At 38.1% G+C, this 1,153,433-nt stretch overlaps 2 protein-coding genes and 2 non-coding genes across 18 annotated transcripts; 3 read left to right on the top strand and 1 right to left on the bottom strand.

Moving 5' to 3' along the window:
* Positions 1–146,678: 146,678 nt before the first annotated feature.
* On the bottom strand, positions 146,679–146,785 carry LOC133070831 (U6 spliceosomal RNA). The gene has a single exon (XR_009696235.1). It is a non-coding gene; the product is annotated as a U6 spliceosomal RNA (small nuclear RNA).
* Positions 146,786–532,282: 385,497 nt separating this feature from the next.
* Positions 532,283–533,940, top strand: LOC133069940 (armadillo repeat-containing protein 1). Of its 2 annotated transcripts, XM_061161400.1 has the most exons (2): positions 532,608–532,765; positions 532,956–533,940. In XM_061161400.1, exons 1-2 carry the CDS (start codon positions 532,608–532,610, stop codon positions 533,338–533,340), a joined length of 543 nt encoding a protein of 180 aa, XP_061017383.1. In that variant the 3' UTR covers positions 533,341–533,940. The 2 variants fall into 2 exon arrangements, with proteins under 2 accessions (XP_061017382.1, XP_061017383.1); XM_061161399.1 differs by having other exon boundaries at positions 532,283–533,940.
* A 44,290-nt stretch (positions 533,941–578,230) lies between these two features.
* On the top strand, positions 578,231–1,135,475 carry CHRM3 (cholinergic receptor muscarinic 3). Of its 14 annotated transcripts, none has more exons than XM_061161392.1 (6): positions 578,231–578,524; positions 732,548–732,656; positions 827,281–827,343; positions 872,481–872,583; positions 1,075,166–1,075,263; positions 1,132,208–1,135,475. In XM_061161392.1, exon 6 carries the CDS (start codon positions 1,132,227–1,132,229, stop codon positions 1,133,997–1,133,999), a length of 1,773 nt encoding a protein of 590 aa, XP_061017375.1. In that variant the 5' UTR covers positions 578,231–578,524; positions 732,548–732,656; positions 827,281–827,343; positions 872,481–872,583; positions 1,075,166–1,075,263; positions 1,132,208–1,132,226; the 3' UTR covers positions 1,134,000–1,135,475. The 14 variants fall into 14 exon arrangements, with proteins under 14 accessions (XP_061017375.1, XP_061017373.1, XP_061017371.1 ...); XM_061161390.1 differs by lacking the exon at positions 1,075,166–1,075,263 and adding an exon at positions 733,697–733,729; XM_061161388.1 differs by lacking the exon at positions 1,075,166–1,075,263.
* Positions 963,619–963,690, top strand: TRNAW-CCA (transfer RNA tryptophan (anticodon CCA)). The gene has a single exon. It is a non-coding gene; the product is annotated as a tRNA-Trp (tRNA).
* Positions 1,135,476–1,153,433: the final 17,958 nt, after the last annotated feature.

The following is a 1,153,433-nucleotide window of genomic DNA, read 5'->3' as shown; positions in this document are numbered from 1 at the left end:
TATTTAACTAATATGCAGAGTACATCATGAGAAATGCTGGGCTAAATGAAGCACAAACTGGAATCAAGATTTCCAGGAGAAATATCAATAATTTCAGATACGCAGATGATACCACCCTTATGGCAGAAAGCGAAGAAGAACTAAAGAGCCTCCTGATGAAAGTGAAAGAGGAGATTGAAAAAGTTGGCTTAAAGCTTTTCAGAAAACTAAGATCATGTCTTCTGGTCCCATCACTTCATGGCAAGTAGATGGGGAAACAGTGGAAACAGTGACAGACTTTATTGGCGAGAGGGGTGGAGGGGGCTCCAAAATCACTGCAGATGGTGACACCAGCCATGAAATTCAAAGACGCTTGCTCCTTGGAGGGAAAGTTATGACCAACCTAAACAGCATATTAAAAAGCAAAGACATTACTTTGCCAGCAAAGTCTGTCTAGTTAAAGCTACGGTTTTTCCAGTAGTCACGTATGGATGTGAGAGTTGTACTATAAAGAGAACTGAGCACCGAAATATTGATGCTTTTGAACTGTGGTGTTGGAGAAGACTTTCGAGAGTCCCTCGGATTGCACAGAGATCAAATCAGTCCATCCTAAAGAAATCAGTCCTGAATATTCATTGGAAGGACTATTGTTGAAACTCCAATACTTTGGCCACCTGATGTGAAGAACTGACTCATTTGAAAAAACCCTGATGCTGGGAAAAACTGAAGGTGGGAGAAGAAGGGGACAATAGAGGATGAGATGGTTGGATGGCATCACTGACTCAATGGACATGGGTTTAAGTAAACTCTGGGAGTTGGTGATAGATAGGAAGGCCTGGCATGCTGCAGTCCATGGGGTCACAAAGAGTTGGACACGACTGAGCTACTGAGCTAAACACTGAAAACTGGAAGATTGATGAGGGTAATTGAAGAAGATGAAAATAAATGGAAAAGTAATCCATGTTCATTGTTTGGAAGAATTAATATTAAAGTGTGCATACTACCAAGAACCATTTATAAATTCAATGCAACCAATCTCTATCAAGATTTCAATGGTGTATTTTTACAGAAGTAGAATAAACAATTCCTGAAACGTATATGGGCCCACAAAAGCAATCCTGAGAAAGAATAACAAAGCGTGAGGCCTCACAGTTCCTGATTTTATGCTGTATTAAAAGATACAGTAATCAAAACGTGAGTTTAAGTAGGCTCCAGGAGCTGGTGATAGACAGGAAAGCCTGGCGTGCTGCAGTCCATGGGGTTGCAAAAAGTCAGACAGGACTGAGCAACTGAACTGAACTGAAAGCATGGGCAACAAAGTAAAAAAATAAACAAACATGAGTACATCAGACTAAAAAGTTTCTGTATAGCAAAGGAAACAGTCAGCAAAATGAAAATATAGCATACCATATTAGTATGTTATACCAAAAAAATCTGCAAATCTTATTTCTGATAAGTGGTTAATATCTAAAATACATAAAGAACTCATATAACTCAATAGAAGACAATTTGATTATTTTATATTTAACAGGGTCTTTCCAAACTCTGAATCAAACTAGGGTCTCCTGCATTGCAGGCAGATTCTTTACCAACTGAGCTATCAGGGAAGCCCATTTTAATGAGCAGGGGCGCTGAATAGACATTTTCCTATGAAAACATCCAAATAGTTAGCAAATACATGAAAAGTGCTCAACATCACTAATGATCAGGTGAATATAAACCAAAACACAATGAGAATGTTACTTTTTTCATTAGCATGGTGATCATCAAAAAGACAAGAGATAACAAAGACTGATGACAATTTGGAGAAGAGGGAACCTTTGTGCACTATTAATACACTCACTATGGAAAATAGCATGGGGGTTCCTCAAAAAATTAAAAAGAGAACTACCATATTGTCCAGCAATTCCTCTTCTGGGAAACAAAACACAAATATGAGACATATCTGCAAGCTCATGCCCTTTGCAGCATTATTTATAATAGCCAAGAGAAGGAAACTACCTAAGGGTTCAGCTGAAGAATGAGAAGCTAAGGAAGTGTGGTTCACGCATACAGTGGAGTGCTACTTAGCCATGGAAGGAGGAAAGTTGGTCCTTCGCAACATCGATGGACTTTGAGGGTGCTATGTTAAGTGACAAAAGGAAATAAAACACATAGAGAAAGAGAAATACTGTGTGGTCACCACTTATTTGTGGAAGCTAAAAAACAAAAACAAAACAAACTCACAGAAAGTAAGATGAAACTTGTATAATCAGAGGTGGGAGCTGGGGAGGAGAGAGATTGAACAAAGGTGGTCAAAAGGTACAGACTTTCAGTTAAAATATAAATAACTACTAAGGATATAACATACAGCACAATGACTATAGCTGATACTGGTGTATGGCATATTTGAAAATTGTAAAGAGAATAGACCCTAAGAGTTCTCATCAGAAGGAAATTTTTTTTTTTTTTATATCTATTGGAGATGGTGTATGTTAATTTAACTTACTGTGATAACCATTTCAAAATATGTGTAAGTTAAGTCACTATGCTATACACTTCAATCTTATATGGTGGTCAGTTCAGCAGTAAATAATTTGCCAGCAATGCAGGAGACACAGTTTCAGTCCCTAGGTCAGGAAGATCCCCTGGGGAAGGAAATGGCAACCCACTCCAATATTCTTGCCTGGGAAATCCCATGGACAGAGGAGTCTGGCAGGACACAATCCGTGGGGTTGCAGAGTCAAACACAACTAAACAACAATAAAAATATCAACTATATTTCAATAAAACTACAGGAAAAAATGCCTTCACTGTATTTATACTCTCTTACTTCCCAGTCTTTCTTATTCTAATAAGGTTATCATTATATCATTTCACTGAGATTCCTATCACTTTCATCTTGGTCCCATGGAATTATCCAGGCCAGAATACTTGAGAGGGTAGCCTTTCCCTTCTCCAGGAGATCTTCCCAACCCAAGGATCGAACCCAGGTCTCCCGCGTTGCGGGCAGATTCTTTACCAGCTGAGCCACAATGGAAGCTCAAGAATACTGGAGTGGGTAGCCTGTCCCTTCTCCAGTGGATCTTCCTGAACCAGGATAATGATTTCTCAATTCACTGGCTGTCCGTTTTCACCCTCTTGTTGATTTTGCCTCATTTTCCTGACTCTATTACCATGTCCCATGGATCTAGCATTAGATTTCTCTTCTTGTCTCACTGACCCTGTGCCTCATCCAGTCCCATGACTTTGCTATCACCCATTTCCTAGTATGCCAAAGTGTTTTTCACTTTTAAGAAAACAGGCATACCTGTTGTTTAGTTTGATGTGTGTCTCTATCTCCCCTTAAGTGCTCAGTAAAATCTATGTACATTTTCTGGGAGGAAATTAAGGAACTGGATTCTGTCTAGTCTACAGAACTGGCCACAAGGACTATATGAATAAGAGACTGAAATTGATGAAATTCAGAAGAAGCAGGAACTTAAAATGAGAAGAAGCTTTGAGAACATAAGAACTAGCCACCTCAGCCCAGGTGTTGTTGTTCTTGTTTAGTCCCGAAGTCATGTCTGACTCTTTTGCCACCCCATGGACTGTAGCCCACCAGGCTCCTCTGTCCATGGGATTTTGCAGGCAAGAATACTGGAGTGGGTTGCCATTTCCTTCTTCAGGGACTCTTTTCCACCCAGGGATGCAACCCACGTCTCCTGCATTGGCAGGCAGATTCTTTACTGCTGAGCCACCAGGGAAGCTCTTCAGTTACTTCAGTGAAATTTGAAGGCAGGAATTGGATTTTTTTACTAATCATTATCTGATGATTTAGATTAATCTTGCCTAGGTCTTGGGGAAAGGAGTGTCTATTTATATACACAGTACACTTAGATAAAACATAATAAACTTTCAATTTTGCCAGATAACTTATCTATTAATAATAAATGTTTAAAGTTTTTAAATTTTTTTAAAATTGAAAGGTAGATTCAAATTTGTAAGTACTTGCATGCAAACCTCCCTTATAAAGCAGAATTCCAACCTAAAAGAAACAACTCAAAGATCATTTGAATTTTTCTATTCCTAGTTGTATAAAATTATACCAAGATGACTGTTCCCCAGAGTAGGAAGGTACTTCTTCAAAGTATGAGTTATTTTGTTTTTATCATAGTTATTCTGGGTTTGAAATAGAGAACAAAATTAGACTGAAATGCTGGTTTCTAAATTCACCGGCTTGTGGTTACCTATTGTTTTGCAATAAATGACCACTGAACTTAGGGGTTTCACTTATTATTTTGCCAGCTTTGTAGACTATAGTCAGTCAACACTCCATATCCATAGCTTCCTGAGACCTGGATTTAACCAACTGCAGGTCAAAAATATTTGTAAAAAGTCCAGAAGGTCCCAAAAAGTAACACTTGATTTTGCCAGATTGGGCAACTATTTATAAAGCAATTACATTGTGCTCACAACTCTTTCTATAGCATTGACTTTGTATTAGATGTTATAAGTTACAGAGATGATGTAAAGGGTATGGGAGGATATGTATAGGTTATATGAAAATAATTTGCCATTTTATAGTAGACACTTCATCATCCTCAGATTTTCACATCTAAGGAGGGTTCTGAAATCAATCCCCTGTGGATACCAAAGAACAACTGTACTGACCTTAGGTGGATGGTTGTCACAACGTGGCTCTCCCACGCTGTAGATGAAGCTGCAATCAGCTGAAGCCTTCACTAGTTGCTTGTGGTAGATGGGTCACTCACATGACTGAAATTTGACGCTGAATCTAGGCTCAGCTGGCTCTAGGCAGAGCTCAGCTATGGCTATTGATTGGAGTGTCTACCTAAGTGCTCATTTTGTGGCTTGGGATTCTACCTGATGGCTGGGTTCTCAGAAGAAGTCCTAGAGCGGGTATTCTAAAATAACCAAGCAGGAGTAGTTGTTACTCATAAAACTCAGCCTTGGAATTCATACAGTGTTACTTAGTTCTTTCTTTTTTATTTTATATTAGAATATAGTTGATTAACAATGTTGTATTAACTTCAGGTATAAGAAAAAGTGATTCAGTTATACATATATATGTATCTATTCTTTTTCAGATTTTTTTCTCGTTTAGGTTGCTACATAACATTTAGCAGAGTTCCTGGTGCTATATGGTAGGTCCTTGTTGGTTATCCTTTTTAAACGTAGCAATGTGTACATGCCATTCCCAAACTCCCTATCACTCCCAACACCCTGCCTTCCTAAGTTCATTCTCTAAGTCTGTGGGTGTATTTGTTTTGTAAATAAGTTCATTTGTAGCTTCCATTGAAGTTTTTTCACTTTTTATCTGTTAAATGTATCACAGGGTCAGTCCAGATTCAAGGTGTAGGGAACTAAATTTAACCTCTTGATGAGAAGACTAAGAATTTGCAGCCATCTCTAATTTCTATATATTATGAGTTTTAGTTGTATCTGTGGTTAGACTAGGGATGCCTGCATTGATCTAGAGTTAACAGAAAGATCATAAGTAGGCATTCACAGAGATTCATAAAGTGACTAAGCTATTGAGAAGTACACACACACACACACACACACACATACACACATCTTACTGCTAATGGAATGCCACTAGGGATAAATTGAATAAGGACCACTCTTGTGAGTCAATTTTCTTCCTTCCAAACTGAAGTCAATGAGCACTTTAAGAAATGAGGAATAATTTCAAAAGCATTTCTATGAAGTACTGCTTCATTAATAGTCTCTTGTGATAACTTTGTTAAACATACTCGCACTTATATGTTTAAAGTTAATGGAATAATTGAGATGAATGGGTTTGTAAATTTATGGGTTTGTGAGTTTAACCTTTATAATACTACAACCATGAGAACAGTTGGGGAAATAAATTTTAAAAGTATGATTGAAACAGCACATTATGATATTTAAAGTAAAGGATCTAAAGAAGATATTCACAAGTTGACTGGTTTTATTTTGGGAACTCTAGAGAAACAAATGACTAATAATCCAAAGGTAGGTGGTTTATTGCTGCGGACAAGCACTCAGTCATGTCCAACTCTTTTCAACCCCATGTGCTATAGCCCACAAGGCTTCTCTGTCCGTGAGATTTTTCCAGGCAAGAATCCTGAAGTAATTTGAGTAGGTAACCATCTCCTTCTCCAGGGGATCTCCCCAACCCAGGGACTGAAGCTGGCTCTCTTGCACCTGCTGCATTGGCAGGTATAGTCTTCTTCAAAAATATTCTTTTCAATTGTTCAGTCTCTAATTAGTCTTATCTAATACTCATTTGGAGAAGGAAATGGCAACCCACTCCAGTATTCTTGTCTGGGAAATCCCATGGATGGAGGGGCCTGGTGGGCTACAGTCCATAGGGTCACAAAGAGTCGGACATGGCTGAGCGACTTCACTTTCACTTTCAATACTCATTCACTGTTATAATCATCATTTTCTTCCTTGTTTCTGTGTGAGCACTTTGAAGTCAAGGACCAGTGTCTTGAAAATATATGTAATTCTCATAGAACCAAGTATGCTGGCTTTCACATTAGAGACAACAAGCAATAAAGGGACTGTGTAGGAAAAGTAATATTTGATCATCTTTGAAAACAGCCAACAAATCTTTCAAGGCAATTTTACTGCATAAAATTCTTGAATGTATCATGCACCTTGCTTTTCTTCAGGCACAGTAACTCTAACTTGTTTAACAAACATGCAGTAACACTTACTATGGGCATAAGGTCCCATGCTAGAGTCTAAGGAGAAAATACAAGCATAAAATGCAGTCATGTTTTACTCTGATTTGAGTTTAAGTTGATGGATTCAGTTAAGGTGGCATGAGGATATTTAAGTTATTTTCACTTAGTGATAATATAAAATAACTATTTTGAAGAAATTAATGTCCCCACTTTTCAATAAGGAAAACAAAAACCAAGAGGTACTTTTGTTATAAAAAGAGTTGGAAAAAATATCTGTGTTGTAAAACAAGTATTCATTGTAGTCATTTACTTAAAGTAGAATTCTATTGGAACCAATTCTGAGTTTTGAAAATGTCTAAGACCTAAGAAATAGGTAATGAACAAATGCACAATTTTAAAAGTAGTGGCAACAAACGGTAGGGGTGTCTTCATCATCTCTAAGGCATTCCTTGACCAAGAAACTGATAAGCTGTCACCATACTTTATTTTCTATTCTTTAAGCTAGTCTCCAAAGTCTCCACCTATGCACAGCCATATGACCAAACTCTAGTTGATGGAAAATGGGTCAGAGTAATGCATGTTGTAAAGAATACCAATGGACATGACTAACCCATTGTTCCTACTCAGCTCCGATAAAGTAGAACGTTGACTCCTCCCAGCCCCACTTTCTACTAACATGAGCCCACCCACCATAGACTGTTACATGTGTGAGAATTAAACACTTCTAATTTGTTGACTCATCCTATTTCTGGGCCTATTTGTTACTCCAGTATACTCTACCCCAATTCACACATCGTACGAGACATATTGAAATACATCTGTATTCCATATTAAAATAGTTTCTATGAATTTTAAAAAAATATCTATGATTATTATTTCAAAAATATGTCTAAATGAAAACCTTTAGTATACAACTGGCAAATAGACTGTCTTTAATCATACTATAAACCTGATAAGTTTTGTAGCATAAAAAATTAAACTATAAATTCTTGATTTTAAAAAAGTTCTTGTGAATACCAAATTGACAATTACAGGTAACAATGCTTCATTTTATAGATACTTAAATAAATTTTAACTTTGATTTTACAACTTTTTCCCATTAGGAAACGCTACATTTTTTGTATTCTATTAATATAATGTTTAATGAGTTATTTAAATAGATATTCACTCACTCCATTCAAAGGCACACTCCAAAAGTAGAAAACTCCAAATAAACAGCTGTTGTACATAAGCTGTGGAGAGAATTTCAGTCCTGATAAAACTTGAGCACCAGGTAGGTGCTACTTTAAAAATACTGGCTTCTCATAGTTTGTTAACCTACTGTTTTGTTTCTTTTTCTAACTTAGTTTTAAACAAGTAGACTGAAGATGCACATAATAAAGAATAAGATTTGATTAGTTCTGAACTTTAAGGAAGCTGTCTTGCCTTTGGTGACCTACATGGGTATCATTTTTTCCTTTATCCAATTAACTGATCTTAAGGATATGGTCTCATGAATTCTGGCAAATGTATACACACATGTAACTAAAAATCTTTGTCAAGAAACAGAACAGTACTATCAACCTCATGCCTCTTTTCAGTCAATGCTCAAACTTCTCCTGAAACAAAAACTACTTTAATTTTTGTTGGCATAGTTAAATTTTGCTCTTAATTGAATTTGATGTAAATGGAATCATGAAGTGTGTATGTTTTGTTTCTGCGCTGTTCTAGTCAACATAATGCATTTAAGACACATTCACGCTCTATGTGGGACTTCCCTGGTGGCTCAGACAGTAAAGCATCTGCCTACAATGCGGGAGACCCAGGTTCAATCCCTGGATTGGGAAGATCTCCTGGAGAAGGCAATGGCAATCCACTCCAGTACTCTTGCCTGGAAAATCCCATGGATGGAGGAATCTGGTAGGCTACAGTCCATGTGGTCACAGTCAGACATGACTGAGTGACTTCACTTTCTTTCATGCTCTATGTGGGCTTCCCTGATGGCTCAGACTGTAAAGAAACTGCCTGCAATGCGAGTGACCTGGGTTCAATCCCTAGGTCAGGAAGATCCCCTGGAGAAGTGAATATTTACCCACTCCAGTATTCTTATCTGGATAATTTCATGGACAGAGGAACCTGGTGGGCTACAGTCCATGGGGTCACAAAGAGTCAGATATGACTGAGCAACTATCATTATCTATGTGTTGATTAACCATTATTCTCTTGTCTAATATTTCCTGCTATGAACGTTTTTGTATTTGTCTTCTTTGTCATTACATGCTTTTATCTTGGTTGTGTTTATTACAGGAGAAGAGGAACTTCTAGGACATGATACATATTAAACTTCAAATAAAATTGCCTATCAGTTTTCCAAAGTGGCTGCTCTATTTTACACTCCTCCAGAAACACATTGAGAGCTCCTGTAGCTCCATCTCCATAATAACAGTGGGCATTGCCGGGCTTTTTATTATTACCATTTTTGTTGATATGAAGCAGCAAGTCATCGTATATTTGTGTTTCCCTAATGATTAATGATATTGAGCATCTATTTAAGTACTTATTAGCCATCCAGGTATCTTCTTTTAGGAAGTATCTATCTGTGTTCTGCCAGTTTTATTTGGATTCCTTGCTCTATATTATTGAGTTGCAGGATTTCTTCATCTAATTTAAATATAAGCCCTTGGTAGACCTATTATACTATATTTTCTCCCAGTCTCTGACTTTTCCTTTCATTTTCTAGAATGGTGTCTTTTGATGAACAGTAGTTCAATTCATTGTTTCTTTCTCTAATAGGTGGAATATTTTATGACAAGTCTAAGAAATATTTGTCTACTCCAGGGTTGAGAAAATATTTTCTATTGTAAGCTTTTAATAGCTTTATCGTTTAACTTTTATTGTGCAGGTCTATGATACATTTGCCTGGAGAATCCCAGGAATAGCAAAGCCTGGTGGGCTGCCATCTATGGGGTCGCACAGAGTTGGACACGACTGAAGCGACTTAGCAGCAGCAGCAGCATGATATATTTGGAATTAAATTTTTGAATATTGTGAAGTAGGGTCAAGGTGCATTGTTCCACTTGCTTCAGCATCATTTATTGTAAAGACTGTTTCTCCACTGAATTGCATTTTCTCCTGACTCTCTGTTTTATTCCATTGATCTATTTGCCTATCTTTCTCCTGATACTATGTTGCTAAAATTAATGTAGCTTTATTGTAAGTTTTACAATTAGGAAGTAAGTATATCTTATATAGTATATTACCTTGAAACCAAGTAGTGAAAGCCCTCAGAAATTGCTTTTTTTCCCCCCTTTTCTAGATTGCTTTGGCTATGCTAGATCCTTTTCAATTCCATATACTTTAGAAACTTCTTTTCATTTTTTCCCAAAAAGATGCTGATATTCTCATCCAGATAACATTGAATCACTAGTTTAACTTGGTAATTACAATCTTATCAATATTAATTCCACTTTATGAGTGTGGTATGTCTCTATTTAAGTCATCTTTGCATGTGTGCTATCACTCTGTCGTGTTTGACTCTTTGCAACCCCATGGACTGCAGCCTGCCAGGCTCCTCTGTCCTTGGGATTTTCTAGGCAAGAATACTGGAATTAGTTGCCTTCTCCAGGGGATCTTCCCTACCCAGGCAACAAACCTACATCTCCTGTGTATCCTGCACTGGCAAGTGGATTGTTTACCTTGAGCCACCTGGGAAGTCCAAGTCATTTTTAATATCTCTCAGTATGGTTTACATTTCATTGTAATGTTCTTATTTACTAAATATTTTATTAATATTTATTAAATATTTATAATAATTACTAAATATTTTATATATTTACTATATTTATTACATTTTATAAAATTAACTATAATTAATTTTTATTTTTATAAAAATAAAAGCATTTTATATACTTACTATATTTATTATAATAGTTAATATACCATATAGAATATAAATATTTTATATATTTACTAAATATTTATGTATCCTGCTTGAGGACAGTCTCTAAAAAAAATCCTGCTGGCTAATTCTGTTATCTCAAATTGTAAATTATGGAGTAGGTCTGGTGAGGTCTTTACAACCTCCGGACATTCTTTGGATTCACTGTAATAACTAATTTGAGAGTATATAATTCCATTGCTAAGACTAGCAAGGGGGTACTCTTTCTACCCCCTTCTGATGTCTATGTCAGAAGCTTTCTCTGTCTCCTTTATACTTTACTAAAACTTTATTACACAAAAGCTCTGAGTGATCCACCCTCGTCTCTGGTCCCAGATTGAGTTCTTCTCCTCAGAAGGCCAAGAACCCTGACGTCTTTGCGTGACTCAGCAGCAACCTTTCATAAGCACTGAGTAATAAGTCCTATTATCGTTCTACATTATTATAAATGTCTTCTATTTTCTTACACCTGTCACTCTATTATTATCTTTTGTTTTTTCACTGTCAAATTATCTAACGAGAATTTAGATGTGTTCTAGTGGATGGTCTGCTGCTAAAGCAAGGAACTTATTTGCCTATCAAAGTATCACCAACTCAACTTTGTCTAAATCAATTTGACAGACATACAGATAAAAGGCAACTGAGAGAGTGGTTATAATGTTTTAAAGAAAAATTAACATAGTTACTTTTTATTTAAGTCTCTGTCAAAACTTTGGCTTAATGGATCATAGGATGATTTACTAAATGAATTAATCAACTCTTCAGTGAATATAATGAATAACTGGTAACTTCAGGTGATTATTTTAGAAACAAAGGCATGTAAATTTACACGTTTTGCTAAGGCAAATGCATTGAAATGGTAATATCATTTATAAATGGGAAGAACACACAATATGACAATGACATATTTATAACTGCCATTTGTATGTTAAACAATGTAATAAGGAGTAATATTCATAGTACTTTGTTCTGAGCTGCTAAATGTGTTGCCTAAGTTAAGTTATAAAATTTATTTATGATATTTATTGACTATGGACATTGTGCCTTCATAAGAAGCTAACACATATTTTACAAGGAACTAATATAAAAGAAAAAACTTTCATTTCTTCATTACTTTTTGCATATTGACAAGATACTGTCAATATTTCATATTGTTAAACAACATAAATTAAAAAAAAAAAAAAAAAAAAAAAAACTTGGATGGCTATACTTTGCCTTCATCTTTAGGCCCCAAAGAGTTATTTGCTAGGGAAATGTACTCCATGCCAGTTCTCCTGAAAGGCATGAAGGCTATGGACATCTTTTCCTTTTGGTCCAGAGTTAAACTTGCCTAAATTAATTTCCAGTACATTGGGCTTCTGTATTGTGACCATTGGTTTATCTTCCAAATGTAAGAACACCTACAGGCAGAAGTAATCTTCAAGTTACCCTATCACAATTGCAACAGGAGAGGGAAGAAAGAAAAAAAAAAAAAGACTGTAAAAGTAAGAACACTTAGAACTCCATTGATATGGCTCCTAAAATCCCACCTATGTAGCTTGCTGATTAGAAATCTTTCAGAACTTCCATTTCCCCTTGATTCACCTATAGAACTTCTTGAGGATGGAATGAAATGAGCTCCCCCAAGAGGTTAGCTGGTTACCTACAACCCCAAATCCTTATTTCTTATTATTTTTATATTTTTTCAAAAAGCATATTGTTAGAGTTTATTGCTTTAAATTTTTTTCCAGCATTGTTTAATCATTTTCTGACACTAGATCTGCATTATGATGCCACACAAAATTTCCCCACATGAGAATTCAGTAATTATTTAAACTTCTATTCTTTAAGCTAAAGATACTTGATTTTCCCAGTCACTCCTCCAAATCTATCAGCAAACCTGACCGTCTTAAATGGACAAATGATAGTTTCTGAAATTTGGTTTTCCTCCAATCTGGAATCCAAATTGGGAAAGAACACCAAGGCTGTATTTGTCACCCTGCTTTTTTAACTTATAAGCAGAGTACATCATGTGAAATGCTGGCCTGGATGAAGAGCAAGCTTAAATCAAGACTGCCAGAAGAAATATTAATAACCTCAGATGTGCAGATGACACCACCCTTATAGCAGAAAGCAAAGAAGAACTAAAGAGACTGTTAATAAAAGTGAAAGAGGAGAGTGAAAATTTTGGCTTAAAACTCACCATTCAAAAGACTAAGGTCATGGCATCTGGTCCCATCACTTCATGGCAAATAGATGGGGAAACAATGGAAACAGTGACACTTTTTTTTTCTTGGGTTCCAAAATCACTGCAGATGGTAACTGCAACCATGAAATTCAAAGATGCTTGTTCCTTGGAAGAAAAGCTGTGATCAACCTAGAGAGCATATTAAAAAAACAGAGATATTACTTTGCCAACAAAGGTCCATCTAGTCAAAGCTATGTTTTTTCCAGTGGTCATGTATGGCTGTGAGAGTTGAACTATAAAGAAGGAAAGCTGAGCAGTGAAGAATTGATGCTTTTGAACTGTGGTGTTGGAGAAGACTCTTGAGAGTCCTTGGGACTGCAAAGAAATCAAGCCAGTCAATCCTAAAGGAAATCAGCCCTGAATATTCATTGGAAGGATTGATGCTGAAGTTGAAAATCCAAAACATTGGCCACCTGATATGAAGAACTGACTCCTTGGAAAAGACCCTGGTGCTGGGAAAGATTGAGGGCAGGAGGAGAAGGGGATCACAGAGGAAGAGATGGTTGGATACCATCACTGACTCAATGGACATGAGTTTGAGCAAGCTCTAGGAATTGGTGAAGGACAGGGAAGCCTGGCAAGCTAAAGTCCATGGGGTTGCAAAGAATCAGACATGACTGAGCAACTGAACTGAACTGAAGCTGCAATCAAGATTGCTGGGAGAAATATCAATAACTTCAGATACTCAGATGACACCATCATTGTGGCAGAAAGCAAAGAAGAACTAAAGAGCCTCTTGATAAACTGAAAGAGGAGAGTGAAAATTTTGGCTTAAAACTCACCATTCAAAAGACTAAGATCATGGCATCTGGTCCCATCACTTCATGGCAAATAGTTGGGGAAACAATGGAAACAGTGACACTTTTTTTTTTCTTGGGTTCCAAAATCACTGCAGATGGTGACTGCAGCCATGAAATTCAAAGATGCTTGTTCCTTGGAAGAAAAGCTGTGACCAACCTAGACAGCATATTAAAAAGCAGAGACATTGCTTTGCCAACAAAAGTCCATCTAGTCAAAGCTATGGTTTTTCCAGTAGTCTGTGAGAGTTGGACTATAAAGAAAGCTGAGTGCTGAAGAACTGATACTTTTGAACTGTCGTGTTGGAGAAGACTCTTGAGAGTCCATGGGACTGCAAGGAAATCAAACCAGTCAATCCTAAAGGAAATCAGTCCTGAATATTCATTGGAAGGACTGATGCTGAGGCTGAAACTCCAGTACTTTGGCCAGCTGATGCACATTACTGACTCCTTGGAAAAGACCCTGATGCTGGGAAAGATTGAAGACAGGAGGAGAAGGGCACAACAGAGGATGAGATGGTTGGACGGCATCACCGACTCAATGGATGTGAGTCTGAACATGCTCTGGGAGTTGGTGATGGACAAGAGAGCCTGGTGTACTACAGTCCATACGGTTGCAAAGAGTCGGACATGACTGAGTGACTGAACTGAACAAAATGTGAAAGTATATGTGCTCTCTTATGAAATCATTTTTTGATACAAAATCATCCATTTGTATTTAAATATTAAATAGATATTTGAAATATATTTAAATACATAAGCCAACTAGGATTATAGGAAATGTGTTAAAAATTTTAAGATAGGGCAAACTTGTAAATAAGTAATAAACAGTTGATATCAAAAGACTATACATGGGACTATTCTATATACTTAATGAGAATTCCTTTGGCTAGCATTTTTTTCATTCATTTTTATTAATTTTAGTAATTTGGAGAATAGTTGCTTTAGGCCTATCTTCATTAAATTTTCTTTTCACTCTATAGGCTTCTATTTTTCTTTAAAAATCTCCACTAAGAAAATAATTGCTTGCACTGTCTGCTTAAAATGAAAAATTCACTTGTTAAATACCAGCTTTGTCTGCTGCTTTTGCAATATTGAGTATGATTTAAAGAATTCATATATTTAACTTGTATATGGGTAGCCTGTGGCAATAAATCTAGTGAACAAGCAGCTGCTTGTGCTGGTCAGTATAAAAACTGTTCAAACCATATTTTCTTAACTGTTCTCTTGATACGACAGCTTCAATGCACTATGGAATTCTATGCTCACCAGTAGAACTTTCAATTTTGCCTGCATTACTAAGAACTTTGCAGCTTTCTCTCATAGCTAATGAAAGATCATAGTGCTGTCTGATTCTGGGGAAGCAACAGTAAGAGTTACAGTTAAGATTGCATGCAGAAAAGTGTCTTTCAATTAAGTGAGGCAGAAAAAAACTGAAGTTCAGGTTTCAAAATGCATGAAGGATAAAACAGAATGTCATGTCAAGGGTACAACCTCTGCTAATGCAGATTAGAGCCTCTCCAACACTGCTGAGTCTGGGAAAAAATCTTTCTTAGTTGTATTCTCTTAGTTGAATCTCAGATAAAATTTATATATTAATAATTGCTGCCACAGTAGTAATTATGGTTAAAAGTTCTAAGCCTTGAAACAAAAATAACAGCACATACTTCTTAACTTTCTTTGGATTAAGGAAAAAAATCCTTTCTTTTCATTTTATTCTAATTTGGCTCTGTTATTTATTAGCTGTGTGATCCTGGGCATGATTTTTAGACTTGTTGAGGCTAAATTATATCATCACTCAAACCATTTAAAGATCACTTATGTGGAATAATTTAGAAAATACCTAATATTCCCAGCAAAGTGTCAGACACATAGTAAGCACTATTGGACTTTGTTATTGCCATTCATTTGCCAGTATATTTGTTATCTATCCAATCTATAGATTGGATATATAATATAATTTTAGTCATCTTTTCTCCACAAAAAGAGATTACACAACCAAGGTTATCTGGATGAATTGAGATAGTTCTTGAACAATCATCTATTGAGCTATTCTGTCTCAGCTTTCTGACTTGTATTCCATTTATCTTTTAATGATTAGAGCTCTGGAATGAGCTCCCTGGAATGATTAACAGTACTCTTTATAATTTAATGTGTACACAGATCACATGAAGATGTACTAGGGCCCAAGTTCCTGCATTTCTGAAAACTTCTGGGTGATGCCAATGCTGCTTATTCATGGAGATGGTGGGAATTTCCCATATCTGTGTTGTATAGTACATCAGCCACTGTGTACTTAAATGTGGCGAGCTACTCAGGAACTGCATCTTTATTTTTATTTATTTTTAAAACATTCAAATTCACCTATAGCTAGCAGCTGCTGTACTGGACAAGAGCAGCTGTAGTTAACTTGACTGATTCTCTCCCTTGTATTACCAGGCTATGGGTGGGTTCTGTTCTGAAACAAATAACCTTTGTTACAATCCTCCTAAGGATTGTCACTGCCCTGAGATTCCTGGTCCTTTGTTTCATCTAAAGGATCAGACATCCTAGAATATAACCAAGATTGATATTAGGCCACCTAACTGGCTACCAACTCTATAAGTCCTCTGACAGTCCTGACTGACCACACTGATTGTTTTTCCAAGAGTCGCATGATGGTCAGTGTTCCTGAAGGCTGAGTTGATGTGATATTCAGCAGTAGAGAGTATTTTTGGGTTTTTTTGTTTAACAATTTACCACTTTGTTCATTTTACATCCAACTTACAGTTATGCTTTTCTTTAATTCATTTACCTAATAATTCAGTTTTTTTCAGTGAGGTGCTTACTGTTGCTAATGGACAGATGTTTAAAGAGATGGAGAAGGAAGTCGGAAGGGGTTGCACTGAGATAATACAATCTGAAGGATTTGATATATTAAACTCATATCTTTTTCTCATGATTACCAAAACAAAGGAATGTAAAAATAACATGTTTATATGTATATAGAGTTTTGTACTTTTTACTTCTACTTATATTTTATTTATTTCATTGGGGTTTAGCCTTTATTCAAAGGCTTCAGTCACCCTTTCGAAAAGGATGAATCCTTTCAACCTATTAGTTTATGTTTCCTCTTTTTTCACTTCTTTGCTCTTGATTTCCAAAGTGCCTAACACTGGAGATGTGAGAACACTAAGCAGAACTCTACAAAAAGCTTAATAGATACATATACTGGCATTTAACACAGCTAAATTAAATATTAAATATGGGGCTTCCCGGTGGCTTAGCAATAAAGCATCTACCTGCAATATGGGAGACATGGGTTCAATCCCAGGGTCAGGAAGATCCCCTGGAGCAGGGCATAACAACCCATTCCAGTATTCTTTCCTGGAGAATCACATGGATAGAGGAGCCTGGCAGGCTACAGTCCATAGGGTCATGAAGAGTTGAACAAAAGACTGAAGCAATTCAGCAGGCAGGCATACATATATTTAAATATATGCTTAAATATGTATTTAAGCATACATATATACTTTTATATATTATACATATACACATCCATACACATATATAATTATAGATACACACACACACACATATGCCACTAAAAAAGCATTACTGGAACAATACAGCTGATTTGGTAAATATTTAATGTAAAGCAGTTATTAAAATGAAACTTTGGGGAAAATTCTGTTAAGATTTTCTATCACATTACCTAAGTTGGCTTTCCCAAGTAAAATGGTCTAGTCCTGAACAATACTTCAGTTGTAAAAGACATTTCTTCTAATGTTGTTGAAGTTATTTGGTGTTTAAATGACTTAAATCATTAAATGGTTAATGATTTTGCTTTTCTTTTGAATCAAATAAATTATTAGGACTTTTATTTTCCTGATTCTTATTTTACCTTTGAAATGGGAAACACCTTATATAAATATAACAAGTATTTATGGTTCTTTTTTACCTATGGATTAGAGAATCTGAGTAAATTTCAGCAGTGATAATTAGTAGCATCATATTTTGACTCTGTTTCTTACATTTTTTTTTTTTAGGACATTCCTGGAAATTCTTTTATTAATGACTGAAATTCACTGGAAAATAACATTCAGCTAAAGAATAGGAAAATGGATTGTGTTTAGTGTGAAAAAACTAAGAATTAAAGGAAATCTTTGAAAATTAAGAGAGACCAGAATATTAAAGAAAAAAAAAAGTCCAAAGATGTTGATACAAGATACATGAAAGATAAAATGCCATAGTAGTTTGGGTAGGGGAGGCTTTTTCTATTTTATTTTTAAGAATAAAATATTACAACTAGAAAATAAGAGTAATCCTATGCACTATAGAAGTAGAAGCCCGAAAGCCTCTCATGAAAATGTGACTGGACTAACGTATGTATTCCAGTCTTTTACAGATGAAGGAATTGTCGTGGGGCAGACACTGACTCAAGCTGACCTCCCTGCACACGTGCTTAGTCTGTCCCTCATGTCTGACTCTTTGTGACCCCATGGACTGTAGCCCACCAGGCTCCTCTGTCCATGGTATTTTTCAAACAAGGATACTGGAGTGGGTTGCCATTTCCTCCCCCAGGGGATCTTCCTAACCCAGGGATTGAACCCACTTCTCTTTTTCTCTTCTGTCTCCTGCATTGCAGGTGGATTCTTTACCTGATGAGCTATCGGGTAAGCCCACTAACCTCTCTACAGAAGGGCAGAGCTGTGAGAAGATCTCAGGTCCCTGATTCTTCTGTCACCAAAGGCATTGTTGGGGGAAACTAGTTTGCATCTTCCTAAGTCTCACTCCAACACTTGAGACCTTGGAGCCATTTCCTATTGATTCCCACACTGTGTTCTTCCTGTTGTCCTAAAATGTTCACCTGCCTTCTCACTGATCTTCGTAATAGTTCATGAGCTCGCTCTTCCCCTTCAGTCTACCTCAACCTCATCCCACTCTGTCTGTCCATCTCCTTACTTTTCATATTGGTTTGATACAAATATCAAGTTCTTTTTTTTAACATAAATGTATTTATTTTAATTTGAGGCTAATTATTTTACAATATTGTACTGGTTTTGCCATACATTGGCATGAATCTGCCAAATATCAATTTCTTCATCATCTACTTACCCATTTTTCAAAATTTAAAAAATAATTCTAGAATACCTAGAAGTATAGAGGATAATATGAACAATTATGTAGCTATTCAGTTTAAAAAAACAATGAAACAAAGCAACATATGGCTACTTTTGCTTCAGAGCAGCATTTATGGATTTATGACACAATTCCATTTCCTTCCCTCTCTTCCCTGTTAACCTTGATACTGAATTTATGTTTATCATGCCAAATATGTTTTGATACTTTCAACCAACTTATGTATATCCAGAAAAATGCATTATATTTTTATGACTGTAGTAAATGCTTTTGCTCATATGTCCACATTGCAACTATGTGAGAATTTCTTCAGTACTTAATTCCCGAGCACAGCTTCAACTTAATGCCTGTTGCCTCATCATGCTCCAAATATTTGGGCAAATTTATACTCCTACAACCAGCATATATCTACTTTCATTGGTCACCATACTCTATAACACTGGGTTAGACTCTTACATTTAATCCTATTGGTGGGTATGAAATGATGTCTTATACTTGCTGCAGTTTTAATTTCTCTAATTACAAATTCTTTAATTCATATTGATGTGTTTATGTGTGTTAGTCATTTGCTGTTTATATCTGTAATTTCTTATATTTTATCTACTGAATTGCATTGAATTGTATGTTGTTCTATTTTGATGCATGAGTTGACTCACTGGAAAAGAACCTGATGCTAGGAAGGATTGAAAGCAAAAGGAGAAGGGGGCAGCAGAGGATGAGACAGTTAGATAATAAAGCATCACTGACTCAAGGGACATGAATTTGAGCAAACTTGGAGATAGTGAAGGACAGGGAGCTTGGCATGCTGCATTCCATGAGGTTTTAAGACTTGGACATGACTTAGCAACTGAACGTCAACAATATTATATGTTTTATATTCTTATTCTCCTAGACTTCTCATTATTTTATGTGCTAAATTTTCTATAAACTTGTCACAAATTCCCCCAAATTCTTGTATGGAGCTCTCACACACTTCTGATAAAATAATGATTCATTTTAAAAACATGTTTGACTTACAGTCCCTCTCTGGGAGGTCTCTGTTCTCCTGTTCCTCCATGGACTGATTGTTTTCTAATTCCAGGACTTCTCTCTTCCCTGGCTCCACCGGTCATTCACATCCTGGCAAGTCCCTTGGCTTGAATGCTGTGTTGGATCCTCTTTTCTGGACTCTAGGTGGAATCTTCCTGATACACTATCCATTTTAGTGAAATAATATTATCATTACCATCATGAGAATGAATGTCATGCCCATATGCACAACAAATAGTCATGTCTGAAAATCTGTTTATTTTATCACCCATCTGATCTCCTATTTCCCAGCTTTCATAATGATGTATTTTTAGAAGATTTTCCTCAATAATACCTTCATAGAACTTATTGGATTTTTAAATTTTAATAATCATATTGTTAATTTAAGAAATTTTACTTGTTATCTACCTTTTTTTATTTTTCTTCTTCTATAATGGATAACCTACATTCTATCATTGCTATGAGAGTTAATTCTAATTTGGAAAAATTTTCTTCTTCTTGCATTGTCATTTTCTCTTCTGAAATTCCTTTGATCTATTTGATTTGATCTCAGATTTTCCTCAAATGTAAGTATTTAAGGCTTGAAGCACTATTAAGATTGAAATTCTATGTTGCTCATGTCTGAGAATGATGGACCTCATCATAATGGATAGGATGATGATCTGGGCTTTTCTTCAGAGGTGTATTGTTAGAGTACTCCAGAGAGAATCAGCATATGTGTGTGTGTATATATATATATATATATATATATATATATATATAGCATTGCCATGTCCTCCTCCAGGGGATCTTCCCGACCCAGGGATCAAACCTGTATCTCCTGTGGCTCCTGAACTGCAAGTGGATTCTTTACCATTGAGCCACTGGTAAAGAAAACACATATACATTTATGATCAGATTATCATCAGTATACTAGCATATCAGTATGTTAATATATCAGTATATTATATATATAGGGCTTTCCTAGTGGCTCAGATGGTAAAGAATCCGCCTGCAATGCAAGGGAACTGGGTTCGATCCCTGGTTTGGGAAGTTCCCCTGGAGGAGAGCAGCCCACCCTAGTATTCTTGCCTGGAGAATCCCCATGGACAGAGGAATGTGGCAGGCTATAGTCCATGGGGTCGCAAAGAGGCAGACACAGCTAAGCAACTAAGCATACGTGCGTGCATACACACACACACACACACACACATTATATATAATCAGAAACAGAGAGACAAAGAGAGATTTATTTTAAGGAATTGGCTCAAGAGATTATGAAGGCTGGCAAGTCCAAAATCTGCAGGATGGCCTGGGAGGCTGGAGACCCAGAGAAGAGCAATGCTATTGTTCACCAAAGGCCTTTGCTGGCAGTTTCCTCTTGCCCATGGGAAGGTCAGTCTTTTGTTCTATTCAAGCCTTTAACTTGTTGTATGAGGCCCATCCATGTTATGGTGGAACATTTGCTTTTAAATTAGTCCACCAAATAAAATGTTAGTTTCATCTAAAACATCCTCACAGACATATCCGAATAATGAAAAATGTTTGACTAGCTATGGCCCAGCAAAGTTGACCATAAAATTAACCCTCACCGTAGGATATCTAAATATAAGTAACAATAAGTATTCTTTCTTTTACCAGAAGGTATTCCAGGGGAAAGCTCTCTAATCTTTTGCCTGAAGACATTTAGCAAGTGTTCCTTCAGTCTGGGAGCTAATCAAGGGCTGGGGAGTATGCTGTCACCAACATTGTACAGAATTTCTGGGCATCTCCCTGTTTTCCGTGCAGTCCCTTATGCACACTCTCTGCGTGTGTTATCTCTGGAGACTTTCAATTTAATTTCTCCAAAGGATTAAAGATGGTCTCTGCTAGGGCGTAAAAAGTAACTTGAAACTTTGACTCGTCCTTTATACAGAAGTCTAATCAATTATCTTATTTTCAATGCCACAGTTCATTGTCCCTTCTAGGGTAACTAGATGTCCCTGTTCTTGATCATTTCCTAGATTTCATAGTATGGATTAGTTTGCTTCTCTTTACATTGCCTTCTGCAAGCTGTTAGATTTCAGCTTTTTTTTTTTACACTGTTAACTTAGTTGCCTTCTTTTGCCAGCTGTCTAATCTTCAAAAATTTGTTCATAAACCTTGTCCATCCACATCATTTCTGTTTTCTTTACTTTCACGTATTTATACTTTTAAAAAACAGCTTTATGAAGATATAATTCATATACCATGCAATTCATTCACTGGGTTTATAGCTACACCTTTTAAAAATTATTTTTTGGAAATAATGGGAAAAAATTTCCTATTTTTTTTTTTTTTTTTGCTTTGGCCTTTTAAAACATTGTGTGTAGATATTTTAATTGAAATTTCATTAGCTTATCACAAAATACACCCTTTAAACCATTCAGAGGTCTATAGTACAGCCCAAATGTTGTGCAGTCATCACCACTGCCCAGAGTATTTTCATTACCCTCAAAAAGAAACCTCATACCTATTATCTGTCACTCTCCATTTCTGCCTTCCTCTGGTCCTTGGACACCAGTAACCTACTTTCTGTCTTTATGGATTTTCCTGTTCTGGACATTCAATATAAATGACAACATACAATATGTGGCCTTTATGTCTGGTTTCTTTATTTTAGCAATGTATTTTCAAGGTTCACCCGTGTTGTAGCATATCAATACTTCACTCCTTTTTATGAATGAGTAATATTCCTTTATATACATACAGCATATATCATTTACCCATTCATCCTTTTGGCTGGTTTCCATATTTGGTTATTATAAATAATACTGCTTTGAACATTTTATACAAGTTTTTTGTGCAAATATATGTTCATTTATCTTGGATTCATATTTGAGTATGAAATTGCTAAGTCACATGGTTATTTTGTTGTTAACCTTTGAGGAATTGCCAAACTGCTTTTCAAAGTTGCTACAATAATTTACATTCCTACCATCAGTTTCTCAGGACCAACTTCTCCATATCCTCCTCAACACTTGCTATTTTCCATTTCTGATTATAGCTATTCTAGCAGGTATAAAATACCTCATTTTGGTTTTTATTTTAATTTACCTAGTGACTAATAATGTTGAACATCTGCTCATGGCCATTGTATAAAATCTTTGGGAAAATATCTAATCAAATCTTTGTCTATTTGTAATCTAGTTTTCTCTTTATCATTGAGTTGTGAGATTTTTTATATTCTGAAAATTAGACCCTTGTCAGATACATGATCTGCAAATATTTTCTCTTTCTCTGTGGTCATCTTTTCATTTTCTTGAGAGTGTCCTGTGAGGCACATTTTTTACTTAATTTGAAAAAGTTCAGTTTATATTTTATTCTTGATTGCCTGTGCTTTGATGTCATATTTAAGAAATCATTGCCTAATTTAAACTCAAAAGTATTTATACTTCTTTTCCCTTCTAAGAATTTTATTGTTTTACCTCTTAAATTTATGTCTTCAATCAATTTTGAGTTAATTCTTATATGAGGTATGCCAGAGATTCAATGTTCAATGTTATTATAAGTAAAAATAAGGTCTTTTCTGGTTAGTATTAAAACAAAATCAGCCTCCTAGAATAAATTATGACAAGTTCCCTGCTCTTGTTTTTTTTGTTTTTTTTTTTCTGTTTGGAAGATTTTAAGACCAGTTGGGGTTAATTCTTTTTTAAACATTTGTAGAATTCTGGAGAATGCATTTAGTCCTGGCCTCTTCATTGTTGGAAGTTTTTTGCTTGCTGCCCAGTATTCTACTTGTATATTCTACCAGTATAGCTACTTGGGTTTTTCATGTCTTCTTGAATCAGTTTTGGTAGTTCATGTCTCTCTAGGACTTTACTTACTATATCCAGGTTAACTACTATTCTTTTATAATTCATTTTTTACCCTTTAAGGTCAGTTATAATGTTTCATTTTTCATCATAATAATTGGTATTGCTTCACTTTTTTCCTTTTTTTAGTCAGTCTAGCATCTAGCTAAAGTTTGTTTACTATTCATTCTTTCAAAGGGACACTTTCCTTTAAAAAAAAAATTCTCTAAATTTGTGTCTGTTTCTATTTTGTAAATAAGTTCATTTGTATCATTTCTTTTAGAGAGCGCATCTAAGTGATACCATTGATATCTGTCTTTGTCTAGGGGACTAACATATACACACTGCTATATTTAAAAGAGATAACCAACATAGACCTATGTATAGCACAAGGAACTCTGATTCATACTTAGTAATAACCAAAATGGGAAAATAAAGGAATAGATACATACATATGTATAACTGAATCACTGTTGCACACCTGAAACTGACAAAACATTGCTAATCAAATATACTCCAATATAAAATAAAAATTAAAAGGAAATTTTTTTCTCTATTTTTTCTTATTTTCTATGTCATTTATTTCTATTCTATTTTTGTTGTTTCCTTCTTTCTGCTTGGTTTGGAATTTATTTGCTTTTCTGTTTCAATCTTTTTAAGGTGGAAATTCAGCTTTTTTTCTTGAGGAACTTAAAGTTTTGATATATGCATTTACAGATGTTAATTTTCCTTCTAAATCATGTTTCACTCCATCTCATAAGTTTTGTGTAGTTTTAGAATAAGCTTTGCCCCTGTTTTCATTGTCATTAATCTCAAGATATTTTCAAATTTCTTGTGATTTTTTCTTTAATACATTGGCTATTTAGGAGGATGTAAGTTCTCAACTTCTTTTCTATTATTGATTTCTAATTTTATCACACTATGATTAAAGTATACAATATGTATAATTTTTATACTCAAATTACTGAGGCATAATATCTTTTCAAAAGGCTCTGCCCCTTTCCCTCCTTTCCCTCCTTCTGGGACTCCCATTGCATAACTGATGCTCTTACACATATCTGAGATTCTGGCAAATTTCCTTCACATATTTTGTTTCAACTCCTCAGACAGGATAATCTCAAATGGACTACATTCGAGTTCATCAATCCTTTCTTTTACCCAACATGCTCTTGGGCCCCTCTAGTGAATATTTTTACTTCAGCTATCATACTTTCAAATTTAAAATTTCTACATTATATATATATATATAAAACTCAAATAAATATATTCATACATATATATGTATATATATGTGTGTATGTCTATATATAATTATTGTGTTTTAATAATATTAAATGATATTCTCTATTTGATATCCCAATGTCTGGGCATCCTTAAGAGACATATCTATTTATATGGATAACACTTTGCTGTTTATCTGCATGTCTTTATTTTTCTTGTTGTTGTTGTGGATAACTGGAAATTTAAAAATAATACAGTGTGGTAACTCTAGAAACCAGATTTCCCCCTTTCCAGAGTCTGCTGTTGTTGTTATCTTTTTTTAATCTGTAGGGACTTCTAAATTAACTCTGTAAATTCAGTATTTTTTCTTGTATGGGATCATACAAGATCTGTTAGTTTTACTCTGTTAGTTTTACTTTGGCTTCAGTTCAGTTCAGTCTCTCAGTCAAGTCCAACTCTTTGCAACCCCATGAATCACAGCACATCAGGCCTCCCCTCCTTGTCCACCACCAACTCCCGGAGTTTACTCAAACTCATGTCCATCGAGTCAGTGATGCCATCCAGCCGTCTCATCCTCTGTCGTCCCCTTCTCCTCCTGCCCCCAATCCCTCCCAGCATCAGGGTCTTTTCCAATAAGTCAAATCTTCGCATGAGGTGGCCAAAGTATTGGAGTTTCAGCTTCAGCATCAGTCCTTCCAATGAACACCCAGGACTGATCTCTTTTAGGATGGACTGGTTGGATCTCCTTGCAGTCCAAGGGACTCTCAAGAGTCTTCTCCAACACCACAGTTCAAAACATCAATTATTCAGCACTCAGCTTTCTTCACAGTCCAACTCTCACATCCATACATGACTATTGGAAAAGCCATAGCCTTGACTAGATGGACCTTTGTTGGTAAAGTAATGTCTCTGCTTTTTAATATGCTGTCTAGATTGGTCATAATTTTCCTTCCAACGAGTAAGTGTCCTTTAATTTCATGGCTGCAATCACCCTTTGGCTAAACTAATGATTGAACAGACATTTCCTTAAATGTCAAGAACCAACAAATCCCCCAGTCTTTGCTGAGTGGCTTTGTGTTTATGTCCAGGCCTGTTTTCAACACTCCATTAAGCAGTTAACTCTTCTGCATTCTCCTTCATTTCATGCTTATGTAGAGCTTCAAAGTTAGCTAGATATGAGAGCTTAGGTTCTTCCAAGTCTTACCTGGGCAAGTACACCTGTGTACGGTCTCCTAGGTTCTCAGAATATGGCACAACTTTTCAGAAATGTTATGGATATCTCATTCCTCAGCTTTCCTTTTAATCTTTTTGATTGGTCTGTTGTCTGCATCAGCCATTATCCTATTTTATGCCAAGAAGTATGAAGTTAAGACACTTGCCTGTAATTGCTTTTGACAAGCATCCCCTAGGTGAAGAATTTTTGCCCCAAGTGAGCTCCAAATTAGGTCAATGCAGGCAATCTTGTAAGTTGGATCTTCTAAGGACCTATCCGCAGGTTAATAGTGACAACTCTTTGGTGATGAGGCTTTGGAAGTAATGCAGTCCGGCGCTGCTCCCTCCAATGGCTACCAGGCTGCATTGGAATGCTATTTTTCAAGGCTTCCACAGAGCTGGAGAGCAAGGAATGGGAGTGGGGCAAGTTAAAATGCCACAAAAGTTGCTGTGCTTAACTGAGATTCAGCAGCTTTTCTTGAATAAGTTTTGCCTGGATTGTAGCAAATCTTTGGTTGATTTTCAGAGTTCTGAAAGAAACAGTTTTTACATTAAAAAAAAAAAATTTGTTTTGGAGGAGCTCATTTTCAGAGGTCTTTACTTTGCCATTTTATGGTAATGTCATTGTCATTGGGTTTTGATGATAGAACTTGAGACATTTAGAAAATTATGCTGAAACAGTGTAACCTGTAAAGTATACCTTACTTGATAGTGCCTATGACTAGCTAACCATGTCATATGATGTGCCCTGATATAATAGGATGCATACTTTAGTCCAAGTTTTTGTTTTTATCTCTGCTTTAATCAACACACATAACTGTACTTCCTCCTCTGATTGGGTGATGTGGAACAATTTCATATCAAGGTATGACGAACATCTACCATATTGCTGGAGACTTGAGAAATACAAACTTTATGCTCACAGGACTAGGAAACTCTACTTTCTCCCCAGTTGGTCCAGGGTTCAGAGAGATAGTAATGAAAAATTATTCAATTGAAAAATATCTGGAGATATTTTGTGTTCAAAGGTCAATTCTGTTAGAGGAACATAGCCAGCTTATTAGCTTTGATACTAAAAAAATAGCACATTGTCCTTTAAATGTATTAACCTATAGAAGAATACTGCCCAATGAGCTATTAAGAAGAAAATTATTAATGTGGTATAGTTATGATTGCTTTGCCCTAAATGGGCCATAAATAATTAATTCCTTCAGAGCCAACATTAACTGGAATGGTAGCCTTAACTTTTACTATATTCTAGACTCTCTGGCCTGTGGATCACTAACTATACTTTAGTTTATGAGGCTTGGGTGATAATAGTACCCTCACAAGGTGCAAGGCCATAGTTCTGCTCCTTTCAGGGACAGTGTGCAGGGGAAAAAAAAAATCTATGTCATTCCCCAATATTTCCATGGGGTTGCAAAGAGTTGGACACAACTGAGTGACTTTCACTTCACTTCACTTTATGCCAAATTTATTGAGTAACATCTTAATCCTGATCAGAAGCTCCTTCGTAGAACTGGGACTTTGGTTTGAATCAGTAGCATAAGTTTTCTAGTAAGCCTGTTTCACAGTCTACCACCATGGGGGTCAAGTATACACAGATCCCTATGAATCCTTTCCCAGAACAAAATGATATCCTCCTTTTAATTGTTTCCCTGTCACCAGTAGCGAGTCAAAGGTAATAAACCTATTAACAAGGGCTGAACCATAGCCATGCAGAGCTGTAACAGATAACGTCTGCTGACCGGCAGAAACCTGGCTGTAATCCCAGAATTCAGGTGGCACAACTCCCTGAGATCAGCAGACAGTTCAAAGTCATTATGTAAGGCTCAGCTCCTTATTTCTTTGTACTTTTGACATGGAAAACTCAAACACCAATACAGCACCTCGGAGAGAACTGACTTGACCCAGGAAAGCTTCTAAGTCATCTGAACAGAGGGCATATATGGCTTCATACATACCATCAACTGGGGTGCTAGCATGTGCCTTAGTCTGATAGGGCACAACTAAATATCACAGACTGGGTGGTTTAAATGACAGATATTAATTTCTCATAACTTCGGAGACTAAAAGTTTAACATCCAGGAATTGGCAGGATTGGTTTATTCTGAGGTGTCTCTTTCTGGCTTGTAGATGGCTATCTTCTCCCTGTATGTTCAAATTATCTTTCTTCTGTATGTATGTACATCCAGTTATTTTCTTCTTCCAAGGATACCAGTAGGATTGGATTAAGACTGATGGTTACAACCTTGTTGTTGTTGTTTTCCAGTTGCTAAGTTCTGTCTGACTCTTTGTGACCTCATGGACCACAGTGCACCAGGCTTCCATGTCCTTCACTATATCCCAGAATTTGCTCAAATTCATGTCCATTGAGTTGGTGATTCTATCTAACCATCTCAGCCTCTGCCAGCCCTTTCTCCTTTTGCCTTCAATCTTTCCCAGCATCAGGGTCTTTTCCAATGAGTTAACTCTTCACAAAAGGTGGCCAGAGTATTGGAGCTTCAGTTTCATCATCATTACTTCCAATGAATATTCAAGGTTGACTTCCTTTAGGATTGACTTGTTTGATATCCTTACAGGCCAAGGGACTCTCAAAAGTCTTCTCCAGCACCACAATTCAAAAACATCAATTCTTCAGTGCTCAGCCTTCTTTATGACTCAACTCTCATATCCATAAATAACTACTGGAAAAACTACAGCTTTGACTATACAGATCTTTGTCGACAAAGTGATGTCTTCACTTTTTAATACACTGTCTAGGTTTGTCATAGCTTTCCTTCTAAGGATCAAGTGTCTTAATTTCATGGTTGCAGTCACCATCCACAATGATTTTGGAGCCCAAGAAAATAAAGTCTGTCACTGCTTCCACTTTTTCCTCTTATATTTGCCATGAAGTGATGGAACCAGAAGCCATAATCTCTGTTTTCTGAATGTTGACTTTTAAGCCAGTTTTTTTCACTTTCTTCTTTAACCTTCATCAAGATGCTTTTTAGTTCTTCTTCCCTTTCTGACATTTGAGTGGTATCATCTGCATATCTGAGATTATTGATATTTCTCCTGGTAATCTTGATTCCAGCTTGTGATTTAGTCATCTCAACATTCCCCGTGATGTAGCCTGCATGTAAGTTAAATAAACAGGGTGACAATATACAGCCTTGTCTTACTCCTTTCCCAATTTTGAACCATTCCATTGTTCCATGTCCAGTTCTAACTCTTGCTACTTGACCTGTACACAGATTTCTCAGGAGACAAGTATCATGGTCTGGTATTCCCATCTCTTTAAGAATTTTCCACATTTTGTGGTAATTCACGCAGTCAAAATTTGTATAGTCAATGAAGCAGAAATAGATGATTTTCTGGCATCCCCTTGCTTTCTTTGTGATCTAATGAGTATTGACAACTTGATCTCTGGTAACTCTACCTTTTCTAAACCTAGCTTGTAAATCTGGAAGTTGTCAGTTCACATACTGCTGAAGTTTAGCTTGAAGGATTTTGAGCATAACCTTACTAGCATACAAAATGAGCACAATTGTCTGGTAGTTTGAAAAAAAAATTGGCACTATCCTTTGGGATTGAAATGAAAACTGACTTTTCCTGTCCTGTGGCCACTGCTAAGTTTTCCACATTTGCTGACATACCGAGTGCAGCACTTTCACAGCATCATCTTTTAGGATTTGAAATAGCTCAGCTGAAATTCCATCACCTCCACTAGCTTTGTTTGTAGTGATGCTTCCTGAGACCCACTTGACTTCACACTCCAGGATATCTGGCTCTAGGTGAGTGACATCACCATCATAGTTATCCCGGTCATTAAAACTATTTTGTATAGTTCTTCTGTGTATTCTTGCCACCTCTTCTTAATCTCATCTATGTTCAGCCCATACCATTTCTGTCCTTTATTGAGCCCATCTTTGAGTGAAATGTTCCCTTGATATCTCCAATTTTCTTGAAGAGATCGCTAGCCTTTCCCTACTAGATCGCTAGCTTTTCCTCTACTTCTTTGCATTTCATTTAAGAAGGTTTTCTTATCTCTCCTTGCTATTCTCTAGAACTCTGCATTCAAGTGGGTTTATCATTCCCTTTTCCCTTGGTTTTGCTTCTCTACTTTCCTCAGCTATTTATAAAGCCTCTTCAGACAACCACTTTGCCTTCTTACATTTCCTTTTCTTTGGGATGGTTTTGGTCACTGCCTTCTGTTCAGTTCAGTCACTCAATTGTGTCTGACTCCTTGTGACCCCATGAAGCGTAGCACGCCAGGCCTCCCTGTCCATCACCAACACCCAGAGTCCATCCAAACCATGTCCATTGAGTCTTTGATGCCATCCAACCATCTCATCCTCTGTCGTCCCCTTTTCCTCCTGCCCTCAATCTTTCCTAGCATCAGGGTCTTTTCCAGTGAGTCAGCTCTTCGCATCAGGTGGCCAAAGTACTGGAGTTTCAGCTTCAGCATCAGTCCTTCTATTGAACACCCAGGACTGATCTCCTTTAGGATGGACTGGTTGGATCTCCTTGCAGTCCAAGGGACTCTCAAGAGTCTTCACCAACATCACCGTTCAAAAGCATCAATTCTTCAGCGCTCAGCTTTCTTTATAGTCCAACTCTACTGCCTCGTGTGCAATATTACAAACCTCCATCCATAGTTCGTCAAGCACTCTGTCTATCATATCTAATCCCTTGAATCTATTTGTCACCTCCACTGTAATCCTAAGGGATTTGATTTAGGTCATATATGAATGGCCTAGTGGTTTTCCCTAATTTATGAAAATTTAAGCCTGATTATTACAGTAAGGAGCTCATGATCTGAGCCACAGCCACTTCTAGTCTTGTTTTTGCTAACTGTATAGAGCTTCTCCATCTTTGGTTGCAAAGAATACTACATATAGTCTATCTGATCTTAGTATTGACCATTTGGCTATGTCCACACATAGAGTTGTCTCTTGTGTTGTTGGAAAAGAGTGTTGCTATGACATGTGTTCTTTTGACAAAACTCTGTTAGCCTTTGCCCTCTTTCATTTTGTACTCTGAGACCAAATTTCCTGGTCTCTTACTCTCTAAGTAAAGTACTTACTTTACTCCAGGTATCCTTATAACGTGATTTCATTTATATTTTCAGAAATATATATTTTTTTGTGTGTGGACCATTTTTACAGTCTTTAGTTTGTTTCAGTATTGCTTCTTTTTTATGTTTTGGTTTTTTGGCCATGAGGCATGTGGGATCTTAGTTCCCCAACCAGGGATTAAACCTGCATCCCCTGCATTGGAAGGCAAAGGCTTAACTACTGGACTGCCAGGGAAGTCCCAGCTCATTTTAACTGAATTACTTTTTTAAAGGCTCTGTTTTCTTTCTTTCTTTTTTTTCAATAAAGTTAAGTTTTTATTTTATTTTATTTTTAAATTTTTTCCCAATTATTTTTATTAGTCAGAGGCTAATTACTTTACAATATTGTAGTGGTTTTTGCCATACATTGACATGAATCAGCCATGGATTTACATGTCATTTATCTGTATCCCCATTCTGAACCCCCTCGCACCTCCCTCCCCATCCCATCCCTCTGGGTCAGTGCACCAGCCCTGAGCACTTGTCTCATGCATCCAACCTGGACTGGTCAACATGCACGTGTTAGAAAGATCCAATCCAGTTATTAACAATATTACTTCTGAAAAATTATGTTAACCTAGATCTACTATTTTCCTTGAGGAAATTATCACCTGATCACTATCAGGAAATGCGAATATCTGTTCTTACTCCCCAACAATGCCACCTGTAGGAAGTTATTTGTGCATATATTTAAAGCTCTGATATTAACATATTTTCTAAGTTTGTGTCACATGTGCATAAATTAGCTTCTCCACAAGGGTGCAGCATATCTTAAATTGATTAAGTTGCCAATCAGCTAATCCATTGAAATTTGCTGTGTGAGTGTCTTCCTGGGTGTAGCTTGGACCTTCCAATAGTGCTGTGAACCAAAGGGACCCCTCCATCACTGACTTCATTTGGGAATCTGTCTTTAAGACGTCAAGTGACCTTATCTTCATTAAAAGTTCTCTTTTAAATGAGCATCTATTACTTGTGCAATAATAAATGTCATTTATAATCTATCTGGGCACCACAGAAATGTAAGGAGGCCAAACAAGCAAACTAATGATACAATGTACCATGTTAATACATGAAGCAGCTCCATGTGTAGCGCTAGTCTTTGTAGGATTGTTCTTCAGAATGGGAACTGATACGCAGGTGGTTGCCCTGACCTCCATAGGCAAAAGGTAGCTAGGATCTCCCAGTGGAGGGAACACATGGAGTTAAACAATAAGCAATTTTTGTCTGGAAAATCTTGATTAAGTGATCAAACATTGACGCATACAGTGTATCAAGAAGAGTTTCCATCTTCCACTCTGTTTTTTTCTCACCTCTCCTGCACCTTCTTAGCCTCCTCTGCTGAGTGAGGAGACAAGGTGCTCAGTGGTTCCTGCTAGGCTATGTTTTCCCCATTCTCCCTGACCCCTTCCCAGCAATAACCTGTGTTACCAGGAAAGAGCTCACTCGGGAATTCTTTTCTTTTTTTTTTTTAATAGTAACAACTGTGTTGTTTTATAGAGGTTGCTCCTCTCTTCAACAATACTTTTTAACCAAAGAAGAAAGTTATCAACCAGTCTGGTGTTTCTTGTCCTCTCCCAAGTTCCTTCTAGATATTCAAAGTAGCAACAAGCAGCTTTTTCCCTTGGATTATAACCCATGATCTGTCCAGTTATGTCCAGCTGTGTCCAATTATAGATATCATCTAGTTTCCTTATATAAATGAGCCCAAATTTCTGGTTATAGTATAATCATCTTGCTTTTACATACAATTTTTAGAAACCTAGTAGTATGGTAGCTTGCTTCTCAGCATTTTGATAGAGTTGTATGTCACTTATTTTAAAACTATTCACACTTGTTTTATTGGTTCATATAAAAGAGTGATAACTGGTAGGAGTTTATGATCAATTTCACTCTATGTGAATGCATGATATAATTTGGTATAAGAATTAATGCCAGTAATATCTTACAAATGTCAATGAAGTATTTTCATTTGGGGCGAAGAAATATAGTGCACTAAGGAGATAGAAAAGAGCAAGTATTTAAGAGTCTCTGGAAGCAGATCTTAATAGGTCTAATAATGTATAATGTGCTATTTGAATTTCAAATTCTAAATTTTTGGTGCTAAACATCTGGAGCACTTTCATAAAAGCCCAGCATTATTTTAGCTGTCTACCATCCTGGGAATAATATAAGTGAACTAATAACTCCCACAGATCAAATGGTTATGAATATGGCTGGACAAGATGGTTATACAAATAAACCTTGACATGAATGAGCCTGTTGTCAATTCAGTATAAGTGAACATCTGCTGATCATGTAGTATGTTAATAAAACACATTTAGAGTGACTGACTCAACATTGGCAAAAAAAAGTGATAGAGCTCTTAAGCCTGGGCAACCGTCACTAATTTGCCTAACAATGGAAATTAATCAGTTTAGTATTTTCTGCTTCCATATTTGCTTATTATTTCCCAGTGGTTTACCCTCTACTAGTACTACAAGTTTAGATCAATATTAAGGGCATGTAAAAGATAGATCATGTCTCATTCAGAAATTTTTGAGTCTTGTTTAGACAAGAACTAAACATATGGAAGAATTGGACATATTTACATAGAAATATGGGTAAAGATAGAGACATATGTTTTTGTTTGAAGAGAAGCCAAACTGATAATTGAGATCAGGGTCAGAAAGTCTAAAATTGGGTTTTGGATAACTGAAAGAAGATAATGCATTTTTCCAATCCAAGAACATGGCATAGTACAGCCACTATAGAGAACAGTATTGGGGTTCCTCAAAAAAACTAAAATAGAGTTCCATATGATCCAGCAATCCCACTCATGGGTATATATATCCAGAGAAAACCATGGTTCAAAAGGATGCATGCACCCCAATGTTCACTGCAGCACTGCTTACAATAGCTAAGACATGGAAGCAACCTAAATGCTCATCAGCAGATAAATGCATAAAGATGTGGGGCATACACACACACACACACACACACACACACACACACCACACACTGGAATATTACTCAGCCATTAAAAATAGTGAAATTATGCCATTTGCAGCAACATGGATGGACCTAGAGATTATCATATTAGGTGAAGTAAGTCAGAGAGAGAAAGATATTTATCTTTCATATAATGATATCACTTATATTCAGAATCTTTAAAAAATGATACAAACGAACTTATTTATAGAACAGACCTAGAGATGTAGAGAATGAATTTATGGTTACCAGAACAGGACAACCAGGAGAACAGATTTAGAAGTCTTAATGTGATAGAGCAAAGAGAAGCGATAGTTTAAAAAATATGGTTAAGATATGGTGAGTTACTGATCCAACGTTTGCTTACTAATCTAAAAAGTCACCTTTATATAATGAACAGGGTGTTAGGAAATCTTTGTGATGTTTTACAAAAGATAATAATTTTTGACAATCATTCACTCACTACTGATTACCTACTGTTATTAACGTATAAAAAAAAGCATGGGTTCTGATGTAAATTTAAAGTCTCCAATAGTATTAAGACAAGCTTGTAATGTCTACAATAAAGGTAGACTGCTTTAAGGCTCATAAAAGTAATAAAGGCCCTGGGAGTTAAACTACAAAGAAACTAATTCCAAAAGGGGACAAGATAGCTCTGCCTGTCACTAAGACACTGAACAGGAGAAATTCTGCCATCAGTTTGATGGTGTTCAAAATATGATATAAAAGATTTTCAGCATTCTGGATACAGTACTCACTTACTTCAAGTAAGTTATTTAATGTCATTAAGTATAATTTTCTCCATCTGTAAAATAAGAATATTAAAACTTTCTTCCTGAAAGAGTAAAGTGCACTAATTTATAAAAATTACTTAATTAACAGTACTTGTGCACACTCATTAAAGATTGACTTTTCAGATGTGTTTACCTTATACATTAACCAGACAAGGGAATGATATTGCTTTTTTCTGCTTCCCTTGAAATTATTTAGATAGGAACTCTCAAGTAAAAATTAGAGCCAGAATGAAGATGATTTTTACAAAGATATTCTAATCCTAAATCTAAATGATCACTGAACAAGTTTCCTTCAGAATTAACAATATCATAAGTTTATGATACCCCTCATACCAATACCTCAAGTATTTACTGCTTAGAGTGGGAACTGAGTTATTTGCTGAAAGATTTAATTTGCAAGAGTAAAATACAAGATACAATAGAAGAAACTCTACATAAAATACATGAGACTAAGGACCAAATATTTATGATGGTAGATTTCCCAGCACTCAGATTATTTTCACTAGAAAAGACAATCTGCATTTATATGTATGCTAAATAGGGCTCCTGAACTAAAACTTTGTTTTTGCAAGTTTGGAGTTTATTTGGCAAAAGGAAAGAAATTTTTAAAAATTGAATTATTTTGGTATTATTTTCTTTTGGCCTTTCCTTAAGAGTTTACATATATTTTGTCACGAGAAATACATTTTAGTGTCTTCACAAAGTAAAACAAAAAGGATATAATTTGCAGTTATAATGGGAGAGTTCTTATAATCATGCAATATCCTAATAAACATAGAAGGGGAAAATACAATGAAAGGACATAATTCTCAATCATTAATATGGAGAATTTTGGAAAAAATAAAAATATTGCTTTCTGCATTTTAATATATACACATTTGAGGTGAGATTTTCCTCTAAGAACTTGACTTTAAATATTCATTTTTAATTTTTGAGAAAGCAAATTATGAACTATTGACAAAAAATATAAAAGATGAGCCTTAACTATAAACAGAGTGGTAGAATATCAATGACTTCCTTCCTTCTCTTCCTCAAAAAGAAGGATATGTCATGATTTCTTCCCTCCTTACTCTCCCCAAAAGACAGATATGTCATCCTTCTTTCCAACACCACTGTGTGACTGAGTGGCTTTTCCTACAAACCAGACAAATAGGTCTGGCAGTTGGCCCGATTACCTATTTCTAAACATAAGGTTAAGATGAATGCCACCACCCTAACAACTTCTGCCAAATCTGACTCAATTTTCCCCTTCACGGTCTTGACACACAATGGCCAAAATCCTGCTATAGACAGCCCCCTCCCCAAGGGAAAGATGAGTGCTGAGGAAATGAATCATGGGACGAGATAAGAGATTCTGCTTCACTGAAAGTCATGTTCTTAGGAAGAAGGGTATTTCATGCTCTAGCCCTGTTTCACCATTAATTGATGGAGAATGTTTTTTCTCCAAGTCCTGGCAGTATTTCTCTACTTATCTAATCAGTGTTCAGCAGTTTCATTTAGGGGAAAAAAAAAAAAATGGAATTGGTTTTGGTGACCACAGTCAAATAAGTCTGCCAAATTTTCCTTGTGTTGCTGAAGCTTGCGGTAGTTATGCACATACATCTTCCACCATGAATGAGGCAGCCTTTGTTCCTTTGTAAGCTTGTTCATATTGGATGTGCTATGTGCCCATAGTCACATGAATTGACCTAAGCCTTTTATCTTCAGAGACTTTGATAAAGTTAATCTCTTATACAAACTGGACGTAAGCCAGTATTCATAAGTCTCTACAGCAGAACAGCCTGTTATGACAAAGCATAAAGTAATATTTTCAGCCAATGGATCACAAAACATATGGATATTTTCCCCTTCTTGGAAGAATTTTATCAGTATGGCAAAGTGTTCATTTGGAACATTTTATGTTTGGGCTGTAATGCTCTTTTCAGTACCTTAGAGTTTTAAGTTGTGGCAATCAATACTATTTATTATGAAACATTAAAATTGAGAAAATGTTTTTAAGCACTGTATTTCAGGTAGTGGAATAAGTAATAGAGATATAAAGAGAAGTGGAATGTAAGGCAAATGCATTTTTTCAAGATTTCCTAGTAAGTTTGGAAACATAAACAGTTATAAGTTTAGAGGTTTAAAAGATTCACTTCTTTTTTTTTTTTTTTTTTTGCAATTGTATTTTTTATATGTGGTTAAATTATACTCTATTTTTTATTTTTCCAAGATGGGGCATAATGCCAGTTTTTCTATATAGAAAATATACTGTCTTGTTTTTCTGTATTTCCCAAACACTATTTTATCTTTCATGTTAAGAAGGTCAAAAATGCAGAAATTCAGCAATTTAAGATATACCAAATATAACAATGATTGTCTTTTCTTCTTAACTTGGTGATTAACTCATGTTAATAAATCTAGTAAGTATTTAGAATTACTAGTAGTCCATAACTTTTAGAAGTGTCTCAAGAAACAATATTTTCAGTGAATCTCTATGGAGTGAAATACTGATGATATTCATCTTCCCACTTTTTGCTATAAACCATCAGAGAAAGCAATAAAATGATGGAGTAACAGTGGTGACAATTAAAAGTTTTAAAATTTTATTAAAATGGATTGAGCAGTATGACCAAGTTTGAAATATTGAAAAGTTGGCACTGCATATATTTTTATATAGCTCATAGTTTTTTCAAATCTCTTAGCTTGTTCAACTAAGAGATAATCTTTAATATTTGAATGGACTCATGAAATCTTTAATATTTGAATTTAATTGCATAGTAGAAAGAGCTCTGGATTTGCAGTTATGTGTGGATACATTTTATCTTCAATTTCAATCTGATCTACACATTTGCTGTGGGGAATCTTTCCTTATGATGCTCACAGATTTCACATTTGGGGAAGGAATTAGCTAATATAATTATATATTAACAGAATAATTAAAATATTGGCAAACATTCTTAGTATGTATATTAATGTGTTTTAATTTAAAATTTTCCAGTTAAAATGAAAATAACCTTTCTGGCCAATTCATGTTGATATATGGAAAAACCATCACAGTATTGTAAATATACTAATCTCCAATGAAAATAAATTAATTAATTTGCAAAATAAATAATTGAAAATATAGTCACAGCTTGCCACAATAGCATTAACCTCCTTTCTATCCCCCCACCCTGCGCATTGTTGGATATAGGGGAGCAGGGTAAGATATCTGGATAGAATAGTAAAAGATCAACCATACATCCACATTAACTAAAGCAATTCAGTCTGTGTTTCAGGAATATTACTCTTCCCTGGTGGCTCAGATGGTAAAGAATCTGCCTGCAATGCAGGGGACTTGGGTTCCATCCCTGGATCAGAAAGATCCCCTGGAGAAGGGAAAGGCAACCCACTCCACTATTCTTGCTTGGAGAATCTCTTGGACAGAGGAGCCTGGCAGACTATAGTCCATGGGGTCACAAAGACTTGGGCATGACTGAGCGACTAAGACTTTTCAAGAAGAGTGAGCCAATAATATAATCAAGGTTTACAAAATTATGTCTATTCTCCAGTGATGGAAGCTTTGTTATGGGGAACAACTGCTACTACAAGATCTGAATTTGAGACTATTTTTCTTGCCATTTACTTTGTGTATGAATCTCTTTTAACCTCATCTCTAAAAGGAATATAATAGTATCTTTCTCAAAGGTCTATTGAAAATAATCAATGATGTGATATATTTGAAAGCATTTTTAAATATTAGGAAGTAGTAACTTATCTATGTCTTTTAGCAGATGAATATTTGATTCTGGTTTTCAGAATATATTTTCTTATTCTGTGTTCACTCAAGAAAAACCTAGATGAATAATATAACTAGGTGTGGTTTCTTGATTGTGTATAACTTCTATTTTCATGATATGCAATAATCTTTTGACTAGTAGAAAACAGAGTTTCTAGACTGCAATTGTAAGTACTTAAAGCACAAAATGTACAAAAAGCACTATGGTTTTTTTTTCTATTTTAAAATATAATTTTTGATTTATGTGCTTTAAATTCAGCATTATATTTAATTTAGGAATTATGAAATTTCTTGGGTAACTCGATGTTCCAGAGGTTAGGACTCTGAGCTTCTACTGCAGGGTGCCCATGTTTGATTCCTGGTTGGGGAACTAAGATCCTGCAAGCTATACTGTAAGCTATCCTGCAAGGCCGGGAAAAAACAAACAAACAAACCACAAAAAACAAGAATTATGAAGCTTAAAAAAAAAATAACCTGGCTAAGGCAGCTTGACATGTGAATCTAAGAGATTCTTAGTGATATTTTGATTATGACTCTTCAGTACTAATAACACAACACCTATGTGGGAGTTTTATCTTGTGCCTGAATTCATCCCGGTTTCCTCTGGGATCAAGTCCTTGGCCCTGTTTCCCTATAATATTGCTAAAAGCTAAGAAATTATATTAAATTATTATTATGAAAGTGTGTTAGTCACTCAGTCATGTCTGACTCCTTGCAACTTCGTGGACTGTAGCCCACCAGGTTCCTCTGTCCATGAAATTCTCCAGACAAGAATACTGGAGTGAGTTGTCATTCCCTTCTCCAGGGGTGTCTTCCCAACCCAGAGATTGAACCTGGGTCTGCTGTATTGCAGGCAGATTCTTTACCATCTGAGCTACCAGGGAAGCCCACATTATACTCTATTATATATTTTTTAAATTTATGTTCTTATTGAAGGATAATTGCTTTAGAGAATTTTGTTGTTTTCTATCAAACCTCAACATGAATCAGCCATAGGTATATTTATATCCCCTCCCTTTTAAACCTCCCTCCCATCTCCCTCGCCATCCCACCCCTCTAGGTTGATATACAGACCCTGTTTGAGTTTCTTGAGCCATACAGCAAGTTCCCATTGGCTATCTATTTTTCATATGGTAATGTAAGTTTCCATATTACTCTTTCCATACATCTCACCCTCTCCTCCCCTCTCCCCATGTCCATAAGTCTATTCTCTATGTCTGCTTCTCCATTGCTACCCTGTGAATAAATTCTTCAGTATCATTTTTCTATATTTCGTATATGTGTGTTAGAATACGATATTTATCCTTCTCTTTCTGACTCATTTCATTCTGTTCTGGGTCCATCCACCTCATCAGAGCTGACTCAAATGCATTCCTTTTTATGGCTGAGTAATACTCCATTGTGTTATGTGTCACAACTTCTTTATCCATTCATTTGTCAATAGACATCTAGGTTGGTTCCACGTTCTAGCTATTGTAAATAGTGCTGCAATGAACAATGGGATACATGTGTCTTTTTCAACCCTGGTTTCCTCAGGGTATATGTCTAGGAGTGGGATTGCCTGGTTATATGGTGGTTTTACTCCTACACCTAAAACAACTGGAAAAAGAAGGAAAAAAAATTGTATAAGAAAAGAAATCATAACGATTTGAGCAGAAATAAATGAAAAAGAAATGAAAGAAACAATAGTAAAGATTAATAAAACTAAAAACTGGTTCTTTGTGAAGATAAACAAAACTGACAAACATTTGCCAGACTCATCAAGAAAAAGAGAGAAGAATCAAATTAACAAAATTAGAAAAGAAAAAGGAGAGGTTACAACAGACAATGCAGAAATACAAAGGATTGTAAGAGACTATTATGAACAACTATATGGCAATAAAATGGATAACCTGGAAGAAATGGACCAGTTGTTAAAAAAGTTCAATCTTCCAAGACTGAACCAGGAAGAAATAGAAATTATGAACAACCCAATTACAAGCGCTGAAATTGAAGCTGTGATTGAAAAAAAAAAAAAAAAAAAGCTCCCAAAAACCAAAAGCCCAGGGCCAAATGGCTTCACAGGAGAATTCTAACATTTAGAGAAGAGCTAATGCCTATCGTTCTAAAACCCTTTCAAAAAATTGCAGAGGAAGGAACACTCCCAAATTGAGGCCACCATCACCCTGATACCAAAACCACACAAAGACAACACACACACAAACTACAGGCCAATATCACTGATAAACATAGATACAAAAATCTTCAACAAAATTTTAGCAAACAGAATTCAGCAACATATTGAAAAGCTCATACATCATGATCAATTTGGGTTTATTCCAGAATATATTTTCAATATATGCAAATCAATGTTATACACCATATTAACAAATTGAAAGATAAAAGCAATATGATCATCTCAATAGATGTCAAAAAAGCCTTTGACAAAATTCAGCACCCATTTACGATTAAAACTCTTCAAAAAATGGGCATAGAAGGAACTTACCTCAACATAGTAAAGGCCATATATGATAAGCCTAAAGCAAACATTATTCTCAATGGTGAAAATCTGAAAGCATTTCCCCTAAGATCAGGAACAAGACAAGGGTGTCCACTTTCACCACTATTATTCAACATAGTTCTAGAAGTCCTAGCTACAGCAATCAGAGAAGAAAAAAATAAATAAATAAAAGGAATCCAGATTGGGAAAGAAGAAGTAAAGCTCTCACTGTTTGCAGATGACACTGTTTGCAGATGTACATAGAAACCCCTAAAGATAGTATCAGAAAATTGCTAGAGCTAATCAGTGTATTTAGCAAAGTTGCAGGATACAAAATCAATATGCAGAAATCACTTGCATTTTGATATACTAACAATGAAAAATTGAAAAGAGAAATTAAGGAATCAATCCCATTCGGCATTGCAACAAAATGAATTATATATTAATAGAGGCATAATTGATATACAATATTATATTAGTTTCAAGTGTATGACATAATGATTCAATATTTGTATATATTGCAAAATGATCACAACAGATCTGGTTAACATCACTAAACATTGTGATATCACAAACATCAAACATTTGTTGTGACGAGGGCTTTTATGATATACTCTCATAGCAACATTCAAATGTGCAATACAGTAGCTATAGTTACCATGCTGTACCTTACAGCTCATGACTTACTTTATAACTGACAGTTTGTAACTTTTACCCTCACTTCACTCATTTTGCCCACCTCCACCCTACTCCTCTGGCAACCACAAATCTGTTCTTTGTATTTATGAGCTTTGTTTCTGTTTGGTTTTGTTTTTAAACCTCACATATAAGAGAGAAAATACATATGTCACATCATATTTTTTTATCCATTCATCTCTCCATGGTCACTTAGGTTGTTTCGCTATCTTGGTTACTGTAAACATTGTGGGTGTGTGTGTGTGTGTCTGTGTGCACGCGTGCACATGCATGCATGCTTAGTTGCTCAGTCATGTCTGAGTCTTTGTGACCCCATGGCCTGTAGCTCACCAGGCTCCTCTGTCTATGGGGATTCTCCAGGCAAGAGTATTGGAGTGGGTTGCCATGCCTTCCTCCAGAGTATCTTTCCAACCCAGGAATCAAATCCAGGTCTCCCACATTGCAGGTGGATTCTTTACCAATGGAGCCACCAGGAAAGCCAATATATCTACTTATATTTGAAATAAAAGTTTCTCCAGTAAAATTATAGGATTTAAAAGTGATTGCAAGTTCAACATCAATGAACATTTACTGTGAATGAAAGATTTCACTGCTAATGAATAGGCTTGCCAAAAGAGGGGTGAAGTCGCTTTACAGAAGTACCAATGATGGATATTATAGTGAAGATATCCAAGCAGATGATTGGTTTGGATGTGTAGAAAATCGAAGGTTTCCAGTACAAAATTTGTTGTAGCCAGGCTCATCAGTCATTGGGTACACTTTGTTGTAAGTAAAGAAATTGAGGAACTGTTCTAATGTGGTACACCAGTCTGTAAAGAATCCAATATCTACCTCCTGTCATTTTACCTTCTGATATCCCTTGCTCTTCTTAAAAAATCAGAATGCTGGCAAAAGATCAGAAATATAGGAAAGAGTATACTGAATACCCAATATGTTTAAAGCGATGATTCCAGGAGGTATATGCCAGCCTTGTTCATTATTGGCAAATTTACAACCAGATGCTTGTAGCAGACTGGCTTGTAAAGTTAATGAGAATGGACAGCTTCCCTGTGTCATTTTGCAGTGAGGCCACAGAAAGATGCTCCCCATGCCAGCTGGAGACGACATTAGTTCGAAAACTCAATATGTTGCTACATTTTTATTAACTTGTTTAAAAGAAAAAGAAAAGCAGAGAATCTCTCTGAGGGATAAGAAAATGGGAATAGAAAGCTTTGTCTTTTATTTTTCTTCCCCTGTCTCTTTGTAACTAATTCCATAGATTACCCCAAGCCCACTGGGAAAGGAATTTTGAAGCAGACAAACATCAATAAATATTTAATATTAGAGCAGAATCTTATTAATTTACTATTTAATAAAACAGTTGAAATGTAATGTAAAACTGATATTAAATATTTGAATTAAATCACCTTGTAGCCCTTGGTATACTTGCAAGGCATGACCAGAAAGATCAGGTTGAAACAAGGTGATTCTCACAGAAATCGTTTTCGATTGTTATCTTAGTTCCTTCAAGCCGCTATAACAAAATACTACAGATTGAGTGGTTTACAAACAACAGAAATTTATTTCTCATGGTCTGGAGAATGGGAAGTCCAAGATCATGCACTGGCAGATTCAACATTTGGTGAGGCCTTCTTGGTTCATAGGTGGACATTTTCTCCCTGTGTCTCATGTCACAGAAGGGCAGTGGACCTCTCCCCTGGGCCCCTTTTACAAGGGAACTATTTGCCAAAAAAGGTCTGTATAGTTAAAACTATTGTTCTTCCAGTAGTCATGCTCAGATGTGAAATTTGGACTATAAAGAAGTCTGAGTGATGAAGAATTGATGCTTTCAAATTGTGGTGTTGGATAAGACTCTTGACAGTCCCTTGGACTGCAAGGATATCAAGCCAGTCAATCTGAAAAGAAATCAACCCTGAATATTCATTGAAAGTACTGTTGCTAAAGTTGAAGCTTCCAATACTTTGGCCACATGATGCAAAGAGCTGACTCAATGGAAAAGTTCCTGATGGAAAGATTGAAGGCAAAAAGAGAAAGGGGTAACAGAGGATGAGATTGTTAGAGTTATCACTGACTCAATGGACATGAGTTTCAGCAAACTCCAGGAGATAGTGGAGGACAGAGGAGTCTAGTGTGCTATAATTCATGGGGTTGCAAAGAGTCAGACATGACCTAGCATCTGAACAACAACAATCCCATTTATGAGGGCTCCACCCTCATGAACCAATCACCTCTCAAAGTCCCCACCTCTTAAAAACCATCACTTTGGAGGTTAGTCTTTCTACATATGAGTTTAGGAGGGTACAAACATTTAGACCACATTAGTTGTGTTAATATAATTGGTTTTAGGAAGAAGGTTGCCTGCTTTCCCCCAGGCCAAGGGACCCATTGATAAGTTGATTATCACCTGCTATAGTCAACATGTATTATTTGTGTTGGTTGTAGCATAAATGGGCTTCCAATAGGGCTTCCCAAGTGACTCAGTGGTAAAGAATCTGCCTGCCAACTCAGGAGATGTGAGTTAGATCTCTGGATCAAGAAAATCCCTTGGAGAAGAGAACGACAAACCACTCCAGTATTCTAGCCTGTAAAATCCTATGGACAGAGGAGCCTGGCAGGCAACAGTCCATGGGACTCACAAAGAGTTGGACATGACTGAACAACTGAGCACATACGTGTACACATAGCATTAATAAGGTGAAACTTCCAAAATATAAATGTTTAGCCATGACTTTGACATTAATTTAACACACATTTACAAAATTGTCTACATATCCTTTCCAAATGACTTTTAATATAATAATCTTTAATATTAATTTCAAATGCATTACTCCAAAGAGAATTCTTGCTTTGTACCCCTGAATCTTCCTAACTCATAGGAGCTATTCTTTTTTCCTGTGGTTTACTCAATACTCACATCCAAATCAAGAACAAGCCTTACATGCTATACATTTAAAGCATATTTCCAATTCAACTCCTTGCCACTTCTCTACTGCTTTCTCATTATTCCAATCCACTCTCATCAGATGATCACAATGCCACTGACACAAGCAGTCCTTCCACCTCTTTGATCCAATACAGTACAGTCCTCACAAGACAGAGAGACCATTTTAAATAGCAAACATTCATCCATCCACATGCTCAAAACTCTCCAGTAACTTCATCACACTTAGGGAAAAATAATACAGTCTCCTCTGCAGCACCTCTAAGATCTACACGACTGACTTAAATTTCCAAGCACACTTCACCCCTTTTTCTCCTGGAAATGTGTTCCAGATCAATGGCTTCTTGCTCTTTCTTGAGGTAGGCTGCATGGCTCCCTCTTTCTCACCATTTAGTTCACTGTTCAAATGTCAAAGCCTTCTTCAATAGGCTTCCCTGATACTGCTACCTAAAACAGGCCTTTTTCTCTAGTTTGCTGAGATTTTAATAAAATGTGTGAGGCAAGGACTGTTTATCTTTCCTTCTTTGTGCCTGCTGTGCTTCCGGTACCCGTGAATTTGTCTCTTTCATGAATTCTGAGGGTTCTCCGGGCATTGTTGTAGTCAGTTCTGGCTACTATAACAACATACCATAAACTAAGTGACTTAAACAACAATTTATAACTCAGTTCTAGAGACTGGGACTTCTGAGTTCAGGGTGCTAGCATGGTCTAGTTTTTGATGAGGGCACTTTTCCTGGCTTGAAGAAGACTGCCTTCTTGCTATGTCCTCACTTGGCAGGGATCAGAGAAAGCAAGTGAGTGAGCATGGGCACACTAGTGAGCTCTGTTTTGTTTTGTTTTTTTCCTCTCTCTTCCTATAAAGACACTAATCCCATCATAGGGCCTCACCTTCATGACCTCATCTAAATCTCAGTATTTCCCAAATACCACTGAACTGAGGATTAAGACTTCAATATATGAATCTGTGCATGGGGGCACATTCAACCCATAATCCACATTATTCTTGCAAATACTGTCCCTCCTACCTTATTTCTATTCTCTTCTTCACTCTGTGTTCTATCAAGTTAATAATTTTAATAATGGCCCCAAATTCCAATACAAAACAATATAACAATTTAAAGCAAAAAAGATTGTTTAACAAATTTTTACTTCAAAACCTAACTAATAATGTGGAGAAGGAAATAGCAACCCACTCCAGTATTTTTGCCTGGAGAATCCCATGGACGGAGGAGTCTGGTTGGCTACAGTCCACGGGGTCACAAAGAGTTGGACACGACTGAGTTCATTTTGGGCACTATAAAGATAAGTTCTTCATAACAAATGCAATTAGAAAATAAGTGTGATATAAATCTATATGTCAAAAATCCCCTGATATTTCAGAAGTATGAGTCACATGAGAGAAAGAAATTACTCAAAGTTTAAGAGTTCAGTAAGATATAAACTGTGTAAACTCTTAGGTCAAGAACTAGAACTGCCAGCATTACAGAAGTTTAAAACAAATAAATGTAATTATCACAAATATTGATAAATGCCCTGAGGAAAACAAATGAAGTATTTCAATTTCAAATAAGACGGGCATCTGTGTTAGTGGGTACAGACAGGCAGACACCTCCATGCTGAGAGGAATAAAGGACAAGTCAGGACAAGGAGCGGATAACACATGGTTTAAGAATAAACTGACAGTGAAAGTGCAGAATAGATTTTCCAGATCTGGACATTGATAGAATGAAGAATACTTTCTTCACTGAATTGGGAAAGAAAAGGGAGAACATGGGCATGGGAAAGGACAGGTTCCTAGGTTTGTGATGAATCTTCTTATCTGATGACTCTTCTATGAGGCTAATTTATTTTTTGAGTATGAATGTATGGGAGAAATCTAAACAAAGAGGGAAAAATAAAGATATGGTGTCTCTCTAGTGGTCTCAGAAATGAGAAAGTTAGTTTTATTATAAGAATGACTGGAGAGTTATAATTGCCAATTTAATTTAACTATCAAGGTTAAAAATACAGTTGCCTTATCTTGTTGAATATTTTTTCCACAGAGTTGTGAATCTTTTAATGTAAACCTAAAGAGAAAATAGGTGATAGGTTTCATTCAGGTTTAGCATTTTGACTCTTAAGTAAAAATGGAAGGAAATAATGATAAGGAAGTTAAAGATTTTGCAAAGGACCATCAATAAATTGCAAAGGTAACCTAAGGAAGAGGAGAAAATACTTGTAAGTCAACTATATCTGACAAGGGGAAGATACATAAAATATATAAGTAACTCTTACAACTCATAGCAAAAATCCCCAAAGAATCCATTTTAAAAATGAGGAGAAGAACTGAATTGACAGTTTTTCTAAAGATGTACAAATGGCCAATAGGTTCATTATAAGGTGCCCAACCTCACTGATAACCAGGGAAACCCAAATCAAAACTACAATGAAGGGAATGCTGCTCAATATTCTATAATAACTTGAAAGAGAAAAGAATTTGAAAAAGAATAGATACATATACATGCATAACTGAATCACTCTGCTGTACACCTGAAGCACAACATTGTTTATTAACTATACTCCAATATAAAATAAAAATTAGCAAAGATACAAATGCCCCCAAATGATGGGGATATATTAAAATGACACGGGAATAAATTGGGCACATCTGGGACTATTTCAGCAATATTTTTCCAGTTTACCCTGACTGGGTAGACAACCTAGCTTACTTATAAAGGAGCATTTCTCAGCTGATCATCTTTGCCTTGCAGTTTGGAGGACAGTGTTGTATTCAAAGTATTTCTATTGTTTGCAACTTATGTAATAGCCACCCTCTGAGGCCCTGCAGGTGTGACCCCCGGACCCTTTAGCACCTGAGCTACTCCTGGTGATCTTCTCCTTTATAAGATGATGAAAACCTTTTGGATCTCTCACTTATAAGACAAGACCACCACAGACACACAGACGGCAAAAGTTTAGGTATTTTCTTCAATGTTGAGAATATTCCTGCCACCGGTGTCAGCTACACGGAGAACAGTGGAAAAGCCTTTGAAAACATGTGACCTTCAAATATAGAGATTCATGTGAAATAGCCGTTTCATTACCCTTGTAGTTTTTAAAATTTTTTAAAAATCAAAAATTGTGTGTTAATTTTCAAAAAAGTTGTTAAACTCTCATTACATCTGTTAACTGTTTTATTATGCCTGAAAACTGAAGCATTCATGCCTAACACAATTGTTTTAAGAGCCCTGGATTCAGAAGTGTAAAAAAAGAGTTGCAGAAATTGTATTTTTAATCATGAACATTGGAAGTAGAAAACAAACCCATAAATACATTATCTGTTAAATACATTACTGTACATAATTGGTTATGTAGACTTTAAAATTCATGATTGTAAATTATTTTCAACAACATGGAAATACATAATGATACCAAGTTAAAAAAAAAATTAAAAAAAAAAAAAAACACAATGAGATATACCTGTTAGAAAGACTATTATGAAAATAATAGCAGACAATAAAAACTGACATTATTCAGAAAACTAAGATCATGGTATCTGGTCCCATCACTTCATGGCAAGTAGAAGGGGAAATAATGGAAACAGTGACAGACTTTCTTTTGGGGGGGCTCCAAAATCACTGCAGATGGTGACTGCAGCCATGAAATTAAAAGATGCTTACTCCTTGGAAGAAAACTTATGATCAACCTAGACAGCATATTAAAAAGCAGAGACATTACTTTGCTGACAAAGGTCCATCTAGTCAAAGCTTTTGTTTTTCCAGTAGTCATGTATGGATGTGAGAGTTGGACTATAAAGAAAGCTGAGAGCCAAACAATTGATGCTTTTGAACTGTGGTGTTGGAGAAGACTCTTGAGAGTCCGTGGGCTGCAAGGAGATCAAACCAGTCCATCATAAAGGAAATGAGTCCTGAACATTCATTGGAAGGACTGATGATGAAGCTGAAATTCCAATACGTTTGCTACCTGATGTGAAGAACTGACTCATTTGAAAAGACCCTGATGCTGAAGGCTGGAGGAGATGGGGATGACGGAGGATGAGATGGTTGAATGGCATCACTGACTCAATGGACATGAATTTGAGTAAGCACTGGGAGCTGGTGATGGACAGGGAAGCCTGGTTTACTGCAGTCCATGGAGTCACAAAGAGTGGGACATGACTGACTGACTGAATTGAACTGAAGGGTTGACAAAGCTGTGGAGAAAAGACAAATTTTTGCACCATTGGTGGAAACATAGATTGGTGCAGTCATTATAGAACACAATATGGGTGTTCCTCGGAAATTTAAAAATAGAACTGCCATAGTATCCAGCAATCCCACTTCTGGGTATACAGTAGTGGCCTTATCTTTGTGGGATATGTTTCAAGACCCCCAGTGGATGCCTGAAACCAAGGACAGTACCAAACTGTTAACATATATACATATATATATATATATATAATATTTTTCCTATACAAATGTACCTTAAGAAAATTTAATTTATAAATTAGGCACTGTTGGGATTCACAATATAACTAATAATAAACCAGAACAATTATAACAATATATTGTAATAAAAGCTATGCAAATATGTTGGTGGTTTAGTTGCTATGTCATGTCCAACTCTTGCAACCGCATGGACTTTAGCCCGCCCAGCTCCTCTGTTCATGGGATTTCCTAGGCAAGAATACTGGAATGGGTTACCATTTCCTTCTCCAAAGGATCTTTTGGACCCAGGAATTGAACCCTGGTGTCCTTCATTACAGATGGACCCCTGCATTGTTGATGCCACTCCTGCATTGCAGGTGGATTCTTTACCGACTGATCTATGAGGAAAGCCATGTGAATATAGTCTCTCACAAAATACCTTATTGTACTAATTGAATGCCTTTCTATATTAACTAAGCACTTATCACACACTGTGGCTGTAACTTCTACAGTGTGAGGTGCAACAGAAGAACTAGCATGAATTTCTTTTTCCTTTCTCACAATTTCACCTTTCCTTTCTCACAATTTCACAATTTCTTACTAGAAATCTTTGCTACTTCAGCATTTTTTTTTTTTTTCTTTTCTTTATTCAGTCAAGGACTTTTGTTATGGACCCTCCTGAGTCGGTCTCCAAAAAGGGTCCTTCTGCCTGTGTCCTTGAAGCCAATAGAACAAGACTGAGTTCGCTTCAGAAGCTATGGAAAGGTCTCATTGCTGACTGAAGAATGGAGATGGACACTTGCGACCTCTCGCTCCGGAGCACAGTCTCTTCAGGGTAGGGAAGGCAGCCACCAGAGCTGCTTTATATCTTTCTCCACAGCGGGGGTAGGGGGCGGGGTTCTCGTGGGGCTCTTGCAGGCGGGTAGCTAATGGCTGAAGATCCACATGCGAGGTCTTAATGTCTCTGCAGACAGCTTGCTGCCACCATCTCGGATTGAGGGGTCATGTGCAGAGCTTGAACAGCCCGCCAGCTGAGGAGTCAGGTGGCACGGTTTTCAGCCTGCCTGTTGAGGCATCGGGCACTGCCATTTTGCCAAAGGAATTCTGGTCTCAGGTGCTAGGTATGGGGCCTCTGCATGTGGCACAATGGGAAAAAAAAAAAAAAAAAAGTCAGACATTATTTTATTCCCCAGATTCTATTTTTATTCCTGAGGAATTAATGGCCTTTGCTGGTAACATATTCACCTGTTCACTTAAAGGAAGCACTTAATTCCTTCTCTTTGGTGTATGCGAATTATCTGTGTCACTAGTCTTGAGTTTTGGGACCATTTAATGAAATAAGCGCCGCTTGAACACAAGTACTGTGAGACCTGGACTATCTGATAACCAGGTGGCTGCTAAGTGACTAACGGGTGGCATGGGCCGGGGGAAATGATGAGTCACGTGCAGGAAGAGTGGAGCCGAACAGCCTGAGTTTTTGTGGTGCTGCTCAGAGGATCATGCGATGTGAAACTTATGGCGTGTTAATTTCTGGAATTTTCCATATTTTCTGACCATGGTTGTCTAAGGGTTACTGGAACTGAAGAAAGTGAAACCGTGGCTGAGGTAAGAGTAATGTGTATTCAAAGGATATAAAAACAGAAACTTGAGACATCTGCAGTCCTGTCATCATAGCAGCATTATTTGCAATAGCCAGGATATGGAAACAACCTAAGTGTTTGTGAATGGATGAATGGTGTTAAAGACATGGTTTATATATGTGTGTGCATGCTAAGTTGCTTCAGTCATGTTTGACTCTTTGCAACCGCAAAGACTGTAGCCCGCCAGGCTCCTCTGTCCATGGGATTCTCCAGGCAAGCATACTGGAGTGGGTTGCAGTGCCCTCCTCCAGGGCATCTTCCTGACCCAGGGATGGGACCCAGGAGTCTCCTGTCTCCTGTATTGGCAGGCAGGCCACTAGCACCACCTGGGAATCACAGTTTATATACACTACAGTGTCAGGAAGCATTTAACAAGAGGCTTCCTGTGTGCTGTTTTGGATCTGTCAGGAACCCTCTGGCCCTTATTAATTCTGAATATTCAGGAATTAAGAGGAGAGGCACGCCTTTCCTGGGGCTGAGGAATCCAGGCATTTCTCAATACGGTGATAAGTACCCTCTTCCTTTTTATGAGCCATATGGTAAAAGGTGATTGTTTGCAACTCTCTCTTTGATAGGGATCATCTTATGTTTTGTAAGTCTGGAATTTTAATCTTTATCTTTGTTGAGAGTAAGACCTTGTAAGACAGTATATATGCCCATGCCATGTTGATTAAAACACCTTTGCTCCATCAGAGCTTTGGTCCTGGTGTCTTTCGTTCTTTCTTTCTATTCTTTCTGTCTTTCTCTCTCTCTCTCTATTTCTGGCTAATTCCTTGGAGCGTGGAGGCCCGCTGAGCTCACTTTCTTGCCCGGGCTTCTAAGACCCTCTTGAGAAGGCGCACTGTGCCTTCACCCACTCGAGAGGGCACCCGGTGCCTACGTGCAGCAGCGCGAGCCCTAAGAATAGGACTTTATTGGCTTTCCGCGTAAACCAGGGGGTATCAGCCTCTTTCTCTCTCTTACTTTCTTATCGTCGACTCTGGACCACCAGGTTCCGGTCCATTAAAGGACCAACACTACAGAATATTTTTCAGACATGAGAAAGAAGGACATCCTTCTATTTGTGACATCCCAGATGGACTTTATGGGCATTATGTTATATGAGATAAGTCAGACAGAAAGATAGGTCTCACACAAATAAACATGATCTCACTTACATGTCGAATTAAAAAAAAAATCACATATTCATAGTAACAGAGACAAGAATTGTGGTTAACAGGGCCTGAACTATGGCGAAAGGGGGAGATGTCTGTCAAGGAGTACAGATTTCAGTTATAAGATGAATTAGTTCTGGTGATCTAATAATGTATAGTAATCATAGTGGTAATACTGTGTCATATACTTGAAAGTTGCTAAGAAAGTAAATTTTAAAAGTTCCAACAAGAAAGAAATGGTAATTATGTGATGTAATAGCATGTGTTAGCTAAAGCTATGGTGATAGTAATTTTGCAATGTTAGTATGCCAAATCAAAATGTAATACACCTTAAATTTACATAATGTTGTGTGTCAATTATATCTGAATAAAGATGGGTAGAAAGGATTTTGAAAAAGGAAGCACTACAATTATTGCTGTTGAATATTTTACATGAATATATTTACTTTTGTTTCCTTTTTATTTTCCACTGGCTATATTCATGCTAGTATCATTTTCATAAATATTTCTGAAATTCATTTTATATGCCAGTTTTCATCATAGAGACTAACAATTCAGCATTGAACAAAGTTTAAAAAAAAAAAATCTCTGCTCTCAAGGCACTTCCACTCTAGGTTAGTATTCACACACTGTGTTAGATATTGTCAGTTTGTACATTCTTGCTACCTTGTTGTGGTCACCTCTGGCCATTTTGTTCACTTAGTTTCACACATACAAAATGGCAGAAACCAAGTAGTCTTTGTCCACTAAGTTTTTAGTTTCCACATTTTATGTCAGTCTTAGAGCAGAGCCATATATACAGAATCCTGTGTAAAAGCTAGGATCTGAGCCCTACCTATTTATGTATTGTGAATGGTATACCTGGTCCCATCCTTTCTTTTAATATGTATTTTCCCCAATCTTTCAGGTATTTCTGGATGTTACCACCTGCCTGGTGAATGTCTTCTATTGTGCAAACTTAACTCTAAAATTAAAACTTTTCTGTGAAAATTTTCCTTTCAAAGATATCTTCCTTTTATTTTTCTTTCTTTTCCATTCCTTTGTCACCTTGCTCCTGCTATTCTTTCTTCCCTCCCTTTGTTGAAAACCATATATGATTCAGTCTAAGTTATTTACTTAATCCTTGGCATTCTTTTATTGCCTCAGACTAAATTTATATATGAGCCCATTTTGCTATACAGGTTGGGTTTTGCTTGTTCATTTGGTGTTTTGTCTTTTCCATTATCCAGTGAGCTCTTTTTTTTTTTTTTTTTTTTTTTTTTTGCTAGTTGCTCAGTCATGTCCAACTCTTTGAGATCCCATGTACTTGTAGCCCACCAGGCTCCTCTGGCCATAGGATTTCCAGGAGAGAATACTGGTGTAGGTTGCTCTTTCCTTCTCCAGGGGATTTTCCTAACCCAGGGATCGAATGGCATCTCCTACATTGGCAGGTGGATTCTTTCCTACTGAGCCACAAGTGTGACTCATGACTTAGGACTAAAACAACAACAAAATGGTACATCTAAGATGCTGGATTCACCTACACCAAACAAAGCTCTTTATAGACAGATAGTATTGGTGACATCTTTTTATCTTTAATATCTTATATTTTGCTTAAAACTTAGAAACACTCCATCAAATTGATGAATTAATATGCTGGACATCTTGTGAAAGATACTGAATGTTAGCACAAGCTGAATGAATTTTGTCTTTTCTTGTTTTCAGTTCAGTTCAGTCGCTCAGTCATGTCCGACTCTTTGCGACCCCATGAATCGCAGTACGCCAGGCCTCCCTGTCCATCACCAACTCCTGAAGTCCACTCAAACTCATACCCATCGAGTCGGTGATGCCATCCAGCCATCTCATCCTCTGTCGTCCCCTTCTCCTCCTGCCCCCAATCCCTCCCAGCATCAGGGTCTTTTCCAAAGAGTCAACTCTTCGCATGAGGTGGCCAAAGTACTGGAGTTTCAGCTTCAGCATCAGTCCTTCCAATGAACACCCAGGACTGATCTCCTTTAGGATGGACTGGTTGGATCTCCCTGCAGTCTAAGGGACTCTCAAGAGTCTTCTCCAACATGACAGTTCAAAAGCATCAATTCTTCGGTGTTCAGCTTTCTTCACAGTGCAACTCTCTCATCCATACATGACCACTGGAAAAACCATAGCCTTGACCAGACGGACCTTTATTGGCAAAGTAGTGTCTGCTTTTTAATATGCTATCTAGGTTGGTCATAACTTTCCTTCCAAGGAGTAAGCATCTTTTAATTTCATGGCTGAAGTCACCATCTGCAGTGATTTTGGAGCCCAAAAAAATAAAGTCTGTCACTGTTTCCACTATCTCCCCATCTATTTCCCATGAGGTGATGGGACCAGATACCATGATCTTAGTTTTCTGAATGTTGAGCTTTAAGCCAACATTTTCACTCTCCTCTTTCACTTTCATCAGGAGGCTTTTTAGTTCCTCTTCACTTTCTGCCACAAGGGTCGTGTCATCCGCATATCTGAGATTATTGATATTTCTCCCGGCAATCTTAATTCCAGCTTGTGCTTCTTCCAGCCCAGCATTTCTCATAATGTACTCTGCATATAAGTTAAATAAGCAGGGTGTCTTAGGTCATGAAAATTCTGGATTGCAAAATTAAGGGACGTTATGAGAGAAGGAGTGACGTCTGAGTAGGGCCTTGCCAGGTAGGTTTAGATACTTGACAAATAAACAAGAAACAGAGAATGGCATTCCTGGCATAGGAAGAAGCTTCTGCCAAGGTGCAGAGTTAAGAATCAATACAATGTGTCAGGAAATTTGAAGTAGTTTGTGTTGCTAGGACATAAACCATAAGTGAGGTGGATTGTGTGAGAGATGAGTTGGAGAGGTAAGTGGAAGTAGGATAAATGCAAGAGCATTTTAGGCAGAAAGCTTTGTAATTTGAAGCCTTAAACCCCTGCAGCATCCCTGCAGCCAGTTCATCTTTAGAGATGTCTACGTGAATAGGCAGTGACCTGCCAAGACAAGCATGGAATCCGACCAGAGGGCAAAATGAGACAAAGTCAGCCAGGCTCTGGTGCAGCCTGAAAGCGGATTTCTAGCTAGTCATCAAGAGAAGACTGAATTCCCAGTTAAGAGAGTTTGACAGTAAATAGGAGACAGTAAAAAGGTGTCACATGCAGGTATTTTGTCATTAGTTTTATATGTTTCTGGGCTTCTCAGATGGCCCTAGAGGTAAAAAAACCTGTCTGCCAGTGCAGAAAGCATAAAAGATATGGGTTTGATCCATGGTCAGGAAGATCCCCTAGAGGAGGTCATTGCAACCCACTCTAGTATCCTTGCCTGCAGAATTCCATGGACAGAGGAGTGTGGTGGGCTACAATCCTTAGGGTCACAAAGAGGTGACTTAGGACACATGCACATACATGCTTCTATCTAGTTTATTCAGGAAGTGGATAAATATCTAAAATATTGATGCATTTTAGTTCCTCACAGGTCCTTGTTTTTCACATGCCAGAAGTGCATAACAATGAATGCTGTGAAATTGTTTTAAAAAATAGTTGAAATGAGATAAATATAATCAACTCTCCATTACAGTATGAACATTTGGTCGAGACTACCCAGTTATCAGTGAGTTAATTTGGAAATATTTTTTAACTAAGCTGTTACTTTGTTAGATAGATACTAGCTACATAGCATAAAAAGGTCACAGTTCTTCACATTGAAGAGCTTACTGAGCTTACAGATGCTGACTATCCAAGTAGTTTCTAAAGGAGACTCTCTCTAATTTGGGTATCACTTGGGAAGAAGATGTGAAATGGTTTAAGCATTGACTAAGTTTAAAAACAAAGATCTATGTTAAAAATGGGATCTGTCATAAATGTTTAAACTATAAAGATGTATTTCTAAGTGACATAAGCAAATAAACCAAAAATAGCAGAAAATAATGACACAGACATGTATTTCACATTGAAATTTTTCACATGTTAATATTTTTAAAATGCATCTCAGAAACTTTACTGTTTTTTAAAGGACTACTACATTACAGTTGAATTGAGGCATCTTGACTAATTCATTAACCTTTATTTCCTCCTAGATATATAATCAGTGGACTAAATTTATTGTTTGTTCTTTCTATTTGTGTTTTTCATACCTTTCCTACATAGGTATGTATTCACAACTAATGCATCATATTTTTGCTGTTGTTAAAATTTGGATCAGGGAACATATATATTAATTTACTTTATCAATCTTGTTGTTTAGTGTTCCATCTGTAAGTATATCATAATTTAATCACTCAATTTATTATTGATAAATTTTTAAGTTTTATTTCCTTTCCTTCTTTCCTGTATCCCCAACAGCATTCTAATATACATTCTTGCACCTGCATTGCTGTGTACAAGTGTTTCTATAGTATATATACTAAAAACCAAGACTTCTTCACTCAAGAGGTTCATGTCTTTATTATGTTGACCTGATATTGGACATTGCTTTCCAAAGTGGTTGAATCAATGTATACTCCCACCAGAATTATCAGAGCATTTTACTCTTCCACATAAGACTTTCAGTATTTATACCAATTTGCTATATGTAGAATTGCATTTCTGTTTTAATTTGTCTAGAAACTGATAGCTCATGACGTTGAACGTCTTTCATATTTATTAGCCACTTGTACTTTCTCTTCTAAAAATTGCTTACTTATCCTCATTTCTAGGATGTTCTTGTTGAGAGTATAAAGAATAATGATTTGGAGATGTGCAAAGCAACCATTCTTGCCCCAGTGCATACCAAGCTCATATCCTTATAGACTCTTAACAATTATTTGGAAAGAAAAAAAATTTAAAGGAAAAAAATATTTTCAATTTCAGCTATAATCCAAATCACTCATATAGGGATATTAAATCTTTTCAAGTATGAAGTTGTCAGTAAAGGTTGTGGATCCCCAAGTGTTTATTGCACTTAAGGGAACAGTATTAGTCAATGCAATGCATAGAAAACGTGAGAACAAAAAAGTAAAAGGATATTTTCACTGTAATTAGGAACTCTAGTTTTATAGCATAGCATTTACATGGAAAAGAAACTGAATACCTTCTTATTTGACAAGAAAAATGCAGTGATGTGGAATGTAGAACCAAACTGATTTCTTGCTCTTTATTTAGCAGCAACTGCAAATGTTTTAACTTCTTTAGAATATTATATAGACTCACCAAATAATATATGTGTTAAGTTACCATTTAGTAAGAGCAAAAGCTGTGATTGACATTGCTGTTTTCCTCCATGTGGTGACTTAGGGACATAGGCTCCTCCCACTCTGTGACCTTGTCCCAAAGTGATCAAGGATACTCTGCATCTGCAATCGGTGATGGAAGGGTGAAACTCAACATGCACTTTCTAACTCTTTGGTCTAAAGTGACCAAAGGGATTAAGGATATTCTGCATCTGCAGTGGGTTATGGAAGGTGAATATGAACATGCACTTTCTAAGTCTTTGGTCTAAGGTGACCCATATCACCTCAACTACTGTTTTTGAGTAAGAAGTAATTATATAGCATCAACTAGATTTAAAGGAGAATGTGGAATTTAGTCTCTGGCTGGGAAGCTGTTTTTAACAGCTCTATAATATATAAAGAGAAACAGCAAATTTGGGGTGCTAAAAGGTGTCTCTATGATATAAGAGTGCTTACTTTATAATTTACCTATTACAGATAATATCTTTATAAATCGCTCAGCTGGCATCCTGGTGGTTTAGTTAATGCACATACTTTAGATTCATCTCCTGTTAGTACTTCCTCTTCAGCCTCATGGAATAATGTGTTGAACAGTAAGAGTATTTCAAGTTTCCAACTGTGTTCTCATTTCCTCATATTCATAACACCTAATTAATTGTTCTATAAGTCTTAAGTCAAATTTTATTCTATTGAATAATCGTTAACACTACCCAGAATTTACCCTTTTATGATCCAATATCATGCAATATTGCTTCTACTAAACCAGGCCACAATTTTTCCTCTTGATGTTTGACTGCCAACCTGAACTGTGAGCATCATCTGAGCACAGAAAATGTGTAACTTGAGCCTCAGCAGAGTATTTAATAAATCCAAGCACTTTGGTCCTAATAGTGATTTGAATGAATAAATTAATATACCTAACCTCACTTCTCAATTAGAGGGAAATATGTCATGGGTCCATAAACTTAGGAAATATACTGATATGGTTTCAACTTTGTCCTCAGTCCTAACCATAACTAAGCAGTAGTAATCATCCAGTATCTATTTGTTGGATAAACAAACATGAATTTGAATAGAACTGGAGTCTTTTCAAGGTGGTAGGGGAATAACCAAAATCCCCCAAAGGACAGGGGAACCAGAGTCTCATAAATCAGATATCTTAAGGATGGAAGGAGAGCAACATGTATATTCAAGTGGCAGGATCTGAAGGTGAAATGGTAATGTAGGATAAGAAGGATCGGACATAAGCTAGAATGTTTCTTTAAATGAGTTGAATGCAGAGGGAGGGAGTCACAGTCATTCAGTCACGTATTATCTAAACCTGTGTTCATACTGTAGTATCAGAGTTGAATAATTGGGACCAAGGCCAGGACTACAAATATACTTACTAGCTGAATCTTTAAAGAAAAAGTTTAACTTTAGAAAAGATTTCACAGTTGATTTAAATATTGTAAATATGAGTATGGAGAGCTTGTGGGATGCTAAGAAGAGCTAGAGAAACATGATCATTGTATTAGCTGGGGTATAGGCTTTGATTTGCTAAAGGAAAAAAGAACCCTAGTAAAATAAATTATGAAGAACATAGATAACCTGCAAAAGCATCTGATCTTTTTCACATGTAAAATGGGAAAATTTGAAAAAATTTTGGTAGATCAATAGCAAAATCTCTTCCAAGCTTTAGAAAGGTACCCTGACAGCAACTTGTAGTATATATTAGAGTTAATCTAAGCCAAGTGTGTTCTTAAGTCACCTAATGGATGCAGTTGAGCATGTAAATACCTGAACTCTTTTCATGGAAATTCTGATCTGGTTTGTCTAAATGGAAAACTGACATTGGCATTCTTAAAAACTCCCCAAATTTTTTTATGTCACATATTCATATCTCTTTCTCATATCAAAAACTATTTTAGTGGTTTCTAAATGGTAAGAACAACATCAAGAATTTCAGCACTGAAGTATTTGATAAAGATCTAATAAAAAATCTAGAACAGAGAAATGTGATAACTAAAACAACCAAATCCTTAGAGAGTTAACTGGAAAATTAGATATGGTTGAAAAGATAATTAGTGAATTGGAAGATAAGTTAGTAGAAAATATTTAAACTACAAAGAAAACAAAATTAAAGAAAGAAAATATAAAGAAGATATTAAGAGATATATCAACTCACTGAAAAGGTTAATAAATGTGTAACTGGAGTATCAGAAAGAAAGGAGAGACTGAAATTCAGTAGAAATGATAGTTGTTTTCAAGAATTAGGTAGGATAATAATTGTTATAATAATAATAATTGTTTTCAAGAATAATGACCAAGAATTTCCCTCAACTAAATATATACATTAAGAAAATAAAGAGTTCAAAATCAAATAGAATTACAAAAAGAAAGAAACCATGTATATAAATATCACAGTTAAACAAATAAAAATGAGAATGAGTGAATCCTAAAAGCAACTAAAGTTAAAAAAAAAATTATTTCAAAAGACCATTAATAAGATAGCCATTGGCTTCTTGTTTCAGCAGTCTGTTGACATATTCTCATACATATTCATTCAAAAAATAGAAAATATGGAAACACTTTCCAGTGACTTAAGATAAATATATCTTTGATATTTACAACTTGATAATATATGTTAAGAAGGGAAAGTATACTCCTATCTCTGTTATACACATAAATGCAAAAAATTCTATACAGATATTAGGAAAGCAAATCCAGGAATCTATAACATTTGTGGAGAAAGAAATTAACATAGCAAGCCTAAAACTGCTCACCTGTTTATAGTCTAGGACTTGCTTGGCTCATGTCCAGGATCTTAGATTTCAAGAGGGTTTCCACCATTCTCTGATAACAAGGACTTGTTATATCCAAACAGTACAAAAAATATGGTTTATACTGAACATCTGCTTTCTTTCTGGGAGTCTGGCAGTTTAGTATGTGCTGGGTAGAGGATGCCAACATGACCAGTCCCCAGTAAAATCCCTGGGCACTGATATCTAATTAGCTTCCTTGGTAGACAACATTTCATGTATGTTGTCACAACTTGTTGCTGGAGGCATCAAGCATGTCTGTGTGACTGCACTGGGCAAGGACTCCTGGAAATTTGCTCTTGGATTCATCTGGAATTTGCCCCATGTGTCCTTTCCTTTAACTGACTCTTCTTTGTATCCTTCACTGTAAAAAACAACAGTTGTGAATATGATTATCTGCTGAGTAATAGGAGTCCTCCCTGTGATAGATTCTGAAAAGGTATGTGAACACTTCAATATCAAGTCATGTTTTTTTTTTTTAATTCTTAGCAAAATAGAAGAATAGAAAAATTAATAGAAATAGAAAGAATTTCCTCCTGCTAGAAGGAATCTACAGGAAACTTCATGCTTAATGTTGAAATATTGAAACTTCCTTCTGTAAGATGAGTTAAGCAAGAACCCGCTGTCATCAATTCTTTGTTCATTTTCAGGAAAATGGTATACAAATTGGAAGCAAATAAATTTATTATTCATAAATGACATGACTTTACATGTGGAAGATTTTAAAAATAGCAGATAATGTATTAGAATATAGGTGAATTAAACAAGGTCACTAGATGTGAAATCATTATAAAATGTCAATGTATTTCTATATCCAGTAATAAACATTCAGATAATAAAGTTTTAAAAGCATGATACCATTTCAAATTAACTAAATGTTTTCAGAAACTAAAATAAACAGAAATAAATCTAACAAGGTATGTTCAAAAGTCTTGTATGCCTTTTTCTATTGCTGAGGGACAGATGTGTCAACGTGAAGCAACACAAATTTATTAGCATACAGTTGTATTGAAAGCTGTATAAACACGACTGGCTTCTTTTCTAATGGTACCAACAAGGCTAAAATTAAGGTGTCAGCCAGGTGGGATTTTTGTCTGGAATCTCTAAGAGAAAATTCATCCCCAAGCCCATTTTTGTTTTCAGAATTCTGCTCATTGTGATTGTAAAACAGATTTATATTTCATTGCTGACTGACAACCAGGACGTATCCTCAGCTTCTAGAGGCCACACACATCTATCTTGCCACATGCCCCCATTCGAACCTGAAGCCAACTTTGAATGTATGACTTTCTCCTTTTCTAACTTCTAGATCCAGGTTTAAACACTGATGTGATTAGGTCATTCCCCGCTGGATGATCTCATGATTTTAAGGTCTAATAGTCTGGAATTTTAATTGTTTAAAAATTCATTTCACTATACAGTGTAACATAACCACAGAAGTGATTTTTCATCATATATACAGATTTTGCCTACGTTCATGATGAGAAAATTATTATATAAGGGCAAAGGTCATTGATTTTTGCCCACCACAGGCCTGCATGAGAAAAATTATAAAACATTACTTTGAGAAATTAAGAAAAAAAGTTAGAGAACTAGACTATGTTCACAAATAGAAATAATGTATATTACAAATCTTCATTTCTTTGAAATTGATCTGTAGTTAGTTCGATCACAATGTCACACTGAAACATGGAAAATAAAAGATTCATTTCAAAATTTATAAGTATGAATACTTAAGAATAGTCAATATAATTTTAAAAAACAAAGTTGGAGAACTTATATTTAATGCTGACAGAAGCCATTTTTTATGACAAAGTTATATAAATACAATGTTGATAGGTATAAAAAAGCATGAAAGATGATTCAACACCAGTTTCACACATATTTTGAGCATCTGATTTTTGACATAGGTGAACTACAGAATGAAGGAAGAACAACTTTTATAAAATGATGTAGTGAAACTTGGATCCCATATGAAAAAAATGAACAAACCAAAAACCTGGACCCCTTCATCACACCACACACACACACAAAATCTATTTTAGATGGATGGTAGTGTTGGTGAGGATGTGGAATAACATTATTTTGTGAAACAGAATTGTTAAATCATTTTAACAAATTTCTTGGCAGCATTTCGTAAATCTAAACATATGCCTAACCTATGATTCAGCAGTGCTATTGCTGAGTAAAAACCAACAGAAATGTGTAAAAATGTATACAACGGATACATACAAATATGTTCACAGAAATATTAGCAAAATAGCTCCAAATTGAAAACCACAAAGTAGTCCATTGACATTAGAATAAATAAAGTGTAGTATACCCACAAAAAGAAATATTTTATTATACTAAAAATGATCAAAAATATACACAAAACACTGTAGATGAATCTCAAGTATATGAAGTTAAATGAAAAAAGCCCAGTCATTAAGGACTGCAAGCTGTATAAAACTACCTCATTTCACTGAAGATGGTGAGCCAGAGAAACATGATGCAGCTAGTGTTCCTATTTTCCCTGAATAGGCATGGTGTCATACCACGGGGTCTTCTTAGGTAGCTCACAGGTTAAGAGTCTGCCTTCCAATGCAGGGCATTCAAGAAATGTGGGTTCAATCCCTAGGTGGGGAAGATCCCCTGGAGAAGGAAATGGCAACCCACTGCAATATTCTTGCCTGGAAAATTCCATGGACAGAGGAGCCTGGTGGGCTACAGTCCGTGGGGTTGCAAAGAATCGGACACAACTGAGCACATGCACATTTACACACGCTTGCACACACACACACTGGGGATTTAGTAGTCAGCAATAAACAATTTGAATCAAATTCACATGTATTTTTGCTTTGCTTTTTAAGTCTAAGATATTAATCTTTATACTTTCTCCTCAAATGATAATGAAACAATTGTATGTTATACAAATAATTGTAAAACATAAAATATATATGTATGACATTTCCTTACTCTCCTGATCACCAGGTACAAATTATAACCAAAAAATGAGTTATCTTTCATAATAAAAATTAAATACTGAGTAAATAATATTTCTTAGTGGTACATTTAAGTGTATGAAATAGCAGATTTCTTAGAAATATAGGAGACAATTACATGGGGTACTATGTTTTACTTAATGAAAAGGAGAGATATTTTAAATGTTACAACGCTTCTAAATTCCTTTGCATTTTTATCACAATCCCATGAAAAATAACATAATATTTTTAGAGAATTATTATTAGTTTGACAAAACTCAAAGGTTAGATTATATGATCCTATCAATCAATGTATAAAAGATGACTATGATGGCAAAAGAAGCACAGATATATATGTCAGAATATATCAAAGGAACAACATAAAAAATGAGTGTTTCTGACATACAATGGACTTACCTGGTGGCTCAGTGGTAAAGAATCCATCTGCAATGCAGGAAACATAGGAGACATGGGTTCAACCCTTGGGTTGGGAAGGTCCCCTGGAGGAGGTCATGGCAAACCACTCCAGTATTCTTGCCTGGAGAATCCCATGGGCAGAAGAGCCAGTGGGCTACAGTCCACGGGGATGCAACTGAGTGACTTTCACACACACACACACTTCTTAAAAACTGATGTAATCTAGCCAAAGACAGGGGACCTGGATCTTCAGTATGATTTTAAGCACCTGGGGCATCTGGGCACACTTAGGCACCTCGTGGGTCTTTCTTAGCCTCCATGGAACTAGATTTGCTTACCTGTGAAATGAAGCAGTTGGCCTAAATGACAGGAAATCCATGATAAAATCACTTAAGTAGTTCTTTGGTATTCCAGGATCAAAGAGGTATGAAAGTGTAACTAATGTAACATCTTATAGCATTATTATATGGTCATGTCTCTGCTTCCTTTATTCTTTCATCATTTGTAGCCAAAGGCACTTTCTCACTTAGGCAATTTTATCCCCTTTATACCATGTATGCATAGTTGCTCAATTCAGTTCAGTTCAGTTGCTCAGTTGTGTCTGACTCATTGGGACCCCATGAACTGCAGCATACCAGGCTTCCCTGTCCATCACCAACTCCTGGAGTCTACTCAAAATCATGTCCATTGAGTCTTTGATGCCATCCAACCATCTCATCCTCTATCTTTCTCTTCTCCTCCTGCCTTCAATATTTCCCAGCATCAAGGTATTTTCCAAGGAGTCAGTTCTTGACATCAGGTGGCCAGAGTATTGGATTTTCAGCTTCATCATCAATCCTTCCAATGAATATTCAGGCTGATTTCCTTTAGGATGGACTGGTTGGATCTCCCTGCAGTCCAAGGGACTCTCAAGAGTCTTCTCCAACACCACAGTTCAAAAACATCAATTCTTCAGCACTCAGCTTTCTTTACAGTCCAACTCTTACATCCATGCATGACTACTGGAAAAGCCATAGCTTTGATTAGACAGACCTTTGCTGGCAAAGTAATGTCTCTGCTTTTTAATATGCTGTCTAGGTTGGTCATAACTTTCCTTCCAAAGAGTAAGTGCCTTTTAATTTCACAACAGCAGTCACCATATGCAGTGAGTTTGGAGTCCAAAAAAATAAACTCTGTCACTATTTCCACTGTTTCCACATCTATTTACCATGAAGATACGGGACCAGATGCCATGATCTTAGTTTTCTGAATGTTGAACTTCAAGCCAACTTTTTCACTCTCCTCTTTCACTTTCATCAAGAGGTTCTTTAGTTCTTCACTTTCTGCCATAAGGGTGGTGTCATCTGCATATCTGAGGTTATTGATATTTCTCCCAGCAATCTTGATTCCAGCTTGTGCTTCCTCCAGCCCAGTATTCTGGATATACTCTGTACTCTGCATATAAGTTAAATAAGCAGGGTGATATATATTCAGCCTTGATGTACTCCTTTTCCTATTTGGAACCAGTCTGTTGTTACATGTCCATTTCTAACTGTTGCTTCCTGATCTGCATACAAATTTCTCAAGAGGCAGGTCAGGTGGTCTGGAATTCCCATCTCTTTCAGAATTTTCCGCAGTTTATAGAGATCCTCACAGTCAAAGGCTTTGGCATAGTCAATAAAGCAGAAATAGATGTTTTTTCTGGAAATCTCTTGCTTTTTTGATGATCCAGCAGATGTTGGCAATTAGATCTCTGGTTCCTCTGCCTTTTCTAAAACCAGTTTGAACATCTGGAAGTTCTCAGTTTGTGTATTTTGTTGAAGCCTGACTTGGAGAATTTTGAGCATGACTTTGCTAGTGTGTGAGATGAGTGCAAGGTAGTTTGAACATTCTTTTGCAATGTCACCTTTCCTTCAGAATTGGAATGAAAACTGACCTTTTCCAGTCCTGTGGCCATGGCTGAGTTTTCCAAATTTGCTGGCATATTGAGTGCAGCACTTTCACAGCATCATCCTTTAGGATTTGAAATAGCTCAACTGGAATCCTATCACCTCCACTAGCTTTGTTTGTAGTGATGCTTCCTAAGGTCCACTTGACCTTGTATTCCAGGATGTCTGGCTCTAGGTGAGTGATCACACCATCTTGGTTATCTGGGTCATGAAGATCTTTTTTGTATAGTTCTGTGTATTCTTGCCACTGCTTCTTAATACCTTCTGCTTCTGTTATGTCCATAAAATTTCTGTCTTTTATTGAGCCCATCTTTGCATGAAATGTTCCCTTGGTATCTCTAATTTTCTTGAAGAGATCTCTCATCTTTCCCATTCTATTATTTTCCTCTATTTCTTTGCACTGATCCATGAGGAAGGCTTTCTTATTTCTCCTTGCTATTCTTTGGAAATCTGCACTCAATGGGTATATCTTTCCTTTTCTCCTTTGCTTTTCACTTCTCTTCTTTTCACACCTATTTGTAAGGCCTCCTCAGACAGCCATTTTGCTTTTTTGCATTTCTTTTTCTTGGAGATGATCTTGATCCCTGTCTCCTGTACAATGTCATGAACCTCTGTCCATAGTTCATCAGGCACTCTGTCTGATCTAGTCCCTTAAATCTATTTCTCACTTCCACTGTATAATCATAAGGGATTTGATTTAGGTCATACCTGATTAGCCTAGTGGTTTTCCCTACTTTCTTCAATTTAAGTCTGAATTTGACAATAAGTAGTTCATGATCTGAGCCATAGTCAGCTCCCAGTCTTGTTTTTGCTGACTGTATAGAGCCTCTCCATCTTTGGCTGCAAAGAATATAATCAATCTGATTCAGTGCTGTCCATCTGGTGATGTCCATATGTAAAGTCTTCTCTTGTGTTGGTGGAGGGGGGGTGTTTGCTATGACCAGTGCAATCTCTCGGCAAAACTCTATTAGCCTTTTCTCTGCTTCATCCTGTACTCCAAGGCCAAATTTGCCTGTTACTCCAGGTGTTTCTCGACTTCCTACTTTTGCATATCAGTCCCCTATAAAGAAAAGGACATCTTTTTTGGGTGTTAGTTCTAAAAGTCTTGTAGGTCTTCAGAGAAACATTCAGCTTCAGCTTTTTCAGCATTACTGGTCAGCGCATAGACTTGGATTACCATGATATTGAAAGGCTTGCCTTGGAAACAAACAGAGATCATTCTGTCATTTTTGAGATTGTATCCAAATACTGCTTTTTTGACTCTTTTGTTGACTATGATGGCTACTGCATTTCTTCTAAGGGATTTTTGCCCACAGTAGTAGATATAATGGTCATCTGAGTTAAATTCACCCATTCCTGTCCATTTTAGTTCACTGATTCCTAAAGTGTCAACGTTCACTCTTGCCATCTCCTGATTGACCACTTCCAATTTGCCTTGTTTCATGGACTTAACATTCCAGGTTCCTATGCAATATTGCTCTTTACATCATCGAACCTTGCTTCTATCACCAGTCACATCCACAATGGTGTGTTGTTTTTGCTTTGGCTCCATCTCATTCTATCTGGAGTTATTTCTCCACTGATCTCCAGTTGCATATTGGGCACCTACCGACCTGGGAAATTCATCTTTCAGTGTTCTATCTTTATGCCTTTTCATACTTTCATGGAGTGAACCATGTTTTTTGCTTAATCACTCAGTCATGTCCAACTCTTTGCAACCCCATGGCCTGTAGCCCACCAGGCTCCTGTGTCCATGGAGATTCTCCAGACAAGAATACTGGAATGCCTGGCCATGCCCTCCTCCAGGAGATCTTCCCAACTAAGGGATTGAACCCAGGTTTCCTGCATTGCAGGTGGATTCTTGACCATCTGAGCTACCAGGGAACTGAACCAGAAAAGAAATAACCCTTTCCAAAATAGATGTATTAATACATTGAGTAGATCTTTCTCTTGTCAGCCAATTTAATGAATTACACCGTTTTGATATCTCAGGCATTATATTATTGGTGTGTAGAATTGTGTAGAGAGCAGAGTTTTAATTTTTATTTTCTCTACAGAGGTCATTTGTATTCTTTGCCAGTTTCAGTATGTGTCGTTGTTGCTATTCTAACATTTTGTTTTTGTTGTTTAGTCGCTAAGTCATGTCCAACTCTTTGTGATTCCATGGACTATAGCCCGCAAGGCTCCTCTGTTCATGGGATTTCCCAGCAACATACTGGATTGTGTTGCCATTTCCTTCTTCAGGGTTTCTCCTGATTCAGGGATCGAACCTGCTTCTCCTGCACTGGCCGGTATTGGCAGGCAGATTCTTTATGGCTGAACCACCAGCAAAGCCCTATCCAATTTTAATTGTTTTAATGGAGGGATGTGGGAAGACTTGTGAGAGGGTCCTGAATAAGCCAATTGGCATAAAAATTATCTCGAGCTGAAGACATTTGAGTTCCTGAAATCCTTGACTGCTTAGATGCAGAGACTCCAAATCAATTCAGTTGTCAAAAACTCTTTCCTCAGAATAACTTCAATTTTCTCTTCCCAAAGATAAATCAGTATTATACCCAATCAGACATTGTCACAAAACTACCATATCACCTATCTTTTCTTATAAGAGCTTATTTATATATCCCAAAGCTGATTTTTTTTTTTTTCCTCCATAGGTGACCCTTTTCCCTCCTACAAATAAGTTGTTTGTTCTCCCGTGTCCCACCTTATCCTCTATTAAGAGAGTTTTGTGTTTTGTTCTTGTTCTTGGTCTCAGTTGCTCAGTCATGTCTGACTCTTTGTGACCCCATAGCCTATAGACCACCAGGCTCCTCTGTCCATGAAATTTTCCAGGCAAGAATACTGGAGTGAGCTGCCACGCCCTTCTCCAGGGAATCTTCCCAACCCAGGGGTTGAACCCATGTCTCTTTCATATCCTGCATTGGCAGGCAGATTCTTTGCCACTGCACCCCTGGAAAGTCCATTAAGATAGTATATAAACCTCCAGTTCTAATTTCTTTGAGCCACATTTCTTTGTCACTCCTGTGCAGACATACATAATTAAATCTATTTTTTTGTCTTTGCTAATCTATCTTCCGTGAGTTTTAATTTTCACACCCTCATTAAACCAGTCTAAGAGAGTAGAGGAAAAATTAGTTCTCGTCAACACTTGCTTTCTTTTGTCTGTTAAACAAAACTTGTCAGATCTGCAGTATGAGTACGTGAAGTTCATTTCTTTAAAATTTTTCGGTTTCTTAAGGGAAGAATCTTCAAACCCCAGGTCCTACAAGCATATTCCAGAGAGGAGAGAGAAGGTACAAAACGTCTCATGGTTCACTGGGGCACCTTTCCCTTAATCCTCCTGCCTTCATGCCTGTGCTTACTCCTCTCTATCAAGAGCTCTTGATATTACTGAGCCCAGAGTCTTTCTGGTTAAATTCCTATAAATATTAAATGTTGGATCAATTTCCTGTGGGAGGCAAGAGTTCATGGGGTTACATGCTGCTATTTGTAGGATGCTGGTAGCTTTCTGTGGTGCAACTTGTGACCTTTCCCTTATTTTTGAGGGATTATGCTTTTTTTTCACTTCTATATTGTAACTCCAGTGAGATTTCAGAGAGAAAGGAGATAAATGTATGTCTATTTCAGTGAACTAGCTGTTGTAAGCAAGTTTGTCAACCCCCATTTTTTTTCTTTTCTTGGTGTTACAATTTAGTTGAAATTAGAGAAGTTAGGGCAAAATTGTGAAAGACTTTAAGAAGGATGAAAAGATTATTGGGTGTCTTCAAAAGAAACCTAGGCGCCTTCTGAGTTTGTGATTCTGTGGACTCTCTGAGCCTTTCATTTTCTTTAAGTTATTCTTAAAATTGTAAAATACCACATATTGATCAGAGAAATGCAAATTTCCTTGCGGATAGGGTTGATTATTGCCTTGTTAATATTGTCCGGTTTTCCATCTATTAAGGAATTTTATGTCAGCATGTCTGACTTCCCAAACATGTGTATACTCTTTGAATTCTCCTTTGAACCCCTAGTATCATATTCCCACATTAATGAGTTATTATTTGATGTGTGTCCATTTCAGGTTTTTATGAGTCATTATTTTATCTTTTAAAAATTATTCTAAAGACTAGTCTAAGGAATATTGCTAAAACAATATGAATTTTATGATATTTGAAACCCTAGAAAATAGTTTTGGTTATTATGATTTTATGAGTGAGATTATAGATTTATGTTTCTGTTTTCAATGTGGAAACATTATTTAAGAAATAGTGACAGGCTTTCCTGGTGGTTCACTGGTAAAGAATCTGTCTGCCAATATAGGAGACACAGATTCAGTCCCTGTCTGGGATGGTTCCACATGCTGCATGACAACCGAGCCCATGAACCACAGTTACTGAGCCTGTGCTATAGAGCCCAGGGGTCACCACTGCTGAAGGCCTCTTGCCCTACGGCCCGTGGTCTGCGGCAAGAGAAACCACCAGAGTGTAAGCCCACACACCACAACCAGAGAAGGCCTGCACACAGCAATGACGATCCAGCACAGCCAAAATAAATCATTAATTAGAAAAGAAACAGTGACTGTGGAATGCGTAACATAAATGAAGGTTAAAGAAAGTAAGATAACAACGGAAAGAAGCTTTGTCCTGGAGACATTATGTCAATGACCTCAACTTGGCAACCAGACAGATACCATTTTAAAACATAACCTGCTTTAATTTCTCAGGGAGTGATATTGAAAAACCAAACAATCTTTTTTCTCAAGTGCAAATAAAAATTACTTCAAAGGGTTGTGAGGATTAAATTTAAAAACCCATGTAAATTATTTAGCAGAATGCCTGTTATGTAGTAAGTATTAGATAACTGATAAATATAACAGATACCAGATATCTGTACCCAGATATATGAGGAATTAATAATAGAATTATTACAAATAACCCTGTTAGATTTTAAAGGTGAAGAGTTCCTGATATTTGAAAATTTCTCCTATTATGTCACAGATACAATTAATGAGACGCGGGTTCCATCCCTAGGTTGGGAAGATCCCCTGGAGTAGGAAATGGCAACCTGCTCCAATATTCTTGCCATGAAAATCCCGTGGACAGAGGAGCCTGTCAGATTGCAGTCCAAGGTATCACAAAGAGTTGGACATGATTGAGCACACACATATTCTTCTGCATTATCAAAATATCATGAATCCTTTGCATCAAAAGGAAATTAACAGTTAGGTTAATTTTTTTTTTCTCCTTTGGAAACTTAATACTCAGAATGATCATTATTAATTTTAAAAAGTAATTTTTCTATTATATACTTGCTATTTTGATCATGTCCATGAAATAATACAATAATTTGCCACTTTTGTGCAAAGACTTTGAGTATTTTTTCTGTTCTCAAAAAACCCCTTACATTCTTTTTTCTAAATTTCCATTTCCTTTTATGTATATTGACCTTGAAGGATCATAATAGCTATTGCTAGTGAGAGGGAAAATACCATTAGACATACTTTCTTGTCTCTGAAAGGGTTTTAGATGCTTCTGCTGCTGGAGGTAATAGTTGTCAAGGTGTTTTAGCTAATGAAGCATGGCCACAAACACATCACTAGATGTTCTTGTACTGGTTCCTGAGAAAGAGGTTGTTCCTTATTATTAAAAACTCATCTCCTGTTGTTGATAATATAAACACTTTACCTTCCCTCCTTCTTTAGCTAAAAATGTCTGATTGCTTTTACAACAATTTTCAACTTTAAAAGAGGGTGAGACAAGATCTGGGGAGAAGAGAAGAGCATAAAGGAGAGATATTTGTTAATTTTTTACTCATTTCTTATATGATAAACGGTTTGTTTTCAACCAAGATTGTTACAAGGATGTTATGGCTTACTACTAATGATTTCAATTGTTTCTATTTCACTGGTTGTTCCCATTAGCCCAAATAAGACAAAATGGACCATTTTACCTCTGTCCTGATGTATGAATTCAGCAAAACAAAAGTTTAAAAAAGTGAAAGACAATACAAGGGGATAATAAAAATGTTATACAATGGTTTTACTTAGAGTAGTACTAAAATAACTTTTGCTCTGAAAGTTTCTTCAGGAATTAAAAAGAAGCTGGGCTGGCTTGGGTCACAAATAAAATATGAAGTTTGATATTCAAAAAATGAGACTAATTTTTTTAATGACTACTATGAGACATATTTTCACCATGCTTCATCATTCATTGTTCACAATAAGACTTATTCTCCACCCCACCCCTCTCCAATTTTTCCTTTGTGAGAAGACTGAGACAAAGAATGTTTAAAAGGATTGTTTCAGATAACTCAACTAATAAATGGCAGAGCTAATATTTGAACTCAACCTTACATGGTTTCAGAAACAAGGTACTTCCTATATTGCTGTTAACTTAAGATGGAGAAACAACATAGGCAAGCCTTTAGCCTGGCGTGAAAATGAAAGATTAAAAACATTGAGAAACCAAAAGAGTGAGTGAGATGGTTTTGTTTTGCTTTAATTTTGCATAAGAGGATTAAGGATTACCTTTCTATAATATTCTTCTCTGATACTGGTTAAACCAAATGTCCTGTTCTTCATAGATGAAAGCTGAAGGTGTCTTATATTGGGTGCATATCCAACAATTTTCGGTCTCTCTTCCTGGCAGTGGCCTCTTTCTGGTAACTCCTGGAGAATATGAAGCTCCTCACTGTCTCTGGGGGCTCAGATGGTAAAGAATCTGCCTGCAATGCAGGAGACCTGGGTTCAATCCCTGGGTTGGAAAGATGCCCTGGAGAAGGGAACCGTTACTTTTGCCAATATTCTTGCCTGAAGAATTCCAAGGGCATAAGAACCTGGTGGGCTACAATTCATTCAGTTTCAAAGACAAGTGAGCAACTTAACACTTTTTCCCCCCACTGTCTGTGGAGCTAATTCAACCATCAAAATTGACAGTATTTTCCTTTTAAAAAGTTGGCTTAAAGCTCAACATTCAGAAAACCAACATCATGGCATCCGGTCCCACCACTTCATGGCAAATAGATGGGGAAACAGTGGATGACTTTATTTTTGGGGGCTCCAAAATCACTGCAGATGTTGACTGTAGCCATGAAATTCAAAGACACTTACTCCTTGGAAGGAACGTTATGACTACCCTAGACAGTATATTAAAATGCAGAGACATTACTTTGCCAGGAAAGGTCCATCTAGTCAAAGCTATGGTTTTTCCAGTAATCATGTATGGATGTCAGAGTTGGACTATAAAGAAAGCTGAGCACTGAAGAACTGATGCTTTTGAACTGTGGTGTTGGAGAAGACTCTTGAGAGATCCAACCAGTCCATCCTAAAGGAGATCAGTCCTGGGTGTTCATTGGAAGGACTGATGCTGAAGCTGAAACTCCAGTATTTGGCCCCCTGATGAGAAGAGCTGGCTCATTTGAAAAGACCCTGATGCTGGGAAAGATTGAGGACAGGAGGAGAAGGGGATGACAGAGGATAAGATGGTTGGATGGCATCACCAACTCAATGGACATGAGTTTGGGTAAACTCTGGAAGTCTCAAGATGGACAAGGAGGCCTGGCGTGCTGCAGTTCACGGGGTTGCAAAGAGTAGGACATGACTGAGCAACTGAACTGAACTGAACTCAAAAAATCTTATAGTCTTAGCTCTCATGTATAAATCTATAATCCTTAATCTCATGTATAAATTTTATAATCTATAATGATCTAATTTTGGGGATATTGTTAAGTAAAGATTGAAGTTAAGTTAAATTTCTATTTGTTTCCTTCTCTGACAAATAGTTTGTTTTGAGGTAGGATATAAAAAGGAGGAGAAGGCAACGGCATCCCACTCCAGTACTCTTGCCTGGAAACTCCCATGGATGGAGGAGCCTGGTAGGCTACAGTCCACGGGGTAGTGAAGAGTCGGACACGACTGAGCGACTTCACATTCACTTTTCACTTTCATGCGCTGGAGAAGGAAATGGCAGCCTACTCCAGTATTCTTGCCTGGAGAAGCCCAGCCTGGTGGGCTGCCGTCTATGGGGTCACACAGAGTTGGAAATGACTGACGTGACTTAGGGGCAGCAGCAGCATAAAAAGGAAGATCATGGGTTAACGGCTTAGAATGATTAAATAACTTTAAAGTCATAGTCTTACTAAGAGATGAAGCCAGGATCTATTACAGGAAGTCTTTCCTTATAATATGTATTCTAGACCACTAAACTCTACCTTTATTCACTAAATTATTGAATTTATTATAAATAATTCATTTTCCTAATCACTGAATTCATGATAAATAATTCATTTGAGAATGACACCCTATTCAGGATTTTTGCTGAAGAGAATATCCTTTATTAATTGAATTATCTATGAAACTTCTTCAAAAATGAATTGACTGTATATGTATCAGTATTATTCCATACATTTTTTTTTCTAAATCATTAATATTTTTGTCTAGTTAAAGGCCACACAGTTTTGATGATGCTAAATTTGAAATAATTCCTAAATTGTTTTGGCTTTTCTAGGTCCATTTTATTTCCATACAAATTTCAGAACCATCTTGTCACCTGTGTTAAAAATTCTGGCATTCATTGCAGTTATGATTGTACCGTATCTAGGGATGAATTCAAGGATTGCTATTTTAACAATATTTATTTTTCTGATCTATGGACAAGGGTATATATCTTCATTTATTTATTCTTAATTTCTTTCAGGAATGATTTATAGTTTTGAGTATAGAAATCTTCTGTCAGGGCTATCCTCAAATATTTCACGTTCTTTGATGTTATGGTAAATGTTATTGTTTATTATTTTCAATTTCTTGTTGTATATTACTAGTATATAGAAGCAAAACTCATTTTCATTTTTATCTTATATCCTGAGACTTTGTTGAACAATTTCTGTTAGCTTCTTTGTAGACTATAAGGCTTTTCCAAGAAGTCATGTCTTCTATGAATAAAGACAGTTTATGTATTTCCTTTCTCTGAATTTTTTTTTTCCCATTCCTTCTCTTTTTTTTTTTTTTTTTTTTGCCTGATTGCACTGGCTAGAGCCTCCATTATACTACTGAATATAAGGGGTAAAAGCAGACATCTTTGCCTTATTCCTGGTACTAATGCGAAAGCATATTGATCATCTGGTGATGTCCATGTGTAGAGTCTCTTCTTGTATTGTTGGAAGATGGTGTTTGCTATGACCAGTGTACTCTCTTGGCAAAACTGTTACCATTAAATATCATGTTGATTGTTGATTTACTATTGACCAAAGATGTTGTTTACTGGGTTGTGGAATTTCTCTTTTCTTTCTTGTTTGTTGAGATTTTTTTATCATAAATATGTGTTGGATTGACTAAATAACTTTTCTAATTAATCTATTGTAATGATCATACAATTTATGCCCTTTCTCTATAAGTATGATGGATAACATTAATTGATTCTCAGATGTTTAAGCAACTTTACATCACTAGAATAATTTCCACTTTTATGATGGATTTGGTTTGCTAAATTTATATCTAAGATTTTCATTATCTATATTTATGATGAAAATATGTTCATAGTTTACTTGGTACATAGTTTACTTGCATTGTCCTCTGGTTTTGGTATCACTTGGCAACTTTGAATGAGTTGTGAAAAGTTTTCTCATTTCCAGCATTTGTGGATATATTTTTTCTTCTTTTAATAAACATTAAACATTGGATATCATGAGTGAAGCCATGTGATCCCGAGTTTTTCTTGGTGAGGAGATTTTAAGTCACTAATTTAACTCCTGTACTTGTTACAGTTCTATTAAGATTTCTTAGTTCTTCATGAGTTAGTTTCAGCAAACTATTTCTCCCTAAAAACTTGTCCATTTCATCAACACTGTCTAAATTTTATTGCCTTTAGCTTATCATAATGTTTCTTAATAATCTGTAATGTTGGCGGTAATGTTTCCTGTTTCACTCTTACTTTTCTGTTATTTTCCTCAGTATTCTTCTTTACTCAGTCTGGTAAAATATTTGTCACTCTTGATTTTTTTCTAGAAGCCAATCTTTGGCTTCCTTGATTTTTCCTGTTGCTTGTGTTTTCTATTTCAAAGATTTCTACTCATTTCTTTATTACTTCCTTCTCTATGCTTGTTTTGAATTTATTTTGCTCTTCATTTCATTGTTTATTAGGTGGAAGATTTTAAGATAGTTATTTAAACCACCTTATTTCTCTAATATAGGTTATTAAACTGCTGCTTGACTGGATGCCATACATTTTGACATTGTTTCTAAAATTGTTTTATTTCAATTCAACTATTTTATGATGCTTTTTGTGAAATCTGTTTTACCCTGTTGGTTCTTAGAAGTGTGCTAATTTATTAATCAATCTGTTTTTTTGGTGTTGTATATAAAAAACTGTTGCTTAATTCATGATCATGAAGATTTACACTTTCTTCTAAGAACTTTAAAGTTTTAGTTTTTGTATTTAAGTCTTTGATCCATTTTGTGTTAATTTTTGTATTTTTTTCTGGATATATGTCCAGTAGTAGGATTGCTGGATCATATATAAACTCTATTTTTAGTTTTTAAAAGAACCTTTGAAAGGTTGTTGCTGAATCACACAAAGATGCTTGGTTCTTGGCCTCCAGAGGAGAAGAATTCAATCCGGGACCAGAGACAAGGCTGGAATGCTCAGAGCTTTTGTGTAATAAAGTTTTATTAAAGTATAAAGGAGATAGGGAAAGCTTCTGACACAGACATTAGAAGGGGCTAGAAAGAGTACCCCCTTGCAAGTGTCAGCAATAGAGTTATATACTCTCCAATGAATCCAAAGAATGTCTGGAGGTTGTAAAGACCTTACCAGACCTACTCCCATAATTTATATTTTAAGATAACAGAATTAGCCAGAAGGTTTAATCCAGAGACTGTCCTCAGGAAGGATACATTATTGTTATATAATCCTAAGGTATGTAGAGGAAAAAATGTAAAAATTTGTCCTTTCTTCCTCCTTGAGTATTCCAGACCTCTCTCCTTGGGGACCCCTAGACTTCTTATCAACCTGCCTAGGAAATGATTCTCTCATTCCCCCTTTTCTTTTAGGAGAATTATGTTGCCAAGGGAAAGGGGTGTCGTTTTCGTTCCATAACTACTGTCTGCTGTTTAGGGGCATGGTCCCTACATTGTTAAGGCAACATATTCTCCTAACCCTCATACTGAGGGTCTCTGATCCAGGGGCCCCAAAGAATAGTTGGAGGAGGCTGTGGCACTTGTAGGAGTTTGGACAAGCATTTGCAAATTAAAAGCTTTTAATGGTTAGAAAACTCCATTATACAGTTACAAACATAAGGCAAAATAGTCATTAAACCAAGTTAAAATCAAAATGAAAAGTCACATTATGCCCATAGCTAAAGTACAAAGTGTTGCACCAGTTCATTTTAGGGTTGTTAGATGTCATCAGTTTAAGAAGAGGCATTACATGCGATTGTTGAAGGTATTTGAAGATTTGAAGAAAGTATTTTCCTTGAAATGGAGATGTCCACCATGGGAAGTCTTCCACTGATGAAGAAGGGAGGGCTCCACAGACCCAGCAGTTAGACCGATTGTGGAATGCAGCGTAGGAGTGAGCCCAGGACAGGAAGGCATTGTCTTGAGGATCAAATGGCAGACTCAGGATTTCTGGAGTCAGCAGAAGTAGGTTCACATAGATTATCAGGCCCATCTGAAAAGTACAAAGTCAGAGCATAGAAAGTAAAGACATAAAATGAAGTCATTTAGTTCTGGTCAGGGTGCCACTTCTTAACTCGAGTGTGATGCACCCACGAATCAATTCCTGGCACTTTGACAGCCGTGGGAGAAGAAAGAATAACCTGGTAAGGGCCTTCCCAGAGGGGCTCGAGGGAAGGGCCCCCAGACCCCAATGTTTTTATGAGGACCTCGGTTCCTGGCTCAAATAGAGGCTTGCTTGACTCAGAGGCTGGGTCAGGAGTCAACTCCTGGGGTTCTGTTAATGCCTGTTGAAAAGCTGAGAGCTGAGTTACATAACTAGTTAAATCCAAAGCTTCAGGGTCTATAACAAAGTCCGTGCATAAGAAAGGCCTTCCATAAATACATTCAAAGGGGGACAGTCCCTCTTTTTGGGGGGCAGTTCGAACCCTCATTAAAGCTATGGGTAGGACTTTAATCCAGTTGTCCTGCATCTCTTGACTTACATTGCACAGATGTCTTTTGATAATGTCATTAGCTTTTTCAACCTTTCCTGAGGATTGGGGTCTCCAGGAACAGTGTAAGTGATACTCTATTCCTAGAGCTTTAGACACCCCCTGAGTTACAGCAGCTTTAAAGGCGGAGCCATTGTCACTCTGAAGGCTCCGTGGCAGCCCAAACCTGGGGATGATTTCATGGATTAAAATCTTTATAACCTCCTTAGCCTGCTCACTACGACAGGGGAATGCCTCAATCCATCCAGTAAAAGTATCTACCCAAACTTGTAAGCAAGAATACCCATTAGCTTTTGGCATATGAGTAAAATCAATTTCCCAGTCCTCTCCAGGATACTTTCCACTTCGTTGTAACCCAGATTTTGCTAGCTTTTCAGTCTTTGGATTATTTTTCTGACAAACCTTACACCTTTTGATAATGTTCTTTAAAGTTTTCATTACATTTTTACCTGCAAACAAACAAGAAGCCATCTGGTAAGTGCTCTCTGCACCCAAATGAAAACTCTGCTGTAAATCCTTAAGAATTTTCCACTGAGCATTTTCAGGAATTGTTAATTGTCCATCCTCAGACTGTAACTATCCTTTATCAGTAATCCTTGCTCCTCTTTTCTCATATCTTTCTAATTCTTCCTCAGTATATTGTGTTTTCTCCTGTTCCACAGGTTCTGTCCAGATCAAAGGCGTCTGTAGGGAAGGGGTTTCCTAAAGTGCCGCTTTTCTGGCTTGATAGTCAGCCAGCTGACAACCTTTGGCTACTTTACTCCCATCCCTGTTGTGTCCTTTGCAATTCATAACAGATACTTCTTTAGGACAATATATAGAAGTTAAAAGTCTCTCGATCTCCCTGAAATGTTTAATAGGTTCTCCTGTTGCTGTTTTAACCTGTCTTTCTTTCCATATTGCAGCATGAGCATGTAAAGTTAAATAAGCATACTTAGAATCACTGTAGATATTTACTCGCTGCACTTTGCTCAAGGGGCGGCAGCCAAGAGGAGCAACTCCATATCCAAGGAGCAGCAGCTGCGCGGGTACAGGAGGGCTGAGAGGAGCTATTCCACGTTCAAAGTCAGGAGAGGCGGCCGTGAGGAAATACCCCTCATCCAAGGTAAGGAGCAGCGGCTGCACTTTGCTGGAGCAACCGTAAAGAGATACCCCACGTCCAGGGTAAGAGAAACCCAAATAAGACGGTAGGTATGGCGAGAGGGCACCAAAGGGCAAACACATTGAAACAATAATCACAGCAAGCTAGCCAATCTGATCACATGGATCACAGTCTTGTCTAACTCAATGAAACTAAGCCATGCCATGTGGGGCCACCCAAGATGGATGGGTCATGGTGGGGAGGTCTGACAGAATGTGGGCCACTGGAGAAGGGAATGGCAAACCACTTCAGTATTCTTGCCTTGAGGATCCCATGAACAGTATGAAAAGGCAAAATGATAGGATACTGAAAAAGGAACGCCCCAGGTTGCTAGATGCCCAATATGTTACTGGAGATCAGTGGAGAAATAACTCTAGAAAGAATGAAGGGATGGAGTCAAAGCAAAAACAATACCCAGTTGTGGATGCAACTGGTGATAGAAGCAGGGTCTGATGCTGTAAAGAGCAATATTGCATAGGAACCTGAAATGTTAGGTCTGTGAATCAAGGCAAATTGGATGTGGCCAAACAGGAGATGGCAAGAGTGAATGTCAACATTCTAGGAATCAGCGAACTAAAATGGACAGGAATGGGTGAATTTAATTCAGATGACCATTATGTCTACTACTGTGGGCAGGAATCCCTTAGAAGAAATGGAGTAGCCATCATGGTCAACAAAAGAGTCCAAAATGCAGTACTTGGATATAATCTCAAAAATGACAGAATGATCTCTGTTCATTTCCAAGGCAAACCATTCAATAAGGTAATCCAAGCCTATGTCCCAACCAGTAACGCTGAAGAAGCTGAATTTGAACAGTTCTATGAAGACCTACAGACCTTTTAGAACTAACACCAAAAAGGATGTCCTTTTCATTATAGCAGACTGGAATGCAAAAGTAGGAAGTCAAGAAACACCTGGAGTAACAGGCAAATTTGGCCTTGGAGTATGGAATGAAGTAGGGCAAAGGTTAAGAGAGTTTTGCGAAGAGAACACACTGGTCATAGCAAACACCATCTTCCAACAACACAAGAGAAGACTACACATATACATCACCAGATAGTCAACACTGAAATGAGATTGATTATATTCTTTGCAGCCAAAGATGGAGAAGCTCTATACAGTCAGCAAAAACAAGACCAGGAGCTGACTGTGGCTCAGATTATGAATTCCTTATTACCAAATTCAGACTTAAAGAAAGTAGGGAAAACCACTAGATCATTCAAGTATGACCTAAATCAAATCCCTTATGACTATACAGTGGAAGTAATTAATAGATTTAAGGGACTAAATCTGATAGACGGAGTGCCTAATCAACTATGGACAGAGGTTCGTGACATTGTACAGGAGACAGGGATCAAGACCATCCTCATGGAAAAGAAATGCAAAAAGGCAGGTTGTCCAGGAGGCCTTACAAATAGCTGTGAAATGAAGAGAAGTGAAAAACAAAGAAGAAAAGGAAAGATATTCCCATTTGAATGCAGAGTTCCAAAGAATAGCAAGGAGAGATATGAAAGCCTTCCTCAGCCATCAATGCAAAGAAATAGAGGAAAACAATACAATGGGGAAAGCTAGAGATCTCTTCAAGAAAATTAGAGATACCAAGGGAACATTTCATGCAAAGATGGTCTCAATAAAGGACAGAAATGGTATGGACCTAACAGAAGCAGAAGATATTAAGGAGCGCTGGCAAGAATACACAGAAGAACTATACAAAAAAGATCTTCACAACCCAGATAATCAATATGGTGTGATCACTCACCTAGAGCCAGACTTCCTTGAATACAAGGTCAAGTGGACCTTAGGAAGCATCACTACAAACAAAGCTAGTGGAGGTGATGGAATTCCAATTGAACTATTTTAAATCTTGAAAGATGATGCTGTGAAAGTGCTGCACTCAATATGCCAGCACGTTTGGAAAACTCAGCAATGGCCATAGGACTGAAAAAGGTCAGTTTTCATTCCAATCCCAAAGAAAGGCAATCCCAAACAATGCTCAAACTACCACACAATTGCACTCATCTCACACGCTAGTAAAGTAATGCTCAAATTTCTCCAAGCCAGGCTTCAGCAATATGTGAACTGTGAACTTCCAGATGTTCAAGCTCATTTTAGAAAAGGCAGAGGAACCAGAGATCAAATTGCCAACATCCGCTGGATCATCGAAAAAGCAAGAGTCCCAGAAAGACATATATTTCTGCTTTACTGACTATACCAAAGCCTTCGACTCTGTGGATCACAATAAACTGTGGGAAATTCTGAAGGAGATGGGAATACCAGTCTACCTGACCTGCCTCTTGAAAAACCTTTATACAGGTCAGGAAGAAACAGTTAGAACCGGACATGGAACAACAGACTGGTTCCAAATAGGAAAAGGAGTACGTCAAGGCTGACTATTGTCACCCTGCTTATTTTACTTATATGCAGAGTACAATATGAGAAACGCTGGAATTGAGGAAGCAGAAGCTGGAATCAAGATTGCCGGGAGAAACATCAATAACCTCAGATATGCAGATGACACCACCCTTATGGCAGAAAGTGAAGAGGAACTAAAAAGCCTCCTGATGAAAGTGAAAGAGGAGAGTGAAAACGTTGGCTTAAAGGTCAACATTCAGAAAACTAAGATCATGGCACCTGGTCCCATCAGCTCATGGGAAATAGATGGGGAAACCGTGGAAACAGTGTCAGACTTTATTTTGGGGGGCTCCAAAATCACTGCAGATGGTGACTGCAGCCGTGAAATTAAAAGACGCTTACTCTTTGGAAGGAAAGTTGTGACCAACCTAGATAGCATATTAAAAAGCAGAGACATTACTTTGCCAACAAAGGTCCATCTAGTCAAGGCTATGCTTTCTCCAGTGGTCATGTATGGATGTGAGAGCTGGACTGTGAAGAAAGCTGAGTGCCAAAAAATGGATGCTTTTGAACTGTGGTTTTGGAAAAAGCTCTTGAGAGTCCCTTGGACTTCAGGGAGGTCCAACCAGTCCATCCTAAAGGAGATCAGTCCTGGGTGTTCATTGGAAGAACTGATGCTGAAGCTGAAACTCCAGTATTTTGGCCACCTTATGCAAAGAGTTGACTAATTGTAAAAGACCCTGATGCTGGGAGGGATTGGGGGCAGGAGGAGCAGTGGAGAACAGAGGATGAGATGGCTGGATGGCATCACCGACTTTATGGACATGAGTTTGAGTAGACTCCGGGAGTTGTTGACGGACAGGGAGGCCTGGCATGCTGTGATTCATGGGGTCACTAAGAGTCAGACACGACTGAGTGACTGTACTGAACTGAACTGAACTGAGAGCTCGGGTCAGAGACACAAGCTCCTCTAACTGAGCATTGGTTCCCTGGGGGAGAGATTTTGCTTCTAAACCCTGTTGAGCAGTAACCACGGCATAATCTGCTTTATGCTTTCCATCACGAACAAAAGAACTGCCATCTGTAAATATTTCCATGTTAGGATTGTCTAATGGAGTATCCATTGTATCTTCCTGAGCTGCACAGTTCAAATTTAGGAATCGGGAGCAATCGGGCAGGATTTAAATTTCCACAAACTTTATGCTTAGTTACTGGTCCTTCTAACAACAATATTTAAGAAGCCTACATTCTGTCATCCAAATATTAACCTTGGAATTTGTGATTTCACTCACATCATGAGAAGTCAGTACAGTAACGTTTCGTCCATTAATTATTTTTAAAGCTTCAGGTGCTAATAAAGCCGCTGCCCCAATTACTATTAGGCAGTGGGACCACCCACCTGAAATTACACCTAATTCTCTGCTTTGATAAGCAACAGGTTGCTGGTGAGGCCTGCGGGGTTGTATAAGAACTCCCAAGGCCATACCTTTTCTTTCAGTGACAAACAAATTAAATTCTGATCCTCTGGATAAGCTCAGAGTGGGAGCAGTCTGAAGAACCTTAAAAGCCTTTTGACAATGTGCATCGCAGCACTGTTTATAATAGCCAGGACATGGAAGCAATCTAGATGCCCATCAGCAGATGAATGGATAAGAAAGCTTAGTACATATGCACAATGGAATATTACTCAGCCATTAAAAAGAATACATTTGAATCACTCTAATGAGATGGATAAAACTGGAGCCCATTATACAGAGTGAAGTAAGCCAGAAAGATAAACACCAATACATTATACTAACACATATATATGGAATTTAGAAAGATGGCAACAATAACCTTATATGCAAAACAGAAAAAGAGACACAGATATATAAAACAGACCTTTGGACTCTATGGGAGAAGGTGAGGGTGGGATGATCTGAGAGAACAGCTTTGAAACATGTATACTATCAAGTGTGAAACAGATCACCAGTCCAGGTTGGATACATGAGATAAGTGCTTGGTGCTGGTGCACTGCGATGACCCAGAGGGATGGGATGGGGAGGGAGGTAGGTGGGGGGCTTCAGGATGGGGAACACATGTAATTCCATGGCTGATTCATGTCAATGTATGGCAAAACCACTACAATATTGTAAAGTAATTAGCCTCCAACTAATAAATGGAAAAAAAAAAAAAAAAAAGCCTTTTGAGTATCTGGAGACTGACCCAGTTTGTCGGTTTGGGCCTGCTGAGTTTCAGCTATAAGTTTATATAAAAGCTGGGAAAGTTCCCCATAATCAGGAATCCAAATGTGACAGTAGCCTATGATTCCCAAAAATCCTCTCAATTGTCTTAAAGTGATAGGTAGGGGATGGTTTAGTATAGGTTTAACTCTCTCAGGGTCTATGGCCCTAGTCCCTTCTGATATGATTAGGCCCAGATATCTAACAGATGGTTGACTAAACTGAGCCTTTTCTCTTGATGCCTTGTAACCGCAGCCTGCCAGAAAGTTTAAGAAATCTTCTGAGGCTCCTGAACAAGCTTCCTCTGTCTCAGCACAGAGCAAAATATTATCTACATATTGTAACACCACTGTTTCGGAGCTATTAAATTTTTGTAGATCCCATGACAAACTTTGTCCAAATAAGTGAGGACTGTCACGAAATCCCTGGGGCAAAACTGTCCAGGTTAACTGAGAAGCTGGCCGGGAGGGTCTTCAAAGGCAAATAGAAATTGACTTTCCTCCGCCAAAGGCACTGAATAGAAGGCATCTTTCAAATCAATTACTGAGAAATATTTGGCTCCTTCAGGAATTTCAGACAATAGAGTATAAGGATTAGGCACCACTGGGTGTAAAGGAACTACAGCCTCATTTATTATTCATACATCTTGAGCTAGTCTCCATTTACCATTTGATTTCTTTATACCCAAAATAGGAGTGTTGCATGGACTGTTACAGGGAATTAATAGTCCCTGCTCCTTTAAATTTTCGATGATGGGTTTTATCCCTTCCTTAACCTCAGGCTTCAGTGGATACTGCTTCTTATGTGGAAATAAGTGCTGGTCTTTGAGCTTGACAACTACAGGAATAGCATTTTGTGCTTGACCCACAGATTTTCCATCAGCCCATACTCTAGGATTTACATTTTGTTCAATTAAAGGGAGAAAAGGGAGGGTTCCATATTCATGAAAACAGAGGCATGGATCTTGCTCAGTATATCCTTCCCCAGAAGGGGTAAGGGAGACTCTGGCATGATCAGAAACTCTTGGGAAAATAGCACAGGGTAAGTCACAACTAAAGGAGAACTGAAATAATACCTGTTCGCTCATCCAAACAGTCCCATTACGGAAGCAGATTGGGAAGAAAGTGGTCCGGGAGCTTCAGAATAAGTTGCCCCTGTGTCTAAAAGGAAATTGATGTATTGTCCCCCCCTCTCCCCAGTTATTAATACCTGGGGTTCCTCAGGTATAATTAGGATGGAAGCTTGTATGGGGACCCCGGGCACCTTCTGTCCTGATTGTTTTGAGAGTCCAACCCCTAAAACCTACGCCTCTGGGGGCAGTCTCTCTTCCAGTGTGGTCCCTTGCAGATCAGACATGGAGCTGGGGATGGCTTGGATGCCTGAGAACAAACCCGCTTGAGGTGCCCCTCCTTTCCACAGTAATAGCAAGCCCATCCCTTTTCATCTGAGTCCCTCTGAGCATTTTTCTCAGGCTGTTTAAGAATGGTTCTTACAGCCATTGCGAGGGCTTCCGCCTGTTCCTTTGTCTTTTTCTGCCTTTCTTTCCTTTTGTCATATTCCCTACCACAATAGACTGTCTGCGCCAGTTATAACGTATTATCTAAAGACTGATTTGGTCCATGTGCCCATTTTAATAAATTACAGTGGATATTAGGAGCTGACTGCGTGAGAAATCTTTCCTTTAAGATCACTTTTCCCTTCAGTTTCAGGATCAATCTCAGTGAATCTGTGAAGGGCTTCTCTCAGTCTATCTAAGAATTTACCAGGAGCTTCCTTCTCCTCCTGTTCCATGTTTGCCAATTTGCCATAGTTTAAAGGCTTAGCAGTCGGGAAGTCCTTCAAGAATACATCTGACAAAATGGCTCCAATCCCATCTTCCTTTCGCTGTGCTGTAGTCCCAGTCTGGTTCTGTAATTGGGACCACCTGATTCCCAGTGGGGAGGGTGGTTATCTTGTCCTCCCTCTTCCCTACTGATTCATTACCAAGCCATTCATCTCCATAAGCAACCGCTTTTCCCAAAACTCAAGTTTTTGAGTCAGGAGTCAGCGTTTGTCCCAAAATATAGATCACATCCTTCCAAGTAAGGTCATAAAGTAGAGTAACACCCTTAAAAGCTCTAATATATTTTTCAGGATCCTCTAAATAGTATCCCAGATCTTCCCTGATTCTTTGTATTTCTTGATAAGAAAAAGGCTTATTAACTCTCGTAGACTGGTTATTTCTCCCGGTGGGTGCTTCATGAAGAAGCAGCAGCTTCTGCGGCTGTTCCTCAGTCTCTCTGGCTGCCCTGTGCATATGATCCCAGGGATAAATTGGAGAAACCTGCTTTTCTTTATCTCTTTGTCTCCTGTCCTCCATCTCATCTAGCAAAGTAGGAGGACAGGAGGGAGCTGAAGGAGTCACACCCAAATCTATACCCTTTGGACATAAGTCTGGCATATTTCACAGAGAGAAAAAGGGCAACATACATGCTACTTCTACCAATTTCCCTTGTTTTCTACAGAACCGGTATAATTGTAAAACAGTATTATACTTAAGAGACCCTCCAACTGGCCACTGTCTGCCATCCTCCAGTGGGTACTGCAGCCATGCATTATCACTTAGGAAGACCAGGTGTGTCTCCTTTAAGCCATGGGGATCAAATCTATCCCAGTTTTTCAGGATACAGTTCAAAGGAGTGAGGCTGGAATTATTAGCTCCCATCTGTAAGAGAGAAAAGAAGCGACCAGCACCATCCTTCTACTGGAGGCGTCCCTCCCTGCTCTAGATGGGGGTGTGGACAGACTACACCAAAGCTTTCTTTCCCTGGTTGGACCTAGTCTGTCCCTCACCGACGCAGGGTCCATACCCATCCCTCCCAGTTCTACCGCCGGGATGGGGTGGAGATGCACCAGGGGTAGACCTGATGGCATCCGTGACTAACGTCCAGCTCCTCACCATTGAAACCTTGCTTGCCTCTGATGCCAGCCGGGGTGCAATCAGAGCCTGGGAATGCCTCCCAGGCTAAGACCACTGGGGGAAACATTCGTCACCTGAGTGCCTGTGCATGACCCTGAGTATATTCCTGACCACAATAAGACAGATATGAACATAAAACTAAGGTGTCCCTTCCAAGCGTCACCACACCAGTATAAGAGCCTCCTCTGATCCACTAAGAGCCAGTGTTACCAAAGGAAAAAAAACCCACTGCAGTTCCAATCTGAGTAACCTTTAACCTCAGAGATGCTCTTGTAGTTAGAACTCCATCTAGCTTCTGAACTTTGGATTCCTAGTGAGGCTAGGCACTTCCTGACTACGAATCCAAGTTTGGGAACCTAAGTCATAGTACGCAGTAACAGATCACAAGTCCCTTGAAAGTCTCTGATCCAATAGATTAGGTTAGTACTTCTAATTCCCAAGGAGTTATGAAATGGTCAAAGAGACCGGAAAGTTTGACTGAGAAAGGAGAGTTCGGTCCACATGCTTTGCTCATTTCTGGTCGGTCTCCAAAGGAGACATTGGGTGCCTCTTAGCATCGGCGGGTCGGCATAAACCCCCGGCAGGTTTCTGCCATAAGCCGTATGAGGTTGCCATGGAACCACAGGGCAGGGCTCCTCACTTGCTTGGCACAGGGCGTTTCATTCATTCATGCAAGCACACCATAGAGTTAGTAAAGTACAGCAGAAAGTGTGTTCGCTAGGAGAACAAAGAACTAGAGCTCCAAGCATCCTTACCTTGTTCTAAAGAATCCCGGATGAGCCCCCAAGATGAAAGGTTGTTGCCAAACCATGAAAAGACACCAGGATTCTTGGCCTCTGGAGGAGAAGAATTCAATCTGGGGCCAGAGACGAGGCTTGATCGCTCAGAGCTTTTGTGTAATAAAGTTTTATTAAAGTATAAAGGAGATAGAGAAATCTTCTGACACAGGCATTAGAAGGGGGCAGAAAGAGTATCCCCTTGCTAGTGTTAGCAATGGAGTTATATACTCTCTAATTAGTTGTTGCAGTGAATCCAAAGAATGTTTGGAGGTTGTAAAGACCTCACTAGACCTACTCCCATAATTTACATTTTAAAGTAACAGGATTAGCCAGAAGGTTTTTTCCAGAGACTGTCCTCAAGCAGGATACATTATTGTTATATAATCCTAAGGAATACAGAGGGGAAGAGAGAAGAAAAGTTTGTCCTTTCTTCCTCCTTGAGAATTCCAGACCCCTCTCTCCTTGGGGACCCCTGGACTTCTTGTCAATCTGCCTAGGAATTGACTCTCATATATTTACATGTAGTATCAGAGAATCTTCTAGATTCATTCTTTTACATGTAGCTGTCCAGTTTTCCCAACACCACTTATTAGAGGAACTGTCTTATCTCCACTGTGTATTCTTGCCTCCTTTTTTATATATTAATTGACCAAAATCACATGCATTTATTTCTGGGCTTTCTATCTTGTTCCATTGCACTACATGTCTGTTTTTGTTCAGCAAAACATCTGTTTTGATGTTTATAGCTTTGTAGTATAGTTGAAGCCAGAACACCTGATTATTCCAGCTCCATTCTTTCTCAAGATGACTTTGGCTGTTCAGGGTCTCTTATGTATCCATACAAATTAAAACATTTCATTCTAGTTCTGTGAAAAATGCCATCGATAATCATATAGGAATTGCACTCAGTCTGTAGATCACCTTGAGTAGTATGATCATTTTAACAATATTGATTCTTCCAATTCAAGAACATGGTATATTTGCCCACCTGTTTGTGTCATCTTCAGTTTCTTTCTTCAGCATCTTACAATTTTGAGTACAAGTCTTTTAACTTCTTATGTACATTTATTTCTGGTTATTTTATTCTTTCTGATGCAATGGTAAAACTTTTTAACTTATCACTTTCACTTTTTATTGATGATGAATTTTACTATTCTACTAAATTCTTGTTTTGCAGAATGCTATTTGAGAAATACTGTCCATCTATGTGGAAACCTTACAGGTAAAATAGAATTGCTTTAACTTCCTAGCTTCAGCACGTGTTTATTCTTGGTTAGTGTCATGATAAACAGTTTGAGCTCACCTAAAGTATGAAAATCTTGTTGTGAGAATGAAATTAAACAATATGTATTATAAAGTTTCTAATTCATACATACACACTAAATACATGTTAGTTCCTCTTAATTCTACCTTTATATGTCAAATATAAAAAATTTTAAAGTTGTAAAATACATTATCCACATCATGTACTTTTGTATCTACATGACCTAAAATAAATCTGTAGCTTTTTATTGTAGTATATAACCAAGGAGGGCATTTTATTGTAGTTGTTTATGACATGTTCAGTGACTGGCAGTGTGTATCTATGATGTAGTGCATACATATTTTGAAAGGTATTTGTCTCAAATCAGGTAGTATAATTCATTGTATTTGGTATTTATTGCTCATTTCCTACATGATAAATTTTTAAAGAAATACGATCATAGATGTACAGGTATATTTTTTCCCATTACATAAATGAGGTTTAATTGATGTCTGCAGAATTTGAAGAAGTTATGGAGCTAAATATAACCTATTCCAGAAAACTTCTTAAAGTCACTGAATAAAGTTATTCTCAAAACACCCGTGAGACAACAAAATATGCTTCAGCAGAGTATTTGAGGAGAAAGTTTGTTGGTTTAGAGTGAAGACAGTGCCATAGCTTCCTGGGCTACTGACCAAATCCACTACTAGGGAACTGAACATTATCTACTTATACCCACATTGATTCTAGAAAAGGTCTAAAATATTTTATCTTCTCCCCATTATGTTTTATAATTTGCATATTTCCTTTAATATCTTGTGAGACCCACTAAGCAGGAGTCATGCTTTATTTGTTTGTCTTCCTGAGAAGTAATAGAGTGCTTAACAAGAAAAAGGTATTTAAGAAATAATGTTAAATTCAACCTTTGTTTCCTCCCTATCACATGAAGACCAGTATGATTTGGCTTCTGTAATGCCAATATTTGTTTCAGTTTTCCATTTGCATTGCACCAACTAGAAAACTGACATCTAGATAATAATTAAAAAAGAATTTTACTTTACAATATCCACTGCAAGTTAATTGAGAACAGCAACTACCTCAATATATTTCCCCAACAATTGAAAACTGATTTTCATATAATTGATATTTAATAAATGTTTGTTGAGTTGTAATATTACAATTTTAGAGACACATATATATGTTTACATATTCTAGTATTGGATGATGTTAAAGAATCATAAAAAAGGAACTATACATTATAAAATTTTATATTTAAATTTTTTTCTACTAAGCATTATTCCAGTTTTCCAGTAGATTATCTTTATTTTTATCAGAAACATATTAATTTTAAAATTATTTTTCAGACCTTGAAAATTATTTTTGCAAATTTTTATTAAAATTTTCATAGCACCTTATTTCCAAACTGCTTATTTTTTTCAGTTTCATATCAGGGCACACAATCTTCCTAAGCCAAAAGTCAATACTATCACCAATATGAAGAGGTGAACAAAGGTGAAAATAATTTCTAAATTATTTATATGCTTTTCATAATGAATCTGATACACCTGGATTCTTTCCCAAACCAAGTCCTGATCTAACTTTCCTCAGTCTTGGAAATCAAGTCTATAGCTCTTAGCCAAATATCTTTAGATAATATTTTCATATATACAGGTTAATTTTTTTTCATTGTGTTCTTCTTCTCTCTAAGTACAATGTTTTTGTTACAATTATAAAATGGCTTTAAGCTGAATCATCAGAGAATGATTGAGTGTGTGTGAAGTGTTGTTGATGACTATAGTAATTAGGAGGTTCTATTCTGTGATACCTTGAAAATCACTATCATATACAAAGTCAGAGGTGATGCTCATTTGTCTCTTTAGAATTTTCTAACTGAGAGTTGATTTACACATAACTTTGATTGGTATATTTTAGGAAATATGACAGTTGAAATCATCTAGCGCCTGAGACCTTTTTGTTGAGGATTGTTTTATGTTTGTGAATTGTGCATTAAGCCTGACAGCAACTTTGTGTAAATATAGTGGAAACTGTAGACAATATACATGAGGTGGAGAAATTCCTCAACTCTGTTACCACCTTCATTGAAGGGATGTGCCAGATTAATTGGCACTCTCTACTCTCAGTAAAACAAAATTATGACTGCACATAGCACTTTATTTTCAAAATGATTTTTCTTCAATTTCAGTCTCAGGACTGTGTGGAATCCTCTAAATTGTTAACAGAAGAACATTTGTTAGTATCCCTAAACTGTCATGCTTTCAAACACTTTCATACATACTTTTTTGTATACTTTCAAGGGGTTTCCCTTGTACGCAATTGGTAAAAAATCTGCCTGCAATGTAGGAGACCAGGTTCAATTCCTAGGTCGGGAAGATCCCCTAGAGAAGGAAATGGCAACCCACTCCAGTGTTCTTGCCTGGAGAATCCCATGGACAGACAAGCCTGGCAGGCTACAGTCAATGGGATCACAAGAGTTGGACACCAGTTAACAACTAAACCTATACTTTCATGCTTCCAATTGATTTATCAATAGTTAACTGTGTTTTCATAATAGCTATTTATAAATCTAGCTTAGAATTCCTATTATAAATACATTATTTAAATAAATCTCACTTAGCCAGCATAATAAAAATAATTCTTATTTCCATGAAAGTTAAGTTGATTTCTATGAAAAGAATCAATAATGATAACTTGCTAAGAAATCAGTCAGATTAGGAAGAAGATAAGTGTAAGAGATTGGGGAAATATTCTACAAATCTACAAGGCTTCTATACCAACTTTGCAGTGGTTATGGGGTTGTTTTAATTTCACTGGAACTGAAAATCATGGACAATCCCCTTTGAATATATATATATATATATATATATATATATTTTTTGCAATAAAGACAAAATAAAACTCACGTTAGAGAATTCATGTTCAAAGAAAGACTTTGTCCTTTTTCAAAAAATACCCAAATAAATGCACATGTGCTTTCTTTAAGTTAAAAGAATGCATTTAAAGTACATTAAAAATAGTTGCATTTTTGGCAAACTTATTTTGACTGATGGGGTTCAGGTCACTATCTTTTGGCAGGAGACTTTTTTGTTTGTTTGTTTTTTGCATATACACTGTTGAAAATATATTTTAAAAAATAATCCAAAATAATGTTGTAAGTTCAATGCTTTTGACTGTATCATTATCCTAAGTTAAACTCCAAACATTTTCAGAGTCCAACTAGTGCCATGATCATTATTTTTAAATATTGATACAGCAGTACAATTGAATGTTCAGACTATTTTTTATCCTATATTACCTAAAGGAATTTAGGAGTAGGAAGGAATTGTAAAGATGATGCCCATTCTGTAGATGTCACCTTCTTCCACAAATATTTGGAAGGAATCATGTGGGAGTAGATAGAAGAAAGATAATTTTTTTTATTGTTGTCTGTTTTTTGCCCTCCCCACCAAGTAACAATGTAGCTTAACTTTTCATTAACTGTGTTACTGGCAACCGAATATCACTCCTTACTCCTTTTTTGGTTCCTCACCTTTTAATTGAGCTTCCCAGGTAGCGCTTGTGGGTAAAGGATCCAATGCCAGAGACATAGAGACCAGGGTTCAATCCCTGGGTCAGGAAGATCCCCTAGAGGAGGGCACTGAAACCCACTCCAGTATTCTTGCCTGGAGAATCCCATGGACAGAGGAGCCTGGCAGCCTAGAGTCCATAGGATCGCAAGGAGACAGACAAAAGTGAATCGACCTAGCGTGCTCACACACACCTTTTAATTTGTCACAAGAGATGAAGAGTTATAAAATCTTTCAAAGTCAAAGTTCTCCATCTCCAAATCAGAAACTATCTGAGTACTAAATCGTCAGAGAGTAAGGATAGATTTTAACTTTGTTCAGGTCAGTGTGAATGTGCATTTGGTATTTTAAATCAGCATCATATTTTTGCCTGCAAATGAAATAATGCACATTCACTAAAGTGTATTAGGAAATTTAAGACAATATATAATAATTGTCTGTTATTTATTCTCCCAGAGATGACTGTAACAAATAACAAATGCAAAAGCCCAATATGTTTTTGTATATGCCCACATGCATTTATTTAAAATGTCATTCTTACATTTTAAAAGCACCTAGAAAACATTGATGCTATAATAAAATTTCCCATATTAATAAAACCTTTTTATAATAGTTATCTAAGTATTGTACAATATTCAGGTATACAGATAAAAATCATTTAAAAATATTTCCTGTATTTTTACCAAAGGGGACAGCTCTAATTTATCAACATATTAGATTACTAGTACACTTGAACATTTTGCAGGCTTTTAATTTCTTCTTTTTGATTTATAAGTGCTTTTTATACACTTGGTATAAAAATTGTATCATTTGATTTTTTCCTAAAATGTATTTGATTTTAAAGATTATTTAAATATATTGGTATCATTTTATATGATCAAATATCCCCTTTTTCTATGGCTTTTTTCCATGCTTTTCATTTTAGAGAGTCTTCTACCATCATGATATTAATGTTGCAATTTTCTCATGCTTGTAGCTTGAGAGTTCTTCTCAATAATTTAATTTCTAAAGTTATTAGCTGTGTGACCTTTGGCAAATATTATGACTCTCAGTGCTTTAGTTTTCTCATATGTTAAAAATACACATCATTATTAACTCATGTAGTGCATCTGAATTTTACATGAAAGTATACATGTAAAGCATGGAAAAGAACATTGGCACAGAATAAGTGCTCAGTCACTGTAAGCTCTTATTATTTTACAGTTTTAAGGCCTTGAATTATTTTTCTCAGAAATAATTTCAGCAATATTCATTGAACATTTCCATCTTACATGATTTTTATTTCATAGTTTTAAACATTCAAATTTTATGTGTGCACACATATGCATGTCAGTAATGTTATTTTTTGTTATGTAGATTACTGTGCACATATAATATTGGTCAAAAACTTGTTGCACTAATATATTCCTATTATTAATGGAAAGGAAGTACTCCATTTGTATCAATTAAGATAGGCAGTTATGCTTGTTTAAAAAAATTTGCCTATGACAATATAAGGCTGTACACTGTCACCCTGCTTATTTAACTTCTATGCAGAGTACATCATGCAAAATGCCAAGCTGGATGAAGCAAAAGCTGAAACCAGGATTTCTGGGAGAAAAAACAATAATCTCAGATAAGCAGTTGATACCACTCTAATGGCAGAAAGCAAAGAGGAACTAAAGGGCCTCTTGATAAATTCCATATATATGTGTTAATATACTGTATTGGTCTTCTTATTTCTGACTTACTTCACTCTGTGGCTCCAGTTTCATCCACCTTATTAGAACTGATTCAAATGTATTCTTTTTAATAGCTGAGTAATATTCTATTGTGTATATGTACCACAGCTTTCTTATCCATTCATTTGCCAGTGGGCATCTAGGTTGCTTCCATGTCCTGGCTATTGTAAACAGTGCTGCGATGAACATTGGGGTACACATGTCTCTTTCAATTCTGGTTTACTCGGTATGTATGCCCAGGAGTGGGATTGCTGGGTCATACGACAGTTCTATTCCCAGTTTTTTAAGGAATCTCCACACTGTTCTCCATAGTGGCTGTACTAGTTTGCATTCCCACCAGCAGTGTAAGAGGATTCCCGTTTCTCCGCATCCTTTCCAGCATTTATTGTTTGTAGACTTTTGATAGCAGTCATTCTGACCAGTGTGAGATGGTACCTCATTGTGGTTTTGATTTGCATTTCTCTGATAATGAGTGATGTTGAGCATCTTTTCATATGTTTGTTAGCCATCTGCATGTCTTCTTTGGAGAAATGTCTGTTTAGATCTTTGGCCCATTATTTGATTGGGTCATTTATTTTTCTGGAATTGAAAGCTCCATCTTTAAATGAACTTTCACAATTAACTCAATACAATAAAGAGTAAATCAAAATTCGGTCCTTTTAGCTTCTACTGATAACACATGTCATTTTCCCTCACATTTCATTGGAAAAAAAACATGCTGCATGGTCATGCACATTTAAAATAAAGTTAGAAAGTAGTGTTCAACTATGTGTCTGGAATATTTATGAGCAGGTGTATTAAATACTATACCATTTTTACTATTTTTCAAAGCAGTTTTTATCTATGTTTCCCTTGTCGTTTTGCCAGAAAAAAAAGTTAAATTATTTTCAAAATTTCAACCACTCTTTGTCATACACTTGGGAATAATTTTTCACCAAAGAATTTGAAAGTTTTATAATTTGTATCAAAAAATGCTTGTCTGCTTCTCTCCATGCACTTAATCTCACAACCATGTGTTTACAGCTACTTTGAGAGATAATTCTTTATTCCCATCAGATTTTCTAATTAGTTATGGGTAACAAACCTGAAAGCCATTAATTCTTATATGTTTGGTTTATCCCTGTCAAACAATAAATTTGCTAATAAATTGTAAACTTGTCCTTTGCTTTTCCTGGAACTTGTCATAAGTATTCTTTTTCATACAATCATATTATTTGCAATGGTAATAATAAGCATACCTTTTCTAGTTCAAGCTATTAATATGTATGTTTTTCTTATTGCATCAATCACAAATTCTAAGCAATATTCAATGTGTAATGGGAAGAAAAAAATATATTCAAATGTAACAGTCACTAGATAGATTTGTCCTCTATATGAAATAGACAGCAAAACTATTGTCATGAATGAAATACATGCATCTTCTGTTTCCTTCTTCTTGGCAACACTAGTTCAGGTAATATGAAAAGGTCTCTGCTTCTATCTGATAAATATTTTTTTTCAAAGAAGACATCCAGATGGCCAACAAACACATGAAAAGATGCTCAGCATCACTAATCATTAAAGAAATGCAAATCAATACCACAATGAGATATCACATAACACATCTCAAAATGGTTGTCATCAAAATGACAACAAATAACAAATGCTGGCTAAGATGTAGGGAAAAGGAAAACTTCCTGCATTGTTGGTACAAATATAAATTCGTGCAGCCACTGTGGAAAATAGTATGAAGATTTCTTAAGTAATTAAAAACGGACCTGCCATATGATTCTACCACTGGGTATTTTTCCAAACAAAACAGAATCACTAATTCAACAAAGATATATACACTTCTCTTTTCCTTGGCTGTTCACCATAGCCAAGATATGGAAACATTATTAGTGTTCATCAATAGATGAATGGATAAAGATGTGACATATATATGAAATATTACTCAGCCATAGAAAAGAATGCAAGCTTGCCATTTGCTAAAAAAATGGATGGACCTAGGGGACATTATGCTGTGTAAGTTAAATCAGATAGAAAAAGACAAATACTGTATGATTTTACCTATATGTGAAACCAAAAAAACAAAATAAACAGAGAAATACATTTAAACAGAAACAGAGTTGTAGATACAGAGAACAAACAGGTTGTAGCCAGGGGGAGGAGGTGGGAGAAGGAAAGAAATTTTGAGGGAGATTAAGAGAAACATCTATTTAGGTATAAAATAAATGAGTCGTGGAGATGAAATGTACAGAGTGGGAAATATAGTGAATAATGATGTAATATCTTTGCATAGTAACAGGTGGTAACTAGAGTTTTTGTGGTGATAATTTTGTAGTGAATAGAAATATCAAATCAAGTTGATTTGATGTACAACCATATTGTACATCATGAAGTAACAGGGTGTTACTATGTTAATTATATTGGTCGCTGTTGTTCAGTTGCTCAGTTGCATCCAACTCTTTGCAACACCATGGGCTGCAACATGCCAGACTTCCCTGTTCCTCACTATCTCATGGAGTTTGCTCAAATCCATGTCCATTGAATCGGTGATGCCATCCAACCATCTCATCCTCTGTCTTCCCCTTCTCCTTTCTCTTAAATCTTTCCGAGGACCAGGGTCTTTTCCAATGAGTCAGTTCTTCACATCAAGTGGCCAAAGTACTGGAGCTTCAGCTTCAGCATCAGTCCTTCCAATGAATATTCAGGGTTGATTTCCTTTAGGATTGACTGGTTTGATCTCCTTGTAGTCCAAGGGACTCTCAGGAGTCGTATCCATCACCACAGTTCGAAAGCATGAATTCTTTGGTTCCCAGCCTTCTTTATGGTCCAACTTTCACATTCGTACATGACTATTGGGAAAACCATAGCTTTGACTATACAGAACTTTGTTGGCAAAGTGATGTCTCTACTTTTTAATACTGTCTGTATGGGTCATAACTTTTCCTCCAAGGAGCAGATGTCTTTTAATTTCATGGCTGCACTCATCATCCACAGTGATTTTGGAGGTCAAGAAAATAAAATCTGTCACTGTTTCCATTTCTTCCCCATCTAGTTGCCCTGAAGTGATGGGACCAGATGCCATGACCCTAGTTTTTTGAACGTTGAGTTTTAAGCCAGCTTTGTCACTCTCCTCTTTCACTTTCATCAAGAGGCTCCTTAGTTCCTCTTCACTTTCTGCCATTAGAGTGGTATCATCTCCATATCTGAGGTTATTGATATTTTTCCTGGCAATCTTGATTCCAGCTTTAGTTTCGTCCAGCCCGGCATTTCACATGATGTACTCTGTATAGAAGTTACATAAACAGGGTGTCAACAACCCTGACGTACTCCTTTCACAGTTTTGAACCAGTCCATTATTCCATGTCTGGTTCTCTAACTGTTGCTTCTTGACCTGCATACAGGTTTCTCAGGAGGCAGGTAAGGTGTTCTGGTATTCTTATCTCTTGAAGAATTTTCCAGTTTGTTATGATCCACATAGCCAAAGGCTTTTGTGTATTCAATGAAGCAGAAATAGATGTTTTTCTGGAATTTCCTTGCTTTTTCAACGATCCAATGGATGTCGGCAATTTGATCTCTGATTCCTCTGCCTTTTCTAAATCCAGCTCGTACATCTGGAAGTTCTCAGTTAATGTACTGCTGAAGCCTAACTTAAAGTATTTTAAGCATTACCTTGCTAACATGTGAGATGAGTGCAATTGTGTGGTAGTTATAAGGTAAATAAATACTAAGGTTATATGCATAGAATGAATAATATGATTAAAACTGCTGTATGTGACATATAAAAGTTGTTAAGAGTAAATCCTGAGTTCTCATCAGATAGAAAAATTATCTTTAAATTTTATTTTACATCTGGATGGCATGATGGATGTTCACTGAACTTACTGTGGTGGAAATCATTCCAAAATATGCATTGTAAATTTTGACTTCCTTACATTTGACTTATAGTCAAATCAGTATGTTTTATACCATAAACTTATCCAGTGCTACACATCAATTAAACTGGAAGAAAAAATTATTTGTGCTTCTATTAGTAACAAATCAATGGGGATTGCTGCTATGGTGTGTTGACTGAGTCACTATTAAAAGAAATGATAAATTTTGGTTATAGGCTAGTGAATATAACCCACCAGTATGCCTGACTCTACTGAATTCTGGGTTTTGGACCTTAGGTTGTGAACTCATGTTGTAGTAGATCAAATGAGAATGTTGAGGTTAGAAATGTAACGTGCCTACTGCTGCTGCTGCTAAGTCGCTTCAGTCGTGTCCGACCCTGTGCGACTGCATAGACGGCAGCCCACCAGGCTCCACCGTCCCTGGGATTCTTCAGGCAAGAACAGTGGAGTGGGTTGCCATTTCCTTCTCCAATGCATGGAAGTGAAAAGTGAAAGTGAGGTCACTCAGTTGTGTCCGACTGTGCCTAGTACCTACTGAATGACATCACATCTGTTTCCTTTGAGAATATTTCAGGTTGGTATTTAAGATTTTAGAGAATTATTAAATGAAGGAACAACTCAAAGGGTCTAAAGTACATTGCTTTCCCTGAAAAAAAATTCCTTTAAATTAACTATGTAACACTCGAGCACAAGCATAACAATTCATTAATAAAAAGACCCTGATGCTGGGAAAGATTGAGGGCAGCAGGAGAAGAGGGCAACAGAGGATGAGATGGTTAGATAGCATCACCAACTCAGTGAACATAAACTGAGCAAACTCCAGGAGATAGTGAAGGACAGAGAGCCTGGGGCACTGCAGTCCATGGGGTCACACAGAGTTGGAAACAACTTAGTGACTAAACAACAACAACAACAATAATCATAAACAAGTTATTGGCAAGAAAGAAATAGCATTTCTATGAGCCGTTGTCTAGAAAACTTAGTACAATGTGTGATGTGTCATATAGGAATTTGCCTTTCTTCCTCACCTATCAGAAAAGAAAGATGTCTTGAAGAGATGGGACCCCTAATCAAATTTATTCCACAAGTTTTCAGAGCATAAAATGTGATCAGTTTCATTCTCAGTTACAATCTAAAAACACAGCTTAATTCAATTTTATTAAAAGTTTGCTTCTTTAAAAATAATGCAAGAGGAGTTATTTCTTTTATAATGTATCAAAATCTTTGCCATATGGAGGTTAATATAACACTTTTGCGTGTATTTGTTGTTAATTATTGGAAACCAATTTGACTGAAATCTATGTAGTGAGAGTGGTCTTTTTATTATTTTAAATGCACAGGATTAAATACTAAGAGAAGATAAAGTTATATTTTATTTTAAATTTCAATTACATGCTTTCTAACAGAAAATAAACTATGCTATATTTGGTGCTATAGTTAGGAACTAAATTATTATCTTTTCTTGCTGATTTTGATGCAAGGCAAGACTTCTTGCCACAAAAAGAAGAAAGTGATTCCACTAAAATCTACTAAAAGATTTTTCTTCTCATACTGCTTTTGGGTGCTCATTTTGCAAATTGTCATTATTTATATACACAAAATAAATGCTTTTCTTTATCCATATAGAAACATTAGTAAGGTATACATTTGCTGTTAGAAGGAACAGTAGTGATAATTATTTCACTGCTCAGTGAGTTAAGTTCTGCAATTTGAAATTCTTATTGCAAATATTACATAGATTAGGCATTAACATTAAATATAAATATCAAAATATGTTAAAAATATTATCTGTCTGCCTCTACTCTGGCTATGCTTCCCAAAAAGTATAAGCCAAGGCCAACTAGCTAGTGGAACCACCTTGTAAATCAAACTAAATATTATGAGAAGAAGGAAGGATAGATGCCAAACAAAACACAAAAAGTCTCCCACATCTCAAAGGTAAAGTCGTTAAAGAAAGACCTTGATTAATATCTCAGATCTTCCACATATACCCAACTATTTGATGTGCTGTGGGGATACATGGAGTTAGAAAAAGACATGGGCCTCACCTTCAAGAAATACAAAACCCAGCTGGGAAACATGTCAGATAGTCAAAGCTTGGCTTCTGGACAGTCCTTACAATATATAAGACCAGAACTGAGGAATGGGGACATATTATAAAAGATCAGAAAAATATCGATGTTGGAAGAGATATCAAATAACAGCACAGTATATGCAAATTTAAGAAAATGTACATGACTTTAATTTCAAGGCATGCGGGAACCTGACACTAGGAAGCCCAGATTCTGGGGTTAGTAAAATGTTCTGTTTAAAGAGCTTAGTAAGGTCCAAGTCCTGGGAAATAACTGTAGCAGGAGAACGTACTAGATCTCAATAGATTCATCATATGAGGAGATAGTAATATCTCTCAAGGTAACCCCATAGAAGAGAAGGCCTAGCTGCAGATCTTGGAGTTATGCAGTGGGATGCATTTACTAAAGAGAACTGTGAGTGTCTCCATTAAAACTCAGTATCTGGCAAAAAGTCTTTTTTGTACCATATGTATGTAAATAAGTCCCCTACATATGAGTGAGTTCAATCCTGAAAACTCTAGAAGTCCAACAAATTTAGCCTAGGTACCCAACCAACACAATTGTCTATACAATGTGCGTGTATGTGCTCAGTCATGTCTGACTCTTTGTGACCCCATGGACTGTAGGCTGCCAAGCTCCTCTGTTCATGGAGCTTTCCAGGCAAGAATACTGGAGGGGATTGCCATTTCCTATTTCAGGGGATCTTCTCAACCCAAGGATCAAACCCATGTCTCTTGTGTCTCCTTCATTGGCAGCTAGATTCTTTACTGCCGCACCTCCTGGGAAGCTCCTGGCTATGCAGTACTGCACTGTAATAGGTTTATAACACTTTCCTCACAAATAATACATAAAAACAAACACAAAAAATAAAACATTTTAAGTCTTACAGTACAGTACTTTGAAAAGCATGGTTGCACAGTACGACATCTGGCATACAGGGGCTGGCATCCAGTGAACAAGAAAAAAGAGCTACTAACTGGAGGAGGGAGATGGTAGAACTTAGGGATCATCAGTAATTGGAGGTGGCGGGCAAGCTGCAGTTTCACTCGCCCCTGACTTCAATGGCACAGATTCGGATTTCTTGCTGGATTCTGTTGCATCTACCATCTTGAAAAAACAATCCAGTGACCTCTGAATAGTAACTCTTTTTTTTTTTTCTCATCATAGAGAGAACAGCTGCTGCAACCTTTGTGTACTGCTCTGCATTCAAGTCCAGTGCCTCAAAAAATAACACTGCCTCCTCAAATAAAGGAAATTGTCTTGCCGCTTCCTATGTTGTGAACCTCTTCAGTTCTTCAGTTACTTCTTCTCTCTCTTGTCTTTCTTGGCATTTCTTAGCAGTACCAGCTACCTCACTGCTACTTTTGCCCTTGCTTCCAGGCATCCTGGGCTTGAAATAAAGACACTGTACTACAGTACTCCATATACAGTACCATACCATAAAGTACACGAAAGCGCACCTACCGGTAGAGGCTGAAAACATGTGGCACTGGACTCCAGACAGGCGAACTAATGTATGTGACCGGACGTGAGAATGCACATTTGCATCTCTGAAAATCCACAGAAACTTGAAGGTTCATATATAGGGGACCTACTGTGTTGTTCAACTCACATCCTGCATGGGGTTTCCTTGCATTCATGCCAAGGCCTTGCTTCTCCCAGTTTCTCCCATCAATGATAAAGAATAACAGAAGTACTGTGTTGGCCTATTGCTATAGTACATGGAATTTTCTAATGAAGGCTGTTGAGTCAAGGGTACCTATAACTTTCTTAGAACTGAGGTGTAGTGTGAGACCATTGCTACTTAATCTGCCCTCCTTACACTCTCCTATCACAAGTATCAGATATGTATCATGGTCTGCTGAGTCTCCCTACATACTCCTATTCCTTCCTTTAATCCATCACAGTCAGTTAATAACCTCTGGAATGTCTAATCTAATTTTAGCATCTGCTTCTTAGAGGACCCAGACTAACACCAGAACCTATATTTAGATTGCCCACTTCTTTCTCTTTCTTAATTACCAGCACTACATTAAGGTTTCATCCATTCCTACCAAATTCTCTATCCAGTATTTGAACTTCCTCCACACTGCCAGCCTTAATTTCTCTGCTGTCATCCTTGTTCTTACCCATCCTTTCATTCACACTCAGGATTATTTGTTTTATGCCTAGTTATCTGCCTAGGAAAACATCACTGATTTCTTAATGGCATACCTTCAGTGGTGCACTTGCAAATGTTTATCAGCAGACTCTCTGGGGAAAAAAGCCCCAAGTTGTAGCAACTGTCTATTTCAATTGTGTGAAGAACCCCACCATGGTCCATTTCAAAATGCCAACATACAATAATGAAAATGCATTGGGAAGAGATGTACTCAGTTAGCTATTGTAAGTCTGTACGTGCTGACTTCAACACACCGTACACTTCCATTCTCAACCTATCCATATTGTAGTCTCCATATCCTAGGAAAAAAAAAAATCCTTTGCATAAATTTTTTCTTTTCTGTCTATCCTAGGCAGCAACAATGTGGCAGTGATTTAGGTGTGAATCAAAAGTTCCAGAATATAAAAACAAATTTGTTTCCTGCTACCGTCATGCTTCTGGATATCATAAGTGAATTTTCAGAGCAAGAAGGCTATCAGTATTATGTACTATATGTTGTTTCTGATTGAGGTAATAAAAAAAGTTTGGGGAGTACATTTTAAAGGTATCGTATATGAAAATATTGGTAAATATGAGATTGGTAAGGCTTGAAATCTGTGATAACTCTGAAACTGCTAAACTTTGCTAAAAAGTCACTACCTTAATTGTACCGCTATTTTTTTAAATCACCTTCTCTCATGCTAAAAGATTTTTTTTCCAAGTATCATGGTGAGAAAGAAAAAAGGAATGTGAAGAAATACAGGTAAATGAATTAATGTGATAATTAGAATGATGTTACAACTGATAGCTTCTCTCATGGAGAGAAAGGGATAGATTGTCATTTCAGCTGGCATTAATTTCCCCCAACAACTCCTAGAGATATGTACAAGAGCTTCCTTGATAAAAGTACATTAATCTTCCCATCATTCTCTGGAAACTGAATTTGAGCAGAGTTCCTGGCTTTGGGTTTTTAAAGTTGAGAAACTTAAGGTCATGGAAATTAGTTACCTTATTCCCACCTTGCCCAATCTGATTCCAGCAGACTTCTCATTTATCTTGCCAGAATGAGGACTACTAAATATATTTTCCTTGTAAATCTTTAGACTCTTCCCAAACCAACATTCCTAAAATATATTTCTCATAAAGAGAGGCTTTTTCTAGATTCCAGAAGTTTAAAGATTGTTCCATTCTTTCAGTCACCTAGGAATAAAAATATAGTGTTCTTTTTGTCACTTTCATCACCATATTTAATACATTCCCTACTCATATAATACATTCCCTACTCCCTACTGCAATATTTATAAAATGATATTTATCATTTTACTGCTTATGACTTTAATGTAAATAATCTTTATATTGGTGCTTTCTCTTTTATAAGAGAAAGTATAGAGACATACTCAAGAATATAAGCATTGGAGAAAGATTCTTGGGTAGAAAAAATGATGCTAACATTAGGACTTGCTGATTAAGAGATAGACAAAGATATTTGAAGTCCAGAAACAGAATGAGACTCAAATGTTGGCCCTTCGATTTACTTTTTTTGTGAACTTTAGAGATTTACCCTTTTAATCCTTAATATCCTCAACCCTGTATATAAGAATGATAAAAATAACGCCTATTTTAGAGAGCAATTGGAAGAGTAAAGGGGAGAATGTATGTTCATTGTATAGTAATCTTCCTAGTGAGAACTTAACAAATACTAGTTATTAGTGCTGTACATGAATAGGTAGTTGTTGTACATGAAGAGTTCACACACACTCTTCTGAACTCTTAATTCAGTGGCTTCATATTCAGTTCAGTTCACTTCAGTTCAGTCGCTCAGTCGTGTCTGACTCTCTGCAACCCCATGAATCGCAACACTCCAGGCTTCATATTAGTAGCTTGAAATTAGACATGGTGCAATAATTAGAAATTGGGACACAATACAAAAAAAGTTTGGTTTTTGTTTCTGTTTTTCCTAGAGAGCCTACTCCTAAAAATTGACTAGCATACCACTAATGTTTGGTTTATTAGTGTTGTTCTTTGATATAGTTGTTCTGAATAGGTTAAAGGTAAAATAATGGACAAGTAATTGAACAGGATGAGTTCTTAGTACAAATTGGCCAGGAAATGAAGTAATTTCTGAAGCAGTAAGCTAGAAATGGAAGTACAGACCTAAGTAGTTGAGGCCTTCCTTTGACTTGGATTATGTTCAGGTGTGTAATTCTGGTAATTACCAAGAATCTATTCAACTTTGGTAGCCTGTGAGCTGGAGAAGGCAATGGCAACCCACTCCAGTACTCTTGCCTGGAAAATCCCATGGATGGAGGAGCCTGGTAGGCTGCAGTCCATGGGGTCGCTAAGAGTCAGACACGACTGAGCGACTTCACTTTCACTTTTCACTTTCACGCGTTGGAGAAGGAAATGGCAACCCACCCCAGTGTTCTTGCCTGGAGAATCCCAGGGATGGGGGAGCCTGGTGGGCTGCCGTCTGTGGGGTCGCACAGAGTCGGACACGACTGAAGTGACTTAGCAGCAGCAGCAGCCTGTGGGTCACAAGCTAAAGATGATGTTTGTATTTTATATGCCAAATTATCCAGCTTTTATACTCTGCCTCATTGTGCAGATGAGTCTTAAGTATATCATTTCTTAGTTGTTCCAATCTCCTCTCTGCTGTGCTATGCAGTCTGTGGAGAAGAAAACTTAGCTGTCCACTCCTGGGTCAAAGAACAGAGGCAGAGCGGTGGCGTTGGTCATCCACTCTTGTGAGACTGATCAACATGGGAACCCAGAGGGAAGGTCAATTTTGTGAGGAAAATTGGGCTTAGTCATTGTTCTGGTTCTTGAAACAAGACTCCTCTCTTTCAAATACCAACTTTTAACTTTGTGCTTTGTTTTTTACTAAGTACATTTTTTCTTATATTATCAACACCTTATTTCGGACTGTTATTTAAATTTTCATCTTGCTTGTGTTGTTGTGCTTGCCTCCTAACTGTATTTACAGCTTCTAACATTTTTCTGTTCTAATTCTCTTTATGTTAATTTCTAAAAGAGAAAGAGATGGAAAAAGTGAAATAAAGAGTAACAAAAATTTCTCATTAATTTGTGCTGTGTAAAATATTTTGTACAAACTCATCTATCTGGAATTCAAGATCCTTCCCAATATGATTTTAGTCTGCCTTTTTAGATTTGCCTCATATTATTCTATCCCATATACCATAAAGAGAAACTAAATCGAACTATTTAATTGCGGTATATGATTCGGACTTGTTAAAATAAAAAAAATCAACTGAGTCCATTTTAAATATTGTATTGGTGTTATTCAATGATTCATGAATCAAGAAGTATCAAATCTAGCAGATAGAAAGGAGTTCTGAGAAGCTGTAAACAACGAAAGAATTTTTAGAAGGGGGCAGGAACAAGGAAGTTATACTGGGGAAAAAAAAAAAAAAGAAAAGAAAGTCAACTGGTTGTTACAAGATTACTTTCCTTTAGGGAATGGAAAGGAGATTACCCTACTATTAATAGCACTGATTGGGTGAGTCTTGACTGACTGGTTCAAGATTCCATTTCTGAAAGAACTGAAATTCTAATTAACTTTAGTCTTGGTTTGGTAATGTGAAGCTAAGCATAAGCAAATCTGTTTTAGGCCTGTTGTCTTGTTGTTGGAAAAACTAATCATAATAAACAGAAAATTCAATTAAACAGAGTTGGGAGACCAGAAGGGGGTGTTCTCATGCCCTGGGTTTACAGCAGAGGCTAAGAGGAAGAAAAAAGTTTCTTCTTTACTGGCAAGGACTCTCCAGTGAAAAGCCATGAACTCCTTGTTTACTGGAGCCCTCCCAGCATCCTTTTTCCCTCTATAAAAGGGTCCTCCTTCACTTGCTTTGCAAGAACTTGCACATGGCTCACCATGATTGCAGCCCCTAGACTGCAATTCTCTGCTGATCTGAAATGAGCCCATCTTTGCCAGAGAAATATCTGGCAATCTATTTGTTTCAGGTCAACATTGCTTTTTATAAAAAAGCATTTAGTTATTTGGTTGCCTTGGGTCTTTGTTGGGGTACATGAGATCTTTGTTGCTTCATGCAGGACCTTTCTTTGTAACATTCGGGCTTATTGAGTTTTCCCTCAGTAGGTAGGATCTTAGATTCCCAGCAGGAATCAAACTCACGTACCCTGCTTTGGAAGCAGCTTCTTAACCACAGAACCACCAGGGAAGTCCTCAGTTCAGCACTGTTAACAGACTTTGGTGTTCTATACAGTTGCCAGAGGCTATTCCTCTACTAGCATACCATTCACCACCACTGCTTGTCACAGAATTCTAAAACGCGTACCACACGTTTCATAGATTGCACTCTCATTGCTTTTTACAATGAAAAAAAATTATTTAATCTCTGAAGACACTTAACAATGTGTAGACATTTAGAAATTGTTACATTTGGTTTAGTATCATAGTTATTGGGGGGCTGATTACATTTAGACATAGGGATACGAGACAAGATGGAGGGACCCCAAAACCAGGAAATAACACAACTGCCCTTTAAGACTAGAAAGGTAGTAAGAAAAAAGTGCAATTAACTCCAGACTGTGTAGAGTTGAATGGATAGACTCAAAGTTCAGAGTATGTAGAATGCTCAGATGAGATTCAAGCAATGGCTGGTACTAGCATTTCTAAATGGGAGTAGGGTAGGTCAGTGGCCTGTGGCATTAAAGATACAAGACAAGACAACCTTCAGTTCAGTTCAGTTCAGTAGCTCAGTCATGTCCGACTCTTTGTGAACCCATGAATCGCAGCACGCCAGGCCTCCCTGTCCATCACCAACTCCCCGAGTTTACTCAAACTCATGTCCATCGAGTCAGTGATGCCATCCAGCCATCTCATCCTCTGTCATCCCCTTCTTCTCCTGCCCCCAATCCCTCCCAGCATCAGGGTCTTTTCCAATGAGTCAACTCTTCGCATAAGGTGGCCAAAGTATTGGAGTTTCAGCTTCATCATCAGTCCTTCCAATAAACACCCAGGACTTATCTCCTTTTGGATAGACTGGTTGGATCTCCTTGCAGTCCAAGGGACTCTCAAGAGTCTTCTCCAACACCACAGTTCCAAAGCATCAATTTTTCGGTGCTCAGCTTTCTTCACAGTTCAACTCACATCCATACATGACCACTGGAAAAACCATAGCCTTGACTAGACAGAACTTTGTTGACAAAGTAATGTCTCTGCTTTTTAATATCCTATCTAGGCTGGTCATAACTTTCCTTCCAAGGAATAAGCGTCTTTTAATTTCATGGCTGCAGTCACCATCTGCAGTGATTTTGGAGCCCCTAAAAATAGTCAGACACTGTTTCCACTGTCTCCCCATCTATTTCCCATGAGGTGATGGGACCAGGTGCCATGATCTTAGTTTTCTGAATGTTGACCTTTAAGCCAACTTTTTCACTCTTCTCCCTCACTTTCATCAAGAGGCTTTATAGTTCCTCTTCACTCTGCCATAAGAGTGGTGTCATCTGCATATCTGAGGTTATTGATATTTCTCCCGGCAATCTTGATTCCAGCTTGTGCTTCTTCCAGCCCAGCGTTTCTCACAATGTACTCTGCATATAAGTTAAATAAGCAGGGTGACAATATACAGCCTTGACGTACTCCTTTTCCTATTTGGAATCAGTCTGTTTTTCCATGTCCAGTTCTAACTGTTGCTTCTTCACCTGCATACAGGTTTCTCAAGAGGCAGATCAGGTGGTCTGGTATGAAAATTCTTTCAGAATTTTCCACAGTTTATTGTGATCCACACAGTCGAAGGCTTTGCCATAGTCAATAAAGCAGAAATAGATGTTTTTTTCTGGAACTCTCTTGCTTGTTCAATGATCCAGTGGATATTGGCAATTTGATCTCTGGTTCCTCTGCCTTTTCTAAAACCAGCTTGAACATCTGGAAGTTCACGGTTCACATATTGCTGAAGCCTGGCTTGGAGAATTTTGAGCATTACTTTACTAGCGTGTGAGATGAGTGCAATTGTGTGGCAGTTTGAGCATTCTTTGGGATTGCCTTTCTTAGGGGTTGGAATGAAAACTGACCTTTTCCAGTCCTGTGGCCACTGCTGAGTTTTCCAAATTTGCTGGCATATTGAGTGCAGCACTTTCACAGCATCATCTTTCAGGATTTGATATAGCTCAACTGGAATTCCATCATATCCACTAGCTTTGTTTGTAGTGATGCTTTCTAAGGCCCACTTGACTTCATATTCCAGGATGTCTGGCTCTAGGTGAGTGATCACACCATATTGATTATCTGGGTCATGGAGATCTTTTTTGTACAGTTCTTCTGTGTTTTCTTGCCACCTCTTCTTAATATCTTCTGCTTCTGTTAGGTCCATACCATTTCTGTCCTTTATCGAACCCATCTTTTCGTGAAATGTTCCCTTGGTATTTCTAATTTTCTTGAAGAGATCTCTAGTCTTTCCCATTCTGTTGTTTTCCTCTATTTCTTTGCATTGATCACTGAGGAAGGCTTTATCTCTCCTGGCTATTCTTTGGAACTCTGCATTCAAATGGACAACCCAAAAGACAACCTTAGAGAAGCCAATTATCATCAAAAAATAATCAGTGAACAACTCCATAAAAGGGGATAGAAGAACCAGGCCGAATAAATGGATAAAAACAAAAGGATTACAATTTTTGTGTTTGAGCAAGCATGACATCAGAGAAAGAGGACCAGGTAAATGTGAGCACTCAAGAGTAATTCCTACAGATGTACCTGGCTCTGGTTCTTAGTAAAAACCTAACAGGGTTGCCTGAGCTCAGATTTGGGAAGCCTGACTCAAGTCACACCAGAATAAAGGGGAAAGAAGAGGATGGAATTAAATCTGATGCTTTAATATAATCACTGCCTCTGTCAGAATTACCTCAAGAACACGAAGAGCCCTAACCCACTTTTGCTGATGCTAGAGGGCAGGAGATCTCTAAGCTGTGAGTGGCAGATTATATGAAGGTAGGACTGTGATACCTGATACTGATTTAGCTGATTTGAGCATATGGATAATAGCAACTTGCCTTGTTAACACATCTATTGATTAATATATCTTAGACTTTATATATAGAAGAAATATTCAGAAATATTCGATTGATCATAGTATCACATATTATAGCAGAACATCTTTGTAGCACAAGCTCAAGATCTGAGTCTTGTGCTTTTTTCTTCATCTATAAAATGTGGATATTAGTTTTATATTATAGGGCTATTGTGAGATTAAATGAGATAATTTATATAAGAAAATAAAAATACCTAGTAATTAGCAAGCAATCCATACAAGAGACAGATCATTTTGTTATTATTAGTATCATCATCATCCTTTACAAAAATTCGTATACTTTAAAAAGTCCAGGGAATTCCCTGGCAGTCCAGTGGTTAGGACTTCGCACTCTCACTGCCAAGGGCCCAGGTTAAATCCCTGGTTGGAACACTAAGATCCCACAAGCTGTGTGTTCAAAAAAAAAGGACAATTACAGTAAGAGGTGAAATATTCTTATTTTATTTTCTGTCCCACAGACTGAGAATAAGACTGCTATTAATCATAATAAACCTACACTTCAGTCAAAATTGTGTTTATCTGTTTGAATTGCTTATAATAAGCAACCTATTATACACTATTCAAGCTTTTATGCTTGCTTTTTATAGATTCTCATATATAGTGTTAAAACTGGAAATCTACATTGAATGTGGCATTTTTTCAACTAAAGAAGAAAAAGTATAACATTTAAAGGTCATATTGTTTATATCCTTTATAAATACAGTAAAATAAAATGTCAATCTGAATATTTCATTAGCTGGTTGAGTTTATTAGGCTGCCATTCTCAGAATTTAATCTACAAGAAAGCATCTGCATTTTTCTTGGATATTATATCTTATAACTTAAAATTACTGATTATAGTAAGTCAGTTTAGCACAGAAAAATAGTTAGAAAGCATATCACTTTTGTTCCTGAAGGGTGGCAGCTCTGTTACAAAAAAATATATTAAAAAATAAACCTTCTTCTTTGTGGACTAGTATAAGTGGTCTTCAGAGCCTGGGGTTTACCCAGATATTTGGATGATTTTTCACTTGTAAGAAATTACTAAGCTTCAAAATTTGTATCTAAAGAATATTCCCAGAGGCTCTAGTATATACAAATACCTTGAGTTGGACAAAATTATCAGCATATCGTCAAATGTATATAAGTTGTTAGATTAAAAATACTTAAATAAAATACCTTCTTATTACTAATATCACTCAATCTCAGAATTCAACAAAGATTTCATGATCAGTCTCAGCCACCGATATTGTTAGAACACTTGAGAAAATTCAGTCCTTTATAATCTGCTCAGAGGTTTTGTCTCAGGAGCAAACCTTTCCAGTCCACTGGAATTTATATGTTGCAAAGTCTTATCAAAGCTTGAGAGAATAATTATATCTCCTTGGATGTAAAGGTATTAATTACATTACTTATAATAATAGTAATAGAAAATAATGATGTTAACTACAATTTTTGATTTTGAATGCTTATGTATAGTAGGACTTGTGTTTAGTGTTTTTTGGGTATTATCTCTTTTATTTGAATCCTTACAATGCCTTATTTCTTAACACTATTATTAATTTGTTTAGCAAATATTCATTGAGTGCCTACATACATCACAATCTCAAGGGATGGGAATTTGTCCTTCATAAAGCAAATGTTTTGAGTGAGTTAACATTATCAGTTCGAGAGTTTAAATTTTATTGTTTATTTATCACTAGGCTCCTGAAGCTTTCAAAGGTTAGATAAATTATCCAAGTTACAAATGATGTGTGGTTTCTAGTGTCCTCCTGTTTTAGATGTGCTAAGGATCACCTTAGTTACAATTAGTATGGATAATTTTGTTTCCCCTTTGGAGTATGTGGAAATAGTAAATTCAAAAAAGTATGCTCTATATGTCATAGCCCCTCCCATGTTCTTATATTTATGAACTAGCTTTTGCCTTTTCTTTATTCTTGATTTTTATATAGTCAAGATACTTGAATATTAATTGCTGATGGGCTAAATATTAATTTTTGTTTTATTCTATAGTTTGTGCTGTGAAATTATTTTTGAAATCATGACTAATATAAGCCTTTCAAATTTGAATATTGAAGTGAACACATGCTTTTCTCTTTCCTTTAAAGTGTTAAGTTGAGTCACACTAATTATTTTTCTAAAGTCAAACTGTCTTTGCTTTGGATGTATCACTACCAAATGATTCAGCTCATATCTCCTAAGTATAAGAATATTATCCTGCAACCACAGTGCCTTGTTATCAGACCTTAGGGAACTACCAATAATTCTGTAACATCAAACAGTATCTAGTTTAGAATTTTTCACATTGTTGCAAAATGTTTCCCTCCCCTTAAGTCAAGGGCAACTCAAGATTCTTACATTATCCTTAATTACTGTCTTTTTCAATCTAGAAAAGGATTTTTCTTGCTTTCATTTTCTTTATCTTCAGTTTTCATATTAATATTCAATGCTGAAGACATTGAAAATTTAAAATGTATTTTTAATCATGATACAAACTCACACCCTAGGCCAGAGTCAACATCCATACCACAATTGTTAAGCAGAGTTTTTCCAGTTCTCTTCTTTAACGACACATTAGCTGTCTTTGACTCTAAGTGTGGGTGTGTGCATATAAGTCGCTTCAGTCGTGTCCGACTCTTTGCAACCCTGTGGACTGCAGCCCACCAGGCTCTTCTGTCCTTGGGATTCTCCAGCCAAGAATACTGGGGTGAGTTGCCATGTCTTTCTCCAGGGGATCTTCTCCACCCAGGGATCAAACCCCTGTCTCTTACATCTCCTGGATTGGTAGGCAGGTTCTTTACCACTAGCACCAACTGGGAAGCCCTTAACTCCAAGATTTATGTAGAAAGTACATTTGCAGGTCATTTTGATAATGAATCTAACTAAAGACTCATTGGCTGTGTCTCTGAGGACATTCAAGTTGCAACTCCTAAGGCTTAAATCCAATGCTGATGATCACATGATCATTTGGCTTGATCTTCTGATACCAAGGTTTCAGTACCCTTTTCTTTGATGAAGATTTCATGATTTTTCATCTTTGATTTGCATTCAACCAGAAAATTTTTTACATATAAATATTTTAATCCAATATTTCATTGTGCTTATAGTAGGGAAAGATACTGACTCATCACAATAGTCCGCCATTTTTTTGGTAAATTCTATTTCATGTTTTATTAAACATTACATGTATGAATACAAATGGGTGCTCTTTTGTAAAACAATATTTTTAAATGCAAAGAGACCCTCATGGATTAAAAGAGGTACAAAGATAATCTGTTATGCAACAAGTGCACCAAATAAACACTTAAATGCTTCTGTGTCAATGTCAATGTAGAAAATATTTAGTTCTTTGGTTTAGTCTTACTTACATTAAAAATATTAACCTGTACTGGGATTTGAAATTTCAATATTTGTATACTATGCATATTTACATATGCATTCACACATGTCTGTTAACTTCTTTTCATCCTAATTATCATGGATTTAAAGTAATGTTTTACCTTATTGAGAGTCCATCCAAAAATCATAGTATACTTCCACTTGATTGGGCTTCCCTGATGTTTCAGAGAGTTAAAGGACCTGCCTGAAATGTAGAAGACCCAGGTTTGATCCCTGGGTTGGAAAGATCCATGGTGAAGGGAGTGGCTACCCACTCCAGTACTCTTGCCTGGAGAATTCCATGTACGGAGGAGCCTGTTGGGTTACAGTCCACAGGGTCACAAAGAGTCGGACATGACTGAGCAATTAACACTCCCACTTGATTAAGAATTTACTGTAGAGAGCTTGCCCTAGATGCTACATTTTCATAGAAGTGTTCTATAAGCTCCATGTATAAGTTATTTTATATTTTGAGAAGAAAGTAACAATACTAGCAAAGATTTACTGATAATAGAAACTGATTTGGCACATCAGCTAAGAATTTCATTAGATCACTTTCTCATGTGAATAAAGATAAGGTCAGATGTGTCAAAAGAATTATCTTCATAATTTTATGTATTTCTAAGCACACTACTTTCTATTAAAAGAGGATTTAGCAAATATTCTAAATTTTTTTATCTCTTAAATTAACAACTGCCTTCTAAATAAGTATTGTGCAGAGGAATGGAAATGTTATTCTTAACTAAAGGAAATAAAACCTGCATTAAGGACAGACATGTGAAGAACAGATCATAGCAAAATACTGAATACATAAAAATACAACTTCATTGCAAAATCCCCAAAGAGTCACTTGAGAAAGAACACCACATGATGTGTATGAAAGATTATTTTCTCTAAGGCCTTAGACAAGGTAAAAATAAAAAGTAGAATAGCTAAGATAAATAGTACATAAACCAATCCATGAAAGTGATAAATAACTTAAGTACAGGACCCTCTAGGTCATAGGGAAAATAAAACAACCAAAAAGAACAGGGATGATATGAGCAAAACTTACCCAAGTGCTTTTACTAACTGAAATTGCTCTCTGCTGACTGGCCATCAATCTGCTTCCCAAATGGAATGCCCCACTCTTCTCACAGTGGACAAATATGCTTTATGAGGAACCATTAGTCTTGAAAATGATACAGTATTTATTTAAGCTCTGAATGTAAGAAAAGGGAGAGATGACATCCCACTTCATTCCATCTCCAACTCTAAAACTGGATTCTAGAAAACAAAACTGCTCATACCAGCTATCACATTTCTACCTGTAGTTTTGAAGAAAACAGTTTGAAGTAGACCATTTTTTTTCTTTGAAGTAATTTTAAGGCAAAACGTTCTATACAGACTCAAATATGTAAGAATATAGGAAAAGTTATAAACTGTAGATATTTCACACACATTTCAAGATGTCTTCAAATGGTATGAAATAATTCTAAGCTACTCAAAATTATATTTCTTCAAAAAAGTAAACCATAGTGGTTTTTTTTTTTTTCCATTTATTTTTATTAGTTGGAGGCTAATTACAATATTGTAGTGGTTTTTGTCATACATTGACATGAATCAGCCATGGATTTGCATGTATTCCCCATCCCGATCCCCCCTCCCACCTCCCTCTCCACCCGATTCCTCTGGGTCTTCCCAGTGTACCAGGCCCAAGCACTTGTCTCATGCATCCAACCTGGGCTGGTGATCTGTTTCACCCTTGATAATATACACATTTCGATGCTATTCTCTCGAAACATCCCTCCCTTGCCTTCTCCCACAGAGTCCAAAAGTCTGTTGTGTACATCTGTGTCTCTTTTTCTGTTTTGTATATAGTGTTATTGTTACCATCTTTCTAAATCCCATATATATGCATTAGTATACTGTATTGGTCTTTATCTTTCTGGCTTACTTCACTCTGTGTGATGGGCTCCAGTTTCATCCATCTCATTAGAACTGATTCAAATGAATTCTTTTTAATGGCTGAGTAATATTCCATGGTGTATATATGTACCACAGCTTCCTTATCCATTTGTCTGCTGATGGGCATCTTGGTTGCTTCCATGTCCTGGCTGCAATGAACATTGGGGTGCACGTGTCTCTTTCAGATCTGGTTTCCTTGGTGTGTATGCCCAGAAGTGGGATTGCTGGGTCATATGGCAGTTCTATTTCCAGTTTTTTAAGAAATCTCCACACTGTTCTCCATAGAGGCTGTACTAGTTTGCATTCTCACCAACAGTGTAAGAGGGTTCCCTTTTCTCCACACCCTCTCCAGCATTTATTGCTTATAGACTTTTGGATAGCAGCCATCCTGACTGGCGTGTAATGGTATCTCACTGTGGTTTTGATTTGCATTTCTCTAATAATGAGTGATGTTGAGCATCTTTTTATGCGTTTGTTAGCCATCTGTATGTCTTATTTGGAGAAATGTCTGTTTAGATCTTTGGCCCATTTTTTGATTGGGTCATTTATTTTTCTGGAATTGAGCTGCAGGAGCTGCTTGTATATTTTTGAGATTAATCCTTTGTCTGTTTCTTCATTTGCTATTATTTTCTCCCATTCTGAGGGCTGTCTTTTCACCTTGCTTATAGTTTCCTTTGTTGTGCAAAAGCTTTTAAGTTTCATTAGGTCCCATTTGTTTATTTTTGCTTTTATTTCCAATATTCTGGGAGGTGGGTCATAGAGGATCTTGCTTTGATTCATGTTGGAGAGTGTTTTGCCTATGTTCTCCTCTAGGAGTTTTATAGTTTCTGGTCTTACATTTAGATCTTTAATCCATTTTGAGTTTATTTTTGTGTATGGTGTTAGAAAGTGTTCTAGTTTCATTCTTTTATAAGTGGTTGACCAGTTTTCCCGGCACCACTTGTTAAAGAGGTTGTCTTTTTTCCATTGTATATCCTTGCCTCCTTTGTTGAAGATAAGGTGTCCATAGGTTTGTGGATTTATCTCTGGGCTTTCTATTCTGTTCCATTGATCTATATTTCTGTCTTTGTGCCAGTACCACACTGTCTTGATGACTGTGGCTTTGTAGTAGAGCCTGAAGTCAGGCAGGTTGATTCCTCCAGTTCCATTCTTCTTTCTCAAGATTGCTTTGGCTGTTCAAGGTTTTTTGTATTTCCATACAAATTGTGAAATTATTTGTTCTAGTTCTGTGAAAAATACCATTGGCAGCTTGCTAGGTTTCTTCTTTAAAAAAATTATTAATTACATTAGATTATTTAAATTTTTACAAATGACTTTTAGAGACTGTGTAAAGACATACAACTCATGTCTCAATCAAAAGTGTGATATTAAAAATTCTCCATTTCTTCCATGAGAAAATTTTAATCACCAAACTGCTGTTACTAAGTTCTCACGGGATCTGCTTTTTAAATTTTTTTTAGTTTACCTTTGTCTCTCAACCTTTAAAATAATAATTTTTAAGATTGCTTCAATTATAAAATGCAATTCATTAAAATAGTAAGGCCAATATTAAAATTTTTCTTTCCTAATATATGTCTTAAAATTATCTTAAACTTTAGGCATAAGCAGTATGCAAATCTTGTACATGGTGTTAACGAACAGTGTAATGACCAATATTCTTTTCTTTTGACAATTTCTAATAGTAAATATTTATGTGATCATGGGATGAATTGCCTTAACTCCACAGAGAAATTTATAGTCATGTCTTATATCACTTTTGTCCACCTATGATGTCATTTATTCATTTAAAAATATTTACTGAACAGATCTATGGGCCATGTTTGTTCTTAGCACTGGGGCTACAAAAGAGAGAAAGCACATGGTCAAAACTGGGGAGACAAGCCATCACGGGAGCTCTGACTGCCTTGTTCTCCTGAAACAGCCTATTTCAGTCTTAAGAAGGCAACCCAGGGTCTGCAGAGAATCTAGCACCTGTGTGTGTGCTAAGTTGTTTCAGTCATGCCCAGCTCTTTGTGACCCTATGCACTGTAGCCCACTAGGCTCCTATGCCCATGGGATTCTCCAGGCAAGAATATTGGAGTGAGTTACCATGCCCTCCTCCACAGGGAACTTCTGCTGAGCCTAAAATACCTTATTCTATAATATGTCTGTGAATATATGTCTGTGTGTGTTTTAGTGCTCTAAATTATAATTCTAAAATGAAATTCTAGAAGGAAAGCTTCTCTGGGAAATAAAGCAACTGTGCAATGTGTATGATGATTCTAATGGACTAAGACTGAACATTAGGCAGCATTATTTACATGTAGACTACTCTGACATTCTAAGTGCTTGTAATTAAGAATTGATAGTAAAAAATTATATATATTGGTGGGATTTCAATAGAACTCCTATCCATTCCTCTCCTTATCACAACTGCCAAAGCCTTTTATTTAACTATGTCAAAGCCTTCGACAGTGTGGATCACAACAAACTCTGAAAAATTCTTGAAGAGATGGGAATATCAGACCACCTGGCCTGTCTCTTGAGAAATCTGTATGCAGGTCAAGAAGCAATAGTTAAAACTGAACATGGAAAAACAGACTGGTTCCAAATAGGGAAAGGAGTATGTCAGGGCTGTATATTCTCACCCTGCTTATTTAACTTGTATGCAAAGTACATCATGTGAAATGCTGGACTGGATGAAGCACAAACTGGAAACAAGATTGCCAGGAGAAATATCAATAACCTCAGATACGCAGATGACAACACACTTATGGCAGAAAGTGAAGAACTAAAGAACCTCTTGATGAAAGTGAAAGAGGAGAGTGAAAAAGTTGGCTTAAAACTCAACATTCAGAAAACTAAGATCATGGCATCTGCTCCCATCAATTCATGGAAAATAGATAGGGAAACAGGGGAAACAGTGACAGACTATTTTGGACAGCTTCAAAATCACTGCGGATGGTGACTGCAGCCATGAAATTAAAAGACACTAGCTCCTTGGAAGGAAATCTATGAACAACCTAGACAGCATATTAAAGAGCAGAGACATTACTTTGCCAACAAAGGTCTGTCTAGTCAAGGCTATGGTTTTTCCAGTGGTCATATATGGATGTGAGGGTTGGACTATAAAGAAAGCTGAGCACCTAAGAAATGATGCTTTTGAACTATGGTGTTGGAGGAGACACTTGAGAGTCCCTTGGACAGCAAGGAGATTCAACCAGTCCATCCTACAGGAAATCTGTCCTGAATATTCATTGGAAGGACTGATGCTGAAGCTGAAACTCCAATAGTTTGGCGACCTGGTGCAAAGAGCTGTCTTGTTTGAAAAGACCCTGATCCTTGGAATGATTGAGGGTGGGAGGAGGAGAAGACAGAAGATGAGATGGTTGGATGGCATCACCGACTCAATGGACATGAGTTTGAGTAAACTCTGGGAGTTGGTGATGGACAGGGAAGCCTGGAGTGCTGCAGTCCATGGGGTCGCAAATAGTTGGACATGACTGAGCGACTGAACTGTATTGAACTGATCACAACTGCTAAGTTTAGTCAATGTCTCTTTTTTTGTTTTGCTTGTGTTTTATTTATTTTTATTTTTAAGCTTCTGTAATAAAATTTAATGTGAATTTGTTAGGAAACTAAGAACATATTCTGTTGGTTGTCATGTTATACTATGAAAAGAAACATAACAATTTTTACCTTGAGCTAAGACATTTCTGTACACTAAGGCAATATACTTCAGAATTTCATAGATGGATTATGGACTGTGAAGGGAGAAATCTAAACAAATCTAATGATGCTTCTTCTCTTAATCATCTATTATCATTTATTTATAATTTTGTTCATTAATGCATTAAAATAAACTTCACTGACTCCTATGGTCAGTGTGTTATGTCTAATGAATGGACAAACAGGCAAAGCCTTGATATATATGTATCAGGATTTTTCTAATTTGCATAAATTGCAGTTTGGATCTCATGTCAAATATGCCATGCAGTTTTCCTTTATCGTACCCCTTGTTTTTGTTTTGGCTTTGAGCACATGAAGAACAAGACTTGGAAGCAAAAAAAATCTTACTAGGGGGTTCCTCATGAGGTTTTCCTTGTAACCAGAATGTGTTGGAATTATTCCTATTGTGTGACATAATATAGAAATATTATAATATCGAGGCCTCCCAAGAATTGCTCTTAAAATGTTTCAACTTGGTGGGTTGGGGTCAAAAATCAGATTTTAAAAATTAATTCAAATTAGAAATGATAAATATATGCCTGGGAGGCATGTCAATTAAAATAAATAAATGCTAATTTGCAATTCCATCTTGTTGACAAGGAAGATCATGCGTCTTTTTCACATACTAATAGCCTGTATTACCTCCCACCCCCACCTCCACCCAGGAAAGACTGTATTCAGAACATATGGCTAGTGAATTAAAGTGTTATAAACATTACAGATCTATCAATGTATTAAAACCATTACCGTAAAAAATTTTCATTTGATATAGAACATAAATTTCTCTGAACTTATAATAATTCTATAGATTTTAAGCTGAATAAGAACTTATTGTTTATTTGCCTAATCCCCTAATTTTTCACTGCAGGCAATTGAAGAATTAAAGTTTGACTTGTGCTGGGTCACAAAGCTAATTAATGGCCCAGAGCAGGAGGTGTTGCCAGGATACTTGACTCCTAATCAAGTATTCCAACAAAGAGCACCCTGTATCATATAATAGAAAGTTCATCCCACATATATTTGGCCAATTATGACAAGGGAGCTGGGAATATATAATCAAGAAAGGACAATCTCTTCACTAAACAATGTTAGGAAAATTAGACAGTCACGTGCAAAAGAATCAAACTGGGCCACTATCTAACACCATATACAAAAGATAATTCATAATGAATTAAACATTTGAATGTAACCCTGAAGCTATAAAGCTCCTAGAAGAAAATATAGAAGGTAATCTCCTTGATATTAATCTTGGTGATGACTTTTTGGATTTGACACCAAGTGTAAAGGCAACAAAAGCAAAAATAAACAGTGTAACTACATGAAACTAAAAAACTTCTGCATAGTAAAGGAAACCATCAACAAGTGAAAAGGCAAAAGACTGAATGGGAGGAAAAATATTTGTAAATCATATATTTTATGAGTGTTTTATATCTAATATATATAAAGAGTGTATACAACTCAATATCAAAACAAAACAATTTTGTTTAAAAAATGAGCAGAGAATCTGAATAGACATTCTTCCAAAAAAGATATGCAGATGGACAATAGGTACATGAAAAGGCACTCAACATCATTAATTGTAAAATGAAATGCAAATCAAAACCACTGTGAGATATCAACTCACACCTGCTAGAATGGGTATCAAAAACAAAAAACAATAAGTTTTGGTGAGAATGTGGAGAAAAGGAAAACTTGTGCACTGTTGGTGGGAATGTAAATTAGTATAGGCATTATGGAAACAGAAAGGAAGTTCCTCAAAAAATCAAAAATAGAACTATCATATGATCCAACCATTTTGATTCTAATGTTTATCTGAAGAAAATAAAGATACTAACTTGAAGATATATGCAGCCTGGGTCCATTGCAGCATTATTTACAGTAGCCAAAACAACAACAACAACATAAGTGTCCAGAATGGATAACAAGCTATCTATCTGTTTGTCTAGGTATTTATCTATCAATAAAGATTTATTGCAGATCCCTGGGTTGAGATCTATATTAATTTTATAATGTATTTTATAAAATAGATTTATTGTAGATCCCTGGGTTGGGAAGATCCTCTGGAGAAGGGAAAGGCAACCCACTCCAGTATTCTGGCCTAGAGAATTTCATGGACTGTATAGCCCAAGGGGTCGCAAAGAGTTGGACACAACTGAGTGACTTTTTTTTTTTAATAGATTTATTGTGCAATATTATTCAGCCATAAAAACAAATGCACTCTTGCCATTTGTGAAAAGATGGGTGGACCTTGAGGGCATCTTTTTAAGTGAAATAAGGTAGACAGAGAGAGACAAACAACATATGGTTTCATATATGAAATCTAAAAAAAAAAAAAAAAATGAACAAACACAAAAATACAGAGAACAGGTTAGTAGCTACCAGAGGCACAGATGGGAGATGGGCAAAATAGGTGAAGGGAATCAAAGGTATAAACTTCCAGTCTTCCAGTGATAAAATAAAAAAAAAAAACCCTGGGATGTAATGTATAGCATGGAGACTATACACATACCAATGTATAGCTAATAATACTGTATTACAAATTTGAAAGTTGCTGAAAGAATAGATCTTAAAATTTCTCATTATAAGAAAAAAATTTCTGTAGCTATAGATGGTAACAGATGTCAACTAAACTTGCCGTATGATGATATTGCAATATATACAAATATTGAATCTTTTTGCCATACACCTAAAAGTAAAATAATATTCTAGTTTAATGATGTATGCTGTGAAGAAGCTTTTTAGTTTGATGTAGTTACACTGTTTATTTTGTTTTTGTTGCCTTTGTTTTTTATTTCAAATGGAGTTATTTTTCATTCTTTAAAAATTTACTGTTGACATCAGAAATCAAGTATAGATTAAAAGATTTCCTTTTTCAAACAATGCATCACATTACAAACAAACAATATATTCTACTGGAAGCCTATTAAATGAATCTCTTTCCATACGGTGCTATTTTGGTTTTTGTGAATTCAGCTCAAGTCTTAAGTAGTTATGTAACTCAGTCTGCAAAAGCAGCAGGCATGTCCTTATTCAGTAAGATTCAAAATATTTTGAGTGAGCTATTTATGATTTATTAGTGCAGTTAGGGTCTCCAGTCCTTAACATACAATACCACTTTCTTCATCAAGGGATAGTAAATACAGGACCCAAGTTTTGCTCCTAACTCCTCCTTCTCTACTTTCTCCCTGACCCAAGCCCTCGACAACATCACTAGTCAGCCTTTGCCTCTTTTTGACTTAGTCTGGATGTAGCCTCACACTCCTTGGCCACCTAGTGCTCCAGGAAATCCCTAAAAATGAAATGGAGTTGGCAAATGAAGTGAAACTTGTTTAGCCTCCTGGTCCTAGTCCCTTTTGCTTAGTCTCTGTTAGTTACCTTCTTTTCTGCCACCTCATCTCTGTTTATCTAGAAACCACAAAAGCAAATTAATAGCTTGAACTTAGAATGTACAGACATAAATTAATATTTTTTTACATGAAGATATCACATAAGTCCACTGAGATAAAGTATGGCAATACAATCTTGAATTTCTTGGTTCTTTTTGCTATTTTCATTATGTCTTCATTTATCTTGTGATCCATGATCTGGCAACCAATTAATCTCCTCTTCCCTTCTATAAAACAAAACAATGTCAGGTACAATGAGGCACAATCCATGGGATTATTGTTGCAGAAGTCCAAAGTCTCTTAAGACAGTGTGGACTGGATTATGGTACACAGTACAGGTTGTTGTTGTTTTCGTTTATTTGCTAAGTTGTGTCCAACTCTTTATGACCCCATGGACTGTAGCCTGCCAGGATCCTCTGTCCTTGGAATTCTCCAGGCAAGAATACTAGAGTGGGTAGCCATTCCCTTCTCCAGGGGATCTTCCCGACCCAGGGATCAAACCTGGGTCTCCTGTATTGTAGGCAGATTTTTTACCATCTGAGCCACCAGGGAAGCCCATTTTCAAAAGTAAGCCCAACTTTGTTGGAGCCCAGATCTGGAATCCATGGGTGAGGAGCAGATAGGGTTGGAGGAGTGTCTTCAGGTGGAAGCAGCATTACAAAGTTATATAAGGAGATTTCTAATCAGAAGACATCAAGCATGGGTGTTTGGTATGAAGAGGCTGCCTGCACCTGGATATTCTCTTCTAGAGGCCTATTTACCTATCAACAGAGTCAATTTCAGTTACCTCGGAATTCTGCAACAACTCTCCCAAGTGTTGGGCAGGCAGGAATCATGGTCTATTTGTCTGTACATGTCCATAATTGCTTCCTTATGAAATAAGAAGAAATAAGAGGCAGCTCTTGTTGTTTCTGCATGGTCCTCTGACATTTAGACTTCTGCTGAAAGGGAGCTAGCTGGTTATTGGAACTTGACTTTCCTCCTCTCAGTTGCAGTCTTATTTAGAATTAACCTCAATTTCGAATTCATTAATGAGCTTGGTGATGCAGTCAGTCAAAACATTTCCCTGGAAAGTTGTCACTGTTAACCGTCAGTAATAAAACCATTGTCACCTTGGCATTCCTTATGAAGTGTGAGGCTCACAATCACCTCCTCCTGCTTGTTAAAATGATATCCTTTGGTTATTTAGCATTTTATTGAGAAAATGCTAGCAGTCATTCATATTTTTCAATCCTCTCTTGATAACAGACATCATCAGAAGCTTTATGTTCTTCCTAAGAGTTGTGAATTTTGATTCAGCCAAAGTGCTTCTTCTGCCCTTTAAGAGCCAATGTAGATAGGCTTAGTGAAGTACACTATTTTATTACTCTGTCATGTAAGGGACTCCACCTTGAAATGCACTATCTTTTGGAAAAGTCCATATGTTTCTTGTTTGTTTCCCTGTATAAGATGTAAATGGAGATACCAACAATATCCGTGGTGGCTCCAGAATGAGTTTGAGAAGAGAATGGGTACCGCCATTCTGTGTGCAGAGGGCTGGTACCGAGTGTATTCCTGAGCATCTTACAGGGTGAGTGCATCTCTTACCTCAGAACCTGCAGCAGTTCGCTATCACATCTAGTGCCTTGTTTTCATAGCAAACTGACATCAGGGAATGAATAGGACAGGTTTGGCAAATGCTGCAGTCAATGGAAGAGCTGCAGACTGGCTTGTAGTGAACAGAACAGCAATTTAAAGCTAGGAAGGTGATGTACATCATTAGGGCGCAAGAATCAAATTTTAATAATCTGAGATGTTTTGTGTCTTCCAAGATAATCCCCCCTACTTGCAATTTAAAAGTCTTAGCAATGGAATACAGCCCCTCATTCCTCTTTCTATACTCCTCTGCTCTCTCTACATTTTTTCTCATGCTAGTCTTAACATAGATGCTAGATCACATAACAAAAAGTTTACACAACTAGATACTAGATTAGATCGGGGTGGGGGGAGGGGGGTGGAGAAGTTTTGCTAAACCCCAGAATTGACTCTTCAGTGCGGTTTACAATTTTGGCAAATACTACATCTTAACTTAAAATGGATATTTATATTCTTCAGGAAGATAAATGATAAAAGAATGGTATTTTTTCAGAGTACATCGTCCTCAGGCACCCCACCAAGCACCTCTGTGCTCATGAGCAAAAGTGGTTTTCTACAGCGTGTGTGTATGTATGCTCAGTTGCTCAATCCTGTCCAAACTGTTTGTGACCGCCTGAGCTGTAGCCTCTAGGCTTCTCTGTCTATGGAATTTCCCAGACAAGAATACTGGAGTGGATTGCCATTTCCTCCTGCATGGGTCTTTCCCAACCCTGGGAAAAGACCTCCTTCATTGGCAGGCAGATTCTTTATCACTGAGTACCTGGCAGTCCAGCTCTGTCTCAGCTGCCTCTTCTGTTTATGGTTGCAAGCCCTTCCTTTCCCGAAAATACACAACATGGTGCAAAATCTCAGACCAAGGAGATGTGTGGCAATTCTTCAGACAAGACAGTGTACAAAGTACATTTTATCAAAGGACTAGAATGATTCCTGGCCAAAACTGTGTAGTTAGGCCAGACGGTTGATATTTTTCTGGTCCTGATCTTCTCGGATGTGGCATTGGCAATTCCTCCTGAGTTTCACTAGGTTCCTAAGACTCAAGGCTCTACATCTTTCTTGAGCCACTCCTAAATTTGAATCTAGACTTTGCTACAGGTTATGCTAATTATTGCTTCATGGCTGAGGATTCCCCACCAAAACAAAACGACTGATCCTCAGATCAGTGTGACAAGCTAACCACTTTTTCGTTCCTAACATCAACCCTCCTTCTTCTACCCCACTGAATTAATTAGGATCTAAAACTTACGTGAGAAGGGATAGGTATTTATCAATTCAAGAACATTGTTAATGTGACTGCATTCTATGCCAGCATCTTGTCATTCATCACAGACAATAATTCTTCAGGAAAAGAGTAATCACTTATTTTTTCATATTTTTAATATGAAAGCTAATGGTATCTCCCAGGCAATTTTAGAGTTTATGTAAAACGTATTTAAAATTAGAAAACAAAATTGAAGGGGGAAATAACTGCATTCTTATTACTGTCTTCAAAATAATAACATTTCTAGTTATATAGTTTAATGACCCTAGATTTTTGGAAGCTACTTTGGTTGAGCTGCCTGTAAAAATATGGAAGGCATTTAACAATGTTTATTTCATATTCCTGGTAATATTTTGTGACCATCTGCCAGACTTCAAGCTTCTACAAGCAAAAGTATTTTGTGTTTCTCAAGATCAACAAAGTATCTTTGCTTTAGGGAGAGTCTAATCCTCCTTGTGGAAACTGGCTATACAAATTATCTTATTTTGGTGATGTATCCTTTCTAAATGATTTTGTTTGTTTCACTGTGCCAATTTCATGTAATCTAAGTTTAACCAATGGGTGAGTTCCTTGGTTTTATTTTTGAAGTATTATAAAAAATTAATAAACACTTTTATCAAATCACATACTGCCAAAGAATACCCAATGAATATTAATTTCTGTTCTCTAACTTGTTACTTTCACAGTTGACTAATAAAAGTATTATTTTTTATTAATATTAATAAAAACATTAATTTGGGGAAGCTGTCATGGGCTGAGTACTTTGTAAGGATTTTACAAAATTATTGAGATGTCTTTTAGGAGTGAGGAGCAGAGAGAAGCATATATTGGGCCAGAGAAAGAGACTTGGTAATGTTTGGGGGTGTTTGATTACTGTGATTTGAACCAATATGTGACAGAAGCCATACATTTGCTTCAAGAAAATTCTATGGTTAACTATACTTTTGGATAATGTAAACTTGAAGAAAAATGATTATAAATTCATCTTAAAAAGAGATATTCATTTTAAAACTCTACAACCAAATATATTCCAAAGTTTTTGAAGTTTGAAAGAAAATAAAATGTTTAAAGTACTGCAAGGAGGACTTCCCTGGTGGTTTAGTGGCTTAGACTCCACGTTCCAAGTGCAGGGGGCCTGGGTTCAATCCCTGAGAGGGGAAAAAGATCACACACGCTGTAACTAAAGATTCCCCATATCTCAACTAAACAGATCCCACACATGACAATGAAATCCCAAGTGCCACAACTAAGATCAGTCAGTCAGTTCAGTTGTTCAGTCGTGTCCAACTCCTTGCAAACCCATGGACTGCAGCAGACCAGACTTCCCTGTCCATCACCAACTCCTGGAACTTGTTCAAACTCATGTCCATCGAGTCGGTGATGCCATCCACCCATCTCATCCTCTGTCATCCGCTTCTCCTCCTGCCTTCAATCTTTCTCAGTATCAGGGTCTTTTCCAATGAGTCTGTTCTTTGCATCATGTGGCTGAAGTATTGTAGTTTCAGCTTCAGCATCAGTCCTTCCAATGAATATACAGGACTGATTTCCTTTAGGATGGACTGGTTGGATCTCCTTGCAGTCCAAGGGACTCTCAAGAGTCTTATCCAACACCACAGTTCAAAAGCATCAATTTTTTGACACACAGCTTTGCTTATAGTCTAATTCTCACATCCATACATGACTACTGGAAAAACCATAGCTTTGACCAGATGGACCTTTGTTGGCACAGTAATGTCTCTGCTTTTTAATATGCTGTCTAGGTTGGTCATAGCTTTCCTTCCAATGAGTGATAATTCAACCTTATAATAGTATTGTACTATCAAGGTATGACAAAAATTAAAATCATGAGGGAAAGCATTTGACATTAAGAATTTTTAAAGCTTTCTTTTGGCAAAAATGGCTTAAAATTACCTTAAAAATCTGTTTGATATATAGAGATAGAGATACATAGATATAGTGACAAAGGGTTAATATATTCCAACATGATGCACTTCCTCCTCTAGGTCTTTATGCCTTTTCCTACTCCATGAAGTATTCTTCATTCTTCTTCACCTGGCTGATTCCCATTTACTCTTCAATCTCAATGTAAGCCTTCCTTTATGGTGTGGTCTTTTCTGACAGCCTGATTCTCTGATGTCTCTCACCATACTTTCTGTGCCAGGGAATCATTTACCAACCCTGCTGTGTTTGGGAGAAGGCATTGGCAACCTACTCCAGTACTCTTGCCTGGGAAATCCCACGGACGGAGGAGCCTGGTAGGCTACAGCCCATGGGGTCGCGAAGAGTCAGACATGACTGAGTGACTTCACTTTCACTTTTCACTTTCATGCACAGCAGAAGGAAATAGCAACCCACTCCAGTTTTGTTGCCTGGAGAGTCCAGGGATGGGAACCTGGTGGACTGCCCTCTGTGGGGTCGCACAGAGTCGGACATGACTGACATGACTTAGCAGCAGCAGCTGTGTTTTCAGTGTCTCTCTTCTTTTTTAGGCTTGAAGCACCATAGGAGAGGGGCCATGTTTTATATTCATAGCGGCATTTGCAGCTCCTAACACATATTATCTAACATATGTGCTGTGCCTAGATGCTCACTCATGTCCAACTCTTTATGATGCCATAGACTGCAGCCCACCACACTCCTCTGTCTGTGGGGATTCTCCATGCAAGAATACTGAAGTAGGTTGCCATGCCCTCCTCCAGGGGATCTTCCCAACCCAGGGATCAAATCCAGGTCTCCCACATTGCAGGCAGATTCTGTACTGTCTGAGACACCAGGGAAGCCCAAGAATACTGGAGTCAGTAGCCTATCCCTTCTCCAGAAGATCTTCTTGACCCAGCAATTGAACTGGGCTCTCCTGCATTGCAGGTCGACTCTTTACCAGCAGAGCTATTAGGAAGCCTTATCTATTCCTACCTAGTAGGTCTCAATAAATATTATTTGCCATTGACATGAATAATTTGTTTAAAAGCTTATTATGAAACTACTAGATGAACAAGCATTTCAAAAAGAACAACATGCATAGAAGTGGCCAAATATGAAAATGAGTGATACTTCAATAATAATCAAACAAATATGTATCTCTATTTTCTATCATTGTTTATGTATTTTTGCCAAAGTCCCTGAGAAAATGAATAATGTTAGCAGTGAGGATATGATGAAACATGTGTTTCATAAACCATTTCTGACGAGATTTCGACTGGTACAGATTTTCCATGAAAAGTGCATAGTGTTCACACAGAAATTATGTTAAGGAAATACTTTGTTAAATTGAGCATAGATGCGTATAAAGTGAAACTTTGATAATAGAGTTTTATAAGAGTAAAAAATTAGAAGTAAACTGAATATTTAAATGTAAGAAATTATTTTAAAAATCTAGGCAATCAAATATTGCAGTATTACCAATGCAGCTATGAAAACATTCTATATCTAGAGTTATTGAAATAAATACCATGTTAAGATTAGTTGAAAAGCAGAGTCTCTCTATATATGTATATGTGTGGATATAAGATAGTAGGATCCCATTTTTTTTTGTAAAAATATTCTATAGATGCATAAATATTTAAATATTTTGAAGAAAAATCCTGGAAGAGCATACTTACAGTATTAAAAGTGTTTATATCTTGACATTTATTAGCATTACATACTACTAATGCGTGGAACTATTATTTATCTCAATGTCATAATTTTCATCTAAACACAATGTCGCTAAGACAGATGAGTAAATAAATAGAAAGATAACCAGACAAATCAAAAGAAGGGAAATAATGAGAAGTGAAGGTACAGGTTTAGTTTGAGTTCTCACAAAATTAGAGCTTGAGAGAAAAAATTATATGTGGATGATTAATTCTACAACCCATCACAGAGAGGAGGAATTAGGAACAGGAGAATGAAAGTGGGAAGGAGATAAAATCCATTAAAGCCCATGTTATCAATTTGATCACCACCTTTGGTAATAAGTGACTTCCCTGGTGGCTCAGAGGGTAAAGCATCTGCCTACAGTGCGGGAGACACGAGTTCGATCCCTCGGTCGGGAAGATCTCCTGGAGAAGGGAATGGCAACCCACTCCGGTATTCTTGTCCACCCCACCCCGCCAAAAAAGGGGACTCAAAGAAATATTTGACTTCCCTGGGGCTCAGACGGTAAAGTGTCTGCCTACAATGCGGGAGACCTGGGTTCACTCCCTGGGTCGGGAAAATCTCCTGGAGAAGGAAATGGTGACCCACTCCAGTATTCTTGCCTGGAAAATCCCATGGTTGGAGAAGCCTGGTAGGCCATAGTCCATGGGGTAGCAAAGAGTTGGACACGACTGAGTGACTTCACTTTCTTTCTGGTAGCGAGTTGCTTGATTCAGTAGACCTTGAAGGTAAGACTGATAGTATCTTCCATCTGTTAGATGAAAAGTCTGACCTTCATTGCACCCACTGTGCACACATCTCTCTGTAAAGGTCAGGAACTTAGAGTCAAGCTCAGTCAGGTGGGTGTGACTGAGCTGAGCTGTGCTTAGGTGCTCAGTTGTGGCCAACTCTTTGGGACCCTATGATCTATAGCTCGCCAGGCTCCTCTGTCCATGGGGATTCTCCAGGCAAGAATACTGAAGTGGGTTGCCGTGCCCTCCTCCAGGGGATCTTCCCAACCCAAGGATTGAACCCAGGTCTCCTGCATTGCAGGCAGTGACGGAGTTACTTGGAAGGAAATAATGAAAAAATATGCAAATAATTGTCATTGTTAATTTTGTCGTGAACACTGCTAGCAGTGAAAATACTAGTAGTAAAATTGGGCTTAAAAGCATTCCTTTGAGAATATCAATTGCTAGTTGGGAAAATTTCCTCCACAGTCCACAGCAGTTTTAGCTGTGATTCTGTTTCTGAGGACAGAGATAGAACACATGAGGAAAGCAGCATTCAGCCTTTAAAAAAAAAAAAAAAATTATTTATATATTTTAATTAGAGGCTAATTACTTTATGATATTGTGGTGGGTTTTGCTGTACATTGACATGAATCAGCCACGGGTGTACATGTGTCTTTCATGAGTTTCTAGCATGGATTACTGAACACTTCAGGAGAGACTTTGGCCCCATTTCAGAAATGGGATGAAAGAGCAGATACCTGGTTTGGGGTAGGGCCAGCAATGTAAACCAAGCAAGGGAGTGTCCTGCTGACCATAGCTCTACCAGTGAGAGGTTTCTTTGTATTCAGAAAATATTTTTAAGTCCTGATCACTGATAAGAATCTGATAACCGAGATCAATCACCATACCCAGTGGTTTTTTTTTTTTTTTTTTTTTTGCTGTCATGGGTTGAGAGATCTTCAGTTGCTGTGTGGGAAAACTTGGTTGGGGCATGTGGGATATAGTACCCTGACCAGAGATAATATCTGGACCTCTTGCATTGGGTGTGTGGAGTCTTAGTCACTGGACCACCCGGGAACTCTCCTGAGGATATTTTTAAATTTAGGATTAAAGGATAGGGATGTTTTAAGTGCTAGATACCTCTGTTTGGAATGCTGAAGTGACAAAGAGTGTGGGGTCTTGTTACAATTATGTTTCTCTCAACAATGCCTCACCAAATCCATCAATTTTGCCCTTCTTAGAATAGAAGAAACTTGAATTTGTAAGAATCATTTAGGCATGCATTCAAGAAAGTATATATATATATATATATGTATATATATATATATATATATAGTCATTAAATGTTTTTAATCAAGATTTCTTTTGAACATAGCATTGAGATCTCATTTGTTCAGCTGTAGACAGTAAGGTGTTTCTTATGTAGTTATTAAATACACTTACAGTGAAGAGTAGATCTATTTGCATATAGAAAATGTGAACAGGCACGAATGGGAATGATAGTGTTATATGTGAGATCATTTGCATATACTGATGAATGAATCTGAGGTTTAAAAAATGAATTAATCTTACCAGGCCCATGCTTTTAGAACTGAAGAAATTAATATCATTGTAGTTCTGACTAAACTAGAAGTATCCTAAAATGTAACTAATTGCTTTTTCCAAATGAAGAACAATGAGAAAGTAAGTGCTCTTTTTTCCTTCTTTCTAATTAAGGCATAGTCATTCAATTATTTTACATTTCATTCTGCTTAATTCAGTTAATAGTAACATAATCCAGAGGTAAAAGAGAAAAGCTAGGATAATTTGAATAGTGCTGCTCGAACTCTGTCACAACTGAGCCCCACAAGCCAAGGGTCTCATTTAGGCCCAGTGCCCCTCACTCTCAAAGAAATCTGGAATGCTTTAAGGGGACAGAAGAAAGTCTGTTAAGTATTTCTACTTAAAGAGAGAATTTGAATTAACGGGCATTTATTATGCCAGGTCCAAGTTTTCTTATGGTCTCCAACCCCTATACATCTTAGTTACAAAAATAGGGATCTGTCGTGTCAGTTTATTTCTTTGCCTTGGTTTTTATCTCCTCATAACAAAAACTTGGAGCAATTGACTAAAGAGCATTGAATATATGTTATACCTCAGTTCAGCTCAAACAGATCTTTTATTAGACAGAGATTCCTAAGGTATGGGAACTAGCTTAACTCCAAAGTAGTCCTCCTTGTTCTTCTTGTCAAGTCCTCTTGGTTTCCCCCATTTATACTTCCAGTTGTCTCCTTTTGGTTATGCCTGGTGCAAAGTAAGGCTTCAATCCACCACCAGTCAACTAAAGGGAATGCAAATAGGCATACACTCAAGGTCAATTGACAAGTTTTATGTCTTCCCATAATTCAGTTTGCTATAATTAGATGTAGAATATTCATGAGCCCTTAATGGACTCTTAACTACCTAACTACCTAAGGTCACTTGGAGAAGCCCCTATGGTTATTTTGTATGCACTGTATGCCTAAGGGTGCAGGAGTTGAAAAGTCTCAGTGGTTATTCTATAGCATATCTGTGAGCTCTCCTGGGTGTGTCTGGGATGGAGTTTAGAGATCAGTTTAGAGAGTTTAGGGATCACCTGGATCCCTTTCAGCCAGGGATCCTCATTGCTCATGACTGACTTCCTACCTAACAGTTTGTTCCAAGCTAAGGCCTTAATGATCCTCCTTGTTCTCCTACTCAGAATTATCATCCACCAATAACTTGCCTCAGGTAACTGTGGATCCAAAGAAAGGGAAGAGATGACCAAAACTGATCAGAACATAACCCAGAATCTGGAAGCAAATCCAAGTGATCTGTAGACTCAAGCAGAGCAGCCCCAGACAAACCTGTGCGTAAGGAAAGAAAGGTCTTTGCTTGTATGCCATTGATTTTAGGGTGGTTAATAATGCAGCATTGTTATAATGATAGACAAGAGAATTCACCCCTTTTGCCAACTCAGATTAACTAAAATCTAACAACTTCCTTCTATTCCTGTAGCCTCACTTAGGTAAAAATGGCTAATCTATTAATACCATTTGTAAGGTTATCAAATTCATTTGGATAATTGTAATCATTCTGTAGCACAAACTGACACCATCTATTCAAATTAAACATAAGCCTTCCCTACAACTATATACTCCTGGGTATATATGCCAAAGAAACACTCGTGCAGATGCACAGAGGACCATCTATGAAATCATTTAGGTATAACTGTGTTTCAGAAGTTGGATATAATTGAAATGCAGTCAGTAGCCGTTCAAAGGGTCTACTGAATTCAAACAGACAAGTAGGCAGTCAAACTAATCAATAACAACAAAAATTCTTGTTTGTCTCTCATTCAAGAGATGAATGATATCTAAAAACCATTGATCCATTTACAGTGCTCATCAAATAGTCAAACCATAAAACCAAATCTTCAATCATTGCTTCCACCAATGGGGAACAATAACTTATTCTCCTTTATTAAACCAAAAACAAAACACAAAATCAACCATGCCCACCCAACATGGAGTATCATGCAGCAGTTTGAAGCAAAGTCATAATAGTACACATGGCAACAGGCAGAATTTTAAAAACATGATACTGAGTAAAGAAAACAAAATAATGACATATATAACAAAGGCTTCCATGACGACTAAAAAACGTGTATACATATGAACATATAAATGGAAAATATCAATATTTGAAAACATAAAAACTATTTTCTAGTTGGGAAGTAAGGGATGGAATATGAGACATGAACATTAGCACAAACAAAATAAATGGAATAAAATGAGAGCTTAGAAGTTACCAAAGACAAGAATATGCCAGCGACCAAGAGTACCATAGAATCAAGCTTACTTATCTGAGTTTAAAAAAAAAAGCTATATTATAAAGTCTTCCCCCAGTGTAAAAACAACCAGATAGTTTTTTGTCTGATAGTTTTTTAAATGATTGATTTTTTTTTAATTTTGTCAGTTGATATATTTGAACTGGATTGTGCTAAGTGGTATGACTATGACTTAATTTTGTTTTCTTTCTAAATAACTAAATCTCTCAGTTTTTTATTGAATAATTCTTATTTTTTCCATTGATCTGTAATATCTCTGTTAAAATATTAAATTATACTATATACTCTGTTTCACTTTTTATTGAATTATTTTCCTATTTTTGTACTAAGCTTAAATATCATAATTTTATCTAATTTTAGAAGTCTTCCTCAGAGATTCTCAATGGATTTACCTGACAGAACTGGATAAACGTCCCTACCAGAGAAGTGGGCAAGTCTCTTTATGGTGATTCCAAATCATAGTAGAACTTGGCTGATTTTTCTAAAATTTAGTTTCTCCTCTCAAATAATTTTGTTTTGTGCTATGTTGTATTTTTGGTTTGTTAAAGGCAGATAAGTTATTATTCCCCACTGATGACCACAATGATTAATAATTTATTTTATGTTCTTCTTAGCTGATCACTGTAAATAAACTAAAGGTTTATTGAGATCTTTCATCTTTTGGATGAGAGCTGGTAAAGAATCTATTTTGTTTCTCTAATTTGTTTGATTGGCTATTTGTCTACTTGAGTTTAAATCAATTAAGAATTTTATGACCACTGGTGGAGGAAAAAATGTTCTTTAGTATCTAGACTGGTGAATTTTTGTGCTTCTATATTTATTCTTGGTTAAAATTGGAGAATTGCAACTGTAAGCATCCTCTATATCTGTATGTCTGGTATCTATAATTCAGAATGCCCTTCATCACTTACTGTGATTCTATAATATTTTCCTATTTCTTGAGATTACTAACGATTTAAATGAAAAAGTCTCAGTTTGTGGAGGTATGGATGCAGGCACAGGGGCTTTCCTCAAACCTAGGTATCTGATCCAAAGTTGTGGAGAACACTTAGACTCTAGTATAATCTCTCCAGGCAGAAATTACTGGGCATGGTGAGGTTAACTGTATCTTAAAACATTTGTATGCATATTGGTTGTGTTTATGTGTAATGGTTGCATTCTCTCTGCTTTATTGTAACAACACCACCACAACATCACAAATTGTAACAACAACATCACAAATTTGGATAGAAATTTCTCAGATGAATTACATGTATTCCATAGCCATAGTGATTTCTAACAATTGCATGAAAGTTATATACCTAAGAAAGTTGCACAGAGATATTCATGTAACATATCTGAGGATAGTGGTTAATGGTCACAATTTATTATTGCTATTATTAGCCCAAGAGAAAAAGGACAAAATCTTCAGAAACTTAGAAGGTGTTTGGATAAATCAAAATTTGACCAATAACCATCCAAAACACCCAAAGTAAACACATATACACACAGCCACACACTTGGAGCCCTGAATAATACCCAGAAGCATGTGCACAAGTGTCTGTGCTGTATTTCACAGATAGCCTGGAGCTGAGCGAGCTCATTTACATGGCTCAAATAGAAACAAGTAAAAATGTAAACATCCCTTTTAGAAGCTATGAATAACAAGCAATTTTTTTTTTTTTTTTTTTTAACTACCCTCATATAATTAAAACCTCCAACACCAGTTCTGAGACTCTCTGGTCCTAACTTATACAAAAGATAAACTGCTCTGCTCTCCTTTTAAGATTTTTGTAATTTTTCTTTCTCTAGTTGCAAAACGACTATATGAGAGGGTAACAGGCAGGAAGGCCAGGGGTCTCCAAACGGAGGAAATAGGCTGCAAGTGCCAAGCATTTTTCTCTCTCTTAAGTGGCAGGAGGAAACAAACCAGCGATATTTTTTCTTCTCTGTACAAATTTAAAAGGTGGTTTCTCTTAAAATGCTGTGTTGCCATGACACCTGGTTTCACCTGAAGCTAACTATTCTCAAACCTTGAGTTAACCAATACATTTTTTATGGAAATGTTTCTCGTAAAGCTATGTTAATTTACCCCAGACTCTGTAAGTTCCGCCAAGTGGCCCAACCTACTTACTCAGGTATTGTTCCCTAATCTATGTAAATGAAACTATTTGTTGGTAATCTGCCCTTCTACAAGATTCAAGTCAATCATATTATGGCCAGGGATGAATTATCTGGTGCCATTCTAAATTCTAAGACATTCCTTTCTTTCCATTAACAGACTGTGAGTGGCTATATAACTTACAGCTAAAGGCTAGGAGGCGGGTACTCTTTTGCCCCCTTCTGATGCCTATGTCAGAAGCTTTCTCTATCTCCTTTATACTTTAATAAAACTTTATTACACAAAAGCTCTGAGCAACCCAGCCTCGTCTCTGGCCCCAGATTGAATTCGTCTCTTCCAGAGGCCAAGAATCCCGGCGTCTTATCCTTCAGTAAGAACCTTTCATCCTGGGGGCTCGTCCGGGATCCTTCAGGACAAATTAAGGATGCTTGGAGCTCTAGTTCTTTGTTCTCCTAGCGAACACGTTTTCTGCTGTACTTTACTAACTCTACGGTGTGCTTGTGTGAATGAGTGAAATGCCCTGCGCAAAGCAAGTGAGGAGCCCTGCTCTGCGGTTCCGAGGTGACCTCATACGGCTTATGGCAGAAGCCTGTCGGGGATTTATACCGACCTGCCAATGCCAAGAGGCAACAAGTGTCTCCTTCGGGAACCAACCAGAAATGGGCAAAGCGTGTGAACCAAACTCTCCCTTCTCGGTCAAACTTTTTGGTCTCTTTGACCATTTCATAACTCCTTGGGAATTAGAAGTACTAACCTAATCCATCGGATCATAGGCTTTCAAGGGGCTTGAGATCTAGGTTGCTACTCTTCTGTGGTCTAGGTCTCAAACTGGGATTGGTAGTCAGAAAGCGCCTAGCCTCGCTAGGCATGGAAAGTTCGGAAGCTAGATGGAGCTCTAACTCCCAGAGTATCTCTGAGGTTAAAGGTTACTCGGATTGGAACTGCAGTGTTTTTTTGTTGTTTTTTTTTTTCCCCCTTTGGTAACACTGGCTCTTGGTGGACCAGAGGAGGCTCTTATACTGGTGTGGTGACACTTGGAAGGAACATCTCAGTTTAAAGTTCGTGCAGGTCTTATTGCAATACACTCAGGGTCGTGCATAGGCACTCAGGTGACGAATGTTTCCCCCAGAGGTCTTAGCTTGGGAGGCATTCTGGAAGGTTACCCTGATTGCACCCCGGATGGCATCAGAGGCAAGTGAGGTGAAGAGCTGGACGTCAGTCAGGGATGCCGTCAGGTCTACCCCTGGTGCATCCCCACCCCGTCTCGGTGGTAGAACCGGGAGGGATGAGTGTGATGCCTGCGTCGGTAAGGGACAGACTAAGTCCGACCGGGAAGGAAAAGCTTTTGGTGTAAAGTCTGCCTACACCCCCATCTAGAGCAGGGAGGGACGCTTCCAGTAGAAAAAATGGCGCTGGTCGCTTTTTTTCTCTCTTACAGATGGGAGCTAACAATTCCAGCCTCACTCCTTTGAACTGTATCCTGAAAAAATGGGATAGATTTGATCCCCAGGGCTTAAAGAAGACACACCTGGTCTTCCTATGTGATACTGCATGGCCGCGGTACCCACTGGGAGTCAGGCGGTCCCAGCTACAGAACCAGACTGGGACTATAACACTGCTAAAGGAAGATGGGATCAGAGTCATTTTGTCAGATGTATTCTTGAAGGACTCTGGCAGGCGCGTTCTAAGCCTTTAAACTATGGCAAACTGGCAGACATAGAACAGGAGGCGAAGGAAGCTCCTGGTAAATTCCTAGATAAACTGAGAGAAGCCCTTCGCAGATTCACTGAGATTGATCCTGAAAGTGAAGAGGGAAAAGTGATCTTAAAGGATAGATTTCACACTCAGTCGGCTCCAGATATTCGTCATAAGTTATCAAAACGGGCGTATGGACCAAATCAGTCTTTAGATAATCTGTTACAACTGGCTCAGACAGTCTATTATGGTAGGGAATATGAGGAAAAGAAAGAAAGGCAGAGAAAGACGAAGGAAAAGGCGGAAGCCCTCGCAATGGCTATGAAAACTGTTCTTAAACAGCCTAAGAAAAATGCCCAGAGGAACCCAGGTGAAAAGGGATGGGCTTGCTATTGCTGTGAAAAGGAGGGGCATCTCAAGCGGGATTGCCCTCAGGCATCTAAGCCGCCCCCGGCTCCATGTCCGGTCTGCAAGGGACCACACTGGAGGAGAGACTGTCCCCAGAGGTGTAGGTCTCAGGGGTCTGACTCTCAAGACAATCAGGACTGAAGGTGCCCGGGGGTCCCCACAGAAGCTCCTGTCCTAATTACTCCTGAGGAACCCCGGGTATTGATAACGGTGGGAGGCCAATCCGTTGATTTCCTTTTAGATACTGAGGCAACTTACTCCGTGCTTACTGAAGCCCCTGGCCCACTTTGTTCCTGATCTGCTTCCGTAATGGGACTGTCTGGACGAGCTTCAAAAGGTATTACTTCAGTTATTCTCTATTTTGCAACCGGGATTCTGTGCTATTTTCACACGAGTTTCTTATCGTGCCAGAATCACCGTCACCCCTTTTGGGGAAGGATATACTGAGCAAGGTCCATGCCTCTGTTTTCATGAATATCGAGCCTTCCCTTTCTCTCCCTTTAATTGAACAAAATGTAAGTCCTAGAGTATGGGCTGATGGAAAATCTGTGGGTCGAGCACAAAATGCTATTCCTGTAGTTGTCAAGCTCAAAGACCCGCTCCTGTTTCCACATAAGCAGCAGTATCCACTGAAACCTGAGGTTAAGGAAGGGTTAAAACCCATCATCGAAAATTTAAAGGAGCAGGGACTATTAATTCCCTGTAACAGTCCATGCAACATTCCTATTTTGGGTATAAAGAAATCAAATGGTAAATAGAGACTAGTTCAAGATTTACAAATAATAAATGAGGCTGTGGTTCCTTTACACCCAGTGGTGCCTAATCCTTATACTCTATTGTCTGAAATTCCTGAAGGAGCCAAATATTTGTCAGTAATTGATTTGAAAGATGCCTTCTATTCAGTGCCTTTGGCAGAGGAAAGTCAATTTCCATTTGCCTTTGAAGACCCCACGCAGCCAGCTTCTCAGTTAACCTGGACAGTTTTGCCCCAGGGATTTCTTGACAGTCCTCACCTATTTGGACAAAGTTTGTCACGGGATCTACAAAACTTTAATAGCTCTGAAGCGGTGGTGTTACAACATATAGATGATATTTTGCTCTGTGCTGAGACAGAGGAAGCTTGTTCAGGAGCCTCAGAAGATTTCTTAAACTTTCTGGCAGGCTGCGGTTACAAGGCATCAAGAGAAAAGGCTCAGCTTAGTCAATCATCTGTTAGATATCTGGGCCTAATCATATCAGAAGGGACTAGGGCCATAGGCCCCGAGAGAATTAAACCTATACTAAACCATCCCCTCGGAGAAGGCAATGGCACCCCACTCCAGTACTCTTGCCTAGAAAATCCCATGGACGGAGGAGCCTGGTAGGCTGCGGTCCATGGGGTCGCTAAGAGTCGGACACGACTGAGCGACTTCACTTTCACTTTTCACTTTCACACATTGGAGAAGGAAATGGCAACCCACTCCAGTGTTCTTGCCTGGAGAATCCCAGGGACGGGGGAGCCTGGTGGGCTGCCATCTATGGGGTCACACAGAGTCAGACACGACTGAAGTGACTTAGCAGCAGCAGTAAACCATCCCCTAACTATGACTTTAAGACAATTGAGAGGATTTTGGGGAATCAAAGGCTACTGTCGTATTTGGATTCCTGGCTATGGGGAACTTGCCCGGCCTTTATATAAACTTATAGTTGAAACTCAGCAGGCCCAAACCGAAAAACTGGTTTGGTCTCCAGATACTCAAAAGGCTTTTAAGGTTCTTCAGACTGCTCTCCTGCAAGCTCCCACTTTGAGTTTGCCCACAGGGTCAGAATTTAACTTGTTTGTCACTGAAAGAAAAGGTATGGCCTTGGGAGTTTTGACACAACCCCGAGGACCTCACCAGCAACCTATTGCTTATCTAAGCAAAGAATTAGGTGTAATTGCACGTGGGTGGCCCCACTGCCTAAGAGTAATTGGGACCATGGCTTTATTAGCACCTGAAGCTTTAAAAATAATTAATGGACGAAACCTTACTGTACTGACTTCTCATGTGAGTGGAATCTTAAATCCTAAGGTTAATATTTGGATGACAGACAGTAGACTCTTAAATATCAGTCATTGTTGTTAGAAGGACCAGTAACTAAGCTTAAAGTTTGTGGAAGTTTAAATCCTGCCACTTTCCATCCTGAGAAGGAAAATGAAACACCTGATCACGATTGTTCCCAATTCTATGCAGCTCGGGAGGATCTAATGGATACTCCATTAGACAATCCTAACATGGAAATATTTACAGATGGCAGTTCTTTTGTTCGGGATGGAAAGCGTAAAGCAGGTTATGCTGTGGTGACTGCTGAAGAGGTTTTAGAAGCAAAATCTCTCCCCCAGGGAACCAGTATCCAGTTGGCGGAGCTTGTGGCCCCGGCCCTAGAGTTAAGCAAAGGGCAGCAAGTAAATATCTACACTGATTCTAAGTATGCTTATTTGAGTTTACATGCTCAGGCTGCAATATGGAAAGAAAGACAGTTTAAAACAGCAACAGAAGAACCTATTAAGTATTTCAGAGCGTTCGAGAGACTTTTCAATGCTATATATTGTCCTAAACAAGTAGTGGTTATGCATTGCAAAGGGCACAGTAGGGATGGAAGTAAAATAGCCGCAGGTAATATGTTAGCTGACTCTCAAGCCAAAAAAGCAGCACTTTAGGAAACCCCTTCACTACAGACGGCTTTGATCTGGACAGGTCCTGTGGAATAGGAAAAACCACAATATACTGAGGAAGAATTAGAAAGATATGAATAAAGAGGAGCAAAGATTACTGATAAAGGATGGTTACAGTCCGAGGATGGACAATTAATAATTCCTGAAAATGCTCAGTGGAAAATTCTTAAGGGTTTACACCAGAGTTTTTCATTTGGGTGCAGAAAGTACTTACCAAATGGCTTCTCATTTGTTTGGAGGTAAAAATGTAATGAAAACTTTAAAGAACATTATCAAAAGGTGTGAGGTTTGTCAAAAAAATAACCCAAAGACCGTAAAGCTAGCAAAATCTGGATTGCAACGAAGGGGAAAGTATCCTGGAGAGGACTGGGAAATTGATTTCACTCATATGCCAAAAGCTAATGGGTATTCTTGCTTACAAGTTTGGATGGATACTTTTACTGGATGGATTGAGGCTTTTCCCTGTCGTAATGAGCAGGCTAAGGAGGTTATAAAGATTTTAATCCATGAAATTATCCCCAGGTTTGGGCTGCCACGGAGCCTTCAGAGTGACAATAGCTCCGCCTTTAAAGCTGCTGTAACTCAGGGGGTGTCTAAAGCTCTAGGAATAGAGTATCACTTACACTGTTCCTGGAGACCCCAATCCTCAGAAAAGGTTGAAAAAGCTAATGACATTATCAAAAGACATCTGCACAAATTAACTCAAGAAACACAGGACAACTGGATTAAAGTCCTACCCATAGCTTTAATGAGGGCTCAAACTGCCCCCCAAAAGGAGTTACTGTCCCCCTTTGAATGTATTTATGGAAGGCCTTTCTTACGCACAGACATTGTTATAGACCCTGAAGCCTTGGAATTAACTAGTTATGTAACTCAGCTCTCAGCTTTTCAACAGGCATTAACAGAACCCCGGGAGATGACTCCTGACCCAGCCTCTGAATCCAGCAAGCCTCTATTTGAGCCAGGAACCGAGGTCCTCATAAAAACATTGGGGTCTGGGGGCCCATCCTTCGAGCCCCTCTGGCAAGGCCCTTACCAGGTTATTCTCTCTTCCCCCACGGCTGTCAAAGTGCCAGGAATTGATTCATGGGTGCATCACACTCGAGTCAAGAGATGGCACCCTGACCAGAACTAAGTGACGTCATTTTATGTCTTTACTTTCTATGCTCTGGCTTTGTACTTTTCAGATGGGCGTGATAATCTATGTGAGCCTACTTCTGCTGACTCCAGAAATCCTGAGTCTGCCGTTTGATCCTCAAGACAATGTCTTCCTGTCCTGGGCTCACTCCTACGCTGCATTCCACAATCGGTCTAACTGCTGGGTCTGCGGAGCACTCCCCTCTTCATCAGTGGAAGGCTTCCCATGGTGGACATCTCCACTTCAAGGAAAAGACTTTCTCCAAGTCTGCGAATACCTTCGACAACAATCACATGTGATGCCTCTTCTTCATCTGATGACATCTAACAACCCTAGAATGGACTGGTGCAATACTTCGTGCTTTAACTATGGACATAACGTGACTTTTAATTTTGATTATACACTGTCTCAGTTTAATGACTATTTTGCTGCACATAAGACAAATAGGTCTAGATCTGATGGTTTTTTACCTGACGTTTATCAAATATGGGATGAGGTTATATGGCTAACTCCTGAAAAAGGACGTCTAATATCTACTGCCCCTATATGCTGGGAACAAACAGAGCCATCCCCCGAAGTTAGCCAACAACTTAATTACAATGATTGGAAACAATTGGGATTTTTGCCTCAGGAAATATGTAATATAATCATTTCCGTGTTTTCCAACCCCAGTTCAAGATCTACTTTGTCTGGCCAGGCACTAATTGGGACTGGATATCTCAGTCACGCTGGCTTGCTCCAAATGGGACTTACTGGATATGTGGTTCTTACCTATGGGCTTGGCTTCCCCCTGGCTGGATAGGGAGATGCACCCTGGGTCTAGCCTTTACTCGCGGCTTTATATTTTCAGAGCTTCCAGAGAAGCCTGCTAATTTACCCCACCTTAAAACTTGGTGGGCAAGGTCTGTATTTCCCTGGTATGATTATTTGGCTGCAGTGTTTGTCCCCTCTTTGGGAACTACAGATGTTATGCTACGAGTGGATGCTCTGACTAATTTTACTCAACAGGCATTACAAGATTCTCAAAAAGCTATTTCAGCTCTTAATGCTGAAGAAGCACAAATTAGAGAGGTGGTTTTACATAACAGGTTGGCTTTAGATATTCTGACAGCTGCACAAGGAGGAACTTGTGCCATCATTCACACTCAGTGCTGCGCATATATACCTGATCTGAGCACTGACGTTACTCATTTTACTAAACACATGAACAAGATGACTGGGGCCATGGATACTCCTGAAGCCTCAATCGCCTCACTTTGGGAGACGTTAACTAGTTCCCCATGGTGGAAAACTATCTTAATTACAATAATTCTGATTGTTTTGTTTTTGCTGTTTGCTCCCTGCATCTGTAACTGTGTAACTGGATTTGTTTCTAGTCGCATGAAAGCTTTTAAGTTACAAATGGTTGCTCAAACTCCTGCATCACTGCAGCTTCTTCCGACTGCTATTTGGGGCCCTGGATCAGACATCCTCACTATGGGGATTAGGAGAATATGTTGCCTCACCAATTTAGGGACAACACCCCTTGTCAGCTCGGAAGCAGTTATGGAATGAGAATGACGCCCCTTTTCCCTAGGCAACATAATTTTCCTAAAAGAAAAGTGGGGAATGAGAGGGTAACAGGCAGGAAGGCCAGGGGTCTCCAGAAGGAGGAAATAGGCTGCAAGTGCCAGACATTTTTATCTCTCTAAAGCAGCAAGAGGAGACAAACCAGCGATATTTTTTCTTCTATGTACAAATTTAAAAGGTGGTTTCTCTTAAAATGCTGTGTTGCCATGACACCTGGTTTCACCTGAAGCTAACTATTTTCAAACCTTGAGTTAACCAATACATTTTTTTAATGGAAATGTTTCTCGTAAAGCTATGTTAATTTACCCCAGACTCTGTAAGTTCCGCCAAGTGGCCCAACCTACTTACTCAGGTATTGTTCCCTAATCTATGTAAATGAAACTATTTGTTGGTAATCTGCCCTTCTACAAGAGTCAAGTCAATCGTTTTATGGCCAGGGATGAATTATCTGGTGCTATTCTAAATTCTAAAACATTTCTTTCTTTTCATTAACAGACTGTGAGTGACTAGATAACTTACAGCTAAAGGCTAGGAGGCGGGTACTCTTTTGCCCCCTTCTGATGCCTATGTCAGAAGTTTTCTCTATCTCCTTTATACTTTAATAAAACTTTATTACACAAAAGCTCTGAGCGATCCAGCCTCGTCTCTGGCCCCGGATTGAATTCGTCTCCTGCAGAGGCCAAGAATCCTGGCGTCTTATCATTCAGCAACAACCTTTCATATATAGCTTTATAAAGACAGTGTCCCTCTAGTCACAAACATGTTCCATCACTCAAGACAATAGTCAGTTATGGTTTAAGTACCAAATCTCTCTCTTGGCTGTATCAACGCAGTTTGATATTATCTCCTTTTCCTCCATATTCATTTGCTGATTGTTTTCTTTTTTCCTTTATTGCTTTTAAATGTTCACTATGTTTCAGAAAATTTCAGAGGAGAGCGAAAACTTTGGTTTAAAACTCAACATTCAGAAAACTAAGACCATGGCATCCAGTCCCATCACTTCATGGCAAATAGATGGGGAAACAATGGAAACAGTGACAGGCTTTATTTTCTTGGACTCCCAAATCACTGCAGATGGTGACTGCAGACGTGAAGTTCAAAGACCCTTGCTCCTTGGAAGGAAATCTATGACCAACCTAGACAGCATATTAAAAAGCAGAGACATCACTTTGCCAACAAAGGTCCATCTAGTCAAAACTATGGTTTTTCCAGTAGTCATGCATGGATGTGAGAGTTGAACTATAAACAAAGGTGAAGGCCAAAGAATTGATGTTTTTGAACTGTGGTGTTGAGAGTCCCTTGGACTGCAAGAAGATTCAACCAGACCATACTAACGGAAATCAGTCCTGAGTATTCATTGTAAGGACTAAGGCTGAAGCTGAAACTCCAATATTTTGGCCACCTGATGCAAAGAAAGGACTCATCGGAAAAGACCCTGATGCTGGGAAAGATTGAAGGCAGGAGGAGAAGGGGTCAACAGAGGATGAGATGGCTGGATGGCATCACCAACTCGATGGACACGAGTTTGAGCAAGCTCCAGGAGTTGGTGATAGACATGGAAGCCTGGTGTGCTACAGTCTATGGGGTCGCAAAGAGTAGGAAACAACTGAGCAACTGAACTGAACTGATGTTTCAGAAGTGTTTCATATAACTGATATGCAGTTGGATCTACTTATGTAAATTAATTTGAGCCATATCCCATTATATTTCCAATTTTTCTTTCTTTTGTCTCCTTAATTGTCCCTCTATTTTTACTTTTGCTTGTTTAGAATATTTCAGAAACATTTTGTATAATCAACATTTAGTTGGATATAGTTATGTAAACTAATTTGACTTCTATACCAATTTATCAAGGTTATCGTCATCTTGTACCCATTGTGCCTCATTCTTGGATTTTGAGGATAGCAATTTTCTTCATAATCCAAAACTTTCTAAGTTTTATCTTTGATCATAAGCAAAATTTATAAAGCAGTTTGATCTCCAGTGGCTTCAGCCTGCAGCAACTTGAAGCAGGGCTTCAGTCCCTTGCTGGAGACTGAAGTTGGGTCACAGCAGTGAGAGCACGGAATCTTAAGCACTAGACCAATGGTCAGTGACAAGACCTTGGCTCTTCATCTTTGCAGAAATTCCACATAGATGGAAAGTAGTAAACAAGTAAAGTATTTATTAGGAAGGGGAAAATAGTACAGTACATGTAGACAGACACATGGGCAGACAGAATTGCTGAGTTATGCCCACATGGTAGTTTCAGTTACTTGTATGGGGCATTTCTTCTGGACTTCCTTTGGCCAATCATTTTAATTTGCCTGGTTGTAAGTCCATATTTGGTATATCTCAGGATCCTCCTGTGTGTGTGTGTGTGTGTGCGTGCACACATTTCTTAGCCAGGCCCATGGGTGGAGGATCACTTAGCATCACTCCTCTTTTGAACTCCAAGGAGCCTTTCTGCACATATGTAGTAGGAGAAGTCTCCTGACTTTGAGAATGAAAAATATGTGGTCTCTTCTCTTCTATCAGAGTAGGGCCCAGTGTCCTCTCTCAATTGTCCTGCTACTGATATTTTGGAGTTTAAGTCCATAGGGAATGAATTTCCAGTTGTTTCACCCTGGGGGGTTCATTTACCTCCTGCTTTAGCTTCAAATTCCAAGATGTGTCACTGCCTTCCACTTTTCACTTGAAAACAATCTTCTTTACATTCGATGCAGTATACCCTCAACCCTTCTATTTTTGACCTTTTTAATGAAAAGGAAATGAACCTAGTGAGAGAGAAGATAAGGCATCCTGAAATTGTAACTTGATCTTTCAGCTTTTCATATTCCCTCTGCTGGAAGAAGGATATAATAATATCAGCAGCTTCATGAGCTTTCTGGTTAGAATAAATGAGATAATATATATAAAATGTTTGACATAGTGCCTGCCACATAAAGAATGGAAATATATGTAAATAATTACTATTATTATTTTTTTTACTGCAAATGAGGTTTGGCTGTGTTTGTTTTTTTATTTTTAATTGGAAGATAATTCTTTTGCAATGTTATGTTTGTTTATGCCATAAAACAATATTAATCAGCCTTAAGTGTAGATATATATATCGCCTCCCTTTTGAGCCTCCCTCCCACCACCCCCATCTCACCCCACCCCTCTACGTCATCACAGAGCACTGAACTTATACAGCAACTTCCAGCTAGATATCTATTTTATATATGGCTTGTGGCTCAGTTGGTAAAGAATCTACCTGCAATACGGGAGTCCTAGGTTCGATCCCTGGGTTGGGAAGATCCCCTGGAGAAGGGAATGGCTAGCCACTCCAGTGTTCTGGCCTGGAGACTACATGGACTGTATAACTGGATCACAAAGAGTGGGACACCACTGAGAGACTTTCACTTTCAGTTTCAATGTATATATATACCAATGTTATTCTCTCAATTTGCCTCATCCACTCCTTCCCCAACTGTGTCCACAAATCCATTCTTCATGTCTGCATCTCTATTCCTGCCCTGAAAATAGGTTCATCAGTACCATTTTTCTAGATGCTATGCATATTTATATTACTCAGCCATAAAAAGGAACAAATTTGAGTCAGTTGAACTCAGATGTATGAACTTAGATTCTATTATACAGAGTGAAGTGAATCAGAAAGAGAAAAAAACAAATATCATATATTAACACATATATATGTAGCTGATTTTTAAGAGCTTTCTTCTTAAGCTAAGATGTTTGAAGCATCCCAAATTAGCAGTGAATTCATTGCTCCTACTTTAGAAATCACCACTGTGTAGGAGAGGCTACAAGGGGAGATAGACGTCAAGGAGATTTTACCATAGTTTAGGCAAGTCAAGATGACTGGCTCCTTCTCCTTTTCAGTCTTGGAAATTCCCAAGTGAAAGACAGCATCGCACTGATAAAAGGGCAGAATACTTTCAGATTTACTTCCCAGTTCTATCACTTGCCATGTATAATCTTGGGGAAATAATTTAAATTCAGGCAGCCCAAGCATCCTTATTAAGATGGGTAGCAACATTATCTATCTCATAAGTTATTTTGGAGCCCTGAAAGAGATGATATGTGTGGAGCACTTTCATAATCATAAAGCACTGTTCAAATGGGAATTATTTAAGTAAAGTCTTTTAGGAATGCCGAACTTAATACTGTAAACAAAAGCTAAATCAAAGTTCTTGGAAAAGTCGGGTAACAGGGCACGAAATATTTTCACATTCCTTTACCCAACTGTTCCCCAACCATAGAATAACTTCCTGGATGTTTATTTTCCTTCTTAAATAGATACTTCCATTCTATCTAATTATGCAGCATTCTACAGTTTCATCAGCTATCAGCAAAATCAAGCTGTCCTCACTTGACTTAGAGTATCATAGAAATGATAAACTAAGCAGCTTAGAATAGCACAAACTGGAGAGCATAATGCAACTGTCTCAAGTTTAGAGTCTTAACAATTCTGCACAGATTGTACAAGTTAACTTTTAGGAGCTTATTAAAACTACACACATTCAATAGTATCATGGTTTGTATTTCATAGCATTTAAGTTCTCATTAGCATGTGGTCTTCATATCAACAGTGTAAAATTGTAAATTAAATTTAAAGAATAGGTTTAAAATTGCCTTCAGTACTGACTTAAAACATTAAAGTGAAAGTCGCTCAGTCATTTCTGACTCTTTGCCACCCCATGGATAGTCCATGGAATTCTCTAGGCCAGAAAACTGGAGTGGGTAGCCTTTCCCTTCTCCAGGGGAATCTTCCCAACCCAGGGATCAAACTCAGGTCTCCTGCATTGCAGGTGGATTTTTTATCAGCTGAGCCACAAGGGAAGCCCAAGAATACTGGAGTGGGTAGCCTATCCCTTCTCCAGCGAATCTTCCTGACCCAGGAATCTAACTGGGGTCTCGCGCATTGCAGTGAATTCTTTACCAACTAAACTAACAGGGAAGCCTAAAACTATTTTTAAAAGCTATTAGTTTCCAAGCTTTGAATGTAATTTGAATGTAATAATTCATTCCTTAGTTACATTAATATTTATTCTGTCATAGACATTTCTCCCTAAGAAAAGATGTTCATTAAGAATAACTTTTTTTTTTTTTAAATATGGAACGCTTCACGAATTTGCGTGTCATCCTTGCGCAGGGGCCATGCTAATCTTCTCTGTATCGTTCCAATTTTAGTATATGTGCTGCCGAAGCGAGCACAAGAATAACTTTTTAAATGTCAAAATTCATTTTGTTATTTTGTGTTTGTGTTCCTCAGGAAAAACATAATGCATTCTCTCAGACAGCTCTCAGGCTTCATTAATGAATATGATCTTCTCTAAGCTTTGAAGAATATGATTTCTAATGATATAATCAGAGACATACTTCTAAATATTTAAAGATCTGAGAGGGCTCATCCCCTCCCCAAGCACTCAGGCCATTTTCTATATATCATGCTCTTCTCTGAAGGAAGGGTTGCCTAAGTCCAGTCTAAGATGCCTCATCTAGTGTAAGAGTCATTTAAACTTAGCTAAGTTAATAGTTATTCATATAACATATGAAGGGGTAACTCTTTGATCTAGTTCTATATCTGTCATAGCAAATTAGTTCTACATCTCTGTTCTCAACTACAAGTCCCCTACTCCATAAGCCAGATTGGTTGAAGATCCTAGGAAGGGCCATCTATGCTGCAATGGACCAGAGTGCCCTGGTTCATAAACACACCCTAGGGACAGTAAAGAAGAATTAGTTGCATTCTATGATAATTTTTAAAAATTCAAATTATTTTTTCCATTCCTTACCAGGTGTTCTCTATAGTGTTTTACCTTAGTGAGGATGAATCCGAAGTCCCTAGTCCATAATAAAAGTGTGTTCCTTCTACGGTGTTTTCACAAAGATTGCACATTCATAACAAACTTTCATACTTGTGGGACAGATCTTGACAACTGATCAAATGATCATCTGGTTAATTCCATATTCATGTGTGACTCACGGCTCATCCAACAGTTCTGTCAAGTCTCCTTTATGAGAAGCAACAGCTGCTTTACATTAAGCAACATTACTAAACAGCTCTTCTCTAAAGATGTGCAGAAAAAATTCCTTTGTCTTAAAAGGTAGATGGCTTTTCAGGTTTAAAAGACTAAATTTAGAGAAGTCCATATTTTGCAATAGGTGTATGAACTCGACACTGTATTTCCTTTCTCCTCCCAAAAAGGCTTTGTGGAACAGTGGATAGACTGAGTCAAGAGGCTTCGTCCCTGTATTCATTTTGGTTTGCTAGCCACTAGCTTATATCTTCAGAGAAGGCAATGGCACCCCACTCCAGTACTCTTGACTGGAAAATCCCATGGACAGAGGAGTCTGGTAGGTTGCAGTCCATAGGGTCACAAAGACTCGGGCACGACTGAGCGACTTCACTTTCATGCATTGGAGAAGGAAATGGCAACCCACTCCAGTGTTCTTGCCTGGAGAATCCCAGGAACAGAGGAGCCTAGTGGGCTGCCATCTATGCCGTTACATAGAGTCAGACATGACTGAAGCGACTTAGCAGCAGCAGCAGCTGATATCTTCAGGACCTACCATTGATTTAATGAGGCACATGAATGTTTTCCAGGTAAAGTAACAGTGAGCCTCATGAAAATGTAAGTTTATATTTCTAGGCTAACCATTTTATTTTTATTCTCATTTAGTTTATGTCCATAGTTTTTATCTGACTTTCAATAGACTCTTTTTGATCCCCAATAAGTTAAAAACTGATGCTATATGTAGTAATTCTCATAATAGGGTTCTATTTCATGGGCTTTTCCTTTCTTCCAATCCTCACCCAAAGATGATCAGAACAACAGATAATAACCAAAAGGGAAAGGCTATATTTTCATAAAAAATATGTAAACCAGACTTCACTGCTGTAGATTTGATTCTAGATTACTCTCAGTTCAGTTCAGTTCAGTTCAGTCACTCAGTAGTGTCTGACTCTGTAACCCCATGAACCACAGCATGCCAGGCCTCCCTGTTTATCACCAACTCCCGCAGTCTACCCAAACCAATGTCCATCGAGTTGGTGATGCCATCCAGCCATCTCATTCTCTGTCATCCCCTTCTCCTCCTGCCATCAATCTTTCCCAGCATCAGGGTCTTTTCAAATGAGCCAGCTCTTTGCATCAGGTAGACAAAGTATTGCAGTTTCAGCTTCAACATCAGTCCTCCCAATGAACACCCAGGACTGATCTCCTTTAGGATGGACTGGTTGGATCTCCTTGCAGTCCAAGGGACTCTCAAGAGTCTTCAACACCACATATCAAAAGCATCAATTTTTCGGTGCTCAGCTTTCTTCACAGTCCAGCTCTCACATCCATACATGACCACTGGAAAAACCATAGCCTTGACTAGACAGACCTTTGTTGGCAAAGTAATGTTTCTGCTTTTTAATATGCTATCTAGGTTGGTCATAACTTTCCTTCCAAAGAGTAAGCGTCTTTTAATTTCACATCTGCAGTCACCATCTGCAGTGATATTGGAGCCCCCAAAAATAAAGTCTGACACTGCTTCCACTGTCTCCCCTTCTATTTCCCATGAAGTGATGGGACCAGATGCCATGATCTTAGTTTTCTGAATGTTGAGCTTTAAGCCAACTTTTTCACTCTCCTCTTTCACTTTCATCAAGAGGCTATTTAGTTCCTCTTCACTTTCTGCCATAAGGGTGGTGTCATCTGTGTATCTGAGGTTATTATTTCTCCCGGCAATCTTGATTCCAGCTTGTGCTTCCTCCAGCCCAGCATTTCTCATGATGTACTCTGCATATAGGTTAAATAAGCAGGGTGACGATATTCAGCCTTGAAGTACTCCTTTTCCTATTTGGAACCAGTCTGTTGTTCCATGTCCAGTTCTAACTGTTGCTTCCTGACCTGTATATAGGTTTCTCAAGAGGCAGGTCAGGTGGTCTGGTATTCCCATCTCTTTCAGAATTTCCCACAGTTTATTGTGATCCACACAGTCGAAGGCTTTGGCATAGTCAATAGAGCAGAAATAGATGTTTTTCTGGAACTCTCTTGTTTTTCGATGATCCATCGGATGTTGGCAATTTGATCTCTGGTTCCTCTGCCTTTTCTAAAACCAGCTTGAACATCTGGAAGTTCATGGTTCATTAAGCAAGGCTAAATTTTGAGTTATTCACTGAGAAAAGAAATTATTTTGAAGATGATACATTATGAAATTTACTACACTAGTGGACTTTAGAGTTTTGTTTTTTGTGACTCTTGAAAGATTTTCTGAATACTGCTCTTTAGAACAGACTTTCTCAGGTGGCTCAGTGCTAAAGAGTCTACCTTCCAATGCAAGAAGACACAGGAGATGCAGGTTTGACCCCTGGGTTGGGAAGATCCTCTGGAGGAGGAGGAAATGGCAACCTATTCCTGTATTCTTGCCAGGAGAATCCCATGGACAGAGGAGCCTGACATGTTACAGTCCAGGAGGTCACAAAGAGTCAGACATGACTGAGGGGCGGAGCATGCACATACATTCTTTAGAACAAAGGAAAGTGATCAAGTAGAGGAATAATCATTTTATTTATTATTATAAAAGTGTTCTTTTCTGTCTCTTAGTGTATATCTGCTATATGTGTGGGGCTGGCAGGAAATCCAGGTTTTTGCTGCCTTTTGATGAAGAGAATTGGTTATTTCTGCTTCCCTCATTTATGATTCAGTCTGATGAGGGTCTCTAAGTGATCACACGTCCTAATCTACACATCCTTGCTGAATCTCTCACAGGATGTCTTGAAAGTGCTTAACATCTTTTCCTTAGTACTTTCTGCCTCTTCAGTGTTCCCCGGATTATAATAGACACATATCAAAAGGTCACTCACATCTCACAGAAGAATTGAGTGTTTTGTTTTTGTTGCTATTGCTGGTTTTAACAGAGAAATACAATGAGAAGAACTGAAGCTGGAATTCAACAAATTTAATTCTTTCCCCACACTAGGATTAGATTTCTTTTTCCACCTTAGAATTAACATATTGCCTCCACCTGGATCTTTAAATTTCCCACCAACCCCATTCTTTTTGCAGAGGTGGCTCTAAGCTTTCCAATGTCATGGTCTCTCTGCTTCATTCGACCATTAGTCCTCTTTGCAGAATGAAATTTTTTTTTTTTTTTTTAAATCCCCTCTGTGATCCTTTATGGCTTGGGTTTTAGCACAATGCTAATCACAGCTCTGCCTTCAGAGTCAATGCTCCCTGAATTTTCTCCTGATCATTAGCATCCTACTTATTCCACTTGGATGGCTAATAGTAGGCACCTTGGTCCTAAAGATACTACACACTGACCTCTTGATCTTTTCCCCCAAACCTTCTCTTTCTCCAGTCTTACTCCACTGCTTCTTGTCTTGCTCACTAATTCTCTGTACTTATCTCTGACTCCTCTTCCCATGTCTCACATCCCTGTGGCCACACTGGTCTCCTTGCTACTCCTTCAGCATAGGACACACTACCAGACACACTGGAAGCACCGCTTCTGCTTGAAAGACAATCCTCCAGGCTTTTCATGGGGTTTTTTTTGTACACCCTCCAGGTCTGCTCAAAAGTGTCTTCTAAATTCACAGTTCCCAGGACACACTGTTTAAAATTATAGTTCCTCTGTCTATGTCCTTTGTCCCCTTCTCTGCTTTTTTCTCTCTGTAGCACTTATTTCCATGAGTCATAACATATATTTTATCTATGTGCGTGTGAACAGTGTCCCACAGTCCAACTAAAATGTAACCTTCATGAGGGCAGAGATTTTTTTGTCACTTCACCTGGACTTCTTTGTATTTTAGTGATGCAAAGTGCTTTATCATGCATTTACAGCTATCTCAGCCAAGCTAAAGAAACACCCCATCTTGGGACTGTGCCCAAAGATTTTAGCCTAGGGCATATGTATTTGCCTACTTGGCAACTTGTGTTTGAATGCATCCAGAGAAACTCCAGAAGTCACAGTATGATGGTACCTAGTATGAGGTTAAGAAATGGGGGCAAGGGGCTTTCCTGGTGGTTCAATGGCTAAGAATCTGCCTTGCAATGCAAGGGATGTGAGTTCGATCACTGGTCAGGGAACTACCATCCTACATGCTGCAGAGGAACTAAGACGACTTCACAACTAAGGTCCATGCGCTGCAACAAAAGATCTCACCTAGTGCAACAAAGATCCCACATGATGCAACTGTTGCAGGAAAGGAGACCCCCTTCCAGGGCCCGAAAGTGAGCTCTTTTCTAACACTCAGAAATGAATTGCCCAAGGAGACACATGTGCTGACAGAGCAAGAAATTTTATTGGGAAGGTGTGCCCAGGCAGAGAGCAGCAGGGTAAGGGAACCCAGGAGAACTGCTCTGCCATAGGTCTAGCAGTCTTGGGTTTTATGGTGATGGGATTACTTTCCAGTTGTCCTTGGCCAATCATTCTGACTCAGAGTCCTTCCTGGTGGTTTATGCATTTTTCGGCCAAAATGGATGCCACAAGAAGGATTCTGGGAGATGGTTGGACGCATGGTGTCACCTTCTGACCTTTCCAGAACTCTTCTGGTTGGTGGTGGCGTATTAGTCCCATGTTCCTTACCAGGACCTCCTGTTGTAAAGCAACTCACGCCTGGCCAGGGTGGGTGGTTTCACTCAGTGTGCTTCCCCTGACACAACTAATAGCTGACAGAGCGAAATAAATAAATATGAAAAATTGTTTTTTAAATGGGGATAGTTTGTTGTGTTGCTTTTTATATTAGATTCCAATTATTCTAATGATAATATTCAAATAAAAAAAAAGTTGAGAATAAGTTGTAGGGGTAATACCAAGGCTCAGTGCCACTTGATCTCAATGACATGTTCAATTTCTCAATAAACAGTCGTCATAGGAGTCCAGGACTGAGATGAAGTAAAAAAAAAAAAAAAAGTAAAGAAAATTTATCACTTGTGTCAGAAAAAAAATCAAAACCTAGATTTTCTGCTTTTTGGTGATATTCAAAGGTCAACACAAGTTATCCTTATATTATGTGACCAAAAATGATACTTTATGACAAAAAAAAGGAAAAAAAATGAATAAAAAAAATGAGTACTTGTAACTAGGGGTAACTGGCTGCCTGTGATTGCAAACATAAGAAGGGTGCTAAGACATTAATAGTGGTTCCACCTATTTTAGTGAAGTCACTGTTTAGTATCAAGCAGGTGCATCTAGAATAGAGGCAAAAGTTGATTTCATGTGCAGACTCGTGTCTTCTCTGCTCAAAATCCAGCCTCTGAAGTGTGAATTAGAATTAGATGTCCACAAGACATCTAGTTCAGTTCAGTCGCTCAGTCGTGTCCGACTCTTTGCAACACATGAATCGCAGCACGCCAGGCCTCCTTGTCCATCACCAACTCCCGGAGCTTACTCAAACCCACGTCCAACGGGTCGGTGATGCCATCCAACCATCTCATTCTCTGTCGTCCCCTTTTCCTCCTGCCCCCAATCCCTTCCAGCATCAGGGTTTTTTCCAATGAGTCAACTCTTCGCATGAGGTGGCCAAAGTACTGGAGTTTCAGCTTTAGCATCAGTCCTTCCAATGAACAGCCAGGACTGATCTCCTTTAGAATGGATTGGTTGGATCTCCTTGCAGTCCAAGGGACTCTCAAGAGTCTTCTCCAACACCACAGATCAAAAGCATCAATTTTTCGGTGCTCAGCTTTCTTCACAGTCCAACTCTCACAACCATACATGACCACTGGAAAAACCATAGCCTTGACTAGACGGACCTTTGTTGGCAAAGAAATGTGTCTGCTTTTTAATATGCTATCTAGGTTGGTCATAACTTTCCTTCCAAGGAGTGTCTTTTAATTTCACATCTGCAATCACCATCTGCAGTGATATTGGAGCCCCCCAAAATTAAAGTCTGACACTGTTTCCACTGTCTCCCCATCTATTTGCCATGAAATGATGGGACCAGATGCCATGATCTTAGTTTTCTGAATGTTGAGCTTTAAGACAACTTTTTCACTTTCCTCCCTCACTTTCATCAAGAGGCTTTTTAGTTCCTCTTCACTCTCTGCCATAACGGTGGTGTCATCTGCATATCTGAGGTCACTGATATTTCTCCTGGCAATCTTGATTCCAGCTTGTGTTTCTTCCAGCCCAGCATTTCTCATGATCTACTCTGCATATAAGTTAAATAAGCAGGGTGACAATATACAGCCTTGACATACTCCTTTTCCTATTTGGAACCAGTCTGTTGTTCCATGTCCGGTTCTAACTGTTACCTCCTGACCTGTATATAAGTTTCTCAAGAGGCAGGTCAGGTGGTCTGGTATTCCCATCTGTTTCAGAATTTTCCACAGTTTATTGTGATCCACCCATTCGCAGGCTTTGGCATAGTCAATAAAGCAGAAATAGATGTTTTTCTGGAACTCTCTTGCTTTTTCGATGATCCAGCAGATGTTGGCAATTAGATCTCTGGTTCCTCTGCCTTTTCTAAAACCAGACTGAACATCTGGAAGTTCTCGGTTCATGTATTGCTGAAGCCTGCCTTGGAGAATATTGAGCATTACTTTAGTAGCGTGTGAGATGAGTGCATTTGTGCTGTAGTTTGAGTATTCTTTGAGATTGCCTTTCTTAGGGATTGGAATGAAAACTGACCTTTTCCAGTCCTGTGGCCACTGCTGAGTTTTCCAAATTTGCTGGCATATTGAGTGCAGCACTTTCATAGCATCATCTTTCAGGATTTGAAATAGCTCAACTGGAATTCCATCACCTCCACTAGCTTTGTTCATAGTGATGCTCTCTAAGGCCCACTTGACTTCACATTCCAGGATGTCTGGCTCTAGGTGAGTGATCACACCATTGTGATTATCTGGGTGGTGAAGATCTTTTTTGTACAGTTCTTCTGTGTATTCTTGCCACCTCTTCTTAATATCTTCTGCTTCTGTTAGGTCTATACCATTTCTGTCCTTTGTCGAAGCCATCTTTGCATGAAATGTTCCCTTGATATCTCTAATTTTCTTGATCTGATAGACAGAGAGCCTGATGAACTATGGATGGAAGGTCATGACTAAAGGTCTCTACAAGACATCTAAAGAAGTTCTAAATTTGTCATGTTGATAATTTATTTCATTCTCAATCCTCTTAGGAAGACTAGGGAAACTTGTCCTGGCTTCTCATGCAAGAGATTTTATCTTCATGCCCAGGGAGATACAGCACTCAAGATGACAGGGAACTCGTATGGTGAAATAGCTGCATTTGGCTGCCCATCTTTGGCTTCTGATCAAACAAGTCATTGTATTAATATTTCTCATCCATTGTCTTCACGTTTACTTTTCTTTCTAATGAGGCCAACTGACTTGCCAGCAAGGATATAACTCTTTTTTCCAAATCTGAAAAGGATTATATTTTGGTACATGTAATTCATCTTTACCTTCTTTCCTTTCTCCAGTTTATTTTATTTTGGCAGGAGAATTTTCTGCTATTCACACAATCCCACTTCGAAAAATAAATTGAATCAAGAAAATAAAACAAGAGTAACACAGTTTTACTCATTTCACTTTCTCTCCCTTAAATAGCCCTGCTTCCACATGAAGATATTGCTTAATTCCTACACCCTTATCTTGTATTTGCATGCAGACTTTAACACACCATTTTGCTTTTATTGTATAGTCATAGTTAAACTGTTAATTTGTTAAGAAAAAAAATATCTTTCATTGTTGGGGTAGACACTGTTCTAATACTTTAACACAGACATTTACTATTTTCCTTTTTCTCACTATTAAACCTGTGAGGTAGAATTCATTATTCCCGTCTTACAGATGAGGAAATGGAGGATCACGTGGTTAACTAATTTGCTCAACAACAGAGAATTAATACGTCCAGAACTCGGGTTTAAACAGAAGTCCATGTTTCTTAACATCACCAAGCAGCCAGTTTTATTTGAAACATCAGTTAACCCAGTAGCTTTCAGGGAAGACTACAGATGAGACTAAAAGATAGGAGAATGACTTAAATCCTTGCAGTTTTATTTTCTAAACAAGGCTTCAATCTAGCTTCTCTCCATTCCTATCACCATAACTCTCATTCTAATTCCTTCTTAATGGGGCTTTGTTTTTTTTTTTTTTTTTTCTCTCTGTCAAGTTTACTCTTCCCACAGATGCTAGACATATCTTTCAAATGTAAACTGATAGTATTATTCCCTTCCTTAAAATCCTGGGGTAATTTCCCTTTAGCTACACTAGCAGTTTTCAAACTGTTGTTGCAAGCAGGTACTTTAGGGATTCCACAAATCAGTTCAGTTCAGTTCAGTTGCTCAGTCTTGTCCAACTTTTTGTGACTCCAGGGACTGCAGCACACCAGGACTCCCTGTCCATCGCCAACTCCTGGAGTTTACCCAAACTCATGTTCATTGAGTCGGTAATACCATCCAACCAACTCATCCTCTGTCATCCCCTTCTCCTCCCACCTTCAACCTTTCTCAGCATCAGGGTCTTTTCAAATGAATCAGTTCTTCACATCAGGTGGCCAAACCTGATGACAATTTTAGTTTAAAATAGTGTTAATGTTCTATACATTTTAAAAGATCAGATTAGTTGTAGTAAGATTTGTTTTTAACCCCTTGACGTTGGTGCAGGATGAAGGGTCAGGCCATCAAATAGCTGGGTCATGGCGCCTACAAATAAGAGACACTAAAATTGTCCTCATAAGAATGAGGGCATCACACACACTGGCTATGTGATGCCAGTAGTGGAGAAGGAGATGGCAGCCCACTCCAGTATTCTTGCCTGGAAAATCCCATGGACAGAGAAGCCTGACAGGCTACAGTCCATGGGGTCGCAGAGAGTCAGTAATGACTGAGCAACTGAGCACACGTGATGCTAGTATACTTAGATCTCTATGAGACCCTTTACATCAACAGCAAAATGTAAGCATGCTGTTCTTCCTCTAAATTATTTAGTGCTCTAAAACAAAATAAACTCAATCAATAAGTAAAAATCAATTTTCACTGATATGACCTATCTTAAATATTTTACAGCTGGCAAGGCTTACTGCATGACCAAATCTCAGTCCTGCAACAAATTGTCTTAACTGACTCAAATATTCTGAATTATCATTTCTTTTTGATGGGTATGGAGCATTCTTTAATTTTAGATATAGCTGATGTCTAAGGTTTCTAATCCTCCAACTGCAGCACCATAGATGGTCTTAAAATGAAGGTGAGTCTTGGGCTGAATTCTACCACATGTAAAACCATCTGTTAGCAAGAAATGATAAAAACTTGTGCTATCAGAAGTCTCTGCCCTCTTTCCTCACACATTACATAAAACATTCTCTCTCAGTAGATGTGAAAGCATTTTTGCAGCAAAATTCACCTGAAGTTTAGGTTAGGGAGAGGAAATATTTCTCTGATTAATTTGCTACAGTTGGGTCTACCTCTGAATCCTAAGTCCAGGGCTCTGCTCCACAAGGTGTAGGACACTGGGCTCAGTGGATTCTTGAAAAGGTAGAATTCTTAAATATTTCTAATGAAGGGACATATCTTGGAAAGTGTTAAGATACAGAATGCTAATTAACACATCCTGGTACTATATAGAGGTAGTGTTAGCATTTGTGGTAGCCGTATTTGGATTCTGCATTTCTGAATAACAGGCTTTTAATCATAACTAAAAGTGAAATTGTTAACTGGTCTCCTCTGAGATAGAGTGAAAATGAACCTGAACACCAGCCCCACCAGAATGAGTAAGTAGGATCCAAACAATCCATTTGTATAATATGGAAGTGATCTTGAGGTATAGGGCCTAGTGAATATGTAGCATGTTGCCTAATCCTCCAAATATAAATATTGACTAATATCAGAATAAGGGCTGGACAGAGGATGGGAGGCTATCACTAGTCAATTCATAATTAAATGGGAGTTTTCATGGGATATATTATTTTACCTATAAAACTATTTATGTTGAAGTATCTCAAGATAAATTACAAACCATAAAAGACCTTATTTTGTTGTTGTTCAGTTGCTAAGTCATGTCTGACTCTTTGCAACCCCAAGGACTGAAGCACACCAGGCTTTCCTGTCCTTTACCATCTCTCAGAGTTTGCTCAAACTCATGTCCATTTAGTTGAAGATGCCATCCAACCATCTCATCCTCTATCACCCCCTTCTCCTCCTATCCTCAGCCTTTCCCAGAATTAGTGTCTTTTTCAATGAGTCAGCTCTTCACATCAGGTGGCCATAGCCTCAGCATCAGTCCTTCCAATGAATACTCAATATAAGACCTCACTGCCAATAAAATAAAATTCCTGCCAAGATTCCCTGAAGTTGACCGTCCCCATAACCATGAGCTCTAAGCTAAGTGAACTGTTGCCCACTCATCCTTATTTTGATATTTATTTAGTTGGGGAAAATGATATTTATATTTATGGGAACAAGTGGTTAATTTTATTATCTCTAAAATTTAAAAAATCTTTAATATACACTAGGAAAATGTTTGGTTTGGAAAATTATAAAAAAAAATCAAAGAAAATAAGAATAATAGGATAGTAGGAATTTTTTTTTCACATAAGCAACAGAAAAAAATATTTTTTAAAGAAAATTTTAAGAATTATTAGTCACTGTTCTTCATGGATGTGAGCAACAAATGTTATCTGTTAGGGAGGGATGAACAACCTGAAAAATAATTCTAAAAGTTATTCTTGGTGTAAACAAGTTCTTTGTTTTTCATCAAACATAATTGATATGCTGTAGTTTGTAGACCCTTAGGAGAATTGTAGCCTATAAGCTAAAAAAAACATGGACTCAGGAGGCAGGCAGCCTGTATTTGAAATCTGGTTCTGCTCTTTACTTACTGTATGACTCCATTATTTAATATGACTCCATTATTTAATATGTTTCTCAATCCCACATGCATGGAATAGGAATGAGACTAGTCCAGCTGACTCTTGAATAACTCAGGTTTGAACTGCACAGATGCACTTATATACAGATATTTCTCAATAGTAAATGCTACAGTATTACACTGTATGTACTGCATACGCTTGGTTAATCTGTGTGTTTAGAAGAACTGCTATTACAGAGTACTGACTATAAATTATGCTTGCATTAATCCCCTTCCTGTTCAAGGTCAACTGGAATCATTCTATGGGTTGGTGTGAAGATAAAATGACTTGAGTATATAAAGTGATAGGACTATTATTGCCTGGCCCACAATAAGTGATTGAAAGTAAGATTTTTTTCAACATCGAAACTCTATGATATACTCTGATTACTTGCCCTCTCTAGAGATTCCAGAGACTTACAGAATATACAGAAATTTCAAGGAAGAAGTCCTTCTGAAGCTCAGTACCTCTTGGTAATAGCTGGTAGGTAGTTAGAATAACAAAGTCCTAGGGAATTAGCTGTTTTTCTGCCTTTGTGCCAATCTCATGCATTTTTTCTGTTATGGCCAGAGAAAAGGTCACCTAAAGGTAAAAGACTTTTCTGATGATCCAGTGGTGAAGATTTTACCTTCCAATGCAGGAGGTGAAGATTTGATCCCTGGTCCAGGGAGCTAAGCATTCCTTGTGGCCAAAACTCAAGACATAAAACGGAAGAAATATTGTAACAAATTCAGTGAAGACTTTAAAAAAATCATCAACTACGTCTCTCTAATGTCCACTGAATTCCCTAGGATGTTGTGGAAAGAAAGAAGCTGAGACCCTGCCATTCACAGAATACATAATATTCCCATTCCCTTCTGAGTTTCAAGGGAAATTCTCTGGGATCTTGTTCCTTCATCTTTGACGTCTATCTTCTAAACTCTGGGCACAGTCAGCCACCATTGCTCACCCTCCCACTCCAGAGGTTCAAGGGAAAGAGCCTCTTGTTCCCCACTGTCTGAGAGATAGGAATGGGCTCAGGATCTGAGCTCAACTGAAAACACATTCATGCCTGGGTGGGCTGGGAATGACCCATGATAGCTGCTGCTGTGTCCCTCTGTGGAGAGGGTGTCCTGCAGTGTATGAATGCATCCTGGGTGGACTGTCCCTACTGAAAGTGAAGTTTCCATTTTTCCCCATTTTGGAACTTTAAGGTTGTTTTTGTTTCTGTGCATTTTTTAGGCTGGCTTTTCCATCACTTTGTCAATCCTAGGAACCCCCATACTTTTCAATAATTTCTTGCTTTGCTTAAATGTCTAGGTTTGAATTTTCTTACTTGCTAATAAGAATTTTTGGATACAAATAAACACAGTATTTCCGGAACAAAATTTATCTTCCTTCGTCCTTCACCACTGCCATTAACAAATGTTAAGCAAGTTGTTAAAGGTTGTTGATGAAAGACTATGAAATCCTTGACCTGTCCTGGGGGTTCACCTGTAGGACCCATTCCTGTTCATCTTATTAGTCTGTGTTTCCTGTTTGCTAGTATTCAAGCTCTCTCTTTTTCCATCCAGATACCAGAATAATGCTTCTTTTCCCATTTCTGACTATAAAAGTTGTTGAATGACTATTTGCAAGTATTTATCTCTGTGATTTAAGACTTTTTTTGGCTAATATGCAACTAAAAGTAAACTTAGAAATAAATTATATGCCAAGGGTGAGATTTGGGGGGTTCATTGGATTGCCTCATTGTACATGTTGCCTGACTATAAGATTGATGTCACCAAGGACTGAGTGACTAATGCAAGCACACAACTGTAGCTTCTATAATTATGCTAATAAGGTACATGTTTTCATCTTTTTATATATTACATCTCCAGGTAGATGTTATTTGAAGAAAGGGTTGTTCTCCTTTAAAAGATTGAGAAGCAATGCCCTACAGAATATGCTTCAAATTATTTACCATAGGATTATAAGGCCTTCTATGATTGAAGCCCAACCTACTTCTTTGGCCTCACTTCAGTCTACATAATGATTCATTCTCTAAACATTCTGACCACCGCTAAGCTTGTAGTCCTACTTCTTCCTTCCTACACAATGTATTGTTTTTGCCTCATGTTTTCTAATCTGCCTGCAAAGCTGTCTCCTTTCCTGTGAGTTGGTGAAGTCCTGCTATCCCTTAAGACTATTCCTTAGCAGTGCCCTCCCCGACACATTCACTAGGCTGGTTTAGGATCCCTTCAAAGTGGCTTCCTTAAACCACATGGAAAGAAAGCTTCCTCAGTGTGTCCTTACTGGCTTTGCATTGGTTTTCCTGTCTACCCTAATGGAAGGGGGACTCCTTGAAGGCAGAGAAACACAATGCTTGGCCCCTAACAGATACTCTGTAATATTTTGATTTACAATAAGAAACACATATTGGGTTTTCATTCCATTTTTGGCACAAAGCAGCTATGATTTCCTAGGTGATAAGAGCACCAGGAATAGTTTTTGTTCTCTTGCTTGTTGTTTTTGTTTTTCTATTTCTTTTCTTTTAATTGGAGTATAATTGCTTTACAATAATGTGTTGCTGTTGCTGCTAAGTCACTTCATTCGGGTCCGACTTTGTGCAACCCATAGACAGCAGCCCACCAGGCTCCGCCATCCCTGGGATTCTCCAGGCAAGAACATTAGAGTGGGTTGCCATTTCCTTCTCCAATGCGTGCAAATGAAAAATGAAAGTGAAGTTGCTCAGTCGTGTCTGACTCTTTGCAACCCCAGGGACTGCAGCCCACCAGGCTCCTCCATCCATGGGATTTTCCAGGCAAGAGGACTGGAGTGGGTTGCCATTGCCTCTCCACAATAATGTGTTAGTTTATGCTATACAACAAAGTGAATCAGCTATATGTGTGTGTGTGTGTGTGTGTGTGTGTGTGTATCTTATATATATATATATATATATATATATATATATATATATATATATATATATATATATATCTTCTCCCTCTTGGACCTCGTTCCTATGCCCTCATTCCACCCATTTAGGTCATCACAGGGCACCAAGATAAGTTCCCTGTGCTATATAGCAAGTTCCTACTAGCTATCTATTTACACATGGTAGAATATATATGTCAATCCTACTCTCCAAATTTGTCCCACCTTCTCCTTCCCCTACCTGTGTCCACAAATCTTTGCTCTATGCCTGTATCTCTATTCCTGCTCAGCAAATAGGTTCATCTGTACTATTTTTTATAGATTCCACACATATGCATTAACATACCATACTTTTTTTTCTCTTTCTGACTTACTTCACTCTGTATGACAGACTCTCGGTCCATCCACATCGCTACAAATGACCCAATTTCATTCCTTTTTCTGGCTGAGTAATATTCCATTGTATTTATGTACCACATCTTTTTCATCCATTCATCTGTCAGTGGACTCATATTTGGTCTTTGATCCTGGTTGTGGACACAGGACTCCTAAACCTCTTCTAATTTTCTGGGTGATAGAAATATCTTTTTTCTAATGAAATGCCTCTGGGTAGGACCCTGGGTGGCTCCTGGATGAGGCTGTTGTTGTTTAGTCACTAAGTTGTATCTGATTCTTTTGCAACCCCATGGACTGTAGCCTGCCAGGCTCCTCTGTCCATGGGATTTCCCAGGTAAGGATATACTGGAGTGGGTTGCCATTTCCTTCTCTAGGGAATCTTCCCAACCCAGGGTTCAAACCTGCATCTCCTGCATTGGCAGATGAATTCTTTAACTTCTGAGCCACCTGGGAAGGGCTAGTCACCAAGAAGTTCAAACCTTGATTAGAAGCTCAGACCTTTCTTCCCTATCCCCCATTCTTTGAGAAGAAAGAGAGGCTGGAAACAGAGTTAATGATCACTCATATCTACATGATGAAGCCTCCATAAAAGTCCTAATGGTATGGGGTTCAGAGCACTTCCAGGTAGGTGAACATGGGGAGGAGGGGAGAGTGGCACTCTGCTTCACTTCTCACATACCCTATCCTATACATCTCTTGCCTCTGGATGTATATTTGCTCACATGCTCTTATAATGAAAGTAAGTGAAAGTGAAGTCGCTCAGACGTGTCTGACTTTTTGCGACCCCATGGACTGTCGCCTGCCAGGCTCCTCCATCCATGGGATTTTCCAGGCAAGAATACTGGAGTGGGTTGCCATTTCCTTCTCCAGGGATAATAAAGGTAAACATTATACAAACACCTTTTCTGAGTTCTGTGAGACTCTCTAACAAATTAATCGAACCTGAGGAAGGGATGGTGGGAACCTCAGAGTTACAGCTAAACAGTCAGAAGCACAGGTGACAAACAGGTCTTGGATTGGTGTCTAATGAAGGGGACAAGACAGTTTTGTGGGGCTGAGTTCTTAGCCTGTGGAATCTGAGATTATCTCCAAGTAGAGAGTGTCAGAATTGAGTTAAATTGTGGGACACTGGAGTTAGAGCATGGCTCCATGTTAGGGAATTCCCCCTTCCTCCAGATATTGGAATTGGTTCCAGAATACCCTGTTAGATTCCATAAATGTTTACACTTGTCATGACCTTCATGTGTTAAAATAGCTAAAAAGTCAAATTTCTCACTTTGCTGAGTGGCAATGTTTACATGTATAGTTAAAAAAAGAAAGAAAGAAAGAAAGAATTGAGAACATGATTGATAATCTACTTTTCTTGCTTTTTGTCTTCTCAACTGGACTCTGGTTTGAGGGATTTGCAATGACTTCTGCTGATTATTACGCTGAGCTGGGAGATTGCAGATAAGAACTACAGAGCCACTGTGATTCTTTCTCCTTTTTGAACCTGGGTTTCTGTTTGCTTGCTGGTTTTGTTTACTTTGGTACCATTTTTTGTGTGTGCTTGTATGGCAATGGCACCCCACTCCAGTGCTCTTGCCTGGAAAATCCCATGGACGGAGGAGCCTGGTGGGCTGCAGCCCACGGGGTTGCGAAGAGTCGGACACGACTGAGCGACTTCACTTTCACTTTTCACTTTTATGCATTGGAGAAGGAAATGGCAACCCATTCCAGTGTTCTTGCCTGGAGAATCCCAGGGATGGGATCGCACTGAGTCGGACACGACTGAGGTGACTTAGCAGTATATGTATCTGAAAGCTTGTCACATTTAAATTTTATCTTAGTAATTCAAAATTTCTGACAGGATTTGTATCTGTTTGTGTATGTTCCCAAAATGTTCTCCTCAGTTCAGTTCAGTCACTCAGTCATCTCTCACTCTTTGCGACCCCATGAATCTCAGCATGCCAGGCCTCCCTGTCCAGCACCAACTCCCGGAGCTTACTCAAACTCATGTCCATCGAGTCGGTGATGCCATCCAGCCATCTCATCTTCTGTCGTCCCCTTCTCCTCCTGCCCTCAATCTTTCCCAGCATCAGGGTCTTTTGCAATGAGTCAACTCTTCGCATGAGGTGGCCACAGTATTGGAGTTTTAGCTTCAGCATCAGCCCTTCCAATGAACATCCAGGACTGATCTCCTTTAGAATGGACTGGATGGATCTCCTTGCAGTCTAAGGGATGCTCAGGAGTCTTCTCCAAGACCACAGTTCAAAAGCATCAATTTTTTGGTGCTCAGCTTTCTTCACACAACTCTCACATCCTATACATGACCACTGGAAAAACCATAGCCTTGACTAGACGGACTTTCATTGGCAAAGTAATGTCTCTGCTTTTTAATATGCTATCTAGTCTGGTCATAACTTTCCTTCCAAAGAGTAAGCGTCTTTTAATTTCAAGGCTGCAATCACCATCTGCAGGGATTTTGGAGCCCAAAAAAATAAAGTCTGACACTGTTTTCACTGCTTCCCCATCTATTTGCCATGAAGTGATGAGACCAGATGCCATGATCTTAGTTTTCTGAATGTTGACTTTTAAGCCAACTTTTTCACTCTCCTCTTTCACTTTCATCAAGAGGCTTTTTAGTTCCTCTTCACTTTCTGCCATAAGGGTGGTGTCATCTGCATATCTGAGGTCACTGATATTTCTCCCGGCAATCTTGATTCCAGCTTGTGCTTCTTCCAGCCCAGTGTTTTTCATGATGTACTCTGCATATAAGTTAAATAAATAGGGTGACAATATACAGCCTTGATGGACTCCTTTTCCTATTTGGAACCAGTCTGTTGTTCCATGTCCAGTTCTAACTGTTGCTTCCTGACCTGTATATAGGTTTCTCAAGAGGCAGGTCAGGTGGTCTGGTATTCCCATCTCTTTCAGAATTTTCCACAGTTTATTGTGATCCACCCATCCGCAGGCTTTGGCATAGTCAATAAAGCAGAAATAGATGTTTTTCTGGAACTCTCTTGCTTTTTCAATGATCCAACAGATGTTGGCAATTTGATCCCTGGTTCCTCTGCCTTTTCTAAGACCAGCTTGAACATCTCCTCAGTTCTATATATTTGTCATATACAGTTTGCTTGATTATTCATTTCCATTCCTCTTTCTTTCTATATGTTGCTTAATGGGTGTTGGCCAGCTAGATTTACCAAGAAGCACATATTTCATCAATTTTTTATGTATTTTATTTTTTTGCTTTCCCATAATTTTAATACAGTTGATCTTCACAAATTTAGTTTTTAGAAATACATACTTTGTTCTTAAATTGTTACTGAGTTAGGACTCTCTTTAATCTTGCTTTCTACTTCCAAGGATTCTTCTTGCAGCCACATTGCCTCTCTCTCTCTCTCTCTCTCTTTTTTTTTTCTTTAACTTACTCTTGTATTTATCACAGCAATTCCCTTGAATCTGACTGAGAATGCTAATTAGATAAATTTTAAGTTCTCTCTTACATTTTTCAATAATTCTGTTTTCTTTGGTAGATATTCGCTCATTTTAGAGTTTGAAATTGTCATTTCTGGCTGTTATTTTCCTCATGCGCCCAGGATTGTATAATGCCTGCTCTTATTAAAAGGAAAAAGGAAAGTGTAGCTCCTAGTCTGGGTTGCTGATACTGGTTCTTCCAGTGATTCTGTGACCCAAGGATGATTTCTCCAGTAGGGTCTGTGGCCACAAATCTCCGCTTTGTTATGCACTATCTGTGTTTGAGTAAAGCCTGGTATGGTGGTGGTTGTGGCAAGCGCTCAGGATAGAGGATTCAGCACCCAACTATTCTGCATTCAAGTGTTTGATGGAGATCCTGGAGAACTAATTTTTTTTCCCCTTAAAGTGAAAGTCGTTCCGTCTGTGCCTGACTCTTTGCAATCCCATGGACTATTCAGTTCAGTTCAGTTCAGTCGCTCATTCGTGTCCGACTCTTTGTGACTCCATGAATCGCAGCATGCCAGGCCTCCCTATAGAGTCTATGGAATTCTCTAGGCCAGGATACTGGAGTGGGTAGCCTTTCCCTTCTCCAGGGGAATCTTCCTAACCCAAGGATCGAACCCATGTCTTCTGCATTGCAGGTAAATTCTTTACTGGCTGAGCCACAAGGGAAGCCCACGAATACTGGAGTGGGTAGCCTATCCCTTCTCCAGGGGATCTGCCTGACCCAGGAATCCTGCTGTCTCCTGCATTGGACATGGATTCTTTATCAACTGAGCTATCAGGGAAGCCTTTTTTCCTCCCTAAAATTTCAGTTAATTGACTATGCTCTATTTCTTGATTGACTTAATTCCCTAGCTCTTTGTTATGAAAAGGTAATTATGTAGTAAATTCATATGAATAAGAATTATAAAGAGAAATTCTTATAGATAGATCACTGGTACATTTCTTTAGAATCACAATCCATTGATGTTTTAGTAACATCTTTGCATAAGTAACCTGTTCTTTTACTCATTGAAATTTCAAGGTCTTTCTTATATCATATTAAATATCTTAGCTATTTATTCATTTAAAATTTCATTGAATTTGCAGTCTCACTATAGGATATCAAGTTAACCACAACTGACATTTATTTGAAATTCTTTAAAACTATTTAATGGAAGAACTAGAATTTGAAAAATTCCCTTCTACCTGTTCAGGTACACATTTCTGTTTCTTCAGTTAAGATTGTTATATGTGACGCATATTTCTTATTAAAATATCCCTAGGAATTTTATGCCTTGTACTTAGTTTTAATGTAATGTTTTAGTTCATCATGCATTATAACTGGTTAAACATTTTTATTTCATACAATCATTTGCAAGTTCATCTTACATGTTTTTCCTTATTTCTATTAGACTTTCAGGTAACTTAAGCATATTTTTTCACTAAATAAAATGTATTTCAAACACATAATATAACAAGCATCTGTACCCTGATATTTAATCTTATTTATTTTGGTATCTATGAAGTTATACATAAATAACTAAGTAAATAAAGTTAAAATCCTATCCACCAACAACCTCACAGAAGGACTTACCATTTTGAGTAAATGTCTGAGTATTCCATGGCCTAGTCAAGTTGACCCATAAAATCAACCATCACATGGAATCTATTTTTTGTTGCTTTATATTTATCATCATATAACATATGGACATTAATTTAACAACCTCCAGCAGTATGTCATGATTACTATTTGCTAACTGGAAAAAAATTATAAAAATCACTTCAGAATAAAATATTAAAGACAATGAATAAACTTCTACTTCTTAAATTCTTGTTATGTGCCATTTACACTTAATTTTGGTGGTAGGAAAGCTTATCAGGAACATCCTAGTCCATAATGTAGAGTCTGTCAAGATTTCTTTCCTGTGAGTAAGCCTTAATGCATGAGGAAATTTGGGTGCTTTTGGATAAAAACATAGAAAGTGGATGTAGGCAGGTTTGGATTTGACCCCTGACACATTGTCCACTTTAGCCAGTCATCCTTGGGTCTCAGAGAGACACAGTAAATGACTTTTAATGGATAAATGAATTGATATAACTTGGCTTCCTATTTTAAATTATGTTGAAAGTCTTGCAAAAATTAAATGAACTTAAATGTGAATATATAGAGGCCCTGGCAGACAGTAATGGCTCGATAAATGGTAATAATAATTGTAATACTAGTGGTAGCTTTTAATACTCTGAAGCTAACTTTGGCCTTTCAACTTCAAGTGAGAGACTAGAATACCTCTGTTGATTCATGTCTTGCCTAGTGCCACTGAAAGCCTTATTCAAGTGAAGTTAAAAACCACACCTTCAATGTATTCCTATCAAGAAATGTCAAATATTTTAGCACTTAAGAATCTCTTTTGTGATAATGGTAAAAAGACAAGATGATTTATAGCCTGAATCATTTCTGCAACTTACATACATACTTTAAAATTAAATAAGGTTAATTTGGCCCTATGTGTATGTATTTTTATCAGTTTAAAATTTTATGCTTAGAAGTAATTTAGTTAATATAGCAGTTAGCAGAAAGTGTAGTAATAAAACTTTTTATTGTAGAAAATATGTATGTAAAATGAGGTGATCAGATTGATTGCATTTTCTAAGAAGTAAGACTGGGTCGTTTCCTCTAACCCTGCTCCAAACCATTATGAATTCAAATTTTCTGGGGCAATATTTGTCAAATATTTGTCAGAGTAGAAACTGAGAGACTGAATATACAAATGGAGAGCAACCAGACCATATGTAAAAATAGAACACAACCCACAAACTGTAGCAGCTAGTCCAGAAGTAAGTGAAATCAACCCAGAATGGAAGTAATCAATAACTACCAGTTTCCTGAATCTCTGCTTCCACTTCTAATTTACAGCCAACCATTGAAAGCCAACTATGCTCCCCTAATCAATCACTTCAAATGCCTTTCTTCTAGGTCAGAACATGGACATCTTGGGGGCACATTATTCAAAATAACATAACTTCCTTCCCATCCATACTTATAATTCAAGTTTTAATGTCTTGTGTTATCTTTTTTAAAATAATTTATATAGTTTTAAAAATACTTTTCCATGCTCATTTAATTTAATACACAGATACATACATACACATAAACATATATTTTCATACACATATACTGGAAGTTTTTGTTTAGTGAAAATAAATTGTATTATATTCATTTGTCTGCATTTTTCTTTTCTTAATCAAAAAAACCTCATGGAAATCCCTACAAGTTATCTGATTTAGCTCTCATTTGTTTTTGTTTTTTATATTTGCTGTATTACTTTCCATGGGATGGAAGATATTTTATCATTATAGGTTTTTTTATTTAAGGTTATTTTATCATTTATGCAATCATTCCTTTACTGATAGTTATCACTTTTGTTTTCAGTTATACATTAATTATTTTTGTCATATGTACAATCTGCAATAAACATCGACTTACAAAGAAAAAAAACAAAAAGAATGCCCTTCTAATTTAGCCCACCTCCAGCTTCTGCATGCCAACAAACTCCAATTAAGGCAAACTTGAAACATTTCTTCCCACTATAAAATTTTCTCACTCCTCCACCTGCCTTTTGAGCCTCTGACAAGCACAAGTGGTAGTGATTGACTCTTTTGCAAGCTCTGAATAAAGCCTTCACTTGTTTTCATTTAATAAGCTTTATTTATTTCCACGGAAAAGAGGAAGAAACTTAATTTCATATAAAGGATTATATAAAATCATTTCATACAAAGAATTCATATAATCATTTGATATAAAGGACTTCAAACAGTGAATAATATTGAAGATTTGTATGTGTCATGTTAATTAGTTACTACTATGTGATTTTGTTTACTTTAGGTTTATGATGCCCTGGTTGTTTTATTGCTATCCTTTCAACTACATTATCTTGACTCTGTAATAGCTGGAGTGGCAAGTTTATGAGCTGTTTAGTTCTCAACCACTGTTAGCAGTAAAGTTAAGTATTACAATAATAATCTCAAAGATAGCTTTTTACTGTAAGGCATAGATCGTGATAATTTTTACCTAGAGCAGTTAATGTTTAATGGATACTTTCAACAGCTGGCCATGTTAGTTTTTAGAAAGCTTTTGAAGAAAAAAGGGACTTAAAGGTGTATGACTGCCTAGATATCAAAGACCTTCTTAAACTGTGAGAAGTATGTTTAAAATTACTCCTTAACTAATGAAATGACTAGCTTACTTGTAAACATTGATAGTATAATTGAAATTGTTGTTGTGCTTAAGTAAAACAGAGCTTCCCTGATAGCTCAGTTGGTAAAGAACCTGCCTACAATGCACGAGACCTCAGTTCAATTCCTGGGTCGGGAAGATCAGCTGGAGAAGGGGTAAGCTACCCACTCCAGTATTCTTGGGCTTCCCTCCTGGTTCAGCTGGTAAAGAATCCATCTGCAATGCAGGAGACCTGAGTTGGGAAGAGCCCCTGGAGAAGGGAAAGGCTACCCACTCCTGCGTTCTGACCTGGATAGTTCCATGAACTGTATAGTCCATGGGGTCACGAAGAGTCAGACACAACTGAGAGACTTTCACGTTAAGTAAAACACTGAGTTAATTTTAAATTGAATGGAAGCTCTTGATAAAGGCAATGAAAATATGAAATCCATGATGGCTATTGCTATGATTGAACTGTGGCCCGCACAGAAGCGTGCCGGTTGCGACGGCCCGCGCAGAAGCATGGCCTTCAGGAGCTAGCTACCCCTCGCCCAAGGTCAGGGGTGGCTACCGAGAGCGCCAGGCTGCGACAGCGCAGGAGCGGCGGCCGAGAGGCGCTTCCCCACGTCCGAGGTCAGGGGCCCCGCCCGAGAGGAGCTACCCCACCTCCAAGGAGCGGCTGCTGCGGGGGCGCAGGAGGTCCAAGAGGAGCTACTCCACGTTCAAGGTCAGGAGGGGCGGCCGTGAGAAGATACCCCTCGTCCAAGGTAAGGACCAGTGGCTGCGCTTTGCTGGAGCAGCCTGAAGAGATACACCACGTGCAAGGTAAGAGAAACCCAAGTAAGACGGTAGGTGTTGCGAGAGGGCATCAGAGGGCAGACACACTAAAACCATAATCACAGAAAACTAGCCAATCTGATCACAGGACCACAGTCCTGTCTGACTCAATGGAAGTAAGCCATGCCGTGTGGGGCCACCCAAGACGGCCAGGTCATGGTGGAGAGGTCTGACAGAATGTGGTCCACTGGAGAAGGGAATGGCAAACCACTTCAGTATTCTTGCCTTGAGGATCCCATGAACAGTATGAGAAGGCAAAATGATAGGATACTGAAAGAGGAACTCCCCAGGTCGGTAGGTGCCTAATATGCTACTGGAGATCAGTGGATAAATAACTCTAGAAAGAATGAAGGGATGGAAACAAAGCAAAAACAATACCCAGTTGTGGTTATGACTGGTGATAGAAGCAAGATCCGATGCTGTAAAGAGCAATATTGCACAGGAACCTGGAATGTTAGGTTCATGGATCAAGGCAAATTGGAAGTGGTCAAACAGGAGATGGCAAGAGTGAATGTCGACATTCTAGGAATAAGCGAACTAAAACGGACTGGAATGGGTGAATTTAACTCAGATGACCATTATATCTCCTACTGTGGGCAGGAATCCCTTAGAAGAAATGGAGTAGCCATCATAGTCAACAAAAGAGTGCGAAATGCAGTACTTGGATGCAGTCTCAAAAATGACAGAATGATCTCTGTTCATTTCCAAGGCAAACCATTCAATATCACGGTAATCCAAGCCTATGCCCCAACCAGTAATGCTGAAGAAGCTGAAGTTTAATGGGTCTATGAAGACCTAAAAGACCTTTTAGAATTAACACCAAAAAAAGATGTTCTTTTCATTATAGGGGACTGGAATGCAAAGTAGGAAGTCAAGAAACACCTGGAGTAACAGGCAAATTTGGCCTTGGAGTACAGAATGAAGCAGGGCAAAGGCTATTAGAGTTTTGCCATGAGATGCACTGGTCATAGCAAACATCCTCTTCCAACAACACAAGAGAAGACTCTACACATGGACATGACCAGATGGTCAACACCAAAATCAGATTGATTACATTCTTTGCAGCCAGAGATGGAGAAGTTCTATATAGTCAGAAAAAACAAGACTGGGAGCTGACTGTGGCTCAGATCATGAACTCCTTATTGCCAAATTCAGATTTAAACTGAAGAAAGTAGGGATAACCACTAGACCATTCAGGTATGACCTAAATCAAATCCCTTATGACTATACAGTGAAAGTGAGAAATAGATTTAAGGGACTAGATCTGATAGACAGAGTGCCTTATCAACTATGGACGGAGGTTCGTGACATTGTACAGGAGACAGGGATCAAGACCATCCCCATGGAAAAGAAATGCAAAAAGGCAAAATGGTTGTCTGATGAGGCCTTACAAATAGCTGTGAAACGAAGAGAAGCAAAAAGCAAAGGAGAAATGGAAAGATATTCCCATTTGAATGCAGAGTTCCAAAGAGAGAGATAAGAAAGCCTTGCTCAGTGATCAATGCAAAGAAATAGAGGAAAACAAGAGAATGGCAAAGACTAGAGATCTCTTCAAGAAAATTAGAGATACCAAGGGAACATTTCTTGCAAAAATGGGCTCAATAAACGACAGAAATAGTATGAACGTAAGAGAAGCAGAAGATATTAAGAAGAGGTGGCAAGAATACACAGAAGAACTGTACAAAAAAGATCTTTACAACCCAGATAATCACAATGGTGTGATCACTCACCTAGAGCCAGACATCCTGGAATGTGAAGTCAAGTGGCCTTAGAAAGCATCACTACGAACAAAGCTAGTGGATGTGATGGAATTCCAGTTGAGCTATTTCAAATCCTGAAAGATGATGTTGTGAAAGTGCTGCACTCAATATGCCAGCAATTTTGGAAAACTCAGCAGTGGCCATAGGACTGGAAAAGGTCAGTTTTCATTCCAATCCCTAAGAAAGGCAATCTCAAAGAACGCTCAAACTACCACACAATTGCACTCATCTCACACACTAGTAATGTTTAAAATTCTCCAAGCCAGGCTTCAGCAATACGTGAACCTAGAACTTCCAGATGTTCAATCTGGTTTTAGAAAAGGCAGAGGAACCAGAGATCAAATTGCCAACATCCACTGGATCATTGAAAAAGCAAGAGAGTTCCAAAAAAAAACATCTATTTCTGCTTTATTGACTATGCCAAAGCCTTTGACTGTGTGGATCACAATAAACTGTGGAAAATTCTGAAAGAGACGGGAATACCAGACCACCTGACCTGCCTCTTGAGAAACCTGTATGCAAGTCAGGAAGCACCAGTTAGAACTGGACATGGAACAACAGACTGGTTCCAAATAGGAAAAGGAGTACGTCAAGGTTGTATATTGTCACCCTGCTTATTTAAGTTATATCATGAGAAACGCTGGGCTGGAAGAAGCACAAGCTGGAATCAAGATTGCCGGAAGAAATATCAGTGACCTCAGATATGCAGATGACACCACCGTTATGGCAGAGAGTGAAGAGGAACTAAAACGCCTCTTGATAAAAGTGAAAGAGGAGAGTGAAAAAGTTGGCTTAAAGCTTAACTTTCAGAAAACTAAGATCATGGCTTCTGGTCCCATCACCTCATGGGAAATAGATAGGGAGACAGTGGAAACAATGTCTGACTTTATTTTGGGGGGGCTCCAAAATTACTGCAGATGGTGACTGCAGTCATGAAATTAAAAGACGCTTACTCCTTGGAAGGAAAGTTATGACCAACCTAGATAGCATATTAAAAAGCAGAGACATTACTTTGCCAACAAAGGTCCATCTAGTCAAGGCTATGGTTTTTCCAGTGGTCATGTATGGATGAGAGAGTTGGACTGTGAAGAAAGCTGAGTGCCGAAGAATTGATGCTTTTGAACTATGGTGTTGGAGAAGACTCTTGAGAGTCCCTTGGACTGCAAGGAGATCCATCCAGTCCATCCTAAAGGAGATCAGTCCTGTGTGTTCGTTGGAAGGACTGATGCTGAAGCGAATCTCCAATACTTTGGCCACCTCATGCGAAGAGTTGACTCATTGGAGAAGACCGTGATGCTGAGAGGGATTGGGGGCAGGAAGAGAAGGGTCGACAGAGGATGAGATGGCTGGATGGCATCACCGACTCAATGAGCATGAGTTTGAGTAACCTCCGGGAGTTTGTGATGGACAGGAAGGCCTGGCGTGCTGAGATTCATGGGGTCGCAAAGAGTTTGACACCTCTGAGCGACTGAACTCAACTGAACTATCACTCCCAAGTTCATGTGTTGAGGCTCTAACCCACAGTGTGAAGGCATTTAGAGATGTGACCTTGAGAAGTAATTATGTTTAGATGACGTCATAAGGATGGAGCAACCATGATGAGATTACTACTTTTTTTTTTTTTTTTTTTGGAATTTTTTTTTTTTTTTCATTTATTTCTATTAGTTAGAGGCTAATTACCCTACAATACTGTAGTGGGTTTTGTCATACATTGACATGAATCAGCCATGGATGTACATGTCCAAGGCCATACCACCCTGAACACGCCTGATCTCATCTGATCTCGGAAGCTAAGCAGGGTCGGGCCTGGTTAGTACTTGGATGGGAGATTACTACTTTTATAAGAAGGTAAAGAGACCAGAACTCTCTTCATACAGTGAGAAGGGCAAGGAAGAGAGCCCTCTCTGGGGAGCAAAATTGGCTGACATGTTGACCTTGAAATTCCCAGGCTCCAGAACTGTGAGAAATAAATTCCTGTTGCTTTGGCCACCCGATCTATGTTTTTTGTTTTTGTTTTTTATGTCAGCCTTGGTTGACCAACACATGTTTCAAAAATTTACCAAATTATCCAGTTATTTCAAATGTTCTGATTTTGACATTCTAATGAATGTTTCAGTTTTCATCCAATAAACTACTTTATTGAATTTTTATGACTGCCTTTTCTTTTGCCTTAAGAGCAAACTCCTGCTAAAATTATTCAGTTTAATCAGGCTGGTTAAATTTAGATATTGAAATGCCTGAAAATATGAATCTTACCAGATATTGTATGAATTAAGTTCAATATAAAGTATTAACAATCATGATTTCATAATGAGAAGTTTCAGCAGAGTAGATGTTTTCTTTAATAATTAAGGCATTTAAGGCAAAGTTGTTTTATCATTTACAGTTTTTTTTTTCTATTTTATAGGTTTTAGTATGATGTATTCTTCTTTCTGTACCATTATAAAAAATGTTCATTTTTTATTTTGTTCCAAGAGTCATCAGGTACTGTCATTGCTCACTTTCTAAGTAGGTAAGATTATGTTAGTATGGTTTCTGTAATTTATTTCCATTTTCATGTCTTTTGTGATGAAAACATAATACACATTTCTTTCTCTTGAATATACATTATATGTGCATGTGTGTGTGTATGTTTGACATTGTTGATTATCCAGCTGCTTTCCTCCATTTTATTTATTTACACTAATAAATCTGTTTCTTTACACTTTTCCCCTCTATCTTAAAATTGTTTTGAAAGCGCTGAACAGCTTGTATTCATTTTTCCTGAAGCTCTTATTTCATTGATAATCATCAGCTCATAATTACTGTGCCTGCTTATAATTACACTCACGTTTCCCTGTTGTACTTGGGGACAAGTCTCCAGCCACTACTCCTTTACCAGGACTGTGACCCTGCTCTCCAGCACCATTCTCCACATGCTGTGCTATCTAAACTTACTCACTGTCCTTTATTACCACAATCTGAAAGAGACATTCTTTTTTTTCCTTTTGTCTCTCTTCAATACACCTCAACTTAGAATTTTCATTAGGATAGTTTATGGAGAACAGTGTGGAGATTCCTTAAAAAACTGGAAATACAACTGCCATATGACCCAGCAATCCCACTCCTGGGCATACACACCAAGGAAACCAGATCTGAAAGAGACACGTGCACCCCAATGCTCATCGCAGCACTGTTTATAATAGCCAGGACATGGAAGCAACCTAGATGCCCATCAGCAGATGAATGGATAAGGAAGCTGTGGTACATATACACCATGGAATATTACTCAGCCATTAAAAAGAATTCATTTGAATCAGTTCTAATGAGATGGATGAAACTGGAGCCCATTATACAGAGTGAAGTAATCCAGAAAGATAAACACCAATATAGTATACTAATGCATATATATGGAATTTAATACTTTTAATCTCAGATTCTATATTTTCCCTTCAATGGCAAGAATTACTCTTCAATTTTTATAATTTATATTCATTTGATTTCCAGGATTTTTCCTTAATTCTGAGTAACTTTCTGATCATTTTATTGCATTCCTAGTGTTTTATCAATGCCCATCATATAATATATATATATATATGAAATATGAGATACATATAAACTATATACAGCAAATATTAGATTCATCCCACTCCACCTTCTTCTAAAGAAAAGAAGATTGTTCTTCATTTCTTACTTTCCCACCTCTGATTGTTTTTTCCCTTAATACAATGTTATTGGTTAGATAAGGAACAAGACAGTGTGTTTCCTAAAGTGTAACACATCCACATATGTCTTGCCTCCTTCCCCCAACCCCCAGTCCATAATGGAATGATCGGGCTACAGTTCTTACTCCTCAATATCCTGTAGGTGGTTTTCATCTACTTTCTCATCATCAGTGTGACAGATAACTTGCTTGTGGCTGGTCTGATCTTCTTTTCCTTTTTAGGTAATATGTTTCTTCTCTGGAAGCTTGCGAGAGTTTTCTCCTTTTCTTTGAAGTTCTGGAATTTCTCTAAGCTTTTTAAAAAATCATTAACTTTGCCTGGTTGTTAAATGAATAATTTTCATCTGTCGACTTGGCTCTTTTTTTCAGCTCAAGTTAGATACATGCTTGTCCTCTATCTGTTTTGGCCCTTCCCTCCAGAACTCCTACAACTTTTGTACCATGCATGAAACTCCCCAGATGCTATGATTCATGGCCTGGTCTATCACTTCTATATGAATTGATCGGTTTTAGTGCTTAATCCAAGTGAACATTTTCCCCTCTCTATTAGCTTGCTCAGTCATATTAGATGCATCACTGTGGTTTATTCATGCAGAACACCATTCTTCTGGGTTACCTTCAGAGGAAATAGCCACATTTGTGGCAGAATTAACAGTATTCTATACTTAGGGGCCAGTAGTTTATTATTGATAGTTGGTTCTAACTTTAATTAAAACTTCCAATGTTGTGGTGGTATATAAGTGTATACTTTTATTTGGGCGTCGAGGGTAACTCAGCAGTCAAGAATCCACCGGCCTCGTAGGAGACACAGGTTCAGTCCCTGGGTCAGGAAGATCCCCTGGAGAGAAGGAAATGGCAACCCACTCCAGTATTTCTACCTGGTACATTCCATAGACAGAGGAGCCTGACGGGCTACAGTCCATGGGGTAGCAAAAGTTAGACATAACTTAGTAACTAAAAAACCACCACTCTTTTATTTATGTATTTTTCATTATAGGAAGAAAGATATACTTCATATATCTTTATTTATTGGTTTCCAGAGTTAAGACTATTCATCATCAGAGAACTAGTTCATTTTTTTCCTTCCATGACGGCTTTGCCTATCCACATTGCTTTCTTCTCTAAATATCTCTAGCTTTCATTCCCTTTTCCTTTAGCTTTACAGCTTGAAGACTTAATTTAGTTTACTGCCATAAACAATGCCTGCCACAGAGTAGTAACTTAATACATATTCACTTACTGAACAAATAAATAAATGAATTCATGCTCATGTACATATATTCAATGTAAGAGAAAATATGGAATATTTATATATATCTATCACAACATCTAGTGCCATATGATACTCTTAATAAATAAGCAAAAAAGCAATATAGAATATTTTATAAGAAGCAGATAGTGACTGATCACTAGGAGTGTTTTAGTTCTACTTCTATCAGTTTATTTCTATGATTTTACTAAAATACCATTGGCCAAATGTATAGAAAAAATATGTTGAAACCATCTAAGATCAGATACTGTGTCTTACTCATCTGTATTATGGCTAGATCCTACTCAGGGTAGGTTTCTAAGGAGCTAAGTATTACAGTGCATGAGAATAACCCAGAGGCCCTGTTAGATGAAGATTCTTTCCCCTCTTCATAAAAGTCTAATTCAAAAGATATGAGGTGGATCTCAAATACTTGCATGTTTAAAAAGCACCCCAGGTGATTATGATATAGCTGCTGCTGCTGCTGCTAAGTCACTTCAGTCGTGTCCAACTCTGTGCAACCCCATGGACTGCAGCCCACCAGGCTCCCCTGTCCCTGGGCTTCTCAAGGCAAGAACACTGGAGTGGGTTGCCCTTAGGATATAACTAGGTCACCCAAAATCAACACTTAGAGACACACTGGTTAAATGCTTCAATAATATTTGTTGAAATGAATTCACTCATTTAAAGAGCTTCACCATTTTGTAATGTGTTATTCTTAAAGAAATGAGCTAACAATTTCTCCCCTTAAAAGAGATTTTTAATATATAATTTCTCTATATATGAAGATATAAATCTGACTGAAATGTCCAAGTGAAATATGTCAGGCAACCAATGTTGAGGATTGTTATTTAGAACTGTAAAGGAAAAAGAGCAATATGAAATGTTCAGAAGAGACAAATCCATTGAGTCAGAAAGTAGATGAGTGGTTTCCAGAGACTGGAAGAAGGGAGAAATGGAGAGTGACTATAAATGAAGATTTAATCTTGGGGAATGAAAATGTTTTGAAATTAGATAGTGATCACAATTCTGTGAATTTACTAAAAACCACTCACTTGTACACTTTAAAAGGATGAGTTTAATGGTATTTGAGTTACAATTCACATACTATACTGTATATACTCAATAATGCTGTTATTACAAAATAAAATTACTAAGTCTAGTAAATTTATAAAGATTAATAAATAAGATGGAAGAACAAATGAACAACTGTGCACTTACATCTAGTTCTTTTTAGTTTTAAGGATGAGACCTTTGCGGAAGATATTCTTTTTTTTTTTTGGAAGATATTCTTATAAAGAACTCTCTTGGCTCTGAAGGGAAATTTTTATTCCAGTCTGATTGTGGAGGCTTCTTAACAAGCTGTTAGTAGAGCTCAAATATTAAATGAGACTATGAACATTGTGATCAGAAGGAAGAACTGCATTTATCATGTAAATAAGCCAGTTGTGCTTTGCATACATGCACACACACACACACACACACACACACACACACACAATGTCATGTATTATTGTGTTCCCATGGTTCTATAGAGAAATACAGAAACAGAAAAATCCTATCCAGTTTAACTGTGCAAAGATAAAAACTAGTTTTTTAAAACTATACTATTTCCTTTTGATTCATCTGATTTCTATCTAGTCTTTTAAAGTCTAAAAATCTACTTTCCTTTCTTGCCATGCCCTTTGCATTAACCAAAAGATTCAGAAGCCCATAACTTTTATCTTGACAATGAGTGGCAGAAAGAGCGGAAAGGAAGGATGTTTTCAAGCAAGGATTGAGTAAAGTTGAGAGTTTTCCTTTGTTATCAGGCCTCTTCATTGACAAGGAGTTTTGTTTTGTTTTGTTTTTTTCTTCCTTTTTTGTGAATTTGAGAGAAAGCAACTGTAGAGAATGGGCTAGGCATTCCTTGAGATTTATTTCTTTCAAAACTGATAATAAATGTTCAAAAGATGACAGAAGTCAACCAAGATTATGAGTGACAGAGACATGCTAGTTTTTTTTTTTTTAAGTTTGTTCAGTTATTTTTTTCCTTTTGTAAAGATGAGACTAATGTCTTCTGAGCTCTTTACATGACTGAGGTGAAACCAGAAATATCAAGAGTTATTAAATAATCAACATATTTGGATAGGAAGAACAACATATATAATATTTATCTTATTCACCATTATAATTTTACTTTAAGATCATATATTTTTTCAAGTGATCACATCAATATAGTAAATTGAATTTGTAGATTCCACAAACCACTTCAGTTAAATTAATCTCCAAACCTCGAACACTGACATTCTGATACTGTTTGAAATTTCCAGCTTAATTAAATAAGCCTTCCAAATTAAGAGGTTAATTTCCTTGCTTCATTTGATACTTTTTACACAAACATATATAGCTTATCATTTAACTTTCAAAATATTTAAAAGAGGGTTTCCCAGATGGCTCAGGGGTAAAGAATCCACCTGCCAATGCATGAGATGCAGGACACACGGGTTGCATCACCAGGTCAGAAAGACACCCTGGGAGTGGAAATGGCCACCCACTCCAGTGTTCTTGCCTGAAAAACCATGTGGACTGAGGAGCCTAGTGGGCTACAGTCCATGGGGTTGTGAAGAGTTGAACATGATCTAGTGACTGAACAGCAACAACATATTTAAATTAAACCCTCTAGTCCATATTTATTCCAAGGTTTCTATAGCCTATCACAGTTTCTATTGCTATACAACAGAGCAAAAATTATTAACCTGTTTCACTGTTTGGTCATGAAGAACAGATAGTAACTTTGACTGCCAAACACCCCACAGATAGAAGCTGCTAAAGACAGCCTTGATGATACAGGTTATAGCTTCCAACTTAGATAATACACTCTCTGTGCTGAATAAATGCCCATGTTCTTATTTATAATTATACTCAATTCCAATTAGCAACATTTTTAATACCCATCTGGATTCACTGGAGATTTGATTCAATGTTCTATTCTTAAATTATCAGCAGTAACTTCAAACTAAACAAAAACACAGACTGAGTAGAAAACTCATTACCAAAACTAAATTTTGCACTGGTCTTGTATAGTGTTTCCCCAGTCATCAGATAATCCTTGTGCACATCTTCTCTCTCTTCCAAGGTAATTACCCAGCTGCTTCCACATTTTTTTTTATTCAAAATGACAGAAATGGCATTTTAAAAGCTATACATTGCTATAGTTTCTATATACGGTACACTTACAAAAAAGGAGTAAAATATACACTGTAGTCTGGTCTGGGAACCATTGTTTACTTTTAGATCCTGCACACAAAAAAGAAATGGGTGGAGTTTGCCCTTCTATCATTTATAGTCTGAGTGTGCTAAGAAAGACTCCCTTGACCCAGAGATAGGAGAGAGCTAGATTCATACACTATATGTTTCAGTTTTCACATTCATTGATAGCATATAATGGGTATACAGAAGTGACAAATGTTAGTCATTTGTTGAATGATGCTTATTTTTATGTTTACAGTCTAATAGCAAGGTCTCAGCAAATTTACACATAGAGTATTAGGAGCAGGCACACACTTTATTTTCTTAAAATTAGTAAAAGTTTTGAGGGCACTAGCTAGAACAACAGCCTTTGATTCACTGGCTACCCAAGGGAGGAGTTCAATGGGGTTGACTCTGGGATACTTACTATATTTAGTCATCTCTGAAACCTACATGTAATTGCTTTGGCATGTAAACCCTGATTTTTTGGTCAAAAGATGTACTACTTTTTTGGAATAAATGTACCTGATGGTTTAGCCATTTTATTAGTTTCACCAGGAAGAAGCTAACCCTAAGAAAATTTGCTTTAATGATGTACAATTTAAAAAAGGTTTTAAGAAGGAGGATAAGGCAATTTGAAGGAAAGTAATTCTGGTGTTTTGTTGTCTAAAACAAAAAAATGTTAAGGAAACTACTTGATAATATTTGTGAATTGTTCTGATAACTCTAAGTTATACCTACACAACACATCAGAAAGTTTTATTTATAATCTTTATTACCCTCACCCTTCTCAATCCTCCCCTCTGCTGAGGAAGCTAAGCCCAGGAAACTTTTTCTCAGACTTACCTGCCAGCAGTATTCCACATAGATTTTATTAACAAGAGGCATTTGGCATTTGAACAAGATGTAAAGAAGGAAGATAAAGGGAAGCTTTTAATCTCTGGTCTCTATGTGGTGTCTGATTAAAGTAATCAATCCTCTTCTGGAGTCCAAAGCATCACATAATGTGTGAAACAAGAGAGTGAGGAGGCTTCTCTTCTCGAATACTTACGTCACACCAGTAACGTATTTTCAGAAAGTCTGAGCTTAGGTTCTGAATAGATGGTTACACTTGTTTTCTGTGAGATCCTTGAAAATTCAAGTGAAGTAGGAAGGAACCTCTAGAATTGCCTAAAATATTCAGAATTTTACAAGTGGCCCTGAGGGAATCTGACCTACCTTGAACTGATACTATCTCAGGAAATGAAAATATAGCTGGAATCTTAATTAAAGATGACTTCTGACAACTGTGCATAAGCAAGAGATAATTTCAGTTTTTTATAACAGAAACTGTAAAAGTAGAGTGGCAACATTTTTGTTTGAGACTGTCCCTTAAAGCTTTGCTACTTGAGGGGATCAGGCATGCTACCCTGAAGTATGCCATACTGGAATATGGATTACTGTGAGCTGAAGTCAATTGAGAATTGACAGATTCAGGAAGAAGTCTCCTTGTGTCTTCCTTTATCTGACTAAATGCAGAAACTTCTGAGAAATAAAGACTGCCATAAATCCCCTCTCCAGTGGAAGACAGCGCTGAGATGACTCTGTACAAACAAAACAAACAACCTTTGAAAAACACCTTATCTTCCATTGATTTCCTCATATATTTACCTTCCCACAACTTATTGTTCCTAGAAGGCCAAGCCCCCTTTCTTTTGTTTAGTCACTTCTTCAAAATTTATCACTCTTTGTTGAAATGGTATATAAGCTCTCATGTCTAACCATTTCTTTGAACTTTCACTTCTTTTCTGTGAAAATATGTAGAAATATTAACAACAGTGAAGTTTGTATGCTTTTCTCCTACTAATCTTTTGTCAATTTTATTTGTAGACTTCAGTAACTAAATGGTATAGATGAAATTAAATTAAATTAATTAAATTGTATTCCAAAATGGTATAGAAGATTCTTTTCTTTTCATACATTACCTTCATAGAGAAAAGTGACTAATAATATTTTTCCCTTTTGCAAGAGAAAAATTATAAGATGAGACATAGTGATTTTCAGGCTTTTGTTGGACTTAGGAATAAAATTATTCATGAAATGCAGTGGGTGGGGGTGCTTATCTTCTTAAGTCTTTAGATAATTGACTCAAGAATCCAATCTTGATGCTATAATCTTTATTTCATAAATTGTCATTTCCATTAACAGACTTTTATGGATTAGGGTAAAGGCATGGCTGCCAATGGCTTACTTATTCTGCTATTGCAATTCAGTGCAAGGTTTAATATAGTGGTAGAAGGGGAATACTGTTGGAAATATTTTTGATGCCAACTCAGATGTGATTTGCAACTTTAATGTTCATTATTTAACATAGTTTATATGTCTTATTTTATTGTTTTTCTTGCAAAACATAATTTATAGTCAATTACAATTACCAATCAACTTTGAAAACACAAATCAACCAAAATTTGCATAATGACTGAGTGGATTTTTCCCTTAGGATATTTAAACTTAAAGCTTTCTATGCTTATTGTTGTCTAACAGGTAGAAGTAAGCATTACCTGCTTAAATACTCCCGTTTTCACTACTTTTTTCATTCCTACAAATTCTAATCTGAAGCTTCAGCATTGATACTTTCCCTCACAGCCAAAATAAAACAAAGAAAGTCGGGGGGGGGGGGGGTGGGAATGTAACAGTGCTTCACAGACAATAGAACTTCAATAACTACTTAACTGTTTATCATTAGTATAACATTTATCTTATTTTAAAGTTGGGGATGTATCATCACTTTTTAAATTTTGCAGCATCCTTTAGTGGTTGGATGTAGTAGATACTCCAACATTTTTTTTTTCAACATTTATTTTAAATTGAAATAAATTGGTGATGCTAGTGGTAAAGAACCTGTCTGCCAAAGCCAGAGACATAAGAGACTTGGGTTTGATACCAGGGTGGGGAAGATGCCCTGGAGGAGGGCATGGCAACCCACTCCAGTATTCTTGCTGGAGAATCCCATGGACAGAGGAGCCTGGTGGGCTACAATCTATGGGGTTGCACAGAGCCAGACATGACTAAAGGGACTTAGCATGGCACAGTACATAATTTCTTTAGCTGAGTTCATTCTATCTTATTACTTAAGAAGCATTCAATGTTTAGATGAATATGTCCTTTTTGTTAATTTGCAGTTTTATGTCTATTTTTCTTCCTTTTCTTCATTGGAATGTACTGCTACGTTAATGGGAAAAACTGCTGATTTTTAAGGATGAGAGATCTTTTTGTATGTACATTATTTGGTTGAAAATACTTTATATAGTAACAACTAAATAAAAATGGATAAGATAATGCTATTAACCACATCCACATTACCCTAGGGCCTTCAATAAATTGCATTTCAATTGTTTCACTCTATTTGTAAGAAGACTGTCTGAAAGAATTTTAAGAACTTGATCTGGAGTCTGTTCAAGAAAAAACTCTAATTTCAAATATTGTGCCACCTCTTGCATTTATGTTTAAATGCCCAGAATGTGTGGCCATCTGTGGATTTTTGGTGTTCAAGGATAGTTGGTTCGGGGAAATGGAGAGGTAAACTGTTCTGGTTAGGACTATAATGATTTGGAGCTGGTAGTTAGCATAAAGGGAGAGATGAAGAAGAGTGTAAGTACATGAGAACCAAGAAAAGAGAAAATTCCCATAGCAGCACATAGCCAGTGAGATTGAAAACAATGAACTGCTTGAGGTCAGGGGGTATGTCTTATTCATCTCCTTATCTTTATCGCCTAACCAAATTCTGTCACTGCCTAGGACCTAAGTAAATGTTTGTTGAATTAAGTTAATTTAAGTAGCTTAATTCATTCATCCCATGACTCTATTAGGTCAGGAATATTTCCTGTTTACATATGATGATATCAAGGCTCAAAAATTTAATAACAGGCAGAACTGGGAGGAACTGGGATTTGAATGCAGTCTTCAAGAATCCAGAATAGATAATATTTCCACTATACCATGATTTTTTCAGAATATGTTTTCAGTCCCATGATAGTGAAAATGAAAGTTACTAAGTCGTGTCTGACTCTTTGCGACCCCATGCACTGTATAGTCCATGGAATTCTCCAGACCAGAATACCGGAGTGAGTGGCCTATTCCTTTTCTACGGGATCTTCCTGACCCAGGAATCAAACCAGGGTCTCCTGCATTGCAGGTGGATTCTTTACCAACTGAGCTATCAGGGAAGCCTCAGTCTTATGATAAGGTTGACAGACAGAAGGGTCCTATGGTTACAGATTTTTGGGATATCCAATATGCAGTGCTGCCTCTCCTGCAACTTCATAAAGTGTATTAAAATCTCTGATAAAACTTTTAGTTAAGCAATTGTTCTAACTTTCTGTCAGCATTTCTCAAAGGTGGTTTGTTGCAGTCTTCCTCTCTTTTTTTGCATAATTAATTTTTTGATTTATTTTATATTAGAGTACAGTTGATTTACAATGTTGCATCAGTTTCATGTATACAGCAAAGTGATTCAATTAAACATATACATATATCCATTCTTTTTCAGATTCTTTTCCTATATAGGTTATTGAGTTCCCTATGCTATGTAGTAGGTTTTTTTTTTTTTTGATTGTCTGTTCTGTATATAATAATATGGATATGTTAATCCCAATTCCCTGATAGTTCAGTTGGTAGAGAATCTGCCTGTGTTGCAGGAGACACTGGTTCGATTCCTGGGTTAGAAAGATCTGTTGGAGAAGGGATAAGCTACCCACTTCAGTATTCTGACCTGGAGAATTCCATGGACTACACAGTCCATGGGGTTGCAAAGAGTTCAGACACGACTGTGGGACTTTAAATTTCCTTTGGGCTTCCCAGTTGATAAAGAGTCTGCCTGCAATGTGGGAGAGCTGGGTCCAATCCCTGGGTCACGAAGATCACGTGGAGAAGGAAATAGCCACCCATTCCAGTATTCTTGCCTAGAGAATCATATGGACAGAGGAGCCTGGTTGGCTACATACAATCCATGGGGTCACAAAGAGTGGGACACGACTGAGTGACTAACACTTAGAGGCTTCTCTGGTGGCTCAGATCGTTAAGAATCCACCTGAAATACAGGGGAACTGGGTTTGATCCCTGGGTTGGGAAGATCCCTTGGAGAAGGGAAAGGCTACCCACTCCAGCATTGTAGCCTGATTCCATGGACTGTATAGTCCATGGGGTCACAGAGTTGAACACAACTCAGTGACTTTCACTTTCAATTTTCATATCTTCTTCTTTTTTTTTTTTAAGTGGTAATATGTTTATTTTTTGGCTGTGCTGGGTCTTTGTTGCTGTGCATGCACTTTCTCTAGTTGTGATGAGCAGGAGCTACTCTCTAGTGTTGTTCAGCTTCTCTTGTGGCAGAGTGCTGGCTCTAGAGGGTGCAGACTTCAGTAGTTGTAGCTCATAGACTTAGTTGCTCTGCAGCACATGAAATATTCCTGGAGTATGGAGGGAACCCGATTTCCCTGCATTGGCAGCAGATTCTTAACCATGGGACCACCATGGAAGTCCCTTCATATCTCTTTTCAATGGGGCTTTTTTTTTTTTGGGGGGAAGGGTAGGGGAAAATAACAGGAGATGTTTGTTAACTATCCTTGATAGTAAAAGAAAGTATAACACTAGCTAAAAGCATGATGAAATGTCCTAGTCACTACATTTTGGTAAAAATGTATTTTAGCTTACAGGAAGATATTAAGAGTATAAACTAATGACTTGTAACATTTTGGTACTTGTGAAGGTATTTATACAGAATTTCATTAGCTATGTACATCTATATTTCCTAGAATAATAGGACCTAAAATGGGAAACATGCATTTTCCACATCTACCATTTCCCCCAAATGAAATGAATAGTGTTTTAAAATTGCCCAAATATTTGTCACTTAATTATATTATAAATTTGACACTTAGAATTGCAAAATTCTTTGCCATTTATGGAGTTTATTATGTATTACATCATGCATTACTGCTTCCTGTCTTTATTTAAAGTTCAAACAGACTCAACTCTAGATGAAGTTATAAATAATGCAGGCTTTAAAGGATATGGTTCCAAGTGAATTAACTGATTCTTAAGTAAACAGACAAGCTGTAAAAACTGTACCTTATAAATGACTGGTTTCCCAGGAAGTTGTTAAACTAAAATATTCTCTTTTCTAGATAAGATATTTGGTAATCACAGGCATATATCCCCATTATTGATAAAGCTTCGTAGAGAGAAATAAGCAAGATATACTGGTAGTAAAATGTTAATATAGCCCACTTAATGTTTACATCAAACAAAGTCACGATGTTTTGTTAAAACTCATTTGGAATAAGACAGCTTATATTAACAGAGATTAAGCAAACCAGAAAATGTGTATTAGCATTCTGGCATTTTCATTGCACCATATATAAATTTTTCTGAAAAAAAAAAATAATAATAACCTATCATCTTTTGTAAAACCTTTCCAGATTAGAAAGGAAAATGCAACTCACTTTAAAGGAGGGCATGTTATTTTCTTAATAAAATTTATTCATTGATTCCTTAAATATGTACATTAAATGTTTATATGTGTATAATTGCTCTATCATAGGAACTGAGAAGTAAAAATGAGAAATGAATAAATACATTGATTGAACACCTATTACTTGTCAGGTTAATGTCAAAGAAGGAAAACAGCTTCCTCTACTCATCCAAGGTTCTTTCAGCTAGTCTGAGAATCAAATTGTCATGAGATGGATTAACATAAAATCAAATTTAACTTTGTACATATGTAGGTTTCATAAGAAAACGAACCTTAAGGGCAAGTTAGGCAATCAAGGCTTTTATACTACCTGAGAGGAAAAGGGGTTACGAATTTGGGTCCCCAACAGGAGGAAAATGATTTATAGGAAGATGGGATAAAGAAATGTTGGGTAAATAAATGTTTTCCATGCTCTGCAGAGACAACTGGACACAGTTGTCCAGACACAACTGGACTTCGATGGAAGCAGCCTTGCTAAGAGCCCCCAGTCTACCACATCTAACTCACATTCCTTGTAGTTAGCTCCGCTGAAAACTCTCTTCCTGGGACTGGAGCCCTATCTAAATTATTTAAGGCAGTTCAGAGTGCTTAGTCACTCCAGTTATGTCTGACTCTCTGCCACTCCATGGACCATGACCCGCCAGGCTCCTCTGTCCATGGGATTCTCCAGGCAAGAATACTGGAGTGGGTTGCCATTTCATTCTTCAGAGAGAAAGTTTGAAGTGAGTGAAGTGAGTGAAGTGCGTGAAGTGAAGTTGCTCAGTCATGTGCGAATCTTTGCGACCCCACGGACTGTAGCCTACCAGGCTCCTCCCTCCATGGGATTTTCCAGGCAAGAGTACTGGAGTGGGTTGCCATTGCCTTCTCCAGTAGTTCAGAGGAGGAGGTAAAAGGTCTTCATGAGCCTTTTGTTTCTTTAAAAAAAAAGAAAAAGTAAAGCCTAATATAAATCTCATGCCAAAGAGACATTTTAACAAATTTTGCTCTCCTACTTTTGTGATGGATGCAAAGAGTCATATTGGAAACTATCCAAGAGGCTTGGTTACAGGATAGTGCCCTACATGTTACAAATTCAATAGATTATTTTGATAATAATACATGAAAAGGTGAAGGCAACACATTATGTTGTGCTCTAACAACCTAACAATGCAAATAATAATTATTAAGGAATTCAGGATACTGAGCTACCAAAGTGAATTGGAATGAAGGAGAAAACCTCAGATAGAAGTGGGGCTTTACTTGGATTTCAAAGGGGAGAAGATTTTTTTTTTAATAGGCAATAAGAAAAAACATTAGAAGTCTAGGACTAAGACTTAAAACAAAATCATTCAGAGATACAAGTAAAGGTGGAACACTGGAATCATGGGAGAGAGCCAAGATGTTTGCCAATTTGATAGGACAGAATGATATTGAAATGAAAAACTGAGATTGTCAATATAGATTAGAGAAGTGTTTTTAGAGGAAGTTAAATGAGGGGTAGGGGAAATCTAGTAGGATATATTATGAATTTTAGCTCCTGAGCATTTTAAACCTATTTCCTTTCATTAAGAAATTCTCTGTAAGCTAGACTAGAGTTTGATGAAGCCCTGGACAATGAAGAGATTTGAAAAGCTGTTCTGGAAATTCAGGACTGATGTAAATGGAGGCCTGGTGTAAGAAATGACAAGGTAGTGTATAATATAAAAATATATATATATATTTATATAATATAAAAATCTGAAAATGTTACAGACGTGGGATAGGAGAATACTTGGAACATGCTTATGAAATTGCTGTTGTTTAGTCACTAAGTTTTGTCTGACTCTTTTGCAACCCTGTGAGCTATAGACAGCCAGGCTCCTCTATCCATGGGTTTCCAGGTAAGAATACTAGAGTGGGCTGCCATTTACTTCTCTAAGGAATCTGCCCTACAGAGGAATCGAACCCATGTCTCCTGAGTTGGCAGGTGGATTCTTTACCACTGAGACACCAGAGAAGCCCCACTTGTGGAATTAAATCAGTAGTAATTTGGATATGAACCAACACTCTGACCTGGTAATTTTGCTACTGGTTAGGTACTACATGGAAACTATTATCATGTGCACAAAGAGAATGTTTATATTGACATTATCTATAGTTACAAAAATATCAAAAGCACCAATGGTCTATTAATTAGAAAATTAATACACCCAGTTTGGCAAATTCATATGATGAATCGTATACAGCAGTGATATTGAATGAATTCTAGCTGCACATTCTAACAGTCTTGAATATGCAACAATGGACTGAATGAAATTCAATGAAAAAAATGTTAGTGAAGAATACAAATGCTTATATTTATTAAGGCCTGAGAATAAGTGAAACTAAGCAATATCTTGTTTAGAAACACAAATCTAGGGAGGAAAGAAATTTTTTAAAAAAGTGAATGACAAATATAGAAGTCACAATATTGGTTACCTTTGGTGGATAGAGAAGATGAAAAAACTGGGGAGAAGCACTGTTAAGGCATTAACAATATCTCTAGTGTTCTGTTTTTTATATAGTGGCTTTATAATAAATACTCTTTTATATATGCATATATAAAATACATATGTAATTCTTTTATTTATGTCAAATATTTCATGAAACCTAAACCATGAAACATAAAATAGTTCCAACAAGGCTTGATAAAAAGCTACAACTTTGGAGTAACTCCTGAGTTTTAGGCCTGGTTCCATGTATGGATTTAAATCATTGATAGTCATAGAAAATTTGAATTTTGAGATGGAACATTCTTTTGAGTATGGGATGATGACATAATCGTTTGTTTTTTGCAAAATGAATTAAAGTAAGGGAAAATAATTAATTAAATAGCATAGTTCTGTGGTCTCCAAACTTTTGGGTACCAGGGACCAGTTTCCTTGAAGAGAGTTTTTCAACCAATGGGATGTTGGGGCTCTGATTTGGGGATGATTCAAGCACATTACATTTACTGTGCACTTTGTTTCTATTTTTATTGTATCAGCTCCACCTCTGATCATCAGGCATTGGATCTCAGAGGTTGGGGACCTCTGGCACAGTTCACATTGTTAGTCATAAGTTTCAGGTTGTATTTAGAAAATTTGTGAAGATTTAACAAAATCACACACACACACACAAAAAAAAAAAAAAAACAAAAAAACTGATAGAATGCCATGAGAACTTATGAGTTAGTGGTTCCTGAGAAGTGTGACAGGTACCTCTTCCTCCTCCCTGCACTTTGAACAGATGGCATCTTTATCTCTTTTCTATTTCAGTTTTTCTGAAGCCTGCTCTGTCTAAGCTAATTTGATCCCTTCCCTCTGATTACCTGTCTTCTAATTTGATCTATTATATTATCATTCCCAGGTTATTTCAAATTTGTGTTTGACTGGTTACTTGCATGCGACAACAGCTCTAACAAAGAAGAATATGTCTGTTTCATTTGCAATGGAGCACTTATATAAAAGCATCGGGTATAGATATTTCTGAATATTACTTTATGAATGATTGGCTGAGGACTGGAACCAACCAGTACTTGAGAGGAAAGAGACAACTTTTCAATTCTATACATCATTGAGGGCAAGTCTAGACTAATTACCTGAAGGCTGGTATTTTTCTCAGTGAATAGGTGAGCCTTTGTATTATGGATGATCTAAGACACATTGGTCTCAAGGAACTGGACACCAGCCACACCAGCCACATCCAATTTCTTTCTTGCATGTTGTACCCCTTGTGGTCCGAGGCTAGAGGTATGTTTTATGGGATTCTTAAGGAACAATTGAGACACTCACAGTATTCCTTTGCCACAATTTCAACAGTATTAGTATATAGCTGCTACTTTCTTTTTTTGTTTTCAGTTATGGGATTGGAATATTGAATTCTAAACTGCCTCACACTGAGCTTTTTTCATCCCTAAATACACACGCATTCTTACCTTCCCAAGCCCGAAGGCCAAGTCAGTCATTCAGCAAGGCCCCAGACTGTGACAAACCATTAATTTGTACCTACACTGGGGCCTCAGTGTCCACAGTTCCAAGTACCAAGCCCTTAATTCCCTTAAAAGTAGCAAATTCACTTTCCAAATAAAAACACAGACCACGTTACTGCCATTATATTTTCCCCTAGGTGTTTTTCAGAGAAAAACATCAGCGTTTGGGGAATTAGTTTGGACTTGTTCTCTGGGATCTGTGGAAGTTAACAGTTATCCCCTTGCCCCCAGCATTACAGGGTCTGCACCTTACAGTCTTCATTCAGCTGGCTGCTTGCTCTCCTACCAGTGAAATTTCTTTACCTGCTACCCAAACTTGCAAAATCTGAAGGCTCAGATTCACAAAGGAAAGAGTCAGACACGACTGAGTGACTGAACTCACTCACTCAAGGAACAGAGGTACTGACACCTTATGTTGTTGATGTTCAGTCACCAAATCTTTCTGATTCTTCGCAGCCCCGTGGACTATAGCATGCCAGGCTTCCCTGTCCCTCACCATCACCCAGAGCTTGCCCAAGTTCATGTCCATTGAATTTGTGATGCCATCCAACCATCTCTTCTTCTTGTGTCCCCTTCTCCTTCTGACCTCAGTCTTTCCCAGCATCAGGGGCTTTTCCAATGAGTTGGCTCTTCACATCAGGTAGCCAAAGAATTGGAGCTTCAGCTTCAGCATCAGTCCTTCAAATGAGTATTCAGAGTTGACAACTTATACTATTATAGTAAATAAACTTCATGACTAGAAATATGGGGTCAACTTTTTTAAACTCAGTATGGACCTTGAATATGACCATATACTTCACAATAAATTGTTTTATTTAACCTTCCCATGCTGTAGAGATGAGGATCTGTACTTATAAAGTGGAACTCCAAACATCTTAAAAAATAGAGCACTGTTATTCAGTGATGACGGTGTAGTGAAACATTTCATTCTAGTTCTTTCCTTCATTCACTTGTTTTTTCAAATATCCAAACCTATACACAAAGAATGGGTTGTATGATTCCCCTAGGCTTTCCAGTCTAGGGAGATAAGGAGCTTTAAAGCTATTTGCTCTACTTAATTTTGTTAACAATTAGAAAACGACTTTCACTCATGTGTACATTAGACAGTACAAAACTGCAGTGCAAGCAACTTGTTTTGGTGTTAAAGTGACACTAGTTATTATTTTTCCAACTTACTGAAATATACATATATACATGAATCCTTGGACAGAGTAGTCTGGCAGGCTACAGTCTATGGGGTCACAAAAGAGTCAGACATGACTTAGTGACCAAACAGCAACAACAATACATAAGATGAATAAGCACAAGAATTTAGTGTATAGCCCAGGGGGTTATAGTTAATATCTTATAATAACCATTAATGGAATATGATCTCCAAAAAAATGAATCATTGTGATGTACACCTAAAACTAACAAAAAGTTGTAAATCAACTGTATTTTTTTTTAAAAAGCTACAAGCAATAAAGCTTTGCTACCCTAATATATCTCTTTGGCATATTTATTATTTTGACCTAAAAACTATCAAGACCGAGAAGACTCGGAAAGAAACATTGACCTTCTCCCTAACTGCCTAAAAGGGGCCTCCCAGGTGGTGCAGTGGCATAGAATCCACCTACAAATGCAGGAGCTGCAAGAGCCAGGGGTTCCATCCCTGGAATTCCCCAAAAGGAAATGGCAATCCACTCCAGTATTCTTGCCTGGAAAAATCAATGGACAGAAGAGCCTGGCAGGCTACAGTCCGTGGGTTCAAAAAGGATCAGACATAACTGAGCAACTGAGCACATGGCACTACTGCCTACAAGAATGGAGAGAGAAGATCTATCCCAGGAAAGGGGCTCTCGTTGTACATAACTCTCATATATGCCAACCGAGGTAGACAGGGAGAAACCCAGCAATATCTGTTTGTTCAAATTCCACTCTGAGTCCCATTATCTTTGCATGAATCAGCAAATGTTTGTTTACCAAATATTTGCTTTTCCATCTCCATGTCCATTGCCTTTCTCCCTTTTGAAGTCCCAAAACACTACCCCTAACATCCTTTTCTGTCTTTAGCTGAAAACCTTATTTAAGGTGAGGGTTTCAGCCATTTTGTTAAGTTAACTCACGTATATGTGTTATTAAACTTTGTTTGATTTTCTTTTTAGTTTAACTCTTAGAACAGTCAGAAAAACCTAGAGAGGTAGAGGAAAATGTCTTTCCCCCGAGATTTTCATTTTTCCTTTATTTTTATGGCTTGTTTCTTGGTAACTAATGTTTTACCCCAGGATATTATGACTATTCTACAGGTGAGGAAATGGAATTGTGTAGAGGTTAACTAATATGTCCAAAGCTTGCATAATAAAATTACAATTTGAGTTATTATTCAAAGGCAGGTCTGTAAGCTTCAGAGTTTGAGTTCTTATCCAATATATTATGTAACAGTCAGTCAATAAAACTTTGTTTAATTTAAGTGAATTTTTCTACCTGAGAATCAAAGTGTCAAATTATAAGCTGAAAGGATTAATGAAGTTAATTCAGAATTTAAGAGAATGGAAGAATGATTATAAGGAAATTTGAATCCCTTAGAAAACGCTGGAATGTGTTATTTGTGCACATAGGGTATGGTATGTATATGTGTCTTTGTACTTTGCGGTCCACAATGTTCAAATAGCTTTTTTCAGTAAATATTATAAGAGGCAATGATGAAAGTGTAAGCAACCAGCCAAAAACAATTCTGTGCTCCATAATTACAAAAGGTGAAGAAGCCAAATTACTTTGAAATGAGAATAGTCACATCTTTTAAATCTGTTCTCACAGATCCCAAGTGGACTAATAATCTGCCTGATTTCTTTCTTTTACACTAAAACAACTGATGAAATGATGGAAAATTATGTATAATATAGCAGGTGTTTCTTGTTTTTTGTTTGGGCATGATACTCATGGAAAAAATTTATGAAATGAAAATAACATGGAAATAACATGGGGAGTGCTTTCTCCTGTAATTAACGGCACTATTTTCACTAAGGTGTTGTAGTTGTTTGAATCACATACTAAAAAACAAATGGCTGGGAATAAACTAATATTAAAGTATGTGTTTTAAAATGTGTGACTTGATGAAAACAATGCATTTATGTTTCTTCATTTACTTGACATTTTCTTTCTGCTTTGGAGTTTCTGTTTTCAGCATTCCAGTTCATCTTAATCTTTCCGTGATAATCATATTCTCCTATGCCAAAAACACATATTTCTACCTTTCCCCAAACCATACATATGCTCTCCTGCTAATACACATGAACATATGCATTGAGGCACACAAACACACACAGAGACATGTACATCTACAAAAATAAACAAGCAGATATACATACATTCACACTTAGAGTAGAAAAATTGCCTTGATATAAATGTGATTTATAATTGTTTTTCAACAGGTTCATATTTCACAAGTATCAACAAGCAAAGAGAAAAGAAGGGTTTACAATAAATAACTTCAAAATATTTCTGTTCATCCATATACATTTTTGATAAAAATTTGACACATATACAAAAAAACCTAAATGAAACCAAAATGTAGGTTTTATGAATTATTATAAAGGGGATATTTCTATAAACTCAACCAAAGAAATAGAACCCCCAAAATTTTGATTCTTGAGGGAAATGACACCCCACTCCAGTATTCTTGCCTGGAAAATCCCATGGATGGAGGAGCCTGGTAGGCTACAGTCCATGGTGTCACAAAGAGTCGGACACGACTGAGCGACTTCACTTTCTACTTTCTTTTTGTCCTTTCAGATAGCAATGATCTTGAAATATCTTTATACTTTTACTATCTATGGATGTGAGCAAAACAATGATAGTTTAGTCCATTTTTGAAGTTTTTGTTTGTGTACTCATATATAACCCTTCTGTCTATCTCGTTTACCACAGTTTAACATTTGAATGATTCATCCATATTGTTGCATTGTTTCATTTTCATTTGTATAGTAATTGACTCTATACAAAACTATAATTTATATACTCATCCTTCTTGTTTTGAGCAATTAAATTGCTTCTATTTTTAAACTCTTATACCTGTGAACATTTTTGAGCTTTTCCCTTAGAATTCCTGTCCATAAATTCCTCTGGGTAAATAACAAGAATGTTATTAATCAACCATGAACAGTGTTACCATATAAGTTATTGTAGGTGTTCTAAAACCAGCCACATTATACAATTTTATTTTATTGTATTTTTAATATTTATTTACTTATTAGGCTGTATCGAGTCTTCATTGCAGCATTCAAACTCTTAGTTTGGGCATGTGGGATCTAGTTCCCTGACCAGGAGTTGAACCCAGGCCCCCAACATTGGGAGCACAGAGTCTTAGCCACTGGACCATCAGGGAAGTCCCTATAAATTTTAAATTGGTATTTAATGACTAACAAATATGTTGATTGGACAGTTAAATAGTCCTAAACTGAAAATGCTTTTTAGAAATAAAATTGTATCCAAAAAATAGAGATAAGATCTGTATGCAATGAATAAAATTGGAAAATATTTTATATATTTTATTTATGCATTTAAAAAATAACAAAATAACTTTAGATTTAGATATAATCACTTTTATGAATCAGTTGATTAATCAATTTCCAGGTACATGTTGTATTTTTAAAATATCTTAATATTTTCAAACTTCTTTCATAAAATTGCCATATGTGTTCTTTAAAATTATCTTTTGTGGGCTAATTAATCTTAATTTTCCACTCTTTTCTGTAACTGAAAAAATATTCTCTCTATAGGAGTTAACATAAATCTATACTCAGAGCAAATTTTGCTCACTGGAGAATATTTTATGTTAATTTTTTTCAATATTTTAGCCTATATATTTTGACTCATATTATTTTTTGGTTTCCACTAAGAGTACTTTCCTCCTTCAAATAATTTCATGAGAAAATACATTCGTGAAATAAATTGTTTTGTTCATGATATAATTTTGCAGACCTTCTTAATTTCATTCCATTCTGATGACAAATGCACTTATTCTGTTAAAAATAGAACTCTCCCGGAAACAACAAATAACACACAAAGGGATTCCCATAAGGATAACAGCTGATCTATCAATAGAAACCCTCCAGGCCAGAAGGGAATGGCAGGACGTACTGAAAGTAATGAAAGAGAATAACCTACAACCTAGATTACTGTATCCAGAAAGGATCTCATTCAGAAATGAAGGAGAATTCAAAAGCTTTACAGATAAGCAAAAGCTGAGAGAATTCAGCACCACCAAACCAGCTCTTCAACAAATGCTAAAGGATCTTCTCTAGACAGGAAATGCAGAAAGGTTGTATAAACGTGAACCCAAAACAACAAAGTAAATGGCAACGGGACCACACCTATCAATAATTAACTTAAATGTAAATGGGTTGAATGCCCCAACCAAAAGACAAAGATTGGCTGAATGGATACAAAAACAAGACCCCTATATATGCTGTCTACAAGAGACCCGCCTCAAAGCAAGAGACACATACAGACTAAAAGTGAAGGGCTGGAAAAAAAATATTTCACACAAACGGAGACCAAAAGAAAGCAGGAGTCGCAATACTCATATCAGATAAAATAGACTTTAAAATAAAGGATGTGAAAAGAGACAAAGAAGGACACTACATAATGATCAAAGGATCAATCCAAGAAGAAGATATAACAATTATAAATATATATGCACCCACATAGGAGCACCGCAATATGTACGGCAAACACTAACGAGTATGAAAGAGGAAATTAATAGTAACACAATAATAGTGAGAGACTTTAATACCCCACTCACAACTATGGATAGATCAACTAAACAGAAAATTAACAAGGAAACACAAACCTTAAATGACACAATGGACCAGCTAGACCTAATTGATATCTATAGGACATTTCACCCCAAAACAATCAACTTCACCTTTTTCTCAAGTGCACACGGAACCTTCTCCAGAATAGATCACATCCTGGGCCATAAATCTGGTCTTGGAAAATTCAAAAAAATTGAAATCATTCCAGTCATGTTTTCTGACCACAGTGCAGTAAGATTACATCTCAATTACAGGAAAAAAATTGTTAAAAATTCAAACATATGGAGGCTAAATAACACGCTTCTGAATAACCAACAAATCATAGAAGAAATCAAAAAAGAAATCAAAATATGCATAGAAATGAATGAAAATGAAAACACAACAACCCAAAACCTATGGGACACTGTAAAAGCAGTGCTAAGGGGAAGGTTCATAGCATTACAGGCTTACATCAAGAAACAAGAAAAAAGCCAAATAAATAACCTAACTCTACACCTAAAGCAATTAGAGAAGGAAGAAATGAAGAACCCCAGGGTTAGCAGAAGGAAAGAAATCTTAAAAATCAGGGCAGAAATAAATGCAATAGAAACTAAAGAGACCATAGCAAAAATCAACAAAGCTAAAAGCTGGTTTTTTGAAAAAATAAACAAAATTGACAAACCATTAGCAAGACTCATTAAGAAACAAAGAGAGAAGAACCAAATTGACAAAATTAGAAATGAAAATGGAGAGATCACAACAGACAACACTGAAATACAAAGGATCATAAGAGACTACTACCAGCGGCTCTATGCCAATAAAATGAACAACTTGGATGAAATGGACAAATTCTTAGAAAAATATAACTTTCCAAAACTGAACCAGGAAGAAATAGAAGATCTTAACAGACCCATCACAAGCAAGGAAATCGAAACTATAATCAAAAATCTTCCAGCAAACAAAAGCCCAGGACCAGATGGCTTCACAGCTGAATTCTGCCAAAAATTTAGAGAAGAGCTAACACCTGTCTTACTCAAACTCTTCCAGAAAATTGCAGATGAAGGTAAGCTTCCAAACTCATTCTATGAGGCCACCATCACCCTAATTCCAAAACCAGACAAAGATGCCACAAAAAAAGAAAACTACAGGCCAATATCACTGATGAACATAGATGCAAAAATCCTTAACAAAATTTTAGCAAACAGAATCCAACAACATATTAAAAAAATCATACACCATGACCAAGTGGGCTTTATCCCAGGAATGCAAGGATTCTTTAATATCCGCAAATCAATCAATGTAATACACCACATTAACAAATTGAAAGATAAAAACCATATGATTATCTCAATAGATGCAGAGAAAGCCTTTGACAAAATTCAACACTCATTTATGATTAAAACTCTCCAAAAAGCAGGAATAGAAGGAATATACCTCAACATAATAAAAGCTATATATGACAAACCCACAGCAAGCATCACCCTCAATGGTGAAAACTTGAAAGCATTTCCCCTGAAATCAGGAACAAGACAAGGATGCCCACTCTCACCACTACTATTCAACATAGTGTTGGAAGTTTTGGCCACAGCAATCAGAGCAGAAAAAGAAGTAAAAGGAATCCAGATAGGAAAAGAAGAAGTAAAACTCTCACTGTTTGCAGATGACATGATTCTCTACATAGAAAACCCTAAAGACTCTACCAGAAAATTACTAGAGCTAATCAATGAATATAGTAAAGTTGCAGGATATAAAATTAACACACAGAAATCCCTTGCATTCCTATATACTAACAGTGAAAAACAGAAAGAGAAATTAAGGAAACAATACCATTCACCATTGCAACAAAAAGAATAAAATACTTAGGAGTATATCTACCTAAAGAAACAAAAGACCTATACATAGAAAACTATAAAACACTGATGAAAGAAATCAAAGAGGACACAAACAGATGGAGAAACATACCGTGTTCATGGATTGGAAGAATCAATATTGTCAAAATGGCTATTCTACCCAAAGCAATCTATAGATTCAATGCAATCCCTATCAAGCTACCAATGGTATTTTTCACAGAACTAGACCAAAGAATTTCACAATTTGTATGGAAATACAAAAAACCTCGAATAGCCAAAGTAATCTTGAGAAAGAAGAATGGAACTGGAGGAATCAACCTGCCTGACTTCAGACTATACTACAAAGCCACAGTCATCAAGACAGTATGGTACTGGCACAAAGACAGAAATATAGATCAATGGAACAGAATAGAAAGCCCAGAGATAAATCCACGAACCTATGGACACCTTATCTTTGACAAAGGAGGCAAGGATATACAGTGGAAAAAAGACAACCTCTTTAACAAGTGGTGCTGGGAAAACTGGTCAACCACTTGTAAAAGAATGAAACTAGAACACTTTCTAACACCATACACAAAAATAAACTCAAAATGGATTAAAGATCTAAATGTAAGACCAGAAACTATAAAACTCCTAGAGGAGAACATAGGCAAAACACTCTCCGACATAAATCACAGCAAGATCCTCTATGACCCACCCCCCAGAATATTGGAACTAAAAGCAAAACTAAACAAATGGGACCTAATGAAACTTAAAAGCTTTTGCACTACAAAGGAAACTATAAGCAAGGTGAAAAGACAGCCCTCAGATTGGGAGAAAATAATAGCAATGAAGCAACAGACAAAGGATTAATCTCAAAAATATACAAGCAACTCTTGAAGCTCAATTCCAGAAAAATAAATGACCCAATCAAAACATGGGCCAAAGAACTAAACAGACATTTCTCCAAAGAAGACATACAGATGGCTAACAAACACATGAAAAGATGCTCAACCTCACTCATTATTAGAGAAATGCAAATCAAAACCACAATGAGGTACCATTACACGCCAGTCAGGATGGCTGCTATCCAAAAGTCTACAAGCAATAAATGCTGGAGAGGGTGTGGTGAAAAGGGAACCCTCTTACACTGTTGGTGGGAATGCAAACTAGTACAGCCGCTATGGAGAACAGTGTGGAGATTTCTTAAAAAACTGGAAATAGAACTGCCATATGACCCAGCAATCCCACTTCTGGGCATACACACTGAGGAAACCAGATCTGAAAGAGACACATGCACCCCAATGTTCATTGCAGCACTGTTTATAATAGCCAGGACATGGAAGCAACCAAGATGCCCATCAGCAGATGAATGGATAAGGAAGCTCTGGTACATATACACCATGGAATATTACTCAGCCATTAAAAAGAATTCATTTGAATCAGTCCTAATGAGATGGATGAAACTGGAGCCAATTATGCAGAGTGAAGTAAGCCAGAAAGATAAAGACCATTACTGCCGGGCCTGCCGGCTAGATGAACAGGTCGAGGACGCAATCACCACAGCACCTGAGAAATAAAAGACTAAGAAAGATGGGGTTGAGAGGGACGGAGTCAGCTTGTGACTGATTCCGACAACTTTATTGAGGGGTAACATACATATATATACTAACAGGATTCACCAAATTTTAGATCAAAGACTTGCATACGTGCAGAACTGCAGACACTAGTTTTAGCTCAGGAGTTTTATCTTAACTCCAGCAGAGCATGGCACCAGGGTCTTACAATCAGGTAAAGACTACCTAGACATAAGCCATTCACAGGAGCCCGATAATCTTATCAGAGTCAGGAAGATGGGCAAATGGTGGCTGCAGCGATTTCCTTGAGGGAGGTGAGAAAGGCCAATTTGCACTTTAACAAATCAGGGGTGGCGGGACAGAGAGGGACCTCTTAGATCTCTCTCAGGGCCGAGAAGGGGCCTGAGCAGTCAGGCCGGCTCCCCGCAATTACAGCATACTAACACATATATATGGAATTTAGAAAGATGATAATGATAACCCTATATGCAAAACAGAAAAAGAGACACAGAAATACAGAACAGACTTTTGAACTCTGTGGGAAAAGGTGAGGGTGGGATGTTTCAAAAGAACAGCATGTGTACTATTTATGGTGAAACAGATCACCAGCCCAGGTGGGATGCATGAGACAAGTGCTCGGGCCTGGTGCACTGGGAAGACCCAGAGGAATCGGGTGGAGAGGGAGGTGGGAGGGGCGATCGGGATGGGGAATACGTGTAAATCTATGGCTGATTCATATCAATGTATGACAAAACCCACTGAAATATTGTGAAGTAATTAGCCTCCAACTAATAATAAAAAAATAAATTAATTAATTAAAAAAAAAAAAAAATAGAACTCTCCCGAAAACTGTCCTTCTGCAAGTCAAAATCTTATAGAAAAGAATTATCTACTTTAGAAATTAAATTATATTTAATTTGTTCAGTTTCTCTCTTGACCTTGTAATGCATTTTTTAAAAACCTTTAAAAAAAGGCTTCAATTGGTTTTAATACTATATTTATTAAAAAATTTGATTAACTATTTTTACTGGTATTAGTAAAACAAAGGTTATCCAACTTTGGATCTCTCAGGTGGCACTAGAGGTAAAGAACCCATTTGCCAGTGCAACAGCCATTAGAGACATGGGTTCAATCCCTGGGTCAGGAAGATTCCCCTGGAGGAGGGCGTGGTAACCCACTCCAGTATTCTTACCTGGAGAATCCCTTGGGCAAAGGGGATTCTCTTAGCTTCGCAAAGAGTTGGACACAACTGAAGAGATAAGTCTTCATGCACACATGCCTAACATTAGAAAACCCATTTAGAAAAAAATTCAGTACAATTGTAATATGCTTATATTGATTTACAAAATATTTTTTTCCAAAGCTCAGACTTTTCTAAAATCAAATGGGTGGTGCATTCCACTGTGTCAAAGGATTACTTTTTACTTGTCTTCAACATCAACTTTATTTTAAAAACTTTATGGTTCAGTTCTTCAAATTGTTTAATTTTGTAAAACTTGACAACCACAGCTTCTATCTAGGTCACTGGGATAGTACATCTTGTTTAGATGCAACTATACATTATGTATGAATCACAAATGCAAGCACACTTTTGCTCCCGAGGTTTGTTAATTTTGCAAGAGTTGTGTTTTTACTATGATCCTGTGTTCCATAAATATTTATATTTTTATTGTTACCATAAGGCAAGTGATTTTATCTTGACTATTAAACTTTTTAAGACACTCACAAAACCATTTATCATAAAGTTTCATGTTTTAACACATGTTAGAATGAATTTCTAAACACTTTGACTACAAAAGTTCAATTAAAAATTTATTGGAATTAGCTGATTTATATTTGAAACATCTGATGGAAATAATCAATCAACTTTTAACTGTGAAGTTCTTCTGCTAATAAATTCAACATATTAGCAGATATAACTTCATTTTGTGACTATTCACAATAACACATGGATATGAGAAAATTTTGTTTAGGAGACTAGCCCTTTGGTCCAACTGAAAAGTCATGCTTCACAAACTTGTATCTTTCACATGTAAATGCATCCTCTTTAGTTTCATGTGTCCAACCACCATATTTTGGGTAGTTGTTCAGTGAACTAATTTTTGAAGTGCTTGTTGATTCTCCTTCCACAGGATTCTCTTATATCTTTTTTTAAAATGTTGACAACAGTATCACTTTGCCATAAATGAAAATCATAAATATTTATAAGCATGTTTGTAAAATGTTTGTCCATTTCAGCTTTCTACAAAACAAAAATTTCATACTTAATTTTTTCAGTTTATATGTACCTAGAATTTATCTTGATTTTGAGCCATTTATTCCAAAAGAGGTGACTGCAAAATAAAAAGAATATTACCAAAATCAGTAGAATGAATAAAATAAAGATATACACCCTATGATAAATACAAAAAAATAGTATAGCAAGATTTTTATTTAGAGATTCTATGTCAGAGATGGCTTGGCTTCTATTTCACATATATTCCACATATGTTTTAACATACTGTTCTATATTTCCCACTGACCCTACCAATTGGTGGCCTAGAGGTATTCACATCCTGCAGTACATTGCTGGTTTGGGAATCAACTGCCTGGGAAGCCAAGTGGTGGACAAGGGCACCAATGTGGATTCAGACTCTGACTTCTCTCCTAGACAAAAAGGAGTTAGCTCCTGAATAGTTTCATCAGTAAGTGCATTTTGCACTGTTATTGAGAGAGGGGTCTGAGCTACACTGCATCTGAAAAGTGTTAGGAAACATAAAGAAGTTGTCACTAATTGTATTTTTCAGATTCTGCATGTGGGTGCATGAGAATTCTGTTGTCTGTTAATATGTCTCACATGTTAGTAGAAAAGAGCATAAGAGAAGCTACTGTGGGGTTCTCTCTAAGTCCTTCCTAAGTTGCTTCAATGCAACTATTAACAATTTTATCATTGCTAAAAATGAAAAAGATCTAGGGCAAGTACTAATGGGGATATAATGTTGGGACAACAGGCAATCTAGTACTATCTTGAGCAAACTGTGATTTATGCATAGTCAGATTAGCAAATGATACCAAAGTATTCCAAAGTGTATGATTAAGTGTTTCATTCAAGCCTCATGGTTTCTTTGATGTAATATAATGGGGCCAGTCTCATCTGATGTTTTGCTTTTCAAGTTCATTAAATGATACACATTGTATTTTTAGTCTCCATCATCCTCAAGAGTTTTATCTTCTTTAGCTGGGAAAGTACACATTTAATTTGAATTCATCAATATAGAATTCAGAGCATTAAGATAAACCAGTTAATGCAGTGCTCAAAATAAACAAAGTGACAAATAATATCAGCTTTTGAAAATGGGTAAATTATAACACTGTCTTTGTAGGACAGTTTCACAATCTATGCTCAAGTTGAAAATATGTATGTTTTTCATGCAAAGACTGGGGCTCCTGCTGCCTATGCTGAGAAATATGCATTAGGACAGACGTTGGTTCAAAATACAATGTGATAATTTGATACTAAATTAATTAAATGAAATCTGTAAAATGAACTATGTAAGTTATATATTATTTTTCAATAAAACATAGCCAGTGTAAATTTTTTTGGTGAAAAAAACGAAGTTGCTATAAATACGGACTGACCGGTTTACCAGAAAGCTAATGAAACATAAGATGCAGAGCTCTTTACTTGAAGGACTGTTGAATTCTTAGACCTGTACCTGAAAATATGTACATTATAATGCCACATATGTAATAAAGTTTTTCACAATACATATATGTCCATAATTGCTGTCTATATACAGCAAACAAGTCAAAAGATTATACAGTAAATGCACAGGAGTGACTATTTTTAGAGTTGGAAATTAACTTTCAGAGTTTGGGGTTGAGGCTAGAAAAGTTTGTAGAAGATTTAACTTTGTATACATTAAAATTTTCTGTAGAATGAGTACCTATTACTATGTAATTTATGTAATTGAAATTAAAATGCTGTTTCAATATTAAAAAGTGGGAGGAAAATACTTGACAGAATGTTATTTTCTTGCAAGAAGTAGAAAAAGGATATAAAGTCGGTAGAAAAACTTATCAAAAATGGAATTTAGACTTAAAGGATCGAAAGACTGCAACATACTTCTGAGTGAATGAAGATGGAGAGAATAGTGTGAAACAATATTCAAAGGGATGAAATCTGAGAATTTTTATGATAAGTATACTGAGTGTTCAACTTGGAAGTAACCATAAGAATTAAGGTAGAATGAATTTTCCTCCTGAATCCTGAAACCCTCCCTTTATCAGGCTAGGCAGTCCCTCCACTTAGAGGAAAAGTGTACTTCCTACCTCTTGACTTTATCTGGGCATGTGTCTAGCTTTGCCCAGTTGTACATGCAGAGAAGCAAGAGTGTTACATCTGGGTGGACCTGTAGCTCATTGCTATCAATATATTTTTCCAAATTTTAACTAGGTCAGCTGATGCAAAACAAACTGTAGATTCACAAATATGAATGGATGCTCTTTTAAACTCCTGAGTTTTGGGATTGATTGTTTATATACAACAATGGCTTGACTAATACGAGGGTCATATAGGACATATAGTAGGCTTGACATAAAAGACAATAGAACTATATGTTTAACCTAGAAATTTAAACACAGGTAAAATACTCTTTAATAATGTGTGCAGAAAAAAAAGAGAGAGATTAAAATGCCCAAAGACATTAAAACCACCACTACTACTAAAATAAAGTTATCATGGATGAAACAATAATTGTATGTTGTAAGTATCATAGATGTGACAATGGTAAAAGAATCCACCTGCCAATGCAGGAGACACAATAGACCTGGGTTCAGTCCCTGGGTGGGAAAGATCCTCTGGAGGTGGTTGTAGTACAGTCGCTAAGTCGTGTCCGACTCTTTGCGACCCCGAGAACTGCAGCACACCAGGCTTCTCTGTCCTTCACCATCTCCCTGAGGTTGCTCAAACTCATGTCCATTGAGTCAGTGATGCCATCCAACCATCTCACCCTCTGTCACCCCCTTCTCCTCCTGTCCTCAATCTTTCCCAGCATCAAGGCTTTTCAAATAAGTCAGCTCTTTGCATCACGTGGCCATTAAGTGGAGCTTCAGCATCAATCCTTCCAATAAATATTCAGGGTTGATTTCCTTTAGGATTGACTGGTTTGATCTCCTAACTATTCAAGGGACTCTCAAAAGTCTTCTCCAGCACCGCAATTCGAGAGCATCAATTATTTGTCAATTCTTTGGCACTCAACCTTCTTTGTGGTCCAACTATCACACCCATACATGACTACTAGAAAAACCATAGCCTTGACTATATGGACCTTTGCTGGCAAAGTAATGTCTCAGCTTTTTAATACACTGTCTGGTTTGTCATAGATATTCTTCCAAGAAGCAAGTGTCTTTTAATTCCGTGGCTGCAATCACCGTCTGCAGTGATTTTGGAGCCCAAGAAAACGAAAAAATCTGATACTGTTTCCGTATTTTCCCCACCTATTTGCCATGAAGTGATAGAACCAGATGCCATGATCTTAGGTTTTTGAATATTGAGTTTTAAGCCAGCTTTCTCACTCTCCTCTTTCACTTTCATCATGAGGCTCTTTAGTTTCTCTTCACTTTCTGCCATTAATGTGGTATCATCTGTGTATGTGAGGTTGTTGATATTTCTCCCAGAAATGTTGATTCCAGCTGATGGAATCTCCTTCTCCTTGGAAGAGGGCATAGCATCCCACTCCAGTATTCTTGCTTTAAAAATTCCATGGACAGGGGAGCTTGGCAGGCTACTGTCCATGGCGTCACAAAGAGTCAGACTTGACTGAGTGATTGAGCATGCACAAACTGAAAATCAAAAAATTTCAGCCTAAACTGAGAGGGAAAGTGCTTATCACATTTGGAAAAGTCCTCCAAGAAAATTCAATGATCATGACTTTGAGATAATATTTGCAAAGTGCTAAGAAGAGTGATTTGGAACATAGTAAATACTATATAAGCAAAATATTTTTAAAATCAAAAATCTTACAGAATTTTGAGAACATATTTACTATCATATTGTTGATTTTAATACTAGTCTACAAATACTGGTCAAAGAAATAAAAATATTATAAGTACATACTTGAGTATAATCAAAAAGCTTAATCTGGTAACTATATACAGAGCATTGTATGCAATAGATAGAAATTATGTATTTATTTCAAGAAAACAGAAGACATTTAAAAGCATATTATATTTAAAGTTAAGGAAGTCTCAGCTAATGTCAAAGAAATCATATAATGCAGACAACTTTCTCTCCCCACAATTAAAATACAAAATGAAAATATTAATGCTTTATATATTATGAAGGGAGAAGTTATTGAAAAGAATCCGTGGATAGGAGTGGATGTCAAAATGGAGTTAAAATTGAAAAAAATAAAATTGTGTATCCAAATTCCTGAGGTGTATTGGTGTATTTAAAGATGGGTGTATAGTCAATAGCTACATTTGTTAAAAACAGGAGAGCTTTACACATACAAATGGGCTTCCCAGGTGGCCCAGTGGTAAAGAATCTACCTGCCAATGCAGGAGACACTGGAGATGAAGGTTTGATCCCAGGGTAGGGAAGATCCCCTGAAGGAGGAAATAGCAACCCGCTGCAGTATTCTTGTTTGGAAAATCCCATGGACAGGAGCCTAGTGGACTACTCTGAAAGATCCAAGGAGATTGGATTGGAGGGTGCCAAGTGTGGAGGCTGGGAGAGGATTATGGAGGCTAATGAAGGAATCCTGGTCTATGATGATCTGATCTTTGCCTGTCCCCCCAGCTTGAGCTCACAATCATCTTTCACATCTATTACTCACTTGAATAAACAGGTATTATTTGAAGAATATTGTTAAAATGAACCCATCCCCTTCCTTTCTAAAGGGCAAGTGTTCCAAGAACATTTTATACTAATTTTATTCTCATTATTTGATCATTTGACTTGCCTTTATTTGAAACCTCTCCAAATTATGTACATTTATCTAAAATAGTGGGCTTCAAAAATAGAACTAGGGCTTCCTTCCAGAGTGTCCAAAGTAAGATCAAGACAAGTCCAGGATACAATTATTTTTGTTGAAGTTAATATATTCTGATGATTCATACACTTTTCACTTTTTTTTTAATCAAAGATTCTTCTGCTGGTGTTTTCATAACACCTACAAAGAACTGGTCATTTGAGAACTATGTCCATAGGGAAGTTGTTGTTTTAGGTCAGGTTTCCTAGGAAATAGACTCCAAAAGGGAGCCTGTGTGCAAGAGGTTTATTTTGGAGAACTTTTCTTAGCAGTTGTAACAATGTAATGGAGTGAAAGAAATAGCACTGGGCTGATAGAAAATCTAACTTGCAATAAAATTAAAGCAGAGGTCTCGGCAATTTCAGAACTGCTGTAATTTGAGATAATATCCGGTTTTCACCCTTTCGTATCTATCAGTCACTGCCGGCTGGGTGTCCCTGTATGGAACTATAACCTTGAGCATGGCAGCTACCTTTACTCTGAGGGCCTTACCCAGAAAGGGACTCAGACATGAGACTTCTCATTCACCAGTTGATGAATGAAAGTTTTGAGCATGGGGAGGGGATCTGGGTATCCAGTATGGCTGCTTTCTTATTTGTAGTTCCAAGCAGTGGTGATAAATAATGCCTATCCTTTTTGTATGTCTCATAATTTCAGAGTTGTTACTCTAAATCTGACTGTGATAAATCACTCTGCTGAACTATTCGTTCCTTACAGCCAATCAAGGCTCAAACACCATTCTCATCTCTTCTGTAGATGCTTTCTTTCTAACCACATCTTAGGCAGTCTGTCGAATTTAACACTTATATTCTCTGAACTGTTCTGTGCTTTGATTCTGAAATTATATGATAAGATGGGACCAAAAGCCAGGAAACCAGTCAAAGCTCTTTCTATAGTAAAGCAATGAAAATAAAAGAGTACCTATTTCACCACTCTAATGTTTATTTTGCCATACTTCCAGCAAGTTTCCTAAAGGTGGGAGACTGTAATTGACCTAACAGTCCTGAACTCTACAACTGGCATTTCTTATCACATGTTTGTTATAACGGTGGGAAGGAAGGAGGCAGAATGTAGAGGATTCTAGACAGTAGTTTACCCTGAGCTCCTATTGGGAGTAGCAAGTGACCACGGCAGCAACCTGCAGGAGTGGCCTAACCTTTATTTACGTTTCTTTGAGGTTAAATTGTTAATCCTTGAAGAAATGAAATGTTGACATTCTTTTGCCATATTTTGCATACTAAGGGCAAATTTCCCCTTATTTCTACACATGGAAAAATGAAGAAGCACAATCCCGAAACAAAAGGCTTTTGAGTCCATCCTCCATGAATGCAAATAGGAATAGGCTTAGTGACATTTTTCTAGCTTACTTACTAAAAACTGCCATTTTTTTTTTTCTAGTTGTTTCACAAGCTTGTTTAAGAAGGGTATCTCTCATACATTAGTGTTCAGAGTTTCTGTCCTGATTTTTGTATTGCCCTAAGCATCTGCCACCACATACAACCACACACAACCTCAGTAGGTAAAGAATCTGCCTGCAATGCAGGAGACCCGGGCTTGATTCCTGGGTGGGGAAGATCCTCTGGAGAAGGAAATGGCAACCCACTTCAGTATTCTCGCCTGGAGAATCCCATGGAGAGAGGAGCCTGGCAGGCTACAGTCCATGAGATCGCAAGAGTCGGACATGCCTGAGTGACTAAACCACCACCACCAAGCGTCTCCCACCACACACAACCACACATGACCAGGAAAAAAATGATTTCTCTCCCCTTTGAATCAATATGGCAATTGGGATTATGATTATTTATGATCATGATTATTTACATATCAGTAAAAGCAGGCTATTGGTCACCAGAAAACTGGGTGTGAGTTTTTGTTCTATTATTTTTTAATTGAGTTGAGCGAGGTGATGTGGAAAAAAGATTATCCAGGGCACAATAAACATACACATTTATTTGTAATAAATAAATCTTCTCTGGTGACTCAGACAGTAAAGAATCTGCCTGCAATGCAGGAGACCCAGGCCCAATATCTGGGTTAGGAAGATCCCCTGGAGAAGGGAATGGCTACCCACTCCAGTATTCATGCCTGGAGAATTCCATGGACAGAGGAGTCTAGAGGGTTACAGTCCATGGGGTCGCAAAGAGTCAGACACAACTGAGCGACTGACACTTTTATTTGTAATATTGGGACAGGAGAAGAACTCCAAAGCAGTGTCCTGCTTTACAGAAAGGGAGAGATTTTATACAGTTTTTGCCAGAAATATAAGCTAAAGTTCAGCTAGTTTTAGGAATAGTAGGTCAAAATGATTTTTGGAAAAGGGAGGAATTATTCTTGTAGTTCAGCGATTGCTGGTTGGACAGTTTCGGTTTAGCAGGAAGGTGGAGCAGGGGCTGTTGCAGGGACTAGTCATTTACAAAAGTGCTGTAAAGGAAAACAGGCAGGGGTCAAAGCAAAGTTAAGACCATGGGAGGAATTTTAAGTTTTATAAGGTCTTTTTTGGGCCATCCTCTTGGTCAGCAGGAAAACTGTGGCTCTACTTGGACTCTAAGCAGCTATTCACATGCATCACTTGTCTCCTCAGTCTCAGTAGAATTCAGTGCCAACAGGACTTCTTGCAGTGTTTATCATTGTAGCTGGATTTCAATTGTTTGTTGAGTTGTAGTTTTGTAAGAGTGTTTAAGAATCTGGAGACCATACACTGAACTGTAGTGAAAACGAGCACTCACATGAGAATTGTCAAAAGGCTTGAGGCAATGCCTCTTAGATCAAATCCTGCCCCACCTGGGGTCTGGAAGGAGAATAGACCCCATCCATTCTGGATTTTATAGATAAGGCAGATTTAATATCCATGGATTTGTGTTCATCCTCTAGATTTGTCTACAGAACCAATGTTTAAAGGAGAAACTTTAAGAGCATCATTCTAGCCATCAACATTTTAAAACAGGAGATAAGAGGGGAAATAGCAGTGGGAAAAGAAAAAAAAAAAGATTAAAGAGACTGGCAGTCAGAGGTCTGGGGTCTTGATCTAAAGGTCTTGGGAGGAAGGAATTCATTGGATGCTTGATGTGAGGTTCTGGAGAACAGTCTCCTTTGTGATGAGGTTTGGTTCTGCTGAATCTGGAAAAAATTTTGCCTTGGATCTCAAGTCAGTGTGGGTATATAAGAGATAGGAAATCAGTTAAAGTTGGAAACATATCTTAAAAAATAAACTTAAATACCATATGATACTTTATTAAATAAAACAAAGTCCAAGCTATTCTTGTTGAGGTGGTGGATTGGGATTTAAGGGCTATGCGGTCAGTCCTCTCCAGGCGTAATGGTAAACCCCATGATTTCTGACCAAATGAACAAAGCTTTTAAAAAGTCCTATTATGGAAAGCGGAACATAAATTTACATATATGTGTGTGTCTGTGTGTCTGTGTGTGTGTGTATGTATACATGTGTGTATAATCCAAAATAAAACATGTCAAGTGCAGTAATACTTAGAAGCAAATTTCATGGCAGTTCAAGAAAGAAACATTATCACACCTATTGATATGCATCATATAAACAAAAAAATCTCAAAATGCTATTGATGATTGTTAAACTAATTGTAAGGTCTGGTTTGGGAGGAACAGATGGTAAATAGAAAGGTTTAGTAAAAGTCAACTGAAAAAAAAAAACAAAGAAACAGTTTTTGGATAGTTCTATAGGCTATGATAATGAGTATCTTGTAGGCAAAAGAGAGCCCATGGAACCTGTTTCATCCCATGAGAAAAAGATTAAAGTTATTCTTGAGAAAGGTTCCTATGGCAACAGTGTGCAGTTTGGCTTGAACAAAGAAAGTCTGGAGGCAAAAGGACAATTTAAAAGTTATTGGAATAGTCCAGATAAAGTAAGGTAATAAGGATTTAAACTTGTGAAGTAGCATGTGAATAAAATATAAAGATATATATATATATATATATATATACACACACACACATACATATATATATAGTTTTAGAAATAGTTTATTTAAATCTATAGGACTTTGTGAGTAATAATATTTTGAAAGGATCAGAGGAAGAAATTTAAACACAATTTTGAGGACATCAAGGAGGATGACCATCTAATGGTACCACTAAAAGAGATAAAAGCAACAGAAGCGCAGTCAGATTTGTGTGGCTGGCAGATTTTGATTTTGGACATTGTAAAGCTGTCATTTTATCACTAGTTCTCACTGATAAAAATGTTAAGTATAATGCAACAAATCAATCCTTTTCATTAACTTACATTTTGAAATTACTATTAGAATTACATGTAGCATTATCTTCTTGCAGTTTATACTTTTAAATTTCACACTAGCTTTTGTGATGATCATCAAGGCAACCGGCACTGAACAAGTAGGTTTACAAAACCATTCATTCTCAAGAACATAAAATCTTGGAGAAGCAGAAAAAGATCCCTGTATTTTTATATGAGAAATAAACTTGATAATATAGAACGCAGTGTAGAACTGCCAGCCACTTGACAGCTTATTTTGGTGCAATAATAAAAGGACAATTTAAATGGAGAAACAGTCGTTACATACACAAACGTTCAAAAGAGCAGCAACACAGCTCACATGGACATGGAAATTTCTTCTCCAACTTTTGTACCAATGGCATAGTTTCTAATATGAAACAGATTCTTTCAGCATTGACTATGCTTTTGTAGGTGTTCATTCTTTCTCTATGAGCTTAGTGAATCAGTTGTGTTCCACTCTTTGTGACCCCAGAGACTATAGCCCACCGGGCTCCTCTGTCCATTGGATTCTCCAGGCAAGAATACTGGAGTGGGTAGCTACTCCCTTCTCCAGGGGATCTTTCTCTATGGGCATACCTGAATATGCGTCAGAAATCTTCAGTTGTCGATTTATTGTGGATCATATGCTGGAGTATGAAAGAAAGGAAACTTGTACTTTTTGTAGCTCCCAAATTAAGGCTGGGTATTTTAAATTTCAAGGCAAACAATTAAAAACATTCTCCTTTATCATTGCTAATTTGCAAAATGAAAGATCTTCCTGCCTTTCTGTGAGTCAGGAACTTATTCAATATATTTATGACTCGAAAGAAAAAAAAATGGGAATTTTGTTAAAAAAGACACTTTTAGAAAATATAGATGTGCCTATAATAAATAGTCCATTTGGGAACATGCTGTCCAAAAAATGGATTCACAACCCTATATCAATACCCATAAAATGTACCCCAAAGAGGCTTCAATCTCTCCCACCCTCTCAAACCCCAACCAACTAACTATACTCCAGCCTTGCTGATTTCACCTTTCCCCAGAATTCTTTTACCACCTTCCTATCTTGGAAATGCTGCTTCTTACATATAAATTTTTCTTGTAATTTACTTAGAAAATGTGGTTATTCTTTGAGACCAAATCCAAGTGTTAGGTTTCCTATAATTATTCTGGAATTTCTTTAGGTAGCATTAGATTTAAATAAACTATTGTTTCAAAGATTTTTTTTTTTTTTTAAGTGGATCATTTCTAAAATCTGTATTGAATTTGTTGAAATATCGCTTCTGTTTTAAGCTTTGGCTTTTTGGCTGGGAAATATGTGAAATCTAGCTCCCCAACCAGGGATCAAATCCACATCCCCTGCACTGGAAGGCGAAGTCTGAACCACTGGACCACCAGATAAGTCCCTAAAGTAACTATACTCTGTCATATTTTGCTTTCCATTTGAACATTTAGCACATTAGTGTGTTTTCATATATTAATTTTTCAGTTGTTCTGTCTCTTCTGCCTCATGATATGGATCTAATTAAGGACTCCCACCGAAATGCTATTAATTAAAGAAAAATAATAATTCAGAATAATTACTATTATAAGGTTATTATGTATCAGGAGTTGTACATGCAGTATCTAATCAGAGCAACATTCTATATGGTAGGAATCATTATCCTTCGTTTGCAGGACAATTGAAGTCCCATAGAAGTCTAGTGACTTGTTTCAAGTCACAAAGCTAGAGAACAAATGAGGAAACAAAGCCTGCCTTACCTGACTCTAAAGACTTGCTCTGCAACACAATAATACATATTCCCTTTAAGATGATCCTAATTTTAGTTGTTCAACCGCTCAGTCATATCCACTTCTTTGTGACCTCATGGATTGCCTGGCTTCCCTGTCCTTCACCGTCTCCCAGACTTTGCTCAAACTCATGTCCACTGAGTCAGTGATGCCATCCAGCCATCTTGTTCTCTGTCATCCCCTTCTCCTCCTGCCTTCAATCTTTCCCAGCATGAGCTTCTTTTCCAATGAGTTGGTCTCTTCAGGTCATTGGCCAGTATTGAAGTTTCAGCTTCAGCATCAATCCTTCTAATGAATATTCAGGGTTGATTTCCTTTAGGATTGACTGGCTTGATTTCCTTGCAATCCAAGGGACTCTCAAGAGTCTTCTCAATACCACAGTTCGAAAGCATATATTGTTCAGCACTCAGCCTTCTTTATGGCCCAACTCTCACATCCATATGTGACTACTGGAACTCTCTATTTCTAGAGAGTTGTAAATTATACATGCCTTTGTAATAGCTTGGTCAACTTCTAATTTATCTTTTTAGAACAATAGCTATGGCACTTAAGCTTAGTATATGAATATTCATACAAAAGATCAGAATGAATCCTGTTCCTCTACGCATTTTATCTCTAGAGAACATTTGAAAAATTGTTACTCTGAAACATTCATTTTCAGTCAACTACTGCAGCCACAGAAAAAGAGCTTGTTGAGGTGGTTAGTGATTGAATTATAAAATAGCACCTATTGTAAACAGACTCTCAATAAATTACTATTGAATTGAATATAATGGATTAATTGTTCATGAGAATGTGAGTTAAAAGTTTTGACATTTTCCTAAAACTGCTTTTGGTGTGTAAATATTGCTCTCACATTGCTGAACTTGTAGTATGTACTTAAATTAATTCGTGTTATTGATTGCTCTTAGCACTGTATGTGGGCTCTAGCAAAAACAGCATAACAATTACTTAAATGGATCATACTCAAGCTCTAAAAAGTAATCAAGTAGAATTATTTAAGTTCATTGGCAGCTAAAACAGAAACAGGTGCCAGGTTTAAGGTCAAAATATATAGATGGACTTTCTGAAACTGCACATACTTTCTTCTTTCTTGTGTGGTTTTGCATGATGCTGTTGGACTGCACTTGGAAGATGTTGATACTGACAAAGATTCTCTCCTTAACCAACTTCTAGCCAGGTTCCTCTGAGTCATCTTCCCCATTAGGTCTCAACTCTGGTCTATAAAGACTTGAATAAATACTAACATAGTTTCTGATAGCTCAAGGCCTCATCCCTAGAATGACCCAACCCCTCTTAAAGTGTCTCCCCGAGAAAGCTCCAGACTACCAAAATAATTGGTTGTTCCAGTCAACACCTGAGGATGGACCCTCAATCACCCTTTATTAAAGCATCTACTAAAAACAATTATGCTTGTGAATCCTTCCTTTGTCCTTTTGGGATGTTTGTGTGTCTCCACAACTCAGGAGTGTCTTTCTCAGTGATCTGGACACCATCCTTTGAAGTGTCATCAACAGCAAGCAGAGTGTCTGTCTCTTAGTCCCTGTGGATGGGTAGAATCCTGAAGTTGATCATTGCCAACTAGCAGAGGAAGCTGGTTCAATCACATTTATATTGACAGACTCTTGGTATTTTTACCTTCCTGATTCTACTGAGCCTATGCTTCAGTTCAGTTCAGTTCAGTCGCTCAGTCGTGTCTGACTCCTTGTGACCCCATGAATCACAGCACGCCAGGCCTCCCTGTCCATCACCAACTCCTGGAGCTTACTCTAACTCATGTCCATCGAGTCGGTGATGCCATCCAGCCATCTCATCCTCTGTCGTCCCCTTCTCCTCCTGCCCCCAATCCCTCCCAGCATCAGGGGCTTTTCCAATGAGTCAACTCTTCGCATGAGGTGAACAAAGTACTGAAGTTTCAGCTTCAGCATCAGTCCTTCCAATGAACATCCAGGACTGATCTCCTTTAGGATGGACTGGTTGGATCTCCTTGCAGTCCAAGGGACTCTCAAGAGTCTTCTCCAACACCACAGTTCAAAAGCATCAATTTTTCGGTGCTCAGCTTTCTTCACAGACCAACTCTCACATCCATACATGACCACTGGAAAAACCATAGCCTTGACCAGACAGACCTTTGTTGACAAAGTAATGTCCCCTTCCCTATCCATTCATTCTTCCCTTAAAACCTGCAGTCACCTCTGTACACCTTGAAGTTGAGTTAACTTGCCACTGGGCTTTTTTCCCTATTGCAGTAATTATTACCAACTAAAAATCTGTGCTTACCCATTGTAACAAGTATCCAGCTTTCTTTATCTTTGACAATAGTTTACATATGCTTGATCTTCATTAAACCTAGGTACTAAGAAATTAAATCTGGATTAGTCAGTTAACTCTGAAGTGAAACATCAACTTTCATGTTTAATAAGGAATGTGAAAGCAAATGTGAAAGTCACTCAGTCATGCCCAACTCTTTGCAACCCCATGGACTATACAGTCTGTGGAATTCTCCAGGCCAGAATACTGGAGTGGGTAGCTTTTCCCTTCTCTAGGGGATCTTCCCAGCTCAGGGATCAAATTTAATAAGGAATAGCAGAAGGCAAGAGTGATATGCATCATACTGATAACTGAGAGAATATAAAAAATATTGACAATGCTCTCCACTTTGACTTTCAAAAATATGAGCCATCTAAATATAACCTTATTACACTCTGAGAGAGTGAATATTTTCCCCAACTCTACTGAGTATAAAGTGGCTCAGTTTTCCACATAATATCATTTTGTTTATGATGAATTTGATATTTTTTCTCTGAGAAAACATTATAAATAGGGAAATCATACATATACTCACTTCCCTTCATTGGTCACTGTTAATATTTTATAGTTTTCTGCCAAATTTTTTCTCTTTACTTGCAACTAATGTTATATCACAAAAAAGTCTCTCATGTCATTAAGTCTCAAGCACTTGTATTTAATGTCCACATAACATCCCAATATGTGAATGTATATAGCACAGTTCATATAATCATTGCTCATTTTTATTGGTTATGATATATTTCTATAAATAATGCAGAAAGTATCTAGATATGCAAATAATTTTTATTAATTAGATTATTAAAAGTGAAATAAGAATACAAAGAACAGAAATCCTTTATGTTACATATATATATATATAGCCAATTTGCTCTCTTTCCTACAAGTCTGTCTCAATATACAACCACTTTTGAGGAATGAGAAATTGCTGCCTATACATATTCTTGAAAATATTACACCTTTTTTAAAATCTTACAAGAATTTGGAGATAACTGACATCCTATGAACACTGAATCTTGCAGTGAAGAGGAACAATTTGGTCGACTTTTGTTCAAGTCTTTATGTTCCTCATTAAAATTTTGTTTGCAAAATAATTTACTCCTTATTAATCATTTAAAGTTTTCTCTCATCTGATAGATTTTTAAAAATGGTCTTTTGCATGTATTAATTTCTTTGACTATTGTGAAGGTGCATTAAATCCACCAAAGAGAAATGTATGGTAAATGTGAAACTGTGCAATGTGGCAAGAAAACCATAATGAAGTCTTCCTTCCCACATCTACTTTTAAACTATAAAGATATTTATACCCTTGAGAAGTTTTGTCTAACAGCACCTGACAAAAAGAAAACATCACATTCCTAAACTATCACCTCTTGTAGTTCGTATCAACTAGTGGAATCTCAGATATTCTTCAGCTGAAAAAGTAAGAGTATTAGTCATTCAATCGTGTCCAACTCTTTGCGACTCCATAGACTGTAGCCCACCAGGCTCCTTTGTCCACGGAATTCTCCAGGGAAGAATACTGGAAGAGTTGCCATGCGTTTTCCAGGGGATTTTCCCGACCTAGGTATCGAACCCAGGCCTCGCGCATTGCAGGCAGATTCTTGACCATTTGAGCTACTCAGGACACCTATTCTTCAGCTAGAAATCCTCATCGAAACATGTATATTATCTATGGTGAAACAGATCACCAGCCCAGATTGGGTGCATGAGACAAGTGCTCAGGCCTGGTGCACTGGGAAGACCCAGAGGGATCGGGTAGAGAGGGAGGTGGGAGGGGGGGTCGGGATGGGGAATACATGTAAATCCATGGCTGATCCATGTCAATGTATGACAAAAACCGCTACAATATTGTAAAGTAATTAGCCTCCAACTAATAAAAATAAATTTAAAAAAATAAATTAAAAAAAATAAAAAAGAAATCCTCATTTCAAAAGGAATCCTATGCAGACCTCCAGGAGAACAATTGCTCAAATTGAAGCAGAGTGACAGCCACAAGTCTTATTGATTTTAGCGCTCCTGGTCAGAATAGTACCTAAATGGGCTATAGGGAATTTCACTTTTACACTCTTAGTGTGGGCTAAAGAATAAGCAAATGAAATGGAGGCACAGAGAAATTACACAATTTGTCAAATGTCACACAACCCCCAGTGATGCAGCCAGAATATCTCATGATGTTTTACAGACTTATATACACCTTGTAATATACCTTTTTACCTTCTCCCCAGTCCCATAGGCCCTATTCTATTTGACAAGAGTACATTTTTCCTAAAAATGCAGTATTCTATCTGTCAGCACTATTTGCTTTAAATGTTACTCATGCCTAACTTCATAGTTATGGATTTCATGCTATTCTCATAATCCAAGTTTTATTGGTTCCTAAAAGATTCTCATATGCAAGTATCGAAGAAGAGAGAAATAAGACAGGTTGAAGAAATGAATGAAAATTGACTGAATGTTTATGTTTCACAACTGTTTGCATTTCTTCAAAATAAGCATATTGTCATTACTTGAAAGAAAGGAGCAAGGAAATGGTGCCTACATCTAACCATTTATGGAACATTAGTGACTTTGTGGTGGAATTCATGTCAGGGCCTGTATTTTTCTTCCACATTGAAATGGCAGTTTTTATTACTGATTTGGCAATTTTCTCAGCCTCTCAAAATACTGTGATCACTGTTATGGCAAAAAAATTTTTTTCTTTATTTCATGTGAAAGTAGTAAAAACTTTTAGTTCTATTCTTCTTATCAATTAATCTTATTTCCTCCTTACTTTTTAAATGGTGTTACAAACAGAATCTGCAATATGGAACATTTTGAGAAATACATAACTTGAAATACACAGTTTTCTTGAGACTTTAATTTGGATCTCTATCAGCTAAACAACTTGACTTTGACATCCTAGGTCAACTCACTTAGCTCAGCAGGGTTAAAGTTTGGGCAGTTGCATGCTTTATGAATCAAATTTACAATTTTCACTCAGCTGTGTGTATTTGTATCTGAATTCCACAGCTCAGAAAAATAGCCCTGATTCACGGTGACCTCTGGTCCTTGGTGTGCCCAGTTAGCGATTACATATCAACAGCCTTTTCCCTTTTCAACGTTTCCTCTTACGTAATAGTGCCTACAATCCTGGTAACTGTTAATGCACATCTCGGAACCTCTGGCAGATTCAGGCAAGAGTCTCAGGTCTCAGTCAGATCCAGTGACTCTTAACATCCCCATGTGCAGGGCATGCACGTAGCTGTGCATGCACGTAGCTGTCCCATGCAGGGCAACAGGTAGCTGAGTTCACTCATTGTTGTCTGCTGCGATACCTGATTTCTTGAACATCAGTAAGTAGCATTTTCCTGGCATTCATTTCTCAGTCTCCAGATTGTTTTGAGAGCTGCTAAACTTTCTTTATTGAATGCCTTCCTTCTTGGATTATCTGCATATTTTTCCTAATGAAACATTGATATAATACTTTCCTTCCTTTCAGGAAAAAAAAACAAACAAACTGGTAAAGTTCCTCCTAGACTAGGTTATTCTGTGTGTGCTAAGTCAGAAAGGATATTATTTTGTTTACTTCTCAATTTAACATGACATATAAACTTTTCAGGTTGTCCCACTATTTATGAAAAGCATTGCCTGTGGTACTGATAAAGCATAAGATTAGTAAGTTTCAGGAGCTACAAGAACACCTGTGGGAAGAGAAAAAAGTGCACAACTTATATAAGATAGACATTGACATGACATGAGAGGCATAACAGAGCAGTGCATAGAGAAATTAAAAATACTTGAACTAGAGAGGTATAGGAAAGTTTCATAGGGGATATGAACTTTATATGTTAAGAGTTGGGAAAGGGCTACTTAAGAATTCAATAAAAGGAAAAGAATAATTTTATGGATGTGTGTTATACTTGTAAAACAGTGTGAATTTCCATGATGGGTTGAAGGCAGGGTCAGAAAGAGAGATATTGGGGCCAGTTGGTACATGAATTTGACTGCCATGCAAAAAGTTTGTTCTGTTTTCTATAGTGAGAAAACTCTCAGTAATATTTGAGCATGGTAATTATATTGGCCTTTATAACATGAACTTGTTTAGGGAAGAGTACTGAGCAGTATCTACACTTAGGAGATGAGTGGAAGAACAGCCACCTCCATTAGAAAGGTAGTTTGAAATTTTGAGATGTGTGTGAGTTCTGTCACTCAGTCATGTCTGACTCTTTGCAACTCCATAGACTGTAGCCCTCCAAACTCCTCTATGGGATTTCCCAGGCAAGAATCCTGTAATGGATTGCCACTTTCTTCTCAAGGGGATCTTCCTGACCCAGGGAATGAATGCAAGTCTCCTACATTGCAGGCAGATTCTTTACTATCACTATTCTTTCTGGCTCACTATTCTTCCCTGGTGAGACACCAGGGAAGCCAAGATATAGGTTCTTCCCGACATCTAGGTAAGAGAGATTAAACAGTTTGCAATGAAAACAGCGTCTATTTGTTATTCCCTTCTTCTCATCTTTCAGGTGGAATGAGTCCATAAATGTTCCTGTTTATGCTAGCTACCCTGTGTCTTTGACAAATGGAAAGTATATTAAAGGAACTGCTTTCTTCTTTACTTCTTGCCATTCTGCTCTCAAATGTCATTCCGTTCCATTCAGTCACTCAGTTGTGTCCGACTTTTTGCAACCCTATGGACTGCAACATGCCAGGCCTCCCAGTCCATCGCCAACTCCCAGAGCTTACTCAAATTCATGTCCATTGAGTCAGTGATGCCATCCAACCATCTCATCCTCTGTTGATCCCTTCTCTTCCTGCCTTCAATCTTTCCCAGCATCAGGGTCTTTTCAAATGAGTCAGCTCTTTGCATCAGGTGACCAAAGTATTGGAGTTTCAGCTTCAGCATCAGTCCTTCCAATGTATATTCAGGACTGATCTCCTTTAGGATGGACTGGTTGGATTTCCCATTACTGAGTCTTATTTATCTGGGGAAGGAAGGAGGCAAAAAGAGCTGCTACACAGAATCAGTCACTCACTGGTAAGTAGAGAATAGATCTCAAATATAATGTTCCATCCAGTAGGTGGTTTTCTTGTTCAATTAACCGAACTCAAATATTGTCAGCTAACCTCTATCCTTCTGTCAAGTTTTTTACTCAGTTTATGATAGGGTTGTTATTGTTGTTGTTCAGTCATGTCTTCTTAGTAGTTAAAAACAGGGATTTCATAGGCACCAACAAATGTACTACTAAAGGCATGATAGTGTAGGTTGATAAACTGAAGATATAGAACTCTCATACTTAGAAAGTTATTTACAAGAAAGAAAACTGACCTTCCATGGATCGCAGTGAAAAAAACAGAGTGATGCTAGTTAATGGCAAGATGGCAAAGCCTGGGGAGAATAATTTGATTTTTATTGCCACAAGGTTTGGTCCAGGGCACTGGGAGATTGGGATAAATTACATTCATTTTCTTGTAGCAGTGCATAGCTAGCGTGCTCTAGCAAGTCAAGCCACTTAGCTCAAGATTGAAAGGAGCACCCCTGAAGAGAGGTGTGCAGAAGAGTAAATGGGGAGTGAATAAGACAATCAGGAGGCTGGAGTTCCAGGACTACTTCTGATACAGGTTTATTATGTGCCTTGAGCAATTTGTTTAACTCTGCTGGGCATCCCTTTTCCCAGCTGTTTAAACTGATAAAGTTGAACCAAGGGCACTTGAGCTTTTAGTTCTCAAAAATTATGTCACTAAGATGGAAAAATAGTGTGTTTGTGAATATTATATATACATACAATAATTTAAAGACTCTTATATGTGGCCTATAAAATTCACCCTGATTTCTCTCAGAGATTTCTTTTACTACTCACTTTTTTTTTCTTCAAGAATCTCAAGAGTAATGCATCACCATCTCTTTTACAAAATTTGTTTTCAGTAGACTTAAGAAATAATTTCCAAAGATTTAAGTGCTAAATTTCTGTTGGGAGAAAATCATTTGATGGGGAAATCTTTTTGATAAAATTATACTTACCATTTTTGTTTCTGAAGCAGGTTTAAACTATTGAATACTGAGTGGGGGTGTTTGGCAAAGACATTAATATAAGAATTTTAGATGTTTGGAACATGTTCAAATTAAACTTTGAACTGTTGCAAATGTTTATATGATTTAACAGGAAGGATGGTTGCAAATAAACTGGGACATCAAAGTAATTTTTTTTTTTTGTAAATTCCCTTTCTTTACTACCAGTAATTAGCATGTAAATTGGAAGATGTTTATGTTGACAGAAATAGCATTGTCATTTGATTTTTACTACGGGTTACCTATGTTTAATACTTTATTTGTCCTATTCATCAACTTAAAGCAGACAATAAAAATTTGTGTGATTTCCAGGGGTGTTGAAAATCGGCGGTATCAATTGCACACAGGGAGAATGCATTTGGCTTCGTTTTCATAGGAACCGTTGTATTTGGTTTATTTGATTAATATTTTTCATACTGTTTTCCATGCTCACATTATTTGCATCTCATTTTCATTCATTGTGTGAAAGTGAAAGTCGTTCAGTCGTGCCTGACTCTTTGCGACCCCATGGACTATAGAGTCCGTGGAATTCTCCAGGCCAAAATACTGGAGTGGGTAGCCTTTCCCTTCTCCAGGTGATCTTCCCAATCCAGGGATTGAACCCAGGTCTCCCACATTGCAGGCGGATTCCTTACCAGCTGAGCCACCAAGGAAGCCTAAGAATACTGGAGTGGGTAGCCTTTCCCTTCTCCAGGGGATCTTCCTGACCCAGGAATGGAACCGCGGTCTCCTGCATGGCAGGCGGATTCTTTACCAACTGAGCTATGAGGGAAGCCCTTTTCATGTATTAGGTCAGCGCAAAAGTAATTGCAGTTTTGCATTGTTGAAATTTACCATTTGATATTGGAACACATTCTTAAATAACTGTGGTTATGTTATACATCATTTTAATGCACATTTTTTTGCTTTATTTTTTCTAATGATTTATTACTTGCTGTTCATCTTATATTTATTTTAGATTATGGAAATGTTGTTAGACAAAAAGCAAATTTGAGTGATTTTCTTATTTGATTTCAAAACGGATCGTAAAGCAGGGCAGACAACTTGCAACATCAGTGACATATTTGGCTCAGGGACTGCTCACAAATGTACAGTGCAGTGATGGCTCAAGAAGTTTTGTAAAGGACAGGAGAGCCTTGACGATGAGGAGCAGAGAGGCTGGCCATCAGAAGTTGACAACAACAATTGAGAGCAATCATCAAAACTGATTGCATTACAACTATGTGAGAAGTTGCCAAAGAACTCAACAGTTGAGCATTCTATAGTCATCAGGCATTTGAAGGAAATTGGAAATGTGGGAAAGCTCAGTAATTGGGTGCCTCATGAGCTGACTGAAAATCAAAAACATCATCGTTTAGAAGTGTCTTCTTTTACTCTATGCAACAACAACAAACCATTTCTTGATCAGATTGTGACCTGCAATGAAAAGTGGATTTTATATGACAACCAGTGACAACCAGCTCAGTGGTTGGACTGAGAAGAAGCTCCAAAGCACTTCCCAAAGCCAAACTTGCACATACACACACACACACACACACACACACACACAAATGGTCATGGTCATTTATTGGTGGTCTGCTGCCCATCTGAACCACTACAGCTTTCTTAATCTCAGCAAAACTGTTACATCTGAGAATTATGCTCAGCGAATCAATGAGAGGCAGTGAAAACTGTCATGCCTGCACCTGACTGGCATTGGTCAACAGAATGGGCCCAATTCTTCCCCACAGCAACACTGGATTGCATGTTACACAACCAATGCTTCAAAAATTGAACAAATTGGGCTGCAAAGTTTTTCCTTATCTGCCATATTCATTTGACCTTTCAACAACAGATTACCACTTTCTCAAGATCTCGACAACTTTTTGCAGGGAAGATGCTTCCTCAATCAGCAGGAGGCAGAAAATGTTTTCCAAGAGTTCATCGAATGCCAAACCACAAATTTTTATGCTACAGGAATAAACAAACATATTTCTCATTGGCAAAAAAAGTGTTGATTGTAATGGTTCCTGTTTTGATTAATAAAGTTGTGTTTGAGCCAAGTTTTAATGATTTAAAATTCATGGCCCCAAACCGCAAGTACACTTGCACCAACCTAATATTTGCAATGATCCTGGTTAACGTCTCATGAGTATTATTGTGAGTTTTCTCTTTATAACATCAAGCAAGTGATTCAATCTAAGGCAGATTTTGCCCCCTCTTTGTTCACTGTGTAGGGTCCTGTTATCTCTTTCCGATTTGTTGAAAGCCAAACTTTCAACAATTAAAACTTTTAAAAGTTTCAACTTCTAAAAATTTAAGTTTTTTAACTTTTCTCTAGGTTTGGCCAGGCTCTTTCAGAATGGAAACTCCAATTTGGAAAGATATGGTAAGGATCTGAAAACACCTTTCACAAAAGAGACAAATAAACAGATATTTACTAGAATTTCACACCAAGATATTGGCTATTAAGGAAAATGATTTCTGCACAACACCATGTTGCCAGCCATGTATTAGCAATGGTAGGCATCTTGAGCATTTTTGCAGTGAGAAGATCCAGATTTCTTTTAGTATTCAGGATCAACTTAACAAAAATCAAAGCAAAATAAATGATGCTATTCAACTAAATAATGCATCTCTGGGGAAGCTGGGATGACTATCTAGAAAACCACTCTTCATATATTCATAAATAGCATTTCTCTGAGTAGCTAGAAGTCTCTGTCTTCTGTCCTACTTCTAGCCCTTCAGATTTTAGCTGTCATGCTTTTAATAACCAACCACCATTTTTTCCCTGGGGTTGTTACTTTAGAAACAACTATTCTTGAAATTATAATAAACATTCAAAAAGTTTTTCAGTTTAATGAAATTGTTCATTTTTGTATAAACAGCATTCAGATAAAGAAATAAAACATGAAGCTATCCTTACATCTAGTGACTTTCCATTCCAAGGGGAACTATTGTCTTGATCTCTAACAGCATAGAATAGTTTTGCCTGTTTTTGAAATTTTTATAAATGGAAATATACACTAGGCAGTCCCTTTTTTCATTAAGTTTATGGTGTTTATTCATTTCACTGCCTATAGTTATAATTTCTTCATTCTCAATGCTTTATAGAGATCCACTGTCAGATTATAATATAGGTTATTTTTTCACTCCACTGTTGAGTTTCTTTTATTTAGTTTCTAGCTTTTTGTTTTTAAAAATAGAGAACATTTTTACAAATAGTGAACACAAATACCTGAACATTTGTGTGCATGTCTTCTGGTAAGTGTGAATGTGCACCTATGGGATATATACCTAAGGATGGGATTGCTGGGATATAGGCATTATGTATATTTAGATTCATTAGTCATTTTAAAGAGCTTTCCAAAGTGAATAAATCAGTATACACACCACCAACATTGTATGAATAATACTTTTATTGCATTCTCACCTAAACTTGGATTTACAATTTCTTCTTTTTCTTTTCCCTTCATCTTCTTTTTAAATTGCATCCATTCTAATGGGAATATAGTTATATGACTTTGTGGTTTTTCTTAATGTCTAATGAGGTTTAAGTATATTTTGTATATATTTTGGCCATTTGAGTATACTCATAAATGAATATGAGTATACTCATAATTCAAAAGTTAAACTTTTGCCCAGATTTTAATTTTACTTTGACTTTTTCTTATTAACTTGCAAAAACTATTTATATATTGTGGATATAAGTCTTTTGTCAGATATCTCAAATATCTTCTCTGACTTTACAACATGCCTTTTTCTATTAATAAAAGTCCTCAATTATAATATGTTCTGATTCATCAAATTTTGTTATTATTTACAATTATTTTTCTTCCTGTTTAAGAAATTTTTGCCTTCTCCAAAGTCCTGAACATTCTTTTCTGTTTTCTTCTGAATATTTTGTTGTTTTACCTTTTTCAACTAGATATTCAATGAGTGGTGTGAATTTGGGATCAAGATTAAGTTGCTGTTTTTTTTTTTTTTCCAAAATTTGTATCCATTTGACATATCAAGATTTATTTTGAAAAATCCTTCCCACACTGCAGTGATATCTTTGTTAAAGTATCATACATGTGGGTGGATGCTCTCTTTTTAGAAAATGTAAAGCTCAGGTAAATGAAGAAGGATAGAGTGGCTTGGTAACTGTGTGTGCAGGAACTGTGTGTGTGTGTGCACACACTTGTTTTAGTTATATTGAGATATAATTAATATATAACAAAATCCACTGATATTAGATACATAATGATGGATTTTTCTAATTGCATACAATTTTATGATCTCCATCAAATTCAAGACATAGAAATGTTCTGTCACTCAGTTTTTCATGAGTTTTCTCAGTCAACTGTCTCCAGACTACCAGCCACAGTCAACCATTCATCTGCTTTCTGTTACCATAATTTTACATTTTCAAGAATTTCATATAAACATGTTCACACTGTATAAAGTTATACTGACTTATTTCTCTAGCATATATCTGAGATTCATTCCTGCTATTGTGTGTACTATTATTGGGAGGGGTTGCATTTTGGGGCAGTATTCCATAATATGAATATGCCACTTTTTGTTTATGCATTTACTATTTGATGGATAATTAGATTGCTTCCAATTTTGCATTATTATGATTAATGCTGCTATTAATCAGTAAATGAGCTCCTGAGACATATTTTCTTGCATCTTCTTGGGTAATATTTCCAATGAAACACATTGTAACAGAATGTTCTGAGATAATGGAAATGTTCCTATAGCAACTTTGTATCCTAAAGTAGCCACTAGCCACATGTCACTTTTTGAATATGAACTGATGCTAATGTGACTTTAATATTTTTTTCCATTTATTTTTATTAGTTGGAGGCTAATTACTTTACAATATTATAGTGGTTTTTGCCATACATTGACATGAATCAGCCATGGATTTACATGTGTTCCCCATCCTGATCCCCGCTCCCACCTCACTCCCCACCCCATCCCTCTGGGTCTTCCCAGTGCACCAGCCCGAGCACTTGTCTCATGCATCCAACCTGGGCTGGTGATCTGTTTCACCCTTGATAATATACATGTTTCGATACTGTTCTCTGAAAACATCCCACCCTCGCCTTCTCCCACAGAGTCCGAAAGTCTGTTCTGTATTTCTGTGTCTCTTTTTCTGTTTGGCATATAGGGTTATTGTTACCATCTTTCTAAATTCCATATATATGCATTAGTATACTGTATTGGTCTTTATCTTTCTGGCTTACTTCACTCTGTATAATGGGCTCCAGTTTTATCCATCTCATTAGAACTGATTCAAATGAAATCTTTTTAATGGCTGAGTAATATTCCATGGTGTATATGTACCACAGCTTCCTTATCCATTCATCTGCTGATGGGCATCTAGGTTGCTTAAAAGGAATCCAGATAGGAAAAGAAGAAGTGAAACTCTCACTGTTTGCAGATGACATGATCCTCTACATAGAAAACCCTAAAGACTCTACCAGAAAATTACTAGAGCTAATCAACGAATATAGTAAAGTTGCAGGATATAAAATTAACACACAGAAATCCCTTGCATTCCTATACACTAACAATGAGAAAACAGACAGAGAAATTAAGGAAACAATACCATTCACCATTGCAACAAAAAGAATAAAATACCTAGGAGTATATCTACTTAAAGAAACAAAAGACTTATACATAGAAAACACTGATGAAAGAAATCAAAGAGGCCACAAACAGACGGAGAAATATATCCTGTTCATGGATTGGAAGAATCAATATTGTCAAAATGACTATACTACCCAAAGCAATCTATAGATTCAATGCAATCCCTATCAAGCTACCAACGGTATTCTTCACAGAACTAGAACAAATAATTTCACAGTTTATATGGAAATACAAAAAAACCTCAAATAACCAAAGCAATCTTTAGAAAGAAGAATGGAACTGGAGGATTCAACCTGCCTGACTTCAGGCTCTACTACAAAGCCACAGTTATCAAGACAGTATGGTACTGGCACAAAGACAGAAATATGGATCAATGGAACAAACTGGAAAGCCCAGAGATAAATCCACGAACCTATGGACACCTTATCTTCGACAAAGGAGGCAAGGATAATACAATGGAAAAAAGATAACCTCTTTAACAAGTGGTGCAGGGAAAACTGGTCAACCACTTGTAAAAGAATGAAACTAGAACACTTTCTAACACCATACACAAAAACAAACTCAAAATGAATTAAAGATCCAAATGTAAGACCAGAAACTATAAAACTCCTAGAGGAGAACATAGGCAAAACACTCTCCGACATAAATCACAGCAGGATCCTCTATGACCCCCCCCCCCCCCCCCCAGAATATTGGAAATAAAAGCAAAACTAAACAAATGGGACCTAATGAAACTTAAAAGCTTTTGCACTACAAAGGAAACTATAAGCAAGGTGAAAAGACAGCCCTCAGATTGGGAGAAAATAATAGCAATGAAGAAACAGACAAAGGATTAATCTCAAAAATATACAAGCAACTCCTGCAGCTCAATTCCAGAAAAATAAATGACCCAATCAAAAAATGGGCCAAAGAACTAAACAGACATTTCTCCAAAGAAGACATACAGATGGCTAACAAACACATGAAAAGATGCTCAACATCACTCATTATCAGAGAAATACAAATCAAAACCACAATGAGATACCATTACACGCCAGTCAAGATGGCTGCTATCCAAAAGTCTACAAGCAACAAATGCTGGAGAGGGTGTGGTGAAAAGAGAACACTCTTACACTGTTGGTGGGAATGCAAACTAGTACAGCCGCTATGGAGAACAGTGTGGAGATTTCTTAAAAAACTGGAAATAGAACTGCCATATGACCCAGCAATCCCACTTCTGGGCATACACACCAAGGAAACCAGATCTGAAAGAGACACATGCACCCCAATGTTCATCGCAGCACTGTTTATAATAGCTAATGTGACTTTAAATGTAGTTTAGATATTATTGAATTTTGATCAATGTCATGAGTGGGATTACAAGGTCAAATGATAAATATGTTTAATTTTATAGTATGTTGACAGAGTAGATTCCAAAGTGGTTGTCATTCTCACTAGCAAGGTGTGATAGTTCTGATCGCTTTTCATTCTTTCCATCACCTGGCTAATATCACTTCTTTCAGCTCTAGTTCTTATAGTGGGATCAGTTCAGTTCATTCACTCAGTCATGTCCAACTCCATGCAACCCCGTGGAGAGCAGCACTCCAGGCCTCCCTGACCATCACCAACTCTTGGCGCATGCTCAAACTCATGTCCTATCAAGTCAGTGATGCCATCCAACCATCTCATCCTCTGTCGAACCCTTCTCCTCTTGCCTACAATCTTTCCCATTATCAGGGTCTTTTCCACTGAGTTAGTTCTTCACATCAGGTGGCCAAGGTACTGGAGTTTCAGCTTCAGCAACAGTCCTTTCAATGAATATTCAAGACTGATTTCCTTTAGGATGGACTGGTTTAATCTCTTTGCAGTCAGAGGAACTCTCAAGAGTCTTCTCCAACACAACAGTTCAAACGCATCAATTCCTCGGTGCTCAGCTTTCTTTATAGTCCAATCTCACATCCATACATGACTACTGGAAAAACCATAGCTCTGACTAGACGGACCTTTGTTGGCAAAGTAATGTCTCTGCTTTTTAATATGCTGTCTAGGTTGGTCATAGCTTTTCTTCCAAGGAGCAAGTGTCTTTAAATTTTGTGGCTGCAGTCACCATCTGCTGTGATTTTGGAGGCCCCCAAAATAAAGTCTGTCACTACTTCCATTGTTTTTCCATCTATTTGCCATGAAGTGATGGGACCAGATGCCATGATATTAGTTTTCTAAATATTGAGTTTTAAGCCAAGTTTTTCACTCTCCTCTTTCGCTTTCATCAAGCGGCTTTTTAGTTCTTCTTTGCTTTCTGCCATAACGGTGGTGTCATCTGCATATCTGAGGTTATTGACATTTCTCCCAGCAAGTTGATTCCAGCTTGTCATCCAGCCCAGAATTTCTCATGATGTACTCTGCATATAAGTTAAATAAGCAAGGTGTCAATATATAGCCTTGACATACTCCTTTCCTGATTTGGAACCAGTCTGTTGTTCTATCCAGTTCTGTTGCTTCTTGACCTGCATACAGATTTCTCAGGAGGCAGGTCATGTGGTCTGGTATTCCCAACTCTTTAAGAATTTTAGAATTTAAGAATCCAGTGGTAGTTTTAGAACGTATTTTTCTAATAAGTAGTGTTCTTGTGCATCTTTTCATATGTTCAATAGCCACTGTATACATTCTTTTGAACTGTCTATGCAAACATGTTGCCTATTTTTAGGGGTCTTAATGGGTTGTAAGAGTTCTTTGTTCAGGATGCAAGCCAGATTCATGTTTTCAAAACATTTTCTCCTAAATCTGGCTTCTCTTTTAGCTTACCTAAACATGAAAAGAAAGAGTGAAGTGAAGTGAAGTGAAGTGAAGTGAAGTGAAGTGAAGTGAAGTGAAATGAAGTGAAGTGAAGTGAAGTGAAGTGAAGTGTTGGTTGCACATTCGTGTCTGACTCTTTGCGACCCCATGGACCAGGACACACCAGGCTCTTCTGTCCATGGAATTCTCCTGGGAAGAATATTGGAGCAGGTTGCCATTTCCTTCTCCAGAAGCTCTTCCTGACCCAGGGATTGAAGAGACCCAGGTCTCTTGCTTTGCAGGAAGACTTTTTACCATCTGAGCCAGCAGAGAGGCTCATCTTTTAAAGAGTGTGATATTTAATTTTATGTGTCACCTTGGCTAAGCTACAGTAAACTGATATTTGGTCAAACATTGTTTTGGACATTTCTGTGAAGGTGTTTTTGTTTGTTTGCTTGCTTTGGGAGGGAATTCAACTGACATTTAAATTGGTGGGCCAAAAACTTGAATATATCATCCACCTGTATTCTGTGACTTCTATTTCTCTGGAAAACCTTGACAAATATAGAGTAAATATTTTTAATTTTGACAAAGTTCATCTTGTTAATTGCTATATTCTTTTATAGATTGTGGAATTCTGTGTGTATTTTGCTTAAGAAATGTGTCCTTACCCAAAGTCACAAAATTTTCTCCTTTGTAGTCTTCTAATCTGGTTTTAGCTTTCATATTTTGCTTTATGATTCATCTTGGTGTAGGTGGAAGATTGCAATATCTTTACAAGTGTCTGCCTGTGCTCAGCATCTCTTACTCAAGTCCCAGCCCTAGCCTCTAACTATTAATACAACATAGACCTAGATCATCCCTTCTGGACCTGCTTTAGTGGTCTTTCCTGCTTCTGCAAGACCTCAATTATGTAAGTAATAAGCTTCTTCTAACCTTTGGATGTGTACACATATGGCCTCCATCAGTCTTGACCTTGACCCGAATTTGAGATTGGGTTCATCTGCTTCGGAAAGTCACTGTGCATTTTTGTGTGGGTAGCTATTCCCTCCTTCAGGGGATCTTTTTGATCCAGGGATCAAACCTGTATCTCCTGCGTTGCAAGAGGATTCTTTACCATCTGAACCACTAGGGAAGCCCCAAATGTCACCATAACAACCATTAATTTAGTCACTGTAGTCTTCGTACTGATGTCTTTGCATGGTGTACGTTTTCTGTATATTTACTTTCATCCTACCTTTTTAATCTGGGAAGTGTTAAACTTGTAGACACTTTGCATTTGGGTCTAGTTTTTAAATCCATTCTGACAACCTCTCTCTTTTAGTTGTTGCCAGTACATACTATAATTTTTCACATGTTTGATTTTGGACCTATCATTTTCTTATTTCTTGTCTACATATCCCTTTTTAAAGTTTTTAAATCCTTATATCTCATTTACTGACTTATTTAGACTCTCTAAATTTTCATCTTATAATTATTACATGTATCTTATCTACATAGTCTCAGTCAGTTAGTCATTTCAGATGCTCAGTCATGTCCAACTCTTTGTGACCCCATGGACTGCAGCATTCCAGGCCTCCCTGTCCTTTGCCAACTCATGGAGTTTACTAAAACTCATGTCCATTGAGTCAGTGATGCCAGGCAGCCACCTCACCCTCTGTCATCCCCTTCTCTTCCTGCCTTCAATCTTTCCCAGCATCAGGGTCTTTTCCGTTGAGTCAGCTTTTCTCATCAGGAAGCCAAAGTACTGGCGCTTCAGCTTCAAAATCAGCCCTTTCAATGACTATTCAGGACTGATTTCCTTTAGGATGGACTGGTTGGATCTCCTTGCTGTCGAAGGGACTCTCAGGATTCTTCTCCAACACCACAGTTCAAAAGCATAAATTCTCCGGTGCTCAGCTTTCTTTAGAGTCCAACTCTCACATCCATACATGACCACTGGAAAAACCACAGCTTTGAATAGATGGACCTTTGTTGGCAAAATAATGTCTCTGCTTTTTAATATGCTGTCTAGGTTGGTCATGACTTTTCCTCAAAGGAGTAAGCGTCTTTTAATTTCATGGCTGCAGTCACCATCTGCAGTGATTTTGGAGCCCAAAAAAATATAGTCTGTCACTGTTTCCACTGTTTCCCCATCTATTTACCATGAAGTGATGGGACCAGGTACCATGATCTTAGTTTTCTGAATGTTTAGTTTTAAGCCAACATTTTCACTCTCCTCTTTCAGTTTCATCAAGAGGTTCTTTATTTCATCTTTGCTTTCTGCTATAGGGTGGTGTCATCTGCATATCTGAAGTTATTGATATTTCTCCCGGCAATCTTGATTCCAGCTTGTGCTTTATCCAGTCCAGCATCTCATGATGTACTGTGCATATTAGTTCAATAAGCAGGGTGACAATATACAGCCTTGACATACTCCTTTCCCAATTTGGATCCAGTCTGTTGTTCCATGTCCAGTTCTAACTGTTGCTTCCTGACCTGCATACAGATATCTCAGGAGGCAGGTCAGGTGGTCTGGTATTTCCATCTCTTTAAGAATTTTCCACGTTTTGTTGTGATCCACACAGTCAAAGGCTTTAGCATAGTCAATAAAACAGAAGTAGATTTTTTTCTAGAACTCTCTTGCTTTTTTGATGATCCAACAAATATTGGCAGTTTGATCTCTGGTTCCACATAGACTATGAACCCTATAAGAAAATGTTATAATATTTGTTTGACATATAATAGTTATGTCATTTATATAGAAATGAAGAAGAATAAAAAGCAAAAAAAAAAAAATCAATATTTTTTGCCTTGAACACTTACCAATTTTAGTATTGTTCATTTTATTCTGTGGAAGTGAGTTTTTGTCTGATACTATTTCCATTCATCCTGAAGAACCTCCTTTATGGTATCTCATAAAACAGATCTGCTGGCAAAGAACTATGTCAGTTTTCTTTTATATGAAAATGGCTTCATTTTGCCTAATTTTTGAAGAATATTTTCACTAAGCTATAGAATCTTGGATGGATTCATTTTCTTTTAATCTGTTCTAACCTCCATGACTTCTTATGAGAAATAAGCTATTAGTTTGCTCACTGTTCTCTTAATTGTAATATTTCATTTTTTTCCCTTGAGACTCTCAAGATTTTCCCTTTATTTTGGCTTTCAAGGGGTGAATAATAAGGAAATCTGAGAAGCGAAGCAGGTGCAGCCACTGCAGAGAGGACTGTGGGAACTGCTGCCTCTGTGAAGCTGCTCCCTCTGTGGGAACACATCTTGGGTTACAGGGAAGGGCCTGACGTTGCTCTTGGTCAGTGGGATAGAAGCTGCACAGATGAACTGCACATGGGGCACAGAAGAGAGGCCTGATGGACACAGAAGAGCACACCTGAAGCCTGATGGACACTTCTATTTTTGTTTGTAGTCATATCTGACCCACTGTGACTTTTTTGAGAGCAATGAAGTCTATCCTTCAAATCGCACTCAAGATTATTGAGAAACAATGAAGGTTTTCAAGCACATTTAAAGACATTTTTTCCCCATAACTATTGCTCTGGCTTAATTGTGGAGAGTGCTGAAGAAGGGAGCAAGAGTGCTCCATTACAGCTCTGTAGGTAAAAGCAAATAATCGCTAGGACATGAAATGCAATAGCATAGGTGGTATGGAAAAAATGTCGTTGAAGTACATGTTGGAGGTAGATCCAAAAGAAGTTAGTGGTAGATTATATGTGAAAAAAAAAAAAAGTAGGGGAATTACGTCAAAGGTGATTCAAGAATAAATAAATAGATGGTGAGGGTGGAAGCATTGGAAAAAAGCTGGTTGGGAGACAGGGTAGAGGGAAAATTGACTTGGGGACATAAAAATCTAAGGTTCTTATATTCCATTCACATGGAAATGTTCACTAAGCACTGAGATGTTTGATCCAGGATCTCAGGGCACTGAACCTAGGTGAACATCTGCACTTGAGAGTCAACATCAAAGCTATGAAAATTGAAATGCTATAGATATAATGATATCCCAGAAGAATGAGAACAAAAACTGGGAAAGAAACTATGAGATGGATAGAAGAGCTCACTAATGGCCTAAGATGGAAGGTTGTCTTTCATATAACAATATATGTTTATTGTTGGTCATGATAATGATTTGGAAATCAAATTTTGTTTATTGATGTGATTTAAAACATAATGCAATATTGAGGGCTTATGCTCTCTGTTCCACTTTTTATTTTGCTCCAATAGAAAGTATGTAAAGCATCTTATTAGTAAGCTATACACTGCATGTTTCACTACTCCAAATGACCATCAACCTAACACCCAGACAGATAACCTATCAGGATTTCTCTCTGGGCATTTCTAATCAGATATTTTCTATTACAATACAAATTGAACTTGACAGCTTTTCCCCAACTGCAATTTTACTTTAAATTGCTATCATTTTATCAGTGGAAAATCAAGACAGCATAAAAAATAATACAAATGGCTAACTGCTTAGACAGCTGGGGTTTTTGACTTCCACTCTCTGGTAAATTGGGTGGTAGACAGTATTAACCGCCATGTCCAGTTAAATATCTACTAGATATAAATAATCTTACTTGAACATTTAAAGACTAAGTTGTTTAAATTTATACCTCATTAAAACAAAGGTGATGTCAGACTTAATAAATGTAACTACCAGTGACCATCACTTCTCCAGTTGCTTAAGGAGATGCTCATCTGTATCTTGTAAATTGTAATTACTGTTCAAACTGTAAAGATAAGCAATTATCAGGATTCACTAAATTAAATATCAGTTGTCTCTCTACAGAATTACCCTTCAGAGACTTTCATTATACTGTGATACTCTATCTTTTCCCTTTTTAAAAGTTATTTTATTATGAAAAAGCCTTAATAGCAACCATCCAATGGTTCTGTCTTCTTAATATTCAGAGAAACAGTTTGATTCAGATACTATGTAGAATAACTACCTTTAAGTAACACATTGTCACTGGCAAACTCATTAAAGATTTAACTGTGAACTCAGCATTTATTATAATACAGTATGCTACTATCATTAAAATTTGCATAAAATATACAAATCTATGTCATCTGTAGTCTCCTGTAGGTAAGACAGCAGTCTTTACATTCTCGTGAATGTTGTGCCCTGAACACGCTCTTTATTTTGTTGTTTAAACCCTCTTAATTAACATAAGTATAGAAAACAAACTACTTTTGTTTGGCATATTTTGCTTGATTTACATATCATTCTACATTTTAAAAATATGTATGCTATATGGGAGTTCCCTGCTGGTCAAGTGGCTGGAATTCAGCGCTTTCCTTGCTGGAACCTGGCTTCAGTCTCTGCTTCTGGCCAGGGAACTTGCCAGAGATCCTGCAAGCCAGGAGGCACAGCCAAATTAAGTAAAATAAAATTTAAAAATTAAAGATTTTTAATAACATGCTTTTAGATACACATTAGAGCACTTCTCCCCAGTTCACTAGGGACCCCTCCAAAACATTCTGAATTTCTCATTTAACTTACTGGTCTTCACCCTTCTTCAGTTTTTGGATTTGTAATTTTTATAATCATTTCCATATGTGGGACCTTCTCAGTGGCTGTTTTAAATACAATCTTATCTTTCAAATTAGTTATTATTGTTATTATTAAGATGTCAACACACACATCCCACTAGTAGGACCTCTTTCTGAATGAATTGGTTAATATGGGATATCCTATGCTAATGTCATGTGTGGCAAATTAGACAGGAAGAGATTTGGCTAATTTCACATTCTTTAAGAGAAGTGTTTATTTGATCTGCACTCTCCCAGCATAACAATTTTTATCAAAATTGTCATCTGGGTTAACCTCAACCCAATCATTTCAATCATTGTCATAAATAATTGTTATAAATGAAAGAATCAAATATTGAAAATGTCGTACATGTAGATGCTGACATTGGAATGAGAAATAGATAAGGTTGATTTTATTGCCAAATATAATTTTGTACAAGTTTATAAATAATATAGAGATAGGCCTGTCTTAACATAAAGTTTTCTAATAATAATTGCTTGCCTGTGGTGAAAGGGGTCCTCTGCAATGATTGTACTTTATTTTGACATGAGTGCTGCTTATCCTCTTTGGGGTGCCATATGTTGTTTGCTGCCCTCATCAGACTGGTCAGTGTTGTTTCTTCTTGGTAGAAACACTTTTATTTACTGGTTGTTTCTACTTGCTAGAAACCCTTTTCTTAACTACCTACCCATCTGCATGGGGAATTATTCAAAGTTAAGACATTTCAATGTTACTTTTTCTTGAATGATGTAATCTCAAAGTTGTGGCATTCATAAAATCTCCAAAACTATTTTCTCAGTTCCTAGAAGCATTTCCCTTTGTGGACTTCAACCTCTTGCCTACAACTTCATCCACATCACTCCTTCTTGCTGATGCTGACAGGTCTTGGCAGGGGATGGAATTTATATTTTCTCTGCTGGTAGGAAACATAAATTCAAGACTGAATTAAAAATGAAAAATCCCCTCATTGAGGAGAAATGTAGAGTCTATGGCATGTTCAAATATTCATTTGGCTATCAACATTTAGGTTTATTCATGTCTGAAATGATGCAGAATTCAGTTATTGTATTCAAAATACAATATTGTATTTGAACAAAACTAGTGAAGGTGATGAAATTCCAGCTGAACTATTTCAAATTCTAAAGGATGATGCTGTTAAAGTGCTGCACTCAATATGTGAGCAAATTTGGAAAATTCAGCAGTGGCCACAGGATTGGACAAGATCAGTTTTCATTCCAATCTCAAAGAAGGGCATTGCAAAAGAATGTTCAAACTACCACTCAATTGCACTCATTTCACATGCTAACAAAGTGATACTCAAAATTCTCTAAAGCAGGTCTCAAAAGAATGTGAACCAAAAAATTCCTGATGTTCAAGCTGGATTTAGAAAAGGCAGAGGAACCAGAGATCAAATTGCCAACATTTGTTGGATCATAGGAAAAGCTAGAGAATTCCAGAAAAATATCTACTTCAGCTTCATTGACTACACTAAAACCTTTGACTGTGGGGATCACAACAAACTGTGGGAAATTCTTCAAGAGATGGAAATACCAGACCATCTTACCTGACTCCTGAGAAACCTATAAGCAGGTCAAGAAGCCACAGTTAGAACCAGATCTGGAACAACGGACTGGTTCAAAATTGGCAGAAGAGTTCATCAAGGCTGTATATTGTCACCCTGCTTATTTAACTTATATGCAGAGTACATCATGCAAAATGTTGGGCTGGATAAAACACAAACTGGAATCAAGATTTTCAGAAATATCAATAACCTCAGATAGGCAGATGATACCACCCTGATGGCAGAAAGTGAAAAGGAACTAAAGAACCTCTTGATGGAGATGAAAGAGAAGAGTGAAAAAGCTGGCTAAAACTCAACATTCAAAAAACTAAGATCATGGCATCCAGTCACATCACTTCATGGCAAATAGATGGAGAAACAATGGAAACAGTGACAGATTCTCTTCTCTTGGGCCCCGAAATCACTGCAGATGGTGACGGCAGTCATGAAATTAAAAGATGCTTGCTCCTTGAAGAAAAAAAAAAGATGCTTGCTCCTTGGAAGAAAAGCTATGACCAACCTAGCCAATGTATTAAAAATCAGAGACATTATTTTGCTGAAAAAGGTCTATATAGTCAGAGCTATGGGTTTTCCAGTAATCATGTACAGATGTGAGAGTTGAACCATAAAGATGGCTGAGTGCTGAAGAACTGATACTTTTTGAACTGTGGTGTTGGAGAAGACTCTTGCAAGTCTCTTAGACTGCAAGGAGATCAAATCAGTCAACTCTAAAGGAAATCAGTCCTGAATATTCATTGGAAGGACTGATGCTGAAGTTGAAGCTCCAATATTTTGGCCACCCGATTGGAAGAGCTGACTCATTATAAAATACCCTGATGCTGGAAAAGATTGAAGGCAGCAGGAGAAGGGGACAATGAAGGATGAGATATTGGATGGCATCACCAACTCACTGGACATGAGTTTGAGCAAGCTCTGGGAGATGGTGAAGGACAGGGAAGGCTGGCGTGCTGCAGTCCTTGGGGTCACAAAAAATTGGACATGACTGCGACTGAACATCAACAACCATTTGCGGTAACTTTAAACAAGTCTTCTATAGGACTTCCCTGGTGGTCCCGTAGTTGAGATTCTGCCTACCAATGCACGGTGTGTGGTTTCCATCACTGGTCTGAGAGCCAAGATCCCAGGGCTAATAAACCAAAATATATTTAAAAGAAAGAAAGAAACAATATTGTAACAAATTCAATAAAGACAAAAAAAGATGGTCCACATCAAAAAAATCTCTTTAAAAAATGTTAAGAAAAATTGTTCTTCTATATTAATTAACCATGCCATTTAAAATGGCAGGCATTTTTTCCATCAAGTAGGACTTATTTAGTGATAAAAAGCAATCTTTACACTCAAGCAAATATAACTCTACTTTGAGATAGCACATAGTAGGTCTGAAAGGGAAGTGTTACAGTTTGAAATTGAATTTTGCAAGCCACACTTAGTTATCACATTGAGTTCAGATTTGACAAACTAGTGTAGGTCAGTGAGTTCCTGGGTGAATGAGACAGAAGAGTCACATGTAATCTCAAAGGAGGAAGGTGTCCAGTTGCCATCTGGCTGTCAGTTGCTGCCTTTGAAGCGTGTAGTTTCATATTTCCCAAAATAACCACAAACACACCTGACTTGAAAAGAGAACTATCTGGTTTTCCCAGATTCTTGATCATATTTCCATTCATCAGGTGTTCTCATGAAAGTCTCGCCAGGTTCTCCTTCCATGGGCGGGTAGAGGGGGAGTCCGCTGGTACAGCGTTGTGGTTAAGGTAGCTTTGGGGCATGAGAAGTTCTGTAGCAAATGTACACTCACTCTTTTTGAACAACCAACTAATTAGTTACCTTAGTAACGATGTAATACAACAAATTACATTAAAAAAAAAAAAAAAAAACTTTGGAGTCAGACGTGGAAATTCAAATGGTGTTTCTTCCACACACTGCTGTCTGGGTTAAAGCATGTTAACTACTTTAAGTCTTAAAATTATTTTCTCTGGGAGAACTTTCCATATCATCTAAACCAGATTAGGTGATCTTTTTAAAAAATATTTGTTTGTTTGTTTTTGGCTGTATTGGGTCTTAGTTGCAGCATGCAGGATCTTGCTTGCGGTGCGTGGGCTCCAGGGCATCTGGGCTTTGTAGTTGGGGGCACACAAGCTCTCCAATTGCAGTACACAGACTCAGTAGTTACACCATGGGTTTACTGGCCCTGTGCGTGTGGGATCTTAGTTCCCTGAACAGGGATCAAACCCACATCCTCTGCATTGGAAGGCAGATTTTTAACCACTGGATGATGAAGGAAATTGCAAACCCAATTAAGTGGTCTTTATGTCTGCTTTTGTAGTATTTCTTAACTATCTCTTCTGGACATTTTCAAAACATACAAAGCTTGTAAAAAAAAAATGAACAAATTTAAAACAACACTACTTTGTACAGTATATTTATTCACTGACATTTGTAAACTCCATGAGGCCAAGAGACTGCATTCGTGTTATTTACAATAGGATGTTAGAAATTAGCACCATGCCAGTGCACAGAACCTTTTACTTATCTTCCTGACAGACTGAATAAATGATGCCTATTTCCTTATCTTTGAATTGGAGAGAGTATAAAATGCTGAAAAGGTTTGTGATGAGAATCAAGTAACAGATATGAGGAGCACCTAACACAGTTCAGGGTTCTCAGTAAGATGTTCAGTATAAGCTCATCATCTTTCTTTCTCTGAACAAACTGTACATGCAAGAGGAAAACAGCTTTTACTGCATTTATAAAATTTCTTAAATGTAGTTATTTGTCCTATAGAAATATTTTGAGATGTGTTTTCTAAAATATCTAATGAATTCCTGACTCTAACTTCTGTTGGGATTTGACAGTAACACTAGTTGAATTTCAGTTCACTTCAGTTCAGTTGCCCAACTGTGTACACTTTTTGCGACCCCATGGACTGCAGTATGCCAGGCTTCCCTGTCCATCACCAATTCCTGGACCTTGCTCAAACTCATGTCCATCAAGTCAGTGATGCCATCTAACCATCTCATCATCTGTCACACCCTTCTCATACTGCTTTCAGTCATCCCAGCATCAGGGTTTTTTCCAATGACTGAATTCTTCGAATCAGATGCCCAAAGTATTGGAGCTTCAGCATCAGCACTTCCAATGAATATTCAGGACTGATTTCCCTAAGGATTGACTGGTTTAATCTCCGTGAAGCCCAAGGAACGCTCAAGAGTCTTCTCCAACCCCACAGTACAAAAGCATCAGTTCTTCAGTGCTCAGCTTTCTTTACAGTCCAACTCTTGCATCCATACATGACTACCAGAAAAAACATAACTGACTAGATGGACCTTTGTCAACAAAGTAATGTTTCTGCTTTTTAATGTGTTGTCTAGGTTGGTCATAGCTTTTCTTCCAAGGAGCAAGTGTCTTTTAATATCATGGCTGCAGTCACCATATTCAGTAATTTTGGAGCCCAAGAAAAGAAAATCTTTCACTATTTCCATTGTTTCCCCATCTATTTGCCATGAAGTGATGGGACTGGATGCCATGATCTTAACATTTTTGAATGTTGAGCTTTTTCACGCCTTTTCACCAGCTTTTTCACGCTCCTCTTTCACTTTCATCAACAGACTCTTTAGTTCTTTGCTATCTGCCATCAGGGTTGTGTCATCTGCATATCTTAGGTTATCGATATTTCTCCTGACAATCTTGATTCCAGCTTGTGCCTGATCCAACCTGGCATCTCGCATGATGTACTCTGCATACAAGTTAATAATAAATAAGCAGGGTGACAATATGCAGCCTTGACGTACTTCTTTCCCAAGTTTGAAGCAGTCTGTTGTTTCATATCTGGTTCTTACTATTGCTTCTTGACCTGCTTACAGGTTTCATAGGAAGCAGGTGAGCTGTTCTGATATTCCAATCTCTTTAAGAAATTTCCACAGTTTTTTTGTGATCCATGCAAAGGCTTTAGCATAGGCAATGAAGCAGAAGTAGTTGCTTTTTGGAATTCTCTTTTTTTTTTTTCCCAAAAAAAGATTTTTTTGAAATTCTCTTTTTTTTCCAAAAAAGGTTTTTTTTGGAATTCTTTTTTTTTTTTCCAGAAAAAGATTTTTTTTTTAATTCTTTTTTTTTTTTCCCCAAAAAAAGATTTTTTTGGAAAATCTTTTTCTATGATGCAACAAATGTTGGCAACTTGATCTCTGGTTCCTCAGCCTTTTCTAAATCCAGTTTGAACATCAGAAATTCTCGGTTTACGTACAGTTGAAGCTTCACTTGGAGAATTCTGAGCATTACTTTGTTGGAATGAGATGAGTGCAATTGGGCAGTAGTTTGAACATTCTTTGGCATTGCCTTTCTTTGGGATTGGAGTGGAAACTGACCTTTTCCAGTCCTGTGGCCACTGCTGAGTTTTCCAAATTTGTTGGCATATTGAGTGCAGCACTTTCACACCATCATCTTTTAGAATCTGAAATAGCTCAACTGGAATTCCATCACCTCCACTAGCTTTGTGCATAGTGATGCTTCCTAAGGCCAACTTGACTTCACATTCCAGGATGTCTGGCTCTAGGTGAGTGATCACACAATCGTGGTTATCTGGGTCATTAAGATCATTTTTTGTATAGTTCTTCTGTGTATTCTTGCCATGTCTTCTTAATATCTGTGCCTTCTGTAAAGTCCACACCATTTCTGTCTTTTCTTGTGCCCATCTTTGCATGAAATATTTCCCCAGTATCTCTAATTTTCTTGAAGAAACCTCTAGTATTTCCCATTTTATTGTTTTCCTCTATTTATTTGCAATGACCACTTAAGAAAGCTTTCTTATCTCTCCTTGCTATTCTTTGGAACTCTGAATTCAGATGGATATATCTTTCCTTTTCTCCTTTGCCTTTTGCTTCTCTTCTTTGCCCAGCTATTTGTAAGGCCTCCTCAGACAACCATTTTGCCTTTTTGCAATTCTTTTTCTTGGGGATGGTTTTGATCATAGTCTCCTATACAATGTTACAAACCTCTTTTCAATGCTCTGAAGGCATGCTGTCTATTAGATCTAATCCCTTGAATCTATTTGTCACTTCCACTGTATATTCATAAGGTATTTGATTTAGGTCATACCTGAATGGTCTAGTGGTTTTCCCTACTTTCTTCCATTTAAGTCTGAATTTGTAATAAGGAGTTCATGATCAGAGCCACAGTCAGCTCCCAGTTGTGTTTTTGCTGACTGTATAGAGCTTCTCCATTTTTGGGTGCAAAGAATATAATTGATCTTATTTTGGTCTTGACCATCTGGTGATGTCCATGTGTAGAGTCATCTCTTGTGTTGTTGGAAGAGGGTGTTTGCTATGACAAGTGTGTTCTATTGGCACACTCTGTTAGCCTTTGCCCTGCTTCATATTGTACTCCAAGGCCAAACTTGCCTGTTACTCCAGGTATCTGTTGACTTCTTGCTTTTTCATTCTAGTCCCCTATGTTGGAAATGACATCTTTTTTTTTTTTTTTTTTGGTGTTAGTTCTAGAAGGTCTTGTAGGTCTTCACAGAACTGTTCAACTTCAGCTTCTTCAGCATCAGTGGTTGGAGCATAGACTTGGATTACTGTGATACTGAATGGTTTGCCTTGGAAACAAATGGAGATCATTCTGTCATTTTTGAGACTGCACTCAAGAACTGCATTTTGGGCTCTTTTGTTGACTATGGTGGCTACTCCATTTCTTCTAAGGGATTCTTGCCCACAGTATTAGATGTAATGGTCATCTGAATTCAGTTCACCTATTTTGGTCCATTTTAGTTCATTGATTCCTAAAATGTTGATGTTCACTCTTGCCATCTCCTGCTTGACCACTTCCAATTTACCTTGATTCATGGACCTAATATTCCAGGTCCCTATGCAATATTGTTCTTTACAGCATTGGACTTTACTTCCATCACCAGTCACATTCACAACTGGGTGTTGTTTTTGCATTGGTTCAGCCTCTTCATTTTTTCCTGAGCTATTTTTCCACTCTTCTCTAGTGGCATATTCAGCACCTACCAGGTGGGAGAGTTCATCTTTTAGTGTCATACTTTTTGCCTTTTCATACTGTTCATGAGGTTCTCAAGGAAAGAATACTGAAATGGTTTGCCATGCCCTTCTCCAGTGGACCACGTTTTATCAGAACTCTCCACCATGACCCGTTTATCTTGGGTGGACCTACATGGCATAACTCATAGTTTCATTGAGTTAGACAAGGCAGTGATCCATGTGATCAATTTGGTTAGTTTTCTTTGATTGTTGTTTTCATTCTGTCTGCCTTCAGATGGATAAGGATAAGAGGCTTGTGGAAGTTTCCTGATTGGAGCATCTGGCTATGGAGGAATCTGGCTCTTGCTCTGATGGGTGGGGCCATGCTCAGTAAATCTTTAATCCAACTTTCTGTTGATGTAGGAGGCTATGTCCCTTTGGTTTTGCCTGAGGCAACCTCTTTCAAAAATATTTATGCCAGCACCACCCTGCAGCTCCCAGGACTTTTGCATTCAATGCTCTGACCCTGCAGCAGGTCACTGTCGACCCATACCTACCCCCAGAGACTCCTGGACATTCACAGGTAAGTCTGGCTCAGTCTCTAGTGCAGTCACTGCTCCTTTATTCTGGGTCCTTGTGTGCACAAAGTTTTGTTTATGCCCTCCAAAAATCTGTTTCCCTAATCCTGTGGAAGTTCTGTAATCAAATCTCACTGGCCTTCAAAGTCAAATTCCATGGGGGTTCTCAGTCCTTTTGCCAGATACCCAGGTTTGGGAATCTATTGTGGACTATAGAACTTTTGCAACAATGTAAGAACTTCTTTGATACAATTGTTCTCCAGTTTGTGGGTCATCTGCTCAGTGGCTCTATGGTGGGCCTAATGGTGACCTCCTCCGAGAGGATTTAGGACACGCACAGCACCTCTCAGGTCTATTGCAGCCAGAACTCCTGTCCCCTCGGTAGCCACTGCTGAACTGTAACTCCTGAGATACTCAAACACTCAAAGGCAGGTCTGTCTCAGTCTCTTGTGGGGTCTCTGGGACCTGGTGCACACAAAGTTTTGTTTGAGCCTTCCTTCCAGGCATCTCTGGCAGGTATGGGGATTGAAGTAAACACAGTTTTGCTCCTCCTACCATCTTGGTGGGGCTTCTCCTTTGCCCTTGGATGTGGGGTATCATTTTATGGTGAGATCCAACATTCTCCTGTCGATGGCTGTTCAGCAGCAAGTTATAATTGGAGTTCTCACAGTGGAAGATGAGCTCATGTCCTACTCTGCCATCTTCTAGTTGAATTTAACAACTTATTTAACTTAAATGCAAAGTACATCATGAGAAACTCTGGGCTGGAGGAAGCACAAGCTGGAATCAAGGCTGTTGGGAGAAATATTAATAACCTCAGATATGCAGATGATACTACCATTATGGAAGAAAGTGAAGAAGAACTAAAGAGCCTCTTGATGAAAGTGAAAGAGGAGAGTGAAAAGGTTGGCTTAAAGCTCAACATTTGGAAAACTAGGATCATGGCATCTGGTCCCATCACTTCATGGCAAATAAATGGGGAAAGAGTGGAAACAGTGGCTGACTTTATTTGGGAGGGGGGACCAAAATCACTGCAGATGGTGACTGCAGACATGAAATTAATAGACATTTACTCCTTGGAAGGAAAGTTATGACCAACCTAGATGGCAGAGATGTTACTTTGTCAACAAAGGTCCATCTAGTCAAGGCTATGGTTTTTCCAGTAGTCACATATGGATGTGAGAGTTGGCCTATAAAGAAAGCTGAGTGTCGAAGAACTGATGCCTTTGAACTGTGGTGTTGGAGAAGACTCTTGAGAGTCCCTTGGACTGCAAGGAGATCCAACCAGTCCAACCTAAAGGAGATCAGTCCTTGGTGTTCATTGGAAGGACTGTTGTTGAAGCTGAAACTTCAATACTTTGGCTACCTGATGCGAAGAGCTGACTCACTGGAAAAGACCTTGATGCTGGGAAAGATTGAGGGCAGGAGGAGAAGGGGATGACAGAGGATGAGATATTTGGATGGCATCATCAACTCAATGGACATGAGTTTGGGTAAACTCCAGGAGTTGGTGACGGACAGGGAGGCCTGGCGTGCTGCGGTTCATGGAGTTGCAAAGAGTTGGACACGACTGAGCAACTGAACTGAACTGAACTGAATACTGTGTTCACTGAACTAGTTTAAATGTTTGAAATATACACTTGGAAAATGTATATTCTCTTTATAACAGGATCTAGTTTTTATCTGTCAACTTCTGTCCCCCTGATATATTTTCCTATCACCCAGGCAGAATGGCTTCCCTGGTGGTTCAGACTGGGAATCTGCCTGCAGAGCAGAAGACCTGGGTTTTATCTCTGGGTTGGGAAAATCCCCTGGAGGAGGGCATGTCAACCCATTCCAGTATTCTTGCCTGGAGAATTCCCATGGACAAAAGAGCCTGGTGGGCCGCGAAGTTTTGGACATGACTGAATGACTAAGCGCACCAGTGCAAGGCTAGTTCACATCCTGAACAGGCACAGGCCATGAAAAGACAAACACACTCCTTTCGTCCCTCATTTAAACACAGTGCTTAATCCATGACACACTTTTTCATTTTAACAGAAAAGTATTAATATTTTATAGAAATGATTGTGCCATATGGGCAAAAGTCCACCAAAGACATGGTATTATGAACAGTGTTTACAATGCCAAGGAAATATAGAGATGATTAGATATTTGGCAATGATTTTGAATCATGATATGATCCAGGTAAACTGTATGTAAAAGGTCTGGAATATAAAATATATATATATATATATATATATATATATATATATGTATATATCCCCGCCCCCAAGGTCAGCCAGAATTAAGTGATCACAAAATGAGAGAATATGAGAGAGCAAGTGTTTCTTTGTTGGTTTTGGTTTTAGTAAGCATGATGGACTTAATATTTCAGCTATGTAAAATGCTGGAAAGAGAAAGACTCCCACTCTCCAGACAAGATAAAAGCTGGGTAAACTGCAAATATAAGTGGCTTTTCGCGAGCCCTTCAGAGAACAGGGGTTGCAAAGCAAACAATCTGGGGAGAGAGAGATGCTTAAGGGGAAGTACAGGAGCCTAGCATTTGTGTACCTAGAATGGATAGACATTGTCAAATACAGTTAAAGCTGCTAAAAAGTTTTATCTAGAACCATTTAATACAGTGCTAAAGGCAAGATGTGGATGACAGTGTGAAACTGTTTGGGAAGCAGACATAAAAGCATTCCCACCTGCTTGCACACTTTTCCTCCAGTATTTCCACCATTTACTCACAAGCAGGATCAGGGAGGATCCAGAGAAAACTCCCAGATACTGGCTGGCTGAGGAGCAACCAGTATCAGTAGCAAAATCTACCCAGACTCATGTCTTCCATCTCCACTATGAAATTGATCTCAGGGAGACAGCAGTGAGTGGTGGTTTGAAGTGGGATCTTGGTTCCCTGCCCAGGAATTGGACTTGGGTAGCCTGGATGAAAATCAGGAATTCTAGGCACTTGTCCACTAGAGGCTAGGAGAAAAGTTGCCCTGGTTTTTTACCCCCATTGCAAAGTGAATTTCTCAAAGTGGCAAAACCTGTAAAAACAGTTACAAAGCTTATTATTACAGACACAGCACAACAAGCGGGGGAGCACACAGAGGAACATTTTGTTTAAGACAGAAGCAAGACAGAGATACACACCCAGAGAGAAAGGGTGGGGGATTCCCCCCTAATGATGTGGTACTCACTAGAGAGGTGACTTAAATCACTTATGTAGGGCAGTTCCCCTGAGTCTTGTTTACCTTTGGCCAATTACTTCATTTCTTTTCCACACCTGACTTGTTCTAGAGTCCCGGCCAACAGGCATGTACATCTTTTTGCCAAGATGGCTTCCAGTGCAGAGGCCTATGAGGAGGCTGACACCACCTATTATGGGATGGTGTCCCCTCCCTTTTTGACCCCCATGTGTAGTCAGGGAGACCTTCTTGACCTCAAGTATGAGAAATATGTTGTCCCTTTATCTTTTGTCCAACAGGGCCTGGCTCCTCCTCGCCCCTGCCATTGTCTTTATCTTGAAGCATCTGTCCACAGGGGACGGGTTCCAACTGAGGTAAATGGGGGCCATTTATCTCCTGCCTCAAAACAAAAGCTTATTTAGACTCAAGCTCCTCTTCTTCTGTATAGAACAAAAGCCTTAAACTCTGTGTTTTGGCCTGGAAACTTTATCCAGAAATTAAACTAAGGCAATCAGAGGGCTGGCAATCAGAGGGCTCACCTTCTTTGGTTCTTGTATCTCAGGGATCACTATCCTTCATTGCCTGATGTTCTATGTCTTGAAAACTATTGACATATATAATTTCTGGTTGTTTAGTGAGGAGGGTTAATTGGTCTCTGTTATTCCATCTTGGGACACAAATTCCCCACCAAAGGAGTTTAGCGCCTTATTTATGAAAGCATTTCTCCAGAGCTTTTTTTGTATTTTGTGCTGTCCTCAGTCATATTCGACTCTTTGTGACCCTCCAGGCTCCTCTGTCCATAGGGATTCTCCAGGCAAGAATACTGAAATGGGTTGCCATGCCATCCTCCAGGGCACCTTCTCAACCCAATGATCGAACCCAGGTCTCCTACATTGCAGGTGGATTCTTTACCATCTGGTCCACCAGAGAACCCCAAGAATACTGGAGTGAGTGGCCTATCCCTTCTCCAGGGAATCTTTGAACTGGTGTCTCCAGCACTACAAACAGATTCTTTATCAGCTGAGCTACCAGGGAAGCCCTTTTGTATTTTAGGATTGTGAATAAAGTATTAGGGATCCCTATAGTCTTCACTTGAGCTAAGACATAGACTACAGGTTCCTGAGATGCACAATCAATTCTCATGCTAAAGAATGAATATGTTCTGATATGTTTACTTCTTGCAACCACAAGTTCATAAGATCACTAAAAATTATGTTTATTATTGTTTCTACTCTAAGAAAATATTCTACTTATTTTATTAAATATATATACTTTTCTCACTGATCGCATTCATAAAAGTTGATGATGTTTTCCCAAACATCTTCCAATCCTATTTTATAATCCTATTATATATTTTAGTAAAAGAGATAATTTTGAATTGTTATTTAATCTGCTTTTGATAATGTAGGGAATCTTTTAAAATTCTTTGAGTCAATCCTTATGAGGTGGATGAGTCTATTACACAAAGTGAAGTAATTCAGAAAGGGAAAAACCAGTATAGTATATTTACAGATATATATGGAATCTAGAAAGATAGTACTGATTAACTTATTTTCAGTTATTTTTATTATTTTATTTTCATTGATAAAATCACAGCCTGTATGACAAAATGCCCTGGGGCATCATTGCAAACTCACATTGTACCATGGAATATTTTTGCATTACTAAGAATCACATTGACCTTATGCTGAACTCAGTTATGTTAGATTCAGATTCATTTACAATGTGAAGATTTGAGCATCTTTTTTGTATAATAGGGCTATTTATTGTACACAGTATATTTCTAAAGCATACTGTAAAACTGTAATGTTAAAATCAATTCAAGATTGAGAACTGAGGTTCCCTTTCTCTTAACCACATAGTTATTAAATGACACACAGTTGTAAGTTTTAAATCTAACAGTGTCCAGAAAAGATGAAGATATTTTACTATGTTTTTCTGGTTAAAAAAATATCTTAATAATAACATGTGATATTATCACTTAGCGTCATTACTCAGTCTCATTATTTAGAGATATCTAGATCTGATTTTAAGTTTAGTTTCTTTCTTTCTTTTTTTTTTTTTTAACTTTTTGTCCAATTTAAAAGTGAAAACAGTATGGAAAAGGAAGTATTTTCAAGGACTCAGGATCTATAGTTCATAGGTCCCTATTCATTTCACTTCAAATTCCAGCATCTTCTGTCTTAAATTTGATATAGCCTCTACTTTTTATTCAACCTTGTAATTTGTATCAGGTTTTATAAGAAACAGCATATGAAAAAGCATTGCTTTTAACACCAGTGCCTACTTATTTATATCTATGTCCAAAAAAAGAAAAAAAAAAAAGGTTTAAGGCAGTGATGTACAGTAGAAATTAAAGAGTATTCATTATGCCAATAGAAAAACACTACCTTGATAATTTAAACCCTGGAATTTATGCAATAATCTGAATTAAAGGAGAACAGAAATACATATTTAAATTACCTTCAAGTACATTGATCAGCTTATAATAAAGTATTATAACATTAGCAAGCAGAGATGCTTTGTTTCCTAAGTTGAACTGATGTTTTTGTGAAACATATTAACTATAAACATGGAAGAAACTACATGCCTTTTCCACCCCAACTTCAGAAGCCATGCAATATCACAGTCACCTTATTCTGTTTAATGTGAGTGACAAGCCCACTAAGACTCAAGCAGAGAGAACATGGATTCTACCTCTGGATAAGAAAAGGTACAAGATCATATTGTAGAAAATTATGATGGTGAATATTACTGTAGGCTGGATCATTTATGGTTTGATTTAGTGATTTTCTTTTATATTCTTTCCAACATATTTATATTTTGGCATATTTCATCATATTTGATAGGATACCACACTTTGTATATAGAAAATCAGAAGCAGTGTAAGAAGACTACTCTTCTGCTTTTATTTTCTGCAAAGAATGTAAAGTTTATTTGATGTCTGGAAGATAAAGTGGATTGGTGACTCTTTAGAGTTTACCAAGTTTTAAGTTTAGTGGGGCCTTTGCTGCTGCTTGCTCTATAGCCTCAAGTTACTTGCTTTTCTTCTCTGCAAAACTCAGAGATGGAAGGATGGGAAAATAAGCATAATGCTATACAAAAAAAAAAAAAAAATTCCTATATTTAGGAGGCTTTCAGACTCTAATCCATTTCCGTCTGTCTCTGCCATTGTCAACGGCTGCGTTGGTCTCTGCCTTTAGCAAGTCCTCCTTTACCTGACATTTCCCAACATAAGTTGAAAGAATTTGCTGCTCAATTCTGAATGTCACTCCTTTGTGGAAATCAGTTTAATAAGGATTTGTGTATGTGTGTCCACTATTCTTTGATACCATCAATAAGGTAGCATAGTTAAGCATCCTCTTTTAATTTATTGGATTTTTCTTGGTGTTACCATATGACCGAAGTTCATTTAGGGCCTTATACATCTTAATCAGAAGAGAAACATGTTTACTCAATTTTAACATGACAACATTTTAAACAGAGATAAATGCAAATATGCAGAAAATATATACATTTTTTTTTTTTTTCTTTTCAAGCCCATTCCCACCTCCTGAATCTCCAAAATTTTTTTTTTCTTATTGTTTTTAGTGTGTGCGTGCTCAGTTGTTTCAGTCATGTCTGATTCTTTGCAAGCCAGTGAAAGGTAGGCCACCAGGCTCCTCTATCCACGGGGTTCTCTAGACAAGAATACTGAAGTAAGTTGACATGCCCTCCTGCAGGGTATCTTCCCGACCCACAGCATGAACCTGCATCTCCTACATTGCAAGTGGATTCTTTACCCACTGAGCCACCTGGGAAGCCCCCTTATTGTTTTAGATAGTAAATAACAGTCTATGTTTATTTACTTTCCCCACAAATAAACAATTAAATATTTTAAGCACTTACCATATAATATGCTTACACATACACACATGCACAAATTATACATGCAAAATAATCTCCACTTGATTATAGTATTCAAGATTATAATTTACTTCACAATGTGACTTACAAGAACAAAAATAAAATAATGTGTGAGTAGTTGAGTTGAGTTGATGTTATGTAATTATAGGAGTGCCTGGAAAATGCTCTCTCAATATTAAAAAAAAGATTTTAAAAAGACTGGGTAGCTTCCAAAATAGACTCAACATGTAGGACTTCTCATTTATTTGATTACAGACCCAATTTTGTAGTTTTGGGAAGCTAGTGTTCTCAGAAAATACTTTAAAAAATATTCTGTATGAACTCTTAGCTTAGAAAAATACTTTTGAGCTGGAGTCATCAGCAGAAATTCCTCAAGGACTTAGAACTTCAGGTAAACGTGATGAATGTAGATAGTTTGGAAGAAAAGAAGCAGAAAGGTTTTGATAATTTCAGACAAGTTGTATGGGAGACAGAGCAGTTGAATAAATGGATGAACTGGGTTCATCTGGCTTGAAAGCAAAGTCTGTCACTTAACTGGTTTGACCACCCTATGCAATTTAAGCTCACCTGAGACTTAGTTGTTGTGCTAGGGGCAGTGCTACTCTCCCCCCAGGCGGTCATGTGGATCGTGTTTACACTGAGCTACCTGTGAAGTAAATCTAAGTGTAAACCTACAGAAAGTATTAGTATATAGGGACACTCAATAAAGGTTAGTTTCCTTCTTGCCCCAGTGAAGCAAAGGACATAAAATATGGGAAAATGGAAATTAAATAGTAAGTAGCATTAGTTTAAGTATTTTTTTTTCCCCCTTTGGAATTGTTTTGTCGCTGTTACCCCATGTCTGAGTCCTTATGACCATACACAAACTGCAGTAAGAACAATCTATTCATTCTTTTTCTCAGGTCTACAACGTTAATGATGTCACTTCTCTGCCCAGGATTTTTCCAGAACAAACATCAGTGATGCTTAAACTCAAATGTTTGTCTTGAATTGAGCTCTGCTCACTCCGCTGGGAACAAATTCCTCAAACCTAACCTAGTTCTTTGATTAATTCCTGAACACTTCCGTTTACCCTATACTTCTCCCATTATTTGATCTCTTTTGGACTTTACACTTATTACTTCATTCCCTCTTATTCTCTTTCTGCCCTCAAATTCTGTGCTTATCCTGATTGATCCCTTTACCATTTCTGGATGACTTCACCCATTTCTCTGGCTTCAGCTCTACACAGATCTCTCTAAAATGTATTTTTCAGGTTGGCAGTTAAACCTGTATCTCCAATTAATATCAGAAAACTCCAGCTGCAGAACTGATGGGCACTTTAAATGTACATATTTTGAATATATGAAAACTATGAAATATATGAAAATGTATGAAATATATGAAAATATATGAAATATATGAATTATATGAACATATATGAAATATATGAAGAATATGAAAATATAGGAAAAAATGAAATATATGAAAAATATGAAAATATAGGAAAAAATGAAATATATGAAATATATGAAAACTATGCAATATATGAAAATACATGAAATATATGAAAAATATGAACTATATGAATTATATGAAAATATATGAAATATATGAAGAATATGAAAATATAGGAAAAATATGAAATATATGAAAACTATGCAATATATGAAAATACATGAAATATATGAAAAATATGAACTATATGAATTATAGGAAAATATATGAAATATATGAAGAATTTGAAAATATAGGAAAAATATGAAATATATGAAATATATGAAAACTATGCAATATATGAAAATACATGAAATATATGAAAAATATGAACTATATGAATTATATGAAAACATATAAAATATATGAAGAATTTGAAAATATAAGAAAAATATGAAATATATGAAATATATGAAAACTATGCAATATATGAAAATACATGAAATATATGAAAAATATGAACGGTATGAATTATATGAAAATATATGAAAACTATGAAAGATATGGAAATATATGAAAACTATGCAATATATGAAATAAATGAAAAATATGAAATATATGAAAATGTATGAAATATATGAAAAATATGAACTATATGAATTATAGGAAAATATATGAAATATATGAAAACTATGCAATATATGAAAAATATGAACTGTATGAATTATATGAAAATATATGAAATATATGAAGAATTTGAAAATATAGGAAAAATATGAAATATATGTAATATATGAAAATTATGCAATATATGAAAATACATGAAATATATGAAAAATATGAACTATATGAATTATATGAAAATATATGAAATATATGAAGAATTTGAAAATATAAGAAAAATATGAAATATATGAAATATATGAAAACTATGCAATATATGAAAATACATGAAATATATGAAAAATATGAACTGTATGAATTATATGAAAATATATGAAAACTATGAAATATATGGAAATATATGAAAAATATGAAATATATGAAAATATATGGAAAATATGACATCTTTGAAATATATAAAAATATATGAAAAACATGAACTATATGAAATATATGAAAGTATATGAAATATATGAAATATATGAAAACTATGAAATATATGGAAATATATGAAATATATGGAAAATATGAAATATATCAAATATATGAAAATATATGAAAAACACGAAATATATGAAAGTATATGAAATATATGAAAACTATGAAATATATGAAAAATGTGAAATATATGAAAATATGTGAAAACTATGCAATATATGAAATATATCAAAAATGTGAAATGTATGAAATCTATGAAATATATGAAAATATATGGAAAATATGAAATATATGAAGAATATGAAAATATATGGAAAATATGAAATATATGAAGAATATGAAAATATATGAAAAATATGAAATATATGAAAACTATGCAATATATGACAATATATGAAATAAATGAAAAATACGAAATATATGAAAACTATGAAATATATGAAAATATATGAAATATATGACATCTATGAACTATATGAAAAACATGAAATATATGAAAATATATGAAATATATGAAGAATATGAAAAATATGAAATATATGAATTATATGAAAAATATATGAAATATATGAAGAATATGAAAATATAGGAAAAATATGAAATATATGAAATATACAAAAACTATGCAATATATGAAAATACATGAAATATATGAAAAATATGAACTGTATGAATTATATGAAAATATATGAAAACTATGAAATTATGGAAATATATGAAAAATATGAAATATATGAAAATATATGGAAAATATGAAATCTTTGAAATATATAAAAATATATGAAAAACATTAAATATATGAAAACTATGCAATATATGAAATAAATGAAAAATATGAAATATATGAAAATATATGAAACTATGAAATATATGAAAATATATGAAATATATGATATCTATGAAATATATGAAAATGTATGAAGAATATGAAATATATGAAATGTATGAGAACTATGAAATATATGAAAACTATGAAATGTATGAAAATATATGAAAACTATGGAATATATGAAAACTGTTAAATATATTAAAATATATGAAATATATGAACACTATGAAATATATGGAAATATATGAAAATATGTGAAATCTGAAATATATGATATATGAAAACTATGCAATATATGAATATATATGAAATATATGAAAAATATGAACTATATGAAAATATACGAAATATATGAAAATATATGGAAAATATGAAATATATGAAAAATATGAAATATATGAAAACTATGCAATATATGAAATAAATGAAAAATATGAAATATATGAAAATATATGAAATATATGAAAACTATGAAATATATGAAATATATGATATCTATGAAATATATGAAAAATATGAAATATATGAAAGTATATGAAATATATGAAGAATATGAAATATATGAAAGTATATGAAATATATGAAGAATATGAAATGTATGAAAACTATTAAATATATTAAAATATATGAAATATATGAACACTATGAAATATATGGAAATATATGAAAACTATGAAATATATGAAAGCTATGAAATATATGAAAATATATGAAACATATGAAAAATATGAAATATATGAATAATATGAAAAATATGAAATATATGAAAACTATGAAAATATATGAAATATATGGAAATATATGACATATATGTACCTTCTTCCTTTTCCTCTGTATCTAAGCCAGGACCTGTGCTGCTCCACCTCTACCAGAAGCTCAAGCTAGGATGCTGGATATTATTCATAACTTGCCTTTTTTATCCCTATCCTTGCAGTCCACACACTCCAATTAAGTATGAAGTTCCTTTGATTCTACTTTCTCAACATTTCTTGAATGTATTCATGTGAAGAAGGAAGTGGAACTCCATGAAGGCAAATGTTTCCTGGTAGTATCTCAAGTTCTTCACCACATTGAAGATCCTAGTCTTGCATTTTGAAGGCAGAGAGACACTATCCTCTCACTGTCCAGAGCGAGCTGAGAAATTGATTTAGTTAGACAGATTAAAAAGTGAAAATGTTAATCAATCAGTCCTGTCCGACTCCTTGCAACCCCATCGACTGTAACCCGCCAGGCTCGTTTGTCCATGGGATTTCCCAGGCAAGAATACTGGAGTGAATAGCCCTTCTCTTCTCCAGGGGATTTTCCTGACCCAGGGATTGAACCCCAGTCTCCTGAACTGCAGACAGATTCTTTCTCATCTCAGCCACCAGGGAAGCCCTAGTTAGACAGGAAGTAGAGCTAAATAGTGGAATGACTGTTGATAAATTTGCAATAAGAAAATATTTATCTCAGGAACTAGAATGCCCCCTTTCCCCTTTGGTTCTTTGGATTTCTTCTTATTTATTTTTCCCTTTTTGGCTATTTGTAACACCATTTATAATAATATATTCATGGCAAAGCTTACCATGCTAGTAAAGACAGGCTGCCTAGTGCTACATCCTATTGACAGACTCAGATGTAATTACTTTGTCACATTCAAATTATTACTTAGGCTAGTGGGTTTAGAACTGACCAAATTCTTCCACTGTGTATTACTTTCATAATTTAAATATCAGAGCACAATCTATTTTTTCCTCATTTAATAAGATCTGTGGGACAACATGCCATGTGTTCACATATCACAAGAATTTACACAGCACTGCTGGTTTCTGACAACCACACAGCCTCCTAGCTGGTCTCCCTATGAAAAACTTTTCACTCTCCAATATTTCTCCTCTATTGCCAGAGTGAACTTTATAAAATGCTTTTGAAGCATTCTAGATTCTAGAAACTTTCTAGATCTGTCCATGTGACTATCCAGCTGCAACCTCTTCAATTGCTTCCTGTCACCTTCACGATAAAGCCTGCCCAGTTTAAAATGTCATAGGGGCCCTTTCTGGATCAACTCTTTATCTTTTCCATCCACACTCACAGACGTGTGTTTTTTTTCTCACACTCTCACACACACACACACACACACACACACACAATGTTTTCTATTTGTCTCTGGGTCTTTCTACACAATAAAACTTTTTGGTTTTGATGGCTTCAATCCTTAAGAAGGATAGTTCTGCCCATCCTTCAGGATTCCCTTCAGAGGTTTCTCCTAATGAAAACTTCATGAGCCTTGATTCCCTGATACCCATTGGACCTCAGCTGGGTGGGTATTCTAGTTCCCATCTGACACTGCATATATGTCTGACAACTTATCTCTCTTTCTCTCATGCTGTTAGTTCTGATGTTAGTGTCTGACTTCCTGCCTAGATTCTTGAAAGCACAGACTTCGTCTTAACCCCTGTGGTCACCCTCTGTTTATATAAAGCCTAACATGTAATAAACATGTGATAAATGTTTGCTGAATAAGTACCTGCTTAATCATTCAATGCATAAATAAATCACACATATCTTTATCCTTCTAAGTAGGAATTTATTTACCCTGATTATGATTCTGTCTCTAGAATATGTCTTATATTCCTTTTATATCTTTGACAATGCCTAGCATAGTGTTTATATAGTAAGCGCTCAACAAATAATTTCCAGTGGCTAGATTAATATGTCACATTCTTTATTTTGCAGTTGTGTATATGTTTTTAATTTCTATTATTATTCTAAGACCAGTAATAAAAACATAAACATACCCAAAATGAATCTAAGCCCAAAAGATTATTGTTAATTAAGCAATGAGTATTTCATACTAGAAACTCCTGAATTATATCAAGTTTTCTGCAACCCTTTTTCATACATACTCTCTTTGCTCAATATGGAAGAACAAGTGCCAAATCTGGAAATAATTTTACTTATAATAAAATTTCCTAGGTAAATATTAGGTTAAGTCATGCTTTATACTTCAATGAAAGGCAAGAAATTATTCAATAGTTGTGTGAAATGCAGACTGGGAACTGAAAATGTGCTTGAGAAATTCAAATATAATTTTTAAGTAAATTCTAATAGGCTACTATTAAAAATAAAATTCTTAGAAAGCAAGATGTAAATTGCAGATAGTTGTTTTCATACTATAGTCAAAATGAAATAGGACAGGATAAAAACCTGCTTGCTGGGAAGGACTTCCCTTTGATAATTTACATTAGTTTTCTATTCATGCTGTAACAAATTATCACAAATTTAGCTTCTGAGAACAATATAAATTTATTGACCCACAGTTTGTGTGAGTCAGGAATCTGGGTGGATTGGACTGGGTTCCCTACCTAGGCTCTCCAAAAGCTGAAATCAAAGCCCTGTCAGGCTGCATTCCTTACTGAGGGTTCTAGAGAATTTGGTTCCAAGCTCGTCCCAGCTGTTGGCCAAATTCAGTTCCCAGAGGCTGTAAGACTGAGGTTCTTGCTCTTTGCTGGTAACAGCCAGGGTCTGGGCTCTGCTTCTAGATGCTGCCCATATTCCCTCTCATGCTTCCTGTAAGCATTGTCCCATCTAGAAAGGATAGGTTAATTCCTATTCATATTTGGAAACTTTCTGATTTCCCTTCATTGTGAACATATCTCTTGTCTCCAGCTGAAGAAAGTTCTATGCTTTAAAGAGACCATGTTATTCGATCTGGTCCATCTGGATAATCAGGATAATCTCCCTATTTTAAAGTCCATTAATTATGTTTGTGACTCCCTTTTTTGTCCTGTAATTAAACAATCTAAATCTTCCAAAAATTAAGGTATGGACACCTACAGGGACAATTTTTCTTACCAGATAACCTGTGATAGCAGAATGGAATAGAAATTCTCACTGCAACTTTTAGGGTTTGGGGCAGTTGGTAGATAGATTCAGTGGATTATCCCAATTGCTGTGTGACATTTTTTTTAAAGAAATATGTACTTGACTCTTCATTTTTATTAACATTTCCAATTAAATAGATTTGTAGATTTTTAATGTTGAAAGGAAAAATTTCAATGTTGTATCCAAAGATAATTTAAATAACAAAATTTAAATACTAATATTACAAATATTAGTCAAGCAAGATATATTGAAAAAGACTGAAGTGTTTTTCACTGCGACTCATTTTGTGTGTCAACACAAAGCCTCACTTCTGAGAAATGCAAGTTAATATTGAAATGGCCAAAACAAGGAAGTAGCACAAAATGTGTGAAGAGATGGGCATCCAAAGATCCTATGATTCCATAGAAGGTGTCCAAACCATTGAAAGCTGATTCAAATTCTTCAGAGAAACTTGTGGAACATGAAGATAAGGTATGGGATTGTACAGAAAAATCTCTTTTAGAGATAAATTTTACTAATAAAACAAAACCTTAAAGAAAATCTCTGAAGGAAACAATCTTCTTCTTGATTCCTCTTTTATATAAGCTATGCTGTTAAAATTCTAGGTTGCATTTAAACATAGAGAACTGATGTTAAAAATCTATGGATTTTTGCAATGTTCAGTCTCAAGGCAGTTAAAGATATAAATGCAATAAATGTATATCCTTGTTTGAAGGGAATGGTGAAAACAACCGGTGAAAATCATAAAGTAGAAACAGCAAAACTCTTGTTCTTATCATTTCTCTATCCTTCCAAATAAAATTTTGCCATGACACAGCAGATAAAGAAGCATGGCCTTGATGAGCTACACTTAGTCTCCCCACTGTCATGTTTTAACCTACAAGCAACTTTGCTACTTAACTTGTCATTGTGAGCGTTTCAGAATCACCCAGGCTATAAATCAGGGAAAACAGCTTGACTGGGGTGATTCTGGCTATTAAAGTTTAATTCAAGGTTTGTAACTAAATGTGTATCAGACATTTCACATCAAGCTACCACTAACTTATGATTAAGTGGGACAATATTCACTGGTAACTATGTTGTTTCCGAATATTTCAAACAATTTCTAGGTGTGAATGCAACATTTTTACTTAAGAGAGGTCAAACTGAAATTAGACAAATTGTTTTTAAATGCTATAAAGAGTATAATCAGCATACTCCTCAGCAGCACCAGGAAAGGGCAGGAAATATGAGCAGTTCAGTTGCTCAGTGGTGTCCAACTCTTTGCGACCCCATAGACTGCAGCACCCCAGTCTTCCCTGTCTATCACCAGTTCCTGGAACTTGCTCAAACTCATGTCCATCGAGTCGGTGATGCCATCCAACCATCTCGTCCTCTGTCATCTTATTCGCCTCCTGCCCTCAATCTTTCCTAGCATCAGGGTCTTTTCCAATGAGTCAGGTGGCCAATGTATTGGAGCTTCAGCTTCAGCATCAGTTCTTCCAATGAAATATTCAGGACTGGTTTCCTTTAGGATGGTCTGTTTGGATTTCCTTGGATTCCAAGGGACTTCCAAGAGTCTTCTCCAACACCATAGTTCAAAAGCATCAATTCTATGGCACTCAGCTTTCCTTATGGTCCAACTCTCACATCCATACGTGACTACTGGAAAAACAATAGCTTTGACTAGACAGACATTTATTGGCAAAGTAATGTCTCTGCCTTTTAATATGTTGTCTAGGTTGGTCAGAGTTTTTCTTCTAAGGAGAAAGCATCTTTTAATATCGTGCTGAAGTCACCATCTGCAGTGATTTTGGAGTCCAAGAAAATAAAGTGTTTCCCTGTTTCCATTGTTTTCCCATCTATTAGCCATGAAGCTGTGGGACCAGATGCCATGGTGTTAGTTTTCTGAATGTTGAGTTTTAAGCCAATTTTTTCACTTTCTTCTTTCACTTTCATCAAGAGGCTCTTTAGTTCTTCTTTGCTTTCTGCCATAAGGGTGGTGTCATCTGCATAATTGTGGTTGTTGATACTTCTCCCGGAAATCTTGATTCCAGCTTGTGCTTCAACCAGCCTGGCATTTCTCATGATGTACTCTGCATGTAATTTAAATAAACAGGGTGACAATACACAGCCTTGACATATTCCTTTCCCATTTTGAACCAGTCCATTGTTCAATGTCCAGTTATAACTGTTGCTTCTTGACCTGCATACAGATTTCTCAGGAGGCAGGTAAGGTGGTCTGATATTCCAATCTCTTTAAGAAATTTCCACAGTTTATTGTGATCCACACAGTCAAAGGCTTTGGTATAGTCAATAAAGCAGAAGTAGATGTTTTTCTAGAACTCTCTTGCTTTTTCTGTGATCCAACAGATGTTGGCGATTTGATCTCTGGTTCCTCTGCCTCTTCTAAATCCAGCTTGAACATCCTGAAGTGCTCGATTCACGTATTGTTGACATCTGGCTTGGAGAATTTTGAGCATTACTTTGCTAGCATGTGAGATGAGTGCAGTTGTGTGGTAGTTTGAACATTCTTTGGCATTACTTTTCTTCGGGATTAGAATGAAAACTGACCTTTTCCAGTCCTGTGGCCACTGCTGAGTTTTCCAAATTTTCTGGCATATTGAGTGCAGCACTTTCATAGCATCATCTTTTAGGATTTGAAATAGCTCAGCTGGAATTCCATCACCTCCATTAACTTTGTTCATTGTAATATTTCAAGTGACAAGGCCACTTGACTTCAAACTCCAGGATGTCTGGCTCTGGGTGAGTGAGCACATGATCATGGCTATCTGGGTAATTAATTTTTGTATAGTTCTTTTATGTATTCTTGCCACCTTTTCTTAATATTTTCTTCTCTGTTAGGTTCATACCATTTCTGACCTTTACTGTGCCCATCTTGGCATGAATGTTCCCTTGCTATCTCTAACTTTCTTGAAGAGATCTCTAGTTTCCCATTCTATTGTTTTCCTCTATTTCTTTGTACTGATCCCTGAGGAAGGCTTTCTTATCTCTCCTTGCTATTCTTTGGGACTCTGAATTCAGATGGCTATATCTTTCCTTTTCTCCTTTGCCTTTAGCTTCTTTCCTTTGCTCAGCTATTTGTAAGGCCTCCTCAGGCAACCATTTTTCCTTTTGCCATTTGTTTTTCTTGGGAATGGTCTTGATCACTGCCTCCTTTACAATGTCATGAACCTCTTTCCATAGTTCTTCACATAGTTCTTCACTCTGTCTATGAGATCTAATCCCTTGAATCTATTTGTCACTTGCATTGTATAATCATAAGGGGTTTGATTTAGGTTATACCTGAATGGTCTAGTGATTTTCCCTACTTCCTTCAATTTAAGTCTGAATTTTTCAATAAGAAGTTCATGATCTGAGTCACAGCCAGCTCCCTGTTTTGTTTTGCTGACTGTATAGACCTTCTCTGTCTCTGGCTGTAGAGATTATAATCAATCTGATTTTGGTATTGACCATCTGGTGATGTCCATGTGTAGAGACATCTCTTGTGTTGTTGGAAGAGGGTGTTTGCTATAACCAGTGCGTTCTCTTGGCAAAACTCTGTTAACCTTTGCCCTGCTTCATTCTGTACTCCAAGGCCAAACTTGCCTGTTACTCTAGCTATCTTTTGACTTCCCACTTTTGCATTCCAGTCCCCTATGATGAAAAGGACATCTTGTTTTGGTGTGAGTTCTAGAAGGTCTTGTAGTTCTTCATAGAACCGTTCAACTTCAACTTCTTCAGCATTAGTGGTTGGGGCATAGACTTGGGTTGCTGTGATATTGACTGGTTTGCCTTGGAAACGAGCAGAAATCATTGTCATTTTTGAGATTGCACCCAAGTTCTTACTGCATTTTGGACTCTTTTGTTGAGTATGAGGAAATATGATCACAAATGTCAAATATTCATTTGATGTCTTCTTAGATAGCTTGTTCATTAATATTGAATATTTTGCAACTTCTTTTACATAGAAAATTTAAATTTATGTCTTTAATTTTTGTTAAGTGTTCCAAAACCTGAAGAACATGGGAAAAATAAAGTAAGCCAAAAACAGAAATAAGCAACAAGAAATGTCAATCCCAAGGACAACACCATTAATAAATTACATTTTTCTCATTCATGTATATACCCATTCCAATTTATGTATTATGATTATTTTCAATTTATATTAACATAAACATTGAAATTAATATCTCATTCCCCAAATAACATTCATTGCAGTCCACTTTTATGGATATATCTTTTTATGCATATTGGGTATTTCATTTTCTTCTTTTGTGGGATATTTATATAATTGCCTATTTTTCTATCATGCATTTGTCCTTTCCTTAAAGATTTGAACTGCCTCTTGATTTATTGAGGTTATTAGATTTTATGTACAACATATGCTTTTTACCAGGACTTTAACTGTCTTCTGTTTGATTTATGGGACTTATAAATTTCATGTTTTTATTTATTCAGGTTTATTAAATGTTTTTGTCATTTCTATACTTTAATTATGCTCAGAAAGACCTTTTTATCACTATATTTTAAAATTTACATATACACATTTCTACTTTTATGTATTCATGTTTTACACGTTAATTTTCAATTTATCTATAGGTTGTTTTGGTGTTGCTGGTGATGTATATTTCCAAAATAGCCTAGCTAAACAATGTTAGTTAAGTATATTGACAGAAATATCAACTCCTTGTTATTTAAAATGACAAATACTGTATATTAAAATTTATATATGCTTGAATCTGCTTCTTGACTTTATCTGTTGATTTTTTTGCCTGTTATGATGCTGAGAATACACTTTTGATTAATTACTTCTACTTTAAATGATTGATAGGGCTTATCCACCTTTATTTAAGCTAAAATTTCAGAAATTTCCTGTTTTTCATATTTATTCACATATATTCACATAAATTTAAGCTGTATTTTTTAATATCTATCAAAATCAGATGGAGAATTTAACTGGGATTATCTTAAAGTTTTAGATTTATTTTGAGGATAATTGAGCCCCTACCTTCAGTAGCTCCATCTTTCCCAGAAACACTCTAATTTCTACTGGGAAAAGTTTTTGCATACATATTATTACTAGATTATAAGTCTGTCCTGGTCATATTCATTTAATTTAAGATAGACTAGGTGGTGCAGTGGTAAAGAATCCACCTGCCAATGCAGGAGACACATGAGATGTGGGTTTGATCTCTGGGTCCAGAAGACCCCTTGGAGAAGGGAAAGACAATCTACTCCAGTATTCTTGCCTAGAGAATCCTACAGACAGAAGAGCTTGGCAGGCTACAGTCCATGGGGTCGCAAAGAGTTGAACACAACTGAGCACGCGTGCGTTGATATTTACGTTTGTGAAGTGTTACAATATTTTACTGTTTCTGATCTCTGCATTTAACAAATTTTTCTTTTTACCTCAATAATTCTATTCATTCTTAACATTAAGTACTTTAGTAATTATTTTATTTTTCATTGAAGTGTAGTTGATTTACAATATTATAATAGTTTCAGGTGTACAATATGATGATTCAATGTCCTTATAGATTATACTCCCTTTAAACTTGTTATAAAATATTGGCCATATTTCCTGTTATGTGCAATATACCCTTGATGCTTATTTATCTTGTACAAAGTAGATTGAAACTCTTAATCCCCTACCCCTACCTTCCACTCTCCAATTCCCTCTTCCACTGGTCACCACTAGTTTGCCCCGTGTATCTGTGAGTCTGTTTCTCTTTTGTTATATTTGTTTATTTTATTTTTTAGACTCAACATGTAAGTGATGGCACACAGTGTTTGTCTTTCTTTGTCTGACATTACTTTACTGACTATTAAATTATAAGCTACATGCTACCTGCTGATAACTAACTTTATGTGATGAACTCCTTCCGTCTTATAATTTGGAAGGTTTTTATACTGTTAATTTCACAATTGATCTTCCTTCTATTACAAGGAAATGTTTTATCTATATGGTAGCTTTTATTCTTCATTAACATCTTCTTCATAACAACTTCCATACTTTTCTCACTTTCCTCTCTTTTGTATGTAATTTTCTTAGTGTCATTCCCCACATCATTGATCCAAATTTCTTCATTGTTGATTCTATTCTTTACTTCTCATATGCCATTTTCTTCCATTATACTTTTCTGTTTTAAAAACTATTTCATATGTCCCTAAGTTCAGTTTGAATTGGATTCATACCAACTCCACATAAATTTTTTTGTATAAGATAGAAAACTTAATTTGGATTTCCCTCTTTAATTTTGCTTTAAACATTTTCATAAGTTCTTTCTTACTTCTTTATGCAAAAATTACCTGGATAAATGCATTTTCTATAATCATGAAGTAAAATCAATGATATGTTCTAAATGAATGGGAAATGATGATCTTTCATTATAATGTGTACTGATAAGGCAGTTATGGCCAATTAAATATAAAGATATAAGCAATTCAAAACTTTTTAAACATATCACCCTTTTCTCCTACGCATCTATCAAAATGTCAATTAAAATTGAGAATCTATATTTAGTTCACAGAGAAGAATATATATAATTATATCTAGCATAATTCATTCACCCACATAGACCATTTTACCAAATTGGCAGAACTGATCACATCCCTGGGTTGTTACATTGACATCATGCCTCAGACAGACTCTGTCATAAAAAATTTTATAAAGTACTTTCATACCTTAATAAAGGAAAATAATCTTTTCATAAAGTTTTACATACAGAATAATTTATCCTGCATTATGATAATTATTAATTATCTCTTGAAAATCATTATATATATATATACATTATATATATAAAATGGAAGTGAAGTGAAAGTCACTGTCATGTCCGACTCTTTGTGACTCTATACAGTCCATGGAATTCTCCAGGCCAGAATATTGGAGTAGGTAGTCTTTCTCTTCTCCAGGGGATCTTCCCAACACAGGGATTGAACCCAGGTCTCCTGCATTGCAGGCAGATTCTTTACCAGCTGAGCCACAAGGGAAACATGGAAACATATATATCCCTATTTTTTCTGCTTCTCTGAAGAACCATTATTAATACACCATTTTTCAGACGGTTAAACATTGGATCAATTGTTTAAATAAACAATTCTAGATAACCCAGCTAGTTTTGAGATAGGATTAATGCTAACACAAATGTCTTTAGACTCTGAAATAATGACCCCTTCCACTATAATATACTGTTTTTCAATTAATGGTGCTCCCAGTTTTCATAAGTCACAGAAAATTATATTTTTATAGATAAGAGAATATACTTGAGCAAATGCACAAACGTTCTGTCCCTTATGACTAAATTTTCCATTTTTTCAGTAGGCAGCTGAGATTGGAGACTATAGCAAAGTAGAAAAATAACCAGGTCCCATAAGAACTTTAACCTTAGCTTCATCAGTCTAATGCTTTAACCTACTGAATAAGTAGCAGCCAGTAGTATCTGGCCATTTTGAGTCAGTAAAAAGTGAGAAATAAAATGATAATTGCTGGTCGGATTTTAAAATCATGTTTGCCATCATATCATTTTTGTTTTATGTCATTTAGACTTCTCCACTTCAAAATATAAATCCTTGTAGGGAAAAGTACTGTCAGAAGCTAAAATTTAGAGCTCACAGAGTTAAAACTCTGCTAAAGTCTTTGATAAAACTTCCCATATAACCTTAAAAAAAATGTAAATACTTTCTAGAGTTAAATTCCATTTTCTGACCTAAATGCAGTTCACAGAACTTACTGAGGATTTTGTTCTTAAAGACTCAAGGGTCAGATGACAGGGGAAACGATTCAACAGAAAGCTAAAAATGACTGTGTTAAAGCTGTCAGGAGGCCACAGTGAAAACAAACCAGAAACCTTGAAATGTTTCAACTCATCCACTGCACAATGACTGTAGCCATCTGAGGACTTTTCTAAGAACCAATCACATTCTACTCTTCAAGGACAATGAAAAATGAGCTATTTATGTAATGTCTCAGACTTTGTTTTCTGAAATACTTTTTTACAAAGTTGTAATCTAAAGTGGAGTGTTTAGACAACCAGATGGAAAACTTAGTCATCCAAACATAAACTGCTAAAATACAGCAGGAACTGAGGTAATTTGGTTTGACTTAATCGGTAAAAATCAGCATTAATTTTCCTTTCTAAGTTAATGCCGTCGGTTAAAGGATGTAATGCAATTTCTTAGAATAGCCTGAGGAAATGGGATTCTAAGGAGAAACTGCACATATCAAGCAGTTTGGAATGGTTTTCTTGAAGTTCTTAACTTTATAATGCCTACTATTCTAGAATTTCCTTGTTGATTTCCAAATTCAAAAAGTAAACTTTTTCCAGTTAAAACTGAGTTCTAAATGAAGAATTGCTAGACTCCTGGTGGCCAAAAGAAAACCATGGCTTATGGCTACATGATTTTATCTCTCTATTGATCATCATATATCTATATACATACTATAAAGATAGATATTAACATACTAATATATACATATAAAAGTTAATAAACAAGTAAATAAAATTTTATATAAATGTTAATATGTTTATATCTATATCCTATAATATATAGGTATACATGTTTTAATAGGTATGGGCTTCCTTGGTGGCTCAGTGATAAAGAATCTGCCTGCTAATGTAGGAGACACAGGTTTGAACCCCGAGTGAGAGAGATCCCTTGGAGAAGGAATTAGGCAGCCCACTCTGGTATTCTTGACTGAGAAATCTCATGGACAGAGGAGTCTGGCAGGCTACAGTCCATGGGATCACAGAGAGTCAGACAACTAACAACACTAAGTCACAATTAGTGAATAAACAACAATAGCAGCAACAACAATATATACAGGTATGTGCAGTGTGTATAGTCTTCATGGTAAGACATTTAAGACATTTTCCCATGTATTCCCAAAGAGCGCAAATGATTTACCATCATAGTACTTTTGTGCATTGATTTTAGATTGGTGAGTTCACTTCTTATAACTATCCTCTAAGGCATGCTCCCCAATTTTTCTTCGTGAAGTCCCTCAAAATACATCCTAGGGGCTCATCACCTGTACTATTACCTCAGACAATACTGATTAATATATAACAAATAGAAAGCATGTGCATTAAATTAATGAAATGATTATTTTTAATGATAAAATATATCTACTTTCTCAATCTATTTTTTGTTTTATCTCACTTTATTGTACCTAAATATTGCAAGTTTTCCATTTTATTTTTCAATAATAATTAGAGTATAATAAATTTATAATGTTGTATTAGTTTCTACTGTACAACATGAATGAACTAAATATATATCCCCTCCTCTTGAACTTCTGTCCTACCCTCTCATCCCACCCCTCCTCATCTATTTTTTTAAAGAGATGTGTACATTACTAAAGCTTAAGAAGACCACTAGACAACACACTCAAGGTCTTAGGAATCTTCTAGTTTTAATCATAGCTCCATGGGACATTGTCTATATGAAGCCAAATGCCAAATACAAAAAGAGCTGAAATTTTATTTTTAATTTTCATGGCTTCTTTTTCATATAAACTTTTCCCTTTTATATTTTTTTAACTGGAAAAGTAAACACAAGTAATTTCCAGAAGTCAAACTTTATATGCATAAAGAATAATAGCAATTACAGTTGCCTCTTGAACATTGCAGTGTTAGGGGCACAACCTGGTGCAGAAGAAAATCCACATATTGTTATCTCTACCTCAAAAACAAAAGAACTGATAAATGATTCACCCAAAGGAAGGAAACTGAAACAGTTTGGATAGAATCAGAACTCAAACTTCAGATTTTTTAATTCCAATTTTGTGATCTCTATGTGAATATTCCCATTCCCCTGAACTTAGATCTGTAAAGTGAAAATTATTGAAAAAACTCCACATATAAAAAGCCACATTACGTGCAGTACATGGGTGTTAACATCAAAATGACAGAATGACCTTAGTTCATTTCCAAGGCAAACCAAAAAGCATCACAGTAATCCAAGTCTACGCCCCATCCACTAATGCCAAAGAAGCTGAAATTGACTGGTTCCATGAAGACCTACTACACCATCTAGAACTAACAGCAAAAATAGATGTTCTTCTCATCATAGGGGATTTTAATGCAAAAGTAGGAAGTCAAAAGATGCCCTGAATAACACGCAAGTTTAGCCTTGAAGTGAAAAATGAAGCAGAGCAAAGGCTAATAGAGTTCTGTCAAGAGAACATGCTGTTTTGCATACAGGGTTATCGTTACCATCTTTTTAAATTCCATATATATGTGTTAGTATACTGTATTGGTCTTTATCTTTCTGGCTTACTTCATATCAATGTATGGCAAAAACCACTACAATATTGTAAAGTAATTAGCCTCCAACTAATAAAAATAAATGAAAAAAAAAAATAAATAAATTTTAAAAATTAAAAAAAAAAAAGAGAGAACATGCTGATCATAGCAAACACCCTTTTCCAACAACTCCAAGAGACGACTGTATACATGGACATCACCAGATAGTCAATACTGAAATCAGATTGATTATGTTTTTTACAGCCAAGGAGGGAGAAGTACTGTACAGTCAGCAAAAAAAAAGAAAAAAAAAAAAAAAAAGACTTGGAGCTAACTATGGCTCAGATCATAAACTTCTTATTGTAAAATTTAGGCTTAAATTGAAAAAAGTAAGAAAAATCACAGAGCCATTCAGGTATGATCTAAATCAAATCCCTTATGATTATACACAGGAGATGACAGATTCAAGGGATTACATCTGATAGACAGAGTGCCTGAAGAACTATGGACTGAGGTTCACAACATTTTATGGGAGGCAGTGACCAAAACCATCCCAAAGAAAAAGAAATGCAAGAAATCAAAGTGTTTGTCTGAGGAGTCCCTACAAATAGCTGAAGAAAGAAGACAAGCAAAAGACAAGGGAGAAAGGGGAGGATATATCAAATGAATGCAGAGTTGCAAAGAATGGCAAGGAGAGATAAGAAGGCCTTCTTAAATGAGCAATGCAAAGAAGTAGAGGAAAACATTAGAATGGGAAAAACAAGAGATGTCTTCAAGAAAATTGGAGATATCAAGAGAATATTTCATGCAAGGATGGGCACAATAAAGAATAGAAACGGTAACAACCTGACAGTAGCAGAAGAGATTAAGAAGAGGTGGCGAGAATACATAGAACTGTACAAGAAAAGTCTTACTGACCCAAATGGCCACGAAGCTGTGGTTACTCACCTAGAGTCAGACTTCCTGGAGTATAAAGTCAAGAGGGCCTTAGGAAACATTTCTACAAACAAAGCTAGTGGCTGTGCTAGAATTCCAGCTGAGCTATTTCAAGTCCTAAAGATGATGCTATTAAAGTGTTGCACTCAATATGTCAGCAAATTTGGAAAACTCAGCCATGGCCACAGGACTGGAAAAAGTCAGTTTTTATTTCACTCCCAAAGAAAGGCAATGCCCAAGAATGTTCAAACTATCATAGCATTGCACTCATTTCACATGCTAGCAAGGTTATGCTCAAAGTCCTTCAAGCTAGGTTTCAGCAGTACATGAACTGAGAACTTTCAGATGTACAAGTTGGGCTTAGAAAAAGCAGAGGAACCAGAGATCAAATGCCAACATTTGCTGGAGAAAGCAAGGGAGTTCCAGAAAAGCATCTACTTCTGCTTCATTGACTATGCTAAAGCCTTTCACTGTGTGAATTATAACAAACTGTGGAAAATTCTTAAAGTGATGGGAGTACCAGAACATCTTACCTGTCTCCTGAGAAACGTGTATTCAGTTAAGACACAACTAAAACCAGATATGGAACAACAGACTGGTTCAAAATTGGGAAAGAAATTTGACATGATTATGTATTGTCGCCTTGCTTATTTAATTTCTATGAAAAAGAGTACATCATGTGAAATGCCAGGCTGGATGAAGCACAAGCTGGAATCAAGATTGCTGGCAGAAATACCAACAACCTGATATATGCAGATGATATCACTCTAATGGCAGATAGTGAAAAGGAAATAAAGAGTCTCTCGATGAGGGTAAAAGAAGAGAGTGAAAAAGTTGACTTGAAACTCAACATCCAAAAATGAAGATCATGGCATCCAGTCCCATCACTTCATGGCATATAGAAGAGGGAAAAGTGAAGCAGTGACAGATTTTATTTTCTTGGGCTGTAAAATCACTGAGGATGGTGAATATAGCCATGAAATTAAAAGACACCTGCTCCTTGGAAGGAAAACTATGACAAACCTAGACAACATATCGAAAAGCAGAGACATCACTTTGCCGATGAAGATCCACATAGTCAAAGCAATGTTCTATTTTTTTTTTTTTTTTAATATGAATGTGAGAGTTGGACCATAAAGAAGACTGAGACCGAAAGAATCAATGCTTTGAAACTGTGGTGCTGGAGAAGACTCTTGAAAGTCCCTTGAACTGCAGGGAGGTCAAACTAGTCAATCTTAAAGGAAATCAACCCTAAATATTCATTGAAAGGACTGATGCTGAAGCTGAAGCTCCAATAATTTGGCCACCTGATGGCAAGTGTGGGCTCACTGGAAAAGACCCAGTGATGCTGGGAAAGATTGAGGGCAAGAGGAGAAGGGGACAACAGAGGATGAGGTGGTTAGACAGCATCACCAACTCAATGGACATGAATTTGAACAAACTCCAGGAGATAGTGGAGGACAGAGGAGCCTGGTGTGCTGCAGTTCATGGAGTCTCAGAGTGGGACATGACAGCAACTGAACAACAACCACATCAATTATTAACCCTAGGTAATCTTTAACATTAGCAGTTTCATTCCACACAATATATTTTCCAAATATAAACAAATATGTATTTATCTATATATTCTATATATTTATGTTTTGTCTTTAGTATTTTATGTATTATCAAATATATAGAATACACATTCTATATATTTATATATTTGTGTATTAATCAACTCACATGCAAACAAATATAGTTGGAAATTTGTTAACAGTAGCTATAGCTTACAACACTGACCACTGCCTTGAAATACAGATGAAAGTTTAGAGGAAGAATGGTAGGAAATGGCAAAAAAAAAAAAAAGTCCTCTTATCAAAAAATGATATCATATAAGCAGCCAAAAATTACACTGCTGCTAATGCAATGTATAACTGCGGGCTACAAAGAGAAAACTAACACAGAACCCTGTTTTAAAACAATTTGCCACAAAATAAACAATATCACTTAGTAGAACATTTTAATTTTTTGCACTTTTTGAAATTCTGTTGTGCAGTGAACCTCTCCTTGTCTCAGGTTTTGAGTATTTGAATGGTAAGGAATGTAGGAAACTCATTCCCAATGAAGTCAAATAGACACAACCTTCCAAGAAGTGGGGGGTGGGGGATATTTAAAACCACTTGAATCAACTCTTGACCAAGGGAGACAGGAGCTAAGATAAATGCTGCTTTCTTTCTCTTCAGGAAAACCTAATCTAAGAGATATTTCATGTTATCAGGCAATCAGTTACCTATTGTTTAATCTCTACTATTGATACATACCTTCCTTTTTCCTTGCTTCCATCCCTTTGTTTCCAGACACTGGAATGTCCCCCTTCCATCCCCCCAGACACTGAATGTCACTTACATATAAACTGTTTCCAATAAACCTTTTTATCAAGCTCTATGTTGGGAGAAATTAAGGTTGAGACATAAAGTATACTTCGAGTTTGAATCAACATGAAGATAAAACGTAAATTCATTTATAACATGAATGTTTTCCTTTTTGCCTCATAAATTCTCCAAATTTTGCATTACCTTTTACCGTAGAAAACCTAGAAATATGTTACTCCTTTCTGGTAAAAAACCAACATAGAAATAAGAATGAAAACAAGATCACTGAAAGTCTGGATCTTTGCAATGTTAGCAGTCAATAAAAAACTCACCCCTAGACATAAAATGCTAAGTTACAAACATCTGATTTCCTAGATGAATGGAAAAGTGTAATTGAATGGAACTGTTGTTCACAAAAGAATTTTAAACAAACAAATAAAAACTAGTTGCAATAGAAAGAAACATAGGAAGCAAATGCAATTATTCACCTACTAACCAGTATTGGACATCTCCTACAGGCAATACCAGAGGATCCTGGGGTAACAAAGAAATCATGTTAACCTGAAAGCACTTCCATTATAAAATGCCATGAAATGTTGGATAAAATACAGTAACCAACGTTTAAATACATATCCAAACTCACAGGCAGCATATACCAACAACAAAGGAAAAACTTAAAACTAGAGCAGTCAATAGAAGCTCCAGCACATCACTGAATGAATCCTAGCTACAGAGAGCACACATACTCAATCAGCTCAGTCGTGTCTGACTTTTCATGACCACATGGTCTGTAGCCTGCCAGACTCCTCTGTCCATTGAATTTTCCAGGCAAAAATTCTGGAGTGGCTAGCCGTTCCCTTGTCCAGGGGATCTTCCTGACCCGGGGATTGAACCAAGTCTCCTGCATTGCAGACAGATTCTGTACCATCTGCACCAAAGCGAAGCCTGAATAGCATGTATAATTAAAAAAAACAACAACAACTGCCAACTAAACTAAGGCATATCTTAATTACTTGCCAAGTTCACAGCCTCACACTGACAAAAGTGATCATCACTTCACCTGCATGATCAAGATAATCTAATGAGTCTGTCTTCATGCCTGCATCCTTGCCTTATTTTTATTGGCCCACAGAAGACTGCCAGTCATCTTTTAAAAATACAAATGTCATCATGTTTTTTGGTGTAAAAACTTTCCCTGATTTTCAATTTAGAAAATGATTGTTTAAAATCATTTCACCATGATCTGCAATACTTTGTATGACCTGCCTGGTCTCTGACTTCTTGAAACATAATGGCAAACATCTCTCTAACTCACTAAGTCTCAGCTGTATGGCCTTAAATCTGTCATACATGCCATGTTGCTGTTGTTAACTGGTGTTCAACCCCTTGCAACCCCATGGAGCCCTCCAGGCTCCTCTGTCCATAGAATTCTCCAGACAAGAATTTTGGAATGTCTTCCAACCTAGGGAATGAACCTATGTCTCCTGTGACTACTGCATTGACAGGCAATTCTTCTACCACTGAACCACCAGGGAAGCCCCATACCTGCCACACATTTTATCACATGTCTAGATTACACCCTTGTCTTCTCCACTCAGCCTCTCTAATTACTACAATGACTCTTGTTAAAATAACTGTGAATGGTGACTGCAGCCATGAAATTAGATGATTGCTTTTTGGAAGGCAAGCTGCGACAAACCTAGACAGTGTATTAAAAGGCAAAGACATCACTTTGCCATTAAAAATCCATATAGTCAAAACTATACTCTTTCCACTAGTCATGTATGGATTTGAGAGCTGGACCACAGAAAAGGCAGAGCGCTGAAGAACTGATGCCTTCGAAATGTGGTGCTGGAGAAGACTCTTGAGAGTCCCTTGGACAGGAAGGAACTCAAACCAGTCAATTCTAAAAGAAATCAACCCCAAATATCCATTGGAAGGACTGATACTGAAGCTGAAGCTCCAATACTTTGTCCACCTGATGTTAAGATCTGACTCATTAGAAAAGACCCTTATGATGGGAAAGATTGAAGGCAAAAGGGGAAGAGGGTGACAGATGATGAGATGGTTGGGTGGCACCACCAACTCAATGGACATGAATTTGAGCAAACTCTGGGAGATGGTGAGGGACAGAGAGGTCTGCCATGCTGCAGTCAATAGGGTCACAAAAAGTCAGACACAACTTGGTGACTGATCAACTCTTATTAACCTTTAAGGATTCAGTCTTCTCTAACCTTCAGACATGGTAAATTTCCCTTGTTTCAGATGTAACCTCTTTTACACTTGTCATAAAACTTCATAGAACGACATCAACTTCATATCACTGTAGTTGCTGAATCATTGGATGGTGTGTATAATTAAATTTAAACTTGCATTGTAGCACACATACAAGTAAAAAAACAAGAAACAAAGCATTAATGTACAATTCAAGGAAAATCATAAAAATAAACACTTATATAACCACCACCATCAAGAAAGAGAACATTATGGACATGACTGAGCATCCATCCAGCATACCTTATTTCAACAGATACCTCTCCATCAACCTCAGTTACTTGCTTTTCCTTTTAAAATATAGTTTAGGTATGAGTGTTTTAAACTTTTCAACCATACATTTATTTTATTTGTGCTTATTTTTGCACTTAGCATTCTATATGTGTAATTCTTCTATGCAGTTGTGTAATTAGGTCTTTCTTGTTAATATAAAAATTGAGTCTTCTATCTTTAATATTTTTAGTTTTTCTCTCCTATAATGGTGCTGTGATGTACAAATCTCTTAGTGTATATTTCACACATTTAGTTTGGTAGAAAGTAACAATGGATTTTTCATTGTCACAGAGTAGACATTTATTCTGCTTAACTATTTTTCAATGTGGTTGTAATGATCTAAATTTCACAGCAATATATAGGAGTTTCCATTGTTCCAAAGCCTTGCCAATATTTTATATTTTAGGCATTCTTCTAGGTTATGGAGTGATATTTCATTGTGCTTCTAAAATTATTATATATATACATATATAAATGTATATGTATATATATACATATATTATTTTGGCTGCACTGGGTCCTCGTTTCAGCACATGAGTTTTTCACTGTGGCTTGCAGGCTTTCTCTAGTTGTCGGTAGCAGGCTTTTCTTGTTGCAGAACATGAACTCTAGAGCGTGCGGGTTAAGTAGTTGTAGTAGTTGGGCTCTCTGGTTGTGGCATGTAGGCTTTTACCCCAAGGCATGTGGGATCTTAGTTCCCAGAACAGGGATCAACCCAATGTGCCCTACATTAGGAGGCAGATTCTTAACCAGTGGACCTTAAGGTGAGGTCCCCAATGTGTTTTTAATTTGCCTTTTCTTGATGACTAATCAATTTGATCATATTTTATTATCTGTCATATAATTGGCCATGTGGATACATTTTTTTGAAGCCTTTGTGTAAGTTTCTTTTCCAATTAGTTCTTGGGATGTTCAAACTTTGCTTATTATTTATGTTGAGTGTGAGATATTTCAAAGTTCTATTTATTCTGTAGTTTATCTTTTTGTTGTTTTAATGGTATTTGTTGATAAAAATGAGACCTTAATTGTAATGCACATTGCCTTATGAAATTGAATGTTCTGTTGTCAGAAATGGTGAAAAGGTGGCAATTTCATATGATTCTACACAATGGTTCAATTTTTCAAACATTCTCTTTGAGGATAGTACTTTTCATATCTATTAAAGAAATACTCATTCTCACAAATCATGATATTCATGTATTTGAGGAAATTCTTTGTTCTTCCATTTTCACTTTGTGCTATAATTCATCTGAAATTCATTTTCTTGAGATTACCATTTACTTTCCAGAATCACCCCAGCAATAAATAATTCATCAATATATACAGATCTCTTTCTGGACTTTTTATTTTGTGCCACTGGCCTACTTGTCTAACATTGCTTCAGTAGAGCACTCTCAAATACTGTATTTTTTTTTATTTAAAAAATTCCATTGCATTTTTATTGAAGTATAGTCAGTTCAGTTCAGTCACTCAGTCATGTCTGACTCTTTGCAACCCCATGAAAGGCAGCACGCCAGGCCTCTCTGTTCATCACCAGCTCCCAGAGTCCATCCAAATCCATGTCCATTGAGTCAATGATGCCATCTAACCACCTCATCCTCTGTCGACCCCTCCTCATTCTGTCCTCAGTCTTTCCCAGCATCAGGGTCTTTTCAAATGAGTCAGCTCTTTGCATCAGGTGGCCAAAGTATTAGAGTTCCAGCTTCAACATCAGTCTTTCCAATGAACACCCAGGACTCATCTCCTTTAGGATGGACTGGTTGGATCTCCTTGCAGTCCAAGGGACTCTCAAGAGTCTTCTCCAACACCACAGTTCAAAAGCATCAGTTCTTCAGTGCTCAGCTTTCTTTATAGTCCAATTCTCACATCCATACATGACTACTGGAAAAACCATAGCCTTGACTAGACAGACCTTTGTTGGCAAAGTAATGTCTGTTTTTTAAAATGATGTCTAGGTTGGTCATAACTTTCCTTCCAAGGAGTAAGTGTCTTTTTTTTTCATGGCTGCAGTCACGACCTGCGGTGATTTTGGAGTCCCCAAAAATAAAGTCTCTCACTGTTTTCCTTGTTTCCCCATCTATCTGCCATGAAGTGATGGGACTGGATGCCATGATCTTAGTTTTCTGAATGTTGAGCTTTAAGACAACTTTTTCACTCTCCTCTTTCACTTTCATCAAGAGGCTCCTTAGTTCCTCTTCACTTTCTGCCATAAGGGTGGTGTCATCTGCATATCTGAGGTCATTGATATTTCTCCTGGCAATCTTGATTCCAGCTTGTGCTTCTTCCAGCCCAGTGTTTCTCATGAGGTACTCTGCATATAAGTTAAATAAACAGGGTGACAATATACAGCCTTGACATACTCCTGTTCCTATTTGGAACCAGTCTGTTGTTCCATGTCCAGTTCTAACTGTTGCTTCCTGACCTGCATACAGGTTTCTCAAGAGGCAGATCAGGTGGTCTGGTATTCCCATCTCTTTCAGAATTTTCCACAGTTTATTGTGATCCACACAGTCAAAGGCTTTGACATAGTCAATAAAACAAAACTAGATATTTTTCTGGAACTCTCTTGCATTTTCGATGATCCAGCAGATGTTGGCAATTTGATCTCTGGTTCCTCTGCCTTTTCTAAAACCAGCTTGAACATCTGGAAGTTCACGGTTCATGTATTGCTGAAGCCTGGCTTGGAGAATTTTAAACATTACTAGCGTGTGAGATGAGAGCAATTGTGTGGTGGTTTGAGCATTCTTTGGCATTTCCTTTCTTTGGGATTGGAATGAAAATTGACCTTTTCCAGTCCTGTGGCCACTACTGAGCTTTCCAAATTTGCTGGTATATTGAGTGCAGCACTTTCACAGCATCATCTTTTAAGATTTGAAATAACTCAACTGGAATTCCATCACCTCCACTAGCTTTGTTTGTAGTTAATGCTTCCTAAGGTCCACTGGGATTCCTATAATGTGAGTATTAGTCCTTAATCTCTCCTCAATTTTTTCTTCCTTTTTTTTCTTTAGAATGTTCCAACTAGGTGACTTCCATTGCACTGTGTTATAGATAGCTCATCATTCCTTTGCATTTGCAATGTACTGTTATTTCTGTCTAATGTATTTTTAATTCAAGTTTTTATAGTCTTCAGTTTTGACTGAATCTATTTTATATTTTTAATCTCTTTGTTGATGTACTTAGTGAGTTCACTTCTTCTGAGTCAGTGAGCATTTTTATGATTATTACTTTGAACTCTTTATTTGGTAAATTTCTCATCAATGTTTCATGTTGTTCTTTTTCTAATGTTTTATCTTGTTCTTTTGTTTGGAACGTATTTCTTTGTCTCTTTATTTTGCCTAACTCTCTGTTTGTATGTTATGTATATCAACTATGTATCCCAGTCTTGAAAGAGTGGCTTGGTAGAAATTGTCCTTTGGAGAGCAGTGACTCAATCTCCTCTAGTCGCCAGGGGTATTCCCCTCTGTGGACTGCATTTGTGTCCCTATTGTGGTTGAGCTGCAATTGCCACAGGCATGCTGCTGATTGGGGTTGGTATCCAGGCCAGCTGGCTTCAAGGGCCAGCTGTAAGTACTCTATGCATGCTGGTTTGTCAGGCCAGCCCATTGGAGCTTCTTTTCAGGCCAGCCACTTTGGAGGGGCATTAGTGTTGGTTGTAGTGACCCGCTGGGTAGAATGGGACTGGAGTAGCCTTGGAGAACCCAGGGAGTGTGGGCAGGTTGTACAAGTGGATCCTCATCCAGGGGGCAGTATATGGTGTTAGCTAGGTTGATGGAGACTGACGGAAATGGTACTCACCAGTACTGGGCTGGCTAGGCAGATTTTTTTTTTTTTTTTTTTTTTGAAGTTCCCACTAGTGCTTCAACTTCTGGTTTCATCAGATCTCTGTCCCTCTAGCACATACTCTGCAATTAGTCGATAAATCTCATATGACCTAGAATGCTTTATCTGCTCCCTTTATGCAAGAACTTGGGTCAAGTGGGTTTATGTGCAAGCCCTTCAAGTGTGGAGTCTTGGTTTCCCACAGTTCTCTAGCTCTCCTGGTCAAAAGCCCTGTTGGATTTCAAAATCAGATGTTACGGTGGCTCATCTTGGTACAGGTGCCCTGGGATAGGGAGACCACTAGGGGCTCAGAGTCCTCCTCAGGCTTAGAGGAGATCTCCTCAGTTGTGATGTCCCTCTTGCTTGTGGGTCGTCACACTGGGGATGGAGTATTCCAACTAGATTGCATCTCTACCCCCTGCTACACATCTTGATGTGATCTTTTCTTGTATCCTGAGTTGTCGACAATCTGTTCTGCTAGTCTTTAGGTTGTTAGCAGAGATCATTGCTCTATGTGCAGTTGCCATTTTGATGTGCAGTGGCCATGGGAGGAGGTGAGCTCAGGATCTTCGTACTCTATCATCTTGATCTGGACTCTAGCCAATACTTTATTATAAACATAACACTTAGTAGGGACTTCCCAGAAGGTACAGTGTTTAAGACTCTGTGCTTCCAGTGCAGGGGGTGCAGGCTCTACCTGCTATGCAGTGCAGCCAAAAAAAATAAAAATATTTAGTAGAGAATGTGTCCTCCCTTATACTTCTTTTTCAGAAGTCTTTTTTCTCTCTTTGGACTTTTACATTTCTACACAAATTTTAGACTGAATTCATCAAGTTCTAAAAAAAAAGTTGAGATGTGTGTGGAATTGCTTTCTTTCTTATTTTATCTTCTGGTGGGACTGTGTTTTTCTTTCAGTTGACTGTGAGGTATTATATGAAAAAAGCTAGAAATAATTTGAGGTCAAAGTATTATTATCTTCCATTTGTCATGATTTAGGACTGATCTTTAAAGATAGCCAGGTATGTGAGAAATCTGTTCTTACTTTAATTCAATTATTTAAAAATAATATAATTTGAGGTTAACCTCTATTTTCTTTTCAACCTGGTATGTTTCTGGTTCACCTCTTTGTGGCTGAACTCACACTACAGATATTGGTCAAATCTGACCAGCTGCTTGTTTGTGTAAATAAGATTTTATTGAAACATAGTGATGTCTGTCTATTTATGTATAGTCAGTGGTGGTTTTTCTGCTAGAAAAGCAGAACTAAGTAGTTGGTACAGATGGTATGTCTCACAAAACCTAAAATACTTACTACCTTGCCCTTCAGAGAAAATGCTTACTGACCTCTCTTTTAAGATACAGTACTTTTATGATCGCAACACAAATATAAGGGGTTAGTAAAGATTTCCCTCTTTGGCAAACCTGGATTCCAGTGTGTCCTTCAGCCCCAGGAAACTGCCACAATCACACTCAGTATGTCAGCCTCTCCTCTGCCTCTTCAGGGTATGGCAGATGTCCCTTGCAGAAGAGATGTTCCAAACGCTAAGTCAAACAATGCTATTTCTGTTTCTTTCTCTTACTTCATTGCTTTATAGTTTTCATCACACTGCCATATTCCTATGTCTTCAAATATATTTTAAAAACATATTTTCCAATATTTCTCACCATTCTCAGTAAAAAGTTTGGTGCACATTACATAATACACCATTAGCATGAGTAGAATGCTCTGTATTAAACATATATATATATATATATACACACATATATACATGTGTGTGTGTGTGTGTGTGTATATATATATGTATATGTCTGCTCAACTAGGCTATCAGCTCCATGAAGTTCAGAGTTATATCTAGCAATGTATCTCTAGATTATTCTGCAGACTTTACATTGAGTTAAAAAAATGGAATCATAATAAACATGTAGAACTCAGGTATATTTGTGATTCAGGATTCTTGTTATACAGAGAATTACTTTCCTATATTAAATTTTCTTCAATTAGTGGAAGCAAGAACAGACAAGATCATGATAAATGATACTCATATTATAAAATATTAATAGTCCCAAATTGCAACAAAATGGCACTTTGTCTTATAGTAATGTAAAGATGAAATTTATTAAATAGTTGAATTTATTGAGGTGCTTGTGGTTGTTAAAACCTAAGAAGAACTTGCTTTAACTTTGGAAAAGTGCCTTCTTCTCCTTATGGGAATAGATCTTTCATATAAATAATAAGTAGGCTTAATACTTCCCCTCAGAGAGAAGACCCAAATGTCTGTAGAACAGAGCTTTAGTTCCAAATAAGTTTCATTTTTCAGAAGGCATATAATTGTAATTCAGAAGCTTTTGATTCCTTACTGGAATGCAGAGATGGTCTTAAAAATAGAGTTTTTTTTTTAATATTTTAATTTATACCAAGAGATCATTCATGTTTTAGGGCCAAGTAACCAATTTTTATGATGTAGAGGAAATAACATCATGTGTGCCATCACATTTTCAGGAAAATTCTGAACAGTTTGGACTTGATTATGATGACATGATAACATGAGTCATTCAGTTATGCCTATTAAAGAAAGTAGCATAGATAACTCAGATAATTATCCACTACAAAATTATTTCAGTTCAAAATGTTATGATCCGTACAACCAATGGTGTTGGGAAATAAAGCCTTACAATAATAATTTAGTCTACTTTTGTCATCGTACTTTGGCTTTTTAAGAGACTTTCTAGGCATCTTGAAGAGTCTCTTAAAGAGACTTACTCTCTGTTCTGCTATGCTAGAGGGACATTTTTTCAGATCTCTTCTTTCCCCTTCTCTTCTTACCTTATAGGGTGTCTGCATGTACTAGAAAGGATCTAGCTTATATGATCTCATGGCAGCTGAAAAAAAAAAAAAAATCCTAAGATCCCTGTAGATTTCACTAGCTATTCCTGGGACTGCTATGGAGCTAGGCTGATCTATCCCTTGACCTTTTGAACAGAAATGAGCGATCTCTTTGGCTACTAGGTTTAGTTATACTGGTTCTAATACTGCAAATGAGATTTAGCCCCTGATCCAACACTCTTGCCCTCTACAAGTTTTCAGATTTGCTGCCACTTAACATACTAGTACCCCACCCTGTTGGGTATTCTGCAACTTTAGATACTCTGCACCCCATGTCAGGCCTAGGAGAACCAGCACTTCTACCTGAAGTTATTTACCTACCTGCCCTCTGATAACACTCCCACATCACATCTCTTACAGCGTCATCATTGGTTTATTTATACCTTCTTTGTCTCCTATGTACAAGTTATTGTTATATGCCTATATACATATACCAAAACACCTAGAAACATGTATTTTAAAAGTTAATAGTGTCTAGTTGATTTTACTTTTATTTTGATTATTACTTTTTATTTTGCAGTTTTTAAAAATTCTATTCAATAATTTATGTTCAATGAAAAGAGAAATAAATGAAAATCAAATAAAAGAGTAAAGTGCTTTATTAGAAGGGCATGGCCTGTTTGATAAATGGATAAAAATGGTAGCTTCATTAGAAAATAAATTAATGATAATTATTTTTTTTAATTTGACTGTTTTCAACTAACAAATGATAAAATATTATGGCAACTATTTTTCTGCTAAAGAGATAAGTTTTGAGGTCTTGGTGAAGGCAGATTTAATGGCAAACAAGGCAGGAAGAATCTTTTTGATTTCCTCAGTACTCATCAGGAAACTATCCAATAGAAAATAATTTATTCCATTACCGAATAGATTAAAAGTTATCTTTAAGGTGGTCATTAACAACCTCATCAGTATCATAATGTCAGCATCACATTAGTGATACTCTCAAAAGAAAAGTCTCCAAGTCTTTAAAAGTGAAAGAAAAATTAATCTTTTGGGACTAAAACAAATAAGCATCATGAGGAGGAAATTGATGTGAAAGCACAAACTAGGTTTGTGTTTTAATTAACACTTTGTTTGAAATTCAACCTGTCTCATAACCCTTATGGTATTTATTTAAACTAATTTTCACAGTCTTTTTTTTTTTTTCTTCTAGAATCAAGATTGCTTGGGTTAATAAAAAGTTCTTTCTTAGTGTAATATTCTGGTTATTAATTTAAGATTTAAAGACAACTAAGCTGTGTTTTTAGTTTGTGAGCACCCCATGTGGCCATTGAGATTAGTAAACCTTTTAGATCTCTTAGAACACTATATTACTTAAGGCCTATTGCATGATGAGTATACTTGTTAAATTAGAAAAACTGTGTAAATAGAGTTCAAAATTTCAAATATACATATTTTATTAGATTGGTCAGAATTCTTTATGAATTTATTGCTATCAATGCAGTCAAGATTTGTATAGTGATTTATGGTTTTGAATTTACTAACACAGCATCTCATTTGATCCTTACAATAATTCATTGTTGTAGAGTTGTTATTCCAATTTTGTAAATGTGGAACCCAAGGCCAAAAGAGGCAAATGCTTCCTGTAAGATTACATAGGTAGCCTGAAATACCAGAAATTGAAAACTTACATTCAGGTCTTTCAATTCCATCTTATTTTGTCATTTCCCTTAAAGAACACAGATAAGATTCCACTTTGCCTCTTATGTTCTGGGGCTTGGCTCCAAAGGCAAATGCTTATCAAAATTAGATATAAGAAATGAATGAATGAAGTAAGGGGGTGGTAAATATGATTAACTGGAAAGCACATGTATAACCAAAGGGGAAGTTTTTGTTCACCTACTGGTTTTTGTCTTGTGAATTGTGGATCTAGCATTTCCAACTTTCCAGTATTCAAGGAGAGCTTGAAATTGTTTTTACATATGAACTTTTATAATTGTAAATAACTGAAATGAATTTTATATTATTTCATTCTATATACACCAGAAGCAAAACTAAACTACACTAGACTAACTGAAAAGCATTTCTGCAAGCTAAAAGCCCTGTTGATTGCCTCTAGAGTAAATGGTAATTAATTAAATTGCTACCACTCCAGAATCCTCAAAACAAAATGGGAAAGAAAATATTTTGTAAGTTTACATTTTTGAAATGTTTTTAGACTTCAGGAAATTTGCAAAAACAGTGAAAAGAATTGCTCTTTTCCAAGATCCCCATATTTTCAATATTTACTTGTATTTGTTTTACAGTGCTTTCTCTGCATATACAGACAGATATACATACATTAATATAGTGTGTATATATATATATTTGCACCATTTGAGAAAAGGTTGAAACCTGAGAATATAGTGCTCCCCTTTATATGTTAATGTTGTGTGTTTCCTTGGAATAATGATATTCTTTTATTTAACTTCAAATTCAAACAAGAAATTAAACAATTCATACTATAATATAATCTACAGTTTTTATTCAGATTTCACAAATTGTCCCTAAAATTTCCATTATAAAAACAGAAAATCTCAAATCATGTGTTGCATTAAGTGGTCACATCTTTTTAGCTCAGTTTGGAAGTTTTAGAATCTTACTTTGTGTTGCACGACCTTGAGATTTAAGAAGACTACTGGTTAGGTAATTTTTAAAATGTCTTCACTTTTTGGTTTGTCTGATGTTTTGTCATGATTTGATTGAGTTTCCACATTTTTGGCAGAATTATACCAAAAGTGATTTTGTCCTTAGTGCATCATATCAAGAATCACATGTGGTTGGCTTGTTCCATTACTAATGACATTAACTTTGGTCATTCATTTAACTAAGATCCTGTCTTAGAGTTTTCTCCACTGTAAATTTATTATTTTTTCCCTTTGTAATTAATATTGCAGGAGAACATTTGAGAATATACATATTTCTAAGTATATCAGAATTATCTGATTCATCATCAGTTATACTAGATATGTGTCAAATAGTGATTTTATAACTGCACTGTTATTTCTGCACTTATCAGTTGATATTCTACTACAAGGAAGAATATGTCTTTCTTTATATTCATTTATTTATATTTACAAGTACTCATAAATTCTTATTTTATTCAATGGATTCCAATCAATGTGTTATAATCCTTTAATACAATTGCTTATTTTTCACTGAAATTATCCCAGACTTGATATCCAGGAGCTTCTTCAGGCTGACTTCTGTGTACTGATTTCTGCCATTCTTTCAGTACCTCTTCATTTTCTGGCACAAAAAGCTATTCCAAGTTCATTGTGTGGTTTCCTGCTCCAGGACTGAAATCACTTTTCTGAGAAGCCAAGCTTACTTTTACTTTAAGTGAATGGTATGTAGAAATTAATATCTGTGTCCTAGTGTGTTAATTGCTACTGGAATGTTATTATTTCTAGTCCCTCATAGTAAGCAGAGGTAGAAAATAAATATTTTTAACAACTACTTCTGATGCTGAAGGACAAGAGAAAATACTACCATGCTTATGCCAACAGTCTTAGACTTATCTGAAACAAAATCAATGAATACAATAACATCACAACATCATATCATGTATATAAAACATTACTTTGAAATATCTCTTAATGTCTCTACATTAAAATACATCCTATGGAATTTTCAACATAAGAATATTAATTATTAGCAGAGACAGATTAAATTCCATAGACCAATCTAATATTGAAAGAAATTCCAATAATTTTGGTGTCTTCCTGTTTATATTAAACAATTGTTCAAGTGGAATTATATTTTACAACTCCCATTTGATAGATGCTGGCATATCAACCAAACCCCAAAAATTAATATGAAAAAATTCACATGCAAATAATTATCCTCTCTCTAGCTTTGCTGTTCTTTACAGGCAAACATGTTTCTTCCTTTTTAATGAGAAATACTTCAGGAAGATGAATCTTGAAGAGTGTATAACTTCATACAAATAAAAGGAACAGAGTTTCTGTCAAATTTGAGCTAATTTATTAATAGAGTTCTGAGAAATTACCTTCCTGAGAGAGACATAAAAAAAACACCTGGGCTCTTGATTTATAAGACTGATAGAGAACCAGAGAATACTTTAGAAAGCCATTATAATTCTAGTGAAAGTTTGTAATAAAGGTTATAGTAAAGAAAACAAATATTTTGATATTCTAACAGTGTTTCAAAAAGAATGAACATTTGGGTACTGTTTGAGGAAGTATGAGAAAAATGAAACCTTGAATATGGTTCAAAAATATTTTGAGAACATAGTTACTCATAAATCTAAATAAGTTCACTTCTAGATTTTTAATCAAAGGCTAGAACTTGGTGCTTTATCTTGTTTGCTATCATACAAAACAATACAGTGAAATATGAACTAAAATAAGCTTCCTATATTTCTGAAATAATGTCTGGATCTGATCAAAGACCTTGGTAGAATGTTGGTTTCTAGGTCAAATCTCAAGAATATAGTTTATTTAATTGAACAGATTTATATTTGTGCTGACCGATGGGGCACATCATTAAAAGATAGAACACCCTAACAATTATTTCTGATTATGCAGCAATAATAATCTTGGTTTTATATTAAAAAGTAACTTTTTAATACATAATTATTTAAGCAAATAGGCCCTATGAATAAAATTTCTATCTTTAGGGAATAGTTTTTTCATAATTATTTTATTAGCATGTATCTTTCTATACTTATATAAAATAAGTAACAGTTGAATCTTTTCTAATTTCAAATTAGAAAGTCCTTAGGAGGTAAGACTTATGAAAACCACCCCAGTTCTTATGTATCTCAATTTTCCTTTTTGTGTCAGATTTTTTTCTCATCATCAAATCCTACTGATTTTCCTGGGTGTTCTTTCCCTTCCTTGTCTGCACTGAGATACAGCATGTTCATGATTATGACCTTGATTGAGCAACAATTTCTCAGTCCATCTGTACAAATACTCAGTTTCTTAAACTTAAAATATCGGATTGCTTTTAAAATTGTCTTGTCAATAAGTCTTTATTTCCAGATGGTGCTGGTAGTAAAGAACCTGCCTACGTTTCTAGAAACATAAGAGAGGAGGGTTTGATCCCTGGGTCGGGAAGATCCCAGGGAGGAAAGCACGGCAACCCACTCCAATATTCTTCCCTGGAGAATCCTATGGACAGAGGAGCTAGGTGGGCTACAGTACATAGGGTCACAAAGAGTTGGACACAAACAAAGTGACTTAACATGCACACATGCTCTGTAAACCTACATGTCACTTACTTTTGATTCAATGATGCCTTCTCTTTCATTTTCACCCCATCCTACATCCATCCAGATCCCGTCCATCACATCTGAGTCATCATGGACATTATTTGTACCAAAATCAGATGTATATAACAGTGAAGGGTTTTTCTTTCCTTCTCAGAAAGCAAAGATGGAGGAATAAATTAGGAAATAGGCAACACTACTTATATTATTTTTATTATGAAAATAAAATCTACCATTTACTGAAACATCTTAGACAATATATTGATTGGGGATTTTTTTCATCTGAGAACAACTCATTGATTACAAATCAATTTATATTAGAAATCTATTGAATTGTAACTATTATAATTCCCTCACACACCAATATTGTTGATGAACTTTTTCAGGTCTAAAGAATTTGAACTGTAATTTTGACATTTGATTCTAGTAATAACAGGCTAGCAGTACTAGTTTTGCTTCTTGAGTTTCATTTTCTTTAATAATAAATTTTGTTGCACCAACTCCTGAAACAGAAATTTGTTCTACTGGTACTTAGTTAAATGAGTATTATTACTCAGTGAAGGAGTATTGAAGATGTTAATCTGACATCTTATTGCTTTTTCTTTCAGGCTCAGTTATTGATTATATTAACAGTGAAAAAGAAAGTGAAGTAGCTCAGTTGTGTCTAACTCTTTACAACCCCATAGGCTGCAACCTGCCAGGCTCCTCTGTCTGCAGGATTTTCCAGGCAAAAATACTGGAGTGGCTTGCCATTTCCTTCTCCAGGGGATCTTCCTGAGTCAGGAATCGAACCCTGGTCTCCCTCACTGCAGGCTGACTCTTTACCATCTGAGCCACCAGGGAAACCCATATACTTGGTGTCAAAACCATGCTCCCCTTGCTGAGGTGCCAGTTGTATGCATGGGATCTCTGATGAAGCCATTCATGCTAGGGTTCTAAACATAACGGGACTTCACCCTATCCAGGTATAACAATAGTGACCTACCAGCCAAGTATGTCTTATTCAAGTACAATTATGACAAGAAAAGTAAAAAAGAATGCATCTGTCAAACTCTTTTACTGAAAAATCTCAAAATTGGAACATATGGGAAAACAAAGAATTTTCACTAAGTAAAGAAGATGATGGTTCACCATATATTTGTCTTATAGATATATGCAACCTATGTATTCAGTTCAGTTCAGTTGCTCAGTCGTGTCCGACTCTTTGAGACCCCTTGAATCGCAGCACACCAGGCCTCCCTGTCCATCACCAACTCCCAGAGTCCACCCAAACCCATGTCCATTGAGTCAGTGATGCCATCCAACCATCTCACCCCCTGTCGTCTCCTCTCCTCCTGCCCTCAACCTTTCCCAGCATCAGGGTCTTTTCTAGTGAGTCAACTCTTCGCATGAGGTGGACAAAGTATTGGAGCTTCAGCTTCAACATCAGTCCTTCCAATGAACATCCAGGACTGATCTCCTTTAGGATGGACTGGTTAGATCTCCTTGCAGTCCAAGGGACTCTCAAGAGTCTTCTCCAGCACCATGGTTCAAAAGCATCAATTCTTCAGCGCTCAGCTTTCTTTATAGTCCAACTCTCACATCCATACATGACCACTGGAAAAACCAGTGTACAGGTATATGTAAAATATTTAAGCCCAAGTTGTGACAAGAAACACCATATATTTATCAGGCATTGAAATGTTGATTAAAATTTGTAGAAAATTAGGGTATATTAAAGTACAGAGAGATATAGGAGTCAGATTTTAAGTATCTCAGCTTTTTTAATTGGAATATAATTGCTTTGCAATTTTATGTTAGTTTCTGCTGTACAATGAAGTGAATCAGCTATGTGTATACATATACCCCTCCCTCTTGGACGTCCCCCCAGCCCCTATCCCAGCCCTCTAGGTCATCACTGAGCACAGAGCTGAGCTGCTGTGCTATTCAGCAGCTTCCCACTAGCTATCTACTTTACACATGGTAGTGTATATATTTCAATCCTAGATATGAGTTTGTGGTGAAGTTATTCAGCTCTTCATGTTTCTCTCTCCTTATCTGTAATATAAAGATATTGAGCATATGTGCTTCAAAGAATTTTTCAAAGGTTTAAATGAGATAACAGATGAAGAGTTTATAAGGGTCCACACTTGTGAGATACATTAAGGTAACTTAACAGTAAATGTTAAGCTATGATTATTACCATCATTAGTAGCTGTTGTGGAAGAAAATGCATGATTTTCACAACTGAGAAATTAATGAATAATTTAAATAAACTTCGTGTGTATTTTGAACCTATAACTATATTCATTCCCCACCTTTGCTTCTTGAACTTACTTCAGCCCTGTTTTGACTTTCTAGTGACCAGGTTAATGATTTCTCTGATCATATGTGTATCTTCTAAGGGTACTCCTATAGTGGTTAGTTTGGATTTATAGCTATGTTGGGTTCACAGAAAAAAAAGTCTAGCCGGAATGGCTTAGTTAATTCATACCACTCTACCCTCATTCTGGCTTGTTTGGAATTTTGAGAAAAATAACTCACTTCCTGACAAAGAAAAGTGAAGAAGTTTAGACCAACAGAAAAAAGGAAATAAAATGATCTGTTTTGCATGGCTTTCATGCCTATCCCTTAAACTGAAGCCTGACTATGTATTGGTGACCAGGTCTTTAAATTTTTCAGATTTTTATCACTTTAAATCATTTATTGTTTCTATTCCGTTCCGTTCACTTCAGTGGCTCAGTCATGTCTGACTCTTTGCAACCCCATGTACCGCAGCATGCCAGGCCTCCCTGTCCATCACCAACTCCCAGAGTCCACCCAAACCCATGTCCATTGAGTCAGTGATGCCATCCAACCATCTCATCCCCTGTCGTCCCCTCTCCTCCTGCCCTCAATCTTTCCCAACATCAGGGTCTTTTCCAGTGAGTCAACTCTTCACATCAGGTGGCCAAAGTATTGGAGCTTCAGCTTCAACATCAGTCCTTCCAATGAACATTCAGGACTGATTTCCGTTAGGATGGACTGATTGGATCTCCTTGCAGTCCAAGGGACTCTCAAGAGTCTTCTCCAACACCACAGTTCAAAAGCATCAATTATTTGGCGCTCAGCTTTCTTTATTGTCCAACTCTCACATCAATACATGACTACTGGAAAAAGCATAGCCTTGACTAGACGGACGTTTGTTGGCAAAGTAATGTCTCTGCTTTTTAATATGCTGTCTAGGTTGGTCATAACTTTCCTTCCAAAGAGTAAGCGTCTTTTAATTTCATGACTGCAGTCTCCACCTGCAGTGATTTTGGAGCCCCAAAGAACATAAGCTACTGTTTCCACTGTTTTCCCATCTATTTGCCATGAAGTGATGGGACTGGATGCCATGATCTTAGTTTTCTGAATGTTGAGCTTTAAGACAACTTTTTCACTCTCCTCTTTCACTTTCATCAAGAGACTTTTTAGTTCTTCACTTTCTGCCATAAGGGTGGTGTCATCTGCATATCTGAAGTCATTGATATTTCTCCCAGCAATCTTGATTCCAGCTTGTGCTTCTTCCAGCCCAGCGTTTCTCATGAGGTACTCTGCATATAAGTTAAATAAGCAGGGTGACAATATACAGCCTTGACATACTCCTTTTCCTATTTGGAAACAGTCTGTTGTTCCATGTCCTGTTCTAACTGTTGCTTCCTGACCTGCATACAGGTTTCTCAAGAGGTAGGTCAGGTGGTCTGGCATTCCCATCTCTTTCAGAATTTTCCACAGTTTATTGTGATCCACACAGTCAAAGGCTTTGGCATAGTCAATAAAGCAAAAATAGATGTTTTTCTGGAACTCTCTTGCTTTTTTGATGATCCAGTGGATGTTGGCTATTTGATCTCTGGCTCCTCTGCCTTTTCTAAAACCAGCTTGAACATCTAGAAGTTCACGGTTCACATATTTCTGAAGCCTGGCTTGGAAAATTTTAAGCAGTACTTTACTAGTGTGTGAGATGAGTGCAATTGCGTGGTAGTTTGAGCATTCTTTGGCATTTCCTTTCTTTGAGATTGGAATGAAAACTGACCTTTTCCAGTCCTGTGGCCACTGGTGAGTTTTCCAAATTTGCTGGCATATTGAGAGCAGCACTTTCACAGCATCATCTTTCAGGATTTGAAATTGCTCAACTGGAATTCCATCACCTCCACTAGCTTTGTTTCCATAAGAGCTTTTAATACTGTTAATCTAATTTAAATATCTTGGGGAGGTGGGGTTGTTCAGGTGAGGTTAGTTGAAACAGAGGAATGACCAAAGATACATATTTTGAGGATAAGACTGAAATTCAAAGATATTCCTCCAAACCCTAATTCATTCATTAGGTTCACTGACTCACCATTTTAGCTTCTACTGGACAGCCTTATGAGCTAATGATATGTCTTATCAATAAAAATCCTGTGCGTTGCCTCATTTTCACACACTATTCAATACATCTCATTGCATAAGATATTGGGCAGATAAAGGAATGTTGTTGGACTTACGATTTGTGAAGTTTTTTACTCCCATCTGGGAGCCAATGTTCCCATATTTACAGGATACACTTTAGTTTTTAAAAGTAAGTTTTTGTTTTCTTTTAGAAAATAAGAATCGTGAAATAATTTTGTTAATGCTAAAGCTCACAGAATCCAGTGAAGGTGTCCATAGATGCCATGACTTCAGCAGTGATTGTTCTTGAGCACAAAGGTCAAGAAGTGTGAAGCAGTTAATGTGCCTTGATGTAGACTCCATGAGGCTGGCTTTTGGTGCAACCACAAGCTTCCAAGAAAATTTCATTAAGCAGTCTGTGTGCACTCCCAGGAAGACGGGATGGCAGTCTGCCATAGCATCTGTGCTCATTTTCCACTGAGTCACTCTGATCTCTCCTAAACTCACCCACTCTTCCCTGAATCCTTCAGTTCAAAATATGTGGTATACTTAGGAGCCCTCGCTGAGTAAAATAAATAGGAATCTGCAAACTAAAAATAATAGATAATATGGTATGGTAATTGTCAGCCTACTCAATCTTCTCAGGCTGTTCTCTACAGCTTTTAAATGTGTGTATGTGTGTAATTTTTTCTTTACACCATCTGCTCTAGTCCAGTGAGAGCATTTCCTGCTGTACCTCTCATGCAAGTCCTCTCATGCCAACTTGCTGACATTCTTTCAGATCCTTTGGCATAACTCCTTTTTATTCTCCAATGCTCCTTCTCTCCTATTTAATAGCTTAGCATCCCCAACCCACACTCCCAACATTGCAGAGATGTCCATTTTTCTCAGAATTTGCCATTAAACTATGCCAACAAGCTTGTACATTGAAATAAGATTACTGAGGAAAAATGAAAACCATTAAGTAAGTGAAGAATAAAACTCCAAGCATGGAAGTAAAATTCTTTATTTTATTTGTGGTGAAAGAGATGGAAAATCTTAGCTTGTGTATTTTCTCTTCTGGAAAGCTTCCTAGGTATTCACCATTCATAAACTCAGATAAGTGTTTTTTTCCCACTAGATTCCCTGTCTACATACCTATTTTAACATTTACCACACTGAGAGAATGTTACCTCTCTCTTTTATTAGAATAAAAGTTTCTTGTGAGTAAAAATCCCCTTGTTCATCATTAGTGATTGGCACACGATATGTATTTAGTATATACATTTATGTATATGTATATGTATTTAGTATATGTTTTTATAATGAAATAAATTAAGGAGGCTATCTAATATTTAAGAATTTCATTACTGACATAACTATATTGTTAACAAATTTATCAGATGAAAAAGTAAATAAGAATTGTTCTTTGTTATAAGTACTAAGCTGTAACAAGAACACAGAATCTCTACAACCTGCCCCTTATATCTTAACTGAGAACTTAATATATTCAGGTATTTTTTCTTAATACAATGTGGTTGTATAGAAATGATCATGGATTTGACTTCTCAGCTCTAAGACCTTTACTGTCAAGTGATTAAATTCAGGTTTGTCCTGGCCTTGATTGCTCTCTGATTTGAAAATTTCTTAAACTAAAAATTCACCATCTTACATTTAAAGTAGTTTCATTTTGCTCAGATAGAATTAATGTGTTTTACAAAAAAATGAATCCTTAGTTAATTTTAAATGACAAGTATAAAATTACTTATTTTCTTAAAAATAATATTTTAGTAGCATACAGAATTTGGGGGGAAAGTTCAAAAACTACATGCATACAGGAAAGTATAACTTCTCATCCCATAAGGGCTGTATTCTCTCTTCAGAGGTATCCACCCTCTCTCATTTATTGTATTTATTTCTTAAGTGTTCTATACATCTTAAAACATGCATTTACACAGATACTATCTTTGTTATCCATTGTGACATAACAAATTACCATAATATTTGCAGCTTAAAATAACCCACAGTTATTATTATTTTATTTTTTAATTGGAGTATGATTTCTTTACAATGTTGTGTTAGTTTCTGCTGTCCAACCATGAAAGTGTATATATATATATCTCCTCCCTCTTTTGAGTCTCCCTTCCACCTCCCCCATCCCACCACTCTAGGTCATCACAGAGCACCAAGTTGAGCTCCCTGTGTTATACAGAAGCTTCCCACTAGCTATCTGTTTTACACATGTCAATGTGTGTGTGTGTGTGTGTGTGTATCAATGCTACTCTCTCTCTCAATTCATCCCACCTACTTCTCCCCCCACTGTGTCCACACATCTGTTCTCTACATCTACTTTGCTATTCCTGCCCTGCAAATAGGTTCATTAGCATCATTTTCTAAATTCCATATATGTGTGTTAATATACTGTATTTGTTTTTCTCTTTCTGACTTAGTTAACTCTGTGTGACAGACAGTAGGTTCATCCACATCTGACTCAATTTTGTTCCTTTTTATGGCTGAGTAATATTTCATTGTATATATTTACCACAACTTCTTTATCCATTCAACTGTCAGTGGACATCTAGGTTGCTTCCATGTCCTGGCTATTATAAATAGTGCTACAATGATATACTGGAGTACAGTTAATTTACAGTGTTGGTTAGATTTAGGTGTATAGCAAAGTGATTCAGTTATACATACAGCTATTCTTTTTTTGGACTCTTTTCCCAAATAAATTATTATAGACTATTGAGTAGAATTCCCTGTTTATACAGAAGGTCCTTGTTGGTTGTCTATTTTATATATAGTAGTATGTGTGTATTAATCCCAAGTTCCTAATTTATTCCTCCTCACAACCTTTACCCTTTGGTAACCATGAGTTTATTTGTGAAATCTGTGAATCTGTTGCTGCTCTCTAAACAAGTTCATTTGTATCATTTTTAAATTAGATTCTAAATATGAGTGATATCATGTGATATTTGTCTCTCTGTCTGACTTACTTTTCTTAGTATGATAAATTCTAGGTACATCTATGTTGCTACAAATGGCATTATTTCATTTGTTTTTATGGCTGAGTTGTATTCCATTGTACAATATGTATGTACCACATTTTCCTCATCCATTCTTCTGTTGATGGACATTTAGTTCCACATTTATTATTTACAGTTTTTATGAGTCAGGAAGCTGGAGATGACTCAGCTGTACCCACAACTGCACAGTCTCTTACAAGGCTACTGTCAATGTTATGGCATTGATGTGTTATGGATCTCACGTGACAGTATGACTGGTGAAGGATCCATTTCCAATCTCACATGTTTGTTGGCAGTATATAGTCTCCTTTGGGTTATGGGACCAAGACCCTCACAGGCCTCTTTGAGAAGTCAATAGGGAAAGTCTGAGAGAAAGACAAAAGTTAAAATCATATGTAATTCTAATCATGGAAGTTACATCCCCTCAACACTGAGGTATTCTGTTAGTTAGAAGCACATTACTTCAGAGCAGGGGGTTGCACAATCCACAATCACCAGAAGGCAGGGCTTGTTGGCCATCATCATAGTAACTGCCTAACAGAGTCTGCTCTCTGATGCCAAAACACATTACTTTCACTGCCAAACACCTTAAAGCCCCTCTCAAAATTCTGTAGAGTACCAACTTTTTACTCAATTTGCTCCAAGTCTAAAATTTCATATTTAGGATCAAGTTTGGGTGAGAATGAGTGTGGTTTGTGAAGCAGAACTCCTGAAATAGTTTCTCTTCATCTACAGATATGTGAAACTAAAGAGCTGAGTATATCTACCTGTACATCTACCCAACATAGAGTGGTGGGTGAGACATAGGATAATAGCTGCAAACATTCTTATTCAAAATGGGAGAAAATGGGGAATAAAAGGTAGCCCATAATAATTCTGAAATCCTTCTAAGCAAACATTGGAAAGCCCTTGATTAGATTTCAAGGCCTGGGAGTTACTCTCTGTAACTTTGTTTTTTGGTTTTGGTTTGGTATAGATCTATACATTTAGTTTGGAGTCCATTTTTCCAGGAGTCTATAAAAGGTGTTAACTGATCTGATACATTTACTGCATTTCAAAGTGTCCATGGCTTTAGCTAGAAAATTTAAAAGGAAAAACAAAAATTAACCCCTAGGGACTTCCCTGGTGGTCCAGTTGAGACTTTGCCTTCCAAGGCAAGGAGTGCAGATCTAATCCCTGGTTGGGGAGCTAGGACTCCATATGCTATGTGGCCAAAAAAACAAAATATAAAACAGAAGCAATGTTGTAACAAGTTCAATAAGACTTTTTAAATGGTCTACATCAACAACAACGAAAACAAAAATATATAAAAGAAAATTAACTCCAAGTCATTGGCTTTCTGCTGTTCAACTTGCCACCTCTTAGGAAGAATCCCAAAAAGTCAAGACTGGTTGTGAAATACACACTAGTCATATATAAGTGTATATATAAAATTAGTGAGAGACTTTATTTCTACCTTTATAATCTTTGTCTGTGGCAGTGGGGGAAAGAATCTTTCTCTACACACCTTTTATTGATATGTATCCATCCTGGACCAACTGAGTATATACTTGAGAAACAGTGTTAAGATATTGCCCTTTACAAGGACTGGTAGATGGGACCAAAGTGCAGAGGGCACATTTTCTCTTGGTTTGTTTCCTTGTTAGTGTCATAGTTTTCAGAGCTCCTGGCTTTGCCTTTCCATACTCTTGGTTTCATCTTTTGTATCTCCCTGATTTCTCCTGAGTAGTTTTCTTAGTATGCTCATTGTCAGGAGATATTTAGAAGAAACCAACAGTGTCTTTTCATTTTCTATTCTCTTGTTCCTTTTACTGCAAACATTCATTGATTTTTGTGACATGATTTCCTCAAATATTTGTGGGCTTTCTATGAATTTCATTGGGATTTATTCCACTAGTCAAAAGCCACAGCCGGAAATGTCTTCCATAAACACTTTTCTGCTTTTGGCTACTTGCAGAGTTGGCTGAGAATAATGCCCTAAAGCTTCCAAGATGCCCTATGGCTTGACTGAAGGGTTCAATAATCCCTTCAATAATTTAAGTGTTCATTAGTCTCTTTAAATGAGTTTTTGTGATGGAATACTCTGATACCTTATCTTCCTAAGCTTTAACAAAAAGTTTGTCCAATTACACACTCAAATATATCTCTAGACCAGGCCTCATCACTAGAATACATTTTTCTGAGAGTGCTTGGAAGTCATTTCTTAATTTTAGCATCTTTTGTCATCTGAAGAAGCTGTGCTATGTCATGGCAGTCATGTTCAACTCTTCGTGACCCTATGAACTGGGTCCTGCCAGGCTCCTCTGTCCATGAGATTCTCCAGGCAAGAATACTGGACTTGGTTGCCATTTCCTCCTCCAGGGGATCTTCCCAGCCCAGGGATCAAACCCGAGTATACTGGGTCTCCTGCATTGGTAGGCAGGTTCTTTACCACTAGTGCCACCTGGGAAACCCCCTAAAGAAGCTGAGAACTTTGCAAACCATCAGGTCTTGGCTCCCGTTTTTTTTTTTTTTTTTTTTTTGACACTGTAGTTCACCCCTCCCTAATCTGTCTTCTCTTGCACTTTGCTGTAAGTAGCAAGAAGAAACCAGGTGGCATTTTAAACACTTTGCTTGGAAATTTCTAGCTAAATAACCAACTTTATCTTGTAAATGTTCTGTTTCCCACATAACTGAGATGAAAATTTTGCTAAGCTTCCTGCCACTATACAGTAAAAAATCTCTTTCCCTTCAACTTCTGAAAACATACCCCCTCACTTCTTTTGAGCCCTTGCTGGCTGTTTTCTCAATATCCAAATTTCTACTAACAGAATAGTCCAGATAATTTACACTTCCTTTTTTATTCTCCTGCAAATCCTTCCAGTCTTTAACTATTGCCGTGTTCCAAAGCCATTCCCACACTTCAAGGTTATAGAAGTATTCAAATTCCATGTACCAAACTGTATATTAATTATCTGTTGTTAAAAAAAAAATTATCTGTTGTTGCATGACAAATTGTCATATAATAAGCAGCTTGAAACAATGCATACATACTTACTATCTTAAAGTTTCTCTATTCAGTTATTCAGATATGGCTTAGTTGGGTCTTCTGCTTCTATATCTTTCATAAAATTTCAATTAAGGTGCCACACTGGCCTGGGGTCTCTTCTGAATAATTGACTGTGGAAGAATCCACTTATACGTTCTCTTTGTGGGCAGCTAGACTAAGGGCTTCAGTTCCTGGTTGACATAGGCTTAGGGACATCTGCAACATGACCGCTTGCTATGTCAAAGCATGCAAGACCAAAAGAAACAGAAATTGCTAGTAAGATAGAAGTGGCAATCTTAGGTGACCTAAACTTCAGTAACATCCTGTTACCTTGGTCATATTCTGTTTGTTAGAAGCAAGTCACAGGTCTGGTCCTCATTCAAGCTGTGGGAGTTACATAAAGATGTGAACATTGGGAGGCAAGGATCACTCAGGCCCATCTTAGAGTCTGTCCACTACAAATTCTCCCAAGCATTTTCTTCCCATTAAGTGATGTTTGACAATCATACCATATTAGAGTATATAGATGTATCACTTTCTTAAGGTGGCTTCTTAATATTTTTATTTATAAAAACTCTATCTGTGTATTATGTCCTTATTCATGCCATTTTATAAAGAAAAATGTCATGTGAAAGGAAAAATTAATCTTTCCTGTCTCTAATATGTAAGTGAATAAATTGTACTGAATTTATCCTAATCCACAGAACTGCTTTTAAGAAATTCTTAATTGTCTTCTCCATACCAAAATGCATATAAACATAAAAGTGTCAAGACTTTTGTTATTTGTCATTCATTATATCTTTTCAGCCAAAATTTGACTCAACACAGTGGAGAGAATTAAAATTTGGTGATATTTTCAGCTTAATATGCCACTTACGAAAACCTTCATCATATGTCTTAGCAATAAAGAAAACATGTAGAAATTTTCAGGGTCAAATATATGAGTCAAATGTTTTGAAGCTATGACAAAGAGATGAAGAAAGTATTGCAGTTTGAATACCTTGTTGATTCACTGCACTTAGAAAGCTGTTTCAGCATTCTTACCACAGCTTAAGTGAATAAAACTGTGGTTTTTTCCTCATTTGATTTTTAGGTAACAAATCTTTGTATGGCCATATGTTTCATGCACATTTCTGTTAAACAAAGTAGAGAAAGATGACATGTAAAATAACTTATTTAAATATTTGTTTCAAGAATCCAGAAAAATTATGCTTGACTTGAGGAATAAGAAATTCAGGATATTCCCAAAATCAAATGCTTCTCTGCAATAATGGAAAAAATATTCTCTGGTGGTTCAGTGGTAAAGAATTTGCCTACCAATGCAAGAGATGCAAGTTTAATCCCTGAATTGAGACGATCACCTGGAAAAGGAAATGGCAACCCACTCCAGTATTCTTGCCTGGGAAATCCCATAGACAGAGGAGCCTGGTGGGCTACAGTCCATGGGGTCACAAAAGAGTTGAGTATGACTAAACAAGAACAACAGTGCCATGGAAATAACTTGAAATGTTGAAACAAATCTCTAATGTATAAAAATGTCACCTTTTTAAAAACTTTCATGATTATAGCAAGAACGTTTAGCACTCCTGTGAATTTCTAAGAAAACAGGAGCTTATTTTGTTACTTATGTAAAAAATTGAATAAACAGAAATCTCTTAAATAGTCAGAATAACAGAGTGGGGAGCTCTCATACCCTATGATAGTAGTAGAACCCAACAGGAAGAAGAAAAACTCCTCTTCTTTCCTGGCAAGGACTCAGCAATGAAAGACTGTCACACTTAGCCAATGAAAACCCATGGTCCTTCCAACTTCTTTTTCCCTCTATAAAAATATTTTCCTATCCATTTTTTCAATAGACTTGCACAAGGCTCCCTAGTGTTGCAGACCCCAAACTGCAATTCTTTGTTCATCTGAAATAAAGCCATTATTGCTGGAGAAATAACTGCCAGTCTTTTTGCTTTAGGTGAACATATTATATTTGATAACAAAACTACATTAAAAAAAAAACAAAACAAAACAAAACTACATTAGAAGATTTATCGATAGAAAAGACTTTTTATTCATTTAATACACAAACATGATTGACCTATAAAGTGAACAAAGCTGATAAAATGATTTTATAACAAAATCGTGGCTTAAGTTAGATTAAATCTCTGAGTAAAAGTACTTTTTTAAACTCTAAAACCAATCCGAACTGTTAAAACCTTTAAAGTTAGAGTTTATAGCATTTTCTTCATGATAGTAATATCTACTTTTTTTTTTTTTTTAATTGGAAGCTAATTACTTTACAATATTGCAGTGGTTTTTACCATATATTCACATGAATCAGCCATGGTTATACATGTGTTCCACATCTGACCCTCCCTCCCACCTCCCTGCCCATCTCATCCCTCAGGGTCCAGCCCTGAGCACCAGGGTCCAGCTGGTGCCTCCCAGTGCACCAGCCCTGAGCAACCTGCCTCATGCATCAAACCTGGACTGGCAATCTATTTCACATGATAATATACATGTTTCAGTACTATTCTCTCAAATCATCCCACCCTCACCTTCACCCACAGAGTCCAATAGTCTGTTCTTTATATCTGTGTCTCTTTTGCTGTCTCACATATAGGGTCATCATTACCATCTTTCTAAATTCCATATATATGTGTTAATATACTGTATTGGTGTTTTTCTTTCTGACTTACTTCACTCTGTATGATAGGCTCCAGTTTCATTCACCTCATTAGAACTGATTCAAATGCATTCTTTTTTGATAGCTGAGTAATATGTGTATTGTGTATATGTACCATGACTTTCTTATCTATTCATCTGCTGATGGGCATCTAGGTTGCTCCCATGTCCCAATATATAGGAAACTATAAAACACTGATGAAAGAAATCAAGGATGACACAAATAGATGGAGAAATATACCATGTTCATGGATTAGAAGAATCAATACAGTGAAAATGAGTATACTAACTAAAGCAATCTATAGATTCAATGCAATCCCTATCAAGCTATCAACAGTATTTTTCAGAGAATTAGAACAAATAATTTCACAATTTGTATGGAATTACAAAAAAACTCAAATAGCCAAAGCAGTCTTGAGAAAAAAGAATGGAACTAGAGCAATCAACCTGCCTGACTTCAGGCTATTCTACAAAGCAACAATCAAGACAGTATGGTACTGGCACAAAGACAGAAACATAGATTTATGGAACAAAATAGAACACCCAGAGATAAATCCATGCATCTATGGACACCTTATCTTTGACAAAGGAGGCAAGAATATACAAAGGAGAAAAGACAATCTCTTTAACAAGTGGTGCTGGGAAAACTGGTCAACCACTTGTAAAAGAATGAAACTAGAACACTTTCTAACACCATATACAAAAGTAAACTCAAAATGAATTAAAGATCTAAATGTAAGACCAGAAACTACAAACCTCTTAGAGGAAAACATAGGCAAAACACTCTCTGACATAAATCATAGCAGGATTCTCTATGACCCATCACCCAGAGTAATGGAAATAAAAGAAAAAATAAACAAATGGGACCTAATTAAACTTAAAAGCTTTTGCACAATGAAGGAAACTATAAGCAAGGTGAAAAGACAGTCTTCAGAATGGGAGAAAATAATAGCAAATGAAGCAACTGACAAAGAATTAATCTCAAAAATATACAAGCAACTCCTACAGCTCAATTCCAGAAAAATAAGTGACCCAATCAAAAAAATGGGCCAAAGAACTAAACAGACATTTCCCCAAAGAAGACATATAGATGGCTAACAAACACATGAAAAGATGCTCAGCATCACTAATGATCAGAGAAATGCAAATCAAAACCCCAATGAGGTACCATCTCATGCCGGTCAGAATGGCTGCTATCAAAAAGTCTATAAACAATAAATGCTGGAGAGGGTGCAGAGAAAAAGGAACCCTTTTACACTGTTGATGAGAATGCAAACTAGTACAGCCACTATGGGGAACAGTGTGGAGATTCCTTAAAAAACTGGGAATAGAACTGCCATACGACCCAGCAATCCCACTTCTGGGCATACACACCGAGGAAAGCAGAATTGAGAGACACATGTACCCCAATGTTCGTCACAGCACTGTTTACCGTAAGATATCTACTTAATTAATTATCTTTAGATATGTCATATATCCGGGGGCTTCTGAAGTGACTCATTAGTAAAGAATCAGACTGCCAATGCAGGAGACCTGGGTTCCATCCCTGGGTTGGGAAGGTTCCCTGGAGAAGGAAATGACAACCCACTCCAGTATTCTTGCCTGGGAAATCCCATGGACAGAAGAGCCTGGTGGGCTACAGTCCATGGGATCACAAAAGAGTTGGACATGACTGAGTGACTAAACAATAACAACATGTCATATATTCAGGGCAAACTGAAGTTCATATCTTCTTTTTCCTTTTTTGTGCAATTTATTTTTATTAAAAAAAACTTCTGTTCATATACTGTTTTCCTGTTTAAATGTTAATATTGCTACTTCTTTGAATCCATGAAACACAAAGTGTGTATTGGTATGTCACTTTCTAAATTTTGTAATTGTTTACCATTTCTTGCAATAAGTTTTACTGTTGTGAAGAAAATTTTGTGATAATTCTCTTCAAAAAGCATAATTTTGTACAGAGATACAAATTTTGAAATTCTCACCCATTGGATTTCAAAAGGGACCGTTGGCAATGCCATCTAGAGATTAGTTTTAACTTCACTGTGGTCACAGTTGCAAGAAATTTACCCACCTAGAAAATTTTATCTTTTACTAATAGAGCTCATGTATTCCTGTTTCAGAATTCCTTTCAAGTCATTGTTTTCATAAAACTCTTACTTTCTGTGATCCTCAGTTTATGTGTATAGGGTAGATACGACTTTTAAATGGATGAAAATACCCAAGAACATCACTTCTGGTACTATATGTTAGGTACCTCTATTAGCATTAATAAAAAATATCAAATATATATGAATCACCTAACTCCCTCTTTAGTCTCCTCGTAATTTTTAATTTCATGTCAAGGAGTTGTGAAGTACCTACTCAAGAAAGATAAAATTTCTAAAGATGCAAATTAAATAGCAATGGGGATCAATGTTGTTAGCTGTGATGCATGCTGGACTCTTGTCCCAGGGGTTGTTTCTAATTAATTGCATTAGTTCAAGAACCTAGTATGCAATTGGATAGAGTATGAATTTCCTAGGACTGTTTGTAACAAAATGTTACCAAACTCTGTGGCTTAGAACAATAGGAATTTATTGTCTCAGGATTTTCAGACCAGAGTTCTGAAATCGAGGTGTTGGCAGGACCATCCTCCCTCCCAAGGTTCTAGGAAAGGATCTGTTCCAGGCTTCTCTCCCCACTTCTGTTATTTCTTTGGCTTGGGTGCATTACTGCATTCTTCATATAGCTTTCCCCTTCTGTGCATGTCTTTCTTGAATCCAAATTTCCCTTTTTTTACAAGGATACCAGTTACATCAGATTAGGGGACCACCCTACTAATATTAACTTAAATAGCAACTTATATGATGACTTATTTCCAAATATGATCATATTCTAAGGTACTAGGGGGTTAGGACTTCAACATTTAAATTTTTGCAGAATACATTCATCTCATGTGTGCGTGCTAAGTCACTTCAGTCGTATCCAACTCTTTGCAACCCTGTGGACTGTAGCTCACCAAGCTCCTCTATTCATAGAATTCTGCAGGAAAGAATACTGGAGTGAGTTGCCATTTCCTCCTCTATGAAATCTTCCTGACCTAGGGATCAAATCCGTGTCTCTTTTGTCTCCTACTTTGGCAGGCAGGTTCTTTACCACAATAAAATAAATGTTATATTACAGTAAGTTGATGTTTGATATAATCTCAATAAATTACCTTTAAAGTATTTGTAAAAATTGTTTTAAGGAGAGCCTGATTTTGTCAACTTAATAAAATTTCATAGGACATTAGTCTACATCTTTCTTAATTTTATTTTAATATATATATTTTTCATCTGCCCAGTTGGTTTACTTCCCCCTGTGGGTTTTTTCCTCCAAGAAACACCATGAAATAAGAATGGAAGGCCCAGAAATTAAATTCCAGTCTGAGGACAGACTAATTATCACACTGATATTTCTGCAGAAGTTGGGTGTGAAGCTGGGTATTTAGGTTTCTCCTATTTAATCAGTGTGTGGGTGTCTCAGAGCTCTATTGTATTCACATCTGTTCAAAATCCAATAGTGGAACACTCCAAAAAAGCTATCGTGTATGTTGTTGCTTCTAATCAGTTTTATTAATTGTTTCCTAGTTTTCAATAGAATAATTGCCATTGATTTTTATGCAATCCTTCTTTTTTCCCTTTTCTCTCTCACTCTCTTTTTGCTTTTTATGTTTTGGGCCTTTTGGGGCCAGTAATAGAATACAAATCAACTTTGCCATTACTTGACTATTTTTGTGTTCAACGTATTTTTTTCTAGAAATGAGCTTTAATATTTAGATGTCTGGAGGTGCTACTGGCTTTGTTAGTGATTATAAGCAAGTAGAAGATAGGAAATCCTTATATTAGCACTTCTTAGATGCTAAATGTTCTAAGCCCTTTAGATATATTGATGCACTTAATCTTCACAATAACTCTATGAATATGTAGGTACTATAATTTTTAATAATTTATTTTATTTTTGGATGTACTGAGCCTCCATTGCTGCACACAGGCTTCCTCTAGTTGTGGTAGATGGGAGCCACTTTCTAGTTGCAGTGCATGGGCTTCTCATTGAAGTGGCTTCTCTTGTGAAGCACGGTCTCTAGAGCATGCTTCAGTAGTTGTGGCACACAGACTGAGTCACTCTGTGGTCTGTGGGATCTTCTCAGACCAGGGATCAAATCATGTCCCCTGTATTGGCAGGTGGATTCTTAACCACTGGATCACCAAAGAAGCCCTGTAGATGCTGTAATTATAACCCTGATTATATAGGTGAGGAGGTTGAATCACAGTATTTTTTTTTATTATGTTATAATTACATCTTACATACAAATGGTAATATATTTTATGAGTGTTATGAAGCTGGAATTTTTTTCAATCTTATTTTTAGGATTAAATTTCACTCTGCTTTTCTCCAGGATGGGAGGTCAGTAAAATTTTTCTCTAAAGAGTCAGATAATAAATATTTTAAACTTAACCTGGCCATGTTATTTTTATTACAACTAATGAATTTTGTCATTGAAAATATGTAAATAAATGACGTGACTATGTTTCAATGCCACTTTATTTATAAAAACAGAAAGTGGGCCAGATTTTGTCCATGGGCCATAATTTACCAATTTCTTTTTCAGAACATTTTTAAATCCATTTTGTATTCACTTATGCTTACAGTGAAAAAATTTACTTGAGCTGCTACTTCATAGGCTGCATAGTTTAATTTTCTTCAGAGAACATTTCAGGAACCTTTGTAAGATAATGCTTTGCCTTAAAAATAAAAGATTTTCCTCAATGTTTAAATTTAATATTTGTGGTAACTACATACTTAATCCAGAAAGTAAATGTACTTTTCTAACACACTTTTTATACATTAATATCTCTGAAATAAGTATGTCTTGAAATTTTTAATCTTACTTTTGAGGAATTATAGAATTAAACTCATTTTTGTTATGTTATATTGTCAATAATTTTTGGTGAAGGCCCACCAGAAACACATCTAAAGTCAATGAAGTTGTGTTCACTATTCATTTCAGAGAGAGAAAACACTCAGGAGAAAAAAAATAGTATTGAAAATTATTTACAGGATTGGGCTTTGTGTCAGCAGATTTGGGAGAGGGTATAAAAATCGATATTTGTTCCTCATTGATTGGTGTCAGGAATCGTGGGTAATTCTATGCCTAAGTATTTTATTAAATCTCCTTTAGAAGATGAGAGGTATAAAACAAGGCTAAGCTATAGTTGGTAAAAGGGCAGTAGTCACTTGTATTTCCCAGGATAAAGTGATATTTAGTCATTTTGATTGCTTTAACAATGTTCATAATTACAGAGTGGTCTTTATTTTGGCCTTAATTCATCATGGTTGCAGAGTAGCTTTGTTTGATGCTGATGATCCATGAAAGTATTTATGTTCAAGTATAGGCCACTAACACCTCCCCGTGTGTTCCAGGTCAGCCTCTAGACAGTCAAAGGCTGCTTTTCTGTATCTCAATATAATGTTACATTAATCAATTTATCATGCTGCTGTAAACTTTTAGTTGACATCAAAGAGCTCTATAGGCAGCTTTTTATTCTTAGAATTTAAGATTTCTTGAAGTAATCAAGTTTAAACTATAGTGACTAGTACAGTCTCCTGAGTGTAGTAGGTAGTCAGTAAATGTTTTTTAAATAATTTAATTTCACTCATATGGTATACTTTTATCCATGAATATTGATGACTGAGTTCTAAATAAAATGTATCAGAAGTAAATGACATACAAATGTCCATTATATAGTTTGATATGTATAATAGATCTTTTAAACACTAGACAGATGAACTTCTGTTAGTTCACTGAAACACTGGAAATTTTTCCTTTTCCTTGCTCTCACCTATGATAATACCACCTTCAAAACAAAACAAAATTATTTATAGTTAAGCCAAAAGACCTCTCCAACATCAGTTTGCCTTAGATAAATATGTAAACTATTCATCCTAAATGAGAAAATAAAAAGCAAAAAATGATTCCAATAATCATAAATTTTAACACTTCTGACTGGAGTATTATTGAAAGATTTATTTTGGTTCCTATTCTTTCCAAATCTTGGTCCCAGAAGTTAAGAGATTTATAATAAGGCAAAAAATATCCCTGGGTGTTCATTGGAAGGACTGATGTTGAAGCTGAAACTCCAATACTTTGGCCACCTGATGCGAAGAGCTGACTCATTTGAAAAGACCCGGATGTTGGGAAAGATTGAGGGCAGGAGGAGAAGGGGACGACAGGGGATGAGATGGCTGGATAGCATCACTGACTCAATGAACATGGGTTTGGTTCAGTTCAGTTCGGTTCAGTCGCTCAGTCGTGTCCGACTCTTTGCGACCCCATGAATTGCAGCACGCCAGGCCTCCCTGTCCATCACCAACTCCCGGAGTTGACTCAAACTCATGCCCATCCAGTCGGTGATGCCATCCAGTCGTCTCATCCTCTGTCGTCCCCTCCTCCTCCTGCCCCCAATCCCTCCCAGCATCAGGGTCTAGACTCTGGCAATTGGTGATGGATAGGGAGGCCTGGCGTGCTACGGTTCATGGGGTCGCAAAGAGTTGGACATGACTTAGCAACTGAACTTAAGACTCACAATAACGGGGGTGGTAAGTTAGAAGTACAGAAAACAAAGCACACAGGATCTAATATGATGGGAACATTATGCATTAATGATCAAGTCATGACTTGAACAAGTCATTTAAAGTCTTTGACTTCAATTTTTTGGTTAAGTGCATCATTCTTTTCCAATGCTTCTTAAAATGTCATATTTTTCATGGCAACATCATTCTCATAAGTAAAATGAAAAGAAACATTTCTGAAAGTGTCATTTTTTAACACCAAGAGCAGAGAGTTGTAAAATGTGTTTCCTTATATAAGTGGGAGATCAAATGATGAAATCATTTAAGGAGAAAATTTTCTGAAAAAAAAATTTCTTGGAAGTGCTATTTGTATCTTGTTAGGATGGAGTTTTGCTCTGACTTGTAGGACCACAAAAACAGTCCTTATTCAACTGTCACTCAGATGCTACACAAGTGGATGGAATAAGCTAATTTAATTAGGTCTTTGCTTTTGCAGTTAAACACTGACAGTTGCCTACACGTGGACAAGAATGCATATTATTGTTTTTTTAATGTTATTAAATTTAAAGTTGCTGATTTAGTAATGGCAGAATATTACCCTTTTCTTGACTGTAACCATGGTTTATATCTGATGTCTTTGTGTTAAGGGACATGGCTTTTTAAAATTCAACTTCATTAAGTTTTTCAGATGGCATGGGCTAAAGACGAAGGGACTGGAAAATAGTTATAAATAATAATAAAAAAGAAGATATGTACTTGGGGGGGGGCATAAAAAAGGAAAATTAATTGAGTATAAAGTCCTGTTTCCAAAGCATGCCCCTCATTCAATCATAAATTCCTTCTTGGTGGACATTTTTTTTTTTTTTTGTCTGTCAAAACCCGTAACAGCATTTCTTGGCACAGAGATAACTATTAAATTTAATCATTTAGAGTAATCTTTCAAGAACTCTGTAGCTGTTGTTCAATTGTTCAGGATTGACTGGTTTGATCTTGCTGTCCAAGGGACTCTCAAGAGTCTCCTCCAACACCAGAGTTGGAGGAAAGCATTAATTCTTTGGTGATCAGCATTTTTTATGGTCCAACTCTCATATCTCCAGATGACTACTGGAAAAACTATAAAGATGTAGGATGCTACACTAGAGATCTTATTTCATGGCAATGCATTCAATATATCTCTGAATGTAGGAAGGAGGGCACCCTATCAGACTCAGCAATTGAAGATCAGTTCAGCGATTGAAGATCTCTTGGAAAACATATGCTTTTAGGACCTGTGGAATCCTGTGAAATCTCTTCTCCAGAATGGCAAAACACTTTATGCTGTCAGTGTGTAAGCTGAAGTGATTAATCTGTGAATTCAACAATCTATATTCATTAACAGTCAAAGCAAACTCCCCCAATGTGAGTCTTTTTTTATAAGTAGCATAAATAATCTTTGAGAGCTCCATGGTCCTATTTTGCCCTAGAAACTGTAGAAACTTCCTTTGTGTTAAATTCTTTGCACTTTTTCTGAGTATAAATTGGTATAAACACCATGGAAACTATTTGGAAATATCAGAACAAGCTAAATAGACTTATAGCACATGACCCAAATTTCCATTCCTAGGCATATAGACAATGGAAATGCATAAATATATGTTCAATTAAAAATATGAGTAAAAATATTTGTTGCAGCCTAGTGTTAGTTTTCTAGGCTGCCATAACAAAGTCCGCACAACAGGTGACTTAAGCAATAGAAATGTATTGTCTCAGTTTTAGAGGCTGAAAGTTCAATATGAAAGTGTAGCTTGGCGAGGTTACTTGTTCTACATATGGTGAGGGAGAATCCCTTCCTGACCTCTCTCCCATAGCTTCTGATGGTTTGCTTCATTTTCACACGATGTTCTCCATATATTAGGGCCCCTCAACCTATTAGGACCCAGGTACAGCAGGAGGTGAGTGGTAGGTGAGTGAGTGAACAAAATTAATCTGTACCTACAACTGCTCCACATCACTTGCTTTACTGCCTAAGTTCCACCTACTGTCAAATCACACCAGCATCAGATTCTCACAGAAACATGAACCCTACTGTGTACATGCAAGGGATCTAAGTAGCATGCTCCTTATGAGAATCTAATGACTTAACAAACTGAGATGGAGCTGAAGTGGTGATGTTAGCCCTGGGGCATGGCTACAAATACAGATTATCATTATATATCACAATGTAGTAATAATAGAAATAAAGTACACAATAAATGTAGCACTCATGAATCATCTTGAAACCGTTCCCCACCCCCAACAACTGATCCACAGAAAAATTGTCTTCTAAGAAACCTGTTCCTGGTCGAAAAAGGTTGGGTACTGCTGCCTTATGTGAATATTTCTGGTGACAGTTTCCCTTTTTTAAATTTTTTTAAATTATGAAAGTATTATAAGATATTTGTAGGAGACTTGGAAAACAAAGAACAAAGTTACATATAGTTCCACTATATATTACAATTATATTTAAGTAGATAAATTAAGATTTTTTACTTGGAGTTTAAATATCAAAGTCATGGTTTTTCCAATAGTCAGGTAAGGATGTGAAGTGAAAGTTGCTCATTCATGCCCTACTCTTTGTGACCCCATGGACTATACAGTTAATGGAATTCTCCAGGCCAGAATACTGGAGTAGGTAAACTTTCCCTTCTCCAGGGGATCTTCCCAACCCAGGGATCGAACTCAGGTCTCCCACATTGCAGGTGGATTCTTTACCAACTGAGCCACAAGGGAAGCCCAAGAATACAGGAGTGGGTAGCCTACCCCTTCCCCAGTGGATCTTCCCAACCTAAGAATCTAAATGGAGGTCTCCTGCATTGTGGCAGATTCTTTACCAACTGAGCTATGAGGGAAATCCATAGCTTCCATATTTTTTTCCAATAGTCATGTATGGATGTAAGAGTTGGACCATAAAGAAAGTTGAGTGCCAAAGAATTGACACTTTTGTACTGTGGTGTTGGAGAAGATGCTTGAGAGTCCCTTGGACTGCAAGGAGATCGAACCAGTCAATTCTAAAGGAAATCAGTCCTGAATATTCATTGGAAGGACTGATACTGAAGCTGAAGCTCCAGTATTTTTGCTACCTGATATGAAGAACTGACTCATTGAAAAGACCTTAATGCTGGGAAAGATTGAAGGCAAGAGGAGAAGGGGACAACAGGATGAGATGGTTGGATGGCATCACCAACTCGATTGACATGATTTTGAGCAAGCTGTTGTAGTTGGTGATGGACAGGGAAGCCTGGCATGCTGCAGTCTGTGTGGGTAGCAAAGAGTCAGGCATGACTGAACAACTGGACTGAACTTCAATATCAAACTTTCAAAATATCTATAATACCTATATATATATATATATATATATATATATACATACATATATATATATAAGGAAACTTATGAATTTCTGTTTAGCTAAAAAAATTTGTGACATTTTGGCTCTACTTGCTTGACTAAGTATGAAAGTGGTGGTGGTTCAGTTGCTAACTCGTGTCCACCTCTTTGCAACCCCATGCACTGTAGCTGGCCAGGCTTCTCTGTCCATGGGATTCGCTAGGCAAGAATACTAGAGGGGGTTGCCATTCCCTTCTCCAAGTGATCATCCTGACCTCCATATTGAACCTGCGTCTCCTGCATTGGCAGGCAGACTGTTTACCACTGAACCACCAGGGAAGTGAAGTATGAATAGAATGTCAAATTTCTAATTTATATTCATTCAAAACTTTAATATAGTTCCATTTATTCTAGCATCTAGTATCACTGCTAAAAGTCTAGAAAGCTTATTATTTTACTGACAAAAAAAACCTGAATGAGAAAATTTCCCTTTTTATATAATATATAACCACTCATATTGAATGAGGATGCACACTAATGATCTCAGTTTAACTTGTTTACCTTTATAAAGATTTTATCTTCAAATAAGATTGCATTCTAAAGTCCTGGAGATTAAGATTCCAGTGTATGAATTTTGAGAGGACACAACTCAATCCACAACAGTCTACAAATAAAAAATGACCTGACTATCTATTAACTCATAGTAGATAAGTAATGTGCAGTATATTCCTAAAAACCAGCCCACGCTGGATGCATGAGACAAGTGCTCAGGCCTGGTGCACTGGGAAGACCCAGAGGAATCGGGTGGAGAGGGAGGTGGGAGGGGGGATTGGGATGGAGAATATGTGTAACTCCATGGCTGATTCATGTCAATGTATGACAAAAACCACTACAATATTGTAAAGTAATTAGCCTCCAACTAATAAAAATAAATGAAAAAAATAAAAACAAAAAAATAAAATGTAAATCAGGAAAAAAAAAGAATACCAGGACATATCTGAATGTTAAGAGCTCCATATAATTTCCAGGATATCTATATTAGTAATGTTTACTATACATTATAATATGAGAGGATTTATTACTCCTTTGATAATACTTTTCATGTAATCTAACCAACCAAATAAATATAGTTTAATATCTTAACAAAAAGAATAAATGATATATTTACAAGTGAATCAATGTGAATAAATCTCATAATCATGATATTAAACAAAAACAACCAGAAATGTACACACTGAATGAGCTCTAGAATATATACATAGAGAATCAGTGCTGATAAAATCCTAAAATACTGGCTACATTTCAGAGGTAGGAGCAGGCCCTAATGGAGAAGGCTCAAGAGCTGTCACTGGGGTATATTTAATTCTTTTTTTTTTCTTCAATTGTTATTCATTTATTCATGACTACAGTGGGTCTTCATTGCTGCATGTGGGCTTTCTCTAGTTGCGGCAAGCAGGGAATACTCTCTAGTTGTCGTGCACAAACTTCTCATTGCAGTGGCTTCTCTTGTTGCAGAGCACAGGCTTTATGGCGTGTGTAATTTTCCCAGTCCAGGCACTGAACCCAAGACCCCTGCCTTGGTGGGCAGATTCTTTACCACTGAACCACCAGGAAAGTCCTGGATCAAGTTTAATTTTTGATCCAAAAAATGATTGATGGAATCACTTAATTAGTTAATTTACTTAACTGAACTGCATAGAATTTTTTTTTAATAGATAAAAACACAATATAAAAAGTTCCAGGACACAAAAGAAAGGAACAATTATTTAGTATCTTTAAGGAAGCCATTGAAAACTGTCTTCAGTCAATTTCAATAAAAATATTTTCCAACTTAAAAAATTGCTCATGATCTAGAGCAAGATGAATGTTTTCATTAATGTGCAAACATGATCATACTGAAGCCCAGAATAATTATTTCATTAGTATATATAAAACTTGAGAGAAAAAGTGATTTAACAGCAGATTTTTTATGGGTGAGTAAAAACAGGTGAAAGAACGAAAGAAAAATTCTAGAAAAAAAGGACTTATTGTGAATTGGCTGAGATTCATAAGAAGACTCTGACAAAGCTGAATAGGAGTTATTGAGAGATTTAATGTGACTGAAACATGAAGAAAAAGTCCCAGTGTAGCTGGTATATGTCTCCTGAAAACTTACAAAACTCACACCTTGGAATGCTTTTCTGTATTCTCCTTGACTGTTGATATTTTTAACATGGTTTCTATAATTTATATTTGTTTTGATGCTTTCCTCAATGTCCACAATTTATAATTGACAATGTATTGAGTCACAAACATTTATTTTCTCTGTTCTGGAGATAGACTAGGCCAGTGCTGGCTTGGAGTTTAATTTCTGAGAATATTGGAGACATTTAAAGAAACATCTCCTAAGAATGTTAGATAACTTTTTTAAGTTTTACAATGCATAAGTGAGTGGAATTTAAAGTAAATACAAATCAGTTATCAGAAATACAATAAAGGGCAATACCACAGAGGTTAGGAGATTTATGGCAAATGTTTGTCCTAAGTGCATGTGGCAAACCAAAGCATTTTGATGTTTGAGTATTAAGGTTTACATACATGTGATAGAGGAGACAAAGCCTGGGCTGAGCAAACTGGAAACTTAGATCTCCACTGAGTAAGACTGAGACAGCAAAGGATAATATCTTCCTCTCATTTCCGCTTGTACAAAACAAGCAATGTATGATATGGAAAATGACCTATCTTTCCCAACCTTATTTCTAAGCGAAGAAAATTCTCACTTAAGAAGCCTTAATAAATCATGGAATTGAGACCATATTCATACTATTTCTTGAGATTCTAAATGCACAATTTGCATTAAATATGCTACTACGCATCTGGCAGAAACCAGCAAAAATTCTCTCTGGAGGAATTCAACTGAAGTACAGATCTCAAAGATTTCCCAAAGTTGAAGTCAAAGAAAAAATAAGCTCAGACTCAAAAATCACTGAAAATGTTAGAAAACAAAACACAATGCAAATGAGTCAACAAAAAAAATCAGCAGAATCACTTCCAAAAACTTGTAAAAACAGCCATTCCTCATTTTATTGTGCTTCACTTTGTTGCACTTCATGGCTATTACATTTTTTCTGCAATTGAAGTTTTTTTGGCAACCTTTCATGGGCAAGGCTATTGGTTCTATTTTTCCAATGGTATTATTTTTTAATTAAAGTATGTACATTGCTTTTATAGGCATAAAGCTATTGTACACTTAACAGACTACAGTGTAGCATAAATAGCTTTCATATGTCCTGGGAAACCAGAAAATCTGTGTGACTCACTTTATTGTGATATTCACTTCATTTTAGTGATTTGGAACTGAATCCTCAATATCTCCAAGGTATACCTATAGTAGTATTTTTAGAGAGAATATAAAATAAATTACATTTAGTATTTTGAAATACATAAAGAAATTAAAACATGAAAATAACAATATAAAAACTAACCAAGTTGATTTGTAAAATTGCTAATATAAACTGTCAAAAGTTTTTAAATGCATAAATGAAATTAAAAATACAGTAAATGTGTTAAACACTAGATGTAGTTCAAAAAGACAATGATAAAATATATTGGAAAATATACCTTAAGAAATAACTCAGAATTCAGCACACAGAAATAAAAAATATAAAATTGAGGCTTATAGATTTATAGAATAAAGTAATAATAATCAAAATTCATTTAACCAAAGATTTAGAAGTAGGTCTGGGAAAAAGGAAATAATAACTAAAAAGAAATTTTAGAACTGATGGAAAACATCAATCCTCCAACTGATTGGAGGAAGAGTAATGAATAAAAAAAATGTTGAATTTGAAGAAGCAAAACAGAAACACATTGAAAACAAGTAGAAGACTTTAAGATCAAAGATAAAGGGCAGATTTTCAGTAAATGAATGATTGCTTGATTAATGGAAATAATAGATGCAAAGACATTAAAATAAGTTCTTCAACATTCAGAGAGAAAAAAGGCAATTCCCCTGGCTCTAATTACATATCCAGAGAAATTATCTTTCTAAAAGAGGATAAGGTGATGGCAATATTATACAAATAAAACTCAAGAGATATTATTAACTACACACCCTCAAAAAATAATTTTTAAAGGATGAACTTTAGAAAGAAGAAAACGTTTCCAAAAAGAAGGCATCAGATGAAAAAGGAATGATAAAATTATATTTGTGTGTAAATCTACTCAAATATTCTGAATAAAACAATAAAAACAATCACTCTGAGGGGTTAAAAAAATCAAGATATAAAATAGCACATATCTCACACAGAGGATGATAGTGCTTTAAAAGTTCTCCTCTCCTTGTTTCTTGAGCTGTCTAAAGTGTTCCCTAAAAGGTTACATAGAGTGTACAATTTTCAAAACAGTACAGGAAAAACTAAAAGAAAGGAAAAAGATAAATAAGGAAAAGAAACGGTATAGAGGAAAAAGAAATACAGGAAAAGTGTAATGATTGAGTACATAATTATGATGGTAGAAATAAATCCAAGTTTAGCAATAGTTAAAATAAATAATCTCCAATAAATGTAACACTGTCATAATGACTTTTGAAAAAACCCAGTTACATGTTATTTACAGGAGGCATTCTTAAAGCATAAGGACATTTACGTTTAAGAGTTAAAACATTCAGTTCAGTTCAGTTCAGTTCAGTCTCTCAGTCGTGCCTGACTCTTTGCGATCCCGAGAATCGCAGCACACCAGGCCTCCCTGTCCATCACCAACTCCCGGAGTTTACTCAAACTCATGTGCATTGAGTCGGTGATGCCATCCAGCCATCTCATCCTCTGCCATTCCCTTCTCCTCCTGCCCCCAATCCCTCCCAGCATCAAGGTCTTTTCCAGTGAGTCAACTCTTCGCACGAAGTGGCCAAAATATTGTAGTTTCAGTTTCAGCATCAGTCCTTCCAATGAAAACCCAAGGCTGATCTCCTTTAGGATGTACTGGTTGGATCTCCTTGCAGTCCAAGGGACTCTCAAGAGTCTTCTCCAACACCATAGCTCAGAAGCATCAATATTTCTGTGCTCAGCTTTCCTCACAGTCCAACTCTCACATCCATACATGACCACTGGAAAAACCATAGCCTTGACCAGACAGACCTTTGTTGGCAAAGTAATGTCTCTGCTTCTTAATATGCTATCTAGGTTGGTCATAACTTTCCTTCCAAGGAGTAAGCATCTTTTAATTTCATGGCTGCAATCACCATCTGCATTAGCAAATTTTATTTTGTATGGATCCTGATTAATATCAATTGAAATAGGTGTAAAGCAAAACATTGTTAGAGATAAACAAAACTATATGCTAATAGAAGGCTTAGTTCCTCAAGAGTCTCTATCACCAATACAGTCAATAATATGACCTACAAGCTCAAGAAGCAAATACTGACAGAATAAGAATGAAAATAGAAAACTTCATAGCCATAATAGAATATTTTAGGTTATCAATCTCAATTACTATTGAATAAAAGAGAGAAATTCAGTATGCATCCAGGTGATTTGTTTAACATGTATAACAAACATTTAATAAACATGTACAATGTTTCACTGATTAAACATAGAATGCACATTTGTATACAAACTCTTCCAGAAAACTAAAAATGGAGGAAATACTAGTTCATTTCATGAAACCAGTATTGCTCTCTTACTAAAACAAACTAAAGGTATTATAAGAAAAAAAATGTTATGAATACTTATGAATCATTAATGTAAATGCAAAATGATAAATGAAATTGGTGAAGCCAATATGGGAAACCGTATGACATTTCTTCAACAAAATTAAACATAGGATTACCATATGATGCAGCAATTCCACTTCTGGGTATATACCCAACACAGTTGAAAACAGTAACTAAAACACAGATTTGTACATCTGTGTTCACTGTAGCTTTATTCTCAATAGCCAAATGATGGAAGCAACTCAGAAGTCCATTTATGGATGAATAACCGCTCAGAAGCGTGGCCGTGAGGAGCTACCCCTCGCCCAAGGTCAGGGGTGGCGACCGAGAGCACCAGGCTGCGACAGCGCAGGAGCGGCGCAGAGGAGCTTCCCCACGTCCGAGGTCAAGGGCGGCAGCCGAGAGGAGCTACCCCATCTCCAAGGAGCGGCTTCTGTGCGGGCGCAGGAGGGCCGAGAGGAGCTACTCCACGTTCAAGGTCAGGAGGGGCGGCCCTGAGAAGATACCCCTCATCCACGGTGAGGAGCAGCGGCTGCGCTTTGCTGGAGCAGCCGTGAAGAGATACCCCATGCCCAAGGTAAGAGAAACCCAAGTAAGATGGTAGGTGTTGCAAGAGGGCATCAGAGGGCAGACACACTAAAACCATAATCACAGAAAACTAGCCAATCTCATCACAGGACCACAGCCTTGTCTAACTCAATGAAAGTAAGCCATGCCGTGTGGGGCCACCCAAGACGGCCGGGTCATGGTGGAGAGGTCTGACAAAATGTGGTCCACTGGAGAAGGGATTGGAAAACCACTTCAGAATTCTTGCCTTGAGAACCCCATGAACAGTAGGAAAAGACAAATTGATAGGATACTGAAAGAGGAACTCCCCAGGTCGGTAGGTGCCCAATATGCTAATGGAGATCAGTGGAGAAATAACTCCAGAAAGAAGACAGAGGATGAGATGGCTGGATGGCATCACCGACTTAATGGGCATGAGTTTGAGTAAACTCCTGGAGTTGGTGATGGACAGGGAAGCCTGGCATGCTGCGATTCATGGGGTCGCAAAGAGTCCTACATGACTGAGTGACTGAACTGAACAGACTGAAATAAACAAAGTGATGTACATACACACACACACACACACACACACACACACGTACACAATGAGATATTATTTAGCCTTAAAAAGGGAAACGTGTTAAAAAGCAGAGACATTACATTGCCTACAAAGGTCCCTATAGTCAAAGCTATGAATTTTCTGGTAGTCATGTAGGGATGTGAGAACTGAACCATAAAAAAGACTGAGCGCAGAAGAACTGATGTTTTCAAACTCTGGTGCTGGAGAAGACTCTTGAGATCCCCTTGGATAGCAAGGAGATCAAACCAGTCAATCCTACAAGAAATCAACCCTGAATATTCGTTGGAAGGACTGATACTGAAGCTGAAGCTCCAATACTTTGGCCACCTGATGTGAAGAGTCATCTCATTGGAAAAGACCCTGATGCTGGGAAAGACTGAAGGTAGAAGGGGACGACAGAGAATTAGATTGTTGGATGGCACCACCGACTCAATGGACATGAGTTTGAGCATTTGGGAGATGGTGCAGGACAGAAAAGCCTGGTGTGCTGCAATCCATGGGGTTGCAAAGAGTCAGACACGACTGAGTAACTGAACAACAGCAAAAAAGGCAAAGCATTAAGACACCAGCTTCATCATAGATAAACCCTGAAAATGTTCTACTAGGTGAAATGAATCAGTGACAAAAGGTCAAATGTTGAAATATTCCACTTACACGAAACATGTAGAATAGTCAAAGTCATAGAGAAAGAAAATGAATAATGGTTGCCAGAAGTTGGAGGGAAGGAGAGTAGGAAATTGGTGTTTAATTGATGTGGAGATTCAGTGTGGGAAGATGAAAATATTCTGGAGATGTCTGGTGGTGCTGGCTGTACACAATATGAATACACTTAATGCTATTGATCTATACACTTAAAAATAGTTAAAATGGTAATTTTGTCTGCATTTTGCTAAAATAAAAAAATATAATCATGGTTGGATACAAGACTGGTAGTCATAAGTCTTTTTATACACCACTAGCAAATAACTCAAATATAAAAGAAAGCAACTTATGACTGTCTAGACAAATGTTAAATATCTAGGAATGAATTTAGCAAAAGAGGTTCAAGGCTTCTACAGGAAACCTTCACACATTTGTGAAAAGAGATAGAAAGATTTGCAATGTGCATGAATAGAAAGAATGGATTTTTGTAGATTTTAATTCTTCCAGGTTAATCTATAGACTCAGTACAATTCCGTTAAAAATTCCAACGCACAGTTTTGTAAAATGTGATATGATTCTTAAAAAATTAATTGATCAAGTTAAGGAAGGATAGCTAGGACACTTTTGAAAATTAAAGTCAGGGACTTCACTGGCGGTCCAGTGATTAAGACTTTTTCCAATGCACAGGCACATGTTTAATCTCTGATTGGAGAACTGAAATCCCATACACCTCATGGTCAAAAAACCAAAGCATAAAATAGAAGAAATATTGTAACAAAGTCAATAAAGACTTTAAAAATAGTCCACTTTTAAAAAAAAACACTTTAAAAATAATGAGATTATTTTAAAAAAGAAGAAGAAAGTAAATGAAAATCAAAGACTTGCCCTACCAGCTGTCCAGACTTACTCTGAAATTGTCATCATGAGGAATATGGTACTGTCACAGAGACATACAAACTGACAAGTGGAATACAGAACAGAGAAACAGATTTGCATATGTGTAAAACTGCAGTAAATGTTACAGATACCATACTAGACTAGCAAGAAAAGAAGTGACTAATCAACAAAGGAACTAGAAAGAAAAGTGACTATTCAACAAATGAACTAGAAAAAAATTTTTATCAATATGGAAAATGTTCGATTGGGGGCATATTACTCAACATATTATAAAAAAAAACCAAATATATTGTTGTTGTTCAGTTAGTCATGTCCAACTCTTTACAACCCCATGGACTGCAGCACACTAGACTTCCCTGTCCTGCACCATCTCCCAGAGCTTGCTCAAACTCATGTCCATTGAGTTGGTGATGTCATTCAACCATCTCATCCTCTGTCACCCCCTTCCCCTGCCCTCAATCATTTCCAGCATCAGGTGGCCAAAATACTGGAGCTTCAGTTTCAACATCAGTCCTTCCAAAGAATATTCAGCATTGACTTCCTTTAAGATTGACTGGTTTGATCTTGCTGTCCAAGGGACTCTCAAGAGTCTTCTCCAGCACCAGAGCTCGAAAGTATCAATTCTTTTGCACTCAGCCTTCTTTATGGTCCAACTCTCACAACCATAACACAGTGAAGCTATGAGTCATGCCATGCAGGTCCATCCAAGACAGATGGGTCACAGTGGAGAGTTCTGACAAAACATGGTCCACTGGAGGAGGGAATGGCAAACCATTCCAGTATTCTTGCCTTGAGAACCCCATGAAGAGTAGGAATAATAATAATATATATAGCAATAATAATAATAAATATAGCAAAGACTTAATTGTTCAAAGGGAGAAAATAAAATGTGACAATCATATTAAATCTTGAGTTAAAGATAAATCTAAGATGCAAAGAAGGGACTTCCCTCATTGTCCATTGGTTAGGACTCTGTACTTCCACTGTTCCATTTCTGGTCAGGGAACTAGATCCTAAATGCCATGATGTGTGACAATAAATAAATAAATATAAAATAAAATATAAAAAATAAGACACAAAGAACATTGCTCAGGAAAAAAAAAATCCATGTAACTTGTTAAAATGTGTTTTGCTTCAAAAGACAATAATGAGAAAACATGATACAGACTAAGAGAAGAAATTCTCAGTACATAAATTGGTAAATGGTATCAGAAATGTGTTTTAAAAGTCTATAAATCAATAAGAAGAACACAGACATTTCAATAGAAAAAATGGTTTAATGCCTGTCAGTGAAATGGAATCATAAATTACTAATAAACTTAGGGAGAGTTATTGATATCATCATGAATTTGGAAATGCAAGCAAAACCTGACCATTTTGTTGTTGTTGTTCAGTTGATACGTCTTGTCTGACACTTTGCAACCCCATACACTGCAGTACACAAGGCTCCACTGCCCTCCACTAATTGCTGGAATTTGCTTAAACTCATGTCCACTGAGTCGGTGATGTTATCCAACCATCTCATCCTGTTTCCCCTTCTCCTTTTGCCTTCAATATTTCCCAGCATCAGCCTCTTTTCTGATGAGTTGACTCTTCATATCTGGTGGCCAAAATATTGGAGCTTCAACTTCAGCATCAGTCCTTGCAATGAATTCAGGGTTGATCTCCTTTAGGACTGACTGGTTTGAGCTCCTTGCTGTCAAGGGACTCTGAAGAGTCTTCTCTACCACCGCAATTAAAAAGCATCAATTCTTTGGTGCTCAGCCCTCTTCATGGTCCAACTCTCACATCTGTATATGGCTACTGGAAAAACCATGGCTCTGACTATATGGACCTTTGTTGACAAACTGATGTCTCTGCTTTTTTAATAGGTTGCCTAGGTTTGTCATAGTTTTCATTCCAAGGAGCAAGCATCTTTTAATTTAGTGACTGCAGTCACTACCAGCAGTAATCTTGGAGCCCAAGGAAAGAAAATCTGTCACTGCTTCCACTTTTTCCCCTTCTCTTGGCCATAATCTTGGTTTATCTATGATCTATCCATGATCTTAAAATATTGAGTTTTAAGCCAAATTTTTGATTCTCCTCTTTCACTCTCATCAAGAGGTTTTTTAGTTCCTCTTTACTTTCTGTATATTAAAGCAGTATCATCTGCATATCTGAGGCTGTTGATATTTCTCCTGGCAATGTTGATTCCAGCTTGTGATTTATCCAGCCCAGCATTTTGCATGACATACTCTGCATATAAGTTAAATAAGCAGGGTAACAATATATAGCCTTGTACTCCTTTCCCAATTTTGAATCAATCTGTTGTTCCATGTCTGGTTCTAACTTTTTCTTCTTGACCTTCATACTGGTTTCTCAGGAGACAGGTAAGGTGGTCTGGTATTCCCACCTCTTTAAGAATTTTTCACAGTCTGTTGTACTCCTTGTTGCTAAAAATCCAGGGAGACTTATTCATGTCATTATCAATTTGGAATGCAAAACATGACCCTTACAGACTGATGATTTTAACCTAAATAGCAAATTAATAAATTTGAAGAGTGTAATGATACCAAGAATTGTGGAGAATAAAAATATAATAATCCATAAAACTGATGCTGTATTGACTACGATAGTGAACTAGTACTATTATTTTGTAGATGCCATATCACATTATTTTGTAAGATTGAATTCTTATTTACTTTATTATCCAGTTCTTTACTCTGTGGGTTACCTTATGACAAAAGAAAGTTAACAATAGCAATTTTGACAGTTGTTAATACCTGAGAATGATGAAATTGACCATTAATGAGATAATGGATGAAAAAACTGTTGTATTCACACAATAAATATTATGTAGCCATTAAAAATGCCTGAAAGTAGCATGTAACTTGCAAAACAAGTTCCAAAACATTATATACAATAAATGTGTGTGTGTGCTCAGTCATGTCCAACTCTTTGAGACACCTTGGACTGCAGCCCCCCAGAGTCCTCTGTCCATGGGATTTTCCAGATAAGATTACCGAAGTGGACTGCCATTTCCTACTCCAGGAGATCTTCCCTACCCAGGGATCAAACCTGCAATTCTTGCATTTCCTGCATTGGCAGCCAGGTTCTTTCCTACTAGTGCCACCTGGGAAGCCCATATGCAATAAATACCTTGTTCCTGTAGTTGAAAACTCAGTGAAAAACTAAAATTTGTGTGAACATGTGTATGTAAGCATATACAGATGCTTTTTAGCAATAACTATAGAAGTAAAAACATATTAAGTTGAAAGCAAGGAAAAAAATGAACACAGCATTCAAGATTAATTTAGCTCAAATGTGGGGGAGATGGAGTGAGTAGATAGGGTAGTAAAGGAGATTAACTTAGCTCTAATGTGGGGGAGATGGAGATAGTAGATAGGGTAGCTAAAGGCTATTGTTGAAGTTCTAGCTTTTGTTATGAGTGATGATTTCACACATAAAAATATGATTAACAATATCATACAATAAGTATAGTATAAATGAGAAACTAGGTGAGAAACTAGATTGGAATGAGTGTGTCATGATATGAATGCTAAATATTTGTTTATACTTATGGGTTTCCAGAGTGGCATTGACCATAAAATTAACCTATTTTGTTTATAGAAGCTCACCTTAAATAAAGGTAAAAAAAAGATCAGTTACAAACAAAAACAATATACATGCCCCCAGTTCTCCTTTCCCATACATGTGAGAAACCATAAAATTAAAAGCAAAGGAATGACCACCCCAACCCAAGTTAACTCTGGATGCAGGGGAGGAGGCTGGAATGAGGAAAAACACATTGGGAACTACTAGCAATATTTTGTGTATTAAGTTCAAAGGTGGTTATATGGCTGCCATAAGTTATTACATCATTTTTATATGCAACATTTTGCATGTGTATTGTGTTATTACATGTCCTATCTGGCCTTATCAATTTCCACTAAAATACCTTCTAGTTGAGTGTGGTATATGCTTCAACTGATGTTAAAATCAAATATTTTATTTGCATATAGATAAATCAGAACAGCATTTAGTACACAGTAAATCCTCAATAAGCATCAGTTGTTATCATTATTTAAAAGCCCCATAAAAGTCATTTGCAGACCTATCTCATTTAGGCAGCTTAACAGTCTTCTGGAATCAGTATCATTAATAACATTGTATAGATAAATGCTTTCATGTTTCCCAGTAAAGTGCCTTTGTCTTGGTCATAGTTTTAAAGTGAAATAGAGTCAGAAATCTGGAGAAGGCAATGCCAATCCACTCCAATACTCTTGCCTGGAAAATCCCATGGATGGGGGAGCCTGGTGGGCTGCCATCTATGGGGTCACACAGAATCAGACACTACTGATGAGACTTAGCAGCAGCAGAGTCAGAAGTCAAATTATTAGACTCTCTTTTGCCAAAAGTTTTCACTTTTGTGTCAGGTTCAAAGTGGTAGGTAGTTAGAATAGGAAAAAGGAGTCCAAAATAGCGGTGACTACAAGTCAAAGAAAGGGAAAAGCCTGTGAAAATAGAATAAAGGAACGTCTGAGGACCAGAGTGAGACCTCATGTGAACCAAACAGCCCTCCTGGCTAGTCCAGTTTACATAGGGCAGGCTCAAGGGGAGGAGGAAAAACTAAAAAGAGGAGCCAAAATTGAGCCCACGCTCCTTTTGGGTCAGCCCACACTCACATCTCGAGGATGTATTTTCCTTTGCTTGCCAAATAAAACTGAGCTTTAACCAAGCTGTAACACCGTTCCAGCTTTTACACTGAGCTGTATCCAAGCTGTAACACAGGTCTGCCACTTCAAATTTTTGCTGCGGAGAGACAGAATTGAGGAAATTACACATTCCCCCAAGATCCCTGGTGCTGTTTCTAGAATTTAACCTGGCTAAAACAGCCTCAGTTCAGCCCCCATGAGGCAGAGACCAAGCACAGCAGAAGCCCAACTCGGTGAAAGCTCCTATCGTGGAAGCTGAATGCAAAGAAAACCCAGTGCAGTGGAAGTGACAAGAAGCCCAGCATGCTAGAAACCGGGACAGCAAAAACAAACTCAGCAGGAAGCTCACGCGACTCAATCTCAGATTCCAGAAGACCTCTGTTAAGGTAGGAGGTCCTCACTCCTATGGCTGGAAGGACATATGGCTAACAAAATTTTAACTCCTTTACAATCTCTCATTTCTTGTTTCCTCAAACCCCTTGCAAACAGGTGAGTGGCAGTGGGTGAAATTGAGGTACTCTGGCAGGGGCTACTCCCCAGTGTGTCCCAAAGTCTCTACTATCTGCTGTGTCTTAGTAGCTGTCGCCAAACTGGTGAGGGTTCTTCTGTCCTTAATCTTCTTTGTGCCAAGGATCAGGCCAATGAAAACTGTGAGCATAGGTCAAATATTTAGCAGATTTTTCTGGCAGGTTATGAAGGGGATTCCTCAGTGCATTTTTCCCACTGCTTTTTCTTCCCATTCTTCAGCTCCTCTCTTCATCTATGCCATTGCTTACAAAGTATTGTGCAGGTCATCATCTTTCTTGAAGGGGAAAAGTTGTGTTTCAAACTGTTTTCCTAAGATTAAGACTCAAACTCACGTGGCAAAGGCTCTGTTCTATGCTTAGTCACTCAGTCAAGTCTGACTGGGACTTCAGCCAGGCCAAAAACCACAGTGCCTGGTTTCAAGACCTAATGAAGCCCAGGTTCTTGATATCTCATTGCAAAAAATTCAGTGAGAGACACAGTGATAGGTAAGAAGTAGATTTGATCAGATTCAGAGAGAAGCACATTCCACAGGGTGTGGGCCATTGCAGAGGATGAATATGAGTGTGGCAGCCATGAAATGTGGTGTGGCTAATTTTTTATGGGCTGTGTGATTTCATATGCTAATGAGTGGGAGGATCATTCCAACAATTGGGGAATCACGCATTCCTTGGTCTTTTGATAGTGTCTTGGAACTGTCCTGGAGCCTCTGGGTGTGTCATTTAGCTTGAAGGTTGAGAATCAAGGTTTAGTTAAATTTGACTTGTCTGTCATCTTGGACCCATCTGATTTTAATTCATTTATGTTAAGCTCTTGGGCTATGTCATTCTTTCAAAAGTTATGCCCTGCCCCCTTCCCTCCTGTCTTATGCTCTTGTCCTACGCCCCGTCCAGGCCCACAAAGTTGCCTTTACAATCTTCTGGAGGGACAACCAGAAAATAATTGGCTCTTGGGAGGGAAATACTGCATAATATCCAATCCCTCTAGATACTCAGGCCTTCATTTTCCATGTTTCCTACAACATGTGTAACAACAGCATCTCTCAGTGAAGCTGCTATGGTGGGTGACAGGCACACAATGCCTGCTAGAAGTCTGTCTGTTGGTGGCATCACTTCAAGGATAATTGAGCTTCCAGGGATAATGTTTGCCACCTTGGGAGTTAGCCCTGCAGGCTTTTGGGGCCAAAACCTTTACCACCCTTCTCCTAAAGTTACAAACATAACCCTGGATCAAATCTTCACTCCACTTTTATGGAACATATGATCTGTTGCTTATTATCAATTTGTTCTTAAGTCCCTTACTAACTCCTACAACCAAGACCCTGCCCCCTTGTAAGCAACATTGCTCCACCCCACTTATTATTAAAATATTCTTAATGCCCTAACAGCATCAGATAACCCACTCCTTTGTCATTACTTCTGTTATTACCTAAAGCGAGTCTATGACAATGAAATGTTTACCATTGGAAACACCCTAAACTGCTCCTATGGAGGACTAGAGGAAGAAATCAGTGACTTACATTCCCTCAGAGCATTAAAAGGATAAGGCTTATGGCTGTTTCACCAGGTTCCCAGTCTCATGGCACAGGCTTGGATTGCTTTACATCATGGTATCTATTCCCTTTTATGGTGGACAAACTGACAATGAGTTAGAATTACATCTCCTTAATCCTACCCAGCACTAGTCACACTGGGGACCTTGGGGACACCCAACTCCAGCCTGGGGGTCCCAGGAGTTTGACCTGCCTTGACCTGCCTAGGGATCTGGTCCCTGGGAGGTTGTCACACCTCAACCTACTCAGGGATCCACAAGTCCAGGGGTCCCAGAAGGTCGATATGCCTCGACCTGCCCAGGGACCCAATTCTCAGGGGCCTGACCTTCCTCGATCTGCCCAGGGGTTCAATCTCCAGGAGGCTGTCATGCCTCAACCTGCCTGGGGATCTGCTCCCTGACCCGGGGACAGCTGGCTCTCAGGTTGCAACAGTACTGGGTAAGATAAGCTTCAGAAAGACTCACTCCTAAGGAAAGAAGCCTATTAGCTGTGGAATTGTGCCTGGCCTCAGCAATAACTCAGGAACCCTATGAGAACACCATTGCCTTTCTGGAAAGGCTAAAAGAGGCCTTCCAAAAGTTTACAAATCTGGACTTAGACTCTTATGAGGGACAGGTGATTTTAAAGGACAAATTCCTGTCCCAGTGTGCATCAGACATCAGGAAAAAGCTACAACAGCTACAGCAGCAGGACTCTGCTACCTCTTTAGATGAAATGGTCCAGACAGCCACCAATACCTTTTATAACAGAGAACAGGAGAGGGGGGCCAAGGCCCAGGAAAGGGAGAAAAGGAAAGAGACAAGGCATGCCCAAATGCTGGCCACCCTCCAGGGAAGCCCAGTGGCAAACCCTGAGTCCTTGAAGGACAAGAGAGGAGGCAAATGCCTAATCTGTAGACAGGTGGGACATTGGGCCAAAGAGTGCCCAACCCGTGACAAGTCTCCTAAAACGACTTGCTACAAATGCCATCAATTGGGACATTGGATGGCACTCTGCCCTAGGGACCCAAGCCTCAAGGTCAAGTGCCAAGTCTTCCCTCACGATGGTTTAACAGGACTGAAGTGGCCTACTCTAGCCAGCCCACCTGTCACAGATAACCATCTTGGGGCTGGAGCCAAGGGTGCAGCAAGATGTGGCAGGCAGGTAGAAGAATTTCTTGGTTGACACAGGGGCTACCTACTCCATCCTGACCTCCTACTCTGGAGCCTTCTCCTCCCAAACCTGTACCATTTTGGGTGCTACAGAAAAACAATTACAGAAAGATTCACTTGAGCACTTTGTTGCTGAGATGGATAAATATTTTTCCACCAGTTTCTGGTGGTCCCTTAGTGTCCTACTGCCTTATTGGGAAGAGATCTTTCCTTGCCTTTGAAATCTTGCAGCTAGTGCAGTCCTGATAGAAGATGCTTTAAAACTCTCTCTTGGGTGCAAACTAATCATTTTTACCAGCTACCAAATGAAACAACTCCTGAATGGGAGAGGTCATCTATGGATGTCTGATCAAAGGATCCTCAGATATAAAGTAAAATACAGGCTTGACTATAACCCCTTGTGAAGTTCTTAACCCAGCTGCCCTCCTGCCTACCCCCAAGGGCTCTCTCCCTTCACTCTTGCCTAGAAACCTTGGACCACTGGACAAAAACCCGGGAGGGATTGTCAGAAGATCCTCTGACCAATCCTGAGGAAATATGGTACACTGATGGAAGCAGCTATGTCTTGGATGGAAAAACAGCCAGATATGCAGTAGTCTCCAATTTGGAGACCATAGAAGCTAAACCTTTGCCACCAGGTACGTCACCCCAATTAGCTGAGCTCATAGCCCTGACTCGAGCTTTAGAGCTGGGAAAAGGGGAAAAAAAGTAGCCATTTACACTGATTCCAGGTATGCCTTTCTGATACTACAAGCACATGCTTCTATTTAAAAAGAAAGAGACCACTTGACCACCCAAGGGTCCCCAATCAAGTATGGTAATCAAATCCTCAGGCATTTGGAGGCAGTCCATCTGCCCGCTGAGCTTTCAATCACCCACTGCAGAGGACACCAAAAAGGGAGCACAGAAGTGGCGCAAGAGAGCCAAGCAGCCAATCGGGCAGCTAAGAGCGCAGCATTACAGAACCATGACCTAATAGGGCTTGCCACCTTAGTTCCATGTACTAATTTGCCAGGAACTCCTTCATATATGAAAGGTAAGACTCTTAAAGCTCAGAGTGAGGGCTTTCAAGAAGATCATATGGGGTGGTTCCAAAAGGAGGGGCTCCTTTCTCTTCCTGGGAGCCTCCAATGGAAGTTGGTTAACTCCTTATATGCCAACACTCATTTAGGGGGAAAGACCCTCCAAAGATTACTAGAAAGGTCTTTCAGAGGAACAAGCCTCCAAATGACTATAAGGCAAGTGGTCTCCTCTTGTCCCACTTGCCAATTAAACAATCCCAAGGAGCTCAAAGACCCCAGCTGGCCCAGCCCGTCCAAAAGCATGGGACATACCCAGGAGAGGACTTCACCCAAATGCCGGTTTCTCAAGAATATTAGACATGACTGATACATTCATAGGATGAATTGAAGGCTTTCCCACCCAGACTGAGAAGGCCGAGGAGGTGGTAAAAAACTGCTCCATGATCATTCTGAGATTTCGTCTGCCCCTGTCATTGCAAAATTATGATGTGACATCATTTACTTCTAAGGTCACCCAAAGGGTCTCTAAAGCATTGGGCATTGCTTATTATCTCCATTGTACCTGGAGGCCTCAGTCTTCAGGAAAAGTATGAAGAGCCAACCAATTCTAAAAATCAGTAATAAAAAAGATAACCCAGGAGACCTCCCTAGGATGGAAGGAGGATTTACCAATAGCAAGCTGGTTTTAGAAAAGGCAGAGGAACAAGAGATCAAATTGCCAATATCTGCTGGATCATTGAAAAAGCGAGAGAGTTCCAGAGAAACATCTATTTCTGCTTTATTGACTATGCCAAAACCTTTGATTGTGTGGATCACAATAAGCTGTGGAAAATTCTGAAAGAGATGGGCATACCAGACCACCTGACCTGCCTCTTGAGAAACCTGTATGCAGGTCAGGAAGCAACAGTTGGAACTGGACATGGAACAACAGACTGGTTCCAAATAGGAAAAGCACTTTGTCAAGACTTTATATTGTCACCCTACTTATTTAACTTATATGAAGAGTACATCATGAGAAACACTGGGCTAGAGGAAGCACAAGCTGGAATCAAGATTGCCGGGAGAAATATCAATAACCTCAGATACACAGATGACACCACCCTTATGGCAGAAAGTGAAGAAGAACTAAAGAGCCTCTTGATGAAAGTGAAAGAGGAGAGTGAAAAAGTTGGTATAAAGGTCAACATTCTGAAAACTAAGATCATGGCAACCGGTCCTATCACTTCATGGCAAATAGATGGGGAAACAGTGGAAACAGTGTCAGACTTCATTTTTTTGGGCTCCAAAATCATTGCAGATGGTGACTGCAGCCATGAAATTAAAAGACACTTACTCCTTGGAAGGAGAGTTATGACCAACCTAGATAGCATATTAAAAAGCAGAGACATTATTGCCAACAAAGTCTGTCTAGTCAAGGCTATGGATTTTCTAGTAGTCATGTATGGACGTGAAAGTTGGAATGCAAAGAAAGCTGAGTGCCAAAGAATTGATGCTTTTGAACTGTGGTGCTGGAGAAGACTCTTGAGAGTCCCTTGGACTGCAAGAGATCCAATCCGTCCATTCTAAAGGAGATCAGTCCTGGGTATTCATTGGAGGCACTGGTGTTGAAGCTGAAACTCCAATACTTTGGCCATCTCATGCAAAGAGCTGACTCATTGGAAAAGACCCTGATGCTGGGAAAGATTGAGGGCACGAGGAGAAGGGGACGACAGAGGATGAGATGGTTGGAAGGCACCACCGACTCGATGGACATGGGTTTGGGGGGACTCCAGGAGTTGGTGATGGACAGGAGGCCTGGTGTGCGACAGTTTCTGGGGTCCAAAGAGTCAGACACAACTGAGTGACTGAACTGAACTGAACTGAATTCCTCCATACCTGTGTTGCCACCAAGGAGAAGGTTGATCTTAGTCCTTATGAGATGGTATATGGGAGATCTTTTGTTTATGTCAATGACCTCTTCCTAGATCCAGATGCTCAGACTCGCTGGTCTTATACCATGGCCGTTGGGCAATTCCAACAGGATATATGCTTGTAGGGTGTCAACTAGGGCCCAAAGAATTCTAAAGAGGCACCACTATATGCTGCAGAGACACAAGTCCTAATTAAAGTCTGGAAAGTTGGGTCCCCAAAGGCTCAACTCCAGCCCACATGGAAGGGCCCTAACTCTAATATTTTCTACCACACAGCAATCAAGGTTACAGGACACGACTACTGGATTCACTACTCAAGAGTCAAGCTGTGGAAGAAAAATTAAAAGGACATTCAATATACCTGTGAGCCCCTTGGAGATCTCAGATACCTATTCAGGATTACAAATGAGTGCCATTCTAATGAACACTCCTAAAATTAAGTTTCTGGGAATAAGATTTCTCAGTCAATCAGTCAGTCAGTTCAGCACTCAGTCATGTTCCACTCTTTGTGACCCCATGGACTACAGCATACCAGGCTTCCCTGTCCATCACTGACACCCAGAGCTTGCTCAAACTCATGTCTGTCAAGTCGACAATGCCATCCAACCATCTCATCCTCTGTTTTCCCCTTCTGCTACTGCCTTCAAACTTTCTCAGCACCAGGGTCTTTTCCAATGAGTCATTTCTCTACATTAGATGACCAAAGATTTGGAGTTTCAGCTTCAACATCAGTCCTTTCAATGTATATTCAGGACTGATTTCCTTTAGGATGGACTGGTTGGATCTCCTTGCAGTCCAAGGGACTCTCAAGAGTCTTCTTCAACATCACAGTTCAAAAGCATCAATTCTTCGAAGCTCAGCTTTCTTCCTACTCCAACTCTCACATCCATACATGACTACTGGAAAAACCATAGCTTTGACAAGATGGACGTTTGTTGCCAAAGTGATATCTCTGCTTTTTAATATGCTGTCTAGGTTGGTCATAGCTTTTATTCCAAGGAGCAAGCGTCTTTTAATTTCATGGCTTCAGTCACCATCTGCAATGATTTTGGAGCCCAAGAAAACAAAGCCTGTCACTGTTTCCATTGTTTCCCCATCTATTTGCCATGAAGTGATGGGATTGGGTGCCATGATGTTACTTTTCTGAATATTCATCTGCTCTGTGGGTGAGACTTCAAAGATTGCAGTTCAGGCTTCCTGCTTATAATCCCTGGATGGTAACAAACTGATATCATCATCAATCTGTGACCAAATTGCAGCTCTGGTTTCATGTTAATGCTGTTTGTTTTGTTGTGTAAAACTTGGAATGTAGTTAAGCCTGGGGCTTGGTTAGCCAGGCCGCCTCCAGGGTTTCAACAATCTCAAGATCCTCCCCCATCTTATCTATCTATCTGTGCTGCAAGTCTTAAGGTCACAGCAGGCAGTCACTCACAGCCACCCCCAGTCAAGGCAGTGTCCAGGCAGGTTAAAAGCAAGGTCAGAGGCCTGCTCTGCTTTGTCTTTGAAGCCTAAACAAGATTATTCATTAAATTTCTCTAAAAGACTCTAAATAATAATCCATTTACTATGAAATGCCTGCAAAGAATTCAGGCGGTATGCCACCACCAAAATACAATATGAGATTCAGAAGACCTGATTTCAGTCTCCATTCTGCTGCTCATTAGCCTGTGGCTGTGGCCACTTAACTTCTGTGTAAGTGACCCAGAAAGTGACCTGAGCTGGATAAGGTTATATCTTAAGGACATTTCTAGCTAAGATTTTGTCACGTCTTTGATTTCTTTTTCAATTACCAATCATATTTTTGTAGACTTGACGAGAGTAGGTGGAAAGGAGGGTACATCCATGTTAATTTACCAAGATAAATTTGGCTGCCTGTTAGTCTATTTTTTAATCTTTTATTTGCCTCACTCCTGCTTTATTTTCTTGTCTACTTTCATGTATGTCAACATAAAATCTTTGATTATTTTTTTTTCTCTTCATCATTTTCATTAGGAAAAATAAAACCCATACCTTTGGAATAGCACTGGAGCTTTCTAAAACTATGCACCAACCCACAACCATAGTTTTTTGTAGAGAATGTAATATACTTTCAACCAACTCTCTAACCCAGTGGCTCAGATTTAATATTATGTGGCACATCATTAAATCATTGAAAATATTTTACTAATGTGCAATTCATGAAATTTAATCTGGAGAAACAGCAAAAAAAAGAAGAGAAGGCACTCACGTTTCTATTACTTGAAAAGTACTTAGAGTGTCTGTAGGAAGCAAGGAATAAAAATCCGGTATTATCATTGCTGATACTAATTAAGTGGAATTAGATTTAAGAAGTTACACCTTTTACACTATCAGTCAGTTACCTGGTGAGAAAATACAATTTTTAGTACAGTTTGGAGATTGTTTTTGTAACATATGGCAGAGAGGCACTGGGCTCCTGGAAGTAGGACAGAAGGAACAAAACTAGTTTCTGGGAGTACTGAAAACATGCTCCACTGATTTTACATTTGGTTAGGGATAATCTTGGGAAAAAGGAAGCATAATTAAGAAAAAATGTTATAACAACATCCATATTGATGTTATTAACAGTATTAAAACAGTGAGCCCTCACTTTGGAAATAATAGTAATTATTCATATAAGTGCTATTTTAATGTACTTCACATCCATTAGTCTAAAAATTATGCTGTAGACAGAATAACAAGGAGAATTCAAATACAAAAGGCATAAATGTTACTGGGAATGTTAGTCGTTAATTATAAGAAATGACTACAATAAAGTGTGTGGTTGATGAGAAAACAAACATTATGATTTATAGAGAACTCAACATCCATTCAAATAGCATCAATTCTCTATCTACTGTGAGTAAAGATTCTGATAGATATTGGACTTTATGATCCTCAAAAAAAAGGGCTGCTGCTGCTGCTGCTAAGTCGCTTCAGTCATGTCCGACTCTGTGCGACCCCAGAGACAGAAGCCCACCAGGCTCCCCCGTCCCTGGGATTCTCCAGGCAAGAACACTGAAGTGGGTTGCCATTTCCTTCTCCAATGCATGAAAGTGAAAAGTGAAAGTGAAGTCGTTCAGTCGTGTCTGACTCTTACCGACCCCATGGACTGCAGCCTACCAGGCTCCTCCATCCATAGGATTTTCCAGGCAAGATTACTGGAATCGGTTGCCACTGCCTTCTCCAAAGATAAAAGGGAAACTGTCCAATTAATTTTATAAGAAAAAAGAGATTTTTAGAACAGAAAAAGTCATGTAGGTGTTGCTCCTTCTGCTACTAACACATATTAGAGTATCAAAGATTGCAAAAGACAGCAACTACCTCCAAAGAAAGCAATATACTTGTTTTCTGAACTTTCCAAAGAGATATCATATCCTTTATTAACAGGGGATACGTTCCAAAACTCCGAGTGGATACTTCAGTCAGTTCAGCTCAGTTCAGTCACTCAGTCCTGTCCGACTCTTTGCAACCCCATGAATAGCAGCACACCAGGCCTCCCTGTGCATCACCAACTCCTGGAGTCCACCCAAACCCATGTCCATCAAGTCAGTGATGCCATCCAACTATCTCATCCTTTGTCATCCCCTTCTCCTCCTGTCCCCAATCCTTCCCAGCATTAGGATCTTTTCCAATGAGTCAACTCTTCTCATGAATTGGCCAAAGTATTGGAGTTTCAGCTTCAACATCAGTCCTAGAGAGCACCAAATCATATCTGTACTGTTTCTTCCTACACAAACATACCTATGATAAAGTTTCATTTATAAATTAGGCACAGTAAGAGATTAACACCAATAACTAGTAATAAAATAGAACAGTTTTAACAGTATACTGTAATAAAATTTTAATGTAGTCTATCTCTTTCTCAGAATATTTTGTACAAATGTAATACTTTTTCATCTTAACCAAGCACTTCTCAGGCACTGTAGCCATAAGTTATGCAGTCTGAGGTATGACAGCAAAACTAGCATGAATTTCTTTTCATTCTTCACAGTTTTGAAGATAGAAATTCATTCTTACCATAACATTTTAGCAATATCAATATAATAATTCTTTCTTTCCTTATTAAATGTAGAACTTTCAGTTTTTCACTTTTCAGCTTCTTTCTGGCATATTTGAATTACTAGCATCACTGCTCTTGTGCTTTGGGACCATTTAGTGAAATAAGGATTATTTGAACACAAGCATTGTGATACCTTGACAGAAGATCTGATAACCCAGCTGATACTAAGTGACTAATAGACGGGATATGCTAAAAAAAGGAATGATTCATGATTCAGATGGGGTGAAGCAGAATGGCATAAGATTTCATCTCACCACTCAGAATAGCATGGAATTTAAAACTAATTAATTTTTTATTTCTGGGTTTTTTTTCATTTAATATTTTCTGATCATGGTTGACTATGGGTTACTGAAACCTTAGAAAACAAAACTGTGGATCAGAGAGGACTACTATATACTTTCTGAATACTTCTTTCAATATTATAAATTGATAAACTATATATAGAAGCTCATCAGTTGCCAATCATCTATAAGGGAATATTAATTTTATCAGGTCAGATGTATAGAATACTTATATGTTCAACATTTTGCTCCAAATAGTAGTAGTATATATGCATTGGTTACAATGACAAATAATAAAATAATATTTCCCTGTGTTTTTTCAGGTTCCCTTCCTCATTCTTTTGTTTATGAAAATAAGAATAAATAAATCACTCTAGAATATGAATCTCACTTGAAGATTGAATGGCAGCCAGGCATTTTCTTAGGAAACATTTAAAGGACAGAAGTACTTAGAAAACTGAAGATTTTAAAAGAGCAATATTTCAAATGTATCACTTTCTAACATATCTTAATTTTTTAATTTATTTTGTTTTTTTAAAGGGGAAAGAGGAAAAACTGCAAGGAAAAAATCTAAAAGAAAAAAAGGCACAATATCTTGAATTGATTCTTTCTAGGAAACTAATGAGTCAGTTCAGTTTTGAGTTAGTGGAATATTCCATAAAGTCTGTATTTTAACTCATATATTTGTTGTACACTAATTAGAAAAAAAATAACATTAGGAAATTGGAGGATTCTGGGAAAATTACATCCTAAGTACAATAATGCCTTTTCTTTTTCCCAAAAGTTGACTTTTCATGTATGTGTGCTTATTTGTGAATGTGTGTGAGCCTATGTGCACATGTATGAGTATTGTGGGTAAGAGAGGAAGAGGGTTAATCCCGAAAAATATCATGGGCACCCTAATATGTTTCCAGTGTTCCATGATGGTCTGGGTAGATGTGGGTAGAAGAAGGAGAAGACCTAGTATTTGGGGAGGAAAGTTGACTATCCAAGAAAGCTAAGAGCAGATAAGTACCATGATATGGTAGCTAACAGAGGGTTCCTAATCATTTACACATTATTACCTTCTTAGCCATCTGTTTTATTTGGCTCACTTATTTTACATGTATTAATATTGAGTATCTACTATTTGGTGAAACTAACTTGATACTGGGGATGCAATGGATACAAAACAAACTTGGGATTGGGGTGGTAGACATGTGATGGGTAGGAATTAACCAAATACAAAAAAATAATACTCTTTTCCAGAAAAACATAAAGAGAAAACCATAAAAAACATAATCTTGCCAGAAGACATCAAGAAAAACTTCCCAAAGGCAGTGGCATTTGTACTGTGACTGGAAAGATGATTAGGACTTAGCTAGCTCAGTAGACAAAAGATTTGGAAAGGGCAAAACTCTTTGAGGCAGATAGGAGCATGGTTCAGTGACTTCAGTGGTGATCCACACTCCCAGTGGAGGGACCTGGGTTCGATCCCTGGTTAGGAAACTGGATCCCACATGCCACAACTAAAGATCAGTTTCAGCCAAATAAATAAATATTTTAAAAAATAATAATAACAAGGAATTTTAAGAAGAGTGAGAAGGTAATATGGTTCATTTAAAGAAATGAAAGTTGGACAATTTGACTGGAATAAAGAGAAGGAAGAAGAATTGCATATCCTGATTCCAGACGGGTTGACAGTGAACAGATTTTGTCCTTAAAGCTAAAGGAAGTTATTGACCGAAGTATTTAAATAGAGGATTACATGATAGGGTCTGTAGTATGTAAAGACTTTTCTGGACAAATGGTATAGAGGTTCTCAAGAGTAGATGTGCAGAGACAATTATCAGACCACAACCATAGTCAAGAAAAATTTGATAGTGATGGGCCTACAGATGGTGAAAAGAGGACAGACTGGTGAGATATTGGCGGGGAGGGGGTGGATTTCAGGTTCTAGAATGTAGTAGTAAAATTTGAAGGACCATCAGTTTATTGCCACAGTTTATTTGTTTTGGGTATATTAAATTTGAAGAACAAAGAATTGTCCAAATATTTGGGTGTGTGTAACTAGAAAAGTAACATATGTCTCAAGCAAGAGTCTTAGATTTAGGAGTCAGCATCAGATATGTGATATCTGAAACTAAGTGGAACACTTAGTCAGAATCATGTAGAAATTTGAAGGAAAAGAAAGTTACATTATCAATTTTGGATTGGAATAAGAAATAAGAGGAGGAAAAGAAAAAGAATGGCTCAAAGTGACCAGAAGGAAGAAGCAGAAAGTTGGGGGGGGGGGGGGGGGGAGTTAGACAGAAAAGAAGAGTAGTACATTTTAGAACTAACATCAAAAAAAGATGTCCTTTTCATTACAGGAGACTGAAATGCAAAAGTAGGAAATCAAGAAACACCTGGAGTAACAGGCAAATTTGGCCTTGGAGTACAGAATGAAGCATGGCAAAGGCCAATAGAGTTCTGCCAAGAGAACACACTGGTCATAGCAAACACCCTCTTCCAACAACACAAGAGAAGACTCTACACATGGAAATCACCAGATGGTTGACCCCAAAATCAGATTGATTATATTCTTTGCAGCCAAAGATGGAGAAGCTCTATAGAGTCAGCCAAAACAAGACCAGGAGCTGACTGTGGCTCAGATCATAAACTCCTTACTGCCAAGTTGAGACTGAAATTGAAGAAAGTGGAGAAAACCACTAGACCATTCAGGTATAGCCTAAATCAAATCCCTTATGACTATACAGTGGAAGTGAGAAATAGATTTAAGGGACTAGATCTGATAAAGTGCCTGATGAACTATGGATGGAGGTTCACAACATTGTACAGGAGACAGGAATCAAGGCCATCCCCAAGAAAAAGAAATACAAAAAAAACAAAATGGCTGTCTGAGGACGTCTTACAAATAGCTGTGAAAAGACAGGAAGCGAAAAGCAAAGGATAAAGGGAAAGATATACCCATTTGAATGCAGAGTTCCAAAGAATAGCAAGGACAGTTAAAAAAGCCTTCCTCAGCGATCAGTGCAAAGAAATAGAGGAAAACAATAGAATGGGAAAGACTAGAGATCTCTTCAAGAAAATTAGAGATACCAAGGGAACATTTCATGCAAAGATGGGCACAATAGAAGACAGAAATGGTAGGGACCTAAGAGAAGCAGAAGATATTAAGAAAAGGTGGCAAGAATACACAGAAGAACTGTACAAAAAGGATCTTCATGACCCAGATAATCACGATGGTGTGAATACTCACCTAGACACAGACATCCTGGAATGTGAAGTCAAGTGGGCCTTAGGAAGCATCACTATGAACAAAGCTAGTGGACGTGATGGGATTCCAGTTGAGCTATTTCAAATCCTAAAGGATGACGCTATGAAAATGCTGCACTCGATATGCCAGAAAATATGGAAAGCTCAGCAGTGGCCACAGGACTCGAAAAGATGAGATTTCATTCCAATCCCAAAGAAAGGCAATGCCAAAGAATGCTCAAACTACCACACAATTGCACTCATCTCACACGCTAGTGAAGTAATGCTTAAAATTTTCCAAGCCAGAGGTCAACAATACGTGAATCGAGCACTTCAAGATGTTCAAGCTGGTTTTAGAAAAGGCAGAGGAGCCAGAGATCAAACTGCCAATGTCCACTGGATCATCGAAAAAGCAAGAGAGTTCCAGAAAAACATCTATTTCTGCTTTATTGACAATGCCAAAACCTTTGACTTTGTGGATCACAATAAACTGTGGAAAATTCTGAAAGAGATGGGCATTCCAGACCACCTGACCTGCCTCTTGAGAAACCTGTATGCAGGTCAGGAAGCAACAGTTGGAACTGGACATGGAACAACAGACTGGTTCCAAATAGGAAAAGGAGTACGTCAAGGCTGTATATTGTCACTCTGCTTATTTAACTTATATGCAGAGTACATCATGAGGAACGCTGGGCTGGAAGAAGCACAAGCTGGAATCAAGATTGCTGGGAGAAATATCAATAACCTCAGATACACAGATGACACCACCCTTACGGCAGAAAGTGAAGAAGAACTAAAGAGCCTCTTGATGAAAGTGAAAGAGGAGAGTGAAAAAGTTGGCTTAAAGCTCAACGTTCAGAAAACTAAGATCATGGCATCCAGTCCCATCACTTCATGGCAGATAGATGGCGAAACTGAAAACAGTGGCTGACTTTATTTTTTGGGGCTCCAAAATCACTGCAGATGGGGATTGCAGCCATAAAATTAAAAGACACTTACTCCTTGGAAGGAAAGTTATGACCAACCTAGACAGCATATTAAAAGCAGAGACATTACTTTGCCAACAAAGGTCCATCTAGTCAAGGCTATGGTTTTTCCAGTGCTCATGTATGGATGTGAGAGTTGGACTATAAAGAAAGCTGAGCACTGAAGAAGTGATGCTTTTGAACTGTGGTGTTGGAGAAGACTCTTGAGAGACCCTTGGACTGCAAGGACATCCAACCAGTCCATCCTATAGGAGATCGGTCCTGGGTGTTCATTGGAAGGACTGATGTTGAAGCTGAAACTCCAATACTTTGGCCACCTGATGCGAAGAGCTGACTCACTGGAAAAGATCCTGATACTGTGAAAGATTGAAGGCAGGAGAAGGGAACAGCATAGGATGAGATTGTTGGATGGCATCATCAACTCAATGGACATGGGTTTGGGTGGACTCCGGGAGTTGGTGATGGACAGGGAGGCCTGGTGTGATGCCATTCATGGGGTTGCAAAGAGTCAGACACGACTGAGTGACTGAACTGAAATGAACTGAATTGAACATTTTTTAAATTGAAATGATATGAAAAGCCACTGGACTAATAATGTGCATTACCAAGAAGATGGAGGGTCATAGACATTATCAGAGTCTTTGGCAAGAGCAATTTTAGTGGCTGGCTGCATAGTAGGAGTGGAAATAGGATTGCCTTGGGTTCAGAAGTAAGTGGAATCTGAGGGACGGGAGAAAGGGAGTGAAGGTACTATTGGCGTGGGAAGATAAATAAAGCTCCCCTGCCTCTGTGTAACCTCATGAGGATGGGATATAATTGAGTATGTTGGAATGCTGATGGAGAAGGAGACAGTCGAGAAGGAAATATTCAACATAGGAAATAGAATAATACAGGAAATGTTGATTATGAAATAGTAGCAGGACTTCTCTGGTGGTGCTTGTGGTAAAGAACCCATCTGCTAATGCAGAAGACAAAAGAGACACAGTTCCATCCCCGAGTCGGAAAGATCTCCTGGAGGAGGATGTGGCAACCTGCTCCAGTATTCTTTCCTAAAGAATCCCTGGGCAGAGGAACCTGATGGGCTACTGTCCCTAGAGTCATAAAGAGTCAAACACAACTGAAGCAATTTAGTGCACACTCACATAATAGTAGTAGGAGCCATTGGGATCTCCTTAATCCAATCAGGCTTTTAGCTCAAAACATTTGGTATAGCTTCTTCTACCTCTGCTTTGACCTGTATTGTAGGGTGTAAATTTCCAGCGATACCAACTGTTTTATAGGACTCCTTTTATTTTATATATTTAGTATACTCTGATTTTCATCTCTTAATCAGCTTAAGGCTACTGATAACTCCACTCTGCTTTTTTGGTGACTTACGCTTAGTTTTTAGCATCTTGCTCTTTCTTAGTTAAAATTTCAACAAATGCATCAAGGAAGGAACCTCTTGAGTTTGACATTACTTTCCTATACCTCTCTTCTCAAGGTTTTGGCTTACTGAATCAGGGGTCAGCAGCAAAATTTATCTCATTTGCCCTTCTGAGGTTGAAAATAGCTTGCCTTGTTCTGCTGATTCTTTGCTGTATTCCCATTTTAGCAGCCTTCAGTTCTATATTAGCAAATATCCTGAGTAGAAAAGTAACTCCTGGGATTCCCTTTCTCCAAGATTTTGGCCTCTCAAGAGCTAGTTTCTTCAGCAACTCTGCAATAGATTCCACTTGATTTTGTATCTTATCCAACTCTTCTGGTGGTTTCCAGCAGGAGCATGACTTTGCTGCAAGCTACTTCATGATATTACAGACTGTCAGCGCTGTGCTTCATCTAACTTTAAATATCAAGACTGATTCATTAAAAATCTCAAAAGTTATGCTCAAGATGTTTCTTATTTTATGCAGTTAAATTATTATAGTGGCAATTCATTCAGGGTTCTGGTTTTTCATAGAAACCTTTAAAATGATATGCTGTTAACATTCAGTACCCAGTGTGAAAGCAGAATTCTTCCCCTTAGGGATAGTGCATAATATTCAAAAGCTGATAAACAAAGACCAGCAGTTTGGGTTCATTCACAATTCTCAGGCCACAGATTTTAGAATGTCCTCAGAAGAGGAAAGGTAGGTTTTTCTTTTTTATTCTGATGATTTTGGAAACAAAGAAATGCTGAAACATTGAAAGCTAACACAGCACTCCTTAATATTTATTAACAGGAAATATTTTATTTTGCAAAATTTATAGACATGTAATGAAATAGATTTTTCATATGCTTCAGTTTATTCTAAAAAAATTTTTCTCTAATAAGAGACAGTTAAATAGCATCAATTCTCATGTACAAAATTGAATTGAAATTATAATCCACTTGGTGAAAAGAGTTCTTCCTTTCATTGGAAGGACTGATGCTGAAATTGAAGTTCCAATACTTTGGCTACCTGATGTGAAGAACTGATTCATTGGAAAAGACCCTGATGCTGGGAAAGTTTGAAGACAGGAGGAGAAGAGGACAACAGGGATGAGATGTTTTCATGGTATCACCAACTCGATGGAATGTGTTTGAGCAAGCTCCGGGAGTTGGTGACGGACAGGGAAGCCTGGCGTGCTGCAGTCCATGGGGTCCCAAAGGGCCAGACATGACTGAGCAACTGAGCTGAACTGAACTGGTGAAAGAAGAGAATTCTATATATATGTTGTCAAGTTTTAGCCCTATTAAATTCTCCTCCTTCAATTTTCCTTTGCTTTGTTTTATTAGTGATTGGACACAGTCCCACACTGTTGTACTGTGCTTATGAACTATATATTGATTCAGGAACTTGTCTTCTAAAACCCTATAATTAAATTCCAAGTTTCTACAAGAAATCAAAAATAAAATTATCTTGACATTGGGAGATAACTACAATATCCTTGAAACTTATTTTTAGGACCTCAGACAGAAGATCCTCATGTATCTGCTAAATAACCTAAACAGATATTTCCTTAGCAAGTCAGGTTGATTATATTGCTCACAAAGTTTAAGTAAGGTGACTTATACCTTCTTTTTCTCTACTGTTATAATGACTAGAGCTTCCCAGGGGGCACAGTGGTAAAGAATGCACCTAGACTTGGTTCATAATTTCTTCTTCTTTGGTTTTCATTTTCTAAACAATCAAATTATAAACTACTTAATATATATGTGGGCCATCACATTTTCTTCCAAAACACATCTATTAGAATATTGTATAAAATATCATGTAAGAAAATTATGGTCTAAAATCTTCTAAAACCCCATTTCTACTTTGTTGAAAGTGGGATTTTCAGGGTGTATCAGTTCAGTTCAGTTTAGTCATTCAGTCGTGTCCGACTCTTTGTGTTTTCATGGACTGCAGCACACCAACTCCGGGAGCTTACTCAAACTCAAGTCCATCGAGTTCAGTAATGCCATCCATCAGTGAGGAGTCAGTGATCTCCTCCTCTGTCATCCCCTTATCCTCCTGCCTTCAAACTTTCCCAGCATCAGAGTCTTCTCCAATGAGTCCGTTTTTTCTATCAGGTGGCCATAGTATTGGAGTTTCAGCTTCAGCATCAGTTCTTCCAATGAACATTCAGGACCAGTTTCCTTTAGGATGGACTGGTTTGATCTCCTTGCAGTCCAAAGGACTCTCAAGAGTCTTCTCCAACACCACAGTTCAAAAGCATCAATTCTTTGACACTCAGCTTTCTTTATAGTCCAACTCGCATATCCATACATGACTACAGGAAAAACCATAGCATTGGCTAGAAGGACCTTTGTTGGCAAAGTAGTGTCTTGCTTTTTAATATGCTGTCTAGGTTGGTCGTAGATTTTCTGCTAAGGATCAAGCATCTTTTAATCTCATGGCTTCAGTCACCATCTGCAGTGATTTTGGAGCCCAATAAAATAAAGTTTCTTACTGCTTCCATTGTTTCCCCATCTATTTGCCATGAAGTGATGGGACCTGATGCCATGATTTTAGTTTTTTGAATGTTGAGTTTTAAGCCAATTTTTTCACTCTCTTCTTTCACTTTCATCAAGAAGCTCTTTAGTTGCTTTTTTTTTTTTTTTTTTTTCTGCTTTCTGACATAAGGATGGTGTCATCTGCATATCTGAGGTTATTGATATTTCTCCTGGCAGTCTTAATCCCAGCTTGTGCTTCATCCAGCTCAGCATTTTGCATGATGTACTCTGCATATTAGTTAAATAAGCAGGGTGACAATATACAGCCTTGACATACTCCTTTCCTGATTTGGAACCAATCTATTGTTCCATGTCTGGTTCTAACTCTTGCTTCTTGACCTGCATAAAGATTTCTCAGGAGGCAGATAATGTGGTCTAGAATCCCCATCTCTTTAAGAATTTTCCAGAGTTTGTTGGGATCCACACAGACAAAGGCTTTAGCATAGTCAGTAAAGCAGAAGTAAATGTTTTCCTGGAACTCTCTTGCTTTTTCTATGATCCAATGGTTGTTGGCAATTTGATCGCTGGTTCTCAGGTGTATGAAAGACAATAAAAACAAAGCTAGATTGAGAAATCATATGCTTCTGAGGGAGTTTCCTGGATGGTATTAGTGGTAAAGAATCTGCCTGCCAGTGCAGGAGACATAAGAGATGTTTGTTCTATCCCTGGATCAAGAAAATCCCCTGGAGGAGGGCAGAAAACTCTCCCCAGTTTTATTGCCTGCAGAATGCCATGGACAGAGGAGCCTGGTGGGCTACAGTCCATAGAGTCACACAGAGTTGGACACAACTCTCATGGTTTAGTACTCATGTATGCAATGCTTCTGGGGAAAACAATAAGAAACAATAAGAAAACAATAAGAAAAAAATAAAATAGTGATAGCTAGCAGAAAGCACAAAGTTCTGTTATGTGATGCTTCCTACCTGTAGGATCTTCCTTCATTCTTAGGAACAAAAAATGAAGAAATTGACCTTCTCCTGTTAATAAGGCACTAAATTTAGAACAGTTTATTTACTTCCCTAAAAAATTAAGTCAAGCTTACCTTGCTTGAGGTGGTCATTGAGATCTGAATCCCACTTCCATGGCCTCATAAATCGTTGTGTAAAGGAGGACCACATACCCAGGCAGGCAGAGACTGGGGAGGTGTGATTTTCCTTCCTTAAGTACTTATTTTGTGAAAAGTAATTGAGGGACTTTTGTCCTCTTTTCCTTTGTTCTTTTTTCTGTGTATGGTTCTAGTGGTGAATGGGTGGTGGGAATAACCAAAGGCAAGCAGGAGAAAGCTGTAGAATATAAGTTAATGCTATGTGCACACACATATAATCAATATAATACAGATTACCAGAAACTGACAGACAGATGTTAACAGGAAGAGCCTTCCCTTAGCTGTCAACCTGACAAAAACACAGCAGTGACTGTTCATTTTGAGTATTGGTCTGTGATTGTCCTTCCATGTCTACAGGTTTTCCTTTCATCTCCTATGCTTTTGAATTCCTTCTCTGAAAGCTTTACTATTGTTTCTGGGATATGACAGCCAATATGATAGACAACATCTCAGTGCTTTAAAAATCTGCTTTCTTTTTATTTCTTTTTATTTTTTCTTGGCTCCCTTCTTCTGCATTCTGTGGACTTATGCTGTGGCACAGATCCAGTCTGGGACTGCACATCAGTAATAAAAGATTGGATTTATCTAAGGAAGTGGTTAATCTTATTGTGCTAGTTAACATTATGAAATAGTTATGAAAAAATACTGCAAAGCAATTGGAAATATCCCTCGATATTTTGTCATGAAAGAATACTAGAACTTAAAAAAGTACTATGGTAAAGGTGTGTTGTTGTGCACATACTGAAATGAACCCAAATCAAAGATTATTTATTATATGGTATACAAAGTAATAGAGTATTTAGGAGAAAGAAGCAGAATAAAAGGCACAGCCCCTGTTTTTATGAATATAGACTGTAATTACAGACACAAGTAAATATCTAGTTACAGAGATGGAGCATCTTGGTTTGGTTATGATACACTAATAATCATAAGGAGGATAAAATTTATTTTTATTTGGTAAGATAAGAGAAAACTTTACAGAGTGGTAACATTTGAGTAGAGATTTACAAAATTTTAGCATATAAAGTTGAGATTAGTAGGGTAGTTTATCCAACATGAAAAAAAAAATATGGAAAAAATAAACTACACAATTAGAGATTTGGAAAATATCCATGTGCTTCATTTTTTTTTCATTGAGAAATAGTTATTGAACACTTGCAAACAGTATTTTATAAAATAGGATGAGTCTTACTGCCTAGTGTAGAATATAAACTTTAAAGAAATGAGTAATTATGATTGTAATAAATGCTATGTAAAGCATATGCCACTGTGTTTTCATAGGCCTGTGGTTGGTCAACTCACAGTGGAGGAGCAGAGAAATCCATCTGATAAAGAGATTTTTTATTAAGTTAGAAATGCTGTTTATATTTTACTATATTTATTCTATCCTTTTTGCTAAATTTTAAAAGTAAACTATAGACACTGGCATTTCACCTAGGTCTCCCGCACCACGGGCAGATTCTTTACCATCTGAACCACCATGAAAGCCCCAGTGTAGATTTTCTCATTGTCAGTTATTTTAAATTTGATCTCTTGGTTAATGTAGTGAAAATTAAAATGTTAATCGCTCAGTCGTATCTGACTCTTTGGGACACTATGGATTTAGACCCCAGGCTCTTCTGTCCATGGAATTCTCCAGGCAAGAATACTGGAGTGGGTTGCCATTTCCTCCTCCAGGGGATCTTCCCAGCCCAGAGATGGAACCCGGGTCTCCTGCATTGCAGGCATGTTCTTTACTGTCTGAGCCACCAGGGAAGCCCCTGGGTTATGTCTTCAATGTGAGGTTATATATTACTCCCCAAACCAGCAATAAGGCTGAAACAATTCCTCAGCTCCATGTGAAGTCCAGTTATCAACTGACCATTGACCTAATATTTTTAGTGTCTAATAATTATACTTGGTTACCACTTCTACAGTGCTTCCCTGGTGGCTCAGTGGAAAAGAATCCACTTGCTAATGCAGGAGACTCAAAGTTGATTCCTGGAAAAGGAAATGGCAACCCACTATAGTATTCTTGCCTGGGAAATCCCATGGACAGAGGAGCCTGGCAGGCTATGTCCATTGTGTTGCAAAAGAATAGGAGAACTTAGCTACTAAACCACTACCATCATCACATTTTTATTTAAATATCTTTCATTATATAAGTGGCCTTTATTTATTTGTTTGTTTGCATTACTCTGCATTCCAGAGTAATCTTATTCATCATAAGAGAACCAGTTAATTTTTCTCCTTACATGAAGCTTTAGCAACTAAACAATAACCAGTTATACCACTACAGGTGTAAAATTGTTGTTTTCTAATTCTATCACTCAATATTTACCTTGGCTTATAATTTTTAAAGAAGTTCTTTGTAATATCAGTATTTGAGGATATTTGGTAACCTTGAAACACAATTTTTACTGAAAAGGTATCACAAAGCCTATTTTTTCCCTTATAAATTCCAATGATTCAAATGAGTAGTTTACTAGTTAATTTGATGAAACAATTTTAAGTTAGGAATAAAGGGAAGAACAATAGGTGGAAAAGAAGTTTTTCAGACAATACTGTAGTCTGCCAGGCTCTTCTGTCCATGGGATTTTCCAGGAAAGAATATTGGAGTGGGTTGCCATGCCCTTCTTCAGGGAATTTTCCTGACTCAGGGAATGAACCCACATTTCTTGTGTCTCCTGCACTGCAGGTGGATTCTTTCCCCACTAAGCCCCCTGAAGGCCCTTTTTAGACAATAAGAACAACATTTTAGAGCCTAGGCTCTTAAAAAAAAGAATATATTTCATCAAAGGAAACAAAAGAATGGTATGAGGATTGGTTGGGGAGAGCAAAATAATACTAGGACAAATGAGATCCTAATTATGGCCTTATAGCTAAAGATAAGGATTTTGTCTTCATATCTATGTAATTATAAAATCACTTAAAGATTTTAAGCAACAGAGCCAAATGTGCAGATAGGCATATTTTTACCTAGTTCCATTTTTTTTCTTACTCTGTCTCTAATTTTTAAATTGAGGCTGGTCATACATAGAATAAAATGCACAGATCCTAAATGTATAGCTTCATGAATTTTCTCAAATCAATACATTCATGGAACCACCACTACATAAAGAATATTTCAAACTCCCGGAAGGTTTCCTCATGCATTTTCCCGGTCAGTACTCCTGCTATACCATTCTCAGGATTGATGCTAAGGACTCCTGCCTCCTGTAATCCACATCCTTGTATAATACCCTTGCACAATAAACAAGGTTGGGTTGTCTTGTCTCCATGTTTTGCTTTTTTATTACAGATAAGATAGGGGTTGCATTGAATATGTAGCTCTCTTCAGGTAACATGGAATTTTAATATTATTTATCCCTATATAAGAATGCAAAATACCTCTCCATTTATTTAGTATTTATTTTTTCATCAGTGTCTTATAATTTTAAGTGTACAAGTTTTTCATTTTTTTAGCTAAATTTATTCCTAGCATTGTTTGTTTTTGATGCTATTGCTAATGGAATTATCTTAATTTCTCTTTTACATAGTTCATTGTTCAGTTCAGTTCAGTTCAGTCTCTCAGTTGTGTCCGACTCTTTACAACCCCATGGACTGCAGCACACCAGGCCTCCCTGTCCAACACCAACTCCCGGAGTCCACCCAAACTTATGTCCATTTAGTCGGTGATGCCGACCAACCATCTCATCCTCTGTCGTCCCCTTCTTCTACTGCCCTCAATCTTTCCCAGCATCAGCGTCTTTTCAAATGAGTCAGCTCTTTGCATCAGGTGGCCAAAGTATTGGACTTTCAGCTTCGGCATCAGTCCTACCAATGAACACTGAGGACTGATCTCATTTAGGATGGACTGGTTGGATGTCCTTGCAGTCCAAGGGTCTCTCAAGAGTCTTCTCCAACACCACAGTTCAAAAGCATCACTTCTTCGCTGCTCAGCTTTCTTTATAGTCCAGCTCTCACATACATAAATGACTAGTGGAAAAACCATAGCCTTGACTATATGGACCTTTTTTGACAAAGTAATGTCTCTGCCTTTTTAAATGCTGTCTAGGTTGGTCATAACTTTCCTTCCAAGGAGTAAGTGTCTTTTAATTTTATGGCTGCAATCCCCATCTGCAGTGATTTTGGAGCCCAGAAAAATAAAGTCAGCCACTGTTTCCACTGTTTCCCCATCTATTTGCCATGAAGTGTTGGGACCAGATGCCATGATCTTAGTTTTCTGAACGTTGAGTTTTAAGCCAACTTTTTCACTCTCCTCTTTCACTTTCATCAAGAGGCTCTTTAGTTCTTCTTCACTTTCTGCCATAAGAGTGGTGTCATCTGCATATCTGAGATCACTGATATCTCTCCCGGCAATCTTGATTCCAGCTTGTGTTTCTTCCAGCCCAGAGTTTCTAATGATGCACTCTGCATATAAGTTAAATAAGCAGGGTGACAATATACAGCCTTGATGTACTCCTTTTCCTATTTGGAACCAGTCTGTTGTTCCATGTCCAGTTCTAACTGTTGCTTCCTGACCTGCTTGCAGGTTTCTCAAGAGGCAGGTCAGGTGGTTTGGTATTCTCATCTCTTTCAGAATTTTCCACAGTTTATTGTGATCCACACAGTCAAAGGCTTTGGCATAGTCAATAAGGCAGAAATAGATGTTTTTCTGGAACTCTCTTGCTTTTTTGATGATCCAGTGGATGTTGGCAATTTGATCTCTGGTTCCTCTGCCTTTTCTAAAACCAGCTTGAACAGCTGCAAGTTCACAGTTCACTTATTGCTGAAGCCTGACTTGGAGAATATTAAGCATTACTTTACAAGCGTGGGAGATGAGTGCAATTGTGTGGCAGTTTGAGCATTCTTTGGCAGTGCCTTTCTTGGGATTGGAATGAAAAGCAACCTTTCCCAGTCCTGTGGCCACTGTTGAGTTTTTCAAATTTTCTGGCATATTGAGTACAGCACTTTCACAGCGTCATCATTTAGGATTTGAAATAGCTCAACTGTAATTCCATCACCTTCACTAGCTTTGTTCATAGTGATGCTTCCTAAGGCCTACTTGACTTCACATTCCAGGATGTCTGTGTCTAGGTGAGTGATCACATCATCGTGATTATCTGGGTCGTGAAGATCTTTTTTGTACAGTTCTTCTGTGTATTCTTGCCACCTCTTAATATCTTCTGCTTCTGTTAGGTCCCTCCCATTTCTGTCCTTTTTTGAGGCCATCTTTTTTTTTATTTTTTTATTTTTTTTTCTTTTTTCTTTCTTTTTTTTTTTTTTATTAGTTGAAGGCTAATTACTTCACAGCATTTCAGTGGGTTTTGTCATACATTGACATGAATCAGCCATGGAGTTACATGTATTCCCCATCCCGATCCCCCCTCCCACCTCCCTCTCCACCCAATTCTTGAGGCCATCTTTTAAGTGCTTTTTCTGCATCTATTAAAAGTATCATAACATTTTAAAACTTTATTAAAATTGTATATCACATTTATTAATGTGAAATATCTTCACATTCCAAGGGTAATTCCCACTTGATCATGGTGTATGATGCTTTTAATTTGATACTGAATTTTGTTTGCTAACATTTTGTTAAAGACTTTTGCACCCATGTTCATAAGGTATACTGGCCTTTAGTTTTCTCTTCTTGTACTGTCCTTGTCTGGCTTTGGTTTAAGAGTAATGTTAGCATTATAAAATAAGTTTGGAAGTGTTCATTCCTCTTCAATTTGTGTGTGTGTGTGTGTGTGTGTGTGGAAAAACTTGAGGAAAGGGGCATTAATTTTTCTTTAAACATTTCATAGAATTCGTCAGTGAAGCCACCTGGCCCATAGTTTTGTTTATTGGGAGATTTCTGATTACTGATTCAATCTCTTTCTCAGTATTGATCTGTTCAAATTTTCTATTATTTCATGATTCAGCTTGGATAAGCTGTAGGTTTTTAGGAATGTTATCTATTTTCTTGTAAGTTATCTAGCTGGTTGGCATGTAATTGTTCATATAGTCTCTTATCCTTTTTATTTCTGTGGTATCAGAATTAATGCTCCTCTTTCCTATAATGTTATTAATTTGAAACATCTCTCTTTTTCTTAAACTAGCTAAAGATTTTAGCAACTTTATTTATTTAGCATCCCTATTGCAGAATTCAGACTTAAATTCAAGAAAGTAGGGGAAACCACTAGATCATACAGGAATGACCTAAATCAAATCCCTTTTGATTATACAGTGAAGTGACAAATAGATTCAAGGGATTAGATCTTATAGAGTGCCTGAACAACTATGGACAGAGGTTCATGACATTTGTACATGAGGCAGTGATCATGACCATCCCCAAGAAATGCAAAAAGGCAAAATAGTAGTCTGAGGGGGGCTTACAAACAGCTGAGAAAAGAAAAGACACAAAAGGCAAAGGAGAAAAGGAAAGATATACCCATTTGAATGCAGAGTTCCAAAGAATAGCAAGGAGAGATAAGAAAGCCTTCCTCAGTGATCGATGCAAATATATAGAGGAAAACAATAGAATGGGTAAGACTAGTGATCTCATCAAGAAAATGAGAGATACCAAGGGAACATCTCATGCAAAGATGGGCACAATAAAGGACAGAAATGGTATGGACCTAACAGGAGCAGAAGCTATTAAGAAGAGGTGGCAAGAATACAGAAGAACTATACAAAAAGATCTTCATGACCCAGATAACCAAGATGGTATGATCACTCACCTAAGCCAGATATCCTGGAATGTGAAATCAAGTGGGCCTCAGGAAGCATCACTATGAACAAAGCTGGTGGAGGTGATGAAATTCCAGTTGAGCTATTTCAAATCCTAAAGGATGATGCTGCACTCAATATGCCAGAAAATTTGGAAAATTCAGCAGTGGCCACAGGACTGGAAAAGGTCAGTTTTCATTCCAATCCCAAGAAAGGCAATGCCAAAGAATGCTCAAACTACCACACAATTGCACTCATCTCACACACTAGGAAAGTAATGCTCAAAATTTTCCAAGCCAGGCTTCAACAATACATGAACTGTGAACTTCCAGATGTACAAGCTGAATTTTAAAAAAAAAATAAAGACAGAGGAACCAGAGATCAAATTGTCAACATCTGTAGGATCATCAAAAAGGTAAGAGTTCCAGAAAGAACATCTACTTCTGCTTTATTGATTACACCAAAGCCTTTGACTGTGTGGATCAGAACAAACTAGAAAATTCTTCAAGCAATGAGAATACCATACCACCTGACCTGCCTCCTGAAAAATCAGTATGCAGGTCAAGAAGCAACAGTTAGAACAGAACATGGGAAAACAGACTAGTTCCAAATCAGGAAAGGAGTACATCAAGGCTGTATATTGTCACCCTGCTTATTTAATTTATATGCAGCATACATCATGAGAAATGCTAGGCTGGATGACGAACAAGCTGGAATCAAGATCGCCAGGAGATATATCAAAAACCTCAAGTATGCAGATGTCACCATAATTATGGCAGAAAACAAAGAAGAACTAAAGAGCCTCTTGATGAAAGTGAAAGAGGATAGTGAAAAAGTTAGTTTAAAACTCAACATTCAGAAAAGTAACATCATGGCATCCGGTCCCATCACTTCATGGCAAATAAATGGGGAAACAGTGGAATCAGTGAGTTTGTTTTCTTGGGCTCCAAAATCACTGCAGATGGTGACTGAAGCCATGAAATTAAAAGATGCTTGCTCCTTGGAAGAAAAGCTATGACTAACCTAGAAAACTGAAACTGCAGCTTCTCAGTTGTGTCCGACTCTTTGCAACCCCAGGGACTGTAGCCTACAAGACTCCTCCATCCATGGGATTTCCCAGGGAAGAGTACTGGAATGAGTTGCCATTTCCTTCTCCAGGGGATCTTCCCAACCCAGGAATCGAACCCAGGTCTCCCACATTGCAGGCAGACACTTTACCATCTGTCTGACCAACCTAGACGGTATATCAAAAAGCAGAGATATTACTTTGGCAACAAAGGTCCATCTAATCAAAGCTATGGTTTTTCCATTAGTCACGTATGGATGTGAGAGTTGGACTATAAATAAAGCTGAGTGCCAAAGAACTGTTGATTTTGAACTGTGATGTTGAGAGTTTCTTGGGCTGCAAGGAGATCCAAACAGTTCATCCTAAAGGAAATCAGTCCTGAATATTCATTGAAAGAACTGATGCTGATGCTGAAGCTGAAGGTCCAATACTTTGGCCACCTGATACAAAGAACTGACTCATTGGAGATGACCCTGATGCTGGGAAAGATTGAAGGCAGGAGGATAAGGGGATGACAGAGGATGAAATGACTGGATGGCATCACCAACTTGATGGACATGCATTTGAGCACACTCTGGGAGTTGGTAATGGATAGGGAAGCCTGGCATGCTGTAGTCCATGGGGTCACAAAGATTGGACACAGCTGAGTGATTGAACTGAACTGAACAAGAACCTAGGCAAAAGGTAGGGTAGTTTATCATTGAAGTTAGGAAGGAAGATTCCAGTGAATGGGGAGGAGATTTGTAAATGTGTGGAATAAAAGGAAAGCACATGATCTTCCATAATGCTCTGAGGGACACACTGCCTGACTCTTTCAGAAGGTGGAAGGATGAAAAAAAGAGGAATGAGTAACAACCTCTACTTCTCTACATGCTGAAATTCAGAGAACAGACTTATTCTCCTATCTTAAACAATAAAACATGACAAAACATAACATTGTTTTGAAATATGGGATGATAAATAGTACAGGACTAATTCTTAAACAAAGGGGAGCAAACATGGTAAACCCCAGGACTGTACCAGATTTTTATCCAGAAAAAATTTCTGAATCTTGGTGCAGTAAAGAGGAACCAAAACAGAGCCAATAGTCATGCTTAGTTGAGGAGACAGAGATCAAAGCTCAGGAAAACTGCCACAGGCAGAATTTGGAAGGCAGAATGCTGAAAAGGAGGGCATCATGAAGAGAGAGCCCCAGAAATAAGAATGGGGTCCCATTGACCCTTGCTGAAAACCTATCAACACTTGCACAGAGTGAAAACTCATGAAGGAGGTCGGAATCCAGGAATCTTTAAAGTTCACAAGTCCTGGTTTTCAATAGGACTTGGAAATTTTTGAATTCCAGCCAGTGGAGACCACTCTGGACAACATTTAAATATCATTCAGTGAAGACCCAAGATAGGTCAATTCTTATTAGTAAGAAGACACTTCTTGTTGGTCTATTTATACTCCAGTGCTCTCTGTGAAGTCAGTTCAAGGTATCAAGTCTACAACATGTTTTTATTTCTTTCTTTGTCCATTTCTGTTTCTTCCCCCCTCACAGGTGTCAATCTCAAAGGCAGTCCCTAATAAACTTTAAATTTTGTCTTAGAGTCTGCTTCTTAGAGAATCCAAAATGTGATAACAATTGTGTTTGTGAATATGGTTGATTTACCCCAATCTTATTAAAATTTTTATTAAACAAATAATGTAATTACTATAACATTAGTAACAAATAGTATACTAGCTTTTATAGCTTCTATTGTAGAGATAAAGAAGCTATGAGTCCAAAAGTGAAGAGGAAGAAGACACAAATAGAACTGACATTTATTGAACATTTATTATGTGTCAGCATTATAACATAGAACCTAATACCTGTGTACTGTCCGACTAATCCGTACAACACTCTTCAGAGATCAGAAGGGTATCTCTGTTAATAGATGAAGAAACTGAGACTCAGAAGCAAATGTCCAGGCTAGTAATAAAAAAAAAAAAATAGCAAAGGACAGAAACAATGTTTTAATCCAAATGTCCGACTTCAAATATCTGTGTGCTTCACTAATCAAAACTGCCTTATGTGTGATTATAAAGAAAATATAAATTGAATCAAGCACCTTCTATTTCAAATTTAGTTTTCTTCAGTGTGCATCTACTGGTCAAAGTATATACTCCCCCATCTACTACTCATTTCAAATTAGGTTTATAGTGTAACAAGTTTTAGTTAATTTTCAAGTGTATCCATAAAAATTTTACCCACTTTATATAAATGAAAGTATTTAAATAAATATATGATTAATTAGGAAAATGATTCAAACTAAACTCTAATAATGGTCATTTAAAACATGTTCAGTATAACCTCTGCTTTTTTCCTATAATTTGCAGGTTTTTGTAGACTGCATTTGCAGAAACATTTTCTGACACAGTTATCCTGTCCTTTTGTTTAACTTTTGACAACTGACTCTAATTTTATATTTGGGGGCATGTCTGTCTTAATTATTGGCACATAGCATGTTCTCTGTCCAGATATCATCACTGACTTTTTTCACTTTGAGAGACATTCCAGTTTTCCTCCCAGAGTCTTTAGCTTAAAAATCCTTTGCAGAAAATCATGAGTACAAATTTATAGTACAAAGATAGCATGGGATACAACTGGGTGTAAAAAGTTATATGCTCAGAATGAATACAATATATAAGTTTATAACAAGATAGTACAAAGTGCTTTTATGAAATTGCAGATATACTAACAAATTTTTGTGGGAATCAACAGGCAGTTAGGATCATTTTGTTCTTACAATGCTGCCTATAATAAAATGAATCACAGATGCAAATGAAAGGTAGGGAAGAAGACTGCAATGTGCCTGGCAACTTATTATCTCTTTTTAAGAATAAAGCAGTAAGTAGAGTGGGACTTCGACCACTAGAGCATTTCTCCTAAACAGTGTTGAAAACACTGGATCTTTCACCAGACTTGAAATGCTCTTAGTTTATAAAGCAATGCTCTAGACTAATTAAGTAATGTAACACTTTAGTTTAGGAATACATTATACTATCTAAGATTTGATTAGATGGTATAATTTAAGGTTTAATCACGATGATGTGATCACTCACCTAGAGTCAAACATCCTGGAATGTGAAATCAAGTGGGCCTTAGGAAGCATCACTATGAACAAAACTAGTGGAGGTTATGGAATTTCATCTGAACTATTTCAAATCCTAAAAGATGATGCTGTGAAAGTGAAAGTGCTGCACTTAATATGCACTTAATGCTGCACTTAACATTTGGAAAACTCAGCAGTGGCCACGGGACTGGAAAAGGTTGATTTTCATTCCAATTCCAAAGAAAGGCAATGCCAAAGAATGCTCAAACTACTGCACGCTTGCACTCATCTCACATGCTAGCAAAGTAATGCTCAAAATTCTCCAAGCCAGGCTTAGCAATACGTGAACTGTGACACTTCCAATGTTCAAGCTAGATTTAGAAAAGGCAGAGGAACCAGAGATCAAATTGCCAACATCCATTGAATCATCAAAAAAGAAAGAGAGTTCCAGAAAAACATCTATTTCTGCTTTATTGACTATGCCAAAACCTTTGACTGTGTGGATCACAATAAACTGTGGAAAATTCTGAAAGAGATGGGAATACCAGACCACCTGACCTACCTCTTGAGAAATTGGTATGCAGGTCAAGAAGCAACAGTTAGAACTGGACATGGAACAACAGACTGGTTCCAAATAGGAAAAGGAGTACATCAAGGCTGTATATTGTCACCCTGCTTATTTAACTTATATGCAGAGTACATCATGAGAAATGCTGGGCTGGAAGAAGCACAAGCTGGAATCAAGATTGCCGGGAGAAATACCAATAACCTCAGATACACAGATGACACCACCCTTACGGCAGAAAGTGAAGAACTAAAGAGCCTCTTGATGAAAGTGAAAGAGGAGAGTGAAAAAGTTGGCTTAAAACTCAACATTCAAAAAACTAAGATCATGGCATCCGGCCCTATCACTTCACGGCAAATAGATGGGGAAACAGTGGAAACAGTGCTGACTTTATTTTTTGGGGCTCCAAAAATCACTGCAGATGATGACTGCAGCCATGAAATTAATAGGCACTTACTCCTTGGAAGGAACATTATGACTAACCTAGACAGCTTATTAAAAAGCAGAGACATTACTTTGCCCACAAAGATCTATCTAGTCAAGGCTATGGTTTTTCCAGTAGTCATGTATGCATGTGAGAGCTGGACTATAAAGAAAGCTGAGCACTGAAGAATTGATGCTTTTGAACTGTGGTGTTGGAGAAGATGCTTGAGAGTTCCTTGGACTGCAAGGAGATCCAACCAGTCCATCCTAAAACAGATCAGTCCTGAGTATTCATTGGAAGGACTGATGTTGAAGCTGAAGAAACTCTAATACTTTGGCCACCTGATGCAAAGAGCTGACTCATTGGAAAATACCCTGATGCTGGGAGGGATTGAGGGCAGGAGGAGAAGGGGACAACAGAGGATGAGATGATTGGATCGTATCTCCGACTCAATGGACATGAGTTTGGGTGGACTCCAGGAATTGGTGATGGACAGGGAGGCCTGGCATACTGCAGTACGTGGGGTTGCAAAGAGTCAGACAGGACTGAGTGACTGAACTGAACTGAACTGAAGATTTGATTGGCTCTCATTTCAATAAGAGCTGATAGCACCTTGCTGTCTATAACTAAGAGCAGAAAACAGTTTCGGACATTATAGACCTAATACTCCTGAAATAATTTCTAATGAGTTGATGAATTGTGTAAGTTTTTTAAAGTGGATTTTTTCTTTTAATTGGAGGATAATTGCTTTGCAATGTTGTATTGGTCTCTGCCATACAAGAACATGAATCAGTCATAGCTATATATATATTTATATACATATGTGTATGTATATATATCCCCTCCATCTTGAGCCTCCCTTCAACCTTCCCCACCATCCCACCCCTCTTGGTCAGTTCAGAGTGCCAGACTGGGCTCTCTGTGTTATATAGCAGCTTCCTATTATCTATATATTTTCCACATGGTAGTGTATATATGTTAATGCTACTTTTCCAATTTGACCCACTCTCTCTGTCCCCCAGGTGTGTTCACAAGTCCATGCTCTATGTATGCATCTCCTTTTCCTCCCTGCAAATAGGCTCATCAGTACCATTTATCTAGATTCCATATATATAGGTTAATATACAGTATTTGCTTTTCTCTTTCTGAATTACTGCACTCTGTGTAACAGGCTCTAGGTTCATCTTCAGTTCAATTGCTTCACTTTGTTCATTTTATGGCTGAGTGATATTTCATTGTATATATGTACCACAAATTCTCTATCTATTCATCTTTTGATGGACATCTAGGTTGCTTCCATGTCCTGGCTATTGTAAATAGTGCTGCATTGAACATTGGGGTACATGTGTCCTTTTGAGTTGTGGTTTCCTCAGGATATATGCCCAGTTGTGGAATTACTGGGTGATACAGCAGTTTCATTCCTAATTTGTTAAGGAATCTCAATAGTGGCTGTATCAATTTGTATTCCCCATCAATAGTGCAAGAGGGCTCCCTTCTCTACATCCTCTCCAGCATTTATTGTTTGTAGATTTTTTGATGATGATGGCCATTCTGACTGATAGGAGGTGATAACTCATTCTAGTTTTGATTTGCATTTCTCTAATAATGAGCCATGTTGAGCAACTTTTCATGTGTTTATTGGCCATCTGTATGTCTTCTTTGGAGAAATGTCTGTTTAGGACTTCTGACCAGTTTTTGATTGGCTTGTTTGATCTCCTGATATTAAATTGCCTATATATTTTGAAGGTTAATTCTTTGTCCGTTGCTTCATTTGCAATTATTTTCCCCCATTCTGAAGGTTGTCTTTTCATCTTGTACTGCTTTCTTTCTTTTTGGTTTTATAATTCATGAAGTTTCAGAGATTTTTAAAAAATCATATATAAACAGCCTTTTAAACAGGCCCCCAACCTTAGTAATTTATCTAGAAGTTACTCAGATATAGACAAAACTTGTTTCATTTCCTAGAGTTTTGTCTGTGTATGCTTGACCTGGAAATTGTGATCTTAGAAATTAAGTTTATTCTGAAATTATGCTGAAATTAAGTTTATGCTGAAGTTAATGGACCCAAGTATATTTGTCTAATGAGTTTTGATACTTTAGGCAATTTTGCCTGAAGAGGACAATGCTTAACCAAAGGAAGAAAACTCTAAGGGTAAATTTTTGGAGACTGTAGTGATTCTGGAATTTAAAAAAAAAATTATAACTGACTACTTACTCAGCAGGGCTTCCCAGGTGGCACTAGTGATCAAGAATCCACCTGCCAATGCAGAAGATGCAAGAGACAGGTTCAATCCCTGGGTCAGGAAGATACCCTGGAGAAGAAAATGGAAACCCACTCCAGTGTTCTTACCCGTAAAATTCCATCAACAGAGGGGCTTGAAGGGCTATAGTCCATGGGGTCGCAAAGAGTCTGACATGACTAAGCAACTGAGCATGCATATGCACGCGCGCACACACACACACACACACACTCAGCACACCTGAATAAATGAAGTTTTTTTTTTCTTCCAATCAGTGTAGTAGCATATTGCTAATATCTCCTTATCTGTCTTTACTGGTGGATAATTTCAGAAAATAGAGACCTGCAACTTTAAGCATTTAAAAGCATATCTAAACTATATGAACATATTTTTAAATATACTATTCTTGTAAGGCATGGTGAAAATTACTGTTTTTGCTAGCTGGAACAGAAATTCTTCTTATGGGAAGAATAGTCTTTATTGAGTAAAACCTCTTAATGTATCTCTTGAAGGTCCATGGTGAGGTCTGATGGCATGAGTTGGAAAGAGACTAGGAAGAAATGTTCAAATTTTCTGCAAAAGAAGAAAACAAACATACAGGACTTGGGGACCACTGAGGTTACCTAGATTCAAAAGAGTCTGGGGTTTGATTAGTTAAATGATTGAAGAGTGGAGAAGTCTACACTTTAAAATTATCCACTGTCTCATGAGGTATTTCTCCCACCTGGTAAACATTTCTGCACAAAAACACTAATATTCCCAATTGCCTTGCAGGCTTGCCTTTTAGGGTGTATCAAAACAAATTAGTTCAATGTATTTCACTTGGTGAGTAAATGAACAAGAGGGTGAATGAATTGATGGCTATATTTGTTTGTATTCTCTAGGAAGATGTCCATAATTATACAATTTATGTTCAAATATTGAAAGGTCACAGAAGCCCTAGAGATACCTAGGCCAATTCACAACTCCATTAAGTGGCCCATGGCTGTCAGGCTATGTGACTGCTTAGGTTTGCCTTTGGCAGTTTTTGGTCTTTCTGCTGGTTGTTAGTTTTACTTACAGCTCTAGGCACTATGTCTATTGTCTGTGTCCAGTTTTCTTCAGGGAAATAAAATTGCCTGTGTGAGTTGAGAACATAGGAAGTGAAAGTTATTTTAAAAATATCAAACACAAGCAATTCGTTTGTGACATAGGTCTGGATCTGTGTGTGATTTTGTAAGTAAAATATATAATTTTCAGCCCATCTATATTTTGATTGCTCAGGTGGCTGCTTTTTTCTTTTTTGTTGTCTTTTGGATATATTCTTAATAGTTGAGATTACTCAATAAATAGGAAGAGATCCAATATGAAAATACCTTGGAATGATCCAATGGCACATTGGAAATAAGAAAAAATGCCAGGAATAAAAGGCTTGGGAGGAAGAAGTCTTGGAAAATGAAGATAGTAATAATTCTGTTTTTTTTTTTTTTTTAGTAATAATTCTTTCCATAAATAGAAAGTAACTATCAATAGTGATATATGTACTCATATAAAATTTACTTCAGATTAAAATTTTTTGGAGTGAGACATTTTAATGCAATGAAGAGAAATAAGAATATTATTCCTTATCTTAGCTAACATATACAGAATTATTTAATGGGTGTTGAAAAATGTAGCGTCCTGAAAACCACACTTTTTTTGTTATTGTTGTTGCTTAAGGATATCACTGCCAAAATGAATGTTAAAGAGGAGTAAATTCAGTAAAAGTGAGCAGAACAACATGTTAACATGTCTTAAAAATAGTTCTGCGTGTGGGAGAGAAGATGGTTGCTCTAAACTTCATTAAGCCAATTGTTGAAAAGACATCTGGAAGCTGACATACTAGGGGAGGCCAAGCAATAAACATGCATTGCTATTTTATATTAAAATGCAGTCATTTAAGCTGGATTTGTTTGAACAAAATGCATTTTTAGTACTTGCAAATTGAGTTGCTTCCCTGGATCACTGTTGGTGTGTGGGGAGAAAAAGAGAGACTGGAGGTGAAGTGGGGCTCAGTTTCCAAGACAGAACAGAGACAATTGAGTGATGGGTGATCATAGGCCAGCTCCCCAAAGTAGAGCAGTCTAGGTCTGAAATTACACTTGTGAGCAATTTTATTATTTCTTCCAGAATTATAAGCTCATTGAAGGTAAAAACTGTCTTTTTTCCCCTGTATTTCTATCAACCAAAATAATAAGTATTCAATGAAAATAAAATAATGATTATTTCCCAGTAAATAAAATATGAAAGTTTTACTGGGAAAAAGATATCATTCAGAATTGGATACAGTGGGTGTTTAAAGAATTTTTTTTTGCAAAGTATCAAAACCTTCCTGGACTACTATATGCATTGTTTCAATCAATGAAGGATTAGATCCTATTGTTATAAAGGTAAATAAGACAGAGTAACTGCTTTCAAGAAATTTAAAAGCCACTTGAGCCAAATTATGAGTATACTACATTTTTTCTTCTTGAAACTCCATATCTAATAATTCTTTAACATTAATTTATTATTTATGCATGGAAAGTGAAGTCTTTTATTCAAGGATAAAGTTGATGTCAAAGTACATATCCAAAGACATTTTGTGAACTTTCATTTTTGCTTTACATTATTGCCAAAGACCCACCATAAGGCTGGTTTGAGGCTACAAGCATGATATATAGGATTCCACCACTCCAAAAAAATTTTAAACCAAAGCAGTAGAATTAGGTTTATTTATTAATATGAACCCTCATGCTCTTATGCTATGATCTTTCGTACAACTTCTGCCTATATGACAAACTTTCTTCTAATTCTGGTAATGAGCATCAAACAGTAATCATGAATGTACTTATAAGTTCAAATTCATTAATTATTTCATGATTTTACTTCCCTGAAACTTACTGAATGGATCCCAGAGCCCAGGAACTATTCTGGAGTGTGGTGATTTAATGATGAATAAAAGAGATAAAAATCCTGCATTCAAGGAATTCCTGTTTTAGTTCACCCAGAGTCATCCCTCTCTTTCTGTACCATTTATACAACCATTTAATGTCTGTTCTATATATTTATGCACCTGTGTAACTTGTCCATAATGGTCACTTTCCTGAAGCCATAGTCATTTTTGTGTATTCCCAGAGATTCTGAATATGCATGGATCCTCAAAGTCACCACTAATTCTTGCCTAACTTTGGTTAACAATCTGGTTTTATTAGTTTGTCATCTCTCCGAGTGTCTTCTCTTGTCATCATCAAAGCACATGTTTAAAGGTCTTAATACTTTTTCTATTTTAAAGCAGCTTTTTAAAAAATATATACCAATGAGTTTCTTTTAAAAGTATTACCAGGGATTATGCTCAACATAATTCTCCTTGACCCTGACTCCCACTTCAATTACAGAGCACTTTTGCTTTCTATTTTATACATCCCTCTACTGTTTGAAGTTTCACAAGCATGTATTGCTTTTTCTATTCAGGGAAAACAATAAAGATATTAAAATTTTGAGTAAGCTTCTAAGGGGATATGTCAAGCAAATATATCCTCGAAAGGGGTTTCCAAATATTAAATTTAATTGTATGAGTTATTGAGAGAACTGTAAGAAATTTAATTACTTTTTTCTTATGAAGAATAGAGATGATAAGAAAAGCATTTTCCCAACCACATTGCCTATATAATTAGGAATATCATGAAAGATAGAAGTGTTCATCCTCTAGAATAAATGGAACACTAAGCAATTCTCATCCTTCAGCATGAAAATGTGTTAGTCCAAATAAATTATAGCAATCAAAGACTTCAAGTATAAAACAGAAAATTTTTAAAGAATACCATTTAAACTGTAGGGAATAGACCTTACAATCTGCCTGTAATTTCAAAAGGCCTTAAGTCAGATAAACAAATAGGCCCAAAACATCACTCTTGATTTTATATTTCTATTCTAATTCTTATCCGTGTCATTACCCTATTTTTGAGACATTTCTCAACCCTACCACATCAAGATTCCCAGTTCAAAGAATAAGGGTGCAGATGAGATGAAAACCATGGATGAAATTAAACCATCTATGAGACTACCACTTTGACTATACTTTTCATTTCTTTATACTCACTGAACCCTCCAGAAATGCTTGCATATTTTTTTTTATATTTTTCTCCCACTGATGTACATCTTTGTCATTTTCAAGTAGCTCTATAACACCTGTAAATGAGATCTTTGAGAATATTTTTGTAACTCCTTTCCTAGAGAAGTGCCACCTGATAGAGGATAAATTTATTTGTTAAAAATAGTATTAACTTAATGAATCTTTAACATGGAAATTTAGGCAAGGGGCTGTCAGGAAAAAAAAAAAACAAGATGCCATTTAAGAAATGTTAATCTAGGCCATAGTGCTATAATAGGAATGAACAAGATCTGACAGTATGTTTCCAAAGCTTTTATATTTATTATTCTATTGGGGGGTATTCAAAAGTTTTTTGATGGTTATAAAGCAAAGACAAAAGTTATAGTAACCAGCTTTGAGGATGGTCCCAGTGATGCTCACCCCTTCGTGTTCACGCCTCTTGTCTCACCCTCCTGCACTGAATGAGGATGACCTGTGAAACAAGTAGAAGACTGGGGAAATTACTGAAGTTTCTGCCTTTCCATCTCAGATCATTTCCTCTGCATGAAACCAGCTGCCATATCCTGAGAGTATGCAAGCAGTCTTTTGGAGAGTTCTCTGTAGCAAGGAATAGATTCTTCCTGCCAGCAGCCAGCACCAACTAGCCAGGCATCTGAGCAAGTCCACTTAGAAATGATCCTTCAGCCACCGTAAAATCTGCAGATGTCAGCATCTCTGACCGTCAACTTGACCACAACTTTATGAGAAGTCCTGAGCTAGGATCTTCTAGATAAGCCACCACCCAATCCTTATTCACAGATAAATTATATTGTCTTAGAATGTTAGGTTAGGGGGTAATTTGTTATTCACTAAAAGTAAACTAATATAAGTATGTTTACTAAAGAAATTACTATAACTTTTAAATTTTTTTCTTTTATTCCATCACATTATAGTTAGAAAATATATTTAAAATCAGAAAAAATTCTGACACAGTCTAACTACTTCATATGAGGTTATAACCATGAGAACACTCTACAACAGGCATACTTAAATATATCTTGCTCCTGATCTTTTTTTTTTATTTTTAACAATACCAGGAGTCAACATACAAGTCTTATTAGTGCAGAATTATGGAAACTTGATTACAAAAATAGTTTTACAGCTTTTGATTGAAAAATACCACAAATATTGAATCCAAATGATGTTAAATTAAGATGTATCTTAATTCAACAATCCCAGCTTAACATAATTTAATAAGATGTCCTCAAAATTAAAAAAGTATGAACCATGAATATATGCATATAATTTATCTGAAAACAAAGTGATTCCTATTGCTAGTTTTTGACCTGCTATAGTTAAGTGAGACTAACTGAGCCATGTCCGACTCTCTGTGACCCCATGGACTGGGGTGGGTAGCCTTTCCCTTCTCCAGGGGATCGTCCCAACCCAGGGATCAAACCCAGATCTCCTGCATTGCAGGCGGATTCTTTACCAGCTGAGCCACAGGGGAAGCCCAGTGATACTGAAACAGGTAGTCTATCCCTTCTCCAGGGGATCTTCACAACCCAGGAATCGAACTGGCGTTTCCTGCATTGCAGGCAGATTCTTTACCAACCGAGCTATCAGGGAAACCCTAAATCTATTTTTAAAAATTTTTTGTAAATGATGATTAAGATGCACAGCATTCAAAGGTAAGAATCTTAATTAAATTGTCCTAAAGAAATGTTCTAAAACATCTCAATTGTTCCAGATTAAAATTATAAACTGACATTGGAGTTTATTTCTGCCTCAAACTTTATACTAGAAAAGAAAACAGTAACTACAATAATTCATCCATCCTCTTAGTAATTGTACTCTCTCATTCTTCGTATTGATTTATTCAAATAAGCTGCTGTCATTTTTCCTTCTAATATACACCTCACAGGCAATATATCTCTATCATACTCTTCCCACTAAATGTAATATATCTCTCATAAAAGAAATATATCTTCTGCCTGTTTTGAATAAATGTATTTTTAAGAGTTTGGAGGCCCAATATTTCTGTGGTAGTGGTGGTAACTGGAATGAAATGTTAATCTCATCAAAAAGAAAGAAACCATGAAGACCGAATCAGGTACTGAATTCATTTCTCTTGGTCATAATTATCAGGTTCAACTGGACACTCATCTCTCAGCCAATACTAGTGTTTTTGTTCTTAGGTTGTTAGGGAAATATTAAATATATTTCATGGGATTTAATTGTCCAAAGTCTTCCTGATGACTTGTCAATAAAGGTAAGGGAAGATAATTAGCACTGCTTCCCTCACCTAACTCCCTTAATGTTGGAAAACAATGTGAGTATTTAGCTGGTAAAAAAGAATCTGCTGAATAGATTGAATTCTCCTGAAGTAAAAGTAAAAGCATCTTTTTATATTTCGTTATTTCTAGATATATTCCCTGTAATACTCACTGCTTTTTTTTTTTTTAACCACACTTAGATGTAAATCAAATAGATGTGGTTTTGCTACTTGGCAGTTATCTTGAATGTATTTCTTAATCATTTATGTTACTTTTCCTATGGTGATTACATTTCTTAATCACAATTTGAATTATGATTACAATCACAATCATAATTCACAAATCTGAATTATGTTCAAATTTGAAATCAGTGTAGTTTAACATTACAAAGATTCTCAGTTTAGACAGACTAACTCTTTGGTTTGTTTATCTCTTGCTTCATATCAACAGCCCTTGGACTGATACGTGGTCACTGACCCAAAAAGAAGCAAAAGGAGTAAGAAGCTGGATGTGAGCAAAAGGTACTGACAAGGTAACGGGAAGAGGGCAATCCTGGTAGGGAGTCCAGGGCACCTTCAGCACTATTTCTAGAGCAGGCTTGGCCAGGATATCTAATGAAGTAGAAAGTGGTGGCATCTTTTTTTAATTGATGTATAGTTGATTTGGTTGGGGCATGGAATTGAATCACTCGGTGATGTTGAATAGTTTGCCTTGGAAATGAAGCAAGATCATTCTGTTATTTTTGAGACTGCACCCAAGTACTGCATTTCAGATTCTTTCATTGACTTGAGGGCTGCTCCATTTCTTCTATGGGATTTTTGCCCACAGTAGTAGATACGCTGATGGTCTGAATTAAATTTGCCCATTCCCATCCATTTTCAGTTCATTGATTCCTCAGATATTAATGTTCCATCTTGCTATCTCCTGCTTGACCACATCCAATTTACCTTGATTCATGGACCTAACATTCCAGGTTCCTATGCAATATTGTTCTATACCTTATAGAATTTGACTTTCAGCACCAGACACATCCCCAACTGAGTGTCATTTCTGCCTTGGCCCAGCCACTTCTTATTTCTGGCGCTATTAGTAACTACCCTTTGCTCGTACCCAGTAGCATATTGGACACTTTCCAACCTGAATTGGGGGCCTCATCTTCCAGCATCATACATTTTTACCTTTTCAAACAGTCCATGGAGTTCTTCAGGCAAGAATACTAGAGTGGGTTTCCATTTCCTTCTCCAGTGGACCACATTTCATCAGAACTCTTCACTATGATCCATCCATCTTGGGTGGCCCTGCATGGCATGGCTCATAGCTTCAAGTCTATGTCAGGAAGGCTTATAGCTTCTAGTCTATCCAAGTCTATCCCCTCCAATCACTGATGCTGAAGAAGCTGAAGTTGACTAGTTCTATGAAAACCTACAAACCTTATAGAACTAACATCAGAAAAAAATTTTAAAATGTCCTTTTCATCACAGGGGATTGAAATGCTAAAGTAAGAAGTAGGAAGTAGATACCTGAAATAACAGGCAAGTTTAGTCTTGGAGTACAAATGAAGCAGGGCAAAGGCTAAAAGAGTTTTGTCAAAAGAACACTCTGGTAATAACAAACACCCTTTCCAACAACCCAAGGGATGACTCTCCAGATTGACATAATCAGATGGTCAATACTGAACTCAGATTGATTATGTTCTTTGCAGACAAAGATGAAGCTCTATATCATCAATAAAAATAAGCATTGGAGCTGACTGTGTCTCAGATCATGAGTTCCTTATTGAAATGCTGCTGCTGCTGCTAAGTTGCTTCAATCACGTCTGGCTCTGTGCAACCCCAGAGATGGCAGCCCACCAGGCTCCCCCGTCCCTGGGATTCTCCAGGCAAGAACACTGGAGTGGGTTGCCATTTCCTTCTCCAATGCATGAAAGTGAAAAGTGAAAGTGAAGTCGCTCAGTCATGTCCGACTCTTAGCGACCCCATGGACTGCAGCCTACCAGGCTCCTCCGTCCATGGGATTTTCCAGGCAAGAGTACTGAATTGGGTTGCCATTGCCTTCTCCACCTTATTGAAATATTCAGGCTTAAATTGAAGAAAGTGGGGAAAACCACTAGGTCATTCAGATAAGACCCAAATCAAATTCCTTATACAATGCAGGTAATTCCTTATACAATGCAGGTGACAAATATGTTCAAGGGCTTACACCTGGTAGACAGGAGGCCTGAAGCACTGAGGACTGAGGCTTGTAACACCGTACAAGAGGCAGTGACCAAAACCAATTTTAGAAGGCAAAGTGGTTGTCTGAGGAAGATTTACAAACAGCTGAGGGAAAAAGAAAAATGAAAGGCAAAGGAGAAAGGGAAAGATATACTCCAATGAATGCAAAGTTCCAGAGAATAGCAAGGAAAGATAACAAGGCTTTCTTAAATGAACAGTGCAAAGAAATAGAGGAAGCAGAAAACAACAAAATTCTGTAAAGCAACTATCCTTCAATTGAAAAATAAGTTAAAATTTAAAAAAAAAGAAATAGAGGAAAATAATAGAATGGGAAAGACTAGAGATCTCTTTAAGAAAATTGGAGATATCAAGGGAACATTTTATGCAAGGATGGGTACGATGAAGGACAGAAATGGTAAGGACCTAACAGAAGTAGAGGAGATTAAGAAGAGGCAACAAGAATATGCAAAAGAACTATACAAGAAAAGTCTTAACTATCTGGATAACCACAATGGTATGGTCACACACCTAGAGCAGGACATCCTGGAGGGTGAAGTCAAGTGGGCCTTCGGAACCATTACTATAAACAGAGCTATTGGAAGTGATCGAATTCCCGCTGACCTATTTAAAATTCTAAAAGATGATGCTGTTAAAGTGTTGCACTCAATATGTTCAGCAAATTAAAAAAACTCAGCAGTGGCCGCAAGACTGGAAAAGGTCAGTTTTCATTCCAATCTCAAAGAATTGTACTATAGTACAATTGCGCTCATTTCACATACTAGCAAGGTTATGCTCAAAATCCTTCAAGCTAGGCTTCAGCAGTAAGTGAACCAAGAACTTCCAGATGTATAAGCTGGGCTTTTAAAGAGGCAAAGGAACCAGAGATCAAATGCTAACATTCAATGGAGAAAGCAAGGGAGTTTCAGAAAGACATCTACTTCTGCTTCATTATCTATGCTAAAGCCTTTGACTGTGTGGCTCACAACAAACTGAAAAATTCTTAAAGAGATGGGAGTACCAGATCATTTTACTTGTCTCCTGAGAAACCTATATGCTGGTCAAGAAGCAACAGTCAGATCTGGACATGGAACAAAACTGGGAACAGAGTAAGACAAGGCTATATATTGTCACTCTGTTTATTTAACTTACATGCAGAATAAATCATGTGAAATGCCGGGCTGGCTGCATCAGAAGCTGGGATCAGATTGCTGGGAGAAACATGAATAGCCTCAGATATGCAGATGATACCACACTATGGCAGAAATTGAAGAGGAACTAAAGAGCCTCTTGATGAGGATGAGAGAGGAGAGTGAAAAACCTGGCTTGAAACTCAAATAATCAAAAAACTAAGATTGTGGCATCTGTTCCTATCACTTCATGCAAATATTAATAGAAGAGGAAAAAGTGGAAGCAACAACATACTTTATTTTATTGGGCTCCAAAATCACTGCGGATGGTGACTGCAGCCAGGAAATGTAAAGACACCTGCTTCTTGGAAGAAAAGCTATGACAAACATAGACAGCATTTTAAAAACTAGAGACATCAATCAGCTAACAAAGACATCACTTAGCTGGAAAACTCAAAGCTGTGGTTTTTCCAGCTGTCATATATGGATATGAGAGGTGGACCATAAAGAAGGCTGAGCATCAAAGAACTGATGCTTTCAAACTGTGATGCTGAAGAAGACACTTGAGAGTCCCTTGGTCTGCTAGGAGTTCAAACTAGTCAGTTCTAAAGGAAATAAACCTTGGATATTCATTGGAAGAACTGATGCTGAAGCTGAAGCTCCAATACTTTAGCCACCTAGTGCAAAGAGCCTTTGGAAAATACTCTGATGCTGGGAAAGATTGAAGGCAAAATGAGAAGGGGCTGGCAGAGAATGCAATTGTTAAATACGTCCCTGACTCAACGGATATGAATTTGAGCAAACTCTGGGAGACAGTGGAGGACATATTGAATATAGGTCCTTGTACTATATAGTAGGATCTTGTTTTTATCTATTTTATATAAAGTAGTGTGTTTCTGGGGGCTTCCCTGGTAGCTCAGCAGGTTAAGAATCTGCCTGCAATGCAGGAGACCCCAGATCAATTCCTGGGTAGGGAAGTTCCCCTGGAGAAGGGATAGGCTGCTGACTCTAATATTCTTGGGCTTCCCTGGTGGCTTAGATGGTAAAGAATCTGCCTGCAATGCAGGAGACCTGGGTTTGATCCCTGGATAGGGAAGATCCCCTGGAGGAGGGCATGGCAACCAACTCCAGTATTCTTGCCTGAAGTATCCCCATGAACAGGGGACCCTGGCAAACTGGTCCATGAGATCACAAAGAATTGGACACAACTGAGCTACTAAGCACGCACAGCAGTGTGTATCTGTTGATCCCAAGTGCCCTTCCCCTTCCCCCTTTGATGACCATAAGTTTGTTTTCTATTTCTTTGGGTCTATTTCTGTTTTGTACATTTGTATCATTTTTTAGAGTCCACAGACATGTGATATTATATGGTATTTGTCTTTCTCATTCTGACTACTTCACTTAATATGATAATCTCTAGCTCCATCCATGTTGCTACAAATGACATTATTTCATTTTTTATGTCTTAGTTATATTCCCTTGTATGTAGGTACAACATCTTCTTTATCTAGTAATCTTTCAATAGACACTTAGGTTGCGTCTATGTTTTGGCTATTGTAAATAGAACTGCTATAAACACTGGGGTGCATGTATATTTTTGAATTAGAGTTTTCTCTGGATATATGCTTAAGAGTGGAATTGCTGGATCATATGGTAACTCCATTTCTAGTTTCTAAGGAAACCTCAATAGTGTTCTTCATAATGTCTGCAACAATTTGCATTCCCAACAAATGGTGCAACAGGGTTCCTTTTTCTCTGCATCCTCTCCAGCATTGTTTATTTGTAGACCTTTTAATTATGGCCATTCTCACTAGTATGAGATGATATCTCATCGTAGTTTTGATTTGCATCTCTCTAATAATTAATGATGTTGAACATCTTTTTATTGCCTCTTGGCCATCTGTATGTCTTTGGGGAATTATCTATTTAGGTCCTCTGCCCATTATTTGATTGGATTGTATATGTATTTATTCTTTTTGACATTGACACATATGAACTGTTTGTATAGTTTGGAAATTAAGCTCTTGTTGGCTGTATCATTTGCGAATATTTTCTTCTATTCAACAGGTTGTCTTTTCATTTTGTTTATGGTTTTCTTTTCTATTCAAAAGCTTGTAAGTTTAATTAACTTCAATTTGTTTATTTTTGCTTTTATTTTCATTTTTCTAGGAGATGGATCCAAAAAAATATTGTTGTGGTTTATGTCAAAGAGTGCTCTGCCTACAGTTTTCTATAAGAGTTTTATAGTATTCAGTCAACATTTAGGTCTTTAATCCATTTTGAGTTTATTTTTGCATATGGTGTTAGAGAATATCCTTATGTTTTTATTTTATATGTAACTGTCAAGTTTTCCCAGCACCACTTATTGAAGAGACTCTCTTTTCTCCATTATATATTCTTGCCTCCTTTGTCTGAGATTAATTGACTATAGGCATATGAGTTTATTTTCTTGGTTATCTTTCTTTGTCCATTGACTGATAGATCTGTTTTTGTGCCAATGCTTGTGTGCATGCTCAGTCACTTCAGTTGTGCCTGACTCTTTGCAATCCCATGGACTATAGCCTGCCAGGCTCCTCTGTCCACGGGATTCTCCAGGCAAGGCTACTGGAGAAGAGTGCCATGCCCTCCTCCAGGGGATCTTCTCAACCTAGGGATTGAACATACATCTTCTGGATCTCTTGCATTGTAGGCAGATTCTTTGCCACTGAGCCACCAGGGAAGCCCTTTTGTGCCAGCACCACACTAATTTGATTCATGTAGTTTCATAGCATTGTCTGAGTCTGGGAAGATTATATCTACAGCTTTGTTCTTTACCATCAGGATTGCTTTGGCACTTCTGGGTCTTTTGTGGTTCTATGTAAATTTTGGGATTATTTGTTCTAGTTCTATGAAAAGTATCACGAGTAATTTGAGAGGAATCACATTAAAACTGTAGATTGCTCTGGGTAGAATTATGACATCTCATAGTAATCCATCTAGGAATTAAAAAGTTGGAAGCAGAAGCATGAAAAAAGTCATGATCACAGATGTGTATGTTGGTACTGAAGTGTTTATGATCAGGGTTAGGTGCGAGATCTAAGATCCTGGGAATAAAAGCTGAATAGAGATTGATATAGGGTTCATATGGATAAGTTATACATTTGCTGAATTTATGGGCATAAGTATGGGAGATTCAGGAAGCTTCATAGGCCTCTTATCCTAATTCATCAGAGGGCAGGCAGAATGAAAAATCACAATCACAGAAAGCTGAACAAACTGATTACATGGACAACCGACTTGTCTAACAAAATGAAACTATGAGCCATGCTGTGTGGGGCCACCCAAGATGAACGGGTCATGGTGAAGAGTTCTGACAAAACGTGGTCCACTGATGATGGGAATGGCAAACCACTTCAGTATTCTTGCCTTGAGAACCCCATGAACAGTATGAAAATGCAAAAAGTTATGACACTGAAAGATGAACTCCCCCACTTGGTAGGTGCTGAATATGCTACTGGATAAGAGTGGAGAAATAGCTCAGGAAAGAATGACGAGGCTGAGCCAATGCAAAAACAACACCCAGTTGTGAATGTGACTGGTGATGGAAGTAAATTCTGATTCTGTAAAGAACAACATTGCATAGGAACCTGGAATGTTAGGTCCATGAATCAAGGTAACTTGGAAGTGGTCAAGCAGGACATGGCAAGAGTGAACATCGACATTTTAGAAATCAATGAACTAAAATGGACCAGAATGGGTGAATTGAATTCAGATGACCATTATATCTAATGCTATGGGCAAGAATCCCTTAGAAGAAATGGAGTAGCCACCATAGTCAACAAAAGAGTCCAAAATGCAGTTCTTGAGTGCAATCTCAAAAATAACAGGATGATCTCTGTTTGTTTCCAAGGCAAACCATTCAGTATCACAGGAATCCAAGTCTATGCCCCAACCACTAACACCAAAGAAGCTGAAGTTGAACAGTTCTGTGAAGACCTATAAGACCTTCTAGAACACCAAAAAAAAAAAAAAAAAAAAAGCCTTTTCCTTCATAGGGGACTGGAATAAAAAAGCAGGAAGTTAAGAGATATCTGGAGTAACAGGCATGTTTGGCCTTGGACTACAAAATGAAGCAGGGCAAAAGATAACAGTTTTGTCAAGTGAGTGCGCTTCCAACAACACAAGAAAATGCTCTACACATGGAAATCAAGACTGAAATCAGATTGATTATATTCTTTGTAGCTGAAAATGGAGAAGCTCTATACAGTCAGCAAAAACAAGACTGGCAGCTGACTATGCCTCAGATCATGAACTCCTTATTGCCAAATTCAGACTTCATTGAAGAAAGTAGGGAAAACCAATAGACCATTCATGTATGACCTAAATCAAATCCCTTACAATTATACAGTGGAAGTGACAAAGAGATTCAAGGGATTAGATTTGATAGAGTACCTGAAGAACAATGGACAGAGGTTCATGACATTGTATAGGAGGCAGTGATCAAGACCATCCCCAAGAAAAAGAAATGCAAAAAGGCAAAATGGTTGTATGAGGAGGCCTTACAAATAGCTGAGGAAAGAAGAGAAGCAAAAGCCAAAGGAGAAAAGGAAAGATACCCATCTGAATGCATGGTTCCAAAGAACAGCAAGGAGAGATAAGAAAGCCTTCCTCCATGATCAATGCAAAGAAATAGAGGAAAACGATACAATGGAAATGACTAGAGATCTCTTCAAGAAAATGAGAGGTACCAAGGGAACACTTCATGCAAATATGGGCACAATAAAGGACAGAAATTGTATGGACCTAACTGAATCAGAAGATATTAAGAAGAGGTGACAAAAATACACAGAAGAAATATACAAAAAAGATCATCATGACCAGATAAGCATGATGGTGTGACCACTCACCTAGAGCCAGCCATCCTGGAGTGAAGTCAAGTGGGCCTTGGGAGTATCCCTGTGAACAAAGCTAGTGGAGGTGATGGAATTCCAGCTGAGCTATTTCAAGTCCTAAAAGGTGATGCTATTAAGGTACTTGACCCAATATGCCAGCAAATTTGCAAACTTAACAGTGGCCACAGGACTGGAAAAGGTCAACTTTCATTCCAATCCCAAAGATAGACAATGCCAAAGAATAGTCAAACTTCTACACAATTGTATTCATCTCATACACTAGTAAAGTAATGCTCAAAATTCTCCAAGACAGGCTTCAACAGTATGTGAATTGTGAACTTGCTGATGTTCAAGCTGAATGTAGAAAAGGCAGAGGAACCAGAAATCAAATTGCCAACATGTGTTGGGTCACTGTAAAAGCAAGAGTTCCAGGAAAACATCTGATTCTGCTTCTGCTTCATTGACTATGCTAAATCCTTTGACTGTGTGGATCACAACAAACTGTGGAAAATTCTTCAACAGATGGGAATCACAGACCACCTTACCTGCCTCCTGAGAAATCTGTATGCAGGTCAAGAAGCAACAGTTAGAACCAGACATGGAACAATCGGCTGGTTCAAAATTGGGAAAGGAGCATGTTAAGGTTGTATATTGTCAACCCGCTTATGAATTTACATGCAGAGTACAACGTGCAAATGCCAGGCTGGATAAAACACAAGCTGGAATCAAGACAGCCAGGAGAAATGTCAATAACCTCAGACATGCAGATGATACTACCCTTATGGCAGAAAGTGAAGAGGAACTGAAGAGTCTCTTGATGAAAGTGAAAGAGGAGAGTGAAAAAGCTGGCTTAACACTCAATATTCAAAAACTAAGATCATGGCATCCAGTCCCATCATTTAATGGCAAAATGAATGGAAAACAATGAAAGCCATGACAGACTTTATTTTGGGGGGCTGCAAAGTTATTGCTGCAAAATCACTGAGATGTTGACAGCAGCCCTGAAGTTGAAAGACACTTGCTCCTTGGAAGAAAGGCTATACAGCATATTAAAAAGCAGAGGCATTATTTTTTCAGCGTTCCATCTAGTCAAAGTTACGGTTTTTCCAGCGGTCATGCATGAATGTGAGAGTTGGACCATAAAGAAAGCTGAGCACCAATGAACTGATGCTTTCGAACTGTGGTGCTGGAGAAGACTTTTGAGAGTCCCTTGGACTGTAAGGAGATCCAACCAGTCAATCCTAAAGGAAATCAGTCCTGAATGTTCATTGGAAGGACTGATGAATATTCAGTACTTATGAAACTGAAGCGCCAATACTTTCACCAACTGATGCAAAGAAGTGACTCACTGGAAAAGATCCTGATGCTGGGAAAGATTGAAGGCAGGAGGAGAAGGGGACAACAGAGGATGAGATGGTTGGATGGCATCACCGACTCGATGAACATGAGTTTGAGCAAGCTCCAGGAGTTGATGATGGTCAGGGAGGCCTGGCGTGCTGCAGTCCATGGAGTTACAAACAGTTGGACACTACCAAGCGACTGAACTGAACTGAACTGATAGGAGACTCACCCATACATCCACTATCACTTTCCTTTTCACAATGACATTAATTACATTAATACATATTATTCCCTTTGCTTTGTACAAAATTAATATTAAAACCACTCATATGAATATACTTTGCTGTGTTTTGGAGCTAATAATCACTCTGGTCCTTGAGTTATTTTTTTAAATGTCTTTTTGAGAAATTTGTGAATTCTTACTTTCAGGTGAAAATGCCTCAGATATTGTTTCCTTTTAAAAAATCAGATAACAAAACATAGCTATAAAAATTTGGTTTTTTTGGTTACTAAACTATTTTTTCTCAATTGTAGTAGGGATCTAGTGGAATTTCAATAGATTCTAACCTGCTTTAACTTAATATTGTAAGTGGTGAGTTGTACATAAGAACTACTAAATAGGTATGATAAATGTTTAAGCAGAACAAAACCTTCACTTTCTATAGAATTTCTCATGGAAGAAGCATAGGAGGCCTTGTTCAGAGTTCAGATATTTGAGGTTAACTCTACAACATATTCTAACAAACAGCATGGTATGGCCTAAATTTATTTTGATTTTTTTTAATTTTAGACTTTTTACTTTGTATTGAGGTATACCCGATTAATAAACAATGTTGTAATAGATTCCAGTGAACAGTGAAGGGACCCAGCTATACATGTACTTGTATCCATTCTCCCCAAACTCCCCTCCCATCCAGGCTGTTATATAACATACAGCAGATTTGCATGTGCTATATACAATATGTCCTTATAGGTTATCCATTTTAAATATAGCAGTGAATACATGTCCCTCCCAAACTCCCTAACTGTCCTTCCTTCCATCCTTTCCCCCAGCAACCATAAGTTAATTCTTGAAGTCTGTGGGTCTGTTTCTGTTTTGTACATAAGTTCATTTGTACCATTTCTTTTTAGATTCCACATATAAAGTATGTCATAGGAGATTTTTCCTTCTATGACTTACTTCACTAAGTATGATACTCTCTAGAGCCATCCATATTGCAGCAAATGTCATTATTTCTTTCTTTTTAATGACTGAGTAATATTCCATTTCATACATGTACCATATTTTCTTTATTCATTCCTCTATTGATGGACATTTAGGTTGCTTCCATGTCTTGACTATTGTAAACACCACTGAAACGAATATTAGAGTGCATGCATCATTTTGGTTCATGCTTTTCTTCAGACATATGCTCAGGAATGAGTTTGCATGGTCATATGGTAGCTCTGGGCTTCTCTGGTGACTGAGACGGTAAGGAATCCTCCTGCAATGCAGGAGCACTGGGTTTGATTTCTGGGTGGGGAAGACCTCCTGAAGAAGGAGATGGCTGCCTACACGAGTACTCTTGCCTGAAGAATTCCATGGGCAGAAGATCCTGCCGAGCTACAGTCCATGGGATTGCAAAGAGTCAGATGTGACTGGGTGACTAACACACACACACACACACACACACACACACACACACACACGGTAGCTCTATTTTTTGTATTTTAAGAACTGCCATATTGGCTGTACCAGTTTACATTCCCACCAACAGGTTAGGATTCCCTTCCCTCCACACCCTCTTCAGCATTTATCATTTGTGCATTTTTTGCCGGTAGCCATTCTGGCTTGTATGAGGTGATAATCTCAGTATAGTCTTGACTTGCATTTATATAATAATTAGTGATGCTGATCATCTTTTCATGTGCCTTTTGGCCATCTGTATGTCTTCTTTCAGTTCAGTTCAGTTCAGTCACTCAGTCATGTCCAACTCTTTGCGACCCCATGAACTGCAACACGCCAGGCCTCCCTGTCCATAACGAACTCTCAGAGGCCACCCAAACCCACGTCCATTGAGTCGGTGATGCCATCCGACCATCTCATCCTCTGTCGTCCCCTTCTCCTCCTGACTTCAATCTTTCCCAGCATCAGGGTCTTTTCCAATGAGTCAGCTCTTTGCATTGGGTGTCCAAAGTATTGGGGTTTCAGCTTCAGCATTAGTCCTTCCAATGAACACCCAGGACTGATCTTTAGGATGGACTGGTTGGATCTCCTCACAGTCCTAGTGACTCTCAAGAGTCTTCTCCAACACCACAGTTCAAAAGCATCAATTCTTCTGCACTCAGCTTTCTTTATAGTCCAACTCTCACATCCATACATGACCACTGGAAAAATCATAACCTTGACTAGATGGAGAGAAATGTTTATTTAGTCTTCTGCCTATTTTTTGAGTGGTTGTAGGATTTGATGCTAAGTGTCATGAGCTGTTTGTAAATTTTGGAGACTAATCCCTTATCAGTCACATCATCTGCAAATATTTTTCTCCCAGTCTATGGGTTGTTTTTGCTAATTTTTTTTTCTTTGCTTTAAAAAAGCTTTTGAGTTTAAATAGGTCCCATTTGTTTATTTTTGTTTTAATTTCCATCATTCTGGCAGATGGATTGAAAAAGATATTGCTGTGACTTATGTAAGAGAGTGTTCTGCTTATGTTTTCCTCTAGTTTTATAGTGCTCAGTCTCACATTTAAGCCTTTAATCCATTTTGAGCTTATTTTTGTATATCGAGTTAAAGAATTATCTAATTTCATTTTTCTACATGTAGCTGTCCATTTTTCCCAGCACCATCTGTTAAAGAGACTGTCTTTCCAGCATTGTGGAGTCTTGCCTCTTTTGTCATAGCTTAATTGACCATAGGTACATGGGCTTATTTTTTCACTTTCTTTCCTGTTCCATTGATCTATATTTCTACTTCTGTACCACCACAATACTGTTTTGGTGACTATCACTCTAAGGTACAGTTTGAAGTCAGGGAGCCTAATTCCTCTAGTTCAATTTTTCTTTCTCAAGATGCTTTAGCTAGTCAGGGTCTTTACTGTCTCCATAAAAATTTTGAGATTTTTGTTTGTTTGTTTGTTTTAGTTCTGTAGAAAATGCCATTGATAATTTTATAGGAGTTGCCTTGAATCTGTAGATTACCTTGGGTAGGATAGACATTTTTACCATAATTTGATTCCTCCAATCCACGAACATAGTGTATCTTTCTATCTGTTATGTCTTCTTTGATATCTTTCATCAGCATCTTATAGTTCTCAGAGTATAGGTCTTTTGTCTCCTTAGGTAGGCTTATTCCTATTTTTTATTCTATATTTTGATGCAATGGTAAATGGAATTGTTTCTTAAATTTTCCTTTCTGATCTTTCATAGTTAGCGTATAGAAATGCAATAGGTTTCTGTGTATTAATTTTGTGAACTGCAAATTTGCCAAATTCATTGATGAGTTTTAGTAATTTTCTGGTAGCATCTTTAGGATATTCTATGTATAGTGTCATGTCATCTGCAAACAGTGACAGTTTAACTTCCTCTTTTCCAATTTGGATTCCCTTTATTTCTTTCTCTTCTCTAACTGCTGTAAGTAGGACTTCCAAAACTATGTTAAATAAAAATGGTGGTGTCTTGTTCCTGAGGTAAAAGGAACAGTTTTTCACCATTGAGGATGATGCTAGCTGTAGTTTTTTCATATATGACCTTTATTATGTTGAGGTATGTTCCCTCTATGCTCCCTTTCTACAAAGTTTTTATGAAAAATATTTGCTCAATTTTGTCAAAAGTTTTTTTGCATATATCGAGATGACCATACAGTTCTTATTCTTCATTTTGTTGATGTGATTTATCACACTGATTGATTTGCCGATGTTGAAGAATCCTTGCATTCCTGGGCTGAATCCTACTTGATCACAATATATTATCTTCTAGTGTATTTCTGGATATGGATTGCTAGTATTTTGTTGAGAATTTTTGCATCTATGTTCATCAGTGATATTGCCCTATAGTTTTCTCTTTTTTTATATATATTTGTCTGGGTTTGGTATCAGGGTGATGGTGGCCTCATTAAATGAGTTTGGAAGTTTTCCTTCCTCTAAAAATTTTTGAAACAGTTTCAGAAGGATAGGTGTTAACTCTTCTCTAAATGTTTGATAGAACTGACCTGTGAAGTCATCAGGTCCTGGAATTTTGTTGGGAGGTTTTAAATCACAATTTCCATTTCAGTGCTTCTCATTGGTCTATTCATATTTTCTATTTATTCCTGATTCAGTCTTGGGAGACTGTACCTTTCAAAGAGTTTGTCCATTTCTTCTAGGCTGTCCAATTTATTGGCATACAGTTGCTCATAGTAGTCTCATGATTCTTGGCATTTCTGTGGAGTCAGTAGTGGTGAATCCTTTTTCCATTCTAATTGTATTGATCTGAGTCTTCTCCCTTTTTATCTTGATGAGTCTGGCTAAAGGTTTATCAATTTTGCTTATCTTTCCAAAGAGCCAGCTTTTTGTTTCATTAATCTTTGTGATTGTTTTCATTGTCTCCCATTTATTTCTGCTCTAATCTTAAAGATTTCTTTCCTTCTACTAATTTTAGATTTTGTATGTTCTTTCTCTAGTTGTTTTAGATGTAAGGTTAGGTTGTTTATTTGAGGTTTTTCTTGTTTCTTCAAGTCAGCTTGTATTGCTATAACCTTTCCTCTTAGTACTGTTCTTGCGATATCTGATAGGTTTGGACCGTTGTGTTTTCATTTTCATATGTCTCTAAGTATTCTGTTTTATTTTCTCTTTGATTTCTTCTGTGATCCATTAATTGTTTAGTAGCATATTGTTTGCTGCCGTGTGTTTGGGCTTTTTAAGGCCTTTTTTTTGTAGTTTATCTTTAATCTCATAGCTATGTAGTCATAAAAGATTCTTGATATAATTTCAAGCATCTTTTCTTTAAATTCTCTTAAATTTCCCGTGGCTCGCCTTGTGGCCCAGCATGCGGTCAATCCTGGAGAATATTCCATGCACACTTGAAAAGGATGTGTAGTCTGCTCTTTTTTGATGGAGTGTTGTATAAATATAAATTAAGTCCAACTTCTCTGAAGTGACATTTCAGGCCTGTGTTTCCTTATTAATTTTCTGTACAGATGATCTGTCCATTGATAAACATGGCTATTAAAGTCCCCCATTTTTATTGTGCTGCCATCAGTTTCTCCCTCTATGGTTGTTAATATTTACCTTACATGTTGAGGTGCTCCTGTATTGGGTCCATATATATTTATAACTGTTATATCTTCCTCTTATATTGAACATTTTATCATTATGTAGTGTTCTTCTTTGTCTCTTTTAGCAAGCAGTCTTTATGTTAAAGTCTATTTTGCCTGATATGAGTATTGTTACTCCAGCTTTCTTTTGATTTCTATTTGTGTGGAATACCTTCTCCCATCTCCTTACTTTCAGTCTGTAAGTGTCCCTAAGTCTGAGGTGGGTCTCTTCTAGACAGCATATATATGGGTCTCATTTTTGTATCCACTCAGTTAGTCTATGTTTTTTGGTTGGTACATTTAATCTATTTACATTTAAGGTAATTATCAATATGTATGATCTTATTACCATTTTCTTAATTGTTTGCGGTTTATTTTTTGTAGGTTTTTTCCTTCTTGTTTCTCCTGCCTAGAGAAGTTCCTCTAGCATTTGTTGTAAAGCTGGTTCAATGGTGCCAAATTCTCTTAACTTTTGTCTGCCCATAAAAATTTTGATTTCTCCAGCAAATATTGATGATAGTCCTGCTGGGTAGATTGTTCTTGGTTGCAAGTTTCTCTCTTTCATGACTTTGAATATGTTGTGCCATTTCTTCTGGCCTGTAGAGAGTTTCTATTGAGAAATCAGTTGATAGCCTGATGAAATCTCCCTTGTATGCTATTTGTCATTTTCCTTGTTGTTTTTAATATTTTATCTTCATCTTTAATTTTTGTTGGTTTGATTACTATGTGTCTTGGTGTATTCTTTCTTGGTTTTATTCTGCCTGGGAGACTCTGTGCTTCCTGAATTTGGTTGACTATTTCCTTTCTCATGAGGGAAATTCTCACCTATTATCTCTTCAAGTATTTTCTTGGATTCTTTCTCTCTCTTCTCCTTTGGGACCCCTATAATAATGTGAATGTTGGTGCACTTAATGTTGTCCCAGATGTCTCTTAGACTGTCTTCATTTCTTTTCATTTTTTCCTATATTTTGTTTTGCAGCAGTGATTTCCACCTTTCTGTCTTCCAGGTGACTTATCTGTTCTTCTGCCTCAGTTATTCTGCTTATTGATTTATTCTAGTGTATTCCTCATCTCTGTTTGTTCATTCTTTAGTTCTTCTAGGTCTTTGGTAAACATTTCTTGCATCTGCTCCATTCTTTTTCTGAGATCTTGGATCACCTTCACTATCACTATTCTGAATTCTTTTTCTGGAAGTTTGCCTATTGCCATTCATTTAGTTGTTTACCTGGGGATTTATCTTGTTCCTTCATGTGGTACATAATCCTGTACTTTTTCATTTTGTTTAGCTTTCTGTGATTGTGGTTTCTGTCCTGGAGTCATGTTGTTCTTGTTTTTATTTTTTTTTTTTTGTCCCAGAGTTTGTAATATTCTGTTTTTCCTTTTCTTGATTTTTAGAAGGCCTGTCTGAAGTAATAAATAATAATTTATTTATTATTTAATAAACCTAAGTGAACGCTGGGATGGCTTGGAACCACTCTGGTCTCTCTCTGGGGAGTTCTGAGGGCCTTGGAAAATGGCAGCAGAATCTCTAGCACCCAGCCAGACATGCCAGCTGAGCATGCTTGGGTTCATACCCTCTTGCCCTGACACCCAGGCCCACTGCCAGAAGTCCAATCCAGGGCCCCAGACTCTGACACAGAGAGGAGCAGAGGAGGATGGAAGGGGTCCAAGTTGGGGCCAGGCAGCACTGAAGCTGTGTCAACTAGTATTTTGATATTTTTTAATATTTGAAAGTCTATTAATAATATTTGTCAAGAGAATGGAATGTGCTTTTATATGTCTTTGTAAATCTGCAGTGGAAAAAGCCAACATAATATTGGGCAAGAATATTAAATTAAGAATCCTAATAGATTCTGGATTTTTATAAGACTGCAATTGCCAGTGATAAGAAAGTCCATAGGTGAGAGCGCAAGATGAAAGAGGCCTTGGTCACAGCTGCTGACTTGTAGAGAGAAAGAAAAAGTAAGATAGGAGACCACTCCATTAGAATCCTGGAGATCATCTGAAAACTTAGCAACCTTTCCTTACCAGTGAGTGCAGGGTAAGGCAAAAATAAAGGAATGAAGACAAAAATATACCACTCTTTAAAAGTTTAGCTAAGAGAAGACTGAAAAGTCAGAAATTGAAAGAAAATAAAGGTAATTGGAGGTTGTGTTTTGTTTCACTTTGTATTGTCTGAGAATGCACTGGCATTGTGATCATGGCCTATGATACAATGGGAGCTGCAATAAAGAAAATAGTCTGAACATGTTTGTAAAAGTGAAAATGTGTTTAAATGAAGTCTTTCTAATTAATGTTTTAATTATATTCAAAAATACTTACAGTATGAAACATGTAGAATTGTGAGATGAGTGTGATTACATCTCAACGTTTAATGTCACATAAAATCGAGAATATTTTCAATAGCACTTAAATCTTCAAAGCTAACTCCATTATTCAAACTGACTTCAATGGCTCATAACACAATGCTTGATTATTTTCTCTGCTTTCACCCAGGATATGTAAGAATATTAAATAAAATCAAGCATAAACTATCTTTATGAAAGGAAACTTCATCTGGCCTACAATAGTGTCATATTAGATTGGTTAACAACCACTGTATAGCTTAAATATAAACTCTGGATTTGGGTGATTGAAAAAGAATAACTTGCTGGACTAGCCTCTAAGAGACTAGAATTTTTTACACTGCTGACTTAACAAATGGGTGAACTAAAAACCAATTACAGTTTGAAAACATCCTCAGTCTTTGGATGAAGCATATGCCAAGAGTGTTTATGTCAATAATTGTTAACGTTAAGTTAAAACTTGTCTCAAGTTAATCAGGGAGGCTATTTTATCACTGTGATCTTTAATTGCCAAATTTCTCAAAGTTCAATATTATATGTGTTAGATTAAATGATTATCTTCCATTAATTATTAAGTACTTACCATTTTATAAGCATTTAGTAGCCACTATCTTGTAACATAATTTTCACTGGTGGCACTGGATTATGTCACTAGGTAAATTATTTTCCCTGATCATAATTCTATTACTATTCTGTTTTCAAAATCAGGTATTAAAGCAACAAAAACAAAATTTCATAGAGTTCAGGAATTCTATTATTATAAATATTTGAGTCAATCCAAATAGGAATTCTGAGAATAATAAATGTGAAAAATTAAAAGCTGATCATAAAAATAGATAATGTAGTCAATGATATTGGAAAGACTCAGTAGCCAAGATTAATAAAAATAAACTGTCTACTTAATTTTTTACATCAAAATAAATTCCAGTTGGATGAAAACTTTTAAGGTAAAAAGTTTGGTTTTAGCTCCAATATGTAAAGAGCTTTTTAATGTAAATTTTAATGTAGATTTTAATGTAAATTTTTATGTAAATTTTATGTAGAGTTGCTGTTTTTATCCTTACATCAAGAAAGTTGAACAAAACGAAAATTGACAACTTTCTACTTACCAGATGACTGAAGTCACAGGGCAGACCGACACGCCAGATACATCTACATAAAGAAACCCAGGTCTGGCTACCTGGAGCAGAATCCTTTTGAGTTATAACCTGGTATGAGCAAATAATGGAGTAGGAAATGGCAACCCACTCCAGGATTCTAGCCAGGAGAATCCCGTGGACAAAGGAGGCTGCTGGGCTACAGTCCATGAGGTTGCAAAGAGTCTGACACAACTGAAGTGACTGAGCATGCAGAGAAGCAAAAATAAATGGTAATTTTGTTTAATTGTGGAGACTCAGTCTGGACTTGGGTAACAAAATCTCCTTGGGTTCTTAGTGGAGCCCTCATACAGTTTTCACTTTGAAGATCTGAGAACATTCCCTCGTAGCCCTGACAGGAGACATATCACATAATGTAATAGGATCCCAGGACATTTTCTACCCAGCTCTCAAGAGTATGGCCTGTGGTAGAGGAAGGAATGAAAATACTTTACCTAAGCTCAATTCCGAGGCCATATCTCAGCTGGGAGAAGGAAATTTTACCCACCTCCAGTCCTTGGGTTTCCCTTGTGGCTCAGCTGCTAAATAAACCACCTGCAATGTGGAGACCTGGGTTCCATTGCTTGGTTGGGAAGATCTGGAGAAGGGAAAGGCTATCCACTTCAGTATTCTGGCCTGGAGAATTCTATGGACTGTATAGTCCATGGGGTCACAAAGAGTTTGACAGGACTCAACAACTTTCACTTTCTTTCCAGCCCCTTAGGCTTTCCTATCTTACCTGAGGGGGGAAGAGGAAACACTTTTCAACAGGGACTAGGAATTCAAGAAAATAGATTGGGAATGTTGCCAGGAAAGTCAGCAAGGAGTAAAAGCTGTTTGAATGGAAGAAGCAGGGGCTGGGTTGGGGGTTGGGGATCATTTTGAAGTCTACAGTGCAGAGACACAGGTCCCACTAAATGGCTTAGACTTATTTAGAAGATTATAGAATGTTCCTCCTCCCCAAACCAACCACCCCACCAACTGGGACCCATGATAATAATGGATTACAGTTGAAAAGCTGTGGTGTTGGAGAAGACTCTTGTGAGTCCCTTGGGCTGCAAGGAGATCAAGCCAGTCCTGAATTTCATTGGAAGGACTGATGCTGAAGCTGAAGCTCCAATACTTTGGCCACTTGATGAGAAGAGCCGACTCATTAGAAAAGACTCTGATGCTGGGAAAGATTGAAGACAGGAGGAGAAGGGGATGACAGAAGACAGGATGGTTGGATGGCATCACTGACTCAATGGACAAGAGTTTGAGCAACCTCCCAGAGATGGTGAAAGACAGAGAAGCCTGGTGTGCTGCAGTCCATGGGGTCACGAAGAGTCAGACACAAGAGTTCACTGAACAACAACAACAGTTGAAAGAATAGCAAGATGTAGGTTCTCTGAGGAAGAATTCTTAGATAATTTCACAATATACAGTACAGAGCGTAGACAACAATGAAAGCTGTAGAGAAATTTGATGCCTCAGACACTCATAGCTAATATGGGCTATATCCTAGTAAGATTAATATAATGCTTAAGCTAAAATGCTGTTTATTGGGATTTCTTTTATCTGATATAACATGTTTGGCTTTCAGAAATCAAAATTACATGCTTCGAGAAAAGGCAATAAAAAAACATACTGTGAGGAGATAAAGCAAGCATCAGAATCATACTCAGTTATGACACAGATTTTGTAATTATCACCCAAGAAATTTAAAATAACCAAGAATAACATGTTAAGAGATCTATTGAAAAGGAATTCATCTCTTTATTTTTTTTTAATTTCTAATGAATTCTTTTTTTCATTTATTCTTCTAACATATTCTTTTGATTCTTTCTTAGAATTGCTGTATCCCCTTACATGATCAATCTGTCCTTGTATGCTGTCTTCCTTTTCATTTGTTTGTTTTCATTTGAATCAAAAGAATATGTTAGAAGAATAAATGAAAAAGAGTATTCATTAGAAATTTTAAAAAAGTAGTGATGGTAACAGAAAATGAATAACTTTTACTTTACTGGCCCTTAAAGATTCAAATGAAAACAATAACAAAAAACAACAAAAACTGAAAACACAATAGCACCTAGAAGATCTGTGGGATAAATTAAAAGATACATTTGCAATTGGAATATCAAAGTAGAACAAACAATGAACAGAACAGAAAACATATTTGAAGTCACAATGGCAGAGAATTCGCTAAAATTACAGACGCCATATCATAGGTCCAGGAACTTCAATGAACAGCAACTAGGATAAATACCAACAATGACACACCAAATAATATATTCAAACTGCAGTAAACCAAAGAAAAGGAAAAATTCGTAAAGGCGTTTATGGGATGGAAAAGTATCTTACATATAGTGGAATGAATATAAGGAGAGCATGCTTTTCATTGAAAACAATACAAGACAGAAGACAGAGGAGCAGCACTTTAAAATGATTGAAAAATTGAAAAATAAAATTGTCAAATTATGATTCTTTTTTATTGGAGTATAGTTGATTAACAATTGTGAGTTTCAAGGGTACAACATAGTTGATTCAGTTACACACACAAGTATCTATTCTTTTTCAAATTCTCTTCCCACTTAGAATTATTATGGAATATTGAACAGAGTTCCCTGTGCTATACAGTAGGTCCTTGTTGACAACCTAAATGTCCATTGACAGATGAATGGACAAATTAGGATTCTGTATCAACAAATATGTTTAAAACTGAAAATGAAATGATGACATATTAAGTAATTCAAATCTGACATTAAATTATCACCAGTAGACTCAAATTTTATGAAAGAAGTCCATCAGATGGAAAAAATGTATATACCAGTTGAAAATCTGTATCCGGGTAAAGAGAGGAAGAAGACTGGAAATGATTTACATTTGGAGAAAATGTCATCTGTTTACATTGTAAAAGCTACAAGGTAAACTGTGAAGACAATGAGTGATCCCCATATGTGTTATGTCACAATTTTTATTCAATGGCTTTCAGATAGAGGCCACATTATAATGTGCCTGATTTTTCTGTTGCCTGATTTTTTTCTGGTATATCAACCATTCTTTTCTGGGTTTTATTCTTACTGTTTTTCATTTGTCACTGCTTTAGCTAAAATATGTTGTAGTAATTCTGTCCCTCCCACCCCCAAAATTTGTTGTAGTTTATTATTATTTCTTTTATTTGTTTAGTGATTGATTGTATTATTTAATATTAATCTATTCTGCTTTCCAATGTTCTTGAGAGCCACAGCCTTGTTTATGCCCAAGTTTACCTGGAGTGACAGTGGCTTTAGCTTGATTCTCTTCAACCATTTCTTTCCTTAACCACAGCTGGCTCTTAAATTCCATTAATTGCTGATCTCTGTTGTTATGAATAGTATCTTGAGGCATAAATAACTCAAAACAGTATATTCATCAATAACAGACTCCTTTGAAAGAATCTTTCTTTAGGTTAGTGTTGAGATGTGCTTGAACCCCAATAAAGCTCTTCCCCTCTGTCTCTTTCCCAGGTTTTCACAGGGCAACTAACCAGCCTATAGTTGCTTATATGGAAATGACTCTGCCAATCTTTTCCTTTTTGTCTTTTACTACAGATTCCACTGATTTTTTTCTTTTTTGGTTGGTTGGTGGGTTGGTTTGGTTTGCTTTTCCTTGTTTGTTTTGGCTGCACTGGGTCTTCATCGCAGTGCACAGGTTCTCTAGCAGCAACAAGCAAGGGGGTTGCTCTCTCGCTGCTGAAGGCAGACTTCTCGTTGTGGCGGCTTCTCTTCTTGTGGAGCATGGGCTCCAGGCCACGTGAGTTTCAGTAGCTGTGGCTTGCAGGCTGTAGAGTGTGGGCTCAGTAGTTGTGGCACATGGGCTCAGTTGCCCCATGGCATGTGGGATCTTAGTTCCCAGACCAGAGGTCAAGCCCATGTCCCCTTCAAATAAAGCATTCTGTTGGAGTAAGAAGAACAATCTGTTGTATACCTCATATCGTGCTTTTGCTCCCAAGAAAAATGTCTGAGCTTTGGATATGCAGTGGGGCTTGGGTATGATGGTGCACTTCTCACTGGATGACATCACTGCTTTGGTAGTGAAGTGCTCAGCGGACAGAAAACAATAGTCTTAGATCTTCTATGCTTGCCTCTGCTGGCATGGAAGCACTGCTAAAGGAAAGATGCTCAGCTCCATGCCCAAGGCAGACTTTCTGTCCCACAGGTGAGGGCTGAGTGAAAGATGAGATTCTACAGTAATCAGCTACACTCACCTAGAACTTAGCCTCAGCAACACATCCTGAAGGCAGGATGAGAAATGCTGCCATCCTACCCAATCCAGTAAGAGAGTTCTCCATCTGGGCATTGACAGGACAAGGAGCCCTGTGTATTTCTGAGTCTGGACTGAGATTTTCTTCTAGCTGAACTGGAAATGTGAGTGGAAGAAATAGGTCTTAGCTCAAAAACTGAAAATTCTCTGTTCTTGCCAAATGTTGGTAAAATATATTGAGGAAGTGTTCCTTCATTTGCTCAACAGGCAAATGATATTGTGGGTGTCATTCAAAACCACCACAATAAAGCGAATATTGCAATAGAGCGAGTCATACAAACTTTTTAGTTTCCTAGTGCATGGGTTCCTAGTACATGATGTATGTTATGCTTACACTATACTATAGTGAAGTGAAGTGGCTCACTCGTGTCCGACTCTTTGCAACCCCATGGACTGTAGCCTCCCAGGCGCCTCTGTCCATGGGATTTTCCAGGCAAGAATACTGGAGTGGATTGCCATTTCCTTCTCCAGGGGATCTTCCCAACCCAGGGGTCGAACCCAGGTCTCCTGCACTGCAAGCAGACGCTTTACCGACTGAGCCACCAGGGAAGTCACTATACTATACTATAGCCTAACAAATATACAATCGCATCATATCTTTTAAAAGTATACACATCTTAATTTTAAAATACTTCGTTACTAAAAATTACTAGCAATTGTATGAGCTTTTAGCAAGTCATAATACTAACATCAAAGATCACCGATCACTGTAGCGTGACAAATAATATATTACCAAAATGTAACATGGACATGAAGTAGGCAATGCCTTTGGGAAAATGGCACTGATAACTTTCTAGATGCATGATTTTCACAAGCCTTCAATTTTGAAAATGTACAATATCTGTAAAGTACAATGAAATGAAGCACAGTAAAACAAAGTATGCCAGTATACCCAGGGGACCATTTCCAAAGACTATTGATATATATATACATGTTAGAGACCACTTCCAGAGACTACTGATACACACACACACACACACGCTAGATTCGAATACTGCAAAGAAATTGTTAAAGCATCTAGTGTCCAATTAAAATAGAAAATAAAAAACTTAAGTGCTTGAATTTTAATTTGATCCAATGAATTATAATATAGAATTAATTAGGAACAAATAAAATGAAGAAGCAGAGTGATTACTTTTGTATATTAAATTTTTAAAAAATTTATAACTCATCCAGTACCTTCATTTATTCTGAAGGCAGCAAACAGGCAGATAATGAATTAAAGAATCTATGACCAACTGTAAAAGAGGTTACAAAATCCATCCATATACTTATAATCATGTCATTCAGTTCTTCATTCAGAATCAGTTTTCTTTGTTTAATGTATGCAGAATTCCAACAATCTTAGTTATCTGGTGTTGAAACCCAAAGCTGATTAAAAGTAGCTACCTTGAAGATGGAAAATTTATTAGCAGAATAGAATAGACCTATTTAGTATAGGGGAAACAATCTGCAGTAATACAATAACTTATGTTAGTAATGATCATCTTAATAAAAATCATTAAAGCATGCTTTGTATATTATTTTAGAAGACTGTGAGGCATATGATACATTTTATAAGTATGTCCTACCAAATCAACTCAAAATTCAATGCAAATTTGTGAGTGCTCTATAGAAGTTGAATTCTCGAAACTAGAACACTTTCTAACACCATACACAAAAATAAACTCAAAATGGATTAAAGATCTAAATGTAAGACCAGAAACTATAAAACTCCTAGAGGAGAACATAGGCAAAACACTCTCCAACATAAATCAAAGCAAGATCCTCTATGACCCACCTCCCAGAATATTGGAAATAAAAGCAAAACTAAACAAATGGGACCTAATGAAACTTAAAAGCTTTTGCACTACAAAGGAAACTATAAGTAAGGTGAAAAGACAGCCCTCAGATTGGGAGAAAATAATAGCAAATGAAGCAACAGACAAAGGATTAATCTCAAAAATATACAAGCAACTCCTGCAGCTCAATTCCAGAAAAATAAATGACCCACTCAAAAAATGGGCCAAAGAACTAAACAGACATTTCTCCAAAGAAGACATACAGATGGCTAACAAACACATGAAAAGATGCTCAACATCACTCATTATTAGAGAAATGCAAATCAAAACCACAATGAGGTACCATTACACGCCAGTCAGGATGGCGGCTATCCAAAAGTCTACAAGCAATAAATGCTGGAGAGGATGTGGAGAAAAGGGAACCCTCTTACACTGTTGGTGGGAATGCAAACTAGTACAGCCGCTATGGAAAACAGTGTGGAGATTTCTTAAAAAACTGGAAATAGAACTGCCATATGACCCAGCAATCCCACTTCTGGGCATACACACTGAGGAAACCAGATCTGAAAGAGACACGTGCACCCCAATGTTCATCGCAGCACTGTTTATAATAGCCAGGACATGGAAGCAACCTAGATGCCCATCAGCAGACGAATGGATAAGGAAGCTGTGGTACATATACACCATGGAATATTACTCAGCCGTTAAAAAGAATTCATTTGAACCAGTCCTAATGAGATGGATGAAGCTGGAGCCCCTTATACAGAGTGAAGTAAGCCAGAAAGATAAAGAACATTACAGCATACTGACACATGTATATGGAATTTAGAAAGGTGATAACGATAACCCTATATGCAGAACAGAAAAAGAGACACAGAAATACAGAACAGACTTTTGAACTTTGTGGGAGAATGTGAGGGTGGGATATTTCAAAAGAACAGCATGTATACTGTCTATGGTGAAACAGATCACCAGCCCAGGTGGGATGCACGAGACAAGTGCTCCGGCCTGGTGCACTGGGAAGACCCAGAGGAATCGGGTGGAGAGGGAGGTGGGAGGGGGGATCGGGATTGGGAATACATGTAAATCCATGGCTGATTCATATCAATGTATGACAAAACCCACTGGAAAAAAAAAATAATAATAATGAAAAAAAAAAAAAAGAAGTTGAATTCTCGGCTCTACAGAAAATTTGGATCTAAAGCAACACATTTCCTAAAATTCCAGCTAGCCAGAACTTACTGAATTATTCATGCATCTTTAGTTTCAACCCTAATCTCCATTGTTCTAAATCAAATAAATTGGAGAACACGTTTGAAATCACATATACAGTGTTATAAATTTTATTTTCATGTCTCACTAGAACAATTAAAAAAGAAGAAAATATTTAACATTTGCCTGAAATAAATGTAATTGTTTATGGATTCAGTTCAGCCCATCATTTCAGTTGCTCAGTCGTGTCTGACTCTTTGCGACCCCATGAACCGCAGCACGCCAGGCCTCCCTGTCCATCACCAACTCCTGCAGTACACCCAAACCCATGCCCATTGAGTCCGTGATGCTATCCAACCACCTCATCCTCCATGGTCCCCGTCTCCTCCTGCCCTCAATCTTTCCCAGCATCAGGGTCTTTTCCAATGACTCAGCTCTTTGCATCAGGTGGCCAAAGTATTGGAGTTTCAGCTTCAACATCAGTCGTTTCAATGAACTGATCTCCTTTAGGATGAACTGGTTGGATCACCTTGCAATCCAAGGGTCTCTCAAGAGTTTTCTCCAACACCACAGTTCAAAAGCGTCAATTCTTCAGCACTCAGCTTTCTTTATAGTCCAACTGTCACATCCATACATGACCACTGGAAAAACTATAGCCTTGACTAGACAGACCTTTGTTGGCAAAGTAATGTCTCTGCTTTTTAATATGCTATCCAGGTTGGCCATAACTTTCTTTCCAAGGAGTGAGCATCTTTTAATCTCATGGCTGCAATCACCATCTGCAGTGATTTTGGATCCCAGAAAAATAAAATCAGCCACTATTTCCACTGTTTCCCTATCTATTTCCCATGAAGTGATGGGACCAGATGCCATGATCTTAGTTTTCTGAATGTTGAGCTTTAAATCAACTTTTTCACTCTCCTCTTTCACTTTCATCAAGAGGCTTTTTAGATCTTCTTCCCTTTCTGCCATATAGGTGGTGTCAACTGCATATCTGAGGTTATTGATATTTCTCCTGGCAATCTTGATTCCAGCTTGTGCTTCCTCCAGCCCAGCGTTTCTCATGATGCACTCTGCATACAAGTTAAATAAGCAGGGTGACAATATACAGCCTTGACATACTCCTTTTCCTATTTGGAACCAGTCTGTTGTTCCATGTCCAGTTCTAACTCTTGCTTCCTGATCTGCATACAGGTTTCTCAAGAGGAAGGTCAGCTGGTCTGGTATGCCCATCTCTTTCAGAATTTTCCACAGTTTATTAACATATAAAATGATTAAAATCCATTTCCCTTTCAAAGACTGAATTCTTAACAGAGTTGTTGAAATATAGAAATGTGGATCTATGAAACTTAATTGCCATGTGAGTTACATGGTGAACATCACTCAATTCAGTATTTTGGCAAGTTCTCAGTAAATAACTAAAAGATTAGCAAAGTATGCCAAGCACCAAAATTGACATTACAAGCTCCATGTAGTTTACTGATGGAGAGGACTCTTCACCCTCTGTGAGTTATTTGCTTTTATTTTAGACACATTAGAAATGCTTAACAGTGTGGTTTTTCTATGCATGGCAGATATAAAACCAAATTAGAGGCCTCTTACAGGAAGCAGACACAGAAGTGATAACAGAAAGTGACACCTGATATAAAGGAAGATATAGAAACTTACAAAAATTGGCATACTCAAAAAGCATAGCCATGTTGTTATTTACAGGAAAAAGGTATATGGCATAATACACCTCAGCAGGCCCAGATGATACATTTCTGTCTTATTACACTGCTACATTTTTCATGATGACATGTAAAGGTTAAATTATGTTCAGTAGGAAAAGTGAGGAAATAGAAAATACATATTAGAAATTTTTTTCTTCAGATAAGTTGAAATAAACTGGATGATCAAATGAATTTATCCTGGGTTGTCCAAAAATTAACATATGTAAATTAATTGGCCATCAGTAATAACACGTAAAAGAATTGTTACCAGGGTTTGGATACTGCTTCCGTGTTTTCTCTTTCAAAACTCTTTGTGACTTAACTTTTAATACAAGCGTCAATTACACAGATGTCTTCTTAAAAATAGAAGTGAAAAAGTAAATAAATCTTTATGCTTTGATAAAAAGGCCTATCTGATAAGTGATTTTTTGGTGTCATCTAAAGAAATAAAACCTGGCTGATATCATTATCACCTTACAGAGAAATTCAAGATGTGAAAAATTCTGTTCATAAACACAATGAAATGTCTCTGTCTTAATCACTGAATTACACCTTTATTTCAAATTAATTGGCAATGAATTTTTTTCTAATGCAACCTCGGATTTCATGCACTATGCCTTAGATGTACTGTAAGAATCACCACAAAATGGAGGGAAATCTCTAGCTTGAAATAGAGCATCTGGAATAAGCAAAGAAGTAGAACTAATAGAAAACAGAAATAATGTCTGAAACAGAAGAAAAGTATAAAGCTGAGAGATGAGAGAAAACATTGATTCAATGTAAGGAAAATAAGAAAGAAAAAACATTAAACATTAGAAATATATGATACATACATTCTGATTTTAAAAGTTCAGTAGAAAGTTTGAAAGTGAAGGAAAGGAAAACTTTGCAGAAAAAGGAAAAAAGGAAGAGAGACTGTAGAAAAAGTGAAAATAAAAGTTGAAGATCAGTCTAGGAGAACTAGAAAGAATTTGTCCAAATTCATGTACATTGAGTCGGTGATGCTATCTAACCATCTCACTTGGAACTATTAGTAACAGAAAAAATAAAAAGGATAAAAATTACAAAGATATATTGTATATTTTTTTATGTAGAATAGCCTAGTCCTGGAGAAGGGGCTTGCATAACTCACTGAAGCTATGAGCCATGCCTTGCAGGGCCACCCAAGACAGATGGGTCATAGAGAAGAGTTCTAACAAAACACGATTCTCTGGAGGATGAAATGGCAACCCACTCCAGGATTCTTGCCTGCCCCATGGACACTATGAAAAGGCAAAAACATATGACACCAAAAGATGAACCCCCCAGGTGTGAAGGTGTCCAATATGCTACTGAGGAAGAGCAGAGAACAGTTACTAATAGCTCCAAGTGAGATTGTTAGATAGCATCACTGACCCAATAAACATCAATCTGAATAAACTCTGGGAAATAGTAGTGGACAGAGGAGCATTTTGCAGTCTGTGGGGTCACAAAGAGTTGGACAAGACTTAGTGACTGAACAACAATAATAATATTTGAGTTGATTAAAGAAGCTGATTATGGAGTGGTAATAATGGTAAAGCATTATTTTTTTATTTATTTTTTATTGAAGGATAATTGACTTACATAATTTTGCTGTTTTCTGTCAAACCTCAACACGAATCAGTGATAGGTATACATATGTCTCCTCCCCTTTGAACCTCCCTCCCATCTCCCTCCCCACCCCACCCCTCTAGATTGATACAGCGCCCCTGTTTGAGTTTCCTGGGCCATACAGCTAATTCCCATTGGCTATCTATTTTACATATGGTAATGTAAGTTTCCATGTTACTCTTGCCATACATCTCACCCTCTCCTCCCCTCTCCCCATGTCCATAAGTCTGTTCTCTATGTCTGTTTCTCCATTGTTGCCCTGTAAATAAATTCTTCCTGGTACCATTTTTTTTGGATTCGTATACATGTGTTAGAATATGACATCTATCTTTCTCTTTCTGACTCACTTCACTCTGTATAATAGGTTCTAGGTTCATCCACCTCATTAGAACTGACTCAAATGTGTTCCTTTTAATGCCTGAGTAATATTCCATTGTGTATGCATACCACAACTTCTTTATCCATTCATCTGTCGATGGACAGCTAGGTTGCATCCATGTTCTAGCTATTGTAAATAGTGCTGCAATGAACAATGGGATACATGTGTATCTTTCAATTTTGATTTCCTCGGGGTATATGCCTAGGAGTGCGATTGCTGGGTCATATGGTGGTTTTATTCCTAGCTTTTTAAGGAATCGCCATACCATCTTCCATAGTGGCCGTATTAATTTACATTCCCACCAACAGTGCAAAAGTGTTCCCTTTTCTCCACACCCTTTCCAGCACTTATTGTTTGTAGACTTTTTGTTGAGGGCCATTCTGACTGGTGTGAGATGATATCTCATTGTGGTTTTGATGTGCATTTCTCTAACAATGGGTGATGTTGAGGATCTTTTCATGTGTTTGTTAGCCATCTGTATGTCTTCTTTGGAGAAATGTCTGTTTAGGTCATTTTCCCACTTTTTGATTGGGTTGTTTGCTTTTCTGGTATTGAATTATATGAGCTGCTTGTATATTTTGGAAGTTAATCCTTTGTCAGATGTTTCATTTGCTATTATTTTCTCCCATCCCGAGGGCTGTCTTTTCACCTTGCTTCTAGTTTCCTTTGCTGTGCAAAAGCTGTTAAGTTTAATCAGGTCCCACTTGTTTACTTTTGTTTTTCTTTCAATTACTCTAGGAGGTGGGTCATAGAGGATCTTGCTTTGATTTATGTCTTCGAGTGTTCTCCTGGCATTTTCTTCTAAGAGTTTTATAGTTTCTGGTCTTACTTTTAGGTCTTTAATCCATTTTGAGTTTATCTTCATGTGTGGTGTTAGGAAGTGTTCTAATTTCATTCTTTCACATGTAGTTGTCCAGTTTTCCCAGCAGCATTTATTGAAGAGGCTGTCTTTGCCCCATTGCATATTCTTGACTCCTTTGTCAAAAATAAGGTACCCATAGGTGCATGGGTTTATTTCTGGGCTTTCTATCTTTTTCCATTTGTCTATGTTTCTGTATTATTTTTATTAAATGAAATACTGATATTGTTTAAAAATATTTTTTCTGTTATTTATGAGTATTGAAATATTTATACACAAAATAAAGCAATTTCTATTGTGTTTTCAAGTATTCTCACAAAGAGGAAGAGAGGGATGAAATGAGACTAGCAAACATTGATAATTGAGTTGGGTGATGGTTATTGGCATGAGGACGGTTATTATGTTGCCCTTTTTAATTTTGTATACATTCAAAAACTGTGCCTAATAAATGTAAATGTATATATAATGCAAGAAAATACACAAAAATAATTTTTATAACTTGCAAGTGCTCACCATGTCCCCAGTAAAATAAATTAGAAAAGCCTCCCACCTGGTCATTTCATTTTGAAACACCCTGCTGGAGATAAAAAGAAGATCCTAACAGTGGGAAAGAGGGAGGGAGGGAAGAACTGAAAAGAAAGAAATAAACAAAAAGAACTATGGGTCCTGTAGCATAGAGGCAGAGGTAAATCTCACAATGTATGTTTGCAACCATTACATAGATAGATTATCAAAAGAGCCACCATATCCACTCAAATATAAATTTTCAAAATTTCTAGTCCAGAGAATCTAATCAAATTCCTCTTACATGTAAGTGAGGAAATAATTATTTGAATGCTACAGAGCCAATTTGGGGGCCTACACTGGAAAATAGCTCCCAAATGAACAGAAAACATGTGAATGTACTTAGTAGTAACTAACAGCAGTGGAGGAGAATACAAGTAAATCACCCCCAGACACCATCAGTTCAGTTCAGTCACTCAGTCATGTCCGACTCTTTGTGATCCCATGGACTGCAGCCCACCAGTCTTCCCTGTCCATCACCAAATTCGGGAGCTTGCTCAAATTCATGTCCATCAACCATCCATCCAACCGTCTCATCCTCTGTCGTCCCCTCCTCCTGCCTTCAATCTTTCTCAGTATCAGGCGCTTTTCCAGTCAGTCAATTCCTAGCATCAGATGGCCAAAGTATTGGAGTTTCAGCTTCAACATCAGTCCTTCCAATGAATATTCAGGGCTGATTAGCTTTAGGATTGACTGGTTGGATCTCCTTGCAGTCCAAGGGACTCTCAAAAGTCTTCTCCAACACCACAGTTCAAAAGCATTAATTCTTTGGCGCTCCGCTTTCTTTATGGTCCAACTCTCACATCCATACCTGACTACTGGAAATACCGTAGCTTTGACTAGACAGACCTTTGTCAGCAAAGTAATATCTCTGCTTTTTAATACACTGTCTAGGTTGGTCATAGTTTTTCTTCCAAGGAGCAAGTGTCTTTTAATTTCATGGCTGCAGTAACCATCTGCAGTGATTTTGGAGCCCCCCAAAATAAAGTTTGTCACTGTTTCCTTTGTTTCTCCATCTATTTGCCATGAAGTGATGGGACCAGAAACCATGATCTTAGTTTTCTGAATGTTGGATTTTAAGCCAACTTTTTCACTCTCCTCTTTCATTTTCATCAAGAGGTTCTTTAGTTCTTTGCTTTCTGCTATAAGAATGGTGTCATCTGCATATCTGAGGTTATTGATATTTCTCCTGGCAATCTTGATTCCAGCTTGTGCTTCATCTAGCCCGACGTTTCACATGATGGCCTCTGCATTCAAGTTATATAAGCAGGGTCCCATCTTGAAGGAGATGTCTGTGAGGGTGGGGTGGAGACTGATGGATTACCCCTTGCATCCTGTAGAGCATGTGGACATAGAAGAGGCACAATGGGTAAGCAGAGCTTCTAGGGGACTCTCATAGAGGAGTCATTCCCTGGAACCTCTCAGGTGTGGAGAGAGAAGGACGGACAAGGTGCATATTAAGAGTCTAATGAAATAAGAGGATTGTCACTCTTTATGAAAGAGCCATGTCTACACTAAGCAACAAAAGTGGGTACAGAAGGAATATAAAATAACAAAATCTAAGTCCCCTCCCACTCACTCCTGCAGAGAAACACATTATTGCTGGTCAGAAAAGGATAAAACATTTCAAAAATGGCTGGGCTGTATCTATATAAACCATGATGAGAAGAAAACAGAAAGTGAAACTCAGAGACAAACATGTGACCTAGTATCTCAGTGTGAATTAAGTATAATTAAGCAAACACTTGAGAATAAGAAAGAATATCTTGATCAAAATTTGAAAATCTCAGAATAGAAATGAACATAAAGAAACATGAAATAAGACCTATATGAAGAAACAAAGAAAGAGGGAGGGAGGAAGGATGGTAGGAAGCAAGGGAGAGAGAGAGGAAGAAACGGAGACATAGAGGAGAAAAGAAAGGGAAAAAATCACCTCATCAAAAGTATCATAAGGGACACTGAGAAGAAGAATGAAAAAAGCTAAGAAAAGCAACATACAAAAGACAAATGGTAAAATTTATCATTAGCACAGCAAACGATATGCCATATAATGTTAAGTACATGTTCTTTTTATCGAATGTCATGCAATCAGAATAAACCTAGGATATCTTCTACCAACAGAAAGGTTTTCTTTTGTGATAATGTGTTAGAAGTGGTGCCTATAACCTGAGAGACTTGTCAAGTAAAGTTTTAGGAAGTAGGATGGAAATATAACAATGGTGAAAACATTTGAGTACTATAATTCTGTTTTTTAGTTACATTATTTAAAATAAGATGTTTGTTACACAGTTACGTGCCAAATTTGTACAGTAACCTCTTGTGTTATCATTGCTAATGAGACATTTTGCTTTAAGATGGATGCAAGTACTTCATTTTTTACTGCTATGTTGAGGTATGATTTACCTACATGAAAACCCATCCATTGTTGTCCTCTTCTTAAATATAGATTTTGATACAAGTAAATTAACAGCAATTAAGATTTTTACCAAGTCACATTTTTCAGATTTAGTTTTCTGATGTTTTATAGACAAAATTTATTAGGTTAACCACTCATTGAATTACCCCTACTTCCTGACATCTTATCCAAACCAGAGTAAAGCCCCACTTCCTTAAATTGTCTCCAAAATTACTCAACCAAAAGCCAAGTTCTGTTACAGGACTCCTGAGACATCCCACATTTCCCCATGGTGCTCATTCTCATTGTGACAAGTAATAAACCCAAGCTGTTTAATTACAAGTTTGTTCCTACTAGTCTTTGACTGGAGGGCATAGATAGATGCTAACTTTTGAAATACCTGTTTTGTTTCCAACTCAAAAACAAACACAAAAACAACACCAAAAACCAATTTATATATTGTGTTGTATTTTGTAAATGCTAAAAAAAAAAGGGGGGGGGGGCTCATAAATGAAGGGTTAGATTCAAATGTTTTTATTATTTTCAAAGTTAAGACTGTTATGCTTAAAACAGATTCTAAAATATAATGCAACTCCACTAGTTGAAGCCCCCATTATCCGTCCTCTAGAATAATGAAAACACTACCTAACAAATAGTATGGACTATGTACCTTTAGTCAATACTATTTATTTGTTTCAGTGTACTAAATAGCTGTGCACCATATACCTTTTTAACTGGTGGTCTGACCAGTGTCATCTTGATTGTTTCAGGTGCGGTTAATCTTCAGTTGCACCATTGGTTTGGGTTCATTCTTGAAGCCAGTTATTGAAATTGTGACAGTTTCTGTCATGGCTGCATTCTGGTCATCACCACTTCTTTCACCTGGTGGAGGCTCAGTATCTATAAGTATCTGTTTGTCATTTGTTGTTATTCAGTTGCTAAATCATGTCCAACTGTTTGTGACCCCATAGACTGCAGCATGTCAGGCTTGCCTGTCCTTCACTATCTCCCAGGGGTCTCAAACTCATATCCATTGAGTCAGTGATGCCATCCAACCATCTCATCCTCTGTCACCTCCTTCTCCTCTAGCTCTCTATCTTCCCTAGCATCTTGGTCTTTTCCAATGAGTCAGCTCTTTGCATCCAGGTGGCCAAAATATTGGAGCTTTAGCTTCAGCATCTGTACTTCCAATGGATACTCAGGGTTGATTGCCTTTAGGATTGACTGGTTTGATCTCCTTGCTCTTCAAGGAACTCTCAAGATTCTTCTCCAACACCACAGTTCGAAAGCATCAGTTTTTCAGCTCTCAGCCATCTTTATGATCCAACTCTCACCTCTATACATGACTACTAGAAAAACCATAGCTTTGACTAGACGGACCTTTGTCAGCAAAGTGATGTCTCTGCTTTTTAATATGCTACTGAGGTTTGCATAGCTTTTCTTCCAAGGAGCAAGTACCTTTTAGTTTTGTGGCTGAAGTCACTGTCCACAGTGATTTTGGAGCCCAAGAAAATAAAGTCTGTCACAGTTTCCACTTTTCCCCCCATCTATTTGCCTTGAAGTGATGGGACCAGATGCCGTGATCTTAGTTTTTTAAATGTTGTGTTTCAAGCCAGCTTTGTTACTCTCCTCTTTCACCTTCATCAAGAGGCTCTTCAGTTCCTCTTCACTTTCTACCATTAAAGTGGTGTCATCGGCATATTGGAGGTAATTGATATTTCTTCCAGCAATATTGATTCCAGCTTTTGCTTCATCCAGCCCAGCATTTTGCATAATGTACTCTACATATAAGTTAAATAAGCAGAGTAAAAATATACAGCCTTGGCGTACTCCTTTCCCAATTTTTAACCACTCCATTCTTCCATGTAAGGTTCTAACTGTTGCTTCTTTACTTGGATACAGGTTTCTGAGGAGACAGGTAAGGTGGTCTGGTATGTCCATGTCTTTAAGAATATTCCACAGCTTGCTGTGATCCACACAGTCAAAGTCTTTAGCATAGTCACTGAAGCAGAGGTAGATGTTTTCTGGAATTCTCTTGCTTTTTCTTTGATTCAGCAGATGATGACATTTTGATATCTGGATCCTCTGCCATTTCTAAATCTAGATTGCACATGTGAATTTCTTGGTTCAAGTACTTTTGAAGCTTAATTTGAAGGATTTTGAATATAATCTTGTTAGCATGGGAAATGAGTGCAATTGTATATAATTTGAACATTCTTTGGCATTGCCTTTCTTTAGCACATCAGTTCAGTTCAGTCACTCAGTCGTATCCGACTCTTTGAGACCCTATGAACCGCAGCACGCCAGGCCTCCCTGTCCATCACCCACCCCCAGAGTTCACCCAAACCCATGTTCATTGAGTCAGTGATGCCATCCAGCCATCTCATCCTCTGTCATCCCCTTTTCCTCCTGCCCTCAATCTTTCCCAGCATCAGGGTCTTTTCAAATGAGTTGGCTCTTTGCATCAGGTGGCCAAAGTATTGGAGTTTCAGCTTCAGCATCAGTCCTTCCAATGAACACTCAGGACTGATCTCCTTTAGGATGGACTGGTTGGATCTCCTTGCAGTCCAAGGGACTCTCAAGAGTCTTCTCCAGCACCACAGTTCAAAAGCATCAATTCTTCTGTGCTCAGCTTTCTTTATAGTCCAAATCTCACATCCATGCATGACCACTGGAAAAACCATAGCCTTGACTAGACAGACTTTTGTTGGCAAAGTAATGTCTTTGCTTTTTAATATGCTGTCCAAGTTGGTCATAACTTTCCTTCCAAGGAGTAAGCATCTTTTAATTTCATGGCTGCAATCACCATCTGCAGTGATTTTGGAGCCCCCCCAAAATAAAGTCAGCCACTGTTTCCACTGTTTCCCCGTCTATTTGCTATGAAGTGATGGGACCAGATGCCATGATCCTAGTTTTCTGAATGTTTAGCTTTGAGCCAAAGTTTTCACTTTCCTCTTTTACTCTCATCAAGAGGCTCTTTAGTTCTTCTTCACTTTCTATCATAAGGGTGGTGTCATCTGCATATTTGAGGTTATTGATATTTCTCCCGGCAATCTTGGTTCCAGCGAGTGCTTCATCCAGTCCAGCGTTTCTCATGATGTACTCTGCATATAAGTTAAATAAGCAGGGTGACAACATACAGCCTTGATGTATTCCTTTTCCTATTTGGAATTTTGGGACATAAAAGTATCTATATTCAGTATCTGTAAGACAGCTCACAGGATATGACTAAGAATTTTTTTATAGCCTGTAAGAAGGAACTAAAGGTCTTTAACTATGCTTGATGATTAAACTATTATTATTTTGTGTCCTGTGCCTCTTTTCCCCTCTGCATGTTCTCATCTCTCTGATTAAACTTATTCTTTGGCTAAAATTTTTCTGCAGGCAAATGACAAGCAGAGGACATAGAGGGCAAGGCCTATAGGGTCCTGCTCTATTTCATTCCTACCACAGAAATTTTGTATCCCTCTTTGCTCTGCTTCAACTTCTCTTCCCCAAATATCTCCAAAATTCCTTTCTTTGCCTCTGTGGCATCTTTGCCTGAATGTGAACTTCATGATTTGGCTTCCCTTGTGGCTCAGCTGGTAAAATATCCACCTGCAATGTGGGAGACCTGGGTTCAATCCCTGGGTTGGGAAAATCCCCTGAAGAAGGGAAAGGCTATCCACTTCAGTATTCTCACCTAGAGAATCTATGACAGCAGGAGTCCTTTTTTTGTTTGTTTGGTTGGTTGGTTCATTGCTAACCCTCAGTTTGTAGAAGTGTTTGACATGATATATCCTCTCAGTAAGTGTTTTTGAATGAGTAGGTATGACTGAAACACTGGTGTGCTCAAGCCCTTAAGTTTAGTAAGAAAGAGGAATCAATAAAAGATCAATTAGAGCAATGAGAGGAGAAAGCAAGTCATACAAGTAATGGATAGGAAGAGTCTCATGAAGGTTTGGATTGATGAAGAGTTCACAATGTGACAAGTAGTCAAGATTTTTATGTCAGATGATGCATTTTAAACTCTTGACAGTCCTTTGGACAGCAAGATCAAACCAGTCAACCCTAAAGGAAATCAACCCTGAATATTCATTTTAAAGACTGATGCTGAAGCTGAAGCTCCAATACTTTGGCCACTTGATGTGAAACCTGACTCATTGGAAAAGACCCTGATGCTGGGAAAGATTGAGGGCAGAAAGAGAAGCAAGAACAGAGGATGAAATGGTTGGATGGCATCACTGACTCAATGGACGTGAGTTTGAGCAAACTCCAGGAGATAGTGAAGGATAGGGAAGCCATGCCGTCCATGGAATCACAAAGAGTCAGATGTGACCATGGGACTAAACAACATTCCCTGTTGGGAAACTGGGATCCCGAGATTGAGAAAGACTCCTCCACAGAAGCATGAGTCTATCAGCCATATTGCACCCATGTTAAGTATGACTGGGAATAGATGAAATCAAGCAGTAGCATTTGACCATCATATTACAAGGCCTGACAAAAGCAAGAAGGAACAGAAATTGAAAATAATTCTATGTGGATTTAGGCATAAAAATGGGTTAAGATGTGGGAGACTTGACAAGAAGGAAGGCATCAGAGATGGACCATGGGCTAAAGATAATAAGATAAAGTGTTCTGCCTTAATGGAGCCATCATTCTATCTGGAGAGGAAAGCCAGAAATCACAGTAAAGAACAAAGCATAATCAATATCATCAGAGGAGTAAGAGAGTTCAGTTAGAACAGATAAATTTTAAATGGTTTCATCAAGTTTCTGACATTTGAGACAGAGCTAGGAAGATACAAAAATACATTCACAGTTTTTATACCTTTTTACTGCTTGAGTTTTCATCTAAGAATAAAGTTCAGGGAAAAAAACCACTACCTTATGCTTCTGAGTTTTGTAGACCCAGCAGCAGAATTAAACTGCTGTAAAAAAAAAAAAAATTATTAAGGTGCAAGCAAAAGCAACTCAATAGAAGCAGACTGTAAACCTATGCTCCTGATGGTTTTAACAAGCCCCAGAGTGGATATGCTATACAGAAGGAAATTCCAAAACATGAAACAAACTAAACTGACCCAAAGAAAGGGTATTCTGATGCAGTGTTATGATGGAATGTTTTACCTAAATATAATTCATGTGTCTTAGTAGGGAAATTTGCCTGTGGAAATGGTGTTATAGCTTAATTCTACTATTTAGATTGATTTCATTTTTTTTGAAGAGTGGTATTGGGTCTTGAACCCAATACGTGAATGTGAATTTTCAGATGTTGAAGCTGGTTTTAGAAAAGGCAGGGGAAACAGAAATCAAATTACCAACACCTGCTGGATCATCAAAAAACAAGAGAGTTCCAGAAAGACATCTATTTCTGCTTTATTGACTATGCCAAAGCCTTCAACTGTGTGGATCACAACAAACTGTGGAAGATTCTGAAAGAGATAGGAATACCAGACCACCTGACCTGCCTCTTGAGAAACCTGTATGCAGGTCAGGAAGCAACAGTTAGAATGGACATGGAACAACAGACTGGTTCCAAATAGGAAAAGGAGTACATCAAGGCTGTATATTGTCACCCTGCTTATTTAACTTGATTGCAGAGTACAGCATGAGAAACGCTGGGCTGGATGAAGCACATGCCAGAATCAAGATTGCCAGGAGAAATATCAATAACCTCAGATATGCAGATAATGCCACCCTTATGGCAGAAGGCGAAGAAGAACTAAAGAGCCTCTTGATGAAAGTGAAAGAGGAGAGTGAAAAAGTTGGCTTAAGTTCAACATTCAGAAAACTAGGATCATGGCATCCAGTCCCATCACTTGATGTCACATAGATGGGGAAACGGTGGAAACAGTGGCAGACTATTTATTTGGGTTCCAAAATCACTACATATGGTGACTGTAGCCAGAAAATTAGAAGACACTTGCTCCTTGGAAGAAAAGCTATGACTAACCTAGACAGCATATTAAAAAGCAAAGACATTACTTTGTCAACAAAGGTCCATCTAGTCAAGGCTATGGTTTTTCCAGGGGTCATATATGGATGTGAGAGTTGGACTATAAAGAAAGCTGAGCACAGAAGAATTGATGCTTTTGAACTGTGGTGTTTTGAACTCATAAGGGTCTTTTGGACTGCAAGGAGATCCAACCATCCTAAAGGAGATCAATGCTGAGTGTTCATTGGAATGTCTGATGTTGAAGCTGAAACCCCAATACTTTGGCCACCTGATGCAAAGAGCCGACTCATTGGAAAAGACCCCGATGCTGGGAAAGATTGAAGGCAGGAGGAGAAGGGGATGACAGAGGATGAGATGGTTGGATGGCATCACTGAATCAACGGACTTGGGTTTGGGTATATTCCGGGAGTTGGTGATGGACAGGGAAGCCTGGCGTGCTGCGGTCCATGGGGTCGCAAAGAGTCGGACATGATTGGGTGACTGAACTGAAATGATTGGGTCTTGACATTTATTAGTACCTATTTGTTTATAAAATTGATTGTCTACGTTTTGGAAGGATATTAAGAAAATGATAAATAAAATTAAGCTTGCTGTGCAAATAATAGGCGAAAAGATATTGCTTTTTCTCTTTTACAGACAGCAATGAATTGACATTTGAAGTCTTTTTAAAGAGTAACAGAGCAGTGGCCCTTGAACAAAATCAATCCAATCCTTAAGGAAGTATTTATATGGCTCCCTTATTTTGTTGTCCTTTCCATGTCACATTGAGAGATTTAATGGCTAAAAATTATGTTTGATAACATAATTTTATAAGGATTTTGAGTGAGTATAACATTGTATTTTTGTGGATAAAGATGAAGGAGTATTTATTTGCAGTGCTCTTATGGGAATGATATTCAAATTGTCAAATCAGTATTGCTGACATGAGAGTACTTGATGAAAACAAGGGGAAATGGAAGAGGGAAAAAGTGTAATCTTACAACATTCTGATACATTGATCAAATAGATTTCATGTTTGTTTTTCATTTCCCAGTGGTATGCTAACAAGATAATTAGTGCTATGTAAAATATATTATTTTAAGTAATTGGAGGTTGTGGGAAAATTTTTTATCTATTTCTATTACATTCTGGATTTTGTATTAACACAGTGAAACATGGTTTCCAGGAATATAAAATGTTAATAAGAATTTTTTATTGTGATGTCAGGTATAAAGTAAAGATTAATTTTTTTTAGTAATACTTCCTTAGCATTATATTTCTTTCATTGTTTACCTGAATGAAAATTATCTAATACAAGTTACCCTCTGTTTCTTCTAATGTTTGAAAGGAATGGAATGGGTTTATAGTAATAGTCATTAAAAATGAGAATCATTTCAAATGTAAAATTTATCATTTTAAAAGAAATGAATGATTTCAGAAAAGTTTGTACTCATTTTAGCATTAAGTATGTGTTTTAGGAATAGCTTTCCTGCCAGTTTATTTCAAGCAGAAAAATTCATTGCCTTTTCAATATTAACCTATTTTTACAATGTTAAATTATTCCATCTCTTCCTTGATTTGAGACTGAGAATTGAGAAAATCAGTTAACACCAAAAAAATTGCATAAACTCAGAGCTTAGACATTAGAAGTCTTTGTTATTTTGAAACTTTTAATTTTCAATGAATAAAGATACTTATGGGCTTCCTTGTAGCTCAGATGGTGAAGTATCTGCCTGCAAAGCAGGAGATCTGGGCTCAATCCCTGGATTGGGAAGATTCCCTGGAAAAGGGAATGACAACCTACTCCAGGATTTTTGCCTAGAAAACCCACGGACAGAGTAGCCTGGTGAGCTACAGTACATGGGATCACAAAGAGTTGGACACTATTGAGATCTGAGACTGAAAACTGAGCAGATCAGTTAACACAAAAAATTTGCATAAACTCAGAGCTTAGACATGGGAAGCCTTTGTTATTTTGACATTTTTAATTTTCACTTAGCCCTAATGTTAACTTCTGAGTCATTGAATTAGTAAATTCTATCAATAATCACCTATTGTTATATGGTAAGCACAGTGCTAGGCCCTATGGGTGTTGAACAAGACTAACATTCACCTCAGGAAGCTTACAATTCAATGGCAAAGAGAATAAAAAAAGAAATTAATTCGGCATCATAACTATATGTAGCTAACAAAAGAAATTAAATCTGTTTACCCTTAACAGAAATAGTGTTTATGGGAACAACAATGGAGAACACAGAGATTAGGAGGGAAGCCTGGTGGTTTAGTTGCTAAATCATGTCCGACTCTTGTGACCCCATAGATTGTAGCCTACCAGTCTCTTGTGTCCATGGGATTCTCCAGGCAAGAATACTGGAGTGGATTGCCATTTCCTTCTCCAGGGGGTCTTCCCGACCCAGGAATCGAACCCAGGTCTCCTGCATTGCAGGCAGATTCCTTACCAACTGAGCTATGAGGGAAGTCTTGACGACCTTAGTTTGTAAAACCTAAAGGAACCAAGGGATGTTGTTTCTGCAGATAGAATTTTGGACACAGTCGCTGGCTTAGTCACCATTTGATGACTGCTTCACCACTGCTGGAGTCTTATTGAGTACACTGCTGGTTCTATGAGTGATTTCTCATCTTCCCCTGCAAGTTGATGTCACCCACTCAAGATTGAAACTCAAAGAGGAGTACAAGTTTGACTGAACTTAAGTAATGCATCCCATGCCCTGTGTGTCAAAGAGAAGGGAGAAAATGTTTTTCCCCATGTGGTCCTGAGGTTGGATCCAAGGCTAAAGTTCTCTTCCTAAGAGTCAAGAGGAGGGAGCACGCACTGATGAAACAGCTTGAAGAAAGCAAGGTGGCTTGGGCCATGTTGAGGTAAGTCCAACTCTCATTCATGTAAATTTGACATAAGAGGAGAAAAATGCAATTTTTCAGTATTTGCTTCAGCTCTGTTCCCACCGCCTCATACTTTGTAACCACTATCCTTGATTTCTTCTGTATCTGTCTAGAATTTCTTTCTCTATAATCAAGGAAATATGAATGTAGAGTTTCATTTTCTCCCCCTTTTACACATGTCAAAACATATTACACTACAGTTCTATATCCTGCTTTTTGTATCTAATGCATCTTGGAACTCTTTCTCTAGCATAGGTATCTTCTTCCCCTTTTTTCAGTTTCACACACCATCATGGATTAGCATAATTTATTTATATTTAAATTATGGCAGGAAGTGAAGAATTAAAAAGCCTCTTGATGAAAGTGAAAGAGGAGAGTGAAAAAGTTGATTTAAAGCTCAACATTCAGAAAACTAAGATCATGGCATCTGGTCCCATCACTTCATGGCAAATAGATGGGGAAACAGTGGAAACAGTGCTGACTTTATTTTCAGGGGCTCAAAACTCACTGCAGGTGGTGACTGCAGTCATGAAATTAAAAGACGCTTACTCCTTTGAAGCAAAGTTATGACCAACCTAGACAGCATATTAAAAAGCAGAGACATTACTTTGGACACAAAGGTCCATCTAGTCAAGGCTATGGTTTTTCCTGCAGTCATGTATGGATGTGAGAGTTGGACTATAAGGAAAGCTGAGCACTGAAGAATTTTGATGCTTTTGAACTGTGGTATTGGAGAAGACTCTTGAGAGTCCCTTGGACTGCAAGGAGATCCAACCAGTCCATCCTAAAGAAGATCAGTCCTGGGTGTTCATTGGAAGGACTGATGTTGAAGCTGAAACTCCAATACTTTGGCCACCTGATGCGAAGAGGTGACTCATTTGAAAAGACCCTGATGCTGGGGAAGATTGAAGGCAGGAGGAGAAGGGGATGACAAAGGATGAGATGGTTGGATGACATCACTGACTCAATGGACATGGGTTTGGGTGGACTCCGGGAGTTGGTGATGGACAGGGAGGCCTGGCGTGCTGTGGTTCATGGGGTCTCAAAGAGTTGGACATGACTGAGCCACTGAACTGAACTAACTGAACTGAAATTACTTAGAATTTAAAATAAACTGATTTAAAATATAATTTAAATTATCATAATTGACACCTAAGTTTGTTCTTCAACCTTTGTTCATCACAGTTTTTGCAATGAATATTCAGAAGTCATTTTGCAAGGGTGTGTATACATCTATGTATAGATATATGTATATATATATATTTAGGTAAATATATAGATTGATAAATTCCCATACATGAAGTCCCCTGATTGGAAAATGTATGTATTTGTTATTTTGAAAAATATTTACCAACTGTCCTCCATTAGTAATGAATTTTTACTCTCATCATCAGTGTTTATGAGTGATTATTTTATCCCAGTAACTTCACCAAAAAACATGACTTTGAACATTTTTTTATTTTTGCCCTTCTAATGTAGCTTCAATTTTTTTCTCGCCACCTTTATTTGCATTTGTTTATCAGATTTTGCCAATGTTAAGTCTGGCAGTTTAAATGTTTGTGGTTGCTGTTTTTAATGTAGTCAAATGTATCTTTCCCTTACTGTTGCTAAATGACAAGTGAGGAAGAGAGGCATTTTCCACAACTTAATTATAATGAAATCTCCCACATGCTCTTCTGGGCCTTTCACTCTGTTATCTTTACATTTAAATCTTTCATCTACTTGGAAATAATTCAGTGAGATGTGTATGTTGGATCTCAAAATCCATCTTTTTCACATAGATATCCAGCTACAGTTTATTCAAGTCTATAATTTGCTGTCTTGAGTGTCGCTTTTATTCTACAGTAAATTACTATACATATAATTTTGATTTATTTCCATATTTTTAATCATATCACATTGGTCCATTTGTATATCATTCTGAAAAATGAATTTCTTACCTATCAGGGTTATGATTTACTTTTTACAACATAGAGGAAGACCCTAATGCAAATTCTTGCACTAGATTTAATTTTAACTACTGAAAAATCACTGGTGCCAGGAAAGTATGTGAAGGTTTGGGAGAAAGGTTACCACAGTGAAAGTTTTTCTTTTTCGGCCAAAAATCTCTCCCCTTTCCATCTTTCCATATTTCTAGAAGTTATGACACAGTGTATTCTCTATAGTGTGAATAGATCCTCTTCATATGCAAGTATTGCACTACCTAAACACTTTTTATCAAAATAATATGTACCTAGAGGTAAACCTTACTTGTATGGTCTAGTGGTCATACCTGAATGGTCTAGAGGTTTTCCCTACTTTCTTCAATTTAAATCTGACTTTTTCAATAAGAAGTTCATGGTCTGTGCCACAGTCACCTCCCGTTCTTGTTTTTGCTGACTGTATAGAACTTCTTCATCTTTGGCTGCAAAGCATATAATCAATCTGATTTTGATATTGACCATGTGGTGATGTCCATGTGTAGAGTCTTCTCTTGTGTTGTTGAAAGAGGGTGTTTGCTATGACCAGTGCATTCTCTTGGCAAAACTCTATTAGCCTTTTCCCTGCTTCATTCTGTACTCCGAGGTCAAATTTGCTTGTTACTCCAGGTGTTTCTTGACTTCCTACTTTTGCATTCCAGTTCCCTATAATGGAAAGAACATCTTTTGGAGGTGTTAGTTCTAAAAGGTCTTGTAGGTCTTCATAGAACTGTTCAACTTCAGCTTCTTCAGCATTACTGGCCAGGGCATAGACTTGGGTTGCTGTGATATTGAATGGTTTGCCTTGGAAAAAAACAGAGATCATTCTGTCGTTTTTGAGATTGCATCCAAGTACTGCATTTTGGACTCTTGTTGACTATGATGGCTACTCCATTTCTTCTAAGGGATTCTTGCCCTTAATTCAAGGGATTAGATCTGATAGAGTGCCTGAAGAACTATGGACAGAGGTTTGTGACATTCTACAGGAGGCAGATTTCAACACCATCCCCAAGAAAAAGAAATGCAAAAAGGAAAAATGGTTGTCTGAGGAGGCATAACAAATAACTGAATGGAAGAGAAGCAAAAGGCAAAGGAGAAGAGGAAAGATATACCCATTTGAATGAAGAGTTCCAAAAAATAACAAGGAGAGATAAAAAGCCTTCCTCCATGATCAATGCAAAGAAATTGAGGAAAACAACAGAATGGGAAAGACTAGAGATCTCTTCAAGAAAATGAGAGATAGTAAGGAAACATTTCATGCAAAGATGGGCACAATAAAAGGAAGAAATTGTATGGACCTAACAGAAGCAGAAGATATTAAGATGAGGTGGCAAGAATACACAGAAGAACTGTACAACAAAGATCTTCATGACCCAGATAACCAAGATGGTGTGATCACTCACCTAGAGCCAGACATCCTGGAATGCAAAGTCAAGTGGGCCTTAGGAAGATCACTATGAACAAAGCTAGTGGAGGCGATGGAATTCCAGTTGAGCTATTTCAAATCTTAAATGATGATGCTGTGAAAGTGCTGCACTCAATATGCCAGAAAATTTGAAAAACTCAGCAGTGGCCACAGGACTGGGAAAGGTTGATTTTCATTCCAATCTCAAAGAAAGGCAATCCCAAAGAATGCTCAAACTACCACACAACTGCACTCATCTCACACACTAGTAAAGTAATGCTCAAAATTCTCCAAGCCAGGCTTCAACAGTATGTGAACCGTGAACTTGCAGATGTTCAAGCTGGTTTTAGAAAAGGCAGAGGAATCAGAGATCAAATTGCCAACATCTGTTGTGTCATCAAATAAGTGAGAGAGTTCTAGAAAAACATCTATTTTTGCTTTATTGACTATACCAAAATCTTTGAGTGGACCACAACAAACTCTGGAAAATTCTTAAAGAGATGGGACTAGCAGACCACCTGACCTGCCTCTTAAGAAATCTGTATGCAGGTCAGGAAGGAACAGTTAGAACTAGACATGGAACAACAGACTGTTTCCAAATAGGAAAAGGAGTATGTCAAGGCTGTATATTGTCACCCTGCTTATTTAAATTATATGCAGAGTACATCATGAGAAACCTTGGCTGGATGAAGCAGAAGCTGGAATCAAGATTGCCAGCAGAAATATCAATAACCTCAGATATGCAGATGACACCACTCTTATAGCAGAAAGCAAAGAGAAACTAAAGAGACTAAATAGCCTCTTGATGGAAGTGAAAGAGGAGAGTGAAAAAGTTGTCTTAAAACTCAGCATTAAGAAAACTAAGATCATGGCTTCTGGTCCCATCACTTCATGGCAAATAGATGAGGAAACAATGGAAACAGTGACAGACTTTATCTTTTTGGGCTCCAAAATCACTGCAGTTGGTGACTGCATCCATGAAATTAAGACACTTGCTCATTGGAAGAAAAGCTATGACCAACCTAGACAGCATATTAAAAAGCAGAGACATTACTTTGCCAACAAAGGTCCATCTATTCAATGCTAGGGTTTATTCCAGTAGTCATGTATGGATGTGAGAGCTGGACTATAAAGAAAGCTGAGCACTGAAGAATTTTGATGCGTTTGAACTGTGGTGTTGGAGAAGACTCTTGAGAGTCCCTTGGACTGCAAGGATATCCAGCCGGTCCATCCTAAAGGAGATCAGTCCTAGGTGTTCATTGGAAGGACTGATGTTGAAGCTGAAACTCCAATACTTTGGCCACCTGATGCAATTAACTGACTCATTCGAGAAGACCCTAATGCTGGGAAAGATTGAGGGTGGGAGAAGGGGACGACAGAGGATGAGATAGTTGGATGGCATCACCCACATAATGGACATGAGTTTAGGTAGACTCTGGGAGTTGGTGATGGACAGGGAGGCCTGGCATGCTGCAGTCCTTGTGGTCACTAAGTGTCGGACGTGACTGACCAACTGAACTGAACTGAAAGTAACAATCCTCAAATTCTCTCTGGTAGCAGTACACATCAATCATTACTCTGGATAAAAAAATCCCTCATTTTGGAATTGTATATTGAACTTTTACTGTGCTGCTGGCATAGTACTCAGCAGATTGCTGACTATGGGATTAACCTAATATGGCTTTATGGAAATAAGGAACAAATCAGGCTTTATGGGATAAGGAACAGAAACCTATAAAATCTTTGAATTGGAGGACATCCTTGAAGATTTTCCAGTGCCTCTGATATAATGTAATTTACCCTGGATTTTGACTTCTGTTCTAAGTTTTACCTCTCAGTTCAGTTCACTTCAGTCACTCAGTTGTGTCTGGCACTTAGCGACCCCTTGGACTGCAACACTCCAGGCCTCCCTGTACATCACCAACTCCCAGAGTCTACTCAAACTCATATCCATTGAGTCAGTGATGCCATTCAGCCATCTCATCCTCTGTCGTCCCCTTTTCCTCCCACCTTCAATGTTTCCCAGCATCAGGGTCTTCTTCAATGAGTCAGTTAATCGCATCAGGTGGCCAGAGTGTTTTGGAGTTTCAGCTTCAACATCAGCCCTTCCAATGATTATTCACGACTGATTTCCTTTAAGATGGACTGGTTGGATCTCCTTGCAGTCCAAGGGATTCTCAAGAGTCTTCTCCATCACCACAGTTCAAAAGCATCAATTCTCCAGTGCTCAGCTTTCTTTAGGGTCCAGCTCTCACATCCATACATGACTACTGGGATAAACCCTAGCGTTGAATACATGGACCTTTGTTGGCAAAGTAATGTCTCTGCTTTTTAATATGCTATCTAGGTTGGTCATAGCTTTTCTTCCAAGGAGCTAGTGTCTTTTAATTTCATGGCTGCAGTAACCATCTGCAGCAATTTGGGAGCTCAAAAAAATAAATCTGTCACTGTTTCCATTGTTTCCCCATCTACTTGCCATGAAGCGATGGGACCGGATGCCATGAATTGTTGTCTGAATGTTGAGCTTTAAGTCAACTTATTCACTTTAGTGAAACTTGTTACTTTAGTATCATCCTTTTCTCATCCTTACATGTTATAGATGCAAGCTGAACTTCATTCCCAAAATTTGAAAAACATTCACTAGAGCAGGGCACAAATAAATGTAGGTCCATTTGATGGCAAAATATGAACTTCTAGACTGCAGCTCTTACTGGACTTTTAAATGTACTGGAATGCCAGTATCTCAAGCCCAACACAACTGAAAAACAAAGCCATCTGTTCATTGATCATATGTTATGATATGAACAGTACCTAAATCCTTACAAGAACAACAAAGGGCATCCTTACTTAAAATAGATTTTTTTTTTCTCCCTATAATTCAATATATTTTGTCTTAGTTTTCTGTGCACTTTTTATTAAGTTACAGTTTATACACACAACTACATTTTCCTTTTAAATTAATTTTATTAATATGTTATGTCATGAAGCAAAATACATTCATTTTAAGAGCAATTATTTTGCTTTTGAGAAGTAATGTGCTCAGATGTATCTCACTCTGCGACCCCATGGACTGTAGGCCACCAGGCTCCTCTGTCCATGGGATTCTCCAGGCAAGAATAGTGCCCTTTCCTCCCTCAGGGGATGAAAGTATTAACAGCAGTCTAATCAAAATGGCAAGTATTAATTGAATATGCTATATTCCAGGTGCCATACTAAATGCTATAGCTACATTATTTCTTCTAATCCTTGTGATAACCCAGACAAAGAAACAGGTACTCAGAGATGCAAGGTAAGTTATCCAAGGTTACAGAGGTAGTAAATGGTAGAACAGGGATCAAACCTAGGTTCACCTTACTTCAGGACTTGTGTTTTTCACTGTTGTGCTATGTGACAAAATGTGGGTGAAAACAGATTGATACAGTCAAAATCTTTTAAAGTGTATTTTGTATAATATAATTCAAAATGCTCTTTATTCAATTTATTTTTATTTTTAATCTATGAACATAGAGTCATCAGCAATTGGATGCTTATGTCCATTAGGAATGGTCCTATAAACCTAAAACACAACTATACTGTTTGTTCTAGATCAGCCTCTGTGACAGTCAGTCACATTACCTAGATCTGTCCACATGATCTATATGTCGTTTATCTAATGATTTGAACTGTCTGATTCTTGAGACCAGTGACAGCCATGGGGTGAACACTTTGAAAATATGGAAAAATAATTTGTCATTTCAGAATTTTGGCAAATATATATACCATGTAATATGCTTCCCTCAACACATGAATATTCAAAACCCATAAAGATTTCCATCACCAGGAGTACCTGCATGTTCTTTTGTACCCTTTGTAGTGGACGGCGCACTGCCCCTTGAGGTCCCTAACACCATGCAACCACTAATCTGTTGGTCAGCAGAGATCAGCTTTGCTTTTCTAGAATCGCATATTAATGAAAGTCATGGAATATGCACTCTTCTGTGTCTTGCTTTTTTCTCTCTCAAAAAAAAAAAAAGTTCTTTTGAGATTTATCCATGTGGCTCATTATCAATTTATAAATCTCTGAGGTGCTTAGTTATATCTCTTGCACATTTAAATAAAGCTGCTGTCTGTTAAGTTGTAGATATTATATAATTTGCAGAAATATGTATTAGAATATTTTCTCATCTGTAACATATCCTTTCATCAGAAATTAGAAGTTATTATTTTTGATGAAGTCCAATTCATCATTTCTTTTCCTTATATGCCCCAAATAAGATAACTCTGCCTATTTTAAATTAAAAAACAAATTGCTTCTTGCTAGAAGTTTTATAGGTATAGGTTTTAGATTTAATGACCCATTTTCACTTCATTTTTCTGTATAATGTGAGGGAAAGATACTAATTTGTTATTTTCCATCCCAAATGATATCCAGTTGTTTTGGCAGCCTTCTTTGAAAGGTTTTAATTTTCCCGTTAAATTACCTTGGCACTTCTGTTAAAAATCAACTGCACACATATGTACACTTTACTTTTTGAATGCTTTCTGATCCATTGATCTATTACCAATTTGCCTTCATTCCTATAGTCTATTAAAAACTGAAATAAAATAGTATAAGCCCACCTACTATAAATATGTTTTACTTTTGTAAAATCATTTTGGATATTCTAGGTCCTCTTTATCCCCATATCCTTTTAAAAATCAACTTACAAATTTCTACAAAACAAATCATGCTTTGATTGAGATCACATTGAATCTATAGGTCAATATAGGGACAATTGATATCCTAACATTTTTCAAACAAGGAACATGGTACATATCTGCATTAATTTAGGTCTTTAATTTCTATTTGCAATTAAAGTTTTATCATTTTCAGTATACAAACCTTGCACTTATTTTGTTAAATAACTCTTCAATTTTTTTTAATTTTGAGTTTTTGTTAAATAACTGCTCAAAATGTTTTTCATAATGTTGAAAATTTTGTTGCTGCTGTTGATGTTATTTTGAAATTGTTCATGGCAGGTATACAGGAATAAAACTGATTGTTGAGAGCTAATCTTGGTTCTCCTCTTTAGTGGCCTAAGATCATATCTGAAAACTGTTTGCTATCTACTTAACCCAGAAAACCTTACAAAATCATGCAAATCAAAAGGCTTGGATCTTTGTGTTCATTTGAAGAACACAAGTAAAGCTTTCCAGGCCATCAAGGGCATGCATGTCCAAAAAGCCACCAAGTATCAGAAGGAGGTCACTTTGAAGAAGCAACATGTGCCATTTTGTCATAGCCAGAGAGCCAGTAGGTGCGCTCAGACCAAACAGTAGGGCCTGGACACAAGCTCAGTTACCCACAAAGAGTGCCAGATTTTTGCTGCACATGCATAAAAGTGCAGAGCTTAGTGCTGAACTACTATATACATGTAGATTCTCTAGTCATTGAGCACTACCTTGTGAAAAGGCACCTAAGATGCAGAACTTACAGAGCTCATTGTTGAGTTCATCCATACATGAGCGTCCTCTGCCACACAGGGCCGATCCTTAGTGAAAAAGAACAGACTGTTCCTAAAGTAGATGTTGCACAGAAGAAATTGAAAAAACAAAAATTTGTGACCCACAAATAAGCTCAGCATAAAATAAATGCAAATAAAAGTAACCAACAACGAACTAACCTTGTATCTTATTAACCTTCTAAATTAACCTATTACTTATAGGAATATTTTTTCTATAATTTTTTAACGTTTTATTTTATATTGGAGTATAGCCAGTTGAAAATGTTATGAAAGTTTTAGGTACAGAGCAAAATGACTCAGCCATACATATACAAGTATCCATTCTTATTTTATAGATTCCTTAAGGATGATCTACATACTTGGCGGTGTCATCTACAAATAACAGTTCTGTTTCTTCCTTTTCATTTGGTATGCATACTATTTATTTTTCTTGCTTGTTTTACTGATTATTATCTTAAGTATCATGCTAAAAAGAAGGGTTCAGAAGGAACATCTTCAGCTTGCTCTTATCTTAGAGGAAACCTTTCAGAATGTCATTAAAAATATTGAGTCTTCATCACTGTTTTGAATTTTATCAAGTTATTGAAACTTATCAAATTATTTATTTTACCTATTAGTGTATGGATGTGATTGTTGTTGTTCAGTTGCTAAGTCATGTCCGATTCTTTGCAACCCCATGGACTGCAGCGCACCAGGCTTCCCTGTCCTTCACTACCTCCCTTAGCTTGCTCCAAGTCGACTCCAATAAGTCAGTGATGCCATCCAACCATCTCATCCTCTGTTGCCCCCTTCTCCTATTCCTTTCTTTCTCTTAAGAAGGTGAATTACTCTGACTCACCTTTCCCTGTTAAACCCAATTTGATCATGTTGTATTTTCTTTATATGTTATGCATTCAATTTCCTAATATTTTGGTAGGGATTATTGCATTTATGTTTATCAAGGTATTATTATACATATTCTGGTTTTTTCTCCCCACAGATTTATGATGTTTCACTTTGATTAATTTTGCAAAATTGTATACTCCATGAAACAACTGCTAAAAAAAAAAAAAAAAAAAAAAACCACACTGGACATTTCAGTTACATCAGAAAGTTCTCTCCTGCTTCCTTACCCTGTGGGGTAACCATTGTTCTGATTTCAATCACCATAATTTAGTTCTGTTTGTTCTAGAACTCTATATAAATAGAATCATAAAGAATTCTTCGCTTTTTTACTCAACCTAATATTTTTGTGGCTCATTCATGTTTTTTCTATGCAGAAGTAGATTGTTTCCCTTTATTGCTGAATGATAGTTCATTTGGTGAATATGCTACAATTATTGTAAAACATCCCCTTATTGAAGGATGTTTGGCTTTATTCCAGATTTTGATGCCTATGAGTAAGGCTCCTAGAAGATTCATATAGAGGATTTTTTGAGGGCATATATTTTTATTTTTATTGGGTAAATTCATAGGAGTAGAATTACTGGCTGTAAGATGTGTATTTAAATTTAAAAAAAAAAAAAGCTAAAGAGTATTTCAAAGTGGTTATACAGTTTTTCATGTCTCCCCACAACATATGAACAGTTAAGTTGCTTCATATCCTCATCACTATTTTGTGTTTTCATTCATTTTGATTTAAGCCATTTTACTGTGTATAAAAAGATATTTAAATATTACTTTAGTTTGCATTTCCATGATGACTGTTAACATGATAAGTTAGGAGTAGTTCTGTGTGCTTATTGGTTATTTACTTATCTTTCTTTTTAATTGCCTTTTTATGTTCATAACATATTTTAATTAGATTGTTTTTCACTTGATAGTTTAGTCTCCTCATGTTTTCTAGATATTATGCTTTTGCCTGGCTTTGGTCTACTGATTTATTTTCTTAATTGTATTTTTGATGAGCAAAACATTTTAATTCTGATGAAGTCCAATTGTTTTCTTTTCCTTTTTAATTGGTAGTTTTTATGTCTTATATTACAAAAACTTTGCTTATACCCAGTTTGCAAAAGCAGCATCTTGTGTTTTTCTTTAAAAAACTGTATAGTTCTAACTTTGTATTTATGCCCATGAGAATTGATTTTTGTATACAAAGCATAATCATGATAGAGCTTCTTTTGTTCATATGGATACCCAATGTTGCAAAATTATTTAGTAAAAGGATTCTCCTTTTGTCAAATTGAATTGATGCTTTGGTTCAAGATTAATTGTATAGATGTGATTCTATTGTGGACTCTTCATTCTGTTTCAGTGATTTATGTGGCTAGCTTTTAACCAATATTACACTATCTTGATTACTATAGCTTTACAGTGAATTTTGAATTAATACATTGAGAGTCCTTCAACTTTGTTTTCATTCTTAAGCTTTTTTTCTTTTCTAGGTATTTAGATCCTTGGCATTTCAATATTAATTTGAGAAGCAATTTGCCAATATATTTTTAAAAGTCTGTGGGCTTTTAAGTGAGATTGCACAGACTCTGTAGAACAGCTCCATGAGCTTGTACTTGTTTCTGTTTAAGTCTCCATCAATTTCCTCAATGTTTCATAATGTTTAGTTCTTACATAACTTTGTTAAATTTACTCATAATACTTGGTGGAATACACTTAGTTATTTTTAAATTCAATTAATTTTAAATTTAATTTCAAACTATTTATGATTACCATAGACAAATATATTAATTTTATACTGACATTGCTAGATTAATTTATTAATAGTGATAGGTTTTTATAAGTTTTATAGTGTTCCCTACATACACAACCATGTTCGCTGAGAATAGTGACAGTTTTACTTACCCCTTTACATATTTAATGTCGTGTTTTTCTTGCTCGTATATTCATGAACCACTATATTAGGCCTTCCAAATGCCATTTTTTTGCTTTGTTGGAAGTATTTGCTTACTTATTTATTTGGCTGCACCAGGTATTATTTGTGACATGTAAGACCTTTTAAGTTGTGGCATACAGGATCTTAGTTCCCTGACCAGAGATCTAACCAAGGCTCCCTCCATTGGGAGCACAAAGTCTTAACCACTGGACCACACACAAGAGAAGTCCCTTAACTTCTGTCTGAATTAAAATATAATTTTCTTTTTTAACAGCTTTAATCAGCTTTAATAAAATAAAATGGACTAAAACAAACTGCACATATTTAAATTGTATAGATACAATTTGATAAGTTTTGACCTGTGTGTATCTGTGAAATCCTTGCCACAGTGCAGAAAAATTAACAAATTCATCATCGCCAAAAGTTTCTTCTTGCCCTTGTAACATCCCATCTTGTCCCTTCCCGTAACCATCTCTATTCCATCACTTTTATTGGGCTGTTTTCTATCACTATCAATTAGTTAACATTTTCTAGAATGTTATACAAGTGGATTTGTCTGACATTTTATTCAGCATAATTATTTTGAGATTCATCCATATAACTTTCTATATAAGCAGTCTGTCCTTTTTATTGGTGAGATTGTAAGGATATTTTATTGTATTTTATTGTAAAGATATACTACAGCTTCTTTACCATTCACGTGCTGATGTTAATTTGGATTATTTTCAGTTCTTGGCTTATAGCAATAGTGTTGCTATAAACATAGGTATACAAGTCTTTCTAAGAACATAGTCTTTCTCCTGAGCAATACTCAGTAGTAGAATGTCTAGATCAAATGGAAGATGTAAATTCCCAAACTATCTTCTGAAGCTGTACCTTTATATGTTCCAATAGCATGGGAGAAATCAGGTGGACCCAAATATTTGTCAATATTTGATGTGGTTAGTTTTGTTGTCCTGAAACAAATAGACTGTCAGATATTTCTCCAGCAAAGATGAATTTTTATTCAGGATCAGCAGGGAACTGCAACTTTGGGTCTGCAACTATGGCAAGACATGTGCAAGTCCCCTCACAGCAAAGGAATGTAAATACTTTTAGAGAAGCAAAAAGGAAGTTGGGAAGGCTCTAGTAAAGAGTCCATGGCTTTTCATTGGCTGAATCCTTGACAAGAAAGAAAAGGAATTTTCCTTCTTCCTGTTAAGCTCTAGTGTTCTTCAAGGGTGTGAGACCCCCTGGTTTCCAGACTCTATTTAAGTGAGATTTCTGTTTATTAATTTTATAGTCTTTTAAAAAATATTATATATTCTAATACATGTTTAGTGGTTACTCATTCTAGTTAGAATATGCATCTTCTAATGGCTCACACTGTTGGCATCTGTTTATATGCTTATGTATGTCATGAAATTAAAGTAAACTAGATAGTTAAGAATGACACATTTGTAAGAAAAATAAACAAGGTGGCAAGAAAGCCCAGATTTACTTATGCTCTAATTAAGTTGTGAGTAGAACAATTAGTATATATGAATTACAGTTGTTTTATCTTGGCACTGGTACATTTATCTGATGTTTACACTGTCCCAAGTTTAAAATATGTTTGGATATTAAAAAAACAAGAGTGATTATGTATTTCAAATACTTCTTTTCACTAGAATATTTATTTCTGAATATCCCTCTAGTTTTACAGTGCACACATATGCAAATACACATAATTTAAAAATAAAATTACGGTACTATAAATATAAAACAGTATCATACTGAGACATAAATTCTTAGCTGTGCTATTCTTCTGATACTACATCTGATATAGCTCCCAGTTGACTTAATATACTTAGTACATTTCTTGTTAGTAGTGAATAATTTGTTTTATCTATTAGGATCTGTCCTGTGACAAATATTAACTGAAATTTAGTAGTACTGTCAAAAAATTTACTGCAAGTTGGCTTAAATAAGAAGACTTTACAAGAATTAAATCCACAACTTTAACTATGTTGTTTGTAATTTCTAACCAAATGTGTTAGCTTATATAGAACTGGTTTCTGTAATTGGTCAGAAATGTAAAATAATGCTGGAATATTCATGAATTTGGACTCAGATGACCTGGGTTTTATTTTGAGCTCTGATATTTATTATGTGTATAGTCTTGGTCAGATAATTTAATCTCACTGCATCTCAACTTCTTATTCTATACAATTGCATTAAGAATCTTTTTTATACAACAGAAAGGCTTCCCTGGCAAAGGAAACAGCAATCCAGTCCAGTATTCTTGCCTGAAAAAATCAACGGTCAAAGGAGCCTGCTCAGCTATAGCTCACGGGCTCTCAAAAAATTGAACATGACTTAGTGACTAAACCACAATCACAGGGTTTCCCAGGTGGCACAGTGATAAAGAATCCACCTGCTAAGGCAGGAGACACAGGAGACCCCAGTTCAGTCCCTGGGTCGGGAAGATCCCCTGGAGAAGGAAATGCCAACCCACTCCAGTATTCTTGCCTGGAGAATCCCATGGACAGTGGAGCCTGGCAGGCTGTGGTCCTTGGGGTCACAAAGAATCAGACATGACTAAGTGTGTGCACGCACATGCACACACACATCAAAAACAATAAATATGTCTACATAAAACTGACACGAAGTATTTCAATCAATACATATGTTTTTGATTGCCTATAATGTGCCAGTCATAATTTTAAAGACAGAGATTTAGATATAAGTCACATCTGATTCTTGCCTTCAAAGAAATTTATTGTAGTAAAACAGATAACACTAATGAAGTGAGAATTCAGTAAAAAATACCTAAGACTAAAGGAATAAGCAGGTAAATGAATAAAAGAGGTAATATACCAGGCAGAACAACTTCTATAGGCAAAAGCCAATAGTGGAGAGAAAATAACATTAAAATTTTGTGTTGAAGCTAAGGTTTAGAAAGAAACAAGAGAGAATGATGTGAGATGATTAGGAGCAGTCAGCTGGAGACAGATCAGAGACCATGTAAACACATTAATTATATTACAATTAATCCTTAAGACAATTGAACAATTAGTTTGAACTGTAATAAACTGTTATTCTTGTAGATGAAACCAACTATCTGGTTTAAATTCAGTAAATAATAAATCTTAAAATGGGTTAATAATCATACCTGACATAAGAATAGAGATTAACATGACCTAATATATTTAAAGTGCTTAGAAAAATGTTATACTGTATAAGTGTTAGCTACATTTGAACAAGGATGATGGCATTATCATCCATCAAAGATGATGCTGGGGAAAAGATGACCAATAACAGGTTATGTTTAGAAAGTGTGAGATATTTGGAAATTTATTGATTATAAAAGAGAATAAATCTGGGTGGTTCTTTGATGTGCACCATTTTTAAAGTCTTTATTAAATTTGCTACAATATTGCTTCTGTTATATGTTTTAGACTTTTAACCCTGGGGCATGTGGGATCTTAGTTCACTGACTAGGGATCAAACCCACACTCACCACATGGGAAAGCAAGTCTCAACCACTGGGCTGCCGTGGAAGGCTCTGAATGTGGGATTTTAAGGAGGATCTTTAGGTTTCTGGCTTGATGCAAATGACTGTACCATTTCTTGACAGCATGAGCAGTGTTCAAATATCACATCTAGGGGAGCTCAGTTTTGGGCATGAGGAGTTGGGGATGTCAAGGGAATGTGGACATAGAGGTGTTTGGGGTAAATGCTGTCAGAAAATGTCAATATAAGAGTTGCTAATATGTGAATGATAACTAAAGGCATATGAAGGATGAATTATGGATCTCCTGGAGAGAGTGCGCAAGCTCTGGGAGATAGTGAAGGACAGGGAAGCCTGGCATGCTGCAGTCCACGGGGTCACAAAGAGTCAGACACGACTGAACGATTGAACAACAAGGGAGTGGACAGAGTGAAGGTATTATGCTGTAGCGCTGAAATACACCTACATTTAAAGGGTAGTTGGAAGATGGAAACAGAGTAAGAGACTAAACGGAAGGAATATGAAAGCAGGAGAGTATATTGTCATAGAAGTCAAAGAGAAAAGTACTTTGAGGAGAAATCATTCCAAAGGAAATCAGATTTAGTGGGGCCAGTTAGTGCATCACATGAGTGAATATTCTGTACAGTTGTTTTTCCTCTATGCATGTTTTATTTTCTGTTTCTCTCTGCCAAGGAATGTACTTCATGTGTCATTCATAGGGACCAGAGTATACCAAAATCAAGGAAAGAAGATTATTATTCTTGATAAAAGCCAAGGATGGTAGCTTCAGTATATTTCAAAGTAGACACTTGCTTATTTTTTCCTTTGCTAAATGACTATGTGAAGGTGAAAGTCGCTCAGTTGTGTCCGACTCTTTGCTACCCCATGTTCTATACAGCCCATGGAATTCTCCAGGCCAGAATACTGGAGTGGGTAGCCTTTCCCTTCTCCACGGGATCTTCCCAACCCAGGAATCGAACCCAGGTCTCCCACATTGCGGGCAGATTCTTTACCAACTGAGCTATCAGGGGATCCCAATGACTACCTAGTGACTAAGATAAATGCACAAGAAAAGGCAGAAAAGGGGAATTCCCTGATGGTCCAGTGGTTACTAGGACTTTCCAGGTGACCATGGTGGTAAAGAACCCGCCTGCCAATGCAGGAGATGTAAGAGATGCAGGTACCATCCCTGGGTCTGGAAGATACTCTGGAGGAGAGCATGGCAACCCACTCCAGTATTCTTGCCTGGAGAATCCTATGGACCGAGGAGTCTGGCAGGCTACAGTCCATAGGGTCCCTAAGAATGGGACAAACTGAAGTGACTAAGCATTCACCAGTGATTACTACTTGGTTCTTTCACTGCGGTTGCCCAGGTTCCATTCCCAGTCAGGAAACTAAGATCCCTTGCAAACCATGCAGCATGGCTGAAAAAAAAAAAAAAAAAGGCAGAAAGTTTAAAAATGAAAATATTTAATTATCATTTAAAGTCAACATTCATTGCAAACAAAGAGAAAAATATCAATATTTAATTCACAACTAAAAAAAACAAACATCAAAAATTTTAAATTTTTTAAAGAAAGCTTTATAAAGAGTTGGAACCATCTAGATAGCTGATGGAGTATAAGAATGATTCAGTGGAAGCCAATTACCTCATTTAACTTGTGGTGCCTTTGAGAGAGAATATTGATTTGAATACAAATTGGCCTGTATGATGTGTTATCACAATTCAACAAATATTTTGGAGATGGTTTTCTCCCTGATCATTTTAATTAAAGAATAATTTATGAAATATTTTCATTTTTGTACATGATGCATATCTTGGAAGATATTTGTAACCTAATTTTACAAACCTGCTTAGAATGTAGAATAGCAAATTATTTATATTTGCCTCAATAATTCTGATATGATTAAGTGTAACAGTGATATAAAATTTCCACCAGTGGGCATTTATATTACTAATTAATTTGCATAACAACCTGAACACTGATGATTAAATATTATTTATGCTTGTGGAGTGAGAAGGTTGAGGGGGTCATGATGATATAATAATGAACTCACTACTTATTATTTGGCTTATAGATAGTTTAATTCTATAACCTAAAAATGGAGCACTAGTTCACTCTACTCATCTCCAAGAACATGGTAGGAAATAACGTGTTATCATCAATAAATGCAGATGAACTGGGCAAGGGTTAGCAGGGCAGTTTCTTATAGTTTCTTTGCAGAGTCAGCCTGTTTCATTATTGACTGTTATAAAATTGATGTCCTGGTTTAACGGGCTGACCAAGCACTTTATGTCTCCTGGATTATTTTAAGGAGGCTAGGGAAGCATAGGAAAAGGTTAGGGCCATCAGTTGTTGGCAAAAAGCAAAGTATATAGCAGCAAGCTAAATGGAGTGACTGTACGATAAAGACTATTAGAGACACAGTTTATCAGGAGGTTAATTGGACAAAGAAGAATATAAATCACTAGCATAGAAGAGGTGATTAGAGGAGGAAATTAAAGTAAGGAAAGTGCAAATGAAATGAAAAACAAAGAAACAGGGAAAATGTCATCCTACTCACCTGAAGATAGAGATTTTAAAATTTACAAAAACTTACTGGAATTGCCAAATTTACCATTTCTGCATATGAACTCTTATGATTTGTTCAAGTAGTTCATATTAGAGCACCATGTAGAAGTAGAAGTGAAATAATTCTGAGTGTTTGAAAGACTTACAGCTTTAATGAAATGAAAATGACTTGGGGGAGGGTTTTTTTAATACTCCATTAATTTATAGTTTTGTCTTATCATGCACAGAGATGTGAATTATCACTAATATTAGTTATTGTTTTCCATTTCACAGATTTCTAAATTGCTTTCATTAAACCGACATTGCAGATTCATCAGTAACATTTTCCTACAAAATCTGCTTTCCCTAGCGGCTCAGGTTGGAAAGAATCCACCGACAATGTAGGAAACCTGGATTCAATCCCTGAGTGGGGAAAATCCGCTGGAGAAAGAAATGCCAACCCACTCCAGTATTCTTGCCTGGAGAATTTCATGAACAGATGAGCCTGGTGGGCTACAGTGCTTGGGGTCGCAAAGAGTTGGACATGACCGGGGCGACTAACACTTTCACTTTCACAAGATCTAATTGGAATCTCTTTAAATGAATGAGTTGGCTGTCATCTTAACTTTAAGTGACACTGAGATCAGGTCAATATCTAAGGATGAGAATGCACTTTCATTAAGGAAAACTAACAATAAAAGAAAACATCTAATAAATCACAATCTTCTTTGATGCATTTTAGAATAAAGCTTCATGCTGTAGTTTCTTTTCAGTCAGAAAGAACAGTATCATGTATTTTTCACTTCTCTTGCAAACTATTTTAAAGTAACCTTCATCACTTATCCAAGTAACCTCTCTACCAGCTTACTAAAACTTAATTTCTACCTCACTATCCAAGTAACCTCACTAAAACTTAATTTCTCTGAAACTTCTCAAATTCTGTTATACTAAGTGAACATTTCTATTATGGTAGTAAAGTTTAAAAATTATTCCATAGAAAATCTAACATAACTGGCAACTTTGATTTTTATTGATTACTACATGTCCCATGAAACATCAAATATGTAATTTCTTCTTTTTTAACAATGTTGAGTCAATCTCTGCTATAAAGCAAAGTGATTCATTTTTACACATATATACATTCTTTTTAATACTCTTTACCATTTTGTTTTATCTCTTTTTACACATATATATCCCTTTTTGCACATATATACATTCTTTTTAATACTGTTTATCATTTTGTTTTATAATACTCTTTACCATTTTGTTTTATCCCAAGAGATTGGACATAGTTCCCTGTGCTAATACAGTAGGACCTTATTTTTCCATTCTAAATGTAATAGTTTGCACCTGCCAACCCCATATTCCCAGTCCACCTCTACCTCTCTCTTTTCTCCTTGGCAACCATAAGTCTGATCTCTGTATTTGTGAGTTTGTTTCTGTTTCAAGTTAGGTTTGTTTATGCCATATCTTAGATTCCACATATAAGTGATATCATATAGTATTTGTCTTTCTCTGACTTACTTCACTTGGTATGATAATCTTTGGTTGCATCCATATTGCTATAAATGCATTATTGTGCTTTTTATGGCTGAGTAGTATTCCACTGTATATAAGTTCCACATCTTCTTTATCCATTCATCTGTCAATGAACATTTAGATTGTTTCCATGTTTTGGCTATTGAGAATATTGCTGCTACGAACATAGCAGTGCATGTATCTTTTTGAATTATAGTTTTGTCCAGGATATGCCAAGGAGTGGATTACTGGATCACATGGCAACTCTATTGTTGGTTTCCTGAGGAACCTCCATACTGTTTTTTCCATAGTGGTTACACCAATTTACATCCTCATCACAGTGTACGGGGCACTCCCTTTTCTCTACACCCTTTCCAGCATTTGTTATTTGTCCAAGTATATTGTTTCTGTTCCTTGCTTTAGGAACTGTTCCAGGAGATACACATAAATTTGAAATAATGATCCAACAGGAAGAAAAGAAAAAGAAAGAAATTGGCACGCTGAGTGGGGCAGCACAGGCCAAGGACAGGGAGAAGTCTTGGGTGCTCCTTTCACTGGCTGTGTGATCCAACTCTCTAGTTTCTTCTTGTGGAAGTGTAATATGTTAGCACCTAATTCATGGAGTTGTGAAGATCTGATAAAGTAATATATGTAAAGTACATAGGACAGAACTCTGTATACAAATGCACACATGTATACACATAATTGGATTTCCTGGGTGGTGCTTGCCAATGCAGGAGAACTAAGAGATACAGGTTCGATGGCAACTTGACAAAGAGCCTGCCTGCCAATGCAGGAGACCTAAGAGATGCAGGTTCAATCCCTGGATTGGGAAGATCCCCTGCAGGAAGGCATGACAACTCATTCCAGTACTCTTGCCTAGAGAATTCCATGGACAGAGGAGCCTGGCAGGTGAGAGTCCATAGAGTCACAAAGAGTTGGACATGACGGAAGCAACCTAGCAAGCAAGCATGTATGATCTCTTAAGAACCATGTTCTTTTTGAATCCTCTATTCAGTAAACACATTAATGACGTTACATGACCAAGTAGGCTATCTGAAACATTCCATTGTTTTAAATGTTGTCAGCAAGTTTGATAAAAATAAAAAATACAGCAGTTCCTCTTTTCTCTACCGAAGTAGACATATTTGTTAGTTTGTGCTTATTTCCATGTTGGTATATAAATAAATTGTAGTCTAAGCCTTAGTTCCCTTTGTTTCTATATAATTTATTTTAATTCATCTTTAAGAGAAGTATTATTTCAAAAGAAATAATTACTTATTATTTCAAAAGATTATTTGAAATGCCTCAAATTTATGCTACAATATTTATCATAATATAGTGTAGGGACTTCTCTGGAGTCCAGTGGTTAACACTCCATGCTTCCAAAGCAAGAAGCATGGGTTCCAGCCCTGATTGGGGAACTATATGATGTGTACTATGGCCAAGAAATTTTTAAAAATGCAAAACATGCAAATCACATGGTAGAAAAGATTTCTGCACCTCAACTGAAAATTTTTTCTTTATATTCCTTGCCATGTTAATCAATCATAGATATGAAGGAACAGCTGGTGCCAGTCTCAGTGACAGGGAAGTACTTGCTTCCAGAAATAGATGGTTCAAGATTTCCTTATGATGATTTCTTTACCCCCCTCTCTCTCTTATTGATTCTTTCACTTTGTCTGCCTACCTCCTTTTCACACACACACACACACACACACATATACATTCATGTATGCACCCACACACATGCATGTCGGGCCAAAGAGGCATTTTGATCAATTAATTTATTTTGATCAACTAATTTATCATAATGAGATGCTGTAGAGAACCATACATGGATGGAAACTCCTCCATCCATGGGATTTCCCAGGCAAGAGTACTGGAGTGGGTTGCCATTGCCTTCTCCATTTTAGAAACTAGATTATCGTATTCAAATGTTTATGAATACTGGTCCCATATTTGAATCTACTTAAAAGAAAATCCACTCTTCAATGTCAAAGACTTACCAAGGCTACACCCACATTTGAAAAATAATCTTTGTTGCTTTATACTTACTCAAATATTTCTCTACAGGTTAGAGATTAAAGTAGTGGTGATGATGAAGATGATAACAATTTATTTCTTCTCTCCGTTTATCTTTTCACTCTCCGCAAGAGCCACATAGGACTTCTTGAATATCTTCTATTATTCTATAGGTTTTTTTTTTTTTTTACACTTCCAGACCTTCTCATAATCTGCTCATTTTACCATTCTCACCTCACCCCCATGTTACCAGCTTCCTTCCTAATACCTATCCTTCTATTCTTTAGTAGATCTTGTTCCCTCACTAATGAATGTGATGCAGCTCTCATATGTCCCAACAGAACATTCTACCATTTTAATCTTAGCATTTGCATGTGCCCCTGCTGAGTTGCTACACTGTCTCCTACTCTTTGCAATTCCATGAACTGTAGCCTGACAGTCTCCTCTGTCCATGGGATTCTCCAAGCAAGAATATTGAAGTGGGTAGCCATTTCCTCCTCCAGGGGATCTTCCTGACCCAGGGATCAAGACGACATTTCCTCCACTTGATACTGATAAAATTACTTCTCTGTCTCCCTAACCAGATTGCAAATTCCATGAGGACAAGAGTGTGTGTTGTTTTCCAAGTGCCTAGCCTAATGCTTGATACTTAGTTTTGAAATCAGTGCATATTTATTGAATGATTGTTTAAAATTTTAGAACTTGCCCTTAGTGAACAGTGATATTTTTAAATGTTACTCTATCCTCTATACTTCTTATATTTTGTGTTAGGCTTTCCCTTTTGGAGAACATTTTCAAATTTTATTATTGCCCTAATACACTGAACAAACATGGTCATCAGTCTATATTTTGATGAATGTTTTATGCCCCCTTGAATTCCTGATGCCATTTTTATTTCATTTCTTATTATGCATACCTCAAATGAAAATCCTCAGAGGGTATTTCAATATACATTCAGAAAAACTTGTGCTAATTCTGGATTTGCAGATTGTTGTATCACTCTTTTCAAACAGGTGGCTGGTTCCCAGTCATTCTTTGAAAGCTATAATTGAATATAGGGACTCTCCTGGTAGATCAGAGGGTAAAGAACCTGCCTGCAATGCAAGAGACCCAAGTTCAATTCCTGGGTCAGGAAGATCTGCTGGAGAAGGGATAGGTTGCCCACTCCAGTATGTCTGGGCTTCCCTGGTGGCTCAGCTGCTAAAAAATCCCCCTGCAATGTGGGAGACCTGAGTTTGATCCCCAGGTTGGAATGAATCCCTGAAAAGGGGAATATCTATCCATTCCAGTATTCTGGTCTGGAGAATTCCATGGAATAAGCAGTTCATGCCTCCTGAGAAATCTGTATGCAGGTCAAGAAACAACAGTTAGAACTGGACATGGAACAAAAAACTGGTTACAAATTGGGAAAGGAGTACACCAAAGCTGTATATTGTCACCCTGCTTATTTAACTTACATGCAGAGTAAATCATGCAAAATGCTGGGCTGGATGAAGCACAAGCTAGAATCAAGATTGCCAGGAGAAACATCAATAACCTCAGATATGCAGATGATACCACCCTTATGGAGAAAGTGAAGAGGAACTAAAGAGCCTCTTGAAGAAAGTGAAAGAAGAGGGTGAAAAACCTGGCTTAAAACTCAACATTTAGAAAACTAAGATCATGGTATCAGGCCCCATCACTTTGTGGCAAATAGATGGGGAAACAATGGAAACAGTGAGAAACTTTATTTTCTTGGGCTCCAAAATCACTGCAGATGGTGACTGCAGCCTTGAAATTAAAAGACTCCTTGAAAGAAAAGCTATGAGTAACCTAGACAGCATATTAAAAAGCAAAGACATTACTTTGCTGACAAAGGTCCTTCTAGTCAAAGCTATGGTTTTTCCAGTAGTGATGTATGGATGTGAGAGTTGAACTATAAAGAAAGCTGAGCTCCAAAGAATTGACACTTTTGAACTGTGGTGTTGGAGAAGACTCTTAAGAATCCCTTGGACTGTAAGGAGATCCAACCAGTCAATCCTAAAGGAAATCAGTCCTGAATACTCACTGGAAGGACTGATGCTAAAGCTGAAGCTCCAATACTTTGCACACCTGTTGCCAAGAACTGATTCATTGGAAAAGACCCTGATGCTGGGAAAGACTGAGGCAGGAGGAGAAGGGGACATCAGGGGATGAGATGGTTGGAAGGCATCACTGACTCAATGGAGATGAGTTTGAGCAAGCTCTGGGAGTTGTTAATAGACAGGGGAGCCTGGTGTGCTGCAGTCCATGGGTAACAAAGAGTCAACAGGACTGAGTGACTAAACTGAACAGATAATTGAATATTTTTGTAAAAGTGTTTTAGGTGTTGTTTTAGAATAAACTCAGAAGGTGTTTATTATAGTCTGTATAAGGTACGTCAGTTCAGTTTAGTCTTCGTGACCCCATGAATCGCAGCACACTGGGCCCCCTGTCCATCACCAACTCCTGGAGTTTACTCAAACCCATGTCTATCGAGTCGGTGATGCCATCCAGCCATCTCATCCTCTGTCGTCCCCTTCTCGTCCTGCCCCCAATCCCTCCCAGCATCAGGGTCTTTTCCAATGAGTCAAATCTTCGCATGAGGTGGCCAAAGTATTGGAGTTTCAGCTTCAGCATCAGTCCTTCCAATGAGCACCCAGGATTGATCTCCTTTAGGATGGACTGGTTGGATCTCCTTACAGTCAAAGGGACTCTCAAGAGTCTTCTCCAACACCACAGTCTAAAAGGATCAATTTTTCGGTGCTCAGCTTTCTTCACAGTCCAACTCTCACATCCATACATGACCACTAGAAAAACCATAGCCTTGACTAGATGGATCTTTTTTGACAAAGTAATGTAATGTCTCTGCTTTTTCATATGCTATCTAGGTTGGTCATAACTTTCCTTCCAAGGAGTAAGCGCCTTTTAATTTCATGGCTGTGATCACCATCTGCAGTGATCTTGGGGCCCAAAAAAATAAAGTCAGCCACTGTTTCCACTGTCTCCCCATGTATTTCCCATGAGGTGATGGGACCAGAAGTCATGATCTTAGTTTTCTGAATGTTGAACTTTAAGCCAACTTTTTCACTCTCCTCTTTCACTTTCATCAAGAGGCTTTTTAGTTCCTCTTCACTTTCTGCCATAAGGGTGGTGTCATCTGCATATCTGAGGTTATTGATATTTCTCCCAGCAATCTTGTGCTTCATCCAGCCCAGCATTTCTCATGATGTACTCTGCATAGAAGTAAATAAGAAGGGTGACAATATTCAGCTGTGATATACTCCTTTCCCAACTTTGAACCAGTCTACTCTTCCATGTTTGGTTTTAGTAATTGTTTCTTGACCTGCATATAGGTTTCTCAAGAGGCAGGTCAGGTGGTCTGGCATTCCCATGTCTTGAAGAATTTTCCACAGTTTGTTGTGATCCACACAGTCAAAGACTGAAGTCAAAGTCAGAAGTATATGTTTTTCTGAAATTCCCTTGCTTTTTCTGTGATCAAACAGATGTTAGTAATATGATCTCTGATTCCTCTACCTTTTCTAAATCCAGCTTGAACATCTGGAAGGTCACGGTTCACTTAACAGTGGAAGCCTGGCTTGGAGAATTTTGAGCATTATCTTGCTAGCATGTGAAATGTGGGTTATTGTGCAGTAGTTTGAACATCCTTTGGATTGTCCTTCTATGAGATTGGAATGAAAACTGACTTTTTCCAGTCTTGTGGCCACTGCTGAGTTTTTCAAATTCATTGGCATATTGAGTGCAACACTTTCACAGCATCATCCTTTAGGATTTGAAAGAGCTCAACTGGAATTCCATCACCTCCACTAGCTTTGTTCATAGTGGTGCTTCCTAAGGCCCACTTGACTTCACACTACAGAATGTCTGGCTCTAGGTAAGTGATCACACCATTGTGGTTATCTGGGCCATTAAGACCATTTTTGTATAGTTCTTCTGTGTAATCTTGCTACCTCTTCTTAATATCTTCTGCTTCTGTTTGGTCCATACCATTTCTGTCCTTTATTGTACTCATGTTTTCATGAAATGTTCTCTTAGTATCTCTAATTTTCTTGAAGAGATCTCTAGTCTTTCACATTCTATTGTTTCCCTCTATTTCTTTGCATTGTTTGCTTAGAATGGCCTTCTTATCTCTCCTTGCTAGTCTCCTTGGAACTCTACATTCAGATGGGTATATCTGTCCTTTTCTCTTTTGCCTTTTACTTCTCTTCTTTTCTCAACTCTTTGTAAGGCCTCCTCAGACAACCATTTTGCCTTTTTGCATTTCTGTTTCTTGGGGTGCTTTTGATCACTACCTCCTGTACAGTGTTATGAACCTCTGTCCATAGTTCTTCAGGCACTTTGTCCATAAGACCTAACACCTTGAATCTATTTGTCACTTCCACTGAATAATCATAAGGGATTTTATTTAGGTCATACCTAAATGGTCTAGAGCTTTTTCCTATGTATTTCAATATAAGTCTGAATTTTGCAATAAGTTCATGATCTGAGCCACAGTCAGCTCCCAGTCTTATTTGTGCTGACTGTATACAGGTTCTCCATCTTTGACTGCAAAGAATATAATCAATCTTATTTTAGTATTGACCATCTTGTGATGTCCGTGTGTAGAGTCATCTCTTGTATTGTTGGAAGAGGGTGTTTTCTATAACCAGTGCTTCTCTTGGCAAAACTATTAGCCTTTGCCCTGCTTCATTTTGCACTCCAAAGCCAAACTTACCCATTTATCCAGGAGTCTCTTGACTTCCTATTTTTGCATTTCTGTCCCCTATGATGAAAAGGACATCTTTTTTGGTTATTAGTTCTAAAAGGTCTTGTAGGTCTTCATAGAACTGTTCAACTTCAGCTTCCTTGACATCAGTGGTTGGGGCTAGACTTGTATTACTGTGATATTAAATGGTATTCCTTGGAAATGAACCAAGATCATTCTGGTGTCTTTGAGACTGCACCCAAGAACTACATTTTGGAATCTTCTATTCACTCTAAGTTCTACTCCATTTCTTCTAAGGGATTCTTGCTCACAGTAGTAGATATGTGGCCAATCTGAGTTAAATTTTCCCACTCCCATCCATTTTAGTTCACTGTTTCCTAAAATGTCAATGTTCACTCTTGTCATCTCCTGTTTGACCACTTCCACTTTACCATATTCATGGACCTAACATTCCAGGTTCCTATGCAATATTGTTCTTTACAGCATCGGACTTTACTGTCACCACGAGACATATACATATCTGGGTGTGGTGTCCACTTTGGCTCAGACTCTTCATTTCTTCTAGAGCTATTTATCCGCTCTTCTCCAGTAGCATATTAGGTACCTACCAACCTGGGGAGTTCATCTTTCAGTGCCATATCTTTTTGCCTTTTCATACAGTTCATGGGGTTCTCAAGGCAAAAATTTATTAAGGACTTTTCATAATCCTAAACTGAACTCTATCCTTTTAAGTTAGAATGCCTAATTACTTCTTTTGCCTAATTAATGCCTAATTAATTCTAATAAAGGATAGCTATTAATTTCATATAGTTACTTCATATATGAAAAACTCTCAAGAGTCTTTTATCCTTTGTAATAGTTTATCCTTGAGATTCTTTTGTATTTACTGTATAAACTTTCAGGTTGCCCTGAAACACCAACTATGTTGCTTCCTGATATTGTAATGTAACTTAATTTTGTATGGAGAAGGAAATAGCAACCCACTCCAGTACTCTTGCCTGGAAAATGCCATGGACGGAGGAGCCTGGTAGGCTACAGTCCATGGGGTCACAAAGAGTCGGATATGACTGAGCAGCTTCACTTCCACTTTCTTTAATTTTGTAAGTTGTATCTAAACAAAGGGAATGCAACAATTTTTAGCTAGGAGCTTGCACTGGATAGAGGTTATAGCTTTTGCCACATACTGATTTCAAGTTAAAGCCAAATTTACTATCCTTATTTCATGTAAATCATATTTTATAGCACTTTATTTCTCTATTTTATTTTATTTTTTTTTTTTTATTAGTTGGAGGCTAATTACTTCACAACATTTCAGTGGGTTTTGTCATACATTGATATGAATCAGCCATGGATTTACATGTATTCCCAATCCCGATCCCCCCTCCCACCTCCCTTTCCACCCGATTCCTCTGGGTCTTCCCAGTGCACCAGGCCGGAGCACTTGTCTCATGCATCCCACCTGGGCTGGTGATCTGTTTCACCATAGATAGTATACATGCTGTTCTTTTGAAATATCCTACCCTCACCTTCTCCCACAGAGTTCAAAAGTCTGTTCTGTACTTCTGTGTCTCTTTTTCTGTTTTGCATATAGGGTTATCGTTACCATCTTTCTAAATTCCATATATATGTGTTAGTATGCTGTAATGTTCTTTATCTTTCTGACTTACTTCACTCTGTATAAGGGGCTCCAGTTTCATCCATCTCATTAGGACTGCTTCAAATGAATTCTTTTTAATGGCTGAGTAATATTCCATGGTGTATATGTACCACAGCTTCCTTATCCATTTTTCCTTACTTTCCTAAATTTCTTCTAATTTCCCTTTCAGTGGGGTATAATTAGCTACTTAACTCATTTGCTGAGGTTTTTAATTCTTGATTTTAATTTTTCTCCAGTGTACCTGTTCTTTTATTTATAGCATCAACTCTTCTCATTACAACTTCTCCTCTTCATATTTTGTTTCTAAATGATTTTTACATCATTGAAAAAGTGTTCTATTTTAGTTTCTCTGGGTGCTAATCTTCATGTATGTTGTTCTTGCGTTCTCTTCTTTATGGTAAAATGCTTGACATTGAAATTTTTTCTGTTAGTACATCTTCTGCTACTCCCCACAATCCTGTAGTCGTCCCATAAACTTTAATAATAGATGTTCCTCCAGAGTTATTTCATTTTTGTCCTAGCAGGTGCTCAATGTATTTCAAAAGTGATTTTATTTGTCCCTTTATATACACTATTGGCTTATAGATATATAAACAAAGGGAATACAACACTTTTGAGCTCATTCCTTGCACTGAGGGAGGCCATAGCTTTTTCCACATACTGAATTCAAGCTAAAGTCAAGTTTCCACTCCATCCTGAGCTGTAGGTGGTTACTTTTGCATCCTCTATCCTAGAGGGGGGGACTACTGTCAGGCTTTCTATATCATGCAGGTGTCTCATTTCTACAGTCTGAAATGCTTGGGTTCAAAGAAAAGTCCTTACAGCCACAAGATAACCCAGACACCCAGTCATTATATCTTATTTCTGGACTTACTTCTTTCAGATTGTCTGTCACTATTGTGTCAAGTTCATTCTGGTTTTGCACATTGAGAATATTCATTAAAATTTTTTCTCCTATATTTAGGAGTTTTTTTCTGTCATTTTTAATCCAGTATTTCTGTGGGTAGAAAGAAGGCCATTGGGTTTATTACATTTTATTTCATACTGTTAGTTTAGAAAAAACAAAATAGTAAGTATTATATGGCAGTTTGGGTTCAAGGAGGAAAACATGATTTTGCAGCATCATGGACATCAAGACTAAGTGGCTTTTGGAAATTAAAAAACAATTTGGTAATTACTGTGTAGTTCTTTGCTAGATAAAACAATAGGATTTTTTTTTTTTTTTTTTTTTGAGGATCAGAATCAGTCAAGCTGTTGGACGGAGAATGCACTTAAAACACATTGTCTAAGTCTGAAGATAGAGACACTTGTATTCCCATAAGCCAGTCAAGTCTCAGAAGACTCCTATTTCTGGCTCTTTTCTTTACAGGAGAATGTTTTCCTTCATATCCACATATGGAATTTTAACTGCACAACCAAAATCCATATATGTCTGTACTTGTAGAAATTAACTTTCGAACTCCACATTTTATCAAGTTTTTTGGCAGAACTTGCTTTACAAGAAATATTGTTGCAAACTCTTTTGCCTTTCATGAACTGTAATATTCTGAACCACATTCAGTTCAGTTCAGAACCACATAAATAGTATCATTTCCCTTAGACTTTCTCATAAATGTACTAGGAGATACTACTTTTATTTATTAAGAATACTAAGTACATTTTTAAAAGGTATTCTTCCCTTAATTCAAATCCTGAGAACAGTTGTTAAAAATTCTAAATCTTGGAATTTGATTATAACCACATTTTAATAAAAAGATGAATTCTGGAAAAAGTTGAGAGACCTTTGTCTAATTCATTTTAGAGTGAATCTTATTACTTTAGAAGTTTTGGCTACTGGCCAAATTAAATGTCTCTTATTCCCTTGCTTTTAAAAAGAAGTCTCAAAGTAATCTGACTAAAGTACAATGATTTAGTCTACTTTTATTCTAGTTCACTACTGAACATTGAAGACTATACACACACATACACACACACACACACACACACACACACACACACACACACACACTCAGATGCCTTATTAAGAAGTTCCAGAGAAACAAAAAGAAATATAAGACAAGGAAGAATGGGAAAGAGAGATAGTGCATTACACAGAGGTCATTTCTTCATGAAGAAACACAAACCTCCCCTCTGTGGCTTGCAACATTGGCAGCGAGGCTCTAGAGAAAACGCCATGCTCCAAACGGAGAGGGACTTTTCTGTCTGCTTCCGCCATCTTACATTGGTCAGTGTTTGCCCACCGGGAGTTCCAGTTTGCATTTGACAGGTCAGATGATGGAACTGCCCAGGTGTACATGGGAAGTGGGTCTTCTCAGCAGCAGCTTGAACTGAGCAAAGGATCAAGTGCTCCACAGAGAGGTAAACCAATAATCTTAAACAGTGCATAAGAGGTGTCAAATAACACTTTCATAGTCATGACCATCTTTTCCTCATCAAACATGTTTGAGTGTCATGTGGCACCAAGTACCCTTTCTTAAATCCCTTAAGTTCTTATTGTTGGATTTTAAACAGACTTGAGTGAGAGAAGTCTTTCATTCTCAGAAAGACCATAGGTCAATTTGAAGCATACAATACTGAAGGATGTTGAGCTTAAAAATTAGATACTGACCTTCTAGTCTTGTTGTCCAATCTCGAGTCATGTAGAGTGTCATGGCTCTGGGCAATCGATTCCAGCGCTGCATCCCTGGTAACACAGAGTGGTAAACTTACCCTGAACTCTCAAAAAAGACTTATGGTCGGTAGAAATTGGAATTTTCTGCCCAAGAGGCATTCATTTTCACCCTAGAGTCATCCATTTCAGTTATAAAAGTATCTTATTAAAGCACATAAACCTAGGGAGATAAATATATTATTGACGTTATTCAGTCACTCAGTCGTGTCCTACTCTTTGTGACCCCATGGCCTGCGGCACATCAGGCTTCCCTGTCCTTCACTATCTTCTGGAGCCTGCTCCAACTCATGTCCATTGAGTCAGTGATGCCATCCAACCATCTTATCCTCTGTCATCCCCTTCTCCTCCTGCCTTCAATCTTTCCCAGTATCGGGGTCTTTTCCAATGAGTCAGTTCTTCGCATCAGGTGGCCAAAATATTGTAGTTTCAGCTTCAGCATCACTCCTTCCGATGAATCAATGTTCAGGGTTAATTTCCTTTAGGATGGACTGGTTGGATCTCCTTGCAGTCCAAGGGACTCTCAAGAGTCTTCTCCAACACCACAGTTCAAAAGCATCAATTCTTGGGTGCTCAGCTTCTTTATGGTCCAACTCTCACAATCCATACATGACTTGGAAAAAACCAACACTTTGACTAGACGGACCTTTGTTGCCAAAACAATAGCTCTGCTTCTTAATATGCTGTCTAGGTTGGTCATAACTTTTCTTCCAAGGAGCAAGTGTCTTTTAATTTCATGGCTGCAGTCACCATCTGCAGTGATTTTAGAGCCCCAAAAATTAGTCTGTCACTGTTTCCATTCATTTACCCACCTAAATACCATGAAGTGATGGGACCAGAGGCCATGATGTTAGTTAAATGTTGAGTTTTAAGCCAACTTCTTCACTCTCCTCTTTCACTTTCATCAAGAGGCTCTTTAGTTCTTCTTTGCTTTCTGCCATAAGTGTGTCATCTGAGGTTATTGATATTTCTCCCAGCAATCTTGATTCCAGCTTGTGCTTCCTCCAGTCCAGCATTTCGCAAGATGTACTCTTCATATAAGTTAAACAAGTAGGATGACAATATGCAGTCTTGAAGTTCTCCTCTCCCAATTTTGAACCAGTTGGGTTAAGAAGTGATTTTAATTAGTAAATTAAAATCAGTAAATTCTTAGACTAGTCATTATTGAAGTTAGCTATAGAATTCATTTATATTCTCTCTGTGAGTTGTCCTATATGAAAGATGTTCTCTGAACTATAATTTATTTTAACACACTTTAAATGAATAGATTTCAGAAGTAACTTCAAAACATAGTAAGTCATAGTTGGGTCTCTCCTTGGTTTCTTTTAGGTTTTATCTAAGGATTGCAAAAATAAATTTGTTTAAATGTTAAATGTCCTTCCATTGTGTTTTTTTTTAATAAATTTATTTATTTTAATTAGAGGCTAATTACTTTACTATATGGTAGTGGTTTTGCCATAGACATGCAAATATCCTTGTTGTTTTTCAGCCACTAAGTCATGTCCGACTCTTTAGGACCCCATTGACTGCAGCACTGTAGGCATCCCTTCCTCCACTGTCTCCTGGAGTTTGCCCAAGTTCCTGTCCATTGAGTCGGTGATGCTATCCCTCCATCTCATCCTCTGCTGCTCTCTTCTTTTGCCTTCAACCTTTTCCAGCATCAGGGTCTTCTCCAATGAGCTGGTTCTTGGCATCAGGTGGTCAAAGTATTGGAGCTTCAGCATCAGTCCTTCCAATGAGTATTCAGGGTTGATTTCCTTTAGGATTGCCTTCCACTGTGTGTTTTTTTTGTTTTTTTGTTTTTTTAATTAATTTATTTATTTATTTATTTATTTTTTCAGTGGGTTTTGTCATACATTGACATGAATCAGCAATAGATTTACACGTATTCCCTATCCCAATCCCCCCTCCCACCTCCCTCTCCACCCGATTCCTCTGGGTCTTCCCAGTGCACCAGGCCCGAGCACTTGTCTCATGCATCACACCTGGGCTGGTGATCTGTTTCACCATAGATAATATACATGCTGTTCTTTCGCAACATCCCACCCTCACCTTCTCCCACAGAGTTCAAAAGTCTGTTCTGTATTTCTGTGTCTCTTTTTCTGTTCTGCATATAGGGTTATCGTTACCATCTTTCTAAATTCCATATATATGTGTTAGTATGCTGTAATGTTCTTTATCTTTCTGGCTTACTTCACTCTGTATAAGGGGCTCCAGTTTCATCCATCTCATTAGAACTGGTTCAAATGAATTCTTTTTAACGGCTGAGTAATATTCCATGGTGTATATGTACCACAGCTTCCTTATCCATTCATCTGCTGATGGGCATCTAGGTTGCTTCCATGTCCTGGCTATTATAAACAGTGCTGCGTTGAACATTGGGGTGCATGTGTCTCTTTCAGATCTGGTTTCCTCAGTGTGTATGCCCAGAAGTGGGATTGCTGGGTCATATGGCAGTTCTATTTCCAGTTTTTTAAGAAATCTCCACACTGTTCTCCATAGCAGCTGTACTAGTTTGCATTCCCACCAACAGTGTAAGAGGGTTCCCTTTTCTCCACACCCTCTCCAGCATTTATTGCTTGTAGACTTTTGGATAGCCGCCATCCTGACTGGCGTGTAATGGTACCTCATTGTGGTTTTGATTTGCATTTTTCTGATAATGAGTGATGTGGAGCATCTTTTCATGTGTTTGTTAGCCATCTATACGTCTTCTTTGGAGAAATGTCTGTTTAGTTCTTTGGCCCATTTTTTGATTGGGTCATTTATTTTTCTAGAATTGAGCTTCAAGAGTTGCTTGTATATTTTTGAGATTAATCCTTTGTCTGTTTCTTCATTTGCTATTATTTTCTCCCAATCTGAGGGCTGTCTTTTCACCTTACTTATAGTTTCCTTTGTTGTGCAAAAGCTTTTAAGTTTCATTAGGTCCCATTTGGTTTTTGTGTTTTTTTTTTTTTTTTTTTGCTTTTATTTCCAATATTCTGGGAGGTGGGTCATAGAGGATCTTGCTGTGGTTTATGTCGGAGAGTGTTTTGCCTATGTTCTCCTCTAGGAGTTTTATAGTTTCTGGTCTTACATTTAGATCTTTAATCCATTTTGAGTTTATTTTTGTGTATGGTGTTAGAAAGTGTTCTAGTTTCATTCTTTTACAAGTGGTTGACCAGTTTTCCCAGCACCACTTGTTAAAGAGGTTGTCTTTTTTCCATTGTATATCCTTGCCTCCTTTGTCGAAGATAAGGTGTCCATAAGTTCGTGGATTCATCTCTGGGCTTTCTATTCTGTTCCATTGATCTATATTTCTGTCTTTGTGCCAGTACCATACTGTCTTGATGACTGTGGCTTTGTAGTAGAGTCTGAAGTCAGGCAGGTTGATTCCTCCAGTTCCATTCTTCTTTCTCAAAATTACTTTGGCTATTCGAGGTTTTTTGTATTTCCATACAAATTGTGAAATTATTTGTTCTAGTTCTATGAAAAATACCGTTGTGTTTTGAAAGAGGAATCACAAATAGTTCCTCACACTAGCTCCTGACTTGCAGAAATAAAAACTCATAAACCAGATGGAGCTCTTTGGGTAAAAGATAGTATGTAAAAGTCTAGTAAATATACTATAACATACTAGAGGACTATATCCCATAGGGTACATGTAATATACAATATATACGATAGACAAGTATGTCTTTTGGGAGGGAGCATTGGAAATGTTATCAGTGCAAAAAGAAAACAAGCAAGGAAAAAATAAAATGGCAAACCAATATCTTGTACAAACTAATGTACTTTGAATTGAGGAACATGTTAACTCAAGTATATGAACTCAGGGGACACCAAAATTTTAAAATAAAAGTAGAGTAGGAAAAAACGCATTTCAAACTGTATTTTATTTTCCTTCTTCTTTATCTGGTGATTTTTCACAGATTTTTAAAGTTATATTGTATTAGATACCTTTGAATTTCTCTTTGTTCAACTTCAATATTCTATTCTTTTGGAAATTTGAAATTATGCTCTAAATGTATACATGAGTCAACCATGGCAATAGGTCACACATCAATTTGGCTATATTGTAGTACACAGCAATTCAAACACTAATCTAGATGTTGCTGTGGAGGTATTTTGTAGGCGTGCTTGACATCTACAATCAGTAGACTTTAGGTCAAGGAGATTATCTGCAATAATGTGGGTGAGCCTCCACCAGTCATTTGAATGACCTTAAGAGTGTGACTGAAGTTTTCTAGAAAGAAGCAATTTTGCGTCTCAGCAGCATTCTTTGCTCCTGCTTATAAATTTCCAGCCTATTGTCCTGCCTATGGACTTCAGGCTTGCCCAGCCAGATCCCACAATCACATAAGCCAATTCCTTGGAAAAGAAATCTGTGTCTATGTGAAAGTGAAAGCCACTCAGTCATGCCTGACTCTTTGCAACCCGATGGAATTCTCCAGTCCATGGAATTCACCAGGCCAGAATGCTGAATTTGGTTGCTGTTCCCTTCTCCAGGGGATCTTCCCAACCCAGGGACCAAACCCAGGTCTCCTGCATTGCAGCCGGTTTCTTTACCCTCTGAGCTACCAGGGAAGTCCATGTGTTTGTGTGTATTTCTGTTTTTCTGGTAGAATTCTCACTGATATAGCCTTCAAACTTTGACGGTCAAACACAGTAATCAAAATTATGAACAAAATTATCAGTACTTTCAATATCAGTAGTGAATTTGGTTTGAAGTGGCACAAATCCTCAAAAACCAAATAGGCTCTTTGGATTGTTCTCCTTGATTATGAATCAACTATGCTTTGAAAGTCTGACATTGCTGTAGAAAGGTGGTTTTATATATGAGCCTATATTCAGAGGTTTACCTCATTTTCTGGATAGTCTCTTGATTCATATTCTTAGGAGTTTGTTTATTGGCACATACCTTCATAGTTGCAAGCATGTAGATCATAGGTGATAATTTTAGGTAGATAACTAATGAGTTCATGTGGGAATAAAAAATTGTCATCAGCAACAAAAATGTTGTCAATTTTTATACAATTATGAATTGCTTACTTTCACATGAAATGTTTCAAATACTTTCAGTAAAATAACTCATTCATTTTAGCATGCTCCATTTTCAAACATACTCCAAGTCTTTGTTTTCTTTTTTTCAAAACATTCAGGCAATTCTCTCAACAAAACAATACTTTCTCTACTGCCCCTAGGGGAGTTAGTACTAACTTGTTAATAGTTTATGCTTTTTGAAATGTCAGTTTTGCTATTTGAATATTTAAGCCAAGCAGAAAGGGATCTGAGTAAAGAAAAGCATTGCCTACCTTGTGAAAAAGCAAGTAGGTGACCTTAGAGTTATGTCAATGCAATGTATACAATTTGGAAAACAATTTCCCTTCATAGTTCTGTCTTTTCTTCTCTTCTCATCTGTGAAATGGTGTTTGTGAAAACTTCTGTGTATGAATACTTGTGTGTGCTGGACTTGGGTGGACTTCTTTACACTGACTCTCTCTGCCTTGTCCCTCAATGTCTGCATCACCTTTGATCCTGGCCATGGAAGATGGAGTTTTTTGCTTCTCCCAGTACTTTCATCTCTTCATGAGCCTTACCACCACCTCTCCTTCAAATGAAAAGGCAGTCTAGCCAGTTTTCCTTGACAGTCACCCACTGGACTTCTTTCTACTTCAGACACTTGAACCTTCAATTATTCTCTTTGACAGAGAAGCAAATGTGTTTGCCCTAAACATTACACACATTGAAACAAAATATTTTGAGTGAACATTCATTTCTGTATATATAGATTTATTATCACTTCTTAAAATGCAGGTAATGGAAAAGCAAAAACTTAGACAAAACAGTAGTACAAGTAAGGTTTTACTTCTCCAGATAAAATAGTCCCTGAGATGGAAAATTAAAAACCTCTATTAGAGTTGTAGTCATGGACAAATTGTTTAACTCTGAGCTATATCAGTGAAATGCAAATGATATTTATCTTGCAGAGTCATTTAATGATTATGCACATAAATTGCCTGATACATGGTAGGTATTTGTTAGGTGGTTAGAATATGGAAAAGGAGTCCAGAATGGCGGTGGCTAAAAGACAAGGAAGAGAAAAGCCCGGGAAAATAGAACAAAGGAAGGTCTGAGGACCATAGTGAGGACCTCAGGTAGAACAAACAGCACTCCTGGCTGGCCCAATTTACTTAGGGCAGGTCCAGGAGGAGGAAAAAACATACAAAAAGAGGAGCCAAAGCTCTCTCTCTCTCTCTCTCTCTCTCCCCACTCCCACCCCACCCCACCCCACCCACCCCGCCGCGCGCTGGGGCGCTCTTCTCTTTGCGTCTTTGGGTCGACATGCCCTCACGCCTTGAGGATGGAGTTTCCTGCTATTATCTAAATAAAATAGAGCTGTAACTCGGAGCTATAACACTGATTTGTCTAAGAGCTATAACACGGTCCACTCGAGACCTGAGAGCTATAACACGGTCTGTCCAAGACCCGAGAGCTGTGACCCGCCGAGGGGGCTTTAATGTCCATCACTCCAAATCTTTGTTGTGACGAGACAAAAGCTGAGGAACATACACTCGCCTGACATCTATGGTGCCTTGACTCGGGTTTAACCTGGCTGAAACAACCTCTGTGCAGAAGAGGCCAAGCACAGCAGGAGCCCCACTCAGCGAAGCTCCCACAGTAGAAGCAGAACTTGAAGAAAACCCAGCGCAGGGGAAGGCCCATCGTGCTGGAAACCGGGACAGTGAAAAATAAACTCAGCAGAAAGCTCACGCAGCTCAGCCTCAGATTCCAGAAGACCTCCGGTTAAGATAGGAGGTCCTCGCTCCTATGGCTGGAGGGACATGCCTAACAAAATCTTAATTCCTTTACGATCTCTTTTTTCTTGTTTCCTTGAATCCCCACCCCACCCCACCCCGTGAACAGGTGGGTGGCAGTGGGCACAATTGAGAGACTCTGGAGAGGCTACTCTTTGGTATGTCCCAAAGGTGCTATCTGCTGAGCCCCAGTAGCTGTTACACAAGCTGGTGGGGGTTCTTCTGTCCTTATTCTTCTTTGTGCCAAGGATCAGACCAATGAAAACTGTGAGCACCGGTCAAATATTTAACAGATTTTCCAGCAGGCTTTGAATGTGATCCCTTGGCACGTTTTTCCCACTGCTTTTTCCTCCTGTCCTTCATCTCTCTCTCCCGGGACTTGAACCTGACTAAAACCCAGGATGCCCTCCTTCAGGACCTAATGAAGCTCAGGCTCTGATGTCTCATTGCAAAAATTCAGTGAGAGACAAAGAGATAGGTAAGAGGTGGATTTGTTAGGATTCAGAGAGAAGCACCTGTTCTACAGGGTTCAGGCCAAGGACTGCGGCCTGGCTAGGTTTTGCGAGACGGGGTGAATTCATATGCTAATGAGTGAGAAGGTCATCCCAGCCATTGGGGAACCACCCACTCCTCTGTCTTTTGACAGTGACTTAGAGCTGTTCTGCCACCTCTGGGTGTGTCTTTTGGCTTACAGATTGGGGGTTAAGGTTTACTTAAATTTGACTTGTCATCTTGGACCCAATTGATTTTATTCAGTTTATGTTATACCCTTGTGCTATGTCATTCTTTCAAAGGTTGTGTTCCGCCCCCTTCCTTCCTGTTTCATGTTCTTTTCCTCAGCCCTACTGCCGGGCCCACAATGTCACCTCTACAATCTATGGAGAGACAACCAAAACATAGCTGGCCCTTGGGAGGGAAATACTGTATAATATCCAATCCCTCTAGAAATTCAGCCCTCCATCCCCCATGTTTCCTTCCACATGCGCAATATCAGCACCTCTCAGTGAACCCGCTAGTGTGGGCGACAGGCACAAAATGCCTGCTAGAAGTCCATCAGTTGGCATCCCTTCAAAGGCAATTGGGCTTCCAAGGATAATGTTTGCCACTCTGGGAGTTAGCCCTGCAGGCCTTTTGGGCCCAAACCCTTACCACCCTTCTCCTAAAGTTACAAACATATCCCTGGATCAAATTTCCACTCCACTTTTATGGAACATTTGATCGGTTGCCTCTTGGCTCAATTTGTTGGCCCAATTTGTTCTTGAGCCAATTACTAACTCCTATAATCAGGACCCTGCCCCCTTGTAGGCAACACTGCTCCACCCAGTCTATTATTAAAACACATCAATGCCCCTTACAGGGCCAGATAACCCACTCCTTTGTCACTACTTCTGTTATTACCTAAAGTGGTCTGGGACACGAAATGTTTACCATCGGAGACACCTTAACCTGCTCTTATGGAGGACTAGGGGAAAAAATCAGTGACTTACAATCCCTTAGAACAGTAAGAGGATAAGGCTTATGACTGTTACACTGTTTCCCAGTCTCAGAGCATAGGCTTAGATTGTTTTACATCATATCTATCCCCATCCAGGGTGGACAAACCAGCAATGAGTTAAGATTACAACCCCTTAATCGTACCCAGCACTGGTCACGCTGGAGATCTTGGGGATGTCCAACTCCAGTCCGGGGGCCCCAGGAGGTGAACCTGCCTTGACCTGCCTAGGGATCTGTTCCTCGACATGTTGTCATGCCTCAACCTGCTCAGGGATCCGCCAGTCCCAGGGCTCCCAGGAGGTCATCATGCCTCAACCTGCCCAGGGACCCAATTCTCGGGAGGCCATCATGTCCCGACCTGCCCAGGGATTCAATCTCCAGGAGGCTGTCACGCCTCAGCCTGCCTGGGGATCTGCACCCTGACCCGGGGACGGCTGGCTCTCAGGTTGCAACAGTACTGGGTAGGATAAGCTTCAGAAAGACTCACCCCTAAAGTCCACCCATAGAAACAGAAGGAAGCCTATTACTTGTGGTACTGTGTCCAGTTTCAGCAAAAACTCAGGAGCCCAATGAGAACCCCATTGCCTTTCTGGAAAGGCTAAAAGAAGCCCTCCAAAAGTTTACCAATCTGGACTTAGACTCTTATGAGGGACAGGTGATTTTAAAGGACAAATTCCTGTCCCAGTGTGCATCAGATATCAGATTTAGGTTACAACAGCTACAGCAGCAGGACCCTGCTGCCTCTTTAGATGAGATGGTCCAGACAGCCACCAATACCTTTTGTAACAGAGAACAGGAGAAGGAGGCCAAGGCCCAGGAGAGGGAGAGAAGGAAAGAGACAAGGCATGCCCAGATGCTGGCCGCCCTCCAGAGAAGCCCTGTGGCAAACCCCGAGTGCTTGAAGGACAAGGCACAAGGCAAATGCTTAATCTGTAGACAGGCAGGGCTCTGGGCCAAAGAGTGTCCAAATCGTGACAAGTCTCCTAGAATGGCTTGCTACAAATGCCATCAACTGGGACATTGGGCAGCACTCTGCCCTTCGGACCCAAGAGCCTCAAGGTCAAGCACCAAGCCTTCCCTCACGGTGGTTCAAGAGGACTGAAGTGGCCCGCTCACAGCCAGCCCCCCATCACGGGGCTGGAGCCAAGGGTGCAACTGGATGTGGCAGGTAGGTCCGAGAATTTCTTGGTTGACACAGGGGCTACCTACTCTGTCTTAGTCTCCTACTCCGGAGCCTTCTCCTCCCAAACCTGTACCATTTTAGGTGCTACAGAAAAATCAACTACTAAAAGATTCACCCAAGCACTTCTTTGTTGCTGGGATGGACAAATATTTTCCCACCAGTTTCTGGTGGTCCCTGAGTGTCCTACTCCCTTAATGGGAAGAGACATAATCAATAAACTGGGAACCACCCTTGTAATGGGAAGTTTTTCAGCCCCTAGAGATCTACAGCTCCTGGTTACTACTGAAGAATCCATTACACCTTCTCCAATAGAGAGGGACCAAAAACTATGGGAGGACAAAATTAACCCCCAAGTGTGAGACCAGGGGATTCCTGGACAGGCCCACCAAGCTGAACCGGTCATCATTGTCCTCCGAGATCCCACTCGGTTTCCTAACCAGAAACAATATCCCCTCACAAGAGAGGCTCGGGAGGGACTACAGCCTTTAATAAATAAATTTCTTGCTTGTGGGCTATTGGTCCCCACCAGTTCACCATGTAACACCCCAATCCTCTCAGTAAAGAAGAAGGATGGAACCCAGTGAATGGTTCAACATCTCTGGATCATAAGTGAAGCTGTAGTCCCCCTCCATCCCACACTACCCAATCCCTCCTATGTAATCTTGGGAGAAATCCCACCCAGTGCCAAGTGGTTTATGTCTTGAATCTCAAAGATGCATTTTTTTGCATACCACCAGCTAAAGAATCCCAATATCTTTTTGCCTTTGAGTGGGAGGCCCCAGGAGAAAAACACCAACAGATCACTTGGACAGTATTACCTCAGGGGTTCAGAGATAGCCCCCACTTGTTTGGATAGACCCTTAGCTGGGATCTCCTAGATCTGGACCTGGGACCTAATGGGAAAATATTACAATATGTAGATGACCTACTAATCTGCTCTCCAGATGAGAAAAGTGCCCAACAACATGCAATTCAGGTTCTATACATTTGGCAGAAAGGGGATATAAAGTCTCCCGTGCTAAGGCACAGATGGTCGAGACAAAGGTCACTTATCTGGGAGTTCAGATTACACACGGGTCCAGGAGGCTGTCCTCTGATCGGGTACAAAAAATCCTCCAGTTGCCCTCCCTGACGACTCAAAAACAATTTCGAGCTTTCCTGGGGCTAACTGGGTATTGTAGAATCTGGATACCCAGCTATGGTCTAATTGCCCAGCCCTTATATGAAAGCTTAAAGGGATGGGATTATTTACTCCCACTGATGTGGGGAACTCCTCAAAAGAAGGCAGAGTCTACACTAAAACAGGCCTTAACTAAGGCACCTGCCTTGAGGTTGCCAGACCCAGAAAAAGCATTCCAACTTTATGTCCATGAAAGAGAGGGAATAGCCTTGGGAGTGTTAACTCAAAGTTTGGGATCTGAGCCCCAGCCTGTAGCTTACTTATCCAAGAGACTCAAGCCAACCACCCGAGGCTGGACCGCTGCCTTCGAAACCTTGCAGCTGTTGCAATCATGATAGAAGATGCTTTAAAACTCTCCTTTGGGGGCAAACGATATTTTTACCAGCCACCAAGTAAAACAACTCCTAAGTGGGAGAGGTCATTTGTGGATGTCTGATCAAAGAATTCTCAGATATCAAGTAATGCTGATGGAAAATCCAGGCCTCACTATATCCTCTTGTGAGGTTCTTAACCCAGCCACCCTCCTGCCCGAGGGCTCTCTCCCCTTTCACTCTTGTCTAGAAACCTTGGACCACTAGACAAAACCCCGACAGGGGTTGTCGGAAGATCCTCTGACCAATCCTGAGGAAATCTGGTACACTGATGGAAGCAGCTTTGTCCTGGGTGGAAAAAGAAGAGCCGGATATGCAGTAGTCTCCAATTTTGAGATCATAGAGGTTAAGTGTCTGCCACCAGGTCCTTCAGCCCAATTAGTTGAGCTCATAACCCTGGCTTGAGCTTTAGAGCTGGGAAAAGGAAAAAGAATAGCCATTTACACTGACTCCAAGTATGCCTTTTTGGTGCTACAAGCACATGCGGCTATTTGGAAAGAAAGGGGCCACCTGACCATCCAAGGGACCCCAATCAAATATGGTGATCAAATCCTTGGACTCTTGGAGGCAGTCCATCTGCCCACTGAGGCTTCAGTCTCCCACTGTAAAGGACACCAAAACGGGAGCACAGAAGTGACACGAGGGAACCAAGCAGCTGATCAGGCAGCAAAGAGAGCAGCGTTACAGAACCATGACCTAATAGACATTGCCACCCTAGTTCCACAGACTAATTTGCTAAAAACTCCTTCATACACTGAAGGTGAGACTCTTAAAGCTAAGGGTGAGGGCTTTCAAGAAGATCATACGGCGTGGTTCCAAAAGGAGTAACTCCTTTTTCTGCCTGGGAACCTCCAATGGAACTTGGTTAACTCCTTACATGCCACCACTCATTTAGGGGAAAAGGCCCTCCAAAAATTACTAGAAAGGTCCTTCAGAAGAACAGGCCTCCAAACAACTATAAGGCAAGTGGTCTCCTCTTGTCCCACTTGGCAATTAAACAACCCCCAAGGAGCTCGAAGACCCCAGCTGGCCTAGCCTGTCCAACGACATGGGGCCTACCCAGGAGAGGACTGGTAGATGGACTTCACCCAGATGCCAGTTTCTCAAGGGTATAAATACCTATTAGTCATGATAGATACATTCACAGGACGGATTGAAGGCTTTCCCACCCGGACCGAGAAGGCTGAGGAGGTAGTAAAAAAAAACTGCTCCATGAAATCATTCCAAGTTTTGGTCTGCCCAGGTCATTACAAAGTGACAATGGGACATCATTTAATTCTAAGGTCACCCAAGGGGTCTCTAAAGCATTGGGCATTACTTATTGTCTCCATTGTGCCTGGAGGCCTCAGTCTTCAGGAAAAGTAGAAAAAGCCAACCAATTCTTAAAATCAGCAATAAAAAGATAACCCAGGGGACCTCCCTGGGATAGAAGAAGGCTTTACCAATAGCTCTCCTCCGCACCCATATCTCCCCTAAGGAACAGGTTGGTCTTAGTCCTTATGAGAGGCTCTATGGGAGACCTTTTGTTTATGTCAATAACTTCTCCCTAGATCCAGAGGTTCAGACCCTCCAGTCTTATACCATAGCCATTGAACAATTCCAACAGGATATACGCTTTTGGGGTATGAACCAGGACCCAAAAGATTTTAAGGAGTCACAATTATATGTTCCAGGGACTCAAGTCCTAATTAAAGTCTGGAAAGATGGGTCCCCAAAGGCTCATCTCCAGTCCACATGGAATGGCCCCTACCCTGTAATACTTTCTACCCCCACAGCAGTCAAGGTACCAGGATATGACTCCTGGATTCACTACTTACAAGTCAAGCCATGGAAAAAAACAGAAGAGGACACTCAGTACACCTGTGAGCCCTTGGGAGCTCTCAGATACCTATTCAGAACCACAAATGAGTGCCATTCTAATGAACAACCCCAAAATCTGGTCTCTGGGGATAAGATTTCTCAGGATAACTCTAAAGAGCCAACACAGCTTGGCAGGGATAGTACTCCAAAACAGACAGGAGATAGATCTTCTGATCCCTAAACAAGGAGAGACTTGAGCCATCCTGGCAATGTAAATTTGAAATTGGCTAATGCCGCTACTAGTCCTTGTTATACCATATTGATGCTGCTTATGATTGTTCCATGTACTGTCAATTGTCTAACCTGTTTTGTCTCTGCCCAGGTCAACAAGCTACAACATGCAGTGTCAGTTCAACACAGATACAAAACTACAGTCGACCATGGAAAATATCACTCACCCTTAGATGGCCACCGCTATAAGGACTCTGAGGCTTGAGACTAACAAGAGGGGGAGGCCCAATGCCCCTCGCCATCCCAGGTCAGCAGGAAGTAGCCAGAAAGACCTCATCACCCCTATTCCCAAAGAATTGGGCCTCCCATCTCTTGAGGGAGGAATGTTAGGTAGCTAAAATAGGGAAAAGGAGTCCAGAATGGCGGTGACTAAAAGACAAGGAAGAGAAAAGCCCGGGAAAATAGAACAAAGGAAGGTCTGAGGACCATAGTGAGGACCTCAGGTAGAACAAACAGCACTCCTGGCTGGCCCAATTTACTTAGGGCAAGCCTGGCAGGAGGAAAAAACATATAAAAAGAGGAGCCAAAGCTCTCTCTCTCTCTCCCCCGTGGACTGGGGCGCTCTTCTCTTCATGTCTTTGGGTCAACATGCCCTCACGCCTCGAGGATGGAGTTTCCTGCTATTATCTAAATAAAATAGAACTGTAACATGGAGCTGTAACACTAATTTGTCTAAGAGCTATAACACGGTCCACTCGAGACCTGAGAGCTATAACACGGTCTGTCCAAGACCCGAGAGCTATGACATGCCAAGGGGGCTTTAATGTCCGTCACTCCAAGTCTTTGTTGTGACAAGACAAAAGCCGAGGAACATACACTCACCTGACATATTTAATCAAAGATAGCTGCTATCATTAACGTTCCCTCCAGAAATTATTGAAGGACACCATGAGACTTGATTATCTCTTCTTTGTGTTCCACAGTCCAAGATCTCAGGATGGGCAGATAAACCTCTGCTCCATCCTTCCTCAGATTAATCCCCTGCCTATTAATGGAATTACCCTTAGTATTAGTGTAGCTTTGTTTCCTGCTAGTTGTTCAAGTCTTGACCCTAGAATATTAGGACAAGTACATCATCCACATGAGCCTCATTCAGTACAAACTTTGATATAAAGAAATTTTCCATGCACATATGCAAGTTCAAGACTCCAATTTGCCCTAAGATGTGTTATTGTTTATTCTAGTCAAAAAGTGTGATGCTGATATAGCTGGAGAGGTCAATTTGAGATCAACTGAATTCCACATAGTCAACAGCCTATATTTGAAAACATTTATTTTGTGGTTCTGCTTTTTAATTTTTCTTGAGTTGAAAGACATATGTAGTCAAGCTTCTATATGTGAAAGACATATACAGATTTTTTTCCTAATCTAACAATGAGTGCTACCCAGTTGACATGAAGATCCAACCAGTAATAAATTTCAGAAGAGGAAGATGGAATAAGTGGAATCACAGAGTCAGAACCAGATCTCACACTAGAGTTGCCACTTTGGCACTTGCTAATCAGGGTGCGTCCAGGTAAACACGGAAAGACCAAAGGCAACTAAGAAGCACAAGACTTGACCTCACTCATTCTCTAGAGACATTTGCCCTTCAAAACCCTCTTCCCTGACTTCCAAGACTGGAAGGACTGTGGCCTGAGAAGGGGGAGGACTTGTTAAGCTCCTCCATCCCAATATACAGCTGACCCTCACAAAAGGGAAAGAACCTGATGCTGGGGAAAATTGAAGGCAGGAGGAGAAGGTGACAACAGAGGATGAGATGGTTGGACAGCATTACCGATTTGATGGACATGACTTTGAGTAAACTCCAGGAGTTGGTGATGGACAGGGAAGCCTAGTGTGCTGAAGTCCATGGGTAGCAAAGAGTCAGACACAACTGAGTGACTGAAGTGGACACAAAGGGAAGAGAATGTCTTTGACTTAGATATGAAATTGTAACGAGTGAACTAATTTCAGTCATGAAAAAGTGACAGAAGTGTTAAAGAATTAGTTCTCTATGTCTACCAGGTGCTTAGGGCACAAGCCAGAAAGGGAGACTTGACACAGTATATTTGAAAGCAAAGATTGAAACAAAAATAAAAAACACTTCATGCTTGTATCTCCAAAGTAACTGAGATATTTCATAAGTCAGTTGGTTATAGATTCATTATTACTATTCTAAAAAAAATACTGTGTAGTAATATGGTTAATGTGCTTAAACACAGAGTCCAAAAACATTAGGAGATTATGGTTACATTTATTTGAAATAAATAGGCTTAGATAGAAGGTTAGATTGAAATATATTAGTGTTCTTACAGAATTTGTGTTTGCAGGGTTTATATGTCAATTTTTTTTCTTTTCTCCATCGATCACCTATTTGATTGTCAACTGAAAAAAAGATTATACAGTCTAAAAGTTGAGAATTATGCTTTATTCAGTGGACAAAACTGAGGACTTAAGCCCAGGACACAGCATCTCAGTTATCTCTTATAACTGCTCTGAATAGGTAAGAGAGGAACCAAGCTACATAAGAGGTTTTGCAACAAAAACAAGGTAGTTGGAACTTGAAAAGATTACTGTTAATTAAAGAAAACCAGACATCTCAAGTTAATGAATTTAGCACTTTTCTGTTTGGGAAAATGCAAGCACCTGGCCTCACTGAAATCACTCCTTTGTTTGTACCTCACCTATCTGGGGCCAGTATCCTGCTCTTTCTCACCCTGAGAATCCTCATGGTGCCTCATTTGGGGTGGTAAGGGACTGGCTGCTAGAGGGTGGGCATCCTGTTTCCATCCTGAGTTCCCTCAGGGCTCACTGTCCGGCAGCTGTAATCTGATGGCTGTAACACCTTTTGTTTACTGATATGGCAGGCAACATATTTCATTGACATTGTAAAGTGTTGTATTCTTTTATAAATTAAACATAATTTTGTAAATAATAATGTTAACCTAAAATGTTAATCCTATCTCTCACCTGAGTTTTCATCTAACTACCGTAAAATCTTTATCCTCACCTCCATAACTCAAATTCCTTATTCCACTTCTCATCTCCCATTCAAACTTCAACCCTTTCTTTCACCTTTACAAAGATACAGAACCTATTCTTCCTAAGATAAAAACTCTTACCTCCTCAAATTCCTCTCATGCAGTCATAAGAGTGAGGTTTTTGAAACACCAACTGATCATATCCACTCTCTTTCAAAATTTGTCAATAGCTCTCCATTTCCCATACAATGAAGAATTTAGCTTTGTGTTTGCAATGAGGAATTTCTTTATATTCAGAGTATGGTCTCTCTTGCTCCCAATTTCTTTTCCATTCTCAATCCTTTTCATCTGTTTGCTACTGGCCCTCCAATCTCACCTCTCACCTCTTCTTTTTTCAAAGTTTGCAGTCAAATGATACTAGTCTGATTATAGTTACTTTCAAACATTATCAACCACTTTGCTCTTTTTTCTCATGATCATAAAATGTTCCTTCCTGCCGCTGGGAGGGCCACCACCCTCGTTTTCCCTCCAGTGAGATTTCTACATTCTTATTGAGTACTGAACTCATCCAGGAACAGAACAGGAGATTGTTCTGAGTCTCAGTGTATTAAGTGCTCTTTGTTTGTGCTCCCATTTCCTCATTAAAATTATTACAGAAGTATAATTTTTATCTATGTGCTACATTGGACTATGATCAGTTTGACAGCAGAGATGTTATGCTCATCTTTGATATCCAGGGTTTAGAATATTGACTGACAAATGAAACAATTTTGATACTCTTTTAGAAAGAATTGCATCAATAAATAGCATTTGTCAGATTCATCTATTCAAACTTAATATACATTTACTTAGGAATACTATTACATAGCTCAAGTCTTTATTCAAAAATACATCACAATAAATTTGGCTAGATAATCTGTTAAACACAAAGGAAAACACAGACTGACTGTAACATATCTTCATGTGTAACACTAGAAATCATTAAGAGAGGAAACGATGCATTTGTTATGATCTCTTAAGTGGCTTGAGTTGGTCCCACACACAAGTTCTTTCTACATCCTGAGGCATGATTTGTTGACATGAAGCCAAGATAAGTCACGTTTTGTCATCTTTTCTTATCTTGGGGGCCGTCTATTTCTGACATGGTTAGTTCTCCTCTTCCCTTCTAATGGAGGTGCCTTAAACACAGAAGAGGTTTACCACGGGGGCCTTTTCTCTTCTTATGGTCATGAGTTTGAGTGCACTCCAGGAGATGGTGAAGGACAGGGAAGACTGGCATGCTGCAGTCCATGGGGTAGCAAAAAATCGGACACAACTGAGCGACTGAACAACAACAAACCATCTCAGATAGTAATTCTATCTTTTGCATCTTTGATCCTTATTGTTTCTTCTCTCTTAACCAAAACACATTTTGAGTAGTTATTAAAGTTTGTGAATGTATATAGTCTTCTCTGCTAATCACTGTAAGGTCTTATTGATTCCCTCCATGATTTCCTGTAGCATTTTTTCCCTGCTGCTAAGTCACTTCAGTCGTGTCCAACACTGTGCGACCCCACAGACGGCAGCCCACCAGGCTCCGCCGTCCCTGGGATTCTCCAGGCAAGAACACTGGAGTGGGTTGCCATTTCCTTTTCCAATATAAAGAAGTGAAATGTGAAAGTGAAGTCACTCAGTCGAGTCTGATTCTTCGTGACCCCATGGACTATAGCCTACCAGGCTCCTCTGTCCATGGGATCTTCCAGGCAAGAGTACTGGAGTGGGGTGCCATTGCCTTCTCTGATTTTTCCCCTAGTAGTTACTAAAGTTTGTGAATGTATAAATTCTTCTCTGGTAATCACTGTAAAGTCTTATTGCTTCCTTCCATGATTTCCTGTAGCATTTTCCCCTACACTATCCACTTTGCCCTTTAATTCTTTCTCCAACTGATAACAAATGATGTGTGGTCTATCTCCAAATATGATGTAAAGTGTGAAGTTTAGTCACTCATTCATGTCCAACTTTCTGTGACCCCCATGGACTATATCCCATCAGGCTCCTCTGTCCATGGAATTCTCCAGCAAGAGTACTGGAGTGGTTTGCCTTTCCCTTCTCCAGGGGGTCTTCCTGATCCAGGGATCAAACCCAGTTCTCCTGCATTGCAGGCAGACTCTTTACTGTATGAGCCACCATGGAAGCCCAAATATATAATGTGAGCTGGCATGTTAACAAATGGATACTATCTCAGCATCAGTTTTCCCAAGCCTGATATAAGGGAGCATATTCTGACACCGTATTTGGGGAAGTAATTATAAAGGACAAAAGTGGAGGACTGGGAAACATGAAATCAGGAAAGATTGCCAATTGAAGGCTAAATGGTTACTGCTCTGGACGATGGGGAACTAATTCCACTGGGGTCTCTCTTAGGAGCTATGTAAAATAGTCCTTAGTGTCATTCACCTTAGTCATTGATTCAGGGTGTACTTATCCATTGACCTCCCCCTCCTCAGTGGCCAAAGGTTTGCCATACTTCTTGGTTTATCTTAGCTCAGAATGGTGAGTGGATCCCTGCAGACACCCATGTGGAGGCCACAGAGAATTCCCACACTAAAGTGAGGAATATGTGATGCTTCTAAGGCATAGTATTTCAGGTTGTACTGCATGGTGGTTGTACACTAAGCCAAGAGTAAAAAGATGGTTTAGAGAAGGTCAGTCTCCATAGTGCATGAGGAGGGACAGGGAAAGCATTGTAGATGGGGTGATCATCAAGTGGCACAAAATATTGGCTTCAGCCTCAATGAATTACTACAGTACAGAATGAAATCCTTTGGCAAAGTCAATGAATATAAAGGAGAGATTTTTCCATTTCCCTTCTTCAGCATCTTACTTACAGGAATAATTTCATTCTGGCTCTGCTTAATGAGTTTTATGACCCTGGGCAAGTGAACACTTTGGCTGGACTCCAATTTCTTCATTTATGAAATGAGATGATCATTGAGCTCCGCTGCAGCTGTTACTTTATGATTCTATGAATCTACATCCTCGTAGTACACTAGAGCCTAAAATCCTACTATCCTTCCAGAAATATACACATTCATATTATTGTGCATTGCTTTCCTTCTATATTCTCTACTAGAATTTTTCCAGGGCTGGGAGATCCCACTAAGGTTCATTTTGGTTTCTCCTTTTCTGTACACTGATAATGATTTGTGAATTGCTTTGGAGTTTCCTAAATATTTATACAAGAAAAAAATTCTATAAAGAATGTAGCCTTGAAGAACATAGTTAACGTTGACTTCACAAAAATCTTAGCATATACCCATGGAAATGGTGACCTATAACTGCACACTAAATGGTAAATTTCCCGGATGTTTCCACCAAGATGACAAAAAACAACCAAACTCTGAACTTATTCCCATGGCATCTAGACTAGGGGTCCCCAACCTTTGGTTCATGGACTGGTACCAATCTGTGGCCTGTTAGGAACTGGGTCACACAGCAGGAGGTGAGCAGCAGGCAGACCTGAAACCATTCCCTCACACCAGCCCATGGAAAAATTATCTTCCACAAAACTGGTCCTGGTGCCAAAAAGGTTGGGGACTGCTGCTCTAGACAATGGACAATCTGACATGTGAATTATGCTTCCTCATCTCTATCCATGTTCCTCCTTCTCTCTCAAGAAACACTGGCTTGCTCTCTGCTTCTTACCAGTCTTAGCTCACCTCTGATCAATATCTTGCCATTCGTGTTCTTCCTGCCTGGACTGCTCTGTGCTTCTGTGTCTTCCCCTTGTCGTTCATCTCTCAGAGCAAATATCATACCCTCACAAGAAGCCTGTCTTGCCCATACAGTCAAAATTCACTCCCGTCACTCTGTATTTGTTTATTTTTTTTTTCTTTCCCAAACTACTACCATCAAATTTTTTGGTTATCTAGTTCGTGTTTGGGCTTCCCTGATGACTCAGTGGTAGAGAATCTGCCTACAATACAGGAGATATGGGTTCAATCCCTAGATCAGGAAGATCCCCTGGAGAAGGAAATGGCAACCCACTCCAGTATTCTTGCCTGGAAAATCCCAGGGACAGAGGAGCCTGCCAGGCTACAGTCCATGGGGTCATAAAAGAGTTGAATTCAACTTAGCAACTAAACAACAACAAGTTTATACTTAGTTATGTATTTATGTGTTGTCTGTCTCTAATAAAAGGTAGTCTTCCTTTGATTGTATCCCCTGTTCCTAGGAGAATATTTGGATCATAATCAATTCAAGATAAATATTTGTTGGCCAAATAAATGATTGCTGAGCAGTCCATGGTCAACATTCAAACAAAAGAGAACAAACATTGAACTTGAAACTAGAATTCTTAAGTTGTTTCTGATATGAGGTTATATAATCTGAGGATAACATGTATCCTGTATTGCACAGGTTGTTGCTTTATGTTTCAACTTGTTTAATTATCTGACACTTTCCTTTAAAAAATATTCTCTAAGAACGCATTCATGCATTCATTCTTTCATGCTTTATGCTTATGGTATGAATCCCAGCCTCGTTATATATTAGCTGTGACAACTTGTCCAAGTTGTTTAGCTACCATATGCCTTAGTTTCCTCAACTACGAAACAATGATGGTAACAGTACCCACTTTGTGTATTATATCTGGAGTGCTTAGAAAGTAACTAACACAGTTTTAGCTACTATTTTTTTTCATTCTATCATTTAGTAAACAATTCAATACTTTCTTATTTGTTTATTATTTAGTTTTTAATACACAGTAAAAGAATCCAGGTGTTTTTCTACCATTTTAGTGCTACTTTATGAATAAATTTATTTTTTCCAATTATAGAATTAATTCTCTCAATTTACTTTATATGTGTATTTAAACATTTGATGAAAATGATCCCCTTTATAATGATCACTGGTCTTCATGAATAGAGGGGGAAATATCACATCTACTTTTTCAAGTCAATTGTCTTTTCATTTCAATATACTTCAAAAAAAAGTTCATTTTATTGCACTATAGTTTATTTATTATAATTCAAAATAAAATTTTGAGAAAAGCAGTTACTGAAATTAATGAAAAAGATTTGTATATCTAACCCCAATTGATGTGTATTTGTTGTTTTTCCAGAAGATTTGTAACTTTAAAAGTACAATAAATTAAACACTTTTCAGAATAGTTCTTATAATTTAAAATAGTTTATACCAAAAATGAAGTGTGAAGCAAAATATTATACACAAATTATAGTCTATATCTATTTTTCCAGTTATAGTCAGAAGTGTTAATTTCTTACCAAGAAATTCATATGCTTCATTTCCTAACAATAGAAATATAAATGAAACTCCAAAGATGTTCTCCTAAATATATTTTAAAATTGAATAAATATAATTCCTTTATTTATTTGCAGTTAGCCATCTCTTCTATTTCCTGAAAAGACAAATCTAAATCTTTATCATTAGCCCTGAGTCCCCAGGTATACACCTGCATGGACATTCATCTGCACATTAAATAGGACCATCAGATATGAACATTTTGATTTCCCTCTGCCTCCAGTCATAAAGATCTCTTCATTCACTTATATTCACTTTCTGTTTTTCTGTGAAAGATCAAGATTTTCAAGTTCAATGCATTGGTCCCCTTGACTTGCTGGAGTAAAGAGTATTAGATGTATGTGATTTAGATATACCTGAATATGAATCCCAGTTCTGTTACTTAATAACCATGGAACAATGGTTATTACAATTTTCTGAGTGCCTCTTGTTTCTTTCTTCTAAAGTAGATAGTAAGTGCTACCTTGTTGAATGATGACAATAAACATTATAAATTACATGTTAAGCAACCAGTAATGTACACATGTTGTTTAGTTGCTAAGTCGTGCCCAACTCTTTTGCAACCCCATGGACTGTAGCCCTCCAGGCTCTGCTTTCCATGGGATTTCCCAGGCCTGAATACTGGGGTTGGTTGCCATTTCCTTCTCCAGGGGATCTTCCAGCCTAGGGATCAAACTCACATCTGCTTCATTGGCAGGCAGATTCACTACCACTGAGCCATGAGGGAAGCACATACAAGACTTATAAAAGTTTATTTCCTTCCTCTGCTTCTTTTTCCTCTTTTAAACTCACAACTTGTCAAACTTCAATTGTCTTTGTCAACACAAAATATTTCCTTTCCTTTCATCCCTTTCTAACATCTCATTTTCTTATTTTTATCTTGTCCTTATCCAAATCACCACCTCACCTCTTGCATTCTAAGCTTTCTCTCCACTTACAGCCAAATTTCTCTAAAATTTTCTCTGGTCTTCATTCCCTCAGTTTCCCATGCATCCTTCTAGCTCCTGTAAGCTGGCTCGAATGCCATCATGTTATTAAAACTTCTCTCTGCAAGATTAACAAGAATCACTTGCCAATTGTATTATTTTCTTTAGGATCCTTCTGCTTCTTATAGCTCCCTTGAAAGTTTCACCGTTTATGGCTTTGGTGACATGATGCTATTTTCTCTTTCTCTCTAGGTGAGTCTCCTTATTCTAGTTCCTCTTACATACGTGTAATTCCTCCTTTTTATTGATCATTGTCCAAAATACTACCAAAGTTGTTAACATTCCAAAACACAAAACTTAAAAATAATTATAAACTTTAATAATTGTAAGTTCATTAATAGTCTAATTATATATTTCATTACAGTCCCTAGTGTATGGGAAACCACTCTCACCACTGTTTTTCAACATAGTTTAGGCAGTCCTAGCTATGGCAATTAGAGAAGGAAAGAGGGAAAAAAAAGGAATCTAAATCAGAAAATAAGAAGCAAAACTCTCACATTGAAGATGACATGATACTATACACAGGAAACCCAAAAGACACTATCAGAAAATTACTAGAGCTAATCATTGCATTTAGCAAAGTCACAGAATACAAGGTCAACACACAGAAATCACTTGCATTCCTATATACTAACAATGAAAACTCAGAAAGAGAAATTAAGGACTCAATCCCATTCACCATCGCAACAAAAAGAATAAAATATATAGGAATAAGCCTCCCTAAGGAGACAAAAGGATTGTATATGGAAAATTATAAGATAATGATGAAAGAAATCAAAGATGACATAAATAGATGGAGAGATATTCCATGTTCCTGGGTAGGAAGAATCAATATCATGAAAATGACTATACTACCAAATTCAATCTATGGATTCAATGCAATCCCTATCAAGTTACCAATGACATTTTTCACAGAACTAGAACAAAAAATTTCACAATTCATATAGAAAAACAGAAGACTCCAAATAGCCAAAGCAGTCTTAAGAAGAATGGAGCTGGAAGAATCAACATTCCTGACTGCAGAATATATAAAAAAGCTACAGACATGAAGACAATATAGTACTGGCACAAAAATAGAAATATAGACCAATGGAACAAGATAGAGAGCCCAGCGATAAACCCACGCACCTGTTGGTACCTTGTTTTTGACAAAGGAGACAAGAATATACCATGGGGAAAAGATTGCTTTTTCAATAAGTGGTGCTGAGAAAACTGGATTGCTACATGTAAAAGAAAGAAATTAGAACTCTTTCTAACACCATGCACAAAGATAAACTCAAAATGGATTAAAGATCTAAATGTAAGATCAGAGACTATAAAACTCATAGAGGAAAATATAGGTAGAACACTCAGTGACCTAAATCAAAACAAGATCCTCTATGACCCACCTCCTAAAGTAATGCAAATAAAAACAAAAATAAACAAGTTGGACCTAATTAAACTTAAAAACTTTTGCACAGCAAAGGAAACTACAAAGAAGGTGAAAAGACAACCCTCAAAATGGGAGAAAATAATAGCAAAGGAAATAATTGACAAAAGATTAACTTCCAAAATATATAAGCAGTTCATACAACTCAACACCAGAAAAGCAAACAATCCAAACAAAAAGTGGAAAAAAGACCTAAGCAGACATCTCTCCAAAGAAGACTTACAGATGGCTAACAAACACATGCAAGAGAAATGCAAATCAAAACTACAATGAGATACCACCTCACACCTGTCGGAATGACCATCATCAAAAAGTCTACAAGCAATAAATGCTAGAGAGGGTGTGGAGAAAAGGGAACACTCTTGCCCTGTTTGTGAGAATGTAAACTGACGCAGCCACTATGGAAGATGATATGGAGATTCCTTAAAAAAAAAAAAAAAAACTAGGAATAAAACCACCATATGACCCAGCAATCCCACTCCTAGGCATGTATCCTGAGGAAACCAAACTTAAAAAAGATGCATGTATCCCAATGTTCATTGCAGCAGTATTTACAATAGCTAGAACATGGAAGCAACCTCGATGTCCACTGACAGATGAATGGATAAAGAAGTTGTGGTACATATACACAATGGAATGTTACTCAGCCATAAAACAGAACACATCTGAGTCAGTTCTAATGAGGTGGATGAACCTAGAGCCTATTATACAGAGTGAAGTAAGTCAGAAAGAGAAATAAAATTTTGTATATTAACACATATATATGGAATCTAGAAAGATGGTGCAGATGAATTTATTTTCAGGGCAGCAATTGAGAAACAGACATAGAGAACAGACTTATGGATACAGGGGGAGGGAAGGAGAGAGACAGTGAGATGTTTGGAGAGAGTAATATGGAAACTTACAATACCATATGTAAAATAGATAGCCAATGGGAATTCGCTGTGTGTCTCAGGGACCTCAAACAGGGGCTCTGTAACAGTCTAGAAGGGTGGGGTGGGGAAGGAGATGGGAGGAATGTTCCGGAAGGAGGGGACATGGGTGTACCTATGGTTGATTCTTGTTGATGTTTGATAGAGGATGGGAAAAGACAGAAAAAGTACTTCATCAAGTCTGTAACTCCTTCATGAGAAGTTCAAGATTATGATTACTATTAAGAATCTTAACTCCCTAACCTCCCTTACACCCCTCAAAATGAAGGAAACCATAGCTACTTTAAAAAATTACTTTAAAAAAGTGATTAAGATAAAATTTTTAAATCAGTCAGAGACAAAGTTTGAACTACATACAATGAAACAATGTTATGGATGACAGTAGATTTCTTATTGGAAACAAGGTAAACCAGAAGACAGTAAAGTAGAGTCTTAAAACCACTGAAAGAAAAAAAAATTCAACAAAAATTAAAATTCAAAAACAAAGGCAAAATACTTTTCTAGACTAAGAAAAGCTGAAAGAATTCATCAGCAGCAGACCTACATCATTACATATTCTGAAGAAAGTCCTTCAATAGACAGGAGAATGACAGAAGCTGAAAGTATGAATATACCACAAGAAATGGAGAGCACAGGAAATGATAAATGCATAAGTAGATAGAAAAGATGTTTTTCTCATGCATTAAATCACTTTATATAGTAACTGATTAAGGCAAAAATAATAATGCACTGTGGTATTTCTAACATTTGTCAGAAGTAAACCATATGACCTAAAAAGCACAAAGGACAGGAAGTGAGAAATAGAAATATGGATTTGAACAAATATTTTATTAGAGTAGATATATGGAAGGCAAGTAAACACATGATAAGCTGTTCAATAGCATTAGTCTTTAGGGATATACAAATTAAATGAGGAGATACCACTCAACTCATATGTGAATGGCTCAAATAAAGGAATGACCACACCAAGTGTTGACAAGGATGCAGAGCAACTGGAACTGCTGATGGGAATCTAAAATGTACAATCGCTTTGAGCTATAAGTTGACAGATTTCTAACACTGAATAAATACTTATCATGTGACCCAGCCATCCTTCTCCTAAGTATTTTCCCAAGAGAAATGAAAGCATATAACAATATACTTCTACAGGACTGTTCCTAACAGCTTTGCAGTAGCTCAAAGCTGGAGTCAACCCATATATCCATCCCTAGTTGGATCAATAAACAAATTGTGATATATGCTTACAATAAAATACTACTCATCAATAAAAAGAATGAACTATGGATCTATTTCAAAATACAGATGAATCCCCACCTATTTATGGTTAGTGAAAGAAGACACATTAAGAAAAGTTCAATTTTATGATCCTACTTATAAAACATTCTAAAACTTACATGTAAATCTCTAGTGACAGAAATAAATCAGTAGTTTCCTGGAAGGGGACATGGATATTGCACGAATGAAAAACTGTAAAAGGGGCATGAGGAAATTTTTAAAGATGATTGATATGTTCATTATCTTTATTGCTTTGTCTGTCTCATCAACGTCTACCCATGTCAAAATGTATCAAATAGTACATTCTAAATATATATTGATATAATAGTTTATCATATATTAATTATACCTCCAATAAATTTGTCAATTTTTAAAACTCCAGTATCTATGTTCTTCAACATATTACAGAAGACACTGTCTTACATGCATAGCCTTAATTCCTACTTTCCATCTACATGCATCCTATCTTTTAGTCACATGGTTTCACTATCTACTATGCCCTAAGAACAATCTCATACCACTATGACTCAATATCCAAACCTTCTTCCTAGAATCAACTTATTCTTTAGCTAGAGAATACCTAATTTTCCTTCAAGGTACAATTCAAAAGCCCTTGACTCCAAAATACAACCAAAACAACAAAAATAAGTCAACACTATTCATTGTTTATGTGTTATTCAGCTGACCCACAGTGAGTGAAAAATCTTAATGTCAATAACCAGTAGAAGTCAATAACCAAGTCTCAATGATTCTTAACTCTAGAATTAATAAAGGCAAGAAAGATATTGGTTGAGAATGATTAATTCAATACTAGGAATGAATGATTATAATAGAGAGTTTACTGAAGAATTTACTGAATATACCAATAATAGTAGCTAAAGTTTATTGAGTTATTATACTATGGACACTATGAATGTATTTTCTCAATGCAGGAATGTGCAGTGACACATTTGTACTATATGCATTATAAAAATAAACTGAGACAGGAATTAAACTAAGGCTTCCCTGGTGGCTCAGATGCAGTGCAGGAGACCCCAGGTTCAATCCATGGATCAAAAAGATCCTCTGGAGAAGGAAATGGCAACCCACTCCAGTATATTTGTCTGGAGAATTCCATGAACAGAGGAGCCTGGCAGGCTGAAGTCCATGGGATCCCGAAGAGTCAGATACAACTGAGGGACTACCACTTTCATTTTTACTTTCCCAAAGTCTCAAAGATCATGAACTGGAAAGCAGAGATTTGAATCTCAGTAGTCCAAATTCAGAGATCTTTCTTAATCTCATCACCCTGCCATTCATCTATACAATGGATTATAACTAGCACACAGCAGTTCTTATAGGAATTTCTAAAACCACTTCACTGAGGAATTTATCCAGGTATAGTTAAGTAAAATGTCTTTTTTTTTTTCCATAGGTCGTGTTAATTTTCCATTCATAATGTCCTATACATTTTTTTTTCTCCCTTATAAATAACTGTCAGAATGAACGAGTTTTTGTGCTTGGGCTGCTAAACTAATTTCACAGAACTTTATATCTATGTCTGTTCAAAATCCAGATCCTAAAACCCATCTTTCACCAACTGCATTTACATTGTTTCAAATATCCCTGACTCTAGTTGTTACTGCAACTATATATATATATATATATATTTTTTTTTTTTTTTTTTTTTTCTAAGTCGCTTCAGTCGTGTCCAACTCTGTGCGACCCCATAGACGGCAGCCCACCAGGCTCCTCTGTCCCTGGGATTCTCCAGGCAAGAATACTGGAGTGGGCTGCCATTTCTTCTCCATGCAACTATATAATGAGTCTGTATAATGCTTCTTCTGCCATATACCTAGTGTCAGTTGCTTCCAAGATGGTGTTTGTCTCAGTTTATCTGTACTGTCTTCAGTGATGCTAATAAGGGTGGGAGGTATTATATGGTCAGCCCTAACTATTACAGAAAAGAAACATCTTCCAGATTAAATTTCACTACATTAAGTCTCCTCCGTTGGAGAGAAATAATTTATTCTTGGTCACTTGCTGAATAATATTTTCAAATATTTGCCTTAGCTCTTAACAGTTTTTCATATCAGGGCTTACATGGTTATATCACATTTTCCCTGCACTATGTCTGATCACACTTGGTGAGAATTGCCATCTACCCTCTCTATATTTCCCTGGTACTTTGCCTATAGCAGTGTTATAAAACTTTGCCTGTCAGAGTTTGCTAGACTATGAATTACTCCCAGGGTATGACCATGTCCTGTTTCTTTCATATGAAAAAGTCACCAGGGACTTCTCAGTACTCACTTTATTAGAACACTTAGCAGCATTTACACAGATGACTCTTCTTATTTCTTGAATCCCTTCCTTCTTGTGACTGCCAGGTCACCACCCTCCCTTAGCTTTCCTAGGCCTGCGATGGTCCCTGCTTCTGTCTCTTTCTGGTTAAGGTGAATGATCCCCCAAGGGGTCATGTAGAGCTGGTTGTGCCAATGGATGTGGCAGCCCTGTCCCCAGAGCCAGCCATTTGAGCATTTATGTTCTATCTATTTCAGTTCTTGGTTTGTTTGTTTGTTTTTCTATCTCATCCATTTCTGTGGCTTTAAAAACCATCTCAAAGCTGACAAACCTCAAAATAATTTTCCAGCACGGTCCTCTCCACGAACCCCATCCTCTTACATCTATCTGCCTATTTGACATTTCCACATCTCATAGCTATCCAAGTCCTAACTTGTCCTAAATTGAGCCCTGAGTCTTCCTTGCTCGCAAATCTAATAATGGGCTTTCACATTTTGGTAAGGACAGTTGCATCCCTTCTATTGCTCAGGGTAAAACCCCTGGACTCACTTCTGACTAGGCTCATCTGTCTCCTATAAAATAGATGATCCATCAACAAATCCTCTCATATATCTTTTCAGTATTTTATTAATACTGAAATCATATATATATTAAATATACACACATATAAAATACATATTTAATAAATATATTATACTACATATATATTTATATATAATTTACATTTAATAAATATATTAAAAAACCACACACTTCCTACCTCCTTCACTGCTAGCACCCTGACCCAAACCACCATCATCCTCTACCTGGGTTATTGCCACAGCTTCCAAATTGTCTCGTAATTGATAGCCTCACTCTCTTCAGCCTATCCTCAATACAGCAACTAAAGAAATTGTGTTGCCCAAACCTACCCAAGGCTTCACATCCCACTTAGAGTAAAAGACAATCTTATCACAATGACCTACAGGGGTCTTTCAGGATGTATCACTTCGCCTTTGGCCCTTTGTATCTACTCCTTTCCCTGCTCATTCTGATCCACGTGGGCTTCTTTACTGTTGTTCAAACATCCCAAGCAAAATGTTCTTTACTTACTGTTCCTCTAAACTAGAACACGCTCACTCCAAATGTCCACATGGCTCATTCTCCTGCTTCTCCCAGGCTTTGACTCAAATATTATCTTTCTAGGGAGGCTTTGCTTGATTCTGTCTAGAAAAATGAAAAATTTCTGACCAACTTCCTGCTTTGTTTCTTTTCATAAAATATACCATGGTATAGTTTATTATATACTTTAGTGATTTAGTTAATTTATTGTCTCTTCCCTCATTAGAACATAAATCTCAGAGGGCAAGGATTCTGCTTTTCTCACATCATTTTCCAAGCACTTAGAACACTGTCTGATACATAGCAATCCTTCTAAAAGCATTTATAGAAACTGTAAAAAGTATGAAACATGTGAATGAGAGAGTGAATGAACTAATATTTCCCATGACCTAATGTCATCTCTATGACAGATAAATAATAAATATTTATTGAAATTTAAAGGAGAGTTCAGGCAAATAGGACAAAGTCAAAATGAAAAAGGGTGAAGATGAATGGAGAAAGACAAAAATAATAACAATATTATTTTCTTTTCTGGTCTTCACAACTGATGTGGGAAAAGGAGAATCATTTTGGAGAGTTTATACTATTCTTTATGTTAGCACAAGTACTGAATTTTTCTTTTCATTTTTTAAGTTCCCTGCCACCTACTTTCTTTATGTTTATAAATAATGATGACCCACCTACTCAGTTGCCTTGTGTCAGCTATCTTGACATTTGTTCCAATCTTATTTTGCTATTTGACCTACCCTACCATGCTGTAAAGACATTTAGCTTTAAAACTGCTAAATAAATCAAAAGGAAAATGTCAGTTCCTTTTAGAAGAGACTGTACTTTGGTTCTCAGGGAATAAACGTGAAAAATTGTTTAGATGTTAGTGGAGACTTAACTGTTGTCTCTATACATATGTTTTATATATATATATATATATATATATATATCTCAATCCTACTTTCTCCAAGTTATATCAGGAACATTTCCCAGTACTTTTCCTCACTTCACAGCAGTTTATCAGGGTTCTAATAAAACTGAAGAGGAACTCATCTGTGTCTTCTCATGGTGGTTGATAAAGACATATTTTCAGCACAACTGTCACTACATTTTGAGAGGTATGCTTTTTCTGTAACTAGGTGGACCTTGTAATTTCTGTAGCTAGCTATTCCCCACTTTCTTTCATATTGGGGAGACTGGCTAAGCACTTATGAAAATTACTAGTCAGTGAAGAATCGCTTATTGAGCAGAGCCCATGCCTTCAAGGAGCTAAGGACCCAGAAGAATTATCAGACTTATAACCAGGATTACAGTATTCAGGTTCATGTTGCTGTTATTGTTCAGTCACTAAGTCACGTCCAACTCTTTGTGACCCCATGGACTTCAGCACACTAGACTCCTCTGCCCTCCACTATCTCCTGGAGTTTGCTCAATTTCATGTCCATTGAATCAGTCATACTATCTAACCATCTCATCCTCTGCTGCTCACTTCTCTATTTGCTTTCCATCTTTCCCAACATAGGGTCTTTTCCAGTGAGTAGGCTCTTTGCAGCAGGTGGTCAAAGTATTGGAGCTTCAGTATTAGTCCTTCCAGTGAATATTCCAGGTTGATTTTCTTTAGGCTTGACTGGTTTGATCTCCTTGCAGTCCAAGGGACTCTCTAGAGTCTTCTCCAGAACCACAACTCAAAAGCATCAATTCTTCAGCACTCAGCCTTCTTCATGGTCCAACTCACACATCCATAGACTCATAGCACACTGCTATTAAAACAGGAATGAGGTCCATGAACCAGAGCTTGCTTTTGAACTTTCAGTAAGACAGCATGCTGCTTCTTTCTTCCCAGAGCCTGGAGTCTGAGACAAAACTAAGCAAGTTAGAAAACAATCAAAAGGGAAACAACTAATTGACTGTGTTTTCTGTCAACACAGGGATCGGGAGACAATTTATGCTCATTTAAAGCCAGAGAAGGGTATGTAAACCACCCCTTCCTCCCACCCATGCCTAAAGTTACTCACAAGCAATGCAGCCAAAAATGTATATTTTAAACATGGTTTAGTGGGGCCAAAGAAAGCTTAAAAGAGGCTGAGTTCTTAATAAGGGGAAGATGAAGATAGTCTGTACTGTCAAAATAACCAGGCTGCAGAGAGGATCCTGCTGTTGAAATTGAGGAGGGGGATCGACCTGAGAGATCATGCTGAGGAATTCTGCCTCCTAACAGTCCCTAGGTATTGCCTCTGTGGCTTGGAAGAGTCAAGAGTTAGAGGATTCTGCAGGGCATGGAATTCTGCCTATATTTTTCTTCTGGCTCCCTTTTTTCTTAATGGATTTGAGGACAGCAGCCAGATGACCTCGATGTAACTGCCTCAGAAATGAGCACCTGGCACAAACACCCATGTGGCTTCCCATCTTTCTAGTCATTCTAAACCCCGCATCTCTGAATTGCAGGATATGCCCTGTTTGCTCTCAAATCATTTCCTGACAATCTCCTGCCTGCTCTGCATCTCAGGAAACTATTTTCCATGCTCCCATGTCCTCTGGCTTGAGCATTATGAGTCCATGGGAAGTGAGGCTGAAAGGAGGGAGAAGCCCTTGTATTGGGTATCACTGCCCCTCAGTCTCCCGGCATCTTCTCAGCAGCTTCAGCTCACAGTGAACAAGACCTGCAGTGCATATGTCACGACCCCCCCGTCAGCCTCTCGGCTTCTGAGCTCTGTTAACTCTGCTTCTTGTTTCCCTGTCCTGGGCTAATGGTGACTTCCTGGTACAGCTACACTTATAGACTGACTTCCTGTTTCTCTTTGTCTTGGCAGCCACTCTTCACCTGCATTACCAACGTCACGCACTAAATTATTTTACTTTGAAGGAGCCAGTATCATTTCTGCTTTGCTGCTGGACACTGATTCACAGGTCATCAATCAAGTTGGACCTTTCAGCCTCCTTCTTGGCTGGAGTTATTAAAGCACAGAAAAAGGCAATATTCAATAGACCACCAGCTTTTTTTTCTCAATCACAAATGATAGCCCTGACATGCATATTAACTGTAAATGTTTTATGCTGCATATTCTGTTTTAACTACTTATTTGGCTGTGCTGGGTCTTCATTGCAACCTACAGGATCTTCTATCTTCATTTCGACATGCAGGATCTCTAGTTGTTGCATGTGGGATCTAGATCCTGACCAGAGATGGAACCCAGGCCCTTTGCATTTTGAGTATGGAGTCTTAACCACTGGGTCAGCAGGCAAGTCCCTTATGTTGTATATTCTTGACACTCTGGCATCTGGGGCCTCACTGACTGGTAAGAGACTGCCCCGTACAGGGCTAGCCAATTCTTACAGATGGTGGACAACTCCTCTGTGAATATGACTCTTGTATGCAAACCAGCCAAACCAAAGACCACAGAGTTCAGTCACATCCTTCATCTGAATGTCATACTCTTGTTGTTATCCACCTGCCCTAAGAACCCTGGCCAGTGCCTGTACTCCAGAGCCCACTTAAACTGTTCAAACTAGCCAATCCTAAGCTTGGATACCCTCCTGCCTCACCCAATCTCCCCACGGAAACCACAGTAAAGGCTTTTGCCCATATTTTCCTCTTACTCCTTCTGCCCCCTGACTGACCATAGTCCTCCCACCTGGGGCCTTGCATGACGTGTCATGTGCCCTATTCCTAGGGATCTGTGAGCATAAAAATTTCTTCCTTCATGACAGTTAGTTCTAATTCTATTTGTCTTACCATATAGGTTTAAAAAAAATCTTGGTACATTTTAAAACAATGAGAGAGAGTATTTGGTTTCTGTAGCTTTCTTTTTCCTCTAATTTTTTAATCTTAAATATCATCTTAGAGTTGTTTAGTCACTAAGTCATGTCCAATTCTTTTGCAACCCCAAGGTCTGCAGCCTGCCAAGCTCCTCTGTCTGTGGGATTCTAACACTGAAGTAGGTTGCCATTTCCTCCTTCAGGGGATCTTCTCAGCCCAGCCCTAAATATTATCTTAAGTATTTGATATTCTAGTAAGATAGTTGGTCAGGAGATGAGATGAAAGGGAATGTTTACCTGAAGCTACATTTATCTGAATAGTACATAGTGTTTGCATGCCACTGGTCAGCCTTAAGCCACCTTCCTTAATGTTCTGTGTTAATCACTCAGTTCTATCCAACTCTTTGCAACCCCATGGACTGTAGCCTGCCAGGCTTCTCTGTCCATGGAATTTTCCAGGTAAGGATCCTGGAGTGTGTTGCCATTTCCTTCTCCAGGGGATCTTCCCAACCCAGGGACCAAACCCAGGTCTCCTGCATTGCAGGCAGGTTCTCTACCATCTGAGCTGCTAAGGATGCCCAATATGTCATATTTCCTTAATAGCCATATTTAATTTTAATCAGTCTTATTAGGTCTTCTGCCCTCGAAGAACGACACTCCTGGTTCACATTTCTTTCTCTCCTGTTTCACAAAGAGAATCGAATCCACTATACGTGAATTTCTTTGGTTACCTATTTCCCACACATAGCATGTTATCTTTCTGCAACCTTAGAGAACGTGGCTTCACTGCCCCTGGAAGCTACTCCCTTCCCCTGGGCTCTGGATCCCATCACTTCAAACTGCTGCACCCTCAACCTAGCTCTCTTCCTTAGATTCTCTACTTTTTTTTCTTCCCCTTCTCTTAAGAAAATTCCAGGTATTTTCATCTTTTTTTAATAAATTATTTTATTCAACTACTGTCAGTGTAGAATGTATTTCTGCTGTACAGCAAAGTAATTCAGATATATATATACACACATATATACATATATGTACATATATATACATATATATGTGTATATATATATACACACACACATATATTCATGTTGTTTTTCCTATTTTTTTCCATTATGGTTTAATCACAAGATAATGAATATAATTCTCTGTGCTATACAATAGGACCTTGTTGTCCATCCATTCTACATATAAGAGTTTCCATCTGCCAACTCCAAATTTTCACTCTATCCCATGCCCCTTTCCTTCCCACTTGGCAACTACAAGTCTGTTCTCTATATCTGTGAGTCTGTTTCAAGATAAGTTCATGTATGCAATATTTTAGATTTCACATGTAAGTGATGGCACATGACATTTTTCTTTCTCTGACTTACCTCACTTAGAAAGATAATCTTTAGGTCCATCCTCGTTGCTGCAAATGGCCTCATTTCCTTCTTTTTGTGGCTGAGTAGTATTCCATCGTGTGTGTGCACCGCGTGTTCTCTGTCCATGCACCTGTTGGTGGACACTTGGGTTGTTTCCAAGTCTTTGCTATTGAGAAGAGCGCTGCTACAAACATGGGGGAGCATGTATCTTTTTGAATTAGACTTTTGTCTGGATATAATCCCAGCAGTGGGATTGCTAGACCACATGACAATTCTATTTTTAGTTTTTTGAGGACCTTCCATACTATTATTTTTGTCATAGTGGTTGCACCAGTTTGCATGCCCACCAACAGCATTGGAGGGTTCCTTTTTCTATACACCCAACTCCAGCACTTGTTATCTGTAGACTTTAATGATGGCCATTCTAGCTAGTGTTATGTGGTACCTCATTGTAGTTTTGCTTTGCATTTATCTAATAATTAGTAATGTTGAGCATCTTTTTGTGTGCCTGTTGGCCATCTGTATGTCTTCCTCTGGAAAAATCTCTATTTGGAGCTTCTGCCCATTTTCCAACGGAATTGTTTGTTTTTGTTGTTGAGTTGTAGGAGTCATCTGTATATTTTTGAAAATTAAGCCTAGTTGGTCTCATCATTTGCAAATAATTCAAGTCTTGTCATCTTTAAACAAAATATTTACCTTTCTGTGTTTGTTCTCTTTCTCACTTGTCTTTCATACCTGAACTTCATGAAAGATTAATACTTATAGTAACACTTCCTATTTTATCTTCTCTTTCTCAGTTATAATCTGGTTTATGCCCTTTATTTCCATGAGAACTGATTTGGCCAATGCCGTTTTTATCACTTTAAACTCCTCTCTCTTCCTTTAATTGATGTGACATCATCCTCTCTTGATTCTCAAGCTGCTCCTTTTCACTTATGTTCCTTATCTCTTCTTTTGTTTGCCTTTCAAATATTGCAGTTCCTGGGATTCTTCCATTGTCATTCTCAAGGATCCATTCATCTACTTTACTGGTCAAAATGGTGCCTCTCCAAGCTACACTAGTGGGTTAAGCCAGACCACTTCCCTAATTGGTATTGCAAAGAAAATGTATGTAGATATAATCAAGATTGCTGGGAGTAATATCAATAACCTCAGGTATGCAGATGCCACCACCCTTATGGCAGAAAGTGAAGAACTAAAGAGCCTCTTGATGAAAGTGAAAGAGGAGAGTGAAAAAGTTGGCTTAAAGCTCAACATTCACAAAACTAAGATCATGGCATCTGGTCCCATCACTTCATGGCAAATAGATGGGGAAACAGTGGAAACAGTGGCTGCCTTTATTTTTCTGGGATCCAAAATCACTGCAGATGGGGATTGCCGCCATGAAATTAAAAGACACTTACTCCTTGGAAGGAAAGTTATGACCAACCTAGGTAGCATATTAAAAAGCAGAGACATTACTTTGCCCACAAAGGTCCGTCTAGTCAAGGCTATGGTTTTTCTAGTGGTCATGTATGGATATGAGAGTTGGACTATAAAGAAAGCTGAACACTGAAGAACTGATGCTTTTGAACTGTGGTGTTGGAGAAGACTGACTGCAAGGAGATCCAACCAGTCCATCCTAAAGGAGATCAGTTCATTGGAAGGACTGATGTTGAAGTTGAAACTCCATTACTTTGGCCACCTGATGCAAAGAATTGACTCATATGAAGAGACCCTGATGCTGGGAAAGATTGAGGGCAGGAGGAGAAGGGGACGACAGAGGATGAGATGGTTGGAAGGCATCACCGACTCAATGGACATGGGTTTGGGTGGACTCCGGGAGTTGGTGATGGACAGGGAGGCCTGGCATGCTGCGGTTCACGGGGTCACAAAGAGTCGGACACGGCTGAGCGACTGAACTGAACTGAACTGATAATCAAATATTCACAGATATCAGTAGAAGTGCTATAAAAGAATGTTTTCTCTTCAGATAAGATTAAGTAGCAGTTAACTAGAGAAAATTAACTTCAAGGAACCATTTTTTAAATGTTTAAATAAAAAAAAATAAGGCATATATTAACATCTTTTGGCAGTATTAACATCTTTTGGCAGAAGCTAGTTTATAAAATATTAGATGATAACACTGTTTCAAAAGGATCTCGCATAAATTTTCACTAAGATACATTAATTTATTGGGACTCTAATCAACTGTCTAGTGTGGGTAGGAATAACACAGCATCTGTCACATTACAATGTAAGATATGCAAGTTTTGGTTAAAAAGAAGAAACAGGCCCAAGGCAAAGCAGGAACATGAGAAAGCATGACCCTGGCTCACCTAGACATTCTCAGAACATCAGGAAATTTCAGGTAACTGCAGTGAGGTAGTAGACACACCAAAGGAATGAAAGATTCGAACAAGACTCTTGTTCTGTGCCAGTGAAAGTAAAATTATTTTTAAGTTGTATAGTTTAATGAAAGAAACTCTTCAAAATATGTATAACTTCTCCCCACAATTTCATCAAAATCTAATACTCAGATAAAACCTTTGAAAAACTAAAAAAAAAAAAAAATCCCCTTTTCCTTATAAACAATTTTATTTCCTTTCACAAAGAATAAGGCTATAACTAACCCAATTTACAAAGAGAGGGACCTAGTTTTAGAAGATAATCTAATTTGTGTTATTATATCCATAGAACTAGTCTTTGCTTTCCTTGTAGATATGATTAGAAATAGGAAAATGAAGAAACAAAATTGAATTTTACCTAAGGCACATATGAAAAGTTTAGTTACAAACATGGCGTATGTTGTTGAGTTTCAAGCTGCAATGAACTTTTCAAAGTCATAGAAAGCTGTTTTAGAGTGATATCCACAGCATCATAGCAAAAATCAAGGCAGAGGTACAATTTTTTTTAATTAAGTTTTAATTGTCCCTTTTCAAAACTGGAACAATTATATCAAGACTTTCAAATGGTTTCATTTATATTGAAGAAAAATATAATACTTTTGAATAATACACTTTAGCATCTACACTACTGATAGACACAAAAATTAGAATATATCTGTAAATAGGAAATGACTCATTTCAAATGCCATTAAAATATAATATGATATTACATGATGTATCTCTTCTCATGAAAAAAGCATATCACAGGTATTTCCAGACTATACCATATTACATGGAATTTATTTCTTATTGCTACACATATGATTTTTTAATATTAACCACTAACTATGGCAGTCAAAATTACATACTTGGCCACATTTAAGTTTTACAACATTTTAAATACATATATTGAAAGTGTAGATTACACTGTAATCTAAAGAAACAATATTCACCCAGCCAGCAAAGCTCAAAAGAGCAGAGCACTAAAAACTGAACATTTTAATAAATAGCTCTTCACTTGATAGAGCAGTCTGAACTTCGAAGTACAGTTAGGTTTTTATCGATTACTATTGATAGTTGAAATGAAAATCTCAACAATAAAAAATACAAGCTATAGCTATTATTCATCAAGCAATTAATATGTTGCAGATACTATGCTAAATCTTTTGTCTATACAATCTCATTTATTCCTTATTATAATCTTGTGAGTATATGTTATGCAAGTAAGAAGACTAAGGTCAAAAGAGCTAAATAATAGTGTAACAAGTCACACAGTCTGGGGGAGAAAAGTCAGAATTTGAGTATCATTTGGTTCAAAGATCAGTGTTCCTTCTTCACAGGCACCCTGTAATAGACACATGGAAAATATCAGCAATGCTATTTTATTATAAGAAATACAAGGACAGAGGGTGGGGAAAGAAAGGTTTGGGAGTTTGGGCTTAGGAGATGCAAGCTTTTATATATAGCATGGATAAACAAGGCTCTACTGTATAGCACAGGGAACTATAATCAATATAATGTGATACACCATAATGGAAAAGAATTTGAAAAAGAATACATGTATAGCTGAGTCACTTTCTGCAGAAATTAGCACAGCATTACAAATCAACTATATTTCAAGAATATTTTTAAATGGGATATTTTAATTTAAAAAAAAATTTTATGGACAAGAATTTGCTATCCTCTAAATATTTGATGGTACTATTACCAAACTGCAAATAGTCTCTCTTTAGTCCCTCTGGGAGCATCTATCTAGCCAGCATCTGTCCTTGTTCCCAGATTCACTCTTCAGTGTCACAGCCTACATATTTTCTATCACTTAGCAAACTATTCCTTCTCAAATGCACAGAACTTGGGATTTCCAAGGCTTTACTCTAAACTTTAGAAGAACATCTTTGAGAATGTAGCACTTGTTTTCCATCTTCAGCACAGACAGAGGCAGCAAGGAAATAAACAGAACAATGCAGTTGTTTGGAGGACTCTATGATGAGGAAGTGTCTCAGGCTCAGGGGATTGTGTAAAACACTGATGTCAATCTATGCAGTATTCATTCTTCCTTTCCTCTGATCTGAAAGGCTCCTGGCTGTTCAGGATTACAACATGCTCAGATAAAAATTTACAACTAATAGATCCTTTGTGATTAGAACTATCTGAACACTGACTAATAACACACATAATAGCAATGAGTGGGGCTTTGAGGAAGTTTCTGTTAAAGGGGGAAGATTTAGCAGACATGTGCCCATTGCCTTTTTTTTTTTTTTTTCCTTCTTCCGGCTTGAAACTCAGTACAACACTGGAGGCAAACCAGAGGTGCCAAGTATAATATGTGAAGGATGACTGAATAAAAGCCTGAATCCCACACAAAGTCTTTGGGCTACCATACCAGTCCTGGGCAGCCTGTCTCTGAACTGCTTGATATGTTGAACAAACACACAAACCAAACCCTTCTTGTGTGCACATGATTTTTAGTTTGGTTTTCTATTACGTGTAACTGAACACAGTCCTAGATACTACAGTAAGAATAGTCTGCTCTATTTAATTTTTGTAATGCTGACAAGTGTCCACAGTGTTTGAGCAGAAAAGCATAACTTTTTCTATAATAGAATGAAAATATTAGACTTTGTCCATATTTAAATCCTTGTTTTATGGATAAACTTATAAGGAGCAAAATCATCTGCACTTTAGCCATTAGAAGAGGCTTTCCTGGTGGCTCAGATGGCAAAGAATCTGCCTGCAATGCAGGAGACCTGGCTTTGATCCCTGGATCTGGAAGATCCCCTGGAGAAGGAAATAGCAAGCCACTCCAGTGATATTGCCTGGAAAATCACATGGACAGAGGAGCCTGGTAGGCTATAGTCCATGCGGTCACAAGTCAGAGATGGCTTAACGACTAAACCACTACCATAGCCATTAGAAGTCAGAAATAAGACCAAAGAAAATCTGAGTTTGTAGTGGATGTTGTTTGGAACTTTAAGTTTAATGGTTAATAAATTGTAAACATAGTACATTAATTAAAATGGGTAACTCTACAATAGTGAGATGTATGACATTTGAGCTGTTAAATATAGTAGAATTAAATAACAGTTTAAATTTAAATTTAAAAATGGTATAACTTAAAACCGCCAGAAAACTAGTACTTGAATAAACATCACTTGAATGTAAAATTTAGGACAAAATGAGCAACTATATTATTGAAGAGAAGTTTGTAAAAACAAAGTGCTTGTATCAAATCTATGAAACCCAAATCTCAATGCTATCTACTCCTATTATACTAAATAGGAGAGAGAGAGAAATGAGAGAGAGAGAGAGAAATGGTAGATACCTGATGAGTGATTGGATGGATAGACAGATGGGTGGGTGGGTAGATAGATAGGTGGATAGATAGTTGAAAGATAGATAAGTACATAGACAGATGGTGGATGGTTGGATAGATGGGTAGATAGATAAATGACAGATACATACATACATAGATGATAGAATACGGCAATCATAATGGTGCATGTGAGTTAAGTCGCTTCAGTTGTGTCCAACTGTTTGCAATCCTATGGACTATAGCCTGCCAGGCTACTCTGTCCATGGAATTCTCCAGGCAACAATACTGGAGTGGGTTGTCACGCCTTCCCCCAGGGTTTCTTCCGGATCCAGGGATTGAACCCACGTCTGTCTCTTAGTCTCCTGCGTTGGCAGACGTGTTCTTTACCACTATCACCATCTGGGAAGTCCCAGTCATCATGGTACAAATTCTTTATGTGGCCCTCATGACTCTCAGAGAAATATCTCAGCATCGTTCTCCAATTCATATCTTCCCACCAAGCACCCTCAAACTCTATAATCAATTCAGCACAGAATAAATGGTCACAGATAGAAGGAGAGTCACCACAGCCTCCAATGATTCTCCTCAGAAGAGCAGAAAGGAGCTGATAACTGTTCCCACCTTGAACGCTGAGTACAAAATGTCTGCCAAAGAAAATTTAGAATGGAAAATTACGTGTCTGTAAACATGCAAGAGTCAGGCCAGCTTCATTTTTTAGGTTGTGTAAAATGTGAGACTATGACTTTACTTTGATAAATGTGTTTGATGATGGCTTAGTTTACTAATACTATCAAAGCATTTTCATTTATTTGCTGTTGATTGACTCTTGAATTACCTGAAATTCCCCATTTTCCTTGTAAAAATATCAATATGGGTCTATTCACCTGATGCAGGAATCCTTCTGATCTCACTTTTTCATAACTTTCATTTGTTAGATTCATTATGCATTTTAATCAGATATCAGAAAACCAAATAAAACATAGGTGTATAAAGAAAAGTAATCAAATAGCTTAGAAACTTATAAAGGCAAGCTCTCCTCTGCCTCCCAAAACATCTGTGAAAGTAGCTGTGAGACAAATAGCTGTAAAATATGGGTAAAACATGTAAAAATGTTGGCCAGTCCTTAATTTGTTTGCGTTTGTAAGCTACCACTTGACAATAAAAATTAAAAATTGAGACTTTAGATGATGCATTGTGAATACAATTTACATGAGAAAAGCTGAGTGACATCCATCACAGGCACCTAGTCAAGCAAAAGGCTTGGTCTTAGGTCAAAAGATGGGAGACTGCAAGTGTACTGATCAATTTCAAGTTACAAAAGTAGTAACAAGCTATTGGACCAGGTGATCACTTTGTTACCTCTGAACTCTGACTTCAGTATAATTATGCCTGTCATAGAAGAGGAAAGACTCAGAAAAGGAAGCAACATGGCCAAGATCACCTAGCAGAGTTCACACTTGAACAAAATCTTCTCAATTCCAAAACCCCTAAAGGCAAATACTGAATTCCTTCCTTAGATGACAACTATGATACAGTAACAGCATTGAGAGTGGTTAAATTGGAAACAAGTAAAGAGATACATAGAAAACATATAAATCCCTCAAGCAAACAATATTGGTTTTCAGTTTTGTTTAATCAAATAGAAAATAGACAGCATTTCACATGGAGACACAGACATAGAAAACAGACTTATGGACACTGGTAGGGGGTGGAAGAAATGGCTGGGACGAATGGAGATAGTGGCATGGAAACATACACACTCCCACATATAAAACAGATAACCAGTGGGAATTTACTGTATGACTCAGGTAACTCAAACTGGGGCTCTGTAACCACCTAGAGAGGGGGAAACAGTGGGACGTGGGAGGGAGGCTCACGAGGGAGGGGACACATGAGTACCTGTGATTGATTCATGTTGACGGATGGCAGAAGTCAATGCAATGTTTAAAGCAATTATCCTTCAATTAAAAATAAATAATTTTTAAAGGATATCATTTTGCTATTAATATTTGTTACCAATGAATTATGATTTTCATTGAACTGGAATAAATTTACTTAGATCCTGGATAATAAGATATTTACTAAATGTATATAGTTGCTAAATAGCAGATTAAATGGAACCTACCTCAGGGATTTTAAGCAATGGATAAATGCCACCGGCTTTTAAATAGAAAATATTAAGTATTATAGGGTACTCAGTTTTTGGTTCTTGACTTATATGGTTGTATGATTATGATTGGAAATGTTAACTTTTAAACTAATTATCCTTCCCTCAGCCTTTTCTTATCACATGTCATTTCCTTTACCTTCATGTCCTCTTCATGTAAAAAAAACTTGTGTATGTACACAGAAAAAATATGAAGGATCTTTATTTACCACATAGAAATTATAGTTTAATCCTGGAAAGATTTTTAAGTAGATAGTAAAAGATCATTTAACCATCTTCTGGCCATTAAACCTAATAATATTTTCTATAAATACATTTGTTTGTAGCATTCAAAAGTATAAGATATAACTATTATTTTAGATTTAAAAAATAATCTGTTCTCCAAATTGGACATCTTTATTTATTTCTGTTATAAGGCTGAAAAGACCTATCCCACTAAATTCTTATAAAGTTTCTTTAGAAATAGTTCACCACCAAGATCAGAAAAGTGTCACTTTAATGAAGCAGTTTCTTTACCAAATTCCATGGCTGTTTAGGGAGCTATACCTCTTCCTTGGAAAGTCATGAATCTTATAAGGATATACCTCATTTTAGGAAAATTCATCTTGAAAAACCACCACTTATGGAAAAAAAGATAACATTGCATATATTCTTGCATAAGTCTAAGCAGCCTCTTAATTGTGTACAAATCTATAGCTCATAACAAAATCAATAGCGGCAAGTACCTTTAATGTGCTTTTAGCCCTGCAGATCTTAGTTAAACAGATGAACAATTAGTGTATTTACAGTAAAGAACAAAGAACCAACATGAGTAGAGAAGCTAGATGCTTTCAGTTTGCACATTGGCTTTTAAAGAATGCCCATCCAAGATAAGATGTTTCTGAGAATGTGCACCTTTGTTTGCATTAGATTTCTGATTTTGAAAAAGAAAAAGCTACTCAACTTTCCTCATATTTAAATCCTTCGGCTTCATCCTTGCTTAGGTTTTTATTTTTATCTAGAGTACAGTGTATTTGTTTTCTAGAAACATACTGCATTTTCATAACAAAATTTAGAAAGAACTTAAAGGTTCAATTGCTTTAAGAAGTTGATTGAATATGTATCTTTGTGGAATGTGTCTTTCCACATAGTGATGGATGGCTTATCCCTGTAATTTAAAACTTGACTTCCTTACAAAATCTGAAGAGTTTAAGTTTATGGTCACTGTTAACATATTGTCTTTGGTTGTGGGGGTAGTTAGTTCCAGATATGAAGAAGAAGATTTTTCACAGTGACCAGGTTATGCATTGGTAAATTATTCTATGGTGGCAAATTATGCACTTCTTAAAAAATACCTTATGAGCATGCTAAGTCGCTTCAGTCATGTCCTGACTCTTTGCAACCCTATGGACCCTAGTCTGCCAGGCTCCTCTATCCATAGAATTCTCTAGGCAAGAATACTGGAGTAAGTAGCCATCCCCTCCTCCAGGGGTTCTTCCCAACCCAGGGATTGAATCCATGTCTCTTATGTCTCCTGCACTGGCCAGCGGGTTCTTTATCACTAGCACCACCTGGGAAGTCCCCCAAAATGCCTTCAGGTCAAGTGTTAGTCACTCAGTCATGTCTGACTGTGCAACTCCATAGACTACAGCCTACCAGGCTCCTCTGTCCATGGGATTTCCCAGGCAAGAATACCAGAGTGCGTAGCCATTCTTTTCTCCAGGAGATCTTCCTGGCCCAGGGATCAAACATGGGTCTCCAGCATTGTAGGCAGATTCTTTACCATCTGAGCCACCAAGGAAGCCCTTTCCTTTACCTCTTTCACAAATATCAATGACTGCTGCATTTAAAATGTATACATAATATTTCTGCTTGACCTGTCAAATGAATTAACATCAGTAGCTTCTTAATCCCCAAATCCTATGGCCTTTCTGGTCTACATCTTCATTAGTCTTTTGTATCATTTGCCCCTTGATTATCCTTTCCTTGACATGTTCTCACCAGGGCTCAATAAACCTGCTTTTCTGTCTTGCCTATCATTCTTGTTCCTCCTTACAACCCCTGAGCAGCAGTGTCCTGAGTTCTTCCCACCACTTTCGTTTTCTTGATTTCTAGATCTCTGAAGTCATGCCCTCCTGTTAGCTCCAGATATCTCCTCTATGAAGAAGACTTCAGAATCTATTGGCCCAGCCTTGTCATTCCTTCATTGTCTGGGTCCACACTCCCAGCTGCCAGCAGTTGTGTCTTCCTGGTTGTCTCATCAACAGCTTAGACTCTGATTTCTTCCCCATCATGTGGAAACTCCTGACACCACATGCTCCCTATCGTCTTCTTTCAGACAAAACGAATTATTGGCCATTTCCTAAACACAGTTTATTCATTCCTTTGACCCTTTTGTCCATTCTGTTCTCTCTGGCTAAAATGTTTTATGCTTTTTATCAAGAAAAGAGTTTACACAAAATGCTTCAATTCAGTTCTTTGTAATTCTGTAGAAGTTCATTTTAAATACTCTTAGTCTCTCATGGATCATTACTTTCATTGTGAATATTTATGTCAAGATGTATTTTCTGACCAAAATCCTAAGTTTCTTATGGGCAGGATTACTTCATGCCATCCACAGTGCCCATATGAGGTCTTCAATAGGTGATGTTCAAAAAACATACAACTACCCATCAACACAGGGCAATGTACTTGTGGTTCTTGAAGCAGAAAGATACTGCTATTGGTTTGGAAAACTGGGCTCTACAACAAACTGTCTGAAAGGGAGAGTGCTGTAAAGAAGTACATTTGCTTCCAAAAATTTGTAATAAATCTCTAAAGAGACACATACTCACCATGATAACCTATCTCTGTATTTAAACTTGAAAGCCACGAATTTTGCATTTAAAATAGTTTACTTAAATCATTGTGGAGGTGCATTTTTCCTTGTTTAAATGGTTTCAGGAAAAGCAAACCTGAATATACATAAAAACATGCTTCCTTGCATAGTTATTTTGCTTCAAGCAACAAAACTTTGTATATCACAATGTAATGCCAAAACCCAAATATCTGAGCAACTAGTTTAATTTTTTATTTTATAGAAATGTAGACAGCTCTAATTTCCCTTATCACTTTCATAGATATCTGAAAGTATCTTTTTCAATCAAATTAGTACTATGAAATACTCATAGAATTGAGGAAATATTGACATCACTTGAATATATCATATGAAATTCAAACACCTTGGCAATACCTTCATTTATCATTTTTTGTGCCAAAGAACAATTTTCAGTCAAAAAATAAATTTTGTCTGAAAGATTAAAGTAGTTTAGTGGTGTAGATTTTTAAGAAAAGAGGATGAGATGATCATATTATTCCCATAAATGTTGTTTCATATAATGTACTCTTGCTTTTTGCCAGGTCCTGATAATAAATTACATAATACACTGTTAATCAGAGTTCTGGTTTATGAGTCACAGTTTTATTTTGATATTTCAGGTGCCCTAATTTTTTTTTTCCTATAAACTAATCTGTTCCAAAAAGCCTCCATGATTTATTTTCACATTTTGTTTTCCCAACAACAGAAGCAGGCTCACAGTCCTTATGGAAGAAAACCATAGGGATCTGTGACTGCTTCCCCTTTGTTATCTCTTGCTGTATAGCAAGAAAAGTAACTTTATCTTGAGAAAAGATAAAACAAAGAATAGATCACATATTTTCACTGTAGCCCAGGAATTAAGGCTCTTGAATTGTTCTACCTGTCCCCAGTGAGGGAAAGTTTTTGTAGCTTAGAAGCATGCTCCCAGCTCTAAGAAGGTGATCAAGATTCCCCATCTTAGCGTTTCATCTTTTTAGCTTTTCTGATCAGGACACTAGCTATTGGCTTGGACCAATGCCAAAGACACCATTGGTACTTTTCTTCTGAGGCATATAGTTTTGGGGTGGTTTTGGGGTACAATAAAGACTCTACTGGGGCTTCCCAGGTGGCACTAATGGTAAAGAACCTGCCTGCCAATGCAGGAAACATAAGAGATGTGGGTTCGATCCCTGGATCTGGAAGATCCCCTGGAGATGGGAATGGCAACCCATTCCAGTATTTTTGCCTGGGAAATCTCATGGACAGAGGAGCCTGGCAGGCTACAGTCCATAGCGTTGCAAAGAGTTGGACACAACTGAAGTGACTTAGCACATACACACGCAAAGAGTCTATTACTCCCAGTGGGAAAACCTCTTTTAGGATGTTCCTTTTAGGATCACCATTTTGGGGCTCAATCTCTTTCAGCTCAATTGCTTTTGAAATCCTTCTTTCCTATTTTGCATTGATTCTTTAGGGCTGCTTCTGTTTATTCTTCTATTGGGTCTGATAGTACCTCTTCTTGCTCGACATGATAAATCACAGACAGCTCCATGGAGCAACAAGTAGGAACTGGGGTGAGGGCCAGGAAAAGAAAAGATGGGGCAGAAAGCATAGGTTTGTCTCTAATCCAGGTGGTAGAAATTCCTCAGACTCAGTCTTTTGCGTCCCCGTAAAGGAGACTTGATGAACATTGGAGGCCAGAGCATCCTTGTATAGTCATACAAGGTTATTTTTTCATCTGAAAGTTTCTCCCCTGCCCAACTCACTCAAAAACTTGAGAGAAATCAGACTGCTGACTGGGACTAGACACTCAGAATCCTAGCCAGTTCTCTTTAGAGATACTTTATGAGAGAAAGATTAAGACCAAAATTTGGGTCATTTATATGTAGGAGACTAAGCAAATAGAGACAGGGCCTCTGAGGCTTAGAAAAATGTAAAAACCTCCAGCCTCCTCTAGACACCCCCAGGTGAAGGGAAGGTAAATCCCGAACATCAGTTCCAACCAGGGGCTGACATGGAGAGGGATTCAAAACAGCACAAAGAGAGCTGAGATACAATCTGATTTCATCTAAGCAAAAGCAGGAAGAGATTGCTAACCATCATTTTTATCAGAGTGAAAATAGGTGATCTGAGCCCTAAATGACAGTTTTTTCCAGGTAACAGCTGTGTGATAGTCACTGCCGAAAAGGCACTTATCAGCAAACCCTTAGGAACCTTCCCTGATGACACTGCAGGCCGTCACAGTAAAGGAGTCTTAAGATGTTTTCAGGAAGGCATTCCCAAGAAGAAAATAAAGACCCTGCCTAGCCAGATCTTAGAGTGGTAATACCTATGAATGGCAGGCTTTCCAGGTAAAGACTCACTGAGTAAAGAATCTGCCTGCAATGCAGGAGAAGTAGGAGACACAGGTTAAATCCCTGGGTCAGAAAGATCCTCTGGAGGAGAGCATGGCAACCCACTCCAGTATTCTTGCCTGGAAAAATCCCATGGACAGAGGAGCCTGGTGGGCTGCAGTCCATGGGGTCACAAAGAGTCAGACATGACAAGGGACTGAGCATGCACATACCAATGAATGGCATGAATATTCACATTATTCTGACTATTCTAAGATTTGCATCTTACTTATTTGGTCTGAAGTCATATTTCATAAAGCACAGTAACAAACTTTGATAGTCATTAGAATGCAATATTTGTGGGTGGTTCAATGGAGGTTATGGCATCATGAGTATCAATGTAATCAACTTTAAAAAAAGGATATCAGGAAACTGAAAAGGTAGGAATATCTGTGTAACAGTGTTTCTACCTTATTATTGTGGCAGACTTGAAAGTAACCAAGAAGTGTGCATTATGTAAAAGTCCATGAAAAGGTAGTGACTAGGTCTATGGCACCCCACTCCAGTACTCTTGCCTGGAAAATCCCATGGACAGAGGAGCCTGGTAGGCTGCAGTCCATGGGGTCACGAAGAGTCGGACACGACTGAGCGACTTCACTTTCACTTTTCACTTTCATGCATTGGAGAAGGAAATGGCAACCCACTCCAGTGTTCTTGCCTGGAGAATCCCAGGGATGGGGGAGCCTGGTGGGCTGCCGTCTATGGGGTCGCACAGAGCTGGACACAACTGAAGCGACTTAGCAGCAGCAGCAGCAGGTCTGAACAGGAGGTGATAGTGCCTGAACACTGCAGAAAATCCTCATGCATTGATTGGACAATAAACAAAAATAAGTACCTCTACTTTACCCATTATTCTAACTCTAAACCTGTTTGTTCATCATTATACCTCACATAGGCCCTTAAATTTTGCTTGTAAATACAAAAGCCATTCCCCCCCCCACAAAACACACACACAAGTTCCCACATACTGAACAGAGCCCTGCCCACAAACCGGGGTTTGGCAGCTTATTTGGCTTTGGCAATGCAAGCACAGCCGTAGCTTAGTGTCTGTCCCAAAGTAGAGCTGATCTCAACAAGCAAGAACCAGTAGGTTTGTGGTCATTCCAGAGACATTCATTTTATCATAGATGCCAACTACAATACCAGCAGCTGAGGTGTGGCTTAGGTTAAGGAAGGGGGTATGAAGAACAAGAACTTAAGGAAAATGAAAGACTATTTTAACTCTTTGCTTGATCTCTACCACAACCTCCACTACCATCAGCCTCCCAAATAAATGAATAGACCAGAGTGCAAAGGATTGCAAGTAACCTCAACCCAAGTCCCAAGCATTTCTCAGTTTAAACTAGATTGTAACTATTAAGACTTTCTTCTCTAGAAATTATAGAGCCACCACTCTTAGTAGGATTAATATCAACAGACTATGTGGTAGGATGCTAAATGAAACCTCTCCTGAGTTCAAGAATTCTTGATGATTCCCCAACTAATTCTGAAGACGTGTTAAGTACTTAAATAGAAGATCTCTTCATATTTGAATCTGATACATAAAAAGCTTACTTCAAGGTGAAAGAATGAATCACGTTAAATTTGACTCATCCCAACCCAGAAATGTTTTAAAAGTTTGAGATATTGAAAGGGAGAACTTCTCAGCTCTTCTCAGACAAGGCACAAAGTTTTACCCTCCAAATGAGAGAGGAAAGAATGAAGAACCCTTCCTATTCTCTCAAGCCAAGTGAAGGTAACTGCAAGAGATTCTCCCATCAAACTTAAAGATGTCTTTCAGATGATAGTTTGTGGACCTATCTTATATTTGTTCTTCATAGACCAATGTCAGTAACATTAACATGAATAACCATCTGTCTAGCCCTATGCCTAACTACAGTGAATAAAAGGTAATTTTCAGAATGCTGTATTACAACATCTCCTAAATACCAATAGGAATTTGTATAAAATTATTAGAGTTATGGGATCCAAGCCAAAGTGGAGTTAAAGCTTGTAATGATTCCTACTGCTCTTTTCTGACTCAGTTTATAAATAGATTCTAAGAAATTCTTATTCACAAATTACCCAAAAAGTAAGCAAGTACAGAAGAAATGTACATAATTTCCACGACAACTTACCATTTCCTTCATTTGTCCATACTCTATTATTTGTGTCAATTAGCTATGAATTACATAGATAAACTTTTGATAATGTTAACACTGTTAGGATAAGCCCTCAATTTTCCTTGACTTTTTGTGGAATAATAATTATTTCTTGTTGAACTTTTGAAAAATACCTATATTGGTTTTAATTTCTTAGGTATATTTCCTTAGTGTTCAGTGTTCTGTTCACTGTAAAAATTCACTAATCACTTATTGATTGAATATCTCAAAAGAAGAAAAGTATGAGAGAGTGTACTTGGATTTGAATGTGATTAAAAGCCTAGCTGACACTTTCATGTGCTGTGAGATCTTCACTATGTCACACAAACTTTCAGGGCCCTAGATTTTTCAACTGTAAAATAAAGAGAATTGACTCAAATATCCATCTTGAGGTGTCTAACCCTCCATTTTCTTAAATGTTTTGCTTAGTTTAGTTGAGAGGTCCAACTGTCTTCCAGCCTAAGCAATGTTACCCCTGTATTTCTGGGTTTATTAGCTAAATGTCAGAGACCTTTCTTAAACTGATGAAATGTACATAATTTATACTCTAGCAGAAAAGGTCTGCTTTACCTTGACACCAAGACAGAGTTCCCTAGGCACCCCACTCTCACCATCTCTAGTTAACTGAGACCAAGATACTTTCTGAACAGGAAAGGTCACCTTTACTTTGAGAATAGAGCATAATGAGATGGACACCTAGTCCTGAGTTATGACTAAAAAAATATACTGGGAATTTAAGGAGAATGAATAAGAAATGCCAGAAACCTCTCATCATTATTTGTTGAAATATTTGTATTCTCTCTTTACTGAGGTTTGTTTTCTAACTTCCAAAGAAACATCTGGCCATTTAATGAAAATTATATGGAAAATTCTACTTTTGTTTAATCATGATTTTATAACAGGAAAAAAATATTCCTTTAAGCACTTTAAAATGTATAAGAACCTAGCATATTTCCTAAATAAGATTCATTCTTTTGGTATATATTTGGGAAGGGGGAAAGAAATTATAATACAAAATTGTCACTGAATTTTTACCTCACAGTTTCAATACATTTGATTTCTTTCCCTTTTGCTTTTAATTTTTTCCTTTGGCCAAATTGACTTTTAATGCTAAACTTGTTTTGGGATTTGTTAAGACTGGCAGTGCTCAACTTATTTAAATGTTTCAGTTTGCTTATTAAACAGTATAGACATCTTACACTTGTTTTTCTAAATCTTTCTCCCTCTAGAAAACTCACTGTTTGGAAAAATCAAATGAGCAAGGAAACTGTAATGGAAGAACAAATTCTCCTCCTTAAAATAATATCGTAGAATTAAAACCAAAATTTTAGCCATAGAATTTAATGGAGAGTTTCTACTGTAAATAATGTTTGAAGACCACTAGTATTATTAGAGTTACACATTTGATTTCTTTCTATAAGAGATTTTTGTTTAATGCTTACATAAAGATAGGGAGGAATTAGTTTCACTTTAAATAACTGTCCCACACAGCACTGACCTGATAACTTGGCTACCAAAAGCCGCAAGTCTGGGCTATTAACAATTAACTAAGGTAAGCTGCAATTGTGACATCTGATAAGAATGACCTTGTTTAATAACACAGTTCACAGGTGAGCAGCAAAGTTTATGTAGCTCTAGGCTTAGAACAAGTTCTAAAACAGACCTAATATATACTTGTATACAAAAACAAACGTGTTCACCAATTTACTCTAACATTTATTAAAAATTTGTTATTATCTGATGGGATTAGTCATAGGGAAGTTTATTTTGCATGCTTGGATTTCATAAAATAATATAATCCAACTTCCTTATAGGAATTAAAATAAGTCATTGTAAAATGATTTCAGGAACACTACCTTTTAAATTTCATATCACATCTGAAATATTTGGTTTTTGAAAGATTTTATATCCCTCAAATCAGTTGTGTCTTGAATTCCACATTAAGTATTAAGCAAGCATTTCAAACCATCTAAGCATCTGTTCTTCCTATCACTGAAGTAAAAAGGAAAAAACATAAATATTGCAGCATTTATTCAAAGAGCAAATAAATTTGCCCAACCTGACATTTCCTTTTATTTTTCCTTTCTTTATTTATTGGTCTGCCTTGAACAATTAGATATTTTAAACTATGGTAATGATTTTTCACTGCAGAGACTATAAGTGAAAAAATTATTTGCAGTTTTAGAAATTAAAGTGTGAGAATTTAGTCTTCCAGTGACTCACATGAACAAATATGCAAGGGCCCTCACCTCAGATGACTTAACCAAGCACCAGGAACTTCACATTCTGTGCTGACTGAGAATTTGCAGGGTTCAAGAGAAGATAGGTAAATAAAGACATCTGCTGGTATCCTACACAGTCTTAAAACATTGACTTCAGCAGCTTTCTGTACCACAAGATTTTTCAAAGCACTTAATATGCTTTGCGTTGTCTCTTTACCTCCAAGTGGGGGATCGAGTAAGCAAAATCTTAAACATTATTTCCAGTGGAACTATTTTTCTGTTGAAAGGAACTCTGCCTGCATGTGTGGTAAGTCGCTTCAGTCCTGTCTGATTCTGTGATCCCATGGACTCTAGCCCTCCAGGCACCTCTGTCCATGGAACTGTCCAGGCAAGAATACTGGAGTGAGGTGCCATGCCCACCTCCAGGGGATCTTCCCAACTCGGGGATCACACCCGCATCTCTTAAGTCTCCTGCATAGGCAGGTGGGGTTCTTTACAACCAGCACCACCCTAGGGAAGCCCTAGTGCCCCACAAATACAGTTGGGGAATGCTAGGCTGTAGATCCATGTCTGGGGGGTAAGTAAGAAATATTCATGTGGTAGTTAAATCCTTAAGACTACATGAGATTGATGACACAAAAATCAGACAAGAACAAGAACTTTGAAAAAAAAGACCACAAGTTCTAGGACAAGCAGAGTATTATATAGAGCTTATCGTGCATGCCACAGACTCATAAAATTGTTAAATTAGAGGTAAGAACAGAGATCATTTCGTTCAGCTTCCTCACTTCAGAGCCAGGGCAATTAAGGACTGAGGAATTAGGTGACTTATTTAAAGTTACACAGCTTGTTTCCTGATTGCTAGTTGAAATCAAGAAAGAAAATATATACATCTAAGGAAACCTGCCCTAAACAAAAGCAGCAACTTCTGGTCACAAGTTATTAAAATATGTTAAAAATAATTTCTTAACATGGAAGAAGAAGGAATCCACTGGACTCCTTCCTTTCTTCACATAATTTTTCATAATGAGGAAGGAATGTTTTGAGTGGACAATCTAGACCAAACACTGGTTGGAAGCAACCACACAATGATATTTCTCATGATAATGATAAGAAGAGAAAGAAAAAGAAATTCTTGTGGTTTGTAGCTTTATGTGGCCTTTTGTTGTTTCATTTGAGAGCGTTGAATACAGAAAAAAATAAAGTTATTTTTATTCTTTTTGACTCTTCAACAACTCAAGTTAGCTAATAATATAGGAGGAATGTTTATACCCTAATGTAAAGGACCTTGTGCATGTTGGCCTAGAATAATTCAAAATGATATAATACAACTTCTGGCAGCAACTCAGATTCATTTTTATACTAAAAACAATAACAAAAAATGACTGGCAACTTTTTAAACACACTCTTAAAATGACTAATTTTTGGAGCTGCTGCAAATCTAGTTTCTTGTCCTCGTGGTTCACAGTGTTTGCTCCTATAAAAGAAGCCAGTGCACCTCTAATTGCTTAACAACTGTACCTTTGATCTGTTCTCATTTTCTATCTAATTAAATGTAAATATTATTTCACATTATAAGCCAATGAAACAAGGTGTCATTTTTCTACCCTTCTCTGTATCTTCCTTATTTACTAGAGCAGGTGCCATAATAGATATTCAGCATAAATGCCTATAAAATTGAGATAATCTTATTGACAGACTTTATTGAGAAAATGTATAAGAACATTCTTTGTAAAGAGTACAGCCCTAGTTATATATTATGGATGATGATTATTATTATTACTAGCATTAGCAATAGTATTTACAAGACAATGTTCCAAACATAAAATAGGGGATATTAAAAAGAATCAGGATATTTATAAAGCTAGGTTCACAACTCAGCACACAATAATCCTCCAAAAACATTTGTTGAATTAAATATAAAATCAATATAGTACAAATGGATCACAATGGAATGTGGGTACAGAATAAAGGATGAGTAAGAGCCTCATGCTGGGAAAGACAAGTCAAAAGGAGAAGAGGGTGGCAGAGGATGAGATGTTTAGATAACATCACCGACTTAATGAACGTGAACTTGAGCAAACTCCAGGAGGTAGTAAAGGACAGGGAAGCCTGGCATGCTGCAGTCCATGGGGTTGCAAAGAGTCCGAAATGACATTGTGCCTGGACAGCAACAAGAACCTCATGAAATTACTGTAGAAAGTGAGAAGTAAGATAATTTTTAAAAATTTATGCCAAAGCAAAGACTGAAGAACCTGTGTGCCACAACTAAGACCAGGCCAAATTAAAAAAATGAGCAAATGAGTAAAATGTGTTTTTAAGAAAAGAGAAGAAAAATAGCCTTGCAGAAATGAAAAATAACAGGAGTAGTTATGAACAGGGAACTATTATTATAATGTAATCAAGGAACTAGAATTTAATTACAATAATTTAAGTATCATAATGGGGGGTATTTGTTTGTGATGATGATGAAGTTGGAAATTAATGTTTATAGACAGAAGAAAAAAAAAGGTGAGACAATCAGGATTTAAGGAAGAGACAGCTCTGTTCAGCGCAGCTGTCTAATGAAGTCATCTTGGCTTCACTTTAAAGATATCTTTTCATCTATTCTCCAGTCTAATCTCTCCCTTCAACTCCAGAATTAGACATCTAGTTATTTAGCATCCAAGCTTGCATGACTAATATAAGCCTCAAAATTAACTTGTCTGGAAGTGAACTCTTGATTTCCTGCACCACAGACCTTGGCTCCCTGGGTCTTCTCCATCTCAGCCAATAGTAATACCTTTCATTTAAGCTAACATGCTTGCATCGTTTTTAACCCCCTTGTTTCACTCACACCTCAAATCCAAACCATCAGCAAATTCTATCAGCTTTTAGGTCATACTATACCATACAAATGTGAATTCACCATTTCTCACCATTCATATACTTCAGTGCTAGTCAAACCCACAAATTGCAACAGACTCTTAGATGGCATCCATGTTTTCTCCTTTGCCCTACGACAGTCTATAATCTAATTAGCAGAAGTTATTTTTGTTTGTTTTTTGTTGAAATATATTTGTTATACAATATTTTATAAGCTACAAGTATACAATATAGTGACTCAAAATATTAAAGCCCATACTCCATTCATAGTTATAAAATGTTCACTGTATTTCCCATGTTGTACAATATATCCCTGCAGCTTATTTTATAATTAATAGTTAGTATCTTTTAGTCCCATACCCCTATATTTCCCCCCCTGCTTCTCTCTCTGCACTGGCAACCAAATTTTGCCATTAGCAACAACTTGGATGTACTTGGAGAGTATTATGCTAAGTAAAATGACATCAGACAGAGAAAGGCAAATACTGCATTATATCACTTATATGTGGAATCTAAAAAATACCACAAACTAGTGAATAAAACAAAAGAAATGACTGATGTGGGATATTTTGCAAACACTCCTGTCTGGCACATCTTTCACATGCTTCCTTCCAATCACTGCTCAAATATCACTCCTTCATAAAAATCTCTGACATCTCACCTAAATATTACCTGTGAGCATTCTCTGTCCCTTCATTCCCTTCATCACTACAGACTTCACCCTATGTAGACATTGTGTATTTGCATATAACTTGTCTCCTCCACTACAAATTAAGTACATGAGACATGTCATCTGTCTTACTTCTGAGTTCCAAAAACCAGTGCCTAGAATAAAATGAACACTCCATACATGTGTGCATATAACATTTATTAGTCCCTAGAACTCGCTATTTTTTATTCAAGGTAATCTTTGTTTGATATTTGTTATTTTTATGTGAGATCATCACTTGAAGAATAAAAAGGCTGAATTGTGCAACATCTGAATATACCCTTAAGGCATACTTTTGGCTTCTCAGGAGGGCTTCTCACTTTATCAAAGTGACCTGTCCCAAAAATACACACTTCTAAGAGAAGCCAGTGTCTACACCAGTGCAGATAGATGTTTAGAACGAGGTTCAGTTCCATGTGAACCTAAGGGCCTGCCCCAGCTTATGGGCTCGCTGTGGTCAAGAGGTTCGTGTTCATCCTACACAGACCACATAGCTTGAAAAAAATGAGCAGAATCAATCATATTCATATTTTGAGAGTTTAGAAATAGGAAACTTTCAGATTGAAATAATTTAGCTGAGCACAATATTAAGAGGCGGGGTGTGGAAGCAGTGCTTCTAGGTCTTTTGCAGGTAACACACAGAGCATAATAATGAGCAAATGTGTTGAGAGATGCCAGGTTTCCCTTGTGACTTCCAGGGGAGTCCTAAGAGGCAGACAGAGAAAGGCATCTTCACAATTAAGCTCCTAGCCTGTGAGTATCTTGAAAATAAATAAATGCCCTCTTTCTTTAGGTATCAGGGTATCTTTCTTTAGGTATCACTTTTCTCTGAACACAAGAAAACCATGACATAATCTGCATAATTACAGACTAAGGACTGCAGAAGATACAATATCATACATAACATTCTTTTGCTCTCAACTAGGGTCAATTACAGGTGAAGTGGCAATAGTTTCTTTGTTTGTTTATTTGTTTATTTAAGAATACTTCAGTTCAGTCACTCAGTCGTGTCCGACTCTTTGCGACCCCATGAATCGCAGCACGCCAGGCCTCCCTATCCATCACCAACTCCCGGAGTTTACTCAAATTTATGCCCATCAAGTCAGTGATGCCATCCAGCCATCTGTCGTCCCCTTCTCCTCCTGCCCCCAATCCCTCCCAACATCAGGGTCTTTTACACTCAGTCAACTCTTCACATGAGGTGGCCAAAGTATTGGAGTTTCAGCTTCAACATCAGTTTTTCCAATGAACACCCAGGACTGATCTCCTTTAGGATGGACTTGTTCGATCTCCTTGTAGTCCAAGGGACTCTCAAGAGTCTTCTCCAATACCACAGTTCAAAAGCATCAATTTTTTGGTGCTCAGCTTTCTTCACAGTCCAACTCTCACATCCACACATACCACTGGAAAAATCATAGCCTTGACTAGATGGACTTTGTTGGCAAAGTAATGTCTCTGCTTTTTAATGTGCTGTTTAGCTTGGTCACAACTTTCCTTCCAAGGAGTAAGCGTCTTTTAATTTCATGACTGAAATCACCATCTGCAGTGATTTTGGAGCCCCAAAAAATAAAGTCAGCCACTGTTTCCCCATCTATTGCCCATGAAGTGATGGGACCAGATGCCATGATCCTAGTTTTCTGAATGTTGAGCTTTAAGACAACTTTTTCACTCTCCTCTTTCACTTTCATCAAGAGGCTTTTTAGTTCCTCTTCACTTTCTGCCATAAGGGTGGTGTCATCTGCATACCTGAGGTTATTGATATTTCTCCTGGCAATCTTGATTCCAGCTTGTGCTTCTTCCAGCCCAGCATTTCTCGTTATGTACTCTGCATATAAGTTAAATAAGCAGAGTGACAATATACAGCCTTGATGTACTCCTTTTCCTATTTGGAACCAGTCTGTTGTTCCATGTCCAGTTCTAACTGTTGCTTGCTGACCTGCATACAGGTTTCTCAAGAGGCAGGTCAGGTGGTCTGGTACTCCCATCTCTTTAAGAATTTTCCACAGTTTATTGTGATCCACACAGTCAAAGGCTTTGGCACAGTCAATAAAGCAGAAATAGATGTTTTTCTGGAACTCTCTTGTTTTTTTGATGATCTATCGGATGTTGGCAATTTGATCTCTGTTTCCTCTGCCTTTTCTAAAACCAGCTTGAACATCTGGAAGTCCACAGTTCACTTACTGTTGAAGCCTGGCTTGGAGAATTTTGAGCATTACTTTACTAGCGTGTGAGATGAGTGCAATTGTGTGGTAGTTTGAGCATTCTTTGGGATTGCCTTTCTTTGGGATTGGAATGAAAACAGCTTTTCTACTCCTGTGGCCACTGCTGAGTTTTCCAAATTTGCTGGCATATTGAGCGCAGCACTTTCACAGCACCATCTTTCAGGATTTGGAATAGCTCAACTGGAATTCCATCATCTCCACTAGCTTTGTTCATAGTGATGCTTTCTAAGGCCCACTTGACTGCACATTCCAGGATGTCTGGCTCTAGGTGAGTGATCATACATACCATTGTGCTTACAGCTGCTTTATTCTTAAGAACTCCAAACTGGAAATAACACACACATTCATCTACAACAGGATGAATAAGTAAATGGTGACACATTCATACAAAAAAATACTACACAGCAACGAGAAAGATATACACCCATGGATGAATCTCATAGATAAATATTGAGTGGGAAAAAACCCAGACACAAAAGAATATGGTAAGAGACCATATATATGAAGTCAAAAACAAGCAGTGTAGGTGTTACTTCTGGTGAGAAATCAGTTATGTGGGGCCACAGGGAGCCAGTTGGAGTGCTTGAACTGCCTTATATCTAGATTTTTGTCATTGGCTGTATGAGCATACACATATGTAAATGTATAAATACACATATGTTAATTCCCATCGATGTATAGGGCAGGAACAATGACTTTTTGTGGTTCTGTATTTTTTTTTTCCATTTTACTGCCCATTTCAGTGCTTACTTTCCCTTTTTGTGGTTCTATATTAGTTGGCACAGTTTCCTTTGGACCATTATTAGAACAAGTGAAGTGGCAGTGTTTTGATGATGGTCTGTGAAGACCATATGGCTTCGTCTTCCTCCATAGTCACATAGACAGACTTTACCTAGCACTTAACTTAGCTGGTCCTTGTGTGTGAAGTTAGATTTTTTTTTGTTTGGTTTTTGCAATTGCTTGTTTGTTTTTTGACTATGTCAGTTCTTAGTTGCAGCATACAAGATCTTCTCTGTGGCACACAAAATCTTCCTTGCATCTTGCGGGATCTTTCATTGCAGTGCACTGACTCTCTATTTGAGTACACAGGCTCGCTAGTTGTGGCACACAGGCTACAGAAGGCAATGGCTTAGTAGTTGCCTGTGGGTGCATGAGCTTAGTTGCTCTATGGTAAGTGGGACCTTACTTCCCCAGCTAGGAATTACATCATCATTCCCTGCATTGCAAGGTGGATTCTTAACTGCTGGACCCCAGGGAAGTCCCTGGGGTTAGATGTTTTATTCACCTTATAAAAATATAATGAAATCAACTGCCAAAAAAAGTTCCAGGGATGAAGATTTGAACTGGGATCTCTCAGACTACTTGTTGTCTTAAGCCATTTTTTTTTTCCCTCAAGGTTAGCTTTCAATTAGCAAAGCAAAATACAGATTTGAAGCAATTATCTGGATAATTCAAGCAAAAACATTGCTGGTGACTTAAATTGCCTGAATAATTGCAAGTTATTAATCTCTTCACTATTGATTTCCTCTCTAGTGAATTGTCCGGGTAATAGACAAAGCACGGTGATGGCTTAAATTACCCAGATAATTGCATGCTTGCTTCACTCCACCTTGTCAACAAGACCTGGCTGTGATGCAAAGAACCTCAGTGGAGAAATGACATAGATTGATAGCTAAGGCCAGATTTATCAATAGAGGGTGAGACAGGCACCAAACAAAAACCAAGAAGACCTATATTAGGGAACACAAGGGATGTGGAGTACCAGGGGCTGTCAGAGTAGGCAGACCTGCTTCCCTACAAGGCCACTTGATGAGTAGGGTGATTGGAGGTGTGGAATGACAAACCCCAATGAGGACAAAGTCTCATAAATGAGAGATGATTGGGAAATAAAATGGCCTTCCAAATGCCAAGACAGTTACAATAAAACAGGTTTATCTGTTGATTAAAAAGAAGAATTTTTAAGTTTCTAGGAACTTTAAGTCCAACATAGTGCCTTATACATGAGATGATTTCAGATGTTGTGCCCAGTCATGTCCAACTCTTTGTGACCCCATGGACTGCAGCACACTAGGCCTCCCTGTCCCTCACCATCTCCCGGATTTGCCCAAGTTCATGTCCAGTGCATCGGTGATACCATCCATCCATCTCATCTGACACCCTCTTCTCCTTCTGCCCTCAATCTTTCCCGGCCTCAGTGATTTTCCAATGAGTCAGCTGTTCGCATCAGATGATCAAAGTAATGTAGCTTCAGCTTCAGCTTAAGTCCTTCCAGAGAATATGCAGGATTGATCTCTCCTAAGATTGACTGGTTTAATCTCCTTGCTGGCCAAGGGACTTTCAGGAGTCTTCTCCAGTACCACAGTTCAAAGGTATCACTTCTCTGGCATTCTGCCTTCTTTACAGTCCAGCTCTCACAACCGTATGTGACCACTGGGAAGATCATAGCCTTGACTACATGGACCTTTGTTGGCAGAGTAATGTCTGTTTTTCAACACACTGTTTAGGTTTGTCATCGCTTTCTTGCCAAGAAGCAATCGTCTTCTGATTTCATGGCTGCAGTCACCATCTGCAGTGATTTTGGAGCCCAAGAAGAGGAAATGTGCCACTACTTCTACCCCTTTCCCTTCTACTTGCCAGGCAGTAATGGGGCCAGATGCCATGATCTTAGTTTCTTAATGTTTAGTTTAAGCCAGCTCTTTCATTCTCCTCCTTCACTCTCATCAAGAGGCTCTTTAGTTCCTCTTTGCTTTCTGCCATTGGAGTGGTATCATCCACACATCTGAGGTTGTTGACGTTTCTCCCGCCTATCTTGATTCCAGCTTGTATCTCACCCAGCCTGGCATTTCTCATGGTGTGCTCAGCATATTGGTTAAACAAACAGGATGACAGCAGACTGCCCTTTTGTACTCCTTTCTCCATCTTGAACCAATTAGTTGTTCCATGTAGAGTTCTTACCTGCATACAGGATTAGCAGGAGGCAGGTCAGATGGTATGGTATTCCCATCTCTCTAAAATTACAAAGAAGAAGCTAAAAGCACAAAGAAATACTCTTCATTGTTACCATTTTTATAGGCTTAAAATGTGAGTTTCTCAATTAAACTCTTTCTAATGCTAGCTAAGGGGGTGGGGGGAAAGAGGTGACTTTTAAATATAAATAATCTGTGCCATGATAAATCAACAAACTCCATTTCCAGGACTAAAGGAAGTCATGAAATAATGACTATATCTCTATTGCTTTAAATCCAACTGCCAGTAAAATAATTTCTGCTGAAAGCCTGTCTTATGAGCTGTCAAACATTTATATTATGAAGGTTATAACCAAATTATAGCTTGAGATTTATTGATTCATCATATTTATTCAACAAACTTTTATTATATGCCTACAGTGTGAGAGGTAATGTGCTTTCACATATATTATATCATACTTTTATTTGCACCACAGAGCAAGTGATATAGTATCATTGTCTTTCACCATAAGCTACTTTACTTTCCATTCTCAAATTTGTACCTTTTATAGTAAAATAAAAAAGAAATCAAAACAGGATAGTGATATAAAGGGAACTAGTATTCAGATATTGTCCAGACGCTGTCAAATAACTGTGTTTTCAATACTATTAGTGTGTTGGTATAAAACATAAAACTTTCCCTTCTACTAAAAACTCCAACTCATGGCACATGGACTGCCTGCTGAGCTGTCGGCAGCCATTCTGCAGTACAGACTCGGGTCTGAAGTACCAGCTCAAAGGCCTCTGGGCCCAGCCACCTTATGAGCCAGTGAAACTAGAGAGCACAAAGGAAGAAACACAGGAGAACAAGACGGCAAAGGAATAGGTGGACATGGAGTACATCTCTCTCCACAAATACATCAGGAATACAGTTTCAGACACAGAAGTGCATGCAGAACACCAGCTGACAGTGGACAGGAGTACTTACCAGTGGAAAAGAACATACAGAACCACACAAAACTCAAGATCAAGCCCTGAGCCTTTGGAGTCAGAGCGCTGACTCCAAGACCCTAGACTACCAGAGAACTAACCCTAGGGAATATCAAATAGTGAGAATTATTACTAAGGAGACCACTTGAATACAAGACCTGGAATCACCCAACCACCACTAGCACCCTGTGCAGGACGCCTCATCTAAAGAACAAACATAACAAAAATACAAACCCAATCATCAGCAGATAGGATTACCACCTCACTCAGCCTTGCCCATCAGAGGAAAAACAAATGAACAAAAACTCAGTACAAATCTCACCCTATACAAAGCTTACACAAACCACTGGACCAATCTTAGGAGGGCAGAAACCAAAAGGTAGAAAGTATTCAACCCTGAAGCCTGGGGAAAAGAGACCTCAAACACAATAAGTTTAAAAGGCAGAGAAATGCTACACAAATGAAAGGACAAATTAGAAACACAGAAGTCCAAATAAATGAAGAGGAAATAGGCAAATTACCTGAAAAAGAATTCAGAATAGTGATAGTAAAGATGATCAAAAATCTTGAAAACAAAATGAGAAAATCCAAGAATCAATTAATAAAGACCTAGAAGAATTAAAGAATAAGCATACAGAGACAAACAACACAATTACTGAAATTAAAAATACTCTGGAAGGAATCAATAGCAGAATATCTGAAGCAGAAGAATGAATCTGTGAGCCGGAAGATAAAATGATGGAAATAACTTCTGAAGAGCAGAATAAAATAAAAAGAATGCAAAGAACTGAGGACAGTCTCAGAGACCTCTGGGACAATATCAAACACACTAACATTAGAATTATATGGGTCCCAAAAGAAAAAGAGAAAAAGAAAGAGTACGAGAAAATTTTTGAGGAGATTATAGTTGAAAATTTCCCCAACATGGAAAAGGAAGTAGTCAATCAAGTCCAAGAGGCACAAGGAGTCCCATACAGGATAAACCCAAGGAGAAATATGCCAAAACACCTACTAATCAAACTAATGAAGACTAAACACAAATCAAGAATATTAAAAGCAGCAAGGGAAAGGCAGTAAGTAACATACAAGGGAAACCCCATACGTTTAACAGCTGATCTTTTAAGCAGAAACTCCGCAGGGCAGAAAGGAATGGCAAGATATATTTAAAGTACTGAAAAGGGAAAATCTACAACCAAGATTACTGTACTTGGCAAGGATCTCATTCAAAATTGATGGAGAAATAAAAATCTTTTCAGAAAAGCAAAAGTTAGGAGAATTCAGTACCACCAAATCAGCTTTACAATAAATGTTAAAGGGACTTATATAGTCAAGAAATACAAGAGAAAGTAAAAGATCTACAAAATCAACCCAAAGCAATTAAGAAAGTGACAATAGAAACATGTATATCAATAATTACTTTAAATTTAAATGGATTAAATGCTCCCACCAAAAGATACAAGCTGGCTGAATGGATACAAAAACAAAACCCATATATATGCTGTCTAGAAGAAACCCACTTCAGACCTAAAGACACAAATAGACTGAAAGTGAGAGGATAGAAAAATATATTCCATGCAAATAGGAAGCAAAAGAAAGCTGGGGTAGCAATCCTCATATCAGACAAAATAGACCTTAAAATAAAGAAGATCACAAGAGATAAGGAAGGACACAACATAATGATCAAGGGATCAAACCAAGAGGAAAACATAACAATTGTAAATATCTATGCACCCAACATAGGAGCACCACAATACATAAGACAAACACTAACAGATATAAAAGGCAAAATTGACAGTAACACAATAATAGTAGGAGACATTAACACCCCACTCACACCAATGGACAGATCATCAAAACAGAACACTAATAAGGAAACACAAGTCTTAAATAATACTTTAGATGAGATGGATCTCATTGATATCTTCAGGACATTCCATCCAAATGCAGAAGAATACACCTTCTTCACAAGTACACATGGAACATTCTCCAGGATAGACCACATCTTGGGTCATGAATCAAACCTCAGTAACTTTAAGAAAGTTGAAATCATATCAAGCATCTTCCCCAATCACAATGCTCTGAGACTAGACATCAATTACAAGAAAAAAACTGTAAGAAACACAAACACAAAATTAAACAATACATTTCTAAATAACAAACTGGTTACTAAAGAAATCAAAAGGGAAATAAAAAAATTTCTAGAAACAAATGACAATGAAAACATGACAACTCAAAACCTATGGGATGCAGCAAAAGCAGTTCTAAGAGGGAAGTTTACAGAAATATAATCTTACCTCAATAAAAAAGAAAAACATTGAATAAGCAACCTAAATTTACACCTAAAACAACTGGGGAAAAAAGAACAAAAAAACCCCATAATTAGTAGAAGAAAAGAAATCATAAATATCTGAGCAGAAATAAATGAAAAAGAAATTAAAGAAATAATAGTAAAGATTAATAAAACTAAAAGCTGATTCTTTGAGGATATAAACAAAATTGACAAAACTATGGCCAAACTCATCAAGAAAAAAAAAGAAGAATCAAATCAACAAAATTAGAAATGAAAAAGGAGAGGTTACAACAGACAGTGTAGAAATACAAAGGATTACAAGAGACTATTATGAACAACTATATGGCAATAAAGTGGATATCCTGGAAAAAATGGACGGATTCTTAGAAAAGTTAAATCTTCCAAGACTGACTCAGGAAGAAATAGAGATTATGAACAGCTCAATTACAATTACTTAAATTGAAGCTGTGATTAAAAAAAATCTCCCCAAAAACAAAAGCCCAGGACCAGATGGCTTCACAGGAGAATTCTATCAAACATTTAGAGAAGAGCTAATGCCTATCCTTCTAAAACTGTTTCAAAAAATTGCAGAGGAAGGAACATTTTCAAACTCATTCTATAAGGCCACTATCACCCTGATATCAATATCAGACAAAGACAACACAAAAAAATGAAACTACAGCCCAATATCACTGATGAACGTAGATGCAAAAATCCTCAACAAAATTTTAGTAAACAGAATTCAGCAACACATCAAAAAGCTCATACACCATGATCAAGTTGGATTTATTCCAGGAATAAAAGTATTCTTCAGTATATGCAAAACAATCAATGTGATACACCATGTTAACAAACTGAAAGATAATAGCCATATGATCATCTCAATAGATGCAGAAAAAGCCTTTGACAAAATTCAACACCCATTTATGATTAAAAGTTTTCAAAAAATGGGCATAGAAGGAATCTACCTCAACATGATAAAGCCCATATATGATAAGTCTACAGCAAACATTATTCTCAGTGGTAAAAAACTAAAAGCATTCCCCCTAAGATCAGGAACAAGACAAGGAATGCCCACTTTCCCCACTATTATTCAACATAGTTCTGGAAGTCCAAGGCTACAGCAATCAGAGAAGAAAAAGACATAAAAGGAATTCAGGTCAGAAAAAAAAGAAGTAAAGCTGTCACTGTTTGCAGATGACATGATACTGTTCATAGAAAACCCTGTAGATAGTATCAGAAAATTACTAGAGCTAATCAGTGAATTTAGCAAGGTTGCAGGATACAAAGTCAATACACAGAAATCATTTGCATTTCTGTATACTAACAACGAAAAATCAGAAAGAGAAATTAAGTAATCAATCCCATCCACTATTGCAAAAAAAAGAATAAAATATATAGGAATAAATGTACCTAAGAAGAAAAAGAACTCTACACAAAAAATTATAAGACACTAATGAAAGAAATCAAAGATGACATAAACAGGTGGAGATATCTCCATGGTCCTGGGTAGGAAGAATCAGTATTGTGAAAATGACTATACTACCAAATGCAATCTAAAAAATCAATGTGATCCCTATCAAATTACCAATGACATTTTTCACAGAACTAGAACAAAAAAAATTCACAGTTCATATGGAAACACAAAAGACCCCTAATAGCCAAGGCAATCTTCAGAAAGAAGAATGGAGCTGGAGCAATCTACCTTCCTGACTTCAGATTATACTATAAAGCTACAGTCATCAAGACAGTATGGTACTGGCACAAAAACAGAAACATAGATCAATGGAATAACATAGAAAGCCCAGAAATACACTCATGCACCTATGGGTACCTTATATTTGATGAAGGAGGCAAGAATATACAATGGGGCAAAGACAGCTTCTTCAATAAATGGTGCTGGGAAAACTGGAGAGCTATATGTAAAAGAATGAAATTAGAACACTTCCTAACACCATACACAAAGATAAACTCAAAGTGTATTAAAGACCTAAATGTAAGAACAGAAACTATAAAACTCTTAGAGGGAAACATAGGCAGAACACTCAATGATATAAATCAAAGCAAGATCCCCTATGTTCCACCTCCTAGAGTAACAGAAATAAAAACAAAAGCAAACAAGTGGGACCTGATTAAACTTAAAAGTTTTTACATGGCAAAGGAAATTATATGCAAGGTGAAAAGACAGCCCTCAGAATGGGAGAAAATAATAGCAAAGGAAACAACTGACAAGGGATTAATTTCCAAAATATACAAGCAGCTCATACAACTCAATACCAGAAAAACAAACAACCCAATCAAAGAGTGGGAAAAAGACCCAAACAGGCATTTCTACAAAGAAGATACACAGATGGCTAACAAACACATGAAAAAATGTTAAACATCACTCATAATTAGCAAAGTACAAATCAAAACCACAATGAGATATCACCTCACACCAGTCAGAATGGCCTTCATCAAAAAGTCTACAAACAATAAATACTGGAGAGGGTGTGGAGAAAAGGGAACACTCTTGCACTGTTGGTGGGAATGTAAATTAATACAGCCTCTATGGAAGATGGTATCGAGATTCCTTAAAAAAAAACTAGGAATAAAACCACCAAATGACCCAGCAATCCCACTCCTAGGCACATAGCCTAAGGAAGCCAAAAGTGAAAGAGGCACATGTATCCCATTGTTCACTGCAGCATTATTTACAATAGCTAGAACATGGAAGCAACCTAGATGTCCATCAACAGATGAATGGATAAAGAAGTTGTGGTATGTATACAACAGAATATTAGTCAGCCATAAAAAGGAACACATTTGAGTCAGTTCTAATGAGGTGTATGAACCTAGAAACTATTATACAGTGAAGTAAGTCAGAAAGAGTAAGATAAACATAGTATTCTAATGCATATATACAGAATCTAGAAAAATAGTACTGAAGAATTTACCTACAGGGCAGCAATGGAGAAAGAGACATAGAGAATAGACTTATGGACATGGGGAGAGGGGAGGCAAGGGTGAGAGGTATGGAAAGAGTAACATGGAAACTTACATTACCATATCTAAAATAGATAGCCAATGGGAATTTGCTATATAGCTAAGAAACTCAAACAGGGGCTCTGTATCAACCTAGAGGGGAGGGATGGGGAGGGAGATGGGAGGGAGGTTCAAAAGGGAAGGGGTATATGTATACATATGGCTGATTCATGTTGAGGTTTGACAGAAAACAGCAAAATTCTGTAAAGCAAATATCCTTCAATAAAAAATAAATTAAAAAAAAAAACTCCAACTCATTTTTGTTGTTGTTGTTCAGTCGCTCAGTCGAGTCTGACTCTTTGCGACCCCATGGACTGCAACATGCGAGGTTTCCCTGTCCTTCACTATCTCCTGGAGTTACTCAAACTCATGTCCATTGAGTCAAAGATGCCATCCAACCATCTCATCCTCTGTCCCCTTTTCCTCCTGCCTTCAATATTTCCCAGCATCAGAGTCTTTTCCAGCGAGCTGGCTCTTTGCCTTAGGTGGTCTCGTTACTATCATTAAATCAATAATACACTTTCTGTATTATCAATGATGGTAACTATTATTTATAATGTTGCCACAACATTTTATCTTACTTTTCATGTATCAAGTGTATGCCTATGTTGGCAACAGGTCTGCTCTTGTGAAAGAATGATTCTGTGAAAGAAAATCTGAAAATGTGGTTAAGAGAATGGTTTGGAATTACTTGAGTTCTTGTTTTGATTTGGAAGAATCATTTTTGCCTTAATTTTTAGGTATATTATAAATTATAGAATACATGGAACAATGCCAAATTACTCCATATAATGTAGGCCTGCTTCTTCCTCTTTAATTGATTGGTCTAGATTACTAATGTTAATTAATTTTATTTTAGAACACACATATTCATATTTGAAGACCCACTTTTGTATTTACTATTCTCAGTTAATGCACACCAGGTCAGATATGGATACTATGTGAGTGAATTACTCAAGGGCATGCAAGCTGCTCTTAGAGGCAGGCAGTAAGAGTTTATCAGGGTAAATCAGCAAGGCATGGCACAGCTTTGAGTTTGCGTAAGAGGAGGCAGAAGGGTACAAATAATTGATATACCAAATCAGGTGCAGGATCAGTTCTAGAAAACACACTGCTCTGTATAAATAGCATGTGTTTGCTCAGATGTCTGCCTTGATCATTTTCCTCCTTTCTGTTCAAGCAGTGGAAAACCTTCAGGAGGACTGATCCCAGGAAAGAAGTCAAATGGGCTAAAGGAAGCACTTGGTGGTTAAGTTACCAATACCACAAGAGCAATTACGCTCAATTAGATGCCAACAAATTGGCAGTTTTTAGTGGCTCTCTTTAAAAATCTGTGTGTGTATGTGTGTGTGCGTGCACATGCATATGTCTTTCTATATTTCCTCACTAATTTCTTCTGTAGTCACACTCTACAGTTGGCACTTTGTTGGTCCCTAGAATTTTTGATATACCAAATGGCTTGTCAACATATTTATTAGGAGACCATTCTAATAAGCATTTTTATTAGAAAGCCTTCCCGTTTGCACTTGGTTCAATTTGGCTCTGGTTAGATACATGTTTATTCTTAGTTTGTTTCTTTGTTTGTTTTAACTGCTCTGTATGTTGGATGGGAAGTTGGATGACATTTTATTTGTTTCAAGTTGTCTTTTTGTTTCCCCTAGAGAATCAAAAAGGAAGGATGTTTTTTGAGGATAATCTTTCTTTAGTTACTGATTTCTACAAGGAAAAGCTTTTCCACATATTTGAATAATTCCTTTTGTAAAACAGACTACTTAACTTTGAAATACAGCTGGTATACACACCTATGGACTACTCAGCAATTTTCTACTTGAGACGGTGTCCCCAGTGCTTACAGACTATCATATAAAATGATTCTCAAATTGCATTGATTACCTACTGAATTCCTACAACTATACGAAAATTACCTTTTCCTTTCTTAAGTTTTATATTGAAAAATATTATGAAATAGTCTGACAAAAGTAACTTGAAGCTGAATTTTATATCTTAGAACTTTCATGGATGGTACATTTGTGTTGTGTTTTATGTGTGATCTTTTCCTTTGTTGTCCATCTTTAAATATACTTAGTATCTATTCTGTGCAAGGCACTGACTTAGTACTCTGAACTATGCAAAAGACAAGGTGGTAGTGATTTAGTCGCTAAGTCATGTCCAATTCTTTGTGACCCCATGGACTATAGCCCTCTGACTCCTCTGTCAATGGAATTTCTCAAGCAAGACACTGGAGTGGGTTGCCAGCTCCTTCTCCATTAGATCTTCCTGACCCAGGGGTCAAACCCATGTCTCCTGCTTGGCAGGCAGATTCTTTACCACTGAGTCACCTAGGAAGTCATACAAAGGACATAACGTATCCCAAATTTCAAAGAGCATATCAACTACTAACAATGTAACAACATATCAAAATATAAATTTTAGATATAAACTCTTTGCTTCCAAACCCCAAAATAATATACAATCTGAGTACAGAAGAGGAAAGATAGCTTCTTTTTCTAATTGCAGTTTAGTTGATTTACAACACTGTTAGTTTCAGGTGAACAGCAAAGTGATTCAATTATATATGCATGTATTTTTTTCAGATTGCTTTCCATTATAGGTCATTGCAAGATATTAAATATAGCTCCTTATGCTGTACAGTAAGGCCTTGTTGCTTATCTATTTCACATATAGTGGTATGTATCTGTTAATTCCATACTCCTAATTTATCACTCCCCCTTTCCCCTTTGCTAACCATAGGTTTGTTCTCTATACCTGTGAGTTGGTTTCCGTTTTGCAAATAAATTCATGTGCATTATTTCAGATTCCGTGTATAAGTGATATCATTAATATCCACCTATATCCACATATAAATGATATAAGTGATATCATTAATATTTATCTTTGATTTACTTCACTTAGATAATCTCTAAATCCATCTATGTTGCTGTAAATGACATTATTTTATTCTTTTTTATTACTGAGTAATGTTCCATTATATGTACAGCACTTCTTTATCCATTCATCTGTTCATGGACCCTTAGCTTCCATATCTTGGCTTCCATATAGCTTCCATATCTTGGCTATAGTACTGCTGTGAACATTGGAGTGCATGTAGGAAATATAGCTTCTAAATAAGGAATCTGAAGAACACTTCCAGAGAAGATGATATTTGAGGGAGAGGATGTTTAGGAATTCCACATGTGAGATTAAAGTTTGAGAATATAAAACAAAGAATGCGACCAAAGTGAAGAAAATCCAGGATGCAGTAACTCACTAGGAAGCCACCTACTTTGATGAAACCATAGAAAAAATAGAAGGCTCAAAGGTGAACCAAGATCCAGCTGTCAAACAAAAGAGGCAGTTTGTTATTCAGTGGATAATGAGATTTAAATTTTAAAAAATAATAATAACATAAATAACTTTGTTAAAGAAAAATCTAATGCTGAGAATAGGATAAATCAAAATGTAAAAATAATGATGTGTAACAATGTATTACTGTTGCTATAACTGTTATCATTAAAGGAGAACATTGTCATATACTTTCTTTCTCTGGGAAGAAAGAACAAAGTGTAGAAGGAAAGTAAAGTAAACTTTATTCAGATTAGGATTAAACCAATGGTTGAATGGTTGAATTTTAAACGTAAGATGTTGAACTTTAAAATCGTAAAGAAGAAAAAATCCAAATTAACTTAGAGAAATGTATGTCAGATGACATAACTGAAAATTTAGGAACAAAGCAAGTATTATCAGGCCCTGGTCTGCTTTTCAGCTTCATTCTTGTCTATGTGTTAGTTTTATCCTCAAGCACATTGTCGTTCCAGCATAGCTGCTCGAACCTCCAGGCCCATATCTTCTCATGCCAGAAACTAGTGTAAAGGAGCATCTCTTCCCCAACACCTGAGGAGGGTGTCAAGCCCTGACTCACATTGGCCTCAGTTAATGCACATTTCAGAATAATTTAACTAAAGCCAAACAAGCAAAGAGACAAACAAACTGCTTTGGATCTGACAGCCCAGAATGACCCCATTTCTCAGCAGCCTGTTGGACTTCATGGGGATGAGTACCTGGTACCCTGCTGACAATAGGTTCCTACCCCATGGCCATCGCTGAGTAGATAGAGATATTCTTCCAACTCAAACTGGACTGGTCAGAATCTCTCTCCGGGAATTTGGATTCAGAATGCCTCTGCATTTACGGAAGAGTAAGAATTTATAGAATCTGTAGCAGAGGAGATTCACAAGCTTTTAGAAGAGACAAAGTCCATGAAATAGAGTGAAATTAATGTGCAAAGAGAAAAAACGGTAAAGAGACCATGCACCTCCAAAAAGCAAAAATAAATGAAGAGCCTGAGAAAGTCAGTCTCTTGGAGCTTCCAGAGCCTAATTCCAGTTCCTCCTAAAAGCCCAGCTGCGTAGCCTAGAGCTGCACAGGTCTGGGACATCCTTGTGTGCTTTTTAATAAATACACACATGGGCTCACATGTCATAATCCTCCCCTTTCTCTTAATTTCTTAAGATGCTTATAGTTTTAATTTTCAAATGAAAGACATGAACAAAACCAGAAACAAAATAAGGCTTGTGTCAGCCATGCAGTCATATACCTGAATAAACGGCAAGGGTTCCTAGAAGCAGTAAATGAAGAAAGTACAGTAAAATTCCTTGCCAGATGATGGCTTCAAGGTCTGAAGCTAAATAGGAAAGGAAGCTAAGAATAACAAAGAAGAAAGCTAGTTATCTCACTAGTAAGAGGAAGAGTCATTTGCACATTCTGTTTTACAATGACTTCTGCCTGCAGGAGTCAAAGTTGTCAACTATAGCATTTTAGAATATGAATAATTTAATCACAACCTCTCACAGTGGAGATCTATGGTTTTGTTTTTTTGTTTTTTATATTCTTTTCTTTTGAGATAAGAGGAAAGGATTTCTAAATGCATCCTTAATTGCTGTTATTCAGTCGCTGAGCCCTGCCTGACTCTGTTACCCCACAGACGACTGTAGCACGCCAGGCTCCCTGTCCTTCACTGTCTCCCAGAGTTTGCTCAGATTTTTCATGTCTGTTGAGTCTATGATGCTATCTAACCATCTTATTCTTTGCTGTCCCCTTCAGTTACTGCTGCCTTCAGTTACAAAGTTCAAAAGCAGAATTTGGTGTCTTTTCAGCCCTACTTGCAACTAAACCCTAAGGCCATTTCAAGATGATACCTCAGTAAAAGAAGCAATGCTATTGGTCTATGGTCATTCTCAGATTCGGGGGAGCAGTAAATAATCTGGGCAACCTGATTAAAATGCCATTAACTCATGTGTATTTTGATTCAGTAGATCGGATCCAAGGGGAAAAAAATCTACATTTAAAAAAAATTATTTTTATTTGGAGTATAATTGCTTTACAATGGTGTGATACTTTCTGCTGTATAACAATGTGGATCAGCTATAAATAAATAAATAAATATATATATATATATATATATATATATATATACCTCTTCCCTCTTCAACCTCCCTCCCACCCCCAACAAATATACATTTTTAACAAATATTCCAATTGATCTGATGCAATTGATTCTGTCTCTGTACCAGGCCTTGAGAATTGTCAATCCAGGAGTAATTGTCACTGATCTTGACTAGGCAGTTTGGGGCAGCAGATTGATCACTGGCCTGTGTATCCGAAGTCACAACTTTTCTGAGGCTGTTTCCTCGGACTAAGAAATACTAATTCTATCCTTACCCATTTCAGTTATTGTCATGTTAAAATAATGTAATAAAGTATGAATATAATATTAGTTGAGCACCATTTATGTTGCAAATCCCCAGAGTGAAAGCAATTTTATTCCATGGGAAAGTGCCCTGAATATCAAAATACTCCTTCACTGCAATTGTTCACAGGTACAAATTAGACAGCAAAACCAAATGTTTGCAGGATGATTTAAAAAAAAAAAATCTTTGTTTTGATATGAACTGGGTTTTCTTTCTCAAGACCCCATTCTTTCTCAGTGGCCAAGGGTTAACAAAATCATGACATTTCCAGTTATTCTTTTCTCTTTTAGTTTAAAGTTTTGCTTTGTTTGGGTAAATATTCAATCAAATTCAAACATTATTATTTCCATCACTATCCTCAGCACCTTACTTCCCCCTGTCTTAAGGTCTTCACCTCTGTTTCTTAATTCTTTCTTTTATAGGTCTGTGTGCCCTTTTCCACCACAGCTGCAGGTAGAAGAGGGGGAGTGATCTTAGATAACTCCCTTCAAGGAGAGGCATTGCATCTCCAGTCTGTGAAGTTCTTTTGTCTTCTGCTCTTGCTGTTGAACTTCAGTCAGTCTGGGATTGATCTCAGGTGGCCTCAGCCTGCATCTGCTTGGAGCAGGGCTTGGATTCCCAACCAGAGATTGAGACTGGGTGGCGGCAGTGAAAGTGCCCGATCATAGCCACTAAACCAGTCGTCAGTGACAAAGACTTTGACGTCTGGCTTTACAGAAAAGAATTTCCACAAAGTAATGGATCAAGTAAAGAATTTATTAAGAGGGAAAAAGTACAGTACGTGTGGATAGGCTTATGGGCAGACTCGGAGAGAGAGTCACTGAGTCGCACTCTCATGGCAGTTAGAATTACTTTATGGGTTATTTCTCCTGGGCTTCCTTTGGTCAATCATTTTAAGTTTCCTGGTTCACAGTCCACATTTAGTGTATCTCAGGATCCTCCCTTGTATGCACATGCATCTCTTAACCAAGATGGATTTTACCAAAAAGGCATCTAGGTAGAACATTCCTTACCCTTGACGTTGCTCCCCTCACTGGCCTATAAGGAACTTTTCTATGCATGTGTGGCTGAGGAGGTCTCCTGACATCAGGAGTGAGAGATATGTGATCTGGGCAGGGCCCAGCCTTCTCCCTTAATCATCCTGCAATTATTGTCTTAGACATTTGGTCAGTAGGGAATGAATCTTCAATTGCTTTACTCTGGGGTGCCCATCTGCCTCCCTGCCTCAGGATGAGCAGTGTCCCAGCTAGCTTTCATCCTGGACAGCATCCAAAACTGATCTCAGCATCTGAAGCCTTCTCCATCTGCAGGTCCCCAGCTGAACACCAGTTCAGGGAAGGATGACTGCCTCCCTCAAAATCCAGATGGAATTAAGTTCCTCTGTGCCATTTATATAGATTCACACATACGCATTGATATAAAATATTTGTTTTTCTCTTTTTGACTTACTTCAATCTCAGTCTCTAGGTCCATCCACATCTCTGCAAATGTCACATTTCATTCATTTTAATGGCTGAGTAATATTTGTTTGTATATATGTACCAAATATTCTTTATCCATTCTTCTGTTGATGGGCATTTAGGTTGTGTTCATGTACTGGTTAGCCACTTCAGTATTCTTGCCTGGGAAATCCCATGGACAGAGGAGCTTAGCAGGTTACAGTCCATGGGGCCACAAAGAGTCAGACACGACTTAGCTACTGAGCACACAGGCATGTCCTGGTTATTGTAAATAGTGCTGCAATGAACATTGGGGTGCATGTATATTTTTGAATTATCATTTTCTCTGGATATATGCCCAGGAGTGGGATTGCTGGGTCATATGGTATTTCTATTTTTAGTTTTTCAAGAAAGCCCCACAGTGTTCTCCATAGTGGCTTGACCAATTTCATTCCCATCAATGTGTACGTATCCACAAGTACTATACATTTTCCCTCTTAGTAGACACTTCACTTGCTTCACTACTTTACGTCTTTGTGGAAACTATTTTCTGCAAAGTCAAAGGCCAGGGCCTTTGTCACTGACCACTGGTCTGGTGGCTAGGATCTGGTGTTTTCACCATTGCAACCCACACTCAAAAGAGGGTTTCCTTTTCTCCATACCCTCTCCAGCATAATAAATGCTGTAGGATGGATTGGGAGATTGGGATTGGCATATATACGCTACTATGTATAAAATAGATAACTAATAAAAATGAACTGTTAGCATAGGGAATTCTACTGAGTGTTCTATGGTGACCTAAATGGGAAGGAAATCCAAGAAGGAAAGAATGTAAATATGGGTGACTGATTCACTTAGCTGTACAAGAGAAACTAACACAACATTATAAAGCAATTATACTCCAATTTTACAGAAATTTTCCAGTTGGAAAAAAAATCCAGATGGAGTTCTAGGCTCTCTCTAACGGGAGTAACCCCATGTAGTGGCAGAGAAATGACTCACCCTTCCAGATTCTTTCACAGACTACCTTAGGCCTATTGGAAATCTATGAATCCCCACCAGACAAACTCAGTTCTTGCGAAAATTGGGGATTGTCTTTGCTCTCTCCCACCATGTTACATCTCTCCTCAAATTCTGCACTATCCACACTCCCAAATTGCTACATTTTTCTGTAGGCAGTTTTCCCTGCCAAGCCAACATCACCAAACTTCATTTCCTTACACCAGAATAGCCTCCTTAGTGTTCAGCTACGTCCTTAGAGGCCCCCATGTTAAGGGAAGACTTTGTGAATATACCCCCACACCAGGACTAAGAAAATTCCATTCTTCAACTTCCATCTCTTTCTTTCTACTGATTCTTTTTCCCTAGCTAAGTTGCCTTTTTACTTCTTGCTATAATCAAATAAAAAGAAGCAATTTTGCCTCATCCACTTGGTTTGAATCACAGGCTTTCAACATCAGTGACACCTCATGTGGCGTGTTCCTTACATTTGGCCTTTTGGAATTCAGTCTCTTTTATTCTTAACAATGTACAACCTCCAGGGAATCCATGCATTTTCAGTTTGGTCACCAGATGGGACAAAGAGAATACTTATTTCTTAAAAACAACAAAAGTAATAAATGATAAAACAATACACAATTTATGTTTTAAGGCATATATACAATTTAATGGGACTCAGCGGACAATTAAAATATGTTGATTATCATAATAGAGATATGGAGAAGGTTCCCTTACGAGTTCTTAGGAGCTGGTCCCTAGAACCAGCCTAAGCACTCTGGAAATCTTTCCCAGTATCAGGGTCTTTTCCAATGAGTCAGTTCTTCGCATCAGGTGCCCAAAGATTAGAGTTTCAGCTTCATCTTCAGTACTTCCAATGAATATTCAGGATTGATTCCCTTTAGGATTGACTGGTTTGATCTCCTTGCAGTCCAAGGGACTCTCAAGAGTCTTCTCCAACAGGTTTTTCAGAGAACTCTTAAAAATTGATATCCTGTTAGACTTTACTAATCCAAGCCCTCAGTTACATTCCCGGCTCTATGTACACGGTTCTCTCCAACATATCTTCTCTGAACTTGTTCTAGGTATACCCCCTGTGGATCTTCAGAATTACCTCCTCCATATCTCTCTTAAGATAATCAATACATTATTTTGTAATTATCTGCCAAATCACCCATTAAATTGTAAATGCCATAAAAATACAGCAGTATGTTTTAGTTTGTCTTTTTTCATCATTTTTGTATCATCAGTGCCTACCACAACAATTCAAACTTGGTCGAGGCTCCTCGGAGTTTTTGATAATTATTTTACCAATGTACTAATTGCATTAAGACAATAATTCATTATTATTAATGAAATGCCACATCAAAGATTGTCTTGTGGTGTATATAAACTACATAAATCTAAAATGTAACTCACCGTTTAGTAAATGTAACAAGGAGGCTAACCAGTGAGTAGCCTTCTTGTCTAGTGGCAAAGGCACAACTACTTATATCAATCTGATAAGGGTCATATAGACCTACAAAGTTCTAGGGAGAGAAAGAAAGGTAAATCTATCTTAAGAAAGTTAAAATAACATGAACAGACAGCAGATTTAAAGATGAGTAAGAGTTTACAAGACAATGGAAGTTGCCCCATGTGCCAATCTAACAAATGGATTAAACACCTAAGCCACCTAAAGACCACTGGTGGTCTGGTGTGACTGCAGCATATTTTATGTCAGTTGTGGTAGGAGATAAGCTAATGCCAAAGATACAAATATTTTAGAAGACATTGAAAAAGATATTCACAAATTTGAGTTTTCAAAAGAAATTCTTAGCATGAATAAAATATTAGCCATAATTTTTAATGAAAATTGGATTTCATTAAAATCAGGATGATACCATTTTAAGAAATGAAATGGCAAGCAAGAAGCTGGAAGAAAATTTTTGCAATCAATACATATTGATTGCAGGTGTCTAGAATAAATAATCCATAAAAAAGAATAATAAAAGAAAAAATCATATCTAGAATATGCAAAGAAATTTACTACAAAACAATAATAAATAAAGCCCTATAATAAGTGGGGCTTCTCTTGTGGCTCAGCTGATAAAGAGTCTGCCTCCGCCTGCAATGCCGGAGACCTGGGTTTGATCCCTGGGTTGGAAATATCACCTGGAGAACGGAAAGGCTACCCATTCCAGTATTCTGGCTTGGAGAATTCTGTGGACTGTATAGTCCATGGGGTCACAAAGAGTCAGACATGACGGAGCGACTTTCACTCACTATATTAAGTGGGCTTATATACTTTCAGAAGATACTTCACAAAAGAAGATATATGCATGGCCAATAAGCACATTAAATTATGTCTAATTATGATTAATATTAGTCATCAGGGAAATAAAAATAAAAATGAGATGCCATTTGTTTCCCACTCAAATGGCTAAGATTGTAAAAAGAGGTCAATGCCAAATATTGGCAAGTTTTGGAACAGTGGGAACAATTTTACCATCTTGGAAAGCTTTCCGTTTTTTGTGTTTTTCTTTTGTTTTGTTTTTTAATTACCCTTATCTCTATTGGATACCCCTGCAATTTCACTCCTAGCATCTACACAACAGAAATAGAAACACAGGTCTACAAAAACAACTGCACTAGAATATTCAAAGCAATTTTATTCATAGTAGCACAAACCCGGAAACAACTTCATTCCCATCAACAAGACACATAAATTAACAAATTGTGATGTAGCCATTGAAGGGAAGATTACTCAGCACTTTTATTTTAATGAAGTAAATTAACCCTCTTCAAAATATTTCTTAATAACAAAGCGAAAGCTATAACTTTTGTAGAAGAAAAAACGGACAGACACCAACTTAACCAGGTATCTGATGTAAGCATCACAACTAATGGAGCAAAATGACATCATGAGCATCTTGATAGGAGGTACTGAGGATACAGCATCATCCCCATGACATTTCTGCCAAATAAAGAATAGCCTTAATTTAATAATGAGGAAATATCAGACAACCCAAATTCAAGGACAAAATGCTCTTCAAAAATATCAAGACTATGAAAGACAAAGTCAGACCAAGAAACTGTTCCTAATTAAATGATCCCAAAGAGACCTGAAAAGTAAATGTAACACATGATCCTAGATTGGATCCTGAACCAAAAATCATGTTTTCTCTATAAAGGACAATGTTAATGAATATGGTGGAATTTCAATAAGGTGTCTAGACTAGAGGTTAGTGTTATCTTCATGTGGATTTTCTGACTTTGCTAAGTACACTGATGTTCTGATATCTTGAGGCAATATAATGGAAACAATTAGGGGTAAAGAGACATAACTTCTGCAGCTCAACTCAAATGACTCAGAAAGAGAAAACAAATGTAGTAAAACACTGACAATTGGCAACTGGGGTGAATGGTGTTACAAAAATTCTTTGAACTATCCTTAAAACTTTTATGTACAGTCAAAGTAGTTTGTTTGTTTTAATCTGATAAACTCAGTAACAGGGATGAAATTCAAATTTAGTATGCTGAGTGAAGGAAGCCAATCAAACTTTAAAGGGCATGTAACATGTACTTATATAAAGCTCAGAACAAGCAAAACCAATCTATCGTGGTAGAAATCAGAACATTCCCACCCACTCCCCTTCCATGGGCATTGGGGATTGAACAAAAAGGGGTCCTGGAAAACTAAGAAAAAAGTCAAAAACGTGAACTGAGGACATTTCAGATTTGATAAGTAGGGAGTACTGAATCAAGCTCCTATCTGGCCCTACCTTAACGGGTCAACTGTTTTGTAATAGCTGATTAGGTAGGACAGCTTTCTTCCAGAAACACCCTGTCATTTACGTGATACAGGAGAACTTTATGTTGTTTCTTTTCTTACTGACATCTTACATTCATTTGCCATATGGAAGAAATCTGGACTCTTATGGAAGCTATTTCTAATTCTTCTGAGTAAATATTTAAAAAAAAAAAAAAAGACCTTTAGTATGTGTAAAAGCTATATCATTCGTACTTCACAATTACTGATTACTTAGAACATGGCCAGCACCATGAAAATATGTACTGTCTCACTTAATGTGATTATTCCCATATTACACATGTTGTTGTTTTTCCATAGCTCAGTCATGTCCTACCTTTGCAACCCCATGGAGTGCAGCATGCCAGGATTCCCTGTCTTTCACGACTTCCCAGAGTCTGCTCAAACTCATGTCCATTGAGTTAGTGATGCCATCCGACCATCTCATCCTCTGTCAGCCCCGTCTCCTCTGGCCCTCAATCTTTCACAGCATCAAGGTCTTTCCCAGTGAGTTGACCCTTCGCATCAGGTGGCCAAAGTATTGGAGTTTCAGCTTCAGCCTCAGTCCTTCCAATGAATATTCAGGCTTTATTTCCTTTAGGATTCACTGGTTGGATCTCCTTGCTGCCCAAGGGATTCTCAAGAGTCTTCTCCAGCACTGTAGTTTGAAAGTATCAATTCTTTGGTGCTCAGCCTTCTTTATGGTCCAACTCTCACATCCATATGTTACACATAAAGAAACTAAAAGTCAGAGAATCTAATCACTGATGGAAGTTTACATAGAGGTAGAGCTCTTTCAGGAATCCAGATCCATATTAACCCAGAGGCCCCTATTCAACATATATTAGTATATACATTATTCATTTTACAGTATTGCTTCCCTTCTGTGACAGAATCTGCATAAACAAGAACCACATATCTAATTATCTAACTACTTATCTTTGTACAAAGTTAATACCACTTGATCTCTCACATGGATTGTGGTAGTATGATAACATACTGAATCTTGCCATATGTCGTTTAAAAGAAATGTAAAAAACTCAGAAAAGATCTGATCAAAGCTGTTTGTTTGTGAATTTAAATAAATTATGGGGTATGTTGAGGTTCATTTGTGATTTTATAATTTCTGACAAAATTCACAAATCTCATGTTAAACGATGCCTGGAAACTTCTTTTCCTATTAGAGGATCTAAATAGTAACAATTTGTAAAAAAAAAAAAAAAAAAAAGATTATGCATCTTTCAAAACACTTTTAAATCAATGCAACATGCCTACCCTTTAAAGTTTTCACATGATTATAACTCTACAGATAGAAAGAACTCCAATCACAAAATGTTTTCTCACTGTTAAAGTTAAGAGAAGGTTGCCTGGTTTGGGGTGTGTGCCATACTGTTATTTGAATGGTATATTGAAATGCCTTTTTTTTTTTTTTTTTTTTGAGAGAGTGAACAACAGGCTCAAGTTTATTCAGCCACATACCAACAGATACAGGATACTGTTTCCTGGAATTTCCTTTTTATTCCCAGTTTTATTGAGATATAATTGACACATACCTTCGTATTAGTTTTAGATGCACAACCCACTGATTTGATATATGTACATATTTTGAAATGATTACCACAGAAAGTTATTAATATTTATCATCTCACGTAAGTTACATTTTTTCTGATGCTGAGTATTTTTAAAATAAGCTTAGCAAATTTCAAATATACAATACAGTCTTGTGAACTATAATAACTGTGCTATAAATCCCAGAGTTTATTTTTCTTATAACCAGAAAGTTGTATCTTTTGACCACCTTTACCCAATTCTCTTACCCTCTTTCTCACCCCCGGAATCTGGCAACTCAATCTGTTCTGTTTCTATGTTTTATTCTGTTTTGTTTTTTAATTTCACATATATGTGAGGCCATACATTATTTGTCTTACTCTGTCTGGCTTACATCACTTAGCATAATCACCTCAAAGTCTATCCATGGTGTTGTAAAAGACAAGATTTCCTTCTTGTTTATTGCTCAATGTATATATATATATATATATGCACCACATCTTCTTTATTCATTCATCAGTTGATGGGATTAGATTTTCCATGTCTTTATTATAAATCATGCTGCAGTAAGTGAGAGTGTACAGAATTAGTGGTTTTGTATCTTTGTGGAATTGCTGGATCCTATGGTAATTCATATTTTATTTTTTGAGGTAAGTCCATACTGTTTTCCATAGTGCATTCACCAATTTACATTTCTACCAACAATGTACAAAGTTTCCGTTTTCTCCACATCCCTAGCATTTGTTATCTCTTGTCTTTTTGATAATTGCCGTTCTTATAGGTGTGAGGTGATACCTCATTGCAGTTTTGATTTTCATTTCTCTGAGGATCTTTTAGTGTACCTCCTGACACTTTGGATATCTTCATTGGACGAATGTCTAGTCCCTCTGCCCATGTTTTCATCATATGGTTTGTTTCATGTGCTATTGAGTTAAATGCATTTTCATACATTTAGAGTTTAAGCCCTTATCAGACATGCAATTTACAAATATTTCTCCCATTCAGTAGGCTGCCTTTTCATTTTCTTGGTGGTTTCCTTTGCTATGCAGAAGATTTTTAGTATGATATATTCTCACTTGTTTATTTTTGTTTTTGTGTCTTTGGTTTTGCTATGACCAGTGCGTTCTCTTGGCAAAACTCTATTAGCCTTTGCCCTGCTTCATTCCGTACTCCAAGGCCAAATTTGTCTGTTACTCCAGGTGTTTCTTGATTTCCTACTTTTGCATTCCAATCCCCTATAATGAAAAGGACATCTTTTTTGGGTGTTAGTTCTAAAAGGCCTTGTAGGTCTTCATAAAACGGTTCAACTTCAGCTTCTTCAGTGGTACTGGTCGGGGCATAGACTTGGATTACCGTGATATTGAATGGTTTGCCTTGGAACGAACAGAGATCCTCCTGTCGTTTCTGAGATTGCATACAAGTACTGCATTTCGGTCTCTTTTGTTGACTATGATGGCTACTCCATTTCTTCTAAGGGATTCCTGCCCACAGTAGTAGATATAAGGATCATCTGAGTTAAAATCACCCATCCCAGTCCATCTTAGTTTGCTGATTCCTAGAATGTCGCTGTTCACTCTTGCTATCTCTTGTTTGACCATTTCCAATTTGCCTTGATTGATGAACCTAACATTCCAGGTTCCTGTGCAATATTGCTCTTTACAGCATTGGACCTTGCTTCTATCACCAGTCCCATCCACAACTGGGTATTGTTTTTGCTTTAACTCCATCCCTTCATACTTTCTGGAGTTATTTCTCCACTGATCTCCAGTAGCATATTGGGCACCTACTGACCTGGGGAGTTCATCTTTCAGTGTCCTATCTTTTGGCCTTTTCATACTGTTCATGGGGTTCTCAAGGCAAGAACACTGAAGTGGTTTGCCATTCCCTTGAGAGTCCCTTGGACTGCAAGGAGATCCAACCAGTCCATCCTAAAGGAAATCAGTCCTGAATATTCATTGGAAGGACTGATGTTGAAGCTGAAGCTCCAATACTTTGGCCACCTGATGCGAAGAGCTGACTCATATGAAAAGACCCTGATGCTGGGAAAGATTGAGGGCAGGAGGAGAAGGGGATGACAGAGGATGAGATGGTTGGATGACATTACCAACTCAATGGGCACGGGTTTGGGTTAACTCTGGCAGTTGGTGATGGATAGGGAGGCGTGGCATGCTACGGTTCATGGGGTCACAAAGAGTCGGATACGACTAAGTGACTGAACTGAACTGAACTTTGGTTTTAGTATCAAATACAAAAGATTATTGTCAAGATGAATGCTGAGGAGGTTACCTCATACTTTCTTCTATGAGGTTTATCATTTCAGGTATAATATTTAAATCTTTAAAATCCATTTGAGTTGATTTTTTGTATGCTATAAAATCAGAGTCCAGTTTCATTCTTTTGTATGTGGTTGTCCAGTTTTCCATTCAACATTAATTGAAGACCATCTTTTCTCAATTGAGAGTTCTTGGATTCTTTGTCAAATATTAGTTGACTATATAAGCATGAATTTATCTGCAGGCTCTTCATTTTATTCCATCATCTATGCCTGTGTTTTTTTTTTTGTGCCAGTATCATGCTATTTTGATTACTAGAGTTTTGTAACATAGCTTGAAATCAGAAAGTGTGATGCCTTCAGGTTTATTTTTTGTCAGGATTGCTTTGGATGTTCAAGAGTTTTTGTGGTTCTATACAATGTTATGAATTTTTGTTGTACTTTGTACAAAAAGCCATTATAATTTTGAGAAGCATTGCATTATATCTTTATGTTGCTTTGAGTGGCATTTTAACAATACTACATTCTTCCAATCCATGAGCATGGAATATCTCTTCACATGTTTGTGTCTTCTTCAGTATCTTTCGTTACTATTTTATAGTTTTCAGTGTACATGTCTTTCACTCTTGATTAAATTTATTCCTTGGTATTTTATTCTTTTTGATACAATTGTAAATGGAATTTAAATAATTTTCTCTTTATGACAATTTGCTATTAGTGTATAGAAACATAGCTAATTTTTGTATAGTGATTTTGTATCCAGAAACTTTACTGAATTTATTTAATAGTTCTAACAGTGTTTTTGTTTTTGTTTTTGTTTTTGTACTCTTCAGTGTTTATTGTTCATAATATTATGCCATTTGCAAATAGAAACAGTTTTGCATCTTTTTTATTTAGGAGGCTTTTTTTCTTGCCTAATTCCTCTGGCTGTGACTGCCAGTACTATATTGAATAAAAGTGGTGAGAATGAGCATCGTTTTTTTCCTCATCTTAGAGGAAAAACTTTCAGTTTCTCACCATTCAGTATGAAGTTAGTTGCGGGCTTGTCATAAATGACTGTCATTCTATTGAACTTTTATTCCCTCTATTCTCATTTTGTTGAGAATTTTTTTCATGAAATGATGTTGAATTTTGTCTAATTGTTTTTTACGTCTATTGAGGTGATCATATGATTTTTTATCCTTTATTTTGTTAATGTGGTTTATTATATTAATTGATTTGTGAATGTCAAACCATCCTTGCACCTCTAGAATAAATTCCCCTATTTTCATAATATATGATCCTTTTAATGTATTGTTGAAGTCATTTTGCTAATATGTTAATGATGATTTTTGCATCCATGTTCAAAAGGGATATTTGCCTGTAATTTATTTTCAAATAGAATCTTTGGCTGTCTTTGATATCATGGTAATGCTGGCCTTCTAAATTGAATTTTGATGTTCCCTACTCTTCTATATTTTTGGAAGAATTTTAGGTTTGGTATTGATTCTCCTTTAATTGTTTGTAGACTCCACTAGTGAAGTCATCTGGTGCGGGGCTTTTTTTTGCTGTTCAGAGGTTTTTGATCACTGATTCAAACTCCTTACTAGTAAATGGCCTATTCAGATTTTCTGTTTCTTCATGACTCCGTCTTGGTAGATTATGTTTCTAGAAATTCACTCATGTCTTCCACCAGATGGTCCAGTTTGTTGACCTATAATTGTTCATGATGGTCTTTTAAGATCCTTTGTATTTCTGTGGTATCAGTTGTAATGTTTATCTTTTCAAAAAAACAAGGTCTTAGTTTAACGTATCCTTTTTATTGTCTTTTTTGCCTCTTGTCCAATTTATTTCTGCTCTAACCTTTGATATTTTCTTCCTCCCTTTTATTAATTGGGGTTTCATTTGTTCTTTTTCTAGTTTCTTGCGGTATAAAGTTAGGTAGTCCATCTGAGCTCTTTTGTTTTCTTAATGTAGGCATTAACTGTTATGAACTTACCTCTTAGAACTATTTTTTGCTGCATCCTATAAGTATTGCTATGTTGTGCTTCTGATTTCATTTGTCTCAATATACTTTTACTTATTCTTTGACCCAATTATTTCTGTAGCATGTTGCTTAATCTCCACATATTTGTGAGTTTTTCAGTTTGTTTCTTGTAGCTGATTCTAGTTTCATACCATTGGGATCAGAAAAATGCTTGGTATAATTTCAATCTTCTTAAAGTTACTATGACTTGTTTTTTTGAATCAGCTTATGAAAATACTGTACTTTTTATCAGTTAGCTATTCATACACATTACTCTGTATAAAAGAAAATACCTATGATCCTTTCTCCATGCAAAGTTAGACTGGCATTATGAACTTTTTAGTCCTTTCCATATGTGTTTTTGTTTTTTTTAAACAATTCATGCTATAACATTTGGCATAATACAGGTCACAGGTGAAACTTTGTATTTGGCCATTAGATTAGTGAGTTCGATCCCTGAGGTTGGAAGATTCCCTGGAAAAGGGCATGGCAACCCACTCCAGTATTTTTGCCTGAAGAATTCGATGGACAGAGGAGCCTGGAGAGCTATAGTCTAGAGGGTCTCAAAGAATCGGATATGACTGAAGTGACTCAGTGTGCATTAATGGATGGGATACTACAGTCCTACAGTTTGAAAAGATGCAAAGTCTTTAAATAAAATACTTTTTGGCATGATATTATGGTGTTCATTCTTGGTATTTGATGCTAAATAATACTCAAAGCAATGATGAGGCAATTCTGATCAAGCAAGGTTATTTGTACCGTGTTTCAGTCATTATCAATAGGTTTTTGTAATTTAAAACAATACAGTCACTAAAAAGTAACTGTAATCATCACATCTAATATAGGCCACTTAAGGAAGTAAGAGAGATCAGACTTTGTTCACGTTCTTTTCACCTGGATTCTTTCACAAGATGTAAATAAAATCAGCTTCACATAATTTTGTTTCCTATTAAGAGAGAAAAATGTATGAGGAGATTTCCTATTTTCTGTCTCTTCCTTTCACTTTACTTGTTGTCATATGAAGACATGATCATTGTACCATAGTCGAAAAGCCAAAAGAAATCTACAGATGTGTGCGTTAGTCACTCTGTCATGTCCAACTCTTTGCAACCCATGGACTGTGGCCCACCAGACTCCTCTGTCCCTGGAATTCTCCAGGCAGGAATTTTGGAGTGTGTTGCCGTTCCCATCTCCAGGGGATCTTCCCAACCCAGGGATTGAATCTGGGTCTCCAGCACTGTACGCAGATTCTCTACCAACTGTGCCACCAGGGAAGCATGAGGAGATTTTCTATTTTCACTATCTCTTCCTTTCACCTTACTTGTTGTCATATGAAGATATGATCATTCGACCATAGCCAAAAAGCCAAGAGAAATCTAGAGAAGCTGACCCAATACTCTTTGATATTACTGAGTTGCTGAGACAATTTTGAAAATACCTACCTCTACACTTCTTGTAATGGGAGATATTTAAGTGTCTTAAGTCACTGCTAGATATTTTGTCATTCATACCCTAAACCATTTCTAATATAATATCTTTATTAATCTCCTTAATTCTCCTCATATGCCAACTTCTACAGAAATTCCACTCTTTCTGAAATAATTCATTCATCCCTCATGGTCTTATTATTTATGTGTAAGTGAGTTTGACTTTTACTCCAAACAGAGCAACCAATAAATTTGGTATGTGTTCACTTTTATCTTTATTTCTAGTTTAACATTTGTGTTTCTGTAACTGATATATGCTTTTATCTCTCCTTTTAGTCTTGAAATAAATAACCCCTTTTTATGGCTAAAGCTAACCTGTGTGTTTTAAGGTTCTTTACTCCAAGCCTTGAATACATCTATTCCCATAGCTATCCATAACTGGCTAATGTGAACTGTCTCACTAATGTATATCCTTTGTCTCTGTCTTCAAATTTGTCTATACTTCCTTTATTATGAAATAAATAAACCAGTGTCATTCTACTGTCCTTTTTCCAGGCCTCTTGAAAATTCCTCACTAATTTATTTCTCCCTGCTTCACTTATAATCTCATTTACTCAGGTGCCTGCCAATTTTCCTATTGCCAAATACAATAGCTTCTATTTGCCATTCTTCTCTTTAAATACTGAATCAACAGAACACCATCTTATACAGAATGTTTTTCTCCCTCAATTCAGATGAGCTAGGATATAATGATTTCCCTTCTATCTCTGACCATTCCTGTGATTTTCCTTACTGACTGATCTCCCTCTTTTCTTTTTCTCTGCACTTGCATTCCACATATTTAAGCTTCCTGAGTTCTTCTCTAGACAATCTAAGTCTTCTCTGGGAACTCCATTCATTCTCACTGCTAAGATGTCAGTAGGATGGAAATAATACTAGATCAAGACTGGAACAGATCCGCAAATTCAATTCACAAACTAATTTCTCAACTTCTCTGGCTCTCAATTTTTCATTTGCCAATGATGATTAGTTATCTGTAAGATAACTGTTAATTCTAAAACATTAAGATGCCACTGAAACCTACATCTCTTATCCTTCTTAATGGCTGTTTTCGCTTAGAAGTTCTGCTGCTTTTTCAAATAAATATGAATAAAATCAAGCACTTCCTGTCCCTTCTCATTTTCTCCTTCCAGTCAGCTCCATCATTACTTCTTCTATTCCTGAGTCCCCTCCATAGCTATATTGAGCCTCCAGTGGTTCCAATGGTATAGGATCTGCCTGCAATCTGGAAACCTGGGTGCAAACACTGGGTTGTAAAGATTCCCTGGAGAAGGGGATGGCAATCCACTCTAGTATTTCTGCCTGAAGAATTCAACAGACAGAAGAGCTGATGGGCTGCAGTCCATGAGGTCTCAAAGAGATGACTATGTTCTCCTCTTTCTAATTTTCATTAATATAATTTTTATTTATCATGGTATTTCACTCATCTAAAAATTTTATTAACTTCATTTGGTTTGAGATGTTAAAATTAACTCCTGTTTTGTTTTGGTTTTTTTTTTCACATTTAATACCCTTTGTAATATGGCCCTGGCATATCTGTCAAAACATTTTCTGCTATCTCCTTTGTTTCTCTGCACGTCTAAAGCCAATTTTCTAAATGCTTAAGGAAAAAATCTCATGCTTGTTCCTTTTGTTTGTAACTTGGCTTGTGTAGCTCTCCTGCTGAAATTTTCTCCACTTTTATCCAGACTTCTAAATAATGTTTATTTTCAAAACCCTTCTTCCATGAAGTCTTCTCAAATATCTCAGAAGGATCGTTTCACTCTTTTTTGAAATCCTGTTCAACTAATTATCAGCATATCACAGATAACTGTTATGGTTAAGAGCTTAGAATTTGCACATTAGAATTCATCTATATAATATCTTGTTATTGTTCAGTCACTCAGTCATGTTCAACTCCTTGTGACCCCATGGACTAGAGCATGCCAGGCTTACCTGTCCTTCACTATCTCCCAGAAGCTTGCTCAAACTCAGGTCCATTGAGTCAGTGATGCCACCCATATATTGCATGGTTTATCTTGTATGGTTCACTAACTGTTTCATGTAGGTGACTGAACATGATCCATTTTTCTAAAGATGTCCTGGGAGAAATTTCAGGCCTTCTGTTTCTACCATTTGTAGGTCACTTATTGAATGGATCAGGTACATTAGCAGCAACCCTTTCAAAAACAAAGTTCAGTTCAGTTCAGTTGTTCAGTCATGTCTGACACTCTGCAACCCCATGGACTGCAGCACGCCACGCCTCCCTGTCCATCACCAACTCCCGGAGTTTACTCAAACTCATGTCCATTGAGTCGGTGGTGCCATCCAACCATCTCATCCTCTGTCGTCCATTTCTTCTCCCGCCTTCAATCTTTCCCAGTATCAGGGTCTTTTCCAACGAGTCAGTTCTTTGTATCAGGTGGTCAAAGTATTGGAGTTTCAGCTTTAACATCAGTCTTTCCAATGGATATTCAGGACTGATCTCCTTTAGGATGGACTGGTTGGATCTCCTTGCAGTCCAAGGGACTCTCAAGAATCTTCTCCAACATGACAGTTCAAAAGTATCAATTCTTTGGTGCTCAGCTTTCTTTATAGTCCAACTCTCACATCCATACATGACTACTGGCAAAACCACAGCTTTGACTAGATGGACCTTTGTTGGCAAAGTAGAGAACTGTTCAGTTCAGTTCACTTCAGTTCAGTTCAGTCTCTCATCCGACTCTTTGAAACCCCATGAATCGCAGCATGCCAGGCCTCCCTGTCCATCACCAACTCCCAGAGTTTACTCAGACCCATGTCCATCAAGTTGGTGATGCCATCCAGCCATCTCACCCTCTGTCATCCCCTTTTCCTCCTGTCCCCAATCCCTCCCAGCATCAGGGTCTTTTCCAATGAGTCAAATCTTGGCTTGAGGTGGCCAAAGTATTGGAGTTTCAGCTTCAGCATCAGTCCTTCCAATGAACACCCAGGACTGATCTCCTTTAGGATGGACTGGTTGGATCTCCTTGCAGTCCAAGGGACTCTCAAGAGTCTTCTCCAACACCACAGTTCAAAAGCATCAATTTTTTGGCACTCAGCTTTCTTCACAGTCCAACTCTCACATCCATACATGACCACTGGAAAAACCACAGCCTTGACTAGACTGACCATTGTTGGCAAAGTAATGTCTCTGCTTTTTAATATGCTATCTAGGTTGGTCATAACTTTCCTTCCAAGGAGTAAGCGTCTTTTAATTTCATGGCTGCAATCACCATCTGCAGTGATTTTGTTATTCAAAATTTATGGTTGAAAGCAATGAAGTTTTGAGGGAGTCAGTCATCAACTTAAATTTACATAATGATGAAGTTGAAAGCCAAGACTTAACTCTAAATCAGCCTTATTCTAAAGCTTGCTATTGGGACTTCCCTGGCAGTCCAGTGGTTAAAACTCTGTGCTTCCAATATAGGGGGTACAGATTTGATCCCTGGTCAGGGAAATAAGATCTCATGTGCCTGGGGCAGCACAGCCAAAAGAGTAAATAAAAAAATTAAAGATCGTTATTGAGTATAGTTTAAAAAAAAGTAAGCAGTCTCAGAAAATACTCACTGATTAGTCATTGTTATAAGCTCTATGAATCTATGGGACGTAGAGGGAATATATAATTCAATTGAGGTATTTGAAATTCCTTTTCTCTCAGAGACTAAGCTTAAACCCAGTGGCACAATGCAGTTTGTAGTAGAAAGCTCCCCAATATTGTAAGATTATTCAACATTTTCAAATTTTCACAAACCAAGTCTTTGTCAACCTATGACTTATTCAACAATTTAGTGGTGCTTTAGTCTTGTTACACAAAATGGGTAAATTTATCCATTGTCACTTGACCACCTGTTCTATATGGTGAATAAATAAGTGGAATAATAAAAATCACTTCCTTAAGAATTCTTATGATAAACTTTGATTTAAAAAAATCACTTGATAAGACTGGAGTTAAAATATTTGGAATTAATAATAATTGTGTGATTAAAAATGTGTGTGTGTGCCTACATGCATATAAGTACACATGTAAATTTAGAGCTGAAGAAGTTTTTGGTGTTGTTGAGTAATTCTTTTTTATCTTCTCTCCATGTTCCTTTCTTATTCATATTGAACTTAATTTAAAAGTAGAACAGATTATTTTTAATTGAGGGTCCATTTGCTTACGTTCCAGATATATGTTTCAAGGATACATTTGGTTTTGAAAAAAAACTAACTGCAACAATAAAAATAGAGCCTTCTTTTGTATTTAACCAGTATTGAGAAAAAGGTATCAATAAATAAGAAAACTCGAAGAGTATAGTGTTGTTTAGGACATATAGACCATGGGACAAACAATGAGACAGAGGTTATTACAAAAAAAGCACACAAGACCTGGGAGATGGGCAGTGCTGCCCAGCCTTGTCCATTCACTTTCTTGAAACAATCACATCATTATTTTTAATTACAGAGTACAGTCAGATAATAATGGGATGCTCTTTGAGCAAATGGAGCTTACATGACTATCAGATCAATGATCTTAGAATTTACTTTCCTGAGAGACAAGTTATAATATAAAAGTGTGTTTACTCAGTTCAATAACTATCTATTGAATACCTACTCTGTACCCCATAATACATTCAGTGCTATTGGTGGTGAAAATTAGCTAGACTGGATCTTGACTTCAAGAACTCTACAGTCTGAGAAAATAAACCAGTTATAATGTGACCTATACTGTGGGGAAAAATAAACATTTAAAAAAAAAAAAAAACTTGTTACAGGAAACAAACCTAAAGATGAGAAGCTGACTTCCAAATGCAGTTGGGATTTGAACTCAGCACTCAATTATGAGTAAAAGTCCTTATGAGAGTTTACTAACTTTTTTGCAGTCAAAAGGTATATATTGCGGAATAGTTTATGTTACAGTTACTATTATCAGGGTGCCAAGTTCTGTGTTTTTTCTCAACAGATGACTAAAATGTGTTGAAGTTATTAAACCTACTTTAGAGATATATAGAGAAGTAGAAAACGCCTTGACCTCCCAGGCTTACATCGCACATGTAGCACAGAATAGAAGTAAGCACATTTGATTGCATCTCATATTTGTGGAGCATAATATGACTTTAAAAACAGATTAACATAATTTTTTTAAAAACTATGTATGAGTAATTAGCAAGAGAATGATAAAGAAGTTTTAAGACTCATTAATTATGAGGCAGTATAGGAATTGAATCTATTATCACAAGATAAAATTGAAACATCAACCTTGTCAGTAATATGCTCTGAGACCCTGAGCTTATCACTCCATCTTTCTGAAATTTAATATTATTGTCATTGAAATGATTTAATACCTATATTTCAGGGTTATTATAAGAATTGAAGGAAGGAAAGAGAAGATCTTACATTTTCTTTTGAATATGTATTTATTCATTTGGCTTCTCTGGGTCTTAGTTGTGGCATGTTGAATCTGGTTCCCTGACCAGGGATTAAACCTGGGCCCCCAGCATTGGGAGTGCAGAGTCTTAGCCGCTGGACCACTAGGGAAGTCTCTAGGAGATCTTACACTTATCCCTTTTTGCATATATATTCAAAGTTAAAAATACTATAGCTTTTTACATCATAAAACATGATACTATTTTTTAAAACAGATTAATTGGTTTGCAAGATGTAGAGATGACAAGTTTTGTTTTTATTTAGTAATGTGTCACACTCTAGCTAATTATTTTTGTCAAATACTTGAAATATAATTTGTTTAGAATTGAAGACATGAGATAAGCATCCAGTGGAATGGACTGTCTTTACTTCTGAATAACAAAAGCAGCAAGTAAAACAGTTTTGAATAATTTCTCCAGTATTTTATAAACATTAGTACTTTCAGCACTCAAGTTGAAAAAGAATGTGTAAATCTCACCTAAAGAGCTTATGCAAAAATGTGGAGATATGGACATGAAAAAAGAATAAACTGGGCTGGGAACTAACTTTTATTCTGAAGTCTACATTTAAGACATAATAGTTTAGGTCTTAATATTGATCAATTCCTAAACTGAGAAGTTTAAAAAAACAAACACCTACTCAATTCTACTCTGCAGTTTAGAAATAGATTATGTGATACACATTCCTGGCAGGCAACAGCCTGAAACTCACATACTTTTGATATTGGCTCTTGGCGTTCAAGATGAATAAACTACTGCATAGTATTAATAATTCTCACATCCTCTTCTGAGGGGGTAGGAGGCACAAGAGTACCTACGTACATCTTACAGCGTTGGCAAGATGCTAATACAATGTTATCTGAAGCCACAGACATTGTTGCCAAGACTATATTTGATGTCGGGACTGCAGCTAAAATGCAGTCATTATGGCTCTAAGAATTCTCTGTCACTCTCATCATTTGAAAATAAAAATGATGTAATTAAAATTTTCCTGAATAAATATATTCATAAAATTAGTTTCTTAGCTGGGAAATCAAATTATGCTTCAGTTAAAGCAGTTCATAATGTAAGTGATAGTAAAAGTGAAAAATTCAAACTGAAATATCAAAATTAGAAATTTAGTGTCTTATTCTCATTCCAAATATTAATTGAAAGTTCTTTACATCCAATCCCCCAACTTTAAATAGCATAAACATATATATATATATATAAAAGAATTTTAGGGTCAGCTTTGGAGAAAATGTGGTCATATAAAGAAAGATAAAATTAATGACAGAAGAGTGTAATACTACAAATGATAGCATAGACTTTCACTCTGCCTACTATGTAAGTAGTCTCAGATGGTTTTAAAATGTTATATTGTTCAAGCCCACCATTTACCTTTTAAAATAAGTCTTTTAATTCCAATAATCCAGATGAAGAAACAGCTCAAAATGGCTATTGTACTTTACCAAAGTAGTATAGTTACGTTTCTATAGACTGAGTCAAAAGTCTTCTGAATAAAGTCCTGCTTTTTTTTTTTCCTAGTGCATGAGACATATTTACAGTAAATTCTATCAGATATTATGAGTGAGAGAGATATGTTGTTTACCTAAGCATGAACTGAGCCCTTACAAATATGCAGGAAACAGGTACAGGCCAAACTTGAGCAAAAATATGAAACCCCTCCCTCCACCCTCATGAAGCTCCATAGGGTACCTCAGCACACAACTGGGGAATTTAGAATAGGTAATCAAAAATCAAGCAAAAATTTGTAACAGTAACCAGTAAAACATACCAAATTCAATTTATCATCACATGGATATGATAGATGGTAATAAAGGATGGGCTAACTGGAGCAGAACATCAGGAAGTAATTGCTTTGCAGGTCTGTGTGGTTGAATAAACAACAAAAGGAAAAGAAAGAAAATGTGTCAAGTTCAGTTAGTTCAGTTCAGTCGCTCAGTCATGTCCAACTCTTTGTGACCACATGGACTGCAGCACACCAGTCCTCCCTGTCCATCACCAACTCCCGGAGTTTACTCAGACTCATGTCCACTGAGTCGGTGATGCCATCCAACCATCTCATCCTCTGTTGTCCCCTTCTCCTCCTGCCTTCAATCTTTCCCAGCATCAGGGTCTTTTCAAATGAGTCAGTTCTTCGCATCAGGTGGCCAAAGTATTGGAGTTTCAGCTTCAGCATCAGTGTTTCCAATGAACATTCAGGACTGATTGCCTTTAGGATGGACTGGTTGGATCTGCTTGCAGTCCAAGGGACTCTCAAGAGTCTTCTCCAACACCACAGTTCAAAAGCATCAATACTTTGGTGCTCAGCTTTCTTTATAGCCCAACTCTCACATCCATACATGACCACTGGAAAAACCACAGCCTTGACTAGACTGACCATTGTTGGCAAAGTAATGTCTCTGCTTTTTAATGTGCTGTCTAGGTTGGTCATAACTTTTCTTCCAAGGAGTAAGCATCTTTTTATTTCATGGCTGCAGTCACTATCTGCAGTGATTTTGGAGACCCCAAAAATAACGTCTGACACTGTTTCTACTGTTTCCCCATCTATTTGCCATAAAGTAATGGGACTGGATGCCATGATCTTTGTTTTCTGAATGTTGAGCTTTAAGCCAACTTTTTCACTCTCCTCTTTCACTTTCATCACGCGGCTCTTTAGTTCTTCTTCACTTTCTGCCATAAAGGTGGTGTCATCTGCATATCTGAGGTTATTTATATATCTCCCAGCAATCTTGATTCCGGCTTGCGCTTCTTCCAGCCCAGCATTTCTCATATACTGTTTCTCATGTACTCTGCATATAAGTTTAATAAGCATAGTAACAATATACAGCCTTGACATACTCCTTTTCCTATTTGGAACCAGTCTGTTGTTCCATGTCCAGTTCTGTTGCTTCCTGACCTGCATACTGATTTCTCAAGAGGCAGGTCAGGTGGTCTGGTATTCCCGTCTCTTTCAGAATTTTCCATAGTTTATTGTAATCCACATAGTCAAAAGGCTTTGGCATAGTCAATAAAGCAGAAATAGATGTTTTTCTGGAACTCTCTTTCTTTTTTGATGATCCAATGGATGTTGGCAATTTGATCTCTGGTTCCTCTGCCTTTACTAAAACCAGCTTGAACATCTGGAAGTCCACGGTTCACATATTGCTGAAGCCTGGCTTGGAGAATTTTGAGCATTACCTTGCTAGCATGTGAGATGAATGCAACTGTGCAGTAGTTTGAGCATTCTTTGGCATTGTCTTTCTTTGGGATTGGAATAAAAACTGACCTTTTCCAGTCCTGTGGCCATTGCTGAGTTTTCCAAATTTGCTGGCATATTGAGTGCAGCACTTTCACAGCATCATCTTTTACAGTATGAAATAGATCAACTGGAATTCCATCACCTCCACTAGCTTTGTTCATAGTGATGCTTCCTAAGGAAGGCCCACTTGACTTCACATTCCAGGATGTCTGGCTCTAGGTGAGTGAGCACACCATCATGATTATCTGGGTCGTGAAGATCTTTTTTGTACAGTTCTTCTGTGTATTCTCGGCACCTCTTCTTAATATCTTCTGCTTCTGTTAGGTCCCTACCATTTCTGTCCTTTATTGAGCCCATCTTTGCATGAAATGTTCCCTTGGTATCTCTAATTTTCTCGAAGAGCTCTTTAGTCTTTCCCATTCTATTGTTTTTCTCTATTTCTTTGCACTGATCACTGAGGAAGGCTTTCTTATCTTTCCTTGCTATTCCCCTTGCTGTGTCAAAGGCTAACTCTAACACTTTCCTTGCATTTATTGTCATAATAAACCAGAGAGCAACTTTTATGGCTCTAGAAAATGCACTTCACCACACTGATCTTGAGAATATTCACCTAAACAATGACAGATTTTTGACTAAAAGATCTCTAAGGATTTAAGATTTCTTCTAAATGTACATGTCAATGATGTTTGCTTAGAGAGTATTTAATAAACATCTCTTGAATAAATGGTACATACCTCCCACACAAGAATTCATTAAAACTTAATAACTGTAGCACAATGAAACAATATAGGGAGATTTCAAATAGTGAGTGTTTGAGAGTAATAAAATGATTTACCCTTTTTATGAGCAAAATAATTAGAAAATGAGAAAGGTAAATTATAGGACATGCTAAACTTCATATGCTATTGAGGCAAATGAACATTCAAAATTGCATTCATTTCAGGATAAGCATTTTTCTTTTTGTAGAGTCAGTGTATTTTCTAGGCCAGTATGCTTCTATCTCCTATCAGTAGTGAATACTGTTTCAATAAAAAGACATGATATGATTGACAGCATAGAATAAAAGCACATGAATTATTCACCAAAGGACTGAAATTCAGTCTATAGTAAAACAGTTTGCAAATAATTAGAAGAGTCAACGTCTTCTTCCCAAAGTGTAAACCCATTTCTGTAGCTAATTAAAACTCAAATAAAATAAATAAATAAAAATAAATAAAATAAATAAAACCAAAAAAAAAAAATCACAATTCCATGAAGTTTGCCTTCTGAGGACAAAACTTGTATCTTGAGGACTTAGGGATAATTAACTCTTATAATAAAACTGCAGCTGTTTCTAAAATTTTCTCCAGGAGAGATGTCAGTGCACTTTGAGCTTGGAGTCAAGATATTTTTAAGGAAAATTAATAAGGAAATTAGCTGATAAAAAGAAAAAATATTCTTAGTTGTATAATAATAAAAAAAAATTAGCAAAGATAACAATTAAAGTAGAAAAAAATGCAATCAAGTAAGACTAAGAGTGTTATCTTTTTGATGACTGCTTGACTGAGTATTCATTCATTTGATAACATTGAATAAATTGGGGGTTCACACAGTCAGTAAATGTTGGGTCAACAGAGCACTTGTGAACACACTTTGCAACCATGATCTCTCAGAGCAAACAGAGAAACTGACACTTTTACCATCAGTTTAAAAGAATATTGGGCAACAGACACGTTTACACAGACTCAAATCTATTTCCATTGCTAGAATATCAATTCAAAGGTCCTTGCTTACTAGAGTAGGTCAGACCATCTTCAGTATGAAGACTGTCACGTTTCTATGGTTATCATCATTGACAATAATCTGATTACTTGACAGCTAGCCAGACTTACAGGATTCGTCTCACATGTTAGACCAAATACATATGTGCAGGTCTAAGAAAAATATCAAAAATAAGGTAAATGGTGATTAAATTTTTACATAACTCTTGGTGGTTTGAATATGGATTTCAGTAAGAACTCTGACCTGATTTTTTTTTTCTCTTACACATTTTCATAATATCTCTTTAATTATATGAGAATTGAATTAAAAGTGAAGTCTCCTTTCCCCGCAATTCATCTAAAGCTTTCCTTCTTTCATTCCTTTTTCTGCTGATATTTGTTACAGAGCCAAGTACAATATATGATAGAAACCACACTTCTCTCCCATCCAAAATGGCAAGAAAAGAGCAAGCAGCACATTTCTATAAGGAATATTTTATCTAGAGGTGTGGCTTCTCTTCTGTACTTTGTGTAATTGTGACTAAAGCCTTTAAGTGATCACACAAGAAATACAGCTTTTTCAATTTAAATGAGATGTGACTACATTTTAGATCATATTGATCCAAAGTAGACCTACACAGTTCATATCATCATTTCAGTCGGTCACTTCTACATTCCTTTCTCAAGAAACAAGAATATTAACCCAAAGTTGTTGATAAACTGTTGTTTCAAATTTACTATTAATATTTACAAAAGTTCATCTTAAATTGTTAGACACGGACTTCCCTGATATTACAGTGATTAAGAAATCACCTTCCAATGCAGGGGATGTGGGTTCAATCCCTGGCCAAGGAACCAAGATCCCACATGCCACTGGGGAACTCACACACTGCAACTAGAGAGAAGCCCACCTGCTGCAACTAAAACACGACTCAGCCAAATAAAGGAATATTTTTTAAATTAATGGACAAAAATAGAAATAACAACAATATATGAGTTACATAGTACATATCACATTCTGGGCACTGGTCTATATACCATAGTTGTTAAGATTTGGTACTCAGAGCTCACTTAATAGTCAAGAAACTAAGGGGATATGTAACTCACCAGACTACAACTACACAACTCACAACCACAGGGAAAGTCAGGATGTAAACCCAGGCACTCAGGCTCAAATGCCAGAGCACCCACTACTTAGTTTCAATAGGTAGCTTCAGCAAATATTGTTATTCAAAGCCTGACTACTTTGCACCTTCACAGCAAGATAGACCTGAATCAGGCTTCTAAAAATGAAGTAAACATTAAGAAATTAAATGAGTATGTTGATTTTTATTTATTCTTGAGGGAAAAGAAGTGATCAGGGGTATTTTGTAACATTATGACGGCTAAAATACATTTTTACTTCTCTTTAAAAATACCTCACAATCAGAAAATTAATTTTAAAATAATATCAAGATGTATGGTTGTAAGAATTTCCAAAAGCACCTAATTATTGGGGGTTTGTTTCTGTGTGCTTTCTGGTATAATCAATAGAATCGTTCCTTTATAAAGATGAAAAGGAATACAATCCAAACATTCAAATCTGCATTTTTAACAGAATATTTAATGTAAATTTTTTAATTTAGGTTTCACCTCAGATTAAACATCAAGAATTTACATTGGAATGGGAGGGCAGAACCGGCGGAGGTGGTTGGGTCATGAGGGAGAGTCTATAGAGCCTTTCCCCGCCAGCGTCTTCGCGTCTAGGCTCCAGAAGACAGCTTGGTCGTTTGTCGTCACTGACTCTGCTACGCGCCTCTGGGTTCCTCTACCTCATCGTCGATGTGGCCCTAATGGTGCGGCAGGCTGTGAATTCCTAGAGCGCTGGAGTGAATTTAAGAAGATTTTGTCCACGTGTATGGCATAGAAGATGAATTCGTCCTCCTCCACCATGAATGAGGAACCTGACGCTCTCTCTGTAGTTAACCAGCTTCGAGACCTAGCCGCAGATCCTTTAAACCGACGAGCCATTGTCCAGGATCAGGGATGTCTGCCTGGCCTTATTTTATTTATGGACCATCCCAACCCCCCTGTCGTCCACTCAGCTTTGCTCGCTCTTCGATACTTGGCAGAGTGCCGTGCCAACAGAGAAAAGATGAAAGGAGAGTTGGGAATGATGTTAAGCTTGCAAAATGTTATACAGAAGTCTACAACTCCAGGGGAAACAAAACTGCTAGCCTCTGAAATCTATGACATTCTTCAATCTTCCAATATGGCAGATGGGGATAGTTTCAGTGAAATGAATTCACGTCGAAGGAAAGCTCAGTTTTTCCTGGGAACTACAAACAAACGTGCCAAAACAGTGGTTTTGCATATAGATGGTCTTGATGATACGTCCCGGAGAAACCTGTGTGAAGAGGCCTTGTTAAAAATTAAAGGTGTTATTAGCTTTACTTTTCAAATGGCCGTTCAGAGATGTGTGGTACGAATCCGTTCAGACCTTAAAGCAGAGGCGTTGGCATCAGCAATAGCATCAACCAAGGTTATGAAGGCTCAGCAAGTTGTGAAGAGTGAAAGTGGAGAAGAGATGCTGGTCCCGTTCCAGGACACGCCTGTGGAGGTGGAGCAGAACACGGAGCTGCCTGACTACCTGCCCGAGGATGAGAGCCCCACGAGGGAGCAGGACAAGGCGGTGTCCCGGGTGGGCTCCCACCCGGAGGCCGGGGCTAGCTGGCTGAGCACAGCTGCAAACTTTTTATCCAGGTCATTCTACTGGTGACTTCCCTTTGGGGCTCAAGGACTGTATAAGCGAACAAGGGGCCAGTTTTCCATTGTCGTGGTGAGCTGTCAAGTGCAATTTGCAATAAGTTATCATGAAAAGTTTCTAGATCCCATGATTGAGAATGCTGCATTTTACATTCTACCGGACATTTTACCCCACTAAGTGGTAAAAGGGACAGAGGCAACAGGTGGAGTTGCTTTGTTGATGAAGGTATTTTGGTTTTGTTGTCCTTTGTTTAATTGCCTCACTTAAAAAAAAAAAAAGGGTCCACTGTTAAACCAAACATGTATTTGTGCAGCTTTACATTTTATTTGACATGAAGCACGTGATTAGGAAAACTCATTTTCTCAAGCTTCAGGACCTAGAAGAGAATTTTTTTTTTTTTTAGCTCAAGTTGTGCATGACGTACTGAACACTTTTCTCTGCCTTTTCTCGTGAAAGATATTTGCTTTGGTACTCTTCACTGAAAGTGGAAAGCATTTCTCGTTATTCCCCTTTTGTGCCTTTTTTTAATTTTGCCAACCATGTTTATGGACAAGACGTTACCAATGACATTTTGTGAATTAAAACATATTCTTTGGAACATAGCAGTCCCCCTAAGACTACAACTCTATGAAAACTTTGCAGTCTTACTTGTTAGAAGTTTTTTAAAGGTTAACACAAAATCAGTCGAGAAGGGAACATGTGTATCAGCAAAGTGTTAGTGGAGACTATTTGAATGGGACCAAATGTGGTTCTAGTTGAGTACTTCCTGTTCAGTCTGGTTTATATCAGCTCTTGAGAATGATGTCCACCCTAATATTGGGAGTGACTATGAATGGTTTCTAGGCCTTACTTTGTGATTACACACTCTCCCCTGCTGGGGGGAAAAATTAGCAAAGAACTGACAGACTTGAAAAAAGAAAAATGGAATGCCTATAATGCCATAGTGCTACTTGGCAGAGTCCAACCTTAACATGACTTGTTTGGCAGATGCCTGTTCAGTAGGTGTTTCCTTATATTGCCTTTTGTGAGTTTATTATGAACACGCAGTTTCTATTGAATGAAAAGAAAAAAGACTCCAGTTACTGCTTATAAAGAAATAAAGCCAGCATTTGTCCGTCCACTAGGTTCTTATGTTCAGCCAGGAAAAAAAAAAAAAACGCACTTCAGTGAAGGTAAGATAAATAAATACAAATATATATACATATATATATTTTTGGTAGATAAGAGCTAATTACATATATGTAACGCTTTAATAAATTTCTAAAAGTACTTGGCAACTAAAAATTTTCTTTGGGAAAGCCCACTGACTCCAGATAAATTTTAATGCCAATATGATTAAAAACTGAAGGAGGAATAGGAAGAAACTGAAAACTTTTTTCATCCACATTATAGAGCTGCTATTTTACTACTTGGAGAATGTGATGTGAAAATTGGACCCTGGAGGGTGTCCTTGCATTTTCATTGCTTCTCTTTCAGAGAAAAAACTAAAAGCATCCAGTGTCACTGGAGGAAAAATTGTAAAATAGTTCACCAAGAATCTCGAGTTTAGGAATATTGTGACCTTATGAAGGGAGGGGTGTTGAGGGTGTGGAGAGTGATTACTTTTTTCATCTGGGCTCTGAGTTCAGGTGATGCACACAACTGAAAATATAAGCTTTCAGGGCATGTATTGCTCTAAATGCATATTACATCTTGCTGCCAGGCCAGATGTGTTAAAAAAAAAAAACACAACAAAACCACCTCCTTTCTGTAGCCACTGAAACAAAGTTTACTGTTCTAACCAGTTTGTATTTTATTTTGCATTGCCACACATCTGCTTATTTAAGAAACAACATCCCTTTGGTAGTAATGGTTCAGCACAAGTAGGTATTACAGCTTGATGTGTGTGTTCTAATTCTCAGTGTTCTTTGATTCCAGGTCTTATAGAGCAGTTAAGGCAACTGTAATGGCATTTTTTGGAAATATGCTGTAAAATAATAAAAGGTGACATAATTAAAAAAAAAAAAAAGAATTTACATTGATCGTCACTAATTCTGTGTCTCAAGTTAAAATTCTACTGAAGTTTTCATGTCTTTCTTAATTCTTATTCTTGGCCTTTAGATTTCAAATCTAAAGGGGCAGGGAGAAATATACAATTAGTCAATGTAAGCTTCATTTCTAGTATCATTGCCAACTGTTTCTATTGAAATTAGACAAAGAAACAAGTTGATAAAGTGAAAAATAGCTGCACAAAATGATTCTGGAGAAATTAAATTACTCGGACCAGTCCTACAATGAAGAAGAAAAGCAGCCTTAGCAGGTAAGAAATTCAGTGAAAATGAAGTCACATGCTCAGCAGTAGACAGGGTTGACAGAAGATCTTGGTATGTGACCAATGCAAGCCTTGAGATCTCTACTACGTAATTTTTTTTAAGCTTGCTTTCGTTGGAGGAAAAAAAAAAAAAAAACACTCAAGAAGTCAAGTCCCAAGAACTCAGAAACTAATATAGTCTCATTCATGCAACTCTGATTGAGCAAAATAAACTATATTTCATGTAAAAAACATTTGTATTACTTTTGGCTTATGATAAATACCATCAAACTAGTTCTCTCTGAGTGACTTCATGCTCAAGGCATTAAAAATTCAGGACATAAAAGTAAACTTCTCTAAATACCTTTCCACAAATTTGTCACAATAATTCATAGGAAATTAAATAAATTTCCCATTCAATGAATGGTATATTTAAAAAATTATTTGATTTGCTATTTCTTTTTTTTTTTGATTTGCTATTTCTTATGCAGTACCAGCTCAAACATCTTCTGTTATCCTATAGGCAGACATATATCAGAAAAGTTAAATGAGTAGCAGTTTTTATTAATGTAAAAATGTCCTTATCCTATAATTTAATAAATATTGTTCTGCTTTTGGGGGGAAAAAGTAATTTGTCCATACTTAATAAACTGAGGAAATACTAAAATCTGGGCATACAATGATGCATTTAGTATGTTTATAAGATCATGAAGTATTTTCATGTGAACTAACCAAAAAGTCATCTTTCCATATCTTAAACCTAACATAAAATAATGTCAGGAAGAAATGCTAACCATAATAACCAAAAGGAAGACCCAGTTCTTACAAAGGAGTATAGCTTCACTTCATCTCTGAACAAATATATAGGCAAGTCCACTTGCGAGAACATTATTTATCTTTGTTATCTGATTTTACTGAAGTAAAAAATGTGACACATCATTTCCACTGGAATGAAATATTCTTCAGGTTTAATTAAATATCCTGTCAGTCAAGTGTATGTCCCCCACACTATACCATTTTTTTTAATATACAAAGCCCTGACTTGTACTATTGTACATAAATAACCATAAAGAAGATTGCATAAGTAATTAAATGTGCTATATAGTGACTCACCGTGGCTATATAAATAACTCTGAATTATGTGTTCATATATAGGTATATTTGCCTCCTTAATAGCAACAAATGATGCAAAATAGATATAGGAAATTAAAAACCAAATGATTCACCTTTTCTTGATACATTATTGAGTGTCAATAATTCACACAGATGACACATTAAAAACTTTGTGATTTTTTTCCCAAAGTACTGTTAGGAGAGTCTAATGTTCATAAGCAGAATGCAGATACTGACAACTGCCATTCTGATTACAAGCTCTGGACTCAAAGAAGAGTGGCTTTCTCACTACCTAAAAGCCTTTGGTCATTTATACTTTTCCACAGAGATGGTCTGGAAGAGAGATACTGATGGTCTGGATACTGAAGGTCTTTTTACTTCTATTTTGTGACCTAGCCTCACTAAAGTTGAAGTGTGAAAGTGTTAGCTGCTTAGTCGTGTCTGACTCCTTGTGACCGCATGAACTGTAGCCCGCCAGGCTATGAGATAGCCCAAATGTCTATAAGATTTTCCAGGCAAGAATCCTGGAGTGGGTTGCCATTTCCTGCTCTAGGGGATTTTCCCGAACCAGGGATCCAACCCGGGTCTCCTGCATTGCAAGCAGATTCTTTACCATCTGAGTTAATACTTCCTGTTTCTTAATACATTTGAAGAACAAAATGAAAAAAAAAAGAAAAACAAGGAGAGGGAGTGAGATCACTGAAAGAGTAAAGAAAGAACCAGGAGCATGAAATAACATGAAATTAAGGAAATTGTTTTTCCGAAAGAATGGTGCTATCTAGTCTGATACACAAATTGCTCCCAAACTTAAACTCCCAAACTTGAGTAACAACCATGGGTTTGTTCACAGTTCTGTGGATTGGAGCTTGGGGCTGTGCTCAGATGGGAAGAAAGCTTCTGCTCATTTGAGTATGTGGTCCTCAGACAGGACAGCTAAGGGATATTTGATTTGTTGTGTTTTGGTTCTTAACATTAAAAAAGCAGCAGTGAAGAGTTATCTCCCTGCAACAAGTCCTTTTCAAGTACCTGATGGCTCCCTTGACCAAGCACTGAGGAAATGTAACGAAAAAATCACAGAAGCCTGAGAGCAGAGGGATGCATGAGTCATTGAGTGCAACTGCTTTAACAAGCAACCCCAGATGACATGGTCCATCTTGTCACAGGCTGAAAGAAGTGATGAAAAAAATATGAAGGCTGAAAAGGTGTGTCATTGTATTTGATACTTAGACACAAGTTTTAGGAGTAAGAGTGGGGCAAATTGACATTGAAAAATCAGACTGAATTTCCCTGGTGGTCATGTGGTTAAAAATTTGCCTACAAATGCAGGGGACAGGGATTTGATCCCTGATTGGGGAAGATCCCACATGCCACAAGCAATTAAGCCCCCGTTTGCCAGTGTTCTAGGCCCAATGTTCTAGAGCTTGCATGCAGCAACTACTGAGCTTGTCAACTTAGAGCCTGTGTAGTACAACTAGAGAAAGCCTAGGTGCAGTGATGAACAGCCAGTACAGCCATAAATAAACAAATAATTTAAAAAATGAACATAGAGGAAATATAAGACATAATGATTCACTCTGTACAAAATGGAAAAATCAAAGAGAGAGATTTGGAGTGAAACATGCTTTCCTTTGTATGAAATTTATTGGCAAAGCAAAGAGGAAAAGCCAGAAGAGGCAGCAACAGTAAGGAAAATTGGTCAGCTTTTTTTTGGCTTGTTTATTTTAGGAGGAAGTGATTTCAGCAGTTTTCCCCCCATCCCACACCAAGAGAGTAAGTAGAGGGGAAAGTTCAAAAGTTTTTGCAAGACAAAGGCATTCCTTTGCACTCCTTGCTGCTGCTGCCTACCAGGCTCCTCCGTCCATGGGATTTTTCAGGCAAGAGTACTGGAGTGGGGTGCCATTGCCTTCTCCATTGCACTCCTTAGGCAAAGATAAAAATAAAAGGCCAACTCTGGTCTTCTGAAGCTCTGAACTGAGGTGTAATTGGCTGGAAAGTTTATACTTATGTGTTAATGATTAAACATGATAATAATGTAGAAAGATGTTTATTTGCACAGCATTATAACTGACACTCAAATAAACTTCCTTGGAAATCTCCCTTGCTTTATATCTCTTTGTAGCTGTGGAGCTCTCAGAAACTCTGGGAAACTTGCCTGATTTGCCACCTGCCATAATTAGATTATCAAGGGCAATGAGAGCAGGTTCCGCAAATGATTTTCGATTTACTGTCTTCCTGATTGAGAGGGAAGAGAGCAAACATTTTCCACAATTCTGGAATTTAATCATTGGGAACTTAAACAAAAGTTTCTTTGTCTCAACAATAAATAAATAAAGGCATGTATTTTGTGTTTAAGGAGTTGTTGAAGAGTCTAGGAAGTCAAGTGCCACAGTATAAATAAATGGCTAGAGTTTCCCAGTATCACATTTATATTTATCTCATCAAACATTCCTGACACTATTTCTAGTAAACTACATAGCAATTACTGGGCAGCAGGCAGGTAGAAAACAAATAAAATCTAGTTCTTGTCTTTTGATGATTACAATGTTAAAAACAGGGTGTTGGCTGATTGCTCTCCTAACACAGTATTTACACAAACTATTTCCCACAGTTCCCTTGAAGTTGAAGATATGAATGGCTTTAAGGGAAAAAAAAATCTTACTCTTGGCCAAAAGATTTTGTAAAACCAGTAGAAATAATACTTTGTTTTGAAGTGAGAGTAAGTAAGAAAGGCACCTTTTCACTATTAATTCAGGAAATCTCTCTACCATCACTGTTGTTTGTTTCCAAAACTGGAAAAGCATAAGTAAAGACTTAGCATGCTTTTGCAGACATGGAAAACTCCCATAAAAATAAAAAAGCAGGAAGTAATGAGTTATAGCTATAAAACCCCACCCCACCTAGGGAAGAGAAAGCATTTTCTCACAAACATTTAAGGCAATCCAAGAATTTTCCTTTGCATATTAAAAAAATACAAAGTGTGAAATTAGCAGTATTTTTCAGACTTCTGTAAGCATAATAATAATGTATGGTGATAAAAGCATGACTATTTTTTTTAAATGATGAGTCTCTACTCCTTCACCTTCCTTCCCAAAGGCTCTAGATTTTTAAAGCACCTTGAATAATTGTAATGAAAGTGGTGGTAAAGCAAAGCTTCAAGAAATATGAACTAAAAGTTAGAATATCTTCTATATGTACCTAAACTTCTATTCTATTCCTTCCCGTATATGTCCAGGTCCTAATGACTTCACTCATGGCATCTGCTTTACCCCTTTCCACAAGTAGGTTTGCAAGATCCCACTTTATAGTCTTGCATAATACTAAACCAATTTAGATAATGCAGATAGATCTTGTTTTGAAATGATATTGGCTTTTAGTCTTTCACTCTTTTTCTCCTTTGCTCAGTTGCCATTTAAAGAAGGTAGAATGGAGAGAAACAGATGTCCCATGCCACTCTTAGCCACTAGACATGTAAAAGGGAGAGAGAAGACAGAGTTAGTCTCTAACTAGCTTTCACACAGAAGCACAGTATTTCTTACAGAGCCACCACTAAGTTCAAATAGAGGGAAGAATCTGAATGGTCCATGCTATCAGGATTTTAATGTGGTTTAAGAATTCCAGCCCTAGGAACCAAAGTGGCAGAACTTCTGGAAAAAAGGGTAGAGGTAGGAAGATGAGGGATTTGAGTCAAGTGTCCCAACCTTGATTCATCATTAAGGACAGAGTAAAAAAAATCAACCATTAAGTGTTCAGGCACCTCTGTCTATGATCTCCCTTCAATCCAGCCACATAAGAACTCAGGCTTTGCTTACAATGAGTGACATGTGGCTTGGCATTGAAAATACAAACATGATTAACAGGAAGTCTCTGCTTTCAGGGAGCTCAAACTTCAGTACGTTGTGGAGAAATATAATCAAGAACATGATAAGTATTACAATGAGGTACCTATAAAGGGAAGCTTGGCATGCTGCAGTCCATGGGATCAGAAAGACACGGTGTCGGACATGACTTAGTGACCAAACAACAACAAAAAGCTATAAAGCGATATCAGAGCATGGAGACTAAATAATGGTCTGCAGTTATGGGAATGTGACTGAAAGATGATAGGTCACTTGGGCAGTGAAGGGAAAGGGCACTCAAGGAGTAGGAAACCAGATAAGGAAAAGCGCTCAAGACTGATAGAAAGTAAAGTTTCAGAGTCCGAATGTATTGACATGGAAGATGTAGTGCTGGAGAGCTACATGTGTTTTCAATGTTAGACAGAAGAATGACATTTTCATGAGACATACTAAATGAATCAATATGCAATTACATTGAGAAGAGGTTTGCTAAATAATAATATAAAAGAACATAAACGTTTTTTTGTAAACCTGTGAGAATAAAAGTTTATCTTTCATTCCTTCTTTTCATATCTGGATTTTAAAGCAAAAAAAATATTCACTTAATTCCCTGAACTTTAATCTCTTTAAGTATTTATGTGCAGGATTTTCAAAATGTCTGACCAAAGACACATATGAAATTCTTTCATGGCAGACTGCCATTAAGAAGGGTCTGAAATCACAGTGGGTCCTTACTGTCAGCATAGGTTTAGAACTTCTGTCATTTAAGGGCTTAATAATTGGCAGGGTTTCAACAGTCCCCAACCTGAGAAGCTAATCAAGTATAAATTCCACAAATCAGTTAGCTGCTCCATTGTCTTTGTGACAGGAAAGTACAACTCAAGAGTAGAGAAAAGAAATGAATTTGTTGTTAATACCTGTTTCAACAAATTGGTTAAATTGGCTCAAATCTAATTAAGAGATTTTCTCAATTAAAAAAATAAGTTTGGTGAAATGTTACATGAACTTGAACTAATTGCCCGTTAGGGAAATTTAGAACTATCTGATTTGTCTCTAAACTTTGAATTGTAAACTGTAAGCAAATATTTATATTATACACATATGTATATTACATAAATATATATATATATATATCTCCCCAGATTGGCGTGTGTGTCTGTGTGCAAGTGTATGAGTTAGTATACATACACTATTTCCACTGAAAAGGCCTACAAACACTCCAATACCAAGTAGCACACATACAGCCCAGATATTGATTTCTAAATAACATTCTATACAAGCAACCCGGGATGCTTGGAGAAATCACTGATTCTAAAACGAAGGCAGAGAAAGTATCTGGCATATCTGTGGTTCCAGAAAGTTTGTTTTTTTTTTAAAAAAAAGGAACTAAAAAAAAAAAAAAACAGATTAAAGTATGTGTAAAAGGCACAGAATCTAACCTGAAATAGCTCCAATGGCCAAAGATGCAACTAATTGAGTTATTAAATAAAAAATAATATGATCTCCAGAAAAAATAAGTAAATATCTATGAATCTATAGTGATATAAATAAATGATAGAAGAAATAAATGAGGAAGAAAGGTTAGGTCTTCCTCATATAAAAATTACAAATATTAAATATGAAAGGAAAAACACTTTTTAAAAAAACCATTAGACCACCACACTAATTTATGCAGGCAAGATCTACAGATGAATACTAAAATTAGTGGGGAAAAGTTTAAGAGGAAACATTTACATAGTCAATAGTTTCTCCCTCAAGTATTTCTTATGTACGTAAAAATACAATGTACAAATCTATCTGTGAATAGATAAGAAACTACAGTAGCATTAAAGAAATTTGACTAGCAAACACACTTTAACCAGATACCTTTTTAACCACTGTATCAAGTTTAAAATCAGCAATAATAAGTTTTATTGACATCACATAATTCTTCTATGTAGCACTGACAATCAATCACTTCTGTGATGTTCTTGTTAAAAATACATAACCTCAATTTAATCATTAGCAAATACCAGACAAACCTGAATGGAAAGACATTCTGCAAAATAATTGATCTGTATTTTTCAAAACTGTCAGGGACATAAAAGATAAGGAAGACTGAGGATCTGTCACAGATTGGAAGAAAGTAGGAACTACAACAACTAAATATTGGGTGGAATTCTGTGTAAGATCTTAGAACAACAAAAGCCATCCATGGAAAAACAGGTGAAATCTGGGAACAAACTATACCATACAATGCTAATGTATTCATTTTATTAACTTTATTACAGTCATTAAAACTTTACATTAAGGGAAGATATATTAAGAGGTACACAGAAATATTTTACATTATTTTCACAACTTTTCCCAAGTCTAAAATTATTTAGATTTTTTTTTTTAAGTCTAATCCTATACGGACACCCACAGAGCTATTGCAGAGGCTAATATGATTTTTGCCCTAGGCATCCACAACCTAGGATTCACCATAATTCCCAGGAAAACTGCTCCTACAGAGGTTAAAACTACAGTTAACAATTGCAAATCTTGGCAGAAACTCTCTCATGAAGGAGAATTCACAAGATCAACCAAAAGGAGAATTAGGGCCTAAAAATTAGAGAAAATAGACCAATATAAAAAAGGCCTTAAAGAATGTATATTTCAAATGTTTAAAAGGTTTACAAAATTAAAAACAGAAAAACAGAATATTCTGAAAATTTAAGGAGACATGACAATAAAAAATTAATCTGAAAAAAGAAGAAAATTTAAAACATGTATAGACAGTCTCCAACCTATTGTGGTTAAAATGACTATTTTTTAACTTTATGATGGTACAAAGGAAATGGCATTCAGTAGAAAACCTTACTTTGAATTTTGATCTTTTCCCTGGCGAATGCTATGTAGTGAGATACTCAAGAGGAGAAGAAACCAATATATTTACAATCATCCTGTTCCCAAGCAACCATTCTATTTTTCACTTCCAGTACAGTACTCAATAAATTATGAGATAGTGAACACTTTTTTGTAAAATAGGCTTTGTGTTAGTTGATTTTGTGCAACTGTAGGCTAATGTAAGTGTTCTGAGCAGGTTTAAGAGGGTAGGCTAAGCTATGATATTCATTAGGTTAGGTGTATTAGATGCATATCTGACTTACAATATTTTCAAGTTATGATGGGTTTATTGGGACATAAACCCTATTGTGAGTTGAGGAAGATCTGTGGGTGGGGGTGTATATGTGTATGTGTGCATATACACATACATATATACACACATACTATATAATCCAATATTTTAAATATAGTTGGAGAAATATTAATCATTAGTTTTAGTTAATATAGCCTTCAGTTTCAATAAATACAATTTTATATAATGCTATGTAAATTTCTCTTCATTGGGATGTGTCTCTGTGTGCTATTTTATATCTAGACTGTCATCTAGTCCAAAATAGTCCTCTGAGTATAGTAATAATATAGTAATAGTCCAAAGAGTACAGTAATGACGAACAACTTAACAGGTTGCATAACTGAAATTTCTCATTAATTAAAAAAAGAACAAAACTCTGCCTCACATAAGACATTAATTCCTGGTAGATTAAAGACCTAATATAGGAGAATATTTTAAAATCAGAATGAGTAAACATAAGAAAATTCACAATGTTGACAAAATAAAATTAAAGTATTTGGATTAGGAAAGTTAAATTAACTTATTGGAGGAAGGAGATTTAATGATAAGCATGTAGGTAACTGGTATTCTTAATATCCATAATATTTATATAAGTTTCTTCTCAAGCACTGATTCATTTATTCAACATTTATTTATTGAGAATTTACTTGGTGTCAAATGCTGATAAAGACTCTGGAAATGCATCTGTGAATAAGGGAGTCATTTGCCAACACAAAACCTGGGTACTAGTGGAATAAACTATTTTTACTATATAAGAGAGTAAACCAACAAGTAAACAAATGATTGCAGTCTCAATAAGCATTGTGAGATAATCAAAAATACCTGACATGAAAATTACAGAAGAAAACATAGGACTTTTACTGAAATTAAGCTCATACTACTTGCCACATGACAGGCCAATAAATTGAGGCAAGTCGTTGGGGCAATTAATAGTGACTTCATTTAGAAAGCCACAGACAGCAACGATGACAGATCCCAAAGAACCATGCTACCCAAGTTAGAATTCAGATTTCCTTTATACTAAAAGGAGAGGGGCTGTGGCTGGCTGTTGCAAATTGTTGATGCCTGAATCCTTTCTTCTTGCAGATGTTCATGTCAGTCTGGTCATGGTGTTCCTATAAACCTTCAACAAGACAAAATGTTTTTTCTGCAACTTTTTATCTCTATATGAATAGAAAAGTGTTATACCTTTAAAGATCAGAGCCTCAAGAATGAATAGAAAAGTGTTATACCTTTAAAGGTCTGTCAAATATATTCCTGGCTATAGGTAACATTATTTTAGAGAGGTGCTGGGACAACATGACTAAGTATAGGCAACAGAGCATAAGGCTTAAAGATTAAAGAATTGATCCAAGATGGAGCCAAGTTTGTTCTTCTCTGTCTGAGAAGGCATCGCAGAAGCAGTGACAATTTAGCTGGGAACAGAAGCATAATATGAGCCAGTCAACTGAGAAATGGAGAGAAGAATGTTCAATTGGAATAGCATGTGAAAAGTCTCTGAGGCAATAAAACTTTATTTTCTTTGCTATTATTTTAAGAAATCAAGGAATTAGAGTGAGTTAGAAAAATAATGGCTCAAGTATATGAAGGCAACTGTATGGAGGCAGAGGTTAGATCATACACGCAGTTACCATGTAGGATGTGGTTAAAATGTTTAGATTTTACTCAAGTGACTTGGGAAACTAAATATTTTAGGCAAGGCAGTGGTTTTCATGTCATTTATTTATCTTCGTCTTTACTCCTGTGATAAAATTGAATTTATGGTGTGAAAGACCATATGGTTTTTCCAGTAGTCATGTATGGATGTGAGAGTTGAACTATAAAGAAAACTGAGCCCCAAAGAATTGATGCTTTTGAATTGTGGTGTTGGAGAAGACTCTTGAGAGTTCCTTGAACTGCAAGGAGATCCAACCAGTCCATCCTAAAGGAAATCAGTCCTGAATATTCATTGGAAGGACTGATGCTGAAGCTGGAACTCCAATACTTTGGACACCTGATGCGAAGAACTGACTCATTGGAAAAAACCCCAATGCTGGGAACGATTGAAGGTGGGAGGAGAAGGGGATGACAGTGGATGAGATGGTTGGATGGCATCACCGACTCAATGGACATGAGTTTGAGTAAACTCTGGGAGTTGGTGACGGACAGGGAGGCCTGGCGTGCTGCAGTCCATGGGGTCACAAAGAGTCAGACATGACTGAGTGACTACTAAACTGAACTGAACTGAAAGACATTATTAGGAAAATCACACAATACGAAATACAAAAGTTTAATAAACCTGTAAATGGATCCTCGTCCTTACTAGTATTAAAATTTGATAATTAAAGGAAAAAGAAAAGTGAGTATCAAAACATTGATAATATCTAATGCTGGAATGGATGTAAGGAAATGAGCATGCTCACATATTGATATTGAGTAGTGAACTGCCTTAACCTCTCTGGGAAGTAATTCAGCAAAAATTATTTGATCAAATAAATATTACTTTAAAAATTATCTTGGATACGTAAAAAATTTATCCACAGATATATTCTGCACAAAGATACTTAAAGTAAATTACATTTCTCACAGGATTGTATGTCAAAGGAAAAATAATGAAACAGTCTGAATGCTTATCATTGAAGGGTGTTTGAAAACATGATGCTATATTTGTACATGGATTAAACTATGTTTTATAGCACTTCTTAGAAGGATCCAAAACTATGTCATTTCTCCACCTTCTGGGCATGGAGTATACTTTGCACTTCCTTCTTTTTGAAGTTAGGCATGGTCATATGTGTTGGTTTAACCAATTAAATCAGAGCTTCCGTGTTGGGCTGAAACCTATGCACAATTTGCGTTTTCTTACCCTTCAGAACAGACATAACTTGCTCCAGGAGACTAACAACATAGAACAGAGACTCAAGCAATTTCAATAAATAGGTAACTGAACAAAAAAATAAACCACTTGCTTATTTTGTTCTGAAAATACTGAAATTTGGGAATGATTTATTACCTATTACTAAAGCATAACCTAGCCAACCATAACCAATAAAAAGTCTTTTTGTACTTAAAACATGTCCATGATATGTTTTACAGTGAAGAAAGCAAGTTGTAGAATAACATGTATATTAGAATCCTACTTTTTTAAAAATCAGAAAAAATTAGATACGTTATATGAGACAGGAAAAATGTCAACTGGTAACTTCTGGTAAGTAGGAAATTATGAGCATTAACATTTTCCTATACACATTGTAGCTTTATTTAAAAGAAGAAGCAATTATTTCTAAACTTAAAAATACTAAAGAAAAAGTTATCCTGATCAACCAGATGGAAAAAACTATACTATAATTCTATATTTGTTGAAAAGTATTGGTTATTCATGAGGATAAAATGATCAATTAAAGTGAAGAGCAAGTCCAAAATCAGATCAAAGACAACTGAATAAGTTTATCATTTCAAGACTGTGTGGAAAGAAATATCTACTCCATGAATTTAGTTGATATATTGGTTATACATTTGAAAAGGATTAAGTGCAATCTATATCTCTTTTTAGCAAAATGAATTACAGATTTATTACAATTATGAATGTTATAAAATAAATTTCACAGACAAATGGTTTCTGTCTGGTGGATTGGGATGGCCCTCTAACAGTACTATCAAGGCCAGAAAGAGTTGTGAATAAATTGGTAGATTCATCTACATAGTCGATCAACCATATCAGCAATCAATCAATTACAGAATAGGGGAAATATTTGCAAACACGTGTAACAATGCCCAGTAAAAAATGTATACACCTATCCAATAACATAGCAATTACATTCCTAAGTAAAATTTAACAGAGATTGAAAGAAAAAACGTTTTTTGCACTGCTAGGGCATTAGAGACACCCTAGGTGCCCATTTTGGGGAGACTGGACTCATAAACTGTGATTAATGAACAGCACAGAGTATCTTGCAGAAATCAAAAGTAATCAATTAGGTATATACCCAGCAACATGGACTCTTCTATTTAAAGCAAACAAACAAACATGGTGATGAATTAGCAAATTTTAAAACAGAATGAAATGTGTATCATATAAAATTTATGGAAAATAACTTTACAAGTGCTCAAAAGGACAACATTCAGAAACATACAAACAAACAAAAAATAGTACATTAAGTGCTTTAGAATGGATGTTCTTGTGGGAGGAGATGGGAAATAAAGGAAATGAAATATATAAATAAACATAAAACCAAAACAAAGGAACAAAACAGAATCACATTTTGCAGAGACCAATGATGACAATGTGCCATACCATTAATGAGTATAATTATCTCAGTGCACTCAAAGTTCAAGAAATTTATCATCAGTGATTTAAAAATAGGCTAGGGCATGAACATGTAAATGAAGACCTAAGAAATACAAATATTAAGTATATGAATAAAGTTTATTTACTATCAATTAAATAATTACAGATTAATATAAATATTGTTATATGTGTATTTATTGACTAGTCCATTGAGAAATATGATACCAAGTAGGAAGTATCATTCATAACCATTGCCAATAGAACTAAACAAGAATAGAAACTTTCTAGACCATTCAGACAAAGATCAAGCAATACTTCAACAAAAATGTTTATTATAACAATCTTCATTAAAAATAACAGCTAGGGAAGAAATACACAACCCTTAAGGATTGAATTATATAAATGCTTTATCCAACAGTGGAGTACTATATAGCCATTTAGAATGGATGATTTAGAGGCATTTTTCTGTTCTCCACATTTTTTAATCTTTCTATGATTGATATGAATTATTTTTTTTATAAAACATATAAATAATAAAAATAGGATAAAATTAATTTTCAGCAACTTCAGAAATTAAATTCCTGTAGAAGAAAAGCTCTACTGTTTATATTCTGTTCTCTGACAAATAAAATTAGAATTTTAATGCATTTTAGTTTGTTTCTTTTCACATAGAAATGTAAGTAGTCTTGATTAACCTGTAACTTCACGCATTTACTTCCCAAAATTAGGAAAGGTTTGTGCTTGCTATTAAAACTCTACATGTACACTTACAATATAGCTAAGAGAGAAAAATACTTAGATTTTACAACAATAAAAAGAATTTTTTAAAATATATGCTAAACAAAAAAGTTTCCTGAACAGGAAATGGCATAAAAAGGTGTTTTCCCTCATTAATTGATAAAATGCAAAATGAAATAATTGCAAATGATATATTTCATGTGATTTCTCTGTTTGTGGGTAAATAGTAAAATTTATGGACAGCATTTTTAAAATTAAGACTATTTTTAATGCCATTTTTATGGTATTTTAATGCCATTTTAATGCTTTTTTTTTTTTTACACCAACTTTTCAGTTGGTGTGAAACATGTATGACTCCATGAAGAATGGATAGTCAGGCATTACTTTGGGTCCCCAGAGGCTTCTAGAAGATCATAAACACTTTAATGTCCATTGAAGATGAGAAAACAGGAGGCTCAAAATGGCAAGTTAAGCAACTTTTATTTATTTAAACTCATTCATTAATTATTTATTGAGCACTTCCTATGCGCCAGTATTCTGAAAAAAAAGAAAAAGATTTGATTTTTTTGGAGCAGGTTGAGGTTCAGAACAAAATTTTCTGGAAGGTTCAGAGATTCCCCATTATCACCCTGTCTCACATACACACAGCTCCTCCATTTTCAACTTTCCCCTCCAGAGTGGTACATTTGTTACAATTGTTGAGCCTACATTAACACACCATAATCCCCCAAAGTCCATAGCTTACATTACAGTTCATTCTCGATGCAGTTCATTCAATGGATTTGGAATAATACATGATGACATGTATCCATCAATATAATACTGTACTGAGTATTTTAACTGCGCTGAAAATCCTCTGTGCTGCACCTATTCATCTCTCCTCACCAATAACCCATGGCAACCACAGATCTTTTTTGTTACTTTCAAAGTTTTTCCAAAATTTTATATGGTTGGAATTATACAATATGTATCCTCTTTAGCTTAACTTCCAAAAATTTTTCCAAAATTTTCCAAAATTTTATATGGTTGGAATTATACAATATGTAACCTCTTTAGCTTAGCTTCTTTCACTTAGAAATATTTTCTTAAGGTTCCTCCCATGACTTGATAGCTCACTTCTTTTTGGCTTCCCTGGTGGCTTAGACAATAAAGAATCTGCCTGCAATGCAGGAGTCCTGGATTTAATCCCTGGGTCAGGAAGATCCCCTAGAGAAGGGAATGGCAACCCACTCCAGTCTTCTTGCCTAGAGAATTCCATGGACAGAGGAGCCTGAAGGGCTACAGTCTTTGCGGCCACAGAGAGTAGGATTCAACTCAGCTACTAAAACTTTCACTTTTTTCATTTTCAACATTGAGTCCCTTTTCTGTTTATTTATCCATTCACTTACTGAAAGACATCCTGGTGGCTTCCATGTTTTGGCAATTGTGAATAAAGCTGCTATAAACATCCAGCTGTGGGGTTTTGTGTGAACATTAGTTTTTAACTCCTTTGGGTAAACACCAAGGAGTGTAATTATTTTTTTAAGCACAGAAACTTTTCAAGTTAATCAGATGTTTTGAATATGCAATATTAAACTTGTCACACTCTAATAGCTTTTAGTCCTTATGATATGGAAAAAATAGTTATATTCTGAGATGACTGCTGATAGTTACCTTGCTCAACTGTATTGGCCAATGAAGTTGTCAGAGATAAGAAAAATTTGTCCTTCATGTCATCTGCCCACACAACCCTCTGTTTCCCTCCCTGTCATTCTCCTTTCCTGTTGTCAGACTTACATTTTAAACAAGATGTTTGTATTCTTTCCATGGACACTCTTATCTGCAAAAATGTAGATAATTAAAATAACAGTACAAAAGAAACCCAGAGGTAGGTCTTAGCTGTGTACAGTGAGGACTCTTGAGAGACTAACGGGTAGAGTGGTCTTATCCTGCCAAAAATTTTTCTCAGTTTTTGTTTCCTCTGCAGCTATGGGGATGAAGAATTCACTCTTATTTGTGGTCTGATGACAGTTTAAAGTTTTACTGAGAATGTGGTCAGGCAAGGGTAATCTGCAACCCACACACAAAACATAACACTAAAATCTTTATAATTAACTATGTATGATTTAGCAGGGTCATTTAGAAAGATGATTCATCAGCAGTAGGTGTAAACTGGTTCACTAAACCTAACGCTTAAGGGGAAGAAGAGATGGAACAGTTTCTTGATTCTACTTTAGGCTATTAGCCAGGTGATTCAGAGTCCTTAAGAGCTCTGATTCAGGCATCATTTCTCATCACTGATAGCATGCTGGAGTTTTATGCCAAAAAACTTATCTTTCCACATTTCAGTTATGTGAATCTCTGAAATAAACCTCCTATACCCTGTTATGCTACTTGTAAGCCTATATTCCAATGCACTAATATTTTTCTTTGTTCTTCTTTATATTTGATATGTGGATTATTTGTGTATAGGATTTTCTTTTCCCAGTGTGACTGTGCATCTTGGAAAAACTGTGTGATGGGCACTGCTTTCCTTCGGTGCCTTTCCATGTTTTCCTAGACTGGACATGCCAGGTCTTATGCTATCCGATCCCTGGCTGCTCAGAGAATTCTGTTACAGCAGACACTTTCTCTAAGCAGCCCTTAGCTTCTATAAAACTCTTTATCTTTTCCCCTTTAAACTCTGCTTCCATCAAGCTGCCAATTAAAAAGTATCTGAAAAAAAAACTCACCCTCTAAAATAGTTAATAACATCTCACTGGAGTTCAGTGTTATTCTGTTTAGGAGAACTTGCATAATAAAAGGAAATGGATCCTTGATTTGAGGCAGTGTTCCACAACTAAGGGCAGTAGAATCTCTTGGAATGAATTTTTAGGAATGCAGGTTTCCAGGGTACCAGACATGTATGCTTTAAACAACCTCCTGAGCTTGATGTTAGGGAATAAGAATGATTTGACTGGAGTAAACACCATGCTCACCTTAGGAGTTATGGTTCAAGCAAGGGGCTTTTTGTACCCCTTAGTTATTTTCTACCGTGACCTTTAGAGAGATTTTTCATCCAAGGTATGATATTATATGAATGCTATAATTTGGCCTTGTGCCAAATATCAAGAAGTATAAAATCAGATAATGAGCATTATACATTCATTACAACCTCTAAGATATACTATTGGTCAACTCAAGATCAAGTGTTAGAAAATTTGCTGATTTTATATTGAAAGATAACTATTAATACATCTCTTATTAAGAGGAAATTATATTCCTTTCATCAGCAAGGTGATACTCTTTAATACCACTGTTTGTCCACATAGTCCAGCAGTCAGTGGTTTACTATTTTTATCAGTTTATTAGTTTAAAGCTTTCTGCTGTATTTTTTCATTCCAAAAGTAATATGTGTTTGCTATAGCAAATTTAATAAATGCAATGGAATAATTTCCTTTGTTTATCTTACTAATATTCACATTTTAATGATGATCCCTTCATTCATTCATTTATATATTCATCCATCCTTTCTGTAAATGTTCCAAGAGCTGCTGGAAGGCCTATGGATACATCCGTGAACAAGATACATAAGTTCCAAATAGTCAAGAAAGCCTAACTAGTGCAGGAGAGCAGGTAACAATGAAACACATAAGTTCTGTGAAAAATGAGAAACCTGATTAATGTGACTAAGATGATATGAAGAGGAACTGCAGCTTTAGATTGGATGGTAAGGGAAGACATTCCCTAGAAGGTAATTTTGAGCTGATATCTGAATGCTAAGAAGGCGCTCACTCTGAGAGTTCTGGTGACTTAACACCCAGACAGATCTGACAACACAGAAGACTTAAGATGGGAATAAACATGGCATATTTGAGGAATAGAAGGAAGGTCAATTAGACTGGAGTATGGTGAAAGATATGCAGATTGAAACTGGAGAACAAGTAGGGTTAAGACATGTGAAGCTGCTCTGTCCTATATGGAAGCTACTAAGCCTGGTGGGCTGCAGTCCATGGGGTCGCTAAGAGTCGGACATGACTGAGCGACTTCACTTTTACTTTTCCTTTCATGCATTGGAGAAGGAAATAGCAACCCACTCCAGTGTTCTTGCCTGGAGAATCCCAGGGACGGGGGAGCCTGGTGGGCTGCCCTCTATGGGGTCACACAGAGTCGGATACGACTGTAGCGACTTAGCAGCAGCAGCAGCAAGCACCGTGTAACTAGTGAGCACTTGAATCGGAGGTGGTCTGAACTGAGACGGTCCAGTTTTCTCTAGAGATCAGTTCCCAGTCCCCACAAAGCCTGGAAGCTATAGCTATCTGACACAGGAGGCCGAGGTGAAGCTGGGGATATAACTCCTTCTGCAAACTTCCAGGCCACCCCAGGCTTCCATCCCATCTCCATATACATTCCTTTCTGTAGTCAAGGCATCTTAGCTTATAAATCTTTCCAGTCTTCCAAAGAACAAAATCCACCTCCTTCTCATTGGTAACCCACTTTGTAGATACATGTGTTTGACCTTTCTCTACTTGGTTAACTAATTCAATTCCTAGTTTTTCTTTTCATCTTCATATATTGTAATTCAGAATTATAGATGTCTTCTAGTTTAATGAGAAATTAAATTAATGTTTCTACTTCCTTGCAGAGGCCCAACATCGCTGAGCCGCTAACATTGCTGCCTGCTTACATGTGGTTACAAGGCTTCTCCGGTAAAGCGTTCAACCTACATATGGTTACATATGTTTACAGATGATTATGGCAATAGAGTTATTTTTAACAATCAAGATTCTTGAACATACTGCCTTTTAGAAACTCTAAATTAATAGCAATATTTACAATTTCTGTACCCCCATATCTATGCTGAGTATTATCTTTATTCTAAATATTAATCAAAACATAGTGTGGAAAGGATAGCATCCTGTTCAAATTCTCATCACAATATGGTTATTGTTTTCTGGGGAGAAAAAAGGAAAAAAAATCCTTCAGAAACAGAATGGAAGGCAACTAATTCTGCTTTTCTAGTGAAACAGAAGGGACTTCATAAAGGAACTAATATTTCACCTATATCTTGAAATATTTGCCCACCTTTTTACAAGGCGTTTAAAGCGGGGATTATAAATCACAAGCAAATGGAGGGAAAGAAGAGACCAACATATTCAGAGAATAATGAGATATTCTGGAAGAAAAAAGAGATAATGTATGAGAAAGGATTTTGAGAAAAGTAAAAAGCTTCCATAAATTCAAGGAAGCATTATTTGTATTGATATCAATTCCATCTTCTTCCTAGAGTTTCATGTCTCCTCAGTGAATAAAATATACGCTTAATGGTCTAGTTTACAAGGAACCCACAAATCTTCTTGAAGAGAGCCCTAGAAGAGATTCAATTCCAGTTTCATAAGAATTATTACTTGATAAAAAATTCATAAAATAGTCTTTTGATTTTTTTATGGTCAAGAATTAGGCTATTGTCAATGGTTGTAATGCATCATGCAAACTTCCCTGAGTTCAGCTGATTTCTGCTCACTGGTGGTGGACAGTTCCCAGCATGCTGCCAATGGCCACCTCTGCTTTTTTAATTTTATTTATTTTTGGCTGCTCTGGGTCTTTGTTGCTGCACACAGGTTTTTCTAGTTGTGGCAAGCAGAGGCTATTCTCTAGCTGTGGTGTGCAAGCTTCTGATTGTAGTGGCTTTTCTTGATATGGCGCTCTGGACTCGAGAGCGCAGGCTCAGTAGTTGTGGCACTTGGGTCTAGTTGCCCCATGGTATGCATAATCTTCCCGGACCTGGGATTGAACCTGTGCCCCCTGCATTGGCAGACGGATTCTTAACACTGGGCCACGAGGAAAGTCCAATGGGAAACATCTTGAGTGCCACCTCTGCTTTGTGGTTTCTAATCCACAGGAGGCCATTTAGCTACAAGATGGCTCAACCTACAAAAGTAGGAGGGTTCATCTATGGGAGGAATCTTCCACAACCCAGAGACAGGAGTCTTGATAAATGCTCCAGCCTTCCTGTCTTCTGTGGCTGTGGAGCTAAGGCAGGTTCTACGTAGTTCCCACCATATGCTATGTCACTTCAGTTGTGTCCAACTCTTTGTAACACCAAGGATTTTACCCCACCTGGCTCCTCTGTCCATAGGATTCTCCAGGCAAGAAAACTGCTGTGGGTAGCCATGCTCTCCTCCAGGGATTAAAACTCACTTGCTCACAGTGGCAGTTGATCATCAAAACATAGAGTGACTCTTTTTCTTTTTTTGTACACTTTTAATTCTGCTTGAAATTTCCTCTGGGATAGTTTACCTATACCCATTTTCTTTTCTCAAGTTGGGCCTTTGGGGAAATCAAAATAAGACATATACTTAACAAATTATGTGTCTCTACTATTTACCTAGTTCTACTATTTACCTATTTCTGCATAATTTGCAAGCATCTAGCCTTTCTCTCTTTTTATCTAAGTCTGAAGAATAAAATTATGGGCTTTTTATTCAACTTGTTGGCATTGATTACATTGATATATTTAGAAGAAAGATTCATCAGTGATACATAAAGGAAGAACACTGATGTAAGAACCAGAAAACCCATAATTTATTCCAAGATTTAGTATCAGCCAGTGGGTATAAAAATCATCTTTATCACTCTAAAACTTCAATTTCCTGGTTTATTAAGATGAAGGTGATGTAGAAGGTTATCCAAAGCACTAGTATAATGATTCCATGAAATTGTTGACACAGGCCTGCTTTAGACAAAGTTGTCAATTAAGCATGTTGCCAGGTGGTCAGTTGGTCATGGTTTGGAGGCTCACCCACAACTGTGGCCTGCCATCACAACGCCTGGAGCAATTTCTCACCGGCGTCCAACCCCAATCTGTCCCTTGCTTGGATAGTTCCTCACGTTTCAATTGCCTGTAGTCTTAAATATGCATAATATTTAATTTATGTAAATAATCTGCTTCTACAGGCTATAACAAAATAAACCATGTAAACAGGAAATTCATCGAGGAAGACAAGCCCACAAACCCCATGCTAACCCCAGGTTCTTTCTCTTTCTTAATCAATCCTCTTAGGTAACACACATGAATGTAGCAACTCTCTCCACGGATGTCACCTGGCTTTGTGTTGGCACTCAATCTTGACTCTAAAGGCGAAGTTTCTAGACAGAAGGGAGGTGGATACCCAGTGGTAGGTGGAGCCTGGAGGCAGGAAAGGCTTTACTGCACTTTGCAAATCATCCTATGTAACTGGTTGCCAATTCAACTACCTTGAAGACTGGCTCTGCCAGAAGGTATTACAAGAAGAAAGTAAAATAGTTTCTTTGTTCTGAGTCTAGAAATGCTGAAAGGAAATTCCTGTTCACAGCAGGTGATTAAACAAGCTTTATTAGAGGCCATTACATGGAGTCACCAGTGCTGCTTCATTGTAATAAAATGGTTCATTTTCCCATTTTCTCATCCTTTAAATTTCAAAAAGAATTAATTAGATTTACCAACAATTTGATAACTCCAAACTGGCTTATAAGAGCACTTTGATAACCTGATCTCTTAAAGTAGTAAAGCTCAAACATATTAACCAAATTCTCCCTCAAATAGAACAGAATGGCCATGAAGTTTCAGGGATGACCATGAAGCTCAAAGTTTCTAGCAACATGCATGATAATTCTCCAAAGCCTTCTCCTTCACCTAAAAAAATTCATATGAATGAAATCTGCCTTCTATTTAGTAGTAAATCTCAAATTAATTTCAATATAATGTATGAAGTTGTTTACTAATTACCCCACCAGAATGTGTAAGGAGGAATAATTTGGATTTTATGCTTTGCTCTTACATGATTTATGAGGATGAAATAAAAATATATCTCTTTCATCTCATGACACCTCTAAACTGTTCCTGTATCATACGTTCAAGCTGAATTCATTATGAAGCATTTTTGGCACATCTGAAATCCTACATCATGTCTAAATATGAAATTCAAATGTCAGCTCCATTATCCTTGCAAGAGAAACATAAAGATCAAAATTAATTGTCTACCAAGTCAAACTAGAAGAAAGGGGATATTATGGTCTTAGTGTCTTTAGGCTTCAGACTGTGTGGGTTTAGCATGAAAGCTGCACCAGTTGAACATGTCCAGAAATTACTTTTTGCTGTTGGCAACTGACCTGCCCCAATATCTAGGGCAGGTTCAAAGTGAGTACACCATGTTCAACAGAAACATTCATTTTTCTCCCTGTATTCTTATTTTTTAATCTACAAATTCATCCCTGTTCTTTCCTGTCCTTCCTTTCACATAACAAACCCATCATTGCCCACCTCAGGGCACTTTTTTATATATTTTCTCCACCCCACAATCTCCTGTATGGTAGATACCATTGTTTTGTTACATTAGAAAAAGGCAGAAATATTCTTCCTCTGTCTCCTTTAGCCACTCTCTTTGTATTTTGTATTAATGGGATCACTACATTTCCTTGCCTAATCAATTATTACTCACTATACATAAATCCAGTAAGTTTGATGGCAAAAATCTGTCAAGTGCTTTCGATATCATAGAATGGAAACATCTATATAAATGTCTTCTGTGATTTCTATTAGATGAAGACACTTTAGGGTATGTTTTATTGGCCCATTAATAAATGACTAGAGTGGTAAAGATATCTGGCTAGAAGCCTCGTTTCTTGCAAGCACAAAATATGTGGGTTAATGGAGCAATTACGCATACTTTCATATCCTAAGGCTATAATAATATTAGGAAAAGTAAGTGAACTATTAAAAATGAAAGATAACTGTAAATACAGAGAAAGAACCAGAAGATTATCTTCTTTAAAAGTGATAAGGAAATACCTGAATTTCAAACTGTAAGTAATCCATACGGCACCAGATAAATTGGTATATTTACATCTTTTCTTGTCCAGAGAGGTATCTTGTTTTACTGAAGTGAATGAAATATAAAGTGGATAAATAATCCTATGAAAGAAGCAAACAGTAAGGCAGTAGTAGGTCCAAGGGGAATAGTGTCCAAAAAGCATTCTAAGAAATGTTAACAGTTACGTAATTATAGGATATTGATATAATAAGGCTCTTTTGAAGATATGATAGAGACAATGTAACAGCTTGTGAAGTGACATGCAAGGGCTAAGAAAGAACATTATCAGTGATGGACTCAACATTGGTCATTTTTGTATCCCTAACATAATGTGTATTTGTGCCAGGTAGTACTTGTTCAACAACTGGTAATTTGTCAATATTAGTATATCAGTAATTGGTAATAATGGTAATAAAGGTAAAAGAAAGATTCAGTTTACTAGATAACTTCTTGACAAAGCCAATTTGAAAGATAACGTTTAGAAGATTTACCCACTCAGATATCAATAGAATATACATTCTTCCAGGACGCTCACTTTTCTTCTTCAACTTTCTTCCCCTTCTATCCAGCCTGTTTCTGATACATTTCATATCCCCAACATCCCTGCCACCCTGATTCCCTTGTATTCTAACACTTCCACCATCCAGACTCAGTACATTCATTATGATAATCTTACTTAGCTTCTACAAACTGAGGTTTAATACAAATAACAGCTTAACCATAAACTCTTGTGGCATTAAAAGTGTTGATGTTTGGCAGTAACCAACAAAATTCTGTAAAGCAATTATCATTCAATTAAGAAATAAATCTAAAATTTTTTTGATTTGCATTTCTCTGATAATGAGTGATGTGGAGCATCTTTTCATGTGTTTGTTAGCCATCTGTATGTCTTCTTTGGAGAAATGTCTGTTTAGTTCTTTGGCCCATTTTTTGATTGGGTCATTTATTTTTCTGGAATTGAGCTGCAGGAGTTGCTTGTATATTTTTGAGATTAATCCTTTGTCTGTTGCTTCATTTGCTATTATTTTCTCCCATTCTGAGGGCTGCCTTTTCACCTTGCTTATAGTTTCCTTTGTTGTTCAAAAGCTTTTAAGTTTCATTAGGTCCCATTTGTTTAGTTTTGCTTTTATTTCCAATATTCTGGGAGGTGGGTCATAGAGGATCCTGCTGTGATTTATGTCAGAGAGTGTTTTGCCTATGTTCTCCTCTAGGAGTTTTATAGTTTCTGGTCTTACATTTAGATCTTTAATCCATTTTGAGTTTATTTTTGTGTATGGTGTTAGAAAGTATTCTAGTTTCATTCTTTTACAAGTGGCTGACCAGTTTTCCCAGCACCACTTGTTAAAGATGTTGTCTTTTTTCCGTTGTATATCCTTGCCTCCTTTGTTGAAGATAAGGTGTCCATAGGTTCATGGATTTATCTCTGGGCTTTCTATTCTGTTCCATTGATCTATATTTCTGTCTTTGTGCCAGTACTATACTGTCTTGATGACTGTGGCTTTGTAGTATATAGTCTGAAGTCAGGCAGGTTGATTCCTCCAGTTCCATTCTTTCTCAAGATTACTTTGGCTATTCGAGGTTTTTTGTATTTCCATACAAATTGTGAAATTATTTGTTCTAGTTCTGTGAAAAATACCATTGGTAGCTTGATAGGGATTGCATTGAATCTATAGATAGCCATTTTGACAATATTGATTCTTCCAATACATGAACACGGTATGTTTCTCCATTTGTTTGTGTCCTCTTTGATTTCTTTCATCAGTGTTTTATAGTTTCCTATGTATAGGTCTTTTGTTTCTTTAGGTAGATATACTCCTAAGTGTTTTAATCTTTTTGTTGCAATGGTGAATGGTATTGTTTCCTTAATGTCTCAAGCAATAAATGCTGGAGAGGGTGTGGAGAAAAGGGAACCCTCTTACACTGTTGGTGGGAATGCAAACTAGTACAGCCACTATGGAGAACAGTGTGGAGATTTCTTAAAAAACTGGAAATAGAACTGCCATATGACCCAGCAATCCCACTTCTGGGCATACACACCGAAGAAACCAGATCTGAAAGAGACACATGCACCCCAATGTTCATCGCAGCACTGTTTATAATAGCCAGGACATGGAAGCAACCTAGATGCCCATCAGCAGACGAATGGATAAGGAAGCTGTGTACATATACACCATGCAATATCACTCAGCCATTAAAAAGAATTCATTTGAATCAGTTCTAATGAGATGGATGAAACTGGAGCCCATTATACAGAGTGAAGTAAGCCAAAAAGTTAAAGACCAATGCAGTATACTAACACATATATATGGAATTTAGAAAGATGGTAACGATAATCCTATATGCAAAACAGAAAAAGAGACACAGATGTACAGAACAGACTTTTGGACTCTGTGGGAGAAGGTGAGGGTGGTATGTTTTGAGAGAACAGCATCAAAACATGTATATTATCTATGGTGAAACAGATCACCAGCCCAGGTTGGATGCATGAGACAAGTGCTCGGGCCTGGTGAACTGGGAAGACCCAGAGGGATCGGGTAGTGAGGGAGGTGGGAGGGGGGATTGGAATGGGGAATACATGTAAATCCATGGTTGATTCACGTCAATGTATGACAAAAACCACTACAATATTGTAAAGTAATTAGCCTCCAACTAATAAAAATAAATGGAAATAAATAAATAAATAAAAATTTTTAAAAAGTTAGCTGAGACCTCAGATCAACCTGTAAAAATTTAACTTTTTTTTTTTTGCTTCTTCTTTCAATTCCCTCAATGACGTTTCAAAGATCTCTCTTCCTTATCTCTCTCCTTACACTCTCTATTTAAATTATCTCCTCCACGCTACAAAAAATCATTTGCCCCTTAACTCATGAGTTCTACTTACTTAGCCATTATGCATAATGTCTTGCCATATTTGGCCCCACCTATTACAAATTGTTTATGTGTGTAAATCTTGGCTGAAAGTCACTTTTAGTAGAACTTTATGTCTAAAAGAAACAACTTTTACTTCAAGTGCACTGAAGAATAATGAAAGTCTATGTGTTGAATTCCCCAGAGTAAGTACTAACAGAATTATTCAAAGAGCAAGATGTCATAAAATATCCCCAAGTTTCACCTCAAACTCATGTCCATTGAGTCAGTGATGCCATCCAACCATCTCATCCTTTGCCATCCTCTTCTCCTCCTGTCTTCAATCTTTCCCTTTCAATAGTCATTGCTACTGATGTCACTTCAGTCGTATCCGACTCTGTGCGACCCCATAGATGGCAGCCCACCAGGCTCCCCTGTTCCTGGGATTCTCCAGGCAAGAACACTGGAGTGGGTTGCCATTTCCTTCTCCAATGCATGAAAGTGAAAAATGAAAGTGAAGTCGTGTCTGACTCTTAGCGACCCCATGGACTGCAGCCTACCAGGCTCCTCCATCCATGGGATTTTCCAGGTAAGAGTACTGGAGTGGGGTGCCATTGCCTTCTCCATTCAATAGTCATTAGGGGAACACAAATTAAAACCACCATAAAATATCACTATATAGGCATTTGGCTAAAAGTAAAACAATGGATCATATCAAGTGTTGGTGAGACTACAGAGGTACTAGAACTCTCATACATTGCTGGTAGCAACATAAAATGGTACAGTTTGGTAGTTTCTTTAAAAATTAACATAAACTTTGTATGATGAAGCCATTCAACACCTTGGTATTAGCCTCAGGGAAATGAAAGTATATATCCAGAGAAGACTTGTACAGAAATGTTCACAGAATCTTTATGTGTAATAGTCTAAACCCAAATGTTCACTAACAGGTGAGTGGATAAACCAACTGTGATACTCAGCACTAAAAAAAATAAATAAATTAACCACTGATAATAATTACAACATGAATATATCCCAAGAGAATATGCTGAATGAAAGAAGCCAGTCCAAAAAGAAAGTATGCATTAGCTCATTCATATAAAATTCTAGAAAATAAAAACTAATCTATAGTGACAAAAAGCAAATTAGTATTGCCTGGGGGATGATAAGGAGAAGTGGGAGTGACAAGTTACAAAGGGCCAGGAGAAAACTTTTGAGGGACAATGTGTATTCATTAAATTGGCGTCATGATATTACCTGTATGCATATAAACATTCCTTTTTTCCCTTTACAATCGCACTGACAACACTCTTGACACCAGATAAGTGACTTTTCCACATGTTGAGCAGTTCTGCAGCACTAGCTGAGTGTACCACATTTCAGTGCAGTCCTGACATTATCCACTTGCAGATAGCATCAGATTCCACAGGTTAAGGGGTTTTCCAGGTGGCGCTAGTGGTAAAGAACCTGCCTCTCAATGCAAGAAATGTAAGAGATAAGGGTTCGATCCCTGGGTCGGGAAGATCCCCTGAAGGAGGGCATGGCAACCCACTCCAGTATTTTTGCCTGAAGAATCCCATGAACGGAGAAGCCTGGTGGGCTACAATCCATGGGGTGGCAAAGAGTCAGACACAGCTGAAGCTACTGAGCACAAATGCCCATGGGTTAAGGACTTAGTCAAACAAGGCTGCTCCTACTTCAGATGCTAATCACAAGTCACAAGGCTATCACATGTGCTTCTGATCAACGGGCTAAAAGTAGAGATGACCCTTCTTTTGGCTCAATAATTTGCTTAGATAGCCAAGGGAAACACTGAGTTACATTTATTGGTTTATTGTAAAGAATATAATAAAGATATAAAAGACAGCCATATAAAGAGATGCATGGGGCAAGGGATGTGGGAAAGGGTATAGACCTTCCATTCCCACTCTGGGTGCCAGTTTCCCAGCACTCTAGGTGTTCACCAATCCAGAAGCCCTCCAAACCTATAATATTGGGATTTTTATGGAGGCATTATCATGTAAGCGTGATTGCTTATAACTCTCCTTTTAGCCCCTCTCCTCTCTCTGGAGAATGTGCCTACTGAAAGTTCCAAGCTTCTAATCACAGTCTGCGTCTTTCTGGCAACAACCCCGATCCAGAGGTCTGCTGAGAGCCGCCTCATTAGAACAAAAGATACTCCTGTCACCCAGGACATGCCAAGGAGTTAAGAGTGCACTGTCAGGAAACATGGTCAAAAAACAAATTTTAGAATGAAAGATGCTCCCAGTGCTTTTATCACTTAGGAAGTTGCAAGTGCTTTAGGAGTCTATGCCAGGAACTGGGGGACACATATATATATCCTATATCTCATTACATATATCTTATTATCTCATTATATATTATATACATATAGTATCTATCTCACTATAATATTATATATATACACACGCATCAAAACTTATCCAGTTTTGCACTTTAATATGTATATTTTATTGTGTTATACCTCAATAAATCTATTAACATTTTCATACATCTGCTTTCCTATTTACTTCTTAACCTATTAAAATTTGGTTTCTGTTCCTCTCACTTTAAAGAAGCAACTTCACCAAGATCTTCACTGGTATTTGAGTTGTTATCTATTTTATCTGAGCTTTCTAGAGCATTTGATAATTGTGGTAAGTCCCACTTCTTGGATTCCTTTACTCCGTTGGCTTCTGTGACACTGATGTTTTCTAGTGGTCCTCATATATTTCTGAGAGTTCTCTTTCTTTTGTATGTATTCCTTTTTCTCTCCTAATTTCTAAACTGTGGTTGTGTCCCAGGATTTCACTGACATCTCATCTCAATCTAAATATTATTCCTGAATATTTTCCTGTCTCATAGATGCAGGCCACCTACATTGACGTTGCTAGCATTAGACCCACAGTGATCTTCAGTGTATTATTTCCAAATGCTTGATGGACATCTCCACTTTTATTTCCCATAGAATAGTGAACACAGCAAATGAAACACTGAAATCATCATGAGCACTCTTAAAAAAAAAACTATTTATTTGACTGTGTTGGGTCTTAGTTGCAGCATGCAGGATGTTTTTTAGTTGTGGCATGTGAACTCCTGGTTGCTGCATGTGGGATCTAGTTTCTTGGCCAGGGATCAAACCCAAGCCCCCTGTGTTGGAAGCATGGAGTCTTAGCCACTGGACCACCAGGGAAGTCCCACCATCAACACCCTTAAATAAAGTCATCCTCCAAAACTCACTGCCTGGATTTTAAATATCATAGCTCACCTATCACCAAGCAATCACCCTTGCATTATCCTCTTAAATCACTGACTCATTATTTCTTCACAGGTTGACCGCCATTTCACTCTTCGGTTGTGATGCTTTGTTAACCACAAGATGAAATGCAAACACCTTATAGGAGTAACCAAGATGCAAAAATCTTCAAAGGTCTGGCCTTATCCGTCCTGTTAGCAAACATCTGCATTTACCTTCTGCCACAAACAGTCTGCTCTGACAATACCAAACAGCCTGTAGATCTCCACACACACTGCTACATCTTGCTACATGTCACAATTCCCACTGTCCTTCCTGCCTGAAATGCTCTTTCTTATTCTGTTTTTTTCTGGATAACTTGTGTTTGTCTGTTCAGATTTAGAAGACGCTTTAACTACCCCAGGAAGCCTTGCTTTATCACTCATCGACTCAGTCACACCACACTTACTCCTGCTGCCTCCAGAGCCTTTTTCAATTCTCTCCAAATACCATGATTTGATCTCAATCACTCCACTAATTACCAGAATTATTTAATGTCATTCTGTTCCGAATATACAATATGTCTCAGGTAATAGAATAGTAACTTTACAAATAATTATTCCTCTCAACATTCCTTTAAATCAAATATCTCCATTTTAGGGTATAATTTAAGAAATTGAGATGTAAAGAGATTAAGTAACTTAACCAATTATTAATGGGGAGGTATGGGATTTGAACTCATCTCTGTAACTATGGGAATATCAGCTCTTAATCACCACTATGACCAATTTTGTTCTTCTCTTTCCCTCCCTCTCTTTCAGCAGAAATTTTGTTCACTTCAGAATCCCTAAGAATAGGACCTGGCACAGCTGACATCTGACAAACATTTATCCATTGAATAAAAGAATTTTGACATCTAAATAATTTTCTTTCTACTGCATCAAAGTAAAACTGGAAAAATAATAACTTTTTGTAGGAACAATTCTGAAAATTCCAATTTGTGCAAATTTTTATGCCAAGAAATTAAATGTCTGGTAAATTTTATTCTCCAATGACCCTATTCATTCCTCAGTCTTAAAAGTGAAACAAATGTGGATCTGAGTATCATGATATTATTTTTAAAAATTCCAAATAAAACACATTCTGTAACTGGCAAGAGCCTGATAATATAATGTCTGTGGTAAAACACATTTTACATATATTAGAAGACTGAGCTGGTTATAGAATTTTGAATGCATACAGGAAAAAAAAAAAAAAACTTGAGAAATGAAAAATTTGTTGAAATTTTGGTAAAGGCTTGATACCTAAATGTCCTTAGAAATAACGTAATGATGTACCAAACTAAAGGAAGTTAAAGAAAACTCTTGAGTCAATATGAAGAAATTATGTAGGGTGAGTTCTCATGCCAAGAGTACTTGTGAATCCTGAAGCGGTATGCCTTAATGAGCTCAGAGAGTTCAGAGATAAGGCATTGATTCCATGGGTTTGTGTACTTTGTATTATCTTCCGTTTGAAGGAAGTTTAACTTTAACATGCTTTGAAAGCAGACAAATTATATGTAGCCATAGGAAATATAATAGATACACTTGTTCAAAACATACCCAGTCCTTTGTAGAAGGCACAAACACAGAGCTAAAAAATAGTCAGCTAATAAAAGTTTGTTTGTTTTTTTTAAGTCAGGTTGCCAGTATCAGTGAAAGCGCCACAACTTCTGCGAGTCCCCGAAGATTTTTTGCCTTTTCTCAGTTAATTTGCAGTCTCATTTATTCATTTTGACTAATTTTTAATAGGTTTTGACTAAGTTCAGGGGTATGTAAATGAATAAAATTTGTTTTCTACCTACAAGTGCCCTATAGTTAAGAAGATGAAAACAGCCTTTAGTACCTGATATTGCCATGTTCTTCACCTAAGTGTTAGATAAGGCTTGTTTAGGATGGTATAGAGATGTGAAATAGCAATATAATCAGTTATACAGGTTAATTCACTTTATAAATAGGGTGATATGGGCAATAATGTAGATTGCAGTAGAATTTTAAAAGGATGAGTAAAGTGTTCTATGGCAGAGAATGCCTCATGGCTAGACGTAGGTGAGAGCGAAAGTCACTCACTCGGGTGTGTCTGACTCTCTGTGACCCCTGGACTGTAGCCCACCAGGCTCCTCCGTCCATGGGGTTCTCCAGGCAAGAGTGCTGGAGTGGGTAGCCATTCCCTTCTCCAGGGATCTTCCCAACCCAGTGATCGAACCTAGCTCTCCTACATTGCAAGCAGATTCTTTATCATCTGAGTCACCGGGGAGGCTAGAAATAGGTAACACTTCTAAATATGGTGTATGTGAATCCTAAGACACAAGGACACAGGTAGCAGAGATTGTTAGTGTTTTTACCTGATGTTCATTTTCCCTTTTTTGTTTACAAAATTACAATTACATTCAAAGCAAAGGCTCATGGTTCATAACCCACTTTGCAAATGGAATTGCTAATGATAAATAAAGGGGCAGATACTGGATGGGTTTTTTTGACCTTAAAGTGGACTATCCCAGGCTAGAGATTATCCTTTTATCTTCCCTCCTCTTCACTTCCTCCTTTTTCTTGCTTTCAGCACAGACATCATTACGGGAACTCCAGCAACCACTTTGTAGACCATGAAGAGATCTTGATGAAAGCTCCAGATTTCTGATGAAGCAGAAAGCTGGAGGGAATACGCCTTCCCGAAGATTGTGATGCTGTCATACTTCTAGTATATTTTTTAAGAGTAAGATAAGTAAGTCTCAATTCTTTCTAATGGTGAGGTTAATTTGAAGTTTTATTTTTATATGGATCAAATTTAATCCAAAAAGCACCCATAAAGAAATAGGATTAAAAATATTCAGCTAATAAGTTCAGATAAGAGTCAAGGAATTGAACACAGGAGAGCCTAAGACACCACTACTATCACTAAAAAGTATTCACACCACTTCTCCCCTATGTATTATACTTTTCAGCCTCCCCTATAGAACTATAACTCTTCATAAAGGATGGCTTTGGACTTGTTGAATACATCACCTTTCAAATGTAGCTCCCTGTTATTGACATCTATAACTATCAAGCCAACTTTTCCAAGGAGAACAACTAAAAATTACAGATATATTTTTTTAATCAAAGATATAAAACTGCCGTCAGTGCAACCTGGATTCAGGGATGAACATCTCAAAGAAGAAGAAAGCACATTTGGGTGAACCTGGCGATTCACTACTTTTCCCTTAGAGACATTTGTGTCTATGAGCCAAGTGGCTGATTTTGGTTTGCAACTTCTAGGTTCCTGAGGTGAAACTGAAGCTGGCCCCCTTACACAGAGGGCAAGCAGAGACTGAAGAAAGAGGCAAACCACTCCAGATTGGCCAGTAGCAGATTTAATAAGCATGGGAACTTCATACAAGGCTTGTCTTGGGCAGCTACAAAATGAGATCTCTGCCAGAACCTGAAAAGTTTACAGAAGCTTTAATGAGGTGCAGTTACATATCAGTCCAGATCAGCAACACCTTACTCTCTGAACACTGCATCCTTGAAACAGCTTTGGCTATGGGAATAGTGGGTGGAAGGTGCTTTCCAGGGACAGGGGAGAAGGTAAGGAGACTCTGATTGCTGGATCCAGCTCACAGGTCAAACAGTGGTCAAGTCCTCTTGATGACCTCCAATGGCTGAATGGCCAAGCAGAAAGAAGGGACTAAAAGATTAGGCATCAGAGCAGACTTTCAACAACCTCTGCTTGATGGGAAAAGCAAAATTGAAGTTCAGAGCTGGCCAAATATAAGGGTTCTGGTGACCATTCCAGGCATTCTGTTCGAGTCCCTTATAAGATGAAAGCCTAGATGTAACAGCAGACTGGAAATTGTGCAGCTCTCTCCAGAATTAAAACGGAGTTTCAAACCAATTCATACTAGATTCAATTAAGGTCATCTAAATCTTGCATTTTGATAAATTAAAGACTATCTAAATTAATGATGAGACATATCATATTCATAGATTGTGAGACTCAGTGTTACAAGGGTGTCAGTTCTGTCCCAAATTGATGTGTAGATTGAGTGTGATCCCAGTCAACAATCCAGCAGGCTTTTGGTGGGAAGCAACCACTGCTTGTAAAAGTTTTATGGAAATATGAAAAGTTAAGAATAGCCAAGACTGTTTCAACAAAGAACAAAATTGAGCTACTAGAGAGAGAGTGATGAAAAAAAGCAATGACGTCCCTGACACTACAGGGTCCACAGTCCTACAGGAACATTAGAATATAAGCATACATTTTTTTTTTTCCCCAAAAGAAAAGCATAGGATATAGGAGAAATCCAACCTAGTTTAGGGAGCCTACCTGGAAAAGGGTCTTTAATGTGAATGCTTGAGGGTGAAGAGTAGTTATCTAGGAGATTAGGAGAGGTAAGAGCATTCTGAGAGAGGGAGACATTGGTGATAATTCCCTGAGAAGGAGAGAAGGCTTACAAAATGTAGGAGGAGAGGTTGGGGGTTATGGGGGCTAGAATGAGGATTGGAAAAAGATGACTATAGGTATGCAAGCAGGAACTAAAACTCAGTAGGCCTTACAGGGTGTGGGAAATAATTTGTGCTAAAATTCAATATTTTAAGGGATTCTCCTCACCCAAGGAATACAGACATAGAATTTGCATTATCGAAAGACTTCAAAATATAATTCTATCTGCAGAGGGGAAGCTCAAATAGAAAAGTTGGGAGAGAAACTAGCACGGTTTTCCTAGAAAAGTTCAGGAGAAAAATGCAGCTGTTTATCATGGTGACGCTAGTGGTAAAGAACCTGCTTGCCAACACACAAGATGTAAGAGATGCAAGTTCAATCCCTGGGTTGGAAAGATCCCCTGGAGAAGGGCATGGTAACCCACTCCAGTATTCTTGCCTGGAGAATCCCATGGACAGAGGAGTCTGACGGGCTACAGCCCACAGGGTCACAAGGAGTTGGACACTTCTGAAATGACTTAGCATGCATGCACGAATGGTGGTAGAGAAGAGTAAATGGAATCAAGACTAAGACACATGTACATGGTACTAGCAAACTCCAATACATCATTGTTAAATGTTGGGAGAGAGAAGTATTGATTTATGGGCTTTGAAATATTAGGAAAGAAGGAAGGGAGAAAGGAAGGTAGGAGGAAAGAAGTGAGGGAGAAAAGTGAGTTCAGAATCCAGAACATCTTGGAGGTATGCCAGCAAAAAGGAGGAGGAGGAGGAATGAAAATTCCAAAGCACCAAGCCAAATGAAAGGTTTATAGACAGAGATTGAAACAATAATATAAAATTTTGTTACAAGTCAAAATACAATCTTCATGCTGTTTAGACAAGGCTCTGGGTCATTTTAGCACAATCTACATGGTTAATATCTCTGGAAGCATCAGTCAGTAAATTTAATGATAAGTATTTAAGTCTTAATTATATGCATTAATAATTCAACAGATAATTAAGAATAATATATAGATATCTTTTAAATTGGCTTTATGATATTTTTACAAGGACATTTCATTTCTAAACTATGCAATTCTTATTCAGGAGGCTGTTGCAATTATTTTGTTCCTGGATATACACTTTTGAGAGTATGCAACACAAACTCTAAAGCTTTTAAGATGATGAGAAAGAAATTTATGTTAAAATCATACCATACATAATCCATAGTAAATGAGACACATGAAAAAAGTTAAATTTATATATTATAAAAAATTATATGAGAGATTCATTTGATTCATAATAAAGAGCTTGAAGTTTTATTTCATTTTGTTTTACTTAGGAACAACTGTCTCCATCACCAGAATAATTTTATTTGTAGGCAGAAATCATCACTGTGTGAATTTGGAGGTGATGGAAAACTAAATATGAATCCAACTTCTACCGTCTATTAATTTCTGTCACATTGAACAAGACATTCATGCTGATTCTATCTTGTTTTCACCTCTACAAGATGAGTTTCATCAAGAGATCAAAAGAACAGAAATAAAAGTATTCAATGTATTAAAATATTACATAGAAATGTTATACAAAATATTACCATATTGTTCCTAGCTATGGCATTGCCTCAAGTACCAAGCTAAAGGTCATTTTCTTGTTTCCCAGTTATTCTCAATCTTGATATTTCTCATGAACATTCTGGGTTTTGAACCTTAATAGGTTTAAGTTAACAACATGTTTAGAGAACAAATTTGATGACAATTAGTGGTTTATTTCAGGTGTAAAGTGATGAGTCAAAGGAATATAGGACTGTTATGTAATAGGCTCGAGACATCTGTTACTAGGTGACATGAAACATTCAGAAGGAAAAAGGTCTGGAACTGGAGAAGAGGAGGGAAGATGAGTTCCACAGGGCAATGTTTAATTTGTCATCATTAAATCTGAGGTAGTGGCAATCTTGGCTGTGGATGGGATGGCTCAGTATAGAACGCAGAGCAACAGGAAGAGGGCCAAGGGCTCAGGGATAGAAATAAACCAGAGCTCCAGTTGAACCACATTCCAACAAACAGTACTGTCAAAAGAAATAGAGGCAAAAGCAAAACCAAGAGAAAAGCAAAGAGAAAAGGAGATACATGATGACCAGCATGTTTCTCACCAGCTAGTCACAGACCCCTTTTCTCCCACAGTTATTGGGTCACCTCCTGTTAGTTGTCAAGGTGTCCTATAGCAGAGGTCCTCTCCATTTTTCCAAATTCTGCTGGAGAAACTTGTCATTAGTGGCTCCTTACCAAAGACATTTATGACAAATAGGTAGAGGGTGACTAACTTGGAAGCAAATAAGCTCCAAGTTAAGTCTCTCCTTGTATGAGCACTCGTCTAAGGCCTTGAGGGTTATTTTAGTATTCATAAATGTGCATTATTTTCCCCCAAAGAAAATACAGCCCCAAACCAGGGTCCATCCATGCATACAGGATAAATTCACACATCTTTCATTTGGAAGGAACTTTGAAGGTCATATATGTCCCTCCAAACTTATAGAAATCTCGCTGCCAACAGTACTTAGAAATCATCATCTAAAGGAGGTGAACTGCTAACTGTGTGTGGATTTTGCTCTGTCACTTGTCCAGTTTCCCCATCTCTAAAAGGACAATAGGTATGAATTTCCTGAAAAGGGAAGTTGTCAAAATAAACAAGATGTTCATAGCAACTTACCTAGCACAAAGGTGAGGTTCAAGATTGATTATTACTATTATTGCTCTGTATCAGAATATTTCCAGAGATTAAAATCTCACCACTTCTTTAGGACAGATGGACAATTTATAAAGGTTAACCTAGGTCTTCCTTATCATGGGCTGGAGCCCATATCCCCATAACTTCCTTTAGAACCACACAATCTGTTTACTCTTTCTTCAAAAGTTTAAAAGAACCATTCATGTACTCTAAGCCTTCTAAGGAGAGGGATGTTCTTTAACTATTAATTGACAGGTCTTAAAATCTTTAAAGCATAGCCTAGTGCCTAGCATTTAGCAAAATTAAATGAACCCTTTAAAGTAAGTGAACGAGTAAGTGAAAAAAAAGATGAAAATGTTAGTTGTGTCTGACTCTTTGTGACACCATGGACTGTAGCCTGCCAGAGTCCTCTGTCCATGAAATTCTCCAGGCAAGAATACTGGAGTGGGTTGCCATGCCCTTCTCCAGGAGATCCTCCTGACCCAGGGATCAAACCCAGGTCTCCAGCGTTGCAGGCAGATTCTTTACTATCTGAGTCACCAGGAAAGACCAAGTGAATGAGTAACTGCTGCTGCTACTGCTAAGTCACTTCAGTCGTGTGCGACCCCGTCCCTGGGATTCTCCAGGCAAGAACACTGGAGTGGGCTGTCATTTCCTTCTCCAACGCATACAAGTGAAAAGCGAAAGTCAAGTCGCTCAGTCATGTCCGGCTCTTCTCGACCCCATGGACTGCAGCCTACCAGGCTCCTCTGTCCATGGGATTTTCCAGGCAAGAGTACTGGAGTGGGGTGCCATTGCCTTCTCCGAGTGAATGAGTAAGGGAAAACATTAAAGAAGAAAACAAATCTCCATCATTCTATCCTTGGTTCTCACTTCTTAAAATCTGATGGACTAACTCTGAAGAATCAAAACTATTCTGTCAGGACTTCCCTACTGGTCCAGTGGTTATGAGTCCACCTTGCAATGCGGGGAACATGGTTCAATCCCTGTTTGGGCAACTAAGTTCCCACATGCCGCGGGGAAACCAAACCCGTGAGCTGCAACTAGAGTACATGTGCCCCAACTAAGACCTAACACAGTTTTTATACACACACACACACACACACACACATATATATATATATATATATTTTTAATTTAGGGGAAAAAAATCTATTCTGTCCAAAACAGAATGCTAGGGAATTATTGCCTCAGGTAATCAAATTACTATTGTTATTCTCTTGACTCAAAGAAAATTGTAAAAGTTTATATAAAATTTGGGTAAATACTAACGAGTGCACTTATTGGATCATTTAGTGAGAGTATATTTTGTTTTGTAAGAAACTGCCAAAATATCTTCCAAAGTGGCTTATCATTTGCATTCTCTCCAGTAATGAATGAGAGTTCCTTTGCTATACATCCTCATCAGCATTTGGTGTTCCAGATTTGTGCCATTCTAATAGGTCTGTAGTGGTATCTCACAGTTGTTTTAATTTTCATTTCCTGGATGTGAAGCATCTTTTCATACCCTTATTTGACATCTACATATTTTCTTTAGCTAGGTGTCTGTTAAGGTTTTTGGCCCATTTTTAAATAGGATTGTTTGTTTCCTTATTGAGTTTTAAGAGTACTTTGAGTTTAAGAGTTCTTTGCATATTTTGCATTAACGGTCCTTTTTGTAGATGTGTCTTTTGAAAATATTTTCTCCTAGTCTGTGGCTTCTGTTCTCATTTTTGCCATTGCTTTTCACAGATTAGAAAATTTTAATTTTAATGCAGTCCATCTTTTCAATTATTTCTGTCACAAATCATGCCTTTGGTGTTATACCTAAAACTCACTGCCATATTCAAGGGCATTGAAGTTTTCTCCTATGTTATCTTGGAGCTTTACGGTTTTGTTTTTTACATTTAGATCTGTGATCCACTTTGAGTTAATTATTGTGAAGAATGTAAGGTTTTTGTTTATATTCAAGTTTTTGCATGTGATGGAAGTACAGTTGTTCCAGAACCATTTGTTGAAAACACTATCTCTTTTCCCAAAAATTAATTAGCTGTATTTTTCAGGGCCTATCACTGGGCTTTCTATTCTGTGCCATTGATCTATTTTTCTATTCTTTCACAGTGACCATACTAATTACATAGCTTTATAATAAGTCTTGAACTTGGGCAATGTCAGCCCTCAACTTTGTTCTTTTCCTTCAACACTGCACTGGCTATTCTGGGTCCACAGTTTCTTCCTATGAACTTTAGAATCTGTTTCAGTCTATTTTCTTTTCCTTTTTGACAATTCCACAATATCCTGATTACTGTAGCTTTGAAATCTGGTAGTAAACTTGAAAGTTCCATTTTAAAATTCCTCAACACTGTTTTAGCTACTCTAGTTCCTATGCATTTACCTAAAAATTTTAAAATCACCTTGTTAATTTATAGACAGTGTAAGGATTTTGACTAGGATCACACAGGAACTACAGACTTGTTTGAACAGATTCAACATCTTAAAGTGTTTAGTATTTGCATGGTAGAAGTTTTCCATCTTTTTATTTTTGACCTTTCTATATTCTTATGTTTAAAGTATGTTTCTTGTAAACAACAGTTTTTTTTAATCCATTCTGAAACTATTTGTCTTTTTAAAGGCCATTTATATTTGATATAATTAATAATACAGTTGAGTTTTCTATTTTGCTCTTGTTTTCTATTTACCTCATCTGTTCTTTGTTCATTCATTCTTCCTTTCCTGCCTTTCTCATATCAATCAAGTATGGCTGACAATTCAATTTTATCTTCTCTATTACCTTCTTTTTTACACCTATAGGATCATTCTTCCACTGGTTACACTAAAAAAGAATCACCCTTAATATTCTATACCTTAAATCACTACCAAATGCAAAAATAGTATTTTAATCTTTCCACATAATGGTTATTGCTATTATATGTTTGACTTCAATATACATTTTAAACCCCACAAGATATTCTTATTATTTATACTTTAAACAGTCTTTCTATCTTGGCATACATTTACCTTTTCTGGAGCTGTTTATTTTTGCTTATACTACTGTGATTTATTCAAGAATCACTTTCCTTTACCTTGAAGAATATCCTTCATAGATCTTGTAGTTTATGGCCAGCTGGCAGTGAATTCTCTTTAGCTTTTGCCTGAGTGTATCTTTTCCCACCTTCAATTTTAACTTTTTTTCCAGTGGATCTAGAATTCTAGCTTGATGGGTTTTTTTTTTTGTTCCTTTCGGTACCTTAAAGTGTCTTTCTATTATCTTCTGGCTTCCATGATTTTCTGCTGAAGTCAGTGTTCATTCATATTGTTCCTCCAAAGGTGACATTTTTTTTCTTCTGGCTGGTATAAATATTTTCTTTTCATCTTTGGTTTTCAGCAACTTGAATCTTACTGACCTAGTTGAGATTTTCTTTGCTTTGGGTTCACTGAACTTCTTGAATTTCTGGGTTGACATCTTTTATCAAATATGGAAAGTTCTCATGCATCATTTCTTTGAATATTGCTTCTGGCCCTCCTTCCTCTTTCCTGCTAGTCTCTGTAGACTTATGTTTGAGATTATCAGCCCTATCTTCTTTTGTGTCCAAGTGCCTAGTTAGTTCCTGATTTAGCAGTCCAAGAAGTTCATTTAATTCTTAATTTCTTTTTCACAGAATGCAATAATCTACTGAAATTCTCTGAGCTCATTTACTGCATTTCCAGGGTAGTATATTTAATATGTTATGTACGGTTATTTAAAAGTGCTTGACTATTAATTCCAGATCATTTCTTGGTCTCTGTCTATATTAAACATATTATTGTTAATTGTCATCAAATATTCTTTTCTTCTTTGCATGTCTGATAAATTTTTATTGCACACCGCCTTTTTTAAGAGTTCCAGCTTTGGTGTTCTTCCTCGAATGAGTTCTGAGTTTTGCTCTAGCAGATAGCTAGCCTGTTTGTGGATCATCTTAATCCTGCAAACGCCTAGTTTTAATTTTATTAGGGAAAATCTATTTTGGTTTTATTCATTTTCCTAGGGCATTATTTGTATGGCTCCCTTGGTGGTTCAGACAGTAAAGAATCTGCCTGCAATCCAGGAGACCCAGGTTCGATCCCTGGGTTGGGAAGATCCCCTGGAGAAGGAAATGGCAACCCACTTGCCTGGAGAATCCCATGGACAGAGGAGCCTGGTGGGCTACAGTTCATGGGATTGCAAAGAGTCAGAGAAGACTGAGTGACTAACACACACACACCACATGGCATTATTTGTACGCTTAGTATCCTTCAGGAGGGTCTCAAACAAATGTCTAAGTTGTTTACCAAAGTCCATTCTGGCTGGGTCCCAACTTAAATCTCTCTCCAGAATTGTGATTTACATGATCTCAAATTTCCACTTCTCAGCCGCTATACAGTATCAGGGCTCCAGAATCTTGCCCCTGGGACTATGCAGCATGGGCATTCAGCTAAGGAACTCTTGGGAATATCCACAGGGACTTGTGGGGTTCTCTCTCTGTGGCCCTCTCTCTGCCAGCTGATTTCCCTGGTGCCTCAAGCTACCTTTGCAGCTCCAAGCTCGAGCTGAGTGTCTGCTGCCTGGTGAAACTCCCTGCTTCGTCTCAGCCTCCCAGTACTTCTGCTGGAAAAAAAAAAAAATGGCCCCAAGGGAAATATGTGTACACGGGGTCGTCCCTTGCCTTCTCTGACTCAAACATTGTAGCCACCCCCACTTTGGCCGCTGTTAATAAACAAAAATGTAGTATTATATATTTTGTCCAGGTTTTGTAGTTATTTCATGGTAGAAGCGTTTAAGTGTGTTATTAGCTATCTATCTTGTCCATATCCAAAGTCTTGTCTAATAATTGCATGAACGAATAAATTTTATGCTTACCCTGATCTTCTTAAAAACAAACCTAAAATGCAGGATTTCAAAATATGTTTTAGTTTATCTCCTTTGTATTAGATCAACATCCAAAGTAAAGTACTCTTTGGGTTCTGATTGTGGCATCTTACTAGTTAGCACTGCCCCTCATAATTGGTCTATTCTTAAATCTAACAAGTATCCCTTTTACATTTTTCTCTTAAATATAACTTAATAACTCTGCTGAATGGTAGGGCAGTAGGCTCAGAGTCAAACATCTTACTCTGATCTAGCAAGAATCTACTTACTAGGATATTTGTGGCAATTCTGTCCAAACTGTTAGTTTTTAATTTGCTCAATATTAATGTAAGTTTACATTTACCTTGTTCATAAAGACAATGGGAAGGCTGGCTGAAATTAGAAAATGTCCTATGTATGAGTATAAGGGCTATTTACAAAGTGAAACAAAGGTAACCTGGTAAGATATTTTTACTACATGGTAGTTGTTTCCTATTCTTTTCTGACTACTGCCAAAAAATTCATTTCAGGATCTTCTCTAGAATATTGCCAGGGATCCATCTCAAACTTTATCATTGTATAGGTAACAGAATCTACTACAAAAATAGAAAAAAATCTATACTACAAAAATCTATTACAAAAATAGAAAATTTCTATATGCCCATTTTTCTGGCCCTTTATCTGTCATTTATGGATTTACCAAATATTATCAAAGAATTCCTGTTCCACAGGCAAATAGCAATTTTATGTGATGGGAAAGAAACATTAAATTTTAATTCATAATCCTCTTACTAGCTATGTAATGGGCAATTTACTTAAACCTTTAAACTTCTGTCCTTTGTTACATGGAGATAAAATGTTTGAAAACTTGCTTTGAAGATTAGGGAAATATACGAAGGCAACTATTATATTTCCATCTGAGAGTTATCCAAACAAAATTGCATCTATATTAACACCACTGCTGCTATAGTATTCTGCATATAATTCATCTGAGCTTGGATACTTGAACTAATTTAAATAGCCTCATGTTTTCTCACTATCTTTTCTCCTATTATGATCTTAATTATCTCCAGTCAAAGTTCAGTCCTTTCTCTCCTAAAGACTGCTCTGCCTAGAAGCGACTACATAGCCTCAGAAAGGAATGTGTATATTTATATTCCTCTCTTCTCTTATTATTACTTATTTTCAAGAGACTTACCTTTTCCTGTTTACTGTCTTGCTCCAGACAGAATTAACAAAATCATTTTGCCTCTTTTAACATTGTTAAAAAACTAATTTCATGCTGTGCTCTTTTTCTCTTTTTTTTTCCAGTTACCACTACTGATGGTCTTTGCCCTTTCTTGCGGGATTCTCCCATGATTTTTCCTTAGCTACTCTTTAAAATACCCTTAGTCCTCTGTGATGCAGCCTCACTGACATCTTTTCCACTTTGAGATCTCTCCACTTGTTCATATTTAGTTAGCTGAAAGTAGAGTAAGAAACTCATTTTTCCCTCTCTTCCTCCTTTCATTTCCCCCTTTCTCTTCTTCCCTCCCCTACTTTCTTCTTAGCTTCTCATTCCTCTTGTTATGAAATTTAAAAGCCTGTTTAGCAAGATCCTGGTTTTTCTCTTACGTTAAAAAAAAGCGATGTCTGTGTGTGCGCGCACACCTGCGTCCTTTTCACACACGTTTGTCTCATTTACTCCCAAGACGTAAACTTCGAGAGAAGGGAAAGCCAAGAAGACCTCTATTAATATATTCCTCTGTATGAACAAATGCTCATCACGTGTCAAAAAATAAATGCATCGGGCTGCTCTCTAGAGAAAGGTTTTCAACCGAGTCGTATAGTGTAATGGAGCTGATGTTCTTTCATCAATAAGTTGTGCCCAAGAAATTTACTTCCTTCCAATCCTTTCAAGCAAACCAATTTAGAAGAGAACACGACGAAACCAACTGACCGACTGAAATCTTTTCCTGAAGCGCCGGAGGGGGGCACAATTAGGAGACAGTGTGGTCGCGCTGGGTGGGTGAGTCTCCCATCTCCTGGGAGCCCACCTGGGGGGAACGCTGGGCTGCTCCGCAGCTGGGCGCTCTGGCCACCAACCCCACCCCACCTCCGCCCCCACGCCGGGCGCAGCCGGCGGGGCGCAGCCAGCACGCGGGACTCGAGCGCCACGCCGGCGGGGCAATTGGGCATGCTCAGAAGGCTGGCAGGTTTGGGTCTCACCCAGGCGGCTTGTGCATTACACCAGCGCGCAGCCCGGGGAAGAGGCGGAGGGCCGGGCTGCGGGAGGAAGCGGAGGAGGAGCGGCCAGCAGTAGCCACGACCGCCACCACCAGGCAGAGGAAGAGTTAGTGAGCAGGGAAAACCTCCCACTTGAAGCGCCTGGCGGCTGCTTGTGGAAAAGGAGACTAGGAGATAAAGGAGGGGGCGGGAAGAAGAAGGAGGCTGCGGGGAAAGAAGTGAAGGGGGAGACAGAGGGAGAGAGGACGTGAACTGAACCGGCTAGAGCGCGCAGAGAGCCCCCGGCGCCCGGCGGTCGTGCGGCGCCGGGAGCGCCGCCGCTTGGGCAGGTGCCGCGGCCGCTGGCCCGGAGGCGGCATGTGACGCGCGGCCGCAGCTGCCCGCGGGCAGAGCGCCCTCGGACCCGGGAGCGCACACCGCGGGGCAAGTCGGTGCCCTCTCGAATCCCCACGCTCCTCGTCAGGTCGCCGGGGCGGCGGGGGCGCTTCTGGAAAGGCGAGTGATGAACTGACGGGCGGCTCCGGGCTTGGGCGCGCAGTCCTAGGACACTCTCGCCCTGCACGCTGAGCGGGAGGCGAGCAGCGCACGGTGGACCGGGCGCCTCCCGCGCACCGGGGGACCGCGGACGACCGGCGCGGGACGGCCACCTGGAGCGCAGCGGCCAGGTAAGGGCGGCCTCCGCCAGCCCGGCGCTGGGCAAAGCGGGTGGCCGCAGCGGCTGGCCTGGTTTCATGCCTTATCGCGTTGCAGAACAAGGAAAAAGTTTTCTGCGCGGATAGGAAATGTCCTCTCTTTGGGGAGTTTAAAGAGGGTACTGGGGCGGGAGGAGACAGTTGGCCTGTCGATTCGGGGGTGAGGGCTTGAAGCTGGAGAGCGCGGAATGTGGTGCGGAGTTGGAGTTCTAGGACCGACGGTGGGGAACGCCGGGGTGACACCACGTGCGGGGAGAGCGGCTGGAATAATAGGAGTGGTGGCCGGGGAGGAACCTGGGATGTCCGCCCCCACCCCGGCTCTCCTGCGCTTGGATTCTCTGTCCCCCGAATGCGGAATCCGAGGCACGGTGTGTCCGACAAGAGGAGCTTCTTGGCTTCGGTATGTCTGTGTGTGTCCCTCTGTTTGATTTCCTAACGCTTTAAGAAGGCTAAAGCAGACAGACACCTGCCACCCTCGCAGTGGAGGCGCTGGTTGAGATTGCGTTTCTCTGGGGGCGAAGAGGCAGATGTGGCACTTAGTTTAACACCCGGGCGAAGGGGCAGAGCCCGGGTGCGAGTCTTTACAGATCCAGGGAGAGCCTGCGCTCGCGGAGCGCGGGCCGCTGAATTGCACCGGATCTGCTCTCTGGAACCCTCCCCCAGGGCAGCCTCCTTACAGCTGGGTTAATTTCTGTGTGATTTTTAAGCGGTGGGGGCTGGAGGAGGGTTGATTTTAAGCAGCAGAATTCACTTGTCTACTTCGCGCTTGTGCGTGTTGGAATTGTGATCCTATTCGGCGTGTGTGCGACTCTCCTGGCACGCGGATTCGAAGTGGGAGAGGAAGCAGAGGTCTGGGAATTGCGTCCATATGGACAGATTTCAAAACGCAAACATTCGTTTGTCTGTAAGTGCTATTTGAACCTGTCCGATGGCTGTAAGGATATGCTTTCCTCCCGGTGTCCGTGTTTGCAGTGTAAAACGATGGCTCTCCTTAGGAGGTAAATGTATTTATCTAATCGTTTATGTTAAGGACACCGGTTATTTCACTGTCTGCTTTGCACAGACCTTTCATTTCTCTCTCGGCCTCAGAATGCCAGCAAGCCAGCAATCCTCCATGGGGGTCTTCCGGGGTCACGATTTGAAAAATAATCTGTGTGAAAAGTATATCTAGTTATGTAGTCCCAGATGATTTTATGTGGTGAGCTCATTATATTGCATGAAGCATCCATCACTATTTTCTATGTTTAAAACAATGCCCCTGTATTTACTTATGAGGCCATGTATAAAGACATACACTCAGAAGGAGGAGAGCTGACCCTGGAACAAATGCATGAACATAAGACAGGTTTGTGGTAGCAGCTTATTAATTAAAACAAAAGAAAACCCTGAGGTCTTTTTGTTCCAAATGTGGTGGGATAGACATGGCGATGGGTGCACCCTCTTGTTATGGGAGCTGGTATTGCGGAGTATACATAGAACATGCCTGCCTCTCCAGCCTGCATTCAGCATGCCACGGCAATGTGGTCTTGATCATATATTCCTAGCACTGAATAGCCTATCTTTTTATTTTGTTTACAATGGTTTGTCGCAATTAGCTTAATATGTAATTAGCTGTTGAGCTAGAAAGCACAATAATTCTGAAATGTGTTTCCATATGGAAATATAACTTGAGCTTAAATTACTAATTTAAAATTAATTAATTGCAGGTCTGATTTAGACTTTTTCTGTAGGCTTGGGAGGATGCTATAAGATTGAATTTAATCTGAAAATAGTAGTATTGAAGTACTTATTTTTAGATAGAAACCAATATTTATTTCAGGATACTTGACATTTTAAAAAGAATATTGGAGAAAAAGATTTTGAGAAGGATTTTTGATAATGTGTACTTTCACATGGAAAATTATGAGAAAAGTGTAACTTGGGGAAAAGGAAAGCATGTTTATGGAATTGGTTAGGATTTAAAGAATGATTGAGAGTGTTACAATAATGAGTAGTTCTGCATTAAACCTACATTTAAACTTATTTAGGAAACTTTTTAAGTTTAGAGAAACGAGTGCATATATATTATTTTATTTTTCTTCTTGGGACAAAAGGTAAATGTATAACTTCAAAATTTTTATTTCTGAAGAGTTATTTAGGCACACTTAAAAGTTCTTTAGGGTGTACTCTTTCATTTATCTTCCTTATAAAGACAACTGATTTATTTCCTTAAAAAAAGAAATTTTGTTCGTTATTTTAAGCTACAGTGTGTGAAAACATGAACTTCTTTGCATGATATTTTAGCTTTCAATCGCAGACAACCTGTTGAACATGAGCCCGGAAAAAAAAAAATACAAAATTCGCAGAACTAGAACTTCTTGAATCCATACCAGGAAACTGATTAAACAGAAAATTAAACCATCTGATTAAAAGCCAAGTTGCCTTATGTATTTGGACTTAAGAAAGTAATAGTTTTGTTCAAGTTTTTACCTAGTATTTCCTCTATTATTCCCCAAGCCAACATAGTGTTCTTGCCTAATAAAGTTGTTAACATTGGCAAAATTAGTTGCTTACCCATAAATGGCCTGGATGTTGTCAGTGTAACTATTAAGAAACTGGGTCTTGTTTGCAGTGCAGGGAAGTTTATGCTGAGAACAGCTGTGGTGTGGTGGCGCTTCAGATAGGAGATGAATGAACTGTGACTCTCACAAAGCATAAACCTCTGATCAGGATGCAGAGTGATGCGCCTGTCCTTCACTTATGAGACCTAATTTGATATCATAATGTATTGTGACTAATAGCATTATCCTCCCATGGTGGTTCTGAAGTATCAGTGAGTGACTGGAAATATTTTACACAATAAGTTGGTGAATTTAAAACATCTGTCTTACAGAAGAATATCAAAAAGGCAAATGTGGCTTCAATAAAAAAAAAAATCAAATCCCTCCACAACTTTAAAAAATTAATCAGGACAATCAAACGTGTCTCACGCTTAGTCCTCAAATGCAGTGCTTTTCAGGTGTGATGGCCGTGAAATGTTCCACAGATTTTTCGTCTGTCAGTCTCATTTAGTCCAGTGGAATCCCTATCCTGGTTATTAGTCTTAACAGCACTTTGGGTTACAATTTCACCCTGAATGGAAAGTTTTAACTTTAGAGGGATAATGTGAAGAGATCATTGAAGGAATTTTACAGGAGGCAAAGCTAGTCAAACTAGAAATTAATTTCAGTTTCTTGAATCGGACGGTCTGTATCTTCTCCGTTAAGGAAGTGTTCCTTGTTCCTGTCAAAATCAAAGTAGCCTCTTTGAATCCTATATCAGTCATCACTTCTTCCTCCATGGGCCCTTCACAGAAAGGTTGTGCAGGTCCAAAGGGGACTCTTTTCCATTGTCAACTCAGCATCTGGAGGGCCCTGAAAGTTAAATATCCTGGGCAGTACAGATCTGCATTTGCACTGTCCTCAAACAAAGAAAGAAAGACAGTTTTGTTGCTGGGAAGCTTTTGCAAATGTTGGATCACAGTGGGCCTTACAGGAAAAGCGTGTTCCTTTTCCAGAGCATGTCTTTCCCAGCGCACAGGTGGAGATGATCCGGTGGTAGTTGTGGAGTGGCTTTGTGGTTGAAAGATATGATGCCTGTTCACGTGCTTTTTGATCAGTCTCTAAAGCACTATGAAATGCAGTGCATGTTCTGAATGCATACCTTCCTTAATATTCCTTGGCCTGGAGCCCAGAGAGCCAGTGTGTAGGTGTCCCCCTGGCTCAGTAGTTGGCTGCTGTGTGTTCCTTTTTGTCCAGAAGTTTGGGTGGCTTGCAGGCTCCCTGCTTCAGGCTGGCTGTTTTTATTCTCCCACCTGTTGGAGCTTCCTGCTCACAGGCTCCTGAAGGCCAAGTTCTCTGGCTGGCGTGCACCTTCTCAGACTTCCTCTGCAGCTTGCCACACGGACACAGGACCCAGGATCTAGTGGTGATGATAGCAAGCCGCAGGAGGAATATTTGAGCCACTGCCGTCTTCTTACCAGTTGTGCCAGCTCATCCTGAAGCCAGCCAGAATGAACATTTTGAGGAGAAACAATGGTGGAAGAAACCTGTGGTAGCTGGCAGACACACTGTGGGCTCTGAGCTCTTGTCTTCCCCAGCCCTGCTCTGCTGAGACTTGGGGTCTGGCCTTCCAGATTCATTAACCAGTACAGCCCACAGAAGAGGGAAGTCTGAGATGGGTTTACCTACCGTGACCCTAGTGAACTCTACTGATTGCCATGCCTAGCTAGCTTCAGTTTTGTGCATCTCTTGTTGTATTTGCCATGTCACAGAACTGAACTTCTCCCTTGTATTCGGTTTGCCTTTGTAGGACTGAAGTCATCTTGGAAAGATTAGCATGACCTTGACAATTAGTCTCCCTCTTTCCAAGAACTTCTGCCCAGAAGCAGCAGACCAGCAGTCCTTCTCCCGCCAGTCTCTGCTGCAGCCGTAAAGTGGACAGAGCCTGGGCCCGAGGCACGGCCACCCTTGTGACTGTGTATCATTTCTGCCTGGAGACTTGTGCTGCCAAGTTCCACTTGACAGATCTCCTTGTGTCTCATTGTTGGCAGGATCAAATCTCTGTTCTCCATACTCCTCCTGGCCACTGTAATTTGAGTTGTTGACTCTCATTACCGAATTAATCCTTCATTAGGTCATTTGTTCTAGCCTAGCCCAGGCTTACTTCCTGTCCCCAGTGTTCCCTTGAAATCCGGCACACCAGCTGAGGCATGACATATCCTACCTTCAGTCACCTCTATTGCAGGAAGTGGAGTTTGTCTAGACATCCTGGGTTGAGCAGGATATCCTCCAGTAACTACTGTTCAGGTCAAATTCAGGTGAGGCTAAACCAGAGTAAAATATTACCAGCCGGTTTCAGAGAGGAGGGGGCTGCCCGGTGTCTCTTGCAAAGACTGTGCATTTATGGTTATGAGGTGCTTTCTTGTTCTCCTAAGGAAGCCGCCTAATTGATCATAGGTAATTGATCATATGGCCTTGGCATTAGATTCACTCAAAAATATCCTGTCAGTAAGCTCTGGGAAAAGGGATCTGCTGACAGCCTTTGTCAGTATTTTTGTATGTATTACTGTGGAGCAGATTACCTCGTTAGAATTGGCTCTGGGACCCAGTCTGGAGAGAGACCTAGTTCTTGCTTATATAGGTACCACTTCTTGCCCACTGCCATTTGAAGTTTCATCCAGCCACCTCTCACCTTCAATGTACCCCAATCTAGTGGTATTGTGTAGACTCCAAGAATCCATGTAAATTTCAAGTGTCACTAGATTCTGTGTATCTATATATCTATCTTTATCTCTGTATTTCTAAATATCTCTATATTTCTGCATCTCTGTATCTATATACAGTCATTTTAGAGGATTACTGAGCCCAGTAGTTTTTGGTGATTTTCAACTTTTTTTGAGCTCAGCTGTCATGCACAGATGACAGTCTAAAAGCACAACTGTCATGCAGAGATCCCTCAAATCAATTGCACCAGAAAGAAATTCTCATGCATGCTTGCATGCTGAGTCACTCAGTCATATCCAACTCTTTGCCACCCTATCCACTGTAGCCCACCAGGCTTCTCTGTCCATGGAATTCTCCAGGCAAGAACACTGGAGTGGGTTGCCATTTCCTCCTCCAGGGAATCTTCCCAACCCAGGGATTGAACCCATGTCTCCTGTGTCTCCTTCATTGGCAGGCAGGTTCTTTACCTCTGAAGCCACTGGGGAAGTCCTTCTTCTACATGATATGGAAGCAAAGAGTCTTCTGTGTTCCCTGCCTGTGATTTCTCACATGCATGATGATACACGCCACATGTCTCGCCTGGTGGGAAGGGAGCCCTGCAGGGAAACTGGCATTACCACAAGGTTCCTTTACCTGGGGTCCCCCCATCTTCCCTCTTAACCCCCAAACCCTTCTCCTCCCACAGGAAGCAACCAGCATTTTTCAGCTTTCATTGGGTGTGGCTATTATTCTGCTTTCCCTGGGATAAATTATTTTCAATTCCTCAATTCATTTAATAATATAAGAAACTAAAAACTTATCTAAGCAACTGGAGGTCACCTATCTTTGCTCTGAGTTCTGGTTTTCGCAGTATTTTTAAATATTAAAGTTGACAGTCAAGGGTAACCCAAGTAGTAGTTATGATTCTCTCTGAGAAAGTTAAGTTTATGAGAGTGTTTAACAAGTACATTTCAATAGTTACTTGCTTGAATAGAATGCGTCTGTCTGTCTGTCCGTCTCTATCAGTCGTCTGTCTACCTATCTAGCTACCATCTCTTTTTTTCGTTTACACACAGGGGTGCGTGTTCCTGTGGTAAGTTCCCTGTCAGTGTTCTCTAACACAGCGGGTATGGTGGACATTGTTTTTCTGGAAGCTCAGGAGGGTAAGTCAGGGGCTCTGCCTTCCGGGAGCACGTGATCACTATGAGGTGAGAGCATCTCTAGAAATCTCAGAGCTGGAAGGTGATGTTCGACATTGTGTTCATTCCCTAGGGCTTTAAACAACAAAAATGTACTGTCTCGTAATTCTAGAGACCAGGAGTCTGAAATCAAGGTTTTGGCAAACTCACACTGCCTCTGACGTCCCCAGGGGAGAACCTGTACTTGCTTCCTGCAGCTTCGGGTATCTGTCCACATCCCCTGACTTGTGACTGCCTTTATTCTCTGCCCAGGAGTCAGATTGTCTCCTCTCTTCCAGTCTACGTGTCTCCTCCTCTGTGTGTCCCTCTTATAAGGATACGTGTGATTGCATTCAGGGCTCACTCAGAAACTCCAAGACAAGCTCCTCCTTTCAAGAGCCTTAGCTTTACCACACCTTTACCATATTAGGCCATATTCACAGATTTGGGGGATTAGGATGTGGGCAGACATATCTTTTGGGAGACTGTCATTTGGCTCACAACAGAAGTCATCAGTGAAGAGCATTCTACTTTATGACTCCCCACTGGTGATCATCCAACTGTGTAGTTTGTACAGTTTGAGAAATTAACACTTGTAATGCACTTCATTCCATTTTGGGAGAGCAGGGAGAGGCAGAACCTCCTTTTAACTGAGCCAGAAATCCAATTCCTCCTCACTGTGCTTGCTGGCCTTCCTAATCATTCTGAGAGTTATGATGAGAATACCTCTGATCTTTCTTCCATAAGAAAATCTTTAAAGTTCAGTGGCTTAAAGTTAAGTCAACCTAGTTCTTTGTACCCCTTCTAAATTTTCATGTTCATCCCTAACCTTTTCATTTATACTCGATGAGTAGCATCCACATGTCTTTAATTTTTACCAACTTCTGATTCTTTTTGTTCTGTGACTTCCATCTTCACCAGATTCACAGAAATCACTTGGCCAAAAATGACCTGTCCCCTGTTAGTCACAAAACAAGAGGCCCTTTTTTGGGCATCTGCTTTAATCTCTTAGCAACACCTTCAACCTCCCTTAATTTTCAAAGCGTTGCACTTCCCTGATTCTCTTCCCCTCTGGTTCCTCTTTATCCTCCAAGTCTTCCTGCCTTGACTCCTGAGCAGCATGAGGTTCTCAAAGACTTTCTCCTCGGTTGGCTGGCCTGCCAACCCTTTCCTGCTCCCCTTTCCTTTTGTGACTCCATTTATTGTCAAGATTTCCAGTACTCTTCAATGTGGATCATCCATATCATCTCCAAGCCCAGTGTGGCTCCTGGAAGGGGCATTTCCATGAGCCTGTTGGACAGTGACCTTCATCTCTTCCCTCCTCACCACACTCCTTTGAGGTTTCCCCTTTCTGTGCATAGCATCAGCATCCCTTGGCTCCAAATTTTCTGAGTAATCTTGATTTACTCTATTCCTTCACTTATATACCAAATTGTAATATTTCAACCAAATAATAGCTCAGCCTCTTGGCTTCTTTCCTTTCCTACTATCTACCTACTTAATTCATGGCTTTTCCAACTTTTATGTGCATTCAGATCACGTGGGAATCTTGTGAAAAGGCAGACTCTGATTCAGGAAGTCTGGCGTGAGGGCCAAGAGTCTGCTTTTCTAACAACCCCAGGTAATGCAGGTGCAATCAGACCTTTATAACTTTCTGTTAGAGTCTCTGGGTTTTCCAGGTGATTTTATTGACTGTAACAGTCTTCAAATACACTTTAGAGATTACTTTCATTGAAGACCAAATCTGATCATTTTTATCCTATCCTCAGAAAACTTCCCTAATATCCTTTATGCTGTCTATGGAATAGCAATGAAATCAGCATCCAGCTAGCATTCCATATGGTCCACTGTTTGGATTTACATTAAATTCAGTCTCAAGTCTCAAGGTTACCTTGACTTTACCCACACTACTTGCTATTGTGAATACCCTCTGCCATTTTCATGACTTTCTTATGTTCTCATGCTACTTGGAATGCCCTTTCTTCCACATCCTCATGGGTCCATATTTTAGCAGTTTGTCAAGGACCAAGTGCCAGAAGTGACACTTTTCACTATGAATTCATCTTTTAGTACTTTTATCAGATTCTCAGTGTTACCACTGATCACATTCACTTATTTGTGTGTGATAGCTTACAGTGTGTTGGATTCGTGATCTCCCAAGAAGAGTTAGCCTTGGAACCAGAGATCAGACTTGATCACCCAAGAGCTTTTGTGTAGCAGAGTTTTATTAAAGTGAAATAGGGACAGAGAAAGCTTCTGACACAGACTTCAGAAGAGGGATGGAGAGTGACCTTCATTAGTCTTTAGCAAGGGAATTATATACTTTTTAAATTAGTTATTACAATGAATCAAAAGAATGTCTCAAGTTTGTAAAGATATTACTAGACTCACTCCCATAATATACATTCTAAAATAACAGGATTAGTCAGGAGGTTTTCAAGGAGAAACTGTCCTCAAGCAGGATACATTGTTGTTATATAATCCTTAGTACAGAGTTAGAACTGAGTTGTTTGTTGTGTAATAATCAGTTCAGGGCTTAAAGAAAAAAGTTTTATGTGACTAAGACTAAGGAATATAGAGAGAGGGGGAAAAAAAAAAAGGCATTTGTCCTTTCCTCCTCCTTGAGAATTCCAGACCCCTATCTCCTCCTGAAGAACCCCAGACCCCTCTCCCCTCCTTGGGGACCCCGGACTTCTCATCAACCTGCCTAGAAATTGACTCTCATGTGTGTGTATAAGTTGTTTCAAAGACTAGAGTGTGAAGTGCTTGAATGATGCCATGTTTCATTTGTCTCTGATTATCCTAAAGTACTTATTACAGAGTAACCCTCATAAATGCTCAATGTATGTATCAATATGCAAAATATCATTGTTTTGCTGTTTTTCTTATTATAAAAGTAACATGGGTTACACCAAATTCAAACATTAAAGAAACATATTATGTGAAAACTAAAAGTTCATCATGATCCAGTGCCCCCAAAGTAACATTTGATGCATTCAGTTCAGTGAGTTCAGTCACTGAGTCCTGTCCTATTCTTTGTGACCCCATGGACTGCAGCACACCAGGCTTCCCTGTCCATCACCAACTCTCAGAGCTTACTCAAACTCATGTCCAATGAGTTAGTGATGCCGTCCAACCATCTCATCCTCTGTCATCCCCTTTTCCTCCTGCCTTTAATCTTTCCCAGCATCAGGGTATTTTCCAATAAGTCAGTTCTTCACATCAGGTGGCCAAAGTATTGGAGCTTCAGCTTCAGCATCAGTCCTTCTAGTGAATATTCGGAACTGATTTCCTTTAGGATTGACTGGTTTGATCTTCTTGCTATCCAAGGGACTCTCAGCATAATCCTCTTATATTTTTCTGTACACATCGTAACATTTACTTTATGCAAAACTGGGATAATGATACACTTTTGTGAGCTGACTTTCAGTATAAATCTACCTTCTTAATTTTTAATCTGCAGTGTGTTCTAAAAGATTGATTGATTTCATTGCATAAAAATCCATCCTCTTAAAGTGGCCCAGCAATATAGAAAAATGTTTGCTTTGAATTTCTGATTAGTTAAGCATGTCTGTATTCAGCACTTTCTCTGCCCCTAGAATTGTAGTAGACACTTTGGATTTGTAAGAGTAACAGAAATCCTGCCCCAGAAGACACACGTGATGCCTCTGCCTTCAGGCTAATGTCAAACAGTGGGCTGATGGAGGCATTTGTGGTGGTGGTTTAGTCGCTGAGTTGTGTCCAACTCTTGCGACCCCATGGACTGTAGCCCACCAGGCTCCTCTGTCAATGGGATTTCCAAGGCAAGAGTACTAGAGTGGGTTGCCATTTTCTTCTCCAGGGGCTCTTCTTGATCTAGGGATGGAACCCCCATCTCTTGCATTGGTAAGCAGGATGTTTATTGCTGAGCCACCAGGAAAGCCCAGTGGAGGTACAGGGGTCACTCATTTTTGCTGCTAGATTAAAATCCTCATGTTTGAAGACATGCATTCTCAGATTTTATATTGAATTTTAAGCTTTTATATTGAATTTTAGGCTTTTGCATTATTTAGATACATAAAGAACAGGTGTCTAATTTTGAATTCTGGAGACATTTTTATTGGTCTAATGCACACGTGTGTATGTGTCTTTGTTTCATAAGTGAATGTAAGTTTGGAATGAAAAACATAGAAAACTGTTAAAGATTTAACAAAATCTTGTATATTTAATAAAACCACCACCTAGGGAGAATTAGACTGAACACCAACCGGGAGAATTATGGAGAAAAAGTATATGGTCTATGTCTTAGAATGCCAATAAGTAAAGACACAGTGTAATACATCTATTGAAAAAGAAATTTCTTTAGAAGTTTTCATCGATATTCCCCTAAGAATTATGGAGAGAGAAATCTTAATGATGATGAATGTTATTGCTACCCTATTTGTCACTTAAAAAAGTCAGTTTGTGGTAGAATTCTGGAAGGTGATTTCCCTGAATAGTGGGAAGGCAGGTGTATGTTCAGGAAATCTAGAGTTGTCAACAGAGCTGGTTGTGATTTATGAAGACATACTTAAAAGCCAAGTGCCAGACAGTAAGGGGAGAAAACTCTGAACCTGTGTGAGATTCCTGCAGTCTGAATCAATGAAATTACATAAAGAAGATTTCTACACCTTATCAAGTGATTTACCCAAGGCCACAAAATTAATATGCTTGGATCTTTTGACTCTGTGTCTGGTTTTCTCTATCCTTTCATGTTAAGTCTCTTCCCAGGAATCAACTCACCTCTTCTCACTTGACAGCCCCTCTCTGTGATTTCAGCTGTACTTAGATCTTCAAGTGTCAGTAGATGAATTCTGTAGAACAAAACTCTTCCCTTGGGTGCTAGGTTTCCATGCCGGCATCCTGCTGGACATTTCCATAAAGAATATCAATCAGGTACCTGTAATGTTCCATTTGGACTTTGGAATCCATCATTTTTCTCCAAAATAGACCATTCCTCCTCTTTTTCCTAACTTAATCCATTGCATCACAGTCATCCTAGCGTGGAGTTCCTAGTGGCTCAGTGGGGAAAAAAAAAAGTCCACCTGCCAATGCAGGAGACTCAGGAGATATGCCTTTGGTCCCTGGGTCAGAAAGATTCCCTGGAAGAGGAAATATCCACCCACTCCAGTATTCTTGCCTGGGAAAATCCCACGGACAGAGGAGCCTGCTAGGCTACAGTCCATGGGGTCCCAAAGAGTTGGATGCGACTGAGCATGCACGCATCCTAGGAGCTCAAACTTGAACCATTTTGATTCTTTATTTCCTTTTACACTCCCTAAATCTTAATGGATTATTCCCATCAGGTCCTTCCTTCCTGCACCCACTTGCACTTCTTTGATATCGCTCTCTCCCACCACCCCCTTGCCCTGTCCCAGTGGCCTCTGACTTGTCTTTTTACTTTGTTTGCTTTTATCTATTCTACAGGGAGATCAAAGTCATTTATAGCTGGACTCTCTGTAACTTTCTATCCTGTCTTCCTTCCACCCTCTGCTGTGACTCTGTAGCCACACCAGCCTGCTTGAGGATCCTGGAATATGCCCATTTTCCTGCCTCTAGGTTTCCATGGAGACCTTCCATCCTTCTTAAAATGCGCTAGTCTAGGTTTGGCTGTAGTGGTCCTGTAGATATGAGGAGGCCTGCCTGCCTCCTCCAAGACAATTCATCTTTTCATTCCCTCTGCACCTTGAGTGTATTACTTTCCTGTATATTATAACATTTGCCATACTTGTTTGTACTAGAGTAAATTATGCAAATATCAGAATTTTCCTTTAGATTTTGAGCTTCTCTTCAGGAGTCACCCATTATTTATTTCTCTGTCCCCCAGGACTTACACGTTGTAAAACGGGGATGAACAGCTTACCAAATTGAGTGATGGTTTAGATCTCTGTCAGGGCAGAGATGCCTATGTTGTGTTTTATTCATGATATATTCCAAAGGCCTAAAACAGTGCTTGGCAATACTGTTCTTGTATGTGTTGTGAGTTCCTTCCTTTGGGTTGTGGGGGAAGAGAGAAATCTGAGGTTTAGAAGTTTTCAGTGTATTTTGATAATGACAGATTAGTTTACATGTTAATAAACAATAAGAAGGTCTTGATGAATATGCTACAGAATGTAATAGAATTATCCCAAGTCCGACTCAAGAGTTTCACTTGCTTGAAGGGTTATCTGCAAGGATACGATGGTTACACTGGTGACCCTAACATTTTGAGAGGCATGGTCCTTTCAGGTAACATTTAACAAATTAAGACTGTCTAGTTCTAGTTCACTGTCTAGTTCTAGTGGCCAGGACTTTTGAAGGAGTCATTTTTAGTTGATCGCTGGCTGCTATAGGTAGCCAGGTCTCCTGAGGGCTTTTTGTAATCACTGGAAAGATTTCCATAACAGGGACTTATGGTGATATTTCTACCATTGTGGTCCAGGATCATTTGACCAAAATCACCTGGTTTAGTTGTTAAACTGTAGTCTTGGGGATTGAAACCAGATCAGCTGAATCAAAATGGAGGTAGGGTCTGTCCATCTGCATTTTAAATAAATAACCTTGAATGATACTTCTGCCTGCTAAATATTAAAATCTACTAATTGGAGAGAGAGAGTGACAGAATATTTTGATTGAAAGATTGAATGAGATAGAGAAACACTTTGTATTTTTTTTAAAAGTACATTAATAGCGTGGATTGGCAAGGGGTACATTGTCTTAGGCTGTTCTCTGTTAAGATGAGCCATTCAATTTAGGATGTTTCTTAGACTTTGAGGAAGGGTGGAGTGTTCTTTTCCATTGGAATTTAAATACAATTGAGGAAGGACTAAGATCTCAGGTGTAGAATTAAGGTGAAACTAAGGGCTTCCCAGATGGCACAGTGGTGGTGGAGAATCTGCCTGCCAATGCAGGAGACACAGGAGACCCTGGTTTGATCCCTGGGTCAGGAAGATCCCATGGAGCAAAAATGGCAACCCACTCCAGTATTCTTGCCTGGAGAATCCTATGGACAAAGGAGGCTGGCAGACTACAGTCCATGGGGTCCCAGAGACAGATGCAGCTGAGCGCACATTTCCATCAAATGTACTCCTCTGTAGCTAAATTTATAGCTTTTTTTTTTTTTTTTTTTAATATGGATAACTGTTTACAGGGTGGTATAAAAGCAGAAATTATCTCAAATACATCTAGTCCTCAACAGTTTTTCTTTGTTTTTAGTGTTATATCATGAAGCTATATCAGAAGCTGACCCCATTTTTGCCTGTGTGTAGTGCTATATTTAGGAATTAACTTTCTGAGCAAGTACGTCACATATATCATTGATACAAACAATAGGATGTCAAGAAAGGGAGGACAAAATAGCCTAAAACTGCTGCATATGTGCATAGTAGTTTAATTATTATGAATGTTCTTAGAAATGGACATAGATTAGTTTTGTTCATCAATTAAAGGGAATTTTACAATAGAATTCCAAACATGGGAACATTTTAAAAAGCATATACAATAGCACTTAATACTTTTACCTAAATTTAAGTTATATTAATTTTAGAGAGTTAAACAAAATTATCAGTCTCCCTATCCCTTAGAACTTTAGAGGTTCCTCTGCTAGGTGATCCAACAGTCTGGTCTATTTTCAGCTTTGAAAATAATATAATTTACATTCAATTTGTGTAAAAGTATTAGGTTGGTGAAAAAATAACTTCAGTTTTGTATTGTTGAAATTTGCTCTTTGATATGGAATGCATTCTTAAATAAACGTGATTATGTTATAAAAAATTTACTAAGTTGCTGAATTGTTTCAGTTACTGATGTAGATGCTAGAGATAATTAGATGAATAGTCATTTGGTTTCATGGAACTTATATCTTTGTGAATTCAGTTCAGTTCAGTCGCTCAGTCGTGTCCGACTCTTTGCGACCCCATGAATCACAGTACAACAGGCCTCCCTGTCCATCACAAACTCCCGGAGTTTACTCAAACTCATGTCCGTTGAGTCGGTGATGCCATCCAGCCATCTCATCCTCTGTCGTCCCCTTCTCCTCCTGCCCCCAATCCCTCCCAGCATCAGGGTCTTTTCCAGTGAGTCAACTCTTCGCATGAGGTGGCCAAAGTACTGGGGTTTCAGCTTCAGCATCAGTCCTTATTAAGCATCCGTAAAACATAGTGTAGTGTTCCTAGGGATTTCTAAACAAGCCTGTTCCTACTTAGTGTCTAGAAGAGAGGAGAGGGGAGTAAGAGAATTGTGTAACCAGTTAGATGTGTTATCTTCCTAGACTTGGCTTTCCCCTCATGGGGAAACATGGGACTTAAATTACATTTTTCTCAGCAAAATGTTGACACTTTCCTGGAAAAAGTAGAGTGCCAATACTCATTTTTGCCACTAGATGGCAGACATCTGCACTTGTGTGTCCAATGAGTGAGTCAAGTTTTGAAAAATTAAAATGAGGTTCAAAATGATTCATTTGATATGAAAAATAATTATAGTCTCACATGAATGAAAGGTAGTGGTGACTGTTATGCTACATGGATACAATACTTTATGACCATTTTTAAACTCCCTAGCATCTACTTTTCAGTGTGGCTACCCACACTGTTTCTTTTCAAATGCAGGACAACCCATTTTTTAAACCCTTTTTGAAAGTCACATATGTTACTGAAGTTATGATATAACAGACTTTTTAATATACTTTTACCAGTGTTCTTTTTGTACAAAAAAGTTAAAATAGTCTTTGAAACTGAGGCATAGATGAACACACTTGGTGGATCTAGGGGAGTATGTTACTTTTACAGATGTAACATGAGAAACCAGTGTTTCATTTTCTTGTGAGAGAAGAAACAAAGATACTAGATACTCTGCCTGCCTACTTCATTTGATCTACCATTGGTTACAAGAGTCCAAAGAAAATAAAATGAGAACAGAGGTTATATCTGGCAAATCACACTTAAAAACCAAGACTAGCATCACTGTTACAGAACTGAAAGCTGGTCCAAATCCTGCTGATTAACAGGCTACTTGTATCCCCCTTTTAGCAAGGAGATCACTAACCAAAGCATGAATCAAAGCATGTCTTTTGGAAGACTAAAGTTGCCATGTAATGTGTTTTTGAAGTCCAAACCAGACTAAGCTATAAAAAAATAGTGCCTACTGACTCTTTAAATTTCTGAAAAACCCATACCAACTGTGTTCATTTCTGACTGAGTCATGTCCGACATTTTGCAACCTCGTGGACTGTTCCATGCCAGGCTCCTCTGTCCTCCACCATTTCCTGGAGTTTCCTCAGGGCTCATTGACCATTGACTCGGTGATACCAACTGAAGATACTGTCTTTGACTTTCAAAGACAGCATTGTTTTGAGGAAGCTAGGTTCAGAAGGGGTTATACAAATTTGCAGCCAAGTCTTGAACCCTAGATATGTGTTTATAGTCTACAAAGATTTTCGCTTATGAAACAGAATTTTCTGAGCCAAGTTGTTCTTGGGATTCAAAGGGTGGAGAAGCCAGATCTTTTTGGAGGGATACCAGGAACTTGGTTTAAAGGATTTCGCTTAAGAGATCTTACTTTAAAGGACCAGTAAAGTTTAAATAGATAGAGATGTAAGGTAAGCTATTTAGGCAAAACTTACATGTGAAAACCCCCTGCTGTGTTTTGGTCTATACCATGAGCTCTCCATCTCAGAGTCTTTGCACTTACTGTTCTATTTGGAACATTCTTTATCCAGAAATCTATACGGCTTGCTTCTGCGCTTAAGATCTCTCCCCAAATGTCACCTTATCAGGTCAGCATTTTGTGATCACGTCCCATGAAACAGCATGCACCCCTTCTATCAATCATCATCTCCCTAATCTGTTGTCCTCCTGGAGATTTATTACCACTAATAAAATACACATTTTGTTTTTTGTTTATTGTCTGTTTATACTCTCTACAGCATGACCTCTCTGAGACAGAGGAATTAACCTTTTATTTTAATTGTTAAATGTCTAGTTCCTCTAACACTGCCTGACCCACAGTAGGCTTCTATCAAACACTAACTGAATAAAGGAAAATGCAGTGCCAGTTTTTATTACTGCTGAAAGGAAAACGGACAAACCTAACCCATGTTGTCCTTTGAACCAGGGCCTTTTCTTTTGAACACTCATGTTGAAATAATCACTGATAGCATCATTTATAGTGAATTACAGGTGACAGATAATAAACTAGCACATTCAGTCAAATTGAATAGGTCTGGCTTTCTTTTCAATAATTATGTTTTACCCTGTTTTTCTTTTCTTTTTTTTTTTTTTTTAAATTTATTTTTTTCCATTTATTTTTATTAGTTGGAGGCTAATTACTTTACAATATTGTAGTGGTTTTTGTCCTACATTGATTATACAATTAGATAAGAGGGAAGCAACTTGTTACCTTCTCATTCTTTTCAATCCTATCTTCGTAAATGCCCACTTACTTAATTATGAACATATGTTTTTAAAAAGGGAGTAAAGAAATTCTTGGGGTTGTAAAATGGAAGACAAAGACAGAGGAGGGATTATCTGAATTTGGGATTCTATATCCTACTTTGGGAAATCAACAGTTGAGAGCCTGCTGTGTGCCACTATGCAGAATATGATCCACAGCCAAAGGGATGTTGGTCCAGGATGCTCTGGGTATGTCACGATATACTTGGTTTTCTGTTACTTTGCTAATGTAATTTAGAGTGCTGCAGTTAGACTGAGTCTGTTTAAACAGTGTCCTCTTAGGGGCTTCCCCGGTGGCTCAGGGGTAAAGAATCTGCCAGCACTGCAGAAGCCACAGGAAATGAGGGTTCCATCTTTGGGTTGGGAAGGCCCCCTGGAGGAGGGCATGGCAACCCACTCCAGCATTCTTGCCTGGAGGATCCCATGGATGGAGGAGCCCGGCAGGCTTCAGCCTACAGGGTGGCAAAGAATTGGACATGCCTGAAATGACTTAGCACACACACAACCTATTCTGTTAGATTTTTTCACAACAAATTCTAGGCTTGAAATATTGCTAAACACACTTGAAGGTAATGTTTTCTGTCTTTCCATCCGTCACACATTTATTGAGCACTGCTAATGCCAAGATGCTGTTCCATGCTGGAGATAGAGTGATGCAGAAAGAAGACAGTGTCTTGTCCTCATGGAGTTTGAGATTTGAGTGGATCAACTAATTTCTCTTTCTGTTGAGAAGTAGCTTTAAAAAGTAATATAGTAATATTACTTAATATATTAACATAGTGTAACAGACCATCTGGTTTAAAGAATGCTGATGTGGACATAATCATGAGAAGATCAACATCCCTAGTGCTGTAATTTGTGTTCCGATAGTGGTTGGATAGAAGACACTTGCTGGAGACATGATTTCTCTGGAACCTGAAAAAAGTGACAGTGTTAGCTGCTCAGTCGTGTCTGACTCTCTGCATCACCAAATCACACACACACACCTAAGTTTAGGAACTATCTTGACTTCAGTTGGGCCTGAGTTTTTCCCATCTCAGATCTTGAAATCATATGTGTATGTGAAAACCTTTGGCAGTCTGGGCTCTGAATCAGAAAACAATATTTGTGCCAGTGTGACTTCAAAGCAGATATTTGAAAAGTTCAGAAGATATCTTACTGGGATCACATGGAAGTTAGTGGTCTAGTGGAATTTGGGATAATCATGAGCTTGACTCATTGATCTCTAAAAAGATGATGATGTCCTTGGAGTTGATATCAGGGAGTTCACTGAAAAGAGAATGTCTTTTGTTTAAAATCAGTGATTTAGATAATAGGGCAGTTTTGATTTGAGGGTGTCTACTTGTTCTTTTCTAACTTTTAAAGAACCTTCTGGTATATGGTATTAGGTGTCTGATATTATCCTTAAAAATGGTTTTCCGTCACAAAATGCCCTCATGCTCCCAAAGTTTCTAAGGCCCTTCTCGGTTTTTACCAATTTACATTCTAAATTTTTCCAACCATTATTTATTCTTTTACCTTTTATTTTAATCCAGTGTTTCTCAATTGGATTTTCCTCATTAATGCTACCCTTAGGAGCCTTTTAGACATTTTTTTTCCCTAATAATCTCTCTACCCCATGAATTTTTTTTTAAATGGGGAGAGAACAACTTTTTTGGACTCCTTTTGGAAAAAGGAGGACTCGTTTTTTCAATTAATTAATTTTTAAAAAAATCATTTGACCATGCTGTGAGGCATATGGGATCCTAGTTCCCTGACCGGGGATGGAATCCATGCCCCTTACACTGGAAGCATGGTGTCTTAACCACTGGACCTCCAGGGAAGTCCAACCCCATGAAGTTTTAATACCATATATTTATAGCATATTTGTTTATAAAATATGACCATTTAGAGAGTCAGAAACTATTGCAGTCTCTAAGACTTTCTGCCCTCTAAGAATTTTCACCCCATTTGGGGTAATGTCACTGCCGTGGAATGCATACTTTAATCATTTATGTCAGGATGATATGAAGGCAGGAGTGACTCCATCCACCTCGCACTCACAGTTCCCCAGTCCCCTTGCTTGGCCCTCTTCCTAGAAGTTCTGCAGTGTTGACGCGATTTGCTCATTAAGCCTGCAACATCCCTCTTCACCCACTTCCTCCATCGCCACCTCTTTCTTGAATCCTCTGGTCCTTTAGGACTGGTACCTGAGTGGGCTCACCTTCAGTCCCTTAAGAAGGATTTCCATTGAAATGTCTGTAGGGTTGCCTTAATACTTGGTTTCTGAGCAGTAGAAAAGATCAGTATACTTTTTTTCTTAGGCAAAATGAGAAACTCTTAAGAATGATTCCCTTGATCTTCCTGCTGCTTCCTGCTTTTTTCAGCTCCTTTGGCTCAGGGGGTCCTAAACCGGCTCTGTTCTGCCTGGCAAATCTGCCTGTTCTCAGCACCCAAGGGCAATTGAGTTAAAGGCCTGCCCAGATACGTCCATTCTGTTGGGTTTTTAATATGACTTATACAGTACTTGGGGGCTTCCCAGGTGGGGCGCTAGTGGTAAAGAATCTGTCTGCCAACATAGGAGATGTGGGTTTGATCCCTGTGTCAGGAAGATCCCCTGGAGTAGGAAATGGCAACCCACTCCAGTATTCGTGCCTGGGAAATCCCATGGACAGAGGAGCCCGGTGGATTACAGTCTGTGGGGTCGCAGAGAGTCCAGACACAACTGAGTGACCGGACACTAACAACAACATCCCCGGCATTTAGAAAGTCACATAGTTCCCAAGGCTATGATAAAATGATAGCATCCTCAGGTGCCCACCACTCCCAGATCCCCACTCATGAGAGGCAACCATTTTTATCTCTTTAGACTCTTTTTTTGTTTCTGTTACTTACTTTATATATTTCTAAATAACAGTCTCTGACAGCTATGTCTTGCTTTTTGACTTGCTTCAAGGATTTACTTCTTACTACAGAAAATGAAGTTGTAGCCCTGTTGTAAATCTCTCTTCTTTTACTTCCAAGAGAACCATTAAAATTTTTGTCAAATCAATATTCATTGTAAGCAAGTTATTTTAAACATTTTTTTTTTTGATGTGGACCATTTAAAAAGTGTTTATTATATATGTTACAATATTGCTTCTGTTTTATGTTTTGATTTTTTGGCCACAAAGCATGTGGGATCTTAGTTCCCCAACCAGGGGTCAAATTTGCACCTCCTGCATTGGGAAGTGAAGTCTTAACCACAGGCCCACCAGGAAGGTCCCAATAAGCATGTTTTGACTGTATGTTTTACTCAACATAGAACCATTTACAGAACTACATCTTCTTTTTATATTACTTTTTGGCTTTGTTAGAATTAATACTGTCTCATAGTCTCCCTTTCTTCCCTGCCTCTCCCTCCCTCCCTTCCTGTCTTTCATCTCTTCTGGAGTCTTCGGGCCTTTTGCTTCAGTTAGGACTGGATGCTCTCTGGACCTTCCAGATAGCTTTCCTCTAGCACTTTTCCCTCAGTATACCCATCCCCAGACTGTCTCTTTTCTTCAAAGATCTTCAGTCTTATTTTCTGCAGAGTGAGAGTGATAATGACTATCCCGGCTCTTGCTAGTTCTCAGGAACATTAAATGAGCATATCTGTAAATAGCAGTGGAACCAGCACACAGTACACACCCTCAGAATCTTAAATAGCAACTTATTGCTACTGTGTATACTGATTTTATGGTTATTTTTCCATTATTACCTTCCCTGTCTCAGTGGAACATTTCTGTGGGACAATATGAGTAGAACAGGAGCTCACTGTAAGAGCCCTGCAGACTGGTATTGTCATCAGGCAAGCATGCTGAGTCAACAGAGGATGAGATGGTTGGATGGCATCACCGACTCTCTGGACACGAGTTTGAGCAAACTCCTGGAGACAGCGAAGCCTGGTGTGCTGCAGTCCATAGTGTTGCAGAGAGTTGGACACGACTGAACCACAGCAAACACATGCTCAGTTGCTCCTTCATGTCCAAATCTTTGCAACCTGTTGGACTGTAGCCTGCCAGGCTCCTCTGTTTGTGAGATTTTTTTTTTTTTTTCAGGCAAGAATAATGGAGTGGGGTGCCATTTTCTCCTCCAGGAGATCTTCCCAATCCAGGGATCAAACCCACATCCCTTGTGTCTCCTGCATTGGCAGGTGGATTCTTTACAACTGGACCACCTGAGATGCCCATGATGCCATCATACTTATTAGAATTACTGTTAATGGTCAACATGCTGTGGACTTCTCTCAAGGGTCAGTCAGAGCAGATATCACCTGAAGGAGAGAGGGATAGTTCTTTTAGTGTGACTGGGGGTGGTTGGTTCCCCCTTGATGCTACACTCTGACCCTAACAAGACAAGACCATTATCTCTGAATGTGGGAACTGAACTCTAATCTTAATTTAAGATGTGTACTGACGTCTTTTAGGAATGTTTTACATTTTATGAACTTCAATCAGCTACAATATTATTTGAATAAAACTGTGAGGCATGAAAGAGTGAGTGTCTGTGTTGGAATAGAGAACTCTCTTGTCCAGGATATATAGCTAGTTAGTTAAATGGAAAGGCTCAAAATCAAGTATTAATGTATTTAGATGTTACTTTGCTGTTAGTGTGGCTTTGGGATGTTGAGGGTACACATACACACGTATAAACATATTTTTAAAACTAAAGAACCAAATGCCAATTTGTTTTGCATTGTTGTTATCTCCTTTACCAATGTTTGTTTGGGTGGTTTTAAATCCTGTTGATGATGCCAGAATGATATAAACCTGAGGGGTAGGTGTTTATTGAAAAAGACGGGGTGTTTGACAAAAAGAATTTGAATTTTAGACTCTCCTAAGTGCTTGTCACTAGCAGAGATGCCGCAGTAGTTTTACGAGCAGTCCCCATGTTGCCACTGGAAGAGGTGGTGTCTGTCACTGAACACCTAAATGTGTCCGAATCCCGGGGCTTAGGCACAACTCATCTCTGCTGTGCTGTCTCAACTGCGCCTTTGCTGGCTTTCTATTCACAGTTGATTTTGTATTGAGCCACATGCTTTGATGACAGTTAAATTCTTGTCCTTGACATCATGAGAATACCTCTGTAGTGAATCACACAAGTGGCTTACCTTGTTTAAAAGAGGTTAATCCCTCCCTCACTTGGACTTCCATGAACATAAGCAATTTGAATATTCATTTAGGTGTCATCTACCTAAGGCAGGTGTTTACAGCCCTTTGGTGTTACTTGGAACAAACCATGTTCCATCCTGTTCCATCAGCCCGTGCTGTGTGGCTTACACAGACACCAGCCTCTATGTTTGCTTTGCAGCACGTGGTGAAAAATTTGGAACAGAGCAGAGTAGTTGAGATCACATAACAGGCATTTTGAGAAGATGGACTAGCACAGACGGTGTGCCTAATTTCATCTATTTCCTTAAAGTCTGTCCAGCTGAGATTAAAGAGGATTAATTGGATTGATTGAATGTATAGAGTATAAGTTGAAAGTGTGTTTTATTTCATTAATATGATCAATTTCTTTGGAGCTCCTGCCCTTGATGAACAATGGCTCTTAGGGTAAATACAGGTAGGTTGTAGGAAACCGCAGTTTGAGCCTTTCTGGAGGATGATTCACTGGCCATATAAATATTAATATCTACAAAATATTGTGTACTTACTTAGTGTTGGAACAGCGCTAAATACTTCGTTTGTAAATGCATCACTTAATTCTTGAAATGATATACAAGGTGGGTACCATCTCTGTTTATTAGATGGATATAAGCCACAAATAGGTTAAATGACTTGTCCAAATCAGACAAACGAGTGTTTGACTCTGGTTCTGGTTAAAGATGTTTGCAATCTCTGAACTAAAAAAAAAAAAATGGATTTTATAGTCTGATCAGAGAAAAATTATCTTTTTATAGAAGATACTTTTTATATCCCTTTCTATGTGTCATAGTAACAGCTTGTTAAATTAAAAAGAAAATTAAGGAAAGAATAAAAATATGAAAAGTAGGAAAATTAAAGTAACTGAAGGAAAAAATAAAGTTGTAAACAGTTAACAAACCCAAATTTGGATAAGAAAAAATTTAATGTATCTAAAAGGATGATTCTTTAGCTGCATTGCTGTGACATACCTGTGATAATAAATTTTCATTACCAATGAAGAATGAAGCTAGAACAAGAAAGACTAGTAATTACAGCAGCTAGAGAGGGGAAAAAAAATTAGCTAGAGTTATAACTAGATTCCAATAACATGTCATTTTATTCATCTAAGTAGGATCATCCAGGGCTCTGAGTATAATGTTCTCTATGCAACTTGGAAACTGATTCAGTGATCTTATGTAAATCATGCATAATTGATATAAAAGATGACAAGTAGAAATACTAAATTTCTATATTTGGTATAGATTTTCCAAGTAGATGAAAATTAAGGGAAGAAGAGCAGACTATTCAAATATGAACATGTGCTAATAGGATATTGCCATTGTGCCTAGCTTCCTTGATGATCAAGCTGTTGAGAGAAATAAAGACTCTTCAGGAACAGAATTAAGTACTGTGGGAAAACCATATTTGATCTGAATTTCAAAATCTGGTGTGTATGTTTATTTTTGGCCCCGTGGCATGTAGGACCTTAGTTCTCTGGTCAGAGATCAAACTGTCACCCCACCCCCCCACCCCCTACCTTACCCTGCCACCCAGACTACCAGGGAAGTCCCTCAGAATCCATTTTAAAGAAATAAAATCATAGAGACCATACATCATATGGTCATGGGTCTTCAGTGATCCTAGGTTATTATTATTTTTTTTTTTATTAAGTGTTAGTTTAGTTATGTAGAATAATTTATCTGATTCCATCACTGATTCTCCTCTGAAGTGTAGACTCAAATGGCAACATATTATCAATAGAGAAACTAACCATTGACATGTGTCGTAAAGTAGAGAAGATTTTCCCTATAGAACAATACTGTCTAGGATGAGGAGTAAAACCTCTGACAGGCATTTCATTCACATTCTAATGAATCTCATTGTTTTAAAGGATAACTATTCAACAGTGTGAGCTAGAATGAAATATTCTGGTATCTTTTTTCCAATGAAAACATATCTGCCTACACTCAAGACTGAGTTATCAGTAGTAGTGCGACTGTGTTCTCTCTTTGCTGCCAATTAATAGTTTTCTTCTTTTCAGAAAATGATTTCATGGAGTGTTAATTTGTAAGTCAAGGGAAGAGGGGGAAAGTTTAAGTTAAAAAGTAAAAGATTTAACAAAGATTATACTCTGATATTTCAGCCCCGTTTTATAGTTGGTAGGTTATGAGACTTCCAGCAGGGAATATCTTTAACCCTTCTCATCAGTGGATATGGTTTGGCAGCCCAGACCAGTTAGCTGCCTCAACTTTCCCTTTAGAAATGAGGATGAATAGTTAGGGAAGATGAAGAACTGGGTCATGCCATTATTGATGAGAATGAAATAAGAAGCAAAGGAAGGGAAGTGGTTGCCAGAATTGCTTCTCAAATTCTTGGATACAGGGTACCGAACAAGGAGATAAATTATTACTTTTTGAGAGTTTGGAGTTCATTTGTAGGATTAAAAAAGGCTTGAAAAAGATAGAAACCCCTGGTATTAGAGGCTACCTGCCAACAGATTGACTCGGTGATTTTGCAATCACCCATAACATCTGCTTTTGAGTTCAGGGAAAGAAGATGCATTGTTAACATTACCTCGTTCTCCAAAGATGTGAAGAAAACAATTTCAGCTGTGAATATATGTTGCTCACACATGCTGTTTTCAAAAGAAAAAAAAGTTTGGGTAGAAAAAAATTTTATGAAATATATAGACTTCATGATAGAATGAAAAATATACTCTAGCATATTTTATAACAAGTCGTCTCTGCTGCTGGGTAAACTTTGTGTATGTTCCATTTGGTTCTTTAAAGAAAAGAAATAGTTATTCCTTGACGCCCTTCTGAATCACCACATCCTACTAGCCAGGCATAACATCTTTTGTTTTAGGAGACTGCCAGAGAGCTGACAACATTTCTGATGGTATGTTTATTATCCTAGATACTCATTGTAAATTATATGTTTTAAGCCAGCATATGAGATTGAAAAATAAAGTAAAATTAATGTTTTAATTTTTGCTTTTTTCATAATTTTACACATAGACTGTGTATGCCGTAGAATGTGATTTGATATCAGAAATGATTTTGACTGTCCAAAGACATCTCTTTCAGATATTTCTAATATTAAATTTTAGAAATTGACTAGGATTTACTAATTTTGACTTCCATAGGTTTCCCTCTAGGTACAAGTTGAAAAACAGCACAGATCTTTAATTCCAGATGCATGGAAACAATAAGTAAAAAAATAATCCAGGTCATGATTTTTGTTGTAAATATTTAATAGCAGATAACCAATTATAACAGATTTTTCCTTTTCAACAGATTTTTTATTTACCTTCCTTTAACTTACCTTATTTGCTTCTGAGCTAAAATCTACATGTTAGGAGGCCAGTACATGTTAGTAAGAAATAAAGCAAACAAAATATCAGATTTCCTAGATTACTCTATTAAAAGTTTCATAAATGATTGCTGCAACATGTATACATTACAGTGTTGAAGCAGGGGTGCTAAATTTCAGATGCCTGTAGCAGGGAGGCAATGGGCCAAGTAAATATAAAGTGTAGCCCCTGGGAGAGGGTAGAAACTCAGGCCGAGTAGATGGTGCACCCCATGGTGAAGGTGACCCACTGCTCACCTGAGTCTGCCTTTGTAATATGGCAATACTGACCCTCTGTTGCCAGATGTTCTTTGTGTTAACAAAGGCTTAAAACCAAGTTTTTAACATAACTCTTACTAATGTTTAAATGTTGCTTTATATGTATATATTTATATACTTTGATCAGGAGTCCCCAACCTTTTTGATTCCATAGAAGACAATTTTTCCATGGACTGGGGGAGGGTGTGCTCTCAGGATGATTCAAGCAAGTGGATTACATTTATTGTGCACTTTATTTCTATTATTATTATTACATCAACTCTACCTCAGAACATCAGGTATTAGATCCCAGGGGTTGGGGACCCCCCCTTTAGCTATTTGTATTTATTTATTTATTTTAAAAATGTTCTGTGAGAAAACAAAAGATTTACTTGGATTGGGTCTATCTGGGCAGCAGGCATTTTGCAATCTCTGCATGAAGGAACTCACATTTGTGTGTGCACAAAGTGTTCTATAAATTATCTTAGAAACATTTGTGATTTTTTTTTTAGTCCATCTGATATATTGGGGAGAGATTTGTTTTTTAAAGCCAACAGATTTTATTACTTGGCATGCTGTATGATAACTGTTATTTAATATTGATATATTTTCCTTTATGCATTAGATGCACACTCTAATGAGATTTTCTTGCTCATCATTTTATCAATAGTGGCTTGTAAAATAATTGTTAATTTTGTTTGGCTTTCTTGCAGCTTATATTCCTACATTAAAAATAAATCTAAGCACTCTTTCTTGCATTTATTCACTGACTTTTGGTTTTTGATGTACATTAATATTAGATATAATAAATGAATAATGACCACATCCACTCTGGAGTAACATACATGCAATTTTTTGGAAAAACAGCAAAAATATACATTACATATGACCTTAACAAACTACTACAAACTTCTCATACTTTAATTCTTCTTTATAAAGAAAGGGTGTTCTTTCTATACATGGTTAGAATAAATAAAAATACTTTCAAAACTGAAATAATTTTAAACCTTTCAAGATTTTCAAGAAACAAAAATAACTTTAAAAAACCAAAAATTTCCCCAGTATATCAAATGGATATCAAATCATAAATGCTTCTAAGACAATTCAGGTGAAAAGGAAAACATCTTCCATGACAGTGAGTCATTTGGATGGTTGGTTTCCTCAATGCTGCTTCATAGGACACTGGTACAGTCATTCTTGGTGTCTGCATATTCTAGTCTAAGGGTCCTTGGATTGTTTACCTCTGTATTTAGATGTCTATCTGACTCATCCTGTTTTTGAGGGCAGAGACACCTATTCATTCTTTCTGTAATCCATAGTATTGCCTCAGTTAATTTGACTTAGTCTGATTCTATATGTTCAGCTCTCAAGAGGATTCTTGTAAGTATAGTCTACTTATTAAAGTCAAACCAATTTCACTATTGCAAGCTCCCATCCAACCTTTTCATATGAATTAATTGTTTTGGAAGAGTAAGAATCAAAATGTTATGCTTTTTATTGTTTTATCCATGTGGAGATATAATTTGTCTTGACATTTGGATTCTTCTATGAGTTTATATGAGTTGGATTTAAGATTTAATGTCACGAAATCACAAGAGAAGAATATATAAGGGTGTTGAGTCCATCAACCTTTTATTTTATTGGATGGTAGTTTAAAGAAGGAGCAGATAGTATATGATTAAAGTTTTCAGACTTGAGTTTGTCGTCCATATTGTTCATATATTCCAGCATTCAACAAATTCAATACATTAAATGTTAACAAAATCTACATGTAATCATCTGGATGAAATTGGAAAGCAACTCTTTGTATACAAAGATCAAAATTGAAATAACTTCATCTTTCTTACCCTGCTTTGCATAATTTTTCCTGGTCTTATTTTATATCTCTTGAACTGGGGAACCATTATCCTGAACAGGAACAACTAGTGTGATGCCAGTATAAAGCAATTGTATTTATCCTTCACCCATTGCCTCTTCATGTCATCTTGGTGAGACTGATTATTTCCCTGCTCCTATATGAAAATTCAGACAGGCTTCCCAGGTGGCTCAGTGGTAAAGAATCCACCTGCCAGTGCAGGAGACACCAGAGACACAGGTTCAATCCCTGGGTCAGAAAGTGCTAAGTAAGTGAAAGTCACTCAGTTGTGTCTGACTCTTTGTGACCCCATGGACCATATAGTCCATGGAATTATCCAAGCCAGAATACTGGAGTGGGCAGCCTTTCCCTTCTCCAGGGGATTTTCCCAGTCAAGGGATTGAACCCATTCCCAGTCAAGGGTTGGGAAGAGCCTCTGGAAAAGGGAATGGCAACCCACTCCAGTATTCTTGCCTGGAAAATCTCATGGACGGAGGAGCATGGTAGGCTATAGTCCATGGTGTTGCAAAGAGTCGGACATGACTGAGCAACTTCACTTCAAGTGACTGAACATGCATGTACATATGAAAATCCAGTGACTTCCTGATATCTTCTCTCAGACACAGGGACTGAACTCAGTAATACTCCATTAGATATACTCCATCTAATGGTCAAGGGTCTCACAGGTCTTCTCTTCATTCCCAAACGCCCTAAGGAGCAGGACCTTTAATCAGAAGAAATGAATGAGAAAGCTCTCTTTTGGAGACTTGAGCCCTCTCATAAATCCACATCTGGTTTAGTCCTCCTCTTCCTTTGTCTCAAAGCACTCTGTTTGCTTATCTCTATCTAAGGTAAGCTTATCACAGTTATCACACTTCATTGGAAATAACTGCTTCCTCTGTTTAAAGACAGGACTTAATGTTTTCTGCATCCATGCTGTCCTAATGCTGTACATAGTAGGCACATATGCTGGATGAATAAACTCATAACTGGAATTCTCAAAGCTCTTATGTGGCTTTAAGAAATTCAAATGTGTTGATTCTACCTGGGAGATTTGATTCAATGGATTTTTAAAATTTTCACAGGGTATCTTGATTTACAACAGAGTTGAAATCCACTGAGCTGGATGTAAAAGTTTTGGTATTAATAGCTCTGACACTTTAATTAAGGGAACTCTACATTTTTAATCTAAAAATGAGTTTTAGAATAAGAAATCCTATAAGGTTTTTCCAGTTTTTCCTCATTCTAAATAAGATTATTTAATATACCCTCTATATTTTAGGACTGATAAGTCAATATTGATTTCAGTATCAATACCGAAACAACTATGCCTACTTTTCCAGTTATTCTGTTTTAGTAAGTTTTATGCAGATGGTCTAAGTTTAAATGTATCTCTGATCTCAATATATCTTTATGTTACATAGTTAGAATAGGAAAAAGGAGTCCAAAATGGTGGTGGCTAAAGGACAAAGAAGGGAAAAGCCTGTGAAAAGAGAGCAAAGGAAGGTGTGAGGACCTCAGGTAAAACAAACAGCCCTCCTTGCTAGCCCGGTTTACATAGGGCAGGCCCAGAGGGAGGAGAAAAGAAAACATATAAAAAGAGGAGCCAGAATTGAGCAGGGGGCAGGGGTGCTTCTCTTCTCTTCGAGTCTTTTGGGTCGGCTGCCCTCATGCCTCAAGGATGTGTTTTTCTTTGCTTACCAAATAAAACTGAGCTATAACATGGAGCTGTAATGTTGGTCTGTCTGTTGCTTCAAATTTTTGCTGTGGTGAGACAGAACTGAGGAAATCACATACTCCTGGGACATATATGGTGCTATGACTGGGATTTAACCTAGATGAAACAACCTCGGCTTGGACCCTGTGAGGTGGAGGCCAAGCACATCAGAAGCCCAACTCGGCTAAAGCTCCTGTGGTGGAAGATGAACGTGAAGGAACCCAGCACAGGGGAAGTGACAAAAAGCCCAGCATGTTAGAAACCAGGACAGCAAACACAAATGCAGCGGAAAGCTCACATGGCTCAGTCTCAGATTCCAGAAGACCTCTGGTTAAGGTAGGAGGTCCTCACTCCTCTAGCTGGAAAAACATATGGCCAGCAAAATCTTAATGCCTTTGCAGTCTCTCGTTTCTTATTTCCTCGAACCCCCCGTGAACAGGCGAGTGGCAGTGGGTGCAATTGAGGACTCTGGCAGGAGCTACTTTGTAGCTGTTGCCCAGGTGGGTGGGGGTTCTTCTGTCCTTAATCTTCTTTGTACCAAGGATCAGGCCAATGAAAACTGTGAGCACAGGTCAGGTATTTGGCAGATTTTCTGGCAGGTTGTGAAGGGGATTCCTTGGCACGTTTTCCCCACTGCTTTTTCTTCCCGTTCTTTAGCGCCTTTCTCCCAGGACTGGAGCCCGATGAAAACCCTTGGTGCCTGGCTTCAGGAACTAATGAAGCTCAGGCTCCTGATGTCTCATTGAAAACAAATTCAGTGAGAGACAGAGTGATAGGCAAGAGGTGGATCTGTTCAGATTCAGAGAGAAGCACACTCCACAGGTTTGGGGCCATTGCAGAGGGTGAGTGAGTGCAGCAGACAGGAAATGTGTGGTTAGTTTTTATGGGTGGATGATTTCATATGCTAATGAGTGGAGGATCATTCTGGAGAACCACCCACTCCTCAGGCTTCTGACTGTGCCTTGGAACTGTCCTGGTGCCTCGGGGTGTGTCATTTAGCTTGCAGATTGAGGATGGAGGTTTAGTTGAATCTGACTTGTCATCTTGGACCCATTTGGTTTTAATTGGTTTATGCTATGCCCTTGGGCTATGTCATTCTTTCAAAAGTTGTGCCCTGCCCCCTTCCCTCCTGTTTCATGCTCTTCTCCTGAGCCCAATCCAGGCCCACAATGTTGCCTTTACAATCTTCTTGAGGGACAACCAGAGAATAGCTGGACCTTGGGAGGGAAATACTGTATAATATCCAATCCCTCTACATATTCAGGCCTTCATCTTCCTGTTTCCTACAACATGTGCAACAATGGCATCTCTCAGTGGAGCTGCTAGAGTGGGTAACAGGCACACAATGCCTGCTAGAAGTCCATCTGTTGGTGGCATCCCTTCAAGGGCAATTGGGCTTCCAAGGATAATGTTTGTCACTTTGGGGGTCAGCCCTGCAGGCCATTGGGGTCCAAACTCTTGCCAGCCTTCTCCTAAAGTTACAAACATACCCCCTGATCAAATGTCCACTCCACTTTTATGGAATATCTGGTCTACTGCCTCTTATCAGTTTGTTCTTAAGCCATTTACTAACTCCTACAACTGGAACCCTGCTCCCTTGTAGGCAACATTGCTCCACCCAGCTTGTTATTAAAATACTCTTAATGCCCCTAACAGGACAAGATAACCCACTCTTTTGTCATTACTTTTGTTATTACTTAAACTGATTCTCTGACAATGAAATGTTTACCATTGGAGACACCCTAGGCTGCTCTTATGAAAGACATTCCCTCAGAGCAATAAGAGGATAAGGCTTATGGCTGTTTCACCAGGTTCCCAGTCTCAGGGTACAGACTTGGATTGGTTTACATCATGATATCTATTCCCTGCTTCAACCTACCTGTGGTTTTGATCTCCAGGAGGCTGTCATGCCTCTGCCTGCCTGGGAATCTGCAGCTTGATCCAGGGACACCTGGCTCTCAGGTTGCAACAGTACTGGGTAGGATAAGATTCAGAAAGACTTACCCCTAAGGAAATCCACCCATAGAAATAGAAGGAAGCCTATTAGTTGTGGGACTGTGCCTGGTCTCAGCAGTAACTTAGCAGTCCAATGAGAACCCCATTGCCTTTCTGGAAAGGCTAAAAGAGGCCCTCCAAAAGTTTACCAATCTGGACTTAGACTCTTACGAGGGACAGGTGATTTTAAAGAACAAATTCCTGTCCCCATGTGCATCAGACATCAGGATAAAGTTACAACCGCTACAGCAGCAAGACCCTGCTGTTTCTTTAGATGAGATGGTCCAGACAGCCACCAATACCTTTTATAACAGAGAATAGGGGAGAGGGAGGCCAAAGTCCAGGAAAGGGAGAAAAGAAAAGAGACAAGGCCTGCCCAGATGCTGGCCTCCCTCCAGGGAAGCCTTATGGCAAACACCAAGTGCTTGAAGGACAAGGCATGAGGCAAATGCCTAATCTGTATACAGGCACGGCATTGGGCCAAAGAGTGTCCAAACCATGGCAAGTCTCCTAAAACGGCTTACTACAAATGCCATCAATTGCACTGGGCAAGTACACTGCCCTTGGGACCCAAGAGCCTCAAGGTCAAGTGCCGAACCTTTCCTCACGATGGTTCTCTGGACTGAAGTGGCCTGCTCAGTCCACTTCAGGGCTGAGGAAGTGGACTCCTCAGCCCACTGAGGAGTCTACCCGTCTGTCACAGATAACCATCATGGGGCTGGAGCCAAGGGTGCAACTGGATGTGGCAGGTTGGTCCGAGAATTTCTTGGTTGACACAGGGGCTACCTATTCTGCCTTTACTGCCTACTCCAGAGTCTTCTCCTCCCAAACATGTACTATTTAGGGTGGTACAGGAAAAACCAATTACAAAAATATCCACCCGAGCATTTCTTTGTTGCTGGGATGAACAGATATTTTCCCTACAGTTTCTAGTGGTCCCTGAGTGTCCTACTCCCTTATGGGGAAGAGATCTTCCCCTGCCTTCAAAATCTTGCAGCTATTGCAGTCCTGATAGAAGATGCTTTAAAACTCTCTCTTGGGGGCAAACTTAACTATTTTTACCAGCCACCAAGTGAAACAGCTCCTGAATGGGAGAGGCCATTTATGGATGTCTGATCAGAGGATCCTCAGATATCAAGTGGTGCTGATGGAAAATCCAGGCTCGTATCCCCTTGTGAGGCTCTTCCCCAGCTGCCCTTCTGCCTACCCCCGAGGGCTCTCTCCCCTTTCACTCTTGCCTAGAAACTTTGGACTGCTGGATAAAACCCCCAGAGGGATTGTGAAAAGATCCTCTGACCAATCCTGAGGAAATCTGGTACACTGATGGAAGCAACTTTGTCATGAATGGAAAAAGAAGAGTTGGGTATACAGTAGTCTCAAATTTTGAGACCATAGAGGCTAAACTTTTGCCACAGGTACTTCAGCCCAGTTAGATGAGCTCAGAGCCCTGGCTCCAGCTTTAGAGCTGGGAAATGGAAAAAGAGTAGCCATTTACACTGACTCCAAGTATGCCTTTCTGGTGCTACATGCACATGCAGCTATTTGGAAAGAGAGGGGCCACTTGACCACCAGAGGGTTCCCCATCAAATATGCTGATCAAATCCTTGGACTCCTAGAGGCAGCCCATCTGCCTGCTGAGGTTTCAGTCTCCCACTGTAAAGGACACCAAAACGGGAGCACAGAAGTGGCATGAGGGAACCAAGCAGCCAATCAAGCAGCTAAGAGAGCAGCATTACAGAACAATACTTTTTCATTTTCAGGTTATTAAACAGCTTGGAAATACAGTGTTATTAGTGATAAGTAGGAGCTGTTTATATTATTTTCTGACCCCTTGTATGAAATGCCACAACATTTTAAGTTCTTTATTTGGGGTCATAGACCTTTTCATTAGAGTAAAATGACTTGCGTGGAGGATAAATTTACATTGAGTTTTGTAAGCTTAACTATCTTTTTTGCTAATTAATACTTATCATTCAGTTACATTTAAATATTAAACTGTCCTTTAAGATGCCCTGTAAATAAGGTTAACTTTTAAAATTGCATTGATGAATCACTTTTATATATTTAAATGTAATATGCTCTTTATAAAAGTTTCCTTGTTCTCCAGAGATATTAATTGAGCTATCATTCTTGATTTGACCTCTGGAACATAGTTTAGGGAATATTAAGTGTTCTTAACCTTTTAGTGAGAAATTCCAACCATCAGTGTGAGACTTACCCTGTGGAATGCTTCACCTCTAATATATTTTTCATCCCCCCATTTCTCTATATTAGGCTAGTTTTATAGTCTCTAGTTTTCAATGCCAAATCACACCATACTGAGGGCAGACTTCTTATAATTGGGCTAATGAATATGCTTAATCTTTTTTAACATGTGAAGAATTCAGATAGTAATTTATATTACACTGTGGGATGAGCAAAACATAGTAGTTTTAAGATGTGTACATGTAATTATGCTCTGTAGATGACATGTTACTGCTGTCAACTTATAACAGAGAAAATATCAAAGAAAAGTGAAGGCCATGTGAAATATTAGCCAAAAGATAATAAATGAGGCAAGAAATGGCTTACCTATTATGGCCAAAAAAGGAGAGTTTATCTTCCTTTCATATTTTGCAAAATGTTTTAATGTAAAAATAAGGAATGGTCTCAATAATACTACCATAAGGAAGCATTGGGATTACAGTGTTTGGACACAGACTGCATTCTTTTCTGTTGCAAGCTGCAGCTGAGGGCTGAGGATTTTCTTTTGTGCAGAAACTTCATGCTTTAGACCTTGTAAATCCTGAGGAAGTGACTTGCCCAGTGCATATATTTAGAGATTTTCTGGGAAGTCAGTAAACAGTCTTTTGTTTTATTTATTTTTCTATTTTGCTTTTTTCCTTAAGAATAAGCATTAGAAAAAAACAGACTGTGGTTGTACTGTGTTGAGCTCCACAAGACAGTCTTATGCAATTGAGAAAATAAAGTTTTTGTAATGATGGCTTGTTTATGGAACAATTGATAGGAGGAAAATCCATTTAACTTGTGAAAGCTGTGATCCTTTAGAACAAATCATTGGAGAGTTCATTTTACAGTTGAGAAAAATGTGTGATTGGAAAGGATGGGCCTGAAGTTCAGATATTCCAATTCTGTTTGATCTTGGCTGATTTTTGTAACTTTTGTCTGATCCTTGGTTTTCTTATCTATAAAGTGGAGATAGTAATATCAATCTAAAAAGACTGTAGCTGTGACACAATAAAGTAATGCATGTTAGTGTCACCTGCATGGTGACACTTTGAATTTGGGGGGAATTAATTGAAATTCCTGAGAAACTTCTTGCTCATTTTTCCTTGGTCTTTTTAGGACATGCATTAAAAAATACATACAGCAGGTGTGCAATGTTGATCCTTGTATTTTTGCATTTTTAAAGAAAATCATATGTAATTACGAAGTTAAAATTCTTGTGATGATGATAACTCGTTTATGGAAAACTTTGACTGGAATAGAAACTGTCTATTGCACATGCTGAAAGGCCACCTGGATTCCATTTATTCAAAGGTATCCATTAACCACTTAGTTTGTGTCTAGCACAGCACTGTGGAAGAGGGTAGGGAGTGGGGAGGAAGGAAAATACCGTATCAGATTATAGCTTTTGAGCAGTATTTGGGGAAGCCAAGACAAGTAGTTGAAACCATGCAAATAATAATCATGCAATATATATTTGGGTGGGATTTTTATTATAAAACCTCATTACTAAAATTTAGAGTTGGACTCTACTATGAGATAGGATTAAAATTAGTAAATTTGTAAAGACCGTCTATAAAAGTGACTGGTACAAAGTAGAAGCCCAACAAGTAGTAGGCTTAAAATGTATTTATGTCATTATTATATTTTTTCCTAAGAAATAGAAAAACATTCAAGAAGAAAGCTGTAAAACTACAGGCCAAATGCCTCTTCCTTTGTGACACTGTATTGAATATTCAGATGCTTTGTTAATCTGTTTCTCTATTAATCGGTGCTTCTAAGGACTTCCCAGGTGGTCCTAGTGATAAAGAACCCACCTGCCAGTGCAGGAGACCTAACAGATGCATATTTGATCCCTGGATTGGGAAGATCCCCTGGAGGAGGAAATGGTCAACCCACTCCAGTATTCTTGCCTGGAGACCCATGAGTGAAAGGGGAGAGAGCCCTCGGGGGTAGGCAGGAGGGCAGCTGGGGAAGAACCTCACAAGGGGATATAAGCCTGGATTTTCCATCAGCACCACTTGATATCTGAGGATCCTCTGATCAGACATCCATAAATGGCCTCTCCCATTCAGGAGTTGTTTCACTTTGGTGGCTGGTAAAAATAGTTAAGTTTGCCCCCAAGAGAGAGTTTTAAAGCATCTTCTATCAGGACTGCAATAGCTGCAAGATTTTGAAGGCAGGGGAAGATCTCTTCCCCATAAGGGAGTAGGACACTCAGGGACCACTAGAAACTGTTGTTCATCCCAGCAACAAAGAAGTGCTCGGGTGGATATTTTTGTAATTGGTTTTTCCTGTACCACCCTAAATAGTACAAAGCACCAGAGGAGCCTGGTGGGCTACAGTCCATAGGGTCACAAAGAGTCGGACACAGCTGAAGGAGACTTAACACACATAGATCTGGGCTTCCATAGGTTCTAGTCATGGCAATATTAGTGATCAGTACGTGTTACATGCATTTAGTGGTATCTTCTCCTGAGTACACCAGACATCCTCAGGTGAGCTGGTAAGATCTTGTGCAGCCATATAGTCTCTACCCCTAACACAGAACATAAGATTTTATTAATAGATATTCATTGCATTAAATAATGGGTTTTAAGCTGGACATGAAAAGACACATTAGCTTTGCATTCATAGCAGGACATGAGGGTGCAGGGTGAAGAGGTCACCCAGGAGTGGTGACGATCTTTAGAGATGTGGAGGTTGAAATGAACATGTCATTTTGTTCATTCATTCACCAAACCCCTATTAGGCAGCTATTTGGTGTCAAACACTTGAGTAAAAACAGATATAGCCTCTCCCTCTGGAACTTTACAGAGCAGTGGGAGAGATCAACATTAATCAAACAGTCATAAGTACACATTTATAGCTGTGATAAATTCCACAAAGGAGAGATACATGGAGCTATAAGGCAGTGTTTGACCTGGTCAAGAGAGGACAGAATGTATGTGCAACTGGGTGATGAGAGAAGGGGGATGATTCCTACCAGAAGGAGCAGCATTGCAGACACCACTCGATGGTCTAAAAGAAGGTTGTGGAACTGGCACAAAGGTGTCTTTGGAGAATGTCATGGGTTGTCAGCCTGAAGAAGGCACTGAGACCAGATCAGGTAGGGCCTTGTAGGTCACATGGAGGAGTATGGACTTTCTTATGGGTCTAACCATAGAAAGACCCTGAATCTCTCTTTTTAAATTTATGTTATTCAGGTGTAGCTGATTCACAAGGTTCTGCTAATTTCTGCTGTACAGCAAAGTGATTCAGTTACACACACATATAATTTTTGTCATATTCTTTTCCATTTTGGTTTATCACAGGATATTGAATATAGTTCCCTGTGCTATACAGTAGGACCTTGTTTATCCATTCTACTTATAATAGTTTGCCTCTGCTAATCCCAAATTCCCAATCCATTCTTCTCCCTTGGCAACCACAGTCTGTTCTCTATGGGAAGACCCTAAATCTTTCTTTTAAAACTTTTTATTTTATACTGGAATACAGCTGATTAACAGTGTTGCGGTGGTGGTTTCAGGTGGACAGAAAAGCTCCTTAGCCACACATATACATATATCCATTTTCCCCTAAACTCCCCTCCTATCCAGGCTGCCATATAACATTGAGCAGAGTTCCCTGTGCTATACAGTAGGTCCTTGTTGGTTATCCATCGTAAATATAGCAGTATGTACATAAGACTCTAAATCTTAGATGAGCAGTGAAGGAGTGACAGAAATATCAGAGTTTCATTTTGCCATTTTGAAAAGCATAATCTGTCTGCATGAGGGGTGATGCAATGGAGCAGGGCCAGGGTGGATTCTGATTGAGGTTCCTGAGGAGCTGGTGTGATCTCTAGAATTGTAGACACCAGTGCTAGTGATGGAGACAGAGTAGATGGATTCTGGGACAAAGAAAAACTAATAACTCATTACAAGTGATTTAGGACCACTAAGAATCAAGGTTGAATAGGTAATATTGGGACCAGCTACCGAATGACACAGCCTTAGGCCTAATAGGTCACACCCAATACAAATGTTCTTTCACCTCTCTGTCTTTACTTTACTCATGTGTCCCTCTTCATTCATTCAGTCAGTCATTTACTTATTTTTTCATTCACTCAGAAATTATTGAGTGCCTACTGTGTGTCAAACACAATGCCAGATTCCCTCGCTGACATTAAGTTCCCTTCCCTCTTTCAATCTATCATAGTATTTTCTTACCAAAGTGCAACTCAAAGCCTCTTATTTCAAGAGCACTTTGTGGATCTTCCCAGTTAGAAATAGCAGACTTCACTTATCTTCCCCCACCTTAGAGCTGCCCAGCTTTCAAGCATTAAGTCATTCCACTTTACCAGTCATCCTTGGTCAGAGAGCTTCTCTTTCACCTTTGGTTTCTTCCATTGGAACAGAGTTCCACAGAATATAGGCACATGGTAAATGATTATTCAGTTGAGTTAAAATAAATGAAAGAAAACAAAAAGGAATTTTTCATGAGACAAAATTAAATTTCCTCCAAATGATGATTGGATTTCTATGATGCCTCTAGCTTTATGTGCTATTTTTGTTATTTTTTTTTAAGTAGAATCATAAATATGCCGCTCATTGTAATTGTGTTATTTCAGAAATCTCTGATGGTTTAGGTACTCTGACCTGTCCTATGACAGATGTGTCTTTCAGTGGCATGCCGGAGCCACCTCAGTCCAGTTCAGAAGAGCCAGCTGTGCCCATCTTTTTCTAGCTCCTTTTTCAGTGATGTTGCCTCAGTAGCTTGAAATTGGCAGTGCTGACATTGTTTTCACCATGGAAATTGGCACCATGGATATTGATGCTATAAATCAGAGATTTCTCTTTTTTTTTTAGTGTTTTTTTTTTTTTTCCCTCAGGAAGCTGTTTAGTAATTATTTTCTGGCACACCACTGCTGTGAATTCAAAATACAAAACAAAATTAGTGGATTAAATTAGTCCTCAAACATACATGTGTGCACCATGTATGTCTATGGATGCACATGCAGATTGATTTAAAGCTGTTTTTAAGACATATGGGAAAAAGTGAAGATTAGAAGTTATTCTTCTAATTCGAATTAGAAGTTATTCCAGTCTTCCTCTTGTATTTCATTTACTCAGTTGCTCATTCAACCAGGGCACTACTGGTGAAGTCGATTACAACCTATTTGGTGAGAGATTGCAGAGATTCCTTCAATAGAATGAAGATGGATTTGAAACGAAAGGAGAGACCATGCAGATGAAGAGGAGGAAATAGATTTAAGAATGATGTAGGAGATTAAACCAAGAGTGCTTGGTAACCAGTGAGATAGTAAGGAATGGAGGATAATTGCCAATTTTCTAGATTGTGCAGGTGGGTGGATGATTGTCTCTAAAATGACAATACAAGCAGGGGTATGGGTTAAAGGAAGGTTTGAAGGGCAAGTGAGGTGGGTGAAGGAGATGGCTTAATTGGGGGCACGGTAATTTGAAGTTATTTCAGAATATTTAGATGGTGCTTTGAAATATGTGTGTATTTGGAGATTGGAAAGAGATTGGGTCCCAGTGAATTAAAATAATTACCATGTGGTGGTAATTAAAGATGAATGAGAATATGATGGGGTATTAGTCAGGATCCCAGCAGGAAACAGATGTCATACTCAAATGGGTAATTAAGGAGAATTTGATGAGAAGACTATTCATAAAGGTTATGGGAAGGATTAAGGAAACCGAGTTAGTGAACCGCACTGGGATTAGAAATAGGAGAGAGTCTTTACCACTCTTATGCCTGGAGGAGCCAAGGGAAGAACACGGACGAGTGGAAGCTGAATCTGTGGATGTGACTGCAGGAGAGAGTTGCCCAGTGGGACCTGTAGTGTCCTGAGGAGGAACACAGCCGCCGCCAGGTCTGGGCCCAGCAGGAAAAGAGCCTGGACACACCTGATGACCTCTCTCTCTTCCCACCCTCTGCCCTTTGGCTTCCCATTAGCCAAATCCTTAATGAAGCCCAAGGGCAGGCAAACACCTTGAGGCTCCACAGAGGAGCCTTGGGCACAGTGCAAGGTAGAGAAAAGTGGAGAGTGGGGTAGAGTGGACCTAGAATTGCAAGTGGAAAACAACCAATAAGATAATCCAGAGAGACTGATCCAGGACAGAACTCCTAGAGGCACCAACACTGAAGAGACTGGTAGAAGGAGGAGCCTGAGAAACAGCATCCAGAAAGACAAGATGCTAACCAGGATTGGGTCATTTTGCTGAAAGGAAGGAGAATGACCCAAGAAAGAGGAAACCGTTGTTACATACAAGTGAACAATCTAATAACAAAAGTCCAAAAAATGTCCAGAAAATTAGCCACCTAAGGTCCTTGGTGACTATTTTTACTTCACATTGTGATTTGCACAGACATGGTTAGGAAATTGGTGGTAGCCACAGGAACATATTTGTAAAACCCCATGTCTTGTTCTTGGGTCAGACGTGGAGAGAGGGATAGAAAGGTTGCCATCCTCAACAGTGGACCTCTCCCCCTCCAGTATCTCCTCTTCATGTGTGCCCCTGACTCTGCACACACACACAGTCTGAAAGGTACGTAAGGGGAGTGGAGTCATCATCACCTTGAGTCCACCATGACATTGTCCAGGAAAGGAAGGTGGCGGTAACTTCCAGCAACAAGAACAGAGTAGGTTACTCCTTTCAGAAGCCTCTTGGAGTCTGACAGTAGCAGATGTATGAGCAAGAGCTCAGTATGTTCTTATTTGACGTAAATGATTAGTAGTACTAGACCTGGTCTGGCATAGTCTGAGTAGACATTTCAGAGTGCAGAATATGACCTGGTTGTGACAAGGAGTTGGGAATCATTGCATGGGATGCTTTAAAGGAAAAAGGTAAAAGTCTTTGTGTTGAGTAGGCAATGTCAGGAAACTAGCATTTTGAAGTGTAAGTGACATGCGTATAGGGAAGGGCAACTGTACATAGAAAACATCCCCTGAAAATTTAAGTGAAGCAAAATAATGCTTAGATGCAGAAGCATTTAGTCATGAGAATACTTCAGGCGAAAATTGTTTTCTTCTTAACCTTTTTTGATATCTCACAAAGGATTTGTAACATTTGCCCTATATGTTTCTAGTTTATTTTTTAAATTACAAAGTATAACTTCATTAACAAAACAACTACACCAAAAATGTTAATATACCAACTTAGCCATCACTTTGATAAATTCCTTTTAAGACTGTTATTCTCTGTGCCACTTTTCTCTGTATACAGTTTTATATATAGTTTTCCTTCTTAGCTTTATATGATGGGCATTCTCTCTATTACTTTGTAGCATCATTTTTAGTGGCTGAATAATAGTCTGTCCAGAATTGTCTTAGTTTCCTCCGTGTTTCTGGGAGTTTGTGTTTTTCCATGTTTTCACATTTATCAGTGTGCTTAGTATGAGGTCTTTGTACCCAGATTTTCCCCCAAGTATTGGGTTGTTTCCTTAGGAAATCTTTTGGAATTCCTGAAATCAAATTACTATGAGCAGAAACATTGGGAGGAATCTTGATGCAATTTGCAGCTAGTTGATATTACTGTTTCTTAAGCTCACCTTTGGATAAATACAGTTTTAATTTCTTCAGCCCTTTGCTTCTCTAGCAGTTCCCTCAACTAAATAAACTTAGTGGTTTTTATTTTTGGAACTGTAGAATTCAAATGGTAGTAGCTCTGGGTAAGAGGGAAATTAACAAACTGACTTAAAAACTCATCATCCCTGTACAAGTTAAAGATTGAATAAGGTTTGAATACATGGTTCTTAAATCATTATCTGTGATTTATTTCCATCTAATTATGATTTGCTGTAACACTTCAAACTAGATTAAAAAGGCTAGCTGTGATCTTGTAATGATACCCGGTGTAACGTATGGTCTAAAGCCAGGATGTCATTGCTAACATACCATTTAATGGGTTTCACTCTCGCCCCAGTAAAAACTGCAGAGCTCATGCATGTGGCGCATATTTTTTGTGGTTTGCTCTTTTACATTTCTGAGATATGTGCTGAGTTTTCTTATCTGGTGTTTTTATTTGGCTAGTCTGATTACATTTTTCTTCTTTATGGATATAATTTTCTCCCCTACTTCTGTCAGTATTTTCTGCCCATCTTAATTATCATGAGTTTTTCTTACCATATTATGACAGTTCTTTTGAATTTTCCAAAACTACTTGCATGTGCATTCTGCCATCTTTCTACTTGTTAAGCTTATTAAACTTGTGAGTACAATTAAATATAATACAAGTTCAAATTATATAAATCATTTGATTAAGTAAATAAACACCCAGACACTCCTTTAAATATTTTTGCACTGTATAAAAATAGGTAAAATCTGTAATTTTACACATTTTTAAAAATTTTCACTTTTGATTCCAAGTTAAGTCAGTCACTTCGTCAAATACATAGACTTTCATAAACTCTCAAGAAATGCCACCGTGCATCAGTCTAAGATAGGTTCAACATTTACAAGATAATAGGTAGGTGTAGTGACCCGTCTTCTCTGGTGTCTCAGAGGGTAAAGAGTTTGCCTGTAATTCAGGAGACCTGGGTTCGATCCTTAAGTTGGGAAGATTCCTTGGTGACAGGAATGGATACCCATTCCAGTATTCTTGCCTGGATAATCCCATGGACAGAGGAGGCTCGCGGGCTACAGCCCATGGGATCAGAGTCCGACATGTCTGAGCAACTAACACCTTCAGTTTCAGGTATAGTGACCACTGAATACTGTTTGATTCATTGGTCAAAGTGATCAGAAGAAAACCATGTTCAACCAGCTTTTGGGAAAATACTGACACATGTAAACTTGGTAGACTCATTATTTTTATTGAGACTATTTTTAGAGCAGTCATAGGTTAACAGAAAAGTTGCAGAGAAGATGCAGACATTTTGCATATATCCCTGGCCCTGACACACATAGCCTTCACAAATTATCAACATCCTCCACCAGAGCAGCACGTGTTTTGCAACTGATGAACTGATATTGGCACATCACAATTACCCAAAGTCACATTATAGTTCACGTTATAGTTCACTTTTGGTGTTTATTGTACATTCTGTGGATTTGTACATGATGACGTTTATGCATCCGTATAGTATCACAGAATATTTTCACTACCCTAAAAATCATATGGGTTCTGTCTGTTTCATCTCTTTCCATCCCTTTAACTACTGGTAACCACTGATCTTTGAACTCTCTCTATAGTTTTGCCTTTTCCAGAATATTATATAGGTAGAATTATACAGTATGTAGCCTCTTCAGCTTGGCTTCTTTCATTAATGTACATTTAAGTTTCTTCTATGTGTTTTTATGACCTGACAGTTCATTTCTCTTTAATACTGAATAATAGTCCACTGTCTAGATGAACACAAGTTTATTGATCCATTCACCACCTGAAGAATATCTTGATTGCCTTCAAGTTTTGACAATTATGAATAAAACTGATATAAACCTCCAAGGTCTGTGTAGTCAAAGCTGTGGTTTTTCCAGTAGTCATGTATGGGAAAGTTGAACCATAAAGCAGGCTGAGTGCTGAAAAATTGATGCTTTCAAATTGTGGTGCTGGAGAAGACTCTTGAGATTTCCCTGGACTGCAGGGAAGTCAAACCAGTCAATCCTAAAGGAAATCAACCCTGAATATTCAATGGAAGGACAGAAGCTGAAGCTCCAATATTTTGGTGCTGATGCAAAGAGATGATTCATTGGAAAAGACCCTCCTACTGGGAAAGACTGAAGCAAAAAGAGAAGGGGGAGGCAGAGGATGAGATGGTTGGGTAACATCACCGCCTCGATAGACATGAACTTGAGCAAACTCTAGGAGATAGTGAAGGACAGGGATGCCTGGTGTGCTGCAGTCTATGGGGTCACAAAGAGTTGGACAACACTTAATGACTAAACAATAACAGCAAACCTCCATGGGCAGGTTTCTGTATGGACGTAAGTTTTCAGCTCCTTTGGGTAAATACCAAAAAGCATGATTGCCAGATTGCAGGGTAAGAATATGCTTAGTTTTGTGAGAAACTGCCAAACTGTCTTCCAAAACGGCTGTACCATTTTGTATTTCCACCAGCAGTGAATAGAGTTCCTATTGCCCCACATCTTCTTCAGTATTTGGTGCTGTCAGTGTTCCAAATTGTGGCCGTTCGAGAGTTGGACTATAAAGAAAGCTGAGCGCCAAAGAATTGATGCTTTTGAACTGTGGTGTTGGAGAAGACTCTTGAGAGTTCCTTGGACTGCAAGGAGATCAAACCAATCCATCCTAAAGGAAATCAGGCCTGAATATTCATTGGAAGGACTGATGTTGAAGCTGAAACTCCAATACTTTGGCCACCTGCTGTGAAGAACTGACTCATTGGAAAAGATTCTGATGCTGGGAAAAAGATTGAAGGCAGGGGGAGAAGGGGATGACAGAGGATGAGATGGTTGGATGGCATCACCAACTCGATGGACATGAGTTTCAGTAAGCTCCGGGAATTGGTGATGGACAAGGAGGCCTGGCATGCTGCAGTCCATGAGGTCACAGAGAGTTGGACATGACTGAGCAACTGAACTGAATGGGTATGGTGTTTTAATTTGCATTTCCTTGATAATTTACAATGACAGGGTAGACTCAATTTTATAAAACTCTTTCCATGCCTAAAATGACAAAGCTTTCTACCCTCCAGATACAAATGGACAAATGTGTGTCTGTATATTTCTTTAAATACACACACACACACACACATACACACATACACACATATATCAAACGGCTTATAGGAGTTTAGCTCCTTGATGCTTTCTTGTTAGCATTTTGTTTTTCAAACTGAATTGTAGCCTGGTACATTGATTTTTCTGTAATAGGTAAATTCATTGTAAGATAGGAGCTTTCAGAGCATAAGAGAAGAGTAGTTACTAAAGATATCTTACTTTGAATATTCAGTAAATAATAGAAAAGCATTTTCAACATATAGGACATCATTAACACGTGTTCCTTTTGGTTGATTTTGGAGTTTCTTTTAAACCAGTCTGGGCCTCTGATCCGTACGTTACAGTCTTGGGCCAAAGTTTTCACTGTGAATGATAGAATATGACTTTCACAATCCTTGCATATTGAAAAGGCTAATGAAATTAACTCATTTATTCTCTTGTCCACGAAATATTTATAGGCACCTACTATGCTTATAAAATGCTCTGGGGTATAAACTTAATTTACATAATAAATCTATGCAACCTAGTTTGTTTATCCTCTAAAATAAATTTATGAGGTTTATAAGGATCACATAACAGGTTTTTGTTCAATCAATCCTTCTCAGATTATCCAGTCTACTTCATTGATTTTCATTCTCAGGAAAAGGATTTTTAAAGTCTATAAAATAGTAATTAAAATGCCTGAGGATAAAACTAGGCATGCCAAATAATAAAATTAACAAGGTTCAGTGGATCTACAAGACACAATAGCCTCTTTAATAACAAGGAAATAAATATTATCCCTAAAAGGTACTGTGTGTGGATTTAGGTTGGAGCAAAAATAAACTCACAATTCAAGGTCAGGCCCTGCTTTTCAAGGAGAAAAACTTTCACTGTAAGTTCCCTGAGATTTCCTGACTTTCTCAAAATATGCTGTAGTTTAAAGTCAGGATAACATCAGTTACCACTTGAGTGCCTATGATTCATTTCCTTCATTTAGTGCTTGTTAAGTACTATGAGCTTCCCAGGTGGCCCAGTGGTAAAGAATCCACCTGCCAATGTAGGAGATGCAAGAAATGTAAGTTCAGGCCCTGGGTCAACAAGATCCCCTGGAGGAGGAAATGACAACTCACTCCAGTATTCTTGCCCAGAGAATCTCGTGGACCAGAGGAGCCTGGTGAGCCACAGTCCATGAGGTCGCAGTCAGACACGACTTAGCAACTAAACAGCAAATAAGATGCTTTAATGTTGAAGACCTAGGTTCAATCCCTGGGTCGGGAAGATCCCCTGGAGAAGGGAATGGCTACCCATTCCAGTATTCTTGCCTGGAGAATTCCATGGAAAGAGGAACCTGGCAGACTACAATCCAAGGGGTCACAAAGAGTTGGACATGACTGAGTGACTAACACTCAGAAGATCCTTTATGGATGATGGTTGTCAAGGGGTTTAGAGGGGGAAGGGGAAAAAGGTAAGTGAGAAGTTCAAATTCAGAACCTATCTGGAAGTGGTGTTTTAGTGATTATCGACTCAGTCATTCCAGAAGCAGTTTATCTCCTGGGAAAATCCTGGGAACATTGTGTTATTGGTTGATAACTTCTCAGGGGCATTAAATCAGCAGGTCTGTGCTTTGGTGATTTGACATGATAGATTTGAAAATGAATTCACCTTCTATATTTATATTGAAATATATTAATCCTCCTCTTTAGTCATCTGGGTTTCATTTGTGTTTAATCTTACCTAATTAGCTGCCACGACACTGCTGCTGCTGTTTGCTACCAGAAGAGTGAATGGGGGAAGTGCTTTGTATGTAAATTGTGAGCAGAGTCGCTTTTGTGAAAGTGAACAAATTTTGGCTTCCTCTGACCCCATGATAGGTCATGTTTAAGTGCTGTGCTAGGATGTCCACTTTATTTACTTAGAAAAGTTGGTTTTGATGTTCACTGTAAGAAGATGTGGTAAGATAAACAGCAGGATATGTATGAAAATGGAAGGCATGAAAATCAATTATGGTATAATTTAATATTCCAGTTTAGAAAGAAGATGTGTTTTCTTTGATACCACAGAAGTGAAAGAGAAACTCAAATCCAGTCAAATGCATTTTCTATCCAAAGACAATCTGTTAAATAGTACACAAATGTCACTCTCTCATTTGCTTTTTATTTCTGAATACTGGGGCTTCCCAGGGTATTATTCTGGGTCCTTTTATGAATTCAGGTTATTTACTGAATTCTGTCATCTTCTTTATCTTCTTCCACCTCACTCCGGGATACCTTAGCCCCAAACTTGACTTTATCAGTTAAGGCTTTTCAGCCAGCCTGGTGTTCTTGTCTTCGTCTGGATCAGTGTTCTCAACTGTCCAATTCATGGCTCCATCAGATGCTCCAAACCTCCACCTCAAACCCAGGACCCAAACTTAGCCCTCCGCAAAGATCAGATCCTCCATAGTCACCTCTATCATGGTCTCAGGGAATGAACTCAGAGACTCTAGTTGTTCAATTCAGAAAACTCAAATCAGCCTAAATTCCCTTGCTCTCACTACCCCCCTGAGGCCTTTAGTCATGCCTGTCCCGTTTCCTGAGCTTCACTAGCGGCTCAGATGATAAACAATCTGCCTGCAATGCAGGAAACCCAGGTTCGATACCAGGTCGGGAAGATCCCCTGGAAAGGGGAATGGCTGCTCAATCCAGTACTCTTGCCTGGAGAATTCCCTGGAAAGAAGAGCTTGTCAGTCTACAATCCATGGGGTCACACAGAGTCGGACACAACTGAGCGACTAAACACACACACACATGCACACACACAAATCCCATTTCGTAAATCTCTCTCTTATCCCTTCTCTTTATTTTAAAAGCACCTCTACGGCCTTAATTGAGGTTCTTCTTACTTTTTGCCTAAACAGATGCACTGAATCCTTAGATAGGCTTCACTTTTCCAACCTTTTCTACCTCTCCTCTTCCCCTGACTGTAAAACTTATGTTTTTTTGTAATTTATTTTTCATCAAAGGATAGTTGCTTTACAATATTATGCTGGTTTCTGCCATATATCAACATGAATCAGCCATAGGTATACATCTGTCCCCTCCTTCTTGAACCTCCCTCCCACCTCCCACCCCTCCCCACCCTTCTAGGTTGTTATAGAAAGCTTGTTTTCAAAGATCACAGTCTGATCAAATAATTTCTTTGTTTAAACTGTTTCACTGGGTTCCCATCAGTTATACTTGAGCCTTAATAATGCCAGGTAACTTTCTGCACCCTTATCTCTAAACAAGTCTCTTAGTAGCTGGGCGGGCATGTCCTATTTCTTCTTCCTGGAGGGCCATTTCTTGCTGTGTTTGCCTAGTTAATTCCTAGTCCTCTTTCCTTAAGATAAACACCATCTTCTCTTCGTTACTTCCCAAGACCCTCCATCTACATAAGAGTATAGTTACTATGCTGCCCTTCTATATTCCAGGAACATTTTGTTTCTGCCTCTTGTAATCTACCACATATCCCATGTGTTTATGTGATAATCTTGTCTGTTTCATCAAATATATAGTAACGGTTTTGAGAGCAGGAACTGTGTCTTATTTGCCACGGTCTTCCTGGGAATGGGCGTATTCGGTGTAAGTCAACAAGTATTTATTGAGCGCCTACTGTTTGCTTGGCACTGAGTGCTTGTAACACATCAATGAAAAAAACAAAAAAATCCCTGCATACATGAGTTTATGTTTTGGCTTGTAACATTTGCTTGGTATCAAGAGAAAAAGGAGAGAGAGAGAGAGAACAGAGAAAGAAGGAAGGAAGCAGGCTTTGAGATGAAATGTGATTGAAATTGCTTTGAAAGGAAACAATAATCGATATTTTTGGTTGAGAATTTGAGATATCCAAATATCAGTCTGTGGAAAAGGAAGTAGACCTCTTGAGATCTCGTGTTTTTTTCCTTCTCATTCTGGCTGCCACTTTATGACTTTTTTATAGGACTTTACTGCCTATGGAGGGCAGTATTGTTCCCATTCTTTCCTATTGGTAAATGTTTTGTAAAACTTAAAGAAAGTCATATGAACAGTTTTAATTTTTTAGAAATTAAAACAAATCTAGTTAGTAATACTCAGTGCTTTTAAGGATGCCATAAACAGTTTCCCCATTATTGTTGATGGAATTGCCACTTGATATTATCCCAAGGAAACCCTGAGTGAATACATGAATGAATGTTTGTACTTGCAGCCTTCCTGTAAATCAGTATCTGAGGTAGGCATTTGGAAGTTTCGTGTTTATTTTGGTAAATGTCCATATATTTTAAAATATGCTTAGCTATTTTTCATGCTTTATAGATAATGTCTAGAGGTAGTGAATTCCAGCATGTTTCTTCCGTGCCTGGATTTAATGTTGAATTCAAATATACATTTGATTTTCCTGGAAATAATTTTATAGCCTTTTTTCCCCCCAATATTTCCATAGGGTGATATTTTGTACTGCCAGAGCTTTATAGAAAACATTGTAAGGAAGATCATATCTCTTTTGAGAATTAAAGATATGTGGCATTTAAAAAAATAATTTTGAAAGATACTCTAGTTATGAGACAGATTTTTAAAAATGAATCTGTATATACATATGTGTGTATGCATGCTCATGGGCACATAAAAGGGAGAGGGAGGAAAATCTTGGCTATTTAGCTTAGAATTTTAAAAGGCAGTAGGAAAGGATAAATAAGATATGGTACATATACAATGGGGTATTACTCAGCCATAAAAAGAAACAAAATTGGGTCATTTGTAGAGACGTGGATGGATCTAGAGATTGTCATACAGAGTGAAAGAAGTCAGAGAAAAACAAATGTCATGTATTAATGCATATATGTGGAATTTAGAAAAATGGTATAGATGATCTTATTTATGAAACAGAAATAGAGACACAGAGGTAGAGAACAAATATATGGATGCCACAGGGGTTAAAGGGGGTGGTGGGAGGAATTAGGAAATTGGACTTGACACCTACACACTATAGATAGTGTATATAAAACAGGTAACTAATGAGAACCTACTATATACAGCACAGAAAACTCTGCTTAATGCACTGTGGTGACCTAATTGGGAAGGAAATTCAAAACGGAGAGGATATATGTTTACATTAGGCCGATTCATTTTTCTGTACAGTGGAAACTAACAAAACATTGTAAAGCAACTATACTATGATATAATTAATTTAGAAGTAAATACCTAAATAAAAGGCAGTGAGATGATTTGGAAAAATTTTCTTGAAGTTTTCTAGCAGGTTGTAAACATATTATTTTAAAAGATAACCCCTTTCAACTAGTCACAGCATCTGTGGACTGGCAATTCTGAGGGACTCCAGCTGCTTGGAATTTGGAGGTTCCAGAGGGACAGTTGGTCTTGAGTGATGGGGGTGGAGGCACCAGCAGGAACACGTGCTTCCCCATCGTAAGCAGCGCTGTGGGTCCCGAGAGGCTCTCACTAGACCGTCATGAACTGAGCGCGCAGGTGGCCCCGTCCCGGGCAGTCCAGTGGCGTGTTCAGTCTGGAGATGACACAGTTTTCTTTTTTTATTATTTATTTTTAATTGAAGGAGAATTGCTTTACAGGTTTGTACCAGGCATCACTATGAATCAGCCGTAGGTTTACCCGTGTTCCCTCCTTTTGGAGTCTCCCTCCCACCTTCCTCCCCATCCCACCTCTCCAGATTGTTACCAAGCCCTGGTTTGAGTTCCTTGAGCCATTCAGCAAATTCCCATTGGTTATCTATTTTGCATATGGTTATGCATGCTTCCGTGTTACTTTCTCCATACATCCCAGCCTCTCCTTCCTCCCCCCACCCCAGCAATGTCCACAAGTCTGTTCTCTATGTCTGTGTGGAGACGACACAGTTTTATTTGTTCCTTTGTATCTACTGCTATTTTCTTCCCTCTATCTTACCCACCTGTCCAAACCAGCCAGGAGATAGTCCCTTGCTGTTGCTTTGATTGAAAGCAAAAGAGCTTTATGAATTCCTCTCTCCATTCATTGTGTTCAAATACTTTTTCTATGTGGTGTTTCTTGCCACTTTCTCTTTCAAAGCTTTCACAAGTGAAAACCTCCAAGAAATGGTTACTTTTTCTTGGGCGAACATATGAATTTTAGCAGCAAGGCAGGGTTTCATCTTCATGCCTTCCCCCCGCCCCCCCCCGCCCCCAGCACCCTCTCAGATAAAACCCAGACTTGAATGTTGCTTTTATTCTGTCTTTATTGGAAGTTATTCTTTCACCTGTTTTTGATTTGATCTTATCATCAAGGAAGACCCCCATGAAGTGACCCCTCATGGGATTTCCAGTTCCAGACCCTGAGAATGGCTCATCAGGCACCACATAGCTCACACAGGAACTCAGCTGTTCTGTTAATAAGTGGGCTCACATAATCTATAATCCATGAGTAATAAATGCACATTTTAATTTCTGTCTCAGTGTAATTCTTGATGCCTCATTCAGATCTTTGAGATAGCACCATCGTCTCTGCTCTGGGACACTGCTTCTCCCCACCCCCGGCGGTCTTGGGAATCTCTGGGATTGTGGGAGTATGAATAGCCTTTCTGATTGGACCACTGAAGTGGCAGAAGATGAAAACTGACAAAAGAGGAAAAAGAGTCCAAAAAGTTCAGTGAAACAACTCAGGGAGTCTGAGCCCAGAATCTGAAACTAGAGAGCACAGATAGCATTTTTTCTCTGGTACTAAAAGTACAAAGTATTTTATCTGTTTAAGATGAAAATTGGAAGCATTTTTGAATGATTCTTATAAATTTCCGAGGCCTTATGTTCCCAGTGCTTTGCTTCCTGACTACCTGCGCTCTGACTGGGGACATCAAAATAGAGAATGGAGGAACCAACATGGTGTAGGTCACAAGGAATAGAAACAGCAGATAAAACCATAGATCTTAAAGCCGATTAATGACTAATTCACTGTACTTCTTCAGCCATAAGCATGTTGCATTTTAAAATATACCAAAACATATTAAAGTTCTCCCCTAAACCATCCTGCATGATGTTATATTTTAAGTACATTTACACTTATTTCTACCCTACGATGTTTCTTAATAGTTAAGAAAGATGTACTCTCTCAAATTATAGCAGAAGTCTTGAGATACAAAACTTATAAAAGTTACAGATAGTGCAGATTTTTGACACATGCATACACACACAGATATATTCAAGTAAAGTCAATTCTGTACTTTCAAATTTATATCCAGTTGAAAATGGAGCTGCCCTTTATAAAATAACTAATAAAGAAAAAACCAAAATTCTGCTTTGATTTGCTCAAGCTGAACAGGGCATTATGCTGTTTATCTTGGCAGGCTGACCCTGGTGGAGTCTGATTATTTGTATTTTACTGTAATACACCAAAGTTTGTCATATAAGCTCCTTCTTGTAGATTATCTATATGGCTTGGAGTCATAGTGAACCTGTAGTTACGATGAATTTGATAGAGCCGTTCTGTCAGTCACAATAGTGACTCAATATTTGAGATACAGAAAGCTTTTCTGAGCTACAAAAGGTTTAAAAGAGCTACATGTTAAAAGAGATAATGGGTATTTTTGTGAAGGTGGTTCTTTTTTTTTTTTTTTTTAATTTAATTTTATTTTATTTTTATTATTATTATTATTTTTTTTCCAGTGGGTTTTGTCGGGATTGGGAATACATGTAAATCCATGGCTGATTCATATCAATGTGAAGGTGGTTCTTGTAAAGAACATTGAGACTTTCTGATTGTGTGCAATCTAACACATAGTTATTTTACAGTATACTATTTTTCAGTAGTGATGGGCTTCTGAAACCTATTCCAGAATTCTGATAGACCCTAAGCAAAAGGTTGCCCAAGTGTGCACCATTCATCAAAGAATAAAAAATCCAAACCAGCAGAACTTAGGATCTCTGGAAACAAAGAATGTCTCGTATGGAATCGAAGTACAACCCTGACTATAATGAACAATATTGACCTTCCTTCTAAAGAGTTGTGTAATTCAAGCCTAGCTTATTATCTGATTTCTTAAATAGTTGTTCACTTAAATAGTTAGCATAATGCTGTGCCTCTTGGCATACTTAGTGTTAAAATTTAGATTCAGACAAATTAGTGGCAGTTAAAGGGGACTTCCCCGGTGGCTCAGACAGCGAAGAATCTGCCCGCAGTGCAGGAGACCCGGGTTCGATCCCTGGGTCAGGAAGATCCCTTGGAGAAGGGAATGGCAACCCACTCTAGTAGTCTTGCCTGGAAAATGTCATGGATAGAGGAGCCTGGTGGGCTATACTCCATGGGGTCGCAAAGAGTTGGACATGACTGAGTGACTAACACTTTCATTGAAAAGGCACATGGCCCTAGGTAGCCCAGCAATTCCATAGAAGGCCATTAGATAATGGTTCATGAAAATACAGTTTTGAAACATATTCCTTGGGTCTGTGTTGGATTTGAACTCCTGAGTTGTAGGTAGTCAGGTCAAGATTGATGGGTGTCTTCTAAAACCTAAATCTAAATGGCTTTGCAGATGTTAATAGCAACACTAGGACTTTGTAGCTTTTTATATTTAGTCATTTGCCTAAAAATGTAAATGTATTGAGGAAGGAGAAGTGTTATAAGCAATTGTGGTTTTTCTGAAGACAGTAACTGCTCGGGGGCTGGGACCAGAGCTTTGATTGGTAGTGACCAGCACCAGAACACTAGGCACCTGGACAGGAAGGACAGGAAAGTGAAAAATTAAAATTGGGCACACAGAAAGATAAGAGAGGACTTGTTGCACAAATTCTAATTGTTTGTTTTTCTTAGAATAATGGAGAAGGCAATCAACCCACGTACTATTCAGAGTTGATCTTAAAGATATCCAAGTTATTGATGTGCCTTTAAACATAGATCTCATTATTGTATTATGAGCTCCTATACTCATTTCGATATCATTATGCCAAGGTCTTCGCGCCTAAGTGGTGCAGACTGGGAATGTCTATGACACTGGGGCTTTCAGTCCAGAAAAAGTTCCCTAGGGAGCAAAAGGCAGTCATTGTGTCTTCAACTGGGGCAAGGTATCAGCCTGTTAGATTTTAACAAGAAGATGGTGTGAGGACGTTTAAAAGATAAACGTCACTATAAAGCCAAGAGTTTGGTAGGTTTGGACATGAGTGAAAAGTGAAGAAGCAAGTTCTTAAAACTGAGTGGCAAGGGAAAGAAAAGAGAACAGGAGGAGACCAGAAAATCCTGGTTGCTGGTCTCAGACAATGTGTGTATCCTGTTTAGGAGAAATACTGGCCTTGAGGATGGGACTAACTCTGTATGCATGTGTTAAATTATTCCAATGCGGAGGTTTGAAGAACATAAGGCATTTTTATCATTAAAGTGATGTTTAAAGTGTCAGAGTATCTCATAGTCATATTAATACTTATTTGAATGTATAATTTTTTGTCAGAGAGTTTGTCAGAGAATAGGTCTCACTTCTCTGTTGTCCTTTAGCCCATTAATAAATGTATCCCTTAGAATAATGCTAAAACAGCACAATCCGTAAAGAGTATCTAATTAAATCATTTCTTAATCCTTGCCTGGAAACTTGTAATATTAGCTCAGACATCTTTATGGTTAAACTCCATCAAGAGTTCAGTCTCCCCTGGGTGACTGAATTTGCATTTACTCTTTGTAAGGCAGACGTTACTGTGGGTGATGATTCTCTTTGACAGTCATTCCATGGCTGAGCACTCTGAGTATTGACAGCTAAATTTATAAACCAACAGATTGAGGACAGAAAAGGAAAAATAAGCAAAAATAAATTCTCTTGATAGTGATCATTAACTAGTGGAAAGGTTTATAAAGTTTCCCCAAATTATTGGTTATTATTTTAAGCACGCATCATCATTTGCTGATGAATAGATCTGAAATGGAAACAAAATGTGAAAGAACATTTATAATTGGAAAAATTATTAGAGCTGTTGGTTCCTAGCCAAGTTAAGCAGAAGTAAGACAAAACGAAAAAGGAAGCAAAACCACAACCATTACCTAAATCGGAGCTAGTTTTCATGCTTTTCTGTGTCGTTCTAAGTAAGGCCTTGGATACTTGTATGTTTCGTCAGTATCTCTAAGATATTTTAAAATCGTTTATCCCTATAAAAAGTCAGAGGAGTGAGCTGACATTTCTCTTGCTTCTTTTTCATTCAGAACTTCAGTGTTTCTCTACATTTGAGCAGAATGGAATCACAAATGGAGGGTAGAAGAATTAGTAGATTTATGAGTGGGCATATTTGTCTGCAAACCAGATTGGCTTTCAAATGTAGCAGAGAGGCATGGACACTAAATGGACCAAACCAGTTGCCAGAACATTTTTAAAAGATTCATAGACAGTGGAAATGTTAAGTTGTATGTGACCTGTGATGAAATAAAGCAATGAAGATGCCTTCAAGTAAGTCCCTGGGGGAGACTAGGAAAGGCTTTGCCCGGTTGTTGAAGTTCTTCCTTATTTTTCATAGTTGTAATTAATAATTTTAAGTAAGACAAAATTCCTCTTTAATTCTTGCCCTGACCAGTTTATTTATAAAACTGTTTGTGTGTGAAAGAATCCATACATTTCTCATTAGCTGAACTCAGGTTACTGTGCTCAGATGAAGAACTTTCAAATCCTCAAGAACAAACACTTAAGAAAATTAAGGTAAAACTTCAAATATATCATTTATGTTATTAGCATATGGTGCTATATGAATTTCATTGTATACCTGGAAAAGAGGTACCCCATACACTAATTGTCAAAGTGTATATGTATATGTGTGTGTATTTTATCAAATGCTTCCTTTCACATAACAGAGTTGTCTCAGATTGTATGTCATTTAGCATTTAAGGCATTAAATGCATGTTAGTTCTTAATGCAGGTGTGGATAGAAATGACTTTTTTCTTTCTTTCTGTGTTCTTGAGGTTAATGAATTTTCCAGGTTGAGAGGTACAGACTGTTTCTGGAAACAAATATGTCTGCAGCAAGAACTGACTTGGGAGAGAAAAATCAAAATACTCATTCCCTACTTAGAACTTGTGTAGTTTCTTTTCTGGTGAATTCTCTGTGCCAACTGCCTGTCTCTACCCAACAGTGGGCTACACAAGTCCTTTGGCTACATTTTTACTCAAGGCTGAGATTTTTTTAAATGTATTTACAAATAAGGATAAAATGTCAGTTTAATAGATGGGTATCTTTAACATTTTCATTTGATTGTGCTAAGTACTATTGCTTGATGGTTTTATGTGTTTAATTTATTGTGAGATAACAAAGCTTACTTTATTTAATAGTGAATTTCAAAAGTCTGAGGTAATTGTTCTCACTTATAAAAATGTTTGTTTGAAGTGTATTTACAATATTTTTCTCCTCCCATATGTGACTTGCAGCTTTTGGTGTTTGTAGGGAGATGAAAGTCTTTTATGGAAGAGTCATGTATTTGAGGAATAATCTGATGATTGCATAATTTGTCATGAGTCATATAGTCTCCTAATATAGTACCAAAGTGAATATTTCTTACTGAAGTCTTCAGCAGCTGACTAAGGAGAGCTTCTTTTTGTAGAATACAGATATAAAGTTGCTACCAGGTTTTCTAAATAAATAATTATGAGAACATCAAGTCTGGAAAAATTGCAGTAAACTACATTTATGTAATCACCAATGAAGTTGGAATTTCAAAGATCACATCAAAGTGTGAGGAAGAACAGCTGCCAGGATAAGATTTGGGGGCTTTTTAAGTTGACTGTGACATCAAAAGCTGTATATAGTAAATGCAGAGTACTTCATTGCCAAGAAATGCTTTGGCGGTGAAAATGTCAAGAAAACCATTTTTCTTTGTTTGAGTGTTAGTCATATAATATTTTGACTCGTTAAAGGTGGATATGCCCCAGGTTGGTCCAGTAGAAACTTCAGTCATCACAGAGAATTTTAGAGTAAAAGAAGAATCAATTAAACATTTGTGGAGGTCTTCCTTTTTTCTTAATTCTATCACTTGAGCTCTTTCATGTAAAATACATGTTTCACATTTTATAGTTCAGAAAATCATTCTACATTTACTATTATGTAATGCCTACCAAAAAAATAGCTTATGAAATGTTCAGTTTTAACACATTGTCAGAGATGTACCACAACATAGGCTGTTTCTGCAACCCCTCCCACCCCCCAGTCAGTAATGGCACTCGTGACCTTTGATACCAGGTACATCATATGTATGTCGTCTTCAGTTCTTAGAAGAACACTTCAGCTTACTTATTAATATTCTTGCTTCACTGATGAGTTTTAAAAAGGCCTTAGACTGATTATGGGTCTTCCTGCAAGAGTTGCACAATTCATATGTACCAGAGAAAATATGAAAGCCCATTATATTTTAGCTCAATCTGGCTCCTATGTATTTTTAATTCTAAAAAAGAAAAAATAAGATGAAAAGATTTAAATAAAACACAGATTCTACTGGGAAAAACGAGTCCTACAAAGATAAATAAGACATTTTACAGTGTAATAGGAGAGACAGACATTTCATACACAACTGTAATAAAAAGAATGTTTTGAATAAATGTAGGCGGAATATAAAATACTGGGGATTCATAAAAGAGGAAGCAATTAATTTGTCCTGGAACGTATAAGAAAGACTTCATTAGAGGCCCTGATGGGCGAGCTGAGATCTGAAAGGTGGGTAGACCTTTGTCAGGGAGAGAGGTCAGTGTGGGGAATAAATAGGGAGGAAGATGGAAGACTGGAAGGGTGGATTGGAACTAGATCAGGGAATGCCTGGAATGCCATGCTGAAAAGTCTGTGTTCAATTCAGTTGCTGTCAGAGAATCTAGGGGAGGGGAGGATCAACGGAATGATAGAGTAACTCTAATGAAAGAATGTAATGTATTTTAGATGAAGAAAAAGATAATTCAGAGAGAATAGAGAATATTGCATATTTCCCAGTGGCATAGAGGAAGTACCTGAACTAAGAGAGTGGGAGTAGAAAGGGTGGAGAGCCTGTCTAAGGTAAAAGGATTGGGTTGGATGATTATTTCTTTGATGACGACTTACTTGTAGGGGCACATGGAAAGAGAGAGGATGATACTGAGGTCTCTGGTGTTACTAACAGGGAGGATGGGAAGTTCTGAAGGTTTAGGGCATGGAGGATGATTTCATTTTGTGCAGCCATCCAGCAAATTTAGCACTGAGATGATGATTGACACTGGAGGTGGTGTCTTCATGAGGGATAATCCAATTGTAATGTGGAAGAATATGTGCAAATTGGAGAAGCTGAACCGTAGAGACATGAAATAATGATTTTTCAGAAATGTGTCTAGCTTGGCAAAGGAGAAAGAATGAAGACCCAGGTGATGTTAGCATGTCTAATACTAACAATGCTAGTGATCATAGCTAAGAGTTTCTGAGCTCTTCTAGGGACCAGGCATTGCCCTAAATGTTTCTCCTTTTCCTCCTCATTGTACTCTCATGAAAGAGATGGTGTTACTAGTTTCTTTCTACGCAAGGAAGGAAAAAAGACACATAGAACATAAGGAAAAGTGATACCCTTATACCAGTCATGTTTCAAGACTAAGGCATCTGAATTTAGGAGTGAGGATATGGATTCACAGCAGGAGCTGAAATGTCATTAATATTTCATAGCATTTTACATACACCTTTATTTTATAATTGCTAGTGGACAGGGTGGCCATCCTCTAAGACTTAGGGTGGAGGTATAAGTTTGGTGATTGTTCTCTAATACCTCTTCATTAGAAAAGCAGACTATTTAAGGTAGATTTCTGACTCTTTCCAAGATTGTTATTAATATGTAAGTGTGATTAAGAATAAAATGTTTAGTGACCAAATTAATATTTATAAAAGTGATTAGAACAGCTTAATAAGAAGTCAATAACATTAACTGTTATTATTAGCATTCTCATTCATCTTTTCATCCATCTGTAGTGCAAGTAAATATGGAGTGCTGTTTTCTAAGCACTGGGGAATTGAGATGAAAGACAGAGCCTGCCATTAGGGAACAGTTCAAAGGGGAGGAAAACCAAAGCTGCCAACTACAAAGTGTACTGATTCGTTAAAAAGTTTTTAAAAATTGAGTTAATTATCGAGCATCTTAAGTGGCATGTGATTTTTTTTTCTAAGCCTTGAAGACAACAGAAATAACAAAGACAAATAGAATTGAATGCCTTTGTATTTATAACTTTTATACCAAATGAAAAATCAAATTAGGAGCTGATTAAACTGTGAATATAAGTTGTAGCAAATTTAAAAAAGGGAAACTACTGTTTGTAGTATACAATGGCATCAATTAAATGTTAAGAAATTAGTAATCATCTCATAGATAAGTGATCAAGTATATGACTTAACCATTTGCTGAAGAGTAACAGCATGTCTAAACAAGGACACAGATACCACAACTTAAGCATGAGCTAGCTCTCCTTTGTAGATTAGACACAAATTTTTAAGACATTTTCAGTGACTGTTTAATATGCAGTGAAGTGAATTTTGTAAAATGTGGTTTTTCCACATTTTACAAAATTTATTTAAATAGAATCTATTCATCAGTATGTGTGTACGTAATCAATTTCATCACCAACTTAAAATTGATTAGCACTTAAAAATACTCACTAAAGAAATTCACTTTGATGTTTCAGAATAACTTGTAAGTTAGATGGGGCTGGTAATGTATTTTTGTTTTCAGAGATTAAAAAAAGAGGGATTCATGACTGCCCAACATTAAAAATATTATTTTAGAACAAGTCTTAAAAACTTTATACAAAAAAAGAAAGATGTAAACAAGGATTAGTAAGTAAAAGTAGTTTTTCAAAGTTTCTATACATATTTTCTTTAAAATTTCCAAGACTTTGGAGAGAAGGGGGACGGGGAGGGGAGGGGGGCAGAGATAAAAATGCATGCAAGTTTTTCCTTCAAGAGCAACTGGGTCCCAGGAAAACAAACACAGCATTTGCACAATTTTAATCCTTTATAGTAGGAGCTTTTGGTTCAAACAGGAAAGGAGAGTCTTAAATTTGGAATCAAATTATCAAGGCATCTTTGGCATTGACATTATGAATTAGAGTGTTTTTCTTGGCCTCCACGCCCTTTTTAGTATCTTGGTATTTGGCTGGATTTGGTGTCCTCATTAAGTGCCAGACTCATGCAAGCCACACTGGTGGGTGAAGACCCCACCCCACACCTTGTCCTTGAGAAAACACACACTTAGGTCAGACAGACCTGGATTCCAGTCTGGATTCTGCCATGTCACCATTACAAGGTCTTGGGTGAATGACTCCAGCTCTCTAAGCCTCAGTGTCCTTGTTTTTATACTACAGGTTCTTTATAAAGTGAATGAGGGGAATTAAATGAAACACCACGGGAAAAGATTTAGCAAAATGTCCAACACATAATAAATGCTCAAGAAATATGTCCCTCCTGAATGAGCTGATGTCAGGGTGTGGTTCACTCTGCTGTTGATTCTGAGAGGTAGATACAGTGTTCCTGTATAATTCACTTTCTGTCAGAGTCTTGAGTTTTAGCCAAATTGTTAACTTTGTTTTTAAACTACTCACACATAAAATAACATACTTGGCAAGTTATTAATATATTAGGTTAGAGTCTAGCATATATTTCATTAAAAGATATCTCAAACTTAGTGAATTATTTTTCCAAGAAATGATATGTAATATTCTGAACTTTAGGTAGAAATAATTGATTTTTTTTTAGAACGTGAACACTTTATCACATTTGTAGCAAATATTTAGCCCAGTGTTACCTCACATGAGATTGCTAAATTGCTTAACAGTTGAAATAAATGTTCCTTACTAAACGTTCAAAATGATATATCAACAGACTTACCATGACTAAAATACTGCTGTTGTTACAAGATAATGTTAAAAGAAGATAGAAGTATTGATAATAACCATTACTATAAAACACAAAGTAATTTTACTTTACGCAAATAGTTAACTTTTTTCAATCTGGTTGTAAATCAGCTAAACCATGAAAGGGATACTAGAAGGTGGACTATATGTGACAAGATTTAGACCAAAATTCTCCATGGGTCAGTACTAGGAATTGAGAGCCTTTCTACATTTAAAATAATCTGTTCCGTGAGTCTTCAGTATCACAAAGTATAAAGCCGAAGAAAATCAGATTATTTTCAACTAGAGGATGAACACTGAGGCTTCCATTTGATTTTTAACACAACGGCTCTGTTTATTATAACCGTTTGTTACCATAAAAGTATAAACTGAAAGGTAGCAATGATGGCTGAGTGTAATATATTACATTAAATAAACTTGTCCCATGCGCAGTGCAGGGAAAGCTCTGTTTACATTACAGTAAGCTGTTTTCTGCTGCATTTACAATTCTGCTGGGCAAGTAAATTAAGAGGGCTTATGACAGCTCAATTTACTTTATCTGGTCAACCCTCCAAGACATTATTAGTATAATTTTAGAATATTTAATTCTATTCAGTTATTTAGTGATGCAACACCAACAAAGTTTTTTTGTTGTTATTGGTGTTTTTTTAAGGAAAGAATGTGTTAGCTGATCATTTAGAAAAAAGGACAAAAGAAAATTACTGAACAATACAAGCCAACAGACACCAGATTTGCAAAGGAAGTGAATATAAATGTCACTATATGAGTTTGAAGGAGACTTGAAAAACAGAAAGATGTGTAAACATATAAAAATAATTTTTCGTTGTGAAGTGATTGGCCTCCAACTAATAAAAAAAAAAAAAAATAATAATTTTTCATACTCCTCCCCAGGAGTTGATTGAAGTTTCAACTTTGGTTTATCCCAGGGCAAAAATGGAGGAGTTGAAGGGAGGTGTGGAATTTGCAGATAGTTCTGAATTCTGTTCTGTGTGAAGTCCACTAGATACCAGGACAAAAAATTTAGTTCATTACAGTGTTTATTTCACCGGACTTAATTTCCTCAGCTTTCTGGTATTTAGGATGAATTATTACTTTCTGGTGTGTGTGTTTGTGTCTGTGTAATTGTAGCAGAAAGAAGCAGGACAGCAACATGGAGTGAAAGGAGCTGTGGGTTTGGGTTAGAAGATCTAAATTCAGTTACCTGCTCAGCCGTGTGTCCGGTAGGTGACCACTTACGCTAAGTAAATTATCGGAGGCTTAGTTAAGGCTCTCAAATTCTGTAAACTCAAAATTAAATGAGAAATATGAGTGCTCTGGTCATGTTAATCACATAGAGACTTTTAGAAGTTACACCTTTTGTGCCTTTTTAAGCCAGTCTTCTTTACATTTCCATCGAGTCAAATAGATCCCACGCGTCCTAAGCATCTCATGGTTCTGCGTTTGTATGAGCTGTTCCCTTTGTCTAGAATGCTTTTCCCCTCCTCCTCACCCAGTTGAGAGTTTTATCTTTGTGACCATCTTAAATTCCCCTTCTACTCTAAAGCTTTTCTCTAAGATACTTTAAATTATCTCTTCTTTTGTTTTAAAAATATATACTGCTTCTAACAGATTTACAGACATACAAAACAAATTACCGAAAGGGAGGAGAGGAGGGGCAAATTAAGAGTATGGGATTAACAGATACAAACTACTATACGTAAAATAGGTAAGCAACAAGAATTTATTGTATAGAACATGAAATTATATTCAGTGTCTTGTAATAACCTATAACAGAATGTAGTCTGAAAAAACATAACTGGATCACTGTTGTACACCTGAAACGAACACAATATTATGTCATACTTCAATTAATATATATATATATATATATACTGATTCTAAAATTAATATAAAAACATAGTATAAAAATATAGAAATGGAAAAGTAAAATAAATAACAACCACAACTCCATAATATGAATCATTCATACAAATTATTAGCCATTCACTTCTTCAGGGAATGTGCCCAACCCAGAGACCGATCCCAAACCTTCTGCATTGCAAGCAAAATCTTTACTGAGAGAAGACCTTCTTCCAATTTAACTTTGTCCGAACCTATTCTTCCCCTCCAAAAAGCAAGCAGATATAACAGCAACAACAAAACCAACTTGGGAACTTACATACTTTGATTTTTCTCTTCTCCACTTAATGTGAGATCATGTGCATTTAAAAGATACCTTTCAGTATTCTTAGAAAGCATAAATTAAAACATTTAAAATATTTTCTTAATAGCCCATCACATAGGTAGAGCATAATTAATGTAAGAGTTCCTCTCTTGTTGGCCATCAAAGTATTTAAAGTATTTTGCTTTTATAAACAAAGCATTCTTGTGCACATCTAATACTATTTCTGTAGGACATATTCCTAGAAAAAGAATTCCTGGGCTTGTGCATTTCTAATAGTTCGGAAATATCTTGCCAAATGGGCCCCTAGTGAGATTGCATCATTTTGCATTTCTGCCAGCCCTGAGCGCAGTGCCTCTTTTCCCGAGCTCTTCCTGTGAGGGCAGCACTCATCACGCTGCATTGTAATGATTTAGTACTTGTCACTCTTGCTCCCTAGACTATTTACTTCCACGTGGCAGAAGCTGTATCTTTCTTACTTTGAATCCTAGGGTCTAGCACATAGCCGGCCTTGGAAGAGAAGGACCAAGTTAAAATCTACAGAATGAATTCTGCTTTACCAGTTTTGATTTCTAAACTATTCGCCCTGTGTTCCTCTGAGCTGATTTGTTTATTTATTTTTGGCTATCCTGGGTCTTAGTTGCTGTGTGGGCTTTTCTCTAGTTGTGGTGTGCAAGCTTCTCACTGCGGTGGCTTCTCTTGTTGCAGAGCATGGACTTAGGGCTTGTGGACTCAATGCTTACAGCTCCTAGGCTCTAGGTCATAGGCTTAAAAATTGCTCAGAGGCATGTGGGGATTAAACCAGTGTCTCTGGCATTGGCAGGCGGATTCTTTACCACTGAGCAACCAGGGAAGCCCTAAGTTGATTCTTAATTGTTAAAGATATTAAGAGAATATGAAATTCTGCCATTTCTGCCACTTTACTGAAAAAACCCTGTGATTTCAGTGCTAATTTTAGGGCTGACTTTGTTCTAACCTGCGACAAATTTCCTCTCTCACATGGTATTAGGGACTTCCCTGGTGTTCCAGTTGGTTAGGACCTAGCTTCCACTGCAGGGAACATGGGTTTGATCCCTGGTTGGGGAACTGAGATCCTGCATGCCATGTGGCACAGCCAAAGAACAAACAAAAAAACCCAAGCATAGTGTTAATTGTGTCGAGAATAAATATGGTCCTGAAAAGTGAAAGTGAGTTTGTATCTATCCCACTTTTGATTATGAGTATTTAGAAAGCGTCGTGAATCTGTATGGAAAAAGTCTTATTTGAAAAGATAAATACTTTTTTTTTTTTTTTTTACTATGTATGGGAGTTCAATGTTGCTGGTGTAATTTTCCTAGGTTACTCAGGTTTGTAAATGCCCACACTGCTTATATTCATTCTGTATCATGTGAAATTGTAAAAGGTTGATAATTTGTCTTTGGTTAGGTGTGTCTCCTTAAATCCTTTAATCATTCTTCTCAAGCCAGTATTGAGGTATTACTCATAAAATAGAACATTTGTGGATCTGATTATAAAAATCACATCATAGTGGTGAATGGGATGTGGTGAATGGGTAATAGCTGGGGTCAGGGTTCAAGTGTCAGTGCTCAGGGGCTTTGTATATTATCTGCTCAGTAGGTGCTCATTTGGAGGAAGCACACCTTAGCCATCTGAATTTGAAGTAAAACACAACATCCTATCTTTTATAACCCCGCAGAATTAAATTTGTAAGTTATACCAGACAATACAAAGACTACTGCCAAGAATGCATATTTAGTTAAGAAGAGACTGTTACCAACAAGGAGATCTGGCCTTTCATGGTATTGAGAGCACAGAATAGGGATTTAGATGTTGGCTTAGATGCGGCCATGGGCAGCTTATCCCAATTCTTCAGATTTACTTTCCTTTCTGGTATACCAAGGATGAGAATGGTACAGACTCACTTCGCAGATGTCATGCAGATTAAATCAATTCAACACATGTGGAGCACGTTAAATAGTGCCTGGAATATATTTTTCTAATCAGATATTCTAATGAGTTAGGATTGCAAACTTACATTAAGATCTTTTTAATAACTTTACAGTAGCCAATAAAAAAAGTCCAGCCAAAAGATGGGAAAAAAATAAATTTTACAATGCATATTACTGAATACAAAACACATGAATAAAGTAGTTCAAAATGAACAAAATACATAAAATACTTGATATTGGTTTCCAAATTCTGTTGCCTTTATAAATTGAATGTTATATTTTAATATACCTATTTTATTAGATTTTAGAAATAAAATTGATTGCAATGTTTACAAATGCAAATATGAAATTTAAGCAGTCTAACTTGTATGATTCTTACATTATGCAATGTTCTTTTATAAATATACTTTTCATAAAATAATATGTCCAGCTATTAAAAGATGGTGTTTATCCATTACCTATAACTATGTAATACAAACTGATGCCTACATGTTATAATTCAAAGTCCCATTTTACCCAAATTTGGACACATAAAACAAAAAATTCACAAGTTAAAAATAGTTATGAATACATACATAAAAATTATTTTTAACCTGAGTTTGGATCCATAAATGTAACAAAAATCACTGGCCATTTATTTAAGCTAATTGGAATATGTTTCTTTAAAAAGTTTATGTAGTCTTTTTTAAGTTTATATACTCTATTTTGAGCAGTTAATAATCCTCTCATTAGCTGGTTATGAATAGCTGCAGTGATAAGTGACTGATGACAGTTCTGGGGGGTTGCAACTATAATGAGAAAAATACTTCAGAAATTCTAGAAATGAATTGGTTCATTAAGCCCAGATTTTAAAAGCAGTTTCCTGTTTTAAAAGGCTCTGCCCAAAGAACCCACTCCAGTCCTCTTGCCTGGAAAATCCCATGGACGGAGGAGCCTGGTGGGCTGCAGTCCATGGGGTCGCTAAGAGTCGGACACGACTGAGCGACTTCACTTTCACTTTTCACTTCCATGCATTGGAGAAGGAAATGGGAACCCACCCAAGTGTTCTTGCCTGGAGAATCCCAGGGACGGGGGAGCCTGGTGGGCTGCCGTCTATGGGGTCGCGCAGAGTCAGACACGGCTGAAGCGACTTAGCAGCAGCCCAAAGAAACACTGAACTCCGGAATATGTTCCCGTATTTCTAATATCAATTTTCACTGTAGCCAAGATATTTCACCGAGATGGAAGTTCTCTGTAATAATGTTGGATCAGTCAGAGCCTGTTGCCTGATATCAGTAAATACATTACCCAAAGGGAGTATAAATTGTATGAAAACTCTAGATTAATATCTGACAGTTATATTTTAAGAGAAAGTCATTCCTATTCCAGAAAGCAGTGAAAGTTGAAATGATGAAACAGACCCTTTGTTTAGTCTTGCTTCTAATTAAACAAGGGGAGGGGGATGATAAGAGAGATGAGGAGACCAGGGAACCTGGTCAGAAACTCCTGAGTTCAACTTCAGTACACTGTCATGAACGTAATCTAAACTCTCCATTCTATTTCAGCCCTCCTCCTGAGACGTAAGAAAGAAGAAATCTTTTGGCTGTTAATCTTTCATTCCTGTTCATAATGTTTATCAGTATGAAAACACAGCTAATTCAGAATAACAAATGAAAATAAATTCATTGCTTTCCCATGTCTTGAAGCAAAAACTAAGCTAAAATGCCTGCTTTTAGAAAGATTTAGTTTTTTAATGTGGTTTCATCTAAATATATACCAGTGTCTACAGTTATGTCCACATTCTTAGTTTAAATGGCAAAGCTACATTGTCATATGGTTTTGCAAATTGTTGTGTGACCACATTTTATGTCATGTTATAGACAAGATGTTGCCCACTTATATTTCCACACAACGGATACAGGTTCATTCCAAAATGAATAAACAACCTGAGCTATTAAATGATACTCATAGATATAAATTTTGCCTTCTACTAGATAAGTCATTAATTATACATCCTATCAGACAATCTTAGGTACTGCAGAAATTCTGAAACAGTTAAAGTGTTCTTACACTCATGAGCAAATCTGACTGTATCAATTCAGAAACAGGCGCCAAAATGGATGTACCAGGTATTTCTTGGGGGAGATGCCTGGGAGGGCTAAAAAAGAAGGACAGGGGCTTGGCAGGAGAAGGACCTTCTAACCACAAGGCAGGCATCTCTGAAGTGGGGAGAGTAAGGAAGAGTAGAATGGGAGGGTCTCAGTGCAGTACAGTTTGGAGAAAGTCTTGGCTAGGCTGATAGGACGTCTCCAAGGCAGAGAGCTGAGCAAGAGTAGCCTGATTCTAGGATATGCCCTTGCTTGACCACTGGCTAGGAGTGGCTGGGGGTGAGCAGGGCTACGCTGGGTGGAGGGCATGTGACCTGCTGTAAACACCACAGTGGATCAGAAAATACAACCACTAGGGGCTGTCAGGCAATGACCCTTCCCAAAACAGGATCTGTCAAAGGGAGCTCTGAGCAGACAGATGTGTGGGTGTGTGTTAGTCACTTGGTCGTGTCCGACTCTGCGATCCCATGGACTGTATAGCCCACCAGGCGCCTCTATCCATGGGATTCTCCAGGCAAGAATACTGGAGTGGGTTGCCATTTCCTACTCCAGGGGACCTTCCTTACCAACTGAACCACCAGGGAAGCCCAAGCAGACAGAGTTATGACCATCTGGATGGCCAATATGTAAAAAATAAAAATCATCTTTTGCCAATGAGCAGCATTTGAACGTTTATCCACCTCTAACCTGTCTTATGTCTGTTTATAGATGTGCACTGTGACTTTGTGGTTTGGTTTCTAAGTGTCAGCACTCCTATTTCTGAGGGCTGGCAGTGGACTAAGCAGCTTGCTACTGTTACTTCACAGGAATCCCCAGCTTGTTGCATCTTTGATGTTGGCCTCATCCTTTCCTGGTTCTAATCAGGGCAGTCAGTGGGAGTTCATATTCAGCTCTCCTCCTGGCTGTCTTTGTATGATCTTAGGAGGCTTATTTAACTTGTTAAGCCTTGATTTTTCTTGACTTGTAAACTGGTAAAAATATCCTAAAGGATGGAAAGTGAGGATTTAAATGTTTATTTATTTGGCCTTGCCGGATCTTAGTTGCAGCATGTAGGATCTAGTTCCTTGACCAGAGATCGAACCCAGGTCCCCTGCATTGGAAATGTGGAGTCTTAGCCACCAGCCACCAGGGAAGTCCCCAAAATGAGGATTTAATGAGAGAATACACACAAACCACTGAATATGGTGTTTGGCATGTGTTAAGCACCTTAAAATGTTTAGCAGTTTTTATTGTGACTCTAATTTTTGAATATCATTCTGTTAGTTATACATTTTATACTCTTATCCAGAAATGTCTGGATTACTACATATGTTACATTGTTTCCATCTGAGCTGAGGAGCTTTGCTTTGAAAGCTACAATTCAGTCTTTTAACTTCATATTTAGTAGAGAATAAGTGATGTCAGAGGTCTGTAAAGTACCAAATTAGGCCTGTGTCTAGTGCTACAGATTTTAAATGTGACGTTCTGCCTATTTGCAAGCAAAATGCAAGTTCCTCGTATTTCTAAGGAACAAAAATAAATGCCAAGGACCTCGAGGCTTGTGGGTGAAAGCAAAGATGTTACCTGTCTGGATGGAGGCCGGGACACCTACAGTTCAGAGATGCTCGGTTTACTAATCGCAAAATGATACATATTCTGTTGCTTTGTGAAAAATGCTTACCATAAAATGATGAACTTCTCTAGAATACACTTAATAGGTAGTTTACAAAATAAGTATTTTGAGAATTGTAAAGAGTGACATTCAATACAGTTTATCATGTGGCTCCAAACCAAGTGATTTGTGAAACTATTTTATCACTTGCCTCTGCCAGTGATAGAAATTGCTCCTTGTGTGAAAGTATAAATTTGTGAGCATCAGTTAAGTTTCAGTTCTACTGCCCCTGTGTTTTGTCCAGGAAATTACATACCATAGGGATAGATGAATAGTAGCTTGCATTACAGTTGGGATAAGAAAGAATAGAATATATAATCTAAGAAATTATATAAAGAAGGGATAAAATATATAGTATGATGGGTGGTGATTAATCTATGGAGAAAAATAAAACTGAGGTGAAGGCTTTGGTTTTAAGTGACAGGAGTTATCATAAACTGTGACTGCTTTTCTGAAGGCCCATATTTTAAGACACTGGCCGAGTTTAGGGAGGTAGCATGTGGTTGGGAAGCAGAGCTTAGATGCATGGTCTGGGTGGCGTTGGTCAGTTCTTACTAGTAGAACCCTAACTGTGTCCTGCTACTTGGTGACTTTACACCTATTAATTCATTTAGATTAAGTCTCTGAATAGCCCTGTGAGGAAGATGCTGTTACCTCCATCATATAGATGGAGAAATTGAGACCTGACATGGTTAGATAATAATGTGCCTGGAAAAAGAGAAGGGCTCATCTCAAGGTCATTCAAGAATGATTTGTAACCAGGGAAACTAGTGGTTGATTTCAACCCAAGGTTGCATATTATCTTTATACTTCCTCATTACTACTTTGGGAAGTTATCCTCTCTGTATTATTGATCCTTGTATCTAAGAAAAACATCTTTATTTAACTGAAATTCCTTTCCATCAAAGAATAATTCTACACACATTTTTCCCCCAAAAAGATTTAAGGCCGTTTTCAAGAATGTTTCAAATATAACACAATAAAATGAAATGAGTATGATAAGGAAAATAATGGCAGGGAAAAAAAGTAGCAGTAAGTTGACATCAATTCATATGTACTTAAAAGTGATGAGAAACAAATAGGATTATAGTCTCCCAACAATCAACACAAAAAAAGATACTATAAAGTAAAATACAGTGCTTCTTGGGTTTGAAATGATTAATAGAAGTGTAGTTATCTCTATGCCAGAGAGAAACTTCCATAGTTCTTACGTAGAGACGTTTTGTGCAGTAATGAATATCATCTGTGATATTTATAGTACATTAAACAGTATATACAAAAGATAATATCGGGCTGTTTCTTAAAATGACCTTTATTGAGGACTATAACATAACATCCTAGAAAAGTCCAGCCAAAATAGTTCTGCCAGCGTCCATCATGATATGGTTCCCAGGGGCAGCTCCTGGCTTCTTCAACATGATTCAAGGATAAAGTGTAGAGTATTTACAGAAGAAAGTTCAAGGTTATATTCTCTGAATGCTTAAATCTAGATATGATGTGCCAATAAAGAAGGATAGACTTATATAAATTATAGATCCTGATCCTTTATTTTAAAAATTACATGTTTTTATTGTGTAATGAAATAATTAGAATTTATAAGTTGTATATGACTTCCTCTGAGAAGAGATATAAACTGATGCATTTTCTGTGTATTATGCATAAATGATACAACATCTGAATCTCAAACCATCTTAGAAATCATTTAAAGATAGTAGAATTTGCAAAAATTTGTATTATTTATTTGATTTTTTAAAGCAAATTGGATTATGGGAGGATTGGCTTCCTTTACACCATCATGATTCCTTTATATCTAGTTTTCTTCTGGGTATGTTTAATGCACAGTCTACACAAGCAGACTTTAGAGAATGTGTTTGTCTCCATATGCATATTAATGTATGTGTATACATATGCACATATATAAATATGTATATAAAAGTCCCTTGACGGGATGGGCTTTTCAGGTAGTGTTTCAGGTTGATTTACAATGTCGTTTCATTCAGCACAGGGAAGTGACCTTTCCCTTAGAAGGTCACTGATACCATTTTCTGCCATAATTCTCCCCCTACTCCCACAGTGGCCCAACCTCAGCGTATCCCAGCCCCTCTGGGGATGTCTTTGCTGGTTACAGGCTGCCTTCTCTTCTTTACTGTTTCCCTTCCTGTCAGTTCTTTCTACTTTACATTCTCAATTCCTCCTCCTTTTCAAAAATAAATAAGTAAATTGATAGAAAAAAGAAACCCTTATCGAACCATCCTTTGCCCCTCACCCCCAAATAATACCATTTCTTTTCACTGGTAAGTAGAAATATTAATTTTAAAAATTATATTTGATTTAGCTATGACGTGAGTTTCTGTTTCTTACATCCATTTAGCTAGTAAATAATTGTGAAAAAAAATTGTCTTTTGCTCTGAAGCACAAAATGCTTTGTGCCAAACACTTAAAGTGGAAAATGAGGAGATTTAGGGGCATACACTAAATTTGAGAATTCAGGAGGCATTCCTTTTTCCACAAGCAGTTTTCTCTGAGCAGAGCTCTTTACTGGTATTGCTATTTGTTATTTTGTTTTTCATTGGGTAAATAAGTAATGTATTTTGGGTTATACAAGGTTAGTTCTGTTAACAAGAACCAATTTTTGTTACCCAAAATTTGTTTCAAAAGTTGTGACTCTGAAAGCCCATAGTCATCAAAAGAAAAACCTGTTTTGTATTTATGTTCTTGTTTCAGGTCATAAATACTTTTGTTTTGTTTTTATACTGTAATGCATCCCAGGGATATTAAAAGAAGTCAGCATTTCATTTTGTGCATTTACACTTTTACAGCTGCTTGCACAGTAGTGTAAAAATAACTTCACTCCAAGTTCATTTTTCTGGCACATTAGGATAATAACATAGATGATGGATATTAAACTCCTCAGAAATGCTCTAGTAGAAATAACTTTAAAATATATAAGAGAAAATCTTAGCTTAATTTTATGTACATAGCATGTTTGCAGCTAGAAATAATTTTATGAAGTTTTGAACTTCCATCTCAAGTTTAGTTGACAACTGTTTCTGCAGCTTTTTTTCTTAATAACTTACATTAGCCTAAAATTTTAAAAGTCCATAGTGTGAACTAAATTTAATCTGTACACTTTATGGAATACATTTTGAACATTTTGTGTTAATTTCTCTGCTTTAGTCTGACAAAATTATTTTTTGATCACAGTTCAGCACATATATGATGAGAAGAATAGAGAAAATTTATGAGTCATGATTACCGTATGCTGAGTCGCTTCAGCTGTATCCAACTTTGTGATTCTGTGAACTGTAGCCCTCCAGTCTCCTCTGTCCGTGGGATTTCCCAGTTAAGAATACTGGAGTGGATTGCCATGATTCCTAGAAAAAGCAGTTTATTTTTTGAAGCTAATATACATGACTACATTTTGATATTATTCTAGGCTATGCATAATTGCTTCATTAATTGAAAAACAAGTGGAGAATATTAACACCTTCATGGAGTGTTTATGATGATGGCATGAAATAATACTAAGCTCCTGGCAGAGAGTCTTGTATGTAATAGATAATGATAGTAACTAGTAAACAAATAAATGAAGTGAATAAGTAAATAAATAACATTTGATTATATTAGTGTTGCAGTGACATAAGACATCATTTTCAAACCAAGAAGAGAATATCTTTTCCACACATAAGCTAATTTTAGTCAATTTTCTTGGTGAAATCTGAAAGCCTTCCAGGGCTTTCGTGACAGTATCACATTCTGCCTCTTGTTATTCCTCCTTGCCCATTCCTTTGCTCTTTTCCCAAAGGAACTGTACTTCTTTGCTATGGTTTTCAATGTTAGCACACTAGTTGACTGTTTGGAATCCAGGCCCTCCCAGTTCGTTTTTTTAGGTTTTACATTTAGGTCTGGGATTCATCTTTTGAGTTAATCTTTATATTTGGTGCAGGGTATGATCAGTCATTGATGCTGTTTCGTTTTTGCTTAGAGGTATTCAAGTTTTCTAGTGTTATTTGTTGTTCTACATTCCATAGCATATGGGCTCTCTGTTCCATGGCATGTGGGATTCTCAGGTTCCCTGATCGAACCTGTGCTCCCTGCTTTGGAAGGCGGAATCTTAAACCATTGGACCACTGAGGAAGTCCCTTCCAGTTCTGATCTGTCACTACCATATTCATCTTTCTCAAATCGTATTTTCACCAAGCACCTTCTTAGGAAATAGATGTTCAGTTACCTCCTATCTGCCCTTACAATTAGAATCTAAAAGCCAAGGTATCTTATCTTTCCACCTTTCATCGGCATGTGTCCTCTGTATTTGCTTAACTTACCTTCTTCCTATGCTGGACTTCACCTTCCATTCTTGCCAACTTCTAGTCTCTGCTACCATGGGGGCATCTCTTCCTTTCTCTGGAAAGTGCTTTCTTTTCATCCCCAAAGCCAATGTAACACTTGACTGTCGTAATAGAAGTATATTTGAAATTTTGTAATTGTTCTGGTTGTGATGGATTAAAGATGACCACAAATTATTTGACATTTTTTCAATATTACTGTTAAAAATAATCCCGGGCATCTGTGTGTACGTACCTACCTGTGCTTTCTAAAAAAAAGAGCCATACTTTACTTCTGATGCAGTGTTACAAGTCCCTGAAATGTGGAGCTGTACAAATAAGAGAGAATCGAGCCCAAGCCTCTCCTGGTACATTCCAGATCTATGCCTCTAATTTGCATTGTTCTCCCTAGATCAATTCAGTTTATTTAGATGCCTACATAATTTTCCTAACATATTTCATAATAGTATCAAAATGGCAAATGGGAATTTGATGTTTTTAAAGTTTTCTTTTTTTGTATGGCGCACAAATTAGTATTGACCCATGATGACTATGTAGAACTGGGCCGATGTGGAAGCTGTGGTCCCATTTCTCAACTCACAGTCTGTTAGTAAAATCTATGTTCTGGGCTCTCGACATAAGTGAAGTAACAGAGAACTTTCCAGGTTTATGGGGGAGGCATAAGGAAAGGAAATGTCTGGAAATGACCCATGACATTTAGAGGCCAGTGACTTGCCCATTCACAGTATAGGATCTGTGTCCAGTAAAACTCTAAAGCTAGAAGGATGAGATGGGAGAAGAGAGTGTTGACTGATAGAGTGAGGAGTTTGACTTCCCCTTTAAAGATTCGAGATATAGCCTGGCAGATGGCTGAGCAGGATCCAGATGGGCTATTGAAGGCGCTTTGCTTATCAGTTTCCCTCTGTGGTGTTGGAAACTTTGTTTGCCAATCGTGGCTTCTCTTCCACAGCTAATCTAGGAGATATGCAAAGTTAAGGGTCAGTTTTTACTCTTCCATATCATCATGGCCACATTGAGGATCAGGTAGCTTAGATTCAGGTCATGCTTAGTTGGACTGCAGGATTCCAAACATCCAGATTTGAGTAATCTGAGAAGATTCTTAACTTTCAATTCATTAGTATGTAACATTTTTTATTTTAAATTATAAATTCCACTTCTGTTCCAATTTTGAGAGCTCACAAAATCCCATAATATGGACAGGACAGTGATATTATATATAAGTAACAAATGAAGAAACTGGATCCCAAAGGTCTTAGTCAGCTACTCATGGTCACTTCTCTAAGTGTCCTTGTTCAGTTGTTCAGTCAGTCAATCATGTCTGACTCTGCAACCCCATGGACTGCAGCTCTCCAGGCTTCCCTGTCCTTCACTATCTCCTGGAGTTTGCTCAAACTCATGTCCATTGAGTCAATGATGCCATCCAACCATTTCGTCCTCTGTCATCGCTTCTCTTCTGGCCTTTTGTCTTTCCCAGCATCAGGATCTTTTCCAATGAGACTCTTCACATCAAGTGGCCAAAGTATTGCAGCTTCAGCTTCAGAGTCAGTCATACCAGTGAATATTGAGGATTGCTTTCCTTTAAGGTTGACTGGTTTGATCTCCTTGCAGTCCAAGGGACTCTCAAGAGTCTTCTCCAAGACCACAGTTCGAAAACATCAATTCTTTTGTGCTCAGTCTTCTTTATGGTCCAACTCTCACAACCATACGTGACTACTGGAAAAACCACAGCTTTGACTGTACGGACCTTTGCTGGCAAAGTAATGCCTCTGCTTTCTAATATGCTGTCCAGGTTTGTCATACCTTTTCTTCCAAGGAGCAAGTGTCTTTTAATTTCATGGCTGCAGTCACCTTCCACGGTGATTTTGGAGCACAAGAAAATAAAGTCTGTCACTGTTCCCATTTTTTCCCCATCTATTTGCCATGCAGTGATGGGACTAGATGCCATGATCTTCATCTTTTGAATGATAGGTGAATGAGTACAGGCTGTTGAGTGAAATGCCTTTAGATCTTAAACAAGAAAAATGCAGACACTAAGAAAAAAATATATTTCAGGGTAAATTATTGCTGACATTGGATGTATTCTATAAACTTTGCTTACTGACTTTATTTTAGAAGATAACACTTTTTTAATAATTTGTTTTTTAATTTTTGGTTGCACGGGGTCTTGGTTGCTGTGCATGGGCTTTCTAACTGCGGTGAGCAGGGCCTACTCGTTGTTGCGGTTCATGGGGTTCTCTTTTGATGGCCTCTCTTGTTGTGGAACACGGGCTCTGGTTGTGGTACACAGGCTTAGTTGCTCCAAGGCATGTGAGATCTTCCAAGACCAGGGATCAAACCCCTGTCCTCTGCACTGGCAGGAGGATTCTTATCCACTGTGCCGCCAGGGAAGTTCAAAAAGATAACACTTTTGCTGAGTGTTTGAATCTTGAGTTGAAGAGAATTATGATGAATACCATGCTCTTCTCTTGCTTAGGGTGTTGGATCAGTTTTGATTTCTCTATTTCCCTGAGTGTCATCCTTGAAATAGAACTCTTCATTTTCTCTACCAATTTTCTCTACCCCCTCCCAGCTTCATTTCAAGAAGAAAAGATGACAAAAAGTGATCATTTGTCTCCTAAGACTCTGAGGGTGTTAAAAGAGCGCTGAGTGGTAAAACAGATGGAACTATACTAAAAGCACATGGCCCCTTATAATTTTCTTCTTTAAAAAGCTCCAGAACTTAGGCTTAGTAATGGAGTAGACTTTTCTATTCTTGTGTAAGGCAATAAGAAATCTGTTTCTGCCTGTTCTGACTCACTGCTGGTTTCCCAGGGCACATGTCCATTTTCAATCAGTCATTAAGAAACGATGATTTAATAGACTCTCATTGCTGCTTCTAAAGAGACCATGATTCCTAATTTTATTGAGAAGGGATATAAAGTATACCAGGTTATAGAGTAGTATTTACTAAGTTTTTTCTGAAGCTTCTGTTGTTTGATGAAAAATAAACAGATGTCTTCGCTGCCTTTGCCATTACAGTTTATTTCTACCATTACATAAATGGTAAATATACTTTTCTGTAAATAATGACTCAGTAGTGTTAAAGTATAGTTTTTCAATAAAACTTAAATTTTTTGAAGTTAATATCCAACATTGTGTTTCTAGCAAAATGAGGGAGATAGTTGCCAATCCTGTGTGGAATGAAAATTGCTGTTTTAGGAGGAATTTTTGTTAGCTCCTAGAAGCAGCAGTAAGATCTTTAAACCCTGTGCTTTAGATGGTACACTCAGTCATTTGGAACAATGCCATTTTGCTATTTAGCTTTTGACATACTGAAATTAAAGACAGTGGAAATTGAACATCATTCCTTTTACTTTATCTTCAGATTTAGTTTTCAAATATTCTTTCAATTCTTTATAGATTAATAGCTATATAGTCTCATGTTCAAAAATTCATTGGAAAGATTTAGTAGGACCATGTTACTTTGAGAACTCTATTTCTGGGAAATTCAAACACAGATTGCAAACTGTGAAATTCAGATATCTGCGGTATGAATCCTTAGGTCCAGTGTCTTAGCTGGGTTAGGAAAAATATGACAGGAAACCCAAGTACAGCAGAAAACAGATGTCACAAGTCCAATAAATTCATTAGGAGACCATTATTAGTAAGTAATATCAACTTATTAGTATGTTCCTACAAAATGAAAAATTGTACTGGGATTATAAATGCACCAAGTTCCAAAGAATAGCAAGGAAAGACAAGAAGGCTTTCTTTAATAAACAATGTATTAAAATAGAGGAAAACAACAGAAGGGGAAAGACTAGAAATCTCATCAGGAAAATTGGAAATATCAAGGGAACATTTCTCCTAAAGATGGGCACAATAAAGGACAGGAATGGTAGAGACTTAGTAAACACAGAAGAGATCAAGAGATGGAAAGAATACTCAGAATGACTATACAAAAAAGATCTTAATGAACCAGATAACTACAATGGTGTGGTCAGTCACCCAGAGGCAGACATTCTGGAGTGTGAAGTCAAGTGGGCTTTAGGAAATACCACTGTCAGTAAAGCTAGTGGATGTGATGGGAGTCTAGTGGAGCTATTCAAAACCCTAAAAGATGATGCTATTAAAGTGTTGCTTCCCTGGTGGCTCAGATGGTAAAGCGTCTGTCTGCAATGTGGGAGACCCGGGTTCGATCCCTGGGTTGGGAAGATCCCCTGGAGAAGGAAATGGCAGCCCACTCCAGTACTCTTGCCTGGAAAATCCCATGGACAGAGGAGCCTGGTGGGCTACAGTCCATGGGGTCGCAAAGAGTCGGACACGAGTGAGTGACTCCACCACCACCATCAAAGTGTTGCACTCAATATGTCAGCAACTCTGAAAGACCCAGCAGTGGCCCCAGGACTGGAAAAGGTCAATCCTTATCTCAATAACCCTATATGCAAGACAGAAAAAGAGACACAGATGTATAGAACAGACTTTTGGACTCTATGGGAGAAGATGAGCGTGGGATGATCTGAGAGAACAGCATCGAAACATGTATATTATCAAGTGTGAAACAGATCGCCAGTCCAGGTTGGATGCATGAGACAAGTGCTCGGGGCTGGTGCACTGGGATGACCCAGAGGGAGGGGATGGGGAGGGAGGAGGGAGGGGGGATCAGGATGGGGACCACATGTAAATCCATGGCTGATTCATGTCAATGTATGGCAAAAACCACTACAATATTGTAAAGTAATTAGCCTCAAACTAATAAAAATAATTGGGGAAAAAAAGTCCTTATCTCAATTCCCAAGAAGGGTACTAAAGAGCGGACAACTGCACTAATCTCCCATGCTTGTAAGGTCATGCTTAAGATCTTGCATGCTAGGCTCCAGAACTTCCAGATGTCCAGCTTCCAGGTGAACTTGGTTCAACTTCCAGATGAACCAGGAACTTCCAGATGTCCAAGCTGGGATTAGAAAAGGCAGAGGAACCAGAGATCAAATTGCAGACATTCGCTGGATCATAGAGAAAGCAAGGGAATTCCAGAAAAACATCTCTCTGTTTCATTGACTACACTAAAGCCTTTATGTGGATCATAACAAACTGTGGACAGATCTTAAAGGGATGGGAATATCAGGCAATCTTACCTGTCTCCTGAGAAACCTGTATGTGAGTCAAGAAGCAACAGTATGAAACAGTATGAAACAATTGGTTGGTTCAGGATTGAGAAAGGAGTACAACAAGCTTTCTGTTGCTACCCTGTTTATTTAACCTATACGCTGAGCATATCATGAGAAATGCCGGGCTGAATGAGTTATGTAAGCTGGAATCAAGACAGGCAGGCCAAAACATCAACAGCCTCAGATATGCAAATGACACCTCTCTGATGGCAGAAAGCAAAGAGGAGCTAAAGAACCTCTTGATGAGGGTGAAGGAGGAGAGTGAAACAACCAGCTTAAAACACAATATTAAAAATAACTAAGATCATGGCATCTGGTCTGATTACTTCATGGCAAATAGAAGGGGAAAAGGTGGAAGTAGTGACAGATTTCCTCTTCTTAGGCTCTAAAATCACTGTGAATGGTGACTAAAGCCATGAAATCAGATGATTGCTTCTTGGCAGGAAAGGTATGACAAACCTAGACAGTGTGTTGAAAAGCAAAGACATTACTCTGCTGACAAAAGTCTGTATAGTCAAGGCTGTGGTCTTCCCAGTGGTCATGTACAGTTGTGAAAGCTGGACCATAAAGAAGGCAGAGCACCAAAGAATTGATGCCTTTCAACTGTGGTGCTGTAAAAGACTCCTGAGAGTCCCTTGGACATCAAGATAATCAAACCAGTCAATTTTAAAGGAAATCAACCCTGAATACTCATTAGAAGAACTGATGCTGAAGCTAAGGCTCCAGTATTTTGGTCACCTGATGTGAATGGCCGACTCATTAGAAAAGTGCCTGATGCTGGGAAAGATTGAGGGCGGAAGGAGAAGAGGGCGTCAGTGGATGACATGACTGGATGGCATCACCAATGCAGTGGACGTGAACTTGGGCAAACTTTGGGAGACAGGGTGGGACAGGGAGGCCTGGTGTGCAGCAGTCCATGGGTTGCAAAGAATCGTACACAACTGGGTAACTGAGCAACAACAACAACAATAAAAGCCAGAATTAATATGGGAAAAACAGAGGTGGTTAATTCATATGGAAGGCAAGCATAAAGAGAACTGTGAATTTGACTAGGAGTTAGACGCCCTAGATCTAGGCTGTAATTGACATCTATCCCAAAGGGAAATCTAGGTAATTTATCCAGTCTGTCAGGATCTCCTCCCATTAAACTTGCATTTATCACAGAATTGTTGTGGAGAATCAAATGATATAGTATATATTGAAGTGTTTTGCACTTTCCTGACTATTACCACATAGATCATACTAGTGTCTCTGTCTCCTTCCTCCCATACCTTGTCCATGCAGTTTATTCTTTTGTATGTCTCTCTCTGCCTCTTAGACTGTCAGCTCATTAAGGGTTGCTTCTGAATCATCTTGGTATCTCCAGCCTCTAGTACATTGAAAGTTCTTAATACATGTATGATAAACTTTATTTTCATAATCATTACTATCATGTGAAAATCTTCAAGCTAACTTTATATTTATTTTTAAAATATTTATTTGTTTCATTTATTTACTTGGCTGCCCCAGGTCTTATATGCAGCACGCTGGATCTTTGATCTTTATTGCAGCATGTGGGATCTTTTAGTTGGTGCATTCAGAGTCTTTCTTTTTAGTTGGGGCATGTGGGATCTAGTTCCCTAACTGTGGATGGTACCTGGGCCCTCTGCACTGGGAATTTTGAGTCTTAGCCACTGGACCAAAGTCCTCAAACTAAATTTAAATAAATAAGTAAATTTGGTGTTTGTTCTGGATGCAAACCTTGAACACATTCTCAGGTTCCTGCCGTGGCCTCCTCCTTTCCTTAAAGCACCATTTTTCTGGGGCTGTGTCCGCCCCTGCCTTTGCCAGGTTTACTGAACAGGCTGAAGTCTGCAGTGACACCGCTGGGCTGTGTGGCTCTTGCACCCTATTTCACGGCACCCTTTCTGTGCCATTCTCCCTGCAGTGGATTGAAGAGTGGTCCCCAAAAAGGTATGGTCTAATCTTTACCCCTGGCATCTCTGAAGGTGACCTTATTTGGAAATGGGGTTTTTCAGATGTGGTTATGGATCTTGAGATGAAACCATCTATCTAAATCCAATAACTGGTCTCCTTATAAAGGAAAGAAGAGGGAGTTTTGGGATACACAGACACAGATAAGAAATATGGAGGAGGAAGTGATGGGGAAATGGATGCAGAGGATGGAGGGGTATGGCAAGAGTTGCCAGCAGCCCCCAAAAGCTAGGAGAGGATATGGACAGATTTGCCCTCAGAGCCTGCCCAAGGAACATATCTTGTCAGCACCTTGGTCACCGAGTTTTGACCAACTGAAAACCGAAACAGCCAACCAGAAGATGTCCTATTCTTCCTTCCTTCCTTAGACTGTGCCACGCTGTGGTGCCTTCTTACACTCTTTCCAGGGACTTCTCGGTGACCACCCATCACACATGCAAAGTTCAGCACTTTGTCTCTTCCCGGCTCATTGTGGAGGCCAGCACTGTAATAACACCAAATGGTATCGTCTCATGTTTTCACAGTCAGACATAAAGTTTATAAATTTTTCTAAGCTCGTTAATGGTCCTAAGAAGTGGGCATACATTCATTATTTGAATTATATAACTCAGTGACTCATTAATTATACTTTGAAGAATTTTAAAATAACTTCTACATTTATGAGACTAAGTTTTAGTTGATTAGTTGATATTTTATTATTTTTGGACTCTCTTTTTATTTTTTTAAATCAAAGGGTGGTGTCAGGATCTGAGCTGAACTGGGAGAGAGCTGAGCTGCCAAGTGTCGGAGTTGCTAGAATACTTGATTAAAGCACCAAGTCCCAAATGAAGGAGTTAAAGAAACCTTTAATCACTTAGTGAGATGATGGAAGCAATGGAGTGAAATAGGATAGAGTGCTGCTTCTCTCATGGACTAGCCAGTCTGTGGGGGGTTAGGTGGGCCACCTCAGATGGTTCATTGTGGAGCCGGATCTGAAGCCTCTGACAGATGTGGACCATAGAGTGGGGGAGGAGGCGCAAAACAGGTAAAAGAAGGAAAAGTACTAGTTACTGAGTCAGAGTTGAGAGAGGTGTCCTCAAGGTGTTCCCCTTCGCCTCCACATGAGGTTTTGGCAACAACCCTTGAAGAAAACAGTTGCCCAGACCCTCCAATAAGCAAACCTAGGAATGAAGGCACCAGGGCTAGCCATGCAAAACTGTGTAAGAGTAGGGCAAGGCATGGTTTGGGGTGAGTCTCTTAAAGAATTTCCCACAGTTTGTTGTGATCCACACAGTCAAAGGCATCGGCGTAGTCAATAAAGCAGAAGTAGATGTTTTTCTGGAACTTTCTTACTTTTTTGATGATCCAACGGATGTTGGCAATTTGCTCTCTGGTTCCTCTGCCTTTTCTAAATCCAGCTTGAACATCAGGAAGTTCATGGTTCTTGTACTGTTGAAGCCTGGCTTGGAGAATTTTGAGCATTACTTTACTAACGTGTGAGATGAGTTCAATTGTGTGGTAGTTTGAGCATTCTTTGGCATTGCCTTTCTTTGGGATTGGAATGAAAACTGACCTTTTTCAGTCCTGTGGCCGCTGCTGAGTTTTCCAAATTTGCTGGCATATTGAGTGCAGCACTTTCACAGCATCATCTTTTAGGATTTGAAATAGCTCAACTGGAATTTCATCACCTCCACTAGCTTTGTTCATAGTGATGCTTCCTAAAGTCCACTGGACTTCACATTCCAGGATGTCAGGCTCTAGGGGAGTGATCACAGCATCATGATTATCTGGGTCGTGAAGATCTCTTTTGTACAGTTCTTCTGTGTATTCTTGCCACCTTGTGTATTCTTGTGTATTCAAGAGATGGGAATACCAGACCACCTGACCTGCCTCCTGAGAAATCTATATGCAGGTCAAGGAGCAACAGTTAGAACTGGACATGGAACAACAGACTGGTTCCAAATCAGGAAAAGGAGTACGTCAAGGCTGTATATTGTCACCCTGCTAATTTAACTTCTGTGCAGAGTGCATCATGCGAAATGCAGGGCTGGATGAAGCACAAGCTGGAATCAAGATTGCTGGGAGAAATATCAATGACCTCAGATATGCAGATGACACCACCCTTATGGCAGAAAGGTGGTGAAGAAGAACTAAAGAGCCTCTTGATGAAAGTTAAAGAGGAGAGTGAAAAAGTTGGCTTAAAACTCAACATTAAGAAAACTAAGATCATGGCATCTGGTTCCATCACTTTGTGGCAAATAGATGGGGAAGCAATGTAAACAGTGACCGACTTTATTTTCTTGGACATCAAAATCACTGCAGATTGTGACTGCTGCCATGAAATTAAAGTAAAAGATGCTTGCTCATTGGAAGGAAAGCTATGACCAACCTAGACAGCATATTAAAAAGCAGAGACATTACCAACAAAAGTCCTTCTAGTCAAAGCTATGGTTTTTCCAGTAGTCATGTATCAATGTGAGAGTTGGGCTATAAAGAAAGCTGAGAGCCAAAGAATTGATGCTTTGGAACTGTGGTATTGGAGAAGACTCTTGAGAGTCCATCAGACTGCAAGGAGATCCAGCCAGTCCATCCTAAGGAAATCAGTCCTGAGTATTCATTGGAAGGACTAATGTTGAAGCTGAAACTCTAATACTTTGGCCACCTGATAGAAGAACTGACTCACTGGAAAAAGACCCTGATGCTGGGGAAGATTGAAGGCAGGAGGAGACAGAGAATGAGATGGTTGGATGGCATCACCATCTCCATGGACATAAGTTTGAGTAAGTTCCGGGAGTTGGTGATGGAAAGGGAAGGCTGGTATGCTGCAGTCCATGGAGTCTCAAAGGGTCAGACAGGACTGAACGACTGTACTGAACGGGGGTGAGTCTTGACTGCAACTCCTTTCTTGTAAACTGATAAAAAATTTTATAACTTTAGACCATATTTGCATCAAAAAATTAAAGTTAATAAAAATAATAAGTTGGTAGTACCTACACTGTGCTGTTTTGGGCTCTCAGCAGAGCCAGTGATATTGCCTACTTACTAGAGTAAAGTTAAACTATATTTTTACTTTTGTATATGTTTTGGGAAACCAAAGTACCAGGCAGATATATACAATTAAGAGGAAGTTCTGTGAAGGACTGTAGAACAGATAGGAACATGGGATGATTTACTTGCTAAGTAAAATTAAGTTGACAAAATTATTTGTCATCTGCTTAAAGATTTAGAGGAGACCATCCATGTTGTATCTGTACCAATATATACTAGTTATAATGTGACATGAAGAAGCTAAAAACTGTACTCTAAAAGAAGAAATGTAAACATTGTTATATTCTATCAACAGTGATAGACTTCCCTGGCAGGCCAGATGCTAAGATTCCATGCTTCCAAGGCAGGGGTTGTGGGTTCAGTCCCTGGTCAGGGAACTAAGATCTCACATGCCTTTCAACCAAAATAAATAAATAATATTTTAAAATTTCTAGTGATAAACCATGTATGTATTATGAAATGATTACCAGTCTAACTAATAAACACATCCATCACTTCACATCTATTTTCCTCCCTCCCTCCTTGCCCCTTTCCTCCCTTCCTTCGTGGTGAGAGTGCTTAACTGTCTTAGCAGATTTCAGGGGTTTTTTTTTTTTGTTTTTTTTTAGATTTTTTTTTTTTACATTTCAGGTTTATATGTGGAATCTAAATAATCAAACTCATAGAAGAAGCAGGAAATGGTAGTCACCAGGGACTGAGGGAAAGGGAAGGAGAAATGGGAGCTGTTAGTCAAAGGGTACTAAACTTTATGTAGGATAAACTTACTTTAAAAAAAAATGTTGGTTACACCTTTAGATATTTACTCTGCTTAATAGGTTTTGCTTCAAACTCCAGGTAGCTTTTCAGGAGAAGCACCTCTAAATTGGCTTCCCTGATAGCTCAGCTGGCAAAGATTGCCTATAATGCAGGAGACTCCAGTTCGATTCCTGGATTGCTAAGTTCCCCTGGAGAAGGGATAGGCTACCCATTCCAATATTCTTGGACTTCCCTGTTGGCTCAGAAGATAAAGACTCCGTCTGCAGAGTGGCAGACCTGGGTTCAGTCCCTGGGTTGGGAAGATCCCCTGGAGGAGGGCATGGCAACCCACTCCGGTATTCTTGCCTGAAGAATCCCATGGACACAGGAGCCTGGTGGGCTACAAGTCAATGGGGTTGCAAAGAGTTGGACATGACTGAGCAACTAAGCACACCTCTCAATTGAAGGCTGTTGTTCCCACTGTTAAGCTGAAAAATATAGTAAATACCCTGTCAAGCAAAAACAAAGTCTGGAAACACAGCAAAAATAGGGTAATTTTCAAGGATGTGGGGGGTATAGAAGACTTCTTATAGGACAGGATGAATGACTTAAGTACTGGAAGAAGAATGGACCCACAAACCTTGCACGGGACGGCAGTCTGAACTTTGGAAACAGGATGAGCAAAAGTGCTGGGGTAAAGAAATTACCATATGGCAAACTCATGGAAGCCCGACTCCATGATTCTGTGTGACTAGGCTCTGACTTAGGTCAATCATCAATTTAACCTAACTGCTCATTAGGTTAAAACCCTGCCTCAGCCACCTACTGCGTATGTCAATTGAGCAAGTTATTTCATCGCTCTGTGACCCAGTTTCCAACTCTGACACTGAGGCAAGGCTAGAAGTGATCCCATAAAGTCATTAGAACAGTTCATACATAGAGAGACTTAGATTAAGTGCTGGGGAAGTTGCCATTTAAGATTAAGATTGAAAAAGTCATAAGAAACTGTTGTTACCACCCTAACAATTAGAACAATGTAAATTTGTTACAGAATAATGGTTTTTAAACCTACTCAAGACCTAAGAAAACAAAGAAACTTAAATAAACTGAAAATCCAGAGTGCTAAAAAGAGACACCACCCCCAGCTGATCTCAGTCTAACAGAAGTACTAAGAGAAAGAGGAATCTACCATTGAGTGAGTAAGAAGAAACCATTTAAATTTTAATAAACTTGTAATAAGCACATGAGTGATCTTGTGATGGTTTAGAAACCTGAGGAACAGTGACTACAGAATGAGTCTGTATCTACGTGTCAACTCTTTTTATGTGCCTTCACTGACTTTGTAGTGTCCTTGTAAGTATAAAGCTGAGGGCATGTATGGAAAGCTTATGAAAAATCTGAGATTTTCACTGAGTTCAAAGCAGTTGGAGGAGCAGGAAATCTGAGAGAATCCTCTTGGAAGCACTCCGGTCTTTACCAAGTGTAAGTGGTGACCTCTTAATACATTGAAAGGAGCAGGAATGCTGAGAGCCATTCCCTTGAGACTCTGCAGCCTTTATTGCAAGCTCTGCACATGTTGTGTGAAGCTAGGGAAGGACAGAAAGAGAGCAGTGAACAAGGACCAGGAGAGAAAGTGAATTCCCAGTGGGAAGAATTGCTGACAGGAAGGTTAATGAGGCAGAGAAAGATCATCCACAGTGTGGAAACCAGGTGTCTTATCTACAAGCAAAATTAAATATCTTGACTCTTGCTGGTGTTCTCAAGTCCTGCTGAGAGGCAAGTCCTGATTCTTCCCTCAGTGGTTAACTGAGTCAAAGATGTCAAAAGCCCAAACAAAGCTGAAATTCAGAGAAGACTACCATTCCCACACTGGCAGCATGACAGAAGGAGTGAGCCTTTTCTGAAAGAATATGTTGTCCTCTTCAGTCTTGATTGTTCTTTGCACACATTTAGCATAAAATAATAAAATGTTGAAGAAGCGTGGAAAGGTGGCTGACAGTCAAAAAAATAAAAAAAACAGTCAATAGACATTAACCTAGAAATGGTACAGATGTTAGTATTATTTAAAAATTACCTGGTATAAATAACCCCGAACATCTAGTAGAAAAGGTAGACAATGTGAATCAACACATGAAAATTCAGACTATATAAAAAAAAAGACGATTAAAAACTCAGTGAAAATGCCCAAGTTGAAAACTATAAGATATAAAGAATGCTTTCCATGAATTTCACAGCAGAATGGATACAGCATAAGATGAAGTCAGTCCATTTTAAGACAGAAATTATCTAAACCAAAATATAAAGAGATAAAGAGTGAAAAAAATAACAGATTACCCAAGAACTGTGAGACAATATCAAACAACCTATTAGTATAATTTCGGTCCCTTTAGGAGAGGGGAACATGGTGAGGCTGAAGAAATATTTGAATGAAAGTGAAAAAAAAGTGAAGTCTCTCAGTCGCGTCCAACTCTTTGTGACCCCATGGACTGTAGCCTACCAGGCTCCTTCATCCATGGGACTTTTCAGGCTGGAGTACTGGAGTAGGTTGCAATTTCCTTCTCCAGAGGATCTTCTCAACCCAGGGATCGAACCTGGGTCTCCTGTGCTGCAGGCAGACACTTTACCATCTGAGCCACCAGGGAGGCCCGATATTTGAATAAATAATATCTTTTTATGCAAAATTGAACAAAGAGCAATCTTCAAACCCAGTAAGTTCAGTAATCATAGGCAAACTGATTACTGATGTAATCAAAGAAAACCATTACTGATGTGCAATATAATGTGACTGCTGTAAGCAAAGGTAGGATGGAAATCTTAAAATCACCCAGTATAGAAGACACATGGCTTAAAAGAGAACAAAGATAAGAACAGCTAACTTCTTGTCGGACACAATGGAAACCAAACAGATGATGGAACCTGTAAATTTAGAATTCCACATCTAGAAAACAGTATTATCCAAACATGAGGACTCAGTAAAACACTGCAGGCAGACAGAAGCTAAGACACTTCATCGATAGCTAACTTGCACTAAAGAAAGTACTGAAAAAGCATTTAGGCTGAAAGGTATTAATACCAGATGAAAACTCAGATCTGTAGAACAGAACAAAGAACAAAAGACTGTTTTTGGTGTATGTCTGTCTATCCTTATGTCATATATATTTTATTTCTTTATTACATAAAACTTAACTATTCAAAGCTTATATACAGAAATGCATTGTGAGATTTATAGCACATGAGCAGCATCTCACAGTATTTAATACAATCTTAAAAAATAAGAGGTATAACTTACTGTGAGTGCCTCCTGTGTGCCTGGCACTATTATTTATACATATAACTCAGGTTTATAGCCCTTATTTTATAAACTAGGAAGCCAAGGCTCAGATAAGCGAAGTCACTTGCATAACACCCTACAGCCTCTAAGTTGCAAAACAAGAATTTTGGCCCTTGTTCTCATATACTCTAAATGCAAGAACAAGGTTTTAACATTGTTTGCATGAAAATAGAATTCTATGAATAGGAAAAAGCTTAATAATTTATTATTAATAAATTATTAATAATAAATTATATGTCCATTTGATGGATTATTATACAGCTGTTAGATATCTAAGTGGGCTGACCTGGAGCAATATCCATGACATGATTTTAAATGGAAAAAGTTTGGTTGAATATAATGAGAATAGTGTGTGTTTGTGTGTGTGTGTGCATGCACATAGATATAGATATATATACATATGCATATTTTGATGCTTTTATGCACAAACTCACACTCATACATACACATATAGAGAAAGACTTACTGTTCAATTGTTAAGCTGTGTTCAATTCTTTGTGATCCCATGGACTGTAGCCTGCCAGGCTTCTCTGTCTATGGCGTTCTCCAGGCAAGAATACTGGAGTGTGTTGCCGTTTCCTTCTCCAGGGCATCTTCCTGGATCAGGGATCAAACCTACATCTCCTTCATTGACAGGCAATTCTGTACCACAGAACCACCAGGGAAGCACAAAGAGAAACTAGCTCTTAACAATATATAAAAATTGCTAAGGGATTTTGAATCTTAAGAAAAAGTCCTTTAGAACTTGAGGTTCAGGATTGAAAGAGAGAGCTTTTTTTTTCTTTCTTTTTTTTTTTTTTACAGCAGTAACTTTTGATGTTTATAAAATTTTACTGCATACTAAGATTATTCCCTCAATTTTTAAAAGCCTAGTTTTCAAATAAATGTTGTGCTCATTTCACTACACTGATTTAATGGAGGACTCACACATAAGCTTATTAGGGGTTAAAGGCCATTACTTCTTTCTTTGCTTTTTACCCAGCTTAATGCACCGGCATATAGGCATTAATATTCACTGACTTTTCAACTAGAAGGATGTTGGTAATGGTAAAGAGTAAAATTTCATTTAAATACTGGTATAAGGGATGAACAGAAATAAATAGGACTGCTTAGAATAATACATAATACAAGAGGTAACATTTGAACAGATACTGAATGTTTTGTTGACTGATCTATGAAATATATCACTTTGGGCAAGAATGATACATGGGAAAAGAAAGGTGTAGATATGTGTTGCTGAAATGGAGTCTTTTTTTTTTTTAAATGGTGAGCTGAGGAAGGTAGGTTGGTGCCCAACTGAAGAGTGAAGGGAGTTCCATCAATGGGTTTTGAACAGGATATATATCAGATTTGAGTGTTGTAGGAAGATTAATTGGCAAGGAGTTCTTTCTTTGAAGCAAAAGTCATTACAGGGACTCTTCATTTTCTCCTTTCTCACTTTCCCAGCCACCCCTCCCATGTTTTGGCTCAACTTCCTTTTCCTCTGCCCTCTTCTCTGGTACTTTTGTCCCTACCTGGGCATGACAGTAACAGCCCACAGACACCCTCCAGTTTTTCTGAGCTGCTCTTCTCGCTCATAGAATAAGTATTGTCTCACACCTCTGTTGAATATATCAGTTCTCTTTTCTTCATGTCTTTTTAAAAAATTATTTATTTACTTATTTTTGGTTGTGCTGGGTTTTAATTGCTGCAGGAAGACTTTATCTAGTTCCAGAGAGTGAGGGCCACTCTCTCGTTGCAGTTGACCGATTTCTCATTGTGGTGGCTTCTCCTGTTGCAAAGCACAGGCTCTCGGTGTGTGAGAGTCGGTAGTTGCAGCTCGCTGGCTCTCGGGCACCCTGGCTTCAATGGTTGTGGCACAAGACCTCATTAGTTGTGACTCGTGGGCCCTGGAGCATGCAGGCTTAGCAGTTGCAGCCCACGGGCTCAGCAGTTGTGGCTCCCAGGCTCTAGAGCACTGGCTCAGTAGTTGTGAGGCATGGGCTTAGTTGCTTCAAGGCATGTGGAATCTTTCCAGACCAGAGATTGAATCTGTGTCCCCTGCATTGGCAGATAGATTCTCATCCATTGTACCAGCAGGAAAGTCCCTGCATGTCTTTTTTTTAAACCACTGTCCTCATGGACATGCAACTGTGATGGGAAACGCTGTGAATCTTTCAGGGATAAATACTCCCGCAAGACTTAAAGCCAAAAAGGCAATTTTTTCATATTTCTGCTCCACAAAGTAACAGGTTGAAGCTTGTAGTAGCACATACCCTACAGGACTAGTTTGTTTTACCTGCAAGAACAAGACAACTTTTTTTTTTTTTTTCTTTATTTGTCTGTGCCAGGTCTTAGTTGTGGCACGTGGGATCTTTGATCTTCATTGTGGCATGCAGGATCTAGTTCCCTGACCAGGGATTGAACCCAGGCCCCCTGCATTGGGAGCAAGGAGTCTTAGCCACTGGACCACCAGGGAACGCTCAAGATAAATCTTTTGCCTAGAATACTTTTCTCATCCCCACTTTTCTCCCTACCCTCATTTCACCTGGATAATCTCAACTTATCCTTCACCTCTCACATTGGATTCATTTCTTCCAGGGAGGTTTCCCTGACATCCCACACCCAGCTTGCGTCTATATAACCATGAACTGTACACTTCTGTCTTTACACCGAGCTGCAATTGTTCATTTTTCTATATTCTCTGCTGAGCTGTAAATTTCATTCAGTTTTGTAACAAATCTGTCATATTCATCTTTTTGTAACAAATCTGTCATATTCATCTTTTATGACCAGATCTTAGCCTGGTTGTTGGAATTTAGTAGACTCTCTGCAAATGTTATAGGAAAGAATGAATAACATGATATAAAAATATAGACAGGTATTTCCTTATGGTTTTCATGAAACTCAGTTCCTCATAACTTTTTTCTTGTCAAACATTTTCTTGTATTCATGTGATTATAAAGCATTGCTTCCCCGCCCCCCCCCCCCCCCCCCCCAGAAATCACTGTGTTATATCTGTGTTGATTTCATAACCATGTTTGTAAAAGTCATTATTTGAATCAAATGAACTCTTTAGTTTTGGTTTCTTGCCCTCTGAAAGAATTTGAGAGTGGTAAGGGGAATATTTTAAGGATACTCGTGTGAACATAAAAACAGTTAACGGACTTGTTAAAGTGTTTGAAAAGACTACCTCACAGTAAGTCAGTATTACAGGCCTTCCAGCTATTACATGTCTGTTCTACACTTTTTACATTCTAATTATTCTAACCTTTATTATACAGGAAGGTATTAAGAATATACTGACTAAGATGAGACTTAAGAATATTGCCCCAGTAGAAAAATGCTCCCTTCTAGAAGCTGTTAAGAAGCTCTCATTGTCATAAGCTTTCATTTTAATTTTAATCTGCTCTTCTGTACAACGGTGAAATTAACTAATCATACCCTGCTTGGGTTCTCAATTGTGGTTCTCCATTTCCTTCACACCGCCCTAAAAGAAACCACTCATTGTTGGACTCCCCAGTAGGATTGAGCCCAAGTAGTTGAACAGGGTCACTCTACAAAAGTGGTCAGGAGAGGCACAAACTTGGGTTTGCAGGAGTAAATGGGAGTAGTTTGCTCTCTTTTTGCAAAGCTTCTTTAACCAAGAAATCGTTTTTGACAAGAAGCTTTGTCATATGCTGGACATTTTTTTTTTTTCTTTAAATGATGGAGTGAATGGAAGATAATTTAATCTGAAATGCTGACCCCTATGTAGCTAGAGATTAATTGGATACTGTCTGAAAAATTATTTGAGCACCTCAGAGACAGAATTGACATAAACTGAAGGTGGTTTGAAGGCACATCATGGCCCTTGCTTGGGTCTTTAACTAGGCTTTTTTTTTACCTAGGTTGTGGGTCAACCATTGCCCTTACTTTGTGTCTACCCTCACACTGGGGAAAAAGATAATTTGGTATCACAGCATACCTGGATTTTATAAGACTAGGATATTGTCTACTTCTAACACAGCTATTAATTTAGTGACCTTCCTCTTGGATGCTTATTTTACACAGGAAGGAAAGCAATAATTCTGCTGTGTTAGATGCTGAATCACATGTTTTTAACAAAATGTGTAGTCTCTTTGGCTTTAAAAATTCCTTTCAAGAGCTCCAAAAGATTTTATTTTGTAAAATGTTTCTGGAATCTGATTCCAACAGGTACAACACAGTTATAAGAATGGAAGAAAGTCAAATATGGGGATAGAGGACAGGAGTGGATGCGGTATAGGGAGTGGACATCCTGCCTTGACCAAGGCAGTGACATGGTCTGAAACCCTCAGTGAGAAGCTTAAATCCTCAGTTTGTTATGCTCTGAGAAAGCAAAGAGCTAAAAGAAATCTTATGACAAAAACTTCTGTAAAATAGAATAACATATAAAAGAAAATAGTAACTCCAGCGTGTGAATTTCCATAAACCTTTATGTTCACCTATGCAAATGTGCTAGGATGCGTGCCTCGATCATGGCCATCTTGAAATCAAGTTGATTTTTTATAAACCTTTCCCTGTTCAGTTAAGGCTCATCAGCAGACCCTTTGTATTTTCTTAATATTCTGAAATAGAGCATTATTGGGAGAAGGCAATGGCAACCTACTCCAGGACTCTCACCTGGAAAATCCCATGGACAGAGGAGCCTGGTGGGCTGTGGTCCATGGGGTCACTGAGAGTCAGACACGACTGAGCGACTTCACTTTCACTTTCCACTTTCATGCATTGGAGAAGGAAATGGCAACCCACTCCAGTGTTCTTGCCTGGAGAATCCCAGGGACGGGGGAGCCTGGTGGGCTGCTGTCTGTGGGGTCGCACAGAGTCGGAAACGACTGAAGTGACTTAGCAGCAGCAGCAGCAGCAGAGCATTATTTATTTTTTTTTTATTAGTTGGAGGCTAATTACTTCACAACATTTCAGTGGGTTTTGTCATACATTGATATGAATCAGCCATAGAGTTACACATATTGCATTTATCCATTTTATCTGGCTATGAAGACATTACTTTATGGACAGATTTCATTATCTTAGGATGCCTGGGAACCCAGTGTCACCTGTTTCTTCACTGTGTTTCAAATTTATAGGATTAGAATGCAAAGCTTATGCTTCCCTGGTGGCCCAGTGAGTAACGAATCCACCTGTCAGTGCAAGAGACGAGAGAGACGTGGGTTCTATCCCTGGATCAGAAAGATCCCCTGGAGTAGGAAATGGCAACCCACTCCAGTATTCTTTCCTGGAGAAGTCCATGGATGGAGGAGCCTGGCAGAAGTCCAGGGGATCACAAAGCGTTGGACAAGACTGAGCATCCATGCACAGCATAGCACAGGGTACAGAGCTTACCCGTCCGTAGGAGTCACAAACTAGGCCAAGAGTTTGCTATTAAATGGGCAAGACTATAGTCTTTTCATTCTCAGACCAAATATTGCCTCTCATTCCTTTTCTGAAACATGCACCCATCTTGGTCTGCCTTTTCCTTCTCTCCCTTGATAAGAGATGTGGGAATAGAAAAATATATCTCCACTAGGGAAGGAATCAAATCCCAGCTTAATTCCAAATGAGACTTGGCCTCAGTGTTGGGAAGCATTGGAGATGATGGAGCCCTGGCCCCCTGGGGACCCATCCCATCCTGAACAAGGCCCCCACCACCCATAACCAGTATTTGTCACTGCCATGTTTGAACAGGGCATTTGTTGTTTAGTTGCTGAGTCCTGTCCAACTCTTTTGCGACCCCATGGACAGTAGCCGACCAGGCTCCTCTGTCCATGGGATTTTCCAGTTGAGAATACTGAAGTGGATTGCCATTTCCTTCCCTAGGGGATCTTCCCAACCCAGGGATCGACCCTGCATCTCCTCTCCTGCACTGCAGTCAGTTTCTTTACCACTGAGCCCCCAGGGAATCCCTGGTGGGATAATAATGTAGACCATTATGTAGAGCATAATGTAGACCAATTTCCCAATTATTTCAAGGGAAAACAGATACTAGATTTTCATTTTGAAAAACTCCTGATTATAAAAGATTGCTCCCCAAAACATGTGTGTTCCTTATGTAGTTTCTTTATTTAGATCTTTGACCACAGACTCTAACCTTGCATTTGCAGCTGTGTAATGGACATTTTCACTGAGCACTCTCTGCTCACCTCAAGTTTGACTTCACTAATGCTAAATTGACGTTTTCCTATAAACTAGAAACTTTTCTCCTCCACCTAATATTTTATTTTGGTTAATGACCATCCCTTCCCCAATACTCCTTGTAATGTTATTTTCAAGTTCCTCAATACTGTTAAAGTCTATATTTTTTTCTTCATAATCCTCTCAAAATTATCTTTCCCTTTCACTTCCGTTAAGCAGGTACTAGGGTTATTGTCATTAACCTACTCCTGAACTAATGAAATAACTTTGCTATTTTTATTCATTTAAGGAGAGAAATTCAATTGAGTCTATGGGTGTTGGACATTGTGTGATGTGCTTGAGACACAAAGCTGAATGTCTGTAAATCCCTTCTGCTAGTAAATGGTTTCTGAATTGCTTAGAATTCAAGGCTTTTCTTCATCTTGCTGTGATCTGCCCAGCACTCCAGGCTTCATTTATCACAGTGCCTTCTGGGGACATGACACTCTTATAACTTAGCTCCCAACTTGCTTCTCCACAAACCCTATTTGCTCTCCATCCTCTTACCCTCCAACTGTCCCCCACAAACAGCGGAAAATACCTAGTTCTTTTCTATCTATGGGAACTTGTTCATGACATGTTTTAAAACAAGAGTTGGCAAACTTTTTCTGTAAAGGAACAGAGAGTAAATATTTAGGGCTTTACGGGCCACATGGTTTCTATTGAAACCACTTACCTCTGCAGTTGTAGCCTAAAACCAGTCGAATAATAAGTAAAAGGAAAATAGTATTTCAGTAAAACTTTATTTACAAAACAGATGGCTGGCAGGCTGTAGTTTACTGACTCCTGCCTTAGAATGTCCCCCTGTACCTCTATGTTCCCAAATTTTCTGTTCTCTGATTCTTTGTCATCATCACCACCAGAAAAGAATTCTTGGTTTGATTTAGCACTCACCTCTACCATATCTACTGTAGCCAAGAGATTACCTTCTTAGCAAGATGCAAATTCCTGGGAAATGGGGTCAAATGTCATTCTTTGCATCTCCTGTATTCAATATTTAGTGGATGAAAATATGAAGACATGAAAATTATATACAATAATAGATAAGCATTACCTCAAAAAATAGGTCTAAAATTTTAAAAATAAGAAACAGTTGCTCGTTTTCACTGAAATTTGTGGATTTTGACATGTGTCACAGTTCCAAATGTCTAGATAGAACTTACTGGATAAAGCAGTATGAACCAAGGCAAGGAAGACCAAATTCTTGTTATAGATACACTACTCTTTCTTCCTTTCAAATTTGAAAGCCAATAAGGAAAATTGAAACCATATTTTGAATTTTGTAGCATCAATAAGTTCCAATTAAGTGTAAAAAAAGGCCATAATTTAAAACAGTAAAGTATGATAGAAAGACAAAGCTATTTTCTATGATTTTTCTGCATGATAGTTAAGGTGAAGAACATTCAGTCCCAGTTAAAATCTCACGAACTTCCCTGGTAGTCCAGTGGTTAAAGTTTCACCTGCCAATGGAGGGAACACGGGTCCAGGAGGATTCCACATGTGGCCGGGCAGCTAAGTCCTATGCTGCAACTACTCAGCATGTGCACTCTGGAGCCTGTGCTTCGCAAGAGAAACCACCACGATGAGAAGCCTGCACACTGCCACAAAGAGATGGCCCACACACATCACAGTTAGGGAAAGCAACAAAGACCCAGCACAGCCACACATGAATAAATATAAGCTTTTTACAACATCTCGTTAGTATTTCAAATGGTCTATAATATTGTCAGTAGTTTTGGATAATATATCTATGATAAGTCTGAAAAACTCAGTAAAAATAAATTTCTTAAAAAAGACAATTTAGTAAAGGGTCTAATTTTAAAAATCATTGTAGAGAACTTAGTATAAATTTTTTTCATACACACAACACATAAATTATTTGATTTTGAAAGAGGAGCCCTTGTGTATAATTTCAATAAAAAGGATAACATCTGGGAAGAAATTCAGTCTAAACGCATAGGAACAACATGAAAAACTTCAAACCTCGACTATTAGCAGAAAACAATGACTGAATGCATGGAAACATGTGACATGCTTTTAGATGGGAAGATTTGGTATTGTGAAAATATCAAGTCTTCATTAATTATCTATAACTACATTGCATCCCCAATCAAAATAACAAAGTACTAATATTTTAGGAAAGCTTTCAAAGACACTAGAAAAATAAACCTAAGATAATATCAAATTTATCAGCCATATCAAATTTCTAGCTCTTAATCTAGAAAAGAGAAATATTATTCTTTTCAATAAAATCTTTACTACTATATATCCAAAGTCAAATGACAAACATGCCCATGTAATAGTGGCAAAAAAAAAAAAAAAATAAATAACAAGTAGACAGAAATATCCTTGAAATACAAAGAATTACAAACCTTGCAGTAGAAAATTAAGTATAGGGCGGCTCACAGTAACTCATAATTTAAAAAATGAATAAGTAGATAATAACCAAATGGAAAAGAAAGCTCAGCCTCATTACTAGGACATGCACATTAAAATAAGGTACTTTTAAAACAACCAGATTGACAAAGATTGAAATATTTGTTAAGTCTCAGTATAATAAGAGTATTGATAAATGGCCACTCTTCATGGCCTCTTGATTGAGAGTGTTAATTTTTAATAGATCTATTGATAGGCAACTTGGCTAACTGTCAAAATGTGAAATGCACATCTCCTTCAACTCTTTTCCAGTCAAATTCCTTAGGAAGATTTCCTACTTGTGTAGTTTTGGAAGGCACTATTGAAATTAAAGTGGTAACACCTAGATGTTCATTAATGGGAGAGACATTGAATTATGGTAAATCAGTATTTTGAACTAAATTGTTCTTAAGAATTAGATAGTTTTGCAGATGTTGATATAGGACAGTTTTCAAATTATAGAGGGAAGAAAGCAAGATGTAGACTATTCTATACATGTTACAATTTTTTCTTTATAAATTGTTTTGCATTTGACATGCATGAAAATTTCAGAAGATTTGGTAAGCAATTAGTGTTTATAGCATAGAGTCTATAGTAGGTTAGGAGATGGTATGAGAATTGATATGAGATATGTTAAAATCAATGTGTTTATTTTCAATTTAGCCCTATTCTATTTTTGTAACAGTAATCTTGTTTCAAATAAAGATCATCAAGCTTTACCTAGATACTTTGTACTAGAGAAAGGCAGGATACAGTTTTTGAGTATGAAAAAATGCCTTTTAAGTTAGTAACATCCCAGCTTCTCATACTGTGTATCACTTACATCACTGTGATAAATGTAATCTAAACCTCAATGTATTTTCAGGACTTCCTGTCTCATAGCTGGACATGGGGAGAATCATAGTTGGATGTGTTAACGTTTGTTTCTTCTCTCCTCCTGATTCCTTGGAAGGTATTTTTGCCCAAACACACTTGGCCTCAGTATAGTCTCTCACTCTTTCCTCTACCCTATCCCTGTGAAAGTGATTTAGCAGAAATGTGGGCAGAATAACCTGCTGGGTGGTTGCTGCTCTGGGCCAGGCTGTGAACTGAGAGATAAAGCCCTTGCCTTAGCAGAGGGAGGCTGCCTGGTCCAGGGCTGCTAGCAAAAAGGTATGTGAAGAAAAACCTCAATTAGCCCCTTCTCCAGGTCAAATTTTATCACTCGGGGATGAAAGCATCCGTAATTCTGACTCTGATCTTACTGTTCATTTGTCCAAAACTCATCTGAAAAGACAGATGGTATTTATCAAGTTGCCTCAAAACACCAGTATTATACTATTCAGGAAATATAATGGTCCCCAAAACTCATCATTGCAAGCCTCCCAGGGTGTAGGTGAAGAAACTGAGGTTCCAAAAATTGAAGAAACTAGTTCCAGTTGAGACAGTAGCTAAACTGAAAACTGGAACACAGATTTGGTCCTTGTCCAGTAATTATAAGATTTTGCAAGGAACCACTAATATTTAAAACAAAAGACTCTTAAGAATTACTTCATGTAATCAAATATTAGAAATCTACATCTGATGGGGCTATGCAGCGCTGATGGAGTGTTGTTTTTATGGAGATTCATGCAAGATGACCCATATAATTTCTCAGTAAGACCTCTGGATCCACCTGGAAGATCCCCTGTTACTATGTGTTTTTGTTGCTAAACTAGATACAATAGGTCAGGCTTTACTTGCCAGGTTGTCATATTGAATTAAAACCCAATTATTAGATGAATCTTACAAAAATATCCTGTCCATCCTGTACTGAAAATATGTCAGCTTAATTAATCTCTGTGGGAAGTTGCTCTTACCACATATTTATAAGCTGGAAATTTATTTGTAGTTGAAGTTTCTTAAAAACTTTGTTAAAAAAAAAAAAACCTAAAAATTATTTGAATAGGCTTCTAAACACACAGTAGGGATTTCAAAAGCAGTAAGACTAAGAAAAGTAAGTAAGAGCTTTATATTTAGTTGATAGGTTCCTACTGAGCAGAAAATTAAAATCCCCAACTTGGAATGTGATTTAACACTGTAACTATGTTTAAGAAGGAATGGGGATTTAGACCTAGTATTATTTATGGTCTAAGTCAACTCATCCAGGTTACTGCTGTTTCATAGTATCCAATAGAGTTCTTAAATACAGACTGGGTCCTAAGGATAAAAACAAAAGTTCCTCCTTGCTGAATTCATGCTACATTCACTTCAGTAGACTGCTAACCTGATGTCAAACATATCTGCAGATATTTACTACATATATGTTATTAGTTACTAAGTATTACTAAAATAAGTTACTAAAGATATTTTGCATAGTTTAGATTTTTATTTCATCTCCTACTCCTTAGAAAACATACTTTTTTACAAGTATCAATAGATACAAATAATTTCTTTGTCTCGGTTTCTCCCTGGGCCTTTTTTTTTTTTTTTTTTTTTTTGTAAAATCATCTTTGTATTAAAGCATTCTTTGGCATGTTTCACTGTTTCATCTTCCATGTCTGTCTAGACTGAGGCAGTCAGTGTCTCATATCACAGCTTTTATTCTAATGAAACAAAATTCTTAGTGGCTCTGCTTGCAGTTTTGCAAAATTCACATAGTCGGTTCAGGTCTTGTAAGTATTTATATCGCTTCGTGTATTGTTACTGAGTTTGATACAAAAAGGAAGGTTATGTCATTGTCCTTAGAATTAAACTCATTGGAATTCATGTAGATATCTGGATTTTCTGTGCATTAAACCATCACCTCTTAGGCAAAAGCTAAGATGAAGAAAGCAGCTCAAGAAACAGGCAGTGGACTCGAACCCTGTCTCTCATCCTTTTATCTTCTTTTTAGCTACAACCCTCCTTACCACTTCCTCTGTTGTGCAAATTTAATCTTTTCAGTGAACCACTCTCTCATTCCCACCTCTGAAATACTTCTGTTCACCTCTCCTGACCTGTTCTGTGGTGGGACTTAGGCTGTCTGTGGTCACAGGAGAATGTCGATCCCACTTGGGAGACAACCTACCTCCCTTTGAACCCGATTTTGCCCTTCACCAGCTGTGAGCCCTCAGACTAGTCACACTCAGCTTCAGATCCATCATGTATAAAATGGAGATGGTAGTAATATTTGCTGTTGCAGAATACTGAGCAATCAGTCAACAAGTACATGCAAAGTTCCCGACACATACAGAGCCCTTGATATGTATGAGTTGTTATTATTCATGATCACTGTGCTGCTGCTCTTGCTTTTGTTCATTCCTGCACACCCTGTCATGGATTTCCCTTCTTTTACCTGAAGGTATGCATACTTCTAGCTCTTACCCACCTCTCCTTACTTTTGTCAACCTATAAAGTAACTAGGATTTTGAGGGCAGAGGGGTGGAGAATATATCTACTCTTTGGGGGATGTCAGAGGAACCAAGGGTTCTGTAGCAATGTTTCCTGTTAACTACCAGTGCCTAGATCTGTGCTGTGTTAGAATCTAAGAATGTTCATCATCTTTTATGCATACTCTGAAATGATGCCTCCACCGTGCATTATTTTCTGATGTCATTGTGTATGTCACTTTTTCTCGGCTTTATAAGTGCAGAAATCACTGAAGGCACAAGCCAGATGAAAACAGCATCATGGTGTCATCTGAGGGTAGGCTAAACGGAAATATTGTTTCCATACCTTTTGTTAAAATTCCAAGGCTTAGAGGGACAGAACCGATTCAAATTATAGCCCTACACCTGCTAGTTTTATGAGTTTATCTTACTAAGCCTGTTTCTTTACTTGTAAAATATGTACAATATTTACCAAGAAGATTATTTTAGAGATTGAAGAAGATATTATCTGCATAGCAGATGATATATAGATATATGTATATGTATATGTGTATAAAGCAAATATGCATATAATAATGACTTTCCTGCAGTGACAACTCTTGTCTCTTTTTTCCTCCAGATTATATCATAAATTAATTCTGAGAAACTCCTTGTATTGATATTTACAATTACCCAACACAGATAATGCATTTTAATATAATTTCACACAATTTTTATATGTGAACCATAAGTATATACTCTGAATTTTTTTTTACATTTTATTTTCTTTTAACCTTCTTCATTCAGGGTCTTGTTCTGAAGAACCTCTCATGTTCTCTGATGAGGAGAAACTACTACCGAATCCATTCTCTCTGCTCACCATTGCTTTAGAAAATTCCACTTTTCCTGGCCAGTGCTCTTATCTGCATGTGTGTATACATTTGCTAAACTTGACCCCTTAGACTTTTAGTGAGGAATATTCTGGTTTGTGTGTATGCTAAAATAACTAGGCAGACCCAGAAAACACAGTTGCATTGAAGTTCCAAAAAATGGCATATTGAAAATAGTCACCAGGATCTTGTTTTTTGAGAGTAAACTTACAGAGAAATATTATTCCAAGGAATGTGAAATGGAAAATAACTGGTGATGATATCTGAATCAGTCTGGTTGCTTTGGGATAAGGGCTCAAGGCCTGGCTTTTGCAATTATTTTTCATTTTATCCAGTGTTTTCCAGGGATTGTAGGAATATTAATATACATTCTAGCTTAACAGAATTTGGAAAAAATATATCAATAAATACATTATTAAGCAAATTTCCATAGGATAGTAATAATGGGTAGATAGTGGGCAGGGCAGCACCAGAGATGAAGCATCATTAACATAATGAGGATGTCGATTGAATGTCTGTCTGTGATTCTTAGTCCTTTGCTTGTTCATGAACTGTTCCCCACTATGTTACTTGTGCTGTCTTTAAAGAATAATGAAAAGTGGAGAGCGATCATAAATCTATAATATTCTATGTATAAAACTTACTTTTTGTCTGTGCTTTCTTGGCCTCAAGTGATAGGTTGTTGCTAGTCACTCAGTCGTGTTTGACTCTTTGTGACCATGTGGACTGTAGCCTGCCAGGCTCCTCTGTCCAAAGTGATGAGAGGTGCAATAAAATGGCAGTTTGAGGTCACAACAGGCTTTCCAGCTGGCTCAGTGGCAGTCTCCCTGCCAGTGCAGGAAGTGCAGGAAGTGAAGGTTCAATCCCTGGGTTGGGAAGATCTCCTGGGGGAGGAAATGGCAATCCATCCCAGTATTCTTGCCTGGGAAATCCCATGGACAGAAGAGCCTGGCAGGCTACAGTCCATGGGGTCGCAAAGAGCCGGACATGACTGAAAAACTGAGCACGCACACGTGAGGCCGGTGCAGAGTAATGGTGAAGAACCTAGCAAGGAACGAGGCCCATTGCCAATGCTTTGAGATGAACCAAGTCGAGAAATGAGGTATGAGTGATATGTAAATCATTTAAAACAACTGGAATAATAGACACGGCAACCAGTCAGACCGATGTGGCCATGGTGCTGGAGCAGGAAACTCACCATGCCACTCACTAGAGCTCCAGCAGAAAAGTGCTTGAGTTTCTTAGGTTATGGACCAGGTCTGTCTGGGCAGCATGGGAACAACTAAGGTAGAGTATTTATTACACTAACTGATATAAACATGTCTTAGTAACTTACTGCTATGAACGTCTTCACAGGCCGCAAATAGAAACTAAGATTGAGGTCAGTAATGCAAACTACTAGTCAGATATGGACATTGAGCATTGTTGATTTGGGGAATTATATAATTGCCTTATTCAACCTTTAATTAATCACATATACACCCATATCAAAACATTTGCCTGGTGGAACTAAAAATCCTGTGAGTGTGAAGTGGTACTTTATACAATAAGAATTAGACTTAGAAGATGTAGAAGATTTAGAGATTTTGAAATACCTAGAATATTAAGTTTTAATTATTAGTCTCATAATTATTAGTCTCTTAATTATTGGCTTTTATACTTATTGTATTTATTATTCAAGATAACCTAATAATTGCAAAAATAGATTGCAAGAAATAATTTATTCCTTGATAAATATATTTAAATAAAATTAAATTTCCCCCAATTGAATCCTTACAGCTCTTTTTTTGTGTGATCTTAAGTTTTCTAAAGAGCAGGTGGACCCAAAAAAGACCAAAGATTGCTTTATTAATAAGCAGAATAAGGAAATATAAATTGTAAGTATAGACTTTGAGAAAATCTTTAAGAAAACTGTCTTTCTCTGAGTGACTAATAAATTGTTCATCCGTGCTGTAATAGGCAACAGTTTAGTATCATGAGCTGAAATGTAAGTATTTAGCAAAAACTTAAGTATTTTGTGTATAAACTAATTTCTAAGAGCTGCATGTAAAAATGTATCTTTTTCCTCATGTCTTGCTGGAGAGAAGATAGCTTATAAAACTTAAATAGATAAGCTCCAGCTTCTAGGCACTTATAAGGTACTATGCAATTACACCTTAGACATAGTTTGATCCCTACTGTCTCCGTATGCTGTGCCTGTTTCTTTAGCATGATCTCTTGTATGTGGAAACAGTGGCAGACTTTATTATTTTGGGCTCCGAAATCATTGCAGATGGTAACTGCAGCCATGAAATTAAAAGACGCTTGCTCCTTGGAAGAAAAGCTGTTACCAAACTAGACAGCATATTAAAAAGCAGACATTACTTTGCCAACAAGGGTCCATCTAGTCCAGGCTATGGTTTTTCCAGTGGTCATGTATGGATGTGAGAGTTGGACTATAAAGAAAGCTGAGCACCAGAGAATTGATGCTTTTGAACTGTGGTGCTGGAGAAGATTCTTCAGGGTCCCTTGGACTGCAAGGAGATCAAACCAGTCCATCCTAAAGGAAATCAGTCCTGAATATTCATTGGAAGGACTGATGCTGCAGCTGAAGCTCCAATACTTTGGCCACCTGATATGAAGAGCTGACTCATTTGAAAAGACCCTAATGATGGGAAAGATTGCAGATGGGAGGAGAAGGGATCAACAGAGGATGAGATGGTTGGATGGTATCATTGACTCAATGGGCATGAGTTTTGAGTAAACTCCGGGAGTTGGTGATGGACAGGGAGGCCTGGCGTGCTTCTGTCCATGGGGTCACAAAGAGTCGGACATGACTGAGCGACTGAATATACTGAACTTGTATGGAGATCCACCTTCCCTAGTAAATGTAAAGATACATTCAAAAAGTTTTATCTTTGTAACCTCTTCAATACCAAGCAGTGCAGAAGGCTCTGAAGAACTGTTTAAACTGAATTTCATTCATGGCTGGGATCTTCAAGCTCTGTAATATGGAAGATCACTTTGAGGAATGACTAGAAATAAAGTGGGATCCTCTTCAACTTGGTCTGTTGACTTGGATAGTCCCATGATTTGACTACTGAATTTAGGAGACTACACACTAATATCACATGTGTTTAAGGAGGTACAAATAAAGAACTTACATAGTTCAGGCTGCAAGATTGTTTCTAGCAGGAAGATGAAAATCAGCCCTTCAGGGGAGTTATTGTTCAAAAGCACGTTTAAGAGATACATGTGATAGATGTTTAAGGAGGAGGGATGACTTAGTTGCTCATGACCTCATTCAGTAAGCACATATAGGATACTTGTTATGTGTTAGGCAAAGAAAACAGCGTTGAGGTATGCAAGGCTGTAACAAGGAGCTTTCAGTGGCTTGGAGGGCAGGAGGAAAGGTAAATCGGGACTTTAATGTGCAAGATAGGGTGAAAGATTGTGCTTTTAAATGAGAGAAGGAATGACGTCTCTACCCCACGTGCTCTTGTTGAACTCTGCCACAGGCGGCACCATCTCAGGACAGAGTTTGCGTCTCTTTCCCTTGCACCTGAGGGGATCTTTCTCACTGCTTTGGCCAGTGGAGAGAGTGAAGGTAGCTTCAGAGACCCAGCAGAAAAATGACATGCGCTGCCATCTTGTTCTCTTGAAGTGCTCTTACTAGGAATCTGCCTATTGTGCTATGAAGGAGCCCCAAGGCAGCCTAAGATGAAACCCATGTGGAGAGGAAGCAAGACCCCTTGCCTTCAACCTCCACTCAGTTCACAGTTGGCAACCAATATGCTGGCCCTGTGAGTGAGACCCAGTAAATGTGGCTCCTCCAGTCCTCCATGGAGATGCTCCAGTGGGGATGAGCCATCCCCAAACTGAGAGAATGGATTGTTATTGTTCAATAACTGTATTATAGTGGAGTTCAATGATAATTAAATAGTTTTAAGCTTTATTAATCATTATCAATCTATATTAAACTCATCTACATGTTATATTTATATATAATTTAATATTTATCATATGTTATATAATATTATTAACACATTACATGTTATATTTATACATAATTTAATATTTATCATATATAATATTATTAACACATAGTTAATGCTTAGGGTATAGTAAATACTATACCATATGATGTTATAATTGATAATATTAATAGATCATAGTTCAATAATAACTGAAGTTTCACTGTTTACCGAGTCTGTATTTGGGAAAAGTTACTGACCTTTTGAAAATTCTTAGCCTTGGCTTCTTCAGCTTTGAAATTGGGAATCATACTAGTATTTGCCCCTTGATGCTGTGGTAACAACTGGAATTATTATTACTTTGTTGTTGTTGAAATTTAATTTTTTTTTTTCATTTATTTTTGTTAGTTAAACAACTGGAATTAATATATAGCAAAGCGCTTGAGATGTAGTAAGAACTCAGCAGCTGTTAGTTGTGATGATGATGACAGTGATAGTCATGATGCTAATGAGGAAGATGGAAGCAAAGAGGTCACTTTTACCTGATCTACTTGTTTGCTGTATTATATTTTCAATATTATTTTTATGGGCCAGTTTATGTGAATAGACTAACACTCAGAAATTTGGGGAATTTGTCCCATTTGTATTTGTATGTCAAGCACGACTGTGCTTGTTGGACAGTGGAAGAACAAGCAGTAGAGGGAGAAAGAGAAACTCTGTTTTGGACTTCTGGGGTTTAGGATGTGAGGGGGATATCCCTATAACTTATATAAAAGCCCCTGGAAGTAGGAGCTTTGTGCCTATGAAAAAAAGCAGAGATTTGAGTGATAATTGTAGACACCGTTGAGAAAATCTCTGTGGTATATGACTGATACGAACACAAGGCAGAATGCAGTAATTATTTCAAGTTACAGAGCCTGAGGCTGAGAATATTAATTCTGACTGAGAAGACAGAGGAAGACTGCCCAGACACAGTGATACTAGACAAGTTTCTCTTTTAAATCTTGGAGACTCATTGGAAGTGACTATCTGTTTTATTCAAATTTACTTTCCAAAGAAAAGAATTAGATCAGATCTCCCCAGGTTAGTATTCAGAGATAAATGGGAAGTGAAGCTACACATTTTCAGTTTCAGAGTAGTAGGTAGTGGAATATGGAAGAGCTGTATGAAGTTGGGTAATTCTGTATAATGAAATGGGATCTCAGACTGTGAACCTCAATATTTTCTGGAATTTGAGTGAATTGTCATGAATGTTAGAAGTTCTCATTAAAATATAAATGTCTAAGCACCAAATATGGACATGAATGAATTCCTTGTGTAGTTTTTGTTATTATTGTTTATCTTTTTACCTTTAATACCACCTCTGTTTTGGCCATGTTTTTATTATTTTTGCTTTTGTTGTTCTCAATTTAATACTTGCAGTATTCTTTAATTTTATACGGTTTAGGGTAAAAATGGTCCCTAGTCTCTTTCTTAACTCACCAAAGTCTGGTTCCCAATTTTACTGATTATTAACTTATGATCTGGCCTTATGATTTCACTTCAAGTATAATCACCAATAACCTCCTATTTATAATTTCGGTTGGCACATTCTTATGGAAAAGGATAGAAGCTTACAAAGAGGCCCAGGATGTTTCTTGTGTTTGTAACTATTTTTAGAGCATGAAAGTTAAAATTGTTATTGGGTCCTCTTATGAACATAAGCAACAAGAAATATGTTAATCATGTTCTAAATCATCTGTCTCCTGTGCACACTGTCATTCCAAAAACATTTATTAGATACTTTAGTACATGCTAGCACAGTTTTTATACAATGGAATAGGTACGATCTTTGACAAAGTAGATGAGGTCCTTATTGTCTTGGAATTAATATTTGGGTACTCTAAAAATGTGATGTTTATTAAAGACACCTGGGCTGCTTGTTTAAAATTCAGATTACTAAGCCTCCATCCAGATCTCCTGCATCATAACCTGTGCTGAGGTCAGTCAGCAGAACAAGCAATTCTAACACTGGGGCTCCAGAATCTGTTAGTGCTGAATGAAGCCTTTGAATGTGTTCTTCCTCTTTCTTAGTATAAGGAGCTCAGACCTCCCTCTTACCTATATGTGTATTGCTCTTTGTAATATGCCTCTCTGAAGTTCTTCCTGCAAACTTAATTCTCTGCTCCATAGCTGACTCTTTCCTCCTCTAAATTGTTAGCACCTAAGGACTTCCCAACCGATCTGGCAAATTAATCCAGTATGAACTTGAGCAGGCTCCTTTATTTATCTTAAAATATTTCTTCTTCTGTTTGTATTCTCTCTGTATATGCATGTAAATTCCATAAATGCACGGGCATTATCAGTCCTACAGCCTAGCCAAGTGTTTTTGACATGGTATGTCTTCAGCATATAATTACTGATCAGCTGAACCATGAATCAAGTATCACATAAACTGTTAAAAACCCGGTGCTAGCTGTGACTTGTATTGTGATAAAGGATAAGTCACTCAATCTCCTTCAGCTTTGGCTTTTTCATCTGTCGAACTGTGTACACCTGAGGGCCCTTGCAGCTCTATGTTGTGAGACTGATGGTTTGAAAAATGTGAAAAAAAAAAAATCAGCTTTTCCTGAATTGTCAACAGTGGAGAAAACTAGAAGAAGCAGTACTTTATTTCAAAGGAAACAATCCCAAATAAATATGCTGGATGAACAGTTAAACTGGGCCTTCACTTCACACTGTGTAAAATTGCTCTAGTGCAATAAACACTTAAAACACTCTCTCTGAACCAAGTATTTTAGTGATAAGGAATTTGTCACTTTAGTTCCAACACAAGTTATTCAGAATAAATGGCAACCCACTCCAGTATTCTTGCCTGGAGAATCCCATGGACAGAGGAGCCTGGTGGGCTGTAGTCCATGGGGTTAGGGCGAAGAGTTGGACACGACTGAGCGACTTCACTTTCACTTTTTTCTTTTCATTTAACTATCTTGATTTAACTAAACCACCCAGTGAAAATATTCAGGAGAAGAATAAATATATTTGATGAATATTATTTCTTGAAAGATATTCTTTCTTATTACCCTCTCTTCTTGGATATGTTTCAACAAAATTTTTAAACTTTTTTAAAAAGATTTGTTTTTAATTGAAGGGTAATTGCTTTACAAAGTTGCATTGGCTTCTGCTGTATAATAATGTGAATCAGTCATAAGTATGTATGTATATGTGTATATATATTATATAATGTATATATGTGTGTGTGTGTTTTAGTCATTCAGTCGTCTCTGACTGTTTGTGACCCCCTGGACTATAGCCTGCCAGGCTCCTCTGTCCATGGAATTCTCCAGACAAGAATACTAGCATAGGTTGCCATTTCCTTCTTCAGCGTATCTTTCTGACCCAGGGATCAAACCCAGGTCTCCTGCACTGCAGTCAGATTCTTTACTCTCTGAGCCACCAGGGAAAGCCTGTGTGTGTGTGTGTGTGTGTGTGTGTATGTGTGTGTGTGTGTGTGTGTTGATCCCCTCTCTTTTGAACCTCCCTCCCACCCCTGTGTGTGTGTGTGTGTGTGTGTGTGTATTGATCCCCTCTCTTTTGAACCTCCCTCCCACCCCTCTAGGGTGTGTGTGTGTGTGTGTGTGTGTGTGTGTGTGTGGATCCCCTCTCTTTTGAACCTCCCTCCCACCCCTGTGTGTGTGTGTGTGTGTGTGTGTGTGTGTGTGGATCCCCTCTCTTTTGAACCTCCCCCCCACCCCTCTAGGTTTCACAGAGCACCAGGGAAAGCCTGTGTGTGTGTGTGTGTGTGTGTGTGTGTGTGTGTGTGTGTGGATCCCCTCTCTTTTGAACCTCCCTCCCACCCCTGTGTGTGTGTGTGTGTGTGTGTGTGTGTGTGTGGATCCCCTCTCTTTTGAACCTCCCTCCCACCCCTGTGTGTGTGTGTGTGTGTGTGTGTGTGTGTGTGTGTGTGTGTGTATCCCCTCTCTTTTGAACCTCCCCCCCACCCCTGTGTGTGTGTGTGTGTGTGTGTGTGTGTGTGTGTGTGGATCCCCTCTCTTTTGAACCTCCCTCCCACCCCTGTGTGTGTGTGTGTGTGTGTGTGTGTGGATCCCCTCTCTTTTGAACCTCCCTCCCACCCCTGTGTGTGTGTGTGTGTGTGTGTGTGTGTGTGTGTGTGTGTGTATCCCCTCTCTTTTGAACCTCCCTCCCGCCCCTGTGTGTGTGTGTGTGTGTGTGTGTGTATCCCCTCTCTTTTGAACCTCCCTCCCACCCCTGTGTGTGTGTGTGTGTGTGTGTGTGTGTGTGTGTGTGTGTGTGGATCCCCTCTCTTTTGAACCTCCCTCCCACCCCTGTGTGTGTGTGTGTGTCTGGATCCCCTCTCTTTTGAACCTCCCTCCCACCCCTGTGTGTGTGTGTGTGTGTGTGTGTGTGTGTGTGTGGATCCCCTCTCTTTTGAACCTCCCTCCCGCCCCTGTGTGTGTGTGTGTGTGTGTGTGTGTGTGTGTGTGGATCCCCTCTCTTTTGAACCTCCCCCCTACCCCTGTGTGTGTGTGTGTGTGTGTGTGTGTGTGTGTGGATCCCCTCTCTTTTGAACCTCCCTCCCGCCCCTGTGTGTGTGTGTGTGTGTGTGTGTGTGTGTGTGTGTGTGGATCCCCTCTCTTTTGAACCTCCCTCCCACCCCTGTGTGTGTGTGTGTGTGTGTGTGTGTGTGTATCCCCTCTCTTTTGAACCTCCCTCCCACCCCTGTGTGTGTGTGTGTGTGTGTGTGGATCCCCTCTCTTTTGAACCTCCCCCCACCCCTGTGTGTGTGTGTGTGTGGATCCCCTCTCTTTTGAACCTCCCTCCCACCCCTGTGTGTGTGTGTGTGTGTGTGTGGATCCCCTCTCTTTTGAACCTCCCCCCCACCCCTGTGTGTGTGTGTGTGTGTGTGTGTGTGTGTGGATCCCCTCACTTTTGAACCTCCCCCCCACCCCTGTGTGTGTGTGTGTGTGTGTGTGTGTGTGGATCCCCTCTCTTTTGAACCTCCCTCCCGCCCCTGTGTGTGTGTGTGTGTGTGTGTGTGTGTGTGTGTGGATCCCCTCTCTTTTGAACCTCCCCCCCACCCCTGTGTGTGTGTGTGTGTGTGTGTGTGTGTGTGTGTGTGTGTGTGGATCCCCTCTCTTTTGAACCTCCCCCCCACCCCTGTGTGTGTGTGTGTGTGTGTGTGTGTGTGTGTGGATCCCCTCTCTTTTGAACCTCCCTCCCGCGCCTGTGTGTGTGTGTGTGTGTGTGTGTGTGTGGATCCCCTCTCTTTTGAACCTCCCCCCCACCCCTGTGTGTGTGTGTGTGTGTGTGTGTGTGTGTATCCCCTCTCTTTTGAACCTCCCTCCCACCCCTGTGTGTGTGTGTGTGTGTGTGTGTGTGTGTGTGTATCCCCTCTCTTTTGAACCTCCCTCCCACCCCTGTGTGTGTGTGTGTGTGTGTGTGGATCCCCTCTCTTTTGAACCTCCCCCCACCCCTGTGTGTGTGTGTGTGTGGATCCCCTCTCTTTTGAACCTCCCCCCACCCCTGTGTGTGTGTGTGTGTGTGGATCCCCTCTCTTTTGAACCTCCCTCCCACCCCTGTGTGTGTGTGTGTGTGTGTGTGTGTGTGTGTGTGTGGATCCCCTCTCTTTTGAACCTCCCCCCCACCCCTGTGTGTGTGTGTGTGTGTGTGTGTGTGTGTGTGTGGATCCCCTCTCTTTTGAACCTCCCCCCCACCCCTGTGTGTGTGTGTGTGTGTGTGTGTGGATCCCCTCTCTTTTGAACCTCCCCCCCACCCCTGTGTGTGTGTGTGTGTGTGTGTGTGTGTGTGGATCCCCTCTCTTTTGAACCTCCCCCCCACCCCCGTGTGTTTGTGTGTGTGTGTGTGTGTGTGTGGATCCCCTCTCTTTTGAACCTCCCCCCCACCCCTGTGTGTGTGTGTGTGTGTGTGTGTGTGTGTGTGTGTGTGTGTGGATCCCCTCTCTTTTGAACCTCCCCCCCACCCCTGTGTGTGTGTGTGTGTGTGTGTGTGTGTGTGTGGATCCCCTCTCTTTTGAACCTCCCCCCCACCCCTGTGTGTGTGTGTGTGTGTGTGTGTGTGTGTGTGTGTGTGTGTGGATCCCCTCTCTTTTGAACCTCCCCCCCACCCCCGTGTGTTTGTGTGTGTGTGTGTGTGTGTGTGGATCCCCTCTCTTTTGAACCTCCCCCCCACCCCCGTGTGTTTGTGTGTGTGTGTGTGTGTATGTGGATCCCCTCTCTTTTGAACCTCCCCCCCACCCCTGTGTGTGTGTGTGTGTGTGTGTGTGTGTGTGTGGATCCCCTCTCTTTTGAACCTCCCCCCCACCCCTGTGTGTGTGTGTGTGTGTGTGTGGATCCCCTCTCTTTTGAACCTCCCCCCCACCCCTGTGTGTGTGTGTGTGTGTGTGTGTGTGTGTGTGGATCCCCTCTCTTTTGAACCTCCCCCCCACCCCTGTGTGTGTGTGTGTGTGTGTGTGTGTGTGTGTGGATCCCCTCTCTTTTGAACCTCCCCCCCACCCCTGTGTGTGTGTGTGTGTGTGTGTGTGTGTGTGTGGATCCCCTCTCTTTTGAACCTCCCCCCCACCCCTGTGTGTGTGTGTGTGTGTGTGTGTGTGTGTGTGGATCTCCTCTCTTTTGAACCTCCCTCCCGCCCCTGTGTGTGTGTGTGTGTGTGTGTGTGTGTGGATCCCCTCTCTTTTGAACCTCCCCCCCACCCCTGTGTGTGTGTGTGTGTGTGTGTGTGTGTGGATCCCCTCCCTTTTGAACCTCCCTCCCGCCCCTGTGTGTGTGTGTGTGTGTGTGTGTGTGTGTGGATCCCCTCTCTTTTGAACCTCCCCCCCACCCCTGTGTGTGTGTGTGTGTGTGTGTGTGTGTGTGGATCCCCTCTCTTTTGAACCTCCCTCCCACCCCTGTGTGTGTGTGTGTGTGTGTGTGTGTGTGTGTGTGTGGATCCCCTCTCTTTTGAACCTCCCCCCCACCCCTGTGTGTGTGTGTGTGTGTGTGTGTGTGTGGATCCCCTCCCTTTTGAACCTCCCTCCCGCCCCTGTGTGTGAGTGTGTGTGTGTGTGTGTGGATCCCCTCTCTTTTGAACCTCCCCCCCACCCCTGTGTGTGTGTGAGTGTGTGTGTGTGTGTGGATCCCCTCTCTTTTGAACCTCCCCCCGCCCCTCTAGGTTTCACAGAGCACCAGGCTGAGCTCCCTCTGTTACAGCAACTTCCCACTAGTTATCTGTTTTGCACATGGTCATGTATATGTTTCAGTGCTACTCTCTCAATTTGTCCCACCCTCTGTTTCCCCTGCTGTGTCCACAAGTCTGTTCTCTATGTCTGCATCTCTATTCCTGCCTTGCAAGTAGGTTCATCTGTACCATTTTTCTAGATTACATACATATGTGTTAATATTTAATATTTGGTTTTCTCTTTCCAGCTTACTTCACTCTATATAACAGGCTCTAGGTTCATCTACCTCAGTTCAGCTCACTCAAATTTGCTTCATTTTATGGCCGAGTAATATTCCATTGTGTATATGTACCACAACTACTTTATCCATTCGTCTGTCAATGGACATCTATGTTGCTTTCATGTCCTGGCTGTTGTAAATAGTGCTGCAGTGAACATTGGGGTACATGCAGCTTTTTAAATTATGATTTTCTCAGGGTATGTGCCCAGTGATGGGATTGCTGAATCATATGGTAGTTTTATTCCTATCTTGAGTAATTACATATCCTATTATGATCTTGAAATCAGTTTAATAAATTCTACTAATGGGAATACCCAGTTATAGGATATTTTCATTTATGCAAAGAAGAAATTAACCTAAAATTTTCTTCCAGTATCCATGCTTTTGAATCTGGGGAAATCTGTATGAAAAATACTTGCAAAGATTTCCCTCAAGGTGCAACTAGAGTTAGTTTCCACATAACCACTCCAGCCAGAAATTCACAAAATTCTGAGATCATGTGAAACCATTGCTGTTAATGGGGAAATGTTTATACTGTAGGTAGCAGAAGCAGGATTTTTCTTGGATGATACACTATTCTGAACTTTATTTATGGTATTGTCAATAAGAATAGCAGTAAGTAAGTCTTTGTGTTTTAGAATAAATTCAGTGCATAAAAATGTGTCTTTCTGAACATGCATTTTCCTTTGAAATTATATGTGTTCATGAGTTTTATTTGCTTCAGTTCAGTTCAGTCACTCGGTCCTGTCCAACTCTGCAACCCCATGAACCGCAGCACGCCAGGCCTCCCTGTCCATCACCAACTCCCGGGATTTACTCAAACTCATGTCCATTGAGTCGGTGATGCCATCCGACCATCTCATCTTCTGTTGTCCCCTTCTCCTCCAGCCCTCAATCTTTCCTAGCATCAGGGTCTTTTCAAATGAGTCAGCTCTTCGCATGAGATGGCCAAAGTATTGGAGTTTCAGCTTCAGCATCAGTACCTCCAATGAACACCCAGGACTGATCTCCTTTAGGATGGACTGGTTTTATTTGCTTAGTCAACAGTTTGAAAGTTTTAAGAAGTAAAAGCTGTTTATCCTGTGTAAGAATTCTGAGGTATGATAGAAAAAGCTATAGTTTTCATTGATATTGACTTGTCGAAATACATCCTATTCCCAGATTATTAGTTTGAACCAAGCAGGGTGGTTATTTCTCCTACCAAATATTTGTTTAGAATATTACTGGTATAGAGGAAATACAGTAATGCATGCCTATGAGACATGGGAAGGGTCTGCTAGGGATGTCTGCCAAGTTTTCTTGTTCATTAGAAAGAGACATAGGAAGAAATCATTGTCTCTTCTTTCTCTGGGTGTTGAGGCATGAATATGCTGCAGCTGACCTGTGACCATCACTGAGAAGCTAGTGGCACAGCTGAGAGATGAACAAAATCTGCATCTTTAGTGGCATCATTGGATTGGATGGTGCCTGCATCCCAGACTAACACCCTCAACTTCTTGTAATGTGAGATAGTAAATTTCAGCTAGTCATAGTCTGCTCTTTCCTGCCTGTAGTTGAAAACTGCCTAGCAAATAAAGAATAGATAATGGAACCTTAGGAGTGAGATAGAATAGTCCAAAAGAACAAAATGAAGCTGGAGCAAAGGTAGAATGTTAAACAGAGAAACAACTCTATGTGAGTAGAGTGAAATGTCCAAAGGCTAATCCAAGAAAAGTACCATATACAGTTAACTAAACAGTGTTCAGTGTTGAGCATCATATGGTTGGTCTTTATAGCTTTTGCATTCTGATGTGAGATGTTGGAGAGAGGTATCAATCAAGTTAATTCCATGCAGTTTTATTTTATTAACGACTATGAGGATAGGTTAGAACCATGGATGTTACCTAATCCAATGGATAATATGTTTGAAAAATTAATTGCACATAGAATAAATAAATCATTTACAGCTGTGAGGTTATTGTTCCTGTTCCCATTTTTCTCATAATTGTTATATTGCAGATGTATTTAAGATCAGATTGTTATAAGGGTGAGATTAATAATTTGTTTTGTAATTTTGTGACTCTGCAACTGAGAATAAATTCATTTTCTTCTGGTGAGATTAAGCTTTTTAAAGGATTCAAAAATGAAAGTGTCAAATCTGATTTCTGTAGTTATTTTTCTCCTTAAAAATAAATTTCCAAAAAGATTAACTATGTCTATTCCATTTTTATCTTTACTTTGTTAAATGATTTCAACCATGGGAGACTTAATAAGTCAGGCTCAATTACTTAGGAGTTGGATCAAATTATACTGAGAGAAGAGTTTGGAGAATTTTTGCTTGGCAGACAACAAATTAAATATTTTTATTAAATTTTATTTCATGGAGCACAGACTGATACTTTCACATTTATTTCTTTATTGGAATGAAGCATGTTTCATGAGAAGTTAAGAGGGAGAGAACATAAAAGTTAAAATCCTGCCATTGTCACATCCATAGCTCAAGGAGGCAAAATAAACTTTTTGTAAAGTAATCAAAACTGTAATAAATTGCACCTTTAGATTTTTATTGCAAGTACATTTTAATTCACTCATTTAAAGAGACGATTATAGGAATACTAATTGGTTATGATATGTGTATGTGTATTGGAGGGTTAAGACTGAGAAAAGAAAGATGAAATGAGGAACTTGTTTGAGATGAGGATTTGGACTAAGGTTTGGCAAAGCAACTGGGTGGAAGGAACCAACATGAGAGGTGAAAGATTAACTTCACAAGTGAGCAGGAGGGAAGGAGGATGAGTTAAGTGAGAAACAGAAATCCAGACAAAAGACAATCCAATCTGGAAGGGGGCCTTGTTTCGGTGGAAACCCTAGTTTACTCTCAAGACAGTCATGGTGTAAAAAATGGGATGGCCAAGTCCAGGCTTTCAAGCTGCAGGTAGAATTCAGGGCTCTCCTCAGGTGTGTGCAGTTGTGGGGGCTGTCTGAGCCCTGCTGATGGCTAAAGGATATCAGTAGTCTATTTCAGAGACATATGGGAAAGTGCCTAAAAGTGAAGGTGCCGGAAGTAGCAGAGGCTTGAGCCTCAGAACTGTTGCCTTGACCACCCCCCCTCTAATCCCTCCTCAGTCTTCTGTTGATTCCACTCCCGTTTGGTAATAATTTCAGGGTATTTATTCTCCTTAGAAACTTCTAGTTGCTTTCTTTTTTTCCCTTCCTCCCTTCTTCCAGCCTTCCCTCCCTCCATTCCTTCCCCCTCCCACCTCTTCCTCTTCCACATTCCTCTGCTAATGGACAAATTTTTTTCTGGTGCCCTGTATTCTTAAAGGTGTTTTCAACCCTCTAAAGGACCTAGCTAAATGTGAATGTGTCACTTCTGCATTTTATTTGACTCCAAGGCCTAACCTCTTTCACCAAGAAGAACTATTAGAATCAAAGCTCTTGGCTGAACAGTGAGGCAGGTCTGTATCTCTGAGCATCTTTGGTTCTGCAGCATCCCAGAAACCGGCTGTCAGAGTCTTGTTCCACCCTTGCCTCTGGTGACTTTCTCATGTTGCTGTGAGGGGGGCCGTGCAGTTGAGTGATGCACATTCTCGTGCCCTTTCCAGCACTGATAGCTATTTTGTATTGAAAGGGATTTTCCATTTTAGGTCATGCTTCTGAAATCAGAAATCTATAGTGGAGAAGTTAATCCAATACAAGCTGATTTTCCAATGATATGTTTTAGACTTGCTATAGGTATTGTAAAAATACTATAGAAGATAACAAAAGGAGCATACAGTTAGACTTTTGGCATCTTAACTTGATGCATGTTTTGTTTTGTATTGATTAAATTAGCTTAAATCTATCTCTTTTAATTTTGTCTTTGTTTTTCTAAATAACGTTTATTTAAATGTCTATTGATGGGGTTTTTTTCCTCCCTATTTTCTACAATCCTTCTAACAGTTGGAAATGGAACATTTTCTATGAAGTAGATATTCAAAATTCTAAATTTTTAAGTTATCTTTTTAGAAATCATTTACCCCTGTTTGTAAGATATTAGTTAATTAATCTGGTCAATTAACTCTTTCAAAAATGTTCATGGCAGTGGGCAGATACTGTTCTGGGCACAATATTTTTGTTTATTCAGTTGTTAATAAACTTTCTGGTATCACAGCATTTATATTCTTCTGAAGCAGACACATTATTTACTTATTTCAGTTGGAATTTCTTTTGTGAATGATAATAAAGATACCTTTGGAAATTGTATCTTAAAGTACAGCTTGCTTTGAGGCACCGGGTTTTTTTAAATTGGACTTTATTTTTTAAAGAAGTTTTAGGTTCACAGCAAAATTGAGGGAACAATACGGAGGGTCCCCCACACCCCTTACCCTTCTCTAACACTATCAACATTCCCCACAAGAGCGGTATATTGATTGCAATTAATGAACCTACATGGACACTTATTCATTATCACCCAAAGTCCTTAGTTTACATTAGAGTTTACTGTTGAAATCATATGTTCTGTGGGTTTTGACAAGTGTGTAATTTATTCACCATTAAATATCCTAGAGAGCAATTTCACTGCCCTAAAAATCTTCTGTTCTTGGCCTATTCATCCTTCACGCCCATCTAACCCCAATAAGCACAAATAATTTTGGTGTCTCTATAGTTTTACTTTTTAAAAAATGGAATATAGTTGAAGTCATACAGTATGTAGCATTTTCATTTGCTTCCTTCAATTAATAATACACGTTTTAGATTCTTCCAAATCATTTCCTGGTTTGATGGCTCATTTCTTTTAAGCACTGGATTATATTCCATTGTCTGATAGACCATAATTTATTGATACATTTCATCTATTGAAAGCATTTTGGTTGCTTCCAAGTTATGACAATTATGAATAAAGCTGCTATAAACATTCTGGGACAGATATTTTAATGGTTGTAAGTTTTCAACTGATGTGGATTAATACCAAGGAGAGTTTGTGGTGGATCACATTGTAAGGGTATGTTTAGTTTTGTAAGAAACTGCTAGGCCTTCTTCCAAAAGCAGTTGTACCATTTTGCGTTCTCAGCCAGCCACGAATGAGACTTCCTGTTGCTCCACATCCTTGTCGGCATTTAGTATTGTCAGTGTTTTTGGATTGGGGCTATTTTACTTGGTGTGTATCTTGTTTTAATTTGCAATTCCCCAATCTTGTGGAATGTTGAGCATCTTTCCGTATGCTAATTTTCCATCTGTATATCTTCTTTGGTGAGGAGTTTGTTCCTGTCTTTTGCCTATTTTTTTTTTTTTTAAATTGCATTGTTCATTTTAATTTATTTGGCATTGTAAGAGGTTTTTTATTTTGTTTTTATTTCGTATCTTCTGGATAAACAATCCTTTATCAGATGTGTCTTTTGCAAACATCTTCTCCCAGTCTGTCATTTATCTTCTCATACTCTTGACAGCCTTTCACAAAGCAGAAGTCTTTAATTTTAATGAATTTGTGCTTATCAATTATTTCTTTCATGGATCATCCCATTGGTGTCGTATCTAAAAAGTAAGTCACTTCCATATCTGAAGTCATCTAGATTTTCTCCCATGTTGTCTTCTAGGATTTTACAATATTGTGTATTAAATTTAGGTCTGTGACCCATTTTGTGTTTGTGAAAAGTGTAAAATCTGTCTAGGTTTTTTTCTTTTTCTTTTTTTTGGTATGTGGATGCCTAGTTGTTCTAGCACTATTTGTTGAAAAGACAATCTTTGCTCCATTGTATTGCTTTTGCTCATCTGTGAAAGGTCAGTTGACTACATGTGAGTCTAATGTTTGGCTCTTCATTCTGTTCCATTGATCTATTTGTTCTTTCTTTCTCAGATACCACACTGTCTTGATTACTTTGGCCTTATAGTAAGTCTTGAAGTTGGGTAGTTGCCAGTTCTCCAACTTTGTTCAATATTTAGCTATCTATTCTGTGTCTTTAGCCTTTCACTGTGTAAGCTTTGGAATCCGTTTGATGGTATCTATAAGATAACTTGCTGGGATTTTGATTGGGATTGTGTTGAGTCTATAGATCAAGTTGGGAAGAGCTAATATCATGACAAACATGGGTTCTTCCAATCCATGACATAAAATATCTATTTGTTCTTCTCATTTCATTCACCCAGAGTCTTGTGATTTTCTCAGGTAGAATCAGATTTATGTAAATTTATACCAAAACTTTTCAGTTCTGGATGTTAATGTAAATTTTGTTTGTACTTCAAATTCTACTTGTTCATTGCTGGTGTATAGGGAAATGATTGACTTGTGTATTAACCCTGAATTCTGCGACCTTGCTAGAGTCACTTGTTATTCAGAAATTAAATTATTCTGTTGGACAGACTATATGGACTACATAGATGGGCTTCCCTGGTGGCTCAGACGGTAAAGCGTCTGCCCACAACATGGAAGACCTGGGTTCAATCCCTGAGTCAGGAAGATCTCCTGGAGAGAGAAGGAAATGGCCACCCACTCCAGTATTCTTGCCTGGAAAATCCCTTGGATGGAGGAACGCAGTAGGCTACAGTCCATGGGGTCGCAAAGAGTCAGACACAACTGAGTGACTTCACTTTCCTACACAGATAGTCATGGCATATGCAAACCAAGTTTATTTCTTCCTTCCCCATCTGTATACCTTTTATTTCCTTTTCTTTTAAATTGCAGTAGCTAGGACTTCCCATGGAACATTGCAAGGGCATGGTCAGAGGGTGTGTCCGTGGATTGTTCCTGATCTTACTGGAAAGCTGCTAGTTCCTCATGATGTCCCTTTTCACAGCTAACTCGATTTTGAGCATATTCTATGTGCAGAACCTATGTGTTTTACATGCATCACTTATTTCAGTTCTCAAACCCAACCACTGTCTGCTAAACTTGATCAAGAAGAAAATTTGCAGAGGGAAGTATTCCATTATTTCATGTTGATCCACTACAGAATTATAAATGTGATATTTGCAAGGCTCAATTTATCACAAAATCTTCTCTAAACCCAAATATCACCTCAAAATGAAGATAAAATTATTTCATTGAATTTTTGAGAATTTACAAATACTTCCCTTTATCAACATCATCTATTTTTGAATAAATTAAAAAATGTTGTAAATATAATGCTCATGAAAGTACAGTGGTTTTCTCTATCAGTATATGTATTCACTGGCCATATTTTAATGCTTAAAATGTTGCCAGTGTTTGATAATTATATGTATTTTCCTGAAAATAAACTAAATATTCAAATTGAAAGTTCTTTAAAATTCTTTTTAAAAAATAAAATTTTGTCTAAAACTTGGGGAAAAACTTCCAGTGGCTTCTAAATCATATATTGACTTTACAAATAAACAGTAAGTAAAAGAAAAAAATACGTATAAATCAAAAGGCAGAAAATGTTATATCACTGTAACTTTTAATGGAACATCTAGAAAAATTTGTGTACTTTTAAAAAAATATTCTTGGATAAGGATGGGTAGGGGCAATACTTTTACTTAGCTTAAAGAATTTCACAATATTTATACTACATGAAGAGCAGTGTCTCTTGCAAACCCAGTTTTCTGCCATAAACAAAGGGAGAGTTATTTCTCTGGCTTTAATTTATTTATTTTTCTAAAATGTGCTGCATGGCTTCAGAATTATTGCAGACAAACAATTATGGTGAGAAATGGAAAGTGACAATGTGTTTAATGCCTTGCATCATATTTTTAGGCAGGCCAGAGTCTGTATCTCAAGTGAATAAAATATGATGGAATACACTGAACTCTGTCATCAGTTTGCCAAGATGGTACACAATGATTGTGACTTATTCACACAATGATTTAGAGTACAATACCATTAATAACCAGTTAGATATCTAAGACATGCATATTTAAAATTTTTATGACATTTTATATTTATTAAAATAGAAGCTGATTAGAAGCCTTTAGGAGGACACTCTAGGGATAGGACTCCATGCTTCCATTGCTGTGGGCATGGATTCGATCCCTGGTCAGGGAATGAAGATTCTACGAGCAGCTTGGCTGGGTCAAAAAAAAAAAAAAAAAACACCCCAAAATAAAAGTAACTTTAAAAAAGCCTTTGAACATTTTAGTAACATGAACTAGAAAATTAAAACTGCTGTTCGTTGGCCTGGTTGTTGAATAGGACCACAGGACACCTTACTCCTGATAACCTTCTTAAAATACCTCATCTCCCATTTTTTGGTCTAGGTTTGCAGAAAGCTCAGACCTAATTTTGCTCATGTTTTTTCTAATTTTGTGCTTATTTGCAACAGCCATTTGTAGGCTATCCTCAGGATACTATTTCCTCTGTAAAAGGGCATTCCTAGCAGGAAGAATTTAAGCAATTATGTAAACATATTTATGTAAAGGGAAATAGCTAAGAGAAATATGCTAGGATATTTATTTGCAAGTAGTTTCTCGACAACCTGGAAAATAACACAAACTATGACCTTCAACTCCCTTTTCTGTAAAATGGGCATCAAACTTATCTTGAAAGGCTACCATGAGAATTAGAGCAGATATAGCCTGTAAACGTGTTTTGCAAATATAATAGCCTTATAAATATTAATGACAGCCACCTTTGAGTATTTTTTGAGCTCTTAATTTTCGTATCAAAGACTCTGAAAATCTTATAGCTAAACCCAGATTGTGTTCTACTAGTGTGTAAAATAATAGAAATTCTATAAACTCTTAAAGCTCCAGTTCTGTTCCTCAGAATTGGGGGAAACAAGTACAGTGACCTCCTAAACATCTGAGAGAATTAGAGGAGAAAATGTATATAAACCTTGGCACCTTATAAGTGCTTGAGAAATGCTAGCTGTTGTTACCACTAACTACTGTATCTCAATAAAACCTTGATACTTAGATCAAGATCATTTCTCTCAATTCATGGATTTAAGAGCTGAAGTAAAAAGAGGCTAAGTAATTTGCCTAAGTTCATTCAGTTAATAAGCAACTAAGTAAAGTGCTAGTTTCCATAGTTCCAAAATCTTCACTTTCCCTTCTGTGTTACATGTTTCCATTGCTTTTTTTTTTTTTTCTTCATTTAAACCATAAACAAATTATCAACTTGGGTTTATCATAAACTCTATACCTTGTAAAATCATTCCAGAATTTATAAAGTGTGATACATTGGGTGTTCAATTATTAGCTGATATGAATGAAACCAGACAAAGGATGTCCTTCAGATCTTCTAGAAGCAAAATGGAGTTAATAAAATTTTATCTTCTGAATTATTTTTTATTTTTCTCCAGGGATTACTGTTGTCTTTAGGAATAAGCATTTTTGAAGGACACATTTTAGAAAGCACTATTTTGATTGTCTTATATGTTCTACTTTGCAGTTCAGTTGAGTCACTCAGTTGTGTCTGATTCTTTGCAGCCCCAGGGACTGCAGCACGCCAGGCTTCCCTGTCCATCACCAGCTCCCAGAGCTTGCTCAAACTCAAGTCCATTGAGTCAGTGATGCCGTCCAGCCATCTCATCCTCTGTCATCCCCTTCTCCTCCTGCCTTCAATCTTTCCCAGCATCAGGGTCTTTTCTAATGAGTCAGTTCTTTGCATCAGGTGGCCAAAGTATTGGCGTTTAAGCTTCAACATGAATCCTTCCAATGAATATTCAGGACTGATTTCTTTTAGGATGGACTGGTTGGATCTCCTTGCAGCCTTTAACTAAAGCAAACTGGGACTGAATAATCAGTGTATCTGATGAGATAACAACAATTTCCATGTGTGTTTTAATTTAATCACTTTTTAAAGAGCATAAGGGAAGATAAATAGTCAAATTTTCCAGGCTATCTGTAATAAGCAAAAGTAATACACTCATTAAATATATGCAGTGGAATATTAAATGCAGGTGAAGCATTTCACGCATATATGAAAGAGAATCAAATAAATGTGGAGTTGAACTTAAGTCCAGTCGTTTAACCCCACTGCCCTCCTCTGTCAATCCAAATCATTCTCCATTTTACAGCTAGATTGGGGATACATAAAATAAGCACAAGAATAGTTGATTGGTTTCAGTGACTTTATGCTGTTTAGTCTCCCGAACTGAGGTTCACAAAGGACATATCCCATGTGGTATTCTTAGTGGAAGATGGAGAACACAGATGTGGCCAAGAGAATGTAGATGTAGAGAGTTGTCAGTCTGGGTTAAGACTCTCAATTTTCTGCAGGACTGAGATTTTAAAAAATCAGAAGTTTGAATGCAAATAAGCAGAGGCTAGTTCCACGAAATTAGTTGAGTGTTAGAAATTAACATTTAAATGCAGTGAAGACAATAGCATGATTTAGGGTCCTAATAAAAAATGTGTACACAGTTACTTATGGGGAGGAAGTTTAAGTGCAATTTTACCGGATGAATCCCCTCCCCTAAAAGGCAGAGGGACAGTGGTTGGGCTGCTGAAGGCAGGAAGACAGAAGACTGTTTTCTCATTGCTTCTCCTCCTGAGTTTAATCCAGTCCGCATTTGATACAGAGGGTTGCATGACCAAGGAACAGTAGATTAGTGGTATTTGCATTAGAATGATATGCCTCTCAAAAGTCATTAACCTATATTTTTTTTTTACTGTGATTTAGCAATAACAAATGTAATTTCTTCAATGTAAATAATGTAAAAATTTAGTATGTGGTACACATTTATCTAGATAAATAAAAAAATTGTACAGATTTTTCTATGTCATAATTTAAGCTCAAATTCCATGATTACATATCGTGGTTTAAAAATGCATCTGTTATGAGGCAGTTAACAACTATGGCATCTTCTGTATGTTTTAAGACCTACCAGACTGAACTTGCAAAGGCTTTTTTGTAGTTTTTTCATTGATACTAGAAATCTTGGTTTTCTGCATTTGAAACTTGAAATGTTAGGGATTCCTACATTAAAGAGTTCATTAATTGGATGAAGGTAGACTGGATGTGAGAGTTGGACTGTGAAGAAAGCTGAGTGCAAAAAAATTGATGCTTTTGAACTGTGGTGTTGGAGGAGACTCTTGAGAGTCCCTTGGACTGCAAGGAGATCCAACCAGTCCATCCTAAAGGAGATCAGTCCTGGGTGTTCATTGGAAGGACTGATGCTGAAGCTGAAACTCCAATACTTTGGCCACCTCATGTGAAGAGTTGACTCATTGGAAAAGACCCTGATGCTGGGAGGGGTTGGGGGCAGGAAGAGAAGGGGATGACAGAGGATGAGATGGCTGGATGGCATCACCGACTTGATGGACATGAGTTTGAGTAAACTCTGGAAGTTGGTGATGGACAGGGAGGCCTGGCATGCTGCGGTTCATGGGGTCGCAAAGAGTCGGACACGACTGAGCGACTGAACTGACTGACTGAGACATAAGTATTCTTTTTATCATCAAAGCAAGACCTATTTTGAAATAACTCTAAACAGTTACTAGCAGAGAGATTTTTAACAGACAGTATTCAACATTCATCAAATTTATTTCAACATCTCAAATGTTTCTTTGCAAGAGAACTGTCCTCCCAGTTTCCTTGCCATTTGAACTTTGTCATTTTCTCGTGATTAAAACCAGTTCCTTGGTTCTTATTCTTTAACTTTCTTTATCTCCTTAGGTTCAGAGTATATTGTCTCCCGTGTCCAATACCAAATGTTTAACTATAAGTGTGCTCAATTATTGCCAAGAAAAACTATTTTAATTCTCATAGTATATTAGTATTCTTGCATCCAAGAAATGCACACAGAAATTTAAGCTGAAATCAGGACAATTTGGGGATAGAAATGTTTTATGGTCTTCAAATATTCTAGTGTTCAACAGTACAGCAGATCTGTTGTAATTTAAGTCAAATCAATAACTAAAATAGCAACCTTTCCAGGTTCTTCTAGGCCTTGCAGCAGTAAGCTCTCTTGAGCAGATCTAATATTGACCCTGTTTTAGGGAAGCTTTCATGTATTTGCCAAGGCATTTGTTGACTTTCAAAGGCAACTTCAATGCAAAGCATTTTGTACATATATGACATACTGTTAGTACAAATTTGTGAAGAGTTTCAAGTGTATCCTGGTAAAAATACTGTCTTTTTTGAGTTACATATTTATAAAGCATATTTATAAAGAAAAAGACAGATCTGACCCAATATGCACTTAAAGAAATCGGATTGGCAGTGGGAGTGCAAAAACAGACCTCTGCAGGAAATCCTTTAGAATGTATTTGATTATTCTGATTTCTATTATAATAATTGGATTAGATGGTCTTCTCACATTGTAGCAATATCCAAAAATTGATTAGCTTTACTTCTAAGCAAACCTATAACCTAGACTTCATCCATCAGCTGACAACCAAAGATCTTCTTTTGTAATAGTTGATACATAGACCAGTTTGAAGCTCTCCTGTGGTTGATAGATAATCATTGCTAAATCCGACATTGCCTGTGACCCCCTGTCTTAGGACATGCAAACTATTTTCCTGGATGATAGGCCTTTGAGTTATGGCTCCAGTTTACTGGAGCCAGAGGGCTCCAGGCTGCTTTGTGAAGACAGTGGGCCTCTTGAGTGATACAGGTAGACAGTGGATCTTCATCCTCATGGAAGACAGCTTCCTTCTAGGATAACTCACTGAAAATTTGTGATTCACATAAATTTCAAAAATGCTTCAGTGTTGATGTAGTAATAATGGTTCCCTTAAGTAGAATTGAAATATCTACTATGCATTTTTTGGCTAGTCACTAAATGTTTAAAGTAGTTTCTAATATTGAAATCATATACCATGTGAATTCTGCTAAACTGTCAAAGGATTTCCTCAGTGCATTGATTTTATGAAAAGATAGTGAACTTTCTTTGTACAGCTGGACATACATGCCTACTCTCTGTTTTCTATGTGGGAAGGTTGTACATTGTTTTGAACATAGTACTGTTGTTACAGTGTGGTGCTGAAAACCCTTTATTAAAAGACGGGAATACGTTCTCTTTTCTTGATCACAGATGGAATGTTGTTACTGCCTCAATTCTTAGAGTAAGAGGTTTTGACTTCTAAGCCAAGTCATTGAAGACTTCACAGGCTTCATCTTTGGTCTCCTGGATTGTTGTAATTATGGGGCCAGGTGCCATGATGAAACCCTTGAAGCATCTTTGGAGCAATAGGACCATGTAGCAATAGGACCATGTATGGCTGATGCCATAGGCCACCAGCCAACACCAACTTGCCAGCCATGTGAATGAGCCTTCTGGGATGCCGATGCCCCTGTTCAAACCCTTAGTGGGTCTTCCAGTCTCACCCAACACATGACTACAGTGCATGAGACCCTAAGTAGACCTACCCAGTCACACTCTTCTTCAATTCATGTTCAATAAATACTCTGAAGAATAGTAAACCATTATTATTTTCTGAGCCACTTTATTTTTTATTGCTTTCTGCATCAGTTGATAGCAGACACTGGTTTTGGTTGGTCATATGTGTTCATTATATGTTTTTTGTGCGTGTAGAAAAATCAGTTTTCTGACTGCTGAAAATCATGAGGTAAAGACATTATTCAGATAAAGGCATTTAAATTCACTTTCTCCTTTCAAGAGTTAGGTGGCCTTGCAAATACTAAACTTGTTTTAAGAATATGGCATTCTCAGTGTTTCTAAACATTTCCCTACAATAGTTTATAAATTGTTAGTTTAAGTGTGGCATTAAAGGTTATATAAGCTCACAGAAGAAAAGGTGAATTTCTAGCAGAAACTTGAACCTTTCAAAACTGGTAACATTCTTTCTTGCGTATTCTGTTACTGCATCTGTGGGTGTCCATATGGTCCCCAGGACTCAGGAAGGCTCTGCTGTAGAAGGCTGAGTGAGCTCCAGCCTTGCCTCATAAGATCAAACATAGTAATTAAGGGGAGCAGAGACTCAGTCTAGCCCTCAGTGGGTAGTATTGTGTGAACTCTTTCCACCTATCTAACCCATATGAAAAGCAGCAGTGAAAAAAATCAGAAAACAACAGAAGTCAAGTTGATTGCATACACAGATGGACTAGTCAGGATTCTCCAGAGAAACAGAAGCTATATGTATATATGTACATATATATATATATATGTGTGTGTCTGTGTGTATTTATGTATAATGTATATATATAATGTATAATATATATATAATAATTATGAACTATATATAATGTACTATATATATAATAATATATATTCACTTTGAATAACATTAGATGAGGACTTCCCTGGTGGTCCACTGGCTAAGACTCTGCACTCCCAATGCAAGAGGCCTGGATTCAATCCCTGGTCTGGGAACTAGATCCCACATGCCACAACTAAAGATCTTGCATGTTACAACAAAAATTTCCAGTGAAGCAACTAAGACCTCTCACACCCAAATAAATAAATATTAAAAAGCAATATTGCTGGGTTCAGGGGAACTAGTCCTCGCCTCCCCGTTTGTGCTTGTGGCTCTACATCTGCAGATGCAAGCTGTAGCACTGTAGTTCATATTTATGGGAAAAAATTCCACATGTAAGTGGACCTAAGAAGTTTGAGTTTGTGTTGTTCCAGGGTCAGCTGTGTCATTTATTATAAGAAATTGGCTCACCCATTACAGAGACCGAGAAGCCCCAAGAGCTGCAGCTGGCAAGCTGATGTCCCGAGAGAGCCCATGGTGTGTTCTGTCTGAGTGCAGGCCTGAGAGCCCAGGGAGCTTACGGTGCGAGTTCCAGCCTAGATCCAAGGGCAGGAGAAGACAGTTGTCCCAGGCAGAGAGTAAATTCTCTTTCTTTTTGCTCTTGTCAGGTCTCTAGGATGGGATGAGGCCTTCCTACACTGCACTCACGCACGTTAAGTTGCTTCGGTTGTGTCCAACTCTTTGCACCCCTATGGACTGCTGCCCACCAGGCTCCTCTGTCCATGGGATTTTCCAGGCAAGAACACTGGAGTGGGTTGTCATGCCCTCCTCCAGGGGATCTCCCCCACCCAGGAATTGAACCTGTGTCTCTTATGTCTCCTGCATTGGCAGGTGGGTTCTTTACCACTAGCACCACCTGGGAAGTCCTGGGGAGGGCAGTTTCCTTTCTTCATTTGCCAATTCAGATGTTAATCTCACCTTGAAGCATCTTCCAGAGACACACCAAGAATAATGTTTAACCAAGAATTGGGCATTTTGTGACTGTCAAGTTGACACAAAATTCTTTATCACAGTTGGTGATATATGTGTTTTATGTGCAGGCATGTAGAAACATATTTATGACTATATATGTATATATGCACATGTATATACATATGTTCTAACCAGCTGTTGACCACTTACAATACACAATAAATAGCCATTTCTAATGTGTCAAGTCAGAGATGTTACCTCATTGAATTTTCTCAAAAATCGTTATGATTATTCACGTATTTTCTAGATGAAGAAACTTCAGCTAAAGAAGTTATCTGCTCTAGGCTCATACCAGAACTAACTTCAGAGTGAAAATTTGAAACAACTCTGATTTTAAAATCTTCCCACTATGTCTCAGAAATATGTATCACACAGCATCAAGAAATAATTGTATTAGTCTCCTTTAATCAGTTAAGGAGCTCGGTATTCTAATTGTGCAAAGCACATAGCAGGCATCCAAAGAACACCTATGGAGGGATTGACTTCATTTAAAAACACACATGGTGGAAAGTTGTGCAGCAAAATCATCCAAAAACCTAGGCTTAACATTTAGAGAGTAAATCCAGACAGCATCTTATCCCACAGTCATACCTGTTAATTGAGTGAATATTGATAATGACATTCTTAATGCTCTTTCAGGGGTTCTTTCAGAAGCATCAAAGGATTTATGCCATTTAGCTGTATTGTTTCCTGTGGTCAGGTTTTATACATTACTGGAAAAGAGAATATCTAGAAGAATTGATACTTTTGAACTGTGGTGTTGGAGAAGACTCTTGAGAGTCCCTTGGACTGCAAGGAGATCCAACCAGTCCATCCTAAAGGAGATCAGTCCTGGGTGTTCCTTGGAAGGACTGATGTTGAAGCTGAAGCTCCAATATTTTGGCCATCTGATGCAAAGAGCTGACTCATTTGAAAAGACCCTGATGTTGGGAAAGACTGAGGGCAGAAGGGGATGACAGAGGATGAGATGGCTGGATGGCATCACTGACTTAATGGACATGAGTTTGTGTAAACTCCGGGAGTTGGTGATGGACAGGGAGGCCTGGCGTGCTGTGGTTCATGGGGTTGTAAAGAGTCAGACACAACTGAGTGACTGAACTGAACTGATCTATATTTCACTTGCTATTAATGAATTATTTGATTGAAAACATTTCTCCGGTGATTTCAAATAGAAGTAAGTGTTGTCAACAATGTTTATCAGAAATATGAATAGTGTGTACGGTGCACTGTGTACAGTGCAATTCAAAACTGCCCCAGAATTTGCCACAGCAATCTCCCATGCATTCCATGGGATATTATTGAATGAAAATACCATGCTCTTTTCATTTGCAAATCATCATTGCTGCCATCCAGCAATTTCAGCCTGCTCTAGGAGTTCAGAATTTTTGCCTTCCACAAACATGTTAGAAGATAACTTTTAGAAAAGTTAAAGCGTTTGTTACACTTTTATTTGGAATGTCTCACTACGCTTAAATTTGGATTGTCTAAATAAATTCAGCATTTTAAAATGAGATCAAGTTAATTGTAAGAAATTAAATACAGTTCTTCTGATGTAGTTAATTTTCTTTATTGCCTGCATTTCTAAGCCTTTCACTTTTGAGCCTTTCATGAGATCTGGCAGTTAAGTGACAACGCGTGAATGTCAGACCATAGAAACAGACACATACATGTGTGTACTTGTCCAAATTTCCATTTCCTGGAAAGTTTTTCCTCCACTTCTGCCCATGACCAGCTCATTTCTAGCTCATCATCATCCTTTAGGATCCTGCCCAGAAGTCACCCCTTTAGGAGGAAAATCATCCCATCCCCCCTTGCTTCGTTGCATAGTCTGGTTTAGTTTCTTCCTAGCATTTGTCACTTGTAATTACTTGATGTATTTGTTTTCTTGGGTATTGTCTGTCTTCCCCACTGGCAAGTCAGCTTCACAAAAGCAGGAATATGTGCATTTTATTCATATACGCCTAGCTCCTAGCAGAGGGCTTGGCACATGGTAGGTAGCCAGGTGGCCATTAAGTATTTGGTGAATTACTGAATATTTGGCTTTTATTTGGTCCTATTGTTTCATCAACTAGTTACTTAGAATATACTAAGCAAGTCACTTCTTCTATTGTATTGGTCTTCTATGTATTCCTTCTCACTCCGGAAGGTGCAACATAGTAAGAATCCTTGAAATTTATACTCTTGAAGTTTGAAATAATCTTATGATCTCTTTAGTCCTGCTCTGTCATTTAATAGTTGATTAGAGGTAAAGATAATGCCCAGGATCACACAGCCTTAGTAACATGTGTCCAGACAAGAAGTCTGGCTTACAACACGCTGGTCTGGATGCTAACAGTGCAGTAGGAAATTGATTTTCTCAGTAGTGATGTTTTGCAAATAAAAATTTCATTTCAAAGTTACAAATAAGCTGATGAAAGCAAATAATCAGAGTGACAGATGTGGTTTAAGATAAAAATAAAATCTGAATCCATTGTCCCTCATATGTGAAAATGTTTATTTTTTTACATTCTTTGTGTCTCTGTTATTATTATAATTCTGAAATGCTGATTTCAGTCTGTTTTCTTACCAAAATAGAACCAGAACATAAAAGGTACCATACATGCATCCAGTAACAATTAGCAAGGGTCTATTGTGTGTTTGGTAGAACAGCATTTCAGAAGGGCCGAATGTGTAGGTGAAGTGACAGAGATAAAGCAAAGTTAATGGGAAGAAACAGTGTGATGTAAAACCTTTTTGTCCATTTCTGTGATTTAGGGCAGAAGTTACAGTCAGAAAAGGAGTAGTCAGAGCCAGAAACTGAATAAATAAAATAATAAATTAATAAATGAGATATTCATGATAAGTATATTAGATCTATTAAGTCTGTTAGAAAGTGGGATCTGTAGGGTGGAACTGATAACAGGAGGGTCTGAGTTCTGGAACTTCTGTATGATTTCAAGCCACATTTCTCAACTTTTAAGTGTTAAAACCACCCAAATCATTACGCCTGTACCCATTCTTCATCAAATTTAAAAATCCAATAACCCCACCTGTCATAATTCTAGATTCCTACTGATTTAAAGAATATATATATATATATAAAACAATTTTGCATATTATTATTTGCTATCTTTTTCAAAAGCAGGCCTTCTGTGACTTTCAAACTAAGTGCAGATTTTACTGACAGCATGTATTTTTATCTTCTCAAGGAGACAGCTCCTTGTCATTGTTCTTTCTAGCAATATGGCATTTGATTTCAGTCACTTCCTCTCCAGTTGTAATACTTGAACCATCATCCCAGCAACACTGCTGTCTGTCTCTGTAGAGTTGTGGTTTTTTTGAAAATATGGACAAAAACTCAGTTATTTGTTTCCAAGTCCACCCTTAGGGTTGGCTATTACCTAGATAAAATTTGATAAATATAATTAAGAAAATTGTTACCATAGGGCTTTTTCTGTTAAATATAATCAGTGAATTACACAGACTGAATTTATAACCTGATGAAAATCAAGTTTCCTTTCTATTTTTAAATTTGATTTTTTAACATATTTTTAAAAATTGTAGTAACAGTTGATTTACAATGTTGTATTAGTTTCAGGTGTGTAACAAAGTGATTTATATATATATAGCCTGGTGGGCTAGAGTCCATAGGGTCACAAAGAGTTGGACACAACTAAGGTGACTTAGCACACACACATGATTTCTTCCATTACAGTTTATTACAAGGTACTGAATACAGTTTCCTGTGCTATTCAGTAAAACCTTGTTTATCTATTTATGCATAGTAGTATGTATCTGTTAATCCCAAGCTCCTAATTTATCCATCTGTACACTTTCCCTTTGGTAACCATAAGTTTGCTTTCTATGTCTATGCATCTGTTTTGTTTTATAAACAAGTTCATTTCTGTGATTTTTTTTGATTCCACATATAAATGATATCATATGATATTTGGCTTTCTCAGTCTGATTTACCTCACTTAGTATGATAATCTCTAGATTTATCCATGTTGCTCCAAATGGCATTGTTTCATTTTTTTAATGGCTGAGTAGTATACCATTGCTTATGTGTACCACATCTTATTTTATTCAGTCATCAGTTGATGTACATTTACATTGCTTCCATGTCTTGTCTGTTAATCAGAGTAAACCATGTCTTGCCTCAACAGTAAAAGTAAATAAAACTAAATGATTAAATGAATGTAAAATTTTGAAAAAAGAAAATGATAAAATCTAAATGGATTCTTTCAGTTGCAGCTTCTTTCGCATTCTTCCTAGTAAGTTGGCTTAGTTCAGAGGCCTGATCAAGAAAGATTACTTCCAGTCACTATTCTTTGATTTTTCTCAAATCTGTCATTTAAAAAAAAAAAAAAATCTAGTTATTCCTTGTTTTAGTACTTGGATAAATTAAGAACATTTTAATGCTAAATTTTGTAAAGTGAAAGTTAGAGCAAGTTTAATCATTTCAAAACATATTATTGTGCATTTTGCTTCATTTTTTATATAGATTTTCAAGCAGTGAGATAGTCAATCTAATTTTTACTTTCCTAGCCACATGATGTATTGCTGTATCCAAGGTTGATTGCCAGTTATGATATTGTTAAGCATTTAAGTTTTCTTTTTCTCTCTTTTTAAAAAACTTTTAATCATGTATAGTATTAACACTTATATACAGACCCAGCAGGGCTTCCCTGGTGGCTCAATGGTGAAGAATCTGCCAGCCAATGCCAGAGAGACGGGTTAGATTCCTAGTTGGGGAAAATCCCCTGGAGAAGGAATTGGCTACCCACTCCAGGATTCTTACCTGGGAAATCCCATGGACAGAGGAGCCTGGCAAGTTTATGGGGTCACAAGGAGTCGGACACGACTTAGTGACTGAGCAGACAGATCCAGCTATTTAAATTTTAATTCAAAAGCTCAAGTTGAGTAATGCAAATCATAACATATTCCCAGATTGCTCTTCAGAGAAACTGATAAACTGGCAATATACATATATCCCACCTTACCTTCCTCCAACCCACTATCTCAAGACTGTGTGTATTTTTTATTTTAATGTCTGAAAATAGATTAAACTTGTGGCTGTTTAATCACTCTCAGGGTGATGCATTCTTCCAAAGGACAGCTTATTGTTTTGTCATCATTTGGAATAATGGTAAGTAGGCAGGAGATGAAATACTGTCTGTAACATATTGCCCACCCTAGTGGTTCTGTGCCTGGGCTGCATGTTACAATCAACCCAGGGACCTATTAGAAACCTGGTTTTTAAGACACCCCAATTCCACTGAAGTGAGAGTCCCCGGATACCTAGAAGTGGTACTCAGGTACCAATATGTTTTGAATCTTCTCTGATGATTCCACTTGGCAGCCGGGTTTAGGAAGCATTAATCAGGAGTTTCAGCTTCTTTAGATGGAGGATAGGAAGGAGAGAAGTGATCTTAGCTCCACCACATGGGGCAATCAAAATTAAGTTGTGTTATCCATTTTTCTCTTAAGTGCTTATGCTGAAGCAAACCCTGCCTTGACCCTGACTCTCCTCCTAGTGCCTGCGTCCTCACCTATTTAGTCTCCATATTGGAATAACCCATGAGACAGGGCTCCTTACTCTCCAGTCCCTCTGCCTCTGTGGTCAGTATGATATATGTCTCATCTTTTGCTTGTGTGTGTGTGTGTGTGTGTGTGTGTGTGTGTGTTTTAATCCTTTTCTTTGCAGAGCTAGGTATTGCTTCCTGAACCTCCAAATTATCGTTAAAGTTGTACTTGCAGTGTGGATAATTGGTATTTTTTACATTATAGTCAGAACAACTTGGCTTCATTCCAGTGTTTTTGCCAGCTGCCAAGGCACACCCTGATCCCTGGATTTGACCTCAGTGCTGAATATGGAGGCCGGCCCGTGTATCAGTACTTGCCAGTGGCCCCTGGCTGGGTTGCTCTTGCACAGCATTAATGATCAAGACATTCTCTGGCTTCAGCAAGTATATTCATGCTCTGATTCCTTTGCTGCAGTTAAGTGAAAGTGAAATGTTGATTCTGTATTTGATAGGAACACCTGCTATTTGATAGCAAAGAGCAGAGAACAGGTAAAAGGACCTGTTTTCATTCATTAGACTTTTCCTTTGTTACTTTTATTTTCCACCAGCTGCCATCTAAGTCTGTCTCAACCATAATGATAATAAGCATGTTAATAATGATGAGAATAACTTCCGTTGGAGTCTTTTTACATCTGTATACCACAACGTCTTATAAAAGTGCTATATCTCATTTACTGCTTTGCTGCTGCTGCTGCTAAGTCGCTTAAGTTGTGTCCGACTCTGTGCGACCCCACAGACGGCAGCCCACCAGGCTCCCCTGTCCCTGGGATTCTCCAGGCAAGAACACCGGAGTGCGTTGCCATTTCCTTCTCCAATGCTTGAAAGGGAAAAGGGAAAGTGGAGTCGCTCAGTTGTGTCCGACTCTTAGCGACCCCCATGGACTGCAGCTTACCAGGCTCCTCCATCCATGGGATTTTCCAGGCAAGAGTACTGGAGTGGGGTGCCAGTGCCTTCTCCACATTTACTGTTTTAACAACCTACAAAATAGTTACTATACTTATTCCCATTTTACAGATGAAGAAACAATGAATTAGATAAGGTTTCTTAGTCAAGCGAACGTATTTAATAAATGATAGTGCTAAGTGGAGTCTCACCTAGAATTGTTGAATTCCAAGAGCCTGATTTGTTAACCATTGTGTTGTTTAAACTGGACTTCTTAAAAATTATGCCAGGCCCTTAAACAACTTACTCCCAAACTCCATTTATATCCTGCTGTGCTTTGACGCACACACTTTCACTTACCCTTTCCTCAAGCACCACTGGCCTACTGGTTGTTCCCCGAATCTGTGGCGACTGCATGTCTTTCCCTGTGCTGTTCCTTGAGTCTGAAATTTTTCCTCTCTCCTTCCAGGTGAACTCCCACTCACAAATTTCAAGCTGCAGTTCCAGTATCAAACAATGTCAAACAGTTCTCTTTGAAGCTTTAACTGAGCATCCAGTTTGGTTAATTGCTCTTTTCTCTGTGTTCTTACGGCATAGAGAAAAATATCTCAATCACAGCATTCATCACTTACTAGCTAATAACTTCTGATGATTTAATTAACCTTTGTAAGCCTCAGTTTCCTCATCTACAAAATTCAAGATTTTTGAATCAAAAGTCAAAGTCAAAGAGCCTGTCTTAGAGGCTTGTGAATATCAAAAGATAATGAATGTAAGATACACACAACTGCATGATATTCATAAAGCGTTTAAAAATAACATTGACTATTTTTGTTATCATCTAATTATAATACATTTTCTTAAAAATCTGTTTTCTCATTCTGTACTGTTAATGTCTACAGTGATGAGCATGATGACATATATTTTGTATTTTGCAAAGTGCTCAGCACAGAATGGAAACTTGTGAGCTCTATAAGTTTCTAAACTCCTCTATCTCCAAAATGAAAACCCTCATGGAGTTGCTGTGAGGATTAAGAGAAAATGTAAAACTGATTAGCATAGAAAGCCTTTAATACATGTCATCAGCTGTCATTATTTAATAAATGAGTAAATGGATGGATGAATTCAAGAGGGAGTAAAACCCTTTCATGTCGCTGCTTTCTTTTTCTTATACTGAGATGATGGCAAATCACAGCTGTCTGTGTCAGCCATCACTTAGCTAGACCTCATTGTGTGATGGGATGTGACAAGTCTTCAGACTTTTGTCTTATTAATACTCAGCAGGACTGATTCCTGTCCTTGTGCGTGGAGTGTGTGATGTATTGGTCAGTGAGAGACCTGGCACATCTTGTTGAATGTCTCTTGTGACAATAGGATAAAAACTTTCTGTAGATCCTTTCTTCTCTGCACTGGGCTTTTGGCTGACCATAAGTTTGAAGGTGCACTACATCAGAATGACACAGTGAGCAAGGTGCCCTCCTCTAAATTCTAGTAATCCAGCTACAGTAAATGCCAAGACATGACTTGAACAGTGTACTTGACAATAGAATCCATAGATCATATAAAAACAAAGTTTAGAGATGGAAATAAAAGTGCATTGATTTATTTGGGATGGAGACAACCATGACAACATATTTTATTCTGGAAAAACTCAAGAAACCATTACAGATATCCTCCTTCCTATCCAGGCTTAAAAGAGTAGTCGATACTTGCTAGATCCTCTTCCTCATCTTCCATTTACTTTTCAACCCACTGATCTCTTTTTCTAGTACTTGAAGTGTTTCAGCAAGGGTTCCCTATGAGGAGAGAAAAGAAGACTTTAAAACTGTTATTGAAGGAATACTTGTACATCTTGCTCTGTTGGCAGGGATTGATACATCCCGGAATATAGCATATCTTCAGTTTAGTGAGTACCAGCTGCTTTGATGTGGTAGTCTGAGGAGTGAATATAAAAAGTCCTAATTTAAAATTCTTCCATTTTGAAGCTTAGCTAACTGATAATTAAGAGATGTCTTGTTAATTTTCTGTTACTTTCACGGATTATGTATTTCCTACCTCAGTCCATTTATCATTCATCTTTACATCAACGTTATAGTCATCTGTCTTTAGAAGTTACTTCATGCAGGTTCAGTATTAACTTCAGATGCTAATCTCAACCCTTTTCTTCTGTTAAAAATAGCAAACCAACTCAATGGATGTGAGTTTGCATAAACTCTGGGAATTGGTGATGGACAGGAAGGCCTGGTGTGCTGCAGTCCATGGGGTCACAAAGAGTCGGACATGACTGAGCAACTGAACTGAACTATAGCAATGATTTTCAGATTACAGATCATTACTCATTAGTGGGTTGTAAAATAAATTTGGTGATTCTTGACCAGCACTGTATTTAGTAGACAAGAAAAATAGAGGACAGAAGAGAAAATATCAGGGAATATCTCACATTGTAAGGGTGAGTATAATTTTTTGACAGAACTATCATTTCAGTTATATAGATGTAAGTTGTATTTTCCTGTGAGTTTTACTGTAAGTTGTATTTAAAAGGAATAAAAGCCACTGTTCCCCCCCCCCAAAAAAAGCAAACCAAATCACTATGTAAATTGATCAATGTGTATACATTCTGTGAGTAGTTGTTGGCAAACTTGGTTTAATAGCAAAAAATCAGTTACTGTGATAAGCCGAAATAAGAGAAGAAAGGGGAAAACCCACATGATCATCTTAGTAGATGCAAAAAAAAATCAACATCCATTCCTGTTTTAAAAATAAAAACTAAACACTTTTAACACTTTAAAAACAGAAGGTAACTTTCTTAATCTGTTAAGGGATGTCTACAGAGGACCCGGCAGCTAGCATTAATAAGCTAAAGGATTAGAGACAATCTTTTTTTCCCTGTAATAGGAAAAAACAAACAAACAAGATGCTCTATTTTAATACTTAGTGTTGTAAAAAATATAGAGATAACTAAATTAAAGGCATCCAGATTAGAAGTAAAGTAAATTATGTTTATTGGCAGTTGATGTGATCCTGTAGGTAGAAAATCTTGAGCAATCCACAGAAGTAGTATTAGAACTAGTGAACTGTTCAGCAAAAGCAGAGAATATAGGATCAATATGCATATCTATGGGCTTCCCAGGTGGTGCTAGTGGTAAAGAACCTGCCTGTCAATGCAAGAGATATAAGAGGTATGGGTCTGATCCCTGGGTCAGGAAGATGCCCTGGAAGAGGACATGGCAACCCACTCCAGTATTCTTGCCTGGAGAATCCCATGGACAGAGGAGCCCGGTGGACTACAGTCAATGCGGTCACAAAGAGTCAGACACTGAAGGGACTGAAGCGACTTGGCATGCATGTGTGCATATCTGTATACTACCAATGAACTTCTGCAGTTGAAATTAAAATTATTTATTAACAAAAATTAATATGTATAAATAAATTTAGCAAAATAAGTAAAATACTTATGCATCAGAAATTACCAAACACTGCTAAGGGAAGAGAACTTTCTGACAGAAGGAACATGTTAGCTGAGAAAAATTAATGACTATTTAAATTTTAATAAATGGAGACCCATCTCATGATCATTGATTGAAAGGCTTAATATTGTCAAGACGACAGTTCTTTCCACCTTTATCGGTAGATTCAGTTAAACTCTATTGGTATCTCACTCAGATTTTTACAGACATTGATAAACTAATACAAAAATTTATGTGGAAATTCACAGGACCCAAAATAATCAAAAGTTTTTTTTTAAAAGAACAGAGGTAGAGGAACTTCACAGTTCCTGATTTAGAACAAAATATAAAGCTACAGTAATCAAAACAGTGATTGTAGCAAAACAGTGATAGTAGATTTATAGATCAGTGGAACATAATTCAGAATCTAGAGATAAACTCATACAGTTGTGAGTCTCCCACATATTGGATATGCTCAATAAAAGAAGCTCAACCCAAAAGGCTTTAATTTGTCAGGCATTCTGGAAAAACTTCAAGAATAGAAATCAGAGCAGTTATTGCCAAGGATGGGGAAGTAGAAGGGTGCTGACCCAAAGGGACATGGGTGACTTCCTAGGGTGATGGAAATTTATATCTTGATTGTGGACATGGATACACTACAGTGAACATTTATGAAAATTCAATAAGCCATATACTGAAAAGGGTGAATTCTTTTTTATGGACATTATCTCTAAACCTAAATCAAATCCCTTATGATTATACAGTGGAAGTGACAAATAGATTCAAGGGATTAGATCTGATAGACAGACTGCCTGAAGAACTATGGATGGAGGTTCCTGACATTGTACAGGTGGCAGTGATCAAGACCATCCCCGAGAAAAAGAAATGCAAAAAGGCAAAAGGTTCTCTGACTAGGTCTTACAAATAGCTGAGAAAAGAAGAGAAGCTAAAGGCAAAAGAGAAAAGGAAAGATATATCCATTTGAATGCAGAGTTCCAAAGAATAGCAAGGAGAGATAAGAAAGTCTTCGTCAGAGAACAATGCAAAAAAATAGAGGAAAACAATAGAATGGGAAAGACTAGAGATGTCTTCAAGAAAAGTAGAGATACCAAGGGAACATTTCATGCAAAGGTGAGCACAATAAAGGACGGAAATGGTATGGACCTAAGAGAAGCAGAAGATATTAAGAAGAGACAGCAAGAATACATGAAAGAACTACACAAAAAAGATCTTCATGACCCAGATAATCAAGATGGTGTGATCACTCACCTAGAGCCAGACATCCTGGAATGCGAAGTCAAGAGGGCTTTAGGAAACATCACTACAAACAAAGCTAGTGAAGGTGATAGAATTCCAGTTGAGCCATTTCAAACCATAAAAGATGACGCTGTGAAAGTGCTTCACTCAGTATGCCAGCAAATTTGGAAAACTCAGCAATGGCCACAGGATTGGAAAATGTCAGTTTTCATTCCAATCGCAAAGAAAGGCAATGCCAAAGAATGTTCATACTACCACACAATTACACTCATCTCACATGCTAGCAAACTAATGCTCAAAATTCTCCAAGCAAGGCTTCAACAGTACGTGAACCGTGAACTTTCAGATGTTCAAGCTGGATTTAGAAAAGGCAGAGGAACCAGAGTTCAAATTGCCAACATTCACTGAATCGTGGAAAAAGCAATGAGTTCCAGAAAAACATCTGCTTTATTGACTACGCCAAAGCCTTTTACTGTGTTGATCACAGCACTCTGTGGAAAATTCTTCAAGAGATGGGAATACTAGACCACCTGACCTGACTCCTAAGAAATCTATATGCAGGTCAAGAAGCAACAGTTAGAATTAGACGTGGAACAACAGACTGGTTCCAAATCTGGAAAGGAGTGTGTCAAGGCTGCTTATTTGTTACCCTGCTTATTTAACTTATATGCAGAATACATCATGCAAAATGCCTGGCTGGATGAAGCACATGCTGGAATCAAGATTGCCAGGAGAAATAGCAATACCTCAGATACACAAATGATACCACCCTTATAGCAGAAAGCAAAGAAGAACTAAAGAACCTCTTGATGAAAGGGAAGAAGAAGAGTGAAAAAGTTGGCTTAACACTCAACATTCAGAAAACTAAGATCATGGCAGCTGGTCCCATCACTTCCTGGCAAATGGGGAAAACAATGGAAATAGTGAGAGACTTTATTTTTTGGGTTCAAAAATCATTGCAAATGGTGACTGTAGCCATGAAATTAAAAGATGCTTGCTCCTTGGAAAAAAAGCTATGACCAACCTTGACAGCATATTAAAAAGCAGAGACATTACTTTACCAACAAAGGTCCATCTAGTCAAAGCTATGGCTTTACAGTAGTCACATATGGATGTGAGAGTTGGACTTATACAGAGAGCTGAGCGCCGAAGAATTGATGCTTTTGAACTGTGGTATTGGAGAAGACTCTTGAGAATCCCTTGGACTGCAAGGAGATCCAACTAGTCAATCCTGAAGGAAATCAGTCCTGAATATTCATTGGAAGGACTGATGCTGAAGCTGAAACTGCAATACTTTTTCCACCTGATGCGAAGATCCAGTACACAGGGTCACAAATAGTCGGGCGTGACTATGTGACTGAAGTGAACTATCTCTAAATAAACTCACAAAGTTTTGTATTTTCTTCATCCTTTATCTTAAAACATGTGTGCTTAGTCTCTCAGTCATGTCCAACTCTTTGTGACCCCATGGACTGTAGCCCGCCAAACTCCTCTGTCCATGTGGATTCTCCAGGCAAGAATACTCTAGAGGGTTGCCATGCCCTCGTCCAGGGGATCTTCCCAACCCAGCGATCGAACCCAGGTCTCCCACATTGTAAGCAGATTCTTTACCATCTGAACTACCATGGAAGCCCATGAATAATTGAGTGGGTAGCCTATCCCCTTCCCCAGGGGATCTTCCTGACCCCAGAATCAAATGGGGGTCTCCTGCATTGCAGGCAGATTCTTTAGCAGCTGAGCTACCAGAGAAGCATATAGAAAACAGCAACTGAAAGTTGAGGGATTTGTTTTTTTAGTTTGCCTTTTCCTTTCCTGCCATTTCAAAGATAAAGAACTTAAAAGGAGTGCATTTATTTTCTTTTTGCTTATCCTCTTGGACAAACCTTTTCTCCAGTGCAGACAACCTAGTTCTCTACACTAGACTAGTTGACTTGCCATTGCAAACAAAAACTATGTTCCATGTACAGCACTGTCTATCCTTTTCTTGTGTTTTTCTGCTCTCCTCTAGTCCAAGTTCAAAGAGATGTATTGTGGGAAAAATTTTTAATCAATTTAGTTTGACATATGTATCATCTTATTCATTTCATAGCCCTCTCATTAAAATGTATGGAAATTTGAATGCATGTGATTTCTCCTATACATTGAAATAATTGTCTCCTGTATCACTTAATTAGGTTGTATCAATATTTATCTCATTCCATTTCTAAACATACTCTTAAAGGAGTAAGGTTTCCTGTACCTAAACTGTATGAACCTCATGGTGCCTAGAATCAAGTTTTATAGAAGGATCATTCTGTTAACGTGTTTGATAGTGATGATAAAAGAATAAGTAGGACTCATTTCAAAATATGTTTATCATTGGTGTAGTTGGATGCTATGTTTCAAAAACTTTGGGGACAAAAACAAGGAAAAAAAATACATATTTGGCAGAGATGATGAGTTTAGATGAGAAAAATTGTATTTTTCCCAGTTCTATTGAGAAATAATTGAATATGTCACTCGTGGGTTAAGGTGTACAGGAAAAGTACATGTGAAAATGTTAGAGGATCCTAAGAATATCTGAAAAGAAAGTTTAAAAAATAGTTTAATGGAGCCAATGATTACATTTAGGGAGTAAGTATAACTCATATATTTTTATCATGCCAAGTGTCATAAAATGTTAGAAGCATTTTCTGTAACTCTACTTCAAATGAAATTTTTATGGATTAAGTGTTATATGGTATGTGCTTGGTTAATTCTAAGGAAAATATGTTGACTATATGTTTACTTTGTCTTGTAGAAAAGAACTTCTAGAATGGATTTCTAAGGTGAATTTTTCTCACGAGATATGTAGGAGTTTCACTGTACTTGATAAAGTTTACTGTTCAGATCCTAAAAGAAAAAAAAAAAAACAAAAAAAAAACAAAGTTTAGTGAAAACTAGGAGGTTAAATATGAAAGTAATCAAGAGTATGCCAGAAAAATGTAACTAAGAGGAAGGACTGTCTGGTGAAGTTTAATATAACCTTGCCTATAAATCTATGCAGAATCACCTCTAACAACATGAAAACAGAAAAGATTCAAGTAGATTCAGCTGAAATACTATTTTTGTCTTTTAAATTTTCACTCTGTTAGTTTCATAGGGGAAAAAAAAGATTTTTGCAAAATGCCTCCTTAATTAAAACTCTAAATAATAATATATTTGGAAACACCTTCATTCTCCTTGAGGGAGGAAAAGGCCAAATTCTTCTGTTTTTTTTTTTTAAAAAAGCATTCTATTCTGACTGTTTCTTGATTTTTATGTGAATATGATAAAATATACTGAGTATAGCCTCCATAATTAAGCTGAACTGCCCATGATGGTAAACTCCTACATCGATTGTAAGGCTGAGCTGGTTCCCACCTCCATTGCCCCACTGAAGACGTGGCAGTTCTGGCTGATCAGTTGGTGGTCCCCTGCTACTTCCCTCACCATCACATGAGTGTCAGAAAGGATATGTTCATTGGAGAACACACACACTGGTGTGCGCCTCTCCATCTTTAATTTTCAAAGCATTTTCACACGTTTATTACCTTATCTTATCCCATTTCATAGGTTGGGAGGTGAATCCCTGGCTAGATTACTATCATATAACATCACGATGATGTCAGAATTAGCTGCCACCTCTCACCTCCAGAAGTCTACCTGTTATTTCTGATTTCAGGAACATTCTCAGTGACAGAAGATGAACAAGTTATTACATGGTGGAAAGTGAATGACATTTGGCAACATTCAACCTAAGTTTGAATCATGTTTCCTAATCTAGAAAATGAGGCTAATATACATTTTCAACCTTGTGATAAGGATTATATGATACAGTACATATTTGTAACAACCAGCACTTTACCTAATTCATGGGAGAACTTCACTAAATGATAGAGATTAATTGAAATAATAATCTGTGATTGTAATAAGGCTGTCATTAATTGAAAGGTATCATACCATTGCTAGGAGCTGCTAAACCTGCATAAAGATGTACTTTGAAGAAACTGTTTTCCTCTAAGAATGCTCATCCATTAAAAAGTATGCCACTACCTTCCAGGCCCTGTGCTGTGAGGCAGCAGTGACAGTTTCTGCTCTCACGTAGCTGACATCTTAGATGGATCTTCAGCATTCGCAGCCTGGGCTGCTTTTACAACTTTCTTCCACCAAATGATTATACTTTTAGGAGAACTTCAGTAGTAGAATTAATTCAGCACCAAATCTTTGTTGAGAGGAGGAAGATAGACAGATTAGACACTGGGAGAAAGATTTCCCAATTGGGAGAAATCTTCTGATAGTTAATATTGGCAATATGCACTCAACACCTCTGGGGTAAAAAGCTCTCAATCCATCTGTCTCCTTGTTCCTAAGAGTGAATGAAGTTCATCATATTGCTGCCATATTACCAAGTTAACAACAGTGGAGCCCCAGTCACCAGGTCTTACTTAAAAAACATGTATTTCCTAGCTAGTATGTTTTCAGAGCTTCCCATTTCTTTTTTTCCCCACTCTGTGCTCTGTCTTTCTAGAACACCAAACCCACATTGACTGGGGGCTCTACCTCATTAAAACACTTTCACACTCATTTCAGCAAATTCTTTAGGCTCCGCAGGTTGCCTTTGGGTTTTGTTTAGACATAAGAATCCTATCCTGCTGCAATGATTTCTTTTCTGTCATCCCTACATTTGTTTTTATGTTTGGGAATCTTAGCAGTGTCCTGGTCTGGACCTCCCATTGGTACTTCTGAAGCTTGTTCCCTAGGATCATGAAGTCAGCTTCGTGGATGTCAATGGCTTTGGGGGGCAGGGCCATCGCTTAAGCCTGAGTAAAGGCAAGGGCTGGGAAAGAGGCTGTGAACCAGGCCTTTGGGTGCAGGCTGTTTGCAGCTTGACCTTGAGTCAGAGGGAAGCAGCCTCACCTGGAGTTGAGGCTGAGGCTGAGGTTGAGGCAGATTAGGTATCTTGAACATCATGCACTGTTATCAAGCTGCAAGCTTGCTGAATGTGTGGAAAAGCATACTTCAGGCTCCATCAGTGCATTGCTAGTTCTAAGCCTACTAAACATCTTGAGACTATTGCTGCCAATTTCATTTTGCATTTGGAGTCCAGAAGTCAGGAATAACATTGGGTTCAGAGTTACATGACTAATCCTCTTGGTATCAAGTTTGCTTTGGTTGGATAAATTACCTAAATTCTAACTTTAACTTAGTTTTCCAATTCCCAGAATGTCCAGAGGAGAATATGGTTTAAGTAGCTGCCCGCCCCCCCTGCCCACCACACACACACACACACACACACATATTGTATATCAATAACTTATTTTTGGCTCAATAATTTATTTATAGCTGTAGCTCAAGGACAAAGTTATTGGCATAATCTTGGCTAAAGCCATTCTCTTCCTATGGCAAATGATCTCTGTTGAGATGGAGAAAATAGCTTCAAGATTAATAATACTCATGAGCTGAGACTGAGGGAGAAAAGCAACTTTGTGAGGAGAGCACCCTACTACCTGGTCTCGGCAGTAAATAATGGGCCTGCCAACCAGAGTGTTCCCACGTCAGCTACAAACTGGGGCTTGCCATGGGCACTTGCCATCTGTCTCTGAAAGGATTAAATCAGGTACTGCTGCAGCTGCTGGTTTTTAACACCTGCTGAAAGGAGTTCAGGGTGCAGTGCAGAAATGAGGCACTCTGTGCTCTGGAAAGAACTGGTGGAACAGGTCCTCAGATACTTAGATATTTTCAGGAGTGTATTTTATGAGCCCAATTCTTTTATCTCCTCATATCTAGAAAAGCTCTTAAATTCTTCATGGTGATAACTGTTCCTCGTGACTAGCAGAAGCCTTCTGCAAAAGATATGTACTTGGTTGGATGTACACCCCCTTCACCAAAGTCACATATTTACTGTCCTTTCCCCACTACATCTTTGGAGCAGTTTCTCACAGCTATCTGAAATGCTGTCTTCTTGGCTATAGTCCTCATTTCCCCCCAAATATAATTTAACTCACAACTCTCAACTTGTGCATTTTTTTAAGTCAACACCATGTCCATCAAGAAGTTATAAGCTTATGTAATTCAGCAGATAACTGTCAAAAAGGTCGATAATCTTAATTGTAAACCTCACTGTATAAATGCATAGCTTAAAAATAATCTATGCATATTCACACATTGTAGAAGAATTCCTAAACATATGTATGTATGCTCAGTCATTCAGTCTTGTCCAACTTTGCAACCCTATGGACTGTAACCCACCAGACTCCTCTGTCCATGCGATTTTCCAGGCAAGAAGACTGAAGTGAGTTGTCATTGCCTCTTCCAGGGGATCTTCCCAATCCAGGGATCAAACTTGCATCTCCTGCATATCCTGCATTGGCTGGTGGCAGTTTCTTTACCATTGAGTCACCTGGGAAGCCCCAGGGCAGTTCCCATACAAAGGCTTAATTTTGCCCTCTACTTTAGAATTATTGGTTGTTCTTTGCTTCTTAATAATATTCTTTATTAATTTGTAAGTAACTTAAAAATGCACTTTCTCTAATATGTAAGTGGAAAAGCCCTCCTTTTATCTTCATTTCAAATGATACTTCCCTTGCTTAACTGTGGAGTTTAGAGGGAGCTTGGGCTAAGAGACAGCTGCCTGAAATAATGCACTGAAGTACTGAATGCATAAGCAACACTTGCTAACATCTTAAGCAGTAAGGTTGTCCTCTTTCTACCCTAAGAGCACAATATCCTATTGCCCTGTTTACTTGTAGTCTTTCTTACTTAGTCAAGAGAGATCCAGAGTATCAGTAATAAGGAATGCTTATTGCTTTTGACTTTAACTCTGCTCTGACATTAAAGGAAGTACTAATATCTCAAGAGACTAAACAGAATTTGTGAAATCTATAAATATTTTCACTGTAGACATACCTGAGGCATCTCTATACCCAAAATACTAGGAGGCCCTCAACTTTTTGAAAATTCTCTCACATCCACTTGAGGTAACTGTGATATCTGAGTCATAAATCACTTCCTTTCACGACAGGACTAGGAAAATATCCAGAGACAGTCACAAAGATAACCATCTAAACTTCCAGGCTGGTAATGTGAAAAAAGTATTTTCTATGCTTTTTTGGCTGTCTTCCTTCATACTGTGCTTCCAGGAAACCAAGGCCTTTTCAGGTTTCAGAATGAAGAGTGTACTGGCTTCTCAAATACTTGAAAGTAATTATGCATTCCACCAGACAGCTGAAGGGAACCATTTCCATCTCAATGTAAATGCATATTTCACCTCTGTAGATGTATTCTGGCAGAAAGCTTACTCATTCCAATAGCCTGCCCTATTAGGTCTTAAAGTAATAATTAAGCTTGCTTTCCTGTTTTTTGTATTTTTCTTTCATTCTTTACATTTCAAAGATGACTTCTAAGTTTGCTTTCCTTGGGTTCCATCTCTAATATCCCTAGAATATTTCAGATGGATGAGGTAGTCATAAAGTGAAGTGAAAGTGTTAAGTCACTTAGTCGTGTCCAACTCTTTGTAACCCCAATGGACTGTAGCCTGCCAGGCTGCTCTGTCCTTGAAATTCTCCAGGCCAGAATATAGAATGGGTAGCCATTCCCTTCTCCAGGAGATCTTCTCGACCCAGGGATTGAACCCAGGTCTCGTGCATTGCAGGCAGATCCTTTACTGTCTGAGCCACCAGAGAATAGACTGCTAATTTTGTTTCAGTTTGGCAAAGAAACACCTCTTTAACTGCCCTTCCAGGTTAGATATCTATTGACATAGTAACAATTGTCTGTGTTTGTATCATCCATAAGTTAATTGCTACATTGGCCCTAATAATGGTCCCTCCTAACTAACATTAACTAGACCTCCTAACTAACTAACTAGACCATTTAGGTATGACCTAAATCAAATCCCTTACAATTATACAATGGAAGTGAGAAATAGATTAAAGGGACTAAATCTGATAGACAGAGTGCCTGATAAACTATGGACAGAGGTTCCTGACATTGTAGAAGAGACAGGGATCAAGACCATCCCCAAGAAAAAGAAACACAAAAAAGCCAAATGGCTGTCTGAGGAGGGCTTACAAATAGCTGTGAAAAGAAGAGAAGCAGAAAGCAAAGGAGAAACAGAAAGATATACCCATTTGAATGCAGAGTTCCAAGGAGAGATAAGAAAGCCTTCCTCAGTGATCTTTGCAAAGAAATAGAGGAAAACAATAGAATGGGAAAGACTAGAGATCTCTTCAAGAAAATTAGAGATACCAAGGGAATATTTCATGAACAGATGGGCTCAGTAAAGGACAGAAATGGTATGGACCTAACAGAAGCAGGAAATATTAAGAAGAGGTGGCAAGAATGCACAGAAGAACTGTACAAAAAAGATCTTCATGACCCAGATAATCAAGATGGTGTGATCACTCACCTAGAGCCAGACATCCTGGATTGTGAAGTCAAGTGGGCCTTAGGAAGCATCACTGTGAGCAAAGCTAGTGGAGGTGATGAAATTCCAGTTGATCTATTTCAAATCCTAAAAGACGATGCTGTGAAAGTGCTGCACTCAATATGTCAGCAAATTTGGAAAACTCAGCAGTGGCCACAGGACTGGAAACTGTCCGTTTTCATTCCAGTCCCTAAGAAAGGCAATGCCAAAGAATACTCAAACTACTGCACAATTGCACTCATTTCATACGCTAGTAAAGTAATGCTCAAAATTCTCCAAGACAGGCTTCAGCAATACATGAACCATGAACTACTAGATGTTCAAGCTGGTTTTAGAAAAGGCAGAGGAACCAGAGATCAAATTGCCAACATCCACTGGATCATCGAAAAAGCAAGAGAGTTCCAGGAAAACATCTGTTTCTGCTTTATTGACTATGCCAAAGCCTTTGACTGTGTGGATCACAATAAACTGTGGAATATTCTTTAAGAGATGGGAACATCAGACCACCTGACCTACCTCTTGAGAAATCTCTACGCAGGTCAGGACACACAATTAAAACTGGACATGGAACAACAGACTGGTTCCGAATAGGAAAAGGAGTACGTCAAGGCTGTATATTGTCACCCTACTTATTTAACTTATACGCAGAGTACATCATGGGAAACCCTGGACTGGAAGAAGCACAAGCTGGAATCAAGATTGCCAGGAGAAATATCAATAACCTCAGATATGCAGATAACACCACCCTTATGGCAGAAAGTGAAGAAGAACTAAAGAGCCTCTTGATGAAAGTAAAAGAGGAGAGTGAAATAGTTGGCTTAAAACTCAGCTTTCAGAAAACTAAGATCATGGCATCTGGTCCCATCACTTCATGGGAAATAGATGGGGAATCAGTGGAAACAGTGGCTGACTTTATTTTTGGGGGCTTGAAAATTACTGTAGATGGTAACTGCAGCCATGAAATTAAAAGACGCTTACTGCTTTGAAGGAAAGTTGTGACCAACCTAAACAGCATATTAAAAAGCAGAGACATTACTTTGCCAACAAAGCTCCATGTAGTCAAGGCTGTCGTTTTTCTCGTAGTGATGTATGGATGTGAGAGTTGGACTGTATATAAAGCTGAGGGCCAAAGAAATGATGCTTTTGAACTGTGGTGTTGGAGAAGATTCTTGAGAGTCCCTTGGACTGCAAGGAGATCAAACCAGTCCATGCTAAAGGAAATTAGTCCTGATTACTCATTGGAAGGACTGATGCTAAAGCTGGAACTCCAATACTTTGGTCACCTGATGCGAAGAGCTGACTCATTTGAAAAGACCCTGATGCTGGGAAAGATTGGGGGCAGGAGGAGAAGGGGACAACAGAGAATGAGATGGTTAGATGGCATCACTGATTCAATGGACACGAGTTTGAGTAAACTCTGGGAGTTGGTTATGGACAGGAAGGCCTTGTGTGCTGCAGTCCATGGGGTCGCAAAGAACTGGACATGACTTAGTGAATGAAGTGAACTCATATTAAGGTTCATAACTTGCTTTCATTTGGTCCCTAACTTAATCTATTGCTGTTATTTGAGACTATTTAAGTGTCATGTACAGATATGAGAGTTGGACCATAAAAAAGGCTGAACACTGTAGAATTGATGCTTTTGAACTGTGGTGCTGGAGAAGGCTCTTGAGAGTTCCTTGGACAGCAGGATCAAACCAGTCAATCCTAAGAGAAATCCACCCTGCATTTTCATTGGAAGAACTGATGTTGTAGTTGAAGCTCCCCCAATAATTTGACCACCTGATGTGAAGAGCTGACTCATTGGAAAAGACCGTGATGCTGAGAAAGATTGAGGGCAAGAGAAGAGGATGACAGAGGATAAGATGGCTGGATGGCATCACTGACTCAATGAACACGAATTTGAGCAAACTTTGAGAGATAGTGAAGACAGAGAAGCCTGACATGCTGCAGTTCACGGGGTCAAAGAGGCAGACACAGCTTAGCAAAAGAACAAAAACAAAATGATAGCTCTCTGATGTGGAATTGTGTTTTTTGAAGGATAACTTAATTCAGCTCTCAGATTACACCACCACAGCTCACATCCTTAGATGCTCAGAGTCTGTGATGTTATGCTAAATTCTGTATTTACACTGAGTTCTAGTCCAGGAATAAAACTTTCTTTTTAAAAGAGAGAGTCCCTGGGAATAGAACTTTCCTTTATTAATAAAAGAACTAGATAGAATCAGATTTGATTCTTACATTTGTTCACTCCCTGGCTATTTGACTGTGAAATTCACTTGATTAAAAACTGCAGGTTTTTAAAAGATAGATAATAATAGCAATTTCAGAAGACTGTGAAAAGAAAAAAGATACTTGTATAAAGCACCCACCAAAGTGTATACACACAGGTAGGCACATGAGTAACACTGATTATGTTAATGTTCCTGCTGAAAAAGGACAGGTAGAAAGAAAAGGAAGGAGGAGGAGAAGTGAGGGTAAGGGGAGAAGTAGAAATAAGAGAAGAAAGAGGGAAGAGCTGGAGCATGTAATGGTAGAAATATTGAGACTGTACCATTTTGCGAGGGCTTTCCAAGTATCTCTTCCCTTCATCTACCTAGTTCTCATCTTTGGTGCAATTGCAAAGCATAATGAGACTCGGAGAGACTTTTTTTCCTCTCCTCCCCCCCAACCAGGAGAAGCCCATAAAAGCTGCTTCTCACTTTTTCTGTGCTAGCTTTGCCCCATCTTTTGACCTCCTTTCTGCATTAGTTCGTTCACCTCCCCAGCACCACTCCATCCTATAGCTTGAGAACTTCTCTACCATCAGGATTTCCTGATTTATGCGAACCCTTTATCCACAGCTGTCTAATGGTTGTCTCAGTCCAGTTAGATAATGTTGGAGTTAGATTTGAAATTTAAATAGAGTTAGACGCCGCTGTCTCTGTTTTGTAAGCTGCATGTTAAGGAAAAAAACCCACTGATTTTTGTCTAGTTAATTTAACTGTCCTAAGTTAAAATTAAGAGAAAAGAGTAACTGGAACACTGGGAGAGCAAATATAGAGTAAACATAGAATTCTCAGCACAATTATTCTTTAAACTCTAATAGCCAGTAAACGTAAACGTGAAGTGACAGTTTCTTCATTACAAATGTAAACACACAAAGAAACTTACCCAGCAGCAGTTTAAAACAAACCAAGAGATAAAAACCTCCTAGTTTGCTTATGCCTGAGCCTTTTTCACAAAGGCTGTCTTTCTTTTTGGTTTATTATTTCCTACCTTAGCACTGTGGCTATCAAAAGAGTTAAGCCGGGTGCAAAATAATTCTAGAGTCAATGAAGAAAGAAAATACTTTTCACATAACTTTCAAATTATGGAAAACCTAGTTAAAATGTGTATTTTCATCCAGAATATCACTTTTTGCCTCAGGCCTAACCATTAGTTTGTTCAAACCATGGATGAATCAGGCATGAATCTCTGGGCATAACTATTGTAGGGAAGAAGAGCCACCCACACACCTGGGAGCAGATGTTTCTGATTGCTTGTTGAGTAAGTTTCATAGCTATACAATCAGGGTCATTTTCCTGCACTTTCTTTGATAGACGATTCTTTTGATCAGACAGAATTCTTTCAATCTTTTGTACTTTGTTGTTATAATGCAATGAGAATAAAGGAACGTTAGTTGCTTCATGAGTGGGTGTCAGTGGTTAGAACTGCCTTCAAAGGAAAGTCTGAAACTAAGATGAGCAGTGCCCTAAATGGCTTATGGCAGGGTTAGTATGCAGACAGCTGAGCACAATTCAACACGTTTCTGCGTCTCAACTGTTGCTCTTATCAAATATTCTTACTCGTTTTTGGATGATTTTGACATTATTCTTCTTGAGGTTCTGCTGAAATAGCTCGTTCTTTCTCTCATATGTGTGTGTGTATAAAACTTTTGTGTATAGAAGTTAGCATCATTATGTGCTAATTGCTTATGGTATTGGGAAATATTAAGGTAAACTATGTGTATTTTAACTAAAGTGAAAGTGAAAGTTGCTCAGTCGTGTCCGACTCTGCGATCCCATGGACCATACAGTCCATGGAATGCTCCAGGCCAGAATACTGGAGTTGGTAGCCTTTCCCTTCTCCAGGGGACCTTCCCAACCCACGCCTCCCTCATTGCAGGTGGATTCTCTACCAGCTGAGCCATAAGGGAAGCCCTTTAACTAGAGTAGGTAGTTTAAATGACTCCATTTCAAAGACAACTTCACTTCCGTCATTCTTATTTTTAAATCTGCCTCTGAATATTTCCATTCCCAATAGCAAAATAAATAAATGGACTAACAAACAGGTCTTACTGCAACAGCAGTAATATATTATTTTACTTAAAGAAAATGTGAGATTTCAAATGTACAGGTCTAGGATGTTACCACCACTTTTAGAAATGTAGATACATTATCTGCTTTTTAAAACATAAGCTTGAACTCAAGCAGATTTGCACCTTCTCAAATAAATTGATGAAGTTCAAATAAGTTACCTATAGTTGCACAGTTTTATTATATTTATCACACTATCTTATAATTTTTGTTAATCTACCCTACATGAAATTGCCTATAATTTTAATAAGCCTATATATAGCATTTTGTATTCTGCATTCATGTACACATTTCCTTATATTAGCATGACTTTCATACTTATTATAGCAATAGAGCATAATATATTTAACAATATGGCATTCCATAGTGTTAAAACAGTTCCCTTTTGTTAGGTTATGGTATTAATAATAGCAGTTATAACACCTACCACTTACCAACTGTTTACACAATGAATGTTCTGTTAATCACATCTTTTTACAAAGTAAAGGCCATGCCTAGTTTGTTATGTGGAACACCTTGACTTTAGAATTTGTTAGACTTAGGTCTCAACTTCCTGTGTGATGATTAATCAAGAAAAAAATTCTATTTTGATTCCTCACTTTCAATTTTCTCCTCTGAAAAAAATAAGAATAATAATAACTGGCTTATAGGTTGTATCTTGCCTGGAGAATCCCAGGGATGGGGGAGCCTGGTGGGCTGCCGTCTATGGGGTCGCACAGAGCCGGACACGACTGAAGCGACTTAGCAGCAGCAGGAGCAGGTTGTATCTACCAGAGTGTGACACAAGGTAAATGTTTAAGATATGGGAGGAGATTATTCTTGGGAACTACTTCTAAAAATGATTTAACCAACTGTATAAAATGAAGATATTTGTATGATTTTGTAAGGAGATTATTCTTGGGAACTACTAAAAATGATTTAACCAACTGTATAAAATGGAGATATTTGTATGATTTTGTGCATATTTCTTCATGAGTTTCCAGGATAACTAAGTGGTCAGGATCAGCAACTATATGCTGAGTATCCTTTTTTTTCTTTTAATCAAATCCTCACCATCTTTCCATCATTCTTCTTTTTTTTCATTCTTTATTTATTCTTTAAAAAAATAATAGAGCCTATTATGACCAAGCATTTATGAAGTCACTGCTTGACTCCAAGTTGCATCTGGCATGAAGGAGATGCTGTCTGTTCAACAAGCATCAGGGCACGATCTCAGCTGTAAGGCCAGTGAATAGGCAGACATGTAGGCAGGGGTATGTGTTCACATGTCTGTCTTATACAGGAGGCCGTAGTTGGTCATCTTGATGTATCATATCAATGCACTTGGCCAAGATATAGCCTCCTTGGAAAGACACATGTAAATAAAAAAGAATACAGTATTAATCATAAAAATAGGTTTATGCACAAAATGTTGTGGCTGTATATTTTTTGTCTAAGGGATTAAGGAGGTTGCAGAATTCATTTCTGAATTAAATTTTTAAGTAAATACCAATTTACCAGTTAAACAGAGAGGAGTCCAAAGTTTAAAGGTATAGTCCACCCAGCAAAAACAAGATGCAGAGTCAAATATGACAAGACATAGAAGAGATCTACAATTTTCTACAGCTGTAATGACTGTGGTAGATGATTAGTGTTAGGGCAAGAGGGTAAGAAAATAAGCAGGGTCAGAAAGTACATAGGAAGCTAGTAAATATCCTGTGCCTCCTATGTGACAGGCAGGATGCTGGACATTTTATGCATATTTGGTCCTACAGTTCTCAGAATAACCCTATTTAAGAAGTGATGGAAATAACACTTTGAATAGAAAGTCAGTTGTCCAAGGTCATACAGCAAGAAAAATAGTAGAATTGATGTTCAAACCCAAGTATTTGAGATCAAAGCCCCTCTTCTTGTCATCAAGATGCAATTAATATTTAAAAGGGCAACCACTTAAGTGTCTTTTCATTTGTTTTGGTTTAATTAACTTCTCTGAAGATAAATCTTTGGAATTTTATTCTGTATTGTCTCAAACTTCATCAAAAGCATGGAGTTGTTGTTCTAGACAACTTATTTTAACTTTTCTTTGATATCCTTGAAATGAAAATGCTTCCTCTTTGTATATTTTCATGTATTATGTAGCAGATTCTTTTTAATATAGTTCTTATGCTTTGTTTTGTTTTGCTTCATCCCCTGTTTATCTGTTATTAGATATGACCCACTGTTTGCTTTTCTGTGCGAGAGATGGAGTGTCTTTTACCTGCTTAGGATGTCTCTGTTTTCTCTTATAATCTAAGATCTTCAGCAAGGACACATCAAAAAACAAACCAAAAAAGAAAAAAAAAAAAATGAAAAACTGGTTATCTGCCTTTCTAGAGGCTGGCACATACAGGGAGAGAATCAGAGCCCAGAGATTTTGTTTTCTTCATGAGAAGTTCATTCTGTCATACTGAAAAATGACATATATTCTGGTGGCCGGTTTTCTCCATCCATCCTCATTGGTCAAGCCTGTAGCCTGTATGCCAGATTGGGTATGGCTGAATCTACCCTCCTTTCTGGTACTTCCTCCGGGAAGAACCCCACTGCCCCCAGAGAAAGCCCTACTATACTCACAATACTGCGTTGCCCTGGATTTATATAGGGAAATGGATTCCCAGCCCCTGCTTCCAATCTGCTCTAAAGCACCCCCTTTCTTTAATATCGTCCCTTCCAAATTGAGAACTAATAATTCTCTAGACCAGAAATCAGCCAATGATATCTGTAAAGGATCAAACAGTAAATATAGTTTAGCCTTTCAAGTCATACTGTTCTTTCACAGCCTCTCAACCTTACCATTATAGCATAAAGGTAACCAGAGACCTTGGAAGGACTGATGCTGAAGCTGAAACTCCAATACTTTGGCCACCTCATGTGAAGAGTTGACTCATTGGAAAGACCCTGATGCTGGGAGGGATTGGGGGCAGGAGGAGAAGGGGACGACAGAGGATGAGATGGCTGGATGGCATCACCAACTTGATGCACATGAGTTTGAGTAAACTCCGGGAGTTTGTGATGGACAGGGAGGCCTGGCATGCTGCAATTCATGGGGTCGCAAAGAGTCGGACATGACTGAGCGACTGAACTGAACTGAACTGAACCAGAGACAATATATACATGAGATGTTGTGGCTGTATTCCAATAAAACTTTATTTATAGACTCTGAAATTTGAATTTCAAATAATTTACACTTAAATGATTCCTTTGATTTCCTCCAACGATTTAAAAATGTGAAAACCATTTTTAGCTCACAGGCAGCCGTCTACAGTTTGCCAGCTCCTGCTCTACACAGGCAGGATGCTTGATTCTTCTGCAGGGTAAATTGGAATCTGACCATCATGGTCTCCAGTTTGACTGCTTTCTCTACAGCCATCTCCAGTGCAGAGCAGCACTTCATAGTTTCTTGTGATTGTGCAGTTTCTACTTGGAGTATTTAGCTATTTCAATTTTCTCCTCTATCTGTGGGTCCTCCCCCGTTGAGGTCTGGTCACAGGCAAGGTGCTTAGACTTTGTTAGCAGCTAGTACCTGATCTAGAAGTGAAAGGTGGATTGTTTTTTTTTTCTCTCTCTCTGGAAAAGTTTTGTTATTTCATCTTTTTTGTTCTTCAGAAACCTCTCCAACTGAACTAAATTAAACTGACTGCTAAATAGTTTGTATTTCTTTTAATGATATGTATTTGAACTTCATTCACATGATTTTTAGATGATTCTTATTACTGTTTCCTCTTGAGATTGTGTTGCAAACAGGAAGATAATTCTGGTAAGTAAAGGAAATAATTGACAAAACAAAAGTGTGACTGGATACTTTCTCTTTTTCAGTTTCTACTTTTGTTGTTGCTGTTATTCATTTATTTAATCAACACATATCTGTGTGTACCCAAAAGATCTTACATTTTGACATACAAAGATGAGTAGACTACCATATTTGTTTTCTAGGAAACTAAGTGTGAAACAGAGATACATGTTTTTATAATCCTCTTGATATCTGTTATTTATACCATAAGTCATAGGGGAGCACAAGTTAGCATAGGAAAAAGTGTGTGCTTGGCATACTCCACCTGATATGAAAAAGAAGCATAGATTATAGAATAAGGCCCTACACACAGCCTTAAATATTGTTAAATGAGGGCATTACCTGCATTACAATGCTGTTGTCAAGACTAAATGAAATTTTATATACAGACATGCTATAAGTACTTAGCATATAACTCCCCCCCCCCCAAATTTACAACAGAATGTTAGATGTTTTGGGTTGGGTTTTTATTGATAAATTTATAGCCTTCCAGTAATGTGATACAGTTTACTACTAAATTTATTACTTCCTAATCACTATATAATGTCTAATCACTAAACCTTTTACTTCTTTACTGATTTACATAGTGTGGTCCCACTGCTATACTACTCATTAACAGAGTTGTATAAAGTCCTTCCATTGGATTCCTTGTCAGGCATCTTTTTGTTTTTTAATGCTGCAGGTTGTAAAGATGCTCTAGTGCAAATGGTACAATATGGTATTTAGTGACTGACTGTCATTTCTCTGTGTGTCTGCTTAGGTCTGAACGGTGATGGCACTTATTTCTGTTACGAGTTTCTCAGTGGACTGTGGATTGACTGAACTATACCCATTCCCATCATGATGTATACCACCAAGGCTCCTCACTAGTAAGTCACTCTCTATTCAGTATCATTTATGTGGTTATATATTGAGATTTTCAATACAGTATGCATTTATCTTGCAAAAAATATGCAAGACACGTGCATTGGTGTTACTATTATGAAACATGGCTAGACAGTCTATGTACCAACCAGTTGCAAAATGAAAAAGTACATTTAGATGCATCTATCATATATTTTTACTTTTTGATATGATAATATATGTGTATCTAAATAGGCAGAATTCAGAAGTATAGAATTTTACCTCCCTTTTAACTGAATGAAAGTAGTCACTGGAAAGTTTCAGTGACTTTTGGTTCTGTAATATCATATAAATCTGGTAGTGTAAGACAGAAAAATCTTATTTAGCTTAATATTTTGAAACAGGTCAATTTTATTGCAGTTGTACTTAACAGGGTATGTGATATACTTTCACTTACACAGGTATTATATGATCGTTGACATGGGATATCTATGGTGTCATTGAAAGGAAATTCTACTCAATTCCCTTAATTTTAGTTCCAGCCCAACATTTATCATCTAACTAGTCCCTTAAATCTTTAGGACTCAGTTTCTTCATCTATGAAATGAGAGGTAGATATTCTGCTTTGCCTAATTCATAAGATTGCTTTAAAGGATAAGTGAGATCCTGAATGTGAAATTATTAACAGTAAAACCCCATAAAAAATAGATGTTATCTGTGGCTCACTAATACCACAAGTAGGAAGGTGGGGGGAAAAAATCACAATTTTTTTTAAAAAATTGGTTAATAGCATCAAATATTTTTGCTTTATTCACCTAAGAGATAAATGATAAGATTATACTTAAATTAACAACCCCAGTTTTTTTTTTTATTTGAGAAAGTTATGATTAAATAAGGAGCACATGGTCCTCACACATACTTGAACACACAATTCCCCATCAGCCATAATAATTAGGCCTCTAGTTCTGATCTCCAGAATATTTACTCCATTAGAGTGTAATTTTACGTGTTTTATACTTAGAGGAAACAAGATACAAGATACTTTTTATGTATAATTTCATTTCAGGATACCAAGGAGACAATGAAGAAATGCAGTCAGGTATTACTCATTCAGTTTTAATATATTAAAATTTTTGTTTCCTGAAATCTCTTTAACACCTCATCTGACCATCCCCTTTAGCCAACAGAATGCAGCACTAGTCTGTTTAAAATACAAAACTGACAATGAAAATTTTGACAAATGTATTTAGTAATATAGAGAAAGACTTTTCCACTAAAATTGAGTGAATTATTATATAATCAGGCCAGTGCAATAAAAGTGGTTCGCAAGTTCTTTTCCAGAAATTGGATATGATTGTCACTGAAGAGGCGATGGTTTATTACACAGATAAAATTTTTACATATAAGTGAAACAAAAATCTTAATTAACAGATAGCATGCAGTCACTTGCTTATATCGTATCATAGTGCTTAAGTATGGTGGGGTGAGGCAGGGCTAGAGTCAGATTGCCTGGGGTTGCAACCCAGTTTCGTCATTTTCTGGCTCTGCAGTGATGGACAGGTCATTTAACTGCTCTTTGCCTTAGTTTCCTCATCTGTAAAATGGGTCTAATAATGAGTATTTGTTTCATAGGATTGTTGTGTGAATTACATGAGTTAATTTGGTTGAGCACTTAGTAGCACTGATTACTTGTGAGGTAATCAGTCAGCATTAGTGATTATTATTTACTGGATGAGCATGGGATTATGGTGCTAACTATAGGTTTTGGAATCAGAAAGCCCTAGGTTCAAAACCATTTATGAATTAATGGTGAAATCTAAAGTAGTAACTGAACTATATGAATTCTTAGTTTCTGAGAAATAAAATGGAAATAATTAAAATATACTCCATAATGCTTTTGTTAAGATGGTTTAACACAATATCTGGCACCTTTGTTGGGAATTTTGAAGGTATATTCACAGATTGCTATCTGATGCAATTATAAAATAACATGCATCAGAGATTCTCTGTTTCTGAAAGTGTCTTGCCATATGTGCTATTTAGGGGACTTTAAGAAATGTGTCCAATTACAGGATTTGCTCTGTCAAAAAAAGACAAACAAATAATTTAAATCAAATTACAAGTACAAGCAACAAATATGACATCTTGATTTAAAAAACAAAAGTGACCCACTACATTTGAAAATATGTGGGTTATTTTCAAATATCTTTTGATAGTGATTTCTAACAAAACTGCCACAGTGATGAGAGAGCAGGCTCTGTATTATTTCAATATCCTTAGACCATGAAATTTTTGCCCTTTGTTTTATATCCCTGGATAGGTTCCTTGTCTCCTGGTTTATAGACTCTGGGAACCTAAATAGAATTTATATCCTGCTGTTGTGTGAAAATTGTATAAATCTTAATTGTGTTGAAGTGGTTCATAGTGCTTTTCAGGTCTACTATATACTTCTACTTTTCTTTCCATTCATTCTATTAATTTTTGAGAGCTTGATATTGAAATTCCAACTAAAAATCTTAATTTTTCTAATTAAAAAATAATTGTAATATAGAGTGGAACTGTATGTAACTTTGTTCTGTATTTTCCAAGTCTTCTATAAATGTGTTATCATACTTTCATAATTTAAAAAAATAAAGAAGAAAAAAATAAAGGTAACAAATCCATTGACTTTTTTTTAGGCCTAACAGGGAATGTCAGCTCCTTATTTGTTAGACAGATTGGGCTGTTACCACATTTAAAATGACTTTTTGGACAGAAAGGGAAGAAAGAAAGTAGATGGAAAAATAGAATATGTGTCACAAAGTGGTGGAGAAGGAGAGTTTGAAGTTTCGTTTTCATAATCCTATGCTGTAAGTCAGACTGCATACTTGTTCTTATTATGAAGAAATTTAAAGTATTTTCTTTTGGACTTGTGTTGGACAAAATTGAGTGGTTGGAATGGGTGGTGGTCTTCAGATGAGTCATAATTTGTTTCCAAGGTGGGAAGTACTGACAGACTGGGGCCGTAATCCAGGAGGGGATTGTGGCTGGCTGCTGTGTATCACTCAGAACACAAAGCTGAGTCTCTTTCCCTTCACGTGTTAGTTATAAACCATCTGAAACAATGGCAATGTTCGCTCAGTCCATCTCTGCATCCATCCATATCAGCCTCCAGAGAGTTTTTCACATGTAAATGGAACCCAACTTATCCATAACTCGGATTATAACATTATTGAATGCTTCTGTACACAGTCTCCTTTATTTTTATTTATTTTTGCAATAACTTTAGCTTTTATCAAGTTTGCACCTGACTAGGAAAGTCATGTTTGTGGAGAAAGCTTTTGAGGGTAAAGGTTTTGGAGGTGGATTCCTAGGTAGGAGCCCACGAACCATTGATGTGGGGTTAGGCTTGGCTGCTGCTTGGGACCCTGGGTGACCAGATGCACTGACGACTCTGGTGCGTTCCTGTCCTGCTTCTCCTGGGCTTGCCTTACCCCAGGCCTTCAGTCCTTCAGCGTGGCCACCATTCACATTTTGAACTCATATTAGGATTTCGCGTGTAATAAAACGAAAAAGTGGCATCATGGTGTTGGAATACCAGCCCTACTGAACAGACAAATGCTCATGTGTCCTTACTTATTTTCATAATCTTTACAGATTTGTGATGTTTATATTAAACATTTTTAGAAGTCTCCTTCTAAAGGAGTCTGACTTAGATGTCAGTCTAGTACTTGATAAAAAGGTATCTCTAAAAACTAGAGAGAAGTGCCAGAATTTGGAGGAGACATAGGGTATTCAGAACTGAAGTCTCCTCTAATTGGAGACAGGAGATTGAAATGTTTATCACTGGAACTTTAAGAATAGGTCTGCTCAGTCAGGTAATAATTCTAAGCATAGCATCATTGTGATAAGGGGAATAGTGTAAACCTCTGATTCACAGTTGTGACTGAGCAGAAGGTATTCAGGGACAAGCAGAAGAGTGGATTAAAGTTGAATAACTACTGCAGAGTGACCAGAAGTGGAATAAGACGAGTTGTGAATGCCTCAAGGAGCTTTACCTGGCCCCCTTTCACTTGCCTACTGTGATCTCCTCCACCTTTTTGCAGGCCAAGCCCAACCTAGAAGCACCCCAGTCTTACCTGTATGACACCACAAGCCTCATCCTGTTTGTGGATACTGCCCATCAAACTCTGATTTGTCCTTCCAAGCTCATTTGACATGCTCTCCTTTCTATGAAAACTTCCTTAATCCTCCTTTTAAAATTGACTACTCTGTTTTGCATATAGGGTTATCGTTACCATCTTTCTAAATTCCATATATATATGTGTTAGTATGCTGTAATGTTCTTTATCTTTCTGGCTTACTTCACTCTGTATAATGGGCTCCAGTTTCATCCATCTCATTAGCCTCCAACTAATAAAAAATAAATAAAATAAAAATAAAAAAAAAGAGAAAAAATAAAATAAAATTGACTACTCTCTTTTCTTTCACCCCTGTATTATGTACACACCTCTTTGGTAGACTGCACTCATTTTTTTTTTTCAATTATTGGTTGACATTTCTATCTCAGTCCATGCAAGCTGCTAAAACAGCACCATTGACTAATTAGCTCATATAAACAATGGAAGTTTATTCCTCACAGTTCTGGAGTCTAGAATCCAGTATCTGCGCTGGCAGACTTCATGTATGGTACAGGCTTGTTTCCTAGAAAGCCATCTTTTTGCTGCGTCGTCTCATGGTGGAAGTGTCGAAAGCAACTTCATGAGCCTCTTTTTTTGTATCATAAGTGTATTAATCCCATTAATGAGAGCTCCACACTCATAAACTAATAACCTCCTCCCAGAGGCCCCACCTCCAAATACTGTCACACTGGGCATTAGGATTTAACATATGAATTTGGGAGACAAACAACCATTCAATCCACAGCAGCATCCATCTTTCCTATTGCATTCTTGCCTTATTGAGGGTAGTCTTTATCTTCCTCAGTAAGATTATTATTAATGTACATGGTTAAAAATAACCAGAAAAATGAAAAGTGGCTACTTGCAATGTACTATGATGGTTATATCATTTGTGCAAGTTATATAACTAACTCTAGTAACTTCCTTAGTAGTTTATCATTAAGCATATTATTTTTAGATCAGCATTTCAAAAGTGATAAAAATTACTTAATCTCATCTTGACTGAGGCTAGCATGATTTCCTCCATGTAAATTAGTAAGAAAAAATAAAGTACTTCTCAAGGCTTTATTCAATTCTGTTCAGTCACTCAGTCGTGTCTGACTCTTTATGACCCCACGGACTTTAGCACGCCAAGGCCTCCCTGTCCATCACCAACTCCCGAAGATTTTATTATATTAATTATATTTATAATGCATATCAAATTTTTGTGTATGTATCATATATTCATGAAAAGTATCTACCATTAATTTCATTTAAGAAGGGAGGAATGTATCTATTAAGTGTCGTGAAAGGTTCCTACAGGTTCAAACTGTTTTTGAACCTATAGGGAATATAGGGAAAAATAACCAAATCCCCAAAACTCCTCTATGTCAGTGAGCAAAAGCCTTTGTAATATAGCCAGCTGAAATTTTATCTGAAATTTATTTCAGTAACTGAATATCACCTGGAAGAGGACTTAAAATTGTTTAGGTTAACTATTTATTTTCAAACAGTACCGTTTTAACAGGAAAGACTGTTAAGTCCACTCAACCATTATGGAAACACTTGACTTTCGTCTTTGTTACTTACTGTACTTCGGTCATACACACAGGAGTCCGTACAGGCTAAGACTTACAAGTAGCACAGGGTATTTCAAGCTATTCAGCTTTCACAGATGGCTGTAGAGAGATAAGTGGGAAGCATTAGGCTAATAAAGACATCTTTAAGAGAGGAAAATGGGTTGACAGGGTACTCCAGTTCTCAATGTGTGAGCTATTTTACATTGACATGCTTTAAGCAAAAAGGGATAATGTTTGAATGAATCCTACATTAAGAATATTCATCCAGTTGTGTCAGCAGAAATATAATGGAGTCAAGTAGGTATTATCCCTGAACTAAAGCTTGGATACACTCAAGTCAGTAGAGTAATGCAGCAAGAATGATATATTTGAAAGACTCAGGTTTTATTGTTTTTTTTTTTAATGTCCAAAGGTAACACTTGAGTGAATTCCAGGTTGTTTCCTGATAGCTTTGTTAGTGTCTTCAAACTGTAGCAACTTGGTGACCATTTTCTGACATTCTTTTTAGCTGAAGGACTTAGAGTTGCTTGTTGAAATTTAATGATAATACTGATAATGGCTAACATCTACTAAAGTAGTAACTGTGCAGTGGGGTTTCACTGTACAACATCCTTTAATATTCGTAACAAAAGGAGGAAATGCATAAGAAGCAGGGTACACTACCAATTTATATGCATATTTATGTAAGCTAAATTTGTGACAGCCTCACCACTGTTGAATGGCATGTAAATAGGGAGACACATGATATTTTATATGTGGGATTAGAAAACTAAGTTAGCTTCAAAAAGTAAATTATATATTAATTATATATTCAAAATATGCTTCAGATTTTAAACCATGCCTTTTTTAATATCCTGAAAAGTAAATAGCTTATAACATAATTAAAGATTTCCCCTTCTATTCTTCTCCAGCAATTGATATGGATAAAAATGAGAATCTGGATCTATTAGAGACATGTTCTCAAGCAGATACAGGAAGGTGTCTTTCAGCAGAATGCATTAACTGTTTTTAAGATTGAATGGTTTACCATTAAGGTCCGATATCTTAACATGTTTTATTACATCACATCTTATTTTTTTTCACATTAATGAGAGTGTGTGTGGTAGCATAATTACTTGATTCCACGAGGTGAAAACTAACATTCTTGGCCTTAATAAGTATATTATATCCACTAGAGTGTGTGCTCAGTCATGTCCGACTCTGCAAACCTTTGGACTGTTTCCCACTAGGCCTCTCTGTCCACAGGAATTTTCAGGCAAGAATACTGAAGTGGGTTGCCATTTCCTTCTCCAGGGGATCTTCCTGACCCAGGGATTGAACCCATGTATTTTGCGTCTCCTGTATTGCAGGTGGATTCTTTACTGCTGAGCCATCAGGGAAGCCGCATGTCCAGGAGGCATCCCATCCAATTCTTTCACATGAACACTCTCTTTTTAGCTCAGTTATCTGCAAAGAATTTTTCTAATTTGTCTTACATCTGTCTTATCTTATGGTGGACAGAGATCATCAGTGTTTTACTGTCACTTATATGTGCCACTAAGCTGATCTGAAGGAAAAAAAAAGTCTAAAAACAAATAAGCCTAGGAAGCAGAGATAGTTTTGAAGAAGCCATGGTTTTTATACCTGTTGTTTAATAAGATAATTTCAATATTTTGAAGTCATTTGAAATTTAAGGGGATTAAATTACCTGGAAAGAAAATCATGTTTTAAATCATGTTAGCTAAATACTTGGAACTGAAGAACTCCGGTGTCTCATGTACTCATGCTATAAATATTAATGGACCTCTTTCAGTGTAGTAGGCCCTGAGTTAGGTACAGTAAACTAAATTCCTATATTCGTGGAGTTTATATTTCTAGGTCACAATTGGGGAGTGAGGGGCAGGAGTTGTGGAAAGAAAGGAAGTAGAATATGTGTGTATTTATGCATATATATGTGTGTGTGTATGTGTGTACATATAAATGTATGATAATATGTATCATTATATGTATATATATGGACACAAATAGTAATAAATTTGATTTTAAATAAATGACCTTTTTATGGCAAAAAGAATTCTTAAAGTTTTTCTAAAGCATAGTTTTAGATTACAGAGTTTGAAATTCTTACTCACCAAAAGTTTGTATTTCAATCATTTCCAGAATGGAAAATTTTTATAAACTATTTCAGTCATTGTTTTAAAATGGTTCATGTGTTTGCTATCTTATTTTCTTTATTCAATTTAAGAATTTTTGTAGATGTGTCAGAATAAGGAGAAACCCCCGAGACTAGTTTGTACACCATCAGATTGCACTAAGAGTACAATCGACTGATGAGGGACGGAAAACTTGAACCCTCTGAGACCTAAAGTGGGGCAGGGGTGGGGGGAGATTAAATTGAAGGAATAGGAGCAATTTCTAAAATCCAAGTTAAAGTCCACTCTGTGTTGAACTGTGAAATAGCATGGGTGTGTTACCTAATCACATGAAAATTGGTTATGGAACCAGTCATTGATTCATATGCTTTACTTAATAAGAAGTATAATTTAATATCAGATGTGTACTTAGAGCTTGTGACAAAAGGAACAATTCAAAACCTGGAAAAACAAAGTGTCAGCCTTGCATGCACTGTGATAAGCCGGTTTTCCAACTTGACAGTGAGCCAATCGTTTTTAGTGATTTTTGGATATAATATAATGACTTCTTTATTAAGCTCAGCGAGTAAGTGGATGTTAAACTCTGTTTACTTTGACTTCCATGATAGATAAAGTAGGCTATTCTTCTGGGATAAGATGAAAACATTATAACAAAGCAATCATTTAAAAAGTACTTTTTTCTTCCCGTGAAGCACAGGTTCATGTTTGAAAACTTACCTTCTTTTTAACTCTGAATACATGGTTTTCGTGATTTTTCCCAAATGATGTAAAAATCAGTGCTTGACACACAAATATGCCACAGAAGATTTTGCAATTGTTCTTAATTCATTTTTGAATTTAGCTTTTATGAAAAAATTTAGTTAAAAATAATATAGTCAAATGATAATATGTAACAGCTTTTTTTTTTTTTTTTTTTTTTTTTAATTTATTTGGCTATACCAGGTCTTAGTTGCAGCACCAGGTATCTTTGATCTTTGTTGCAGCATGTGGGATCTTTCAGCTGCAGTGTGTGGGGTGTGAACTCTTAATTCTGACATGTGGCATCTAGTTTCCTGATCAGGGATCAAACCCTGGCCTCCCACATTGAGAGTATGGAGTCTTAGTTCCTGGACCACCAGAGAAGTCCCTCTAAAAACTTTTGACAGTGGGTTGAAAGAGTATTGAGGTGGAGCAAAACTGGTAATGCCTCATTGCTAATTTTGCCTTTTTCCATTGCTCACTGTAGGGAGCAAAAATAAATCTGCCAAAATAAAATTGTTGACAAAGTAATTACCATTGGGTCCCAGCCCTAGGTACTAACTACCTGAAAAATGTAGCATTTGAATAATAGAGTTATTAAAATGTCAAAACCGTATAATCATACCAAATAATGCAGAAAAATAAATCAACTTAAATGCTCTGAATATTAAACCCATTAAAAATACATTAAACAGATTATGGTAATGTCTCAGGCTTCCTTACTGAGCTGGATATATCTACACCTTCCTCAAGGAAGAGGCACATAAATTGCAAGGTAGAGATGGTAAGTTTAAGGCAAAGAAAAACCATTGTAGGTAAAGACTAGTAGGTTGTTTGCTTATTTCAGTTTTGTTACAGTTCTTCCTACAAAGTTAGCACAAAGCAGGGCACATAGAAGTAAATAAATGTTAGTGGAATTTAATGATGCTTCTGCTTATTAATTTGTAAATGCAGCAATTTGTCTCCATTGTTGTCTGTAGAAAGTCATTGATAACCAGTTATCGCTCTGAACTTGCATTACGGTCTTTTTACATGGATTCACCAGTTCATTGGACTGAGAAGTGTATCCTTGCAGTATATCTCCTAAAGGAATGTTCTATTATGAACTTGAATACATTTTTAAACACATATTTAAAATAAAATCTTGGGTTTCAGCTGAGCTTTGGCCTTAATCTTGACCTTGAATACCATTATATAATATATTTCCCTAATTTCTTTGTTACAGGCAAACATTTTTAATTGAATGCAAGTAGCTGACATATTAGCTATTGCATCAAATTTTAACACCAAATTCTGAGGGGTTGACTTTTACAAATATTAGATTTTCTTCATAAGATTTCAGGGAAAATTAAGTAGAATTTCAAGACACAGCACAGTGATTGATTTAATTTGGTAAATAAGATGTTACTGTTTAGTACAGGAAGATAATATTTATTACACCTGAGTTAATTACATTGTTGCATCTCAGTAGATGATCATGGGAATGTATATTTGATAAAAGAAGATGTTGCATTAAAACCTCAATTGCAGATCTGTATAATAATATCCAATGTCTATGATATACCCTATCCATTCTTTCCCCCTTTTGTCCTTGTGCAACCCAGTTCACCCGCAATCGATCATTCCCAGGGTGGCATCCACATCAAACATTAAGGGATCTTGGCCCTAGTCTGTTTGTTTTGGAATTAATAGGAGTGGTTATCACATTACATTTTTCCGAGTAAATTTAAAAGTGATGGATGGACTAACCATATGCCACTTATTCACAGTAAAAGGTAAAAATGGTGAAGTATGACACCTTGTATGCAAAGTTCTCTGGAACCAGAAATGTATATATGCAAAGAACAGGAAGAAATATTGAGACAATTTTTGATCTGTAAAAATTATGAAGTAGTATTTTTATAAGCTAATTAATTAGAATATATCAATATTTCTGAGCTAATAAATTTACTGTAATGTTACAGAATGAAGTGTTGCTAAGACTGTTTTTGCTAAATCATTCTTAGTACATTTAGCCGTTTTGTTATAACTGATCAGTGCAAAGAAATAGAGGAAAACAATAGAATGGGAAAGATTAGAAATCTCTTCAAGAAAATCAGAGATAGCAAGGGAACATTTCATGCAAAGATGATGAGCTCAGTAAAGGACAGAAATGGTATGGACCTAACAGAAGCAGAAGATATTAAGAAGAGGTGGCAAGAATACACAGAAGAACTGTACAAAAAAAGATCTTCACAACCCAGATAATCAAGATGGTGTGATCACTCACCTAGAGCCAGACATCCTGGAATGTGAAGTCAGGTGGGCCTTAGGAAGCATCACTGTGAACAAAACTAGTGGAGGTGATGGAATTTCATTTGAGGTATTTCAAATCCTAAAAGGGTGAATTCTAAAATACTGTGAAAGTTCTGCACTCAATATGCCCACAAATCTGGAAAACTCAGTAGTGGTCACAGGACTGGAAAAGGTCAGTTTTCATTCCAATCCCAAGGAAAGGGAATGCCAAAGAATGCTCAAACTACCTCACACTTGAACTCATCTCACACGCTAGTAAAGTAATGCTCAAAAGTCCCCAAGCCAGGCTTCAACAGTACATGAACTGAGAACTTCCAGATGTTCAAACTGGTTTTATAAAAGGCAGAGAAACCAGAGATCAAATTGCCAATATCCACTGGATCATTGAAAAAGCAAGAGAGTTCCAGAAAGACTTCTACTTTTACTTTATTGACTACGCCAAAGCCTTTGGCTGTGTGGATCACAATTGTGGAAAGTTGTTTAAGAGATGGGAATACCAGACCACCTGACATACCTCCTGAGAAATATGTATGCAGGTCAAGAAGCAACGGTTAGAACTGGACATGGAACAACAGACTGGTTCCAAATCAAGAAAGGAGTACGTCAAGGCTGTATATTGTCACCCTGCTTATTTAAGTTATATGCAGAGTACATCATGTGAAATGCTGGGCTGGATGAAGCACAAGCTGGAATCAAGATTGCTGGGAGAAATAAAAATAACCTCAGATATGCAGATGACACCGCCATTATGGCAGAAAGTAAAGAAGAACTAAAGAGTCTCTTGATGAAAGAGAAAGAGGAGAGTGAAAACATTGGCTTAAAGCTCAACATTCAGAAAACTAAGATCATGGCATCCAGTCCCATCACTTCATGGCAAATAGATGAGGAAACAATGGAAACAGTGAAAGACTTATTTTCTTGGGTTCCAAAATCACTGCAACTGGTGACTGCAGCCATGAAATTAAAAGATGCTTGCTCCTTGGAAGGAAAGTTATGACCAACCTAGACATCATATTAAAATGCAGAGACATTACTTTGCCAACAAAGGTCCATCTAGTCAAGGCTATGGTTTCTCCAGTAGTCATGTATGGATGTTAGAGTTGGGCTGTAAAGAAAGCTGAGCTCCGAAGAATTGATGCTTTTGAACTGTGGTGTTGGAGAAGACTCTTGAGAGTCCCTTGGACTGCAAGGAGATCAAACCAGTCCATGCTAAAGGAAATCAGTCCTGATTACTCATTGGAAGGACTGATACTGAAGCTGAAACTCCAATACTTTGGCCACCTGATGTGAAGAACTGACTCATTGGAAAAGACCCTGATGCTGGGAAAGACTGAAGGCAGGAGAAGGGGATGACAGAGGATGAGATGGTTGGATGGCATCACTGACGCGATGGACATGGGTTTGAGTAAACTCAGGGATTTGGGGATGGTCAGGGAAGCTGATGTGTTGCAGTCTGTGGGGTCACAAAGAGTCGAACACAACTGAGCGACTGAACTGACTGACTGATATTTTTAAAGTCATTTCTGTTTATGATCATTAATTTTCCAATTTTTATAAACGTGAAAATACACAACCAAAGATACAGAAAGTAATATAAATACTTCTAATCTTAACACTGAAAAACTTCAAAGTAACTCTTCAAATAGTTTCATATTCTTGTCTTCTAAAATTTATATATATTTGTACAAATGTAGAATCACCTTATTCATACCTTTTTCCTCTCAAAGTATAGTAATACATTCCTCTTTTCCATGTCTCAAAATATTACTCTAAAAGAAACTTACAGGATACATAACATTTTATTGTAATTTATGGTATATTATGGTAATCATTCTGTATTATAACTTTCTTTAACATTCTTCCAAACAAATCTTTGACTGTGTCTAAGTTCATGTTGAGGCAGTCTGAGCGAGGGTTGGAAAAGAATTTCTAGACATAGCATTTCAGAAGGAAGTGAGTTTTTAAGAACAAATAGCAGAGATAATGAGACTGCTGTGAGCACAGTGGGCAGACCTCCTGACAGGCCAGGTAAAGTTGACAGTATTCATGGGTTAATAGCCAATTTTTATGGCCTCAAGACAAAGAAAATTCCTGCTGGAAGGTTGGCCTTAGGTGATTGGTTAGGACGCTATAGAGTGACTACCAGGATGCACATTTTTGCCTGATTTGGGATCAGGAAGCCTGCTGATGATGATCAAGAGGCTTTTGGCAACAGTTACGAAAGGGTGTAGCTTAGGAGGTTCTGCTTCTGGGCTCCTCTTGTATGGCCTTGGTTCTGGGCTCCTGACTTGGTTCTGGGCTCCTAGGTTCTGACTCTTTGCGACCCTATGGACTGTAGCCTGCCAGGCTCCTTTATCCATGGAATTCTCAGGCAAGAAGACTGGAGTGGGTTGCCTTGCCCTCCTCCAAGAGGTCTTCCTGACTCAGTGATCAAACCCATGTCTCCTGTGTCTCGTACATTGCAAGCAGATTCTTTACCACTGAGTCACTGGGGAAGCCCACATGTGTGTATGTATGTATGTGTGTGTGTGTATATATATATATCAGTTCAGTTCAGTTGCTGAATCATATCCGACTCTGCAACTCCATGGACTGCAGTACGCCAGGCTTCCCTGTCCATCACCAACTCCCGGAGCCTACTCAAACTCACATCCATCGCATCAGTGATGCCATCCAACCATTTCATCCTCTGTCATCCCCTTCTCCTCCTGCCCTCAATCTTTCCCAGCATCAGGGTCTTTTCCAATGAGTCAGTTCTTCGAATCAGGTGGCCAAAGTATTGGAGTTTCAGCTTTAATATCAGTCCTTCCAATGAATATTCAGGACTTATTTCCTTTAGGATGGACTGGCTGGATCTCCTTCCAGTCCAAGGGACTCTCAAGAGTCTTCTCCAACACCACAGTTCAAAAACATCAATTCTTCGGCACTCAGCTTTCTTTATAGTCCAACTCTTACATCCATGCGTGACTACTGGAAAAGCCATAGTTTTGACTGGATGGACCTTTGTTGGCAAAATAATGTCTCTGCTTTTTAACATGCTGTCTAGGTTGGTTATAGCTAAAGTCACTCACTGTTGTATTTAAAAGTAAATCAGTTTGCTATACACCTGAAAATAGCACAACATTGTTAATCAACTATTGTTTAGTCACTAAGTCATGTCCAACTCTTTTGTGACTCCATGGACTGTAACCCACTAGGCTCTTGTGTCCATGGGATTTCCCAGGCAAGAATACTGAGTGTGTTGCTATTTCCTTCTCCAGGGGACCTTCCCAACCCAGGGATGGAACCCATGTCTCCTGCATTTGTAGGTAGATCCCTTACCACTAAGCCACCAGGGAAGCCTGGTAATCAACTATCCTCCAATATAAAATTAAAAATTAAAAAACTTGTCCAAAATAAAACTGAAGATTTTGTGTGCCCCACCACAAACGTTCTTCTCCCTCATCTGTCTCATCTCTGTTTTCCAGGTTATTTCCAGGAGATCCAGACCAAAGGCTAGGTGTTGTTTTTTTTCTTTTCTCATTTCCCACATTCAGTTCATTTATAAGTTTTATTGACTCAGTCTTCAAAACACATTGTAATTCTGTCCTCTTTCTTCCAACTTTTCCAGTACCAATCTAGCCAGCAGTCTTACCTAGGGTGCTCTAAGCGGTCCCTGCTGTCCTGCTTTCCCCTGACCACGCCTGTGTCCATCTTGTCACTCACTTGCTCACAGTCCTGCAGGAGCTGCTTTATCTGCCACGCTTGCATCTGTTCTGCTGTTGTGGGTTGAAATGCTCTCCCATCATACTCCAGATGCCTCTTCGCTTTTGTTCAGGACTCACTGTGAATGTCCCCTCTCCTAGTGGCTTCGTGCCTATCGAGTGCAAAACGAGCACTCCAGCTACTGTAAAACACACCTCTACATTGTGTTTCCATCATATGTGTATCCTTTCTTAAACACTCATGCCTTTGCTTATTATCCATTATTCATCAGAATCTAAGCTCCATGGAAGCAGAGAAAAAACCTGGTATTGTTCACACACACCTCTAGCCCTGGAACCAAGAATAGAACTTACTATGTGGTAGACACTAAATACTAAATGAATGAAACAGTTAAAGATTTACTACTACAAATTGTGTAAATCGAATTTCTCAGTCAAAAAATTTGAAGTATAGTTGATTAACAGTTTTGGGTTATTTTCTGGTATAGAGCAAAATGCTTAAGTGATTCATATATATATATTCTTTTTCAGATTCTTTTCCATTATAGCTTATTGCAGGATGTTGAATATAGTTCCATATGTTGTACAGTAGAAACTTGTTTATCTATTTTACATATAGTAGTTTTTATCTGCTAATCCCAAACTCTCAATTTATCCTCCCCCTGTATATAGCCTTTGGTATCCATACATTTATTTTGTATGTCTGTCTGTTTCTTTTTCATAAATAGGTTCATTTGTGTCAATTTTTAGATTCCACATAGAAGTTATAGCATATGGTATTTATCTTTCTCTTTCTGACCTGTTTCACTTAGTATGTTAATCTCTAGGTCCATCCATGTTGCCACAAATGACATTACTCCATTCTTCTTTAGGGCTGAGTAGTATTCCATGCTATATATGTACCACATCTTATCTATTCATTTGTTCATGTACATTTAGGTTGTTTCCAAGTCTTGGCTTTTGTGAAGAGTGCTGCTATGAACATTGAGGTATATGTATCTTTCTGAGTTGGACTTTTCATCATTTCAGGATATATGCCCAGGAGTTTTTCATTTATATATTTACATTTTAGTCATTTGATCCTCATAACAACTCTATAGAATAGATATTATTCCCTTCTGTCAGATGAAGAGACAGCCTCTGAGTTTATGGTTTGTGAAGTTGATAAGTTATAAAACTGATGTCTGTACCCAAGACTGGCTGGTGCCCAAACCCCAAAACTGTTAGTACAACATCATCAAAAGAGAAGGTTTGTGTCTGTTATTCAAACTTCCTGAGACTTGATGATTAAATTTAGTTTGGATGCTGGATATTAGTGTTCTATTCAGAGCATTTTAAAAAGGAATAAGAATCATTCCTTTAGAAGATTTCCACAGACAAATATTTATTTAACTATGTAAAAGAAATTTTAACAGGTAGTGAAATGGAAGAGACTGGAACTCATCTATATAGGCAAAGAAACAATAAACTGCTCAATGGACCTTTTATTTATGGTATTAACATAATCACACCATTGTAACCAGCACTGGTGGAATTTATATTATTTTCTAAACATGCTTACAACTCAGAGACTTACCTATCTTCTGGAGAAGGGTGTTTTTTGTTTTTGTTTTTGTTTTTTGTTTGTTTTATTCCAAGTTGGATGTGGAGCAGTAAGACAAGAGACCCTGAAAAGATCTATCCAGATGCATATTGTCTCTCTCAGTTTATATAATCAAAATTATGAATATTTATTTGTTTCTAAAAATAAGTTGATAATCACAAACATGGCTTAGCTCAGGAAGGTGAGCATGCATCAAATTGTTAGTTTCTCGTATAGCTGACTTAACAAAGAGTCATCAGGATGTCATTAAAATAGCTGTATAGCACAGGGACAGAGAAGGCACTGGTGACCCACTCCAGTGCTCTTGCCTGGAAAATCTCATGGATGGAGGAGCCTGGTGGGCTGCCGTCCATCGGGTTACTACGAGTCGGACACGACTGAGCGACTTCACTTTCACTTTTCACTTTCATGCATTGGAGAAGGAAATGGCAACCCACTCCAGTGTTCTTGCCTGGAGAATCCCAGGGACGGGGGAGCCTGGTGGGCTGCCGTCTATGGGGTCGCACAGAGTCAGACACGGCTGAAGTGACTCAGCAGCAGCAGCAGGGAGCTTAGCTCAGTGTTCTGTGATGACCTCAGTGGGAGAGATGGGGTGTGGAATAGGAGGCAGATTCTAGAGGAACGGGATGCATATATGCACACAGCTGATTCACTTTGGTGTACAGCAGAAACTAACACAACATTGTAAAGTAGTTAAACTCCAATGAAAAGTAAAAGATAGGTACCTGAAAAATAAAGCAACATATATTTTTCCAGTAAAAAAAATAAAATAAAATAACCAATATTGGAGAAAATAAGTAAGGTAGAAAAGATCAGAATGGCTTAAGCTAAAAAATTAGAAATAAATTTGAATTACTTTTATGCTAGTTCCTCAGATATTTGAATGACTTTTCATTATTGGCATTATTTAATCCAAAACAGTTAACCATGTAGTACCTCAATAATCATGAAGAATTCCAAATGAGTTCATAGAGGTTTTATATTAACTATAGCAGTGACTTGTTTTAAGGCAGGGAGTCAAAATGTCAGTGAAAAAGTTATGTTTTGTGACTTTTTAATTAAAGGGAGATGGTTGTAGTGAATTGAATTGTCTCTTTATTCATGGTTACTGTGTGTGGATACCTAGGCATGCTTTTGACAAGAGACTGTAGGGAGCTAATTTAAAGTAGAACCAAATAGTTGTGAAACATGAGGAAATCCTGCTGGAAAAAAAATGTGGCAGGATCACATCAAATCGGAGTGTTAGAGTAATTTACTGTTCTAGGAAATCCAGCAGCTGGTTTATCTAAAGCATTCCTCTTTTTCATAAGCACTGGAACAAGGGCAGGAAATGGTTCAAAAAGCACGCTGACATTCCTGTCACAGGTTTTGTAAACATTTAATAACAGAAAACGATTTTTAGAAACTCGGTGCTTAGCCTTGTCAGGGACTCTTTAATGAGATAATGCCTATATTTCTGGCTTTGGTTACTTAGAAATGACTCTAGAATGAAGAACTTCAAGTGGAATGAAGAGGAGGCAAATTTCTGCTTATGTCATTTGTAAAAAATATACTATGTTGAACTCAACACTTAGAATCAGTTTTATAGAATAATGAGGATTGTAACTAAACCTTGAAAAAATAATCCAGTGACCTAGTATAAAGTAAAATATGTATAACATTTTAAAAAACTACGCTTAATTGTTCCAAATAAGGAGATAGAAGGACTGGTGTAAAATTAGTTAAAATCCCCAAAGATACAAGAATAAGAGTAGACAAAGGAAGCATTGTAGATCACATGATATAAAAACATTTCTAGAGGAAACCTGGAAAAATATTTTAATGGAACTAATTACCTGTAACTAGATTCTATACTTTTAAAAATCATCCCAAGAGATTTAAATGTCTCTTTATAAAGTCCCTGTAATACAAGAAGGAGATTTCCCTTCCAGAGGGTAGAAGATAGGAAAAATGCAGAGATGTTCATAAAAGGGTACAAATGTTCAGTTATAAGATTGAATGTTTTGAGGGTCTAATATACAGCATTAGGTAATATTGTATTGCATATTTAAAATATGCTAAGAGAGTAGATCTTCAGTGTTTTCATCATACACACACACAAGCAAAAAACATTTCCTTTTCTTTCCATTTTCCATAGTTAAACGGAAAATCCAATTCTTTATTCCATTAAAAATAGTACCTAAATACTTAAAGCCATTTTTCTATTCTCATGGTTCACAGAATCATATTTCCTAAAATATCTACTGCAGTTGTTAACCAATGAAAGTAACTATATTTTTAGCAGAAATATATTTTCATTGGGACTTTTGCCTTTTTCCTGTTCCAGGATCTTTAAGAAGATGCACACACAGACAATATATTATATATATATATATTTGTATGTGTATGTGTATATGTATATAGAGAGAGACTTTTAAGATGATATAAATCTCTTGGTATAAGATTCTCCTTGATTCTACACTTTATTGGAGTCGAGAAAAATCAAATGTGTTTTCATTTTCTCTTACCTCTGTTAAAACAACAAAACCAAACATCTTTGTGGCTTACACAATAGAAGTGTGTTCTTTCACAGTTGTGGAGGACAGAAGTCCAAAATCAAGGTGCTGGTAGGGTCTTACTCCCCTGAAAATTATAAGAGAGAATCTGTTCCCAGTTTTGCCAGCTTCTGGTAGCTGCCTTTCTCCCTCGCTTTGTGGCCACAGCACTATTGTCTCTGTCTCCATCTTCTCATCACCTCCTCCTCTGAGAGTCAAATCTCTGTCTGTCTCCTAGACAAGTAACGTATTTAGGGCCCACCAGACAATCCAATCTCCCCATCTCAAGATCCTTAACATAATCACACTGGCAAAGACCCTTTATTCCAGTTAAGGTAACATTTACAGACTCCAGAGATTAGGGATTTCATCCTCATACAGGGATTAAGATATCTCTTGAGGACGTAACTCATCTTACTGAATGCTGCAGTGTGTAGATTTCTTTTCTCTAGTAGCTTAACATCTGATGCAGTTTAGGAATATATTGGAATATAGGTGTTAACCAGAGTTTTTAGTTAACTAAAGCTAGCCAAAGCTACGCAACTGTAATAGTGTAAAATGGAAAGTGTTTTGGGTGAAAATAAAATATCTTTTTACCCAAATTACTTTTTACCTCGAATTTTTACTGTGTTCTCAATTACTGAGAGCATAATACAAAGCTGTCTGTTGTTCTGTGCCAACTAAATGCTGTAGAAATCAAGTTTTAAATGTTCAGTAAAAAGTGATTTAATTTACTATAAAAAATTTTTTTACAAGGTTTCTTGTAAGGAAACATTGCCTAATGGTTTGCTTAAATGTCTAAATTCCTAAAAAGAATTTCTTGCTTAAATATCCCTCATGATGTTTACTGAAAGTAGATTGGAATACTTGCTATTAGGCACTCTTTCATTTCTATGGGTTTACCTGGTGGCTCAGTGGTAAACAATCTGTCTGCAATGCAGGAGATGCATGAGATGTTAAGTTCGATCCCTGGGTTGGGAAGATCCCCTAGAGAACGAAATGGCAACCCACTCCAGTATTCTTGCCTGGGAAATGTCATGGTCAGAGGAGCCTGTTGGGCTACGGTCTGTGATGTTGCAAAGAGTCAGACACGACTGAGTGCACACACACAACAACAAAAATTTCCACAATTGGGTAAAGAACACTCTTGTTCTCTGGTGATAACTTTCCTCACATTCAGGCAATTTGTTATGATTAAGGAAATTAAGAAGATAACAGGCTCTGATTTGGCTTTGTTTTATAGCATGTCCAACTAAGAAAATGATGTATGTTAAAGCACCACATGGACAAAACACTATTTTCATTTCAAGCATCTTTAATTTTGATTCAGCTGCACATCCTCAAGAGCATGCCAAGCTACAGTTATTAATGTGAATCCAGAGATTATGTCATCGTGTCTGTTATTATGTTAACCAGTTTAAGTGAATTACAGATGTCCAGCAAGACATTACTCACTTTGCAAAACATTCCACTAGCAATTTTCATAGTAATAAGAGGTAGGGAAGACATTAGTTCCCTAAGTGGCAGCAATTGTACCTGCTAATGGAAAGGGAGACTGTAGTTGTTAGAACACATTATATCTTTTTTATCAGAGTTGTTCATCTTTACTTAGATGCCTCATTTCAGTTCCCTTTGATTCATATTCTTCTGTTTATATTTACTACCTTTGAGGAATTCTTTGGATCCAGGCTAATTATTTACTTTTCATCCTAAATTGCTGTCAGATAGGCATGCGTGCATGCTCAGTCACTTCAGTTGTGTCCAACCCTTTGCCACCCCATGGATTGTAGCCCTCTGGGCCCCTCTGTGCATGGGATTCTCCAGGCAAGAATACTGGAGTGGGTTGCCATGGCCTCCCCCAGGGGATCTTCCCAACCCAGGGATCAAACTTCCATCTCCTGCATTGTAGGCAGGTTCTTGACTCACTAAGCCATCTGGTAAGCCCCACTGTCAAGTAGGATGGGACATAAATTCCCTTTGGAACATGAAGATTTTCCCTAGGAATATAGATTGGAAGAGAACTTGGAAGAAGTTTCCTTGCTCTCCTTTGGGGCAAATGTTTGCAGTCCAGTATTGAGTTTTAAGCTCATCACACTGCCAGGCTCCTAGCCTTGTCAAACAGTAGCTCCAGTGACAGAGCAGCGACTCCCAGATGAAGGCTTATCAACAAAGTACAGCTTTCTCCAGGTAAATAAATATCATTCCTGGTGGCTCAGACAGTAAAGAATCTGCCTGCAGTGTGGGAGTCCCGGGTTGGATCCCTGGGTCGGAAAGAACCCCTGGAGAAGAAAATGGTGACCCACTCTAGTATTCTTGCCTGGGAAATTCCATGGACCGAGGAGCCTGGCATAGCACGGTCCATGGGGTCTCAGAGTTGGACACAACTGAGTGACTAACACTTTCATTGATCAAAAAGCATATAATGGGTCTGGGTGCAAGCATATTCTCAGTGATAGATTAAAAATTCCTGGCAGAGATGTACCATATTTGTATAGAGTTAAATCAAGTAGCTCAAGATCTTTGTTCCAGAATGACTAGAAGATGTTATTCTAAGAAAAGCATCATTGTATTAGAATGATTGAATGGAGTAGTCATTTATTGCATAATTATCTCAGGCACTTATTTGCTAAAATTTTATAATTGGCCTTTCTCAATAGTAAACATAGTTATAATTATCCTATCAAAGAAACATTTAAGAGTTAATTGTTGTTCAGTTGCTAAGTCATGTCCAACTTTTTACAACCCCATGAATTGCAGCACACCAGTCTTCTCTGTCCATCACTATCTCCCTGCGTTTGCTCAAACTCATGTCCATGAATTATTCATGAATTACTACTGGGGGTGACTTAAGTTATCTATAGGCTTCTCAGAGGGCACTAGTGGTGAAGAACCTGCCTGCCAATGCAGGAGATACAGGAGATGTGGGTTCAGTCCTTGGGTCGGGAAGATCCCCTCGAGGAGAGCATGGCAACCCACTCCAGTATTCTTGCCTGGAGAATTCCATGCACAGGGGAGCCTGGTGGGTCCATAGGGTTGGGAAGAGTTGGACACAACTGAGGTGACAGTGCAGCACAACACAAATTACCTATGATCTCATTAAAACTGGCAAGTGCTCTTTATGTACATGCTAATTTTGAAAGAAGAGTTCTTTGTGATGTCAAGATTTTCATTCTACAACACAGATATGCGGATAAAGTTCATTTCCTCTATGTTAGCTCTATGCTGCTGGTTTAAACACTTTCAGAATTTATTTTATTTTTTTAATTGAAGGATAATTGCTTTACAGAATTTTGTTTTCTGTCAAACCTCAACATGAATCAGCCGCAGGTATACATATACCCCCTCCCCTTTGAACCTCCCTCCCCTCTCCCTCCTCAACCCACCCCTCTAGGTTGGTACAGAGCCCCTGTTTGAGTTTCCTAGGCCATACAGCTAATTCCCATTGGCTATCTATTTCACATATGGTAATGTAAGTTTCCATTTACTCTTTCCATACATCTCACCCTCTCGTCCCCTCTCCCCATGTCCATAAGTCTGTTCTCTATGTCTGTTATATTTATCATATAAATGTAAATAAATAATAAATACATATATATGTCTGTTAAATATAACAGACATAGAGAATTTATTTTTGAAGCAGTAATTTAAACATTGCCCAAATACAGGTAAAGACAGCTTCTGTGAGTCGAGATGAGAGTGTGGCTTCCATTATGTCGTGAAGGATGTGACGCAGGTCAGTGGGCACCAGGACCCTCTGGCTGTCGTCTTCTTTGGGCTAACAGGATGCTGCCGCCATTGCCTCTGCCCCCCTTTGCCTGTTGGCATTTAAGGATGCAATGTGGACTAATAGAAACACAGAGGCTGGTCTGTTTTGGCACGAGCCTTTGGTGGCTTTCCCTGGCAGACTTCCCCTGCCTTTGGCACCTGCCAGTGGGCTCTCTCTAGGCTCTCGTAGGGGTCTTCACTTTATCCCACTTGGCTCCAATTGGACTGACACTCTGCAGTCCCTTCCCCCTGCTTCTGTGGACTGCCCTGGCTAGTTGGCAGGCAGCCTCCCAGCCGCTTCCAAGCCCATCTCCGTCTCACATGAACAGAGGGAGGCCAGGAAGTTGTGTGGTCTCCCTGCTCAGTCATGCCAGCCAGACACTTTCCCTTTCACATGGCTGTACCTCTTTCTTTCCATTTTGTCTCGGGAAATCATGCATTGGAACATAATTAAAAGGAAAAAAGTGGAATACATTGGTCTAACATCATAATTGTATTACCTCTAGTATTTATATACGTGATGCATGTGCAAACCTTTGTGTATAAATACGATAGTATTGTCATCTGTTAGCTACATGACAATGAGAAAGTTGCTTCACTTTGTAACTTTGAATTTGCTCTAAGTTATGGATAGAAAAGTACATATATCATAGGATTTTTTAAATGGCTTTTGAAACTTATTTATTTATTCTTTTATTTTTAATTAATTTTTATTATAGTTGCTTTACAATGTTGTGTTAATTTCTACTGTACAGCAAAATGAATCAGCCATACATATACATATATCCCTTCCCTTAAATAAATGAATAAAAGTAAAATGGTTTTTGAAGCAGGGCTTAGTAGGGGAAATAAAGACTCCAAGATCTTTAATGATACAGGTCTCCTAGTGATCCTTTGTGACCCTTATTCCTATGGTTAACCTTCACTGTGGCCCCTCCACCTTTGCACACTGCTTTGGACTCCGTTTCCTCTCAGGGATCTCTGTCTCCCACATTTTATTACTCTCTCCAGCTTATCGGCAAGGTCCCTGATGTGCCCCACTCCAAATGGAAATGGTTAGAGCACCAGCTCTTTTTCTCTTAAAAGTAATCATTGTATTCATTTGTAAATGCAAATAGATACGTGGGCATTGGACATTTGCTTCTTACTTTCCACTCAGATTCAACATCTTGACGCTGATCAGTGCCTTGGAGCAGAGCTGACTTCTTTGACTTCTTTCTCCAAGAATAAAAGCTCAGCCAGTGTATCCTGTCAACTACTTGTTAGTTATTAAAATCCCCTTGTGTCAGAAGGCATGTAATGTACATATCTCAATTACCTTTACAAGCATCCTGTAGGCAAGTTGCAGTACTTCCTGTTTTAACTTGGATTTGACCTAAAGTTGTGTTATTAGCCATTTTTTCCACCCAAAGCTCCCATGATTTGCCAACTAGGATTTACACGTGTGCACAGGATTACAGGTGCAAGAGCTGGGGTAAGTACTCCTCACCCAGAAAGATATTGAACCTCATGAGTTTTCCGTGACTGTGAAGAATCCCTGGGTCACTTTGGTAAGATAGAGAAGAGATTTCAGCGGATAACTATTTTCACAAATTCAGTCCTCTTTTTCAGGCACTTAAGTGGCTAACAGTAATTGCTAATTTTCCTTTCTGAAAATGAGAAACTTTGGTTATTTTTTGACTGTATGTCACTAAATATTAGATGTCTAACAAATCAGCTAGAGATCTGATATTGATGAGGATCGTGTTGAATGAGATTCCCTAATTCAGTATAAACTGGCCTCAGTATAATGCACATTTTCCAGCAAGTATTCTTCATAATGAGTAATCATCAGCAATGAACAAACTCATAAATTTGTATTTGTCTCCACTGTTCTTTTAAACCATTTCATTAAATGATGGCTTCTATTTCCATATTTAATATATCAAATCTTTGTTCTCAAGAATTACTGGATTTTGCACATCATTTTGGTGCCATGATGTTACTCTGGTAAAATAGTTAAGTAAATAGTGACAATGGATGCCAGTTCTTAATGGATGTGATCTGGTATGTATCATATATATGTAGCATTGCTTCAGATTTCTTTCACAGTGATTGTTTTATTTCAGAGAACAAACAAAATCATGTTATTAAGGATCCCGCAATACATTTCAAAGCAAAGAGAGATAAAATGAGCCTGTATGCTTTATATGTAGCCGTCTCTTGCCTATGATTATTTATAACCCTCTTTTGAGTTTGGTTTTCACATTGAGTATCTTTCTTCATAAAACATTCTTACCTTCTGCTTCACTGAATGGGTATTCTATACTCTCCTATTTCTCCCAAGCTTCCAGGGGTTCTTTAACATACCTGACTCTAGATCTACCATACAGAGCAGGGGTCTCCAACCCCTGGACCACAAATTGGTTACGGCTCTGTGGACTGTTAGAAAAAGGCCACACAGCAGGAGGTGAATAGCAAGCAAGCCAGACAGGCTTCATCTGTATTTATAGCCATTCCCCATCGCTTGCATTACTGCCTGAGCTCCGACTCCTGTCAGATCAGCAGCAACATTAGATTCCCATAAGAGCGTGAACCCTACTATGGTCTGTGTATGTGATGCATAGGATCTAGGTTGCATACTCCTTATGTAATAACAGAAATAAAGTGCAGAATAAATGTAATGTGCTTAAATCATTCCAAAATCATTCCTCCCACCTCCAGTCCATGGAAAAATTATGTTCTAGAAAAGTGGTTCTTAATGCCAAAGGGATTGGGGACCACTGGTATATAGTTGATATGTATATGGAAGCCATATAACTCACAAAGCCCTCATATCTTCTCTTCCATTTTCTACTCAAGGCTCATTTTCTTTTCCAGAATCCTTTCTCTTACTTGTATTTAGTGCCAGATTCCCCCCCTGTTTAGCCATCACTTTCCCTTTTCATCTCTAATCTCTAGCTGCACCCTTCCAGTGCTATGCTGATTAGCTACCCAGATAATTTGAGTGCCCTCTAAATGAAGAAGATCAAAGAGATGAGAATAGTAAGCAGTTTTAAGCAGTATTAATATTAAGCAGTATATAATAGTAAGCAGTATTTCTTGATACTCAAGAAAATATTCTGTTAGTTTCTTTGATTAATTTAACATGGATACATCTCAGGGCCAAAATTTGGCCCTGGTTCCCTGGCATATCGCAGGAAATTAATTCTCTTTTTCAAGCCATATTCTTCCCAAGGTGATCACTAAAGTTCTTTAGTAATTTTAGTACATAGGATAAGAACAAAATTATATTAAATGCACATAACCTGTATTGTTTTGTTCTTGTATTAATTTTGTTCTGTATTAATTTTTCTATACTGACTGTGTTCTATATTAACTTTGTTCTGTATTAAAGAACTTATATGGAATGTATATAATGTTGTAGAACAGTGTAGTATAGGTCCTGGTACACCATGCTTTTCATTCCCTTCAGCCCTTCTGCTGGTAGTAGGTATTTTGGCCAAGATCTCTTTTAGGTGGTCCTCAGGTTTCCTGGTCATATCTCGTAACAATTCCTATTACGAGAACAATTCCTTCTGTTCTCTTCCGAGTTGTGTTCAGGCCATTTCTCTGAGCCGAAATCCCCATTTATAGCCCTGTTAATCTTGTATTTGTTTTAGATATTTCATTTCTGTCTCACCGTTTGCATATAATTATATCCCCATGGCTTTATCCTTCTGGACCTTGTCTTTCACACAAGGTCACAATCGTGCCCTCGAAAGGCTCCGAGTTGGTTATGCAGTTGGTGATGTGGGTCTGATCTCTTGTCTCCTGATCTAGTGTTCTTTGCACTGTACAAAGATAGCCCTGATACCATCACATCTAAAAGCAGTCCACACTGACTTCCCCTGACAATCCACTGAGAGTCATTCATTTATTTGTACCACAGCTGTACACCTTTTTGTTATGGGGAAGAGATGTTTGATCTACCTGCTCCTTGCCCCATTTTAGTTTACTCTCAGCAGAGCAGCCAAAGTGATCCTTATAAAATACACAGCAAAGAACACCACTTTTTTGCAATATACTACCAGGGCTCCACACATCCCTCAGTGTCAAAGGTAGAGGTCTTGCAGAGCCCTGATGGTCAGTATGGTTTGAGTGTCTATGTTCTGTAGCCTCCTCTCCTACATCTACTGTTTCCTCCTCTCCAGCCATCGTCTTTGCTGGTCCGCATACCTGCCTCACGTGATTCCACTGTGGCCAGGAGCACTTGGCTCCCAGATGCACTCACACAAGCCCTTCACTTCCTTCAAATCTTGGGTTAAATTTCACTTCCTTTACCAGGGCTCCAGAGACTGCCCTCTATAACAGAGCCAGCTGCCTGTCCTCCTCCCCACTAAGATGTAACTACTTTCTATAACTCTTGGCATACTCTATTCTTTTTTGCCAAGTTCTTGTTACTATCCAGTGTGGTATAGAATTTACTTTTCTATTGGATTTATTGTTTTATTCTCTCTGCCATAATTTATATTCAACAAGGGTGATGGTTCTCATCTGTATTATTATTACCATCATGATCATCCCCTAGATGAACAATGCCTAGCATATATTTTGTATTCAAAAAAATATTTATTGGCTATAAGTAGTAACTTATCTAACTGATGATTTGGCCCTAATATTACCCATAGATAGAAGACTCATTCCCAGAATTTACTAATGCTGATTTTACAGTGGCAGAAACTATGCCTTGATTCTGATGAAAAATAAATTTATCAGTTTAATGAAGCTCTTTAAACTTTGTATACCCTAAAATGAGAATGGAAGGATTTAAATTAAGGAGTCTTTTTTTTTTCAACTGAGGTATTACTTTATGGTGAAATTTCTTCATTTAGCACAATAGATTTTAAAGAAAGGTCTTCATATTTATTAACACTCATCCCTTAAAATTCTTGGAGTTCCCCTTTTTGCTGAGGAGCCTGAAGAGTTTTTGTTTGTTTGTTTGTTTGTTTTTGAGGTGGGAGAGGCGGGGGAGTTCAAACAGGAGATGCCAAGAGTGAATGTCAACATTTTAGGAATCAGTGAACTGAAATGGACTGGAATAGGTGAAATTAACTCAGATGACCATTATATCTACTACTGTGGGTAAGAATCCCTTAGAAGAAATGGAATAGCCATCATAGTCAACAAAAGGGTCCAAAATGCAGTACTTGGATGCAATCTCAAAAACGACAGAATGATCTCGTTCGTTTCCAAGGCAAACCATTCAATATCATGGTAATCCAAGTCTATGCCCCAACCAGTAATGCTGAAGAAGCTGAAGGTGAATGGTTCTATGAAGACCTACAAGACCTGCTAGAACTAACACACAAAAAAGATGTCCCTTTGATTATAGGGGACTGGAATGCAAAAGTAGGAAGTCAAGAAACACCTGGAGTAACAGGCAAATTTGGCCTTGGAGTACAGAATGAAGCAGGGCAAATGCTAATAGAGTTCTGCCAAAAAAATGCACTGGTCATAGCAAACACCCTCTTCCAACAACACAAGAGAAGACTCTACACATGGACATCACCAGAGTGTCAACACCGAAATCAGATTGTTTATATTCTCTGCAACCAAAGATGGAGAAGCTCTATACAGTCAGCAAAAAAAAAAAAAAAAAAAAAAAAAAGACCGGGAGCTGACTGTGGCTCAGATCATGAACTCCTTATTGCCAAATTCAGACTTAAATTGAAGAAAGTAGGGAAAACCACTAGACCATTCACATATGACCTAAATCAAATCCCTAATGATTATACAGTGGAGGTGACAAATAGATTTAAGGGACTAGGTCTGATAGACAGAGTTCATTTGCCTGAAGAACTATGGACAGAGGTTCATGACATTGTACAGGAGACAGGGATCAAGATCATCCCCAAGAAAGAGAAATGCAAAAAAGCAAAATGGCTGTCTGAGGAGGCCTTACAAATAGCTGTGAAAAGAAGAGAGGTCAAAAGCATAGGAGAAAAGGAACAATATACCCATTTGAATGCAGAGTTCCAAAGAATAGCAAGGAGAGATAAGAAAGCCTTGCTCAGTGATCTTTGCAAAGAAATAGAGGAAAACAATAGAATGGGAAAGACTAGAGATCTCTTCAAGAAAATTAGAGATACTAAGGGAACATTTCATGCACAGATGGGCTCAATAAAGACAGAAATGGTATGGACCTAACAGAAGCAGGAAATATTAAGAAGAGGTGGCAAGAATACACAGAAGAACTGTACAAAAAAGATCTTCTTGACCCAGATAATCAAGATGGTGTGATTACTCACCTAGAGCCAAACATCCTGGATTGTGAAGTCAAGGGGGCCTTAGAAAGCATCACTACGAACAAAGCTAGTGGAGGTGATGGAATTCCAGCTGAGCTATTTCAAACTGTAAAAGATGATGCTGTGAAAGTGCTACACTCAATATCCCAGCAAATTTGGAAAACTCAGCAGTGGTCACAGGACTTGAAAAGGTCAGTTTTCATTCCAATCCCAAAGAAAGGCAATTCCAAAGAATGCTCAAATTACCACACAATTACACTCATCTCACACACTAGTAAAGAAATGCTCAAAATTCTCTAAGCCAGGCTTCAACAGTACATGAACCGTGAACTTTCAGATGTTCAAGCTGGTTTTAGAAAAGGCAGAGGAACCAGAGATCAAATTGCCATCATCCCCTGGATCATCGAAAAAGCAAGAGAATTCCAGAAAAACATCTATTTATGCTTTATTGACTATGCCAAAACTTTGACTGTGTGGATCACAATAAGCTGTGGAAAATTCTGAAGGAGATGAGAATACCAGATCACCTGACCTGCCTCTTGAGAAATCTGTATGCAGGCCAGGAAGCAACAGTTAGAACTGGACATGGAACAACAGACTGGTTCCAAATAGGAAAAGGAGTACATCAAGGCTGTATATTGTCACCCTGCTTATTTAACTTATATGCAGAGTACATCATGAGAAATGCTGAGCTGGAGGAAGCACGAGCCAGAATCAAGATTGCCGGGAGAAATATCAATAGCCTCAGATATGCTGATGACACCATTCTTGTGGCAGAAAGTGAAGAAGAACTAAAGAGCCTCTTGGTGAAAGGTAAAGAGGAGAGTGAAAAAGTTGGCTTAAAGCTCAACATTCAGAAAACAATGATCATGGCATCTGGTCCCATCATGAAGGCAAATAGATGGAGAAACAGTTGAAACAGTAGAAACTTTATTTTGGGGGGCTACAAAATCACTGCAGATGGTGATTTCATCCAGGAAATTAAAAGACGCTTGCTCCTTGGAAGAAAAGTTATGGCCAACCTAGACAGCATATTAAAAAGCAAAGGCATTACTTTGCCAACAAAGCTATGGTTTTTCCAGTAGTCATGTATGGATGTGAGAGTTGGACTATAAAGGAAGCTTAGCACTGAAGAATTGATGGTTTTGAACTGTGGTGTTGGAGAAGACTCTTGAGGGTCCCTTGGACTGCAAGGAAATCCAACCAGTCCATCCTCAAGGAGGTCAGACCTGAGTGTTCATTGGAAAGACTGATACTGAAGCTGAAACTCAATACTTTGGCCACCTGATGTGAAGAGCTGACTCATTTGAAAAGACCATGATGCTGGGAAAGATTGAAATCGAGAGGAGAATGGGATGACAGAGAATGAGATTGTTGGATGGCATCACTGAACTCCATGGGCATGAGTTTGGGTAAACTCTGGGAGTTGGTGATGGACAGAGAGGCTTGATGTCCATGGGGTCACAAAGAGTTGGACACGACTGCCTGAACTGAACTGAATATTCTTTTATGTGCACATATCACTTTTTGTTTATATTTATTCTGTGAGGCTAAACCTCTGGCCCCACCAAGTACCTCCTGTAAGGTTCATAATTAATATCATTTGTAAATGAAATTATAGTACTTATAGAGTGTACTTGAGATTGTTCAGAAAGTGGCCTCATAGAGTATTAGAAAGGATCTCGTATTTAAAAATTTATTTATTTTTAATTGGAGGATAATGGCTTTATAGTTTTCTGTTGGTTTCTGCTATACATCAACATCAATCAGTCATAGGTATACACATGTCCCCTCCCTCTTGAACCTTCTCCCACCTCCCACCCTTTTCCACCCCTCTTGGTTGTCACATAACATCAGGTTTGAGTTCCCTGCATCATACAGAAAATTCCCACTGACTGTCTAGAATGACTCCTATTTTTAAGCAAGGAAGAAAGAAGTAGTACCATATGAGCAGTTTGGCTCATGATGACGAAATATGGAAGCTCACCATTTCTGCAGTTACCCCACAATTCCTCCCTGTGTCACGTGGGAAAACATCCAGTGTGCATACGAACATGAGCAAGCCCAATCCTTTTTGGAAAAGGTTACACACATAGAAATTTTAGCTTTAAAGCTTGGTTATTTACTTCTCCATACACAAATACTGCCAAAAAATAGAACAAATGTTCAGAAACAGTTTAGAATTTTCAAGACCATTTGAGGTCTTTAAGTTGAAAGCAAAATGTTAGAAACTTAATCTGTTTGTGATTCCTCCTTTAAAATATGTAAAGGACTAGGAATTATTCTGGTCTTGCCTCTTCTCCCTTCTTCCCTCCCTCTCTCCCTACCCTTCTCCCTCCCTCCCTTCATTCCTTCTCTTTTTCTTTTGATGTTTATTCACTGATAAATTTATGCTAAACCTTATCCTTGTAATTTTAAAATGAGAAATTCTTTTATATTTTTTAAAATACATTTTGAGAAACATAATAGAGAACAAGCTGGTAAGAAATTTCACAATGAATGAAGTTCTTCCCCTGAGATGATAATGGCTTGTGTGGTTGAGATTGACACGTGATCTCCTGCAAGGGGGCCAAATAGCATAAGTTCTCATCACACCATGCATTATCCCCTCCCCTGCCTTGGCTAGTGGCACAGGGTTATTGGTTATATAAATCCTTACAACTGTTAAAAACATACACTTGAGTTTTGGAATAATGATTACTTCTGAGTATGAACTGCTTCCTAAATATACATTGGTACCTACTCCATTGTTAAATTCTGGATAAAATTGGTCACTTTTGAACATAACATTCTAAATTTTTTCCTAATCTTACTTCCTGTCAGATTTATGTGTTGGTTGTTATTTCAAATACGGCCAAGCCATATGTTATCTTGAAGGAGGCCAAGTCCTATTTGCAGCATTCACATTTACTCTCTTTACTGTTTACATTCTCTTAAAGTGACCATCACAGGCATTCTGATCCCTTGTGAGAGTCATTTGTCTTCTAACGAAACCCTGTTCCTAAAGGAAATGACAGACTTATTAGTGTGAAGATATTAATATCTGAGAGGGCTTATTATGTCATTCTTCCCAAGGGTATGTGCATTTTTGTAACAATCTATGCTATAAGCCTGAGGAGCAGAATACTAATGGTTAGGTCTTAAATGCCTACAGTGGACCAAGAAAATGAGGTTTTTTTTTGTTAGAGGTAGTCTCTTGAGTACTCCTAAACACATATCACACACATGATTGTCTTTGTAGAAGGCCAGCTAAGTCTTTGGGCACATTCTGTTCATTTACAGCCCATTTATGTGTGCAGTTGAAGTAAATATATTCATGAATGTGTCTTTACAGCTTCTTGTACAAGAGAAGTTTGTGTTTATTTTAATGTTTTGTACATTACATATCATATTTTATATTTACCAGAAATATTTGCTACATTTTACAATGATACATATATCTCAGTGATAGCACTTTGTTCATGATAATTATCAACATTATTGATTATGTACTTTATTGATATGATTTAGCTTTGAAAAACCGGACATTTTCCAAAAATCAAATCCATCAATAAAGGTCGAAATTTACTACCACAGTCAGCATTGAAAATATCACACTGCAGAATCTGAAAGACATTCCAAAAAAGACACTCTATCATGTTGTACTCAATGATATTTTCTTTTTCACTAGCATATGATATCTTATGTGACTATTTTGAAGATAATCTGACTTACTAGAATGTATAGATTGTAGTGTGTTAGATTTTATAAAATGAGCACGATTATCTCAGGTTGAGCTCTTTATTAAATATTATCTTTTCAGTGGTTCCCAAGCCTAGATGAATACCAAAACCACTGGAAAGCATTTTATACCTGGACTCTGCTCAGTTCCCGACCCAGCATCCCCAGGTCTCTAGCTCAGAATGCATAACTGTAATTGGCTCCCCAAAGTGATTCCTCTGTAGCCAGGTCACCTTTTGATGGACCACTTGGAATCATTGATTTCGGTGGCTCTAGTTCATAAAACTTGGAGCAACCTCAGAGTTTCTCATCCTCCCTCTATTAAGAAAAAGATCCTACTGACTTTATATTTTTGATATGTCACTGTCCAGCTCTTACATTTATTAACATACATGTATTATCATTTCTCTCAAATAAAGGAATTAGATTCCATTCTACCTTAATTTTAGCATTTATTAAATATCTATTAAATTAACAATGAAGAAAATGAATGAAAGAAATTATGACAGACCTTGCCACATGCCTTTGGATATCAGTTTTATTATATTCCATATTTCCCTGGGTTACTAATCTAACAACCCTACCAAAGAAAACAATGAAGTTAATGTGACATATTCTGGTTTTATTAAATCCATACAGGTTCTTAGTGATTCCCAAGTGTCTCTTCATGACGTTCATTGCCATACTGATCTACTGTGTATTAGTCAATCAGTTGTGTCCGACTGTTTGCATGACTATAGACTGTAGCCCGCCAGGCTCCTCTGCCAATGGAATTCTTCAAGCAAGAAAACTGGAGTGGGTTGCCATTCCCTTCTCCAGGGCATCTTCCCAACCCAGGTATCAAACCCAAGACTCCACATTGCAGGCAGATTCTTTACTGTCTGAGTCACCAGAGAAATCCATATTGGTTCTTTAGTTCAGTCACTAAGTCGTGTCCAACTCTTTGCGACCCCGTGAATCGCAGCATGCCAGGCCTCCCTGTCCATCACCAACTCCCAGAGTCTACTCAAACTCATGTCCATCGAGTCAGTGATGCCATCCAGCCATCTTACCCTCTGTCGTCCCCTTCTCCTCCTGCCCCCAACCCCTCCCAGCATCAGGGTCTTTTCCAATGAGTCAACTCTTCGCATGAGGTGGCCAAAGTACTGGAGCTTCAGCTTAAGCATCAGTCCTTCCAATGAATCCCCAGGACTGATCTCTAGAACGGACCAGTTGGATCTCCTTGCAGTCCAAATATTGGTTCTTAGGGATTCCGAAGTGTCTCTTCATGATGTTCATTGCCATGCTGATCTATTAGAGAGTAATTTCTGGAGTATTAAGCATATTTAATTCAAGTATTTGGAAATGGCATTGCTTTTAGAATTTAGAATAGCACAGGTCATTTTCCAGAATTATAGGAACTCTTCTTTTGTATACCGTTTTAAAGATCTCAGGTCATAGAGAAGTTTTCTTACTCATGGATTCTTTCAATACCTATAAAGGAATTTTCCATGAGGCCAGCATACTAGAATTCACTTAGAGCATCCCTGTATGAGCCCTACATTCATGTAATGGTGTATAGATTTTACCTTAGCAGTTTTCACTTTCATTTAGATGCTCTTCTTCCTTGAGAGAGAAGACAAAAAATGTATGAAGAGTTGAAGGGTTTTTTATTTCCCTTTCACTTTTTCATCCAATAACAACACCATTGCACAAAAGTAGTAAACGTAAGCTTATATACTCCTAAAATAAACTCTCTTGCCTGTAATAGTTGTTGTTCACTTAATTTGAATTTTAGATTTTTTAAATGGTGTTCAGTCCAGTTCAGTCACTCAGTCATGTCTGACTCTTTGTGACCCCATGGACTGCAGCACACCAGGCTTCCCTGTCCATCACCAGCTCCCGGAGCTTATTCAAACTCATGTCCATCGAGTTGATGATGACATCCAACCATCTCTTCCTCTGTCATCCCCTTCTCCTCCCATCTTCAATCTTTCCCAGCATCAGGGTCTTTTCAAATGAGTCAGTTCTTCACATCAGGTGGTCAAAGCATTGGAGTTTCAGCTTCAGTATCAGTCCTTCCAATGAGTAATCAAGACTGATTTCCTTTAGGATGGACTGGTTGGATCTCCTTGCAGTCTAAGGGACTCTCAAGAGTCTTCTCCAACACCACAGTTCAAACACATCAATTCTTCGGTGCTCAGCTTTCTTTATAGACCAAGTCTTATATCCATACGTGACTACTGGAAAAACCATAGCTTTGTCTAGATGGACCTTGGTTGGCAAAGTAATGTCTCTCCTTTTTACTATGCTGTCTAGATTGCTCATAGCTTTTCTTCCAAGGAGCAAGCATCTTTTAATTTCATGGCTACAGTCACCAAACGCAGTGATTTTGGAGCCTCAAAAATTAAAGTCTCTCACTGTTTCCATTGTTTCCCCATCTATTTGCCATGAAGTGATGGGACTGGATGCCATGATCTTAGTTTTCTGAATGTTGAGTTTTAAGCCAACATTTTCACTCTCCTCTTTACCTTTCACCAAGAGGCTCTTTAGTTTTTCTTCAATTTCTGCCAGAAGGATGGTGCCATCTGCATATCTGAGGTCATTGATATTTCTCCTGGCAATCTTCATTCCAGCTTGTGCTTCTTCCAGCCCTGTGTTTCTCATGATGTACTCTGCATGTAAATTAAATAAGCAGGGTGACAATATACAGCCTTGACGTACTCCTTTTCCTATTTGGAACCAGTCTGTTGTTCCATGTCCAGTTCTAACTGTTGCTTTCTGACCTGCATACAGATTTCTCAGGAGGCAGGTGAGGTGGCCTGGTATTCCCATCTCTCTGAGAGTTTTCCACAGTTTGTCGTGATCCACACAGTCAAAGGCTTTGGCATAGTCAATAAAGCAGAAATAGACGTTTTTCTGGAACTCTCTTGCTTTTTTGATGATCCCAACGAATGTTGGCAATTTGATCTCTGGTTCCTCTGCCTTTTCTAAATCCAGTTTGAACATCTGGAAGTTCTTGGTTCACATACTGTTGAAGCCTGGCTTGGAGAATTTTGAGCATTACTTTGGTAGCATGTGAGATGAGTGTAATTGTGCAGTAGTTTGAACATTCTTTGGCATTGCCTTTCTTAGGAATTGGAATGAAAACTGACCTTTTCCCATCCTGTGGCCACTGCTACAGGTGTTAAGTGATATTATTTGTCCTTAATAATAGTTAATACTTACTTAGTACTCACTGCATATCAGGCATCTCTGTAATTAACATTTTATACAGCAATGTTAACTTACTGATTAATCTTCACTAAAACTCTGTGAGGGAGGCACTAATTTTATAATCACTTTACAAAGAAGGAAGTCAGAGCACAGAGAAGTTAAATAATCTGCCCAGGGTCCTACAACTCAAAGAGACCTGAATTGAAATTTGAGTTTAAGCAGTCTGGCCCCAAACATTAACCACTGTGGCAGTCTGTGTCTTTACTTAGCTCTCTTCTGTTATGTACCGTTTGTCCATATACTTCATCCCTGACTTAATACTGTATTAATTCATATCCACATTGATTCTCTTTATTACCTACCCCTTCTATCACTAAAAATTTATGAATACACCAATGACAGTTTTTTCCCTATGTTTTCCCAAGCCTCTTGGAACTAGACTATATAAAAGACACACACACTCACACATGTCCACACACAGATACATGAACACACACATCATAAGTTGAAAAGAGACTGATTAACATATTTGACTATTATGATCAGTTTCCATATTTTCTTTAGTCTAATTAGAATACTGTTATCTAACAAGGAATAAAAACTAAAATCCCGCCATGCTGTTCGCACTTTTCAACTATTTATATAATATTCTATTTTGTCAAATAGTTTAGCAGCTGTTTATGCTTTGTTGAAAAGTCACTGTTATTCTCCCTCAACAGAGGAAAAAGATGTTAAGTGATTGAATTGTGGTCCTCAAGAATTTAACAAAAATGATATTACAATTGAATGTGTCTGCTCTGACCATCAGACCTAGTATCAGAATAGTTATATACTATATGCATATATTAGTTGTATACATTATTGTTATACTCATGTTAGTTATATACATGAATCATTTCAAAATGTGATTTTTATCATACAGATGTTTGCAGTGAAAATGCTTCTTCCGATGGACTTTCTGGAGAGTACATCTCTCCACTTTTGAAAGCAGATGATTCCTTATGTCTAGGGTATTTGTCTACCCAAAAGTATGCTGATTGGATCTTATTCAGAGCATTTGACAGTGATCTGGGGACATAGCCCTTTACACAGACCTCAGGACACTCCAAAGTTTCATTTTGTCCCCCTTTTTTGAATCTTTTCAATTCAGCATTGATGATCATTTTAATTTAGGCAGGAAGTTAGTATATGAGTCATATAGTAGCACTGCATAACCTGTACTCTTGTATGTATGGTTTTGTTTCTCAAATGGGAATATTAACAAGATGAAGGAGGACAAGGGATATGGTATAATAAAAAAGTTATCTTTTACATTTTAAAGCATCCTTATGAAGTAGTTATTGTTACTGTTCTCTTTTGGGTGGAAAAAATAAAAACTTAGAGGGTAAGAAATTCTTTAAGTTCACACATCTATTAAGTGGCAAAGCTAAAATTCAAATCTAGACTTGTCTAATACCATTGCTCTCTCTTCTTAGGGAAGTTGCTACTGAGACTTGCCTGTGTATGTGTGTACACACCTGTGTGTAAAATGCTTACAAACTGTCCACTTGGCAAATATTTCTTGAGGACCTGCAACACTGAACTGCCTGTGCTGGTCACCTCTAGGTCTTGAGATGATTAAGGCCCAATCAAAGTGATAATATTCCATGGTAGCTGTCTGTGGAGAGGTTGGTAGGGTGACCAGCACTGTGCAAATGTCTTGGTTGCATTGTCTCATTTAATGTTTAAACATAATCCTAAAAGGTTGGTAATGTCCCCAATTGATAGATTATGAAACTGAGGCTTAGACAGTTAAGATATCACTTAGCAAGTAAACAGAAAAGCCAAGACTTGAACCTAGGTTGTCTGATTCCAAAGCCTGTGTGTCTAACCACATCATTTTGAAGAAAAATTAAGAGAAAATTTTCATAATTTCAAATGTGTACAGAGCAGACATGGTGTGATCACGATGCAATGTGATCACGATGGTGTGATCACCAACCTAGAGCCAGACATCCTGGAGTGCAAAGTCAAGCAGGACTGAGGAAGCATCACTACAAACAAAGCTAGTGGTGGTGATGTAATTCCAGCTGAGCTATTTCAAATCCTAAAAGGTGATGCTGTGAAAGTGCTGCACTCAATATGACAGCCAATCTGGAAAACTCAGCAGTGGTCACAGGACTTGAAAGGGTCCATTTTCATTCCAATCCCAAAGAAAGGCAATGCCAAAGAATGCTCAAACTACTGCACGATTGTACCCATCTCACACGCTAGCAAAGTAATGCTCAAAATTCTCCAAGCCAGGCTTCAACAGTATGTGAACCAAGAACTTCCAGATGTTCAAACTGGATTTAGAAAGGCAGAGGAACCAGAGTTCAAATTGCCAACATTCATTGGATCATCGAAAAAGCAAGAGAGTTCCTGAAAAATATCTATTTCTGCTTTATTGACTATGCCTAAACCCTTGAGTGTGTGGATCACAGCAAACTGTGGAAAACTCTTAAAGAGAGGGGAATACCAGATCAGCTCACCTGCCTCTTGAAAGATCTGTATGCAGGTCAAGAAACAACAGTTAGAACTGGACATGGAACAACAGACTGGTTCCAAATAGGAAAAGGAGTACATCAAGGCTATATATTGTTACCCTACTTATTTAACTTACATGCAGACTACATCATGAGAAATGCTGGGCTGGATGAAGCACAAACTGGAATCAAGCTTGCTGGGAGAAATATCAATAACCTCAGATATGCAGATGGCACCACCCTTCTGGCAGAAAGTGAAGAAGAACTAAAGAGCCTCTTGGTGAAAGGTAAAGAGGAGAGTGAAAATGTTGGCTTAAAACTCAACATTCAGAGAACTAAGATCATGGCATCCAGCCCCATCACTTCATGGCAAATAGATGGAGAAATAGTGGCAGACTTTATTTTTTGGTGCTCCAAAATCACTGCATTTGGTGATTGCAGCCAAGAAATTAAAAGACACTTGCTCCTTGGAAGAAAAGCTATGAGTAACCTAGACAACGTATTAAAAAGCAGAGACATTACTTTGCCAACAAAGGTCCGTCTAGACAAAGCTGTGGTTTTTCCAGTAGTCATGTATGGATATGAGAGTTGGTCTATAAAGAAAGCTGAGCAGCGAAGAATTGATGCGTTTGAACTGTGGTGTTGGAGAAGACTCTTGAGAGTCCCTTAGACTGCAAGAAGATCCAACCAGTCCATCCTAAAGGAAATCAGTCCTGATTACTCTTTGAAAGGACTGATGTTGAAGCTGAAACTCTAATACTTTGGTTACCTGATGTGAAGAACTGATTCATTTGAAAAGACCCTGATCCTGGGAAAGATTGAAGGCAGGAGGAGAAGTGGACAACAGAGAAAAAGATTATTGGATGTCATCATCAACTCAATGGACATGAGTTTGAGTAAGCTCCGGGAGTTGGTGATGGACAGGGAGGCCTTGCGTGCTGCAGTCCATGGAGTTGCAAAGAGCTGGACATGACTGATCAGCTGAACGGAGCTGAACTGAACCAAACAGAGCAGAGAAAAATAAGTTCTACATCATTTGCGATGTCTTTCTTTTCATCCTTTCATCATCCCTGCCGTAATGTTGTGACAAAAATATCAAAGAATACATATAAATATCCAATATTTGTAGAATGTTTTTAACATACTCACTTTGACAATACATGTCATTTAAATAACTAAAACTTTGAATTTCTGATAAGAAAGCACAGTGAGACTAAATTGTGTGCTAAGTAAAACCATAATTTTTGTATTAGGAACTCAGGAGGCTGCTGGGTAAGAAAAATTATGCCTACCTGCTAACTTTGTGAGTTTTCTCGTGCTCTGTTAACTTGACAGCATCAAACCAGAGGACTCAGACTGCACTGTAGAGTCAGAGAGTTTGCAGGCTGACTTTGCTACAAATGCTTATTTCTAATCTATATTATCATCTCACTGGGAAAAAATGAACCATTGTATAAAATATGTATACCTGGGTTACTTACCTTTTGAGTGTTATTTTATCAGTAATTCAGTTTGTTACCTATAGAAAAATTGTTCACTCAAATGATAAGTTCTCCCAAGAGATTTTCTCCCTGAGACCCACAGACAGCCTCGTTTCATTTACTAGGCATGTATTTGTGGCTCTCAAACCATTTCCCTGGTTAGCAGGGGTTCGCTCAGCTCCAGAATGGTACCTCCTACATTTTATTGCATATGCCCTTGTATGCTTCAGGCATCTCAAACTGAACACATTGTTTTCTCTGATTCCCCCAAAGCCATCTCTCATCCATGGTGCTATCTTCTCTCAGCTGAGTTACTGAAACAACATCACAACTGTCCCTCAACTAATCTCTTCCCTCTTGAATCCATTTGTTACACAACAACTAATGTGAACTTCCCAAAATCACATGGGATCTTCCTGATGGGATCAAGCTGTGCATTCATGCAGAACTATTAAATGTCTTCCATGGCGATCAAGTCCAGTAGCTTTAACTTCAGTCAGTTCAGTTCATTTTTTCAGTCGTGTTGGACTCTTTGCAACCCCATGCACTGCAGCATGCCAGGCTTCCCTATCCATCACCAACTCCCGGAACTTGGTCAGACTCATGTTCATTGAATTGGTGATGCCATCCAACCATCTTATCCTCTGTCGTCCCCTTCTCCTCTTGCCTTGCAAGATATGATCCTGGCTGAACTCTCCACAGTCTGTCTAAGTCATTCTCCTTTTTCCCTGCTGCCCTCCAGCCAGTTGGCAAGTCTCTCGGTTTTTCTGGATGAGAGTTAAACTCATACCCATGTGTTCTCATGAGCTGGCTCATTGCTCTGGCTTACATCTTCCCTGACAACCATTCATTGAAGCTCTGCTCACTGTGGACCAGATGAATTTCTCACACCACTACTCACCATACCACAGTAGTGATAGTTTAATATCTCTTTTCCTTGAGAGGGTGAAATACTGTGAAGGCAGGTCACATGTATGAATGAACCGTATGGGAAGTCAGTATGTTAATAACTGTTTGTGTACTTTGTGTTAAATATGCATATGTGTTTGTTTATAGCTTGCTTATAAATAATGCACTGAGGATATAAAACATGGATAAAGATGTATCAGTCTCAAAAATATTTATGGTTATTATTATTATGTTTATTACTAAATGTTAGAAGAAAGAATGCATTAGTTCAATAAATATTTAGTAAACACCTTTTCTTTGCCTTGAAAATGTGCTAAATATAAGAGATATAAGACAGAGTCTGTGTCTTCCAATTTTTAGATAGTCTACTTGGGAATGTAGGACTCAGACACAAAGAACTATGGTAATTTAGGCCAATTTAGTGTAGGGATCAGAGAAGGCAATGGTACCCCACTCCAGTACTCTTGCCTGGAAAATCCCATGGACGGAGGAGCCTGGTGGGCTGTGGTCCATGGGGTCACTAAGAGTTGGACATGACTGAGCGACTTCACTTTCACTTTTCACTTTCATGCATTGGAGAAGGAAATGGCAACCCACTCCAGTGTTCTTGCCTGGAGAATCCCAGGGACGGGGGAGCCTGGTGGGCTGCCGTCTATGGGGTCGCGCAGAGTCGAACACAACTGAAGCGACTTAGCAGTGTAGGGATGCTAGGTTTCTGAATCTGTTCTTACTGATGAATTACTTAGCTTGGAATTACTTTGAAAGTAATTTCAACTTGTTTTTTCCTCTCCATTTGCTCCCCCCCCCCCCCCACACACACACACACACTTTTCGGAGCAGAAGTGTAAGATTTATTTAATTCCCTTTGTTTGGCATCATGACAACATAAAGTCATCAATGTAATCACCATAAGAAGACTTTGTTTTATTTTTTATCACCCAGAACATTTTTATTGTCAGAATGGTTACTAATCATTCATTTTTATTTACTCTAGCTGGAGAAGTTTTGCAAAAAATCTTGTTACTATTTAGAAAAAAACACTTTAAATGATGGGTTCTCTCCTAGCTTGTTAACCAGTGAACACACCACAGACTCAAACTCATGACTTCATTAGATTAAGCCTGAGTTTTATAAGATCTGTTTCTCTCCTTGTCAACTGGGGCTTCCTGGCCCCAGGGTCCCTTTGCATCCTCAGCATCAGAATGTCAGAGCAAGGGTGTATAATCCTCATGTTTAATTGGAATAACCCTTTCGAGTGACTGAGATAGAAAACGAAGGTACAGATGATTTGTGTCTATTTCAAACTCTTGGGCTCTTACTTTTTTTTTTTCTCTTTTGTTTTGCTTTATGGTTTTGTTAAGCTGAATTGAAATATTTTAGTGGTATATTTAAGAACACAAGGAAGAAAAGAGAGATGGGGTAATGGTAAACATAACATAGACTAAAAAATGCCATGATGATGGAAATGATGATTCTTTGGGAGCTGATGAGAGTAGGTAAAATCTTCTGATGAGAATAGAGTCCAGGAGGGTTGGGATTAATTCACATGAGTGTCCAGATGTAGCCTTCCACAAAGCCAAGGATAGTAATGTCTTCTCTCCTCTGTTGGGATGTTTTTCTCATGATCTCATTCTGGATGCCAAGATGTTTGATATACATCTGTTGGTTATATGGTCATCATGTTGACCAGCAGTATGTCAGTTGTAGTCCCTCATACTCTTGAAGCTCATTAAGACCTCAAATTCATATTGACTGAGGTATCCATATTATAAAGTCAAATTAGTTTTATGAATTTTTGCACTAGGTACTAGTGTGAGTAATTCAAATAGGCCCATGAGGTGCTTCTGCTAGAGGTAGTAGTTTTTCACAAAAGCCACAGCAACAACAACAAAAAAAACTTGAAAAATTATGTTACTGATCATTTGGAGATAGAATTAATACATATAAATCTATTCATAGTTTAGGACCCATATTCACATATATAAAATATAGTCAGAGTCTAAAATCTTAGATGCTAAATGGGTGATAAACTGGAAATTCCATTTGAATAAAGGGTGGTTGCCCTTCCTCTCTTGGGATTGTACAGACAGGTTATCTGGGAGAAAAAAATTTGGTGCTCAAAACCTTTATGAGAGTCAACTAGCTACTCAGGGGGAAAGGGTGTTTCAGTTTGGTGAGGGTGGAGAGAGATTTGAAGCTGAAGTCAATAGGGAAAGATTTTTACCAGTTTTGTCTAACATAATCAAGGGAAGTGACTCAGATTAGTAAAGGAAGTAATCATGTGATGCATTCATGAAACAGAACCCCTAACCTGTAATAGTTCAGAGAAGTTTAGGGGAAACTTCACTTCTGTTCCTTTTGCCATAAAAATCACATCTCAGCCTTGCCCTAAATAGTATTCAGGAATAAACACAGAGCTGCTTGGATCTGGGACAGCCTGTGTCTAATGATCACAGTTGAAGGTGCTAGAAATGCTTGGCAGGCGTATCACTACCATCTTTTTCAGGCTGAATCTTACAAAAGTCAATGAGGCCTTGTATTTCAATAAGTCCTTGTACTTCAAAAGAAGAGAGAAAATGCGAACTCTAAATGGTCAATTCAAGATTACCTTGGTTTGTAAACTATGATAACCATCCTGTATTGAATTATGGGTAGCGTGCAAGAAGAAAAAGAATTAGATATTAATGGACACTTGCTATTTACTAGGCACTTTGCTCCCGTTTTTGCAAAAACAAAACAAAACAAACAAACAAACAAAAAAAAAACGGCCTTTATTCTGTAATGTCAGTTTTATTAATTTTTCCCACTTTAGAGATGAGAATACTCTGTATAGTCGAGAAACCCTGCTAGAGCTCGGCTAATCAATCATGATGCAAAGCTTGATCTGATGGCTTAGCAGTCCATGTGCTGTCTACCCCTCATACTGTCTTTCTGAAGAATATTTCTATCTACCCTGTTCTTCCTTAGGAAGCAGACATGCCTAGCACCTCCAAAGTCTGTGAATTAACGTGTTAAAGATGTTTAGATTCTTCATGGTAATATCCGAGGCCAAGCCAAGTCAGCCTGACATAAAGTTATATAGGTGTTTTTTGTTACTGTCTCTTAGTGGATTTTAGCTCTGGACTTGCACCAAAACCTTAATATATTACTGCGGTCCATGCAGCCGTAAGGGTCTTTATGTGACAACTGCAGAGGTGAGCTTGAACTGTGGCCTATTTTTTTTTTTGCAGCATGGAAATTTCTCAAAGCAAATGTCAGGGTTTTGGATACTCATGAATCAAAACACAGACAGAAATAAAGTTTTCAGTCCTTTTTAGAACCAAAACTAAAGGCCAGAATGTAATCCCCTTATCATTCTTCAACATCTGAAAGAGATTCTTGTTAAATTCACCATTAATTTATTTGTAAAGTATTCAGGTGTTGTTTGAGAAACATTTCAGTTATTTTCATTATATATATTCAGATGATATAAAGCAGATATGTCACACACTTCCCATTTATTTCTGTGTGAAAATTACGAGTTTGACATTCAGGGGGGAAAATGTGCTATGAAACTCCTTAAATTTTTTGAGTAAGCTAAAATTATTTTCTTGCACTTTATATGGTACACCCTGCATTAACAGTCAGTTCCAGGGTTGGTACTGGAAGTTTGGGGTTCCTGTTTATTGCCTCCTCCTCTTTTTAGATTCTGTCTAGCAGAGATGAATAGGAAGGTTGAAGGTTCAGCTTTATTTAGGATGGGTATTGACATCTCCTGATAGGCAGGTGTTTTGAGTAGAGCTGGAATTGAAAGGCACAGCTGGTGGAGAAATCGGGCTTCCCCTAAGCGCTCAGGGCTGTCCCTTTCCAGGCTTGTCGAGAAAACTGGGGTTCCTCCCTTACCTGAGCCAGCAGAGGGTCGGCCTCAGCTCTGTCTGCCTCACACATTCAGACCAGAGGCAGCAAGGCGACTCTCCTGGCCACCCTCAGGAAAGTGGGCCCCAGACCTTACCACTGGTGTTGGAGAGGCACCCGGTTGGGTCCTGGTGCCTTTTCCTGCCGATCCGTGATGGTCCCACAAGGGCAGTGACCGGCAGCCCTTCCTCACCTGGGGAGTGAGCTCAGCTACCCATCATGTGAGTGAAGACTCCCATAGAGGCCAGTCTCTTACCAATCGGTTTACTGCAGCCCTTTCCTTTTGATGAAAAATATGATGGAAAGAGGAATATTAAGTTGAAAGAGGATCTCCTCCTTCCAATCCCACTCCCACCCTCAAACACACACACTGGAAAAGACTTTGCTTCTTATCAAGAGATTCCTGCGTTTATAGGCAGAGTAGGGATCTGGAGAGCCAGAGGGTCCCCCATGCAGGATGCAGGGGAATTTTAAGCCAGCTGTGCAGTTAAAGATAGTGAGATTGGCAAAATTGTTTAAATTACCTACAGACACTTACTAGTCTCTTTTATTTTTCTGTTTAGCTGTCTGTCTCCCTGCCCTGCTCTTTCTCTTTTCTCCATTTCCCTTATCACTAAACAATAACAAAATAATTTTTCTAGGGCTTAATTCAGCAATTATAGTCAAGGTTACAAAAACATGTTTTGGCAAAGAGAAACATCTTCTCAGATTCATATATAAAGAAATTTTCTCCTGTGCCAAGCAACAAAAGAAGCTCCAAAATTTCTTTAATTCTATAGATCTGATTATAACCAATATAGTTTTCTCACTCATGCTAATTTTATTTTTATTAGACCAATAAACAGGCTAATGCATTCCGATTTTCTTTTTTCTTTTATTTAAGTGCAAAGGTTTCTGAAATTTGGATTTTGAGTATCCTATTAGACCCATAGATGAGCTTCACATCTTTGCTGTTTCAATTCAAATCATGTAGCATATTTTTAATTCTATGTGAATCCTGCATAAAAACTTTGGAATACATTATGCCATTTCTAATTTTAAATAAACTTGATTTAAGCATGTATGCAGATTGGTTCATTTGCTACTTAGAATACCACCCCTGCCGCTTTGCAGGGACTAGATGAGCCTGGGAACAATATTTATGAAACCATAGTTTAGAATATTGATCAACCTTTCTTCTGTCCAGTTGAAGATGAAGTGATATGTCTGCAAGTGCCTATCGACCTATCTATCTACCTATGGAGGCACTGTTATTCTCTAGAATTTATGGACCTCCATTAGGTAGCACATTGCATAGCATCTGGGAGAAATTCAACGAAAAATTGCCTGAATAAATGCTCCTTTATTCAGTGTGTGGCCACAATCAAGCCCCCATGAGAAACGTTCAGTTGTCCTTTGCATTTTACATCTTTAGATGTAATGATGTTGCAGTGATTGAGTGCATAATTATCCTATGAATGAAAGACTAGTTGGAAAATATAAAGCAAAAGTAAAAAACAGAGCATTGAGAGACTTTGAAAAAAGAATATATGTGTGTATATATATGTATATATATATATATATATATATATATAATTTTTTTTCGACTGTCATGTCCGCCAATGTCCTGCTCTGTGACAGAGGAACTCGTGACTGCCAGCATGTCTGGGTGAACAAGCTTGAAAAAATCCTACCCATAATATCATCTTACAGTAATTTGCACAGTCGTTAGATTTGCAGAGCAGTGGAAGGAGTATGTGCACTTGCATATGATGCTTCAAAAATGCCCAGAGCACTTTGTGAAGAAGGAATTTGGTTTTATAAACCCAGCTTAGGCCTCCGGGTGCTACAAGAAAGCAAAAGTGTTATCTTTAGTGAGTTACTGAAACATCATTATAAATGAGAACTGAAAAATGGATTAACTTATAAATAGTCAATGTACTGATTACAATGAGAAACCAAGTTTAAAATCTACTAAGTCACTCAACGGGTGAAAATGACTCCTGAATGTGTAGACGTCTCTCTGCCAAAGGTATTCAAGGTAGGAATGTAAGCACCGTTTATGAAAAAAATCAGGTGTCGGTACATGAAAATTGCCTAAAACTATACACTTTCGCCTTTGCATCTAAAGTATTGTACTATGTAAGTTTCCATTAAATGTATGACTTAGCTACAAGACCATTTACTTACAAATGCCATAAAATGCCTTACTGATAAAGTAGTGGGACCTTTTATTTTGTATGGAAACCCACGTTTTAAGTGTCATTACTTGAAAAAAAAAATCTCTCATTTTAGATTTCTCTCTGAGACATATTGTAATGTTTGTCTGTAAATGGTCTTGGACTAAAATTACGGATGTAATGGATCCACAACACCCATGGTCATCTTCACAGTTCACCGGGTCTGTCTGATTCTCTTACTGTCCTGGAGGAGGCCAAGATACGGTGGCCTTGCCCCTGTGTATTTCTGTCCGTACCTGGAATATAATAGATGCTGAAGATTTGTTGATGAGATGACTGAATCCCTTTTCCTAATACTTTTACCTTCAGTTCATTCAGTGAGTTATTAAGTTAACTATTAAAAATCTGTTAGATGCCCATCATATATCTTGGGATTTAAGGACTGATATGTTTCTTATCCTCAGAGATATAACAGTCTAGCCTGAAAAAGAGGACAAATAAGAGAAGAAAGGCAATATTATGATCTACATATAAAAGAAGATGCATGTGATACACAAAGAAAAGTTGGCCAGTTTCTCTTGAGGCTGGGATAAAAGTTTACTTAAAGGACTATGTTTTAACCCTTTTTTAATAAGATGAAACTTTATAATTGAAAAATAGTTATTGATAATTCAAAAATGTACAAACCAGAATATTTCCCTGTATCTATTCTAGCTTCTCTGTTCTTCCCATTAGGAAATTCTTTATGTCATACCCAAATTCTTCATTATGCAATTTTAAAGTGAAGTTCCTTAGTTTCTCCAGGGAGGATAGAAAATAACGGATTGGTATCCCTTTTTTTAGCAATCTGAATTTTTGGCAGTCTGAATTGCTGGATCAAAACCAAAATGATTAAATACAACTGAAATAAACATAAAATCCTATATTTAAATTTAAAATGTTATCATACATATAAAAGATAAGCATAGTTTTACATGGGAAAAAAATGTCTAGTATTTTAGTTGGCTACAAATTTAAATATAAGTCCATTGCAGGATGTAGCTGCTCAAACCTAACTCACCTTCTTGCTCACAGTTGGTATTCATGGAAACTGTCTTCGGCCAGAATTATGCTCACCATTCTGGGTACTGGGCAGAACATCTGAAAAATAATCAGTTTGTTTTTGTGAGTCACGTTGAAAACTATGGAAAACGTGAAAGGCGCTTCAGAGGGCCATCCACATGTGCATCTCTAGAGGAGCCCTGGCCTCCATCCTGGTCTTCAGCTCCAACCACCTGCTAAGTGGCTCTTTCACCTAGTTAGTAACAATTCTGAGTTGTCATAATAGATCAGTTCCTCAATGCAAATGACCCACAGTCAGTCCTCTAACATTGAATTGCTGTTCTTCCCTTCTACAAGCCTTCTCTCTGCAACTCATTCTTCTCTTCCCAGCATCCCTTCTCTACGTCCACCTACATGGAAAACTTTGGGTTTCTCTCTTTTTTTTTAAAGTTGTGGCATACGGACTCCTAGTTGCCACATGTGGGATCTAGTTCGCTGACCAGGGATTGAATCTAGGGCTCCCCACATTGACAGGATGGAGTCTTAGCCACTGGACCACCAGGAAAGGCCCTGGGTTTCTTTTTTTTAACTTCTGCCATTTCTTTGCCTCCGCTTCTCTGACATCTGGTACCGGAGGTCTGGCTAATGACCTTCATTGCCCTTCCTTTAGCTTTAATCCTCCTATTCTTTTGTTTCTTGTATTCAGTTCACAGCTAAGGTGAAAGAATATGGTCATACTGTCGTAAAAATGCTAAAACAAGTTCTTAAGCTTACTACTGAAAAAGGATTTTGTTTTTTCATTTTAAAATAAAGATGATGGCAAAATTCACCCTACATGAGGTCTTTATTTTTTAAAAATTATAAGAAGCAAGAAGATGACTCAATTAATATTCTGAACTAGAATTCTATTACCACTTAAGTTAATGTATTGAACATCAACTGGAAGTTGAGAATAATTTGACTCCCTGCCAAACATATTATTAGAATCATGTGTCTGAGAATGTAGCAAAGTAACATGGTTTGAAGCATATCTAAGTAGAACTGCTAACAAACTTTATGTCCTGAAAAATAAGATATAACATAAAATAAAACATAAAAATGAAAAATAACATAAAAATGTGTCCTGTCTATTTTTGTAAGGAGGATGGGTGCCATTTCTACCCCCTGGTTCTCCTAGGGTAGAAAAATGCAGTGAGTGAAATGGGAGACAGCTTGGGACTGGGAAGTCAGAGTTCAAAGGTCTTAATTGGCAAGCCCCAAATCCCTGCTCCAGAGTTCTCAGCCAGCAGAACAAATGGTCCCAAGATTGCAGAGTGCCAGTCTTTTATTTTCTCTCCTGCAAAGAAGCTGGCTTTCTGTGAGTGGACCTTATTCACTTGAATTAGGACTTCTCACCATGTTTTCATTAAAAATAGATGAAGTCCCTGATATATGACACCAATGCATTCCTTAGTAGCCTAGATGTTATAATGATAGAGCTGTATTGAAAAATGAATTTGAGTCTTAGAAAGCTGCATTGTTTTGCCTTTTCCCCCTTGACATACAGCTGATCTAGAAACTTATGTCCTTATAATTATTTGAGCATGAAGTGATCTGCCATGATTGACCTTAAAACTAAAATTTTATTCTGCATCTGTAGTAGTCACACCACATTTTTTCCTCTACAGAAATTGTCAGCTGTTTTGTTTTTGCTTTTTGTTTGTGTGTTTGTTTTTTAATCTTCATTCTCGCTCCTGAAGGACCTGATTTCTCCTTTAGTTTCCAAAATTTGCTTAGGTGTCAGACCAACATAAAAATTAGATTTGCTGATTTATTTCTTACTTTAGAATGTTCCTTTAAAAAAAAAAAAAGCTCAAATATTTCATTTGGCTGAGATCAATTCTGTGATCTGTTTACTAGGCTTTTATGATTCAATATTGAGTCCATACCATCTAGAAAAACTATATTAACTTATATTTAAAATTATAATAACTATATTAATTTCAGCAGCTGCCCCCAAACTTTTCCCTTCTCCATTTCCAAGAACAAATGGCTAGGGTTTTTTTTAATTTTCTCTTATTTTTACTGATTTCCCTAAAAGTATGTATTTATGAGCCAACTCATAAACAGAAGAGCAATTTCAAATTGTTTGCTTATTTGTAAACTTGGCTTAGAGAGCACAGACTTTTCTTTATCAGGCTCAGAATTTCTCTAGAAGCACAACTTGAAGTAATTTGATTTAAAAGATGAATAACACCCTGAGTAGTTCTGGACTATGACAAGTCCAGTAAGGAAGTGTTTCTCAACAAGAGAATACAGAGTCAAACCCTCAGTGAACCACAGGTACAGAAAACATCCACTGAAAGAGACCTGCGTTCAGACCTAAGGAGAACAGAAGCCATTAATATTAACTGACATATTACCACAGTTGATTAGTTGGTTATAAAAGCAACCAGCTTATTCAAAAGCAATCCCCAGCACCTATAATCCTTACTCAAAAACAATTGCTAGTAAGTTGTAAATAAATCTTCAGAATTGTAATTAAGCCCTGATGTTCAAATCCTCTGATAAGCAAGTTTGTCATTCACTGCTTTATGTAACCACTTTAACTGTGCTGTTAGGTATTTTTCCATATTGTGGGCATCTTTTTCCCCCTTTGAAGCTGTATTAATGATTACCATTGGGCTTGGATTATATCAGGAGGTATTGTAAAACGTGTAAGTAGGTTAATGTTTTTCTCCCTTTTGATGTCTAAATCATTTTGCTAGGTATAAAATGGGCTTCCCTGGTGGCTCAGCTGGTAAAGAATCCGCCTGCAATGTGGGAGACCTGGGTTTAATCCCTGAGTTGGGAAGATCCCCTGGAGAAGGGAACAGCTACCCACTCCAGTATTCTGGCCTGGGGAATTCCAAGGACTATACCATGAGGCAGACACGTAAAGAATGTCCGAGTCTTTTGAGTTGGACATGACTGAGCAACTTTCACTTTCAGGATAAGTATTTCTGTATTTGGTGTTCTGACCCATTTAATGTTAGTAGTTTTAACATTTGGAAATCAGAAGGAAGTAAAGTAATTTTCAAATGACTCATTTGATTTACAAGGAAAGGACTAAAACTGCATTTCTGAAATGAGACAAATTTGATAAGCACAGTTATACTATAGTGAGTTTGTTGACTTTTGTTTTAGGAGACTAAAAGTGGCAATAACAAAACTCTTCCCCAAATGGTTCGCTTTCTGTATGTGGGTATGGGATCGTGAGATGCTCTGGCAGAGAATGTATTTTGCAAGATGTTTGTGTTTATAACAAACACTGTTCGTATCTGTACAGGGATATCTTTATTGTGGATATAGCAGTCATACTGTTGTACCTATAGATTACTGTCTAAAAGCTGTGACTATATTGTTCTGGAATCCACTTGACATTGATGGAAAGGCTCAGACACGTTGAAAGTCTGTTTAAGACTTTCTTCAGTGTTTCAGACTTTGATAGTATTTTGAGAAAGTATAATTTCAGATACATTGTGGCATTTCTCAGTTTGATCAAAGTCTTACTCTATCATTTTGGATAGGTAGAATTCCAATAGACTACAGAAAACTGCCAGAATGCATGATTAAAGTACTTTAAAGAAAGGAAGTACTATTATTTGTTTAACTGAAGAAAGTCTTATGTCTTCAGAAGTATTTTTCACAAATTAAGGCATTGGCATATGCAAGTTGACCTCTACTGTAATCATTTATCTATATTTTATTTTTATGAAGCACAAAATCATTGAATTTAAGTATTTGAAACATGTATTTCCAAGACATTTCTAATATTAAAGCATTTTTCTAAACTTTTCTTTCAGTTACCCAGCTCTTCAAGATTGTAAACATTTTAAGTAATCACTGAAACTGTGTTTCATATTGATTCATTTGGGTGGAAGAGATTAGAATTTTCCTTAGACAAATCTAAACTTACTTTAACTCTTTTGCTATAAAATGGTAAAACTAGTTCCATTGCTTGTTGAAAATTGAATTGTCTACCAGGGGAAATCTGTTCGATATAAACATCATTGTCAAAATTCACTCCTGTTTTTCTACTTTACTTCCTTAATTTTAGGGTTGATTTTTAGAATACTGCAGTTTTTTGCAGAGAACCCCATAGTTTTGAACACTCACACACCAGTCTTTCTTACTGCATTTTGTTATATGTGTTATAGTTAAGAGACAGAACCTTGCCTAGTCTCTTTTTACTAGGAGTCTGTGTTTGTTCATGCTTCTTAGTTTCAATTAGAGAAAAACGCTTAAGTACATTTCACCTGGATGGATGTATAAAGTTAAAAATCTTAAAAATTTGATGTGCAACATTTATTTCCTCTCTCAACTTTCACTAAACCATTTGAGGTCTCTAGGAATAAAGCAATGCTGAGATAACCCCTCTAAGAATGCCTTCTTTAAATCTAGTAATTTTCCATCTCTGACTCTTTACAAGAAAAGCATTTGCAGCTCCTGGGACATTTCAGCTGTTGACACTTTAGGAACCTCCAACTCTGTGTAGGTGTTTTGAAGTAAATTTGAAACATGGAGGTGGAAGAAAAGCCATATGTCCCTGAAAGTTTTATTTTATTTTATTTTTTAATGAAAGACTGCTGCAACTACAAAAGGAGAGTCAACAAGTAACTCGTTCATAAGGAAGGTCCTGATAAGAGAACCAAAGTAGAGCCTCTAGTGTTTAACAATTCTTAGCAAAATAACAAGCCATTGTTTTACTCCTTGGAGAATATGACAACTTTAAAAAAAGAAACAGCTGCATAACTGTGCAGTTTCTTTTTGATGGATAACAAATTTTTATCAGCAATAAGTGTACTACCTCATAATAATAAATTTTAATTCGTAAAGGAGTTGATTAATTTTAAATCAGAGGATGGACTTCAGCTCTAGTCGTCACACTTTCTGAGAAGGCGGCTTTCCTGCACCAATGCATCTGTATCACGGTGTTCCATAGTGTGCAACATTTTCCAAGGAAGCAGATGTACTACCTGTTGATGATTTTAAAATAGGTTGTTATTTAATGGACAGAAATGCACTGGCTTTTTTCTTTGAGTATCTGCATATAAATAACAGATATTTTATATATTTGTTAATGTCACACAAGTGACCACGATATTTTTAGCAAGAGTCAGGAAACACAAAGCAAAAGAAGCCTCATTTTTCTGTGTGTTTCTGTGGGAGGGAAGGAAGGAGAATCTGAGAACCAAAACATTTTCACAAAGAAAATAACTATTTTTTTTTTTAATTTTTCCAAATAGCTGAGTTTAAACTGAAGAATCAAAATAAAAAGTAAAATAAAAAACACGTAAGTAAAATTAAATTAAACCAAAAGATTTATGAGTGAGAATTCAATTATAATTCAACTTCAGCTTATAAACTGGGTAATATTCCACTTTTTACATCAACCTACCATTTATTATCATCATTGCAATGCACTTTTTGACATTTCTTATGAGCAGGGCCCTAGGGATACAAGAAGGTGTATGCTGTGTTCTCTGTGCTTTAGTGATTTCAATCTGTTTCACTTTTTGTGTTAGAGAAAAATAATTGCACCTTTATTTTTGTTTCATGGGTTTATCAAGAGGGAAATTTATTTCTGAAAGCTAAAATGGTGTATAATAGTACAATTACCAGGAGCTAACCTGTAGCATATACTGAGAAATCTTTTCTAAAATGTAAAGTGAAACCACAGTAAAAATGGTAGGATTAGAATTTTCTGTTCTAGTGGGCTTTTGTTGTTTTTAATGAAATGACTGCAAGTTAGGTTTCTCATCATGAATTATTTCTAGTAATACCTTTTGATTTTTTTAATCTCATATTAAAATTAGGCCAAATGATTAGAATATTAACTTGTGTTTATTCTCCCAGCTGTCCTTGACCCCACTTCAAGCATATAGCTATACTTTAGTATTTTCTTACCTCTGCTTAGGTTTTTGTCATTTTTCTGTCAGGAGCATTTCTCATTTTCTATGAAAAGCCTAAACTTATTGACAGAATTGTTTGCCATGGTGTATCTTGTGAGTGCAATAAGAAGAGAAAAAAATTATTTGCTAGAGCTTTCCTTTCCCCTAAAAATACAGCTCTGACAATTGAGTTCTCTGAGAATAGGGGCACTTTGTCTAAATCAGTGGGGAATATGGCAGTTCTTCAGAGGACATTCTGGCAAGAATCTGGGCTTAGACACTTAGCTCTTAATTGCATAGTTAATTCCTATGTATCACCATCGCACAGAACCAGAGATATGAAGGCAAAACCTGAAGTGGACAGCAGACAAGTGATGGCTAGGATAGGTGACGGGCTCCCTTGCACCAGGACCTGGGAAAGGCCTCAGTCATGATTGAGATTGTTATTGTTATGTTGTTATTGTTTAGATTTCCCTGCCCGGCTGAGCAGAACAGAGTCTTCACGTTGGATCTTTGTTGATTTAGAGAAAATAAGAAGCATGCTATTTCTTGTCTCCCTTGCATCTTGAATGTGCCCTGAGACACATCCGGATCGGTTACTTTTATATTCTCATGAAATTGGTGTAATGAAAAGGATACTGGACGAGGACTCAGGAAACTATGAATCTAAGCCTGTGATTGCAACCTCATCTTTGTAGAACAGGGGCATCAACACCTTTGTAACTATATTTAGACTGAAGTGATGTTAAGTGGAGCTTTCTATATCCATGCCCCCAAGTTTAAAGGTAGGGTCACTTGATTAAAAGTTCCTGATTAAGGATAAGACATGAATATGGTTCAAGGATGGAGTCACAGATGATTCACAGCAGGGTCAGTGCCCCTTGACTTGTTTGGGGAAGCAGTGCCAAAGGTTTCCATTTTTACACTTTAACCGGCTCTCAGGTTTTGAGTGGATGCCAACTGCTTGGAACTAATTTTTCTCCTTTACACATCAAAGTGCTGCTAGCCTATCCCCATGTCTTTTCTCTTTATTTTCTTCCCTCCCCCAAAATTCAGAATGCTTTTTCCAAATTTGAGAAAATGGACTGTGAAGTCAGAATAGATGAGCTTGTGAACTGATCATATTCTCCCCACTCCTCAACCCAAATGCATGCTGCCACCAACGTCTGCAGAGAGGCCCCCAAACACAACCAAGAATCCCACGCCACCACCTTCATTTCCAGGCACCCCTTGCTCATGTTGTGGCTCTTGCCTCATCCTGTCTCAGCTGCTCCTTCCTCTTGTGACATGTCTTTGGGGATCTTATTTCTCCTCTGTGTTTTCAGCCCCTCTTTCTCTTTTAGCTCCTTTCCATAGCCTGGACTCAACTTTCTTTTCTTAAGAGATGATATCCTTTCTTTCATTCTGCCTTCCACATAGACATTACTCTACACCTTCCCATCACCTGAAGACTTCTTCAGAGTTGAGAGGGCCTGGGCTTTATCTCCCATTTTCAGCTCCACTAATGTTCATGAAGATGCTCCCTTTCTTCCCCTATAAAGCTGCTCTTTCTTAAATGAACAAAGACCCTCTTATCACCAGACCCACTGAACACTCCATTTCTCCAACCTTTTCCCATTTCAGCTGTCAGTTTTGGTGACTCTGTACAACCCTCTCCTCCCAGAATTCCTCTACTTCTCATCCTTTGTCAGTCTCCTTTGCAGGCTCTGGGTGCAGAGACTTTTCTTTGTTTCTTGGATCCTTAGACATTATATAATATCCCACAGGGTTACTCGCTGACCCTCCATTTTTCTTTCCTGACATCATACCCAAGGGCTTTTTGTCCTTTCCCATGGCTTTAACTTCTACTCATTTGCTGATTATGCCCAAAGTAGATTTCCATACCTCTTATTGAGGTAGTGCAAGACCCACATCCAGTAACATATAGTGTACAATCATTTCGGCGCTTCTCAGACGTAGCATGCACACATAAGGTCTAGTTTTCCCTTAAACCTACATGTTCGTGTCTATTTAATCTTCTGGTTATAAGCCATGCCACTCACCACCAAAACCAGTGATGTTTCAAAGCATCTGTGAATGTGCCTCTTTTCCCCCACTTCACACCCAATTCAAAGCTAAGTCATATTTAGGTTAACTCTCAAATTATCTCTGGTATCTTACTCTTCTTCCTCTCCATCCTCACTGCCATGGTGATGATCTCAGTAACCATTTTGATGGCTCATCCCCCTTGGACACTCCCCCATGCCAATACAGTCTCTGCCCATCCTCCTAAATTGAGAGGTGGAGCCCTGGGAAGCTGACTTCAATGTGGGCTCTTCTTCTTTTTGTAATACTTATCTATCTGTTTGGCTGTATCAGGTCTTGGCTGAAGCATGTGAGATCTAGTTCCCTGACCAGAGATCAAATCCCAGCCGCCTGCATTGGGAGTTCAGAGTCTTAGCCACTGGACCACTAGGGAAGTGCCTGGGCTCTTTCTCTTGAGCTGCATCCATGGGTGGCGCTGGAGGATGATGGGAGTGAGGAGAGAGGTTGGGTTCCTGGGTTCCGCTTTGTTTGCCTTTTTCTGGGGACACGACATCTCCCTGGGGCCCTCCTTCCATCGCGTTTTCTCCAGGCTCTGACATGGTTCCCTTCTGCCCTGTTCTACCTGGTGCTGGTAACAGATTTTCATTGTTGCTAGTTTGATGCTTCCCCCTTTTTTGTGGTTCTTTATATCTACTCACACACCTCTGTAAATAACCCCTTCAGTAAAGTGTCTTCTGTTAAACCCTTCAAGTGTGCCGGTCTGTTTCCTGCCAGGACTCAGACGGATGCAGCTTTGAACTAGTCTCTGTCTTCAGCTCTACATTCCTTCAGACCCTCCTCCACCCTGTTATTGCAGAACGAACTTTTTAAATATAAAACTGAAATCACCCACCTGTTTAAAACCCTACAAGGACTTCCTCTGCTCCAAGAATGAGAATGAAGCCGTCTATGGCAAACAGTGTCCTCTATGATCTGCAGCCTCTCCAGTATTCTCCCACACCAGCTGCCCCTTCTCAGGGTGGAACTAGTGAAGGCTAAGTGTTAATGCCCCAAGTGAGCAGGGAAAGCCCTGAACTTTGGAGAGACTGACTCTGGCCATGCTCTGTGTGACCGGCTGGCCCTCTTCTTTCTGTGCTCCCACCAGGTGAACCAATAGTTTTTTTTGTTTTTTTCAGATTATGCCATCTAGGTTAGTATCCAAAAAAAGGAATGAAAATGAGAAAGATTGCTTTTCCACGCGCCTGCCACCCCCCACCCCCAGTGGATGACTTTTTTTCCCCCCTTGGAAGATGTTAAATTGGAAATAAGGCATATTTTATTTTTCATAAAAACAAGAAGGATGAAATGAGGGTTACTCATGGAAGCTCACGAGAGAGAAATTTTGTCCTCTATGTAATAACCTCTGAATAGATCAAAGAAACGTTTTTCCTCTACCTCTGTTCCTCTCTTCTTTGTTTCTGCTTTTGTTTTCACTCATTCCATCTTTCTCTCTTTCTATTCTTCATGTTTCATTTAGCATCAATATGTGGACATGACATATTTTCCTACATTATATGAAGTATATTTAGATTTTTAAACTCATTGTTTAATTTACGTGGGATGGGAAAGAGGGAGAAGAGTAATTTTAAAGCCCATTGATAAGAGGCTGGAGTCATTGTTCTCATTTGAAATATTCCTTTGAGGATCCATTGGAGAGGATTATGTAATTTCTTAAGTGGATCTTCATATTTCAGGAAAGGTATTAATTTTCCTAAGGGATCTCATGCTGGATCATTCCTTTCAGCAACTCCCACCTGCCTTCCCCCACCACTGTGCTCCACTCTCAAATCTCGTGTTTTCCCCAGTTAATTTGCTGAGGTCTGGCTGCTGGGTGATTGATGGGAGATTTTAGAGAAGGAGGGACTCTGAGTGGTGGTGATACTAGTAATGACAGTGTTGGGTTGTTTCCTGATCCATGAAACAAGCAAATAATTTCTGTGACCTGATTGATCCCCTGGGATAGAAGTGACGTTTAAAGTGTGTTTTCTTAAAGGAAATGACAGTATGCATGAAAATCTGGCAGAGAGTATTGAATAATAAAATGGAAATGGAAGATTTAAAGCCAGAAAAAGGGCATGTGTTTAGAGAAAGCTCTGGGTTGGTTAAAGGTTTGTAGTCCCTCGACCAGTTGGGGGGTGGGGGCGGGGGGGGGGGGGTGGGCAGAACAGGAGGCTCGTGAAACCAAGACTGTGTGACATTGGACGAATGACTTAAATCCACTGAGCCTCAGTCTTATTTCTGAAACAAGGGGAAGTAGTCTACCACATGTACTTATTGTGATGAGCCAATAAAAGAGATAACCTAGAGAAATGTCTAACAGAGTGCAAAGCCTGAATGCTCACTGAACGGATAAATGATGGCTCTTGCTCTGTTCTGGTGGCTGTTTCCATCATTTTTCTTTGGACATTTTTGGGCTTCTCAATGTGGTCTGTATCTATGCTTTTTATGTCAATTTGCTCTCAATCCTTTTATGCCTAATAGTGTATTAACTTTACCACCATGTTAGCCTTCAGTTTAAAGCGTTTATAGTGGCCTCTATTCTTATAAAACCTTTAATATATAAATAATATATATTTATATATATAAATAATAATAATAATAATATATAATAATATAATATATAATATATATTATATATTAATATATATTATATTATATTATATTATATTATATATATAAATATATAATATTATATATATATAATATATATATATTATATATTATATATAATATATATATATTATATATTTATATATATAATATAATATATATAATATATATATAAAATATATAATATATAATATATATAATATATATATATAAAATATATATATTATATTAATATAATATATATATAATATTATATAATATTATATTAATATAATAATATAATAATATATAAATAAATAATAATATATAAATGCTTCAAATGCTTCAAATGCTTCAAAGGACCATAGTTTGGTCCTTTAAAAAAAAATTGTGTTTTGAGAAAGAAGGATCATACCTGCCTTTAAGATTATGATTTTGTAATAAAAAATTAATCCTAGTAACAATCCTGGACCGTTTTCAGTATTGTTAGAGATGAGGTCTCCATATAAAATCATGAATTTTAGTATGAAAAGGAACTGAATAACTGGGAGTCTAAATACTGACCTAACAAGGAGTTTTCATTAGTGATATATTTAGATAGGAGAAAACAGATTATCTGTTCTGAAACGCCCATCATGAACTCAAAAAAATAAATTAGTAAAAGTGTTCATTGAAAGATCTTTACACAATAAAAGGTAGCATTTTAAATAACCTGTAATCAGGGGTTTCTCTGGCAGTCCCGTGGTTAGGGCTTCACCTTGCAGTGTGGGTGTTTTGGTTCAGTCCCTTTTCAGAAGCTAAGATCCCACATGTCTCCTGGCCAGAAAAACCAACCACAGCATAAAACAGACACAGTATTGTAACAGAGTCAATAAAGACTTTAAAAAATGGTCCACATCAAAAAAATCTTTGGAAAAAACCTTTATAAAAAAGTAAAATAAACATAATTATTAAAAATCAATAACATGTAAACAGTAGGTGCTTAGTACATACTTTTAAAATCAATGCTTAGTGTGCAAATAATTATTTATGTAGCCTGCTGGAAGTATGTCCATATAGGACTGGAAGCACTTTTCTAAAAATGTGTAGGAAACTTCTTTGAGCTATTTGCAATGGTAGTATAAGGGACTTTCACCATTTTTACATGTGCTGTTCAGTTTCATTAAGTCAGTCTCCAGAATTTTTCATCTTGCCAAACTGAGACCTTATCCCTATTAAACAGCAACTCACCAATTCCCCTAGTCTTTGGCAAACGCCATTCTTTGTTTCTATATTTTACCATTTAGATATCTCTTATAAGTGCAATCATATAGTAGCCGTTTTTCTGTGACTGGTTTATTTGGTGTCTGTAATGTCCTCGAGGTTCATCCATGTTGTAGCCTAAGTCTGAAGGCTGAATAAATACTCCACTGTATATATCACATTTGCTTACCCACTCATCTGTTGATGGACACTGGGTTGCTTCCAGTTGCTTCATGGTTGTTGTTCATAGTGCTGCTGTGAACTTGGGTGTGTAAGTACCTCTTTGAGATTCTGCTTTCAATTCATATATATATATATATATATATATATTTACACACACACACACACATACATACATACACACACACACACACACACACAGGAGTGGAATTGCTACATCATGTGGTAATTCTATTTTTAATTATTTTGAGGAGGCTTTATACTTGTGAATTTTCAACCATACAGTAAAAGATGAAATTTGAAAAGAAACAAGAAGATACCTAGTTATATGTTAATAAAAATGTTATATGTTAATAATTTATAATAATAATAGTTATATGCTAATAAAAAATGAAGGGGACTTATAAATTATACCTTTAAAATTCAAATATACCTTTAAAAATTTTTCTCCTGAGGTAATCTGTTTTTCTTTGATGCAGGCATCTTCTTTGTTGTTGAGTGTGAGATTTAAGATGATGGATTAAATGTTTCTTGACTGTCTTTGTGCTCTGTGCTCTGTAAGTGAAAGATTGTGCTTATTTACACTTTAAGAAGTATCATTTCTTAGGTTGGAAATTTATTCAAATTTTAAATTGATTAGAAAGACCAGCCTATCTGGGAAAACTGAGGCTGGAATTTTTTTTAATGACAAAAGCAATCTGAAAAAAAATTCAGTTTTCTAAATACAGCTTTAGTATATTTTCATGATATTCTTTTTTCCCAATTATTTCATCTACCCAGTGCTTGTAATACTTGAGCTAGATGAATTCTTGAATACATTTTCACCTATTTTTGGATAGGATTGATATTATTAAGAAATTGAAAGTTTCTCTACAGTCTCTGACAATATGTCTAGCAATATTCCTACTTCTCTGAGATTGATGTCTCGAGCCAAGTGAATCTTGGCTGGCTCTCTTTGCCTTGTACACCAAGCATGGCAGGTGGCACTGGACCTCTAATGAAGTGGCAGACTGTGGATCTCCAGAGACTGGGGTCATTTTCTGTGGCTTACAAATAATCCAAAAGAAATAGGTCCCAGCATCAATGTCATCTGAAATATTTCAACCTGAGAATTTTTGGATACTTCCATTGTTCCTTTCATCTAGGGATTTGCAGATATCTTTCCTATGAAGAGGTGCTGTTGGGGAAAGCAGAATGCCAACTGGTATTTTAAAGATTGCTAGACTTTTTCTTGGATGATTAATTACAGAGTAAGTTTGTTCTGTGTTGCTTTCTTAATTTATGATTGTATGAGTTCATTTCATTAAGGTTTCTTTATTTTCAGTCAAAATGCGCTGTTTATTTTTTTTTCCCAATTATTTTTATTAGTTGGAGGCTAATTACTTTACAATATTGTGGTGATTTTTGCCATACACTGACATGAGTCAGCCATGGATTTACATGTGTCCCCATCCTGAACCCCCCTCCCGCCTCCCTCCCCACCCCATCCCTCTGGGCCTTCCCAGTGCACCAGCCCCGAGAACTTGTCTCATGCATCCAACCTGAACTTGGTGATCTGTTTCACACTTGATAATATACATGTTTCAGTGCTGTTCTCTCATATCATCCCACCCTCTCCTTCTCCCATAGGGTCCAAAAGTCTGTTCTGTGCATCTGTGTCTCTTTTTCTGTCTTGCATATAGGGTTATCGTTACCATCTTTCTAAATTCCATATATATGCGTTAGTATACTGTATTAGTGTTTTTGTTTCTGGCTTACTTCACTCTGTATAATGGGTTCCAGTTTCATCCACCTCATTAGAACTGATTCAAATGAATTCTTTTTAATGGCTGAGTAATATTCCATTGTGTATATGTGCCACAGCTTTCTTATCCATTTGTCTGCTGATGGAAAATGCCCTGTTTAATGATTCAGATTTTTAATAGAAAAATTGGATTTGATAATATATATTTCTAAAAGTTAGGATGAAATGTACATCTCATGAGATCATTTATGGGTTCAGTTACACTGGTTTTTATGCCAGGAAGAACCACATGAGCGATCCAGAATTTAATCAGCTAATATTTAAAATATCTGTATGGCTGTGTTGTCCAGATAATATAAATGACTGAAGAATTATTGTCACATTCAGAAGTCTTTAGGCAAGAAGACATTTATATATCTCAATATCCAGATGCATTCAAAATCTGATCAGGCCATCAGCCATCATCACTCTCTGTGCGAGTGTTTCAAACTTTTTTAGTAGAAGGAAAAAACTAGGTCATGCCCATAACTGAATTTACTCTTATGGGGCAACATGTTTTTTCCCGCTCAGTGGTCATTTATGAAGCTGTTGATATAGTGACCATGTGGAGTTCAGTGCCTCTTTTAAGATAGACCAACAAAATCCCATGAAAGCCCTGATCAAAGGAGCAGGTCAAAAGGAATCACAATCAGGCTGAGAAAGCAAACATCTTTCAAATCCGAGAAGATATGGAATTAAAATATAGGTGTTTAAAAGAATCAAGACCAGAATATTAATATTTGTGTTTTAAGGGGAATTCACGCATATTTGGTAATTTTCAGACATGTAACTTTAAGATTGCTTTGTAGAGTTACAGTCCAATAATTCTACTTTAAAATGTATAATCATTTTAAAGCTGGGATTTTGACCATAAACCTCATTAAATTTATATTTTCCATTAGAATATTTAAGATAAAGTTTCTGGCATTTATAAGGTTAGGTTATGAGAACTACTTAAATACTTAGGGAGGCTCTTCATTCAAGCATTTATAATGCTTAAAACGGACTAGACATATTAGTTGCTAACAAGCATCATTCAAGGTAATCCTGAGATCAGTTTACAGAGTGTGCCTTGGTACCTTATGGGGTCCCAGAGGTGATCTAAGGGGTTTCATGTGGTCAAAACTATTTTCGTAATAATGCTAAGAATATGTACTTCAATATTATAAAGGCCATATATAACAAACGCACAGCTAACATCATACTCAACACTGAGAAGCTGAAAGCTTTCTCTAAGATCAGGAATGAAAAAAGAATGCCTGCTCTTACACTTTTATTCAATGTAGTACTAGAAGCCCTAGCCAGAGCAAATAGGCGAGAGAAAATAAATTATATCCTGTGTTCTAAGATTGAGATATACACGTGCATTATTTTGTTTGGAAAATCTCCAGGTTGCACTAGTGGTAAAGAACCCGCTTGCCAGTGAAGGAGACATGAGAGACATGGGTTTGATCCCTGGGTCGGGAAGATCCCTTGGAGGAGGGCATGGCAACCCACTCCAGTATTCTTGCCTAGAGAATCCTATGGACAGAGGAGCCCAGCGGGCTACAGTCCATAGGGTCACAAAGAGTTTAACATGACTGTAGTGACTTAGTACACACACAGGCAATTTCCCATTGCCTTCTAGGAGTTTATGTAATTTTAGAGGAAGGTGCATTTTCATTGGAAGAAATTCACAAGTATTTATTAATAAACACAGTAGTTATCATTTCTCTGAGATTCTAAGCTCCTTTATTTTATGGGGCCAACCCTGTATTGTAGTAAATACAATAAATTTCAAACATACCCTAGGTTATGTATATTATTATTTGTGGTAAAAATGTAAAGTTTCTGTATAATTTCATTTTGAAATCATTTAGTTTATAAATGAATCAAACTTGTCATTGAGATTCCTTGATAAACATCATAGTAGACACAAGATTTAACTCAATTATTCTGCCATCTGAATCTTTAAGTGCTTATCCCATATAATTCCTTTTTTCATAGGTTGCTCTCAAAAATATTCTCCATGTAGTTACTCAAAATGAATTTTTGTAGGTTTTAATAAATTAGAATTTCTGAAAAGATTAGCTTTGACAAAATTCTTGTTGGCAAGGATATTTCCTGCTAGATACTGCCATCTGTTTTTAATTGTTCCGTATGCCCTAAAATATTCTCATGGATACATTTACATCCAAAGAAGAGCCATAGTTCTCTTGCCAAACTATAAAGCAATATACCTTGATAGTTCTGTGGTTTAGAACATGGACAAATTAATTTAGTACTTTTGAGTACTGTCTCACAATTGCAGAAAGGGATAATAGCACCACTAGCCAGTACCACATATGTAGAAACATTAATAAAAGGCAGAGTTTATCATCTATGTGACTCAGTTCTAAGGAAAATGTGTCAATTTTCAGCAGAACAAATGTTTTAAATGTGAAATTATTAGATATAATGTTTCCACAAAGATTTTTAGCTTCACAGATTCGACATGCTTTATATAACAATTTAATTCAAAATTATTTTTCTTGCAAAACCCCCTTTTTTCTTTATTTTCTGCTTTCATAAATTGCAAGACATTGAAACATACTGTAAAGTGAAATGTACAGTTGATTATTTTCCAGCTTTATTAAAACATGATTTTATCTATAAATTGTATATATTTAGAGTGTACCTTTCTAAGTTATAACATAATGTATACATATATGAAACTGTCAGCAGAAGCAAGATAATAAGTACACTCATTACTTTTTAATGTATTATAAAGTAGAAATCTTTAATTCTTTGTAATCCCTCCCTTCCACCTCCCACGTTTCATTCCCCATTCATCACCAGGAAACCACTGATGTGCTTTCTGTCAGTATAGATTAGTTTGCATTTTATAGAGTGATATAAATGGAATCCTACAATGGTTACTCTTTTTTTAATCTAGCTTCTTTCACTAAGCATAATTATTTTTATATTCATTCATATTTGTGTATATCAATAGTTTCTTTTGTTGATTATTATTATTCCACTATGTTGATATACTACTATTTATTTATGTATCCTCTAGATAGATATCTACCTCTAATAGACACTTGGCTTGTTTCCAGCACTGAGTTGTTAAATCTGCTCTGAATGTTTGTGTCCATGTCTTTGTATGAAAAGTGCTTTTGTTTCTCTTAGGTAAATACCCAGGATTAGGATGTCTGAGTCACATGGTAGGTGTATGTTCAACTTTTTAGGAAATTCCCTGTTTCTCAAAGTGGTTGTAGATTTTACATTCCCAGCAGCAGATAAGAGTTCCAGTTGCTCTACATCCTCACTAAAGCTTTCGATGATCCATGTTTTTAATTTTACTTTTTCCAGTAGATGTTTAGTGATACTGATTTTTACTTGCATTTCCCTAATGGCCAAGGATCTTGAGCATCTTTTCCTGTTGCTTGTTTAACATCTGTGTGTATTCTTTAGTGAAGTGTCTAGTACATTTTGCAATATTTTCTTCATATTTTCTAGGGCTTCCCTGGTGGCTCAGTGGTAAAGAATCTGCCTGCAATGCAGGAGACGTGGGTTCAATCCCTGGTTTGGGAAGATCCCCTGGAGAAGGAAATGGCAACCCCCTCTAGTATTCTTGCCTGGGATATCTCATGGATAGAGGAGCCTGGCAGGCTACTGTCCATGGGGTTGCAAAGGTTGGACACGAATTAACAAATAAACCACCACCATTGTATATATAATCTCTTCTTAAATGGTTTATTGCTGTCCCATTTCTCACGCCACAGTTACCAAGTTCTTTTAATGTTGTTCCATATATGTCATATATTTATAAAACCTTATATTAATAGCTTTATATAGATATAATAATAGCTAACACTTGTCAGGCACTAAGCCCTTTACCTACGTTAAACAAATCAGTCCTCATGTCAGCCCAGGTGTACTACTGTGATCCCATTTAGAAATGAGAAAACTAGTCTCCAAAAGGAAAAACACTTGCCTAAGGCCACAGGTAAGTGGCAGAACTAGTATTCACATCCGTCTGTCCAGTTCCTGTATGCACACTCCGTGTTTATGTTAAAAACTTGAAAGTTCACTTTTAAAAATGTGCTCTGGACAATAATTTTTTATCAGCAGAGTATAAATCACGCCTTAATTTACCCTCTCCAGTTAACCTTTGTACAATAAAATAAATTTCAGTTTTATCTTATTTACCTTTTTAAGCAATGAAATTGCCTAAATGTATATAATGGAACTCTGCATTCAAATGGGTATATCTTTCCTTTTCCTCCTTTGCTTTTCACTTCTCTTCTTTTCACAGCTATTTGTAAGGCCTCCTCAGACAACCATTTTGCCTTTTTGCATATCTTTTCCCTGGGGATCGTCTTGATCCCCATTCCTGTACAATGTCACAAACCTCCGTCCATAGTTCATCAGATACTCTGTCTATCGGATCTAGTCCCTTAAATCTATTTCTCACTTCCACTGTATAGTCATAAGGGATTTTATTTAGGTCATACCTGAATGGTCTAGTGGTTTTCCCTACTTTCTTCAATTTCAGTCTGAATTTGGCAATAAGGAGTTCATGATCTGAGCCACAGTCAGCTCCCGGTTTGGAGAGAGATAAGAAAGCCTTCCTCAGTGATCAATGCAAAGAAATAGAGGAAAACAATACAATGGGAAAGACTAGAGGTCTCTTCAAGAAATTAGAGATACCAAGGGAACATTTCATGCAAAGATGGGTTTGATAAAGGACAGAAATGGTATGGACCTAACAGAAGCAGAAGATTTTAAGAAGAGATGGCAAGAATACACAGAAGAACTGTACAAAAAAGACCTTCACAACCCAGATAATCACGATGGTGTGATCACTCACCTAGAGCCAGACATCCTGGAATGTGAAGTCAAGTGGGCCTTAGAAAGCATCGCTACGAACAAAGCTAGTGGAGGTGATGGAATTCAGTTTGAGCTATTCCAAATCCTGAAAGATGATGCTGTGAAAGTGCTGCACTCAATATGCCAGCAAATTTGGAAAACTCAGCAGTGGGCACAGGACTGGAAAAGGTCAGTTTTCATTCCAATCCCAAAGAAAGGCAATGCCAAAGAATGCTCAAACTACTGCACAATTGCACTCATCTCACATGCTAGTAAAGTAACACTCAAAATTCTCCAAGCCAGGCTTCAGCAATACATGAACCGTGAACTTTCAGATGTTGAAGCTGGTTTTAGAAAAAGCAGAGGAACCAGAGATCAAATTGCCAACATCTGCTGGATCATCGAAAAAGCGAGAGAGTTCCAGAGAAACATCTATTTCTGCTTTATTGACTATGCCAAAGCCTTTGACTGTGTGGATCACAATAAACTGTGGAAAATTCTGAAAGAGATGGGAATACCAGACCACCTGACCTGCCTCTTGAGAAACCTGTATGCAGGTCAGGAAGCAGCAGTTAGAACTGGACATGGAACAACAGACTGTTTCCAAATAGGAAAAGGAGTATGTCAAGGCTGTATATTGTCACCCTGCTTATTTAACTTATATGCAGAGTACATCATGAGAAACGCTGGGCTGGAAGAAGCACAAGCTGGAATCAAGATTGCCGGGAGGGATATCAACAACCTCAGATATGCAGATGACACCACCGTTATGGCAGAAAGTGAAGAGAAACTAAAGAGCCTCTTGATGAAAGTGAAAGAGGAGAGTGAAAAAGTTGGCTTAAAGCTCAACATTCAGAAAACTAAGATCATGGCATCTGGTCCCATCACTTCATGGGAAATAGATGGGGAAACAGTGGAAGCAGTGTCAGACTTTATTTTTGGGGGCTCCAAAATCATTGTAGATGGTGATTGTAGCCATGAAATTAAAAGACGCTTACTCCTTGGAAGGAAAATTATGACCAACTTAGATAGCACATTAAAAAGCAGAGACATTACTTTGCCAACAAAGGTCTGTCTAGTCAAGGCTATGGTTTTTCCAGTGGTCATGTATGGATGTGAGAGTTGGACTGTGAAGAAAGCTGAGTGCCAAAAATTTGATGGTTTTGAACTGTGGTGTTGGAGAAGACTCTTGAGAGTCCCTTGGACTGCAAGGAGATCCAACCAGTCCATCCTAAAGGAGATCAGTCCTGGGTGTTCATTGGAAGGACTGATGCTGAAGCTGAAACTCCAGTACTTTGGCCACCTCATGCCAAGAGTTGACTCATTGGAAAAGACCCTGAGGCTGGGAGGGATTGGGGGCAGGAGGAGAAGGGGACGGCAGAAGATTAGATGGCTGGATGGCGTCACCGACTTGATAGACATGAGTTTGAGTAAACTCTGGGGGTTAGTGATGGACAGGGAAGCCTGGCATGCTGTAGTTCATGGGGTCTCAAAGAGTCGGACACAACTGAGAGACTGAACTGAACTGATCTAATGGAAGGAAAGAAAACAATGTTTAGCTTATTGAAAAAAAAATCTATAAATTTTGACCTTAATTGTAATCCATTATATACTCTTATACTAATTTTTACAACATAACTTCCAAGAATATAGTATCATGTGACCAGATACTCCATTAAGCCTTGGCTAAATCTAAAATTTATAAGTGAAATTTTTTGCATCAGAGAAATTTTAAGGTGGGTCCTTTCTCTATGTAGACAGAACCCATGTAGACAGAATTCTCTAGCATGGCAAATTTGGAAAGATCTACCTAAAGCTTACCTGGTGGGCTTCTCTGGTGGTTCAGGTGGTAGAGAATCTGACTGCAGTTCCAGAGACCAAAGTTCAATACCTGAGTTGGGAAGATCTCTTGTTGAAGGGAATGACTGTCCACTCCAGTATTGTTGCCTGGAGAATCCCATGGACAGAGGAGTCTGGTGGACTACAGTCCGTGAGGTCACAGAGAGTCAGACACAACTGAGCAACTAACACACACACACACACACACCCCTAAAATTCATTGTCAGTAGGCTATAATTAAGAAGTTTATGGTATTGATGTTGATGAAAATGGAGAAAATTTTAATACTATTGAGGATGAAGAATTCTAATTACAATTTATAAAATTCAAATTTATATACATTGTGCAAATAGGCTCGTTCATAAAACGACTTAACCATTGGGTCATAGAGCTAGGATGCTTTTATGGCTTTTCTAATCTGGTTCTCTGCTTTTATCATCTCCTCATGAACCTAGCAGTAAATGTCTCTCTCTGCTTAAAGATATTTAGAAATAGAAACACCATGTATTTTTTAATCATAAATCTCAGTATTTTATCTTGTCAAAGGGACAGTCACAATTTCTGCTGCCCTAACTTTCTTAGAAGGGAGACTCTTAGGGAACATACATCAGATTTCCAATTTTGTATTCACTGATATGTCACAGATATAATCCACAAAACAGTTAGCAGCTGTTGCTTAATTTTTGTTAGGTAATTTTGTTAATTTATAGATAACTGTGAGTTTTTGTGTATTGTATTGCCACTTCCATAAATCAGAAATTCAGTACTTTTTCAGAGACCTCTTTATGATGTAAAACTTCTCCTTAAATCAGAAAATATTTTGTTTCTTGTTGTGTAAACTGTGTGCTGTGTTTCTCAGATAAGAAAAAGTCAATCAAACCCACAGATAAACAGAAAACCTAGCCTATTCCTCATTGCCTATCAAACTCACTCTTCATTATGTACTGAGAAATATCAATCCCGAGAGGGTCCCATTCACCATCCCAAAAGAAATTACTTTTCTTTTTTTCTTCTCCATCATTTTCTTTCCTGTTCCCTGCAGGATACACCTAAAGGAACACTGTTGTCTCACACTTTTGTTTCTGGACCCATCATGAAATTTACTCGCTATATTTCCTTGTTGGGTGATATGGATTCTCTCACCAAACAGCAATGTGTAATTGCACTGCAGGGGAAAGTCCCAGGTCTGGAGCCTTATGGTCCAGGTTCAAACCCTTCCCTCACCACTTGTGTCATCTTGAGGAAGCTGCCTAACTCTTCCAGACCTTGGCTTTCTCTTCTCAATTACAGGAATGATAATAACAGTATCCTTGACATCAAGTTGTCATGAGAAATATGGGAGGTAATTTATGAAAACTGTCTGGAATATGTTAAGTGCTAGATATATACTCTCCTTTTTTTGTTTGTTTTTGGATATATACTCAAGATTAGGTTATTGATACCTAAAACCATTGGCTTCCCTGGTGGTTCAGTGGTAAAGAATCTGCATGCCAATCCAGGAGACATGGGTTCAGCCCCTGGGTTGGGAAGATTCCCTGGAGAAGGAAATGGCAACCCACTCTAGTATTCTTTCCTAGGAAATCCCATGGACAGAGGAGCCCGGTGGGCTACAGTCCATGGATGACAAAGAGCTGGGCATGACTTAGTGACTGAACAACAACTTAAAACTATATTGCAAAATAGGCAAATGTGATTTGAGGTTTGTTCTTGTCATCTTAGTACAACACTTCTAGGGTGACTTAAGCAGGAATTGAAAAAGTGATGTGACATTCACATAGCCTGTGATTTTGCTAAGCCAAGTTCAAACTGTACTGACCTCACAAGCAAAGGCTAAACGTTCACTCCTCTTACAATCTTTTCTGCCTGTTACAAATTATCTCTGAGGAGTAACTTACGACTTGGAGAAGAACAAGCAATTTCCAGTGCTGTGATTTTTTAAAAAAATAAGACAACATGCAACTTTTGCATATTTAAATATAGGGTTTGTAGTTATAGAAAAATGAGGATCACACAGATAATGTATTTTTTAAAATCTCCCAGCCTCAGAATGACATAATATAACCTATTTCAATCACTGTCAATCTCATGCACACACACAAAGGCAAAGTCTGAGTAGTTCCAGGGCTCAAAATGAGTAATGTCAGCTGCTAAAAGGTCTGTAAGTACAAGAGAAATGAAAACAGACAGACCATAAGGGGAGGAAGAGCCAATGTCTGTCACTGTGTATGTGTGTATCTATATATGTATCTGTCTTTGTCTCTCTCCCTCTGTCAGTCTTTCTCTGTGTATGTTCCTTATTGTCTGTCTCCTGTCTCATGCTGTCTCTCTCATTCTCTCTGTCTCTTTCTGTCCTACACATGTGTACTGATACACCTATTAATGACTCTGATTATTCAGAAATGTGATATCATAACAGCAATAATCAAGAAAGATTGGGACTTCCCTGGTGGTCCAGTGGTTAAGACTCTACCTTCCAATACAGGGGAAGTGGGTTTGATCCCTGGTCAGGGAACTAAGATCTCATATGCCTCAAAAAATTTAGTCACTCAGTCATGTCTGACTCTTTGCAACCCCATGGACTGTAGCCCAGCAGGCTCCTCTGCCCATGGGGATTCTCCAGGCAAGAATACTGGAGTGGGTTGCCATTTCCTTCTCCAGGGGATCTTCCTGACCCAGGGATCAAACCCGGGTCTCCTGCATTGCAGGCAGAGCCCTTACTGTCTGAGCCACCCACAGAAGTCCATATGCTTCGGGGTATGGCCAATAATTAAAGAAAGATGCAGCATCCTATGTAAGTGAAATGGATAAGAATAGGGAAGTGAAGTATCCCTTTATCTGGCCAGTGCTTTTTTCAATATCAAGTTTTGTATCTCAAAAGGACTAGTTATACATCACAAACTAATCTCTCATGAGTCTGACTTATGAAGCAATGCACAAGCTGGGGAAGTGGACACTTATCTGAGAACAGTTTTGCAACCATATATATCCCTTGCAACTGTTTAGTTGTAAAGGATGAAATCAAAACATCAATTAGATAATATTCTCTGAATAAACAAGCAAAAGATGCAAAAGAACAATGTTATGTATGACATTTTTGACAAAATAAAAATCCGTGTTTAAAGATTCATCATGTTATGTATATGGGATAGTGATTGTCAGCCACACTAGGAAGATAGGGAAATAACTGCTGTAATTTTAATGCTTAGTCACAGAACAGGCTTATACTAGGCCCAGGAAATGTAAATCTTTAATTAATTAATTAAATTAATTTAATGATTATTTTAATTTATTTAATTAATCCTTTTTAACCTGTACCTCAGATTTCCCGTAATTCTTACTACCCCTCTAGGTTATCACAATGCCGGGCTGTTACCTCATCCAACAAAGCTTATATCCTCTAATATACCTCTGTGATTAAAGGAAAACAGTGTGCTTTAAAAAAAAAAAAAGTTTATTTGGCTGCATCAAGTCTTAGTTGTGGCACCTGGAATCTTTGATCTTCATTGTAGTGTGAGAACACAGTTATGGCATGTGGGTTCTAGTTCCCTGACCAGGGATTGAACCCAGGCCCCCTTCATTGGAAGCATAAAATCTTAGTCATGGGACCACCACGGAAGTCCCAACAGTGTGCTTTAATACATACAAAGGTGGAATATTTCATGGGTTATAGTAATATTTACATTTAGAGTATTTTTGAATCCCTAAATGAGTGCCTGATTGCCAGAAATTTAGGTAATCTTTTCCAAGGCAATGAATGTTTCAAACACAGCGGAATTAATGTATTGTGAAAAGTAAGATGGAATACAAAAGTTTTATATTCAAATAAAATGCCCTACCATTAGTTTGAAAAGTATTCACTTCTTTCTAATCTCAAGATGGGAAAAGTCAATATGTATTTTTAAGTGTTATTAATTATTTGGTTGACTGTTTCCTAAATATGTTATTACTGCTGGTTTTTAACAACAAATAGAGGCTTTATTTGTTTGTTTGTTTTAATTGTAATGTAATTGGCTTACAACGCTATGTTAGTTTCAGATGTACAGCAAAGAGGTTCATTTACACATATATATGAATGGATAAATATGTGCTATATATAATGGAGTATTACTCAGCCATAAAAAAGAATGAAATAATGCCATCTGCAACAACATGGATGGATGGACCTAAAGATTATTATATTAAATGACATCAGACAGAGAAAATACCACACAATATCGCTCATATGTAAAATCTAAACTACGACACAAATGAACTTATTCACAAAATAGAAATAGGCTGATAAACATAGACAACAAACTTATGATTAACAAGTAGAGTTTTCTTAGAGTCTTATTGTTTTTTTTCTTATCTTGCCCATGACTTTGGTGAGAGTGATCCCAGAAAAATGGCCATAACTAGCATGAGACCGTTTCTGTGAAATCCAGATGGGCCCCTCCATGCTGTCAGCCATCAGCCAGAAATAAGCTCCTCCCCTCGCCCAAAACTGGGGTGCCCTCCAGGTGGAAGAAGTGACACTTCCTTCTAATGGACTAAAATCCAAAAAAAAAAAGGAAAGGATCACTATGCTGTACAACTGAAACTAACATAATATTGTAAATCAACTATACTTCAATTAAAATAAATAAGAACCTTTGGCTTCTCTAGCCTTAGGACTGTAAGCATCCTCCAGATTAGTTCTGATTCATGAAGACCAGAGTAAATCCTTGCTTATTAGAAGGCATTGATTGTTCAATTACAAACACAGCCCAAGAGAAAATATAACTTCAATGGATATGTTCAGAATTTTAATCTGGGTACTCACAAATGAACTAAGGAGAGTCAAATATCTTAAGTGGAAAAAAAGAATGATGCTACATGAGAAATACAGATAGCTTCCTTACCATATTGCCTATTCCCTCATATAATGGATGGCATCCTTGTGTTCCTACTTCGGGCCCAAACTGAGGGTAATCCTTTAACAGTGTATGCAGAAAACATTTCTGGGAAACCAGGATCCTTCTTACATGTCAGTTTATAATGAGATGTTGGAATCCACATACAACTCTTGAAAATGATATCTAAATCACAGTCCAGATTCTTCCTTCACTTTCTTTATCTTCCCCTCCAGGAAACAATTTAATCCCTTCATTTACATGTTTGTGCTCTGTGTGTCTTCTTGTAAAAGTTTAAAAGTATGTTGTTTAAAATGAATGTTCACTGTGAAATTTTGAAAATAAGAGAAGGTATACACATACATACACCCACACACAAAAGTATAAAAATAAACCATTATTTTGTTCCCAAGTTACAACCATTGTGAACATTTTGATCTGCAAGTTGAACTGTATGAAATTGCTGAAAAGTGACTGTTTTGGGACCTGCTTAATCAACAAATTCATTTGGTTAAATCTAAATTTTCTTTGTTTCTTTAAAGATTACTCTATGTGTTTGTGCTTATAAGGTTGTGGACACGTTGTCCAGACCACATTATATCCAGGCTTGTTTTTTAGATTGAGGGCAGGAGGAGAAGGGAGCGACAGACGATGAGATGGTTGGATGGCATCACCAACTCAATGGACATGAATTTGAGCAAACTCCAGGAGGTAGTGAAGGGCAGGGAAGCCTGGCGTGCTGCAGTCCATGGGGTTGCAAAGAGTCAGACATGACTGAGCAACTGAATAACAGCAAATCTTTTTGCCATGCAACTGCTTTTTTAAAATATAATTTTTAAATGAGATTTTCATTTAAGGATCTCCTTTATCAGTGTATTTGCTTTGTAGATTGGGGGTCCTGAGCTCCAGGAGGACTGTTATCTGCAGTATGTGTTAACCATTTACCAACCAAAAGCATTGCTTATGCTAGTAGGAAAGAAAAGCTGCTAACTCGAGACATTTGAGCATTTTCTAAAAAGTATTTAACATGAAAAACTCTAGAGAAACCAGCTGAATATGTTATTTACACCACCAACAGTATTTCCTTAGAACAGCTATATGATAGGAATTGCCAAAATTGTAATTCATCATATCAAAATTGACCTTTCCAAATATTTAAGAGATTGGAATTTTAGTTAAATACAGTTTCAGGAGCTCATTTGACTTTCAAGAGTATATCTAAGAATGTCATGGTTGCATTTCAAATTGTGGTATTTAAAAATATATATTTCTAAACTATTATTATTGAATTTTTTTCCACCCCAGATCTATTCATTTTTGTTTTGCAATGTAGCATGCACTATTCCATTTTCAGAAAGATAAATTTATTTTTCATGATTTTTTTTGAGTCTATGAGTTTTGAGAGAAATATTTATCTAGACTCAAGCAAATTCGTTTTCAAGCTAGGCTAGACACAGAAGAATAGATCCTTTTTTTTTCCCTGTTCTTTTTTTTTTCATTTATTTTTATTAGTTGGAGGCTAATTACTGAAGTAGAAAAGGATCTTGAGCTGTTTGTGCTATACAGCACTTACTCTGGTTCCCCTCAGAAAACCTCACTTTGCCAAACAAGATGGCGAAAAACAAAAGTCAGGATGTGTCTGCCTTGAGGAAATTCACAATGCAAAGCTCAGTTTTAACATTTCTAACTAATTCTGTTGTAAAAATAATGATAGCATAGTATTTAAGCCAATATTTCCCAGATTTATCTGAGCATCAGATATCTTCCTGGAATCTTGTGGAGCTCCTGGGACTTAGGGTGAAGTCTAAAAAATATTATAAACACCTATAAAGAGTCCTTTGATTGCTTGATTTTTGCCTTCTTGAAACAGTGTCATCTTGGTCACTTATTAAAATCCAGACTCTTAAGATGGCTGTCTACTGTATGGCAGCAAGTGTTATTTTTTATAAAAATGGTAAAGTGTTGTGTCAAAATTTGACTCTATAATGTGGTATTTAAATATCATTATTTTTAATAAGCATAGTATACAACACTGGCCTGGAGGAGGGCAACCCACTTCTTCTTGCCTGGAGAATCCCATGGACAGAGGAGCCTGGCCAGCTACAATCCATGGGGTCACAAAGAGTCACACAAGACTGAAGCGACTTAGCACGCACACACGCATACAGCACTGCAAATTATATAGAGTTCTAATGTTAATTTCCATTGTATTCCAGACGCATCCACACATACAGATTATAGATAAAATGACCATGTTAATGGTCCACTGAAGTTCCTTTTATATCTGGATTGAATGACTTGTGACAGCCCGCTGTATGTCCCCACACTCTTACTGTTTCATGACAGTATCCCTGAATACCCTGCTTTCTTGTATCTTCTAGAAGCATTTATAAATCTTCTCAGTTTCTGCCTGCAGTTGTTTGTTACTTGCTTGTTTGTTTTAATCACCTGTATTCCTAAGGAGTCTGGCTTAGTTGAAGTTCTCTCTGAGTAGTGCCTGCAGTTAAGAGTTTACCAGGCAGGGCCTCATTATTTGCTTTGGTCTTGGCTCTGTGTCTATTTTGGCATCAGTGTGGGCTTAAGGGCATATTTGGGGCATAGAATCCTTACCTACAATCTTGTGGAAGAGACAGACCAATGAATAGGTGAATAGGGATAACTTTTAACTGCAGGGAGTCTGGGAGTCTCCAAAGCACCTACCATCCCAGAGAGGGAGTGTGGAGAAGAAAGAAGCTGATAGACACCAGCAGGGCATCTGGTGTGGAGGATCCTGTCTGACTTGGACAAGAACTCAGACTTAAATAGTGCAGGGTTTTGTTTACAAGTTATTTTTCCATTAAAAAAAATAAATACAGCCATGTTATCATTTAGCTGTAGTATTTCCTTTCTTTTTTTATAAGGTACAGTTATTTTTATCATTCCTTTGAGATAAGTTGATGGCTTTAACTTTAGGCTCTGAATGAGAAGACCAAGACATTGAATGAAGCAACTGCCCAGAGTCCAGGTTAACTTTTGCTGAAGACCCGACATGGAAATTTCTTGAGTCCTGAAATGAAAAGTGAAAACTGGGGATAAAAGGAAAAACGTTATTCTCTAAACAAGCAAATTCTAGACACAGAGAAAGATATGCCTTTATTATTATTTATTTTAATTTTTAAAAACATATGCACCTTAGATGCTTTAAACTAAGCTGATATAATTACAAATTCATTCATCTTCTAATGAATTCCAAAGTTTAATCGATGAGTTTGGCTGTGTCATTACCAGGAAGAGATGTTGGACTGCAAATTTGCTAGTGATCCTTTAAGGTGTTTCTCTGATTACTGATGGAAACACTCCAAAGAATGTGTTGTGCTGTACTTAGTCACTCAGCCGTCTCCAACTCCTTCCGACACCATGGACTGTAACCCACCAGGCTCATCTGGCCATGGGGATTCTCTAAGCAGGAATACTGGAGTGGGTTTCCATGCTCTCCTCCAGGGGATCTTCCCAACCTAGGGACTGAACCCAGGTCTCCTGCATTGCAGGCTGTTTCTTTACCATCTGAGCCACTAGGAAAGCCCAAGAATACTGGAGTGGGTAGCCTATTCCTTCTCCAGGGGAGCTTCCCGACCCAGGAATCAAAGCAGGGTCTCCAAAGAATATCCATTTACAAATCTAAATTCCAGGTATATTTTTCCTTTTAAAATTGGATCCTTGATACCAGGGGGGTCAGGGGAAGGTGGGATGAATTGGGAGATTGGAACTGACATATAAACCCTACTATGTATAAAATAGATAACTAGTGAGAACATATTGTATAGCACAGAAAATCTACTCAATATTTTGTGATGACCTAAGTGGGAAGGAAGTCTAAAAAAGAGTATGTGTATGTGTATATGTGTGTATATATATATATGTATATAAGTATAACTGATTCATTCTGCCGTACAGCAAAAACTAACACATTTTAAAGCAACTATACTCCAATAAAGACTAATTTTAAAAAACTAAAATAAAGATAATAATAATAGTATTCAAAAATAAGTAAAATTGGATTTTTGAAACACTAGAAACACTATAATTTGACCATACTCTATAACACTGTTTTGATCAAAAATACAAAATACTCCTTCCTGGTTTTCTTATTCATATTATGACTTAAGTTCAGAAAGAGGAGGAGATTCAATGCAGTCCCCTGCATTGGGTTTGCTGAAATGTTACCTGCAAAAAAAAAAAAAAAAAAAAAGTGATTAACATTTCCAAGCAGCTAAACCCAATCATGTCTGGCTAAAGAATAGTATTTTACAGATACTGTATTGTTTATGTGATTAAGGTACTCAAGACTGGACCTTTTCCTTTGTTGTGGATTGTTTTGAATTTTTCAAGAATACAGGAAACTCTTTGTTGGGACAGACATTTTTAGTGGGGAAAATAATAGCAGTGACTTTTAAATCAGATTTTTTTTCCTGTAGAGCAGCTTTTTCCTGTAAAGGAGTGTTTATCATTTTCACTTGTTACAACACAATTTTTAAAAATCCTTTCTCCAAATAGTAGTTATTATTGTTTTCCTGAAATATATTTTTCCAAGGATTATTTCCATTTCCCCAGGTAGCACTAGTGGTAAAGAACCCAAATGCCAATGCAGAAGCCATAAGAGACACAGGTTTGATCCCTGAGTGGGGAAGATCCCCTGGAAAAGGAAATGGCAACCCACTCCAGTATTCTTGCCTGGAGAATCCCATGAACAGAGGAGCCTGGCCAGCTACAGTCCATGGGGTCACAAAGAGTCGGACACAACTGAAGCACCTCAGCACACATTTCCATTTTATAACTCAGCTCTGGAACATTGGCCAAGGATTGTTTCTACTCTGCCCTGGTACAAGACTGCCCTTGAGAACCTACAGATAATAAAGAGATTTTGCTGAGAATACTGTTTTTCTTTCCAAAAATCAGATGGACTTATTGATTGATCAATAGATAGAAGTAATGTCCAATTATGATGAGGAAAGTGGGAAACAAAATTGTTAAATCTTGATAAGTCACTGACATTATCTACTAAAATAAATGTGATAACCATAGGACCTATAAATTATAGTTTTAAGACTATATTACTACAAAAATTAACAAACATGTACAGAGACAAGAGGATTATAATTGCTAAATTGTTTGTAATTAAAAAAAGGAATGATCCTAATCCCATGAGCATAAATGGATTAAATAAATTGTGGCATATCCATGTTGAATGGATTCATCAGTCCTTACAATGCGTGTTAGAATTGAAAGCTGAAAACCATATGATTATCTCAATAGATGCAGAGAAAGCCTTTGACAAAATTCATCTTCCATTTATGATTAAAACCCTCCAGAAAGCAGGCATAGAAGGAACATACCTCAACATAATAAAAGCCATATATGATATATATGATAAACCCACAGCAAACATTTTCCTCAGTGGTGAAAAATTGAAAGCATTTCCCCTAAAGTCAGGAACAAGACAAGGGTGCCCACTCTCAAAACTACTATTCAACATAGTTTTGGAAATTTTAGCCACAGCAATCAGAAAAGAAAAAGAAATAAAAGGAATCCAGATTGGAAAAGAAGAAGTGAAACTCTCACTGTTTGCAGATGACATGATCCACTACATAGAAAACCCTAAAGACACCACCAGAAAATTACTAGAGCTAATCAATGAATATAGTAAAGTTGCAGGATATAAAATTAACTCACAGAAATCCCTTGCATTCCTATACACTAACAATGAGAAAACAGAGAAATTAAGGAAACAATTCCATTCACCATTGTGATGAAAAGAATAAAATACTTAGGAATAAATCTACCTAAATAAACAAAAGACCTATATATAGAAAACTATAAAACACTGATGAAAGAAATCAAAGAGGACACAAACAGATGGAGAAATATACCATGTTCATGGGTTGGAAGAATCAATATAGTGAAAATGAGTATACTACCCAAAGCAATCTATAGATTAAATGCAACGCCTATCAAGCCACCAACGGTATTTTTCAGAGAACTGGAACAAGTAATTTTACAGTTTCACAAGTGGAAATACAAAAAACCTCAAATAGCCAAAGCAATCTTCAGAAAGAAGATTGGAACTGGAGGAATCAACCTGCCTGACTTCAGACTATACTACAAAGCTACAGTGATCAAGACAGTATGGTACTGGCACAAAGACAAAAACATAGATCAATAGAACAAAATAGAAAGCCCAGAGATAAATCCACACACCTATGGGCACCGTATCTTTGACAAAGATGGCAAGAATATACAATGGAGAAAAGACAATCTCTTTAACAAGTGGTGCTGGGAAAACTGGTCAACCACTTGTAAAAGAATGAAACTAGAACACTTTCTAACACCATACACAAAAATAATCTCAAAATGGATTAAAGATCTAAATGATGACCAGAAACTGTGAAACTCCTAGAGGAAAACACAGACAAAACACTCTCTGACATAAATCACAGCAGGATCCTCTATGATCCACTTCACAGAGTAATGGAAATAAAAGCAAAAATAAACAAATGGGACCTAATTAAACTTAAAGGCTTTTGCACAACGAAGGAAACTATAAGCAAGGTGAAAAGACAGCCTTCAGAATGGGAGAAAATAATAGTAAACAAAGCAACTGACAAAGAATCTCAAAAATATCCAAGCAGCTCCTGCAGCTCAATTCCAGAAAAATAAACGACCTAATCTAAAAATGGGCCATAGAAGTAAACAGTCATTTCTCCAAAGATGACATACAGATGGCTAACAAACACAGGAAAAGATGCTCACATCACTCATTATCAGAGAAATGCAAATTAAAACCACAATGACATACCATTTCTCACCAGGCAGAATGGCTGCTATCAAAAAGTCTACAAACAATAAATGCTAGAGAGGGTGCAGAGAAAAGGGAACCCTCTTACACTGTTGGTGGGAATGCAAACTAGTACAGCCACTATGGAGAACAGTGTGGAGATTCCTTAAAAAACTGGTTATAGGACTCCCATACAACCCAGCAATTCCACTGCTGGGCATACACACTGAGGAATCCCAAATTGAAAGAGACACATGTACCCAAATGTTCATCACAGCACTGTTTACAATAGCTAGGACATGGAAGCAACCTAGATGTCCACTGACAGATGAATGGGTAAGAAAGTTGTGGTACCTATGCACAATACAATATTACTCAGCTATTAAAGAGAATGCATTTGAATCAGCTCTAATGAGGTGGATGAAACTGGAGCCTATTATACAGAGTGAAATATCTCAGAAAGAAAAACACCAATATAGTATATTAATGAATATATATGGAATTTAGGAAGATGGTAATGATGACCCTATATGCGAGACAGTGAAAGAGACACAGATGTAAAGAACAGACTTTTGGACTCTGTGGGAGAAGGCGAGAGTGGGATGATTTGAGAGAATAGCATTGAAACATGTATATTACCATATGTGAAATAGTTCACCAGTCCAGGTTCGATATATGAGGCAGGGCACTCAGGGCTGGTGCACTGGGATGAACCTGAGGGATGGGATGGGGAGGGAGGTGAGAGGGAGGGTCTGGATGGGGAACACATGTACACCCATGGGTGACTCATGTGAATGTATGGCTAAAACCCCACAATATCATAAAGTAATTAGCCTTCAATTAAAATAAATAAAGAAATTTTTTTTTAAAGTGTGTGTTAGATCCACTGGGATGGATGAGGAAGTTGTGCTGCATTGTTTACTGAGAAGAGAATATGCATTATAATATAGTGACAGAAGAACAGTAAAGGAAATGGATAAGTTTGAATGAAAAGAGAAAATACATGGAATGATAAACATCAAATTTAGCATTTAAGGGACTGAATTTGGGAGTGAGAATGAGAGGAAATAAAATCTTTTTTTTCCTTTTATGTAACTTGAGTATTGTTTCATTTATTAAATGAGCTTTATTATTTAGAAAGAGACTATTTTATTATGTATTGTTATACAAGGATAGTCATTTAATCCTGTTTCTAAGTTTCTAGGCAGCCTAGAATTCAGGCTGACAGAGATTGAGATGTAAGAACAAAAAAATTAGTGACAGGACCAGGGTGAACAAAACAACTTCCTTCTCCTTAGTATTCTTCCCACTCTGTTAACATAAGTACTTTAACATTAGAAATAAGTTGATCTCTAAGCTTATCCACAAATGCATATATCAACTCATACATAACTCTATCTCCACTATGAATAAAAAAGTAAAAATTAATAATTTCTCTGGATAAAAGAAAAAGTGTAAGTTTGTAACCTATGGCTTTTCTTCCTACCTCATTTCTACCAGTTATACAGATTAACTACTTTTTGATCACCCTACCTTACCAATTTAATATTGTGGTGAATCATATGTAGTAAATAACTTTCATTCTTTGAATTAAAGATATAATAGTTCCTACACAATATCCAGTGGTATGAGTTGCCTTCAGATTAATTCTGTTATGAAAGGAGCTATGGTTTTGGAATGTCCTCATTTGATTTCTATCCTTATACTGAAAGGTGTTAGTTAGCAGAGAGGGATATTTCTCTTTTGGCATCATACATGTTTTACTCAAAGGTCATATTTCATTTTAAATTCACCACTTGGAAACCAAGGACAAAATTCAGAAATGGTAGAACTTGGGGTAAGTGATTCTTTAATTTTCAGCTTAAACATTCTATAAATTTATGAGTTTTAAGGAAAGGCAGAAGCCAAAACTACAGATAAAGCTCAGCATAATCTGTAGGCTTTTGTTCACTGTAGAATTGAATATAACCTTGGGAGTGTATTAGTCTAGGGTTGGTATAACAAAATACCAGGCTAGGTAGCTTGAACTACACACATTTCTGCTTTCCTAGTTCTGGAGCCTGATGGGTCAGGATCAAGGTGCCATCAGGGTTGGTTTCTGAGGAGGCCTCTGTCTTTGGCTTGCTGACAGCACCTTGTCAGTGTGTCTTCCTGTGGCTTTTGTATGCGCAGGGTTTGGGGTGGGAGGGGGAGGGGGAGCACATGTTCTCAAGTACACTCAGGTACTTCTTCTTATAAGGACACCATTCTTGTTGAATTACAGCCACGACCTTAAGATCCTATTTAAGTCACATTGGGACTTATGGCTTTAACCTATTACTTTGAGGAAGACACAATTCAGTCCATAACAGGGAGAAAAATAGGCTTGGGATACTATAGGATACTAAAGTTGTATATGTTTCATTTTATGTTAAGTTTCTGCTTTCTAAGTTTTCACTCCCTCTTTTAGTAAAAGCAGTAAATTTAAGTGACATTTAACTGCCTTTTCCAGCCAGCAGTCATAATCTTTAAAGTCTAATTTTATAAAGGCATGCATTATTTTGTTAAATTGTTAAAATGTCTTTAACATTTTATGCAGAATATATGCATATATCTTTCTAAAGAGTTATGTTTAAAAATATGTCTTTTAAGAACTTTTCCTTTTAAAATAGCTTTAGTGCTAAAAGAGCTGTTTAAATCTCAGTTAGTTGTTAGAAGTCATCAGTTTCTATTATTTAACTGCCACTATAAAAGTATTAGTTGGTTGTTAAATACTTTCTTCTGATTTATAAAAAAATCAAAATATAGAAGAACACAAAAATCACATCTAATTACAGAAAGGACCAACAAACAAACATTAATATTGTGAAATTCCTTTTAGTCAGTTTTCTATGTCCATTGAACAAAAAGTGAAATTACAAAGTTTCAGTAATACTCTTCACCCTGTTTTGTGTATCAAGTTGAATTCAGCCTCCAGCTTTTATCTCAGCAGTATGAGATTAGGTTTGCTGAAATTGGATTGACAAGTGGTCCTTTTCTACAAATGAGGGTGACATTTTCTTCTCCCATTAAGACTCTCTGCCAAAATTGAAATGGAAAACAATACTTTCCACTTAATTGTCATTTGATACTGCCTTGAATTTCTTGAGCTCTTGGTGTAATAAGACTTTATAAGAGTCTCAGTATCCACGCCTGTAGTCCTCAGACTCAGGGACTTATAAGAATTTAAAACTATCACCTTGTAAGTCTCAGGCCTACCCAGTCTCTGTGTAGTAAGTGGGACTCATTCCTCTGTTAGTGGCTTCTGGGAGAACATTCAAGAGATCTGGAGTAGGTCTTGGCAAGAGACCTTCTTTAGTTTAACTTCTTCAGATCCTGTTTTGCTCTCCTCATTCTTAAACGTAGATGCCACCCACCACTACCCCAGCACACCTCCTCTGAAGGTAAGAGATTTAATAATCTGACCTGTTACACTATTTACCAGTCCACTTACCCCAGACTACTAAACTTTGCCCATGTTCCCAATCACTGGCTGAGGGCTTATCAGCTTACATGAACCAACAAGTTGGCTACCATCTTGATAACAAGTATGGAACCTAACCAGAAGACTTCGGATACTGTGCTCTCCATCAGCCCAGCCTAGCACAATGGCCATTCTTCTGGGTCTGTAGTGTCTCCTCAGACATTTGTCAGCTGAAAACAATGCACTGTCTAAAAGCTGAGAATTATGTTATTGGGCAGACATACTGAGGACTTCAGCCCAGGAGACAGCCACTGACAGACTGCTCTGAAGAGGTAATGGAGGGGCCAGGATACAAAGGCATTTATGCAAAGTAACTCAATACTCAGAACATCAAATGATTATTGTTAATTAAAGAGAAATAGACATCCCTAGTTAATGAATTTAGCACTCTTCTATGTATAGGAAGTTGCAAGAGTCTGAACTTATTAAAATCATTCCTTCGATATGCACCTTAACTGTTTCACGCTAGTGTTCTGCTTTTCTTCTTCCTGAATCTCCTCAGGGTACACTGGCAAGGGGCAGCTGCAGTGGCTGATGACCTGATGGCCACAACATCCTTTGTTTACTAATGTGGTAGGAACAGTCTTCATTCACAAGCTTCAGTCAAGGGTGACACAGCACTCATTGATTTAAAAAAAAAAAAAAAACTCCTAAAGTGAGTGATTTTCTTTCTCTGAAATGCCGCTCTCATTTGCAGTCTCGTCCCTTCCACCGTGTTGTGCTGCCTGGAAAACCCAGGTAGAGCCTCTTTTAGAGTAGTTGGTGTCCACCAAGATCTCTCGCTGTGCTACTCTAACGCCCATCAATCAAAACAGCTAAAACTCTTCTCACAATCCTTGTAGAGAATAATGGGCCAGTGGAACTCTACCATTCAAACTAGGAGTTGTGTTAATGAGTAAACATTAATTTACTTGGATGAATAAAATAAGGATAGACAAAGGCAAAGGAATGTAGATGGCAAAAGATGACTCAGCACCAAGTTTTTTTCTCAATAATCTCTGTAGAGCTGTGGTTCTACACAGAGCAAGTGAGCAGAATATCTGTATCTTTATCTATAAAATGCAAGTAGCAATAGGGCTGTGAAGATGAAATGATTGGATGTATGTCAAGGCCTTGGAATAGCACCTGGAATATGGTAAGCATTCACTAAATATTTTTGTTGTTAGTATTGATAATATTGTTAAATGGAATTTAAAATGTAAAAGATCCAAGCTTTTGTATATCAATTTTACCAGTTTCTTACTGGTCAACTTGGAGACAATTATTTGATCCCTGAACCTCCTCTGCAAATGAGAAAAATAACCAGTCTGGTGCACAAGAAACAACTTGTTCTCTTAACCTCTTTCAGCTGCTGTCATTTTTGTTTTCCTTCAGTTACAAAGGAATGAATAATTTTACTCATAAGAACTGCTGTATGTTTTCATTAGTCCTCTCTCTCTCACTGGATGGGTTGGGCTGGCTAAAGTGAGAAGGGCACTGAAGGAAACAAATCAGAATACAAATCTGAATGAACAACTATATTTAGTGAATGCTGTTTTTTCATAAATACTGAATGCAAACCAGACCTAGCATAATATCTACATTTTGAAACTATATTTATCCTATTCCCATGAAACAAATTGTCAGGCTCAACTTTGTCAAAGCACTTGTTATTTGGTCTTCAAATAAAGATATGTTGTGAAATTAAGTGGGGAAATATTCTAGGTCCTCTGAGAGTTTGGGGTTTAATTTCATCCAAATACTAGAAGTTAATTACTTAAGCTTATCTGTTTCAAAACTGTGAGCAGGTATAAGAAAGTTAGTTAAGTTGCTTAGTCGTGTCCAACTCTTTGCAACCCCATGGACTGTAGCTTGCCAGGATCCTCAGTCCATGGAATTTTCCAGGCAAGGATACTGGAGTGGATTGCCATTTCCTTCTCCAGAGGATCCTCCCAACCCAGGGACAAACCTGGGTCTCCCACACTGCAAGCAGACTCTTTTCTGTCTGCGCCACCAGGGAAGCTCGTGAGCAGGTATAATGCTGTCCAAATTAGAGGGCTACAGATTCATTTATCATCCACTTAGATTGCAAAACATCCATTAAAATGATTTGCAGCTTCCTAGGCATAGGAGAATATATACATTCAAAATAATTAGAAAATAGGGAAATTTGATCTTTTTTTCTGCACATTTTTTTTTTTTTTAGTAGTTGGAGGCTAATTACTTCACAACATTTCAGTGGGTTTTGTCATACATTGATATGAACCAGCCATAGATTTACACATATTCCCCATCCTGATCCCCGCTCCCACCTCCCTGTCCACCCGATTCCTCTGGGTCTTCCCAGTGCACCAGTTCCGAGCACTTGTCTCATGCATCCCACCTGGGCTGGTGATCTGTTTCACCATAGATAGTATACATGCTGTTCTTTTGAAACATCCCACCCTCACATTCTCCCACAGAGTTCAAAAGTCTGTTCTGTACTTCTGTTTGTCTCTTTTTCTGTTTTGCATATAGGGTTATCGTTACCGTCTTTCTAAATTCCATATATATGTGTTAGTATGCTGTAATGTTCTTTATCTTTCTGGCTTACTTCACTCTGTATAATGAGCTCCAGTTTCATCCATCTCATTAGAACTGATTCAAATGAATTCTTTTTAATGGCTGAGTAATATTCCATGGTGTATATGTACCACAGCTTCCTTATCCATTCATCTGCTGATGGGCATCTAGGTTGCTTCCATGTCCTGGCTATTATAAACAGTGCTGCGATGAACATTGGGGTGCACGTGTCTCTTTCAGATCTGGTTTCCTCAGTGTGTATGCCCAGAAGTGGGATTGCTGGGTCATATGGCAGTTCTATTTCCAGTTTTTTAAGAAATCTCCACACTGTTTTCCATAGCGGCTGTACTAGTTTGCATTCCCACCAACAGTGTAAGAGGGTTCCCTTTTCTCCACACCCTCTCCAGCATTTATTGCTTGTAGACTTTTGGATAGCAGCCATCCTGACTGGTATGTAATGGTAGCTCATTGTGGTTTTGATTTGCATTTCTCTAATAATGAGTGATGTTGAGCATCTTTTCATGTGTTTGTTAGCCATCTGTATGTCTTCTTTGGAGAAATGTCCATTTGGGCCAAAATGTTCTTTGGCCCATTTTTTGATTGGGTCATTTATTTTTCTGGAATTGAGCTTCAGGAGTTGCTTGTATATTTTTGAGATTAATCCTTTGTCTGTTTCTTCATTTGCTATTCTTTTCTCCCAATCTGAGGGCTGTCTTTTCACATTACTTATAGTTTCCTTTGTAGTGCAAAAGCTTTTAAGTTTCATTAGGTCCCATTTGTTTAGTTTTGCTTTTATTTCCAATATTCTGGGAGGTGGGTCATAGAGGATCTTGCTGTGATTTATGTCGGAGAGTGTTTTGCCTATGTTCTCCTCTAGGAGTTTTATAGTTTCTGGTCTTACATTTAGATCCCCAATCCATTTTGAGTTTATTTTTGTGTATGGCGTTATAAAGTGTTCTAGTTTCATTCTTTTACAAGTGCTTGACCAGTTTTCCCAGCACCACTTGTTAAAGAGGTTGTCTTTTTTCCATTGTATATCCTTGCCTCCTTTGTCAAAGATAAGGTGTCCATAGGTTCGTGGATTTATCTCTGGGCTTTCTATTCTGTTCCATTGATCTATATTTCTGTCTTTGTGCCAGTACCATACTGTCTTGATGACTGTGGCTTTGTAGTAGAGTCTGAAGTCAGGCAGGTTGATTCCTCCAGTTCCATTCTTCTTTCTCAAGATTACTTTGGCTATTCGAGGTTTTTTGTATTTCCATACAAATTGTGAAATTCTTTGGTCTAGTTCTGTGAAAAATACCGTTGGTAGCTTGATAGGGATTGCATTGAATCTATAGATTGCTTTGGGTAGAATAGCCGTTTTGACAATATTGATTCTTCCAATCCATGAACACGTTATGTTTCTCCATCTGTTTGTGTCCTCTTTGATTTCTTTCATCAGTGTTTTATAGTTTTCTATGTATAGGTCTTTTGTTTCTTTAGGTAGATGTACTCCCAAGTATTTTATTCTTTTTGTTGCAATGGTGAATGGTATTGTTTCCTTAATTTCTCTGTCTGTTTTTTCATTGTTAGTATATAGGAATGCAAGGGATTTCTGTGTGTTAATTTTATATCCTGCAACTTTACTATATTCATTGATTAGCTCTAGTAATTTTCTGGAAGAATCTTTAGGGTTTTCTATGTAAAGGATCATGTCATCTGCAAACAGCGAGAGTTTCACTTCTTCTTTTCCTATCTGGATTCCTTTTACTTCTTTTTCTGCTCTGATTGCTGTGGCCAAAACTTCCAACACTATGTTGAATAGTAGTGGTGAGAGTGGGCACCCTTGTCTTGTTCCTGACTTTAGGGGAAATGCTTTCAATTTTTCACCATTCAGGGTGATTCTTGCTGTGGGTTTGTCGTATGTAGCTTTTATTATGTTGAGGTATGTTCCTTCTATTCCTGCTTTTTGGAGAGTTTTAATCATAAATGAGTGTTGAATTTTGTCAAAGGCTTTCTCTGCATCTATTGAGATAATCATATGGTTTTTATCTTTCAATTTGTTGATGTGGTGTATTACATTGATTGATTTGCGGATATTAAAGAATCCTTGCATTCCTGGGATAAAGCCCACTTGGTCATGGTGTATGATTTTTTTAATATGTTGTTGGATTCTGTTTGCTAGAATTTTGTTAAGGATTTTTGCATCTATGTTCATCAGTGATATTGGCCTGTAGTTTTCTTTTTTTGTGGCATCTTTGTCTGGTTTTGGAATTAGGGTGATGATGGCCTCATAGAATGAGTTTGGAAGTTTACCTTCCTCTGCAATTTTCTGGAAGAGTTTGAGTAAGATAGGTGTTAGCTCTTCTCTAAATTTTTGGTAGAATTCAGCTGTGAAGCTATCTGGTCCTGGGCTTTTGTTTGCTGGAAGATTTTTGATGACAGTTTTGATTTCCTTGCTTGTGATGGGTCTGTTAAGATCTTCTATTTCTTCCTGGTTCAGTTTTGGAAAGTTATACTTTTCTAAGAATTTGTCCATTTCATCCAAGGTGTCCATTTTATTGGCATAGAGCTGCTGGTAGTAGTCTCTTATGATCCTTTGTATTTCAGTGTTGTCTGTTGTGATCTCTCCATTTTCATTTCTAATTTTGTTAATTTGGTTCTTCTCTCTTTGTTTCTTAATGAGTCTTGCTAATGGTTTGTCAATTTTGTTTATTTTTTCAAAAAACCAGCTTTTAGCTTTGTTGATTTTTGCTATGGTCTCTTTAGTTTCTGTTGCATTTATTTCTGCCCTGATTTTTAAGATTTCTTTCCTTCTGCTAACCCTGGGGTTCTTCATTTCTTCCTTCTCTAATTGCTTTAGGTGTAGAGTTAGGTTATTTATTTGGCCTTTTTCTTGTTTCTTGATGTAAGCCTGTAATGCTATGAACCTTCCCCTTAGCACTGCTTTTACAGTGTCCCATAGGTTTTGGGTTGCTGTGTTTTCATTTTCATTCGTTTCTATACATATTTTGATTTCTTTTTTGATTTCTTCTATGATTTGTTGGTTATTCAGAAGCGTGTTATTTAGCCTCCATATGTTTGAATTTTTAACAATTTTTTTCCTGTAATTAAGATCTAATCTTACTGCACTGTGGTCAGAAAAGATGACTGGAATGATTTCAATTTTTTTGAATTTTCCAAGACCAGATTTATGGCCCAGGATGTAATCTATTCTGGAGATGGTTCCGTGTGCACTTGAGAAAAAGGTGAAGTTGATTGCTTTGGGGTGAAATGTCCTATAGATATCAATTAGGTCTAGCTGGTCCATTGTGTCATTTAAGGTTTGTGTTTCCTTGTTAATTTTCTGTTTAGTTGATCTATCCATAGTTGTGAGTGGGGTATTAAAGTCTCCCACTATTATTGTGTTACTGTTAATTTCCTCTTTCATACTCGTTAGTGTTTGCCGTACATATTGCGGTGCTCCTATGTTGGGTGCATATATATTTATAATTGTTATATCTTCTTCTTGGATTGATCCTTTGATCATTATGTAGTGTCCTTCTTTGTCTCTTTTCACATCCTTTATTTGAAAGTCTATTTTATCTGATATGAGTGTTGTGACTCCTGCTTTTGTTTGGTCTCCGTTTGCGTGAAATATTTTTTTCCAGCCCTTCACTTTTAGTCTGTATGTGTCTCTTGTTTTGAGGTGGGTCTCTTGTAGACAGCATATATAGGGGTCTTGTTTTTGTATCCATTCAGCCAATGTTTGTCTATTGGTTGGGGCATTCAACCCATTTACATTTAAGGTGATTATTGATAGGTGTGGTCCCGTTGCCATTTACTTTGTTGTTTTGGGTTCACGTTTATACAACCTTTCTGCATTTCCTGTCTAGAGAAGATCCTTTAGCATTTGTTGAAGAGCTGGTTTGGTGGTGCTGAATTCTCTCAGCTTTTGCTTATCTGTAAAGCTTTTAAATTCTCCTTCATATCTGAATGAGAACCTTGCTGGATATAGTAATCTAGGTTGTAGGTTATTCTCTTTCATTACTTTCAGTACGTCCTGCCATTCCCTTCTGGCCTGGAGGGTTTCTATTGATAGATCAGCTGTTATCCTTATGGGAATCCCTTTGTGTGTTATTTGTTGTTTCTCCCTTGCTGCTTTTAATATTTGTTCTTTGTGTTTGATCTTTGTTAATTTGATTAATATGTGTCTTGGCGTGTTTCGCCTTGGGTTTATCCTGTTTGGGACTCTCTGGGTTTCTTGGACTTGGGTGGCTATTTCCTTCCCCATTTTAGGGAAGTTTTCAGCTATTATCTCCTCGAGTATTTTCTCATGGCCTTACTTTTTGTCTTCTTCTTCTGGGACTCCTATGATTCAAATGTTGGGGCATTTCACATTGTCCCAGAGGTCAGTTTTTTCAAAAATTTTGAAAAAATTTTAAGGAAATGGAACAGCTTAAATTATTATATTAAGCCTCCAAAACTGCTACCTCGTTGAGTGGTCTTCTCAGAGTCTGTGTTCCAGAAACACCTGATAAGCTGATAGAAAGAAACTACTACTTTAAAGATACTATCAAAATAGCTTACCATTCTCTATATACATCCTAAATCAAGGTAATGTTTTGTTGACCTGTTAAAAGAGCCTGACACCTAGTCTTCCATAATTATTTTTCTGTCTCTTTCTTGTTTTCCAAATTATTTAGCTAACTGCATAATTACAGTGACAATCTCTGGAATCACCAATCATATTTTGATTTTGAAACCTTTTAAGCCATGTTTGCTAGCATTCAGAAGAGCCTGTCATTTATACTCAGAGATTTGAAGCTTATTCCTTAATGAATGTCATATACAGTTAATTTGCAATAGAGTGAATGTGAAGCCAGGATTAAAGCCAGTTCCCTCAATGGTTTTCAAAATGAATACTTTGCTTGATCTAATACTAGAGAAACTTAGATAAACTTCAGCATGTTCAGTACTTATTTATTGTTCTCTGGTTCATTTAGCACAGAAGGTCCTTTTATTAGCAGATACCTTAATGATTGAATGGTGTTTGTTTCTTTTGGTTATTAATCATGTAACTTAATTTTTATTGTTGAGAGATATATATTTACTTACTTTAAATGATGTGAATCTCAATATGTAGGTTTGTTGGAACCCCTAATTGTAAATTAGGCAAGTGTGTTCTGGATATTTATTAGTTTTGATAAAACCCATATAACAAAGACTCACTGAGAAACTACTGTGTGCAAGACACTTAGTAAGTTACTATGAGAAGACTGGCACATGCCTCAGTGGAATTCACAGAGTACTTGCCCTTTGGCCCATTAGCTTCGATGAAGAATCTATGGTGAAATATGAATTCCAGGCTCACTGGTATGTCCCGTACAGCAGAAAAATGTCTGTTTTCTGAGGAGAATGTCTGCTTTCAGAGGAGAGACAGAAAGCAGTATTAAAGAGGCCTCCATATTCCTTGATTATACTTTCTTTATTTTAGACTCTCATGGATTTCATTTTCGGCAGCAAGATTGGTTTTCCTTGTTTGATGACTTACCCATCCCTTCCTCTAGTCGGATTGAGCGTGTTACTATACTACTGAATCTTCTCGTGAAGTTCCCATCATCCAGATACCATTTCCCAAAGAGATGCCAGAATCTAAATAGAACAGAGCGGTTAGTGGGAAAGATAGCCTGGAGTCAAGTGACCTCTGCTCACTGACTCACTAGCCTCAGTCTCCCCATGCATAAAGTGAATGGGTCTCATGAAAAATTAGCTTCTACCATTGCCTTCCTAAGGACACATTCCTCTGATTGGGGATCCCAAGAGAAGAGCAATCTAAGAGGCCTCCCTTGGGTCAGGTGCCGTCCTTTTGCTGAAAGTAGGAGAGGATCCCTTGATGGATAGTTTCAGCACTGGGAGCCATAGCAGAAGGAGAGGCCCCAGAGAGGGAGGGATGCTGAGCTGGCAAAGTGACTGATGTTCTTTAAAATAGTGTTTCTCAAACTATGAAGGACCGATGGCTTTTTTTTCTTTTCTTTCTCCACAGTCCTTTGCAAATTGATACTTTTTTAAAAAAGACGTGTAAGATACAAACCTATCTCTAAATTATTAATCAAGTGTTCCTCCATCTCTCGGATTATCCTGTTGCACAGTCTCAGAGGAGCTTCTCTTATCCTTGCTGAGGAAATCCCTCCAACATGCCCTAGAATCCCTCTACTTCTCATCTTGCAGCCTCTTCTCATCCTCTGGTCATCTGACTTAACCTTCACCTCTCAAGAAACTGCAAGGTCTTCCTTTTAAAAATCCAATAATATCTTGTCAGGTTTCATCCTCAAGTTCTCCTCTAGCACTTACTGTTCCTTCTGGATGGAAGCTCTATCCTCAAGGACATCCCTCACAAGAACACATTTCCCTCCTTCTCCTCTCGTGAAACTTAGTGCCTTTTTCTTTCTCTCGGCCAAATTTCTAAGAGAGATGCTTTTCTAAGATTCAGGGCCCAATTCTTAGGCTCTTTGCTCTTTAAAAATATGAATATCAGTGTCCAAAATGTGGTTATGGGATTTTCTTTCAGATTTGATTGTATCCCAAGATATTTGCAAACAGTGTATCTGATAAGGGACTGAAATCCAAAATATGTTTTAAAAACTCATAACACTAAATGTCCAAAAAAAAAAAAAAAAAAAATGTAATCTGATTAGGAAATGGGCAGAAGACCTGAAGAGACATTTTCCCACAGATATACAGGTATGTGAAAAGATGCTCAGCATGACTAGTTATCAGGTAAATATTCAAATCAAAACTACAGCAAGGCACTTCCCTGTTGGTCCAGTGGTTAAGAATCTACCTTGCAATGCAGAGGCCACCAGTTCAATCCCTGGTCTGAGAAGATCCCACATGCCATGGGACAACAAAGTCTGTGTGCCACAACTACTGAGCACATGCTATGGAGCCTGCAAGCTGCATACTCTGAGGCCATGCGCCACAACTATGAAGCCTGTGCACTCTAGAGCCTGTGTTCTGCAACAAGAGAAGCCACTGCCATGAGCAGTCTGTGTGTCTATTGTACTAGAGAGTAGCTCCCACTCACCACAACTAGAGAGAGCCCACACACAGTATCAAAGACCCAGTGCAGTCAAAAGTAAATAAATAGTCCACATTAAAAAAAAGAAAAACTAAGATACGATCTAATGCCTGTCAGAATAGCTATTATCAAAAAGACAAGAAATAACAAGCACTGGCAAGAATGAGTAGAAAAAGGAACCCTAGTACACTGTCGCTTGGAATATAAATTGTAGCCACTATGGAAAACAATATGGAGGATCCTCAAAAAATTAAAAATAGAACTACCATATGGTCCAGCAATTGCACTTCTGGATATTTATCCAGAGAAAACAAAAACACTAATTTTAAAAGATATATGCACCCCTATGTTCATTTAAAAGATATATGCACCCCTATTATTTGCAATAGCCAAGATATAGATGCAATTGAAGTGTGTACTGATAAAAGAGTGGATAAAGAAGATGCAGTATTCTGGAATGTTACTCAGCCATAAAAAGGAATGAAATCTTGTCATTTGTAACAACATGTGTAGACCTAGAGGATATTATGCTCAGAGAAATAAGCCAGAGAGAATAAAATAAATACCATATGATTTCACTTATATGTGGAGTATAAAAAGCAAGTAAATGGACAAAATAAAATAGACTCTTAGATACAGAAGACAAATTGATGGCTATAAGAGGGGAGAGAGATGGGAAAACAGATGAAATAAGTGAAAGAGATTAAGAGGTTAAAATTTCCAATTGTAAAATAATAAGTCACAATGATACAATGTACAGCATAGGAAATACAACAAATAATATTGTAACAACTCTGTACCATGACAGATGGTTCATTTCAGTTCAGTTCAGTCACTCAGTCCTGTCAGACTTTTTGCGACCCCATGGACTGCAGCACGCCAGGCCTCCCTCCAACTCCTGGAGTTTATGCAAACTCGTGTCCATTGAGTTAGTGATGCCATCCAACCATCTCATCCTCTGTCCCTTCTCCTCCTGCCTTCAATCTTTCCCAGCATCAGGGGCTTTTCCAGTGAGTCAGTTCTTGGCATCAGGTGGCCAAAGTATTGGAGTTTCAGCTTCAGCATCAGTCCTTCCAATGAATATTCAGGACTGATTTCCTTTAGGATGAACTGGTTGGATCTCCTTGCAGTCCAAGGGACTCTCAAGAGTCTTCTCCAACACCACAGTTCAAAAGCATCAATTCTAGATACCATTACAAATGGTATGTAGACTTAATCGCAGTGATCATTTCATAATGTGTACAAATAGCAAATTGCTGTTGTACACTTGAAACTAATAGGATATTATATGTCAATTATAGTTCAGTTTATAAAGATTTGGCTCTATCTCTGTGTTATAATTTAGCTAGTCATAAGATAATAGTATGTATATTCTCCCAATAGTGTCTGGAAGAAGATAATGGACTAGAACTTCTAAGTAGGCAGTGCTGACTCATTCACTGAAAAAGTAAGACACCATCGCTAACACCATCGCTAAAATAAGGGATAAGCAACTCCTTTTGTTTCCTTCTTACTTGATGCCTTTCTTTGTGTCTGGAGCTTTGGCAGGTATGAGAGGTGAAACTATAGAAAGAGCCTTTCATCCAAAGTCAATAGGTATGTTTTCTTTGTCAATAACAGGTTCCTTAACTCTCTGACCACCTGCGTCACGATATATGAAATCTCTTTCTACAAAATTTTGTAATTTTCTTATATTTCTTCAAATCATTGTGTGTAATAGTTGACTTTCCCTTTTCCATGATCCTAGCTTTGTGTAAGCTCCATTTTCTTATTCTCTTCTAGCACCTGTGTTCTAATTAGAGGTGAAATAAATGACATTCAGAACTTCCACTAAGGTACTATAAGGTAAGATCCTTTCATGAGTTGAATTCTTTGCTTTAAAAGGGAGCCTTATGGCTTGATTTATGAGAAAAGATTAAGGGGGAATAGGAATTCTGTTTGGTGCTTTTTAATATAATTCATAATCATTACTGTATACATCTTAATGTAAATATACAGTCATGCTCAATTTTGTGTATCTTAATAAAGATGCTTTTTTTTTAACTTGTTTGCTCATCAGATTCAAAATTACAATGAAGGCATTTGTTGAAATATGAGATAAGTTGATTTTATTTCAAAAGCTTGTTTGTATCTTAACTGTAGTAACAAAAGGGTTTTAAAAATGCCATTAGATTTCTTAAAGCAGGAGACAAATATTGAACTTCCACAAGGTTGTTAGGTCTTGTGATACTCAAATCTAAATGGAGAATTAACTGGCTCTAGCATTCATATCTGGTCATGATGCTGGATGTATTTCTATACCTTATTTAGTCTTCACAAATAGTGCCATCAGGGTTAAGTATTATGATCCCTATTTTACAAATGAGGAAACTGATGCTTTGAGATGTTAAGAACTTTATCCTATGATAATGTCAAAGGCAAGGTTTGATCTTGGACATGTCAGATGCCCTTCCCTGTACTCTTCTACCTTAATGCTGGTCCTCACATTATGAGGCCAGGAGCCTGTACTATTGCTGTGAGATTGTTAGTACACTAATCCTTTGAATGTTCTTTAGTAACACAGACATTCTACTAAATTATCCATTTATAAAACAAAGTGAGCCGAGGCTATTCCATATATAGAAAAGATATGGTTTGGGGGACTCAGGATGAATTGAAATTGCTTACGAAAGCAAATAAAAGAAATACTAATTCCAAGTTTCTTCTTTTGCTTTTTGTTCTTTAAAATAAAGGTTTAGGAGTAATGGTGCTAGTATGGCCCCCAAAACTAAGCTTTTAAACTATAGTCCTGATATTAAATACTTTCCACTCATTAGGCTCAGAAAAAAATACAGGTTAAAGATAAGTTATATAATGAAATTCCTTTCCAAAGAAAGTCATGCAAGATATTGAATAAGGTACTGAGCTGAGTCGGGGGAAGGAGGTGCTGGTTAATGGAAAAGTCCCTGGGCTGGAAAATAGGAAATGGGAAATGCAGGTGACAGCAGCTCTTGAAGGCTTAAAAAAGCTACTTCACCTCTCTGGACCTTTGTTCTTTATTTGTAAATGGAGGGTGTACTGGTACTCTCTTAATATAAAATAATAACTTGCCTTTTGGATGTCCATTGCCAATGCAGGGAAGTGCTATGTCTACTAAAGTCAACTTTTTTCTTAATGGCCATTGAACTAAAGAGTTATCAGTTATTTTCCTTTTCCTGTTCTTTACTTTAAATACATCCTGAAACTCTTAATTTCTTTTTATTCTGTTACCATCCTGATGATCAGTCAGCCTTACTGGGACAACTGTGTAATCTTCCTGATGGTTTCCTGGCTTCTATTCTTCCCGCACCAAAATCCATTCTGTGTGCAAGACTAGTGTCTAGGGGGACCTGGATTAGAGCTTGTTGTTCTGTGTGCTTGTGCTTGTGCATGCTCAGCCGTGTAGGACTCTGCAACCACAAGGACTGGGGTCCACCAGGCTCCTCTGCCCATGAGATTTCCCACGCAAGAATACTGGAGTGGGTTGCTATTTCCTTCTCCATGAGATCTTCCTGACCCAGGGATTCAACCCTAGGCTCTTGCCTCATCTCCTGCATTGCAGGTGGATTCTTTACCCCCAAGCCACCACAAGAATCCAACTAACTACTCTCTGTAAATGAGCACTGTTCTAGCTACCCAAATTTAATTCCTTTTAAAAACTAGAAGTTTTATTTTTAAGGCACATTAAAATATTCCCATATGGAAAAAATATTTATTTGTGTAGCTTGAGGGATTTAGGCAAGACATGAAGAATTCTCACATGTGTTTATGGTTTGTTTCATGGTCTAAGCTCCTCGAGGGTAGGGATTCCCTAGTCTCTTCCTCACTGTGTGAACTACAGTACCTCTAAAGATGCCTGTTCCCTGCAAGAAACTTAGTAAATATTTATTGAATGAACGAGTATAGAGTCAGAAAATGCTTTAGGTAAAATGTCTCAAAAAAAAATTAAACAGTGCTTATAGATATCCCCGAAAGGCTTATTGCTTTAGACGGAGGGTGAGGTTAAGAGAGAAAAGTAGGGGAAAAGATGAAAAAACAAATTCTGGGAAAGGGGACAGATAGCATTGCACACAGAAAATAGAGTAAATCGTTTGGAGGGACCACTTGTGGTATTTTCACTAGTGACATTTTTTTTTTTAATAATTTTATTTATTTGTTTACTTTGACTGTGCTGGGTCTTCGGCTGTGTGGGCTTTTATCTAGCTCTGGCGAGTAGGGGCTCCCCTCTGTTGCAGTGCGTGGTCTCCTTGCGGTGGCTTCTCTGGGAGCACAGGCGTTAGGGCGTGTGGGCTTCATGCTGTAGAGCGCAGGCTCAGTAGCTGTGAGGCACGGGCTTAGTTGCTCCAGGGCCTGTGGGATCTTCCAAGATCAGGGGTCAAACCCAGTATCTCCTGCATTGGCAGGTGGATTCTTTACCACTGAGCCCCCCAGAGAAGGCCTCTAGTGGCATTTCTTATCAGTTGTAATGGGTGAAAGAGCCCAGTCCTTTGGATCTTGCATAGATTTATTAGTTAAGCCTGGCACATAGATGATCAGAAATCTTTGTTGAATGAAGGCCCAAAAGAATAAAATAATAAATTATTGAACTGCTAAAGGCAAAAGTTTGCTTTTTTTAATAGCCATGATAATATTCCCTTGATGCTGATATTTAGTCCCTGTTAGTAACTGAAATTCCAAATACAGTGAGTGTGAAAAATGTTCCATGAAACTGAGTGCAATTACTGTGCTAGGCTTCTCCCTTAGAGAGCTTCCGTTATCCCATCTTCCAGCCAATTGTCACAGGGACAATCCAGGATGCCACACTATGCAAATGTGTTAAAATGCTGATGGGAAAACAGAAGCTCGAAAAATGTCTTATCTGTCAATTGAATGATGTAGCCTTGTGGTTAGATTACAGCAATTCGGGGGCTTTTTGTTTTCTGCTGATTGAGATTTGACAGCTGTTTATAAAATATTTACATTCTGATTTCAGTCACATTGACAGTACTTTAGGATCTCTGGAAGATGATAATTGTATGTTAGGAAAGTGTTTTTAAAAGTTTGAAGCTGATCTGTTGAGGGGGAAAAATCTTTGAAAAATTTTACAAAGGAAGGAAATCCACTTTATAAAATGATAAACTTTTAATAAAAGTCAGAAATGATAGACATTTGGGACCCAGAGACACTATATGTGAAGGAAAGGAGTATCCTTCTCCAGTCTGCCTGTTTTGGGTCTCTTTGCTTTTGTTTAGCTGAGTATACATGCTTCTCACCTTTTTTCACTTAATTATGCTGATATGATATTTGTATGATAGGTACATGGGTAAATTAGTTAGGATTTGAGGACATCCGTATGGACTTTTGTGAAAAAAATTCAATACATATACTTCGTATTAAGTGAAGAGAAATTAATGAAACAGAAACAGACTCAAGGACATAGAGAACATACTTATTAGTGTCAAGGTCAGTGGGGGAGGGATGTAATGGGAATTTGGGGTTAGTGGATGCAAACTATTATATAAAGAATAGATAAACAATAAGGTCCTACTGTATGCCACAGGGAACTATATTCAAAATCCTGTGATAAACCATAGTAGAAAAGAATATGAAAAAGAATGTATATATATATGTATAACTGAATCAGTTTGCTATACAGCAGAAATTAACATCTTATAAATCAACTATATTTCAGAAAACTAAATTTTAAAGAGAAGAATAGAAAATAAAAAGTGTTGGAAATAAGAATAAGTATTGAATTTCCAAATGAAATATTGTCAAACATTTTAATGAAAACCATAAATTCACAGGTAACTTTTCCTTATAAGATACCATGTTAGACATTATGACTTGTGTTGATAATTTTAAATCAGTTGTCTCTCCAAAGTCTTGATAGTTGCTCTTTGTGGGATGCTTTGTAAGAACAAGGAGATGATAAAAAGTCTAAAACTGATTTTTATAGCCATTTAGAAGTTTCCTGGGATTAAAATTACACCTAAAGAATATGACAGCTATTACATTCTTTCACTGACAACTGTAATGTTGAAATTTCTTAGGATAAGGCAAATGATTCTGGAATCCAACCTAACATTTCATATCAAATATTTAAAATTTTTGTAAAAGTCATATATTCTTTTATAGTCTCACCTTGCCCATTGCTTTGACCCCACTAGAAGGGTATATCACATATAAATGAACAGAAGTAGCCTCAACCCTGTCTAAGGGACCAGGAGCTAAAGTATAATTAGAGACCCTGGATCCACCCCTCCACCCCTGACTATTTTCTGCTCCTACGGGGCCTTACTTGGACATTCAGCTGGAAGCCCCTCCCATGTTGTCACAGTGATCCCTTGACCACCTGCTCGGTCCTGGATGCAGGGGAGGATGTATCTGGTGAAGACCGCTGAGTACTCTAGAAGTGAGTAGACTGGGCCTTTGGACAAAGGATTCTGGGAACCTGAGTATATGAAGCCTGTTCAAAAAGGAAGCCAATTCGCCTTGGCCATGTCCCTTAGAAAGAGTGATGTCCAAAGAAAAGCCAGAATGGGTCCTTTGACTCAGTGCTTCTTAAGCACAAATGTGTGTACAATCTCCTGTTCAAATACAGATTCTGGTTCATAAAGGCTAAGGTGAACTTATCCTTCTGCATTTCAGCCACATACCCAGCTGCTGCTGTTGCTGACTGCACTCTGAGAAGCAAGACTGTTATGCACAAGCCGGGGTCCCTGCTTGGATCTCAGGGCGGGTACTGAACACAATACCGGCTTTCAGTTGAGTTCAGGAGCTCAGTCATGTCCAACTCTTTGCGACCCCATGAATTGCAGCATGCCAGGCCTCCCTGTCCATCACCAACTCCCGGAGTTTACTCAAACTTACGTGCATCAAGTCAGTGATGCCATCCAGCCATCTCATCCTCTGTCATCCCCTTTGCCTCCTGCCCCCAACCCCTTCCAGCATCAGGGTCTTTTCCAATGAGTCAACTCTTCACATGAGGTGGCCAAAGTATTGAAGTTTCAGCTTCAGCATCAGTCCTTCCAATGAACACCCAGGACTGATCTCCTTTAGGATGGACTGGTTGGATCTCCTTGGAGTCCAAGGGACTCTCAAGAGTCTTCTCCAACACCACAGTTCAAAAGCATCAATTCTTCGGCACTCAGCTTTCTTCACAGTCCAACTATCACATCCATGCATGACCACTGGAAAAATCATAGCCTTGACTAGACCTACCTTTGTTGGCAAAGTAATGTCTCTGCTTTTTAATGTGCTATCTAGGTTGGTCATAACTTTCCTTCCAAGGAGTAAGCGTCTTTTAATTTCATGGCTACAATCACCATCTACAGTGATTTTGGAGCCCCCAAAAATAAAGTCTGACACTGCTTCCACTGTTTCCCCATCTACTTCCCATGAAGTGATGGGATGCCATGATGTTAGTTTTCTGAATGTTGAGCTTTAAGCCAACTTTTTCACTCTCCTCTTCCACTTTCATCAAGAGGCTTTTTAGTTCCTCTTCACTTTCTGCCATAAGGGTGGTGTCATCTGCATATCTGAGGTTACTGATATTTCTCCTGGCAATCTTGATTCCAGCCTGTGCTTCTTCCAGCCCAGCATTTCTCATGATGTACTCTGCATATAAGTTAAATAAGCAGAGTGACAATATACAGCCTTGACGTACTCCTTTGGTTTTAGGTGAAGACAAAGATGCGGGCCTGTTGTGAAGAACTGTCCTCACCGGAGACCCCCAGCCTGGATCCACTCCTGGTTCTCCTCCCTGTTCTGTCCCAGGTCCCGTGGCAACCTGTCCCTCCAGTTCCTTCACCCATTCACAGCCCCTGGTCCTTGCAAGCCAACAGCTCACTTTTTGGCTCAACACTCAGTTTGATGTTTGGGTGGCAGAAGCCACCCCCGTTGTGCTTAGGGCATCTCAGAGGAGCAGTGGGTACTGAGAGTCCCCATTATCTTGCAGCCTGTGAGACTGGAGCCTCAGCATCAGACTCTGGAGCACTGGGGCCCCCTACTCAGGCCCTGCTAACCACACGGGGGTCTCAGGGCTCTAGTGTGGATCTTATACACCTGGGTACTATACACCTGCCCAACACGTGGAATGCTCCATAGTTAGGTTTAAAAAGGCACTTTAAGTGAAGGTAGAAAATCTAATAGTTTTCTAGCAAGGTTTTAATATATTACATGGGAATAGAATGAAAAGCAATTTCATTTTCAGAAATGACCCAAAATGAAAATAATCACTTTTCTTAAAATAAACAAACAAAAATACTTAAGTTCTCAGTGAAACATTTGAACTAAAAGAAATAGAAAATCCAAATCAGGAGCAAAATAAAGCAGAAAATCATAGATAATATTTTTAAATAAAAAGAGTATTTGTGTGTTATGCTATATGCCAAAGAAATAAAATGCAAAAAAAAATCAAAGTGAATTGATCAAATGATCAAAAATATATCACAAAGTAGTATTTAAGACACAGAACATCAAATTCACAAAAAGAGTATCAGAATATGGACCAAAAATTAAAATAAATCTTATGGGATAATTATAAAAATTGTAACAAAAGAGTAGTTATAGAAAACTAGGAGTGATCAGGTAAAGTAATAGAGATGATTTGTAAAAGTCCAAATTTGAAGTTAGTAGGTTATACTTTTTAAAGAAAGAGTGTTTTTAAAAAAATAAAATAAAAATAATAAAGAGTGTTTTAGACACCATTCCATAACATGGATAGGTTAAATTACATTTGGAGCAAAATGAGGAAACTCATAAGCTTACAGTGAAAATTGTAGAAAGTAATGTGAAAATGAGAGGCTTAATCTTCACATCAAATAACATATAGCATGCATGGAAGTATAAGAAGAGACAGATTCAAAACACATATAAGAATGCTTTGGAAAAAAACAGATCTCATAATGTGACAAAAGGCAAAAGCTGTGGACATGCTGTATTTACATTCCAGCATATCCTAGGGGAGAAAAAAGAAAATTCAATTTACACAGTTTCTTATTATTCTAAGATTGCAAACTCTGTCCAGTTTTCCTTTCAGCAGAATACTTATTCAATTCCTGCTGTATGTTCTTGAGATGAAGTTTTAGATCATTTGTACTAATGCTTTAATCCACAGCTTCTCTCATGAAGAGCTTGCAGTCCAGTTTTGATGACAAGCTACATGTATTTTTTAGTGAGTGTTACATGTAAGGCCAGATTTAAGTAATGAGACCAAGTAGTTTAAATACCAGATTATGACTCCATAGTTGGCATTGGATATATCTTTAGCCTGTTGACATTCTTGATTCTTTTTTACAGTGTACCACTTTTTTACAGTAATACAATGTTTATGATGTAGAATGATGATGTTCCAAGATGGAAGAAAATGTACCATTTTTATATGCATATTAAGGGCATAGAGACCCTTCTGCAAGAAGAGGGTGATATGAGACAAAAAAGGAAACTGTCGACAGGAGGAGAGAATAGATTCAAAAAACAGCAGGAGGATTTCCCTGGCAGTCCAGTGGTTAAGACTTCACCTTCGAACGCAAGGGGTATGGGTCCATTTCCTATTCAGGGAACTAAGATCCCACATGCCTCATGACCAAAAAACCAAAACATAAAATAGAAGCAGTGTTGTAACAAATTCAAAAGACGTAAAAATGGTCCACATTGAAAAAAAAAAAAAAAGATAGCATGAAGTCTGGACCTTACTCCTTCCCTATATCAGTTCTGTGTTGACTGTCTCTTGGGTCTTAATACTTTTTCATGAAGATTTGAAATTCCTTGTAAGATTTGTCTTTCATATGTAAATGGAAAATGGGTTCAAGTCGCAAAGGGAAAATAAACTGCACCCCTGCCTAAGTTTTCCTTTGATTTTTATGGCTTCCTCCTCTGTCTCTCACCTTCTTTGACCATGTCTTTCTTACAATTTCCTTATGTGTCTCAGTTCAGTTCAGTCACTCAGTCGTGTCCGACTCTTTGAAACCCCATGAATCGCAGCATGCCAGGCCTCCCTGTCCATCACCAACTCCCAGAGTTTACTCAAACTCATGTGCATCAAGTTGGTGATACCATCCAGCCATCTTATCCTCTGTCATCCCCTTCTCCTCCTGTCCCCAATCCCTCCCAGCATCAGGGTCTTTTCCAATGAGTCAACTCTTCACATGAGGTGGCCAAAGTATTGAAGTTTCAGCTTCAGCATCAGTCCTTCCAATGACCACCCAGGACTGATCTCCTTTAGGATGGACTGGTTGGATCTCCTTGGAGTCCAAGGGACTCTCAAGAGTCTGCTCCAACACCACAGTTCAAAAGCATCAATTCTTCAGCACTCAGCTTTCTTCACAGTCCAACTATCACATCCATACATGACCACTGGAAAAACCATAGCCTTGACTAGACCTACCTTTGTTGGCAAAGTAATGTCTCTGCTTTTTAATGTGCTATCTAGGTTGGTCATAACTTTCCTTCCAAGGAGTAAGCGTCTTTTAATTTCATGGCTGCAATCACCATCTGCAGTGGTTTTGGAGCTCAGAAAAATAAAGTCTGACACTGCTTCCACTGTTTTCCCCATCTATTTCCCATGAAGTGATGGGACCAGATGCCATGATGTTAGTTTTCTGAATGTTGAGCTTTACGCCAACTTTTTCTCTCTCCTCTTTCACTTTCATCAAGAGGCTTTTTAGTTCCTCTTCACTTTCTGCCATAAGGGTGGTGTCATCTGCATATCTGAGGTTATTGATATCTCTCCCGGCAATCTTGATTCCAACCTGTGCTTCTTCCAGCCCAGCATTTCTCATGATGTACTTTGCACGTATGTTAAATAAGCAGGGTGACAATATACAGCCTTGATGTACTTCTTTTCCTATTCAGAACCAGTCTGTTTTTCCATGTCCAGTTCTAACTGCTGCTTCCTGACCTGCATACCGGTTTCTCAAGAGGCAGGTCAGGTGGTCTGGTATTCCCGTCTCTTTTAGAATTTTCCACAGTTTATTGTGATCCACACAGTCAAAGGCTTTGGCGTAGTCAATAAGGCAGGAATAGATGTTTCTCTGGAACTCTCTTGCTTTTTCGATGATCCAGCGGATGTTAGCAATTTGATCTCTAGTTACTCTGCGTTTTCTAAAACCAGCTTGAACATCTGGAAGTTCATGGTTAATGTCTTGCTGAAGCTGGCTTGGAGAATTTTGAGCATTACCTTACTAGCATGTGAGATGAGTGCAATTGTGCAGTAGTTTGAGCATTCTTTGGGATTGCCTTTCTTTGGGATTGGAATGAAAACTGACCTTTTCCAGTCCTGTGGTCACTGCTGAGTTTTCCAAATTTGCTGGCATAGTGAGTGCAGCACTTTCACAGCATCATCTTTCAGGATTTGAAACAGCTCAACTGGATTCCATCACCTCCACTAGCTTTGTTCGTAGCGATGCTTTCTAAGGTCCATTTGACTTCACATTCCAGGATGTCTGGCTCTAGGTGAGTGATCACACCATCATGATTATCTGGGTCATGAATATCTTTTTTTGTACAGTTCTTCTGTGTATTCTTGCCACCTCTTCTTAAAATCTTCTGCTTCTGTTAGGTCCATACCATTTCTGTCCTTTATCAAACCCATCTTTGCATGAAATGTTCCCTTGGTATCTCTAATTTCTTGAAGAGACCTCTAGTCTTTCCCATTGTATTGTTTTCCTCTATTTCTTTGCATTGATCACTGAGGAAGGCTTTCTTATCTCTCTTTGCTATTCTTTGGAACTCTGCATTCTAATGGGAATATCTTTCCTTTTCTTCTTTGATTTTTGCTTCTCTTCTTTTCACAGGTATTTGTAAGGCCTCCTCAGGCAGCCATTTTGCTTTTTTGCATTTCTTTTTCCTGGGGATGGTCTTGATCCCCGTCTCCTGTACAATGTCATGGACCTCTGTCCATAGTTCATCAGGCACTCTGTCTATCAGATCTAGTCCCTTAAATCTATTTCTCACTTCCACTGTATAATCGTAGGGGATTTGATTTAGGTCATGCCTGAATGGTCTAGTGGTTATCCCGACTTTCTTCAATTTAAGTCTGAATTTGGTAATAAGGAGCTCATGATCTGAGCCACAGTCAGCTCCCGGTCTTCTTTTTGCTGACTGTATAGAGCTTCTCCATCTTTGTCTGCAGAGAATATAAACAGTGTGATTTCAGTGTTGACCATCTGGTGATATCCCTGTGTAGAGTCTTCTCTTGTGTTGTTGGAAGAGGGTGTTTGCTATGACCAGTGCGTTCCCTTGGCAAAACTGTATCAGCCTTTGCCCTGCTACATTCTGTACTCCAAGGCCAAATTTGCCTGTTACTCCAGGTGTTTCTTGACTTCCTACTTTTGCATTCCAGTCCCCTATAATGAAAAGGACATCCTTTTTGGGTGTTAGTTCTAAAAGGTCTTTTAGGTCTTCATAGAGCCATTCAACTTCAGGTTCTTCAGCATTACTGGTTGGGGCATAGGCTTGGATTACCGTGATATTGAATGGTTTGCCTTGGAAATGAACAGAGATCATTCTGTCGTTTTTGAGATTGCATCCAAGTACTGCATTTCGGACCCTTTTGTTGACCATGATGGCTACTCCATTTCTTCTAAGGGATTCCTGCCCACAGTAGTAGATATAATGGTCATCTGAGTTAAATTCACCCATTCCAGTCCATTTTAGTTCGTTGATTCCTACAATGTCGACGTTCTCTCTTGCCATCTCCTGTTTGACCACTTCCAATTTGCCTTGATTCATGGACCTAACATTCCAGGTTCCTATGCAGTATTGCTCTTTACAGCATTGGACCTTGCTTCTATCACCAATCACATCCACAACTGGGTATTGTCTTTGCTTTGGCTCCATCCCTTCATTCTCTCTGGAGTTATGTCTCCTCTGATCTCTAGTAGCATATTGGGCACCTACCATCCTGGGGCATTCCTCTTTTAGTATCCTATCATTTTGTCTTTTCATAGTGTCATAGGGCTCTCAAGGCAAGAATACTGAAGTGACTGGCCTTTCCCTTCTCCAGTGGACCACATTCTGTCAGACCTCTCCACCATGACCCATCCATCTCGGGTGGCCCCACACGGCATGGCTTAGTTTCATTGAGTTAGACAGGCTGTGGTTTGTGTGATCAGACTGGCTAGTTTTCTGTGCTTATGGTTTCAGTGTCTTATGTGTCTAGCACTCCTCAAAGAGCTGCAGTTTGGCCTCTGATTCCACCACTTCACTGGCACCGCAGTTGCCAAAATGAGCGGAGATCCTCTGGCTGATCAACCCCAAGAACTTTTGAGCCTTAACTCTCTTGTCTTCTCTGCCAATTTTATTCCCACTGACCTTTTTGAAATTCTCTCTTTCCTTGCCTTCCAAGGAACTTCAATCTGATTAAATCTCCTGGTACCCTTCCCCCATCCTTGTCTTTCTCTCTTTCTCCCTTCCTCCTTTCTTTCCTTTCTCTCTCTTTTTTTTTTTTTTCCTTCTGTCTGTTGTTTAAGGACAAACCCCTTCTTTGCCTGCACCAAAATTCTATTCAGAGTTCTTTTCTTCCTAATTCACTTAATTTCCAGGATTAAGCCAAGGTCTTCAGCCCAGTGACTCAGATCTCCTCTGCCTCCAGCCTAGACATATTTCCCTAGTCCACATCTGTACGTCCAACTGGACCACTCTACTTTGTGGGCTTTCACCCTCAACCCCAGTCAGAGTGGCAGAATCTAACCTCTTTGCTTCTCTTGTCCCATTCCACTTCTCCACACCTCTGTCCACGCCTTCTGTGCATTATGCAGGATCTGCCCAGACACTAAATGCATCCCTCTCCCTTTTTGAAATGAAAATCTCATTATAATTCAAATTCAGCCACTTCCTAGCTGTCTGACCTTCAGCATTACTTAACTTCTGTGTCTCTCAGTTTTCTTATTTGTGTAATGGAAAAAATAATAGCATCTGCCTCACAGGAGTGTTGTGAAACTAATAAATGGCACATTGTAAGTTCTCAGTAAATAATAACTATTTGATTGCTTGACGTGAACAGACTCCTTATTGACTTAAGAAGAAAGGGAAAAAAACCCTGGATTTCTTAGCATGTGATTTGTTTTGTTGCTTAATTTTCAAGCTTTATTTCACGTCAATTTCTACCCTCTCCTGAGCTTACTGTGTCTCTTCCCTTTACTGGATCATGACTTAGCCATGATAATTTCCGCTGACCTTCAGAGTGTGTGGGGGAGACCTCTTCTTGGCCTCTTCTCCCCAGGTCTAAGTTAGTTTTTCCTTCATGGGTTCCTAGAGAGCCATGATCTTAGAGGTTGTTCATTCTGTGGGGCCATTGTGTGTGCATCTTTATACTACCAGCTTTTTTGTGGTAGAGGTTGCACCATTTATGTGGGAGTGGTTTTGAGACTGGCTAACCCTAGGGTATGGGCCACAAAAGAGGATAAACAGTAGGGTGCATCAATTGTACACCTAGAATTGGCCCTGAATAGAGCCAGCCCTTTTCCCTCCAACATTTAAGCCTGAAATAACAGAAAAGGGGGAAATTTGAAGAGGAGAAAGCAAAAGGCAACCTGGTGCTCTCAAGGTAGAGCAAAAACCAAGGTGTGAGGGGGAAAATGGAAGCCAGTTAGTAGACTGTTCACAATAGATGAGAGATTTCATGAGCCATAGTGGAGGGACGTGGGGGTGGCTGGCAAAGGAGGAGAGTTTATACTAACCTGCTGGTAAATTTGTATAAAATCTTCTGTGGCAAGATTTCAAGCATGAGGAAAGGAAAGTATGTATAATACTGATACATAAATTTGTGATATATAGAAAATTGAGCTATAGAATTGGCATATATATACAGAGTTTTCTTTTTATTGGAGTATGTTCCTTTATGATATTATGTTTCTGCTGTACAGCAAAGTGAATCAACCATATGTATACATACAGCTCCTCTTTTTGATTAAGTCACCACAGAGCATTGAGTAGCGTTCTGTGCTATTGAGTAGGCTCTCTTTAGTTTTCTATTTTATACATAGTATCAATATGCACAGTCTTAATGAGTCATAGTATTTTTTGGTTTAAGGTGTGTGTGTGTGTGTGTGTGTGTGTGTGTGATGCCATATATGAAAACATGCTATATATACATTTTAATGTATTTTGATAATAAGAGTAGCACAGTGTTTATTATATAAATATTAGGAGTCAGAGAAACATAAGTCTGATACGAAAGGGGGTTAAAAACAGAGTTGGAGGTAAGGAAGTGGAGGTAGATGGTATAGCCAACTTTGTAGGCAAGCTGGACCGTAAGAGAAAGCATTGTGTGGTAGCGATTGTCGCCCAGAGAGAGGAGGGCAGGACCTGAAACCAAGTGAGGACTTTCTAAAAATATGAGAGATTTTATAGCCCACTTACAAAATTATGCAAATAATTGAGGAAGGAAGGAAGGATAAACTGACAATGGATGGGAAAGGAGGGAACACTTCAGAAGTAAAGACCTTGTGTGGATGAGAACAGTGAACTGGGCTGGCCCTGGGTAGGTGCATGAGCACAGATGCCAGTGAGTATACAGACGATGATGGTGAGAAAAGGAAGCAATTCTCAAATCATCATTACTTTTCCTTTGTGCCCTTGAGTTCAGATAAGTTCCAGATTTAAGCCTGTCCTTTATTTATTTTTTTTTTTAACTTTTTTTTTTTTTTATTAGTTGGAGGCCAATCACTTCACAACATTTCAGTGGGTTTTGTCATACATTGATATGAATCAGCCATAGATTAACACGTATTCCCCATCCCGATCCCCCCTCCCACCTCCCTCTCCACCCGATTCCTCTGGGTCTTCCCAGTGCACCAGGCCGGAGCACTTGTCTCATGCATCCCACCTGGGCTGGTGATCTGTTTCACCATAGATAGTATACATGCTGTTCTTTTTTTTTTTTTTTTTTCGATTTTGCAAAGATACATTTTATTTTTTTTTCTTTTTTTTTTTATTATTATTATTTTTTTTTTCCAGTGGGTTTTGTCATACATTGATATGAATCAGCCATGGATTTACATGTATTCCCCATCCCGATCCCCCCTCCCACCTCCCTCTCCACCCGATTCCTCTGGGTCTTCCCAGTGCACCAGGCCGGAGCACTTGTCTCGTGCATCCCACCTGGGCTGGTGATCTGTTTCACCATAGATAGTATACATGCTGTTCTTTTGAAATATCCCACCCTCACATTCTCCCACAAAGTTCAAAAGTCTGTTCTGTATTTCTGTGTCTCTTTTTCTGTTCTGCATATAGGGTTATCGTTATCACCTTTCTAAATTCCATATACATGTGTCAGTATGCTGTAATGTTCTTTATCTTTCTGGCTTACTTCACTCTGTATAATGGGCTCCAGCTTCATCCATCTCATTAGGACTGGTTCAAATGGATTCTTTTTAATGGCTGAGTAATATTCCATGGTGTATATGTACCACAGCTTCCTTATCCATTCATCTGCTGATGGGCATCTAGGTTGCTTCCATGTCCTGGCTATTATAAACAGTGCTGCGATGAACATTGGGGTGCACGTGTCTCTTTCAGATCTGGTTTCCTCAGTGTGTATGCCCAGAAGTGGGATTGCTGGGTCATATGGCAGTTCTATTTCCAGTTTTTTAAGAAATCTCCACACTGTTTTCCATAGCGGCTGTACTAGTTTGCATTCCCACCAACAGTGTAAGAGGGTTCCCTTTTCTCCACACCCTCTCCAGCATTTATTGCTTGTAGACTTTTGGATAGCAGCCATCCTGACTGGTATGTAATGGTAGCTCATTGTGGTTTTGATTTGCATTTCTCTAATAATGAGTGATGTTGAGCATCTTTTCATGTGTTTGTTAGCCATCGGTATGTCTTCTTTGGAGAACTGTCTGTTTAGTTCTTTGGCCCATTTTTTGATTGGGTCATTTATTTTTCTGGAATTGAGCTTCAGGAGTTGCTTGTATATTTTTGAGATTAATCCTTTGTCTGTTTCTTCATTTGCTATTATTTTCTCCCAATCTGAGGGCTGTCTTTTCACCTTACTTATAGTTTCCTTTGTAGTGCAAAAGCTTTTAAGTTTCATTAGGTCCCATTTGTTTAGTTTTGCTTTTATTTCCAATATTCTGGGAGGTGGGTCATAGAGGATCTTGCTTTGATTTATGTCGGAGAGTGTTTTGCCTATGTTCTCCTCTAGGAGTTTTATAGTTTCTGGTCTTACATTTAGATCCCCAATCCATTTTGAGTTTATTTTTGTGTATGGCGTTAGAAAGTGTTCTAGTTTCATTCTTTTACAAGTGGTTGACCAGTTTTCCCAGCACCACTTGTTAAAGAGGTTGTCTTTTTTCCATTGTATATCCTTGCCTCCTTCGTCAAAGATAAGGTGTCCATAGGTTCGTGGATTTATCTCTGGGCTTTCTATTCTGTTCCATTGATCTATATTTCTGTCTTTGTGCCAGTACCATACTGTCTTGATGACTGTGGCTTTGTAGTAGAGTCTGAAGTCAGGCAGGTTGATTCCTCCAGTTCCATTCTTCTTTCTCAAGATTACTTTGGCTATTCAAGGTTTTTTGTATTTCCATAGAAATTGTGAAATTCTTTGGTCTAGTTCTGTGAAAAATACCGTTGGTAGCTTGATAGGGATTGCATTGCATCTATAGACTGCTTTGGGTAGAATAGCCATTTTGACAATATTGATTCTTCCAATCCATGAACACGGTATGTTTCTCCATCTGTTTGTGTCCTCTTTGATTTCTTTCATCAGTGTTTTATAGTTTTCTATGTATAGGTCTTTTGTTTCTTTAGGTAGATATACTCCTAAGTATTTTATTCTTTTTGTTGCAATGGTGAATGGTATTGTTTCCTTAATTTCTCTGTCTGTTTTTTCATTGTTAGTATATAGGAATGCAAGGGATTTCTGTGTGTTAATTTTATATCCTGCAACTTTACTATATTCATTGATTAGCTCTAGTAATTTTCTGGTAGAGTCTTTAGGGTTTTCTATGTAGAGAATCATGTCATCTGCAAACAGTGAGAGTTTCACTTCTTCTTTTCCTATCTGGATTCCTTTTACTTCTTTTTCTGCTCTGGTTGCTGTGGCCAGAACTTCCAACACTATGTTGAATAGTAGTGGTGAGAGTGGGCACCCTTGTCTTGTTCCTGATTTCAGGGGAAATGCCTTCAATTTTTCACCATTGAGGGTGATGCTTGCTGTGGGTTTGTCATATATAGCTTTTATTATGTTGAGGTATGTTCCTTCTATTACTTAAGCCTGTCCTTTAGATTGAGAAGGATGGCTCTGAAGAAAATAAGCCGTGTGCACAGTGACCAACTTTAGGGGCTTTATTTTCAGACAGATTTTTGTGTTCTAGATCTGAAACTTTCTATCAGCTCTGGGACCCCTATAGGGTTAGCTGATGGTGGGTAGGAGCACAGGCTCCAGACTGGACTCCGATGCTGGGACCCAGGCTCCACCACCAACTGGCTATGTCAACTTGGATCAGACACTCGGCCCTTTCCACCCAAGTGTTTCTTGTGCCACATGGAGATTACAGATGACCCAACTCATAGGCAGGATAAGGAATAATTGAGAATACTGTAAATTGTGTAGAGTGTATGTATTTTTGGCTACACAAAGTTGGTTATTGTTTCACTGTCTATACTTCCATTTCCATCTGTAATATGGGATTGTTGTGAGAATAGAAAAGATATGCCATACAAGGTCTCAGCGTTACAGCAAGTGAATGTAAGAGAAAAAAGAAACGTGAGTGAAGATCAGAAGAGCCAGAGATTTGTTGTTGTTCGCTCAGTCCATCCAACTCCTTGCAAGCCCGTGGACTGTATCACGCCAGGCTTCCCTATCCTTCACCATCTCCCAGAGCTTGCTAAAGCTCATGTCCATTAAGTCAGTGATACCATCCAACCATTTAGCCTTCTGTCGTCCCCTTCTCCTCCTGCCTTCAATCTTTGCCAGCATCAGGGTCTTTTCTTGTGAGTCAGATCTTTGCATCAGGTGGCAAAAGTGTCGGAGCTTCAGCTTCAGCATCAGTCCTTCCAATAAATAAGCAGGGTTGATTTGCTTTAGGATTGACTGATTTGATCTTCTTGTAGTACAAGGGACTCTCAAGAGTCTTCTCCAACACCACAGTTCAAAAGCATCAATTCTTTGGTGCTCAGCTTTCTTTATTGTCCAAGTCTTATATCCATACATAACTACTGGAAAAACCATAGCTTTCACTAGACGGATCTTTGTCGGCAAAGAAATGTCTCTGCTTTCTAATCTACTGTCTAGGTTTGTCATAGCTTTTCTTCCAAGGAACAAGCATCTTTTAATTTCATGGCTGAAGTCACCATCTGCAGTGATTTTGGAGCCCAAAAAGATAAAATCTGTCACTGTTTACGTTGTTTCCCCATTTATTTGCCCTGAAGTGATGAGACTGGATTCCATGATCTTCATTTTTTGAATGTTGAATTTTAAGCCAGCTTTTTCACTCTCCTCTTTCACCTTCATCAAGAGGCTCCTTAGTTCCACTTCGCTTTCTACCATAAGGGTGGTGTCATCTGCATATCTGAGGTTATTGATATCTCTCCCGGCAATCTTGATTCTAGCTTGTGCTTCATCCAGTCTGGCATTTCACGTGATGTACTCTGAATATAAGTTAAGTAAACAGGGTGACAGTATACAGCCTTGACAGACTTCTTTCCCAATTTGGAACCAGTCCATTGTTCCATGTCCAGTTCTGTTGCTTCTTGACCTGCATACAGCTTTTGCAGGAGGCAGGTAAGGTGATCTGGTCCTCTCATGTCTTTAAGAATTTTCCACAGTTTGTTGAGATCTACACAGTCAAAGGCTTTAGTGTAGTCAATGAAAAAGAAGTAGATGTTTTCCTGGAACTCTCTTGCTTATTCTATGATCCAGTGGATGTTTGTTTTCTTCTAAAGGATCTTGCCCACAGTAGTAGATATAGTGGTCATGTGAATTAAATTCACCCATTGCAGTCCATTTTAGTTTGCTGATTCCTAAAATGTCGATGTTCACTCTTGCCATCTCATTTGACCACTTCCAGTTTACCTTGATTTATGGACCTAACATTCCAGGTTCCTATGTGCTATTGTCCTTTACAGCATTGGACTTTACTTCCACCACCAGACACATCCACAACTGAAAATTTTCAGAGATTGGGAATTTTCAAGCGAAGATTGGGAGAGAGAAATAGACTTGTGATTTGAAGGCAGTTCTTGGTACTTATTTTGAACAGAATGGAACCCAGTTAAAGGCTGATTATCGGCCAGGGCCAACCTTTCCATTGAGGCTGATAAGTTTAATAAAAAGCAATTCATTTTCACTTCACTGAAGGTGAGGGGAGATTGTGTGTGTGCATGGGCACATTATAAAACAAGTATCCGCAGAGGCTCAGTTATTGTAATGAGTTTTTATATTGGGAAGTGACATTAATTACCACATTATATCAGAGTATCTGAACAAGTACACTAGAAGTGTACTTGTTAAAAATAAGTAAGCTAAATTTATTTAATTAAATTACTGTGTTTTGTAGCATCATGTGCTCAACGTAAAAATAATGTATTAAAATATACATGCATTAGGTTTTGATTTTCAAATGAAACACAAGAATCCTGAGGGCAAACCTAGCACAGTGCCTGGTACACTATAGCTGCTGGAAATGATGGGTGAATAAATGGAGGAATAAATGCCATATTTACAACTTGTGTGACTTATGTTGGAGATCTCCCTCCTATAAACAATATAGCTAACACATTTATTTCCTTACAAACAAATATAATACAAAATGGTGCTTCATGATGGAAATACAGATAGATAGGGACTTTCATATGAGTTGGTGTATCTAATCAAAGAATAAAGGCAGGGCATTATAAAATGCATGTAAGGTAAGTGTAGATAGAATTGTGTTCCAGGCAAGAAAATATTGTGGTACTGAATAATATCATTAAGTATCATCTGAAACAATGTTTAATGTGCTTCACAGTGAGAATACTCTTATGAGAAACCAAGGAAGGGAAGAGTTAAAGCTGGAAGCCAAGCAGCATAGCACAAGGTTCAGGGAGGGACATTCAGAGAAGCTTCAGCAGTAAGCTTGGCTAAGACAGAGGCAAGAGCCTCTATCCATCCTTCTTTCTCTGTCCCTCAGCTGGTCCCCAGAACTGGAATATCAGCGACTTGAGTTGCTAACTCTAGCACTTTCTGAGAGTACAGAGTTGCTAGTACTCAAACTGTGGTCCATTGTTCATCAGCATCACCTGGGAACTTGTAAAGGCAGCATCTCAGACCCCCTATCAACCCTACTGAATCAGAATTGGTAGATAACAAATTCTGCAGATAATTCACATTAGATCACGAATTAAATTTTGGAAAGTATTGCAATAGACATTTGAAATGTGGGCTTTAATGCTAGTATATGATCTGAATTCAAATCCCCGTTCCACCATGGGCAAGCTAATTTTCTGATCTTGTTTTCTCATCTGTACTCTGTAGTTAGAAGCACCCCATAAATACTATTATGTAAAGTTAATTAGATTGTTACATGCAAAGTCTTTATGTAGTGCCAGCCCTTCAGTAAGCATTCAATACATCTTAGATGTTTTTCCTTATTTCCCTCTGCTTTCTCAGTCTTATCCTCAGCATAAACTTGCAGATATATGCAATCATCTTTCTGCTTTTCCTTCCACCACTAAAAGTTTTTTCTACTTGCATTACTACAGACAAGGTACTTACCTTCATTGAGCCTTGTTTTTCTCCTCAGCAGTATGGGATGGCAACATCATCCTATATCAGACTTGTGAAAATCAAGTGAAGTGATTCACAAGACAGCATTTTGTTCATTGTAGAAATTACCATAATACACTTTACAATTCACCTGAAGATGAGAGGCTAAGTAGCATAGGACGTTGAATTAGATAATTTATAATAATGCTTGGTATCAGTGACTGATAGAGGCCATTCCCTCTTTGATAGGGAAAGAGGTGGACTCTGGTTGCAGATGAGGAGGAGATGAAATTGATTCCCTCATCACAGGCAGAGGCCTCTGTATATAGATCCCAGAAAATCTATTGCCAAAAAATGATCTAGATTTATAATGGGTACACTTAAGCATTTTGTGCTTTAGCTTCATAGCAGCAGAAAATGAGTCACATTTACTTAAAGAGTAAGGCAAACTTTAACAACCAGGCGTCAAGGAAAGTTTCAAAGGAGGATCAGAGAAGGGGACTGTTGCATCCGGTTGTATGTCAGCAGGGCTTCTGACACAGATTTTTACGGCTGGCCTTGGTGGAGATAGAATCTTGAAAGGCAATTGCAGTGCAGTTTTCTTGGAGGGAGTGGCATGAGAACAAACAGAACCAGAAAAGCCTGAAGCACATTAAGGAAGGGTAAAAAAAAAATTCTACTTTGGGAAGTCCAGATTACAAAGGATTGGAAAGGAAAAATGAATGGTGAAGGTAGGTGTGGCTCAGATTTTGAAGGACCTTGATTGCTCAATTCCCAATTTCTCTTTTCATGGTGAGTCATAAATTATTTTGGAGGTAGGAATTGACATGACCAGGGAGGTGTCTCAGAACGTTTACCTGGCATCCAAGGGTGAGCTGATTTAAATCAGGAATGAGGAAGGAGAGTAACTCAGAGCAGATATCTTGTGGCCCAGGAGAAGTAATAAGACCCTGAGCTGGATTTGTTACACTGGGAATGAAAAGGAAAGAACAGTTTGGAACCGATGCCTTTCTAACAGGTTTAGGTTGACTCTTTCATGTCAGCAAGAAACTTCAATATTAGAGAAAAACAAAAATGATTCATCTCATAGTAGGCGTTGTTCTTGCCAAGTTCCATCTCTCGGTATATATTTTTTTTAAGTTAGTCTGAGTAGATGTGCAAATATACTAGTTACTTGTTCTATTTTTATGTTCCTGTGCAGGGAAAGAGAAAAAGGAAGAATTCTATTCGTGTGTCATACTCTTGAGACTTATGGTAGTTTGCTAATTATAAGTTCTATTGTCTTGATCTCAAAAGGCACTCAGGAGCTGAACCAAGTGTAGTGAGGTCTCCCGGACCCCAGTTATTACCCAACTGCAAAATTTGTAGCCGAAATGTCAGGCTGCCTTAGTATTTTTGCAGGCCAAAAGGCCAAGCAAAGTCAAGTCAAACTGTTTCTTGTTTCTCTTGAAAATTTGCAGGATCTAACAATAGAGTTCACGTCAGCTTCAGAAACTCTGATCCCTTTAACCTCCTGGACTGTTGGCTGAGCCTGGTTATTTCCCATCTGTTGAATGAAGGATAATCATACTTTCATCTCTTCCTGCCTTTCTAAGAAAGGTTTTTTGAGCTCCTTGGTTTCAAGATGTTTTTGTAGAGTCAAAGATTAAATATACTTCGGATGTACTCATACCCATGGCCATGGGCCAGTTTCAGCCTTGGTGTAATGCTTTAGAGTGCGGATATCTGCCTTCATCCCACTTTACTCTCAGAATTTTGTGCCTGACTGCCTTCTCATCTCTAGAGTTAATTCGTTAACTTGTACAATCAGGTGTGATATCAGTGTCATCTTGAAATAGCTTCTCTGTATAGACAGTCTTTCTAAAGGCTTCCTGAGTAATATGAAATGAAACAATTGATTTACTGCCACCCCTTTTTGGGAAAAATAAATAGTAAAAAATGTAAAGAAAAAGAACTGATACATAAAAATATTGATGTTGGGATTATAAGTGATTTTTTTAATTTTAGAATTTATAACGAACAACTATTACCTACCTGAATTAAAAAAAAAAAACTATTACTAAAATGCTTTTTCTAATTGTAGTCATTGTACTTCATTTTTATAACTTCTTTGCTTTATTTCCAAAAGACATATCCTTGAAATGTTTTTTGATGATTGCCTACATCAGAGTTATTTTCTTCTACAGCAATGATTCTCAAATTTTAGGATGTCAAAATAACTTTGGAAGCTGAAAGAGAATTATGAATTAGCAGCTTTGAAAATGGCGATCCCTTAAAGCTGCTAACCTTTGGCTGACAATATTTGTAAGGGAAGGGTATTACAATACTATACTTTTTATATTTTAAAGGATTTAAGAATAAAATAGGCCCTTTCGCAAGAAGCACCATGGGTATATTTGCACCAACATTTATGCATGATATATAAGTATATACTATTTCAAGTTTATCAACTTCAAGTATATACATGTATAAGTATATCACACATAATTATTGTACCATAAAGAAGGTAAAGTGCTAAAGAATTGATGGCTTTGAACTGTGGTGCTAGAGAAGACTCCTGAAAGTCCCTTGGACAGCAAGCAGATCAAATCAGTCAATCTTAAGGGAAATCAACCCTGAGCACTCATTGGAAGGACTGACGCTGAAACTGAAGCTCCAGAATTTTGGTCATCTGATGCAAACAGCCAATTCATTGGGAAAGTCCCTGATGCTGGGAAAGATTGACACAGAAAGAGAAGAAGGCATTAGAATATGAGATGGCTGAATGGCACCACCAATGCAATGGACATGAACTTGGGCAAATTTCAGGAGATAGTGAGGAACAGGGAGGCCTGGTGTGCTGCAGTTCATCGGGGTCACAACAAGTCAAACACAACTGGGCAACTGAACAACAAAATACTATTTCAAATCCATTAAACTTCTATTTAATGACATTATACTAGACAAATTATTTTGGAGCCAGCCATTTTACAGTGGAACATGAAAAGGAGCTGGAATACCTAAAAGTCTCAATGTTCTTTCTATAATTTTATAGCCATTATAAAATTATCTGAATTTATACAGGATGTTGAGAAAATGGAAACAATAGACTCTTATATTATTGCACTCAATTTGGAATGTTTCCAGTAGATTGAGAGAAACCAAGCTGTACCAAGCACCCTGCCAAAATTTTTCCACTGCAGAGCCTTGAATTAAGAACTGAGATGACTAACTAACAAGGTAGGATCAGCAGTTATGGGCCCTGATGATTCAACACAGAGAGATCAGCAGCTTATATGAACTGTTCATCAAGATTGCTACCAGAATAGGCATTTGAGAATCCCTTTTCTTCTTTAATTGCCTCTTATACTCTAATATTTTTCTCTCAGTCAGAAATATGTATTAGATACTAAATCTCATGATAAAACCATTTTTAACTTCCATTTGGTTCTGTGATTTAAAGTATGGACACTGGACATCAGAAAATGTTCCCAGTGGTAGGTTGCCTTTTATTAAAGCAAAATTACATGAAAAATATCATCTGTCTCCACTACTGTTGGTTGCTTTGTGGGCTTAATGTGTCCTTTAAATAACTAATATATCTATTTTCTTCTCCTACATTCCTTGGAGAGAAATTGCAAGATTTATCTTCTTACTCTGACAGCTTTGTTATTGCATACTTACTGAAAAGCTGAGAACAATGGAATATACCTTATTGGGGTTATTTTAAGGGGTCCAGTATGTGCGTCTTAGTTAATTTGCAATTCTTAATATGCTTTGTTTATAGGTTGCTCAAATAAGGAAAAGTTCCTGAATTAGGAGTTAATATTTAAAAGTGCTGAGACCACCTATTGCAGTCTACTCTTTTTTTCTGATGAGTGATTAACTCTTTGGTTTTCAAATAGTGAGATGAATATATTATAGTAAAATAAATCTATAGCTTTACCACTGGCTTCCTTTTTCACTATACAATTCTAATACCGTCTGTGCTGGATTTATAAATAGTTTTATTTGTCATACTAACTAGTAGATTGAATAATGGGTCTTGTGTTGAAAGGCATCCTGAGGCTTCTTTGGGCTCAACCAGAAAGAATGTCAAAATTGATTGATGATATCTACTGCAACTTGTAGGTATCAGCCTGAGTGCCCAGAGGGTTGCCAGTCCTAATTTGAGATAACATGTTTAAGCTGCACTCTGTAACTGAGCATTTATTTGTGTTGTTCCCTAAGTTCTTTCTACAAATTGAGACTTTCAATTTCATTATGTTTGCTCAGAAAGCCTGGTGTATTAGTATCCAATAAATAATAGCTGTTTGATTAATGGATGTGAAAATTATCAAATGTTTTGGCACCTAGAAATGGTCAAGTTGGCTTCCTCAAAATTTTACTGACTTCGATTTTCAGTTAAGTACATTTATTCTCAATCCACTGTGTGAAAACACTAGTCCGATCTAACTTCTTTTTTCTCCGTGGTTGTTTTTTGATTCTGCTCAAGGTCATCATCACTTCACAGGTGTGTCTTCATCTTCTGTTTCAATTCTTAGTTGTGTACTTGTCCTCTGCTGCTTAAGCACCCAAGTAAGCCTTTGTTCTGCCATTATCCTGTGTCCCCCTCCTGGGCTCGTGTAGCTCAGTTGTTCCCACGATTTCTCATAACTGGCCTATTTCTCATCCTCTTGTGTGGAGCCTTTCTCATCACGCTCTGTGTACATCTATCAGTCTCTCCTATTTCAATATAAACTGCACTTCATCTTACTGGCTCTGTGTCTTACCTCAACCTTTCATCCCATTTTTACCTTTTTATAGGTGCTTCTCTAGCCTCTAGACCTTCTTTCTCCCAAGAGCCTTTATATGCTTTTTTGCCAGCCATGCAGCATGTGGAATCTTAGTTCCCCAACTGGGGCTCAAGCCTGCACGCCCTGCATTGAAAGTGTGAAATTTTAACCACTGGAAAACCAGGGAAGTCCCTCAAGAGACTTTATATGATGAAGGGAATGTTCTACATCAGTGCAGTAGCCATTAAGCCCTTGTGGTAATTAAACATTTGAAATTTAACTAATATGACTAGAAGAAATTATTTTTTTAATTCTTTACATTTAAAATTAAACCATTCCTATGTGGAAAATGGCTACACTATTAGATATGGGTCGACTTTCTCACCCATAGAACACAGAATTTTGTTTGAATATATCGTCTCAGTTCTCCAAGTGTAACTGGTACTGTTCCAAAATATGTGGAAGAGAAGTGAAGTCATTACATACAGTAGATGCTTGAGAGCGTTAGAACTTTATTCTCTCTGCTTAGGTAACTGAAGTCTTTCTTTCCTGCCTGTTGAAAGATGAAGTTGAAATATCTCTCATTTGCAAAGGTCACCAGCATCTCTAAAAGGCAGTCAACTTCTATTTCTCATTCCTGCCCCCTAACTCTCTACTTGAATCAAATTGACCACTGTCCTCCAAATGTTCCTTTTACTTTTCTACTTCTCAGCCCAGTATTGTGCTATATCCTCAGTCTTTTATATCCTTATTCCTCTCTTCATTTTCCAAACTATGTATGTTCTTCAAGGCTCACATCTTAGATTTTCTAAGAAGCTTCCACAAACCAAATTAAGCCTATGAAAAGTGGAATCCTCCAGCTTTTAAAAAATGTATGTCAAGTATTGAGGTTTTTCTGTATTCCAGCAAAGATAGAGTGACTGATAATAGATTAATATTTGTTGAAATCTTATGTGCCAGATCCTCTTCTTAGCTCTTTGTGTGCAGGATTCATTTACTTCTCATAAGTACTCAGTGCAATAGATTTTGTGTGTGTGTGTGTGCTCACACACGCACACTCAGTCGTGTCCGACTCTGCGGCCCCATGGACTGTAGTCTGGCAGGCTCCTCTGTCCGTGGAATTCTCCAGGCAAGTATAGTAGAGTGGTTTGCCATTTCCTTCTCCAGAGGATCTTCCTGACCCAGGGATCAAACTTGTGTCTCCTCTATCTGCAGGTGGGTTCTTTACCAGCTGAGCCATCGGAAAAGATATTACTTCTCTGACATTACTAATATAATGTTATGAATTATATATATAGTTAATATTTATATATAAATATATACATTAGTAATATTTTATATAAATATATTACTAATATATGTTGTTATTACTATTTACTAATAATAAATATTGCTTATATATATTCTAGGATACAACTAATATAATATAATATTACTAACATAATAGATGTTACTAATATATAAATTTACAGATGAGGAAACTTGAGGTGTCTAAAAGTACCATCCCCAAGTCTGCTGATTAGTAAATGACAATAAGGTCCTGCTCTCACAGGACACTTGATAGTTCTTCATATTCCTCAAGAGTACTAATGGATTTATAGTTCTTTTCTATTCACTCTTACCTTTTTGTCACCAAGCATATCATAGATGTTAGCATCTCATAGATGATAGCATCACTGACATGATGGACGTGAGTTTGAGCAAACTCTGGGAGATGGTGGAGGACAGAGGAGCCTGGCACACTGCAGTCCACAGTTGATGGATGCAGCTTAGTTGGATGCAACTTAGAAACGGAACAATAAGAGCAACATCTCATAAATTCACACCTTTCCTTCCCAGTAACTTTCTAAGCTCCTAAGATAGGGACCAAGCTGTTTGTCCCTTTGTGTCCAGGAAGAACTTAACATCATATTGTAGGCAAATAGTTCCAAGACTACAGATATGGCTCATTCATAGCCTCTGAAATCAGTTTATTATCTACGTAATTCACAGCCCAAATATTTTAATGAAAGAGTGCAGTGAATAAATCAAACTGTGGTACATCACCATACAATGCAGCAAGAGAGAGAAAGAGCTCTCAAAGTCACGGAGCAATCTCAGATGCATAGTGCTATGTGGAATAAGCTAGTGTAAAAAAGCTACATGCTGTGAGATTCCAAATACACAACTTTCTGGAAACAGTAAAACAAAGGAGACAGTAAAAATATTAGTGGTTGCCAAGCATTCAGGGAGACGAAGGAGTGAGGGATGAATAAATAGAGCTCAGGTCGGGGTGGTGGGCGGTTAGGGCAGTGAAACTATTCTGTCGGATAACGTCATGGTGAATACACGTGCTCAGTTGTGTCTGACTGCGACTCCATGGACTGTAGCCCCCCCCAGGCTCCTCTGTCCATGGAATTTTTCAGACAAGAATACTGGATTGGTTTGCCATTTCCACCTCCATTATATGCCATTATGCAATGTCAAAATCCATTAAATGTACAGCACAAAGAGTGAACCCTAATGGACACTATGGATTTTAGTTAATAAAGATGTACAAATATGTGTTTATTAATTCTAACAAATACGCCACACTCAGGCAAGATGTTATTTATAAGAGAAATGGAGGAAGGGGGTAGTGATGAGAGGGATACATGTGAATTCTCTGTAGTTTCTCTTCACTTTTCTGCAGGCCTAAAATGACCCCAAAGAACAAAGTTTATCAATGAAGATAAATGGAACAAAATGTCTAAGAACACTGCATTCTGAGAATAAATATTGTTACAGGAAACATCTGTTGCAGTTTTAGATATGCATTTGTGTACACAGGTACACGGGTACACTGGGTTGCAATGTAAGAAATACATATCTGATTGTGGATAAGAAGTCAAAAAAGTTTGAATGCTACTGTTGCAGAGATTATTGTAAATACAAAACACCTATTTTCCAGCTAATTGAAAGCCATTTTAGAATTCTGGTAATGATTGTAAGCTTGCCTCACTTAAGCAGGGACAGTCTTTTATCTGCAGACTTTAGTAGGTATGAAATTTCACTGGTGTTATGTGTCTGTTTTCTACAACGGTTATACATGATGGTTATAGGATGCTATAGAGAAGCCTTTAACCATGCAATATAACAGAATTAACCCAAAAGGTATTGGTTCTTGTCAGGACACTTTTCAGCCTTTCCAGTTGGGTGTGATAGCTACTTATTCAGGGTTTTTTTAGTAAAATATTGGGAGTGTCTTGATTTTCAGTAAAGTATGGTTGATTTACTGTGTTGTATTAGTCTCTGGTATACAGCAAAGTGATTCAGTTACACGTGTGTGTGTGTGTGTGTTCTTTGTCAGATTCTTTCCCATTATAGGTTATTACAGGATATTGAATGTAGTTACTTGTACTATATAGTAGGACATTGTTGTTTATCTATTTTGTATGTAGTAGTTTGTATCTGTAGATCTCAGCCTCCTAATTAGCCCCTCTCCTTTCTTTCTCCTTCATAACCGTAAATTTGTTTTCTATGTCTGTGAGTCTGTTTCTCTTTCATAAATAAGTTCATCTGTTTGGCCATGCCATACAATTTGCAGAATCTTAGTTCCTTGACCAGGGATTGAACCCAGGCCAATAGCAGTGAAAAAACTGAATTGTAACCACCGGGCCACCAGTGAATTCCCCTGTGTGATATTTTAGATTTCACACATAAGTGATATCATATGCTTGTCTATCTCTGTCAGACATACTTCATTTAGTATGATAATCTCCAGGTCCATCCATGTTGCTGCAAATGGCATTATTTCATTCCTTTTATGGCTGAGTAATATTCCATTGTATATATGTACCATATCTTCTTTACCCATTCATCTGTTGGTAGACATTTAGGTTGCTTCCATGCCTTGGCAAGTGTAAATACTGCTCCTGTGAACATAGGGTTCTTTTTTATTTAGGGTATCTTTTTTATTTAGATTTTTGTGTAGCTATATACCCAAGAGTAGGATTGTAGGATCATATGGTAACTCTAGTTTTAGTTTTTTAAAGAACTTCCATGCTGTTTGCCATAGTGGCTGTACCAGTTTACATTCCCACTAACAGTGTGGGAAGGTTCCTTTTTCTCCACACCCTGTCTAACATTTATTATTTATAGACTTTTGATGATGGCCCTTCTGACTGGTATGAAGTTGTACCCTCACTGTAGTTTTGATTTACATTTCTCTAATAATTAGCAATGTTGAGCATCTTTTCATGGACTGTTGGCTGTCTGCATGTCTTGTTTGGAGAAATGTCTGTTTACCTCTCCTGCCTATTCTTTGATTTTTGGTATTATTGTTGTTGTTTGTTTTTGACCTGTATGAGCTATTTGTATAGTTTGACGATTAAGCCCTTAATGTTTGCATCATTTGCAAATATTTTCTCCCAGTAGGTAGATTGTCTTTTCTTGGTTTTTCTTTTTAATACACCAGAACTGAATTATAACCTCAAAACAATATCAGGCCTACTTTTTTACAGAATATCTGGAGTAACCTATGAGCATAGAGACTGTATTTATTCGGTTCCCCCCTGTTGTCCCCTAACATTGCTCAGAATGCTGCATGTGTGTGTGTGCTCAGTTGTGTCCAACTCTTTGCAAATCCATGGAATGTAGCCCACCAGGTTCCTCTGTCCATGGAATTTTTCAGGCAGGAATACTGGAGTGGGCTGCCATTTCCTTCTCCAAGGAATCTTCCCAATCCAGGGATCAAACTGCTGTCTCCGGCATCTCCTGCATTGGCAGGCAGATTCTTTACCACTAAGACACCTGGGAAGCACTGCTCAGAATAGGTGCCCCAAAAATACAAGTAGATTGATTCAAGTTAGCAGTTTTTGGCAATTGTCATTAAAAAATGCTAGGAGTGTTTATTTCATGATTTTGTTTTTTGTTATAGGTTGGCTGGATTTTTTCATTATGGTTTTTCTTTCTTTCTGAATTTTTATGGTGTTCTTTCTTTTCCTTTTAATTTTAAAAAAAATTTTTTTTGTATCTCACATGGATTCCCATGGCTGAGAAGCAGAAGGTCGTAGTCTGGGAGCCAGTATGGAGCTGCTGCTGAGGCAACTCTGAACAGAGCTGAAAGGGGCCACTGTCCTGTCTGCTCTGCCTCCTCAAGCTTTTCAGCCTCACCTCTTTTGTTCTTCCTTTTTCTTACCTCTTTTTAAAATACAAGTCACCCTGAGAGCTTTGACTTTTACCTCAGCAAACTTAACAAGAGTATCAAAAGAACTAACACAATGAATTTTGTCCACAGTCTGCTAAACTCCCGGATTCCATTTAATTCACACTTCTTTTCTTGCATTTGTTTTCCTTGCTGTCCATTCCAAGAGGGGGAAATGTGAATTCTTTCCTGTGGCAAATGTGCTAAAGGTGATCTCAGCACATATCAATGCTACTGTGGTCAATGGAATGGAATCATATGAGAAAGGAAAACTATAAAGTAGTAAACTAATTTCTAGTTTATGGTCTAATTATCTTTAGTCCTATTTATTTATTTTTTTTATTCTTAAAGAGGAATAAATAGAACCAAAGCCCTGTATGTTAGGTTTCCAAATGAAATAACAAGCTAGTTTTATATCTGGGACTGGAGTTAAGCAATGCCAGTTTACTCTTAAATTTTGTACAATGTCAATCAAAATATATTTATTCTGCAGTTTGTTAATTATAGTGAGTCCTTACCAGCAGATGACTCTTTCAGTATTCCTTTAGAGACTTTTTGTAAAAATACAGATTCTTGTGCCCAATCTTAGGCCTCTAGAATTAGAATCTTTAGAGATATACCAGATATCTTTCTTTCCCTTTGAAGAAGTTTCTGGAGAATTTCAGTAAGTTCATCAGCTTAGGAAACCAGTGAGATAAAATCTTAGTAGAATCTTGGGTGATAAGTCAAAGTCATTTACATATCAGAACAATATTTTCTTCTTAGTCATGAAACCAAGTTTCACAAATGTGATACTCAAATTTATCCTCTGGGTCTTGCTTGTGAGTCCCATGAAAGATTGAGAGCTACCAAAATCCTAATGTCTCCATTTGAAAAAAAAAAATTTTATGATATCAGGAAGCAATAGATACATATTCACTGATCTGAGAATGCTCGTTGCCTGTAAATATTTACAAAGCCCTTTCTTTCTGAGCATAAAGCAGTATCTTCACTTAAATCATTCTCTTCAATCCGCTCTATTAGTTCATGTACACAGCCTGGAAAGGAAAGTAGCTTTTATTCCGTGTTTGATTTATCACTGATTCAACAGTATCAAAAGCAGTTTTTAAATTCCTGCTTGTATGGCCCTGTTCTTTGTGGTCTACAATGAAAGTTACAAGCATACTGGTCTTGCCTCTTAGAACTAAATGGGGCCTTCTATATATATCCAAAATATTTTCCAAACATTTTCATTTTTTATTCTGCAACACAGGGAGCAAAACTATCCTTGTTCCTTTGGCAGAGGGACCTGTACTGTGCAGAGGGGTTTTGTTCTCCATACCCCTTGTCTTCAAAATCTCTCCTCGTGAATTCTGAACTCTTTTTCTTCCTGTCTCCCATGGAGTCCATGCTGTGGGTTCCCTTCTGGCCACACCAAGCATTTTGTCGAGACCCTTCTCTGCCACCTACCCTTTCTGATGCCCCAGCCACTCTTGTGTCTTCATGTGGATATGCCCTCTCACCCTCCTCGAAGCCCTCCTCTTCTCATGTTTCAGTGTGACGAGGTATCATTGGGCAAACCCACGAGGTTTATAGACAAGACTCGTAACTGTGGCTCTTCCTGGCTCCTCCGCATGCTTCCTGTCTGTCTTTTATCATGGCTTAGTCCACTCTTCACCGAAGCTTTGCCAGAAGTTACCCTTCACTTTCCACCCCTAATTCTGTACATGGTCTTTCTGATCAAAGGTGAATATCCCATCACCTGCTTCTTTGAGAAACCTAGAGCCCACACATCTTTCCTCGGGTCTCCTTAACACATCTATCCTTATTCTGTCCCTTTTCTCATCCTTCTGTCTCTCTCTGGAGAAGAAATGTCCCTTCAGCTAAGACATTCACATTTCCATCTGGACTCCCATCCTATTTCTGGTCTTTGACATCTGCCCTTTTAGCCTATTTCCTGACTTCTAGTCCTAGTATTCTAAACATTAAAACTTAATTTTTTCTTACCACAGGAACAAAAATTAGCAGGGGAGTACTTCCCTGGCAGTCCAGTGGTTAGGATTTTGTGCTTTCACTGCTGAGGGCCTGAGTCCAACCCAGGTCGAGGAACTAAGATCCCAGGAGCCTCATGGTGCAGCCAAAAAAGAAAAAAGAAAAAAGCTTGTATGTATAGTTAACTGGATGTATTGTGGTGGTCATTTTGCAGTATTTACAAATATTGCATCAGTATGTTGTGCACTTGAAACTAATGTTATGTGTTAATTGTACCTCAATAAAAATTTTTAATTAAATTTGTTTTCTTAAGAAGTGTAAAATATTTTCTTGAGCTCACCTGCCTGTCTGCTTTTACTCATTCAGAGAAGTTCCAATGCCATCTGTGTGCTGTATGCCTGGCACTGTCTCCTCCAGCTCTCATGTGTTTTCCTGCTTCCTCTTCTTTGTCAGATTCATCAGCACTTCTGCCCTTACCTGCCATCTCCTCTCATCCTTGATTCACTGTCATTAGCATCTCCTTCTCTCTCATTATCCTGAAACATTGGTCTTAAACGTTATCAGTGAACCCTTCTTTTTCCTAACCTGAGCTTTTTTTTTTTTCCTAGTTTTTCTACCTGAAAGCATCTTAGAATTTGAGGCAACTTCTTAACATTGCTGTCAATATCTCAGCATCCTTGAGTTCTTCTGCTTTCTGTTGCTGCTTCCTAAGTTTGGCTGGATTCTTCTTTTCTACCTCCTGCCTCCTGAAATAGTTATTCCCTAAAACTGAGTCTTCAGCTTCTCTCTTATACTGTCTTAGCTTCCTCTTCTACATCTTTCTTCTCAAGTCACTCTCCCAGCTATTATACAGATAGGTCATCTTTATATTTTAATCTTTAAATTCTCTCCAAACTTAATTTCTGTGTAACTTATTGTTTCTATTGCTGAATGAGCCCCACTCACACCAAATTCAGCATCTCTGAAACACAGATCTATTTACAGTATTTCCTGAAATATACACACACCTTTCCCTTTTTATCTCAAAGAAAGTACTATTCTCTTGATTCCTTGACCATATAAAAGTATGAGAATAATCACCTTTTACTTTTCTGTCCAGTCTGCTGGGGATTTGTCTTGTTTGGTCTCAGCTGTCTTATAGTGATTGATAGTGAATTGATAGGCTAAGAATGTCTGGACTTGTATTGAGCCCCCACAGACATTATCCCAACTGAACCCAGAGTTGTGGCTTGACCAGCCCATGTGGTTCCTGTTATGATCACAAGATACATCTTAGCAAAAACCATCAGGAAACTTTGAAGAAACTTGCAGGTCCGGGCGGGCACATGGCACTCCCGAGAACCAGACATCAGAGGTCAAGGGTAGGTAGAGGGAGAAAAAGTATGGACCTGAGACTCCGTCCTTATGGGGTCCAAGTGGGGTGGGGGTGATTAGGGTTTCACAAGTTTATTCTTTATTAGCAAATTTAAAGCATAAAAGCCAGAAGTAGGATGCAGAATTGGGAAAAGAAAAGCAGAATCACTCGAGCTTGTAGTTATCTACATCACCCAGTGCTTTCTAGAAGGGAACCTTCATGAGTGGGAAAGTGGGGAAGTATCTCGTTGCTCTTTCAGGAGCTATGGCACACAGCTACAGGCTTCCCAGGTGACACTAACGGTAAAGAACCGCCCCCCCACCTCCACCAATGCAGGAGACATAAGAGACTCGGGTTCAGTCTCTGAGTGAGGAAGATCTCCTGGAGGGAGGGGAAGGGCATGACAACCTACTCCAGTGTTCTTACCTGGAGAGTCCTGTGGATAGAGGAGCCTGGAGGGCTAGAACCCATAGGTCGCAAAGACTCGAACACCACTGAAGTGACTTAGCAAGCACACAGCTGGCAATGTATATATGTTTTTAAATATTATATATTTATTTGACTCTGCCAAGTCTTAGTTGCAGCATATGTGATCTAGTTCCCTGACCGGGGATGAAACCCAGGCCCCCTGTGTTGGGAGCATGGAGTCTCAGCCACTGGACCACTAGGGAAGTCTCCTGGCAATATTTACTGAGATGGCTGTCTTTGAAATAGATGCCTTGGCAATCAAAAGCTTGATTCCAGGCACTTATACTACAATCAAAAAGCTCAAAGTCTTGCACTTATGGTTAGAAGGCTGGTGACACATTTTCTTCAGCACGTGTCCCTTACATTCCACCCTCACCTGAGCATCCTGTCTGTTGGTCTGTGCTGGGTACTTTGCAGTCATCTCCAAAGGGCTGTCAAGACCTTTTCTCATGGTTCCCATGGTAACTGCTTCCCACAATTTCTCTATTTCAATGCTCCCAGTTACAGAGTGATTATCATTCAACTTTGGGACAGGTCTTCAGTGTAATTTTAACTATAAAAATATAAAGTTCTATTGCAGGAAGGGGGACTTCTTCCACAGCACAAGAGCAAGCTTGCATCTATCACTCAGAAGTAACCTGTCCAAGGAGACACACTTGCTGACAAAGCAAGAGACTTTATTGGGAAGGGATACCTGGGTAGAGAGCAGGAGGATAAGGAGACTCAGGAGAACTGCTCTGTTCACAGCCTCATGTTTTACGGTAACGGGGTGAGTTTCCAGGTTGTCTCTAGCCAATCATCTCGCTTGTCTCATATTTAGTCTGACTGGAGTACTTCCTGGTGGCGCAGACCTCTGTCAGCCAAGATGGATTCCAGCATGAGGGCTTCTGGGAAACTAGCAGACATATTATGGGCTGGCATGTCCTCCCTCCTCTCAGCCAGCCTCACATTCTCCCAGTTATTTTTCACTGGCAGCACTGTAGTTTTTTGATCAAGACCTCCTGTTGTGAGGCAACTCAGGCAAGTGGTTATTGTCTTTCCTGGCTAAGGCGGGCATTTTCTGGCAGCAGCTCCCCAACAGTCCCATGAAGAAACTGAAGCCAAAAGGGTAGAAGTAATTTTTCCAAGGAAACATTCTGTCATTCTCTCCTTCTATATGTGCCACCTTCTATAAACGCAGGGACAGGCACATGCGGAGTCCCCTGATGTGTTCTCCACTGCTGGCCTCCTAACGTTTTCCTGTATTTCTCTTCGCCTAAATCCACTTGTCTTCAGTGTCTTCCTATCAAACCCCGACCCCACTCCACAGGATCTAGCATCAGTGAACTTCCTCTGTGTGCTCTTTCAGTGTCTTCCAGGGCCTGGTAGACACCAAACTCATCCTGCTCTGATGCTTGTAGCTTTGCAACCCTGTGATAAGCCTTTCTCAGACAACTTAAAGCCATATGCAGTCAATGTTTCATGTTGACTTGCTTCCAAACTCACCAATGTATGTAGACTCTAAGCATTTAATCTTATTAAGAGTTTGCTACTACTTAGACATGTTCCTTATTCATCACTTAAGGTCAGTATACTGTTTTTTGTTTTGTTTTTTTTAAAACTTCTGCTTATTTTATTTATTTGCTTTTTACCACACCACATGGCATGAAGGATCTTAGTTCCCCAATCAGGAATGGAACCAGTGCCCCATGTACTGGGAGCACAGAGTCCTAACCGCTGGACCACCAGGGAAATCCTAAGGTCAATACACTTTTAAAATTTGATTTAGCCTCTGCTTCTTTAGTTTTTTGCCCTTTGTCTAGTCAGCATCACTGCTATATCTCCTTTATGTAAAAACCATCTCTATCATGTCCACCTTCCATTCAGAACATTTCAGAGGCTGCCTTACTCTCAGGATAAAGTGTAAGCTCCTGAGGACCAACATTCAAGGCTTTCCCAAGTCAAGCTCCAACCTAATTTCCTCTGACTTAGCCCAGTGTTTTTCTTCCTTGGTCCCACAGTAGATCAACTTGATTCTTAACCTTTGTTTTTATTGTCCCCCACCCCAGAAACACATACCTCCTGTTACTTTATGAATTGTATTCATATTTTGAGATCTGGCTTAGCTCTCACAAACCATTTCCTTCTTTCTCAATGTATCCTTTATAAATGTATGCATTTCCCACAGCACTGTGGTCCTCACTGCCAAGAACTTGAGCACCACATTACATAAATAGATGGGTGGATGGATGTATGGATGGATGGACGGCTGGATAGATAGATAGACAGATAGATTCACACTATGTATATAGTATACATACATATATAAAAAACTTTGTATCATTTTACTTACAACATGATTATCTTTTTGCCTAAATGATAACATAAACTTCCCAAAAGCAAGGAAGATAATTACATTTCTCCACATCCCAGAAACACACTAGTGTATGTATCGTGCTCTTTACCTATTATTTCCTTTGGAATAATTAAATATAAAGCATCTTGGTAAAGAAACGAGTGTAATGTGTTTCTATCCTAGGAATTTTTCTGTAGTCAGAAAAATTCTGTAGTCCCTTTTTCTGTAGTCAGACTCTTTTATTTTATTTTTTTTTTTAGTCAGACTCTTTAAAAATTTTATTCTTTAATTCCTAAGGAGAAACATTTTTTAAGAAGATATACTTTTTTTTTAAAATTTTTTACTTTTTGATCATGTCACGCAGCATGTGGGATCTTAGTTCCCCAACCCAGGATTGAACCCACACCCTTTGCATTGGAAGCACAGGGTCCTAAACACTGGACCATCAGAAAAGTCCCCAAGAAGATATATTTGAAAAAGGAATGTGTCTAAAGGAAAATGAGAGTTCTACAATAATAGGATTGTGTGTCGACCCTGTACAGCATGTACTCTTAAATATCCTGATCCCTTATTGTTCCAGTTTAACATTAAGAACAATTCTCAGTTTGTCCATAGTGGGCTGGGTTCTGGAGAACAAAGTTCTTATTTATCCCATCAGAGTGTGATTGCAGAGCTTATGTTCTTTGCTGGTAATTAATACATGTTTTTTGGTCCACTCTTGCTCATTAGAAAATCAGTTTGGGGTCTTATTCATAGAAAGAACGGGTAGTTCTAGACATAATAGGAACAGGGGGAAAGCACTATATTCCATTTAATACATCACTAAGAAACTGAAGGGGACATTAATTTCTCTAAAGGCCATTCTTGCCTACATAGTTGAACACTGCCATCTACATTCTTAATCAATTTCCACTTTGACTGACTTCATCTTGGGTTTCATTCTCACTGGAAAATCTATAAAATGATCCATAAAATCTATAAAAATAATGTCAGCATGGAGCCTGTGCACACTCTGTTAGCCAGAACCAGGCTCAGCACCTGTGGACCAGAATCCCACTCCTGTGACTAGGAGCCTGGAACCAACTTTCCCTGAAGTTAGCAAGAATCCAAATGTCTTAAAAGGGAAAAAAAGGTAGGATGAAAATAATTAAGTCCAGTTTCCTTTCCCTTTTAAATGTTTCGAACTGTCTCTTTGTGTTCACTGTGTTAACTTGGTTTCTTTGTTCCATTTGTTTCAATCATCCTGTTAAACAGACTTCTTAACAAAATGATATTTCTCCATACCTGGCTGTTTCATTTGTTCCTGAAGGGGCCTTTCTTCTGCAGGCCAGGCTTACTGAAATTCATGATCGTTGAATGTAAAGGACCAGACTCAGAAGTTTAACTAATTTTCTCTCAAATTACTCAGGTCTTGACTTAAATGTGTCATGCAGGCTGATTCTATGAAAGTTATTGTTGGCTAAGAGATGAAAGGAGAAAAGTAAAGGACAACATGAAAAGTGTAAAAAAGACACAGAAAGACTTTACACATAATCAGGGAATAAGGATGTGGAGAGTAAGTAAAGTAGACATCTAACGCTAACTAATAGGTTAATAATGTCTTAAATAAATGCAATCCACTAGATGTTTAAAACATTTTAAATTAAAAAATTACAGACATATTCAAAAGTAGAAAAGCATAATCAACCCCCTGTGCTCACCACCTGCCTTCAGGAATTAGTAGCACATGGGCAGCGTATTACTTTCTAGGACGCCCTTTTCCCACAGACACTGGATTTGTTTTTAAATTAATTTATTTGGCTGAGCCAGGTCTTAGTTGCAACATGCAAACTCTTACATACTGCATGTGGGATCTTTGTTCCCTGACCAGGGATCAAACCTGTGCCCCCTGCATTGGGAGTATCTTAGCCACTGGACCACTGGAGAAGTCCCAACAGTGGATTATTTTAAAACAAATGCAAGATCTGCACATTCCCTAATGTACCTAAATTACTATTTAAAAAATTTTTTAAATGACAAAATATTTTAAGAGATCAGTTCTGATATTATAAAAGAATAAGCCACCAAGTAAAATTTAATTTTAATCTCAATATTATATTGAGATATAATATATATACAATAACAAGCACTCACTTTAACAACATGTTTGGATGAGGTTAAACAAATTTATCTGCCATGTTATTACCACTAAACCAAGTCCTGGTACATTTCCCTCACCACAAAGTTCGCCTATTGCCCTTCCTAGTCAGCTGACACCCACTTGCCCTACCCCAATCCCAGGCTAATACTGTTCTGCTTTCTGACCCTTAGATTTTTTTTCCTAGAGTTTTATAGTAATGAAATCCTTCAATATTCACTTTTGTGTCTGGCTTCTTTTGTTCAGCATAATATTTTTACATGGTGTTGTAATGGTTTCAGTGATTCTTCCCTTTCTCTTGCATTTTTTAATTCCATTGTATGACAATATCAAGGTTTTGCTTTCTACAGTCCGTCTGATGGACATTTTTTTCCAGTTTGAGGCAATTATGAATGAAGTTGCTGTGAACATTGATGTATAAGTTTCTGTGTAGACGTATATTTTTATCTCTCTTGGGTAAACAGCTAGGAGTAAAATTGCTCTGCTGCATATTAAGCATATGTTTACCTACATAATAAGCTGTGAAACTGTCTTCCAAAGAGGTTGTATCATTTTATATTCCCACCAGCAGTGTAAGAACGCTATAGTGGCTGCACATCCTTGCCAACATTCTGTAATCAGTTGTTTTAGTGGTATTGTGGCCTCTTATTGTGGTTTTAATTTCCTAGTAACTAACGTTGTTGAGCATCTTCTTCATAGTATTCCTGGAATCCTCAGTGATCACCACTTCCTCAGTTCAATGAGGCAATCAAGCTGAGTTTGACTTTCCCTTTCCTGTGCCCACTTTCCAGAAACCTCTTCCAAACAAGGAACCCAGATATAGGTTTTTCTTCTCTTATTGGTTTCCTTTCTCTGTCATCACAGCCCCATACTACCTATACTGTCCCTCAAAATAATTACTTCATTTGTTTTTTATAGTTTTCTAGGGTTTGGGGGGAAATAGGAGAGTGCTAGGTTGTAAGTTATACTCCATCTTTGTATTTTGTCATGGTTATGAGAGGAGATCCCAATTACTTTTTGAGAAAGCATCCTCTAGATTTATCAAGGATAGATTGATAAAGATTAGATTATCAAGAGTCAGCCTCAAAAACTGAAGTCCTATTGTATAGGGGGGAAACCCTTCAACTTATTACATGTAGGCTCACTCGCTGATATTGAGATTATGACACCAAGAAAGAAAAGGAAGATTGACCCCTTGCTGAGTCCAAGGAACTCTGCAAAATAAGAATGACTGTGAAAGGAAAGTGACGCCATCTAATAGGTGCCTCCCAACTTTCTCTCTTGGAGTTTCGGGTCCGGAGAATGAGGTTTGTATTCGTGAGAAGGAGGTGTGTCTAAGACAGGCAGCTAATTCATATGCAGCCCTTTGCCAGCATCATAGTGAACTTAGCAGTGTAACAAGGTCAATCGGAGGAAAGCCTCGGAACTTGAGTTCTAGTGTGGCATGGATAGGACCCTGAAAGGGCTGGAGAATGTGTCGCTGGTGCTGTGGTGCCATCCCCTAGGAGAAGATGGTTCTGATCTGAGGGCTGCAGCACCCCAAGGCTGAAGGTGCATCACGGTCAGACCTCTGAGAAGGGTACACTGTCGGCAAGAGATAAGATGAGGTCGAGTTAAACAGAAATGTCTACCCAACTTGAATTAGTCAAGAAATAACAGATGGCATGCATGCCAGTGGTAAACTTTACTATGTCAGCAGGGTTAGGAGCACCCAGATAAATAAGGAGATCTATCCCACAAGTCAAAGGAAATAGACAAAGTCATGTTTGGAAATGCAAACTGTTTCTTCTCTTCTGCATTTATTAAAGCCACACTTCTGTGTGTGTGTGTGTGTGTGTGTGTGTGTGTGTGTGTGTGTGTGTGTGCACGCGCATGTGCGCACGCACGCCCATGTTGAAAGAAAGAGTAGGCAAGGAAGGCTAACAGAAAGGCTGGCTTATCCAAAAGAGATTGAACAGTACTTGAATTATGTTGAATTTTGCATTTCTCTTTATATTCAAATGTATAAACAACTGCCGGGGGAGGGGCAGGGAATGTGGTTTGTGAATTTCTAATGATTTGTGAGATTTACAGACGTGGAAGGTAGTAAGTTTGTGTGCTTTCTAAGAGCTCCGGAGCCAGGTAAAAGCCACTGGAGCTTTTACCCCTTTATCTTACTTCTAGAGGGTAAGAGATGTTTTGGAGCAGCAAATGCTAGATATTTACTGTCTAAAGCCAGGAGTGAGACCAAGACTAGAGAGAGATGAATATGATACCATCTGAGACAAATGATGAACACTTGCTAGCTCACCCGTATTCTTAGATAGAGATCAGCAAGCAAAAACTAGCTTTTGCTTCTTCAAAAGTACTTTCTCCCTGCCCTGCTAAGACTAAATGGCTTCTCAAGGGTGGAGGAGATCTTGTTGAGGAGATGGGTGATGTCTTAATGAAGAAAATGAAGAAATGGGAGATTTCTGCAGCTAGCCAATTTTCCTTAGCTTTTTTTTTTTTTTTTCTTTCTTTTAGGAAATGGGACGGAGGGAATGTAAGAAGGCGAAAGCTATGGTACAAGGGGAAAAGACTGTTGATCATAGATCTGTTTAAAATCACATACATTAATGATCATGTTAACAAGTCTTCTTGTTTTTGTAATCTTACCTAATTTTTCCACGGACTGTCATTATAAGAAACTGAGTTCCACCTTCTGTTAAAATATATATGTATTTTATCTCAACATCACCCTAAGTATATCTCCATCTCCAAACTGTTTCCTCCACTCTCAAATAGTTAACAGTGTAACAAAATAATATTGTGTGTGCTGGAAATGCATTTAACCTTGTAAATACATATTCTAAATATATCATGTTTGTGAGTCTGTATTTCTATTGAGTGGGTATTTCAAAAGAGTAAAGCTTTAAAATATATTGTGAGTATGGGGTTAAGGTTTTTTAATGCATTCATAACTACTCTACCCTAGTACCACAATTTTCTTTATCCTGGTCCTGTGGATAGTATTTATTCACATATATATTTTGTACCTATTTATAATCAGAACATACAATTTTATATACCACTTTCTTTGTATTGTGACTTAATTATTACTTTAATGGCAACTTAATATACTCTGGAGTTAATATGCCCATATTTTCTTAGATGCCCTGCTGTGGGATACACAAATAGTTTCTATTATTCACTATTATGAATAATGCTGCAATGACATTTTCCTGATTTTGAATTGTTTGCTTGGGATAATTTGTGAGTGGATAACAAGGTCCAAAGATATTAATATATTTAAGGACTCTAAATATAGGTATGAGTGAGGCAGTGATTCAGTGGGCTGTACGTATGTATAATACAACTGAAATATGTGAGTCTATCAATTGTTTTCCCAATTATCTCAGCTGCATTTTATTATTTATAATTGTAGTTAATGCAATCTAGTTAATGCAATAAGAAGGCCACTTCTTGTTGTGTGTTAAGTGAGTTAGCCTATCAAAAAAAATATAATTTCTCTATTTGTAAACTAGTGACAGTGATATTTTCTTCATAAAGCTGTTGAAGTGATTAGAGGAATTCATCAATGCCTCGTGTGTTCACGCCACAAAGGAAATTATTAATTCTCCTTCCCTCTGTCTGTGGCTCCCTCATTTAGTCCATCAACCCTCCTGCTCCTGACTCCTTCTTCAATGGATTAAACATTCAAGTTCTTTTTGTACAAATTTTCATAGAACCCGATTTCTCATTCCAGAGTTTATAGGAGCTAGTTGTCAGATTTCTGCAGAGAACCAATCTCTACCATGCCAGCAAGCGCTGAATTATACCACAAATCACAGAGGCCAAATCTATCACACCCCTTGAATTTCCTAAGTGTCCATACAAACAAGTGGGAAATATACTCAGAATAAAATTGTTCCGTAAATTGCTCATTTTAGAATTTTGTGTATAGTTCAATTTCTCTTTATATGACTTGTCCAAGTTTTCTTCCTTTAGGTTGCTCAGAGGTATTTTGATTTGTTTATTTGCTTCTTTGTTTTGGTTTCGGGTAATGTTTCTGCTTCATCTGCTCTCTGCTGCCAGTACCCAAGAACAAGCTTACTTCTATGGTAACAAGTGTGGTTTGTCAAGCAACTGCAACACAAGAGCATTGCTGCAAGTTGCATATCTGGATGGTACTGTCAGTTGGATTTTGTCTGTCTTACATCTAATGTCTGTCTCTTTTCTAGGCGTTATTGCTCATCTGTTGCCTGGAATTGGTTTCTATCTTGAAAGCCTCTGTAGCAGAAGCTGCCTTTTTAAGCAACCATGCTTCTTTAAAGCTAAAATAATTCCTAATATGTTATAAGGTCTCAGGAAGCCTATAACAGGCATACAGTTTCTCAATTGGAAAAGCATTGAAAATAAAAGCTTATATCCTATTTCATGAGGGCAAGGAGATTTGGGGGCTACCACAAGATTTTCCAGTCTCACTTCCATGGTGAGAGATTGAACTGAATAAGATATATTCTAAGCAGTTTCACTTTAGGAGTTTAGAAGAGGAAAAGTGGGAGGAGGAGGAGGAAGAGGAAAGAAAAAATTCCTCTCCAGTCTTTCCAGCCTCAGCAGCTATATTTCTTGTTCCTTGGAGAACATCACAGGCCCTCTTTAGATTTTTCCCTTACATAAGTATGTGTCATAGACAAGATTTCTCCATTTTTATATTACTAAACCTGCATTTCCCCTATCTCTGTGCTGGCTCTCCCCATTTTCATATGTTACAAATGAGCGCTGGTCTCTTTTCCTCTCTGAATAAATGCACTAATCCAACCTCTGACCACAGTGCAAAGCCCTTTTATCCACTCACTACATCAGCAAAGTTACTAAAGTGCTGATGAAGTCAAAAGCAAAAACCAGGAGGCCTGAGTGAGCCTCATATGTAACCATTACAAACACAGAGGGCATCTGAGGATCAGAGCTGAATGTCGACAACCTCCAGATTCTCCACAGTTGCTGGACGGTACACCGTTGCCAGTCTTGCCTTCAATATGGCTGTTCCAAGAAGTCTTTTTTTAAACATATCAAAACCCAGGGGATGAAAACACATGAACTAATCATAATCTTTCTACCCCATGCTTGCTTTCCTAAAACTGGAAACAGAAAAGGTGATGATGGCAACACCTTGGTTGTGCCTGGAGCCCGAACTGGAGCAATCAGGAAAACATATGTCATGAAATAGGATGTCATTCCACATGCTACACACACCCCTCTCCCTGCACAGAGTGGGGACTAAACTTGTCTACATGAATCAGTTTTTTCCCCAATTATATGAAGTTTTCTTTTAGTTTCTTTTATTAACATTTTGTGTTGAATATAGTTGATTGGCAGTGATTCAGTGAACAGCAGTGATTATGTTTTATTTACATATATATGTGTATACACACAATATATATATATAAAACATATATATATATATGAAATTTTTCAGATTCTTTTCCATTATAGGTTATTACACAGTGCTGAGTAAAGTTCCCTGTGCTACACAGTAGGTCCTTGTTTATCTAATTTATATAGTAGCTCATACCTGTTAATTGCAAATTCCCAATTTATCCCTCCCCCTTATTCCTTTTTGGTAACCATAAGTTTGTTGCCCATATCTATGAGTCTTATTTCTGTTTTGTAAAGAAGTGTATTAGTCATGGGCTTTCCTGATGGTTCAATGGTGAAGAACCTGCCTGCCAGTGCAGGAGAGGCCAGTTTGATCCCTGGGTCGGGAAGATCCCCTGGAGAAGGAAATGGCAGCCCTCTCAAATATTCTTGCCTGGGAAATCTCATGGACAGAGAAGCCTGACAGGTTACAGTCCGTGGGGTCGCAAAAGAGTCAGAAACGACTTAGTTTCTGTCACACCGACAGTAACATCATCAGTATTACTCAGTGATTAAAAAGAATGAAATAGTGCCATTTGCAGCAATGGGTGGACCCAGAAACTGTCATATTAAGTCAGACAGAGAAAGACAAATATCACATGATATCACTTACATTCAGAATCTGAAAAAGTGAAGTTATTTATACAAATCACTTTCTGGCCTTGGGTGGGCCCCCCCGGTGGGCCCCCCCCAACCTTTTGAGTCCAGGACGAGATGACGTGTGTACAGGAGTTAGGGAATCGTTTCAGGTTGTATACAGTCATTTGGGTGGGTGCTTGTGTTTGTACTGTTGGGCTGAGTTATGGCTATTTAAATCTGTAAAAGGATGTTCTGCCGTTTCCTTTGTTCATGTTCTATCCCTCACGTTATTGTAGACCCGATGTAAGGCAGCTTTCAGAACACGCCATTCTCCCTCACAGCTTCCTGTGTTTGAACATGCTGCCTGAATAATACCCTTCTCCCCACACCTCGCCTCCATCTCCCTTTGTCTGTCTGTCCTTCTCCTACTCGCCATTCAAGGCTCAGCTTAAAGACCCTCTGCTTTCTGTCTCACCCATGGGTCCTGTCTGCGCTGTGAACACAATGACTTCTTCCTCAGGGTTGCTGTGGGTCCAAGTGTGGCCTTTCCTACTCAAGTGGACTTGGGTTTTTAAGGGCAGGACCAAATCTTATTCATTTTCTCAACCCAATATCTGGTTCTTGTTATTTACTCAGTAAATACTGATCAGAATGATGAGTGAATGTCAGATACTCACCACCATGAAAGAAATTGTACTAGTCAGGTTCATGATTCTTCACTAATTTGCTATGAAACTTGTGAAAGAAACGACACTCAAACTTTCTGTATGTGATGTAAATATATGCGCCTTATGTGCATATTTTAATAGGGAAGCTTATAAAGTACTCCTAGTTACTGAAAGTTTCAAACTGAGAACATGGGACCATATGACAGTCTGTGAGATGTGTCACTTGTGGGAAAGTACGTTACACAAGTCGTTTCCCTAGTAACTGCTGTGGATCACTCCTGTGGCAGGGTGCTAACAGTTATTGTGGGATGAAAAGGTGTCTTGATGAAATTCATTTGGGGAGACACTGGAATAAATCCCCATTTATGGAACCTGTAATTTCATTAAAATGCCGTCTCACAATTCAGTGGTCCCAAGTTTCCTGCTGCTTCTTTTGTCTTGTTTTAGATTTGTTTACTCCTCCTTTTTCTGGTTTTCAGCTTTCGTGGCAACATGGCATCTGGTTTCTTTCTACAAGGAAAGTTCAGCACACAGCACAGTCATTGATACATTGGATTGGTTTGAGGATCCTACCTGGAGTAGGTATGTAAGACTCCCAGTGTTTGCTTTCTCATCCTTTGAATACCCATGGATGGTATATCCATTTATGCTTTTCTTATTGTTGATTAAGAATGGAATTTGTTCTGAAGAGCAAACTTCATGTATTAGAGATGATCTTTGTCTTTTCTGCTTAGAGCATGTGTTTATAATACGACCTACGCGACTCCCCAACACCCTTCATTTCCTTTGTTGTGTGATTGATACAAATTAAGAATACATTCATGCCAGTAGAGAATGGAAATTCCATGCTCAAATGGCTCTGAAAATAATGGAATTTAATATATAACTCTGTGGAACTCAAGTATATAAAATATGACAGATGTTTATGTTTATAAATATAGTATCCAAAAGTCTAAAGTCTAACAGAAAGATGTAACTTTTTTTTTCCAAAATTGGTCCAGTCTTAGATAAACCTAAGTACCAAATTTTGAACTAAATGACTGCACATGGGATTTAATTAATGATTATTTGATGCTCTTAGTTCTTGTGACCAGTATTCCCGTGGTGTAAAATGACACAAATATGACATAAAGGCAAAAAATACAGTATTTGAAGGTGTTATTGTTTTGTAAGTTATCTTGAAGGGGATATTCTGAAATTAGATTCCTATGAGATATAAGCTGTGTAGCTCCTGATTTAATTCAGTTCTGACTACTTTGATGAGTGCTCTGTGTGTGTGTGTGTGTTGGGGGGGCTTGTGGGGTACTAGTATGTTAGCTCTAAGAGATACTTGATTATAAGCTTCATTGCTTTGTTGTATTCAATTTTCCAAAATATTTTCGGAAATATTGTAGACTTTTTGAAATTTTGGTATGTATTTAGAAAAGTGTCCAGTCTATATAAATTGTATTTTCAAAAGTAAAGCTGCCCTGCCCAATCCTCCTTCCCAAAATGTCTCCTGAAAACCACACTTGGGAAGTAGCATAGCCTGGAGACTTAATCAGATATAACCTATGACCTTGGGGGAAAAAATGTTATGCTGTACTCCTTAACCCATGACCTTGGAAAAAAAAATGTGTTGCTTCCTTAGGAAGAGGGAGGGAGAGAGAGGGAAGGAGGTAGGAAGAGAGGTAAGGAGGGAGAAAGTGAATTCACAATTACAATATGCCAAATACTCTAGGTCATCTTTATTCTTAATAAGGTCTCAAGTAATTAATTGATGTGTTTCCCTGAGTCTCCAGAGAATCTATCTTCTACATTATCTGAAAGTCTTAAATCTATAATTAAAGTTTAACCTTCCTGATTTAAGGCAGAAGTTGCAGCTAGTCACCTGCATGTTCCAGCTCCCTTAGGTTGTTTATTTTATAGGGGTTTTTTGTTTTTTTTTTTTTTTTGGCTTAACACAAAATTAATATATCAATACACGTGTTTAAAAAATGCCAAATCAAAAAATCAGAAGAGTTCACATAACAATCTGGGCTTCCCATATTCTTTCTCTGGAAATGAATTAAATTAGTTGCTTGTACCCAAATTCTAGTTGTCATACAAATTACCTCCCTCATCTTAACCTCTCCACAGCTAACCCATCAAGTCCTCCAAAGCCTTGCTGTGACCACCCAGTGGTTCTCAGCCCTCACTGTGAAAAGACAATTTCCTGCGTGCTTAGGCTGTACCTAGAAAATTAAGCCAATAGTTCTGAGTGTAGAGCTGGGCTTCAAAACTGTAGAAAGTTCTTCAGATGATTCTGATATGCAACCAAGGTTTGGAACCACTGCCCTAACATTTTCCTCTGTCCCTATATGGCAATGGCCATGCCCAAGTCATACTCGCCACTTTCTGGTCTTAACAGTTTTCTTGCATCATCGCTAAATCACCTTCTCCTTTCAGTTCTCATCTTTGTTCAGTTCCATCCCCACCCAACAGCCAGAGTCACTGTTTCAGAATTGAGACATACCTAGTTAATGCATGCGTAAACCTCTTCAATAGTAATAACAATAATGATAACAGCTGATGAGAATCTTTGATACCTTGGCTAAATGAAGAATCTGAGTTGAAGCTTTGTTAGGATTAAGTCATTGGAGAATTAAATATCAGAAGCAAATGCGGGCGGCCCACATGAGGCCTGTTGCCTAATCTGACAGTATCTTCTGCCTGCCTACCCCTACAGGCAGTGACCCATGGGCCAAAAGCATCCCTGACTTTTACAGATTGCCACCCAGTCAGTGTCCTGATGTCACACTGCTGCCAGGAGCGAAGGGGGGTTATAGCCTGGCAGCGACATTATTGTAAGATTAATGCTAGCGCACAGCCACCAGTGTTTATTAAATGTCACTTCTTCCTAGTTGCATGATCCACCCAGCAAAGTAAGTTGATGCTAGTGAATTTTTAGGTGGACTAACTGAACTAGGGATGTGTATTTGTCAGGGTTAGTAGTTATACATGGAATCATCTCTCTTGCTGCTCTGACACACAGTTCCTCCTTGTCACCAAAAACTAACATAAATCCAGTTATTTATTTGAGCTGCAGTGGAGACTTTTCTTTTTCAAAATGACTGTGTAGTGGTTCTGTGGGCCATAGAGGTAGTTACTGGAGTCTTTCCTTTAGACTCCACCCACCCCATAGCTGGAGATGATATGCTTCCCATTGCAAGGGAAGAAGATAAGGTGGCACAGAAGATTTTCATAAAATACATCTTCTGACATATTGTGATGTTATTTTATTCTGAGTTTAAAAATAAATCAATAAATACACACTGCTTTGAAGCTGAGTGGAACTTGTGTCCATGTTAGTACCTCTTGTGCACACGGTAATCAAGTTTTATTTCATACAGGTGACAATTATTTTCTTCAATATAAAACCATCAATGCTTCACTACTGACATTATAAAAAGTTCAAGGAGTTGTGTTAAGACAAAAATGTGCCTATGGCATTCAGGTAACAGAGACCAATAAAGATGTTGTAGCCTGAGGTGTTGAATTAATGCCTGAGACACAGTTATCCGCTTTACCTTAGGGTCCTAGCTTACCCAAATAATATGCCTGGGCAGAGCTGTCTTACATTTAAAGAAACAATGGACATTTCACTGCTTTCCTAAATGTTTATTTTGGAGGACAAGTGGAAAACAAAATACAGAGAGAGGCACAAGCACATACTCACTAAGCACCCCTAGAGTTAAATTCCTCTGTCCACAGAATTCTTCAGGCAAGAACACTGGGGTGGGTAACCATTCCCCTCTCCAGGGGATCTTCCTGACCCAGGGACTGAACCCAGGTCTCCTGCATCGCAGGGAGGTTCTTTACTGTCTGAGCCATCAGGGAAGCCCCAAATACAGGATAGTGTTTGTTAATGAGATGCCTTTGTTTTTCCTTTGGAAATCAAGATTAACTGGCCATGTATATAATTTTTCTTTGTGGTGAATAGGTTTATAATAAGGCCACAGATTCTTTTCATGCCATTTTAGAAATCGCTTGAAAGGATTCAGGCAGTGATGACCATTATGTTTTAAGGTTTTACATTAGGACATGGAAATCTTTTCCAGTAAGATAAATCCATTTTTCTAAATTCTTTGTATCACTGAGTGTCTGGGATTTGGACAGAGGGTCTGTCTTATTGTCACCACATGAAACAGCTATTGAGAAGGGAATTAATGTGTTTGAAATGAACCCTGGGTTAAGTATAGCTCACATTGTATTTCTACTATTATTTTTCACTTGCCATTAATTCACTTTAATCAGAGAAGTTCCCTAAACTAATTAGGATTCATTTTTAAAAATCTAAAGTAAAAGGTAAATGTATCCTATATTTATTTTAGGGCAGGAACAATAGGGATGCTGAATTGATTGTGAAGATATGTATTATGTTATATGTATATATCAAATAGCTTCAAAAATATGCATGTTTGTCATAGATATTTGCTATTATATCAGACTTTTTCTTATTCCTATCAATCCTCTAGCACTTTGTGTTGACTTTTGAGAATGAACATTTTGGAACAAAAGATATATTCTTCCAGGATCCTGCATGCTTGAACCATATTAGACTTTAGTAAATGTGTGTGCAATGAATGATGAATAATGCAAATGTGTTTTAATTTTAGATACAAGCAGATGAAATTGTACTGAAGCTAGGAACTGACTTAGCCAGTGAACTAGATATATAAAATAATGACCAATAAAAATGGTAATTCATCAGAGCTGATATTATATCTGGTATGCTCTGTGGAAGCAGAGAGAGATGGGCATCATTTTTAAAGGATTTGGACAAAGTCAAAGGGCCAGCAAATCTAATATTTTGGTGAGCAGCTCATCCTGATTTCATTAAGGCACGGCTGTTCACTTCCCTTTCTCCTTCACTGAAGTTTTCGTCTTTAAAATCTTTTTTAACTGCCACGCTAAGAGGATGTTCTAGTTTAAAGACTCCTGTTTCAGGTACCTTATCTTTAAAAACTTTGCTAGGGGCGTGTGGGACATTAAGAGTAAAATACTACAGTGTCTTGGTAAATACTAGTCTAGTACAGAAACAGCTGCACTTATAATTGAACAGAGCCTAATGTTGTCTGATCAGGCAAGATGCCGCCCAAATAAACTCTCTAGGAAGTGCGTGAATTAGTCCTGTGCCTCCATCTACTTATCTATTCAGTCTTTGACTTTTCTTGGCAAAGCTCAAACCCAGTTAAAATCCATATGCTTTGCATTGCTTCACTTTTGCCTTTTAGAAAATGAGTAGATGGTCCAAATGGCTGTGATGACCATATTAGCCCTTCATACATAAAATTGTTTTTCTCAGAAGGATATGAAATTTCACTTTGAAATTAAGTTGTTTTCTTAGTATCACAACATACTGTGCCTCAAGGATAAGTAATTTCATATATTTAGGATCCTTCAATTATATTCCCATATTGGAGAGATACTTAAATTATTTTACTTTATCTGAATATTAATAATATGATCAATGATAACTTTGATTGTAAGTATTCTGAAATTGGAAACATCCCCATATTTAACTTAGCCACCTTAATGTTCAAATTTGTCTTTCTTTATATTATTAGTTTTTTTTCCTTTAAACATTTTCTTTTTTTTTTTTTTCATCTTTTTTTCATTTGTTTATATTAGTTGGAGGCTAACTACTTTACAATATTTTAGTGGTTTTTGCCATCCTTTAAACATTTTCATTCTCCACTGTTCACTTGTTTGTGATTAATGTGTCTGTACTCTGCTTTTTTATACATTAAAATAATTTAGATAGATTATTAAAAGATGAATGAAATAGAAAATTAAGGCATAATAATTATCAATGAAATAGAAAATTAAGAAATAACAAATATAAATAAAACTGCAGAATCAAGAGAAATAAATATCAATCACAATTAGGCAGACCAACAGTTGCTGTGGTGATCATCAGACTTGACTCTAGGTTTACTGGGGACTAAAGCCAAATTTTCTTGAAAAAAGATATATTTGCCTAACATTAAAATACTCATTGTGTAAAAAGAGAAATTACATACCTGATAGGAATGGAAGGGAAAAGAGTATTTATCATACTATGGGACCATTGGACGAATATTTGAGGATCATGGATGGAGGAATGAGATATAGCTATCCTGAACTATGTGTATTTATCATCAGCCTCTTTTTATTTGTATTTATGGTTGTGTTTCACAGAAGATTGAAACAAAACCATTGAAGTATGAATTTATATGGTGAATTCCATTGGCCTTTGAACCTCAATGTGCTCAGAGATCTTGATTTTGTCTTTTGTTCTTTACCACTATCAACACTAAATTTTAAATGCTGTTTTATGAAATCAAGTAGAAGCTATAGTTGCAAAATTGTTGACTAGGGTCTCACAAAAGTTGAGCATTTTATTGATTTAAATTTTGGTAGTTTTTTCCTTTGGCATAAAATTATGTATTTGCCTAACGCTGTTTTTATTTATGATATTGGCTACTACTTTATAGGTGTATCTTTAATTTCTTACTCTTTGAGCTTTTGGGAAAAAAAAAATAAGTCTATATTTTCTTTGAGACCATTGAACTAAGAGAATAAATGTGTTAGTCACTCAGTCGTGTCTGACTCTCCGTGACCCCGTGGACTGTAACCCACTAGGCTCCTCTGTCCATGAAATTCTCCAGGCCAGAATGCCAGAATGGGTTGCCATTTAAATGCTGCTTATTTTCCGAGATAGCAACTTTGTGGATTCATGGCACAAGCTTTATATCGCTGTCCTGCTCTTGAAATCTACCCGATTTTAAATCTTCTATCAAATCCTTTGCAATATAAAAATTGTTGTGGTTAATATTCTAAAAGCATGGCATACAATTTAATTATTTTAAACAGGAAAAGGAGTCATATTTTGCAAGCAACATTCTGTAGGATAAAGGGAGTTAAGAATGCCTAGTATCATGGATTCTGGTCTTAAAAGATTGAAGACATTTTCAGTTTGAAAAGCCAGCAGATATGGATCTATTTTAAAAAGATTTTAAAAAATCTCTATCTTCCTGATAAATGACTTGTATAATTATATTAACATATAGCTTGTTTTCAAATACTGCATTATAAACTACACACAGTAGTGAAAAAACAATGATGGCAAATAGAACCAAGTAATGAGTGGCCAAAATCTCAACTTATGTTATACTTCCATGAGTTACTTATCACTTTGAGGGTATTCTGAATTAACTTCTGGTTGTAAAATATTTAGGTCCTATTTAGAAAAGAAAAGATTTAAAAAAATGTGAGAGCCCATCTCAGAGTTGTGAACAAAATATGATCCTGGTGGTGCTGAAAGCTATCTTTCTGGGACATTTTTCAACTAACAAAACCTGTTTCAAACTAAGCTGATTATCTGTACTCTGCAAAGCAATTGACACAGTTGAGTCTCCCCTTTAATCTGCTGGCCCATCTCACATTTACAAGGCACTGTCATGGGCCAGTCCCTCTTTGAGTCCCCTAACACATATCATCTCTTCAGAATATCTTATTTAATCTTCAAAGTCACCCTGTGAGATAAGTTATAGCCTTTCTTTACATATAACAAAGAAAAATGTGTTAGAGAAAAATAATGTCATGAATCATTCCTATCTGCCTTACTAATAAGAAGGATAAACCGTGATACCAGAACTTTTTCTTTTTTAAAACGTATAACCCTTTTCCTCTAAACCAGTGCTTCTCAATCAGAATGATTTTGTTCCCTAGGAGGATATTGGGCAATGTGTGAAACCATGTTTGGTGTTCGTAACAGAGGAGGAAACTCACCCAGTTTCACAACTGAGTTTCTGTGAAAGGTCATATAATCTACTCTCTTCCGTGACTCCTGTATATACTCCTCACTCGACGGTTTGTTTCCTGAAAATTATACAGGAAATTGCTTGCATCTACTCATCATTCTGCCTGGAGTACACTGAACCTACTTTCCTGCCAAATGTTTATCCATTTTCAAGATCCAAATGAAATCTCCATGGTTCATTGATGTCTTTCCCTATGCCCTACTCATCTTCTCCCCAGGCAGAGTTCACCATGTTCTTCCCCCAAGCCCTGCTAGCTTCATGGTTACCTAGCACTTATAGCTGTGTATTGGAACTTACTGATTTTCTTGATTGTTTTCCCCTAAGACTGAATTCTTTGAGGACTGTTACCAATATCATATTCATCATAGTATTTCCTAATGGCAGTACAAATGAGTCACTAAACAAATGCTTTATTGTATATTGGATAAATACTAAGTGATCCATGAATCCCTCCTGATTTATCATTCCCTAGCAGCTAGGGAAATGATGCAATAAATTAATTTGCCCAGTAGTCTGGAGCATCCAAAAAGATTGGGAAGGAGTTTCATTAACTTGAGCTTTCACACTCTCACCCTTTTTTAGGTGGGAAAAAGGCCAAATAGAGAAAAATGTAGTGTTTCAGAAGGTGACTCCAAAAACTTTAATACTTTTAAAAGATGTAATGTCTTTCACTACACTTTTCTTATTAATTAAAGTTCACATTCCACTTTACTTATTAATATAGGAACTTGGAAAAATTTAAGGTGTTAAGAAAAAAAGCTATCACTTAAGGCCAAATATTGTCTATTCGTTAAATAAATTTGTATCGATTGCCTAATATGTGCTGGGTTACCTGGAACATTATTTTGGATTTTTTTACTAATACTGTATTTTAATAATTATAGTAATTTGGAGGAAAATTAATGAGTTGTGAGATGTGTTTTCTAATGCCCTAGAATAAATAATTGGTTTCCTTTTGCTAAGAAAGTGTCTACATGTTTTATATTTGATCTCTGACTTTATTTGCTAATAATTTTTTTAATGGAAGCTAATGTTACCGGTGTACCTCTGATGCTGGGTTCAGAGATTATTCATCAGTATTGTTTCTGTGAGGGAATGTTCCAGAACAATAACATCATGTGGTAATATCAGAGCATCATCTTTATGAGTAAATTAGAGCATACTGATACTTATAATAGATATACTTTAAAAAAGCATTTCACTACATAGTTAAATCCATTCTAAGTTTCAAACTGTTTAGAATGGAACAGGAAACAAATCTGTGGTCTTCATATCACAAAGTTATAAAAACCTGTCTTTAGTAATGTAAATGTGACCTCTTTTAATCAGTTGCACTCAAGAAATATATATGCATGCATGCTAAATCGCTTCAGTCGTATTCAACTCTTTGTGACTCTGTGGACCATAGCCTTCCAGGCTCCTCTGTCCATGGGATGCTCCAGGGAAGAATACTGGAGTGGGTTGCCATGCCCTCCTCCAGCGGATCTTCTCGACCCTGGGATCGGACTCTCATCTCTAAATGTCTCCTGCATTGGCAGGCGGGTTCTTTACCACTAGCGCCCCCTTATATTCTTCCCACCATCAAATACTGCTGTTAGTGCATCATGCCATCCTCAGTGCTTTACAGTAACCCATAAACTCTCTGCTTCTAAAGTGGTTGCCAGTCTGAAAAAAAAAAAAAAAGTTTTTATACCTTCTTTTACTTTAAATATATATATATATATATATATATATATATATATATATATATATTGTAATACTTTTTCACTGAGCTATTTGCAGAAGGGACTGGTAACTGGTAAGTAATAATGTATATAATTAGTGTATAACTCTGTGTGTGTGTATATGTATGTGTATTTCCCATTAACTTAAACACATTCTCTTGGGTTTTTCCCTCAAATATTTTACCATACAAAGATCTAATGACATTTTTTTTTCAATTTTATTGAAACTCCATTCTCAGGGCAATATTTACTGTTTTATTTTCTGTCTATTTGAATTCTAAGATTATCCTTTAAGACTTACAGTGTTCTATGTTGGTGTAGCTGTTTTTTAGAAGTACTTCCACGTAGTAAGTAGTATAGTTGATGTAAGCATCAGTTTTGCACTCAGCAGCTCTGGATTCAAGACCTGGATTAAAACCTACAAATTGTGTTTCCCTGTCTCTTGACTTATCACAGCCTCTGCTTTCCCATTCATTCTGCCAATAAGGGTCATCAGGCCCACTTTATGAACAGACTCTGTTGAAAGGATTCAATTAGATGTAAGAGGAATGCCTGGGTATGGTAAAACTTTGGAGAATGGTGATTTTAATTCAGACCTCACCAAGGCCCTCACTGGCTCAAATTTACATCAAAGAGACAGACATAAAATGAAAAAATGAAAAAAGTGATGTCCCCAGAGACTGTGAAATGTCTTAAGTCCAGGTCACACAGCTTTTATATGCCAGAGTGAGGGCTCCCCACCAACAGACCAACAGGAGACCTGACTGATCTTTACATACTTCACATTCTGACACATAGTAAGCATTCCAGAAACAATGAGTAAGTGAGTTTTAAGAATTCCTGTGGAGAACTAAGTCATAGATGAGTGCATGGAGAGTGAGCTACACTAGTGTAGCACACGATAGTCTTTTTGCTGAGGCTGTGTTGTTTACACACCCCATGGGCAAGAATCCTATAATATTTGTTTTATGCTGCCAGTACTTAAGAGGGGGCCTCGAGTAGACACTTAATACATCTTTGTTTAATTACTGAATAAGTAAATAGATGAACTCAAAAAGCTGATAATTAATTTTTAATTTATATGTTTTTAACTTTAAAAAGCTGTTATTTTTATTATTTTGCCACTACAATTTGGAAAGAAGGTATGTCTTTCAGTATCTTTTGTCTTAGGGTCTGCCTTACTGTAGTCTTTTCTACATTCGGTTTAAAATTCTGCAGTTACTTTAAGTCTTCTTTTAGTTTTTTTTTTTTTTTTAAATTTAGCAACAAGTGATCTTTGTTTTCTCAATATTTAAAAAATATTAATCCCTTTTCATAAGATTCTTTCACTAAAATACTATAAAACTACTCGTGTACTAAATTAATAGGAAGTCATGACTTGTAGATATTTATTGGTTTTGATGTATACAGAGTATATAACTAAAATTCAGGTAGCAAAGTACTGATGGTATTTTGATGGTGTTACAAGATGAAAAAGGAATGATACTCACTGAGCAGAACAAGTCGCAGTAACACAGACACCTCTAAAGTCGTTTAAGTCATCGTGTGTTCTTAGGACAGTTAATCTTGCCCTGAAATCTTATTTACTCAATGTTTTTGACAGTCAAATTAAAGACCCTATGACTCTGGCCCCACTCTTATATTAAATTCACCATTGATTAAGTCATAATTAAAAATTTAGCTCAAAGAGTAAAGGCTGAAGATATGCTTAGATACTTTTTTATTTATTTTAAAATAATGTAGACCTCACCAGTTCTCTCCACGGGAGTTTTTAATAACAATTAGAATTAAAATGTGATTTGTTTGAATGTCACTAATTTGCCTTGTTGAAAAATAAAAAATGAGATTTTTCTCAGTATCCCCTCCCACCCCAGGGGAGGATTCTGTATTGAAGTTTCATAAATTTTAGTTGCAAGAGGAATGACTAGTAATAAAATATTTATAGAGCCAATTGTTGCCTTTGACTTTGAGCACTTCTGTTGTACACAGAGAGATTTGCATTCAAGTTTAGGTTAAGTAAACATTTGTATAAAACAGTGATAAGAACATGAATAAAAATGTAAATATCTCTGGTTAGAGTGGTTTTAGTTAGTGGAAAAAAATTATGAAATAGCAGCACCCATGAATTAGACTTTTGAAAATGCTACATTAAAAAAAACATAAGCTTGGGACTTCCCTGGCAGTCCAGTGGTTAAGACTCCGCCCTTCCAATGCAAGGGGCTTGGGTTTGATCCCTGGTCAGAGAACTAAGATCTTGCTGCCAAAAAGAGAAAAAAAAATTTTGAGAGAATATAAAAAGGGCATAAAAATAAAACAACAAACCTCAACTCACTCCACAAATATAGGAAAATTATTTTGTATTTGGAATTTCTTGCACTTCACCAAGGGCTTCCCTGATAGCTCAGTCAGTAAAGAACCCACCTGCAATGCAGGAGACCCCCGTTCAATTCCTGGGTCAGGAAGATCCGCTGGTGAAGGGATAGGTTACCCACTCCAGTATTCTTGGACTTTCCTTGTGGCTCAGCTGGTAAAGAATCTGCCTGCAATGCAGGTGGCCTGGGTTTGATCCCTGGGTTGGAAAGATCCCCCTGGAGAAGGGAAAGACTATCCACTCCAGTTTTCTGGCCTGGAGAATTCCATGGATTGTATAGTCCATGGGGTTGCAAAGAGTCGGACATGACTGAGCGACTTTCACTTTCACACTTTACCAAACATATACTATGTCTTCAAAAAGAGTATGCTTCCTCTTTCTGAGAGATCCTAAAACTGGAATATTTATTGACTACATCCTCTGTTCCAGACATTCTTTTAGGTGCTGTGAGGTTATGACAGCAAATAGAAAATTCTGTGCCTTCATAAAGGTTCTATCCTAAGTAAGGGGCAGACAGAAGGAACATATGTAAATATACAATGTCAAGGGAAATCACTCTTATTAAATGTCTTAAGGAAACAGAGAATCATGGCAAGGGGCAGTGTTCTTCTATAGAGAGTGTTCAAGAAAGTCCTTTTTAGTAAGGTCTGTTAAGGTCATATTGGAAGAGAAATCAGAAGAAGCCCAGCCAGGGGAACCAGCATCAAAAAGGCCCTAGTGCCACTTAGTGAGGCCAAGTAGACAATGGTAAGAACCTTGGATTTTTTACTAGTTGACCTGGGAAGCCATTGTAAGACTTTGAACTGGAAAGGAGGAAGATTTTTCTTCTACCCTTCTAGGTTCTTTTGACTAGTTTAGTAATTAAATTGACATAAGATAGGTTAACTGGAGAAAAACAAATTTAACTTTATATTCATAGAAATCTCATGTAGACGTGAGAAGCTCTCAGACAGTCAGGCAGCTGACACTTGTGTGCCACCCTGAGCTCAGTAGAAGACAGGAGGGGTCTGGGGCTTCAAAGAGAAGGAAGGTTATTCACAGGAGGGTGGGAAGAGCAAATGTTTGGTAAACAAATGTTTGCCATGCTAGGTGGAGGCAATGATTTTGAACAAATAAGCCCTCCCAGGCTCCCCCCAGCTTCTTATACCAGCGCACACTCTTATTATAATCCCTGGTGATGGTTCTTTTCCTGGACTGAGTTGTCCATCTAAATTCTTTAAGGTGATTAAGTGGGAGGTAAAAAAACTCTTCATGATACTGTATTGGTCTTTATCTTTCTGGCTTACTTCACTCTGTATAATGAGCTCCAGTTTCATCCATCTCATTAGAACTGATTCAAATGAATTCTTTTTAATGGCTGAGTAATATTCCATGGTGTATATGTACCACAGCTTCCTTATCAAAAAATAAAAATAAAAAATAAAAAACTCTTCATGAGACTGTTTTTTTTTCAATTGTCTTCAGATGAACATAATCTATGTGCCAAAGTGGCACATTCTGGGGCAGCCTGCCCTGAACCCCATCAGAGCAACAGAATGACCTAATTTGAGGATTTTTTTAGAAGGATGAATTTGGCTTTTCTGAGAAGGAGAATAGATAGGGAAAGGATTACATTTTGTCAACAGAGTGGGAAAGCATGGGCTTGGAAGGGAACATTTCTCTTTCTTGCATAGTCACACCTCACTACAGGGAAGGTAACCATGTGACCAGCTAGATATCTGAGGGATTTATTATTCCAGGAAAAGGGAGAATGAATCTACATATGTAAAGAGCCCAGTTTTGGTATTGCTTCTAGAAGTAGGACTTGGGGTAGGTGGGGTTAATGGAGGGGAAGTCTTGAGTAGGATTTGAACATGAAGAATCTGAGGTTCTTAGATGGACCCCAAGAGAAATGATTGGGAGGGATCTCCAGGAGGTCTGAGGCAGTCTGGATTTCAGGAGTTGTCTGATTGGAGATTTGGTGGCATTTCGTATTGTTTTAAAGCAATTCAAGTCCTGGAAATGAGAGCATATAAAGGGAGAAGAGACAAGAACTCTGCTGGTGCTTCTAAGCTCATTTGGTTCTAAAAAAATGCACAGAGGGTCGCATGACCCTCAGAGGGAGAAGAGGGGTTGCTGGGTGAACTCTTTTCCTTCAAAGTCTGTACATTACCTTTTACCATAACAGCCAGCATCCCATGGATTCACATTCCAGTTTGTTTCTCCAACTTAACATGAAAGCTAGTTTTAGGAGATATGATACTTGAAATTCCTAAATTGATCCCATCTTGGCAAAATGATTACCCAAAAAAGGAGGGGCTACTTTAATATAAATTGAGCAGATTTCATGCCAAATTACTTTCTCATCTTTAAAAAAAGCACTTAAAATAGGACTATGTTTCTCAAAAATTACCCCTTATATGGAAATTCACAGTAAATAATTTTTTCCTGCTTTGGAAAAGTATCATCATTGAAAAGAGCTGCATACTGTTGTTTTTACTAGTATTCCTAAAAATTCAACCTGTTTGTTTGACACTAGTGAGTGGCTGAAACTTTTTAATGTGTATTTATTACTAATTTATCTGTTCATAACAAAATACTAAAATATATATAAATACAAGTGAAGGGAATCCAGAGAGTTGATGGAAAACTGCAGAGGATCTGAAGTTGAAGTCATTAAGATGCTCAGACCTCAGCCGAGAACATCCGTAAAAGCAGACACCCTCCATTAGCTAGTGGTTTTCTGGTCCCTGTGCTGTGCTCAGTCGGGTCCAGCTGTTTGCAACCCCATGGACTGGAGCCCGCCAGGGTTCTCTGTCCACGGAATTTTCCAGGCAAGAATACTAGAGTGAATTGCCATTTCCTCCTCCAGGGGACTTAAAGAATTAAGGAACCAGCATCACTCAGGAAAATATGTCAGACTCAGTTGGGAGTTGTCAAGGGCTATAGGAAGCCACTCTGGGGTAGGAAAAGCCAGGAAGTAATCCCATTCAGGTGAGGAATCATCCAAGGTCATGGAGCTGGGCAGAGGGGCTTGAAGGGCTGCTTCGAGATCTCCAGAAGCAGTTGGATTTCATTGTAAACTTATAGGAGCCCATGCATGCTAAGTCACTTCAGTCATGTCTTACTCTTTGTGACCCTGTGGGCTGTAGCCTGCCAGTCTCCTCTGTCCTTGGGATTCTCCAGGCAAGAATATGGGAGGGGTTGCCATGCCCTCCTCAGGGGATCTTTCAGACCCAGGGATTGAACCAGCGTCTCCTGCATCACATGCAGATTCTTTACCACTAAGCCACCCAGGAAGTCCTTGTAGGGGCCCATATCCTTGTAAAGAAAGGCACTGGTGAGTGTGATTAAGGACACTGAAAGTTTGTAATTATAAGAGTAATTTTTAAAAATATTATGAATATGATTTGTGTTTGCTCAGAGAATTTTTTTGTTATTCAACATGTTGTTTGAACATTTCCTGAGTGTTACTCCCCCCAAAAGAAAATATTTTAAAGGTCAGAGGCTACATGCTTTTCATCATTTAGCCAAGAGACATAGATAATATGGCCCATGTATTCAGTTTAAATAAAATGTCAGCTTGTGGGTGTAACTAGTAAGCAATTATCTGAAGATAGATTAGAGTGACATTAAGCCATGTTCCTTCTGTCTACCTGGGGATCTCCTCATATAGTAATTTATACATTTTAAGTTTTAAATATTGCTTCTATGAAAAAAGTAGTCAGTCATAATTTGAAATGAACTCTAAATGTTTTATATTCAGTCATGATGATGTCTCCTAATTTGGAGGTGCGTATAAGAAGTGGAAGAATTGGCTCTCTCCATATTTTGATGAGAAATGAAAGGTCTCCTTTTAGACTCAGGGCTTACAGCCCCCTAAGGCACACCATTTGAAGATTTTCCCTCAAGACCTAGGGTCTGGAAAGATCAATTTTGAAGTGATGAAATCAAAGAGTACTTATTCCAGTGTTTTGACAAGGATCCTGAGGCAAGAGACCCCAGGGGATGCAACTGTCTCAAAATGTATTAGGAGTTTCAAATGTCACGAGTATCTTATGTCAGTTTCCTCTAGTCTAGTTCCCTGGAAGCTGTTCCAGGTTCGTTCTCTTGAATCTGAAAGATGACCAAACTTTTAGGCATCTTGAGCAAAACATTTAATATCTCTCAGATAAATATTTAGAAACTGGAATTTGTAAAGCAGAGGGAAAAAAAATGATGCATCTTTCTTTTGAAGAAATTGGCTCTGTGATGATGGTGCCATTCATCCTGCAGAGAATTCTGCATATGCATGGGCCAAGCAATTGGGAGGGGGTGCAGTAAATCTGTGGCATTTAAGAGAATTAAAGTTTCAAGAAGCAACACTCTGGGATTTAAACTCTAGTTCAAGATTATTTTTATGTCAAAAATAATTGAAGGCTTGTGGTTAGTTGCAGTTTTGAGAGACAGACTCTCCTGGAATAAGAAATAGCAGCTGAAATGATGTAAGGAAGTGTCGTGCCTCTCTGTTTTGAAATTTTGCCAGTTATTTTCAAAAATAGTAAGGTTATCCTGCTGTTATGCTCACTACTGCTGAGACCCAAATGAGTATATTGGTTCCATAACTCAAGAGAAGTGAGGTGAATTTGAAGAGAGTTTGAAGGATAATCGCAAAGATGAGTACCAGAACAAAAGACAGGAAGAGTTAGGAAAACTGAAGAACTCATCAAGAATATCAATAGTCTTGAAACTCATGAGCAGCTCCTTGAGGGAAGATGGTGTTCATGTTTGCTCTCTTCCTGGCTGGAGGGCTTTCCACTGCAGGAAGAGAATACTTCCCTGATGGTAAAACTTGGGAGCTAACAGGAATGGGAACCAAAGAGATCATAAAGTTGAGTTGTTGGAAGGATTAGGGTGAGGAGAGGATACATTTTCCTCTATTTTTTGGCTTCAGTAAATTCTGACCCAGATTGATTCTTTTGTCTTTTCTAACTGTTTCCGTGAGTTTATTCATGTACTTCAGAGAAATACATCTGAAGTGGAAAATTTAGGAGTAGGAAATCAGATCATCAGATCATGCCCAGTATCTATATTCTTGCTTTGCATTCATACACACTTGTGCCTCCCCTGTATTCTCTCACATGGCTTTGTAAGAAAAGTATCATGATTGCTGCCCTCAGCACTCTACAAAATCATGGCCACATAGTTCAAAATAGACTCACACCATCTCCTTTTGGGGCTTCCCTAGTGGCTCAGATGGTAAACAATCCACCTGCAATGCAGGAGACCTGGGTTAAATCCCTGGGTCCAGAACATCCCCTGGAGGAATGAATGACAACCCACTCCAGTATTCTTGCCTGGAGAATCCCATGGACAGAGAAACCTGGTGGGTTACAGCCCGTGGGATTGCAGAGTCAGACATGACTGAGCAACTAACACACTTTCACCTCCTTTTTGTTCACAAAGCTACAATAGTTCTTGACTTTTCAGGGTGCTTTGGGTTGAATTGTTTACACTCAAATTCCTGTGTTGAAACCCTAACCCTGAAGGCAATTTTATTTGGAGACAGGACTTTCAGGAGGCAATTAAGGTTAAGTGATCTCACAAATAAAGGTCCTAATAGCATAGGATTGGTGGCCTCTGTCCCCACACTGGAAACCAAATCCGCCGGAACCCTCATCTTTAATGTTCAGAACTGTTAGAAATAAGTGTTTATATTATCTAGCCTCTTGGTGTATAGCATTTGGCTATGGCAGGCTGAGCACACTGATATACAGAAGAATGTTTGCTACTTGACTGTCATCATTTCATTTGTTTCAAATGATGAGAGGTGAGAGGTAGGGAAACTCAAGGTATCAAGGGTAAAATGAGGATAGTGAGAAAAGTTTGAGGCAGATGTATCTTCAACCAATTTTTATTAAGGTGAAAACAGAGGTTTGGATTACAGGATCATTACAAGGTGACTTGGCCTATGGTGAATATATGAATGACAGAAAGCTGTATTTCAGAAAGATGATATTTAGTTCCTTATCACATAGTAGTGGTTTTTTTTCATATATATATTATATACTGTGTATTGAGATGCCACGAACTTTATGTTATGTGTGGCATGCAGGTTTCAGATCTTTAGGCATCTGCAAAATTTGAGACCTTTAAGGACAGAAGACAACATTCAAAAATGTAAAATATAGAGGAGAGTCCTATATGAAAAACAGTTGAAGACTTATGGCTGCCAATTGAAGGCCAAGTGATCTGATACCTATAACCAGTACAATAGGTCTTCAGCTTAGGAAGGCTTGAATTTAGTCACGTTTTCTCTTGGATAATTACTGTTTAAAACGTCACTGAACAAAACTGTTTCGCTCTTATATTCATGTATTCATATGAGTGATAAGAATTGCTCTTGAAAGAAGGAACATCCAGAATGAAAGACTGAAACCAATAATAGACATTAATCTAAGAACTGTCTCAAAGATAGGTGATGCCCTACAGAAGCTTATAACTGAGTGTAGAAACCTCTCATGATACTGTTTGGATTCAGTATGACCCGGCAAATTTATACACTCCTCAGACCTAGAAGATCTTTGAGCCATAGAAATTTCTAATAATTCTGCACTTACTAATTTCCCTCTTCCTCAAAGCAGCCCTTCTTTGAAGTAGGCTCTGTGAATCTTGTGCCCACTTCTCAGTTGAGGAATTAAGGCTAAAGGATGTTTGTGCAGGTCTCAGGAGCGGGAGCTGAACTAAGCAGTCTGTGTCCATACCTCCACTGGTCTATATACTGCTTATCAGTTCTGTTCTCTGTGGAGTCCATACTGCCTCATCTTGAGCTTCTCTACCTCTCAAACTTGTTTTATCCTTAAAAATTTAGATCAATATGTAACCAAACTTATTGTCACAATGAAGACATCTTTTTTAAAGGTTATTACTCTTTTTAAAAAATACATGTAACTCCATGGCTGATTCATGTCAATGTATGACAAAACCCACTGCAATGTTGTGAAGTAATTAGCCTCCAACTAATAAAAATAAATGAAAAAAATAAATAAATGAAAAAAAAAATATTGTGTTTGGCTATTCTGGGTCTTCATTGCTGTGCTTGGGCTTTTTCTAGTTCCCGAGAGCCGAAGCTTTCTATCCAGCTTCTAATGGCCATGGCTTCTCTGGTTGCGGAGCATGGGCTCCAGGACGCACAGACTTCAGTATTTCTGGCAGGCTGGCATTATTGCTCCGCGGCTTATGGGATCCCCTCGTACCAGGGATTGAACCCATGTCCCCTGCATTGGCAGGCAGATTCTTAACCACTGGACCACCAGGGAAGTCCCAAGATAACTTTAGATTATCTCAAGATATGAAGTCGCATAATACAAGCAAGATCTTTTGCCTCATTTACCACTAGGGCACATGAGAGCTTCCCTGGGTCAAAAAGAACAAGGTGTAAATCATCTGTCACAGGTTACAGGGACCTCAGCCAAACTAGGCATATGATTATGTCTGTGCTCCCACATGGTGGCCATGTGTAAATGAGCCATCTAAGTTCTGAATCTTTGAAATGAGATTAGATGTTGCAAGAAATCAGAAAAGGTCTCTGGCACAATTGAGTAAAGGGTTATATAATGTAAATTCACTCTTGCATAATGATAAATTAATTTTTTTTTGACTGGTGTTAGAACATTAGAGATTTTCCTCCCTCTGTTTTAAAACTATTTTATTTCATTTTTACTTTGAAACTGGGCTTAAAAATCAAAGGAATTAAAATGTTCCATTCTCTTACACATTAATGAATATATAAAAATGGAACTGAAGAAAAAATTGAGTCATCATTTGCCTTTTAACATAAACTTAACATCCTAAAATTATCAAGCTAATCTTGATCTGCATCATCAATGCAAAAAAAAAAAAATCCTCAATTTTATTAATAATGAACAGGTAATTTTAATAAAAACTGCTTCCATTTTCATTAACTTTCATTTACCTTTGAGAGGTATATGTGTATTTTTCATTGACATCTATGCTGCAAGCAAAAACAAATAAGCAAAAATAACCATAGAAATGACGACACAGATAAAATTGGAGTTGATTATTAAAGAATATTTTAATTTTATTTTTGGAATTTTTCTGATAAATTTTCAAAATATGTTACTATGCACAGCACTAACAAAATAGGATAGTATTTTTGTAGGTTATTTTTATTTAGGGAAATTTAGTTTACCACTTTGACATGTTGGTACTTTTATATTATTCATAAATTTACTTTTTTCTTACTTTAATAAGAAATGTAGGGGATCTTGAGAAGCCAGTGCCTAAAATCATCACCTGAACTCTGTGTAGTCAACTACAGTCATTACCTGTAACATGATAAAGGTTGAAGTTCTTGCTGTGAGCTCAAGTGATGAAAATTCAATGTATGCTATAAAATTTTTAAACTATTTTTGTAGTTAGGAAGAAGGAAATTTTTCCCTCATATGCCTCAGGGTAGGCATATTTAGAAAATGAAAAGGAAAGAAAACTCATTTTTATTTTTGAGAACCAGGGAAAGAATTTTCATTTTCTTTGAAATATTTCAGATTCACTGTCCTTTAACTGGATTTTGAACCAGACTTACAGTTATTTAATTTCACTTACTTGGAAAATACACTAGAAGATATCTACAATTCAAGTGACCTAATTAACTCAAAATCATGTATCTTTTTTCATGTTAATGCATGTATTATATCTAGAAGCATAAAAATATATAGGAAGTGTTACCCCTAACTTCAACATCCTCTTCAACCTTCCCATCTTTGCACTAACAGATTTTCTCTTAAGAATATTATTTACAACACAGAAAGTGTGTAAACCATCTTTATCAAGTAAATAGTGGAAAGCACACTTTGAATTTGAAACCAGAGAGCATGCTTTCTGGCCCTACCTTTGTTACTTGCAAAAATTCTGGCTGTGAGTAAGCCACTTAACCTCCCTAAGCTCCACTCTATCATTAAGATAGAAATAATAGTACTTGCTCTGTGACTTGCATGAACATCTCAGGTCAAAAATGTAAGTCTATCTTTTGTAAACTGTAACATACAATAGAAAGGCAAGCTCTTGTATGCTCTCACTTTGTAGAAGTTGATAGTTGTTAAGGGAGTAGATCTGAAATTTTATCACCACAAAAAGAAATGTAATTATATATGAGGATGGAGGTGCTAGCTAACCTATTATGGTAATCATTTTGCAATATATACATGAATCAAATCATCACATTGTACACCTGAAGCTTATATAGTTACATCTCCATGTCTCAATAAATCTGGGATTTTTTTTTTTAATGAAAAGGCACAAATAACAAAAAAGGCATTACAATAAATAATATAAAATTATGACTAGAAAATTATCTGTGGCTAGAACATTCACTAAGGGAGCCACTTGCCACATGTGGCTATTCATCACTTAAAATGTGCTCTAAAGTGTGAAGTCAATCATGTTATGGAGGGCTTACTGTGGGAAAAAAATGTATAAAATCATATTAGTAATATTGGTAACATTTTGAAATTATAATTTTTATAAACTTATTTTACATAAATTTTGTAAATTTAATTTTCAATTTTTTAAAATTCTAATTTCAACATGTAGTAAAATAAAATTACTAATATGATTTTATACATTTTTTTTTTTTTTTGTCTGAGTTCTAGGGCTGCCCAAAATACTTCTTTTTTTTTTTTTTTTTTCCCTTTGTTTTTTGTTTTTTTTTTCTTTTTTAATTTTTATTATTATTATTTTTTTTTCCCAGTGGGTTTTGTCATACATTGATATGAATCAGCCATGGATTTACATGTATTCCCAATCCCGATCCCCCCTCCCACCTCCCTCTCCACCCGATTCCTCTGGGTCTTCCCAGTGCACCAGGCCCGAGCACTTGTCTCGTGCATCCCACCTGGGCTGGTGATCTGTTTCACCATAGATAGTATACATGCTGTTCTTTTCAAATATCCCACCCTCACATTCTCCCACAAAGTTCAAAAGTCTGTTCTGTGTTTCTGTGTCTCTTTTTCTGTTCTGCATATAGGGTTATCGTTATCACCTTTCTAAATTCCATATACATGTGTCAGTATGCTGTAATGTTCTTTATCTTTCTGGCTTACTTCACTCTGTATAATGGGCTCCAGCTTCATCCATCTCATTAGGACTGGCTCAAATGAATTCTTTTTAATGGCTGAGTAATATTCCATGGTGTATATGTACCACAGCTTCCTTATCCATTCATCTGCTGATGGGCATCTAGGTTGCTTCCATGTCCTGGCTATTATAAACAGTGCTGCGATGAACATTGGGGTGCACGTGTCTCTTTCAGATCTGGTTTCCTCAGTGTGTATGCCCAGAAGTGGGATTGCTGGGTCATATGGCAGTTCTATTTCCAGTTTTTTAAGAAATCTCCACACTGTTTTCCATAGCGGCTGTACTAGTTTGCATTCCCACCAACAGTGTAAGAGGGTTCCCTTTTCTCCACACCCTCTCCAGCATTTATTGCTTGTAGACTTTTGGATAGCAGCCATCCTGACTGGCGTGTAATGGTAGCTCATTGTGGTTTTGATTTGCATTTCTCTGATAATGAGTGATGTTGAGCATCTTTTCATGTGTTTGTTAGCCATCTGTATGTCTTCTTTGGAGAACTGTCTGTTTAGTTCTTTGGCCCATTTTTTGATTGGGTCATTTATTTTTCTGGAATTGAGCTGCAGGAGTTGCTTGTATATTTTTGAGATTAATCCTTTGTCTGTTTCTTCATTTGCTATTCTTTTCTCCCAATCTGAGGGCTGTCTTTTCACCTTACTTATAGTTTCCTTTGTAGTGCAAAAGCTTTTAAGTTTCATTAGGTCCCATTTGTTTAGTTTTGCTTTTATTTCCAATATTCTGGGAGGTGGGTCATAGAGGATCTTGCTTTGATTTATGTCGGAGAGTGTTTTGCCTATGTTCTCCTCTAGGAGTTTTATAGTTTCTGGTCTTACATTTAGATCTTTAATCCATTTTGAGTTTATTTTTGTGTATGGCGTTAGAAAGTGTTCTAGTTTCATTCTTTTACAAGTGGTTGACCAGTTTTCCCAGCACCACTTGTTAAAGAGGTTGACTTTTTTCCATTGTATATCCTTGCCTCCTTTGTCAAAGATAAGGTGTCCATAGGTTCGTGGATTTATCTCTGGGCTTTCTATTCTGTTCCATTGATCTATATTTCTGTCTTTGTGCCAGTACCATACTGTCTTGATGACTGTGGCTTTGTAGTAGAGTCTGAAGTCAGGCAGGTTGATTCCTCCAGTTCCATTCTTCTTTCTCAAGATTACTTTGGCTATTCGAGGTTTTTTGTATTTCCATACAAATTGTGAAATTCTTTGGTCTAGTTCTGTGAAAAATACCGTTGGTAGCTTGATAGGGATTGCATTGAATCTATAGACTGCTTTGGGTAGAATAGCCATTTTGACAATATTAATTCTTCCAATCCATGAACACGGTATGTTTCTCCATCTGTTTGTGTCCTCTTTGATTTCTTTCATCAGTGTTTTATAGTTTTCTATGTATAGGTCCTTTGTTTCTTTAGGTAGATATACTCCTAAGTATTTTATTCTTTTTGTTGCAATGGTGAATGGTATTGTTTCCTTAATTTCTCTGTCTGTTTTTTCATTGTTAGTATATAGGAATGCAAGGGATTTCTGTGTGTTAATTTTATATCCTGCAACTTTACTATATTCATTGATTAGCTCTAGTAATTTTCTGGTAGAGTCTTTAGGGTTTTCTATGTAGAGGATCATGTCATCTGCAAACAGTGAGAGTTTTACTTCTTCTTTTCCTATCTGGATTCCTTTTACTTCTTTTTCTGCTCTGATTGCTGTGGCCAAAACTTCCAACACTATGTTGAATAGTAGTGGTGAGAGTGGGCACCCTTGTCTTGTTCCTGATTTCAGGGGAAATGCCTTCAATTTTTCACCATTGAGGGTGATGCTTGCTGTGTTTGTCATATATAGCTTTTATTATGTTGAGGTATGTTCCTTCTATTCCTGCTTTTTGGAGAGTTTTAATCATAAATGAGTGTTGAATTTTGTCAAAGGCTTTCTCTGCATCTATTGAGATAATCATATGGTTTTTATCTTTCAATTTGTTAATGTGGTGTATTACATTGATTGATTTGCGGATATTAAAGAATCCTTGCATTCCTGGGATAAAGCCCACTTGGTCATGGTGTATGATTTTTTTAATATGTTGTTGGATTCTGTTTGCTAGAATTTTGTTAAGGATTTTTGCATCTATGTTCATCAGTGATATTGGCCTGTAGTTTTCTTTTTTTGTGGCATCTTTGTCTGGTTTTGGAATTAGGGTGATGGTGGCCTCATAGAATGAGTTTGGAAGCTTACCTTCTTCTGCAATTTTCTGGAAGAGTTTGAGTAAGATAGGTGTTAGCTCTTCTCTAAATTTTTGGTAGAATTCAGCTGTGAAGCCATCTGGTCCTGGGCTTTTGTTTGCTGGAAGATTTTTGATGACAGTTTCGATTTCCTTGCTTGTGATGGGTCTGTTAAGATCTTCTATTTCTTCCTGGTTCAGTTTTGGAAAGTTATACTTTTCTAAGAATTTGTCCATTTCATCCAAGTTGTCCATTTTATTGGCATAGAGCTGCTGGTAGTAGTCTCTTATGATCCTTTGTATTTCAGTGTTGTCTGTTGTGATCTCTCCATTTTCATTTCTAATTTTGTTAATTTGGTTTTTCTCTCTTTGTTTCTTACTGAGTCTTGCTAATGGTTTGTCAATTTTGTTTATTTTTTCAAAAAACCAGCTTTTAGCTTTGTTGATTTTTGCTATGGTCTCTTTAGTTTCTTTTGCATTTATTTCTGCCCTGATTTTTAAGATTTCTTTCCTTCTGCTAACTCTGGGGTTCTTCATTTCTTCCTTCTCTAATTGCTTTAGGTGTAGAGTTAGGTTATTTATTTGGCCTTTTTCCTGTTTCTTGATGTAAGCCTGTAATGCTATGAACCTTCCCCTTAGCACTGCTTTTACAGTGTCCCATAGGTTTTGGGTTGTTGTGTTTTCATTTTCATTCATTTCTATACATATTTTGATTTCTTTTTTGATTTCTTCTATGATTTGTTGGTTATTCAGAAGCGTGTTATTTAGCCTCCATATGTTTGAAGTTTTAACAATTTTTTCCCTGTAATTGAGATCTAATCTTACTGCACTGTGGTCAGAAAAGATGACTGGAATGATTTCAATTTTTTTGAATTTTCCAAGACCAGATTTATGGCCCAGGATGTGATCTATTCTGGAGAATGTTCCGTGTGCACTTGAGAAAAAGGTGACGTTGATTGTTTTGGGGTGAAATGTCCTATAGATATCAATTAGGTCTAGCTGGTCCATTGTGTCATTTAAGGTTTGTGTTTCCTTGTTAATTTTCTGTTTAGTTGATCTATCCATAGTTGTGAGTGGGGTATTAAAGTCTCCCACTATTATTGTGTTACTATTAATTTCCTCTTTCATACTTGTTAGTGTTTGCCGTACATATTGCGGTGCTCCTATGTTGGGTGCATATATATTTATAATTGTTATATCTTCTTTTTTGATTGATCCTTTGATCATTATGTAGTGTCCTTCTTTGTCTCTTTTCACTTCCTTTATTTGAAAGTCTATTTTATCTGATATGAGTGTTGTGACTCCTGCTTTTGTTTGGTCTCCGTTTGCATGAAATACTTTTTTCCAGCCCTTCACTTTTAGTCTGTATGTGTCTCTTGTTTTGAGGTGGGTCTCTTGTAGACAGCATATATAGGGGTCTTGTTTTTGTATCCATTCAGCCAATCTTTGTCTTTTGGTTGGGGCATTCAACCCATTTACATTTAGGGTAATTATTGATAGGTGTGGTCCCGTTGCCATTTACTTTGTTGTTTTGGGTTCACATTTATACAACCTTTCTGCATTTCCTGTCTAGAGAAGATCCTTTAGCATTTGTTGAAGAGCTGGTTTGGTGGTGCTGAATTCTCTCAGCTTTTGCTTATCTGTAAAGCTTTTAAATTCTCCTTCATATCTGAATGAGATCCTTGCTGGATACAGTAATCTAGGTTGTAGGTTATTCTCTTTCATTACTTTCAGTACGTCCTGCCATTCCCTTCTGGCCTGGAGGGTTTCTATTGATAGATCAGCTGTTATCCTTATGGGAATCCCTTTGTGTGTTATTTGTTGTTTTTCCCTTGCTGCTTTTAATATTTGTTCTTTGTGTTTGATCTTTGTTAATTTGATTAATATGTGTCTTGGGGTGTTTCGCCTTGGGTTTATCCTGCTTGGGACTCTCTGGGTTTCTTGGACTTGGGTGGCTATTTCCTTCCCCATTTTAGGGAAGTTTTCAGCTATTATCTCCTCGAGTATTTTCTCATGGCCTTTCTTTTTGTCTTCTTCTTCTGGAACTCCTATGATTCGAATGTTGGGGCGTTTCACAGTGTCCCAGAGGTCCCTGAGGTTGTCCTCATTTCTTTTGATCCTTTTTTCTTTTTTCCTCTCTGCTTCATTTATTTCCACCATTTTATCTTCTACCTCACTTATCCTATCTTCTGCCTCCGTTATTCTACTCTTGGTTCCCTCCAAAGTGTTTTTGATCTCATTCATTGCATTATTCATTTGTAATTGACTCTTTTTTATTTCTTCTAGGTCTTTATTAAACAGTTCTTGAATCTTTTCAATCTTTGTTTCCAGGCTATTTATCTGTAACTCCATTTTGTTCTCAAGATTTTGGATCATTTTTATTATCATTATTCTAAATTCTTTTTCAGGTAGATTCCCTATCTCCTCCTCTTTTGTTTGACTTGGTGGGCATTTTTCATGTTCCTTTACCTGTTGGGTATTTCTTTGCCTTTTCATCTTGTTTAGATTGCTGTATCTGGAGTGGGCTTTCTGTATTCTGGAGGTCTGTGGTTCCTTTTTGTTGTGGAGGATTAACCCAGTGGGTAGGGTTAGACGATTGGCTTGTCAAGGTTTCCTGGTTAGGGAAGCTTGCGTCAGTGTTCTGGTGCGTGGAACTTGATTTCTACTCTTTGGAGAGCAATGGAGTGCCCAGTAATGAGTTTTGAGATGGGTCTATGTGTTAGGTGTGACCTTGGGCAGCCTGTATGTTGATGTTCAGGGCTATGTTCCTGCGTTGCTGGAGAATTTGCGTGGTATGTCTTGCTCTAAAACTTATTGGCTCTTGTGTGGTGGTTGGTTTCAGTGTAGGTATGGAGGCTTTTGGACAGTCACTTATTACTTAAAGTTCCTTGTAGTCAGGAGTTTTCTGGTGTTCTCAGGTTTTGGGCTTAAGTCTCCTGCCTCTGGATTTCAGTTTTATTCTTCCTGTAGTCTCAGGACTTCTCCAACTATGCAGCCCTGATAAGAAAACTTCTAGGTTAATGGCTAAAAGATTCTCCCCTGTTAGGGACACCCAGAGAGGTTCACAGAGTCACATGAAGAAGAGGAGAGGGAGGAGGGAGATAGAGATGAACAGGAGGAGAAAAAGGGGGACTCAAGAGGAGAGAGACAGATCTACGCAGCTGTCTGTTCCCAGAGTGTTCTCCGTAGCCCAGTCACCTACAAAGATTCACAGAATTGGATTGGGAAGAGAAGGGGAAAGGAGGAAATAGAGGTGTTCTGAGGTAGAAAACAGAGAGTCAAGATTGGGAGAGAATAATCTTCGGTTTAAAAATAGGGCTTCTCTTCTTTTTTTTTTTTTTTGTAAGGTTATAGTGTATTGAAAATGAAAATTAAGGAGTAGTAGAGGAGTACTAGAGGACTTGAAAAGAAATAAGAGAAAAAGAAAAATAGAAAATAGAAGAGAAAAAGGAAAGAAAAAAAAGAAAGAAAAAGAAAAAAAAAGAAAAAAAAGGGAAAGAAAAAAAAAAAAAAGGAAAAAAAAATTTTTTTTTTCCCCCTAATTAAAAAATCGTAAAAGTCTATGGAAATGAAAGTTAAGGAGTAATGGGGGAGTAATAGGGGATTTTAAAGGAAAATAAAAGAGAAAAAATAAAAAAGAAAAAAGAAAAAAAGGAAAAAAAAATTAAAAAAATAAAAAAAAGAGAAAAAAGTAAAATTATATCTAGGAGTTTCTCTGGAGCTGTTGCGGTCAGTGTGGGTTCGGCTCAGTTTCAGATAGCTCCTCGTTCCAGCTTACGCTTCTCGATATCTACAGGCTCCTCCGGTGTAGACAATGTTTCCTAGAGGGATTTTAATCTGTTGCACCAGTCCCTTCTGAAGCGGTTCCCTTTGTTTATTTGGCTTCTGTTTGCCGGTCTCTTCAGAGCCTCATTTCCGCCCTGACACAGGCGGGCGGAGGTGGACTCTTATTCAGGTAGCTAGTTCCGTCGCTCCGCGGGGACGGGCTGGCGCCACGGGGAGGGCCTGGCGCTGTGGGGACGGGCTGGCGCTGCGGGGAGGGGCCGACCCTGCCCTCTCCGTCTGCGCAGCTCAGGCTCCGGGCTGTTCTATATGGAGCGCGCCCAGCGCTGCGCCAGGTTCCAGCCCTCGGGTGTTCCACAAAAGCACGGAAGGAAAAGCTGCGCCCGCTCTCAGTGCCTTCCCCGTCAGAGCGGTCCAGGCAGCCAGGGGCTTGGTGGGCGCACTCTCCCCAGGTGTGGCGCGCCCCCTCCCCTCCGCGGACCCAGTCTCAGTTTCCGCTGGCGCCAGTCGGGTGCGTGCACCTTCTGCCCTCCGCGTCCCCAGCCCCAGTCCCCGCCCGCGCCGGTCGGGTGCCTGCGCCCTGTGTCTCGCCGCGACCTTCCCCTCCCCACTGCCTCCTGCCTCCGGCGGGGCTGGGCCGGGCCGGTCCGCAGCCTGTGAGCTCCTCTCTGGACCCTCTCGGTCTCTTTGTTCTGCGAACGGCCGGCAGTGTGTTCGGGCTGGTTAATTTACTCTCTCTCCTCTGGTCTCCCACAGTTCATGTTGGCAACTCACAGAAGCTCCCTCCGATTGTCCTCAGGGCACTCAGGCCCGGACCCTACCCCAAGCAATGCCGCCTAAGAGCTCCCGGGACGGATCTCCGTCCTTAGCTCTTTTGTCTCACTTTTTATCTTTTATATTTTGTCCTACCTCCTTTCGAAGACAATGGGCTGCTTTTCTGGGCGCCTGATGACCTCAGCTAGCGATCAGAAGTTGTTTTGCGAAGTTTGCTCTGCGTTCAGTTATTCTTTTGATGAATTTGTAGGAGAGAAAGCGGTCTCCCCGTCCTACTCCTCCGCCATCTTGGCTCCTCCCCTATACATTTTTTTTTTTCACAGTAAGTCCTCATAACATGATTTACTTCCCAGTTATAGCATATTTTAAGTGCTCAATGGCCACATGTGGCAAGTGGCTCCCTTAGTGAATATTCTAGCCACAGATGATAATTTTCTGTTCATAATTTTATATTTTTTATTGTAATGTCTTTTTTGTTATTTGTTCCTTTTCATTTAAAAAATCCCAGATTTATTGAGACATGGGCATGAAACTACATAAGCTTCAGGTGTGCAATGTGATGATTTGATTCACGTATATATTGCAAAATGATCACCACAATAAGGTTAGCTAGCACCTCTGTCCTCATATATAATTACATCTCTTTTTGTGTGACAAAATTTCAGATGTATTCTCTTAACAACTTTCAACTTCATATAGGGTTAAATAAGATATATTATTAAATTTTTTAAAAATATAAGCTCTCATTGGGGAAACAGCGTAGGTGTCTTGGCGGAAACATAAATACTCATGAACTCCTTGTACAGTTCACCTCATTCCTGTCACTCTTACCAGCCTACTGACTTAGGATAAGATCCTTCACTTTCCTGAGTTTCAATTTCTTCATCTTCCAAACAGCAATTATGAAAACATTCCCCTCCCTGGTCAAAGTGAAGTTTAAAACAAGAAAATATATGTAAAGCACTTGTAGAAAAGCCTAGCAGTTTCTGAGTATATAATAAATAATAATCATTATTATCTTCTTTTAAAATGCACATATTTGACAGCATAATGACACTTTTTGTATTTGGCCTTTGTAGTACATGCTCAGGGTAGTCTATGTTTAGAAGAAAAATGATTTTTTTATACTATTTCTTTTTCTGCACTAGATAATACATATGTACAGTGAAAGCTCAGAATATACAGAAAAGCATCAAGAGCAAACAAAAGCCACTAGCAATCTAGCCATCGAAATATAATCACTGTTTAACATGTTTCAGAAGGAAGAATACTTGAGCAAATGTGATTTCAGGGAAAACCAAGGTAAATAGATGACAACAATAGAAAGAGGATCAATTTGGGTTGCAGAGAAACCAGTCCCTAAGAATGGAAACTAGTGGCGTGAGGACAGGGTGGGAGGCAGATATTCAGGAAGTATAAGATAAAAAGAAGCAAAAGACTTTGCTGGGAAGGGGCCGGTGGGGGGATGCACTGGAAGATTTGTACTGACTTGTTGTTCAGTTGCTAAGTCGCATTGGACTCTTTGTCACCCCATGGACTGCAGCACACCAGGCTTCCCTGTCCTTCAAAAATTACCCAAAGTTTGCTCAAATTCATGTCCATTGAGTTGGTGATACTGTCTAACCCTCTCATCCTCTGCTGCCTCCTTCTTATGCCTTCAATCTTTCTGAGCATGAGGGTCTTTTCCAATGAGTTGGCTCTTGACATCAGGTAGCCAAAGTATTGGAGAAGGCAGTAGCAAACCCACTCCAGTACTCTTGCCTGGAAAATCCCATGGACCGAGGAGCCTGGTGGGCTGCGGTCCATGGGGTCGCTGAGAGTCAGACACAACTGAGCGACTTCACTTTCACTTTTCACTTTCATACACTGGAAAAGGAAATGGCAACCCGCTCCAGTGTTCTTGCCTGGAGAATCCCAGGGACGGGGGAGCCTGGTGGGCTGCCGTCTATGGGGTTGCACAGAGTCAGACACGACTGTAGCGACTTAGCAGCAGCAGCAGCAGCAACCAAAGTATTGGAGCTTCAGTTTCACCATCAGTTCTTCCAATGAATATCTGGGTTAATTTCCTTTAGGATTGGCTGGTTTGATCTGTTGGCAGTCCAAGGGACTCTCAAGAGTCTTCCCCAGCACCATAATTCGAAAGCATTAATTTTTTGGTGCTCAGCCTTCATTATGATGCAACTCACATATGTGCATGATTACTGGAAAAACCATAGCTTTGGCTATATAGACCTTTGTCGACAATGATTGCGATTGACATATGTACACTATGGATACTATGTATAAAGCAAATAACTAATGAGAACCTACTGTATAGCACAGAGAACTCTACTCAGTGCTCTGTGGTGACCTAGATGGGAAAGAAATCCAAAAAAAGAGAGTATATATATATATATATATATATATATATATACATATAGCTGATTCACTTTGCTGTGCAGTAAAAACTAACACAATATTGTAAAGCAACTGTACTCCAATAAGAATTTTTTTAATTAAAATATTCTGAAAAAGACTTTTAAAACTATAGTAGTTTTAACAAAGACTGTTAATCACTCCAATATTGCCAAGACTAAATAAGTGTAGCACTTGCCCTTGCTTTGATTTCACTGATTTCACTCTTGTCTTCATATTATTTTGAGCTTCCCTCATGGCTCAGGTAGTAAAGAATCTGCCTGCAGTGCAAGATATGCAGGAAATTCTGATTCAGTCCCTGGGTCAGGAAGATCCCCTGAAGAAGGGAATGGCAATCCACTTCAGTATTCCTGCCTGGAGAATTCTATGGACAGAGGGGCCTGGCGGGCTACAGTACATGGGGTCGCAAAGAGTCAGATACAACTGAGCAAGTAACACTTTCACACTTCCATAGTATTTGACTGCCCTATTTTCAGGGGTGTCTCCAAAGCTGGTTTATAGAGTTATCCACATAGACAGAGGAAGAGGGGTCAGGAAGTATAAACCACTTTCTAGTCCTTTCCCAAGAAAAATGAAATAGGAAGAGGAAAGATCACTAAATCCTTATGGGGTCCAAAGCCATTGTCCTGGTGTATGGATGGTGAGTGAGAACTGGCAGAAGAAAAAACGAGGAAGAGAAGGAAATTTGACATTCCTGGATTTATGCAGATGGATTAGCGAATTATTCATACACAGGAACAACTTTAAAAAAAAGATTCTAAGAAAGAAATGACAAACCAAGTTTGTCAAATTCGTCTTCTAAAAACAGGCATTAAGCGGTAATTGCTATTTTGCAAAACTATGCACAGTGACAGCTATATGAACGCTACAGTGTCAGTACTTGACATTACTACACAATTAAGAATAGATTATTTCAAATCCTGAGAAATCACTCCTGTTTCCTCCTTAAAGGTCGTTAGTCCTAAACCATTAATCTGAACTGTTACAGTGCTTTAGTAGCATATATGGAAGACAACTTAAAAGTTTAAAGCAGATTTATTCTTTACACAGGGCAGTAATTTAGTTTACAGCTGTTAACCCCTGAAAAGATAGAATCATGCCTACCTGATATGCCTGAAATTCTGGAATTCTACTAAGTACTTCACTGACAAACAGTGAAGTGAATAGGTTGCATTTTGTTGGGGTGAATAAATTACACATTTCTATGAGGCCATTCAGTTGTTCAGCAGTACATAAGATTGTAAAAGTGAAAGTGAAAGTCATTCAGTCATGTGCGACTCTTTGCGGCCCCATGGACTCTACAGTCCCTGGAATTATCCAGACCAGAATACTGGAGTGGGTAGCTGTTCCATTCACCAAGAGATCTTCCCAACCCAGAGATCGAACCCAGGTCTCCCACATTGCAGGCTGATTCTTTACCAGCTGAGCCACCAGGGAAGCCCATATATTAAATCACAATAAATATAACGTATTTCCAGCCAAGTATATATGCATTTAGCAAAAGTTAATTCTTCCAAATAAAAAAGGTTAGTTAACTAGAATACACCCACTTGCTTGGGGAAAAACCACACTGATTTTCCCATTTTCCCTGTTGTATTCAGACTGTCTTATTGCAGCAACAGTAAGTTAAATAACCAGTTACTGAGGGTGGACCATGTGTTTTCTGGTTTGTGACTGCAGTGTATGGGTGCCACTTCCACATGGCGAGGATCTTGCTTGTTCGTGTCTCTCTTGCTCCTGGGAGTCTCTGTCTTACACAGGTTGTAGAGACTTAGTTCTTGAGAGTTAATTGGCAGATGTATTCTCACAAACTTAATTCTTCTAGCATAATTTTAAAGCTGTATATACTTATTTATTAAAGCCTGGGAAATAAATTTTTTTTTCAACTCAGTCCTATCACAAAACACAATCACAACTAGCATATTGGTATTTTTCCTTAAAGAGTTTTTTTTCCCTAACTTTTCTCCCCCATGACTTTAATAATATTACATAGGTAATTTCTGTGTCCTTTTAAAAATTAATTTTTATTAAAGTATAGTGACAATTGTGCTTTAGCTCAGCACTATGCATGTGTATATCCCCTCTTTTTTGGATTTCCTGCCCATTTGGGTCACCACAGAGCACTAAGGAGAGTTCTTTGTGCAATACGGTAGGTTCCTATTTGTCTGTTTTGTACATAGTATCAATAGTGTATATATGTCGATCCCAATCTCCCAATTCATCCCACCCCTTCTGTCCCCCCTTGGTGTCTATCCATTTGTTCTCTATGTCTGTGTCTATTTCTCTTTTGCAAATAATCATCTATACCACTTTTCTACCTTCCTCATATATGTGCTAATATGCGATATTCGTTTTTCTCTTTCTGACTTCACTCTGTATGACAGTCTCTAAGTCCATCCTCTTTTTTACTTTATATATCAAGAGTATGTTCAGGCTTTATTATATAGTTTTATAAAACACATAGTTGAATAGTGTTATGGGCTGAATGTTTCTTTGCCCCCAAAACTCCTATAACGAATTCCATACCCTAGTGGTATTTTGAAATAGGGTCTTTGGGGAGGTATTAAGGTTAGTTGAAATCCTGAGAATGGGGCTCTGGTCTCATAATATTAGTAGTGCCCTTATAAGAAAAGACACCAGAGAGCTCATTCTCTCTTCATACAAACACGAAGAGGTCTTGGGAAGACTTAATGAGAAGGTGCCCATCTACAAGCTATGATAAGAGAGTACTCATTAGCCTGAATTGGCTGACACCTTGATCTTGGACTTCACAGCCACTAGAGCTATATGAACGTCCAGATGTTCAACCTGGATTTAGAAAAGGCAGAGGAACCAGAGATCAAATTGCCAACATCTGCTGGATCATCAAAAAAGCAAGAGAGTTCCAGAAAAACATATATTTCTGCTTTATTGACTATGCCAAAGCCTTTGACTGTGTGGATCACAATAAACTGTAGAAAATTCTGAAAGAGATGGGAATACCAGACCACCTTACCTGCCTCCTGAGAAATATGTATGTAGGTCACGAAGCAACACATTGAACTGGACATGGAGCAATGGACTGGTTCCAAACTGGGAAAAGGGTATGTCAAGGCTGTATATTGTCACCCTGTTTACTTAACTTATTTGCAGAGTACATCATGAGAAACTCTGGGCTGGATGAAACTCAAGCTGGAATCAAGATTAACAGGAGAAATATCAATAACCTCAGATATGCAGATGACAACACCCTTATGGCAGAAAGTGAAGAAGAACTAAAGAGCCTCTTGATGAAAGTGAAAGAGGAGAGTGAAAAAGTTGGCTTAAAACTCAACATTCAGGAAACTAAGATCATGACATCTGGTCCCGTCGTTTCTCGGCAAATAGATGGGGAAACAATGGAAACAGTGACAGACTTTATCATTTCGGGCTCCAAACTCACTGCAGACGATGACTGCAGCCCTGAAATTAAAGATGCTTACTCCTTGGAAGAAAAGCTATGACCAACCTAGACAACATATTAAAAAGCAGAGACATTACTTTGCCAACAAAGGTCCATCTAGTCAAGGCTGTGGTTTTTCTAGTAGTCATGTATGGATGTGAGAGTTGGACTATAAAGAAAGCTGAGCACCGAAGAATTGATGCATTTGAACTGTCATGTTGGAGAAGACTCTTGAGAGTCCCTTGGATTGCAAGGAGATCCAACCAGTCCATCCTAAAGGAAATCAGTCCTGAATATTCACTGGAAAGACTAATGCTGAGGCTGAAACTCCAATAATTTGGCCACCTGATGTGAAGAACTGACTCATTTGAAAAGACCCTGATGCTGGGAAAGATTGAAGGCAGGAAGAGAAGGGGAAGACAGAGGATGAGATGATTGGATGGCATCATTGACTCAATGGACATGAGTTTGAGTAAACTCTGGGAGTTGGTGATGGACAGGGAAGCCTGGCATGCTGCTGTCCATGGGGTCAGACACTACTGAGCAACTGAATTGACTGATATAGCCAAACAGAATATGAAAAAAAAATAGAATGTCTTCAACCTACAGCATTGAACAGAAAAACATGATCACAGCTCTCTAAATATTAGTCAGGATATCAGAGCTATATTTGGAACAACCTTAGGAAAATAGGGAAGACATTTAATCTTTTTATCTTTCCTTTCCCTTCTCTTAATTTTCTTCCCATTCAGCAGGCTTATATTTTCCTTCACTCTAGCAGGAAAAAGAATCTTGGGTCAATATGCCTTCAGTTTTTAAATTTATTCTGTACCTTTCTGTCAGGGTACCAATGTTCTTTTCTATTCTCTCCTACTTGAGACTCGATGTTATATAATGCTGGAATCTTGGATGTGCAGAGGATTTTAGAGGCTATCAACCTAACATCCCATCTAATATATGTTGTTCCTTCTGTAACATCTTTAGCAAGTGTTCATTTAATCTTAAATAACCTTCAGTGATAGGAAACTCACTATCTCACAAGCCAGTCTCATTTATTGATATTCATCTCTCACTGTTGGAAAATTGCCCCAAATAGCAAGCCCAAAAGCTTGACACCTTTCCTGTTAATACTGGTATTACCTTCTGGAGGAATCATGAAGAACAAATCTAATTCCACTTTGACTTGAAAACCTTCAGAAATGTGAAAACAGCTATAGAATCCACATTCTCATGGATAAATGTTATCAGTCCATCCCCTCTCCCTGTGCGATATGACTTTGAGTCCCATTAGCAATCCTGTCACCTCAGCTCTCAACTGTGGTCCTGTTCCTATGATAGTAGGTATCATAAACCCACAGCCTGCAGCCTCGTTTTTGATCCTTGTGCATCTGAAAGGAAAAAAGGAAAGATACAAATGGCATTATTTCATTAATTTGGCATGTTCTCCCCTATTTCCTTATGCCTAGAAGTCATGAGTCATCTAAGTTACCTGCCAACTTTTGGAAACATTTCTGTGGCCTCTGTCTTCAAGGGTAGATTCCTCAACTCACCTCAGTACTGTAGGTGATCTGAACAGCTTGGAGGAAAAGAGAGCTGTCACCTCCTGCATTTCATTCCATGTCATTAGTGGGCTAAAATCAATGTAGAACTTTTATCAGCCATTTATGCTCTCAGCTTTTGTTTACTCTTCATTTGTCTTCTTGATAATAGCTTAAATTCCTAAGACCATTTTCCACTCTTTACATTCCTCGTGAGTAAGTTATCTGCTGTCTTTTTTTTTTTATTCAGTAGCTGTGCTGGGTCTTGGTTTGTGCATGAGCTCTTCTCTCGTTTCATTGTGGTGTGTGGGCTTCTTACTGCGGTGGCTTCTCTTGTGGAGCATGGACTCTAGAGCACACAGCCTTCAATAGTTGCAATGTGAGGGCTCAGTAGTTGCTGTTCTTGGTTCATGGACTTCGTTGCTCCACACATGTGGGATCTTCCCAGACCAGGGATCGAACTCATGTCTCCTGCATTGGCAGGCATATTCTTTACCACTGAGCCACCAGGGAAGCCTTTGAATTTATTTTTAAAGGAAGGATAATTGTAAACAATGTTGTGTTTGTTTCTGCCGTACAACATCTTGAATCAACTATGATTATACATTTATCCCCTCCCTTCTGAGCCTCTCTTCCACCACCCCCATCCCACTTTTGTCGGTCATCACAGAGCACCAAACTGAGCTCCCTGTGCTTACAGCAGCTTCCCACTAGCTGTCTACTTTATACACTGTAGTGTAAAATATGTCAGTTCTACTCTCTCAATTCATCCCACCCTTCCCTTCCACCAATGTGTCCAGAGGTCCATTTTCTATGTCTGAATCTCTATTCCCGCCCTGCAAATAGGTTCATCAGTACCATTTTTCTAGATTCCATATATATGCATTAATATGTTATTCTTCTGGTCTCTGCTGTCTTTTACTTGTGCAGTTAGGTTTCTGAACCTAAACTGAAGACTTGCATTTATTACAACTGCTCATCTCTTCCTCGGTTCTGTCCACCAGGGCAAAATTGGAGAACTTTCTGGTCCTGGTTCCATCAGTCCTATATAGGGTTGTTTTGTCTGCAAGAAAGCTCTGTCTCTGTCACGTGCTGATAAGCTGGTGAACAGAACCAAACTGAGGCAGGTACCTAGAAACGGGGATCTGCAAATGTTCTTTTCCCCCCAAATTCAGCTCTCCCTTCTCATCTTTGAGTCTTTCCTCCTTCACCAAAACTTGACACTGAGGTATGGGAGGTCTGACTTTCAAATGGCTATCCGGTTCTTCTCGTCATTCTCCTGGTTGGGAAGGAGTCATCCCTCATCTAATTAAGCCTGTATCTTGTGAGTAATCAACTGGTTTGACTAGCCGGCTCTTTCTCTTTTAATCCATTTTTCATATCATTACCCAACCATGTTCCTAAAATACCACTCTCGTCATGTCTGCTCTGCTCCTGACCTTTTTAAAAATTATTTTTATTTATTTATTTTTGTCTACATTGGGTCTTAGCCGCAGCAGATGGGATTTTCATTGAGCCGTGTGGGATCTCTAGTCTCAGTGCCTAGACTCTCCAGTTATGGTGTCTGTGCTTAGTTGCTCCAAGGCATGTGGGATCTTAGTTCCCACACCAGAGACTAAACCCCGCATCTCCTGCATTACAAGGAGGATTCTTAACCACTGGACCACCAGGGAAACCTTCTGATCTTTTAATGGGCTCTAGTTAGCAGTGCAGATTCTTCTCTGTGGGGTTCATGGCCTCCATGATCCCCTTCCTTTCAAACTCACCCATTGTCCTAAGCAGCCTAGACTTCTGTATCCTTAAATATGTTTGCTCATTCTCACTCCTTTCTTATTCATGCTGTTTCTTTTGCTTAGAATATTCTTTATTCTCCTTATTGACCATCCAGTTCTTATGTATTCTTTAAAGGACAGATTTAATCGCTTTTCCTCTATAGTTTATTTACCCTGGTCCACACTGGTCAACTTTAAGTCAGCTCTTGATGTCTAGATCATGATTATTCTCTTATCACTTTCTTAATAGTTCTATGTGTGTTATATTCCTTGCTTCTGGGCTGAAGAGTAAGTGTGCCTTGAGAAGGGGCCATGTCATTTAATACTTTGGGTTTAAACTACTTTTCCTGAAATAACACTAAACCTCTGGTTGATGCTTGGTAAATGTTGCTCTTGGGTTGATACAGTTATCTTGCAAGGGAATGTGGTGCTTAAATGAATCACTGATTAAATGTGGAATTAATTTGAGTAATGTATTGATTGTGAAATTTCAAGCTGAGGACACTTTTTTGGGAGTGATCGATTTATTTGCAACTCTTCTAACAATATTTCTGAAGAGCTGTCTACTTATTCCACAAACATGGCTATCTTGCATCAGTTCTGGCATTCCTATCAAAGGAGGACACTGTGAGATGTTATTGTTGCTTAGTCATTATATTGTGCCTGACTGTTTGCAACCCCATGGGCTGTTTCTGCCAAGCTCCTCCATCCATGGGATTTCCCAGGCAAGAATACTAGAGTGGGTTGCCATTTCCTTTTCCAGGGTATCTTCCCACCCAGGGATCGAACCTGCATCTCTTACATCTCCTGCATAGCAGGCAGATTCTTTACTACTGAACCACCTGGGTTCAGATTCTTTACTACTGAAGCCCACACTGGATGTAGTTCTTCTTTTAGAAACTGCATGTAAATTCTTCCCTTTGCTGAATAACAGTCACTTCTCTGATCTTTCACAAATGTTCACTCACAACACATTGTTTGTGTGTTCATTTTAAGTCTAGAAAAGTAAACAGTGCCTTTTTCTCAGTTTTTTTTTTTAACTCCTATCACATACTAAATCAATATCTAACATTTACAAAAACAAAATTCTCTTCATTTGCTACACAGTAACATTTTTAAGATTTGATTTCAACCCACTGGAGAAGATTCTTGAGAGTCCCTTGGAATGCAGGTAGATCATACCAGTCAATCCTAAAGGAAATCAACCCTGAATATTCATTGGAAGGACTCATGCTGAAACCCCACTACTTTGGCCTCCTGATGTGAAGAGCCAATTCATTGGAAAAGAACCTGATGCTGGGAAAGACTGAGAGCAGGAGGAGAAGGGGGCAACAGAGGATGAGATGGTTGGATGGCATCACCAACTCAATGGACATGAGTTTGAGCAAACTCCGGGAGATGGTGAAGGACAGGGACACCTGGCTTGCTGCAGTCCACGGGGTCACAAAGAGTTGGACACAGCTTAGCAACTGAACAACAACAACACTTGAGTTACACAGTGCTGTAGAGACCCAAGTCTCCATTCAAAAAGGTAGCATGCAGTGTGTGACTTATTTCGTTTGTCCTGATTTACAATAGTTTAATTTCAACAACATTTACACTCTTGAATAGTTATCATGTTGTTGAAGTGATAAAATCTTAAAGTGCCTTCAAAATTCCAGACTGTTCCACCACTTACCTCTGTTTTATATTGTTATAAATAATTCAAAGTTGTATCGCCATCCCAGAAATATTGATATATTGATTAGGCCCCTAATTAGCCACGACATCAGGTTCCATCTTACATTAAAAAAGCAAAATAGATAAGCCATATTTTTTATTCCCCTGGGAAACTCATTGTTGCTTCATTCTCTTGCAAATTTGCATCAGTTTCTGGTTCCTAGGATGATTGAGGAAGTTTCTAAATTGTCTGGAGATGACATATTCCCACACACTGAAATCCTCTTAACTGGATGATTTAGCTTTCTCTGCTGCTGTGCCTGTGGGCAAAAAGCAAAGTGTGAAGAAATTCCAGACCCAGTCACATTCAGGAGATGTCAGGTTAAGGAAAACATGAAAACAGTAATATTTATTTATATTATTTGATTTGATTGTTTTTGGTAGAGATGTGAAAAATTACTACACTACAAACCAAGAAATTCATCAGGCTGCCAGTTGATAGCTATTACCTATTTATCTTTTGTTTTCTCTCTTTTCTTTTTTTTTCCTAATTATATGTCCTCTTATTCCAGATAATGAAAGCAAAGTCTTCTTACTTTTTTGAGAAGGAAACATAATAATCATTAAATTCAAATTTTGGTGTACCTGTGTTCAAATATTTAGGCTGAAAACAGTTTAATCAGATTATACCACAAATTGATATGTTTGTGTATATGTATATATCTGACAGAATGTGGCCCACTGGAGAAGAGAATGGCAAACCACTTAAGTATTCTTGCCTTGAGAACCCCATGAATAGTATGAAAAGGCAAAATGATAGGATACTGAAAGAGGAACTCCCCAGGTCAGTAGGTACCCAGTATGCTACTGGAGATCAGTGGAGACATAACTCCAGAAAGAATGAAGGGCTGGAGCCAAAGCAGAAACAATACCAAGCTGTGGATGTGACTGGTAATAGAAGCAAGGTCCGATGCTGTAAACAGCAATATGGCATAGGAACCTGGAATGTTAGGTCCATGAATCAAGGCAAATTGGAAGTGGTCAAACAGGAGATGGCAAGAGTGAATGTTGACATTCTAGGAATAAGCGAACTAAAATCGACTGGAATGGGTGAATTTAACTCAGATGACCATTATATCTACTACTGTGGGCAAGAATCCCTTAGAAGAAATGGAGTAGCCATCATGGTCAACAAAAGAGTCTGAAATGCAGTACTTGGATGCAGTCTCAAAAATGACAGAATGATCTCTGTTCATTTCCAAGGCAAACCATTCAATATCACGGTAATCCAAGCCTATGCCCCAACCAGTAATGCTGAAGAAGCTGAAATTAAATGGTTATATGAAGACCTACAAGACATTTTAGAACTAACACACAAAAAAGATGCCCTTTTCATTATAGGGGACTGGAATGCAAAAGTAGGACGTCAAGAAACACCTGGGTAACAGGCAAATTTGGCCTTGGAGTACAGAATGAGGCAGGGCAAAGGCTAATAGAGTTTTGCCGAGAGAACGCACTGGTCATAGCAAACACCCTCTTGCAACAACACTAGAGAAGACTCTACACAGGGACATCATCAGATGGTCAACACCAAAATCAGATTGATTATATTCTTTGCAGCCAAAGATGGAGAAGCTCTATACAGTCAGCAAAAAGAAGACCGGGAGCTGACTGTGGCTCAGATCATGAACTCCTTATTGCCAAATTCAGACTTAAATTGAAGAAAGTAGGGAAAACCACTAGACCATTCAGGTATGACCTAAATCAAATCCCTTATGACTATACAGTGGAAGTGACAAATAGATTTAAGGGACTAGATCTGATAGACAGAGTGCCTGATCAACTATGGACGGAGGTTCGTGACATTGTACAGGAGACAGGGATCAAGACCATCCCCATGGAAAAGAAATGCAAAAAGGCAAAATGGTTGTCTTAAGGAGGCCTTACAAATAGCTGTGAAAAGAAGAGAAGCGAAAAGCAAAGGGGAAAAGGAAAGATATTCCCATTAGAATGCAGAGTTCCAAAGAATAGCAAGGAGAGATAAGAAAGCCTTGCTCAGTGATCAATGCAAAGAAATAGAGGAAAACAAGAGAATGGGAAAGACTAGAGATCTCTTCAAGAAAATTAGAGATACCAAGGGAACATTTCATGCAAAGATGGATTTGATAAAGGACAGAAATGGTATGGGCCTAACAGAAGCAGAAGATATTAAGGAGAGGTGGCAAGAATACACAGAAGAATTGTACAAAAAAGATCTTCATGACTCAGATAATCACGATGGTGTGATCACTCACCTAGAGCCAGACATCCTGGAATGTGAAGTCAAGTGGGCCTTAGAAAGCATCGCTACAAACAAAGCTAGTGGAGCTGATGGAATTCCAGTTGAGCTATTTCAAATCCTAGAAGATGATGCTGTTACCAAAGTGCTGCACTCAATATGCCAGCAAATTTGGAAAACTCAGCAGTGGCCACAGGACTGGAAAAGGTCAGTTCTCATTCCAATCCCAAAGAAAGGCAACCCCAAAGAATGCTCAAGCTACCGCACAATTGCACTCATCTCACACGCTAGTAAAGTAATGCTCAAAATTCTCCAAGCCAGGCTTCAGCAATATGTGAACCGTGAACTTCCAGATATTCAAGCTGGCTTTAGAAAAGGCATAGGAACCAGAGATCACATTGCTGGATCATCAAAAAAGCAAGAGAGTTCCAGAGAAACATCTATTTCTGCTTTATTGACTATGCCAAAGCCTTTGACTGTGTGGATCACAATAAACTGTGGAAAATTCTGAAAGAGATGGGAATACCAGACCACCTGACCTGCCTCTTGAGAAACCTGTATGCAGGTCAGGAAGCAGCAGATAGAACTGGACATGGAACAACAGACTGGTTCCAGATAGGAAAAGGAGTACGTCAAGGCTGTATATTGTCACCCTGCTTATTTAACTTATATGCAGAGTACATCATGAGAAATGCTGGGCTGGAAGAAGCACAAGCTGGAATCAAGATTGCCAGGAGAAATATCAGTAACCTCAGATATGCAGATGACACCACCGTTATGGCAGAAAGTGAAGAGGAACTAAAAAGTGAATGAAAGTGAAAGTGAAAAGAGGAGAGTGAAAAAATTGGCTTAAAGCTCAACATTCAGAAAACTAAGATCATGGCATCTGGTCCCATCACTTCATGGGAAATAGATGGGGAAACAGTGGAAACAGTGTCAGAATTTATTTTGGGGGGCTCCAAAATCACTGCAGATGGTGATTGCAGCCAGGAAATTAGAAGATGCTTACTCCTTGGAAGGAAAGTTATGACCAACCTAGATAGCATATTAAAAAGCAGAGACATTACTTTGCCAACAAAGGTCCGTCTAGTCGAGGCTATGGCTTTTCCAGTGGTCATGTATGGATGTGAGAGTTGGACTGTGAAGAAAGCTGAGCGCCGAAAAATTGATGCTTTTGAACTATGGTGTTGGAGAAGACTCTTGAGAGTCCCTTGGACTGCAAGGAGATCCAACCAGTCCATCCTAAAGGAGATCAGTCCTGGGTGTTCATTGGAAGGACTGATGCTGAAGGTGAGACTCCAATACTTTGGTCACCTCATGCGAAGAGTTGACTCATTGGAAAAGACCCTGATGATGGGAGGGATTGGGGGCAGGAGGAGAAGGGGATGACAGAGGATGAGATGGCTGGATGGTATCACCGACTCGATGCACATGAGTTTGAGTAAACTCTGGGAGTTGGTGATGGACAAGGAGGCCTGGCGTGCTGTGATTCAGGGGGTCGCAACAAGTCGGACATGACTGAGCGACTGAACTGAACTGAACTGAATTGATGTATGTATCACTTTAATAAGTAACAATGTCATCTTGTAGGAATTAATTGGTGAATCCACTTAAAATATGTTAGATTCACCTCTATTCAGAATTTACTTATTAATTAATTAATGCAGGAGCAACTCTTTTGCATAAATTTGAATTTCAGCTGGAAAGAAGTGGAAGAACTTTGGGGAAATAGTTCTTCAGAATGGTAATAAACATTTATCCTTTAGACATTCTGTGAAGGTCTCAGAGGCTTTATCTGGCTTTCTTCATCCAAAGGATTATAGATAAGTTTTTGAAACACCATTTCACAGCTTTTTGGAAATAGTCTCTATCAGCTGTGTATTCGTCACAAGTAACTTTGAAGATAACAAAAGAAGCAGAAAGAGCTGCACATATACATCAGAAGTATGTACAAACTTCAGAGTGGTTCTGCTTCTTTTGCCAGTGAGGAAGTTTGGGGTAAAACAAGCAATGAAGAGCTGGCCATGGAAGTTATATGTAAATGGGGGAATTCTTCCTTCCATTTAACTGATGAATCAGTCAGAGAAGAACTTTTTGCAGAATGGTGATTTGAATTGTTGTATGGATTACAGAAAGGGAAGTTTTAGTAAACCAGATCCAAGAAGAAGACATAATTTGAAAGAATGTTGAAAAGACAATAAACAATCAAAATTATATTTTAGCTTCTTATCACATAAGCAGGAAGATGGTTCTCTGCAACCTTTTCCCAAGTAGCCAAATCTCTCTTGTGCAACTGAAATAGCAAAATAAATATTAAGCACCTTCTCTCTACAGAGCACTTTGATCAACATCATGAGCAATACCAGAAGGAGGAAGAGGTAGCCCTTGTCTCAGAGGACATGGTTTATTTATTAGAGGGAGATAAGATATGTATACAAGTAGCCACAATGCAAGAGAGAATTTAGTAATATTTATTATAAAGATATAAATAAAGTGCTAGAGAGAACATAGAGGAAATAAATTTACTTCAGCTAGAGTTTTGCAGAATTTATGTGGAAATCATCTTTGTGCTAATCATAAACATTAATGAGAAATTGTTTAACATATATGAAAAGAAAAGGCTTTCTAAATAAATATGGAAGAGAGAAAGGATGGAACATGTATGAGGAAAAGCAAATAGCCATCTTTGAATATAGTTAAAGGTAGGGGTTCCCAGGCGGCTCAGTAGTAAAAAATTCGCTTGCAGTGATGGTACTTGGGTTTGATCCCTGCATTGGGAAAATCATCTGGAGAAGGAAATGGCAACCCACGCCAGTGTTCTTGTCTTGGAAACCCCATGGACAGAGGAGCCTGGAGGCCAGAATCCATGCGGTTGCAAAGAGTCAGACACAATTTAGCAGCTTAAGTAACAATACTTGTCTTAGTTTCCTAGGACTGCTATAAAAAGTAACCACAGACTAAAGGACTTAAACTACAGAAATTGATGGTGTCAGAATGCTGGTAGCCAGAAGTCCAACATCAGTGTCAGCAGGGTTGACTGCTTCTGAGTGCTGGAAGGGATCATCTATTTCACGTCTGCTCTTAGCTTCTTAGGTCTGCCAACAATCTTTGATGTTTTTGGTCTTATAGGTGCTTCTTTTCAGTCTCTGCCTTCATCTCTAGGATGGCATTCTCCCATGTCTGTGTATCTAGATTTTCACTTTTTATGAGGACCTTAGTCACTGGATGTGGGCCCACCCAGATGACCCCATTTTTACTTGATTACCTCTGTCAAGACTCTGTCTCCAAATAAAGTCAGATTATGACATGCTAGGACTTTAACATACCTTTTGGAAGGGATGCAAATCCTTGTCCTTTATATACCATGACAGTATGTAAAGAAGATAAAAATGACAGTTTGGGCTGAAAAGATATTCTCTTTATGTATTAAGAGGATTGGATATTCATAATAAGGAATATAGACATTATTCTCAGAGGGAAGCTCTGTGACCAATATGTGCAGGGTGATTTAATTACCTTGGGATAGAATAGCTAATAAGCTAATAAATGTAATTGGGATGCAAAGTTGTAAAGAAAGAATAGATGTAAATGATTTTGATGACAATAATAAATACAGCTTTTTAAAAAAATAACTCTTAAAAAAAAAAACTCTTGAGGAATTTGGATAGGGAGAATGGTCAGTTTAATCATAAGATGGATGGAAATTTCATTGAGAAAAATAATGCCTTTTTTCAACTTCCAAGAGATGGAAAAGACACTGAAAACAGCAAGGCCATTCCATGACCCAGTGTGCAGACTATTTCCCCAGTGCACATTAGGCTAATATCTGAAACCCTGTTTTCAGACACCATCTCCTGGGTTTGATGGGCTGTCTTCTTGAAAGGCTAAAAGGAGTAGGATTTCCTAGCCATGAAGCAGATTGGGTGAGATTTACACTAACTCCTTGAAACTTAGCATCTAGAAAAAAAGTAATTGCTTCTTCTCTGCCCCGTACATACACACATACACAGGCACCAACAGGCATGCTAGCACTTATATGCCAGATATAGAAAAATGCTGAGGGAGCTTCTTTGGTAGCTCAGCTGATAAAAGAAACCGCCTGCAATTCAGGAGACCCTGGTTCAATTCCTGGGTCGGGAAGATCCCCTGGAGAAGGTATAAGCTACCAACTCCAGTATTCTTGGAGTTCTCTTGTGGCTCAGCTGGTAAAGAATCTGCCTGTAATGCATGAGCCCTGGGTTTCATCCCTGGGTTGGGAAGATCCTCTGGAAAAGGAAACAGCTACCCACTCCAGTATTCTGGCCTGGAGAATTCCATGGACTATTCCATGGGGTTGCAAAGAGTCAGACATGCCTGAGAAACTATCATTAAGGGGATACATACAGAAACTCAATTTATTATCATAAGTAATTTGTAAAAATGTAAAAATCCAAATGATATTTTTTTAACATACATGAGCAAAGTGAAGGCAGCATTAAGAAGTAGAAGGAGGGAAGAGTTTGGAATCTGGCAGGCAGCCTTACACAGAGCTCCACAAGCGATTTTCTGGGTGACTTTGGACAAATGAAATAATCCTACATGCTTGGGTTAATGTGCTATGTAAGGTGGGGATAAATATGTCAACTAGTTATTTGGAGGATTAGGTGGAATAAGCTATATAAAGAGCACCGTGTTACATAACTCTTTCATTATTATGAATTCTAATTTTCAGAAGCAAAAGGATTCTAGATGTTACTCCCCATAGATTTTAACATGTGCTTATGCCTAGACTGACTTGCTATCTTAAGCTGAAAGAATTTAACTAGATAATAAAAGATTTCATCTGAATCTGTGGATGGAAAAACACAGCTTTTGTGGCACTGTGGTGATTCTTAGCAGAAATGGTAACTATTGCTTGTGTAAAATTTCTTTCAGTTTGTTTAGCTTTGCAAACCCAGAAGTTCTGAATAATGAGATCTTAATACTTGTTTTAGTTGTAAATAAAGTCGACATTTTCAAATGCATATACCAGTACTGTTGGAAGAACATAAGAAACAATCCTAAAAAGAAAAAAAAAAAAGATCCTAAACTTTTAATGCAGTTGTGTAATATTGGGCCTGCAAAGACAGACTAGCACAGAAGCACAGGTTTTGAAATAAGACGTAAATAAAACATCTTCCTTTTTTCATTGCTTTTGTATTTTTTTGTACGCCAAAATTCCAGTAGACATTTTCTGGGCAACAGTTTGTCAGCAATTATTCTGTTGAGAGTGTAGAAAACAGAACGGTAATTAAATACCTTCACTTATCCCACTTTATCCCTGACTCTGTAGCTAAACTTCATCATAGATAGATAAACATACCTTGGGATAACTTAATATAGAAAGTATTGGGTAACCTTGCCCTTGAAACAATCTTTTATACAATTATAGACAGTAAGTGCTTTTATATGCACAGCTTTAGTTTTTTCTTTTGATCTGTGTCTAACTTGGTAAATAAATGCTCTGGAATATTTTGTTAATTGAAATACTCATCTTGAAGAATATAGCATAGCAGCATCTGAATGTAATAATTCTGGGACATGGGAAAGAATGTGGCCTGCAGGATGTGTGAGTCTATGTAATAACTCCTTTCTTTATGGATTAAAAAAATAACCAGGAGACAAAAAAAAGCAAAAAACCAATCCTAGCAATATAATACTAAATAATTTTTTTTTGAAAATAGGAAAGTAATCATGATTTCCCTCAGCTGTTGACATTTTTATCCTTTTTCCTATTTATAATCAGAGTATGTGTAAAAGTTTACAGATATTGTATTTGGAAATCTTAAATTTCCCATTATGGTGTGGACTTTTACATTGCTTAATTAAATTTATAATTCTTTTATTAGTTATGTTTCAGAAAATAGTCTTTCGTCTTATTAAATTTTCTCTATTTTTAGATATTTATAGTAATCTCAATGTTTCTGTATTTTCAAAATTATAAATAACCATGCAGCAAGTTCTTTCTGATCTTCACTAAGATTTCATGTTCTGTGTCTTGCCTGAGAATATAATTCCTGAGGTTTGATTGTTCAGGTTTCCACTTCCTGGAACCAAGAAAGAAAATATATTTCAAATTAGAAAGACGTTTTAGCAGAGTTAATAAGACTGTGTCTGGATTTCTTAAGAAAATAAACCTACAATGTTAGCTTAAATATTCCATAAAGAACAGATAAAATTAATTTTCTGAGAAATTAGGATATCTAAATGAATATTACTTTGAGGATTTAAGCAAAAAAATAGACAAAAAAAAAAAAGCTTTTCCTGCTTCTTGGAAGTGGTGTTTATGAACTTATGAGATACATATTTGAGTTCCTTTTATGAAACATGCAAGGTAACTTAAGTAGGTAGCTACTCCTCAGAGGCCAAAGGGCTAGAATAGTTAATTAAATAACTTTTAGAGTCTCTTAGCTTGTCTTCCACCTTGGGTATAGAACTGGTTTCTGAGCCTGAAGGCTAAAGATAGACTTGAGCTTATTTATCTTTATCTTTTGTTGGGCTGTTAAATTGTTCCATTCATAATAGTTCATTCCTGTGATCCCATGACAAGTTCAGTAACATCAACCAGCCTTCAAGGTCCATGTTGCCAGAAAGAAATTTCCAACTTAAAAATATATATATATATGTTTCCAAAACTCTTTTTCTATCTAGCCCTGCCTAGTTATTTTTATTTTTATATTTTAAGATAAAAAATGCATTCTATTCTATTCATTCTATTCTCTTGCATTCTATTTTTCTGCAACTAAATCCAATATTCATCAAAAGTTTTAACACTCAAACCTAGTACAGTCACACTGACCTTGCAGCTTCTTGGATCTGTGAAACTGATTCTCACCCCAGGACTTTGCTCTCTCAGGTCCCACTGTCTGGAATGCTTTTGAGACTGCCCCCTGGTAAACAAGGGTCTGCTCAAATGTCTGCACCCTCAGGAAGTTTTCACTGGTGACTAGGTCTAAAATAGTCGTACTCCAGACAGGTGCTCCTTTTACACACATTCCCTGCTTTATTTTGTGTTCCCCTGTTTAGAATACAGTTCCTTTTAATCAATTACTTTATTTTACCCCTGTAGTCCAAGCTAGAACAATCCTTGTTGTGTAATTGGGACTGCATATTTGTTGAAAAAATGATGAATAAGTGAATAAATGGATGAATGAAATCCATCTTATAGACCTGGAGCTGCTAAGAGGGGTTTAAGGAATCTTTAAACTGTATTGGCTGCTGTTGGGAATAATTGTTGACAAGGACAGGCTTTTAAGAATTTTCTAACTTTAAGAGGCAATTTCTGGCATTTTTTTTTTTTAATTTGTTGTGAAGTTGTAGTTAACTATATTTCAAGTAAGTTTAAAGAGATAACCAATGGTGTATCTAAATTCCTTATTATTGACAAATAATTGCCTGGTAGCAAAGTTACTTGTTTAATTTTATCTTCAATGCCTAAGTGTTTATTACTATATGTAAAATAGAAGCCCATAAAAGAGATAGCCAGAGGGACTTTGCTCTGTGATGCAGGGAGCTCAACCCATTGCTCTGTGATAACCTAGAGGAGTGGGATAGGATGAGAGGTGGGTGGGAGGTTCAAAAGTATACCTATGACTGATTAATCTTGATATATGGCAGAAACCAATACAACATTATAAAGTAATAATCCCCCAATTAAAAATAGATAAATTTTCAAAAATAGAAATTAAAAAACATAATTGTTGAAAAAATTTAATACCATAAATCAAAACAATATTCATATTAAGTTTGAACTGATGTCACGTGGCATTTGCCATGAAATGTCATTGTATCATGAGGTGCAAATAAAACAAACTATGCAGTCCTTCTATAACATGGCCAGATAAGAAAGAAGCTGATGATGATTCTTATAATGGCAATTTCTTTTCATCATCATTGACCTTGAAGGCTGGTTAATGTTGTTGAACTTGTCATGGGAACTCAGGACAAGTCTGTGAATGAGACAATTTAATAGCCCAATTAAATGCTAAAAGGTAAACACTCTTTCTGTCTATATCTATATATCATCTATCGGTTCAGTTCAGTCACTCAGTCATGTCCAACTCTTTGCGACCCCATGAACTGCAGCACGCCAGGCCTCCCTGTCCATCACAAACTCCCGGAGTTTACTCAAACTCATGCCCATCAAGTCGGTGATGCCATCCAGCCATCTCATCCTCTGTCATCCCCTTCTCCTCCTGCCCCCAATCCCTCCCAGCATCAGGGTTTTTTCCAATGAGTCAACTCTTCGCATGAGGTGACCAAAGTATTGGAGTCTCACCTTCAGCATCAGTCCTTCCAATGAACACCCAGGACTGATCTCCTTTAGGATGGACTGGTTGGATCTCCTTGCAGTCCAAGGGACTCTCAAGAGTCTTCTCCAACACCATAGTTCAAAAGCATCAATTTTTCAGCGCTCAGCTTTCTTCACAGTCCAACTCTCACATCCATACATGACCACTGGAAAAACCATAGCCTTGACTAGACAGACCTTTGTTGGCAAAGTAATGTCTCTGCTTTTTAATATGCTATCTAGGTTGGTCATAACTTTCCTTCCAAGGAGTAAGCGTCTTTTAATTTCTTGGCTGCAATCACCATCTGCAGTCATTTTGGAGCCCAAAACAGCAAATTCTGACACTGTTTCCACTGTCTCCCCATCTATTTGCCATGAGGTGATGGGACCAGATGCTATGATCTTAGTTTTCTGAATGTTGACCTTTAAGCCAATTTTTTCACTCTCCTCTTTCACTTTCATCAAGAGGCTTTTTAGTTCCTCTTCACTTTCTGCCATAACGGTGGTGTCATCTGCATATCTGAGGTTATTGATATTTCTCCTGGCAATCTTGATTCCAACCTGTGCTTCTTCCAGCCCAGCACTTCTCATGATGTACTCTGCATATAAGTTAAGTAAGCAGAGTGACAATATACAGCCTTGACGTACTCCTTTTCCTATCTGGAACCAGTCTGTTGTTCCATGTCCAGTTCTAATTGTTGCTTCCTGACCTGCATACAGGTTTCTCAAGAGGCAGGTCAGGTGGTCTGGTATTCCCATCTCTTTCAGAATTTTCCACAGTTTATTGTGATCCACACAGTCAAAGGCTTTTGCATAGTCAATAAAGCAGAAATAGATGTTTCTCTGGAACTCTCTTGCTTTTTCGATGATACAGCAGATATTGGCAATTTGATCTCTGGTTCCTCTGCCTTTTCTAAAACCAGCTTGAACATCTGGAAGTTCTCAGTTCACGTATTGCTGAAGCCTGGCTTGGATAATTTTGAGCATTACCTTACTAGCGTGTGAGATAAGTGAAATTGTGCGGTAGTTTTAGCATTCTTTGGGGTTGCCTTTCTTTGGGATTGGAATGAGAACTGACCTTTTCCAGTCCTGTGGCCACTGCTGAGTTTTCCAAATTTGCTGGCATATTGAGTGCAGCACTTTGGTAACAGCATCATCTTCTAGGATTTGAAATAGCTCAACTGGAATTCCATTAGCTCCACTAGCTTTGTTCATAGTGATACTTTCTAAGGCCCACTTGACTTCACATTCCAGGATGTCTGGCTCTAGGTGAGTGATCACACCATTGTGATTATCTATAACTATATTCAAATCACTGAAAATCAATCATTGCAAAATTCTCTCATCTAAGTTGGACAGAGATTTCATAAAGTCTAAGCAATTTCATGTCCATGTCCTAGGCAGGTAATACAAGGAAATACATCGCAATTAAGAAATAACATAACATTGTGAATGATTAAGATTGTTAATACTGCAGAGATAGATGTGTTGTGGGTCATATGTGACATTTGGGAAAAGAGATGGGAAGGAGGTGCCCTGAGGTGCACTTCCAAAACAAGCCTCTATTATGCATGTGAATTCAAATAATTTACTGCATATTATTTAATTATTTAGCCAGGTGAATTTGATAATTATAACTGAATATCACACTTACATAAAGTAATTTAATAAAATGTTCTTGTGTCTCATTCTTAAGAAATCACTCCTTTCCTATGCATAAAGACAAAAAATACAGCCTGTCTCTGAGCACTTCTCATCCATATAAGCAGCGTTTTTCACTACTCCCCAGATAACCTATTTGTCTTCCTGTTCAGCCTCATTCATGCTCTACCCTCTGCTGGGAAAGCCCATCCTTTTCTTTTTTGGTTTTGTTTGGCTTTATTTTAGGGGATGGAAGGGATACTGGTCTCAGTTTTCACAATTATTTAACCACTCATGCTCTAAAAATGCCATCTGAGTCCTCAGGTGAAATAAGTGGCTGCCTACTGGGGGCCCCCATTGCATTGTGCAAATGTGATTACTTTGGCACAGGTGAGATTATTTCGGTTCAGTTCATTGCTTGCCCGTCTGTCTGTCTCTCCTTCCACTCCATGAGGCTTTGGGGCCATGCATAGATTATGTCTGTAACAAGTTGAAATTTTTCTACTCCTCTGAGATTTGGTAAACTTGATTCACTCATATCTAGCTTTGCATTGTGCTAGAGTCCAGAGTTCTCCCCCCAAGTCCTGAGAATTACTTGAGTTAATTTCTGTTCAGTCACCAATGTCTTCATTCCAAGCTCAATGTGTCTTAGTAAATCCCTAACTCTCACTTAGTAATTTCCTACCAGACTCACCACTCAGCCCCTTCTCTTTTTTCCAGGAAAAAAAAAAAAAATTTGACTTTCCTTGGAATTTGATGAGCTTAGTTAATGACTCATCAAAGATTTGAGGCGTTATGAGGAAAAAGATCACAAAACACAACAAATCCTCAGTACCCTGCCACTTTCCCTGTTTCTCCCTATCCCCCTTTAAACCTACAGCCCCATCCTTCCCCCGAGCTCACCCAGGGCAACTCCTGCTAGACTTAGGCTCCTCAGGATCTCAGTTTTTATACCTAGCATGCTTATTCAGAAATATTTCCAACAAAGCTCTCCCTTTAAGAGAAACACTCAGACTATACAGAAAGGGAGCAATTGCCTTTATCGCAAGTCTTATTCATCTTTGTCACAAGCACAAGACCAAAATTTTTGTAGATGCTAAAGAGAAAATACTTTTATTGACTGTGTTGTTTCAGTTAACTTGGTCCTTGATCAATTTCAGGCAACTTTAGAAGTCTATTTTGGGCATCCTTGGTTGTGATTTGAATGACTTAATTGATTTGTGAGCTATTTTAATTTTCCCTTTGCCCTTTACAAAATTCTCCTCGGATAAGAAAACTAGACTGTCTGAAAGTCATCTCTTACTTGGAAATACTTGTGTAAAATAAGTGAAATACATGATTTAAAAAAATTAAAAATATCAAAATTCACCTATGAGTTGATCATTAGGATCATATACTAATAGCACTCTATGGTTAGGATGAATAAAAACCTAAAGGTCTTTGTAAGTGGGAGGATATGTCTGATTATTAAAAAATACCTAGCATTTTAATGAGCTCCTCTTGCCAACATATAAAGTATAAACATGATGGCATATTGCCTCTCTCTCCATAATAGCAATCTCAAAAGCAGTTTCCTTTAAGAACCTGACAACAGTGATAGATCTATTTTGTAAAGACTGAGGATACCCACAAAGCACCAGTAAATTAGAATTCATCTGTTAATGATAAAGTGAAATGTTCCATCATGGACAGATAACCTTGTTTTGTGTGGTAGACATGGTTTGATCCCCAAGGGTAGCTAAATCTGGACTATTTCATTATTCTCCTGAAGTGGAATTTGACCATAAAATAAAAGGGCATAGTTTTGGCCTTTTAATTTACCCAGGATTTAAACATGATTATGATACATGACGAGCCAATCATAGATGTGTTTGGCATTCTAAAGCCCCTTTAAATCCTTGTCACAGGGCCAGTTCCCAGTGCCTAGAAAGGAAGTCCACACAGGCAATACAAACTCTGCCCGCCGAGCCTGGGCACATACAGCTTCTGCAGAGATTGCGTAAACATCCTTCATGGGCATTTCTGTGTGGTAGTGGACAAAAGCATAAAACACATTTAAGGGTGCTGTCTCCATTTTAGTAGTTTAGCGAAATAATCTGAACCCTGAACTGGAAGTCAGAGATCTGAATTACAATTCCAGCTTGGTGATTTATTGTCTGCATAACTCTACTGAAGTCATTTCTGAGTCCTGGGTGCTAGTTTCTCCATCTGTAAATGTGGGCAGTGCCACTTGCCTTATTGTTAAACTGTCTACTCTGCAGAGTGATCAGTATTTTGTGCTTCCTTCACATCTGCAGTTGTGCCTGGCCCAGTGCTCAGTAAGTGCCTTTTGAGGAATTGGTTTGTTGTGGTGATCAAATAAAACAAGATCCAGATAAAATATAGAATGACTAATGCAATTATGTTATCAGCAATGCATTATTGGAAATACATTACTTATTCAGTAGTTTGCATAAACACCCACACTACATGATTTTTGTTGTTATTTTTTAATTTTTTTCATTAAAGTACAGTGTTTAGTAAAGTAAAATGTTTCACATGTACAGTAGAGATTCAGTTATATAATATATATATATTTTTCAAATTCTTTGACATTATTGTTTATTACAAGATATTAAATGTAGTTCTCTTATGGTAGGTCCTTGTTGTTTATTTTATGTAGGGTAGTGTGTATCTGTTAATTCCAAATTCCCAATTTATTCCTCCTCACCCCCACCTTGGTAACCATGAGTTTGCTTTCTATGGCTGCCAACACCACATTGTAAGAAGCCTTCTTGTGTAATGGATTTGTTCATTTTGTGGCTCCAAACACAGTTCTACACCCTCAGAGAATTTAGTATTTACTTATTTTATTCTTTGTCAGCTAAAACTTGGATGACCGTGTGTCCTAGTTTGCCAAGGACCTCCACAGTCCACCTGTGTTATCCTGATATAATTATTAATATTACCCTTTTTCACCAACAAATGCTCCAGTTTGGATGATAATCTATATGGTCACTCTATTTAAGCATAAATGATGATGTTCTGATAGATTCCATATAGAACATGGACTAAGCAAAAACCTGGAGAAATATATACAGCTCTTTATGATTTTAAATCTTGATCTTGAGACAATACATACTGTTAAAACAGCAGATTTCTTTTATATCACTTGAGTAACTCATCTGCTGTATCTAACCAGCAATGTTTATTAAGTCAAACTGTAGCTCTGTCAAGGCCTTAATTTCCTGGCTTAGAAGTGTCCTCTGCTTGCTGAAAAGAATCTAGTCTACCAGTTTCCCTACCTGAAAAACTGGAAATTCCCAAGGTCTGCATTCATTCAATAAATTTTTATAGCACCAGCACAGCTAGCATGACATAAACAGCTCAGGAGTGTAATTGTGAGCAAGAAGGTGACCATCCTTCATGGAGCTCACCTTCTAAAGAGAGAAGCAAATGTTACTAATCACCCAAACACAAAGCTGCATTTTTGATAATGTTCAAAAGAGAGGTGGAGTAGTAGGTTGCTCTGAAAGCTGACAATAGGGGAACCTGAGTGATCAGGAATATTCAGGGAATATTTCTTTGTGGAAGAGTCATTTGGTTTGGGATCAGAATGATTAAGTCAACATTACGTTGGTGAAGAAAGAAAAGTAGATGTGGAAGAAAGCTTGTGCCAACGTCCTGTTCTGGTGGGAGGGGACTATGGGCACAAGACTTGGGAGGGGAAAAAAAGGCCAGAACTTACACAAACACAGTGTAGAAGTCAGGTAAAGCCTCATGGGAGATGAAGCTGCAGCAGTATCACAAGAGGTAGGGAAAAAATGGAATGTTTTAAACCAGGGGTATGTGATCAGATTTGTGCTTGGAATATATCAACTCAGTTAAGTTATATAAGATAGATTGAAGGGCAAGTGAACAAGAGTAAACACTTTCATAGCAGTCCTGGCAAGATTCCAAGGTAGAGGCTTTCATAGCAGTCCTGGCTGGAGATGAAGAAAGACAGATTACAAAAGGAGAGAAATATGCTGGTTTGATATTCTGTATGAAAGTCATTCTTGGTCCCACCCTAATCTTCACACTCCCATATCTTACCTATCACCTTGACCTACAGATTTTACCTCCTGAATATCAAACCAGCATATGTCTCTCCTTAAGTAATCTGTCCTAACTTCATCTCCAGCCAGGACCACTATCAAAGCCTCCTACCTTGTAATCTTTCCTACTTTGGTTCCCTTGCCTCTCAGTCTGTCTTACACAACTTAGCTGAGCTGATATATTCCAAGCACAAATCTGATCACATACCAAGAATGACTTTTCTCTTTCTCAGAGAAAAACGAATGTCGTGTATTAATACATATATGTGCAATCTGGAAAAATGGTATAGATGAACCTATTTGAAAGCAGAAATAGGACACAGATGTAGAGAACAAATGTATGGATGCCAAGGGCAGGGATGGAGGGGGCTTGAATTGGAAGATTGGGATTGATATATATATATACACTATTGATACTATGTATAAAACAGATAACTAATCAGAACCTACTGAATAGCACAGGGAACTCTACGTATTGCTCTGTGGCAACATGGAAAGGAAATCCAGAGAGGAGGGGATATATGAATATGTGTAGCTGACTCACTTTGCTGTACAGCAGAAGTTAACACAACGTTGTAAAGCAATTATACCCCAATAGAAATTGAAAAAAAGAAAAAGACTTCCAGTTCTAGCTTGGGCAACTTCATGGTTCACAAATGCATCTTGGCTGCCTTTCATCTTTCACCTTAGCTGTCCATCTGACCAATCTTGTGTTCATTCTATTGCCAGGACTGGGATGCTATCCTCAACAGTGGGCAGAGACCTTAATATTAATTCCCCAGGAGGATAACTGGGGCATTTTTTTCTCTTTCAGAAGACTATACTGAAGTTCAGGGGAAAGAAAAGAGAATTATAACAGAGAGTAACTTGAAACTCATGAGTCTGAGCAAGCTCTGAGAGTTGGTGATGGACAGGGAAGCTTGGAGTGTTGCATTCCATGGGGTTGCAAAGAGTTGGACACAACTGAGCAATTGAACTGAACTGAACTTGAAACTACCCCAAAGTAACTACTTTTAGAGCCCAAAAACCCACACTCATCCTCACAGAGCCTATAACAAGGTGTATCACTACTTACCTAGAAAATACCACCAGCTTTCAAGGGTTGGCTTATATTCACCAACAGGAGTGATTTCACCCATGTGGCTGCTTCTTGAAATTAAGGTCCAAAATTCTGCAGTAAGATCATGTCTTTCTTCTTCCAGTTAGAAAGTTCTTGGCCCTCATTTCCTTTTCTGAGATGATCGTCTCCCCATAATTGACTATGCAAATGACCCGTCTAACAAGAAAACAAACAACCTTCCAGCAAAGAGGTATCTTGTTATCTTATGATCTCAATAGGACAATGCAATGAGAACACAAAATGAGGACATTCTGGGATATTCAGTCTTAAATTACCCCCTATAGTTAAACTTTTGAGTGGTGTGTGTTATGGGCAGATTTCATAAGCTTTCTTTGGCTGCAGTGTGGAAGATGGACTAGAGAGAGTCAAGACTAGGTGTATGAAAGTACGAAAGAGACTTCTGTAGCAAAGCCAAGATGAGAAGAGAATTTGAACCACAGTAGTGACAGTGGTGATGAAAAGACAAGAAAAACAATCATTAAGCCTAAAATCATTAAGGCTTAATGATTAAGGCAATGCGTCATAGTAGTTAGATTCAAGGCTTTACAGACACCAAATCTAGTTTCCAGACTTGATTTACTGTATATTAAAAATGTGACCTGAGAACATTGCTTAATATCTCAAATCTCAATCACCTCATCTATAAAGTGAGAAGGATGATACCTACTTTACTAGATGGTTGTAAGAATCAATTGGGATAATTTTCCAGAGCATTTTGTTACCTGTCACAGAATTAAGTGTTAGGTTGAGCTAGGAATTTGATGGGCTCAATTTGGTGGGTTTTGGGTTAGAGGTGCTTGGTGTACTGGACCATCTAAGTGGACAATTATACACTGGTAAATGTAACAAATGAAGTAGATGTGGGAGAGAAATGACTTTGTGAGCGATCAGAATTTTGTCAGTAGTTACAGCCATGGACTATTGAGTAAGACTCAAATGAGTAAGGTATTAAATAATGAAGGTATTAAATAAATGAAGGAGAAGAAAGAACACTGGAGAAGAACTTGTTAAAAGTGGGTCCCTGAAAATAAAACCTAAGAAAACTTTGGCCAGATAGGTAAGGGACAATTTAGGAAATGGTGATATTCTAGAAGCTAAGGCAAGAGAGAATTATAAGGAGGGAGTGACCAGTAGTGTCAAATACTAAGTTAGTGAACTCTGACAAATATCCGCTAGATTTATCAACTAGCAGGTTATTGATTGCCTTGAAAATATCAACTTCAGTGAAGAAATTATAAGAATTGAAGACATATTTAGGAGTGAATGATTGAGTATATTGCACATTTTTAAGTAGCTAGAACATAAAAGGAGAGAGAGGGCAGTATAACTAGAAGAGGAGATATGCTCAATGCAAGGATTTTTGTCAGCGTTTGGTTTGTTTTGTTTTGAGCAGGCTTGTGTGCGGTGATGCCCTGAGATACCAGCACCACTGGGAAGAGAAGGGAAACAGAAGCCCTGATTTATACCTTTTGCCCTTGTCTTGGTTACCATAATCCACCATGACTGAAGTCAAGCTGTAAGGATAATATTACTAAATGCAGGTAAAAGATACAGATACCTAGAATCAGGCATCAACTCCAGTGTACCACTGTGTAGAAACCAGTGGAATGAGAAAGCTTAAAGATCTGTGTGCGAAATGAAATATCTAATAAAATATGTAAGGACGGTGAGAGCAGAAACAAGAACACAGGGGAAACTCAGCATACAGAGAAAATATATCACTTGTAATAATTTGGGAGGCAGAGGTTTGGGTTGGAATAAGTTAATACTGGAGGAGATGATGTTGAGTGAGTTCTCACTTCATGGGCTAAGCATAAGCCCATGTAAATTAGGCAAAGAGGGCTTTGCTGAGAGGAAGGAAGTGGTGGTTGGTATATAATATTGGATTGGAAGGAATAAGTAATATTTGAAGGAAAAGTGAATGTGGTAGGAGAGTTGGACAGTGTTCAGGTACCAGTGATATTGATCCCAGGACTTCGTATCAGCACCATTCTGCAGCCGCATTGATATTCCCAGAATTTAGCACTGATATATAGCAGCATGGAGAAGGCAATGGCACCCCACTCCAGTACTCTCGCCTGGAAAATCCCACGGACGGAGGAGCCTGGTAGGCTACACTCTATGGGGTTGCTAAGAGTAGGCACGACTGAGCAACTTCACTCTCACTTTTCACTTTCATGCATTGGAGAAGGAAATGGCAACCCACTCCAGTGTTCTTGCCTGTAGAGTCCCAGGGAGGGGAGCCTGGTGGGCTGCCGTCTCTGGGGTCGCACAGAGTTGGACACGACTGAAGCGACTTAGCAGCAGCAGCAGCATGTAGCAGCATAGAAATGAAAACCACTGCATTGTTCCTGGGTTGAAATTTTGCAGGAGAATGTGGAGGACAGGCATAGCTTTGGGGGAGTGGTGGATATTAACAACAGCGTGTTTAAAGAGAGAGGCTATGATGTCTAGGATGAAAAGAGAAAAGAGTAAAGCTGAAAAGATTTGTTCAACCCAAAGAAATGGTACTTTTCAGAGAGTCAAAGTCTTAGGGAGGTTGTTGGACAGATGTAGAGGAACTATGAAATGGAGATAGCTGAAAAGATGGGGGGATGCTGGTGAGGGAATATCACAGAGAGAGCAAGTAAAGAGGGAACAGAGTTTTGGTGACCATGCATGTGACTGAAGCCGAGTGGAGGTGAAGATCATTACACTGAGTAAGGGAGGGCATTGGGTGTTCATTCCAAAGGACATTATAGTCACTGAGGATCTCGGATTGAATATTAAGATCTTAAACCATGTGCCAAAGTCTCTGATGGATATAAGGAGGTCCCTGGGATTGCAGCCAGTTGCAAGAAAAAATGGGGAATAGTTAAAGAGTTTAGGCCTCAAAAGAGAACATGCTTCATTGGACAATGAAGAAAGCTAGTCATTGGGTTCTGAGACAGTAAGATTTTTTAAAAAATTAAGATCCTGCACTTCAGTAAACATTAGTAGGCACAGCGGAAAGCCCAGGTGCAGCCAAGGTGGTTATCAGGGAAAAGCAGCTCTCATCTAAGATGAGAATGCACAAAAGGGTTTTGGATTGTTTGACCCGGTCTAGGTTTGTTAATTTACTTTGGTTTTCACTATTAACACACACATGTTTGAAAAATATGTTTCTGAAGATAGTTATAGGATGATCTTTTCAGGATAGTAATTGAAATGTCTTCAGTTCCAGAAAGACATAGGTATTCTTAATCACCTTCACTGTTTTTTGCATGGATAAATTTGTCATGACTGCATCTTTCAAAAAAGAAAAAGTTCAAGTGTAAGAACATAGATGAATTGAGGCTCTCAGGAAGTCTTATACCTGTTCTGGACCTATATGCTTGCTGAGGAGGGAGCTACTGGCCTTAAAAGCAACCAGTTGTATTGACTTTGTTATGCTGGTACCAGGAAAACACAGAACACTCTTTTGAATGATAGAAGCCTTGCTGGACATTTCAGTATCACAGAAGGGAGTTGGGGCCATTCCTTTGGCAGAAATAGAAGTATTTTTCTTACCAGACAATTCCATTACCGTTGTTGTTATTGTTCAGTTGCTAAGTCGTGTCCGACTCTGCAGTCTCATGGACTGCAGCAGATTAGGCTCACCTGTCCTCCTCCATCTCAGGCAGTTTGCTCAAAGTCATGTCCATTGAGTCAGTGATGCTATCTAACCATTTCATCCTCTGCCACCCCTTTCTCTTTTCCTCCAGTCTTTTCCAGCATCAGGGTCTTTCCCAATGAGTCAGCTCTTCTCATCAAGTGGCCAAAATATTGGAGCTTCAGCATCAGTCCTTCCAATGAATGTTCAGTGTTGATTTCCTTTAGGATTAACTGGTTTGATCTCCTTGTTATTCAAGGAACTCTCAAGAGTCTTCTCCAGCACCACAATTCGAAAGCATCAATTCTTTGGTGGCTCAACCTTCTTTATGGTCCAACTCACATCTATACATAACTATTGGAAAAACCACAGCTTTGACTATACGGACCTTTGTCGGCAAAGTGATATCTCTGCTTTGTAAAATGCTGTCTAGGTTTGTCATAGCTTTTCTTCCAAGGAGCAAATGCCTTTTAATTTCATGGCTGCAGTCACCATCTGCAGTGATTTTGGAGCCCAAGAAAATAAAGTCTCTCACTGTTTCCACTTTTTCCCCATATGTTTGCCATGAAGCAACGGGACTGGATGCCATGATTTTAGTTTGGTTAATGTTGAGTTTAAAGCAAGGTTATTCACCTTCCTCTTTTACACTCACCAAGACACTCTTTAGTTCCTCTTCAATTTCTGCCTTTAGAGTGGTATCATCCGCATATCTGAGATTTTTGATATTTTTCTTGTTTCCAGTTTGTGATTCATGTAGCCTGGCATTTTGCATGATGTACTCTGCATGTAAGTTAAATAAGCAAAGTGACAATATACAGCCTAGACTTGGATTACTGTGATATTGAATGGTTTGCCTTGGAAAGGAACTGAGATTATTCTCTTGTTTTTGAGGTTGCACCCAAGTACTGAATTTCAGACTCTTTTGTTGACTATGAAGATTACTCCATTTCTTCTAAGGGATTCTTGCCCATAGTAGTAGATGTAATGGTCATCTGAATTAAAGTTGCCCATTTCCATCCATTTTAGTTCAATGATTCCTAAGATGTCAGTGTCCAGTCTTGCCATTTCCTGCTTGACCACGTCCAATTTACCTTGATTCACGGACCTAACATTCCAGGTTCCTATGCAATATTGTTCTTTTCAGCATCACACTTTACTTTCACCACCAGACACATCCAAAACTGAGCATCATTGATACTTTAGTCCAGCTGCTTCATTCTTTCTAATACCATTAGTAATTGCCCTCTGCTCTTTCCCAGTAGCGTATTGGGCACCTGCTGGCTTGGAGGGCTCATCTTCTGGTGTCATATATCTTTTTGCCTTTTCATACTGTTCATGGGGTTCTCGCAGCAAGAATACTGGAATGGATTGTCATTTTCTTCTCCAGTGGACCACATTTTGTGAGAACTCTTCACTATGACCTACCCGTCTTGGGTAGCTGTGCAATGCATGGCTCATGGCTTCATTGAGTTACATAAGCACCTTCTTCATGACAAGGCTGTGATCCATGAAGGGGTTCATCACCACTGGAAAACCCTAATACAGAATTTAAGAAGGAACAGATGCACATATTTATCATAGTTTCATAGTTATGTTACTAAAGAGTAACATAAATGTGGTTGTTGATGGTTATCCATTGGTTAGGGCTTGAAGTGACATCTCTTCAGATGTGAGCAGTGACCTATGTGGTAATGTCCTTTGTGGCAGAAATATGAGATTGGGGATGCTTATACAGTGTCTGCTTTCTCAAAGTATGGTTTACTCTTTTATGCTACCTGTCACTTCCGGCTTAAACATTGTCCAGCAAATTCACCAACACTGAACAAAGAACCAGCTCCCTAACTTGAGTTTTATCCTTCCTCCTCTAAAATTGACATCCCCTGAGGCAATGTCCTGAAACGACTTGTCCTGCTCTGGCTAACTGGTAGTAATTTGTTCTTAACTCCAGCAGTTTATCAGACAAGCTCATTTTATGCCATGCCTGAGTGACATAGCCACAATAGGACAGGGAAGTTGATTTTTCTACATTTATTTCTGCTTCATTAGAAGCATGATTTTGTGTACTGACAAGTAAATGGCATAGGTGTAGGGGAAAGAGTAGCAACCACCATATTATTTTGCCAGAATTCTTATGTTAGGGTAGCAAAAAATGCTGAGAAAGATAACTGCATGTTATAACATTCTTTTCAAATAATGGCAAAGCTTTAATTAACTGATAATCAGACACACTCAGGATTGAAATGCAGCTTACAAAGTTGAAACATGGCAAGTGGTTCATTGAACACTGCACAGAAAGTAAATGAAGTGTATATGTTCCAATCACAATTGGAATTTTAAGTGAGTGGAATGGAATAAACTTGGTTTGGAATTTGAAATAAATTCAGCTTGGAATGTGTCTTAGAGACCAAGGTTTATACAAGAGCTACACAAACTTCTCAGCATGAAACATGACACAAGGTGAAATTTTCCTGGCATCTTAGAAGAGCCAGATATGGATTTCTGCAGGACTGGGGCACAGACAGTTGGTCCAGAACTATTTGTTTCTACTTGGGGAAGACACATGGAAGCTTATCTAATACCTTGGGGTGGGAGTAATATTCTACCTGGTGGATGGAATTGTGTATGCTTTCTCAGAAGGTGCTATTTTTAGCTCTGTATTACCAATAAAATATTTTCATCCAGCTTTCATTTTTCTATCATTTGATGTCTACTCCAGTAGTTCTAAGTAACTTTATCTATCACATATAGTAAAAACTAGTTAAAAAAAAGGAGAAGTGGCTGGAGAAAAAAAAAAAAGAATTAACTTCCAGTAATTCAAGAGAAACCACTAGCAGCAATTTACCTGTTTTGTTGCCAAAGTTGTTTTCTCAAATTTTAGATTCTCCTGAGCTCAGAACTCTGTGGGGGAATTGTAAAGGAGACCAGACTTTGTATGCAAAGCTGAAGAAGCAGTTGGTAACTAACAATACATCTTTTTTCGAAGGTAAGTTTGTCATGAGAAGACTTAATCTGCAGAGTAGAAAAATCTGCATCTCTCTTAGGAGCTTAGAAATACCAGGTGAATTAAGGCTCCAGGGAAATGCAAGGTGCTAGACTTCAAAGAGAGATCATCTGTAGATTAATACACTGGAAAAGGGGGATGACTCCAGAAAATGGAAAAAATAAAAAAGAGTGAGGGGCTGTAAATTAAAGGTTCATAGAGTTCGAGCGTTTCGGAAGTGAAATGATGAAGTCAGTGAGCTCCAGGAATGCTGGATAATCAGGTTTGATGGATTGCTTGTTCTGAGTTTGTTGCTGTTTGGAGGGATGAAATTAGTCCCTTGTACTACATGTTACATTTTTCCACTAAACCATATTTCCATTAGACTGTAGCTTATGATTATTTAGTCCTTGTTTGCCTTCAGGTAGAATCAAGATAATGCCCTAGAATTTAGCGAATGTTTATTTTCCTGATGATGACGGACCTTCCAGTATTACTGTTTTGGGGGCAGATGTACAACATTTACAGTTTCCACTGCTTGGAGATTTCTATATATTTATCCTTGGATTAGACTCAAAGTAAGCTGATTTTACCGAGCCACTGGGTAATTCTGACCATTTCATCTGGCGATTCTAGTCCTGTATTGTTGCAGCAGACCTTTAGACATAAGGAATTACTGGGTCACCAGCTCGCAGAAATGTCTTTTGATTATGAGCGAACTTTCAGCATGTGTCCATTCAAGGTAAGGGAAAAACTATTTCATGATCTGCTTTAATGCAAGTTTTAGTTATATAAAAGTGGGACTTCAGACACGGCCCAGTTGTATCTTCTTAAATTTAGATAGTCATTCAGCAATTCTGTGTAAAACAAGAGTTCTTTGAAAAACAACACTTGGATGAAGCAACCGTGTCCTTCAAACCACATCCTTCCTGCTGCCTGTGGGAAAGAGGTGGTGTTTGTGTCATGCTCTGAGCACATGCAAAATAGATCTGTGTGTATTTCCATAAATAAAAGGACATTGTGTGTGTGTTTGGCACCTGTGATGGCAAGAGCAGTTGATTGCTTCCGAAAGCTTTGTTCCAACTCCAGGATCAGCAAGATTTTTAAACACTGAACTAGGAACTGGGCACTAAAAATACATACACAAGAGACCTATGATAGCATTAAGTTTTGGAAGCAGAATGAAGACTTGCAAACTATGTTATAGGTTTGTCATTACTCTCATTATTATGGTTCAGGGGAAGGGATTTGACAAGCTGTGTATCCAACCTGCAGACTAAGAGCCATGTTGTAGCAGTGAAGTGAGTTACTACTTGTTGTTTCAGTGAAGGTGATCCAAAATATATAGAATACAAGTATCTATTTTACTAAAACTAGAAACTTTGTCTATTTTTTTTTTTGTTTATATTCTTCCTATTGTGTTTCATAGAGCCATTGGCAATTAACAGTCTTGTCATTTTTTCAGAGACAGAGGAATACCCAATCAAAAGATTTTTAATAGAATTGAATGTTATATTACAAATTAGGCTTGGATTATTAAAATGAAGCATTACTTCTCTAATGCTATTTGACTCCCATTTTCTCAGGGCAAAAATTGGGACTTTTTCATGTTGCAAGCAGTTACCAAGTAGACAAAGAGTGTGACGTTTTAAATGCACCTGATATATCAGATGCTTACTCCCAAGTCTTCAAGGGTTTTGTCTGTAGAGATATGGAAATTTAAGTGTATTTTTTTCTTTTTTATATCTTTCTCTTACGTGATTCTCTAGAGCTTTTACTATAAAGTTCAAGAATAGGCATGATTTAAAGAGAAAACAAAGTCTTATGAAATTCATGTTGGAAATCATGAATATTGTATTTGATCCTTACATCAAAGTACCCATCTCCTTGTATATAATGAAAATAAAGACAGATACTTTCCCCTTAGGTTTATTTGAATGCACTTTTTTTCTTTGTCAATTAAATTTCCTTCTTGAAATATCTGTGACAGGGAGTGATTTTGTTGAGAGGCAGTATGCATTTTTAAATTTTATTTTTGTTTTATTTGCATCCAACTGAAGTAGATTTGAGAAGAATATATATTTGTTTAAGGAAAGGTTTCCATCAATTATTATAATATGGGAATTATGTATTGTGATATTTTAAATAATCATAACTGTACGGAGGTGATGGACAGAGGAACCTGGCCTCTGAAGCCTGGCTGGCTACACTCTGTAGGGTCACAGAGTCAGACACAACTGAGTCAGCTGAGCAGGCACGCACACACAGCCCAGTAAAAGGAGCACTCTTTTGAAGAAGTGGGAACATGTCAAAAGCCCAAACTCTGTGCTGTGTAAGCACGTCTATTTCTCAGAAAATCCAGTGTGTTTCAGTTCTTAGAACAGACGCTGTGAAAGAGTCCCTGTCTAATTCAGTGAGTGAAATTCTCTTCAAAGAGAATGCAGAATACAAAAGATGAGGTTAGTGACAGGGAAGAAAGGAATGTTCTTCTCCAGCTCACCTTACAATAGGACCACCTTTCCCCCAGTTCTTATCTCTCTCCTCAGATCATAATCCTGGAGTTTTCAGGATCAAGGGGGAAGAAACACATTGAAATGATAGGCCTAGCATTAAACTTTACGGTTGGCATTTTATTGAGAAATCATTAATTTTCTCAGGACTTCTCCTTTGTTATTTATTTGCATTTTTATTTTTTGACTGTGCTGGACCTTCGTTGATGCAAGGGCTTTTTTCAAGTTGCAGCAAGTGGGGGCTACTGTCTAGCTGTGATTGCAGGCTTCTTACTGCGGTGGCTTTTCTTGTTGCAGAGCACAGGTTCCAGGGTGTGTGGGCTTCAGTAGTTGCCGCTCCTGGGCTCCAGAGCACAGGCTCAGTAGTTGTGAGGCATAGGCTTAGTTGCTCCACGGCATGTCATCCCCCAGGTCAAGAATTGAACCCGTATTTCTTATGTTGACTTGTGGACTGAGCCATAGAGAGGCCCCGGGGTTGGTTTGTTTTGTTTTGGGGCCACACCACACAGCATGTGGGATCTTAGCAGAGATTCCCGAACAGAGATCTCTGGTACAGAGTTCCTGTACCGGAGATTGAACCTGTGCCCCCTGCATTGGGAGCACCAAGTCTTAAGCACTGGACTGCCAGGGAAGTCCCATTTTCAGGGCTTCTGAAACACAATAATGTGTCATCCATGAACAACATAAATGCATTTCATTAACAGGTAGTACAAAGTTTCAAACTAAGAGTAAGTCAAAATGGGAGATTATATTTTAATGATGGACAGAAAAAGTACCTTCGTAGCAGATTAAAAAGAATGAAAAAAAATCTTTACATATTCCAGTTCAAATAAAGAACATTTCAGTGAAATGGTTCCTACACCAATAATTTATCATGGGGTAATCAATACATATTCTCTTGGTACAGTATGCAGAATACAAAAGCAGTGTTATATAATCTGGTAGGAGATTGTTTGCACTCATTTGTTTTATATGCACCTATAAACTAGTTGGAGAAAAATACAAACAAGACCAAAAAATATAAAAATGTAGCATGAAAAAGTAATTGTTGCAGAAGGTGAGGAAAGGCAAAGGAGTTGATGTGGGAAATTTCCAGGACCTTGAAAATGAGTTAAATTTGTACCCTCAACAAAAGATAGGGAAGGGTATTCCAGACCATGAAATTCTAGAAGAAAATGAAAAATAATTATTTTCTTACTTCACATTCAGCTTTTCGTTCAAGGTACAAGCATTTAGAAACAGTGCAACTTACTTGATCTTCTCCTGCATAAATCATTCAATTTCTCTAATGCTCTAGCCAAAGTCTGTGAGGCAGTTTAACCACTTGATTTTGCTGGCAGTTTATGAAGACGTAGTCACCTGGAAAATGCTAAAAAGATTGAACAAAATCAGTTGTCTTCCATGCCTGTGAAATGTGCCTTTGTTTCAGTCAAGTTGACTTGATAGCTGAGAAAACCAAGAGAACCCACTGTATGTTTCTTAGCACCCATTGGCCATATGGGCCTAACCACTCACAGGTACCCAGTTAGTTGCATGAACAGATATTATTGCTATCTGCCCCTCCTCATTTAAGTATTATGTTTACCAACTTACAAAATTTTTTCTCTCATGGTTTGATAGTTAAAAGGATACAAATAAAATCTGAAGACGTAGATTCTTGTCTTGTAGTTATTCTTAGTTGTGACTTTGGTAAAATCAATTACCTTATTTTCCTCTTAGTTTTCTTTCACTGAGTCACTATTTTTTGGTTCAGTATTTATTTATTTATTTATTTATTTGGCTGTATTTTGTCTTAGTTGCAGCAAACAGGATCTTTGATGTGTCATGTGGGACTTTTTGTTGAGACATGTGGACTTCTCTCTTGAGAAGGCATACAGACTCCGTAGTTGCAGTTTGCGGGCTTAGTTGGCCTGAGGCATGTGGTATCTTAGTTCTCCCACCAGGGACCAAACCTGCTTCTCCTGCGTTGCAAGGCAGATTCTTAACCATTGGACCACAGGGGAAGTTCCTCATTGAATTATTATTCATTAATCACACTGAGCAGTACAAATGCCTTGTCTGCAATGCAAATATATTGGAGTTAAGAACATTCAATATTTAAGATAGCTAATGTATAAGTAATATATTTCATTTAGAGCTAAACCAACATATGCAAGAGTTGAATTTATGATGACCTTTCAAATGACTTATTTCTCAGTCTAGAAAAACTATGCATTTATTTAAGAACATTTATAAACACAATTGAGTTTTATTGAATCCTATATTTCTTTTATGTGGGTTTCTTAAGTATATTTCAGGATAGATACAGAGCAGATATCACTCAAGAGGTTATAAAAAGTTAAAAGGAATAAAAATCAGATTAGGTTTGGTTGATCATCAGTTTATTAATTTATTCTGATTAAGGCTTAACAATTCCTTATTGATATAAATATATATATATATATATAGAGAGAGAGAGAGAGAGAGAGAGAGACAGCGAGGGAGAGAGAACCTAGATGTGCACTTGGAGTCAATGGAAATGTATGAATTTACTCAATACCTTTGCTTTCTATCTCTTGTTTCCTCTGTGTAATGTGAAAAATATTGCTGAGTTGCAATGTCAATGGTATCTAAATCTGCTTTCATGAGAAAGGAGCCATCACTTCAATATTTGTAGCCACATACAAAGCAACATCACTCAGTTATTTACCAGAGATACCAAACACATGAAACAGTTCCCTTCAGTAAGCATAAAACAGAGTCTAAGTAAATTCTAGACACTTTATTATAAGGATAAAATGGTTTTCTAAAGTGTTATAGCTTTCACCTTTTTAAATGTTAATATCTTAAATGTTAATTTTTCTTTGAAAGATAAATAGTTTATATTGCCTTTGATAACAATGACATAAACAGAATTACATTTTTTACTTTTTGGTACTTGATATTTTCAACCTTATCTTTAAAGTGCACTCTGGATCATAAGGACTAGCAAGTTCAACAACTGTGCAAATGTTTATTACGCTTCCCTATTGTTATTACTACAGTATATTGCTATGACTTACAATAATAGCTAACATATATTGAACAATTTGTGTGCACCATACCCAGTGTTTGGTACTTTATATGCTGTATCTCATTACACTAGTTATGTGTAGGACGTCAAGTGAATACATGTGATCTTTTCCTTTGGGAAAAGTTGTACGAGATGATTCTAGAACTAGATTGGAAATTATGTGGTCAGTGTGACTGACCCAAGGCTACTGCAGCTCTTTTGGGGAACTGTTCTTACTACTGAGCCTCTGCTAATTCTGCAACTTAAATATGAGGCCACAGTATGTAGACCAGTAGGATTTTTCATCTTTACGGCCCCAGTTCCGTTGAGTGCCAAATTGTTGTTGTTCATCGCTCAGTTGTGTCCAACTCTTGGCAACCCCATGAACTGCAACACACTAGGCTTCCCTGTCCTTCACTATCTCCCAGAGCTTGCTCAAACTCATGTCTATTGAGTCAGTGATGCCACCAACCATCTCATCCTCTGTCATCCACTTCTCCTCCTGCCCTCAATCTTTCCCAGCATCAGGATCTTTTCCAATGAGTCAGCTCATCACATCAGGTGGCCAAAAATTGGAGTATCTGCTTCAGCATCAGTCCTTCTAATGGATATTCGGAGTTGATTTCCTTTAGGATTGACTCGTTTAATCTCCTTGCTGTCCAAGGAACCCTTGAGAGTTTTCTCCAGCACCACAATTCAAAAGCATCAATTCTTTGGTGCTCAGCCTTCTTTATGGTCCAAATCTCACACCTGCACATGACTACTGGAAAAATTATGGCTTTGACTGTGCAGACCTTTGTTGGCAAAGTGGTATCTCTGCTTTGCAATATGCTGTCTAGGTTTGTCATAGCTTTTCTTCCAAGGACCAAGCATCTTTTAACTTCATGGCTGCAGTAACCATTCACAGTAATTTTGGAGCCCAAGAAAAGAAAGTCTGTCACTATTTCCATTGTTTCCCCATCTATTTGCCATGAGGTGAAGGGACCAGATGCTGTGATCTTTGTTTATTGAATATTGAGTTTTAAGTTAGCCTTTTCAGTCTCCTCTTTCACCTTCATCAAGAAGCTCCTCTTTAGCTTCTTTAGCTTCACTTCACCTCTTTAGTTCCTCTTCACTTTCTACTGTTAGGGTGGTGTCATCTGCATATAGGGGGTTATTGATAATATTTCTCCCAGAATCTTGACTCCAGCTTGTGATTCATCCAGCTTGGCATTTCACATAATGTCCTCTGCATATAAGCAGAGTGACAATATACAACCTTCATGTATGCCTTTCCCAATTTTGAACCAGTTTGTTGCTCCACATCTGCTTCTTGACCTGCATATAGGTTTTGCAGGAGACAGGTCAGGCGGTCTGGTATTCCCATCTCTTGAAGAATTTTCCACAGTTTGTTGTGATCCACACAGTCAAAGGCTTTAGGATAGTCAATGAAGCAGAAGTAGGTATATTTTTGGAATTCCTTTGTTTTTCCTATGATCCAATGGATGTTGGCAATTTGATCTCTGGTTCCTTTGCCTTTTCTAAATCCAGCTTGTACATCTGAAAGTTCTCAGTTCATGTACTGTTGAAGCCTAGCTTGAAGGATTTTGAGCATTACCTTGCTCGCTTGTGAAATGAGTGCAGTTGTGCGGTTTGAACATTCTTTGGCATTGCTCTTCTTTGAGATTGGAATAAAAGCTGACTTTAGCCCTGTGGCCACTGCTGAGTCTTCCAAATTTGCTGGCATCTTGAGTATAGCACTTCCACAGCATCATCTTTTAGAATTTGAAATAGCTCAGCTGGAATTTCATCACCTCCACTAGCTTTCTTCATAGTAATGCTTCCTAAGGCCCACTTGACTTCACACTTCAGAATGTCTGGTTCTAGTTGAGTGATCACATCATCATGCTTATCAAGGTCATAAAGATCTTTTTTGTACAGTTCTTTTATGTATTCTTGCCACCTTTTCGTAATATCTTCTGCAGAACTTGCCAAAAATCAGGGACTTTCACCACAAAAAGTCAGGAAACAAGCTTCATTTTATGCATACATATACTTTGAGATGATAGTCACTAAAGGCAAGCAGTACAATCTCTGTTATTTTCAAATATAGTTGAAAACTCACAAATCTGCCCCTTTGTCTCTATCCAGATCAGTGTTGGCCAAAGCCAGAAGCCATGCCTCTGCTGGCCATGTTGTAGATGCTGGAACAGTGGCTAAAATGTTCTCTTAGGAGGGCATGGATACATTCTAGTTCGTATGAACTTCCCCAGTTAACAGAAGAATATCTTAAGCTCTCATTTAGTCACTAAGTTGTGTCCAATTCTTTTGCGACCCCATGGACTATAGCTTACCAGGCTCCTCTGTCCATGGGACTTCCCAGGCAAAAATGCTGGGTTGGGTTGCCATTTCTTCCTCCAGGGGCTCTTCCTGATCTAGGGATCAAACCCTCATCTCCTGCATCTCCTTGCATTGGCAAATGGATTCTTTACTGCTGAGCCACCTGGGAAACCGTCCTTGACCTCTTAGTGAAGTGCAGTACAGGGCGACCCTCTTTATCAAGTCATTTGTTGATGAGACACTTATGGGGCTAGCATTGGCAAAAAGGGATCATCTTTTGGAGTATTCTTCAAATTGAGATGTTTTATTAGTACAAGATATGGTAGTGGTTAAGAGTCAATGTGAAAAGTATGATTTAATGGGTTAAAAACCAGGTTTTACCGTTTATGTAATTGTGTGCGCTTTGGGAGGTTATTAACCTCTCTAGACTTTAGGTGCCTTACCTGTAGAATGTGTATTCCCGTGGGGCTATCATGTGACTTCAGTGAACATGTGCAAGCAGGTGCTTAGCGCAGTTCCTGGTACAAAGAACACATATATTAAATGCTAATGTTAGAATAGCGTCTAATAATGATTCACTAATCTGGCATTTTTTCCACATGGATGTTTTCAACTTATCTCAAATAGAATGCCTTAATCTTCTTTCAGTGTTCCATGTTTCAACTTTTCACCTAATCATCTAAGCTAGAGATTCTAGTTGCTTCCTATTTTTTTCTCTGTCTCCCACATGTGATCAGTTACCAAGGCCTGATTATTTTGCCATGTAAATATTTCTAAAGTTTCTGCTTTCTTATAGCAGTGCCTTGTTTCAGGCCCTTGTCTTCTCTGGACCTAAAGCAGCAATCACTTATTCTCACATTCAGTTTTGCCTAAGATGTCCCCATCGCTCCCTCCACAGCACATGCTCACTGTGGCACTCTTCCCATCACCTGTGACTGTAAGCTGAGAATTTTAGGACAGCATCTTTTTTGATCTGGCTGCTACCTCCCTCTCTAACATAATTTCCTTCCTCAACATACTTTGCACTTTGGAAGTTACTTATGAAATGATTTTTTTTAATAATTTAGCTATTAGAAAAAGTTCAGCTTTATCATTGTCTGGAGAATAATGGCCCTATATTTTCTTTGCTTTTGTGGTATAATGCTAGTATACTTTACCAAGTAATTGGGCCGTTTTTCTGCCATTGTAACCATTAAATTGAAGCTTGGAAAATAAATATTAAGTAAGAGCCTAAAGTATTGATCATTTGTTTCTAAGATATTATAAATTAAATGCATACCATATTAGGTAGAAATATACATGTGTGTGTAGCTTAGTCATGTTCAACTCTTTGTGACTCCATGACCCTCCAGATTCCTTGGTCCATGGAATTCTCCAGGCAGGAGTACTGGAGTGGGTTGCCATTTCCTTCTCCAAGAAATATGCAAATGTAAACTAAAATTGAATATACATCTACTTAAGATGGATACTGACATACTAGATTAGGTGTGTGACATACTAGGTGTGTGTGTGTGTGTGTGTGTGCACGCGCTCAGTCGCTCCATTGTGTCTGATTCTTTGCGAACCCGTAGACTGTGGCCCACCAGGCTCCTCTGTCCATTGGATATTCCAGGCAAGCATACTGGAGTGGATTTCCATTTCCTGCTCCAGGGGATCTGCCCAACCCAGGAACTGAACCCGTGTGTCCTGCGTTTTCAGCATTGCTAGGTGGATTCTTTGCCACTGAACCACCTAGATTATTTACTAGAGTAATTTTTAAAATCTACAAGAGTGCATATGTTTTTATATACTAGAGTAATTCCACCCTCTGCAAACTGATGTGCTTTTTGTTTCTTGTTACTAGACATGACAGTTATTTCTATGGATATTCATACTTTTTATGCCAAATGTCCCACTGCATAAATTAAGGTGATGTAGTTGCCTCATCTATTAGGTTTTAAGCTTCTTGACAATAAGGAAACTCTTAAAAGGTGCTTCCCACTATGCTTAGAAAAGACAAAACACTTTGTAACCAGTCTGTAAATGATTGTTTACTAGCTTCAGGGTCAGATCATGAATTTTGAGCTTTACCCAACAATTAGGAGAGTTTTGCTGTCTGATAAATATAAAGATTGCTTGCCCTAAAATCTAGCCTGGATTTGCAAACTATTTCGAGGGAGTAAAGGTTAATTGGCTTAAAATAATAAATTTTAATTATTAAAATTTACTAACTTGAATTACTAATTTGAATTCAAATGAGGAACAGTACACAATTTCCCCTTTTTAAAATTTATTAAGCAGTATTATAAAATATGACTAAAAACACTACTGTAAATGTCTTTAAACTCTTTCATATTTCCATAGTCGGGCACCAGAGTCAGCAAACCATAGCCTTCAAGTAAAATGTGCCCCACTGACTGTTTTTTAAGTAAAATTTTTATTGGAACACAGCTATGCTCACCCATTTGCACAGATAGAATAGAAACTCTCAGATCCTTTAATGAAAAGTTTGCTAACTCTTGATCTAGCATACTAGCTCTTCAATTTTTTCTTTAGATTTAATTATATTAATATGTAATTTTTATACATTGTGAGTGATTATGTTTTATCTATGTATTATGATAATGTTCATCTTGGCACTGAACTTTTGAATAAAAAATAATGCTAACTAGTTCCCTGGTGGTCTAGTGGTTACGACTCATTGCTTTCACTGCCAGGGGTCTGGGTTCAATCCCTGGTGGGCGGGGAGGGACTAGGGTCCCACAGGCTGCAGGGCATGGCCAAAATAAATAAGTGGTAAGTTCACAATACCCATGGAGTTCATGTGCCCTGTGTTACTGAACTGGACCCCATTTGTTAGACATTTAGTTTTTTCTGTTATGTTTTCACTGATTTCAGTTTACCTTTCTAAAAATATGACTATCGTAGACTTCAAAGTAAAAAATATTAATGTAGCTCCTATATCTGGAGATTTATCAAGTGGTTTATCAAGTTTGGGGGGATAGAACTTTATGGTCTCAGCAATTACTTTTCTGATTATCTAAAAGACATGTGGTAATATTTAGTGGACAAAACACTTGTCTGAAATCAGTGGGCAGTACTTCTGTTTTCCATTGAGCATAATATCCTGGGCAATCTATATTTTAGTTTTCATTCTAGAAAAACAGACATGACAATAAATGTCTTATGGAACCAATTCCAAGAAATGATCCGCTGATGAAACTGTGCTTTTCTGAATGAGTAAGAATGATTTATTTACTATTATGATGTCAGCATCTCACAGTGCCTGATAACAGTGCTTATTAGTTACTTATTATCTAAATTAATAATGATGCAATAGGGAGTTGCAGATGTTCTAGAAGGCTACCAGAACAATAGTTAAGAATGTAGCATCTAGAATTAGCAACCCTGCATTTGGATACTGGCTGCACCACTCAATCACTTTACACACATTAGTTAAATTGTAAGCCACAGTTTTGGCACCTGTATGATACAGATAATAGCAGTACCTGTTTCATAGAATTATTGTGAAGATCAAATGGTAAAATCCAAATATAGTGCTAACAATGCACTTGGTACATGGACAACTCGTATATATAAGTTATTATCATGTATTAGTGTAAATCTCAAGGGAAGAGGTATGCAGCCTGTCTTGAAGATAATTCTTCCTGGAAGGTCTTCATCTTCTGTTTGGATATAATTGTTATTCTAGGTAGCCTGGCCCCGACCCCAATAGAATGAATATTAAAATGTTCTCTCGTTTCAAAATGTCAGTTTCATAATTTCTTTGCCAATTGAGCCCTTGACAGGGAAGCACTTTCTCTGACCTTTTTTGGTATTACCAATTGTTTAAAAGTCTCTATTAAATTTTAAAAAGCTTTTGTGCTACTTTTCCTTGATCCTTGTTATAGGTTTGGAATCATGTGCTATAAAAAGTATTTGGCTGTATGTGCTTTTATAATGGAAGTAATTTAATTGGGCACTCTGCCTCCACAGATCAGCAAGGATCAAATGACTTTTTAAGAGTACATGACAGAAGTATTACATAAGGGAGAAAAAAGAGGGAAAAAACAGTCTTCCTACTTGCTTTCAGCACTGAATTGCTTATGCTTCATTAAGGCCATTGGTAAGTCTCCCATGTTGTATATTTGCAAACTTGCTCCACTGACAGACGAGCTCTCCACATTTGTGCTCCTAGAGTGAACAGCTAATCACCCCACATCTGTTTAGTTTCTGTCTGCACAATTTGAAAATCCTGGGACAAGGACACCTCCTACACGCTACACCTAATATACTTACTTACTCACTGTCTTATCAGGAACACTTGCTGCCTTTGTAGTCTCTGTATTAAAATTTTCCAGGATTACACTTGTCACTCTGGAAGAGTACAAGAAAAGAAATATCTTTCTTAAAAAGGTGTTAGAAAAAAATAAAAATAAAAAAAAAAAAATAAAAAGGTGTTAGATACCCCAACCAAATCTATTTACATAACCCACTTCCTTTCCACACAATGTCAGCAGAATTATAGCTAACCACCTCTCTGCCTGTTGTTGATAAGGATTTCCCATTTAAGTGAAACTAATAGTTTGCCTCTCTCTGAATATACACACACTCATGTCAAACCCCCCTAACTGACAGAAGCTAAATTTAACACTGATGGTCAGGATTACAGGCCATTTGAATGAGATTAGGATTGAAGACAGTGAGATTTTAGGGATTCTGCCAGAAATCTGGAGTTTCTGATTTACGTAACATTAAGATATACCTATTTTGTGACCAACTCTCTGGTTAAGGATGTAATGTAGAAAACTACATCTCCTAGGAAGCACTGTGTCCATTTGTCAGTATTCCTGACTCAGTTTTAAGTCTTTAAAATCTTCCCATCTTTGTCCCCTATTTTATAAGTTTGTAATAGTAGTTCAGTTATGTATTACATAGATAATTTTTTTTCAAAATAGTTAAAATGGCATAAGTACAAGTCTTTACAGGAAATGAAGAAATATTGTATTCCCTTGTAGTTGATGGTAGTGCAGTTAATGGAATCACTTAATCATTTTGCTTTAGGATATGCCCAAATCACAATGGAAATTTTGGCACAGTCTATCTTTTTCATTCCAATTTTGACTCAAGGGTCTACTTTTCATCAAGCAGACAGGTCTTCATTGTACACACACACACATGCATACATATTTATTTATATTCTTTGAGCCACCAAAAAGACTATCACTGTTGCAGATAAAGCCAACACAGGTTCATTCATTCAGTTCTTCATTTGCAATGTTTTGTGCATACATCATGTTTAAGGTGTTGTCTAGATCAGTTCCCCAAGTGTGGTCTGTTGAGATGTATTTTTTTCCCCTAAGACTGACCCAGAACAGGGTACACCAGGTCAGAACTCTTTTAAGATACTAAGATTATAATTATACTGTGTTGACATTTACGTTGATGGTGTAAGCTGCTGCTGCTCGCATGCTCAGTCTTATCTGACTCTTTGCAACCCCCATGGACTATAGCCCACCAGGCTCCTCTGTCCATGCGATTCTCAAGGCAAGAATACTGGGGTTGGGTGCCATTTCCTCCTCCAGATCATCTTCCCCACCTAGGGAGAGAGCCCAAGTCTCCTGTATTGGCAGGTGGACTCTTTACCACTAGTGCCACCTTGATGGTATAAAAGCAATAGTAAGTAAAACTACTGATTCCTTAGCACGAAGCAAGGCAGGGACACAAAACTGTACTAGTCATTGTATTCTTCACTACCTCTTGCCCACACAGATTTCACTTGAGTGCAATGAAGCAGTTAAAAAAAACTAAAGCCAAATAATTTTGTTAAATCTCCATCCTTGAGAACACATCAGTTTAATATTCTGTGTGCATAATGTGAAATATGCATAAAATTGTCTCATACTGAAGCATGATGTTTGACTTTAAAAAAAACAGGTGCTTATTTCAGATGCAAGCTGAACAAACCACTTTTTTCTTGGAACACCATTTGTACTTGAAAGAATGACTAACAGACAAACTTTGGTTATTCACACTTGAATATTTTGTGGATATTTTCCTTAAAATGAATGAGATGAGCTGTCATTTAAAGGAAAATAGCTGACAGTACCTGTTGCCAATGGTAATTTTAAGCTTTCCATTAAAATTAAAATTTTCAAAGAATTATATCCATCACATGAGTTTGACAACTTAGTAATATTTTAAAGGTTTGAGACAGATATAATGAGACTGGTAGTGATATTATTGTAACTATTTTGTATTGAAAACAAATGTTGAAATCTGGAAGATCTACATAAGGTAATGAACCAATGTTTTTTGGGTTTTTTTTTTAATGCAAGATGGTACAGAATTATGCATTGGTTAAAAGAACCATTCAAAATGCCATGGGTTTCAATATCACATTGTATAAAAACTATAGTTTAGATTTTACATTGCATCTCATACTTAAGGAACTACTACTGTTGAGTTTAGATATATTTTCGAAGTAAAATAGCTACAATTACCTGAAAAAAGGGTATTAAAATAATACTCTCCTTCTAATTATATCTTTATGGAGGTAGATTTTCTACATATATATGAAGCAAAACTACATATCTCATTAATGCATTGAATTCAGAAACAGAGATAAGAATCTAGCTGTCTTCTTGTCAGACATTAATACAATCTATAAAAATGTAAAACAGTGCTACTATTATCAATAAGATTTTGTTTAAAAAATGCAACCACTCTTCGGCAAAAAAAAAAAAAATGTTATCTGTGTTAGCATATGATTGGCTTATTGTTTTTAAATTATGTTTTAAATTAGTGGTTTTAACTTTAAGTATGGTAAATATTGTTAATATATAGTCCCATAAACAAATAATCTTTTGTGTACTCAGTAATTTTAATAGTGTAAAGAGGAATTGAGACCAGAAATTTTGAGTTTTTTAGACATGGAAATGCAGAATCAAAGATACGAAGTCACCATCTTCGTGGTTTAATAGAGAAGCAGAACAAGGAATGCAGCTATTACATCTCACGTGATATTGAAATAGAAATTTGTAAGAATACCATAAGGAGAGAGAGGCAGGACTTGTAACTCACAGGTGAGACAGGAAAGGCTTCTTGAAAGAAATATCACTGTATCTGAGTTTAAAAGTTCATCTGAATATTGACGTTCAAGTACACATTAGGCCAGTAAGGAGAGAGTGGGCATTCTTGTAGAAAGAACAGTCTGTTCAGAGGAACTCCTGATAGCAGTTTTCTGAAAACTGCACAATTATGTTTCATGAGTGAGCCACGGGTACTGAAGCTGGAGCTATATAACTTGCATGTGGTTCTGACTGTGTGGGAAGCAATTGAAAGACTCCCCTGGTAGAAAGATAAACCTTCACAGTAGTATAGATGCTCATGCAGGTTTCAGGAAAGCCTGGTAGAGGGAGAAGTAATTTAGGACTCTGTTACAACAGTTTGAAGAAGGATTGATAAAAGCCTGTCCTAAGGCAGTAGCGTGGCAGGGGTGGAGAGAATGAAGCAGTGGATTTGAGCAATGCTAATGAGGTTGAATTTATGGACTTGGGAGCCAGCTGAATACCAAAGAGAAAGAAGAAGATGAAAACAATAGCTAAGTTTGGGGCTTAGGTGGTTGGACAACAATAACATCATTCTTTGAGTGAGAGGACAAAGGAGGGAAAATGTTGGGGAAGGATGCTGTTGGTAAATATAATTTAATACTTTGAGCTATATATGATTATGGATCATCAATTGGAAAGAGCCAATGAGCAGCTGAGTGTGCACATCTGTTAAGAGAAACAGAGAGACCGAAAATAAGATGTGGGAGCCATCAGTATATATATATATGAAAGTCAGTAGTGTCCGACTTTGCGACCCCACGGACTATACAGTTCATGGAATTCTCCAGCCCAGAATGCTGGAGTGGGTAGCCGTTCCCTTCTCCAGGGGATCTTCCCAACCCTAGAATTGAACCCAGGTCTCCCACATTGCAGACAAATTCTTTACCAGCTGAGCACACAAGTGTATATAGGTGTCAGCCAAATCCGTAGGTCTGACTGAGATCACTCAGACAGTAGGTATGGGATGAGAACATAGGAAATCTAAGGGATATCAACATGGAAGAGATGAACAAGGCAGAAGGAATTAATGCTGCCAGTGATATTGGCTATTGTATCAATAGTTCATTTAGCCTCACTGGTTATATTAATAGTTTTGTTTTCAACTTGAGTTAACCTAAGGTTGAGTTTAAGGAAGAGCTCAGTTAGTGATGTATTCGTAATTGACTAATTCAGCCATTGATTCTCTGTCACAGTTAGTTTGTATATGCCATTAATATTTTTCTATTTGTATACATTCTTGTGTGAGCAAGAATAAGAGAGTAGAGGGAAGGGAGGAGGTGCTTAGAGTGTAGTGAATGTGTATGAACACTATAATACTCTCCAGCACAAATTTTCCCTATTTAAATATTTGGCAGCGTTTAGATAACAGAAAATGTTTCAGTTTTGGTCTAGATTCAAATGCATCTTTTGCCAATCATTTGTGATCCATAACAAATAGCTGAAGATTGTCCTCTCAAAAAAAAACATTCAAAAGTCTTTACTACTGGCCTCAGTGATTTGGCAGAAATGATGGTCCAGAATTGAAAAAAAAAAAAAAAAATTTAACCAATAATTAGTCATTTATGCTTATGTTTTGCATTTTTAAATGTCTATTAGATTGGTTTATAAAGATTGTATTTCTAGACTATAAAGAGCAAATATAAGCAATTAGGCTCAAGCACAATTGCTTAGGAACCTGTAAATTCAGTTCTAACTCAGAAGCATCTCTGAGTCTAGAAAATGATCAGCTATGGCACACAGCTTGCTTGAGCAGAGGCCTTTCTTCCAAAAATTTATACGTGGTTAGCCCCTAACCCACATGCAGGTGAAATTCAGTGATTCAGATGAAGTTATTTAAATAAACCATATCACATTTAAGTCTCATTTTACTTGCTTGATTGGGTGAACTTTATTCAAAAAGAGGAACAAATGTCTTTTTAACACTACTTCCATTCTTAGAAGTGATAGTCCCCTCCCCCCATGTCTCCACTGTTTATAGGCCATTTTATTCAGTTAAGATTTCACGATATCCATATCCTTTCATCCTCTTTTCCTGATCATTTAACCCTGTTGACCAAATTCTTCTATTCCCCAAATTCTTCAGCTGTTTAAGTTACCTTGCTGTGGCCTCTGATCTCAAACCATAAGACCAACTGCCTCAGTCAGCCATGAGACAAAGTGGAGACAGCTCCAGCATCTGGACAGATCCCCCAGCTGTGCATGCTAGGACGAGGCTCCAAGGGCAAGATGGATGCGGAGAACTATAATGAGGACTCCAAAGGTTTCTCCAGGTGCCTCAAAGACTTAGGAACAATTGGAGAGAATTGAGGCAAAAAGTTCTATGAACTGTGGGCAAATAGCTATCTGTAGATAGGTTTGGTTGGCAGAAAAGTTTGAGTTCTTCCGTAAGATGTTATGGAAAAACAGAAAGAAATTTTGGCCAGCCCAATATGTGCCCAACATATAGTTAGCATCCAAGAAATATTTCCTCATTTTATATTATCATTTAGTCATCTTCAAGATGGATAACCTTACATTAGAGATTAGCAATAAGCTCCTGTTTTGCTACCACTCTCTGTAGGTGCTCATAAAGGTACTTTAGTTATTATCACAAAGCACATCTATTTAACTTTTAATTTTTTTCAGTATAGTTGAGTTACAGTATTATATTAGTTTCAGGTATACAGCATAGTGATTTGGTATTTTTACAGATTATAAAAACTGAAGTTGAAGATGAGGATTAAATAGAAAATTGGGGTAAATCAAGAATTTTTAAACTTAAATATTACTCAAAGTATGGCTCCAGTACATTTTCCAAATGTAGAAAAAGGTGAAAGGAGATAAACAATCAACATTATTAAACATCTATCATCTTTCAGGCATTACTAGGTCCTTTCCTTTGCAAACCTTATTTCATATTTAATTAAATTTAATATAAAGCATTTCCTTACACTTCTTCATATGTTATTAAAGTATGCTGAACTTGACTCTAGATGTGAATTCAAATTTTATTTTTATGCAGGCAGTTTTTTCAAATAACAGAAACTATTGGACTCTGCAGACTTTTCACACATTTACACCACATAGAAGGTGCTAGTCAAATGTTACTTTTATTGGTGACATTGCTATTACCTCTGACTCTGCAAAGCAGAACTTATTCATGAAAGACAATTAACCTAATAGCGATGAGCATCTCAGGCATTCAGATTCTGGTCTCCAAAAATCATCTGCCATTTAAGGAACAGATTCACTCCTATAGAAATGGCTGGCTTCAGATATGGGACTGGGGATGTTCAGAATGAGCCTTGACTATCTTGTGCTGAGGAATCCAGAGACGGGTCATGTCAAAATGATTTGGATTCAACTTGAATGGACTTCCACAAGTTAGAGATGGAGCGATTTGAAAATCAAAAAGTATATTCATATATAATTGAAATACAGTAAATGTGTTACAGTTCTGTGGATTTGTGATAATACTAAAAAACTAGTACTTTTCAAAGAATACTAGGTACTGAACTTAATATTATGAAAACTGGTAAATAAAGGAAAGAATTTTTTTCTGTCTTTCCTTTGCAAATTATACCTTGGGTTGTACCACGTAATTGATAAAAGAAATGTTCTTTTTAGAAGAAATCCAGCTAACTTAGAAAGAATGGTAAATTTGGAATCACCCCTTTTTTAACCTGTAAATGAAATAATGAACTTGAGCGGGGATCATCAATCACTGTCAAAAACCATTAGTAGAAAAGCTCATGAGAAATTTACATGTGCTAAATAAATTAAGATCTACAGAAAAAAAAAAAAGGGAAAAGGGAGAGCCTATTTTTAAAGAGAACTAAGGTCAAACGCATGTTTGACTTGAACAAACCAACCATAAAATAACAGTTATGATATAATCAGAGAAATGTCATAAGCAAACCTCAGGGAATCTTTGTTAACTGTTTAGATGTGATATTGATATAGTGGTTATATATAAGTGGCTGTTTAAGCAAAACTGGGATTTGCTCCAAAACAATCCAAAATAGAGAGGAGTAGATGGAGATTTAGATGAAATAAGATCGCCTTACATTGGCAGTTGTTGAAGCTATGTAACGGAGTTCATTATCTCTACTTTTGTGTATATTGGAAATTTTCCATTATTTAACATAAAAACAAACATTTCTTATTCTAAAGAGTATACTCATTTGAAATACACGGTATTTGCATTTTCTTCAAAATGGTGGTTATGTTAGAACGGGAAAAGAATTTTCATACTTTTAATTTACCTATTTTTTTAGAAGAGAAAGCAGACTGAATATAAGACCTTTGATACAGAAACATAAATCTTTACTATAAAATCAGTGTAACGTGAGTTTATCATCTCTGATGTCACCCTGGCCGAGATCGCTGTGACTGATCTCAATCTCCAGAGGCCCCCACGTGGGTCTTCTGTCAAAGCAAAAGTCAAATCGTTTCTACCATCATGTTATAGATGTTGTTGATTTGGTCGATTCGTAAATTAGGTATTCAGAGCACATGACATGTGTCTGTTTCCTGTACTGCCAAATAATCCTGCTCAGCACTGTCTATCTGCTTCAACAACATGTTTCCTGTAGCTGACAAGTTTTAAATGAGAGACAAATTTTCCCTGCTTTTATTATTTTCAAAAAATGATAAGCCAATTTAAAAATCATGGAATAGTATTGAATGTTTTTTATCAGAACAAGTCACTGTCAAACTTTTCCCCAGACATGGGTTTATTACTTTTGAGTAAAATAAAAGCAGTGAATAAAAATAATAAATAATTAATGAAACAGTATTTTGCCTTGAGGCATAAGTTGCCGTCACATTTCTTTTTCCTGACCATATATAGTACATCATTTGATTGATCATTACCTCTGGAAGACTGAGTTTCATTCAGTTTGTTTTTCTTTTGTCCCTGGAATGTGCCACAGGAGAAAACTGCCTCCCCTAAGATAAATGCTGACAAGTTAACATTATTGCATAATTCACACAAGCCAAATACATCAGAAAAGCAGTTATGCTGAAATAATTTAGTTGCTGAGACCATGGAGGAGGATTTCCTTGGAGATGCATGGATGTGCCATATGGTTTGCTGGTCACACCTTCAGCATCAAGCAGGCCTGTAAACTCTGTGGACAAATTAATGACCTCTTGATCCCCATCTCTACTACTGCCTCTCGAGAGAGAGAGGACAAGAACTAAACACAGTTTAATGTTGTGATGTTCTCCACTAAATGAGAGCAGCTATTAGAAACTGCTCTCTTGCCATGTGTCATATATAGCTCTAGTGCTTTTTATATATCAAGACCTTTAATCTTCACAGAAGTCTCCATGCTGTGCTTAATCACTCAGTCATGTCCTACTCTTTGCAAGCCCATGTACTGTATCCCACCAGGCTCCTCTGTGTATGGAATTCTCCAGGAAGAATACTGGAGTGGGTAGCTGTTCCCTTCTCCAGGTGATCTTCCCAACCCAAAGATCAAACTGGGGTCTCCTGCATTGCAGGCGGATTCTTTACCAGCTGAGCTACCAGGGAAGCTGGTATGGCACAGAAGTCCCATAAGGAGGTTATTCTTTATTATTGTAAGTATATATTATATATGTCATATGAGAAACTAGTGGTCCAGGAAAAAAGCCACCCTAAAGCCTACAGGTTAGAAAACAAGGATTTGAGCTCTGCTTTTTGCTCTGAACCCTGCACTTTTAATATCTAATTAATACAGCTACTTTGAGAATGGCTATTTTATATTTTAACCAAAATATCTACTAAAAAACAATATACGGGCTTTCCTTGTAGCTCAGCCAGTAAAGAATCTCCTGCAATGCAGGAGACCTGGATTCGATTCCTGGGTCAGGAAGATCCCCTGGAGAAGGAAATGGCAACCCACTCCAGTATTCTTGCCTGGAGAATCCCATGGATGGAGGAGCCTGGTAGGCTACAGTCCACGGGGTCGCAAGAGTTGGAGATGACTTAGTGAATAAATGACAACAACAAAATATAATGTACAGTTACAGACATAACCAATCACCAAGTAATATAACAAGAAGAAGGAGAAGGAGAGGAAGAAAAATGTAAAACTTGATCTGTCATTATTTAGCTCTGTCTTCACTTTAATGGCCTAGCTTCCCTGGTGGCTTAGACAGTAAAGCCTCTGCCTGCAATGGGAGACCTGGGTTCAGTCCCTGGGTCGGGAAGATCCCCCAGAGAAGGAAATGGCAATCCACTCCAGTACCCTTGCCTGGAAAATCCCATGGACGGAGGAGCCTGGTAGAATACAGTCCATGGGGTCGCAAAGAGTCGGACACGACTGAGCAACTTCACTTTCACTTTTCACTTTAATACTGTCCTAAACATCAATGACATCAACTTCAATTGCATTATACATAGGGACATGGGTTTGCCACAGTTAATGCTGTGGGAATAAAGGATTTATTTCAGGGTATCTTATCAGATTTTGAAGCTAATGACTGTCAGGTTAATGCAGAATGCTACAGATATTGCTTTCTATCATAGACTTGAAACTCCACATCAGTTTTTTGTTCGGGGAATTTTTCCAAGATTAATTGCTGATCTTGCTAATGTTAGTTGCATAACAGATGATGCCAACAAAATTCACATCTCCAGCATTGAATTGGCAGCATTGAGTCCTTAATGTTCCTTTTCTTTAACCATAATAAAGTGTAATAAAGTAACTTATAAAGATGTTGCCTTTTAAAATGGCTGCAACTTGGAATCCACTTAAAATATTCCATTGAGTAATCACACAAATCGATTTTCTGCTTTTAACGTAATTTTGTATGAAAGTTTAGTCTTGCTGAAAAGTGTGTGAATACACTTATATAGCACATTTATATTTGTATGGAATTACTGCTGCTGAAGTGTTTTTGAATAGTTTATTGTTTGGAGTTTATTTCAGGGAGTTTTTTCCATATAGCACTAACTTCTGGGAAATTACATATATATCTGACTTGATATCTGCATTTTCCATGTACTACTTCACTCCACAGTATAGCACTCTGAATGTTGAGAATGATGTGTCTGAGTCTATTTATAATCATTGGTCATCCAGAGAGCGTTTAGTTTAGTATGTTGTTTACCAGTATTTCTAGCCACATTTTAATAAAATGACAACATAACTTTTGTTGACATTTTTTTCCTTTTGTTAATTTTTATTGTCCTCTGTCACCAAATGTAAGGGGTGTAGCCACTTTGTAATGATCTCTTTGGAAAAGAGATTTTCCACAGAAACTCTGAGTAAATAACCGAATTTAAATCTAATCTCTAGATCTAAGATTCCTCAAGGAAACTGATGATGTTACTGTTGGAGCAATTGCTACAGATTATCTAAGGAAAAAGCAAAATACAACTAACCATAGGTACAGATATTTAAATATTTAAATACCATTTAGCAAAGTCCCAAGCACATAGTTCCAAAGCTAGAGCTCTGCCAAATAGCTTTGACCTTGCTTGTTCTTTTCATATATCCTCTGTTCCTCACCCTGAAGGTATACCACTTGCTTCTCTCATATTTGCATCATTATTCTTTACAGCTTAGACCTGGCACTGTTGGTTGACCTGGGGCAGAGAAGTGTTTTCCAGAGTTGAGCTGGCTTTGTTCATCACATGAGACTTCTGTTTCTGCTGTTTAGATTTGTTTGAAGTAACAGAAAACTTAGAAATTCTTCCTAAGATACCCTGACTAGAAGAGAATCATGTTGGATTACAAAAATGCCTGTCTGGGTACCTTTGAGATCGCATCTTTGAGAATCCACAAATGAAGTAAACTGATCTATCGGAACACATATGAAAACGGTGTTTATTTCTCATGGTCAATTATAAATGATAGTAATTACTCATGGGTGTAGCTTCCGGGCCTTCCCAGGTGGCACTGGTGGTAAAGAACCCACCTACCAATTCAGGAGACATAAGAGACACGGGTTTGATCCCTGGGTCAGGAAGAGCCTCTGGAGAAGAGCGTGGCAGCCCCTCCAGTCTTCTTGCCTGGAGAGTCCCATGGACAGAGGAGCCTGGTGGGCTACAGTCCATGGGGTCGTGAAGAGTCAAACACAACTGAAGTGACTTAGCATGGACTTAGCTTCTTTAGTTTGCCCGTTTCTTTAATTGCTGGCAGGAATTAAGAGAGTGGCTTTCAATAACGAATAGTGATGAGGGTTACAAGTTTCATTCCATGACAGTTTTGCAGGAAAGCATCCACGTGACTGGACATTCTCTTTCATTTTACTCTGTACCTGCATTTTGGAAATCAGCTTTTGGTCCCATCCTCATCCCTGAGAACCTTGTGCTCTTCATTTCTCACTCTGATGCCATCTGTGATTGTAGGATCTACCTCTCTTTGTACAGAATTAGAAAAAAAAGCTGAATTCCTCAGTTTTGTATGCATCCACACCCCATATGGAGAACCCTGGCTTGTAGTCCGCACTGAGGCTTGACAGTTGGGAAAGAAGGTGATCCCAGCTGGCTAATGGTGGGGATTATCGTCCACGGTCAGGCTCAGGAAGGTTTGGGGAGCCAGTGATTGTGTATAAATGGGAGACTGGGGATACACTAATACTAGGGTGGGGGAAAAAAAGTCTTTCTTCACCAGAAAAGTGAAAGTGTCTTGGAATGGGGTATGTGGTCAGTTTGTTGTTAGAAACCTGGTAAACAGATGTTTGGTCATGAGGAATAAAATGAGAAAGAGAAAGCAAAAGCCTAACCTATACTTTCTTTTTCTAGTTCTTGTGTGCTGGGAACAGAGAAAGAAAATTAACCACTTGGGCACTTTTTCTGTTCTCAGAAGGTTTGCAGTGTGCTTTGAAAAGCATTGTGTATGAAATAGATATTATTCAGAAAGAATTGAAAATGACCACCCATGAAGGTCTCCAGAAAGGGTAGGTTTCATTTAAGGCTTGTTTTTCAGGTAGAGATCCTCATCATGGTCGCTGCTGAAGCAAGGGAGGTATCCTGTCTTGTCAGAGGTTGTTCCTATGGGATTTTACACGGCCCTCCACCCCATTATCCCTACCTGTTTTCATAGCTTCCAATCATTTAGTTAGTGTTCACTGCAAGAAGCACCTAAGAATAGACTTGCTACTCTAAGTAGATTTTATATCAGGACATGATGGGTGGAGAACAGCCAAGAACATTGTAGCCAATAGGTGTCCAGTTGGGCATTTCAGTATTATGTATTTGACAGGGCCCGGCAGCACCAGCATGCACTGGCATTGGAAAAATGCACTACCCAGTGCTGTTTGAAAGCACTCTGTCATTTCAGAAGCACTTGGAAACAGGCATGCACTGGCTTTGCTGCTGTGCTTGCAGGGACTATTAATAGGAGTTCAAGACTTGTGCTTATATTGCCCTTTTTGTCTTAGAAAAAAAAATTCCAAGAGCTTTTGTTTTCCAAAAGAGTACCCATCAAGCCAACTGCAGCCATCTTTCCACATAACATCACATAGCTCTTAAAACTGAAGTCAGATGAACTGAATCACATTCCCATTAGGCAAGATATTTCCTCTGTGCAGAAGATATTACAAGATTCACACTGAATGAAGGTGGTAAATGCCTGGCTTCCCCACCCAGCCAGGGAAATAGCCAGTTCAGGGATAATGCCATGGCATTGGGTGATTCTACTGAAGAACTCAATAGCATATTATACACCCAGATAGCCACAGTCATGTGCTGGAGGAGATACAGATATCAGTGTAGACATAGATACTTTCTTGGCTTGTTTTAAATACTGTAACAGGAAAAAAGGGAGTGTGTTCCAGTTTATCTCAGGGAAAATACTGAAAGTGATGTCAAAAAACTTAATGTCTGATTTTTTTTTAAGTAATCTAATATTTTTATTTTTTTTGCCTGACTTTCCATACTATTTTTATTTGTTATATCCAAAACTTAGGTTAAAGGGAAGGAGTGTCTGTCAGCTGGTGAATAATAAACAAATTGTGCCATATCCCAAAAAGGAATATACTCAGCCAGGAAAAGGAATAAACCATCAATTCTTGCAACAATGTGGATAAATCTCAAAAGCACCACATTGAATGAAAGATGTCAGACAATAAGGAGTACAGAATAAATAATTCCATTTGTATGAAATTCTAGAAAAGGCAAAATTGAAATAATGAACAAAAGGTCAGTATCACCAAAGGTTAAGGTAAAAGAAAGGAATTAGCTACAATTTGGCAAAAGGGAACTTTCTAGTATGATAGAAATATTCTACATGATGACTGCAATAATGATTCAGTTGTTGTTGTGTCAGTCGATCAGTCTTGTTCAACTCTTTGTGACCCCATGGACTACAGTATGTTAGGCTTCCCTGTCCATCACCAACTCCTGGGGCTTGCTCAAACTCATGTCCATTGAGTTGGTGATGCCATCCAACCATCTCATCCTCTGTCGTCCCCTTCTCCTTCTGCCTTCAATCTTTCCCAGCATCAGGGCCTTTTCTAATGAGTCAGTTCTTTGTGTCAGGTGGCCAGAGTATTGGGCTTCAGCTTCAGCATTAGTCCTTCCAATGAACATTCAGGACTGATTTCCTTTAGGATGGACTGGTTGGATCTCCTTGCAGTCCAGAGGACTCTCAAGGGTCTTCTCTAACATCACAGTTCAAAAGCATCAATTTTTCGGTGCTCGGTTTTCTTTATAGTCCAACTCTCACATCCATACATGACTAATGGAAAAACAATAGCTTTGACTAGATGGACCTTTTTTGGCAAAGTAATGTCTCTGCTTTTTAATATGCTGTCTAGGTTTGTCATAGCTTTTCTTCCAAGGAGCAAGCATTTTAATGATTAGTAATAGTGGCAAAATCATCCTGCTGGGAGACATATGGGTGCCTCTTGCAAAGGTCACCTTGCATCCTACAACCTTCTTCTTCCAGGCAGGAAATAGGATGCTCTCTAGGCCAGGAATTTTACAGGTTAAAACTCAAGTTAATAAAACTATTGTCTTTTAAAACAACAACTGGAAATCTCTTGAAAATAATACCATGAAGTGTTTTGCCTAGGATTTAAGGGGGAAAAAAAATATTTCTTTTCTTCCTTACAATTGTTTACCGATTTTCAAAGCTGGAAGTTTGGAATTTTGACAAGATGTCCTAGGCTCCATCACAGCCGCCCAGGCAGGAAACCTGAGTGCTGCTTGCTCTGAGGTGCCGCTGGCTTCCAAGGAAGTTGACATTGAGGATGTTTTGACAACATGCACTGAGGCGCCGGTGAAGGTTAAGTTTAGTTAAATAAATCGTTGTTGTTTTTAAAAACGACTTCCCCAGCTTAACCTTATTACCACTCCCTGTTTTTATTCTTTCTTGATGTATTCATATATTTTCTTCTCAGTTCTTTGTGTGTGTTCTGTAAGCCATCTCATATCCTTTTAGTAAGACATCTGAGTTTGAACAAATAAAAGAATTCCATCACTGAAGCCAATGGGATATTGGCTGAATTCAATCAGTTAAAGCCTTCTTGGTGGTGGTGATGGTGGTTTGCAATTAAATAAGCCCCACACCCTCTCACATACACTTGTATTCACACACACTCATACAATCTCATATTTGCATGTCCACATAGTCAAAGATATATTTAGCTCCACAAGATAGTCGTGGCAGATTAGGAGAAAAAAGTAAAACTTCTTTTCTAAAAATTAAATCTGATTTCATTTTGCCTACCAGCCTCCTCTCTGCTTGCCCCTCAGATAGCGTCTGCATGAGGCAGAGCCAGCCCCATCCGTTGTGACAGTTGTGACTTCTTATCTCTTGAGATCTTCACCCTATCACCGTCTTCTCCAGCCACCTTTGCTCTGTCCCAACCCTTCTCACTCTCCTCCAAACCCCAGGCCTCTCTTGTTCTTCTGAAGATCTGTTACATTCCAGTTTTGACCTATAGGTATTAGAGGTTAGAATTATTTATCCCTTAAGTAATTCAATATTTCTGCCTCCTAATTGTGTCATATGTAAAAGGATGTATGCGTCCTGTCTCATGAGTCACAGATCAAGGTACTATGTGAGGCACCCAAAAGGCACTTCATGGTTTCAGTTAGTCGAGAACTAACATAAAAGTTGGTTTTATAACACACTTCTGGAGTAATATCTCTCAACTTTTAAATTTCTTCCATGATAGGATGAATCCGGTTTTTTTCAGGGGAAAAAAAAGATACATGAAAACAATTGCCCTGTGTGTTTGCCTGAACAGAATGTTACAATTTTCATCTTACTGCTTCAGCATGCATACATATTTTCGTCCTTTTCTGTTTATATGGGCTTGGCTAAACTTGATAGAAGAGAAATTTTACATTAAAGTGACATATTTAAGAAAATATTTTTGTGATTTAAGTTATTTTAAGAACTGCTGCCTCAGTTATCAGTTGCTATACAACCACCCCAAATTTTAGTGACTTAAACCAATAAGCATCTATTGATGACATTTCTTTTTTTGTTGTTTTTTTTTTTAAGATATTTTATGTGGACCATTTTTAATGTCTTTATTGAATTTGTTGCAGTATTGTTTCTGTGTTTATGTTTTGGTGTTATGGCCGCAAGGCTTATGCGCTCTTACCTCCCCGACCAGGAAATGAACCCACGCTCCCTGCATTGCAAGGCAAAGTCTTAACCACTGGACCACCAGGGAAGTCCCTATTGATGACATTTCTGTATTTTGGATTGGTTCCCGCAAGGGTCACTCATGAACTTGGAGTCTCTGCTGGGATCACGTGGTCCCAGATTGTCTCACTAGCCTGGCTGGACAGCTGACAGGGCTGTCTGCAGGTGGTTCAGGCCCCTTTCACTTGGCTGATGTGGAAGGATATCCTGTTTTTTTGTGGCAGTCTAGCCAGTTCAGGAGGGGAAGAGCAGAAGCAACAGACTTGGAAGTTACACTTGTCGGGACCTTCATATCCTCTTGGTCAAGGCAAGCCACAGGGCCAGTCTAGATTCAAGGAAAGAGAGGATATATACTGCCACAATATAGAGCAGGAAGTAATTTGTGACCATGTTTAATCTAGCATCTTCTTAATTTTTATTCAATTCATTTAATTAGCAGTAGATATGCAAATAAGTCTTCCGTGGTGGACTTCCCTGCTGGCTCAGATGGTAAAGCGTCTGCCTCCAATGCGGGAGACCCAGGTTCGATCCCTGGGTTGGGAAGATCCTCTGGAGAAGGAAATGGCAACCCACTCCAGTACTCTTGCCTGGAAAAACCCATGGATGGAGGATCATGGTAGGCTACAGTCAATGGGGTTGCAAAGAGTCAGACACGACTGAGCAACTTTACTTTCTTTCACATGCAAATAAGAGAAATAAGATTTTCATGTTGGAAGACTTAATATTAGGCAAACCACAGGCCAGCCTGGATTCAAGGAAGGAGAGGAAGTATAATCCCATGATGGGAAGAGCAGGAAATAATTTGTGACCATGTTTAATCTAGCATTATCTTAATTTTTATCCAGTTCATTTAATTAGTAGTAAATATGCAAATAAGAGAAATAAGATTTTCGTGCTGCAAGACTGAATATCAATGAAACAAGCATCTGGTGTCATTTTTAAATCTCTAATAAGGTTCATTCAGAAACTGTGGCCCTGTAATAGTTGAAAGAAAATGAAAAAGCTTTATTGCTGTTTTCCATTTTACTGATACTTACCACCATCTAGCTCTGTCTAAACCTCAAATGAATATAGAAGTTTTAAAAAGCTACAGATTTTTATAATCTATTGAAAGAGGGAGCGGTTTGGGGATATGTTGAACATCTAGTCATATTTAATGAAGCCATGCCTTGGAGCCTAAAAGTAAGACCAGTCAGAAAAATAAATGACTTCTATTTAAACAGAAACTAGCAATTGTTTAGATAATGAGGCTGCCTTCATTTTCTACTTATTTTATTTATAATTTGAACTCAAAACTGAAATTAGTTTTCAAAGAAAAGGTACACACACACATATATATATTTACATTTAGCAACAAGTTTCTTTCTAGGCTTGAAGTGTTTAGGGAACAACCCCCTAAATCACGTGCTACTATAAAATTAGCTAAAGAGGAACTTACTTAGTCCAGTGGCTAAGACTCTGAGCTCCCAGTGCAGGGGGTCCAGGTTTGATCCCTGGTCAGAAAAATAGATCCTGTATGCTGCAACTAAAGATCCTTCATGCAAAGATTGAAGATCCCTTGTGCCACAACTAAGACCCAGCACAGCTAAATAAATTTAAGATATAATTTTTAAAAAATAAAAATTAAATTAGCTAATGATGAAAATAGCAACAACAGCTGCCATTGCACTAAGGTTCCTTGAGTGTCTATTGTACTTTTAATCAGTTATCCTCTTTAATGCTAATTTATAGAAGATGGATCTTGAAAATCTAGGAAATGTGCTCAGAGTTACTCAGAAAGGAGCTTGGAAACTGGGATTCCTGACTCCTACTCACTTCTGTAAATGAGGGCAGGCATTACACCTTCTAACAAGCTTCCTCAGTCAGCATCACTGAATTGAACTTTGGTGCAGAGCTCATCCATCATGCCTGTAATAAAATATACAGCCTATAAAAAAGTGATTAAAAAAAAAACTATAGGGAAAATAGGAAAGGGAAAGGTGTGTGGAGCAGGGGTGGTGATGCAGGAGTCATTGAATCCATTTTAGATAGATGTCAAGGAAAGCCTTACTTAGTAGATGAGTCAAAGCCTGGAGGACTTGAGGGAGGGGCCCAGTGGCTAGGGAGAAGGATGTTCTTGGCAGAGGCAAAGAAAATTGCAAATGTCCTGAGGCAGGAGTATGAATGGCTTTTGAGGAAAGAACCAGGAGGCCAGCATGGCTGGAAGGCAGCCAGCAAAGGGAGATTAACTGAGGTTGGGAAGAAGGGCATGTTGGGAGGGGAGGGTTTGTTTTAGGTATTTTAATTTTCATGGATGCTTATTAAACAACCATGGGGAAATGTTGAAGAGATACATAGATAAAGAATCCAGAGTGCCAAGAGGACAGTAGGGCTGGTACCTCCCTGTGGAAATCAACAGTTCATAGAGCATTTGAATCTGTGGCAACTCAGAGAAGGAAGAGAATGGCAAGCTTGTGGTAAGTTGTCCATGAAGAGATGCTCTCTGGGAAGGATCCTGAAGAAGTCACATGAGATCAAGGAGCAGAAACTGGGGAAGAGGACTAGCAGGGGAAGGGACCGGCTTTGTATGAGGACGTTGGACAAGGGAAGGTTTGGAGTGTGGGAGCAATGTCGGATGTGGCGGCGTGCAGGACACAATACCTGGAGGGAAGCAAGGATGTGAGAAAGGGGCTGGTTAGAGGTTAGAGAAACAGACTGGGGAGCCAAACCGCTAACGTCTTTATAGGGCCTGCTAAGAAATTTAGTATTTGTTCTGCAACAAGGTGGGAGCCATTGAAGGCTTTTAAACAGAAATGTGACATGATCAGATGCATTGTTTAGGAAAATAACTGTCAGACTGGTGAAGGTTAAATTGGAGACGAGAAAACTTTAATTCATGTGTATAATAACTGTCAACAATGTTGAAACTGCTGGTCACACAATGTATAGGTTAAGTGCTATGGAAAGATTATATGTACCTCTTTCATGCTGAAAAATATTTCTGAAAGGACAAACAATGTGTTTGATGCTACTTTTCTTTTCTATATCAGTTCAATTTATATTTTTCACCTTACAGTCTAATTTAAAATGAAATTTAGAAAGCCGGTTCCAAGCACAAATTAAAGGGGCTTCTGTCTATAACAATTACAGCATCATTCTTTATCATTTCATTTTAATTTGTTTTGCCTTCCAATTAAAATATGTAAGTATATTTATTTCACAGTTTATTTCACACCCATCAGGAAAACATCAACCTAGGTGCTTTATAGTTTTTAATTTAATTTTTATTTTATATTGGAATATAGTTGATTTACAATATTATGTTAGTTTCAGGTATACAGCAAAGTGATGTTACACTTTATTATAATTTTTGTTAGAGGATAATACGCTGTGACTGACTTCTTTTTCTAAAAGGCCTTTCTTATCTTGACAACTGTCCTTCTAAACTTATATTGAGTACATTGTAAATATTCACATCTCTGTCCACAGGGCTGGACTCTCAGGTGTCACAATTAGCTCATTATTTTTACTTGGTTTCTAAAGAAACCTATCCAACTGACTTGTGATTAAATCCCATTTCAATTGGATATGTGAAAAAAAGAAAGATGGCAATTGAGAAATGTCCTTGTTCTTTCTATTCCAGGATACCATTAGCCATGTAATGCTGGTCAAATTGCAGTATTTCATTCTGGAAAAACAGTGGAGCGTTTAGCCCAAATAAAAGTTGTAGGAGCCAGAAATACGTTACCCATAAAGCTTGCTTAAAGGGATTCCTCATTATCAGACAGGAGCCTATTCTCCCTCTTGATGGAGATTGAGAGCAAAGCCACCATTTCTTGCATGTCTATTCTGTGCCTGGCAACTTTCACATGAATTTTCATTTAAGTTTTAAAACACTGTGATTAGATATAATTCAATCAAGAGGGTTTTTTTTTTTTTTTTTTTTTTTTTGGCTGTTTGCCCTTCAGGACTTAAAATGAAAGTGAAGCCACTCAGTCGTGTCCAACTCTGCGACCCCATGGACTGTAGCCTACCAGGTTCTTCCATCCATGGGATTTTTCAGGCAAGAATACTGGAGTGGGTTGCCAGGACTTAAAAGTCTTACTAAAAGATTAGCTTTTATTGCTCTAAATATATCAATCCATTAACAAAATGTTTGGCTAATTTGGGTGAATAATTGATGAAATTAAAAGAAAAATCAAAATTTATTCTTCTGTCATGTAAAAAAAAGATAAATTATTTGAATTTTCCTGCATTCAAACAGACCGATTTCTACTATCATTTTCTCATCAAGAAACTATAAATATCATTCATAGTATGAGTATTTTTGAGCACCTACTCCCTACTAGGCATTGTTCTGGAAACTGAATAATGTAGAACAGTAAACAAAATAAACAACAATCCGTGCCTTTTGGGAGCAGGCATCCAGTTAAAGTTTGTGTTATTTTCAATGAGAGATGTACATCAGAATGACCCACAGAGCAGTTTAAAGATGCAGAGTACCTACCATCAGAATCCAAGGATGTTCGCATGCTTTATAAATTCACAGAGGATTCTGATTAGGTCCCTCAGACTAAGAGACTCGTAGACAGAAGTGGCAATGCTCACATTTTTCCTCCATTGAAACTGTTCTGGCTCTTCTTTTCTTATCAAAGAAGATAAGACCACCCTTTGGTCAAACATGGAGAGAATATAAGAAAATACAAGGCACAGAGTTCTTGTTTTGAGAAAGTGTGATTTGCTCAAGGTTTTAAATGCATTGATTAAATGTTATAAATCAGTTTTACAAGTAGGATAATGTTTTTAATCCGTGAGGAATATTGATGTGAACATTATCAAAAAAAGAATGAGGAAATTATCTTACTTTAATTTGAACAGACACCTATAGATCTCACTCTTTCATAAAATTGTTCTGGATTATCAGCTCTTGGGTTATCTTAAAAGACTATAATCCAGGAGAAAGTGTACATACACTCACCTATTATCTGCAGTAATCTAAAATATTTGTATTGAGTATTGACTACTTTTTATTGTTAATTCTTACTTTGAAAGTCACATTCCTCATTTCTGTCTTATTTTGGTTTTCCAAATATCAATGCTCTCTTGTTATGAGAACTGAGTTTTATTGGCATTTCTTTCTAATTTTCAGCCTGATCAGTCTCCCATCCTATAGGGTGCTTTTGCTCAGCCATAATTCTCTTAAAGGATAAATCATAATACCCACCAGTCCTTGATTCTTTTTAATTCCATAAAATTTTAAAATACATGTTTTTCAGTTAATAGAATGTCTGGACAGCTAAGTAGTAAATTCTGTGCAGAAGTTGATTTTGAGGTCAGAAAAATTTCAACGATGAAGTTATTAACTAGAATCAATTTGCATATATCTCACTTCATTGTTAGCTCAGTGTCAGGAAGGAAAGAAGGGACAGCCAGGGAATATGTGATTAGTTCAAAATGGATGAATTGAATTCATCTGATAAATACAATTAGCCGTAAATCACCAACTTCATTAAACAAGGAACAATTTGCAGAAAACAAAGGTGCATGCGAATTTTGGTGTGCCTGTCTTTTACGTGAGCCCTTCTCTAGATGTATGCAGGATTGAGAAGGACTTGACCTTCCTGTTTAGGGGATGGCTTTCTTGAGGGAAAATTGTGTGTGTGGAACACCAAGGCTGCACTGGTGGCTCTGTGAAGGAAGTTTAAAACAGATGCTGAAATGAGCATCAGTACTGAAATGCACAGTATGATGGCTCCTCGCTAAGGAGTAGAAAAGGAGTACCTGGGCCATGAGCAGGTTGTTACCAAGGCCACGGACTGGGCTTATCACTAGGCCATAGGGCCATAGGCACATTTATGTTTCACCCCTTGATGTTTGCTTTCTCTGTTAGTAAAATTTGGATTAGACACTATGTGCTAGAGAAAGGAATCGTTAACAGTGGTGAAACTTTACCTTTTGACCCTTTACAACTTTGCTGTAGTGAAATGGGATCTTTTCTTTTTCCTTTCGGGGGACTGGTTTTGATCAGACCACTGTATGTGGCTTCATGGGACAGATAAACCCTGAAGTGGGAAAGCAGATGTGTTCTCATTATCCCTCCACACTCTGAGAGCTGGACATGAAGTTTCAAGGATGGCTTTGTGTATTGTGTGAGCTGAGTTTCAGGGTGCTGGAAACCCATTTTAACAATAGCAACTTAATCACTAACCAGAATGGTTGTGCTGCTGTGCTTAGTCACAAAGTCGTGTCCAACTCTTTGCGACCCCATGGACTGTAGCCCTCCAGGCTCCTCTGTGCATGAGATTCTCCAGGCAAGAGTACTGGAGTGGGGTCCCATTTCCTCCTCCAGGGGAATGACCCGGGGATCGAACTCACATCTCCTGCATTGGCAGCCAGGTTCTTCACCACTGCACTACCTGGGAAGCCCAGCCAGAATGGTTGCATTTGGTTAAATAAGAATTTCTTTTGTAATTTGTAAGCAAATTAAAATTTAGGACATCCTGACCTCGGATTACAAAATAGTCCATTTAGGAAGAACTCGCTTACCCAAATGGTAAGTGGATACTTTGAGTTATAAGAATCTGCATGAATGGTACAAAATAATGTAACATGTCACATAGAGTTAAGGGTTAGAATACTCCATGACTGCTGTTGAAGAAATGGTTATTCATAGATCGAATTCTTTTCAATACAGATAATAACTACCCCATTACATCAAGTTTTATCTTAAACATCACCCATTCTGCAATACCTTCCCTTACTACTCTTTTGTGGAGCTTTCCTTTCCCTAACTGTTCTGACCTGTACTTACCTCCATCTTTTACCTGCAACTCAGCGTTAGAATCTGCAGCTTACTTGGTTAGTTGGCTGACCCAGGATTTAGTAAGTATGTGCAGGATATAAATGGAAAATAATAGATTGTCAGATATAGGTTTGAAAGAAAGTACATGAAAGGCTATAATAGAGAATTTGTAAAAAATCATACCTATGGTAAATGAGTTTTCTAGGAAGTCTCCAATGATATGTATTTATTGTAATCAAATGCACTTTTCCAATTTATACAGAAATTTCTTTCTTTGATAACTTGTGTTACTGCCATCATTCAGTTAACTCTTCAGATGCCATTTTCCATGTGAGGACTTCTCATTCAAAGATTTTGTATTGCCGTCATCGAAAAATGTTCTTCTTGCCAAGTATCTCCCAATGTTACATCTTATCCTTAACAAAGTATAGAGGAACACTTTGGGATTTCTTGCTTGCATCAAAAATAATTGTGTAAAATAATTATCCCTTGAAGGAATATTCAATGAATAATTATTGCCACCTCCTGTTTGCATCTTTTGTGTTGCTCTAAGGGAAAGCAAAGGTAATGTGTCTATGCTAAAAGTGCTAACCTCCCAGTCAGTTTCTGCAATGTAAATCTGCAATTTGCCTCAGTCATCTTGAACTAACTTGTGCTGTTAAGAACAAGTAGACATTGGACATCTAAATAAAATTCATATTGTTGGGATTCTTATAAACTTTCTTATTAAAATGCTTTTACTCATAACAACATTTCTTTTGGAAATGGACTTATGAGCCGCAGTTCATGTATATAACTAGCTAGTGTAATTCCAGAGAAGCAAAGAATTGTCAGGTTAGAAGAAAGAACACAGACAGTCAGATGCATTGGGACTGTGATCTCAGATCCACCAAGTTATTCAAGGAACCTCAGTATTCTCAACTACAAAATGGAGAAAATAGAATCTACCTGAGAATTTGTATTAAATGAATAATATCCATGTAACGTGTTTAACACTGGGTGAACCACAAACTAAGCATTGTAAAAAGAGCTGCCAAAATAATATTAATGCATTGTTTTAAAGGATGCAAGAAGACACAAAAGATAATTTGCTAAAGAATCCATCAGATTCCATATATATGCATTAGTATATGATGTTTTTGTCTCTTTCTGACTTATTTCACTCTATATGACAGGCTCTAGGTTCATCCACATCACTTCAACTGACTCAATTTCATTCCTTTTTATGACTGAGTAATATTCTATTATATATACACACCACATCTTCTTTATTCATTCATCTGTCAGTGGACATCTAGGTTGCTTCCCTGTTCTGGCTGTTGTAAATAGTAATGCAGTGAACATTCAGGGACTTGAGTCTTTTTGAGTTATGGTTTTCTCAGGCTATATGCCCAGCATGTGTAGGGAATCTAGAAAAATGGTACTGATGAACCTATTTGCATGGCAAGAATAGAGATGCAGACATAGAGAATGGGCTTGTGGACACTGGGGTCGGGGAGGAGAAGAGGGGACAAATTTAGAGAGTAGCATTGACATATATACACTATCATGTGTAAATTAGATAGCGGGAAGATGCTCTAGAGCCCAGAGAGCTCAGTCCAGTGCTGTGTGATGACCTAGACAGGTGGAATGGTGGGGAAGGCTCAAGAGGGAAGGGATATATTTATACATATGACTGATTCATAATGTTGCACAACAGAAATTAACATAACACTGTAAAGTAATTATATTCCAATTAAAAAAATTTTCAAAAAAAGAGTCCATCAGGACTATGTATTAGTTAGAGAATGCTACACTGTCCTAATACAGGATCCCTGTAGTCCAGGGGCTCAAGGAATGCAGTTTATGTATTGTTCACTTAATCCTCCTTAACAAGTGTTCAAAGTCAGTGGGTGCTATTTTATATGATCATTTTCAAAGTCTCGGTGGTTAGCCTCATTTCAAAAGCACTTGGAAAGGCCACAAGAACATGGAAAAGCAAATGTGGAAGATTTGGGATCAGACATGGAAATTTCACCTCTCAGGTCCACTCAGATTGCACTGGGGGAATAAATATTCACAAAAGTATTCACGGCTGTAAAGGAGGACGGGAAAGACATGTAGCTGGGTGGCCATTTGCTTCTATGGAGGAAGAAGAGGAGGAAGTTTTCTTGAGCTCTTAGTCTCCTGTGGGAGATTGACATTTTTGGAAGATTGGCAGGGCACACACCAGTCTTAAGGAAATGGCCTACCTTTAGCGTTTATAAGCCAGCCTGTCTACTGTTTATAGTTTTGTGGTTTCCCTTTTATTAAATGAGGGAGTGGAAATAAACGTGTTTACAGGATCGTTTCCAGTTCTTGATATTACAGATTTAGAGAATACTGACTTTTAGCAAAATATCACCTTAGTTAAATATTTTTCCTAATTGAAAAATTACCACCAAAAATATATGATAAGTACTATGTGGATTTATTTTTCCATTCTCACATGTGAATAACATTAAGTATGAAGTTATGGCAAACAACTGCCAACTTAGCCATTCAAACATTTTAAAAACAAATAGGATAGTATAGTCATGTTGGTTTTTCTAAGTTGCTGTTATGAACTGGAAAATCCTGAAATTCCTATGATTATCTATTTGATGTGGTAATTATATTTTAAAGTATACTTTCACTAGGCTTCACCTGTTGTGGGACTCACATCCGAAATTAGAGGAGGAGAAAAGGATGAGGGTCAGGTTTAAGGTTAGACTCGTCATATTTTGGTAAAGAGAATGTGAAGTTTATGATACGCATCATTTTTATTGATATTTATGTGCAATCTTAATAGGTAATGTTTTTTAAATTCATTCTTCTTTTAAGCAGCAGAGTATTTGTTTGGAAGGAATACTCTGATAAGCTGCTTAAGCTAGAGGGCAAGACTGCAAACACATAAACTACTGTGTGTAAGATTAGAATCATTTTTATTCTTTCTGAAATCTAGAGTGAGCATATGAACTTCTCCCAGAGATATTAGCACTTGGAATGACTTTAGATCAAAAACATAGACATTTCTTTATAGTTTCTTTTTTCTAAACTAAGCTTGATGAGCTATATATTTTTCTAATAGTCAGACACAAATGCATGACTAAACAACAACAGCAACATTTATTTATTCGGCTACACCAGGCCTTAGTCGGGGCACACAAGATCTTCAGTCGTCATTGCCACATGCAGAATCTTTTAGTTGTGGCTTGTGGGATCTAGTGCTCTGACCAGAGATCGAGCCTGGGCCCCCTGTGTTGGCAGAGTGTAGTCTTAGCCACTGGAGGTCCCTCTTTATAGTGTCTTGAAGGTGAGAGTTATATCTGTCTTACTTGCCAGGGGGACAGCTCCAGGATCTGGAAGGGTGCCTATATCTATATCTATCACATAGATGATGGTAGATATAGACATAGATATGGATACAGATATAGGTGCATATACAGATGATAGAGACAGTAAGTCTTCATATTTTGTTGAATGAATGGATGATTGTGGAAGTTTGAGCTTCAAGGAGACCCCAGCTGACTCCGGGTTTGTATAAGCAACCTGCAGATTGGGAAGATGTCATTTACCAAGTGACTGCACTTGCTACAAACACAACAGTGGCTATTTCCCCAGAGATTATTTTACTTTTTTTTCATTTATTTTTATTAATTGGAGGCTAATTACTTTACAATATTGTAGTTGTTTTTGCCATACATTGACATGAATCAGCCATGGATTTACATGTGTTCCCCATCCCGATCCCCTCTCCCACCTCCCTCCCCATCCCATCCCTCTGGGTCTTCCCAGTGCACCAGCCCTGAGCACTTGTCTCATGCATCCAACCTGGGCTGGTGATCTGTTTCACCCTTGATAGTATACTTGTTTCAATGCTATTCTCTCAGAACATCCCACTCTTGCCTTCTCCCACAGAGTCCAAATGTCTGTTCTGTACATCTGTGTCTCTTTTTCTGTTTTGCATATAGGGTTATCATTACCATCTTTTTAAATCCCATATGTATGTATTAGTATGCTGTAATGTTCTTTATCTTTCTGGCTTACTTCACTCTGTATAATGGGCTCCAGTTTCATCCATCTCATTAGGACTGATTCAAATGAATTCTTTTTAATGGCTGAGTAATAGTCCATAGTGTATATGTACCACAGCTTCCTTATCCATTCATCTGCTGATGGGCATCTAGGTTGCTTCCATGTCCTGGCTATTATAAACAGGGCTGTGATGAACATTGGGGTGCACGTGTCTCTTTCAAATCTGGTTTCCTCGGGGTGTATGCCCAGGAGTGGGATTGCTGGGTCATATGGCAGGTCTATTTCCAGTTTTTTAAGGAATCTCCACACTGTTCTCCATAGTGGCTGTACTAGTTTGCATTCCCGCCAACAGTGTAAGAGGGTTCCCTTTTCTCCACGCCTTCTCCAGCACTTATTGCTTGTAGACTTTTGGATAGCAGCCATCCTGACTGGCGTGTAATGGTACCTCATTGTGGTTTTGATTTGCATTTCTCTGATAATGAGTGATGTTGAGCATCTTTTCATGTGTTTGTTAGCCATCTGTATGTCTTCTTTGGAGAACTGTCTGTTTAGTTCTTTGGCCCATTTTTTGATTGGGTCATTTATTTTTCTGGAATTGAGCTTCAGGAGTTGCTTGTATATTTTTGAGATTAATCCTTTGTCTGTTTCTTCATTTGCTATTATTTTCTCCCATTCTGAAGGCTGTCTTTTCACCTTGCTTATAGTTTCCTTTGTTGTGCAAAAGCTTTTAAGTTTCATTAGGTCCCATTTGTTTAGTTTTGCTTTTATTTCCAATATTCTGGGAGGTGGGTCATAGAGGATCCTGCTGTGATTTATATAGGAGAGTGTTTTGCCTATGTTCTCCTCTAGGAGTTTTATAGTTTCTGGTCTTACATTTAGATCTTTAATCCATTTTGAGTTTATTTTTGTGTATGGCATTAGATAGTGTTCTAGTTTCATTCTTTTACAAGTGGTTGACCCAGTTTTCCCAGCACGACTTGTTAAAGAGGTTGTCTTTTTTCCATTGTAAATCCTTGCCTCCTTTGTTGAAGATAAGGTGTCCATAGGTATGTGGATTTACCCCCAGAGATTATTTTAAAGATGTTTTTTGACAGAGTAAAATAAAGTTAACTCAATGGAAGTAGACAGTTTCCTCTGTTGACATTTTGAACATCATAAATCATGTGTGACTGAGCTCATTCCTGCTTGATTGTAGGTGTGAAGTGGTTGGAAGAGACTTTGCTGTGTTCATTCATTTACTAATTTACTATTGGTTTTTAGTATTTGTTTATTTTATGTATTTTTTTTTTTTTTTTTTAGTATTTATGCCAGACCTTGTGTTTATTAGCATTGTGATTATAACTACAAACAAGGAGGGATATGATAACCTGTTCTAAATGGGTTTATAGTTCAGAGGCAAATATAGCCAAGTCACCAGGCTACTAGGTATATGCTGACCGGGTGTTCCAGGCAAGGTTGGTAAGGTTGGGGTGATCCAAGCAAACGTCTTTCATTTGCAGTTGTTTGTACAGAGGAAATATGTCTGATAATCACAATTACAAGATTTAAATATTTGTGTTCCATGTGAACAAATAATTTAGAACCTAAATATCTTCTGCATATTGATTTAGCAGCTGTTTAATGGGAAAATCAGTGCTGGCCTAACTTTAATCTGTTTGTTGAGATGGTGGTGGTGGTGGTTTCTACATACATTTCAGCACAGCACAAAGACTAACGCAGTTCTCAGCTGAGGCCAGTATGACCTCTCCAGAAGCCCTTTGGAAATATGTTGAGGCATTTCCAGTTCTCACAATGAATGGGAAGACTGGGCAGAGGCCAAGATGCCTAGACTCCCTGCGACTCATTACTGCAGAGGCTTGTTGTACCTGAAATGCCACTGGTTCCCCACTTGGAAACACTGGGAGAGATCAAGTCATTCTTTCTCCCTTTCTGTGGTCTGAAGATCCTGCTCTAGATATCTGTCCTAGGCTAAGCATATAAAAAGGCAGTCTATTCCCACACTGGGCACAGGACAGAAGAATCACATCAGAATCTGTGATGACCAATGCTTTGTTTATAAGGGGAGCTATGGTCCTGGGGTTAACCCTAACCAAAGGACTGTAAGTGAGAAAAAGCATCAAAGCCCATCGAAGCAATGAGTTATGGGCTAGTCCTCCAGAGGCTTAAAGAGGCAGAAGGAAAAAGGAAGATTTTCTTTAATAATTTTCCTGATTGTGGAAAAAAATGTCCAATCTAATTCTCAGGTTAAGATCATTAATGAATTTTAAATGTGCAGACTCAAGGCTATCCTACCCTGTCTTAAAAGGATTATGGATCAGATTAAGGGACTTTTCTGTTCCATCAAAGCTTATAAGAACTTTCCTACATTATTGAGGTAGAATTCTTTTTAATCTTGATGAGATTTATCCTTTCTTTGTTCTCTTAAAACTAAATCCAAAACATGTCCTTATCAGTGCTTCTACTACCCAAGTTAAACATTCCAGAAGACTCTATCTTTTTTTTTTTTTTTAAAAGAAATATGTTCAGAATCACTGGGGATGTTGTGATCCACATTCTGAAAGGTTTCATTTACCTTAAGTATGTCAGGCAGCCCCCAGGCTTAATTTTGCAAGCCATTGTGTTTTATTTCAGTAACACAATAAAAACCTCACTTATGAGGAAGTGCCTTATCTGTGAGCCTCAAATATCTAAGACATGGTAAACTCAGGGAACAAAGTTCCTGATTTTTATGCCCCAAATGGAAAACTTTTGGCCTCTCCTGGGAGTCAATTTATTTTCAGTCTACGTGTAGTTCCGATAAACTTAGTTACTTGGTTCTCTACCTTACAACAGGTTAGAAAATGAACAGCCAGAGTAGTTTTTAGTTCAAGTTGGGGACTGGAGCCAGAGACTGCCTATAGCCTAGGAAGGGAAAGGTAGAGAAAAAAAAAATGGTTTCAAACATTTGGAAACAATAAAGGATGTTCAAAACTGCATGAGTCTGGACCATGCTGTTATGTTCAGAGGAACCATCCCATCCAGGTGGTTCCTGAAGTGTGGTTAGTATCTAGCTAGGGAGAGTCATTGGTGATCATAGTAACCATGTTGTAAGAAGTGAGAGAAGTTTGTGGCATATTTTTTAAAAGTTCCCCTCAAATTTGTAATTTTTTAAATTGTGTTAATTATAAGACTAAGCTATAGTGATCTAGAGGCTTCCCTGGTGGCTCAGATGGTAAAGAATCTGCCTGCAATGCAGGGGACCTGGATTCAATCCCTGGGTCAGGGAGATCCCCTGGAGAAGGGAATGCCATCCGCTCCAGTATTCTTGCCTGGAAGAAGTCCATGGATAGAGGAACCTAGTGAACTACAGTCCATGGGGTCGCAGAGAGTTGGACACAACTGAGCAATTAACACTTGCACACTTTCCTAGTGATCTGGGGGGAAAATACTTATTTAGAATGTCTTATTTCTTAATAAAATTGGATGGATGGGACAGTTACATGTAAAATTCAGTTGAGAAACCTACCATTGAAAATTGAAAGAATTCAAAGCCAAACACAGCCAATTCTGTATTTTCTTATGTCCCTCAAAGAATAGATGTGTTTCTGACCTACAGACTTCCTAATACTGTGTGTAGTTCACTTGATATGCACACTTGGATTTGTCACAGCTCACTCTCATGTGAATGGGTATGGTCAGGCTGGTTCATGCAAAGGATGGTCATTTCCTAACATTTATTAAAATGGAGGGAGAGTGCTTCTCCTATTGGGTTTGCACAAGTATGATTAAAAAGGATTGAGGAATTGGACTGAAATTAGATGCTACCAAAATAGAAGATAGCTGTTACATAATAACTAAAGCTTGCTTATTACATTATTTTTATGTTTTTGTTTATAACACTTAGATTAATATAATTGCATTTGCATTTGTGGAGTATGATTTCTGTGGAATCAGTTTATTTCTGAGAAAGACTAATCATTGTTGATAGAGTAAAATGCATAGACGTAAAATGTTTGTATATACTAGATCACTGTTGGTCTACTACCCAATGTATAATAAGGAAGATAATGTCATAGTTGGGCTTCCCAGTGGCACTAGTGTTAAAGAATCTGCCTGTCAAAGCAGGAGTCATAAGAGATGCAAGTTCAATCTCTGGGTCAAGAAGATCCCCTGGAGGAGGAAATGACACCCGACTCCAGTATTCTTGTCTGGAAAATTTCATAAGCAGAGGAGCCTGGCGGACTCCAGTCCGTGGGGCTGCAAAGAGTCTGACGCGACTTAGTGACTGAACTTGAGCACATGTCATAGTTACTGAAATGATGATAAAACAGTGGGAGTGCTTTGAGACAATGAACAGAATGCTCTAGGGGAAAAAAATGATGGGAGGAAGGCTGACCTGTTTTCCATGTAAAGTTTTTAATTATCAAACCATCCAGTACAGTTACCTTTTGATGTACAAAGTAGGCAGCATAGGCAAATGGTTGTTCTTACCAATGTTGCCACGCTTGTCTTATTCATGCCTGAGTTTTTGACATAATATTTCTGACCTCTTACTACACAGAGGTAAGTTTTTAGACTGTTTATGAGGAAATCCTGAGATGTAGGTTATCACATGCATTTTTAAGCATTAGGCAACTGACTTATAATCATTAAAAAGCTATATAATTATACATGATCTAGTTAATAGAATCTAAAATAGAACATACACAATGCTTCAGCCTCATATTTCTCATTTAAGAATAAAATAACCATTTCTTTTCCTCACATGATCATATGGTGAATATTGTTTGAAAAGGACTTCGAGAATTTCAAGACAAAGGTGCTAAAAGGTTTTTCAGTACAGAAATGAATATTGTTGCAGTTCTTAATTTAGCTTCCTCATTCATGAAGTAGTTTAAATTCTTCTTTATCCCAGTCTTCATCTAGTTGTTAATTCAAGAAGTGAGATACTAAAAGATCAACTTCATATGTCTTTATCTTTTCCTGTCTAGTTAATAAACACATGTTATGTCTCCATTCAGTATATATTGTTGTTCAGTCACTAAGTTGTGTCCAACTCTTGGTGACCCCATGGACTGCAGCACGCCAGGCTTCCCCGTCCTTCACTAACTCCCAGAGTTTGCTCAAACTCATGTCCATTGAATCGGTGATGCCATCCAACCATCTCATCTTTTGTTGCCCTCTTTTTGGTTTCAGCATCAGTCCTCCCAATGAATACTCAGGGTTGATTTCCTTTAGGATTGATTGTTTTGATTTCCTTGCTGTCCAAGGGACTTTCAAGAGTTTTCTCTAGCACCACAATTCAAAAGCATCAATTCTTAGGCTCTGAGCGTTCTTGATGGTCCAGGTCCCATATCCGTACATGACATCTGAAAAAACCATAGCTTTAATTATATATAGCCTCTTTTAAAATAACTGTAGGGAAGACTTCTTTATTAAGAATGTCTGAGTGGTAGATATGGAGGTACTTTTTGCATACTTGCCCAGCAGCTTTATGAAGTAGAAGTTCAATATAAGCAATCCATTTTAATCCATTGCTGCTCTGACTTTAAAGCTCAATAAACATTTGGTAAATGAATGTTGAATGTTAATGCATTCTATTTTCCCATCTCATGAAACAGACAGAAGGAAGCAGGTACCTTAATAAAAGCAGCAGTGGCTGACACACATAACCCTGTTGATGGGAAGATGTTTAAATGCAACTCACTCTTCCTGAGTGACTCTAAGTCAGAAGCAGTCAGGTAAACTGCAAACATCTTACGTGTGGTTAAGAAATCCAAGTTAGTTTGTAGAATTCAATAATTCCAAGCACTGCCCCATGAAGTAGTTCTAGATCTTAACTGTTTGTTGCATAGATAACAATTATTGATATTGGTTTATATATCAATACCTGAGTACCTTACCCAACTCACCTGCCCTTAACAGGGATACCTGACACTGCCCAGGCTCCCTGGACATAATAGAATCATTGATTTCAGAGGAATCCTTTTCTTTCACTTGTCACTAATGTAAGGTTAGACTCTGGCTGTGTTCCCTAAAATATTTTAAAATTAATATAAAAATTTAGCAAATAGCATATTTTTTTATACAGTGAGTTAAACATCAGATTTAAGACCACAGTTGAAAACAAGGGGTAAGAAACAACTTGCAATGACCTAATATAATATGTTTCCAATCTTGAAAACAAGGGGTAAGAAACAACTTGCAATGACCTAATATAATATGTTTCCAAGGATTGTATGAAAAAGATATGGTTTTTCCAGTAGTTATGTATGGATGTGAGAGTTGGACCATAAAGAAAGCTGAAAACCGAAGAATTGATGCTTTTGAACTGTGGTGTTGGAGAAGACTCTTGAGAGTCCCTTGGACTGCAAGGAGATCCAACCAGTCCATCCTTAAGGAGATCAGTCCTCAATATTCATTGGAAGGACTGATGCTGAAGCTGAAACCCCAGTACTTTGGCCACCTGATGTGAAGAACTGACCCATTGGAAAAGACCCTGATGCTGGGAAACATTGAAGGCAGGAGGAGAAGGGGGCGACAGAGGATGAGATGGTTGGATGGCATTCCCGACTTGATGGACATAAGTTTGAATAAACTCTGGGAGTTGGTGATGGACAGGGAAGCCTGTTGTGCTGCAGTCCATGGGGTCACAAAGAGTCGGACACAACTGAGCAAATGAACTGAACTGAAGGATTGTAGCTCTTGAAACTTTAGTGTCTCAAGATCGTCCTTAGGAAAGAGGCTTTTATAGCCTGTATCTTAATAACTATGTCCTAGATAGGAGAAAAGATATTTTTTTGTTACTCTGAGTGCTCTCCCAGGCCTCTGGCTCTGTTCCTGCACATAGTCATTCTTGGTAAGTAAATGTTAAGTGGATCATTGAATGGTACACTACATGATGTCTTCCCCACCACCCCAGCATACAAGGTGGTATGTAATGATTATAATGACCCTAATAGGAGAAGCAGCAAGTTTACATGAAAATGGCTGACAACTGCTTATTGGGATATGACTATCTAAAAACATTTATGTAGGTGATTCCAGATTTACCCAACTTTTTAGGAGTTGTCTCTGTGCTTCCTCATTTTGAGGTAACAGAAATTGTTAAATGCCTGAACTTTTTTAAAAAATTGCCTTGTCTATTAATAGCATTTCTGAACATAACTGGCTCAAAGGAAAGGCTATTTTTTCCCACTTCTATGATTTCATTTTCCTTAGGAAAACTCTGACATTGTGTTTCTTGTGGTGAATTATTGTGGTTATTGATTGAGTTCAGACGTGGACAAGTTTGTTTTGTAAATATTCATATAATAGAGTTTGGGCTTGATGAATAGGATTCCTCATTCTCATGCATCTATTTAAGCTATGCCAGGAAACTCTAAGCCTCAGGCATCTTTTCTGAGAAGTCAGGGAATCAGCAGTACAGATTGTCTCACAGTCAGGTACTTGATGCTTAAATCTGTAGGTTTGTGGTCGAGCAATCAGATTTATTAAATGGCTCCATACTTAAATCATCAGAGCAGGAGTGGAAGACCAATCAGAACTTGGATATTTTCCTCCTAACTCGATGTTTAGTTTAAGAGGCTTATCCAAAATGTCTGTGGGCTTTAGCAGAGAGGAAACTCATATTTTAAAATATATGCATACACAGTTTGGGCTGAATTTTAACTCAATAAAAAAATACATTATTTTGCAGCAAGCTCTTTGATATCTGTTTAATTTTACCTGGGGTTTTGTTTCATATTAATTTATCAAAGAGGAAGTGAGGATGAGTAGGGATACCATTCACACTTTTAAAAAGGAGCTGCAAGCAAAAGAAATAGCAGGCTTTCTGGTATTCCGCATAAATCTTGGCCTTGTAACCACGAAACAAAAGGGACTAGGGGATTTAATCTACAGCATTTTCTAGCCTTTGTAGCATCCAAAATGAAATAAAGCTGACTGTGGCTTTTTGTTTGTTCGTTGATATCTAAATTTGTTTTTTCAGTCTGTGTATAAAATAGCAAAAAATAATCATATTGTTCCTCTAAATTTGTTTTAAAGTAAACTGTAAATTTAAGAGATTTTGAAACATAAAAATAGGTGTGTCTGCCATGTTTTGCCCATTTTTCACAGCCAGGAAGGAACAGAATAAATGAGTGTAGGCTCCTGCTCGTCCTTGTCTAACAAAGTTTTGAGTACTTAGTTGATTACAGTGTAATTTTAATCTCTGTGTGTATGTGTTAGTCACTCAGTTATGTCTGACTCTTTGCTGCCCCACGGACTGTAGCCTGAAAGGCTCCTCTGTCCATGGAACTCTCTAGGCAAGAATACTAGAGTGGGTTGCCATTTTCTTCTTCAGGGGATCATCTTCCCAACCAAGGGATCGAAACTGGGTCTGCGTCACTGCAGGCAGACTCTTAACCATCTGAGTCACCAGCGAAGCCCTCAGTAATAGTAAATAGTACATAAGTAGTAAATATGACATCGTTTTCTAAACACTAGAAAAGTGTAGGTGAAAAATTTTTAACCAGTTTCTAAAATATGTCTTTTCATGTCTATTTTTCATAGCCATATTTAAAATAATCCTGTGTATCTTCTGTAATATATAACACTGTTACATAATATGTAACTTTATATATTTACATCAGTCATCATCAGTTCAGTCGTTCATCTAGTGAAAGTGTGCACTCAGTTGTGTCCGACTCTTTGCGACCCCATGGACCGTTGCCCACCGGGCTCCTCTGTCCATACAGTTCCCTTCTCCAGTGGATCTTCCCGACCTAGGTATCGAACTGGGGTCTTCTGCATTGCAGGCAGATTCTTTACCGTCTGAGCCACCAGGGAAGTACACATATATATATATAATTTCTAAAAATTTCGCCTCACCAGTTGGTTCTCCAGTCTTTATACAGAACAAGGTCTCTAACGTACTGAACAATGTTGTGTTGTTCTTAGGCTCCAAAACTGAACAACGTGGGTTGTTGATGATGACTGATGTAAATATATAAAGTTACATATTATAAAACAGTGTTACATATTACAGAAGATACACAGGATTATCTTAAATATGACTGTGAAAAATAAATAGACATGAAAGGACACATTTTAGTATTATCCCATTTAAAAATTTTCACTGAAGTCCCCACTTTACTGGAAAACAGCAGTATTTTTAGGGTAGCTTGAAAGTCACAGATCTCTTAGCTCTGTTGGTGACCTGTCTTTCCCTCTTTGTGTCCACACCTGTGCCTCTGTTTACAACCCTGGTGCAACCTGTCTGTTTCCTGTTTCCTGAATTCACACTACTGCTTCCTACCCACGCACCTTTTCTTACACTAGCTCCTTCTCCCTCTGTACATTCTCTCTTCTCTTTATCCCACTTTGTATGTGTGAGACAGTTTCTCTGACTCTGAGCTCTAGGTTGGCAGGTGGTGTTCTTTGAGTTCAAGGGGCCCCTCTGCTTACTTACGTTTGCATTGTCTCCAACCAGAAGTCAGCTGTCGTTCTTACATTTACTCCTCTATATAATTTCAGCTTTTTTCTCTGAGTGCTTCTAAGATTTTCTCTTTTATCACTAGTTTTAAGCAGTTTGATTTTAATGTTCCGGAGTGTGGTTTTTCTCCATATTTCTTTTGCTTGGCATTTTTGATGGATATAGCTTTCACAGATTGGGACATATTTCAGTCAGTATTTTTTCAGAGTGTTTATCCATTTCCGTCTTTTCTCCCCTTTCATGACATTCCAGTTACCCATTTATATGGTTATCTGATGATGTCTCACTACTCAATATACTCCATTCTTTGTTTTTGTCCCAGACACTGTATATTTGATTTGATTTGATTCTTTTCATATCTTACATGATTCTCTTATCATGTTCATACTTTCCTTTAACTTCTTGAAACAGAGAGAGAGAATACATTTGTGTGTGCGTGTATATCTATGCTCTTTTAATATCTTTGTCTTGGCTAAGTTTATTTCTGTTGATTCTCTCTGATTTATAGATCGTATGATCCTACTTGTTTACATGTCTGAGAATATTTTTAAAATTTGATGGCAGATATTGTGAATTGTGAGTTTTATACCATTGGGTCCTGTTATTTTTGTATTCCCATAAATGTTTTATCATTGTCCTGGGATGCATTTAAATTGGAGACATTTCCGTCTTTATCAGGCTTGCTTTTAAGGTTTGTTAGGAAGGACGAAACATTCCTTTAGTCTAAGGCTGCCAAGTCAGTGCCATTCCAAGTATTCTGCAGGTGTCCAGAGGGTCAGGGGGCCTTTGCACTCTGGCTGGAGGAAATACGGACTCTTCCTGGCCTATGTGCTCTGGAGGTAGATCGTGATGCTCCTTTCAGGTAGGCCCTTCTTGGGCCACAGGTAGTCTGTTCATACTCCTGTGCCCATCAGTCATGCCTGTCAGACTTCTGGAGCTCTCTTTTTTTGCAGCTGTTTCTTCACTGTACTGCTGACTCTTTTTACTTTTCTCTTCAGGAATTCTCAACTTGGTCTCTCCAACTCAGAGAGAACCCTGCTTCTGTTTGAGTTTCTCTTTCCCGCACTGCAACCTGGAAAGTCTTCTCCAAGGCCATAAACAGGGACGGTAATAGGACTTCTCTTCTCCTGGGGATCCCTGCCTTTGCTTCCTATTGTCAGATATCACCATGATGTCATATATTTTATGTAGTTCTGTATTACCTCCCTGATGAAAGTTTATGAATCCCTTTTATCCCTAAGAGAAATAATTGTGGCTTCATTTACAGGTTTCCAGTTTTTTACTTCTTCCAGCATTACTGCACATCTCTGTTCTGCTTTATATTATTCCTCAAGGTTCACAAATTACCTTTCAATGAATTATAGGCTTCTTGAAAGCAGAATCCACGACACGTTCTTTTCTAAATTTCCCATTGCACATAGCAAAATGTGTTGTACACAGAGAGTGCTTGATAAAAGTCAATCAAATGATTAATAGTCTCAAATGTATGTGTAATGTGTTTGTATATTTATTGAAGTGTAGTTCATTTGTCATGTGTTAATTTCTAATATATAGCAAAGTGATTGGTATACATATATGTGTATCATATATATTTATATACACATATTCTTTTTCAGATTCTTTTCCGTTATGGTTTTCCACAGAATACTGGATATAGTTCCCAATGCTGTATAGTAGGACCTTGTAGTTTATCCATTCCATATATAGTATTTTGCATCTGCTAATGCCAAACCCTCAATCCATCCTTCTCCTCCTCCCACCCCCTTGGATAATATATTTACATTAATTAAAATGTGAGAACTTGGGCCTGTGTTTAACATCACAGATGAATGAAATCCATGTGTCTATATTTGCATTCGCTGTGCTTCCCCATTTGTTTTTCTGCACAGTTTTACCAGTGAGAGGAATGAGAGAATAAGCATGTTCATTAAATTTCTAGATATAAGATTAGCGCTAACTATATCCTTGGCAAGTAGGATGAATGATCACAAATAAATAAGTAAAATTAAATGAAACTACCAGGTATTAAATTTTAGAAAGAAACTAAGCTGCATGATATGATAGAAATGATTGGAACCACGTGAGATCATAAGAACCATAGTGAAACCACAAGTTGAAAATGCATCAAAAAAGAAATTTCCTGTTGTTTTAAGATGCTATGTAACAGTGGGAAAGATCCTTTTATAGTCATAATTATGAAACCCTTATAAAATTCAGTGGCATTTTTGAGGTCTATTTTTATCTTGAGAGCATTAACAAATATAGGGTTTTAAGAAGAAGGCTGTTAAAATGCTGCTAACAGATGTCAAGAAGAAAAGATACCTACCTTTTTCCCTTTTGCTTTTTCATTTTTCTGCAAGAACAAGGTGTGTGTAAAGAAAATTAGCATGCTGTAACAAAGAAAACACACAAACAAAAGAGAACAACCGCTGCCTTTTACTGAAACGAAAGCAATGGCCTTAGTTAATCAGTTAGTAAATGAAAAACATGACAAACTGTCATTAACATTCACTAGGTTTTTGGTGGTTGTACTAACTGCTTTTGAAGCACTACAAAGCATCACCTAGCAATCGAATAGCTCTTTTGATGTGTTTTCAGCATGTCATGAATGTATAATTCCACTTCAGCCCCACAGCTATTCTGTGAAATATTATTTCCATTTTACAGAAAATAAAATTCAGTAGTTTCAGAGAAATGAATTGTATTTCAAGTCAAGTAGCTATCGGTCTAGTCCAGACAAATATAGAGGTCTCTACAGTACTGCATCAAACAAATGGTTGAATATATGTGGAAGTACTCTGAATGCATCAAAGTGCTATAAAATGGGAACTTCGCTGGTGATTAATACTCTGCTCTCCCAATGTAGGGGGCCTGGGTTCAATACCTGGTCAAGGAACTAGATCCCACATGACGCAACTAAGGGTTTGCATGCTGGAACTAAAAAAAAAAAAAAAAAAAACAGATGCCACTTGCTGCAACTGATATGTATTTTTTTTTAAACTGGTAAATATTATTAATATTGTCTGTGTTCTGGAGATCATGCCCTCCTGAAAAAGTACTCCTGTGAATTTCAGTGAATCCCTTCAACATTCCAAAAGAAAAAAATCTTATTATTTTACATATCTGGCACTAGAAATGGAAGGGACAAAAAACCTAAGACCTGTGTCCTCAGAGAGGCTTGATTTCGTTGACCCCTTGGGAGTATAGTGGCCATTAATAGCACAAGCTGATGATGTTGCCAGCTTCTTTCCCACTGTGTAAAAATAGTTGTTTATGTTACTGTACCACCTCTGTTTGTTTGTTTTATTGTTATTGTTGTTTTGTATTCCTCTTTAATGTTAAGTTCATAACAGTGCCTCTTGAACTGAATGTCAAAAATTTGGATGTAAAAGGGTAAAATTGATGCTGAGTCTGAAGAATTATCCTTTACTTTGAGAAGATTCCTCTTCCATTGGAACAAAAAGAAAAGAAAGATGAGTTGGCACAGAGGCTGTGTGGCAGGTCTTCCTCAGTGAATTCTTTGGAGCAGATCAGCTGCCCAGATGTGTGTGCTGGGCCTGAGACTTGGGTATGAGAAAGATGAGGAAGTGGAATAGGAGTTTGAATTGGAGGGTTTTTGTTGTTTTTTTTTTAGTCAGTATAATGTCACACAATTGATTTTACTTTTCAGATCGAAGTTGAAATAGATACTCAAGTTGCCATCTTTACCATTTCATCTGCTGGGAACAAGTGCTATCTCCACATGTGAACACTAGAGAAGGGCTGGGTGTGAGGAGAGGTAGAGTGTGATTTATCCAGATGTGTACACAAACACCAGGGGTGGATAAAGACAGAATTTGGCCGTTATCTCATTGGAACTTTACTAAAACTCTGTTTCCTCCATGGAAGTGTTAGTCGGTCCGACATTTTGCAACCCCATGGCTGCTCTGTCCATGGAATTCTCCAGGCAAGAGTACTGGAGTGGGTTGCCACTCCTTTCTCCAGGAGATCTTCCCAACCCAGGAATCGAACCAAGGTATCCCGGTTGAGGATGACCCAAATTCAGACCAGCTTCTGGTAGCGTTAGTGGTATAGTGGTGAGCATAGCTGCCTTCCAGACAAGCTTCCTGTGCTTACCCTTTTTATTTTTTTAAACTGGAATGTATTTGCTTTATAATTTTGTGTTAGTTTCTGCGGTACAAAAAGTGAACCAGCTATATGTCTACATATATCCCGTCGTCCTTGAGTTCCCTGTGCTATGCAGTCTGTTCTCATTAGTTACCTGCTTTGTACAAAGTAGTTTATCTATGTTAATCCCAATCTCACAACTCATCCCACTTTCCCTATCCCCCTTGGTAGCCATGTCTGTTCTCTACATCTGTGCCTCTATTTCTTCTTTGCAGTTCATCTATACTATTTTTCTAGATTCCACATATATGCATTAAAATATAATTGTTTTCCTTTCTGACTTTGAAGGGGTTTTAAATAGCTGCCCGGAAAACCCCATTTCTCAAAATATCTTCATATCCCTTCTGTGTGCATGTAGTTTTTCATAATAGAAAGCAATTTTGGTAACTTCTGAATGTCCAAACCTAGCATAATGGGTTAATAAATTAGGTGACGTTAACGCAACAGAATAATTTTGGCAAGAAGAGATGAGTCTCTAGACATGTCTCATCAAGATTTATCTCTAAAGTTGACAAATTTTGAACAGGTAAAGACATATCCACATAGTTACTGTTGAAGAGAGTCTTGTCCAGATGAGCCTGAAATTGCCCTTGATTGAATAGCAAGTGTGATCGTATGAAGGAATTTAGTCATATTGCTGACTGGCTACCACTGAGGTAACATTATATGACTCTAGAAAGTCTCCTCTGCCTCTTTTCATAGTCTCCAACTCAGAATACTCTTGAAAAAAAATTTTTCAAGGCCCTTCTGGAATCACAGACTTGGAACAGGCTAGAAAGGAAAGGGACCTAGCTCATAATTTTCTTCCCTCATTTTAGAGATGAGGAGACTCTGCCAGTCTCAGGGCGCCTTACTCAGTGGTCCAGGAGGTATTGATACTAGCGATGCTGCAGTTCTGCTGCCCAGGCCTCTCCAGGAAAACGGTGATCTTTCACGGTGGGAGCCAGCTAACCTCTCTACTGATCTCTCTCCACTTGGAGAGACTTGGGATCTGTTTCTGTCCTCCTGTCGCTCCTCTTGGCCTCCTAGGAAGCAGGGAGATCCCTCTGCTGTTGACCCCTGGGCCCTGCTGACTGTTAAGTTCTCATCACTATGGCAATAAGTCCTGTTCAGGGTCAAATCCGGTTAATGCTCTATTATTTTCTAGTTATGCGATTTGTAATGCTAATTGCTTATAGCAACAGAAAATAGGAACTTATGCAGACTTTGACAGTCTGTGACATTTGACAGAAATAAGCTGAAAACAACATTTTTACGACAAAATATCAGTAGTTTATCCTCTTGATGTTACTGGTGTCAGGTTGGTCATAAAAGCAGAAGTCTACTTCTTTCCTTACTCAAAAAGTGGCTTTGTTGGGTAAGAGCCCAACTTTTGACTTTTATGTATTTTATTTGATGTACGCATGTATAAAATATGTTAGAAAGGCCCTCGAGAGGTCAGTGCATTCAGGATGCATGTACATAATCAAACTGAGGGAAAAAACTAAACTGGAAAGGAAATAAATTTAATAAAATGAATGAGCATTTTCTCAACAAAAATATATGCTAGAAGTGGGAGAGATAAGTAAGAAGTGGTATATATAAATAACTGAAATTCTGAGAGCTTATCATCAAATATGGGATTACCATAAATGGATATGCTGTCATATGGAAGAAATAATAAGATGAAGGGAAACCAAGAGGAAAAACAGCACAGCGGTCACAGCACACTGTCCTGCCAAGGCTTGTTGGAATACAGGGTGAATAATAAGGGTCCTTTAAGCATAATCTGGTCCCTTCACTTCATGGGAAATAGATGGGGAAACAGTGGAAACTGTGTCAGACTTTAATTTTTTGGGCTCCCAAATCACTGCAGATGGTGATCACAGCCATGAAATTAAAAGACGCTTACTCCTTGGAAGGAAAGTTATGACCAACCTAGACAGCATATTAAAAAGCAGAGACATTACTTTGTCCGCAAAGGTCCGTCTAGTCAAGGCTATGGTTTTTCTAGTGGTCATGTATGGATGTGAGAGTTGGACTGTAGAGAAAGCTGAGCACCGAAGAATTGATGCTTTTGAACTGTGGTGTTCAAGAGAAGACTCTTGAGAGTCCCTTGGACTGCAAGGAGATCCAACCAGTCCATCCTAAAGGAGTCTGGGTGTTCATTGGAAGGACTGATGCCAAAGCTGAAACTCCAATACTTTGGCCACCTCATGTGAAGAGTTGACTCACTGGAAAAGACCCTGATGATGGGAGGGATTGGGGGCAGGAGGAGAAGGGGACGACAGAGGATGAGATGGTTGGATGGCATCACCGACTCAATGGACATGAGTTTGAGTAAACTCCGGGAGTTTGTGATGGACAGGGAGGCCTGGTGTGCTGCGATTCATGGGGTCACAAAGAGTCGGACACAACTGAGCAACTGAGCTGAACTGAAGCATAATATTATAAATAGTTAGTTACCAAAACTATAGATAAAGAAGTTTAAAAATATTCCCCTTTAGAATGTAGTGAAGTCTTAATGTCATTTCTTTTTTTCTTGATTTTAGTAAGCATGCATAGGGAGCTATAGAGAGTTCATGAAATATCTGACCCATCCTCTTACAAAGTGTTCTCCATGTGATTTCAGATGTGGAGAATCCAGAAGGAAGGACATTCATGCACCTCAGATCATGAATCTCACTAACCCTCCTGGCCAGGTGGATGGGGAAGTGGTTTTTACATAAGGAAAACAGTCAAACTTTCAACCAGATAAACTACTCTAAGAACATACAGACTCACGCTTTAGAACAAAAACTTCCAGAAGGCTTAATATTGATTCAGTAGTAGATATGGCAAAGAGATGTAATACAAAACAACAAAAATAACAAATTCACAATAACCCTGGTGTCTTATTCTAGTTCTGCCTATAAAACACTGTATCTCCTAAAAGTCCTTTAAAAGTTCCTTAAAAGACTTGTACGTAGAAAACTATACATACCCAGTGTGTGTGTGCATGCTAAGTCACTTCAGTACTGTCCAACTCTCGGTGACCCCATGATCTGGAGCCCTCCAGGCTCCCTCTGTGCATGGGATTCTCCAAGCAAGAATACTGGAGTGGGTTTCCAAGCCCTCCACCAGGAGATCTTCCCAACCCAAGGATCGAAACTGCATCTCTTATGTCTCCTGCATTGGCAGACAGATTCTTTACCACTAGCACCATGTGGGAAGCCCATATATACCCAGAGAAAAATATAATTAAAAAAGACACATTCACCCCAATTTCATTGCAGCACTGTTTTCAATAGCCAGGACATGGAAACAACCTAAATATCCATCAACAGAGGAACAGATAAGGAAGTATGGTACATATATATATATGCAATGGATTGTTACTCAGTCATTGAAAAGAAAAAAAAAATGGGTCATTTGTAGAGATGCGGATGGACCTAGAGACTGTCATACAGAATGAAGTAAGTTAGAAAGAGAAAAACAAATATTGTATATTAGTGCATATATGTGGAATCGAGAAAAATGGTATAGATTATCTTATTTGTAAAGCAGAAATAGAGACACAATATAGATAGCAAACATATGGACACCAAAGGGGAAGGAATTGAGGGTGGGATGAATTGGGAGATTGGGATTAAAATATATATACTGCAAATACATATATATAATAAATATGTATAAAATAGGTAACTAATGAGAATCTACTGTATAGCACAGGGAACTCTACTCAGTGCTCTGTGGTGACCTAAATTGGAAGGAAATTCAAAACAAGGGAGATATATTTATACAAGTAACGGGTTCACTTTGCTGTACAGCAGAAACAAGCACAACAGTGTAAAGCAACTATGCGCCAATAAAAACTGATTTTTTAAAAAAGCTTCTTAAATCTTTCAGGGGTCTGAAGCATCCTATTAAAAGAAAAAAAAATACTTTGTCTCTTCTAGGAAAATACTGTGAGACATAAAGAGGGATAATGAGAAAGGACCTTCTGAACACTTAAAAGGAGATGTGTGTGTGTGTGTGTGTGTGTTATATATGATACATGATACATATATATGTGTGTGTGTGTATATATATAGAGAGAAAGAGAGAGAAAGAGAAGATTATAGAGAAATCAAAACACATAATTCCTAGGACTTTCTAATTCTAAGAAAAAATGTTAAGTTTTGGCCATTTAAAGTTCATGTGGGTACAAAATACAAATTCAGTTCATAGGATATATATTAAATAAAGTATCAAAAATAGAAAATGTTGGCAGAAAGGATTTAAGCTTGCAGATCAGATCTCTGTTGTTAAGTTTCACCTCTTTCCCAATTGACTTTTGTATACTTTTCTTTCTGACAAAATCTCAATAAAATTCTACTACATGCAACATGGAAAGCAAACTAGTATGATTATTTTAAAAATAAGTATTTTTTGTACATGCCTAAGATAAATTGAAGTCAAATTGCTGATTAAATATTAGGGTATTAAACTAATGGCGTGGCAACCTGGATGGGAGGGGAGTTTGGGGGAGAATGAATACATGTATATGTATGGCTTAGTTGCTCTGCTGTGGGCCTGAAACTATGGCAACACTGTTAATCAGTTATACTCCAATAAAAAATAAGAAGTTTTTAAAAACTAATGGCATAAAATGTGTCCTCAGGAATCTACACATTTCAGACCTGAGACTTAAATTCCAATTCTGTGTCCTCCATTTCTCCTGCTGGAAAAGGAAAGCAACCTAATGAGAATCATCTCAGACTTATATAAAACAACTTCCTATTTCTCTGAACGTGTAGGTCCCTGTAATAAAAACAGCTCCTTTGGAGAAGTAAAAGAGAACTTCTGAGGTTATGAAATTCCTCTTTCATTGCAATAAATGTTCATTATACTATCCTTATAGAATCAAAACTATCAACAGATCACTTCTGGTGGTCATTTGAAATGAATAATTATACATTATATAGTGAGTGGAGTATATATAGAGTATGAATAATAATCATAATAGTATTGATAACTGTAATTCACTATTTATATGTGCCAGGTGATTTATTTACCATATCTTCACAATGACTGTGCAAGATACATACTGTCTTTCAGGAGATAGCATGGTAATCAGATTCATCTGGTTACAAAGCTAAAGCCTTTTTTAGTTATACCAGAATTTCCTTAAGTGTGTCCTACAAATACTGATGTATAGGTGAGTCACTCTGGGTATCTTGTTAAAATTTTGGCTCAGGTTCAGTAGGGTTGGAGTCAAAGACTTGAGATTCTGCATTTCCAACAAGCTCCCAGGCCATGTCAATGCTGCTGGTCCATGGGCCACACCTCAAGTAGCAAGGTTCTAAAGTGGGATCATTCCAGAGTATGTTAATAAAAATGATTAAATAAAAAAGTACTCCTATTCTACATAACAAGAGAGAGGGAGCTACCAGGACTGAACCAGTCACTTCAATGCAGGTTTTTTCAGAGCCCTTAATTATCAATACTAATGTGCATGTGACTTCCAGAGGTGAATGGTATATACCCCATTTTTCAGATTGTTTTGGCAATAGGAATTTTTTCTTGTAAAGCATAGCACAGGATTAGTGTTCATTTCTGAAGCATTGCATTCCCTCAGGCTGACTGCCTAAAGGTAACTTTTTTTTTTCCTGAAAAAATTGAAATAAAACAGTAGTCAGGAGAGGGTAAAATTATATAACCATTATTATGCCTAATATAAGCCAGGTAGTTACCAGAGTTGGGAAGGGATGCGGTGAATAGGGAATACAAAGATGAATAAAGCACGACTTGTGCCTTCAAGGAGAGATCAACCTGGTGAAAATAAATGTGTAAAAAATTAACTGCAGGGCAGGATTAAATGAATTCTATGTGCAGGGTGAAAAAAAAGAAATAATAGGAGGAATTGTTAATTTTAAGCTTTTACTAGTACTTTGGAATTCTACTTTTTTTCTTTATCTATGCTTCCTTTATTGAAATCTTAGACATGGTAGGGATTGCTTACAGAGAGGTATAGAAGGCTCACTCCTTTTTCAGGTTTAGCCTTTTCCTGAATCCTAAGTTTCTTCTTTGCTTTACTTTTCCATGGGCCAGGCTAGAATATCAGTGATTTTATTTTTCTTCAGAATATGTCCTGCATGATTTTGCATATCTAGGTTTTGCATTTCTTCTCTAATTCAGTTGCTTTATTGGGGGTGGAGTGGGACCTGTGGTCTGTTTTCCCTGCCAGCATCAGGAGAACCTAGGCAAGTGGTAGAAGGGGTGACTGTGTGCTGTGAGTTATGCCCATGGCACCGTTAACTGGTCTAACAAGCCTCTGATCTGTCTTGTATGAATGTTCCCGGATCTGATCTCAAAGGTCCCAGGACAAGGCATCTGTGTGTTGCTGCATCACCAGAGCTGCCAGCGAACTTTAGTAGCAAAGACCTTCTTTACTTCACAACGTGAGCTTGGTGATAGAATTACTGACCTATTCAGCATGTAGAGCAGTGGTACAAGTACCATGTTCCAAAAGAGATCATGGCATTTTGCTATCAGCTTTGTTTCTGTAATTTCTTTTTCTCGATCACTCGATATTCTCAATAATTCCATCCACTTTTTCTTCCAGAATCCAGAATCACTGGCTCCAGAATCACTTGGGGTCCACCTCTTTCCTTTCATGTTAACAATTCATTTCTTTTGGTCAAATTCTGTCCATCCCTGGAGCACCTTTCCTCTTAAAAATTGCAGAAACCAAACCCCAAATGTAATCATATTACTACCTCATTTTAAAAATGTATAGATTTCAGAGCACTCTGGTTTAATGTGCACCAAGGCTCTGTAATAAATCACGTTAACTGCCCACTGTGAAAAACCCCACAGTACTTAGAAAACACAGCTGACCTATGGCATTTTCTGATTTATTTGCTTTTATTTGACTGTGTGTTGTTGCTTCTCAGGTTTGATGAATATGAGTTTGTAGAGACCTAGATCCAAATGGGCTGTGGCACTGGGGAAGGGTCCCAGGCAGCATCCACGTTATATATTCATGGGACTTTGTGACCTTCTGGCAATCTTAGCTTAATCAGTCAAGTGAAAGACATAATCTCAGTGAGACGTAAAAGCATCTTTAACTTGGGATGTGAAGATATTAGCAGGACATATGTGACTTCCTATGAAAATGCAATTCAGAAGAAAGTTAGGCACCTGGATAAACATTTCAGTTCAGTTCAATTCAGTTCAGTTGCTCCGTCATGTCTGACTCTTTGCGACCCCATGAACCAGAGCATGCCAGGCCTCCCTGTCCATCACCAACTCCTGGAATTCACCCAAACCTATGTCCATTGAGTCGGTGATGCCATCCAACCATTTCATCCTCTGTCGTCCCCTTCTCCTCCTGCCCCCAATCCCTCCCAGCATCAGGGTCTTTTCAAATGAGTCAGCTCTATGCATGAGGTGGCCAAAGTATTGGAGTTTCAGCTTCAGCATCAGTCCTTCCAATGAACACCCAGGACTCATCTCCTTTAGGATGGACTGGTTGGATCTCCTTGCAGCCCAAGGGACTCTCAAGAGTCTTCTCCAACACCACAGTTCAAAAGCATCAATTCTTCGGCGCTCAGCTTTCTTTACAGTCCAACTCTCACATCCATACATGACCACTAGAAAAACCATAGCCTTGACTAGACGGACCTTTGCTGACAAAGTAATGTCTCTGCTTTTTAATATGCTGTCTAGGTTGGTCATAACTTTCCTTCCAAGGAGTAAGCGTCTTTTAATTTCATGGCTGCAGTCACCATCTGCAGTGATTTTGGAGTCTAGAAAAATAAAGTCAGCCACTGTTTCCACTGTTTCCCCATCTATTTGCCATGAAGTGATGGGACTAGATGCCAAGATAAACATTTCAGCAGTCTCAAATTTAATGATTCAAGGATGTTTGCCTTGGAAGTTTTCTTCACTGTTTGAGTGGACACAGGACAGGACTGCAGGGGAGGTGACTGCCTAGGTGACCAAGGGAAAGCTAATGAAGAACAGTGGAAGGACAGCAGGGTGATGACCACCACACCAGAAACTGTTGAATTTAAAATAACTAGTGTTGGTTGTACACCTGAAATTAATGAGATATTGTAAATCCACTAGACTTCAATAAAAACAAACTGAATTTTGTCAAACTGAGTAATAAAAGGAATCCAAACCTTTGTTCAGAGTCACACTTGTCCCCAAATGAAAGTAATTGTGTGAGTTTTATATCAATTTGTCATAACAGTGATATTCAAGTGAAATATATTTCCTTAAAATCACATTTCTCATGGTGCTTCTTTTCAATGAATGAGTTGCCTAACCTCTTGATTTCAGAAGCATTTTAACCTCAGAAGCATTTAACACCACCTGTTCACCTTGACTTTATCCAATGTGGCATTCTCAGCATACCCTCCTGAATCTCTTCAATTCTAACTTCTCTGCCCATTCCCACCTTTGGACTTGCCTAATCTCTAGCCTAGATGATAGGAACCGCCTTCTAGTTGATCCATTTGCTGTAAGAACTACTTAGGATTCTCTCCAAGTAAGAAAAAAGAAGAAAACATAGCAAATCTAATTCCAGAGAACTTCTACAGAAACACTCACTTAAACAGATAAACAAATATGTATCAGAATGTTAATTTCAGTTTTATTTGCATCAGGACAGTTGGGTGACCTCACTGTCAACGTGGAAATGATGAAATTTGTTCTAGTGCATACACATTATAGACGAGCAGGCAGCAAACTCTTTTTGTAAAGGGCCAATAGTAATATTATGGGCTTTTCAGGCCAAGGTTTGCTTTTATATCAAGAAAATAGCTATAGACAACATGTGAACAAATGAGTCTGACTGTGTTCCAACAAAACTTTATTTATGAAAACAGAGAGCTGTGCTAATTTGGCCCATTAACCTATGGGCTACCAATCCTGTTGTAGATTACCATGCAGATGTTAAGGACAGTGAGATTAATTTGCAAGTGCTAACAGGAAAGGATATCCACAGTATGTGTGGTGTGGTGGTGTTAGTTGCTCAACTGTGTCTCTCTCTTTGCAACCCACGGACTGTAGTCTGCCAGGCTCCTCTGTCCATGGAATTTTCCAGGCAAGAATGCTGGAATGGGTTGCCATTCCATTCTTCAGGGGACCGTCCGGACACAGGGATCGAACCTGGGTCTCTTGCATTGCAGGCAGATTCTTTACCATCTGATGCATCAGGGAAGCCCATAATTCAGCCCACTACAGATACATCCTCTTTGTTATCCTGTCTTTGTTTGTGGTTCTATTTTTTTTAAAAAGATAGATACATATCAGACAGAAGAAGATAGATACAATAGAGAAATAAATAGATAAACTAGAGGACACAGTATGTGTGAAAAAGAGAAATCCAGAAAACACATACCAGATGTTACTACAAAATTCTCCTGAGATAGAATATATGTGAAGGCAAGGAAACTTTCCATTTTTATATATTACATTTTAATATATTCTGTATTATTTAAAAGTTTACATGAATTACATATTATATTCTTGTTATAGAAAAGCATTGAAATAATGAATTCTATTCCCAAATCTGATTCTATACTTCCAGTGTTCAAAGACCTTCTATTATTCTGCATCATCTGTAGTATAAACTCCAAGCAGTTCATCAGAGCATCAAAGGCAGTTCACGATGTGCCCAGGTGCCTGCTCTGGTCTCATCTTCCATCCTCCTGGCTCCTCTGCAAAATCCTACTCCCAAGACTTCCCTGCCTCTTCATGACTCCCTCACTTTACAAAGACCACTTCCCTTTCTCTAAATGACTTCTGTCTTGCTTCTCCTCCAGACAAACTCTTACTCATATTTCACAGCCCCACCTAGATGTCCCCTTCTTTCACAGTTTTCCTGTCTTTTCAGGCAGAAGTTGCTCCCAACCTTTTATTTTAATGGACACTTGGTTCCATTTCCCGTATCTGCTATTAATTTATTATCATTTCTGAATCCCCACACTCAGCACAGAGCTCAGCACCCAGTATTTACTCATTACTATGCCGATGAAGACTTCAAGTTAAGGAAATGTTTTGAGTATCTTAGTGATATAATATGGAGATTTTTCAATGAAATTTAAAATATTTCAAAAAGCCTACAACATGGACTCATATGGCAAAAATTTTTAAATATCCCCATCTAGGAAAGAGTTCTTTGTTAATGATCTGTAACAGAAAAGTACACATTCAAGTGTGCTTTAGGGCTTACGAGTTTTCAGCAACATCTAAGCAACCAAAATAAACAGAAGCTTTTTGCAGTATAAGTCAAACAGCACACTTTATTTTAAAATGTTAATTTTATGGCTATATTTGTAGTGAACGTATTCAGCTGCAAATGACAGAATATTAAGAACTTTCTTGTCTCAAATATGAAATAGTCTAGAGGAAGGCAGGTGTGTTCATCTTGAATTAACTGCTCAATGCTAGACACCCTTTCCATTTTCTGCTATTTCTTATCACACTGGCTTTGTTCCCCATCCTGTTGATATGTTACATGGTTGCAGAGTGGCTACTCCACCACCAAGAATCACATCCACATTCAAGAAGAATTAAACTGTAAGAAAAAAGACCTTCCCTTCTTTGTCTTTTAATTCTGAAAGAGAAGTCTTTACTAACAGTCTTTGCCTTTCATTTCATTTGGGCCCTTACTGAGGACCATTCATGTCAATCTAGTCAAGGGTTGTGAGATGAAGACAATTAGTTTGAATCAGTCATGATAAAACCCTTAGACCCTAAGACCCTTTCCACCTATTATCTCTATATGTAAGGATTTTTTTTTTAATTTAAACTTTTTATTTTATATTGCTATATCAGTTCAGTTCTGTCGCTCAGTCTCTTTGAGACCCCATGGACTGCAGCATGCGAAGCTTCCCTGTCCATCACCAACTCCTGGAGCTTGTTCAAACTCATGTCCATTGAGTTAGTGATGCCATCCAACTATCTCATCCACTGTTGTTCCCATCTCCTCCTGCCTTCAATCTTTCCCAGCAATAGGGTCTTTTCCAAGGAGTCAGTTCTTCCCATCAGGTGGCCAAAGTATTGGAGCGTCAGCTTCAACATCAGTCCTTCCAATGAATATTCAGGGTTGATCTCTTTTAGGATGGACTGGTTGGATCTCCTTGCAGTCCAAGGGACTCTCAAGAGTCTTCTCCAACACCACAGTTCAAAAGCATCAATTCTTCAGCACTCAGCTTTCTTTATGGTTAAATTCTCACATCCATACATGACTACTGGAAAAACCATAGCTTTGACTAGACGGACCTTTGTTGGCAAAGTAATGTCTCTGCTTTTTAAAATACTGTCTAGGTTGGTCATAACTTTTCTTCCAAGGAGCAAGCATCTTTAAATTTCATGGCTGCATCTACCATCTGCAGTGATTTTGGAGCGCAAGAAAAAAAGTTCTGTCACTGTTTCCATTGTTTCCCCATCTATTTGCCGTGAAGTGATGGGACCAGATGTCATGATCTTCATTTTTCGAATGTTGAGTTTTAAGCCAGCTTTTACACTGTCCTCTTTCACTTTCATCAAGAGGCTCTTTAGTTCCTCTTCACTTTCTCACTGACGGGTAGTGTCATCTGCAAATCTGAGGTTATTGATATTTCTCCCAGCAATCTTGATTCCAGCTTGTGCTTCATCCAGCCCAGCATTTTGCATGATGTACTCTGCATATAAGTTAAGTAAGCAGGGTGACAATATTGGAGTGTAGCCAATTAACACGGAGTATTAGCCAATGAGCAATGTTGTAATAGTTTCAGCTGCCCAGCAAAGCAACCCAGCCATACATATACATGAACCCATTCTCCCTCCAACTCCCCTCCCATCCAGGCTGCCGCATAACACTGAGCAGAGTTCCCTAAGCAACACAGTAGATCCTTGTTGGTCATGTCCATTTTAAATATAGAGTGTGTACATGTCAATCCCAAACTTCCTAAATTATCCTTTTTCCCTTTCTTTCCCCCAAGGGAACCATAAGTTCATTCTCTAAGTCTGTGTGTCTTTTTCTGTTTTGTAAATAAGTTCAGTTGCATCATTATTTTAGATCCCACATATAAGGGCTATCATATGATATTTCTCCTTCTCTGTCGGACTTACTTCATTCATTATGACACTCACTAGGTCCATCCATGCTGCTGCAAATGGCATTATTTCATTCTTTTTAATGGCAGCATAGTATTCCATTGTATATATGTACCACATCTTGATCCATTCATCTTGTCGGTGGACATTTAGGTTGCTTCTATGTCTTGGCTTCAGTATGTAAGGATTTTGTTAGAATGGAAGACAGAAGGAGGATGAGTCCTTACTAAACAAATAACTACATCAGTGTTGCTTAGCCATTGTCAGATTGGTAGGTGATGGAACTAAAAAAAAAAAAATACTAGAAAAAAATATCATGGAATTTACAGTTATACAATAGGATTCTAGTTCTACTGTTTAGCAGCTATTGGGACCTGAAATAATTACTTAACTTCTCTGGACTTTTTGCTCTACATATAAAATAGGAGAGAATACTGTATGTGTTAGGGGATTATTACGAGGGCTCTGTCAAGGTGGCGTTCCTCAAAGCCTGATGCAGTGTACCACATGGCTGTCATGCCAGCAATGCCAGGCCCCTTTATTAGTCTTGGCACAGGGGTTGAGCTTGGTAGATTCTTCTTTATCCTTGAGTTTCAGTCTCCATCTGAGTCCACTGGTGTGACTGTTCTTTGTATAGTCATGACTGTGTCAGGCTAGATATAAATTAGGTGCTTTTAAAGCCCTAAATATATATTTAAATAGTCAAAGTAGAAATACCTTGGCAATGTGTTTATTTAAGGAGAGTGATGAGGTGCTCACAACACAGAGCAGTTCCTGTGTTACTTAATTGTGAAAGCTAAATACTCTTTCAACATGGGGAGAAGAAAAATTTGTACAATCAGGATGTAAAAGAAGAAAATTTAATTTAGGAACCAACGCAAAATGAAGTATCTTTTGACTCTGAAGACCTTAGATGACATAGCTTTGATTAAATGAAATGTTTTGTTCATCAACAAAGACAGACATTCCATTAAATAAAACAACGAGTCTCAGGGATTGCTTTGCACTTCAGAATAGATAGTCTTGACCATCCAGGACTCTTCACCCATCCTTTCCTTCTGGCAACTTCTCCAAACACTGGGGATCCATTGCGTTATAGAAGGATGTGGCTAAAGTCCCTCAATTTAGAAACAAGAATTATCTGATTTCTGCCCACCCGCCCCCCGCTGCCCTTGTTAGAAACCCTTACTATAAAAAGGACCAGGAAGTTTTTCCCTTCACAGAGGAAAAATACACCGTGCACCACCCAGACCGCTCCCAACAGCTACCGTGGTGCAGGGTGCTGAGACAGAAAGATTTGGGGAAGGGGAAATAACTTCCTTAAAGCTTAGTGTACAATAGTTCTGGAATGCTTCCTGCCAAAAAGAGGGAGTCAACTCCATGGAGGAAAAGGCTTTTGGAAAAAAATCCAAAAATCAGAAAGTCTCCCATGTAGAAATTGGACTGTGTACACAGGGTGGGAAAGAGAGGGTGGAACAAATTGAGAGAGTAGCACTGACACATATACATTACCATGTGTGGAATGAACAGCCAGTGGGAAGCTGCTATGCGGCCCGAGGAGCTCGGTTCAGTGATGACCTAAGGGGTGAGATGAGGGGGTGGGGGGCCGGAGGCCTGAGAGGGAGGCATCACGTACAGATGATGCATGTTGCGTGCAGCAGAAACTAACATGACACTGTGAAGCAATTATCTTCCAGTTAAAAAAGCAAAAACCTCCCATGCATTCATTATATGGATTCTATCTTTTTGGAGCTCTACTGAACTGAACTTTGCAATAAGTGCTGCCTTATATCCCTCCCTCATCTGACAGCCTTCCATATCTGTTCTAATTTGGGGTCATGGCTCTGGAGAAAGTTTATTTCTTTAGGCAAGTTTAAAAAAAAAGAATTCAGAATAGTTTTGAGAATTACTAAAATATCAAACAATAACTTCATCTTTGACACCCACATTAATAATCCAGTCACACTCTTCTATTTATTATTAAAGAAATAGTTTGAAGCTTAAAAGTTTTCCTGCTTACTTCTTCAGGAATATTTGAACTGCAGCCCTGCACAATTAAGTATTGCTCTCTGAAAAGGACTTATTTGGGAAACTCCAGGTACTCTTTTTATTTAATATAGTCATCTCTTTTAAAAGTTCAGGACTGTCTTGGACAAATGTTAAATTTCTACCCTGATAGGAGGGATTTTCTGTCTTCAAAACCTTACCTAAAAGAATCCTGCTGTGAATAAGGTTTAAAAACATGTATTATCTTTTCTAATATGAACAAAGAAGTGTCCTTAGTCTCCGGAAACATCAATAGAAAATTCAGTTCAGCTTTAACTTGTACTTTGAGAACTTTCAAAATCTCTCAAAGTAGCAGCTGCTACTTCCTTCGGCTGGTTGTATACATACAATGCCTGTAGTATGTTTGATCAAGATTCCATTTTAGGCTGCTTGGTGAAAGTAAGCACAAAGCATTGTACAAAATGAATTGTAGAATATCTTCACATAGTGGGAGAAACAAACATCTTGTGTATTGCACTTTGTCAGTATATAATCAGTGCAAAGGTCAAACAGACTATCCTAGGGCAGAATTTGAGGAGAAGCAGCCTGAGGTTTAGGGCTACTGCTAGTGATAACAAAAAGGGTTTTAGTTCAGTACAGGTGAGTTTATAAGAAGGGAGATTTCTGGGAAAGATTAGTTTGGCTGTAGTGCCCTGGTGAAACATCTCAACCTCAAGAGACTTTTACCTGGTATACTTATAGGTATACACCTGAGGTCATAGCATGTTTTATGCATGTCTTAATTAGAGAAGTCTGATAAGCTTTTTGCATCTCTCTTTTCTTTTGTGCTTGTTGTTTATTGTTTCTCCATTCATTTTCTTTCCACTGTCTTCTCTGTTAAAAGGGGCATCAAATGATGATTTGACCTCTGGAGATGTTTCTCCTGTTACTTCCATAGCAGCATAGTATAGGGGCTAAAATCACAGACCGTGGAGTCAGACTCCTTGGGTTTGAATCCGGGTTCTAATTGTTACCAGCATTGTGCCTCAGTTTTCTCACCTGTAAAATTGGAATAATATTAATTCCTATCTTATAAAGCTATTATAAAGATTACATGAATTAATGATTTTAAAGTCCTTAAAACATGTCTGAAACATATTAAACACCTATATACGTATGTCCTAAATTAATTTTTAAAACATAGTACCTGTTTTTAAATAAGATACTAATATAAAGGATTGTTCAATGCATTCTAATTTCTCTCAATGTTGCTACTCAAAACTAGATGCCAAACTCCATATCTCTCTCACCCCCTGCCAGATAGATAAAATTCCACAAAATTTTATGAAAGGAAAGGAGGAGGAGAAGAAAGCAACACTCTGCCCTTGGGAAAGGATATGCTAAATGAAGATCATGCCAGGGAACTAACTGTAGACCTAAATATAAAGCAGTACCTCCTTCATCTCAGAGCTGGAACAATAATTCTCTCGACCAAAGTTTTTTGACTTTCTATAATGCCCTGTACTATTTGCATTCTAGAAAGGTTTGTTAAACAGATGTTTGTAAACAGTGGGAAAATAGAAGACATCTCTAGGAATAAATAAGAATTCCCCAAAAGGAAGTCATGCCAAACCAACATCATCATTTTTTTAGCAGAAGAGATTAGTAGAGTTAAACAGTGTGCATCTTGACTTCAGATGAGGATATCTTGACTACAGAAAGATATTTGATACAGTTTCTCTGGGTTCAGTGCTTGAAAAGAGTACAGATTGCTTAATAATACAAGGAGATGGATGATTAATTAGACCAGTAATTATGAAAAAGAAAACTAACATTATTTCATAAAACTTTTTTCTGGAAATCGTGCTTCATGGGGTGAGATAATTATAATCAACTGCAACAAAGACTTCAAGTAGACAGAACATTTACTCTATCAGGTTTAAGTCAGTAAACTTTAAGCCCCAAATTTGGGTGAGGCACAAAGTTTTTGTTAAGGAAATTGCAGGATAGGCTACATAGAGGTGAAAAAGACAACCTTCTCCTATTTTTTGCACAGCTAGCTTATAAGGCTGACTAATGATTTATGCTATTTAGATGCAAATGAAGTGCAAAAAAAAAAAAGAAAGAAAGAAAACAAGCTTGTAGAGAGCCAGCTGTAGTTTAGATTTTTATGTAAGACATTCACAACAAACTTAAATCCCTCAAATAGTTACAGGGTGTGTTTCTAGATACCTATATAATATGCCCTTGGCCAGTTTCTTTTCTTCAGGGGAACATAAGAAACACAGAACTGAGTCTGCTTTTGATTGTCCGCCTCGGTATTCTGCCTAAGAGCAGTGCAGCAAGCAAAGACTGTATCCTTAAACATCACTGGAATAGCCTCAAAACATAAAATTGCACAATCAGACTTGACATTATGCAAGTCTTTTAGAGTTCTATGTATTTGCAACCTTTACCAATTCCCGAAGTAATAAGTGACAAAAGTTTGCTAGACACTGATTAGGCAGTACTTTTATTTATCCTGGGCTAAATTGACTTCTGAAATCTCCAAAGCATCACCTCACCACCCTCTCTCCATCTCCAGGTTTTAATAGCATCTGGCTATAAAAGTTCCATATTTACCCTTCCCATTCCTTTTTAATTCTGTGGACTTCCATCAGCTCCCTCTTCCACATTCATCTTGGCAGATGAGAATTTATACAGATTTAACAACCCCCTCCCAACTGTGGTCATTCCTACTCCTTTGCTCTGGCCCCACTCCAGTAACGTTATAGGATTCTCCCAGGGCAGTAATGAGGAACTCAAGTCCCTATGGTGAGGTGGATGGTTGTGAATTGCTGGTTTGCATACAGTGTTTTCCTGATAGCAGTGAGGGGATTTGGTTTGGGTTCAGAAATGACTTGGACGTTACCCACACGCAATCCTGTAATTCCTCTCCTTAGAGCCACAATTATAAGGGATGCCAGGTCCTATTCATTTTGGCCTTTTTTGTCCAACTTTTTCTTCTCTGATTATAAACACTTGCCATGACCATATAAAGTCCTATCCTTAAAGGATACTCACTTATAGTTTCAGAAAGGTGATGTCTCCAAGTGCAGCTCCGTTTCCACCCTTCTTCCTTCAAAAAGTGTAGACGAACAATAACTTCTTGTCACCTGTCAGGAGGAGAAGTGGACAGTTTTTCCTTTCCTTCTATTTACAGTGATCACTTATTAATCAATATTGATTTGCGAGTTTGTTTTTATTTTTTTTATATTTTTAGAGACAGAATTAACTTACTAGTAACAATGCCTTATATAAATCATTTGAGCCTCGCTGTATAAATATTGGGAGTGGGTGCTAGGGGAGAGAGGGGCTAAGTTATCTCTAATACCTCTTCCAGCTCTATTTTTCAGTGATTTTCGTTAAGTCTCTTTTTTCTTTTATTGCTTACTAGATTTGCATACCAAATTGTTAATTAAAACTGATCAGCATTGCACCCCACAGTTGTGTAGCGTTTCCATTGTCTCCTCAGTTCCCTTGCTCTCTTCCCAATTTGCCATCTGTCCGTTTGCTGACTTGGCAGTATTTCCACCACCCTCGTGCCAGCTTTGCAACCTCGCAGCAAAGCTTGCAGCTCCTTATGCATGATATGAGGGTCTCAGTATAAATAGAACCAGAGAGGCAGAGGGAAGCCTTCCAGCCCCTGCCAGTGCCATTGCTCCCCTGTAAACCACATAGGACACATCCAACATCCTCTTGGCCCATGATTATAGATGAACCCCCTGTGACCTCATTTAGAACCTAATGAGTTGGGAAAAATAAAATCTAGTTATGTGACTTCTTCAAGTTAAATTCTGAGTTATAAAGCCTGCATGATTTTAAATGGATTTTGGAATTTAGTTGAGATGAACATTTGAGGATGTAAAAATAGAAAAATAAATCACTTAAGCCCCTGGCTTTCTGTCCGCCTGCATGGAGACCACATAGCTTGTTTTCTTTGTTACAGTCCTACCCTGTCTCTGTGTTCTTGGGGATGTTTGCTGTACTCCTCTGTCTTCTTTCGTTGTAAGGTTTCTTTCTCTCTCTTTTTTTAATGTTTATGTAATTTCTTATTATCTTGGTGATACTTAGTGGATTTTTCATCTCATGTTTGCCTTGGATGATGATTTCTCCTGATCCCACAGGTATTATCCGAGATTGACAAGGATTAGTTCCTTCAGGAAGAAATGGGGACTAAACTGATTATGGGAACAACTGTCACCAAGAGCCTATAATTTTTATTTTAATCTTCACAGAAGAGTTTAGCTCGTAGATCCTTCCTACTTTGGCCCTTAGTAGCCTTTCCTATGCAAGGGAGTGCAAATATTTTCTTTGGGTAAAAATATATTTAAAAAAAATTATGTGTGTGTGTGTTTGTGTATGTATGTACATATGGATAAGTAATCTTAGATAGTAGGTCCATGGGCTTGCATGATATCAACTGATCTATTAATAATATTTTAAATATTATCTCAAGTTACTGAGATACATTAAAGGATTCATCAGCTGCACCTTTAATCCGTCTTCTGTTTCCTCTATGATAGCATTAGCCTGTACTACTCCTGATGTCCATTTAATTTTAGGAGGACTGTGCATTGCTATCGTCAAGATGAAGTGTGATTTCATTTATTTTTAAAATACATCCTAAGAGCCATCTCGCCTTCATTTATGTATAGCTCATTATATTAACATTTTCTGCCCACTCTGCTAGGCTCTGCTATGGCAAAAGCAAATTGTAATTATTACCAATGCTTATAAAATACTATGTGCTGAGTGTCATTTTAAGTGCCTTATAGGTATTGCCTCATTTAATCCTCACAACATTCCTCTGGGACAGAGACTGTTATTAGGCAAGAGAGACAGAAGTATAGCATCAAACAGCTTAGGGCGTCATTTTCACAGTGGAAGTCAAGGTAGGAACTGGGTAAACAGTGCAGGACAGGAGTTTGGAGAGCAGTAAGTCAGGTTGTGGAATATCTCTTAGCTAAACCAGTTTGAAGTTACAGCAGGGCCTGGGGAGAGAGGTGCTTTTAATGGACATTATGTAAGCAAATTCAGTGATTCAGATTTATTTTTCAGAAAGACCATTCTGGCTTAAATGCAGAGATGGTTCCATTTAAATGCAGAGGGGCCACACAGAAGTCAGGATGACTAATTAGTGGGCAATTGCAATAAACCAGAGGAAAAATGAAAAGGTTCAAACCTAGGGTATTGGCTTTTGTAAATAGAAGAATGGTACTAATTCATATAGAAAATGTGGGAAGACCAGGCAGGAAAGGAGAGATGGCAAGCTCAATTTTGTTTTTTTGTTTGTTTGTTTTTTGTTTTTTTTTAATATTGATTCAACAACTGTTTATTACAAACATGCTAGATATTAAGGATTATCCTTGGTACTAAATGGATAAAAGAAACAATTCAATTTTCTACAGTGAGTATTTTTGTTGTTGTTCTGTCATTAAGTAACATCTGACTCTTTGTGACTCCATGGCCTGCAGCACACCAGGCTCCTCAGTCCTTCACTGTCTCCCAGAGTTTGCTCAAATTTATGTCCATTGAGTCAGTAATGCCATCCAGCCATCTCACCCTCTGCAGCTCACTTCTCCTTTTGTCTTCAATCTTTCCCGATATCAGGGTCTTTTCCAATGAATCAGCTCTTCACATCAGGTGACCAAAGTAAAAATGTTCAATAACCTGGATTCCTGAGAGATGAGTCAAATAAGAATAGGAAAAAGATCAATAGATTCAGCAATTCAGAGGCCTTTGTGACGTGAAGACAGGTCAGTGAGCGTCAAACAGTCCTAGACTGCAGTGTGAGCCGGCTGGCCCATGCTCAGAGGACGTGGGGACAGCACGTCCTTCTAAGGAGAAGGAACGTGATAACCAGCACAACTGAGTTCACACTATAACCCCGTCATTTACAAGTTGTCCTGTCTTAGGTGAGGACACACCTTTCCAGCAGTTTTCTGACATGTGAAGTTAATACTATGCATCTCAGGGAATACTTGGGGGATTAAATGTGCCAATGTAAATAAAAGGCTTTTACATATAAAAGATATTGTATGTGATATATGTCATATATCTATATGTAACATATTTTTATAACATTTTCTTTATTTTATGATATTTATAACAAATTTGTGACATATAAAATCTATATTATATTTACATAGATGTATTTAAAGTAATTTGTTAATGTGGATGGGTGTTACTTTTAACTGTAATTCTTAGATTAAATAGTTAAGTGTTTTTCTTCCTTTGAATCTCATGTTGGGAAAATATTTTAATATTAGAAAATCAGACAACCACTGAACTCCAGCAGCTAGACATTTTTTACATGTTTTATTTGAATGACCCCAAATGAAAATCTGTGTTAAATCACCAAAGAAGGATGAAACCTCATTCACATGCTATTTTAATTATTTGAAGAGATATTAAATATGTATTCTTTATGACAATTCTAGGTGATGTAACTGATAAACTCCAAAAACTCAGTGAATTACAACAGTGTTAACTTACATTACATTTATGCAAGAATCCACTTTGGATTTTTATGGTCAGCAGTCTCTTCCCTAAGCAATCCTTTGAGGATCGTTGCATCCTCTGGATTTATCTTGTCTGCTATGGTTTCACAACCACTCCAAGGATGTCTCCATCACAACCACTGGGAGAAGGAAAAGAACATATAAGCCTGGGCATGGGAGGGAGTGCCATGGGCTGGTTTTGTGGTGATGCATATTACTTCTGTCCATGTCCCACTGATAGCACTCAGACCTACCTGTCATGAAAGACACCGGAGAAAGTCATCTAGCTGTATGCTCAGAAGGAGAGAAAATGAATTTGGTAATAATTAGCCAGTGTATGCCTAGTATGTAAGCAATAAGAAATAAGGCATATATTGTTTCACTGTTATTAACCAGAATACCACTTTCCCAGCCACATTGAATAAATATGCAGTTAGTTCCATTTTAGTCTTTTGAGGATTACCTGAGATAATTCCTCATTAGTCTTCTGAGGATTACTTAAGATAAATATCTTTTTTTCTAGCCTGGCGATTGTGCAACTTAAACAGAGGCAAACACAAAATTATTAGCAGCAGAACTAAAAGTAGGAAGATCAGTTCTCTGACCTCTTGCACAGAATATTAGTTCCTAAATCGCGTTAACCTCCTAGAGCATAAACACGACAGAGCCAAGACCTGGCTTGTAGCTCCAAATACAGCTTTGTTGACATCAGAGTCAGTTGGATGGTAGAGGGTCATCTATTCAGCAGTTATACAAAACAAGTAACTTTCTGAAAAGAACAGTTTAAAAGAAAACATGCAGTGAAATTATTCACAAACTGCTTTGTATAGTTTTTACATGTGCAAAATTCCACATGTGCACACTCACACAAAATAGACAAATATGTGCAGGAGTCTCTCCTGAAGAAAAGCTAGCAAGTCCTACAGCTTGTCAAGATCAATAGGGTTTCTTTAGAAGGGGCACATTTAGCAATTTTAGTAATATCATTAAAGATCTGCTGACAAGGAGCATTGTGTTGAGTGAATAATCTGAGAATCTCTGCGTCTCTAGCAGCTGTAGAAATGTGATTGGTGGTATTTCAGTTTTTCTCATCAGTTATGTTTTTTGAGGTTCAAGGTAATGATACATTTTGCTGGCCATCCTGAGGCTTGCTTTGCTCTGGGAGATCTTAAACTGAATAGAAGCGTGAATGTAATCTCTGCTAATTCTGAGAATTTGAGGAGGGGAAAAAAAAAATATTCCATTAGAATTCATTAGAATACAGATGCTAAGATGGTATGGAAAAGAGGGAATGGGTCTTTGTGAAGTTGGGTGAGGAGACAGGATTGAAAGTCTGTGGATTCAGATATGAAGATGAGAAAGTAATGGGCGTGCCAGAACCACATTGGGTGTGTGGGCAGGTACAGGAAGACCTTTAATTGTGTGTGTGTGTGTGTGTGTGTGTGTGTGTGTGTGTTCAGTCTTTTTAAAAAAATGCTTATTGAAGTATAGTTGATTTACCATGTTGTGTCAGTTTCAGGTATATAGCAAAGTGAATCAGTTATACATACACATGTATCCACTCTTCTTAGCATCTTTCCCCATGCAGGTCATTGCAGAGTATTCAGTAGAGTTCCCTGTGCTATATGAGTGAGTGCATGCTCAGACATTCAGTCGAATCCAACTCTTGGCGACTCCGTTGGCTATAACCCTCCAGTATCCTCTGTTCATGGAATTTTCTTGGTGAGAATACTGGAGTGAGTTACCATTTCTTCCTCTGGGAGATCTTCCCAAACCAGGGGTCAAACTCGCCTCACTTATGTCTCCTGCATTGACAGGTGGGTTCTTTACCACTAGTGCCACCTGGGAAGCCTATGCTATAGAGTAGATTCTTATTGTAGTTATCTATTTTTTATGTAGTAGTGTGTAGTCTTTTAAATCCGACTCCATATACTGGTCTAAAGAAGAGGAAGAGGAAGGGTCCAGTGTAAAGAAGAAGCTCTTGGGTTTTCAAGATACAGAACAGGTTTTCTCACTTCCCCTTCCTTGCATCTCACTGTCACCGCTATCCACAACTCTGGCTACTTTCCCACCTCTTTCTCTCTGAGCTCCTTGGCCACTGTGTCATTAGGCTAGTAGAAAAAAAAATCCTATTTTTTTCCTGTGCCCTTTTTTCTCCCTGATTTCTCCTACCAAGATCATGGAAGAAAAAAAAAAAAAAAAACCTGCTATTTATATGTGTGTTTATGTATTACTGAGTACCTGCTATGAACTAGGCATTATACCAGACACAAGAAAAATAGTGATGAACAGCAGTTTCTGCCCACTGAGAGCTTTCATTCTGTTCAGCAAAAAGCTTCTGAGATGCAGAATTAATATTCAGACATCAGCCAAAGAAAGCCTCGCTGCCTTCAGTTTAGTTCAGTCGTGTCTGACTCTTTGCGACCCCATGGACTGCAGCACACTAGGCCTCCTTGTGCATCATCAGCTCCTGGAGTTTATTCAAACTCATGTCCATTGAGTCAGTGATGCCATCCAACCATCTCATCCTCTGTCATCCCCTTCTCCTCCTGGTAAAACCTTCAAAAAGACAGAAATAAGAGTCACTTTCCTGCTCTCATGTAGATCCTAGTCAAAACAAACCTTGAGAAACTTTCACTAGCAACGTGTCTTTTAATATTCACAAATGGGTGAGATCATTTTTTTATTTTTTACTCTTATTCAAATCTATAAATTAGATGACTTCCAAATGCATTGTTCTCCCCTTGTTTATAGCAATTTGTTAAAACCAAAATGTGCTTGTATGAAACTACAGGATGCTAGGACTTGAATGAATTTTAGAGATGGTGGAATTCATGGCTCACAGAGAATACCTAGTTCTTTCCATGAACACTCACATCGTGGGCCACAGGGTGAAGCCTAAAATCTGAGTGTTGTGCCCTGGGCTTGAGGCTTGTCCATTAAACTGTAGCATTAATGGAGTCTTCAGTAAACTATGACATGCCTGAGTGACACAGCTATGATCGGCATTCTATAGCTGGACTTAGCCTGTGTTTGTGAATAGACAAGTTACAGATGCCATTAAACAGGAAATGACTATCCTTCATGATACAAGTATTAATAGGAAGGCAAGTCCTGAACTTGCTGGCTGTTCTTCTCAGCTAGAGAGAGTTTGACTTGGCTCACAATTATTTTTCAGGACACACTACACCTATGCTTTGGTCATTTCTCATCCTGTGTCTCATGCTTGGCTGTGTTTTAGAAATTTTAGAATATGAATTACTGAGCTTCCATAAAACAGTGCTTTCTTAAAAATTTTGCCTTGGAATTTTTTTTTTTAATTTTGCCTTAAAATCAGTCTCCATTTTAGAGATATTATAACATTGGTTTCTTAATTCACTAGGGATTACATCAGGATTGTTTCTTTCAGTATGGTTTTATCTTCTGTTTCAAGAGATTAAGATTTTGTCTGCCTGTGGAAGAGGGGTTAATAAAATCATGATGATCTCACCATCTTTTGCTGGGATGGAGTCATGGGGAGGGTTCTAATGGAACCAGTGGGCTTTCTTTTGATGAGAATCACCTCTCGGATTTTTCACCACGTTATCACAATTCCAAAAAAGAGTGAAGGGGAACTTACCCATATTAGGGACTTTTTCAAAGCTGATGGTAAGCAATCAGATCCAAATCTGAAGCAAAATGATTCCAAGAGACATCCAAAATTTTACCTAACAGAAAAGGATATTCACATAGTGGGCCACAGGGTCAAGTCTAAAACCTGAGTGTTGTGCCCTGGGCAGAAAAGTTAAACATATCAGATTGGAAATCATGGAGTGAAAACCCCTGTAAACACTCTTATCTTTTGAGCTTTTAAGCGTAAAAACATTTCCTCTACTAGCATTAAGCAAAGGAGCCTGAATGGTGGAACGGGCATATCCCCTTAGCTTTTTGAGGAGTTTAGGGAGTTATTACCCCCTTCCAGGTTAGGAGTGAGCAAATGTATAACTTACAGGAAATGAAATGTAATTTCTCCTCCAATTACCTGCTGTCAGTTGTTTAGGTCAGAACATTTTTCTCTTCTGTGTAGCCAATATTTCTACATGGAAAATATAGAGATTACGGTAAAATAAATGATACTCCAGCTATTAGCTCTAACATTTCTGACAGGAAACGATACAGAAGGTACAGGATAATAAATGGTAGGCTAAGTATTTGCTGTAATGATGGTGTGTACATGGTTGAGGGAAAACCTTACAAGTGTAGCAAACACTTTAGCATGAACTTGAGTTTTGTCTCACCTGCTTAATAGCTTCTTCCTTTTTTATCATTTCCCCTTGGGCCGACCTGTCATTTGTATTAGATTGATTGTATGACCATCATATAACTCAAACAGATGTATCAGTAACATGCAAGGTTTCAGAATTTAGGGCCAAAGGAGTTGTAACCAAGAACATGTTGTATACAATCTGTGTTTTGTCTTAATTACTGTCACTTGGGCACTTGATCCCTAATCTCTCTGTGTTTTTATTCTCCTACTAGTAAAATGTGGGAGTTGGACTCTACAAATCTGAAGGTTTCTTTCAGCTCTAGCTTGGTGGTTATAATTACCACCCTTTGAACAAGCAGTAGTGTTTCTGTTTATTAATTTGCACACCTTTATAAGATATGAAGCCACTTCTAAGATGAATCAGTAATTGATAATAATTCATTGCTGTGTCTCCATTTCATTTTTCTCTTCCATTCTATATTTTTAAGATGTTTCTGTTCATATCAATGAAATTAAACAGAAGGATGGCCACTATGTTGACCAGATAACAGTACTTAATTTGTTGTGACATCTCAGTAAATAACTAATATTGGATAGTTTCCAGTGAAGCTTATATTATCTTTATCTGAGAACAGATTATTCATCTGTTCATTAACTCACATTTACAAACTAACTGTTGATGTTACAGTATTATACTGGTTATTTGTAAGAGTGTACAATCGTCTTTAATAATTATTTTATACTTTTTATATGAAAAAAACAATATCTTGCTGCAGCAACCATGGTTTTTTTAAAACCCCAAATTAAGGAAATATTAGCTTCTCTGATGTTAACTTATCCACAGTTCTTTGATTTGATGGACAGCATTTTGAAAATGAACTGACATAAAGAGGTAGAAAATAAGGAATATTTTTATTGATGATCTTTAAGAATAGTTTTATTCAAGTAAATGGGTTTAATGAATACTTTTATTGTGGAATCTTAAAAGTCATTTTTCCTCACATCCTCCAAGAGAATATATGCCGTTGACTAGGTGACTTTAATTTTTTTCACCAGTGGAGTTTAACTGCATCAGGAGTGACTGGAATAAGCACTGGAGGTTTCAGCCCCTTGTGTTGTGAGTTCGCACATCGATTCTTAGAGGGTGTGTTCTGATTAATCGTTTCTGAGGCTGATTTCATGCCTGCTGTCTGAGTTGGCTCTCATCCAGTCGTTGTTAATTGTCCAAGTACATGCTTATTGGAATCAGGCAGGAGAATAAAGACAAAGGCCTTTCTCTTAATTTCTTTGTTTATTTCCACCCTCTATAAAGTGCTTTAATAATGTATGATAATAATGGACTCCTTAAGTGGATTTACTGTAACGTAGAAATGAGGAAAACATTGAAAAGGGTCCCAGTTTTTAACCAAAAGTTGATCCTTCTTGTGTTTTCGACAGCAGCAGTTTTTTTTTTTTTTTTTTTTTTTTCAGATTTAGAAGAATTGCACTTTGAAAGAACTGAAAAGTTTGTTTATTTATCTGGCAGCACAGTAGATCTGACCAATTTGTCTTAGTCTGAGCTGAGTATAAATAAACTATTATTTCCACGTGATAAGGTATAAGGGGAGTTTATGCTGGTATTTTTATGTTGACTGTGTTTGGTGACATTTGCATTCTGGCATGAGGAGCAGAAAAGAGACTTTTTTTATAGTCTTCTAGTTATGCATATTTTTTAAGTTCATCAGAGAAATGCAAATGCTGAAAATCCTAATGCTGTTGTAGTTTGTTTTAGGACATTTGTTAACTACTACTGTTAATAACGAATATGTATTAAGTATGCACCCAGATGGAACCTCATCTTTCTAGAAGAACATCTAAAGTTAAATATATATATATATATATATATATATATAAGTTTTGATGTTTTTCCTCTTTCCTCTGTACTCTATCTTTTCTATTAGAATTGAAGAAATAAAACTAGAATAAGATGAAGTAGAGGAAAGCAAAAAGCAATCACAGGGGGGAAAAAGTGCGAGGGAGTGGAAAACAGTGATTTTACCTGTATGTCACAGGGGGGAGAAAGTCGTGACACATTTTTCAGAGATAGGGGTCTCACAGTGAACAAACATCACAAGAAGGGCTTTCAGTTATTCCAGTTATAAGTTTCCAGTTATTCCATAAATAATGAACATGGACTGGAAATCAGTTGTGTGGACTTCGTGTACATTTTGGTGCACTTAGCTATTTGCTTTAGGCTCTTTTGTCCACTGGCAGGGGTCCACGGTCAGATTACTTAGCCGATCCACCTCTTAGAGGCTTTCTCTCCGTTGCTGCATTGATGAAAGGCATGTTCCCATTTTTCTTTCTTAGCATCCATCACTTCATACTGCAGTCTAATCATTCACTGTTGTTTGTAAACCAAGTAAATGAATTCTTCAACTGCATAAGTGTTTCCTCTCACATTACACTAATGGTTATTGTAATGAAAGTAAGACAGAGGCCTGAATTTTACCTAAATAATTTGGTTTAAAAATATGAAAATGGTTAGGCCTGTTGGAAGGAATACCTCAATTATGTGATGGGAACCTCTTTATATAGTAGATGGCTGTCTTCAGTGTGTAGTGTGCAAAACAACAGTAGCAGCTTGTATGATATGCCTCATTTCTTCTCCTGTGGGATCCAGTTCCTTTGGCTACACAGCGTTTTAAAAGTTCTATGTTCAGTGCACTAGTCGACTAAGAGAGGGGCAACTAGGGCACATATAACAAATTGCTGCCTTGACTCTATGCCTGATGCGCACACTTTAAAATTAAAAGGTCCAGACCCAAATTCCATATTCCTATAGCCCCAAACCTGCTCCTTCTGTCTTTTGACACCTCTTTTCTTCCCGTTTGCTCAAGTCTAAAACTTTGGGGTTATCCTACTTTTTCCTTTCTCTCCTATTGCTGTTGGTTCTCTCTTAAAAAAAAAAAAAAAAAAACCAGCCAATTCTACCAGCCCCACACCTATTTCCCAGTCCAGTTCACCGTCAGCTCTCGTTTGAGTCATTTTAATCATCTTTTCCCTGCACTCCCTGCTTCCATCTTTGAATACGCAGGTTTTTCCATATTCTCAATGTGGCAGCCAGCACAGTTCCTACACTTACATCCATTACATTCTCAGCGCCCTTAATGAAAGCTCTACATCCGCCTCTTCTCTCATCCAGAATAAAATCTAAACTCTTTGCTGGCCGCTGAGCACCAGGTGAGGTGCCCCTGATGCTTCTCCAGTGTCACCTCCCACAACCTTCCTCTCCCCTCCCTGCCTGGCCCACACTGGCTTCATCTCTGTGTTCCCACACAGTACACATGCTCTTTGGGGGGGCCGCCTGATATTACTGTTCCTAAGTTGTCGTCATGCCTTGCTGTCTCTTCCCTTGGACCTCTGTCCACTATCAGGCTCTCAGAGAGGCCCCCTTGGGCAACCCCTAAATAAGTAGCTTTTCTCTACAAACAGGTCATTTTCTTCCTCATGACTTTTATTTGTTTTCTTTCATGGTGCTTATTAACACCACAAATAGATATATGAAATAAATATATATTTTATTGGCCAGGTCCCCCTCCTGTTGTGGAATAGAGGCTTCCTGATGGCAAACCCTGTTTGTCAACTCCTGTTCCTAGCACATAGAACAGGGCCTCTCACACAGCAGACAGTCCATAAATAATTGTTAAATGAATGAGTAATGCAAGGCAGAAATCTTACTCTGTACAGTGCCAAATGTTTCTCAGTGCTGAACCTTCTTGGGGAGAAAAGTAGCTCTGCAAAATACCAAAGAACAGGAACCTCCTTGGCGGTCCAGTGGTTAGAAATTCACACTTCCGCCACAGGGGACATGAGTTCAATCCCTGATTGGGGAACTAAGATCCCACATGCCATGCAGCATGGCCAAAAATAAATAAATACATTAAAAATTTAATAAAAACAAAAAACTACCAAAGAGCAAAGACTACTTTGCAAATCCTAACTGGCACATATCAGTAGGAAGAGGGGGATTGTTACAGGCTTAGAAGTCGTTGAAGCCTTCACGGTCCAAATAAGACCAGGGTTCAGGCCAGGATAAAAGGCAGATGCAAGAATTAGATGCAAGTCAGTGGAGAGATTGTCGATTATCTGCAAACATCAGGGAGACAGCGGGAGATTCGTTACTGGATTCTGAGGAATAGAAACCACAGATGCTTATGTCTATATCCTGGAGGTATTTTCAGTGGAGCCTCATTTGAAGCTATGGGAGTAGATGAGTATATAAAATTGAGAGTGTGGCTAAAGAAGGCAGAGACTGGACCTCAGAAAGTGGCTGTGTTTAACAGACAGGGTGAGGGGTTAAATCATGAAAGGGAAAACAGAAGAGAAGGCCAGATATGTTGAAAAGAAGCCAAATAATGAAGTGTCAAAGGAAGAGAAGACATTAGAAGACAAAACCATTTCAAATAATGAAGAAAAGTCTAGTAGAAGCAGAACTTTTGGAAGGCCATTGGACTTAAAGCTTAAAAGGTCATGGGTAGACTTTGTGTGCCATTTAAGTAATGAAAAGGAATGCAAGCTGGATGGGATGGGCTTCAGAGTGAGCATGTGGGACAGCTGGGTGGCTGGTACTGATAACAGGCTCAGGAATTTAGGCAGGAAAAGGACCGAGATATAAGCATGATTAGGAAGTGAGGGAACTATTCTTAGGAGGCGCAGGAGAGAAAGCCACCTTTCTTTGCCTGGTCCCAGGTCAGAGGAACCTCCTCACAGAATCCCTCAGCCCTTGGGATTAACCAGTTCCCTGGTGGTCCAGTGGTTAAGATACTGTACTCCCAATGCAGGGGACCCAGCTTCAATCCCTGATCAGGGAACTAAGATCCCACATGCCATATGGCCCCAAAAAAGAAAAAGAATATCTTAGTCCATCATCTTAGATAACCCACCAGTTCTGTTGTTATCTGGCCATACTATAGAAGATGCTCCACCAGCTTTGTCCCTTTTAGTGACACAGGGCCCCTTGTAGGTATCTGGAGAAACAGTCCAACTGGACTTACACTGACTTTTTGCCTTTTCTGCTTGACCATCTTTCCTAACATGACACATCCTATTGTATTAAGGTGAAAAAACTGCTCAGCATGGCACTGTCCTAGAGAGAAAATAAGAGCTCTATAAAGTACAGAACAGCATTCATTGCCTGGCAGCTTCCAACGAACCCATGAATTATTAGCGACAGAGTCAAATGAGCACATGTCAAAGATGAAACTGCATACACGTGTCTGGAGAGCACACACAACTCATTACGTGCCCTAAGAGTTGCCATAAGAAAACTGCTTATTGCTGGTCTTCTGAAAATGGATTTTTATTTCTTGTTCACACCAGGTCTTTTATTTTTTGTTCAACACTAGTGATATGTATAGGGATGTAAGCATAATATATTAGAACACTGAGCAGTTGTTAATTGGGCTGGAGATAGGTAGTGAAGTAGAGAAGAGAGTAGATAGAAAGACAATTAAGGCATTTTTTTCAAGATTTCCAGGTAAAGAGCACCCGTCTCCTATATTTTTCACTTCTCTTTAAAGTGGATGATCTCTAAAGAATAGCTAAGTAAATTTCTAATGGAGCAGCTGGCAGGTTCCTGTAGGACCAGCTCACTGCTCGCTCCGGCCTGGTTTCCAGTGAGAAAACCTTCAGGAGAGGGAGGACATATCACTGTCATCTCCGCGTTCCTCACACCATTTAGCACAATGTCAGGCTCGCATTAGATGTTCAATGACTGTTTGCTGATTTCTCCATCTTACTTAATCACAGTAGGTTAGAGCCCGCAGTTCCTTGGAGATGATCAAGTTCAATGCTTCTCAGCTTTAACATGCATACTAATCACCCAAGGATCTTTCTAACATGCAGCTCAGCTCCTGTGGGTCCGCGGTGAGGCCTGATTCTTCATTTCCCAGCAGCTCCTAGGGATGCTGCTACCACACTTTGCATAACAGGGATCCATGCAGTGCATTTCCCACGGGGCCACCCACTCCTGTGGGTGGGCTGAGGGGACCCAGAGCCACAAGATGATCGAAGTTCTTCTTCCTGAAGTGTCAAAGGTGGTTGAAGAGAAATTGAACCATGACATTTAAAAAAAAAAAAATTCAATAAAGATTTAATAGGAAGCAGAATGCAAAATGTGATTAAGAAAATTTGTAAGAAAAAAAAAAAATGTAAGCTGTTACAAAAATGTAAGACAAATGGAAGGGACTTTTTTTCACTTGAGAATTCCCTCTTCAGTTTACACTGCCAGCCGGCCTCCAGGGGATGCACTCTGACCAGATGCTCTTAGGGGCACCTTAGTGGGAAAGCTTGAGAAGCACTAATATAATACTAATGAAGAAATAGGCCCCCAAGGAGGTTCACGTAGCTAGTTTGTTTAATAATAATAAATTTTATTTATTTTTAACTGAAGTATAGCTGATTTACAATGTTGTGTTAATTCTCATTGTGCAGCAAAGTCTTCAGTTATAAGTACATGGTGGTGGGGGTTTAGTGGCTAAGTCATGTCTGACTGTTGCGACCGATGGACTGTAGCCTGCCTGCTTCCTCCATCCATGGGATTTTCCAGGCAAGAATACTAGAGTGGGTTGCCATTTCCTTCTACAAGGGATCTTCCCAACCCAGGGATCAAACATCAGTCTCCTGTACTGCAGGCGGATTCTTTACCAACTAACCAACCAGGGAAGTGGCTTTTTAACTGAAGTATAGTTGATTTACACTGCTGTGTTAATTCTTACTGTGTGGCTAATTAATTCAGTTATACTTATGTAAATGTATGTGTGTGCATATGTACATATGGTTTATATTCTTTTCAGTTATGATTTATCACAGGATATTGAACATAGTTCCCTGGGCTATACAGTAACACCTAGTTGTTTGTCCATCCTACATAGTGTAATAATAACTAACTTTTACTGGACTCTTACTACATATGAGCCACGCATTGTGTAGAAAACATATTGTATCACATTTAATATCAGACTAGTTTTCTCAAGTCACTGTTGTTCCTATTTGTATCTGGGGAAACTGAGGCTTCAAGAAGCTGGATAGTTTGCCCCAGAACTTACCTCAAAGTCCCTGTTGTCAAGGATGGTGTTTCAGAGCCTCCTGAATTACATTGAGCTGGGGCTAGAACCGGATTGTTTCACTTCTGTCCAAGATGCCACAGAGAGGCTGGGATAAAGCAGACAGATGCACTTGGCATTGCTTAGTTTTTCTGAAGAGTGCCTTTGACAGTTATGGAATGGTGTCTAGTAAGAATCAGGATACTTATCCCTTCCTGTTTCTTTCATGATAACAGTAAGCAGATTAACTAGGTTTTCTGCTCAGTAACTGAGCCCTGGTTCTAGGCTCAGAGAAATCAGTACTTTCTCACTAATGTGTACTTTTCCTGCCAAGCAGCCTTCAGTGTTAAAGGAAAAGAGTGTCTATAATGAGCTTTTATAAATTGCATTACTAGGTGACAGTTAATTGGTTTCATTCCTTATACAAATGGGATTAAAAGAGTAGTGCCCAGAGTACTATAAAGAGTGACTGCTCCACTTCTGTGCATTTCAACTCAGCATTCTGGAAGCTATCCAGATTCATCATCTAGATTTTTCCATGCTTGGCATACTGCACCTTCCTTGTCTGGGGTAACAAGTACGCGCTGAGCTCGTCCTGGCTCTCCCAGTGGTCATGTATGAATGCGAGAGTTGGACTGTGAAGAAGGCTGAACACTGAAGAATTGATGGCCTTTGAGCTGTGGTGTTGGAAAAGACTCTTGAGAGTCCCTTGGACTAGAAGGAGATCAAACCAGTCAATCCTAAAGGAGATCAGTCCTGAATATTCATTGGAAGGACTGATGCTGAAGCTGAAACTCCAGTACTTAGGCCACCTGATGTGAAGAGCTGATTCATTAGAAAAGACCCTGATGCTGGGAAAGATTGAGGGCAAGAGGAGAAGGGGACGACAGAGGATGAGATGGTTGGATGGCATCATTGACTCAATGAACATGAGTTTGAGCAAGCTCCAGGAAATGGTGAAGAACAGGGAAGCCTGGCATGCTGCAGTCCATGGGATCACAAAGAGTCAGACACGACTAAACGACTGAATAACAGCAACATCCTGGGATGAGGACAGATGCACCTGCTGCCCCCTGATCTACCTGGTGACCAGGGGCAGGTGCAGTGGAAACCTCAGCCCCAGTGTCAGGTCTGATTTTCTTGTGTGTCATGGTTCTCTCGTCCTATAAAAATAGACCGGATTTTTTCCTCTTCCTTCTAATCCTTGGTATTTCCAAAAGTGATAAACTCCAGGTCATTTCTGTGAAGTGAGATATTTTGTAGAGGTCTGGGTTTAGATGAAGGCAAGCCACCTTGAAGTTAGACAGTCTGACATTACTGAGATCATCTGTAGCTCCCAGGGTAAGTGGAAACCATGAAGTTTTGTTTCTGTCTCATTAAACTAATAACCATTAAGTGTATGTTAAAGGAAAAATATGAATCTAAACCGCACAATATCATCATTTTGAAACTTATTTCATACTGATGGCTGAGAATATGTAAAAATTTAACACAGCTCATTAAGCAAGAAATACAACAGGAGCTGAGACACCGCATGGCAAAGCAGTTCGGAACACTTCCACAGGAACTTCTGGTTAAAACTCCACGCTTCCACTTCAAGGGGCTTGGGTTCAATCCCTGGTAGGGGAATTAAGAGCCCACATGCCACATAGCATGGCAAATAAGTAAGCTGTATGTAAGAGTTAAAAACCAAAACACTTCCATGCCTGTGAATTACATGCTAACCACCCCGTCCAACTTATTGGTGTCATCTGTTTATTAGCAGCCATAAGCAGTGTATAGACTTTGTGAGAGCACAAAGCTGAGGGTCCTAGAACTCACTCTACATGTGAACAGCATGGGTAGTCAGCTCTAAATTTTAATTTGAGGTTTAATTGAGAGGCACAGGGAAGCTGCCCCATAGGAAATTATGTCCTCTAATGAAGCTTAAAATCCACCCTATGTAAACTGTGATTCCTGCTAAATCAGACCCTGCTCTTCCCATTGTCTTCATAATGCAAATATCCCTGAGAAAAAATAATACATTAAGTTCCGCAGATCACACCATGGAAACATTTTCAGACTCTTCCTTCCTAGTATAACAGGGTGGAAAGCTGTATTTTGCTAATGTACAGGGACATAAGGTCTTAATACCTTCTTTCCAGGAAGTATCCTTTCTGCTTGAGCCATTTTGATATAATCTCCTATTACAGTGGGCTTCCCGGGTGGCTCAGTCATAAAAAATCCGCCTGCAAATGCAGGAGTCATAGGAGACAGCCCTAGGTTGAGAAGATCACCTGGAGGAGGAAATGACACACTCCAGTATTCTTGCCTGGAAAATCCCATGGACAGAGGAGTTTGGTGGGCCACAGTCCACAGACACAGCTGAGCACACACACAGCATGTTATTGAAACACAAAGCCTAACACATGGCAGCAAATTCAGGAAACACTTTTTTTAAAGCACATCCCGCCGCTGAACTTAGGTACATATTTGCTTTATCACTTATTAACTTGGATATATAGTGGGGGAAATAGAAAGAATAAAGTACTTAAAGAATACAGGGTAACCATCTTCATCATCACACTCTTTTCAAAAACATGAGTCAGTTTACCAGATCCTTTTTAAAAGACATACATTACATTTACCAGAGAGTGTGTTGTATCACCACATTAGGTTAGAGTCCTGGGAAACATTTTCCTTTTTTATCAGCTGGAGCTGATACAAAGAGTTTTGAATTTCAAGAGGTGACCAAATCTTCTACTCATCCTCACTGTGATCATTTCACTGTCAAATTTAAGTATAGACAAAATTCTTAAAGATCAACTTTTTTTCTTAGTATGAATTTTCTAGTCTTAGCCACTAAGATAAAATCTGAAAGTGGTAAAGAACCCATCTGCAATGCAGGAGACTCAAAAGACATGGGTTTGATCCCTGGATCAGGAAGATCCCCTGGAGAAGGAAATGGCAACCCACTCCAGTATTCTTGCTTGGAAAATTCCATGGACAGAGGAGCCTGGAAGACAACAGTCCATGGGGTCTCAAAGAGCTGGATGTGACTGAATGACTAAGCACCACACATGGTTAACAAGTTAAATGATGCAAGGCAGCCTAAGGGTATATACCACACATCCCAAGCAGAGTGGACCGCTCATCGGGTGATGCAGAGAAGCAAGGCACCCATCTCTCCCTTTCAGAAATGTCTATTGGAGCTCTCAGTCACTACCTTTAAATGACATCAAAGTGGCATTTGTCTGAATTTAACTCTGCTGTGGTAGACCTGGGTACAGCACCAGACAGACTGGTATCTTGCCATTCTACGACTTGCCAAATTTGCCAACCAAACCAATGTATTTTTTAAACTATGATGATTAGAGGATTTATAGTCTCCAAGAGCAGTAGGAATTATGCTAATGGGAGAAAGGCAACCTTCCCCTGCTCAGGGAACATTTGTCTCTCCTGGGTGATGACAGCTTTATGATTTTACTGTGAAAATCCATGGAAGGTGCTTTTACAAAATCAACTGTCTTTTGAGATATTTCCAAGGGCAATGGCACAGGAAAGGGAAACCATATTTTAAAGCAGAAGCTGAATAAAACTTGGGAGTGAAAAATGAGATGTTGTTACTATGAGGGGAAATTGACTTTTTTTCACTTGATTCTTCCCATTGCATCCTCACATATCATCCATTGCATTTCTTTATTCAGAATGGACCACACTGTGGAAACCGTTCTTCCTGTGGCAAAGACTTGTGCATTTGCTGTTTGACATTCTCTGGGAAAGTCTCAAAGTTCCGGGCCTTTGAGCTGCATTCTTCCTGCTTGGCTTAGGTGGAGAGCCACTCCACCTCTTCTCACTGCTGGAAGTCTTATCCTCATTTCGATCAGAACTGCCTTTTGTTTTGAAGGGAGTTTGTTTTGCAGTCAGGTTTCTAAGGGAAACAAGCTGATGGGGATCCTGACCTCCACAGCATCTTTCTCATACATCATGTGGCCCACAGGGCTTGTCCAAGTTCATCCTCAAATCCTGTGACTCAGTGTGAGTGAAATACAGTCCCTTCCTCCTAACCGGGGCTGACGAAGCAGCAGAAGATGGAACTGTATCATTCTTCAAAATCTTCCTCCGCTTCTCACCTTGATCCTTTTCCTTTCTGTGTCCATTTACTCCCATATTTTTTTCCTCTTGGTGTCTCTCTGGCTGTGATTTGTGCAAACTCTTTTTCTTCCCTCTAAAAATTTTCTTCTTTATCATTTCCTTGTATTAATATACCTACTCTTCATTTCTTCTCATTCTTCTCAGAGATCATTAACTCATTTCCATCTCCTATTCTTCCACTATCCTAAAGTCATCCTTTTCTCATTTCCTTCCCTTTTATGTTATGTCCCTTCTAGACCTAAAGTAGGGGCTTCCCAGGTGGCGCAATGGTAAAAAACCCACCTGCCAGTGCAGGAGACATACGACACGTGAGTTCGATCCCTGTGTCGGGAAGATCCCCTGGAGTAGGAAATAGCAACCTTCTCCAGTGTTCTTGCCTCGGAAGTCCCATGGACAGAGTTGCCTGGAGGGCTCCAGTCCATGGAGTCAAGTGAGCATACACACACAGACTTAAAGTAACTCATAATGATGAGAGTAATAAGTATAGCATGTTTTTTTGTTTTTTTGTTTTTTTATTAGTTGGAGGCTAATTACTTCACAACATTGCAGTGGGTTTTGTCATACATTGATATGAATCAGCCATAGAGTTACACGTATTCCCCATCCCGATCCCCGCTCCGACCTCCCTCTCCACCCGATTCCTCTGGGTCTTCCCAGTGCACCAGGCCCAAGCACTTGTCTCATGCATCCAACGTGGGCTGGTGATCTGTTTCACCATAGATAGTATACATGCTGTTCTTTCGAAACATCCCACCCTCACCTTCTCCCACAGAGTTCAAAAGTCTGTTCTGTACTTCTGTGTCTCTTTTTCTGTTTTGCATATAGGGCTATCGTTACCTTCTTTCTAAATTCCATATATATGTGTTAGTATGCTGTAATGTTCTTTATCTTTCTGGCTTACTTCACTCTGTATAATAGGCTCCAGTTTCATCCATCTCATTAGAACTGATTCAAATGAATTCTTTTTAATGGCTGAGTAATATTCCATGGTGTATATGTACCACAGCTTCCTTATCCATTCGTCTGCGGATGGGCATCTAGGTTGCTTCCATGTCCTGGCTATTATAAACAGTGCTGCGATGAACATTGGGGTGCACGTGTCTCTTTCAGATCTGGTTTCCTCAGTGTGTATGCCCAGAAGTGGGACTGCTGGGTCATATGGCAGTTCTATTTCCAGTTTTTTAAGGAATCTCCACACTGTTCTCCATAGTGGCTGTACTAGTTTGCATTCCCACCAACAGTGTAAGAGGGTTCCCTTTTCTCCACACCCTCTCCAGCATTTATTGCTTGTAGACTTTTGGATAGCCGCCATCCTGACTGGCCTGTAATGGTACCTCATTGTGGTTTTGATTTGCATTTCTCTAATAATGAGTGATATTGAACATCTTTTCATGTGTTTGTTAGCCATCTGTATGTCTTCTTTGGAGAAATGTCTGTTTAGTTCTTTGGCCCATTTTTTGATTGGGTCATTTATTTTTCTGGGATTGAGCTGCAGGAGTTGCTTGTATATTTTTGAGATTAATCCTTTGTCTGTTTCTTCATTTGCTATTATTTTCTCCCAATCTGAGGGCTGTCTTTTCACCTTACTTATAGTTTCCTTTGTAGTGCAAAAGCTTTTAAGTTTCATTAGGTCCCATTTGTTTAGTTTTGCTTTTATTTCCAATATTCTGGGAGGTGGGTCATAGAGGATCCTGCTGTGAATTATGTCAGAGAGTGTTTTGCCTATGTTCTCCTCTAGGAGTTTTATAGTTTCTGGCCTTACATTTAGATCTTTAATCCATTTTGAGTTTATTTTTGTGTATGGTGTTAGAAAGTGTTCTAGTTGCATGTTGAAGCTGCTATATTTCAGGACACACTGGGCTACATACTTCACGTTTGGCATCTCAGTTAATCCCTGCAAATGAGAGGGTGGTATCATGCTCTTTTAACTGATGAAAATCAATGAGGTTCATACAATGATTAGCTGATAGAGTTGCTAGTCCAGCACCATTTATCTGAGTCACCAAAAAATAAATAAATAAATAAAAGCCATGGCTTGCTTATGAGCTATAACTCATAGGCTTCCGATGAATTGGAACAAATATTTATGCCATTTCTTTCAGGGTATTCACTGACCTGTAACCAGTGATACTGATAAATTCCTTTTACTGTAAACCTATCAATAATTATATATTAAGTATTTAAGAAATCATAAATTTGGGTATCATAGGTAGACATAGTGGAGGATCAGGCAGAGTAAGAGGGGAGAAAGGGACAACAGAAGCAGCTGAAAAGAGAAAAACAGAGCTGGCTTGTCTGTGCTTTTAAAACCTTCACTCCAGCTAAGCTCTCCAGGAATCCAGAGCATGCTGGAACGTGAGATGAGCAATCAGAGCCTTAAATTGGGTGGACAAGGGATGGATGAGTTCATCTTGGTCTCACTCACCCCCTTCCCATAAAATTGAAGGCTGTTTCTTCCTGCCAAGGAGAAAACTACAAATATATTTTGCAACTGTAAAGTTGGTTTACCTAAGTATAAAAATTCACACTCTTAGTTTTCAATCTAAATATACAGCATGCACATGTGATTCAAAATCATATTTCACTGACCTAACCAGTATGGAAAGGGTACCTTTCTGGGCTCTCTTCCCCTCAGCTATAATATCACCCAGCAAAACACCAAATCCATCATAAAATCATGAAATAGGTAAAAGAAAGAGAGGAAGGAAGGGGATTAGGAGCAGGATAAGCATTAATGGAAAAAACTCCTGGGTTTGATTCTAGCCCCATTGGTCCTATCTCTTTATACATATACTTAGATCTTAGTTACATGTTTTGAATAATGGGAATACTAGTGCCATGTAGCCTGTCATATGATTGTAAGAGCTAAATGAACTGGGGTACTTTAAAATGCTTTGTGAAATGTAAAACACTCTGCAAGGAAGGAAGTGATTAGCATTCCCAGGTGGTGCTGGTGGTGGAGAAGCCACCTGCAATTCAGGAGACATGGGTTCGATCCCTGAGTTGGGAAGATCCCCTGGAGTAGGAAATGGCAACCGATTCCAGTATTCTTGCCTAGAAAATCCCATGGACAGAGGAGCCTGACAGACTGCAGTCCATGAGGTCACAAAGAGTCAGACACAGCTGAGAGTGCATGCACACACACACGCACACACACACACAACGCACACACTAACTTCAAAGTATCTGATTTCCCTTGCTGATGAATTCTAAATAACTTTCCTTCTGCTGTTTCTTTCCAGCATCTTAATAATTGGTACTTCGGTGCTACATTTTTTAAAAAACAGAATCTCTCCTGAACTTGTTTTGTATTTTGAAAGCTTTTAATTTCTTGGGCCAAAATGTCAAGGAACCCAGCCTGCCCTGGACACCTTTGGCTCCACATAAAGCCTTTACCCACTTCTGTCTGCAGGTTCCGGATACAGGTTCTGAGATAGAATGAGCCCTCCACTGCCAGCCTCCAATTCAATGGCAGCTTTTGCCCAGCTTCAAGCTACCATCTCATGAAGAAACCTGAAAGAAAATCTCGGAACTCCTGCTCCTCCAGTGTCCTGCCTGCTTGCTTACCATTGTCGTGGCCTCATTCACTTAAAAAAACCAACAACACTTGTTCCAGGTGTTAAGCAGAGCCCTGCCATTTGAAATGGAGTTATACCCCATGTGCACATATGTGGGCCTCTAAAAATTATAATTGTTGAGTTCATCAGGAACAGATGGGCCTGCTTAGCAAGAAAATAGGATTGACTGCGGGAATTAAGCTGAGAGCAGTAAGTGCATGAGTGGGCCAGATGCAGTAGGCCTACAGAGTAGGGACATACTGCGCTGCAGGTCACATAACCTCACGTGAGCTCACAGGCCATCGGGCCAGCCTCCCTCTGAGAAATGGGCCATTACTGTGTTCCTATGTGTCATAGAAAACAAATACATGCCTGCGTGCTCTTTCTCCTTCTAAAAAACTAGACAAATTATAGCTTTCTTCTCCTGGTTCAGAATGGGTAGAGGATTTTTGGTTGGTTTGTCTGTTTTAACATGAAGCATAGTTGATTTACAATTTTATGTTAGTTTCAGATGTACAGCATAGCGATTCAGTATTTTTTTAGCTTATCTTCCGTTTGAAATTACTTTAAAATGTTGGCTAGATTCCCTGTGCTATACAACATGTGCTTGTAGCTTATGTGTTTCATGCATAGTAGTTTGTACCTATTAATCTTCAACCCCTATCTTGTCCTTCCCCATCCCTTCTCCCCACTGATAACCACTAGTTTTTTCTCTGTATCTGTATATCTATACCTATTTTATATAGTAATACAGGCAGTTTTGGCTCAGAAAGTTAAACGCTGAAAGAAAAGCTAGAAATATAAGACTGCTAGAAATATTAGATGTACTAATATCCATTTTCTTTCAAGATATAAAGGTAATAGTTCACAGAAGAACCAAAAAGAAGCATGTATTCTGTCACCCTCTGTAGGCTGCTCCCTGATCAGCGAATATTTCTTTTTTTTTTTTTATTTATCTTTATTAGTTGAAGGCTAATTACTTTACAATATTGTAGTGGTTTTTGTCATACATTGACATGAATCAGGCATGGATTTACATGTGTTCCCCATCCCGATCCCCCCTCCCACCTCCCTCTCTACCCGATCCCTCTGGGTCTTCCCAGTTCAAATGGCTCTGACTCCACTTGACTTTTGAAGATGATGATAATGAAAATTCGAGTTCATGCACTTTCTTTGAGGTATTAGATGATTGCATCGAGCAAAGTACCAGGATTTGACCAATATATCCTTCTGCAGGTTTGAGTTGTTAACACAATGAGAATACAAGAAAAGAAGCAAAAGTCTTAGTTGAGTAGAAGATCATGTGGCATTTTTAATCTTAAAAATCAGTTCCATTTTACTTGTTCAGAAAAGAAAAGTAGCTCAAACTCTCTAATACATCATTGTAAATAATTATTCTTCTGGCCTTTTTATTAGTAGGTTTTAGTTTATAGTTTTATGGCAAGAGTAACATTTATAGGTTGGCACAACCTTAAAAAAATCACCTTGTTTAAAATTGTCCTACCATTTAAATATCATCATTTTGGCAGTGAACACCTTCTAAACTTATCATTCTCAATTGTGGGCATTAAGCCCATAAATAGGAATGCTAGAGGGGGAGAAAAGGGAGTTACTTCCAGGAGAAGAGAAGCCTTGGAGACGTGAATGGAAAATGTTGCCTCTGTTTAGCATGAATGAGCCTGGGATTTAAATAACATTCTTCAGGCCAGATAAATAGTTTTTCTTTGGCTTAGTAATCATGCATTGCATTCAAATATTTAAGTGAGACATTTTCTGGCTTTCCTCACTTCGTCTTTGATCTTTACGTACCCTGTTGTATTTTAACTCATCAGCTTCACCAAATAAAAAATCTAATTTATTTCTTTTAGTGCATATCACAGAGGCAGATTTGCTGTAAGGGTCTGGAAATACACATAATTGAGGTTTTTTACTTTACATATGCATGTTCCTCAATGTTGAAATACACCAGAATAATAAAGTAGTTGATGCTTAGTGGCTGCATCATGAGAGATTATGATGATCTCATTTATTCTTTTCTTTCCTCTAGTTTCAAGCTGTTTCATGGCTGTGCATTACCATGCATATGACTATAAATGACTGTTTAAAAGTGAAGACATTTAAAGAGAATTATTCCAAAATTTATTTGAATTCTTTGTCAGTAAACTTCCACATTTTGCCATTGTGAGACAATGATTATTTAGCGGATTAGGGGCTTTGTTTGGTTTTGTCTTATTTTTAAATTTTTATTGGAGTGTAGTTGATTTACAGTGTTGTGTTAGTTTCATTGGGCTTCTCTGGTGGCTTATGGTAGAGAATCTGCCAACTATGCAGGAGACCTGGGTTGATCCCTGGGTCAGGATGTGTATAGCAAAGTGAATCAGTTATACATACACTCTTTTTTAAGACTCTTTTGCCATATAGGCTATTACAGAATACTGAGTAGAGTCTCCTGTGCTATTTGGAGGTCCTGATTAGTTCCTGTTTTATATATAGTAATGTGAAATTGAGAGTCGCTCAGTCACGTCTGACTCTTCGTAACACCATGGACTGTATAGTCCATGGGAATTCTCCAGGCCAAAATACTGGAGTAGGTAGCCATTCCCTTCTCCAGGGGATCTTCCCAACCAAGGGATCAAACCCAGGTTTCCTGCATTGCAGGTGGATTCTTCCCCAGCTGAGCCACCAGGGAAGCTATATAGTAATATGTATATGTCAATCTCAGTCTCCCAATTTATCCCTCCTTCCCATCATTACCCCCTGGCAACCATACATTTGTTTTCTACATCTATAACTCTTTTTCTGTTTCTGTAGATACATTCATTTGTACCCTTTTTTAGATTCCACATATAAGTGATATTGTATGATATTCGTCTTTCTCAAGACATTGGTTTTTTTTAATGCATATCTGAATAGTCCCAATGTCCAGTTGCAACTAGGCTCTTCTGAAGTATTTACTCCATGGGAGTTCAATAAATACAGCCTTCCAGAAAGCTCTCATGCATGCATATATCCATGACAAGTCATAGCTGAAAATCAGATAAGCAGAAAGGAATTGCAAGTCTATTTTGTGTCTCTCCCCTTGTGCAACCTTCAGGCAAGGTAAATCAGTACAGGCCTCATCACTCAATAAAATGCTAAGCTGTTTTTTGGGCAGGATTAATCTGCAACAGAGAAGATGGGAATTCTTGTTGGCCATTCAAACAAAGAGAGACAAATAAGAATTTGCCCTAGAATTATGCTATGGATAAGGAGATAACCTCCTGCTGCCTTAATTACATGTTGTGTGAACTATTTTCACTTTTTATACAGGTGATCTTTTCAAGGTCTAAGGATATATCAAACCTAGAGGAATAAAGAAGTCTCTTATTTGTCACCTGAAAAGTACATAGTGATAATCTTTGCTGTGTCTATAGGGCTGATTAATCAAGTGTGATAAGACTATCATCCCTTCTGTTTCCTAAAACTCAAAATGGATCAGGATGAATGATTCAGGGCAAACCACTAATGTTCTTCATAACCTTTAACTTTGCATAGACTCTCTGTAACCCTTTTAGACAGTTGTCTAACGTATTTGCATTTCCTAGAAATTGATTCCAAAAAGAATTAACCAGGTCTTCTATAAAACCCAGCACAGATGACTGCTCGTGTTGATGCAGTGGACAAGTAGTTATTGAAAAGGCTTATTTATAATACTGTTTTTTCCTATCAGTAGTATCTTGACAAGCTCCCAGTTAAGCATTGCATGTTAGTCTTTACAAAAGGAGGAGATAAGGCAGTCTGTACTAGGGGTCTATGACTCTAAAGTCCATTTCTTTTCTCAAAATGTCTTAGAAAGATCTAAGATTTCAACTCTGAAGCCAGCGTGTCTCCCACCCCACTTTGTCCTGCTCACCCTCCCTATGCTGGCCCTTTCCCGGAGTACATCATCTGCCCACTTGTTCTTTTCCCTTTTTGCTTCAGCAAAGCTTCTTTTTGCCCTTTCAGCTGAGTTGATTTACCACACGAGAAGATAAAGAATCCACTAACTTCTCCACGTAGGTGGTAGACGGGCTCAAGAGAGGCCAAGGTAGCCTCAAGAAGGAGCAGGTGTTTGTGGCCATTCGATCTTGGGACTCGGAAAGGCTCCTCCTCTCCTTGAGATGCAGTGGACTCTCAGGAGGCCCACACGTGGAATATGGCCACATTGTTTGTGCTTACCAGGCTGGGCCAAGCCACAGGCTGAGGGGACTCAAGCTGACCTGCGTGCTGTCACTGCCAGAATGTAATGACTGTTCTTCCAAATATCTTCTACAGTCCCTGGGGCTGGGTTGAAATGCCAGCTCTGAGGTAATCCTCACCAAAAAGGGATCTGGGCTGCTTTGGATTCCCAGGCTATGAAAGGGATGCTGTGCTGTGCTGCTGAAGCTCTGATGAAAAGCCTACAGACCCTTGGAGGCCAAGTCACTACCTGTAGCTTCACCGTGGCCCTGGGGACTGTTCTGCTGATCTTTCAGAGGAAAGCGAGGCTGGCCCAGGGAAACATTGACTTCCCACTGTGAGATCAAAGGAAAGGCCCTGTCAGGGAAACACATCCCAGGAGCTTCAAGGGGAACATGCCTGGAGGACCAGGAAGGGGGAGGATTTCCAAATCATGTGCTTAGGATCTCAGAATTTAAGGCCATATCACTTCCTTCAAATGTAATTTTCTTGAAATTGATTGGAAGTTGTGTTTCTCAGTAGCACATCATGTTAAATTTCAGAGCACTTGCAGTTATCTTTAGTGTGTCCTTGGCCAAATTCAGAGATACCTTGATCACTTGCTAGAAAGAACTAACAAAGAGATCTGGAGCACAGAGTTGTGATTAAACACTGCCACTTGCTTATCAGCTCTTTAAGGCTAAGGAAAGCAGTGTCCTCATGTAACCTTTCACACCTTGTAATATGGCCCTGGTAGCATTTCTAAAAGTGGCCATCTGTAACTGTCAAGTTCACTGTGTGTGTACCTGTATGTAACTTGAGCTATGGCTTCCAAGGATACCCTTAGAATCACTCTTAAGTTTTGCTTCTGAGAGTATACAGCAGCCTTGATATCTTGCATATTCAGGGCATAAGCATACTCAATATATATGTATGATTTTTCAGAAAGCTTCCTCTCTTTTTGAAGCAAGACATACTTTATGGTTTTGCACTTGCTCATGATTGGACTTTGTTGGTAAAAGCCACCCTAATTCACAGTCTGGGTAGCATTTCAGGACATCACTGAGAATGCTCTGCCTATGAACTGTGAGCAGACTGTGTCTACAATGAGGCTCTGCCTTTTGTGTTTCCCAGGTAGTCTGTGATTAAATTTATTTTAGCACTTATGATGTGGCAGCTCAATTGGCACAAGATAGCGTGCTGACCACAGGACCTATTGTCTCCCATTCAGGCCATCCGAGACCGCTGTGAAAATTATCTTCTTTGCCAGCCACTTTGATCTTGTCACTCTGTCACTGAAAGATTCTCGCTGTTTCCTGAAGCCCTTCACATTAGCCTCAGCCTCCTCTCTCTGCTGCTGGGGCTTGGCCCTCCCTGAACCACAGATTTTCCCCTGATCTCCTGTCACCACCTCCTTTGCTGCAGCCAAACAAAACTATTCTCAGGTTCTTTTGACACAACCTGACATTTCTGATACCTTGTTTTCACTAGCACAGCTTACCGAAATAGAACAAGGATACATAAACCAAGGTCTATAAGGCATGTGTTAGTTCCATTGGCTTCCTAACCTTTAGCAGTTAGGGAAGGACATGTGGGAATGAGACCTGCGTGTTGATTCCTGCTTTGCATATTTTACATGGTTATCAGGCATGCAATGTCAAAGTCACTCTAGGAGAAATTTCAGGAGGAAGAAGGAACCCTTCTATATTATTGTAATCACAGTTTAAGGATGTTTTAAAGCCAATTAAAGACATGATAAAAGAAGCAGAATTTATAGCAGCAGAAAGTGTCACAAATGAGGAGACAACCAAAAGGAATGGAAGATAAAACAATTCAGTGGCCAATGAATAAATTTTGCAAGTGATCAGCATGAAATGAAGTATAAGGTACAGATCACTTTTTAATCCACATCCATTTATAAATTCATTCACTCATCTGTCTGACAAAATATATCAAGAGCCTGATATGTGTCAGGGGGACTCCAAAAAATAATATGGTCTCTGCCTTACAGAACTAATGACACAAGTTACCATTATAGGAAAGAGGGACATATAAAAATACAGTGGGGACAGAAACTATAGTGGGTTCCCCATCTAAACCTTTAAAGTAGACTTATTTTAAGTGCTATTTTAAGTTTCGTGGTTTGTACTAGGAAGTTTTGTGAACAAGTTTTGATAATACTAATCTCTTTGCAGTTGTATCTATTTACTATCTTTCAGTCCATTTCTTAGGCCTTTGAATATCAATTGTGTATAGAGTACACCTAGGATTTGTGTATGAGCCTGAAACCATGGCTACCAACTCAGCAGCATGGATCCTGAAATCAACACCAGAAGTAAAGCTTGATTTCATTTCAGGCATGCACGAACTGGCTGATTGCCACCATCGTGGAGAAGGATTTCTGTCCCCTGGAATCTCTTGCTATAATCTAGTATCTAATAGAAACCATCACTTCTTGTAGAAGAAAGATTATCTGGTCCTGCTTTTATGATGACTCGCCAGCAGTGGGATGGGAGATTGTATCCAGTGGTGTTGGTGATTGCTGAGCAACAGAACCTGGGTCTCATTCAGGTATTCCCAGAACTGATGGTGAAACTTGGGACAATTCCCTTAACCATTTGTTTGAATTTCCCCCACCAAATGGGGAATATTCCCACAAACATGTACATGTTTGCTTATAAGATGCATGTGATAGGGCTTCCCAGAAACTATAGAGTCTATTGTTAAACATTTCATATGCAGCAAGTTCTTTGCTGGTGACCTTGGGGACTTAATACCTGCGCTGCTGCTACTCATTTGTTTGGGATTTCTCAGTGCCTTCTCCCCCGTGTGGAATAAGACTAGGAAGTAGGAGATAAAATGTTTGCTGAAGCAGTTGAGAAAGAGGAATATTTGCCAAATTTAGTTCATGGAGAAGTTCTTTTGGTCAAATAAGTGTTTGAAATGCTGATTAGTTGAACTTATAATTTTTTCTCCCTAACCGCCCCCCGCCCCCGCAAACATTGCTTTTTAAATGTAGGTTTTACTTCTCAGGACAATTAATATACTGACATGTATTGTGAATCTCTGAAGACGAGAATATAGTGGGCATCCTTTGCTAAAACTCATTTTTAATTGAAGTATAGTTGATTCACAATATCATGTTAGTTTCAGGCGTACAGCACAGTCGTTCAGTTATATATACATATGTACACTTTGCCAATATCTTTTCCCTTGTAGCTTAACTTATTACAAAGTATGGAGTATAATTCTCCATGTTACAGTAGGTCCATGTTGGTTATCTGTTTTATATTTGGTAGTGGCTCAGTTGGTAAAGAATCTGCCTGCAATGCAGGAGACCCGAGTTTGATCCCTGGGTCGGGAAGATCCCCTGGAGAAGGAAATGGCAACCTACTCCAGTACTCTTGCCTGGGAACTCCCATGGACAGAGGAGCCTGACAGGCTACAGTCAATGGGATCGCAAAGAGTCAGATATGACTTTTACTTTTCACTTTTCATGTATCTGTTAATCCCAAACTTCTAATTAATGCCTCCCTCTCCTTCTCCTTTGATAAATAAAAGTTTGTTTTCTATGTCTGTGGGTCTATTTCTGTTTTGTCAGTAATTTCATTTGTATCACTTTTTAGATTCCATGTCTATCTGTGTTATGAAATTTATAATTTCTATCTTATGATATTTGTCTTTCTCTCTCTGATTTACTTCACTTAGTATGGTAATCTCTAGGCCCATCCATGGAGCTACAAATGGCATTATGTCATACTTTTTTATGGCAGGGTAGTAATTTTGCAATTTGTATAGAAACAGAAAAGATGCTGAATAGCCAAGGAAATCTTGAGAAAGAAAAACTGAGCCAAAGATTCAGGCTCCCTGGCTTCAAACTATTCTACAAAGCTATAGTAGTCAAAACAGCATGGTGCTGGCACAAAAACAGATATATAGATCAGTGGAGCAGGATCGAAAACCTAGAAATAAACTCACACACCCATGGCCAATTAATCTATGACAAAGGAGACAAGAAAATACAATGGAGAAAAGACATTCTCTTCGATAAGTGATACTGAGAAAGCTTAAGTCCATTTTCTAAAGAAAATTGCATGGAACTAGCTTTCTGCAGAACTCTTTAGGTGCAATCATGGACCAATGTATTTTCTCCTAACACACTCTATAATGTGCCCTCTTTCCACTATGAAATAAAGGTAGCTGTCATACATCGAGTTGTAGATGGCCTTCCCAATGACAAATCCTTTCCTTTTAGTCACACTCAACACGTAACAATCCTGTGAAAGAGATTAACTTTCCTTAGGAAAAAACTGATGAAACAATCTCAAAAGGCCAATTTGAGATTTTTTTGTTGTATTTAAATGAAAAATTGTAATCATTTTAGGTACTCATGGTCTAGGGATCAAATGGTAAATATCAAAGTGAGAATGAATTTCAATATGTGGTCCCTCTCTCACTCACTGCTCTCTCTTTCTAAATCTCTTTCTTTCATTCTCTCTTTCTGATTCTCTTTCTTCATACTCTTTTATTCTCGCTCTTGTTCTCAGTATCACAAAATGCATATGGATTGTCTAAGTCTTGCTTATGGGATTTCAGAAAGGCAGTGTAGAGTTTATCTGATGTATTTCTCAGCAGACTCAGCCATCTCTGCTTTGCACTGCTGCCTGCTTATCCTCTTAGTCACTCATGAAAGAAATAGTCCTGAGTCACATCAAATCTGCCTGGGCCTGGAGACAAATATACTGTGCATTTCAGAGGCACACGAAGCTTCCTTTCCCTCCCACAGCCCAACCCGGGAGAAAATGCACCTGTTTTCCTTTTGCCTGTAATAACTGCCACGTGTACCCACTGGCACCTTCAGCATTATGGATGTCAGTAAAATTGCCTATAATGCTGATTCTGTCATCCCACACTGATGAGTGACTGAGCTTGGAAAAAAGATGGTCGATGGAAGGCAGCACACAGAAGTGCTGTAAATGAGGCGTTGTGTTTCAGCCCAGCAAGAGGTTTCTGAGGTTGGCTCAGTCGACCTCAGAGATAGGAACAGGATTTTGGCTCCTCTTGATTCTTTCCTTTTTATTATTAACTTATTTTATTGAAGTATAGCTGATTTAGAATGTTATATATATATATATATATATATATATATATATATAATGTTATATATATATAAATTCATATTCTTTTCATTATGATTTATCACAGTGTATTAAATATAGTTCCTTGTGCTATACAGTGGAACCTTGCTGTTTACCCATCCTGCATGTAATAGTTTACGTCTGCTAATCCCAAACTCCTAGTCCGTCCCTCTGCCACCCCATCCACCTTGGCAACCACAAATCTGTTCTCTATGTCTGTGAGTCTGTTTCTGTTTTATCAATAAGTGCATTTGTGCCAAATTTTAGTTCCACATACAGTGATATGATATGGTATTTGTCTTTCTGACTTGCTTCACTTCGCCTGGTCATCTCTAGGTCCATCCACATTGCTACACATGGCGTTACTTCTTTCTTTTCATGGCTGAATAGTACTCCATTGTATATATGTACCATGTATTCTTTATCTGTTCCTCTGTTGATGGACCTTTAGGTTGTTTCCATATCCTGACTATTTTCAATAATGCTACTATGAACATCGGGATGCATGTATCAAATTATAATTTTGTCTGGATTTGTGCCCCAGAGTTGGATTGCTGGATCATATGGTAACTGTATTTTTGGTGTTTGAACCTCCTGATCCTTCAGCTTACTATATACTCACTTGTCTTTCTCTTTCCTCTGGCAAACCACCCATCAATCCCTTTTATACATTTTAGCACCTTATCATGTTCTAAGAAGGCAGAGATAAAGTCAATTCTGCCAGTCAAAGTTCACAGAAAAGGGCTCATGAATAAAATGGAAAGTAGCTGTGTTGATTTCTGTGTACTCTTCTCTGTACCATCAGAGCAAGTCAGCGCATAGCCATTTTCATGACTCACCCAGTCAAGGGAATGTGTGATTTTGAACTGGGTGTTTAAACTCTGTTTACTTTGTTATGTGGAAATTTTTTCTTCCATCTTTATTTGTAAAATGAAGAGATTTGTCTAAAACATTGTCAGAACCCTTCTGTCTTTTTATCTGATTCCATAAACTATGCATAAGTCTGTATCTTCATTGAAATAGTACTCATTTCAGAACTTACAGTAATTAAATCCAATAATATAGTACAGCCTTCCTGAGAGCTTAAATTTTGCAAAAAAAAAGAAAGAAACTAATCTTAAAAGTGGGAGGATGTGAGCTCACAGGCCCAAGTATAAAGAAAATTGCAGAATATTTTCCAGCAGGTAAGTCTAGCTCAACCTACAGGCAATTAAATCAAATGTGAAACAAAATGTTTTTTGAATATGAATAGAGATAAATTGACTTTGGGAGGAGGAGGAAGGTGTTTCCATCTTGGGACCTATATTTGATTTTGAGGAACATGCCGCCTGGGTCTCTCTCTCACTACACCTTCCAGCCAGAGTTTATGGATCTCTGAACTGCACTCTTAACTGACTCTTCTCCAGATGAATGACGTGTAGAGACAGCACCTCAGCAAAATCAATGTGGCGCTTTCATCTCAACGACAGATTGGACAGTGGGCCACTACACCTCATCAGACGTCAATACATTTCCTTCTGGCGTGCTCTTATTTTCTCCTTCATTTTGGCTGAGACCTTGTCATTCAGGAAGCCAAAAAATAAATAAAATACGCCAGACTTGTAGTCAGCTTTCTTCTTTCAGACTCTCCTCCCAGCGTTACATATTCAGAGGACTCAATGATTGGTGCTGTCTGGGTGCTCTTGGAGCTGGCAGAGCTGCCAGGCTGCAGAGAAGCTTCTAGAAGGCAGAGAGGCTACACCTCAGCATGAGTGATATTTGCTGCTGCCCATTCCCAGGAGGCTGATTCAGACTAAGGGAATGTGTTTGTCTTGCTTCAAAGAGATGGTCTTTCCTAATACAGTCTTGCTTTACTACTCCAGCAGGGCTGTTCTTTTCTTTTTCTTTTTTTTTAATCCATATAATCCTGTTTTCCTGAGTAGAATTATTAATAACTTCTAAGAATTCCCTTACTAACCCCACAGAGAGTCTGTAAGTAAGATCTATACTGAACTGAATGGCACTGTTTAAAGGAAGGAAAACTGAGATAGAGGGAGAGGAAGAAAAGCGTCAGTCTCAGCCTTTCTAATACCAAGCTTGAACCTTTGTTGGCCATCCCTGCCTATGCTCCTGGTCCAGGAAGTACACAGCAGGATGCATTTCTTCAGGAATTCACCAGGTGGTGGAATTTAGTGGTCATGAAAAAGGGAGTGAATTTGCCTGGGTTCAAACCTTGCCCCTTCACTGGCTGCATGACCTAAGAAACTGCATCCCACCTCTGTGCCTCACTTTCTTTGTCTATAAACTAAGGATGTGAGCACTGGTTTCACAGAGCACGTGTGAGGATAGGTGAGATGAGGAATGCCGAAAGCTTCGCACAATACTTGGACATAGAAAGTACTACCTAAGAGTTTGCACTCATGACCCCCTGGGGAGCCAGGAATGCCTGTCACTAAAACTCCCTGTTAGATCCTGAAGACCTACTTAAATCCAGGTTAGCTCTTCCTTCAAGGTCTCCTTCCCTGAGACTTGACTGAACTATATGTTTCTCCTTACTTTTCCCTTCCTAACAGGGATTTCTGAGTCAGTTTGATGTAAGTCATATTTTCTAATTTCCCTGTGCTTTGCCTGTTAAGTCACTTCAGGCGTGTCCAACTCTTTGCAACCCTGTGGGCCGTAGCCCCCCAGGCTTCTCTTCCATGGGCTTCTCCAGGCAAGAATACTAGATTGGGTTGCCATGCCCTCTTCAAGAGGATCTTTCCAAACCCAGGGATTGAACCCGAGTATCTCATATCTCCTGCACTGGCAGGTGGGTTCTCTACCCCTAGCACCACCTGGAAAGCCCCAGAACTGCCCAGATCTTCATGTTTGAACACAGCCCCACTGGGATCATCATGGGCCAGAGCTGCCTCTGGGTCCCTGGAACCACCCAGAATCTTTCAAAGGCATGTAGAAGCCTCCCATGGTCTGTTGGCGGCACTGAATTTGGCTCCCTCTGCCTTAACTTTCCCCCAGCTCTTCTCAGTTGATGCCTCCCCTGAACACACAAACACTCACATGAACAACCTCCACTCTCAGCCCAAGCCCACTACTCCACTTACTGGCCCCCACAAGCTCATATGGACCTCTAAGCTCAGATCTTTAAATCATAACTAGACCCTGCCTCTCCAGACTCAGGGAACTATGATTCAGTCAAAAAATGAGCTCCTCTGTTACTGTTGGGGCATTAACAGACATGGCTTTCTTTTTCAGAGCCTGTTTCTACATGCCTGAAATGGTGATAATAAGGCCTGCCTCACACAGAGGTTTTGAAACTTTATTAACCTAATAGTACCTCTCGTGTCTGCCACATGGTCTCTGTCAGCTCTGGTGGCCACAACAAACACCACAGACTGGGTGGCTTAGGCAGCAGACGTCTGTTCTCTCACATGTCTCAGGAGGACAAGTTCAAGATCCAGATGCCAGCAGAGTTGGTATCAGGTGAGATCTCCTTCTGGTTCACAGATGGCTACCTGCTCAACATGTCCTCACGTGCCCTTTTCTCTGTGCATGCCTAGAAGGAGATCCCCGCTGTCTCTTCCTCTTCCCATAAGGACGCCAATCTGATCAGATTAGGGGTCCAACCTTATGACCTCATCTAACCTTAATTGCCTCTTTTACTGTACTGTCTCCAGACACGGTCACCTTAGAGGTTAGGGCTTCAACATAAGAACTGGGAGGGAGGTGGGGAACATTTCAGTCTATAGCACACGTCACAGTAAATGATATTCATGGGACTTCCCTAGTGGTCCAGTGATTCAGACTGTGCTTTCAAGGCAGGGAGTGAAGTTTCCACCCCTGATCAGGAAACTAAGATCCCACACGCCACGCGACATGGCCAAAAAATAATAATAATACTCTTGCCTTTCCTGTGCTCCTCCCACCACCTGGCAGCACCTTAATCTCCAATTATTAAATCAAATGTGTGTGTCCCTCTTGTCCTGACTCAAATGTAACCCATTGCCTGAGAGTCACGGTCGTGTATCATAGGTGTAGCCAGGCTCCCAGTGGCCAGGGCCATCTGTGTCCCTGAGAGCATCTCATTTCCCAGGGATGCCTGCTCCCCTGTATGTTATCCCCTTGCCCCGCCTGCCACTCAGCACACCTGCCCAACCAGAGCTCGGGGCCAAGCTGAGTAGCGGCACCCCTGTGGGAGATCTGCCCCCAACCAGTGTCACCTTGGATAAAGGAGGCTGCTGGCCATGGATCCCACAGTTGCAGGAGTGTATCTTAGGTCCCGCCTGGGAGGCACGTGGTCAGGTCCTTCATCACATTCATGGAAAAGGGTGCAGTCAACACTTTCTACAGCTGACTTGTCTTATATTTCCAGAGATCAGGTATTCTCCTGGGACCTATTGTTCCTTCAGAGGGAGAAGAGCAAACAGATGGGTCTACAGTCCTTTCCTAGTTCAGCCTGCGTTTGACCTCAATTTTCTACTATTTCCTAGCCATGATGAGAAATATAGTTGAAGGCATTGAGATCTGGCATACACGTTTAAAGGATTGGGGAGAGCTGACTGGAAAGTTAAATGCATGTACAAAAGCCTGTAGTGTAGAGATTATATAATGACATAAGATGGCTGTAATAAGTATTTACCTCACTGGGGCTTTTCTGGTGGCTCAGACGGTAAATAATCTGCCTGCAATGCAGGAGACCCGGGTTTGATCCCTGGGTTAGGAAGATCCCCTTGAGAAGGCAATGGCAACCCACTCCAGTAGTCTTGCTTGGAGAATTCCATGGACAGAGGAGCCTGGTGAGCTACAGTCCATGGGGTCACAAAGAGTCTGACATGACTGAGTGACTAACACTTTCACTATCATTGAAGAACCATGTATGGAAAAAATCTCACTGAAGTCCTATTACCATGAGCTCAGACATATATTGACCTGCTAAATCAGAATGCCATCATCCTGTGAATGTGTTGTTCACAGTGAAGCTTGAAGTACAGAGAAAGCTAGAGGTGTTTTGCCCTGCCAGTCATCTTCTGGTTCTCATAAATGAAGAGCTCTGTGACTGGTCTGGGGCCTACTCCCCTCCCACCCTGGTCCCCACCCTGCTCACAGCTCATTCACAGACCTCACTTCCTAGACACAGCATCAGGGGCCTCCCCCTGCCTCTGAGCTCTTAGGGCAGCCACGACATAGACAAGGCCACGCTCTGTATTTATCAGGTGGGCAAGACCTCCAGGGTGTTCAGATAATCCATTTTCGAATTCCCAACCCCAGAAGAACCAGCAGTTCCTACAGCACAGTAAATAGGAAGATACCTCATTGATCTTCAAGACAGACAGCAAAACAAGTGGCCAAAATGTCTGCTTTCTCTGCTTTGTATTTCAGAAGCAGTTATGTATTTCTTTAAACAATTTCATTGACGCTATAGCCAGCTGGCTGTATATATTGTTCACTTGGGATTCACGCAACAGGGGCATTGACTGAAGTTTCTTCTTTTCTTTCTTTACATTCTTTTATGTCATCAAATTGAAGGCAAACTAGAAAAGGCATAACCCATGGTGATTTAAGTAGGTTTATTACTGTCTTATGATGTCCCTCCAGACCATAAAAGGAGGCAAACAGCAGGAAGAGCTACCTGTTCTGACTTAATAGGTTAGATGGTCATCCTAAATCTAGCAGAAAGGATCTATAGTAAAGGATCTATAGTTTCTAGTAGAGAAGATCTATATGTTCTTAAAATTCAAGCAGCTTTATTTACTTTACAGTATTTCCATCGTTCAGGATAATGTCAGTCAGTTCTTTCAGTGATAGTGTGGTTAAAGTCTATAATCATAGTGTCCTATAAACACTCATCTTTGTTTGATTTAAAGACAGTTGCTTTCCCATCCTCTGCCCCAGTAATCTACTTTAGTTCGTGGATCAGATCTGAGTTGTCTCCAAGAGAACAAGGCAACAGGGCCCTTCTGTTTCCTTTACTTTGAATCTTGAAGTGACTCCCCACTCACTTCAGTTATTAAGATATTCCCAGAAATTCTCTGGTGCACATTCTGATTAAGGCCACTTTCCACTCTGCACTACCTGGGGCTGGGTACCAAGGGAGTGTCAGTGGTGAAGGGCAGGGTAGGGGTGGGACACAGACCTTATCTGTGCCATCTCCCAGACATTGCTCTTTAACATACACACCAGGGCTCACTTCACTGTGAAATAGAAAAATGGCAATTTTTTTTTGGTTTGTTTGACCACACAACACAGCATATGGGATCTTAGTTCCCTGACCAGGAATCAAACCCACATCCCCTGCATTGGAAGCATGAAGTCTTACACTGAATCACCAGGGAAATCCCCAAAGGGTCACATTTGAAACTACTCTATTAAAGGTTAAGAACAGAATCTTTACATCCAAAAATGAGAATACAGGTTTCTAAAACTGCACTTTGAACATTAGGAAAGTAATAGAAGAGAAATATTAATGGAAGTATTTCTGGATGGAAATCTAATCTGCTAAATTATAATGTCATTCAAAAATTATGACAACCACCAACACAAATAATAATTGCCCTTTTATAACCAAAAGACAATACATATAACTTAATTATGATTGTGGGATTTCTAAACAGTGTCTTATAACTTGTGTTTGGGTTTCTAAAGCCAAGATAGAAAATTGGCACAGAGGTAGCTAAGAAGAGTACCAGGCGTCACAGGAGACAAACTTTTTGCTACCTTCCAGGGACTGTGCATTTGTTTAACCAGGATCCGTTTCAACACATGTAAAGGTGGGTGTACACTGATAATGATTTACCCAGCATGAAACATGAGCATATTGAAGAATTGTTATTCTCAAGAAACTCCGTGAGTAGTTCTCCAAACAACTTTTGCAACTAGAAAAATTACCAAACAGAAGAAAAAGTTCAGACTGAGACCCAGATCCTGCTTTTCAATATCAATCTAGGAAAGAAATTTTAAGTTATATTTAAGTAAATTACCATATAACCTTAGTAAGCAGGGATTCCTATTATCTATACCCACATGTATCATAACATGCAAGACAAAAATAATATAATCAATAAATAATATTGATAATAAGTATAAATATAAACAAATATAAATAATCAATAGGAGTGAAACTTGTATTATGAATGCTAATACCATTGCTGATAAATGAGACGTAGAAATGTTTTTCATTAAGTTGTGCCTTTGAGGAGCCTTGGAAATTTGCATTGTTTGCATTATTACCTAACATAGGTACCCAGAGTAGCAATCAAACAGAAAAAAATAAATAATAATAATGAAAAAGATAAAAGGGACATACATGAAGAAATAAACCCAAGGTTGTCATTTCCCCACAGTTATAAACTGGCAAAGAAATGGACTAGAACTCTGGCATCAAAAAAAAAAAAATAATTTAAAATAATAATAAGGAGGAAGAGAAGTTAATATCTGAAAGAATTGTTTGGCCAGGTACTCAGAAGTTTGGGAATGAAATATTACAAACCAATGGTGGAAGGTTTATCACAGATATATGTCAAAGTTAGATCATTGCCATTATACATAAACTAATAGACTCAAAGTTTTATTCAGCAGTTTATAAATTTCAAGGCACTGTGTCCTATATCATGTTATCTAATTTTTGAGAATCCTTGTTGAAGGAAGCAGATAAGATGATCAGTCCTCCAAAAACTGAGACTTGGAATCAGTAACATAATGATATTCAGCTGGGAATATAAAAACCAACAGCCTTATAGAATAACAGAACCAGAAAAGGCCTCGAGGCACCATGTGGTCATGCCTGATGCCTTTAAGGAGGATGGTAGCTAATGTTCCCAAGAAAGTTGGCAAGCAGATGATGACAAATTCCCCTACCCTTGCTCTAGGAAGGCCACTTATAGGATGCTCAAGGCTGAGCCTGGCTTTTGCTTACTTCCTATGCATTCTATGTATCCAGCAAGTAGACTGTTAAGCCTCAGTTCCAACTCCCTTGCCTCTCAGCCTCAAGTCAGTATCATCAAGAGAATATATTCTAATTAATCACTCAAAAGATTCCATGTGAAATAGCTTACTTAGAGTTGAGATCATCTTCAAGAAACAGCTCAAAAAACAGTTACAACTTTATGATGCTGATAAAATGAATTATTTTTCTCATAAGTAAGTGGCTTACGGAAGGTGTTTCAAATAGGAAAGACAGAAAAAGTAGACAGCTCCTGAACACATTTTTTAAGTAAAATGACAAACTTGGGAAAAAATAGTTTTCCAAAAGGAATTGAAAACTGGCAAGCAAAGAGAATGTCAAATGATACTAAAAGAGTGCAAATGCAGAGTGGGAAACTATAACTGTGTGACTGTAGGTGGAACGAGATCAGACACTGACCTTTCACAAACATCTAAAGAAAACAACTCCCAAATAATAAATGCTGAGAGTAGCTGGAGGCTGCCAAGTGCCTGGGCCGGTGCCTGGAGGCATGTGCATGGCAGTATGCTTCCCAGCCAGAAGGCCAGGCAGGGGGTGGTGCCCCAGCCCACGATGGCAATGCCTTATTTCAGTCCAGTTTCTCATGCCATGTTTATTAAATATCTTCGGTTTTTAAAACATTTTTAGTGTATTTTATTGAAGTATAGTACTAGATTTCCAATGTTCTATTAATTTCTGCTATACAGCAAAGTGATTCAGTTTTATACACACACACATACATTCTTTTTTTATATTTCTTTCCATTGTGGTTTATCCCAAGATATCGAATATAGTTCCCTGTGCTATACAGTAGGACCTTGTTTTTTATCCACTTTATATATAACAGTTTGCATCTGCTAATCCATCCCTCCCCAACCCTCGTCCCCCTTGGCAACCACAAGTCTGTAAACATTTGTTTTATCTCCTGAGACTAAGATTGAAAAACCTTGTCATTTCATCACCTTGCTAAGGGTAAGATGAGCTAGAAATAGGCAGCAAACACTTATCACCTTCCGTTTCAGCCGCAAGGATGCACAAGGTGGACTTGGCGTCTTAGCTAGGGCATTTCCAATGTGGAAGCATAGACTAAACTTTCTGCCTTGGCTTATTTCACATGCAAAATCATCAAATCTTTGTATCCAGTTTTAGTGCAGTGACATCCATTTATTGCTGGCACATAATCACAATTACACGAAAATAAATAAGTAAAACCTCTGGTGTTTGTGGATAAACAGAAGATAATTAATGAATGCATTGTTTCTTTATCCCCCTGGAAGAAAAAAAGATAGGATAATCTAAGAAAACAAAATTAATATGTCCTTAATTAGGATAATGTTTTTGTTTCTTTTTTTATTATTAAAATAGTTGATTTACAATGTTGTGTTAGTTTCTGGTGTACAGAAAAGTGATTCAGAATACATATATATACTTTCTTCATTTTCTTTTCTATTATGGTTTATTACAGGATATTGAATGTAGTTCCATGTGCTATACAGTAGGACCTTGTTGTTTATCTTTTCTATTTTGTATGTGCTAATTCCAAACTCCTAATTTATCCCTCCTCCATCCCTTTCCCTTTTAGTAACCATAAATTTGTTTTCTTTGTCTGTGAGTCTGTTTCTGTTTCCTTTAGAATTGCAAGTATCTTAATACAAAAATATTGACTACAGGGTGAGCCTTGCAAAAGAAAGATAGTGATTGAGAACACATTCAGGGCAGAGGGAAAGAAATTAATACCTTATTAAAATATCCTTTGGTTATAAAAAGTTAAAGTAGCTTAGAAAAGCTAACATGTTTGAGTATTGACAATAGATATAAACAAAATCCTCGCCAAGGAGTTCTAGCATTTTTGTCTCACAGATTCTTCCTTCTTAATTTTTCAGATCTGATACGTCTGGTTCTTTTGGCATTTCTTACAGCTGTGCCAGTCATCCCTAATTCCTTCAACTAAAACCAGCAGCACAAGCTTTCTCTTTTAGCCTATCTTCATCAGCGACAAGCATCTTTTTCAATTGTGTGAATGTGACGTGCCTTTTGTCGTTCAGTCGCTAAGCTGTGTCTGATGCTTTGCAGCACACCGGGCTTCCCTGTCCTTCATTGCCTCCCAGAGTTTTCTCAAACTCAAGTCTGTTGAGTCGGTGATGCCATCCAGCCATCTCACCCTCTGTCGCCCCCTTCTCCTGCCCTCAATCTTTCCCAGCATCAGGGTCTTTTCTAACGTGTCAGCTCTTCACATCAGGTGGCCAAAGTATTCAGTCAACAGGTATTCACTGAGTGCCCTGGGTACAAGTGCAAGGACTGTTCTCTGGGCACTGGGGACAGTGATAGGCTAGACCTGCCCTCAAGAGGTGTACAGTCCAATGGATGGTTCTTTAGTTCGGAGAAACTCACAATGTCTTCATTGTCATCATTTCTTTGCAGAAGCATTAAAATCATGGTGTTTAATGTTTTATATCCATTGTATAGCGTTTGCCTCATTTGTTCTGACCAGTACTGTGCCTTCTAGCCTAGAGGACGGCCCATCTCCCACTCTGTCCCCCACTTCACTCATTTCTCAACTTGTAGGATTATTCTGTGAAAAACACTAATAGACCAAGAGCCATCCATATCTACTGCTTTCAAAACTCATCTCTTGCCACCTTGAAAGTGCCTCTCAACAATTCCCTCTTCTGCAGAGCTCCCACCTGACTTCAGTAGTTTCAGTAAGCTTAGCACTTGGGCACAGTTCTTGTCCCATATTGATGTTGTTCTGTGACTTTAAGCCTTTTAAGACTGCACACTCTGAAGAGATACTTGCACACCCATGTTCATAGCAGCTTTGGTCATGGTAGTTAAAGGAAAGGAGCAACCTAAGTTGCATTGTCCATGGACAGATGAATGAGAAACAAAATGTGGTGTATTCATACAGTGAGTATTATTCAGCCTTAAAAAGGAATAGAATTTTGATACATGTTGCAATGTGGATGAACCCGGAGAATATCAGGCTGTGTGAAACAAGTTAGTCACCAAAGGGCAAAACTGTGTGATTCCACTAATAGGAGGGACCTAGAGAAGTCAGATTCATGAGAGAAGTAAAATAGTGCTTGGTTGTCAGGCATGAGGGAGGTGGGTAGGAATAGAAGTTATCGTTGAGTGGGTACAGAGTTTAATTTTGCAAGATGAAAAGAGTTCTTGAGATGGATGATGGTTCCCAACAGTGTGAGGGTACTTAATACCACTGATCTGAATATATAGTTAAAAATTGTTGAGACGGTAACTTTTATGTGTATTTTATCACAATTTAAAAATTTGTTTTACACAGTTGCTCATACATAATCAGTTGTGAATCAGACTCTTTTGCTGTCTTATAATGTCAATGTCATTTGTTATATTCTCTAGACACTGAAAACAAACTCAATAGATTTATTTAAATGGGGTTGCAAAATGACATTACCTGAGAGACAGAGAGAGAGAAATTTTTTCAACATCAAAGCATCTCTGTCCTTCCTCTGGTTTCAGTGTCATGCAGGAGTCATAGTCTGATTAAACCAAGGTCAATGTAGCAGATATTTTAAGGAGAGAACCATGGCAAAGAACCAAACAACAACAATAAATTTGCCTTAATCCACAGGATTGGAAAAATGAAAAGAATTGGGGGAAGTAATCAATAGAAAAGCTTTGAGATAAATATAGAAGCAGGACGCTTTATTAAATAGATTTTTGAAACAGGGTAGAATCAGGCACAATCATGAATAAAAGAAACCTATGAGACATATAAGATATATGAGTGAAATAAAGAGAAAGTGCATCAGTATTTTGAGGGGAAATGAAAGAAAGTAGCATTTCTGCAATAGAGGGAAAGACATGAACCAATGGAAATAATAATATATGTCTTTCTGGGCCAACACTAAACGCAACTTGCAGAGCTGGCCTGTGGTGGAACTCACAGTTTTATTGGCAATATATGTGAGGAGACAAAAAGCAGCATATGGAGAAATACAAAAATATACTCCCTAGAGACACTGCCTCTTCAGATGTCAAGAAAAACCTGGCTGAAGCGCAGCAAAAGTGGCACACGGCAGAGTTACAGATTCAAGGCCACCCACAGAACCAAACCGAAAGGTTTAGGCAGCTTATTACTGAAATAGCCCTTTTCGTCTCTATGTTCAGAAGAAGACTCTAGGGAATGATGAGGGAGAACCTGGATCATTCCACGATGCTTAATGACCCCAGCACTAAATGGGAATTAAAATTGAAGAGGAACTAAGTCCTTGTCCAGTGAAACATCACCCCACGTAGGGTTGACCTCTCGGGCAGCCTGGCCTCTTGGCCGCCTCTCTATTTCATGTGAGGGTAAGAGCTACATCACGGTGTTACATTTTGTTATTCAGTGCCTGACACATGTAGCTATGTAAAATGCTTGGCTGCTCAGTCATGTCCAACCCTTTGTGACCCTGTGGACTGTTGTCCACCAGGTCCCAGCCCGCCGGGTTCCTCTGTCCATGGGATCTGCCAGGCAAGAATCCTGAAGTGCCATTTCCTACTCCAAGTAATTTCATTATAGATGTTTTTAAATTAAAAGTGGATGACTATTCCACTCCTCAAATACGACCATTCCTATGAATTAACAGAAAAAAATACTTTAAAAATGTTTAACACTCTGCTTTCAAAATAGGTTGTGTACTGTTACACATCTAGAAGGGCTAGATGTTTCAAATAAGGATTTAAGTTTGTCCACTCTACATACACATAGTAGCACTGAATACACTGCACATAAAGGCTATAGTCTCCAAGCGTCATCCAAACAGGAACACTCTAGCCAAGAGCCCTGCCCTTTCTCATCTCCATCAACCCAGTGGACAAGTCTAATAAGCATCTGTAATGCTTAGAGTGGATTTTAACAATTTCACTTCCGCCAGTTGTTTTCAGAAGTCTTTCCTATGAATTTTAGTATCAAGCATACACAATGTGTTTATCGGTTATTTTTGTCATACACTGGCAACCTCTTTAACATCTAGCAAGACTAAGTGTTATAAATTTGGACATTTGTACAGATTTACACTTGTGTACACTATATACACAGCTAAGTAAAACAAAATGCAGAGACACCTATGGGACAATGGTTAATCTTGCCTAACTGTAAACATACTGGTATAACCCCCTTGCACTTTCTTCCTAAACCAGCACAAATAAAATAATGTGTACTGCTCAGAGAGGTGGTTTGATTATTTTGATCATTCCATTTCTAAGAGTATTTCATATGAATCCTAACAAAATCATATATCTACAAATTATGTTTTTTGGTTTCCTATTATGCACACATTAACTTTTAAGAAATGTTATTTTAAAAACCTTTAAAAAATGGATGACTAAATATATAGAAGTGTGAAGACATTGTTGTCACCCTGGCTCCACTGCTAATGAGCTTTGTGGCCTCCACTGGGATATTTTGTTCTTTTAAATATTTCTTTATTTATTTACTTGGCTGTGCCAGGTCTTGGTTGCGGCATGCAGGATCGTCCTTGCAGCATGTGGGATCTAGTTCTCTGATCAGGGATCGAACCCAGGCCCTCTGCACTGGGAACGTGGAGTTGTAGCCAGTAGACCACCAGGGAAGTCCCTAGGATATTTTAACTCTCTGTATTTCAGTGTCCTCATTGGTAAACTGGAAGTCATAATAGTTCCTACGTCAGAACTGGGATAAAACGAATTAGAAAAGGTGACAGGTTTAGACCAGGGCTTCAGTAAATATTAGCTGTTTCTCATATTATTTCTGCTAAGTGATTGAATAAACCTAGTGAAGTGAAATGAAAGTCACCTAGTTGTGGCCAACTGTTTGTGACCCCATGGATAGTCCATGAAATTCTCCAGGTCAGAATACAGGAGTGGGTAGCCTTTCCCTTCTCCAGGGGATCTTCCCAACCCAGGGATCAAACCCAGGTCTCCCACATTGCAGACAGATTCTTTACCAGCTGAGCCACCAGGGAAGCCCAGATAAACCTAGAAGCCATAATAAATTTCACTATGAATAAAGAATAAGAAAAAAAATTCAGTACAAACTTAACCCACTAAAAAAATATTCAACATAATTTCTACCTAACAATAAAACCTCAATTGTCCATAAATTTTTGGCAGTATATCACATTGAACTGCAAAAGACTTTTATGGTACCTAAGTACTAAATGCTAGGATAATTTTAATGTGCTTTAAATAAGAAAACATTATAAAGTGCACCATATAATTCTTTAAGTTTTGTGTTATAATATGTGGGAGGTAATTTAATTTTCTCTTTGCATTTCAAATTCACTGTTACAGTCATAAAGTATTCATTCCTCACCAAACACATTTTTATTAAGCACTTATTATGTTTCAGAGAAGGCAATGGCAACCCACTCCAGTATTCTTGCCTGGAGAATCCCGTGGAGAGAGGAGCCTGGTGGGCTGCTGCCCATGGGGTCGCACAGAGTCAGACATGACTGCAGCGACTTGGCATGCATGCATATTATGTTTCAGGCATTGTTCTAGACACAAAGGATGCAATGATGAGTTAAACAAAGACCCTGCTCCCGTGGAGCTTGTGTTTCCATTAGTAAAAACAAACACAACATACACAAACACACATGCATAAATATACATGCATACATATACACACATGTACACACACTTAATATTATAGGGCAACATCTGTGAAGGAAAATTATTCAAGAGGGCATAGCATGAAGAAGATGACTCATCTGGTGTAATTAGGAGTGGACTCTGATGCAATGACATTTAAGTAAAAAATTGAATGATGTGATGCTGCTGTATAGGAAGTGACTAGTTCAGGAAACAGAGGACAGGTGATGCAAAGGCCCTGTGGTGGGAGCATGTTTGGAGTGATCACAGAACAGCATATACAGGCTATGTGGCGGTGGGTAAGGGGAAGGATGATGTGAAGGATATTCAGGAAGGTAACTAGGAGATGTAACAGGGATTTGGATTTTGCTGTATGGAATAGGAAGAAATTGGAGTGGTTTTATGCTGAAGAAAGAGATGATTCATGTTTTTAAGTGCCCCCTCTGGCTGCTATCAGTATAATGTGTGGTGTGAGGCCTAAGGTGATAGAAGTAGATGACACAGGAAGCTGTTGTGGGAGATGATCACAGCTTTGACTAGGTTTCTGGGTATATTTGAAGTCGAGCCATGGGCACCCGCCAATGAGCTGGAGGTACTAAGGGACAGTAGATGATGGTAGAGATTCTGTAGACAAGCAAAGTGTGATTTGCCACAATAGGTATGCAGGGAATTGCTTTCCTGAAATGTCCTTTATGCCAGATTGCTTTTGTTTTGTTGTTGCCTGGTTTGGTTTGGTGTGAACTTATTTCCATCCTTTTGTGAAAGAAATGAACCTATGTGGTGAATTGGATTGTTTAACTGTAGCTATGCATGGAACTAGCAATTCTAATTCCAACAGTGGGAATCTTAGCTTCTCTGCTGCTGCTGCTGCTGCTGCTGCTAAGTCGCTTCAGTCCTGTCCGACCCTGTGCGACCCCATAGACGGCAGCCCACCAGGCTCCCCCTGGGATTCTCCAGGCAAGAACACTGGAGTGGGCTGCCGTTTCCTTCTCCAATGCATGAAAGTGAAAACTGAAAGTGAAGTCGCTCAGTCGTGTCCGACTCTTCGTGACCCCATGGACTGCAGCCCACCAGACTCCTCTGCCCATGTGATTTTCCAGGCAAGAGTACTGGAATAGCTTCTCTGAGTCTCACTTTATTTAATTATAAGGTAAGAAAAATTGCGGACTCTGAGAATCTATATTATTCTCCTTCCAGAAGCTATGGAAACAGCTTGTTCAAAGGGCCAGTTTATTTTCTTCCTTCCTTCCTGTCTTTCCTCTCTTCTTCCTCTCTCCATCCCCCCTCCTTCCATTCCCCTGACTCCTTCTTTCTTTCTTTCTTTTTCTTGTCACCAAAGAACTTTACAACTTTCAAACTTGATTAGCTTAGTTTCCATTTGAGGTCAAGAGTTATTCCAGCAACCTTGGGGTTTGAAAACACCTGTTTTCTAATACAGTGTTATGCTTTTCATATTTAAAAAGCATTTATTTTCAGATCAATTTCAGTCTATCAGTCTTTGGTATTTCTTTTTGTACCAGCTTTCCTTAAAAACCCTCCTACCTGCCTTATCTGCGTGCAGGTTGGGGAGGGCTGGGAAAGGCAGCCAACAGAGTGGGCACAGCAAGGTCTCTGACCACCTGGATCTCAAACCCAACTCCCCCTCTTACTAACTGTGTGATCTTGAACAAATGATTCAACCTCACTTGGGTTCACTTTGTTCATCTCTGAAAAGGAGATGGCAACAGTATGTCCCTCACAGGATTGCTATGAAGAGCATATGAATTCATGTCTGATAGGCACTTGGGGCATTGCCTGACACGTGGAAAGCTGAATAGGACTTCCTTATAATTATCATTCCTTCTCCCTGCTCAAATACTGTACCTCTCCTTTTAAAGAATTTGAAGAAGGTTTAATATTTAAAATATCTGTGTCTCTTTCCAAGAATTCTTTTTAATGGTAAAATGATGCCCATGCCCTGAAACTGTGATTTAAGACAGACTGTGAAATGTGCCTTTTATAACACCATGAATTTTCAACAGAAAGAACTCAGTTACTCCCATCCTGCTTATTTATTGGCTCCGTGTATTTTGGGGAGATTCTTTCTGAGTTTCTATTCCAACATCTGTTATATAAACATTAAAATATGTACTTCTCGAGGTTGTTGTAAGGATTAAAGGAGATAATATATGTAAAGTGTTAGCAAATATATTGTATTACTTTATCCTTCACCCTCAGTCAAAACCTGCTTCACTTAAACAGCATATGTAAAATTTAATGTTATATCCCCAAGATTCAGAAATGAAATGTTTCTATGGAACACAATGAAATGAGAATTGCTTACAAGAAAGCGAGGCCATATATATGGTGACTTGTGTGGGTGATGGGGGACAGATGAGACACTTGGACTGTGGGCACTGCCAACATGTGATCTCTGCAGGACCTCTCTATAGCCTCTCACTGCCCTGAAACTACTGTGTTTTTATTTTGTGTTGCTTCTGTCCCAATTTCGGAACAATTAGTACTGGTAGACTGAGGAGGCAGAAAATCCCCCTGTTCACTTCATGAGGAATTTTTCTAAATTGTGTTTCTTTGTGTTTGATGAGTTTTGTTTGTTGGTTTGTTTGTTTTTCTTTTTCAACGTGGGCTTTGTATTCTAAAAGTTCATTTAAGAAACGTCAGAGCTATACAGTATTGCATTATTTACTTTCCCATCACGTGTCAGACAGAGAGGTGGGTAAAAGCAGCTTAGCTCCAAGGATAGAGCCTGGGCCAAGAATCATAAGAAGGGGCTTGCTCCCACAACACGATACAGGAGCCAGGAAACTCTTGGAGGAATCAGTTCATCTCTGCGTTTTCTCAACTCTCAATGGAAGATACTGAATCAAATGCTTTCTAAGGTCTTCTCTCCATCTGTAATCCTTTGATTCCATGAGCAGTTTATTCAGAAGGTGAAATTCAGACATGGTTACACTGCAGGGCCTGGGTGGGCCAGGAAGGTAGGGTGGGAGGCCGCTGATCTCTGTGGTTCATGCCTTCAAGAAAGCCTTTTGGCATCAAGTGTTTTATAAATATCCTCTTGACACCTTGAGGGAACTAGGCACATTATCAGAATACCTGAAGGAACCGTTTTTCTTTGTATGAGAATTTTTTAAATATATTGCTACTCCCAATTATGATGGTAGATGTTCTGGCAATTTTAACACATAAGAGCAGAAAAATGCAAATGCATCCACTGCAGTTTTGTCTCCAATGCAGAAGGCATATCAAAGAGATTATGGAATCCATACTGTTGCGAGTCCCAAGGAAGGGGATTATGTATCATTCCAAAGTTACCTTGGCAAATATCCATTCTCTGAAAATGAAGTCAGAAGTTTGAACCAGAGGTGAGGTCTGGAGATGCCCTGACATGGAGCTAAAGCCCACCTGTGGGATGCTCACAGCATTCTAGGGACATAATTTACTAAGTGTCATGTGATGATCAGAACTATTTGAAGGCAATATTTGTATATTTTATCAGAAATAAGCAGTAAAACTTTTAAAGAAATAAATAGCTAGACTTCTTTTTTCCTCTTAGAAGCATCCTTCCTCAAAAGCAAATGGACATCAGCATTCTTTATGTGATACGCTTTCTCAATGTATTTACGACAAGGCCATTACATTTTTGCTTCAGCTGTCATGCTCATTTTTTTTCTCATGACCTTTATGGAAATGAGGGAAAAAATTAACTCTCCCTGCTTGTGGTCTTGGACAGAATGTGTCACTTCATGTTTTATGGTAAAATCACTTAGACCTGCTGCATGTGAATCCATGCAGTCCTTCCCTTGTAATGCCGACCTCCTGATTTCTGGAGGAAGCAATGCCTCTCCATGGGTTAGCTTCCAGCCAACTACCTTTTGTCCTGTTCTTGTTCTTCAATTATAATTTTGTCAAATGGAGACAAAAGCTGCCACTTTGTGTGAAAAGCAAATGATTATTGGTGTCCATGCTGCCTGTGAGAACATCTGGATTTCCATGACTACTCGTTCAACTTTGACTTATTTTTTTTTTCCTTTGCAAAACTGCTAGCATTTGTCTTCATTCTTAGACAGATAGAAACCCTCCACTGGATCCCTTCCTTATTAAGAGCATGTTAAGAAAGGTACCCTGACCTTCCTGAGCAACAGGGACATTGCCACTAGGTCCATTGTGCAGGATACAATTGCAAAAGCTGCAAAACCTTAGAGCTCAACTCTCCCAGAAAGTTAGTGTGACTCGGCTTTTGTATTGACATGATTTGGGTCCATCTTCCTCATGTGACTGAGTGGGGTTGAGCCATAGTTAGATGCCTCGCTCCCTCCCCTTGGAAGTGCTTTTTCCTTGAATTGAGCTTATTACCGTGACTCTGTCCTCATTCGGGATGAGCTCTTTCTCAGTGAGTTTCTTGCCTGTTCATGCAAAGACACCCAGGCCTGTTCTGTCACTAGGATGGATATGGTCTACACTCAGTGGAGTCCTACAACCCAGAGTTTGATGTCCGAGGAAATTGGGAACTAGCGCCTGAGAGGAAAGGCTGCTCAAATTTCTCCAGGCAGTGACTTCTCAGATCCTCTTTCAATCTTACATTATGCTATGATCTTTATCCCAGAGGAGGTCAAAACAAGACCCCTCGAAGAAGGCTGATACCCTTATGTGCTAAGTTGCTTCAGTTGTGTCCAGCTCTGTGTGACCCTAAGGACTATAGCCCACCAGACTCCTCTGTTTCATGGGGATTCTCCAGGCAAGAATACTGGAGTGGGTTGCCCTGCCCTCCTCCAGGTGATCTTCCCAACCTAGGGATTAAACCCACGTCTCTTATGTCTCCTGCATTGGCAGTCAGATTCTTTACCACTAGCACCACCTGGAAAGCCCCTGATACCCTTAGACTCATGGTATTATTCATGGGGTGGCCTCTCCCCCCAAATTTATTGTTACCACAGAGGAATTCCTTAGTTCACCAACTAAGGAGAATTTTCTTTTAAACCCCAGAGAAGGGGAAGACCTTCTCTATGTGCTGTTCGTGACTGAATTAAAACACCCTGGTGTCCAAAGGCCCTGGTTTGTGATGACTTTTGGCATAAAACTGCCTTATTACCAAGTCCTCCTGGTACTCCTGTAGCTCAGTTCCCTTGGAAGGGGTCCAAATCAAAGCTACCTTTACACTAAACTCCTCTGTGTCCTGAATAGTGAGATTATCGGGTCCACCCACCTGCTCCTGCACTTCCTTCCTGCTCAATTTAAATAAACAGTGAGCTGTTTTTCTTTTTGACTAAGTGCCAGTCTATACAACAGCAGCAGGAAGATTGCTTTCTATCTATATGCAAATAGGATGAATTCTCTCCAATCCTTGGGAAAAGACCCTTTTAACCAAATGATTTATACTTGTGTTTCTTCATGTATAATAAAATCAGTGGCTTGGGGGTAAATAACCTGAGTTTCCTTCCAGCTATTTAATTCCACATCACAAGCACTGAGGAAGCTTTACATACTCTCAACAATTAGAGAATAAACACAGTGGTACATGGTTAAATGCCCAGGAAATACCCAACTCCCCACCATAACCCTCTAGTTTCTTCTGTGTATCTGTGTATGCATGGCCCTTTGCTCAGATGTATGGTCCGACGTTTGAAATGCCATAGCATAGCATATTGGGTGGAGAGGGAGGTGGGAGGGGGGATCGGGATGGGGAACACATGTAAATCCATGGCTGATTCATGTCAATGTATGGCAAAAACCACTACAATATCGTAAAGTAATTAGCCTCCAACTAATAAAAATAAATGGAAAAATAAATAAATAAAAATAAAAAAGATAATTAAAAAAAAAAAAAAGAAATGCCATAGCAAAGCTTACTGTGTACATGGCTGCCTGTACCAAACGGTCTGAGAGCTATTCAGGTTTCACTTGTCTTTCATGATATTTAGCACTGAGCCTGATATGGATCAAGTTCTCAGTGACACTCATTGAATATGGCTTGAATATGAAAGGTTCTTAAAACAATCTGTTTAGACTAAACTTTAACATGGACACACAGTTGTGTAGTTAAAGTCAAAGATATAGGAAAAGCAAATGAAGATATGGGCATGCTTTGGTTCCTAGCAAATTAGTTGGCTTTCATTATTTGGAAAGTGTCTTCCCTGGTGGCTCAGCACTAAAGAATCCTCCTGCAAAGCCGGAGACACAGGTTTGATCCCTGGGTCAGGAGGGTCCCCTGGAGGAGGGCATGGCAACCCACTCCAGTATTTTTGCCTGGAGAATCCCATGGACAGAGGAGCCTGGTGGGCTACTGTTGATAGGGTTGCAAAGAGTCAGACACAATTGAAGTGACTGAGCACACATACTTGGAGATGTTTGAGCCCATCTCTGGTGAAGATTCAGGTGGTGGGGCTAGGGATCAAGGAAGAAGTACCCTTTTACCTTAAATTGCCATTCTGATTGAACATCTTTCCCTGCTAGCAGTGTTTTGTCTAGCAATGATGAAATATTAATCACATGGAGTTCTCAAGGCCAACATGAAACTCGGCAGATCTTCAGTCTTTCTGGCTTCTCCTTGCTAGCTCAGTCCTATGCCTTTTGTTTGGAATGAACAGAGCTGGCTGCCTTTCTTTCTTTAAAAAAAAAAAAAAAAATCTTTTCTCCTTCCTTCCTTCAATGAAGGCAATGAAGTATGAGTCTTTTCTAGGTTCTGGGGTCTAGAAACTGCGGACAGCACGCAACTGTCCAGTTCCCACTATGTTCTCTGCAGCACATAAAATACAGAGGGAGAAATCAGAAGATGGTTTGGGCAGTGCTGTCCAAGAGATTATTCCTTTTACTCAGAAAAAAATATTTATATAACAACATTTCTTGACTTTTTTCTATGTGTGAATGTGCATTACAAGATAGAGATGAATAAAAACTGGTTCTTGACCTCAAAGTCCTTAGAGTTTCAAACAGTGGTTTTCTTTTTTTTAATTGGAGTATAATTGCTTTACAGTGTTGTGATAACTTCTGTTGTACAACAAAGTGAATTAGCTCTGTGTGTGTGTGTGTGTGTGTGCATGTGCTTGTGTATATACACACCTCCATCCTACCCCGCTAGGTTATCACAGAGCACTGAGCTGAGCTTCTTGTGCAATATAGCAGCTTGCCACTAGCTATCTGTTTTACACATGGTAGTGTATTATATGTCAGTCCTAACCTCCCAATTCATCCCATCCTCTTCTTCCCCTTCCATGTCCACATGCAAACAGTGATTTTCACAATTCAAGTTGTGAAATCAATTTAGTAGATTTGGAGGAGCATTTTTACTTATTTAGATAGTATAGAATAGAAAACATTAGAACACCTCCCACAAAGTGAGGATATTGTCACATGAAATTTATTCTCAGTAGAATTGGTATGTGTGTGCACTGAATCACAAAGTAGAATTTTTATTTTCTGTAAAACATAGTCTGAAAAGTTAAAAGCCCACTGATGAAGAATCAGTGAACATGTGTATAAATCACTGCAATTCAGTTTTACAGAAATTGAAGATGAGAAATGGGAGTGAAAGGACTCAATGTCAAATCTGTAAGCTTCATGGATTCCAACTGCCAAAGCTGCATCACATTTGTGCCACTTTATAACTTCTTTTCTAGGACCAGTAAATTCTGCATTAAATTCTTACCTCTAAGAATTCTATCATGAAGTATTGGAATTAAATGAACTAACTCTTTGAATGTCCTCTTTCAACCATTAATATTCATAACAAGTAGGAGACTGATGGGAAGAACTTGTATCTGTCTTCTGACTAGAATTTATCATCATTTGATGAAGGCAATGGCAACCCACTCCAGTACTCTCGCCTGGAAAATCCCATGGACGGAAGAGCCTGGTAGGCTGCAGTCCATGGGGTTGCAAAAAGTCGGACACGACTAAGCGACTTCACTTTCACTTTTCACTTTCATGCATTGGAGAAGGAAATGGCAACCCACTCCAGTGTTCTTGCCTGGAGAATCCCAGGGACGGGGGAGCCTGGTGGGCTGCCATCTATGGGGTCGCACAGAGTCGGACACGACTGAAACGACTTAGCAGCAGCAGCATTATATCAAAGACATATATTCATCATATTGCACCACAGTATTTAGAAAAATGACCTATAACCCCATCTCAGAGATAAGCACTTTTAGTATTTTCCTTGAAGTCATTTTCTATACATATCATATACCATACATTTATACACAGATCACTTTCTTGATGTCTAAATGTTTCATGTATTGTCTTCTTAGAGAAATAGCCAGCCATATCCCTGACACATCTTTTTCATCAACTGAAAGAACACCTTAAAGACTTTTAAAATAATCTTTAGAGTTTTATCTTCAAATTGAATGTAAAAAATATGAATCAACCACCTACGTGCCAGTCACTGAGAACATAGGTATGTAAACATGCTCCTTGCCCTTAAAGGGTTTGTAATCTAGTAAGGGATAAGAAAAAGTTACATCACTGGAAAACAAAGCAGAACAATGCATTAGGTCTCATTTTAAAAAGTAAGTATCACATGCATAGGAAAAAATGAAGCAGGTTTTTTTTTTTTTTTTTATAATAACTTTGTTTTTCTTAATATATATATTTTATTGAAGTATACTTACAATGTTTCAGGTGCACAGCAAGGTGATTCAGTTATACATATATACATACATTATTTTTCAGATTATTTTCCAGTATAGGTTATAAAGTTTACTATATAGCACAGGGAACTATAGTCAATATCTTGAAGCAGGTTTTTGAGGCGTGTCACAGGGAGCTTTCCAGAGGACAGGACCTAGGTAGAAAGAGTGGTGTTGCCAGACAGGCAGGGAACCTACCTTATAAAAGGCCAATTCAAGAATCATTTCCAATTCTAGGGACAAAGTTTGAAACTATGTAAGAAGAATCAACTAGTATGAGAGGAATAAATCAGTCTCCTTATCTTATATTTGAATTCATGGAGCTCTGGGAATGTCCCCAGAAACCCATTTGTTTTCCCTGTGAAAACTGTATCAAAATATCCAGGAAATAATACCATGTACAGCCCATAAAGTCAGTGCAAAAGGATACATGCATGCATACACAATAATATATTCAGTGCAGAAAGAATGTACTCAGGCAGGGTTATTTAGAGGTCAGCTTCTTTTGAGTCGATGGAGGTACATTAGCAGAGAAGAAGGCATTCAGTGCCATGTGTACACAGGCACGGACGGCATTTTGTGGATAGAACTGGCCACAGATTCCAGCCAGTCACCTGGTATTACCTCTTGTTTTAACCAAGGGGAATATTAGCTTCATTTTTTTTAATATTTACTTTATTTGGCTGTGCCAGGTCTTAGTTGCAGCACACAGGATCTTCAGTCTTCGCTGTGGCATGCAGGAATTTTAGTTGCATCATGTGGGATCTAGTTCCCTGACCAGGGAATGAAGCTGGGCCCCCTGCATTGGGAGCATGGAGTCTTACCCACTGGACCACCAGGGAAATCCCTAGCTTCATCATGATAAAGTGCAGGTGACCAGATCCCCAACCAGCAAATCCACAAGTGAGAATTAGACGACTTAACAAAACATCAGGAAATGCAAGTTATTTTAGTCCTGTTTCCCTCAGCTATTTCAAAACCAAAATCTGATCCGCAGACCAAGAAAGGGTGCAGCTCTAGAGGAAGTATGCTTTTCTCCATTCTGTTGCCTGGCCAAGCATCTGAGCCTGGCACCGTGTTTGCTGAATGAAGCCATATCAAATCATTTTTTTTCTCTTTTTTTTAAACACTCAGAATATAAATATATTCCAATTGATAAAAATATAAGAAACCCTGTGATTATGTGGTTCCGATTCCAGTATTTTTCTTGCCTTGGAGCTGAGAGAGGAGCCAGTCTGTCCTTAGCACCCTCCTCTGCTACAAGTATGGGGTCCAAATTCACTCCCACCATCCCCAGACACAAACTTCAGAGCTCCTTTTCACCTGACAGCAGAGTCTCCTAGGATTCCTGGAAGGAGCACCGTGGATGTGTATGGAGATCAATAACAAAAGGAAAGTTTCTTAAAATGTAAGATGGATAGAGGGGTGAGGAATCTTTTTGAACACATAGTCAACGTCATTTCCTGCTGTCAGAGATGCATTGTGGGAGGGTTGTGGGAGAAGAAATGGAACACTTTTGCCCAGAGCTTCATGTGTCTCCCACTGAAATGCCAGCTAAGCCAGGAATTGAGGATCTGTAGTGCCTCAGGGTGTGAAGCCGTGGGAACACATATTGCTTTTCTTTCATTTCCATGCTTACTGTTTGAAGAGTCCCTTTAGAACCAATAAAATGATACCTTTGACACATCCCTTAAGATAGCCCAAGAAAAAAAACGCCCAGGGAGTTGCAAAATTAGGATGAAGCTGTAGAGATCATGAGCCCAGACTATTCTCTCCAAATTGTCCTGTACCTGACATTGCCAATTAGTTTTAAACTAGAAGGGGCCCTGGAGAAGGGATCAGGTGCAAGTCCTCACTGCTTCCCTCTCTTAGCCCTGCCTTGCTCCTTAGAAAGTGGCAAACCCTGACAGATATTTGCAACCAATTAATTCCAGAGACTTAACGGCTCCATGACCTTACATAAGTCTTAGGTTAGATTCCTCAGAACACTGCTGAGAAGCACAGCAGTAAAACCTGTGTGATTGTAGTGAATTTGAGTTCCTGCAAAATAGCTCTGTGCTTAAGCACTTAACTACACAATCGCATAACCATTACTAAATGTTTCTCCTTTAGAATTTCATCCATTGCTGATTTCACTTGTTTGTCTCAAGTTCCCAATCTCCTAAAGAGGTTTAGAGTTGGAGGTCTCCTTTTGATAATCTCTTATCTGTATCCACTGAAAGTAGCCCCTGTCTGTCTGTCTGACTGTCTCAGAGAATGAATATTCTCCGTTTGCTAAGTCTCTTGTTAAGCGACGCAGTGGCCCACACCATATAGCTACTATGAGACTGGAACAGACTGGGTTCTACCCTCCAATTTAGTGTCATTGGGAAGATACATTGTGTGCATATATAATAATGTTGAAAGGTAGAAATAGTAAAATGGCAACATGCTGTGGAATTTTGAAGAACAGGGAGAGTACTTCAGAATGTAGGACTCAAAAATCATGAAAGCGTGATATTTGAATTTTGTCCTAAAAACCAGGGCATTTAAAAATGGAAGACAGTGTGCTAAGTGATGGATAAACAGTGATGTAGGAAATTTCAGAAAGTATTAAGTGCACAAGAAGCAGTTTGCTTTGACTAAAGAATGGGGCGTAATCAATGCAGAAGAAGGAAATGGCAACCCACTCCAGTGTTCTTGCCTGGAGAATCCCAGAGACGGGGGAGCCTGGTGGGCTGCCGTCTATGGGGTCACACAGAGTTGGACACGACTGAAGTGACTTAGCAGCAGCAGCAATGCAAGCATGGGGCATAAAGTTAGAAGGGTAGCTTAGAGTCTGACAATCATAGGCAACAGAGCTTCAACTTGATTATAGATTGTGAGGACCAGGGAAGGTGTTTGGGCAGAAGAGAGAGATTTGATCAGAAACAGATGTTTGTGGTTAAAGATGCCAAGCTACACAAATACCATCTGTTTTCTTGCAGTTTTAGATAACATAGCAATATGTAGAGATCATGTTGGCTGTAACCGGAACGGAACACATGGCAGACGCACTCCTTTTTTCACTGTTCCCCTGAACATTTATAAACTCTTTAAAATTGCCACACCCATTTTGTATGAAACTGATCTCGTTTGTTCCTTACCGCACAGGAGCCAGTGAAGCTTTATCCCAATGTACAGATGAAGGGAAGCACTCTCAGGGAGGTTGAGTGATTTGTCGGATGGTCACATAGACAGTTAGTAACTACATGAACAATGGAATCTTCTCCCTCCAGAACCAGGAAATTCCCCCATTGTATGACAGCCCACCCCCAACACCCAACACACACACACACACAGTTCTTGTACTGGTAACCATAAGCCCTGTAAAATACTATGGGTCCTTTTATGTGTAAAACATTGTAATAAGTAAAGGAGAGAGCTCTTGTTGCAGAAATTGGAAAGGATTTTCTGGGAAACTGACATTTCAAAAAATGCAGCTGGATTTTTTTATATATTCAGAGAATAATTAAGAAAAACCAACTTAGACCAAGGAATTTGTCAAGCAAAGTGTCATGTCATCTAGAAAATTAAAGCTATTTTCTAAGAGGAGGAGCAAAAATAAGGGAGTGCTACATCCTTAAAAATATAGAATGCAAAGTAAATATCCCTTCCCTCTGATCACCCCTCAGGGTATTTTCAAAACACTTGACCCTCCAAATAACCACACAGGAAAGGCATGGTAGGTATTATTATGTCTCCTTTGGTAAATAAGAATATCAAGGCTAATCAACTTGCCCCAGACCATGCTAGTAAATAATTGTGCTGGTACAGGGAACTCTATTCAAGACTCTGTGATAACCTATTTGGGGAAAGAATCTGAAAAAGAACAGATACGTGTATAACTGATTCACTTTGCTGTACGCCTGAGACTAATACAGCTTTGTAAATCAACCTTATTGCTATCTAAAATAAAAACTGAAAGAAATAATTGTGCTGATAGTTTGGGTGACTCTTAATTCAAAGCCACTTTCACTGTCCTTAGATCTGACTCATAATTAAGGATGATTTGAGATGATTAAATAATAAAGTATTATAGACTATACATTCAGTTTGGGAAATATTTATTCCAGTGGTCCTGTATGGTCATCAACCACATCTTTTAGGTTTTCTAGGGACAGTTCTTTGGCCTTTGGGAAGTGCTCTCTCAGAATAGAATGCTTGGGAGCAACATTACCATTTGCATTCCTAACTGTTTAAATGCTTTGAAACTTTCAGGGTCAGTGATGAGAACCTCCTGAGGGTCCAGGCATTCTTATCTATCCTTTAAACAGAGAGGCACGGGTAAAGTGACGTACAAAGGGGCCAGCGAATCCGTAAGTGCTTTGAGAGGTTTGAGACTAAATTCAGTGTGGGATGTGAGCTGTCCTTTTGCACAGCGCCCCAGAGCTGGAGGAGGAGAGGGAAAGAGAGATGAAAGGAGATAGACATGGGCTCTCCTTCCAGCCTTCTAGGAAGAATATCATGGTCTGGTGCGGAGCCAGTCCAGCCTCAGCCTCAGTTTTAAAGTCATTGCTGAAATTGTTGCACATTTTATTTATTGTTAATTTTGACAGTACTGTAGAAATACATTCTTACTCCAAAAACCTCAAACAGTCAAGAGGGAATGAACATCTTCTTTGACTAGCACTCTAGTATCACACCCCTCCCTGGATGTAACCACACTCTTCAATTTTGGGTGTATCCTTCCAGTTGTCTATAAATTTACTTTTATGTGTATATTCAGAAATACATGGGTTTCCTTTGGTTGTGGTTTTTTATTTCTTTTTTTCTTTTTTGCATCCTATTAAAGATATTAAGAAGTCAATTATCTTAGGACACTGTGTAAATTAAAGAATTCACCCAGTTAACCTGTTCTCTATGCCCCATAATTTATTCAAGAACCTGTCACTGGATGACAGCCCTTGGCCTCTTGACAGGGCATTGATTTCCTATTCTTAATCATGCCCAAAGAAGCAGTCAGGTCTGCATTTCCAGTTGAACTCCTGACAAACTGATACTTGGAGGAAAGTGACAGATAGTATACAAAAGAAAATTCTCTAAAGAAGCAAATATCATTATCAAAATGTGGTCTTCTGGCCTGAGGAAAAAGACATGGGCAGCAGAAGCAAACACCATTCATCTGTTGCAGGATGCTAAATTTCTAATTTTTACTGACAAAGTATGGACTGTTATCCTGGTATAAAAAAGAAAATATTTTAAAGATGTTATTTTAAAAGTCATACCTAACAAGGAATTCCCTGGCTATCCAGTGGTTAGAGCTCCATGCTTTCATTTCAGGGCCTGGTTAGGGAACTAAGATCCCCTATGTCACGTGGTGCTGCCAAAACAACAGTAACAAGACAAACAAAAAGTCACACCAAACAAAATCTATCTGGACAACAGAAATCTCATTTTTGCATTTGTGTGTTCCTCCCATATTTCAAATAGCATCAGTTAGCATAATAGAAAGAGTCACCATGGTGTTTCCTCTTCAAAACTTTCAGATTACTTCAATTTGAGGCAGGCTCTTCAGAAATTGAGCACAATCACTGTTTGTTCCCCTTCTTTGTGATTAACATTCTTTGCTGTCATTCTGGCATATGAAGTGATTGTGTCTTGATTCATGGTGCACGTGTGGGCAGCAGCAGACACAGAGAAAGCATCATAATTTTAGGCCATTTACAAATGGCCTACCAGAGCAGACTGCTCCGAGGTCATCCACCCACATTGTACTTCAAGACACCCTCCCTCTCTGTCTGCTTTGAAACTGACCCGAGGTGTCTTCTTCAGTAATAAGCACAGACTAAGTGAGAATGTGTAGTGTTGCCTTTCACTGATCCTCGAAGCTTGAGCAGTGACTTCAAACTTGATAAAGTTCAGTACACTTAACTCTGAATTTTCTTGTGGAATCAGCCTCTTGTTGAATGATACCAGTATAGTATATGTTAGATATTAGCCCTTGAGGGGACAGTTTACTAGAACTTTCAATATGAGCCTTGAGCTAACATGCTCTGGAGATGAATTTAGAAGAAATGTGGGATTTGGTGGGGCATGTCTGAACCTGATGTTGCATTGGTAAAACAGAATTATATTCATTTCTGATGATCTGTTGGGATTCACTGTAGTATTTTATTGTGTGCAGATTCACAAACTTCCAGCTGTCACTAAGGGGCGGGAAAGGAAAATAAAGCTCTATTATTTGTTGAATTGCTATGCTTCATTAGCCTCACAGGTTCCCAGAATTTTCCACCATGAGATTTTTCATATGATTGGAAACGTAAAAGTCTTTGGGACTTGGTATCCTGAATCCATTGGCAGTTAAGGTAGAAAATGAATCCCAGGAGTCGGATGGCCAAGACCCCAGGAGCTGACTAGACTTACCTCACTTGCCCTTTGGAGTCAAGAGTAGTATATGATTCTTGCATAATGCCCTCAAGGCATTGGCATAACCAGCTTCTTATTTTGTCTCCAGTGGGAAATTGGCCCCAAAGGGTAGCCTCAAAAGCCCCAGAAATGGGTTGCCACTCATTTTACTAATGAGGTTCAAGGATACTGAAAGATTTATTTAAGGCTACCCAACTTCTAACAAAGTTAAAATTTTAATCCATGCCACCCATCTGCATGCCTTATGGTTATTGCATATCATCAGATTATAAAATCTCATTTTCTCCTTCTTCCTTATTGATGATGGTTGGGGAGAGCTAGAAGGAGAGAAGAAGAGAAGGGGAAATGAAGAATGATAAATACATGAGAAGACTACAGAACTATATAGGCATCTTTTTTTACCTCACATTTTTTATCACTTTGAAATATCAGGAATCTAAGTGTCTTCATAAAGCCCCAAAATTAGATGGATCATCCAAGCCACTCCAACACACACATACATACACACACACCTTTTAAACATAAAGTATAGCGGCAGATTAGAAAAATATTGGGATATTATCACCATATCTCAGAATTCATGGGTTTCCATTCTCATGGCTACTATGATGGATTCAGATCTTTATCCTCTCTCACTCAGACTGTCTCATCAGACTGCTAGATGGTCTTCTTGCCTCTGGGACCTCTGTTGTTTTGACCATCCTTTAAATCGGAGCCTTAAGTTTTGTGGTGATTGTCTCATTCCTCTCTTCAGTAGACATAATTCACTGACGATTCCTCTCTTCAGTAGACATGATAAATTTCAGTACATGTGATCCCACCACTTACTGAATTAAGGACAAAACTTCCAATGTGGCTTTCTTGTCCCAAGCTACTTCTGTTGCTTTTTCAACCTTTTTACTTCTTACTTTCAGGTAATATAAATTTGGCACCCCAAACAAGGACCGTGCTTTGGTGACATGGAGGCTTTACTAGTGTTAATCCTTCTGCCCACAAGCTCATCATCATTATACTCTTTACCTCCATTTACCAAACTTTTGCCCATCCTTCAAAACTTGGCACAAATGGAGACTATGGTATTTACCTCCATAATCATTCCGTAACAGTACCTTTATAACACCCAAGGATCCATGCTGACTTAAGTTATAGTTATTGATGGGTATTTCTTACCTATTCTATTAGAAATTCTGTTGGATTCTCATTTTTCTTGGCATTCCTTTGAGGCCTTATCGTTTGCCTTTATAGAGAAGGTTAGCTGGAAGCATGAATGATTCAGCAATCATACATGGGGAGAGGAAGAAATTCAGCAGAAAATTTAGTTATCAATAAAAGAACAAGAATTTCCCATACTAAAATTTCGATTAATCCAGTATCCTTAGCCTATCCACGTGTTACTGAGCTGAAAAAACTTTGGTTGTCCATATAAAAGTATCAGGCCCCTCTCCCTCCTCCAAAAAAAAGAGTAAAGAAATGGATAAAATATTTAAACAAGGACATACAGATGTTACTTTTAGTTTCCCTTTCAACATCATGGACAGGTAATTTATATCTAGAGGAGATTATTTGCTGACTTTTATATGAAATATATTTTTTCCACTAAGACTTGGGGAGGAAAAAATGTAAGGTTCTACACTTAGGTTCAAAAATCAAAGTTTAGAAGATCTGATGTATCAATGAGCTCAATATGAGTCATTAATATCAGTCACTACTATTTTCTATGGCATATGTGATCCCAGACAATGGGAAAAGAAATGCAGTCAGTATCCAGAAGAAAAGAGGTGATAGTAAATCCCCTTTCCACATGAATCCAGCCACGCTATTCACTCTGAGATTACATTTAAGATGAAACATGATTGCTTCAATCCTAATAAGTAATACTGGGGCCAGCAGATGACATTTTAGCTCAAATTCAGGGAGAATTCCCTGGAAATTAGAACCATATAATGATAAAATGAGTACCTCTTGCTAATATTTGCTGTTAAGGATAAAGCAGACTCTGATTTCTTTTTCCATTCAGCTTTCCCACCTATCAAACCCATTTTACCAATAAGAATATTTAGATACAAAGAGACTTAAGTAATTATTTGGTGAGTGAGTGGCAGGGCAGGTAGTTACCCCAATGCATTTGACTTTAAAGCCCAGGTTCCTTTTATTTTTTAAGTTTTTTTTTTTTTTTATGTAAACCATTTTAAAATATTTATTGAATTTGTAACCATATTGCTTCTATTTTATGTTCTGGGTTTTGGGCTGCAAGGCATGATGGATCTTATCTCCCCAACCAGGAAGAAAACCCATACCCCCTGTATTGGAAGGCAAAATCTTAACCACTAGACAGCCTGGGAAACCAAAGCCCAGGTTCTTAACGAAGATACTGATACCCATTTTGGTCATTGAAGGTAGAGAAGGGGGAAGGATGGGGAGACGATGGCCTGAGAAGGTTGTAGATGGAATGCAATGCAAAGAGAAGGGGCTTATAGAAGATGTCTTAGAAATTGTTTCCAACCTCCAGACTGGGGAGATTTAATCTGCCTCCTCCAAAGGATGTACTCTTTTAAAGGTAAAGGTCAAAGATGGGTTGAGTGGCATGGCACAGCAGAAAACAGCTTGTAGTCAGTGAGTTTCCCTTAAGTTCTACTTAGTCACAGTATTAAGAAGCTACATAATACCTACAAAAGAGCTAGTGAACGAAGAGATACTGGAAAACTGTAGGAGATGCTTCCTCACTGAGATGAGAAGTGAGGAAAAGAGATGGCATAACAAGAAGTAGCAAGCTGGCAGTCACTGGGCCAAATCAGGAATTAGACCCAGTTTGTCTTTTAGCTTTTAGTTGACTTTTACTCTGCTAATTTGGGTTGTATTTTGTGTCTGTTTTGGCTTTTCAAATAATCAGTTGCCATGTATTCTTGCTTGGGAAATCCCATGGATAGAAAAGCCTGGCAGGCTATAGTCCCAAGGGTCACAAAGAGTCCGACATGACTGAGCGACAGAGCACAGCTCACACATTTTATTTTATTGTTTTTTTGAAAATATGCAGTGTTTTATTAGCTGCATACATTTCAACAAACAAGTTGGGGACACAGATTTGGCTATTTAGATTATTAAAAATATTTATTATAAGCAGGTTTCTTTTCCCATATTGAAGAGAAAACACATGACAGGGCACAGCACACACATTTTAAAACCAAAATGTTTACCTACATGCTTTCCTTGAAAAGTCAAATCTGGCACAGTGAGACCTGAATCCTTGTTTCCAGAAGGTTCCCATCATACCTTCTGGTCTTATACCTTGTTTGTTTCACTCAGCCTGTTGTCCAGCTCATGTAGTCGTTTGAGCATGGACCCCATACTTTACTCTAAGAGTACTTTTCAAGTTGTTGGAGTTCACTGTGTGAATAAAACATCATTTTGTTTCTGAAACCATTCTGCATAAAGAGACATTGAAGAAAAAAACTTTAAGCAAATCTGAAGAACAGCAGCAACAAAACAGTTCAAAGTTTAGCCCTGCATATCAAATTATAGCTTGTGACCTGCTTTACAGATGCCTGCTAAACACATGTCAAGAGTGGACACTTAGGGATTTCCCTGTTGGTCCAGTGACTAAGGCTGGACCTTCCCGATGCAAGGGGCCCAGGTTTGATCCCTGGTCAGGGAACTAGATCCCACATGCTGCAACTAAATACAATAAATAAAAATAAATGTTTAAAAAAAGAGTGGACACATATATCACTGTAAACCATATACTGTCACATGGGCCCTTGCTTACTATGGTTAATCTTCCTTTATGATAGCTTTTGCAAAGAAGGAACACCCTTAAGCATTGCCTTTATGGAAATGAATTTTAAATTTGTATTGATTTTGTAGGATAAAAGTTTGGTAGAAAGTAGTTTATCAACAAAGGACTAGATGGGAATGAGTTTTAAATGCACACTAATAAAATTGTAACTGCTAAAAAAGAAAATGTATCTTAACCCACTTATCTCAAGTTCAGGGATTTTGAAGTTAACCCTCTAACTTTTTTAAAAAGCTATGATTTAATAGACATTTTCTGGGATAGGGCTCCTGCTGATGTAATAAATCTCTGCCTTGCTTCCTTGTAAATTTTCTTTCTGACATAGATGGCAGTGTCAGTGTCATTTTTAAAGTAAATTTCAGAAAATGCTTTCTCTTGAAAGGCCTATAAGAAAAATTATATTCTTGGGACCACTATAGTTATTGGCTGTTTGAGACTTGAACATTTATCTGGACATAAAGGAAAAATTATTACTCCTAGTAGATATCTAGAGATTTTTTTTGTTATAAACCCAAGAAAAATCCAACAGACTTTATCTAAACTCAGTCAAACTAATTGCCTCCATTTCACATAAGGAAAGGATTCTCAGTCTAATGCACCAGTGGACAACGCAATGAAATATACTCCAGACATGCTAGTTTGGCCAAGATCTAAGAAGAAACAGAGACAGAGCTCCCCAAGCAGCAGGTTAGCAAAAGGCTGAACCATAGGGATAATTTATGACACATACTAATTCAGAGGAACAACAGCACTGAACAGCATTTCCAAGGTGCATTGTATGGAAGGGGTATTTATTAACCCAGGGTATTGAAAGGTGTTATTCCAACAATTTAAAAAGCTATGACCATATATGTTTGGGGAACAATGAGTTAATGAAGTCAAGCATTTTCTTTTATTACAGGCTTCTCTGAGTTCTTACAGTTATTTTGTTACTATGAATGGTGGATTCTAAGGATATGTGGCATACAGTATCCAGTTTGGATAGAACATCTCTTTGCATAAGTACTCCTTGTCTATTTGTTACCAACCAGGGGTCTTGGCCTCCTCAATCAATAGAAATTGACTAGAAGCCAGAGAAGAAATTCAGGCAAGGCTTTACTGGGGCCCCTGCTGTATCAGGGGGGAGCAAGAACAAACAACAGGTTCCCTTGCTTGCTCATTCTCAGAGGGGGTCAAGCTTTTTCCTTGTATTGGGTGAGGGTAGCGGTGTGTCCACGGGTCAAGCCAAAGGGGTGGCTTAAGTGGTGTGCCCATCCTTTAGGCAGTATTGTATGCAGAGGACCTGTGCAATACCCTGCTTTTGCTCCCTGCTCTACAAAAGTGGCAGTGGGGATTTTTGGTCTCTGTATCTTTTATTCAGAATTTTCCCTAACTGTACATGCAAGCCGTTATTTTTAGTCCCATGCAGTTTTTTCGTATTTTGTTGCTCAAGAAGAGGTGTGTCCAGATGTAAGCATTGCGGCACTGCAGCAAAGGGTCTCAGGTCCCAGACCTGTCTCATATTGATTAGAATATGTCTAGCTGCAGGAGACAGGATACTAAGCTTCAGTGATAGTGACTTGTTGCTCTTACATGTAGAAGAAGTTTAGGAGCCAGGCCAGGATTGACAAGGCTGCATGTCTTATAGAGTCCTCAAACTCCCTCCTGCCCTCAGTCTCTCCCAACATCAGGGTCTTCTTTCAGTGAGTTGGCTCTGTGCATCAGATGGCCAAAGTATTGGAAATTCAGCATCAACATCAGGCCTTCCAATGAATATTCAGGGTTTATTTCCTTTAGGACTGACTACTTTGATTTCCTTGCTGTCTCAAGTCTTCTCCAGTGTGAGTGACAGCTGATGAGATGACTTGATGCCATCACTGACTCGGTGGACATGAGTGTGAGCAAACTCCGGGAGATACGGAAGGACAGGGAGGCCTGGCATGATGCAGTCCACAAGGTTGCAAAGAGTTGGACACGATTTAGCAACTGAACAACAACTCCCTCCAGTGTTCTGTTCTGTCTTCTTTATTATGATCAAGGATTTCTGCTGCAACTCCACCCATCACATCTGTATTTCAAAAATAAGATGAAAATGGGGATGATGTACCACCTGTCTTTTAAAGAGACTTTCTGAAAGTGCAGCCAGCATTTACTTTTATTTCTCAATGGCAAAGACTTAGTCCTGACTGCCAGAGATATTAGAAATGTAGTCTTTTAGCCAAGTAGTTATATACGTGAGTAAAAGTAGAGAATCTTTTTATTTCAGAGCCATAAGGAGAATAAGTATTTTGTAGGCTGTTAGAATCTATGCCATGCCTCAAAAATCACTAAAATATATAAAACAATATATAACAAATATATTTTATTTAGATATATTTAAGGATTATTTACAGTGACTTTAATGTTTTTGCTAGTATGAATTTCATGAGCCCATAATCAAAAAGAAGGAATAAAAGTAGATGTAAGGTTGAACTACATGGGAAAAATAAATAAATGAAAAATAACCACATGGATTCATAGGTATTGAGAAGCAGATCTCATTATTGTAAATATATGAGATAACCACTGTATTTAACCCAGTCTTCACCCTCATATTAAAATATCCTTTTGTTAAGACTTTTATGCATAAGTTTGCCTAATTGTAATAGATATATCCATCCATGGCAAGGGAGGCATTGTCTAAATTCAGAAATTTTTCATACTGCCTAATAATAAAATTAGCTCTGACTGAGCTAAGGAATCACAAATGCTTTGAAAGGGAGGAGGAGGAGTTATGGTCAATGTTTCCATCATTCAAAGTTATTCTCAAAATCATCCTAGTTGGCTCAGTTGTCTGTTCTGCTAAGTTCAAACCCGTATAAAATATGCATTACTTTTCAATAGTTTCCAAACATCCTGGTGTTGCAGTCAGTTTTATATGATTTTAATGATTCAAAAAATTAGAAAAAACTGTTGCAATTTACTGACTGCTAGATATTGTTAAGTGATCTATATATATTATGCTACTTTATCCTCATAGCAGTTTATCTCCATTTTTCAAAGGGAAACTGAGGTGCAGGGAGGTTAAACAACCCGACTGATGTCTGCATCTAGTAACGAGCAGGTGCAAGCTTTTTGGTCTTAGTTTTTAAATTCTATGCTGTATTTTTCCAACTTAGAAAGAAGCTATTCATCCTTTCAGAAATACTTATTATACCTATTTGAATTTGTTTCTGCAAGGGCATCTCAATACACCGTGTTTAGGTATAGTGGAACTACATGTATCTATTATTTATTATCAAGAATAATAAACTTTGACTCATTAAACTATGGTATAAATGTGCCATGATATTTACACAACATGTTCAGGAATACTATTCTAAATATTCTTGATCCTATAAAATTGAAAATAATTTGATCATAAAAAATAAATTTCACCAGACCATCATTACAGTATAGAGTTTTCAAAATAAATGGTTCCATTTTCACCATGGAGTCTTTGAGACTTGATCATTATGGGTAAACTTTAAACCATTTTAAGAAAAGGGATTGAATGCTAGTTTCAGCTGATTATATAAAAAAGTGATGATGGATAAGTAGTCTTTTAAAAATCAACATCTGTTCCCTATGTATCCTCTAGTCATATTTGCTTAGTTTACAATTCAAGCAAAATCTGGGCTGTTTTTAGCAAAGCCAATACATGAATGGAGGAAGACGCTGAATACCATTCTGATTTTGCATATTTACTTCCCTGTCCCAGGAGTCTTTATTACTGGTGATGATTCAAGTATCATTGCAGAACAAAGATAAGACCAACGGCTACATTTTTCCATCTACAGATACTTCCTATTATAAGTGCAGTGCATGACTAGGGGTTGAGTGTAAGACAGACCTAAAATCCTGCCTGTATATAGGTGTTGTTGACTTCACCTCTTTAAATACTGGAAAAATTGTCATATGAGATGATATAATTTATAAGAAGCAAAACACAGATATTTATTGTGCAGCAAAATATAAAAAGACCCTAATAAAATAGTTTTACATTCTTCCCATATTCTAAGGTAGTAAAAGACACAATTTTCTATTAATTTTTATTGGCATATAGTTTATTTACAATGTTGAATTAATTTCCGCTATATGGCAGAGTAAATCAGTCATATATATATATATGTGTGTGTGTGTGTGTGTGTGTGTGTGTGTATTACATATACACACACTCTCTTTTAGATTCTGTTCCCATGTAAGTTATTACAGAGTGTTTTCTGTAATAGAGTTCTCTATGCTATACAGTAGGTCCTGTTAGTTATCTATTTCATGTATAGTAGGGTGTAGTTGTTGTTGTTCAGGCAGTAAGTCATGTCCAGCTCTTTGCAACCCCATGGACTACAGCATGCCAGGCTCCCCTGTCCCTTCACTGTCTCCCAGAGTTTGCTCAAATTCATGTCCATTGAATTGGTATATGTCAATCCCAATCTCCCAGTTTATTCCTCCCCCACTTTCCTTCTTGGTAACCATAAATTTGTTCCCTACATCTGTGATTCTGTTTCTCTTCTGTAAATAGGTTCATTTGTACCATTGTTTTAGATTTCACATATAAGCAATACCATATGATATTTATCTTTCCCTGTCTGACTTCACTCAGTGTGACAATCTCTAGGTCCATCCATTTCCCTGAAAATGACATTATTGCATGCTTTTTTGTAGCTGAGTAAATAGTCCATTCTATAACATGTACTATATCTTCTTTATTCTTTTCTCATCAGTGGACATTTAGGTTGCTTCCATGTCCTGGCTATTTAGAAAGTACAAACTTGTGATGTAAATTCATCTTGATTTGTTCAAAGAAGCTCTTTCTTTCACTCACTGTGTGAACTTTGTTGATTAACTTCTTATTTCCTCAGTTTCTTCATATATGAAATGAGATGATAATGATACTTGCTCATGGGGTTTTTCTAAGAAATAAGACAGTTAACGTGGATAAAATTCTTTGTAAGTGATCAATAAATGTTAGCTATTCTTGTTAATATTAATAATAGGTGTAATTGGTATCTTCAGCTCATGAAGCCTGGTTTTATTGAAATGTATTTGCTCACTTTTTTGACACTTTAGCATATGCTTTTAATATAAATGTGTTTAAATTCCTTGAAAAATACTTAAGAAATGTATAATCTTTTGAACTTTGACATCATTTGCTGGGAAGTATGTTATAACCAGTTATCTATAAAAAATGAGTTTTCAATTATGGGATATGCCAACTTCTAACAATGTTTTTTGCTATATGCTCTTATTGGTAAGAGATAAAATGCTGTCCACTCAATATAGGAAAGTAAGTGGTACTACCATCTCACATATTTATGTCAAGCAGAAGGAAAATGACTTCTCTGTTTCCCAGACTGTGGGCTTCCATGACACTTGTGGCATTCTTGGACCTGTTACAGACCATAAGATTCAGATCCTATGTCCAAAGGAAACAGTGAAATTCTGGGAAAAGTGAGTATAAAACCAAGACTGATTTGGCTTAGGAAAAACAACGTTGATAAGGAAAACCTCACTATTACTACTTTCTAGTGAAAACATAAAATGAACTGAATAAATGAAAAAGTATAACTCATTTTGGAGAGTAATGTTACCTAGCAAACTTACTCATTGATCTCACAAATTAATCAAACTTTAAAGGAAGCAATCTAGTGCTTTTTAATCATTCATTAAGAAATGACTCACTACTTTAATTGGAGTGTGATTACTCTGAAATATCAAGGAAATTCAAAGAAAAAATAATTTCTAACTTTTTATTCCAGAAGAACCATATATTGTGCTAAATTATTGCATATTTAAGTGAAGTGTTTTTAATCTTCTAATATTATGTGGCAGGAGCAGGTAGAACCATAGAAAGATTTTTAAGCCTCTTACTTACCTAACTCACTCATTGAGAAGAGGCTATTCCACATAATGCAATTGTCTAACAAATCAAATTTAAGTGTAAAGGAATCCAAATTTGATTTCAACCATGTTTGATTTAAAAAAAAAAAAACAACTTTCTTGAAACATGTTAAAGACCCACAGTCCTTTTCAGATAGGAAATAATTAGGAAAACTTGACACCTTCTTAGGAATGCACGATTGTCATAATATAGATATGGAAGAAGCATGTGCTGCTCTCAGCACTGGCCTAGGACTTAATTTATAGAAACTGTTTAGCTATTGACTGTTTGCTTGTCTCCATAAAGCTCACCTAGGAAAGGTATAGTTTCCTTACCTCTAGTGATGTTGTTGTTGTTCAGTCGCTCAGTCGTGTCCAACTTTGCAAACCCATGAACTGCAGCATGCCAGGCTTCCCTGTCCTTCACCATCTCCCAGAACTTACTCAAACTCATGTCCATTGAGTTGGTGATGCCATCCAACCATCTCATCCTCTGCCATCTCCTCCTCCTCCCCGCTTCAATCTTTCCCAGCATCAGGGTTTTTTCTTGTGAGTCGGCTCCTTGTATCAGGTGGCCAAAGTACTGGAGCTTCAGCTTCAGCATCAGTCCTTTCGATTAATATTCAGGATCAGTTTTCTTTGGGATTGACTGGTCCCTTGCAGTCCAAGGGACTCTCAAGAGTCTTCTCCAACACCACAGTTCAAAAGCATCAGTTCTTTAGTGCTTGGCCTTCTTTATGGTCCAACTGTCACACCCATACATGACTACTGAAAAAACCAGTAGTTTTCTGTATAGCTTTGACTATACCGACCTTTGTTGGCAAAGTAATGTCTCTGCTTTTTAATATGCTGTCTAGGTTTGTCATAGTTTTTCTTCCAAGGAGCAAGTGTCTTTTAATTTCATGGCTACATCTGCAGTGATTTTAGAACCCAAGAAAATAAAGCCTGTCACTGTTTTCATTGGTTCCCCATCTATTTGCCATGAAGTGATGGGACGGGATGCCATGGTGTTAGTTTTTTGAATGTTGAGTTTTAAGCCAGCTTTTTCACTCTCCTCTTTCACCTTCATCAAGAGGCTCTTTAGTTCCTCTTCACTTTCTGCTGTAAAGGTCATGTCATCTGCATAGCTGAGATTATTGATATTTCTCCTGGCAGTCTTGATTCCAACTTGTGGATGAGTCTATATATAATTAGTTGCAGAATGAAAACCTTTCCCCCAGATGGCTTTCCTTTTTTATAGTAGACATTCACTTCTCAAAGTGACCAGCACTATCCACACCACCTGGAAACTTGCTAGGACTGAGGAATAAGTTCAGTTCCTCATGGGAGCACAGTCTGTATTTCACAAAATCCCTGTAGGCACACAGAAGTTTTAAAAAGTACTGACTTAGATGACTTGGTTCACTATTACCCTTATCAGCAGAAACATAAGACAACAACTCTCATTCAACTTCAATTAACTTGCTCTAATCTTATTTACACTGAATTTGTTGAAGAGTTGTAAACAAAGTTCTGTCACCAAGTCAAGGAATAACACTTTGAGAATGGCTTGTTATTAAAAGCTAGGTTTGTTTCATAGAGAAGTGGCAGAAAATGGAGCAGTCTAACAAAACAGAGAAAGCGATGAATTAGACACTACCTAATTGTACATTACAAGTCCCTATCAATATAATGTTATGTCCCTGTTCAAGTATAACAACAGGCATATTTTTCTTTGTACATGAAAGAAAATTCTGTTCTTTGCACAGGATTTCAGATACAAGCACTACCCATGTCCTTCTAGAGAGAATCTTTCATTTGTAACAAAGACCATGTAGTTATGGATAGTGGCCAAGACTGGAATCCAGGTGTCTTGATTTATCATTCAGACCAATAAATTCTTACCAATAAATTCCAATAAACTTATTCTTACCAATAAATTCTTCAGGAAATTATATGCAAATGAAAACAGTGCCCATAATTTTGGATTATGAGCAGTCAATCTAAATTGTTTCAATTGCCCATGTTTTATCAATTTTTCATATACTCTAGAATTATTCAGCAAATGTTCAGTACTTTGAATTGATGATGTATTTTCAAGAAATTACCTGCACTGCTATATACAGTGTATTTTAAAGTTCATAATAAAGCAGATTCTAAGAGTTCTCATCACAAGGAAAAAAAGCTTTTTTAATCTTTATAAGATAATGGATGTTAACTAAACTTATTGTAGTAATCATTTCACAATGTATGAAAGTCAAGTTATTAGGCCAGACATCTTATACAGTGCTATATAATGATTACATCTCAGTAAAACTGGAAAAAAATGAACAGTGATTGGACAAATAATAAATAAATAAAAGAAATTTAACGTGCTTAAAAATATTTTCAAGAAAGTAGATGAAAATGAAAAAAGTTTATACTTGGTAGTATTATTAACAAAATGCATGTGAAGTTGTACACATTCCACTTTATGAACTGACAAGAATTACATGGTAATTTTTGTTTTCTCTTGATCTCTCATAAAAAATGAATATGTTCTGTTGTTGATTATTTTAGGCCATTGTTATACTTGGTTTTTGTGTGTTCAGATTAATTTATCGGTTTATTTTCATATTCTTTTCTTTTTACTCCTTGAGGTTTTCATCTTTGTTTTTCTTACAACTTCTTAAATGAAATACTAGGATGTTTATTTTCTTTGCTTCTATTAATATGGGGCTTCCCTGAATATAGTGAAATGTTTTATGACTAAAAAGTAATTTCTTACAAAGATTTGGTCTCATCCTCTGAGTTTTTATTTATTATTTTTATATCTCAGTATCTTCCTCACAACCAAATCAATATTTGGGGAAGTGGTTTTAAATATTTAAAGAGTTAAAAATGTTAAGTTCTTTTTGTTGTGATGTTCTACTTTTATTAGATTAAAGTTAAAGGTAGATTATTTTGTGACATGTAATTTGACACCCTTCTAAATTTTAGAAAGTAAAACTAAATCCAACATTTTGAAACACTTTTTAAATTTCAGTGCCAAAAAGGTGTAAGTAACTTGGAAAATGAAATATATTTCTATGTTCCAACGTTATAAAGAATTGCCTTTTCTGTAGAATTTAAATGCTTTTTTAGCTTGAAAAAGGAAATACTCTTTGTACCGCCATGTGTGTGTGTAAAAACGTAGTCAGTGTGTGTGTCTGTTCAATAGCATAGTCCTCATCTGCGGGGAACACGTCTGACTCACCAGTATGCTCTTTTTCATCTCCTTTATGCTAAGCTCAATAGAAAACTGGTGTTTATGAAATTAGATTAAGTTGAAAGGAGAAGGGATAATGGATGGAATTACATCACCTCAAAACCCATAAAACACTTAAGTATAAAAGTGATCTTCCTGATCTTTATTTCTCTCCTTTACATATTTCATAAAGGACTAGAACTAAATTGAAAAGAAGAGTTTAAAAAAATACAAAGAAAGGATCCTACCTGATTTTCTCAAAGTATTGATAAAGGCTCACCTTGGTAGAGAAAGTAAGAAATACATTACTCTCTGTTTTCTAGAATTTTTAAGATTTTTGTGTATGTAGCGTCTCAGGGCGGAGAAGGCAATGGCACCCCACTCCAGTATTCTTGCCTGGAAAATCCCATGGATGGAGGAGCCTGGTGGGCTGCAGTCCATGGGGTCGCTAAGAGTCGGACACGACTGAGCAACTTCACTTTCACTTTTCACTTTCATGCATTGGAGAAGGAAATGGCAACCCACCCCAGTGTTCTTGCCTGGAGAATCCCAGGGACGGCGGAGCCTGGTGGGCTGCCGTCTACGGGGTCGCACAGAGTCAGACACGACTAAAGTGACTTAGCAGTAGCAGCAGCTTCTCAGGGGAGGGGGATATACATTTTATTTAAGATATGAGTCACGTGACATCTAAAAATATCCAATTAAGGTAAATTCATTCTTCTCTTTAGAATTGCAAAATTTACATAAAGACATAAAAATTGGCATTTCTTCATTTAGACCTTCATTCATTAAGTACTTGCTAAGCCCCTTCTGTGTGTCAGGCAAGCTTCTCAACACAAGGGATGGAGCACTGAATAATTGCAACAAAATCCTTCCCTCTAGCAGAAAGGAAAGACAAGGAGCGTGAAAGCCCAGCATCACATGTTTTACCCATGAAAGTACAAGCGAGAAAAATAAGAGGAAGAAGGAATGCTAATCACTAGCAATAGTATTATAAACTAGTAGTAAACATTCCCCAGACAACAGAGTTCTGAGAAGAAAAGATCAGTAGGGTCAGAGTACAGCAAAGAAGGAAACAATTAGGGATGTAAGAAAATGGAAACAAATTGTTTCTTCTGTTCACATGCTTTCATTCAGAGTGTTGGTTTGGGGAGTTCTTAATATCAACCTAAATTCTTGTTGTTCTCTAAATCCTAAAATGGATAAAGAAGGTATTTAACTGAATCCTGGAGAACAAGATGTGAGCTATTAATATTAAAATATGGTATAGAAGACAAACTAAAGATGCTATTCATATATTTTTTAAGAGAAATGTGTTTCAGGAGAAAGGTTGAAAATAAAATTACCAATATAGAAATAAAGATGTGCATATATGTATATAGATATACACATCTGGAGAGAAAAAATTATTTAAAACATCAGTGCAACCTATGATAAAAGGCAATATAAAACATTTGAGACACAAGTACATTTGTTTCTAGATAAAATAGAATACTTTTAATATGATTCTTTAATAAACTTTAGGTCAAGACATAAATAGATGTAGTGAATATATAACTTTGTATTCTCAGGATGGTTAATTCATACATAAATCAATATACACATAGAATGAAAAAGGAGAAAGTGTGAGAAGGGAGTTGAATTACTTTTTTTAATTGAGGTTTTTTGACAGTTTTTGAGATATAATTGACTTAATAGTATATTAGTTTCAGGTATGCAACATGATTTAGTATTTGTATATTTTGCAAAATGATCATCACAATAAATCTGGTTAACATTCATTACTACACATACTTAAACTTTCTTTTCTTGTGATGAGAATTTTTAAGATCTGCACTCTTAGCAACTTTCAAACATTCAGTATAGTGTTATTAACCATGGTCACTGTGCTGTACTTAACATCCCCAGGACTTTTTTATTTTGTAACTGGAAGTTTATACCTTTTGACCACCTTCATCTATTTCACCCATCCCTTATCCCCTACTTCTGATAACCACCAGTCTGTATTCTGACTCTATAAGCTCATTTTTTTTTGTTGCTTTTTAAAAATTCCACATAAAACTAAAATTTTGTCTTTCTCTGTCTGACTTATATATCACTTAACATAATGCCCTCCAGGTCCAAGGTTCATTCAAATTGCCACAAATAACAAGATTTCCTTCTATTTTGTGGCTCAATAATGTCCCATTTTTTACATATTCCATTGTGGGTGTATATTCTTTATATATTCATTCATTGATGGACACTTAGCTTGTTTCCATGTCTTGACTATTGTAACTAATGGTTCAGTGAACATGTGGGTGCATAAATCTTGTCCAGTTACTGGTTTTGTTTCCTTTGGATTAATACCCAGAAGTGGAATTGCTGGATTTTATGGTGGCTGTATTTTTAATTATTTGAAGAACCTTCATACCATTTTCCATTTTGGCTGCACCAATTTACATTCCCAGCAATAATATGCAATTATTCCCCTTTCTTCACATCCTCACAAACACTTGTTATTTCTTGTCTTTTATATGGTAACCATTCTCACATATGTGAGATGATATCTCATTGTGGTTTTAATTTGCATTTTCCTGATGATAAGTGATGTTGAGCATCACTAGTCATGTACCTGTTGGCCATCCATAAAGACTAGAGATATTCCTCAAAAGGGACACATGTCAATGAAATTCCTGTGTAGGATTTTTAATAAGTATGTTGAATTTAATTGGCCCAGTTGAATCTCTTTCTTCCATGAACTTTCACACTCTTCCCATATTATAAGGATCTAACTTAAAAAGGCCAACAATGTCCTGATAACTGTTAGGAGAATTTAATACAGTTTTATCAATTCTACATGCTTTCTGTGTTTCATTAATAATAAACTTCTATAGCCTATGTTGTTCTTGTTCAGTCACTCAATCATGTCCAACTCTTTGCAACCCCATGGACTATAGGTCCACTATAGCACAACAGGTTTCCCTGTCCTTCACTATCTCCCAAAGTTTGCTCAAATTCGTGTCCATTGAGTCTGTGACACCATCCAACCATCTCATCCTCTGTTGTTCCCTTCTCCTCCTGCATTTAATCTTTCCCAGCATCAAGGTCTTTTCCAGTGAGTTGGCTCTTCACATCAGATGGCCAAAGTATTGGGGCTTCAACTGCAGCATCAGTCCTTCCAATGAATATTCAGGACTCATTTCTTTTAGGATTGACTGGTTTGATCTGCTTGCAGTCCAAGGGACCCTCAAGACCCTGAAGAGTCCCTTCTTCTCCAACACCACAGTTCAAAAGCATCAATCCTTTGGCACTCAGCCTTCTTTATGGTCCAACTCTCACATCTGTACATGACTACTAGAGAAACCATAGCTTTGACTATATGGGCCTTTGTCAGCAAAGTGATATCTCTGCTTTTTAATATGCTGTCTAAATTTGTCATATCTTTTCTTCCAAGGAACAAGCATCTTCTAATTTCATAAACAGTATGAAAAGGCAAAAATATATGAAACTGGAATATGAGCCCCCCAGGTTGGTAGGTGTCCAATATGCTACTGGGGAAGAGTGGATAAATAGTTGTAGAAAGAATGAAGAAGTTGAGCCAAAGCAGAAATGATGCCCAGCTGTGGACGTGTCTGGTGGTAAAAGTCCAATGCTGTAAAGAGCAATACTGCATAGGAACCTGGAATGTTAGTTCTATGAATCAAGGTAAATTGGATGTGGTCAAACATTGACAATTTTAGGAATTGACAAGAATGAACATCAACATTTTAGGAATCAATGAACTAAAATGGGCAAGAATCAGAGAACTTAGTTCAGATGATCATCATCTACCACTGCGGGCAAGAATCCCTTAGAAGAAATGGGGTAGCTCTCATAGTGAGCAAAAGAGTCCGGAATGCAGTACTTGGGTGCAGTCTCCAAGACAAACCATTCAACATCACAGTAATCCAAGTACATAACCTATGCGACTGTCATTAATACTGCTTTGTACTGAATCTTTTGTCACTTGCTAATTATTTCCAACCACACTGCAAGCTCTTGAAAAGCCATGTGGAGGCTATGTGCATTCTACTTCTCTTACATTTTACCATAGGGCACAGAGTTGACCCTAATGCCCACTTGATTATTGATCATTTGAAATGCATGCAGTGTGAGAACTGAGCAGTCAGTGATATGTGAAGGCTTAAGTGGATTGTCTCCTGGTTATTCTTGAGAGCACATTTTATTTTATGTATAAATTTCTTTGTTGATAACACCTGGAAAATTCTTAGTCATAATCCCCAGGACCAAATATAAAGAAGCTAAAAAGCTAATAATTTCATTTGAAGACTTTGTTAAAATCATCTGGTCTCTTATTAAACATACACTTACATCTCTATGATTTGAGAGCATTAAACAACACCATCTGTTATGATGGCTGTGTCCCATGATGAGGGAACTTAGCAAGATATATTGAGTCCATAGGCATTTAAGCTTGCATTTGTTCTTTGTCCGATGCACACACACACACACACAAAAATTGGGCATGTTTTAAAAAGAGGCAGATGCCTAAATACTCAACTTGTATGGGCTCTATTTAGCCTGTAGGTGATTTGCAGAAGCTATGACTCATATGCCACCTGGGTTCATAAGGAAAAACATGAAATCCCTTCCAGACTGCCTGTTGCCTTGCATTTGTGCCTAAGGAGTCATATCCACTATGAAACACGGGCCATTATTGTTTACAGGGAAGAATTATAAGTCCAAAGTTTTTACCAATCTGTTCATTCTAAATCACTTTGGCTATTAGAGATTTCAAAAATATTTTCCTATTTGGAAAACATGAAAAATTTAAGCTCTAGCATTTCCTCTTCACTCTTTGAAGGCTTAATACTGAATGAGTCAAAAGAATTCAGAAAAGTGGAAGGCATTTTAAAGTTAATTGCTCCATTTTACAAATTGCATTGCTCAGATTCAAGAATAAAAGCCATTTCCTAGTTTTTGTCAGGTACTTCTTTCACTGTGTATCAGATGTCATTTCATTCATAAAATCTGCAAAGATTGAACAGACTTATTATACAGTTGTTTCTGGCAATGTCCTTCACTCTCGACTTTGCAAATCAAACTGTTTCATTCGTCCAGATGTCTTAACTGTTTCAGACACGCTTCAGCATATTCCACCTTGCTTGCCATTGTCTTGGGAATGCCTACTGGAACATAAGTGATGGGCGTCCCTTGAGTGAACCCTTGCCTTCCTATTAGAAGGAATAATTCCCATTATTATGGCTTTGGAATGGTCAAAATGATTATGAGTCATCATACATTCCCAAAACATTCTTTAGTACTTGAGTAAAAATAAAAGTACAGAGGGATTTTTAGGTTTGAGATGGACCTTTTTGATTAGCAGCTTCATTCTGAAATCCATTAAAAAAAATTACATAACTCAGTTTTACATCACATATTTTTATTTAAGCTTCAGATGAATTTCTGTTGTCAAAAACACTACCTCCTCCCCACGTTAGACCAGAATTTCCTTCACTGCATGTAGACAAAGCAGGCTATAAGCAAGATAAACTCACATTAATATTTCACTTCTGAACCTCCGTTCATAGTTCTTCAGGCAGATTAGGAAAGGAGTACATCAAGGCTGTATATTGTCACTCTGATTATTTAACTTATATGCAGAGTACATCCTGCGAAAGCCAGGCGGGATGAGGCACAAGCTGGAATCAAGATTGCAGGGAGAAATATCAATAACCTCAGATATGCAGATGACACCACCCTTATGGCAGAAAGTGAAGAGGAACTAAAGAGCCTCTTGATGAAAGTGAAAGAGGAGAGTGAAAAAGCTGGCTTAAAACTCACCATTCAAAAAACTAACACCATGGCATTCAGTCCTATCACTTCATGGCAAATAGATGGGGAAACAATGGAAACAGTTACAGACTTTATTTTCTTGGGCTCCAAAATCACTGCAGATGGTGACTGCAGCCATGAAATTAGAAAACGCTTGCTCCTTGGAAGAAAAACTATGACAAACCTAGATGGCATATTAGAAAGCAGAGACATAACTTTGCCAACAAAGGTCCATCTAGTCAAAGCTGTGGTTTTTCAAGTAGTCATGTGTGGATGTGAGAGTTGGACCATAGAGCTGAGCACCAAAGAACTGATGCCTTTGAACTGAGGGGTTTTGTTGTTGTTGTTGTTGTTTTTTACTTTACAACATTGTGTTGGTTTTGCCATACTTTGACTTCAATCTGCCATGGGTGCACATGTGTTCCCCATTCTGAACCCCCCTCCCACTTCCCTCCCCATCCCATCCCATCCCTCTGGGTCATCCCAGTGCACCATCCTGAGCATCCTGTATCATGCATTGAACCTGGACTGGCGATTCGTTTCACATATGATAATTTACATGTTTCAATGCCATTCTCCCATATCATCCCGCCCTCGCCCTCTCCCACAGAGCCCAAGAGACTGTTCAATACATCTGTGTCTCTCCTGCTGTCTCGCATACAGGGTTATCATTACCATCTTTCTAAATTCCATATATATGCATTTGTACACTGTATTGGTGTTTTTCTTTCTGGCTTAGTTCACTCTGTATAATAGGCTCCAGTTTCATCCATCTCATTAGAACTGATTCAAAAGTATGTTTTGGAGAAGACTCTTGATAGTCCCTTGGACAGCAAGGAGATCAAATCACTCAATCCTAAAGGAAATCAGTCCTAAATATTCATTGGAAGGACTGATGCTGAAGCTGAATTTCCAATACTTTGGCCACCTGATGCAAAGAACTGACTCACAAGAAAAGACCCTGATGCTGGGAAAGATTGAAGGCAGGAGGAGAAGGGGATGACAGAGGATGAGATGGTTGGATGTCATCATCGACTCGATGGACATGAGTTTGAGCAAGCTCCAGGAGTTGGTGAAGGACAGGGAAGCCTGTCGTGCTGCAGTCCAATGGGGTCACAAAGAGTCAGACACGACTGAGCAACGGAACTGAACTGAATATTTCACTGTGTCCTAGGAAACTTAGTCAACATTAGTGGGTTTTTACTAGCAAATGGATCTTTTTTCAGATTCACAACACACACACACACACACACTCATATAAACAGACTTTATTCACAGAAAAACTTGCCTGCCTATAGATTGACCAATGGGTAAAATAAGAGAACATCTCTTTATATTGCCTTTTTACATTATAACTATCTTTCTCTCCCAACATTGATTATAAAAGTTTTCGAAAAGATGAAAATATTTTACAGTAAATATCTTCCCTGGTGACTCAGCAGTAAAGAATCTGCCTGCCAGTGCAGGAGACATGGGTTCATGCAGTTGATGGAGTCCCAAAGAGTTGGACATGACTTAGCCACTAAACAACAACGTCCCTAAACCCACCTCCTAGAATCAACAGTTAGTTTTGTGCTATATTTGCTATAGCACATATCTGCTCTTACATCCATCCAATAATTTGTCATGTTTTCTTGGTAGATTTTGAAGTTAGTTGCAGACATCGGTACATGTTCTCCTAAATATTTCAGGAAACATATCATTGTAACTCATTTTTATGTTGTTGTGGGTGTTTTTCTTTAACATTTCCCAAGAGGGGATCATTTCAGGTGATCTTAAGTATTATAAACTACTGAAAATTTTAGTCTAGTTTTTCTAGCTTCAGCAGAGATCCAATATTCTCTGTTCTCTTTTTGGCTTCATCCACTGCTCCCTTGAAACTGATGCTAATTGTCCTAACTCTGTTTTCCCATCTGTATTCCTTCCCCTTCACTGAGCTGATTTCTTTAGCAACCATGAATCAGAGTTCTTGAACCAAAATGCTCATAGCCATATAGGTTATATGAGATCATTACTGGCAAGACAGTTGGCAGCCATATAATATTACATGAAATATCCATGAAAGATAGGGATAGTTGGCACAGTGTATGTGACACATAGGTGGTGCTTGATCAATGTTTATGGGTGTAAGGTTGGAAGGAACAAGGGAGGAAGGGAAACCATGAGCTTCGATAGTAGGTGAAGGCTCCTTGGAAGAGCTGACATTTGTTTAAATGACATTTCATAAAGAAAGTAGGCAAGGCCCGTCTCAGTACAAAATTTTAAGCAAAGCTTCAGCTGAACATAATCTCTATAGCACATTAGAAGTAATGAATCACTTGCTAAATTAAAAGTAGAGCTGGCCAATGCTTTCTTTGTGGCAGCAACTTGGTTGGAGAAAACTTCCTGAAGACAACTAGCATCTAGGGCTGTCTTTAAAACTTAGACGATTTTGTAGGAGACTGTTTAAAATTTTTGAAAATCAGAAGCCACAGGGTAGAAATGAGTGTGTGGTGAGTTTGAGACATACAGACAATTGCTAAAGCAAGACAGAGAACTTTCAGTTACTGATCCCAATATTTTTTTAAAAACATAGTATTTTAACACTCCTCCCAAAGGGTAAAAACCATTTTTACTTGGAACAAAAATCTCCTTAAATCTAGTATATGAAAACTAAGGTGCCTTTCCAACATTGATTTATAATGATGCTCTGACAAACAGGCAAAACACTAGTCTGTTTCCTAAAGATGAGAAGATGAGACTTACTGCTTTCGAGATGAAAAATTTTAAAGTAATAAAAAAAAAATGGATTTTTAAATTGCATGTATATAGTAAAAATCAAGTTAAAAATAAAACATTCAGGACTTCCCTGGCTATCCAGTAGTTAAGACTCCAAGCTTCCATTGCAGGGGGCATGGGTTCAATTCCTGGTTGGGGAACCAAGATCCCACATGCTACAGGGAGTGGCCAAAAAATAAATTTTAAAAAACTGATGCAAAAAAATCCATGAGGAACAAAAGATCAAAATTAAAACATAAGTAAAACATCCTCTTAAATTTATAATTCCAAAAGATTTTGAAGTTACAAACTAAGTCTAAGGAAACTGAACTAATATGTGCCATTTGTTTTTATTTATTTATACTATTTTAAAATTACTCTTATTATTTAGTGATGCCAGAGGCTCTCTTTGGGTAGTTTGTAATTTCTGCTATTACTTGAGCTGCCTTTTGTTTTTTAACCTTGTCTAGGTCATGAAGAGACCTGGAGGATAGCTAGACAAGTATAAGGAATGGCAGCACAGTCAGACTTTCCACTTCAGTTGGACACAAAGATTAAAATAATTTATCAGCTGACAAAGAACGTAATTATCTATGTCTTTAATCATATTTTACCCTATTGCTATCTGTCTGAAATCTTAATGCTGTAACATGATCTGAACTTGCTTTGGACATTAATTAGCGTGGTCCCTAGTCAGTTAAGTGATCTAGATGTTAAAATGTTTATGTTTAAACAATTTATATGTCATAGAAATATGGCTATAAATATGTGCACCAGGTAGAGGTTATGTAGTTCACACTGTGTACATCATAACTCTTATTGGTTGCCTGTGAGCAAGATGACTTCAAATTCATTCACTCAATGATGCCCTAGTCATTTTATTAGACAGGAAGAAAGCACCAACATTAAATTCATTGATTGGTTTTCAGGAGCTCTCACAAACTGGCATCCTTGTTTTGATATCACAATATTGCACAGCCAAATGGTGCTGTTCTTTAATCATACACACGAATACATTCACTGTAAGTATGTGTTAGATCATCCCTTTCCTTCTCCACATATCCCTCTTTAGAGTGGCTCTTACCTTTTTTTAAAATTTGTTTTTAATCGGAGTATGATTGCTTTACAATGTTGTTTTACTTTCTTCTGTACAATGTGAATCAGGCCTATGTGTGTGTATATCCCCTCCCTCTTGACCCTCCCTCGGACCCACCCCCATTCCACCCCTCTAGGACATCAGCTCTTTTTATTCTCATTGAATCAAATCAAGAACATTCAAAAGGAATAGTAAGAAGAACATTAGTAAGTAGTTGTTTGAGAAGTGTGTTCTAGAATCAGACTGCCTAGACTTCTGTTTTTGCTCTTGCATTAACTACTTTTGAAAATTGCAGCAAGTTACTTAACTTGCCTGAGTATTTTCATTCGGAAAAAAGAAACGAGATTGTATTTGCTTGTGTTGTGTTATATTTGCTTCATATAGTTTGTAGGATTTTTTTTTAATCAAGGTAGAATTTATATAGCATAAAACTAATCACTAACCATTTTAAAATATACAATTCAGTGACATTTCGTATATGCACAATATTAGTAATGATGACCTCTATCTAGTTTCAAAAGGACACCTTGTATGACTTAAGTAGTCACTCCCCCTACCCCTACCCCCAGGCCCTGGCAACCACCAATCTGCTTTCTGTCTCTGTGGATTTATTTATTCTGGATATTTCATATGAATGAAATTATACAATGAGTAACCTTTTGTGTCTTGCTTCCTTCACTTAGCATAATATTTTTGATGTTTGTCCACATGGTACCGTGTATCACTGCTATATTACTTTTTATGGCTGAATAATAATCCATTTTATGGAAATACCACATTTGTTTATTTAGACAATAGTTACTAGACATCTGGGTTGTTTCTGCCTTTTGACTATTATAAATAATGCTGCTAAGAACATTTGTGTGCAAGTTTTTGTGTGGACATGTGTTTTCATTTCTCTGAATTGTTGGATCATATTGCAACCCTATGTTTAACCATTTGAAAAACTCCAGGACTGTTTTCCAGAGTGGTTATACTATTTTACATCCCATCAGCAATGTATAAAGATTCCAATTTCTTCATGTCCTTGCCAACACTTGTTGTTTTCATTTTATTTTGGTTTTCTTTTTTACTATGGCTCTCCTAATGGCCAGGAAGTAGTACCTTATTGTGATTTTGATTTGTCTTTCTCTAATAATGAATGAGGTTGAGCCTGCTTTTCACATGCTTGTTGATATTGTACTGTTTTAAAGTAAGAAATGAATGAGTAAATAATGGATAATACTTATATAGACAGCATATTAACAAAGACATCACTTTGCTGACAAAAGTCCACATAGGCAAAGCTGTGGTTTTGCCAGTAGTTATGTATGGGTGTGAGATTTGGACCATAAAGAAGGCTGGGTACCGAAGAATTGATGCTTTCAAATTGTGGTACTGTAGAAAACTCTTGAGAGTCCCTTGGACTGCAAGGAGATCAAACCAGTCAATCCTAAAGGAAATCAACCCTGAATATTCATTAGGGCTGATGCTGCTGAAGTGTTGGAGCATACTTTGGCCATCTGATGTGAAGAGCTGACTCATTGGAAAAGACGCTGATGCTGGGAAAGATTGAAGGCAAAAAGAGAAGAGGGCAACAGAGGATGAAATGGTTAGATAGCATCACTGACTCAGTGGACATGAATTTGAACAAACTCTGGGAGTTAGTGAGGGACAGAGAAGCCTGGTAGGCTGCAGTCCATGGGTTCAGAGTCAAACATGACTTAGCAACTGGACAATAACTTGTGGCGTACATACCACGTCAGGCATTGTACTGTTTTGTGTGTTTATATATATTAAAACACACACATACACACAGACATATATATATAATCACTGAATCTCAAAATAGGTATGGTATTATTATATGTAAAGTATTTAGAACAGTACTTTGCAGACAATAAATATGAGTTAGAAGGGAAAGACAGAACAAGCATAGGGAAGAATACCGTATCTTCCTTTTCTTACTACACCATTGATTAACACTTATGATTGACTACCCAAAGATATCAAAATTATTTCTCCTATTCTGTCATACAGGAATATACCAGAAGCAGGATAATTACTTGATTGCTTTTTGTCCATCAACAGTGAGAATTTTGTTCTTCTGCTGGGTCAGAATGCTTTTAAGCTTTCATATTCTAGTGGCACTGATATTTTTAGCCAGTCAGGATCCAGAGATCCAGGATCCAGAGATGAACTTCACTCATTTTAAATTCACTCACTCCCTTAAACTGCTATGGGGAAAATTTGCATCTTTATTCCTCATACCCAATTGTAATTTCGAGAAAGAGTAAAAATGTGACTATTATTTTTTTTTCTTTAGCATCTGTATATGACTCAAAGATTTGGTGGCTCCATCTATCACAGCCCATTGATGGCAGCCATGAGCAGAGACTTTTCAACCAACCAGCACAACCTGATTTTTTAGAAGTGTCCGACAACTCTGAGCAAACAGTAAGGTGCCAAGTGTGTACCTAACATCAAAGGTCAGTCTAAAAGTACTTAGCAACAGACATGGCTTGGTTACTACTAACCAACCCAAAAAGATTCTGTCCTTCAACAGTTGTGTGACCATGACAGTGTATGTCAGCCCGATGTATGCTTATCTAAAATCACTCTTTCTCTTCCATACTTAGATCCTGTCCTGTGAATTAAAGAGGCAGGAGTATATTAGGAAGAACTCAATCCAGACTTGGTTTTTGATTCATCCTTCTGGCATCAAGCAGTCTGGTCCACTTGGGCAAGGCTATTTGTTTACTGTAAAATGGATATACTCTTCTGTAAGATCCTCATGAAAAAGGATGCAGATTAAAAGGATCCAGGACAGTACCTGAAACAGAGTTGGCACTCAGTACATTACAGTGGTAGTGATTGTTCCTGGGGTGCTGTGATTGATGGCATCTGGCCTCAGGTGATCATTACAAGAGCTTCAGAAAGACTCTAAGACCTAGGCTCAAACAGTGAGAAGGATGAAATGTGCAGCCGAAAGAACTTGACACTCAGCAGTTGAAAAGAAAACCTGTCTCCTCTAACTCATATGCAGCCACAATGAGGAGAAAGCTGCTAAGGAGTTGTCTGGTGGCGGGAATTGCTCAGGGAGTCAGAGCTAAGACCAAACTTAAATCAGAGCATCTCTGTTCAGGCATCAGCTCTTCATTCACCCGGTCTGTGACCTTGGGCAGCACACTTAGTCGCCTAACATAAACAGAAGCCTGTTATCTCATTTATAAAATGGGACCATAATAATGCCTGTGAAAGTTCATTGTAAGCTACAATGTATTGTACAAAAACTATTGTTATTAAATATATGAATACCTACATTTCTGCCTTTAACAATAAGCGTGGTATCAGAAGTATATGGAGATCCCTTTAAAAATTAAAAATAGAACTACCTACCATACAACCAGCAATCCACTTCTGGGTATATGTCCAAAGAAAATAAAAACACCTAATTTAAAAAGATGCATGCACCCCTGTGTTCATGACAGTATTGTTTACAATAACCAAGATATGGAAGCAACCAAAGTGCCCATCAGTAGATAGTAGATGAATGGATAAAGAACATATACATATAATGGGATATTACTCACTTTTAAGAAAGAGTGAAATCTTGACACTTCCAACAATGTGGGTGGACCTAGAGAGTATTATGTTGGTGAAATAAGTCAGACAGAGAAAAATGAATAGTGTATGATTTCAGTTATATGTGGAATCTAAAAAACAAAATAAATGAACAAACATAACAAAACAGAAATGGAATTATAGATTCAGAGAACAAACAGGTGGTTGCCAGAGGGGACGAAGGTGGGAAGAGGAAAGAAACAAGTGAGGGAGATTAAAAGGTATAAACTTTCAGACGCAAAATAAATGAATCATGATATGAAATATACAGTGTGAGGAATGCAGTCAGTAATTATATAATATCTTTGTATGGTGACATTGTAACTGGACTTACCTTGGTAATTGTTTTGAAATGTACAGAAATGTCAAACCACTGTGTTGCGTAACAGGAACTAACATCGAGTTGTAGTTCAATTATGTCTCAGAAACAAACTCATAGAAAATGAGACCAGACGTGTGGTTACCAGAGGTGGGAGGGAGTGGGGAGGGGAAATCAGAGGAAGATGGTCAAAGCATAGAAATTTTCAATTATAAAAGCTGTAAGTACTATATGATGTACAATGTTAGTTGCTCAGACATGGCTGACTCTTTGCGACCCGGTGGAATATAGCCTGCCAAGCTCCTCCATCCATGGGATTCTCCAGGCAAGAGTACTGGAGTGGGTTGTCATTTCCTTCTCCAGGAGATCGTCGCAACCAAGGGAGTGAACCCAGGTCTCCCGCATTGCAGGCAGACTCTTTTACCATCTGAGCCACCAGGGAAGCCATATAATTACCATATGTTAAATATGAAAGTTGCTAAAAGTAAAACCACTATATATATTCTATATGTAATAGTTTGCATCTGCTTATCCTAGACTCCTAATCCAACCCTCCCTTGCCCCTCATCCCCCTTGACAACCACAAGTCTGTTCTCTGTGACTGTGAGTCTGTTTCTGTTTTGTAAATAAGTTTACTTGTGTCATATTTCAGATTCCACGTATAAATGATATCACATAATATTTGTCTTTCCCATCCATGTTGATACAAATGGCGTTGTCTTATTCTTTCCTATGACCAGCTAGTATTCCGTTGTATGCATGTACACATCTACAGCGTCCATCTGTCAGTGAACTTTTCGGCTGTTTCCATGTCTTAGCTAATATAAATAATGTAGAGGAGGTAGAGTTTATCTAAGAGATTTGAAACATTTCAAATATCTTTTTGATTAATCCCTAGAAGTTATAGTCACATATGTTATTTTGTTCTTATAGTTCTTTGAGCACCATTATTATTCATATTCAGAAGGTAAGAAAATTAAAGGCCAAATAAGTGTAGTCTCCAATATCTCATAAGTCACTTGGTGGAGTAATTATGGCTAAAATTTAGAAGGTTGTTTTCTTTCTATAATTAGTATCTTTATTAAGAACATTCAGTTTAGGTCCTATTGAGTATATTTTGTGAGTCAGGCCCTCTGCTAGACCCTAGGGATTCAATGTGCAGAAAAAGAAGCTGTGGAGCATATGAAAGAGAAGGAACTGTTAATCCAGTAACTACACAATTAAATGTAAAATCCCCCCCCAAAAAAAAAATTCCATAAAAATCGCAATTGCAGAAATGTCTTTGAAAAACAATTATTTTGGTATTTGGGGAGCCTGCAGTGGAAGATTGATGTAGATGGGGAACCTGGAGAGATTTCCCGAGGAAGTGATGATGGAGTTGAGATCCAAAGGATAATTTTTGTTGACTCAGCAAGACCAAACAGAGAAAGCTCATTCCAGGCAGAGGAAAACAGTATGAAAAGCCTGTTTTGAAAAGAAACAAGGCCAGTGTTAGAGACTGAAAGAGGACCAAGGCACTGGAGTGCAAGGATGGTACGGAGAAAGGTCCAAGATGAGGCTGGAGACGTAGCCTAGGGTCACAGAGACCTTGTAATTATCCATGTGATCAAGTGGAGCATGGCAGGGGTAGGGCAATGTATGTGCTGTGTCCAAATCGCGTGGACTTCTGTGTCCCCTTCCCACAGAGACCTAGCTGAGCTCTTAAGAATTGGAAGCACATCTCTAGAATCCTTGGGAAATGTCTCTGAGAAATTCAGATCTTCCGATCCAGTGTTTCATTTTGTTTTCTTCTTTTGGGACTTCTTCAAGTAATTATAGTAAGGGGTTAAACTGATAAAATCATTTTTTTAAGTAAATAAATGTTTTAGTAGGAAGAAAATGGCTTGGGGAGAGATGAACAATTCTGTAGATGGGACACTGAATTCTTTGAAATAGGCCTCTCTTTTGAGACTCTGTGTGGAGCCAAGACAGAGCCATCAGGAAAATCCAAAAAAAAAAACAGCTTACAGTAAATCAGCCTTGCTCTCCAGTTTTCTGGTTTGCAGTAGGGGAATGGCATGACAGTATACAGACCCACAGTCTTTAGGTTTAGACAGGATTGCTTGTTTCAAAGAAGGCTGCAAAATTAAGGAAGAAACTGCCTTCTGAAGTCCTTGGAGTTCTCTCATGATTTTGTTAATGTTTTCTACTGTGTAAACACAAGAGGAAGCTTGCTAAGGTTCTCAATAATTATTCAGACTTTTAGAAAAAAACAACTTTTATGCAAGTTTATTTTCCTTTTACCTGAGAAATCTAGGATGTTAAAAAGGAAGCGATATGAGAAAATTTTCAGCATAACGTCTTGGACAATCATCATCACTTTGACTTATTTGCAGAATAAATCAGAGAAAACATTCATAATTACAGGTTTATCAAAATCAGTGCATTGATGGCTTTGGAAATCATTAAGTGACAATTCCATTGACATGGTTCTTTTTCCTTTTTTTCTTTGCTAAGTCCCAAGAGAGTAGTAGAACACACACACACACGCGCGTGCACACACACACAGAATTGAAATTTAAACATAGCTCTTGGACATAGAGCTTTCCAGGTAGAGTGTGTTTGAACATGTTGGCAAATAATTAAATTTACTGTTTTATGGTTATTCATTTGATTTCTTGGAGAAGGAAATGGCAACCCACTCCAGTGTTCTTGCCTGGAGAATCCTGTGGACGGAGGAGCCTGGTGGGCTGCTGTCCATGGGGTTGCATAGAGTCAGACACGACTGAAGTGACTTAGCATGCATGCATGCATTGGAGAAGGAAATGGCAACCCACTAGTATTCTTGCCTGGAGAATCCCAGGGACAGAGGAGCCTGGTGGGCTGCCATCTATGGAGTCGTACAGAGTCGGACAGGACTGAAGCTACTTAGCAGCAGCAGCAACAGCAGCATTTGATAAGTGTCCTATTAGTTAGTAACATGTTGTGAAAATAAATATAACTAAGGCACACACTGCTTCATAAAGCAGAAAGCAAAACCAGGAGCTCATAGGCTCTGAATCACCTAAGTGCAGCCCACATTCACAGAACCTTCTTTCTATTAGGCTGTATAGGTCAAAGCAGAAAATCCCATGAAATTAAGGGACAATTTTAGGAAAATAGTCACAACAGTTTTCTAATTTATTTTCAACCTTGTAATTCTAAATAAAATGTGGGGAAAAAAATCGCAGAAAAGTTTCCCTAGGCTTGATCGTTAAGATGAGTTTTAGGTTACAGAATCAATGTTTATATAAATTGTTTGAGTCTCAGGATGTCAGGAGGTATTTTTGCCTGGAGGGAACTTGCAGTCAGTTGATGAGGCTTGGAGTAGGTGGTGGGAGGCTGCAAAAGGATGGAACCAGAACTCAAACCTGGGCTGTTGAACTCCAAACCCCATACTCCTAATGGCTAAACCACAGCACCTCATATTATGTAGGTTGGCAAGTTGCAGGGAAGAGATGCTCTGCATATAAGCTTGAACCTTGTTGCCCTGAAAGCAGAATGACATGCTCAGCTGTCGTCTGAGAGAAGGGGGATAGTGGCTGGTCTTTATTCTGGTTACGAGAGCAGCACCTGCAGTGACCCAGCTATCATCTTAGGAGACCCTCAGAAGCCAGGGCCACTTTGCTTCTTCTGTGTGGGCAGCTCAGATTCAGACTCCCCAAGAGCAAAACACATCACGTCCTGTGGCATTTTGCAGTGTGATTGACCTCATTGGCCAGAACCTTGCCCTGAAGGGCCTTAGCCCAGGCCCTCAACATCACCAAACAGAAGTATTCTTGTCTAATCAGTAACAACCAGGGTAGCAAATAGAACAACCATTGGCTGGTTCCTAAAGATGGGAACATGAAAAACATGGAGTCATATCCCCATTATTACTGAAATAGTTCTAAAGTTACTGTAGTCCAAAAAGAAACCAGAAATCTGAAAGATTTTTAGTGGATTCTCTTGAATTCTCTAAGTATAGAATTATATCCAAATTAAACTACCCAAGATCTCATTTTTTATCTATCAGGTTGAAAGAAACTAACAAAGATGGAGACACATTATGTCGTCAAGGGTGATAAGAATCTGGCACCTCTGAGTGTTGCTGATGGGGGTATAAATTGATGCATCTTCTAAGATGGAGAATGTGACAACATCTATCACAATTACAAGTCCACTTCTAGGAATACTGACATGTGTTACATAAGTACCAAATGAAGAATGTATATTGCAGCATTTTGTGTAATAGTAAAAATATAGGAAAAAATCTAAATGGTTGATTAAGTTATGATCCATCTATACAACAGAAGAGAATGAGGAATCTCCCTGTGAAAGGACATGGAATTATTCTCCTCCTTGGTATTTTTACATGAGAAAAAGCAAGATGGAGAACTATATCTATAGTATAAACTCCCATGTGTTTACAGCATGCTCCCATTTGTATGAAAAGAAGAAGGCAGAATCTGTAAACTTACACATGCATAAAATATCCCTAAAAGAAACCACAAGACACTGAAAACATTGGTTGCCTGTGGGGTAGAACCCTGGGTGTCTGCAAGATAAGGATGTCAGGAAAACGCTTCCATTTAGAGCTCTGAAATTGTGAACCACGTGAATTTATTACCTTCTCAAAAGCAAATGAATAAACTGTAAGTTAAAAAAGGAAGGGGAAGGCAGAGGAGCCTGGCAGGAACTTAGAGATGAGTGGCTGGTCTGGTCTAAGTAGCTAGAAGGATGCATCACCTAGAGTAGGGGTGAGAATGGACCTGTGCAACCCTGGCATATGAAGGGGTGTGTGCAAGTGGGGTACGTGTGGGGCCCCAGCAGTGTGCACAGAAAGGAGCCATAGGATTGTAGTGACACTACAGATTGTCAGCCACGTGCAAGGGAGTGTGATGCAGACTGAAAGCTGGATGCAGAGGTAGATGGAGGAGTTGAGAATTGGTCCTGAAACAATGATGGAAGTCCAGTGAGAGGAAGGCTTCTTCCATCCCTGGGAACAAGCCAACAGTTCCTTCCCACTTCCATCTCTAACCTCTCCTTTGGAGAAGAATATGCAGCCTGGAACAGTCTGGTAGCCTGGAACATGATAATTAGGCAATTAGGTGAAACAGTGAATTTACTTGACTGAAGGCCTGCAGCTTCCTTATGGAAGCTGATCCTCTCCCTGGGTAACACAATCAACCACAGTCAAGTCCCCAGTCCTGGCTCATCTGGAAGTAACAGACTGCACTCCCCAGAGCATGCACAACTCAGACCTGCATCCATACCCAAGGTTGCTTCCTCTCACCCCCACAGCTCTGAATTCGAACTTACTACAGTATTAATCACTTCTTAGTAGGTATTCTCTCTTTCTGTGCATATCTCTTCATTTGCCCAAATTTTGAATACCTGTAGGGAATACCTGGGTCTAACTTTTTTATACGCCTTGTTCTACCTGAGTGTTTGGAAAATATTTGTTGATGGTACATAAAGCCCATCAGCCTTGATTATGAGAGTGCAGTTGGTTGCAGGCATCTGGAAAGAAGGGGAAAGAAGGGAAGTAGCACTTACGGTCACATTCAACTCATTGTTTCCTGGTTCCAGCTATGTCTTCTATTCAAACTGGGCATGCTGTGGGCCATTCTGGTGTTCTTGTGGGCCAGTTACTCCTTGGTTCCCAAAGCTGAATAGGATTAGGAAACATTTTATGAGGTGCTCCTGGGGAGATTCTCGGTGTGTAAATCACACAGTCTTTGCACACAAGGAGTTTATTATCTAAAGAGGTAAAGAATAGGCATTTGTATGCAAGACTGACTGAAGGAAGTAGACCTAAAATTCACATATTCTGAACAGTAATGTGTTTAGACCTAGGGACTTGAGGAGAAGTGAGGAGCAAAGAGCTGAACGTGTCCATTTCCCAGGCACCTTACAGTTGTCCAAATAAGTGGAATTACCCCTACCGGGCAGGGAGGACAGATGAAACTTTGTCTGTTAGTTTCCTGTGCAGACCTTCAATTAAGTCATATGATAAGGATTAATATTGTTTGCTGAGTGTCAGCAAGGTGCCAGACACCTGACACCATCCCTTCCTGCAAGCGCTAGACAGAAGGAACAATTCAAATACAAGATGAATCAGCTGACGAGATGGCTCCATCTCAGAGGTGAGCTGTTTCAGGGGTTTGAGGGCTGATTTTTGCTGTTTGTTCTTGAGATGTTTTCCCCCAAATTTTCACCTGGTGTTCTGGAGAGGAGTGAAGCCCCTCCTCCTGTGTGTACTGTGTTCGGCAGTTACTCTGCAGTTACGCTTCCAGGATAACTGTCCACTTTGTTAGCCAGTTTCCTTAATATTAAAATCTGTCTAAAGCAGAACTGCTCTAAGAAGATCCTGCTGTCCATCCATTTTCACCAGTGCATTAAATAGGTGAGTGATCACAGGTGGTGGGCGTGTTTATCCTCGTTAGACTAAAGAGACATTCATTCATTTTCGCCTGCAGCATACCTGAAAGCTAGCTTCACTTCAAGGGAGCAAGGACAGAAATAATAACAATTACAGAGGTGACATTGTGCTTTCCTTCTCCTTGTATTTCTCACACTCACCATGAATGTGCTGCCCTTCTGATCTAAGGTACCGTATCTGATCTACCCCAGCAGAGAGATGGTCCCACAGGATTCTGCAAAGCTAGGATTCTGGAATCACTCCCAACATTGCTAATGAGAGAAGATGATCAAAAAAAGTGGAAAGTTGGAATTATAATGGCATTTATGTATACGCATATTACTTATATAGAGGCTGTCTGGAATGTACTACAGAGTAACCTATGGGACTGTTACTTCCTATGTTTTATGTATGGTATGGATGGAAATAAGTGCTGTGTGGTAAACCTGAATCAGAATATATGAGTATTGGTTTGTTTCTTCTCTTTACTTCATTTTGGTCTGTTTGTTTCTAATATGTCTCTGCTGTCATATTTTGAGTAGATCCCTGCAGTTCTATCAGCTTCCCAGCCTTAGAGGGGTTCTGGGGCTCTAATGCTTACTGCCTTAGACTTATATAAGCACGTTAAACTAGAATCATTCCTCCTTTTCTCATCAGTAAAAGGCAGCATTCCCAAAGACTGGCCAAATATGAAGAGTGAACTAAAAATTTTAACTGGAGTCAAGAGTGAAAAAAGTGCTTGGGCCACAATGTTTATATGTAGCCTTTCTACATCTTGCTAATTAATTTAGACAGTTGTAGTGATTGAATTCTAAAATAGGAAAACACACACACACACAACTAGTCTCTGGTTATTCTGATAAACTTGGCAAGGTGGCCAATATACCCCACCCACTCCAGACCCTGGCCACTTTGGAAATTGCTGCTGTTTATTACATAGATGAGGCCTGGGTTCTCAGTCCACTCTGACCTGGAGCTGCTCATTAAACACCAGGTCATGGCTGCATGGTATGGTCAAAATACAATTTCCTGTGAGTCAAAAGACCTGAACCTTTGTCATGCTGCCATTTCTCAGTTTTAGACTGAAACCCTAAAGGCCTCAGTTTTCACATGTGAAAAATGGGTGAGAAGCTGGCATGTCTGTTGAAGTTGGCGAGCTGATATATCTTCCAACTCGGACACTCTGTGACAGATCAAAGCTCCAGTTATATGTACCCAACAAACCTTCAGGGATGAGTAGGCCAGGAAGAGGAGTAGCTACGGTGGGGGTCCTCCCACAAAGAACTAGCTCACTGCCTATGTGTGAGAGGGGCCCAGTCTCAAAATCAGCTCCACAGACAAGCAACAGGGGCTAAATGATTTACCCAGAATGACTGAGGAACGGCGGGCTTCGACAAGCATCCTTTCCTTAGGCAGCCCTCTTTAAGCCTGAGTCTACACAGTCAACTTTTATAAAGAAAAAATAACAACAAAAAAAGGTAAACATTGTACTTGTGAAAATGTCCAAATATCAGCAGGAAGTATAAAAATCAGAATATAACATTCTGACAGCCTGCAGTCAGGCTCGACTATGAACTATTTTTGGCATCATGGGTCTGTTTTTTCAAGTCATATACATGCTGTGATCCATGTCATGAACAGACCTCAGGAGTCAGCAGGCTCTGAGTCCCTCAGAGTATAAGCCACCTGCCCAGAACAGTGCTTTGGTCAACATATCTCTTGTTCAGCTTGAAAGATTTGCAGAACAACCCTTAGGTTCTTATTTTCCCTTCTGGAACCACACGCAGAATCTAGGGCCAGAAGGTTGTCATCTCCAGAAAGTATTTTTGAAATGGCCCCACAACAGGAATTATTAGGGAAGCATGACTCTTCACGGGGTCCTCAGGTGGTTTTAAAATCACAGCAGGGCCCAGCAAGGACATTGGGATGTATGCATTCAAATGTCTGCAGGGTCTTCAAGGCTAGAACCTCGAAGAAACCGAAAGCCTACATTGGTAACGTGATAATGTGGAGGGAAATTTTCTGAAAACTACCTTGCAGCTATCACTTCCTGTAGCTGACCTCTGTAATTTTCATACAAGAGTCAAAACCTCAGAAGCAGGGGTTTTGTATAATTTTCTGTTTCTCTCCCTCTGTACTTTCTCCTGGTTCCCAGTACATGAACCCTCTGGTACTGCCATCCTCATTTCATTTTCCTTCGCGTACACCACATACTTCCTGATGCTGACCCGCCTTCTCAGATCCAGAATCTGGTTCTTTGCAGGCCAGCTAAAGGCACCCCTCTTCTCCCAGCTCTGTCCGTAAGGCTCGGGATCTGTCTCCACGGTGTCCACTCAGTTCTTAATACACAAGGACTGTCATTTATCTCATGCCCACCTCTTGACTAAGAATTCTGCATACATCATCTTATTTTGGCCTCACAGGAACCCAGAAAGGTAGGCCCTATCCCCATTTTATAGATGAGGAAACCGAGGCTCAGGAATACAAGTGACTTGCCAAAGGTGCCGGCATTTGTCTTCAGAACTGGTTTTGACCTCAGCGTGAACTCAGTTTGAACTTCCCTGTGTGTAGGTTCCTTCACATAGCCTCTTTGTAACTTTAGTTTTAGGATATGTATATATTTTAAATAAATATAAACTGATATATGTGTGCATATACATTGTATGTCATTCATTTAGAACATACACACATGTATGTGTTCAGTGTCCCTGGTTACATTCAAACCTAAGGACAGGGTCTGGAGAACGAAATGGCAACCCACTCCAGTATTCTTGTCTGGAAAATTCCATGGACAGAGGAGCCTGTCCCATGGTGGGCTACAGTCCATGGGGTCATAACTTAGTGACTAAACAACAACAAAGGACAGGGTCAGTATATTCTGTCTTTGTATCTGTCTCTCTAGCAGAATGCCCTTAAAAAATAGTTGTTCGCTGTTCAATCATTTGACGTATATATCTGAATGCAAACTATGTGAGAAGCCTGTACCACATGCTGGATAAATAGTAGCAATAAGACAAAATTCCTACCCTTCAGGACCATAAGACTTGAGAGTAGATGCGTGTTACAAAGAAGCATAGACAGGTTTCCATGGCAGGGGGCCACAGACTTTTTCTTTGAAGGGCCAGAGAGCAAATACTATAGGCTTCACTGTCCTGTGGTCTTGGTTGCAACTATTTAACTCTGTCGTAGCATGAAAGGATAAACAAATGGGGCTGGTTGTTCCAGTAAACTTTATTTTTAGAGATTGAAGATGGAATTGCATATACTTTCTATGCATTGCAAAATGTTATTCTTTTGATTTTATGTTGAACCACTTAAAAAGGTAAGAACCATTCTTAACAGACCTTACAAAATAAGGAGGGCTTGCCAGATCTAGTCTACAGTCAGCCCCTGATCTATGGAACAGTGTGACAATTAAGACCTAGCTGAATTGTATGTTTTATTGATAGTAATTTTGTTAGGGGCTGAATCTTCAGACAGTATTGTGTAGTCATTGTGTTTTTTTATGTTCATTCAGCCTCAGAATGTTAATCTCATCTTGGTCTTTGATTTAGCATGTTGGGAGAAATGAGTAGCAATTGGTCAAAATTAACTGGAAGTTACAATTGTTCTATGTAGTGCTTATTATAATCTCTCCTGTTGTTTCTTCCAAGACAATTTCAAATGAATTAAAGGACAGAAATTTATATTGAGTTGCTACCTCCATCCCCAAATGAGAACACTTATTGCCACCCCAACCTCCTTCCAAAATTCTCCCCCTTGAAGGTAGCTTATACATTGTTATAGAAGTAAATAGCCTTCCCAATACTTGACTGCATCTTAATCCTTAAATTGTTTTTTTTTTTTTTTAATTTTTTTTATTAGTTGGAGGCTAATTACTTCACAACATTTCAGTGGGTTTTGTCATACATTGATATGAATCAGCCATGGATTTACACGTCTTCCCCATCCCAATCCCCGCTCCCACCTCCCTCTCCACCCGATTCCTCTCGAAACATCCCACCCTCGCCTTCTCCCACAGAGTTCAAAAGTCTGTTCTGTATTTCTGTGTCTCTTTTTCTGTTTTGCATATAGGGTTATCGTTACCATCTTTCTAAATTCCATATATATGTGTTAGTATGCTGTAATGTTCTTTGTCTTTCTGGCTTACTTCACTCTGTATAAGGGGCTCCAGCTTCATCCATCTCATTAGAACTGGTTCAAATGAATTCTTTTTAATGGCTGAGTAATATTCCATGGTGTATATGTACCACAGCTTCCTTATCCATTCATCTGCTGATGGGCATCTAGGTTGCTTCCATGTCCTGGCTATTATAAACAGTGCTGCAATGAACATTGGGGTGCACGTGTCTCTTTCAGATCTGGTTTCCTCAGTGTGTATGCCCAGAAGTGGGATTGCTGGGTCATATGGCAGTTCTATTTCCAGTTTTTTAAGAAATCTCCACACTGTTTTCCATAGCGTCTGTACTAGTTTGCATTCCCACCAACAGTGTAAGAGGGTTCCCTTTTCTCCACACCCTCTCCAGCATTTATTGCTTGTAGACTTTTGGATAGCAGCCATCCTGACTGGCGTGTAATGGTACCTCATTGTGGTTTTGATTTGCATTTCTCTGATAATGAGTGATGTTGAGCATCTTTTCATGTGTTTGTTAGCCATCTGTATGTCTTCTTTGGAGAAATGTCTGTTTAGTTCTTTGGCCCATTTTTTGATTGGGTCATTTATTTTTCTGGAATTGAGCTGCAGGAGTTGCTTGTATATTTTTGAGATTAATCCTTTGTCTGTGTCTTCATTTGCTATTATTTTCTCCCAATCTGAGGGCTGTCTTTTCACCTTACTTATAGTTTCCTTTGTAGTGCAAAAGCTTTTAAGTTTCATTAGGTCCCATTTGTTTAGTTTTGCTTTTATTTCCAATATTCTGGGAGGTGGGTCATAGAGGATCTTGCTGTGATTTATTTAATCCTTAAATTGTGGAGATGGAAGGCATCAAAAAGCTGGTTTCCATACCTTTTCCACTGGTAACATGCTGAATGACTCCACTTTTATTTATTATTCACCATCAAAGAACGGCAATCCAGCACTTGTTCCTGGTTCCAGCTCTCCTTTGGCTGTTGGTAGTATTAGTCCAACATATAGGAACTACTTAAATAACCAGCTTCAGTGTAAGGTGTCTTCTTGCATAAGTTAAAATAGTGATACACAGAGATAAGAGGCCTCACTCACATCCTTAAAATTGATCTGATCTGTAAATGTTAAGATATTGGAATGCATTATGACAGCCACATTACAGCTCCTGTGGTTTATCAGCTTCATAGTGGCTGGAGGTAGTGTAAGCAAAACAAAGAAGTTATGCGATGATAGCAAGTATCACAGGAAACCTGAGGGCCGGGAAAGGGCCAGATTTATGTGGGGCCCTAACCAGGACCTGGAAAGCCATTAGCACCCCAAGAAGGACTGTGTCTTCAGCTGTGCCCCAGTTTTTCAGGCAGACCAACTCTCTCCAAGCTTTTCTACACATATGTAAATGGTGAGCTAAAGACAACATCCATAGCCTGAAGGTACATCTTCACTGACCCACTGCCTGCCATTCAGTCCCAAATACACATTTTTGGGAGAGAGAATGTTATCAACCTGCTCTGGTCAGCTCACCCTGGCCATTCATCTGTGCCAGCACATAAATAGCAGAAACTAGGACACCAGAGGGATTCCTATTGAAGTTACTCTACATTTGGTATTACATATATAAATATATATAAAGGTGAAAGAAAGTGTTAGTTACTCAGTCATGTCCAACTCTTTGCAACCCCATGGACTATAGCCCACCAGGTTCCTCTGTCCATGGGATTCTCCAGGCAAGAATACTGGAGTGGGTAGTCATTCCTTTCTCCAGGGGATCTTCTTGACCCAGGGATCAAACCCAAATCTCCCGCATTGCAGGCAGATTCTTTACCATCTGAGCCACCAAGGAATGCCAGTGATCAATTTCTGTAATAGTCAACACTCACTTCATAACCTTTTCTAAAATTTATTGAAGTATAGTTGATTTACAATGTTCTGTTAGCTTCTGGCACAAAGTGATTCAGTTATATACATGTATTCTTTTTCGTATTATTTTCCATTACGGTTCATTATAGGATATTGATTAAAGTTCCCTGTGCTACACAGTAGGACCTTGTAGTTTATCCATCCTATATATAATAGTTTGCATCTGCTAATACCAAACCCCCAGTCCATCTCTTTCCCAGCCTCCCTCCCCTTTAACAACCATAAGTCTCTTCTCTATGCTCATGACCCATTTCTGGTTTCACTTTGGGGGTCACTAAAGTGTTTCAAACCAGGCCAATTTGCAAAAAGTCATTTGCTTATTGAACAGCTCTCAGGAAAAGACAAACATCACTTTGTTTTCACTTTCCACAAGTCATCATCAATATTGTCAACAGAGAGAGCAAATACAAAATGTCTGGAAAATTGCTCTGTCAGAAGGGGCTTACAGAAAATGAAGCAAATTTATGTTAGGACTTCTCTCTCTCTCTCTCATAAACACAGGCCTACAAAGAGTCTTTGTGCTTGCTTGTAATTTTAATATGTAAAAGACACTCACAGGTAGTTTCTACTTACAGATTCTATCATACTCATTCCTTCAGAACTTAATCCAGAGATTTGTATCTTGAAACATAAAGGCATTTCTCACTAAAATCCTATAGGAAGTTGGGAACTTTAGGAAAACCATAGTCCTTTTTTTTTTTTTTTTTTAAGACTCAAATAAATTTTCAACACTGCTGCAGAAAGGTAATTGATCCATTTTACAGAAGAAGACACTGAAACTCAGTTTTGTAAAGGAATTCAAACCCAGGGGTCAGTTGATACACTTCTTCTTGTGAGAAGAAAATCCAGATTCTTTTCATGGAAAATTTTATGTGCTGACTATCTTCTCAGCATTTTTAGATGTTAGACTTTAAAAAAAAAAAATCTGCCCTCAGGTGACCACAGGTGCTAAGGGAAGCGGGTGGTCAGATGGGCAGCTGAAGTGCAGTTGATTTCATCACTGCCATGTGAGAACATGTGCCAGGTGCTCTGACTGCCCAACAGAGGCACCCAACTCAGCCAGGCTGGGTTGAAAGGGGTAGGGTGGGATTTTCCATCAGCATCTTCTGGGCTTGACCAGGTGACCCTGGAGGGTAAAGCAAGACTTTCCAGACCCAGAGAGTAGCAAATGCAAAGATACAGCAGGAAGAAAACAGGCAGTCCTCCAACGTGAATGAGCATCAGAATCCCCTGGAGAAATGGTGAAAACAACCCTCATTGCTGGATGGCACCCCCAGAGCTTCTGTCTCAGCAGGTCTAGCATGAGGACCAAGAACCATGCACTTTCAGCAAACCCCCCAGTGACTCTGCAGCTACGGGACCCCTCACCCTACCCCGACTTGAGAAGCACTGCTTTAAACATCCCAATCCTCTGTCAGCCATTCAAATTGAGCTTTGCTTTCCAGGTTTTATCAATTTGGTGTTTATAGCCATGTTACCTCAGAAACCAATTTTGTGTCACGAAACGTTTACTAAAGCGTCTACAAATCTGCCAAGTTTTCTGCTTTCAGTTGAAAACACCCCCAGCAGGAAGCCATGAATCATCGAACTGAAAATCGGTCGCCCTGTGAACTGGTTGATCCAGGCACCAGGCTACAGGCTGGTAGTACCTGGTGAGCAGAAAGCCAGAGTGATGAAATCCAGAGAGAGAGAGAACTGCTCCCTTCCTTCTCACCCTTCAATGCCCTTAGAGAAGTGCTTGCTGGTCCAAAGCAGAGCCAGTCAACCACCATCCCTCCAGGCTCACAGACAGCTTCATCTCTGGTCCCTCTGCTGCAGTTAAAATCTCTGCCTCCCAGTCATGACAACAGCACTAGATGTACTTTGATTGTATCTGTTTCTAATGGCCATGAAGATGCAGTGGAGAGTTTCAAACATCTCTTGTTGCTGTAATCTGTCTGATATTCCTCTGAGTTCAAAAAAGGAAACAGCAGCAATCCCATTTCTCAGCTGAGGAAGCGGAGGGTAAGATACTTAGAAATGAAGGTGGCAAGCAAGTGCTCAATAAAAGAACCCTCAGCCAGAAGTTTGTGCCAGTTGCTGAAGCTGCTGCCAACTCGCCTAACAGGAAAGTGGGAGGAGTAAGAATGAAAGGGAAAAAAGTAAAAGCCATGAGAAAAAATTAAAGAGAGTGCAAATTGATCAGGGCTCCATCCACAAATATACTTGGGTTCTCATTCAGATCATTGTCAGCTGCCTCATGATGCCCTCCATCACATTTCCCCAAAAGCTTCCTGTAGCCTAAATCAAACAGAAAAATCCACATCTCCAGATTTTACCTTAATTCCCCCAGCGTTCTTCCCTAAGCCACCGAGTTGGAACTCACCCTCAACCATCTGCTTCCTGTGCCCTTTAAATAACTATTTAAAGGAAGTTGTGTGCCAGTCTCACCATCGGAAGAAAACCTTTTTATGGTTCTTTTCCCTGCAAGGAAGAAGGCCCCTCTCTTGATGGACTGTTAATGAAGTCCTTCAGCAAGAAAGCACTGAGGGATTTAGAAACACAAAGTTACGGCTAGAGAACAACCATTCCTTCCACTGTCCTCATTTTACCTGGGAGAAAACAAAACCTGCAGGGAATAATTACTTGCCCCAAATCATCTGCTAATTAGTGCAGACCGGCTCCAAATGCTGGTGATTTTAACTGTTCATTTGGCTTGCTATTACTAATTAAGGAGTTTTGAATTAAGAAGTTTCCTGGTGGTACTAGTAAAGGATAACTATAATCATTCAACACTTTCTGCGTCCTTACCCTGTGCACTGTGCAAATGACAAATTAACTCATTTAATTCCAGCACAGTCCTAGGACAGGGGGTGCTGTTGTCATCTCCACTTGACTGTTTAGGAAACTGGGGTACAGCAATAATTTATATTCATGCATATTTAGGCAACACTGAGAGTCGTTCAATGGTTAATTTACATGGGAGCAATAGGAAAGTAAATTTGAAAGGAAATCTAGTTTATGTTAAATTTCCACCTGATATGTACATATCTTTATACAAGGCCATTGTGACTGAGTCTTTTGTCACAGGCTATGAACTACTAGAAAGTAGCCCCTTGTGTAGGGCAAATTGGCTGCACCCACGTAGCAGTGTCCGATAAAGCTACAGTAAATTGAAATTTACCAGTGGTGGGATTTCTATTCCAGGGTACTCCACAATTTTTAGGCTGCTTTTTGAAATGGGAAAGATTCTTTCCAAGATCGTTGAGGATCATCTTGCTGACAGCTTCCTTGGTGGCTCAGACAGTAAAGGATACACCTGCAATGCAGGACACCCGGGTTCAATCCCTGGGTTAGGAAGATGCCCTGGAGAAGGGAGTGGCTAGTATTCTTGCCTGGAGAATCTCATGGACAGAGGAGCCTTTTGGTCTACAGTCCGTGGGGTCACAAAGAGCTGAACATGATTGAGCAACTAACACTTTGCTGTAGTAGCTAAGAAAACACACACTCATGTATCCCCTCTGCAGGGGATGTTTTCTTTGTGACTCTGGAGAATTTCCCGCCTGCGTTCACTCTGTATAGACTGCTGTGCTATGCTCAGTCGTGTCCAACTCTTTGCGACCCTATGGACAGTAGCCGGCCAGGTTCCTCTGTCCATGGAATTCTTCAGGAAAGAATACTGGAGTGGGTTGCCATTTCCAACCCCAGGGGATCTTCCTGACCCATGGCTGGAACCCAGGTCTCTGTCTCCTGCGTTGCAGACAGTTTCTTTACCCTGTGAGCCACCAGGGAAGTTCCCTCTATGGGTTTTGTTGAAATATCAGATGACAACATTTAACCAGTTACTCAAGAGAATAAGTGTGTCCCCCTTTGACTCATCATTATCAAATATTAATGTAAAACAATTTGTCTTATCAGGAAGCCACGTCTCTCAGTCCACAATGCTACTCCACCAACTTTTTTGCATGGCTCCACTATTTTATGCTTTAGTTCTCAGGCTAAATGCCACCTCCTTAGAGACCTGACCCCTGCCCTTATTTTCTAAAATCGAGCTTCCAGTTTACACAGGCCCTTTAACTGCAGCTCAGAGCTTTATTTCTTTGCTGCAACACAATTATGTCCATTCATTTTTTGAAGGGTTCTCCTTACTATTAGAATGTAACCTTTCATTTGTCTTATTCATCCCAAAAACTAGCCCAGAATCTGGCACTTTTCTGTCTTTGGCAAACATAATCTATTCTATATGTGTTCTGCATTTGAAATGCTTAATGAATTTATTTAACCCCTACTCAGGCACTCATTTCATGTTTTACAGATAAGGAAACTGAAGCATGGAGAAGAGATTAAGTAACTTGCCCAAAGGCAAAAAACTGGTATAAGGACTTTTTTTTTCTTTTTAAAAAATTTTTATGGGAGTATAGTTGATTTACAGTGTTAATTTCTGCTATACAGCAAAATGGTTCAATTTTATATATCTATATATATGCACACATTTATATACATATCTTATAAATATATATGTATATTTTTTCCATATTTCCCATTATGGTTTATCACAGGATATTTTTTGTCTGCAATATTGGTTTGGTTCTGTCATACATCAACATGAATTAACCATAAATATAGATATGTCCCTCCCTCTTGTGTCTCCCTCCCACCTCCCACCCTTTCCCACCCCTCTAGGTTATTACACAACTCCAGACAAAGCATGTATAAGAATTTGAACTCACACTAACTCTGGGTTTGTGTTCAGCCATTATTTTTAACCAGTCTATACACACTGAATTCTTGTTGAACGTATGAACATGTTACTGAATGCAAGTTCATGTGCCCAATCCATGGTGAAGCCAAACAAACCAAAATATCAGAGTTTAGAGCAGAAAAAGGTTTATTACAGGGCCATGCGAGGAGAGGGTGTCTTGTGCCCCCAAAACCCCAAACCCTCAAAGAATTTCAGGAGGCTTGTTAAAGGCCAGCAAGGGAGGAGTGCGATTAGTTGCAAACTTCTTGGTGTTGAAAGCCTTTGTTGTTGCAGCTGTGCCCGTAGGTCAGGTCACAATGTTCCTTTATACCTCCAACAAGACAAATGTTATTCTCAGTTCTGTAATTTTTTTATCTCTATATGGATAGATTCTTAAAGGTCAAAGCCCAGAGAATGGGTTCTCCTGTATATTTCAGGCTATTGGCAACATTCTTTTATGAAAGGTGCAGAGCCAGCATGACTAAGCACAGGCAACAGAGCACAGAGGTTAAAGTAAAAGGAACAGAACTAATAAGGAGTCAGATGTGTTCTTCCCTATTACAAACATATGAATAAATGAAATTGAAATGTAAGTAAAACAGCAGAGGATGAAATATCTGCTTACCTATGTCTGCTTTCCTGCCACTTTACCTCCTACATCTGTGTATACATTTATCCACACCTCTAATCTTTGGGTCCCTTTTTTTTTTTTTTGGAAGTATTATTGAAAGTGCTTCTCTTAAAATTTTTTTAATGCAAATAAAAAACACCCTGATGAAGCCGGTGTCCCAAAGGAAATATATTCATCATATGAAAAGAGAACCCCATCAACAAACACAAACATCAGCCTGTTTGATGAAAGTTCTGTTGTCAGAAGAGCTAAATTTGCCTGCTTTATGCTATGCTCACTTTAGCCCCCAAAAGGATGTGTCCACATCCTAACCTCTGAGAACTTAAGAATGTTACCTTATTTGGAAAATTTACCTTATTTGGAAAAAGGATCTTTAGAGATGAAATTTAGAGCTTGAGACGAGATCATACTGGATTATCTATGAGGGTCCCAAACCTAATGACAAGTGTCCTTATAAAAGATATCCAGAGGGGAAGACAAAGAGGAGGTGGCAAAGTTACCATGGAGGCAGAGAAGCCAAGGGATGCCTGAGCTACTATAAACTGGAAGAAGCCTGTAGCCCTACAACATCTTGTTGAACTTCTAACCACTAAAACTGCGAAAGAATAAATTTCTGTTGTTCTAAGCCATCTAAATTGGGGTAATTTGTTATGGCAGCCAAAGGAAACTTAGTACACTGATACATGATGATTATGTTAAATCTTCTTGGTTTCATTAATGAAGCTTTTTGAGGCTGATTTGGTTCACCTCTTTTGTGTAAATGGATGATAAGGCGTAAGAGAAATAGCTTACCATAGGCATCTTGAAATATCTTCTTTCTTTTAGTAACTCTGGCTTTACTGTGCATGCCTGTGCATGCACATTAAATCAGTCCTACTGTGAAGAAAGCTGAGTGCCGAAGAACTTTTGAACTGTGGTATTGGAGAAGACTCTTGAGAGTCCCTTGGACTGCAAGGAGATCCAACCAGTCCATCCTAAAGGAGATCAGTCCTGGGTGTTCATTGGAAGGACTGATTTGAAGCTGAAACTCCAATACTTTGGCCACTTCATGCGAAGAGTTGACTCATTGGAAAAGACCCCTGATGCTGGGAGGGATTGGGGGCAGGAGGAGAAAGGGACAACAGAGGATGAGATGGCTGGATGGCATCACCAACTCTATGGGCATGAGTTTGAGTAAACTCTGGGAGTTTGTGATGGACAGGGAGGCCTGGCGTGCTGCAGTTCATGGGGTCGCAAAGAGTCGAACACAACTGAGTGACTGAACTGAACTGAACTGACAGTGCATACTAGTAAGTTTTAAATATTACTCTTCCTAGGTAGTCATTCAGCATGTCTTTGTTGAACGTCTGCCCATCACTTTATTGGATGTTGTGGAAAGAAAGCAAAACGTAAACCTGTCTTACGACTTTAATGGTTCTGATCGTTTCATTCTTTTCAACTGGACTATAAACCCCTGAGTTAAAAATACATGCCTTAAAGTTTGTTAATTATTGTTCAAAGCCATAGAAGGCTGAATACGTAGGAAAGGTGCCGAGTGAATGTAGAAAACAAGTAAAGTATGCTTAGCTCCCACCTCAGATGTATTACAGCTAGAAGACAGGGTCTGGCTACTGGTCTTGATTCCTTCTTCCTGTCAAAGTGCTCATAGTCTAACTGCCTATGTAGAATCTGATGATAAAAATTGTCATTTGGGAAATGGGCAGTAATTACTGAAGAGAATTTTTATAGAGATCATTGGAAAAAATTGTAAAAGGCAGCAGGTGCCTTAGAAGAAATGAAAAATAATTGATATCTCTGAAACAGGAAGTCATTGTTTAGTACCAACTTTGTCACCAAATAAACTCAGTTGCTGTTCTTGAGAACTAATGGTTGGGGAAACTCATGTGAGTGAAGTCTATTCTCATCTAAGTAAACCAATTGGCTTGTTGACGGTTATTGACAATCACTTTTTGTACCCTGAGAGAAATATTACTACATGGCTTTTGTACTAAAGCTCTCAGTGTATTTTTAGCAGCAGCTGAGTTTATTAGGAGACCAAGTTGGTACTAAACAATGACTTCCTAAAATGGGTACTTGATTGTACTTTAATCAAGCCGCCAGCACACCTGCTCGGTGCTTCCTACATCCATACAGTGACTAAGCCATTAATCCTCTGTTAATGTGACACCTGCTGTGGTTTTTCCCTTAAAGGTCCCATGAAAGTGAAAGTGAAGTCGCTCAGTCATGTCTGACTCTTTGTGACCCCATGGACTGTAGCCTACCAGGCTCGTCCGTCCATGGGATTTTCCAGGCAAGAGTACTGGAGTAGGTTGCCATTTCCTTCTCCAGGGAATCTTCCCGACCCAGGGATTGAACCCAGGTCTCCCACATTGCAGGTAGATGTTTTACCCTCTGAGCCACCAGGGAAGCCCTAAAGGTCCCAATGGGAACCTTTAGCTCGCTAGCAGGCCCTTCTGATAGAGTGGAAGGCAACTAAGCTAAATAACTGATACAAGTTCACTAGGTTGAAGTTGGTCCTACATGTTGCTCCTTCTCTGTTCATGTCAAATAGAAACTGACCTCTCTCTGGTTCCCCAATATATTATTGAGGGGAAGACTAATTAAAAAGCTCCTGAAACTGTTTCTAAATGATCTTGTAACCATTTCTAAGTGATCCACAGAGTTCTTTTAGGATATTTGGTACCATACAGTCTGCTCCCATAATTTCTCCTTAAGTATGCTTTGTTATGTCAAGCCAGAGTAAGTCATGTTATGGTGATATCTTTAAGCAACCCACTCCAGTGTTCTTGCCTGGAGAATCCCAGGGATGGGGTCACACAGAGACGGACACGACTGAAGTGACTTAGCAGCAATAGCAGTTAAGTAAGCAAGGAAGGTAAGAATGATTCCTGATGCTTGCTGAAACAAAGTCTAAGCCTTGCATTGAATCTTCTCTCATATCCAAACTTTGATGAGGAGGAGAGTCTTGGATTGTGATTGAAGGCAGCCCAAACCTTGATTTTGAGCCATGAATGGCCAGCAGAGTGGGGAGATATGCTAAAGACCAATGATACTACTTTTGGTATGTGCACTGAGAGTTTCCAACCCTGATGGATATGTATTCTAATTTAAAATATCACAGGGAGGAGAAAATAGACGTTCCCATAGAAACATTTTCTCAGGACCAGCTCTTCTATCTTATTATCATATCTTGTTTAAACATTTCCTGGAATCAGTTTTCACTTAATCCTTCTGTATGCCTTCTTCGGTGGCCGTGGATAGCCTAACATCTGGTCAGCAGTGTTCTTTAAATAAATTGCGTAATTGTGGGCAGTTCCTTAGATTTCTGTAGGTCTGCTTATAAGAGTTGCAGATCTCGTATCATGTGAAGACCACATTAGCATTCACTTCCAGATCTGTAATTAAGAATTTTAAGTTTGCTGAACCTCACGTCCCTTCAGGACACACAGTAGACACGGGCCTGCAGCTGGATGTAGAACCATTCATTTGTCACAGGTATGCTGCGGTAGTCCAGCTGGGCTCCAATCAGCCTTACGGGGCATCCGTGCATGACATTGTACCAAATGCAGGGAGAAAACTGTCCCATAAATGTTGCTTTGGCATATTGTCTTATCAAAATGACCTCCTACTTGTTATTCTTTATTATTCTCAGGGATACTAAATCCCCCAAATGTGATATTTGCATGTCTTGATTGGTCCTTTTGTCCTCCTTAAAGGACTTGCTTATGTGTCTCGCAGTGTTGTAGGATGAGTCCTCTCACTTCTGGCTGGGCATTGATAACAGCTTACCATCAGAGGGAATTCACTCTTCCTTCTTTCCTTATTCTCCTCTTTTCTGATGGGATCATTTGATGGTGTACAGTGGGAACTCATGGGTTCTCAAACAATCTAAAAAGCTGATTACACCATCAGACATCTAATTCCTTGAAATACATTATACCTGGGCAAGCTGAATTTCCCTTCCTCACAACATCAGGATTTCCAGCCACTCTATTTGCATGTGTTTGTTGAGATGTTTTTGGGGAGACTTTCATTACCTCTAAATATGGGAATACACATATTGAGTACTTAGTTATGTGGGGAGATTTTTAAACTTTCAATATCATAATCATAACTAGATCATCTCAGTTTAAGTTCTTTCACTTACACAGGATCCCTGGGGGGAGAGAGGAGCGGGAGTGAGGGCATTTTATATTCATCATTTTGTATTCTTTTTGTTAAAGGAGAACAATACATTTAGAGAAGCTCCAGTCTCCACAAAGTCTGTATTCTGGTTGGGATATATTGAAATATGAGTTTTATAAAAAGCCTGTTCTTATATAGCCTGCTTTTAGAGATGAAAAGACTTCCATGGTGGCTCAGACAGTAAAGAATCCTCCTACAATGCAGGAGACCTGGGTTCGATCCCTGGGTCAGGAATATCCCTGAAGAAAGGAACAGCAATCCACTCCAGTATTGTTGCCTGGGAAACCAGAGGAGCCTGGTGTGGGGCCACAGAGTCAGACACAACTGAGTGACCAACACACAGAGTTGAAAGGTTTCTTGTTGTGGCTGTTGGTGTGTTGATGGTCCTTGTGATGTATTTCTCTGGAGGCAGATGCATTGTGATACCGACTCTCGTGTATCATTAAGTATGGCAATGAAAAATGAACTGGATAAAGTTGAGACATGTCAATGCCCTCACAAAGAAGCTAACCAGTTTGTTAATCAGCTTCCCCAAACAATTAATTTTCATCAAACTTCCTACAGCCAGGTTTCCTAATGTGCTAGAATCAGGGGAAGAATGCAGTGATCTCAGTGTCGCTTCCCTTGGCATGTGACAGTGACCCAGAGGTCTCAGGTCATGTTAGTATTGTTACTGAGTCTAAGCTTATACTGCACCCTGCATGCAGGGCAATAAACTGAGAGACGAGTTGTTGGGGCAAGGAACAGCAACTTTATTTGAAAAGCCAGCAGACTGAGAAGATGGCAGACTAGTGTCCCCAAGAACTATCTTCCCCAAGTTAAAACTCAGGCTTCTTTGATACTAGAAGTGGATGAGATGTGGTTTGTTCTTGCAGCCATCCTTGTAGGTCCAGCAACAGTGTTCCTATAAACCTCCAACAAGACAATTATTATCTTCTGTTCTGCAACTTTTTATCTCTATATGAGTGTAAAAATGTTAAACCTTTAAAGACCAAAGCCTTGAGAATGGGTTTTCATGTATATTTCAGGCCACAGGCAACATTCTTTAACAACAAGTGGACAGCCTACATTATATGGAGTGACACATTACATATATGGCATTTATGGAGACATGTATGCCATATGTGGAATGGCACATAGTAATCACTCAATGGATGAAAGGTATCATTGGTTATTATAGAATTGGTTACATCATTGGCCATGTTGTAGACCCCGAAATATATCAGTTCAGCAGTATGCATAGCTCTTTGCAATATGCAGTGCAGCCCCCAATATGAATGTGGTATTCCATGCTAGGTCACTTAGATCATGAAGACCTTAAAATCATTTGAATCTGGGGCTAGCAATGGCTGAAAGAATTCCCTTGGTGAATTATGGTCACCCCATTGTTGCATATTAATTCTATGAAGTGTTTGATGCATGTTATCAACAGTAAGATAGAGCTTATAATAATATTTACTACAGATGGACACTTCTTATCTGAACCATTGAATTATATGTGTGTGTGTATGAGAGCTCAGTCGTGCCTGACTCTTTGCAACTCCATGGATTGCAGCCCACCAGGCTCCTCTTTCTATGGAATTTTCCAGGCAAGAGTACTGAAGCGGATTGCCATTTCCTTCTTCAGGGATCTTCCTGACCCAAGGATAGAACCCGCATCTCTTAAGACTCCTGCATTGTCAGGCAGGTTCTCTACCACTAGCACTACCTAGGAAGCCAACTCTTTTCTTATATTATCCCAGGAAAGAGAAACACAAGCCTCACCTCAAAGGGTGAAGTCACCTGCCCAGGTAACTTAGGTGTACACGGACAGCTTGCCATCAGGTGTATCTGACTCCAAATAATCCATTCACTGGATTGTATATGCGTATGAGCCCCATTTCTTAACCTCTGGGAGCTTAGAGGCAGGAGGTGAGATATGATACTTTTGAACCCATCAGGGCAAGGTATTCTCATGTCAAGATCCTCAGGCAGTGATACCTGGGCAGCCAGTGTATCACTCAGAAGAAGAGCAAATTCCTTCTGAAAGTAATTCCAGGCACAAAACCACAGCATTCAACCTGAAGTTATTTTTTTGTTTGTTTTTGTTCATAATCTCCAGTATGATTTCTTCTTTTCTGCCTGAATAAATCTTTTCATTTTACTGATTTTACACTTCAGAGTTTAATTTTTAATTCATGTTCCTCTTGCATTTTAGAGTAAGGATTCACAGATTCACACCATTTTGTTGGACTAGCTCAACTGTCTTCCTTGGCCTCTTTGTTTTTCATCCCATGGAGCCAGAATTAATAGTGATGTGAGCTTTAGTTTCCATTTGGGTTCAGGAAATTCAAAACAAGAGATCATTGTTTTCTGATATTTAATTATACAGGCTGTGCCAAAATATATATTTTATTATTATTTTATTTCAATTCTCACAGTTTCTGTTCTCATTGTTTCATTTTAAGAGATAGGTAGTACTTTCAATAAAATAGTCTCTTTTTCATACTTATATTTCAATAATTTCATTTCCATTTTATATTTTGATCAGAAACTGAAAATGCCCTTAGAGTTTAGTGTTTTAAGAATTTTTTAAGCTCCCAATCCATCATGTACTTCATCAGAGTGCTTTCATATTTATTCATTTGTTTGATTTTCTACACAATTTTGTGATGGGGGCTAGGTAGTCAATGGATAGCTCTTTTAAACACTGGTAAACTGAGGCTTGCCCTTTAAGGCCTTATAAAATTACAGTAGAGCTTGTCAGGGGGAAATGAGTCAGATACTTACTATTTTACTTTTTAGAGTGTCTTAGGGATTTGTCGGTGAAGGTAATGGCACCCCACTCAAGTACTCTTGCCTGGAAAATCCCATGGATGGAGGAGCCTGGTAGGCTGCAGTCCATGGGGTTGCTAAGTGTCGGCCACGACTAAGCAACTTCACTTTCACTTTTCACTTTCATGCATTGGAGAAGGAAATGGCAACCCACTCCAGTGTTCTTGCCTGGAGAATCCCAGGGGCAGGGGAGCCTTGGTGGGCTGCCATCTATGGGGTCGCACAGAGTTGGACATGACTGAAGCAACTTAGCAGCAGCAGGGATTTGTATTGGCTTCACTAAGGCTCCACACTATTTCACTTCAAAGAAAGAATCTTCAGCAGACACAGCATCTCATGCACTTCCCTGCCCTGAAAATTCTGTTTGAGCCAAAGAGCATGATGTGCCAATAGATGAATCCGCAACAGTCCCTCGTTATATTTTTTAGTTCGCTGCAAGCTAAGGAACATAATATACATTGTTTGGGAGTAAACTTTGAGGTCAGATTGCCTTGCTTCGCATCGTAACTCTGCCACTGAGGAGCTATGTGACCTGGCTCAGGCACTTAACCTCTCTGTGCCTCCATCGTCTCATCGGGACATTAAGTAAAAGACGACACAACTCACAGGGCTGTTGTGCAGATAAGGTTTTAATGTGTGTAAACAGAGAGAACAGTGTCCGGTGCATAGTGACTGCTTAAAAATACACATGTGCTATTTTGTAGAAGGGTACATTTGGGAAGGACATATCCATTTATCTAACAAATATTTACTTACTAAGTAAACTGTTACCACTGGTTACCTCAAGGGCATGAGAATGAAAGAGGCAAGGGCAAGAGGGCTGAATCTCTGCTTTAGACACTTAGGTATTATGTGGAAATACTGCTTGTTTATGACAAGTCCACGACTAGAGTAGGGGTTAGGGCCAGAAGCCAGGACACCTGCATCTTAGTAGCTGTGTGAACTTGGGGCAGGTTTTTCAACCACTTGTATCAGTTTCTTCAGCTTCAAGTGGAAAGCCCAATAGTCTCCACTTCACATGATTATGGGGCTTCCCTGGTGGCTCAGATGGTAAAGAAGTTCCCTGCAATGCAGGAGACCCAGGTTCAATCCCTGGGTCAGGAAGATCCCCTGGAGAAGGGAATGGCTACTGACTCCAGTATTCTTGCCTGGAGAATTCCATGGATAGAGGAGCCTGGCAGGCTATAGTCTATGGGGTCGCAAAGAGTCGGACATGATTGATGACTAACTCTTTCACTTTCACGTGATTATGCTGAGGATTCAACGAGTTAACACATGCACATCATCTAGAAAAGCACCCGTCTCCTTGAAGGACAGATGTTATCACAATAGCAAAAAGCAAACAGCAAGAGCAAAACCTGCAGCATCCTGAGGTCATCATGATGCTTCTCCTCAAAGTCATAAAAAAAGAACTTAGAAAGCATGTCCCTGGAAGGACAAAAGAAATTAAAATTGTGGTGTCTTGCTTTCATTTCCCTCGTTTCCTATTCTTCCCCTAATGCTTTTTTAAAAATTGAAGTAGGGTGGTGGTTTAATCGCTAAGTCGCATCTGACTCTTGCAACCCCGTGGACTATATAGCCTGCCAGGCTCCTCTGTCCATGGGATTCTCCAGGCAAGAATACTGGAATGGGTTGCCATTTCCTTCTCCAGGGAATCTTCCCAGCCCAGAAATCAAATCTGGGTCTCCTGCACTGCAGGCAGATTCTTTACCAACTGAGCTACAAGGGAAGTATTGTTGATTTAAAATGTTGTTTTAGTTTCCCACAATGCTTTTAAATCTCTTAACCATGCATACAATTCTTCACTGAGTATCTAAAGCCATCTTGCTAGGTTTTTACTCTGATGAGTGGTAGAGTTTTTCCACTTTGTATTCTGTCTCCCTGTCCCCATCCTCCAATGCATCTTCTTCAGTAGAATTTGTTGTGATCTTCAGGGCTTTTTGCTTTCAAGTTGTTGAGAGAAATCATGATCACTATGTCTTTTTCTTGCCTGATTTGCTTTTATAAGAAAAAGTTAGCATTTATTAATAAAATATAAATATTTTATATTAATAAGAATATTCATATTAATAAAATGTATGTTTATATTAATAAAATAAAATTTATTAATAAAATCATGTGTATCAAATATCCATCCACTAAACATGTTATCTATTGAGAAACCACTCTATTTTAATCACAATTAAAAGTTCTAAGAAAGACTTGGAAACTTGAAAAAAAGAAAGGAGGAAAGAAAAGAGGAAAGCAAAAATAAAGCTTTGGTACTGTCCCTGAAGATTTATAACCTAATAGGCAAATGAAAATACATACATACACAGAGTAATATTTCAAATATTTAAAAACAAGGAACGGCACAGGTGGCTGCCAGGCCAGGTGGTCCCCTCATCGTGGCCACCTTGCTGGCATATTCCAGGGACCCCAGTTCTGCGTGTGAGGATGCGGTGGGAGAGGAGGGGCCTCCCACTTACAAAACATCTGTTGAGGGATGGCAGTTGTATTAGATGTTTACCTGTTCTCTCACTTAATCTGCTCCCCAGCCACACAGCATTACTATTATGACCTGAAATTCATCGCTCAGCCATGCCCAACTCTTTGTGACCCCATGGACTAAAGCCCACCAGGCTCCTCTGTCCGTGGGATTTCCCAGGCAAGAATACTAGAGTGGGTTGCCATTTACTATTATTGCTATTCTTAATGTTCTTATGTGGAGACTGAGCATCTCAGAGCTTTTATCACTAACCAGAGGCACAACAGCTGGTGAGCAGTGAGCAAGGACTGAAACCCAGGCTACCCCCTTGCCGGAGGCCTAATGCCATCAGGGTGTGTGATAGGTGTTAAGGGTGTGAAGTCCAGAGTACATGATGGAGCAGCAAAGAGGGATTACAATATTTGTGTATTATGTGATGCTGTTTTTCCAGAGAACTCTGCTTTGTACTGTGCTGACTGCTAGGTGAACCTTGAAAGAGAGGGTGTGGTTACTTGGGAACGGGTCTCTCTTTCTCTGAGGTGGAAGAGGCTGATGTGGCTCTGGACGATAGCCTGGTGGTCCAGGGGAGGCTCCTCTCTCCCAGCCTCACCTTCTCCCAGTTCACAAATATGGATTCCACCAAATCCCCTTTTCTGGGGTCAGTCCCAGCCAGATGCTGCCATATCTAAGGTCACTTTGAGAATCCCAGAGTAGTTTCTCAGCACTCTCTACATCTGGAGCCCTGAGCCTGTTGCAAATACAATGCCTATCTCTTCCTTCCTACCACCTTCACATCCTCCAAGTATATCCCCTGAGCCCTTCTGTTCTTGTTCTTAGTTCTCCTGTCCAATAATGTTGTCAATCTCAGTGATGATGCTGGGTGGAGGCAGTAGTTCTGGGTCTACTCTGGGAAAGAAATTATGCTGCGTGTCAGAGTAAAACGTCAAGTAGCAGAGGATGGACCCTCCAGTGTAGAGAGGGAGACAAGTTGAATCACTGTGTGCTGGGATGGCAGGATGCGCAGGGCATGCGGGACCACGGAGTGGTGGGCTTGGCAGAGGCGGCGCCAGGTCTTCAGAAGGCTGTGTTCTGCTTTTAGCGCTTGGCAGCCTGGAGCTCATATTCCTCACACTCACAAAATAGCCTCGCCTTTCTAACTGTGTGGCAGGGATTTTGTTTAGTCGATGGTGTCTCCTAGTGGTTCCTGGATAACAAGAACTCTGACCCCCGTGTGAGGCCTGCAGTAAGCCCTCAGACACACTGACTATCTGAACTAACGATGGAAGAGCTGAATAAATGAATAGGAGATTCATCCTGGTGGGGAGAGATGGAGAGTGTGATTTCCAGGGAAATTAAATGTGAGCTGATTCCGGAAGAGACTTAGAGTATGCCACGTGTGTAAGTGCCAGGATATTTTCCAGATTTTCCTGGCAAATGGAATGTTACAACATTTTCTACATCTCTGTTGTCTCTTTATACTAGAGTTTCTCAACTTCTGCACTGCTGACCTCTTGGACCGGATGATTCCGTATTGCAGGGACTTGTCCAGTGCATTGTAGGATGTTTATCAGCATCTCCTGGCCTCTTCACACCTTGTGCTGGTAACATGTTCTCCCCAAACTGTGACAAGAAATGTCCCCACATGTTGCCAAATAGGGGCAGAGTCACCCTGCTTTGAGAACTCAACCAACAAATGTCTTACGCTCAACAAGTGCCAGCTCTTGTGAGCCTTGAAAAAAGCCAGTCTATAAAATCAAACAGTCATAGAAAATTATTCAATTAGTCTTAACCATTTTCTGAGAAACTTTCATGGACCCATCTGACTATCCTGAGTGTGTTCTACCATCCTAGCCAATCCTCAAGAATGATAATCCTCATTTTATAGATGACAAAGCAGAATCAGAGTGCTCAGACAGCTTGCCTACATGGCAGAGTCGGTCTGTTTCTGGCCCTAATGCACTGTTGCAGGACTCGTTACACTGTTTTCTACAAGTCCTCTACTTCTGCTTTTTTGCAGTCTTCTGTACATGGATGAATGACGGGGTGATGGTACATACAGCCTGCAGTTTAAAAGGAAATCAGATGTATGGTCTGTGTTCAGATGCAAAAATAAATAACTCTGATATATGTGGACCTTGAAAAAAAAATCATAACTCCTCTAATTTAATCATGTGCTGTGTGCTTGGTTGCCCAGTCGTGTCCAACGCTCTGCAAACTCATGGACTGTAGCACGCCAGGCTCCTCTGTCCATGGAATTCTCCAGGCAAGAATACTGGAGTGGGTTGCCATGCCCTTCTTCAGGAGATCTTCCCAAACCAGGGACTGAACCCAGGTCTCCCGCATTGCTGGTGGATTCTCTACCAACTGAACCACCAGGGAAGCCCAAAAAGTAATCATTAGACATCAAAATCAAGCCAAAAGAACTTTCTTCCCAAGTGTCCTTTCCAAATGTAAACCAAAATGTCAGAAATATTTAGCCCACATGACTGTTTTCACTAAAAGATTTCCAATCAGAATTATTTCTACAATTATATTAGCTCTAATAGCATTACAGAAGCAGAGTCTTTGAAATAAATAGCAATGAATTTGCAGAATGTTGAAACCCTGCTGAATGTATCTGCAGTCATAAAGGTTTGCAGTGGAAGCAAAACCAGCAGCTGCACACTGTTCCTGTTTTTCCCTCAGAAAAGGACCACATGGGGAGTGTGTGGACTCCAGGGGGCAAAGTGGGCTCACAGATATTTAGAAAGAACATCTTCACCTATGTTTTCTCATTTCTTGTCTTATCTCTAGAAGTTCCAGCAACAGAGATTTTAGGCTTGGGAGTACTGAGGCAGATGGCCGTTAGTCCCACTTAAGCTTTGGTTTTCGAGGTAAAATCATGTTATTTTAGTAGCAATTGCTATGCCTAGGCAGTGCTGAGGCAAGAACTTTTCCAAGCATCCTTCACTTTTGTTGTCAAATTGAACAAAACCTATGAAAGGTGGCAACCAAGGGAGGCAGCACGATGCATCCACTTTTTAAAAACAAGCTTTGTCCTTTTAAAATGAAATTCTGTTCCAGTTTCGGCTTCTGAGATGTTCTGTTTGCACCAGGAGTGACTGCACCATATTAGGGCTCATCTGTCCTCCCTGCGGCTTGAAATGAATCACACGAGCTAAGTTCACAGAGTTTGATTCTGACTGTGCGCGTCTGAAAAGGTTGGATGCCCTTTAAAGACATGTTTGATTGCCTAGCGTGTGTTGATCTTGTTTGATATCCTCCACGGACTGCGTGAGTGCACTAAGCTGAAGTTTCCCCGTCACCAGCCCGGGGGATCAGGCGGCGCTTTGGCGCCTGCAGGAGTGGCTGCTCTCCGAGTCAGCTCTGCCACCTAGTGGTCAGCGATGGCATTTCCTGTGTGCGGCCAAGTTCGCTTTGGGAAAAGTCGTTTCAGTTGTTGAATACCGTGGTAATTGTGACAGAAAACAGAGACACACTCTTAGCAAAGAAAGCAGACCAAGAGAGACTCAAAACAAGCCCTGCAACATGATGTGTACTAGATTCCAAATATGGAAGAAGCATACTTGGTCTTGGAGAAAAGCATGTTTGTGAATTGCAAAGATATTTTTGGTTTCCTCCGTTCATGATTAAAACAATAATAATTGTCGGACTCATTCAGACTTACATTAAAAAGTAAGTTACACATTTTTTTTCTGAGTTCGGGAGGTTTAAAAATTGAGAAACCTCAGTCTTTTCTTCAGAATAAGCTGCCAGAATGGTCGGAGAAAATCAAGTTTGTCTCCTTGGAATCCATTATTTAAAAAGTTTTCAGATTTATATTGGCCTTTTAGGATTCTCTAAGAACTTTCACATGTGTTTTCACAGATATCAGATATTTAAACATGTATTTTTTTTAATTTTTAAAAGTCATCTGTATATTTTACAGATGTTTAACCCCGAATATTTTCTATTCCACAGCTAGGGGGAAGGGAGGAAATTTCTTACGGTTGTTCTTCACTTTCCCCTAAACTTAGTACTCTCAAATTGTTCTTTGATGTTTTCTCTTTAAGTCTTATTTTTAAATTTAAATAAAAGATGTCAAATTATCCACTGCAATGGTTTTCAAACATGGTTGATCATGACCCACAGTACAGAATACATTTCACATCATGACTGTGTATTGAATACGTGTTTGTGTGTGCATGTGTGTGTGTGCACATGCTAAACAGAACTTCTGTGAAATAACACTTAGGTCATTATGTGGTTCGTGCTCCGGTATATCCTATTCAATTCTATTTATTTTCTTGTTTATTCTCATGCTGGCCCACTTAATATTATAGCTCCTGACTTTTTAAAAAACTAAGTGAATCCATTCTTCTTGTGCTCCTGGATAGAATGTAGGGAAAACAATCTAGAAAAATATACACTCAGAGATGAAATCAAGAGCCATCCTGTATGTACAGTTGTAACTAATCCACATAAAAGAACTGTCCTCCGCCCAGAACCCAGGAGGGCTCTCGAAGGTGTAGGTCTCACCCACGGGCAGATTGTGTTGTTTTGCACTCCTTTGCCTGGGGTCTGGGGCCTGGACCACTTCAATAGCAACACTCTAAATGTCCTAGGACCCCGGTTACCAGCTCCCACCTGAACAGGGCAGGAACCTGCTGTGGACCCAGAGGGGACCTAGAGCCTGCCCGCTGCCCACCTCTTCTCCTACTGGATGACCCCGTTTGCCGTTACGCAGGCTTCACTCCTAGAATTCCTGCCTGGGACCACTTATAAAGTATTAAAGCAGCAGGTTTACAGGCATCTCTGGTCCCAGCATCTGTTTATTCTTGAGCATACAAAAGCAAAGTTTCCCTGAGTTCGCCTCCTCTCTGACATAAGTCACTTCAGTGAGAATCAGCTCTGAACTCTCTTGACTCAAAATTTACTACCTATACAGCATATAAGCTGTTGAGTCAGGATGAGTAAGAGAGTATGGAGCATAGAAGTGATCATCTCTTCTCAGAAAAAGCACCTTAAGCCAAAGACATTAGTCCAGGTTTATCATTGTTTCATTTGAGTCTCACCTAGAACCCCTGATTCTTAGAAAGTCACATGTACTTATAAAATGATCACTACACAGGAAGAAAGGGATTGAGTGACTGTCATATCTAATGACTTCTATTAATATTTTTATTATACTCCTTATGAACTTTTGACCAGGTTTTTCTGATGTCAAACTGTACACCAGTAAGACGTCCTCCCAGAGCAGGAGGATCCCCTTTATGAGATGAATCTGGAACGGTGACACAGAGTCCAAAGAGACAATCATGGAAAATGTCTCAGGTACAGGGACCTGAGTGAAGGTTGGGAGAAGCTCTTTCTCATTTGCCTAATGTTTAGGCCACTATACCATCCCTTGATGCTCAAAGATCGATGTGTCTGCAGCTCAGTAGACCTTATCGCTAAAGCTCTGTCTTTACTAAGAGTATTTAAAGATCAATTGACCATATATGCATGGATTTATTTCTGAGCTTTCTGAGCTTTTCTGGCTACATTAGTCTCCATTTAGGCCAGAAGAGGTGTATCTTGTTTCATTGCACTTAGCTTTACTCCTCTTCGTACATACTTCATTTTTTATAATTGAAAGTTTGTAGCAACCACGCATCAATAGATCTATCAGAGTCATTTTTCCAATAGCATTATTTTCCAATTAAGGTATGCACATTGTTTTTTCAGGCATAGTGCTAGTACACGCAGTATCTGAAATTTTAAGTGGTATTAGATATTGAATTAATGTTGAGTTATAAAAAGAACAGTTACCACTGGTAAGTATGCCAAAGAATTCAGCTCAAATATCACTTAACAGTTCATGATTCACAGGCTTTCTAATGATGAGTCAAAAAGCCCCTAATGCCTGGAACACTAGGGCAGGTATTTAATGAACACATTATAAATAGCTGGTCTGAACTGTAGGTGTCTTTCATCAATTCTTGTTCCTTTTATATTCCATATTCCAGTAAAGCATAACTGGACTGGAATAGTATACAACTTGTGGTGCTCCTGGCAATTCACAGAAATGAACTGAAAGAGAGAATTGGTCTCTAGCTTACTTCCAAAATTCCTACTTATATTCTTTACCATTATATCAGATGAGCAAAATGAGTTGATATTGAATTTAAACATAAAGTGTTACTTCCAGGGAGCAATTTGACATTGCCTAAAAATTATGTGCTTTTGAAAATTATTTTATCCATGTCCTGTTTCTCATCTAAGGTGTAAGTCCATGGAAGGCAGAGTCTTGACTTATTGAATTCAGTAGCGCGGATCTTAATGACCTAAAGCTAGTAGTGGTCCAGTGAAAACTGTTGATATTGCACATGACTGTCATGTTAATAAGGACCCTTCCAGGTGCAGGTGACAGGAACCTTTCTCGGGTAGACCAGACAGCAAAGGAAGTGGTTAGCTTATATAACTGGCAAATTCAAAGTGGTAGGGCTGTCTTCAGGAATGACTTGATCCAGGTTTGAAAGGCCATCATGATCACATCATCTCTGTTCCCTCACATTCCTTCCCATCTCTCTCCTTCCCCCATATCTTTCCTCTGTGTTTACGTGCTTCACCAATTTTTCATGTGGGTGTGAATAGTCAGCAGCACCCAAGAATCCCAAAGAACAGAGAATTACCCTCTTTCTTGCCAGCATCCATATCAGTTCCCCAAAGTTATTCTTACTGCTCCTGTTTGCATGTTCTCCAGGCCCATAACTAAGGTAGAAGAATCAGAACCATGTGGTTGATGCCTATCCAGAACTACGTACCGTGGATGGCAGGCCACTTCCTAAAGAATGACGGAAGGAAAGACAAATAACAGACATCCACTGCATGGTCTTGATAAAAAGCAAAAAAAGAAAGAGAAAGAAGACTGATATATTCTCTTTTTATATAAAGCACTGGGATTATTAGCCATGGTATTTATTTATAATAATATCAGCATGGCCTAAGTGATGAAAATAGTTCTGCAGGATGTGATCAATTCCATATGACATGGGAGCAGAAACTTAGTGTTTAAGGCACTTTAAAAGGTGCTATACAAGATTACATGAGATTCAGAGCACGCCAGTTACTGGAGTGAGGCGGGAGTAAGATGAAGCGAGGAATGTAAAATCAGCTGAACACAACCCCGGCAGTGGACAAGGAGACCTGTTTTTATATTTTATTTATTTACACATGTATTTTTGGCTGTGTTGAGTCTTTGTTGCTACACTGCCTTTTCCCTAGGTGTGGCTAGAGGGGGCTGAAACTCGTCATTGTGGTGCACAGGCCTCTCATCGCAGTGGTTCCTCGCTGTGGAGTGAGGGCTCAGTAGGTGCAGCTCCCAGGCTCCGGGGTACAGGCTCGGCAATTATAGCGCACAGGCTTAGTTGTTCTGTGGCGTGTGGGATCTTCCCAGACCAGGGGTCGAAGCCGTGTCTCCTGCATTGGCAGGCAGATTCTTAACCACTGCGCCACCAGGGAAGCCCTGACCAGGGGGCTCAGCTGCTTGTGTCCAGGAAGCTGTGGAGTGAAAGGTGGTGGGAATATAAAAGCTACTCAGTGAGCACAGATCTTCCTCAACTTATGATAGGGATACTCCTGATGAACCCACTGTAAGTTGAAAATGTTGTTAAGTTGAAAATGCATGTAATACACCTAACCTACCTAACATATAGCTTAGCCTAACCTACTTAGGACACTCACTCACATGAGCCTGTGGTTGGACAAGAACGTCTCATACAAAGCTTATTTTATAATGAAGTTGAATGGTTCATACTCCTTACTGGATACTGTACTGAAAGTGAAAGCCAGAATGGTTGTCTGGGCACAGAATGGCTGTTAGTGTATCAGTCGCTTACCCTCTTGATCGTGTGGCTGACCGACCTATCACTCTCCGCCACTGCCTCTTATCACGAGAAAGTCCCATAACTTGTATCACTCACCTGAAGAAGACGTCAAAATTCAAAGTATGATTTCTGCTGGAATGCATATCACCTTCATACCATTATAAAGTCAAAAATCTGGGGATTGTCTGTATATAAAAAATTAGCAAGGGTATGGTGTCTGAAAATGAGAAATGCGTGAGTAAGAGTGATAGGAAAAAAAATAATCCTTATCTGAACAAATGTAGTGGAGGACTTTGGAGATGCATCCTCAACCCTCTAATAGAAAAGTGGTCATTAATTTCCTATGCAGATCATTGAGCAAAGGTGTCTCACTAAAGACAAGGCTGATCTCATATATGTAGCTATAGGTGCAGTGGAGGGGGTACCAAGGCAAACACCTTTAGAACTATGCCAAACTGGGATCTGCATGGAGAAGGGAGAGCATATTGAGTTTCCATATATGTACCTTGGAAAGTGAAAGCAAAAGTCGCTCAGTTGTGTCTGACTGTTTGTGACCCCAAGGAATTCTCCAGGCCAGAATACTGGAGTGGGTAGCTGTTTCCTTCTCCAGGGGATCTTCCCAACCCAGGGATCAAACCCAAGTCTCCTGCATTGCAGGCAGATTCTTTACCAGCTAGGCCACCAGGGAATCCCTATGTACCTTGGAAGAAATCATAAATGCTGTCGAGTACCCCAAACAGCATGTAGCCCTTCCTAAATATGGACATCCCTTTGAGAGGGAGCTGGAGATACAGATGAGCTCACAGCACCTAATAAAACCCAGAAAAATAAAAAGAAATGAAGAAAAAAAAAAACCGCAGCAGTTAGTGCAATGTAGATTTCATCTATGGGAAAATAGTGATGGGTTATACAGTTTTTAAACTATTCTTCTATATAATATAATAATACATTCTATCTAGACTAGTTACAATATTCTACTATTGCAAATGGTGCTGAAGTGAATGTATGTAAGTGTATTTATGAATGTAAAGGTGTGTGTGCTTGCATATGTCCAATCGTATATGCATACACATGATACATATATACCACATAGAGTCACTTTAGATATTCTTCAGTTAGACTTTAAAGAGGTGTATAATGAATTGTACCCAGTTAGGAGGGACTAGTTAGGAGCCTGGGGGGCTATAGTCCATAGGGTCACAAAGAGACAGACACGACTGAGTGACTAAGCCCAGCACAGTTGTGTGGATGACCTGATGGTAAGGCAGAGGAATACCACAGTTAAACAAAGAAGCAATAGGCTCAGATTATCTGGGGATGGATCTCTGTCCCTTTACCTTTCCTCGTTAGTTTGATTTTTAGACAAATTACTTAACCACCTGGGTCTCAAGTTCCTGTTAAAAATGATGTTATTTTAAAAATTAAATAAGATAGTGCATATGACAACTTACAAAATGTGTACCATGTAGGAAGTGTCTAATAAATATTTCCTTCTATCATTTATTATTGCACTACGTTGAGCTCTTTGACTACGAAAGCAACGTAAATTCACTGTTCAGTAAAGAATAAAATGAAAATAAAATAAAATGGCAGACACCACACTTATGCAGCATGTACTATAAGCAAGCTCTGATCTAAGTAGTTTCAGTTCATTTCAATTCAGTTCAGTCGCTCGGTTGCGTTCAACTCTTTGCAACCCCATGGACTGCAGGACGCCAGGCCTCCCTGTCCATCACCAACTCCCAGAGTTTACTCACACTCGTGTCCATTGAGTCAGTGATGCCATCCAACCATCTCATCCTCTGTTGTCTGCTTCTCCTCCTGCCTTCAATCTTTCCCAGCATCAGAGTTTTTTCCAATGAGTCAGTTCTTCGCATCAGGTGGCCAAAGTATTGGCATTTCAACTTCAGTATCAGTCCTTCCAATGAATATTCAGGACTGATTTCCTTTAGGATGGACTGGTTGGATCTCCTTGCAGTCCAAGGGACTCTCAAGAGTCTTCTCCAACACCACAGTTCCAAAGCATCAATTCTTCGGCGCTCAACTTTCTTTATAGTCCAAGTCTCACATCCATACATGACTACTGGAAAAACCGTAACTTTGACTAGACAGACCTTTGCTGGCGAAGTAATGTCTCTGCTTTTTAATAAGCTGTCTAGGTTGGTCATACCAAAGCAAGCATCTTTTAATTTCATGGCTGCAGTCACCGTCTGCAGTGATTTTGGAGCCCAAAAAAATTAAGTCTCACCGTTTCCACCTTTTCCCTATCTGTTTGCCATGAAGTGATGGGACCAGATGCCATGATCTTAGTTTTCTGAATGTAGAGTTTTAAGCCAATTTTGCTGAGAGACAAACTTTCTTTGGCCAGTTACTATCAAATTCTAGGTTGAATTTATTCCATTATACAAAATGTTTCATACTCATTTCTCAGTGAGGAAACTGGGACTCAAAGAGGTTAAATAATACCCAAGATGTCACCCCCAGAAATTTTTGAACTAAGCTTTGAACCTATGCCTTTGGGACTCCAGAATCTTCCTGCTACTCCTTAAGCTGTTTCCAGAAGGCATTCTATGAACCTCACTGCACTCCTTTGAGAGGTGCCCTGACCTGCAGTATCTAAAGGCTTAATTTAGGACTCTTACCATGTGCATGTGTCAACATATTTGCACTGTAAATGTTTACAGTTGAACACTTTTAACCAAGAGCCACACACACTAGACCGTGGTCTCAATAGATTTTTGCTGTGATTCTCAAATGTTGAATTTTTGGTACGACACTCATTGAGGGATGATTCACTGAATAAAGTCCACAGAGATTGGTGCTATGAGAATCCCAGAGTCAGCTGTGACGTGAAAGTACAAGCTTGGAGGTTCTAAGAGGTTGAAGCAGGTCTCAACCTAAGGCTTTCTCTGACAGCACAGAGGGTCTTACTAGAGATGCATTCATTGTAACCATTCTTGGTCATTTATTTATTTTGGTAACAAGTGATTGACAGAACTAATTGCAAAAAAAAAAAAAAGTGATACAAATGAATGTATTTACAAAACAGAAACAGACTTACAGATTTTGAAAACAAATTTATGGTTACCAAAGTGGAAATGTGGGTGGGGGAGGGATAAATTAGGAGTTTGAGATTAACATATATGTACTACTATATATAAAATAATCAACGAGGACCTACTGTATATCAAACAGGGAACTCTATTCATATTCTATAATAACCTCTGTGTGAAAAGAATCTGAAAAAGAATGAATATATGTGTATGTGTAACTGACTCACTTTGTTGTACACCTGAAAGTAACACAATATTGTAAATCAACTATACTCTAATATAAAATTTAAAAAAAAAAAAAAAGAACTGGGACTTCCCATGTGGTCCAGTGGTTAAGACTCTGCTTGCAATGCAAGGGCTCCAGGTTGGATCCCTGATCAGGGAACTATATCTCACAAGTCACAACTTTAAAAAAGATTCTGCATGCCACAGCTGAAAAAGATCCCATGAGCTGAAACTAAGACCCAGTGCTGCCAAATAAAAAAAAAAAAATTTTTTTTCAAAGAACTAATTTTAGTGTTGCAACTATTTATTGCATGTGTGTGGTACTAAAGGCATTTTCATAACTAGAGATAATGTGTCTAAATACTAGAAATATTCAGAACTGGTTCAGTTCAGACTGTTCAGTTCAGAACAGTTTCATCAGGGTTCTGCATATTATCAAGCATAAGATGGCTGCCTTGTATACTGTTCCCAACCATTACAAAGAACCAGTACATTCCTTTTTCTAACTGTGTGTCAAAGAGAAAATATCAAGTGATGTGAATATATGCTTACTTCCCCCCTTGCTCCAGGCTGTTGTTGCTTATTCCAATGAGGCTGACATAGCTGGAATTGCCTTAGAGTTGCTTATGTCTAAAGCCTGGGATAGCTAAATGCCCAGGTGTATAAAATGCAAATGAGTAAGACCAACTTCTCAAGTAGCATGAGACTAAAGTGGTGCTGGATATCATAATTGCATCTCCAGTATTTCCCATACTTTTCAAAATATGAGATCCAGGAAGGAGGCTTTTGTTTGATAGCGCCATCATGTGGAAGTATTTGTGGTCTGTAGAAATGTGGAAAATGGGGAGAAAAAACACAAAGCTAAGTGCATGCCACCAGCTAATTGTGCTACCTCGAACAAATCAATCTATGCCTGCCTTGTGCTCCTCACCTTGATTTAATTAATTTATTTTTATTGAAATAAAGTTGACAACTCATGATCTTTAAAATGAGAGAATGAACCTGATGTGTCTCAGGTTCATATTAACAGGGCTTCCCTGGTGGCTCAGAGTATAGACTCCACCTGCAGTGCAGGAGACCCAGGTTTCATCCCTGGGTTGAGAACATCCCCTGGAGAAGGAAATGGCAACCCACTCCAGTGTTCTTGCCTGGAGAGTCTCATGGACAGAAGAGCCTGGCAGGCTACAGTCCTTGGGGGCACACACATCATCCGATGATATGTCTTCCATGTCTTTTAGAGGGTGCAATGCGGAAAACAAATCCAGTGAGGGCAGTAATGGTCCTGACTCCATCTTTTCTCTTTTCTCCCCAGACTATGTCAGAGAGTCACCATGACCTTGCACAATAACAATACAACCTCACCCTTGTTTCTGAACATCAGCTCTTCCTGGATTCACGGCCCTTCGGATACAGGGCTGCCCCCAGGAACGGTTACTCATTTTGGCAGCTACAACATTTCTCGGGCAGCTGGGAATCTCTCCTCTCCAAATGGCACCACCAGTGACCCTCTAGGAGGTCATACCATCTGGCAGGTGGTCTTCATTGCATTCTTAACAGGCGTCCTGGCCTTGGTGACCATCATTGGCAACATCCTGGTGATAGTGGCATTCAAGGTCAACAAGCAGCTGAAGACAGTCAACAATTACTTCCTCCTAAGTCTGGCCTGTGCTGACCTGATCATTGGGGTCATTTCAATGAATCTGTTTACTACCTACATCATCATGAACCGATGGGCGTTAGGGAACCTGGCCTGTGACCTCTGGCTGTCCATTGACTATGTGGCTAGCAATGCCTCCGTCATGAACCTTCTGGTCATCAGCTTTGACAGATACTTTTCCATCACGAGGCCACTCACGTACCGAGCCAAACGAACAACAAAGCGAGCTGGTGTGATGATAGGTTTGGCTTGGGTCATCTCCTTCATCCTTTGGGCTCCTGCCATCTTGTTCTGGCAATACTTTGTTGGCAAGAGGACTGTGCCTCCAGGGGAGTGTTTCATCCAGTTCCTCAGTGAGCCCACCATCACCTTTGGTACGGCCATCGCTGCCTTTTATATGCCTGTCACCATCATGACTATTTTATACTGGAGGATCTATAAGGAAACTGAAAAACGTACCAAAGAACTTGCTGGGCTGCAGGCCTCTGGAACAGAGGCCGAGGCAGAGAACTTTGTCCACCCCACGGGCAGTTCTCGAAGCTGCAGCAGCTATGAGCTCCAGCAGCAGAGCATGAAACGCTCAGCCAGGAGGAAGTACGGACGCTGCCACTTCTGGTTCTCAACCAAGAGCTGGAAGCCAAGCGCCGAGCAGATGGATCAAGACCACAGCAGCAGCGACAGCTGGAATAACAATGATGCTGCTGCCTCCCTGGAGAACTCTGCCTCCTCCGACGAGGAGGACATTGGCTCAGAGACCAGAGCCATCTACTCCATCGTGCTCAAGCTCCCAGGTCACAGCACCATCCTCAACTCCACCAAACTACCCTCATCCGACAACCTGCAGGTGCCGGAGGAGGAGCTGGGGACGGTGGGCTTGGAGAAGAAAACCAGCAAGCTTCAGGCCCAGCAGAGCATGGACGACGGAGGCAGCTTTCAGAAAAGCTTCTCCAAGCTTCCCATCCAGTTAGAGTCTGCCGTGGACACAGCCAAGGCCCCTGATGTCAACTCCTCGGTGGGTAAGACCACGGCCACTCTACCTCTGTCCTTCAAGGAAGCTACGCTGGCCAAGAGGTTTGCTCTGAAGACCAGAAGCCAGATCACGAAGCGAAAACGGATGTCCCTCATCAAGGAGAAGAAAGCAGCCCAGACCCTCAGCGCCATCCTGCTTGCCTTCATCATCACCTGGACCCCCTACAATATCATGGTCCTGGTGAACACCTTTTGTGACAGCTGTATCCCCAAAACCTATTGGAATCTGGGCTACTGGCTGTGCTACATCAACAGCACGGTGAACCCCGTGTGCTATGCCCTGTGCAACAAAACGTTCAGAAACACGTTCAAGATGCTGCTCTTGTGCCAGTGCGACAAGAGGAAGAGGCGCAAGCAGCAGTACCAGCAGAGACAGTCGGTCATCTTCCACAAGCGGGCGCCTGAGCAGGCCTTGTAGAACGGGGTGCGTTCAGTAGCCGTCACCACACGCACACGTCAACCCAGAACCTTAGGAGGGCGTAAGGTGAGGGTGGGGGTGATCTCTGGCGCTGATTAACATGTTTTTATCACCCAGACGTGAAAGAAGCTGCCTGTTTCCCGGTCCGTTAAAATAAACCCATTTTAATGTCAAAAGTCAAATACCTATTCAGCCAAAAATAAGTAAGCTCATTACTGAATATGAAGGAATTTATTCTGAAACAGACTTTGTTTTTTCTTAAAGAGAAGGAAATAATTTTTTTCATAGCAATTACACACCCAGATTGGTTTGCCTGGGTCTTTTCATTCCCATTGGCTCTGGAATCCCGGTGAGCATAACTAGCTGGCCCATTGTCACATGCTCTCCAAGGATCCCCAAAGTGTCCATCGGATCCCACGTGGAACATGTCAGGCTAGTGAATCCATGGTTCTGAAATTCTTTCATACATTGCAAAACAGCACCTCCTCGTCCCAGTAGAGCTCTCCGTCTTCTCATGGGTGTGTCATTAAACTCTCTTTGTGGACTTGATTCTTGCAAAGTACTATTTTGTGCAGTTCAAGTTTCATACAAGTAAAAGATATATAAGTATATATGTAGATATATATGTGTGTGTGTGTGTGTGTGTGTGTATGTGTGTGAATTCCACGCACACACACGTAGTGTATATAATATAATGGGAATTAATGAACTGGCAAATTACTCCGGCAATAGATTCTTTCAGTACTTTGGTGACTAAAGTTTCTCTAGGATCCTAACGCAACGTAGGAGTGAAATAAACCCAGTAGTGTTTTGGAAGCCAGGGCTGTTTTCCTGGAGAATAGGCAGCAGACAGCAGCCAGGCCCTCTGGGCTGATCTGTGTAGGACAGTCAGCCTAGTGAGTCAGATGAGCACCACGGTCTGACCAGATTCTGAGTAAGTTGTCACCTTTGTTGACACCCTCAACAAAGCTAAATCAAATGGGATGGGGGCCCCCTCTGTGCCCAAAGAATGAGTCACATCCGCGGGTTTGAATTTCATGGTCCAAATCTGAATGTTTCCAACCAAAACCTTTGCTATCTTACCTGCTTGAAATTTAATAATAGTGTCACATTTGAATTTCATGCACAACATTACCTGGGGCAAAGCAGAAGAGACCTTGTGAGGGCCAGAGAGAAACACAGGATTCGATTTCCTGCTACTCAACATCTTTAAACGCAAAAGGGCTTAACACTCTTGTCACTTTGCTGGGGCCAGTGCTTTTGTGTGACCTTCACCCAGAATAGGTGGGGGTTGGCAAGTCCCAAATCCTCTGAAGAAAGTGTTACACTCTGAAAAGTATTGCTGCAAATTGACTTCTTTAGTACGTTTCTAAAAAGTGATTTTTGTGTTCTCTTCTGAATTGACCCAAATGCTAACCGTTCTGTTTGGGGGAGGGGAGGGGCGCTGCTGTGGCTGTCATCTGTGTTGCTGCTATAGTCGTTGGGGTTCCTTTTCTCCTTTTGTGGGGGCTGCGTGGGGAGTGGGAGGGGTGGGAGGCGGGGGGCTGAGGAGAAATCTTCTGTCTGTACAGGGTCTCTGTGTCGTGAACCCAGAGCCAGGTTGGAAGCTGCTTCTGTGTTCGGTGTGAGCTGGTGTTTACAGCAGATTTTGACAACAGTGGAACTGTACTCAGTTGTGTCTGTGTTCCTGAACTATTTAATTTCATGTTATGTTTATAAGAAGACATATTTATGCATATTTCACCAAGTGTCTATTTAATGTTGATAAATATTACTCTTCAGTCTTCAGCAGTGGTGTGTCCCTTGAAAGTGATTGTTAAGGTCCACTTAAGCAATGAGTAGAGTATACTGTGCTTTCTCGTTGCTAAGAAGAGGAAAAAGCCATCCTGTTGGTGTCAGGAGGTACCTAACTCTGTCTAGGTAGTAAAAAGTCAACTGCAACTTTATCGTAATGGTTTGATACTGTTCTAGTTAAACCTGATGGGAACTGATCAAAGCAACCCTCCACCAGTGTGCTTGAAATCACATGACAAGGGGTAAAAAGCAAATCTGCATAATTGAAAGAGTGATTTTTTTGGGCCCACATTTGACCAAAGAGTAAGAAAAAACAGAGACTACTTTCTAACGTGTGTAGCAGACTACAGAATGTTATATTATCAACCTGTGAAATGTCTAGTGAGCAAGTGCATCTATATTTTATTACCCACGTTGGCCTGGCACTAATAAATTTGTGAATGCTGATTTAAGTCTCCCTGTACATCAGTAATTCCCATTCTCTTTGAAACTCCTATCTTGCCTTCCTCTTGAAAGGCTGTTTCCTGTATTTTAAAAAGATAGAATTAAATTTAAGACATGGAGAAACCCTAAGCTTTAGTGAAGCTGTGAAGTTTAATAACAGGTATACTTAAACATGATTATCTCCTGAATCCTGTCCCTTTATGATGCTGTCAATGGAAGAAATGAAAGACATTTAAGACATCAGCTCTCTTTTTGTGTTACTGGTTTAATTATAGAATTATTTTTAAATCTCCTGTGGGTGAAAACTGCTTTTAAATACTGACTGACTCTGTTTATAGAAATGTATGTCCCACTGACTCTGTTTATGGAAATGTATGTCCAACTCTTAGATCATTATCAGGAAAGGAAAATGAGAAAAATTATTTTGAACACGAAGAATTTAGAAGTATAATCAAGATGTAGTGAAATGTTTAAAACTGGACCATGCATTTCTCAAAGGACTTGTCACCAGCGAAGGTATTCAGCATTTACATATGATTATCCCCAAAATGGGAATCAAATTGCTTCATTCCATAAGAGTGAAGTTTGCAGAGTTTTCATGATTATGTAAAATTGAGAAAGTAAAAGAATCAAACCTAAATAAACTACATGTGAAGAATCTACACCCACCCCAACATACACACACATGTTCTTCCATTCTCTATTCTCCAGGGTCTACCAGTTGGTTAAGAGAAGTGAGCTCTATGATCCTGCATTCCCCCTGATTCTGTCTTTTCCCTGGTGGCTCAGATGGTAAAGAATCTGCCTGCAATGCAGAACTGTGTTCAATCCCTAGGTCAGGCAGATCTCCTGGAGAAGGGAGTAGCAAACCACTCCAGTATTCTTGCCTGGAGAATTCCATGGGCAGAGGAGTCTGGTAGGCTACAGTTTATGGGGTCACAAAGAGTCAGACACAACTGAGTGACTAACACTTTCACTTTTCACTTTCACTGCTCTCTTTTATCCATCACCTATACCTGTGGCCTTTCTCTAGTTCTCTGTATTATCCTGAATCATCTTTGACTTCAAATCTAGCCTTGAATCTCCGAATAAGTTCCATTTCTAGTCACTCTTTCACATATAATAGTTCTAGATTCTGGTAGGGGAAAAAAAAAAAAACATAAGAAAGCATAAGCTTTAGAAGTTGCAGGATCTAAAGATCTAGAAGGCATAGGAGCTTTCTCTGTCAACCCCGTCTGTGTACAGATAGGCAAGTTCATTGCTCTGCGATGGGGTGAGAGCCCTTTGTGCATCACTTGTGAGAAGTGGGGTGCACAGCTCTGATGCAGAGTTAGCTGCCTCAGGTCTGTCTTAGAAAGGGAAAGGACGCCATGGATGCCCCAAGACTTATCCAAGTAGAGAAGATTCCCAGATGGGGACATGTAGTTGATAAACTGGACAGTTCATCACAGCAGCTTCAGAGGACAAGTGAAGGTCCTCAAAGAAGCTCTGAACTTAGCATGAAGAACCCTGAACTCTTGGCCCAGTTCCGTCAACAAGTAATTACGTGTCCTCTGCCATGCTTGTCACTTACCCTTAAACTCACTGGGTCATCTCCATCTGCTCCTACTCATTAGTGACATAAAAGCATCGCCTTCTTGTAGCAAACAGGTCAAATTGAGGCAGGGCATTAGGTAAATAACTACCATGATGAATGTAAATTCTTTGTCTGATGAACACTTGAAGCATTTTGATTTTATATATCCATCAGAGTTATTTCCTTATATTTCAACACAGCAAACTCTAAGGAACTCTCACAATTTGTGGATAAACCTAGAATTTTATTGCAAATACCTCAGTCCAGGATGATCACCTAAGGCCTGATGACCTTAAAAGCAGAGTTGCTGGGTAGCTGGTGTTTGTTTTGGTTTCTCAGTGGCATTTCTTGAAATGGACTGAAACTGTAGAACACAACACCCAAAACAGTGATCGTTTCTTCAATCTGACATCTCTACTTGTATTAATACCAGCTCCTCTAAAAGAGTATTTTCTGTTTCCCTTTACAGTCCTAGGTTAGGCTGACTTTCCTTGTGTTTTCATGACTCTATATTGTAGGAATTCAGTCTCTACCAGGACTCATGCCTTGTATTCCAGACCCAAGAGATTGGTTTCAGGATGGTAGCTGAGAGCTCTTTAGAACTGGGAATTACATTTTCTTTTTCTGTCTGAGAAAGGAGGCTTATGTTGAGATTATAAAAATGGATAAAGAAAAACAAGTTCATAAAATAGCTATATTCAACATAAATTTGTAAATGCATAATATTTTGCCACTGCATTTCAAAGTAGGCAAGTGTTAGTCTTGCTGTTAATTGGACACTTGTTAGATTTACTGCATCACACAGAGATGGACAGTGCACTTAGACATATGGAAGTGGACCCCCAAACACTTCAATGTAATTTTAAGACTGTAGTTGCCCTGATAGAATCAGGAAGATTCAGTAGAGTCTACCACTCTTATCCTGGCTTGGAGTACCCCCAAATAATCACCCAAATCCAAAGTGACTCTCAACTGAGTTGCATGAGAAATTCTACATGAAAAGTAAAGGGAAAAGCAGGCCAAACCCTCAATTGCAGAGAAGTATTAATAACACTTCGCTTACCCAAATAACCTTATCCTAAAATATTATCCCCAGATTATAAAGGTTTATTTTTGTTCTTTCTCGAAATCCAAAATACTTATTAATTCTGTAATTTACATTCCAAATCCCAAACTATTTTTATCCTAGATTCTGTGATTTCCTTGATGATAGAAAGCAGGTCTTATTTGTCCTGTGGCTAGCACAGTATCTGACAGACAGTAGACATTCAATAAATGTTGTTGAATGTTTAATAAACTCTTTATGATTAATACAGCAAATAGTTATCAGAATTACTGCACATCATGCCCTATGTTTCAACTGCAGCCAGAGGTCATCAGGCTGGGAAAGTGAAATAAATGAAAAATGGTCATTCAGATGAGATCTTCTAATAAAATATTACTAAGCAACAAGGAGAAACATTTTAATAGATTTGAAGTAATAAATATATTTAAGAGGACAGGGAAGAAAGAAAATCCACTCTTGATCCCTAGTATTCAGAAATTTTTACCAGGTTAGTCAACTCTACTTAGTCCTAGTAAGTGAAATATTGGGAGAGCCTGGAGAGTCTATAAATAGATCTTCTGTTTGTACAGGTGAAGTTCTGTAGTTTGGCTTAAAACATCCTTGCATGTAGTTTTGCTTGGCATGAAAGTTAGGACAGAATCTATTCTGTTCTGCAAGCATTGAACAAAAGCCCACTCTTCATATCCACTATTCATTCCTTATATAACACATGGGTATTTTCAGCCTCCTACATAAAACACTCCAGAGGAACTTCTTTGGGGCTTGTGGTTAAGGCTATGGAATGGTGACATTTTCAGGAATGCCCCCCTCTTTTCAAACACATGGGAACTGTCTCTAAGTTTGGTACAGGTTTGAAGAATAATTGAAATAGGCTTCCAAGTCAGTGAGTTAGCACATTGATTTTTTTTGGCAGAAAGCTTTCTGGAAAATGTCTATGAAGTGTTCAGTGATGCTCACATCCTTCTAATTCATGAGGATGTAGAAACCACTGTCCAAAGAGATGGCTATATATTTGCTTTGTAAGCAAAAGGCATGTATCATAGTTGCATCTAAAACTAGTGTCCCCATCTTTATCAAAGGCACTGAATTTTACCTGTTTTTATTTCCTAGTGTCCAGCACTTCCTCAGTAGTCTTTTTAGATATGTCATATGCCATTTTTATTCCTTCTCCTAAAAATAAGTCAATTGTCTGTACTATAAAATGATGCCTGCAACTTTATGGTGATATTATCCCCTAAGTTTAATAGTGAAATAAGGAAATAAAACTATAAATAAACAAAGAATGTGGTTGGTTTTCTTTTTAATCCAAGGTCTATAATACAGCAACAGCTTTTTATTATATAAAAGGGTGGACTATTTACACTGAAGGGAAAATTCGGAAACAGATCATTAGTTGCATTGACTTCTCTCTTTTACATGCACCAGAACTTTCATCATGAACATTGCTGCTGTTGTAACTCAAAACAATACCCTGTATTTAGGACTATGAATTAAGGATGTATTAACTATCTATGCACACACAATCTTAATTTTCAGACTGCATATGAAGAAAAATATTTCTAGATATATGCTGTAGATCTAACACAAATAGACTACCAGTTATTTCTACAGCAAAGATGGGTTTATTTGGGCTCTGCAAACTTGGCAAGCTTTCTGCAGGCCCTCCGACAGCAAGGGAAGGAGAAGACTTTTCCTGAGGGGCAAAGAAAGTTGGGAGGGCTCCAGGAAACAGAGTCCATGGCTTCTCAGAGGCCAAGTCCTTGCCAGGAGAGGAGTTCTTCCTGTTGGACTCTGCTGTCCTCACAGAGCTTGGGAGCACCCTCTTCTGGTTTCCCAACTCCCTTTGAGGTTTCTGTTTATTAATTTTTTATAATACCTTGAAGGAGATTTTATTTTTCTCTTTCTAAAAGAAATGTTTATATTCCCCACCCCCCGCCCCCCGTGGCTGTTTAATTTGGTTTCCTTTGCTGTGCAGAAGCTTTTTGGTTTGATGAAATCCCAACTTGTCAATGTTTGCTTTAGTTTGTTTTGCTTTTGGAGTCAGATCGAAAAATTCATTGCTAAGACTTATGCTAAGGAGCTGGTCCTTTACCAGCTGGTTTATAATTTCAGGTCTTTTAGTCAAGACTTTAAACAATTTTGAATCTATTTTTGTGTAAGATATTAAGATAGTGGTCCAGTTGAATTGTGTTATGTGCAGCTGCCCAGTTTTCCCAGCAGCATTGATTGCAGAGACTGCCCTTTCCCCCGCTGTGTATTCTTGCCATACTTGTTGTAAATTACTTGACTGTATACATGTAGGTTTATTTCTGGGCTCTCTATTCCATTGCATTGATCTGTTCATCTGTTTTTATGACAACGCCACACCGCTTTGATCACTACAGCTTTGTAATAGAATCTGAAAGTAGGGATGTGATGCTGACAGCTTTGCTCTCCTTTCTCAGGATTGCTTAGGCTGTTCAGGGTCTTGTGTGTGTTTCCATACAAATTTGAGGATTATTGTCCCTTTTTCTGTGAAAAAATGCATTGGAATTCTGATAGGAATTATATTGACTCATATAGGTTTCTTTAGATAGTATGGACATTTTAACAATATTAATTCTTCCAATCCATAAGGATGGAATATCTTTCCATTTATTTGTATATCCTATCTTGTGTGGTATTAGGAATATTATTATTCTGAACCTGTGTGTGCATAAGTTGAGATAAAACAAGTGACTAATTAGATATTCAAGTTTAATTATTTCTGATGTCCTTGAGAATCAGAATTGTCAGGGTAGAGGAAAGGAGATACAGATGTAACAGAAGAAATTAAGTAAAAGCTATACAGTTTCTATTTGAATTGGACGTATCAATATACACTCAGAGTATTTTACCATACATGTAATTTCTAATTCTTCCCATGGGAAAGAACTAAAAATAGTGATCAACCCAGTAGCAAGGAGGATTCCTTTCTTAATGAAGGAAACCAAGGCATCTTGAAAAAATAGCTGATTCTAGTCTTGGGCAGACAATGTACAAGATGAGCTTGAAACATCTTGCCAACACAGATATCAAGGAAACATTCAGACTAATAAAAAAGACATTTACACACACAAACAGTTGATATCTGCCAGAAGTGGCACACTAGGACAGTGAGAAAATTATATTCTGAATCAGTGGCACTTAAACATGTATATGGGGAAAAGACTTCTACTTCACTAAAAGAGAGGTGGATTCAAGGTGTAACTTAAAAAGGTATAGAAAGCTTTTAGAGATAGAAGTTGGAAAGCTTTTTTTAAGAGTCTTTTCATGACCCTGAGGGAGAGAAAAAGTTCTTAAACAAGATTCAAAAAGCATTAGCCACAAAGTGGGGAAAGATATAAAGAGAGTGAAAAGAAAGCTAATGGAAGAGAGCACTCCAAAACATATAATGACATTAGGCAAACAGAATATATGAAGAACTTCTATAAATCAATAAGAAAAAAACAAAACTGTAATTACAGGAAATAAACATTCCTTGCTATTCCTCACAGTGAAAGGTGACATCTAATTTCCCTTCCCTTGAATCTAGCTGGCCTTAGTGACTTGCCTGATGAATAGAACACATCTGGGACCTGCAAGGGCTTCCCAGGTGACGCTAGTGGTAAAGAACCTGCCTGCCAATGGAAAAGATGTAAGAGATTCACGTTCAGTCCCTGGGTTGGGAAGATCCCCTGGAGGAGGGCATGGCAACCCACTCTAGCATTCTTGCCTGGAGAATGCCATGGACAGAGGAGTCTGGTGGTCACAGACTGTTAGACAGAACTGAAGCGACTTAGCACACACAGGACTTGCAAGACCAGATCAGAAGAAGCCTTGCAGCTCCCAGCCTGATGTATTGCAGTGCTTGCTCTGGGGGAACAGGCTGCTCTGTAAGAAATCTGATGGTATCTGGGCCCCCATGCTGTGAGGAAGCCCTTGAAATCTGACAGTATCTGGACCCCCATGCTGTGAGGAAGCCCTTGTCTAGCTAATTCAGATCCCAGCCTTGAATCATCCCAGCTGAGGCCAACCCCTGCTCATATTGAAGATTTGTGAACAAGGTACATTATTGTTGGTGACAAGCCACTAAGTTTTAGGGTGTTTTTTATGCAACAATAAAGAACTAAAATAGAACCCAATTTTAAAAAGTGAGTGAAAGATTTGAACAGTGGTTTCCAGGGCTTAGGTAGGAGAATAGGGAGAGGTTGGTAAAGGGATATAAGCCTTCAGTTATAAGATGAATAAGGTCTCAGGATCTAATGTATAACATGGTGACTCTATATAGTTTATAACACTACATTATATAGTTAAAATGTGCTAAGAAAGTAGAACTTACATATTCTTACCTAAAGGAAAGTAAATATGAGTGGTAATAGATGTATTAATTAAAATGAGGAGAATTATTTCACTATGTATACTCATATCAAATATCACACTGTACACTTTAAATAGCTTACATTTTATTCATCAATTATACATTGATAAAGCTGGAAAAAATTAACTAAAATTTTAAAACACAAAGTTAACAGTCCAAATGGTTCCAGAGTACATTTAGATGGCAAAATTATTTTTAAAATAACATCAGTGAAGGCAGACTGGTGATACATCTAGGACAGAAGGGAAAGATTCTGACTGCAGAGGAGCACCGGGAAGATTTTTTTTTGAGGTGTTACTATTTTTTTAACCCCAGGTGATGGTTACACAGGTACCTCTCCATGTTGCTGAAACCTGGGATTCCCACCTCAGTCTTCATCTTGTCCTACCAGCACTTGATCCAGATGGTCATCCCCTTCTACAGAAAACATTCCCTTCACTAGGTCTTACCCAACTCCAGCTTCCTGCCTGGTTTTCCTCTTACCTCTCAGCTTCTCCGGTTCAGTCTACTCTACTATCCACCCCACCCACAGCATAGCCACATGTTTTACTCTTTTGTTTTCACCTTCACTCTCTGGATGGTCTCAACTGGTTCCAGGGCTTTAAATGCCGTCTGCCCGTGACTCCCAAACCTTGATTTCCAGCCTAGATCTCCTGTGAACTCCTGGCTCTTGTATCCTCAGCATGTAACCAGCATCACTGCTAGAGGTCATCTACTCAGTTCAAAGGTGGTCATGTTCAAAGGTGAGCTCCTCATCTCCCCCTCCCCAAACATGCTTCTCCAACTGTCTTTGACACTCTGATAATTCCAACCTTTCTGATGGTCAGAAACTTCTGAGATCCCTCGAACCCTCAAACAGTAAATCCTGTCTGCTCTATCTTCCACTTAGAACCAGAATCCAGCCTTTTCTCAGCCCATTGCAATAGCCCATAATGGTCTCAAGACTCACCTCTTGTCCCCTGCAGTCTTTTCTCAGCTTCAGCAGCCAAAGAAATTCAGTTACAGGTGTCCATCCTGCCACTCCTGGGCCAGGAGCCCTCTTGCCCTTGTCTCCCCGGGAGGAAAAGCACACCTCCCACGACACTTTCCTCCAAGGACTTATCCCACTGTGCCCTCCCACCCACCCCAGCATGCTGGCCTATTTGAATCCCTTGAATATGCCTGTGCACTGGCTATTTGCTCCGCCCAGAATCTTCTTCTCCCAGATAGGTCTTTCCATCACGGCAGTGGGAGGGGAGTCTAGACATGCATTTGACAGTGTTTGCATTAAGGACAAGAAGCGATGGGGTAGTAGTTGGAGACGGATGGGAGAGTCTAGATCCAGGTAAACGTATTGATAATCAGTCTCCCCACACTAGGTTGTAAGCTCCAAGTCAGCAGGCACTCTTGGATTCTGAAATATTCCCAGGCACATTTAATAAAAGAATAAAAATGATGCAACAGCCATACCAACCACATGGTGGAACAGCAGAAGTCAGGATTTGCACCTTCCACTGATCCTTAAGAGACCAACCTAGGAGATTGTAGGGGGCGAGGCCTGGGTGGGAGCCAGGGCTCTGGAGGCTCACCCCAGCTCTGACTTGCTTTCTTGGTCTCCAAATTATGACTGGAAAACCAGCCTGGTGGCAAGGCTCAGAAAGTACTGTGAGGCTTCTTCTCCCTGGTCACCAGGCAGCGACGGAGCCCTCTGTTCTCACCTGCCCACCAGTGGCTGAAGGATTACCAGGTCTGAGCACCTGAGGTTATCTGGGGTCCCAGCCTCCTGCCATACTCTCTGGCAAGTACTGGGGCCCAGCAGGCCAGAAGAACAACTCCCAGAACTATGGAAATAGCCCTGGGGGAGGAACAGAGAGCACTGGGAACAACCTCCAGCAAGACCTGTGTTCAATGGGGTCCCAGTCTGGGGCTTTTGAAGGCTGGGGAGGGGGCATCCTTGGAAGAACAGCCAGAGACCAGTGTGACTGGACTGAGGGGAGCAGGCTAGGGATCTGCTGACAGGAGGGGCTTGAGGTCTGGCTGAGGACTGGAGCTTTTCCCCAAAGTGCAGCTGATAGGTTTCCTGTTTGTCAGCAGAGTGACAGGATCAGATTTGTCTGTTCAACCTCCTCCTCCTGGATCAGAGAGAGTGAGAAACAGAAGAAAGTGAATCAGGGACAGTGTTGGCAGGGGCCTGGACTAGGAGAGGGAAGGGAAGGGCAGAGAGGTGAGGAAAGCATTCTAGACTTGGGCTCTAAGGTCAGGGGATGGGGTGATGACATGTGGGGGTGAGGAGGAAAGAGGGAGCAGATGGAGCCCTGGGGTCCTGGATTGAGCAGCTGGGGAGATGGAGCTGCTGCTGCATGGATGTGGGGGGCAGGGGAGGGATGTCTGGAGGGCAATTTGGGGCCAATTAAATCTTAGAAACTTATGAAGTTAGGTAAGCTGTAAGCCCCTTTCCTAATTAAGTCACTGGGAGCAACTACTTATCGGGATTTCAGGTGAGGCTGAGGAGCTTTTACCTCCAGCTAACTAAAAATCCTTTTCATCCTGGTATTTATATAGAGTTGGGCCTGGATAAAATGACACAGCCAGCCTCAGTCTTGAGGAGGGGTGTTTAAGGACAGGGACATAAAGGCAGCAGCAAATCAGATGGTCAAGTCTGTCTGATGCTGGCAGCCCATCATCTCCCAATCTGTCTCTGGCCCACTGTAAGTCCAGCCAGAAAAGCAGAGCCTACCAGGATGTGAGCCCCATGAAGGAATTGCCTTGAAAATTAGGAACCCTAGGATCTTAAGAAAGTGAAAAAAAGAAAGTTCTTCAGTTGTGTCCGACTGTTTGTGACCCCGTGGTCTGTAGACCACCAGGCTCATCTGAACATAGAATTCTACAGGCAGGAATACTGGAGTGGGTTGCCATTCCCTTCTCCAGGGAATCTCCCCAACCCAGGGACTGAACCTGGGTCTCCTGCATTGAAGGCAGATTTCTTACCATCTGAGCCACCAGGGAAAATCTTAGGAAGCTCATGCCTATCCCTTCCCATGTGGGGGTAGTTTTCTTTTCACCTCTTGGAGTGAGCACTCCACACACACAGGTGCACAGTGAATATAATAAAGACTATGAGGTGGGATCAGAAGAGGGACAGATATGAGGAAGGTAATAAGAGGAATATACACGGGCTGGAGGCACTGCCTGCCTGAGACACGACTCCCACATGTTCCAGGTCTTGTCCCACCTATGTCTGAGGACATCCCTAGAAGTCCATGTGAGCATCATCCCCAGTGTGCAGGTGGGACACAGACAGGCTTTGAGAGACAGGGACTCATCCAGGACGGAGAACAGGTGGGAAACGGGAGGTGAGTCTGGGCCCAGGTCTGTCAACTCAGAGCTGCACACACAGCCTGCCCGGGAGCTGTGTGGAGAGGTGTGTGGTGCAACTGTGTGAGACCCGGGGCTGCGTGGGTGAGGGATGAGTGGTCAGGATCCCGAGGGCTATGTGCAGGGGTGTCAACTGTCAATCCAAGGAAGGGGCCCCCGGGTGGTGAAGTCACTTCCTGGATGGCAGACCCTAACAGAACTCGGAACCCTGTAACCAGGCACCCACCTCCTAGCAACAGCGCCCCAGCCAGTTGGGGCTCACTTGGCTGGAGAGTCTTCATCCAGAAGGATGTTCTCCAGCTGTGTCTCGACTGGCCAGGGCTTCTGCTTCAGGAAACCCTGGAGGGAGAGGTTGTTCCGATGTTTCAGGCGGTTCAGCGCTCAACCTGGATGCCTCTGGTCTTTTACCAGGAGGTCACCTAAGATAACCGCAGTCGACCTAGAGCTGGCCACACCAGGCCTGGCCGCCACTGGGATCCCTCCCTGGGCAGCGCCAGCTGCCCTCATCTCCATGTGCGGGGAAGTGGGGCTTGAGGGGAGGTTCTCCCTCTGGGCAGGAGCAGGTTGGTGGGCACGTGGTGACCTGGTGGTCCTGTCCCGGTCACACCTGAAGACGGGCTGTCAGTAGGGAAACAGGATCCCTGAGGTGCTCCTCTCTGTGCCAGTGTGGACCCAGGGCTGTCGGGTGGTCGGGTGTCTGCATCCTCGGTGGAGGTCTGTGCAGAGAGTGGTGGGCGTGTGTCTGGAGGGGAGATGTCTTGGGTCCGAGAAGCACCACACACGGCTGGCCGGCAGCCTGAGACTTTCTGCCCGGCTGCCGGGCACTTGTTCACAGGGCTCCTCACGGGACTGCAGACAGGAGCCCGTCCACAGAGCGCCCTGCTCCATCTCCCCGCTCAAGGGCCAGGAACCCCCACCAGCGACAGAGCCCATGGCAGGCACATGCTCAGGTCCCAGAGGCACCCTGACCCTCCCCTGGGTCCCTCCTAGAGTCCTGCTTCCAAAGGCACCTGGGCCCTGTCTCCTCTCCCACCTGCCCTCAAGGCCCAGGACCTAAGTTGTCCAGATGCAAAATCACTGTTCATCTACATGTGGGAATCTCAGAAAGAGGTTGTGATAGGATTTCCCTTCATGTTCCCAAGGAGCCTTTCTGCATTCTTCTACAGTTAATCCTGGATTAACTCCATCCCCAGGTATCCATGTTGGCCTGAGAATCCTGATGCCTCTCACCCCAGAATCAGCCCCTCTCACCCCAGTTCTCATCCCCAGAATGGGATGTTTTGGTCACCACCACAGGGATGATGAAGTTACCACACGGAGAGCTGTCTAATACAAACTGCCCCGAGTTGCTAACACATGAAACCATCACCAAGCGCCAGTTCACTTGTGATGCCAGGACATTTATTCTGCAGAAGGCACTCCTGCCCCTCCTCCTGCCGTGAGTCCAGGGGACTCAGTCTGAGCTCCAGCCCCTGCTTTCCTGGTGTCCGTGGTGCTGCCTCTGACTTGTGTGTCTGCTGTGTTACAGCCCAGAGGGAAAATGTGTCCCACAGGGGGCATGAGACCTGCATGATGTGAAGTTTCCAAAGACATAGGCTGGAGATGCTAGTGGGAACCTGGTACCTGTTTCCTAGGCAGCAACCCCCTCCTACCTCCCCACATTCCTGGGCACCTACAGGGCTTTTGCCATCTACTGTGAGTAAGAATCCCTTAGAAGGAATGGAGTATCTCTCCTAGTCAACAGAAGAGTCCAAAATGCAATACTTGGTTGCAGTCTCCAAAGTGACAGAACGATCTCTGTTCCTTTCCAAGGCAAACCATTCAGTATCACAGTAATGCAAGTCTATGCCCCAACCACTAATGGTGGAGAGGCTGAAGTCGAATGGTTCTATGAAGAGATACAAGACCTTCTAGAGGTAATACCAAGAAAAAGATATCCTTTTTATCATAGGGGACTGGAATGCAAAAGTAGGAAGTGAGGAGATACCTGGAGTAACAAGCAAGGTTTGCCTTGGAGTACAAAATGAAGCTGGGCAAAGGCTAACAAGACTTTTGCCAAGAGAACACACTGGTCATAGCAAACACCCATTTCCAACAACACAAGAGATGACTCTACACATGGACATCACCAGATGGTCAACACCAAAATCAGATTGATTATATTCTTTGCAGCCAGAGATGCAGAAGCTCTGTACTGTAAGCAAAAACAAGACTGGGAACTGACTGTGCCTCAGATCATGAGCTGTTTATTGTAAAATTCAGACTTAAATTGAAGAAAGTAGGTAAAATCATTATGCAATACAGGTAAAACCTAATCCAATCCCTTACGATTATATAGTGCAAGTGACATATTCAAGAGATGGGATCTGATAGACAGAGTGCCTGGAGAACTATGAACAGTGGTTCTTAAAACTTGTACAGGAGGCCATTCTCAAACAATCCCCAAGAAAAAGAAATGCAAAAAGGCAAAATGGTTGTCTGAAGAGGCCTTACAAAATAGCTGAGAAAAGAAGAGAAGCTGAAGTCAAAGGAGAAAAGTAAAGATAAAACCATCTGAATGCAGAGTTCCAAAGAATAGCAAGGAGAGATAAGAAAGCCTTCCTCCGTGATCAATGCAAAGAAATATAGGAAAACAATAGAATAGGAAAGACTAGAGATCTCTTCAAGAAAATTAGAGATACCAAGGGAACAATAAACTTGGGCACAATAAATGACAGAAACTGTGTGGATCCAACAGAAGCAGAAGATATTAAGAAGAAGTGGCAAGAATACACAGAAGAAATATACAAAAAAGATCTTAGTGACCCAGATAACCACGATGGTGTGATCACTCACCTACAGCCAGATATCTTAGAGTGCAAAGTCAAGTGGGCCTTAGGAAGCATCACTATGAACAAAGCTAGTGGATATCATGGAATTCCAGCTGAGCAATGTCATATCCTAAAAGATGAATGCTGTTAAAGTGTTACACTCAATATACCAGCAAAGTAGGAAAACTCAGCAGTGTTCCTAAAGGTCTTTTTTCATTCCCATCCCAAAGAACAACAATGCTAAAGAATGTTCAAACTACCACACAATTGCACTCATTTCACATGTTAGCAAAGTAATGCTCAAAATTCGCCAAACTGGGCTTCAACAGTACATGAACTGAGAACTTCCACATGTTCAAGCTGGATTGAGAAAAGACAGAGGAACCAGAGATCAAATTGCCAGTATTCATTGGAGATCATAGAAAATGCAAGAGAATTCCAATACAACATCTACTTCATTGAGTACGCTAAAGTCTTTGACTGGTGTGGATCATAACAAACTGTGGGAAATTCTTAAAGAGATGGGAATACCAGACCACCTTACCTGCCTCCTGAGATCCCTGTATGCAGGTCAGGAAGCAACAGTTAGAACTGGACATGGAACAATGGACTGGTTCCAAATCAGGAAAGGAGAATATCAAGACTGTATGTTGTCACCCTGCTTATTTAACCTATATGCAAGTACATCATGCAAAATGTGGGGCTGGATGAAGCACAAGCTGGAATCAAGGTTGCTGGGAGAAATATCAATAACCTCAGATATGCAGATGACACCACCCTCATGGCAGAAAGCCAAGAGGAACTAAAGAGCCTCTTGATGAAGGGGAAAGAGGAGAGTGACAAAGCTGGCTTAAAACTCAACATTCAAAAACTAAGATCATGCATCTGGTCCCATCACTTCATGGCAAATGAATGAGGAAACAATGGAAACAGTGACAGACTTTATTTTCTTGGGCTCCAAAATCACTGCAGATGGTGACTGCAGCCATGAAGTTAAAAGACACTTGCTCCTTTGGAAAAAAGCTATAACAAACCTACACAGCATATAAAAAGCAAAAAAGCTATGACAAACCTATACAGCATATAAAAAGCTGAGACATTACTTTCCCAACAAAGATCCATATAGTCAAAGCTATGGTTTTTCCAGTAGTTATGGATGGGTGTGAGAGTTGGACCATAAAGAAGGCTGAGTGCCAAAGAATTGATGCTTTTGAACTGTGTTGTTGGAGAAGACTCTTGAGAGTCCCTTGGACTGCAAGGAGATCCAATCCTAAAGGACATCAGTCCTGAATATTCATTGGGAGGACTGATGCTGAAGCTGAATCTCCAATACTTTGGCCCCCTGGTGGGAAGAGCTGACGCATTGGGAAATATTCTGATGGAAGCAAAGAGCCAACTCATTGGGAAAGACTCTGATGCTGCAAAGATTGAAGGCAAGAGGAGAAGGGGACAACAGAGGACGAGATGGTTGGATGGCTTCACTGACTCAATGAACATGAGTTTGAGCAAACTCCAGGAGATGGTGAAGCACAGGAAAGCCAGTGTACTGCCATCCACAGGGTTGCAAAGAGTCGGACTAAGTGGCTGAACAACAACAGCAAAGCAGGTGCTGGGCCTTCTTCACAAGGTGAGCGCTTCCCTCCCTCTGTGGCACACTGGGGAGTGGGCCCCATTCCAGCTGGAGTCACAGCAATCTCTCTCCACCTCTCTAAGCCCCAGTTGGTCCCTCTGCACACAAGGGCAGAGGGAGAACCAGCCCTCAGGGTGAATGTGGGGACTCAGTGGGTCCTTCCTGGAAAGCTGGAAAGTGCTTTCTGGGGACCTGGCCCCATGGAAAAGTCTGCTGGAGGGGCTGTGATTGTGCTTAGTCATCATGTTCCTCCTCCCCTCAAGGCAGTCTCTGTCTCAGTTGTCTCTGGCCTTTGACCTTGGGCCAAACTGATTCCCATTTGCAAGGTGAGTTGTGAGAGGTGCCCTGTCCTGGGTGAGTGAGAGCAGGGGTCCCTGGGAGTGATCAGTAGTGCCCCAGGCACTCAGATGGGGCTGGTTGGGCTCATTCATTCTTGAAATATACAGGAAGGCCCACAAGGTGCAGGCACTTTTCTAGGAACAACCATCATGTAATCCATTGAGCAGACAGCAGTCCTGTCCTCCAGGGCTTCAGTTCTCCCGGGGCTCACACTGTCACACTGGCCATCACATCTGGGCGTGTCTCCAGTACTGTCCATGTGATGCCTTCCTGGCCTCCTCTAGCTATGGATGCATCCTCCCTTACTCTGATGAGGACCCCTACACCAGCTGAAAATGTGAGTGGGCCTTTGATTCAAGAGGGAGGGACTCAGTTTTCCAAAGAACCACCAAGGGAGATGTGACATGGAGGAGAACTGGCCTCTGAATGGGCAGGAGCAGAAGGCAAAAAGGCCCAGACCCCACGGGGCTGCCCTGGAGCTCAGAGTGGGAGGAAGGCCAGGTCTCTGACTCTTCTGTCCACCTGACTCCCCCCAGGGCCATGTCCACCATCCTGGGCACCTAGCTGTACCATTCACCTGAGGGTTTCCACCAGCCCCCAGAGTTTCCCTGCCCGAGGATGCTACTGGCTTAAATAGAGCTCAGCATGCCTGACTCAGACCTGGAGCACCAAACCCTACATCTCCTGGCACAGCTGGAGACCCTGGAGCCCACTGAGGCAGAGGGGGAGGTGATGGGAGCAAATGAGGATGGGAGGGAGCTGAACCACACAGAGCAGAACCTTCTGAGGCTGGATCTGGGCCAGGAGCAATGAGGAAGCTCAGATCACTATTGCCCTGGACTGCAGTCTGGGAAGACTTTCTGGGGCTGGCATCTCCGAGAGATCATTGAGTGGCAGTGAGAAGCTTTCTTTTCTGTTTTTGGGAGACACTTGGAAAAGCATTCCTATTGATGTTTTCTCTCCTTGGAACTACAGCACCAGCTCCAGAACAAGCTCTGGAGACATCTCCAGACCTGGAGCCAACTACACCTCTACTGCCCACCAGAGCTGCAGAGTTAGAGCAAGTCCATTTTTGGTATTTTTTTTAATGTATACTAAATTGTTTATGACATAAAGTTCACTTAAAATTTAATAGTTTGATTATCTTAGATTGTACATGTAAATTACAAGAAGTTCATTCACAATGTTACATAGCCCTATTAAATGTCTATTTGAGAACATTTTCACTCTTTTCATTGCTAAAGAATATTTCATTCAGGAACCAGCACATCTGGCTTTCATCTGCTGATGGACATTAGAGTTTTCACCTTTGGGCTCTTCTGAGCAGTGATGCTCTGAATACTTGTCTACAGGCATGAGAATATGTGTGTTCACATGCTTTTGGGTATTGATGTAGGAGGGGAATTTTGGGATTGACTGAAAACTGTAGGCTTGTCCTTTTGAGAAACTGCTGAAGTGTTCTATACAGTGGTTGTAACCATTTGACAGAGAAGGCGCTGGTGACCAACTCCAGTACTCTTGCCTGGAAAATCCCATGGACGGAGGAGCCTGGTGGGCTGCAGTCCATGGGGTCGCTGAGAGTCAGACACGACTGAGCGACTTCACTTTCACTTTTCACTTTCATGCATTGGAGAAGGAAATGGCAACCCACCCCAGTGTTCTTGCCTGGAGAATCCCAGGGACTGGGGAGCCTGGCGGGCTCCCATCTATGGGGTCGCACAGAGTCAGACACGGCTGATGCGACTTAGCAGCAGCAGCAGCTGTACCATTTGACAATCCCCAGAGTTTAGGTGCATAATTTCCACTTCATTTGTATTGCAGTTTCCTCTCTCTCCGTCCTTCTCTCTTTCTGGTCCCTCATTCTAAGGAACAAGGCTGTATATTACAAGTTGCCGTATGAAGAGGCATCTGTGGTTTAGCATTGAGACCATGACAGAGGAGCCCTTGGGTCCTGACTCAGTGAGCTCACAGTCCTAGGCCCCAGGGAGACACTGGCAGAGGCCTCCGGGTGAATCATGGTCAATTCCTGGTCCACAGATAGTG

The sequence above is a fragment of the Dama dama genome, chromosome 15, assembly GCF_033118175.1.
Source record: "Dama dama isolate Ldn47 chromosome 15, ASM3311817v1, whole genome shotgun sequence".
Taxonomy (NCBI): Eukaryota; Metazoa; Chordata; class Mammalia; order Artiodactyla; family Cervidae; genus Dama; species Dama dama.
Note: the sequence above shows the minus strand (reverse complement) of the source record. Positions and strands in the feature narration are given on the sequence as shown.

What these genes read in the sequence shown, in the direction of transcription:
- LOC133069940 (XM_061161399.1), top strand. Translation starts at nt 532,492, where the DNA reads ATGAATTCGTCCTCCTCCACCATGAATGAGGAACCTGACGCTCTCTCT.
- CHRM3 (XM_061161384.1), top strand. An exon ending in GAGGATCCTACCTGGAGTAG is followed by an intron (nt 872,584 to 1,132,207) that starts GTATGTAAGACT and finishes TTTTCTCCCCAG; the next exon opens with ACTATGTCAGAGAGTCACCA.